General features: G+C 32.1%; 53 protein-coding genes, 8 long non-coding RNA genes and 2 other non-coding genes across 177 annotated transcripts in view; 31 read left to right on the top strand and 32 right to left on the bottom strand.

Annotated features, from left to right (window-relative positions):
* Positions 1 to 5,227: 5,227 nt before the first annotated feature.
* Positions 5,228 to 6,456, bottom strand: LOC126865799 (sialidase-like). The gene is made up of 3 exons (XM_050618696.1): positions 6,442 to 6,456; positions 5,824 to 6,154; positions 5,228 to 5,712 (listed from the first exon to the last, which is right to left on the bottom strand). The coding sequence occupies exons 1-3, from the start codon at positions 6,454 to 6,456 to the stop codon at positions 5,228 to 5,230; spliced, it is 831 nt and encodes a 276-aa protein (XP_050474653.1).
* Positions 6,457 to 91,411: 84,955 nt separating this feature from the next.
* LOC126865486 (glycerate kinase-like) lies at positions 91,412 to 95,969 on the bottom strand. The gene is made up of 5 exons (XM_050618052.1): positions 95,246 to 95,969; positions 94,044 to 94,605; positions 92,759 to 93,630; positions 91,870 to 92,263; positions 91,412 to 91,760 (listed from the first exon to the last, which is right to left on the bottom strand). The coding sequence occupies exons 1-4, from the start codon at positions 95,516 to 95,518 to the stop codon at positions 91,913 to 91,915; spliced, it is 2,058 nt and encodes a 685-aa protein (XP_050474009.1). The 5' UTR covers positions 95,519 to 95,969; the 3' UTR covers positions 91,412 to 91,760; positions 91,870 to 91,912.
* Positions 95,970 to 100,332: 4,363 nt separating this feature from the next.
* Positions 100,333 to 104,199, top strand: LOC126865491 (uncharacterized). Its single transcript, XM_050618061.1, has 2 exons — positions 100,333 to 101,776; positions 102,782 to 104,199. Exons 1-2 carry the CDS (start codon positions 100,926 to 100,928, stop codon positions 103,188 to 103,190), a joined length of 1,260 nt encoding a protein of 419 aa, XP_050474018.1. The 5' UTR covers positions 100,333 to 100,925; the 3' UTR covers positions 103,191 to 104,199.
* A 412-nt stretch (positions 104,200 to 104,611) lies between these two features.
* LOC126865481 (calcium-activated potassium channel slowpoke) lies at positions 104,612 to 212,756 on the bottom strand. Of its 50 annotated transcripts, none has more exons than XM_050618026.1 (28): positions 210,131 to 212,332; positions 182,268 to 182,329; positions 181,804 to 181,900; positions 181,391 to 181,654; positions 180,445 to 180,612; positions 155,807 to 155,898; positions 150,085 to 150,195; positions 147,518 to 147,623; positions 144,112 to 144,264; positions 142,942 to 143,097; positions 139,213 to 139,325; positions 134,086 to 134,241; positions 133,776 to 133,852; positions 129,838 to 129,906; positions 126,823 to 126,873; positions 124,359 to 124,379; positions 121,237 to 121,299; positions 117,782 to 117,814; positions 117,226 to 117,358; positions 114,819 to 114,878; positions 113,153 to 113,549; positions 112,454 to 112,637; positions 112,248 to 112,343; positions 111,581 to 111,717; positions 111,207 to 111,319; positions 110,677 to 110,832; positions 110,086 to 110,179; positions 104,612 to 109,932 (listed from the first exon to the last, which is right to left on the bottom strand). In XM_050618026.1, exons 1-28 carry the CDS (start codon positions 210,431 to 210,433, stop codon positions 109,852 to 109,854), a joined length of 3,546 nt encoding a protein of 1,181 aa, XP_050473983.1. In that variant the 5' UTR covers positions 210,434 to 212,332; the 3' UTR covers positions 104,612 to 109,851. The 50 variants fall into 50 exon arrangements, 17 of the variants coding, with proteins under 17 accessions (XP_050473983.1, XP_050473982.1, XP_050473987.1 ...); XM_050618025.1 differs by having other exon boundaries at positions 110,671 to 110,832; XM_050618030.1 differs by lacking the exon at positions 129,838 to 129,906 and adding an exon at positions 133,236 to 133,271 and having other exon boundaries at positions 110,671 to 110,832; positions 112,248 to 112,313.
* Positions 212,757 to 213,913: 1,157 nt separating this feature from the next.
* On the top strand, positions 213,914 to 217,479 carry LOC126865488 (set1/Ash2 histone methyltransferase complex subunit ASH2). 3 transcript variants are annotated; one of them, XM_050618055.1, is made up of 11 exons: positions 213,915 to 214,166; positions 214,380 to 214,535; positions 214,616 to 214,794; positions 214,889 to 215,061; positions 215,249 to 215,423; positions 215,937 to 216,145; positions 216,213 to 216,390; positions 216,513 to 216,657; positions 216,738 to 216,873; positions 216,945 to 217,196; positions 217,291 to 217,479. In XM_050618055.1, the coding sequence occupies exons 1-11, from the start codon at positions 214,144 to 214,146 to the stop codon at positions 217,393 to 217,395; spliced, it is 1,731 nt and encodes a 576-aa protein (XP_050474012.1). In that variant the 5' UTR covers positions 213,915 to 214,143; the 3' UTR covers positions 217,396 to 217,479. The 3 variants fall into 3 exon arrangements, with proteins under 3 accessions (XP_050474013.1, XP_050474012.1, XP_050474014.1); XM_050618056.1 differs by lacking the exon at positions 217,291 to 217,479 and having other exon boundaries at positions 213,914 to 214,166; positions 216,738 to 216,886; positions 216,945 to 217,107; XM_050618057.1 differs by lacking the exons at positions 213,915 to 214,166; positions 214,380 to 214,535; positions 214,616 to 214,794; positions 214,889 to 215,061 and having other exon boundaries at positions 215,275 to 215,423; positions 215,860 to 216,145.
* LOC126865499 (DNA-binding transcriptional regulator BolA) lies at positions 217,327 to 218,752 on the bottom strand. The gene is made up of 4 exons (XM_050618074.1): positions 218,534 to 218,752; positions 218,077 to 218,291; positions 217,821 to 217,889; positions 217,327 to 217,726 (listed from the first exon to the last, which is right to left on the bottom strand). Exons 1-4 carry the CDS (start codon positions 218,562 to 218,564, stop codon positions 217,649 to 217,651), a joined length of 393 nt encoding a protein of 130 aa, XP_050474031.1. The 5' UTR covers positions 218,565 to 218,752; the 3' UTR covers positions 217,327 to 217,648.
* A 2,136-nt stretch (positions 218,753 to 220,888) lies between these two features.
* Positions 220,889 to 286,516, bottom strand: LOC126865495 (uncharacterized). Of its 3 annotated transcripts, XM_050618069.1 has the most exons (7): positions 284,742 to 286,516; positions 284,244 to 284,512; positions 258,528 to 258,587; positions 244,073 to 244,099; positions 235,056 to 235,149; positions 226,932 to 227,220; positions 220,889 to 221,226 (listed from the first exon to the last, which is right to left on the bottom strand). In XM_050618069.1, the coding sequence occupies exons 1-7, from the start codon at positions 284,771 to 284,773 to the stop codon at positions 221,059 to 221,061; spliced, it is 939 nt and encodes a 312-aa protein (XP_050474026.1). In that variant the 5' UTR covers positions 284,774 to 286,516; the 3' UTR covers positions 220,889 to 221,058. The 3 variants fall into 3 exon arrangements, with proteins under 3 accessions (XP_050474026.1, XP_050474027.1, XP_050474028.1); XM_050618070.1 differs by lacking the exon at positions 244,073 to 244,099 and having other exon boundaries at positions 284,742 to 286,515; XM_050618071.1 differs by lacking the exons at positions 244,073 to 244,099; positions 258,528 to 258,587 and having other exon boundaries at positions 284,742 to 286,514.
* On the top strand, positions 261,469 to 339,532 carry LOC126865494 (glycerol-3-phosphate dehydrogenase [NAD(+)], cytoplasmic-like). 3 transcript variants are annotated; one of them, XR_007689578.1, is made up of 9 exons: positions 261,469 to 261,472; positions 329,874 to 330,054; positions 337,664 to 337,804; positions 337,883 to 338,024; positions 338,106 to 338,218; positions 338,341 to 338,571; positions 338,681 to 338,880; positions 338,964 to 339,202; positions 339,332 to 339,532. XR_007689578.1 is itself a non-coding variant. In XM_050618068.1 (8 exons), the coding sequence occupies exons 1-8, from the start codon at positions 329,364 to 329,366 to the stop codon at positions 339,354 to 339,356; spliced, it is 1,083 nt and encodes a 360-aa protein (XP_050474025.1). In that variant the 5' UTR covers positions 329,156 to 329,363; the 3' UTR covers positions 339,357 to 339,532. The 3 variants fall into 3 exon arrangements, 1 of the variants encoding a protein (XP_050474025.1); XR_007689577.1 differs by lacking the exon at positions 261,469 to 261,472 and adding an exon at positions 329,142 to 329,413; XM_050618068.1 differs by lacking the exons at positions 261,469 to 261,472; positions 338,964 to 339,202 and adding an exon at positions 329,156 to 329,413.
* On the bottom strand, positions 288,283 to 295,327 carry LOC126865489 (ATPase H(+)-transporting accessory protein 2). Of its 3 annotated transcripts, XM_050618058.1 has the most exons (9): positions 295,160 to 295,327; positions 294,931 to 295,058; positions 294,522 to 294,752; positions 294,090 to 294,404; positions 293,886 to 293,978; positions 292,510 to 292,632; positions 291,034 to 291,231; positions 289,048 to 289,159; positions 288,283 to 288,957 (listed from the first exon to the last, which is right to left on the bottom strand). In XM_050618058.1, exons 1-9 carry the CDS (start codon positions 295,224 to 295,226, stop codon positions 288,878 to 288,880), a joined length of 1,347 nt encoding a protein of 448 aa, XP_050474015.1. In that variant the 5' UTR covers positions 295,227 to 295,327; the 3' UTR covers positions 288,283 to 288,877. The 3 variants fall into 3 exon arrangements, with proteins under 3 accessions (XP_050474015.1, XP_050474016.1, XP_050474017.1); XM_050618059.1 differs by lacking the exon at positions 292,510 to 292,632; XM_050618060.1 differs by lacking the exon at positions 291,034 to 291,231.
* On the top strand, positions 295,693 to 318,441 carry LOC126865485 (V-type proton ATPase 116 kDa subunit a 1). 4 transcript variants are annotated; one of them, XM_050618047.1, is made up of 11 exons: positions 295,693 to 296,073; positions 298,167 to 298,472; positions 305,613 to 305,725; positions 315,282 to 315,408; positions 315,511 to 315,687; positions 316,072 to 316,284; positions 316,364 to 317,132; positions 317,208 to 317,440; positions 317,535 to 317,751; positions 317,833 to 318,004; positions 318,149 to 318,441. In XM_050618047.1, the coding sequence occupies exons 1-11, from the start codon at positions 295,957 to 295,959 to the stop codon at positions 318,249 to 318,251; spliced, it is 2,547 nt and encodes an 848-aa protein (XP_050474004.1). In that variant the 5' UTR covers positions 295,693 to 295,956; the 3' UTR covers positions 318,252 to 318,441. The 4 variants fall into 4 exon arrangements, with proteins under 4 accessions (XP_050474004.1, XP_050474006.1, XP_050474007.1 ...); XM_050618049.1 differs by having other exon boundaries at positions 305,640 to 305,725; XM_050618050.1 differs by lacking the exon at positions 305,613 to 305,725 and adding an exon at positions 306,732 to 306,784.
* On the top strand, positions 320,073 to 328,426 carry LOC126865493 (glycerol-3-phosphate dehydrogenase [NAD(+)], cytoplasmic). The gene is made up of 8 exons (XM_050618067.1): positions 320,073 to 320,258; positions 320,886 to 321,063; positions 322,656 to 322,796; positions 322,993 to 323,134; positions 323,628 to 323,740; positions 324,367 to 324,597; positions 325,249 to 325,448; positions 328,171 to 328,426. The coding sequence occupies exons 1-8, from the start codon at positions 320,215 to 320,217 to the stop codon at positions 328,226 to 328,228; spliced, it is 1,107 nt and encodes a 368-aa protein (XP_050474024.1). The 5' UTR covers positions 320,073 to 320,214; the 3' UTR covers positions 328,229 to 328,426.
* On the bottom strand, positions 330,454 to 333,488 carry LOC126865498 (peroxiredoxin-6-like). Its single transcript, XM_050618073.1, has 5 exons — positions 333,276 to 333,488; positions 331,990 to 332,146; positions 331,117 to 331,334; positions 330,924 to 330,999; positions 330,454 to 330,717 (listed from the first exon to the last, which is right to left on the bottom strand). The coding sequence occupies exons 1-5, from the start codon at positions 333,356 to 333,358 to the stop codon at positions 330,589 to 330,591; spliced, it is 663 nt and encodes a 220-aa protein (XP_050474030.1). The 5' UTR covers positions 333,359 to 333,488; the 3' UTR covers positions 330,454 to 330,588.
* Positions 330,688 to 331,175, top strand: LOC126865501 (uncharacterized). The gene is made up of 2 exons (XR_007689579.1): positions 330,688 to 330,772; positions 331,059 to 331,175. It is a non-coding gene; the product is annotated as an uncharacterized LOC126865501 (long non-coding RNA).
* A 177-nt stretch (positions 339,533 to 339,709) lies between the features above and the next one.
* On the bottom strand, positions 339,710 to 345,891 carry LOC126865500 (complex III assembly factor LYRM7). Of its 2 annotated transcripts, XM_050618077.1 has the most exons (6): positions 343,558 to 344,201; positions 340,912 to 341,309; positions 340,774 to 340,846; positions 340,635 to 340,705; positions 339,984 to 340,065; positions 339,710 to 339,918 (listed from the first exon to the last, which is right to left on the bottom strand). In XM_050618077.1, the coding sequence occupies exons 3-6, from the start codon at positions 340,808 to 340,810 to the stop codon at positions 339,800 to 339,802; spliced, it is 309 nt and encodes a 102-aa protein (XP_050474034.1). In that variant the 5' UTR covers positions 340,811 to 340,846; positions 340,912 to 341,309; positions 343,558 to 344,201; the 3' UTR covers positions 339,710 to 339,799. The 2 variants fall into 2 exon arrangements, with proteins under 2 accessions (XP_050474034.1, XP_050474033.1); XM_050618076.1 differs by lacking the exons at positions 340,912 to 341,309; positions 343,558 to 344,201 and adding an exon at positions 345,287 to 345,891.
* Positions 345,892 to 345,915: 24 nt separating this feature from the next.
* On the top strand, positions 345,916 to 348,588 carry LOC126865487 (zinc finger protein 883-like). 2 transcript variants are annotated; one of them, XM_050618054.1, is made up of 7 exons: positions 345,916 to 346,127; positions 346,205 to 346,258; positions 346,382 to 346,569; positions 346,647 to 346,986; positions 347,067 to 347,234; positions 347,313 to 347,480; positions 347,543 to 348,588. In XM_050618054.1, the coding sequence occupies exons 1-7, from the start codon at positions 345,959 to 345,961 to the stop codon at positions 348,139 to 348,141; spliced, it is 1,686 nt and encodes a 561-aa protein (XP_050474011.1). In that variant the 5' UTR covers positions 345,916 to 345,958; the 3' UTR covers positions 348,142 to 348,588. The 2 variants fall into 2 exon arrangements, with proteins under 2 accessions (XP_050474011.1, XP_050474010.1); XM_050618053.1 differs by having other exon boundaries at positions 346,205 to 346,569.
* Positions 348,589 to 349,044: 456 nt separating this feature from the next.
* LOC126865492 (heterogeneous nuclear ribonucleoprotein A1, A2/B1 homolog) lies at positions 349,045 to 359,585 on the top strand. Of its 7 annotated transcripts, XR_007689576.1 has the most exons (9): positions 349,045 to 349,212; positions 350,161 to 350,372; positions 350,536 to 350,848; positions 350,934 to 351,183; positions 351,299 to 351,517; positions 352,833 to 352,994; positions 358,523 to 359,017; positions 359,082 to 359,178; positions 359,349 to 359,585. XR_007689576.1 is itself a non-coding variant. In XM_050618063.1 (7 exons), exons 1-6 carry the CDS (start codon positions 349,192 to 349,194, stop codon positions 352,958 to 352,960), a joined length of 1,143 nt encoding a protein of 380 aa, XP_050474020.1. In that variant the 5' UTR covers positions 349,045 to 349,191; the 3' UTR covers positions 352,961 to 352,994; positions 358,523 to 359,585. The 7 variants fall into 7 exon arrangements, 4 of the variants coding, with proteins under 4 accessions (XP_050474020.1, XP_050474019.1, XP_050474023.1 ...); XR_007689574.1 differs by having other exon boundaries at positions 358,523 to 359,178; XR_007689575.1 differs by having other exon boundaries at positions 359,082 to 359,585.
* LOC126865497 (homeobox protein rough) lies at positions 358,522 to 366,581 on the bottom strand. Its single transcript, XM_050618072.1, has 4 exons — positions 365,815 to 366,581; positions 364,914 to 365,178; positions 363,052 to 363,286; positions 358,522 to 360,394 (listed from the first exon to the last, which is right to left on the bottom strand). Exons 1-4 carry the CDS (start codon positions 366,031 to 366,033, stop codon positions 360,187 to 360,189), a joined length of 927 nt encoding a protein of 308 aa, XP_050474029.1. The 5' UTR covers positions 366,034 to 366,581; the 3' UTR covers positions 358,522 to 360,186.
* Positions 366,582 to 369,990: 3,409 nt separating this feature from the next.
* On the bottom strand, positions 369,991 to 370,063 carry Trnar-ucu (transfer RNA arginine (anticodon UCU)). The gene has a single exon. It is a non-coding gene; the product is annotated as a tRNA-Arg (tRNA).
* A 930-nt stretch (positions 370,064 to 370,993) lies between these two features.
* LOC126865382 (ectopic P granules protein 5 homolog) lies at positions 370,994 to 381,885 on the top strand. Of its 2 annotated transcripts, XM_050617798.1 has the most exons (31): positions 370,994 to 371,083; positions 371,200 to 371,420; positions 371,761 to 371,997; positions 372,073 to 373,272; positions 373,350 to 373,751; positions 373,840 to 374,062; positions 374,149 to 374,321; positions 374,389 to 374,529; positions 374,597 to 374,757; positions 374,837 to 374,966; positions 375,044 to 375,588; positions 375,660 to 375,837; positions 376,040 to 376,063; positions 376,220 to 376,447; positions 376,531 to 376,694; positions 376,787 to 376,969; positions 377,038 to 377,161; positions 377,235 to 377,753; positions 377,819 to 377,961; positions 378,073 to 378,250; positions 378,325 to 378,522; positions 378,598 to 378,729; positions 378,810 to 379,043; positions 379,141 to 379,324; positions 379,404 to 379,963; positions 380,086 to 380,255; positions 380,333 to 380,541; positions 380,633 to 380,878; positions 380,943 to 381,159; positions 381,229 to 381,438; positions 381,521 to 381,885. In XM_050617798.1, exons 2-31 carry the CDS (start codon positions 371,319 to 371,321, stop codon positions 381,870 to 381,872), a joined length of 7,767 nt encoding a protein of 2,588 aa, XP_050473755.1. In that variant the 5' UTR covers positions 370,994 to 371,083; positions 371,200 to 371,318; the 3' UTR covers positions 381,873 to 381,885. The 2 variants fall into 2 exon arrangements, with proteins under 2 accessions (XP_050473755.1, XP_050473756.1); XM_050617799.1 differs by lacking the exon at positions 376,040 to 376,063 and having other exon boundaries at positions 371,013 to 371,420.
* Positions 381,886 to 383,035: 1,150 nt separating this feature from the next.
* LOC126865383 (protein fem-1 homolog B) lies at positions 383,036 to 386,892 on the bottom strand. Of its 2 annotated transcripts, XM_050617801.1 has the most exons (9): positions 385,830 to 386,887; positions 385,401 to 385,741; positions 385,173 to 385,333; positions 384,921 to 385,081; positions 384,694 to 384,837; positions 384,393 to 384,622; positions 384,064 to 384,180; positions 383,877 to 383,983; positions 383,036 to 383,791 (listed from the first exon to the last, which is right to left on the bottom strand). In XM_050617801.1, exons 1-9 carry the CDS (start codon positions 386,376 to 386,378, stop codon positions 383,634 to 383,636), a joined length of 1,968 nt encoding a protein of 655 aa, XP_050473758.1. In that variant the 5' UTR covers positions 386,379 to 386,887; the 3' UTR covers positions 383,036 to 383,633. The 2 variants fall into 2 exon arrangements, 1 of the variants encoding a protein (XP_050473758.1); XR_007689520.1 differs by lacking the exon at positions 383,036 to 383,791 and having other exon boundaries at positions 384,064 to 384,262; positions 385,830 to 386,892.
* Positions 386,893 to 387,794: 902 nt separating this feature from the next.
* LOC126865385 (putative lipoyltransferase 2, mitochondrial) lies at positions 387,795 to 390,231 on the top strand. 7 transcript variants are annotated; one of them, XM_050617806.1, is made up of 6 exons: positions 387,795 to 387,965; positions 388,448 to 388,578; positions 388,664 to 388,885; positions 388,954 to 389,098; positions 389,182 to 389,283; positions 389,372 to 389,606. In XM_050617806.1, the coding sequence occupies exons 1-6, from the start codon at positions 387,933 to 387,935 to the stop codon at positions 389,462 to 389,464; spliced, it is 726 nt and encodes a 241-aa protein (XP_050473763.1). In that variant the 5' UTR covers positions 387,795 to 387,932; the 3' UTR covers positions 389,465 to 389,606. The 7 variants fall into 7 exon arrangements, with proteins under 7 accessions (XP_050473763.1, XP_050473769.1, XP_050473767.1 ...); XM_050617812.1 differs by having other exon boundaries at positions 387,820 to 387,965; positions 388,521 to 388,578; XM_050617810.1 differs by lacking the exon at positions 387,795 to 387,965 and adding an exon at positions 388,032 to 388,189.
* Positions 390,232 to 390,891: 660 nt separating this feature from the next.
* On the bottom strand, positions 390,892 to 405,922 carry LOC126865384 (innexin inx1). 3 transcript variants are annotated; one of them, XM_050617804.1, is made up of 5 exons: positions 405,397 to 405,922; positions 404,799 to 405,204; positions 395,127 to 395,234; positions 393,637 to 393,792; positions 390,892 to 393,223 (listed from the first exon to the last, which is right to left on the bottom strand). In XM_050617804.1, the coding sequence occupies exons 2-5, from the start codon at positions 404,844 to 404,846 to the stop codon at positions 392,651 to 392,653; spliced, it is 885 nt and encodes a 294-aa protein (XP_050473761.1). In that variant the 5' UTR covers positions 404,847 to 405,204; positions 405,397 to 405,922; the 3' UTR covers positions 390,892 to 392,650. The 3 variants fall into 3 exon arrangements, with proteins under 3 accessions (XP_050473761.1, XP_050473760.1, XP_050473759.1); XM_050617803.1 differs by having other exon boundaries at positions 404,799 to 405,922; XM_050617802.1 differs by lacking the exons at positions 404,799 to 405,204; positions 405,397 to 405,922 and adding an exon at positions 397,235 to 398,646.
* LOC126865386 (uncharacterized) lies at positions 395,129 to 396,656 on the top strand. Its single transcript, XR_007689521.1, has 2 exons — positions 395,129 to 395,268; positions 395,361 to 396,656. It is a non-coding gene; the product is annotated as an uncharacterized LOC126865386 (long non-coding RNA).
* A 1,981-nt stretch (positions 405,923 to 407,903) lies between the features above and the next one.
* LOC126865399 (innexin inx7-like) lies at positions 407,904 to 428,536 on the bottom strand. The gene is made up of 9 exons (XM_050617853.1): positions 423,878 to 428,536; positions 423,386 to 423,476; positions 422,637 to 422,718; positions 421,915 to 422,092; positions 420,932 to 421,269; positions 419,962 to 420,152; positions 418,424 to 419,436; positions 417,019 to 418,065; positions 407,904 to 416,111 (listed from the first exon to the last, which is right to left on the bottom strand). Exons 1-7 carry the CDS (start codon positions 423,963 to 423,965, stop codon positions 419,196 to 419,198), a joined length of 1,209 nt encoding a protein of 402 aa, XP_050473810.1. The 5' UTR covers positions 423,966 to 428,536; the 3' UTR covers positions 407,904 to 416,111; positions 417,019 to 418,065; positions 418,424 to 419,195.
* Positions 428,537 to 431,940: 3,404 nt separating this feature from the next.
* Positions 431,941 to 434,382, bottom strand: LOC126865402 (innexin inx2). The gene is made up of 2 exons (XM_050617858.1): positions 433,747 to 434,382; positions 431,941 to 433,639 (listed from the first exon to the last, which is right to left on the bottom strand). Exon 2 carries the CDS (start codon positions 433,466 to 433,468, stop codon positions 432,392 to 432,394), a length of 1,077 nt encoding a protein of 358 aa, XP_050473815.1. The 5' UTR covers positions 433,469 to 433,639; positions 433,747 to 434,382; the 3' UTR covers positions 431,941 to 432,391.
* A 1,340-nt stretch (positions 434,383 to 435,722) lies between these two features.
* Trnar-acg (transfer RNA arginine (anticodon ACG)) lies at positions 435,723 to 435,795 on the top strand. The gene has a single exon. It is a non-coding gene; the product is annotated as a tRNA-Arg (tRNA).
* A 2,179-nt stretch (positions 435,796 to 437,974) lies between these two features.
* Positions 437,975 to 440,440, top strand: LOC126865405 (kynurenine formamidase). 2 transcript variants are annotated; one of them, XM_050617862.1, is made up of 8 exons: positions 437,975 to 438,745; positions 438,802 to 438,914; positions 438,977 to 439,078; positions 439,224 to 439,358; positions 439,458 to 439,536; positions 439,613 to 439,804; positions 439,874 to 440,009; positions 440,095 to 440,440. In XM_050617862.1, the coding sequence occupies exons 2-8, from the start codon at positions 438,875 to 438,877 to the stop codon at positions 440,230 to 440,232; spliced, it is 822 nt and encodes a 273-aa protein (XP_050473819.1). In that variant the 5' UTR covers positions 437,975 to 438,745; positions 438,802 to 438,874; the 3' UTR covers positions 440,233 to 440,440. The 2 variants fall into 2 exon arrangements, with proteins under 2 accessions (XP_050473819.1, XP_050473818.1); XM_050617861.1 differs by having other exon boundaries at positions 437,978 to 438,745; positions 438,824 to 438,914.
* On the bottom strand, positions 440,265 to 444,192 carry LOC126865395 (protein PFC0760c-like). Of its 5 annotated transcripts, none has more exons than XM_050617839.1 (5): positions 444,029 to 444,192; positions 443,385 to 443,512; positions 442,060 to 443,245; positions 441,260 to 441,979; positions 440,265 to 441,184 (listed from the first exon to the last, which is right to left on the bottom strand). In XM_050617839.1, exons 2-5 carry the CDS (start codon positions 443,445 to 443,447, stop codon positions 440,538 to 440,540), a joined length of 2,616 nt encoding a protein of 871 aa, XP_050473796.1. In that variant the 5' UTR covers positions 443,448 to 443,512; positions 444,029 to 444,192; the 3' UTR covers positions 440,265 to 440,537. The 5 variants fall into 5 exon arrangements, with proteins under 5 accessions (XP_050473796.1, XP_050473797.1, XP_050473795.1 ...); XM_050617840.1 differs by having other exon boundaries at positions 443,385 to 443,508; positions 444,029 to 444,191; XM_050617838.1 differs by lacking the exon at positions 444,029 to 444,192 and adding an exon at positions 443,586 to 444,022 and having other exon boundaries at positions 443,385 to 443,508.
* Positions 444,193 to 444,862: 670 nt separating this feature from the next.
* LOC126865387 (mediator of RNA polymerase II transcription subunit 12) lies at positions 444,863 to 453,047 on the top strand. 4 transcript variants are annotated; one of them, XM_050617816.1, is made up of 12 exons: positions 444,863 to 445,589; positions 445,667 to 446,382; positions 446,648 to 447,428; positions 447,504 to 447,829; positions 447,932 to 448,463; positions 448,550 to 449,143; positions 449,225 to 450,939; positions 451,034 to 451,459; positions 451,532 to 452,003; positions 452,094 to 452,359; positions 452,450 to 452,611; positions 452,683 to 453,047. In XM_050617816.1, the coding sequence occupies exons 1-12, from the start codon at positions 445,046 to 445,048 to the stop codon at positions 452,887 to 452,889; spliced, it is 6,741 nt and encodes a 2,246-aa protein (XP_050473773.1). In that variant the 5' UTR covers positions 444,863 to 445,045; the 3' UTR covers positions 452,890 to 453,047. The 4 variants fall into 4 exon arrangements, with proteins under 4 accessions (XP_050473773.1, XP_050473771.1, XP_050473770.1 ...); XM_050617815.1 differs by having other exon boundaries at positions 444,865 to 445,589; positions 452,677 to 453,047; XM_050617814.1 differs by having other exon boundaries at positions 446,648 to 447,829.
* Positions 453,048 to 453,461: 414 nt separating this feature from the next.
* Positions 453,462 to 455,489, top strand: LOC126865404 (uncharacterized). The gene is made up of 6 exons (XM_050617860.1): positions 453,462 to 454,106; positions 454,191 to 454,249; positions 454,317 to 454,442; positions 454,513 to 454,686; positions 454,920 to 455,108; positions 455,184 to 455,489. The coding sequence occupies exons 1-6, from the start codon at positions 453,869 to 453,871 to the stop codon at positions 455,322 to 455,324; spliced, it is 927 nt and encodes a 308-aa protein (XP_050473817.1). The 5' UTR covers positions 453,462 to 453,868; the 3' UTR covers positions 455,325 to 455,489.
* On the bottom strand, positions 455,435 to 456,332 carry LOC126865410 (40S ribosomal protein S23). The gene is made up of 3 exons (XM_050617866.1): positions 456,205 to 456,332; positions 455,863 to 456,022; positions 455,435 to 455,751 (listed from the first exon to the last, which is right to left on the bottom strand). The coding sequence occupies exons 1-3, from the start codon at positions 456,206 to 456,208 to the stop codon at positions 455,484 to 455,486; spliced, it is 432 nt and encodes a 143-aa protein (XP_050473823.1). The 5' UTR covers positions 456,209 to 456,332; the 3' UTR covers positions 455,435 to 455,483.
* Positions 456,333 to 456,763: 431 nt separating this feature from the next.
* Positions 456,764 to 462,537, bottom strand: LOC126865391 (chromosome-associated kinesin KIF4). Its single transcript, XM_050617830.1, has 15 exons — positions 462,404 to 462,537; positions 461,993 to 462,270; positions 461,089 to 461,314; positions 460,558 to 460,993; positions 460,205 to 460,470; positions 459,681 to 460,121; positions 459,225 to 459,612; positions 458,742 to 459,108; positions 458,383 to 458,671; positions 458,153 to 458,289; positions 457,843 to 458,028; positions 457,594 to 457,761; positions 457,318 to 457,500; positions 457,168 to 457,244; positions 456,764 to 457,093 (listed from the first exon to the last, which is right to left on the bottom strand). Exons 3-15 carry the CDS (start codon positions 461,312 to 461,314, stop codon positions 457,081 to 457,083), a joined length of 3,177 nt encoding a protein of 1,058 aa, XP_050473787.1. The 5' UTR covers positions 461,993 to 462,270; positions 462,404 to 462,537; the 3' UTR covers positions 456,764 to 457,080.
* LOC126865400 (presenilins-associated rhomboid-like protein, mitochondrial) lies at positions 462,402 to 465,296 on the top strand. 3 transcript variants are annotated; one of them, XR_007689523.1, is made up of 10 exons: positions 462,402 to 462,471; positions 462,953 to 463,040; positions 463,125 to 463,314; positions 463,418 to 463,519; positions 463,587 to 463,752; positions 463,833 to 464,050; positions 464,125 to 464,226; positions 464,319 to 464,416; positions 464,486 to 464,804; positions 464,925 to 465,296. XR_007689523.1 is itself a non-coding variant. In XM_050617854.1 (9 exons), exons 1-9 carry the CDS (start codon positions 462,417 to 462,419, stop codon positions 464,580 to 464,582), a joined length of 1,116 nt encoding a protein of 371 aa, XP_050473811.1. In that variant the 5' UTR covers positions 462,402 to 462,416; the 3' UTR covers positions 464,583 to 465,296. The 3 variants fall into 3 exon arrangements, 2 of the variants coding, with proteins under 2 accessions (XP_050473811.1, XP_050473812.1); XM_050617854.1 differs by having other exon boundaries at positions 464,486 to 465,296; XM_050617855.1 differs by having other exon boundaries at positions 462,414 to 462,533; positions 464,486 to 465,296.
* A 76-nt stretch (positions 465,297 to 465,372) lies between these two features.
* LOC126865406 (S-formylglutathione hydrolase) lies at positions 465,373 to 467,137 on the bottom strand. Its single transcript, XM_050617863.1, has 5 exons — positions 466,962 to 467,137; positions 466,606 to 466,676; positions 465,991 to 466,368; positions 465,647 to 465,872; positions 465,373 to 465,583 (listed from the first exon to the last, which is right to left on the bottom strand). Exons 2-5 carry the CDS (start codon positions 466,674 to 466,676, stop codon positions 465,401 to 465,403), a joined length of 858 nt encoding a protein of 285 aa, XP_050473820.1. The 5' UTR covers positions 466,962 to 467,137; the 3' UTR covers positions 465,373 to 465,400.
* A 124-nt stretch (positions 467,138 to 467,261) lies between these two features.
* On the bottom strand, positions 467,262 to 471,764 carry LOC126865394 (coiled-coil domain-containing protein 39-like). The gene is made up of 12 exons (XM_050617834.1): positions 471,236 to 471,764; positions 470,516 to 470,941; positions 470,201 to 470,422; positions 469,859 to 470,050; positions 469,574 to 469,789; positions 469,128 to 469,511; positions 468,809 to 469,063; positions 468,222 to 468,704; positions 467,928 to 468,140; positions 467,562 to 467,850; positions 467,417 to 467,487; positions 467,262 to 467,334 (listed from the first exon to the last, which is right to left on the bottom strand). The coding sequence occupies exons 1-12, from the start codon at positions 471,338 to 471,340 to the stop codon at positions 467,329 to 467,331; spliced, it is 2,862 nt and encodes a 953-aa protein (XP_050473791.1). The 5' UTR covers positions 471,341 to 471,764; the 3' UTR covers positions 467,262 to 467,328.
* A 281-nt stretch (positions 471,765 to 472,045) lies between these two features.
* On the top strand, positions 472,046 to 475,022 carry LOC126865409 (putative peptidyl-prolyl cis-trans isomerase dodo). Its single transcript, XM_050617865.1, has 3 exons — positions 472,046 to 472,310; positions 472,858 to 473,070; positions 473,167 to 475,022. The coding sequence occupies exons 1-3, from the start codon at positions 472,256 to 472,258 to the stop codon at positions 473,385 to 473,387; spliced, it is 489 nt and encodes a 162-aa protein (XP_050473822.1). The 5' UTR covers positions 472,046 to 472,255; the 3' UTR covers positions 473,388 to 475,022.
* Positions 475,023 to 479,800: 4,778 nt separating this feature from the next.
* Positions 479,801 to 499,456, top strand: LOC126865401 (glutamine synthetase 2 cytoplasmic). Its single transcript, XM_050617857.1, has 3 exons — positions 479,801 to 479,993; positions 496,287 to 496,477; positions 498,168 to 499,456. Exons 2-3 carry the CDS (start codon positions 496,294 to 496,296, stop codon positions 499,091 to 499,093), a joined length of 1,110 nt encoding a protein of 369 aa, XP_050473814.1. The 5' UTR covers positions 479,801 to 479,993; positions 496,287 to 496,293; the 3' UTR covers positions 499,094 to 499,456.
* On the bottom strand, positions 499,409 to 502,270 carry LOC126865403 (surfeit locus protein 1). Its single transcript, XM_050617859.1, has 5 exons — positions 501,636 to 502,270; positions 501,428 to 501,549; positions 501,165 to 501,356; positions 500,921 to 501,094; positions 499,409 to 500,865 (listed from the first exon to the last, which is right to left on the bottom strand). Exons 1-5 carry the CDS (start codon positions 501,855 to 501,857, stop codon positions 500,649 to 500,651), a joined length of 927 nt encoding a protein of 308 aa, XP_050473816.1. The 5' UTR covers positions 501,858 to 502,270; the 3' UTR covers positions 499,409 to 500,648.
* Positions 502,271 to 503,274: 1,004 nt separating this feature from the next.
* Positions 503,275 to 514,882, top strand: LOC126865390 (cartilage oligomeric matrix protein). Its single transcript, XM_050617829.1, has 17 exons — positions 503,275 to 503,462; positions 504,029 to 504,198; positions 504,297 to 504,514; positions 505,729 to 505,902; positions 505,997 to 506,217; positions 507,303 to 507,888; positions 508,298 to 508,383; positions 508,461 to 508,524; positions 509,500 to 509,713; positions 509,918 to 510,046; positions 510,224 to 510,500; positions 510,626 to 510,733; positions 510,859 to 511,231; positions 512,072 to 512,425; positions 512,495 to 512,722; positions 513,154 to 513,663; positions 514,508 to 514,882. Exons 3-17 carry the CDS (start codon positions 504,436 to 504,438, stop codon positions 514,582 to 514,584), a joined length of 3,480 nt encoding a protein of 1,159 aa, XP_050473786.1. The 5' UTR covers positions 503,275 to 503,462; positions 504,029 to 504,198; positions 504,297 to 504,435; the 3' UTR covers positions 514,585 to 514,882.
* A 2,595-nt stretch (positions 514,883 to 517,477) lies between these two features.
* On the bottom strand, positions 517,478 to 540,820 carry LOC126865392 (C-Maf-inducing protein-like). Of its 3 annotated transcripts, XM_050617832.1 has the most exons (10): positions 540,620 to 540,820; positions 539,910 to 540,104; positions 532,516 to 534,582; positions 526,639 to 526,824; positions 525,207 to 525,796; positions 522,889 to 522,978; positions 522,313 to 522,565; positions 521,878 to 522,135; positions 521,203 to 521,503; positions 517,478 to 520,797 (listed from the first exon to the last, which is right to left on the bottom strand). In XM_050617832.1, exons 3-10 carry the CDS (start codon positions 533,794 to 533,796, stop codon positions 520,673 to 520,675), a joined length of 3,084 nt encoding a protein of 1,027 aa, XP_050473789.1. In that variant the 5' UTR covers positions 533,797 to 534,582; positions 539,910 to 540,104; positions 540,620 to 540,820; the 3' UTR covers positions 517,478 to 520,672. The 3 variants fall into 3 exon arrangements, with proteins under 3 accessions (XP_050473789.1, XP_050473790.1, XP_050473788.1); XM_050617833.1 differs by lacking the exons at positions 539,910 to 540,104; positions 540,620 to 540,820 and adding an exon at positions 534,737 to 535,286; XM_050617831.1 differs by lacking the exons at positions 539,910 to 540,104; positions 540,620 to 540,820 and having other exon boundaries at positions 532,516 to 535,286.
* A 281-nt stretch (positions 540,821 to 541,101) lies between these two features.
* LOC126865396 (xaa-Pro dipeptidase) lies at positions 541,102 to 549,940 on the bottom strand. Of its 4 annotated transcripts, none has more exons than XM_050617844.1 (9): positions 548,073 to 549,940; positions 546,398 to 546,596; positions 546,091 to 546,330; positions 545,677 to 545,738; positions 545,563 to 545,607; positions 542,398 to 542,667; positions 541,881 to 542,325; positions 541,590 to 541,741; positions 541,102 to 541,408 (listed from the first exon to the last, which is right to left on the bottom strand). In XM_050617844.1, the coding sequence occupies exons 1-9, from the start codon at positions 548,090 to 548,092 to the stop codon at positions 541,366 to 541,368; spliced, it is 1,476 nt and encodes a 491-aa protein (XP_050473801.1). In that variant the 5' UTR covers positions 548,093 to 549,940; the 3' UTR covers positions 541,102 to 541,365. The 4 variants fall into 4 exon arrangements, with proteins under 4 accessions (XP_050473801.1, XP_050473800.1, XP_050473799.1 ...); XM_050617843.1 differs by lacking the exon at positions 548,073 to 549,940 and adding an exon at positions 547,678 to 548,066; XM_050617842.1 differs by lacking the exons at positions 541,102 to 541,408; positions 541,590 to 541,741; positions 541,881 to 542,325; ... (1 more) ...; positions 546,398 to 546,596; positions 548,073 to 549,940 and adding an exon at positions 542,754 to 545,031 and having other exon boundaries at positions 546,091 to 546,132.
* A 147-nt stretch (positions 549,941 to 550,087) lies between these two features.
* LOC126865408 (GSK-3-binding protein-like) lies at positions 550,088 to 553,767 on the bottom strand. The gene has a single exon (XM_050617864.1). The coding sequence runs from the start codon at positions 552,578 to 552,580 to the stop codon at positions 552,065 to 552,067; it is 516 nt and encodes a 171-aa protein (XP_050473821.1). The 5' UTR covers positions 552,581 to 553,767; the 3' UTR covers positions 550,088 to 552,064.
* A 1,833-nt stretch (positions 553,768 to 555,600) lies between these two features.
* LOC126865398 (putative sodium-coupled neutral amino acid transporter 7) lies at positions 555,601 to 559,144 on the top strand. Of its 2 annotated transcripts, XM_050617852.1 has the most exons (6): positions 555,601 to 555,719; positions 556,194 to 556,843; positions 556,937 to 557,152; positions 557,369 to 557,729; positions 557,803 to 558,052; positions 558,125 to 559,144. In XM_050617852.1, the coding sequence occupies exons 3-6, from the start codon at positions 557,047 to 557,049 to the stop codon at positions 558,776 to 558,778; spliced, it is 1,371 nt and encodes a 456-aa protein (XP_050473809.1). In that variant the 5' UTR covers positions 555,601 to 555,719; positions 556,194 to 556,843; positions 556,937 to 557,046; the 3' UTR covers positions 558,779 to 559,144. The 2 variants fall into 2 exon arrangements, with proteins under 2 accessions (XP_050473809.1, XP_050473808.1); XM_050617851.1 differs by having other exon boundaries at positions 556,194 to 557,152.
* On the bottom strand, positions 559,045 to 564,032 carry LOC126865389 (E3 ubiquitin-protein ligase RNF123-like). 2 transcript variants are annotated; one of them, XM_050617826.1, is made up of 11 exons: positions 563,874 to 564,032; positions 563,476 to 563,615; positions 563,070 to 563,392; positions 562,033 to 563,001; positions 561,835 to 561,962; positions 561,634 to 561,737; positions 560,500 to 561,566; positions 560,097 to 560,425; positions 559,858 to 560,023; positions 559,634 to 559,780; positions 559,045 to 559,561 (listed from the first exon to the last, which is right to left on the bottom strand). In XM_050617826.1, exons 2-11 carry the CDS (start codon positions 563,571 to 563,573, stop codon positions 559,251 to 559,253), a joined length of 3,642 nt encoding a protein of 1,213 aa, XP_050473783.1. In that variant the 5' UTR covers positions 563,574 to 563,615; positions 563,874 to 564,032; the 3' UTR covers positions 559,045 to 559,250. The 2 variants fall into 2 exon arrangements, with proteins under 2 accessions (XP_050473783.1, XP_050473784.1); XM_050617827.1 differs by lacking the exon at positions 563,874 to 564,032 and adding an exon at positions 563,695 to 563,867.
* A 535-nt stretch (positions 564,033 to 564,567) lies between these two features.
* On the bottom strand, positions 564,568 to 608,424 carry LOC126865388 (SLIT-ROBO Rho GTPase-activating protein 1-like). 8 transcript variants are annotated; one of them, XM_050617817.1, is made up of 14 exons: positions 608,291 to 608,424; positions 608,013 to 608,185; positions 576,111 to 576,294; positions 575,299 to 575,464; positions 574,497 to 574,721; positions 573,862 to 573,990; positions 572,756 to 572,986; positions 572,137 to 572,412; positions 571,283 to 571,878; positions 570,870 to 571,091; positions 570,712 to 570,782; positions 570,449 to 570,629; positions 569,290 to 569,563; positions 564,568 to 567,314 (listed from the first exon to the last, which is right to left on the bottom strand). In XM_050617817.1, the coding sequence occupies exons 2-14, from the start codon at positions 608,089 to 608,091 to the stop codon at positions 566,289 to 566,291; spliced, it is 3,660 nt and encodes a 1,219-aa protein (XP_050473774.1). In that variant the 5' UTR covers positions 608,092 to 608,185; positions 608,291 to 608,424; the 3' UTR covers positions 564,568 to 566,288. The 8 variants fall into 8 exon arrangements, with proteins under 8 accessions (XP_050473774.1, XP_050473778.1, XP_050473782.1 ...); XM_050617821.1 differs by lacking the exons at positions 608,013 to 608,185; positions 608,291 to 608,424 and adding exons at positions 582,160 to 582,775; positions 598,304 to 599,701; XM_050617825.1 differs by lacking the exons at positions 608,013 to 608,185; positions 608,291 to 608,424 and adding exons at positions 582,160 to 582,453; positions 590,204 to 591,112.
* LOC126865413 (uncharacterized) lies at positions 601,285 to 606,802 on the top strand. The gene is made up of 2 exons (XR_007689527.1): positions 601,285 to 603,873; positions 605,222 to 606,802. It is a non-coding gene; the product is annotated as an uncharacterized LOC126865413 (long non-coding RNA).
* A 173-nt stretch (positions 608,425 to 608,597) lies between the features above and the next one.
* Positions 608,598 to 611,635, top strand: LOC126865397 (intraflagellar transport protein 74 homolog). Of its 5 annotated transcripts, none has more exons than XM_050617850.1 (3): positions 608,598 to 608,745; positions 609,406 to 609,702; positions 609,850 to 611,635. In XM_050617850.1, exons 2-3 carry the CDS (start codon positions 609,614 to 609,616, stop codon positions 611,372 to 611,374), a joined length of 1,614 nt encoding a protein of 537 aa, XP_050473807.1. In that variant the 5' UTR covers positions 608,598 to 608,745; positions 609,406 to 609,613; the 3' UTR covers positions 611,375 to 611,635. The 5 variants fall into 5 exon arrangements, with proteins under 5 accessions (XP_050473807.1, XP_050473806.1, XP_050473805.1 ...); XM_050617849.1 differs by having other exon boundaries at positions 608,690 to 608,810; XM_050617848.1 differs by lacking the exon at positions 608,598 to 608,745 and adding an exon at positions 608,817 to 608,878.
* Positions 611,636 to 612,050: 415 nt separating this feature from the next.
* On the bottom strand, positions 612,051 to 615,724 carry LOC126865412 (uncharacterized). Its single transcript, XR_007689526.1, has 2 exons — positions 615,299 to 615,724; positions 612,051 to 615,207 (listed from the first exon to the last, which is right to left on the bottom strand). It is a non-coding gene; the product is annotated as an uncharacterized LOC126865412 (long non-coding RNA).
* Positions 615,725 to 616,075: 351 nt separating this feature from the next.
* LOC126865411 (uncharacterized) lies at positions 616,076 to 652,422 on the top strand. Of its 2 annotated transcripts, none has more exons than XR_007689524.1 (5): positions 616,076 to 616,139; positions 616,295 to 616,382; positions 616,460 to 616,531; positions 617,180 to 617,360; positions 650,918 to 652,422. It is a non-coding gene; the product is annotated as an uncharacterized LOC126865411 (long non-coding RNA). The 2 variants fall into 2 exon arrangements; XR_007689525.1 differs by lacking the exon at positions 650,918 to 652,422 and adding an exon at positions 617,447 to 618,309.
* A 35,887-nt stretch (positions 652,423 to 688,309) lies between these two features.
* Positions 688,310 to 688,782, bottom strand: LOC126866227 (uncharacterized). Its single transcript, XR_007689816.1, has 2 exons — positions 688,645 to 688,782; positions 688,310 to 688,573 (listed from the first exon to the last, which is right to left on the bottom strand). It is a non-coding gene; the product is annotated as an uncharacterized LOC126866227 (long non-coding RNA).
* Positions 688,783 to 689,207: 425 nt separating this feature from the next.
* LOC126866226 (uncharacterized) lies at positions 689,208 to 695,550 on the top strand. Of its 2 annotated transcripts, XR_007689815.1 has the most exons (3): positions 689,208 to 690,945; positions 692,046 to 692,310; positions 693,221 to 695,550. XR_007689815.1 is itself a non-coding variant. In XM_050619557.1 (2 exons), the coding sequence occupies exons 1-2, from the start codon at positions 689,245 to 689,247 to the stop codon at positions 692,190 to 692,192; spliced, it is 1,848 nt and encodes a 615-aa protein (XP_050475514.1). In that variant the 5' UTR covers positions 689,208 to 689,244; the 3' UTR covers positions 692,193 to 693,142. The 2 variants fall into 2 exon arrangements, 1 of the variants encoding a protein (XP_050475514.1); XM_050619557.1 differs by lacking the exon at positions 693,221 to 695,550 and having other exon boundaries at positions 692,046 to 693,142.
* Positions 695,551 to 703,129: 7,579 nt separating this feature from the next.
* On the bottom strand, positions 703,130 to 710,657 carry LOC126865414 (zinc finger protein 286A-like). Its single transcript, XM_050617868.1, has one exon. The coding sequence runs from the start codon at positions 710,226 to 710,228 to the stop codon at positions 708,834 to 708,836; it is 1,395 nt and encodes a 464-aa protein (XP_050473825.1). The 5' UTR covers positions 710,229 to 710,657; the 3' UTR covers positions 703,130 to 708,833.
* Positions 710,658 to 720,242: 9,585 nt separating this feature from the next.
* On the bottom strand, positions 720,243 to 726,513 carry LOC126865812 (claspin). 2 transcript variants are annotated; one of them, XM_050618710.1, is made up of 9 exons: positions 726,372 to 726,513; positions 725,401 to 725,574; positions 724,375 to 725,228; positions 724,146 to 724,307; positions 723,841 to 724,046; positions 721,174 to 723,752; positions 720,952 to 721,085; positions 720,668 to 720,880; positions 720,243 to 720,593 (listed from the first exon to the last, which is right to left on the bottom strand). In XM_050618710.1, exons 3-9 carry the CDS (start codon positions 725,065 to 725,067, stop codon positions 720,432 to 720,434), a joined length of 4,149 nt encoding a protein of 1,382 aa, XP_050474667.1. In that variant the 5' UTR covers positions 725,068 to 725,228; positions 725,401 to 725,574; positions 726,372 to 726,513; the 3' UTR covers positions 720,243 to 720,431. The 2 variants fall into 2 exon arrangements, with proteins under 2 accessions (XP_050474667.1, XP_050474668.1); XM_050618711.1 differs by lacking the exons at positions 725,401 to 725,574; positions 726,372 to 726,513 and having other exon boundaries at positions 724,387 to 725,394.
* LOC126865821 (protein lin-7 homolog C) lies at positions 725,754 to 727,484 on the top strand. Its single transcript, XM_050618723.1, has 5 exons — positions 725,754 to 726,008; positions 726,252 to 726,293; positions 726,531 to 726,643; positions 726,735 to 726,980; positions 727,072 to 727,484. The coding sequence occupies exons 1-5, from the start codon at positions 725,972 to 725,974 to the stop codon at positions 727,228 to 727,230; spliced, it is 597 nt and encodes a 198-aa protein (XP_050474680.1). The 5' UTR covers positions 725,754 to 725,971; the 3' UTR covers positions 727,231 to 727,484.
* Positions 727,485 to 727,993: 509 nt separating this feature from the next.
* LOC126865815 (peroxisomal multifunctional enzyme type 2) lies at positions 727,994 to 732,738 on the top strand. 2 transcript variants are annotated; one of them, XM_050618716.1, is made up of 17 exons: positions 727,994 to 728,251; positions 728,321 to 728,468; positions 728,550 to 728,687; positions 729,192 to 729,344; positions 729,421 to 729,693; positions 729,769 to 729,885; positions 730,168 to 730,298; positions 730,380 to 730,451; positions 730,524 to 730,584; positions 730,690 to 730,853; positions 730,917 to 731,040; positions 731,121 to 731,296; positions 731,365 to 731,541; positions 731,678 to 731,795; positions 731,898 to 732,095; positions 732,167 to 732,264; positions 732,371 to 732,738. In XM_050618716.1, the coding sequence occupies exons 2-17, from the start codon at positions 728,405 to 728,407 to the stop codon at positions 732,488 to 732,490; spliced, it is 2,184 nt and encodes a 727-aa protein (XP_050474673.1). In that variant the 5' UTR covers positions 727,994 to 728,251; positions 728,321 to 728,404; the 3' UTR covers positions 732,491 to 732,738. The 2 variants fall into 2 exon arrangements, with proteins under 2 accessions (XP_050474673.1, XP_050474672.1); XM_050618715.1 differs by having other exon boundaries at positions 727,994 to 728,468.
* On the bottom strand, positions 732,524 to 734,700 carry LOC126865818 (G/T mismatch-specific thymine DNA glycosylase-like). The gene has a single exon (XM_050618721.1). It carries the CDS (start codon positions 734,270 to 734,272, stop codon positions 733,055 to 733,057), a length of 1,218 nt encoding a protein of 405 aa, XP_050474678.1. The 5' UTR covers positions 734,273 to 734,700; the 3' UTR covers positions 732,524 to 733,054.
* A 31,160-nt stretch (positions 734,701 to 765,860) lies between these two features.
* LOC126865823 (uncharacterized) lies at positions 765,861 to 773,617 on the top strand. The gene is made up of 2 exons (XR_007689685.1): positions 765,861 to 766,541; positions 773,056 to 773,617. It is a non-coding gene; the product is annotated as an uncharacterized LOC126865823 (long non-coding RNA).
* Positions 773,618 to 773,714: 97 nt separating this feature from the next.
* LOC126865824 (uncharacterized) lies at positions 773,715 to 778,273 on the top strand. Its single transcript, XR_007689686.1, has 2 exons — positions 773,715 to 773,862; positions 777,638 to 778,273. It is a non-coding gene; the product is annotated as an uncharacterized LOC126865824 (long non-coding RNA).
* Positions 778,274 to 791,696: 13,423 nt separating this feature from the next.
* LOC126865813 (exportin-6-A) lies at positions 791,697 to 797,154 on the top strand. 3 transcript variants are annotated; one of them, XM_050618713.1, is made up of 16 exons: positions 791,697 to 791,860; positions 792,316 to 792,519; positions 792,632 to 792,823; positions 792,907 to 793,066; positions 793,181 to 793,437; positions 793,514 to 793,680; positions 793,760 to 794,066; positions 794,153 to 794,245; positions 794,460 to 794,628; positions 794,704 to 794,842; positions 794,927 to 795,285; positions 795,352 to 795,679; positions 795,756 to 795,953; positions 796,027 to 796,305; positions 796,378 to 796,543; positions 796,621 to 797,154. In XM_050618713.1, the coding sequence occupies exons 1-16, from the start codon at positions 791,858 to 791,860 to the stop codon at positions 796,696 to 796,698; spliced, it is 3,099 nt and encodes a 1,032-aa protein (XP_050474670.1). In that variant the 5' UTR covers positions 791,697 to 791,857; the 3' UTR covers positions 796,699 to 797,154. The 3 variants fall into 3 exon arrangements, with proteins under 3 accessions (XP_050474670.1, XP_050474671.1, XP_050474669.1); XM_050618712.1 differs by lacking the exon at positions 791,697 to 791,860 and adding an exon at positions 791,867 to 792,011; XM_050618714.1 differs by lacking the exon at positions 792,316 to 792,519 and having other exon boundaries at positions 791,702 to 791,860.
* Positions 797,155 to 797,264: 110 nt separating this feature from the next.
* Positions 797,265 to 799,592, top strand: LOC126865816 (putative aldehyde dehydrogenase family 7 member A1 homolog). 2 transcript variants are annotated; one of them, XM_050618717.1, is made up of 9 exons: positions 797,265 to 797,432; positions 797,565 to 797,781; positions 797,860 to 798,047; positions 798,123 to 798,322; positions 798,399 to 798,514; positions 798,607 to 798,735; positions 798,814 to 798,923; positions 799,053 to 799,313; positions 799,380 to 799,592. In XM_050618717.1, the coding sequence occupies exons 1-9, from the start codon at positions 797,277 to 797,279 to the stop codon at positions 799,590 to 799,592; spliced, it is 1,590 nt and encodes a 529-aa protein (XP_050474674.1). In that variant the 5' UTR covers positions 797,265 to 797,276. The 2 variants fall into 2 exon arrangements, with proteins under 2 accessions (XP_050474674.1, XP_050474675.1); XM_050618718.1 differs by having other exon boundaries at positions 797,282 to 797,461.
* A 13-nt stretch (positions 799,593 to 799,605) lies between these two features.
* LOC126865820 (rRNA N6-adenosine-methyltransferase Mettl5) lies at positions 799,606 to 800,339 on the bottom strand. The gene is made up of 2 exons (XM_050618722.1): positions 799,991 to 800,339; positions 799,606 to 799,920 (listed from the first exon to the last, which is right to left on the bottom strand). The coding sequence occupies exons 1-2, from the start codon at positions 800,328 to 800,330 to the stop codon at positions 799,628 to 799,630; spliced, it is 633 nt and encodes a 210-aa protein (XP_050474679.1). The 5' UTR covers positions 800,331 to 800,339; the 3' UTR covers positions 799,606 to 799,627.
* LOC126865822 (SOSS complex subunit C) lies at positions 800,257 to 801,608 on the bottom strand. Its single transcript, XM_050618724.1, has 4 exons — positions 801,159 to 801,608; positions 800,935 to 801,040; positions 800,746 to 800,867; positions 800,257 to 800,659 (listed from the first exon to the last, which is right to left on the bottom strand). Exons 2-4 carry the CDS (start codon positions 800,960 to 800,962, stop codon positions 800,504 to 800,506), a joined length of 306 nt encoding a protein of 101 aa, XP_050474681.1. The 5' UTR covers positions 800,963 to 801,040; positions 801,159 to 801,608; the 3' UTR covers positions 800,257 to 800,503.
* A 189-nt stretch (positions 801,609 to 801,797) lies between these two features.
* LOC126865817 (lissencephaly-1 homolog) overlaps positions 801,798 to 824,826 on the top strand; it is a 24,990-nt gene continuing 1,961 nt past the window's right edge. Inside the window, exons 1-6 of one of the 2 annotated variants that reach the window (XM_050618719.1) lie at positions 801,798 to 801,959; positions 805,340 to 805,487; positions 821,373 to 821,526; positions 822,063 to 822,269; positions 822,506 to 822,916; positions 823,541 to 823,889. In XM_050618719.1, coding sequence (XP_050474676.1) covers positions 805,450 to 805,487; positions 821,373 to 821,526; positions 822,063 to 822,269; positions 822,506 to 822,916; positions 823,541 to 823,889 — 1,159 coding nt within the window. In that variant the 5' untranslated portion in view covers positions 801,798 to 801,959; positions 805,340 to 805,449. Of the gene's footprint in view, positions 801,960 to 803,818; positions 803,970 to 805,339; positions 805,488 to 821,372; positions 821,527 to 822,062; positions 822,270 to 822,505; positions 822,917 to 823,540; positions 823,890 to 824,826 lie in introns of those variants that run through there. The other variant, XM_050618720.1, reaches the window with a different exon arrangement.

The following is an 824,826-nucleotide window of genomic DNA, read 5'->3' on the forward strand; positions in this document are numbered from 1 at the left end:
TTTTTCATACTTATGTACGTATGTGTATCATTCAACTAATAAAAATTATGGATATTAAAATACGGATACGTTAATATGTAGCTATGCATGAACTAAAAATTCAACGAGTTCGAGTATATATATATGTATGTTTCATGCACCTAAGTTTTTAATACGCGTTCGAAACCATGACTTGTAGTAATAACTTAGCAATCTGGACGAAACAAAAAATTACTTAAAATTCTTCGTCAGGGCAAGAACTATTACCTTTTGCATCATAATCTTACTAAACCTCTTTACGTATATCATTTCTGCTACTTTCAGAAACAAAAATCAGAATATCCATGAATCAAGGATTAACAAGTTTCATTTTATAAGCTCAAGTTATCACTACTGAAAAAGTGCATCTCCGATTCTTGTCAGTTTGATATATAAATCTTGAAACTTTCATAAAAATCAATAATGACCATTCAGAGAATGTCTTCTGCTGGATATTTATTGTGCTGTAACTTCGATCATGGAATAACAAGAACGTCAGAAAAATCGACATTAACTGGCGATTTGTCGGACTGTGAAGCATAGAATAACGCGCTTAGCGATGCTGCGAAATAGCGATCGTAAATAGCAGGTTCGTGGACCAGTATAAAAGTTGCGCGAGTAGTTACAGCTTAAGCCGGTGGCCGGTTACAAAAAGCTAGTGGGCATCGTTGGATGAGCGTTATGCGTGTATATCATCCGCGTTAACTGCCGATATAAAGTCCAAAGCAAAAATTTAGATGCACGATCCACTGTGCCAGGCTGTTTGACGCTGCGATGCTACGGCAACGTTGTATGTAATTAAATGGCCAGGCGGTTAGTGTATTTCACCTGTGTGATTTACTAGTCTCAGACGAATCGTTTTCATTTCGTGTCATTAACACTTTACACTGAACAGTTCGCTGTATCAGCCCACGCTCGTTACCGTAACAATTTTTCACCTTCGTTCTGCTACATTACATATCATTTCAAATTTTCCCGCTTGATATACGGAATTTTTTAATTTCGTGCGTTACATACAGATCAAAATGGATTTTTTAATAAGCTATGTATATGTAAGTGGTCAAAGAATGTATGTATTTTAGAAATGCTTTGAGTTGAAATTAAATTAATGTAATTTTGTAGTAATGCTTCCGTTTAAAAAAAAGATTAAAATCTAATATTCACATAATTTTAGAATATAATAATAAGATAGTGTCAAATCTATGTCTTTATCACAGTCAATTTAATTAATATTAACTTGTCCCGAAATTACAGCCCTTTTCCTTCATGCTTAATCTTTCAATTAGTCTGATTAAGAATCTAATAATTTCTGTAATATTGCAATTACCATGGGAAGCATCATCCCGATCCAAACGCGTTCAAATTTCGAAAGTATAATTTATTTGTAGAAAAGATTGAATTTAAATAAAATAGATGGATTAATAATTAAACTTTATTATATTGAAAGTATTTCGCTTGACAACTTATATAGCTAAATCTGTAAAACTTAGACCGAAGTAGAAACTTTCGCCTTCTCCAGTGTAGCTTAAATACTGAGGGTGCTAATGATGCTTTGGAATCTGTGTAATTAAGCAGGGGTCTTGCGAATAAATTTACAGTGGCCCTAAATCCTTCACGTTAGATAAATGTTTACAATTAGCTTCTACGATGTACGCATTTCAAATTGCCAATGTCTGTTCCATCTAAGTAATAAAATAATGCCTTTGCAAATATTGTTAGCGAAGTATTTATTCATTACCATTGGGTATATAGTTGTCTCTAATCTTTAACTAGATTACGTAATGCCCCTTTAATCACTGAAAGTGAAATGTTTATGTCGATTAGAATGTTGCAAATGATCATTTAAAGAGCATATAATACAGAAACATGGAACATACGTGTTTTATTAAAAATATTACAAGAAAAAGATACGGATTGATCAACGAAGGACATAAATAAATAGAAGAATTTGAAGAACTGAATTATCAAAGGAGACACGTCAAAAGAGAATGTATTAATAGTAATATAATTAAAGTAAAATTTGCTGCGTGATAGACATTAAGGACATTAATGTAAATAAGTAATTGTAAATACTTTTGAGGGTAGAAAAAATTCATTGATTACCGTAAACCATAATAATAAATTGTATTACGACGGGGAAATGTCTGTTTATTTTAATAATTAAATTGCAATTTACAATTTCTGTAATGTATGTGAAAAAAATATATATAAACGTTCATCGAGGTTTTTCAAAAAAAAAAAAAGGAAACAAAGGGAACAAAAACTGCTAAGGATAATTGTTTGCTAATGTCATGTATTTTATACATTACGTGTATACTATAGCCGGATACCTATTTTCGAATCTTCTACATACAGGTTCTCGTAATTAAAGCTACTGCTGCAAATATCGCAGACGAATTGGAAATGACGTACAAATATTTGTAAGGAAAGAGGGAAGGCTTTATTTTAATGAGCACCTATTAATGAATCTGTAATAAAGTAGCTTCCACTCTTCAACCGTTATTTCAATCCTTACGACCATATCTTAGTTATACTCAATAATTAGTGGTTGAATATGCAAACATTAATCATTAACATAATAACTTATTATTATTACTGTATTATGTATGTACGTGTATATATAAATACTAGAAATAAATGATCCAAATGGCAACTTTCCTTTCATTATGTTCACCAAACTTCTAATAGCTAACCAATATGTATAATGGACAAGAATTTATCGAATTTTTTAATATCTTCATACAAAAAATAGTCAAATTTAAAAATATGAATTCTTTCAAAAATGTAGAAATATCTGACATTTAATGCTTGCATTTAGAAATGTATGGTAATAATTCATATCTACATATAGCGTAGCTGTAACAGACTTATTTAAATTGTGCAAACAGAAGTACACCGTTCTAGGAGAATGTCTCCCGCTTCGTTTCTCGTCTCAGGTCAGTTTATAAACAAACTTCCGGCTTCTACGTCTAATCTTGCAATTTCTTCGGTCGAAGCTCGGATAGAGCCAGTTTCGCGTGTGTACGAGCGCACGAAATGATATCAGAGACGGTAGTTTAACGACATTGTAAACCCGGAGGCAACATACAAGGTATGTTCTTCGTTTCTGGAAGGGATGCATAGAAGGCTGGCCTCGTAGCTGGAAAAGCTCCGGTTAATTCAGAGGCCCGGCAGAAGTCGTAAAATAGTGCGTGACTGCCAGTTTTCTGGCAAAAAGTGGACAGGAGTACACACGACAAGTATATTCGCGCGCTTTCGGCTCGACGTTCGCGCGTGCACTCGCGGGTTCATTCGTGTGAGTGCACGCGTGAGCTTCGCGGAGAAGGCAACTTGCTGAAGTTGGTGAAGTACGAGCGTGACGCACACATCTCCTACGATTACAGATACTGTTACGAGGATGGCGGTAGGCAACTGAAAAAGTACACAACCGCGGGCTTTCCAGTGGGATACGAAGGGTGATTGCCAGAAGTGGGGACGAAGAACTAAGGGTGACTTGAAATAGCTTGTAATGGCATATCTAATGTACGCATAAGCTAGTTAATACAAACTGAATTGAAACTTCCAACTGATGTTATATTTCGCCTTGTTTCGTCGTGAATCTACGCGTCTAAAATCTAACTTTGTGCGAATTCTGATTACGATTGTTGAACTCTAGATTGCTTTCTGACTATTCGTATTTTTTGGATAGAGAATCGTGGATGATAGGTGACTGGGTCACATTTTTCTGCTTCTATGTTTTATATTTTATAAAATTTGTTTATTAGATACACAAAAATACATAAATAATTGCAGTTTTTGAAATTAGAGTAGAAAAGAAACTACACATACAAATTATATTTTTTAAATAGAACTCGTAGCTACAAATTATTCCTAACCGTATCTGTCTTTTAAAAAATAAAATTGTATATATAATTGAATAAAATAACGATACAAACGTAAACCAAAAATTATACATATAACTCAGAAATGTTCCAGCCATTACCGTCTGCGGTTTAACTCTTTTGGTACGATGAAGCTGGTTGTCAGTATGCTAGCACTGTACAGGACAGTTGAATCGTCAGTTTGCATTTTGCAGTAAACAGAGCGTAATAATATGCAAATTGGACAAAATAATCGTAGAAAAATATTTTAGTTAGCCTAAGGTTACTAAAGTATGCTATGTTCGAGCAGCGTTGTTAACCCTTATCACTTGAACTGGCAGCAATGTTGCCAAACGCAAGTTTGCTACTCCAACTGACAGTATTGGAGTGATGAGGGTTAGCTAATTTGAAATTTCATCGACTATATTCAGATTTAGTGGGCGCACAATTATAACCATCTTTAATGATTTAAAGTTTAAGAATTAAGCCCGTTTACTTGAGAAGGTCTGTAATGTAAGATTGTATAAAAATTTATGTCATGGAATTTTTGAGCATAAAAAATTTATATCCCTTCCAAGAAGATTATAGAATCGATAATAATCCTATTAATAGTAATCTTATTTATTACGATCTTGTGGCATAAAGTTCTCATACGTGTTGAGTGTTTCCAAAAAGGATATTTGATCATATGAAATCATATTAAAAGATAATATTTTCTTGTCCCAATTTAAATGAAAATTTCAATGAACATACAAGCTTCATCGAATCTTACAGATTTCATATTTCTCTGATCATCTTATCGTTTTTAGCATTCGAATTTATATTAAGAAAGTTAGAACTTATTTGCATCTTTATGTCTAAAGATTTAAGAGCGAGATGAAAATTAAGCTAATGCATAAACGTGTAAGTTATACGTAATATTATATCATAATATGTGAATGATAAGCAATGAGAAAGTTATAAAAAGTGATGTGATAGAGTAAAACGTTCTTCCTCGTTCAAAATGAATACACGGAAACTATATTTGAGGATCAGGAAAGTATTGAAACATAAATTGAAAATAGTATAACTTTTTTATTCAAATATATAAAGAATTGTACAATTTGCGTAAACCACGTGTATCGAAAGTTTACGAAGAATACAATTTCGTGCGAACAATCAATTTATTTATCGAATTTATAAACTACTATCGTAATTTTGTAAAGGAACTCAACAATTCATCTCTAGTTGTGAAATATATAACACTGCATATTGTGGAGCTTCTCGCGACCAATTAAATGCAATATAAAACTTCATAAAACTTTTCTTTTGCATTGCATTTTGATTTCACACGACAATATAATTTCAATTTAGACAAGTAATTGTTTCGACGGTACAGAGTATGAATATCCATCATTGGAAGCTGCGTGAGCAGAGCTCGATGCCAAGCTGCCCGACGATAAAATTGATACTGATCCACTAGAGTATCCACTGCTATAGCTACCTGAGCTAGGTACTCCATAAACTTTGCTAGGCACGTTGAAAGAATCCAGTGAAAGTCCACCTCCAGAAACGTAGCTTGATGGTACACCATAATTTCTACTTGGATAATTGGCTGAGTTGTATGAGACTCCCACAGATGGCACGGAATGTACAACGGCGCTTGGTACACCATAAGAAGTGCTAGGTACACTGACGGATCCCACGGACAAAGGTACTGAAGCAGCTAGAGCAGGGCTGCTGTGAACTGGTGCTGGTGACAGACTAGGGACACCATAACTTGAACTTGGTACTGAGACAGAGGCGCTGTAAGATGGAAGAGGTGCAGCAACAGGGGCACCATAAGATGCGACTGGAACAGAAACGGGAGCGTGGAATGGAACAGAAACAGGAGCCTGAACTGGAACAGAGACATGAGCGTGTGCTGGAGCAGAGACAGGAGCGTGGACTGGAACAGAAACAGGAGCGGAGACAGAAGCGGTGTAGGATGGAACTGCTGACGAAACAGAGCTGCTATAGGATGGAACTGATGCAGAGACTGGAACTTCATAAGCTGGAACAGAGTAAGATGACACTGACGCTGGGACACCATAGGACAAGGCTGGAGCGGAGGACACTACATAGGGTTTCTTGACAGATGTTACAGAGGATACAGGTGGGAGGTATCCGGAGTCAGCTGAAGCTACTTCGCCTGATACGCCAAAGCCATGGTTGCCACCGATAAGTCCACGTTTCTGCACTTTCTTTATGGATTCACTTGCGCTAATAGCGATGAGTGAAGTGACGAGTAAAGAAGCCTGAAAGGAAATATATGTTATCGCATTTTTTATCTAAATAGTTATTTTGCGCGATGAAATGAATGTAATACGTGTGAGTAATAAAGGATTAAATTATTAATGAAAACGAATAAGTGTTTGACGGTTAGTTAACGGAAAGTTAAATGGAAACATGGAAGAGAACAAGGAATTGAAAATTAATTTTGTAATTAATGCAAGTTTGAAAGTGTATTAGAAAATGCTTGTTTGGATTAGTTTCGATTGGATTAGATTAGTTTCATTATGTGGATAAAGGTGCTGTTACTTACTACGAAGGTCTTCATGGTGTATTTGGATTAAGGAATGGTATCGAACTGTGGCTTAGAGGAAAAATTCGTCGGTATTTATACGGTGACACGCCACGCGAGAACTCCTTTCACTTGCAAGATACAAAATCCCCCAAACTTTTATACTGACGTAAAATATTGCAAAGATATTTAAAGGTTTACAAAATTGAGAAAATTATGTTTCGTTCAATATTTACGGTGTCTATGGTTGAATAAAAGGTTTTGCATAATTGTTTAGTAAACGATAGGATAATTAAACTTAAGTATATATTCTCTTGTCGTTTATGAGACATGTATGTTTATGAGACAAATTATGATTGTTAAATGAAAGAAAAAGAATGGTGATTAGAGGTTTCAAATAAACATTACTGATAGTGCTCTCAATTTCTATGAAAGAATATAATTTTCAACTTTTTGATATACTTTCACATGTTTCTTCCAAATTTAATATCTGTATAGGAAACAATCAATGTCATCAATGATGACGTATCGTTTCCAATAGCCGGAAATGTCATACACACGTACCATAATTACTCCAACAATTCAATCGACTTGTCAACTCACTCGTAAAGGAAAGAGAAATATTTATTACTATGGTTTAATCTGCAAAAGCTTATATTAATTCTATAAATTTTGACATAAAACGCAATGTGCAATGAAACACTGGAAATCGCTGATAATTTGTTCATAAAACAATTATAACAGTAATGATCATTATGGTTAGATATGATTTTATTTATATTTTTATTTAATTAGATTTTATATTTAAAACTTTTAAATTTTATATTTTAATTCTATATTTATATTTATAAGTTATAATTTACGTAAAATTGTATCCAATATTCACAGAGCATATACTTTAGTGATATTAAGAAATCTATAATATACTTATTGCTATCTCAAGGAAATTTATTCAGTCCACGATTCTTCCATCCAATAAATATTATCTGTATCTGCCTATACAATTCGTTTGCTTACAATACTGTTATTCTAATACTGTAAGTTAGTATTCGTGTAACTGCCCAAATCTTTTTCCTTGATTAATAGCCAAGCAAGATTGGTAACTCTGTTATTCGATTATTTAATCAACACAAACACAGGACCATATTAATATACCCAAAATTGCGTACAGTTCGCAGAGAATAGAAACATACGTTTTACTAAATTATGCAAATCGGCCACCTACAGGAAGTTCCACATATTCCACGTAATACTAAGCAATAAGGTATTCGCGTCTTTATGTGTGAAACTTGTTACATAAACGCAAAAGTCGTGAAAAATGATTCAGCGCCTTCGCTCTCGCGTTCTTTATTCGAAATTTATGGCAGAGTGAAGATGGTGTACAAATTTGTTGACGATCGAGATCGTCCTCGCATATGTGTCTTTCTAGAAAGAACAACAAGCGATTACCCAATGTCAGGTATATTGTCCAAATCTACGTTTCGACAATGTCATTTGCCGTAATTAGCCGTAAAAGTTTCTCTATCATTTTTTACGCTCTAATATTTCCAATTACGCAATGTTTCGCGTTATATTAACCTCGTTTCATCACGATCTTTCTCATTTCGTTAAATAAAGTTAATGAACGGTCATTCAAGACTTCTCATATACATTTAGACGTCCTCACGAAACAAGCGAGAGGTCACGAAAAAAATATTTCATAGGTCAAGGCTAATTTTTTTAAGGTATAATTATTTCATTATGTAGAATTTCTTTGGTAAAATATATATTTTGCAAAACATTATAATGATATTAGCATACTATATATTATGGGATATTATAAATACTGTTTGGAATTGTGAATAATTTCTGAAAAATAAAGGTTCGAAATATATTCTAATCTTTATATGTGCCATTGCATCCAAGGTATTCTGATACGTAAAATTGACAATTTATGTTACATATATATTATTACATATATATATGTTATATAGAACGAAATTTGTAAAAGTTTTATGATTATGACTCTTCCTAGTTTAGAAATTTGTTCAAAATGCTGTAGTAGTTAGGCCTGTGAACCATAGGAGATTCGTATTCAGTCCTTTAAGATGAGACGAGAGAGGAAATTAGAAACTTAAAATACTAGAAACGAGATGAAAGAAAGTACAAAATGGCATTGTTAAAAAATTATTTGGAGAAAGCAAACGAAATATCATATAAACCATTAATTATTCATAATTATCATATATTCATATTTCTATAAAGAAGATTACCACTAGAAGTTTCAGATTTATCTTGGATTCTATCTATCCTTCTAACGTCGTTTGTATTTGCATCACATTTTCTTGCATTAACTTGCTTACACTGTTTCAGACACGTAGTTTCTTTCATCCCTCTCACGTAGTACGTAAGACTCACGTGTATCAACTGTCTTTGATAACAACACACTTTGAAACTTTAGTTAATTCCTTGCAATGTGGCAAGATTTTCGGAGCTGTTTCTTACTAAGTCATTTTTCAGTGAATTAACAAGTTTAAATGACCAACATAATTTGTATATAAATTAATATTATAATATTATAAGTTGCATCTAATCAATATGAAGAATATAGGGTTATTTCGTATAGGGTATCGTAGGGGTATATTCCATAATATTCCATATCACATTCCTAATTAATTATGATGAATATGAAAATATTAAGTTCGATGATCATATTATTTAAGTTTAATGGGATGTTACATAACTTAATATAACTGTGAACATTTGTAATAGCTGCAACCAATTTAGAATATAAAATAATTGATTGTACAATATAAAATTAATTTAATGAGAATAATATTGAAATTGAGATGAAAAAATAATATAGATAAACAAATATTACGAAACAATTATAAAATTTGTAATATACTAAATAAAGATGCGAAGTAAACCACGACAGTATAAACGCGTTTTCAATCCTTGTCAGAATAAATTTGTCAATTGTACAAATACAGAAGGCTCGACTTCGTGATTGATGCTTATTGTTACGACAGCCTGGATTATCAAATCAGTAGTAACTACGTTTGATAATGAATCGCTTGGTCTTATCCGTTTTACTCCGAAATTGGTTTCCTACAAAATCGATAACAATTAGTTTCGATCGATATCGACAAATTTTCGAATCTTGAACATATTCGTCACCTACCTTCATTATTTAAGAAAAGGAAAGATAAATTTCAAAATTAATATTTCATACCCATACCATATTTTCTCTTCTTCATAAATTTAAACAATCAGTTGCGTATGTGATTTGCTGGATTTTAAATGATTAATTAATCAATTAATTAAAATTATTATTAAAGCTATGATGAATTAAAAACTATGTTTGAATTAAAGAAGCAATTTATCTTTCCAACTTGTTTCAAATGCATTAGTTTATACGAAACGCGTTACTTAAAGTAGAGCATAATTTGTTATGAAATAATGGGATACGCTGGGAAGGAGGGTGCAAGAACTTCAGACCCTATTTTAATACGATTTTCTAGTTAGCAGCTTCCAAAGAATTCTCGTTTACAGGCGTTACAAAGATTTATTTCCTCCATTCTATATTCAGGTATTCACGGACGAACGTCTGTAGGCAAGAAGGAAAAAAAAGAGAAGAGGAGGCAGAAAGTAAATTGAGACATATTCCCATAGAAACGTGTAAAGCACGGTCGATGCAGAAAGGGAGCTAATGTCAGAGATTAGAGGTAATCCGTTCTGGCTGGCAATCGCCGAAGAGGACCCTCGTTCACAGCTTCGATCTAGATACTGCACCGACACTGCCACTTTTTACATTTCTACCCCTTTTCTCCCTTTTCCTAGACAGGATATATTAAAAGGAATTATGGGCAGCGTTTCGAGTGACAGAGGCATTAAGACTGCGCAAACTCTTAAGTGCACGGTGGTAACGGTAATTACACTAATTACAGACTCGTTAAGATTTTTTTTATAAATACTTGAGCTTTTGTTTCCTTTCCCCTAGCGATGTTTGAGAAAAATTGAAAAGAACAACCTTCCAAGTTTTTTGTATATTTACTGACTTCCTGTAGTTCTGCAAAAAATGTGCTCTTATACTAAAATTTTTGGGATAAGTTTGAAGGCTGATGTATACAAAACGACGTTGCGTGTAATATTAATTTTGTTTTTGAGGCTAACAGAGATTTAATTGATACTAGATGAAGTTTATGGGGTGAATCACTTAACTCGTATAGCTTAAATTACTCATAAACTGTTTTTATATGAAAAATTTTTCAGATAAAAATTGAATGCGTAGAGGATATATGAAGGCCAGTTTTTTTTTTTTTTTTGTTAATGGAGTCATATATCTTTTCAATGGATTACTCGAGATAGACCATCGTTCACTATAAAAAATATTAAGCTATTTATGGTAAAAGAATTATTAGTTCACGAGATATATTAATTTCAATTTTGCAAAATTGTGTTATATAATAGTACATTTTCTTTCTTTAAAATTACGTCGAAGAATTATTTCGCCTTGATAACTTCAATTTTTTTTAAATAAATTATGCACATACGATTTAATATAAAAACACAGCTGAAACAACAGGAATCGTGTGAAGGCGGTTAAATTTAATTCGTGGTTAAATTGTAAATATTAAAATTTCTAATTAAACGCAAATAAATATGGCAAATCTTTGAAATCGATTGTATCAATGTAAAAAAGTAAATTAATGTTCAGACATCTTCTAGGTGGAGCAGATACCGTCACGATTTATTTCGGACGAGTGAAATCGGGTTCGTGTTTCATCGTAGATTGTATCGAATTTATGAGATCAAAGTGTACCGAAGAAAAAACATCTGAGTTAATTATTCATGCGTTTCATACAAGACGAGTCTGCATATTTTGAAACTGCGTGTCAACCAGTTTAGAGAAAGTACATATAGAAATGAGATGCCAAGCAGTGAATTTAATTGGTAAATTTCGAATGTCAAAAGCTGATTACGGAAGATAATAGCTGTCGTTTGGTATTCTGTAAATTTCGAAAATTATTGCTCCGCATGTAATTAAGATAGGTATTTCCTAACTGACTGCGTAATCTAGGACTACTTTCTCCTGTAATATGGAGATGTGATAATAATTTTGTACTGTAAATCAGATACAAAAATGTCATTTGCATTGACGATGTTACGTGATCGAATCAGAATGAATTATTATAGAAACCAACCTTCGAAAAAATATGAATTTATTTGTTGGATAAAGAAACACTGTATATTAAATTCTCAAAAAAGATAATTATTTCAAGTGGAAACTTATTAACATATTTGTATAAATGATACATATATACTATTATCATACGTATCATATTTTTAAGCATTTCAAATATATTTTTATTTTCTATAAGACATCGTTGCAATTATCGTAGCAGAAATAGGTTGATTTCCCACCAAGAAATAAATCCTCTGAAATATCGATAGCAACTAATACTTTCCAAGAGCATAGAGCTCATTTACCAAATGATGCAATTACGATTAGCGACAAACTTGAAGTAACAAATAAAAAAGAATTGAAAAATAAGTATTAAATTCTTGAAAAAAACGAATTTATTTAAGTTTACCAAGTACACTTAAGTTTAGTAATGAAATAAAAAACAACCAAGAGACACTTTGAGACAACATATTAGTACTACACTGTAACTGTTAAAAGCAATAAGAAATTAATTCTAAAATTCGCAAACCACGTAACTATAACTTTTGTCAGTTTCACCCTCTACGTTGCTTTAATATATTTAAGACAGTGGAAAGTACTAAACAGGTATGAAAACGATTTCCCTCGGAAAAACAAAATAAAAAAAGTTTCTCCACAAAGTTACCAACATCGAGATAAGTTTTTACATCGATACTTTTGTCCATGAGATAGTAGGCAAATTGGGACTATCGACAATCAAAGTTATTCGCGAGAAAGTCTCAAAGTCGTGAGACTTGGAACGAGACTGAACAGAGAATGTATATTCGCCACGAATATGATCGTATGTTGAAATACGGCGAGAAAAGACCAAAGTCCTAGTAGTTTCGAGAATCCCTTGTCAGGATCGTTTTGCTTAAAAAGTTTCGCTGACAAACAAACACCGGGTGAATTTCTGATCAGCTCTCGTCAAGGAACTCCTCTGCAGTCGTTGAATTGGAATCGAAGTAAGCGGTTTGCCGGTAAAAAGTACTTCGACTTTAAATTTATTCCAAAGCTTTTGATTCATTAAAATTAATTCCAATTATAGCGCTCAAATATGCGAGCCGATTTCTACTTTATTTTTATATTACTAGTTATTTTTAATAATAATGTCATTAAATGTTCGGCGCCGTTAAAGTATAAATTCGTATTGCTAAAATAAAATAATTATGAGTTTTATTGAAATAGCTTTTTGTGACGTTGCGAAATTAAATTAATATTTTATGAGTTGCACGACTCTAAGTAGATATATTACAGCAATTCAAACTTTGCTGGCAAAAAATTAATTAATACTGTAATGTTCCGCTTTACAACTGTTACTTAGAAGTATTTGATTTGCTATAGTAATAAAACACGTATTTCTGTTAGTCGATTTTTTTGTTAGGTAGTTTTAACTGTATAAGTAATATCATTCTAATGAGCCTCTTGATTACTCAAGTAATGTTAATAAATATCAAAGCTAAATATATAGTGTATACATATGATAAGTAATATCGTTCTAATGAGCCTCGTGATTACTCAAGTAATGTCAATAAATATCAAAGTTAAATATATAGTGTATACATATGATATTCTACGTACGTAATGTGAAATAGATAGCGTCAACGCGAGTTATTACAGTGGAAAGTCATGAAATTTGTTGAATCATAAGCTACCAAACGGGTCACGTAATCATAGAATATTTTTTAATTCTAGATGATGACTCATCATGGAGTCAAGGAACCAAACAGATTTTTATTAACGTTTTAAGAAAGTAAAACTACCACCGAATGGATTCATAATCGAATTAAAAGATAAAAACTTATCATACGTGGGAACATTTGTAAAAAAAGATGCCGACATTATTATTAATTAGCGGAGAAGTGATTTCATTAATTAAGACAAAAGGAAAAATACATTTTATAATATATTTTAATACCGAACGTTTCATAATATCGAATTACGTGTTTGCAATAAAAGCACGAAAGTAAAATGTTTGTGAAATCAATGTGTTTATCGATAATTTATATATAAAAATACGAAACATGACAATGATACATTATTATTCGTAACAATGCATGTTATTGGCTTTCGTAGAATATATATAATAGCATTTTCAGTAATACCTACATAAGATAACAAATTTCTCTTGTATATTTATGTATATTGTATGTACATGCTCTGGATATCCTGAAATAACTACTATAAGTATCTGTTTTAACTCTTTTATTCGAGAGACTTATAATAGTAATACTGGTCCATCTTTGAAGGATTTGAAGAATTTGTAATACTTTCTTACATTTCTGTTACATTTGGCATAAATTAGATTCACATTCATAACGTAAGAATTGTTATGCCAAGCCAAATAAATGTACAAAATATTCTTATATCCATTAATTAAAACACAATTTTAATGTTTACTTACTTTACGTATTTATTTTTTAAATGAAACAACAATCCACGTTATGGAATTACACCAATATACACGAATTCACTTTCAACACGAAAAATATAAAGAGACTAATAACAGAGAAAGTAATTTACAATATTAATCCAACTGTTTGCACCGCTGTTTAATTCCATACGTACCAAAGCATGTGGACTGTTTTCAGATATAAAAATGTGTGGCGCCATCCAACAATTCGGTGCAAGTGGCATTTGCGAATGTTTTAGCTCTAGTTTTTATCAGTTCTCTTTCACGGCTCGATGTGCCCCTCCCCTCCTGGGAACAACGACAAGTTTCCGTAAATTGCCAACAATTCCTGGAATTGCTCCATAACCGAAATGAATTCCGAGTGGAAAACGAAGAAGCGCGACATAAAACGCAACTCGCAAACTTGTATCGGTTCGCAATCGCTTTAAAAAGTACGAACTTTCCCGAATCCGAAACTTCGACGAATGTAAGCTAGTTGTTAGTTCCAAGGTGGATTAATTAAATTGTACCTTCAACAATATTGAGATGTCGATGACGAAATTGGTAATTTTACAAGAATATTCTTACATTCATGCTGGTCATAAAAGATTTTGTGATATTTCAAACGATTACAAATGTTAAATATTTTTCAATGTTCATTTAATTGCTGAATTCTTAGAAGAAAGTAGAAATTTCAGAATACAATAGAATTAATAGAAATAAACTTTAATACTATCATATGGATACACTTTATAATTCCGCTTGCACGTTATTTCGCATAATAATGTAATTTAAAATATGGTTGAGGTATATATTGGAACATTACAGTACAACTTTTTGATACGATGAACACGATGGAGGGAAGAAAACCAAAAAGGGGAAACAAATTCCTGGGCCTGTTCAAGTAGCTGGTTTGGATTTCATGCTAAGTGTCCTTGGAAAAATTTCGTCTCAGCGAAACCATCGTGATTGACGAAGCGTTAATCCTCGAAACGACTCACTAAAAAGCACTTTGTCTCCCTACCTCCTCGAAAATTTTCTTCTTCTGCAAGATAAGAAGCGCTGATGAACGCCCAACCAGCCGCTGACGAATGTCTCGTCGCTTTGACAATTTGAGCGGATTTTCCTTTGTACAGAACAAGGACAAACTAAGCTTTTATGGAATCTTCCAAGCAATCCAATCAAACATTTTTTCTTTTTTCTTTTTAATATAACTGAATATTTTGTTTTCAATAATATAGCCGTACATAGTTGCCTTTATGTTTATAAATATACTTTATCAATTATTAATTGATTGTTTAAGAATCGTGGCACTAGTAGATTAATTCATTGCTATTTTCTAAGGAATTTCCATTATAATGCAATTATTTCAATATTAAAATACAAAATAAATAAAACACTGAATACTAAATAAATAATTTATAAAGTTAAATGAAGAATGTTTTAGATGATTTAAAATTCTATCTATTCCGTTAGAAAATGAAATCATAGATATCGGTGTTAAATTAATTTTTTTATCTTGACCTGTTGCTTTGTTTGACAGTGTGAAACGAAATATTAGATAATGTACCAAAAACGTTAGAGCGTATCATTGCTATATGAAAAATGATGACACCACAAATATTATATTTTAAATATGTTACTAGTATTCAATCACGTAGAGTTTAAGCGCTTCGTGTTAGAAATTCAGTCTAAAAATTGTAATCACTCAGATCTTGAAATCAAGCTTCGGCAGTACAAGGTACTAAAAATTCTTTTACATCCTTTAACAATAAAAACTTTATACCTCCCAAACGATATTGTGCTTTTGAACAGCGTACGTTTTATGAAAACCGAAAGTATATGTATAGCTACACAGTAAAATTGCACCTACGTGTACCATTTTATCAAAATTCCACTCATTTATACCAGAAGATATATGCACAGAAATTACAGTGAATAAGTTTCGCACTTGATGTTCATCACATGTTATACGTGACGTATAGTAACTTGTGATTTATCCAGACGAGGCAAAGGGAAACTGATCTAGTATCTGAACCTGTGATGTAGTATCTGAATCAATAGTCTCTTAAAACAAGATTATCGTTCGGTAATTAGCTGTATTTGCGTACCTCTGTTGATTTCTCATCGGACGTAAGAAGATCAAAGGAAGATCCATGGGAAAACGAGGAAAACGTTGCGAGAACCCGCATATGGTATTTGGCATTATAACGTTATAACTCGTTACAGTGTCTGGCATCAGGAGGACTTCATTGTGAAGCTCAGTACTCTAGACATTGTAGACTGATGCCTCAGCTTAATTGGAGTGTTACATACTCCGTTTTCCCTCAGCTTCCCACTTCTCCGTTAGCGTTATAAGTAGGAGACTATACTGGTGCTTACTACTGCATTTGTTACCAATGTGACTATGCATTTTCATTCAGTCATCTTAATTACGACAGTTCGATGAGCTAAGACAATGTTCGTGGACAATAATCTGTTTTATATTTTTAAGTCACTGCTCTCTTGGCTGGTTAATTAACACATTAGAACATTTAGATTATGAATATTCATGCATAAGTAACTGCCTTTATTTCGTTTCGTTTCTTACTTCTGCGATGTGACTTTCATTTCTCATGATGACAAATTATTACCGATCACCATTCTGATATCTTGTAAGGAAGTTGTTCGAACAGTTGATCTTGATGAAACTTGTGTAGTTTTTAACAAAATATTTTACCTATATATTTTTTTTATTGATAATCGATTTTTCAAATACGAATTTCTTTAAGTAATGGAACGAACATTATAAGTTTTGAACTAATTTTCCTTGTAAATAATTTTTAGTTTCCTACAAAATTTGTTTGTAGAGATCGTATACTTAAACTGGAATCACTGATCGTATGTTTAATTGTCTTCTATGATTTTGACATTTCGGATCGTGTGAAATATTTATATCGCAGAATGTAGGCATCGGATACAAATATTTTAAATGATATTTAATTTGACTAATTTTAAACAATTAATATGGAAATAATAGTCACAATCTTTAATATAATACTACTATAATGTAATAATATTACTACCATAAAAATAGTACCAAAGAAATTATTTTCATTTTGCTCGTGTATTTTCCACTTAACTTTGGTAAAATTATCTTCAGATGTACGTGGTTTCGTATAAACGTGTCAATTTCCCACGCGTATAGTTTATATAAATAGAATATTTGATGTGTAAAAACATATATCAGTATCGCTCAATTAAGCGTACAGTTCACATTTACACAGCGTGGGATAGTAATCGCTTTTTACTCGCACCTTTCAACCTGAGAACAAAGAGAAAGCTTAACACGAGCTTAACAACATGAATAACATTCGTAATTATCGTAATACTCTATTATCCCGGTGTTTGCATGCTCGTATCCATAATCTCGGTCGCTAAATGACAATTTATCGTGACTTTGGACATTAGCGTTACTAAAAAGCTTCGATAAATTTTAGGAATCCGCGTTAGAAAAACCGAACAACAGATATTTTATTCTTTCCCGCGAATTGCTCTGATGAGAATATAGTAACATGAAATTATAAATACGTTTCCGTATACAGAAGTGTATTCATGTGGGAAGCTGTTCCCATCGTGACTGAAAAATCAAATATACAATACACTTTAATATTCGACGCCCATATTTTAGTAACCTCATTTTGTTTGCATTTCATATTAAAAACGTAAAATGAGCGTAGTTATAAATAAAATACATGTATATATATATCATTTTATATTTATTTTATATAGTATAAAGCATTATAGAATTTTTAACGTTTCACACGATAATTTGCTTCACTAACTTGTTTAATAGTATAGTAATATATACGTAGTATATCCGCAACATTTATGTTTTATACGTAATATGCAGCAGATTTTCTATGAAGCGTGTATACTGTTCAAACGTAACATATTCTGCTATTATTTTATCTGAATTTTGAAATACAATCGGAAGGTGACTTAATTCTTTAAATACGGTTGTCGTCAATGAGCTACATCACGTATTGATAATTGCATTGTATTTGCCCCTTTTTATGCATTTGAAGAGAACTATTTATAAAAATATACTCGTGCTTAATGGGTTAATAATATTAATGAGTAAACTAAAATACATTACTAGGAAACTCAAACTTAAATTAGTGTTTAAATATTTTTTGGAGCGACCATACAAAGATTGGATCAAAATCCTCCAAACTTGAAAATAAAATATGACATCTGACCTAATCCAATTAGGTAACCAAAAGCGAAACAATTACAGAAGTTATACTAGTTCAAAATAACTTTGACAAACGAGAGTTTTGAAAAGTTCGCTATTCAGCAACAGATTCGAGAACTCAACTAACAGCTAGGAAAATGGAAAATTTTTGATATGGGATATGAAATAACGACGAAGCCATGCCTGTTATATTTAAGAAATTTTTAAAAGGCTCCAGGGCGCGTTTTACTGTTATCCAATTGCTCTTATCCACACTAGCCGCTAGATATTACTTTTTCATAGATTAAAACAATTCTATGGAATAAGAGTAAACCAATTTGCTGATTTCTAACTAAAAATTAGACCAGATTCATACACAATATACGTAATACGTCATATTTATATCGTGATTATTTCAGTAAAAAATGAATTATTTAGTCCTAATACGCTATTTCTATACTATATTTTTTACATAAATATCTTACTTTTTACATAAATATCTAATTTTAATATTATTGTAATAAATTAAACGCCAAAGGATAAGATATATTAAATACTAAAGTTCGGAAGAATTCGTATATTCGCAAGCTTCCTATTACATAAATAAAATTTACAATCCGTTAGTACCATAAAATCATGATAAATATCACTTGTAATCATTAATTTCTCATTATTAAATACAGTTTAATAAAATCCATATACCGTAACGTCAAATCGACGAAAGCGTGGAGGCATACGCGAACGGTGGTGTACGTGCCTTTAAATTTATGATTGGTTAAATTTTATTCGGGCGATTAATCACGCGTAAACATGCCACTCGAAGAGCAAATAACAAAGCTGTGGTTTTTTCGGGAAAACAAACATTGCAGCTCGGTTAAAAATCAATTGCGCTATGTTTCCCTTCGCCGCGCGGGGTGGCGGGTGAAGGATAAAACTGGGTAGAGCAGCGTTTTAAGCAGAATACTTGTTTAGAGTGAATTTAGAGACTAGTTGCGCCAGTGTCGCTTTCACTTCATTGTATGTTCACCTCGGGCAAAGTGAAAAAATAAAAACAAACGATATAGAAAACGAGGAAAAACAAGAAATTGTTAAAAATAGGAGAAAAAAAGGCCGCAAACGCATAATTAGAGAGCTGGCACGAACGTCTCGTGACTCGAGATATCGTTTACTGAAAAAATGCTAAAATTTCGGTAGTGGCCTCTAAGGGCGCGACCTCCAACGACTCGACGGAGGTGGGGGTTGAAGGGTTCTGGGGGTGGGTCGGAAGGGGTGAGGTTGTAAGAGAGAACGACGACGACGACGACGACGACGACTTGCTTTAATTAAATGCCCGTAATTGCGTTTCCCGCTAATTACCACGGCTCCCCCGAGGAGCGTTATACTACGAAGTCGAAAAAAAATTCGGGACCTGCTGAACTTTGTTAAGTATTCTTTTTTCTCGTCTGAAGGTGTTCGAGGATCTAGGTGCTTATAAGCACCGAGTTCCCTATCGTTCTCTCTCTGCAAATGAATCGACGTCGTCTTTGCTCCTCGTCAAATTTTCGGATTGCCAGCTCACGCGCGCCATATTCTCTTCATTAACGCGATGCTGTGAAACTTCTTAAATAAGTCTGGTATAAATTGAAAAGAGGAAAGGAATATATTATTGTTTGAAAATCCTCAACCAGTATAAATAACTTCTCACGTGATTATTTGTCCTCTGCAGTTGCAATTTGTACGTGATGAATATTTTATACAATGGAAATAAAAAAAAACGTAAAGTTTATGCTAGCATATTTCGAAGTCAATGTCATGAAAATACTTAACGCGCAGGTGCCACTAGATTAATTGCTTCGCAGAAACTGAACTCGTTAAGAGTCATCAGTTGATGAATTTCGAATAGTACATACGGGAAATTGAATCCTTTTTCAACAAACAATCTGCACTTTCTATAACGTGATTGCACACGCCAGAGTAAAATTTTATGCTTTGTTCTCTGTTTTCGCGGTAAATAATTTTTTTGGCGTACTACATGCGTTGAAATTTAATAGGTAAACCTCTAAAAATAGATTGATCATTTACAAATTTGTTGCTGCCTGATCCAATATTAGATAAAACTGATATCTAGTATTGTAATCTAGTCTATTGTAATCTAATCAATATCTAATATTGTAGTTTTGTAATCTTAAAATGATATTTTTGGTATCTATTGCGTATTCCCAGCATATTTTGTTGAAATATGTTTCAATTTATACATGATACGTATATCACATTTCAATGTATCATATTTACTGCTTAGAGCAGGAAATGCTGCTATAACTTGTGGAATATGTTAAACGTAGATGTACTACAGACTGAAATCCAAACTAGGTAATATGTAAAATGATCGATGTGTTTGATTGATCATTATCTAATTAATTTAGCTAATAATATATATGATCATTAAATCGTTATCACTAATACATTAATCAATAAGCACGCCTAATGATTAGCAGATTCAGTGTAATATCAGTTTATAAGGGTTCTTTGTGCTTTATTGAATAATATCTTGTAACTTTAATTAATAATATATTGATAAATGATTTAATTTTTAAATGATAAAATTAATGATATATCATTCTTTGTTGAATTATTAAATTACAATTTTTCACAATGAATACGCGAAGTTATAAGTTGCTCTTTCGACAGTAAAAAATGTCATGATAGAGGAAGAAGTTCTCAAGTATTTTATTAATCCTTATATATCCATTCCCTAAACGCATTATATGTATACAGTCATAATATTTGTTGTTAATTATTTTACCTTTAATGGTTAAAGTAATAATACTTATGGATAACATAATTTTTAAACCTCCGTTTTACGATTTTAGGATGTGGCGAATATTTCTCCGTAATCATTTGTCACGTTTACAACGTGTACAAATAAATTTGATCGATTCTATATTTGTGAAAAGAGTTTGCCTGAGATTTTGTAAATAATTTATCGTATACTGAAATATTTAAGTGAAAGGTACCAAAAATATAACCAATAAATATTCATCCTGAATTCTAAAGGATTGTTGGCAATACTGCTTGATAAATCATACTGACTTTTATTGTATGTACGTGTAGGAAACTTCGCTTCGGGAGGATGTATCGTGATTCATGAATGATCAATAGGATTTATTAATTTAAAATGATAAAAGGTGTTAGATTAAAATCTTTCGTAAACTGGATCAAGGAAATTTATCACTCACTTACTGCTATTTTTGATACATAATAGCATGTACTAGAGGGAATCGAAACAGAGCTTACTATAAGATAAATGTACAATATCGAAAAAATATTCATTATACAAAATATAGAGATTTTTGACAGATATAGAGTTTGTAAAATTTGTTTAGAGCTTATTTCTTTTATAACTTTTATTGCATATTGTAATATTACAGTCATCTATATGATTGACAAATAAAATAAATTTTACACAATAAAAACCGTATAAATTGTAGAAAATATTTCAGTATAAACGTAAGCATGTAAACTGAATTACGTGTAAGCGTAGAGTACATAGAAGCAACTTAAATTAAATAATTTCTCATATTAGCGTTATTCTGTATTTCGTGACATTAATGCATTCAAATATTTCGTGTTAATATTTCCAAATCTGTTTGATTACATATTTTATTACTGACTGGAGAATTTAAAGGAAATGTATGATATCATTACAAACGAAATATTCGTGAATAGATGTATTAAATAATTAATAATTCGTATTTACTAGTAGCGTAATGTTCTATATACTTATTCAGCCTGGTACAAATAGTATGTGCACAACATTTTTCGGAGTTTACTTTCTCATACTTCGTTCACGTTTTATATCATGTGTGAACGGAGAATATATCATTTTTTAGTATGGATATCAGTTGTGGGAAAAATACCCGAAAATACGCAGAATATACATAATATACATATATATCCCAAACATTCACTCGTATTACAAGTTACAAGATTTCAGAGGTTCAAAGAAACTCCCATTCGGTTTCCGTTCCTTCATTCATGTTCATAAGAATGAACATAAAAATGAACATACGAGTTTATATTCTATAAATATCCACGATCATCGATCTTGTTTCAAGTAATAAAAATGCGAGCAACTATTAACAACGAATACCAGAGATTAGAGCGCGATGAAAGAGTAAGATTTTGAATGGATAGGATCGAATATGTTTTGAGAATAATTCCACAGTTTGTCTGGATTGACTAAAAGAGATTGTAAAATAGAGAAACACAGCATATGGGGGGGGGGCGCAAAGTACTACGTATGTATTGTGTGGAAGATGCGTATGCGGGGTAGTAGTTGATTGGAATTGGAATATGGATTGAAGTAGCGAATTGGAATTGGAATTGGAATAGTCGTTTCGTGTTGTGTGTTGACTCGTATTGTTCTATTTGTTGTATATCTAAAGATTTTCGTGTGCGTGTAATGCATTTATTTATATTTTTATATGAATTCATGCATCGAACTATCTTCAGACTCTACTTTTCCTAAGGTTACAATTTTTACAATACAATACGTTATTTTTATGGAGCGATCGATAGAAATGTGAAACATATTGTTAAATTTATAGAAGTTAACCTTCTATTCCATGATGCATAATCAAATACCTAAATAGAATGTCAACAAGTCTGTGGATAAACTTCCAGCACTCGATTAACTACATATGCGCATATATCTTCGTATACGTATGTTGCGCGCCAAATTATAATAATGTTGAATTATAATCTATCATACATATTCGGTACATCCTTTTCTATGATTGTCTCTTCACTCCTTCCAAAGTTATAATATACAATTAACATATAATCTGTAACTATCGTGTTGTAAGTATGTACGTCTTGAGAGGTAGCAAGTAGTAAACTCGACCAATATTGTAGCGTGCTAAAGCAAGACATAACTCTGATACGCTATCTCTGTCACAAATTGATACTGCGAGTTGTGTTTTGGCTGAGATTGGAATAATTCTGATCTTCGGATGATTGTTGATTTATCGTTATACTACTGTAACGAACCTTTAGTTGAATCTGTTCCGTCTGCTTCGATAATATCCCTGTTGGGTCTAAACTCTGTTTTCAGTTTACGTTTGTCGATCTTTTGTACTAATTTTGTAGAAGTGCCTTCAATGCAATGTCGTCTTAAAGATTTCCTGCTTTTCCACTTAACGAGGAACAGCGTTGCGAAAGTAAACTTTTCTACCGTCCAGTAAAATTATGAAATACACTAAAAGTAATTTGATAATTTCTGATATAAGCAAAAGATATTTTACGTTCAAAAAGATATTTCAAAATAAACTCTTGAAAACCATTGTTTTGTATCAATAGGGACAAAAATTCATCAAATTACCTGTATCATGTCGCAATATAAAGTTCGAGAATTAGACGGTTAAGATGTGATTTTATAATTATGTGAGCGTTATTATTAGTGAGTATAGGTGTATTCACGTGGAAAGTAAGATAAACTTGATATTTTGGAAGATGATTTATGAGCTTACCTAGATTGCCGCAAGGAACTGTGATTAGTGTTGCCAAGTTCTGACAACTGTTTATGACATAATCATTAATATCTATTAAAATATCGATTGAAACACAACGAGCACTAATTGACAGTAGTGAAGTTAAGTTGCAAAGTTTAATTTATCTGTTTTTCAACAAGCAGTTTTATAGAAATCAAGACATAATAGCGTATGAAGATAAAGTACTTTGCATATCTTTGATGCACTCTGAATTTAGTTGCATGTTACTGTAATACAATCGTTATTTTTTCCAGTACACGTCTTAATTATTATCAGAACAACGAGACTGCGCGAGCAAAGCCGTAAGGCACAAGAGAAAGAATAAAAGGAGAATGAAGAGAAGACGTTGTCTCGTCAAAAAGTGACACTTCCAACACTTTCTAATTGCAAGTGTAATTTCTACCGTTGTCCTAGTTTATTTATAAGAATTATTATTGTGTCAGTTTGTTAAAATTTTCTTTCAATATTCATTTTCTCAGTTTACGCATTATCTCGATAAAAAAGGAAGACCAGATATTTGACACATATTAAGTTATTGTTATGAATTTAAAGCATTTGATGCGCCTGCGGTGCTAATTTGCATTACATTTGCTTTAAATATGCATAAAATCGGATGTGATTACTTCGTGTGATTCTTAATAGATTTTGCGTTAATTTAAATGTGAATGTTTGCTTTTCACTTTCCTCCCGTTTTTTTATATAAATCATCTTGTCATTAATTTATTTATGATATCTTTACGTTTATTTATAATACACTTAATATATTCTTATGTTACATAAGAACAATATTATTCTACAAAATTTCTAATGCTATTAAAAATATTAGTTTATAGACATTTGTGGAAGTTTAGAAGTTTATTATAAATAACTTTCATATATTATTAAAAGTTCCACTATTTCTAAGAAATAAATACAGTACTTGGAGCAAGCTATTAGAATGCAATCGCATGTTAGCCTTGCAATATGACATTAAAATCTCATTTAGCAACTGACTGCGGGTTTTCTGCGGTCGAATTTACAATGCAAATTGACCAAGACATAAAAATTTCTCTCAGGCGAGCTCGAATGTGCAACACATTTCATTCTCTTCATGCTGAAATTTCTACGTTAAGTACATTGACTGGGAGAAAGACAAGAAATTTTTATTTAAATTCCAAGACACGTTCCTTTAGATAGAAAAGGGAAAAAATTATTATATAATATCCATTCGTTAATTCTAACAAATTAAAACTTAGAAGATAACATGGATTGATATAATCAAACATACGTAGCTTTCATTATATTGTATTAACTAAATAGTTAATGAGATAGTCGAAATTCTAATAAAAGTAGCAAAAAGCTCTAATGAAAAGCAATCAAAAAGAGATTGATGTATTTTGAAAGGCGTAGCAAAATTGATTAGCAAAGCAACGGAGAAAGATTGCATAGTTAATACCGCAAGACTTCCAAATTTTTTCATTAGATCGAAACTATGTTTTCTCACAAACCAAATTTTTGCAGATTTTATATATTTAATGATGATGCCTGTGTAACAGTAATGCTTACCGGTTCGTGGCACAGGACGAAAGTAGAATATCTAACGATCTACGAATAGTAAACAAACGCATATACTTAATATTGTAATATTAAACATATATTTGATATCGGAAATATTAATGAATATAACACAAATATATAAAATATAAAATATACATACATTCAAAATATACATTTCAAACATACATTCACAGAAACTAATCATTTTTCAACATTTCGGCTCGTGGCCAGGGTCACGTATGTCGTTTCAATTGGAGGACAGACGACACATTGATGGACCGGACGACGCCTCGGCTCTCGCGACATTGTTTATGGTTTACCCGATATCTTTTAGGCCTTTCGTCCACGATACTACATTATGTTGTATTTCATTATAACATATTACGTTATATTGTATTATGTAATCTTATATTACCTTATATTGTATCGCGTTATATTATGTCGCTTAATTTTTGCTACACGTAGTTAATTTACGATCTTTTATGCACGAAGCATTTAGTACAGTATTTAAGGAGGCTTCTTCAGTTCCTTATTGAGGACTTAATTTCGCAAACAGTTGTTACATATCCATATTCACAGACGCTTACCGTGGTGGTGTCACGTACACTTAAAGGTTGGTTGATGAAATAAAATAGCTGAGTCGTAACACGACTATTAATTTTGTTTTAATTAAACTTTATTATGAATTCAGCAATCACAATGTAATACACACTGAATTAACATAAATCACAATTCACTTCAACCACGTTATGTAAGACCTACGTCTACGTACTATACGTTAAGTACGCAACTGTTATAAGTGTAGAGACCGGTAAAGGTATGTTGAATATTCTAAGGATACAGAATAAGTGAAGTATTACTGATGATACTGTGTCTGAGGAAGGCTAGGGGTGGGTGTGTCTAAGGACACGGGACTATCGGACTTGTTGATGACAATTTTGGTTAAGGAAGTGAGGGCAGTAGACACCGTCTCCGATTGGATAATAAGACGGTCGGTGGACCAGGAACGGTTTTAGCCGCCCTCGTGAGAAAGTTGCTAACGAAACATACCAGATATGAGGAAAACCAACTTTCCATGTTAACACGTGGTAAACGATAAACGTAAAAGGAAATCTAAGACAAGAGATATTCGCTTGGTCCGAAGGACCTTAACTATGAAAATTCCAAAACCCCTGGTGGGTACTTAAGACTATTGAGGGTACGCACCAAGGATGTGCAGATATCTGGGTGCCATCCTGTCCTCGGTGTGTGGCCTGTGTCTGATGTGAATTGACGTTACAGTGGCCTCGTCACCTACGGGGGATGCCTCGAATTTTCGCACAATTTACGCCACACATAATTATTTCAGTAACTTCTATGCAGAATCTGGCATACTCTAAGGCAGTGTCCTCGGACCCCTGCTGTTCTCCATCTACACTGCCGATTTACCTATATCAACAGAGATAACAATAGCAACATTTGCTGACGACATAGCGCTATCAGCTTCCCACGCAGACCCGGTAATTGCTTCATCCACTCTCCAGCGATGTTTCGACTCTATGGAAAAGTGGTTTCATAAATGGGGCTTCAAAATTAATGAAAAAAAATCCTCACATGTAACCTTCACGCTCCGAAAACAAACCTGCCCCCAGGTCACCATCAACAATACAACAATTCCTAGCAAGGATTCAGTCAGATACCTGGGCATGACCCTGGACAGGAGACTAACATGGAAAAACCACATCTCGGACAAAACGAAGCAACTAAAGGACAAACTAAAAAAATTCTATTGGCTCACGGGTCGACGCTCCAAACTAAACATACAGAATAAAATTACCCTCTACAAGACCGTAATAAAACCTGTCTGGACCTACGGAATCCAACTATGGGGAACAGCAAGTAACTCCAACATTGAAATACTTCAACGCTTCCAATCGAAAACGCTAAGATCCTTAATTGATGCACCTTGGTATGTTACCAACGAAATAATACATCGCGACTTCAAGATGCCCACAGTCAAAGAAGAAATAGCAAAATATAGCGACAGATATAGGAAAAGAGTCAACAAACACCGAAACCCCCTAATCACTGGACAACTTGATACGTCGGACCAGATCCGCAGGCTGAAGAGACACTACCCGCTAGATCTAAACGATAGATTCAATTAGTTATTTAAATTAAGTAATATTTACTTATTTATAATACTTACTTACAAATTATAGTTATCTATAATAAGTATTAACTTATAAATAATTAGCCATGTTAGTGCGCCACGCCAGAAAAATTACTGAAAATTCTCAACGCGAGAATTGATTGTAATTTTAATAAATATTAAAAAAAAAAAAATTTTATGGCAGTTCCAGCCGGATCGGACAGATGGCAGCATCGATCATAGTAAGGAGCGCACTAATGTGCGACAAGGATAGACATACGGCTTTTTCTAATTCATCGAATTTTCGATTGTTGCTCCATTTCTGGGACAAAATCCCGCATTTCTGAATCGAACAATATAGAGGGGATCCTTGAGAACATTCTTATGTCGATTTTGACTGGAATTTGTGCCTAATTGTTCAATTCTTAATGATTATCCGCGGCATCGCCTCGTTGTCCAGGTGCCATGTCGCGAATTTTCACATAATTTTCACCACATGTAATTAATTTATGAACAATTCCTTAGAGAGCGAATTAATATCGCAAAGAATTTTCACACATGAAAAATCGCAGAGCCCTATCGCGCTAGCCGCGATATTTGGTACAATAATTGTCCATAACTAATTAATTAAAGGGAAATTGCTACGAAGATGACTAGAACAGAAAAGAATTTCTAAATTTGAGATTAATTTTACATTAAATATATTAACTTATAACATTTAAAGCAATAGTTAGCAACATTTAAAATATTAATTGAAAAAACATTTGGAACATTAATTTATAATGTTTAAAAAAACCACATTTATGACATCAACAAACCGTTTCTGTTTGATCGACTGTTGGCTCCTTTCCAAGGGTATACCAACGGGTATGTAAGGAATCCATAACCCGCGCGCGAGGTTATTTGTATTTCAATCATCGTACCATGAAGATCGGAGAATTGAAATTTTACGAATTAAATTATGAACTTATAACATTCGCGCTACTAAACTGTAAAATTTAAACTATTAATCAACAACATTTAAGCCATTAATTTATAACAATTAAACCCTTAATTAGCAACATTTAAATCATTAAATAATAACAATAGAATCATTAGTTTATAACATTTAAACCATTAATTTGTAACATTTAATCTATTAATAAACAACATTTAAACTATTAATTTATAACAATTGAACCATTAATTAATAATATGTAAACCATTAATTTATAACAATTAAACCATTAATTTGTAACATTTTCATATTCTAATAACGAAAATTCACAGTATATATTCTAATAGCGAACAGTATAATTCTTGCAAACGATTGCACTGCATTCACGATATTCGTAAGCATTTGTTCTCTATCGAGAAATATCTCACAATTTTCAACTAAATAATATCTTTCATATTTATTCCAATTTCTTAATAATAATTTTTAAGTGTAAAAAAATAGCAGTATTTTTTAAATAAACGTTTGATAGGAAAAGAAGAAAATTGTCGAAACGACGTTTCCTTTCTTTTCCAACCCCCCCCCCCCCCCGCCCTTAAACAGCTTCATTTTCAAGGAATATTTGTGACCGCGCGCAATGTGGTTTGTAGAGTCAGTTTTGCTACGCAATAGTTTCTTTTCAATACTTTAAAATCACGATAGTTTTAATTAAATTCGATCGAATAATCGCATGCGAAAGTAATAAAATTTTAGCAAAGAAATTCGTACGCGATATTAGAGTACTTGTTCGCGGATTATAATTTTGGCAGTCGCGGAAAAGTGGTCATATTTTATATATTTTTGAGCATTCGTTTTCGGTATTAGAGTCAGTGCATCTCTCAAGAGGACAAGAAAAAACCTCTCCAGGAGCTGAAGGATGTAAGTAGTTTGATGTATCGTATTTCAATTTGTTCACTTCTTTGTATTTTGTTTGAATTATTGTTAATTAGAAAATAAATGTGATCGAAGTGTTAAAGTGTTAATATTCAATTACAATAAAATTGTCTCTAATATGCATCGAAAATCACTGAATTCCCAATTCCTTCATTTCAAACTTTTATATCAGTTTCATTTTGCTACATACTTATTGCGGTTTATTGGAATTTCAATCTTTATCGTTACTAAAGTTGCAAATTAAATAATCTTGCATTTTTCATTATCTCCACATTTCAAATAATCAGCTTGGTAATAAACTACATATATTAATATCTCCGAGTATTACTGTTTAAAAATTATATCAAGCTAAAAATTGCTTCAATATAGTCCAGTCTACATCATCCAAAACTGTTTTGGTGATCTAGATAGGGCGAATACCCCCTGCAGGTGCACCGTATGACACCGTGAGATCCGTGCGTTTTAGTCTTAATCGTAAAATAAATACCTATATTAAGTGCATTGTGAACCCATTGTACAACAATACTTATCTATCTTGGAACGAAAAATAAAAATCTCGTCTCTCGTGATCCCCTCTCTTACCACACTGGAAAAATTGTTCCCATGATTTATCGGTTCACGGTCGCTCAGTTCTTTCAAACCGTAGCGTGACGTACTCGCTCGCGCGTATTCCGGGTACGTGCGGGTCAACGTGCACTGGACAACTCTTTGGATTCGTAAGTCGCCCCAAGCACACCTCTGTCTTGGTGACTACTCGACGACTGCTCGTCGTTTGCCTTGAATCACAAAAATTAATCAGTTGATTAATCTTTGGAAAACGATACCAAGCCAAGAACTACGCAACAGTCCAGTTTGGATCACCAAAAGCCTCTAAGAGAATTCTGTCCAAACTAATTGATAGTCGAAAACTAGTATCAAAGAAGTGTGAATTTAGTCTTAGTTTGCAGAAACTATTAAAATGATAAAAATAGATATCGTATTAAATCGTTAAAGATGCCAATTTACGATAAAAATTAAGAAATCGTTCAATTTGATTTTGTTACAATGGAAAAACCGTCCTTTGCTATGTCAAAAGATCGTTACCGTTTGATTAACAAACCGGTATCTTGTCAAGGTATATAAGGAACACGGAAGTCGCACGCGAGCTCTTTTGTGCCTGAAATTCCGGAGAGTGAACATCGAAGAAGAATTTAAATATAAGGTAAGTAAAAAAAAAAATCAAATAACAACATTGCAACTAGCAATTTACAACGTCTAAACCATTAATTTACAACACTTAAGTTATTAATTTATAACATTTAAGGAATTAATTTATAACGCCAAAACTATTAATTTATAACATTTATGCTATTAATTTGTAACATTTAAGGTATAAATTTACAACATCCAAGCTACTAATTTACAATATTTAAACTATTAATTTATATCATTTAAGCTATTAATTTACAACATCTAAGCCATTAATTTACAACATTTAAACTGTTATTCTATACATTTATGCTACTAATTTATAACATTTAAGCTATTAATTTTTAACGTCTAGGTCATTAATTTGTAACTTTTAAACTATTAATTTATAACATTTGAGCTACTAATTTACAACATTTAAGCTATTAATTTATAACATTTAAGCTATTAATTTATAACGTCTAGGCCATTAATTTACAACATTTAAACTGTTATTGTATACATTTATGCTATTAATTTATAACATTTAAGCTATTAATTTTTATCGTGTAGGCCACTAATTTGTAACTTTTAAACTGTTATTTTATACATTTAGCCATTAATTTATAACATTTAAACCATTAATTTATATCATCTGAGCCATTAATTTATAACATTTGGGCCATTAATCTAAAACAATTACTCCATTAATTCTTAACAGTTATACCAATAATTTGTAACCACATTCTCCCATTAATTCAAAGTAATTATGCTCTTAATTTATAGCAGTTGTACCGTTAATCGGTTGTAACTCTACATTCATTGATTTAAATCAATACTATGAATTCGTAGTGAGTGAATTAATGATTTATTTTGTTAACATTTTATTAACGAAATCTGTCAAGTCATTGAAGTACTATTTTATTTCTATATAGCATTATTTTTTAATTTTAAATACAGTATTTAATTTCTCATTTCACTATTTCGTATAAAACCTGTGGTAACACAGAGTGTAATCTTAAGATGTAATTTTCCATGTCTGCTCAAAACTAAGGAAACAACACCATATTCATGGAATCAAGGAAGCGAGTGCAATTTAACCGAAGGCAACCACATCTTATCTGTAGCTGGACATGAGTCAGAGGACGTTTCAAATCATGTTGTTTTGCCTCGGAGTATCAAGACCGTTAGATTACAAGTAATGTAAGAACAAATAAACTCCGGGCAAAACAATATCGCCGCTACAATGTCGCTTTATTATAAAATAATTTTACATCTCTGCTTCCAATGTTTAAAAACTGTTTATGTAAATGGGACCCGAGCGTAGTTACCTCCTCGTGGTGGGTCCCGGTAATTGGTATCGTTTCCCAAATAATAATACACCAAGCACTATTTTGAATATTAGTATTATTATTTGAGAAACGATATCAAGCTAAAAACTACTTGAACATAGTCTGGTCTAGATCATCCAAAATAGTTTTGGTGATCTAGACCGGACTAAGACCCCCCCGCGGGGGCGCCGTGGGACATCGTGGGACATCGTGGGACATCGCGGGCATCGTGGGATGCGAGCGTTTTAGCCTTAATTAATCATAAGATAGATGCCTATGTTATGTGCATTGTGAACTCATTCTGTACAAAGATACTTATCTATCTTGGAACGAAAAATAAAAATCTCGTCTCAACGTGATCCCCTCGCTTACCACACTGGAAAAATTGTTTCCGCGATTTATCGGTTCACGGTCGCTCAGTTCCTTCAAACCGTAGCGTGACGTACTCGCTCGTGCGTATTCCGGGTACGTGCGGGTCAACGTACACTGGACAACTCCTTGGATTCGTAAGTCGCCCCAAGGAAACCTCTGTCTTGGTGACTGCTCGACGACTGCTCGACGTTCGCATCGGATCGCGGGAGTTGTCGTCGCGCCGGTGATGCTAGCGAATCTGTTGGGGATTCAGTCGTGGATCTGCAGTCCTGTCCGATTGGTACTTTGGTACTCGGTCAGGGACCTGCAATTTCACGTCCTCCGTAATTCTGTTCGGGCCCGCGGGAGTGAACCCCACTGTTCAGTTGAGGTCAATGCCTTCGTAATCCTGTTCAGCGGTCCCTCCCCGTGAGTGGACCCCACTGTTCAGTTGAGGCCTCTTGCCTTCGTAATCCTGTTCAGCGGTCCATCCCCGGGTTCCACATGTTCAGTTGGAGTGTGTTAAGTTGCTGGCCTATGTGCTGGATCCACGGCTGAATTACCCGTGAATCACTAGCATCATCGGCCGGCGCCATCGACCGCGACTCGTGTAAGTTTCGAACGGCGAAACAGGAATCGAGTTACGGTCAATTCTTGGGCTTTCCGCTGAACCTCGGGGTTATCTCGTGTACGGGGGTACGTCGCGTAGGTTTGTTAGTTCTTTCGAGAGATCGCGATCTCGTTCGTTTCGGGCGCGCCGCGATTTTTTCCTTTATCATCTGATTCATAGAGCATTTTCTTGTTTTCCCATTTTTAAGGGATACTTATTGAGATCACGTTAGAGTTTATAACTTTTCAGTATCTTCAATATCTTACAGTGTCGCAAAAATAGAACGATGACTAGTTTAGTACAGCGACTCGTATGTCCCTTCTGCGAGACACGATATGGTATATACAGTGTCAGTAGCTACATTTTCTTCCTTTCATTCCAAGTTAGATAAATGTGTGTTTGATACCGAATGATGCCAGTAGGGATGCGAATTATTGTACGATATTTGTACTGATCGATGTAATCGTTGTGTGGGAGATGGATGTTGCGTTACGTAGGCTTTGTTCTACGTTTGTAAAGGTTCATGTAAGCGCTGCGTTGGAGATATGTTTCGCAGTTAGGCTACGAAACAACTATTTCCATACGCAGGCCCATGGTTAAGTAGAGTCAGAACTCGACATTCTCGCCAATAGGTTGAATGTCGAGACCGATGCATAATGTTAAATAACTCATGGGCGGGTCTCGTGCGTAGTCACCTCCTCGTGGTGAGACCTGGTAATTGGCATTGTTTTCCAAAAATTAATCAGTTGATTAATCTTTGGAAAACGATACCAAGCCAAGAACTACGCAACAGTCCAGTTTGGATCACCAAAAGCCTCTAAGAGAATTTTGGATGATCTAGACTGGACTGCACCGTGGGACATCGTTGGACACCGTGGGACGTCGTCGGTCCAGTGTGGGTCACCAAATGCCGCGAAAAGAATTTTGGATGATCTACACTGGACTGCAACGTGGGACATCGTCGGTCCAGTGTGGGTCACCAAATGCCGCGAAAAGAATTTTGGATGATCTACACTGGACTGCAACGTGGGACATCGTCGGTCCAGTGTGGGTCACCAAATGCCGCGAAAAGAATTTTGGATGATCTACACTGGACTGCAACGTGGGACATCGTCGGTCCAGTGTGGGTCACCAAATGCCGCGAAAAGAATTTTGGATGATCTACACTGGACTGCAACGTGGGACATCGTCGGTCCAGTGTGGGTCACCAAATGCCGTGAAAAGAATTTTGGATGATCTACACTGGACTGCAACGTGGGACATCGTCGGTCCAGTGTGGGTCACCAAATGCCGCGAAAAGAATTTTTGATGATCTACACTGGACTGCAACGTGGGACATCGTCGGTCCAGTGTGGGTCACCAAATGCCGCGAAAAGAATTTTTGATGATCTACACTGGACTGCAACGTGGGACATCGTCGGTCCAGTGTGGGTCACCAAATGCCGCGAAAAGAATTTTGGATGATCTACACTGGACTGCAACGTGGGACATCGTCGGTCCAGTGTGGGTCACCATATGCCGCGAAAAGAATTTTGGATGATCTACACTGGACTGCAACGTTGGACGCCGTGGGACGCCGTGGGACACCGTGGGACATCGTGGGACATCGTGGGACACCGTGGGACACCGTGGGGCACCGTGGGATATGTCTTGGCTATGTCGAATCCATTCTGAGCCCATTCTGTACAATGATACTTATCTGACTTGGAACGAAATATAAAAATCTATTCTTTTTTTCCACTGAATCTTGCGGTTATTTTGTGCGTCGCGTGAGTCCATTGATTCTTCTGAAAGATCCCGATGTATGAAATCATTCTCTTATTTCAAACCAATTTTTAACGAATTATCTTATTGTTTCAAATTGAGTTATAACGTCATAAACTTGCAAAGTAATAACAGGTAAATTCAAATATCTCGAAACAAGGTTTCGCGCGCGTTTGCACAGTATTCTTTAAATATATTTAGTGACGAACTTTTGAATTCTTGCAAATATTTTCCATTATTTAAAACACGCGACTGTAGTGTATTATTGGAATGTATATTTCGTATTCTAATAACGAAAATTCACAGTATATATTCTAATTGCGAACAATATTATTCTTGCAAACGATTGCATTGCATTCACGTTATTCATGAGCATTTGTTTGCTATCGAAAAATATCTCACAATTTTCAACTAAATAATATTTTTCAAACTTGTTCCAATTTCTTAATAATAATCTTTAAGCGTAAAAAAATAGCAGTATTTTCTAAATAAACGTTCGATAAGAAAAAGAAGAAAATTGTCGAAACGAAGTTTCGCCTCTTCCTCACCCCCGCCCCCCAGCCGCCCTTAAACAACCACCATTTCCACCACTGGACTTTACACGGTTCCTGCCTGATGTTAGTCTCCCTGATGATATTCGCTGGGATACCGCAGCATCCAGGGTAACGTCCTCTGTTTCTCCGCATCGAACGGTGAGTCGCATGCATTTTTGTTCCTCCGGTCACTCAATCATGTCGTAGGATGAAAGGTCCGAATCGGCACGGGTGACCGGTTGTATTACGTAGAATTTTTTGCGAGCATAGTGACCGCGGGTATTTTTTATACCCGTGAGTAGTAACATTCTTTTTTTAAATTTATTAGTTTAGGATAGGTCTTCTTGCACAGCGCGATTATAATAATTAGTTTAAATACATACACTTGAGAATATATTCGTGTTATTTATAAATATGCATGTTAACATTCCGTATAAATATTTGCAAATGGCAAATATGTACACGAATATACCTGTTTAACATAAACATACTTGATTTTAAGCAATGAATTAATCGTGACAATATCAAGTCACGTTCGTTTATTTCATTTTGGTTAGAATTTAAAATATGAGTCAAAATTCATTTTTTCCCGTACAAGAATATGTGAAATTTTACGTGCAAGAAGACACTTCGGAACAGGCAGATTTTTGAATCAAAGCAATAATTTTGAACACTGCTTCTGCACTTTCGAGTATGTGCTTTGATAAAGAGATCGCCTGAGAATATTTCTTTCTTAGTAATATATTTAGAATCAATTATTCCATTTGATCGAGTCTCAGTCTTTTTCAATTAATGTTACCTTTTTTTGCAATACTAAAGTTTTGTTCTGATTTATTAAATTAATAAAGTAGAGTTATTTAGTTACTATTAAATTAATAAAGTAGATTGAATCAGATTAAAATATAAAATCAAAGAACGTTAGTCCGTTAAATAAAAATTACACAAACTAATCATTTCTTTTAGATCAGGATTTTCAGGTTTAACCCTTTCCGTGCCCATTGTCAGGATCTCATTCACGTGCCCAGGTGCTACTTGAATGGGAGAAAGACACTGGGCACGATGATCTAGAATTAAGTAATGTAATAATTTGTCAGCGACTGACGATGTGTTAGTGTACCGTGCACGACGTATTTTCCACGTTATGTGTGTGTGTTGCTAGGCCGTGGAATTGCGTCGCTTCCTCTTATTCGTTAAAATTTCAAATATTAAAAATATCGAGATATATATCGATTCAATTTACGTCTCGATACAATCACAATTTGTGATAATATCATCCACGCGATTAAGTGTAACCACGCTTTTAATATTGCCATAAATTACAATTATAATTCCAAGTTTACTTACATTTATTTTAACGATATCATTTCCTCAGACGTGTTTTATCACGTTTTACGCAATGGTCACTAGCCTTCGTCAGTCGATTTCAGGAAAACGGTACGTACCTTAGAGTGTGCTTGCTGTGTGTTAAGCTCGGGTGTCGGAGGCGTCCCGGGACGTCCTCTCTAGTGTAGGATCTTTGCGCCCGAGCGTTTGTGTGAGAACCGTGGAGCGAGTGTGTTGGTGTGCCTGTTTTGCCATTTTTAAATATAGCGCTAGGTAGGATAGGTAGTATACTTTCTGGTGTGTCTGTTAATTATAAGTAGGTAGGGCCGGGCAGGTTGGCACAGTCTCTGGTCGGGTAGGCGCGTTTTCGTGTAACCAACCTGTTTCTGGACATATTTGGAAAATCGACGGTGAAACTGGCACGAGTAGAGCATGCACTCGTCTCTGGTTTTGCCTTTCGATTTTTCGAATTTCGCGGTCGCGTTCGCGAGTGGGCTCGAAACGAACGTATATTGCTCGAGCACGCACATGCGAGTGGGCAACGATCACTGCTGTGATCGTTGGTCAGTCCATGTGCACTTCAATCAGCTTCCGCGGTTTATATTTTTATTTTCAAGTTTTTTTTTTTGTTTGCGATTTAGAAGTCTCGAGCTTAGATTTAAGTTTCAGCGGGCATTGGGCCCGAAGAAAGAAGAGGCTATATGCCGAAGAGGCCCGGCAAACTGCCACTCAAGAGGGCAACTACTAATGACTCCCCATCCTCTGGGTCATCCAGAGCATGGGAAGTTATTATTGTTATTACTTTGTCACTATGCTCGATTTTAGTACTTGTAGTAGTAGTAGCAGTAGTAGTAGTAGTAGTTTGCTTTTTTGGCCGATGTATATATCGGTCCATCGTCCCATTGGGCAAATCGCGATTTTTCTTATTAGTGTTGCGACAAATTAATTACGGGTTGTATTAGAGTTGCGAAATACCATCGCGGCTTTCCATTAGTGCGGCGAGAAAATGATTACGGTTTGAATTAGAGTTGCGATAAAATGATAATCGCGTTTGCTTTAGAGTTGCGAATTACAATATCGCGATTGTCTTTTGCAAATTTTATTATGAATATTTAGAATTTCTTATAGAATTATACGTATCAGAATTTATTCTGTTTTCTACTGTTAAAAATTAGATTATAAAAATGTTAGTTTTCCATTAATTTTATAGTATTACAAGTAGCAGTATCAGAATATTTAAAGTAGCTTTTTCATATAGTAAATAGTAATTTTTATTAAATTCACTATAAGAGTTAGCGTTGCGATATTGTTCCATCGCGAGTTCTGCTTATTTTTCCTTTTAGCGTTGCGATAATAAATGATCGCGTTTTGTTAAGTAGTGTTGCGTTTACGAAATGCCCAAACCCCCCGACTGCATTGGTCGGACACTGTTCCTGGATCACACGATACAGCTGCAAGAGTTGTACAAGTGTGATTGTTCATCGGCAACCTCCTAAATGGTTGCACTGCGATATGTCAGCCCCCCACTCGCGATTTTTCTTATTAGTGTTGCGACAAATTAATTGCGGGTTGTATTAGAATTGCGAGATGACATCGCGGCTTTTTATTAGTGTGACGAGAAAATGATTACGGTTTGAATTAGAGTTGCGATAAAATGATAATCGCGTTTGCTTTAGAGTTGCGAATTACGATATCGCGATTGTCTTTTGCAAATTTTATTATGAATTTTTAGAATTTCTTATAGAACTATACGTATCAGAATTTATCTTGTTTTCTATTGTTTGAAATTACATTATAAAAATGTTAGTTTTCAATTAATTTATTAGTATTGCAATTAGCAATATCAGAATATTTAAAGTAGCTTTTTCATATAGTAAATAGTAATTTTTATTTGAATTCACTATAAGAATTAGCGTTGCGATAATGAATGATCGCGTTTTGTTAAGTAGAGTTGCGTTTACAAAATGCCCAAACCCTCCGACTGCATTGGTCGGACACTGTTCCTGGATCACACGTACAGCTGCAAGAGTTGTACAAGTGTGATCGTTCATCAGCAACCTCTTAAATGGTTGCACTTCGATCTCTCGCAATTAGTGTTGCTTAAATACGAGTGCGTAGATTTATACTTATTAGTGTTGCGTATCAAATATCGGGAATTTTCAGGCTTAATTTTTTTTTTAAATGGTAGATTAATTGATATTGCAGATATAACGAAGCATTCATCGCGTTTGATTTTGAAAATTTTCTGCTTCATAAATATTTGTAGTAAATTAGTGTTGCGAAACAAGAATATTCAGTTCCACTCTCGGCGTGTTGATCGGGTTTATATAGAGTGGAAGACGATTGAATTTTAGTAGCCCTTCTGGCTACTGCGTTGTTTCCTTTTTAGCGCCCCTTATTACCACGTTTATTACTGAAAATACTGCTATAAGACATACTTCTTCGTCAGCGTTAACGTTACCATAACTGCTACAATATAGAACATTATTACGAATGTATATTATATATAGATTTACATATTTGAAACTGTGAGCGATTTCATGCGCAACAAAGTATTATAATGAAATATCTTAATGTTGCTATGAATGCTTAAAATATTTTTTAAAATTTAACTCATTGCAATTGGAATTAGCGCTGGTGATTGTTCGTTCTTAGAACCATAACTTTTAACATTTCTTCGACCGCGATATTTTCAATCTTTTAACAGTAATGTAGAATTTTATAAATATTCGAATTTCATAGTGAATTTTTAATTCAGATTAAATTCAATTACTTAAAATTCTTGTTTTCAACGTAACCTTAGTTTCGATTAAAAAGATACAAATGATTCTCTATATTTGCTAAAATTTAATCAATAGTAATTTGATCTATAATTAACCATTATTCGTAGTTTATTTTTCATGTATAAAATGTTCTCGTTTTAAAAATACATGTTTCTTTCATATACCACATCAAGTAAATCAGTTTGTTTCAAATTTATCAATTAGCAGAAAGTAGATTTCAATTACATATATGAACATTTCATAGCATATTAAATATGTATGTTAGATACCCAAATGATTTTTCTTCCATTGTCTGATTGTTCAGGCTTCTTCCCGTTTCCCCATTTTTAAAAGAAGCATACTGCGGTAACGTTGGAGTATATAACTTTTCGATATTTTCATAAGTTTAATACAACGGGTCCTATGTTTCTTCTGCAAGACTCTAAATTGTATATGCAGTGTCAATAGTTTCATTTCCATTCTTTCGTTCCAAGTTAGACAAATGTATCTTTGATACAGAATGTTGCCAGTACGGTACCGAATTATTGTACAATGTATGTGCTGATAGATGTAATCGTTTTCGCAGATTAATCAGTTGATTAACATTTGGAAAACCACAACATCCATAAGTACAAACATTGCACAATAATTCAATACCAAGCTAAGAACCACGCTATTACAGTCCAGTTTGGATTACGAAAAGCCACGAAGAGAATTTTGGATAATCTAAACTGGACTGCAACGTGGGACGCCGTTGGACACCGTTGGACACCGTTGGACACCGTTGGACACCGTTGGACACCGTTGGACACCGTTGGACACCGTTGGACACCGTTGGACACCGTTGGACACCGTTGGACGACGTTGGACGACGTTGGACGACGTTGGACGACGTTGGACGACGTTGGACGACGTTGGACGACGTGGGACGACGTTGGACGACGTTGGACGACGTTGGACGACGTTGGACGACGTTGGACGACGTTGGACGACGTTGGACGACGTTGGACGACGTTGGACGACGTTGGACGACGTTGGACGACGTTGGACGACGTTGGACACCGTTGGACAACGTTGGACAACGTTGGACAGCGTTGTACATCGTGAGACGCCGTGGGACATCGTGGGACACCGTGGGACATCGTGGGACACCGTGGGATGCGTACGTTTTAGCCTTAATTAATCGTAAGGTAGATACCTATGTTAAGTGCATTGTGAGCTCATTCTGTACAACGACATTTATCCACCTTAGAACGAAAAAAAGAAAAATCTCGTCTCCCTTCACTCGCTTACCACACAGTACTTATTGTACTCGCGATTTATCGGTTCGCGATCACTCAGTTCTTTCAAACCGTAGCGTGACGTACTCGCTCGCGCGTATTCCGCGTACGTGCGGGTCAACGTGCACTGGACAACTCTTTGGATTCGTAAGTCGCCCCAAGGACACCTCTGTCTTGGTGACTGCTCGACGACTGCTCGACGTTCGCATCGGATCGTGGGAGTTGTCGTCGCGCCGGTGATGCTAGCGAATCTGTTGGGGATTCAGTCGTGGATCTGCAGTCCTGTCCGATTGGTACTTTGGTACTCGGTCAGGGACCTGCAATTTCACGTCCTCCGTAATTCTGTTCGGGCCCGCGGGAGTGGACCCCACTGTTCAGTTGAGGTCAATGCCTTCGTAATCCTGTTCAGCGGTCCCTCCCCGTGAGTGGACCCCACTGTTCAGTTGAGGCCTCTTGCCTTCGTAATCCTGTTCAGCGGTCCATCCCCGGGTTCCACATGTTCAGTTGGAGTGTGTTAAGTTGCTGGCCTATGTGCTGGATCCACGGCTGAATTACCCGTGAATCACTAGCATCATCGGTCGGCGCCATCGACCGCGACTCGTGTAAGTTTCGAACGGCGAAACAGGAATCGAGTTACGGTCAATTCTTGGGCTTTCCGCTGAACCTCGGGGTTATCTCGTGTACGGGGGTACGTCGCGTAGGTTTGTTAGTTCTTTCGAGAGATCGCGATCTCGTTCGTTTCGGGCGCGCCGCGATTTTTTCCTTTATCATCTGATTCATCGGGCATTTTCTTGTTTACCCATTTTTAAGGGATACTTATTGAGATCACGTTAGAGTTTATAACTTTTCAGTATCTTCAATATCTTACAGTGTCGCAAAAATAGAACGATCACTAGTTTAGTACAGCGACTCGTATGTCCCTTCTGCGAGACACGAAATGGTATATACAGTGTCAGTAGCTACATTTTCTTCCTTTCATTCCAAGTTAGATAAATGTGTGTTTGATACCGAATGATGCCAGTAGGGATGCGAATTATTGTACGATATTTGTACTGATCGATGTAATCGTTGTGTGGGAGATGGATGTTGCGTTACGTAGGCTTTGTTCTACGTTTGTAAAGGTTCATGTAAGCGCTGCGTTGGAGATATGTGTTTCGCAGTTAGGCTACGAAACAACTATCTCTTTACGCAGGCCCATGATCAAGTAGAGTCAGAACTCGACATTCTCGCCAATAGGTTGAATGTCGAGACCGATGCATAACGTTAAATAACTCATGGGCGGGTCTCGTGCGTAGTCACCTCCTCGTGGTGAGACCTGGTAATTGGCATCCTTTTCCAAAAATTAATCAGTTGATTAATCTTTGGAAAACGATGCCAAGCTAAGAACTACGCACCAGTCCAGTTTGGATCTCCAAAAGCCGCCAAAAGAATTTTGGATGATCTAGACTGGACTGCACCGTGGGACACCGTGGGATACCATATAACGTAATACGTTATAACGTTATACCATATAACGGAACGTCTAAATTTTAATGGCGAAAAATAACATTAATAAATCTAGGAAGCAGAATAATTTATACATATTTTATAACGTGTTACGATATGAGGTGATGTATTATAACGTAATATAATATAACGTAATATCATATAACGTAATATAACATAGCGTGGTACAATATAACGAGTTATGATATAAGGTAATGTAATATAACGTAGTATAATATAACGTGTTATGATATTAGGTAATATAATGTAACGTAATATAATATGTCGTAATATAATACTCCGTAATATAATATAACATAATATAATATAACATGGTATAATGTAACATGATATAATATAAGGTAATGTAATATAACGTAATATATTATATCTTCATATAACATAACGTAATATAATTTAATGTAGTATAATTTAAGGTAATATAATATAACATAATATTGTATAACGTATCATAATATAACGTGGTGTGTGTTCAAATTGTTTAAATAGAAGTGTCTTATAGTCAAGCAACATGATTATTCGAACGAGGCTTAATTGGTTTTACGTCTCGCTACGTGTATGGACACTGTCACTTATTTTGTGCACATCAGTAGCTTGAATGGGAACCACGTGTTAATAGTGATACTGAATTATTCGAGCTCATCGAAGACTTCGCTCTCGGGAGTTGTATCTCGTATGCAGTATATCCTTCAACAGATGGCAATGCTCCTCCCATCTTTTCTGCGATTTCTATGAACACTCATGGAATCGCATACATACGTCGCGTCTGTACGGATTAATTTTAGTAGCTTGAAGATTTCGTTCGATGTCTTTGAAAACAACGATTGTTACGTTTTTCCGTGAATACAAATCTCGCATCTGAAGCTTTCTAGGGTTTGTACTTATGGTGATTCTGTTTTTATTGCTTACCGTATCTCTGACGTTTAAGTATCTTATAAGTCTGTGCCATACTCTACCTTCGTTTACCTGCTTTCAATGCAGCATCCGAGCGTTAAAACGAGTTGTCTCACCGTTTTGTTTACAGGTAATAAAGTTCGCCGACCTAGACAAAAAATTTCCTCTTCGTTTTCTCCGCGTATATTGGGGAGATTCTTTATGATAGGTAAGGCCACATCGCCTGAATAACTTTTATTCTGTTGTAAAGTGGAATAAATTATTGCAGAGAGCATGCCACATGAAACATATGGTTAAGATACGTGTACTCCTTTTTCCTATAGAATACTAGCCGGGTTAAGTGTTTAGAATTTGGTGGATTCGTTGGCGAAGGTGACTACTTTTATTCTCTACGTAGGAGAGCACAGAAATTAAATCTCGAATAAAATTTTAGAAAGAAGTTAGTAAAATTGCGTTTTTAGTTTCGTACATATCATATATATATGTATATATATGATATATATATATGATATGTATATATATATATATATGTATATGTATTATATATATATGTATTTCAGTACATTAATCGATGCAGCTCGAGATTCTCTAGAAAAAATAATAAACCCACTTATGTCTAAGAACTGTTACTTTAGTGGATAGTTTGACTTTCATTTTGTAAAAATATAATTAACAATATATACATTATATAATTAATATAACGTAACGTAATGTAACGTATTATATAATTAATATATATATATACTAAAATAGAGGAAGAGATAGTTTCTTTTCATCAAGATACGTTCTCAATAACAACATACAAAATTCTTAATTGTAAAATGCTTTAGAGCCCTCGTGAATAAAATGGACGAGATAGTAATTTTAAAAATGATCGACCGAGTGATTTCATTGGTTCGGCCAGCGCAACGTTTCGATAGGAACTGAACATCGTATAACGAGAGAAAAAAACATGGAAGCGAAGGTTTCGTAGGTATGTATTGGACCAGGTTTTGAGGCATATACGCGGACTACCGTAGCAAACATCCGAATAGTCCATTCCGACTCTATCCAATATTGACACGCCGCTGAGTGAAACAATGGAAATATGTTGCGTGGCCAGTAACGTCGAGGAGGAACGTAAATATTGAGTAAATTAGCATTAATCTGTTAGCATTCTCGTATCGGCGTTGCTCAACGGGGCATCCGTTGTAAATGCTTCAAAAATCACGGGCGGCTCTTCAACAGAATGCATCATTGTTTTGTATTTGTCGTTCGCTCGATTATACCGGAACGCGATGCAGAGAATGCTTTTGAAACTAGCATCCCCCCAATTGTCTATCACGTTTACCGATTCTACAGGAAAAATGAAGGGGGGGGGGGGGGATAAGGCAACAGAAAGGGTAGGAAGGGCAGAAAACGTTCCCTTGCTGTGCACCAAACAGACAATACCAATATTTCATCACAAGTGGACCTGAATTTCATGAGTGAACCTGAAAAGCATGAGCCTGGTGCGATGAAAAAAATTAAATTTATTGACTTGAGCGCTGTGCTTTTATCGTTTTCGATTACTACTAAAGTTTAATTTTTAAAAAAGAAAAAGGAATTAAGTAACATGTATGAAAAATATAGGATTCGTACATAAAAATATTATGATTGATAATTTCAAAATAAAGATATTGTTATGATCGACGATTTAATTCGTCTTCCCTAGTTAATAGGTTAATACGATAGCTCTAATGCATATACATTAACTATAAAACTATATATGTGTGGCATAATCACAAAATTGTATAAAGATAAATTTCTAGTAAAATATTAATTGAAAACAAGAAAGATTAATGTAATGCTTATGTTATATATTGGACTGTAATATATTTCTTCGATTTCTATATTTATTATATACACGAACAATATATGTCACAACTTGATATGTAATTAATATGTTTCAGTCTATATATCTATTTATATGTGTATAAATTATGTTCACTCTTTAATATACACACTCTTAATGATTTATAATAATTAATAACACAATCGTAAGGCGACTTAAAGGTTTTTATCTGAAATCTCTACATTTCATTGAACATTAAAGGTACATTCGATAAAGAGATTTGAAATTGGGAAACGAATTCCCGGTGAGCAAGCATGATTGACATCGTGTCGAAGTTAGTAGGAAAGATCACGCGTAGACACATGACGCGGCTGACATAAACTGTCAAACGTGAACGAACAGATTGTCCCGGCCACTGTACGTGATCAACGTGGTCAGTTCTCTAATTTCTCGTATTTCGTCGAAGGAACGGAGATCCCTCGGCTGTCAGTACGCGTTTAATACCACCAAGAAGGAAAGAGATTTTGTAAGTTGAAGGAAATTTTCTGAGAGATATCCGACATGAGGTCATTTACATTTTTAAATTTTTCCCATCTAACATTCTATTAAATACTTTGGATGTGGATCACGATGGATGTGTAAGCGTAAATTAGATATTAATTATATGCACGTAATCAATTAATCAATGATTTCCAAGTACGCGTTTCTTAACAGTATTTATTTCACATTATCTGGATTTCAAGTATTTTCATGAAATTTATCGCTACCTTATCGCGATTCTTTTGAACATCGTTTAATTAACATTTTGTAGAACTGTGTGGTGAAATTGTTCATCGTACTGTATGACATAACAACTATTTTATTCGCGTTACGTGCAGATGAAAATTTTTGAATTGATTTATATGTATAATAAACATAATCTCGCAACAAACTCGAAGTTTCTCTTACTTAATAATAAATGTATCCTTACATAGAAGGATGGAAAGAGATTTTTATCAATGTTACATAGATCCTGCGTAATTGTGCGCCGAATATGAACAAAATTTATATTAAAATTAAAATATTAAAATTTATATAAGATGAATATAATTTTAATATTTTAATACGTACTCTCATTTGTGAATTGGGATATTCATTATCTTCAAACTATTTGTAATTGTCGATGAGAAGTAACGCATAAAATTCAGCGTATAAAAAGAGGAAAATGTTGGCATCATATTTATCGTATGTTCTTAAAAATGTAGTGCAAGAATTAAATCGGTTGGGCTTATTGTTAGCATCATTTAGACAATATGTCGTGGAACATGCTGTCGTAGATCAGAAGCGAGGAACAGTTTATTATGGCCGGATACGTAGGGAAGGCGCAGCTTGGTGATTTAGGGATGCTACAAATAACGGGCGAGCCAGCAGTAAAAGGAAGTTTAAAGTTGCCATCAAAACTTAAGAGACCTACTATCAAAATTTTTGGGATCGCGAAACGTAATTCTAATATACGATCGATATGAACTGCAGAACTTAAGGAAAACACGAAAACAAATTTGTGGAAGAAATCATATATAAAATTTGTATTTTATATTGTATATTTGACCACTAGTAAACTATTAAACCAAAGATCTTAACACTTATTTACAACGTTATAAATAATTTTACCTAATTAGTTTATTTAAAAACAATCTAAAAAGATTCATTCAAATTAATTGATTTAAAAATTCGAAAATTAATTTTGTTTAGAAAAGCAATTTTTCTAACAGTCAGAAGCTTCGTTATTTCCTATTGTCGATCTTTGATCACGATAATCGATATCTTATAGTTAGCAGAGATGAGTAATGTACAGCAATTTCGGACGAAAAAGAATTTTTTAGAGTATAGGCATCCTTGCCGCAGATTGGGTGTGACAAGGTTATTCATATTGGGTGTTTGGTTCATAGATCAACCTTTTGATCTATGAATGACCGACAAAGGGACGCGAAAGAAAGGAACAAAAAGCGGTTAACACTTTCAAAGACATTTCTCTCAGACAGTGGTCAAATTCCCTGAAAGTGATTTCTGCTGCGCTTGTGGCATTGCTGGCTTGAACGAACTTGAGGTGTCAGATGTATGAAAATTGCTTTAATTTTTGGAAAAATTGTAATCCAAATTATATTATATTATATTAAATCTGAAGAGTTGAAAGATTGCAAAAATTTGCTTGATATGATAAGAATTTGGCGTTTCTTAATAACGGTTAATATAATTTCTCAAGGTTGATTTATTATATATGTCAGAGAAGCGTCAGGAATAGGGTTGTGGGCGTTTGATAAATCTTCATTGGAATTGGCCATCGTTGGGTTATAACGAAGGTACGGTTTATTAATACGAGTATGGATACTACCGACGCGACAATCAACCGCGGTGGTTGGACACTCGCGATACTGGTGATGTTGGTCTTAGGTTCAATAACGAATCCGCGGTCAACGGGATGATAGGTGTACGTGCTCACAAAAATCTAAGTCGGACTCTTTACAAAACGTGGAATATCCACCGAGCGTACAGACACTAAGTAACTCACTAATACGACCTCGCGAGAGAATGACTCTCCGTCGCGATGATGCTGCAGAAAGCTATGATGGGGTGCGTCTGAGGACACGAGATCATCGGATTCGTCGAGGATAGCCTTCGTTCAGAAGGTGAGGGAATTTGGCGTTGCTGCTAATTGGTCAATCTCCATATCGGTGGTTAGAAAAGGATGCTAGCCGCCCTCGAGGGAAAGTTGCTAGTGGGAGACGCCGTTCGTTGAAAAATAGGTCTCTCCTACCTTCCCGTAGCTGAGACAAAGACTGTTTGTTTGAAGGACTTTAGTCAACTAAATCCTAAGATTTATGATGGGCCCTCAGGCTAGCTGAACATGTATTGCGGAGACGCATCGACATCTAGCAATCATCTTGCTCGAAGAATAGGGTCTGCGTGTGGCGAGCCACGGGACAGAAACCATTGGAATGTTTACTGTCGCGTGCCGCCACAAATATTTCTTTTAAGGAGAGCTATAGAATTACTCCATACCTTTGTTAGACAAAGCGTTCATCCCGTGACCGCGGCTACGTTCGGCGACTGGCTGTCGCCTCGAGCCCAAGCTCATTATCACAACTCGCGAACAATTACAATCGGATTGAATAACTACAATTGTTTAATTACAGCTATAGTAGACTCTAGATTACAATGTTGCGGGATTATCCAAAATTCCAAAGGCTCCGGTGTTCTTTCATCTTCGACATATATATTTACAATTTATCTAGAAATGTAAGGAGCTATCAATTAATACACTGGTACATTCTATCAACTGTGTATCAACTATCAACAATTGGTTATAAAGAAAGAAATGTAATATATTTAGAAATAAATATATTGTGAAACATGAAAAGAAAAAGCCAGCTATAATTTGTGAAGGATATTCGATAATAGATGATACAAAATTTGAGAAGAACTTTTACAAGCCAAAAATTTAAAAAATTAATAAAAAATTTTTAAACTAAAATTAATGAAAATTGAATTATTAGAGGAAATTTACTGAATGATACGTGAGACAGTAATTGCGGAACGATTTAACAGCAGTATGTAGAGCTTAATTTATGTTTCGTACATAATATAAAGCCAATATTTGTATCTTTGTATTTAAATGAAAAGCTTGACAATGAGAAACGGTGCATATGCTCTACAATTAATTTATTAAAAAAACAAATTAAATTTATATAACTGAAAGGCAGGAAAGTAAATACAATAGGGATAACGAACGCAGTTAAACCATTCTTATTATGTTCTTCATAATTAGAATAATTTGATTTAATTAATTTCGTGAAAATATTCTGTTGTCCCTCAAATATGTTTATATTTCAAATAAAAAGACCCTGTATTATTAAAATATTATTAACTTTATATCTTTAATAAATTTGTTTTAAATCATTAAAAAATACAAAAAATACACAAAACAAATCTGTTAACTGGTTGATAAATAGAGAAATATTAATCACATTCACTTTTGCATCTGAACTAAGTTTTAAAAATATTACACACAACTCCATTAACTCGTTCGCGAACTAGCCACTACCTGTCTCCTTACTTTGGTCCATAAAGTGTTCTCCGTTAAACCCATGAAAACAGCTTGCGGCGAATAAAAATTGGCCACTATACTTTTTAATATGCCCCGATTAATTCAACTCGAGTTTAACCCAAGTTCTCCGCAATTCGCTACAATTTATACGTATAACATCAAACAAGCTCTCAATTTGCACCTCAGGGCGCCAATTTCTTGTATTTTTAATTTAAACGAAACGTTCACAACCCTCGTATTAACGAAGAATAAAATTTATCTTATCCGGGTGGACAGGTTGGCCGCTGTTTGCCGAGGATTCAGCTAGTTCTACCCTAGTTAGGCAATATTAATTTAGCATAGGCCGCGTGGATTTCTGGAATCTACGTGAAAACGGTACTTGTTCGAAGTCATCTCATAATGGAATTCTGCGAGCGGCTGTGGAAAAATTCAGAGCCCCGCGAATCCCTCGGGATCTCGTTTACGGACTGATATTGAAACGGGTAAACGGTGTTCCAACGACAAAGGAGAACTGCACGCACGAGCGGTTCACTGGGATTACCGTCGTTTTGTTTATTCGCAAACATGTTACAAAAGTATTCTACGTGGAAACGAACCGTGGATAGAAAGAGAAAGAGAGAGGGAGATAGAGGGATAGAGAGAAGAATGTGCAAACGCGGAAAAGAGAGAGGTCGCCGGTTTTCCTCTCGGTGTCCCTCAATTTATGTAAGTATGCCACTTACTCGTACGATACACGATAGACGTACACGTGCCGCTTTTATGCGCCAGCCAAGGTGTGGTGTACGAGACAAGCCGTACGCTGGCAGCATTTGTGTTCCACCACGGTAGGATATTGTATGAATTGTATCCACGGGCACACGATTGTACGGTAATAAGTTTCCTTGGGAATACCGCTGAAACAGAGGATACTTTATTCCGTTTTGCATCGACCCTAGAGTTACGTTGCCACTACATTTCGCCACTGGAGAGAGCCAATTCTCCAAAATGTCGTACAACAGTCGAGTAGAAGAGCAAGCTAATTGTTCCATCTATTAACTGCTAAGCGGACGATAAGTTGCTGGTGTACTTATATACATCTTCCTTGCCCTTAGACGCATCGAGCCAAATAATTGGATAGACTGCATTTCGAATGGTATGCGCATATAACTTCATTTAGGTGGTGGTAGTTTTATGGTATGGTATGGACTTGTTTGGTGTCTTTCGTTAATTACAACAACAAGATAAATGTGATAAAAATGTGATAGTGATACTTAGTAATATCGTTTTGTAAATGTAGATAATTTTGTGGTAATTTGTTGGTGTTTCTTTTTTGTCAGAAGGGTAATATCATTAACTAATGCTTGGAAGTTTATTTAAAAACAACGCGATAGTGATATCTAATATTATTTGTAAGTTTGTGTATTTACATACTCCTGTTTCTCAGTAAAGAGTTTTCTATCACATTTCATTTCATAGAATGAAATTTATATAGCCATATGAAAGTGTTACTGAATAGTACAAAATTTAATACACTTGTTATATATAATAAATATGTTGTTCAGTAAACATTTGATATTAATATTTCTGATAGGTGTGAGAAATACGTTTCTATTAAAGATAATAATATAGAAAATAATTATATGTCAACTATTTCTATCAGCAAAAATTTACTAAATAAATTATGAAACAAGTTCAAAGAAAAAGGGGCAGAGAACACAAGTTTGACGTTTTAGAGATTAGATATTTACAAAGTCCGTTTCAGGAGATGAACTTCCAAATCATAAATTAATCAAACAAAACTATTTATGCAATAGTAATAGTCGTCCTCGACTGTTTCTAAATATAATCCCAGAATCCTACAATTTATCTGAGCCTCTTGGATATCATAATATCAATTAATATTAAGATTTGTTTCGCGTGTTAAGTAACAATTTGAGTATAAATAGAATTTCCCTTAAACATTTTGGAAGCTTGTGTATCAAATATAATAAACAGTATAGGATATTTGTATTTTGAACAAAAGACTTTTACCTGTGTCTATTAAATAGCGCTTTTGATAAGGGTAATGAGTTTTCCATTAAAATTATGAAATATTTCAAATAATCACCGAGAAACTGATTTTCCATTTGATATATCTACGGCCAGTCGTATTTCGTGTGCAAATAATTAATCTCAAATATTTAAACGATTCATCGAGACATAAATGTCTATATCGAAAATATTCATTGAGACATAAATGCAGACAGAAAATTTTTAATTTTTCCAATACTGTTCCAATAGAAGGTAGAGAATAATTATCGTGTATATTTTTTCATTATTTAATAAAATTCTGATCTATTCAAGCGAATTAGATTTTCACCACTCAAACTATTTAAATCCGCACTTTATTTATTAATGGTATAGCATTTTTTATAACGAAGATTACTCTGTCTTTTGTAAAATAATAAAACGCTAAAATTTCACAAATTGGCAGTTTTAAAGAATATATATAATTATAAATCAGAAGAATTCAATGAGGTATCTTCAAGAAAAAAATTAACCCAATTTCAACAATTATTCTATATCTAACAATAAATATTAAGAATAATAAATAGATTTCCACTGTTAAAAGAAGTCAAATCCAATTCTTTAAAAATCAGAGTGCAATATCAGAGAATGTCTCGGGAAATTTAGAATGACTGAAGAGACGTAACCAAAAGTTTTAGAAAAATACTTGAAATTCGTAATATCGCAAGGGAGTTTATCGGGTCATTGCCAAGTTTATAGAGAAACATTTCTGGACTTCCAAGCGAATAGAAGTATCGAGACGTAGCTATCCATGCTTTGTGCGATAACAGTCTCCAAGCCTGAATGGAAAACTTCTACCGTGGAAAATTCGGTAATCAATTTTCGGCAGGCACATATAATTTTCAGCCAGCGAATGTTACGATAATAAACTCTGCGGAGGGAATGGAATTGACGTACCTAGTTCATAAAGTTTTTACGACCCAGTCAAAGTAAAATATTTTGCGAATAACATTTATTTGAATGGTCCTTTACCATAAAAACAAAATTTTTTTTGGAAGAAGTGATGTTTTAGAAATTAAATTGTATACCATGATAGAAGTAGATTAACTGTAAATATTAAATTGGGTGAAAATTTTTCACATCACGAAAAATTTCCTATGAATGTTTTAAGTTTCGAAATTTATTAATTTTTCTTTGAACGTGCAATTTATTTTCTTCTTCACTTTACTTTTATTTCATTTTTTGCCGATTAAGAATTATTATATAAGAATATTGTTTCTTAAAATAAGCATGAGTCAGTCTAAAATATTGAATAATATTTTGTTAATTTCATATTCGCGTTTATTCAGGAATTCAAATACTAAAATAGCTTGGCTTTATTGTCAGTTAAACAATATATTAAGTCGGTCAAATAGTGCCTTAATTGTAATAAATGATCCTGACAACTGCTTGCGCCTAGCATGTACAAACTTCTAGGTGGGTTTAACGTTTGTGCGTAAATTCGAGTCGTTAGCGGTTTTCCCGAAAACGTAACGTTCTACAGCGTTTGGAAGAAACTTTGAAGTAATGAATGGTAATAAACTTAATAATCCTCCTTCGGAACTTTATTGCATTGCTATTTTTTATTTGTTTCTAAATAAATTCTACATCGTCGTATTCTTGTAAAAAACAATAACCTCTCATAAGTGGTAACTTTTACGTTTAATTAAATTTTTTTTTAAATATAAAACTTGTTTTTTCTGAATTATTTTCAGTAATATTTTGTAAAGCATTGAGTTTCTTAAATTTGGCCCATTCATTAGTAAAAAATCTAGTGATTTTTTATACTAGTCTTAATTTGCGTGATTGAAACAATTTTCTTAACAATTTACATAACATTTCTCATTCTAATTTTATAATATTCTTATTAAATTTAGAAGATTTTTTATTTTTTAAAAGATTTAACACAATTTCTTCTTTTTATTTAATCCATTTGAAATACCAAACGACGACGCGTTTGAAGCTATCGAGCATGAATATCATAAAAACTCTTAAATCTATTGTTGCAAGAGATAAATTAGCATTAACGATAATACGTTAACTTTCCTACTCAGAAATATCACTTTTTATTCACGAAAATGTCATAAAGCTGCCAATGAAAATCCTCATGTAATTCTATTTCATCCGATGGAATAAAAGAATACATTTACCTTCGCTGCATTTACATTCGTTCCCTCGTTTCATATAAGTTTGTTAATTGGCTTAATTGCAAATATTAATTACTTTCTTACTAGAGTTCCTGGAAATAATGGTGTATAACGGTATGTTCATAACTGCGTCCTTAATAAACGTGAAGACTAGAAGTAAAGGTAGGAAAATGAAATAGATAAAATTTCATCCGTGCAAACATAACATTGTTTTCCTTAAGGTAAAGAAGAGAATTAAAACAATATTCTGCTTTATACGAAGCAGCTACAGTTTCTTTGTAGAAATATTTCTTTACACTAAATGTGAATAAAAATTTATTTTTCATAATTAATTTTTTACAAACATATTTCATTTATATTATTATATTACATTCTATGTTTTAAGGATTCGAAACTAAATATAATTATAAATCGAATTACAATCGAATCGAAATAATTCGAATTACATTTTACATCTTTTTATATTTCTAGATCTGAGAAGGTTACAGTTGAACATCTTGATTCTCATAATTTTTATGATTTATCTATTATGCAAATACACGAAATTCTTATCGTATTTTAAAAAATATCGTAGGTAGACGAAATTTGTTATGGAAAGCAGTGGAGGAGTAAAGTAATAGGGTTGTCTCAAACTCACCTTATCAGCAAGTTATAATGTACGAGCTAGCACAGGTCATCTCGAAACGCTTTCTTATGAATACGACCCCATACATAGCATCTATGTGCATAGCATTCGTCTGCATCTTCAATGTGCTATTATATCTGTACGTTGCATATCATATTACATATATGTACGTACATCTAATTTATATCCATTCATTATTTATTTATCTGCACATTTTGCTTATTATTACAAATGAAATTTAATTTCATGTAACTGATAAGAAGCAAAAGATATTTCAGTTATGAAATGAAATTCTCCCTCCCTCTCTCTCCCTCTCTTTCTCTCTTCAAAAAATTGGTGATACATTTCTTTTAATTCATAGTGTAAGATATTTTATATATATGTTTCTCAGAAACACAATAACAATCATAAAATACATATTAAAAGTAGATTACTTATATCTTATGCAATTACTTATGCAATTTCGAACTTTGTATGAATGTAAGAAAATGGAACCTGAATAAAATATTATACAATATCAATCGTTGTTAATTGAATGTTAATTGAATGTAATTTTGGATATTTGATCTTTTTATAGCAAGTACTTTACTTTGGATATTTTATATATTTTTGCATATGATGTGCATTTTGTACACTTCAACGCCTCCTTTCTCATAAATGCATAAAATTCCACGATTTAATCGTAAATTCAACTACTAAAAATTATTCTACTAAGTCTAAGAGATATACACGTAGAAAGAATTTATCTATATGAAATTCAACAAAACTTGAGTTTCTTTTTCTATAATTTTTGGTAATTCAACATTCTGGAATAAACATTCTTTATGTTTTTGTCCATGTAACAAAGTCTCAAGCTATCCTTCTTCAGATTATCGTAAACCTTGGTACAGATATGAAAAATCTAGGTTCACTGAACGATGATGCGCCATGGAAATGGTCATAAAAAGAGAGCATGAAATCTGAGGCACAACTCGTATAAACTGGACGCGACGAACCGATTGGTTCAGCGTTTTCTTATTCCTTCTCACTTCAGCGATCGCTGAAGTGTCACACTAAAGGAGATTCGACGAAGCAGCGTTTCGTAAAAGAACGAGCATCGTGCTGCCAGTCTACATCTTTCTGTCGATGTTCTACCCGTTACCCTGAATAAGATCATGAAATTTACGGCCTACTTCCTCTGATGTAACAGGCCATCCTAACGTTCACGAACATCCGACGACAGTTCGATTGCTTCCTCATCCGAACCGACCATCCTTCTGGCTACTATTGCGGAATCATTCGATTTGCTAACATTACAGTGATTACTCAATACCAGCGTTCACACTGATTTCAAATATACATCCATCTTCTAGATTAATACTATCACAGAATTACCAAAACGGTCAAGGTGATCAATCCATAAATTTTCATAATGCTTTCATAAATTAATATGCTACCCTAATGCAAAATATATATTATTGAGATTTGATGTTCTCCTTTTGTAATTATAGAAATTAATACAATTACATATTAAGAATTATCGGATTCTTACGTATTGGCGCACATGCACCTTGGAAATGGGATTTAATCGTTTAAGTATCTTAATCGGTGCAGTCGGCAAGCAGACAAATAGTGGCCACAGGCTATTGGCGAGCGGGCTTGCGGCAAAGCTCTAATATAACTCAGGCCACCTGATAGTTTCATTACTCTAGTAAATTCACCGCCCATGGCGAAACCCTTATACATCCTCCTTCGTATATACTTGTATAAGTGACTGTTCTTCTGTACGAAATGTTACGAATACTTAATAAAGAGAAAGCTATCAAACGCTTAATAGAATAGAAAGAAACTAAAAATTTCGATTCGTCACTTCGTATAGCGTTCCTCTACATTTTCTCATATCCATTATCCTTTTACGGTGAAACGTGGCGATTTCGCGTTTTGTACTGTACACATTCACCACATAGAACCAAAGATGATATCAGGGGATGAATTCGTTTTGATGTGGTCCCGCAGAAAGCAGCGTCTTTCTCGTTTCCCCGCTATCAGCCTTAAAAATCGCTGGTAAAAACTTTGTGCGTTAGAGTATTTCGTATGTATATTTTACTTAACAGAAGCCGCGGATGTAAAACACGCGCTTTTAACGTATATGCTTCGTATATTCGTATTCACAACGAGGCGTAAATATGCCAGCTAGCGGCTAACGTTCTGCAGAAAACTTTATGGAAATATGAATGGTCAGGGTTTATTTTTATTAGGAGTCCTTCTTTTATGCGGTGCACGCATGTTCCTCTTGCAAGCCCTCACAAGCGGAAAGGCGTGCTTTTCCATCAGGAAATATTCCACCTTTTGATGTTCGAAGGCACTTCGCCTGGGTAATGACATTACAGAAATAGGGGTTGTACACTAGCTGGAAGCATGTAGCATACTTCTACACCGCCGTTTACCACCTACGATCCCATATACAGAAGTGGTTTGGTATATACGAGTCATATTTTTCATATACCCCATTGAGGTTACATTCCGAAACACTGGATGCTTCCAATAGATACCTATCTATTATTGCGATCACGATTCCTCTAACTTCGAAAATTCCCTATCGCCGATGGGTTTTACGCGAACCGTCGGTGTGAAGCCTATGACAAATTTCTTTCACCGTGAAATATTATTGCAGAGAATTTAATAGATATGGAGGTATATTGAAAGTTTCTTTACACAACTGCCTTCTAATTAATTTCAGGCTTGTTAAACTATTATTTAAATTTCGTAATGAAGGAAAGTGAAAGTAAGAACAAAGTACAAATATTATCATAGAGAATTTAATACATATGCAAACATAGGGAAATAAGGGTTTTGACATTTTTCTTAGCTACATTCTATTGATTCTGGATTTGTTAATTTAGTGTATAAATTCTTAATCGTGAAAAGTCAAAGCGCAGTATGATACTCTGTTCGTGGAATACAAAGTAGGATACAAGAGCGAGATATAAATATCGTTACAGGGGATTTGATAAATATTGAAATGTAAGGAAATAGAAATTTTGAAAATTGTCAGTTTCGGTCGGATACCTGCTATAAATTTCAGATTTGTTGATTTATCACTTCAATTTTGTAATCGAGAAAAGCCAAAACGTAGTATAATATCTCCTTCAAGGGAAGTCAAAGTAGGATACAAGAGTGAAGTATATACGACACAAGCGAAGAAAAGGACCGAAGGTATGAAACATTTTATTATGAACGAAAGGATCAGTTTTATTATGACCACGGGGCAGGAGTTTATACAGGATGCAACATCATTTGCGACATAAAAAAGACCTTGCTGTTTTACATAAACGTGTCACACGCAGAGTAAAATTTGCACAGTATAGCATGTTTAATAAAGGTTCGCCGTATGCGCTTTCTTTTAACTTACCGCTTTTCAGTTTATGATAATGTTTATAAATATTTACTGCGCGTCATTAGTTACGTAAGAAAACGGACGTAAGAACGTAATTAAAAGTAGTACCACGTACTTCTAATAAGTTTATATATTTAAAATTGTAACAATGAATATTGTATAAATTTATTAAATCTATCGATCTTTAATAAATGTATTTCTTAGGTTTTAAATCTTAAATACGTAAATTGTGATACGTAATTTTGCATTCATTACTTCATTCCTTTTGATTTCATCAAAATAATTTCATTATTTTTTATAAATATTCTTTAAATAGGTTCAATATCTAAATATTCTACTCTACGTGAATTATATTTGATTTATGTATACTTCCTTAGATGTTTTCGAATGGTTTGACGAATCCTACAGTAAATCGTGGAAGGTCCATTATATGCTGCCTCTATTATAAATTAATATAATAGTGCCATGTTGAAATACAGTTGAGGTCCCAATCTCCGCGAGGGATATGTTCCGAGCTTCCCTCGTGGATATTCGGAACCGCGGAAAATAGCCAACCATATATTCTGCAATTCTATCTATTATACTACTTAATTTATAAATTAGCTACAACAAGATATTAACAACAATAAATTCTAGTATGATAATAATATAACATATTATACCTTTTTAATATTAACGGAGCTCATCTATAGCTTGGTTTATATCACTCAAGTTACTTGAATTGAAGCAACAAGAAATCACATTTGCATATCACTTATTTGATATAAAATATATTTATCAAATTCCTATTCTCATCATTATTAGTTAAATCAGATGACTTCAAGGTTACTTGAATTTAAATAATTCACACTAACGAAATTGAGAAAATTTGTATTGATTTAGGAATTTATTAAAAAATACATATGTGTTAGATTATATACGTTATGAAGTTTAACGTTCAATTACTAAATATAATTAGAATTACAAATATTTAACTGTATATGTAATAATACAGTAGTTGCAAGGAATTGACGAAACGCTTTAGTTTCCGCGTGTTCGATTATTATTGCCGTGATAAAGGTTCGTCGTAATTCGCAGCATCTTCTCGCACAGGCAAGCAGCACTATTTCATAAAGATTTTAATGAAAGTACGTAATAAACGTCTGTGAAATGCTTCGGATGGCCCTCGCTACCGGCAAGATTTATTTTATGGCTCTACTTTTCGACAACGACGTTAAATTCATTACCGCGAGTACTTGAAGCCGGCGCACGAATACGGCCATTTGCCGGGATTATTAGCGAAATTTCGTGTAATGTGCCGAGCTCGAAAACGATATGACTTAACACTATCGCGTAATAGTTCGCCGGTGTTGATATGCCTTTCGAACTATCTGTCAAACTTAGCAAATGATGAATAGACTTCAATTTTCCAGCCCTTAATGCACTGATCTTATATTCCTAAATCACCCATGGAATCACAATGTAAATTGTAACAATATTCATACTCTGTCATACTTTGTACATACAATATATGGACCACATGCGGGAAAGATATGACAAGTCTGTTTCTCTTTATTTTCTAATTTCGATGCTACTTGATGGTTAGAAGGGCGTATTTTAATATACTTACACAATTTGAAAGAAAATTGTTTTAGAAATAGTTGATAAATATACGAAATTTTCTAACGATCCGATCACATAATGTTGTGACAATTATCGTTCTTGAAATGTTCAAAAAAGTGGGAAAGAAATCTAGGAAATTTTTAAATATTTTGAACTGTGCCGGTAGTTTCTAGGAAAGTTTAAGTATATTTAAATAGCCATTTAAATTGGATGGATATTATCTAAAGTGTTATTTGAAAATTTTCCTTCCATTTGCATTGTAGTTTTGTCATAATTTCGTATAATAAATTCACTTAATTTCGGACAAACTAATTGTCTTGTACGTATATCAATGGGAACAGGGTTTGTTCAGTTTGTTTAGTTGTCAAACAGAACGTTGAGTTCGGTCTCCGCGTTTCACCGCAAATAATTCCCATTGATTTCGCACGCATGTTAATAGCATTTCGGTCAACAGCAAAAATTGATGATTGCCATAGATCTAATTACAAAGTTCATCAAGCGTCTTTAGACCGTTCCCAGAATACGTTTTCAATATTCATATATCTAGAAATTTAATTTTAAAATAATGCTCTATATCTAAAGATAAGTATAAATATCATATAAAATGTTGTAAAATTCTAAAAACAAGCGTAACGAGCATTGAAAATATTTTAGACGTGACTGTCTAATTAGCGATGCTACGACTCAAAGAATAAAAACGTTGAAAACTCTCGTACGACAAAGGTAAAATTATGTTCGTTTCAGCTTGTATATTGGATTCGGTATTAAGGTTATTTAAAATCGTAATGCTGTTAAATCTGTTTGCAAGAATTTCAATTAGCAGTATAGTCGTGGAGCAAAAGAAGCGAAAGATCAGTACAAAAGTCCATTAAAAAATGAGCTCTTCGCATATACGAGATTTTAATTGAATACCCACGTGAAACGGACGTTCCGAGTACGATTAATTTTACTAAGAACATATAGAAACTTTGAAATTTAAAAAGGGGCGAGTTGAACCGGCTTGATCTTTGCCTTTGAAAAGCCTCCCGTGCTTCCATGCTCTCCAAACGGTGAACGGAGAATACTATTTAGCATTTAAAAACATAACTTTTTTCTGGCGCGTTGAAAAAGTTCTCACTAGTAGTGGTTAGGTTTTTCCCTAAGTGAGAAGATAGGCTCGATGAACGAAGCTTCCTCCGAACGTACATCCTACTCCTTGGCTACTGAAAAGGAAGCTAGCCAAAATGAATGGAATCTATGTCGTCTGCGAGAAGACATTCAGTCTCTTCCTAATGGCGTTCTTCCAAAAGATGTATTCAGTCGAAAGTCATGCCGTCGCGTGAAACGTCAAAGAGAATTTCACACCATGGCTCCCTTACTGTTAGATTATTTACGAATACTTTAGAAAGTAATTATATTATTTTTCAGAATTGTCAATAATAATATATAATCATAGAATTCAATGAACAAAATATTTTGAGAATTGATATAGGAGATACGTACTTTCATATTGATAGAAAAATTTGATACTGTGATAATGAAATGCAGCACCTGATAAAAGACAAACGTTTTCGTTAGAAAATAAGGATACGTCTAAATGTCTTTCCTAATCATTGTACATATAGCGGCGGATAAAAGATAGTTTACGATTGATACATAATGAATTTTAGTAACTTTGTACTAACAGTTTTCTACGATATCAAATATGAATCAATTTTGTAAAATTATAGTATTTTATATTTCTTATTTTATAAACATTCTTTTCCCCACAATTGTATATACATACAAATACATGTATATACGCATTCAATATGAAAAAGTCTCGATATACAAATCTTTTGATCTAAAGGTAATCTTTCAACCATGCTTCCTTATCCGCTTCTGAATATTTTGGTATTCAACCGTAGAAAACATTCACCTTATGCATGCGTTATTTATTTTTCGCCAAGATGAATATAAGTCGAAACATCTGTAGTATTTAACCATTACGGTTTGAAACGATGTAAAATTCTTAGCAAGCAGTATCTTGCGGGTGATTCTCCGGAGATTGTGGTTTGGTTCTCAGATGGAACTGGGACTTGCGGTACTCCCATTGGGACCAGCATTAAAGCAGCAACATAGTTGGATGCTATTAGTATGCGCATCAAGTTTTTCTATAGATCCACGGTCTTATGACTTTGTAATACTACCCAGTTACTGCAACTCTTCTTGATGTAACCACTTTGCCGTTGATTCAATAATATCGACGTCTTTCAATTTTCACGAGGGATTCGATCTGCACGAATTTTCAATCAGATGGTCATTAATTTTAAACGAAAGTATCTTTATGATTCTAGCTGTACAGTTTCTAAGTTTATCTCGCGTTATCTATAAGTTTCTATATGATATTCTTCTGTATCATGTTATTCAATGTTTTATGCACTATTCATTAGTTTGCTTGACGTCCAATAAAATTGCATGGATATATGTGAAAAGGGGAACGCCACGAAGAAATTAATTGTATGAACCCGACGAGAAGGTTGAAGTATTAATGATTTCATTGATTACTACGAAATTGGTTTACGTGACAAAAAGTCGCCACAGTGGATGAAAGGTGGAAAATGTTCAGCAGGAACCTTTGATCTGTGAACTATGTGGTTGTATCATACCGCTCTAGTGGTTATGTGAAAAGTAATTTAGTTAAACCATACTACATACGCAATAAAAGGACTCTATATCGCGTATACACTGTACTCATTTAAGGGGAACCCCAAAATCCTATAAGCACATTTACGTCATACTCGATGATGTTATTAACGTATAAATGCACATAAACTACTTACCTCATTTGAGGGCTGATCTATAAGATCTTCTGTTATAGCAGTTGATTTAGTGATTTAGTAAAAAATTTGAATGAATAAATTTGTATAAATAAATTTGAATAAATTGCCAAAGGGTCTAATCTTAATTAATTTCACGTAAATAATTAAAATTTAATATTTTATTTTAATATTTTAACACTTTAAATGTCCTCGTACATAATCCAATTAATATGTATTTCTCAAAATTGAAAATGTTGATAATACATATTTTTTCTATCTGACGTATCTTTTTATCTATCAGACACATAAGAAGTCTGAACGATAAAATCGTTCGTCCTGAATTCTTCGTTGTTTTATACATCGTCAAAAGATTGAGTAACAGTTGCACACAATCTGCAGTAATCATTGATAGCATTTTGAACGATTATATTAATACATTAATAATTTATCAAATAAGTAATAATCACATAGAAGTAAAATAGCTATGTTTTACAAAATTAGATTATTTTTTCTTTTTCATGTATTTCTTAATGTCGTAGTATTGCATAAGGTTTATAATCATTAAAAGACTGTTACATCGACAAGCAGGAATCGCTTAGGAAATTTAAGATCTCCGATAAACATTTAATCGATACAGTGATATTTGCGTAACTTGTGTCGCGTAACTTGTGGACATTAACACGTTGTATGCTTACGTAAGTAAACATATATGTGCATCCAAATTTTTCTTACGTAAAATCTGCTTCTGAATGTTTTCAGAATTATAATTGTAACGGTCAATGCATAACAAATAGAATTACGTATCTCATTGAAGAACTTTATAATTCACTTGGATATAGTTCTCCTGCAATACAATTATATCTACAGCAATTATAATATATTGAACATTTTGTTACAAGAGCTGGAAATCTGTTAAAGGTAATTAGAGGTACGAAAATTCTCTTTCACCCTTCCGCAAATGAAGAAAAATTAACAATTGATACGAAGAAATTAATTCTTCTGAAAGAATTAAGATCTCTGCTGAAGAGTTAATAGCATATGAAGCACTGAGAACCATAGTGATCATAAGGCAGTGTTCCGCGTTTATTATCTACTCTAAAGAACTCATTATATCCAAATCATGAAAATGTATCTTCCGCGGCAGAAAATAAACTTCAAATTTAATTAATTGCGAAACTAAAGGGATGATGCTTTCAAAAGTTGAAATACTTGACTAAATTCAAATTTTCGAAGTCTTGACTTACACCATTATGGCTCTTAACCTGCCGTAAGTATTTTATTTTAAATACTTAAATATAAATTAATACAAAAAGAACAGTTTCGGTCAATATAATACCCAAACAATGTCTTAGACAATATTTCCTACGAAATTGCAGCTTTCTAGACATAAAGTACTAAGCTATCTGAAACCTCCGTACATACCGGAAAGAAAGAAAATGAATATCTAAGGATGATTTCACGAAACGTCTGTTCCAAAGTCGCATTACGTCAGCAAACAAAAATTTCTTTTCACTTTCGTTTACGAGAACCAATGTTGGATACAGGGGTAGCCCGTTGTAACAGTGGGCACAGCAATTTCGACCCTTCGCTGGACGTAAAGAAGTGTTAGCCCTGCGACCAATGTTGTTCACGGTCCAATACATCTTATCGACTTTACTTCCTATCCCATCTACGTGGGAAAACTCTCATTCTTTCGGCCCCTCTCTTTCTTTCTCTGCTGATCCACCCTTTCTTTATTCCCGTCCTACTTCTACCACCGTCTACATGACCATTCTCCTTCTTCCTTCTTCTCGGGATTATTTTTGTCTACGGCTTTAAATCTTCGCCCGGTACTTTCAAATAAAGTTTACGGTAGCGGTGCAGTTGATTTATATCGAGAAAAACGAAGAAACACGGGGAAAGAAAGTACATGTACGTATGCCTCTGTATTATGTACGTGTTTATCGCGGTTGGTTGTGCACGTGCAAGATACCGTCGACGGTGTAAAAACGCAATAGCCGCGAAATTCTGTCTTTGAATTGCCGCTATAGCTAACCTGATCTATGCTCCCCATTTCGCAGTTACTAGCGTACCGATATTAGCCGCACGATGCTCGCTCTTGTTTCGAGAAATTCCCGCAGTATTGCCGGATTACTGGGCTACACCGGACACATGGCCGCACGACTAAATGAATGTTATATTCATACGTGCACGCTCGAACCAGAGAAATATCTTCGCACGGTTATCCGATTCTGATAAACGAGTTGCGGTCATAAAGCGCAGCCCCTTGCTGCCCCGGACGATTGTTCCTCTTTTACCAGAGGAGCTTTTGTGTTCCATGAATATTGCCTCGGTTATTAATTTTATCTTTTGATTCAACGCGTGTACTCAAATCAACAACGATTTCCGGCTATATTATTTTCTCTCTGGTCAAGCGTATACATACGTAGTATTATCTTTTATGAAACTCATTATGTACAACGAAAGTTCGCGTATTACTTTTTTGTTGTATTTTCTACGAACTTTAGATTTTATACGTTCATAGGGCATATAATGTGTACAATATTTTGCTTTCGAATATACGAAATGTTCATTTCATTCTATACTATATCTGGAGTAGGGAAATATACAACCTCGTTGGAAGAATTAGAGCAAGTTAGTTTTCCAAATATAGGTGAATCAATTCTTTAAAATATATATTTTTTAAATAGTGCTTTTTATTCACAGAACTGCTATCAAAAGCTTTTTGTATACATTTTCTTTAATGAGTGCTTAATAAAATCTATTGATAAAGCTTGATTGGCTTGGAAATACAAGAACCTATCCAATAACATATAATACGATAGCAGTAGTTGAAAGAATAAAGAAATCAATAACTAGTTTATCAGTTTATATTAGGGGCATCTGGTTTGAACACCTGTTGTAGAGATAACTAAATACGATTTCCTGTAACATAAATTTGGTTTCAACTTCGAAAGAGAATTACATTGAACATGTGTTTTCTTATAAAAATTTTTATATGATTTGAGAACCATTTCAAACCTAATTTAATGGTGTTGAACTTTATGAATTGTAATAATGTGAAAGAAATCGAACATGTTTGAAGTATATATTAATCTTGCATATGTCCTTTACAATACTGATAAAAGAAAGATATATGTTTTGAATTATAATTTGAATTTATTTCATTCTACAAAAGACGTGGGAAAGAGGTTCTCTATATGTTGCTACCAATAATACTGATAGAACATTAAAAATTGTATCTAATTTTATTTCAAATAAAGCTTCAAATCTTTTGATTTGATTTTTTCTCATGTAAATTAGAATCTTAAATAATCGATTTAATTTCGCTACGACGTTTCGCCAAAATGATCGAAATTGGTAACAATTTCCCTATTCAAACTACGTTTTACTCGTAATCACTAAATTACAGGGAATACACGCTATGAACTTTCAACCGATGCATTTGTACTCGTCAGCGAAATTAATCTGCATCCAGGTGTACGACTTGTAAGTTCTACATCCTCCTTCTCTAACCAGCAAATCGTGCATCTTCCTTTTCGCGAGAACGACCTATAACTACAAAGTCTTATCGTAAGGTATATACACCTCATAAAACAAGGAAGAGATACGTTAGTTTAGTGTACTGTAAACTATAATGCGACGGCTGCACCCTCATTACCGCTTCTGCGATTGTAGTCGTATAATAGGATTTTCCAATCTGTCAATTCTCACGTAATTTCTGAATTATGCCTCTAAACACTGCACAAACTTGCATTACTGCTTTACGATCCATTGCTAGCAGAAATACTTTAATTACTCTCATTACGCAAATATGATATAGTTTTATATATTCTTGAAATTTGATATTATACATTTTATTTATTTTGGCTCTAATAACAAATTTAAGCTACCACAAATTGCGACATGAATTTTAAGTTTTAAAGAATTTTTTCTCTGGACAATTCATTACCATAGTAACGCTAATAACCATATAAATACAATTATGTTTCACACAAAGGGATATTTTGAATTGAATAAAAATTTAAATAGTACAACGTATCAAGTAATGGCCGCTTACTTGTCCAAATCAGTCATTACGGAGTAGAAAAATATGTCATATTGACCCAAATTACACCCAGCAGACCTCATAAAGGACACAACCTAACAAACACGAAGATGGTATCCCGCTGGGGGTAGCCACCCACATGATAATCAAACAGTTAAAAAATTCTACCAAATATCGAAATTGGACAAATTGTGAATGAAAAGAATTAAATAAAAAAAAGAAGTATTGGCCCACATATTCTATGACATCATATTGTCGCATTGTGCCACTTAAAATTTCTTCAGACATTCTTTCTCAACTTTTGAATCATTTACTTTTTCGAGAGCCAAGAAATAACTACATACATATACATATATATTCAAAAGAATACTTTTTCAATGGGAAGAAACAAAATTTAGATGGCAACGATTCAGAATAACGTCTAATTGCACTAATCGTAAGTTATAATTATATTAAAAAGCAGAAATTCATAAAATATCTCTCATTAGAATTACCGATCACAATTTCAGACCGCTTTCTATCCATGCCTCGGTCGTTTCGTATTCTACAGAGTAAAAGATGCAAATTCTAACATGACCTGTTCGTTCAAAGTGGCGTCGCCAGTTTTCTGCTTGCGGCAACGAGTTTCGCTAGGTATTTCGGCCGTATTTTCAATACGTAAACACTGCAGTATTTTCACCAAATGCGAACAAACTTTTTACTTAAGTCGCTTCATTTAGTTGGCCACGGATGGTATATACATTCGTTGGGCAAGTTGCTAGCCGAACTTCCGGCCTTGCTGCATCGAGCCTCTTCTCCCCTTGACCGAAGTAAGGAGTTTCTATTTACTTACGGCCGAAACAGGGTGTTTCAACCAGCCGCGGAAATATATGCTGAACTTAACTTTCTCGATTTTCCTAGATCGTGCGTGACCCATGAAGTTAATACGGATTGATCACCCGTGGAATTTGAGCAATCTTCCGTCCTGCTCGTAATATTCTGGAATTTTCACATTTCATCGTGAACTTTTCTTCTTACTTTGAAACTATAATTTGATGCAAGCAAAAGTGTAATTACGCTAGTAAGGATATAATATAACAGTTTTTTAAAAATTAAAATGATTTCGAAAGGAATAAAATGAATGTAGTGACTCGCAAACATATTTATGTATGATAATTGTTTGAAGTTTTATTAGCATAGTGACACACGATTATCATGATTCTGTTGTTTAAGTTCGAAGGAAATTGGTATGAAGATATGAGACACTTATTTCTTACTGAAGAAGATATCTTTTTATAACATAATATGGATGAGAATTGGTTTAATTAAATATGTATTAAAGTTTACTAACGTAATAGATAACTTACTGTTGATACACTTTTGTGATTCTACAATTTATGATATTTTACAACATCTAATAGTTAGATAAAATTCACATAAATTCGTATAAAATATAATAATAGAATGCAATAAGGCGCCAGTATTAAAATCTCACTTTACGAATTTGAAAACCATACTAAAACAGGCTTGAGATAAAATAAGAGAGGTAGCTGGCTCGGTAAAAAGGTCGTAAAAAACGGAAGCGTGAATATTATATAAAAATATCTACTTATACGTGTTACAATGCATTATAAGCATAATCAATCTTATACGTCTACCTTGATTAAAACATTTCTTCTTATGTATCAGAATTAATCATATACACATTATCAATAAATTTTAAATAATTTATAATATTACGAAATAATATATACGAAAATATCGTATAATATATACGAAATAATATTCCATGTTTATAACTGTACATAATATTTTAAAATTTACCTATTAGTTGTTAACTGTTGAGCCTTTCAAAAGCCACATTCTTCAGAATGTGAAAAGTCACATCTGTATACAACAAAAAACATAAGAAAGTAACGATGTTACAAACCAATCTTTAAGTTTATCTTCGAAATCGCCATCATTCACGTTATCTTCTTGCAACGAATCAACTTATCGAAGTAGATCACTTGTTTCTTAAAAAATGAATATTAATATTATCGACTTATATAATGAAATTTAATAAAATTAATTAATTAAAAAATTAATAAAATTAATAAAAAATTAAATCGATTAATTTTATTAAATTAATTTAATTTTTAAATTTTAATAATTTTATTAAATTAATAAAAAAATAAAATCGACCGGTTTATCTTGCAAAGGGACCATACCAAACAACCCTCTTTTCGAACACATTTTACAGCATATCCAATCAACTCTATCACCGTGTCGGAATATTATAACCTAATGAAACCTTTGACCCAGTGCTGTATCACCATCGTATTGTTACCAGGTCCCCGCGAAACCGTGTAAAATATTTCGGAAATCCATCGGCATTTTCCGAACGACGCATGGAATCTCCATGGTTGAGGGTAACGATTCAGAGAAGCGTCGTGCTTGTACACCTCCTTCGCCAAGAACATGCTAGAACAGATCGGGTGAGTCATAGGTCTACGTTGTTCGTACAAGTATGCTCCCATAAATGCCACAACTTTGTTTATTTATGGTTAGGTGAGCCGCGTAACTTACCCGCAACTACTTTTCGCCGATATATTTATTTGTTGTTCGCACAACGTTGGATAACTGGGACGACTGGCGCGTAGGTTCGGGCTCAAAAGCTGTTATTTACCGAAACCCAATGGCTACAGCCAGGTTAGCAGCAGTTTCGCAAGCTGCCTATAAATATGCGTAATGATATGAAATGGAACGTTTCCTTCTGGTCACGCGAGAAATGCTTTTTGTTCCTTTTCTTTCCTCTATTCCCTATCTACCTATGATTTTCATCTTACACTGTAAACGTATTTCCACCAGTTTTGATATCCCTCGGCGTGACGCCAACTCGAAAAACCAGCGAGAGTATAAATGCACCTTAATCGCGTACTGGAAACTTCAACCCCTTCGTACTTCGAGACCAACCGCAGTTTCTCCTACCGATTTGGCAATGAAACAATGCCTTACGATTTAACGTGGACGTTGATTCATTATCTTAGCGAAGAATTGGAGTGGGAACAGTTGCTACCTGTATACAATATGATATAATCGTTAGTAAATCGTCGACGTTAGTAAATTGACAAGTTAAAAATCATAGATCATAGACTGCGGATTTTTATGCCTTTATGAGAAATTTAAGTGTGCAGTATTGTACAAAATGCACAGATATAAAAATGTGATATAAAACTACCAAGGCTCTCCTCTTTTAATTATATTCTCAAAAATATAAATTTGCGCAAAAATCCGTCGTTACGTACGGACTTCTCGTTCGTAGTTTTATAATTTTAGACCAAATGGGATAATCAAAGGAGTAATCTATACGAATTATTTTTCTTAAATTTTATCTGCTGCATCATCACTTTGCATCATTATTTATGGAAACCGTTACGTTTATGCAGCTGAGTTTATTAATAAGTTTTATTTTGTGACTTGTGAAATTTCACTAATAATATTAGTTGAATTGTGCGATAGAGCCGAGTTAATGACTTGGGTATTTTTTGAAGCAAACAGGAGGAGAAATGTTGAAATGTGCAGAGCGTAACTCTCATGGATTTAGTTTAAATCTATTATGTATTTACGAAGAAACTATAGATATGATTCTGAATACCTGTTCAAACAATTTTAATATAAATATAATAATAATAATATAACCATTGGATTATTGAAGTACAATCGCCATGAAATGAAGAAAATAGCTCTAAAAATATTTGACAAATGAAAAATAATTTTATACGTTTATAAATTTACAAATATTTATACCTCGAAAATTGCAGTACAAATTTCAAAGTATCTTATAACTTATAAATATACCGCTCCAAATATCCTATACTATGTGAAATGAAGGCGCATAACTTACGGTGTAACATTTGCAATGAAAAATCGAGAATAGTATAGCTATATTATATATATTGTTATATATATACTATATATTCCAGAAACCATTTTATAAAATCGTTATATCGTGTAGCAGTTATAAAGAATTGAAATTGGTAGACGTATCGATTCGATAACTTTTTCTGTATCGGTTTTATATGCGGTCTCTATTGATTTCGTATCGGTTCAACTATCTCTCAAACTTTTTCGCTCTAGCTACCTGTGACCATTTTTTACAGTTTAAGAGAATAATTAATACACCGTCGACCATGTTTTAGACAATGAACCAGTTACATTTTACTTTATAGAACTGAGTAATATCGATTAGAAAAGGAAATTGAAATTAATAAACTGATTGCTTCGTTGTTATTAAACTTGAAATAAATCGTGCAGAAGTCTCAAGCAGGAGAAAGGCAAGAAGCCGAGGATGTAATCGTTGTTTAGCCAGCACACTGCACGAGATTATCCACTCGTTATCGCGTTATCCACCATACTTTGATATCGTCACGTTTCTATAGCTAGTTCAACAAGTGAGATGAGCCGAAAAGAAAACCAACCTTTACTGGTTATACGTTATATTTTCCCCATAATATGAATGAAGAAAATATTACGTCGATTAAAACAAAAAATATCTTTTTCAACATTATTTTCATTCTTTTGACATAGTACTAAATTTCATTTAACGCGACTTCGTTATAGTATTATTTAACTTCTTCCCTAATTAACTAACTGTCTAATTAACTCCTTCAGCATCAAATTTTTTAACTTTGTGGAAAAGAGAAATTGCTTTCTGATAATTAGGAATAACAAAAACACATTTTTTCGAACAGTTTTGTGAAGAAGATATAATACACTAAAATTTGAAGTCAGTTTCCCTACAAGAATACATTTATTGTTTAGTTAATTAGCAGCTTATTAAAGTACAATATTGCAACGTCGAGTAGGAAAGAATCAGTGATTTTTATTTTAAAAAGAAGTTCTCTCTGATATAATAATAATTGACAACATGGTGTGTGCAGTGAAAATGACTACAATTGATTGCCTTATTGGTTAAAGGCAACAATTAGGCAGAGCAACAAAAGAAGAAGTGAAACAATAACGAGCAACGACTCGATGGAACCATACTAAGGCAAGAGCATAGGTTAAAAACCTCTTGTGACAAAAAGTAATTAAAACAGGATGTCGCGAATAAGCGAAAGGGCACACAAGAAAAGCTAAGATAAAAGCAGAATTATGGAGGAACGTATAATCGTCGAATGCATATACGTATTTAATTTTTTGTATATTGTTTCCATTTAATTCGTTCGCGTATTATTTACATATACCTTCACGCGCTATTGTATCAATTTGCGTAACTCGCCGATTTAAACGATAAAATAACAATTCTGTATGATTGCCCAACTTAAACCTTTGATATTGAAATTTTATACAAAATATTTCGGAACTATTGATCAATGTGTTGAATTTTGCTTCATTTTTGCAACAATAGAGATTGAAATGGCGCATAAAAATCGCGGATGCCGTGCATCATTTCTATAACATTTCCATAAATTTTTGCGCAGGAAAAAGATTGCAATTGAATTTTTAGCGTAAGATAAAAATTTGTGATCTCCAGCTAGAAGTATTAGGAGTCTCAAATCAAAATTTTGAAACGTACTGACCCTTGAAAATAACAGTAATAATAATAAATTAGTTGGCCGAAAGTGATATTTTATTGCTCAAAGGTTCTGTCTAATTCATTATACAGCAATGAGTAATCTTGTCTCATAATTTAAGATTTAAATCTTCGAACATCGTGAATACAAATTTCATACATCACGATACGTATTCTAATCTATATGTGTACATACTCATAATACCTCATGAATACTAAAATCATATGAAACAAATCCAACAAACGTATAATAAGATTTATAACATAAGGATATTAGATCACTTAGGATTTTCTTAGCTATTTATAAGGTCATATAATATATTTTGTGAGAACAAAACTGACCGAAATAATAAATAACTTTATGATTTATGAATCATATTTCGTATCTGTATAATGTTTAAATTCAACATTTATAATATAAGATATTAGGCTACTTAATGTTTTTTAGTTATTTACAATATCATAAAGTATATTTTTTAACAACGAAACTGGTGATACTGTATGACTTTATGAAGCTGTTATTCTAGTTCTCTCTCTAAAACACTTAAATTTAAATAAATTATCTCGGACACCTAACCCTACTGATATGCATATCATAAAATATAATTTTTAACAATAAAATTAATAAGAATACCAATCGACTTTATGAAGTTGCTATTTTGCTTTCTCTCTCTCTCTCTCTCTCTCTCTCTCTCTCTCTGAAACGCTTAAATTTAAATAAATTATCCGGTATACATGGAAGCAACAACCACACGGCTGAAAGTATCGTTTTGATAGATAGTCATTAATTTGCAAGGAAACCATAGCTCGCGCTTCATCGTAACGATGCATGTTGGATCGTCCAGTAATAACGTGTTTATCAGATGATGATGCGACTGTTAAGCTGAACGCACGCCTCGGGTAATTATGCAGCCTATCAGCGAGGAAGCACGGCTCGGTTAACATCATAGATATCGATGAACCATGCCTCTTCTACCTCGCCCTACTGGCCTCCTACTATACTATACCATAGCCGATCTAGACCACCCAATTATGTGCTCATCTCCGATCCGGGATCCAGGAGACGTACAAATTGATCTGTCTAGGAAGTACTACCAAGTTAGGTTGATAGTTATAGGCATTGAGAATAACTGTCGCCCCACTGGATTCTCTCAGATTGTTGCATTTCATTTTGATAAAATGTCCTAAATAAAAGAAATTAGGTATAGCAACGCAGGTAGAACGCAAATTTATATGGAAATTTATATCTGACTTAAGTAAAGAAACAGAATTTAAATAGAAATTTGTTTTACTCGTCAGAAGAGTACAGTACTCTGCTTTACGAATTTTATATATTTTAACACTTGTATATTTTATACATTTATTATATATTATATTTTATACATTTTATATTAAACACATTCTGTCCATTTATAGTCATATTTATTGAGTTTCTATTTATTACTATTTTCTGTTCTAGTTGTTGCACGGTGAATAGCGAAACTTGCTTTTGTATATGTCGGGTTAACATTAGAATTTAGGGCGCGTAACAATTCTTCGTTTGGATTAGCCATCGTTTTACGAAGCAGAGATTATATTTACACGTATATGTGAGATTTTTACAAAGTATAATAAATATTGAGTTTAACGAATAATAAGTTTGACGAATAATAAGTTTAACGAATAATAAGATTAACGAATAATAAGTTTGACGAATAATGAGTTTAATGAACGCTATTAACAATGTTCTTGGGTTCAAACGAATCCACGGTCAACGGGATAACTTCACTATGCGTAGAATAATTTTAGGCACAAAATACGATTGCTGAGACGCTCGGTATATACTACTCGATGTGTCACTCTCCAAGGCAATCGCACGAATAATAAACTGATGGAAATTTTCCTCGTTGTACGATTGCATTTGTTTGTTATATACTCGTTGGAAGCATCGAGAAAGTTCCAATCGCCGTTGCTAGGCAGTTTCTGCCTGGAGTTTGATTATTAATACAACGTGTGTCCCATTATATTGACACCTCCGAGGTACAATCCCATGTGGCTAGGCCCGTTCTTGAGGCCGTATGCCGCCACAACCACATTTCTAGGGAGAACCATACAACCGCTCCACACCCCCGTCAGGTAAAATGTCCATCCCGTAACCGTGGCTACGTTCGGCGACCAGTTGTCACCTCGAGCCCAATCTCGCTATCACAAATGTCGAACTATTACAATCAGATTGAATGACAACAATTGCTTAATTACAGCTAAGACAAAATCTAGGCTAAAGCATTAGAGGACTTCCCCAAAATTACAAAGGGAAGGCTCCGGTTTTCCTTCCACCTTCGACATATATATATATCTTTTTTATTCAATATATTTTTTGTTTTTCTTTCTGTTGTTCATTCACAAAATAATGAATAATATTTTTTAATGTGACGATGACATTAAGGGTAAACATTGAAAAACAAATTGAAATGGGAAACGATAAACAAATAATTATCGAAAAACCAGATGATTTGCATATCAGATACTCTAGTAATGAGATTACTCTTAAGTGCTTGATGGAAATTTCAAATGTGACATTATCAGTCGAAGGGGATCATCAATATTTTGCATATCAAAGGATCGTTTGTCTCGTAAAAGCACACGTCCGTCTATAACAACACTACCATACTTAAAACCCTATTAGATCTGTTTTTATAATCTTACTTGACACAATGTTTCCATTACTAAAAGAATTTCTCTATTATTACATTTGTATTTTTAACGAATTACATATTTCTTCAGCTGTGTATTTTAATTTCTAAAATGATTTCAACCTCTTTTTTAGCTAAATTACTTATAATTTGAAAATTATACAACTCGAAGATTATTATAATCTTTCCAAACAATAAAATAATTGGACAAGGTTTGACAACTCCTCTTGCAGATTGAACTTTTAAAACTCAATCTGAATTAAATGTAATTGAAGACTACAGATGAAAACATGATAAATAATTTTGAGATTCAATAATCAATCTTATTATTACCAAAACTGTCTTTTTACTTGACTGTGGCATTAAGTTCATATCTTTGTACTCTAGTAAACATTTCAAAAGTGACTCTTTAATCTAAAAAATTTCAAAAATTAATCACCTTCCAGAAACAGAAATTAATCATTTTCCAGAAACTTATGTTTGCTAATCTAATAAATTGTTCGAAATCAAAACATTAGAAAAAATGAACTTAACATGTTCTTTTCGTGTACTCTCCAATTATATTGACAATAAACGACTAAACTCACTGCAGCTTCGTTACCTTTAATTTTATTCAATTTGTTTCTATCAAGAAAGATACATGTCCAATCTTTCTTGACAGTTGTAAATACATATGAATGTATTTACATAGATATATCAAAATCCAAGGTTTTATCAAAAACTAAATCTTAGGTGCAAACATTATTTTATACATTATTATTCATTTATATACTATTATTTAATATTATTTTATACATTTTTACATAAGAAATCACTTTTTCCATACTTATGTAATAGTTCCAATCACATGTTGTACATCCATTATACACAAAATCAAGCTCAAAACATGACCAGCTAATGACATGCAACTTACTCCAGTTTTCCAGATGAAAAGGCAGTTGATGCGTGCAAATCGACAACGATACGTTGTTTTAGCACACACAGACAACAGAAGCTTTCTATTATAGTCTCCTTTACTAACTCAAATTCTCGTTCTTCCTCTCTTCATCTCTTCTGCAAGACCACGATTGACGCTCTCTCTCTCTCTCTCTCTCTCCCTGTGATCAAACGTATTCGGTATAATTCTCTCGGTTTATGCTATGCTCGTCTCTTTGTCTTTCGTCTTGTCTTCTCTAGCAATGTACAGCGTCGCCTCTTGTGAACTACAGTCGAGGGCAGAAATAAGTGGATAGATACTTAGTGGAAATAGATATTAATGAAGCCTAATCGAATTAGTATTAGCATTATATACCTAAGTTGTATTTATTATATACCTTTATAGTACATAAGCTATTCAGTAAATAATCGAAATTCCATTTTTGTAAAGTCGTGCAACGTGTACGAACAAGTCGTATTCAGGAACGGATTAAATTTTTTGAAACTCTAGACTAACGAGCCTTAATGAGGAGAAGGTTCAATGAAATAGGTTGAAATGAAATGTACATAGATAATCGTAAAAATTTCTTAAAAGAAATTTAACAATTTATTTAAATAAATATCACAATTTATTTTGTAATAAATTTCATTTTGTATTCAAGTGATTTTTTTTTTATTTTAACCCCCTTCATATAGACTTTTTAGTAGACATTTTTAAAATACAGTTTTTCTTTTTTATTTTTATGAGAGTACTCGCACGCTATACTCGTAAAATAAGATGTACTCTTCCAAAATGTCGAGGCCCCGTACTGTAGCCACTGCCTAGCTCATCTTTTAATCCGCGTCTAAAATTTAATAAAACTTTATTGATACCTATTTCCATTGCCCGTCCACTTATTTTTGTCCCCGACTGTATGAGTCCGAACTACTCCATCGTTATCGGTATAGTTTAGTTAAACGCGCCCATTCTCTCACTTCTCCGTATCGTGCCACCTCCTGCCTATCGGACCTAAGTCCACAGCATGCAAATTCGGGACGAATTTGCTCGATCTAGCCAATCTTCGTTGTTCAACAAACTACGCCAGCGGCGAAAGACACAGAACACTGTGGTAGACTAGCGCGATCGCGTCAGGATCGACTTAGAATTTCGGGGGTGCATCGGTGAATCAGGCGAATTCGATTAAATCGGATTCGTGTAAACAAGCAGGCTGCACCAACAGTAGGAGAAAGTTCGATGCTCGTGAGCGTGCTCCGTTGAGAAAGAGCGAGCGAATGTATCCTAAGATAGAAGTTTCGGGTCAGAGATATGCCTGACTTCAATAAATTTGTGGCTCAACTTCCCCTTCGAGGTACATCTAATTAAGATTTCGGCTTAACGCATAGCCTCGGTGTACATGTGTTTGCCTAGCTAGAAAATTAATTAGAAACTTTCTTAAAGATCTAACATGAATTTTCGGGGACGAGGTTGTAGATGAGTGATTATTATTTGTTATATATATGACTAATTTGCTAATGTTATTATAATATTTCATTTATTTGTCGATATCGTTAACATTACAATGACTCGAAATATTGCACAAGTAGATAGAAGAGGTGATTCCTTATATAAAAATATACTCATAATATAGAGTAAGATTCGTTCATTTTTTTAGAAAGCCGATTTTGAAGATACATTACATATGAAATGCAATTTTATAAATAGGATATTCGTGATAAAATATTCATTATGTTTCCTCGAATCCAATTGTTCATAAAAGTTGCATAGATATAGCAAAAAGGAATAAGAATTATATTGTTGCTCAACGAAATGTATTTTAGCCATAAAAGGGTAGATGTACGCGAAGAGTGTTTAAAATTTATTTTCTCGAAAGCTCAACCTGGAATATAAAAGTTTTATTCTGCTCCTTTGATCCATTTCTTCGCGAGGAATTTCCTTTTGTTCGCTTGTGTAATACTTTTGATTAAATTGTAAAAAGAATATTATTTTGCTAAATAGTTTACATAATTAATTGACCTATTTCAAATTTTCACGTTCGGAACGATATCATGCAAAATTTATTTCTAGAAATCTAACGATATAGACAATTAATTTCATTAAATAATTTTAGAAGGGAACAGATCAGAAGGTTTTATGAACCATGTAAAGATCTTGAGCGAAAGATTGTCAGTCCGTCTGATTAAGTCGAGTGACATTTTTAATTAAATGACGTTTTTGCACAGTGAACAAGATTCGTAGAAAGTTACTAATGAAATCACCAAAAGAGCACGATAAGAAAAATAAGTTATCTCACTATTCATTAAAGTTGTAAATTTCTAGTAGGAAATCTTTTATAGTAAGTTAATTATAATGCTATTTAAACTAAAAAAAATTTCTTTAAAATATGATATGAGAAATATAAAAATAGTTCATGAAATGTAACTGTACTATGTTATCTTCTGTAATTACACCTCCGTATAAGAAATTTTTCATTACATATAGAAAAGTTACAATAAGCTTTAAATTAATTCCTGTTATCTAACGTATCTTGTTAGGCAAAAGGGGTTTCTTTTAATACTCTTTGTAATTTTTAAATTTGCTGAACTATGTAAAGAACTTTTACTGCATTTACAAGAAATTTCTTTTCTTTCGAAGAGAAATTCCAATTTTAAATCTATATTACGTGGTTGATAAAATTTTAAGTAGTATGATCAAGTATTGAGAAGCCAATAAACGTCATAAACTATCATCTTTCTTTAAGCTAGCATTCTTAAATAACTCAAAAAAATAGTCCATCGTATTATGTGATGTCGTATTATACAGTAATCGTTCCTCACGAAATTTATCGATTAACCGCTGCTAATACAGCAAATAATGTTCACAATTGATAGTAATTTAAATAGCAGTCATAATGTCTACATAACATAAATGTGCTGCTATAACCATAATAATATAGGATTATTATACTAAGTATATTTCATGTATACTTATCGTGCATCTGATATGACAATATTTCTATGCACATGTTTATCTATCTATTGCATTTTCGAATCCAACACATTTTATTCGTATAATTCTTCACATCTTAAATGCACGAACATGCACAGCCATGTATATGACAATCGTAGCTACTGTCTTATAATGAATCTAACCAAACGTAAGATCAAATTTAAATATATACAATTACACTAGAGCTATGTCAAGGAGACTCTTAATAAACGAAGCGGATTCATGAAAAGGTTAAGAAAGCTCAGCTTACTTTAGCTAGAGGCATCCAAGGAAGATTCTCAAATATACATAGGTAGACTTCATATCGAATTTCCCTAGCGGACAGCAGAAGCGGTACCAACGATGGGGGCTTGCGTCAAGCGAATAAGAAGCTCCTTTGCAGACGTGTCTTCCAGGTACGCCGACGTTTGTTCGGTTCAAACGTGTATTCTGTAAAACTAAGGTTGGCAAAAGGCTGGCAGAGAGGCGGGAATGATCCGTGCTACGCGATATAGGTCTCTGGCGTGCCTTCGAATTCTCACGGATATAAAAATCTCCTGAAATTCAAATTGTACTGGCATCGTCGCCCGCGACTCCCTTGTGAATGATGTTTTCGCTGGCGAAGCCAACACTAGAGAGATACTTTCCAGTAAATGTGATTCAATAATTTAAGCATGTTGCCGCCCACGGTTTCCATCTGCTTGTTCTATCTTACATAAACAAAATATTTGCACATGGATAGGCAAGGAAAGAGTAACGGTCAAATGAATATGAAACATGCATTCTAAATTTTTTATTCTTTAATTTTTTAAATTCTATTAAAATAATGTATAAGATTGTTAAAAGTTACAACGACAATCGGTTTTCTAGTGTTTAATTTATTTCATATAAGTAATAATGTGTGTCATCAGTTTATATACTATGTAATTGTTTATATACTATATTATTATATTTCATACTATACATATTTATACTTTATGTTATTATTATATTATTATCATATTATGTTATAGAGACGTTAATACCTAAAGCTTGATATCGACAGTTACTAATTAGTTTGTTTGTTGTCTACAGCCAATTAAATTTGGTTTGTATTAATGTGGTCATCAAATGGATTGGTTTATCCATTTATATAAATATTCCTTGCGTGCAAATCGCTTATCACCGTCGACCTAAATCAGTCTGATCAAAAAGTAAAAAATAAAAAGACGCAAGACTCAATAATTCCTTTAAGATAAAACGTTTCCCTTCATTTGCATATATTCCTACAATACCCAAAGAAGATACGTTCCTCACATATGTAAATATAAAGTTCTCCAGTATTCTGTTATTTTTGCAAGACTGGTGGACTTAGATCCTACAGATAAAATCGTAAACCGAAGTAAATTTAATTTCTCAGAAACGAGACGATGCACTAAGTGACGAAGTTGAGGGAAGAAACAGGGATAAGCTAGAAATGGTTCGGCGGTCGTGGATAATGCCAGTGCAGTCCTCATATATCCTTTGGCTTGTACAGGCGATTTGCCATCGACTTACCGGCCTCTCCCTTCGTTCCTCGACTCCTCGTCGCTATTTCTTTCTTCACTATCTTCTATCTCTATCCAACATCCGACTCCCTATGGGAAGTTCGCGAATCTTCCCGTTTGCAAATCCCTTTCCGTGCCTTGACGGAGCAAGAAATGCAACTCTCCTTAGGGAATTAATTGCGCCGTAAAACGTAGATTCAAATCCGTGCTCGAAAGGAGAAGGAAAGAGCGGAAAGAAAAAAGGAAAAGGAAGAGAAGAGACCGGCGCAACCGAATGAAATAGAAAGAAAGAAGAGAAAGAAATAAGGAGAGAGGAAGAGACGGTTCCTTTTCTTCAGTCGTCCGAAAGGTTCTCCCAAGATGGTTCTCATCTCAGCTGCAATCAGTGTCGTAAATTGCTTGCAATCGCCCCTGCAATTAATTCCGGCTCATCCTCGGGGGATTTATTATTCTCAATAATACCGTAATATTCTTGGGTGGAACGACAGCTCGCCATCTTCGCGGCTCAGTTTCCTCACTGGGCCAACGAGATATCTCTACCCTTTTTATCATTGACGCAGAGAAATGCAGCTCGATATATTTGAAAAATTTATGGAAATATTAATTTCTTAATGGATATCTTTTGCACCGCACTTCTCCTAGCTTGTGCCTCATATTTCGTTAATGCAGCCGTAAAAAGCATGGCTAATATGAAATTCTTTGGAACAAGGGTGGGATTATCTGCAGCTGGATACTCACTCATGTGAGCGCATTTTGAAATTTTTACAATATACATCTTTTATTATGTATTTCAACTTCCTATAGGATGTTACAAAAAAAAAACGAAGAGAGATCTAAGATCTCGTACGATCTATGAAGAAGTCAAAAATGTAACAACGTGGGTCATAAATTCAATTGTTTCAATAAGAAACGAAAACTTTTATTTTCATTTTTGGCACCCTACAACTTTCGTTCGAAACATTTTTCTATTTAAACTTCCGTTTCAACAATACTTTATTACACATAAAGAAATATTTCAAAAATAATAAAAATATCCTACCCAGAAAATGTACATTATCAGAGAAATTACAGCGCAAGTGACAATAGGATGATACCAAACATAAAAAGAAGATAAGAGTTTAAAGAATGCATCGTTTCACGCATATAATGTGTATCTTAATTTACTAAGTTAATATCATAATCGAAGATACGAGGAGCATCGATGTCAGAATGTTCTCATAAAAAATGAACTTAGACTCTTAAATACACTCTACAAACTTTTAATTTGTTTCTATACAAACACCAAATTCATTTCACATCGTACGAATGTTGATTTACCTGCAATAAGTTTACATTAAATTTAAAAACGAATGTTTCAAATAAATACTATAATTTAATACAATTTAATATATTCATGTTAAATTTCATTCATTCTGTCCTACTGAATATAGTTATATCTTTAATTAGTACATATCAATACAAGTTATAGTAATTTATTAAAAAAAAAAAATACTAACGTATCAGCCTGTTTCAAAAACTATTAAAAAATACAAAAGTTGGGTAAATAAGCGGCTAAAATATAATGCAGAAAAATTTGAATGAAAAGTAACCTAATGATAAGCTTGTATCCCGTGCACCGTTCCATCCATTTGCACGTTGGACGAGTTTCCCTTCGCACTAGTTAATTGGTAACAAACAGTCCCAGACTGTTCGCACGTAACTTTGTTTCGCTCAATTTACAGTCGCAATCCAACTACCAGCGAGGGACTGACGCCCGAGTAATTTTCGACTACGGCGCGAGGGAGTATCAAGATCCACGCAAACGATCCTCTTTCACTTTTCGTTCACCGTTACCCAACAATTTTTGACTTTTATACAAGTGACAAGAGAATGATACAAATGGATTTGGCGTAAAAACCGGAAGGTGCGAACGAACAAACAGGAAAGAGAAACGAAGACAGGAGAAAAGGAGATTGGCGAACATTCCTTTGCCTTTGCGGAAGGAAAGGAAAGAAGAGAAAGTCGAATCACAAAGTGGCCACCGAGAAGCATGAGGACTCATTCAAACTTTCGCATCAGAGAATTCTTTCGAGGTCCTCCGGAATATCTGTGATAAAGTTATAAAGTTTTCGGAAGGGCTCGCCGTCAGCGTCCGCTAAATAACCGCTTACTTCTATGCAACGTCTAACGACCTAACTAAATTCTCTGTTACTTACAGACGAAGGGCGTGACTACTCGAACGATTAATTTCTTCGCGCAGTTAAATAGCACACTAACCAGAATTGCGTTGATGAAAGTAGATTATGGAGCGCGTTTGTAGTAGATCAATGAATATGAAATACTCTGTTTTTCTAAATAAAACATTAACCACATGTATACTAATGTACAGTCAGGGATAAAACTTTCTTCGCTTGATATTACTTTACACACGTTTGTGTGTATACTCTTTAATAAATGAAATTTAATCAAGTATTTATCGTATATTGATTAACATCGATACAGAGATATATAAACTAGTTTCCAATGAATTACATGCTCCTCTAGTCTCCTCAATGAAATTTTCTCTCCTCTTTGTAAATTCATAAACGCGAATATAACATTGTACGATTTGGTCCAGCAATGTTCCGTCGATTGAATAAAGGATAAAATAAATCATTAAACCGAATGAATACACTTGAAACTCGTTACAGTGTGGACATATCGAACAATTCATTACCTGAAAAGTAGAAAATTTCGTTAATCGCATAACGCAGCCATCTGTAAAATTTCAATTACAAATATTTTAAAATTATAATTGAATACTCTTTTATATATATTCCGTTATTGATTATTCAAAATTTTATAGATTCATTGTTTCAAATAATTAAGTTCATTTCCTCATATAATTAATAAGCTTAACGAATAATGGATTCACAATTCTATTTTACATTTTTTATTAAATTTCATATGTATAAAATATCATTTAACATTTAATAAAAAATTAATAGCGAATAGGTACATATTTTCCGCTAGAGATTTTTTTTCAGCTTTTCCATTTGTTTGCCTGTTTTATAATACATACAACGAGATAAATTTTATGACAACGCCTAATAAATACACTTTCTAATGGATTACGCCAAGCTGAGTTCTTTAATTTGTCGCCTTTTAGTTGCGTGGGATGTGTTTGGGAACTCAAATGAACGTTTACGAGGAGAAACATCGATTGAGTTCCACTCGCAAAGTCGGCAGACGCGTGAATCTCAATTTGCTTGTTCGTCCCTACGGACATGGTGCCTCTCTGTACATATGCGTCGGCATTTACATAAGGCACCGAGTACGCTATATACCTATACGACTATGTGTATGTGTATGATACTTACTTGATTCGTTTTCATAACGGAGTAAATGGCACAAATGGAAACGTATCAAATTGGAAAAATAAATTTCACCCCCTAACTGTATATATAAATACTTACTATACGATGTATAAGACGTAAACATTTAAGAGAAACACAGTAATACATGTAATAACTAATTACAGATATAAATAAGAACATCTATATTTATTGATAAACCTAAATGCTAAAAATAAAGTTTTAGTATAGGCGATTTTCTTAATTAAGGTGAAAGTAGAAAATGAGGCTTATATTTTTAAAAGTTCTTTAAATATATAGGTAATGGTTAGGTAAATTAATAACGTAAATAGTTAGCAAATAGCTTATTTTCGAACATTGCATTTTATTATAATTTCCTTTCGGCATATTGCAGTATGGTATTTATGAAAAATATTTAGTCATATATTCTCGGAATCTTACAATCTTATACTGCATCGTCATTAAAAAACACTTTCGCGGTAATGGTTACTTATTTCCGAGTGAATAACGAAATAATCAATCAGAGAGCGCCCACGTAGCATATACATAATAAAATAAAAAACACATAACTATAAGTGTTTCGTACACGCAACAATAAACAACCCTTATAAAATTCTACTTTTTAATGTAATCTACTAGTACCTTATTGTGTTTTGCATTCAAAGATATACATCAGAATTGTTTGATAGATCTTTTCTTTGTTATAAAAAATAACGGCTCTTACAAAATTATGAGATTTATAGAAAGATAAATTTCACAAATAGAAAATTGTTACACGAATAATCATGAAAACAGAAGATTCGAAATTTTTGTTACACGAAAATATTTACACAGAAATACGTATTTTTACTTAGAAGCGATCACTTCGCTAATAATAATTGGCGATATCTTCTTTGTATGAACAATTTTTCACGTTCGAAAAACACGCGGGTAATGCTCCAGTTTCTTTCGAACGCGTAATTTCCGCGATCAATAACGTTCAGAATTTTTCAGTCAGTTCTATACCTTCATTTTTGTTCGGTTTGAGAAGAGTCATTAAAATGGTACGAACGAGGGTGGAATGTTGGTATTCGTTCGCAAGCTGTGGATTGGGTCACGTCACGAAAGGTCTGTCGTCACGGCATGGCTAATTAATCAAGCTTTTATAGCCGTCGTCAAGTTGAACCAACATTTCTAGTTTCTCTTGTCTATCTTTATACATTGTTCGTCGACACACAATTACTTAATTATTCATATCACTATTAACGCGATTAAATATTTAAACACCACCGCGTTTTTCCGCTTTAATTTACTTTTAATGGTGCGAATTTACAATTTAACAAAATTTTTTAACATTTGTTTAAAAACATTCTGCCGGTAAATTATTGCTAGATGTCGTAATTCAGAAGTTAAATTCTCGTTAAAGTAGACATTTTGAATTGTTTTATAATTTCTTATATATAATAAAATATAATTTCTTTCATCTCGCAGTATAAAGCATAGAATTGACGTCTATGGAACGACTAATGTTTCTCCGAATATAAATTTTAAAATGTTCAACCTGCGATAACTAAGAAATGCTATAAATATTGTACCACGCAACTATTATCTGCTAACACGCGTGCGTATTTTCTTTTATTCTGGTACAAGTAGTTTTCGAGAGAACGGGGCAGTAAATCATAAAATGGCGAAGCTGATGAAACGCATTTCGAAATGTGACCTTAGGGAATAAGCGAGACGCCGTATACCATGAGATCAATACGTCCAATATATTACAACAGTGAATTGCGGAGCACTTATATATAAACTTTTATTTATTTTTCAATGGAGTTCCTTGATGACTTTCTACAACTTCCAATATATCTAAACCCATTATTGCGAGAGGAAATAAATTACTTGACGTATATTGTAAATTTCATAATTCAAAAGTTATATTCTGATTCATTATACGCCGAAATATATTTCTTAGGGATTTATACGTACGAATATTTATATTTCAATATTAATTTTGATATGACACATATGATAAGAATAAAAGATTCTCCGCCATAGAAAAGTATGAACATAACGTGTTTTATGTTCGATATGAAACAGGCAAACAGAACAATTGTTAAGCCGGAGATTCAGAGCAGGCATACAGTGCAACGCGATGTACAAAAGTTTGAACTCACCTGTATTATAAGATGATTTCATACTTTATCCATAAAAAACTCAAAGAACATGAAAAACATAAATTCCGTTATTTTTTACATGAAATTAAACTACGATACAAAATTTCTTCTAGGTTCAACTCTTTGATCATTCCAATTAATTCAATTCTCACAACTGTAGATTTATGATATATCCATATGCACAAGCTCATGAAAGTATTCCAACACTTCCAATATATTGTATGTGATATATATATTTTTTGAAATTTCATTAACACTGTTACAAGTTTCAACTTTCATGATTGTATTGACAAAGTTTGGAACCAATGTAAAAATATATATAAATTGCAAGATATATTTAATACAAGTATATATGTTGAAGAAATCATAAAAGTATTTAAACAATCAATTATCCATTATACTAATAAACCCCAATATTCAATATTCATATTTAACACTTATAATATACCTAAGATGGCAGTGATTTATGGTGCATACTAATTTTTTACTAAATATATGTTCTCAATAAATATCTTATAATTTCTATATACATTTTTCAATTTCTTTGAAATTACTTTCAAATTGTACCAATAAAATAACATGTGCGTGGTAATAATCAAATTATAAAATATTTTATATAATGCATATCGTATAGACAAGTGCCCCAATATTTTCACAAACCATCGTAATCTGACACGTACCAAAAAGAAATGAAGAAACCTACATTCGAATACTATCGAATACAATGAAGATCTAACATTTTACACTGTATAATGTAACGTGGTATAATATAGTGTATTTGATCTCGATCCGGCTTAGATCAGTAATACACGAAACAGTTTCGGCTGAGTCAATATATCATCCTCCATCTATAAAGTCGTAGAATTGTTCAAGGAAAAAACGAGCGATTTTCGCGCTACGCGTACACCTATTCGAGCGGCGCACCGAAAGCGTTTTTATCGTTTCAAGCATTTCTTCATTCTACTATCCCCAGTGGAAGTGTGTGCTCGACAGCCAATTCGTGAATGGTTTCAAAACGGTTTCTTTTGATTGTAATATGTGGAGATATATGCCTGTAATCGTTTTTATTTGACATTTTTTAAAAGTTTCATACTAATCATGCACTCGGTTAATAAAATTCAAACATTTGTAAAAACTTATTCATATTTCAACTGTTTAATTCTGCTGTGATCGTCGAATTGTAGCATATATAGTTACATATATATAGTAACATATATATGTTATATCTATAGGGCTCAATCTCAGCTTTGTTTTAATCGAACAAGAGCCTTGCGACTACTTAAGAAACTGTTTAGCGAAAAAATTAAACAGCGAGAAATAGAACAGCGAACTGAATAGCGAGAAATCACATATATCAATAACGACTCTTTCATATGTTGCTCAAGCTTAAGTTTTCTAACGATAGAGAAATACTGTTTGGTCAAAGCTGACATGCAGAACATGATAGGATTAAAATACGCGTGAAAATATACGCGAACTTAACACTAGGTTTACGGACGTTTTTTATATACCTATCTCTACGAGCATCCGTCAAATTGACGGGTAAACGGAAATACGCATTTTCTTTAAAAAATCGATTTCTTTAAATTAGGTCTGAATTGAACAATATTGAGCTTGACGTTTAAATAAATTATTAATAAGTAAAAAGTTTGTTTTTTAATTATCACGGAAATGATAACAATAATATTAACGGTATAGGGTAATTATATTTATTGAACACATTTTTTACAAATATACTGAATTTTATTTGTGTATTTTCCGCATACGATTTTTTTGCAATATATACAACAATTATTGCTTCTATTTTTTTTTGCAGTAGCCCACTTGGCAACTTTTTCGCACTTCTGACGTTGAAGGTGACAGAAATGAAGCATCTGATCTTTGGCAAATGTTCTCCTTGTTTTCTCCAGCTAATTCCTCGGCTAAACAAAATATGAACTCCTTTCTGAATATTTTCGATCCGCTGCACTCTTTACATAATATCCACGCGTTTATCGCTGCCAAATCTAAAATATTGAAAAAAACTTAAAGGGGCCATCGGAAACTCCCTGCTTTCACACTATATTTGCGTGCCATCTGGTCAACGACGTCTACACCAAACTTTGTACACCTTGTTGTACACCTACTTGTACACCTGTATGTTTGGTGCTTAGAAAGAGAACTTTTACCTTAGGTTTACTTTTATACATAGAAAGCGTGCTGTTTTCTAATTTATATAAATGTGAGGAAAACAAAGTTGTCTTGTCCCTTTTTTCCTTGAGCATCGAGTTTCATCTTTCCCCATATAAGGAAAACTATTCAAAATATATTTTGTTTGGACGTCAACTGCTAACCAAAACTTAATGCCAAATTTATGAGGCTTATTCGGCATATATTGCGTAAACCTGCATCGGGCTTTCGTTGGAAATAATTGTTCATCTATTGAGATATTTTCATATGGCTTGTAACAAACCTGGCTATTTCTTATAAACCTGTTCCATATTTCAGATATCAGCGCAAATTTATCTGTTTGTAATCTTTCGGAAGCTTTCAATGGTCTCGCTTCATATGCGCCCCGGGCATATAGAATTCCTAGAAAACTACGTAACTCAACAACTGTGATTGACCAGCCTTTTTTCAAAACTCGATACAGCTCGGTTTCAGTGCAATCTTTTATGTATTCCATTATGTGTCTGTCAATTATCAATTGACCCCTAGATCCGCCTGCTTTCAGTTTTATTCACTGTGTCCCGTCAATTGCAATTTCAATTTCACCCATTGCATTTTCCTGCCTGCTGATGTGCTTGGAATGCTCGTCCTTTCATCCTCAGAGTCAGAACTTAAAAGAATACGCATCCTTTTCTTGTTACGACTCATTTTCAAGAAGTTTTTCTCTTCATTATCAGAAGATCCTTCTACCTCTCCACTTTCAATGTATTCAGAACTTTCACTGTCAGCTTTGCCTTGGCCTAATTCATACTGATCTTCTTCGGAGGTATTCTCAGAACAATCTTCATTGATGTTGACAATTGTTCAATATCTTATTATATCTCCTACATTAACTCATTATTGCTAGAAAAGGAGGACTTCAAATTCAATTACCCTATTGTAAATACTTACAATAAGCGGATACAAAATAATAGGAAATGTCTACAATAACTGAAACTTTTGCACACTGTTTTTGAAAAATAGATTGTTTATGAAATCAGTTAGCCCGTCAATTTGACGAGTTTTGTAGTGATAGGTATACTACATACAGATTTCACAAATTAGAAAGACTAGGAAAACATAATTGTGTGTATAAATTCTTTGGATGAAATGATTAATTTACGATGCAAAATGGTTAAAATTAATGCTATGGTTTTTGGGGTATTTCATTGAAGTTTGAAATCCGTCAAATAGACGGATCCCGTAAACCTAGTGTTAAAAGCTGAGATTACAGATTTAAGAAAGAAGAACGGCTTGCAGTACTGCATGTCATAAAGAGTGGCATAGCCCTGCGCAGTTGTTTTAACGTTTATATCGATTTCCTGAGAACGAACGCATTAACGGCAAACCGCGAACGCCTAGTCTCTAAGGAGGAATGTGGCTACTATGCTCTGGTAACGCAAACCCCTCGATTGTATTCCTCTCTGTCTGATACCAAGTCCGTTTACCAGTTGTGTGCGTCCATCCCTCTCACGTATCTTTCTGTTCACTTTGGTCTCTTGCACTTCATCGAGGTTCCGCGGCTCCTAAATTTCCTACCCTTTAGTAATAATATATTTGTCCCATGGGTGTCGCTGAGCAAGCCCTCGCCCTCCTAAGACCTTGAACGCAACCATTATCTTATATATAACCAAGCTTCCTTCCTGGCCATTTTAGGACCATCCAACCCACGCTATATCTCAAGCTACGCTTATTCTTTCAAGATTCCACATCCGGAAATAAACTTTACCCTCGGTGCACGCACACATTAATTATGACACTATTCTTTAAGATTAGATAAAACGCAAGAGAAATAATGCAGCAGAATGTTTCACTAAAGTCCATAGGGAGAAACGTGAAAGCAATTTTAAAGTTCGATAATCAATTCCACTGTTACTAAAATTGTATTTTTAATTGGTTGTGTCATTGCATACGACAAGATTAATAAATCTTTAGATTAATAAATCTCACTGTGTCGTTAGACGGAAGAGTTCTAATACGATACGATTAAGAAAACTTGCTGGATTTGAAGATACAAATTTTTTGAGATTATTCGATAAGTTGAGGAAATTTTATGGAAAACAAATATACAATTATTAACATGAGAATATTTTAATACGATTCTTTAAATTTTCGGGGGGTTGGGGAAGTATATGTTCACCTCGAAAACGTAATAAAGAGACAATTTTGGTAAGATTTTAGTTACTAACCGATAACCTATTGGATTTCAAAACTTCTTCCATATAAAAAAAATGTTCTCACGTTATACAGACTGTACCGTACAATGATTAAACCGGGGATGTTTATGCATTTATGGAAAGTTCAAAGGTGTAAGAATATGCACAATACACAAAATTCACGAAAATATATAAAATATCTAAAGTACTATAGTTGATATGATATTTAGTAAATATTACAAATTTCTGCACAGGTTTCATTTCTTTTGTCGTGTTCGTAAAAGCATGAAATTGCATAATCATTCGCCATAGTCTAATGATAATGTAATAAATATCATCATTCGAAATAAAAATGTGTATGAATATTTAAAAAAAGATTTAATTTTTTTTAGAATGAATTTAAAGTATTAGCGTACCGTCGCGATGTAATTTTCAGTTCAATTATATTGTCATTTTATAATATAATTTTCAGCTATCATTGTTCATACCCCCTTGACATTTAAAAAGACATGAAATCTGAAATAAATCGACAACTTCATGCTTTTCAAATGTACATAGAGAAAGCAGAGCAATTTAGACAAATATGTAGAGTAATGTAGTTGTTTCCAAACACGAAACTATGTGATCGTTAGTGAATACTGCGAATTCTGTAAATTGCTCTCTCAAATTATACAGATTTCGTGTACTTTCATGCTCTCCAAAATCTACAGTATTTACTTACACTTTCGGCTCTTTAACGTCTATTTTTATATACATATATACCGAACCAGATTTTATTTTAAATCTGTTCTCGTACAATTAACATTTGAGAAAAATTACATTGAACCGTACAACAAATGTCTTTTTCAATTCTAAATTTTTTTCATTTGTATCACATTAAACAATTTCATCGAAAAATGTATTCTTTTACAAGATTTATGACTCATGGTTAAGTAGAAAAATATAGAGATCTAAAAAATTGTTGCTCCGATTCATTCCAAAATGATTTCACAATGAGGGACCCTATTAGAAATTTCCCACTATAGTAATCATTTCTTAATTATAACAATAATATCAATTATTTCCTACTATAGTGATTGGTATGATTGATCGATTACACCCTACATCTTGTAGGCAATCATAAACAATGTTGTAAACATCATATCGCGACGCTACATCACACATTTGTCCGGTGAAAACATTATATGATCGGTTACAAGTTATATGCTTGTACAGCTACTTGAATTGATAGTCTCTCACACAATCTTAATAACATGACTTTAAGCTGGTAACTCATCTAGTCGATCCTTTTACAGATATTACCACTTTTTCTTCGCAATCAATTCTCTTTAACTTCAATGACGCAAATATTGCGTAAGAGTATAAAGTCCTTCGAGTTATCATCAGTAGCTACTGTAGAACTAGTGGAACCTATTGGGTTTTCTGTTAAGCAGTTTGCACTTAAATCAGCATTAACAACTCCTTTGGTAATTACTTTTCCGCCTTATAAAAATTAAAACACAGATTCCGCTCCAACATTTTGCTATGTTATTAAGAAAGATTATTAAATCTAGATATAACAGCAATCAATTTATACCAAAATACACCGTCGGATCGATCAATTAGGCTTTACACTGTGGTAAAATGTAATTTGCAATTTGAGTACTTCCTCAAGAATTGCCCTAAGGTTAATAGCAAATCTGATACTCAACATTTGATACTCAAACTAACTATCGAATGTTCTGTGAAATATTAGTCTTATAGTTATTTCCACTAATAATAGTAGTAGTAGTTCCGATATTTATCCTACATCTCCACCTTCGTCGAACTGTTATTCCAAATGTCTTCAATTCTGATCGTCATAAGCAACTATAAATTTTATTACAATTGACTTTGTACTTTTAACTGTGTATAAATGTTCGTTGAAAAGTAAGTATCTTGAATATGATATATTTCTAATTTAAGCAAAAAGAAACGTTAAAAAGATCGTGTTGAAAATTACCACACTGTGCAGGCGTCGTTGAGCTAGTCGAGTTCATTCCTGAGGCTTTGTTAAACGGGATTGGTACCGAACCCATGGGACACGCTGGCCTCGAAGATCTCTATTATGTCAAAGCGGGACGAAATGAGCTTCTTGGGACTTCCCTTCGATTCATTCCAGTTCGAAAAACCGGCCGCTCAATAGAAATCATTTCGCCTTGGCCGTGCCAACAACTTTACAACTGGGATTTCCTCTCTTATGGCTTGATTCAAGTTTCGAAAATTTCCATATGATAAAGAAATTTTTTCCATAAGGTTATTTCAGCGAACAAATTAACACAAAATCATAGAGTCCATGGAAAGGAAAGTTTACATTGATATTCTCCATAATATGTTATATAGCGCAGATACTCTGATGTATGAACACCATTTTGAGCCTATTGAAATATAAAATTGTGCGAAAGCCAAAAAGAAGAAATATGCTTTCGAATCCGTTATAACAAAACTATTCGTTCTATTGAAATGTATTTTACTATGAATAAAACATAGGATAGACTATTGAAAAAAGATATTAGTTTTATGTATACATTTAAACACGAGAGGAGAGAGCAGCGTTATTTCATCTGTGTCGTGATAAGCATAACATCCTAGCGCTAGTAATTTTTGTAGTAACACTAACTGAATATTAAAAACTGACCACTAATATTAAAATAATTTTTAAAACTGTACCAATTTTTACTATTTTTATTCTATAAAATATAATTTTTTCTAAAGTCAATTACGTAGGTACAACAGAATATCGTTTCTGATATATAGTGATTAGTGATAATGGTTCTGAACATTGTAAAATATTGTATGTTTGTTGTTCCATAATAACTTCACTATTTTTCACATTACTTTTAATCAGTCATATTCGATTCATTGTAGAAAATTTTTCGAAACATTTTACTTGACAATATGGTTTCCAGTCGACTGAATTGTTTCGAGGACTCCTTGGTTCTATGTTTTTCGATACTATTTCCATGATTAATTCCACGACCATTAACTTACAAGTAGGGTGCCCAGGCTGTTCAACCAACATTTCATTACAAAAGATATTATGTACATTGTAATGAATATAAATGTAAATGCTGCTAAATATATATTTTTTAAAGTAGTTAAATATCTATACTTACAATAAATATAAAGCTGTAATGAACTTTCTGAAGATATAATAAGTCAGGAATCTTGTTTTCGTTGATCAAGACGGCAACAATATTGAAATTTCGAATGCGCCTCGGCTGACAACGATTGATAAACTGGACATTCCATATCAGCGCACACCTTTTCTTGGTGTCCATGACAAACGCCGTCGCAGATACATTGGAAGCGAGCGATTCGTATGATATGAAGATCTCCAACGTTTGTGAATGTATAATAATTTCCAGTTTTTAATTCCAATAATTCGTCTTCATCGTTAATATTTAAGAAGAATAAATTCGTATTGTTTTCAGCTAAAACACGACCAGGTAGAATTGCGGCGTATTTGTTTCTTACACCTTTCAGTTCCAGCATTTCTTTTTGCGCTTCCTGTAAAGAAATAGTGGAAATTAATTTGTCATATGTAAAAAACGTTTTAAAACTTCCAAATTATTAAGCTTTTTCTTCAAGTTGATACTATAAACAAGAAAATGTAAACTCTTCTTAATACATGAAATTGAAACCGATCTCAAATCATATTCGACCAAAGATTTTGTACTTAGCTTTATATTTACACAGAACGTACACGAAATAAGTAAGTTTTGGTTGTAGATCAACGTAAATGCTGAATGCTTAATTAAATAGTAAATTTAAAAAACAAGACCAAGCGCTTATTAACGAATATTAACGATACTACGCGTGTATGATATTAAAACTTCGTTGTTTTGAAATATTAAATTAATTAAAAATTGGCTACATTGTCCTTGTGATATAAATCCACTGATGCCTAAAATATTTAAATTATATATTTTAAAATCCTCCATGTCGAATATCGACATAAATCTCGAACTTTAAACTATGTGATACATAAAACAACAAATTTACCGCTATTTTACTTTCGAAGCGTCTTTCCTCCTTAAGTTTCCACCACTTCGTGTACGCACTTTGATACATACTCTGTGCTTTCTCAAATTCTGGATAAACATTGGTGCCCAAGCTGTTATATCCAAACGCGCCAACTGCTTCAGTGTTACCATCTTTCCCGTAGGAGCTGCCACCCAAGAACCAAACAGTGTACTCTCTCAAAATTGGATACTGCTGCGTACGCAAATACCAATATAACGAGAAATATAGCGCTAACTCCTGATTTGGTCCACCTTGTCCAGGTTTGGAGCAAAGATTAACAGTTGGTCGCCCTCCCAACAGAAGGCACATTCCCAAACCCCATTTATCTTTTGCAGGGAATATTTCCTGCACCTTTTCATCGGTTAGAGGACAAATAGGACTGTCTCTCATCTCTAGGAACATCTCCAATTTATTAATTTTTCCCTCAACAGCCAAAATCATCAACGATGTAATTTTAACGTATTCACGAGCGAATTCTTGGATATCCCCTAAACAGGTTGAATTCAGTTTCACTGGAAACAAGCCTTTCTTGAACGCTTCTGTAGCCATACACTCCATGGCGTCTGCGTTACAGGCTATCACGTATCTATGAACAAACTTGTAATGTTTATCTGCGTCCAATTGCTTATCAGCGGCCATCGCCCATGGAACTGTTTCTTCTATCAAGTCTCGCACGCTTAAGGATACTCTATCCAAAAGTTTGTATTTTTCTAACACGGCGAGAGCTTTCTCGCCTTTTGGATCATACACGCATGGTCCACCTGAGAGTTGGGACATCGGCTCGGCGGAAACGTCTGACGTGATTAGAGTTATAACTCTCGCTGGGTAGGCCATCCGGGCTAAGTCGCCACCTAAAATTATTACAATTATTTTTGCGTATACATATTTATATATTTATTGGGATTATCTTTATAAATTGTGTATGACGTTTCGAGAATATTTTTATTAAATCTTTTGCGTTTGATTAAAAAATGAGAAGATAGTTTAGATATACATTGGGCATATTTTCAGACATTTCTTTCTTTTTTCATAGCTTCTTAGGTAGGAAGATATTTAACAGTTAGATTTAAAATTTTGGAACTTACAAGCTATTATCTACTGCAGATATATTTTATTCTAGAATTAACACTAATCAGTATACATTTAATTCTATAATTGTTATTAAAATGAATATTAATCTTTATGTAACTATAATCGTAAAAGTATGAATTTGCGTAGATTTTCACTGTCATAAACAATAGATAGGTTTCCTTATTTTTCTTGCCTCTAATCGCAGAAAGCTTGTTTCTCACGGTATTTATCTCTTCCGGAGTAGCGTCTGCAGCTTTCAATCTGTTCAATACCCTGAGCTTGTCCCTCAACGTGATAGTTTCTCGCGGCAGACAAAGAAGATCGTCGATCCCTTGCGAGAGCATGACAATCAGCAAATCTTTTTTCTTCAATTTCTTACAGTAATTTAGAATTCTTCTAGTTTCTATCACGGACTTTTCGTCTGGTTGCCCATCAGTTCCAGCTTCAACGTACGAAATACGACTATCTAAGGGAGGGAACGCTTCCGGATAGCTCCACATCATGAAAATTGATTTTCGTGGCACCACCATCCAACCTTTCTTTAAGTGTTTGCCTACGACTCGTTCGAACGCCGCACTCATCGTCACTGCTTCTTTCCCCCAACCAACCATATGTAAATTATTTTTCAATCTATATCTAACGCCTTTGATCGACAAAATTGATCGGCCGTCGTATTTTATTTTCTCTGGTATTATCATGGATGTGTATACACACCTTATACCAGTCTCAGCGATTTGGCTTAAGTCATCACGAATCTGTAACGAGACAAACATAAGCATCCTATGTAACATTTCTTCGCAGTATTATAATTATCGTTAAAATTTTATACGCAAGCCGATTTCATGAACTTTTATTCAGTGTAATAATATTACAGCTTCTATCGATTTATACTTTCTGTAAATAATACATTTTTCCATTGCTAACTATGTACATCGAAGGTATTTTCGTCTATTTTAATGTATAAATATAATAAACGAGCGCTGAGCAAACTAGAATATTTTCTGTGAGAAAATTCAAAATTCATTACGGCATATTTGACGGAATATTTCATAGCGAGAAGATAAATATACGTGAAAGTCCGTTAAAAAGTTGGGATAATAATAATTATAAAATCTTACAGGCACGTTCCTGTCGAATTTTTTATTCAGTCCTCGTTTGATTATATTCATATTTATATTCGTTATTTTGAATTATATCCTATGCGTATTACTCAAACCTATGATAATCCTCTTAATGCAAAATATCTTGATAAAAAACAATACTTTTTAATTATCAGCATTACGATACAATATTACGATACAGCATTAAAAATGATATAAGTTTCGATGAAATAAAACTTTACGCTATAACGCAATGATTCGTCTAAAAAATAGCATGTAGTAATATGCGCAAAACCTGTAACATAATCTTTTCACTTCCTGTTTTGTGGGCATCTCTAATCGCTTTCTGTTCCTCCCTTTCCCTTTTATCAGTACGTGCATTTTGTATGGCTATTTTATTATTTCTTCTTCTCTCCAATGAACGTTTAACTTCGTCTATTTTTGTTTGTCTCTTCGCTTGTATCTTTGCGACTCTTTTGGCTCTTTCTTCTTCTAAAACCGGATCGATGTATGATGGCCTTCGTTTTTTTGTTTTTCGGTACTTTGGAGCTTTCTGTCTGGCAGTCATATTTATTGCAAAACACTACTACATTACAGCTTAATTTTATCGTATCTACATTTTGGTAATATTACATTTTTGATGAAATTTAGAAGTGTGATTAGGTTATTGTACCCATGTTTGCACCGATGTTTAGTGAACTCAGCTATTATTTCTGAATAAAATCAACAAATTTTAACTATCGATAAAATATCATCATAGACTAAACACGCGATTCTTTTTCGTACCTCATGATCTCATGTCACATGCGACGTTATCGATTCAGTAGAATAAGAATAGACTTGTCTTGATGTCACATTAATGGGAACCTTGCGTATCAGATTCTGAAATACCGACGTAGTAGAAAACCAGAATGTTCCTTACCACCGTATAGAGGGCAAGGTAACCCTCAAAACGTGGACACGAAAAAGCAATGAATATCGCTTCTATTCCATCCCTCGTCGCTAATTTACTACATGGTGTTATCTACAAACGGTAAGTCGCATGCTTGTTGTTTTTCCAGTTACTAACAGTTTCCAGTTACTAGTTAAGCGTTAGATAGGCCACCATAGGGTTTTAGTCGGTAAGAGTCCGACATTACCCCGCCGCTTCCTAAAAGAGTGGCGGGGTGTCCATGAGGATTTCCCCACGTAAAAAAAAAAAAAGTAGGACATAACATCGGCACCAGTGATTGCTTTTATCTTTTCGCGCCATCAATATTTCAAATACGAATATTCGAAAAATTATACAGTGACAAGCATAGGAACAAGAAAAATTCTTGCACTACATTGAATTTAATTTAGTTTGTAATTACTACTTGAAATAAACTTTAAATGCCGTCTTATATTTATAACGCTTTAAAATTTGTAAATCCTATTACAAAAAAGAAAAAAGAATAAAAGCAAAAAAGAAACATTTCAAATATGAAATATTACATAATAACGTAAAGTAGTAAATGCGAGTAACTTTTTGCCTATTTATACGCTCGCCACTTTATGTCTGTTCTGTTCTCCCTCCACATTCTAAGCATTGTTATCACGAGACAAAGATTTATGAGACGTAACTATGATACGTAACAGTACAATTCGTTCAAACCAAGTTACTCATTTGCATGTTTCACGTTAATATTAGTACGAAGTACACTGATCTTATAAGTCTATTATATCTTCAATAAGTTATTAATAATATGATATTACTAATAAATTATTATAAATTAATAAGCTCTAACTTTTGAAATCGACATATTCGTGGCATATTGAAAGAAATTGTACATTTAAATTCATCTATATCAATTATAGATAATATATTTTCAATGTATTTTCTAATTTAAATTATTAAACAGTCTTCATTATTATATTCCATAAACAATATGTACAAATATCTGATCCACTATTTACAAAGCAGTTGAATCATATTGATATTATTTGAAATATTATAATTTATATGATACCAACCACTTGCACAAATCGCGAATTCGGTGTAATTTTATGAAACCTAATATTTTCGAATTACTTGAAGATGTTTAAAAGTTGAAAGTTTTCCACGTGTTTCCCTCTTATAGGTTGCTTCTACATACTATCGTATAGGTCATGAACATGAAATTTATCAGTAACTGACTGACAGAAATAAATATAATTAACTAACGAAGTTAGTGTAAAGCAGTTGTGCTTTCGTAAGACTTGAAAAGGTCGGATTAATAGACACTCGTTTCGATGATTAATGGAATAAAGACTACCACTAGATTCAACTAAGACCAACTAGCAATGTCAAGCGGAAAATTGCTGCCATTTATCATAAGAAATCACTCGGGTGATATTTCAATGAACAGGAATTGTGGGTCAGTTTTCTCAGTAGTAATATTCGTTGGCAATAGGCAGCGCAGCTTCGGAAAACTCGACTAAATCGTCTCTGACTCTGAACAAAAACTTACATCACTCGTTACGTCTGTTAAAAGGCTAATTCGCTAACGTAACATAGTATTAAAACTGCGCAAACCTATTACCCGAGTATAAGTTAGATGAAACTAATGGCAAAATCCAAGGTTTCTTCTAAAATCGAATACACGTGTAAGTTTTTTCTTATTATTATTTAATTTGTACTTTACAATTTGTCCAGCTGGACATTTGGTAAATTTTTCAAACTTAATTGCTAAATAACATGTGGATGGCTACCCCCAGCGGGATACTATCATGTGTAAGTTGAGACGCAGTAACTAAAAGTATCTATTAAAAAGATTTTAAGAAACAATTATCTATCTACTTTTAATAAATATAATATTTAAATAAATATATATCGCAGTTAATGGATTTCCAATAAAATAAGCGACGATTTTTGTTTCAAATAAAATTTATTTCGATTATTTTCAAATATTTCCTTCGTTGTAAATCGATGATAATTATTAATATATTCTTTGATCTATTACTTAATTATCAGCTGATAATTCGAAACATTTTAGAATTTTTTTTATTTAGAAAGAACAAAAATTATGAACACTTTCTTCGTTTATGAGCTAAAGTAAAGATTGGCTGCTTGTTGACTTTAAATGCCAAGCATCTCAAAGCATAGCCTTGTTCTTTCATTCATACTCATTCGTTGCGTTTATTTGCGAACTGAGTTTAGGAAATTCCAGAGATGAAAACTTGCCACGTATTCGTTCGTATCGAGTTTACAGATTCGTATGTGTCAGTATTAACAACATTGAGATACATCAATTTTTGTTATTTGACGGCTGGAAACTTCATTAACATCGTAATTGTTCTAATCCTCAATACATAAAAATCCAACCTTCGCTTTAGCTCATAAACGAAGAAGGTTTTCATAACTTTTATTCTTTCTAAATAAAAAAAATTGTTTTGATAAGGCCTGATACAAATTAAAAGATACAAATTAAACATATTTAATGAGACTAACTTCATTACTAGCTATATATTTAAGGTGACTACTCATGCTATTCGAACTGCAGACTCGTACTTATTATTTGTTATTTTCTCGTATTTATTTTCAGCATGAGTCATTCAGTGATTCGAAGTAATGATATAGCACTTGAGTGTACGAGTTGAAGAATAAACGTTTTATAAAGTGCCCTGTACGCCAGCTGCACTTCCACGTGTTAAAATGAAACATAAAGACCCACGTGTTAATATGAAAACACAAACTTAAAAAAGATTCAGAGCAAAATTTAAGATAAATTTTAGAAACTATATGTCTTTATAAAATCTTTATATTTTATATTTATATATATATAAATCAATATAAAATCAATATAAATCAATATAAAAATTAGTGTTATTAATTGTAATAACAGTTATCGCAATTGAGTAAATGATTTTAATTTATGTGCGTGTTCGAGTTTATGTGAATTAAAGCAAATTAATGAAAAACCATCCAATCTTATTGTACTAAGTAAATAAAATACGAGTTTAATATGAATTAAATAGAAAATTACATTTCTCTTAATTTCAGTATCGTATGAAAAATATAGTGTGTAGAAAAATGTTATGTTACTTGTATACGTAAAAATGTCAACATAAATAAGAGAACCATTATCTTTACCTTAAACCAAATTGTTCTAAGAAATCAGCGGAGGAATATTATAACTTGTCTTTTTAACGAATGCACATAAAAATCTATGTTACTAATCGAATAGAACTCGAAAGAACTGCTTCAGGTGTTTGACAATTTACTGATGCTTTCAACTAACCGACTAAAAAGTATTTGAAAATTCAATGAATTTAAACAGCTAAGCTTCATCGAATCGCTATGTTTGCAAAGCAAAACAAGCAGAATGACTACAATCACAATCTTTTTTTAATCAACACTTTACGCTAACTGTAACTTTTATTATTTGTGTTTCAAAGTACGTATAAATATTGCAAAAACATAAGTGCAAAATATCACTGAAAGAGACTTCGTAGTTTGTTTATACCAAAGAAGTCGCAAAATAGAATTGGCTCTAAGAGAAGAGCGTATGCTACTGTGCAAATATCCTAAAATAAATTATACATCAGCTACATAAGCTAAAACACCAGACTATGCAGATTGAAACGAAGTTTCAAATGAATATAATCAAATATCATTACTATTGAAAAACAATATTAAATAAAATTATTGTATCATACAAGATCATTGTAGTCGTTAGATTATGCAATATTTCATATTTGCATTAATTCAGTAATTAATGTACAAACAGATAATAAATATCATTTTCCGAAATATTTGTTTGAAGAAATATTATCCTTTATTATTATACAGTAATTCCATATAATATCATATTTAAAAATGAACCACCTGCTCCGTTTAAAAATAAACATACATATTCAATTTAGATCAAATTACCAAACGGATATAACCCGATCTTTGTATCCTCATTCAGCAATCCATTAAAAATTCATTGACCGTGTGTTCGAAAGAAAATCTTTGGGTTCTGTACAGAAGAGCAATTCAAAGAGTAGAAAGCAGCGAAGTACTTGACTAGATGATCGTCACGTGCGAAACGTGACTGTCTGCTGATGTTGTCGAAACACGTGACCATGCTCAGCTATATATCTATTTAATAATCAGAACGAAAACCGAGTGCACTGTCTCATCGTTTCAACATTATCAAACTGTTCCCTCCCCTTGTACGATCCGTCGTCCCGTATCGATCTACACGAATAGTGTCAATAAGGAGCCATCAGATCCATTTACACGCGTTTATGCAGGACATGTCTTGTTGTAACGTGTCTAATATTAGCCTCAATCAGAGCCAATAAAGGAGAAAATAGCGCGACACGAGTACGCGCTATTATTTATCGTACGTAACGTACACGTGACGCGATTCTTCGTCAATATATAAAGGTATTTTGATCTTGAACGGAATTACATACCAAGCAGACATCCTCCAGAGCACGAACCATCGTCAGAGAACTTCGTGCTCTTTGATTTTATTCCTCGTAAGCTACATTCCATTTTCTGCTCATATATCAGCGCCGTATCTAACGTCGCGGACGTTAATTATATTCGCGGACATTTTACCGTAAACAACTGTAAAACCAAGTCATTCGTCGCGTAGGTATAAAAGGAAGAAGTAGGAGGAAACTTCCGTATCTTCGGAGCTGCTGAGAAACGAAGGTATCCAAAAGCTCTACGTTCGGTGAGCTCAGTTAGAGGTAGTTTCAGAGAAGCTTAAGAATATTAGAAAAACTGGGATAAATCAAGAAATACATCGAGAATAAAAGAATCGGGGATATCGAGAAAGAATTTTGAAGAAATCGATCGACGAAGATATCAAGAAGCTACTTTCGATAAATCTACATATTTATAAAAGATCTACCTAGTCTTCGGATTTCAGAGAAACTTAAGAATAAATTAAGAAAATTTGAAAAAGTCAAACAACGAAAATATCAGAACTCCACGTTCAATAAAATTACAAATACTCTTCGGGGAAGTTGAAGAAGAAATGCGTAATCCAAGCACGCAGAAGATTCTCAAAGACGAAGAATGTTTCGAGATAATTCGTAAAAAACTTCACAAGGACTCGATGGAGGATTTCTCGCTGATAACTTACGAAGTAGTCCCTATAGACGAGGTAAACGGTTTCATGGGCCAATATTTTACTTTAAAAGCTACCGTAGCCTCGCCGCAATCGCCACTAGAAACAAAGAATATCAATTTCTTCACGAAACTACCGCCACCAATAACAAGTCCGCAGTACGATTTTATCCAACAATATGGTACATTCAAGAAGGAAGTTGCTCTTTATACGACAGTTTTCCCGGAGGTGTTAGATGGTCTGGATAAAAGATATATTCCAGAGTGCTTCCTTGGTTTAGAAGATGACGTAATTGTTCTAGAAGATATGGCCCACAGTGGCTACGAAATGCCCGATAAATATAAACCGTTTGATTTCGAACACTGCAAGATTTTGATGAAAACTCTGGCAAGATTTCACGCGAAGTCTTTGATTTTCGAAGAATTGTACCAGAAGAGTCTGCACGACGAGTTCTCTCATTGCATGCAAGAGACACTTTGGCCTTTGACGGATGGCAGAGCTAAAGCAATGTTCGACGCTGCTGTAAAAGGCATCGTTTCCCTGATAGACTTGATACCAAACTTGGATGAGGATCAGAAGAAGACGTTTAGCACAAAGGTTACTGACTTGTGCGTCGATCATGCGAATAAATTGCTGCCATCGATGAAACACAAGAATGTACTATGCCACGGAGATCTTTGGGCGAATAACATCTTGTTTAAATATGACATCGACGAGAAGCCTGCGGAGTGCTGTCTTATCGACTTTCAACTTGCAAGGTAATCGAGAGATATATTTTTATAAAAATAATGGAAAGGATTTAATACAGTGGTTGCAAAAGGTATTCGTAGATGAAATTCCTTTTTAAGTTAGTGTTAGTTAGTATCTTTAAGCAGAGTATTTTTACATACAAGAATCAAATCTTAACGCATCAATTTCTTTCTCCTATTTTTCTTAAATATTTATCTTTCTTTCCTTAAATTAGATTCAAAATTTTTATTAAGAATTTATTAGTATACAGATGTAATAATAAATGTAGTCGTATATAAATTATAAATACTTTTTGCAACTACTATGTATAAAACAATGAATAATATATTATTCTAATCATTTGTAATGTATCAGTATATATTATTTCTGATTGATAAATTAATTTTCATATATGAATCTCTCGGGTGTTGATTACAATTCCACCTTTTAAATTCTAAATTTTATTACTCAGACAAACAATTAACAACATAAAGGGCATACTTTCATAAATTTATTTATCAAAGTCCAAGGTAAATAAAAAAAAATATATTTGTGATCTTCTCTGCATATCGATGCATATTATGAAATTGATTACCATAACTTCATATAGTGATTCAAGTGATCAACAGTGATTCATATAAAGTGAAACGCAAATAAAACTAGATCAAAGTATGACAGACATTAATATACCTGGTTTGGATAAATAAGAAAGTGTCACAACTCATAACTCACACTTACAAAATGTATAAAAACGTTCGGGTGAAGTTCGTTAAAAGGTTCATCATATTTGTACATGCTTAAAGTAAAAAAAAAATATATTTATAACCAATACCAATACCAATAAACGTAAAAAGGGGTGATCTAAAATTAATTGTAATTCTTGCACACAACTTCATTATCTTACCATTATACTAAAATATCGCACTTCGTTCGAAAATTAAATCTCTTAACACAGCAATTTCTTTCTTCTCTTTTTTCAAATACCTGTTTCTCTTTTCTTAAATTAAATTGCATATTAAATATTATTGTTGCAGATACAATCCTCCGGCCCACGATATCCTATGTTTCCTTCAATTCACGACAACACGGGAACTCCGCGAAAAACACAGCGAAGAATTATTCAAGATCTACCACGAGTCAATGGCGAAAGCTCTGGAAGAAGCTGGCTTAGACATTTCCACCATCTTCCCTTGGACCGATTTTTCCGCATCCATCGAAGATTTACGAATTATGTGTATCACACACGGTGTCTTAAACATTCCAATCATGTTATTAGAACCTCGAGCCGCTAGCAAATACTTCTCAGCCGAACCAGAACTTTTGGAGAACATTCTATATGTAGACAGAACGCCTTTGGTTTGCAAGCAGGTAGAAGATGTACCTCAATACAGAGACAGAATGATGGACGCTTTGCTAGAATTGTACGACCACGTAGCTGGTTAAAGAAACAAAATTTGATCAGATTGAATCGACATAACGGATATTAGAACTTCTATTCACTGTAGGCATCAGAGACACAACGCACCAACATTAGTCGCTAACTTGGAAAGTAAGCGGCGAGCACAGCGAAAGGTAGCTCCGAAAATTGGTAATATCGACCAATTCCATGCAACTCATTCGTATAATGCGGTAGGCATAATTACGGTGGCTTTTTTTTAACATTTCGCAGCTTTACTTTGATTTAATTCGAATAAACATTTGCTTAATTTAGTAGAGAATTATTTAATTAAAGAGATTACAGGAAAATTTTATTAATACGAGTGATTTCATTGTTCTGGAAGCTTAAATAATGCGGTAGGAATGATTTGGTGGTTTCTGAATTTTTATAATTTAACATTCATATGAACTTGATATTTTGCTAGAAAACGGATTATATGCGTATTAACCAATTTAATAGAATTCATTCCCTATTTGAAAAAGATATTATCAATACGAATCATCCTATTGATGCTCCTTGAAGCTTAAATAATAATAAAGGTAGAAATAATCAAGGTGGTTTTTATAGTTCTGTATTGACACGGCTTTAATTTGCCTCGTGGAAGAACGAGGAATATTAGAAGAACGTTTGTTGGTACAGGACGAGCAAAGATTATCTAGTACTTACTTTGTTTCGTATAACTAAAACATAGCTATGATTACACATATTTCGTTGATTCTAAATTTTGAAATGGGTATTTAGTTGCTGATGTTCGTCGTAAAAAATTATTTTATTATTGTACAGATAAGGTATTAATAAACAGTAATAACTACATAGTTCTTATCTCTTAAAATAAAATTAATATTAATAAACAAGATTTAATGAGTACGTTATTAGACAATCAGCACTAATCATCGATAGCCAAATTATCAGATAAAAGCTTAGTTTTACATTTAATGCAGAGATCTGAGGTTGTAATTGTTTTTATTGTAAGAATAATTATCGTTATTGAAATAAATAAAACTTGATACCAAATTGTGTTTCATTTTTGTATCTATTCGCTGCTAATTATGTACCTGTTATAAAAAAATAGTCAGAACGTAATTTATATTAAAAAAGTTAAAAACAATAGCTACATAAATTTAAAAAAATTCATAATTTCATATAAGTCAAATTTATTCCACTCTTGAAATTTGTCTGTGCAAAATCTACCTCCTATTATGTTATTCTTCAATTCTCCTGTATTCTTATACGAAGTTTAAGAATAATATCACGATTTTTGGTCTCCCATTTAGATATTAAAAAATGTTAAAATATTTAAAACAATATATGTTATCAAAAAGTGTACACTACACGGTTTGTATATATATATTTTCTCTCTTATATTAATTATAATAAGGTAAATTTCATACGTCACAACACACTGGATATAAAGAAACACCAAAGCTTACTTTTATGTATATAATTATTTATATCATCAATTATAATGAATATATAGTTATGTACAATATTGAATCTCATTCTTTAACAATAACATCAACAACATGATTAAACAACGTTCCTCATTGGTACACAAATTGTAAATGTACAGATAAAAAAGCATTAGATGAGGTCAATGAGGCATCGAAGGTGGCGTACGCTCAGCGCGCCTTAATTTTCTTTTTTTCTTCTCTTTATACATTTTATAATTCCCATATATATATTTCGAATCATTTTTGGTATTTTGTTCGATTTGTTTTTATTCCTCTTCTTTTTCCCTCCTGGTTTTTTTTCACATTTTTTTAGGTTCTTTTTTAACGTTAATTATATATACTTCGTTTAGATACACACGTCTCACATACACACAAATGCGCCACGTGTATCCGTGCGACGCACGAAAATACGATTACGGGTGATGATATCGATTGAATCGGTGCATGATTTAATTATTAAAGAGAGTGCATGAATAATTTGTATCTCGCGAGCAGCCAGGCACGAGTTCCTACCTTGTAAGAGTGAATCGAGTAATATTTAAAATAACAATCGTCTATTTTTCGTACGTGAAAGGTCAAACTAAAATTAACGGCCGTATTTTATAATTAATAAAGAAGAAACAAAAAGAAAAAGAAATAAGAAAGGAAAGTCAAAATTCGAAAGGATGTTCACTCGTTTGTCAAGTAAAATTCATCTGCCTGGCTAAACCCACGCGACGCAAATCTCGACCAATCATCTAAAACTCTACACAAGGCTCCGACAAATTTCATTTTTTTTTCTTTTTTTTAATCACTTAACGAACGATTTCCACAAAATCTAACGCGCAAACTTTTGTTTCGTATATAATCGCATCAAGGCGAGGCAGGGTCACCGAGAGTCCTCCATCTTGATTTAACGCGATTCTACAAGCCGCTAACTTCCTCAAACAATTAGTATGAAAAATTGACTGCTGTGAACAAACATTTTTCCCCAAAACAATATTCGTTCGATTACGAATTGTAATTTGTTTCGTTTATTTTTCTAAAGTGCGTGTCTTAAACTCGTTTCTTAAAACACTGACGCTCCTCGAGAAATCGAATTTTACGAAATCAAATAAGTAACACTAAACTGTCTTTCGATTTTCGTTCTTTCCTTCGCACGTATTTTCATCAATATGCTGATGAAAAATTAAGCGATTCGTTTATAATTCTATACCCAGTCAGAGCTTTCGTTATCAGAGGATTCCTCGAAGATAAAAAGAAAAAGATGAAGAAAATACAGGATAGTCCATTCAGCGGAGGACGATAACGCACAAATGAATTTTTGTAATTGTTCAAATGAAAACGCGATTCTCTTTCGCTCTCCTAACTATTTACTCTTTTGACTCACTTCCAGCTTCTTTTAATCTCCGTCATTTGATTTTCTACAAATACTATTCTGAAATTTTGTTAAAACTATAATTTCAATTGCTTTATCATCTTTCACGATAGCGAATAAAATGAATTTGTACACAAATTAGAAAATAAACATATCTAGCATTCATATTTTTATAATTAATATAAAATAACGAGTTACGTATGTAAAAATTGTGAATTAATGAATTCGTGTGTCGTTAATTTCTTAAATAAAAAGTGCTCTTTTACTGCTTTAACAGTGGATACTCAAAATAAAAAAAGCTTCGTCCACTAAACGTTCACTGACTCAATTTTCACATCGAACAAACCAAATATATAGTATATATATATACTATACTGGGATAGCTCTTATCGTTTGATCTATCAAAATACAAAGAAAACTGAAAGCGTGTCAGTAACAGTAACAGTGCTCATCCCTGTTATAATCCTTAACATTACATTCGCAATCGATAAAAATAACGCATTAATTCCACATTAATAAAACATAGAAATTGATCGGCGTTTTCTCGCAGATCTACGTATACTAAAGTAATAGAAAAAAAAAGTGAAAAAAGATATTTGGAAATCAGGAGCAACGAATGACACTGATTGCGGCTGATGCTGCACATTGTTTAGTATTATCATTTATACATCGATCAAGCTATCCGATTCGCACGCCTCACCGGCCCTTCTCGCCTTAATCGAGCCATATATAGAAAGTTATATACAACGATATAACACGAACTGCAGTGGCAGTGAATAGTGCATATGGATATTGCAAACAGTAGCAATGGCGGTGGCGGCGGCGACTCGTAATCGCGATACACGGCAGCGTCTACCACAGCTACTTTGTGTTTTCTCTTGTCCCCGATAATAATCGAACCGCTTCGTCCCATTTGCACATATATTTCTCTTTTTTAATCGATTAATGGTTAGTCTGATTTTTCATTGAACGATCGAGCACGGTAATCTGATGTTTTTTTTACATATATTTTCAGCGTATATCGTATTTGGTCGGATCACGCGATACCTTCATCCTTTGTTTTTGCACTCGTCATACTTCCGCACGCGCGAATCGTTTCCCCTGGTTTCCTTTCCCTCTTTTTTTCATTCCGCTTCGTACTCTTCTTTCTTCCCACGTATGTGCATCATTTTCATCGATGTGATAATCGCTTTTCTTTTCTCTCGTGTGGATTTCCCTTATCTGTGTGTCACGCGCGTGCATGCGCGCGCGCGCATGCGAGACAGAAAGAAAGGATGCGCGCGTATCCGCGTGTGTATGCTTTGTGTCTGTGAATCCATACCAGATTTTTTTTGTGATTGTGTTGCCATATACATGCACTCGTACGTATCGTATGTGTATCATTACGTGTGCGTGTTTCAGTCATGGTTAGTGACAGAAAAAAGGGAGGGGCGGAGCGGGGGAAAGAGCAAGGAAGAAGTATTTGTGTATAGGTGTATCTGTGTATTTCCTTCCTTTGTTTTTATGTATGTATACCTTATTTGATCCGTCTTTGTTTTTTTGCTTCTTTACATACATACATATATATACATATACATGCATACAGACATATATACATACATACATACGTGTATACGTCTATGGATGTATGTACACATATGTACGTTCGTATGTACACACTCGTGTAGTTTCACAAAAATATATAAAAGAGAGTGTCTATGTATACATATATATGTGCATATATATCTGTAATGTATATATAGTCGTATCGATACATAGTCGATTAATACTCAAGTTGTGTGGAAAAAGGGTGTTTTTTTTTCTTTTATCGTTAAATTATTATATATTCACACATATACATACATACATACATGCATACATATATACATACATACAGACATACATACATACATCCACGCATGCATACGCGTTTATGTATAGAATCTGTACAAAGTGCTTGATTGAGATTTTTTATATCGTTAGCCGCAAAAGAAGACACTCAAGGTAAAGTTTACACGTAATCCTGCAGTCCTGTTCGCACCTATCTCTTGTCGTAACGATGCACGTTATCGTCTGCAAACTCTTCGGTCTAAAACTAAACGTACAGAGTGACTGTTACACCTATGACAGATTATAGCCCTTCCCTTAATCAAATATAAAGCGAAAACAAGAGAATATCATAACACATAGAAAGAAGAAGGAAGTGAAAAAATATCGTGACGTATATCTACACATTCACTTATACCTGTTCCATTGAATGCAAATATAAAATATAGTGCTTCGTATTAATCGTTTCTATTACTTCACATGTACAAATTAATATCTCGCAACCGCCTTTAAATAAATTGCTAGATCTACGTATTACTCGAGTACATGTCAATAATCTAGATATTTCACTTCTCTGATGAAAATTCATACCATTAAATATGATACTAACTTTCAGCTGCACAATACATAGGAAGTTACGAATCACATCGTAACGTGAAAGGTGTGCCATTTAAATTACTTCGTTTATGGAATAAGAATATTGTTTCTTATTCGCAAGGTAATTAAGAGAATCGTTTAATATAGAAACATAGAGGCACATTTGCAAAGAAAGTACGTAACCATAAGAAAAGTGAAATTATGTATCTTTATCGTCGGTATCCTTTCATTTTCCAAGTAAGAGCTATGATCTGTTCTAGTTACAGTTATCACCCTGTACATACGCATATACAGATACATGTACATATATGTATACATATTTCCATTTGCTCACAAGGCAAGATACAAAATCACGATACAGGAGACGAACACACGACTGTCTTGCAAAGTGAACAATGCATCTACATGAAAGGAACCAAAACGGTCCTGTCATTGCAGTTATATCTCAATCAATTGTTTCATATCTTCTATATCTTCCTCTTTCCTCCACGTTCCGCTTCTTTTTCTCTTTTTTTCCTTTTTGTCTTTGTTTTTATAGTTTACCGTCGAATGACAACATATTCACCTGTTCTGTACCTATTTACATATCCTGAATGAGCTACAGCGATGGTATACGTTAAGTCGCGAAGGCGATTACAATTCCTCAGCGATCAGCCTTGAAGATGTTCTCAAGCGTTTATAGTTAAGCTGTTTTGCTTCGCATTTGTTTTTTAAGTATTATTTCTTATCTTTTTTTTTTTGCTTGTTTTCTTCTATACTTCTGTATTCTCCTGAAAGCATAGGGCGTGGAATTATAATCACACACCGTTTTACGCTTCAGAATAAGCCCGTTCAGTCCTTATGCGGCCTTCAACATCGAAGACAATTAATAATTTCATGTCTTACGAAGATTTAGGAAGCTTAACGTGTAGCTACCCTCGGACCGTGTTTCATCATACCATATCCCGGTATCCCTTTGCCGTTTCTCTTCCTTTTTTTTATTTCCCTTGGCAGATTTTTATCCTTATCCTATCTTCTTCTTCTTCATTCGCTTCTTCTTCTTTCTTTCCTTCTTTCTTTATCACTTGATGTTGTATTCCTTCTTTTATTTATTACACAACCAAGCCTCAACGTAGAAATGTTTCCGGTCACGATGTGAAAATAAATCACGTTAGCGATAAATAACAAGGAACAGAGAAATCTGCGGACACTATTAGAGGGAAACCGAATTCAGCTATACGAGTATTGACGAAATATATCACTGGCGACACATAACCAGCAGAAAAAACGGACGTGTTGATGATTCGTTCTATGGACGGGGTTTTGCGATTAATTCGTTGAGGGCATCGTATTGTAATGCCAGCCAATGAAGACTACAAGTCGATTCAGTAGGGACGACGGGCGGCATGATGCGTTTCCTTTGCGTAATTATATGTAGGAATAAGGTCCGTCTGTGAGGGCGCTACACAGCAACAGTCAGGAGGCGTCATCCTTTCCCCGAGCTCCTCTGCTCGGCTTGTATTCCAGACCTGGATCGAATTGCATCAGCACGAAAACCTGCAGGTTATTCAGTAAAAAGATAATATTATCATTAAAATAATAACTTTTAATAACAAACTTTTATATCTTAATCGTAAATAATTAAAATAATAATCAATCGAATAGTATAATCGGGTGATATCGAATAATAGACATGGAAGCCCTTCGTACCTGATCTGTAGGCAATAACGTGAAGTCATCTGGAGGATTTGTAATGACGTATCGTTTAGAGGAAGCATCGCACGATGAGCTGGTATCTCGAAACCTAAAATTCAGTTACAAGTCAGCCGTGTGGAATACTCATAGCTTTCGAGACAACTTACGATTCTAAGCTAAATATTTATATGTATATACACATATGAACGATTAAAACTAAAACTATAGAACTAAAACTAAAACTAAACTAAACGCTGGCAACAGTAACTAAACACTAAACAAACAAGTGATACAAAGAGACAATCATAAAAAATGATGGGTATTTGTTGGATGAAGGCAACTTACGATCGTCGTTTCTTTTTTTTTTTTTTTCGTGACGCGAAAACGCAAAATGCAAAAGTGTGCGGCAAAAAATCAAAAGTTATATAGTAAGTACAAGAATGATATAGTAAGAGAATAATCAATGGCAGTATAATCGCAGCAGCAAGATGAAAGATTCTTAGAGAAAAAGATATATATATGTATATATATAATATATGCGTATATTCTGTGTAGAGTAATCCAATAAATACCATCGAGAGAAGGAAAAAAGTCCGATACCTGTACCTGTACAGACCAATGCACAGCATTCCATACGACTTTAATGCTGCGACAAAGAGGTCACCGTACTTGCCTCCTTCGCCATATTGAGCCAATGGCCCGTCGTACAACGCGATTTGACCTACTCGACATCGATCTCTATTTGCCAGACTATCAGGTGTACTGTAAATAAATAAATAAGTCAATTGTGTATTATTCGAAATATGATACATTTTTATTGACACTGGTGTTAGTAAAAACACTTGGCATTGGTAAAAAGTATCATTAAAATAGTATGAAACATTTTTACACTATTGTCCGTAAATGGTTATAATGAGTACATGTTCTAACAATTAAATATTCAGATTCCTATGAGTATATGTAAATTTCGCTCCTCGGATGTTTCATTCGTCAGAGCATGCAACCACCGTAACCATAATCTTGGTTATGGATTGCATACTGAGAAGAGTTTATGTTTAAAATTATTATGTTTAAAATTAGCAAGCATCCCGTGAGTCGTGAAGAAGGATGTATGTGTCAAACTTTATCCGATTTACCTATAACCTCCTCGTAAACCTGCTCCTTCAGCGAGAATTAACTCTAACTCAGGCGTTGCTCCACCAGTGATTAGAGATCGAATTAAAGTCAGCGCGTTCTGGTTAAAGTACGTCTGTCACAGAAATAAAAGCAAGTATTACGATTAATATAAAGGTATAAGTTACGAAGTTGAAGCTTCTTTCTAAAGAATAATAAAATAAATGACAATAGAGTGATAAATGACCAACTGACGCTATCACGATCGTCTAATTTATATTTACAGAAAAATTCACATAATTTATTAGTAATTATATATTAGTAGTTAATATTTATACGACGCCACAGTAAGGTCTTTAGTCAAATGTTAACATTATAATCATAGAATGCTACTAACCGTCGACATTAATGAATCTAATACGCTGACGGCAAAGGCAGTACCGCAAGCAAACGGTTGGGTAAGGTACAGTTCTGTGTCCGGATCATCGTCGTCGTCCTGGTCAAGGAACTGCACGTTGCTATCATTTACGAGTTCTGTTAACAAAAACACGAAAATATAAATGGCGTATTAACTTCCTCAGTGATAATAAATCAATAAGAAAAACAATAAGTAAATTCTTTATCCTATATATGAAGATTTCAGCTGAGACATATTTTTCATCTTTCATTAAAGAGCAACTTCAAAATTCTATGTATTGCCAACTAATTGCACATAGAAACTATGTTTGCACTTGATTTTGTGATTAAATATGTGTTTTTGTCAGCTTCTTGGACATTAAAAAAATATTAATGACATATGTTACGCAGACTAATATCAATCAAATTAAACTAATATTATTCGTTTCTTGCAAAAATATTCTTTTGTGAATCTATTTCCGAACACTGTATTATCTGTTTCCAAACAGCTTGTGTCTTCGAATCTGTCGCATTATTTTTCTTTTCAACAATTCTACGTTAAAATATTTTTACATAGCTACCAAGTGACGTGAAAATCGGAAGATCGACAAAGATAGATTCACATTCTTTTCGTGTAATGTTCATATAAAATAGTAAGTAAGGTGTACCTGTTATCATTGGCACGTTTGCTCCATAAACTGATCCCCGTCGCTGCAAAACGATTGGGCTGCCAACTGCGGTCAAATTACCTTGCTCATTATTTGCTGGAATTGCCACTTAATATTTAATGAAATGTACAAGATAGGATATAGGCAGTCGTTCAACTCGAAAGTTCATTAAAACACGAGCTTTATATTGAGAGGATATTACGAACCTTGGCTGAGCACTCCAATGGTGTCATCGAATGTCATAGCTTTGATATTAAGGGACGCGAGGATGGCTTCCTTGTCGGCGAGGGTGGGGTCATCGTTGCTAGGCACTTTAGCCGACAGGATACAACACATGTCGCACAGATTCACGTTAACGGCACGCAGATCTGCTCTGCTTAATGGTGAACCCTGTCACAGTACAATTACATTGCAAATGCTCATTCTTAAATTCGGACACTTCTTTTTTCTTTTATAATATATTGTTGTTAAAAAGAATTATATTAGTTCGAAACGTTTGATTATATTGGGTTATAACACAAATTCGCCTTACATATATTATAATAAATATAATGAATATACAGGATAAATTTATGCAAAAATAAATAAACGGGATAAATAGTTACAATCGTATATTTGGGTCTATATGTTGTAAATATACAAAATTTCGCAAATTCATAAATTCTAGTAAAGCGGAAAATTTTTATTTTCAAAGTGGCACAAACAAAATACAAATAAACTATGCAGAGGTATTTATTTAAAGTGTAATAGAAAACAATCTAAATAATCGAAGAAGATTTATGTTATAGTATAGCAAAAGAAAGAAATTGAATAATTGAAGAAAATTTATATTATAATAATAAAAAAGTAAGTAACAGTTAGTAATGATCAAAAAGGAAATTGAATAATTGTGAAAGATTTCTTACGTTTAACACCGAAATCTTTGGTAGATTCTGCAACATCTTCCACTCGCGGCGGATGTAATCCACAGACCCAACTATTACTACGTGTTTAAGCTCGTGGTAATGAAAATTGGAAGCTCGTAATGGCATGACAAGGTTTCTCAGTCCGATGAGAGGCGAGTCGGGATCGGCGAATAGGCAAACAACAACATGTCCATTTAGAACTGTCATCGCCGCCTGATTACGATCCAGTATGCAGTCTTCGAGGTTACGGGATGGACTCCAGTGGAACATACCCGTTGAATCGTACTTCATTTCGGTCTTTTCGAAATCGAAGTCCTTCGCCTGATCGTCGGCTATTCCGACTTGAAGACCACCGTTGTTATTCACGTTCGTACCGCCCGAGGCTCTGCTCGTCGGCCTAAAAATATAATTTTCACTTTTACTATACAGAAATCGCAGTTCATTTTTACTCGATTAAATAACAAAATAAATACTAGTAAAATACTAGATTTATATAATACGCGCAAGTAGATGTAATAACATCTTTCGTGACTAATTTTTTGTGTTTTTAGCTTTACTTCATCTCTTTAGCTGTATTCTATTCTATCCTATTAAAGCTAATAATCCTGAAATACTCAAGCGAATGAATACTAGTTGAAACTATAACTTAAGTAAGCAGTATAGTTATATAACTACTTATCCTTTGTTTTCCTTAATTATTTTACTATGTTTCCCCTAATAAATTAACTCATTAATTGCCAACTGTTATCTCTAAAGTAGTTGTTTCATATATATATTTTCTTATTTAACGAAAAATTCTCATTCAGAGATCGCGAGATGTCATGACAGTTAATGAGCGTGTGTATCTTAAACAGCAAAACTATTTCGATTATTGCAATATCTTACGTCGCAAATAAATGCCTTCCTGTATCTAGTATACAAATTGCCAGATAATCATGCGTGATATAATAGAATTAGTAAGTACATTAATTACATCATAACCGACAACGAACGAAAAATTAGATACATTCAACCTTAAAATACTCTCAAGATACTCTGCACTAGTTTATAAAATGGCCTGTGTTAATTTCATTGCAATTTACTACGGATTACTGGATATAAATAAATTTCTGCCTTTAGTAATTAATTAAAAGAAATTAGCGAAGTTAAGTTACACGAAAATGTAATTATACTCGCTGAATCGATTATGCTTTAAAATTGTAAATTGGATCGTTTACAACACAATTTCTTCGGACTCGTTGCCACTTTTTAAGATGAAACAAAAGTTTCAGTTTGCTGTAAGTGTTCATATACTCATGCAGATTAATTCATGAAATTCATTATAATGGTAGATATTTTTCATGCCTGTAGCAATTTAATTGATAGTTTATCGGTAAAGAGTGAAAATGTAGCAGAGAATAAAGCAAAATAAAGAAAGCAAAAGTAACTACGAAATCACATGGAAGAGAAAGCTTGGAGAAGGTTACGATCGTCAAAGAAAAATTTAATTTTTACATAAACAAGATAATTAGAAGAGGAAAATGATCGAAATACGCTGCAACATAAGCATTCGCATGCAATCTTGGCAAGCAGATTTCTATATTGCAAATATATTCAATCAAACGTATAGTGTAGAAGAAAGAACAGCGCGCTCAACGTGACAGTTAACGTAACAAAAGAAGCGTACATGAGCTTTTTGACTTCGTAGGCGAGATGGTAGCCAGGGTATGCGGACTCCTCTTGCGATCTGGAATCAGAAGGCATTTGAAACGTTGGATTCGTCGATTTGTAGACGCTCTTTTCTTCGTTCGCCATCGAATAACGTTAAATCATAACGATAAGGAAACAAGAATGAAAAAGTTCATTTATAAATAGCAATGACAATACATAATGATTTTCATGATTGGTTATGAAATTTGAAAATTTCGAATATTTGATTTCTTTTCATCTTTTCTTTTTTTCTTTAAAACGTAATGTACGACAAAATGATTCATTTCTGGATCAGTAACATTAAAAAATGAAAGAATATATAAATGTAAGAATTATGTAGCTTCCTCCATTGGAATTATCTGCTTTGATAAAGTTTGACATCTATTCTATATTGATCAAACAAATGTGAGGAATGGATATAATTGCAGTGTATTCATGGAAAAAAAATAAATACTAGGATAAATTCGTTGTCCTCGTTCTAAACAATGATCAACACAATAAGTGTGGTGCAAACAAGCGGATTTCATCATATAGGGATTTCTCACGTTTCAGCTGTACATATACAAAATTATAAAAGCACAGACAGCGGTCCTACCATAACAGGTAAAAGCTGGTCATTGGATATCGCGTAGGAAGAGGAAGAATTTATATTTCATGGGCTGCTATCAACTTGTTAACATGCGATATAATATTTTCGTGAGCCATCGAATAAAAGAGAGGAAATAAATGGAAAAGAAAATATTATACCTGAGTATTACATCGTGTAACTCTAACAATAATTATTTACTTTTTAGCACGAGGAATATTAGATTTCGTAGAGATATCTCTAAATAAATCTATTATCCTCAGCTTTCTTCGGTATGAGCAACAATTTGAGTGACGGAAGTTGTTACGGTATTACGATATTAATTATATTAAAAATTAATTACAAAGAAATATATAATCTCATTACAACAAAAAACTCTGCTAAAACGTTACTATATTGGCTTTGTCCTCGTTTTATTTTTCGAGCTACGTACGCTAGGAAATGTATCATCAATTAAAAGGATGTCTTCCACCAACTGTAAAAGTTATACCTCTAATTCTGCATGTCACAGTTTGTTACGATACATGGACCCAATATACTGCTAGTTCGTAGCCATCACGAACTTTTGCGTGTTGCTAGAAGGATAAGGGGAAAACAGGGAATGTCTATTTTTAATGAATTTACGTTGTACAGCGCCTTTTATTGATAGCAATTCCCGCAGAAAAGTTCCGTTCTGGAACCGCAGAACAGTTTCAGAATATACTGCTTTGATAAAATTAATCGCAGGAAACTAAATAATGAACAAAACTGATCGTACAGTATGTAACCTGTTGCAAGATTACTTGAATTCATGAAGATGATTCTGGATCGCATGGAAGTTCTCTACCGAGAATAGTAATAATAAAATATTTATCGTCACTTATGTTGGATAACTTTTAAAAACATGCTGATTAAAGGAAGATAGATGCAAATATATCGTTGAAAGAATACTGTGTCAGACAGCGTAGTGCACTCTGTAAAGATAAATTATTTCATCGAAGATTCTTTTAACAGAGTAGTGTTCTTATATTTTGTGAGATGAATCGCTTCGAGTAATTGCTTCGACGTTCCATTAGGTTATTCAAAGTACATGATTTAAAATGATTTCATGATGGTATTGCAAAATGTATATGATTTTGTTAGCGATTAAAAACAAACATCTTACGATGTATATGCAACGATGAATTTTGTTCGACTTACGTATTAAGAGTGAACTAAACGATGTACAGTTTGAATAACCCATTGTATACAGCTTAAGAAAATTGTGTGGAAATAAAAGCTCGAGTCGTTCTACTCGTGCAAATAGAGGAGAAACAGGATCAACCGTAAAGTTCGTACAATAGTGAGAGTGCTTAGATGCAGACAGAGAAGTCACCAGGAAAAATTCACCACGAACTGCTGTTGTAATTGTGTACATATACTTCGTTACTATATAACAACCGAATATATTAATTCACACTTTATATAATTATGCTTGTATGTATATATAGTGACCACATCTAATTAAACTTTGAGTGCACAAGAATTACTTTTTAACGTAAAATAAATAAACACAGGATAATTTTGCGGTGAAACAAAATTTGAAAATAAAATTCCAGCAACATTAATTCTATTTTTTTTTTTTTTTCGATCGATGAGTTCAATAGTTAACGTGTAATTAATTCTCAGTAGTGAAATTCGCACGCTGTTTGTTAATGTGTAATGAAATATTTATGGCAAGTGATTAAAAAATGCGAACAATGAAGAGCGAATGCAAGGACGATGCACGTCCATGTTGTACACATTAAAGAGAGGATTAGATCTAAATTAAAACGAATACCTCTGATTGTACGGTTGATTTGGACTGGATAAACTGTCGTTCGTCGCTCGATTCACATTCGGTTTCACTTTATTCACCTGCTTTGTTGAATTCATCATGGTCATCCCGACGGAATTCCGGTGATTTCTCATCGCTGTAACACGATAATATAATATTATACGCACATGTATATATGACCAGTATTTATATTTTTATTAATTATTATGTATAATACTGGCCACGATTATTAAAACACCTACTTTGCGTGGACAAAATTGTCTAGACATTTGGTACAAACTGAATGGTTTACGCTACTTTCATTTTCTAATTATTTTATTATAAATCTGTTCTTTTCCTGCTTATAATGTAAAATTTATCAAATAGATTTATCAAATAGTTGCTTTCCAACGTAGGAAATTCATTTCAAAAGTATATCAATTATATTAAATAGTGTAAAATGTGTTGAACCTTTTCAGTGTAAATACAATAAGTGCATAGATGTTCTAATATTTTTAGCCGACACTGTAGCTATATAATATTATATTTCTCATGGATATAGATGTTTGTTTGTAATTACCGTTTGGATCATCTCGGTCGCGACTGATCTCACCTAAAATTCGTAAATTAGAATTAAATTCTGTATAAATATATATTTTTTAACGTAGCTAATAGACAAAGCAACAATGATTAAGACAAATTACTCAGTGCCACGCTGATCGTGGCCTAACTTCGTTTGTTATAACGCACTTTATTTTTTATCGACAAGAGCCTATAGCCTCATGCTTACTTACACGCGTACTTCGTTCGAAATTTTCCGCACGTGCCATCTTTTCAATTTTGAATAACTAGAATTGCTATGGACTGGCAAAGTACTTATGGTTTTCAAGAATATGTCAATTACACATATACTGTTATATTTGCAAATGAAAAAAAACATTCTTGCTCTATTAAAGTTACGCTAATACTGTAGAAGTTGCATCACATTAAAGAAAATTCGACGAATATTATCCTTTGAAAATAATAGTTTAAGAATGATCATTTGATAATAAAATTCCCTTATTTATTTGAAATTATAAAAATTATTCCTGTATTTTTATTATTTTTTTAAGTCACTTTTCAAATAAATTGGCGGTTGATGTTATTATTGATAAATCATAAAATACAGTGAAAACATTCATGAATATTTATTTTCCACTTATTTGCTGATAAAATTTCTTAAATCTCAAAAATATGACAATCATAATAATATTAACATTATGTTATTGATATACTACCACTCTTAAAACAAATAACTTTTACAGTTAACAATATTCATGCATTAAATGATCTATTATTAAAATATCAATTGATTCATTTCTGAATACAGAACACATTTTTCTTCTGAATATAAAAAAAAACTCGCGTGCTAAAATTTTGTAACGAGGACCTTCTTAAAAGAAAATCTGACGTATCGATGAAAACCAAGAAACATTCACGAACGCAAGCAATTTCTAGCCATCGTGGCACGCGCCATTTGCATAAGTCAAGAAAAAAAAATTAGCATTTGTCTTGTTAACACCACCTATATTTAATAAATTTAAAAAATGAAACGATCAAAAATATGAAAAAATTGTGCTGTGTCTAATATTACCATAAGAAATAAATAAGAAATTATACGGTGTCTGTTTATCTACCGTGCTTTCTACAACTATCAATTTGTTCATTTTACACTCGATATTAAAAATTACACAAATAAAACGCATAATATGTAAATGACAATAAACTATAGAATATACTGAGGACATATGCGAGTCACACATATCAAAGAAGAAATATCGAAAAAGTATTTCTAAGCATCCTAAACCAAATAATATAATCTACATAGAACACAGAAAATTCCATCGTAAAGATCGAATATCATTAAAATTTCTCAATTCAAACAGCATTTCTCAAACTATCCACGAAATTTACGTGTTGTAAATTCTTCTATATTCTTTTCCTCGCTGAATAATTGATTTCTATCATACGTATAGTGTTTAGTTTTGCAAGAAAGTTAAAGAGTGAGAAACGCTGATATCTGTAAATTCCTGCTTCACTACTTACGCAGACGAACACCAGCGAATGTTTTGCATATTTTGTATAAATTACATGGAAAGGTATGTTTGTCGCGGATAAGGTTATCAAGCTTTCGGATTGACTTTCTTTCTTGCACTATTACGTTACCGAATTGTCCGAGTCAATTCTTAAATATAAATGACTCAAGCTATTTATCAATATTTTATTACCTCGAATTATTAGTTAGTTAGCACTCAAGTTAAATAACCAATTCTGTATACCGAAAAGTATACGACGCTCAATTATAACATTTCCTGTGATAAAAATTTCGAATAAATTAAGTGACTCATATTATTCGAAATTATTTGAAATTATAAATAATTACTTTGCACTCGAGATATATAACTAATTATATATAAAATGTATATGAGAATTATAATATTTCCTATGGCTGAAACTTCAAATAAATTAATCATTGTGTTTTGTCTATAAACCGATGTTGCTTCGAAACTATAATAATCAGTAGAACCAAATTAAAACGAAACATAACCGATGCTAGAGTCTAGTAACTATGAAACTCTATGATGATCGTACGTTTTTATAATAAATCACAGTGGTTTTTGCAGAAAACATTGAAACTAAAGACGAAAGAAACGGAAAGAAAAAAGATTATGTGTCGTCTAATATGATTGCATGGTTAGAACTAAAGTTAAACTACAAAAAAGTTGACTACGTTTGTAGGAAATTAATAAAACTGATAACATAAGATGCAAACTATAACGTATCTACTGTAGCTGCATGCACTCATCGAAACCGGAGAAAGTAGTCAATAACGAGATCGTGATATAATCAATGTTTCAATTTCAAAAATATAATTTGATTCATTTTATAAATTTAAATTCCTCTCTACTTTCTCCAAAATCGAAATGAAAATATTAGTAGCGCGCTTTTAGATACATATTCCATATATATTTAGAAACAGTGCTGGAGTTTTTTAAATTGAAATTTCTCATGTAAGTACTATTGAAACCTCATTGTTATCATTAACTTTTATATAAAAGTTTCGAAAAATATTTTCGTTTTTTCTCGATGTAGTAACTGGAAACAATTGTTTAATATGATCATTATCTTTTGAATGAAATTCAATTAATAAATAAATTCAATAAATTCAATAAATTCAATAAATTTGAAAACATTTGAGAAATTTGTAACATTATCAGTACTCTTTACTTTCCAATTTATGGAGTTGACGGTTCATATAACTTTATAATATAAATATACTTTTCATACTACATATCCTTCTGGCTTGCAATTTATTTAACTTCGCTATTGCAAATACTTCGTTTATTTGCGATATTATACCAACAGGTAGTCTTTATAAATCTATAAACTAATAAATATTAGATATATCGTTATTATCAATCATACATAAATTTGATAAAAATATCATAACCAAAGATTGCAAAAAATCAGTGATAAAAGCATACCTTCCTGGTTTGAAAGTTATAATTCAAATTATTACTCTATTATACATTATTATTTATTTCTCATTTGCTACCTGTAACTTCGTATGTATTTTAAGCATGTATCGACAGTTTTTAAACAATCATTCCAGTTCAGATCTAAAGATATTTGAAACCCGGCACTGTTAGAAAAACAAAATCAGTCGAAAATGTCATCATGTTGAATCCCTAGAAAAAAGTAAAAAATCAGTCGATGAAGCGTATTCGTCATGATGCATAGAAAAGAAAAATCAAGTAATAAACAGAAAACAAGAAAGAACATCAGAAAACCGAGTGCAGATACTTGTTTAAAAAAAAAAGTGTTAATCGAGAGAGCGAAGCACTTTCTTTCGTGAAGCAGCTCTTCGCGTTCCTTCGTCCAAGAGACTGAAAGCGATTGATTACAGTATACCCGTATAATCATGTGGTTCATCAAAATTAAGAAGGGCAGCTTGCAAAAATTGTAGCACGGTTTTGATTTGAGGTGTAACTGTACCTCTTACGTGAACCATCTTGGGCAGTTCTGGCGGAGTGAATGTGGGGGGAGGATGGTGGTCGTCTGTAACAAACCACTACATATGTTAGCTACCCTAATTACCTAAGGCCTAGTTCGCTACACTATCGCTACCACTGGCCATTCCTATGCTTGCGCTTCGATTAATTAAACTTTAGCTCCGTTCCAGCCATTTATCGATTTTTACAAATTGTTCATTCCACGAGAGAAGAGCTTTAGATTATATTTTCTAATTGATTCTTCTTAATTTTCCATTCATGAAGAGAGTGTCGTTGTATGATAATTTTTAATCGATTTTGAACAATTTTTCATTCGCGAATTGAGGATTATTTGATTATTTTTAATCAATTTTTTTAATTTTCTCATTTATAAAGAGAATAACATTTGATTGCTATTTGAATTTTTTCACATCAATAAAATTAATCTTGCTACTATTGTAATTATATAATTACAATAGTAGCTAGATATCAACTGTATAAAGTTGATTATGCAGAATATTATTCTGTATATTATTGAAATTATTTTTCCATGCGATATTATTCGAATATTTCGAAATACATACGTCATTGTTTGAATAAAAGGAAAATATTAACAATTATTCTGTATCCATGTTAGACTGATAGAAGAGATCGGCAAGTAACCCTTATCATTATATCAAGGTACATACAGATTGAACTATTTGTAATGTTAATTCTCTATCTTTTCGCTACGTGCTTGCGTGAAGAATCGAAAGCAGAAATTTTTTAAACGAGCACATTCTTTCTAACGTGTAACACATGTATGTACCAGGTATTATATGTATGTACCACCTATTTACATGATAGTTTATTAACTAATAATACTGGTGGAGTAACAACTTACAAGTCTTAGCCATGGATTTCTTTTTAATGCGTTTACAATTATAAAGAAAATCAACAAAATTTTCATTCGTAAAATTTATTTATAAAACTGTAACAAACTTATTGATAAATAAAGAATTTATTTACTGGTAACTTGTAATTTGTGATTAATAGTAGCAAATAAAATTTTACTAATGATATTAGTTCAATTATGCAGTTGGCCTAGGAAACAAATTATATGCAAAGAAATAATTATAAAAGAATATAATTTGTGGAGAAATAAAGACTTACATAGCCAGTCTACATTTTGCAAACAGAATAACGTTTCTATTATCCCTGACTGGAACAGAGCTTATTCTAATTAAACAATTGTAAGTAATCTAGTCGAGATATTACTTTGAAATCTTCTGTTTTGAAGATTGCTGCTCGTTGCAACGCGGACGAGTCCAGAAGTAAAGGAGACACTACTCAATTGTGCACGATATTATAACAGGACAAAAAACAATCTGTACATCGTAAATCTCCTCCGCGTTGTACAAATGTAGCCTAAAGTAGTGGCGAACTATATACACGTTCTCGTAATAAAACTTGGAAGCACTGTGCACAGACAATACTGATTTCATGCTAAAATTCACAGAGGTAAAGAATGAAAATCGAAGAAATACAGAGAAATTAATTTTCTATATAAAATAAAGGAAACGATTTTTTTTTGTTAACTGATTATAGTAGAAAAATAAAAATATTATCTTTACCTCTGACAAACTATATATTCTATTCTACCATTCTATGATTACGTAGACATGCAGTAATAACTTCTTACGATGTGAATATTTACTCGATATTGCAAGTGCAGTCTTTGATAGATATAAACTCGTGCGATAGATTGGGAAATTCGTGAGAGTATTCGAAAATATTGTTAAATTTCTACCGTGTCAAAGCAAAGTTACAAAAGGGGAGATATCGTCGGTGGTGTAGAACTAATGTGAAACTCGTCGTTTGCAAAACTATTCGCGAATCGAATGCAGCTCTTTATCTTGTGAGCACTTTTCTTTTGCCATTGGCGTCGTTAAGCTCCTAACATAAGCTTAACTTGACCGAGGGAGGGAAACTGTAGCGCGTGTAAAAGGTCACTTTATACTCTTGCCATGGCGTAGATCATTTTACAGCATTTAATTGATTCTTAAATTTCGATGTTTATTGGTATAAGACACGTGGAATATAAAGTATAGAATATTTATTGTACAATAATAGAGAAAAATCCTTTATTTTTCGAGTCTAGTACTTTCTTCTTTCTTTCTTTTTATTATTTACTGTGATATCAATTACTAGAATACTTATTAGCGATATCATTTGAAATGTATATGTTGAATTTTATGATTCTTAGAAAAGATTGGTTTACTTGAGAAAAGCAGTTGTAATGTTTGTTTGAACTTTTTTAATTTATCTTTTATAAAAAAGGAATTAATATGAGATTGACTACAGTAATTTTTGTGTTGTATCAATTACACACGTATATGATACGTGACTATAGTGATATGTGATTATAGTGGCACATGATGATAACTTTAAAGTACAAAAATTCATTTCATGTTCTATGGTAAAGAGTCTTTCCCATTAATATATAGGGTGGTTGGTAACTGATGGTACAAGCGAAAAGGGAGTGATCCTACGAGAAAAAAGAAGTCGAAAATATAGAATAAAAATCTTTCGTTTGAGGCTTTGTTTTCGAGAAAATCGACTTTGAATTTTCGCTCGGTACGCGTGCACTTTATCACGTCTCGTTATAACGGATCTCACTGTAGATTGTTGTCTCGATGGAAAAATTTAAAAAAAAAATTAAAAAAAAATTTTAAGCTATATTTTCGATTTCTTTTTTCGCGCAGAATCACCCCCTTTCCGCTTGTGTCACCAGTTACCAACCACCCATATATATATTATTAACTAATATCGTTCTGAGATACTTCATCTTTAAAAAGGCAAGGATCTTTCTTTATAAAATTCTCAATGCTCCAAAAGATAGATCAGGCAAATTGAAAAATAATATTTGACTAATAATATACAAATATATTAGAGGTACCAATAAACATATAAACATACGAATCGAACACGTAAAATAAAACGAGACATTACGATACATCCAGTGACCATATACAGACTACTGTCTTATCATCTATGCCTTATCATTATAAAGATTCTCGCGGCAACGTATGCATACATATTATGTACATAGATATTGATTATACACCCGCTCTATATTAGACTTACTTGCATACGAGAAGTCTTCACCTAAGTAGAAGTAGAGGACGAAGAGAAGAAAGTTCAAACAGATAGACACATAGAAAGTTAGTTAAAGATATCTTTTCTTCATGTTCCGGTGTACAATAATGTGTTTGTATGTGCACGTACTCGCGGCCACGTATATGCATGGTAATATATGTATATATATATATCGGTGGTTTTCTAAATGTGCGTGCGTCGTGCACACGCTCGCCTACGTGTAATGTTTCGTGATGATATACATAGATATACATATATGCACGCATGGATCATAGATGAATTACAGGTGAGAGAGAATGATCGTGTTAAGGCTCCGATGAGCGGTGCGAAGTGAAACTGTCGATTGATTTTTCTTACCCTCCTTCTATATACTTTTTTTTTTATCTCCCGTTTATACTATATCCCGTAACATCGTTCACATTTTCACTTTTTTACGCGGCACGCGAACATTGAAGTAATCACGCAGCTTATTTACTTGCAGCAGATTCAATCGTGTTAGTACACATAATATATCAGGATTCAAGATTAAACTTATTTAGGTGCTTGAGTATCCAAAGATTTTTTTTTTACTCTTTTCTCATATAGTTAATATTCTCATCTTTAATTTAAGCTTTTTTATACTGCTTACTTTACGTTAATAGAACTACTAAGTTATGTCGATTATAAAAACTGTAAAGCTGTGTGCGACAAATTATGGAGAACGATCGATCATGAATACGGAACCGTCAAAGTATTCGATTAGCAGGGATATTATCCGAATTTATCAATTGCTTTTCCTATGATAGAGTAACTAAAATACTGGAGAAGGAAACGTTCCAATTTACTTGATATTTTGTAGAAGTTAAATAGCTCAGATGAAGTACGAGATATTACATTTAAGCCAGACGATGGAATATCTTGCTAGATATCGCAGGTATCAAATATATATTCTTTGAAAAGTTGCAAAGATACAAAACGGAACATTATGTGGCAGGTCGTAGAATTTGTCTCAACAAATGCTATCGTATGATGAATAAAAAAGCATAGACTGTCATTTAAAAAAATTAGATTGACTTTTATAAGAATATTTTTTTGGTAACTTCAATCCCTTCTAAGGTATTCCACTGTTCTCACTTAAGTGTAACATACTGTATATATGTATATTGATATTTATTTGTGTTTGAAAATTCTCGAAAGGTATGATTGGGACATAAAAGCACATGGTTTTCTTGGAATGTAGTTTGCGATAACTCGAAGCACATAAGTACTGCACACTTAATATAAACACCTGTAATCGTTCAACATCTGCAACATGTTTCAGAACACTTAAAGAATTAGAAGCAATTAAATATCAGGATATCGAGGAACGACTTCTCCAATGATAATCACATATCGACTCTGCCATAGATCGTATAAATAAATCACGCAAATAAACACTAATTCTAAGATATTCTAAGAACATGTCGAATAGATATAGTTAGATATTGAACACCGATGCAAGATCAAGTTAGAAGTAGTTAAAAAAAAAACTCAAGGCAATCACATCGCCGCGAAGTTCCGTTCGGATTAGACTTGTAATAATTCACTCACAACAATAACCATCGAAAAAAAAGACACTTACATACCTCCAGAGAACTACATTCAAAACGACATCGATAGAAATATAATGTAAATAGTAATTTCGGTTGCAAAAGTACAAAAAAATGAGAAATAAAAGACAGACATCACACCAATAGGAGTTCAAAACACTAACAGTAGTCTACTTCGAAACCAATTAGTATCAGATTCAGATAAAATCACATAAATTAGCACAACGAACACGTTCATGATATATATATATTCTAATTTTGAATACGAAATTAAGAAGCTAAGGATATATATATATAAAAAAATGATCGAACGTTGTGCTGTTTGTTTCATGTATTCGAACAAAGATTTGTTTTTCAACTAGAAACCTTGATATTCGAGTTTCTTAAATAACTAGGCCATGATGAATCATTTAGCTTTATAACTTCCTTCTTCTAACTGATACATTAACACAGCTATGCAAATTCAAAAATACTATGTATGCCAAATTTGTACAATTATCGAAAATGATTCACGCGGCTTAAATGAGTATCGAAAGGAGGATTTCTGAGTTTAACCTTTAAATCGAATATTTCGCCAAACGTATACTCGTTACTTTCTGCATTTCTTAAATAATCAGATTGAGTACCATAAACCACTATTACTAGAAGTATGAAATCAAAATTGAATATTCAAAAATTTCATGTAATACTGTTCAAACAGATAGATTCAAGGTTATATTGATTTAAAGGCCATACGAAACCAACATACTCTTTGATCAATTTCGACTATATTGTCGTATTTTACTTAACCATGGGGAGAGGCTAAGATTAGACAAAAAAAAAAAGAAAAGAAAGATACAAGGGAATGACACGTGGAAGACAATCTACATTCGGGGGATACATACTTGCTCTTCCAACCATTTGAACAGCTCGCACGCCTTTCCGGAATGTGGCCACTGCCCGAAGGGAGGAGAACCAGAGCTGTTAGTCGTTATACCAAAATAATGTGAACCTAAATACTGGGTGGAGGGGCAGGTGGTAACAGGTAAGGGGGAATTCACGCGTTGGTCTCCACCGATTTATCACGTAGTTTTATAAATATTCATAGATATCTCGAAGAAACTACATAATATAGTACTGTATATATTATAGTATACATTACTATATAATATACTGTATATTTATATTCATATTGTATATTATACTGTATATTATATTGTATGTTATACTATAATATAGTATATTATAGTATATTGCTATATACATTAGGATATAATTTACTGTAAAACGTGACAATCGATAAAGATGTGATCAACATTGTTGATTTAAAGCATCGTTGCTTTAAATCAAATTTCCGTCTGATATGGGGACTGGAGCACAGAGAATACACAGCAGGTACGTGGCCCATATTGAGTTTACACAGTGGCCGATGATATTCATTTAGTCAGAGATCGTATTCTCTTTCAGACTCGACTAAAATATTAAATATCACAATGTCGACGTTATTGTTGTGATGTCAGTGAATGATATCAAATATGCGCAACATGTGAGGGGAGAATGAAGTATTTTTAATCGGTGTGTTCGATAAACCCTGGGCATCGATTATCATCATCCGTGTAAATTTAGAACTAAAGGTGCTTACACCGGTGGCATTCACTTTGCAAGTATTTCACTTTTGGTTGGTTCGTTGTAAACTACAAATGTCACGGTTATAAGTACTTTTAAAATTCTCTTTTTCACACAGGATATATACACATATACAGGCACACCTATGCACACAGATACACTCACACAAATGCACCTAAGCGCGTATGATTCGCTTTCATTTCATATTAAAGGGACGCAGCAGTTTCATATGCAATTTCAAACACAACCTTCCCCACTATTGCAAATATATTTCCTCTGTTGAAACCATTTATATAATTCATAAAGATGTAGTTTGTTGCAATGATTCTGGTTAATTATTTTCAAATAATTCGTAAATTCTTAGATTTTCCAGATAATCCCATCCTGCTAACTTGTACTAAATGTATACATATATTATATGAAGTAGTAAGTAAAGCGTAGCTTTAATTCTATCTAGTGTTGGTTAGTTTTAAAATGTGAGGATAATAGGCGGAAGAAAGATATAAATATATATTTATCTAGCTGCTGGTTATAGAAAGATTACATGTGTATTTAAACTCAAGTCTATTTGAAATGCTGTTGTTTCAGTTAATCTGTCTAATCAGAAAACAAACATGTTTCTAATGTTTCGCATGCAGAAAGATAGAAGACGACAGTTCTGTGTAGAACAATGATGCAGAAATTGGAATGTAGAAGAAAATTCCTTTTATGAAAGAAAGAATAAACTCATTGGCCAGAAATTAAAGAACGAGAATATAGATTTGGTCATTGTTACGATAGAGGTCGTTGTAGAATTTACAACCAATTGTACCTATAAGTAAAATGAATTCCTCTTTTTCTAAATAAATAAGTGTGAAAACTCAGTGACCAAAGATAAGAAGCAAGAGATACTGTTTGTTTAGGATATTTATCAATAATTGCAAGAGGAAAGTAATAGAGAAAAATATGTGGCTATAGTGCAATATATGTGTACTTGTTATCTCATTCGAGAAAGTAAATAGAATTTACGAACAGAATACAACAATTTATGAAAACAAAATTCTAAAGATAAAATTATCAAATAAAACTCCATCTTGGAAAGACAAAGAATTCCCTGCAATAAATGAATAAGTTTTTTTTGTAAAATGTTAAGAAGTGATACAAAAAGTGATGTTCTTTCATTTCTACGAATGGACCCATCTTACTAACTAAAACTTGTGAAATTTTTCAATTATGTTACTATAATACTGCATATTTTTAGTATACGAAAGATAGCCTCCAAAAATTGCAAAAAGAAATCTCAAACGATTTTACAGATATTTAACAAACTCCCCAATATTTAATCAACTCATATGTCAAACCAATCCGTAAATCGACAGATGCTCGATAAATTCGTGATAATCCAAAAAATTGAGAGAACTGTTTAAAAAACGAAACAGTCACATTTAAATTGCAAACATAAGAAAAATAATGAAAAACAAGATTTGATATAAGCACACCGAACAACGGTAAAGAACGATAGTCATTGGCAAGCCTGAAACGAGCAAATGTTCTTTAATCAGTGAAAAGTAACAGCCAGGAACGTGTAGACACAGAATATACGATTTGATAGAACGTGCTTAGCAAAAATTAGCATATCTGCGAAAGCGACGTTTTCTTAGTGAGAACTGAAGCGATAAGTATTCGCATTAAACGCAATCCTGTACATATACGACGTGTGAACGATGTTCGTTCAACTTGAAATTGATGTTGCTGCTTCGTTCGAGAAACAATGATCGCCAAATATGTTAGCTCTAGCAAAAGCTCAGCGAGAAACAATACGAATCGAACGATGTCAAATTACAGAACGTTGAAACACAGGTATCGTGGAGTAAGTGCGTGTGACGGTGAATTACTTGGAACATCGAGATTTGCATTCGTTTGCATCACTTACGCCAGCTTACCTGGTTAAACGTAAATTCAACTGAGCTCTGATTGAGTCAATCGTTTCTTCGTTTAAAAATAAATATCGCGCGAGCACGCGAATAATATTTATATAAATATAATATAAATAATATCATCTAGTATAATAATATAATTTATATCAATAATATTTATATAAATATGCCAATTAGACTCTTATATTTATGTATCTTAGAGATTTGACTCAAACAGAGAGAATTTGTCAGAATAATGAATGTTTTTCGTGATACGTTGCCCCGGATCCGAATCTGTAATTTTCTTTCACGATTATTCTGACAAAATTGTAGATACGGTTCGACAAAGGATGTGCATTAGGATGAACAGGACGGCAAGGAAGGTACAAAGACGCGTACCGTCGAGGCAACTGCTGTAGGCAGTGTTTCCTTTCACCATGCCGGTCTGCATCATCATCATCCCCACATCTGTAAAAATCGAGCAGTCGGCCCGGACACATATTTGTCAGTAAACACGCAAGGATAGTCTACTGAAATAACTGGTAAATGGTTAAGGGAGGAGCGCCGGTTTAAAAAGGGGCTGGGCTAGGAACCAGAGATAACCATATGTATTAGATTAAATTAAACATACAAGGGAATCCTACGAATTACTATTGAAACGTTTGTACAGCGTGTTCTGGGGCGATGAAACGAAAATTTCATATAAATATAAATTCAAGCGTCTTATTTACCGTACTGCACTTCGTTGAAAATTGATTGTAGTTCTCAGGATTATTCCATGGTATTGTGACAAAGTAAACAGCTTTATCTCAACGCTTTAATGTTAAATTTAAAAGAGAATATCAAAAGAAAGCTTGTAAAAAGAGAAATAGCGAATAAAAATACAGCGTTCAAAGGAAACAGTCCAACTCAACTGCGCGACTGTAAGTGGAATAAGCGTCACACCGTATAATGCCAGACGTATCCTCAACCTACAGTAGCGAGCGTAAGTAGAAGGAGCGTCGATCCGTATCATGTCAGACATGTCCTATAATCTGCAGTATTTCTTTTACATTGTCGAATTGGAAAAATATATTTTTCGTACTTTGAAGCAACACAAAATATAGATACAAATTTTTAACGTTGTATTATTATACGTATAATATTGTTATATATAATTATTATATAACAGTACTTCAGAGAAATCATCAGAAATCAAGTTGAATTTGATATAAAAATTTTCCCTATTTATACGTTTATGGTCTTTTTCTCTCATCAATTTTTAACACAATTTCTTTTGTGAACCTACATTTATATGAAGTTTTCACTTTATTTCTGGGTGCAGAACATGTTGACAAAAACACGGCACATTACGAACTTCGGTAATACGTACATACTATATATATATTTTATATATATATATTAGTTATATATATATAGTCATAATACGTTGATTCATACGTGAGAATACGTAAATGTGATAAAGATCATTCTATATATATACTTTATTTCCGTATCTTCGTTCTTAATCTTCACGTATGAATCTAAGAGTAACGGTGCTATATTATCATCTGCAAATTTCTTTTCAATTTCCACGATTTACCTATAGCCAGGACAAAGGATATTTAACAAGGTGTACAAAAATAAACTACAAAGCTCCTGAAATATTATTTACCTCCGATGTATTTCTCTCCACCCACAAATTTTCTAGCAATTGCCAAACGACATTAAACATGAACATTTCTGCGTAAAACCAGATAGCGGAAGAGTTCAATGAAAAAACGTTGATTGCCCAGGGTTTAAGATTTAACGTAATGAAAGTTGAATCTTGTACAGACCTTTCGTTCGGATGATTTCAGATGAACTGAATGGTACGTGTGAGTAATGATACGTTGTGTGACATCATGTGAACAAGTAGAGTTTACAGAGACTACGTTTACAACGAAATATCGATCCGTGGTTAATTTGCTGTATTTGTGAAGTTTTAGGTAAATTATTACCAAAATTATCACCAAAAAATACCTATGGAACTCGCTTTCGCAGAAAGCGAAACACACGTAGGTTACGTTTTTGATGATATAAGGTCGGAGTAGAAGCGCAGAAGATACGCGGGATTAATTTACGATCAATCGAACCTACCGACCGACAGAGTTTCATCAATGACAGCTGGCACATTGAAAGTTCTCACACGATCGAAGAGAAAATTTTTGTTTAAAGTAAACAGCGATAGTGATTTGAAGAATTGGAGAGAATAGAATAGAGATAAAACAGATAGACAGTACAGACAGACAGAAAATAGAGAGAGACAAAAAGAGGGGAGGGCAAAATTGAAGGATATATTTAACAGAGAAAGAGAGAGAAAATAGAGAGCGAGTGAACTTTTGTACGAAGCTGTCGTATCATCAAGGCGTAAAATAGTATTCGAATCGGAAACTAATCATGCATGCAAGGCGAGCGAGAAGGGCACACACTAGAGTGCAGACTAAATTTCCTCGATTGGCCAGGTGGACATGCGCCAACTGACAGAACTATAAAGGGGTTACATATCACGTGTGTGTCAGTGGTATTTCATTTTTCACGTCACGCTATTCGACTGGCAATCAAACAAAAAAACACATTTGTCGATTAATATCGAGCCTCGAACGATCAACAAATTTTCAATCGAAAGGCTCTCAAAAACTGTTCACGATCATCGCGCGAACGCTAGTGAACAGGCTTCTACACTCTTCGTAAGTTCCAAAACCGAATCTTAAAAAATGTGCGCTTCGTTTGATTCAATAAAGAATTCCATATAGGATATCGAGTTTTCCAACACAACGAGAAAAATTGAAAGCACGAGAACGGAACGGAGAACCGTGAAAAACGAATAAATACCCAACTGTGGCATCGCAATCGCGTCGAACAGTGTCTCTGAATGAGGATTAAAGGTGCAATCATCTCATCGCCATTGTCATCGTCATAATCATCACCACCACCGCCTTGGCGTATATATGCAAGATAATGGTTAAAAAACTCGAAGGCATATATATGTACACATAATTAAGACACAAAAAGACAGAAATATGCAAAGAGGCAATGATTATAGACAAAGAAAAAGAGGGGACGAAGAATGAGAAAAAGATATTGGTATCAGGAGAAAATAAGTAAATAAATGGAAACAAATATAATATAAAATCATAATAATTGTAGATAATAATTGTAGAGAAAATAAGATCGAAGAATTAAATTTCTTTTCTATTAACACATCAGTGACCGATAATTTTATCGAACACTCAAAATACCATAATATATAAAATATGACTCTGCGATTAAGATAAGATCAAGAATACGGAAAATTTAATTTGAAATATTATATGTTGTGTATGACTTATTGTTATTAACTAAAATAAATGCACGGAAATCGTTTCTTCCTCGGAGCCACTGATTATTGACTTGCATGGCTTTGTCTTAATATATTTATCGTAAAAATGTTCATATAACTTCGTTTTAAATTAAAATAGACAACAAAATATGTAATTAACTTTATACTACTACATTCTACAAGAGATGGTATATATGGCTTGTTATATTTTTACACAATTATCATACGATATTGATATACCATAGAAAAACGTCAGTGGTCGTCAATATGTTAATGAAGATAACAGATCAAAATAGTCTCAACAAAAATAAAAGAGATTTTTAAGAAAAGGAGAGATAGAAGGGAGAAAAATGAAGAAATGGGAAAGAAAAAATTATGGAAAGAAAAGAAGGAAGACATAAAGGAAATAGTCATAAACGAGATAGTAAAGACTAAGCGAGCGAGTGTGAGACGTTACCTAAGTCCCGGCCCCAGGAGCGCTGCTGCTGCCCCACTAGATCATATATCACAAGAGGATGGTCACAACCATGTCACTTTGTTAATTGTCGCGATAATTACTGCTACGGCTTTCAGTGGCAGAAGGACACAGAGAAAAAGAAAGAGGAAAGGGCGAAGGAATCATGGACAAAGAGAGCTTCCTGTGTGATTCGTCTGGTCTTATAACATTAGTCTTATGTAAAAGTCGTTAAAAAATCTCTCGTTTTTTCTTTTTCTTTTGCGAGTCACACGAAATTCCTTAGCTTGGATCCGCATTGCTGTAACTGATCTTCTATGGAAACTAAGATTCAATATCCTGGTGTGATTCGCAATATATAATATTCGATACATTTAGCGCGCTCTATGTACACAGAGTAATAAACGTTAATTATTACATATGTAATATAATGTAAAGTTCAATAGAACGGAGTTTCGATTAATAAGAAATTCGATAGCAGAGAATTTCAGCGAGAATTATAAATTTATCGGTAAGGGCTATCACTAGACTAGAAAGACTTACAATTTTTGCACTTGCACTTCTTGATCAGAGTTTCGTCTTTTATATCCTCGTGGCATGCTTTGCAATAGAACCACGCCCTGCAAATATATTTACAGTAATTAGTTACTTCGGAAAAATTTATGTACAGATTGTAAAATAAAGAATGGATCGAAAAGAAAGCTTCTCCAGTTTGGCTTAATTAATTAATTAATTGCTTGGTGTCCTCCGGAGATCGAAGACAAAATGAAACTTTAGCTAAAACTATATCTTCATGGATAAATTTCGTTTTAATTTATTTTATTCGCTGTTTTTATTATAGAACAATTCTCACCGTTTCACTTCGTCGGCAGATTGAGCAATGAAGAATCCCTGAGTATTTGCTACGATCTTGGCACCACGTGGATTAATTGATATCTTACTATCGCAGCCTCCTTCGCCCTTTATCTCGATTGCCAACAGCAACAGCTTCAACTTCGTGAAGCATAACCTAAGACGAAGCTTTGCATAATATTCTGTGTTCTTCAATAGTATATGTATCAAGAACGAAGTCATAGTTACTCTCTTTACTCATAGATAAGAAACATTACATATAATATAGTGTTTTAAGGAGAAAATATATGTGCTTAACAAACAAAGCAAAGCATTTATATCGCAAACTAAACATTCAGCATTAAATTTTAATATTTTACATATTTCGAAGACAACTTAAATTCTATGGTGACTTGAAAGTACAAAGTAACATAATGTAGTGTATAGTATCATTTACGTTGGTCCAAATCGCAATAGATTCCATATTCTAAACATCAAACATAAAGAACAATATGAAGCACGATAGCTAATAGATAACTAAACGTATACGCACAATGTATTTATTAAATTATTATTTAACTGTTATACTTGAAATCATTTGTAAATATTTTAATCTAAAATTCAATTAAAATCCAATAACGTGACATGTAAGAAATACTGTAAAAAGAATATTATAGTCTAATTTTACGGATTTATAACTGTGAATCTTAATTAATATTTTACAGTCTAAGATTAAGTTGCCAAATTAACTGAACATTACTATTTATTTACATTTATTCTACTTGTATAAAAATTCTTACAGTATTTCCCGGAAAAGCAACTGCTATATAATGATTAATAGTACACGTTAGTCTAAAAGGATAATTACTAGCACGAAAACAAATCTTACCACAAAATATTCATACATAGATATTTTTGTCTACATTTATCACAAGCTTCCAAATACCACACATTTTCTTCAACGAACAGTTCATTTCAAGTTTCTTCTCTATTGACTACTTGATTTAAATTTCGTTCCTTTTACACGAGTATTTAGAAACTTCTGACAAGTTGGTAAAAGTTTCACACGAATAGTATAGAATGTTGGTTATAGCGTGATTAAACACCCACAGCATTACAGAGCGCATCAAGTGCATATACTTTTACTTTGTGAAAAATTCCCCTAAAAACTTATTTGAAAATATACATTAATTTCTTTCCTAATATCGTGATATCAATGAATGTAGAACGCTCTATTCTGCCACCTCGGTAAGGAAAGAGACAGCAAAAGGGACATGCAAAAGCAAGCAGTGGAATAGATAGGTTGAGAAATATTAGATATATTCGAATCATGCGAAGACAGAAGAAGTCTAGTGCTGTCTAAACTAATTTGCTATAAAATATCCTACGCTAGTCGAAAACTCGGATAAGAGACCAACTAGTGTTGTTGTTGCCTTTAAGCGCAACGCGAATAATAAATGCTAAATGGCGCAATTATAATTAAGAGATGCCTAGTATCTAATAGTACTCGAGTTTAATAGATTATATTACGTATTCTGGCACACGCAAAATAAATCGTGACAAGACATCAGACATGTGCAAAACTAACAGATTTACGTTAGACTAGACCAATAAAACCCTAAGTACGCATATAGCAAGTGCTGAGTAAACTAACTTTTGAAAAATGGTGCGGTCTTGTTAATCAAGACTAGAAAATTCGTGTCAACCTAACATTCCAATATTTTTATCAAAATTCATAGTTTCATTGTAACTTGTAGTTGCAATGCATAACGATTAACCTTCATTCATTACACAAGTGGTATACACTCTGAAAATGTAAAAAATATAATTTCTTAATTAAGATAAATTACGTTATACGTATATTTTAGTTAACAATAAGAGTAACATTGTTAGGTTTAATTCCTCTGTTCGCAATATGCTTTAGGGATCAACTTAAGTTTATTATACTTATACGATTATTTAATTATTCATAAAAAGTCCTTATTAAAATATTTTAACTACGTTTCCATTGATCACTTCGATTCTTCATTATGTACAACTGAAATTATAAAGTATAAAACTGTTTCTTTTTTTCATTTCAATTTTAATATCATAGAGCTTTGATAATGTTCAGCATTAGTAATGGTGCATAGAATAAATGTAGTGCAAAAATCAGATAAAGGGATATAACTGTAACGAAGTATAAAGACCAACGCCTCTAAGGATTCAAAAATACTGTGTTACAATAGCAGCAAGAGTGTACATAAATCAATGACGATTTATATAATGAGTTAAATACTGAAATCTTTTCGTTGATAAATTTGTAGATCAAGAAATTTAACTTCGATGTTCGATAAGGGGAACATGAAATTGATTTTGACAAAGAAAAGAAGTTCGAATAAAGTAGCAGAGACTCTGTAAACGGAAACAGAAGACTTTGGGCCAAAAGAAAGGAAGTGCTAAGGGGTGACACGGAGAAGGAAAAAGGAAGAGATACTATAAAAGAAAAAAGGTAGAAAATGAAAGAAACTCGTGGAAGAAATGTAAAGAGAAAAACACACAGCAGTTTCTAAAGAAGATGGTAAAGATCAGGTACAGAAAGAACATCTGAAGAATGGTAATGAAAGAAAGAACAGAATGGTGAAAGAGGAAGATAAAAAGGAAAAACGAAATAAGAAAGCGTACCAAGATGGAGGAGTAGAATAGCGACAGAAGAAATAGTAACTGGTATAGTAGAGATGTCTAGAAAAGAAATAAGAAAAGTACAAAGAAATAGGCAAAAATAAATTGGGAAAATGGTGACAGGATTAAAGAAGGAAAGAACGACTAATGTGAAATAAAGTAAATAATATACCAAACGAGGTGCTTGTATTTGGCAGCTAAATAGAAAAATCAAAGAGGATATATGATAATATATACACTGCTCAAAATAATTACATAGGTAATTATGAATCTTTCTATTGCCCTGGACAAATAAAAAAAAATGAAGTCTTATATGCAGTTTGATATTTGTTATTTTTACGATACTAAACGTTGACTTTATAACAATATTGAAAAAAACAAATAGACTCAAAAAGTGAACATACAAATCAAGGTGAGGTAGGTAACGATTCTCCAATTGTTTTGAGCAGTAAAGAAGAGGAAGAAGGTGGTAAAGAATTGGATATAAAACAATACGGAAAATAAAATAACTGATTGCTTTTTGTCGGCAAAATTCATTATATTGTTAACAGAATTTGTGTGTGTGTAGAATATATTAAGAAATGGCCTACTTGGGAAGTAAAACTGCGAACTCGTTCAGGATGTTTTCTATAATTCACGTGACGTGTTACACATTCAAAATTCGAGATTGAATGTATGCGACTGATATAAAGTAGAGAGCAGCAGGCATGCGTGTACAACGAACGTGTTTTGTTAAGAGAAGATTAGAACGCTACAACTAGGAACACACACTATAAGAAGAATAAAAATAGAAAGAAATCCCGTCTCCACCCCTAGAAGAAACTAATGCATAAAATGTCAAAAATATATACTAAGTGAAATTGAATTAATAGAATGAATAATAAATTTCGTTATTTTATATTGTACGAAGCTGTAAAGACGTCACTAAAAAAACAAAATACAATCTTATAGAAAGTATGCAGATTTCGTTAAATAAAATATTTTTTAATATCTACAATTTAAATAATATATTAACGAGCACATTTATCAATTAAACTTTAAACTTTCTAGATCTATTATATTTTCATACTATTACAGCTTTATATTTACCTTACCTATATATATATATATATATATATATTTGATACTATATATTTCACAAATTTATATTTTCAAACAAGATTTCTTTAATATTTTGAAAATTGCAAAAATATCATATCTTACTAGAGCAAACAAACGAACATTTACAAAACATTTACAATATTTGCAGAAATTTCCTTCTTTATAAAATATTTTCAAAAACTATCTATACTATTACTTTGTATGCTTTAGAAAGTAATATTTACATATCAAGATCTTAAAATATACACTTTTTCTAGTCGTCACGAAATCTGCATCGATCTGGCATTACTACTACTACAGTATAAAAAGGATTGGTGCAAAATTGTTCCAACAAATCGGTGGCAAATACCAGCGAGCTGGTTAAAACAAAAATAACAAACGTTATTATATCATAAAACGATTCTGCCCAACGTGGTGTGAAAATTTTCCAAAGATACATTCAAAATACCAAAAGTACCAAACAAAACAAAAACAAAAACTACGGCTAGCCAAAAGAGACTCCGGTAGAAGAAAAAACGTTTAAAGGATCAAAAAATAAAACTGAGGTGAGGGGTGACAAATTCTAATCGCGTACGAATATAATAGTATATATGTACACGTTCCACAACGGAGTATCAGAGAAGTACATTAAAAAAATGTGCGAGATCAACAATATAAACAGGCAGAGAAACAAAATCTCGCACTATAGTGTCATTTTATATGTGTGTACATGTTTTGTATATTTTATATGTTGTTCTATACAGTGGCTCGTAAAAGTATTTCGATCATAGAAGACTTTCATGTATATACATATATTATGTCTGTTATAGAAAACATTTTGATATATCGTTAACACTGTAATATCACACGACTGTCATGATTACGTCGATAAAATTTAAAAGCAATTTCAAAATGTACATAGAAGAATGTACAAGACATTTACTGCTAATGATATACAACAAAAAGTTAGTATAGAAATGAACAGTCATCTTGAACATATAATAAGTCTTAAAAATGATTCTATTGAATATTCATTAAATACTTTTGATTTTTGTGAAATATATACTTACACAAAATTCAGATTCTTTCCAAAGAATACTACCAATATAATCATGATAATCATATCTAATTACGGTATTTACAAAATGTTCAAATGTCTTATATAATGCACATAATGTATTCATAAAGAGTTCTCATAAGCGTTCGAATACTTTCGTAAACCACTGTACGTACACATGTGTAATCTGTATAAGAATCGGTAAAAATTGATGAACGTATCGTTACGTTTACTATGTCCGATGCTACATGTTCGTATATAAGTAACGTATAATATGTTTGTGTATGCATGATGTTGTCGATATTGACATGTACTGCAAATGTATGACAACCAATGGCAGCGAGAACTTACTCGCTGGCTTGGGGAAATGTCATCCCGGTAAAGGACGGGGAGAGGGTTTCCGTGTACATCTCGCAGCCCGTGCCCTGCAGGTAATCATTCTGCCACGCCTGAGTATCCGGCGACTGAAACACCAACCAATCAAGCCCCACGTCATCAAACCTTTCAAAATCTACTAGATACTGACTGAGACCTGACACGAGGAGGGACGCTGACCCGTGGTCTGCATCTCGTCGTGCAGGCAAACAAGGTTGAATACATTGTTTCGCACGATTATTATCACGTCATGTCAATACGCCAGATTTATAATTTCTCGAGCAAATGAATTCATCGATAACAAAGACGATACGAAGTTGCAAAGGAACGGTCTAATTATCTTAGCTTTCTGGAAAAAAAGTTCGATTAACAGGTTTAATATAATATTCTACGAAATCTAGCTACATTTCTTTTTTTCATATGACCTGTATGTAATTTGTAATATTTGAAGTGTGTTTTATTTCTTCGTGTTTTTCTTGATGGGCAGCAAAGATGGGAAGAGAAGTTGTTTTGCGCTGAAATTTTGTGTTTCGTTGATCCTCGCTGGATATATTCCAAATAAAATGAAATATGAACGTAGAACTAACATTATCCTCCATAATTCGTGACAGATTATGATGCACAGTTCGATCGTGTACGATCTTTGTTAAAATATAGCTCCTCGTAAATTGTACACCTAACCGCAATTACGTTGATTGATTGCAAGTCATCTGTCGCTCGTGATAGGCCGACATTGGCGATTGAATCGTTTGTAGTATTATAAGCACCATTTTATACACGATTGAGCCCTAAAACCCGTTAGCAACAAACAGCGCTCTTTTTACCGACACGACGCGTAGAAAATTCTGTTGATGTGTAAGTACCTTCGATCCTGAAGCATAAAATTGTCTTTCAAGACTGATCGAATCACTAGCGAAATCGAGATTACACCTACTAGCTATAGTTCCTAATGCTTACCTATCATCCAGTTGCCGTTAATGTTCGTTGTTGTTGCAAATTTTCATTGTACGTGTGATAAATTTTCGAATCGGACGATACCATGGAATATTAATCTTAATAAGGAATAAAATATTCATAAATGTAAGATATGAGTTAGGTTTGATGAAAATTCTCCAAATATAAGAAACAACTTTCAATTCGGGATGATTATTTGCAAAACCGTACCCTTTATGTATCCGTATTAAGGGATCAAATTTTTCCATACCAAATATATTTCGTCGTTTGCTTTCTGAAAACTTCAGCACTGATCATGTATTCTGATTTGAATAAAACTAAGAAATTTTCGGAAGCGACGGAGTTGTTTAATTTGGCTTTGGAGTGGTTCATATATTTAATCTAACGTTTACGATACTTAGATACGTTTTTGACTTTTCGGAAAAAGGTTACCACATAATAAAAAGCTTTCCGTAATTACAGATTCGTTCCAATAGTCGTCGCATTTGTACAAGAACTGGATACGATCAGTTATTTAAAATGATGATATATACGCACGCTTCAATGTTCTTTCAAATTTCCAGATTCCAGTTGTTATTCTAGCTTAGAAAATAAATAAAGTTTACTCTGTGGAATTTCCTAACTAACTTTGATCCCTGATTTATATCTTGAATCGCATTCTTCATACTAGACAAGAAGAAAAAGGAACAGAATAACATCTATTTATTTCTTCGACCACTTAAAATTATTTTAAAGAGAAACGTTTGATTTGTCGTGTCCTTCTAGTCCATGGTACCCGATCGAATTCATATTACACGTAAAACTTACAGAAAAAGAGTGAAAAATACAGAAACGTTACTGAAGCGATTAGAGGTGGCTTACATCGATTAGGTGTAGAGCACAGATACGTACTGTACAATATACAGTTAATACGTTCATTTAGTATAGATACAGATATAGATATAAATATATAGATATAATCCATATAATGTATATAGCGGAGTGGAGCGTAGTGAAAGACATAGGCGAGGCGAAGCTTTATCCCTTTTTTTTCTTTCCGATTCAAGAGACTGTGAACCTTTCTCGAGTGATTCCGCCATCGTTACGTGGGTACAAAAAGAGCGCGAACTGGTCGACCGAATCCATGTTGCTCTGAGACAGGGATTGCTGCGGTGAGAATTCTTCAACCAACTATACGTGCTTTTTTGAGAGGCTTTTTTTAGCCGAGCCATTCCAGATTCTACGTTCATTAAAGTGAATACTCCGCGAGAAAGGAGAATATTTACGGAGCCAAGAAACCTTCACAACTAAAAGTCCATTGGTATCTTCGACTACCGCCGTGAACATCCTGTTATCTGTATCTTTTGATAAAGCTACGACCCTCAACTTCTTAAGAAAAATTTTTAATATTTATATTACATGATATTAATATTATATTTTAGTAATATTATTTCGATAGAAAGCTTGGATCAAATAAAAGTTACTGTTCTTGTTAATTATTTAAGACAGAAACAGAATTGTTATCAAGAATACGAGAACTCGAAGCCAAAGAAATATGTGAAAGATATATGAAACGAGTAACATGTTACATTATATATTTTTCAAATTTATCTTAAGCGATTGAAACTAGCTGTTGATTGTATCTTGTAGGTTTTGTTCGATTTTAATATACCATGACGTAGTTAACCGATTATTTTTACTGTTATGGAGAATTTATTTAACGAATTTAGTCGTAAGCATGGAACCCTATATTTGAAAATGCAGTTACGTGCGTAAAAATTTGTAATACCGTTTCGATATACATACTGTAAGAAAATATAAGAATTTCTGAATAAACATTATCAATATGTTTTTAGGAAAATAAGTACCTGAATTCGAGCCCTTGTTAAAAAATCATAGCAATGTGTAACGTAACAGAAACTATGAAAATACGATATGAAACAACGAAACTACATATTTCTCGAATTCGGCAAATTATCGGGCGTGCTACTCGATCACTTCTCGGTATATTAGTAATTAATTATAGCAAAAATAATTCAAATTCAAAAATAATTCAAAAGGAATAAAGAAGAACTAATCAGATCTAATATAAACTGATAAAATAGTTATCGTATTTAGTGAGTTGTTAATAGAATACGGAGAAATATAATTATACAACGACTCCACACAAACGAGCGGAACCACAGAATCTCGTCTCTTGAATCAGATATGCAGGTATCTGTTGGATGTTGGATTGGTCATGGACTTACTCAGTGGCTTTGGCAAAGGGCATTCCAATGAAGGTAGGGCTCAGTGTTTCGGTGTACATCTCCATTCCAGTTCCACGCAGGTAGTCATTCTGCCAAGCCTGCATATCGGGTGACTGGTACCAATCAACCAACCATTTCTAAATTACACACGCTCCTATGCATGTACGGATTCGCGCGTTTGCTCACAGTGACACAAAAATTTCACATCTTGATATTTCGTTCTTTATTCAATTTGCGTATATTTCGTATTCGAATTGGAACTCGACATAGCCAGAAGATAATAATTTTCCAACAATAAACATAGTGTCTAATATATTCTTGAAGACTGTGAATGTGGAAATAGAAAATAACGTTGTTGCCGATCATCGGTTATATAAAATCATGAAATAAGAAGCGATAAGGATCACGGGATCACTGTGAACAATTTAACAGTGAAAAACCTAAGGAACCTTGTTCACACATGCATAGATGAAAAAATCGGCAGATTTTCAGTCTGTCGTCCGTAGAACGACATTCTACTGACCGTCTTGAAGGAACGCATGGCGAAGAGATTGGCCATCATCGTGCTGAAACCCGGCGCTAGACAGGACTGTGCGATGAAACCCAGCTTCAATTCAGCTAGGCAAATCACGTCGTCGCCCTGTTTCCAGTCCCATGATGGAATGTTTAGTAAGTAGGCCTACAATGGAAAATTATAAATCACCGTAGTAATGTTTGCCATACACTGTGCTTTTGTAGGATTTAATAAGTTTAACATTTATTTTAACATAGTTGTACAATCTGAGCTGTCATGAATTCTGATCGTGCAAGGCTATGTAGCTCGGTGGCATCATTTTTAAAGACAATTGTTATTTAAAATTAAGGAACTATCAATATTTTTCAGAGAAATTTTATAAATTTACAACAACGTACTTTTGGAAACTTGAATGACTTTTTGGAAAATATACACTCAAAAATTTGGGCTTGATTCTAATATTGAAAGTTTATAAAAAGAAAACAAAACTGAAAATAATGTAGCTCGCCAAATGTTACTAGAACACTAGTATCAATGTACCCGTTGGATACAGAAGATAGAAAGAAAAAGATATAAAGTATGTTCGCAGATACAGAGGATACAAGAAGAATACCAATAATTACTATACACAAGAAGTGCTGCAGGCCAGAGCTTTCGTGAGTACCTCGACTTTTGTGGTCATACCTCACAGCTACGCTCCGCCCCCAGCTCGCTCATCAGGGGGTGGCGAGCTAGATAAATTGCACTGTTGGCTTTTAATCGATTCATTCGGAAAAGGTGTAGAGATTACAGTCTCGATTCTTTCGACCTTAAGAAATTTTATTTTCCAGCCTTCTCTTCTCGATATCAAATAATATAAATACAAATTAAGCAAACTACATACAAAAATAAGAAACATTTCAACTATCACTAAAAAAGGAAAGAGAAACTAATTGCAAACGCAACTTTACCTTTGTCGTACTAAAATTCGCTTAAAAATAAAAGTTTATCTAACGTGGTAGATTAGAAAGTATAAAGTATCTTCGTAAGTTTTCCATAAATTTCCATCGTCCAAAGTTTAATTAAAATACCAAAATACGTCATCACGATGAACATTTTAATAATGTTCAAACAAAGACGTTATATAGTTGAGACAGGAACATGAATTATGAATTATCAAACGATTCGTAGAAGAAATACCTTGTTGTGATATTGCATTAATTGAATGATAACGCGAATGTCATCCGAGTAATTCTTGATGGAGATGACACGCATGATGTTTGCCGCGTCTTCCGCATCTGGATCTTGACAGTACTTGTTCGCCAGTACCAAACACGCATCTGCCTCGTGGACCTAAAAAGGATCGAACCATTTTGTTCTACGTTGCTTTTTTAACGGAACAATGAATCGAAGAAGGTGTATACGTATTTTGGGATGGGGTCGATGGTCAGAAAGCAATTGCAAAATAGAAACTGCTTTTGAACAAATTTGAAACTAAGAAATCGTAGCGAAAGAAAATCGTAGCGCAAAACTTAGTCTGTTTGATCGGTTTTATTCAATGCGAGTATAGCAATTATATAGATAATATCAAATGTTCAATATATTGCTTTCGAATCTGGAATACAACCTAATGAATGTTCAATAATTAGGGAATAATTAAAAAAGTAAAATCCGCCATATGCGCGGTATAATGTGGTTTTCTAATCAAGTAAAATGTGTCGGGGTAGAAATGAAGGAAGGAAGACAAAAAGAGCATGGAACAACTAATCTCTGATCACATTGAGTATGCAGGAATATGCAGCTACGTCTCAAAATTTTGTTGTAAGCGTTAACTAGCAAATGGTACTATGCGTCGTAGACACGTGGGAACAGATGCACTTTTTCAAAAATCGACGTGCTTATATTTAGAAAAGAATCTTCAAAAATGAATATATTTTGTTAAGAATTTTTATTGATATCTTATTAATATTGTGTATTAGACTGAAGATTTTTATGCATTTATAGGAAATTTAAAAGTACAAAAATGTGTAGAATTTACACAATATGCAAGAATATATAAAATACTGAAAATACTCATTTCAACATTTCAAAATATGAGTTTACATAGATATTCGAGCGCAATCTAAGTATGATATTATACAAATATAATTGCACGTACCTCCGACGCATTTTAAAAACAATAACAAAGTAGGAAAGCAAATTGTTGCGACATTCCTTAAATACATGTGAATCAAACGACGAATCGCTAAAATTCATGGTATCAAAGTAGTGTCAACATGCTTATCTACTAATCTGATGTAAATTTAATCGTTGTAAAAGAAATATTGTACAAATAGCCAAGCATACTATTCTGTCATTTTTTTTTTCTTAATGCAGAATCTATATGATATACTTAATAGATAATCGTGACTCACTGTTATAATGGAAAACTAAGTCTCTAACAGAAAGTAAATTCTTAGAAAGTATAATTATTCACTTAAACTCCATTCACAAGCACTTACCCACCTGGATTGACACGTAGACACGACATGATTGTTATCCAAAGGTAGTAAACAACCGTCGAGAGAGTCTTTTTCACGCAATTTGACGCAGACGACAGAACGTATGCATGTTAACACGCGTTAGAAGAGACTAAGAATATTTCCTTTACGAGATCGAACATTTTTTGTTGCTCCCTGGCGAAATTTGATCGAAGAATCGAATTTAATTGCAACGATACATTGTACGGAAGATGTTCAAAATGTTAATGTTCGTTACAAAACTTTTACCACGAACGTTCGTGAAGTATCGTGTATGTTTGTTCGATTAAACTTGTACGAGCTATTACATATTGACGGAACACGAAAGCAGATGACAGCATAGAAAGCGCGTCAAAGGGATTCCATGAAACATCGTCAATGTGCACAGAAGGGAACATACAGGCAACAACCATTTTGGAACAACAACATTTGTCCTTTCGCAGAATGTCAATTTTCGAACGACTACTAATTATTAGAAGCAGCAACCATGACACTATATCCTCGTACTTTTTGTGATTAATAATATGACGATGACTAAAGCAGCATCTAGAATACAACATGTCTCGTTTTAACTATCATTCACATAATAAAGTAGGGACCAAATGAGGGATGGTTCTAATTAACCTCCGATTTTTTTTTTATGTGAGTGTTTTTATGAATGTAACAGAAACTTCATTCAATTCTACATTTTCCAAAAATTAGTCTATTAAATTTCCAAAAATTAGTCTTATTTTAAAACATTTGATATTTTCATAGAAAAATATTCAAGAATTTAAGAAATCAAATACCATTGACGAGAGTTTGAAAATATCACGTGTTAAACTTCATATGTTGTTACATACGTTATTAAGAAGTAAGATGGTTTCCATTATCTTAGAGAAAAACATAAAATCAGATAAATGGAGGAAACGAAATGATGTAACGAATGTTAGAATCTTCCGACTGACCATCAAGTTCGGAGTAAAATTACAAATGGTTTGGGAATGTCAATGATACTGAAAATGTAATATTTATAAATAAGAAAATGGGTAAAGGGAGTTAAGTGTTAAAGAAAGTTCGTAAACAATGGAACTTTTAACACACATTGTCAAGAGGCATAAAGTTCAAAGTACAAGTATAATACTACGTCATGGAAGCTGCTACGACACAAACGGAGGAATACGGCAATTCGATGATCCTGTGGATGTTGATCACAAAGATGTATATCTATGTACATATATATATATATATATATATATATATATATATATATATATATATATATGTATATATATGTATGTATGATATGACCAATTAATCTAAAAACAGTGGAACATTTTTGAGGCAATTGAAAATACATAAAAATTCTTCACAACGAAATATCAGAAAGAAATTTCATAGAATTAGTCCTTTTAAATGCAGTGACTTTATATCCTTTAGACAAATTTTACAGTGTCTCGAATAGGACACCGATTGTTATAAGTAGTCGTGAATAAATTACGGCTTTTTTGCGGCATTGAAATCCATTTCACTGAAGTCCATTTTATACATTTTCTACATAAACTTTTTCATAATTTTATTTTTATATTAGTTTTCCGCGCAGAATCGAGAAATCTCGGCTAATATTGACTAAACATCAACTACTTTTAATTACACGCCTCGGTAAATGTCGAAAGTTCAGTACCAATAATCGGTATTTTTTATTTTATTATTTAACCTATGCTTATGTAGGTAAAGGGAGTCACTTTCATAAAATAATTCTAACTAAAGTTCAGGCAATTTGTAGATACTATGAACAAACATTAAATAAAAAATGAATCATAAAAATTGTCCTCGTTGTTATTATCATAAACTGACACAGAAAATAGAATAGGTTACAGATTGAATGCTTTTCGCCAACGATACGTAGCCCAATTTTCAACAATTTTGTTACTACTGTGGTCAGATTATACACACAGATTATATATATGTGCACAGTGGCATTCGCCAAATAATACACAAGTTGATACAAGTCGGTGTAATTATTATAGGTTTTGTCTTGCATGTTCAGAAGAGATAGGGAATCGAGGATTATTATTTGATTTGAACAATTAGAGTATCAGACTCACCTTGACCCTTTGCAGATCAATGGGGTTCATGATGGTCCCCTGAAAGAACTCCACGGTGGTGAAGTGCCGTTTGAATAGTCCCTCCAGCTCGAGATCTGGTGGTTTCCTAAATGGCACGGGCCCGACAAAATGATACGTTTCTTTTCATAAATAATGTTCACCTCAGATATCGGTGGACGCCTTTTTTGCGAGATTTCTCGCTGAGTAGGCCGCCAGAGATGGGCGGAGATTCGACTTATAATGTAAGTGGTATAAACGTAATAATGCTGTCGTGTTTGTCAGACCTTCGAGGAACAGCAGCCATCTAAGCTTCTAAAGGCTTTATCGATACATTATCTACGTTTCATCATTTGAAAAAAAAAAAAGAGAAATTAAGTACACTTCCTCGGAAGTCAAGGATATACGATATATATATATATATATATCATGTAGTATAATAGATCTAAGTAAGTCTCTACTGCACGCTGATTCGGCTCCATAGCTCATTACAGCATACCATGCAGTCACAAGCAATTGCTTTCTACATATAAATCGTACATATATGCGTGTAGTATGTACATACACCAACATATATTATATATATAAAGTGATTTTTATAAATGATTAAATGCGGTTCTCTGCGTAACCTCGGAATATATGAAGAAGCATTTTGTTTGAAATATTCGTTCCTAAGAGTGATGTCATACGATAAAAACGACTGTTTCATAGACGATGACGAGGATAAGAATATTAATAAATGGTGAGATAGATATACATTCTTTTAATGATTTCTAGAGTAACAACAGCTCTTGAGCTACAAGATTGTTCAAGATAGAAAATATATCAGAAAGAATGTAATTCGTGGTGGAGATTGAAAAATACATCCTTGAATGAAGCAAATTATTCCTTTCAAGGTTTCTCTGTAAAACACCCTCGATGAATTCTTAAAGTACTTCATCATATTTGATCAATTATTCCAATTGTTCGTCGTTACATGACACCACAAGGAAAAATCTCATACCTGGATCCCAAATAAATAACGGTCAACCGTATAATTAGTCACATGAAATAGAAGAAGAATATAAGGAAGAAAGAAGGTTGTAGAAATACAAATCGAAAGAAGTAAAGAAGAAGATGTATAAACCTGGCTACAACTAAGAACGCATACGTTTTTTATGTACACTTCCATGTCGTGAATTAAAATACGCATAACATATAGACATCTATATATCAGACATCTATATCGTTCGATCGATATAAGATTAAATTGTTGAGTAAATAACCGCGCAAAAACCTAAAAAACTACAAGGAAATAAGAAGCATGAGCTGCCACGCAAAGAGGAGATTGGTATTAGGTTGTTTGATTTGGCGGAGGTTTTCGTGTGATGGTTGTTTTAGGGTTCGGGATACCTTGACACGCTCCAGGTCCACAGCATTCATCATAGTGCCCTGAAAAAACTCCACGGTCGTGTAATGCCTCTTCAGGAGACCCTCCAATTCGAGATCTGGCTCTTTCCTGGAAACACAGATCACTCCTTACGACAATGACGATCAGACCATCGTGTTCGAACAATCAAAACCGTGCATCGGCGCACCGGGTGCCCTTGCCTTCCCCTACTTTGTACATTTCTCTGTGCATTCAGCTCTCTGTTGACAATGAAAACAGTTAACCTCGAAAATTCAATCTTCAATTAATATTCGTATTAACCCGAGTGAGGGAAATTCCGCTTTGAAAATGAAAAATAACGAAAATAAGCGTCAAATCGACAGGGTCTGATCGTCTTTGTTCGTATAACCGCTGGAAAGCTAATATAATTGGGAAACCTACAGAAATCGGTGAGCCTACACTTACCCCAGTTGTCACATCATTATAATACTACAAGTCATGGTTATTTTCATTTCATGAAAATCATCGATATCGCATGACATTGTTCGATATGACTGCTTATCGGTAACGATTACAGTAGCAGACTTACTTAATTTTGTATTGGTTAACGATTAGCACATATAATACATCGTGATATTTAAGGTAATTGATTGTGAAGAGACATTAAGATGTAATTTTGATAGTAATTGGATTTGTATTGTACAAGATCGATCGCATATTTGTATTAAGTTATTCGACAATTAAGATTGGATATGGAAAGAAATGTGTCATCCTGTATAATCGTATAATAATCTGTCTGCAATGTACATAACACTATGCACGTAGGAAAGTACACTGCTAAAAACAATTAGGGGATCCCACTTTGATTTTTATATCGCTATTTGTATCTATATGTTCTTTCGAATATAATGCGTGTCTAATAACGATCGTCTTAAATTTAATCGTTATTGTAGTACAATCGATCTAACAAGCCCGTAGAGCTCCTTCATTTGCTTGATTAGTGCAATGAATCTGTTTAGAGCAGCGATCCACTAATTACGTTGAGCAGTCTAATTGTTCTATGTAAGAAAAGGTCAGAGGTTAATGTCTGTTATAGATAGATCAATCATACAGTGGTTCGTTGACCAACATGAGATCAAACTAGGAGAAAAATGCACGAGGTCTTATTAGGTATAGTAAAATATCGGATCGATAACCATACCTATGCAAGAAGACAACTTCCACGTCGACGTCCTCACGATCCTCGTGCAAGAAGTCCTTGAGGAAGTGCGAGACTGATTCGTAGGTGATGTGGCCACACACGACAATATGTCTGCCAACACAACGAACGAATTAGATTCCACTCCCGCTTAAGTACAGACAGTCAAAAATAAAAAAAAAGATAAAAAAGACTTACAAGCAACTACCATGTGTACACGCTCTATATATAATATACATACATATGTATCAACCGACTAACGATTTCGTTACGTTTTTCTCTCTCTGATTGCCAGCCAGCCGCTTTTCTGCTGTTTCCATTTGCTTTTCTTTCTTTGAACACGTTCCTCGAGAGGGTACACTTGTCGCGATGCCGCTCGAGGGCGTAAATACGGTCAAATGAATCTGCGCGAGAGCAACGCAACCGAGTGAGAAGAGAAAAAAATATGGACATCGTTGAGAACATTTTTTTTTTTTCGTACACCATTTTAGTCTGCTGCCACAATAACGAATTTCGGCTCGAAGATCCGCGTCGATTGATCGAAAACGATACGTCTGTTCGAATGAAATTTAGAATCAAATTATTCACTTTGCAAACGTTGCGAAAAACTATTGCTTGACAATTAAGAAAAATCGCACGTATTCCCGTTTACTTTTCTTTTATATATGTATATATGTATAAAATAATATATATATATATAGATATATAGATATATACATGTAACGTAGACGTAAATATAAGTAGAACTAATTAATGGACTAAACTTACCAGAACTGCGATAGGAATTGGAGTGAGTCATTTTAGCCAACTAATGCGATCGAATAATTACGCACACGCGCTCGCGCTAGCGAGCACGCGCGCGCACACACACATACGTGGGTAAATCATCTGTGCTAGACATACAGTTATACAGACAAAAGATAAACATGACAAAAAGAACTGGATGAAATACGTAAGAGTGCAGGCTCGTTGACGTTCGATCCTTGCAATCAAGTTACAAGCACAAGATTCACTTTTTTTAAATCTCTAGTCGTGTTAATTCTACGTGCGGTGTGAATTAATAATCACATACTCTTGCTAGTACAAAATAACTCATACAAAATACTGCTTAGAGTGACGATAACGTGTTAATTGCATCGAATAAGAAAAAAAAAAAATTCGCCATAGACATTCCATGCCCAATCCTCTCTACTTGATGGCATCTAATGCGAGGCTCATCGTGAACTCAGCAGACACAGGCTGGTTTGCGCGATTATACGATGTTCCACGATTAAACTCGATGCAGACGAACGAGTTCCGCGTGCTTTTCAACAATCTATCGTAATCGACCCACTCACTGCAAATGAACGATGCAACATTGTTGCGATTTCGCAGTGGTAGCGCTATATGATTCAGCATTTTTATATTTTTGCGTTATTATATTTCCTGTGTGTCGCTCTCGTGCGTGTTGCATCATTGAAAATATAATTTCACCAAATCACAAAGCGTCACTGTCGTGAAACCGCACTGTTATATCACTGATTTGACATTATTAAAATATTAAAACATCGTCGTGCTTAAATATAATTGTTATATTTATATTTATGTATATTCGTGTGTATCTACACAATTGTCACGGATCCAGTAAAAAAATCGTTCGTCTGCGTGGAATCTTAATATGTCATAAAAATATCAAAAAAATAATAAACACACGGATCTTGTGTGCCACTGAATCCAGCATGGGCCAGAACAAATGAATATCAATAATTAGGCCTTACAGATGAGGTTATTCTTTAATCTACTATACGGGGCCGACGCTTTGTTACGTGAATGTCGAAACGTGAGTGTCGTGTATTTATGAGATAAGTTATGAGTATATCGTGTATAATTCCCTAGAATGGAGAGAGTCGCGTGTCGTTCGAGTCCTATTGCCCATGTAGAGAGAACAAATCGAATGTGGAAAAATGTTCGCACGTCGAGTTCGCACAATTCGAACCGTTACTCTTGACAAGTATTATTCACCGATCGATTTATACATAACTGACGATGCGAACCGGGAAAATCATTTGAAGGAGTACATCTCGTATCGAGCTTGATGCGCTTCTCTATTTGTCTCGCGGTCGAGTGCGTCACAAAAAAATTCGCCGCAAGTTCGTGCCTGTCGGAAAGTTGTGTTTAACCAAGTTTCTCGAAGAACATATTACCGATCTGACGATAAAATCGCATAAATGATAAAAATCAAGCAAAAACTTAACATACACAGTGAATATATTCGACGAGTGACACCTTAATATTGTCACTAAGACGCTGCTCGGTGTATCGAGTAGTACGTGCAACGATCAACAGTACTGCCGTTAATTATTGTCTCTGTGTGCCTATAAGATCAAGATGACTATGAATTATACAGAGTGAGTTGAGATAAATAGATTGCAAAATATCTTTCTCAATAAGAGACGAAAACAAGGGAGAAAAATTCGACGAATTCGCCGTATTGTTGTTTCTCCAGGGATCATTGCTTTCAAAGTTATCCACGTTATCACTGCCTCTAAATAAATCTACAGGTTTCTTTTTCTCGATACGTTTCGACGAAAATCTTTAATCTTCACCATGATACCGTTCGAACGAATCAATCTATCACGAGCCGTTTATTTTTACACCACAGATCTCTTTCAGCAAAAGGAAAAAGCTAACGTGCGAGAAGAGAGGAAAACCTATTATTCCGGAAAGCTTGAAAAACCTGAACGTCCAACTGAAAGTCAGAAAAAAACTGAAAAAATAGTTTCTGTATTTTATTAATATTGCTACGTAGAGAAAACGCGTCATTGCCAAAGGACATCGATTTAGCTCGTTTGTAACTGTATCTTTTAACCTTGTACGTTGGAAATTTCATCAACGTTAGCTACAACATGCAAGGGGGAAAACATATAGATTCATTTAGGAAGAGATTGATAACCTTGGTAACTCTGAAAAAAATATCCATAACAACGACAATCTAGATGTTTTATGGAGCGTATGGTTTATTCCGTGTTGGCTCACTCTGCATACTTGTATGCGTAAATCGTGTATAAGTATATTTTCATTTACATAATTGAAGGAACTCTAATTACCGGTGGTGTTGAGTTTATTGTTTGTCTTACAAAAAAAGCGTAATCCCGCTAACGGAAATTATAAAATGATGTTCAATTTAAGAAGGATGTTATATGTATGGCTATACAAAATCGTCCCTAGTCTAAAACATACGATTGTTGGCCCATTGACAATCCCTTCGTAAAACCTGAATAGCGCGTGACACATGATTAGCAATATATAAGTACATATATGCGTATACATACAGCTTCATATACGTGTATTGATGATATACGTATATAAAGCGTATACAGGGTGAGTCATATAAATTGTTACGCAAAGTAATCTCGGAGACTGTCAGAAACGTAATTCCTTTATTACATTATTATTTAATAAATATTTCGTATCATTGGAAATGCTGTTATTGCATCCGAAGAACAAAAGAAAATTATTTATAACAATTGTATACTCGAGGCAATTGAAAACGAAGGTGAAGGATATCTTGTACAAAGAATACTCGATAATCAACATAATTAATATGTATATATTTTTACTTATTTTTAATATTTATATATATATAAAGATTTAGAATTTATTAGCTCTTAATAATGGATGTATCGAAATCCGCTAATTTTTAATAATGAACTTATAAAAATTGATCAATTTCTTAGGATATAACATAATGAATATATTAATATTTCATGCACTGCTATAGCTTATTTGATCAAATAAACGCAAAAAAATTACAGATTTAAGAACATATATACGAATAATGAAAAAATTTTTGGGAACTAAATTCCAGAAGAATAATTATACATCTGTAGAATTAGTTATAAATAATAGAAATTTAATTTAATAATACAATTTAACTATAATGTTTCTACTACTTGGAATAGTTAAAAACATGGAGCATTTCGTTTTCTTCTGTAGTAGATCCAATAACATTATTCGATTCACTACATTTGCATGGGACGAGTCATAGATATCTCGTGAGAAATTATTTGTAGCAATTGTTGCCAAAAGCAGTATTTTTTAAACTTTCGATATTTTTATCTCCCAGTTACTAAATATCCGTTATACGTACAACATAAAGACAATACGATAAATCATAGAAAAAATAATTACACTGATGTACTTATTAGTTCCAGAGAAACAAATCTGTAACAATTCACATGGTCCATCCTGTGAGCTTATAATCCAAGGCGGAATTTCACTTTACCACTGTCCTTTCTCCAAGATTTACACGTAAAAACAATAATTAATGCTGTCTAAAACACCAAGGTTATTACACTTAAGTATTGCAACTTTAGGCCATATACATATATATGACCTAAATATTAGTTGAAAATGCAGGGTACATGCTGGGCGTTGACCCTTTGCACTCAGAGAGAAATACAGCTCCAACGTACTTATTTATATATTTTCTGTGCTCTGTGCCACGTCCGCGAAACATGATTGTACGAGTGGTGGATATTTGTCGCCAAACACGAACAATTTGACAATTTTATTGTACGATAAAAACACGCACGACGATTGGATACGGAAATCTAATGTCAAGTACATTATGGCATCAAGGTAGCGATACATTCTTCTACGCCTAGGTTATTCGGATGAATTGATCTTTTCACTTGTTATGTAATTGCAGTTAAGAGAATCGTTATTATGTCAACTAGATGAAATTCGAAAAACGAGGAATGCAAATTAATTCATTATTACGCAGTCATTGTATCCTTCAAAGTATAACTTTCGTCTTTAATTGAGAATGAAGGATTCAAAATATAAAAAAAAAAAAAAAATAAAATGGGTATAAATTTCTAGTATTTTTAATTAAAATTTCATTCAGATGAATTTCTTTATATACCATTCGCTCCTCGTTGTTCGTGAAGATTCGAGGAAACTAGCGCGATAAAGCCGTATTTGTCCCAAGTGCGGTCAAGTAAACAAACAAGCTAACACCAGTTACTGGGGTATGGTGAATCTGAGATGGTAATTGGACTAGCTGATTGACTGATAGTGTCGGTGGACAAGGGTTAGGGAACTGTGTTCTCGGGGACTGTGGAAGCACGGTTGCATTAACGCTCACTGACAACTAGTTCGAAGAGCCGGTACTGAACTGCAATTCTGCGATTCTAAATCACTGCCTCTATACGTGTATAATATAATATGTGTATATTTATATATTTACTCGCTAATATCGTAAATATATAAATATAATACGTTTATATACTTATAATGCATCATATACGTGTGTATGTAACGCGCGTGCTCGTGCCCACGCGTACGTGTTATGTATATTATGTTTACACGTGTGTTGGGTGTAAATATAAAACGTAACGGGCAATCCAAGGAATTTCTTTTTCAGGCTTGTCGATGTAAAAGATATAGTATTCTATTCTGTGTATCTGTGACAATAGAAACATATCAAGGGGTCGTGTAGGTAATCTGACATCGAGGCAAATGCGATCGTGTGTTAAGTACTTTAGATGTCCAGGTGCATACGGACAAAAAATATATGGCAAATTTCATGACGTCGTGCTGGAGACAGGGAGAGGGCTGTTGTAGGAAGATTCAGGTGTACATCATATACAAGAAGGGGGATAGTATGAACAGTTTGGTAGTAATTAGGACTGCGAAAGGTGACTCAACTCGGGAAAGCTAGTTGGTTGGCTGTGTCTCTCACCTGCGACCTCGCTCGTTCTTCAAAGTGCCGCCATACTTGTTTCGCGTCCCGATCAGGTCAATTATCTCGGGGATACAACTGGCGAATATGGCCTACACCACGTGATAGAACAGAACACAACACTCGCATCAATACACTTGTGTGACAAGGGTGGCAATTTGTATGCTTTATTTTTTTGTTTCTCTTTTTTTTTACATAAGACTCGGTCATGTTTTCTTTTTCTTTTTTTTTTCTTTTGGTGAGAACCGGTATCGTCTCGTCCAGTCGAAGTGATCGCTAAATGCGTCGTACACAGGTGGTACCTTAGCTAGTTTTTTTTTTAGTGGGTTATATTTTTTTCTGAGCTGGCGAGGGGGAGGAAATTTGCACTTATGACGGAAGTAAGTTTTGGCTCAGCTACCGGGCTGCGCGGTCACTCATAGAGACACGATTAACAGTGCTGTACCGCTATGCGTGCCACGGCCCAAATAGTTAATAGATATGGAAACGAACACGTTCCAAATAAAGGGCGGGGTAGGTAGGCTACCTACACCTAGGTCCTACACTCCTACACCTAGGCCTAACGATAACTACACGTGCCGACACGTCTACCTAGTCCATTGGCAGGTAGCTCGTATGTATTCGTTGAATTTTGCGCGAACTCTTCGATACAACAGGATTCGTTTTCCCTTTTTCTTTCGTTTTTTGTTTCTTTTTTTTTCGAGGGTTATATTTCGTTTGACTAGCTCTTCACAATGAAAAATAATCGCTTCTACCTGTCGGTGGATATGTATGAACGTCGATGAACGGATCGAGAAAGTTTTAGAAGAACATTTTCTTTTTTTTCCCTTTTGGGTACAAATCTTTCTTATTTTTCCTTCTTTTTTTGTTTTGTTCTGTACGTACGAAAGAGTACAGCAACCTCCTGTGGTACGAGATATCATATCGAACAAAGCCGTTTTACCGAAACGAAATTTCCAAGGAATTCGAAAGAAGATATTCCTATTTGACGAGGGTACGGTGTCATTGCATGACTCGATATATCGAAGTTATTCTAGTCATTGGCCTCGTGAGATCGAAAGACGCGTTTCAATGTGCACTGTATCGTTGCCGCACGATAGAAAATATTATTGCACTATTCTAATTTTAGTTAGAGAGCAGTTAGCGAGCGATGTTAGCGTCTGATTAGTTTATCACTCGTCTATATTAGCGCTTCACACAATCGATGTAGTCTTTAGAAATGTACGAAATAGCAAAAGTAGACATAGTTAGTATCCTTAGAGTGTCATTTCGGCTATGCCATATTATCGCAAATGTTAATGCGATTCTCTTTCTTCCTCTTCTCGAAGCGATCATAGGATGTTCTCGATGTATGTGTCCACTTCGAATATGATAAACTGTCGAACTCGAATGAAAATTTCGAAGCTAGTGCACGTCCTATGATTCTACAATCTGTTTTATATTCTTTTCTCTTTTTTTAAGAAGAAAAAAATCGTCGATCGGCCTCTTTGGATTTATAAAATAAATTTATTGAGTCAGGTGTATTATGGTCGATGAATGAAAGATTCCTTCGCCAAAAAAGAGATACTATTGCTTTTTTTCAAACGTTCATTTGTACGATAGATGGAAAATTGATTAAATGATAAACTTGATGTTATAAAGAATTTACGTAGACAATATAAAACAGTTTATAAGTGTGTGATGTTAAGATGAAGCTGTCATTATAATATTACTTACAATTTATAGCGATGATAACAATTAAATTCGATTAATGATGTACAAAAGTAATTATACGTATGTATTAAATTCAATTCGTTATATGAATTCATTATGTAATGATTATATATATATATATATATATATATATATATATATATATATATATATATATATATTATACGAATCCAAAAAATCGTAGTTATATAAGGGAAATTTGATCAAGATTCATTTCTAGAATTATCTCAACCTTGGCTTAGATCTTTCATTTGTTCAAATTAACGATACATCTTCGAAATAATCAGTTTTATTAAAAAATTTAATACAAATATCCATACTTTCTTCTATGTCGACCATGTAAAATAGCAGTTCTCAATCAACATATTGCAAATGTACAAAAATGTTTATGAAATGTTTCTGAAATGCAAAACAATATATAATACAAAAGATTTCAGAATATTGTGCATCCAAAAATATATGTTTATATACAATATTTCAGATGTAAAAATAATAGATCATGAGTGATGATGAAAGAACCATTTCTTATCTAATATACATATTTAATCTCGCTTTATCTGTATAGCAAAATTAACATAATTTGATTAAAGTGCTCGATAATGTTGCCCATGACACACTTGTAAATGTGATTATAAAAAGTAAAATGATATCGAACATATTGTCTACTAGAAAAAAGAGCACTTTCTTCATTGTTTATTATATTATTGATAACCTTAATGTAAATGATAGAATTTCGAAGTATCTTCCATAGTATAATTATATCTTCGAATGACATATATACGTTCACACGTATCAATACACTTGAGAACCGCTAATTAAGATTATGCACGTCGACTGATAGAACAGGCCAATAGACGATCGATCTCGACGACTAATTATCAAGAAAAGAAGCGTGCGTCTGCGGCAACGAAGTCTGTGAGCGTAATCGCGTTATAATACATCGCAAATTATTCTTTTTTCCTTCTTCCTTTTCTGATTAACGATATATTCGAAAGAAGAGTGTTTCTTGGGACATGGGCTAGTGTCAATCTATGCGTGTATGTTGTCTCTTTCCCGCTTTCCTTCTGCTCAGTGGTGCATGTCTGTGTGAATAAATATCCGTATATGTACGTACTAGCACTTCTATGTATATGTATACACACATGGAAAAAAATACATGTAATGTATATATAATACAATATGTATCATATATGTACGTCCATACACGAATAAATATTTGAATGAATAAAAAAAAAAAAAAATGAGAAAAGAAGAAGAAAAGAAAAGGTATATGTATATGCATAAACACATATAACGTGTTAACGCGATGATTGTGATGGATATTATGGATCTTTTTTTAGCAATTCTCTCTCGTGTAAATACTTTTTGAAAAAAAAATTCTTGAAGTCGCTGCTATGAGTGTTCCCCTGTCCATATGAGACTGCATACACACATCGTATATAATACGTATCGCATATAATATACGTGTATGCATATGCATGTAATTTGTCAAAGAGAAAGAAAGGAAGAGAGAGATAGAAAAAGAGAAAGGGAGATAGATCTTTCGATGTGGCTGAAACTAGAGGCTATCTATGTGTCTGAACAACGAAGTAGGATAATGAGTAAGCGTTCCACGGGAAACGACGGGAAGGCTGTTCAATATATGGTTTATAACCATTTTTCGATTTGCAATCCATTATTTTCTCATTAAATCCTTTAAATACGTACTCGTACAATTTAAGACCGACTAAATATCGATATATTCGGAAAGAGTTGTATATTGCATAGAATTTCGCCATTTTGAAATTTAAGATTGTGGTATCAAAGAGTTATATCCAAACGATAGTAAGTCCAAATAAAAGACGATGATACGCGAACAAAGATTAATACAATTATAGTTTAATGTCTCGTAAACTTTGTAAAAAGTATTCTTCGTTATTGAAATCGCTTAAGTATCGATATAACAAACATCATAACGTGTATATGTATGTATGTATGCATATACCGTGACGTATCTACGTTAACTTAATAAAAGATTACAAGGAAAAAAAGAAACGCAAGTATGTTAGACCGAGCTCGATTAAATAACTTCTAAATAATTTACGTTCAAAGGATCAACGATAAACCATGCTTGGTTACTTGTTCTACTCTTATTATCATGCGAACACGAACAAGCGGATAGAGAGTGTTCCGATCTCGTTCACGCGTTTCGCTGGCCGATTCAGTCTCACAGTACATACGCCTTCTCCGCGTTAGGCCCGTTCGACGCCAAAAGGTAAGCATTGTCTGTGTTGCGTTGAGTGTTCTCGCAATTATACGTGCAATTTCTACTAGTAAAATCCCTAAAGAGCAGCCGCATGTGCCTACGCCTGCACCACCCTTCTACTGCTGCGTTCTAATTCAAGTGCCAAGTATTATATCTTATATCAAGCCAGAAAAAATCGTGTCTCGATCTGACGATGTGAGGCTTCTCCTTTTCGCTCGTGCGTCGAGTGAGAAAAACTGTTCCTTCTCTAACAGGCCATTCCGCGACGGGTTTCTTCACCCTTGGAAATTCTACAGGCTAGCCAAGAGCACTAACGCATGCCACCAAGAAACTCGGTTCGTGAATAGAGAGGGATAGGTAGAGTAGATAGATAGAAATAGAAATAGAGAAAGAGAGAGAAAGAGAGAAAACAAAAATTGCCCACGAGTCGCTGATACTTTTGGGATTTCTTTAACCGCAAGATAGAAATTTCACGATAAAATTTCTCCTACTTTCTTAGCCTGTATTTTAATCGTATTACAGTTAATCGATTAATGTTATGCCTCGGTTATGTTTAAAAGTATCAGCGACATTCGCAACCCGCTGCTTCACGATTCCTCCTTTTCATTCCGTACCATTCTACCGATCACCTGAACTTCACGATCTTCCCAAAAGATCTACGGTCCCACACTACTTCAATAACCATGGTATCTCGATTCCGGTACGACAAATACACCGCTCGAAAACGTTTATTAAGTTCCCTAGGACAAACTGGAACATTGATCGATACAAAAAGAAGAGAGATTATTTATTCTCTCGGACAATCGGAATGGCTTCAATAAGATACGTTCCGCGTCATTGAAGACGCTCGTAGATCGAGGAGTATAATATCCCGAATTTGTAGTTTCTTAAATTTTGTTCCTTTTATCGAAGAGAACGTATATATATATATATAACGATGGAGTATAGAAAATTCATCGTTGCGTCGATCATTGTGCTTTTTCTCAAGAAATAGCGAATAGTTTAGAAAAAGTCGAACGATCATTTTCCTGTTTCGATCGATCTGCTTGACGTAATAATATCGAGGTTGCATAATTCGTTTGATAATATTCGATTGACAATGTCGAGCAATCCCTATCACTGGTATCATCGAGTTTTCCATGATGGCGTAAAAACTGATACGATCGAATCCAGTAAATGGTATCGAAAAACCCCAACTAATCGTTTCCTGTTGATTAATCGATACAAAGATCCTCACGCTGACATATCACGATCGTATCGGTTAACATATGTGCACTGTTTAGTGATTCATCATAGTTTCGAGACAGCGTGTAACACGTTTCTAAGTGACGATGGAGAATATTGGTAGATTAAAAGCTCTTTCCCTTGAATCTCATTGCTTCTTCGAATATAATACTTTAAGTCAGACCCATTTTCATATTTCTCTCAATTAATTATTGAGACTATGCATCTTTTATAAAGTATGAAAAATATAAGCATTAGAGTGGATATATAGAAAGAAATGGATTATTGCAAGAATGTCTCGTAGTTTTAGTATTGAGAATATACTTATAGTAGCATAAAGGGACGATGTTTAAATTTTCCATCGTTTTAATCTTCAGTTCTTGGAAATCACTCAAAAGGTAGTTAGGATAATTTCATTATTTAATAAAACATTTTGGTCCTGCTTGAAGGTTTAGTTAAATGAAGTTTAATTGTATTTATATTGAACTAATACTGATTCAATAATTATGCATAAAAAATAGGAGATTACAACATAATAATAAAGAAAGGTTAATATAAATTGAGATACACAACAAAGTAATAAAAAAGAAGTTATAAATGTTTTATGTAAAGCATGTTAAGTGTAAAAAGAGTGGATATACATTTATATGTATGTACGTTGCTTCAGAGTATCTAATGTTGCATGATCACCTTAAAAGGAACTATATAAATTCATATATCGATAAGTCGATACAATTAAAAGTCTGGTTTATTTCTACTGACCCATACAAGAAATATTTTTCACCAATTTTCTCTACCTTTGCTTAGAAAGTATCTACAGCTTCTCCTAATTGAAAAAGAAATCATCTTATATATACATATATAAGATAATTATATATATACATATATGATTATATATATTATATATATACAGTGGATTTGACAATTTCCATTCACCTTACCGACACTCCTTCGACAGAATAATCAAATTTATAACCAAATTGACAATTTACATTCAATAAAGAGTAAAACAATTATTAAAATATATTGTACAAGATATTGTTACAAAATAATTACGTAAATAACTTCCCCCTTTGTTGAGAAATTATTTAACCGTCGATCGAGGCTTTGGTTGTTATTTAGAACAAGTGAAAGACTGGTCGATTAACGTATCGAAATCAGCAATTTTATACTAATTCTCTACAAAACCTCTACAACGAAATATAGACTTAAAAGTGCACGATATAATAAATTTGATTAATACATAAATAATATACGAATTAAGAATAACTATCTGTGATTAAACAAAAAATTAATCATGAATTAAAATAAATCACAAAATCAAAAACGATATATACAATATACTTCAATGACCTGGTTCTTGTTATTATGTCGCTTAAAATATTAACTTGTTTGGAAATAAATTAAAATAACTTTGTGAGTTTGTAACAATGAGAAAATAAACATTGTGTATTTGCAACAATGAGAAAAGCGATATTTTATAAATTGTAATAAATGAAGCAATAGTAAAAACGCTGTCGATGCAGCCAATTTATATTCAATATCATAATCAAGAATGCATATATGCGTAGTATACGTAATTCAATAAATTAGAGTAAGATGTGCTGAAAATTTTCAATCCATTGTATATGTAACAAAAAAGAAAAAAGTGAAAGAAAAATTCGCGTGATTGAATGATCGACCAATCGGTGTTTATTCAAACGAGAACCAAGTCGTGGAAGATTTTCATTACACGCAAATCAACGTTTTCATGCCGAAGCAATCGACGATCTATCCTGTTACGCAATTAAAAGCAGAAGGATTGCCCGACCCGACGTGAAAAACAATGGCGGAAAACAAAATCAAAAGAACAATACGCAGCGATGAAACAAATTGTATAACAAAAAGAGGAAAATATATCCGCGCCTTATTTAAACATATATATATATATATATTGAAAAAAATCGGAAGAAAAAATGAAAATTCGTCGACGAATCGGTAAAAAGGAACAAGAATGTACAAACTACAAAATCTCGAATCCGTGCGGTGAGGCAGTCATATACATATTACCATGTATATATGTATATATGTATAACAAATGTATATATAAAGATTCAGAAAGATAAAGAAAGAGAAAGAAATAGAGAGAGATGCAACAGTAATATATTGATCTCATCTACTATAGTGTATATAAACATGTGTGTATAGAACAATAAAAAACTCGTGTGTGTACTTTTCTTTTTACAAAAGTCCAAGCATACCAGCACGTGTTACCAAGATATATTTGCTAATTTGGTAAAAGGTGGGTAAGAAAAGCGGTGAGAGTCAGCACAAGGTTACGTTAAATAAACGGTGAAAGAAATGGTTTTTTAAAAAAGGGTAATAGTGATCTCAGAAAATTTGGGATGCCATGTTTTCTAACAGTTACGGACCAGGTATAGTGAAGGTGAGGGATATTTACGCTAGTTAAAAAATTACTCTGGATAGCAGTTGCGATTCCGTTTATATCTTGACAAAAAAGAAGATCCAAAATCAAGGAACGTACGTACCACATGATCTCTTTCGTCAACAAATATTGAAAGGATAAAATAATCACGAATTAATTAAAAAGTCAGATTTCTATAAACGATGCTAACAAAAAGTTTCTTCGATCGCATTCTTCGAAAAATAGATTACGCGAAAAATTCACTCAAGTATCTTTCTCTTTTGTATTGAAAGAAAGAAAATATCGCACATTATCAAAATTCCAATGTTCTTTCCGAGTAAAAATCTTATCGTCAGCATCGTCCTCGTAGCTTTAAAAAAACTCTCGAACAAATTTAAAATATTCGATTTACAACGTTAATTTTTTGCCCGTTGACGGTTCCAATCGAAAGGAAAAATATTTAAAAAAAACGATAAACGAGTCACTTTGCTATCCAGATAGTCTTCGCTCCTCCTCGCAACTATGTGACTACAAGGATAACAGTTCAGGGACTAGTTTCAAGGGGTGTCTTTGGCTGGCTTCCACGTAGGTGGATATCTGGGATACCTGCGTCCACGCTCGCGCTTGTACTGGCCACCGTACTTGCAGCGGTTCGCGGCGAGCTCCGTGATCTCTGGGATCCAGCTGGCGAACACCGCCTACACACCCACAATCATCCGTTGCCGTCAGAACAGAGCCCTAGCCTGAGTTTTCTGGTTTATTTCTTTTGTTTTATTTATTTTCTTTATATTGCATTTGCATTTGCATTAGCATCTGCATTTGCACTTTTGTAATTTGTATTTTGTACTTGTATCTGTATTTGTTTGATTCTTTTCATTTTTTTTTTTTTTTTTTTTTTGTTTCGTCAGTGTGTGCATTGTGCATATGTATCGTTACATTCGTCTTCACTCGCATTCATTTTATGATTATCACAGTTTTCATCTCCTGAACGCCTCTTTAGAACGCCTAAAACGAAATACACGCTCGCAACGCTTCACTCTCTGCTCAATCGCTTGCGACTACCCACGGAAGTGATCCTCGTTTTGTAACGTTTGAAGGGAGGCTAGCGAAAGATTCGATCCCTTTCAAGTTAACTTCCGAGAATGAGATAATTCTGAGATGCGTCAGATCACTGAAAAAGCAATCTGAATCTAATAATCGGCGTAGAACTTAATCGAATCGTTGGTTCAACAATTAAATGGGTTATTGTAACTGTTTCATTCAGAATCACTTAAGTTCCGTTTATTTTTGTTCGTTTGAGGCTCCCAGATTGACGTTCCAATTTTTATATTGAGATTTCTATATTGAGATTGGGTTAGGAATTTTAGATCGTGGAATTTCAGTTATTTCGAAAGAAAGTAAGGATTTTCGGAATTGTGAAACAGTTACTATCACTTTGTGAGGTTATTCAAGATATTAAGGTTAATCAAAGTTTGATTATAGAAGTGGAATATTAATGAACAGTTGGCTGAATGTGACTTTCAACCCCATAACGAAGATACCACTTATTAAAACGCTTAAATAGAAATCGATAATTATTTTGGAAATGTGGCTAAAAGAACATATTATTAACGTGTTGTTAATAGATGTTTTTGTTCGTTGCAAGAGATATTAATTATAGTACCTAGACGAACTCTACTCGTCAAACGAAATCTGGCTCGATTTTGTTAATGTACACAATAGAAGCAAACTTGTTATCTTGTTACTCAATCTTGTAGTAAAAATTTGAGTTTTCGATATAACAATTATATCGACTTACATAGAACTAGGAATAAAAGTTTAAAATACGCCCTAGTTTCTGTTAAACAGATTTTAAAATAACTGTCATATCAATGGAGTATATTTTCAACTTCTCCACGTGATAAGCACAAATAGCTGAAATTAAATGTAATATGCCAGATAAATTGAAAAACCACGATAATAACATTCTCAATACTCGAAATTGCTTCACAGAAAATGAAGTTTCTAAACAGTTAACAATTTCGTTTTATTGTTTTCCACGTGATTTCAATCTAAGCCAGGTCTCGTTCAAATATCGTTTTTCAACCTGCGACACGTAGCTTGACGCGTAGACATTCGTCGTCCATTCTAAACACCTCAATTGATTCCCACATACTTTGCATACACTCTTTGTTCGTGTGTGTGAATGTAGAAGAAAGTGATACTGAATTAAGTAGCTTTGACTACACCACTCACGAGTAAAATAACAATAACTTTGTCAAAACCACAATATACGACATGGATAACGTAAATCAGAAAAAATTATAACATTTAAAAAAAGAAACGATATTTTACTGCACGTAATATCGTTATTTCATAAATAAACGATCAATCACATTTCCCAAAAAATAACATGAATCCACTATACTACCCTAAAGATACAGTGTCGTTAGTTTCTCATATGTTATTTTATAATCACAGTGCGATGATCCTTCGAGTACATCACTCTAATTAACAGCATTTTTATACGATAACGACGTATGTTTCCTATTGAGAAAGAAACAAGCGTCGCACGAAGCTTCGTAAAAATTTCAGACTTCAATTAACTGGCATGCAGGCTCTATTGTAGCGTGTGATGTGGACAACTTACAACCACAGGGTGGAGCACAATTGCGTTGTACAACAACATTTCTGCGATGACATCGTCTGTCGTCAAGAGTGCTCGTACGTGAATAAAAACATAATGGTATTGCTCTATATAAAGGAATACAGGGTAGAAAATAAACGAAAAGTGGAACGAACATTTTACATCGTGTATCGCACTTTGGTCATATATGAAAATGTATATAGGAGTTCTGAATCGTGTGTTTTTAGCATCCTTCGATAGGTTTCAACGTTTCTTAATAAATAAATTGACCGATATAGTCGATCTTGAGATTTCTTAATAAATAAATCAGATCCGCAAAACGCGTACGGATATTATTCTTATTGATAACTCGCGAAAAAGAAACGAGAAAAAAAGAAACGCCAAAGAAATACGATGTAAGTGATATTGGTCAAACATTTTCGTTTACTAAATGGATATTATGTATCTTGAGTGAGTTACATGACTATGTTTGATACTAGTGAGCGATATTTTTTGTATTTTTCAATTCTTTTAAATTGTTAAACAAAGAGAAAAAATACGATGCAAGTGATATCATCGACTATTGATGTAAGTCGAAAAGTACGATGAAACTACTGCTTGCTACTTTAATATTACAATGCTCAAGTGAATCATGACTCTTTATATACACTAGAATAAGATTACTTTTATTAATATAAAATTTCATCGAGTATCACCACAAAGTTAGTGTATTCTATGCTAAAAATATCAGTTAAGGGCTACTCTAAAAGCATTTATAAATGAAAATAATAAAAACTCCGTGAACCTCACTTTTTCATATCGAATATTTCTATAGAATAACACATTTCGTTATAAAACAGCTACTGCTTTCCGTATGTAAATAGATACGATTTATTTTAATAACATAGGTCCTTCTAGAGTGCACAAAACTTTCCTAAATGATTATAATACTAATAAGCGATATTTCTTATATGTTTTAAAATCCCTAATAATAAAAAATTAGGTAACCCTTAAATAACAGATTAATAAGTAAATTAATCTTGCTGCTAAGTCACGAGAAAATTATCCAAAGTAAGAAAGGAACAAGAAATAAAAAAGAAAGAAATACGATGTATGTAAGTGATGTTGGTCAAGCATAATCGCTTACTAACTTAAAATTATGTATCTCGTGTGAATTATATGTCTAATTCTAGTACTAATAAGCGATGTTTTCTTTGTATAATATACATGATCCTACGTTAGAGGTAGCAGACTAAAGTGGCAAACCGTGCAATCTTGGCAAAAGGTGTGCTCTTGTTATAACTCTTGTAAAAGTAGATCAAACGCCGAAGAAAATTCGAGGAACATTGCAGACCCTTCGTATTTCCTCCAATTTATTTCAACAAAACTTTTGCACCACATACTAGTAAGATTATAAAAATGATGGAAATTCGTTCGAATATAAATAAGTGAGATGCGAATGCATTAAAATACACCAATGCCGAGTGCTCGAGCAACCTATCGATGAACCTTGTTACATCAGAACGAACAAATCCGATCGATAATACAAAGACATGCGAGAAAAGAACTGATTGAAAAGATTTCATGCTTCTCTTGATAAATTTGTGCGCTGCAATCCCTCGTTTCGACGTTTCTTTAAACGTAATAACTATTGCACGGTGAATGATCTCAATAATTATGGATTATATTGTAACATTGACCTACAATATAAAAGATATTTTCTGTAGTTTAATTTTCTCATTCTCCATGATTATTTCAATTTATGAAATATTACATATTTGTTACGACCCTATGTTAATCGAATCCCGATTTTTAATATATATTTCATTGGAAATTGTATTTTCTTTAATAATACTACATCTTTCTTACAATTACGATCCCCTAAAAGTATGACCTTTATCCTGGCCCTGGTTAAAATTTTTTAAATTAATATAAGTCTGTAATAAATTAGTAAGTCACTAAAAGTGAAAATTAGAAAACCAAACTCAACAATAATAATATTAAATTATGTATTTACTAGAAGCCTTCCTTTAAAGATATATACGAAGATTTTTTCATTTTCAATGTTTCACCATTATCTGCTCATGTTTATAATCTCTATATAATACTTTTCCATAAATTGAAACAATTCTGGGGCATGGGAACAAAAGATTCCAATTCATTAGTTTTCGTCCCGATATGTCGACAATCATATTTGAAATTTTTAGTTTTTATTTACGGTACTATACTTAGAAACACTATACTGAATTAAATTTCAGACTATAATGTAGGACATCTCACATTTGAAAAAATTATTTTCACCTAGATGTAAAATCAATTGATTATTTTGATACATGTCGTGTACACAACAAAGAAAAACTTTTCCTCTTTCTGCGTGTAAAACGTATATTGTTGATGTATTGTCAGTAAGAATAACACGAATCGAATCAGCTACGTCGCTTCTCTGATGCATCAGCTCCTTCGATTGTACGCCAATGTTACGTTTCAATTCTCGAAAATGAAATTATTTCACTGTTGCGTATCCTTTCAAATCATTGAATTAATTAATGAATTGCGTGTTTCGTGTAATTTCATGGAATCTCATTTCCAAACAAGAGATTGCAAAATGGTAATGATCCGTTCAATTTCTCTTTTCGTTGTGCACGAGTATAGTACAATTTTTTAATTATTTTTCATAAAAATGAATCTCATAAAATTTCAGTAATGACAAAGAAATGACAAGGAAACGTTCTGCTGCCAGAATATTCAAGCTACCTCCGATAATTCAAAGATGAATTGTTTCAAGCAAAAGTTTATTATTTTGAAATTTCAACTTTCGGAAATATATATTTTTTCGTAGGAGGGTGAGATCATTTTGTATACCGTCAACTAAACATAACGCAACAGTGAAACTCACGATTTTATAAATATATAAAATTACTATATTCTATCCAATGACTTTAATTTTATAATTCGACAAATCTGAAACTCATTAAACGATGTGTATTTAAGTTTTTTGTATATACGCATATTTAATCATGAAACTGTATTGGATCTTCCACCGTGATAATTGAAATAACTTCGTTCGCTTGAAAAGAAAAGGGAACGCGGAGAGTGATACCACATTTACAAATGCGACATTTCTGAAACGTCAAAGTCCGCATAATCGCGTCAGCTATAACGAGCTTCTCGGCACTCTTCGTTCCTTTCACTTTGACTAGTTTATAGTTGTCGTGTTCGCAAGAATACCAGAGACATACTTCAATGTGTATCAATGTATTCATCGATTATTTCACCAATTCTGTCCGAGAAATTCCAATCTTTATTTTAAAGCTTTACAACATACGAGTTTACATGATTGAAAGTTCTAATTCTTAGCAACAGATTATAAATTTTAGAAAATGTTACGATAAATCTATGCGTATTCTTTAAGCGTGTGTTTTAATCTGCGAATAACTATTTTTGACTTAAATATTTTTCAACTAATTTATAATGTATATATAGGATAAAGATTACAGTAAAATGAACAGAATAGAAATATGATGACAAGATTAAAAATAAAATATAAAAGCGTAGAAAGTAAATTTGCAGCACATTTTTTGAGACACGAATTTTACGGATACTTGTAAATTTTTCTACTTAAATTAGAATATCCATGGTTTACAAAGTACACACATACAAATCACAAATTACAACGATCACCAAGAAGTTTCCAACGCGTGTAAAAATTTATCACCAACCTCATTTTCTCAATTTGTACCACCTGATTATTTACGCGAAAAGATTTCAGAAATTCTCGTCACAGACTTAATGAGATAACCCAGAACGTGATACACGAAGGTATGTGACAGCGTCTATGCAAGAGTATGTTGGTGTGTTTCTAATGCACATGTAATTACGATATAGCAATGAACTATTGTAAGGGCATATGTAACTAACCACGAGTTATATGTATAAATATATAAAATGTGTAAACGTGTGTACATACAATATGAAAAGATTAATCAAGTATATATACATACTGAAAGTAAAAGAACAATGTTAATAGACAAAAAAAGACAGGATTGAAGGATGTAATTATATAATAATACCTCTTTCCGTGTTCCCGCTTGTATTCGCCGCTGTACTTGGACCTACTGCCTACGAGCTCTATTATCTCAGGTATGCTACTAGCAAAAATTGCCTGCAAATAGAAATCATAACTAGAAAACGCTATGCCACTACGAACCGTTACAAACAAACTGGGTCATCTATGTATGGTTGCAATGTACAGCAGAGGCTTTCGCCAGATATATATACACGTTCGCTGGATCCTCGGATTACGTGGTCACAGCAGAACGAGAGAAAAAAAAGAAGGAGGAAGGGTAGGTTTTTGGAAAAGAGGGGATTAAAAAGGGAGGAACACATAGGAGATATGGTTCAGGGGCAACGACCTGCGTTCTCCTACTCCGTATGCGCGCGCCTCTCATTGTTCTTCAGCAAAAAATCCCGACCAGTTTGTTATACCCGTACTCATATCCAGATACGGATGCTTGGCGACTTCTGGATTAGCGTTGGTCGTCATCGAAAATGCACACTCCACGCTTCTGATTAACCTACGGCACGATTCTACGGGAAATTGATTTTGCGAACGTTCCGATCTCGTTCAATTTGATCAAAGTTTGACGTTATCGTTATCGTCTTCGACTCGGTTTCCGAGTTTGATTGGTTGAAACTTCACTAATACTTAGAAAATATTAAGTTAACGTTAAAAAAGATATTGATCTTTATTAATCTTCTAGTTCTCGCGTGTTTGGTGGATTGGTTATAATTTAGTGATTTGGTTTTGACTTTGATGTTGGTTTTGGTAAATTATAATTCGGATGTTGGTTTTGGATTTGGTGGGTTGGTTATAACCTGGATCTTGTTTTGGGTTTTGGTAAATCGATTAGAATTTGGATTTTAGGATGGATTTTAGCAAACTGATTACAATTGTTAGCTCATTTTTATAGCTTTCTTTTAATTTATTAGGAACTATAATTTTGAAAAAAGTGTTTGAAAATTTATTTGGAGCAAAGTCAATTTCCCTTCTAATTATTACGTTTCTAATGTGAATTCTGGAAAATTCTATTTCTTCGATATTCGAGCGAACAACTATTCGCATAAACCTATGTAACTTCATTGTAGCATCACTGATACAAGTGTATTATTATATATGAATAAGATGAACGGAATTTGTTGAAATAGTATGACAGTGTATATGTAAGTAGATGCTTTTGCCGAAATGTAATAGTAACGTGTTAGCAAGTAGTCATAACTGCGAGGAAATCTTACAACAGTTTGAAATTGTAGAAATACAAATATTTTCTGTGCAGAGTATTAGAAAAGATAATTATTCAAGTACATTGCCTATTGCAAATATTTTTACATAACGAAAAGCATACTTTTGCTTGTTATTATACAATAAAATTATTTTTATTTTATTATTTTTTAAAAATATATTTGTGTCAGACCATTAAATTAAATGAATTCAGAATCTATGTAGAATTAATTCAAACTGATTTACTTTTAATGTGTGTATGTATATGAATCTAGAAATACACATAGTTTGGAAAGAATCTCGCACCGATATTTTCTTATATTCTTATAAGATCGAAAGAAATAAAGCTAAAAATTGAAGATAAACTATTTGAACTTCCTACTAGAATTTCATCTAATCGTACTCACTGCAATATTTATTTTTCCTTTTCCACTTTCACAAGCAATTTTTAACAAAAGGTATTTTTTTAATACTCTGCTTAATAGATCCTATATACAAGAACGTGTAAATATGTACATGTAATAATAGATACACAATGATGGATCAATTTTATGATATGTACAGTGAAATCGGAAAAATGGTTGATTTACAGAGGAAGCGATACTTTAGGTACAGGTAAAGGTAGTCGAAAATAAAATTGCACATGCTGAAATATTATTTCGTGAAGCGAAGAAAGGTACGAAGGGAAGATCGTGTTACGTTATTAGACATCAAGCAAAAGAATAGAAATCGGGAAAGCTTGTTGAGCACTCTGTCTCGATCAGTATCATTACACATAAGCAAACATTTAAAATCGTTATTCATGCAAATATACGGCATAGCATAGCAGACCCCTACGTTTGCAGATCAGAGAAGAACATTTGCATCGAAATGATTAAATTCGAAATTCGCCAAAAGTCGTGCGTTTGATCGATGCAGTTTCTATAAGTGATTTTACTGTAGAGGTCTGCAACGAGGGAAGCGCTACATCATACTTGCAATTTGATTACTATCTCTAGAATCTCTATTCGTCATAATAATAGTAAAAGAATCAACGAACCACTGTGAACATTTTGTTAGTTTGATTTTGTTAATTGATTCTCAGAGAGGTAAGAACTTTTGGCCGAACCATTAAGAAACCTCATAGTGCTCCCTTCGATTTATTTTAGTCATGTAGTGAGTAAATCACACGTCAGGCAAATTCATCGTACATGTCAAACAACTAAAGACACTGCGGTTAAAGAAAATCATAGTGAAGTACAGTAGATAGGAGATATTTCTATGTCGAATTTTATTGCAAAACAAATTTCGACAAAGTGAAATTCGATCGAGATGTCTCTAAATGAAAGGACAATAATTCCGCAAGAAAGATTGTTTTCGTTAACTAATAACTACTGTTACATTAATCACATATAATTTCGTTCTTATTATTCGAACATTTAATCAAAATTATTGAAATGATTCGCAAGAGAAATTTATTGCTAGATCGTATATACAATGATGTTCGAATATCATTTTTATTATCTAATAATTGTCTCTAGACTAATTACTTAAATACATAATATTTGCGTCTTCGTTCTTTTTATTCGAAAATATAAGCACAATTATTAGTAGAAGATAATAATTAGTATTTGAACATTAATTTGTTAGAAAGGCGTTCTCGATCACTCGTTTGCTGAAACGTTTCGTCGCAAATTATATTCCTCTTGTTTTATCATAAACTTTGCAAGATCGTTATAATGTACAGACCCTTGCTTGAATATTCAATTTGTTTAATTGATATCCTTTCCTTAGGGACACCATGTATAGAATAATGTAATAACACACAAAATGACCGAGCTTGAAAATTGTAATTCTTAATTAAGAGACAGATTTGGATATATTTGATAAAATCGCTGGTAAAACGACTCCAGGACCTTAATAATAAAAAAAAATAGCTTACATGGGGATTGAAAAAATTCTTACAGATACTTTTGAAAAATTATATAGGATGAGAGTGTTTCGACAAACGATACGTTACCACTTTTCTCCTTTGCTTGCCGAAGTTCACTTTGAAAACTAAGATTGATATCGTTTAAATGAAAGACAAGTAAATCTATAAAGCTTATGTTTATTTAAACGAAATCATATTTAGTTAATTATTACAATATTACAAACATGTAAGGTATATCAACTGCTTAGGAAAATTATTAATTTAAAGTATTATATAAAGTTTAACATCATTTCAGAAAATGCTTCGCTAATTCCAATCCACGATCAATTGCCAATCATAACTTTCGTAATGTTTGCTGAATAAAAACTTTGTAAGTGTATTTATTTGATAACTTTGCAAGAGTATTTGTTTGAGTATTTTTCGTTTCATAAACTTCCGCCCTCTTAAAAACGCAACATGAGCGTCTGTATTCCTATCGAAAACAAACAGTGAATTTAGGCAACGAGGAAAATAAAAGATCATGTTATTTGTCAAAGCCACTCTCCTCACGCTGCATAATCTTTCGCTGAATAATTAAATATAGAACGAATTAATTTTGGTAAAAACTCTTTCTACGTTCTTTCGCTACGCGCTCTTTCCCTCTTGCCAACTTCACTTCAATTAATAAAATTGTTAACCCAGCCCAAAATTGTCCTATCATTCTTAGCTACGAAACCTACCGAAATCGGTTTGAAGCGGTTCTTTATTGTTTGAGCTGCATACGTTATACCAGAACTCAGTGACATCATACTTTCAACCAAGTGCCAAATGTTTTGAGAAGGTTCCAAAACAAGCTCGCTTTTAAATGGTACGAGGACATTGTTCCTCGTATCACGTAGAATACCGATAACATCGAAACTATTAAACGACATTTTATTGTAAAACATAATACGTTGTAACCTGATATTCTACAAGATAAAATTGACATCCACTATAAGTAACAAATGAAGTTTTTTGTATAAGAAACGTGTATTCCTTGTGTCCGTAGATTTATAAGAAATCGTGATTACTCGAAAGAAAGTGTCCTGGAGTGAGAAATAAAATTATACGAGATTTGTCAGTTCCTAGTTTTAATCCCTAGTTTTCTAGTTGCCCTGAAAAATTGTGCATGTAGATTATCGAGGATCTTGAACAATCAATATGGAAAAAAAAGAACGTTGAACGCTTCGCAACGGCAATCTGAGAACGAAAATCAAAGCGGGCAGAAAAACAAGTACGTAAGTATCTAATGTTAGTAAGGTTAGCAGCATGTTAGCGTTCGCAGAAAGACAGATAAACATACAGACAGAATGAACAGTCATAGATCAAGCTCGCACAGAAACCAACATTTTACTAAAAGTCGTTGGGCTTCGTGCCTTCTGGGAGAATTATAAGACACGTATGAATCAATGTTTCAGGATTTTTAGAAGAACAACGTGCCTCGAATCGAGATATAACAACTTACGGATAAAATGCAAGTAACTTCTGCTTTAAACTTATCAAAATTTCTGTCATCTAGATAGACGTTATCTGACCAAGTTTATGAACCTGAAAAGACTCGAGGCTCGTTCAAACGTAGGATCCTATTAGTTCAAAAATTAGTCGTTGAATTTTGCATGAATTCTTAGGGTAAATCAAATCAACAATCTGCTACGATTCGATTTACCGTATATCATATCACCGATGATGATCGATACACTTGTTGGAAGAATAGTGATTAGATTATGAATAAAGGCGAGACTCGTACAAGAGATTGGAAGCAATTAGAAAAGAAACAGTTAGAGTATGCGATAACGAGGTTGAAATATGTTGTTAAAGGTACATACGGTATGATCGTCATACCGAGCCACTTTCTCTTATCGATTCATTCAGCGAGAAAGTAGTATACGCTTGCTGCTGCAACAAAGCTAATTTACATTACTCTGCGATAAATTACTAAACGCCTCACCAGCAACAAGATATCCGAAGATCGAGATGCTCTACTGTTTTAAATGCTTGAATGTTAGTTGATAGAATGGATATATATCTCTGCCGAAAACGCACGGGGTATTTCGCGTCGATCTATTTTACGAATGCGGCCTCAGAAGTATATCGAATTGAAAAAGATTGATCGTACAGGGATTTAAGATATTTTCATTTACATTATTTTTTATATTTTTGTTTTACTAGTACAATTAGAGAAATTGAACATAAGAGTAACGAGAATGTAATTGATATAAATTAATATTTTAATCTTTTCAATGATACAAATTAACGTTCTAAAGATACACGATAAAAGTACTTATAGAATTGTAATTGTAATTCTAGATAGAAAGATGGAAATCGTTTTTGATAATTATTACGATTAACCATTTTGAAAAATAATTAAATTTTGAAACCGAAAAAGACAGTTCTTTTTTAATGTTCATTTTTTTATCTAATGTGACGAACTTAAATTATGATTTATGATAAATTAGTTTGTAGCGATATCTTTGCTTCTAACTCATTCAACATCTAAAGCTTCATATGAATGATCTCATATTTTTCGGGTGAAATTACGTATTTCGTGTTATTCCACTAGTTCCATAATGGATATCCTAACTTACACAAACAATAGCACATTACCGTAGCGACAGCTAATTTCTCTTTGTCCAATGCCAAATTCATCCCAAAATTCCCTGTATATGTCGTCTCTCTCTCTTTCGAAACTGCAACGACTACTGTTTACTGTCGAACAATCGCAGAACAAAAAGCTCATTTACCATATGCTCATTAACATATCGAAGCATCACGTTTCGCGAGTTGTCATAATTTTGTCGTTTTATTCGTAAATGTATTAAAACGAGACATACATATATGATCCATATATATTTATTTACTTTACGTTTCAAAAAACATCATGAGTTATGTCAAGAAAAATACAAATGTTCTTTGTTCGTCGATATTGTCAAGAACATTTCATCACAAATTTGAATATAATAGAAGTGTTAGATCGTAAAGATAACAAATTACTCTTTACTCGTTCAATTTTTTTCAATTCCATATACTTCTGATGACCTCGACTTTCAAAATTTAAACAGAATAATACCCCATCTTCCAGCGTTCTTAAGAATGACCTGGTGTAATCGAAAGCCAAACATATAAATCGCTATACGACATAATAGATTACTTAGAAAGCCTTTACGGTCGGAAAGACAGCGTATAGAGATAACAGAAAAAAAACGTTTGAAACAGCTGCATAAGCAGAGAAATTTTCTCCTCCGACCACTTTACCCCGAGAGAGCTCGAAGCGCGAGATGCCGCGGCGATCCGCGCTACAAACCTTTTCAATTTTCGTACGACAGAGTGAGGCGTGTAGCTACGAGAACGATAGAAGGTCGCCGTCGGGCACCGTCATCAACGTTTCGTCTATTATTCTCAAAGTATCACATATTCCCTCGTAATTACGCTATTGTTGCCTTCAATCCAGTTGGCGAATTATAATTCACGCAGATATGACAAAAAGGACGTGAAATTCGTAATTGAGGGACAGTTTCGAGCCAAGGCGAACATTTTCGTTGAGAACGTACGTTTGTGTGTTGAAACGCCGCACTGGTTCGAACCGTTTCACAGTTCTTCAATATTTTTTTATTATTAGATTGTCAATGTTTATACAGATCTACATTTTTACGATGATGAATTAAGAAATAGAATTTGAGGAGAAATATATTTTACTTATGAAATATCGTGAATTGTGAAATATTCTATTTTGGATGTTTTAAATATTTCTATGTAGTATAATTGTACAAAGTAATAATTGTACGTAATATATTCCGTATAGTTTTGCATCTTTAAACATAAATAAAAAAATGGCTAATTATTTCGCTTACTTTTACATTAATCTTCCTCGTATTTATTCGTTATTCGTTATTTATCCTTATTAGTAGACTGCCGATATTTCTGCATTTATGGGAAATGTAAAAATACAAAAATGTACAGGATGCGCTCAGAAATACGTAAAATATCCAAAATGTATTATTCCACATAATGTTTAATAAATAAAATAATTCTCAATAGCTTCCTCTCCTAATAATTGCATTCGTAAAAATATGAATTTGTGTAAACATCCACAGTAATTACAAATTGACGTAGTTACTGAAATGCCTAAGAATCTATAAATCACGAATTTGCTTATGTTATAAAGTCAATCAAAGATTTACACGATTATGAAAATTCAAGAGCTAAATGTACAGTTGCATCCAAAGTGCACTTATCTCGCACGACTTGTAATAAAAATAACAAAGCAATAGTAAAAATAATAGAGGAATCACCTTTTGGTAAAAAGTGGGGGAACGAGGGTTATGTAATTAATATTATACGAAATATCAAGACGGTCCCGACTACGGCCACATATAGAGGTATAGGCATAAGGCACAGGTAGCCAGTATCGCTATAGAAAACTTTCGAGCTCTTACTCGTTACTCGTTCTTTGTTTATCCATTCGTTTATTCCCGTTTTTTTCACGTATTCTTTTTTTGTTCCTTTCCTTATTTTCAATTGCTTTTCTCTCGTTGTTACGAGAAATATAAAATGGTCCAAGCCGGCGTAGGATTGGACCGAGCTACAGCAAGCTGCGTTTCGTTTTGTTTTCTTTTCCTTTTTATTACTTTCTGTTTTTCTTTTTTGTTTTCTTTTTCTTTTAATGAATGAGATATATCCTTTCCTCAATGGCATATATAAAATTGTTTATATATGCGACTCGTGGTGTGGGGGCTCAATTTAAATAGGTACGATTCAAATCGGTATAAAAAGAGAGAGAGAGAGAGATAGATAGATAGAGAAAGTGTGAAGCTGCCCTGTGATTTCGGTTGAAATTCTTACGTTCCGGGTCTTGATGCCTGACGAAGAATCGACTCGTTCTGTACGATCGATATGCGCGAGCAGAGGCAACCGTTAAAATAGAGAAAATGTGAATTTACCTGCCTTATTAGCAGTAATTTCGTTATTACATTTAATTTGAATTAAATTAACTGAGATTAATTAAAATATTAAAATAAATGCTTCTCGTTATTCAAATTATATTGTTTAATATTATTTGTATTTTATTAATTGTGACATAACTCGTTTAAATTATTCGAGTTACAATTCCATTGTTTAAGTAATTAAAACTAAATTATCACTATAAAATTATATTCTGAAACTATTCAGACAACAGTAGTACGTTGAAATATACTAAAATTCGATGAAAATGTTTATTTTACTCTCCCAGTCAATTTTATTTGAAGAACTGTAATCGTGCATAATCGATCTATTTAAGATTGTTGTCTATTTTTATTATTACTAGGAAACAAGTGCATTAATTTTTGGAGCTGAACAGTAGGTTAATTACGCATCATGATTCTTCATCTTTCACAGAGACGAGTCTATTCCTCGTCTGGTCGAGAAACACGGCTACCGTGATTGGCGTAAGGTTTGTCGGAGGTCCTAGATTTCGAAGAAAAGAACAATCCTCCTACTTTGTTTCGATAATTTACAGTGTCTACTATGCTGTTAACTGATCTCTCGTATTCTAAATGACATTTGTAGACAAACGTTACGCTAGCATACCCGCGTTTAAACGGCGATGCTCAGGCTTCTTCTAGATATATTATAACATATAGATATGTTTCAACGAACCATGAAAATATAAATTCGTATCGTTATTCCTCTATCGACTACCGAAATTAATACGTGATTTGTTACGATCGATCACACACGCTCAGGTACGCACGCACACTCGCGGCCAGTCACACTTCTCGCAGACACTGCGCATCGTCGTTCAAACGAAGCAATCGATTTCGCGACGAGTGACACTGTTCTCCGATGGTTCCTTAACTACATAGAAAATCTATGCGTCTATGCCTCCATTTTACCATTTTGCCTCGTGCTCTTTCACGATAAAATGCGAATTTCTCCTAGTACAAATTATTCAACAAATGAAAAAAAATATGCACGCTTTATATTAGCTGAGATGTGTCTTCGGGAATTTCTTTTCGCGTTATGTTAGTCTCTCTGGATTCGAAATTGAACGTGCTAATTAAATTTCTGCATCGTTGTTAGTTAGTTTTGGAAAATTCGTTATTTATTCATAGCGATGAATACGATGGTCATCTAGTTAGAGAAATATTGAAGAAAGTGAACAACGATCCCGTAAATATTAGAAAATATAATAAAATTGCCTTCTGATCATCCTTTAAGGAGGACGATAAACGGATCTGAATTATGCTCACGTTCAATCACTCAATTAGAATTACAGAGAGTGGTAATTTAGTAAAAAAAGGAGTATCATAGAAGTTCGTAAAAATTCAGTAATTCGCAACTTTTCGTAGAAATTTTATAAAACATCTACGGATTTAATATACGTTGTAATTACAGAGATATAGATAATTTTACATTTATAGCTTTACTATAACGCAGACAGCGAGCACAGACTAATTGATCATTTCCTTTTTTCAAAAGAAAAGGATTTCTTTCAGATAGCAATTCTGATATTTTAAGAAATAAGAGAAGCGAAATATTAAAGAGAAATTCGCATTATAAATATGAAAGAAAACGAATGTCTTATCATCGAATGGGTTAAGCAGTATCTTTGATTCATTTCGCGAGAAATCGAGCTGACCAGAGAACATTGTACACAGTCGAAATATTCACCGTTTTTGTGTGTCTCAAGGATAATAAATGTGTAAATGTTACGAAAATCTGATCTGCCAATTCATGGCGAGATCGAGGTTCTACTCTAACGACACGAATTCTGCGAAACACTCACATATTCGATCTAATTCCTCGTGTTAATATCAAAGAACAATCGTTCTTTTAATAATCATAAAAATACTATTGATGTACAATGAAATAATATTGCGAGTATCGCTGTAAAATTACTGCGAAGACAATGATACTCGGTTATTGAGATTATCAAAAATAATCTCACGATAACGCAAAGAAAAATGCATCTGCACATAAGTTATGGATGAAAAATGACGGTCACGTGTTTCACAGAGCTCGTACTGCGAATACTTCTCGGGAAAAACCAAATTGTCTGTTTAAATTTAATAATGAATCTTGTGAAATACAAGGACGTAGTAGACGATATTTGAAGAACTAAGAAAGTTTATTTGCGATGTTCAGGCAATTCGATTTTTCGTGCGAGATTCTTCTACACTGAACTATAGAGAGTCATTTATTTCATGTAACATATTAAACATAATATTTTGGCTGTATAAAGATAATATAAAGAAGGCTTACCAAACCGACGAGTAGAAAAAATACTAGGAATGTGCGGCCGAGGACCGTCTGGCAGTAAACGTCGCCATATCCTACCGTGGACATCGTCACGATGAGAAAGTAGACACAAGTCCAGTACGAAAGCTGTTGAGGGTTCGTGAACTCGAACGGGTCCCCTGAGTTTTCAAGCTGCCGGCAAACAATGTTTCTATACTTATAATTCAACATCTAAAATACTGCTTTAGATACTTCTGGATACAATGACTCCCAGTGATTTGTCAAATTTATTAAAAAAAATTCTCCGTAGAATCATAATAGTTATTCTATATATACTTCTTTGTGCCTTTTAAACTGAACAATATACAACAGTGATAGTAACTAGAAAACTTCATAAACCTGTTTTAAATCAAATTCTCCCAAAAATATTTTAATTGAACTCGCCACCAAGCATATCGCAAATTAAAAACCAAATTGAATATTAATTTTCTCTAATTGAAGCTAACGATTTTTTCTATAAAAAAATTGCAGGTATTTGTAAATTTATTTATATAGAACAATGTTCACATTGTCGATATCGTTATAACAACGTCAATGAAGTAAAAAGAATTATGTTTGTAATTCTATTATACTTTGCAATAAAATTTCTAATTACTTTTGACCCTCCTTCGGCAATTTTCTTAGGCTCTTGTTTTAAAAATCCTCGAAAAATTCTTCAATATTCTTTTCCAGGTTTCTAGAATATCATCCAATAATTTTTTATTGCTGAATATGTTACCTTAACTTTTTTAAGCAAAGCAAGATTTAAACAAGAATATGAGAAAAGTGAAAGATTGTTTAAAATTACTGGTCGAAGACAACCAGTAACTAACTACTTAAGTATTCACATGTGAAAAAATGACATGAACGAGAGGAATGAAAAACAAGAAAGGGAAGGTTAGAGTTGATGAAATAACCAATAACATCTTACCAAATGAATGATGCCAGCAGCTGTTAACCAGACGGAGATGAAGATCGATACAAGTTGGGCGAGACGAATGGAACTCGATGTCTTTAGAATGTTTAGGTACTGGAGGATGTCAGGGACCGTCATCAGTCGTAGGGCTCGGAGGAACCTCAGTCCGATCCACGTCCGATCGAGATATATCGACACGAAGGACGGTGGTATCGTAAAGTAGTCCACGAACGAATACATCTCCAGCATGAACCACAGCTTATCACTGGCGGCGATAAACTATCACGAAATAAATGTTCAATGTTATCCCTTTCTTTGAACTCTCAAACAATATTGTATCACATCTCTATCAAGAGTGAGCATGAAAGAAAATTTTGAAAATTTATACCAATATTTATGTTCGAGAAAATTGTTGTGTTTACACTTACGCGTATAAAAAAGTAGACCATAAAAAATATATTGAAAGCTAAGTCTATCTGCTGAGTAATGTTGTTGCTCCACTTTTGGCAACGTTCCACCTCTTCGCTGTAACATAAAATTGTCATATCGATGTTAGGGAATTACGTTAATATTTGTTTTGCCGATTTATCTGACTGCCGTGAGCAAACAAACAAACAAACACTAATAACATAATCAGCGATGAGAAATATTGTTCCGTCGTGTGTTCTCCTGCGTGTATTTAGATTGCTGGGTAGAATTCTTTTGTATGAACAGATTTATACAAACATAATTGTACAATCTTATTTTAGTATACGAACAGATAACGAAAATTAGACTTCGTTTTAATTATACTGGAATTATTATATAGGATTAAAATGATATTTATTTAAACAGGAATATACCGCAACGTTTGATGTAATATTTTTAATTGAAAAATAATTGGTTTCCTTACCTGGAGGCATCGATGAAGTATATTATAAGCGATGCTATACTGAGAATGAAAACTAACACCACCTGGAACACAAAAAAAAACGTTAAACCACTTACTGCCATTAAATTAAAAAAACATTACAGAAAATCATGAACTATAGGAAACTTAAATCTCAAGTAAGGGAATGAATTTCAAATATTTATAATATTCTTTAACATAAATAATTGTACTGACGTACAAGGTATAAAGGCAATAATTCTACATTTTTAATTATACAAATTGTTTCTTCCCATCTCCTATTCATGTTTTCATATCAGATTATTTTACATTTTTTTTTTTAATGTACTACCTATTTTAAGCAAATTTGTATGTGTATTTCATAACATTGTAATTTTTAGTTTGAAAGATTTGTGTTATTTTAACACTGGTAATAAGAAGTTTCAACATCTAAATGCGATTAAAGTGGTACTTGAAGTTCACTCGTCTACGAACGTTGACTAGCGCCGACAAGTAGACACATGGCTGTACTTCAACCTCTTTGTTAGCACTTTTCGAAATGCACGACCGTTCCAAGCGTCAGTTTCACTTCACGATTGTCTTTACTTACTACACGCAGGCAAAAAATCTATTAAATATAACAACTGGTATTTATTATTTGTTATTACAGTAAAACTATAATACGTGAGCGAACTTTGTAATATTGTATATTTTTGTACAACAACTTTCTCTGATTTTTATTTCGATTACGATCTAAATTACTTGCAATGGCTAAAAAAATATTTTTTAAAAGCATTTACTAAAAAATTACTAAAAAAGTACAAGTTTTGTATATTAAACTTCCTATTGTTTAATAATACACGAAATTTGATAATACAAAAGTCTGGTACTATGAAAATAAAGTACGTAGAACCTGAAAGTCAGAATGCGAATATTTATGTAAATTCATATTTTTATGACTATGTAATGGAACCTAGACAGAAATTTGTTTTACCTACTAAATAATTTAACTAGACTGCGGACGTTTATGCAACCTTATATTTTTATGAACATAATTAAAGAAACGATACTCTACTTCAAACATTGTATATATTTTTTGTACATATTATATGCACTCCATAGTTTTTTGGAATCTTAAATTTCCTACAAATGCATAAATATCCGGAGCCTAATTATAACAAATACTACACCTTGTATATTTCATATATTTTTAAATATTATGTGAATTTTGTGTATTTTTTGGCCTTAAAATTTCATAAATGCATAAAAATCCGCAATCTACTAATAATAAAACGCTTTTGAAAATAAGAATATATACTGATATCTATCCTAGCAGTTGGTACAATATATGATTGTGATTGTAACTCAAAACGAACTTCCGCAGCAATTATCTCGAACAATGCCAGTTATAACTGTTATTTTAAACATTGCCAAAGAATACAAATATCTCAAAGTAATGCTTCCCGACTAATGCAATGTAGTCACGAAAAGACACGAATAGAAGTTTTACGTCGAACAAACTCTGACTATGGCCAAACAACTGTGAAAACGAGGATCTTTTCTATTATTCCATTATTTTCTTCCGCCTAGTTTACTCGCAAGAAAATATGGAAAGCAAATATACATACATTGGATGGCGGAGTCATCGATGCGCCAAACATTCGCATACACGTATATCATGTAGCAACATATACACAGATATGTGCAACTTCCGTACTATGAGACTTCTCGTTGAAGCGTATAGCGCAAGTAGCGTGAATAAATAAAGAAGCAGAAGGCTTATGTACTTTAACCGCCGATCGATTTTGCTTGGCTCCGTGCCAGACAGCAACTCGTCAGATACCAAAAAATTTCGCCACATGACTCTTAATCGTCACTGATATATTATCGAAATGAATTTGCCGGATCTGGCCTTTAACCATTTCGCATCAACCTTTCATCATCTAATAAAGCAAAACTTGCCATTTGCAGCCATCCAAATAACATTTTCACTACCAGGAAATTGGTTAGGCAATTTTCAACATTTAGAAAACAATCACCAATCACAAGATTAGTAAATATATGATAAAGTAAAATAAATAGCAAAATACGAGATGGCTTCATCGATCGATCCTTGAATTGCTTAAGAGTACCAGAGAGTAATGAGTCGAAATTCATTCTAATTATTGTCGAATTCTTACGCAAAGCGATTCTGGAGCTTTTGGATTAAGCAGTAGAAAATTATTAAAACTAAAAAGTTTTATTGCCGGAGACAATATTTTGGTTTCTATTATTTGTTATTATTTTCGTATTATAATTTTGTTTTATTGTAGCTTTTATTACAAAACCTGATCAATAAATATTTCTTATTATGAACAAAAAGAAGTTACCCGAAAAAGGTACAGTAGGTTTAATTTCCATAATTGATTCACAACAAGAAATGACTCGTGTGAAGCTATGGTTATTGATTCAGTTATGGCTCTTCATTGTAAAACATATTCAGCTAAACGTAGTGCTTAATCATAAATAAACGATCGATATCTATTATACGTGAAGCTATTGAATTTTTGATTACCAAATGACTAATTACGGGAATATAAAATGAAAAATGTTCCTTCGAATGCTTCTGGAACTCAGCCTGTTGAAACGCGTCAAAAACTAAATCGATTTTATAATAAGCTCTATAGAACCACAAATTTAATTTTGTCAGTCGGATATTTCGCGTGTACCTGTCTCGTTGAAATTTGCAGAAGACCGTGCACATACATATATTCATGTACATACGTATCTACTCTAGAGCTGTAGGAGTGCAGAAGAGCATGTAAGGTCATTCTGTCGATGCACCATCTGAGTGTATGCAGCTGCGCTACGAAAATCTAGGTCACCCAAATATGAAGACCATGCACGGACGTTTCTCATATTCGTTTGCCAACCACGGAAGGGAATGGAAGGCCATGAAAGCCAAAGTACAATCATTTCACTAACTTTACGATCTTACGTGTAATTTCGTATTATAGTCGTAAATTTAAGGGTCCTGCTTATCGTTCATATTCATACACGTATCGACAATGTAGTAGAATTTCATTTATATGTTCTTCGTTTATTTAACTAACTATACGGGACTATACGGGACAACTTTATTCGTCTGAAGCTGGATAAATCGAGAAATAAACAATTCATATAATAGAAGCAACTGTTCACTTGATTTTTCATTCGTAGAATAGGCATTCACTTTCACGTAATAGATTATGATGGGTTGGAGTTCACTCAATCAGTGTAATGTAAGAATTCACTGATTTTCCTGGCAATTTATAATTCTCCGTTCACATAATGGAAATTCGCCTTCAGATTGGATTCAGAGTGGATTTAATAGATAGAAGTTTATTTAATCAAGCGTTAACTAAAGTTTCGTTCTAATAAATGGAGCTCCACTAGTATATGTCTGACTACATAAACTTCTGCCGATTGAATCTACTTATCTGAATTCCTGCTACTGTTTATGCGAACAAAAAGTCATAGATACTACAGAGGATCAATGAACTATTGTATGAATATTATCGTGCAACATTTTGTCCAACAACAAGGATTTTTTTTCAAAATATTAATATCACAATTGTGGTTCTAGATTATTATATGTAGGAAATAGTAATGAACAAATTCAGTAAATAGTATTAGTTTCTTTGGACGATACGATGAAGACATTTTCATGAAGCCATTGTTTTGTTGTTGAACGTTACTGATTGTCACGCAACAAATGGTAATATGTTTTCTTTACTTTTCTTCTTTGAACAAAGTAATAAATAATGACAGAACAATTTATTTTCATTTAAACATAATTGTTCCTCGACACGTTTTCAAATGAAAAATCACTAGCCTTGAATTTCACGAAGCAACGTTAAACTGTCCTAACAGTTACATAATCCTTCTCCAAATGCTAAATTTATGTCTTCAGTAACTTGTCCCGAGCCTAAACTCGTATAGAAAAATCATATGAATTTTCCCGATTATTTACGATTACTCTAACATCTCTGTTACAAACCTTGTTGTATATACAACAAATCTTTTCTTTTTTAGCGTTGTCGATAGTAATTGATGATAATTAATTTTCGGCATCCGAATTAATCATATGTATCGTAACGCTATCGATATTCACCTCCTCCGCAAAAGGTCAATCTCGTTTGAAACTCCAATCGGAACACGTCGATAACCCTCTTTTAAGACAAGCATTGCTCTTAAAGTCAAGTCGAGTCTTCAAAGCTCGTAAATATTTTCAATTGTTCCTGCCATGATGCAAGCTAGCAAAGTAACACCAGCTAAATCGATAATAGAACATTTGACTTGCACTAAGCTCCCTGATTTGATGATCACATAAGATCAAATATTTATTAAATAAATAACGAATGAAATTCTTTCCAAGAATATGTTTCTATGTACGTAACGATAGTATATTTTATCGATATTCCACACTACATACAATTAACATTTTATAGATAATTAATAACGCTTTTGCATTATACAACTCATTTTGTTCGACGTTTTAGAATTTGACCCTCGAATATAACCCTCGTTCTATTTTCTCGCGATGCTAAAAATGACATTCGATTTCGTGACGTAACTAATAACTCATACGACAATTCTAATTAAAATATATAATGTACTCGTATATATGTATGTGCAATTAGGATATTTCATAGTAATGGATACATAAAAGGAGGTAATAATAAATAATCTTTAGTTATTGCAGCTGTCAGTTGCCTGAAATATCGGTTAAATAAATTACACGTATACATATGTATGCTACATATTATATATACACATAGTTACAACTGCAAATTTTATAACCGTAAAATAAACAAGTGTTACTTCAACATCGTTGCTTAGAACTCGTTGCAAATGTGTGAAGTAAAATACACAAACTGAAATTCTTACGTATAACTAAATATTCAGAAGATTTAGTATATTTAACATATCAAAGGAAGAGAATTCAGCCCATCAGATATAGAACATTACTCATCAAAAAAGGAACTTTCGACTGAATCGTGTTCTTCTATATTTATAAAACGTCTTAATGTGACTAATATGTTCGTTTCAAATGCAAGCTAAATTTATTCTCAAAGTACTAAATATCCTTTTATCTATTGAAACACAAATAAAGAGTGAAATTAGAACATAAAACTTTCGAAAAATCCTTGTAAAAATACAAGAACTACGAAACTTTAATGTGTATCCAAATTCGCTATACATAAACAATTGCAATTAGAGTGATGTTATGAAAATAAATAGCTATAAATAATCCTGTTTCTACTCCAATAAAAGTTAATATTATAGGGATTATATTTTATATATATATTAGTTTATTAAGAAATAGTTTTAGTTAATTAGTTATAGTTTTAATTACTACAATAATTATTTGCTAAAAGTATTTGCATTCTTTCAATAATTATTCAAATAACAAATTTCAAATAATGTATTCATTTTGACGAAACTGTATGAAATTGTTACTTTTAACGTGAACAGAACGATCACTGGAAGAAGTAACACTAATGTCCTGACGTACGTCGAAAATTGTGCTAGGACATGGGAAGTATTCGCGCCAATTCGTGGAACTGACGGCCCTCGGCGTTATCTATGATCCATATCGATGTAATTCAACCCGGAATCGAATTACCGAAATTGGAAAAGTATAATTTTTTCTATTTTCTATGACGCTGCGAAATAGTGTTGGTCGGATTATTGATATCGGACACGATTATATTTAACCAACAACTTTTCACTAAACTAAAGAAATACATAATATACGATTAAGGATAAGGAATGACCTAACTCTATGGTATTCTATTACACTCTACCTATTCACTCTTACTCGCGCTGCCTGCTTCTCACTTTTACCTTCGATGCACGCACGACAAAGCACGGTTTCAGTGGCACGAATCGGATAATTCGACCCAATTCTTGGAAGCTCACCTCTTCGGACATATGACCACTTCCGGTTTCCGATACGTACTATAGCCATACTTGGAATTCAGATTATTCTGTCAGCACTTCGATCTTGACACGTACGAAGTATGCAAGCATCAAGATAATTGGCAATCCCACAAGACGAAGAACTCGTAAAGCAGAGAAACGCTTGGGGCTGACAATCGGTTTGAAAGGAATGAATCCTATGTTTATCTCTCAAATGATAGTCGCGTGATATATTCTTGTACGCGCTTTGTCACAGTGAAATTACATGGAAATTACGGCGACGTGTGCTCTACCTTCTCGCTTCATAGCCGACTAGAACAGAGAGAGCACAGCAGGTTTTCAGCTTTCAGGTAACTCAGCCACGCATCGCTGATTCGCTAAAGAAACGCTGCTTCCAGAGGGATGAGGTTCAGAGCTCGAGGTTCAGAAATCTTCTTTTTCCTTATTGCTTTCATTTTTTTTTCTGTTTTGCTTTACTTTCTCGTCAGCCTGTTCGACAGACAAAACGAGCGGAGTCAGCGTTTCTGGGAATACAGAAAGAGACAGGAAAGCATACATCAGGTCTCTTTTGTCTCTTGCCTTATCTGCTACACTCTTTCACCTTCTGAGTAAACATGGATACTCACGCTTAATGGAATTCTGATCGATTTACTATCAATAAGCCGTAACGCTCATTTAATTAAACCTCCCAATCCGCTTTTTTTCACATCAACGTTTCGCTTATTCGATAATATAGTTGACGATATGAATGGCAATGTATTTGCTTTGAGAAAATACGAATTGGGATTTTGAATGAAAGATGAAATTATTATTTATTGCTAGGCTATGATCTGGCATCTTTATTACGGAATTCTACTTCCGGATCTTCTTTATGCAAATTTAAATTTTTATAAACGTGATCAAAGTACAAACTAAACAGAGATTTATCCCAGTCATTAAATATTACGGTGATTATTATACACTGAATATTTTTGCATAGTGTAAGCATTTTTACAACTTTCAATTTTCCATAAATGCATGAACATTCGCAATTTGTTTATTATTTTAATTATGCTATCGAGATCATAGAAAAGATTAAATGCAAAATTTGATACTAATTGAAACTTTGCAAGGGAGACGAAATTATTATTTGTTGCTAGACTGTGAATCTTTATGCAAATTTAGATTTTTATAAACACGATTAAACCAGAAGCTAGACAGAAATTTGTTCCAGCCATTAAATATTATGGTGATTATTATACATTGAATATTTTTGCATAATATGTGCATGTTTGCAATTTTCGATTTTCCATAAATGCATGAAAACTCGATTTATAATTGGTAAATTGCTATTAGTCTGTTTCATACAGCTAATACTAATATTTAATTTTAAATTTTCTTCTTTCTTTTTTCTGTTTACATTAGATAAATATAAGTCGTTACAAGGGAACGGGGCAGAAATCTTCATCCTAATTTTTTTAAGATTATTAATGATAGATCGTAAATTTTTATGTATTTATAAAAAAAATTTTTATGTACAAGAATGTACAGTATATATGGTATTCAAAAATATATATAATGTTCAAAACGAAATACTAATCTAAAAAAATGAAACAACTCTATAGTTAGATTCCGTTTCTCTAGTTGCTTTCGCGATAATTATAAGTTTCTAAATTTATTTTTATTTTTGTAAGAACTATAACATTGTGTTACGTCATGCTTTGAGTTGTTTCATGCATAAAAAACAGAAAAAAATTTGTTTCCAAAAATACAACATCTATATAGTTTCATCTGACGTCGCTAACCTATTTGCATCCACCGACATGTTTCACGAATTAATTTTTATCCACGATTCTTTGAGCGAGATATGTATTAAAGTCGCGAAGGGGTTAAATCAAGCGAAATTCCTCAAGCATTATCTATAGCTATAACTTTGAAATTAACCTCATTAAAGTATGATTCAACGAACACTCTCGATTTCTCTATACAAGAACTCATGATCAATTAAACAATACTCCATAGCTCTGTACATTGACACATTAATCGGTCTATCTATTATACTATTAAATTAAAAACTATTAAATTATTTGTATCTATAAATGATTAATTTAAAAGAAATGTTAATTTTAATTTTCCAAAATTTATCATAAAGAAAGTCATGAAAACTTGAACTCGGGCATTGTTACAGGGAACTGAAGATAAAACAAATTTTAAATTAGTCAGTTGCAAACACGATATGTAATTTAAAACAAATTAGATGAATATGGCAAATATTATTAAATGTTATCGAAATTAGATATCGTATAAGTCGTGAGTGATTTTAATGAAACACAACAATAACGAGTCTATCTTTTCTTAGCAAAATAGGCCTAGTTGTGCACCTGTGATGCTAGTAGCTTTCAAAGACGACCGGGTAGCGTGGCAACTGAGAGGTAGGTCACTAGGTTATCACTATCGTTGGTGGTTTATCCTTTTTCATCGTCAGAAGCTTTTCCAACCAATTGCTTTTTCCAAAGGACAACGCTAAAGAAATGCACGTACCGTGAATCCTGAACTCGTTCGGCTAAATAATTCTTTTAGAAAAAAAATTGACCAATCTGGACTTTGAACGAACTCATCGATAACTATTTTGCGAATTTGGATTTTATTAAATACGAATATAACATCCTTGTCAACATTTATTATGGAACAACTTGTAACTTATCAATTTATTAATTTTACTAATTCATAAATTATTAACTAATCTCAAACTTCTACTAGCAACTTTCTATCAACACCATTTCGATCAATTTGTTTAAATTAACTACATTCACTAAATTGATAAACTTTAAAATCAGTATAACCTCGATGTAACTTTGTTTTAATACATAAAACATCTAAAAGATTTGATCCACAATTTATTTTGTAATATGAACGTTTATCAGAGTTAACATAACATTGCTTAAATCGTGGCAGTATCATTAAATCATACGCTATCACCTTGTGCAAACTAAAACTATTTTGCAAGATACCTGAAAATGTTGTTCTTCAACTTGTACCATTCTTCGACTCACTGATTCGCAATTAATAACTGTAACTGAAGAATGTATCTGGGAATGTATTTAAGAATGTTTCACAATATTATCATAACAAGGAAGCATATCGAAGATCCATAAAAATTGCAATTTTCTTCATTATACAATCTACTACTACTCACTTACACACTCATCTCAAAGAGCGACAAGAAGATGAGCCTGTGTATAGACATCACTATCGTTTCTACGATCATTTATTACTTCATTGTCTCGCGGTACAGTCTAAAATGTAATCTCGTAATATAGATTTAAGCATAATAAGTAGCTGCAGCTTTAATAATAAACATAGGAGCATCTTCAAAAATAACCTGTCCACAGGCAGAGAAACGAAAGCAAGGAAACGAGACTAGACGGGACTAAATGAGGCTAGACAAGACGAAACGAGACGAAACCAAATGTTATGTCGTGAATGCTAAACGTAATATTCTATTCGAATTACAGTTACTTCGCTTTATTCGTTTAACATTTCCGGGAAAAGTGAGACAAATTTTTGGTTACGTCGAATGGTTGTTTTATTTTCCTTGTAAGTGACAATCTGACCTATCGCACCTCGCTATAAATAAGAATTGCTGTTCTTATTTTAGCGTGCGAATTAGCGTGGGTCTCGGGCAGACTCATCACGAGTTGCCCTCGCTATTTTCGTATCGTTGGATATACATGGATATACTTGTGCCCGTGCTCTCGCGATCTAAGTGTCTACGATATCCTATCAAACAATCCCGATCAATCTTGATGAAACGATAATAAATAGATTGCTGCGCCGATCTTTGGAGATTGGAAATTTATATTGGTTTAAGACACCGTTCATTCTGATTTATTTTAACCAAGCCCACGTGCTCTTTACATACCGGTGTACACGTGTTGAGTGAAAGAACGATTTATGTTTATTGCATTGCTGTTAACGTTGCAGATACTATTGATGTTTCTCTGAAAATGTTTTATAGTACTCGAATCAGTATTATTGTTTGAGAAATATCTGCATTTTCAATTTACATTCTTTTAGAACTTAATACGAAAGCTCCTCTACTCTATTGAAATGGATTTATAATTTTTATGATACACTGATTGATGGATCTTATTATTTATACCAAACGTTGACGTGTATTTGCATTAACAATTAATAGCTCTTTTTATTATTAACATAGACAAAGTCATATGGATAGAGAATATTTTAGGTAATTTAAGTATAAGATATCATCGGTATTATTTGTATTTTGTGTTTTTCATTTTTTATCATTCTAACGTTCACAGGGATTCGTGTAGATCACTGTCAATTCTAGAGTCTACAGAAAAAGTTATAATATTAATTTCTATCAAAATTAGGAATGTCGTATTTACTTATTAGATCAAAGTTTCTAGAAGAATATTAATCATTATTAATCTCTTCCTGGAACTATTTATATCTGATGAAAATTCAAGAATTTTATGTATTTCATACCTGTTCCTTAAATTTGAATAATTTTAATACTTTGAAACAATTCTGTGTTAGAACAATAGCAAACCGTTAGGTAAATATGAAAATGAACCTAAAACTGAAACAATTTTAATAAAACTGAATAACTAAAACTGTTTAAATGTTTGATAAAAGATAGATGGATTCATTTTATACACACACGTGTGTGTGTCAGCAAGTCGTTTAAAAATGAATCGAGATTGGAAAAGATAATGGCAGAAGGAACGGTGCAAAGGCATTTGCCTTGTAACAAACTGTCTATTTCACCGAAATACGGTGGATTGGCCAGTATAAGAATGGCCCAAATTAAAACGCACTAAGTGGCAGAAAGTAGGAGGACGGGCGACTGGTTGCCAGGCAAGAAATTTTACATCCCGAGATGGCATAGCCCCAAGTTTCCGTCGTTTCGCGCCAACACCAGACTCGACCGAGTTTTTCTCGCCCAACTACTATTTATAGGAGTAAACGCGAAATTAAGTCCTGAAATTCTATCGCCGATAAAACGACACAGACGTGCCAAACCAACCACGATACCTATACAAAATTTACTATTTTTCTTCCATACCCGACGCTATTGGCTTGATTATCAGGGCATCGATTAATCGATTAACAGAACGATCGGAACGATATTGAGATACTGATTGATGAATAATTTGGGGATGCTTTTGGCGAGAAATTTTCAATTCTTTTTTTCCATACCCTACGCTATTAATAATTCGTGGAAATAATGAATATTGATATAGAACTTAATCAAAATTAATTAGAGTGGAAACTAAATTATCAGAGCAACTATTAGTAGAATGATCAATGGAAGATGTTGGAACATAGATTAATGGAAAATTTAGGATCGTTATTGGAGAACAAATTTTCATTCTTTTTTCCATATTCTACACCTGTTGACTTATTATTAACGAGAACGATAATACCGATATAGAATTCTGTTAGAGTTAATACGCTTGAATCTGAATTATCAGAAGATCAATTATGGAAACATCGATCAACAGAAAATTTGAAGATGATTCTCTTCGCGAAACTGAAAGAGTAGAGAGATAAATTTATATTTATGAAACAATTCAATAATCTTGTTTCATATGTTATAGTTCAAACGTAATATAAAATAGTTCGGTAGTTCAATGATTTCCTTTCATGTTCAATTATCCAAGCAATGCGTGACTGACGATTAGTGTCCTGATAATTCAAATTATCAAGGTAACGATTTATCAGACTTTTTCTCAATGAAACCTAACATATTATTACAAAACACATATGATTATCACAAAATATATACATACACATGATGAAAAAAAGCATTAAGATATCATAAATGGATAAACTGATTATTGTTTAACTATGACGTTAATAAATGATATTATGGATATATATATATATATATATATATATATATATATATATATAGACATACATATATGAGTATATACGAGCAATAAACCAAGTAACATAAATATAGAGTAAAAGTAAGATAAAAATATAGTAAAAGACCAAGTAACATAAATATTTCAATCATGTTTCGAGCATGGTTGCCAAGCATACGGTTTAACGACTTTGTTAACCGAAGATAGAAACTAATAGCAGGAACCGTGAGCGTGATAACGACCCTTATGACGGAAGTGGTTTCTACTATAAACACGGCGTCGACAATCGCTTCCTCTTTAATTCCACCTCTTTCTACTTGGTCTCCGCGGTTGTGTTTTATTTTGCCACTGCGTTTGTCTTTGTCCCTATCTTCCCGTGCTAGTGGTCGTAAACAATTTAGGTCAAGTGCTGCGACACGTTAAAAAAAAAGGTAGGAATTTCATATGACCAACCGTTCGTTCCAACGAAGCACTTTACGCTCTGCTTCCAATACCGGCAATATCAAAATCATGTTTTTATTCCGGAGATATTTACCAAAAAAGGAAACAGCTTATTTTGAAGATATCTCGGACACGAACATTATAGAAAATTTTGTCGATTTTCGAATGAACTTCCAAACGATTTGTATTTATATAATATCTTTTTCTTATACATATCTAACATTCTGACAGAATTTGATTGGCAAAACCTAGATAATTTTGCTGAAAATCAAGAAAAACTTTAAGTTCTCCATTACTTAGAAGTTAATTGGAAAAAATGGAAACTTTTTTAGCAATAAACGAAAAATAGATAAAATAATAAATAAACGAGCATTAGAATGTTGACTTGAAACATAACAAAAGAATCTCGTCCATATTGTAAACTTAACACAACTATGATTATCCCTAACACACGAACTCAATGCAAATCTTTATACGTGTAAATCACAATGTAAGTCTTTATATTTTCTACATAAGTAATCGTCACTATGTTCTTCATAATTAATCGTTCATCATCCCCGCTACTGGGGGAAGAACCCCCCCCAAGAAGTTCTAGTGTTCCCTTTGACACACGCGGTGACTCACTCCGAAGTTCGATAGCTGAGTAGTGTAACCTGAACCGAATTCAACAATCCATGAAAAAATACTAATTTCCCACGAGACAATGATTACATTTTTTTATTTTTGACTTTTTAAAAATTAAACTTTTATTAAAGTATTTGTGAAATTTTTCTGATTAAAATGAAATCAAACACGATATAGTTTAAATCACATTTACATGTATATGTAATAGACGAAAGAAGATAAGCTAATGTCACTACATAAGCAAATACACTGCAAATTATATCAATCATATCAATTATATTATACGATTGATATAATAATATTATTATATGATTATATCAATTATATTGTAATTGTTTTAATTAGAATTAATTTTAATCATCGGTTTAATCGATACGTTTCTTTTCATCAAACCGAATCTCGGACCTCATTCTCTTTCACTCGCACTGTCTTTTTCTAAGTTCAATAAAATGTCGAGTCGTATCCGTTATATGCAATCGAGTCCTGTACACGATGATTAATCACCGAGTGCCGATTTTCGGCCAATTATATAGAAAATATTGTATACTGGAATATTTCTTTTGCTTAGCTAAATTATCACGCACTGCTGTTCGGCATTGATAGCAACGTAACCCAAACAATTTCAAACCTGCACTTATCGAATACAAGGTCTACACTATGTTCAAGCTCTTATCATGTAAAACGGCATATTTATAAATCCATCGGTTTTGCGTCGGAGGGCAGTTGTATTAATAAGGCCTGTACTTGATATTTTCAAAAATGTAAATTTAAAAAAGCCTCTTTTCTAAAATTTACATGTTTTAAATTGTACCACTATCAGTATGAAGCGGCGATATTTACTCGTTTGATAAACCTCGACAATAAAAATAAAGGGAATAGGCGAAACGACCACATGATTCAAAAAAAATTCTTAACAAGTTGATAACGAGGTAGGAAAAAGCTTTGCTTCGTTTGGCTAAGCCTGATTTGCACTCGTTTCAGTTAATTCGCATAGCCACAGAGTGGGCTAATGCAATTATGCAAACAACATTTGCACAGATGCAGATGAACGAATATTTAGAAATATGAAGTTTTGAGGGAAACTCATCGCCAGTATCTGGAGAGTAAACACGTATTATAAACTATGTATGCATCTCGTTCTTAACTGGAAACTAGATTATCTTTAATAAGCCTTGGCACAGCGAAATCGTGTCAGTCGAACGAAGAAGGACAAAGGCTTTGAATCCTATCTAACATTTTAGCTCCAACTGGACCAATGTACAGACAATTGTTATGTGTTCTCTACCAGCAGCGTCACCCCGAATCTCTTCTCAAGCCTGAACCTGACACTGGCTGTCTGCCAGCCTGAAACTAACGACTTTTCTTCTAAATATGATCATACCTTTTAATCTAATCTCTTTTAATTTCTCTCTACTTCCATTTTTTAACTTAATTTATGTAGATAATTTAATTCGAACAACTACAATAATTCATTTATTGCCTATTCTACGGTGTAAAGCTTTATCGGTTCTGTAAATTAACGTAATTAAAATTTGTAATTTTATAGAGTCTTTGTGATTACGCTTTTATTCTTCGTATTTCTTAAATAGTTCCGTTAGAAAAAAATATGGAAGACCCAAGATGAACATAGTAATATTCTTTCTAAAAAATTATTGTAACGTTATTTGTGCATAATAGCCAACAACAAGTTTAAACTCACGAATGAAATTGTCATTTGTTGCATTTTTGCAAACAAGCTTCATGAGCTTATTACTAATGATATACTAAAATGCAATATAAGAAAGCATAAATGGACATTTACTTCTATACAAATCGTATCGTAAGTAAGTCAAATAACTTCTTGATATAAGATAAATAAAAAGTCTGATACATTTGTGGCGGCACTCGACAACATACCACCTCAAATTGGTGACCCCGACGTGATCGACAGCGAAAAAGAGGTGTGACCGTGATAGCGCTACAAAGACTTCCATCATCGCAAATCTAAGACTGTGGCAATCTGGACCTACCGCTACGACGAACACGGAACGGCCCTTGCATTTTCAGCAAACCTCGACATCTCACCTCCGGTCGACACGCAAAGCAGGTGACAGGATACGAGACGATGACCAAGGCAGAAGTGATGTGGCCATTGCAAAGTTCATGGGCATCACCATCAGCATTTCATACTAAAAAAAGGGGAGGAACAGAGGCCTGCGACCGTACACAGAAACGCTCTGCACCGTACCGATATATCCACCGCCACATCAAAGACTTTGCGCAACATCTGCACGGGTTTGACAACAAAACGGCTGACGCTTTACAACACATAGAAGAAACGTTATCACTAGTAAAGGAGTACTGTGGCAGCACTCGACAACATACCACCTCACATTCAAATGAATATTTCATACGTTGCAGCTCAATACCACAGATCTATTACAAAATACAAGGAAGGATTAATGAAAATTCTACAGTCGATAATACTTATGTATTCGTCAATGGTACTTTGCTTTTACAGGTAACAGCATTGAAATATGATATACATGTAGCTAAATAGGGACAAATTGGAACATACGATAAAATATTCCACGGTATAGAGGTCGCTCAACATATCCACATTTGAACATCAAATTCTTATTAAAGAACTTATTAAAGATTCGTAAAGCGCAGCTTTCAGAATCACAAAAATAGACCGTATACGAAGGACGAAACCCGATCAGTAGTTCTAAAAACTCTTCATCTGTCGTCGGTTGAGGTAGAAATGGGATGCGAATTAAATAACCAATGAGATAGATATGGTATCGCTTGATACGTTCGAAGAAAAATAGATATCAATCCGTAAAAAGAGGTTAAATTTTGTTATATAGGTCGAGCAACGAATCGCTTGCTCGGGGACATTGACTAAAAGTTTACACTCCAATTATACCATTCGAATAAATAAACTATCTTGTCCTGCATGAAATCGGCTCGTTAACTGGGAAAATCCTCCGTGAAATTCCTCCGTGTCATATCTAATGGAACATTCGCGCAGTAAAATATTCGATCAAAGTAGCGAGATCCATCCGAGAAACATCGTTTCTTTATCCATCAAAGAGATAAAATCGACAACGATATTTTCTAATTCAATTGCAAAAATATGCGGTAATTGTTAGACGATCAAAGTTTTATATTAAATCCAAAATAATTCATTTCGATGTACGATTACATGAGAACAATAATTAACTTTATTTTTATTTACTATTTTATTTCTAACGCAAAATAACAAGATGATTCGATGTATAAAAAAAGAGCGGAAACATAACATTTTCTTTAAAAAGGTAATACAATTGTTATATACACAGATTTGCAAAATACTTACGGATATATTATTTTTTAAATTATTTATTTTCTTCCTTTAAATTCATTTTTGATCGCTTTGACGATGTAAGAGAAATACATACAAAAGAAATATCCGATTCGTAACACAGAACATTGCAAGTTGTATATTTATATAGATCACCCCATATACCGCTCGACTATCTCGGTGTTTGTTTTCTTAACTGCGTATATCGAGTCAAGAAGCGCTTTCCTTTCTCCTCGTACTTCAGGAATTACACAAGTGTACGTCTTAAAGAACAGCCATAACAGTTAAGAACCCCACAAAGTTGGATAATTCTCACGATTACTGACGATCGTCGAACAATTTGCCGTTTATAACATAACATGCTAGATAAAAAACTAGATCCTTGTACGTGATTCTAATTCGATAGCCGGAGACTATATCTTTTGTAGTAGCAGTTAACGCATAAATCGTGAACTCCATAAACCAATTACGGTAACAACTAAACCGTGGATCCTGCTTTTTACTAATATGTACACTGCATATGTAATGCATACATAATATTTATCCATTTATGAGAAATGTAAGAAAAAAATCCACGGAATGCAATATGCAAAAGTACTTAAAATATCTAAAATAAATCCTGTTTAGCCGGTGGAACAAATCTCTATGTAGACCCCACGTTTTTAGCTAAGTCCATAAAAATATGGAACTACATAAAAGTCCGCATTCTGTTAATATATAAACGCGCGCATTCAGAACATTCAGCAATAAAAATACAAAATAACAAAAAGAAACGCATAAAAATTAATCAATAAATATTCTACGCTTTCCAAAGACAGATCCACTTTAGATGCGCAGTGCCACACGTGGTTGCGCGCGTTCGAATCCAGGCTCCATCTTGAACGATAACACGCGGATGTTATCTTGCGCCGAATTGTACAGACACAATAGTGGTCGATAAATCAGGGAAAATAGGTAATTTACACGCGTTTATCTTGAAAAGAATATTGCAATAATCTTTCTATGGGATATGATGGGACCATTGTAAAACTTGAGCGCGTTCTTACGCGGTCTTACGAGATCTTGCGCGATCTTACGTGAATTTGCACGATCTTGCGTAATATTACACAAATTCCCTAGGGCTCGTATAGTTTTGCGTGATTTCGAGAAGTAACATAACGCGTTTAATAGCTTTTTAACTATGCTTTCAGTAAATCAGAAGCCCGGCAGATACAGTGAGCGTTGAAGCGCGGTCGAGCTTCACGCCTCGGTCGTGATTGATTCTCGCTACAAGTAGCAGCCATTGGTGATTGACATCCCACGCATTTAAACATTTCTTATAGCAAGTATAGTAACATACTTTCTAGAAAGACACCGGCTATAAACAAATACGCATCACGATCATTTAAGTGAAATAAGATCGAATTCGCAATTTACCTATTTCATAATATTTCGAAACGAATCGAATACAGTCGAAACGAATTCTATCCTACTTTTGCAAATATTAATTTACTCTCCCATTGTATATTCCATATATTTATTCGCTGTTAATATTTCGAAGAGTTATAATAACTTTTTAATGATTAATAATTAATCTCATTTCTGAACATCTATTTGCCAGTTAATATCTGAAACTTCCTACACGATAATTTATTAGCATTGATATTAGCGTATCGACGAGTGACAAGCTCTATTGCACAAGCAGTTCTTGCAATTTTACAATTTCACATAGAACATAAAACCATCAGCCAAATAACAGTATCTTTCTTAGTAAATATATTATAGAGTTAATTTATTAACTCGACCTTTGTGACTTGTAAAAATTTCGCTAATAGGATTAATTGAATTGTGCAAGAAGACATTTGAGCTGCAGCATATATAGCGTGCTTTACACGCAAACGTTTTGTTTATATGCACCGGCTCGACACACTGGATGAACTATTGCAGTCGCTTAATATGTGTAACGTGCATATTGTGCAATAGCCAGTAGTCACGGCCGTCAGTGATTAACACGTGAGTCCGGCCAGTAGTGATGATCATTGATGGCTGCGGCAGCTGACCAAGACTACCGCCAGCCTGAGTAAACTTCTTACTACCTTGAATTTTTACTTACTGCACAGACATATGTGTTCATAAACATGTAATACACGCAAGACACATGGCAAACAGAAGATGACAGAAGAAAATTGAAAATAAGCATGTTATGAGTATCATAATAATAACTTTTATACTAAACATTTTCTAGACATTTTACCATGTTATTCTAGAATATACGTATTATATCCATTCATTGTTTTTGTTAAATGTAATTCCATTTTTTACTTTTTTTTGCCCATCGTTAATTATATTGATAGACAAAAGGAGCGTAATTTGCAATAAAAACTATTCTTTAAGTACACTGATACTATTATTTTGTATGTTATTTGATATGGTAAACAAAAACAACGATGCAAATAGTTCTATGAAGCGGTAATAAATAGATATACTTTGACATTCAGAAAGGACAGGCAACGGCGTATTTTAAAATTAAGTCGCAATTTTCCTTGATTACCTACTACGCAAGAACTGGAAGTGCAAATGGGTTAAGTGTTGGCAACGAATATTTCGCAACACAAGTCAGGATAACTCATTGACACGAACACCAAATACATGGAAACTATTTAGCCTGTAACGTCTTCTTTGACTTTGTTTAGAAATAGAGAATCTCTGTTCCAGTATGTTCAGAGGGCAAGTTAATATACCACGTCTATCCTAATTAAGAATATATCCTCAGCCAGAATATTCAAAAAAGCGAAAGCAAATACTTGATCAGCCAAATGACAATTCATAAGAGGAAAAGGGAAACTGAGATGGAAAGGAAATAATTTCAAAAACAAAACGTCGAATGAACCATATCCGAAATTAGTATTTCTATTAGAGTCATGAACGAAGCTTGAGAGAAAACGAAAAAAGAATTGAAGAAAAGAAAAGTATATTCATCCCTGTCACCTTCGATTCGAAGATCTATAACGTTGCAATAGATAAACACAAAAGAATGGAATATAAATAATTTCATTCAGAAATGTATGCGACGTATACGTTTAACACATACAATTCAATCGTACGCGTGAGGAAGACAATGATTCTTCAAATTCTGGAAATTCTCTGATCGCAATGAAAAATGAATTAAATTTAGGACATTAGGGGGAATATATAAGTAATTTAAAAAATACCTATTAAATTATTTCATAAATTCATGCGGTTCTTTGGTATATAAAAGCTTCACTTTTTTCGCAATTACTTAGCATGGCTTAATGAATTACCGCCATTATTTAAACCATTATCCACCATTATCTTCCACCGTTGTTTACAATTTCTTTCCAACGTTTTAATAGTCATTAAATACCTTGCTTAAAGAATTCCATTGTTTCTGACGCAAATCAATCTTCGAGCAATCTTCGGAATTTCACCTTGTTGCTGCAGGAAATTTCATTTAAGGCATTTTAATTTAATCAACTTCGGCATACAGCTGCCTTGCAGTTTGCGTTGGAAAAAATAAGACGAGCTTTCATAGATAATTTACACATCGTTCCATCATTCGTGACGTTGTTTACGATATTATTCGATCATATTGCAATGTCCAAATATATCAGAAACTTAAACAAACGTTCGAACGCAAAGAAGATATGAAACTTTCATAGATAATTAACGTCCTTCTAAACTTGACGTATAATTTTGTATAAATATTTCAACATCAAAAAATATGCAAAAACACACGAGTAAAATATATAAACTGAATAAAAGAAACTTATCCGAACTGATAGCAGAATATTGCAGCGCTGTATTTACGATGATAGCGCAAAACGTTTAAGACGTTTCTTTTCACAAGAAAATAGAGATAAAAGCATTGGATGTAGAAAGTAGAGTGGAGGGAATCGTCTTGAAGAAACTTTTTTAAAAGCAGGTTCGACACAAAGTGCTAGGATAGATACATGGCCGTCCTGCTTCCTAGGATCGTCATAAATAGAAACTCCATCATAATGATATCGCGGAGACAAAACCGGTATGCACATAATACACGCCTATGTATGCGCGATTATATGCGCGTTTCACTCGCCACGAGGGTGGATCCCACATTGAATGTAATTGAAGGGAGTGGGTGTGCCTTGGCAACCGCAGTTTATTTGCATTCGCATTGACGCTTGATGCTCGCTGAGGGATAGAACCATATGTACGTGTCGAGGACTGTAAAGACGCTAAAATGCCGAACCTCCGGATAGAATTCGAAAATTTTCAACAAATTCCTATTGAATACGATTATCAATTATTTCGATAAGAATGTTCAATAGAAAAAAATTATCGTGACGTTTCCTAAGCAACGAGTTTTAATCATATTGTCATTGTCCACTTTGATGAAATAATTTTGATGAAACGATGCAACGTAAAAGTGGTAAAAGTTGCGATACAATTGGTGGTATGTTGAATGTATTAGGTTGTCCGAAAAGTGTCTTTCTTTCACAAACGTGTTTTTTTACAACAGTGCACCTTTATACAAACGTGAAGCCAAGTCTGTGAAATGTCGCGGTGTTTATCTCAACAGAACGAGATGGATCGTACGTAATTCGACAAAATAATATAAAACAAAAAACGTTGTGCGTCTATTGTTTCCTCATAAAAGGAAAGAAACTTTTCGGACAACCTAATACTTTGTTCTTCTTTTTGAAGCATCTTCGATTAGATTATGTTCATTTTAATTTGAAACTTCACATCGATGCTAGAAAATGAGTAGTTGTGAACATTGTGATGTGATATCTTAGGCGTTTACGTTATACGTAGCATAGTCATTAGCATGATCACCTTCTCTTGATAGTTCAAGGCTACTCCTATTTCTTTAAATAGTACCTTACATCTTACGTACAGAAAGGAGTTAATGAGGTAGGTCTAGTCAGGCTACATATCGTGCCAGTCTTAAAGGATTTAAAAATTACTTAAAAATTCAGATACATAAATATAAAGGTAAGTATAGAAATGAAACAATTTTACAAATTACCATATTTACTACGTTTTAATGTAAGATATGTGGTATGTACACGTAGTGTCATTGAATAATTCGATACTAAAAGCAAATATATGGAGGCGATAGTTCCATATAACGTTCAGTACGATGGACAAGAGACACGTGTATGAAATCGTTCTAACAAATCGACAGTTTTTGATAACTGACATATCGACAGTCCCATTCATCATACGTCCATTCCTAGCAAATAATAGTTTTTGAATTATTATTGAGTGAAGAGTATAATTGAACCAATAACCACAGATTTCATATTAAATATTTTTTCATTTAAATTAGCGCTACTAATATCAAAGTATACAAACATTTACATATAATATAAACTAATGTAAACAACTTTTTAGTATTGTGAGTACTTTCTTAGTTGCTTGTAAGAGTTTCGAAATTCATTTGAGAACTTGAATGCTTGTTTCATTACAATCGATCGCTCGAATCAAGAACCAGAGCCTAAAAATTACTTCATAGTTGAAGGAAAGATTACACGTACGTGGGCTAAACGAGCTACTAACACTTCGCTTCTGCATACTTAATAACGATTGATGTATCACAAATCCATGACATAGATAGCCAGTATAATTCGAAATCTACTCCTTCCTGAACCTAAATCACTCACATCTGCAGCATCATCATTTTACTAATTCCAAACTACAAAAGAGGGTGGAATGCTGACAGCCTAAAAAGTCTAAAGATCCAGAGATGAAGGATGAAGGACTGATTTGGCAAATATTTCACGATCAAAGGAAAACATCCTCTTGTATTCGGAAAAAATACAAACGACGTTTGTATGTTTCTAAACTTTCAATAACAGTCCAATTTTATTTGGATTAAATATTAAACGAAGGAATTTATATAATCGGAAGTCTATTAATAATATTTCAACAAGGGTTACTTGACGAACGCGATATTCTAATTGAAAATTACCTACTAAACTATGGATTTTTATCGATTTACGGGAAAAGGAACAGGATGCATATAATACAGAGAAATGTACAAAATATACAAAGTAGAGTGTTTGTTATAATTTTTAATTGATAAAATGGATCTCTATTTTAGTTCTCCCATATGAGTATAAATTTGCATAACAAATAACAAAAAAGTCGGGAATACATCAAGTTCAATTAGGATAATAATCAGTTATCGTTATAGAAGTGAAAGTGAATAAATTTTAACATTTCAATCCGTCCCAGATAACGATCAATGTATGCACGTTGCATCGAATTAAGTAGTTTTTTCCTAAGAATGTGATGGAAGGTAGACAAAAGTTAACACATAATTTAAGGGCCGTGCGCAGAGAATACATAATATGTGTACGTATATATGACATGGAACTGAGAATCGATAAAAAGCTTTGTCGATGCACCAGCATAATAACAGAGTTGCAAGGCAGTGCATGTTCAAGGCAGTATGGCATTGAATTAACGATAAGTATTACGTGATGCTCCTTTTACGCTATGATTGACTGCTTATGTACCAACGACAAATAATTTGATTAATTGGAAAGTTTAAATAGAGAATTTTACTCCGATTCCTATTTCGTTAAGGTAACAATACCATTTTTTTAATCTAATGTGATTTTATTACATTTTGATATACGAAGAACCGAATAATATATATTTTACATGTTATGCACTGTAAATCGCGAAGTAGAATAAAAAAAGGTAATAACAAGATAGCATTAGAGGCTTCGTTTTCGAGAAAAATGAATTCGTAAATCAATCGAGTACACGTGCATGTGATTGATAAGCGGTACTACGAACTTTATTAATTATACCATTATTGTGATTTTTTGTATAGGATACAAGAGACTTGTCAGAGATGATTGCTATCAATACTTACTTACTTTTTTTTTTACTTACAACTTTACTTACTTAGTCGTACTTACGTTAAAACCATGTCAATAGAAGAACGATATTTCAACTACAATAATAAACTGATCTTAGTTGATACATCGATAATTTATTACATTGATTGTATTGATCCTGAACCTTTAAGGACGAATTAATATAAATATCAATAACTCTGACATTGAAGTATGTATAGACCAGTTATGTACTACTAGCAGTCTGTAGTGAAATTCATAACAGCGCTTATCTATAAGTCAAGTGCACGTGTACTGGATTGATCTTTAAATTCATTTTTCTCTAGGGAGAAGCCTGTGATGCAATTTTGTTATTCCTGATTTCCACTTTATTTCCAGCCTTACTAGCCATGCTTCTATTACAAATCACGATCTGATTTTACCTCCACTTGCTTTAATACAGCGACCCCATTATTACTTTGATAATGCTACTCGAGGAAATCACGCATCTCTGCAATACCTTACATGAAGTATAAAAATAATAATCATAATCGTTTTCGACAAATACACATTTAATATTAATATATTCCGTTCGATTCAGATAAACGAGAAGGAAACAAGGGAACGCTGCCTTTCATGTGAACAATTACAAATATACATACATATCGCGCTTAAGATCTACATACACGGTGATTTTAAAAAACTAGGTCCTTATAAGTAGTGATTGTAGATCTCAAGACAGTGGGAAAATTTTATATACAAAAATATCCTTTGGGACTTACTTTTCAATGTTATAACATAATTTTACATTAGAAATACACTTGGTAACTGCGTAGAGTTACGGATCTCTCCTTCTATTAATATCCTATATACATAATACATACATATAATAAGATGAATCACAGCATTACGCTTTGACTCACATAAATCAAACAGTATTTACTAGAATGTTATCCTGCTTACCCTGAATATTTAATATTTATTTATACTATTTGCTATGAATATTTGATATTTATTTATAGTGTTTAATACGAATATTTATCTATTTTCAAGTTACACCGCCTTGTTATCTACAATAAAAAATATAACGAATAGTTGAATTAAGAGAGATGTCAATATACATAAGGCTTTTTATAATTCGATAAAACTTAGTGGTAGAAGTAAGACATGCGCGTCATCTACTTCAGAAAACGGTGTGGTTGTTGGTTGGAACAGTTCGTTGGTGGCGATAAGTTCCAGCTGGATTAAATTAGAGAGAAACCTACCCCGTTGTCTTTTGTAAGACACGTCGCTATTATGTAAGCGGCATAGCTTATATTCGAAAAGAATATAGAAAATGTATCGCGAAGAATATCGCGTGCTTAATAAAGAAAGACACGCGATTCCCCGTTGAATTGACAAGTAAACTCAATTGATCTTCTAACTCTGGGACTTGCTGAGTTGACCATGATATTAGAAGTAACATAACTATGACATAATTTTTAACGCTAAAATTAATCGAATGATTATACTGACAATGGTTAAAGTTCATAGTAGATATAAATTAAATATTAGGTTGTCCGAAAAGTGTCTTTCTTTTACAGACATGTCTTACAACGATGTATTTTTATACAAATATGAAACCTAATTTGTCGAACGTTGTGATCTTTATTTTGATAGAACAAAATAGATCATACGTAATTCGATAAAATAATATAAAACGGAAAATGTGCATCCATTATTTCCTTATAAAACGAAAGAAACTTTTCGGATGACCTAATACAAGGAGGAAAAATAAATCCTTATATCAAAATTTATTCGATTCATTTATCGTCCAACCTAGAAACACGCTTCTTAACACGATATACATGTATGTGCAATGTGCATCTATCGAAATGGGACAAACTATGGAAATTAACTGAAAGCATAAAAATAACTAAGTACCTTCTTCAAAGTAGTGCACACGTTATGTGAATGGAAACTGCAATGATAATTCAAGTCCTAAAGTAGATCTGTGTTACGTACCTACTGCAAAGCTAAAACTTCCAACCGACAAACATAATCGCAGTGTAACTAATTCGAGTTTTAAAAGTTTCAGAAATATCACATATTGAAGAAGACTGCTAACCAGAGAAATCACTTTGCTATGATCATTTTTCTTTTCAAATAAAAATTAATAATTTCTATTTCATATATAATATATAAATTTACTAAACAAGATTAATGATAAGAAAAATTTAGTTCCCATAATAAATTTTTAGCCAATTGAATTTGAAGTTCAATTGAATTTGAAGCAAGGAAAGTTTAGCCAATTGATTTAATGTTATTAATATTAATTTTTAAATTAATAGAATTTAATTTTGTTTATTATCGATGTATGCTTGAAGTTAATAAAATAAATGGTAGAATCGATTATTAGAACGCGAATTATTTAGAAACCAATTATATATTGGAATTCCTAATTACGAAGATATTCAGAGACGTACGGATTAATTAGAAAAATACACTATTTTAAATTGGAAATTTAAGAATATATAAATCATAGATTCTTGTTATACACCCTAACAATGTTTTAATTCAAATTGAATCGAATTTTCACACCTCATTCTTTTTTACAATGGATTAATTTTCGTTTTCAGCCTGTTATCCCGTAAAGCTATAATTAACACAACCAGTAATTATAAATAACTATTCTACGAAGCATTTGTTCAATGTTCCAATACTTTTACCTATAAACTTGTTATCTTCCCAATTAAAGAAGTTTCTCAAATTTACTTTTTATGTTTACGTACCAAAGAACCCCCACAAATACAAAATTATAAAAATAAAAAGGATTAATATATAATAGCATATCATCCAAACTAAAATGTTTAAAAATTTACGATAACGAAATTATTATGATACAAAAATTACTAAAAAAAATATTCGACAAGTTTAAAACAAATATAAGTTGATCAAAGTTATTGTTAATGAAACACCTATCTAGCATATCCATCAACGCATACTATATTAAAATTTTGATTTTCTCTTTATAATGTCGATTGCAAATTAGTATTTTTTCGCTTGGAATCAAGACAAATAAAACAAAGATGATAGAATCGTGAAGCTTCGAAAAAAGCTGGAAACACGCCCCACAGGATAAAGCACGCACTGCGTAGAAACTACCCCTCTACTTCAGTCAACGACGTGCTGGTTCCACGAACGAAAACTGGGTCACCAGCTACGATACTCGAGCTAACTCGTGCCGTGAACTCACTTTCTGTACATGGCGTTATATGTACATGTATACCCATCTATCTACATAACATGATATAGCTGCGCGTAGAGGTTATAATAATTTTTCCTCTTTCTATAGACAGTTTCTAGGCAAACACATGGTATATACTCAGCGATAGAATCATCGATACAATCTTCCTACGATCGATCATTAATGAGATAAGCAGCAAACGGAAACAAGGCGAAAGCATAGGAAATTGTGATCGAACAACATCTATCTAATAGTAAAATATTTTAGATTAATTGTGTACTGTAATATTTGAACGATATCAAAACGTTATATTTTATTGTAATTTACTTGAATTATTATTCAACTCTTTCTTGTACTTAAAAAAATATATTATTCAATTGTAGTAGACAATTTTTAAATCACGCATTAAATTAGAATTATTTTATAATCGATATTTACGTTAGTCTACCATGTACGTAGTCTGTTTCAATGATATAATAGAAGAAAATATATTTACCTAGTAAAAGATGATTCATAACGTGAAACATTCACAATGACGAATAAAAATTAGCTCCAGCCATCGATCGTTTTTCGACAGACACTTATACATGGATACCATGAAATATAAATTGAAGTGTGATATTATATCGAATTTAGTTTGCAATTGATAAATCGATTTTGATCTAAAATACGTAAATTTTCAACAAATTCCAAAGCTATGATATTCTTTTTCTTCCTACAAAGAATTCCAATACTTGTAATATGTAATGACCGTAAACATAGTCTTTCGAAACTAGAAGAGGAGCTAGAGTTTGGCCCACTAACACGTTTGCGTTTGTGATCGATCGCTTTTCACTTTCTTCTTAAAAGCACAGTTATGGCAAAATCAGAACCTTTATCAGATAAAAGCAGCCTTATAAAGTATGCCTAATTCGTACTTTAACCCTCCGTGTCATAGATTATATCTCACACAGACGATCGAAACATCGTGTCACGTCTGGTGGAATACTTCAATTCTCGATCGATCTATGCTATTTTTCTCGAAGACTAACAACAACTGCGTACAATCCAGTGAAAAATTAAAAACCAGCGTAATTCTACAGAAATACAGAAATATATATTTAAATATGATTTATGCAGATGACGACAGAATTCATCGAGATCAATCGCGTCAGACTACCAAGTAAACGTAAGCAGAATGAAGAAACGTATATTAATGGAACAAATCAGAGTGTATTCGTAATATTTCTGGGTCATTTATTACTCGTAATAATCTGGATCGTTTAAAACTCAATGATGTAATAAGTAATCTTAGAAAATTGGAACCATCTACACAAAACATCGCAAAAATTAGATTTCAAATTATCGCTAAATGAAACTTGCAAAAGTAAGAACGAACAACAAAAATTAAAAAACAATTGTGCTTACTTATTTGCGAATCTCTCTCTCCCTCTCTCTCTCTCTCTCCCTCCCTCCCTCTCTCTTTTACCCACTTTCTTTGCTCGTTCATTCTCTCTCTCTCTCTCCCTCCCTCTCGTTCCAAAGTTAACCAGAATAACCAAAGATAGGAGAAAGCAAAAGATACGTGTGCTTACAGGGAGTAAAGGCAAAGGAAGATTAACGGGTGAAGAGTAACTCACCAAAATACGTCCAGTGGTGGTCTGTCCAGAAATCAGTTCACCGGCCCAGTCTTTGGCCTCGGTCATAAAAGTCCCCTCGAACTCCTTGCCCTGGCGGCTCGTCTTTTGCTCTTTCTGTTTCGGGTCATTTGGGGCGAACTCGGGTTCCTTGCGACAGCAGAGGAAGGCGAACGCACGCCAGAGGAGTACGATCAGCAGCCCGGCAAGGAAAGTGAAGATGCTCGACAGCAGGAAGCACCACCATTTCCGTTCCTTCAGGCAGTCGTCTACCGGGGGCTGCTCGGTCGTCTCTTCGGTCGTCATTACGGTGGATCTCTGCTGCCCCCGGATCACACATTCACCGGCAGCTATCACAAGCGGCGGCCAACGGAGCGCTCCTTATACGCTTCATAATTTCCTGCTGCAACTCTGCACGCCTCGCGCTTCGTTGCAGCTTTCAACCACGAACTAGCTTCGCGCAGTTTGCGCCCACTCACCACTACTACTACCAATACCACCACCACCACCTCCACCACTACCAATAATACCACCACTACTACCACCGAACAACTAATCAACCTTTCTTTCTTTCCTCTCTTCTTCTTCTCCTATTTTCTTCTCCCTTAATTTTAATATCGTTTTCGCTTATACTAACTGTTCTCCTTCTTTCTCTTCTTTCTCTTCTTCCTTCTTCCTTTTCCTCCTTTTCCTCTTCCTTCTCCTCTTCTTCTTTTTTTTGTTTATGCACGCACGCCGCACGCACGCACGACGCACGATGCACGCACGATGCACGATGCACGCACGATGCACGCACGCACCGATCACCACCCACCCACCCACCCCCGTAACACGCTTATTTTCTTCGGAATTATCTTCACCGGTTACCAAAGCCTACCAATCCTGATTCTATCGCCGCTTCTACTGCCACTGCTACTGCCACCTGATTCTACTGGCGACTTCTACCGTCGCTCTTTACTCCCCCTCTCTCTTCACTGAGCTTTCCCTATATGTAATCTCCTGTCCTCTCGTTCCTCTCCTCTTCGACACAAGTCCTTCTCTTCTTCCTTATCGCGTTCGTCACACTCGTTTCTCCCTTTTCGTTTTTCTTTCTCACTACACAACACTCTCTATCTCAGTCTTATCTCTCACTTTTCTATTCTTTCCCTTGCGATCCCGTCCGCTTTTCTCGCCTCCTCGTTTCGTTCGTCCCGGTTTCAACTGTCCTTTCCCTGTCGCGAGAATGATGGGTCGACCGATCGCGACGCTAATTTTCTACATTCGAGTCGCCTGGCCGACTCTCGTCTTGCGCTTCTTCTCTCCGTTTCGCTGGACCAATGAAAGCTTTCGATCTTTGTCTACTCTCGATCGACTAGCCCCGATTAGTCAGTCCCTTCGCTCGTCGAGATTCTCCAGGCGTACATGTTCTTTCCTCTCTCTCTCTCTCTCTCTCTCTCTCTCTCTCTCTCTCACACACACACACACACACACTCTCTCTCCCTCTCTCTCTCTCTCTCTCTCTCTCCCTCTCACCCTCTCTCTTTCTCTCTCTCTTTCCCTCTGTGCCTGTCGATTGTTCTCTCCTCGAGCTAAGATTCGCAAGACTATTTTCGAGAACTATCCAGCGCGTTTATCGCGACCGAGTATCAGTGAAAATCGGTTTCGACACGCTCGGCGGCAGCTGATGCCGCCGCCGCCACCGCTGATGCTGCAGGTAGTTCCAATCTCGAAAGGGGGAGAAACAGAAAACAAGAAAACAACCCACTGACACCACTACGATGATATATACATACGCGTGCGTCCACGTATATACACATACGTGCGTGCGTGTGGTTCGATGTTTAACTGTATCTCAACGCGTGTGTATCTTTTGTATTAAATTAATCTGTATGTGTATATATGTATGTGCAATATTAATTACATGTGTGCGTATCAGCCTGTATATATGTGTATATTTGATTTGTATCACATATGTATAATCATATACATGACATATGTACAAGTGTATCTGCGTAAGTGCGAATGTATGCGCGCGCGCGCGCGTATGTACGTGTATATACTTATAACTAAATGTTTATGTATACGTAGTATGTGTATGTAGGCGCGCGCGTGTACGTGTCTACATTTATATAGATATACATATATGCAAATAATTTTTAATTGGTATCATTTGTGTTATAGGTTTTATACATATATATATAGTTATGCGCGCGCGCGCGCGTATATACTTACAAGTGTTCGCGTGTATCACATATATGTGTAAGTGTATAGTTTGTTGGTGTACGTGTAATTATATGTATATATGAAGAAATACGTATATAATATGTATATATACTTGTATTTTACGTGTAAATATTATATAGTAAACCCAGATCCATGGATCGTACGCGACGAAACGCGCTTTCGATCACAACGACACGGAAAACTGATCTATCTGTACGCGTGTCCCGCTTTCTTAACCTACTCGACTGTACCACCGACGACGACGACGACGACGACGGCGATGAGGACGACCGAGTGTCCCAACGACCATACCACCGCTCCGCAGCAATCAATACGCAACAATGGACCGGGACCAATAAGCTCAGAGCTTTTCCTGACGTAGACGCACGCTCCGTTGCTACACTCTATTCCCCACCATCTCTTCTGCTCTACTAACCGAGCTTACCGCCAGAGGACGCCACATCGAACACCGCTGCGCCAAAACAGATCTAACCCCTGTCACAGCAACTTCTAGTTCACTAAATTATTCGGTTCCCGCTACTATTGCGTACATAATTTGCTTACTTTACGTTATTCTTGATATGTAACTTTGTACTCCAAACTTTTTATTTTGATATTTCACTTTTGGTTTTGGAATATCTGCATAATTATACTGTTATGAAAATTTTATTACATGACTGCATCTCTTCGTGGGTAGAACTTTCGTCGAATATCAAGGATTAACTTATCGCACATTTATTGATGAATCTTTCTTATTGCAATAGTCACGAAGTCGATTGCAATATTCGTTAGAGTACTTCGCATAGTCAAAATTTTTTTATTACGTTTCTTCTATTCCTCTCAAGTTTTACACTGGAGTCTTTGTTTCTATGTGTTTTTATTAGATTAGATTATTAAACATCTTTTTTCATTTTTAAAGTTAAAGTTTTTAAGGAACTGTTTATATATATGTAATAACTGAAAATGAAAGAAAATATGTTATTATACATAACTGTAATGAAAAGAACGAAACAAAATAAAAAATATTGACAAACATGTAAAAACACTAAACAGTATGAAATATAGCCAAACTTTTATTTATATGTAAATATAATTGTAAATTCGGAGAAAATATCATTTTCTGAATTAAAAGCAAATAAACTGAATAACTGAAGCAAATAACTGAATTGTATAATAATTCTTTCTTACTCCTCACAAGATATATTAATACAATCTGAAATAATTTTGAAACATGGTATATATATATAAATATTGATATTGCCATATAATGATAGAAGTACAAGTGTATGTTTGTTACTGATATATTTTTCTAATATACATTAATTATTATAATATATTATATTATTACAATATATTATATTTATTACTGTAATACAGGTAACATAATAAATTATAAAATTTGTAGTGTAAGCTTCGTATTAGATGCAACAATTACATATTTTACTTACGTTAAATGAAATTTTAATTTTGTATAAATATATGTCTATGTCCTAATAAAAGTAGAACATAAATAATAATATCTATCATTTATATAACTTTTATCGTGTATATTTACTATTTACATTTTCCAAATAAGATAGCGTGATAATCTCCATAGTATCCAATCAATGGTAGTGAACAATCGACATACAGGTTATGAAGCGAGTTTTAAAAACTTCTATCGACAAACAAAAAGTAAACTGAAGAAAGTATGTACAATTGTGTATGTATATATCGTATACTGCACGTATTGTTGTATACTGTTACGCTGAGAACTTTAACATAAAGCAAAATAGAAATAATTCAAAAGTAACAGAAACACATAAATTTAAAAAATGTCAGAAGAAAAGTCTGAAAGGTATCTATAAAGCGTTCATATTCATATACGTATAATGCCTACTAGAATTATATAAACAATAAGTTTGTAATATTAATAATAGATTTTCTGTAAGCTTGGTTCAATTTAGAAATATTTAGTTAAAGTCCTCATGATAAAATAAATATTTTTGAGGTTATGAACTGAATGAGGTTATAACTGTTTTTAAGTTATATACAGACGTATCTTTTGTAGTCCAATCGATAAAGTAGAAGGAGCACAACTTGAGTCCATTGATGACAAGTTAAAATCAAAGAGCGATGATAAAAGTAAACAAAAAAATAAACCAGAAGAAAACACTGAGAAACCTAATGGTCGAACGAATAACAATGAAGCTGGAAATTGTTATTGGTAATTTATTAAAGTTTATGTTAAAGTAGATTATATAAAAAAAACAAGTATTAATGATTTACAAGTTTATACTCTTTTAGTGCAAAGGAAAGAAATCTTAACATTATAGAGCTATTATGTGCTAGTTGTTCAAGATGGTTTCATGAATCTTGCATTGGTTATCAACTGGGTAAATTGGTACCCTTTATGATGAATTATATATTTATGTGCAAGAATTGTTCCCCAACTGGTTTAGAGAGTTTCAAGAAAAACCAAGCACGTATGAATACATTTGAATATTAACCATATTTTATGATACATAATTTGATATCTGAGTTAAAGCTTAAACACTTAAAAGAATATGATTTTTCTAGCATTTCCACAAATGTGTGTAACAGCAATAGCAAATTTACTACAAATGTCGCAAAAAGAAAATGAACAAAAAACATTTTTTCATAAAGATAAAGATATTATTCCTTTCATTGAATGTCATTGGGACAGCATGACCACAATGCCACGTAGAGTAACTCAATCTTGGCATGCAACAGTAGGTCAAATCTACAACTAAATAATTTAATTATTTGAATATAAGTATAAAAATAAATACTTTATTTACTGTTGTGATTGACTATAAATGAGATGAAAATTTACTATTATACATTCCTTAAAATTATGTAGAATTTATTTTATATACAAAAATGAAAATGACTAATATTTTAATGTATATAACATAGATACACAGAGCATTGCTGAAAGATGTTGGAACATTATTCACTATTGATGAAAACAGTTCAGATGGTCAGTTATTCGGACTTATATGTTCAGATCTCCAAATGATTAAGCCAAATTATGAAGCAATGATTAAAGGTGGTCATTTGAAAGTAACTGAAATGGGTGTTCAACATGTTGGTAAGTTTAATTATCAGTTATGGGTTATATACTAGAAAATATACATACCAAAAAATATAGCTATATTAATAAATTTATTTAATATTATAATTACTATTATGTTTATTAGATTGCTGCATATTTGATTTTTAGTAATGTATTAATATCTGTTTTTATCAGTAAATTCTTAATAGTTAGTTTTTCTCTTTTTTTGTTTTAGTTACTTCTTATCTTATCAAGATATTAATCAGTCCCATGATATCATACAACAACCTGCTTAATTGCAGAATATCTATGACTTGAATAGGTTAAGCTACTTAGTAAATTTTACATTGTGATTTTTGTGTTCTTAATATATATTAAAAGATTGTTGTATTTTGAAACGTTAGTTTCATTAAGAAAAAATTGAATAGTTGAAATCATATGTAATCTTATTTTATCTTATCTTTTTAAGCAGTTTTATATATTTAATAATGATACATTGAACATTGAAAGTTATTAAGCGATTAATAAACATAACTATGGCATATACAGTACCACTTAGTGGAGGTTTTCGTGGTCGCAATGCAAAACGTAAGTTTCCTGGAGAAGGAACAGGTACAGGACCTGGCAAAAAAGGTAGAGGTTCTGATATGACAGCCCCTAAATTACCTGCTCATGGATATCCTCTTGAGCATCCTTTCAATAAGGATGGTTATCGATATATCCTCGCTGAACCTGACCCTCATGCTCCCTTCAGACAGGTGTGCCATCATAGTGTATATTTTACAATTTTAGTATATTATGAAATTTATCAACATTATTTAACAGGAATTTGATGAAAGTAGCGATTGGGCTGGAAAACCTATTCCTGGTTGGCTGTACAGAGCCTTGAGTCCAAGTACAGTTTTACTTGCTTTGCATGATCGAGCACCACAGCTTAGGATTTCAGAAGACAGGCTAGCAGTAACTGGAGAAAAAGGCTATTGCATGGTCAGAGCAACTCATAGTATGTCAAAATCATGATCTACTATATCAAATGTCCATTAATTGCATCAATAAGTATACATTAAATCATTTGGTATTCTTCTGTATTTTATATATTACACACATTGTTTACTTACTCTTTAGATGTAAGTAGAGGTACATGGTACTGGGAAGCAACTATTGAAGAAATGCCAGAAGGATCAGCTACAAGGTTAGGGTGGGGTCAAGAATATGCTAATTTACAAGCTCCGCTTGGTTATGATAAATTTGGATATTCTTGGAGATCTAGGTATGGTCTAATAAAACAACTTCAATATAGAATGGTATTTGTTATTCAAAAAATAAATACATAATTATAATTATTGATAGAAAAGGTACACGATTTCATGAAAGTAAAGGTAAACATTACAGTAATGGTTATGGAGAAGGAGATACATTAGGATTTCTGGTAATTTTACCTGATACACACGATGCTTCACATTTACCAAACACCTACAAGGATCGGGTAAGGACTAAATGTAAGTTTGTTTATTATATTTTCATACGCGTTTTATAAATTAATTGATTATAAATTAGCCCTTAGTAAAATTTAAAAGTCATCTGTATTACGAAGAAAAAGATCAAGTACCTGAAGCACTTAAGGCTCTCAAACCATTAGAAGGAAGCAAAATTATATTTTACAAAAATGGAGTAAATCAAGGTGAAGCATTCATCGATGTCAATAAAGGAGCTTACTATCCCACAGTTTCTATTCATAAAAGTGCTACGGTTTCTGTTAATTTTGGACCCAATTTTAAATGTCCTCCTGGAGATATTACGTTTAGAGGGGTATGTACTATATTGATAAAAACAAAATAAAACAATAAAAATTAGGGTATACGCTTTTTAGAACTATTTTTCACGAATCGTTTATATTTTGTAGATGCATGATAGGGCAGAAGAAGCAATAGCAGAACAATCCATGGCTGATATACTTTATTTCACTGAAAATGAGGGAAAATTAAGACTGGATACTTTTGCTTTATGACATTAATGTAACTTTTTTTTTTAATTACTTTACGTTCTGACTAAGTATTTTTAATAATTACATTAGTATGAATTTTAAAGCTTACATTTATCTTATTTTAACTTCCTTAATTGCATACAATTATCACATAAATTAGAACCTCAGGAAACACATCTAATACGGAGATATTACGTGTGCGCGATTTGAAGTTCGAATATTGGTATAAGTAGATATCCTTTCTGATATAAATATGCGATCTTTAAACTTCAGAAGTTCATTTTCCAAAACCCCCTCTACAAGCTGGACTTGGAGTTATAGTACTTTTCTCTTTCCATTGATCAGGTGTTTTGGCCTTTGTAAATAAATGGTAAACATTTACGTATATTCAAATTTTACCATATTAAACTTATTATATTATATTAAAATATTTTTATAATAATACATACTATAATTGATAATGCATGCACGCTACCTTCTAACTCTGATTGCAATAACTTATTTATCATTCGGTGGCGCTAAATCGATAAAATTAAACTTTTAGTATGCAATATACAGTAATGATACATAAAAAGTGATAATGCACAGTTCTTGTCATTTTAAAAATATAGTTTATGAAAATAAACGTATTAGCCTAATGATAAAATTAAAAATCTCGTATTTTAAATATTTAACTGAAAATTTTATTACATTTAAAATTCTCACCTTAATTAATGGTACATCTTTGAACTTGTCAGAAACAGCAATTATTTTAAAGTGTGTTTCAGATCCTTTAGGAACATTGTGCATATACGACTCATTTATAATTTCAATATAAGATGGATTTAAAGAATCTATCAATTTTTTTTTTATAGAAGATTCTACAGAATTATTTTGTATTGCACTACACATTTTTGATACTAAGAATGTGTTCTTGTAGCCTACAATTACAATTGTATGTATAGTTTAAAGCAAAACATCATTTTTATATTATATATAGAAAATAATTTTTTAATCAATAATCAAAATATTGTATTTGTAACCATGAATGAATTTGGTAATACCATTAAAAAAAGTAATATAACAAAGTGAAACATAACCTCTATTTGTATAAATCAATATACTACAAGTATGAAAAAATATAGATTGATGATATTACTGTATCATACAACGTATCACTTACTTCTTCGTAATATTACTGTTGTATTATACATTTATCGAATTCTACTCCTGTGAACAAAGAAATTATTAAAATCTTTTTAGTAATGATCACGTGCTATAATCACATGAGGACAGTAAATGTTTAATCAGCCATATATATGTATATGCTTCAAAATAACATGTGTATAAATGCAATGTTTTAAATGCAGATATTATACTGTATTTATTATTCTATCAGCATAGTAAATAGTAATATCATAAATTATAATATTTATAATAAAATATTTCCTTAAATACAATAGGACATGTTGTCAAATAAATATAATTTCTAAAAAATTGTTGAGTTACATATTCTTTCTAAAGCTTCAGTATTCGTATAAGTCATCTTTTATTCGTTTTATACTGTTGAATACGATTCCTCTGTAGAATATTGATTTTTACCGTAAAATACACTGTACAGAATGATTTATATATATAATGCCTTATACCAATTAAAAGACAGATATTGATTTAGTTATATTTTAATACTATTAGAGAGAAATCTGATACTACATTTCTGTCTTCTTTTTTATATTCACATTTGAAGAAAAAGTATCGCATATTAGAAATATATCTATTTCGATATCGATTTGTTATCTATTTCTTATCTGTCATTGGGAAACCTAAAAGCAGCCATAATAATCGAATTCATATTCAGTTCTTTTTTTGTTTTTGGAAATGAGGAAAGGAAGCAGATTATTAAAATACGTCCATAGTTAAATAACAATTGCAATGATTTAGGTGATGTAATTAAGTATACACGCATTATATCTTTTAGAATACTTTATTTGATATTGTTGTATTCAGACAGATTTTCACGAGGAAAGATCCAAGCTGCGGCAAAAAGTTTACAATACAAGTTTTGAATAATAATTATCAAGTGACTAGGTGACGGATGCAGCTCCATCAGTATTTCATCGTTTATAAAAATCGTAGGCACGTTATTGATTCTTAAACTATCCGCATCACGTTCAAACATTATGCCATCACATTCATGATAAACAAACAATGCAATAATATTATTTACATTCTAAAAAGTTACGATAAGGAATTAAAAGGTCGAGCCGTAAAGGAACGTTGGCGCTTACTGGAAAGTAATGCATTTTTTCCTTTCTTTTAAATGTTTACAATATATTATTTCTGTCTGCTTCACTCAGAATTATAAATTATCAATTTTACTGCATAAAACTGCAAGTGCAGAAAATACATCCAACATAAAGTCAAATAGCTTTACTAAAATTTAAAGCGTGGCACGACGTTATACATAGAATTCTTTTGTTTGTTTAAATTATTATCGATTAAAATTTGACCATGTTCCAGAGACAAAGTATTGCTTGATACAACAATACAATTAAAATACCATATTAGTATATAGTTTGAGCTCAATATGAGCTGTCGAATGATATTAAGAATCTTAAATTGGCCTATGTTACAAGTATACAACAAAATGCTACGTAACTCCCATTTTTGAAGATCAGGGAATAATTCTGATTGGGTGTAACTTCTTTTACTAGCATTCTTTCATACCCTGTTCTTTTCCTTAACTTTCCCTGTTCTTTCCTGTGTAACATATTAAACTCCTCAAATTGTATGTACGAAGGAAATTGCAGGTTCTTACTTCAACGATCGGCCATTATAAGAATTAAAAGTAGTTTCATACTTTCACTGCTTTATACATCTATTTACATGTAACAACAGAGCTGCCAAATAGGATGTAGAAGAAAAAGTTTTGGCAAGTCTGAAGGTTATAAAATTTCAGGTATACGTTAATACTAGTGATTTGAAATGAATTTGTTGCATTATTCATGAAAAAACGTATTCAAGAAAAGCTACGAGGTAACTCGTGTTGTCGTACTCTTTACGTTCAGTCTCATAGAGTTCTTGACGCCATTGTCCTATGTGTCAAAGCCCAGTGATTTTTTAATTTTTCGCATAGCCGAGCAATTAAATACGCGGGACAGTTGTTTCAAACTTTTCCTTCGTTTCGATTCATGGCATCTTATTAAAATACCCAACGATAAAACATCACAAAACCTATGATAATAGAATTTTTTTCTCTCTATACATCTCTGTAAATATTGCTAACATTATTTTATGCAATTATAATTCAGGCTATCATTATCCCAATCCTGTTTTACACAGAAATATTCAACATCAGAAGAGGGTCATTTTGTTTCTATACCTATGTATATCTTTAATGTGTCCGAAAACGCATCTTTAGGCACTTTTTGATATGTTTCGCGAGGGCTATGAACAATAAATTTCTGTTTTGTTTTACAATTCCTTTCGAAATTTCTCACTAAACGTTTTCACTTACATAAATGAATACATTTTTCACTTGTCTTTTTTTTTTTATGAACTATCCCATTGCGCGTTCGTTTCCTTTTGCCTTCATAACTCGTGTCATCTCTATCTTTCTTGATATAATTATTATCTTACATAGAGGAAAGCATCGATTACCGAGGAAGGTTTGTAAAAATATAGACAACGGCGCATTAACGCTGATCGTCAATAGACGTAAATTGTTTTTAGTTGATCCTTCAGTTCAGGAGGAATGGCACAAGTCTCCGTCTCCGGCTTCCTTTTCACTAAGCGACGCCAGCGTCCCCCGATATTCTTACGGAAGCCCTTTGCAAATCCAGGCCTATCCGACGGTAATGCGTGTACAAGAGTATCCTGAAATACAATAATGCATGCAGTTAAGTACATGTTATGTTTTTCTTTTAATTTTACCGTTTTATTTTGAACTGGCTATTACACTAACCGGTAGAGGATTATATTTAACATTAGCATTTTAGAAGATTATACAAACTTTTTCTGTATTTTTAATCGTAGAATATGTTAGCACTGTTAGGTGGGAACCTTGAATATGTATAATGATTTATGTATAATAATAATAATTTTGATCAATATTTGGATAAATAAAATGGTAATATCAAAACATTGTATAACCATATTGTGTACAGTACTTTTATATAGATAGATTTCTTTTTTTAATAAAAATATTTATGAAACCTGCTTGAATACACCAATCATTGCCTAGAAGTTGTTACAACGATTTTGTATATCTTTTGTCCGTTGAACTTGCTGTTCCAGGAATTAACCAAACGTGATATATTTAACGACTGAATACGTATTACGTTTTCTTAAATATTGGATGTTGATTTCTGTTGTAGTTTGAGACAATTTAAAACAACGTTTTCAAAGCCCATCAATGTTTCCTTTCAATATGAATATTATTCTTAATTACTGAAGATTAGTGTTCGTTTTGGAAAGAAATCTCTCATCATGAAGTTATATAATCAATAGAGCGTGTCATTGTTTAACAACGTAATAGACTAGAATTGAAACTATGTCGTTTTATTAGACATGATATTACGTCTATATATTATTATTTTATTCCCCACTGAATAACAGTCGTACATAGCACATAGCACATAAATGTTACTAAATAATCTCTTGATCACATTATTTAGAATAACTTGCGAGACAGAATGTTTAAAAATACGAGTAATAATTTAAGTATGTATAACAAGAATCGTTTGCTTATACTATATCTTAAGTGCGCTTGATTGTTTCAACTTCAAAAATAATCAATCAAATCCAATATGTCTTTGTGAGTTTCTTCAATTCTACTAGTTTACTCTACGTTCCGTATTGTTGAATTTGACGTTTGCAAACTTTAACAAATCTTTCGACAGCGGTTGAAATTTATCGCTTTTGATTGTTAGATATGGCGCAGCTTACAAAATATGTGATAGCCATGTCGTAGTCAGGCATACGAGTAACGAAGTAAGGCCACATGAGAATTACGACTTACGATATACATAATACGCAGCAATACGATTAGAGTGATCTATGAAGCATAGAAATAGACGAGAACGCGTCGACTGAAAAAGCAGGATACGTCGTGTATCCGGGTGCGATGTTACGAAACCGACCGACAGGATTCAGAGCTATGTAGAGCTATGTAGAAGCCGCGAGACGGAGAAACTACATACGACATACACTATCGTTCACAAATATCCAGACACTTTAGTTGAATTGTGGTAACCATATTTGAATTTAATCAAAGCGTGCAAATTAATGATGAATTGCGCAAGTTAATTCGTTTTACTGAGATTTCCAACCGCTTAGATATAATAATTTCGTTCCTAGGATTTTATAGGCTTGTTTGCACAATTGAATTAATATTATTAGCAAGAATTTAAATGTCACAAAATGCAAGATATGAGTATCAGAAAATTGCTTCATAAAATATAGGAACAAATTTAGTAGTAAAACAAATTGTTAGTTAATACATTATTCTGCAAAAGGTCTCTCAAAATAAATTCTTATAATATTTATCATTTTTATTATATATAATCTTTATAAGAATATAGATATTGTATTTTTGAGTAACAGATGATTCGAGATGACAAGTTGATACCTAAATGCAACCCTTGCAATCAACTGACTATAGAGTTAAGTTACTTATTGGAACACATGGCAATAACATATGTCTCTTGTTTTTTTTTTTTTTTTTATATATCACATACATTTACTGTTTAAATTAACAAATCAGGTTAGAACAGGTTTCTTAATCTAGCTTCAGAAATTAAAGAATCTAAAAATAAAGAGTTTGCCAAGTAACAAAATCGTTCCACAAGATTTGACAACGTTAAAGACAGTGTTATTTTGCATATTGTCTTTTAAAAAACGCAAAACAATATTCTATTATTAATAAAAATATTACACACAACTGTAATTATTATAAAGAATACGATTACTGTAATTTTGTGAATAAAATATATCTTATCAAAAATAAGCAATGTGCGGATACTTTTGAACGGTAGTGTATTACGAGGAGGCGAACAGGAAAACCGTTGGACGGAGGTAGATGACCAGATATGTATGTATACGTGGGCAGAGGAAACTGAAATCCTCGTGTCCCGATCGACATTTAGAAACGAACCGCGAAAGACAGAAAGGTCGGGAATGAAAATATCGGTTCGGCGAATCGAGGCAACAGAATTGCAGGAATATTGCCAATATCGTCAAGGAGAGACGCATTATTTCACCGTCTACGAGACAGCTGCACCCTATGCCCGAAGTCCTGTTGCTGCTTGGCAAACGGTCGTGGCCGCCCACCTACGCTAAATTTAGAGCCAGCCAGAGGGGTAAAAGCGGGTTTTTAGGTGCGCCTATGCGTTCAAAACACCAAACATAGTGGCTTTCGCGGTTTGCCAGATGGAAAATTCAAAGTTGCGACAGTACCTACGTCCATATAATTTACCGATGGTACCATTCAAACACGAGCAATCATATTGTATATATATAATGGTCTTCGAGAATGTTAATCGAATAACACATGAATTTTAAATAAATATTAATGAATATAGTAGATAAAAGATAAGGAAAGAGAGTGGAAATTCAGCTTTAACAAATAGGTTAGAAATATTTGTTAGTGTCTAATAAGAAATAAGATGACTGGCGTATAACAGAATTTTTAACATAACTGAGACAAGGTTACAAAAAAGGTGATTGATGTAAAAAATACGATTGCGCTGTATAATATTCTAGGAAAATCGCAAGGTATATAAAACGTAGACGATGAATATAGTATTAAGGACAACAATGAATAACATTAGCAGTTAAGTTGCTCAACGAATTCAAATATTGGAACGTTTTTTCTCGTATTACTTAACTATGTATATGCGACTGACACGAACAGGATCATTACTTACCACCGTTATAAACTGGCAAATACAACGAAGATCTTAACACATATGAAATAAAGTTCAACTACTACCGTTAGCGTTACTATGCCTCTTATTATTTTAAATATACTGACAACCGAGGTCGTCTTGATGCTTTCTAAAATGCGATGAAGATTCGTATCGAGACTCGTGAAATTCAGCGAATGGCTAAGCGTGCCTCACAGAATTCTAATTGCGCGACAGAGTATGAAACTTGAAAATGTTCAATCTTATCTTTTTTCCACAAAGGACAGGCTTGCTTCGTGTACGTTTTTAATCGTACATAAGAAATTATGTACGTCATACGTAAGTATCTTATATCACAAGCATGGAAACTTATGTCATTTTGATCGTTTAGATAATGAGCGATTAGATTAAGGTAATTCCATAATGGGAGTAATTTAAGATTTCTAATTTGAAGAAATTTATACACAGTGATTCATGGAATCACGATTATCGTGATTATATTGGTACGATTTGAAACTTATATTGGTAAGATCTGAAAATGTGTACATAAACCACAAGGTATTTCAAATATTTTATGCAAACACACTTTTTATAAAGATAACCAAAATATTCGAACGGTTAATCCTTCATCACAGTTAGTAAGTTATGATATTTAGTGACGCCATCTTTGACGCTAAATACACGTTTGAGATCACTATTCATGCTGTATATAAACTTTTCACTAAATGTATATTTGCAATAAATGGCCCCGTAATTTTCATATACATTTTCAGATTTGTTTCAGATGTTACCAGTGTAATATCATTGCAGCGTTAATGGAATTTCAAAATGCCTTGTATAACAAAAATTTTCCCTGGTAAGTGTTTGACTTTCGACCACTTTCGCGAGTCACTCTATATTTGCGATATGTATAGTGTTCGATTCTAGAATTGAAATTCGAACGAGACTTGGTGCTTAATATAGAAATACTGTGGCTATTCTTGTACGAGACACGTAATAGTATAGGGGTAATAGAAATAGTTCAAAAACTAGAAAAGATATGTACATATATATATGAGAAAGCAGTAGAGATTTACTGGTAAGTGGAGCATGAAACTGAAACATACGTGTCATAACGGCAACAAAGCAGAGCACAAGTGGCAACGTTGCCGATTGTTTGGGATTTTTCTGGCGGCGAGCCTCGGACTGAGCCTCGACCTTACAACTCGTTTGCCAGGCCGTCTACTCGTATGCCTCGTCCTTGGACAATCGATAGCGCCATCGACTATTATTAATAACTACTTACAATTTTCAAAGGTCTTGCCATTACCAAGTATATCCTGGAGTGTTACCAGATATGTCTTTTTCAGTTATAATATATTATGTATAGCCGATGCATTATATCTACTATAAATAACATATTGCACAAGCTTTCATAATTTTATGGATGTAAATTTTAGCGAGAGCCTACCACGAAATTATTAATATACTTGAAACTACAATACGATTGGCAATATTTTATGTAATATAGACTAAAGATAAATAAAATTGTAATAAATGTATTTAAAGTCTTGTTGTTAAGATACATATATATATTGTAATCGTCGTCTCATTTGTATTTGTAACGAAGCATGGTGCATAAGAAGTTTTTTTTTAAATATTGGTTATTGAATTACGTTAATATTTGATGATTTGACGATATTATTTTATATGAAGTTCGTTATAAAAATAATATGAATTCATTCAAGGTCCAAGATCCAGTTCATCAAGTTGACCAGATACAAGTTTCTAAGAAAGTTGTTTGAATTGAAGGTTTCGTAAATGTAAACGATAATAAAAATTGCAATAAAATTTTCACAAAAGTAATCTATAATCTCAATAAGTATAATATAGACCCTTTTGATAAAGTAAATATTGGTAAACAAGCAATGAGTAACATATTATAATAGTACATTTGATACCTTTTACTTTTATTAAAATATGCTCGAATTTTCGTTATTTTTTTTTTTTTTTTCAAATCTTTCATCCTCTATCTCGTTTTTCAATGTAATTTTCGATTCATAATATTGATATCCAGTAAATAAAATTTCCAGCAAATGAAATGTTTTTAATACTACGGTATATAAGCAAACGAAGAGTAGTAACATGTATGTATGTATGTATGTATGAATATATACACAAGATCGATCAGTTCTAGAATACACAAGTATAGGCATAGCAACTACGATATACATAGTTTAAACCACTTTTTATTATCCTTCGAAACCAATGTACTTCCCACCAATACCTTGCTCCTTAATTACATTACTTAATGACATCCTGTATCATAATATTCTTCATTTAATTTTACCCGCTAAAAGATCAAGATACAAACAAGTTTTCACACGTAGCAACTAATTCCATAAAAAGAAGGATCGTTCTATTAACTTAAGTATTATACGAGTAATCCTGGTAGTCAGAGAATAAACCAGTAAAATCTGGTAATACTGGCTCTACTGGTTAGCGCAGCCAATGTAAGTATACAGAGAATATGGGCGAAGTTAGAAGGGAGAAACGCGTAGTCTTCGTTTCGTTCAACATTACAAGTTCCAAGGAAGGAAAGAAAAGAAAAAAAAAAGAACCACATGATGAGAAATAACAAAAAAGGGGGAGAGAAAATAAGAAAGTAAAAAAATAGGGTTTATACATAGTACTAACCTGGTCGTTGTACAACGTATACTGCGTCGGTGTATGAGGCGGTGGATAAGGAGGCGGAAACTGCCAGACGAATTGATCTGCCGGATTGACTGTAGCATAGACGTTATCCTGTTCAACAGCTGTACTGTTTCCCAGATCCGTCGATGTGGTAGTGACTGACGTCTGCGTGCAACAACCTTCACCAGGATAAGACGGTTCGACGATCGTCGAGACTGGCGATGTTGCTGTTTGAACTACGGTCGCTTCCGGATGTACCGCATTCGAATGATCCTCCCGTTTCCGCAATTTGCTACGGACAAGCCGAATGGCAATCATAGTCCCATTGCTCCCGACCATTTTTTTTTTCTGTTTCAGTCTCAGGTACAGCTTCGAGAGCTTCGCTTTAGTGGATTTCAAACTTTCGGAATTAATTTTTAAGCCGTTTATGTGCCGCGGTTCTCGAATGGTATATCGAGAACGCTTGTGCCGGCTTCCGGAGAAAAATATAAACCAAAACGTAGAGACCAAACGACCAGAACGCGTCTGTATTCTACACGAAATAAATATAACGATTTTTTCTTTATGGCAATTTGCCTCTTATCAGTCTATTGTTTCTCTCTCTCTTTCTCTTGTAGTACTTTTTATCCAGTTCTTACTTCTCACGTCTTCTATTTCTCTTTCTCTTCCTTCTTAAGCTTCTATTCCAGCATTGTGTCGCAAAGCCTTCGTCAGTTACAAGCAAAAGTATCACACGAGAGTGAAGTCTTGACTTAGGAAGTCCTGTTTAACTCCTCAATTCGATTACAGAGCACCCAATTGTACGGATATTAATTCGACGTTCTGCGCGACCTATTCCGGCCCACCTTTTAACTCATGCTATCGACGAAACACTTTGTACAATTCAGCTGTTCGTTCTCGTACGTTCACTCGACTAACAACGGCGACGCGTTCGATGACTAGTTTATGAAAGAATTCTTGACGTTGAACTGCGTTGCTAAGATTCGAATGATGACTTGTACGAGTAATTTAGCTTTCTTCTACTTGTTTCAACTAAGGGAAAAACCACCACCCGGCTTCTCTCACAGCCGAAGGGCGCGCGAGCTGCCAGAACTCTCCGAAAATTACCTCGTTTCGCTCATTTCAAAAGCCAACCGAGATCTGATAGGAACGATGCGGCGCGCGACGGTATATAATACCGTCTCGTGACGTCACGTGGACGCTGAGCCACGATTGGAGGTTGTCTCGAGCGTCAGCCAATCGGATCACTTACTGCGTGAAATTCGAACGGTACACGCTCGCTCGTTCACTCGAGAGCATTTCATTGTCGTCATTGCGGCCCCGGTTAGTTGTTGGAAAGGCCAGACGTGTGCCATGTATACGTTTTTAAACATAACCGTAGAACAAGGAGAATAACGTAATCGAAATATGATTCTAATGATTCTTTTTATATATAGTAAGTAGGAAATATTGCATAACGTTTTCAACACTTTACTGGAACCACATTTTGTACTTGTATCGATTATCATGAGAAACGAATTCGGAAAGTCGAAGTTTTTATTATTATAAGTAATATATTCTTAATTGTTATTGGTAGATCTTCAAAGTGTTTACTTCTATATTTATATTTCATTTAATTATATTTAGATCCATTTCTATTAGTAAAATTTCAATTATTCATTTTCTTTTGAATATACAAGATAACTTATCAACTTTTAATTAATTATAAATTGTTTGACATGTAAGCAACATATACAATAATATTTGCATGTTAAATATGATAAAATGATATACGATGCAATGATTGTTTTTGTTTTGCTTGTATTCAATATTTTGACGGTATATCATGCTAACAGCGAACGTTTATTGAGATTTTTGCAATAAAAATTTTATTTTAGATAATGTTATATAGTTATATAAGATAAATTACACATGATTTGTAAATGCTAAATACGCGTTTTTTAATGCGGTTCGAGAGGTTACAAAATGTATTCGTAGTTAATTTGACGAAAATGATGATTTTTAATATCATTTTTATGTTAACTAATTGTTTGTTTAAATATATGCTTCAGATGTATTTATATTAGATAATGCTCTTTTGATTTTCCGAAAAAATATAGCGTTTCATTTAAGTTGATCTTGGCAACACATTCGCTCACACAAACGGTATAGAGAAAAGCACGTGTCCTCCTTGAAATCACATAAATTTTGTTTTGTTTTGTCTTGTGTAACATTGTACGATATATAGCCTATAAATAATTCAAATTTATCGAATAAATCACCTTGTATAATGAAAGGTACCAAAATTTGGATTTTCCTCTTTAAAATGAACGATTTATATCTTTTGATAATAAATTCTCAATCGCTTTACTATTATCCTACCTTTTGTGCTGAATTATTATATCAAATAATATAAAATTAATGATAATTATCAAGATCCATATTACCATAAATGTTGCATACAATTTTATGTTTTGTCAATCGAAGCCGTTGAACAAATATTTATGAATCTGAATAGTTCATATATCTCGACCCACTAATCTGGTATATTGATTCCACGTATTTAAAATAAAGTGGGAAAATCCATATTAATAATACCTATTTTAAGTACTGTTTCCAGTGTTAAACCCAACTGTAAATGCGGAAGCAATTTCTCGTATGTGTAAGGTAACCTATCGGATACAAATTAAAAAATTTTTTACTTTATTCCTGTATTTTTATACTACTGTGAAAATATGCTGTCGTAATATAAATTACAGTGAAAAGTACTTTACAACTTTTTAAATCCCTGGATTAGTAATAATTTTAGATTAAATATGAATAGTGTTGTCCTTAAAAAGAATTTTTTTTTCTAAATACTTGTTCTATCAAATGATACTTATTAACTATTAACGGAAGATATACAAGTTCCAGTTATATTTCATAAATAATTAATTTGTTAAACGGTTCATCTTCCAAAAAAAACCTTTTGTTACTATGAAATTACAAATTAATAGTAGAAATAAAATAAATGTAATATAATCTATTTGCAAGAAAACGAAACTGTATATAAAGAATAGGGAATTATCGAGTTAACTCGTATGTTCTTGTCAACAGGTTGAAGAACACACATAATAGACATCTATATTGTTGTTCATTCCGAGAATTGTTCTAAAAAAAGCTCGTATGTGATATTTTTATTGTTACGGGGAAATATTGATCATGTCTTGTATGCCTTGATTTTATCTTTTGATCCTTCTGACGAATATGTTCCTCATTAAGGAGTGGCAAACAATTCTTTAGCAATCCACACGAATGGTTGGCTTATACATTTTAGGCCATTAATGTGCTCTGTTTGGCTAATGTTGAAATTTAACCTGACACTACTTAAGTAGACGCATGTCTAGACAGAGCAGGGGTAGTTTGATGGGTGTATTCGCGTGCTCTATTTAATTAGTATCTATTTTTGTCTCCTGGGCGTGTACATAGATTGTTACTTGCGATTACATTACAAAACTAACTGAATCGATAATAAGTGTATTTACATTTACCTAATCCGGTTCATGGTCGTTGTGACCACCTTATTCGTCGCCATATTAAAAAGTAGCTTTAAAAGTTAGAAAACATGTGCATATCATAAGATTACCTCTTTAAAATTGAATTAAGATACATATTTTGATAGAATACTGTACGTATTATATATAATAATCATATTATAATAATAAATAGACTACAAATTTTTATTGAAACTCATATTTCCGTGAACAAAATCAAAGAAGTAGAAGCTAAATAGAGATTTGCTTCATCATCCAAATATCCAAATAGCAACTAGACCGTGAATTTTTATGCATTCATGTAGAATTTCAAGATGCAAAAATGTATGGAATGAACGTATCAGTGAAAGTGAAAAAATCTCTGCTTACGTTTCATTTCTTTAGTTGCGGTCATAAAAATGTGGATTTGCACAAATATTCGCAGACTAATTATAACAAATACTTCATTTTGAATAATTCCTATATCTGTACATTTTTGCATGTTTAAATATCCCATAAATGCATAAACATCCGCAGTCTAGTAATAAATATATGTTTGTAAAATAAATGTTACTACATAGATTACGTGTACATGTATGTTATTCTATACCAATGTAATTAAAAGTTAAGTGTATAGTTTGTCCAGTTTTATGAAATCGATATTCAATTAGTCATCTATATAAACGGATGTGTAACAATTACATATTTGTAAATGTTAAATTTCTTTTTCTTTTTATGTCGGTCTGCTATCATTTGTACATGTAGTCCAATCTTTCCTGTCGTCATGATAAAACTTGACTCATCCTATCATTATCATTCAGTATCGCTGTTCTAATGAACAAGATGATTGATATTGTAGCATATCTTTGTAGTACCTTATAATTGGAAATTCACGTGCTGTTCATCATTAAATCATTATATAAATATGCGAATTACGCGTGTTTCTGTAATGAATAATATTTTATATAGAAAATAAAATACGAATTTTTCTGAGTAAAACACTCAACATAGGGATCTGATAGATAAATTCTGATATAAGCGTTTTAAGTAAATTTTTGACTTTATAGCTTGATTTCTATTTATAAATATGAGATTGATAAATAAAATTTATATGTTTCTTTGAAATTTCAACAAATTATAGAATATCAATGTGTATTTAGAAAATTTCAAATGTTGAAAGCTTCATATGTTATGTGATATTAAGTATGAATAGAAACAAAGAGGAAAAGTGGACCATGCGTATGACACTTAGTAGGTAGCTAATTCCATTTTTCATTTTGCTTTTATTCGACAAACACGTTCTGTCTTAAATAATATACACACTTTCCACTGAATGACTGATTTGATACATATATCGAGTTTCATTTCTATTCAATAAAAGTGCGCTTTTACTGCACTCGCGAAAGTTATGCTCCTAATTCAAATTTAGACCTATTTTCGCGATGCCTTAGATAAACTTCAAACTGAAAACTAGCAGAATAATAAGCAAAATAATGGGAAAGAAAATTCATAGCAGATTTATATTTTGAAAATAAAGTTTCGCTGCAATTCGATACTAATATAATTCGAATTATTATATTCACATGATGAAACAAAGTTTTCACTTTGATAATGGGTGAAAGATAAAACAAAACTCTCTTACACGTTCTTTGTGAAACTGTGCTAATTGTGTCAATGGGCAATAATGAAATTAGCTTAATATAATAAGACAAATTATATATTTTAAGTATCTAATTTAATTAACTTGGAAAAATTCTCTGGAGGAATAATACACACTGGAATTCATCAGTGGAAACGGTTAAACGCAATTTGTTAGCAAACATCAAAATTAACATTAAAATTCTTTAAAGATGTATTTTTTCATGTTACAAAACACCCGTTAATTATACCATATCCTCTATGTGCCAAATCATGGAATATTTAAATGAATTTAACAAATGTTTAACGAATGATAATTTCTAATGTGCGTATTTTATGTTAATTAACGGATATACGTAACACTGTTTCATAGAAGATCTAATAATCGTGAGAAACTGTAAAATGAGTCAATCGGCTAAAATCAGTGAACAGATTCTACTGCGCATGTCATAAAAGCTACAAAACATGTTTATTTTGCCCTTGTTTATATGGAACAGTTAGTTTGTTTTTAAATGTTATTGACGTCGATAATGATAAACTCTTTTCATTAGTGGTATTACTGTGCGGACTTGACATTTCTTCAGTCATTGTATCGCAAGTTGTTTGCCATATTCATACGTAAGTATACAAACACGTATAATAGTAAACACCTATTATTAACTTTATTTATAATATTTACTGTATAAAAGCTATAGTTAAAAATAAACAATTTATAATAAAAATAAACAATTATGCAATTGGTACGATAATTTTAATATAAAAGATTAGAAATACTAAAAAAATTACATAACATGGTAAAGAAAATGGTAAATTGATTTTTGCAATAGGATTAATTTTCAATCTTTGTGAAAATTGATCATTGTGATGAATGTTTCGCTCAAACTCTCTGTGATATTGAATAATTTCTGTGATATTGGAAGTGATTTGATCACTTCCAACTTGTTCGCGTTTATGTAACCGGAAATTACTTTTCGTACATCTTATGGCATTTGTCAGTATATAGTATGTACACATATACTGTTTATAAGGATGATAAATTCCGATAAAAATTTCATTTACTTAATTACGGGACGACATATAGGAACAGGAACACTTTATACTATCAACAATAAAACAGACGATCATCTTTACACAAGCTACACACACCATTGTTATCCAGATAAAGAGAGAGATAATAAAAGTTGCTTCACTATCACAGGCACAGAGAAAATTTTCAACGAAAGCGTATTGCAATGAAGTTCCTGGATTCTAATCTCGAGATAAAATTTGTTCAAGTGAAACTAGCGAAAATACGAAGAAAAATATTTTTATCGACTGCAGTCTGGATACATGGAGAAACCTTTCCGTCTAATCTCGATCACAATGCTGTTGGACAGGAAAACTTACAGTCGGATAAATCCAAGATAAAATCCTTTATTGGGATTTAAAGCGAAATTCTCTTACAGATTATCAGATTTCCACATTTCATCCACGCGAGTCTGCACGTGATTCACGAATTTCCGATTCCTGTTAAAGCACGCGACGAACGATCATATTATTACGGCATCTGGTACGTCTAATGCGCAATTATTTCATGTTAACGTCATTTCGATTATTTGAAAAATATGATAGATTTTGATTGCTAATGAGCTAGTTATGCATTCTTATAAAAATTGGATAATGTTTAACATTTTGCTGCAATTCTATTGTAAACTCATTTTGTCCGCACACATTACTTCGCATTATTAATAGCGCACAAGATATTCCGATCTAAATAGCTAATTAATTATATGCGAAGTACGTTAAGTCACGATAATTCGCTCGTTCCGAAATCATTTGTAATAATGTTGAATTGTGTGAGTCAGATTTTCAAATGAAAACCCTGATTCACGCTACGAAATGTAAAATACAGGTTATTCATACGTTATCAGAAATTTCATTGAATAATTAGCATTGCTTTGCTTAGTTCTACTTTTCAAGTCAAAGTCTAACTCTAGATAGTGTTACTAAAAAATGCACGAATTGAGTATTGATATGACAAGCATCGCTTTAATATCTTCGTTCGAATTTATTAAAACGTTTTCGATTGAAATTCCATATTCCAGGAAGCTATTACAAACGAATTGCCTTATAGAAAGAAATTGTACTTATGGTTAGCAACCGACTTCATTTTCTTTTAACTTCAAATAAAAAAAACATTTATACATTTAATTTCTAAGGTGGATCACCTTGCACGATAATACATTCATTTCCTTGATCATTAACGTTTAACGAGTTTTAATCACGTTATTTAATTAAGTTTTGTACACGTATCGCGATATATGCATCATATACGGCGTTGCTTTCTTCTTGATAAATTTACGCCGACACTACAACGTAGTTATACACATGTTTGCATTCGACAGCAATACGAACTACGTAAGTATATCGTTACTTGGTGGCGAACGTGCGAGAAAGAGAAACAGAGAGATGACCTTAATTGGATAGAGTTTTAGTTGATGAATACACGCTATTTGTTGATGCATGTTCAATAACACGCGATTAATGCTTGAAAGGACTGTTGAACTATATCCAATTGTGTACTTTCTATTTTTAATATTTTATGCATTCTCTATTTTCCTTCTTCCTCTGTTGGCTTTTTTTATAGTTTACAACTTCGCTCCACTGATTTATTATAACGTTTGTTATCCTTCTCATCCATTTTTCATATTGTGTGTTTTCCAAAGAAGCTCTCGAAGACGTTGTACCAATATACGTAACTGTTATATATATTTTATTTTTGTATCGAAGACTAAATTACTAGATGTAAAAGATTAGTCTTTTTTTATACATAACATACTACAAGATATTCAAATACCGTTTAGTAATCATTTACAATATACGTATATTATTGTGATATATTATATGTATTAATAAACTCTAAGAGGTTTGGAAAATATTTTGGAAAATGCAAAATATTTACGTTGTCGTATTCTAAGATGTTAAATGTTCTTTAAAATATTAGTATATGTTTTATTACCTGATCGTTACAGCAAGGAGAACGATGATGACGCCGACTAATAGCAAAGCGATCAATACGCCACATATCATGTACACGCTGTCGACAGGAGGATCTGCATAAATAAAAATAATTATATTTTATTATTAGTACGTCCGAAATATCTAATCGTATGAATACAATGGATAGAACGATAATTTAGCGAGTTTAATTCACTGCTTTTTTAATTAACAAATGCATTTATCTTTATTATTGTTGAAAGCTAAAAACAGATTCCTTTGCATTTTATTTAACTTCTCATTTCCATAGTATTTCATTATTTCGCATAATCTCATTTCATTTCTTATATACTACAAGGGTTGCAAGTATCCTGAAATAAAAATATACTTTTATGACATCATTTTATCGTTCGTCAGAATGACCAGCGATGTTCATTCATCCCTGGATGTTACCTTCGAAAGCTGTCTCGGTATTATAAATCAATACACATATTATAACGGTATAGTTGTATATGACGTCAAATCTATATGACGTTAGATTTTTATGACGTTTTAAGTAATGACGTCGTTAATTCATAAACATTAAACTTAGTTATTGTAACTTTGCTTGATGTATATAGGTACATGGTTAATGAAAACAGGAATTATATACTTATAATCTTAAGATCTTAATCTAAAGATCTCGGTATTTATAGATAACTAGTGTTTTTGATAAAGTTATATTCTCAAATATACTAAGGATTTGTAAAAAAAAAATCTTGTTAAGCGTACATTGAATTCAGAGTTTTTGAAAATCTGTTATCTAACTAAATTGATTCTTAACCTCTAGTAAGAGTATTTATTATATCTTTTAGTAGGGGATTAGTTAGGAACTAAGTCGCAGTCTTTTCCATCGTTACCTTGTTATTGAAAAAGATTCTTATAATACGACAGATACCAGTCGACGCATCCATATAATTTTTAAATAGCTAGCAATAAATTATCGTCCGTTAGCATCGTTTCTACGAGATAAGTAGTTAGGTATATAGTTAGGCACATGGCAACAAGTATGTCTCTCAATGTCTCAGCCCCGAGGTTCTGCAACCCCGGGCTTCCTAACTGATGTTACAGGTAATTTTCCTTTCTAGCATTCACTAACAAGGGTAGTAGTATGCGTAGATGGAGTGTACACGCAGGTTGGGGAAAGTTCTTCCCTCTTGTTAAAGGTCGTCCGACAAATTACCTACTTGTCTTCTCCGATACAAAATTTTATGTGCCTTCTGTGATATAGGCTTAGGACTAAGGTTGGGGTACTGTATAATGTGCTTGTATGTGCTGTATACTGGTTTTAGGACGTATAGAAAATCGGATAGTAAGATTTAGGGGATTTATGTACAGTGTACGTATTAAGCATTTTTCAACGAAAATTCCTAAGTTGGAAGGGTCAAACCTAAAGAAATCTATTACGCTGATTCATCAAAGTTATCTCTGAAACTATTCGAAATATAATATTATTATGAATCTATTTTACAAATATTTTCATAATTCAGTCTTTTAATTGGAAAAAAGTTTCATTATCTTCAGCATACATTACCTATATTGCCAGTTGCAAGTATGGCATTACTGTCAGCTACATCTAAGGCAAACACTACTGTCTGTGTATTCATGATTACTGCACCGTGCTACTACAAATATATTCTGATGATTCAATCCACTAGTGAGGAACAGTAGAATTGATACTAAGTAAAGCGTGTCATTATTTATAAACACGAAGAACAATTAAAATTGTAGACGTTTTGCAGACACGAGTCTATTCATAAATATTTTTAGTAGATAACGATACGTTTCTTATAGCTTTTACAGTAATTTATGGAAGCTATTAATAACTTTTATATCACACATCTTTACTTTATGAGCATAGAACATTTTTTTACGATATTGGTATATTTAATACATTCTTTAGATAGTCTAAACAAATACAAAAAAATTATAAAGTACACAATAACGGTATAAAATGTCTACATTATACTTGAATGTCAACGGATTTATCGATCGACACAACTCAACCACAGGAGTTATAAAAATGGTCAACCTTCCCCGATGAGGAAGAATTTTTTTATAGCTTGACGCAGCTGCATTCTGCAAGCACTTTATTTTCCCATGTTCATAAATAATTCTTTTAATAGTTCTTTAATATTTCCTTTTAAGAAAAATATAGATGATAGGAAAATTCCAACTTTAGAAACCCATTCGCCAAACTCTGCCTTCTGAAAACGAATTTTGATACGAACTAGTGTAAGTTAACTTATTTTTCTTATGGTAAACTAGGTGGTAAGCTACGATAGACTTAAATACTTTGATACTAATTAATGAGTGTATTCAATATACAGAGTGGTTGGTAACTGGTGGTACAAGTGGAAAGAGGGTGATTCTACGCGAAAAAAGGAGTCGAAAATATAGAATAAAATTTTTTTTAAATTTTTTATTTAATTTTTCCATCGGGACAACGATCTACAGTGAGATCCGTTATAACGAGACGTGATAAAGTGCACGCGTACCGAACGAAAATTCAAAGACGATTTTCTCGAAAACAAAGCCTCAACCAACAAATTTTTATTCTATATTTTCGACTTCTTTTTTCGTGTAGAATCACCCCCTTTCCGCTTGTACCACCAGCTACCAACCATCCTGTATAACCATCAGAACGTCGCAAACAATGCAGTAATTCATAACTATACGCGATTAATGTCATTATAATACATCGCTGTATATATGTTTTATTGAAAGGACAAACGTCCTCTGGCAAACAATAATCCATAAAGAAGGCTTTTTTTGAGAGAGAATAAATTAATCTACAGAAATGCGCGGAAATCTGACAGTGACGAATTAGTGATGGATCAATGCAAATATTTTCGATCGACATTTAATACAACGTATCGGAAAGGGTATTTCACCATTTAGTACGATTTAAAAGTAATTCCATTCCGTATGTCCTATTTCGAATAGCTATTAAATGTTATTGATCTTTCTATCTTTCGCTTCTTAGAGTGATAAGGGTAAGCAAGGATTATGATAACATTTAGCACGTATTAAAGCATTCAAAACAAAGCCAGATCATTCGAATGGGAGCTTTCTTTTTACTTAATAGGAGAAGTAGCTCTGTCCTGCTACCGATGATATTGGGTTGGTCACAGAAATATAACAATCTTTGTAGCTGTCGGTATTAACTTTTATTGTGTATGTGATGGATTTGAAAGATTATTCGTTATGATCGGATAATCTATATTTCTCTAAACCTTCGCCATCGATCATTCATTAAACTAAGTAATTAAAAACGTATGAAATTGATCAGACGAAAAAGTATAGTACATCGTTCATTTTAATTTTTGATCAAAATATTTTTATTTTAATAGATACTGTCCAGTAAATTGTTTTATAAAATTATTTGAAGGAATTTATCATTCAAAAACGCGAGGGACTTTTCGATTAAAGCTTTTGAATCTTCATGGAAACAAATTGCGTATATTTATTATAAATAGAATGTTTCGTCTTCAAATTTTCTTTAAGCTTTGCTATAAACTTCTCAACAATCCAATATTAAAGAACAACATTTCTTTTTATACATATAGTCGTAGAAAGAAAATTCTATTTTTACATCTTTTAACGCATAAATTTCTAATGCTATAATCGTAACAACAGGCGTAAATTGTATTCTCCAAAGAAGAGGTTTACTGTGTATTTATATCCTATTTTTATTGTGATTTAATCAGTTCGATATATAACGTCTGTCTGCGTGTACTAATTTACATCTGAAAGTTTGGTTTATTCTTATTTATGACCGAGTAATTACAGTGACTGGTTATTTTCATTGAAATGATGAGGCCATTTTATCTCGGATTAAGCGGTTAGCAGATAGAAAGCCTATAAATAACTCTATTTGCATTTCTGTCCTTGTACTTAACATGAACGTAATATAAAATTGCAACAATTTTTGGAAAGCTGATAAAAATATGAAAGATTATTTGTCTATTTATAATCCCAGATTCTTTCTTTTTTTATTATCTATCTTCTTGCTATAATCTGTCTATCATTATAAATGAATATATTTTAATTTTCATATTAAATTCTCCTTCAACTATAAACAAAAATTAAGTTCAACTAAAGTAAATAATTGAATCAACAAGCTTATACCGAGAGAGATTATAAAGAGAATTTGTTATTTTATATTCTATAACATTGAATGATGAATCATTTTTAAAAACTTAAAAGTATAGACCGTTTCATCAATTTTCATTTGATTACCTGATCATCTTTAGAAAGAGCTAACAATATGTAGAAACAATTGAGATAATAAGACAATGAAGTGATTATTATTTCCATGATCGTCTCAATTTGACACAATATTCGAGTCTTGACAAGTGTTCTATGACGATGAAGACGCACATTTGTTGTCAACACGTGATGAAATACGTACGGATATATAATTTATATTGAAACATATTGCAATTTGCATATGTAAGTACCGTTGCTTGACAACTAACGCGAATTTAAGAGCAAGATTATCGAGAGCAGATGCCCCTTTGTATTCAGCAGATCGTTGGATGTAAACAACGCTATTTCAACCAGCCTGAACGTGAACAGTTTAGAACCATTTATCCGCAGCGCGAAGGAACCTTCTGACGCAAATGTATAACTCTTTCGCGCCATAAAGACGCTTATTGGCCAAGATTCAAAGTACACACCAGGAACCGTTCGAAAAATTACAATGATTCAAAGACATTTATTTGTCAAAAAGAAAAAGAGGAAGGAGCAAAAGTTGTGTTAACTTACGCTCGACAATGTTCACGGGTAGCTAAATTTTAAAAATTAAGAAAAAGTATATAGAATTAATTAGATAAACTTTCATTTTGATTATGTACATACACAGTTGGTAATGTTAAGGACTTGAAATTATTTTATTTCTCCGTTTTCTATCTTTCATTTTCTACTCTGTTATTATTGATTACTAATTAAACAAGTTTATTTCTATAATGGATATAATCTCTCTCAATAAAATCGTTTTATCCCCCTACACAGTCATAGATTTATAAATTGTTATAATAATAGTAAACTTTGGCTTGATTTGAATTGAAAATTTTTCTCCATCTGTTACGGTATCTGATGCCATTTTCACTTATTGTTTATTCAAATATATTGCACATGTCTAAATTTAATGTTAATTTAAGTATTAATGTTTACGTATTTTTAGTTAAGCTATTATATAATATCACGCTATTGAGATAATCCATAGTTTTATTTGGTGTACTAAAGTAAAAGTGGAACGAGATAACGTAAGGTTAACATAAGTTTAATTATCAAGAAGCCTAATCATGTTTGTGAAATTTAGCTTGTACTTTCCTTCAAGCATAATTACAGGATATTTGTAACAATTAGTTTCAATTTTTTTAATTAATTTGATATTTAATTGAAAAGTTATTTGGTTCTGAAGTTTACCGAAAAAAGTAAGGTATTCAAAATTTTTAGTCAATAATATACATCACAGGGATCAGAAACATAGTGGCCATTTCGCGTCAAATATTCTGTATACTAATATCTAGAGTTTTGTTCAAATTGAAGTAGAATATGTTGTAATTCAAAACAACAAGCCATCAAAATTATCAATTCTTACTTGTACAAAAATTACTCTCGCAAATAAATTTTTATCTCTATTATTTATTACGTACCATGAACTTTGCTTTCTTTTTTGTTTTAATTTTAAAACACTATCTTTAATCAATTTTCTACTGTACTCCTAAAATCATTTTTGCAATACAAAAATGTTCAAGATATTTTTATTTTACAAACCCAAGTCCCGATTCAAGGCTTACAAAATTTGTAAGAAATATTTTCATATTCTCTCATTTATTCTCTTTAAATTAACCTTTTCCAACTCGTGAGTATATTAAAATTATGTGCTAGGAAAACACTTTGTGCGTAAGCGTATGATTCAAACTAGGAAACTGCTATTCCATTGTCTACCTCGCGCGTCTACCTTGGAGTTTTCAAAGAGTTTTCAAAACCCATGAACAAGGAAGCTAATCGAGCCTATCTAGGAAACTAAAAGGGAAAAAAAGTTATGCGCGTGCCATACTCAGAGGAGGAAGGTCGTACACAAAGAACATTGAAGGAGACAAATCAGTGAGACAACTAGACGCAATTTCACTTATGTCTTATCTTTTCGTAATCAGATTCTGTTTAATATCGCTAGAAATTAAACAAAGATCGTATATTTATTAAAAAGAAGCTAGAATTACGTATTACCAAACAGATTCTAAATATTAGGAATCCTAGGTAAGATGACTCATCTCGCATAAAATAGCGTTTAATAACTTTGAGAAGCAAAATGTTATTACATTACGTTACAGTGAAGTACGCACATACATTTTCAGTACAAGTTTCTATTTAAGGGATTGTGCTGTATCATTTTTTACGAATTCTTTCAAACAATTTATAACATTTTGCAATTTCTTATAGTATTGAATGTTTATCTCAATTATTTGATTACGAAAGTAATATTTTCATTGATCACTTTCTATTATTGATTTTCTTTGTTAGGTTGAATGAATCGTTTGACGTTGATGTTTGCATTTCACTGGAATTTTAAAGAAATTATTACACAATATATATGTAATTATCTATTTGTATCTTTGCAATTCTTTAAAATTATTTGTTCTCCTTGAAGAAATCTTTTAAATATGAGATGCAGAAATATTTCGAAAGTAAGCAGTAATTATCTTTCTTTGCGAACTACTTTCTTTGGTTCACTTTCGGACCAAATCGTGATTTTCAATCATAACTTGTTTCTTAAGTTTGGAGAAAATATGAAGAATTATAATATACAAAAAATACAGGTCGTTGACTGACCGAGAATGTTTCATAAAATATAGTTTGAGAGTACAATAGAATCTGGCTGAACCAGATTGTTGTGAAAATTCGTTTGTTAGGTTTTTGTGGTGTTATGTCAGTCCGAAGGGTAATAAATCATAAACTTTAAACGTTTCCCGTCATTTCCAATTTATGATTCAAATTTTCACGAGATCGAATTTCGCAGATTTCCCGTCTTATTGACGTCAAACGTCACGTAAATATCACGTGCTAGATTCGTGGCATCTCGATGCTATACCACGGAAAGTTTCTTCAATTAGAAACCGATTGATCGACTTCATGGAGAGTTACCGCCTTAAGCTATTTTCAGACGTCGTGCCGCTTAGTTTAGCGATTAAGCGAAAATAGAATTACAGTTATCGAGTTTGATAGAGATCATTGCTCTAACGAATGTATTCACTATATTAAATACCAACATATCGAGAAATTAATTGTACAATATATTTTCCAGGTGATGGTTAGTTCATTCGTGATAATGAAATTGCTTACGGTTTACAGTGGCTCAGGAAGTATTGCAACACTTATCATGGAAAACTTAGATAGATGTATCGTATGTACTATATAAGACTCAAAAATATTCTATCACTAATGAATGTCATGACTTTTATGTATATCTTCAAATAAATTTATAATTATCGATAAGTTTATAATTGTTAATGATTTATTATTATGATGGTCGTGTCTCGTTATAGTGGCAATAAAATTTTTTAATATTTTCTATAACAATCATAATATACTCATAAAAGTTTTTCATAAATGTTCAAATATTTTCGTGATTTATATGTATATAAATGAAATTTATCTTGTACTGTGAAATATGTAAAAATAACAAGGTCAGTGAGATTAGTATAAAAATACAAAATAATAATTGTTTAATATTGTAAGATGCTCATTCGCTGTTCAGTGTAGCCTCAATCTTCTAACGGTTAAACATCCTCGATCTACCAACCAATCCTAGGTTTCCACGAAAACACACCCTCGAGATACGTTCCCTCTTCAAACCGTATAAATAGATCTCATTCATTGAAAAATAGATAATATGAAACATCATGTGAGTCATATTCTAAAGATCTTACTCTCTTGTCAGTTCGGTTACTGCCATATGTTTATTTTTCCTTAACTGTTAACCGGGGAATCAAGTTAACTCATCATTTGGATTTCCAATCTCTTGGATATAATTTCTTTATTTATACTATCCTTGCTTTTCTGTCTGATACCTTCTTTCATTACAAGTTGAGTTCATTACCACAATAAATCTATCTTCAGCTGAAATTTAATTTTCTCGAAAACGTAGTTTCAAATGAAAACAATCTTATTCCGAATTTCCGTCGTATTTTCGCGTGGAGAATAACTTTTCGTGTATTATCATATATGCTGCCACACCCTATGTAAAGATTCTCCGTGATTTTCCGCAAGCTTTTCGATTTAATTAGAAAAGGTTACATCCTTGGTCATCCGATATATCAGACGGTATCATCTTTAACGTTTAATGTTAACATTAAGAAAATATAGCCCGGAAAAGGTTAGGATCAATGGTGCGCGATGTGGATGCTGATAATAGTATCGCTTAAAAATCGATTCATAACAGACTGTGTGAAAATACGTTACGTGTCTGCGTAAACGACGTCATTCTTTGCGACATTTTCTAACTTTATTCATACGGTTTTGAAAAATTAAAAGACACACACGTGTGTAGTTCCTAATGGGGACATTAAACGCACTGATTGTAACATTATCGCTGTAAATTCAATAAAGAACAAGACGTTAACATATTCTGTCAATTATGAATCACTATACAACAGTCGAACCAATATTTTCCAAATCGGCGAATTCAACAAAATGCTTAGTCTTAAAGCTTCTTTCGCTTTAGTCGAGTTGCCTGAATTCGCAGAGGATTTCACGAAAACTTTAATTCATTCAAGGGAATTGAAAAGACACAACCATTAAATTAAAGAAGGATTTCCAAATTCGAATTTTCCAATGAAAGAGCTTCGATGCGTATAAACGTGAAATAAATTAATTCATGAGCTAATCGCAAAAGTAATTGTAACGTGAGCTAACTTCTTTCTCTGAAATAATTGCGTCGGATTAACGATAGACACTCTTTTAATAACCCATTAATGTAAGGTCACTCACCAAGATGCGACAACAATTGCAAGGACTCTGAAACAATAAAAACGAGTGAAATTAATAGCAATTCCTGCGTAGAGAGACAGACGCATATGCAACCATGGTAGCTGTCGCGCCGCGAGTAATATCACAATTCGTGTTACCACGTAGAGTTCACGAAGGTCAAAGAGAACTGGATGCCAAGTACGTTCCTATCTTTCTTTCACTTTCCTTCCGATTCATGTAGCAATTATTTATTGTAGAGATTCTTTTCCTCCATTAGATCCCTTCATTTACTCATTGTATTTGTCATTAGATTCCTTTCGTTTCTATGGTTGGTCGTATCATTTCTCAATAAAAACCGTCAGTGATAAGTAATTTAATTTCTAAGTATCCGTAAACTATCTTTTCTCTCGTTACTTTCTAACATCTTGTAAGAAATAACTGTAGTACGTTATTTTAAAAAGAGAAGCGTATTATATAATATTATCACCTTGAAATTAAAGTACCTTTTAAACTAATGATATTGTGACCAACAACGTAGCACTTTTTTTGTAGATAATAACAAGCCGCATCGATTAAAGCTATTTATTAAAAAAAAAAAAGAAAAAAAGGAAAACAAGTTGACATTCACGTGTCCTTTAGACCTCCATCCACAGAAAAAGTGAAAAACTTATAATATCAAATTGCATCATGTTTACAGAAGAAATATTGACGCGGATGTATTACGTTTTTATCGACGGTAATGGATTATTTTAAGCACATTAAGTCTTCGAGATTCGATAGAACGATTTCTAAGGGTGCCATCGAAATCAGAGCATAGTCGGAAAGGGAGGTAAGGGGAATTATATGCGTCACAAGTCTCTGTCGGTCTAAAAGCAATGGGTTGCCTTCCTAAATGCTCAGGATTATTTTCAAGCCGTGACCTGGCTTCTGAGTTTATATTTGAATGCGCAAGAAGTACTTTCAAGAGGACCGACACCTACCCAACGCTCTTCAATATTTTCAGCTACGCGCGCGTAAATTTAAACCACCTATACTTGTATCGTACCCGAAGTATTTGTATATCATATCATTTAACCATCAACGTAATGAGTAACACCAGAAGCTTGAATGTCTGGAAATTTTTATTTAAAAATGTAACCTATAATCCTAAATCCTATAATCCGAAAGCAGTGGTTCAACTCTACATGATTTATGAATGACGAATATAAACACTTAAACATTGTCGAACGAAGAAAATATCTGCGCATCAAAACCGTACTGTTGTAAATTTAAAATATCAGAAGTAAAACTAAGATAGAATGAAATTTATATGTTTATCAAGGTGAACTTAAGTCAAACAAATTATCATTATTTTTAGAAAAGAACTTTGATCGATGGAATATTAAGTTTACATTATATATCGTTACAGTAGGATTTTATTTTTCTCATCACTTTAGCAGGCGGTATGACTAGAGAGTATAAAAACTTAACTAATTCTGTTCACTACCCACGATTTTTCATTTTAATAATAGGAAGTACACCTCCAATGACAATTGAATCAAGCCATGATCCACGATCATGAGTAATATCAATTAAAGTAGATCGTCGTGCATGATGTACCAATTTTGGGCAAGGAAATTCAAATGATCTTGTATTTGTTAGATGTATCATCATAATTCTAAAACTTCTTTAAAAAGAAGCGATTCCATCATAAATAAACGAAGTTCTTGTTTTTTGTATAAGATGTAGGTACTATTTAACTTATGAGGTTTTTAGCGGCTACGAATTTATCGATACATAACTTGGAGAATCATGTTCATTATATTGTCAGATTTAAGTTTGATAGATATTCGGATACGTTTTATCGATATTTGATCGAGCATAAACACTTGGCATATTATTTATTGTCAGAAATGTTTCAACCCAAAATACAAGGTAAAAAATTAAACAAAATTAACATTCGAGCAAGATGTTGATAATACCATCACGTCTGAATTGTTATTTAATTTAGAAATTGTTTACGAAGAATTTACTGAGATTACTGAGATTTAGATAGATGATAAATTAAATATAATTATAAATTCTGTAGTTTTCCAATTTTATACATGATATTACGTAAATTTTGTCAGATAAAGTTACACGAATTCCAAACAAACAAGTTCAAGTTCTCTCAGACTTTATAGTAGACTACTAAATTACGTTATAAACTTGTGCGACTGTGTTGCGAGCCAACTCTGCTTTTTCGGCAGACGAGATTTAGACCAGACAGAGGTGGATAAACCCGGTTTCGACAATTTTTCGCGACATTGGCAACAACGACTTCGATGGCGACAAAACAAGTAGTAGCCAAGTACGAATGCCAGAAAATATCAAACTTGTGGTTTGCATTTATAATGATGTAGCTATTTCAACATTGATTTCATCCAGATGATTCCACATAGACCTTGTTTATTTCATCGTACAAATCGACCACGTAAATAGAATCACCTAAATATCTCTGTTATTTTTATAGTAGTGAAAATGTTTTATGGTGGAAGCTATAGGATGTTAGCAATAATTTTCCTTTGGAGAGTTTTCGAAGATTTCAAGGATGCTTCTACTTTTTCTTTTTAATTGCGTTCTATAGTTTTTTATTTTTAACAGAAAGCGTCCGTTTGGAAGATTTCAACGACCCATGACCATAGTACAAGGTCATTCCTTAGCAAAACTTAGGTTAAGACTTGGAGAGTCTTAGTAGTGTGAAATAAAAGATACAGAAGAGGCGCGGTTAAAATATTAAACTTGAAGAATTCTTTTTGATATTCAATGTATGCTTTTAAATAATATTCCAACTATAATATACTATTTTTATTAAAAAAATAATACCGAGTAACTCATTAAAACATATGTATTATATACATATGTGATACTAATTAATTCTTTTTAAAAAAGTACTTACATCATGCTTTACTTGTTTGAATTCTTGTATTTGTGAATAAAGAACACAAATGTGTTAAATACAATTCAAACTTTTTACTTACATAACATATGTATATTGTATATTAGTTAGTTAAATAATTTATTTATGTAGACTGTTAGTAAATATTTTGTATTGCAAGAAATTAATATGCAGAAAATGTAGTGAGCGCAATATTTTTAATACATTTCTGTAATGAAATTCAAATGAAATTTTTCACTTAAAATTCATGAAGAGTTTCGTTTGGCATATAAGTCTCTACGTACATAAGTCATAAGTAGTACTCTATCCGAAATCATGTAAAGTGCACAATCATACGTGTTCCGTTTGTTTGCCAAGGACTCGCGACGCGACTATCATTTGATATTTCAGAATATGTGGTCATGTGTAACTTCATGCGCAATTTCAAAGAATATAACACGTTAATTAACTCCTATTTAATTTATCGTGCGCTTGATTTGTCTTTAATAAATCAAATCGTAACAAAGAAAATTTAAACTTCGAGTTTTATGATATTTTTATATCGTTTTGCGATAAGCTTGTTGCCAACAACGTAAGTACTTGGGATTTCCTGCTATTTCAAGGAAAATACGTTTGATAATGTTCGAATATGTCATCGAAATTATCGAAGAACCAAAGAATTATAGTTAGAAACACTGACATACCTGTACCGTTTTATTGGCAAGGCATTCTTTTTATAACTATTAAATCTTAAGTCTAGAAATCTTAAAATCGCTTACTGCCTTTTGTATATTGATGTATTCATATTAATATTGTGCATGAAAATATACGTCAGAGAAAAGTTATATATACTATGTATTTGAAGATATTATTTCAACAATACTATTACCGCAGTTATGTAGAATAAATAATTTCTAGCGTTAAAACAGGTTTTAAGCATAAATTTCATTGCACATTGACTATTTTGATTGAATGTCTCTACATAACCTGTTTAAGCACTTTTAACTCTGATGTTAATATTTCATAATAATTATTAATTTGTCAGATGGAATATCCAATGCTTGACGCAATAATTTATTTACCTTGATTGATGACGTCAATTTTAACTTTCAAAGTACATTCATCTAGGTTTCCTTAAAAACTTCTAATAATATCGTATCAAATAATATGTCATGAAGATACTTGCTTTTGAGATAAAGTATAGTTTACTAATATAGAGTTAATAGAGTGTAACTCCAAGTAGAGTAGACCGTAGATAAAATAAAACTAGACACACGTCCTTAATTTCTTTATGATTCTACTGTTAGTTAATGTAATATGTTGCATAATGTGTGTACATGTGTGAGATATTAGGATACAATGGATAAAAAGAAGACAAAAACAAGTAATCATCAAAATGAATACAACTTTATTCTAAAAGACGTTACGATGACATAAAAAATGTAATTAGAAGATTATGTAGAAAGATGTGTCTTTCAACAAATAAGCAGAAACATTAAGTAAGTTAATTTTTGCTACACATTTGTTAGAAGTAAAATATTGAACACTTTTGTTTCACAAAATGATATTCCATAATGTTGAGAGTCGACGAATTACTTCTACAGGTGAACCAATGATATTTTGATAAATTAATCTATTATCTTTAATTGATGTTTAATGACGCCGATCACTTAACGTTTAATATTTTGAACTCTTCAGATATCGAATTAAACGAAATTTGATAAAGATTGAAGGTTAATTAGCAGAATTTCTTGTTGTTCTAATTATCACAGTACGATTGCTAAGTGTTAAATAACCTTTTAGTTAGAACATAACCAACTTCTTTTGTTAGCAAAACTTATTCTTAACTTTCAGTGGAAATGTACGTTGTATTAAATGCAAAACAAAGATATGATGGAAATTACAACAATTTTATATAAAATTTTGGATACAATAATTTTAATTAAGCTCGATATATATGTAATTATCTTTTATTAGCATGTTATATAAAAAGTATAGCAAAATAGTTTTCAATATCGATTACACATTAGTGTTCATCTTACGGTATAAATAATATGGAAAATTAATTTAAGTATATATATATACATAATTATTTTTCAATGACATGCTCTATAAAAAACATAGCAGAATGTTAAAGTTTATCGTGTGTCGTGTGTTTGAGTAAAGAAACTGTCTCTTACGACGAAGGATACTGAAGCTTTCAGCATAGATACTAAATGTTTGTAAGGTAATATATTTTGCAACGTTAGCCCTATGGAAGGAATGGGAAAATGATAGGAAAATTTTCGAGCCACGAATACGTCTCATATGCTAAGCGTGTGATTATCACGTGCTGGCCTATTACGTTTAGGAAGCAGCTGGCGGTAAACTAATGTTGATTGTTCCGTTGAACGAAAGGTTAACCGACAATTGAACTATTCTCTGTTACGTTGCCATCAAAAAGAACGATAATAATCGTTTCGATTGTACAACTTCTTCTAATTAACGTTTATACTGAAAATGAACAAAGATACAGTTGCTTTTCCTTTGACAAACATACAACAAACGAAGGTCTAATTTAATTACGCGCGTGTACCAAATGAAATTTTATTTACTATATTGCTTAATGTGTAAATGTAGATGACATATTTTTGAAACTTTTTATATTAAACTAAGAAATCTATTTTTCGTAAAGCGAGTAGAGACGCGATAAATTGCGACTAACTCCAATCTGGGACATAACATTAACCATAACTAATATTGTAATTTTGATTTTATAAATTACCACAGAATTCTTTAACTACCTGTTCTGTGTTTACGCATTTATACGATTGAATTGAATATAAATTTTATATTCGCGCGCACAGTAAAAGAGTAAATCGAAGAGGGCGTAAGAAACACTCCGATCTTTTTGGAACGAAGTCTCATATAATGGAAGGTCTATACTGTATTTAGTCAATGATATAATGTTACTTTTACTCTGTACTTAATCAGTGCATTATTTCTTTCTTTCATTGATACGTAGATTATGAACTCATTTATCATTTTAGTTTCGTTTTCGATATTACCGACTGAAGGTCGGTAAGCACAGTCGATAATAACATCTCGACTGGTAGGTTACACTGCGATCATATTTTATGTTATGTAGATAATATTGGACGATGACATGACGACATGATATTACCGCTCTCAACGTTACCGACCCAACAAAACATAGGTCTACACCGCCAATAGTGGTCAGAATAAGAACTAAAGACGATGACGATATTTTGAACATAAAATTATAACTAATATGAATGTCGTTAAAGAATTTGGTGGCATTTTTACAAAATCACGGTAGATTAAAACATATAATTAAACCTTAAGTTTTCGAAATTATTAGTATTCATAAGCATGAATCATTAAAAATTCGCCTTCAAATTTGTTTCGAAGATATACATATGTGGAATATAAAAAATTATTCGAACTATCGATTTGAAATTTTTGTGCGTACAGCAAAATATGAGGACAAAATCTTTTATAATCTTATTATGAAAAAATATTAAATAAAAGCACTAATATTTTCGAGTATTACAGACAATTTTTCGAAAATTTCAGCCTCAACAAATTAATCGAGCATTTTTTAAGTTTCTTAATACGATACATCGACAATTTACTGTCATTTAGAACTCTGTAATAAAATCTGTCATTTCTAAAGTTCAAAATGAAATCATTTTCTCATATTGTTCGTACAACTACTGCTGTATATACCTAAGACGTATCGAAGTGAATAGGATTAGTGATGTATTAATTTTATACGCGTCTTAGAGTAGAATACCGTTCTCAGAATAATGAACATCATCTGTAAATTCCACGTGATTCAGAAAAAATCGTAGTACGGACCAGGAACATATACAGTGCCAGTTAAAAAATACATTGTTGAAGATACAAAAACAAAGAGAGACTTTAAACCCATCTTTTACATATATACATTTCGCAGAACGATGTTTTTGACACACTGGCTTGGGCAGCTCGAACTATTTTCGTCGAATTGACTTGCAAATTTCACGATTTGCTGTTAGCAACATTATGTCTCGTTAAACGTTTGCCTATTTCATCTCGATAAGAAAATTTGCATATGTAACTAACGAACGGTTCATCTTTTTCGAGAAAGTCGAAATTCATTTCTCGGTGCATTTTATCTAAAATTATATTTATGTATATTATATACAAAGAAAGAATAATGGTGCCCTCGTACTCGAGATGATTATAAATAATAATTAAAAAAAAAAAGGATAACGACTATCAACTATTTTATTATAGAATTTAACGCAGTTAATGGCCGAGTTATTGGTTGTTACTCTCACACAGCAACGATTTTATTTATTAATTTTTTTTTTTTTTTTTGTATATTGAAGATCAATGTAAGACGAATTTATTTGTAAATAATTATAGCACTCTAAATATGTTATTTCGTTGAAGAATCATCATTCAAAGATGACGATATATTAAAGCGCATTTTTTCTAATTTTTTTGCTGCTTGTTACGTAAATAATTCTACTTTTTTTTATTCTTTCTAAGATTTGCAAATATACAGGATTTCTCACATAACATACGCAGTGAATTTTAGAGTCACTTCGAATGATCCATGAGATTTAAAATAATTAATTTTGAATTTTTAAGTTTATCTATAATTTGAAATAGTCAACGTTTAGTATAAATTAGAATAATTAAAATTTCTACAATATTCTTTTTTATTAAAGAATGATAAGTCACTTTAATTTCCTTGGAGACATATATTTTTTATTGACATCCCACTAATTTATTCGCAGGTTGACTGTGTTGTAGGAAATAAGATAGATGTGTTTTTTTTTCTAATTTTAAACATTATATAATTCTTTGTCAACGCGATGATAAATCTTGAACTAACTCGTATCCGTTAATTTTACTGGCTTTAGTTATCGTATTTAATATGACTTACACAGATAAAACATCAAGGAAATCGTAATTAAATTTACTAATCCTCGTTAAGCTGCAAAGTTAGGATTTTCGACTTACGCAACGTTCTATCGTACAACGAAAATATCTCCAAGTATAGCAATTCTGAGAGGACGGATGTTTGAAAAGCGTTTCATCTTCACGTTGCCTGGTTTCTCTATTCTATGAAATACATAAGAACGAGAATTAACAAGAATTGCGAAAGGAGTACCGCGATTAATTCAATTATCCATATAACGATGTGTTGTAAATTCAGAACGTAGTATGTATATACGTTGACAAATTATTTGTAGAATTTGTCATGCGATCCACTCGTCCAATTAATGATTTAAGTTTGTGGTCTGCTTGTTGCATAGAAAAATAACAAAAGACTTTATCAGGTAGGAATTTGCAGATTCGCACTCTGTTACTACAAATCGGTAAAAGTTTTCAGATATTCACGAAAAATGGTGTATAGAAAGAACAATAACGATTTCAAGTACTCGTTAAATATTCTAATATAAATGACACGATATCAGCAATGAAATAATTCTATCTGTTTAAAGAACTTCTGTTCGCCACTTTGTAAAATACGAAACAACACGTCATTTAAAATCTTAGTGTTATCAGATACGCATGTGCATATAGGAATATATTTCATCGCTCTTCATAAATTTCTTATGCTTCTATTGCACAATACCTTACAAGGTAAAATACATATCGCGATAAGAAATAATAGAATACTGGTTTTTCGTTTATATAACAATGAATGATGCGCATAATATATCTTACAAGGGCAAATACTGCTTAACATTGGGACAGAGAGGACGATTCGTTTCTTTACCACTTACATATACCTGCATAATAGCTATAGTCTATTTAAGTTAAAAACGTAGCAAATCTCTTATCTTTACTGGCAGGCTAATACACGTATCGTTTACATGTCTTTTATTGTCAGTAAAACGTATGTCACGTTGTTTTCGGTAGCAAAACTACCCGAAAAGAAGCTGTAAAATAAGCAATTTTTCCGGGCACCCGTACGAATTAAAAATAAATATCCCAAAAAAGATTCGACAAAAATATTGAAACAGAAACGTTAAATGGTAAGAGGGACAAAAAGAGACTTGATAATTTGTTCTTATGTCGTCTGTGTTAAACTCGGATATTAACGGAATATAAATCCAGCGATACGTATTAATATAGATTTCTATTTCGCAATTTATTATGTACATATCGTCGAGCTATTTTATAAAAGTGTTCGTTTCGATCATCGTTCCATTATTGTTCGAAACAACACCCTTGAAATACCTTACATTTTCAGATATTCCACTTATCAACATTCAAATACTTTGAGCACACACGCGCTATTTGCGAAAGTTGTTAATAGAAATTATCGAGCATCAGTATATACGGATATTGTTTTCTACTTTACGTGCAGGCTATCTTTGAATTTTGTACTTTCAATTAGAGACATGGAAGAAGTATAATTTTCCATCCGTGTTTTCTTCTATATGAAAGGTAAACGTAAAAATTTATTCACTGGATAGATATTCATTTTTAGATAGGATAAAAACACTTCCATTTTATCTTATATCTTAAAGAGAAGGAGATTCTCCTTGATCTTGTACTTTTGCACGTATCAAGTGATCTATGGAATATTTTGTTCAAATATGTAAGCGCGAAAATAAACCATTAAAACGTATTAACGTCTGTGTAACATTGATACGATTTCTCATTTTATTTATATTCTTACTAAGCCGGGTTTTCACCACATTACAATCTTTTTCTACCGTAATGTTTGTTGCTAATTACCTATTGCTATTTTTTTATAACTTTGCACGAACACGTGCCCGTCTTCCGGGTATTTTAATCTGGTTCGAGTAATTTGTTGTTGTAATAACAGATACGATTATTCGTACTATTCCTCGGGTTTTCCATACTAATTATTAATGACTCGCGTCTTGTTATTTTACCACTTTGATGTCTACCAGACATATCATCATTTCATCAGGTATTTTTATTTTATTTTATTTTTGTTTTTTAATATTCTTCTACGATTTATACCTTTGCTTCATTCGAATCCAAAATATCGGTATATTATTCCGAGTTTCCTGTTCTTCCTCGCGTTTCCTTACGTCTCCTGGGTAATTATAAAAAAATGTACGAAATACCCAAAATATCAAAGTGCACGTAAGAAAGAGAATAAGTAACATATTAAAAATAATCATTTATGACGTTTACATTCTATCGTCCAATGATTCAACTTGGATGAAACGCAGCGAGGAATGTACCTACGAAAAGAGTATCACGTCATAAGACTTTTCCCGTTGCCTGGTCAAACACTTATCGATAGACAGTACCAAGAAATAACAGCAGCGAAGCAAAAACTCGTAATTCATTTTAATCATATTGCTTGGCAGAAGCTATGATTCTCATTATTCGCCATACCTTTATACAAACTTCATCAGAATATTTTACGATATTTTAATATTATAATGTTATCAATCATATAGATTGCATATCTATATACATTACGTGCATATACTATGTATAGTAATATTACATATATATATCAATATCTACTTTCTGCGTATTAATTGTAAGCAAACTTTCAAAGAATTGTATCATTTAAAATACCTTTTACTTCTTTGCTACTATATTCGAGTACACAACGTAACAGTATATTGCAACAACGTAGAAAATCGTCCGAGTCAAACGTTAAAGAAATTACTCATGTAATACGCTAAACCAGCGGTATTGCATGTACTACTAAAGGGACGAGTCTTTTTCCATAATAAGGACTGTTTCAAGGTCTTGTGAGCCTTGAGTCATCAAAGAAGAGACTCGTATAGACAAACAAACTAAAACAAATTGTTAGAGTTATCCTAACAATGCATTATCGAACAGCAAAATATTAAGATCTTCTATTTGAATATTTTGCCATTTATTGTTACACTACTTTATTTTATCGTATTTTAGTGCTCCCCCTTTAAAGAAAAAGAAATTAAATTATTATTATTATAAAATCATATTATAATCATATCATGTTATAAAATCATAAGCAAAATATGTCGTTTCAGCACTGGTTATTATTGGTTATTATCGGGTATAATCGTATTTTACATAGGAACTACGAAATCACTAAATTATTTCTTCTTTTTAATAGTTTTTTCAGTCTTCTAATAGCCTGCCAGTTTTATGAATTAATAAATTAGAAAAATGTAATTTGAAAAAGTACATACCATGTTCCCAGCATCTGTATATTCACACTGGAGCTAAATTATCTTTGTAACGTCAGTCATTTTGAATAGATATACAGGAATCGTATAGTACATGAAAACAGATTTATTTTCATTTCTACAGAGGCTACATACGCACTCATAACACAAACAAGTGTTTGTTTCAATATCAGACATAATGTCACTCGATTGTTTATCGTGCAAAGACGTAAATGATAACGTAATAAATGTATTTGCCACGCGCGTGTACACAATATACATATATATATATGCATCTAAATACAGTACCGTAAAAAAGTATTAGGCCACTTAACAAATGAAAATGTTTCGTTTTTATAAATAAATATAAAAATACTAAACACGTAACACGTCATGTCAATTACACACGACCAAATAATAATTCAAGGATTCTCGTTAACGACCTCATAAAGAAATATCGACTAATTTAAAATAACTAATATTTTTTAGATATTATTACAATTATCGTATTTGCATGTGTGACAATTTCTTGTCCTCCTGATAACAAAATTTCTTTCGACGATCTTGTCAAATAATTTTCGTGAATATATCGTGAATATATTTCGTACGACCTGCCAATTTGTTTTTACCCTTTCAAACAATTTATTTACATTCTCGATTTCCTTTCTTCTCGTGTATCGTACGACATTTAATCTAAGACCTTACTTATCGAAATGTTATAAATCAAGAAGAACTATAAGTTATCAGGATGTAGCGACAATATAAAAATCGTTTCTACACGTAGCTATGTAAAAGGTATTTCATAAAAATATGACCAATCGTCGTTGTAAGATCAGTATAGTAAATAGTCTGAGATTTTCGCACATCGCTACGTATGTATGCGGATAAGAGACAAGGAAATTTTATTTCGTTACGGTTAATTACTCCGAACCGTAACGACCGTGATACAAATGGCGATCTCGCGATCTCGAGTTTAGCCAATCGAATACATCAATCGAAAACTCTAGAGAATAAATACACAAACGTGTATTAATCGCCGTTCACTAGTGGAACTGGACTAGTCGACCCTGGACCGAATGTGTATGGCAAGTGTAACCGCTTAAAAGCATATAGCCCTTCACGAATTCCCGATGAAAACGACTCGAATCTCGTGTAAGAAATGCCTAACAGACATATGGGCAAAGGTAACGTGAAAACAACTCGCAATCTCTTCCGACGTATCATAAATTTATCAGTCTAGAGGGGAGCAAGATAAAGAAGAATTTTCTCATTATCGATTAACCTTTCTTTCAAATATAAAAGGTATATCAACATCTAAAGTCCATGATTTCAAAGCAAAGTACGACTAATAAATTGGATGTTACCGATAAGATTTCTGTATCAAATTCTTTGGCGTAGCGTAAGAGAAGGTGGATCAAACAGCACGAGAAATATCGATTGACGATTGAACGATCGATCAACAAGCGTATCTGTGAATTTCAAACGATAAATAGATTCCTTGACACGTTTAAACTAATATTCGATTGTAGTCTAAAAATCTTTCGCAATCATGTTCTGTACTGACTTTTTTCTTCAGTGTTATTACGAACGTTTTACAAGCTTTCGAAGTTTCGGAAAACTTTTAACCTTCTCGATGTTCCTTAGAATAGGGAAGTAGCTTTTCCCATGTAAATCCGGACAAATTATTAAATCTGTTGAGCGTTTCCTAGAACAGGAACGTTACCTTAAGGTCTTAAAGTTGAAGATTAAAAGATATTAGTTATAAAATTATATGGATAGTGATAACTATATGGATTACGGTTTTTTATTCATTTCTAAGAAATAGGAAGGCACAAAAATGAATCTTTTCTATTTTTTTACCTTTTCCTACGAACCTAAAAAAATAGTCTAGTATCTTCAATTTCTATTCAATATACACATTCAAATTTGTTTTTTATCAGAATATTCGTCGTGTTACACGATTGTTGTACATGTATTCGTAATTGTATTATATAAGAATCAGGTTTAATTAAATCATAGAGTTATGGAATCTTGTAAAGAGTGGTCTTGCAGATCGTTTAATTTTCTCTCGACTATAACTAAACTGCATACATATCCATAATTTAGTGGCTTCATAACATTCTATATGTATAAGTCGTACAGCGAACAATTATAATGACTTGCAACACGTGTGAGGTTATTCATGATCATGTGAGGCTAGGTTTCTTCCGAAGTGACAAATTAGTCGGTTCTAGGATAGGTATGACTAAGCATAGCCGAGATACACATTACAGTATAAGCTAGGTCTAGATTATATCCGACAGGTGCACATTGTATCTACGTATAATCAATAGAAATAAGGCAATGCAATAAAATGACGAAAATTTTGATAAAGCGTATTCTATTGTATAGAAAATAAAATCAGTCGAAATGTAACATTCGTCTTTCGTATCATTTTGTTAATGATAAACGTCGTCGCTTAATTATTTTGAAATTATAAAATTCTCAAGAATCGATAGCTGTAAGTACATCGTAAAATGTGAATTACCGACGTTCAATTTAAATTGAAAGGAAGGGAGGATAATTGGTTTCCTCGAATTAAATTATAAAATTCTTGGATAGTTGGAAACGTTTCAAAATTTACGAAATGGTTAATCTAAATCCACGTACACGCTATCCTTGAATTGATCTTTTAAATTGTACATTCAATTTGTTTATCCGTAATTTAAAATGAAATGAAATCAATTTCTTAATATAGATTCTTCTTTGATACAGATATCGGTTAATTCCGTGAGAAAACTAGATATTACCGGATTTTATATAACAAGCTTAATTATGTCTTATACTACTATTACAATTTTTTTCAATCGTCGATTCTTCAAGATATCGAGCTTCAGTCGAGATGGTTTAAAAATAGTTTAACGAAGATACAACTGAACTTCAAACGAATTCAAAACTTCTAAGGCATACATTACACGTATGCAGTTTTCTCTGTATATAAATACACATATGTATACTTTTTATAGAATTTGCAAACAAATGCTAGGAATTTAAACGAGTCTAGGAATTTAATGCAGTCGATAATTTTTAAAGTGTATATTATATATTCTGTGTATATAATATACATGTACGTGTGTTTTTTTATAGAATTTTCAAACAAAAGCTATAGATTCCAACGAGACAGGTATATACAATCGTATTTAGGTGAATAAAGATCGCTGTTTAAGGTGATCGTAAAGTGGGAGTATGGAACTTCCTAATTCCATATATTAAACAGAATAACGTGTCGGCTAGAGGTAAATCGACCTTGATTCGAAGTAGTAACTTGGACGATATAGCAAGATGGAAATGTGATATCCATCCTAGTAGATACCAAGTATATTTCTTATGTAATATAAATGAATTTTATGATAGAATAAATTGAACTGGCTCGTCAAAATTTACTCACCGGTGTCATTATCGTGCCCTTGAATTCCATCTCCCACATCCTCGGTGGCCGTGGAAAGAGCTGAAACCAAGACAAACAAGATCGTTCTGCACTCTCGTCTTTATTTAACGTTTCTCAAACGCAATTATTAATGCACGTCGCGTTATAAACATACGCGCCCTAGAAAGTGATCGCGGCCTTCCATGCTTCACGGATAAATATTCTCTTTGAAATTGTTAGTTATTCGCGGAATAGGTACGCTATCATTCGTAAAAAAAAAAGAAAGGTACGCTATCATTGATAACAAGATGCATTCCTTGCTTATCTATGTATGTAGAAATTGAAACTTGAAAGTTGAACATTCCATGGTCAATGATAAAAAATAGTGGAAATTTGTATTGTTAAAGAGATACGTATATTTTTAGGCTATCGTATTAATCACGCATATACTTGGCTAAATCTTTAAAAATAAAGTTTACGATATGCTCTTTTAATACATAATTCATCCGTAAGAAAAATTCTAATGCATATGAGTTATGTAAAAGTCAGACTGATCGATACTATTTTATCGAGGTTAATTGTTCGATTTTTCAAGAATTAAATATCAATCTTTAGTATGTGTGTATTCTTTGATAAAATTCTTAGAAAATAGAGTTAATCGACTTGGCTTCTGAATGGCTCAAAAACATATTTATATCATTATACACTCGATGAATTTATTTGTAGATCGAAGTAGCAACAGTTAGCTCCGCAAATATCGAACTGATCTAACGCTAAATTTCATATACAGTCCCGTCCATAAGTCACCGGATACTTGTTTATTTTAGAAAAAATTATCATTTGAACATTGATACGACTTTCTGCATTGATATTTTACCGTTTACCCGTAAGTCGCTCGGTTGGATTAAAATATGCATAATTCTATACCATGAGATAATCTACATTATGAAACGAAGTTAGCATTTATGTCAAATGTTGAAATTACGCAATGTTAAGAGTGTGTGTAATACATTAAAATTTTGCTCAAAGCAAGCAGTCGATTTACCTTGTATTCAAGCGTCCAGTGACTTGTGAACGGCAATGTATATTTTTACACATAATACTGATTAATTGTACAGTAGAAAGTATGCTGCTTATCTATACGCACACGTATATACACACCGGTAAGTAACAGCTAAGTGACGTTACAAAAAGCAATAATGCTGGTACATACGTTTTCGACGTAGGTAAATTTTAAAGGAACTATCGAAATAGCAAAGATAAGCAATTTATAAAATATAGAAATAGTGAGAAAAGAAGATAAAACTATTTTGAATCACAAGTATTTACGTAGCCTGGACAATTTTCCAAATAGAATGTCAATTAAAAAATCATCGAATAATATATTATTAAAATTAATATTTTCTATTAGTATATTCTACTTGTTTTTCGACTTTACGGCTCGGAAAAGAGACTTGCCTTACATATTTCTGACTTTTACTCATTCTCGTACCTTACCTGGAACACTCATTACGTACAAAGACCCACACCTATCCACACTCCCATCTCAAACACACATATCTCATCTTATATCTAATACTAACACTTAGACAATATTTTCTGTTAGCAGTTAAAATATATGCAGTCAGAACGTTGTGTATGTAATGCGTAATTCAATTTTTTATTTAGCCGTTCTTTTTCTTGTAAAACAACCCGTATTGCCTTTGTGAACAATTAATAACAATAACGCTCCTTATCGTATGACTTCTAAGTAATTATCAGAGGCAGATAAAAGAAAACTTATTATTCGTCGTTGTTTCGTTATTGATATAACTGTTCGTCATAATCTGATTGCAACATTAGGATGGAAGATCTCAGAGAAGATGTAATCAGTTTAGTGTAGAACAAATTCTGACAGAAACATAAAATACAACTGGTTTCTCCGCTGAAATTTTCTAGTAAACATGAACAAACACAAATGCTGATTAAAACTCAATTTGCTACGTAATTATAAATCCTTTAAGTTCTTAAATCATACTATCGCGTTTATTTCGTAAAAGCTTTTTTCATTTTAATGATAAGAATGCCTCAAAAGCTATTCAAAAGTCTCCAACCTATTTCGAATGATTCGATATATGCTGAATGAACGATATCTGATTTGATTTCAATTGACTTTAGAAACTCTAACACGAATGTAGATCATGTATGGCTATCGCTATAGCTATTCTACAAGTTAATGGAAAAAAACAAAGGATTGACGTAAATCAACGAAACTACAATTTACTTGGGTAGTCTTACACAACAATTTATTATATAACTAGTAGTATCAGTAGAATGACAAGCAACAAATTGTAAAATATTAAAATTTTTAATATTATACGTCATGTAGGATAATCGGATGTTTTGTGATTTATAGAATTTACTTTAACAGTAATTTTATTAATCAATTTATTACACAATTTGATTTGTTGTCTGTTTTATTAACAATTTTATTATCATATTCATCCCAGCTGTGTAGAAGAATTTATTGATATTGGCAATTAGTAATTTGCAACCTGTAAAATTTCCCTAATAATATTAGAAATAGCATCCGCGTTTTCGAAAGATTTCAAAGAAGTTTCCAACTATTAACTTCAACTCGTCAATGTGATTCTCAACCTATCACAGTTCATATACAAAACAAATCTTCCTATTGCCATTTAAAAGTTTGAACGAGGATAAACGATTAATTTGCATTGCACGGAATGAAGCGTGATCAATTTCTTTTTTCCGCCAAAAAAGCCTTCAGCGCGATCAATGACACGTGAACGTGCAACATTAAAATCCTGCTAGTACAACAGACCGGAAAAAAGATACAAGAACGTCGACCGCACACTAAGAAGTTACGCTAATTCTCATTCAACGAGAATAAACTTCATAACAAGCTCACTTTCAGGAAGTTAACAGTACCGGAAAATAAATCTATAGCTATGCAAGGTCGGCAATTGGTGTCTTAATATCGCTCATTTTATTACTCTATTATACCAGCTGCACGAATCTTTTCCTACTAATAAAATAGATTATATCGTACCGTAGCATTGAAAGGATGCACAATTCAAAACCATTAGCTCTTTTTAAAAGATACAAAGAATTATTTTTGAGCGCAAGAACAGATTATTTTATTAATCTACGTCGTACAGCGTAGAACATATTATTTCTTTAAATAAAAATATACAAAGTAATCAGATAGGTTTTTAGAATTATTTTTGTCATACTACTTTCTACCACGTACATTGGCAATTTGAAAATGTTTTGTCATATCTAGAAAAATTATGCGTTCAAGAAATAATTAAAAATTGCTGTCAGAAAGAGAATAATATTTGTAAAATAGTATCAAATATCATTTTCTATCTTTTCTCTGTATAATTTCAAAAAACTTTAAAGAAACCATTTTTCGAGTCACATCTTTTTTTTGTAATAAAGGGATATTAAAAAAGTGACAAAAAAAACAAATTTCTGAGGAAATCAATTTGATACAGAAAGTTTAAATACATTATTAATTAACACTATTCTGCAGTCATTTGATAATGAAAATATTTTTTCTACAATTTGCATTGTTACTATGCAGTACATTACTACATTATGTATACGTAATATAATAACCGATTAAATTATCATACATTGTAGTAACAGCAGATAATTGTTACCATCACTTTTAAAGGCAAGTTCATTGAATATGCAAATCAATAGCAACTAACAATGAAAAGTTCCTAAAATCCCTGTGCATTTAACAAAGTCGAAACAAGGTGACAAATTAATATTATAGATATACTATAATGTCTTATCAATTATCCAGATTTTTGACGTTGTTTACACCATTGAATTGTTCAATTTGAAATCACCGAATGAAACTAAAACCAATGAGAACCACGTGGCTCAACCGGAATTCAAAGATTATTACTCAAGGACAATTATAATTGTAGGTTACTATGTTTACGTTACGACGATTACTGCGTGTTACTTCAACCTTTATATTATATCAACAAATTCCAAAACAACTGGCCGGCTCACACGAATCATCGTAAACGCTCCGATCGACTAGCAATGAAAATATTTTGTTCACACTAAACAGTGTCTTTCATGACGTTAACGCTACGTTTTCTTTTACATTATTATCCAATAACGATATCCGTTGAATCGTACTTACCACCAAATAGATAGATTATAAATATTGATTAATCTCTGTTTGGCAAACAATCATAAAAATCATGAGTGATATCAATTACGTAAAGTTGAAGGAACATAACATAACATTTGGAATGTATAAATACTTTTTTATTGTTCAATGTCCAAGTTTTGCTATCTCTGACCAATTCCTGAATTTTTTTATTCGATCTAACTATACTCAAGTAAATAAATTGTAATACAAGTATATGCAATATTTATTTACGATTCTAATCGTATAATATAATATATATTTATATATGTATATAATATTATACAATTAGAATATTGATAGAATGTTAATATAATCCTTTACTTTGCACGATTAATGATTTAACAAAGGGATAGGATTAACTAAGTTGATCGAACGACCGATTTACCTACATTTATTTACACGAATTAATTATACAAAATTTTTTAAGCGGAACACTTATTGAATGTTACATTGATACTGTTATTGCGATTGAGGAAGACGATTAAATTCTTCAATTGAGAGTTGGATAATGTATTTGTAATAAAATTACGATTTAAGCCATAAACGCGAATATCAAGTTCACGTGTTTGTAATGCAACTATAAATACTCTATCCGGCCAATAAATCTTTATCTTAAATTGATTTTTATTCAAATTCCAAAAAGATAAAGCAGAGAATCTCAAAGCAGAGAATTAGAAAAAATTAATAAGAAATATTGTAATTGGCCTTTAACGAGAAGTATAACCTTGGATACTTGGCAAGCAATTGTGATACTTGAGCGAGTAGCGTACTATGCATGAAAATGAGCGAACGCATCATCAATTTTACGTCACATAATCTCAATGAAAGATTGCTACACTGCGGTATATATCTCATGTTTTCGAGCAAACTCCAAGCCTCCTAGCTACCTGTGACTTCTTACTTTTCAACGAGGCGAAAAAAGAAGCGTGGCTGTTATCTAAAAACGTAATACCTTTATTTGCACCATTTACGTCGGAGATTAAGACAGAAGGAGACGCGAAACGTAAAATTCACGAGGCACGTCGGTACTGTAAGATCATTTTATCGCTTCTCGTAATAAATTTTTCAAACGTGCATGCAGTCTCGCTTGTCATATGAAAGGAGAGGGCAAATATCGGCAGAGAATATTTTTGTATCTCGTTCGTACGAATCATGCAGGTTAACATTACGATATAAAGGAAACGATAATCGTGAAACGTACAATACCTCGCGAAAGTATTCCAACGTCTGCAGGAACCTTTTGTAGATGTATTTTATGTATGTTATACGAAACATTTTGAAATTAAATCGACACTAATAAGCGCCGATAAGTAGACTGCGGAATTTTATGTATTTATGGAAAATTCTAAAATACCTATTATAATATTTAGTAAGTAAAATAATTCTCTACCTAGTTTTTTTTATTCATAAAAATATGAGTTTGTATAAAACATACACGGTCTAGTATGAGACACGACTATCGCGATTCTATTGGTAAAGTTTGAAACAAATCTGAAAGTCTACATAGAAGCTGCAAGATATTTAATTAATTAAATAAAATTAACATATTTAAACTGAAATATTTAAGCAGTGAATTATTTATTATGTTAATAAGTCTTACAATCAATGGGACTACCCTTAACACTCATTATTAGTTTAAAATGATTATTCACACTGTATACTAATCTCTTGCTAATTATATGTTTACAGTAAATATCTTGTAATCTCTATATATACATTCGGATTTTATCAACACGATCATAATAACCATGTCAAGTTACAACAACAACGAAATTTCAAACTGTTTTATATAAAACGTACGATATATGTATAAAGGTTGTACATGGTAAGTGTTAATATATTTTGGTTAGTGTTAATATATTACCACTGTACGAGCATAAAAAAACGAACGTGCCGTCGGCTATATACCTGCAGGAAACTGTCCGCAGGCTTGTTCTTGAACCTCGAATGACAACAGTTTTCAATTGAATGATCGCGGTGATACTTTATTACGCGCGTACAACGATGACTTTATTGCAGCGTTCAATATAGCGTTCCCCATGTTCAACCTATATTTTCTCTGTTCACTCGTCTATTAAGCGGGATAACTAGTTTTGCCGATTATAATTTAACTCGTAATGAAGGAACGTTCGAAGAGGAGGAGCATAACAAAGTCATTTAATCCGGCTGATTATGTATCAACGATGTGTGAAAGGAGAAAAATGTCGTTTTTATCGTTGCCCGCGAGTATTCGCTGCGACTTTTTATGCGAAACTTGCGCGTTCCAACGAACATAACGCGTACAGGAGAATATAAATATTTCGAAGAATGGAAGAAGCAAAAGTATCGAAAGAAATTTGACAAAATCCATAATATACGAGACAAAAGAAAAACAACTAACGACGTAGTTATAGCCGTACAGAAGCAGACACAGAAACGAACGTCTCGTTCCACTGCACGGAGTGGATCGTGCGTTGGGCACCTGAAAGGTCAGCCACGAGTTACACAAAAGATGGGCAAACGAGAAAGCACTTTCTTTACCACATGCGATCCACGTAGGCTGTGCAGCATGCTGGACATGAAATGTTGGTTGTACGTACCGACTTCGGCATGTTGTACGGAGAATTCCAACATAGTAAGCTGAAATCGGCAGAATTGACCTGGGCTATCGTTTGTCGGCGCAAGGGTAGGGTACGACCGCACGGCAAGGACACATAGATGCACCAAAACAACGACCGATACCGAACGATATATACGTATATATTCGATATATATATGTATACACTCGATAGGAACAATGCGATACTTTGAAATGCACTCAAGCTGTCAACCGTGTGTGTAGGAAGAAGATGGCGACGGGCTAATCAAGCGTTAGATCCTGAAACATACTTAGAATCCGACAAGTTTTCATCGATGCGACAAGTCAGTCAGTCTCCCCGCGGTCTCTCGGTTAGCTTCGAATTTCATACAGCATCGACACCAATATCTCTTCTATCCTTTAGAACGATAGAAAACTTCACGGGCACGCATTAACCACATAGGCAGGCACACACGAGATCGCGCGCGCGCACTCCTCTCCCGATCAACTATATGTTGTATATAGGTATCTCTTTCTCTGTCTCTTTCTCTTTCTCTTTCTCTCTTTCTCTGCACTAGCACGCGACCACGCGCGGTATTTACGCGTTAAAAGTAACGGGCAAGGTGATCGTGGATAGAGTCTCTCTCGTTCGTCCGAAAACAGTATTGAAGAAGAGGAAGGAAGACAGAGAGACTTTTCACCTTCGACGGACTTCGCTGAACTGACTTGAACCAAGAACGCTCCCGTTCCCGTTCCCGTTCCCGTTCCCTCGCCAATGATTTTCTCCCTCTTCTTTCTTATATCTCCTCGCCTCTCCTCCTCCACCTTACAGGCCCTCCTCTTCTTCTCTTCTCTGTACGTTCTGTTGTCCCTCCCTTTCCCTACTTTTCTCTTTTCTCATTTACACCGCAGCGTGTTTTCCTTTCCCGAGGGAACCGATCAACGCACCTGTTGTCGCTGCACTGATCGAACCACGGCTGTCGAACCATGCTGAATGATACAGCTCCGAGAAGCTTGTACGCCAACCTCTCACTTAGCCTTATATAGAGTGTCTGTCACGCGTTAAGAACGCTCCGTGTTTTCGATTAGATTCTTATCGGGCGAAATGCAGTAGCACAATGGGACGGCACGAAGTTTTATCGTTGGCTATGAGGAAACTGTAACCAAGTTGTCTCTCTTCGTTTCGTCGTTTGTTATCGAAGCTTCTCTTTCGTTTGCTGATTCGCTCAAAAATTTAGAAAGCAGACCAACAAGCTTCTCTAGAAAGTATATACGTGTATGTTCGCGTGTACGTTCTCACCGACAGGTGCACGTAGTTGGATATTCAAAACTTATTCATCTGTAAACCGCGCTAAATAGGATGTTTTCTGCCGAAGACAAGAAAACGTCGCGGATCTTCGCTTTTCTGAATTTTACCGTTCTATTTTTTTCTCTTTGCCTTTCTTCATTTTTTTCGAGTTGCCGAGCAGAAGCGAATAAATCGAATATTTCCGCTGGAGTGTAGTTTTGCTAATCGAATCTAAGGCACCGGCGAGTGAAAGCACTCGCAAGTTTCGATTTACAAACACGCTGCGGTATATTAGAAAGAAAAAAGGAAGAACGGAAAATATAGTAATATCTACAAATAATATAGTAGTATAGTAACTGTAATAGAGATTTGTTTGACCTATCAAAAATTAGAACGTGTAATTCTGCTTTAGACGTTTTATATCGCGTACACACGCATTTTATTACCTTTAAATTTCCAGTAAATACGCGAAATCCAAAACAGGCAAAAAAAGGGATCGAACGACAAAGTTTCGTCTGATTTTTAATATTTTAGATAGTTGTCTATCTATAATGTTTAATGTTTAATAGTTGTTTATCTATAATGTTATTTAATGTCTTGCTATGCGAATGTTCTATTGGTAACTTGAGAAATTACAATTAACAGCGATACAGATTAAAGTGATTGCAAAACACGGAACGTCTGCGCTGTTTGCGTTGGAAAGAATCTATCGATGACCGTTAACCTCAATGGTTTCCGGACTACTGACAACACTCGGACGTCATGTCCATGCGTTTAGCTACCGAAAGATAAAAACACAGTTACATTCTTAGACAAATAAAGCTTATTCATAGTTAATTTCTTATTTTAGAAAATTTCGCTCGAAAATCAACACACAAACTGTGTAAAGTAAGAGGAGTTATCGATCATTGTTTGACGAGTCAAATAAATCAAAATGTCCGAGTAATCTGTTCCATTTAATCACTTCCTTTAGTCTTGATTAAACTTTACTTTAACTTCGTCACTCGCGTGGAAAATTCCATATTTATGGGAAAAGATAAAAAATTAGAAAAATTCTATTTATCTGTACTTTCTATTTTCATAATATTAATATATTGTTTATCGTAGGATAATTTTTGTAAGATCGGTTTGTTTTCTAAGTGTCATAATTTACTTTAGATATCCAGAAAGAGGCGGGTTATTACCTATGTACACACGAAGAAATCTTTTAAAAAATGTTTGTCTTGATAAACACAATAAAGACGATAAGCAGTTTTGTTGATAAACTATTTTTCAATCAGTATACGTGTAAAAAAGAAACAGTCTTCGAGATATCATAATATTAACAAGAAATTTCTTAATTTTGTAATTATAACAAAGATCGTTCTCGCGAATGGAAAATGAAACTATGCAAAAATTTTAAGAGAAACTGAAGGAAAACTTGCGAGCATACTTATCCCCTCCGCTTTATAAATTTTAGGTCGCCATAGATACAATGACGTAAAACGACATGTATTTCGAGAAAAAAAAAATTAAGTAAAGATAATTTTTTAAATAACCTACTGATCATAAAGTATAAATTATTAAACGTGAAGACATTTATGTACGTGTATTATGTGTAGAATAAATGACAACAAAATTTTCACTTAGGACACTTTATTGATAAAATCTTCACATTTTCAAGTACTACAAAGAATTTCAAACAGTTTGTTCTTATACAATCGAAGTAAGAGTCTCAATCAAGAAATAAGAATTTCAATCAGGCTTTTATAAAGTCAAGAAATGAATCACGGATTATACATGATGAATCGAGATGTGCATACAAAAGTCAGTTAATTCGGCAGATTACTTTATTCTTAAAATGCCATCATATGTAACATATCATCAAAATGAATATTGCTGCTCAACAAATTTCAATTAAATCAAACTTTATCTTTATACTTAATCTTAATCGATAATCTTCCTACCTGCTAACTTTCATGATTTTATTCGATCGTAAGCAATCTTCTTTGATTGACTATTTTTATTATCATTACACGTTTATGAATTTCATTGTTATATTCTACGCGCGGATACTGCGTATATTTGGAATTCAAAGAATCAAAATTACGGTGGGTTAAATGAGTAAAGTAAAGTTTTGCATAAATTCCCACTATCTGGTTTTGTAAAAAAAAAATTCTAAATTTTCATGGACACGAATAAAATCATGAAATATATCGATCAATTAATTTAATATTTTCAGACTGCGCAGATTAGTTTAAAGTGGCAAATTGTTAAATCGATTTCGAGGAAATATATTTCGCGATAATAGAATTACTTGACAGCTTTTACTACTCGCTAAATTTGCTTAACTTAATCTATTAGAACAAATTAGCGTTAACTGCCAACACGTCCAAGGTCAGTATGGTCAATCAATCCACTTTTCCCCTCTAAAGCTTTAAATCAACGTAGGCGAGTTACATACATACCAAGAGCAATTCAAGTCAGTAAAATTGTACCATCCTGAGCCTTGCGTGCCTGCTTTTATTATTTTTCATATAAAATATCAGAATTATTGAAGTCGTTTATAATGTATGTAATGTAATGTAAGTTAAGCAACGTAGAAAAAACTTTCGCCACGATCGAGTTTAACCGATACGTTTCAAAATCATTCGTCGTGACTATAGAAAATTTGTATTGTTCATTGCGACCATACAATATGTTGACAATACGTGATTAAAAAAAATAATCTACAATATATTTTTAAGGATAATTTAAGTTACCATAATAAAGCAATAGTTTGAGGGAGGAAATTATAAAAAATAATTCCCATTGATAATAGAATTCTCGTAAGCGAACTAGTGCAAAGAATTTTTCCCTTGTATGCTGTTTTCTATATAAATTTGTTTGATATATACTGAACAAATTAGAAAATGTTATTTTGGTAACGATCGCAGTTCCAATGATATATTGGATACACAACGTATTGACTCAGTTGGAACAACGTGCTAAAATATTTTGTTAGATGAGGAAAAAGAAGAAGCAGAACAAAAATAAAACCTGGCAATTAGATACATTAGACAGTTTTTTTCGTATTCTATAATTTTTTTATCACCAAGGAAATTTATTATCGTAGGTTGACGTTATTATCTTTGCTCATTAGTGTGACAAACGGTGCAGATTGAAAAATATCTCAATATTCCAAAAGTCAAAAGTTCTGTAAACATTCGATTCATTTATCAAGTTATAGTAATCTATACAATCAAAGCGAACAATTATTTAATTTATCAAAATGTAATCTACTATGAATAGCTATCAGTACACGATATGTATAAGAAAAAGAATACAATACAATACAATAATTGTATCTAATCATGTTTGACAATTAAACACATTTTTCTAAAGCAGTAATGAACAAGATAATTTCTACGCACATATATTGTAATCGTATTGAATCTCCATTAGTACAATTGAAAAATACGAAACAACCAATTTCTTTCTTTACAATTGGATAGTAGAACGAATCTGTAACTAGATAAATTACATTCTTTAAATCCGATGTAAATTATTACTAGCTGTGTTATAGTTTCCCAGGATTTTTAAACTATATATTTAATTATATTTCAGTCATGATTTATTTCTATAATATATACCCATTTTATATATATATTTTTATAAACATTTTTATATACAATATTTTATATACATTAGTTAAAGTATACTGACATATATATATATATATATATATATATATATATATGGCCATTATTACGTAGGTATAAAATAAATTGTGAGAAAAAGTAAGAATATTGTGTGTAATAATACATATCACAGGTTTTCCTTACATTTGTAATCTTAACAGTCTTGGAATTTTCTCATTAGGCTCATTCTTAAATAACTAAACCATTGAGTCAGATTAAATATTCTCCGTCCAAGAGCAATTTATTGATAAACTCTTCGGAATTGTGTAAATAATGGTAAACATACGTAGTCACTGTTAAGGATTATCAATGCGAGAGACCTTCGCGGGAGGTAGAAACGTCAATATTTTTAACGAGGACGCAAAATAACTCATTAATCATTGCGATAGAAATCTGGTAAACAGTTTAATTCTAGAATCTGCTTTCAACGTCATTTCATTCCATTTATTTTTATTCGTTTTTATTGTCCATTTTTTTCCATATGTAATCGATGCTTAGAGTAATCCTATCTCTAGAAACGATCTACGATCTTTTAAATCGTGGTATTTATTCGAACAGATGTTTGAAATTGATGTGGAATTTTTTTACATGATACAATAACGCGTAATTTTCATTGCAACGCTAAACATACCAAAGCTTGTTCTACACAACAGATCGATAGACATTTTTTCGTGTATTTCAAATCCCGTATAGAATCTGTATATAAGTTAACAGTAGAACTATGAGTCTGTTATATGTATTTAAATATTCTATATATCAATCATTATAATTCGAACGATATTAATTAAAATGAATGGAGCCACATAATCATGCCTCTGTTTCAGTAAAAATCAATATTAGTTTTGGAAAAATACCTATATGTTTTCAGTAATTATAAAGAAACGAAATCATTTTGACGGGTTTGGTAGTTCGAGTGTTAAAGAATTAACATTGTGTAAGTTGTGCTGTAACTTGTATGTGCCTAGAATCGCTAAATTTTTGCTATATAAATTGCATGTTGTAATCAGAATAAAATACGAAAGCCTAGGAATATTAATTTACGACGTAAAACAGGTTAACAATAAATTTCCATCGTAGATTTCATGTATTTCTCGGCACTGCTGTCGCCGCAAGCCATGTTACGTTCGATTACGAAAAAATATTATGGAAATGTAGAACACCTTTCGATCTATGACAATGCATTTCTTTCAAGTTTCAAGAACTGGATCTGAATAAAACGTGCGTTATTAGTTTAGATGGTAGCAATAACTTGCGTCAGTTTCTGTAATGGATGATTATCTGTATCTCGAAGGAGATTGGTCTCGCTTAGTTCAAACCTACACTACGTAATTCTCCTACTTACTTGTTTTACACATTATGGAAGAATTGCGAGCATGACGTCGGTGATGCTGCGCGTTTGGTTTGCATTTGAGTTTACATTTGAATTAAGAAGCTTTTAAAAGAAGACGCATATATTTACACTCTATTACAACATGTATTCTGCAATAAAAATCTATTTATCTAAATCTATGGACAAACAAACATGTATGGTGTCCATATACGCTGCCGGTCCATTTATCTAAATCCATCAAGAGGAAAAACAATTACTACAATACGAGTTCAGTGATTTTCGTCACTGAATAATTCTGAATTAATCGGCGGCAGTTCATTTAAGCAAAAAGAACACCAAATTTCGAAATTAAAATTTCTTTGGAGATAGAAATTATGAAAGGGATAATTAGAGAAAGAAAACAGAAAGGCACAAGTAGAGACCAAGTTGTCCAGAACAGATGTCCAGAAAGATAAAGATAAAAATGTTTGTGTTTATGTATATATAAAGTTTTCAAATGAAAGTCAAGGCTTACATGCTGTGAACTCTAGTTTATACCAAAATTTCGTTTCAATAAATAAAATTCGAATAAATAGAGTTCCACGGTAATGTAACGAGAGTTCACTGATTCTCGTCTATGATAACTCGTTCCGATAATAGAAGTTCACATTCAGATAATTCAAATCAATCAACAGAAGATCGATTGGCCAAGATTTCCTTTCAATATAATTGTATAAATGAGTTTCTTTCGTCAGGATGTGTCAAATCCAATATCTAAATTATATCAACCGAAGATAAAAAAAATGCGACTAAGTGAATTTTATATGATTTTAAGACTTACATCTGGTGATAATAAGAAAAATTCCATAACAAGGTCGTCTTAAAGATTATTCCAAGGTCATCTACATTTCTTTACATATCAACATCTGTTATATTATAATGCGATGCTTCATTATGTGTGCTGTTAAGTCGGTAGGAAGACCAGTTCAATGACATGATATAGATCCTCTTAATTACTCTTTCACATCTTCAATAACAAGAAAAGATCTAGATGTTCAATTTGAATACACTATCATGTATACAGATACTAGTCATCTTTCTATGTTAAATAATTATTTGCTATTTGTAAAGATATTATCCGAATTTCAAGCAATTTCATTCTTTCGTTAAGTTGTTGAACAATATCCACTTTTTATCTCCAGTAAATATTTAATCTTATCTATTATTGTTAAACAGAAACTCGTCGAAACACAGACATTCCAAACTGACCACTTTAATCGTCTATAATGACTTTGTGAGTAGTTGATCTATAGTAAACAAAATATAAAATAAAAGTACATTTCCTCTGGTTTTCTCCACATATAATATCTTAGAGAAAATAGGTTACTTCGGTTTAAAAATTGTAAGATTATTGCTTTTACGATATTGAAGAATCAGATCAGTAGGTTGATAATAGTTATCAAGGCGTATCACCGATAATAGATTTATTAGAACTGGGCTATAAAACATTTCTTTTGGTTTAAAATTTCTTATTTTCAAGTGTATCCGCCGATTTTGTTTCTAACGCAAGAAATAAATGTACGTATAAGCGTACTTTGTGATTTCGAGCAATGTATATCTAATAGATAGTAAAAGTATGAAATATGCATATGAGTAGCAATCGAGTAAAAAAGGTGAAACAGAAATTTTTTCCTGCGAGACATGGTTAGGAATAAATTAGGGAAAAGCGAGAGACAGCGAATTTTATCTGTATTTTGTTTAAACTCCAGGTTAAATACATTTCTTATTCTTTACATTTCTCTTAATATCTGACGTAAATTCGTAATTCATTGTGTAATTCGATGGAAGAATATAAGCTTTATTGCGATGTGCACAATAAAAAATAAAAAATTCAAAAGCTTAAAGATTTGAAAATTTAGAAGCTTGAATGTTTGTGTTCAAAAAACATTAAAATTAAAAAATGTACGAATCTATCGTAATGCGTTCCACAATAGTCAAGACAAAATTTTATTAACCCAAAACGCAACTATTATTTTGCTAGCGGGCTAGAAATTCCAACGCGTAGGACAACAGAAAATATGTTTCTTACAAAAGATAAATAATTCAATAAATAGTTCGCATAATATGGAAAGTATAGATTTTCGTAATTTCGTTCTTCCTTGCAAAATTCTTTCGTCCCGATTAATAATAGATACTATTATAAAAAGGATATTTAACGGTGCCAGTTTTAATGTCAGTATAGTAACCAAACGAATAACTCAAATGACTGATAACAAAAATAAAATAAGTTTGATAAGTTATCTGAGTTATTAAGTTAAAATAAAGATTGAACAGATATCGATTTTAATCATAGATCTTATGTACATACTATGCAATGTACATACTATGCAATGTACATACTATGCAATGTACATAATATGCACATGGAATGTTATGAATTAATCATGTATCGAGTAAACAGCAAGGAAAGATAATAAGATGTATCAAACATATGTTATGAATATACATTTTGTCTCACATGACTGGGCAAGGCAATAGTTTTGAAATAGTTGGATAGGATAAACAAAAGTGTCGTAAGACAGAATTAAATTAGTCTCGCGTAATATATCCATGTTATGTTTGAATTTTTTCCAAAAGTGTAAACTTCTCATAAATTCCAAAATTAATTGTACTGCACGACCGGTTTTATAGGAAATTAAAGTTGTAAATTGAAAGATCATCGTATCATGTATCTGATATATGAACCACTCAGGAGACACACATTGATCAACCTCAAGGTTAAGAAATAGAAAAGGTAATGATTATTTTTCAAAATTTATCTTGTTTATTATGATTTATGCGACCTCTTTGGGATAAATGAACTTGTGGAAGTAAGTCATTTATTTTTTCACAATTGAACATTATTCATATACGTACATTGGTAATGAAATCGGGGAAACGAAACATGGATTTGACCAGTTTGATCTCTGAGAAAATCATACACGTATATTGCTAATTTATCAATTTAGATTTAACAATCCAATTCAGTTGAACAATTCTTTCTTCTATTCGAAATGAATTTTATTAAAATATATATGAAAATAAAAGAAATAGGAGCTTATTAACATAAAAACATGTAAATAAATATTTGTCATATAAACAATAAGATACAGGTGTAGCAATGAGTTAAATTTCTGTTTATTTAAAATTTATGGAGGTAATATAAATCGTTATCTTCTCGATGACATTAAAATTAAGCCGAATGATCTGATCTTCGTCTTAAAAGTATTTTGAAATTGTATAAATAAGCCTTTACAGTCACCTCATAAACCTATGACTATCTTTTATTCTTTCTGGTAAGTATCATAGTAATAAAACTAACTTATACTTGAAATTACTTATTTAGAATTTTCATCATATTTATCTCTTTCTATATTTCGGTGTATATTCCAAATCCTATATAATTACCAATTAACTCAGCAATTAGTATGGTAGCTATATAACAGATATTAATACAAGTACTTTGTATTTTGATAGGTTGTCTATTTAATTGGTATTTCTAAACATTTTCAATTTCAGTTATAAAATATGCATACCAATAAATAGTAATTTAAACGTCTTACACAAGATTAATGACTGTGTAATTAATCTTTATTGTTCATATACATCAAAAACTATACTTCATAAAACCTAATTATTTTCCGCGGTTATCTTATCTCGCCGAAATCCTCGGTAGATTATACACGAACATTTTACATGTATCTAATCATTCTGCTATGTATCTAAAGCTGTGAGATTATCGGATTGTATTGCTCAATTTATATTGCCTGGTATAGAGACGCATTAACATGTAAATTACTCTGTTGAGTCAGTGAAAAGTCCCCCAATGTCATTTGGTAAGATAAATACCCAACTCTTGAAAAAGATACAAATATTCAATAGTGATTTTACCAAAAGTATCAAATCGAATCAAACAATATCGGTACTAAAGACTGTTACAAAACTATTACTATATTCCTAAATAAAGATATTCTTTCTATAAGGTATACAATGATTTTTCTGGATGACTATGTCTATTAGCGTCTCGGAAAACAAAGAGGATGATGATTTAAATACCATTGTTTTTACAATAGACATAGCATTATGAATGGTTTCATTTATTTTCGAAGTTACAAGATTATTAACTCTTTTCCCGTGGATATGTAAGAAACAATTACAGCATGTTGAATATATCCCGAAAAGAAAACTCTTTTGCAAATGTGAAAACAATACTTCCGTATTTTGATATGGAATTTCTGAATCAGCGACATTAGAATTGAGGAATAATTAAAAATTGTAATTTTATCTCCGAACTTCGGTTTGTACTGAATTGAAGATTCATCTGTCAAATTTATGCACATCATATTTGCTATTCTTATCTTGGTAGTTAGAGAATATAATACCTCGTGCTTTGGCGGTTGACATTTCTCAGTATACTCCCGTTTAAAATATGTACTTTAATCAAAAGATAGCCAACAAAGCGTGGGAAAAATGTCAAAAAAGAAGTCGAATATCGCGTTTTATGTATTTGTTTCTTTGGTTCGCAGACATGTATAAATCTTTTTTGTTTATCGAGGTTTATATATGTTAAACAATTATCAATATAAATCTAAAGTTTACAAGGTATAGTGTCTCTTCGATACTATTCGATATTTATAGAATATATGACACAAATATATGACACACGTGGTCACGTAAAAATAGAAAAATAAAGCTATAAGGAGAATACATTGATTGACAGATAATTTAATTATTGGAACGAATCTGTAATTACAAAGAAACCACAATGATCTCCCTTTCCTTTATGAAATCTTTATTTCTCTCGTGAATTTATACAAACTTTATAGAACATACTAAACGTTATTTAATTCATATTAAAATTGTCTATGCTTGTTAGTTGCTTGAACGTTGAAAAAATATGAATAGTTTCCTCCCTGCATTTTCTTTCGCGAACATGTAAAATATTGCTAATTTATGAAAATCGACTAATCAAGATCACTTCTATAATGCACGTACAACGTTTTCGAATCATCAGTCTTATTTTTCAACAGACGCGTAAATCGTATTCATGGTACATGTGAAACAAAATATGCAAGATGTGAAGTCAACAGTCATAATTACTCTCATGACCGTTGTGCACGAATTGTGCACGTGATTAGCTAATAAGATTACGTACAAACTTACACGTACATAAGGTAGGTACATGAGACCCAGCAGTTTAAGGAGAATAAACCAGTTGTCATAGCTTCAAAATAGTCCTGCCACGGTTTATCACGTATTAAAAACTGTTCGTTGTATCAACGCAAGAAATTTACGTCAACGTAACGACTTCTACGTAATTAGTTATTGCCTATTCGCGAAATATCATCTATCACGATGAATTGAACTTTTAGTAACGTCAATAGATTGGAAATGTTACATCGTTGTTTTATAGAATCCGTTAATATTCGCTCATCTACACGGATTAAAGCGTATATTCCACTTAATATTACATAAGAAGAAACCATTTGAAAAATTACAACTGCAAACAAAGGATGAATCACCCGGAAAATATCATTACTGACTGTTTCTATTTACAATTAGAGTGAACGAAGATTTCTCGTTTGATTTCCGAATATAATTCAGAGCGGGAAACATCATTGCATTTTATTTTCTTATCCTACGGGAACTGTTTTTTCCTTAACTATAAATATTCTATCAGGTTTCTATTTTCCTATTAATAAATTGCGAGTATTTACATTTGTGGAAATATACAATGATACAAGCGCGTACACAATGTAGGCAATATGCAAAAATATATGAAATAGTTAAAGTAAAGTAATGTAAAAAATTTATTAAATATTATAATAGACATTCTACTTTGGATTCTTCACACATTTTTGCATCTTTAGTGACTAATGAAGTTTTATTTGTAGTGTTTACTAGTTAAAATTTCTATCTTCCATTTCTTTAGCTACGCTCGTAAAAATATGGAATTGTATAAACATCCGCAATCTATTTATTAATCAAGTCACTCGCTATAAATCATTTGCACTCAAATAGATTTGACATCACTCTATTAATATGGAGTTCTCTTTGTTTTTAATTGATTGTTTAAAATCGCATCAAACATAATAATAGGTTATATATCACAATCAAATTGAAATTACACATTGAGTATAATCTTATTTTACTTGACTTAAAGTATCCTTTGAAATACCTACGTTCATTTTTATTAGTCGAGTCATTTACTTCGAGTTACTTAAACTTAAATAGGCTTGACTAAAACGATCATGTTTTTTGTTCATTGACTGTATGCACTCGCATCGACTATTATATGTAATAGGCTGTGCAATAGATGTAATTAGCCGCTAAAGATTTTCCGTGGAAAATTGTCGATATTCGAACTGTTATAAATTCTTGAAAAAATACCGCGCAATAATATGCCTGAGCTTATTTTAAAGCGCGAGACTTCCTCTTTTGGAATACTGCGTTTATTTTTCTCTATGCCCGCAGAGGTGAAGATACTTTTTCTTTTGTTATACCGTTCTTTGCAACGGTTTTATTGAACTTTGAAGTAAAAAAGCGTCACCGGGATTAGAATAATCTAAGATACACCACGAGTAAGTTGCACGGTCCGACTTGTATCTCATGTGTAGTGTGCGTGTTTAGTACGTTTAGCAAGAACCTAACGAACCTGAGAACTCTGACAGGATAGGACAAGGATTCTTGTCTGCATTAGACACACACTAAACATACACACTTTAAAACATCATTGCTATTTATTTTCCCGATCAATCCGAACTGTTATTTACTTAACTACAAATACTCTTTCGGGTTCCTATAATCCCACTAATTCCTCGGTAGGAGATTGCGGATGTTTACATTTGCAGAAATTTATAATGGTACAAACGTGTACACAATGTACGCAATACGCAAAAATATATAAAATAGTTAAAGAAAAATAAAGTAAAGTAAAGTAAAGGGATATTTAATGCAAATTACATGCAAGTCGACATTTTTCCGATTTACTAAATATGATAATAGGTACTCTACTTTGAATACTTTATACATTTTTGCACGGTTGGATTTGTATCTCCTGTGCTTCTACACGTGTGTTTAGTGTGTATTTAGTACATTTAACAAGAACCTGACGAGCCTGAAGTCTTTGACAGAATCGAACGTGAAATCCTCTTTATACTACACACGCATTAAACATACACAATACGCACATTAAACAAACACGCTAACGCAGCCTAAGCATACGCATTATACACACGTTACACGGTTAACACACGCATTAAATACGCTACACACAAGGAACAAGTCTGACCATGCAACCTCCTCGAGGTATACCTTGGATTATTACTCCAATGCCGGCAGCTCGACTTTTCATTTAAAGTGCGATAAAATGGCGAAAAAGAAATCGTACATCAAGCTTTTTAAGGTCGTCGTAAAGGGGAGACTCTGCTTTACAAAGGCATTTTAAAGCGAATCTCGAAGAAAATTTTGCAAACTCCGTACAATCATTTGAAAATGGCAAATTTTCGAAAAAGAAAAGTACCTTCACTTTCCCGCTCGTCATACGATATAAAAACATCAGAGTAAGCTTCAAACCTTAAAATGAGACCAGACAGATTGTTATGCGATTTTTTTTCACGAAGTTTACAACAGTTCGAATGTCGACAATACTTGGTCAAGAATTTAATAATTCTGTAATTTTGCACAAGTTGAGTACGCCTAGTTGTATTTTACTTGATGTAAAATATGCTTTGATGCTTCTATACTTGCTCGCATCAGTCAAGTCATTGATATAAAAATTCAAATAGTTATCAACGTGAATTTCTTATTTTACATGACTTACATATTATATACTGAAACAGTCCTTCAATTTTCAACCTAATGTTGTGCCACAGTTTGGCCGCCTTTTCTGCCTTGCAAACTTGCGATATCTCTTTGCTAATCCTTCATAGCTTAAGAAATTGATCAACGAGACACTTAAGAGTAACTAACCTCCAATGAACTGTAACCAGACTTCCTGTACCACGAGGATTTCCTTTTTCCAACGTAGTCATAATACTTCCTAGCCTTGTTAAGAAATTAAAGTGTATAACGTAAATCAAGCGAGTAAAATGTCCATCATAGCTACTTTCAGAGAACACCACTTCCCCGAATGCCTGAATTTTCCGACCATTCTTCTCATCTTTTAAATGCAGACAATTGTCGATAAAAAATACACGTGTTAATTATTTTCAGCTACACTATGAATCTACAATATTTCATTAAAATCGTTGTATCACGATGATATTTCTTATTGTGTTTACATTAATAAACAAAAGTAAAATACATTGTACACTTTGCAGAATCAGGCACGCAACAATTACGCAGCTATATCATTTTCTAGTTTATGCTATATGACTTTCTTTTATTCTGTCTAATTAATTCTGTCGTATTATATCGGCATATCGGCTTTACACTTGGATTTAGCCGAATTCTGAAGCCGGTAGAAATTTGGAAATTAAATTAAGAAATTTAATGAAATGGGTTACAAAAAATTTGTCCTTCCTGTGAAATAATAAATTTCGTAATTATTGTTGGTATTCTATAAAGCAGGCAGTATTTTGCAATTACGTGGAACACGCGATGTATAATATCCGACCGGAACTGGTTTGGCCCGAATGGAAACGTCTCGGTACACACGTATAACGTTCGATTCGATAAAAAGAAAAAGTAGCATTCGAGGACCTTCACTCACCAAAAAATCTTCCGCGTGGAAACGTACTTACGTTCAATGCGTTTCTCATCGAAGATCAACACTTACTGCGCTTGAACAACGTGTGTGTAGTTTTACATATTATGTATTTAAGCGATATAATACGAATAATATTGATATTGTGTAAATAATTTTATTTATATCATATTATTTATAACGCTATTTACATAATATTATTTATATTAACGAAACAGTATTTTCATACCATATATAGATGATTTACAACGATCAGAAGATAAGGAAAAGTTTGATCTTCATCCATCAAACGTACATTTTACATAAATCAATTCTTTCAAATTTTTGTATATGAACATCTAAAATATTCGAAAAATTCATGATTGACGAGATATTTACCCAGAGTGAATCAACAAGAACTGCCACCTAGAATAACTTGTTATTTATTGATCTTACCAAAATGTGTTTCTGTGAAAATGCATTGTATTTCATAAGACCTGAGTGAATACATATCGATTTTTGCCTATCTTTCTTTCTTTTTTTTTTTTTGCGTAATTCTTCTTTTTAATCGCAACATCGTAAATCAATTCGAGATCAATTCAATATCAGTATACCTCATTAAATTCGAATCATTGAATTTTAATAAATTGAAGATCGATTCAATATCATCGTTATACCTTATTAAATTGGAACCATTGGATTTTAATAAGGTACTATGATTTCAAATTGATCTTGAACCGTAAAACAAAATGAAAATATTTCGAGAAATATTATTAAAGAATTGAATCAGAAACTTTCTCAATGCTTCTGTTCAAAGTATTTGTGAACATAGGATAATCTTAAATTGCCTAATATAATTCCTGCTAGAGTATTTTTCATTATATTAGCAGGACAGTGGCTCAAGAGAATTATCTTCAAGCTTCTTAAATTTCAATCTTACAAGTAATTTTACGCGGCAAAACACTCAAGTACGCATCAAGGGAAACGATTTCCCTCGATTGCTGCTCGAAAAATGACCCTGACACGTCAGTATACCTAAATTGCAGTACAGTGAACATTGTAATTATCGTTGAACGCCACATCACCATATAGTATACTTGACCTTCACCAAACAACCCCATAAAATGTAGACAACAGCCAGATGATAGCCAACAATAAGTGACAGCCACGAAAGTCTACGATTTTTTCAAAATTAAATTTTCCTATTAAAAATTTCTAAATGGGGAAATGTACAAGCAGATCGAATGGAACCGTTGAATATGCAAATAATTCTTTTTGTAATTAACAATTCACAGAATCGTCACTCAGGTGACGAAGGTTGGCTCAATTTTGGCTCATCGTAGATATTTCACCACTATTACATTTTAGATTATATTTATGTGTTATTATTCTATCAAACTGTATGAAGCATTTTATTTCCTATATACAATACATTCAGTTTTCTATTTGGTTTGTTAATTTATTACTTTTCTTACTTTTTGATTCTTTGCTTTATCGTTAGAAAATGAAATATTCGACAGCAGTTATCCAACCTTCGTTGAATGATGGTTAAATTAAAACATTTTTCGGACACGTTATGGATTGATTCAATTGTTCAGGACAACTGATTTCTTATATTAAAAGCAAGCACGTTTACTTTGCAATCCGCGTTTTCAGCCCAATTTTCGAGCACGAAAGTGGCATGAATTGGGGGCACATTCTTTTAGAAGACCGTTACATAACTTCATCGCTGATTCTACGCAGCAAGATCGGTTAAACACTGTAATAAGCAAGTCCCAGTTAAGCTCTATAATACCGATGGTATATTCATCATTCTTAGATCACTCAAACTGTACGACTCTTTGACTACAGCGTGGTAAGTCGATATTTCAAAAGTTTGACACCATAAGCACTGCAACAAATTGTCGATTGTACCAATTGCGTACATCACCCTAATCATTGAATTTAACCGCCTTAGGGATAACTCCATAATCACGCGCAAGTCACGCGCAACCAGCGATTACCATTGCTTGTAACACTTGCAAGGCAAATAAAAGGCCATTGACGACATTCAAAAATTGTCCAGGTTACCATCAATTATGCAAAATGTTGCTGTCATGTGCAGGTTCTGTATTTCTTGTCGTAAATATATTATAAAAAAATGATTTATACGAAACCCGCAGTTTCTTGTTCATACACAGGCACCCGTAAAAATATTCCTACACTCCATAAAAAGGTCATTTTTATCAAAACAAAATGCTAAAATGAAATTACACTGCAGAGCTATAAGAGCTATTTTATTATTATTCTATATGCGTAAATAAATATCTTATTATACGACGTTACACATATATGTATGTTTTATTTAAATGAAAATGACCTTCTTAGAGAATGTACGAAGATTTCTGACACTGACTGTACGTTTTTCTTAGATTTTATTAGGTTGTCCGAAATGTTTCTTTCGTTTTGTAAGGAAATAATAGACGCACAATATTTTTTGTTTTATATTAGTTCATTGAATTATGCACGAACATAATAGAAATAGAATGAAATGGGCCACACCTAATTCAATAAAATAATATAAAACAGAAATTGTTGTTCATCTATTATCACCTTATGAAACGAAAGAAACTTTCCGGAGAACCTAGTATTTTATATAATATAATAGTTATCGCCTGACCATTAGTATTTCTAAATAATTGATACTGCCATTAAATTCATCTATAACTTAAATGTTCTAAGGTAGGTATAATTGGATTTTTTCTAAAAGCGAACAATAACGAATTTATTACCTTGGACAGACTTTTAGACATTTAAGTGTTCTTAGCGACTATGGAAAGTATTTTGTTATGAAAGAAATAACATGCTACTTTATCAACAATAATTTAGATAAGCTAAATTTTGTCCATTTTACAACAAGACCATATAATTTGCATAGAATAATCGAATGAAAAACAGATATGATTTAGTAATTAAGTTTAAACTTGAAAACTGCCGATAGCTATATTCCTGGTTTTTACGTATGTATAGATACTACGGTATTAAACTAACTAGAAACTCTGGTTTAAAATAAGGAATATTACAAATATCTTCCAAGTATTTCAGTTTCTTATGTAAACTAGTACGCTTAATGATATCAAATGATTCATTATTACGTTTTTTCCAAATAAAACAACATTGGAGGAAATTCTTCACTGAGGAAATTTTTCTCAACTGAGGAAATTTTTGTGAAAGAAATAGGTAAAAATATTATTCGATTTAGAAAGTTTGTATTTAAACAATAAAGTATGTTCCTTTTATTAGTTTTGTCTGACATAAAAATCTTCAAAGATACATAGATAAACAGTATTTTCCTGTGCTATAATTGAATGTTGAAATTTGAATGTTGAAAGGCGGTAAGTTAACAATGTAATTTTCGATGCAAATACTTGAAATACGTTACTACTTTGCATTAATCATTACAAACAAATTATATAAAAAAAGGAGTGACAGAAGTATTGGAAAATAATTGCCTCGAAATAAGAAAAGAACACAAAATATTTCACAGACAAGAATTTATGTTCCGAAAATGTAAATAAACATATCAATTAATGTTAATATGTCGATCGAATCGTGTTAACGAAAGATAATCGTCATATTTTTAAAACAACGTATAAGAAAGGATAACAAATTTAAAAAGTTCATGTATTGTGTCGTAGTATCAAAAATACAGAGAAGAAATATCGATAAGCATATTAGTTTTAGATTTTGAAATATCGTTGTTAAACATAAAAGAGAAATTTTACTTATTTAATCTCTTGTGCAGACTATTTTTACAAGATTAAATTGCCGAATCTATTCTTCAATTATCATCTAAAAATAATTATGATAATTAGCGTAACATAACTTGATCCGAGTCTACATCCGAGTGTAGGCATGAAATATTGCGTTTATAATTATGCTCATATATTAAACTCATAAAACACATAATCTGTTTAAGCAATTAATATTGTTAGAAGAATATTTAATAAAGATAATGGTGATCATTTTGGATACAGACTTACCTACCCCTTCGATCACGTAACGATCCTTAGAACTCATGTCTGCAATCTCCGTCACACTCACGACGATTTTCACGCTCATTCCTGTACTGTCAGATGTTGAATAATTGTAGATCCGTATTCTGGCACTTGGGGAACAACTAATCGTCACTGTTCCTTCTAACTTCTTGTTTTCGATATCTAGCGATAATAGCTTTGACGTCAATAACGCACAATTGCCCACAAGATTCTTTATCACATATCCTTTTCCAATTCCTTTAATCACTTCTTCCCTAATAAAAATTACTTTCTTCTTTCTTTAAAACGTTAGAAATGTTTTCAATAAGAGTTATTCTCTTTTGCAACGGTTGAGATGTTCCGATTTTAATCGACTAGTGATTCAATGAAAATAACAGATTACAATATAATCTCCCGTGTTACAAATTCCACGTGTAACTAGAATATTTGCCGCGTCAATTATTTTACACGTGAAAACGTAGAACGCGCATAAATCATACATACCTACACGCGCGGAATAGGAATTCTTCTTTCATTTATTTAACATGCATAATGTGTTTAACGTGCACAAAATGAAGTAGACTTGAATGCTTGTTTTCACAGGATGTGCGACGGCCAAACGAATACAAATTTTCTTTTAACTAACTCTATCATATGTTTTACAATGTTCTTGCTTGACCTTTAGAGCTCAACCAGAATAAGTAATATCGCAGATTCGTGTCTCATTATTACTCGCTATTTTTATTAAACATACGTAGATTGATGTATCGTTCTGACGGTTTGTGGTAATTCTTGAATCTATGCGAAAATCACTTCCCCGAGTATGTATTGCGACTGATACAAAGAAAGCTACCTACTGTTAATCTGAACTCTTGTTATGATACTATAATCCCAGGCACATTAACACAGCGCTTCCTGCGGGCCATAGCACAACCTTGAAAGAGTCTAGACGTCGCAGACTGTGTTACGTAAAGCCAAAGTTACGAACTCCGATTTTCCGGCTTCTTGAAGATACAGATGGCCAACAAAGATACCGCATTGTTGATAACATTGTAGTTGTTTCTCGAAATGCGCGCACATTTTCCTCAAAAATCATCTTTATCTCTTCTATGTTTTATATGTAAAGCAACAATTACGTTTCTCTTACACAATAGCGGCCTGATTGTTTGATTGTATTCAATTACGAGTAAAATATTCTGTCGAAAGATATGCGACGACAAAAGAACACGAAGATGCAACTAGATAATAAAGATTATTTCTTTTGTTGATTTTATCCGATATTCTTCTTTAAGAGTATAGAATCACACTGTTCGTGGAAAATTTTGTTGATCGATATTATACTTTTAATTCTTCCGTTGATCCATCAGTTTATCTTTGATCCTTGCAACGTTGATATCAATGAATTCCATTTATAGTTTTCCTTGTTGCTAACATATTTTTCGAATACATTAGAGTTCAATAGTTGAAAGATGTGATATAGCACATTATTGATAGTTTTCAATTTAGAGCTCGGTTTTAATTAAAATTAATAATGGCAGCTTGATTTCCTGCTGTGCAAACAATTTTATTTTATAAAAATGTACTGATAGCGCTCTTGAAACATTAGTTCTTTTAGTAGATAGTGCTCTTCAACATTAGAATACAGTAGTTCGAAGATACGACATAATACTATTAACGGTATTTAATTTGGTGGAAATAATTTTATCTCGCTCTTGAAAATGTGGCTCGTAAAAATAATTGTAAATGGTTTTTACATCGTTCTCGTTATTTTTCTTTCATTCGTGCTTGTCTCTACGCATAACATATCGAAATATAGAATAAAATACTTCATTCGATTCTTCGAGAAACACACGATATTGTTAAAAGATTATTAAATTGTTCCTATTCCTTTCAATCATATTAACAGCTGTAAACACAATACCTTGCACCATATCTTTGGAAATTTGCATTTAAAATCACCATATTCCTCGTCACTGGCCGTAACAGTTATCATAGAGATTGCCGGTTCTCAGAATTGTTTTCGTATTACCAACGAAAGGAAGAGTCAACAAAAACAACTACGAAGGACGAGAAAATAAAGGAACGTGAATCCTTTTTCTCTCTGCTGTTCATTCAAATGATAAGTATTTTCACAAAAGCAGCTCGAAGTTCACTTATCGAAAGATGCCTGAATGATCACGAACCACGTGGTAAACAACTATTGTAATTTTCGAATAACAAAACTTGACGCATGTGTGACGGAAACTTTGCAAATCAACACTACCCTACATCCATTAAGCCGGATTCAACGTAAGTGACAGAAACCACTGCTCCTTCTTACCTGTAACGACAGGTGTATAGTTTGGTGGGAAACTAAAGGTATATTCGAGTGGGGATCGCGAAGGTGGGGGCTAAACCTTCAAGAACGTACAGTGGAGAGGCACAAGGTAACCTCTGTTCTTGCGTCTTGTAATAAAATTTATTGTTTTAACAATCTAATTTCGAGCTATTATATTATTCGGACGTTTAAATTGTCGAAATCGTTCGACTAGGTTGAATTCTCTCGAGCTTGCTAAAATAGTCGAACTATTTTAATGTTCGAATTACTCGATTACTATTCAGTTTAGGTATTCGAAACTTTCAAAGTTACGAGACTTTGTATAAGAATATCGATAATGTCAGTGTTGTGTCGACAAACATTTCTTTGAAGGTTTGAGTAGATTGATGGAATAGACTAATACTATATGGAACATATATCAAAGGTGAAAAGGATAGAACGGAAAAAAAGAAAGGCTGAAAATATTCGTCCGATTGTGAACGTAGCTTGGATCTTGTTTTTTTTTAAACTATTCGTTAAAGGACATTCGATTTTTCCGAGTTTATCGTAGGCGAGTGTTTGCGCTTACTTGAATCGTTATACGGTATCTCTGTCTGTTATGACTACAATTTCGAAGTGTGATTAAAAAGCAAGATAGCGTAATTCGTAAGGAAAAAAAAAGTCCACGGAATAGGAAAATATTTTTTTCAAATTTTTTAACAGAGCGTTCAGAGGTGAATCAAGGATCAAAATTGCAAAGTAAAAGTATTTTTCTTAGCTTCGTAAAATGAGTCAAACGAAAAGAATAATCTTCTGTAATTGTAATTAAAAAGAAAGGAATGTTTTTACGTGTAATAATTACGGATATAAAAATTCTTTTATGCTGGTGGCTTTCGTAAAAGTCAGCAAAAACTGATAACTTTAATCATATGATATAAGCTACATGCTCCGCCTTAAAGAAAGTCTCAGGCATCGAGTATTAAAGCGATCGATTTGACATGGAATGATTTTTACAATTAGTTGATTTCGGAGGAAACAAAAAGATCAGATTATGTACTTATGTTAGTATCGCGTAGTGACTAGATGCAATTATGATCGAGAAGATTGTGAATCACCGTGGAACGATTTAAAACAGTAATTAGCGACGTTGTTTCACGATTAATATATACATACTGAAAATCTCCACTTGTTGCAATAGCAGTTGTCATCTGGCATAAAATACACAAATGTCACGAGTTATGAATTATGACTGACTTGCAAAGTATATTACTACCGTAGGAAAAATGGAGCAGGAAAAAGGGGATTTTCTTTAATATACAATACACAATAAACTCTTAATTAATCAAAGAAAGAAGCTGTAAAAAAATCTTTTGTTTGTCTGTTATATATATTAATTTATAATACATCATTATTTATATATTATATTAATACAATATTCCTATGGAATGATTTATATATATACTGACACGGGCTTATTATAGTTTTCATGGTTTTCATTTTCATGAAAATACTGTTATTGAACTAACAAAATTTTCTAAGTGAAAATTGATACAAATGCGAGATCGTACAAACTAATTTCAATCACAAAGTAAACCTATAAGATAAAGTATACTAAAGACATAATATATTTGGTAACTGTTTCTTGTGCAATAAATATGTGCGGTTTCTTAATCGAAATTTGTATATGTATGAAAAGGATATCGCTTCGAGAGATAAGACCGATTTATGAAAATCAAGATTACCAATCAGTACCGCATAATTCGATTTAATATTTGTCAGATAAAAATTTACAGATTAACTCATTGATTCTTTCGATACAAATTTTCATAATATTTAAAGACAGTTCAAATTTCAAAATTTGTTAAATCTCTAAGATCATAATATAATATGGTATGATCTGTTTTATAATTATTCATTACTTTAGGTAACAAAAAGCTCAACTTAACTTTCGTAACATTATTTTATATAACTACACATTTGCATACATGTTCTGCTATTATTTGTACTCGTTTATGACAAATTTCATCTACTTCGAACATTTTTATTATTATTCTACGGGTGTGATTTCGTAATCGTTTATTGGTTATATGTAATATGCAACAAAGAACACTAGACATTGTTTACACTAAGTTGAACGATTAATATTAATGATTGACCGTTTACAAATACACATTTTACATATGAGTATATCATAGTGATTCGTTACATCTTTAGGATACAAAATGATACCACATCGATTCGAAGTGAAATTTTGGATGCATATCGTACGAATCATCAATAAATTAAGTACAGATTATATGCAGAACATTCTTTTCATTATTATATATTTAGCTTGTATTTACATTTAATTATCCTTCTTCATACGATTAGAAGTCATCCTGTATATTATAGAATCTCGGCCTGGATCCATTTGCGAAATGGCAACTGTTTTCGTAATAAATCAAAGTTAAAACAATACTTGTATATATTATTTGATAAAATAATAATGATAATAAACGAAAAATTATTACGTACTGCAAATAGCAAACAGTGAAAAGACAAAAACAACTCCAAACCATAAGAGGATATTAAAGATAATGGGATAATTTTCCGTGTAGTCTTTCGAGCGCGAGCGAATCGTTACGTCCTGGAACAAAAATCTTCATGTGTAAAATATTACATATTACACATTATTGCAGCAGTATAGCTGCAAGAAAATTGATGCATTTATTAAATGTGTTCTAAATCGTGTAATATTAGCAGTTAACAAGTGTTCTTAGTATTATATAAAATGTAGCTGGTGTAAACATAAATTTCACAAAAGTTTTGTGTTTTGTGTCTATTATACTTTGTAAATGATATATTTTTGTTTATTTAATACGTTTCGTACATCGTGGATCATTGGTGGACCACGTTGATCGATAAAAGCAAAATTTTAGCTTGAAGATGTGATTAAATTATTTGGTACAAAACGTATTAAGATATTATTCGTATTATGTTTTTCTACTATAAGATCAGCATGCATCTTACCGAGTAATAATACAATTAAACAACATTACAATTACAAGATAATTAAGAAATATTATTATGATCTACCTGGTGATTCACTTAACTCGACAAATACTCGCGAAGTATTCATTTTATGAAACAACGAGAAAGAAATTCTAATATTTCTTAAATCTGAACGATCAACATTCAAATATTCAAATATCTGCGAAATTCTAATATAATTCTAATATATGCCACTTAAAAAAATGAAGCGATGAAATTGATAACAATGGATAGAAGCATTGTACATGAAACACGAGTATGTGATTACATATACATCCAAAGAAACTGAACTATCGGCAACAAGCATTTAATAAGAAGCGGTGCGACTCTAAAGCTTTCGATAAATTTTTATAAGCGTGTGAATAATATCTTGCAAACTGAAACCACGTACATCCTTTACTTTAACGATTATATCTACATTCATTATGCGATGATTATGTGAAATGTTTTACGTTTCTCTTTTAGTAATGTCGTGTAATTTAAGAATAAAATATTTCAGTCAGTATATTAGGTATGAAATACGTGTAGCATATTGAATGATAATGATTCAATGAAGACGTGCTTTATTTCAAATAAAACTAAAGTAAAGTTATTAGTAGTTAACGTAGTAGCTTACATTAGACTTGTTGTAGGTTTAAATACATAAAACAAGTAAACGTAACGAACTACATATTAATGTATTTCATTTTATTATATTTATCATTTTATAGCTTCCAAAATTGTTCATTCACGTTATATGAAAAGATCGCAGCCCTCCGAGATACGCACACGTACCTTTTACTGTAATAAAAATTGAAATAAAAAAAAAAGATCCTTAAATATTGCGATTAAGAATGAGATGTGTTATGCGTGACTGTTGAGTAATAAACCTTAAAATCATAGAAGTAAAAGAAGTATGTGGTGTCAATGTAAGTAATATTCTTGATCAATGGAATACTTTAATGTACTGTCCAATAATATAGAATAATATGAACTCTTGTTTGAAAGCATTTTCCACGGGTGACAACGTATTTTGTACCCGTATCCGCACTCGCACGGCTTTCAGGCACTCATTGTCAAAAACATGCCCTAAGGTTCTACTCGAATTTTTAAGCTGCTCATAATTCTCAATTTTATTTATCATGTTATAAGTATCTCGATTTATTTCATTCAAATAAGACACCCCGAATCATATGGATATTTATCGAAATCATACACAATTTAACAAAGGCATACATAAAATTGTATACATGTCTCGTAACGAAACGACTATGGAGTAAAATATTAGATCTGTATGCTAACAAAATATAAAAGCTAAAGAATATTCTTTTACATTGAAGTGTATCGCTAAAATAAATGGGGATACATATCGAACATTCCTCCAATAAGCGTATCCCTAATTTTCGTTTGATAAAATGCGTATAAATTATAAATTGTCAAATAATATGCAAATTAAAACTTTAGAATGCATGTTAAGGGGTTTCGTGATACCTGTCCTATATTTTGTGTGTTGGAATATATATCCATATTAGTCATATCCTGATTCTCACTGATTCCACTATCATCACGAGTATCGCTATTCGCAGTAGAATTATTCATATCACTGTAGTTTGTGCTAGTGTTATTATTACTTGTATTCGAATCCTCTTCGTCTTCTATCTTTTTCTTTTCATCTCGTTGATCATCTTGCTATAAGTACATGTGTTTATGTAAGCAACACATTGTTGCACAACTCAACTAATCCAAACCTAATTTATTGGTAGTCACAGTAGTTGTCGATTTTGGATTCTGTATATGTTCGATAATATTGTGAACATTGTGTAGAGTGGACATTTTATTAGGCTCCTTATATCGTGTTTGAACTTATGACGACTACTGTGAAAGTTAATATCCAGGCATCTATTATGCCTTTTCACAAAATGTACTATTTATTAAAAATAATTCGTTTCTGATCTTCGTTTCAAATTAAATCATATATTTTATTTTACGTAGTAAGATAGTTCAATGACTAAATAAACCCTACGCTAATTGTCAGAGCAATCCTAATATTGTAGATTTTTATAATCGAGCAACAAAAGAGAGATTATGCTATCCTATTATATGATCAAATATGTAGATAATAAAAAGAAGAATCAACAAATATAAGAATACACGAATACACACGCAAAACAATTTCCTATGCCTTCCAGTTAAACTAACAAAACCAGAACCAGAATTTATAGTTTATTGAACCTTAAGTGTTCTTTCCTATTTCGCCTGATGCCGTGCTAGATAACCAACATAAATTTGTCGCCATTATTTTTTATTTTGATAGTTTTGCCAATTCCTTTATGAATCCGTTTTGTTTCCTAGGAAACTTAAATATTTCACATAAATTTAAAAGTTCGTCGCGAATATTAGTGATCGCAATTGGTGATCGTCGACCGCTTGTTCACACCATTGATTGAAGTCATTAATAAGGGCATTGAGCAACTAATAGCACTGAATGTGCAGGAATGTCAACTACTAGCAACAGTCAGCGTAAGGCTTGACTACATTGCTTTTCATTTCATAACATCAAAAGATGTTATTACTGCTAACAACAATCATCAGTGGTTGTGATGAAAAATTGGGAAAATTCAGATTGAAATTTGTAATCCCGCTGTTCCGATATATATAATATTATATAGTACCTATAAATATGTAAAAGTTTAATAAAATCAGTAATTCAATGAATATTGTGCTCTGTTTGTTAAAAGAAAATGTATTAATATATTAATTTGAAATTTGTTTTTGTATATTCTGTAGAAAATCAAATGTTGAATATTTCTTGGTAATTTAACATACCAAGGAAATGTTTTGAATTATAAATATCGTCTGTATAATAGTTCATTAGCATGTTTGAAAATCATGCAAAAAGCTATCTCTACTTTTATACACTTGTTGAGTTTCAATAGAATATCTGTTCATGCAACAATACGAACGTACCTTTATTACATTATTATTATTATTATTATTATAGTTATCATTATTGTTGTTGTTATTAAATATTGTACTATTATTCATCCGTTTAGCTTCCGAAGCAGATTCTAGATTTTTAGTTCTATTAGCCTATAAAATATATAGGTGTTAGACACGATCATTGGATATTCTGACATAACTTTTATTGTACTTGTAATGCGAATGTGAAATCATTATTTACGTAAATCAAAAACATTTATCAGTGACAGTTTGAAATCTTTTCATCACAAAATTCGGTTTCAACATGGAGCACAGCTAGTTTCGGATGTGTTACAAATAGTCATATCCTAATATTGTGAACCTAATATTATTTTATCAACAAATTTTCATTATATCCAATCCAACAAATAAGTCAGATAAGTATAGTATGTTAGAGAAATGTAGATCCAATTTGCCATCTTTATCAACAGCTTCTTCAAAAGCTAGAATATAATATATCAAATGTATTACAAAAGCTATATATAAGGTGTTGTTCAAATCCTTTCATAAAATTCTTGTTTAGTTTATATTAGATGATATTAACATACATTATAAATGCAAACAGTTGTTTCATTAAATAAATGGTTACAGGATATGGCAGTATTGATAGTACAAATGCATATAAACTTATTTTTCATGCAAAAATAAATAGAAGATTTAAAATATATTTTCGTAAATTCGGTCATGTCTGGAAAAAAGATAATATTCATTCTAACGATCTTGTTTTATATTTTATACAAATGTTGTTTTTACTTAACTTAAAATCATAATATCGACTTCCCAGATTTTCGAAAGTGCTAGATAAATGAAGTAATTTATTATTCACTTTTGCTAATTGCTTACAAATCTTAAGTTCCGTAGAGAGAAGTAGTATTTAATATCAAATAAATTTATTCTATGTTTTATTTATTTGCGCACAATACATTTGTAGCATCAACATTGCTGAATATTATACATGAAATTACGCATGGTCTATTAACTGTAATATTTTATGAAAAACATATTTGGATAAATGCACACACTTACTGAAATATATAGTTTCTTCTCATTTTTCTATGAAATATCGGTTAGTTACTGATTTAATAAACATGTAAAATGATTTTTAATTGATCCTTTTTCAAATTTTGCGAATTTATAAAGTCATATATAAGCCACTAATTTTCAATATTAATTTTTCTACGATCCCTGATTTGAAAAAAGTTGCTTTATAATAGGAAGAATTAATAAAGAAAATTGATATCTTGAAATATGCAAAATTTGAAGAAATCAATTTGACCAAATTTCATACGGTGTATTTAACTCGTATCTTTGTTATTTATAATTACGAGTTTATTTTATAAACGTATATAACTTTAAATACAAACCGTATCTGGAGCATCCCGTTTTTGCCTGTCTAAAGTTACTGAACGGATATGATGTACCTTAGTTGCATCATTTGTGAATGCCACAATCAATACCTGAATAAAAAATATTAAAATTTTTATTAGATTCTAGTATATTACACAATATAATAAAAATAATGTATCTACATATCAACAGTTTTTAGAAATGTTATAAAGGATTCTTACCTGACCATCATAAGCTTGAATAAATGCATCATGAATGACATTCAAAGCATTATTCAACAATGACAGGGCTTCCCTAGATGCAGTTGAATTACTTCCATAAGTATCTAAAATCGGGCGCAAAGAAGATACGACAAGCCAATAAATATCAGGCTTTGAATCTGGTTTGATCGCCGAAGGTGCTTTGTTAGCAATAGCATGGAGTAATTCTACTTCTTCAAGGAACTTTTTGTCCTCTTCTTTTCCTAGGCTTAAAGCTCTTAAAGATGTTTCATCGATGGGGGTGGGTTTTAATTCTCCAAGAGCAGATTGTCCTAGCTGAATTTGTATTGAATAAAAATTATTTTAACTTCAATCAAAATATTCGTCCACAAACTTTATTTATAATAAAATTTTATTAAAAAGATTTATTATTTTGTCAAAGCTAATACTTACAGCATCCAAACCATCACCTAAAGATATCCTCACTAAGGTATTATCGTTGTCTCTCTCTTCAAGACGTTCTCTAAGAGCCTGCCATGTTGTTTCTTCAACTTCATTCACATTTAAAGGAAATCTTTTTCCTTTTGGTATGTCCAAAGAATCTACTCCTTCTATCGCTACTGCAACAACAGCTTCTGGAAGTCTAAATGGATCAGTGATAGAAATACCGCTCCATATTCCTCTCTATAATAACAAAAATTATAACATTCAATTAAAATTTTAATTATTACAAGCTCTATGCTTCACAATCTTTAATAGTTGAATTCTACATCTAATTTTCTAACTTTCTCTATACTTTTTTGATTAAGATTTAGAAAATAATATTAAATGAAGGTGTATAAAAGATAACTTAAAGATGCACCAGTTTGACAGTGAACCCTAGAGCAGCCGCTAATACTTCTTTAAGCAAGCTTTGTTCCACTTCTTCATTCCCATTGAACATAACACTATTTGGACTGTGTAAAACTACAAAATCTCCACTTGCTTTAACTGTAACAAGAAGACAGCAATTGTAATGCCTGAACCTTGTTAATTAATTGAATATAAACTAAAGCTTAAATATCATTTGGAACGTTATATAAAATTCGTACCTGCAACTAATGCAGCTACAAAACACAAAAATAATTTGAACATTTTTATTCTTAAAGATATTGCCATAAAATTAAGACACTCCCTTAAATTCGATACCAATTCACAAACTGATCATATGACCACAAAGGAGTATACAGCACATTAACGTAATAGAAGGCTTAGTAACAGATGTATGTGCTGACATATAGTAACAACTACATGAACTGCGTAGTCATAAGTAGATAATGTAGAATGTAATGTAGAAGACTGATTATAATAGAAGATATAATGTAGAAGATACGTAGATAATGTAGAACACGTGTTTTCACACTTAACTTATGAGAAATAAAATATTTGTTAGAATCTTCTTACTTTTAATTTAAATTTGAAAATTTTCTAATATAATATAATGATAATATGTCGATATTTAATTTCATTAAACTTAATATTTTTTATAAGCATATTTTTTATAAGTCTCATGTTATAAGCAGTGGTTTCCTATCTTTCTAATTTCATTACTCTACGGATTGTCGCTAGTGTAGTTTCTGGGCGTTAACTAAAAATGCGAGTGGCAACGACAACATACCTTCAACTTGTGATTTATGCCTTACCTCGTGACTACCTTATTGATTACTTCTGTAATCGAAATCCGAAAGTTGGTGTTCTGTTAAATGTTCAGTGGATGCGGTCGCGATTATAGCAGTGTGATTTCTTAGTAAATTTATCTTATTCCCTTCGGTTTTACTTAAAAGTTTCGTTTCCTATAACGCTCGAAATTATTTTAACCTAACAATATCGACTCCTATTAGAATCAAATATGGGATCGCTTTTTCGAAGCGAGCAGATGACCTTGTGTCAACTCTTTTTACAAAGTGAAGCAGCTTATGCCTGTGTCTCGGAACTCGGCGAACTTGGCCTTGTCCAATTTCGAGATGTAAGTTTTTTATTGTTGCCGTAATTATATTTCTGAGATTTCCGTATACCACTTCTGTGAAAAATGTTCAATTCTTAAATTAATGAACAATGAAAACATACATGTTGAATAAGATATTTAGCAAAGAATTAACATTTTGTTATAATAGAGAATTATTTCTTCCAATCCTTTTGTGAAAATATGCAGACTTCAGATTCTATGTTTTAAGCATTATACTATTTTGTTACTAAGAATAGCATTTACGATGCATGCCACTTAATATAAAGAACTACAAATTTTGATACCAAAATCACAGAATTTGTATATGTGTATTGCATACATTTTATGTATGAATTTATATGTCACTTTTTCTTAGAAGAAAAAAGGAAGTTGATTTAAGTGACTTTGTCTCACTAGTGTAATATTTCCATTCCATGATAGGACTTGGAGACGATAAAGCAAGAATATATACATATTTAGAGTTTCAAGAATTATATAAATGGAGATATTATTGTATTTATTGATATTAAAGTGTAAGATCAAGGTATTGAAGAAAGTTTATTGAAAAGCATAACATATATTCATTTCAATAAAATGGATGTATTTCATTTTTTTGTTACTATGTCTATATATAAGGTCTAAAAGAATTAAATTGAAAACTAAGTCATTTCCTTTTCTTATGAGAAAAATATTTTTGCGAAATTTTACAAAAGAATGTAAAAAGTCGAGTTCTTAAGGAGCTGAAGCATGTCAGTCATGGATAACATTTTAGATAGTAGGAATAGTTATATTGTAATACAGGAATAAAAATTATATACAATTAATTCGTCATTTATTTGCATATTTGGTTATTACTTATTAAAAATAACTGATTTAGGTTCATATAGGTATGCTGATCCAGCAAATTCAGGTTGTACGTTGTAATTACAAAGATATCATTTTTTTGTAAGCATCATATTTTTTCTGTTATTTGATAAAGTATTAATAAAATGTTTCATAAAATTTATGTGTGGGAATCTTTTGCATATTTTGCTTAGTACAGTAATAAAAATAAATAAAGAGTGGACAAATACAATATTAAAAGAAAAGCCTTATAAATAATATATGTAGTATTTATGGTACAAATTCTTTTTTTTAACCGATTATCGATACAGTAGGAAATCGTGGAAGGTAATTGGAATCATAAACCTGATTACATACAATATAGCATAGTTAACATAAGTTATTAATAATTAACAAATAAAGGTAATAATTAAAAAAAGAACAGAAAATCGGATAATTCTACATGAGTAATAAGTAAAAACAATCAATGCAAATTTGTACAAAGTTTCGTTTTCGAATAAGATTTGTAAGATTTGAAAAAACTGGGTTATAAATTATACAAATAATATAGCATTACAGCTAAAGAGTATAGTATTATAGGATTACCTGCTTACTTCTATCTATATCTATATCTATGTTTGTAAATATTGACAGTGATATAATCTAAAAAAATACAGTAACTCTATATATTTTAATTATTTTTACTATTACGAATATTCTTGAAAGTGGATTTATCGTGTAGTGACTAATGTTTCATCCTATAAATTACGTAACGTTAAGCAACAATATCATTATATTTTTTTATTTCTCGCTACAAAAATGATTGTTTCGATAATATCATTTAATCGATAGGATTAGGAGATTAAAATGAGGTCAAATACAAATCCAAACGGATTATTTCGAATTAAATAGAGACATTAATTGTACAACTTTTTACATTATACAAGGCAAAATTTTTAATAATTTAAATGAAAAAGAAATTTATTGAAATATACAAGATATCTAGAAGTTATGGAACAAATCGAAGTGTGTTAATTCTTTACGCTAAAAAGATCGAAAAATCATAATTACAATCGAATTTGCTTTTGAGTCAAAATAAATGAATTTGATGCACACATACGAAGCTAGATATGTAGATATCGCATAGATCACATAGTATAAAAACTACTAATTTTTATGACACAACTAAAATTATGACTACTTTCTTGTACCAATTACGTATTTAGTTTAAGCCTAACGAAATAACATTTGGAGTAGTTTCATATACTAATTTAATTATATGTTTTGTGCAGCTTAATCCCGATGTCAATGCTTTCCAACGAAAATTCGTCAATGAAGTGCGTCGTTGCGATGAAATGGAACGAAAGCTACGATACTTGGAAAAAGAAATAAAAAAGGACGGTATACCAATGCTCGATACTGGGGAAAATCCAGAAGCTCCGCAACCAAGGGAAATGATAGATCTCGAAGCAACGTTTGAAAAATTAGAAAATGAATTACGGGAAGTTAATCAGAATGCGGAAACTCTGAAACGTAATTTCTTGGAACTGACTGAACTAAAGCATATACTTAGGAAAACGCAGGTTTTCTTCGATGAGGTAAGAATACCTTTTTTAAAACTTAAGCATAAAACACCGTAGCTTATAAATTATCTTAAATATGTAAGAAGTATTTTACATAGTATTGCATTTTTTCCTAACCTGCACGAGAAACATATATATAAGTGAAACAAATATCACTATTTATGAGTTCATTATATATATATATATAATTATATATATATATTATAATAATATACAGAAAGGGGCACGTAGTTTGGATTATTTCAATAATTTTGTAAATAATAACTTTCCTGGAAATTTTAATTCCAAGAGGATACATAATTTGAAGGGGACTCTATGACTACATTATTCAGTCCTTTCTAATCACTTAAACATACAAAATTTCAAGCATACTTTTAATTCTTCATCAAATATATTGCTTTTAATAAAGGATATAAGTAATGTTAATCGATATTGTAAATACATGACGATTCTGTGTTCTACTACATACTGCTATGGTTAAACATTAAATGTTTAACATGTCTGAAAATGAAGTGTTCAACATGATTGAGTTTGTTTTGGCATTGCCCGCATCTCTTGTAATAAAAAGGCGTTTAATTTCAATTGAATAAACATGGATGGTTCTTGTAATTTTGAAAATTACAGTGATAACAAAAAGTCATATAATGGAACATGCGCTCCCTGTTCAATTATGTAACAATCGTGTGAACCAATTTCCGTTGAAATCATTATTTATGAAGTTATCGAACTGTTCGCAGTAGAGTGCTTCGTCTTGTATATTTATAAGAGATTTGAATAATGAATGAAAAAAAAATGTGATGGGTAATTTTATACGATAAAATAATACGAAGGTTAAGGTATAATATTAAGGTAAATGTTTAAAAGTTCAGGCACGAAGTGTGTAAAATTCAGTAATCCATTAAATATCCTTGTCAATGGTGGATCCTTGTCGAATTATTGAATTTACGACGCTTTTTAACTGAACTTCTAAATATTTTTAACTAAAGCACGAAGTTCCAATCGCAATTCTATTGTTCCCGATTTTTACTTTATTGTGTCCTATGAAACTGTTTTTTTTTTTTTTTTTTAATATTTTTCACTTGTTGCATAATACTCTGTGTATGGATGTACAATTAATCGTAAAAAATAGGGAAATTGAATGTTCTTTATAATTAACTCATAATGGGGATAGCTTAGAGTTAGAATGGGCAAATTTTACTTTTAAAAGAATCTTTTTCTAATTATCCTAACTATCGCGATTGAAGCCATGGAATATTCAATTAGGACATTCGCGTGTGGTTCTATGTAAAAAGAATTTGGACAAAATTATTTCTAAAAAGAAGAGATAATATTTATCTAGTTATCTGTGACAATCATCAAAATTATTTTCTAAATTAAAAGTGGTATTCGTGTATCCTATTTTTTGCAATACATTAAGCACATATAAATTCATATTTTACTGTGCAACTGATGTTATCAAAAAGACGCATCAGATACATGATACATTAATGATACATGAGAATAAAATGAACACAACGAGCATATAGATTTTATTATCTCAATTTTTTTTTTTTCTGTCAAGGATGCGAAAAATTATCCTTCGTCCTTTTTCTTATTACAAAACGCTTCTGGTCATTAAAACATATATATTCTAAGCTGTTTTTTAAATGCCTTTTTCCGCAAAAAAATATTAATTCACTTAATGTATTTACTTCTTGACACCGAATAATATCTTAAAAATCGATATTCTAGAATTCATATATTAGCATATTTATTTATAAAAGTTTAAGCTTTATATTATACACACACACGCTTACACATTAATTAGTTACACACTTCATACAAGACCGGCAATGAGATAATTTATTTAAAAAACACAATGAGTTTTGCCTTTTGTCTTTCGACACCATATGAACAATCACGATGCTTAAACTACTACCTTTTTGTTAATTTTTATAATTTATAAATTTTGTTATATACATATATATATAATTTAATTTGTCTAAATAATGTCTAGATAATATTTATAAACGTTTAGTATATTAATAAGTGGCAGTACTTTTGGTACGTATACAATTTTCTAGTATTTTAGTTCACATAAATGTAATGCTTCAACTGGTATAAATAACTCTATGATCAAGCGTAATACGTGATATTGCATTATTGCAATAAATAATATATAAATGTTATACAAATTTCGCTTATATATACCGCGCGTGCGATGACAATGCTTTGATTAAGAAAAACGGTAAATGGTTATTCGTTTAATAGCCTACTATTTATTTTACTACTCAGTATTTGGAATAATTATTTATAAACTTTGATCTGTAATACAAATTGATGTTTAACTTGCTACTAGTATTGGTCCATAGATAAACTTCCGTAGATAAATATCCATATAAACAAATGCTTTCATGGTAATTTTTGCTGAAAAGTTTTATGGGTACAAATGTAAGAACAAAATTACTCATTAAATGAACGGTTCTTTAACGTATGCAATGGATTAAAGTGCATGATAATGAAGATTGCGTAATTTGTGTTTGACATCAATATCATCTGTCGTAATTGCTTCGCAATTTTGTATAACGGAAACAAGATTATTTTACCAAATACAAAATAATAATCATAAAAATGAAATTCTAATGCTATGGACATGAAGCTGTTTTTGTTTTGTATTACTAATGGTACTATTGAGTGATTTTAGGACTATTAATGTGTTAGTGTTGCCAACTAACCAAATTGCAGAATTGCAAAGGACACAAGTCACCGTATAAGCCCTATCTCCCTGGTCCTTTATATTCCTATTATTTTCATAAGAAATTTACGAATTTCCAATATATTTTATCATTAATTGTTTCGTCAAACGTTTATGGTTGGTTACATAACATTCATTAAAAACATGTTGAGTCGGCACGAAATTTTTGAAGTTCCCGGGATTCTTATTCTTATAAGTTTTAAAATTAAGTCGCCTTATTTTATGTGTGTGTATATATCTATATATATGCAGGATGCCCCTGAAGTATGTTGATTGCTTCTTTAAGGAGGATAGTAGAGCAAGCAAACTGCAATGAACAAATTTTTCAGTAATATTGCAATGTATTGATAAGAAGCTGTCAAATACGTTAATGTTTAGCATTAGTAACATTATGTGACGTACTGTGAAACAAGTGGTTTACACAGGCACAAGAGAAATTGTAAAACTCCTTATAATTGCTAGTAAAACTTCTAATACACTGTAAATGTATTACTAGAAAATAATGTATTTATGAATTAATCTAGTTTACCTACAAATCTCCTTAAAGGAGATAATCTTTCTCAGAGGAACTGTGTATCTTAATAGGGTAATTAATCATTTTTAATGAAATTAACATAGAATTTTAACATAAATTATTAATTTAAAAAATACTTTTTATTGCAAAAGATCTGTATGATATAATTTATGATGTAGCTAACTTTAACTATTAAATTTGTAATTTGCTATTTTCTTTATGTGTAATGACTTATATTGTAATCGGTTTCATTAATTTTAAAACTTAATACAAAATATATCCCATAGTCCATATATTCATAGCAATTTTATTATATATACCATTTAAAACGTGGAAAAAAATTCAATTAAAAAAAAATTAATTTTATATTTATTAGACTTGTGTTGTATGTACAAAGTATATTGTATAATTGAAAGTACAATTACATTTTGTCAACAAATAATATTCTGTTTCTGTAATAGAAATCCTTCACTTGTACATACAATAAATTGTTTAATAATGTATATTAATTTCTGGCCAGAATTTGACGATATAAGTGAATCTTTATGTAGCATTATATTGTAGGTTTCCAACTTTTAATAGAGGGTATCAACTTGGTGCTTGGAATGTTGAACATTACAAACTAGCATGCATATGGGTAACTAGAGAATGACAATTTATTATATTTGAAAAGTCCAAAATAATATCCTTATCTAATAATCTTTTTGCATGAAGCATGTGAAATATTGTAAATATTACATGTATATACAGAGTGTCAATTTGAAATGTGCATGTGAAAAAATTTTATAGGCAAAAATTTCCTATGGAAAAAGAAGGTAAACCTGTATAATTTTGCTAAAATATCTTCTTTTTCATCACAGAATGTTGAAACACACATTTTACAGAAAAATTAAACGAGGTGCAGTTAAACAGTACATATGTATTAAAATATTTCTTATTGTTATTTACGGTCGAAAATTATTATATTCAATCTCTGTTCCTCAGATTATTTAAATATTTTTAAACATTAATAAGCTCATTCAAATAATAAATAATTTCAATAAAGCAGCGACGGATGTACGAATAATGTATTTTATATTTAAAATCGACATATATATGTATATAATGTTTGGCAACCTTTGTTGTTATCCAAACGATGCATTCAATGAATTAAATATTGGGGAAACGATATAATGGAAAGCAGTTTCTTCTTAATTGCAAAAAGATTTAGAAAGATATACTTTTCTATAGAAAATACATTGTACACATGCAATATCGCATGTGCAAAATATAATTATATTGTTCTTTTCAAACAGAGACGTATACTTACACCTCCTGTCATTTTGTGCATATAACAATTAAGATGATTTAAAGTAACAGCTGCTACTACTGTTAGAAATGCCTAAATATTATTTTAGTACATTGTAAAGATTTCATATATATTTCATTTATTGTTTTCGTGCATACACATACGATTTATGATCGTATATGTATTTTAAGAGTTAAATGGTATTTGAGGTATTGTGCAACATCTCGGTCATTATGCTCAGCATCGTACTGGCAGTGTTCTAAATTCAATCAAACTCGTGGATAAACATTATCATTTATTGATATTAATTAAATTATTAAAATATTGAATATATTAATAACGTAAATTTAAGAAATGTTATTATTCTAAAGATACAGATTAAGTAAAAATATTAAAATATCACTTTACTCGTTATTACTAAATTTCATATAATGATTTATATTTCCTCTGTGTATGTGGATTTTGTATATTGTATCGCGTATTTTCATTAGGTCAATTAACCCTTTCACTACTATGAACATAATGTTCACGTTTGCTAAAATAATTTTCAGTAAAACATGAAAAAATATTCAAGATTATTTATATAAAAATATAAAACATGTAAAAAAAAAGTATAAAAAATTTTACATCTGTAACATTGTTAATTAGATAATTTAATATATAAACCAACAAAATTGCTATCAGAACAACTCTATTAAACGGAATATGTGTATGCGTTAATAGTATGCGTTTCATACTGCCATCTGTAGAATATTGTACGAAAATCAGTAGAATATGTGTCTTGTACAGACATTACATGTTCCGTACAGACATAAGTTCAATAGGCTATATAAGTAGAATATGTATATCGACACAACGAGTTCTAGCGAAAGGGTTAAGCATTCCATCATTTTCTATAAAAATTGATATGTACATTCCGTTCGTCCTTAAAATTTCTGATGAAATTCTTTTATCATTTAGGGAAAATTGGCAGAATTGTTTGCGTTTTATGTCATCTCTTGTTGCATGTAATATAAATCTAAAATTTGTGTGATTTAAAAATTTGCCAAAGGTTGAACATATATTTTTGTTCATACGTGTTAGGACATCTCTGGAAAAGTCATTAGGGAATTATAAACATTTTAAAGAATTTATTATTATTCTATTTGGAATCATTGATTATAAGAAATCCATATATTCAATATTTTGGTTAAAAATCAACTATTTATAAAATTAGATAGTTTTCTTGTCCATGTACGATATTCTATCGTGATTATTTTTATTTATTGCAGTATATAATTTGACAACAATAAATATTAATTATTTAATAAATCAGATTCAGATTTTCGATAGACTTTTCAGAGTTTCCTATTTTGTCGTAACACCGTAACACTTAGAAATAATTTTTTTTTTTTACAATAAATTTCCTGTTGTGTTTTGAATTGCTATGTCGCACGAATACAAAGTTCTGACCAATTAATCGTGAAAATGTGGCTTAATTAATAAGATCTTTAATAAGATCAACGGTGTCCTAATACTTATGAAAGTAATGTATGTTGAATTTTTTCGGTATTTACCATGCCATAGGGTTTACATCTTATTATTTTTAATGTTTATGAACGCGTATTGTGTAACCTTAATCTCCATTTTGTAAGAGGATGTTTATATTAGTTGTTGATGCTGTTTGGTATTTTCCATCATATATTCTTGCAGTATTTCTAGAAATGCTATCGCAGAGGTCATAAAAATACTTTATTGTTGTTAGTAAAATGTTAGATTTCAATTCTTGTAGGTTTCGTATTTTCGTTATTACATATTAGCAGCCATTTGATATCGATGTTAACTGAATAAAAGCACTCATTGAAAATATCTTACGATCATCATCTTTATTATTTTACTTTGGTTTTATTATTTTGATACGTGTAATAAAACATACTTTCAGAGTTGTAATTATAAATACGTTTACTGAAATGGTAAATTATGACATGTGCCACTAAACTATATTTAAATTTATTTATTAGAATGATTTACATAGAGTACATATTTTGAGTATATAGTTCGCAATTTTTTTAAGGAGATTAAGGAGATGTTCTTGATTGATTTCAAGTATACTGTTGAACATTTTCTATTTGCTATGATTCAGTATTGCTTCATCAACATCGATTAATTATTATTTTTCTTAGACAGTAAAAATAAAAAAATAATTATAAAAATAATAATACAGACGAAAATTCTTAATTCTAATTATACCATACAATTTGGTCAAGTAAAAATTAATACTACCATGACATATGGTTCTAAAGAGATTATTTTTGACACACAAAGTAACAAACTTTTTTACACATTTTAGCAAATACTATTCATCACAGCGATGAGTTCAATTTTTTTGACATCCTGTATTATATATAATATATACAAGAAGTACGAATTATTTTATATATTTACTTTTCTTTAAATAAATTTTTAATTATCGATCATATTGGAGCATCCCAATTTTTATCCTATTAAAAAAAATTGAGAACCGCCATCCGTGTACAGAGTGGTGAATTGAATAAGTATGTTAACAAATGGTTAAAAAGGAAAATAAAAAGAAATAACGGGAGATAGGGCAAAAGAGAGGTGACATGTGTCTGTTGCCAGGCTGAGCATGGAGGTGTCGTGTCGCAGATGGCAGACCCCAGCCGTGAGGAAGAACAAGTCACTCTCTTGGGTGAAGAGGGCCTCCGCGCTGGCGGCCAGGCTCTCAAGCTCGGGTAATTAAATGTGGTGTAAATTCGAATAATGTAGAGCGTGATGATTCGCAAAATTTCGCATAGCAAATACTGAGTATATACATTATGATTTATAGTGCAAGTAAAATTGTATACAGAGAGTTTTATTTGTTTTTTAATATTTTCGTTAATATCTCTGTCACTTTTTATGTATTTATAAACTTTCTCTTTTTTAAAAATTTTGTAATAATACGTTTTTCCAAAAGTATTTTGCTTTTTTTAATTTTCATGTTTGTAAACCTTTCCTTTTTTTTAATTTTTTATTTTTTAAAGTTACTTTATAATAATCATATAATAATCATTCGTCTACTGTCTTATTAGCTTGGAGGTATATAAATAATACTGAAGATGTTGTGCACACGGATACAAGTTACTTTAAGTTAGAATTCATTGATTGTAATACTGACTTTTCGTAAGAACTATTCGTGTAAATGTAAGTAACGGAGATATTAAAATAGTTAGGGTGACTTAAAAATCTTGAACAACTCTAAATCGTTTCTTCTTAGAAGAATAATAATATCGCAGTATATTAACTCGTAATAAATTAATGAATTATACTAAAAATACTATATTTTGGCCACCTAAATCACTCTAATAAGTAAATGCAATAATCATTGTGGAAGGAACATAATCTTTAATTTGAAATTTGGAAAGAAATCCTTGCGTTCTACATTTGAGACACCAGTGACTAAAAATCATATTAGTACGACATAAATGTTCTATAGATTTATCTGTGATTTAAAACTCCTACTAAATTTTTTTATTTGTTTTTGAATTTTTGAAATATAAAACGAATAGTGACCGCTACAAATGAATTATTAAATCTATGGACACATTTGTACATATATTTTAATCGAGTTAGAATTTATTAATCCATAATCTGCAAATATTGCAGAGCTTTTCATCAATGTTGTCTGTGCTATTAGGCTATATATAAATCTAGATTTAAGTAGAAGGCATGATGCGTCAGTGTGTTCTGTGGTTACAGCACCTGTATACTACGGCAGACACCATAGGATCACACTATAGGAATCCCCTCAGGCAAGCTGTTATCAACCGTTATTTGCATTTGCAAATCTGTTTTGCTCAGTGTTTTTTTTTTTTTTTGTCTGTAGTTACCTAAAATCCTTTAGCTCAGAAAGAGCACTAATATTACAGTCGTTGAAACATTTGCTAACAATAAGTCTTACAGAGACCATAATTAAAAGCACTATTAGCTTAAAAAAATACATATAAAAATTTATTATCAGTGGCAATATTCACGTGCTTGTTAATATAGGAGCATTTATTCGTTGCTTGAAAAAAAATGTATTGATTTATGTTAAAGTGTTACGATAACAATTAATTTATTAATTATAAACTAAGAGATAGAGAGTTATATGGTGTTGCATATTAAAATTTGAATCAAGTAGAGTCTAAGATGGAAATAAAATAGAAATGAAAGTTTGAATGATCTAGTATGACAGAACAGACAAATCAGTATTATTTTCAGAAATATTCAATGTTAATTTTTTGACCTTACATCATTTTTATTAATTTTCTCTTAAAATAAAGCGATGACCTGATCCGGTTATCATTCGATAAAATCACCCTGTTTATATATATGTTTAATATGTGTGTAGTATATATATATACAGATACCGAATAATAAAAAATATATATATGTGTGTGTGTGTATATATTACGATACATTCATTTAGTTATATATGTACATGTTAAGTAATTTTAATTTAAATCTTGCACAAATTGAAATACACTATATGTAAAATTGTAAATACATCTGCACATGTATATACTATGTCATTAATAATACTAACATCGTTTAAACTCTGCAAAAAGTATTGCTTCTGCCAAATATATACCCGGAATATCTAATACGAAGACTTATGTTTAATCGACGATATTTGATATCGATTTATTTAAGACTAATTCCGTATAAGACTTCATTCTTTTAATTGGTAATAAAAAGGAAAGATAAGAAGCAACGAGATGTATTTATCGACTTTATTTAATATCATTTTTATAGATAAGTGCACAGCGAATTATTTTTTTCAAGCATCGAAATGTGAAATTGCCTTATTTTTACGGTTGCGTACATACAATAAATTGAAAAAATAAGCAGTAACGCTCCTTTAATATTAAAACATTCGGGTCCGATTTAAACAAGGAATTCGTAGCAAATTTTGAATCTTAAAATCTTTTTATCGTAGGTCAATAAAACAAACAGAGAACAGAATCGTGGTAATTTCATTCTTAATATTCGAAATTAACTTTTGGACTGACTGAACTGATATAACATGACAATTGAATAAGACATAGCTGTACAATTTTTAATTAATTTTTATTTTAATATGTACTTCAAGTTTTACTTTTAGAAACTTTTCTTTTCTCTATACATTATACTATCAGTTTTTACAAAGTTACTTTTTGTAATCTATTATCCCAATTAGTAAGAATTGTTTATTTGCACTCCGTAGAAATGAGAGACAATTATAAAGATTATTGCTTTGGCGACTTTAAATGCTCTTTAAAGACAAATGCGACTGTTTGCTTAATTAAATAACATTCACTTATTTATCAAAGTCTCTAATTCTAAGATGTGTGTTAAATTGTTACTGAAACAAGTTAAGTTAAAAAATACACTATATAACAGTTGATACAGTTTGACGTTATTCACATGTAACATATGTATTTAAAAGTTGGTTAAAACACATTCAAACTGTATCGAATATTCTGGTAACGATAACAATACTGAAATAATATATGTGAGTCCATTCATTCATTATTTATTTAGCTTCAACGTGAATAACAGTAATGATGATAGTGTGGCCATGGGTATGTATAGATGCGTACGCTTACGCGCCTACACGAATATCAAAAAAAGAACCTTGATGGTTTCTCATTTGAGAATTCGATTTAAAAATACGAGTAAAGTTAAGAGTCTGGCTTGCAACACCGTTATTTAAACATCCCAATCGATTACACCTATTGTTGTTGGCAATAATTTAAGGTGAGTCGTAAATTCAACTGGTGTCAAATATTTATATTTCGTGATTTCAGATATGCTCAGTTTGAAATTGAGATTTAAACTGTATTAAATAGATTAATCTGTTCGTTGAAAATAGTCATGCAATTTCAAGTAAATATTAATGACTATGTAACAGCAATGGCAACCGTGAAGTATTTTAAAGTAAACGTTTAGTTGCTACTCATAATTTTCAATACTAAAGTCAATCCTGTATTTTTAATATTTTACGAAGATCGACAAAAATGTTTAAAGTTGATATTAATAATTAGTAGATCCGTTCTATATTCTCTATATCTTTTAATAAGACTTACGGTGAAGAGACAGAGTTTAGATACTCAAGCAAAGGCAACTTACGCTGCTATATCGTGGTGGGAAAGCTTTATTTAAAATTCTCGTGAACACAAATAGTCATCAAATATTTGTCCAAATATTTATAAATTTATAAATGGCCAAAATATGTTTGGCCATTGTTCATATGCTTCAACTAGATTTTGTAATAACGAAAAAGCACTTTTTGTGCATACTGTTTGGTAACTTTTAACTTATTTAGTTCCTCACCTCTAGATACAGCTTTGTTATGAGTTTCTTATTTTAGTAATATTAAGCTTCTAGAAATACGTCTGACGTTTACTATTCTATCATAGCTGTAGTTTTTACGCTTACAGATTGCCCCACCACAGAACTGCTACATTGCCATGTCTGACATATAGTATGTACTTCGTATATAGGCACATACATGGCTCTAAAAGTGAAATCTCACTTTGCTTGTCCTTCTATATTTAGACACAAAGCTCATCCTGTCGCACACTTTTTGGTATGTGATTGAATTTACAACTCGTATCTCTTTAATATTCGTCTTTCATATATTTGAAAAATCTAAAATAGTAAGATCTAAATAGTAAACAAATTATATAAAATGTAAATGATATGAAGCTTATTATTTTAAAGCTCGTACGGCACGTTAAATACATACAATTATATTTAAACCAAGTTTTGAATTCGAAATGCTACAAAAGGCTTTTATTAACCGGACAGTGTAATAACAATATTTAATAATGCATTGTGGTTGAATGTTAAGGATGAAAAGATCAGCAAATTTTGTAGTTTCGTTATTCAAGCAATTATTTCAACCAAAAGCATACAACACTAAGAGTAGAATTCGTATAATTGGAAATCGATTTAGTTTATTTAAACGACTATTTATGTATTCTCGTATATAAATGCATGTATAAATGACAGTAAGTTTGGCTTTGTGGATTCCAAGAAGAAGTAGTTCAAAATAAAACATTAATTAAAATAATTAGAATTAATTTCATTTCATAACTTGAATCAGTTTGTTCCATAAATTCATCCTTATCCCTCGATCTACAAAGCGTCTGACCAGTTATGGACGATACTACTGTATATGTATATTCGCTTATCGTATATTATATGTGTATATGTCGGGAAGGGGTAAATTGGTAAGTAGTAAGCTTCTGATATGTTTGTTTTGCATGCTATGTATTGATTCTTATGATTATTGTTTATTCCTCGAAACCTAATCTAACAGCATTTAACAGGTAACAGAAACCTTTCTTTATCCAACCAAAACAGGCAGATCACTGTATTTATGCTATTGTATTACTCGCACTGTAGGTTATAAAACTTTCTGTTCAATTTTATACCTGAATTTGCTAAATGAAAATCATAACTACAAAGGAAACTATAAAACAAAAATAGTATATATACAAGACGACTCATTTTGATTTTTGTTACCCACTTCATGATTAACTTATTTCGAAGAATATATCGAAGGGTAACCAAAATATGAGTTTTAGAGTTTAAGGGAAGACTAAAATAAAGGAGAACAATGATTTCTAAAAATAAATACGTTTCTAAATAAAAGTGTTGACCTGTATAAATGTAAGATACATGTATATTTTATCGCGCCTAAATGAATTAAATTGGCATTGTGGCCGATTTCTAGAAACCTTCTAAATATATTTAGTTACAATCTAATATTACTTGAACTTTGAATGATATAACTACATAACTAAAATTATTTTCAAATTATTTATTGAATAAGAATCGTTGTGTACATGATATTTCTGTATTTCTTCTTTTTTTATTTTTGGTTGTCTTTCCCTTTCTTCTTTTCTTTTCTTTTCTCTTTCTTCGTATATTCGCCCTACGACCTGGTTAATTCAATATTGAACCAACTGTTCTTGAAATTAATTCGAATGGATTTTCGAATTCGTACTACCTAAGTTACGTCATAAGTAAATACATATGATGTTTCTTACAGAGTACCATCGCAAAGTGATAATCGCTAATTTTTATGAAATTCGGATATAAAATGGTTTCTCAATAAAAATGATATTCACTCTTGAGGTTACGAAACCTATTTAGCATAATACTAAGCCAAACAATTTTCATTGAAGCAAAAGTTGGAAATTAGTGATTATTACTTGAAATTCCACTAGTCCTTAGGCCATAAACAAGATTTATATAAATAAGATTACATTTCGTCACCATCACAAACAACATTTTTTCCCCTTCAAGTTCCTATACAGGTCTAAAAAAAGAAATTTATGGACGCATGATTCATTAATATATGTATTCAGGAAGTAACAATTACAATTAAATAAACAATAAATTCCATTTTACTCAATATTGACATTTATTCTAGAAAAAGAGAAGCAGGATCTTTTCAAAGCTCAGAATGGTATAGGAAGAGCAATTTATTTACAAAAAAGTTTTCAGATTTCATGAGAATTAACTTAATTATTTTTTTTTTTCTCTTCACATTTCCCACAACAAAATGTCGTAAAATTCTAATAAATAAAAATCATCTAATAAATACACGTAAGAATAGTTTACTACCTAATTTGACATAGTGCCATTGAAGACAAGAATTTACATTTACATAATTGAATACCTCATTGTGACAATAGAAAAGCAATAAAATATTATTTATTACCTCAAGCGCACTATTATCATAAATATTTGCTTTTCTATTTATTTGATGTCTCGCGGTTTAATGATGCGACTGCGTTGAATTAACGAGGTCATTTTGTATTGATGGTGAATTAATAATTGATATTTAGCATAATTGATATTAACAGCTTCAATATATAATGTAACACTGTATAGTAATTCATATTTAGTTGAAAATATAACCGATTTAAGATATCTTTGTAACCTTAAAAATACTTCCTCTGGTCTTATTATAGAAGCAGTTACTATACATATCTCGCAATTTACTGGTACCCACCACTACAGACAAAAATTAAGAAATTGAAATTAATCTTTATGGTAGAATACACTACTAAAGTACACTACTATTAGTACACTACTAAGTAGAATGTATATTATGCTAAAAATCGGTCGTTATACTCTTTAACAATTATATTATTTTATTCCTTATACAAGGAGAATAGGCTCGGAAATATTTATGTAATATATGATATGATATGATAATGATTTATATAATATGATCAATATGATATTCATTTGAAGTGTAACATTATTATTAAAAAATGTATCGCGTGGTGGAAGAAATTATATTATCTAAAACTGAACACATTTGATCTATTGCTTACTAATTGTAAGAAATATTAGTGCCTATTGCTGCTTGAAAAAAAAAATATATATATACATTCAAAGCAATTCGGTTTCTATTTCTGCAAAATTGGAACCAGTAAATTTCCTAAAATACGAGCCATTAAAGATATCTTTAATCTTATTCCTGCGTGTGTAAAACGTAAGGGAACTTACGCAACAACAATATGGCGTTGGAGCATTATAGTGATGTCTAGTGTGCTAATGTGGTTGTGTCTTGTCTGTTGTGTCGTCAGCAAGAGCACGCAGGCTTGAATCCTACCGAGTCCATGACACGTGCATTGATTAGTGATGATAATATCGCCCGCCAGACTGCCCTTGGTCCTGTCCAACTGGGGTACGTACTCCTACTAGTAAATCCTTCCCATATCGTTATTATATCCTTCTAAATTCATTCAATACGATTATATTAATAATTTTATCATTTTTAGAAACTTTTATATCTAGCACCGTTTTTTATCACAGAGTTTCCAATTGTATCTAGCCAATTTTAAACGGCTGTTTTATCCGTATAAGGTGTGCAGGATGAAGTCAGGGTGGGTGGTATGCAAACGATGAATAAACCGAAAATATGGAATAAAATGTTTTCTTGATCTCACATTCGATTCATCGAACGTGAGCCACAATGATTGACTCTTTAGCTTTCTTTTAATTTTAGTTTGTAACTACTAAGCGATGAAAATATCATAATAAACAATAATTGAGAATTTTTTAACAATTCTGTACATAAACTTTTTCAAAACTGTAAGATTTATACTGTATTTTGAATAATTAAATTCGCTATCAAGATTGCCATTCCTCGAAGAGTAGCAACTATATATAAAAAAATTTCTGTATTTTTTACTTTCGAGTCATTTTTATACATAGAATTCCTACCTGCCCGGATCATCCTGTATGTCGCAACCTAAACAACCTAAACATAATATCGTAAATGTTTTTGTTACTTTTGAAGTCGTGAAAAGAAAATTGCTTAACAATAACATCAAAGAAATAAGAGTAAAATTATATAGAAGATGCTTATTAAAAGTTCAGATTGTTTTAGCCACATTAAACTTTTTTAAATAGCCAATAAATTTAAATATGTTATAGCGACTTGACGAGTAACAGGAATATTTAATTATGCAAATGGGACATTTTCTGTAATAGGCAAATGTAATTTGGTCAATTTTGCTCATGCATATACAAAATGATTATGGTCAGCATTTCCAGTTTCTGCAAAATCGTAAGAATTATAGAAACATTTGTTAATAATGATTTTATAGCTTTCAAGGAATTTTTACTATAACTTTAACAACTTTATGATGGTTTGAGTGTCTTTTTATGTGTGCGTAGAAGAGTTCTGTAATATGCATATACACTGTTTACGTAAATTCAACATGATCATGATCCAAAGTATCTTATTTCTTTTTTTTTTTTTTTCATCGTACACTTACAAACTATATAATTACTAATACAAAAAAAACAAACATAAAATAATATTGAAAAATATGAATTGAAGTACAAAACAGATGATCGTTGAAAAGTAAATCGATTTTCACGTGAAGAATCAAATAAACTTGCACACTGTAATTTTTATACATGTGTGTTTATGTGTTTACTAGGATAAGTCATTTTTTTATACCGAAATCTTTTTCATTTTGTTCTTCAGAATTGTTTTAACCCATCAAATAATTTTTTTAATATTTGAGTTTGATCGGAGAATAAAAACATATACACCCTTAATATTTTACATGTAAAATTTTCTGCATTCTATCAATACTTGTAAAAAGACTTTCAGCCATCTACAAATAAGAATCATCCATAGAGCTTATACATAAAACTTACTATTTTTCTTTAACACGATACCATTAAAAAATAGTTTTTGCATGTGAAGTATTTTACATTGTATTGTTTTATACTTCTCGAAATACAACAACTTTCTTTACTATAATAGATTTCTGTCTCTTTTTTTAACAAAACACACTTTCTGTGCTCCCATAATGTGGTATTCAATTTTATCATTTCAATCATATGCATGTTGTTTTATTTCAACAGTATATACACACATCTAATTAGATTAAAGTTTAAATGATCATATTAAAACTTAATATGCAAACTAATCCTAATTTATTTAATAATATTATAATAAACGCTTACTAAAAGTCACCGCTATAAGACATATTTTTTCTTTCTTTTCGAATATCGTCCGTGGTTATCACTTTTCATTTGGGCGCACCAAACTTCTTTATTTCGAAATCTCAAGCACATACAACATTGGATAAGATTATAAGCCATTCGTTTAGTACATTTTCATTGAACATATGCTATTATTGTTGTTGCTATCATTCTTATTACAATCATTATTCCCATTATTATCGTCATTCCTTCATCATGATGACATTATTATCACTATCATCATCATTTTTATTGTTATTTTTATTAACATTTTATATACATGTATACATAATGCGTTTATTGAATTTTATTGTACTCGAAAATTATGATATATTCATATATGATGAATCAAGCAACGTTTATGACTAAAAAGAACCATGGCTACAAAGATCATCATTCTTCAACAATAATAAGGTTAAATAACAATTAATGAATTTAAGATATAAAAATATATAAACGATACAGGTTGAAAGTATAATATCTATATCGTAGTATATTAACCTTGGAAACTCATATAACTTGAGCAATATATGGCGGCATACGATATATGCATATACAAACGATTTTCAATGTAAATCGTTGATATACATTATTATTACGTTCATGTTAAATTTAAGGTGTTTTAAAATATTTATACATACGCACAAACATACGTGTATAGTGTATATGTATAATTAATGGTGTCATGTCTTTATTTTCATTCATTTACAATTTTTCCGTGATACGCGTATCTTACTAAAATTATTCTTTAAATAGATTCGTGGCAGGAGTTATCCTACGAGAACGTATACCAGCATTTGAACGTATGCTTTGGCGAGCATGCCGTGGTAATGTATTCCTGCGTCAAGCAGAGATTGAAACCCCTTTGGAAGATCCTTCAACGGTAGGTCTTCTCTTCTACATCCTTATGATATCGATCGTCTTTAAAGATTTTTTAGCAAATGTAAAAATGTATTTAAAAAAATATATTGTTGTGCTTTTTTAGGGAGACCAAGTCTTTAAGTCTGTATTCATCATATTCTTCCAAGGAGATCAATTGAAAACTCGAGTTAAAAAGATTTGCGAAGGATTTAGAGCTACTTTATATCCTTGTCCCGAAGCACCCGCTGATCGTCGTGAGATGGCTATGGGAGTTATGACTCGAATTGAAGATTTAAATACAGTCAGTTACTTCCTTTTTTTTAATAATAAAAATATGCCAGAGTTAGCGCGATATTTATGAAAACATTGTTTATGGTCTCACCGTCTATCTTGATTACAATAGATGGTCAAAGTATTCCCTGTATAGACTTCTATACAATTATACAATTTTAATTACAGCGGAATTTTACGCTATTTTGTTACTCTACAATTCTCCTTTCATTTTTATTAAACATTCTATTTACTTATCATCTCACATTTGGTGATACATATGAAGCTACTTCTGAAATTATGCGGAATAATCAAAATACTATATATATATATTTGTGTTATTTTTATATATAATTTAATTTATATTTGTGTTATGAAAACTAACCATATCTCTCTCTATCATAATTCAATATAGGTTCTTGGACAAACTCAAGATCATCGACATCGTGTCCTAGTAGCCGCTGCAAAAAATATTAAGAATTGGTTTGTGAAAGTTCGCAAAATCAAAGCAATTTATCATACTTTAAATTTATTTAATTTGGATGTTACGCAAAAGTGTCTAATCGCTGAATGTTGGGTTCCTGTGCTAGACATTGAAACAATACAATTAGCATTGCGTCGTGGAACTGTAATTATTTATATATATTTTTTAAATAATTCCACATTGTCATTTTTAACTGAAAATTTCATAGAAATGTATATTTTAGGAACGAAGTGGAAGTTCTGTACCACCGATTTTAAATCGTATGGCAACGTTTGAAGATCCGCCTACTTATAATCGGACCAATAAATTTACCAAAGGTTTCCAAGCTCTGGTAGATGCATATGGAGTAGCTTCTTACAGAGAAATGAATCCATCTCCTTACACTATTATAACATTTCCATTCTTATTTGCTGTTATGTTTGGTGATACTGGGCATGGCTTAATTATGTTTCTCTTTGGTGGATGGATGGTATTAAAAGAAAAACCATTGGCTGCAAAAAAATCTGATAATGAAATTTGGAATATCTTCTTTGGTGGTCGATATATCATTTTTCTAATGGGCTTATTTTCAATGTATACTGGACTTATATACAATGACATATTTTCTAAATCATTAAATATCTTTGGGTCATATTGGAGAATCAATTATAATATTTCAACGATAGTCACAAATAAGGAGTTGCAATTAAATCCTAGTGATACAGAACAATATTTACAAATTCCATATCCTTTAGGAATGGATCCTGTGTGGCAATTAGCAGAGAATAAAATTATTTTTCTAAATTCATACAAAATGAAAATATCTATCATTTTCGGAGTCATACATATGTTGTTTGGTGTGATAATTGGTCTATGGAACCATATGTATTTCAGGAGACAGCTGAGCATAATTTGTGAATTTGTCCCTCAGATAATTTTCCTAATATTTCTGTTCCTTTACATGGTATTGCTTATGTTTATTAAATGGATTAGCTATGGTCCTAATAGCGATAGTAAGTAATATGTTATATGTAATACAAACATATGCTATAATATTATTATATTATGATACTTATTATTATTTTTAGACACAGACCCAGCACATGGACCTTTCTGTGCACCATCAGTATTAATTACATTTATTAACATGGTATTATTCAAGCCTGGTGTTGCACCAGCCAAAGAATGTAGCCCCTGGATGTACAGTGGGCAAAATGGATTCCAATCGTTCCTCGTTGTAGTAGCTGTTCTTTGCATTCCATGGATGTTATTGGCAAAACCTGTTTCAATGATGTACAATAGAAAGAAACAACATTACCAGGTTACATTTCAAATTCATCATAAGTATTTTAAATTCGTGTTTTTTAATACATATAGATAAACTTCTCTTTTGTTCTCCCTTCTTTACACATTAGTTAAACAATCATGGTACAGAAAATGGTGACATAGAAGGTGCTGTTGATGCTATACAACCAGTAAGTGGAATTCCTCAAGGAGGTCACAAAGAAGAAGAGGAGGATATGAGTGAAGTATTTATTCATCAGGGCATTCATACCATTGAATACGTTCTTGGTAGTGTATCCCACACAGCATCCTATCTTCGTTTATGGGCCTTATCTCTTGCCCATGCACGTAAGTTTAAAAATTAATATGTTTATTGTTCCATAATTTATAGCAGATATATTTTACTAGACATTAATTGATTATATATAGAATTATCAGAAGTATTGTGGAACATGGTAATGAGAAATGGGTTAACTCAAGAAGGTTGGTCAGGAGGTATCATTTTATGGGCTGTATTTGCATTTTGGGCTGTTTTAACTGTCGGCATTCTAGTTCTTATGGAAGGCTTATCAGCTTTCTTACATACACTTCGACTTCATTGGTATGTTAAAAAAAATGATCGTTATATTTAAGAAATTTCTATATTACTATACTATATTATACTTTAAGGATAATATAGAATACAAACTACCTTTTTAAATAAAATACATGTTTTTCTGACTAAAAATTTAATACTTTATTATAGGGTCGAATTTCAAAGCAAATTTTATGCTGGACAAGGGTATGGCTTCCAACCATTTTCATTTGAAATTATTTTGGATGCAGCCCAATCTACTGCAGAAGATTAAAGTATATTGCTTCACAATACAAAGTTTCACTTACTCCATATACTATCAGTGGACTTGTTCTTCATAAGTATAGAAAACATAAAAGTAATAATATTATGACATTTTCATGTCAATAGAATTCTAACAAGTCTCTAAAGTGTTATCATGTTAATATTATGTTTAAATAAATTAAATAATTTTTATTCTGTAATCATGTTTCAAAATTTATTTAACGTACTATTTCTATTATGTGCAACAATAATTAAATTTATATTTAATCATATTTTTTCATTACACAATTAAAGATTGCTTGGAATGTTGTAATTCTTCAAAGAAACTTTCACTAGACAATGCTTATGGAATTTACAAAGATATAAATGGTATAAGCTATAACTGGATCTGAGGTAGAAAAAGCAGCTATAATTATATGCATATCGTGTATTTAGCTATTATTATAATTATACACATATATGTCGTAAATTGTAACTTATATCATTTTATTATTGCATTCCTATCTGTTACGTAATAAAAAATGAACAGTATAAAAGCTTTGTATTTAATTTATTGAAATAATATTTTCAGTACTTCGTAAATACATTACAATACACATACGCGTATACATAGATGTATAACATAATGAAATATCTGTATGTGTATTGACACAGCTGCTATTATCAGCAGATTTCTTATACTGTAAAGGTCAGATTGAATTCATATTAACAATTTACAATTGATTGTATATCATTTTCTATTCACGTCTATTAGATTCTAAATCTATTATAACAATAACAAATTCTCTTTCAGGAAAAGACACTTTAATTTCTCAATTAAATCAAAATCTTTTTTTCGTGTCGTCAATGGAAAAGTTTGAAGAAGATTCTTCACAGGAATCTTCCGAGTCATCGTTTATTATATTTGAATTAGGACCATTGATTTGTTCTATTAGATCATCTTCAATCAAAGTGATATGTTGAACGAGGGTCGTGGCAAATTTCGATCATATACGAATCTTCCAATGTTGCAATACAAGTACTATGTTATTCGATGATTTCTTTAAAATGTCTTACTGGTAACCACGATTGAAAACTCAAATATCAAAATTTGCTGCTTAAATTTATATATCAAAATTCATTTTATAGTGCTTACCATAATTAACAATATAAATTAATAAAACAGAAAAATGTACATATACATATTTTAAGGTAAGAAGAAAGAATTATATATTATCTTTATTTTAATAATATACCTAAGGAGATTAATTATTTCATAAATATAAACATAGGTAAAATAAATATATAGCTTTTCTATATATAAAGCTACTGGAATTATACTTTTATAATTATCAATTTTATTATAGCATATAGCATTTTTGTTACTATCTTTTAAACAGATTTATTTTATCTTAATAACATAACTATTTTTAGATTATGTCATATAGAATAATGATGCAATATTTTGTTTCAAAACATTTACTTATCTTTATCAAATTAACTTTAAATTCGTTTATAAAAAAAATCTAGTAAAATATAATGTTTTGTTTCGTGTGCCCTTTTTTATATGCTTCTTAATATAATAAAAAATGAATGTTATGGTTTACAGAGATAATTTGAGATTCACAAGTAAGAACATATCCCTTATCATATTTTTTAGCGATTCTATTACATCTCGGTAAATATAACTGCTCTTACATAATTACGTAATCTTCACAAGATAAAATATGAAGATAATACATACAGAATATATACCTTTTATCATATTGGACTTTGATTGGTCGATCAACGAACATTGCTTAGAGTAGGAATAGGCCGCGTATCACCACTGGTGTTTCCATACTCCCACTTCTGCAAAAATTAGCGCAAGTCTTTCCACGTTCAATGTAGTTCCAGTTGCTCTCTGCCTTGATGGTAAATGGTAGTCGTGTCTTGCTTTACGGTCATTTTCGTTTTATACTTGTGTAATTTCATTATTAGTATCAGTCAAGATTATGGCAGACAAACAACGTGTTTGCATCATTGGATCAGGAAATTGGTAAGTTATTTTTAAATCTTTGTAAGATTAACGCCTGTAATTACGAAAAATTTGGTCTGTCATTGATTTAGCTGACCGGGCTAAAATTTTATCAGAATCGATCTCCACGTGCTGTAAATAAAAACCAGATAAAGTATCGTACACTTGTTAAATCTACTATATTTTTATTACTAACACCTTTCGATAATACTTGTGTATATTGACAAATATATTTTTAGAAAACTGAATTGTCAAGTTTGGCAGATTCTAACTAGGTCATGTTTTATTATAATTTGTATAATATATTTTTGTAAGGAATGCATGTAAAAATGTTAAAATAAAATAAAAATATTGTGGAAATAACAAGTGTGTAATATGATATTATTCATAAATGATATAATGTGGCGTAAATCATGTATTACTATTTGTAGATTAACTTTATGCTTAGATGAAAAAATTAATTTGCTGAATAATTCGAATGAATCTCTAATATATTTTTATTTGTATTACTATATAAAATGTAAATTAGGAAAATATTATAAGCTTGTTTCCCTGGTAAAAATATACGCAAATTTTCGTGCAAAGATATAGAAAAATGTTATGTAAAACAAATTATTATATAATTTTACTGTATATGTATAATTTCAGGGGTTCAGCTATCGCTAAGATAGTTGGAGCAAATGCCGCCAAACTTAATAATTTTGAGGATCGTGTTACAATGTATGTTTACGAGGAAACTATCAATGGAAAAAAACTAACTGAAATTATTAATGAGACGCATGAAAATGTAAAGTACCTTCCAGGACATAAACTCCCGCCCAATGTGGTAAGTAAGTACTTATGTACATGTTTATCTATACTCTTTCTCGTAATTAAAACAATCGTTTTTCATGCTAAGAAATAGACTACAAATATTATATGCATTTTAAAATTGTTCTACATACCTTTATTTTTCGATCAAAGATATGAAGATCTTAATGCTTCAAACCATTAAGTGTTATGTACATAACATAAATATCTTAGATTACATCGAGTTTCCTACCCAACTTTCATATAAACTTCACATAAATATATCGTATAAATATATCATAACATTCATATAAATATACCAAAACTTTCTAAAATAATATTATATTATTGATAATATTACCCTACACAGTAATATATACATATTAAATTCTACACCTTATTCTTTATTTATTTCACTATCTTTTTACAATATATTTTAATATATGGATTCATACGTATTACGGATAATACATATTACACGTTGTGTAACCTTACTATTCTTACTGTTAAATCTATAATTCTGAAACATAAATTAAGCTTACGTAACTCTCGTGAGATCACATGTATCTCATATGTAATCCGTCTCTTTTTCGTACAGAAAGAGTATTCATTCCATATATATATATTCATTCCATATTAGAAATCTGTTTTAATTATTTAAACTTACAAATAAATTAATAGTTTATTAGAGTAATACATAGTTTATTAATGCAGTATAATTATTCTTGATAATTTTGTGAAAAGTTTTAACGAAATACTTTCTACTTTTAATTTTTAATTTAATCCAAAACTGTAACTTTCTTTTCTATATCGCAAATACTTATACGTTATCGTTTAGTTAACGCAACCTATAATTTTAATTTGACTTCCGAGATACACGTCTCAGGATGCACGTTCGTAATTTCTATCTATCGCACGCATATAGATTGTTAACTTTTAGCGTCAGTAGCTTTGTATAGAAAAACCTTGACCATGACGAAGTCTGCTGAAACTATCTATTGATTCGTAAGGTAGTACATTTCTCTAGACGTATTTAAAATGTATATCTAGTGTAATATGTGACCTATCTCTACATCCACATAATAAATTTAATGTTACAAATGATTGAGCCTCTTGATCCTATTTTAAGTTTAATTTTCATTTTGAACTATTTTAAACTGAGTACGTCGGTTAAGGTTACTATAATCTTAATATAAGAGAAATAGGTTAGGAGATTTTCGATTATTTAATGAATATTTTGTACAGCTATGTATAATATTTGTATAATAAACTACTCTACTATATTTGGTAAAATGCGACTTTTATTTTATATTAAATATATTGTACTAACAGAATCATCCCTTGGAAAAAAGTAGAACATTAGAAGTAGAAGATTGTATTATTTGTAAATACTAGAAATTACATGATTCATTACGTATATATATTTGAATTGATAATAACTTATGAACATGAATATCTCTTCGCATAATTTTTAATATTTGTAACAAAACTTATCGAAAATCACTCCACGAAACATGTGAATGGAGACAATTATTTTTCTAATTGTTAAAAAAATATATAATTTCTATGCACTGCAAATATAGAAATGATATATAAATATTAACAGTCTATATGTTTCTCATGCTCCAGATTGCAGTTCCTGATGTAGTGAAAGCTGCCGAGGATGCAGATATCCTAATTTTTGTAATACCACATCAATTTATCAATAAAATATGTAGTACATTATTAGGGAAAATTAAACCTACAGCTGTTGGTCTTTCTTTAATAAAGGTATGATTTTAATTTAGGATTTAGCATTAATAGATTATAAAGTATTGATTCAATCAATGAAATCAGATTTTAAAATTAATTATTTCGGAAACAATGTTTCGGACGAAAAAGCATCGTGCAAAACTTTTTATTTGTTTTGTCATGTAAAATCTAACCTACCAATACTGAAATTATAAGTTTATTAATATTTTTACAGGGTTTTGATAAGAAGGAGGGAGGTGGTATTGAACTTATTTCGCATATAATTACTAAGCAACTTCATATTCCTGTTTCGGTTTTAATGGGAGCAAATCTAGCTTCTGAAGTTGCCGAGGAAATGTTTTGTGAAACTACTATCGGTAAATATTTACTGTGTGTTTACAGAACAAATATCATATGTCTTTTAAGAATGACTTGTACTATTTGTTCGAATGCTACCATTAGGAAAAAGATTTAATTTCTGTTGGATATTATAAATGATATTATATTACATACATATAGACATACGAGAAAAAGAATGGGTGAAATCGTTCAAGTATCGTTTCATGTCTGAACGAATAGCGCATAATCTACTTTGTGTTTGCACGTTCATGTAGGTAAAAATTAGGCGAGGAGAAAACATTTTGCTATGAACAAATAGAATGAAGCAACTCAAATTTTCCATACTTTTTGAGTAACTTAATCGTTCTCTACTCTGATTAGTGTATATTTTAAATTCTGCAAATTGCAACCATAAAAACTTGAAGAACATTTTTATATGCAATATTACAAGACAGCTTCTGACTGTCTTTGTTTATACATTTTCGATTAAATCGAACTGCGAATGTTATATCTTTGTTATTTAATATCTAGGTTGCAAGGACAAAAATATGGCTTCTATACTAAGGGATATAATACAAACGCCATACTTTAGAGTTGTAGTAGTTGAAGATGTTGATTCTGTCGAATGTTGTGGGGCATTGAAGGTAACTATACCATAATATTTTCGTTTTCACATTTATGTTAAATAAATGAAATCTTATAAATATAATAAATCTCACAAATTTATCAGTTTATGTTTTAAAAAGATCTTAAAACTGTACTTTCCTTCTTTAATAGTAGAGATATCTTAAGTCATAAGATATTCACTTTAGATACCCTATGGTATCTAAAGTACAAATATCAACAAATTATTAATAACAGAAAAAAATATTTGTGTAATAATATTTTAGTATATAATAGTGTTGTGAAACAAAATAAATATTTTTAATGATACATGATAAGTATAATAATATATATTGAAATGGTTAAGATTACAATAACATCCAGTTAAATGGTTCTGGACGGTGTTATTTAGTAATAAATATCTTTTCCAGTAAACAACATATCTATTGTAAGCTATTCATAAATATTTGCATATCTCAGACTTCAAAGTATACTCAGTCAAGAACTATGTATGTACTTGATTGATGATGAGTTCCATCATACGCTGCATGCGTCACTCGTCTATCGCTGATACATATTGCGCACGAATGAAATTGCGTAATCGCATATTTACATTGTAAACTTAATTTTTCTGCATATATTAATTTTATATTTCAATTTATAACAGAATATAGTAGCCTGCGCCGCTGGATTCGTCGATGGTCTAGGTTTGGGTGATAATACAAAAGCTGCTGTTATCAGATTAGGTCTTATGGAAATGATTAAGTTCGTGGATGTCTTTTTCCCTGGAGGAAAACTTTCTACTTTCTTTGAAAGTTGTGGTGTGGCTGATCTTATCACTACTTGTTATGGCGGTCGCAATCGTAAAGTTTCTGAAGCTTTCGTAAAAACAGGCAAGGTCAGTCTTTGTTAATATATACATATTAATTATCATATAAGTAGTAACGATATAATAACAATTTAGTTTTAAAATAAATAAGACCTTAAAGTAGTACATATAACATAAAAAGTACGCTCATCGCATTGATTAGCATTTTCATATCTCATGTTCCAGTCATAGTTCAACTATGTCATTTCCACAAACTACATAATAATGTACGCAGCAGTATATAACAAAATTATACAATTAGATACAGTAAACTATGATATAGAAAATAGTTATGCAATGATGTTCTTTTAAATTCTAATAGAATCGATTTCTACAACCGAATCTACGTTCCAATGACTCAGCCTCAATACGTTCAACACATTCTCATTGTCAGTGTTTCGAAGTCAGCGTAACCTAAACCTACTGACAAAGACAATGAATAGATTAGCGAGAATAAATAAGAAGTGCTATGTTTCTCTCACTTGCTCCCGTTAAATCTATTTTTTCCTTGTCGACGGGCTTGAGAGTGTATCTCGAAGCTCGAAAGTATTTTAAGAATGAAATCGCTGTTATGTGAGAATTTCAATTCAAGCCTTCTGGCATATTATGATTTAAACGAGCATTACTAGGATAATATATTATATAGAAAACTATGTTATATATTAATTATTTTCTTTACAGACAATCGAAGAATTGGAGAAGGAAATGCTAAATGGACAAAAGTTACAAGGTCCGTTCACTGCTGAAGAGGTAAATTATATGCTAAAAGCGAAAGATATGGAAAGGAGATTTCCTCTTTTCACGGCCGTGCATAGGATTTGTACCGGTGAGATAAAGCCTGCGGAACTAATTGAATACATACGCTATCATCCAGAACACATGTAAGCTTAATTGTCTCCACTATATTTAATGGCGGACTAGTTTAAATATCTGATCTTTATTTTAGAAATTGTTATAGAACGACAAATATTTTATTTGCTATATTGTAAAATTTACTTTCGGAGTTAAAATCACATTAGTATACGGTCACATAAATTTTAGAAATTCAACGAAAAAGATGTTATATAAATATGTAATATTTGTGAGATTTAATTGGGCATCCTATACGAGGTGTGGGATCTAAGCATTAATTTATTTAAAAATTAATATTTTACCATACATCTTTTATCGTAAAATAATAAGTACTCCGTTTAGCCATGGTCCTATTTACTTCTGTAGTTACATGTTCTAATGTGTGTTAAAACCAATTGATAAATCTGTAAAAAGTAACTGAGCACTAACCTGATAATATCTATATATTGTACATAATACGTGTACATATTTGTAAATAGTTATCATGTATGTCAAAATTGAAAGGGCTTATGTACAATTTTTTCCAATGTTATATGCACATATATACGATGAAATGTTTCTGACTTCTATCAAACAAAACGGTTTTTATTTTAAACAATGAAAATAAACGATTATATGTACAATTACGTACAAAAGAGCTCTGATAGCTTCGTAAAAGAGATTATTTTTTTTATATACATAATAAAAACATGAATATTTATCCTATATTTCTATAATATATCATAAGATGTAAAACAAGATTCAAAGGATGTATTTTACTACGTTTTAGTCATTTTCGATCTTTTTAAAGCCATTTTGCCGTGTTAAGTGTATCATAGCTTATTGATGGCAGTGAAACAAATGTATATAAGGTGTCCTAGATTTTGTAGGCAAATATTGTCGTTATATTCTATGGGTTTGAGTAAGAAAATGATATTATAAGAACATAGCATTAATAAGCTTCATTAGAAGCTTTATTGAGCTAAGATCACTGGATCTTTATGTAGCTTTCAAAACATTGAAAGAGAGGATAATTAGTTAACATAAAAACGCGATGATTAATTCATGAAGGTTAAAAAAATTGCACCTTTGTAGAATAATAATTCATTACCTTAATGTTGTCAGTTTCGTATTTACAGTAATGATAAATATTTTGAAACTAATTATCAATAATTGATTAACAATCGTAAGACCGTTATGGTCTTCGCTATTTCTTTCCTTCTATTCTATTCCTCTGCTATTTCTATTCACATTTTATATTTTTTTTATTATAATTATTTTAATGATGCTTCAAATGACTTATGTTTACATAACATTCTTTTCTTGAATTTTACCCATAAAATATGTTGACAAATTTTAATGGGAAAAATCTGGAACGCCTTGTACAAGAAGTAACATTAGATACCATATTTTGCATGACTGTATATTATTATTGTTGCAATCTATAGGGGTGTTGCGAAATTTTTTTAATGATTTGTAAGAAATTAATATTTCATAAATAAAATATGTGCATAACATATACATTTCACATTTAGTTGTGTTACAATCAATGTTTCATATTTGTTTTCAAGGCAATGTAGAAGTTTATAAATCCATAAATTATAATCGCTTTTAAAGACATATCTATATCGTAAAATGATGTTATTTATTTTTGATACATATATAAAAAGCAGATTTAATTCGTAATTTCGAGTCAAGAAAAAATTTTTTGCTAATTATTTTCATGTATTTCTATAAATATAAAAAAGTACAATTTTGTTTAAACTTTTTTCAAAATTTCTCACCCCTAAAGAAATATTGGAATTGGGAAAAGGTGATGGGGAATTACTTTTAGATTCTTGACTATTATACAGATCAAAAAGCAATTTCATAAGAAAAATGTTTATCAAATAGATAAGATAGAGTAAAGAGTATCAAAGAAGATAGAGTAAAAAAGGAAACTAACTTAGAAGGACCATGGACTTTTCTGAACTTTACAATACAAATTTAATTATTACTCATCAAAGAGTAAATTGTTGTTTAACTTTGTTTTTTGTTGCCACTTATTTTTGTTTATATTTTGGTTTATATTTTCAATTCTGAAGTAGAGTAATATTATGATAATAATTATAACGCATATAATAATAATTTCAATACACCCTTAATAGCACCTGTGAATCACATACATAGTTAATATCTTTTTAAGTGCGCAAAGTATATACGAAACGTAAAGCAGAACATTGATTATTAATAAAACAAAGTAGTAATAGGTCAAAATGTAATGTGTTATGCGTTGTTATATATTTTAATGAAAAGTTTACAAGGATTGTTGTATGTTAGAAATTAAGAAGAGCCTACAAATATATATTTTAGATATCTTGATCTTGTGCTTTTCAATAGTTCGTTATAAATTGTTGTATCATAGAACTAAAGTTGACTTGAACAGTGTAACATAAAACGTAACAAATATATGACTATTACTTGTTAATTGATAAACATTTGTTTAGAATTATATTTGTCCTCTTTCCAAGGCCTTTAATTCCGACTTTCGTAACTATAGTAATAATATAATTTTTTTTTACTAATAACAAACATTATCAAATACTCATTTTTTACAATAACATGGTAATATGGTTTCAGTAATCATAGGTAGATACAGTATTTCACATATTTCAATTTGTATTGTGTATGTTTAAGGGTTAAAAACACATGCTGTGTACAAGAGTAATGCTCATCATAATTAAAGGTATGCAAAAGATTTATTAGTTTTAATTATATTTGCTTCATATTTAGGGACAACGACGTTATTGCAACAATACTACAGCTACCTTCACTAAGATGTCGTCTGTGAAGATTATTTAGAAGAGACGAAAGAAGATATACGCGCGTTATATTGATTTAACTCTTCATGGTCAAATTCAGCTAAAATATGAATACCATACCGATCTGAATTAATTTCCAGTGATTGAACACTGATAATGTAATCAAAACAAATGTGTAAAAATTCAAAATGAAATTGGTAATCGCTTATTTTCAATTTCGCGGCATACATCCGTGTGTCTTTTGCTAGCTTTATTTTAAAATATTATATTTTATCAATATTTTACGATTAGTATTCCTTAGTAAATATTTCAAGAGCTGAAAGTATCTAATTAGATTAACTTGTAAAGTCTTATTGTTTATGTATTATTATTTGTTGTATGATATACCATCAAAATGGTTCTTTACTTTGCTGGCTGAGAGTGAGGGTAGATATACGACCGCAAAGGGTTAAAAAACAGTTTTAAGATAATTTAGATTTTTATATAAATATGGTATATAATTACTGTACGACGTAACAGTAGTCATAATGATTTGATCCAACGCGACAAAACTTACGATTTGTTATTTATATATAATTATATATATAATTTGTTAACGTCCCGATAATAAGGAGATTGAGTAATGGTAATTTGGTAATGGGTACTTCTCCGTCCTTTTCTTTTTTATTATTTTGGAAAACTACAAAATATTTATTTGCACATATTTTTCGAATGCACATAATATGACTTCATAAAAATGTTTCTTTATTATTTAATGTTAATATTACGCTCAGCAGTTATTTTATAAGAATTTTTCGTTTTATTCTGAAACTTAAAATTCAAAAGACTGCCTTGTAATGTTAGAACCTTCGAGATATATATTAAGTATTATTATTAAGTTGCCACTATTTTTGGCATTTATTCTGGCCACGGTCTGCTGTTGCGTTTATATTGGCCTTGGTCCAGAACAATGAATGCCAACCGTTAGAAAATAATTTGCGATCGTTACTAAGGTCAATGAAGGCTGAAGTTAGTTTGTAAGTTAGTTGGTCAGTCAGTCAGTCAGTCAGTCGTACACCGGCGTTCGAAAATAAGCAAATTTGTGATACTTTGACCGTGCATAGAGTATTCTATACCCTCGTGAGTTTGTAAATTCTAAGCCAGTTGTACATTAAAAACTACAAAATGACTACAGAAGGAAAGAAGAGGGTATGCATTGTAGGAAGCGGCAATTGGTACGTGTATGAGATTTTTTCTTTTCTTTTTTTTTATACATTTGTATTGAAGGTTTCTCAAAGTATAATGTAATATCATTTATAATAAATCGTATTATATCTTCACTTATTATTTTTATATTTATTTTTTATTTTTACTTTCTACAATTTTTTTTTCTTCACTTTTCATCAATATTTGCATTGACGTTTGTATACAATTTTAGGGCTCGATTAGCTATATATATATATATATATATAGCTAATGAATATAGCTATAAATATATATATATATATTTATATATTTATATATTATATATATATATATATATATATATATATATATATATATATATATAGAGAGAGAGAGAGAGAGAGAGAGAGAGAAATGACAGTCTTACAATCTATTTTACACAAAACTACATATTATAAGATAATTGGAAGTTTAGTTATCTTATATAATTCTTTTTACTTTGTACTTCAGGGGTTCAGCCATTGCAAAAATTGTAGGTGCCAATGCAGTCAAATATAACAACATATTTGAAACACGCGTGACAATGTATGTTTACGAAGAAATAGTGAACAGTCAAAAGTTGACTGACATCATAAATCAGTTGCATGAAAACGTGAAATATCTTCCTGGGCACAAATTGCCAGAAAATATTGTAAGTTTCATTTCATTTAAAAGTGTGTATATTTTTTTCTGAGTGTATCGACATTATTAACTTTTCTTTCTTTTAACGTTCAAATCATTCCTGTCATTTTTATGTTAAGTGTATAGTATGTTTCTATTAATTTTTCATTAAATAATTTTAATAAAAAGTTCTATGAAGAATTGGGATTTGATCAATAGGAATACTTACATGAATTAAGTGATTATTATATACCTATTCTACCAATTTAATTATTAGGAGAGATGTTAGGAGAGATAAAAAATAAGTAAAGTAAGTAAGAAAATTCATAGTTTTTGTAAAATTGTTCTTCAATTTTATTCCTTTTCGTTGTCTATATTGTGATAACACAAATTTTGTTCAAAATTCAAGAGTATATCATAAAGCGACGAATTAAAAAAATTATATCTTTATTCGATATATTCAACAAACTATCAATTTTAACATAACATTACATGAGTGAGAAATGTACAAAAGATAATACATTATTTAATACGAAATCATTCATTGATGAATTATTGAAGGCATTCAATAATCTGTGGTTGTGCGTACGTAAACCTTTCCAGAAGGCATTGATACTTTGTCTACTCCTTTGGGGAAAAGTTTAGTGAGTTCTTCATCTTTCACAGTTGGAAGTATCATAACTTTTTCACCAGGCTGTAATTACACAGTGAAATATATTTTTATAAAGTCACCGCAAAATATATCCTAGGTAAATTGTTAATTATTATTAAAATTTTCGCTATTGTCGTTACGCTATATCTACCATCGCGCTATCCAAATAATAAAAAACATACAAATAATACTAACTTCTAATAAAGCTGTATAATTAATGAGCATGTAAAAAAGAAAGCTTTTCTTACCACCCAGTTAGCAGGGGTTGCTATTTCTGGTCTCTTATGGACAAGTTGTAAGGAATCTATAACTCTCAGTATTTCACTATAAATTATATAAAAATCATTAATACGTTTATCCTATAATACTAGTATTAATTACAGGTATTAATTAACTACTTAACAAGTATTATTCTATAGTAAAAAAAAAAGAAGAACTTACTCTACGTTGCGTCCAGTGGACGTTGGATAATGCATCGATAAACGTAAACGATGATCGGGGCTTATAATGTACAAAGCACGAACAGTTAGAGCTTTTTCCGGATCATCTTTGCTGTCTTCGTCGATCATATCCAACTTCACTGCCAGTTTACGATCATGATCGGCAAGAATTGGGTATGGGAAGTCCCCAGGAATGTCCTTGCAATATGATTTAATATCCTACAATAAACAAAATTATAGAAAATAAAAATATATATTCGCATAAAATGGCATAAATCGAGTACAAATATACACCATCTTTATGTACGCAGGATACAAAAAAAGATATGTCAAACAAATATTAATAACTACAATGAGAACTGATACAAAGCGCTAGTTGGTCCATTAAAGCAAAGTAAAATTAATACGAACTTTATAAGGTAATAAATTTAATTTCTTAGTAGACTGACAATCTTTTATCGAAATGAAATAATTATGTAAAGTAGAGTGTTAACATGTAATGATAATACTAATAGTTTGTAATTATTCTTTCTGTATCTCGTAATTCAATTAGAACTTTTTAATGGTACTTCAATATCAAGTTTATAACATTTTATTCTTATTTTTACCTACAAATATATATTGACAAAGTTTGCATGAAAACTGTTCGAATACTCTATTATAAGCATTGCAAACGATATTATAATCATTGTTTACAAGAAGATCATCTAATTTATTCTATGCACACACATGAAACGAAATCATTTATAATGTGCATATGTAATCTTTGAGAATGACGCTGCAGCATACAGAATACTCTTCAAATTGTAATTGTAATAACAAAGCGCAACATCTATCGTCTCGGCAAATATTGAAGAATATTTTTGATACTAACATTAACCCAATCAATATGATCCTGTAATTTGTCAACGGAATGAGCTAACAGTTTTGTGTTTCGGCGTGCAAAACTGGATTGATGCACTGCTAAACGACCCAATTCGGTGGTGCAAACCGGTGTAAAGTCAGCAGGATGAGAAAATAGAACGACCCATCTATAATAAGGAGTAGAAAAAAAATAAGAAAGAAGGTTTTATAAATATTCACAATTTGTAATTCTATATATCAATTACATTTCTCTCTTACTTTGTAACATCATTGAAATTCGTTTTTTACAGTGTATATTACCACACTCACGATAAACGTATATTACACTTGATACGATAATAATTTTTTCATTCAATTTCCAGATTTAAAAATTTCTATGTCTGTCATACTTAAAAATATAGTCTGATAAGCTACGTACAAACATTACGTAATGATTTAAGATAAAATGTACTCTGAAAATACTGTTTTAATTTCACCGTTGTTTTCTCTTTAGTTTCGTGTTTATTAACCTTAATTATTCATAGACAATATTAGATTACTCGTATTCAATATCACACAACCAAAGCACAGAAGTGGACACGATAATGAATCATATGTTATTGTTACTTTTTTAGAATGTAACGCGCTCAGTTTCATGACAGTAGAACAATATTACCCACAAAACAGTAATGGCTATTAAAACGATAATTACGAACGCGTATTACTTACAACTTACCGTTTTCCTTGTTATTAAATAGTAAATCTTATAAATTAAGATTTATGAAAGATAACGTATTTGAGAATTATCGGTATTTGATTGCGAATTAATTAGTTTCATTATAAATATTTAATGTGTCTATACACACGTAAAGAGAAGAGAGATAGAGACAGCTTCTCCGCTGTAAATGGCGTGAAATTATGAAAACAACATTTCTAAAATAAGTAACAAACTTCAGCTAAAGCATAAAATTAAAAAAAAATACATTCATTGTTAATATTGTTCGTATTATTCTATCAAACTTCGTGGAATATTAACGTACACGAAATCAGTTTCAAACTAGATCTGTGTGTAACCTTCCTCGTCGTTTCACTATTTGTATTGTTTTTTTTTTTTTTTTCTTAATACTTAGCTTAAACTGACTAATGTTTAGGATACAAATATGTATAACATCGTGCCGGATATGCGTAATAGTAACAACAGTAGCAATCTGTTATATAGTTTCCGCTACCTAATCAACTATACAAAATCTTTTATCAAATTTCTGAGAAATTCTATAGCAAATCAAAAGACGAATAAATAAATATAATTCCACTTACGAATCTCCCTGCCAATCGTAAAAATTAATTTTCCCCTTAGTAGAGTCAATTTCAAAATTGGGAAACATCGAATTAAGCCTCATGATTAATCTCTTAAAACTTTATATCTAACAGATCTCACTTTAGATAACGATTTCTGAAGAGCTGTCGTTACGATTTACTAGTGTCAGTACTTATGTGTTATTGCTATACGCACGTACAATGTACGAATTAAGCGCTAGCAGCGCTATTTAAGCATAACAGCTCTTCTCCCCTCTTTTGCCGCAATCGGTATAACTGACGTGTTATCTACGCGTTATCCACGTTAATATATGGCAATTAGTAAACATGTTTCTTCTAAGGATATGCCAACTTCTCCTTACTGGCAATAATGCGTGGGTGGAAAATCAAAGAATTTCGTTTACTATTAACTTACATACTCTTATTGTTACATACAAAGGAAGCTGTTCTAGCATAAAATCTTGCTGCTTATACTTTTTCATTTCGCTAATTGCTTAGGAAGATCTGTGAAAAAAGAGCCAGGAGTCCATGGTCTAAACATCCGTAACGTTAATTGTTAAATATGAAAAAGGAATTTGACTTTTACCTTTCGTATCCTTGAATAACGTATCCTTAAATAACATTACTTCATCGTGCTTCATACAAGATTAGATCGTCGAATCTATTCTTAAACTAGAATCTAAGAACGATGGAAAAACTTTCTGAACAAAAAGATCTACAGGTTTATCTTTGTATGTGTTTTCGACATAGCAAGGTATAGTTGAATTACTATGAAAACTCTATTTAGGTATTTTGTAAATATAGAAAGAACGAAATCCTATAAGAGCTAATTGTGATTGTCAATTATGAATTTAGCTAATACATATTAAAGAGTAAAAAATAAAACTTTCGACGAATAAAAATTATAGATTTAGACAGAGCTCCTAAATTGATCAAGAATTTAAGATACAAGATCTTTTTACCTTTATCATATAGATGTGGATAACGAGTATGCCTGGAAATAGCAAACTATCTGCTAACGTACGTTTATATAGTATATAATTATCATATACGAGTAGGTTTGTATCTTATTGCGTTCTTACACGATCAATGTAGATCCGTGTCATGCGAGACGTTTAGCGAGTATATCGTGAGCTATGAATCTAATGTTATCTAATGGATCTATGCGTTCGTATTTTTATTTTATTTAAATTTCACTGGCACATAAGTTTTCTATAGATACAGATTTAGAAAAAAGATTTTAATAAATATATGTAATAACTATAAATCTAATAAATATATATAAAAATCGTTCACCATAATCTTTCATAGGGGATTACGGAAACTGAATGACCTTAAGATTATAAAGATTATTATAGAATTTATCAAATTAATGATATATTGGAATCTTTTCTATCATTCAACACAATCGCTCCTCCCACTAACTGTCCGATAAGTACTTACTTCCTTCGTACTAACTGATGTTGAATCTACCGCCACTGAGAAACGTATACGCATTAAATAAATCTGACTGTTACAAGAAAAAACGTAGCATCCAACAAGTGTGATGCACATTGTTTTAGTAAAATCCTTTTAAACAGTCATCGACAAATATGTGTTATGTGTTATGTCGAAGGATTCCCAGGAAATTTTGTTCAATCAGTTGTTGCTACATTTTAAATAACAAAATATTTAAAATTTTATTAAAACGCTATAAATTTATTGCTTTGTTGATTAAAACATGAACCGTCATTTAACCGCGTACATTCTTCATAAAATGATTAACCCGACACTTGACTCAGAATAGCTCTTAATGTCTATTTTTCGAACGTATCCCATTTTTCACCTAACGGTACATTTAATACATCTCGCTACAATAGCTTTCATCTTTTCACCAATGTCAAATTTGTCCTACTATTAATAAAAAAATCGGATATCCTATCTATATCCAATTCTAGAATAAGTAGCAGCAAATAATTTGATTAAAAACTCAGGAGTATATCATAAAGCGACGAATTCAAAAAAATTATATCTTTATTCGATATGTTCAACAAACTTTCAATTTTAACATAACATTACATGAGTGAGAAATGTACAAAAGATAATACATTGTTTAATACGAAATCATGCATTGATGAATTATTGAGGACATTCGATAATTTGTAGTTGTGCGGATGTAAACCTTTCCAGAAGGCATTGATACTTTGTCTACTCCTTTGGGGAAAAGTTTAGTGAGTTCTTCATCTTTCACAGTTGGAAGTATCATAACTTTTTCACCAGGCTGTAATTACACAGTGAAATATATTTTTATAAAGCCGCCGCAAAGTATATCCTAGGTAAATTATTAACTATTATTAAAATTTTCGCTATTGTCGTTACGCTATATCTACCATCGCGCTATCCAAATAATAAAAAATATACAAATAATACTAACTTCTAATAAAGCTGTATAATTAATGAGCATGTAAAAAAGAAAGCTTTTCTTACCACCCAGCTAGCAGGGGTTGCTATTTCTGGTCTCTTGTCAACAAGCTGTAAGGAATCTATAGCTCTCAATATTTCACTATAAATCAAATAAAAATCATTAATACGTCTATCCTATAATACAAATATTAATTACAGGTATTAATTAACTAATTAACAAGTATTATTCTATAATAAAAAAAAAGAACTTACTGTACGTTGCATCCAGTGGACATTTAAAAAATCCGGATATCCTATATTATATCCGATTCTGGAATAAGTGGTAGCAGATAAAATACTTATCAGTTATCTAGTTGAACAGTGTCACGCTAATCAATTTTTAAGTATTTCATCCGGTCTTAAAGATGTTGATTAGATTGAAAAATGATGTAATTCATGTGGCTATTTTCGAATTCATGCAAAATAAGTTTAACGAAGATTATACACACATATAAAATTCAATGCATCTTCATCTTTGTGTAACAATAAATATTCAGTTTTATATGCGCGCAAGTAAGTTCCTAATGAACATATTTGCTAAATATCAAAGTACAACACGATACATAATTGCAAATTGTTAAGACCAGTTTCATTATCAACCGACTCCGCGTATCAACAATTTGATAGAAATAAGTTTGCAATTTTACGTAACTCCAATAAAAAATAGAGTATATTAAATGACCACGAAAGTCATTTCGCTATTCCAATTTCTACACGTATCATCAGCTAGCTGGTTATTTTTTACTTCTCTCATTGCGAAGCATTAAAAATCATACAAACTCATCTCATTGTCAGTGAAAGCGGAAATATAATCTCTTAACACGATGATTAGACGTATCTATAGCGGAGCTGAATTAACGATATTTTTTGGCGTAATCTGCCACTTTACTTGCGAAACCTTACATACGAATATGTATACGAGCTGCACAAAAGAATTGGGGACAAACTTTAGTAACATGTAGTACACATCAAAATAAGCAGAAAGATCTTAAGACACGTTGGTTCGAAAGCCAGTAATTAATAAACTAAAAAGAATTGTGAGAAAACTCAACGAATTGTGTACGTTGAAATGAACAGGGAAAATATTGAATATATATTGTAAACTTTACAGGTATGCGGAAGTAATATTTTACTGACAAAAATATCTTGTAACACCGAAACTAATGGTTTTTTGATCCATGTTTATCATGACCGTTTTGCTCGCTTTCATGAATACTACATGTCTGTCCCCAATTCTTTCGTACACCCTGTATTTGTATTATATCTAGTATTATTATTAGCATTATTTTCTCGTCTTATTTTATATACGCTTCTAAAATTAATCCTATGCTGCAAAAATAACTAACGATTTTTTACGATTAAACCAAAGAAGAGCAAATATTGTAAACTCGATAGCATGGACGATAAGAATTATTCGTTTTTAAAATTATTTTCTCGGAAACGACGTATCACGTCACGAAATTGAATAAATTTTGTATCTTCGTGCTTATTTCAATTACATCAGATTGCATCATTGGCAGACTCCGCAGTGCTAATAATAAATAATAAATAATAATTTAACTAGCTAATTAATTAACTTAGCTAATAAAAAATAATTTAACATAGAATGACTCATTTTTATTATATCATTCGTGCTTTGCGGCAAGTTTGTTTTTCTTTCGTATTCTTTGCGACTTCAAATTTATAAACTATATCTTTTAAGAAGCTACTCTAAAGATTTCATTAGAAATTTATCTAGCTTCAGAACAAAAATAATAAATCCATCGATCTAAATCAATAGCGATATGAAAGTCTTAGGATAAAAGTCATTTTTTCATTCATGATTTACTGCTAATTTCAAGGTCTTTTTAATCGGTCAGATATATGATTAGATGTGTGTTGAGTCATTTAAGAAACGATACGAATTACTTAATAAACACCACATTAATTTGATATGCAATTTTAAGGTTGCCGTCCCAGACGTCGTTGAAGCTGCCAAAGACGCGGATATTCTTATTTTTGTAATACCTCATCAGTTTATACGAACACTATGTGCAACATTGCTCGGTAAAATTAAACCAACCGCGGTTGGTGTATCGTTAATTAAGGTATTTATTGTTAATAGATCTTATCAAGTATCTTATTCAATCGTTATTCGTTATTAAAGATGTTTAATATCTATCAAGGGTTTTGATCGAGGTGATGGAACGAATATCGAATTAATTTCTAAAATCATTGAAAAAAATTTAAGAATCCAATGTTACGTTTTAATGGGAGCAAATCTAGCTAACGAAGTTGCCGAGGAGAAGTTCTGTGAAACAACTATTGGTAATTATTATCCGACTTATATGATTTAATATTCGATATTATTGTTATATACTAATCACAATTGCTTTTCATTATTTATAGGTTGTAGAGATAAACGCTTGGCCCCAGTGTTAAGGGACCTTATTCAAACTCCTAATTTCAGAGTTGTAGTTGTTGAAGACTGTGAAGCTGTTGAAGTATGTGGTGCCTTAAAGGTATGCAATTATATATATATAAGTCCTAATATTAATAAAATAATGCTCTTTCTTATTTGTGTTTGGTATATTGTGACGCTTATGTTTAATTTATGCGAGTATACTTTACATATACGTTTCAGAATATCGTGGCATGTGCCGCTGGTTTCGTAGATGGTATGGGACTAGGTGATAATACAAAAGCAGCTGTTATCAGATTGGGATTAATGGAAATGGTCAAGTTCGTAGACACATTTTACAGTGGCTCGAAACTTTCAACGTTCTTCGAAAGTTGCGGTGTAGCAGATTTGATAACTACTTGCTACGGTGGAAGAAATCGCAGAGTTTGCGAGCAATATGTTAAAACTGGAAAAGTATACATTTCATTTATTCGTATATTGTTTATTTTACATCTTCTATACCTCGTTTCATCTGAGAAAGTGAATTAAATATTTCATAAAATTATCGTATGTTTCCTACTAGACTATTAGGCAGCTCGAAGAAGAACTTTTAGGTGGTCAAAAATTGCAAGGACCAGCCACAGCTGATGAAGTTCACGGAATGCTAAAAGCTAAGAATTTGCTAGAAAAATTCCCGTTATTTACTGCTGTACACCGCATCTGTACTGAACAAATAAGACCAGCAGATTTACTTGACCAAATTCGTAACCATCCTGAACATGTGTTAGTATTAAACTACGTTTATTTGTTACTTATGTATCCATTAAATCTCACAAATCAAGTTTACAAAATGAATATCTCATTAGGTTTGCACCAAAAACATTGTATATGTACTAAGTATTGTCCTCATCTTCCCTTTTTATCATTTTTTGTGTTGAGAAACTGTAAAAATTGTTTTTTAACAAGTACAAAACCCACTTATATCGGGTGAGATAGATATCGGCCGTATATACGGATGAGATGCTGTATCATATAGAAATGTACAAACATAGGTGAGAACTGATTAACACATTCCATCAATATAAAAGGATAACATTCCAAATAAGTAAGTACCCCTTCAATATAGATGTTTTTATCATAAATATGATTTGCAAATTGTATGTCATTTGGTTGAAAATAATTAATGTAATAATATTGTTAATAAATATTAACAAATTATTTTCGTACTTTTTAGGATGAAGGTCGATGGTGGTAACTGAATGCTATAAGTTACGGAATGTAAACATCTTGACAGCTCCAAAAAAACACATAGAAATCATTAAAAGGAAAAATCAATTATTAGAAAAATGTAATATTACAGATATTTTGCAATAATTAGTTATAATTGGCTACTGTTTTTCTCCTGATGATTAATATACAATTGTTCTATAAAATACGTGATAAGATATTGTACTTTATTTATTCCTAGAATAATCCATAATTTGTGCAATGAGTCTTTGAAAATATTGGAAATAGCTATTTAATATTCATAGAAAATTCGAAATAACAAGTGTTGAAAATAATCATTAAGTATTAGAAAGGACAATATTAAATAATTAATTACATCAGCATATTCTTTCATAAAGCAACACATTCTCTTTTTATTCTAGACTTAATTATCTAACATATTACAAAATCAGAATTTATTTTACATTTGCAATTACTATTTTGGTTTATCTTTTGAAGTGGGTATACTTAGATCTGCATTTTTATTACTACTATGACATTCCTCATCCTTGTAAGGTACACTATCTATCAATTTATCAGCTGTAAGACGTAATTCTAGAACATTATGAAACTAAGTTGGAAAGAAATAATATAAATTATTTATATTTTTAGAATATTACCAAAAGTTCCAGGCTTTGTTTCAACTGCTTGAATTACTGTTGTTCGTAGTTCGTGTTCTACTTCTTCCGCAAATTTGTTTAGCTAAAACAATATTCATTTAACATTTATATTAAATATCTTTTTTCTTTTATTTTGCATGGTTAAGCAGTAGAAAATATAAGAGGTGCTTCAACAAGCCAAGATAAGACGAGAACAAAGAATAAAATAATTGCGTTTGAGATTACATTCATTAATCATTAACATTAGGAAAAATGGTGAAATTGGTTGCCTGAAACGCGGCAACCTTCTCTATACAAAGGAATATTGGGCAACCTAAACGACGGGGCATGCAGTAATAATCGTCGAGAAGACTATAACTTTTCATACCATAAACGATCCTGTACTTTATAAAAAAAATTGTACATTAAACATTTAATCTTCCTGCTCACACAAATCCATAACAAAATATCAAAGCACATCCTACGAAATTCCTAAGTGAAGAGAATAAAGAGGATTAATAGTCCCCAAACTTGTTCGCATACTTAACGAATTTATATCGTATTATATCCCGAAAATAAGCATTTCCATCATTTTTCTAAATGCCTTTATAATTCCGTGACTTGTATCGGCTTATACCATCGTATATAATTACTTCTAAATCAAAATTTTACCTCTTCAATAGCAGCTGGGTTTGTGACATTTTTGTACTTTTTGTACTCTTCGTTTAACTTATTCCTTGTAACTAAGTAACATTTATCCAAATATTACGCATTCAAAGAATATTTAATAACTATGTTAAAATATTTGTACCTTGTAATGCATGGTCATCACCTTGAAAAGTTTCCATTCGCGTACGATGCAGCTTTTTAAATGTGCGTAATACCTAAAGGAGACAAATAATCTACTAAATATAAATAAACAATTATTTATTTTTCGTTATACACTTACTGAAAATTTATTGCACAGATACGAAATTTTGCTGTTATAAAACGTATCTCATATCTAGTAACCTTTCGAGATTCAAAATTAGATTAAAACAACTAACGTGTGAGACACGATTTTCCAAGCTCTTAGTAAATAAATACTACATATTTTGTCGACAACGATAAATGCAGGAAAGGGCAGCAAGCAAGCATGAAAGAGAAGTTGGAAACCACTAAACTATATAATGTTTAGCCTCAACCTCTTTCAGTCAAACGAAAGTTTAACAAATATCTTTACAAAATTTCCATCAACACATTGACAACGAGGCGTTTGGAGCAGCACTTGACGATTTGGGTATGCGGCGATTTCGCGTTCTTCCTTTTCAACAGCGTTACACTGAAGGAAACTGCTGCAACTGTTAACTAATTAACATTTCACGAAGAAATTTTGGGGAAAGGTGTAAATTACTTTTTTTGCATAAAAACATATTTTTTAATTTTAGTAATTGTCTGGAAAGATTTTTACTCCAGGTTTCAGCAACACCTTCAAATTGTTCATCAGCCGTAAAGAAATATCTTATTCTATTATAAGCAGTATTATCTACAATATATCATTACAGTCTATTGCTCTAACGTGCGTAATCTCGATGTCAATAATCACAGAATATAAGAATATAACAGTAAGTTAAATCCATAAACAATTCTTTCAATTTTTGGGATATCTAATATGGCATTTCGGAAGAGAAACTGGACCATTTATAACGCCTTATAAATTTATATTGAGACAGTTTATGTTGATATATAAAAATATTAACACTAAACCTACCAGCGCCGTTCAAATTGACCGTTTTCAAACTTCTACAAATTTAACCATATTTAAACGTTATCATATCGCTTCATAATTTCTGACTTTTCCTGAAACATGCATAGAATATATTTTTCGGTATTCACTTTTAGTTTGCTTTTTTCTTTTCTAAGAAAAAATTGTATTCAGTCAATTTGACTGGCCGACAAAATATTTTAGTTACAAGGTCAGATGACAAACAAAATCAGTAATAACAAATAATAACAACTGTTACGCCCGTAATCTTGTCATAAATCATAATTTATCCCTCGATCAAGATGACCACCAGCTATCAAGACATATCAACTCAGGCCCATAATAATCCTAAGGAACTGACATAAAATTAAACATTTTTTACGGTCCATTGTTACAAACATTTTAAAAGTCGAGGAGTTTCTTAGGGTTATTGCTCATTGCGATAAAACACAGAAAAAGTAGGTTTTTCCCAACTTTACCCTTGAGTAACCGTTGGTGGAGAACGGCCAATATCAATATTTCGTATAATCAATATTTTCGTATAAATATCGCCGTCGCAGATCATATTCTTACTTGCTATCGTCCTTTTAACCAGAATACATTTCAATTTGTTAGTCAATCAGTCGACATCTAAACTTGTTATCTCTAAAAGTCAAACAGAAAGCATCTCAAAGCTTTTATAAAGCTGTTATAAAAAGAAAAGTGAAGCACATCAAATTTGACAATAATTTTGTATTTCGTACATGGTGTTATTCTGTGATAAATATTTACGCTAGAAATGTCGACTTTACAAAAGAAATTATAAAAAAAAATAACGGACATAGATGAAGATTGTTCAGTGTGCGATGAATAAAAAACTTCAGCAACTGAAAATGGCATGGAAACACATGAAAAGTTATTTACAACCAATCAGAGTTGAATATTATTTATAAATACGCGTTCACCTCCAGGACAAAAAGGAAAGAAATTAATGTTGACAGCAAAGAGTGAGACTGATGTAGAGAACCTACATATTGAAACTGGGCCCGATGGGACAGTTTGGAAAGAAATAGGTGCAAGTCCCAAACCTGGCAGGACAACAGTTCATAATAATTTTAGGGATATGCTAAACGGCATATAATGAAAGGACAGGAAAAAGAAGCATTTAAAGTATTAGGGACTAAGAGGGTGCTAGATGCAACAAAACTAGATGCATTTATTGCTCTGCTATATACCCGCGATGCATATCAAGCAAAGAATTTAGATGTCTCATATTTGTGGAATAAAATTTGGAGACCTGCATTTTTTTCAAAAACAATGAGCAGGAATAACTTTGCTGAAATTATGAGGTTTTTCGCGATTTGATAAGAAGAGTTAAAGTAGCCAACGTTTACGAACCAATAAATTTCCAATGATATCTACAGTATGGCGCCGATTTATAGAGAATTCACAAAATTGTTATAAACCTGGTGCATACATTACTTTCGTATATAGAATCGCGGGAAGAAACCATGCAATAAAACTATCAACAAGTTCAGATCCATTACTGCAAAAGTCTTGTCGAATAAAAAATTGTAAATGTTACAAAATTACGAAAATTTGTTTAAGATGCGGGAAATATGTATGCGGCAAATGTACATTTGATAATAAGATAATTTGTAAAAAAATACAGCTGAGTTGAATAAGATATATCTCTATATAAATAAGAGTGTAATTTTATTTAAGTCTATAATTGAAATTAAACAAAAGTAAATTTGGACGAAATTTTATGAAAGATCATCATTTTATATACATTCGGTTATAAATTAACCATTATCTAAATTAAATCATAGAAACTATTACTTCTTTAATTACCGGTCATTTTGATCACACACGGTAGTAATAGGTATACACGAAGTGTCGGTAGGTTTAGTGTTAATGATACAGGCTTTAAAATTACTTCTTTTAGACATTAAAGACTAGTAAAAAGTAACAATAAAAGGAGAAAAGAAAATTATCTAGATACTAATTGGGAATATATGCAAAGGAATTGGAAATGAAAAAGTTCCTCAATGGGCGTACGTCTGCCTTAGTTAAAAAGCCTAAAAAAAATACCGACTGATTAAGAATTCATATCAGTTGGTAAAATGTAATTATAGAAATCAAAATAATACATTTTTATCATAGATAATTTAGAGTATTGTATATTACCTCATAGTAATTATTTAATTATTTGAAATTATTTTTATAGTCGTCGTTGCAATAGTGTTTTCTCATCAATGTTTTCAACTCTGCCGACTACTTCTTATCTTTTTCCTTTCTTTACTCGTTCTGTTTTACATGCGTCCTTATCGACAAAATACAAGGAGCTTGAAAAACTCGTCTCTATTTCGCTAAGTTCCCGAATTCCGAACAGTTCAGTAATTTTCACTATATATGTACTACTCGATTTATCTTCTTTTGTCGCTTGCCGCCAGAATCTTGTTTCTAGCGTTCTCAATATTCGCATTAGTTGTCATATTCGTATTTAGAAAATCCTAATACAAATAATTAATTGGCATCAAAAAGAATGAAATATGAAAAAATGGAAATTGACATGTACTGGCATATACTGTAATAAATGAATGTTATAATAAACGACTAAACTCTTCTTACCAATAAAATCAGGATCCTACAACAAATGCAGAGAAATGGTAAAAAATTAACATTAGCGGATAATGCAAATCTATTAAAGCAGTAAGTGAAGTTACAGTAAAGATCCTTTACATGCAAAAGATTGCATGTTGTAAGTTCAAGTTTTATCTCTTCTATAGCCCAGCAGCTTTCCTTTCAAGCCCGTATCGCCTTCGTATTAGTAAAACGACACTAATGCAACGAAATATTTTTATCTTTGATTTTTCGTTAACATACTAAATTCATTGACATGAACTCATTGACATGAATTCATTAACATGAAATTTCATTAACATACTAGTAATATTTTTCTAATTAAATTAAAACCACACACTGTGGGTATTATTATAAAATTTGATTTAACTTAGAGATCTTTCTTCCTTGTCCATTGTATTTATTGTTTTACAAAAAGCTTGGAAAATCTTTTAATGAATTACTTTAACTTAATGTAATGGACAGTCCGAATATAATTTGACATAAATTTTATTAATGATGAGCATGCCTTTTTAATTGTCCTGATGAATGTATCCAATTAACCCCATATTTGTTAGCTATAATAGCTATAACATAATAATTTTACCAGATTACAATAGCTCAAATATGGTAAATTTTGTAATATCTCATCAAAGAATTGCTGTTTTATATATTAATAAATAAATACATAGGTACATTAAACTAGCGTTTATTTAAACAAAGCTATCCTTTTTATTATCTACATAAAAATTTTTCTCTATTTATATTTATATATATAATCAAACAAGAATGAAAAATTGACCACTAACATAGTACTATTAACTTTTCAAATTACTTGATATATTACTTAAACTATTTACGAAATTACCTACATGAAATTGAAATGTTCCAAATATAAATAAATAAAGAAATCACCGAATGATTGAGTCATAACCTTCAAAATAATGTTAAAAGAGTGTTGATTGACAAACATTACCTTCAGTCGCAGATTATCTCCCATGCTTTTAATGTAAAAGGAAACTATTGATAAGTATAACGTAAATTTTTATTTTAATGACAAAAATAATTCAGCAAAGCCAAATCTTCGAATTAAAAACTTTGATTGATAGTGAGGTTAAATATTCCTCTATTTGAGGCAGCACTAGTATATTTACATCATCATCATATTTATATTAAATATATATGTGTGTATAAGTAATGTCTCTTATTAATATTAAATTGCACCCAGATTAAATTTATACTCCAAAATATTAAATTACTATTTTTTAAAAATTGTTATTTTTGTAAAATGTCTTTTTCATGTATACTGCCTTCTTGAATGTGAACCTATAATTTACCTTAACCTATTTTTAAAATAGATTAAAATATAAATATTTATATGAAATAAATAATATATATATATCTCACGTATTTCTTATAGAACTTTCTAATTATATTTATTGTTAAAATGTGAATGGAATAAAAATGTTATATGCACAATATAAATCAGATGTTAGTATGTGTATTTGATACACTAGATTTTAAGAAACGCGATAGAAAGCAAACAAACGTACATACATGAAAGAAAAAAATTAGGTTTAATATAATTAATAAGATTATATTTACCAACAAATAAAGTATTCTGTTCCGTTTGGAAATAAAAATACTTATGATGAACAAAGAATGTCCAAGTTGTAGACAAATAATAAATACATCACGTACAAGACTTGTGAAAGATAATTGCGGACACATTAAATGTCGTATGTGTTTAATATATGAAGAACAAGGTTGCAAAATTTGTATAAATGAGCATTGTATACAAAATATCGGAAATTATGGTAGGAAATTTATAACATTTCATATTTAATATTAACAATTATAATAAGTTTATTAATTATTTTATATTTTGCTTTAGATTGCTCTCCTTCAGAGAAAAAAATATTAAATAATGCTTCTACTTCTGATAAAGGTAATATATGTAATGACGTATTACCCTTGGAATTAGTTATTAATAAAAATTCCAAACTCAAAGCAAATAATATTGAATTGATTTCTGTCGATTATATAAATAACTATGAATTATATCCTGAAGATGTATTTAATAAAACAAAGGAGATACATAAATCTTCTACAACAGAGATTAAAAACAATGTTGTGCCAAACAAACTATATATTTCAAACATAGAATCGAACAATATACTTCTAAATGTGTATCCACATTTAAGTAATAATGTAGTAGTAAAATCACCTAGCAATAAAACATCAGAAATTTTCAATGGGGTAAGTATACCCTCTATAATCTATATATCATATTTAAAAGTCGTCATATTTTATATATATACTAAAAAATTCTACAGGAAGTTAAAACAGAATATTCAAAAAAAGAGAAGTTAAAAAGTAAATCAATAAAATCTCATGATCGTAATCATATTACTGTGATACCAGGGACACCAGAAAAGTATAAATGCAATATATGTAGTAAAATTTTTCGAAACAAGAAAGGAAAATGTTATCATGATGCTTGTATAACTGGCATTAAACCTTATCAATGTTCTTTTTGTGATAGAAGTTTCATTAAAAGGTCTCATTTTGAATATCATGAAAGAATTCATAGAGGATACAAACCATATAAATGTAATCTTTGTGACAAAGCATTTCCTCAGCAAAATAAGCTTAATAGGCACATGTATTCACATGGTATTCAGTTTTTATAATACAATACAAGCATTTTGTTTACATTATTTAGATTTATTAAAATATCAATAATTTAATTTTAGGGGAAAAACAATTTACATGTCCTAAATGTGATAAAAGGTATTCCAAACAAGATGATTTAAAAAATCACTTAGATACACATAATGGAACATCCACATATTCTTGTAAAGCATGTGAAAAAACTTTCAGAATGTTAACCAATTTAAAACGTCATCTAAAAACACATTCTAGTAAGTAATTATACAAAGAAAAAAACATTAAGCAACTATTAAGTTATCTTAAATTTATCAGCTTTGTTTTATTAATAGATGAAAGGCCATATGTATGTGATCAATGCAATAAAAGCTTCAAAGATAAATCATTGTTAATTCGTCATAAAAAGATACATGGAAAAGATAGACCATTCTCATGTGCACACTGTAGTAGAGTATTTTTATCTAAAAGTGAATTAAGACGTCATTTGACAGTTCATTCAGGTATGTCATACTAAACAAAATATGATATATCATATTACAATGATGTATAAAATTTATTTTAGATGAAAAGCCATTCTCTTGCAAATTCTGTGAAACTGTGTTTAGAAGGAAAGATAATTTACACAGACATATTAGACATCATCATCCAGAAAGTCCATCTTTTAGTAATAATAAGATACAGAGTACAATTCTTGAAACCGAAATAAAATTAACAAAAGCCAAACAGTTGAATTCTAAACAAAAACAAACGACAAAAAAGACACAAAAAATTGCTTCCAATTTATTACCAAAAACTCCAACTAAAGTATCAGTGGTTTGCATAAGTTCATGTGACCAAATCAGTTCTAGATTAGATTCAATGGGTAACATCACACCTGTTATAAGAACTACCAATGAAGTGAGTAATGCAGTTTCTGTTATTAATGGACCAATTAATATTAAAAAACTAGATGATAAGTCTGATACCAAAAAAAAGACATTTACGTATACAGAACCAATACCTCTTGCTGAAGCAGTGGTAATAAATAAACGTATTGAGGAAAAGTTATACCCACAAAATGCGTCAAGTCATAATTATTTTCTTAGAAATTGTTTGAATTGTACAGACAAACCATATCCTGCCTTTGTAAATCAAATTTCTCGCACAAATTCTAACCAGTAGTATTTTACTCACAAAAAATACTACACTAAAATTTTATTCAAAAGTCAGATATATACAAACAGGTTTTACACATAATATAAAACAACAAATTTATAAGGGTAAAGATATCAAATAGAAAATTTAAGATAATAGCAAATAATTTAAGAAAGTGTATATAAGTAATATTAAAAGGAATAATTAAAAGTAAATAAATTTTGCAAATATTGAAACATTTTATAGAAATTTATATATGTACATTATTATATACAATATATAAATATTATACACGTGTAGTAATATAAAGGGTGTGGACAAAAGTTATGTATGAGCTGGCATGAGATAATTTTAGATAATGTATAATATTTCACTGCCAGAAAGTCTTAAATATTTTATTTAACCACTGTAATCCTTGGAATGTAAGGAATATAGTAATAAAAGTAATTATTATATAATTACAGTTTAATTTCATACACAGTAAATTTTGAAAAAAGTCAGTTTCTCATTGTAACCGCCATTTGTACGTAGTTTGATCTAATGACGGTCGACATTTCCGGCGCTGTATGTATAAACGCTGCATATTTATTTTATTATATTTTACAAGAAAAGACGTAGTTTTAACCAAGAATGTATATAATTTATACGCATAAATATATAATTACGTAATGTAATCATATAACATAAAATAATCAATTTACCAATACATGATTTTTATTTTTTATGTAAGACAATGTATAATACGACAAAAATGATTTATAATTTCTTTTAACATAAGTAATTAATACATATTAAGGAATATGTCAATTAATGCATACAATTTTTCTAGATAATATTTAATCCTAATATTCTGAAAAATTCTTACTGAAACAATAAATTAATAAATAATACAAGGTTTGCGCATACTGTAATATTTTGTATGGCAGTTTGCGCATTTGGGGTTCACACAAGCATTTGAAAGGAATAGTAATCGATCGACCGACGTGCGCGATCTCCATTTCTCACACACAAGTTTACTGAGGTTCTTTGTGTATTCTGTAGTGAAGAAGGATATTTGACCATTTAAAATTATCGAAAATGGTTAAAATGGAACATGATGTAAGTAAAAGCTTATAAATTAATTTTTGTCTTGGAAAAAATAGTTTATCATTTGTAAGAGTGATATGTATAAAGATCAGAGTATGTACCTAGACTTAATTAGTTTTTCACTTTGCCGTCCTTATACATACGTATATTGTATAATGCGTGATGCTGTTACTTATTATTAAGTTTTTGTAAAATCTTTATTGTTTGTTTTATATGTATAATTTATTATATTCTTTGTAGACTTTGTGACTTGTTGAAGGTCCTTTATGATTTCTTACAATAAATGAACTACCAGAGTAATTTTAATATAAAAACTAATTAAATATCGCAAATAGTATTATGAAAATGCTGGAATATTTATTACTTTGTTGTTTTGATATAAATAATACGCAAAGAAGTATTTCTGTCGTTCTTTTATAGCATGGCGTTCACTGACGCTACGCCATTTAAGATTTACTGACCTCAGTCTTACGAAATATATCCTATTATATTATTTTTCAATAAAATTGTTGCAACGTTTAAAATTTATTAATAGGGCATCTGTTATTAGTTTCTTACATTACTATAAATTATTTATTTTATAATTTGTACATTATTTGTAATTTATTATTAGTTATTTATTACTAAGTTATTTATTACATTTATATTATATAAATTAATAGAATCCGTTAAAAGTCATGATAGTAACATATACAATATTTTACAAGAAAAGGAATGTAGCTTGTAATACAAAAGATTAGAATGTTAGTAAAGCTTAACCTTTTAATAATTGATATTTAGTAAGTCATATATACATATGTAGTAATTAAATATTATATGAATTTTGAAATTTATTTTTTTATTGCAATATTTTTAGGTAACTTGAAGTAATTTTGGAACTAATATGTTAATAAAGACAATAATAATTATAATACTTATAACATTTTATTTTTTTATTTCTAATGATATCTTTTATTTCAGGATGGAAAAAATGAACCTGAACATGTTAGGAAGTTATTTATTGGTGGATTGGATTATAGAACTACAGATGATTCTTTAAAGAAACACTTTGAAAAATGGGGGGAAATTGTAGACGTAGTTGTTATGAAAGATCCTAAAACAAAACGATCCAGAGGATTTGGATTTATTACTTATTCTCGTGCACATATGGTAGATGATGCTCAAAATGCAAGGTTGTACTTTATAAAATTACAACAATTTAATATAATCCATATATTTATGTTTTAAGTATTAAAACTAATAATGTGTTAATACTAAATTGCTTGGAATAACAAAAGTGAAATGCATAATAATATATACATTTATATTTTTCTTTTTTGTTATTTCAAATTATAGACCACATAAAGTTGATGGACGTGTAGTTGAACCTAAAAGAGCTGTTCCTAGACAAGAAATTGGTAGACCTGAAGCTGGAGCAACGGTAAAGAAATTATTTGTAGGTGGTTTAAAAGATGATCACGAAGAAGAAGATCTTAGACAATATTTTCAAAGTTATGGTAGCATAAATTCAATTAGCATCGTAACAGATAAGGAAACTGGCAAAAAACGTGGTTTTGGTTTTGTTGAATTTGATGATTATGATCCTGTGGACAAAATTTGTTTGCAACGCAATCATCAAATACGTGGCAAGCATGTAGACGTTAAAAAGGTAAGAATTATATTAATATATTATTTATTTAGACTTAAAGAAGCATTATAAATTCTCAGATTTTATTACACATTTATGATAATAGGCTTTAAGCAAGGCAGAGATGGCTTCTGCATCAGGAGGTGGCGGCGGCGGCGGCGGCGGTGGTAGCAGAGGAGGACAGAATGTAGGAAGAGGACCTCGTGGTGGCAATCAGGGTGGCGGTAATTGGGGAGGTCGAGGAAGTGGAGGTGGTGGAGATTGGAATAATGGTGGTAATCAAGGCGGTTATAGTGGAGGTAATCAAGGAGGTTGGGGCGGTAACGGCCCTTGGGAGAATCAGAATCAAGGTAAAGGTTCGCAGAAAGATATACTTTTCCCATTTTACTAAGTATTACATTAATATATTGATTAATAATATATTATAGTACATTAAGTTTGTACAAAATACTAATAAACGTTATTTTTAAGGAGGTGGCTGGGGAGGTCAAGGAGGTCAAGGTGGATATAATAGTGGCGGAAATTGGAGCAACGATAACTTTGGCGGAGGTTACCAGCAAGGCTATGGCGGTGGTCCAGTACGGAATAATTTCAACTCTGGAGGAAGACCTGCACCCTATGGTATTAATATGGGTCCTAGTGGCCGACAGTCTGGAGACTCGAGATGGCTACCACCCTTTGGTGGACAAGGTTGCTTCTGTCCTTCTCAAAAGCCAACGCGTCTGTTACGTGCCTTGAGCAACTACTCGTAGATTTGCATTTATTAGTTGTGATAACGTATTTTAATTATATTATAGTATATGTGATATACTATTGTTGATAACCGTAACAAGTTGCACAAGGAGCGTTCAGCTTATAATTAGTACAATTTTATAATATTTTATTACTAATTAAGTATTCACAGACGAAGTGTAATATATCGATTACAGTTAAACTTCGTAAGTAGAGAATTAAAAAATATTTTACAAATATTCGATTATCCGTACAATTAGTGCAGAAATTTATTATCTAGCAGGTTACTTAACAACATTAAAATTTAAACTTTTATATAAAATATCTCACTTCATTTGAAAGTAGGATTATAGAATACGAGTTTACATAGAATTTTTTCATTTTCTTGATATTATTGAATTTATAGACACTAATAAGTACTTGGTGCAACCATGATTGTGTATTTCTTATGATTCGCTGTTGTTTGTGACCATTACTATTACTAGAGTATTATCTTGCCTGAAACCGTAATATAACCGCACCATGTATCAGTACATGGAATGTGTTAATTGTTAAGTATTTTATGAATTGAAAGCTTACATTAATAGATGAATATTTATTACATATTTTTTGTTTTCTACCTACATACAGAGTATTATTGAAGTTGATATGCAACACTCGTGTGATTCTCTTGTAAAGTTCACATATCATTGCAATATTAATAGATATTCAATAATTAATTACATAGCGCGGTAAGATTAATCCTAATTACAATTAATGTTAATAATAACATTCAACAAGTGAATTTAATGTTATTTGGAAAACACTACAATTAAAGAAATTGAATAAGTATATTTTTGATATAAGTTAGATTAAGACATAAGGCGCGATGTTGCAGTGAGAAGGAGCGCCTTTGTCCATTTCCTTTATTCTGTTTGAATTGAGTTTGCTCATAATATGCTAAATTATTATTTTATAAAGGTATCTTATCGTAGAAATAATTATTTTTATAAATATTGAATATTACATTATCATTTCTATGTAGTTTCTTTTTTTTATTTAAATAAGTATAAATATTAGATTGTAAAATGCTTATTACATTTAATATCGTTTAATTACATTCTGTATGTACAATAATAATTTAATCTAATTTTGTTAAAAACGCTTCATCTCTCACTATTGTTAGGATAGTAAGATTTGTATAATTATTATATTGTTATCAAATAAGTGGTATCTTATAGAATCTTATGTAATTTTAAACAGTTTTACTAACCTTTTACAATTTATTTTTCAGGTCCCATGGGTGGTGGAAACTCTGGAGGTGGTGGTGGTGGATACGGTAATCAAGGAGGCTATGGTGGTAGTTCTCTTGGCGGTGGAAACATGGGGGGAGGAGGTGGTGGTGGTGGAAGAAGATACTAAAATACACATTATCCATGGTTACTTCCCTCACGTGGTAAGCAAAATTTTACTATAATTATTTCTCTTTTCTCCAGGATATATTAAAATGACTATGTTTAGCTTATATTTAAATAATATTACTATTTTGAAATCAGAAATATTAAATGAACATAATTTGGAGTAATGTGATACATATATTACATAAAACTTATTTTTATAAATAAGTATTTTGCGGGATTTAATTTACTTTTTTAATAGATGCATTGAGTAATTTTAAATAGAGCTTCATTGAACTGTAAAAATAATTATTATGTTTTACATAATTATATAAATACATCAAGTACAATCAGGAACCATTACTTACAAAATAGTAATTAGTTATAATTAAATGAAAGAATAAATGGGTATTAAAGAGTGTTCTTTGATGCAATGGCTTTTATTTTATTACAAAGTACACACAAGTGCGTGCGTGTTCACATATACAAGAAACTTTAAAATTTTTATATATGTTTGATACGGTTATAAAAATAGAATTATATTTTTTATTGAAATAGCACTTGGGTTTTTAATATACAAATTTTGAAGTACAAGTATTTGTACTTGTTACAATATTATCAAATAAATAGAAAATTATTTTATTTTGTAGAAATTAAAAACAAAGATAGTTTCTATATACATATTATATATAGAATATTTCTATATATATTAGTGAAGTATTTTCTGGTTAACAGAACAGGCAACAGTAGTAGAACAGAATTGTTAGCCAGATTTGATTTATTTAAATGTTATATTCGATAAAAATATCCATATATTTTGTTTTAACATTTTGTTGTTTGTTAGCTTATTTATAAATGTCAAATTATGTAGTTTTAATTCCAAAAATATAGGGATCATGTAAATGTAAATTATATAGCAGTTATATGGATTTATTTTTAATTGACATTTATTACATATACGAAATTGTGCACTGCAAAAATTACGTTAGGAAAATTAAAAAAAATGTATATACATGAGATGAGATATATAGTATCAGATAAATGTTTTTAGGCAAACTGTTATTATATAAATATATATATATTATAATTTATACGAAATAAATTATTGGAGAATGCATGTGCTATATGAGGTAATAATGATTAAATAAGATATGAAATTTTGTTTTCATATACATTTCAATTAATACAATATACTTTCTAAACTTAAATGCATTGACAAAAGTATTCATTTAATGCTTTAAAATTATTGTAAGAAAATTAAGAAATATTACTTATTTAGAATTAGTGCATAATGACTTTTTGGTTTAGGTTTCACTTATTTTACTTTAATAGGTAAAATAGAATGTATGAGATATCAAGAAATACTATTGAGAATTATTTGAGAAACACATTTTAAATATATTTTATTTATACATAATTTGTTATGTGGAATTAATATCTTCAGTAGCATTGATTTATAATTACATCAGTTTGTTATTTACTTAACAATTTTAAATAATTTGTTAGATCCATTTTTATTTAGAGAAATATATTATGCATTGACAAATGATAACAAATTAACGCTTCATTAATTAGTACTTATTTATATTGATATACTTATATTTTTTCTGCAAAAGTGGTTGTAACTATGTGTTTAAAGACGATTTTCTTATGTTAAATGATTCTAATTATTAGTTATGATTGTATTTACTGTTAATAGAAATTTCATATTTTATCTGTATTGATAAGATTTCTATTGAAATGATGTGTTGCTTAATACTGTATGTTAGTCATATAACAAGAAATGTTGTAAGGAAATATTCTTAAAATGATAGTAAATAATAGTAAATAATTATATGACATTTGATTTTTAGCTCAAAATTTATAGATTCTTACAGTTTGAGTATTTTCAATCATCTGAACTAATAGATTTATGACTTTTGAACCTCAGGTGAACCTACTACTTGTCTTCTAGTCGCCAGTACTTCTGTACTGTTTAGTATTGGAGCAGGCAGGGCTATAAGGCTAGAGACAAGACCAGGCAGGACAATCAGGATACAGGACAGAGAAGCGTCATCTTAATAGATCACAGTGAGGGAGGCTTTTACTTGTATTTCTTTTGGTATCTAGCACTTATTGCATATATCTTACATATTCAACTATTTATGTGAAAACATTGCATCACAATTTTCTAGATTGTGCCTGAACTCATTGTGTGGCACATATAATATCCAAAAAGAAAGAAACAGTTATTAACGTGTAATTATGTTCATTGTTAGAGAAAAAGATACGGATTAATTTGACTATTCAGTTACTATGGCTAGGGATACATCCGTGCCATCCAAATAATAAATTTGTAACATTTTGTTATATTTACTGTAACACTCTGAAAAATGATTATAGATCTAGGATTTTATAATAGACATTGGAGAGCACGATTGTTTCTCTAATTTAATGGAATATATCAATATAGCAGTGCATGTAAGAATCTAGGTTTGGTATCGTGATGACTTATTTCATTATACGCAAGGTGGTTCTTATATAGATTAAACATCTCAGGACAAAAGGAAAGATGTATGAAAGGAAATGTTAATATGAAATGAAATTAATGATTTTGAAAAAGAACCGGGTATATTACGAATATCAGTCAGCATTTTCGTAGGTTACCTAGATTAATTAATTATTTAAGTTGTAATGTTTTAAGAGCTAGTTAATAAAAATGACCAGAACCTTCTACATTACTTTTTAATTTATGAAATATAATGTCCATAGTATAGGATAAGTCAAAAGTACAAGATATGTATCACTGAAAGGAATAGGGGAAAACATAGCTAGATAAGGGTACATTTCGTTATTATATACAGATATTAATGAAAACTTTCAAATATTAAATATAGAAAGCATTCTTGTATTTTCCGTCAACTGTGTAGTCAGTGGAAGCACAACTAAGGGCTTTATATTTATATGTATTCACAGTATTAAACAATTTGTACATATAAACAATCTGTGACTAATTTTGTGTAATTTTCATAATGTATAACAAACATGGATTTATGGATGAAGGGATACATTCGATCTTATATTTTACATAGTCTTTTATTATAAATTGTATGCTAAAAATATGAGCAACTTTATGAAGAAAAAATTGTGATAAATATTCTTATGTGCTAATAAAGCATTAAAAGTCACGAAAAATGTACGAAATATTTTTCATGAAAGTTTAAATTGTTTTATAATTAGTTGCCGTGATATGTATGTTCATTGAGATTGTGTTTCTAGATCATATTCCAAATATAGCAATAAATTGAAGTGTGCATATTTTTAATAGATATGGATAAATTTGGAACTTAATTCTATCTCGTATCCCTTTTAATTAAATCCACTTTCGGAAGATACATTATTTAATCAGTGTGGTGCAAATAGTAATAAATGTACAGTTGGAATATTATTTCATGTTTTAATTTTATTTATTCAAACTAATAGTTGAAAGTAAAGAAATATGAAGAATGGATATCTTTTATATTTTATTATTATAGGGAATCAAAAATGATAGTGAGGAGCTATAAGCTTTCTTAAATGATTCATTGAATTCCATAAAACAATACAGGCTGTAATCAGGCTGTAAAACAATACAGATTGTAATCATCACCATAAATGCAACATACATTTTATATTTTGCAGTATTAAGAATATAATATAGAACAATAATAATAATAACAGAATATATTTTATAACCAAGTAGTATAAATTTTTTAGTTTTATATTCTCATTTGCAATTTTCGATTGTATTTAAAAATAATAGTTAAAAGATAATAAAAATAAAAAGGACAGATATGATTATGTTGCTTATTGAATGAATTTACAGAAATAAATAAAATTTCGAATTCTCTTTCAGTAGTATATTATATCTCATACACAGTATTTATTCAGATATTGCACGGCACTGATTATAGATAAATTTTTATATATTGCCGAGATAAATGAATTTTGATTTTGTTTATTTAACTAGTTTTGAGTTAATATATACATTCGTTTGGTCTAATCTGCAGTTATCTTTTTTCAGACATTAAGTTTGTTATTGTTAGGTTTAGTAACATGGTGTTTTCTGTTTTTACTATTGTTATATAATAGATTTGTGTCGTTAAACGTGATTATTAGGTAGTAATGGAATAAGCAATTAAGTAGGTACGTAATACTTTTTGGGTATATTAAGCTTTCAGTACCTGAAAATATTCTTAGTTAGATCTATTATCTAGCAAGTATCTAGTATCGAATGTTAGAAGAGTGAAAATGAAAGAAGAGACTAAAAACGGGCAGGTAGCAGAGCAAAGGGATTCTGAACTACACAGCAAGGCTAGGCTTTGCTAGGCTTCTTGCTAGCTTCTGTTGTACAACTACAGGTAGGAATATTAGATTCATTTGTTTAGACATAGGGGTTTTAAATGACAGATTGTGCATGATATTAATGTTTTTTAATATTTCTATTAGATTATGCTATTGATTTAATGATTATTTCTTTTTACAAAAACAAAGGAGTAAATAGTTAAATAAAAATTATTATTCATATATTATTATCAAGTTTTGTTTTATCGTATCAAACAATTTATTATGTTTTATATACATATGTATGTATTATGCTTTATCTGTGTATATAACATATACATATAAAATGAAGCATATGTATCAGTAAAATTATAAATTTCTTTTTCAATATACTAAAACTCTATGGTGGGAAGAAAATGGAAAAAATTTATACATGTGGAAATGAACATTATGAGTACTACAATAGTTTACAATTAAGCATAACTAATTAAAATATAATTATTATATTTTTTCAAATGAAAGATTAGATTAGAATATGTTATTTTACTTTTATTTCTTTATTTATTTATTTATTAAAGGGCTAAACACATCTAAAGGGCAAAGAAGTAATTATCTTGAAGATTATTTCTATAAATTTATTATCACACAGAAGAATAAACTTAGGTTGAACAGTTACATAGATTGTGTTGCAAAATATTGGGAAATGAAGTTAAGATTGTTGCATCATTGGTGAATAAGACACACATTAAGTAATTCTGTTATAAGATTAGGGAATTTATTGTTGAATGATTATTAAAATATTTTTAATATCATTTTCGGACACATTTCAAAAAGAACTCATTTGAACAAATCGTATAATCATCACTATCACTTACAGTTCAAATTAAAAAAAATTGTAAGAATATTTTGAAAACATTAACTTTTGGACCTTATCTGGATGTACATAGCCCTTTAAGTTATTTACTATATATGTTAAATAAAACTTAAGTAAAAAGACAAATTCTTATTACGAAGTTGATCTTTCTTGATATTTGAAAATTTTAGTTATTATTTATGGCAATGAAACATTATTAATATAAAATGTCAGAGATAAAAGAATTATAATATTCTATTATGTCAATACGAGCTAAGAATGTATAAATGTTTATATAGTAAAGATCTATTTTGGCTTAAATATGAATTATAAGCAAGAGATAGAAATTATTTTTGGTTTACTTCTTGTATATTAACTGCTATCTTTCGTTTTCATTAATTTCTGGTTTACCATTTGGGCTGGTACTCTCAGAGCGCTCCGTGTCACAGCTACCGTTGTCACTCGTCATAGGAGGTAAGTTGAAATCGACTGCTTTTTTAATTTTACAATTATACTATTATAATATTTAACACTCAAAATTATCATAATTATACAACGTACATTATATTAATGGTACAAAAAATAAGGGAAACAAATCTAAATTTTTTATATAGAAATTAATAGTTACCTAATATATTTAAAAAGTCACATAACAAATTTATGCTGTTCTGTGCAGTATAATTGAGTTATATGCAGTATGTGGACATGTCATAGTCTTGGTGCCTAAATTTGAAATTAATTTTACCATTATTGAATGTGACAGGCTTATCCCTTGAGAAGTTTATGTAATATAATATATTATAACTAGTCTTTTAGAAAGGAAATAAGTTATGGACCAATAAGGAGTAAGTTTTATGAAATTACATGCTCTTATAAAAAAATAAGTGTCCAATTTAAAAAATTAACAAATGTTACAAATTGGAACAAGTAAGTCATAACTTTTTGAAATATATTTTTTTGTTATTTATATCTTAAAGATTATTTATTGCAGAGAGTAAACTAAATGTACAAGAATATTACAGAATGTTAAGGCATTGATATTTAAATGGATAATGAAATTCAATATAAAAGAGAAAAATATGCAAAAGGTAAAATCTTTATTATAAAATCTTATTCTTTATATTTTTTATCATAATTTTGAAAAAAATAAATAGTTAAGTATTACAGATTAGTGGTTTTCTTACGAAACATCTATTTTACATAAACTAATGTTTTGCACAAGTAAAATAATATAAAATAATCAATTTTCAACTTTTAGACTGGAATAAAATAACAAGGGGTGAAAGAAAATTAGCTAGATCCTAAAGATGAGTAACAAACTTTTATAGTTTGATTACTCGTTGGTTCATTAAGCATGTTTATTAATATTGTAAGAAAGATGTTAAATAACGTAATTATTAAATTATTATGTATTATAAAAAAACTAATTATTTACATTAATTTTCAGCAATGTAATTTGGGAAACTTTTCTAATGTAATAAACCTTTTTTCAGTATGTGGTTGTTCTTCTTCATGTATACCCTTCTACCTTTCTGTCATGTTTCTCTTGGAATATGTTATATCTTCCTGCGTTTGATCTTGAAATAATGAAAAAATATTACAATGTTTGTATTACTATTATTTATTGTTACAAATTACGGTTACATTTTAAGTGACCATTTAATAATACGTAGCAATATGCTATATGTCGCCAGTATATGTATAAAAAGATAGTATTTTAATGTGCAATTCAACGCATTTAAAGATTATTTGAATTAATACATTGTTATCTGTCAAATCGCTTGTATTATACACATTTTATTACTGTATTTTAATTTATATCTGAATTGTTAACATTTTTTAACAATACTAGGATTTTCTATTTTGGCAAATTTTTTTAGCATATTTGCTACTAATCTTTTTACAGTGGATTGCAATTGTTTTAAATTTAAAATATTAAGTTTAATATCGGATTTGCACAAAATAATACATTAATTCTTACAATACTTACAATTATTTACCGTAACTTATTTATAAAACACAAATATAATATGTTCTATTGAAGCTTAGTACATATTTGTTAATAGCTTGTAGTAGAAAATTTAGTTTTTCCAACTTCAAACAGAAAATAGTACATTTGATCTACTATCTGATATTTCACTTTCATTACATTGTGGTTTTGTAAAAGTTCCGGTAACAGGACTCGTCGAAGTACAGGAGTGACTGCTTGCAGATCCAAAAGTCTTTTTATAAAAACAGAATTCACAGAATCCACTTCGACCATAAATTGGCAAATTTATCATTCCACTGGAAATTGCGAAGTTTCTGCAACACGTAATATATTCAAAATAATTATTTATCTATAGTATTATTATACATAACTTCAATTGCGATTATATTTCAATATTTAATATTCAACGTGATTAGAATAAGGTGAAAATAAAAATAAAAAAATTTTGTTTAATATTTTGTTCATTATTTATCTGGTTATGGTAATATTAAAATATCAACTAAATTACTCCTAGAATCCTGTAACCTTTCCTACACAAATGAATGTAAAATAGTTCATGCAACGGTTTTTAGTAAACTTCAAACTTTATGTTACCCTATAAGACATAGCCCTATCTTTTATCTCGTGTCACTTTTATATATGTCGATTATACTTCAAAAGAAAAGATATAATATCTGCTTTTCTATCTAGAAAACAATTCAACATTATAGCTGCAATACGACACACACGATATACACAAATTACTGAAAAATAATCATTCCAGAAAATGTACCCTTGCTTGGCCAAACAGTAAGTGCATAAATTCATGTAGGAAAACTGCAATATTTTGTTATACTTTGTATATAATCTACCTTTATATCAATTAATTAATTATTAACTATAAGTTTGAAAATATGCACAACAAATATTCAAATATATAAAAACTAATAATCAGTACTCAAAGAACATATTTTGTTACTTATATATGTCGGAGATGAAAGGACACCGGAGCCTTCCCTCTGGAACTTCGGGAAAATCCGTAAAATTGCAATTAAAGTTTACAGTCGTAGTTAAACAATTTGCCGTCATCCTGCCCAATTGTACTTGTTTGCGATTTACGATAATAAACTTGGGCTCAAGGCGACCATCAGTCGCCGAACGTAGCCGCGGTCAACGGGACGGGCGCTTCGCCTACCAAACGTGTGGAGCGATAGTATGACTCTCATTAAAAGAAATACCAATAGAGGTACTTGACAGTAAAACATTCCAATGGTTCCTTCGGACAATGAATACCCGATGTTGAGGCACGTACACAGCACAAGTCCAGTCAGCCCGAGGACCCGCTATAAAACCTGGGTTTTTCCGGCAATTAAGATTTTCCAAACGGACAGAGTCTTTGTCCCAAACTGACCAATTGACAGCGACGTCAATTTCCCTTACTTTCGGAACGAGGAAAACTATTATGGGGTGTGTCTAAGGACACGAGATCATGGGATCCGTCGGGTATAGCCTTCGTTCCGGTCAGTTTCGGATCTCGCAGGATGACGGCAAATTGTTTAACTACGACTGTAAACTTTAATTGCAATTTTACGGATTTTCCCGAAGTTCCAGAGGGAAGGCTCCGGTGTCCTTTCATCTGCGACATATTTGTGTTAGTTCTACAAGCCTCAATGTGTTATTTATATCCCTCGAAATTGTAGTAATTTATGTGGGAAAGTCCATACGATCAAATTAGAGCAACACAAGTGATGCAGAAAATCCACTGAAATCAAATATGTTCTTCATGTATATACATACATATGCATACGACACGAGTTAACTAAATGTGTGTATCTATAATAGAATTAGACGTAATACGAAATAATACATACTAAGAGTTGCGATAGTAAAGAACAGAGAATTATGGGGACAGAAGATAGGGATCGATCGTACTTCAAAAGAAAACGAGATGATTTCCAATGCGATGAATATCCCTTTTACATAGGATTATCCTCCGAATCGTCGGCAATATATACACGTATATCATCTCATTGTAACGCACTAATTGTAAGGATTAAACTAAAATTAGAACGAAAAATTATCTTAAAATAACGTATACCCACTTCTGGAAAACAAAAAGCCAGCAAAAGATTGGCACAAACAATCCATACTAAAATCAGAAAAGCATCAAAAGTTCGTTCTTTTTTTGAAATGTTTATTTAATGCTGATTCCGAGATGTCTTCTAAAGTCCTGGGTCACATGCAACAATGAAATGTAGAAAAATGCAACACTATTGGCATAACTTATCAAAGGAGACAACCATTTTCGATGACAATAACTGGATTCCTTTAAGGATTCTTACCAGTGTCGTGAACGGAGTTTAAATACTTATGAACTGAAGCCAATGAAGAAAAAGTTATGTAAGAAAAGAAGCGTCTATAGTTTGCAGTCTATAGCTTTTTTGTAACGAGTCATTTCTCTATAATAAAAGCGATGCCGCGTGCCGTGCAACACGTATTTTTTAATCTTATGAATATTCATTTTTAGTAAAAGCTAATATATACTTACTTTACAAGTTTCATTAGATGTTCAAGATTGAGCGAATTTTAGAACCGTTCGAGTCTGTAAGTGCAAAGGATATCTATGTTTCGCATCATAGTTATTATACAAAAGCTACGAATATGTAATTAATTTTGCAGAGTTCGCGGTATCTATCAAATACATACATACAGTTACTCACAAAATTGAACGTGCAACACCAAATAGTACTGATAATCGAAGATCTATGAGGCACCAAACTAATGAAGGCACATTGATTTTGATAGAAGAATCGGGTAATCGGTATCGATAACTAAATAAATATATTATAAATAAGAAAAAAAAGAAAAATTTAGAAAAAATAAAATTCTAGTCTATCTGTATCGTTTTCAAATATTAACACGTTATTCGTTTTGTATATCTCTAACGAACCTCTAGTTAAATATTCAACATGTAGTTCATGTAAGTAGTTACCGATAATATTGATCAAGTTGTGCCTTCTCTATCCTTTTATCTTTTGCACGACGATTTTGGAACCAAATTTTTATCTGCGTTTCTGTAAGATGTAAAGATGTAGCAAGCTCAAATCTTCGTCCTCTAGAAATATATTCTCCTCTACGATATTCAACTTCCAATCTCAATGTTTGTTCCCCGCTGAAAGTGGTTCTTTGCCTTCGTGGTCGTCCCTCTTTCCTCCTTTTCCGAGCTACTGTTCAATGTAAACGAGAGATTCTCTTAAATGATATATTTTACTATACACTAAAATGTTTATTTACCGTATATTAATATTTCTTAATGTATAATGCAGCTTGTTATTCCTTATAGGAAATATGCATTAACCTACTTATGTGAAAAGCCTATTAATTTAGAAAATATTTTAATTTGTCCTGTAATTCTAACATTTTCACAGATTATTGTATTCTCATTTTGCGTGCTTCTTTTTTTTTTTGTTGTTTTTCATTTAACACGCTAGCGATTCTCGGCAGCCTCGCCGTGACAACGGCTTAAGGGGCAGGCGAGTAACACTGGGTTTGCAGAAATATAGCAAGGTATATTTCACATTGAAATGCGGCCAACTGCGTCCAGTAATCTCATCACAACATCGGTACGAGGTGGCGAAGCGGAATAAATCCATTCAAACGTGTGCGTATACCTGTATTGTGTTATATTGTACATGTTTGCTGTAATAACACTTATCAATGGAAAGCTTTAGGAAATGAATAAAATATTGAAATACGTATTGCCGACAAATTATCGGTGTGTTTTAAGGATTTCAAGGAACGTGTAAAAACTGAAACAGATGATGCTTCCCGTTAATCTTGATTAAATTTATAATTATAATAACTTCGGGCATTCGATGTATACAATGTACTTTTATACGAGTGCTAGTCAATAAGAGACTGTGATTAGCTATTTAAATTTATTTAAAGTTTGGGAGAGACGAATTCAATTCTTAAATTTGACGTCTTTTTTCACTTTTGTGGGGAACAAATAATCGAATACAAATTTCTTGGCGATAAAAATAATTATAGAAGATGTATAAATAGCATTCGAAAGCAAAATTTCTTTAATTCTAGTATGTTGATTAACAGAAACGCGATTTGTCTTATATCATGTATAATGTAGATATATTATCTGTAAGATTTCGTAGCATATTTTAGTTGTATTTTAAATGTTTCCCTACAGTAATCTATGCAATTATTGGGAAATAAAATACAAGTAAAGAATAGATAGATAATGAATGGCGGAATGAATGAAGTGTAATAGAGAGAATGTTTGTACAAAGATATAAAGAGGAGGGATAACAAAAGAATTGATATACATTTTATGCTATTGTAGTTAGTAAGTTTCATTTTAATTTGTCCAGTTGCTAGGCCATCAGGCTGAAATAAATACAATGCAAATACTTACAATAATCTGCAATGTGGTAACTTCAAAATATTTGTAAAAATGTAGTTGTAAATATTGAAATTCTATCGGATAGCATACCATAAGGGAATAATTCTTAAGCAATCATCATGGAATAGGCAAATTCCGTAATACGATGTATTTGAAAAAATCAATAATTTTATTAAATAATTATGTATAGAGAAAAGAAAATGTATAGAACGACAGTAGAATGATATATTCAATTTTAACTCTTTTTAATAAATCAATTTACTGATCAGATTTATTTCTGCGGTACAACGTATTAGAATATTGTTTATGTTAATTTCAATTATTAATCGAGAATTGTAATTCAACACTCCTACGATTATTGTATAAAATACATTTGATGTTGCACTACTTACGTCAATAATTTTTAACATTAACGAGAAGAGTAAAATAATACTTACAGAAAGCTGAGAATCCTTGCAAATGGTGTTCCGAAGTTGGGAAATATGGTAAATTATGAAAATGCGGCGGAAGCGCAGACGGATATGCAACTTGAGATAAAAATACAGGATTATTAGTAGGTCCGGATTGATGAAGTTCGTGAAACAATGGTAATCTTAAATTAAAGAAATTCGAGTTCTTCTCCTTGTCATTCGTTAACACGTTCGTTTCATTGCTATTCTGTTTCCCGCCTCGTTCCGTGGATCTTTCTTTTATGCCCATTACCTACGCAGAAGATTATCTTATTAAATCCCAAATTGTCCTAATCCTTTATCTTATACTTGATAAAATATTATTTGTTAATAAATTTAACGTCTCCGTCTTTGCATAGTTGCATATTTATCAATATTTCTTTAAAATTTTCGTTAAAAATGTTTCGTCTATTGAAAGCAGCTTTTATCTCGAACTTTTACATAACAAAACAATTGTCAAATATACTTAGATCGTTAGTCTATTTACTAAAATTATCGCGAATCTTATTGGGAATGGCCAACATTAAGATAATACTCTAAAAATTAATCTATTAACTGTCAAGATTTCTAGAAATTTTAATATTATTTTATAGATTTTAATCACTCTTCAATGAGAATTAAAATATGTTTCAAAAATGTCAAAAATATATACTTTCTGTTTTGATCTAAGGATAATCCTCATTTGGAAATCGTAAAAGAATTATACTTTTAAGGTATTCAGATGAAGATTACGTTGGTAGTTAATGAGCTAATATCGGAGAAAAGAGTTTGAACGAAGAGAAGGAAGTAATTATAGATCGGACGCTTCGTTTAAACGAGAACCAGAAAAAGTATTGAAAACAATAACGAACAAAAGAGGTTTCTACACGTAAGAAAAGTTATTTCTTACTTGTATAACTTCATCGTTCGAAGAATTGCACGAATTGTCCGCATCTAACGTGTTTCTGTTGTACAGAAGTATATTCGAAGTAAAGTCGAAGCTTGATTTCGGCTTAGGTGTTTCTTCGTGATCATTATCGGTATCATCGACCTTTTTCGCTTCGAGGTGTCCATAAATTCGCGCGAAGAATTGTCTTGGAGATGATGGTCCTTCTGCCTTCGTCGACATTTAGTCAAATTCTATCGACGCGTTCCAGTTTCAAAATAAAAGTACAAAAGCTACAAACGGCCCGTCTTAAGCGCGATATACATCGTCGTCTTTATTTCCTGCGTCATTCTCAAATCTTTGATTTTATTCTTGTATGCCACTAACTCGATCAACGTTGAATTTGCCATTGCACGAAACTCATTCAATTCGTTGTGGATAGATCAAAATGAGAATGAAAATTTGCAAAGAATAGAAATTTGCATCCTCTTTGACGTCACTTTAAATCTTCCGATCCTAGGCGTAGCGAATAGGTTTGTAAAATTCACGTACGTGCACATCTATTTTTCACGATGTTCAGAGGACCAAAGTTACGTACAGGAAATATGCAAAATAAATATGTAACAACGTGTTAAAAGTTAAAGAAAGTGCACGTTTGAGCGCACGCGTCAGTTTATATACGTTCATATACATATACAAATAGTGTTCACATAACGAGTAAAATTGTTGGAACACTCTTGATACGACACTTGTACGTAAAATACCTCGAGAAAGAGCACCGAATGACTCGGTGCGAGGTTGCACACGTATCTGAGTCGAAGTTTGCAACGTCCATTCTCTCGCTTCATGGTTAGTATGAAAATAGAGAGAAGGGATGTTCGGTGCTCGTACTCCCTACCCCATGAATGTTCCCCACTATGCGTGGTGTACCACCCCCATCCCTTCGGTTTCAGATAATTTCTCTGTCATCGTTGTAACGCCCCTTTGCGAAAAAGCACCTGCAGACGTTTGTGGCTAGTCGAAGAGAAACCGATTTTATTACATATTTCTAATTGCACCGTGAAACTCGAATATGTTGATAATAAACGTGTAACCGAGCGATAAATAGTTTTAGATTAGGATCAGTGACGTAAGCTTCGTTTCATATTGACGAATCTATTTGTTAGAAACAAGATATTTACTGTATGACGATTAAACGAATTTATTTGATAATTTTTGTGTCTTTTAACGTTTTGTATCTCAGCCGAATATTTCAGTTTGATTTTAGTTTGTTCTGTCATTTAATGTATGACGCGGATGAATTCTCTTTGGATTTCGTGTTAATCTTGTTGAATAACGTTGAATTTCCAGTTGTCGATAGAGAGATTTATAAAAATCATGAACCATCAGCGAAGCGATTACTCGTTAAAGTTACTTTAGGGTATAATGCAAGCTTAATATTATAAAATAACGATGTAAATTATTTCTGCTAAAACTGAATATTTTGACAGTTAATATTTTGTAAGTAAAATATACCGTATGTATACCGTATGTGTACCGTATCGCATATTATACATATTCGTCATCGAACAAAAACGACGTACAGTGTTTTCTAATTTATTAGATATTCTATTTTCCGCCTTTTGTTATTTTTCTTTTCCTTTTTTTTTTTTTTTTTCTTTTTTATTGGTATCAGAATCTACCTATTGTACGTCATTATGCCACAATAAAATTTCGATACGAAAGCTTTTCTATTAAATATGAATGATCTGTGAAGGGTATGAATATTAATCTCGCAGTATATCTGGTGCATTCACGGTCAACCGCACATTGAACAATCTACACTGGAATTCTTTCCTCATCCATCTGTCGAAGATTTCAACCCTCGGGAGAGATTTACGGCTTCTTATCACGTATCATTGCTTTATTTTTTGCTGGTATTCTTTCTGTAAATCACATATCATTGGTTCATTTCTTATTGCTGTTCCTCCTACGATATTAGATTTGGAAAAATAATTTTTCATACGTCTACCACTGAAATTATATCTCTTACGACTATTATATTTATTGAAGTATTTATAATACCACGATAAAACAAATTGTAGCATACTCTATCAGTTTAAGTAACAATTTAATAAGAATGTTATATTTTTCGTAACGCTCGTGTATATCAGATGTGTTCAAATATTGTCAATGCTTTCATCCTAAATATAAATTCATGTGTCTTTAAAGTTTGATACTATTATTAATTTCATTTATTTTTTTATTAGCGATTCACGGCAATTTTACTATTACAATTCCGTTGGATGTTATTCTAAACATCATTCCCCTCGGAATAGAAAATTTTGGTTCAGCCGAAAAATAGCTTGAGAATGTCAAATTATTTAACAGAAAGAAAATGATTTAAAAAGAAGATGACCGTAAAAGAACAAAAAGTGTTTTAAATCCTACATCTTCCAGGTAGATGAACGATCGACATCCCAGCATTCTCTCCCCTTTTTACATTAAGATACAAATACAAGCAAATACTGAAATATAAAACAATTGACACAAACAAGAATATAGTACATAAACATAAAAATGGAAATACATTTTGATTTCTATTATTTTTGCTAAAACGTGTAATATTACGTTTCAGTTATAAATCCGTGAACGAGCTAATATCGCAATAAAATTGTAATAAATACGTTTATTAACTTGAATAATTGTATGCTCGCCAAGCAAAATCGTTATATGTATTTGCAATAATCATAATGTTGACAATAGAAATCACGCGAAGGAAATTAGAGATAGCTCGATGTGAAGCTGGACATGCGCTTGCGCATCTTCAACGAATTCTCGTTGGTTCTTCTATAATTACATTGATTTCCATCTCGTCCCCGATTGGTTCGAAATCGGACTACCATTATATCACTCCACCGGCGAGTTATTCTGATAGGTAATTCTCACGCACCTAAAACAATCCAGATTACCATCGCAACACAGACAAGGTCGTTATTCATTGTGGTTCCGGCTAACATTGTCTACTTAAAAACTCTTTCATCTTCGTCTCGCTTTCGAATCTTATTTGAAATGAGCCGATATTCGACTGTATTTTGTTTTTCTTCTCGAGGACTCATTTCGTTTTAGGACTTCTTCCTTGTCTTTTTTTATTACAGTAGTAAACAAAGTTTATATATTTCATATATAAAACGTGCTGTTTGCGTATTCTCGTTTTCAAACCCGTTCTCAGAGTTGAAAAGAAGCTTCCGACGAAAAGATGAAGTATTATTGGTTTTACTAATTTCTTCACGCACAACCACTCCTTTGTTCACTATACTACTATTTTGATTCTACTATGGGCATTAAATTTATCATTATATTTCCCGAGAAGATTTTCAATGTATCAAATCGTTTAAATCTTTCATGTCACACCTCCTCAGGAAGTCATCCAATGGATAGAAATGCAGAATTTATCATTTCTGAACAATATATCAACAACTTATGGACAGAAATATCAAAGCTAAGACTCAATTTAAAATATAGCTGTTTGTGTTACCATTGAACGTGTTTTCATTAATTTCTATTTGAAATTATGGACAACTTAACAATTCCTTACTAACATCTGTAATATTTCTGTAATTTACCATTTTTTAACGACTAATTTCTAGGTTGCACAGAGTAGGCGCTTGAAACATCGAACCCAAATTTAGTAGGTGAAAATATCTGCATTTTGTATGACTTCTTCTGTTCTTAGTAAATTCATCATGCAATGTGGTATAGCATACATATAAGATATGTATAATGTGTCTAACTAATAAGAAGTTAGTTTCTACTTAGAGAACTACATATTATAGAAGCTCCATATTCATCATTGCGTATCAATACGTCTGGCTTGTAACAGGAGTTACTACTTAGAGAACTATAGAGCATCGTTATCAGGATTCAGTATGTTTCATTATTATCTGTTATTCTATAATTCTAAATAATTATGGTTGGAGTTAGCTCTCTAATTTGATTCTCCATTCATTCTTCTATTCGATAACATTCTTCTTTCTGGAGATTCTTCTAACATAGTGTTGTTCGTCTGCAATATCATTTCATTATGCATAAAATAGTGACAGATCACCTTATTTAGCATAGATAACGTATCACTGTATAAGTTTTTGGTACACGAATATAGCGAAAATAAATTTTATAAAATGCATCAAAAGGAAGAAATTATAAAAAAAACGTTGTCACCATCCCTTGTGGGGATCGAACCCACGACCTTTGGATTAGAAGTCCAACGCGCTATCCTCTGCGCCAAAGGGACTTGGCTACGGTAAGTTTCTATAACATCACACGTATATAGAAAATTTTTATTATAAAATTAATCTATACTATTCTCTTTAATCTACTGTATTTTCAATCTATAAACTATTTTTTAATATATGACTTCGCAAAATTGCATGACAAAGTAGGATTAAAGGAACAGTTAATTGCATTAATTAAATTCCCTATAAAAAAGATTGTCGAGCATTAGGGATATTTTAGGTAATCTTCTAAATTGTCAATAATTAATAAGTAAAACCTCAAACTCAATTTTTTTATTCTTCATTTTCATTTTCTTCTGACTTGCAGAAACAATCATCGAATTTTTATCATCAGTTACGACAATCTTCCTGTATATACTCATATAGTAGATTTATATATACTGATAAAAGCGGGACACCCGTATACGTAAATATATCTAATTGAAAAATTAATATTAAACATGATTAATCACCTATTTGACATTTCCTTGATTAAATAAATCAAGGAATTATCAAATAAAAGAGATGTGATATTAAGCTCATAAAGAGATATTGTTGTGTTTAATAGTAACTATGTATACTCTATTTTACCCTATGAATTACCCTATGAATTTCAATTCTTTAAAATTTATAATTAAATCAATGTACATAAGTCCACAAACAAGGATAAAATCTTTAATTTTTATTTCCATAATTATAGCTAAAAGATAATAATAATTCCATTATATTCCATAATATTTTTCATAATAATTAGCTAAACGATTTGAAAATATTTGGTAATTAAAAAAAAAAGTGTCGTTTAATATTAAATAAAAATAATAACAATTGCATAAAATAATATTTAGGAACAGAAGTAGAGAAATTGAAAAAAAATGAAAAAAAAGTATATGTATTTTTATTTTTTTAATTTTATAGTACACTATATAATTCCATATTTGACCACTGTGAGGCAGCACTTTATTTGTATATAACTCTCGGTCGAGAAACGGAACATTGTAAATCCGTAATGTTGCAACGGTTAGTGCGTATAAGTTCTCCATGTAAGTTTTATTATTGTAAAGTTATTTCATTAATCCCTTAAATGAGAAATCAATATGATGAATGAACGTACTATGGGAACTATCAATTTGAGATTCTAATATGTTTTGAAAAATAGGTTACACAAGAAACCATAGTGTATCCAAATCTATCTAAATTCTATATACAATGCCAATATATAGAATAGCGTCGTAGAAACTTATTATTGTGTCATAAACACCATTTTTCATATTTTATATGTCTTGCTGTGTGACGAATTTGACTTTTACATATAAAAGAGAAATTTACACAAAATTTGTTTTATATGTATATAAAATGGAAATATTAAAACAACGACAGGTATGTATTTATTGTTTGACACTTTTCTTCTCTTTTCTCTAACTTTTTTACCTGATTCACTTGTATGCAATAATAATCTATTATTTTGTCGCTAATATAGGTTAGAATATTAAAAGGATATTTACTTTCTGTACATTTATATTGATGTCAAATTAATGTAACACATAGCAATAGATAAATTATATTATATATTGTATTAGAATATTTATTGTTATTATTAATAGTTTTGTATCATAGCTTATTTTACACTCACTTTAAATATGTCACCTATAAAAAATAATAAAATTTATTATTTCATAAAACTGAAAGTTATGTTATATATATAAATATATCATTTTAGAAAAAGAAAGAAGAAAGGACTAAACTTTCTATAGAACAACAAATACCAGATGTTCCAACATTGGAAGAGTTTGAATGTCTTCTCGAAGAATCTCCTACAAATTATCCCAAGGGAGAAGGCATTGAAAATATGGAAAGTGAATTACATTCTGCTGCAATTGACACTGAACTCTATGAACAACAATCTATCCAAACAACTACGGAAGAGACAGAAGGGTCACAAGTTACAAATATCAAAGTACTTAGATACTATTTTCTGCAATCAAGTATGTTTTGTTTCTTACAAATAATCAAAATGCATTTTCAATTTTAGAATGAAATTGATGTTAAAATTGGAAATGATCTGACATCATCATTGAATAATTTAGAGGGGAATATGGAGAAAGTTACAACATCGATTTCTATGATAGAAATAATTGATAATACATCTGATGCTCTTAATAATGGAACTGCGATACCAAATTTATCTCAAGCTACTTCAAATATATCAAATTCAAAAAATTTCACTTGTGAGAGGGAAACAAAGAATTTGAAACAAAAGAAAGAGAAGGAAAGAAACAATCAATCAGATTCTATCATAAACGAAATAGATGTCACGCATACTGCTTTTGAGGAAATTATGCCTTTCACAGAGAGCCAACTAGCATCATTATATATTAATAAAGAGTTAGCGTCGATTGATATATTTATTTCAGAATTTGTTGAAGTACAACTTAAGAGTAGTACAATTAGACAGCAACATAAACTTCAGCAGCTTTTAACAAACTATCTTCGTGTAAGGAATCATTTAATTATCAATTCTCATGAATTGGAAATTTTAAAAAAGTCCTGTAAAGAATTGCAAAAACAATTATGGTGTTTAGATAAAGCCTGTATTAGGGAAGCAGGAGAATGTCAAGATGGAAATCCTGTTTTTGCTATACATGAATATTGCACTGCACGTTTCAATCAGCAGGCATTTAGTGCATTAACTCGAAATTTATCAACAATAAAAGATTTATTATACAACACTCAAGCATTATATTGTTATGAAGCAGAAATGTTCAGGTTTCAAATTGAACAGTATGTTCAAAGAGTTTACGACTCTTGTTATAAATTTGTAGAGTTTCCTTCTGGTATTGAAGGTGTAAATCTATTACCACTGCACATTTCTTCGCAAGCAATTCCACAACTAATGGAACTTAGGATGTGCATAACTATATTGTTTAATTTTCAAAGAAAATTATTAAAAGATGGGAAATTTGTAGCAGATACTAGAGAATGGCTTGAAAAATTAGTATCAGTTCTGTTGAAAATAGCAACTTGGCAAGATCATTTATTTATATTGAATCATATCTTGAGATGTCCTGGTGGGGTAATGAATTGGGCTCATAGCTTTGTTCAAGTTCCTATACATCCAGACCTTGGTAAATTAGGCGTATCTCCATTAAATGACCCATATTTAGATCATGTAGTAACCATACTGGCTGTAATACTACAACCTATTAAAGATAGAGATAAGTTCCTTGAACAGGTACTTGTATTGTAATTTACTACATGTGTTTGGATCATTACTAAATGATAATTAACTAATTCATGGTAATAATTTAGGTACAACAATCATTGGAAGATACAGCATGTAGTCCAGGTGATACTGTTTGGCTAATGTTGGATGAGGAAGGAGAGGAAGATGAAGATATAGCTAATGTTGGTGCAAACCTATTTGAAAGTGACCTTATTTCTTTACTAAATCAAATTCCTTTTACTAAAGTATTTGAACAAGTGCTATGTATTCGGTATAAGGATGATTATTATCAGAACAAAACTTACATTACACATTATCATTTGTTTCGAATGTTTGCATTTTTTACAACTGTTATTGGACTTTTAAAGCAAGGTTTAAAAACATACGATTCTCCAAGATATAGACAATTAACCAAACGACTAAGTGCATTAATTAGAGATATTGTGCAATATGCTAGTGATCAATGGGAAGAATTCGATAAAAATCAGGTAGTATTACTACTTTGTTAAAAATATTTTAATATATAAATTTGAATTTACTTTGTATAATACTAACTCTTGAATTTCTATCTTACAGAATACTCATGCATCAGTATTGATAAAACTTCAACTTGAATTTGATTGCTTTTTTTTAAAAGCCGTTTTGTGCATATTTTCGTCACGTCGTTTGGGGGCGTGGCAATATTTAGCTTCTATGCCTTATCATGTAATATCATCCAATAACTTATGGCAAATATTTTATATTTTACACTCTGGTTGTACACAAGTAGATATGTACGTTACTAATAAATGTATTTATGGTATGTTATAATTCTGCAATAAGAACAATATGAATATTTTTAAAATTGACTGTTGATAATATAATGTTATGTTATTAACGTTACAGATTGGATAAATGAATTAAATTCTTCACAACTTCGTGCAAAATTTGAAGAAAAGTTAAGTAGCATGCCAGGAGATGAATCATATTTTCTTTTAACAACCTTTGCTAATATGGCTTTGGCAAGGACCGATAAGGATTATGATTTTGTAAGAACAGCGACAATAGATTTGTTTCAAGTATGTATTATTATCTGTATCATATATGTATAATTTTTAGATATTTAAACATAAGAATAATTTACAGATAGGATTTCTTAGTGAAAAAACACAAGATTCTTGCTCAAAAGATGCTAGATCTCTTCTGTCAAATTTAACAAATAAATATCCTTCATTGCTATCAGATATCTTACTGAAGTTACGAGATAATTTTGTATCAGCTGGGAAGGTATGAAAAAATGTTATTACATGCTTCTATAAATAAATATGTCTAAATGTAATTTTATTAATTTTAGCTAAGTTTATATTTATTTACTGACTTAAAATTACACAAATGGGTACCACATGAAAAAGATATAGTTATTCTTTCTACATGGTTGAATCAATATTCATTAACATCGACTGAGAATCAGTTAGCCCGTTTAATTCTTACTAACTTAAATTGGGGATTTAATGAGTAAGAATATAATTTTTAACTGAACTAAAGTTTGTTTATTTAATATATAATGATAGTTTAATTTCTATGTCTGTTACAGAAGTGGTAACTTATATCTTCCTATTGATTTACATAGACGCATAGCATTATTAACTGTTGAGCTCACCATGAAATATGTACCTGATTCTTCTGTCCAAAATGCCTCTTTATTGGTAGAAGGTGTTAAACAGGTATAATGTGAAGATTCCACGCCAATACTTATTTAATGAAATCAATCTTGATATATATGTTATATTAAAATTTACAGGTTTCAACAATGATAAGACCTCAAACTGCTGAACATATTTTTTCATTATGGGCATGGGATATGATTTCTAAACTTAGATTACACCAACTTGATCAAAGTGAGACACTTTGTCTTTATGCACTTTCGAACCTCACTATAGCATTTACTCATGTACCAGACATGGACTCTGATTCATGCTTGGAAATTTTGGTCACTGGTACATTAGAAAAGCAACCTATTGCATGTTATGTGGCAACAATCATGACGTTATGGGGCCATTCTATACCTTTGATATGTTCCAAAGGATTTGCCCAATTAGAAATATTACAATATCATTGTAAATACGAACAAGTGCTTATATGTTTACATCATATAATACCTTTATTTTTGGGATGTATGGATTCATTATTTAAGAATGATAAATTTATTAGTCTTGTTATTTCTCTAATTGCGGCCGATAGATCTTATATGAAAGTCGCTAAAAGCCTTATAACAGCCGACTTTCCAGGAACAATATTGAAACAATTTTCAAATATGATACACTCACATTTATATAATTACAAAAAGTAAGTAAACATGTTGAATATTGATACTGGACAATAATATTTTATTTACAAGATGACATAATTTGTTATAGATATCGTTTGCAGACACCAAAAGATTTTGTATACCTATGGTTAAATGTACTTGTACTTATACCAGATTGGAATAAAGACCAAAGCGTAATGTATCTAATGGATATAGTCATCAGTGCTGCATTCTTTCATGTGGATGCAAAATCAATAATGGATCATATGTTTCAGAATCTTTTCTCTGTAAGATCTTTATTGCAGTTTTAATTACGTTAAATAATTAGAAATATTAAAATATCGGTTCTAAACAATTTAACAAATTACATTATACTTATTCCTTTAATATGTCGTTATAATGTATTTAACTTAAATTTGAATTTTACTTTTAATTGAGGTAATATTTCTATACCTTATATTGATTGAGAAATTATATCCATCTAACTAGCTTGCCATAGAGGAAAATAATGAGGTGCGGTTTTTCCTTTTATTTAAAATATATGCTAATTTGTTTTTATGAGACCAATCTAATTTTATTTATATGCATATATATATATGATACTTATATTGTATGTTTGTATTAAATTTGGTTGTGATATAAAAAATTTATTTAATGAATTATTTTCAGACTATGTCTAACCGCAATGTGATGACATCATTTGGCTCATTCTTAAATTGGGCAACTGGTTCTTCAAATTCTGTTAGTCTTTTAGGAAAATCTACTCAATCTGTTTGGGTTGCTTATCAGGTACTACTAACTGAACAATATAACAGAGAAATTAAAACTGGGTTATGGCATGAGATTTTAAAGGAATTGTCAGCACAGCCTAAAATATCATTAGATTCTGCTATGAAGGTATATTTTATATAATATTTCATATAATTCTTGAAATTTTGCATAATGTAAAATATATATATATATATCTAATATCTTTTTAGCGAGCTTGTGCAATTGTAAAAATGCAACCATTCGGAGCAAATGGATTATCTATATATCGTTGGTCACAGCAAGCACTAGATACACCTATAGGACATCCTATTCTTCCTCTTTTATGGCAAAACTTTTTTGCATTATTTCTTGCAAGAGCCCCGTCAATGTCAGGGTTTGTTTTACAAAAAGAGAATTTACATGTTTTATAGAAGTATGAATTTAACATTTTATAGAAATAAGAATGACAATGAAATTATTTTTCAGAGTTCATCATGGTGGAATTGGTGAAAAATTTTTTGAAGGCATGATTAATTTAAGTTACTTAAAAAAATTAAAAAAACGATTACACGATACTACTACATACTTTCAGTTAAAAGGAGAAAAAGAATTAGATAATGGAGTGCCAATCACTGATGACAGACGAGCATTTTATTCTAATGCAGCAAAGTATGTAACATTAGATGTAATGTATATAAGACTTATAAGAAAAACATGATAGATTTCTGTTCTTATAGGCTTTATAAAACTTTAAGTTTGTGGCTTGAAGAACCAAGATTACATGAACCAGGTCTTTATTTACCAGCATTACCTCCACAATATATGTCACAAAAATTAATATTACTCGTTCAGGATAATTGGGTAAAAATTTTAATTCGTTTATTATAAATACGGTGTGATAGAATATGATTGATTATATTGTTTTTTTAAATAGACGCCATGGTTAGAATATATCGATTATTGGGCAGTTCAGCGAAATCAAGAAATGGCAGTTCAAGAATGGGAGCGTACATGCTGTAGAAATCAAGAAAATTTCGATCAGAAGGGTAGAAATGTATCAATCTCACCTCCTAAAATGGATGAACCATTGCAAAGAATATTTAAAAGATTGACCACATATAAAAGACCTGTTTCTCCATGTTATGATCACCAGCACACACATCTTATTGGTGCAACTAAAGAAACTGTATACAATGCTGACTTAGTAATACAACACGCTGTAATGTGTTTTGAAACAATATTAGAATATGTTGAGACTTATAATTTAATGCTTCTTGAGCATACTGCAGTGAATTCTAGCTTTTTGGAACTAGTGCCTACACTTTATAGAGAAAATGAGAATCAAGTAACATTACATGCATTATGTGATCCAGCACCTCCAAATCAGAAACACTCTATATCAGGAACACCACCTACTGTGCACTGCGCTGGTCCAGCAGTAATTACAATTAAGGTAAAAACAATAATGTTCTTCTAATTTTAAATATAAAATTATTTATACAACATTGTAATATTTAGGTACCTGAAGCTCACATGAGTGATCCTATTGATCACATGATAACACAAAATAGAGCTGAATATGAAAATTTGTTGATAAAAGCTACTCTGCCGCCATCACATATGCTTATTTCCATATCTGTTTTTCTAGACCATTTAATTGGGTGTGTATAATACATATTATATCTTTAAGATATATAATAATGACTTGAAATTTACATTAATATATATATATATATGAATTAAATATGTAAATATATTATTATTCGTTTTAGAATGTTGGAACATGAAATAGTTGTAAATCGAACAAATGAAAACACAACAGCATTGTACAAAATTCGAGAAAGTGGAGTTAAATTATTTTATTGTTTTATAGACCATTATACAGAAGAAGCATCAATTTGCCCAATAACAAAACAACTTATGACTACTTATTTAGAAAGATTAGGGCAGGTCCGTATAATTGTAAAATTAAGAGAAATAATTTTAATAGATGAATTATTAATATGTAATATCAATTCTAATAGATATTTATTAGTGGAGAAGAAACTCAAGGTCCACAATTATTAAGCACTATTATGCAGAAACCAAACCTTGGTGGTTTACTTGGACCTTATTTTACGCCTGTTGCTGGTAGTGCTTCAGCATTTTTACAAATGTATCACACTGTTGTAGAATTTTCTATGAGTACAAAAGTCGATCTTTGTTTTGTATTATTATCAAAAGTAGGTTATTTTCTATTTTTTTATTTTTATATGTTTACATAAATATCATAATCTTTACGTTTATTTTCCCTTTAGTTTGATGTGGGAATCTGGTTAAATTATAAGCGTCCAAGATTAAGTGAGCGATCAACGTTCATACACTTAATATTTAGAGCTCTTTGTGATATGGGTCTTAATCCAGATGAAACGAAACTGGTACTACATGAGGTATTTATAAATTTCATATTTTATGATTACATATATTACGAAGAATTTTTATAACATGTTTGATAAACATTTTTTTATAGTTATTTAGGAATCATCTCCGACTTGTATTATTACATGAATTCCCAGAACATTATGGTGAAGTTCTGAGTGTTGTATTAAAAAATAGTGAAAGGCAAGATTTATCACTAGATGTTTGGCGAGATTTACTAGGAGCACTCAGTGGTAAATCAAAAAATGCGTTTCCAAGTTATTCTAAAATTAGGGATGAAATTCGTCATTATGCTACTGAGCAAAAACTTCTATCTCGACAAGAGGTTTGTGTTTTCAAGCATACAATATTTTACACTTATTTCTAATTCGGAATTTTTTACATAAATTTGAAATAAACTTATATTCTATATTTTATTACAGATATATGATACAGCTATATTATTAAAAAAACATTTTACGCAAGAACGTTTAAAATATGGTCTTTATGGATTATATCCAAAATATAGAATCTACAATGAACCTTTAAGTACATTCCTTGGTATGGTAGGTCATGCTCTTGTTGCACTTACTCTTCAATCTGATAGAGGTTCATTAGGAGACCAATGTAAGTATTTCAACCATACATCATGTATGATATTTGTAATAAATATAATTATTGTATTTTATAATTATTGTATTTAAAGTGTGTGAGAAAATATGGCCTGTCTTAAGTGAAATGTATTCACCTTGGGTTGCACCGTATCGGACACAAGATTTAAGAGAACCAGCTGCCGCATGGATTCAACAACTTACAGATGATCGATCTGTTTTATTACCATGGATTGTAACAGATGGTCCATATGCTAACAAATTTGTAGCAATGTTTGTTGAATGTGTTCGTTTTATTATCGATATTTTGCCAGCATCTAACAAGATACTCTGTTTCGTCTGGCAGTTTTATGTTACCAATTTTGCACATGATTCAGTTAAAGATCATATTCTGAACGTTATTCATGGCAACTTTTTATCATTGCCATGGGATCGTTTCTATCCATCTATAAATGATGTGGAATTGATGGCAAAAGTAATTGATCAAAATTTACCAGATAGTCACTTATTCCTGGGAAGCGTGTTTACATGTGTAAACTGGCCACTTTGGATAAATGACTTATTAGCATCACATCCATTAACTCTCATAGCGAGAATGCATGTTTGTTTATTAAATCTATTGGTAAAATTATCTACTGAACCAAACGTTAGACAGGTAATTAATTATATTCTTCACAGTCTTTGTATTCATATATGCAGAGGTCTTAAACTCAAACAATTAATAAAATGATCAATATCAGCTTAAGAATATGTTAATGTATTAACAATATATTTCAGACTGATAAAGTAATTCAGTTAATTATCGATACTGAAAAACTTTCTTGGCATTTATTAGATGCATCTGCCTATGATCCAATAATTCGTTGGCATGCCATGAACTGTGATTCAAGAGTTGTTCTCTATTCTTACAATGAGCAATGCCATCCTATAGATGTTGCTGTACATAAGTATGTATAATAATTTTATTTTATTATCTTAATTTTATTTACAAATTACATATTCTGTAATAAATATGATGTAATAGTTTGTTAAAGGTGGCAGCAGGCTATGATCCTGTTGTAGGTCATCTTTACCCAGCTATAGTAAGAAAGAGACAGCTATATATACACTTTACGATAAAATTATTAATTGCTTGTACAACACGATATAAACCTTTATTATCTACAAATCCAAAAGTATTCAACAATACATTATCAAAAATGCTAGATGATATGGAAGCTATTATCATAAACAGTAAATATGACACATCTATATAATTTAAATTATTGCATATATCTAGAATTATTAAAGAAGTACAATTAAAACAAAAAATAAAAATCTTTAGCTGTTCCAGAATCCCAACAAATTACAGAAGCAAGTTCACTAATTACTGAATTATTCTGTGTTATGAATCAACATGGGGTTCTCATGGAACATCTTCGCACTAGCTGGACATTGTGGCTTTCAAAAAGAACAGCTAACAATCCAATTCTTATGAGTATACTTAAAGTTGTTGGAACAACAGTTACTTCACCAACTATACTTGGAGAGTTAATGGAGGCTGCATTAGAATCATATTTTAAATTTAATTGTATGTAAAATAAATATGAGTATAGTCAGTTATACATTTTTTAACATTTTGATTTGTATGGCAGCATCTGAAGAAGTTTCACCAACTTGGGCTTCAGTTTTAACAATTTTCCAATCAGTAATACCTCGACGACCACCATTGGAGACATTTTTAATTTCTGAGGGAAAGCTTCTTACTTTGTACTTTATTTTACTTAAGCGACTTCCATTATGTCAAGACATTAGAGAAGAAGGAGTGCTTCTTATAAATTTAGTTGACTGGATTTCTGCTATTAAGCCAACGTAAGTGTAAATTATTAAAAATTTCTACATTACAGTATGCCTACATTTAATTTAATATTTTTTCTTTAGGAATATAAATGAAGAAAAATTACCTCTTTTTTGGGCTAAAACTTGTGAATTGGCATATAGACAATGTCAATATAATAAAAATACTAAAACTGCTGCTAGAGCTCTTAAAGGCCTAGCACGTTCGTTATTAACGATTGCTGATGACAGTGCACAGGGATGGGGGATATTAGGAGCTATTGGCCTTAAAAAAAATTCCAATCTGTCAATAAGGTAAATTAAACAATTTTATTACATAAAATATTAACATATATGTTATTCTATCTTGTATAAAATTTCTTTTATATTTATATAGGTGCAAATTTTTAAGTCGCGTGATAGGAGTGTATTGTTTAGCTCAATTACCTGAATCAAAATCAGATCAACAGATAGTAAGATTTACACCTGATTCCCCTGGAGTGGCATCATCAAAAACATATGAATCAAATGTATTGGAAATCCGACCTAGTACAGAAGCTATTAAAGCTATGCAGGCTTTAGAAGGACTTTTATTGAATAAACAATATGTAACGCTTACAGGAGACATAGAACGATCTATTAAATTAATTAGGAATCCTGCTAATTCTTTGCACAATGCAACAGTTATTCTAGGTGTATTGACAACAGAACTTTATAATCAAAGGTATTTGCATGTTTTGATAGATTAATGTAATATTTTTTGACCAGATTAGAATGAAAATGGCCAATCGTAATTTTATATTCATTAGTTTATATTTATTATTTTTTATTGTATAAAAATTTAAAGCAGTCCATTTTTTGCATAAATATTGTAAAGAAGTTTTGTAAACTTCATAAATTCCTCATAAATCTAGTCATAGATATTTGATTATATCTATTGCTGATTATCTAAATCATTATGTATTAATGATTAGTTAAGCATAAAAATTACATATGTGTATATAACAATTTGTATGTATGTATTATGTTTATATACGCATAAAATTAATATGTCCGTAACAGATCTATGTATTTAAGTATTTTAATTATATGATAATTTTATGATTAAAAATAGAATATTAAATTGATAAATTAAAGTTTATTAATTTATAAATCTTTATACATGCATTTTACACGTCAAATAGAGTATAAAAATATACTGAGTCTCATCTGAAAAATGAAAGTACAGAAGTTGACAAATTAATTCTCTTAATTAGCTTTTTTCACTAATGAAGATTTGTTCGATTTGCTATTTGTTTATTTATTAAATGAACTTCAGTTACATTTCTGGTCTATAAGCTTAGTTAGTCTTACAAAGAAACAGCAAATAGAATAAATTTTCGAAACACTATCATCCCGTAGCGATGAGAAAGTGGAACTAGTCCTATCGCTATGTTTGTCGCTCAATATTGCGTTCTTTGCCTACGGACAAGCCATGTGTTGTTATCTATTCTTACAAGCGCCAAGTTGCTGTTGCTTCCGTCTTCAATAGATGGTAGCACATGGCTTATCCGCAGCCAAGGCACACAATAGTTGCGATAAGAACGGCTATGTGTACTCGTATCATATAAAGAGTGTAACATATGTACCCGAGTGAGGCAAGGAAAGCGAGAATGCGGCAAAAGCAGCAATGACGATTAGTTCCATTTTTTCATCACTACGTGGTGATAATAGGAATACTGTCCATAAATCGAACAAATTTTCATTAGTAAAGAAAACACATTAAGAAGATTAATTTATGAACCTTTGTGACTGAGTCTTCTGAATTAAATCCTTAGCTTTTCTTTCTTTCTACATTCGTTCTAACCTGCGAAATGCATGTATAAAAATTTACAAACCCTATATCTAAACACTTATTCCTAAACACCATAAATGTATCGCATTAATACTATATTATTTATTCAGATCATTATACATTTAATTAAAATTTGTAATATAATAGCAAGTTAGTTATATTTTGTGGACAAATTGTATTACTTCTATTTCATAAATGTGTTGTTTTCTTTTCAATTACTAATTAATAATACTATTACATAGAGGAAGATCGTTGACAAATATAGTTAAATAAAATAAAAAAGATATAAAAGAATTTCATCATATGTTGCAAGTAACTTATCTGTTCAATTTTCTGTCGTGCAATAAATAAAAAATAACATTGCTAAATGTAATGTTTCCTTCCATTTGGAACTTATTAAGTTAATAACTAGTTAACTTTGACTTTGCTCATTAAAAATATACAATGTTTTTCTTACAAAAAATTCGTTATCTGCATCTACATAATAGAAAGGATACTTTTATATCATTCATAAAAATCTCATTATTAATCAATTTACAAATATACTAAATTTTTTCTAAATATCTTAAATGTTTTGTACACTCTCAAAAAGTTCACAGCATCAAGAATAAATAATTTAAATTGATTACACTTAACACAATTATCTATGTAATATGCTGCTTATTAATAACTTTTTCTAACCCTGATTAGGACCTGGTCCATGAAGTTCAATAAAACTTTCCAAAGAACGTGGTACATTTCCATAATATGACAAATTGTAAGCGTTCACGACTTTTGCAGCCATACATTTTAATGATAATTTAGTTTGAGTCCTTAGTATTATTTCTGCTACACCTGTATAAAGATAAGATCAATATATTATGTAAAAAGTCTTATTTTTAAATATTTTATATTATTTTTCAAATTTATTTAAACAGACCTGTAGCGACAGCATCATACGGAGTTTTCCCATTACTATTAACTGTATCCATATGCGCTCCAGCTTCTATAAGATCCATGATAATGGAATGAAGAGTCATAAAATCACTGCAAGGTTTCAGATATGTTATAAAAACATTTTTCACTAAAAAAGATTTGGCTTAATAAAACAATGTAGCTAACTGTACCTAACAGGTTCCCTATAACTAACAATAATATGTAATGGTGTATTCCTTTCATTGTCCATTGCATTTACATCAGCACCACAACATATAAGTAGCTTAGTCGTTGCAGCGCAAGGAAATCTGTAAGACGTTCGCAATATTGTATTTATACATATTGTATAAAGAACAAAAAGTAAATTTCAGATTTCTTTTCATTTTGAAACTAAAATAATAAAAAAAGAGTGTTAATAATACTTTATTAACATTATCTAATATGAGCAAAACTAAACTCCATTTATCTATCAAATTTCACCATGATACTTTACTTTAAAAAAAGAGACTTATAAACATACTTGCAGACATGGTTAGTATGGAAATCATCCACTAAAGTGGCAGCATTTACGGCAAGATGCAGTAATGTCTGGCCATCCTTTAAACGTAATTGTAAAGCACAGAGTTTATGAACTAATTGATATGCCTTATTTTTATCTTGTTCTTCATATTTACTCTCATTCAATGTTAAAAGTTTTGTTAAAATCGTTAATATATACAATGTAGTTGTAATATTTGATTCCATCTCCTCCTGCAATTTTTAATTTAAGAAAGTTATTTCATAATACATAATTCAACACATAAATCAATTTTTTAGCTTACAATATGTTGTTCTATATCTTCCTCAGAATCAGGATTGTTGAGTTTAGATTTATTACGAGTAAGTTCTGTTACGCAAGCTTCTAAAACATTCAAGACTTGAGAAAACTCAAGATCTACTCCTACATGTATCATTTGTGAAAATACCTACAAATAAGATTTAAAAAAAATAGAACGAATTATAGGGAATATATAAAATTGTTTAATCGGATCATTTAGTGGATAAATACCTGCGCAAACCTTAAAAGATCTTTTACAACTGGTATATTGTTCAGTTGCTTCAAATATAAAGCATGAAGCCAGAGATCTATACATCTATCAAATCTAGCACTATCTGCAAAAACTGCTCCTCTGAATATAATATGATGTGGCACTTTTGGATTATGCTGTCCTAATATTAATAAAATAATAAAAATAAGCAGGATAAAAACAATAACAAAAGAGAATTATCCTATCAATGTTTATTGAATTAAAATTGTAACCTAGTATCCTCTCTCGAATAACCAATGATTCCATATGAATAGCATTTTGATTATTTCTAATACTTTTCAATTTTTCTAGAGTATCACATTCTTTCCAATTATCATATGCTTTTATACTTTTACCTAATTTTTTATAAATAATATTATCTGGATCTCTGAATCTGTAACAACAAGAATTAACTAGTTGTTCCTGAATAGCATTTTTCTAAAATTATAAATATTTTTTACCTATGTTTCATTGCTTTCCATAAATATTTATAAGCTTTTGTTAAACAATAATTGCGCTCATCATTGGCATAAGAAGCTCCAAGAAGCTCGTATGCTTCAATTGCTTCTTCTCTAGTAACTTTTACATATTTTATTAAATATTCTACGACTTCTGCCCTAGTTCTTTCTGCTGCTGCTATTAATGGTGTCATTCCTCTAACATTCTTTGTCATATTTGTCCCATATTTCAATAACTCAGATATTATATTAGTATATCCACGTTCAGCTGCCAAATGTAATGCAGTTGTATCACAATTTGCTTTTTCATTTGGATTTGCACCTTTTTGCAAAAGAAAAGTCACCTGTTGTAAATATAATAAAATTGCTGAAATTGACATTATAAGTTAAATAAATAATTTTATATTATTCAAATTATAATGTTATACTTACTATATCTAAATGACCCTTATGTGCAGCAATCATTAAACATGTATTATTGAACTGATTAAAAATATTTATATCTGCATTATGTTCTATTAGATATTTGACAATATCTAATCGTCCATCAAAACAAGCTGCCCTCAAAGGGGTAGATAAGCTTTTAGTAGGGTGATTAACATTGGCACCAGCTTTTACTAGTATCTTCACAACTGTCAAATGTCCTGCACCAGCAGCACACCATAGAGCAGTTGCCTTTTCAATAACATATCCATCAAATTTAACTGTTCCTTCCTGTTCCAAATCAGGCTTAAATTTATCAAGTAATATTTTAACTACTTTATCACGGCCATATCGTGCAGCTATTATTAATGGTGTACAATGCTGACCATCTTCTTCCAATACTTTTTGATTAATCACAACATTTACCAGTTTAGCATCTTTGCTACTGAGAAGATTATAAAGAATAATAGCCATACCATCTTTAGCAGCATAATAAACACGCGTCAAAAATAGTTGTGATATTTGCGTTGAATCTTCATTTAATTTAATATTTTCCATTTTGTGTAATATTTTCTTTCTAAGTTCCTTTTAGACGTTAAACGTGATATAAAAATAGATTTATACTAATATTCTTTTCTTATTGAAATTTGTCGATGTCATTCTAACCTCGAAACTTTCATAATATACATACATACAATAAATTATAAGAAAACCTGAAAATTTTTCAGACAATATATAATAGTACACTGATAATCTTGTATAACAACAACGTTCAATATTAATTATAATCTTGTTTACTACTATTACAATCACTTTTACTTTTACAACTGCTTAATAATTATTTTCAGACTTTCAATACATATTACACTATGTAAGTTCTATTTTAAAATCATCTTTACTTCATTTTTAAAATGAAAATTGAAATATACACATTTATTTTTTTATTCACCTACATAATAATTGACACTTTGTATCAATTACGATAAAATTTAAAAAAATAAACAAACAATACATTAATTTTAAAATATACGAAAAATTTCATTTATCAAAGTTTGCAGTTTATTACAAGATTTAAATATTACATATATATCTATATATATATAGATATATGTATTTATATTTATTTATATATACATATGTTATTTTTAAGTCTTAAATTTCTAAGTTAAAGATATAGTACATAATTTTGCAAAATTTTGAAATAATAAAGTTCGAAACCACTCTTCTATTACTCTTTATAATAATTACTCTTAGTTAATAAGTTTACGCAAAGTAAACTGGATTAAATATAATTTCACTTTTTATTATTATTGATGCGTTCAAAAATTTCCATTCTAATAGAACATATCTAATTTACATCGCTGTTAGGAATAAAATATAATTTCCCAATCGTTAGAATATGTATATATACATATGTAAGTATGTGTTATTGAATTTTCCTATTATTATTTCTTAGACATAGATTAACTAATTACATGTAAATCTTAATTTGGAGGGAAATTTAAGCTCAAGAAACAATATATTTTGTTTGAGCCATTTTTATATTTTCGTTATTTTTTGTATTATAAAAAGTTTATTGGAAAAACTTATTTAATTTTCTGCGAAGAATATTGTAATGGTATATGTTAAATGATTCATTTGCAAATATTTGAAGTTTGAATATTTAAAGATCCCCAATTGAAGAATGAAACGGGAGTAAATGAGTCGAAAAAATATTATTCCCGCCATTTTTTACTATTTCTTATTTTATTGTGGTATTACAGGCGAATAACATATCAAATAGTACGGTTTAATCATTTATGTCAATACAAAATTATCAATTTTTTGAAACTGATAAAAAACATAATATTTTTCAAACATAATAAATATTTGAAGAGACAATTTCAGACATTAGTAGTTAAAACCAGAGAGGAAATTTCCTCTCTTGTAAAACAAAACATGTTTTATAAAGAAAATTACTAATTTTTGGTTGGTAACAGTGAAATGCCTAACATTTTTGAACAAATAAGAAAGTTTGTTTTAGAAACTTAAAATAATTTATAATTTTGTTTTTATTTCACTGTTTTTTGTTTGAATTTTCAATTGTGCTAGTTATTTCTTTTTGTTGTAATAATGATTACACGTAGCTCTAGCTCTATATTAAAGGTATTAATTAATAACGATATTATTTATTATTATATTGATTGTATTAATGCTATATGATTGTATATAATGTTTAGCATACGATAAAAATTAAAGAATCTATATTATAACAATTATCTAGGAATTTTTATTATTTGAAAATTTAATAGTATTTTCAACGTTGATAATGCCTAATTCTCTTAACCTCAACTCGATTGTTGTTGTCATTTATATCTTCATTAAATTAAGTAAGAATACGATATCAACCTTTGATGATCAACTTAAATGTATCAATATTATTATCGTAATGTGATCTGTAGCATTACTTTTGAGGTTAATAACTGGAACACTTTGTACATTTTCCCTATTTATTGTGTTTTCTTAAAATCAGATAAAATTTATTGACATATTATACTACACATATTAACCAACTATAACTATTCTAAACATTTTATTAAAATTTATATATATTTTATATTTTACTATTAACGTAAATGTTCTAATAGGCAACATTAGACCAGAAGATTCCTCCAAAGGAAGAATCAACTGTATCTGAACTCCCATCAATTATATTTTCAGGCTACATTAATTATGTCAATGATTTTAACGAATGTGCCATGATTTGTGATAATCTTATGTAAGACTTACACAATTGACTTAGAAAAGAAAGATGATTCTCAAATATTAATTTATACTGAACATTTCATTGTAATTTTTTTTAGAACAGAAATAGAAAAATATGATAAAATAGTACCAATAGGATTTGATTTGGAGTGGCCTTTTAGTTTTCAAACTGGATCTGGTAAAACAGCCTTGGCACAAATTTGTTTCAGTGAAAATATTTGTTATCTATTACATATATATTCATTAAAAAAATTACCAGCTGCATTTGTGGTCCTTTTAAGTCATCCAAAAGTGAGATTAGTTGGAGTTAACATAAAGAAGTGAGTTAATTGATAATGCTTTATTATAATAAAATTCATGTATTTTTCATAATTTATTTATATTACAGTGATATCTGGAAACTAGGTAGAGATTTTAAGGAATTTCCAGCTTGTAAAGTCGTAGAAAACAATTGTATTGATTGTGGTAAATTTGCAAATACAGTATTAAATAGGTCTTGTCGGTGGAGTTTAGAGAAGTTAACAGAATATTTGGTTAGTACTTTGATTACAATAAAACAAATTTCAAATGATAAATGGAAATTAATATTATTCATTATGTGATTTTTCTTGGTTAGTTAAAGAAAAAGATTAGTAAGGACCCAAAAGTTAGAAAAAGTAAATGGCATATGCATCCATTAAATGATGAGCAGAAACTTTATGCAGCGACAGATGCTTATGTATGTTAACTATAAAAACATTATATTACTATTACTACTTCAATTATATTTTTAATTTTAATATTAAAATCATTTATTATTTTTATAGGTTTCTTGGCTTTTGCATGTAACTATACAAGAACGAGCAAATTTAAAGGATAATGAATTAAAAGAGACACAGAATATTAATGTCTCAATATGACTACAAAAATAGTTAAAGTTTTATGGGCTGGTAGATTAAGTTATAGATCCGGGCTTAAGCTACAAAAAATATTATCTGATCAGCATCACCAAAGGGTAGAAAACAATAGTTGCAATACATTAATATTGCTTGAGCATGATCCAGTATATACAGTTGGAATTAGAGATAAAGATTATACACTAAAAGATCAAAAGAAGTTAAAAAGTTTAGGTGCTGAGTTTTTTAGAACAAATCGAGGTGGCCTTATAACTTTTCATGGGCCTGGACAATTAGTAGCATATCCTATATTAAATTTAAAAGAATTTAAAGCTAGCATTAAATGGTATGTGTGCCAAATAGAGAAAATGATTATTCGTTTATGCGCCGAATTTGGCATTAAAGGTGAAACATCCCCAAACACTGGTGTATGGGTGAATGACAAAAAGATTTGTGCCATTGGTATTCATGGAAGTCGTTATATAACAACACATGGTTTAGCTTTAAATTGTAATACAGACTTAAGTTGGTTTAATCATATTATACCTTGTGGTATCAAAGGAAAGGGTGTAACAAGCATTAGTCAGGAACTTAATATAAATGTTACTATTCAAGATGTGCTACCACTGTTTCAAAATGCTTTTCAAGATCAATTTCAATGTACATTAATTGAATATCCAATAGAAGAATCTTATCAATTGTTTAAGCTTGTTAACAATAATCTGTGTGCACAAAAGACTTAAAAAGTTGAATGTAATAATTTTAATAAATTTAAATAATTTTGTATAATACATGAGATTAAATGTTCTTTTTTATTTTACTTTTATTATTATAGATTATTACCTTTTTTCGCGAGATAAAAGGTAAATAGCAATTTTTGTCTTATAATTTAGGGGATCACCTGATTTTCTTGTCATTTTTGTATCTCATGTGGTATTACTAATTCTAGTTATCCTGGTTATTTGTGTTTGAAGTTATTTCTCTATGATCTTGATAAATACTTTATCGCGGGAACTTGGCTTTATATCATTGATATCGATATGTAAACTAAAAACAAAATTCGAAATTATGATATATCGTTTCACTGCTCAAACACCCAGTCAGAGTCATTGTTTAGAGACTCAATATCGATGGCCTAGCAAGAAAAAAATCAAAATACAAAGGACAGAACATACTCTGAGAACAAATTCTGAGTTTACTTTTACCTTACATTTGTCCATCTTGTTTTCAGGTACAATTCCTTCCACCCTTACTGACCCTTAAGGATGGAATGAAACGAAAGTCTAATAAGAAATGACCTTTCACTGCACTGTATTTACAAAAAAAAAAATTTTAATAAATAAATAAAAGCTAATTTAAAGAAAAATGTTTTTTATGTTTTTAATGATTTAAAAAGGAACAATTTCAAAAACTTCGTTTTAATAGTATAAGATTTAAATAAAAAATTCGTGTATTTTTAAATAGGAAACTTTTATTTTTTGTAAATACTATAATAATAATACTAAAGAAAAAGCATAACATGGTCGAATTAAAGTATATATTCTTGATATCTCTATCAACATGTTTTATGTTATCATTTATCTGTATACAACATTCTCTAGCATTAGGTAAATTCTCAAAAGAACTTGTAGGAAAAAGAAAGGAAAACATTGTATTGCATGTTATAGCCTTACATTTTAGCTTTCTTACTAAATTAACGAAATAAACACTAAATACAAAGGTAAAATCGAGACAGAAATAACTAAGTATTTCATATGTTTGAACAAAATAGTAAACTAAACGAAAAATCTTTTACTACAATTAAATATCAATGAATGGAATGAACAACAATAGGTGTACTTACTATATGAATATTTTCATTTGATACAATATCGCTGCAGCAGTTAAATATAAATCGTAAAATTGTATAAAACATTATCCATCTGTATCAATCTTTACTTCTCTCATTAATCACCTATTAATCGTCTAAAGTAGTACCGTAAAAATTCGGCTCGTCTTTTTGTTTATCGTTTCTGATTTTCCAATAGGAAATACATGTAATATATATGGTACAATTTGCTTAACGCTTATACATTAATATACTAGGACATAGAAATTGGTTAAAGCATAATGGAAGGTATAATCTGCTTGAAAATTTATAACATTTAATAAAAATCTTCTTCGACAATGTATTCCTGTCGATGGAATACAAATGAGTAGATAGTCGTTCGATATACAGAATGCATAGACAACAAGCGCCTTTTACATTCACAGAAATGGACAAAATTATAAATTTATAATAACATTTGAAGATCCATCTCCTTAGTACTCTTTTGTAGTTAAAAAATATTGCATTTTTCTGAAACGCTACTAAAATATGACATACGACCCAATTGTAGGAATATGTTATATACTTGCATTAACCATACAAAAATTATCTAGTATTGTAATTACTTGATCACATTGAAAACTTATCCCCATTTGTATTTTAACGTAAAATGTACGTTTAAAAATTCAATATACTCATATTAAAAAAAAAAAACCTTTGTTGAAAGAAAATAAAGAACTAAAGGAATGGATTTGAATACATTATATGGGAATGTATCATAATAGCGTCTTTTACAACATGCAGTAACATATGTCGTTATAATCATAAGATCGATATATTAGAAAAATATCAGAATGATCTCATGACAAAAAAATGTTGTATAGTAAAACATATCCTCGTACAGTAAGTCCTCACGATATCCTATGTAGAAACAATTTGTTTTGAGCAATACTTCTCGAACAAATAAAATAGCTTTGTTTGCTTTGGAGAACGAACACTAAATATAGAGATGTAGAACAATTCTCTTTCAGGATCTAATCGTTAAAAAATAATGATTCGCGTGCGTGTGCACGAAACACATCATCCACATCTACATACACGCGCAATAGCACACACAGACACACACGCACACACACGGAGATCCTAAAGTGGTCACTTTAACGCGGCATCAAGAGTGTCTTCACCGTATTTATTACGTCAGTCGTACATAGTAATTGTTTTTCTAGACGCTGGTTAGGAAAATATCTCTATAAATTCTCTTAACGCTTCATCATTTCCAGATGGAGACATAGGTCAGTATATTATTTGCCTATGTTCTAATGACCAATCAATAAATCAGTCCATAACTGTTATCTTTTAATCAGTGTTTTTCAATTTTAATTATAAAATATGAAAATCTGAGTCTAAGCAGCGACTGAATGTGTGTCGCTCATTTTTTTTGTGAGCTCCTGGAGGAAGTCCCTGTATATTAATGAGTCCATGTTAGAAGAGAGGATGTAGAGAAGCCACCAGTCGCCCAGATCAATCTTCTTGCTGATGCTAGAGCAGGTTTCGATAGAGGGAAGTCTTGAGGATAGTTGAAGCAATCTTGGCCTGATTGCTGGGGCAAAGATTATGGCAGCTCTGTAGACTATTAGGCCCAAGAGTAAAATCAACAGGATTGTAAACCAGAACCAGATAAAAATATATGTCTTTTCATTCACGATGTTCAACGGAAGAATACATAGCGAGTCGTGCTTCTGTATTGTTCCTGACGCGCCATACTTGTGGAATATGCATTTAGTGACGCGTGGAAAAATGTAGACCATAGGATCAACACGTTCCTCCTGGGGAACGTCAGGTAGTGACAGTACTCGCAGACCATAACTGAGGAACTCGCCGTCAAAGAACTGATTCATTAGGCACAGTTGAAGGAAGATGTTGATGAGACAGAGAACCTCGCAGCCGAAATACCGATACACATACGTGTTGTGTGTCTGAAAGAAGAAGCAATCGGCGAATTGGCATAAATTGGACTCAATGAAGGCAAATTGGATCTAACCAAATCGTCTCAGCCTTCCTCTCGCCTTTGCTCTTACGCTTTTGTGTCACTGTCGAAAAATTCTTTCGAAGGATTCAAGAATTAAATTGGCCAAATAAGTTTGATCAAAATGACGGAAAAGCTACTAGTCATTTAGAAATACAAGGCGGTATTAGGCAAAATTAAATGTTACCGTTTATTGTTAATTAAGTATTGTATTTTATATAGTATCACTGTTTATATTTCATATTCTAACATTATTAGTATCTAATGTTTTACTAGTTTTATATTTGGATTTAGGTTCTACGGCTTATCTCAGAAACTCAAATTATTAAAAATAATGAAATGTTTAATAAATAGTCGTATTACCTTTCTATACTGCATCAGGTAAACCATTAGCATTGACTTTTTCTTTTGAATGTTCTCCTCGCAATCGAGACTATGATTCATACCCATAACCAACGCGTTGATCAAACCGCCTTCGCACATGTTCCACAACCATTGTGGAACGTAGCATAATACTGCCTGTGAAAAATTATGAATATTTGGTTGGCTAATAGATCATCTTAAAATTATATTCACGTTATTACAATATACTATATCCATAATAATCTCCATAAACAATAAAAAAAACGGAATTTTACAAGGAATCGTAATCGATTAATAGATTTAATATTTTACAAGGAATCGTAATCGATTAATAGATTTAATATTTTACAAGGAATCGTAATCGATTAATACGTTTAATATTTATTACCAATGATAAATATTCTCAGTAGCAGAAACATCACAGTTTTAGTTTTTTCGTTAAAGCAACGATTGAAATCAATCCTATGGCACTGGATATATTTAAAAAAAATTTAACAAATTTCTCTTTATAAACGAGAGTTTCTAAAATCTCCATATCAATCCTTGTGTAATATTTAAATGAATGAAAATACTCTTGTACTGTAATCCTATACGACCTATGGAATTTACATCCGCGCTGATGTAATCTGTCTCCAGCAATATGTGAAGATTTAATATTAGATTTATCTGTGAGAGAAATTATAATGGTGTTATGAAAAATACTTATATATACAGTAAAACTATTTATCTGAATTTTTCAGAAGACAGTTCGAATATGTATCTTCCTATGCAACAGGTTGCAATTACTATTTGTTGAATGAAGAGTTCAAAATTAGATAAACAAATTGATTTGACAATTAATCGGACGCTGAATAAAATTCCATTATAAAAAATTGAGCTTTATTGCGTGTACACATCTTTAAATAAAACAGTTTTGTCAATTTCTTTCTACTTATTAATTCAAGTAAAGTGTTTATCTACCATTAATCCGTAACTATAGATCACTCGTTTTTCAAAATTTGAATCTTTATTCATTAGCGTAATTTAGTGGAAAATTTTAAGCGTCTTTGATGGAAAAAATCTATATTAATCAAAAAATAGTTATATTAGATTAATATTTACAACATAGTGATTGAATAAATACAATTATTAAGTAATCTAATTTAATAACATATCTGTGTTAGTAATAAAAATAAGGACGTATGAAATTAAGAATTAAATGCATAGATTATTTATTAAAACAGTTCTCGCGAAAAGTAACGAGAAAAAGTGATAACATTGCGAGAAGAAATACATCAGAATTATCAGTAGAGGAGTCGTGATAAAGTTTTAACCGATCGATCTTTTGCAGTGGTGCATTCGTGCTCGCGAACCAGTTTCAGATATCCTATACGGAAAGAAGAGAACAGCGACGACAGTAAAGGGAAACTTAAACTGAGAAGTCGCGCGCAGCTGTCGCGGCCAAGCTTTATCTGTCGCGTGTGCAAGATTACTGATAAACGAGTCTTTACCTGGAAGAACAACATGAAGCACACCCATTGGTAGTAAGTGTAATATTTCCTTGCATCCACATCGCCGAAGTCGTTCGCCACTCCTGGATGCGCCACCTCTACACCGACCTGATAAAAGGAACAAATGTTCTGTCAACAATAGGTAATGACGAAAGACTGCAGGTGTAGTTGATTAAATTTATATCTACATCGTCTATAGTCTGTGCCATATATTTAGTTTCATTCTTTTTACAGGACGTATCAGAAATATTGGTCAAAAGGGTAATTAGCGTTACAAATATATGACAAAAAATGGAAAAATTAATAATTATTAAGAAATTATATATCAACTATATGAATTATTCTTAATTAAGTATCATAACAAAGTTTCTGAAAAATTACTTAAATAATAGTTATTATCGATTAGGTATTATAATAAAATTTTTAGAAAAATATTTCTATATGTAGATTATGATATGATATGATATGAATAGTATGGAAATCATATTTATTAAATAATATGAAGGAACAGAGAGAAGAGATTAGTGGAAGAAAATAAAATTTCTTATAAAATCCTAAAAATATTCATCATGATCATCAATACTCATAATATTTATTTAAATTTTAAATAAAACATGGATTATGTTGAAAATATGTTAAAATATATGTTCGAAAATGTTTATTCTTTTAAATCATCATTAAAAAATTAACTTATAAAAACATAAAATGTCCATCATAATATTTAAAGTTTGAATAAATTCGTATTATGTTTATGACTGATTACTAAATTTGCTTAAAATTGGGATTGACATAAACATTATCATAGATTATCACATATCATATCTCAAACAAGTTTTTGTTACAAGTCTATATACCATTATACATAGTATATAGTATTTTGTTATACATTATACATGTATCTAGAATTGTTTATATATAGTATGTCATTTCCAAGAATGATCTTGTTCATTCAACTCGCGTGAATTTGCTATTTAAAAATATAAACACAATATATACATATATTTTATGTGATGTGAGAGGTGGGGGGTGAACTTAAAAATATTTAAAATCATAATTCGAAAAATATTCATAACACTTAATTTCTGTACAATTAAATAAACTCGTTAAAGTCTAAATTATTTGATTTTTTAATGTTAAATAGGATAATTCCTTAACGTAGATAGTATTTAATACAAGTACAACACAAGTACAAATCTAAGTATTTATTTCAAAAAAATATTATAGAACTACAATATGTATTTACTGAAGGAGGAAGATTTGTTTACATAATAAGATTATAAATATAGAAGATACAAAATTGAATTGAAACTGTAAAATTCAAACAAATGTAACAATCATGAAATTATACAGATTTAAAAAAATTATACATGAGATAACATTTATAACCCGAAATGATTTCGTCATTCTATATTTTTATATATATTAACAGCGATTTTAATTAGAAATATCGAGTAGCTTTCAAACTAATTAGATAACAATACAGCCTTTAATAGGAAAAAATTTTGTTTAAAAAAAAATTAAAAAAAGAAAGATTCGATCTCTAATTCTAATTACGTTTACGTCTCCGATAATTATGAGGTGCATCTATTTCTAGTTACAACATAAAATTTAAATACTTATCAAGGATTCTTATCTAAATACTTATTAATAATAATTAATACTTTATACTAATACTTTATTTAATTAAAGAATCAAAAGATATCATAAATAATATACATCTATTATACAAAGAAGGAATAACTGCTGCTATGATTGCAAAACAATAAATTCCCATTTTTATCTATCTATGTTATGCAATTGAACATGCCGCGATAAAAACAATTTCTAATAATTAATAAAACATTTTCTACTATTAATCTGATAATTTCAGAGCTTTCTCATAGTATGTATATTCTATTATTGATACATAAAATTAAACCCTAAAACTGTCTCCATAGTAAAAATTAGTCAGTACAACATTCTTCTATTGTTATCAACAAACCAACTTCGTGCGGATATTCGTAAAAAATCTCAAGGTTGAAGCAAATCATCCAAACGACCATATCTATGATTAAAACGTGAGTTCAAGTTGGAAAATTAGGGACGCAGTCATTAACTAGATTACCCACCTGCCGATTAAACGCGTCCGGCATAGTAAACGTAGAAGTTATCCAGCAATAAGTATTGATAGGGTGCGTGGGTAAACCCTGAACGATACACGAAATAGGATTGCCAACGTATTGGGTAGCCGTAATCACCATTGAACACGTGAAAAGCAGCACTGTTGTGAAGCGGTTGTGTAACCGAAACACCATCGAATCCGTCGTTATATCTTGCCATTTTAAATACTGCCCAAGACCTCCAAGTAACTTATACATGATTCTTTCGTTCTATTAAACTTATAAATCCTCCAGTTGTTTATAAAATCCTCGTAAGTCTCGCGCGTCCTCCTTCGCACAACTAATCCCACGTGGTAGAATCGTTCACGAACGAAAACAAAAAAAAAAAAAAATAGAATACAAGAAAGAAACACGGAGAAAAAATTGTATCAACTGAAACTTCTGCGAGTCCTCATCTACCACGTTCAGGCTCGAAAAACGGTAAAACGAAATGAAACTAAACGAAACAGACACACGATCGTCGTACGGCTGTGTCCATGCGGCGTGCCTCCCTCTTTTCGTTTTCTTTCAATTCTCCTTCTCCTTCAACGTCCTTCTTCTTTTCCTTCTGCCCTACTCTATCCGTCACCGCTTCTTGTTCTTCTTCGAGGCGAAGAGAACACGCTCGCGCGCGCGCGATCGGTCACCGAACCACGTTCAACGAGATCGCGAACGTCCGCGATCTAGGACTTATACAGGTACTGCTCCTTTCTGGCAGAAATTTAGTTCTGAGACGCGTTCAAGAAACAGGTATATCCTATTGGCATCTTTCGTTACCGATCGATCGATCTGAATGCGCAACACGTTTCGGCCAGTTTAGGTAAGTGTCGTAAATAAACAACTGCACGTGTGTGAGAATTCTCCGCTTTCCGATCGGTGATGTATCGTTTTCTCCACGTGATTTCTTGTTAATCGATTGTAGATGAAGTGTCTGGTGATACGTTGAATTACGTACAATTTTGTATAATTGTACGGTTTCTTGAATCTACACAAAATCGCGCGACATCGCGGATCTAAGTAATTCTTCGCTTCGTGTCAAAGCTACGACACTCACTGTCAATCCTGCTTATTCCTTTCGGTCGCGTCGGCTGAAGATTTCTCGTGGAGAAACACAGCCTAGCGCAAAATTGTACAACACCTTGAACTCTCCCCGACGTGCCACGAGCCCCCTCTTTCTCCTTCTCTCTTTCTTTCTCTCCTCTGTCCGCACGGCACTTTTTTCCCTTGATATATCGTGCAGATAGATCGTACGATGAACGGGTTGTTGCGAGCAGCAGCCAACACCGAATTGTGTCGGCATATACACGTATGTACGTAGCAGTCTTCAACGTCGACTGACGAGAAGTCAGTGGCTTGTTGTTCGGCCGAGGGGCGAGAGGGAAACTCTTTCGATCTGCTAGGGGGACTGCCGGAGTAGAAACGAGTAGGAGAGGGCCCAGGAGGTGGGGATCGAAACGGTGGGGGACCGACGGCTGCTTCAAACTCCCCCCTTTATACCATGATACACTATATACCCTGATTCCATAGTGCATGCTCCTGCGTTCATGGCTGCTACCGTTGTACAGTCGATTCTTTGCACTGTTTTTTAAACAACTTTTTTTCTATGAAAAACTCTACCTTGAATGTATACTTCAATCGAGAAATGTGAGTTGTAGAATGGTTTCAGTACAACGATTGTTACGTTGATTTCATTTTATTTTTTCTTTATTGATTCGATTGTTTACAAGCGCGCGAGGGGGCAAAATTTTGAATATACGGAAAGGCGCACTTATTATTTTATAATAAGGGGTATTATTTTAATCTTTATAGAATTAGCTAGATAAAATGAATATATTTAATACGATTAGATTTGATTAAATTTATCACTTTCTAAAGTAACTTTAGTGAACTTTTACGAAATTTTCAGATTAAGAATTGGAGATGTAGTAGTGTTTTTAATTTTTATATATGTGTTTTATATTTATATTTATGAGATATTTGTACCAAAAGTTAAACATATAATCTAAAGGAAAGTGATTGAAATTTATAGTTAGAAATACTTTTATTTTGACCTTCAGACGAAATAATAACCTGCAATTTTTGACAAGTCAATTCTGTATAATACTTACACAAGAAAGTATACTTTCCAAAAAATTTAAAATAAGAAAAACAAATTTAAATATCTCAACAGTAAAAATTGTTTCACAAATTTTTGTATCCCTAGTTTTCGAAAATAAGAAAAAATAAATACAAGTTTTTATATTCCATTCAAAGTCAGACAAATTTTCAGTTTCTTCCTCTCAGTATTCAAACTAAGAAGTTGAATTGCGATAATTTAAAGCTTCTTGGGGCTACCATTACCCACTACATACCGTTATTCGCTTGCTCGGTTCTCCTTCTTTTCTCTTCTGGTCAGTCTTTCGTTCGCTTCGAATATCATAATGAAAGTAAATCGGTTTAACTCGATCGTTAAATTCAATTGAACACTGAGGTTGACAAGAGAATCGTACGTAGGATTTGCATAAGCGGTGTTTGCGCTCTGAATGGCAATAACGTCGTTCTTAAGACTATGATATATGAAAAATTAATGAATACTTGGGAGGAGAAAGTCGAAGAGAATTTTACGTCCGTAGATATTCTCTTTTTGTATCCTTTTCATTACATATATGCATCCTTGCTTTAAGGTATAAGTGGGCCAAGGTGAACCACATTTATTGTATGATACGTATAATATTTGTAAACATAGCAAAAAAGAAAACTTTAAATATACTCGTTCAATACTTTAAAGTAATAAAGTTTATCAAATAAATAAATATACTCGTTCAGTACTTCAAAGTAATATTTATTTGATAGTAAAATATTCGAAAGTAATACTAATTATGTAATTTTTATGTTACTATTATTAGTGGCATTAGAAAATATTTACAAATTATAACTGATGATAGATTCTGTCGCTTTCTAAATTAAAAGTAAAACAGCAAAATCTATATAAACATTATAACATTAAAATAAATAAGAAAAGATGAATGAGATTTGATTGTTACATTTAATAGAGTAAAGATTGATTTCTTTATTATGTTAATAATATTTACATTAATAATTATTGCATAAAAATCAATTAGTATAAATATTAATTGAAAAAGTTCAAAATATAGAAATAATAATCTAAAAGCTACAAATTAGAAAAAGATACATTATTTAACTTGATAATCTAAATTCTATTCACTTATAAGAGAAAAATATTATAATTCAACACATCATGTTATGAGATGTTAATAATATAATGCAGTGATAAGTAATAATAATTTAATTCCTTTCTGAACATGCTTTATAAATTACACTGTACGTTTCGTATGTTTCACGTTTGTCCAGACTCAATTATAAGGATAAATTCGCGTGTGAAACTCCACAGGACGCGAACAACGCTGTACAAATAATGCAATCAATATCAGCAATTTTGTGCTGTTCGCTAGGTTCTTTTCTTTTCCTTGTTTCACTCTTTTATTCTGTCGTTTTGCGAAGGGTGCTCGCTGCAAATGTGTACGTGACCAGATGCACGGTCGCTGAAAAGACTGCATTTTACCCTAAGAAACGGAAATATGTACATACCAGCATGCCTCCTGTATGCTGCGTTGTCATTTATTTAGGATGCTGAACGCTGAAATATTAGCCGTAAAAAGGACGACCGGTTTTACGAACGCGTAAGCGTAAAAATTTCTTCCATCATTCTAATTTTATATTTTATTTTTCTTCTGATAATATGGATTTTTATACTATTTATATATATTTGTACTTGATATTTTATATTACAAGACTATTAATTTGAAAATAAATACATAATTGTTTATGTTTTTTTATAATTTAAATCTGAAAAAAAATTGAGGACAAATAAATTTATTTCATTTTATTCTATTTATCTTATTAAACAGAATACAGCATATTTTTATACGTGTAATATATACGTATAATGTAATGTATAACTCTATGAGCAAACACTGATCATGAACTTGAACGATTACTAAAAATAATTTCCTCCCTTAATTCATGCTAAACCTACATTCTATTTTTGTATTAGTAAGAAGTAAAAACTCATTACCATTTGATAAAAATTAAACAGTTATCAAATATTGATTATCTAATACAAAAAATCAATGAATCTTTATTTTATTTCCATAGAATTAAAATTGTTTTAAATTAAAATTTTGCTGAAGTATATCCTGATAAAATATTTGAAATATAACTGATGTATTGTAAGTACACTTTTGTGACTTTCTATTTGACGTATGTTGCATTGGACTGGTACAGACATTCACTTATATAAAAAAAAAAAACGGTGACACATGTTACACATATGTTCATGGAATTTTGAAAGTCTCCCTGAGACGAACTACAGGAGTTCCGGTTACCATAAACCTACCGCTGCATCTCAAACCTTAGACTAAAACTGTTCCATGGTAAGGAATATTTTACGTTGGGCAAAGTAAGAGTAGGTAACTCTGAAAAACGACTACAAAGTTTTTGTAACTCCAAGAGAAAAAATAAACTTAGAACTTGAAACTGTTCGACGAAAGTTTTACTTACGGAAAAATGCTGCTCACAAAACATTTTGCAATTCGGCATTATCTGAATGCTTATCAAGATATTCGAATAAGAAAAGAATTCAAATTCAAATGAGAAAAGGAGAAAGAACGAACGTAAATGAGATACTGATATTCAGCACGAGCAGACCGAACACTGATTGTAAGCACGTATCAACGGTGTTTCATTCGATGTCATAAAAACAAAGGTATCAGTAGCAAATGGTAATCAGATATTGTGTAAATATTTTCATACATACGCCGTCATTTATCGGTGGAGTTTATTAATTAAATCTTGATAAATCACTTGGCTTGTAGTGAGTTGATAATGGAATTTTTTTTAAAGATATACTACAGATTCTTCAGAACAACGCGGGAATTTAAGATTTCTACTTTGGGATTAACCTTACATGTAATCGAAAATTCGCATGTAATTTCTAACTTCTCAAAAATTTAAATAAAAAATATTCCACTATCGGTTGAAAGTATCATTTTGTACAGTGTACACGTATGCTATTACTGTGTTTTTATGTAATGTACAAAAAAGAAAATATTTATAATAAAATTATAAAAAAGAGAAAGAGGGTGTGCCATTTGAAGCGAACCACGCAGTTATCTCCTAAACTATTTGTTGCAGAAAAGAGCATTTGATAAATTTTTCTAACTTGTGAAACTTCTACTTGTAAACAAAAGTATCTATAATCCAAATTGTTAGTGTAACTTCGAATCATGTTTACAACCGTATCAACGAAATATTGTGAAGAGCAATGTGTGGATGTTCAACAAAGGTAAATTTTGAACGACAGTATATGATCTTGAATGACCTTGAAACACTAGCATATTTAGATCAATAAATTCCTTTCGGACAGAACTACAAAACTGACTAAATGAAAACATATAGTTCCATTTAAAAAAGCAAAGGTCACCTTGAGATCTCGAAAACGTCTCCACCTTGACAAATCTGATAGTTATCATAAGATGTTCTTCTTGAAGCAAAGTAAGTTTTACTTAAAACACTTTGTTCTATAACAAATAGTTTAGGAAATAATTGCGTAGTTATTATTTATACTACTTATTTGTTAAGGTTATTTATTCGAAATTGATGGACTATCAGCGCAAAATCTTCGATGAACTATACTTGTTTGAAAACATCACTCGATGAGACACAAGAATTCACAGGTATGTATGTGTGTGTTTCGAAAAAACCGAGAGAACGGAAGAGAGATAACAGTCGATAATTCTTAGAGTGAACCTGATCGTGTATCTACGAAACTAGAGATAGAACAGTATTTGCTTTAGCGAGGCAGAGGTTTTATTTTAGTTTTTAATATAAATTATTTATGGCGTAAATAATACACCTTTTCTTTTTCTTTTGAGGAAGAGGTTTTATCCTGTTACTTTTTCGATCAAGAACATTGCTTCTGCGACAAACAACAGTCATTTATTTTATCCGTAGCCATAACAAATTGGAAGTTGACATATTTGTGATTTTTTAAGTTTCAATCTTATTATGTTTAGTGACGATTCTGGATTCCAGTTGTTCTGTAATGAGTGGGTTGAACACCACTTGTTTCAGAATGCTCATAAAATATCGGAACAAAGTACAATGTACTAATAATACTACCTGTGTTGAATCCCTATTAGTGAAATACTAAATGAAACCCGAAGAGTCACAAATATGTCATCTTAATTATTGTGGAAATTTAAAATCTAAAATGAGAAGCTGATTTAAACGTTGTTTTATTCTCAGAAATATTTCCAAGTATCCCAAACATATTATTTTTAATTTAAAAAAGTCTAATATTTAAACTTAATATTTAAAAATGTTTGAAGAACTTATAATTAGAACGATATTTTTTGACGCCACTGATCTGTGAATCTGCATATATTCAGTAAAAAATTCAAAGACTCAGATTACTCTTGGGGAACGGTTTTCCTTCATATCCTTAACTTTTTTATTCTCGCTACATTCTTGATTCTAACTTGTTTATTTTCTGCACATCGAACGCAAATACTAACCAAGAACTCGTGATGGACCAAGTTATGAATTATTAGAAACGTAATTCAACAACATATATATAAATTAAACACGTTGCTTGCTCTCACAATTACAAAACGAGTTTATTTTTAACAAAAGATAGGCGTAAAATTTTCCTAACTGATAACGAATACATACTTTACCTATGAGAATTTCCTTAGTTATCGTACGTTTACGTTGTTTCACATATTCGACCTCATTGTTTGATTCGTTTAGTTTCTCTCTAAATGATTAAATTGCAGTAGGGTTATTTTAATGCGAGTATTCTATTAAATGAAAACATTACTTAAACGAAATATTGAAAGAGTATTAGACGGATGAAATAAAACCATCTAGAAATTAGAAAAATGTACAGAGAATTGATCTATCTTTATTTATTTATTTACTTGTCTTAATATACCTATTTGTTGGGAAAAGTGTAATTATTACTTCTATACAAAATCTATAAAGGGAGAATCTTTAGAGTAGTTTTGTAAGGGTAGAGTTTAATAAAATTTATTGAAGTAAAATTAAAGTTTTGTTATTCTTTAAACTTTCGTTTTCGTTAATGATTCTACAAGAAAAAAAGACTACTTCAAGGACCCCACAAAGGACATAACCTAACAAACACGTATTATCTGAGATGATTAAAGAAATAAATCAATCAAATTCGAAGATGGTATCCCACTGGGGGTAGCCATCCACATGTTATAATACTATATCACTAAGCTATAATATTTTACCAAATGTCCTACTGGACAAATTGTAAAATGTAAATAAATAAATAAAAAAAAAAAAACTTCAATAATGCCCAATGCCCAATTCTACTTTAGAGCCAAATATAGAGCCCATAAACGTCCTTCTGGATGTAGAAAATATTTTTTTTTTTATTTGTTAATATTTACAATCAATTCTCGCATTGAGAATTTTCAGTAATTGAATGTAGAAAATATGCACTCACATAACACAGAAGCTGCTGAAACCTGGTGCCTGCATCTTCAATAGCCATGAAAGTTTGATGTTTAAAATGGCCCACCAACGGTTTATGTGTTCCAAGGATGTTTCCCTTCGGGTTTTATCTCTCCGTTGACCTGCACGATCATATTGCTAACTTTTCAGTTGCCAGAGTACCCATAGCCGGAATGGTGGAGGTCTCTAATGAGACCCAGGTCAAAATCGTTCAACGATTCGCAGGACGTACCACACTCTGTTTCTTCGAATTGTTTAGAAAACGATATAGCACAGAGATTGACAATTAGATATGAAATATTATCCGCAGGCTATACTTGGCTTGATTTCTAACAACGTAACAAATGACCACTCTACAAAACTACTGTAGAAATGTTGAGTTGTAAGTTTAATAAATGCTAAAAAAAATGAAAAAAATTTGAAAAACAAAATTTAGAAATAAGATAATAACACTGTATTTAAAAATAAAATTTAGAAATAAAAAACAATAATAATTTAATTTAATTTTTTAAATAATAATTCAATTCTAAAATAATTCTCGATCAATATGACTGGAGTTTGAATTTTACATGTTTTACATTTGTAATTACATTGCACTTTCAAAGACTTCGCATGTATAATACACATTTTTGCCACGTGCAGCAAAATCACCATAATATGATACTATGCATGCCAAATCGTCACGCGCATTCTCCGACTCGTTTTTTATTGTTATTCACTAACGATATTCTAACATAAACACTTGCTCAGTTTTTTATCTCTAGTCATTTATATATGTTAGGGCTAACTTGTTAAAAGTTATAATTTTAAGCTTCAAACGAAACTCTTTTATTTCACATTCACTTACTACTCTTCTATAAAGAAAATGTTGTATTTGTTTGTATAAAAATGATATGTATATATTATATTATGCTATATGTATATATATACATATTTCTTTCTTTCAGTAAAGGTAATCGACACTTCAAAGAAAATTAGATCAGAAACAATTTCGATGTGGTCGTTTTTTTTTTTAGACGCTCGTGTTCCCGCAAATTACGTTTGTTCACGTTGTGGTCATCGCGTTACGGTCTCGTTTTCGTTGCAACTGGTCGCTGGTCCAAATGTGCAACGTGATGTAATCCGAGCTTCTGTGCAGACACATCGCAACACGATATGGCAGGAGGCAGTGTTTTAACATTTCGATGCTCGTGACCTAACCGTTCATACAACGAAGTCGCACGTGTGCTCATTTGACTAGATAAAAATGAAATAGAATGGAATAGAAAAGACAAAAAAGAATGGAACGAAAATGAAATTAAATATTTAGATCAAATCTGTAATTACTGCAAGTTGATTGAAATTCATTTGGATAAACTTATGTTCTTAATTGGAGATTTGTTATCTTATCGCACGAGCGAAAAGTGACCTCTGCAGACTGTCCATTGAATAATATCAGTAATATCACCCTACATTATGTAGCTGCGCTAAACTCGGTCAAGGCATTAGAAACAATATTTAGGAATAGTATCGAATACCTCATGCGAATAGTCGACGTTTCTAGGGAGATGGTCACTTATTTATTATAACGATTTTAAGATCGAGAAAAATGTGTAAACGTTGTATTTTTCCATGTAGCATTTGAAGCTTACAATCATTGCTAATTGAATCTTTGTTATTTATTTTGTAATCTGCAAATAAATAATTTTCGTACAGAACATGTTTTTAGATTATGAAACTGTACATGCGTATTTCATTCGTGAATTGTAGATAGAAGTCTCTAAAATTTCGTGATTTTTAGTTTTCACTCTACATTTCAATTGGCATCTCATCTTTACTATAGCTAAACTAACAATAGATATATGTATACTGAAAGTATTCGAGAAGAGAAATATATACAGTCAAACAAGATAAGATAAAAATAAGATAAAAGATAAAAATCGAGAAAGAAGATGGAATTAAAAGATTACTAAAAATGTTAGTTTCGTGATTGTTAATTTGCGTCCCACATCTGAATTGGTATAACAGGGTTACTACAATGAAACTAACAATAAATACTTGTACATATCGTACACACCGGAAATAATTATTAGAAGCAACATATAGGATTGTACAAGATTATAATAAAGAAAGAGGAATAAACTATAAAAGTAATGTAGAAAACTGTAATAGATAGTATAGAATAATTTTCATTTTTAGAGAAATAGCAACAAAATAAATTTATCTTTTTTGTCGTATATATAGAGTTATCGAATCTCCATGGTATTTTCACAGGATCCAAATATATAGTACGTTAGATTTTAGTGCTCGTTCCCTACCGCCACGCCGCGCTGCGTGCTTTATACGCGTCCTTAGTCGCAATTATCTTAATTAGAGTTCGTTTATGGGCGACGACAATCACTCGTTTTGTCGGTGAAAAATTGCTCTTTCCTCTTTGCTTTCTGACTGAACCGCTTTACGAGCATCGTCCATAATAAATCTTGGCGAGCTTCTCGTCACCTGTGGCCTGCTCAACAAACCGTGACCGTCACTTGAACTCGATCGCGTTCTGCGCTGCACGAGGGCCACCTTTCTGAACAAAATCGAGGTTAGTCTCTTTTAAACCTTATAACCATTTTGTTCACTCTTTTGAGACAAACTTCTGATGCAAACAAGATTTTCTCATCAATTCAAAATTGATACTTTTTTGAGGAATTGAACTCTGCTCTTTGAATATTATCTGAAAATAAATTGATAAATTGATGCTTTAAAACCAAATTTTGTATTAAAACGATTTCATATTAAATTAAAACGAAATGTATGTAATATACAAAAATATATGAAATATTCGAAATAAAGTACTTGTTATAATATTTAATTCGCGAAACAAATTAGAATTTAGAATTTATATATTTATTTATATTAATTCAAAGAAATATGAATTTATATTAAAATTCATAGTCTAACTGCAAGATATTTTTCTTCCTATTTTGAGAAAGTTAATTCCTATTCTCTTATGTGTTATCAATAAAATTTGAGCTATTATAAGTCCTGATTTATCTTTTATTTCTTTGAGAAAGGCTCAATATATAACTTCTTTTTTGGTATTGTTCTAGTTAAATTTTTTTTTTTTTTTAGATTTGTTTAAATTTATTTAAAAGAAAGGTCTAATTATAAAGATACGGGAATTATTACTTTTTCATCATTTATTTTTAATATAGTATAATAACTCGTTAATGAAAGTTAAATGAAGTTTCACTTTCGAAATCTATCATTAACAAAATTATTATCTGGTCCAATAATTCGTCGATTACCTTTTAATTCTATGTATTAACACACCTTTCAGTATTTTCCAATCAAACATCGTAGACCATACATAATTATACGTCTCTAATATTATCCATCTTCTACAGTACTGAGCAATATACCTGGCCTATTTAAAGTGGTAAAACTTTCAATGTTGCACAATTCCTAATATCCTATTGCTTTCTGACCGTAAACGATCATCTGACCAGGATGTGTTACCACTGCTAAACAGCGTTACCTCCAGCATCTTTCAGAAATCAAATTATTGTTGTTCTCACTGTCGTCCTCTTGTAAAAAGTTACGTAAAGTCGTACGACCAAACCGACCGTGGTGTATTCAGATAAGTGAGTTCAAATATTCATGAAACCATAAACTCCACTTGATAAACGTATTCTAACTTTATATCTTTCTCTGTTTTATATGATAAACATAATTTTAATTACTTGATCCATGAATTTAAACTATAATGACCTACATTCTTCTACACATACAGTATCATTCGTTACAATAAGCATTATTTAAATTTTTCTAGAAAAATTGTCTGAATTTTGTAGAACACACGTAAATATTTTATTCAATTTTTGTAATAAAAGATCTATGAATCTTATACATTGTTTAAGATAATAATTTCATTTTTATAATTGTCTTACACAATTTTTATTAGGATATCACATAAATAACATGTCAATTTATCAAGTTTATAGCCCTCCTTTCTGTTTGTTTGGTTGATGCAATAAAACCGTTCATAGCAGTGGTCCCCTAATTGTTTTGAGCAGTGTATAATAACCATCCTCTAAATTATTCTGTATTGTATAGTCAGAGCAACCATATTAATAAAAAATTCTTGCTCAAAAAATATTAGTTATGAATTCAAAATATTGTTAGAAATTGTTAAATTCCTATTTTGAATTTACTAAACTTATTAAATTCTTATTAAAACTTTCCGAAAATTAAATATCATTATTCTAATAGAATAAAATGAATTTTATATAATATCGACAATAGGTATATATATTAATTCAAAATATTTTTATTGGAAATTGTATCTGTATTCTAGACTCTAGAAAGTAAATAAAACTTTAAGTTTGATCTATGTTTTCTAATAGAACATTGAGTATTTTCTTTGTACGATCAGTGTAAATTGAACCTTTCTGACGAAAATCCTTGAAACTCAGCTCGTAGCGTCTTCTAGTATACACTTTACATAAGTAAGTACTTTCACGAGAAGAAAAGAGCAGGGGCCGATCACAGGAACTGTACTCTTAAACCTTGTCAAACCGGTTTTCACGTCTGGTGTCCGGTTGAGAACCGCTGCAGGTCAATCGTGTCAATTGTGACGAATGTATGTCGACTCTGCTCGCGTCTGGTCCTTGTAATTTCTCAGACCTAAACTGTATAATCCACATTGTACGTGTAACATGTGTGCGACAACGTGGATAAAATACTAATGAAAATTCTGCGCCTATTAAGTGTTTTGTTTCGTGTACTTATTCGTTCTTCTAACACTTAGAGAATATCTCGATATTTTAGTTCAATTTAGCATTCAGAGCATCATTATACATTTTTTTTTCTTTTTATTATTTAATTTGTACTTTACAATTTGTCCAGCTGAACATTTAGTTAAATTATTATAAATTGTCAGAGAATTATTCTTTTAATGTTAGAGGATTCGTTATCATTAAAAAATTATTCTTTCGTGAGTAGAGAATTCGTTATATAAAAATTGTTTTTTATGACTACCACAAGAGGTAAATGCATTTTAAAAAAACGTATATTTTAAAACTTTAATTTTTATATCATTTTACAGATATCATTTTTTATTTATTTTATGACAAGAAAATTGATAGTTACTAATTTCTAAGGCCAAAAGCATTGTAATGATTAGATATATACATATGTATGTTCAGTATGTTAATTTATAATATACGCAGGAGCTTTGCCTTCTTATTTTGTCAATTGCTCCTTTTTATGGCAGTTTTTTACAAGACCAGCATGTCTTATATTATTTCATTAGTGTAATGCAAAGAAAAGAATTTTAGTGTGTTGTTTTCTCTATTATTTTTGAGTTAAACTTTACTGCTATTAATTTATCAAAATATACAGGGTGTTTCATTTAACTGGAAACGGTAGAATATCTCACGAGGGATTAAAATTATCAAAAAAATGTTTTAACAAAAATTGTTCGATTCGAAGGAAGGCATCATATGGTGTAGATTATTTTTTTGTAGGTCAAGTAGTGGGGAAGATTTTAAGATCAATTTCATTTTTTTAAACGGAACTATATATTTTTTAATATATTAATCGATCCAACTCGGCGTTCTCTATGCAAAGGTATTAACCCATTTATGTTGAAAAATTATTAGTTTAGCAGGTATTTTAACTTTAATTTGTCAAATTTAACGTGTGAAAAACGAAGACAATGTAAACACAAGAATACCACTTCGCACCTTTCCTCATATTGACCAATTAAAGTTAGAATATCTAGTTTATTTAGAATAGTTTTATTCTTTGGAAAGTGTACGTAGAAAATTGTCGTTCTAAATAACGCAAGGCAAGTGAAAATGATTGGTAACCAAGGATACAGCGGATAGTTATCTATATACGTACCTAGATAGAAAGGAGGAAAGGCTGAGACTTATAAGGGCAGACTTGGTCACGTTAGTCTCAACCAGCCAATGCAATGTGTAAATACCTTACTCGATGGTTGTACGTTAACCTCATTAGCCATGCACACGTGGTCTCTGAATTCCATGGTTTATTCTCTGACCACGCCAATACGAAAGACATACATAGAATAAAGTTTAAGTCTCGATACAACAGCACCGTTGTTTATTCATGACTTTTAACGTCGTTTCGAATAACTGAACGAGTACAGCATAGTGTTATACGTACCGTTTGTCCCCAAGGTTTACTGAGATTGATGTCTACAAATGAATGTTACTTTTATGTGTTAGTGTAAAAATGACGTAAGTGTAAATGAAGTAACTTATTGCCATGGCACGAAATTAAATATAAATTAAATATTAAAATATAAAGTACAAAATACATATACTTTTACAGATAAATACAGGTACAGTTTCATGGACTATTCCAATATCTAACAAAGAATAAAGATGCTAGAAAAATATTAACAAATCTCTTGGAAGTGTAATTCTCGAAGCATATTAATAATTTTCATTTCACATTTTTGATTCGATTTTACGTTCATATTAAAACCACTTCATTCTTGATTTTGCAACCCTAATTACAGAGTATGTACTTTCTATAAATCTCATTTAATTCAAATAATCATCTAAAGAATGATGCGACTTTAATAAAGTCTATATATATATATAAATTTTATATGCGAATAATTAGGAATTCCACAAAGGTTCTAAGTTAAAATTCTGCGAATATTCTTAGACAAGGCGTCACCTGCTGTCTGGATATTTTTTCGTACAAAACGTGTATATTTTTGACTGAGATATATCAGTTGGTCATTTAAAGTTCCGTCACGAACGGAACAATGTAAGTAGTAAGTATCGGACGAAATACGAAATGCATTCGTATTTCTTCTGCCTCTTTTGCCTCTTGCCTCTGGAACGCTTCCAGAATATTTTACCTGCTGCCACCAATGAAGGAAGACTTATGTGTTCGCAGATAATGTGCATTATGGAAAATTGCAATATTAATTATTTTTGTTCTAACTTACGTCTCGTGATGTATCAATATGTATAGCTGCCTATATTCAGAACTTTATTTACTTTCTTCGATTGAAAATAGAAAAAAAGATAATACTAATTATATTAAAACTAAAATACACTTACTTTTCTTATATACGTGGAATCGAGAGTGTAACAAAGAAAAAGATAACTTTAGAAACGTTATGAATAACTTGGGAAATATCTCGAAATGAGTAAATTGAATATTAAAACTACATCATAAGATACCTCGTTTCTGCATACTTCTATAATTGCGCATTAAGGAATTGATAATTTAAATGTAATAAATACACGATACAGATCTTATCGTTGAGTTTTAAACGCAATAAGAAATTAGGAGAAAATTTGACGGAAAGAAATTCCACTACAGAAGTATGCAAATGCAGTCCCATTATTTATCTATGATAGTATGTAACTAAGCTAACGAGGAAAGTTCATAATATTTCCGTTTATTAATTTAGCTCAAATTTGATATATGCATATACATACATATTAATGTGTACCATATACGTATGTATAACATTCATGTGCTATTTTATTTAAAATTCGTGTTTTACTGATTTACTACTTTATTTAAATTCAACAACATTTTATTCCACCTTGTACAAACAGAATATTATTTTATTTTATTATAGATATTGATAATTTGATCATTTTTCAATCTTACTGAAAAAAGCATTTTTCTTAAGTTCTGTTGTCTCTCGTGTTAGATTAAGGGAGCCCTCAGACGTTCAATATATATTGTCAATATTTCAAGGTTCTCAACATCATTGGACGTATAAAAGGAGCCTCAGACGATCGATACACATTGCCAATATAATATTGATAATGTTTCATATATTTCTAATATTTCATAATATAACATAACCTAAAATTGGCACTATTTCAACAAGTTTTTCGAAACACGTGCTACTCATACTAATGAATAAAATTTAAATATGAAAATATATCTCATCTTAAAAGTCACTTCCTAACCTATACTTTTTCTCCCTCTGGTTTCTTCATTGATAATGCTAAAATAGTGACTGTATAAGAGATTTTTCTCACTCGATATCGTTAAACGAACACTATCTCGATACCGGATGTGTTTTCAATAAATATTGAACATATTAAAAAAATCTGGTTCGTCAATAAGTATTAACGATATATATTGTAAATATTTATTGACAAACCGTAATGATGTTAAAAACCTTGAAATATTGACAATGTTTGTAATCTCTTTAATTATAAATCATAAAATAAATTTTCGAGATTTTTATTTTATAATTAGATCAAAAGAAATTAGGTTCCTTCAAATAGAGTAACGTTCTATTCTATCTTTATAAATTGCGAAAAATGAAATATATAGTGATTTATTTGAAGAGTCATAAAATCTCCCCTTAGTTGATCTACTTTTCCATTTCTTTCTTGGTTAGAAGAATCTTACGCTTAATCATTCTCTAAAGTGTAAATAAGTTCAAGAGACTAGATAACATTGTATGTATTTCGAAAATGGTAGGCCAGAAAACAGAGGCTATTTTATAAGAGTTTCGTGGCCATTCCCTGTCACAAAATTCGAACTCTCTCCTTTACTTTTGTTCCACAATAAAACTCCTATCGCACAGCCAAGAATTCCTTTGAACTGACTAACGATAGTGACAAGTCCTACAAGCTTGTATGAGTATATAATAAATCTGCCGCCTCGTGAGTCAGTATCTGACACGTTTTGAAAGTCCATGAACGTGTACCCAGTACCCACATTGTAGTAGAAGGGAATCAGCGATATCTTACAGCTCATGGCAGATCATTTGTTGCGGTATTTCATCACATCTCTATAAAAGTTGCAATGGTAAGTTGTAATGTAGAGAATGCTTCGATATTATTGGTTTCATCAGAGAATCAAAGAACATGAGAAAAACATGATGCGTGTATTTTTAGCTAAATATAATAAAAAACACAACAATAAAAGATAGAGAAAAATAACTGAGAGAATATGAAAAGTGCAGATATATTATGGAACGTAATTTTATCTTGAAAATAATACATTAAAATAATTTTATGCTTCTCGTGCAGGATTCTCGTAGAAACGTTGCTTAAAATGCCAAATAAACTCGTTATTCCAGTATATCGGAGTTTTTATACTTTCTACTCCTATATCACTGTTCAGTGTGCCTTATACGATTTTTTGAAATATTTTTATAATCTTAAAATTGTTAACCTCTAAATGAAAAATTACAGACCATATTTAATGTATTAATAGATATACGCTAATAATTATTTACATGCGCCTGAATCATAGACATATTACATAAGACAATTAATATGTACATTCTTTCTTCAGAATCTTATTTCTTCTTATTTTATGACGCGTTTATTATCGTTATCGTCGCTATCGACGTATGTTACAGAATGTTGTATAAAAGAGAAAGAGATTAGAATTTAAAAATAATTGTAATATCACATCATGCAGTTACACCAAGTATAAATTATTTAAAAAGGATTTTGTAAAATTGTCATTATCATGTTTCATTACTTTAAGAGAAGAAGTAAAGAAGAAGTAAGTCGAAGAAGTAAAGGAACAAAACGTTAAATGTAAAAGTATCTGTAGTTCCTGGAAATAATCAAATACCACCGCGAGGCACAATATACAAATGGTTTAAATGGAAGAAAATATAAAAAAATTTTGAAAGTTTGTACAGAATAAAACATTTCAAACATTTTCATTGTTGTAATACTACGTACATAAAGTAAGTAAGTAAAGTAAGCGAAATCATTTATTATTGACACTCGTGTTGATAGAATATAAAATTTACAATACGTAATTACTAGATTGCGGATTTTTATGGAATTTAGAGGAAGTTGAAGGTAAAAAACCGTATAAAATACCCAAAGTGCTCTTATATCATAATACTCTTTGTGACATTTAATAGATAAGACAAATTTTTAGCTAGGTCCTATTCTTTTAATTTTATCTATGCAAGTATGAATTTGCATACAAATCCGCAGTCTAGTAATTACAATACGTAGAACATGCAGTAGAGAATATACATGTAAAAGTAGTTAACAGAATACATTGCATCAAGTGCACGCGTGTCACGATCATCAAAGAACCTTCCTGGTATGCTCCTCTTTTCTACGGTGTGCAGTCGTCATTTCCTGGTTGTGAGAGAGAACATAATGGACCGTGTTCCGGTCGCGATGACTCTTCCTCCCACGCAAAAGGAACGAACAAAGATCTCGCAATCTGATTTTCCAGCTTATATCTCTTGATCCAATACACACAATCGTTTGATCGTATTTAACTCCTTTATGTTTAGTTTGCATAATGTTTATTATGTATAATCACACCATGAGTGACACTGCTTCGTTCTTTTTATTTTATTTGCATGTTTAAGGCTGTTCTAAAGGATTATTGGTACCTACGTTGATTTATAGGAATTTATTTTCTTAAAACCTGCCTTCCTTTTATTTATCACTATATAATAAATAAAATTATTATTTATATATAGGTATATCTTTCTTATTTAATTATTAGGTATAATATAATTTTTTAACATTTACTTAGTATTACTCGTAACAAAAGATAAATAAATAAACAATTAACTAAATATATAAATAGAGATATTAAATATATTTTACATTAAAATATTTGAATTATTCCAGAATGATTTTATACGGCATGTTGTAACATCATTAATATTTATTAATTAATTTAATAACGAAATGACATTTAAGAAGAGATTGTGGCAAATTAAATATTACACTTTTGTCATATTTTACTCTTTCCTGTAATCTGTAAAATGTCGAGATATTATTGTTAGTTTATATGGTTCGTTAATAGCTGATTCAATTGCCATATTTCTTGCTGATAAACGTTCAAATATTTCCTAAACGTTAGGTCTCGATAACGAGTTAACAGTTGTCGGGTAATCAGTTTCTTCAATTGAAATGTTGATGATACAGTCGTCCATCGATATCTACGTTACGACATATGATAATTTTTTTTAGCTTTACTGTTAGGATATTTAAATTTCAATCTCTTAAACGTAAGTGAAAAATTGAAAACAATTGGTACAATAAATGACGCAATGTCTACTGTGTTTGCAGTTTCCATGAAATTTTGTTTCCTGTATTTACTTTGAAATGATTCATTAATCTTCTACATTGACTGTTCCTAAGAAAACAAGATTTATGATTTCCAAGACAAATCGGAACGAAGTCGTTACCAGTTAACCAATAGAACGATAATAATTTGCAAGCTACTTTTTATCGAGTAATAGAAAATTGTAGAAAATTAGTACCTTGACATGAATAGGAATTCAAATTATACAGTACTAGTGAAAGTCTGATCGACATTGACTCTCTAACAGACAAATTTATTTAGTATTAACACATGATATTACAATAATAAAATGTATTATGAATTTATTTTAAACGAAAGAAGATGCAGAATAAAATACTCTCATGAATAAGTAAAGCGTAGGTGTTTATGCATTTATGAAAAATTTATACATGCAAAAACGTATATAATATGCAAAAGTATAGCATCCGTTATTCAATTTAATATTACGTGAAACAAATGTCTGCTTGGATTCAGCTTTATATATACAGGCGTTTTTAATGCAAACTTCGATCTCTTTTTATAGCTTGAAAACGATACTTCAACCGATATTTTTGCATGCCAACTTTCCTCTTTGTTTCATTGCCTATGATCGATCCTCCTTCCTTAACATTTTATGTACATTGCAATAATTGTAAATAAGGTGAGAATGTAAAAAGAAGAGAAGATAAGGTAAGACTTATTTCTAAGTTCATTGCAAAGTTCAATGTATTTACATATTTATCTATGATACGTTCTATGTACGGACTATCTCGAAGGTGACGTTATTAAATATGTAAACGTAAATGCTCTGATTCGACAGGAATACCGTGTTACAAAGTCAATAAACCTCTTCAACTACAGTTTAATAATCTCGACTGTTGTCGACCAGCTAAAGGGGTCAGATCAATATAGTCTGAGTACCTGCATACAAGTATCAGTGCATACAAATATGTAAGTATTCTTGAGACACAACGATGAGTATGAGCTATTTGAAAGATACTCGCGAATTATTAAGTGATCTAAACTTTTGCCATCCTGACACAATTATTTATAATTGTATTATGATAAATGTAATAACTCAATTATAATTGTCAAATGCATATTGAGGTCCCCAGTTTTGGAGGAGCCAGTGTTTTATCTCGTTCCCTAAGAGAAAAGTTTCTTACGGTCGATATGAATCTTGCGTGGTTTCCGGCGCCCCCAAGCGTCGATTGATACGTTAAAAGTGGCGCCGTAGTTTTACCATTCTCGAAACCATCTTGTAAGTGGTATAAAATTGGTTAAAGCGGTATAAGTTCCTACTCGTGGTATACTTCAGATGGATCTAGAGTACGGGCGTAGATTATTTATTAAGTAGATATATCGAATCAAAACACAGAGATAACAAGACAAGACGAGACAATAAGAATAAAATAAAAGTAGATTCGTTAACACTAACCGTATCGGCGCTTTACATATAACTATTCTTGCCGTAACTGGTCATTTGATTAGAATTTCGTCCGTCTGAACGCATTTTGTATGTTTTTCAATAACTTCCTCATTGAACTTGTGGACATATTCAGGGATAAAACAAAATACAAAACCAATGTACTGAATATTATGAGATTTGTTCGCTCCTTATCGTATTTCATTTTTCGTATGCTTCTGTCTGTACTTTGTAACTCTCAAAATGATACCGTATTTAGATTTCATTTAGCATAGAGCAGCGGTTTCCAACCATTATGCTACTACGCCTCGCCGAAAAAAAATTTTTTTCGCGTCTCCATACCATTTATTTTTTAATAGATGTAATAATATAGATGCCTTTTAAATAATAAAAACTTTATTACAAAAAAAACTGAAAACTACAATTAGCAGAATAATAATAAGGTTTTGCCATAACATATACGTACATGTATATTTATTTTTATATTAAATTATTTGTTTCTAGATGTTATGGTACGAAAATTAATATTTTATTAAAAGCTTTTGGCGCTTTCCCTGGTCCGCGCCTCCCAGGTTGAAAACCGCTGCTATAGAGAACTCATTATGAAGGGAGTATATTCTTGAGAAGTATTTCTTGAGAGCATCCGATAAGATTCTGTTGTGTTTGAGTGTTACCTGACATGAACTCTGTTCAAGTGCTTACGACGAAGTCAAATACATACCGCATTCAGATGTATGCAACTGGTTAGATCTTACTTGAGTTCAGAGCTAAGGTCCCAGGCAGAGAACTTTAGAAAAAGATGTAAATTTGTCAATTGGTCAAATGGTCGATCGCGATAAACGAATCAGGCGATGAATTTTTTTTAGTAAAAAAAGGAAGCAAAAAAAGAATTGAGAAATTGATTAATCAAGTAATATGAGAATTTACGTAAAGTTAGATGATAAAAAAAAAGAAATAACGATGAATGTACAATTTTAAATTAAGGTTAGGTTATTTAATTAGGTAACCTAGCAAGTTTAGTGTTAAATTTCGGTGCAACAAAGTAAAACTTGCATTTACAAGATTACTAACTACTGAAAGGAACTGGTTAGAAAGCAGGTGTAAAGGTGAGTAGATTGTCTTTTCTCTAAGATAAATGTTTGTACTTGAAAATGTAGCTTTATTCGCACGGAAAGAACAATGGTGAACAACGAATTTCATATACGCAATCTGGCATTCCCTGAAGTGATGTAACATAGCGAAACGAACTGATTCGAGAACCGCAGTTGGTTTGAACAATGACGTAACCCTCAAAATAAAGCGACATAGTAACAAGAAACGATACATGATATTTACAATGGAAATTTACATATTAACATCGAATTAAAATAAATTAAATTATCCGGCGTTCGTTTAACGTGTACCAATTTTGTATTTATTTATAATGTTACTTTTACTAAATCTGCAACAGCTAAAAGATTCACAACTCGAATACTCTTGTACTTAGTTTGCATTGAACAATATTACAAATAAACAGTATTTCTTCTTGTCATAGCAAAATATATAAATATGATATATATTGTATAACGATAACTATCATTAAATCTAATTCGCATGTATCACGTTTGTACCATCAACTCGTAATACAAGTATATCTTCATATTATAATATAAGGCACCAGGTTAAAGACATGGAAAATTTAAAAATTAATCCTAAATTCAATATACTGTCATTAAAATGCAAGCTCCTCTACGCTTCTACATAATCAAATCATTCCATAAGTAATATGAGAGTTCTATTGCATTGATATAACAATAGCTTTTTTTGGTAATTTGACTTCTTTAATTTTCCTCCAGTTTGTCTGAGTCAGTTTTCTTGTGAATCATTTGGAATTATCATATTACTCATAAGATGATATCAGTAAGATAAGACTGAAACTCAGCTAGTTAACGGTTTCTCTTCGCTAAAGAGATGAGGTTGAATCTGGCGTCTTTCTTGCAGGTCCTCGGCAAGTTTCTGCAACAATTCCTTGAACACGTAGTTATCTAGGTTCTTCGCTATATAATAAAGAAACACCCAGTCTCCGTAGTGGCATTCGTTAGTAACTGCCAACACGTTCCACGGATTATATCTGCCGGGACAAGCCATGGAGAAGACCAACTTGTTGAATGTTACGCTCCTGATCACATGAGAAAATTTGTTAGATAACATTAAATAAATTAAACTTGTGCTAATAAAACTAATAAAAATGTTAAAAAGCGTTAAATAATATTCGAAATAATTCTAATATTCTAAGAAAACAAGAAAAGGAACAGAAAATATTCCATCGTCTATTTTCGGAAGCATATCAAAGCTATACACTGAAATTTAGAAAAATCAAAAAAACTGAATTATTTCACATTTTTCTTAAATTATGTAATATATATTCAATCGTAAATAACTTGCTTTCCTCCGAAATTAAAGATACAACGAAAACTTGCTGTCTATTTTCTAATTAGTCGTCGTCATTACTCTAATTGTATTATCAATTACAGAAGATAAAATAATAATTGCATATCATAGTCTAGCTAAAGTTTTCACATTACATTATTGTTGCCAATTTAACAGAACTGAAGTCAATGGTACGAGTTCGAAGAATCGAGATTCTAAGAAAGGCAACGGTCGATAAACCGTAGAATAGGTATAGGCAATAAATAGTAGTAACCTGGCGTGCAAGACCATAGTCAGTAACCTCCAAAGCAGTCCTAAACCGGTTATCACCGACAGAATGATATACCAATACCAAAGGAAGATATAGATCTTCTCGTTAACGATGTTCAACGCCATGACACATAGCGCATCGTGGTTTTGTATAGTACCCGATGGACCAAATTTGTGGAAAGTGCATTTCGTCACCTGAAACATTTATTCGGAAGGAATTTTTATTTAAACAACAACAGATTTTCTACTAAAAAGTCCAAAGTTTTAGTTCTAATTCTTTGATATTAACTACGTTTGAATTAATCGTTGTAATGATCTTTAAAAAACTTTGTTCTTTTTATACATAATATATTTACGAAATAGATAAAAATTTCGTAATAATTCCAACTATTTAAAGTCTTCTCCATTGTTTAGATAATTTACCATACGAGCAGCTATGTGTGATAATTTACTATACGAGTGAACTTTCGTTAATCCTAAACGAATCGTCTACAGTCACTTTGGACTAACGTTGTTAACTAAGTGAACTAACGCCAATATTCAACCAACTGAGTAATTCGCCGTCTAAAATAGATACGATAATTCGGTGCAGCAATTGATTTCATTGTGTTACGTATGAATTCCTTTTATCGCGACTTAGCTCACTTTTACTCTCAATGTCTCGTACTATATGTATTATACAAAACAGTGTGAAATTTCATTAGCATCATAACGAGACACGGTTTGTATCTCATTACAATCCTAATAACAAAGTTTTAAAAAATACTGTGTAACATATGTAATGTATTCGTAAAAGTTCTCCAAACTAAGCCGTTCAAATACTTTCGTCAATCACTGTTCACATAAATGTAAATTCTACCAAATGTCCAAATCGGATAAATTGTGAATGTAAACTAAATAACAAAAAAAAAAAAAAAACATAAATGTAGAATGGGAATAGAGTTCTTAATATTGCATTGTACTGGGAAACATACTTTAGGAAAGACGATGTCGAGCGCGTCGACTTCCCCATCCAAGCCATTGCGCGCTACAGCTTGGCCAAGACCGAGGAAAGCACCGCCGAGGAACCAATCGGTTAAATAAATTTGCATGAGGACGTTGATGAAGTTGAGAACCTCGCAGAGGCCCATGTAGTATGCCCACGGTCGATTCAAATGGATACGGTTCAGAAAAGCATGTCGAATTTGACGTATTTTCTCGTCACGGTCATGTATTGACGGAACGGTTATACCGTTCTCAGTTGTCAAAGGCGTCTCACGCAAAGCCAACGACGCCATGTGTAGCCCAGATACCAACACTTTTAACCGACCTCCTGGACCAATCAATTTATTCGTTTAATTAATATCTCTTTCATTTTTTGTATTCCTTTCTTTTATTCGTTTAATTCCGTAACAATGAGCTACCGTAAAAAGATAGGATAATCATGTTATTATAAATATTTTTTAAGTATTCACATTCAATCAGCGTATACATCGCATGCATATAATTTTAATTTTCCTTAACAAGTAAAGCGCATAAAGTACCCCGTAAAGTATTGTATATGATAAAAGTAATTATATACGTATTTGGAACATTTATATTTATATAGGTATTCCATTTTGTTTTTTATATATATTATATTATACGTATATTATATCCCAAGATTATTGTAGAAATATTCTACTTTTATATTCTATTATATACAATATATAGAACAAACTAATTTACACGTGTCATTTATTAAAATAAATTGAAATTAGAAAATAATTACAGTAAAGATCTCCATCGTTTAAATATGTAATTGTGTAATTTAAATATGTAATATGTATGTATGTAAAAAGTTATATATATTATATATATATAACTTATATATATATATAACTTTAACTATATAAGAGAAAGTCAGATGACTGAAGGTTATGTACTATGCGTGCGAAGGTATGCAGGATGGGTTGGTAGATATTATAGCGGGACTGACCTTCAACATTCCGCCACAGGTAGTGAGGCGCGTAAAAGAAGAGCGCCTGAAAAAACAGAACGAAGGGCACCCACTGGTAGTAAGCATGGTGCACCAGGGAGTCTTCTTTGGTCGCTGGTCCCACGCCAGGATGCGGGATTTCGCCTAACAACACCGGTGTTGCGTTCAAGTGTTTCGACTGTAAAATTCGTACTATTGTATTATTTGTAAGGTCTCTAATTTAGCAAAGTCAAAAAGAAAAGAGAAGGGCATGTATAACAATATAATGCAAATTTGGAAATATTATTTGGCCTTGAACTGTGGAAAATTATTTTTATTCATCAATTATTAATAATAGAAGTACACCTCTTCTAGGCTTTTTGTAAAGATGATACAATGCACTAAAATTTGAAAGAGTTTTATCGAAGATGATTACATTCATTGTTTAATTACATAATAATACTTTAACTAATTTTTTACTTTAAGTAATTATTTAAGTAATTTTTGCATTTTTCTGATAGATATTTTATATAGTATAAGCTATTACAAGGGAATATAAATTCTAATGTACTTTAATATTTTAATATTCTTGTTACAAATTATATGTTAAACAAAATTCGAAAATTTGACGAAGATCCAAGTATTAGAAATTAATTAGGGTTAATCTGATCGTATTAAAAAAATAGTTTAAAGAAGACAATAAGTGAATAAATGGAATCTAGTGTATTAGTATTAATATTTACCACAGTGTAAGTAGACGTAAAAAAGCAGTAGGTGTTGATTACTTTCAGTACATCATCGCTCATTCCATGTCCACCGATACACCTTATCGATAAAACATAACATCAAATATGGTTATTTATTTCATTAGCGTCTCTAATTGACCTTAATATTTAATCTGTGGGTCACGGAGTTCTATGACTTTAAATTTGCGGGTAAAGTTTTATGCAATGAATAATTAAACAAATGTCTGTGAAAAAATGCAAATCTAACAAATTTTATTAAGAATATATTTCTTATCAAGAAAAATAATTATTTGTTCAGTTTCAGGTATCTAATGTTTTATCATAAAAATAATATTAATGCACTAATTCAAATAATCTTCTCTCATGTAAAAAATTCTTTCTCGATAAATGGAAAACGTACAATTTTCAGTGAGCGATGAATGGTTCAACTATCGATTCGTCTTCATTCGATAAATATTTTCTATTTTAGTCCTTCCGAAAATATATAAAAGGCAACAAAATTCTACACACAAATATATAACGCTTCTGTCTGTAACTAATAGAGACAGGCAGTTTATTAGTTTCGCAATTTAATCGAATATTATCGAGGCCTTCTTAAACGGAGAACAGAACCAATATCTCAATTTTAGTATGTACTAGTTGATAAGACTAACAGGGAAGACGAATGAATGGGAATCCAATAACTAGAAATATACTGAAATACTGTGAGATATTTTCACATTTTATTAACAATATTACAACATTACCTGATATGTTCTCCGATAAATTGTTTAGCTGTCACCATCAACGTACTGGCCAAGAGTATCAAAAACGTGACTCTGTAGTGTAGCTTGAAAACTAATCATATTCAACAATTAATAATTTCATCAAAAAAGGAAGAAACGAAGAATAAGGAAAACATTCAAGGTGACTTTATATAAATTAAATAAGACAAGGACGAAGACGAGCGATAATAATAAACTAAAACAAACGAATAGATTTTTATGCATTTACGGAGAATATAAAGCGAATACACGTAGGACGTACATAATATGTAAAAATATGTAAAATATTGAAAATAGAGTAAAAGTAAGAGCAGGTTAGAGTTCTTCGGTATCATTCATAAAATTACAAATTTTAATAAATAACTCCAGTCTATCAGTCAAGGAATCATTCAAAATTACAGATATTAAAACAGATATGTTTCAACTTTCTTTTCGCGAAGCTATGAAATATCTCTGTGTCACGATTCTTATTACCCATATTATCAATGGCCACTGTGTCCTGTGAAATCTTCAACTTGACATGGTCCTTGAGGACCGAAAACGTAGCTAAAACGGTTGCCATCTGTACAGGAAATCCTCAATCACTTTGAATCGCAATCTTTCATTCGTTTTCGCCGAAAATTCTTTGTTGATTGGCTATTCAGCCCTTTAGTAGCCTTAGCTACTTCCGGACTTACGGCATCTACTTCTATTTCAAATTTCCCTCTCTGTTCACCAAGAACAGTACGATATACGAAACATATACGAAAAATAGCAGAAAAGAACCGGAAGAAGAACTTAAGATCGTGCAAAAGACTTTCCACAATACCAATGAAATGTTGATCGAATTCAGACTGAACTTTCAATGCTGGTAAATCTTATTTTCTCTTATCAGCTACGATTGCGCAGTGGAATCATGACAAGGTTTCAGGAAACTTGTAAACTCGTAACCATACTTTCAAGAAGGTGCGAGTTATTATTGTTGCTGAACCACTTGTTCGCTTAGATAAGGTTAGATAACATCGAGCTAGAATGAGCGATTCAACGCAGCACAATCATAATCATTTCATGGAGAATCATTTCATGTCGTCCCTGATTGATCGATCGATCAACCCGGTTGATCCTTTTAATGAAATAAATACTTGATGCTTGTTCTTGACTTGAAGTATTGAAGGCAAAAATGAACCAAGCCACATTTTCCCTAAATGTCTGTTCCAACAAGCAGTATCAATCGTACGAAAGTGAGCGAATTCATTATTTCCAAATGAAATCCAGATAACGTAACTAAATCAAACGTCACTGACGACGAATTTTTCAGTCTGCTGAGTATTCGAGTTAGCTGACTTATGCTCCCAATGCATCATTTAAGAAACTATTGAAAGTAGATCATTTCTCTGGCTTTGATTCGAGGAAATTTTCATATACCTTTTGACCTTTACTTCGCCGTTTCCAATGATAAAGCATTTCGTGCAACCGAGAAGAATTTTTTTTTTTTATTTATTTATTTGTATTTTACAATTTGTCCAGTAGGACATTTGGTAAAATATTATAGCGGTATACTAATATAACATGTGGCTACCCCCAGCGGGGTACTATCATCGTGTTTGTTAGGTCATGTCCTTTGTGAGATCTGTTAGGTGTCACCGAGAAGAATGTAGAGTAGTCAAAGATTTCTCTGTGCATTATCCTAGCGGATCCTCGGTAAGTCTCCTTATTACGGTGAAACACCTGATGGATTTCTCCAGATTTATATAACGATAACGTCACCGGGATTATTATGAAATTTATCAAAATTTACAATGAAAATTGTGTCTGAAAAGAGAAACAGTTTATGATAGAATTACTCAAAGAAACGTGGTAGTATTTAGATAGGATGAAATGTTTCCAAACCGTGAACATTTGCCAAGGTTTATTTAAACAGATATAACGAACAGAATGCAAGAATTTTATTATTTAGGAAGTCTTCCAGTTTGAAATATGAGAAATGATGACATTTATTGATCTTCTGACAGTACTTTGCCGTTAGTAAATTATTTATTAACTTTTTATTGTATTATATATGAAATATAAGTTTCTTCGCTTGAAAAAATTGTTGTGTAGTTTATTATATGATATTGAACTTTATCGCGTTAGAGAATAACCGCTTGAATTAACGATATTTTAAATTTGGTGATTAATCTGCCTCTTAAAATTACTTTTACGATAGGACAGAAAAACGAAACTTATATTGAGACTTTATTTCGACAAATGTAAATGTAGATGTAAAGTGATTAAAATTACACAATGTTCCCTAGGACATTGTAAATAATGTACACATTTTGCACTATTTAATGAGACATCTGCATACTTTTATGTAAGAATAATGTCGCGACAATAATCACAACATTTAAACAGCTGCTACAAATACGATAGTACGACCGTATAGAACCCTTAATAATCGTTGATCTGGATGACTGTCGCGTTATTTATCGATAAAAATTACGGAACAAATCTTCCTTAATCTATATCAAACTGGTGATTTCACGGTAATCACGTTGAAATTGCGTCGAATACAATCGCGATGATTAATTGTATTTTATCGCGAGTTTTACTCTATTCAGAAACACGACCGTGAGATACAAAAGCTTATCATCGTGTACTAGAGGATCTAACGTAGGTACGATTCAGTGATTTCAATTCAACTTTTGTGCGAAACTTTTCCACGAAACGCCACTATATTCGGAGGAATGCAAATAGTTAATTCTTCGATAAATTTTAATAATCGTTATTTGGTAATTAAATAAATGTTATTTGGTAATTTGTTATTAGATAAACGTTGTTCTATTGTAATTGAAATCCTAGGTTTCGTTGAAAATCCAGTCCAAAGTATACTTCCTTCGTAATATTCTAAGTCCAAAATCCACAAAGGATCCTAAAAAATATCACTGAAACAACTCGGAACATAATCTGAGAAAACGTAGGAACGACAAAAGATAGCAATATTTAGAGAAGAAAATTCGAATGCAACGTGTAAAGCTGACAGGGGAACGGATGAAAAAACGTCCAAAATTAGGAAGATACGCCAGAGGAGATAGGAAAGGTAAATGGAAGGGAGGGGAAAAAAGGGAAAGACCAAATAAGATAAGGAGATGAGAGGGAACAAGTTTGAGGTGGAAGAAGAGTAAAGTTGCAAGGGAAAGAGAAACGGCGAACAAGAAAGACACGAACAAAGAGGTGGGAGGGATAGAATGTCGAAGGTAGGACTTTGACCGGCCGTTGCCCCTGATGCAGTCGCCTCCAGCCAGCAAACTCAACGGATCCTGCAAAGAAAATTCTGTCCTCTGACTTCTCCATTCGTACATGTTACTTATTTACACGCATTATACATTCAGTTCCATCGTTCTTGGCCTGTTTGTTACTGTCTGCTTGGCTGTTCATTTGTAGCATACAAAAGCCATAAATCAGTTACAATGTAATTTCTAATTACTGCTTACATAATTCAGTTTCATTTTTTTCATGCAAAGATCGATTCATAACGAGCGATAATAAATGTTGCCTTGCTTTTTGTAACCTTTTAATCCTCTTTTTCTTTACATATGTATTTAGATCGTTGAATACATAGAGAAGGAATTTAATGGAAATACAATTCTTACACTGGTTGATTCTTTATGTCTTAATATAAACGTGATTTAATAATGATCGAAAATTAGTAAAGAATTGTTTCTCAAAGCTTCTCGCTAATTATTTCTGTAACGTCATAAACAATGATTTTCTGTATCTTAGTATTTCCATTCAATGTTATCAACACTATTTTTATTTCGAATATTTAATGATTACACCTCGAATGTTTACCGTCACACTAATTGTGTGTCCTACCTGAAGATAGCGAACATGGATTCCCTTTTTTTTATAATCATCTTTTCGTAATACCTGGATCATATTGTTTTTGTTCTGGCAGCTGAACAAAGACATTGTTTCACGTTTTGCTGCATTCTTATTTATTATGAATACGTGACCATATGATATATACAATACCACCATTTTACACATTTTTGTACTGCTCAATATTACAGACATTTTAAGAAACAAAGTCATATTGGAAAATATTTTCGTAATGTCTGATCTTTTGATATTGAATCAAATTCTTCGAAATTAATTTACCATTAAATTTACTTATAAAATTTGCTGTAAAAAGTGATTAAGAAAATAACCGGAGGATAAATCTAGGATGACCCGCGGACACAAGATAATGGCTCAATTTTACGTTAAGGATGAGATTTAAATTACTAATCGGCAAAATGAGAATAATCTTCGTGTCCCCTGATACAATAACGCGAACAGAGGGAACCGAAATTAGTTGGACCTCGAGCGTCGAGGTCCGTTTCCATGATCGTCAATCCCGAAGCAGTGTACATGCATGTGCAACGAACCCTCTGGAGATCGCATAGTTTTAATAAATTCCATCGATAGGGATCATGCAGGGTCATGAAAGCTTAATCGAAGGTCGTAGTGGAACGATATTTCTATTAGCGAAATACCATGATACATTTCTAGTTTGAAATTTCTATTATTAAATCGAAATTTTATATCATCCCAAGAGATTAATTTTTACGATTCAATTTTTCCACTTTATTTAACTTTGCAATCAATTTAAGCTATTATTAAAATATAATTAGAAAATTAGATATTTCGCAGAATTATCCTAGGATTAGTAATTCATAAAGTGTAAATATTTCTGTTATTCACTCCGTATTAGTTACAATTTTTCAAATTATTCCTCTTTACGTATAGTAAATAAAACTAGTCATAAAACTACGAAAATACAAAGCTGTACTTAATCCCTATATAATATATAGCATTTAACTGATCTACGTTTATCAGTACATAGCAAGATAATACAAACTCCATTCGATCCTTACATATAATAGTAAGATAACCAACGGACGCGTTGGACAACTTTGGACGCGTTAAATTAGTCGAATTATTTTTTAATTACTTAACGTTGTTTATTCAATTATTCCACGTTTTTCAAAAACATATTCGTATGTCATACAGAAATTGCGCTATGGCGGTTATTAATTATCTTTATTGAAAAAATTAATAGTAAACGACAAGCTAATTGTGAGATATAAGTCTTATAAACCGAACAATTAATTAAAATTACCGCTATCTTTAACACACGAGTTCCTTTTCACCGTGAACGACTTTACTTACCCATCATAACCTATAGCATAAAATTAATTAAAGCATTATACGTGGGTAATCTCGACGGAAGGAGGCGCGATCCTGAAATTCAGGAATCATGGAAAGCATTGATTACTCGCTGACGTTTTATTTGTTTAATCCCATAGAACATTTTTACGAAAATATAGGATTATTCTGGCAGTACATTGTCGATCCTCGAAGAAACATGATGAGAACGCATATATATGTCAAAAGAAAGTTAATTCACAAAGTGTGCGCTGTTCCTGTAATAGAAAATTTTATAAAAACACATTTTTTTGTCGCAACAGCGTTAACATACATTTTTCGTCTTACTATAGTAAGTAGTAACTATCATTATCAACGAGTAAAGAACAGGATATTAATAATAGGGAAAAAAATAACATATCAATTGTCATTACTAATCAATTATCACTCGTTCTTCCAGCAAGTCAACTAGCTGGGATCTTTATAATTCTATATATATATATATATAATATATATTTTTCTTCATATATAATAATTGTTTCTCATATCTTATCGCTTCTACAGGCACGAGGAAGCACGTGCATACAACGTACATGTATGATTATAGTAGATATACATATTACGTTCCTGCACTAAGCAGCATGGACATTCATTAGAATAGAACAATGCACCGACACTATTACTATCTACGAATGCGATTCCATCACTCATTACACCATATGCGTATGAAATAGGCACTTTTCTTTCTTCCTCCCGATTATTTTATAATAACAATTTCAACGCTAATCTCTACTACTCTCGTAGACTTATCGTATTTAACACGTTCCGTGCCACGTAAGCTTAAAAGGCAAAGTTGTTTTTCCACATGAAAATTGAAGGGCAAGCATCTATCGTGCGTTAGAGTAATATCCATTAGAGGAAAACAGAGATTTTACTGATACGCTAATACATATTAATAGTTTGTACGTTCTTATTAAGCAATTTTGTTGTGCGTTTAATAGCTTTAATTTATTAATTATCATCGATGACTAATAAGCTATGTAGAAAGGAACATGTTAATTAGTTACAGCCTTTGGAGTACTCTTGGTTCCTCGAGGAAGTTTGATCGAATACTCGGCGTCCAAAGGCACTGGAACTAAAACATAGCTTCTCAGCGTCTTTTGATTCTTCAAATTCCAGTGAGTTATCATAAACGATTTAATGTATTTCGACAAGAAAAGAAGTAAATTGCAGAACTTTTTTCTTACCCTCAACTTCTCTGAATCAGGAAATTAAATATATGTCTGTGTATATGTGTGCGTGAGAAGATAACGACTATGATTATTAAAATTATCAATATAAAAAAAGTAAACGGGAGTAAACTGACGGTTTATAAAGAAAAGGAACAAACACCTCTGGGGAGATATTATGCGAACGAAATTAATCAAAATCGAAAAGGGAACACTGGCATGAAAAGCAAGAGAGAAGGAAGTATATATATAACATATTTATATGAATAATATATATACATATATGTATATATATGTGTATATATATAATATATATATGTAATAAGTGTAATGAGAGAAAGTTCTAAATTCTATTCACGTGTACAATCCTAAATATGATAGATACAAAATACAAAAATCACGATGATGTGGAGTGTTTCGATTACTTGGCAGTCTTACTTTGAGCATGGATCCCTCAAGAAGAATTACATATTACTACATTTGACAATGAGAATTGGTATGTGAAAAACGATTATCTGAGCTCTCAAGCTCGCGCGCACGTTTTCCATTTCTTCCCTTTTAAATTCTTACCAGCTAAACGTACGTTATCTTTATTGTCTTTTATTTCTTCTTAAAATAGTCTTTTTCTCGCGTCTATTCCTTTTTTTCTTTAGAATTTCACTTAGGTCGCATATAAAGGACGGTATTACAATAATTCCGACAGTAACGACAATTTTAAGGTAGTAGTTTCAAACGTTTCAAATAGGAGAAACGGAAATGATGGACGAGCAAAAGTAACACTAAGAAAGGATGGAGAAAAAGAAATCTACGTATGTTCATCGATGAAAGTCTGTAGACTTTTTTTGACGCTTCTTCTTTTCTTTCTTTTGGTCCCTCCATGTATAGTAAAATATATATATATATATAAATGTATATAACATTCTAATTATCGCAATGAGTTAAAAGTATTAATAGAGAAAAAGCAAGCGAAAATAAACGTTCAAAGGAAATTTTTCGTTACAGCATTTTTTCTTTCTAAACTACCCGTCTGCATGGCTGCCCTTCTCCCTCTCACTCGATCTCATTCACTCTTCTCTCTCTCGTGCGTGCTCTTTCCCTCTTTTTCTCCTCTTCTCATTTATTTCGGACTCCCTCTTTCTATATATATATATAATATAAATTTATATATATTCTCTATTTTATAAGATATTCTACAATGTACAAGATGTACGCCTACGATATGAGAAAATAATAATACGGTAAGCAGAAAAATTACATTTCTAGGAAGACGAAGCGACGCGTCGTTCGATTCTCGAACGAAGAGTGGGGTCGATGAGGGACCATTTAATCTTCGCGACAAACCTGCACAACCCGACTTTTCGATTTCTCCTTCTCTCGTGCATTGTTTCATCCAACAATAAGAGAAAAAAAGAAAATAACAAAGAATAATGGAAGGACGCATCCATTCGAAGTAAATAAAAAAAAGCAAAGGCGCTTGTTCTAAAAGAAAAAAAAGAAGACAAAAAGAGATGAAATGGAAAAAAAATGCCGAGAAAAGGAGAATGGCAAGAGAAATGAAAATGTCGTGTCGTCTCCCATTTTATATCACACAATCGAAGTTTCTCTCTACAAAGCCTCCATGTCTCGGAGCAATTTAATACTTGTAAGCTCTTTCTCCCTCTATCTCGCATGTGTATAGGTATATAGCTATATATGCGCGTGTGTGTATGTACGATATGTATAATATATATACACACACATATACATCCTCGTTATATTTGTGCTACCAATGCTTGTAGATTTATCGAGCGATATCGACCGAGCAGATGGGAAACATTATTTTCGCGAATAAAAACGATGACGTTAGAAAAATGAAAGCAAATATAAGGTATTCGTCTTATTGTTTCTTAATATCGATAACGATATCACGGAACAGCATGGCGCAATTTTTGACATTGTGTACATTGGATCGTAAATTAGATTTAGTTACAAAAATGTGTAGTATTAAAAAAGATACTAAAAGGAAAAAACAATGATCTATGGATGATATCGAAGTCAAAGGATTCAAGGAAATTACGTGACGAGGCTATGAGTAGGATCGAACATGTATCTATGGTCGCTAGCTATCGACAGAAACTATTGATAGTCTCGTGTATACTGTAGTGCAGATGGAAATGAATGTATTGTTTAACTGTTTAACTAAAAAAAAAAAAAGAGAGAGAGATAGAGAAAGAGGAGAGAGAGAGAGAGAGACAAAAAAGAAAAATGATTAATTTCTTCATTTGCTTCGCTTGATATGTTATGTTAAACAGAACTTGCACTTCCGATCGAGAATTATCATGTCACGATCGGTAAGGCAACTCACTTTACACGTATGCCAAATGAACTACGAAAAATTTGTCCAAAATTGTTGGAATGCACGTATACGTCCCATATATATGTTACAGATACGAAAAATAAACGTAATTCAAAATGGCTTTCGATCTTCAAATAACTACATTAATGAAAATACGGTAAACTACAACTTGATTCGACTCGACTAATCGGATCTGTTGATGAATCGAATAGTAAAAACGAAGAAGCAGGGGAAAAGAAAAGAAAAAAGAGGAATTCTAAGAATGTATGTAAGAAACTAGACGGATTCTTTGCCCTGTAGTTTCGTGGCAAGATCGACGACGAGCTGCTGGTACACCACAGGATCTATGTTCTTGCCGAGCTGATAAAGAACGAACCAGTCACCGATCTGGCACTTCTCAGCGATGGTTCCGATATGCTCCGGCTTGGAGAGGCGCGATCGGGCACGCAAGAGCACTAAGCGAAGTTTCGGCCCGGCTACTACCGCGGCACGGTACGCCAGGGTCAAACCGCTCAACACCGACAGAATGATGAACCAGAACCAGAGGAACACGTATATCTTCTCGTTGACGATGTTTAACGGTAACACGCAGAGACCATCGAATTTCTGCACCGTACCGGACGCACCATATTTGTGGAAGGTACATTTGGTCACTTTCGGGAATACCCGTGACATCGGGTCGATCCTCTCCTCAGGTTCCATTTCTGTAAATTTCACCACGTCCGAGCCATAGGTGGTGAACTCGCCATCCAAGAAGAAGTCCATGAAGTAGATCTGGCCGACTACGTTAACGAAATTTAGCACTTCGCAGAGGAAGAAACGGAATGCGTAAAAATTCTGAGTGTGCCAATTCGAAGCGAAATACTCGACTAGTAATTTCCTTCTTTCCGATTTGCATTCGTCGCTCATTACTGGGCAATTTAGGTCTAGAACTAGCATCTTGATTCTACCACCTTCCCAAGTCTTCCACAGGTAACGTGGCACGTAAAACAATATCGCCTGGAAGAACAGCGTGAAGCACACCCACTGATAATATTTGTGGTACTTGATTTCGTCCTCGCCATCGACGTGGGACGCAACACCTGGTTGCACTATGTCTTTGCCGACTACGCCAGTTCGATCAGGGATCGTGAACGTCGAGTAGATCCAACAGTAAGTGTCCATCACGTGAAGCGGTATTTCGTCCACGATACAGTCTATAGGGTCTCCGATATATTGCCTGGACGTGACCAATAACGAAAAAGCAATTAATATGATCACCGTAGCTTTGTAGTGCAGCCGGAAGACATTATTGTCGATGCAAACGTTGTCTAGCTTGAGCAGTCCCTTTACTGAACCGAATACGTCAAACATGGTTGATTATTTTCCTTCGAACAGGTACCACAAGAGAGAAATCGAGCGATTTATCCCAATCGCAAGTTTTACTTTACTATTTACCAATCAAACCGGACACTCGGGTTGTTGATGACCCGCGCGACGTGACGCCGCGCGTCAAGAGGCGTCAAGAAGCGTCCCTGGGCCTCCCTGCACACGCACAAAAACAAACAGCGTTCAAAAAATTCGTTTATCGCGATAATCGTTGTATTTCTATTCGTTACCGATATATCTATCACTGAATAAATTTCGTTTACCGAAATCTCGTTCGAATTTCCGAAAACACGTGTGTTCCGTTCCGATCGTTCCGTGACCACTGCGCGCGTGAGCACGGCTCTACCGCAGCAAAGCGTCACCGAGAGCGGTTGTGTCGTAATGGCTGCGTTCAGAAACGCTCTACGACACGAGCACACGAGGACATGCCGTTCCGTAAGCTGCTTCCTTTTGCTCTTCTCTCTGTCTATCTTCTTCTTCGTCGATTCGCTTCTTCTCTCTTGCGTATGTATACCGTATAACGTCTTATCTCTGTCTCGCTTGCAGATTATACACAGCCTGGTTGGGGACGCTATACTATACGTTTACTTCTGCTGCACACCAAGATTCTATCCCCACTTACGGACACGAGAAAACTCGTCTCTCTTTCTGTCTCTGTCTGTCTTAGGTTCTCTTTCACACTCTTGTCCCTTTACTATAACCTAACCCCACTTTTCGTCTCTTTTAACCGCCGCGTCGGCCCGGATCACAAGAAACTTAGGCCCGTCGTTCGTATAGGTTCGATTGTGCTCGGCTAACATCGGTTCCAACGTTCCAGCGAAACCTCCAGACGCATGTACGCATGCGTAATCGAAAAAGCAACCCACGCCACTCTCGTGTACGATCTTATTTAAATTTAAGGATAATAGCCATGAAATATTTGTTTAGAGCGTTACTATAAACATTTACGCTTACAATAAACGTAGTTTCTTTCGTTTAGTAAATTTCGATTATTTAATCAAAAGTTTAAATGCTGTCTCTTCAATTGAAGGCTTGTGAAGAAAGTTTTGAAAGAATATACGCTGCTTAAATAGAATAACCAGTCAAAAATTGATAATTGTAAATTACTTCTTTATTGGTAATAGTGTCATTTACCTTGTTTTCCATCTCATATCGTTAACTCCATTCTCTTTAGTTATTTGAGTACTACCGTTTTTATATAGCTCAATTTTTATCGAATCGAATATTTTAGAATACAACGGAAATATTTGGCATGAAAATATTTTGTAATAAAATCATATGCTTGAATTTTATTAAAGCAAAATATACAAGGGGTTTAATTCAACAGGATTATTAAAAAAAGCTCGAAAGAGGTAATCGGAATAACTTGCACTATATGTATTATATGTTTCGTATTACAAATACCAGACTTAACATACCACTTTCTATCTGAAGTTTTGCACCGTTCTAGAATGATACTCTGTAATGAATAGTAATTATCCCTAACAAATAATTTTTATTGACCTCCATTACTCCACGGATTACTTAAATTAAATAAATAGGTAAAAGCTACTTTAATCTCAAATCGATATGTAGATTAATTACTATTTAATCTGAAATCAGCAGACGCTGATAATTAGACAAATTAAATCGCCTTTATAGTAAATTATGTATTATGAGTACACATGATCTGTTCATACACATTAATAGAGGTAGTCAATCACAACCTTATATTCTTTTTATCACGAATATTTGTAATGTTAGTATTATGCTTAAATGTCATTATCTATTTCAGTTATGCTTTATCGATAAGAAGATTCTCTGACATTGCATTCCAGTGAACTCTTTCTATAAATTGATTTTGCTATATCATATCCTTATCTGCAGCTGACGGTAAGTCTCCGGTAACGTAACTGTATCTCTATTTGATTGTCACGGATCTGAATCGTCATTGGCATTCTTGGAAGAATAACTTTAAAATCTGAACATTAATAAATATTAATAAATATTAATAAATACTTACGTCTCTTAATGGCAAACAGATTATTATATATTGTTATATATTGTTATATTAGGTTAGTTATACTGTCTTGCAGATACTACTAGACAAGCATTACAATCACAATTACACTCTTTACTGTCAAAGTATTATGGGATTTATTTTATTTAAGCAAAATTATACAAACAAATACAATTTTAATATATAATATAAATACTATTATACACTTTGTACAAGTATATAAAAAATAAAACCAAGGTCGGTCCTGTGGCGCAACGGATAACGCGTCTGACTACGGATCAGAAGATTCCAGGTTCGAATCCTGGCAGGATCGGAATTTCTTTTTTCCTAAAACATATTTCATCCCTTAAATGATAGAATCAATATAATTTTAGGTCAACTGTACTAAACAATTAATTATTTTTATAATCCGATAATGCATTTCTTTTTCTTTATATCTCACAAACAATGTCTCAAATATATTTTTTTTTCTTTTCTTTTCTTTTCTTTTCTTTTCTTTTCTTTTCTTTTCTTTTCTTTTCTTTTCTTTTCTTTTCTTTTCTTTTTTCTTTTTTCTTTTCTTTTTTCTTTTCTTTTTTCTTTTCTTTTTTCTTTTCTTTTTTCTTTTCTTTTTTCTTCGATTTTTTTCTTTTCTTTTTTTCTTTTCTTTTTTTCTTTTCTTTTTTCTTTTCTTTTTTTCTTTTCTTTTTTCTTTTCTTTTTTCTTTTCTTTTTTTCTTTTCTTTTCTTTTCTTTTTTTCTTTTCTTTTCTTTTCTTTTTTTCTTTTCTTTTTTTCTTTTCTTTTCTTTTCTTTTCTTTTCTTTTCTTTTCTTTTTTTTTTTTCAAAATTAAAGCACTGACATCTTACAAGAAATACATTTGTCATATATCTATCTTTACTGGATTATTCATGCCATCTTAAGCTGAAAGCAGTCGGATAAAATAGAACAACTATTTTGTTTCATAGTTGATCATGAATTGTATTAAGAAATGCTTTGGATATTCAAATTGCGAGTCAAAACATTTTTATCGAGAAAGTTCATTTCCCTGTCTTAACCTTAACCATTCATTTTCAGTCTCTTCTAACAATACAAATCGCAGTTTGACTGTACTTTCTCTTACTGATTAACTGTTAAGCAGGTAAACCTTAGTTATTCGAAAAGCTTAAGAGAAAGGTCGACGATAGAATGCAGATACGCGTGGAAACGTCTATAGTCAGTACGATCTTCAGCAATACATGTCATACCTACTCAATTCGGAATGACTTGAAGGAATATATTATGATATCTAGTTCGCGAACAAATGCCGGAATCGCTGCTATTAATAGCCACGGGCCGATCCTGAATTCCAACGAAGGTAACACGGTATAGAAGGATATCTACTTAATGCCCTGGAAACTAATTGGAAGCGAGCGTAGTCGGTGGGTCAAATAAATTAACCCAGTATGCACACGAAAACCGGTTGCAAGACAGTGTAAACCGAGGACTATCAAGGCAAGCACGAAGACGTTCCTTCACAAGGAATCTTTAAATTGACAGAATAATTCTGCTTCTATGTCGTTCAAGTATCGAATTACTAATCTAATCTTTTCCCTTATTATTAATGATTCAGTAAAAATATACCAAATATTACTTCTTCAAATAGTTTCAAATTAAACATAACTTTATAGGTAACATCTTTTGTTCGAGGAAATGATTTCATTGCGAATAGGAATCGTGAAGATAGATGGATCGAATAATGATTTAAGAATGCATGAAGGTTCGATGATCGTTCGTCACTGGCCTGGATTATACCGCTGCTTGCATTTTATTGTGCATTACTCAGCTCTCTCGAACGAAATATCCGTTGAACCGACGGATTTTTGACTGAAAAAGGTTTCTCTTACCTGTGGTCTGTGGGTAGGCGTTGACGTGGCACGATACTCGATACATCAGCTGCTGCAGACCTACCTGTGACTTCTCCGTGGAGAATGGCGCGCGTTACAGAAGAGTGGGGCCAAAATGAAGGGACCGGTTTTTCTGGTTTTCAATATCTTCGACCCTCATACTCTATTCTTGTTACTTTCGTCACGATCGTGCTATAGGATATGTATGTATGTGTAAAATATGTATTTTGAACGTATGTATATATATAGTATACATATTTACTATATTTCATTCCCATTTTACGCCCTCCTTTGCCAAACATAATTTTTCAACTTATTCACTTTTGCTTTAACTGAGATACAGGATTGTCGAGTTATTCTAAAATTTTCTAGCACCCGAGAGAAAAAAATCGTCTCAACTCATGCTGTATACGATTGAGCTATAACGAAGGGGACATATAGCGTCTGATATTGATCACATTGTTTATGTTTCCTTACTTAATGAATTAATATCGTTCCACTAAAAATTCAAATGTACATATATACTTACGTATATTTAATGATTGTTTTACTTGAAATACAATTAGTGAGATTCCTTTTTAGAAATATTTATACCAGGAAATATTACATAAAAAGTCAAATCTTTCCAATATGTTTAATTAATTAATTAAAAATATTTTTATTTATTTATTTATCTATGATCATATTGTAAACTTATAATAAAATTAAAATGTGTTCATGTAAATCAAACTATGGTATAAATTGAGATAAACTTGAGCGTAAATAGAATAATCAGTCACTTAAATATGTAACATTCCGAATGCTTACTCTATGTTGCATGAGTGTTACTATCATGAATAAAATTATGTAAATGACCAGAATCCTTCAATCATTGACAGAAGGCTTAATTGTAAAATTATTATCTTAAAATTCTATTAAATTAAATTAAATTAAATTAAATTAAATTAAAATTCTATAAGTTTTAATGAATAATCGACTTAAATTTTGCTTTCATTGTGCAAATCGTATCATCCAATTCCTAGAAGTGAAAGTACATAATTATGTATTGCAATCTGTTGTAAGTTTCATAGTCATGCGCATGTAACAGTAGCGCAATCTACAATCAAGGGACAGTCACGATATTTAATACTAGAGTTTCAAAGAATGTACAAGTAATTTTTATTACATGACGGAACATTCAGTGAATTATATCGCAACTGTTGAAACAAACTGATAAATCGCATCCTTTTGGTTAAAACTCATTATCTGTTTAACGATATCGTGAATTTTATCAAAAATTCGACGACGTGATGTTAAAGAGAGTGTCTCCAATAAGAACATAGTTATCGTTACAGTTAAATTTTTCTTGTTTGAAGTTGGGACGTATACATGAATATATGGATTAAAGATGTCTATTTCGGTAATTACTAATCGATTCCTTATGGTGTTAATGAATTCTCATCACTATTTATTCAGAATTGCATTTGTTTGGTTTTAGGAACAGGAGATACTATATAGTCCCAGCAAATGGAGTAAGAGGTTCGATCAAATGCAAATATTATCAAATTATTATAAATTTGCTAAAAAGGGTAAGTTGAAATTAACATGAAATCGAATTAAAGTAAACAATAATTTATTTATATTATTATAGTTACCGATGATGCTCGTAAAAATTGTAAATGCGAATTAAATATTCCGTATGGAACAACAGAACGAACTAAATATGATATCTATGGAGCTGACTTGCCCAAAGGTATGTTATTCATGTTACGCATGTACGCATATTAAAGGTTTTAAATTTTCAGTTTGTTTCAGTTTTTTGCAGTGTAAATAATTTTAAATATTTCACTTTAGCTTACTTCCATTATGGTATTTTGAACAATACATGTTTCTTCCAGATTCCCCCATATTTATATTCATTCACGGTGGTTATTGGCAAGAAGGTAGCAAAGATTTTGCTGCATTTACAGTTCCTGTCTTTGTTAATAAAGGAATTAAAGTAATAACCATTGGCTACGATTTATGTCCTAATGGTAAACTGTATTTCTTTCACATTTCTATCTTTCTCTAGATACAAAATTTTAAAAAAATATTTAAAAAATATTTTAATTAATATTTATATTATGTTTTAGTCAAATTTGGGGATATAATATCTCAGATAAAAATAGCGATTAAACATATATTAAACTATGCATCGAATCTCGAATGTCGGTAAGATGCACATAATACTTACATGATAATTTTGTTAATTTATAATATAATGATAAAATTGGGTGGATTCTTATAGGAATGTTTGGCTCTCTGGTCATAGCGCTGGCGCACATTTAGCATCCAGCATTTTGTATGATAAATTATGGTTGGATGAAATGACGAAAAACGGATACTTAAATCTACTAAAAGGTATCGTGTTAATAGGAGGCGTTTATAATTTGAATCCCCTGCTCGATACGAATATTGTTACGCCTTTGAAACTTACAAAGTAAATATCTGAATACTTATATAGACTATTTACTTTAGTTCATAATAATATGTAACATATATGTTTTAGAGATGAAATCAACACATATAGCTTTACCACTCTTGATACCAAAAATAACACACTCATCCAAGGGTTGAAAGTTATTGTAACTATTGGGGAATGTGATTCACCAGGACTTATTAATGAATCACGCGAGTGTACTCAGGTACTCGTGTTATTCTAAATAAATAAGTGACAATTTTTTCCTGCTCTAAATAAAAATTTGTAATCTTATATTCTTTTCATTCTAGCAACTTATTACAATAGTAGACGATGTTCATTATATATTTCTTCGGGGAAATATTGACCATTTTAATATCATGGAAGAACTCACGAATGAAGAATTTATTTTGACAAAAGTGATACTAAATAACATCTTTCATGAATGAAAAAGAATAATTTAATAACATAAAATCAGAAAGAATATAGAAACATATAATTTTAATGCGATCAGATAAATTTATAATATTTAACATATAAAATTTGTATATATATATATATATATATATTTTGATATTCGTAAAAAATTTATTTAATGTAATATATCAGTATACTAATACATTGTTGCTAAACTACAAATTGTTTGTAAAAAAGTTATTACGTTTATTTACTCTAGACTGTCTATTGGTCATCTGTCATTTGTTAATTTTGCATAACAATGATCACGACGAACTGCTTTTAACTTTTCTATGAGTCATTTAGATTGTGACGTTGATGAAAATGTCTTTGGACGTTGCAAAGTATTTTCCTTTTGTTTCATGGGTAGCACTATCATTTGATTAGACCGAAGCACAGAACTTGTGCTTTTTTGTTTCATTTGTGAATTCTGTATTTGATTAATATTTGTTTCCTGACTAACTAAATTCGATGAAATATTATTTATACTTGTAAATTTTGTATTTTTATCTATAGCTTGTGGCGAAGATATGATCTGACCGTTTCCTAATTTAGTTACATTACGCGAATCCATATTTTTAGTATTCAATCTTACATAATTATTTGTAATATTTTTTACATTAATTATGCTTTTACCTGTTGGTATTACAAATGTCTTGCAGTTACCTTTTACAATAGGAATTACCTGAATAGTACGAACCGAATTTTCTTGTGTAGTATCTTGTGTAAGATCTATTACATTTTTAGCAGTTAATGTCTTTAATGTATCTTCACTTTCATTAGATTCACCTACTTTCTCTTGTCCATCTTTCCACGTAATCGGAGGTTTAGCAAAAGAGCGTACTCGTAACAATGGCTTTTCTTCTGCTTCTTCTGCTTCTTCTGCCTTATCCTCTAGTGACTTGTCATCTATTGGATTTTCACTTATTATATTAGGATCATCCTCTACAACACATATATGTAATAAAATCTACATGTTTTTGTTCATTCTTCAATGATTAACTTTTTTTCATCACTAACCTTTTGTTCTGTCAATAAGAATTTTATTATCTGTTGTGGTTGAGAATGCTATATTAGTTGTAATATTTAAATGCTTTGTCATATTAGGCGCTGATATTGTGTCATTTTGTATTATCGACTCCGATTTAAAATTATTTTTATAATTAGATGTATTCACAAAATCGTTAACTTTTCTTGATTTTAAATTGTCACCCTTATGATCTTTTAATCTATCATTGATTTCTTGTTGGTATATTTCTCCCATTTCTATATCGGAGTTAGCTTCTCCTGTATTAGATTTGGCTTCTGTATTTGTTTTATTTTTAGATGTTTCACTTCTATCAGTACTATTCTCATCTTCCGATGAACTACTTTTATCGTTATCTGTATCCAGATTTACATCAATGTCACTAATGCCATTATCGTCAGCCTCATCATTATCATCATCTTCTTCATCATCATTATTTTCTATGCTATCATCATCATCTTCTTCATTTTCTGATCTTTTAGGATGAGTAATCTGATCTTTCATTTCTTCTTGTTTCTTTACATATTCCTCAAATGTATCTGATAGTTTCTTCTCACCAATTCTCTTGTTCTGCATTAATTTTTCAGCTAATTCCATATCCTTTAATGCAGGATCATCTTCTTTATTTTCAAGAAATAATGAAAATGTATCCCAATAATCATTGCGTCTACACCTTTGCAAATGTTCTCCTAAATCGATGAACGCCTTTTTTGCTATAAAAATTAACAATACATAAAGATTAAATTTAATTATTTAAATTATAGTAATTACTAGTGAAATTATAATAACTTACCAATCTCACGCAGTTTTTTATTATTCAAACCTAAATTATTTATATCATTACATCTTGTCACGCATTGTAAAATATCATTGTAATCTGGGAAAATTAGTGCTCTTGTAAAATCACCAATTTTCTTCAATTTGTTTCTTTTTGATATTTTAGAATTAATGAAACTTGTAATAGCATTATTTACAACAACAATACTAGTTGTACTGAAGTCTTTTGGTCTTAGATATTGCCGTTCTGCATCAATATTTTCTCCAGTATATTCACAGTACTTATTATACAGTTCCACCATTCGATGTTTATATTTTTCTAATTTTATATAATTACTATTTTCTTCATCATCAAAATCTACTTCTAATTCTTCAAAATGTTTTATATACTTTTCACATTTTTTCATTGCATTTAAAATTTTTCTAATTTTCTTTTCTGTAGCAAGTTCTTTTTTTTGTTCTTCTTCATTATCTGCGCTAGTCAACAACATTTCGTTATCATTAATTATACTGTTACTAGTTTGTGTCATATTTGGACACATTCCAGTAGATGCATTGGAATTATTTAGTTTACAATCTCTATTTGTTTTGTTTACATCAGAAAAATAATCTCTATTTGATAATAATGTCGACTTTCCTTTACAGCAATTTTTCATTTCATTCATTACTTCAGCTATATATATGTAAAGTTTACAATTACTCTCCATTATGTCATTTCTCTTTCGATTTAAAAAATTATTGAAAGCTTCAGAATGAGCATATACAGGATCCAACTGTTCATAACGTCTTTTTAATTTATTAACAATCTTTTTCATATCATCAGAACGATCTTTCTGTAAACATAAACTAATAAACATAGAGAATATATCCTGTTCCATAGAAGAAATAGTTTTCTTCTCCTTTACAACCAACTGTGGTTTCAATAATATTTTATTTTCTTCTCTTCCTTTTTCTGTTTCTTCCTCCTCCTTCACATTACATGCTTTAACATTAGCTTTTTGAGAATTAACTTGAGAATTTTTGTCAATACAAGAACTATCAACATTTTCTATTTCAGATGCTTTTCTTTTACGTCTTTTTACTGCTTCATTGTCACACAAGGAAGCTTCTACTCTTATAGTAGTTATTAAGAAGTTAGAATGGGAGTTATGATTATCTTTTACTAATTTGATAACTGACCTTTGTGTTTCATCAGTTTTATTCTGAAACAATAACATTTTGAACTCTAAATGTCTTTCAACATGTTCATAACTTATTAAGCATAGATACATCACATTAGAATTGCTAAGAATTTACAGTTCACATAATTATATATATTTTAATGTAACAAGATATACGAACCTGTCTTGCATCTTCATCATCATCTGATGAGATACAAATAATGTCATTCTCCTTACTAACCATATTTATTATTTTATGAAAAAGTTAGATTATAATATTACAATACATGACATCCATCGCTTATCTTGCTGACAAAAAACGATAATATAACGATTAATTCTATTACAATTGCGTCAAAAGCCTTTCATTGTGTATACATACTAGCGTTTGTTTAAAAGTATATACACGTTTCTATTTAGCCTGCTATAACATCACCTTATTTTTGTTTCCACTTTAACAGTATAGATAAATTTGATTAAGTAAAACTAAAAGTATGCAATTCAATATTGATTTAGATGTTTTCATTGAAATCTTTATCTTTAAAGGTTAACAGTTGAAGAAAAATTCGAAATTGTATTCTTAAAAATAAATAATTCTTATATACTATATTTACAACGTTACAATTAATTATTAGCCTTTAGGGACTTTACTTCCTCACGTTACATACCACCTTAATCACGCAACTTTAAGTTTTATTGGAAAAACTTTGTCAAAACAGTCTATAGGAAAGAAAACTTAAGAAAAAATGGAATAACGCCATTCTTCCGCAATTTTGTAAATTATTGTCATAAAGGAAAAAATAAACCAGTAGAAGATGATAATACCTGTTTTAGATAAATTTTATCCAAGAAAGCGACTACATAAAACTTTAGAAAAAAATAAAATAGAATATTAGAATAATTTTTATTGACGTTAGGCGATCAGAATAAAATATAAATTTCCAATATTTCTATAACGATACAATGTTTTACGTTAGTGTTTTTATTACTATTTAAGGTTAATCTAACACTAATTTTAGGGTCAAACCTAAACGATTTTCTCATAGCATTATTAAGTTGGTACGAGTAGAAACTTTAAAATAATAATTAGAAAAACTTATTCGCACAATAAATATCGAAATATTGTACTTGCATCGTACTCTTATTTTTTAATCTTTGAATACGATACATTATATTGATGAAAATTTAGAATCGAAGTTTTCCTATACATTTTATTTATGTTAATTTCTTGATTATTTCTTTAACTTCTTGCCTCTTAATCCTTAATACTTAGAATCACCAACTAATTATCAGTTTTCTCTCTGTTATCAAAATATATAATAATAATAACCAACGTTATAATATATTAGACATTAAGATATCTCATAACTTAATTAATTATTTATTTCTCTTTTAGAAATGTTAGTATAAAATTTTGCACAACCTAACCTATCTCATAACTTGACATATTAATTCATAAAAATATCTACATACGATAAAAGCACTGATATGTATATTAAAATCATAGACTAGAATTTACATATCAGTAAATAATATGCAATGTAAAAATGAGAGATGATTATCCATCTCTGACGATAATTCAAAGCGCAACTATACATTCGTGTAGTCCATGATTTTAATAACGACACGCCATCTAGAAATGTTTGTATGCACAGTAATTCTATCATTGCAAGTGTTGGTTGAAGGACAGTGGTGTTAAGTAATTGTAAATATGTCATTAACGGAGGTTATATGTCATACGTAGCCTCAGATAACACTACATAACTTTGAAACTGTTTCATCCTATTGTATAATTAAACAATGTCGATAGTCGTCTGTCGATTTTGATTATTTCCTTATACCATGATGGGAATATTGTATGAGAAAAGGCCACTAAAACGGCCTAAATTAGGGCCGCCGGACGTCTATCCTCAAGAACCTAAACAGAAAGAAGATGAACTTACGTCCACAAATGTCAAACTGGGCTTTGCCACAATGCCCCAGATGTCAGAGGAATTTGGGACAGCAAGACATTGTAATGTCACTGCTGCCAAAGTTGGAGCATATTTCAATGCAATTTTGGCTAAGAAAGAAGAGCTCTCTACGATGCCAGACACTGCAAGGAAACGACAACAAATCAATCCAAAAGATAATTTTTGGCCAGTAACTGCTAGAACAAAAAATGGCATTGAGGCCTGGTTCAAAGATTTGTCTGGGTGTAAACCACTGATAGCTCTTGCTAAGAAAGCTCCTAACTTCAACAAGAAAGAAGAAATATTCATGATGCTTTGTGAGTATCAAGTACCAATGCTTAGAGCAGCTTGGTTCATTAAACTTAGCTCTGCTTATACAGTAGCAGTTTCAGAAGCCAAAATAAAAAAGAGGCAGTTGCCTGACCCAACTACAGGTAAATAAAGACCTTCTTCAATATTAATGAAATCAAAATATTTAATTAAAATATTTATCCTTTGTTTCTTCATTTAGAATGGACAGGAACACTTATTAAATTCTTGAAGGATCAGCTTTCAAAACTACAGGAATATTATTATATAAATAATAATACAACAAATAGTACTAATAGTAATGGTATTGCAAATAATTCTTGTAGTGGAAACAATACTGGAAATAACAATAATAATAACAACAATAACAATAATGTCAGTAATAATGTTAATAATAATAATAATGGAGTATCTAATAATCAGCCAGCTACACCAAATTCAAGTAACCAAGTAGCAACTGGAAGTACTATGAACGAGGAACATAAATTAGCATTAAAACAATGGCATTATTGTATACAATTGGCAAAGTATATGTTTGAAGAAGGTTTATTAGATAGGCAAGAATTATTACAATGGATTTTAGAATTATTAGATAAAATTAAATCTTCCCCTTCAGAAAATGGTATTTTGAAACTTCTGTTGCCATTGGCATTGCAGTATTTAGAGGAATTCGTGCAATCTGAATTATTAGCCAGACGTCTGGCATATTTGTGTTGCCGCAAATTGGCACATATGTGTAGTAACGTAGAAACCAATGGCAATCCACAAAGTCCGTCCATAAATAAAAGTGATGTTAACAGTGGGAAAGACACTGCCATTGCTAATCAAGTTCAAAATCCATTAACTGCTGCCTTTAATGACTATTTGTCTTGTCCACATCACAGGGACGTGGTTTATAGTTTGTCAACAATAATACAGGTAAGATAGCATGTTATGTATTATTTAACATGTTCCATGGCCAATAGTGAACTAAAAAAAATAATATTATTCTAAATCGCTAATAGGATGTTGGTGTTCTTTTTCTTACTTGAAGAATATAACAAAGAGTGGTTTTGTTCTATCAAATGTTCACCTAACATGGAACATGCTGATCTAAAAATAATTAAAAAATAATATAAAAAAATATATTATAAATTTATATGATAAAATAATATAAAAGAATCTAAACTTATTTTTCTATCAGGTTATAACACTAGAATGCCCTACTGCATTAGTGTGGAATAGCGTTGGCGAAGGAAAAGCTCCATCTGTATTAAATGGTTCTCCTTTAGATTATTTACTATGTCCCCCTACAGCTTTACCATGTCCACCTGTGAGTGCAACTAATCCTACAATAAAACAACTGAAAATTGCTCAAAAAAATATTCGAGCAAGATCTCAAGCTGCTGAAGGAAAATGGTCATGTGATAAGTGGCAGCAAAGCAGTGCTGGAATAACAACAACTAAAGTACTGGCAGCCTTAGATGCTTTAGATCGGCATAGTTTTGATAGAATGGATTCTACTAATTCGTTAGATACTTTGTATGCTAAAATATTTACATCACCTCCAAAAGATAATACCAATGAACGTGATACAAAAACGGAATATAATCCGCAACAAGATTCTGCTGTAGTTGAAATTCTATGCGAATGGGCAGTGAGCGCTGAAAGGTGGGGAGAGCATAGAGCAATGGCAGTTGCGAAGCTGCTTGAAAAACGGCAAAGTGAAGTTACTGGAGAAACGAACGATAACGATGATAAAGACAGTATCTGTAGTAATGGAAATCCACCCGTGCTCCCAATTTTTCAATCATTACTTATGAAATTCTTGGACATGGATGCCCCGGTACTAGATAATACAACAACTCAGTCAAAAGTTCAGTTCACGAATTTGGTTCACTTATTTTCAGAATTAATTAGACATGATGTATTTTCACACGACGCATACATGTGTACACTCATCTCAAGAGGAGATCTCATACAAGGTAGGATAAGCTTTTTACAAATTTTTCCATCATCTATTACCGTAGATACATATTTTACTATTTTATTTTATTTAGGCCCTGTGGCTAGCAAACCTGGAACTCCGAGTAATCGAGAACAAATAGACGAAGACAGCTTGTTTACTGGGATAGATTTAAAACCAACAAAATTAGAAGTACCAGATCACGGACGAACGATGGATTATGATGATAGTAAAATTGATGATGATTTAGATAAATTATTACAACACATCAAAGAGGATCAACAAAATAGCATGGATGCACCTGACAGTCCTAAAGAAGATGCATTAACTGGGCATGGAACTCAAGAAGGATTAGATTCAAAAATACCATCGAGTCACAGTAGACATTTATTATATACAACGCATTTCCCTTTACCACAAGTAAATTAATATTTGACTGAAACAATTTTATACAAAATTTAACATGTACTCTGTCATCTTTAAAGTGCTGTTGACATTAATTTTATAATAATATGTTTGTAGGATGAGACATGCAGTCAACATGACTGTAATCAACGACATGTATTACTGTATGGAGTAGGTCGCGTTAGAGACGACGCTAGACATATTGTTAAAAAAATGACGAAAGAAGTATGTAAATTATTCGGAAAAAAATTTAGCATTGACGTTGCAGAAGGCGGTAAAGTAAAGAAACATTCCCGAAGTGAATTCAACTTTGAAGCGATTACGCTAAAGTTTCAGAATCTCAGCTATTTCGATCAACACGTAGTGACGTGGCAATGCGCGACACAAGTTATAGAAATGTTGAATACATTTGCATTGGCTGGTTCGTCTTATTTGCCAGTCCAAGAACATGTAGCATTTCTATTTGATTTAATGGAATTAGCGTTAAATATATATGGCCTGATAGATGTTTGCATTCAAATACTAAAGGAATTACCAGAAGTTGAAACACAATTGGGAATTAGAAACAGTCAGCTTGTTAGAAGCTATACTACAAGTTTAAGTTTATATGTTGTAGGAGTATTAAGAAGATATCATTGTTGTTTGTTATGTAAGTATTATTCATAACAAAATTCATTATTTTATAAAGTACTCAAATAATAGGAATGATAATTATATCTATCTTGGTTATTTTAGTATCTCCGGAACAAACAACAGCGGTATTCGATTTACTTTGTAAAGTTGTAAAGCATGTATCCAATCCTAGTGACTGTAGTTCTGCTGAACGATGTGTATTAGCGCATCTTTACGATTTATACTCGTCTTGTTCGTTGCTGAAAACGAAACCACATGGAGTTGAAGCATTTAGCAATGCTTATCCTAAAATCCGAACGGCTCTTTACAGCACGTTACAACCAACAACATCGAGTCATGTGTATAATTCACAATTTATGGTAGACGTTTTTACCAGTCCAAGACGCGGTGGAAAAATCGAACCACAATGGGCTAGACAGTTAAACGAGACACCGGCTAATCGTTACAGTTTTGTTTGCAACGCAATAGTTGCAGTTTGCAGTGAAACGGATAATGATAAATTAAATGACATTGCGATAACATGCGCGGAATTAACAGCTTGTTGCAATGCACTTAACGCCGAATGGCTCGGAGTCCTTATGGCACTTTGTTGTTCTTCAAATAGCTCCGCTTTTTATATTGACGTGTTAAATCAGGTTGATGTACAAGACCTAAGTATACATAACTCTCTGGCTGTATTCACGTCAATTTTAATTGGTAAATTTTTTAAATGATTTTAATGCATTATGTTATTTTAAAAAGTTGGTAGAGTACTAAAATAATATTTTCTATTTATAGCAAGACACTGCTTCTCATTGGAGGATTTTGTCGTGCATATAGCATTACCATCCTTAGTTAAAGCTTGTAATGAAGGTCGTGGAGACGCAGATATGGAAGCTGAAGCTGGAGCACGTTTAACGTGCCATTTGCTTCTACGGCTTTTCAAGACTGTCGAATGTCCCCAACCAGCGCTTTATTCCGTAAGCACAAGTCCTCACCCTTTACCGAATGGAAATTCCAGGGGTTACAGTATAAAATTAAGTTGTGATAGACACTTGCTGGCAGCTGCTCACAATAACATCAGGGTCGGTCCGGTTTTAGCTGTACTGAAAGCTATCTTAGTTGTCGCCGATGCAACTGCTGGTAAACAACCTCCAAAGAAACCAGATGTGCCGATAAATCATTCAAATAAAGCAGGAGGACCAGCTAGTGTTGGTGTTGGTGTTGGGGTAACTACAGGTGGACCAAGTGAATTGTCTATCAGTCATATCCTAGGTACCAGTGATATTCTAGGAGGTGGCGATGACTTGGGACTTGATCTAGCAATATCTTCATCTAGCAGCAGCGCTGGAATGACTACGGAAAATGTGAAAGGATTGTCAGACTTTGCACAACATGTCCTCAGACAAATCTGCAGCCAAGAGTGGGTTTTAGAAAGATGTTTACAAAACCCAGAAGAACTTTGTCATCCAGATATGTTACTCGATAACATGCTGACACCGCGTCAAGCTCAACGGTTACTTCATATGATCTGCTATCCGGAGACTTCTACAGACGCATTTATCGACCAGAAGACTCACATAACAAACATTTTGGAAAATCTGGAGCAATGGAGTTTAAGAATGTCGTGGCTTGATCTGCAACTCATGTACAAACAATTTCCTCCAGGATCGAGCGATCTTTCACAGTGGTTGGACACCGTTGCCAAAGCTGCAATCGATGTATTTCAATTGAATACTATGTCAAGTAAGCCAGACAAACGGTCTGGTTCGATATGGTTAGTTGCACCGCTTGTTTCAAAATTACCAAGCGCAGTGCAAGGTCGAGTCTTAAAAGTAGCGGGCCAGGTATTAGAATCCGGTAATTGGTCAAAAACAGCGACAGGTCGTGAGAGAAGTAGATCGAAATCGCCATCTTTGTTTAATCACCAACCGTTTCTCTCGTTAGTACTCACTTGCCTCAAAGGTCAGGACGATCAAAGAGAGGGCCTTCTGATGTCTCTGCATTCGCAGTTATCGCAGTTCTTGAACATTAGCAAAGAGGAGAAAAATTTTGTTACCGAAGATCCTAAGACGAGAGAGGTGTTACAAGATGCATTGCAATTGAGATTTAGTCTCGTCGGTGGAGTCTTTGATACCATACAAAGAAATACGACTGCTACCACAGACTGGGCTATCTTATTGGTTCAGCTGGTTAGCTATGGTGTTATAGATTTAAATAATAATTCTGGATTGTTTACTACTGTCATAGATATGTTAGCAACCCTAATACATTCTACTCTAGTTTCCGATTCGCAGTCCGAGAAGGATGAAAATAAAAAACATTATCAAAACTTAATGAAAAAGTTGAAAAAGGAACTCGGCGATAGAAATTCTCCCAGTATTCGATATGTCAGACAATTGTTACCACTGCCAAAATTAACGATGGAAGTAATTACGTGTGAGCCAGTTGGATGTTTGACAGACACAAAAGGAAATAAAATAGCTGGTTTTGATAGTATTGATAAAAAACAAGTAAGTTGAAGTACTTTATATTTGTACTATATAATACTACACTCTAATAACAAGCAAAAGAAAATGATATAAAAATATATGCATATTAAATTAGGGTTTACAAGTATGTGATTCCCAAAGGGTATCTGCATGGGAAGTATTAGAAGGTCATAAAAATCCAGCACCAATTTCTTGGGCCTGGTTTAGAGCAGTTCGATTGGAACGTAAGCCTCTTACGTACCAAAATGCTCATAAGCTTTTACGATATCATACACATAGTCAAATTAGACCTCCTAGCCATTACTTGGAGCCACCACCATTACCTCCGGAAGATTTAGAACCAGATAAAAAGGAATCAGAACCTGGCAAAGCTGATACACCAATGAGTATCGATTCTCCTGGAAGAGTAACAGGTAGTGTTGGCAGTAGTGGAGTTGGTAATGCTATTACCAATGGCAAAGGGAAAGCTATGAAGACACGAAAGCATAGAAAGAATAGAGGAGCTGCTACACCTACTACACCTGTTTCACAACAAATCCAGGTTCTTTTTTTTCCATTTGATTTTTTAAAATATTTGCTTTTCAATTTTTAATATATTTTATGTGTTAAATAGCAACCACCAAATCAACTACAACAAATGTCATTTGGAAATCAGCAAATACCCGTTAGTCAACAACCTGGAATGTTTACTGGTCAACCGCCGCAACATCAACAACCTTGGTACACCAATCAGCAAACTCACGCACCAGCTCAGCCATATGGATATGGACAACAATTACCACCAACTCCAGTTGGACCAAGATACGACAGACCAGGCATGAACAATCAATCAAAACAGGCGCTTTCTCACATGTTACGTTTACGGTTACCATCCAATCAATTAATAAGCTCTCAGCAACAAGCAAATGCCGCACCTGTCGCTGGGCCAGGAGCGTTCCAAGGAATGCAGAGACAACAATTCATCAGACAACAATTGAGAGCTCAACATGGAGCTCCAAATATCAATCCACAACAAGGAATGTTTGCTTCGCAACAGCAGCAACAACAACCGCAACAACAAGGAATTTACACTGGAATGCAACAGGGTAATTATATATTACAATTTATTATTTTATGTATAATAATTACTTTGGTAGTATAATATATAAAGATATTATAATTATATTTTTTAACAGGAATGAATCAAAATTATGCAGGATATGGGGGTCAACAAATGATGCCACAACAACAACAACAGCAGCAGCAACAACAGCAAGCGCCTCAACAAGCGCAGCAACAACAACAGTTGTTACAGCAGCAGCAGCAGCAACAAGGTTTAATGAATCAACAACAGAACATGATGTTTTCTAATCAACAGCAAATGATGGGACCTCAAAGGGCGCAAGAGTATATACCACAACAACGTATGCAACCTGGAGCTACGAGGCCACCGTACCTTCAGGTACCATTTAAAAGAAAAGTAGATAAAATGAATCTAATAAAAAAAGTATTTACTATAAAGAATCGAAAATTATTGTTGGATATTCTTCAGGCTCCAAATGTTACAATGAATACAATGGGTCCAATGGGAGGTGGAGTTCAAAGTCAACCAGCACCACCATATCGGCAAACCAGTGGAAAACCTGGTACGGTTGGTGTAACGGGAGTAGGCACTACTAACGTCGGCTTACAACAAAATCAACAATTCCAACAGGTAAGGTTTACTGTGCTGTAAAAAGTTGTCCATATATCTGTATGTATAATCGTTTACATTATTAGCAACAGGCGATAAACCAACAACGTATGAGACAACAAATGCTTGCGATGCAGCAACAACAACAACAGGCACAGCAGCAACAGCAAGCACAGCAACAACAACAACAACAAGGTAATGCCGGTGGACAGCAGCCAACTCCACAATTAGTAACGCATTTACAACGGCACTTGAGTCAACCACCGCAACACTATCAGCATCAACCGCCGCCTTATTAGTAATTTAATCTGTATATAATTAATGAATATGTTGTATAATTAACATAGACTGTGTAGACTGGGTCAGAAGAATTACATAACTTAATTTGCAGTGTGAATGTATAAAGCGTGCCATTGCAGAGGCAATAAACAGAAAGAATTTCACAAAAATCTTAAAAGCTATTTCTTTCGTTTTTACTTCTTTTTAACGTTAATATTGTGTATAATGTATGAAAAATAAGCAATTATAATTGTTTAAAAATGTTGTGTAATTTCTGTACTCTTAAACCAAATAAAATATAAATTTTCTTTTTGTAAGGCTAATAATAAATTAGATATAAATTATGTAAAACTAATGGTAATCTTAGCTACATGAAATACATATATATATATTTAAGGGATACATAATTTATGTATAGATAACAGACAAACAATAGACAGCAAATAAACAATAAATTGAATAAAATTTAAATACTCGCTGGTAATATTAAAAAATTATTATATCAAGTATAATATCGTAAATATAAAAAAGGAAAACAATTTCTAAAAAAAAGAAACCTTTCATAATAAAAAATTTACCTTATAATTGAGTTACTATAAATCAAATAAAAATTGTACACATACACATATAAATTTTCTTATCATATTTGTTACGAAATAAAAATTCTAAAATATAAAAATTGTTCATTTTATAAAAATATTGTAAACGTATATTTTTATATGTATTTTGAAATTACAAATATGTACGAAAATACAACTAATCTTATTTGTCATTTACCAAAATTGGTTAGGTCACCGTCATATAAAGTACTACAAATCGTTAAATCGTTTACATGACCGTGGGTTAGGTTACGGCGTTACGTATTGAATGTAATAAGTGTTTTAGTGTGATTTTATTTATAATTTTATATTTGCCTTAGTAACTAGTTATCTAATCTCGAAGGGAAAGAAATTACATCAAAAATCAAAATAGATATATAACAAAATATAATTTATACATATGACAAGAATAGAAAAGAAATGTACAACAATGAGTAATACAGAAGAACTTATGACTGATATTTATAACACTTTAGTACAAATAAGATATCCAAAAATTACAACAGCTTTAGCAAACAATATAGAAGTAACAATTCTTAATGGAGAGAATCGACTTTCATTATTATCTTGGCTCTTGGCTGAAAAGTTTCCCTTGATAGCTTCCAAATTACAAAAGTTAAAAGGCGCTGCTTTAGAAGGTTTTATAACTAAATAACATTAGAAGTTTGTAATTAAATAATATTTAATATATTCAATATAAAGGCATTATCTTTTTTTTGCAGAAGAGTTACTAAGATCTTATTCCGAAATTGGAATTTGTACTGACAAAAAATTATTTCTGGTTCGTGTCTTACATAATTTCTTTTTGTACTATTGGCAACAGAAAAATTTAAATTATTTTTTTGCAGGGAAATTGCCTGTTAAAAGAACAACTTCCAACTTTAAGATTATTATTGGACTTTATGAAATGTTTATTCCTTAAGTCTTTTGATACTGAATATGATGAAAAAGAATCCACTGATGATATATTAAACGTATGTAAATAAATACATCCAAAACATGTATGCATATAATTTGTATATTTACAGATGTATTTTATATTAGGTCTATATCAATGAAGATTCAAATACGTTTACATGTAATGTTGAACCAAAGTTAAATTATTCTGAATCTATGCAGTATTTTGAAAATTTGCAAAAGTATCTAAATGAACATCAAGAATTATCATCAACTTTTGAATTTAAAAAAGAAGAACATGTAGTGGAACAGGTTTCAAAAGTAATTTCATTAAAAAATTTATATAAAGTGATCTGTAACTATTGCTACAACTGCAAAAAGAATGTTTCCTGATCAAAAAGTATCATTTTGAATGTGAGCTAGACATGAAAAAACTGTCTTAATTTTTCAGTTCATTTGTCATATAGAATCATTCCTTTGTTGGTGTAGTAGATGTTTTATAATACTCTATGTCTTTTGTCTTGAAATAATATATAAAATTATATGAAATACAGGATGAAAAAAAGAAAACTAATGAAAATGATCGAGATTCGTTATTTAATGAGGAAAAAAAGAATTTTATAGAAGCATATTCATCTATTGATTCATGGTCACCATTTAACGCAAAAAGTATGAAGAATAAATCATACTCCATGGACGCTGATATTAACGACATATATTCAAAATTTTCTTCTTTAACACAGGTTTTGTACTTTTATAGACCTTCTTATATTTAATACAATTAATATCAATTTATACAAATGCTATTTAATATTTAGTTTCTACAAGCAAAGGAAGAAATATTGAATGCCAATATACCAAAAGAAATAGGGAAATTAAATACTCCATTGAATGAAACTGTTGAAAATATTGTTATACATACTGAAGAAGCTAAGAATGGATATGTGGATACTTATTGATTTGTAATATTAATTTTCTTTTAAGTGGTTTTTAAAATATCAATCTTTAAATTTATATTTTTGTACTCTTATAAAAATAAAAGCACTTATGGGTATTAAAAAGATACTAATTTAATTAAAAATGTTTTATAGGTTTATTAGAAATACATGATAGTGACTTTACGATCTAGGTCGTTCTTTCTTTTCTTTGTAGAGTGCAAGTAGCGAAACATTGGCAACTTTCACTACTTTAAATCGAACTCCTGGAATGTCACCTACAGCATGACCTTTACGACCAAAACCTGCGACCAAAACTTCGTCGTTTTCCTCGATATTGTTCAAACAACCATCCCTAGGTACAAAAGCAGTAATTTTCTTGCCGTTTTTGATAAGTTGTACTCTCACACATTTACGAATAGCAGAGTTCGGCTGTTTGGCTTCTACACCACTAAAAACATACAAACACTTAATTAAAATTTGATGCAGAAATTCATTTTAATTCAAAGAGATTACTATAAATATGATATAGTAAGAGATTTAATAATGTAAATATACATACACTTTTTCTAAAACAATACCCTTAGCATGAGAAGCACCACCGAATGGATTGGCCTTCCATCTCGTTCCCAAGTGAGCTTTCTTGTAGTCTTTATCATTCCATCGTTGATCCCGTCTGTGGTTTACATGCTTACGTGCGGTACGAAGACCACGAGGTTTACCTGTACCAAAACGTTAGATCATTAATACATTTCATTTTCATTTTGTTATTTCAGAATTTTCTATTAAATATTTAACGAAATTATAATTGAAAAAAATTGAACAATCGATGAGAACAACACATATTTAATAATATAAGCTTTACATTTTTAAAAACGATATAATTTTAACATCGATTGCTTACCCATCTTGCTCGTTGCTCTATACAACCGGAAGAGCTCTATCTTCCATTAACGGAAATGCATATGAACTTCAATTTTACCGTCACATTTAAATCAAAAATACGTTTGTTGCAATAAATGTAGCAATAGATCAATAAATATAAATGTTAAAAAATAAGACTATTTTTTAGTATTTTATAAAAATCTTATAAGTATGTTAGGAACGAGCGGACTTATCTAAATATTTCTTTTAATTATTATAATACGAAAAATACATTTTACACGTAATCTGAAAAAAATATACGATAAATATATATGCCTGAAGTACTTTTCTAATTTTTAAAGTTAATAATGTTTATTTTCTCTCTTATATATATGTACATTGCAGTTGTCACATGAAATTATGAAATTTAATAAAATGCGTATAAAAATTAGAAGTATGAGCACTTCTAATTGCATCATAATAGGGTTTGTCATTTTTGGAGGATTTGTGAACATACATACAAAATAAGATTGGGAAAAATGCATAAGACATTATATTTTATTATAAAATCAAGTAAAAGATTTTATTATTTTCATATCTAATAAGCATATTTGCAGCTAGATTTATTTACATTATATATTTACAATTATGTGACAAAATAAGATTTGTGCACTTAATTAAATAAGATAATATAATTGAATATTAGAACATAAGGTATTTTATTCAGTTAAGGTAAGATATTGAACTAAGCAATCAATAAAAAAAGTAATAAATAAATAAGAAAATAAATAAAACTTGAGTGTCAGAATGTAAAATCCAGTTGCCTCTTTGTAAAATGTTCTTAATATGAAACATGTCGTACACACAAATTGCACTTCCAGAAAATTGAGCTTTGCATTATTGATGATGGTGATATTCATTCCACTAGTCTGTTTGAAAAAAGAAGAGATTTGATAATATATAATTGTATGGATGAAATTACAAAAATATAATTTATACATACCTTGGTTTCTTTAGAAATTCATCATTCTCTGCTTTTTCATCTTCTTTTGACTGATCCATAAATAATGTACGATTCAACTAAAGATAATAATGATAGATTTATGAAATAATTTTAAATGATTATTATTATTAGAAAGAATAACAAGCTTACATTTTTTTTATCTCTATTTTGACATTGGTCTTCCACACATTTACAATTACTGCCACATATAGTTTTGTTTTTACGACAACGACAAATTCGTGTAGCACAACTCGTTTTACAATTACATTTTGCATCGCCATCTGATGTCCGTTTCAATGAATTACAGTCAAGTGATGAAGATTTTGTTGTATCCTGAAAATAAAAATTATATTATTTAGAATTAATAATATAAAGAATATTGTTTTAAATATCAAAGGTAATAAATTCTTAATTTCAATGAATTACCAAAAGACTCCGTATACGATTATAAAGTGGTGTTCGTGTCCAATCTGGATCTTTTTCAACATCGTCTTCAATGGTACTATCATCTGTTTCGGAATGAATATCTTCAACCTGTACGTCTTTAATAGCTTTGGGTTTCACATTTTCCTTGTTCTGAATTTTACGTGGGAGCTGAAAAATTTACAAAACAATTTATAATATTTTAGTGGAGAATTAATTTTATCAATAATAAAATTAAGAGCGTATATTAACTGTGTGTTCTAGTTCTTCGCATTTTTGTTTGTAAAATTCCAATTTTTCTTTTAGTTTACTATTATCCTCACTTTCGTATTCTTTAATATTATGTGTATCATTTAATGCAAGTTGTTTTGACATACGCCTTTCTTTCTCTTTGACCCGGTATTCATTCAACCGTGCTTGCAACAGTTCATACTTTCCCTAAAATTACTTTTATTGTTAGAAACATAATAATTTTAAATTAGATTGTTGATATTGAACTTAAAAGAGTCTTGTTTAATTTATGTAAACTTTTAAATAGACTATAATTTTCAAATATACAAACCTGAAGCTCATTGTATTCGTATTCCTTTACACATTGCTTTCTTCTACTCTCTGTAACATGTTTAAATAATAGTTCAAGAGCAATTTTTGCTCCTTCCATTGTATGTACTTTTTGCCATCTTGTATGTGCTCTACTTTCTAAATAAATACACATGTATACAATTAATAGTTGAACAAGGGAACTTACTACATTAACACGTATATCGTACATCTAGCGAATGGAACATTTACCTTGATCAGATTCAACTATTTTTTGCTGGAGATCGGTAATTTGCGTATTACGTAAATCTAGAAATTCAGTAAGTTCAGCAATTTTGGTCCCATTTACATCATCATCGTTTTGAAATTTTTCTAACATGCACGCCAATGATGCTCTATCTTGCATTAATTTTTCGAGAGAATATTCTGCATCAATGGTGCTCACCGATATTTCTATTTCCTGAGTTAACCAATTTTGAATTTTATCAGTATTAGTATTCATCTTTTCTTTTCTCACTCTCTTTTGCAAATCTAAAGCTTCCTAAAAATAAAGTAAAAGACAAAATTATTGTTCAATTAAAGCATTAGAAACAAAAATCTTAATTCATTACCTTCAGTCTTTTATTAACAGCAAAAGCTTCTTCCATCTTTCTTTTGAAAACAGTTTCTTGTTTACTATGCCACAATTTTAAACGTGTCACTTCGTTCATTTGCTTTCTATTTTGATTTTTTAAACGGTTCAGTTCTTTTTCCTTTGATTCCTTCCATTTTGTAAATCTATCAGATTCATTGCGCATTTGTCTAATTAATTTTATTCTTGTTTGCTTTAACACGTGCATTTCGTTTGATAAATTTCTTATTTGTTGATCTTGCTTTTCCTTCGTTTTAACTATCCTATCTTGCTCTGATATCTTTCGCCTTAATTCTGTTATTTTTTTCTCTAATTCCTGTACCTTTTTACGTCTATTTTCTGCCAATCTGTAAAACAAACAAAATAAGTTAAAAAACTTGAAGAAATAACACTAAGTTAATGATTGCTGTAAATGAAGAAAATTAAAAAAATAATAATTTTTGTATTTAATTAAACTTCTTACTTTGACTTAGCATTATTTGCTTGTACGTTCTGTAGAGCTTGCAGAAGTTCTTCCTTTTCTATCTGAAGTGTTTTTATCTCTTGCTCCATTTCCTGTATTTCTTTGGAATAATCAATTGTTAGAGATGAGCTTTTTAAAAGCTGATGTATAAGACTCTCCTTAATAGCAAGTTCTTTGTTGATATTTTGAACTTCGTCATTCCTTTTAGCTTGGAGCAAAGTATGTTCTTCCTGTTTTTCATGAAAATCATCTAAACTATCTGGGGAACATACTTCATCCATACACATCTGTTCTGGGTCGTCTTCAGAGTTTATTGTAAATGTGTTTGCATTATCAGACGATATTTTTATGAGTTCTTCGGATGTTTTCTTCTGATCGTTTTGAATATCTATTTATCATAAATAAGGAAATATTTTCAGAAACTGTATATCAATAACTTTTCCTTACGTTACTTACCAAGAATTTTTAAATACAAAGCTTCCAGTCTTGAACGATGTTCATTATGTTTATTAGGATCTTTATCAAAATCATCTAAAAGTTTTTTAGATTCTTCTAATATCTTTATCATGTCAGTCTGAATTTTTTCTCTAGCTTGCTCAGCTAGTTCTGCCCTTTCATACATAACTACAGCCTCAATTAAATTACTATTTAACTTTTCCGTTAAATCCCTTATTTTTTTTTGTAAACATTGGTTTTTTGTGTGGAGTTCCTGATGTTCCAATGGACATGAGACCTTAATTTCATTGTCTACCAAAGCAAGTTTTAATTCTTGTACTAGTTTATTTAGACGATTTATTTCTGCAATTTGTGGATCTTGATTAACTACAGGTTTATTTTTTATTTTACATGCTCTGTCTGCATATCTTAATGTGCTTAGAGTTTCATCCAAGTTATAATCTGAAAGTATTTTATATAAAAGATAAGTTATTTTGAACATTAGTATTAAATACAAATATTTTAAATTTTATGACAATAATAACCTGCAGGACTAACGCATGCTATCATTAATGTTATGGAATTTCCACCAAGAGAATCTTGCAATAATCTTGTGAGTTTACTGTCTCTATAACCAACATATGCTGCAGGGCCACCCTCTCCTAATTGAGATATAACATTACCCAATGCTAACAAACCTCTATTTATATTAACTCCTTCTTTAAATCTTTCACCAGTTGCTTGTGTCTTTTTACTACGTTCAGATCCAGCTAAATCTACCAAATGAAACTTTGCAGTTGTTGCTGTATTGCTAGATTATATTAAAGTAGAAAAGAACAAAATATTTAAATATATTATAAATAAATCTTATTTTGTAATTTCTAGATATATTGCTTACAGGTCATTTTTTTTATGTTGATATACACATAAAGTGTATATTGCATGGCTTCTGCTACTTTGTGCGTTCATTGCAGTAGCACCTGTAGCACGTCCTAAAGATCCTTGTGTCAAGCAGTTTAATGCTTCTGTTGCAGTTTTAACTTCTTTTGCTACAAGTCCAGCAATCTTTATATTTTTACCATCATCTCTGATTTCAACAATAGACTGATTTCTTTGTTTATCAGTTAATAAATCATATAACTGTTCTTGATAAAGTTCCATAAACGAAACTGTAACTTTAAAACTCCAATCTTCCTTTGATGAAATTATATCAAATATATCATTCACCGCTCTGGGTATAATGCCCATGTCTTCTTCTTCAATGTAATTTGTACCCATTGAATGAGTTTTACCACTTCCTGTTTGACCATAAGCCAATATAGTGACATTATAGCCTGCAAAGAAGGTATATAAATATACTACTACATTAATTGCAAAAATAAAATACAATTACAGTATTTTGCAGAATTATGTTTTAATATAATTTTACCTTGAAAAATATTTTCTACCATATTTTTAACAGCTGTATTATAGAATTCCTCTTGAGTAACATTAGGAGAAAATACGTAATTAAATGTAAAAGCTTTGGCTGTATTACATACAACAATCTGAGGTTCACCAGGAACAACATCTAAGCATGTTTGACATCCTCTTTCATTTTCACTCTTTATTAATGGACGAATGCGAACAGCAACTTTAACTGCATCTTCAGTCATCTGCAATAAAATGTTTATCTTTTAATATATACGTTTGTTTTAGAAAACTTATTAACTTTGGTCATTCTATTGATGCATGATGTCCTCATGAATTTTGAGAAGACCTTTTTTAATTACTTTATTGTAATGTGTATATATTATATGTGTTTTAGATGCATATATGCTATTAGTTTTGTAAGTATAGGAAGTAGGAAAGACATATATGCAGTTCAACCAATACTACACGATAATGCTCATAGTATAATGTAAACAAAGTTACATTTGTCTGAGATTGATCTAAAAGTCATTGAAGAATCCTTTTCTCTAGATCTAACGTTAAACATTAAAGCATATTTACGCCAGTATAAATAAATAAGATAATATACTAATTATACTAATTGTATAATACTATATATACTAATTGCATTGATAAGAAATAAATTTCACTGTTCGGAATATTTTAACTCTGGAAAATGCGTAATCCTGTTGAGACCTATGTTTCATAATTTTTGGAAGTCCACAATCCTATTAAAACGCACGTTTTGTAACTATTATTCTTTACTACCATATAAGCTTTACCAAAATATTCTAACAAATACTTATATCATTTCACTTAGAACATATTCATTTGTAACGATTACCTGATTTACCCCATAAATTTTAAACAAGACTTTGTTAAAGATAATCATAATTAATTACCTTTGAATCGTTCACCGTAAAGCAGTGATGTCTTTATATAAATTATACCTTATTATACAGTAGCAATAATAACAGAAATTATTTTTTAATCACGGTGGAATAAATATGCTGAATCAGTTAATTTTAAACTTGAACACAGACTGCTTGAAATCGAATCAACCGTTGACCGTTACCGATGAATTTGAAATTATGCGGTTTCGAATAAAGTATCCGATTCGCATGTAAGTTTCTTCGACTATAGTTTAATACTTCTAATTGGTCGACGAAATTTAGAAACCCTGTTAAAGTTAAGTATGGATAGATTTTTATTAATATGATGAAAGTTAAGTGAATGTGTGTCAAAAGCATAAATTAAGAACACAAAAATAATTTCTTTTTTCGTTAAAACGTATTTTCTTATCCTTAGCATACCTAATTCTCATGCATGGAAATGCATACTTGTGATACTGGCATTAAAGTTTTCAGTGTAAAATTTTCACGTATGTATTTAATAACATAATCATTACATGTTAAACAATAAATAAAACGATTGCAGTTACCTGTAAGTATACTTTTATGCCGTTCTATAATTATGACATATATATACAATACATATATTACAATATATATATATCTGATATATAATTAACATATGTGCCTATTTGACAAAATTACGGCAGATTACAAACTCATACGTCAACTACTATAATATTTGATTTGTGATAAACTCTCGTACAAATTAAAATAATTTATAGCTATATATTTACAGTATAAAGGGGCGCGACCTTAATCATACAATTGGAAAACGACTACATTCAAAAATTGCTGATTGTTTATTTTTAAACCTATGAGAAAACTTGACATAAGTGATTTTTATAAAAAGTGAATAAAAGTGTGAATTATTATAAGAATTAATGATAGGAGTGAATAATATCTGACTATAATATTATGTGACAAATTTTTTTTATAAAATCAATGTAGGGTTGACGATATTTTTCTACTGTTTTTGGATGGCCTACAATATGGCTCTTAGGTCATTTTTACATATAGGTGATAGTACATATAAATGGTAAGATAGTTTTTTATATCTCAAATTTTTATATTCATCAATAATTTCATATCACTTACTTATAGTTATATATTCTTTTTTCAGTGTTTTTACTACAATAAAGTTTAAACCTAAATTATATGTAGTTGAAGGATATAAACAAATTAGAAATTTTCATAAGTTCAGAGGTAAAACAAAACTATCACAATCATCAAATTCACTACCAGAAGAGTTCCTTAAAAAGCAATCAGGATATTTTCCCAATTTATGGAAACCATTTACCTTTACTATCATAGTAAGCGATTGTTAAGATATTAAATTTTATTTCAATTTATACTAAGTTAATTTAAACATAATCAATTGTTTTAGTATTATAAGTTTTCTTGTGTTTAATTCAGTTTAGTGCAACAACATTTATTGCGGCTGCCATTTGGGAATATGAACGTGTCAGAGATAAAACCTATAGGATAATCAGAAGTTACAAACAATGGGGAATACATGTTTGTATATTGAGATTCATATATAGATTTATTAAAATATTTTATTGCTACATATTACTTTATTTAGCGAACAGGATGGAGACATACAATGGAGAATTGGTGGAAAAACTTATCAGAAGGAGAAAGAATATTTATTCCTATATGTTTCTTAAATGTGTTGGTATTTTTGTCATGGCATATACCAGCATTTCGATTGACAATGTATCGATATTTTTCATGCACTCCTACTACTAGTGAGTAATACATATCTTTAAAAATATTTATTATAATATGGGTATATATAAGAGTATTAAATTCTATACTATTAATCAAGGTAGATGTTGGCCAATGTTGTTTGTAACATTTTCGCATTGTTCCCTTCTTCATTTAATTGTCAACATGTATGTATTATATGGTTTCTCTAAAATTGCTGTGGCTCAACTGGGTAGAGAACAATTTTTGGCACTTTATTTAATTAGTGGAGTAGTATCTAGTTTTTCAAGTTATTTATATAAAGCTGTCGCTGGAATAAGAGATCCTTCCTTGGGAGCTGTGAGTATTGATTAAAATTTAATATAAATATGATTTTAAATGTAACAATATTCATACTAATAATTGCAACATAGTCAGGAGCAATAATGGGTATCTTTGGATTTGTATGTACTCAGTTTCCAAATGCATACCTATCTATTATTTTTCTTCCAATGTTCACATTTACAGCGAGTATGGTATGTATAATTTCATTTTAACTGCATAAAGTTTGAGTTTTATATGTGAATTAGTTTATATATCTTTTTACTAAAAATATCTATGTGATCAGGCCATGAAAGCTATAATGGGTTTGGATACTTTGGGATGCCTTTTGCGTTGGCAACGTTTTGATCATGCAGCACATTTGGGTGGAGCATTATTTGGAATGTAAGCCCTTGTACAAAATTTATAAAAATTTATATATTTTCTTATATTCTTATATATTCTTTATTATAGATTTTGGCAAATGTGGGGTAGTGCCAATATATGGCAAAAACGTGAACCAGTATTAGTAATTTGGCATCAAGTCCGTGAACCACCTAGATCTAATTAATACCTCCTTGTTATAAAATTGATACTAATACATATTATATATTTGTAATATTATGAAAAATTTTGAAAGTTATAAGAAGTGGAATTATATAAGAAAGAAAATGTATTTATTTTGTTCTTTATAATTTATGATAAAATTATTAAAAATTTTATAGTAAGGAAGAAGATACACAATTTGGGGTACACGGGCTTGGAATGGTCTGGCAAAATTCAGGTGGAGCAGGTGAGATCTCGATACGTGTATTACTCAAGATTCCGAGAGTCATTTCGAATCGATTCGGTAATAATTAATCAGGAACGATACTATCCTTTCCTAATAAGTAAATCTTGATTTCTTGAACAGATTGCATCTGAGTTCATGCTTACATACAGGGTGTTCCGTTTAAGTGAGAACAATGGGATACCTCATAAGGGATTGAAGTTATTAAAAAAATGTTTTAACAAAAGTTTGTTTGGTTCGAAAGGGGACGTCATATGGTACAAATTATTTTTTTACGGGTCGAGTAGTGAGAAGATTTTAAGATCATCATTTTTCTAAATAGGGTCATATATTTTTTAATAGGGAATCACCCGATCTCACCTGAATTTTTTTGATTCGTACCAAAGCTTGGGTTCCCAAGTCTCGGAACGATTCCGCATACACAGAACAAAAATAAGTAATTGTTATATTTTGCATATGCATAATTTATATAATTAAATATTATATCTCTTTTGAGCTATTATTATTATTATTATTATCATTATTGTAACGTTTATTTTTATTTAAGAGTTATTTCTCAATGACAAAAATATAAAAAAAAAATAAGTACATATATTAAATTAAGATTTAAGATATTTTACATGATGTTTAATATGATCTTCTATGAATGTAGATATAAAAAAGTAACTATGATCATAGCTTTCTTGAAATCTAAGAACTAAAGATAATCCAGCATCTTTTGCAGCTGATAGTAAATTTTCTGGTAGCAATTGTCCATTTTTCAAGAACTTATCTTCTTTTCCCTAAAATTATACACTCATTTATTAAAAAACTTTATTTCATAATATAATATCATAGTATAATACCTGGTCAACCAAAATATCCAAAGGAGGTCCATTGTACTTTTTAGCTAGTTCTGTAGCATCCCATTCTCTCCATGCAGCGTTAGTTTCTGTCCCACCCAAATAACCGGAGAAAGCCTTTTTCCCCCATGGACATGAAATTGGATTACTTATAGGTGCAAAAGCAGATACTGTTTTGTATAAACCAGGATTTTTTAAAGCACATATTAAAGCTCCATGTCCACCCATACTATAGAATTTATAACAAAATTATATGCAGATTCTCATTATTAAAAACTAATGAATAGATCAACTTAGAAACTAAGTAACCCAATTATTAAATAATCAATGGTTGTCCCACTGTTTACCTATGACCCATTATGGATTGTTTGTCCGGTAAAACAGGAAATTTTTCATTAATCAAAGCTGGTAGTTCCTTAGTAACATAGCTATACATTCTATAATGTTTTTTCCAAGGCTCCTTTAGTGCATCAACATAAAAACCAGCACCAGTTCCAAAATCCCAATCATCATCTTCTCCAGGTATATTAAGATTGCGAGGGCTAGTATCAGGTGCAACTAAGATTACTCCTTGTTCAGAAGCATATTTTTGTGCACCTGCTTTCTGAACAAAATTAGCTTCTGTACATGTCAAGCCAGATAACCAATAAATGACGGGTACAGGTCCTTCTTCCACTTGCGGTGGTAGGAAGATTCCAAAATTCATTTTACATCCTAATTCATAGCTGTGTTATAAAAAAATTGGTTAAACTCTACTCCAGGAGACCAAAAATTATTGACTTTTTTTCTGCAATTTTGTAGTTTTCGACGTATAGAATAAGAAAACACAAGTTTTAAGGCGAGGAATCCACTATTTCAAAAGTTATGACTATGTGAAATTGAGCATTTTTAGAATATTTTACACGTTAAATAATCTTGCGTTTCAATAATTTCGATATAAAAAATATAATATTACACAGTACCTTTCGTGTGAATAGACTTTCTGCCATCCGCCGAAAACTTTGTTGCTAGAAACTTCGGTAATATCTGGCATCTGGAAACATTTTTCCATGTTAGAACTAATTAAATTTTTACATTTTAACTACTTTTAAATATATTTCAATAATTTTGTTTGAACATACTTACTTCATTCATTATTAGAGGGTTATGTAGGGTTAATAAAAAATTGAAATCATTCGGCACATTTAAAATCTTATGTTATTTGAAATAAAAAGGAAAAAAGAAAGGTTTATTTTATTAAATTAACTGTTTTTTTTATTCTTCCTTAATTTTGTAATATATTTAAAATATAAAGTAGGTATTATTGTGATTATCATACCTTTTATTATAATGCGAAAAATTACGTACAATATCTGTGATTTGCCACGGACTTTGAATAGTTATGAGTTATAAAATTCCTAATATAATAAAACTAGCAGTTATACATAATCAACATGATGCATGCGTAATCAAATAAATTGATAACAGTTTTGGGAAACACTCGTATATGCTGAATCTATAGTATAAGTTATGTATGTTTCATTGTAATGAAAGAAAGTAATGTAACCTAAAAGTAATTAGCTGGTGTTTTAATATATATTAAATGGGTACCATATTTCTAAAAGTCCCGTTTTTGGCGATAAATCATTTTTCATTAACATTTTTAATTATCTTTTAAATATTGCTTAAAATTCTTATTTTACATGCTATTTCTGGTAAATATATATAATAAGAAATAAATTAATATACAATGTTTAAAAAATTATATTAAAAAGCTTTTTTCATTGATTGTACTTGCACGGAAGCTTCTACAGATAATTGTTTCTGCTTTATATTCCTCCTTGATGTACTTTGTATTGGAACAACTGAAATATAATAATTTTAGATGACTGATAAATTTTTATAATTTAAATTATTATATATGCTTTTATGGACATACTTTCGAATTGTGGTTCTATATTGATGACATTTCTACTACTTCCCTTAGATGATCCATAAACACTTTCTCTATTTGTACTTTTTGGTAAACATTCTGATAAGTTTGTATTACTATGAGAATGATTAGATCCCGGCGATTGGCCTAATAAATTTGTAGGTAACTGTATATTCTGTGATGCTAACAATTTTTTAATGTAAGGCTCAACTTCTATATGATGAACTGTAAATTCTGCAATATCTTGCAAAGCAATGGAATTTTGTTCTTGCAGTTCACGTAATTCTATCTCTTTCTATTGAATGTAAAGTAAGATAAGTTTATATAATATATTTTATAGTTACTATAAAATACATTATGTAGTTTACAAACCTGTTGTATGAGCACAGTTTTGTCTCCTGTACTTTCATACAATCGTTGAATACTTTTCTGGGCATTCTGTAAACTTTTATCAGCTCTTGATATTTTTTCTTTTTGTTCACGAATGTGATGTTTCAAGTCAGTTAAATATTGGTTTTTATTTTCTTTGCATTCTTGAGTTTCCTCTATATTTTCAAGAATTTTCACATAGTCATTTTGTATTTTCTATTAAAATCATTTTATTTTATGATTGGATATACTTCTTATTTCTTAAGATTATGTTCAACTAAGTATATTGTAGAATACCTGCATATTTTCAGTTAAACACTGTAATTCTTCCTTTTTTTGCTTCAAATGTTGTTCTGCATTCTGCAGTTCTTCATCCAATTTTTTATGTTCTTCTATCTCTGGTTTATTTTGATCATCTGTTGTTAAGGATACCTTATATTTGTCATTACAAACATTTATTACTCGTAATGTATTTTCCATGGCTTGTATTTCATCTTCAGTTTTTCTTATTGTTTCATCTAATTGATCACCCTGTTCTTGTAAAAGATATCTTTCTTGTGCACTTTGAATCTTCATATGAGTAGTACTCATTGGAGTTCCATCAGGATTAGTACCTAACAATGCTATGTAATTGTCATACCTTGCCTGTAATTGCTTTATTCGTGTTTTTCTCTCAGCAATAGCACTTCTTAATTCTGAACATTCACCATCTACAATTCTTTTTTGTACTATTAGAGATTCCTTCTGTACAACAATTTCTGCTTTTCGTTCCCGCATTGCCTAAATAATATTATCAAAATTTTATATGTTACTTTAATATTTTAAATTGCTAATTATTTAATATTTTTATTAATGTTAAAAGTATTATCCTATGAAAAACGTACTGCTTCTAATTCAAGTCTATATCTTTCCAAATCATAAACATTTTCTCCTATATTACACATCATTTTCTCCATTTGAGATACTCTAAGTCGTAGCATACTTTCTTCTACTTGTTTCTCCTCATAACAATTTTGAGCAGCTTTTAATTGTTTTTCTCCTGCATTCATTAGAAGAACAAGATCTTGTTTTTTATTTTGTAAATATTCTAATTCATTGTTATCTTGTGCTATACTATTTGAAATTTTCCTCATATTATCCTATACAATAAGCAAATATGTTCAGTGTATTATTTTGTAAATAAGTTATTTTGAAACAACTTACTTCTAAAGCGGCAATCTGTTTTTGCAATAACTTAGACACTTTCATTTTTTCATCTAAAGTATTTTGAAGATCTTCAATCTTTTTTTGTTTTTTCTCAACTTCAGACTTGTTATATTCAAGCCCTTTTAATCTGTTCAATTTCATCTCATATTTTCGCACTTCGAATTCTGCTTGGTAGGATACTTCCTTTTTATCCTCTAAAATATGTTCTTCTTTGGTATGTAATTTGTCTAAATATTCACATTTTTTAGATTCCTTTTCATATTCCATCTTTAAAACTTTATTCTCATTTTGTAAATCTTTTATTTGATTCATTACACGTAAATTTGCCATTTGTAATCGATTCATTTCTTTAGTCATTTTGGACTTTTTTTTCTCTTGCTCCTATATTGTTTCATAATATATTATTTTATTTTATATAACAACAATTATTTAGCAATAAATACCTCTATCATCTCTTCTAGTTCTTTTGCCTTTTCTTCAATGTCCACTTTTTGATTGGTAATGTCTTGCAATTTTGCAGTTAAATCTATTACTTGTTTATCTATTTTCTCTATTTTTGTATTTTTAATTTGAATTTGTGATTCCTTATGTTTTATGTCAGCTCTTACTTGCTGCACACGTTGTGTCAACTCTTTCACAATACCTTTTTGTATAACAAGCTAAAATTTTAAAATAGAGAAAGATTTTAAGGAGGAGGACTTTAGAAGTACTTTGACTTATATTCTTACTTGATTTTCGTATGAAGTAATCATTTCTTTCATGTTGCCCTGTTCTTCCTTCATTGTAGTAAGCTCCTTTTCTAATTTTTTAATTGAATCTTGAACTTGCTTATTATTCTCAATTTGCTCCATCAAGAATTTTTCTGATTCTTGAAGTACTTTTTTTTTATCTTGAGAAATTTCGTACAATGCTTCGGTTTCCTTGTTAAATAATTTATTATAATTACTATATTACAATTAGTACACTTAAAATTTAATTGAAGCTAATAAGTATAATAAATAACAAGAAATATTTAAATTTTACTAAAACTATTGTTTAATATAAGAACATAATGAGATGTTTAGTTATACTTGAATGACTTTCTTGATATCATTATTTCTTTGTTGTAACATGATTACGCTTCCTTTCCATTGATTAAACATTTGCCGGTATTCTATCAATGCTTGATTATACAATGCAGATGTTCGATTAAGTATAATCTCCACTTCCCGCGCTTCATTAGTTGTTTTAATAATTGAATCACGATATGTTTGCAATTCTTTGCTAAGTTTCTGTCTTTTTAATTCCAGTTCCTAAATAACAGAAAAATCAAATAAATACAATGAAATCTTTGTATGTATATCACACTAGCGCTTCATTCTTAAATTTGTTTACTTTTCTTTTACCTTATATTCTTTTAAGTCTTCTTTCATATATTGTGCTATTAATTCATTATTATTTTCATTTTCATTTAATATCTCCTCCATTTCTCGTAGATTTTTTTCATCATATTTTAGTGTATTTTTCGACGTTTCTATTTTCTTTATCATTTTTTGTAATTCTTTCTCAATGTTTGTTACCATCTCATTTACTTCTTGCCATTCTTTTTGAAAACGTCGCGCTTCTTGGCGAAGGCTCGATTCAGTGTTACAACTCAATCGGTAATGATGGTCTTCAGTTTTAAGTTGCGCCGAATGAGCGGTTAAAAGTTTTTGATTTATATTCTGCTCTGTCATTAAATTGTTAATATGCTTTTTCATCATCTTAATTCGTTCCTCCGTTGATTCGAGTTTCGTACTTAAATTTTCTTTTAGTTTCATTTTCCTTTCAATCTTTTAATAAAAAATTATGTATAAATATTATGAAAAATTAAACAAAGTAAATATAACATACGTAGAAAATAATAGATTAAGTAATATTTCAAGCTATTACTTATATTACTTATATATTTCTATAAATAAATAATAATACCAAACTAATTATTTATTATAATAAATATTTATTCATACTACTGTGCAAAAATTTACTGTGCCTAAAACTGAAGCGTGCAACAGAACAGACAAAAGAATTTATACATAATGTGCAAAACGCGAGTGAAATTAGTATAGCATAAATGATTGTATTACTTCTTCTTCTAATCGTTTATTTTCTTCATTTGCTACCGGTATTCGAAATCCATCATTCCACCCTAACTCAGTCAAAACTGCATCAATGTTATTATTCATTGTCATATTTAGTTTTTATTCTTCGTTTAAACAATGTTCTGAAAGATAAATTGACGCACGTTTCAAAGATTTAATGTACAGAAAAAGCGTTTATAGTTTGTCGTCATGGTAACCATGTTTTGTCGATAACGGTAGTGCGTAAATTATAGCAAATTTTTTATTTATTTTATGACCATTTTTCAATTTTGTTGCAAAAATATGTATGCTGGTTTACGAATTATTAAAATAAATGCATATATCTTTCCTAATATGAAATTTGTATGGAGTTCGAGTTCGAATTTATTTTTTCTCCTAGATTACATATCTATTTTCAAAAGATCGCGTTTTCAAGAGTTATTTACTACCAGAGAGGAAGTTGTCCCTTTGCTACTATCTATCTGCCTTTATTATGCCCAGCCAGAGAAAAAATTCCTCTCTGTTCCAACGTAAGGTATTTCCTGTACAGAATTTATATCTTATACCAGCTTATACTATATAGCATACGGTCAAATAAATAGCTCTTGATACTTGCTAGGGAAAACATTTCGAAAATTGAGCTGTGAAAAATCAACATGGAAGACAATAAAGTTTTTGTTCTTGCGAGACAGATATAGATGAGTAGAGTGTTTCTGTCTTTATCTGAGACATTCATAGCATGTCACGCATGCGCAGAATAAGAACCTTCTTGTTTCCCATGTTGATTTCTCACGACTCAATTTTCGAACGGTTTCTTCTATGCTTTCGATATATGAATATCGATTAGTCTTAAGTCTCTGTTAATATGATCGTGGTATAGTATGTTTTCTAAATTCTTTAGGGAAAGATAGTTATTTTATTGATAAAGTTGCTTAAACTGGTGTACATGCTGATATGTAACTAGATATAGTGAAAACGTGTTTGCTGTGTTTGACGTGAGACAAGAGTAGAAAAATATTGGAAACAATGGCGGACGAAGAATTACCAGCGGGTTGGGAAAAACGTTTAAGCAGATCTACTGGTACGTTAATTTATTGAGTATTCAAGAAATTATCTAAAAAATACTTAACAAAAATTAATTATTTACTTCATTATCATATTTTTTGTATTAGTTACGGTATTTCATTGTATCGGCTATAATATGGAACATACGGCCGGCATTTTTCCGGGAAACTTATATTACACTTGCTAAAATTTTGTTATTACAAGCATAGTTGTTAACAAATTACGAAAATTTAACGAATGTATACGTTCTTTCTTTTATTGTGATAATATTACAATCATTCACGAAACTAACATGGCATTAAATGTTTTGAAAAGTATATAGTTTTATTACGTCAAAAATGTTAAATAACTTGTCAATTTAAAAAGATATTAATAATTTGATAGCTTTTATTTGTTATCAACATGATAATTTGTATAATAATATTTATTATACTTTAAGATATTTTGTAAAGTATTTTGTATAATAATATAAAGCAGTATATTTAATATAATATAGACCATGATATATATTCCCTGACTTAAAACATCCATGATGTACTATTAATCAATATATTTTTTTATAGGACAACATTATTATTTAAATGTTTATACTAAAGAAAGTCAATGGGATAGGCCAGATAAACCAGCTGATCCATCTGGAAATAATAAAGGAGATGGTCCAGAAGAAGTTCAATGTTCTCATTTGTTAGTAAAACATTCAGGTTCTAGAAGACCATCTTCCTGGCGAGAAGAAAATATCACAAGATCAAAGGAAGAAGCTCTTGAACTTATTAAATGTAGGATATCAATAACTTTTACTTTGTTCTATTTTACTGTAGCAATGTAGTGGTGATCTTTATTATATGTTTTTATAATTTTATTTACAAACCTAGCTTACAGAGAACAAATAGTGTCTGGAAAAGCAACATTTGCTGAACTTGCTTCAAAGTATAGTGATTGTAGTTCAGCCAAGCGAGGTGGAGACTTGGGACCATTTAGTCGAGGTGCAATGCAAAAGCCTTTTGAACAAGCAGCATTTGCTCTCAAAGTTGGTGAATTGTCTTCACCAGTTCACACAGATAGTGGTATTCATATCATTCAGCGAACAGCATAAAATATACTAACCTCCAATAAAGTATTAAGTTCTTTAAATAAAATTTTCCTCAGTTTTGCCGATAAAATATGCCCACAAGGTAGGAAATTTTCATAATTGTATTCAGAATTGAATATGTTTGCTTTCATGATGAACAATTGTTTATCTAAGGACAAGATGTAAATTATATTTTCTCCTCATAATCCAATGTCCAATTATATATTTATGTCTTCCAGAAATTTTAGCCCAAGTAGTATATTATAAAATTTTTATTCAATAATGTGTGCATACAGTGAAAACAACAAAAATTTTTATGAATAACACACGATAAAATAGATAAACTTTATCTGTACCTTTAACAGTAACATTTAATCTAATTTGCTAACCTTACATTCCTTAAAGGTAAAAAGATAAGCAATGATTAGATTAACAAACGTTTTTATTGGTTTTTATTTCATGTAAAATATAAAAGTATTTTCTAAAAAAAGAAACAAATATTTAAATTTCGATTCTTTTCCTTTTCTAGTTTATTCTAATGTAAAAAGCATTTTTCATTACATTGATCCAGTGCATCAATTACTATAAGTCTTAATATGAATATCTGTGAACAACACAAATAAGAACCATGAAAAACGAGGTTTGTTACATTCTCTTGTATTACAGTGAAAAATGTTTTATTAATCTTAAATTAAATTGCTAAATAAATTTCAAATGAAATGTTTTAATCTGCAAATAAGATGAATTTAACATTAATAAAATAAAATACAAATATGTATAATTACGAAGTTTTTGCTCAAACACGGACAGTTATTCATATCATAATTTTAGTATTATTGCAGCTTATTTTATAAATAGATATACTACCTTTTATTACTCAGAAGACATTTATATACAATTTAGTTCAAGCATTTTTATTTATGTTTATTTCAGTTCTCATTATAAACAATTTTCTTTAAACACTAAACAATATAGAAATATGTATGTTCCTAAATTTTGTTAGATGTTGTAAACGTGTCATTAAAAATAGGGTCATCTAAAATCAATTAATGGTAAATTTTAATAAACATAAGTTACATACAGTTTTTATTTTATTTTAGTAGTTTTGCGAAAAAAAGTTCTTAATTCAAACGTGATATAAAAGAAATTTGTTCAGAGATTATAACATTCTCAAGTTTTCTAGTCTATCATCCATACTGAGAATTTGCTGTATTTCTAAAAACTGTGAATATTTGTGGAATACATTCTACTTATTATGTTAAGTTATATGTGTTATAATTGTTACAATTATTTCTTATTGTTTAGCTTACAATGCATTTAATTTAATCTATATGTATGTACAATATGTATGTGTGACTTTGTTCCTCAAAGATGTATTATGAAGTAAAATTAATGCAAATACACAATACAATGCATTTATCTAAATCAATGAAACAGCATGTTTAAATTAAAATTAATTAGGCATATACGGATACTAATTGCTTTTTTAGTACATATAATTATTACATGAGCGTTTGTGCACTTTGTTTTTAATAAAATCGTTACTTATGAATAAACTGCTATTTTCTCAATAGTAGTGATGATAAATGCATTATTCTATTAAAAAAATGTATTCAAAAAGAACTACGAGAAACAATGAAATATATATAACAAACATTACGATGCAGTTTGTTTATTTGTCCTGAAATGACCGAATAATCGAAATTATAGCTTTTTCTTAATATGAATGAAAAAAATGACTGTGATCATAAGGTTACTGCATCATCTTGATAGTTTCGGTTTAATTATTCAATGCCGAATTGTTAATGTACACGCTGTGAGCGTATTACGTTATCTATTATTTGTATATACCGTCCTACAACCAAAGGAAATCCGTTATTCAATCACTTCCCTCTCAGTTGGGAACCCCACATGAAGCTTGTTTTAAATCATTATATAATCACAAGTATGAGCATATATTCGCTTGTACTAAGGGGACAGAATATGATTGGCACAATATTCTAGAGGACGTTGCATATCTACAATGTTGTATACGCTTTAAATATAAACGATTATCGCGGTTCAGTAGGTCAGCTTAAAGGTGACAAGCTTGTACTATATTCTTTTTAAATCACTTTCTTTTAGTAAAACAATAGATGAAAATTTTTGTTAATTGAAAATTAGAATCTTAGAAAAAAGATACATATTTGTAAGAAATTGGAGTCAAGGTTAATAACATTTTATTTCTGAACTTATTTTGTTGTTTTGACTGGTTAATTATTGTTATTATGCATGCATATCCATTTATTTATTGCGTGTTTATCGTTAGATAATAATATCAACTGCCTCTACGACAAATGATCATTCATGATTGCTAAAATTGTTCAATGACAATTTTCTCTAATTTTTAGACAGTTTGTTGATTTATTTAAATAAATTGGTCACGTTATTCATAAAATCGCGATTGTACATGCAAGTTTTGTACGATCTCGTGATTAAGATCATGCGGCTTATTCTTTCTTCTCGTGAACACATGTTCCATTGCTTCGATAATAAAAAAGAAATAAAGTAATTGTAACAAGAAGGAGGAAATTTTGAAATATGATACGCTTTTGACGCACGAATGTAATAAAAGCGGATATCACTGATGCGTCGGTTGGAGTACACGCACAACTTAATTGGCTATTTTTGTATAGTTTATGTCGAGATATTTATTACTGGGCAGTAAAAACTCGAGGTAATATCAATTTTGAAAACCAAAATTAAACTTTTTGTGTTAAAAGGTCATTAATTACATAGAGAAGATATATATTATAAATTAAATACAATAATTGAATAATCATGATTAATTGCAATAATATGTACATATTATATTTTATAATCGTTTAATTCACAGTTTATTCTCCATTTATGAAATAATATGATTATCTACATAGATAAGCGTTTATTGTAATTCTTATTCTATGAAAAAAGTATGTTAATTTTCCTTTTCCGCTATACACGTATTAATTGTGATGGCCTCTTCAAAAGTATCGTTAAATATCTCTCACATTAATTATTTACTATTATTTATTGTTGTGTCTAAGGAAAATTGACGTAAATGATTTCATAATTCGCGTCTGAACGAACTAGCTTCACTGAGGCAACTCTCGGAAGAAAATCGGTTACTTTGTAGTAAATTACTTTCTACGCGTCAGCAATGGATGACATATCAAATTTTATGATTAATATTAATTTTGACGATTATATGAAGTGATCTAACAAGGAAAAGTGAAAAATTCCGATTTTAGTTTTAATTTCAAAATTTGCGTTATCGTAAAACTTGATGAATTACATAGATAGTAAATTAGTTTTTTAATGAAAATTTACGTTGAAAAAACGAAATCAGCGCTTATAACTTTTGGAAATTTCCAAGTTACGAAGTTCTCTGTTCGTAAATAAAAAAAATTATTAAGATTGATTTTATTTTTAAACGTGGAATTTAAATTTGTCGGTATGGCATGATGCCTACGATATAGTAACGAACGTTTTCGAGAAATGATTTAAATTGAAGGAAGATATTTCTTAATAGATAAAAACACGAGGATGATACATATATTTCAAAATGTCAATTTTATGGCTAAGATCGGTTCCATAATTATCAGCGCACCTGGTACATAGTATGTGTAAGTACTTAGCTGTATGCATACTTGTGTGCACGACGGTTTCTTAATTCGAAGAATTTATAAGGTTCTTTTCTGTTTCACATACTTCACATTCCGATATCAATTTGAAAAAAAAAAAATTATTTTCGTAATCGACAATTATCTGAATTTGTCATTTGAATCATGTGGATGACATTTTATTGAGTATGATTCACGTTTGTTATTGTATATGGTTGCTACAAAATAAACAAACAATCATATAACAATTATCTAAAGATGGATTATAAGATTAAATTAGGATTAAACTCATTTATTGATAATAAACGAGAAGTATAATTATCTACTTTTAATGTAATCTTTACCTAAGGTATTTTTTAATTGTTTATAACAAACGTAATAAAATAAGACATTCCAGTAAACGTTAATTTTTAAATAACGACATAATACAAAGGTAAAATACTTTATAAAATTATTTAAGGACGTTCGAAATTTGTAATTTTTTCATTGAATGTTTGTAGTTTATCATTTTCTTCGAGTTCTTCTCATTCTTTATTTCAGATTTTTAACATTGTTTACAACTGCTTAATACAATGTAAATGTCTCTACAAACAAAAATCTATCCAAAATACACATATTTTATCATGATAGTGTAACAAATCGAATATCGTGGGAATCCGTGTATCGTTCACAGCATACTAAACTTATAACGCAGGGTGTCGTTTTAAAGGATGTTTAAATAATTGAGATTATTATATGATTACGATGCATATGAATTACATATTATATAATGAATCCCCGCTGTGTAATATCAGGCACGTTCTGTTCAACTGATATAGTAATAAGTTAATCACTTAATGAATATTCATTTTTATATATTCATTTTTATATATATAAAAATAATAATTGGACTTTTAAGACATTATTCAGATTAGGATTTAAGATTAGGATTAGGATTAGATTTAGGATGTTATTTGTTAATGAAACATTTTTGTAGACTTCCTTGAGACGAATTTGATAAAAGTTTTTCCACATTCGGTTTTTTTAATGTAGTATTGATTCATGTGAGTAACAAAAATTGTATACGTATTTTCAGAACTTGAAGTGTTATGCTTTATGTTAAAAATTTAAAAAATGTTATACATTTTAAATATCTTTTATTGGAACAATTTCTATTCACTTATATTAAAATTATTAACATTCATGTATAATGCTGTATTGCTATTTGTTACTTTGAGCTTTGAATATCGAAGCTTTTAATTGGCATCTTCGTTATTGATTTATCTGTTAACACGTATATTTTATTTTGGGAACTTAGAATATATGAAAATTGCTTCGAGGGAAATTTTATTTATTTAAATAATTGGTGTAACTTCATAAATTTTATATATGTACATATTTACATTGTGCCTTAAATAGAAAAAACCTTTTTAAGTTGCTTGAACAATCTGAGTGATCTGAATGATTACTTTGATTGAAATGATTGGTTGAAATTTTTACGACTTATTTCAAAAAATCATCTTAAATATCTAAAAATTTGCTTCGAATTCTATTTAAAGAATGAAGTAAGGTTATATCATCTTTGTTAATTTTATGTATACACTCGTTCGAAATAAAATTATCGATCATTCAATAATTCTCAATCAATATTTTTCATCCTTGTACTTTATTTTAAATTTACATTCATATCATTTTTTATTATCAGTTTAAATAATATAAAAATATATCTCCCTTTTCTCATAGGATTTTTTACGCATAAAAAATGATTGTTTTACGTTAATTTCGTTTCTTGTTTTACAGATGACTAGAGCCAAATACATCTTTACTGGTGGACAATCGAGGAAGTGCAATATACTGTCTATTACCAGTTGCATTATGTTTATAGTTTGCTAGAATGTATTGTCAACGTATGACATAACTTGATTGTTTGTATCGCAGTCTGTGCCTTATCTTCTCTGCTTTGCTTATATTGACAAAATACGTTGCAGTAGTAATAAATGACAAACAATTCTTATATTCAGGAGTACTTATATAATATTAAAAAAGTATGTATATTCTCGCATGGATGATTTTCGCCGCAGAAGTCGCAGACGCTTAACAAATAGATTTATATTGAGCCTTATATAATCGCATAAAAATTTACACACATACTTAAGCATCTTTAAGAAAACATGAGACAAGTTACGCCTCTTACACTAAAATAACGTATTAGTACCTATAAAAAAAAAAAACAGTAAAAATAAAACAAGGTTAATGTCAAGTAAAAATTTTAATCGCTGAGTAAAGCCACACGTGCATTTGCGCGCGTTGTTTGAATTCGTCATACGATAAATTTCTCAATCGTGTGAAAATGTTTATTAATAGGTGCTCTACGTTTCTATGAAAAGTCGATAAAAAAGAGAAACTTCTCTAATGGTACATGTTTCACTTAATAGGGAAAAATGCATTTTCCCCTAATAATGTAATCGTATCGATATTCATTGCAGTGCATTGTTTTGATGAGCTACCTAAAATTAAGGAATCAGAAAAATTGCTCCTCGAGTTTCCCGTACGATCATCAACGATGATCTATTTTAACCTTGGACAAGTTCAAGTTACATCATCGATGAAGAGCTCGCAAATAATTTCCGTGGATGGTTCGTGACCGGCAAGTACCATGGCAACACGGACAGACAAGAATTTTCCGGCATGTAACGATCAAGTGGACCTACGATCACATCGGATAATCACTTTGAAGCTAGAGGTGGGGAATCGTAGCAGTCGAAGAGCGCGGGGTAAGCGACGCGTGCGCTGAAACGCTTCTCTACATAAATATCGCAGCCACGCTCCTACGGTAGTAACACGGTTCGTGCTATCAGACGCTCGTTGCCTTCATGACCAGTGCCTTTTAACTCTTCCCAACAACACAACACGATAGGACGCAACGCGCAACTCCGTTTCACAGTCATCGATCAAACGATCAGCCAGAATACCAGCACTCTGTACGATCGCTGGACCAGCGATAACACCGGTGAGTATCACACTGATCCTCCTCTTTATATAGATATTGCATCGATTTTCGATCAAACTGACACGTTTTTTATTTAAAAAGAGGGAAAATATTTCGAATTTTTTTTAGCATAGATTTTAGATATTAATTTGAGTAGGATGATACAGTTAAATCTATGTGATTGTTGTGACAAAGGATTTTATAGTATTTTATAGAATTGAGTGGATTAATGCACGATTAAAGGAAATTTGAAAACCGTATTTGTAGCAAGAAAGGAATTATTGTTTGAAATACTAAGCAATTTATTCTCATTGATTTCTTTATCGTCTAACTTTTTTTTTAAGTATCGTTTACGTTAGTAAAGAAAGAGGTACTATTTATAAAGTGACAGTGTTGACAATAGTTCGCCATTGAAGTATACAGTTTAATTCATACTTTAATTATATTTTAATCTATTCTATACCATACAATATTTGATTTATCACTTTTTACATTGAAGTACCGTGATATAAAATTGAGACTGGCAATCTTTCAGGATTTACATTTTTTGCTAATTACAATGAACAACAGAAACAGTTCTCAATGAAAAGAGAACACTAATGTTTCATTAAAATTTCAGTTAAAAATGATCTAACGTGTTTTTCCTCCATTTAAGTGGGAAAAGCGGAATTATCATTCATGTTAATTAATCCAAAGGCAAATAGTAATGGATACAGTGTTTAGGCGATTGTGTCTTCTATTGAATGAGAACATTTTTCGGACGGCATATTTTAAACGGCGCACTATCATGCGTTTGTGTGTACTTTACAAAAATTAAAATGTAAATTGTTAGTAAAAAGCCTTGTAGGATTATAGAGGCTATAAATTTGAAGATTGCTTAACGAGTTTTTTGCTAATCATAGTAACAGAATAATCTTCTCTCGTAGTTTGTTTTGTAATATTTATCTTTAAGAATTAACTTTTCTATTTCCACATAGCTCTAATAGCTGCCTGAGGCTACTGTTATTGTGGATTGGTATTTGTGCGAATTGATGTTCTGGCGAATGAGACATCTGAAGATAGCAATGCACACGCTCATGAAAAGTTTATATACATATTTAATTACATTGTCGTATTGAATTCGTTAGAATGTCAATTCGTCAGAATACGCATTTACTGTAACCTTATCTTTGCGCTAATGACTATACCCTATTAATATAATAAAAATAATTAGTTCCTAATCATTTTTCATAATGATAACATAATTTCTCGGAATTATTTTTTTCACAATGATTAACTATAAAAATATTAGTTGCTTCTTTAGAGTTTTAGTTTAATATTATTTAGAATATTCATTTGACAAGTAGCTTTTTTCCAACAATAATGCAACTTTTTTGAATTTTTTCACGATAACTTTTGCAAAAAATTTTTTTATAATAATGATGCAATTTTCTTGAATTACCTTTTCGCAATAGATTTTACAATGCGTCTTTTGCAATAATAGCGTAACTTTTTGTTTTCAACAATAATAATTAATTATAAAATTATTAGTAGTTACTTTAGCATTATGTGGAATATTCATTTGACAGGCGATATCTAAACTTTTGCTTCATAATGAGAACGATTACATATCTCCTCGCTAGTTGAACAAAGAACGAACAAAGAGCATCTTACGCTCGCACTGGACAGAAGAAAGCTATGATACCTTAAATCATGATACGTATATAAATACATTTCATTGGCATGGTAGGTAAAACGGAATTTCCTTGAAATTATGCGCTTGCATTTGAAATAACATCGAGCTCTTCTGCGAATATTTAAATCATAAAACTATACGTTAATCAAATAAATTCTTCCTTTTTGTACATTTTTTTTTTTTTTTTGTAATCGAATAGAGTTGTTACATGAAATTATTTGTATTTTGTGTAATAAAAATCTGATCTTGTATAAAATTAGTGCTATCAAATTACTGTATTATTATAAAATAATCTATATTAAAATATAATAATTTGTTAGATACTATAAAATTATATTCCTATAAAAATTAGTATTTATATAGTAAGCATTATTAGTAGTGTATTATTGTGTTGTGTAAAACAGAACAATAAAGTCATTGTTTTATAATCATTCATCGTGAAATAGTGGCAATACTAATTTAGAATCTTAAGATAAAAATATTATACAGCAACTATATGGGAGCAGTGCTCCGTTATTTCTTTTTACATAAACCGAGTGAATCTATTTATATATTTTAATTGGCGTCATTTTGCAGTCATTCGAGTTGAAATAATGCTTATCTCTACTTACGTCTAACGAAACGAAATTACGCGACAATCAGTTAGAGTATCTCTCTCCCCATGTTCGTTTCTTTACGACGCTCGATTATAGCTCTTTCTAAATCTATTGTACATATTTTTATACTCTTCGTATTTTTCTGCTATACTCTCTACTGCTTCTTCATTCTCATTAGATATACAGTGACTTATAAAAGTATTTTACTCACAGAAACTTTTTATGAATGTATTATGTGTGTTATATAAAACATTTTGAAATCTTCTTTAACTCTGTAATGAGACACGACTATCATGGTTATATTGGTAAAGTTTGAAGCGAATCTGGAAATGTAAATATAGAAGTTACAATATATTTATCGCAAGCATACGCTTCATAGATATCACCAAAGTATCTGAACAGTGAATTCTATTCATTTCCTAACAAGCCAGTATTTAGTGCGATTGTCGGCATTAATTATATGTTTAACACTGTTATTTATTCTTATATTAACTTTTTATTAAATACATACTTGCAGTATTTTTTAACTTTCATATACATTTTCAGGTTATTCCAAATTTTGTCAATGTAATCAGTCTCTTATTACAGTGTTAATGAAATTTCAAAAAGTTTTGTATAATATGTGGAATATATTCATAAAAATGTTCTATGGTAAATATTTCTGTGAGCCACTGTTATATAAGTATACATTTATTTGCTTTTCAATCTCCTTCTTTTATATTGTTTCAATACGCTACAACCACTTGTAGTAATATATTCGATTTCAATACTCCTTTTCAATTAGGCAAACGTAAATGAATGCATTTTTATCGACTTTTTCAGTGACGGTCAGGATTAAACCGGCAGTTGAAGTAGTGGAAGTAAGACACTGACCTACATCGTTAAAATAGAAGTTGTCGAATTGTATGAAATTTTCATTCAGGATATCGACGGTTTGCATTTCAACCGATTGAACCGTGCTCCAATGAACTACGTGAAATATGATATAGCATCTAGCGCATTCGAATATACGCGCTCAGCCACGATAGTGATTACTATGATTCCGGGAATCGTGTTTCATGTGGGGAAAGAAAAGCAGATACAGGACATAATGTTTTGCGACATTAATCGTTAATACGCCGATTTAACATGTTTCTAAGAATCGCGATTTATTCCTAACTGTAATTGACTAACGTCTTATTCCTGCATAATTCGCGTGGAAAATTTTTTTTGTAGTTATCTTATCCATTAATCGATTATTCCTTGCATGCAATGCATTTAAACCATCTCAAGGATAAAACCATCTCATTTATTTCGATTCATGAAGTATGATCACTTCTTCTATCTTCTTTAACGATTAGCTTACTTTTATGTATTTTCCATTTCCAGAATTAAGAGTACCTTGTTTCATTGGGATTACTCTTAACCCCATTACGGTGCAATAAAATAACGAAAAATTCGAAACGAACGATTTCGAAAATAATTATCTCTTTATCTTCAAAATTTTCTGCATTTCTACTATCAGATACAAAAACATACATACATATTTTCGACTTTTCACAAAAGGTAAATATTGATAATTGTATAATATACGGTGAAATTTATAGCACTATAATTATTTATAGGAATTACCTAGAATTATACAAATTCTACAAATTATGTATTACATTTATAGGAATTTGTAAAAAATAGTTAGAGTCTTTGTCCAATTGAACTGTGAAAGGACTAATAATCCTCCCTAATTATTTTAATTACTTTGTCACACGGATCTGTTGGATGTAACAATTTCACAGTACGTAATGAATTATAATATAGCATTTACATTTGCAGGGAGTAAAACAAATTTAACCGTTGAGTCATTTTCATTAAATTTCTAGTTGGAGGACAAACTAGTTAACAAGTTAAATAGTGTATAGGCATAAATGTTTTTCTTGGCAATTTCATGATTATAACAAACATGCGTGTCCGGTATTATGTTGGAAACCATGTGGTGGTGTCATTAAAACATCACCGATGTTTTCTCGCGTATTAAGTGTCGTGAGAACCATATTCGATACTTATATTTGTCTATATGTCTGCGTCCCTGTAACTCAGCTGATGGTGTTGGTAACGAACAACAACTTCCGTAAACAGTTTAACCAGTTTGACTTAACCAGTTTTCTACTCTTCGATAAGCCTTTATCTTTTGTGGTTTAATTTCATCCCGTATTACTAAGTGTTGATCGTGAGTAAAAATATTTCTTAGTAAAAATCAGCTTCTATGAATGAAACTCTATTCTAAATTAAATAAAAAGAAAAATGAAAGTTAATGTTTTTGTAATAACTCATTAATTATTTTAATCGGACTTTAAACAAAAAAAAGATGGAAATATACGTTAAATAATATTTGTTAACGATACCTTTGATTTAATATGTTTAGTTAATTTGTGTTTACTTTACAAAATGATAAAATGACAAGGGCATCATATGTTAATAGCAAGAGTATTATGTTAATTAGCCAAGACTGTTTTAGACACAAAAATGTGATTGGGAAGTGGAATTCTTCTAGGTTGTTTGTGAATATTTCAAGGTGATGTCCATTCCTGAATAAAACATCTTCATTGTTCATAAAGCCTGAGAATTATTCCATGTATTTCGAGGTAAATGCAAGCTTAAAAAAGTATTTAAATTAATTTGAAATAGTTCATCACACAGTAACGACACTCTGTTGTATCTAATTATTACGGAATATAGTATACACTATTGCTTTCTAATTCGTTATATAATGTAACAAACACGAACTATGGTATAACTAGTTTGTAGCGAGACTTATTAATCGAAGGCATTACTTAAATCGTGTACAACCACATATACTCGATAAGTATTCAACATCGATCTATTCCTTTGTTTCGTATGAAAACTGTCATTCTACAAACTAGATATATATTTTTATCTAATCTAATTAGATAATTTCATACACCCATTGTACCTACAGTAGCGTCCAAAAGCTTCGTTAATCAAATAGATTTTTCATTTTATATTCTGAAAATGATATTTTAAAGAATTTGGCTAATATTATAGAATAGTGTTTATCTATTATACTATTTTCTCATCATAACCTTACATTTGATATTAACAGTAATTCTTTACAATAAAATATAAAATGAAAAATCCATTTAACTGATGAATTTACATGTCACTGTACTTAAATATCGGGTTAATGTATGACCAAGAAAAATAATTCGCAAAAACCGAGCCAAGGCGACTGACAGACGTGAAGGATTTGCACGCACGTGACTCTTTTTTTCCGTTCTACGCGGCACACTGAACCCATGTGAGGCCGCGAATCCACATAATGATGGAGGATTGGGTCATCGGGTCTGGTGAATCGCGTGGATATGTTTTCGCAAGTTTCCATGACGATAGAACGTCGACAGTGAATCGATCCAACGTTCTTTCGTATTAACAAGAATGGAAGTGATAGCAGTGGGGGTCGCGGTAACACGTGTAATCATCGGACGACGCGTGTTTGTTCCGAAAACTAAAGAAAGTGTGTCGCTAGACTGTTGCAAACGCTCCGTAATCATAACAGGCCTGCGATCGTCTATTCAGACACGAACGCGCTCTAGAAATATTGTATTATCTGCCATCTTGACGAGCGGATTACAGAGATTATTGTGTGTTTCGTGTGGTAACTTGCGCCCTTATAATGGTCATACCTTATAATGGTATAATGGTCATTGTGTGCAGAAATTTCTAGGTTGGCTCATGAAAATATTTTTTTGGATGGAAAATGGGTTCATCGCAATTTTATCGCTTGATTGATTTCAGTAAAAAAGGAATATAATACAAATAAAAGATTCAGTCGGCTACGTCCATTTAAATATTTCTTTATTAACACGTTAGTGAATAAGTTATGAAAGTTTTCATGAAGGAAATTCTTTCGTTACTTTTGTTAGTGTATTATTAATATATATTACGAGATAAGATAATTCGTAATTTTGGTAATACATAGTACTGAAGGGCGACATGGTTGCAGGAAATTTATTTTGCGATTTTAGCTGTGTTCCACTGATCTTCTTAAGCAAGTAATATCTAGGGTGGGTCACTACTCTGTTCACCTAAAATATCTCTGCTATTTTAAATGTCAAGAAAACGCAAATAATACTGTTCAACGAAGGGACCAATTTCAAAGAAAGGAATAAATTTCAATAGCAATTGATCAAAATAATTACAATTTCGTATCAAATTTTCTAAGAAAATTGTTTATCCTAATATTTGTTTTCTAAAGAAAATAAAAGTATTGTGACATACATTTATCTTCGACTGGACAGAGCTCAACTTTAAAGTAGGAGATTAAAGAGTTTGGAAACATTCTGAAACAATCCCTGTTTCAATTATAATAACTTAGTTTCGAAATCGAAAGTGTATACGTATGTATGATAACATATCGAATGCCACGGTTTGCAGTAATACATTTTGTTGAACATGGTGTAAAGTGTAATCGATCGTCCGTAGGTACAAAGATGTAGAACGTTCTCATTTAAACTCTTCGAAAATAGAAGGAAAGTATCGACTGTTCTGAAAGCAATGTTATTTCTTTATGATACATTTCTCTAATACATATAAGATAAAGACTCAACGATATTCAATTTACGAATATTAATACTATTACACTAATCTATTACTAAGTTTGTTTTTCTTACCAGTGTATATTTGTTAAATAACTGACTTATCAAATGATCATTTTAGATATATCGTCGTTATCATTGAATTTTGAAATGGAAAATTTGCTAAAAGCAAGTTAACAAAGATTACGTTTGACCATTAACACAACAATCAAATTTTTGTACACACAGTTCAGTGTTTGAAAATTCAACATTTTAGTCGAGAACAAAAGATATGAAAATAGATTCGATATCTTTGGAAGATTTTCCCATACTTCAAGCGTACAGCTATCACGTTTGTCCTTGCTTAAATCTTATCAATGAACAAATATTGTCTTCTCGTAAGATTCTTAACTGTAAAACCTACATACTTATCATTATGTTTACAGAATAGAGAACAACAAATTCAATTGTTCCAAAACAGATGAAATCTACGCCTCTTAATCACATACTTTTAATCTTATCGTTGAATAAATATTGTTTCTTTTCTAATGACAACCCAATAAGAAAAACAGAAAAATAAGTGTACGTTCGATTATATGAGTATATTTATATATAGAAAGTAGAAAATCACATGGCAATGAGCGCATGCAAGAATGCGTAAGATCGCTGTGCGATGTTCCACGTGGAATACGAACTTTCATTCTGATCGAGTGAGCATCTTGAGGATGACGAGATGTTTCCGCGTCGCTCTTCTACCCGGAAGCCAAATGCACTTTCAATCTAGTGCACTTCGGACCGAAAACTATTTTCGTTGGTGACTGTTATCTATACCAACCGTTGCTTTCGAACGTCAGTTGAGCTGTATGCAATATGTTCACCTGCCAATTGCATTTGGCAAACTTCAATGCCCACTATGATCGCACTTGTATCTATCCCAACACCGGATAAATTCTCTAAGTGTTACATTATTCGAATTAAGTTGCACGTTATCTCAATACCATTACATTTATTTATATTGTAATGAATGTAAGCTTAACTTACATTATTTGTCAATTTCAGTAATGTACTGCCTTCTCCTCCTAGAATTATCATAGCATCATATCTTTAATAGCTAAGGAAATGAAATGTTGGGTCATGGTCAATTTCTCCTCTATAACACAAGAACTTACAATTAGACTTATATTAATATTAATTATATAAATATATAAATATAAATATATTAATTATATAAATATATTAATTAAACTTATAATTTCAATTGTCAATAACATTCAATTCGGTATACTCAGAGTCTCATATATTTTACTTCACTGAAGTATTTTATTATTCCTTAAAAGATATCGATAGAAAATTTATAGGGTATATGTTTAAAGCTAATAACTTCTTAAATATACAAAAATGGAAAATTGATCTCAATAAGAAAAACCATTTGAGATGCATAAAAAATAATTTTACAAGATATTATGATACATTTAATTTGATTATTGAGATAGTTCTTGATGTGCTCGAGATTTCAACGAAATAAATGATGGTTGAGTTCCTTCGTTAATTAAATGTGTAATTAAGTCATTAGATAGCTTCATATACATCCTAATTGCACTTAGCAAGCTTGATATTTACTATCCTCTATATATGCACTTAGAGTTAGATGGATTAATATGTCAACCCATCCTTGGACAGTTATTTATCTCCCGTACTTTCTTCAGCTTATGTTGAGACCTAGTTCAATACACTTGGTTTCGTATGTTAATTAAATATTAAGAACAGAATATTTCTTTAATAGTACATGCATAGGTACATATAATATATATATGTAACTGCGTAAATTATCGAATGATAGAGAAAGCGTCATTATTTTAAATGACAAAATTACAGGAAATGTTCATATTGGTATTATCGTTAATTGTGATGGTTACCGCGACAAAAAAACGGAAGTGAAAATTGTGGTATTAGAAGGTCGTCACGAGACGAAACAGCTTCTCGAGAATGAATCATGATTTATAGGTATCCTTGAGGTACATGTATATATGTGCCTGAAATACCTAGGTGGCTGTATGTCACATACTACCTACTTGAAAATTCATGATTCAATTTCAATAGATTGTCGTAAACATCGTAACACATCTAGGCATAAGATATACATAAACAAGGAGCAAGATTACAGAATTAATTTTTATATTTAACATAGAGCTAAAGTAAGATAATTAAATAAATATTTAATAGAACTAAAATATACTTCCAATACAACTTATTGATGTATAGTGTCTGAACTATCAATATACCAATCATTCATAATTAAGAGATACGCGCCGAAGCCCTCGAAAATATGTTAAACGATCAGTTAAGCGATCGAAGGTATCGTACATTTAATTTTAGATTACGTTTTATTTAGCTAACAAGCACTAACGTCATAAACGATTGTGATGCACACTGATGCATGCTGATGCATACAAGCATGCACACTCAATGAATTCAATTATCTAATTGGCTCCTGTAATATGTATCTTTTTATGAAAGAAGTAAAATAGACAAAATATATATATATTTTATATAATTATATAATATATTTATATAAAATATGTATGATACTATATATATATATTTTATATTATTTTGATTACATTAACTTCTTCTGTTACAGATTATGCTTAGTAATTGTTTTAATTGGCTGTCGCGTATATTTATCAAAAAAGAAACACGTTACAATTTGACTATAGCAACGTGTTTTATGTGTTAAAAGTATGTGATACATAATGAATATGTTTGCACTATATGTATATTTTTCTAAAATTTTTCTAATTCAACCTAATATAATCTAAAAACAAAAATATTTTCCAAGTATTTTCGAATAACATTGAATATCATCAACCCTTCACAGGGATAATTAATACACTTAATTGATTTCATGGCTTCCTTTCAATCTAACTTCAAGGGTGTGCAGCGCAGCATGACACCGTTCATTTCAATGTATTCTCTTGAAAGTGACCGGAAAGTTACTAGGGAATATTACAAATGATGACAAGGAAAATCCCTGAATTTTCGTTAAGCGCTTATGCCACGTGTGTTCTACGAAATTCTGTAAATTTTAGAACCAAGGTTAAGAAAGACACCGTTGAGTTCCGTACTTATAAAATATATCGCAAAATGTTGGCATAAAGCGAATGCATTAGGAATTTTTCATCTCTTTCGAATCACATTTCTTGGCATTAGCACATATACGATCGCGAATATTATGTTAACATAACGCATTCGTAGCCTAGTCACATAGTTAAAGAAGCATAGATGACAAATAAATAAATATATCAAATGAACGATATTTTTGATATGTACACTACAGAATAAATTTAAATTGTGACATTGTTGCACTTGTTTGTACTATTTATTTCCTAGTACTTCTTTCATAGTAGTTTAGTTTAGACCAGTTTATACGCCTACATATTTAGGTCTGATATTTAAAAATACAAGGTTTCAATTATAATATAATTAAAATTACTGTGAATTAAAAATATAGTATATAAAAAAAATAAAATATGTAAAATAAAATTAACTTAATTATAAGATTAATTCATGCTTTAAGAATATTTGTATCTTATTCATGTAAAATTATTCCATCGAGAAGTTGTTACTGTTTCAATTATGACACAATTCAAAATAAAACGGCTATGGCTGTATCAATTTCTTATTATGGCATCGTTATTGTACCCAATTTTCGTTAATGAATGCAATATAAATGATTGAAAAAAGTTCCTCCTGTGTTCCATTTTAAATGGAAATAATGACACATAAAGTTCACTTCATTTCACTTAAAAGAAGTAATAAGTTGAAAGGTGCATAAATATGTATTTATTCATCGCTTTGCTATTGAAACAGAATTCATCGGATATCGTTAATCAGTAATCAAGTATAAAAGAAGTCAAACATATATATATACAGGGTGGTTGGTAACTGGTGGTACAAGCGGAAAGGGGGTGATTCTACGCGAAAAAAGAAGTCGAAAATATAGAATAAAAAATTTTTTTTTTTAATTTTTCCATCGAGACAACGATCTACAATGAGATCCGTTATAACGAGACGTGATAAAGTGCACGCGTACCGAACGAAAATTTAAAGTCGATTTTCTCGAAAACAAAGCTTCAAACGAAAAATTTTTATTCTATATTTTCGACTTCTTTTTTCGCGTAGAATCACTCCCTTTCTGTTTGTACCACCAGTTACCAACCACCCTGTATATATATGTATATATATATATATATATATATATATATATATATATATATATATATATATATATATATATATATATATATATATATATATATATATATGTAGATATTGACATCGTTTCTATTGACAGAAATAGGTTAGTGGAGCATTCTAGCATAATATCTCGCAAACTAATAATTCATAACCTTACGTGTTGCATGCAACAAGACACGAATTCAATGTTCCAACGGTCCTCTTGACAAAATCTTTGAACAATCTGTAATAACCGTCTTTCTATGTTATAACTGGTTTACTTTGATATTTGTTACAGCAACAATATTTATACTTGAGTGGCGCTAGTTTCATCGATACGTTCATATGTATACACGCACGTATCAAATTTCGATCGAGTAAATACAGTCACTAGGTGTTTTATATATAAAAGCAAATCAATAACTCAGTTAATAAAAAATAATATAAATTCTTCCTCATTGTAGAATATAGCTATTATAGATATGTAAAAAGTAAAATAATCACATTAATATGATAGATACGATTAATGTAATTGATATATTATTACGCGTCATTTTATCTTTATTGTGTACTCGTTCAAATAGATATTAGCTTATACTCTATCTGAGTTATCTATTTTTCGTGTATTTTTATTTTATCAAATGAACGAATGTTTATTACGGATAATATTAATACAGGAAGGTATTACACTGATAGCACCTTATCATTATGTGAAACATAAAGTTTGTACAAGTAGTTGCAAATACCATTACATAATTCTTCATTGATAAAAAGATCTTTAATGAAACCTTTGTAAAAAGTTATGAATATTTGTCCCTCTAGATAACAGTTTGCGATTTCTAGTTTACAGAGCATCAGGAGAAAGAAGAAGTTGTAGAAGAATGAATGTTACTTACATATTGTTAATTTCTTGTTTTGTTTAAGGCTGAAGAATTTGCAAACAATCATGAATACAATAGTAGTATTATATTTGGGAAATAAACAATGGATAATGAAAAATAATTGATCACCTGACATATAACAAACAAGTTAATTGAAACATAAAATGTTTTTGTAAATTTATCATTCAAGAACATACAAAAATTTATGAACTATGTAAATGTTACAAATAATTTATCTAATAGGTGAGAAGTTATGAAAAAGTAAATATCTCGGTAGTATGCTTCGATTATTAAGATCGATAAATTAAAAGCGAAATGCATACGATATACATATATATGTAATAATACGCTATTGTTTACATCGTACGACTACTGTATGGTCACGCAATGTATTGGGTTTCACTGATACATCTCAGGTGATCTCAACATATACCGCTGATCGATAGTTACATATACTGTTAGTTATATATTGTATCATATTATATATATGCATACTTATATACATACTTACAGAAAACAAAGAATCTAAACAATAACTACATTATAATATATACGTAATAAAACAATCTAAAAAGAAGAAACAAAGATTTAAAATTTATTCGAAATGCGATGAAACCGGTATTTCTGTTGGAATTGAAGATGGAAGGGATAGCTACATATATAAATAATATCTGCTACAGTTTATGTTAGTGGGCCAGTGAAGAATACGTTGTTCTTTCACGATTTCTCCTTATTCAGAGTTCTTTCCAAATTTTTTCTTTAATTTTCTTCAATTTCAAAAGTGTTATTTGCATAACAAAACCGAGAAGCAATTATTTGCTCTCTTTTTACTACTCTTAGTGCTCTTTCTTAAGACTCTTTCTTAAGAGTCGTTTCGTTTCGTGCGAATAAGTCAAACGAGATTCGATTCACACAAAAAGTTAACAAACGCGAATCGATTGTTTGACCAACGATATTCAAAAATGGGTCCGAACATGCTCGTAAAGTTGTGTGGAACTGGATTCTTAAAAAATGTTGCCGTTGGGTCAACACCGAAATGGATCACTGTCGGCAGATGTTTTAGGTTAGTATATGCTTAATTGTGATCGATTGACAGCACCTTTACCTCGTACTAACAGGATATAAGAAAATTCGAAGCAGAAATGGAAAAGGTGGTAGTACAAATCGGAAAATATCAAAATGGTATGAACGATCCAATTTACTGCTTTTGAATCTAATTCGATTACTCTATTTGATCCTAATTGATCCTAATATCAAACGTTACATTGTATCTATTTGATAGTGTACATTATACACGATTATTGAAAAGATATCCTAGATGAAATGTATGGAATTATATAATGAAACTTATAGCCATATCGAATTTAAAAGAGACTTTACAAAAGCGGGTAATTATTGTGAAAGTGAATAACTGGTTCAGAACCTTGAAATGTAGTTCTTGACGTTATCCTCATTTTTAACTTTTTTAAGATAACGTATCAACGTATTTTCTTAATCTCTTTATATCACATTTCATTATTTAGTACTTCAGAGAAAAAAATATAAGGTTTACAATAGTTTACAGCTACAATAGTGTATGCGCTGAGTTGAATAATGTAATTTACAGTATGTACAAAAAATTCACATTACATATTTCTTTCATAAATATGCCCATAATATTAGCACAAATAGATAAGACACCGGATGGATTTTAACTCTTTTTATTTAAGGTTAATAGTTTTAACATCTTATCATCTAATATCTTAGTTGCAATAAAATTAATTTATTTTCATAAATCTTTTTATTAAAACTTTTATGTGGATCTAGAATCTTGATTACAGAATTTTATACAGATTCCCTCTCTTATTTGTTATTATATTTTTTATATTAGTTTTTTATATTAGTCATACAACCTTACTGTCGTACTAATACCATTTATTTGTTTAAATTCCATTTTCATTTTATTTCTTTTCTATTAATCTCTTTTAATTAGATTAGAGTATATACAATATTTTTAGCCGGTAGAGTAGCGATACTTTACTAATTAGGACCTAAACGATAAATCAGAAAGAGGAGTATGTAAATATTTGTTCACTTGATTAACGCCACTGTTCATTAAAATCATCTTTGATCGATTATAAAAATGCAGGAAGATGATAGTACCCTACAGTACATATTTAGAATATTCACGAACTTTTTGGGAAGTTACTTAAAGTATCTATGTACTATCGAAAGAAGTATTGAGAACTGTTGAATAAGTCTGATCGAATTTTATCGAACAAGATTTTATGTTTCTCGCTCGCGATCGAGGGACGCTTTGCATTATTGCGAAGGTTATAAATGCATTCACTGCATTCAAGGGAATATGTATATATGGTCCGACATGCTTTCTACAAATGGCAGTACTCGGGAAACCGGTAAATTACACAGTGTGTTTCACAATGTACATTGTACATACTACGAGTGAACAAGATGCTGTGGAGAAATGGTGTCTTTAACGCCATTCCATGATAAATGAAGCTAAAGGAATAAGTGTCTGGTTGATCAAAGTTCGGTCAATTTCTCGGACAATAAATTTCGTTTCTTCTTTTACGGAGAATTTTTTAAATATTTGTTAACTTTCTCCAAACAATAATTGTTGATATAATTAATATAGTAATGAAACAAAAAATATATGTATGTATATTTTTGATTAGATCGTGATTAAAGTAATACTTAACTTAAGTACTATTATGATTTTAACTTTTTAAATGTGTTTATAATTTAAAGATAATTTTCTAAATTTTCAATTGATTTTTAGCTTTAAAGATAGTTTTTATTGTAAGAAATGATTTATGTACATACTTGCATAGTTTGCACGGTTTAGATAATGTACATGTATTTGCGGAGAAAGATTATGTCTCTCTCAACCATAAACATAGCAGCGATTAGGTATTACAAACGATTAATTTGAAATATATTTAATCCATCGTTTTATATTTAATCAGATACCTATTATGCAAACGATTACACAAGTCTTGATTTCATATTTAGTTGCCTAATTACCTAGAATACTAAACTAATTTTAATAACGCTTGTAACAATGTTTATTAAATGACAACTAAGTAATTCAGAATAAGAGATGAATAATTACGTAAACAAGAATCAAATTTTAACAAATTTATATACAAAAAACTATTATTCGATATATCGATATCGAATTACATCCGATTCCAACGATCAAACAAAAGTGGAATGAACTCCATTGAAAAATGTTGAAGTGCCTAAAAGATTCATTTAGTTTCCTTCTCATTCTGCTTTCATTTATCTTAACTCTTATATATAAACATTTCGAAATGTTAGTAATGCAAAGCTTTTCTAAAATTATTAATAAAAATAGTACACAAAGCTGTTAGTTTATATTTACTACATATTGTATACATTCGTAACACTTGATACATTCTATACATATATTGGTTTCATGGTATACGTATCATCCGAGCAACAAAGGGAAAAATTTTAAAAATAGTCCGATTCGACCTTCGAAACGTTCGAAATATTTGCACGTGCGTGGTTAGAGTTATGATATCAGTTAAAGACTTTAGGAACATCATTCGAGTGCGTTGCTCGTGGGCGACTGGCAACATGCGTGTGTACTCTTTGGGGCTGGAGTAGCACGCGATTCCCGCGTGCGTACTGCGTGATGCCTGATGCGTCTTGCGTGATACGTAGGCGCACCTCTCTTTCTGTCTCACCGAGAATAAATCGAGAGGATCCTTTATGCCGTGTGCCGCTGCATCTGACATGTGCGAATGAATCCTCATTAATATCACACGGGGAGTTCACGTTCTCGCCACTACGCGACGCCATCATCCGTCTGAATTCAGAATCGATACTTTCCGGCAAATATCGAAACAAACGATTCGAATGTCAAACAAAATCTTTATTCGAGATTTTCAAGAGATCGAATTTTAGAATTACCTTTATTGTTTCATGAACATTTTTTCATGTATAATGAAATAAAATCGATTGGATGAACGAAATATTGTATGATATGTTATTATTAGTTATTATTAGTATTACTATAATGTTATAGACACGTTTATGGAGAAGTTGCAGATGCAAAAATGCCTAAAATGCATATAATACGTAAAAATATGTAAAATGTCCAAAGTATAGTACTCGTTATAATATTTAATAGGTAAAAAATTCTTTACTTAGATTACATTTTTTTTAATGATATTCGTAAAAATATGAACTTATATTAATATTCGCAGTCTAGTTATTATAGGTGCTATGATACAATGTAGTCCGTTTTGATAGTACATATGTAATTGCATTATATTTCGACACAGAAAATAATAGTTATAGTCGTTAATACCATTCTTATCGTGTTGCAGCATCACTATGTCGCGCGTTATGCTGAAGGAGTCGCCGAACGCGGCCTTAGACAAGACCTTGCTAAATAAGTATCTCGACCTGCCTCAACCAGAGGATAAAATTCAAGCGAAATACATCTGGATCGATGGTACTGGTGAAGGTTTGCGAAGCAAGACCAGGACTGTAGAATTTGTGCCGAAACATCCGTCAGGTTAGTGTCTTAGTCTTGATATATTTACCATGAAAAAGTAATTTTTTTTTATTTTAAGGAAAATAGCAACTACAATTTAATATTTTTTCAAGATCAATCACGTGTTAAATTCATTCCAATTAATATATTATTATTAGTATACTATTCGTTAAAAAAACGCATCTCAACCTCATCCAATATTAATTATAGAAACTTAATCATGAAAATATCAATAATTTCATATTTTCAATAATTTTTTATCGTGGGGATCCTTTTCTAAAGAGAGTTAATCTAATATCAGTTTCAAATTACAGAGTAATTTAAACTAGGCCGATCAAAAATTTCATTACTCCATCTAGTTACATCAAAATGCGACTGAACTAGTTGATTTCCAGTTCAGTGAATCGAAACAAATGATCTATTACAAACACCAAACTAAGTAATTACTTACCGTAATTAAAAGTCGGACACAAAATCGAGGCATTTTCTTATATGAGAACACGTGTAAACGTGTTGACAAAGTGTTTCATAAATGTTCAAAATTGTTTGTTTGTTGTAAAAACAGTAAATTATCTTCTCCGGCCAATATTAACTAATCATGTTGAATATTATGTCACGATAGAAACTATGTTTAATGAACATCAGATGATTATATTTAATATTTCGCATCTCGAATCATTTGTTTTTCATTTTTTTCCTCGTTTTCGATTCATGCATGCAACACATAAGGTATGATGTGCAAAATAGTTGATCGCTCGGCACATATGCATTAATCTCAAACGTTTGTCAGCATTACGAATAATATCCGTCCGTCTTCATGAGATTCTGCGCGCGTTACAAAACCATTAACATCTGTGGCGCGTAGAATTCACGGGGCCATGATTGAATGTCGGCAATCTAAGAGTAGTACTTGCATGGAATTGATTATGTAAGTCGAAATATGCGTTTGTTTTGAACTTCGTCGGATGATAGTATCAATAAATAGATGTATTTTCATTTTTTTTATTAATTAATAATTAATCAATAACTTATGTTATTTATTACTTACTAGGTTACTTATTACTTATTAGTTACTTATTTTTTTATTTAGTTATTTACTACTATTTACAATGTTAAGGTAATGTTTCATAGAACAATTGAACAAATAAAATTTTTCTTCATTAATGGATAGATAATTGAAAATTTGAATAAATCAAGTCCCTTAATATCTACTACGAGAATTGCAAGATTTATCCATCCTAAAGATAGCCAAGGCTAACAGAGATAGCTAAATAGCTGCTTTCTACGAATATACACGAGCTCTTTTATTCATCTGAAAATAAAACGCTTCTTTACAATGAAGCATTGAATCTGTATCAGTAAAAGCAGAATAAAATACAATACGAACGTTAAGTGAAATCTTATTAGTATTTTCAGTAGGTATACTTATCAGCAACTATATGAATGATGTTTATCAATTCTTACAAAAAACAAAGATTTATTATTTGACTATTATTACTTTACTACTTGATATTTAGCTAAACTTTTACGATCAAGTCGAGTCTAGTTTAATAAATTATTTGTAACAATCACCTTTTAACAACATTAACATATTAACATACAAATTATTTCATGGTCTATAAATCATTGTAAAAGTGAAAGTAAAATAAAATAAATGCCAATAACTAGAGAACATTTCTTAATCAAATATGTATTGGTTTCTGGTTTCCAGAACTACCAATATGGACGTACGACGGAAGTTCGACATACCAAGCGGATGGTGCCAACAGCGACATTTATCTTTGTCCGGTGGCGATCTACAATGATCCGTTCCGTCGCGGAAATAACAAGCTAGTACTTTGTGATACCTACTACAGCGACATGACCCCGACTAAATCGAATAAGCGTTTCAAATGTAACGAGGCTATGGAAGCTGTTAAGGATCAAGATCCATGGTTCGGAATCGAGCAAGAGTACACCTTCCTTGATTTCGATGGTAGACCACTTGGTTGGCCAAAAAATGGTTTCCCTAGCCCTCAAGGACCTTATTATTGCGGTGTAGGTGCTGATAAAGTAATTGGCCGCGAAATTGTTGAAGCTCATTATCGAGCTTGCCTTTACGCTGGCGTAAAGATCGCCGGTACTAACGCAGAAGTTATGCCCTCTCAATGGGAGTTCCAAATTGGACCATGTAGCGGAATATCGGGTGGAGACGATCTGTGGGTTACCAGGTTTATTCTTCATCGCGTAGCTGAGGAGTATGGTGTGATTGTCACCCTAGACCCGAAACCCATGGATGGTACGTGGAATGGTGCCGGTGCGCACACGAACTTCTCGACAAAAGCCATGCGTGCCGAGAATGGTATCGCCGAGATCGAGAAGGCAATCGACAAATTGAGCAAACAACACCTCAGGCATATTCAAGCGTACGACCCACGCGGAGGGAAGGACAATGAACGTCGTTTAACCGGAAAATGCGAAACCAGCAGCATACACGACTTCAGTGCTGGCGTGGCCAATCGTAACGTTAGTATTCGTATTCCTCGAGGTGTTGCGGAGGAAAAGAAAGGTTACTTGGAAGATAGGAGACCCAGCAGCAATTGCGATCCGTACTCAGTATGCGATGCTTTGGTGCGCACCTGCGTCCTAAACGAGTAAAATACCCCAAGCTATTTTCGAATGGATGCATCCATGGAAAGGAGAAATTGGACGAAATGTCTTGTAGTGCAATAGTGATTATACTTTCGTCGAACATATTCTATGGAAATGTATAAAAAGCCTGCTCGATAATTGTTGCTAGAAATATAGGTATGAAAAGAAAGGGAAGAGAATAAATGCGAACAAGATACTTGATAAGAATAATTATTATATTTTATTTTACATTCGAATAATATATTTTATAAAATTTTCGCAAATCGAACGATTTGTTATTTGTATTTGATATTTTTAAAGGGTATAGGAGGATCGTTATAATTATGTATCTATATATATATATGTCTGAATACATACGTAGAAAATGTTTATTATTAGATTATTTCCCGTGCACATAGTGTTAATGCTTTTTACGTCTACCAACCTAATCCTAGCGCGACAATAAAGCCAATTTCGTTTATTATATTGTTCAGGGTTAATTGCGTAGATGTTTTGAAATTAATATGATTCATAGATTATCCTTATTTTCATTAATTCTGGTGCTCGTTAGAAAGAAATAGAAAAGGAAATGCATGAAATTAATATTTATATTAATAGCTCTTGAATTATCTTGATATATTATCTACTGCATATTACATTCCTCGAAACAAGTTTCATGAGCAGTCTGCAATGTGTCACTTGATGGATTTGAGGCGTTACCGATTTAGGATAACAAACGCAGTAATTTTTGCAAAACTACTATGTATTTCTTTCATTTTTTGATACGTTCGAGGAGATATATATATTTGTTTAAAATGATGTAAGATGATAATATACACCGTTTACAAAATTGTTGGTCTGGACAGGTACTCATTATTTCAGAATATATGTAAAACTTTGTATTTCATATGCTACGTTCAAACGTGATATATGTTCATCTTTTAAATGTAATAAAAAAACAAATATAATACCTCTTTCAGTACCTGAAAATGCTGGAGGGTGCCATGATCAATTACATGTCGTTACGATGATATACGTATGGCTGTCAATCACGGAATTTCATGAAGGCACGACAAACTGAAAAGTTCAATAAATATGTCCCCTTTTCGCAGTTATCATTTGAACGGTTACTCGCGGATTGCGAAGGCCGTGATTATTACATTAGAGTAAATACGTACATATAATGATTAAAAAGAAAAATGGAAAGAAAAGTCAATGTAATATGTACATGGTGTATTTTCATATTTGTATGGTATATTTTCATATTTGTATTTTCTATGGTGACTTCTTCAATGTAATTGTATACCATGACCATTGTTGACAATTTTGTTGGTAGTGGTTATCACTGTTGTTGTTATAATAATAAAAAGCGACATTTTTTAATGAAGAATTGATATTCCTTTATTAGCATAGTACAATCACTTTTTTGTGGTATAGAATAATTGTAACAATATATTTTATTTATTAAATTACTAGGATTAAATTACAAAAAAATATTAGACTAATAATATATGATTCTTACATATATATGCGCATGATAACTATTTTCTTTATGACCTAAATGCATACTCAGTGCTTGTTTTCAATGTGCTAATGGTATTCCTTTTATGAATTTCCAGTACCACATGTACGCAGTAGCTCCAGACAGACAATACCATGTGAGGAGATAATTTAAATGGTCATTTCGTAATTCCACTCTTGTTTGACCACTAATTGGATACTGATTCAAATCGTTGTTAGTGCTCATTTCGAGGTATATAGGAGACGTGTCTGCCTTTTCAGCCATTTCATACACATCTCTGGAAAATAAACAAAGATTTATTTAGGAATTATAGTGCTAATATTTTTACATACCTATAATACCACATATTATGATGTGGACGATTTTTAGGAACAAAAGATGGTCTTCTTTCACTCATTCTTAAAATTCCTACAATTTCTTGTTCATCTTCTATCTCAGATTGGTATCTCTGTGGTGAATTTTTTAATGTTTTTGGAATCCAGCCACGATTTACCAGAATTGTTAAGCTGCAAAATATTTTAAGCTTTAAAACAAAAGAAGAATAAATGTACATCCTTTTAGTACATCTCTACTTACTCTCTATCTGCCAACTTAAAGGGTGTAATAATATGATATCCCCTTTTTGATCTGCTTCCAAAAGAAAAATTGGCATCTGATGGTTTACCATCTTTTATCAGGCTTCTATTTGCTGCCATAAATTCTTTGTCATATAAAAATGTTCCTCTCACTCTAATAGGATAATATTCCTTTGTCTTTAAATCTTCTAAACTGAATAAAATTGATCATTGTTCCATATAATTCTATAATAGTAAAAATGTTATAAATTTTATTCTCCTTACTTTTCTGGTAATTCAAAAGGTTCATGACTAGTACGCCTTTTTAGTCTTTTTACTAAATCTGTTTTCCATTTAAGCCTTCGAACTTGCCATGTACCAAGCAAAAATGTACAAATTGGTACACTCTGTTTTTCAATTTTTCGATACAAAAAAATACTGTTTATAATAATCAATTCTCTGTAATATATGACACTTTTTGTTTCTAACTTACCAATAAACAATATGCAGGGAAACTAATTTTTTCACTTGACTTGTAGTTGGATTCATAATGTTCCCGTCCATAAATATCACTTCTGAAAGTCTTGTGATTTGGTTTCTGATTTGTAAGCTTACACCACCATTGAGATAAAGTTTCTTTGCTCAGAGATCGAACAATGATAATATTATATGGTTTTCCTACTTTCGTAAAAATTCTTCTAGTTGGTACATTCATTTTTGTCGATATTCACCTGGATGCTTATAGGTTATGTTTTAGAATGAACAGTAATTGTATACACGGAACCGCGAGCACAGTATAGAATCATTTGATCATTTGACATAGACCAATTGTCGTGTTAATGTCATTCCCAACTTTATCGATTTAGCATGAAACGAGTGTATTGGGAAACTTAGTGGAGGTGTAGTTTAGATTTTAGTCCTCTGATGGTAAGATAACAAACTACTGAAAGTAGGTCCTATGTTCTTTTTGTTCATTTATCCAAATTAGCTGACTTATTTACTTTCCAAATACTCAATAACTTTCAATAACTAAAATTTTTTTAATTGAGAAAATGTCCTTTGAGAGCTAGTCTATCCAGTATTCTTTTCTCCCATTCGGAGGCTTTAGCAGCTGTTGATGTAAGTACTTACCAGGCTCTGTATTAAAAGCTTAACTGATAAAATTACTGTATTCTTTAACGAGAAATTTTTAAACAATGCATACAACTATCTAGAAGAAAAATTTTAGTTAAATTTTCGACATGACTTTCTAAAAATTATAAATTTTATATCCAATTCTGTTTATGATTGTATATATTGCATATACACCTGTTTGATGGGATAAAATCTTGTTTTGTAAAGTGTAATCAGCATACCCTCATAGAGAATGATATAACCTTGCTCACTTTTAGATCTTTCATCATGCACTGAAGCTGTCAATAATTTCCTTTTGACTTAATTTATTTTTTAATTTCACTAAATTTTCATTTTCCTGGGGAAAAAGATAAAAATGAACAGTGTTATTTTACATGCAAGACTGTAATAACCGTGCACACTGTAATATACGTTAACAGTGGTCGTCATTCGGATACTCTTTAAAACACAATAACCCTTTTAAAATCGGATCAAACGACTTGACATTGTTTGAGAAGCTAGACAAATTAATAACTAGATAATGTGTAAAAAAATTGCTGATACAATTGCAATTGGTCAGAATTGCGAGAAAAATAGTGAAGGTTGGTTTCTACAACTTTTTTATCTGAGCCTCTAATGAAAATTTAAACAATTCGTTTTATAGATTTATATCAGTTATAATATATACATGCTGACAATTTGATCAATGAAATTTTTGCATTGTCCAAATTTTCATTACAGGCTCATAAAAATTGCATGGACAAAATGTCCAACACGTACATATATAACTGGCATAAATCTACAAAACGTATTGTTTAAATTTTCATTACAGGTTCATAAAAATTTCATCGATCAAATTTTCAGCACGTACATATTATAACTGACAATAAATCTACAAAACGTATTGTTTAAATTTTCATTACAGGCTCAGATAAAAAAGTTGTAAAAATCGGCCTTCATTATTTTCTTCGTGATTCTGCCTAGTTGGAATTTTCTCAAAACCTCCAAGCTTTTCGATTAATACAGAGCCTAATAAATACATCAATATTTGTTCAAGCCTCCGGACGAAAGAAAAGGCTACTGGATATAATAATTCTCAATGAACATTCCTTCAATTAAAAAAAGTCTTAAGTTACCAGAAGCTACTGAGCGTTTGGAACGTAAATAAATTAGCTGATTTAATTAAATGAAAGACGCAAGGCATTAGGTTTGTATTTATTTTCCTTCTGTTTCATACAATAAGTTTTACAAAATAAACGTAAAAATATCTACTAAACTAATAGTTTTTCGACATAAGTAGATTAATAAGTTTTTATAGAAAATCTCAAGTTGCATCGATTAATGTATTAAAAAATATATAATTCCATTAAAAAAAACAAGGGTGATCTTCACAACACCTTTATACATCTACCTATAGAGAAACTAATCTAGCATTAAAATATGCTCCCGTTGAAGCTATTCAACTTTTATGTGAAACATTTTTCGGTATAATTTATGGTATAGTATACCTATATTTAAAAAACTCAGAGCAACTTATAAGAATAAATTAAGTCACACATTGTGCTTCGATTAAAAGAGAATATAAGGAACATTCTAATCGCCGTAAAGGCTCTTAATACAATACATTTTACGTCATGAAATATTAAATTGCAATATTTAATAATTATATGGTAATTTATTAGTTTTGAATTTCGAAATATCATTCTAGTAATTATTAATTTAGTGTACATAGTTTTATAAATATTTTATTTAATGGTCCTTTTTATGTTTTAGGGATAACGAAGATATTAAATGACTTTTAACCAGAATCATTAGATTAAATATTGGGCGTGGTTATGGATAAGGAAAGAAGAGGTGTTTATAAAGTAATTATTCGTAGATGTATCAATTCCTTTCGTTCTATATGCCACGGACAACGACTCTGTACTCGGAAATTTCCGTGGGTGAGTTATAAAGTCGTCGGTAGGCTTTTCCATGTCTCAGTCGATGAACGTCCTGCCAACGTCCCGCGATTTTATTCATCACGATTTATTTATTCTAGATCAGTACGTCTTAACCTTAATCAACTCGCAGTAGGAATAAACCGTAAATACGACGCAAAAAAAAAAAAAAAAAAATAAAATTGGCTAATTGATCTCGTGGAAAAATAATCGATTAAATTCCGAAGACAGTGATTTAAAATGCATATTATCGCGTCGTTGATCTTCGCGATACTATTCGTTGTTTACGTCGGTGATTGTCACGTGAAATTGGATAAAGGTAAGATGGAACGATTATTTTCATGTTTTTCGTTTATTAAATTTATTACGTAATTATTTTTATTTGTGAACGTTAGTAAACAATTTAAAAATAAAAGTGGAAGATCAATGGCAATGATATAGAAGATCTATCAACTCTATGAATGTGGCTTTCGTAATTAAAAACAGATCCAGATTCTTGAGTTCAATATAGTTTAATAGCTTTTAGCTTATAAATTAAAAATACAAGACTTTAGTTCCAAAATTGTTTAATCCTAGTTGCTTAATTTTGTAAATATAATAACATTTTGAGGATATATGAAGATTGGAAAATTTTGTAATTTTTAAGCATTAAGAATTTTGGATGACAGATAAATCTAATGTTTCCAATATAGGTATAAAATATTTAATATCAAGCTTGACAAAAGTATAGAGAAAAATAATTTTCTGGTCACAACTAAACTTGTTAATTAGTACAAATATAGTATAACAAATCTTTGGATATCTACAAGTATAATATAGAATCTAGAAGATTTCAAATATGGATTAATGTTTCCTATCTTATAATGCTAAAAGTAAAATAAACTGCGAGTTAAAAACTAATTAGAATATTGATCTTGAATTATATATCTACAACCTAGATTCTTGATTATCAATTCTAATTAATTTTTCTCTACCTTTCCTTACGTTTTTTAAAACTATTATTTTCCTCCTATAGTCTTGGAAGCAAAGTAAACTGTGTCATAGTAAAACAGTAGAGGTAGAACGTTCCCATAAGGTGTTTACGGTGTTGCAAACCAGTCCCCATACAACTTGACAAGAAACCCGGTAACGGCACGCAAGGAACGACAAATGGTTTTTATAACAGTTCAACTTGAAATAACTATTTTCATGCTCGCCAATTGTGGAAGTAATTCATCTATCTTTAGGAAAACAACTTTTTTTGACACAAATTTACTAACGACATTTTTTCTACTATTTTGAGATAAACAATAGACAAAAGAAATATTTTATAATTAGGCTGCGGATATTTATCAAATTCATATCTTTATAAGCACAATTAAGTAGGTAAAGATTTATTTCATCCTTTGAATATTATACCTAACCAGTATGTACTTTGAACATTTCATATATTTTGTTTCATATAATATGCATTGTTGCATATCTTCTTATCTTTAAAATAAGTTTCTCAAAATGAAATTAATTAATATTTTTCCTTGTTACAAATGCTTACAGGGTTGACGACAAATCTTCGAGAAACATGGGACTACAATGATTTTGTGATTGTTGCTTTGAACGCCAAATCAAAAAAGAAACAATCAGAAGCAGCGATTGATATTCTTCTAGCTGTAAAATACGAGAAATCGAAGACAAAAATGATATTTAAGTTCGACAGACAAACTAATCGAAGTAAGAAGAATATTCCAAATACAAATTATTTGATTCTTATAAATAAAAAATATTACTATATATTTCTTACTAATTCATTTTAACTTTATTTTAGTCATCTATGAGAAGACTAACCGAAATGGTCATCGAACTACAGAGCGCCTGGAAATTCAGAACGTGAATGCTCCATGGAAGAAAATAATCGTCTTCGTGCATCAGAATAAACCTGACCCCGAAATAGACATTTACGTTGATTGCATTTATCAAGGCATGCTACACTTGAAGGAAAGTTTCCGTAAGGTAGCAGAAAATGAAGATGATTCTCTTGTAGAAGTGGTGAGTTTTTATTATCAAAGAATTAAAAATAATAATAGGTGTTTGAAGTCTTCTAAGCCTAAATACTTGAGTTACGAATATTAGTAACAATATTAGAAAAAATACTAATATTAAGCTAAATATTAAACACTTCACGTTAATTACTTCTTCGGATGTTTTAATAATTACTTTATTGTTCTGTTATCCCGTGACATACGGACATCTATAATGGTGTGGAGTGAACAAATTCAATTGGGTCAAAGTAATTTTGTTCTTTCCTTTTTCTTTTGTTTACAATTTCTTTTTGTTTCTGTTTTGTCAAAGGACAAACAACCAAAACACGCGTTCTTTCATCTATCATTGAAGAATTTCACGTTTGTTACCAGAGAACCGGTGACGTTAGATATCGTAGGATGATGCTATTCCAAATATGGCAAGCCAGTCCAAGGCTGCTCGCATTTATTACGTGTAGCTGTTAACTCGCGTAACACATTTAAGCATAGTGAATTGATTTCGATTCGCTTAGACTTCATCATTATTGAATATTCACGGTCTGCTTTCTTGCACTCGAGATATGCATACAAAAAGAACCACGATGATCGTAATTTATGAGCTGAAAAGAGAGGGAAAACGAGCCTTCTTTTCTTCTCGCTCTTGTCTTTTCGTTATTTAAATATTCATGAAAAAGCTAGTTAATATACAAATCGCCTTAGTGTTTCTTCTTTTAAGTGACTTTACGTTGTTTAGAAATAATCTTGTAAAGGAAGTAGCACTATTTACTACTTGTAATACTTCGTTGTTACTCTTTGTATTATAACTGAAAAACGCATTAAACTGAGTGTCATTTTCCTATATAATGATGATAGCTAATTTTTCTACCTCAATATATATAACTAAAAGATTTGATATATTCAGATATATATTTAATCTAAATGTGAAACATCCATAATATACATACATGCAGTATTACATCAATAGAAAAAGAATTCCAAAACTCAACTAGTTGTATTGTGAAAAATGTAATTTTATTGCTGTATATTTATTATTTTTAACAATTATAGAACTTTCAATCTAAAGAATTTAACTTAGAAAAGTTGTGTCTTTAGTTTAGAGAAAGGAGGAGTCACGTAAAGGTGTATCCCTTATTATCCGTCAGCGACGCTCTGAAACAAGAAAATTGTCCCAACTATCTGGCCGGTCTAGGCACGTTATCGGATGAGTACAAAGAGTCTGTTGAGTCTGACGAATCAATTCCTACATCAACCAACGACAATTCTGATAATAATTCCGACGAATTTTCACACGAGATTAATCCACCTCGTAGAAAATTAGGAAACAATGAAAACTCCACAACTGAAACTTCAGATACGCCCGAGGATGCAAGTTCACTTGAAGATTTCGGCGATTCAGATTTTAAACAATCATCTCAATCGAAACACGATCATCGTCCTGTTGAACGTCCTAAGAAATATCATTCTGTAAGTGAGGTTGAAACTAATCAAGAAGATGTTTCGAGTCATGTGAAACGTTCGCGTCAGAAAACACGATCTGAATACTTTGACGGACCCTTTTACGAGAATCCCATGGAATGGAATAATTTTGGTGAATTGGATCCATTGAGTCAGTCCAACTTGTATCATAAGAGATTTCCGCGAAGAGGGGACATAGGGATTCAGAGTCTGAACGAAAAGGGTAAGCTGTAATTGAAGTGAATCATGCGAAAAATGAATTAATAAATAGACTGCGGATCTTTATGCACTTGTAGGAAATTTGGACGTGCAAAATTGTACATAACACGCAGATAACACGAAGAAATGTTTAAAATAACCATAGTATAGTGCTTTCTATAATATCTGGTAATTAAAACAATTTTCTATCTGGGATCTCTTTTCTTAATTGTATTCTGGAAAACACGAATTTGCACAAAAAAACTGCAGTTTATTGATAAATTTTAATATCTTAACTGTTCTAATTGTTTAAGATATTAACTATCATAATGGAAGTTTAGGAAATAAAATGTGTAGATAGTATGTTATCTAACATCGAGCATTATTTTTTATTTCTGATGATTTCAAAATCTTAAGAAAATGTGATTTTGCAGTTTGTTTAATGGATTTTCAAATCGTGAGGACATTAAACGAGTTGATTGAAGCTACTAGGAAGGTCTGGAGAGAAATAGAATTAAACGTGAGTAATAACGTCGGCCATAATTATTCAAGAATATTTAATGAACAGTTCTCTGATTAATATGGTTTTCCTTTTAGAAACTGGAAATGCGACATCTTCGACAACTAATTGAAAATTGCGCAGCATGTCGTGTACCTCCTGGTGGGTATTGAACGAATTACATACACGAAAGATATCTTTATTGTTAACTGCTTTTAATTTTCTATTTGTTCTTCGATAATATTTTTTAACTTAATTTTTCTCAATCTTTTCCCATCTTTCGAGACAATTTTTTTAGTAACGATTTTCACAAGTGTGCAAATAGTTGTTAATATTATAAACAACGAAAGAGCATCTAAATAAATGTATAATACGGCCTTACATTGCAATAAATGTACATTTCTGGCAAAATGGAATAATGTTGTGACTCATATTCTTACTTTTTTAAGAGAATGATTAGGAATAAAGATCCTCGAATCACTGGATTAGTTCGTATGATCGGAAAGCAACGCGATTAGATCGAAAAGCGACGTCTTAACCGAAACGACTAATATCTAAATCGAGGAAAATGATATTGGCAACGTGATTATAGCCTGAAAAGAAATTGCAGGAATAGAAAATACTGTATGAACTGGGAAACTATTAAATTGTCGCGAAGACACCAGAAACTAATACAGGAACTAAATCAAAGTTGTCAAAAACAAAATAACTAATTTATGAAAAATTGTTCAAAAAACTTTTCAAAAAAATTGCTCAAATGTATAATAATATGATGCTTAAATCGAAACTACAAATGGAACATGAAATGATATTCTAAAATATTTCTGGCATTTATAATATATATACGAAATACTAAAAGCTGTTAATTAGATATATGCACGAAGAATATTCCATAATATATTTTTCCTCTATGGAAAAAAAGAACAAAGAGAGCTATTTTGCCTTGGGTTATAGACATTTTCAAAAATCTGTGATTCTGACTAGTTTAATAGAGATAAATGTAGATTAACCATTAGTAATTGTAGCATTAAAGTGGATTCCAAGCACAGGCGGAAATCTGTTGAGTCGCAATACGGTCGAGGTTTCTTCTTGGAATAGCGATACCCTGACAAGTTCCTGATCCTAGTAATTCCACAGTTTCACCGATGACCACGGCGGCTCCTCCTCCTAGTTGCGATTACAAATCGCCCTGCTTCCCGGGCGCTGACTGCATTAACACACCACGCGGGCCACAGTGCGGAGCGTGCCCGCCACAATACACCGGTGATGGATATCGTTGCGTGAAAATTAGTTGCGCGCACAACCCTTGCTTTTACGGGGTCCGTTGCTACGACCGCGCGGATGGATACAGGTACGAGTAGAATCATTTAATTAATTACGATACAGTTCCCGGCGATTGAATTACGACCGTATGCAGAAATTTCACTTTTCGAAGTATGATATGTAGGTGTACCCATCCTTGATCCTTATGTTACTTAGGGAGAAACATTTAGACAGCGCGCATAGGATATCGGAAAGGATATGAGTTGTAATGAATTGAATAACAATTTTTCAGGTGTGGAAATTGTCCCAACGGTTACGTAGGTGATGGTAAACGCTGCGAACGATTTAAGGGTGGTTGTGAGCCTCATTCTTGCTATCCGGATGTGAAATGTGATCCAATTCTTCATCCGCCGTATTTCAAGTAATGAAATGAAAATGTCAAGTCAATCCATAAATTTCTATAATTTAAATAGAATTAATTGTAATTTAATTGAACTTAAAGTGTTAAGCGTAAATTACAATTATTTATTATAAAGTGTAAAAAAATTGCGAAGGACGACTATTCCAAGGTTTTTGACTGAACTATAATGATTTTTAGATGCGGTTCTTGTCCAAGCGGGTTCATGGGTAATGGATCTACGTGTGTTGATATAAATGAATGCGAGCTAGCTCAACCTTGTCATCCAGGAGTACGATGTATCAATCTTCATCCAGGATTCAAATGCGAATCTTGTCCACCAGGATTTGCTGGACCTATAGTCGAAGGAGTCGGTTTGGAAATCGCAATGGTTCGCAAGCAAATTTGCCAAGACATAAATGAATGCGAAAATAACAATGGAGGATGCGATCCATATATGACATGCATTAATACGGAGGTAGTTTTTGCAAAAATTCGTAACAATTCGACTAAATTCAATAAATACAATTTAAATATTGAAGTTGCTTCTTTATTATATTTTTAATTATATTTCCAACTTAACAATTCTTATTAACACTTCAGGGCTCGTATAGATGTGGTACTTGTAGGACAGGTTACGTGGGAAACCAAACATTTGGCGATGTAAACGCCGATTGTATTTGTACCAATACCAATGAATACACATGCAGAGTAAGAAAACAAATCCAACACAACTACTCTTTTAAGTCTATATATATATATATATATGTATTCCAGACAAAACAATCAAATTATACATCAAATTCACAATTTACATCAAAAAATACAATTTCTAGTGTCGCGTTGGATGGGCAGGGGATGGACTGATGTGTGGTTCGGACAGAGACAGCGATGGAATTCCTGATAGGAACCTCCGTTGTCATGATTCACGTTGTCGTATGGACAACTGTCCATTTATACCAAATACTGGACAAGAGGATGCGGATAGAGATGGTTTGGGTGATGCCTGTGATCCAGACGCTGATAACGATGGCATCTTGAATCCTTCGGACAACTGTCCTTTAGTTCCAAACCCTAGCCAGGAAGACAGTGATCATGATTCTATCGGCGATGCCTGCGATAATTGTCCTCTAGTAAAAAATCTAAAGCAGGACGACACTGACGATGATGGCATCGGTGACGCCTGTGACGACGACATTGATAACGATGGTGAGATTTTAAAGAGAAATTTATTTTAGGTTCAGTAATAGATGGTAGACAAAATTATAAATTTAGATAAATTTAATTAATCGATAGATTAATTTCAAAATACCCAATCGATATTGGTAAGAGTATTCCTCATTTCTAAGAATGTTTTTGTATAAAATAGAATGTCTTCTAAAATATTTACGTGGTAAAATCGAAACATTTTTTAAACCTTTCTTCAACATTTTTTTCAAAGAATTAGATATGTAGGGAGAAAAATATTCGGCCAATCGGATTTAACTGAAGCGGGATTCGTACCCAAATTTGTTTTGCCGGACGGGTGCTTTTCCAATTAAGCTACCCAGAGAGTCCATCGGCGAATCCTTTTTCTCTCAAATCCTTATACTTACATAAGTATAAAGTATATATACGTCCACATCTTTTACAAGCCGGCGCCAGCCTGACAATTTGTGACGACCTTCGATTACCCACAATGCATGATTAACTATCGATAATTACCATATAACATTGATCTATACAATAAATATCGATCAATTAAAATAAATAATTATTACTGATTATTAATTTACACTACTGGGCATCAAAGGGCTTATACTTTTCCTGAGATTTTAGAGAGAAAAAATGTTCATCCAATCAGGTTTACTGGACCGGGATTCGAACCCGGATCTTCCGCTTACCGAACGGGTGCTTTCCCGATTAAGCTACCTAGGCCGTTAGCAAATGTTTTCTTCAAATTTGTTATGTAGCACTAGGCGGCTATCTACAAATGTTTTATATTAAATACTTTTTAAAACATTTTTAATAGAATATCTTTTATGATCAATAACATTTATAATCTCATAGCTATCTTGAATGAGAACGACAATTGTCCAAAAACGAAGAATCCAGATCAAAATGACCGCGATATGGATGGAATTGGCGACGCCTGCGACAATTGTCCTAATATATACAATGAGGACCAATTGGACCAGGATGAAGATGGGGTAGGTGATGCTTGCGACAACGACAACGATAAAGATAGAGATGGTGTGCAAGACGATAGAGACAATTGTCCTGATGTCATGAATTCAGGACAAAATGATATTGACCACGATGGTATAGGAGATGAATGCGATGATGATATGGATAATGATGGTGTGCCCAATTCGATTGACAATTGTCCTTACGTTTACAATCCGGATCAACGTCGCACGCATCGTAAGTAAAGAATCATCGAATCGTAAAGATTATCATATAAAAATTTAAAAAAATATTATACATATTTAGATGAGAATAGTGGTGATGCTTGCTGGAACGACAATGATAACGACACTGTGAAGAACTTATTAGACAATTGTCCTAACAATAGTTTGATTTGGGCAACAGATTTCAGAAAATATACTACGGTTGCTTTAGATCCTATTGGTACTGCTCAAGTAGATCCTGTTTGGGTAATACACCACGAAGGGGCTGAAATTCAGCAGCTTTATAATAGTGATCCCGGGCTTGCTATTGGTAATGTAGTAATTTGTATTAATTTATATCTATTAATCAATTTATTTATTTATTATAGTAGCTGCAAAAGGTATTTGTACACAGTTACATTTACTACAGCATTTACATAATATTAATTAATTAGATCCAAGTATATTAAATTTCATATCATTTACTAATACCTTTGGTTACAAAAATTTGATACTATAAAAGTGAGATATAAAATCTCATAAAAAACGTCTCATTATAAGATAAAAATATGTATTTAGTATTTACAAATACTTCGTGTAGTCACTATGTAATGAACATCAGGTTGACGAATATGAAATTTTGTTTCTCTGAAACAGAATTTAGCAGACTAATATCATTTAATTTACTAATCATACTAAAGGAGAAATTTGAAATTTTGTAATCTGTTTATTTCCTTGACTTTATGTCTTCATCTGCAACAGGTCCGGATATATTCAGCGGCGTAGATTTCGAGGGCACGTTCTTCATCGACGACGACGGAGACGACGACTACGTTGGTTTCGTTTTTTCTTACCAGGACAACCGTAGATTCTACGTCGTGTGCTGGAAGAAAGGCCATCAACCATATTGGATGCCGAATCCGTTCAGAGCAGTAGGAGAACCCGGAGTTTTTTTGAAACTCGTCAATTCAGATACAGGTCCCGGAGAATTTCTTAGAAACAGCCTTTGGCATAATGAAGATGTACCCAACCAGGTGAAGATTCTTTGGCATGACCCAAAGAAAATCGGGTGGAAAGAAAGGACACCGTATAGATGGCATTTGTTACATAGACCTAAAATCGGTCTAATTAGGTTCCGACTTTATCAAGGAAAACAGCTAGTAGCTGACTCAGGAAATGTTTACGACTCGACATTGAAAGGTGGCAGATTGGGTGTTTACTGTTTCTCCCAGGAAAAGATTACTTGGTCCAATTTGTTATATACGTGTAAAGGTAAGATTTTATTTGTAACGGTGCTAGGTTTGCTCTTGGAATTTGGTTGCAAGCGTTGGTGGATACATTGAAAATATATTACGCAATTTTTAGGGCAGAAATTAAATCATTTATAATTAAAAATAAGCTTCTCAGGCGATATTTTCATATATGAACTACTTTCATTGTATCCCTGTAAATATCGCCTACAAGTTTTGTGTCACCCTGTATACACATATTTATTAATGTCGTTCAATATAGATAACAAAATTGTTATATAATATAAATGTCATACATTTAAGAATTAAGAGTTACAAATTAATGAAGGAAACTGATAATAGATCGAAAACATCAATTATAAATGAAGAAATTCATATACAACATATAAAATATATACATTTTTTAATTATTTACAGTTTAACACAAGACTTTTACTTAAACTATATTTAGGTGTAAAACAGCTCGAAACAGAATCTCACTATTTTAACGTTTCAGCAATACGGTAGCTAAAATTTGAACCCAATATATTAATAAAACTTCAAATTTATCCGCGATAATACAATAATTGATTTAATCCACACCAATTCACACGTGAACTTTTCCTTTAGCATATGCATTTTTTGCATCTTTTCCTTCAAATTTGCTAATAATTTAACAATAATCCTAATTAATGATTTTTATATTATAATTTAACATTCCTTATATAATAATTTATTGTGTTATAAATTAAAAAGTATACAAAATATGAACCTGTAGTCCAACCTTATCACTGAACAATAAACTCTAACAGAAATACTCTTACTTTAAATGCCTTTAAAAAGACAAAATCTTCGTAAAATTTCTGAATTTTTATGATATTTTTCAGAGACTGTCCCGAAATTGGTATGGAACGAGTTGCCGGCGAACTTGAAGAAAGAAGTAAATGTAGAGATGAACAACTAAATCAGACCTTCTACCAGACTTATCTATTACGACTCACTTTAATAACTTCTTGAAATGTATTCCATCATTTTAGGAAAATTTTGTCTATTTAAGCCGAATATCATGAATTTGGTTCGTTTCCCGCGATGAGAACTAAAAAATATTCTTAAGTGTATGTATATGTATCTATATTTACGAGCTTTATTCAATATGGGCAAAATTCATTGGAAAATTTCGTGATTCTTTTTCTCTCTTTTATTTCTTTTTTTTATGAAATTCGAAGTTTTGTAACATTTAAGAATATACGTAATTAAAGATACAGCATGACAAATACCTTCAATGAACCTTCTTCCAGCAGCTAAGGACGAGGGAAATCTTAAAAATAGATTATATTTTTACGGAATGTGTGCAACGAACGCTTAATTCTCTAATTAACAAGGATATATTAAAATATGATTGTGCGCTTTCCGAACGATTTCAATCAAATATATTAAATTTATTACATTATGTTTTACTATACCGATGTGTGCAAGGATACGGAAGTTGCTTTTATGAGAAATGGACAAATTAAAGCTTTGTACTCTTGATAATCCTTACGAGTATCGTGAATTCAAAATTAAATATGAGGAACAGCGTAAGTTAATTTTCATTGTAAATTGAATCGTATTTAGAAATGACTTATGCCGTGACTGCTCTCATCAATTTCATTTAATCTCGAAGAAACAGGTGATAAAGAATTACAGATTATTGTGGATATAGGATATACGAGATGTGGTTTAATATACAAAGTAACTAATAAAATAAATTAATGATGTAAACTCTGATGTTTAAGAGATTAGATAGTTGGATCTCATAAGTGCTCTTATTTTAATATGACTAATTTAAATTTTTACAGATTTTTCCTTTCTTTCGAATAGTAGTTTTAATATTTCAAAAGTTTCCATAGCTAAATTACACGTTTTACAATCGATTTACATTGGTCGTTACAGTTCAAAAAGCGCACATCTAAATCGTTCCCTCTTTTTTAAGTGATTGACAAAGTCGATCAAAGTGCCTAGAAAAAATTTCTCGCTTTGATAATATACGCGTTTAAAACGTTTTCATATTTGTGTGTATGTGTATGTGTCTGTGTGTGTGTGTGTTCTTTTTTTTCTTTACTAAAGAGTGTCTACTTACAATGTCACGGAATAACGAGGCTCTTTACGATAGGTATTAAAAAAAACTATATATATACACGTTCGTATAAGAAAATGTCTACAGTACAAGATGAACTAATCGTTGCGAAATTTAGGAAGAACATTTGTACGTGACAGAGAGAAAAATTTTCGAAATATTTCTACGCGTTGCTTGAATGAAGAGAATAGGTGCGTATATAGTTTATTAATAATGTATTGTATATTGCGAGGTACCAAAAAGAAATACGATAAATATCGAAATAAATAACACATAAATGTACACGATACTTAGGCCCATTAAAAATTAAAAAACATAATAATTTATTATTTTTTCTATCACGAATAAAATTTCATTACACACTCCTTCCTTCGATATACGCCATAAATTTATTCAACAAATAATTCTATTATGGCTGAGAGAAGCGTAAATCTATTAATGTAAACTTTTTGTAATTCATTAGTGCAAGAAATAAAAGTATGTAAGAGAAGAAACTGGTGTATACGTATAAAAATATTTATTTCAGATATGTTGCGCAGGATGTCCAAGGTAATCAATCTTTTCTTTTTTATTAAAAATTAACCAAAGAATGGTCAGGATGATACGATACGTACGATCACAAACAAGGATTTTTTAACATAAATAAATACCATAAAAGGATAATACCAATATAGCGTCTAACCGCGTAAATCGAAGGACGAGAGAGATAACTTCTTATCGCTTCTTATTCATTTACAAAAGTTGTAAATATACTTGTACAAAAGTATATATATATATATATATGTATATATATATAATACTTTTCTTGAAATAACATAAATACTTGAAAAAAGAAACTGTCTGGCTTAAATAACCATTTTGCTTATTACTTTTCCTATGTATGTCAATGTGTTACGTTAACATTCTGCACGGGAACGGAAAATCCTGTTGTTACATATAAATAGTCGAAGTCTAGAGATCGTAATTAAAAATAAAACTTAACTTTATATTTACACTAAGGAACATATAGATACCATTTGTTTCAAAGCTACAGCAATTCCTTCTCCGAGGAAGTTCTTTAATAAATCGGAAGTTATATTTTAAATGCACTAACCATCGGAGAGAGGCCGAATAAATATTGTACAACTATTACAAAATAGGGCGTACACATACACATACGTCAAAAGGTCAGATTTCACGACTTTAAGAGTTTATAGCGCTTTTACCATTTTCTTTAGTGTTAATCAGCACGTGCACTTTCTATACTGTTCTCTTCATAGATCCTATAAACTTTTAAAATCTTAAATTAAATCTTTTCTTCCTTAATATTCTATATGTATATTATATACAGAGATTTTAATGAAAATAAAATAATAACGTTGCTCTATTAATTAACCCATTATCTGCGATAATCCTCATTTAGGGACTATAAAATTAGGAATAAGAAATTTGTAGATTTCACGGTTTCGATGATACCCAAATGAGGGCTTTTCTTTTTCGAAGAATATATTTGAATTTGATATTTCAAACGCATATATTAAATTGATTGGAATCGAGATTGAAGTCTATAGAATTATACGCGTGTATGTACGTATGATAATTTGAAGAAGAAAGAAATCTGGCAGTTAATGGGTTAAACATTCGTAATTGTACATTTCCCTAATGTTTTCGCAAAGAAAATAGAACATTACTAATTGTAAGTGTGTTTGATCGATTTCTTAAAAGTGTATAAATTCTTTGAGTGAAGAAGAAGGAGAAGTGGTGGAGGAAGAAGAGTAGAATATGTATTTTAGTTCATCATAGGCGAAAAGACAGTCACACACAATCGACGAAGTTAATAATATAAATTTCTCCGAATCTTAGAGTAAAGTTCGTTTTGCACTATTCGCGTACAGGGTGTTTCGAAAACAGCTGCTCGAATTTTGGGCGTACACTTTATATGAAAACGAAAATACGAGAAAAATGATATAAACGTAATTTCGAAAGCCTTTTCCTTCAAAAATGGAAAAGATGTACGCAATAGTAATAATATATATATTATCTTAATTATTCTGTTTAACATTTAGATAAGTTTTATTTGATAGGGCAGTACTTTCAAATTGTTATTCATTAAGAAAAAATATCTAACAACGCTGGTATTGAATGCATAAATATGATATCTTTCTTACAATTGTAAAAAGATTAACAAGACAAAAATTCAAATTCACGTTCATACAGTTTCGTATCATTCTCCTTAAAACTAACGAACCACTGTTTTCGTGAAGTTTAACCAGCTACGATTTAATTGCAAAAGATACACCGCTTGGAAATGAAATCATCCTACTATGTGTAATATAGAAATGCTATTTGTACTTTTTCAATTTTTATACGATACGATATTCTCAACTTTTTAAAAAGAAGATATTACTTTTGATGATAAAATGTCTCAAATAGAGGACAGTTGAATAATTGAAATATTCGAAGCTGATTATAATATGAACTCCAAAAGCCGGATATTTTGGAACTGTCGAACAGTCCTAAGAAAATCCCAGACAAGCAATCGACATTTTCGGAGCCGAGTATTATTTTCGCAGCCGAGTATTATTTTCGAAACACCCGAAGAGTTAAAATTTAAACGAAAAACTTGATTCTAACGAGTGCAACGGACAGTTGAGTCTCTTCTGGTTCGCACACGTTATGGCAGTGGCCGCTCAGAGCTTGATCGCTAAGGCAGTTGAGCGCTATTCAAAGGAAAAAAGAGCAAGAATCCTCGGCAAAGAATCTTCTTCGAGAACACACTCTCGTTCGGTAAGAAGTTCATCCGTATTTATCTCCTAGCGTACAAGCTATAATATAAATAAAATAAATCTGATATTACTTTACACGATGACAACTTACACTTTTTCTCTCGATCCACGAATAAAAGTCGTAAAGTAAAGGGACTTATAATTTTCCAATTAAACAAAATTTCTATAAAAAATTAGAAATTGGTCATTTTAACTACTCTGATTGTTCTAATATTATATTAAATATGATATCCGGATTCTTACAAATAGCAAATGTTTTATCAAAGAATAAACCAAGCGTATAAAAATTTCGAACGAATACGTGGTAAAATGACAAATATTTATTAGTCTTAAAATATTTATTATGTGTCCCTTTGTTTTTCGACTTTTCCATGTATAACGTTCACTTCTCTTTTGACAAATTTTCTTCCCCGACTTTACTTGTACATACAAGTGAATAGTAACCGACTAATGAACACGTTGATTTTCAATAGAAGGTATATATGACTAATTCACGTAAATCTTTCGTTCGACGAAGTCAACGTTGTCAAATTATGTTTGGTAGAAACTGTTAATATAGAGGGTGTCGAAGAAAGGGTGAAAAACATTAAAAATACATACGTAATACTCATCAAAATAAGCAGAAAGGAACTTATAATTAAAAATAGAATTAAGTTTACAACATATCTTTAATCATAAATAATTGTGTATTCCTTTTTCCCTTTATATATAAACAAATATCATTATTCAATAAAATTTACTAATTTTGAAAATTTAATTACATTATCTAAATAAACTCTCTCTGGAATTATTAAATTTTTGGTATCAAAATCTTTATTTATTTTTACGAATATCCTAAAATATTTGTTATCCTTTCTCAAACACCCAATATCTTCATCGAGGATATATAATATTTTTGTTAATAGCATACACATAGTTCAAATTTTTACTTTATAGATTAGATCATTAGATTTAAGATAGTATCTTGTTAGTTGAATATCTTAACAACGAGTTTTAAAATGTACATTAAAAGAACAAGCCACAGCGAACGAGTTGTTGGCTGTTTTATTCGATGGTCTAACTAAAAACGAACCGAAATAAAAATACATCATCAGGAATCTATTTTCACTCATCGTCAGTTCTATCCGGTATCCTTTTCATATCTGCGCAATCAAATCGAATCTCAATTAAATGCATATTTCTGTTCCCTTTATAAAACTACGTTTACTTAACTATGTAGATCACATTCGAAGAAACGTCTTTCAAGAATAACGCGTCTATCAAATAATATTTACAAGAAACGAAATAAAGCGAATCAAGTATATCGAAAAGAAATTAATAATATCCTATCGCGAACTCAAAATTTAATAAATATACAAATAATAAATTAAACGATCTACACTCTATTCGTTATTACTATATCGATAAATTATATTATATCTTCAAATTAAAAACGTTAACAGCTTAAAATCGGAATAAAACGTAACGCGTAGGATTCAGGAAAAAGGCAACGCACTTGGAGACTTGCGGTCGACCGAATAATAATTCGGACTCCTGTCGCCGAACAGCAAGTCCTTGTGCCATCGGAAACGATCTCTCGATGTCCTCTTACTTATTCCTACATGAATCAACTATTTATAGAGTCGCTACGAATTTCCACTCTCTTTCTATTCTAACTTCGATGAGTGTCCACCTCTCTTTTTTTCTTTATATCGAAACGTCAATTCTTGGGCAGTTAACGATACTTCTTGAAAGTTTTCTCGCTTCGATTCTTCATCGAGTAAAATCATCTTACTCTTTCAGGCTTTTATTGTAGTCCTAGACACGTGCATATATTTTTTTTTTTTAGTCAATCTTAACAACGATTGAAAATATCTTTTGTTCTCACGTAAACGAGTAAAGTGTCCCGTTTGGAACTCAAACTATCCATCTTCTTAACTACACCTCTAAAAGACTCCCGGTATACTCCCGTATGCCAGAGCCATCTTTTACATCTAAATAACTCTTTTCGTTTCGTCGATAAAACAGCACGCAATACACTAGATGCCACGATATCTTTCAACGACTCGTCAAATTGTTTTCACCATTCGAACCTTTCTCTTCGTTCGTCTGAATCTCGTCTAACTCTGTCTTTTCTCTTTGATACTGGAGTTGTTGGAATTGTTCGACTGGATATAGGAAGAAAGCTCTGGCTACCAAGCGTCTGTGTATCTCACGTCGAACTCTTGCAGAGCTGGCAAACACTTCTTCAGGGATTCGAACGTCTGAACGGACAGTTTCGTGCTATTCAGGTTCAGCTTCTTTAAACTCGTTAGTGCTGAAAATTTAAAGATTGAATAAATGTTCAGATTAATTAAGAAATTGAGTAAAGATTTTATATTAACATCATACAGCGGCTGCAGAAAGTATTGGCACATACATATTTTTCAATGAAACGTTTCTTTATCAGATTCTATATTTCATTTTCATAGTACCAAATTTTTAGTCATATGAAAGTGCTGCTTGGATCTAATGGTGTGCTAACATTTTTTTTTTTGTAGCCACTGTATGTGCAGTATATGGATATCTAAGTTGTAAAGTACAAAATATATGAAAGTAGATGTTAAAATAAAAATTGATCTTATGAAAATATAGAGATAAGAGTTCATATAAAATGTATACTAAACATATCAAGATACATTCTCTTTGGACAAAACGATATTAACATTCAATATTTCCTTACAGGCCAAGCTAGAGATTCCTTTATCAGAAACAGGGGTTTCACAAAGATTCAGGACCTGCAGTTTCTGCAAGTGTTCGCTAATCATTTGTAGGCCAGCGTCACCGAACTGCGTGGCCCACAAGTTCAGATGCCTCAAAGCTGGTAATTTGATTAGCTGCTCGGCGCAAGCCGAGGTCACCGAGGTAAAGGCCAAACTAAGGTATTCCAAGCTGCCAAGAGCCCTTCCGCTCAGAATAAGGGCAACGTCCGCGTCTGTCGCTCGGGCTGGTAACGTCAGTCGTCTAGGACCTCCTTTCCGAAGCTGTTTCAATACAAAACAAAAACTTATACCATATTAAAAAAATATATCTTATAGTAATAATAGTCATAGTCTATTTTTCAGCTTCCCGGTCATGAAAGGACTTTTCCCTTTATGAAATTTCAAGTCACGCCTATTTTGTCTTATTGTAAAATAAAATCTATAATGATATTACATCACCATTAAACAATGAACATATATTTGAAATCAGTCATATTTCTTGTTTGATTTACAATTAAAAAATTTATAGATTTACAGTAGCAAGTATATAAATCGGAAACATACCAAATTCAATTTAATTTAGTTTATAACAATATATTATCCGAAAAATTGTGTATTTGACATTGCTCCAAAATAGATGTAATCTCTTTACTCACAAGTTGCTGCAAATTCCTTTGTCTCTGGCAAAGAGCTGCGTATCGTTCCTTGCCTGAAATGGTTGACTCTAACGCACTAACTATTTGCAATTTAGCTTCTTTGCTTGACAGCAAATGCCACTCTAGCATTAAACAAAGACCTTCTTGGGCAGCCTCGCAGCCTCTTACTGCTAATAGTATACAATCGTCGCGTACTTGTTTCATCAGCCAGCTGATGAACTTCTTTCTTCGACAGCAGCACGCCAGTAAGGTAGTTAACTGGATAAAAAAACAGTAGGGGATCAATTATCATAGCAAAGATGATATCGCTTTTTAGCACAAATTTGTATTTGGCAAAAGGAATTGCTTTTTATTCTATCGCATAAATAAAGAAAGAAGTCAATTTTATTTCTATGGCATTATTTATTTGGATTAATGTAGAAAATGAAAAATTACCATTTCGCCAAACAATTCTCCTTGATCAGGGCAATCCGGACTGGATGGTGCGGCAATATGAATCCATCCAGGTCTGGGTTCCCTAATCGGAAGTAGAACACGATGCACAACGCATCTCGTGTCTTTCGCTAAACGGCTAATTACGCACATTAATATCGATTGTTGGACCTCTTTCATAGCAAAAGCTTCCTCTGGGAATGGTACGGGTTGCAATAAAGCACCAAGTTCTGGCCTCCAATCGGCATATTCTGATCTAGAAAAGAAAATAATAGTTAGCTCTTGCGATTTGAAATTTAAAAGAAAGAGAAAAAAGGGTATAGTTTACTTGTAATTAGACCGCGGATATTTATGCAATTTATAAAATATTCGAAGATGCAAAAATATACAAATATATATACAATAGAATAGCCGAAATACAACGCTCGTTATAATATTTAGTGGAACAATTACTATTTACTTAGTAAAACAATTTTCCATCAGGGTTTAACTTTCTTTAATTGTACTCGTGAAAATATAAATTTGCATAAATGTTCGCATTCCATATGTAATAATGAGCGCATTAGTGATGAAACTTACGCGATATTTAGCACCAGAAGGTAACAATCCAATGGAGGCAAGGTCGGCGATTTTTCGTTTTCCGGCAAAGAACGATTAACCACTTCGAATCTGCAATTGAACGGCTCGTAATTAGTTTCATTAATTCGCATTTCGTTTGTGGTACGCAAGAATGTTCTCTACTATATATAATTTATTTCGCGTCATAGCGGCTTTTTCCGCACAGTTGTGCGTTTGCCATGTTGTAACGAATGGACTTCTAAATTTTACCTGTTCTTTTAGTGCGTCTGGACGCGTGTAAAAAAGCAAGCTGACGTATTTACGAGTTAGCATAAAAGTAAAAGCTGTATCAAATCGGAAATAAAATATTTCGCATCGAATATATGTTTCTTTGACTGACGACACGATAGTATTTGGTAGATTATTAAATAGTCTTTACGTATGTAAACAAAAGAATTAAAAAGATTCTTACAGAACGTGGAACCTTTTTTATTCAAATTTTTGTCGAATTTATTATGCGAACAACGTATTTAGATATTGCGCCTGTTGATGCGAAAATACATTAATTAAAGGAACGCAAAGGAAAAAGATATTGCAACGTAACAAAAAAAAAAAAAAATTATCATTCATATCAGCAAAAATATCATAAGATAAGGAGATTTGTTGCCTCGTTCACAAGAAATGATACCGCATCTTCTCTTCGTTTGAATTAGTTAATTATCTTACATGTAGATTCACATGTATGTGATTCACGAATCGACGCACATAGTGTATTCTTCTGTATATTGTACATATGTAAATTGATTTCTTTTTCATTTTCCATTAAATTCTTTGCTATTTTATCTAAAGATCGTATGTAGCATATTTTTTCAAGTCACAGTAAATAAAAATAAAAAATGTTGCAGAAAACTATATTGATATAGAATACTGAGGTAAAATACTAATATTTTATTATACAAAAATATAGAGATACTAAATAAAAAGTGTCTTAATGCGTACATATTTCTTTCTATAAATACATTCTTTGAGAAATTATATTTATATTAAGATAAAGCATATTTTTAATATATTAGATTATATTTGCATGAAATTTTAAGGAAAAATAAAATGAAAATATTATTAAAAAGATTCTAACGTGAAATTAAGCGAGATTTTCCGCAGAATTGTTCTCAAGCAGTTAACTAAAGTCATATTCTTCGTTAAAGGGTTAGTTTCTGCACTTTCAAACAAGGCACTCCAGAACGTTCATGCCTTTGATACGCTTTAATGAAGCGTGGATAAAATACAGGGTGACTCACGCAATTTGCAACAATGCACTCGCCACGTGCAATTAGTCTTTTCTTTTTTTTTTTTTTTTTTTTTTTAGACAAAGTCAATGCACATAACAAACATTATTATGAAATGTTTAAAAATATTGTATTAATTTTACATGATAATTTTTAGAAGTATTTTAAAAAACATGTAAATTTTTAACATTTCTTTGAAGTTTGAATTTGATGTACTATTAAATATTATTCTATCGACAATCATCAACCGTATTAAATAATTAGATTTTGCTATAAGTCGCGTATATTCAATGTTAAAAATGTTTACGGTAAGAATATCGGAACCTTATTATACTGACTGCCATAAATAATCAGAACGCTCGCGTAATCGTTTCGTATGAGTTTAAATTTGGAAAAATAATATCAATATTAATTGCTTCAATAATAAATATGTTAAGGAACTTTATATTCATTTCTTGACGTGAATACAAAAGAAATCTTGTACAATACACAGAAGTTTCACAAATTTGCAACTCATACTTCAAATATCTTCCAATTACCATAATTTCCAATACGAACGCACCATTTAGTCCAAGTACCATAATTTCCAATACGAATGCACCATTTGAGATTCAGACTACGTGACTCTCCTTATATTTGAATATAATTTATTATTATATATGTGGGATGGTATGACGTTGGCGAAAGACGTGGCTGATTGTTTATAAACGTTGTTAAGATGTGTTAATGTTGTCAAGGAGTGTTGTGAGCGTTACCAAGGTTTGTTACAGGAAAGGTGAGCGTGGTAATATGGCCAGAGTTGAATTAATCGTGATCGAGAGAAGTTCATCGTGTTGCTGTGACGTAGAAATAGTGTTAAGCGAATTTGTGAAGTGCGATATTATATTCAATTTTGTGAGAGTGCTACAATATTGTGTTATCATACTGTCTTTTCTGTTAATTTATAATAAACATTCCTACATATAAGTACAATATTATTGTAATATCTGATGTCAGATTGTGAGTTGTAAATTTGTCCATAAAAAAGCGAAAAGAAAGAAGAAGCAAACTCACCTATGGAAAACCGCAGCTACGCAAACGGACACCAAATTAGGAAGCATCCTCGGGTGAGGACAATCGCTTCCAGGCCCGTGAACTGAAGCGATATAATCCCTGATCGCTTGCTCTCCATCCGTTGCATACAAAGAAGCTATAAACACTTGCAATAGTTTCCTCATGTCCAGGGATTTGCCAAAATCCACCGTATGCTTGAGGCATCTCGTTATCGCTGGACTTATGGCTGTGACCAAGGACGACTGTGGATGCTGTTGAGCCAACTTCACAAGAACCCTCGTTAAACAGACTGGAAGTGCAACTTTGTCTAAAAGAGGAGATACCACGGAGAGAACAGCTTCAGCCCAATGTTTCCGGTCGTTTCGATATCGGGACACTTCTTCTGTCGATTTCTCCGAATATTTCTCTGATGGATTTTCGACGGCCGAATCTTCGAGATGCTTTGCAACAGCTTCTAACGGCGCTACAGACACTCTTTCGTCCTGGAGCGACGTCCATAACGCGAAATCAACCATTGACTTTAATTCTTTGATGATCACTTCCTCTCGGGTATTTAGAGATACTAGATGCTGATATTTAAAGATACTCCTCTGAAAATTCGAAATTCACACATATTAGATTGCGTAAATTCACTTACATAAGATCCGTTTACATAATCGATGATGTACACTCCCGCTCAAAACTCTTGGGACATCTTCTATCTTTAATAAAACTATAGGTATTTAGAATTATTAGCTTCGCTTTAGCTTACATTACTTTTTCTGTTACATAAAATTTTATGAAGTTAAACGATGCTCTATAGAAATTTACTATCACTTACATTTGTCCAATTTTGAAACAAATATGACAACTGTTCTAAGATTTCTGAGAGGAGGTGTATGTATCACTTTTTTAATGAATTATGAGCTTATTGGCGCCCCTCTTTTGTATCACTTTCACATATATTACTTTCTAAAAGACTCTTTATGCATTATATACTCTAATGGCTTAGAATGCCATTCATTACATACATTCTTGAATTATCATGATGCTGCACTTCAAATATCACTTTGAATAAATAGCACAAGTGAATGTGTTCTTCTTTTTGGTAATTTTGATACAGAATTACACTAATAGAAATGTTTTTTCCTTATTGTATAACAACATACTTTTGGGCTCATTATTCGATAGTTAAACGTCAACATTTCGAAACTCTTCTCACACTTGTTTTATTATTAATTAATTTATTTACTCCGTCGTCACATCGAAGATTGTATTGCTGTTTATAAAAAAAAATTCCGATATGTGTACTTTCTTCGTTTTTAGTTCGTCTTTCCAAATGTCTTTAAATATCTCGAATTTCTAGAGATATTACATATGTGCTTAGATCAAAAGAGGAAAAGACAAGTAGAATTTGCAAAAAATAAAAAGAAAGAATTATACAAGAATTTACCTTCCATAGTATCGAATGATACCATTGGTCCCTAGTATAAGCATTATTCGCTTGGAGAAGAAGAGAACTGTTTGGCAGAACTATGCTAAGGCAGTTCTTGTAAGTAGGATCCCATCTAGTAACAGCATACTTTCGTATATCCGACATGTTATTATAAGGTATTGGTTGTCGAAAAAATCCCGTTCTCTAAAACAAATTATATCTAAATAATTTACAGTGGCTACGAAAAGTATTTATTATAGCATCCACATACTGATTGAAAACATTCAAGTGTATTAAATTCCATATCACTTAATAGCACGTGCTTTCATATAAGATAAAATGTATAGAGCCCAATAAAAAAAATAATGCCACGTTGAAAAGTAAGCGTACGAGCAAATACCCACTTAGTCTTATTCTTTTATAGTTTTAAGCGTTTATAATATTCTAAATATTATTTTTATTCATAATTGCGTGAATATCTGAACTAAGAAAATAGAATCCGAATACATATATAAGGATTTGTTTTAATACATAAATATGATACTGAACGCTTTACTATACATTTTAGAAAGCTTAATTTTCTCCTCAGTTCATAAATGTCTGCAATCTATTAACCATATTAACATAATTTTTAATAATTTAAATCGACGATATTATTTTGAAATTTAAATTTTACAGATCAACGCAGATATGTTGATAGAATGATTAGAATGATAGTTAGTTAAATGGTTGTAATGCGGGTAATTTGGATACATTTCAATATTAAAGACTGCATATCTAAATGAGAACTATAATTATTTCGTACTTGAATTTAAATGGCTGTATTATTACAAAGTCAGATTACAAACTTTAAATGCCTCTATGTTTCTTGTATTAGCATTTAAATCTTACTTTCGTAAATTTTATACTGTAACGAAAAAAGAAATAATATCTCAATATTAAAAAGTTTAAAAATCGGATAACTGTTTGGCCAAACTGTCGTCTCGGATATAAATACAAAGATATACCTATTTATACGAGCTTTTAAAATATAGAAACTTTCAATTTACAAGACTGAAATATTATAGACTTTAAGATTTGAAACTTTTACGTATCGCAATAATTTAAAGTTATACAAAGTTAATTAAAATTGTCGATACCAAACTTGGTTCGTCACTTCTCGTATACTCATTTTCCAAAAGTAATAGTTCATATGTTACAGAAATTACCTGAATTACTTAGGAACTAGTAAAATTCGTTATTGATAACATAGTATCAAAAAGATTTCATAATAAAGAAACAAAATTAAATAGTAAATTAATTGTAACGTCAGATAGTAGAAAAAGTAATATACCATAGTTCACAATCTAAAAATTAACATAAAATTTGATCGTTGAAAACTTGGCATATAAACACAAAGAGATAGTTCTACAGAAATTCTAAGCTTTTAAAAATTGGAAATTATTTAATAAAAAAATTAACTAATTATAATATATCAAAAGTTATTCTACATAGTGTTCCCAATTTTTAAAGAAGGAAGGAAAGATTGCAGTTTTAAAAAGATATAAACAAGTAAACAAATCAGTTCATGTATACATACATGTATGTATTTGTTAATGTAAACACTTGCATCAAGTCTCAAATAGTTAATAAAAAGAATATCAACCTAAGAATGTCGACCTAATAAAAATGATATTACTAAACTCCGGAAATTTATGTAAATTGCTATCTGTATGAACAGAAGTACAAAAAAAATGATTTATACTGCTTAGTGAGTAGAGAAAAGTAGATATAAGGATGTAAAAACCAAAGCCTCTCAAGATCCCAGGGGGCAAATGGAATATCGATAAATAATACCTAAAAAAATGAAATCTAAGGAGAAATTTGTTTTGATCGTTAAATTTTACAACGAGTATTATACCTTGAATATCATATATATATATTTGAATACTATATACGTTCTATGGATTTTTGCATCTTCGAATTTTCCATAAGTGCATGAACATAAGAGAGAAATTGATCACCTTAGATGAAACGCGATAAAATAGAAAGCATCGAAAAATGACTATTCCCTGGGACTAGCTGACTCTTCGTACCCTAATTTTCCCGCATAAAACGCAGATACTTGTTCAAAATACGTAAAATTGCAAACGTTGCGTCGCGTGCAGTTCTCGATACATTCACGCAAACGTATGCACGCTTGTCACGTAAACGTGTACACGGAAAAGAGACAAAAGGGAGGTGCACGTGCGTGCACGTGTGCGTGTGCGTGTGCATCACTTGCGTCAAAGCCGACCCTGAATGCGTCTCGCGACCGCTTCAGATTACGCTTGCACCGCGAAAAAGCCAGCTCGATTCATTTTTCTCTTTTCTTTTTCCTTCTTTTTCTTCTTTTTCTTTTTTTTTACCTTTTCTTTTTCTGATCACCTGATACAAGCAACGACGAGTTCCAATCTGGTTATACATTTCTCGTTTCCCGACAAAAGATTGTTATCTATACTAACATTCGACGAATTCAGGCGAGATACCGATGTAGCAAACGGCAATCGTTTCAAGCAGGGAACAAGAATTGCTTTATTCTTTTATATTGGGGAGAGAAGAAACAGAACAAAAAAAGGAAAAAGTTTCGAACGAAGGGCTGGTAGACAGATTTTGCTGTTAAAAAAATGCGAATGTAAGAGGAAATTTAAATTGATTAATATATTTGTTTAATTTAGCAACTCTGTAGATACGGTTCAGATGAAAATGATGAAATGATAGTCAATTTTTCTTACGAGTATCGCAAGTTCATATGACAGTGTGTATTATAACAAGTTTAACTCTGAATAAATATACGACTACATATAACAGTAAATAGCTTTTTATATCTATGTAAAGTAGTTATAGATGAACATCTTTTCCAATAATAATTCTGGAAAACTTTATATTCATAAAAAGATAAAAATCTGCTTAAATAATTAAATTGCATTAAAACGCAAACTCTTAATGTTCCATCCGCAATCCTACATTTCTCAGAAGCTAAAAAATGTTTGCATACTAATTCCAGTTCTTTATCTTTTGCTTCCAATCCTCGCACAACTGTATGTAAGTTAGATGTTTGAGTTTAAAATCTGACGAAACACTCGCAGCCTCGACTAACGTAAAATAACGTAAAACGGCATGATTTATCACAATTACAATATCTGCGTCAATTCTAGCAATTCTGCGCACATTGACCAAGTATTAGTTTTGAATTATTAACCTGTAATTATCAGCAAGTTACATATACAGCATATTAATAAAGTTAGCATCATTGATATATTATATTGTCACGCGATGTTTTTAATAGTTAACACATGTGAGGCATTTGTCTTTTTATCATAATATTATGTTAGCAGGAAATAAATAACCAGTTGATGTATAAGTAGTCATTATTGGAAAGTTTAAGACGCATGGTACGACTTGTAATTGCAGATGCGATATCGGCAAGAAACTTAATGACGTAATAGCCATAAAACAAAATTAATTAAATTCCTAACGATTTACCATTCACTGACAGCTAACGATGAAATCTTCGCCGATAAACTCGCACGATTCAAGCGAATAGTGTTATTTACGGTGAATTAAATTTAAATTATGGCATCGATAATTTACCTTTTTAGGGAAGTATCGAAAATTATAAAATTCAGCTTCTAATTTCGTTAGTAATATACATATATTATATTAATTATTCACAGAATATTATTAATAATATCAATTGTTATAGTAGTTCGTGCAGCTTGTAAACGATCAATTAACGTCAAAAAGGAGTTCGTATCAGACACGAAACGAAACAGATATTCGTAGAAATATACGTAAATCCACGAATGCAGAAGAATATGAAAGAAACGATTATTTATTTGTACGTTTCGCAGTCCTTTCGTCTGTCGATAACAGTCTAACAGCGAAATTATAAGTAGACTGCGAATGTTTGTGCTCTAAATTGTTATGGTTGCGATTAAAGAAATAAAATCTAAGCAAAAATTTGTTTCATTCGTTAAATATTACAAGAACCATGCCATAATTCGGATATTTAATGTGTATATTTTTATATTATATGCGCAGTTCTGCAGCTTTAAATTTCCTATACATATATGCATGAAAAACTGCGATCTAATAATAAATAGATCTAGTATAGATAAAATAAATCCACCAATGGAAAACATACATAGATGTCATGTATGTATTTATCCGCTGTATGTATTATACTATATACTAAAGCTTGAATCATTATTCCTCATATTTTCTATCTTTTTCCCTCGTTTGTGATTATGCGTTTATGTATTCCCATTTTATTTTTTATTGATAAAGTTTCTATGGAAATCCATGAAATATCCTCCGAAAAGACTAAAAAATATCGTGTTACAATCACAAATTAATCCTGAAAGAAATATAGCCGCTCTATTTTATCTGCGAACATCTCTCGCGTCATACGAAAATTATGGCTTTTAATAAAACTTTGGAACCACGTCAAGTCACGTTAAGACATTTAATTACTGAGAGACACGTATTAGGTTATCCGAAAAGTTCCTTTTGTTTTATAAGGAAATAATAGATGCACAACATTTTTTCTTTTATTATTTTGTTCTGTTACTATCAAAATGGATCATACATAATTCAATAAAATAATAAAAAATGTTGTGCTTCTATTGTTCCCTTATCAAACGAAAGAAACTTTTCGGACAACCTAATATATGATTCTTCTCTTTCTTTGCTCCTTTCCTTTTAAATCTACTTAACATTACACATAGTTCATAGACTGCAAAACGCGTTTCTTTGGTTCATAAATACTTTACCTTTGGGCATTAATGACGCACATGACAAGAAACTTATAAAAGTCAATTATGTACAATGTACAAGATACGATACATAACGATACGGAAAATGAAGAATACTCGTGAAATAACTTTATGTAAACTGCTCAAAATGTTTCGCAGCGTCCTTCTACGAAAATGTTTTGCATAGAGGGCAAAAATAGAAACCATCTATTGTAGAACAATAGAGTTAAAATTTAACTCGAAATACTTCCGAATCGCCTAATCCCTCTAGTTTTCATAATACGTTCATAAAATAATCTTTTACTTATTTTAATGGCAAAGCTAATCGTTATTATTATGCATTTGTGGAAAATTTAAAGATGCAAGTATACATAGAATACATGTAATATACAAAAATAGGAAGAAGAAAGGGAGAAAGAGAGAGATTACTATAGCTAATACATTTAATATTGACATTGTATTAATATGATTATTAATAGTAGTGTCCTTTATTATTATAATATTAATATTAAGATTACCATAATGAAATAATTAATTTTAAACCATTCAATCCCAGTTCACCGTATATACTACCGGTAAATATGTGTCAGGACAGCTGAGACCACTTACACAATTTCACTAACGTTATTGTACATGTATAGCGAAAGTTTTGAAATCACAAGTTCCAAGTTATTAGTATTAACAAATTCTCTTGCATTATATGTATATAGTAACAAGTTTTATAATAACACAAACGAAATACATATATCAAAATCAGCAAATTACAAGTTATCTTATTACATATTTATAATCTACAACCTATAACTTGTGAATTTGCTAATATTATTAGTTAATAATTATCGTGTCAGAGGGTCCTGATGATATTCAATACAAACTCATTATTCTTATTTTCTATAAATCTGATTTTACAATAAATTTGTTGCTTCATTTGCCATACGTGCCCTATAATGTAAAATACCAAATAAAAAGGAAAATTTGTTAAAGCTTTTGTGTAAAAAAAAGAATACTTTTATTAAGTATGAAAACTCTATTAGTTTTTGAATAAAATATAAAATGTAGTAAATAGAGATGCTAGTAATTTCGATTGTTTATATCCAACATATCCAAAAACCCGACTCACCGTTTTCGACGAGATACAGGTGTCGTTCAAATAAAGATGATGCGTCTCCCACCTCCTCAGATATTTACTTGACAAGATCTTCTTCACGAGGTTGGTATAATTCAAAAAACACACTTGAATGTCTCCTTCCTCTATAGGTTTAAATCTAGGCCCGACAGGCCCTGGGCTAGGACTAGAAGAAGAGGATCCGCTAGTTGGCGAGCATCCAGCGCTCTGTCTCTCCAAATTAGGGCAAGATCTTGCTGCAGGTAGGCAAAACGTGCTTTCCAAGCCCTCTGACTTCAACGTATCTATCCTCGAGCTCTTCTCAACGTTAAACGAACTGCAGGCATCAACTGCAGTAGATTCAGCGCTGGATCTGTGATTGCTATCCGAAGACAACTGAGGAGAGCTGGTGCTGGTCATCTCCTGGCGCATAGATCCACCATTAACACAGAGAAAATTGTAATAAGGTACTGTCGACGAAGATAAGCCTCCAGTTGACGGGCCAGCGGGACTCAAAGGTAACGAGGATCCTTCTTCCGTCTCGGTTTCCGTTTCCTGATTGGATACGTTCTCCTTCTCTGATTCGCTGAACACGTTCTGCAACGAGGATATATCGTTCTCAGAAGCTGCAGTTACTCTAGAGTTTCTTAGAATATCTTCTTCGGTATCTACAGAGTCGATCAGCACCGACGACGAAGAATTCGTCAGCAAAGTTTCTCCAGACTTATATTCTTTCTCCTCGTCTCTATGTTCTTCTTCTTTATTCGAAGCCACCGACACAGCCTCGATCGAATCATCAACCGTGTCCAAGCTGTCCTCTTTGTTGGTCGAAGAATCGGAACGTAGACGAAGCAGCAACTTCTTGGACCGTCTGTTGCTGTACGACTGCTTCTCAGGAGAAGAGGAAGGGGTCGCATGGTGACTCTGTTCGTTATCCTCCGCAAGTATGTTATTTGGCTCGTCTATTCCATTCTCCACGATGACAATAGAAGTTGGTACAATCAGAGAATCAGGTCCAGGTGACAAAGTCTCAGGATCGAGGTAATCCGCTTTGATATCCGGAAGCGTGCTGTCGGTGCTGCTCGTATCAGAGACCGATGGTTCCTGGTCAATGTAGCCGATAGAAGAGCCGGAACCTTCACTCGTCGCTTCCGAGTCTTGCCTGTCACACTTGGAGCCCGAAGTCTTGTTCGCTGGAAGAATCATGCTCATCGAGGAGGTCTTCGTCTTGTTGGAAGATAAGGAGGACACGAGCACGCGTGACGCGCGTGTGAACGGCGTTTGGAAACAAAACATATCGACTTTATATTCCCAAGTTTTTGCGAAACGTTCGTTCCTATATCAGCGAGTTTTTACTAGTTAACTTCGTCCTATCAACTCTCTGTTAAATTTTTTATCAATTCCGTTGAAGATTCTGCTGGATGCTAATGGTCGTAATATGTCTTCCAGTGACCTAATTTTGGTCGCGCGAGACGTTTACGGATTTGATGCGGAACGATCGACACTGACTGACGAAGATCGCAGAAGTAAGAAAAACGTCGTTTTCCATGCGACGCGGAAAGCCTCCGTGAGAAAAGCTTTGTCCCGAACCCGCGTACCGCGCGAAAAGGTCCGCGTTCGATATCCCAATTTCGCCTACGACCCGCTCCTAGAATCCCTCGATGCGCGTCAATTAAGCTCCCGTGTGGATCTCAACCGACCTAGAAACGGTCGTTCACCGCCACCCCATTCAAACAAAGCGATTCAATGAGCACGGCGATACGGGGTAGCACCAGCAAACCGACGTCGAAATTCGACGAATCCTCGACATTAGCATTAGGACATACTGATACTCCCTGTCCGCGCACCGGGGATATCTTCACGAAGAACGATCAACCAAGACTCGTGTCGAACGTTTCGTCCGCGCATTGCAGCTGGCCACAGCACATTTTGCCACGAAACAAAACGCACAACCACTTGAGAAACGTTTCCCCCTTTTCGGTTCTTCTTTTCTTCCGTTCCTCGTGATTATTCACTGGGTCAATCGAATCATGAAGCTCGCACGGAAACACTCGCGCGTCGACCACCGGCACGTTTCTTCCTCTGCAAAGAAAAGAAAAAGAGAAGAATAGAGTTTCACGTAGCAAAGAAGTGTCTCTGTTTCGCGTGCTGCGTGCGCCAGTTTCTCCGTCTCTCTCCTTTTCGTTCTATCTCTATCTCTAGTCTCGTTTCTCTCTACTCGAACGACGAAACCGACAGGAAACACGAAACGAGCACTCGAGATTCGTCGACGAATTTCTTCTTCTGGTCCGCGAGACGCGGCCGACGACGCGACGACGAGTCGATGAACGACGAATGAAAAGAGCGAAGGAGAGAGAGAGAGAGAGAGAGAGAGAGAAACAAAGGGGGAAGAGAGGAGAGAGCGAGAGAAAGAGGGAGGCGTGTTTCCGACGTGACGCTTAAATGTCTGACACGATTGTGAACAAGTACAGGTGGGGACGCCGCGCCGGGCCGCGCCGCTGGGGTTAGGAAAAGGAGAGAGGGCGTCGCGGCGCTCGACGTCTCGCGGTCGATCAATGACTAGTCACGAGTTTGCTTCGAATTATCGCGTTCCCGCTACTCTCACTCTTTCCATCTCTCTTCCTCGTTCCTTTTTTTCCTTTCTCGTTTTCATTTCCTATGTTCGTTTCTGTCATTGGCTTCCGCAGTTGGTCGTTTCCGTTGGCTGTTTTGTGTTCTTATTTTATTGGAGACTTGGTTTAAGGAAAGAAAAAAATTGTGAAAAGTAAAATTTGGCTCGTGTCTACGGTAAATATACCGAAACTCTTGAAAATAATTCAAAGGTTTTTCCGAAAATAGTCCCCGACGAATTTTCCTCGCTCTTCTTCCCCTGGCGAATGCCGGATTTCTATTTTTATGCGATTCACAATAATGTGCACAACGTGCACAAATAGAACGTGGACGTTGTTAATGAGGTTATGATACATTGGCATTCCGGTTTAAGGAGTGTTTGCACGGTTCGGGTAAGAAAGGATCGATTTCTTTTGTTTCTAATTTTCTGAGAGTGTATGACATTTAGAATATATGTGTAACACTCACTATAATTTCTAACATTCTGATATTTGATAAAGAAGTTTGGAATATTAATGAAGTTATAATAATTTTTTTAGTATCGTTTATCATATTTTTAATATCTTGTCTATAAATTTCGTAAAAATGAGTGCTTTAGATTTATGATCCTTTTTAACGGGATAGGAGAAACGAAAGGCATATTTTATTTTCGATCGGTTCTTAAAATTGTCAATTTGCATTTCTCTCGAATTATTTCATAAAAATTAGTCATAATATCGCACGTGCTATTCATTACACGATGCTTAAGAGAAAAGAGAATTCAAAACTCGCGCCAAATTTTGCTCGCATCAAGAACCTACTAAAATTATGAATTCACAATCAAACATTATATACCATTAAATTCTTACTAATAACATTTTCATATTATTTCAAAGAGCAAATCAACCGTTATAAGAAATATTAAACAGTTGTAAAAATATGAAATTATTCTTTCCAATTCATTATAATTAATATTTCATATCATCGATGATTAATGTAAAGGAAATAGTAGTATATTACCAAATACATTAATACTAAACCATAGACTTAAAGACTGCTAAAAGAATGGAACTCACATTTGTTTTTTTACGGTCCGATAACGAACTCGCAATATTTTTAAATAAACCAATAGTAAATTCTCATTGTTAGCCAACGGAATAGCGAAATACACTTTTACTTCCGACGAAAATAGCGATTTCAAAGACGATCTCGTTTTCAACGAACTTTATCCTATTATATAATTCAATGCATCATTCCTGATAAAGTATGTCAGATTTTCACTTGAACTTGGGCAACTGATAAGATTTATTTGCTATGTCGCACTATTTGTGCCTCTAAGATCGATCGTATCTCGTTCCCACCGAAGGAATTTTTCAGCAACGTTGGCGATTGTTCGAAATTAGCATACGAAAATAAAAAGAGAAAAAATTAAAAAAGCATAAACAGAAACTGCTATTTTTAGTTTATCGAGTCGGTTCGACTGTTCACCTCGTCCAATGACATCATCGGAGAAGTCGCGTTCCGATGATGCAAAGAATGACATTTACGACATGAGAATTTTGCCAAAAGCCATTTTTATTGAACATAATCGACCATCCAATTTAGTTACGAGTTTCAATAAAATCGTAGGACAAGAAAAAGTTACGCAAGAGTAGTAAACTTATCATCGAATGTTCTTTTGATATTCCTTCGCTTCATAATTAAAATGAAAAATAACAATGAAATAAATTAACAATGCGTTGCTCCAAACGCGATATTTCAATGTTTACATATATCTCAGACAGTTACTTTTATAAACTATACATTTAATGATACTATTAAAGATTTAAATAAATTTATAAAATTATTTACTAGCTTCCATTTTTGGTACCATGCAAAAATGTGTTGATTTTATTTCATTATAATGACGATATCGTCGTTCGATATATCTTTCTCAATAAATTTCTGAACAAAATTAGGAATAAAATTGTTATTCCATTAATCTTTAAAATCTTAATTTGTACCAAGGTTCCCGTGACTATCAAATTGTCCGATAGAGACGTCCGTGCCATAAGAGGGTTACCTGTATCTTTATGACTCTTCAGTTTCGAAGAAACAATAACAAAAGGATTAGAACGTATCATTAGTTGTGAAAACTCGATCTTATATGATAAATGAAAACGTACAAAACAATGACTTAATAAAAATGAATACGCAACTGAACTTGGGACTCAAAATTAAATCGATAGCAAAAACATGTAAACAAGTGAATGAAATGAACGTAGAAGTAATAAGTTCGTTTAATTGGATATTGACTTTCATTCCAATAAATGGAGTTCTATTGTAATATAATAAAGGTCCACTAATCCTTTTCACTGCCTATGACTTTCATTCATGTAATGGAAGCTCGCCTTCAAATAATCGCATTCGATGGTCAGAAACACGTTTACTTGAACATCAAGTCAAATTTCATTTCAATAAATGGACACGTACTATAATACAACGAAATATAATGCATGTAATAAAAACTCACTAATTCTCTTCACTATCTATCATTTTTCATTCATATAGTAGAAGCTCACTTTTGAATAATCCTATTCAATCGTTAGAAACTCATTTATATCAAACATCGACTAAAATTTCATTCCACTAAATGAAGTTGTGCTGTAACTCTATTGAACCTATGACTGAGATCAATTGACTATTAGTATTGTCATAACATAAATCAGGAACCGATCACGCAATAGGCGTTTGGTTGACGTCTCAAATCATTGACATAGCAGCCACGTGACGAGACCGGCCGACAATATCCTGGTCTCTGGTCGTATGATGCAGCTGACTGTCATATATTCGCGTTGCGTCAAAGGTGACTCGTGTTTGTCAAGCCGTCGTTTCTCTCGTTCTACGTAATGGAAATCGACGTAAACACTCCGCCCTCATCGATTACCCTCACCTTGATCACGAGCTTAGACTAATCCGAATCGTATGTTCGCGGAAGCAGGAAGAGGTGGCGACCATGCAAAATGAAAGAAAAAAAAAAGGAAGAAGAAGAATTCAATCGCTAATAGCCAAAGTAAATTGCGAGGGAAACAGGTTTTGCTACCGAGAACTTGGACCTGTTGTTTTCTTCTAGGTATTTTTTACGTTTCTTTGCTAAGTATTACGTGAGAAATACGTACATTCGTGACTTCTATGGAAAACGATCACATTGAAATAAAGAATCGATAATTACACGAAAAATATTAATTGAAATAATAGATTTTCCATCAGCAAGAAAAAATGACGACTATTTTGTATTTCATGATCTTATGATGATAGAGCAGTCGATACCGTATATTCTTCTATTTTCTTTTAATTTTAGCATACAAAATGTAATTCTCTATGTTACATTCTAATTTCATTGAAATTAGCAAATACAGTCAGTTTTAAACAATATTCGGCAGGCATAGCGAGTGAAAAAAGTATCAATATATAGCAAAACTTGAATAATAAAATTTCTAATCTAGAAAATTAAACATATATACATTTTCTAGATCTAGAAAATTGGACTTATATGCATTTTCTTAATTTAGAAAATTGGACGTATACATAGATATATATGTTTTCTAAATTGTTATTCAAGTTTTGCGATTGTATATACGTACCAGAAAAATCGTATATTAACGATACGATTGTTGAAAAAAAAAAAACGTTACGCCATCGGCTGCTAATGTGTTCATACAGATACGTACCCAGTTGCGAAAATATGAAAATGTAGTTAAATTAAGAAGTACATACTTGTTGAATGTAACTCATCAAATATGGTCAATTGACAAGATTGTAAAAGAATGCGTTTATAAATCTGCAATTGACAATCTTCTTCTTTTCATCTGAAATGAACTGCCCATGAAATCTCTTCGACAATTCATGGTTCAATAGGTTAATAGACTTGGTCCCGCTCAGTTTCTAACTATTGTGTAGCATTCTGATTAGCTTTAGTAAATGTGCGCATAAAATAATAACTTGCGAAGGGAGGAAGAAATGATAAATAGCTGACGACGCTATCACTTTTTCTTGGTAAATGACGTACTTACTTCGTCAAGTCTTTGGTTAGAATTATTTTTTACTATTACATTTCAGATTAAAGTATTTTCCATTTCTCTTAAACGCTATAATATAAACTAACATTTTATACATAAAGTTATTTCAAGACAAAAATGGAAATCAATGAAATTTTTTGTAATCCTTTATAAATTAATCAATTGTTTTGTTTTGAACTATTGAAAACAAATTATTTATTAATCTTAATTTCTCATTTTTACTATCATTTATCTTCTATGATATTTATAATAATAATTCATTTTTCGTTTTCGTTAAAATTTTAAAAACTCATATAAGATTACAGTTTGCACTTTTCTACTTAGGGAAATATTATATAATTTTGTAAGAAAATAATTATAGAACAATCCGTTATAAGAATCTTTCATTCTCCATCCTATCTTTTATACACTTCAAATTCCACATTGAATCTTTAAATAATGTTTTCTTTCGCTATTTAATTCTCAAACTTAATCAATCCTTAAATTATATTATTACAATTGTAAGAATACTTTTGTAATTATATTGGAAGATACCAAAAAATGAAAATAAGCTTTATTTTAACCCGATGAAAATAAATATTTAAATTAATGCAAAATTGACAAACTCAAAATCATTAATTTTCATTAAAGATTTATCGTAACGATTTAAATATTAATTGAACCATTTACGTTCTAATATCCATAATAGATAAATTAATAATATTTAACTAAAAAATTTTTATTCGTATATAGTCATATCTATTAATAATTAGATTAACATACCTATATCAATCATCTTTTATTCTGAGTGCATATGCAGTTTTTATTCTCGATGGCTGATTGTTGGCTTTTCGTTGATTATTTATTATAATTTATCAGATCCAGCACTATATTGTGGTCTTCTTCGAAAAGACAAGTCATATCAGCGACTATCCAATCCACTTTCGCTTTTGACGTCGACAACCAAATACAACGAATCTTCATCATTAAAGAGAAAAAGATGTGACATAATTAGTCTTAGTCCTTTTCCATTTTAATTTTTAACATACTTCTTTTTAAATTTATTTTTATTCCATTCTTAAATTTCATTTTTTTATAATACAAAAATTGGAGATTTTAATTGTTATTGTTTTGTTTATCGATACCGCCTTATTTTTCGTAATAGCTCCGTATTCAATTATTTAAATAATTATAATATATCTATAAATTTCTTAAAAATTTCACTGAGAATAAAAAATAAGATATTTTGCAAACAGTACTGTATCAACATCTTATATAAAAAAAACTCTCATTTCAAAATCTTTTTCATCATTATCTTTCTTCATACATTTAAAGATCTATAAAAAACTGTCTTATCAATCAATTCAGTTTTAAATTATTTAAAAACTTATTAATATCGTGGATAGAAAATTTGTTTTGGTTAAGACATAACCGAACACAATTAATATACATATTCGTACGCAAATAATAAATAATTCATAAAATATACGTACCACTAATGCACAACTTGTAAAGAATCATTGAACAAAAAAGAATAAAACGACACTCTGCAATAAGAAAACACTTGTATCCTTTCGTCTGTCTACTTTGACAGTTTTCAGAACCTCCACGAAAAGAACCACGCGCGTTCACACCACGACCACGACTGTAACACCATACCCGATAATAACAGCGCTCAAGTTCCCTTTCAATATGCGTAAGATATCACATCCAAGGTTACACTTGACACTGTCTGTCCCCCTCTTTCGTCTCACAAAAGGTTATTACGAATTGAAATTTTCACGATAGAAAACCATGCAGTTCCATTTTCAATGCATTTAATATTTTTTTAATTCCATATATTCTATTAATGTTTAAAGATTATTTTCTAATCTATATTAAGTAAATATTTTGCAATATATATTTTGTTTAATAAAAGAAAAGATGCAGTAAAATTTCATTTGGAAAAATAAAAGTATTGATGAACTGCACTGTATAATAAAGAATATTGTTTTATTTGTTTCTCTTTATATACAATTTATAAAGGCATGACTTAAACCTGTGTGATGCTAAATATTGCATTATATGCGCTATAAGAAACGCGTGTAAAAATATTTTATGACGTTATATGACGTATCACAATTGTTCTTATATCATAAGGAACAGAATATGTAAATAGCGTTTCTTCGCACGAAATTCTTCGTTATACAATCGCATATTTTATACGATGTATTCATTGTTTTCTCATATGTAATCAACTTCATTCTTTTCTAGCGGCCATCCATTCTTCTATTTCTTCCACGCTATAATTAAACGGTGTGTTATTGTAAGTTATACTTACATTTTAATTGCAAGTGACGTCAAAAATCGTGCAGATATTAACAAATAAAGTGCATATAAATATTAGTAAATAATGAATATAATTGTAAGACGAATAATTTAAATATCAGGTAATGTAAATATCAAAATATGCAAGAAACTTACGTGCGTGGCACATCCGTTAAATTTCTTACGCCTGTTTCCGTTATAAGAACATCATCTTCGATTCTAACTCCACCCCAACCACGGAATCTTTTCAATTCTTCAGCAACGATGAATTTTGATTGATTTGGATTTTTCAGTGCTGCATCTAATAACTATATATCAACTATCTTTTTTTATATTGATTGATATGTAAAATTTTGTTAATATTATTGAATCTTTATAGATTCGAAAAACTTTAATATTCAGTACTTTCTTCACATTCTTATAATCTATTATAGTTTTTTTACTTACGCAATCAATAAAATAGCAACCTGGCTCGATTGTCAAAACCATACCAGCTAGTAAAACACGACTGGTTCTCAATTTTCTTAAGCCTGGAGCTGATGAACGTTCAGGATGTCCTGGAAGATATCCACCAACATCATGAACATCTAATCCCATAAGGTGTCCAAGCCCATGAGGCTGAAAAACTTCGTGCAATCCTGCTTTCATCATTTCATCAACATCGCCTACTAATAAACCACCGGTTTTTAATGAAATTAACATAGTTTTATTTGCTAAAAGATGCATATCTGTCCAAAGAACATTAGGCTTTGCAGCATCCATCACTGCATCACGAGCAGCCAACACTGCATTATAGATCATTTTTTGGTCTTCTGTAAATTTTCCATTAACTGGAAAACTACATGTAATATCAGCTGCATATCCACAGTAGTTTCCACCCATGTCAAAAAGGCTTATAGATAAAAAATAATATTTTTTGTAAATAAAATAAATTTCAATTAAAATGTCAGAGATCAAAACTTACCACATATCACCATTATTTATAACTTTATTATTGGGAGCACCAGCATGTCCATAATGTAATATAGATGCATTATGTCCAGATCCACAAATACAAGTATAAGACACATGCCTACAACCTCCTATGGAGTATACATAATGCATAAAAGCTGCTTCTGCTTGAAATTCTGCAAATCCTGGTTTCACCATTTGCATAATAGATTTGTGAGCATCTGAGCTAACTTTAATCACATATTCCAGTACCTTAATTTCTTGTGGAGATTTTATGACTCGACTATAAAGAAAAGAAATACATATGTCTTCACATGAAACTTACATCTTATTTTATAATAATATAATTGTCAATAATTATATAAGAAATTATTCAGTTTTCATCTATGAAAAATTTTATTCTACACATTATACAATATATTTCATTAGACTACTTTTACAATTTCTATCAAAAATAGAGAAATTTATATTTTATATTTCTGTTACGTATATGTTATACAGAATTTTCTGCAGAATGTAAACTTTTCAACAAATAAGATAACAATTTATTAGATTGATTCCAGAGTTCTTGTATTGTTGCATAATCTAACATCATGACTTTAAAACCTAATTTCTTAATCTGTCTCTTTTTCATTATTTGTGGTCCTATTAAATGTCGCGTATTTCTACAATAATACTCTGGTAAATAAATAAAAACTGCAGTATTTACATTTTTCTCCTGATCTAAATTCAAATGAAATACCGACGTGGATACCATATGCGGATGTATAAGAATATCAAGAATATAGAAATTAATAGGTGGTAGTCTATTCAATATCACATTTTTACTCAATTTTTGTTCTCCCCCTACCAAAGATGCCAATGGTTGATATATCATGTTCACTGCTCTTCTAATTCGAACATCTAAAACTAAAGGTTTCTCTACTCTTCTTAGGGGAAAATGTAAAGATGGATATTCCTTAGACTCTAAAAACATGGTAGCATCTAGTAATTTCAACTTATTTTTTATGCGATTAGAGAATACAGAATGATTTCTCAAATGAATTTTATGCAGTAATTGTGAAATAAATATCTTATCAAAAAATTTAACAGGATATTTTTCCAAATAAGTACAAGAAAGAAGAATATCTAAAGCATCATCTAATTTCAAATCATGAAATTTTACTGATAACACATCATCAAAAGTTTTCCAAAATTCAGTACTATTGGGAGGATGTACATATAATAATCCAAATGGTGTAAGAATAGAAGACAATGAAGAAGTTGATATATTCATAGCATGTTTCATAAAATATTCCCCACATTCTGATAGGATTCTTTCATTTCTGATTTGCAAATCCTTACAATAATTCATAATTGTAGCTATTAATTTTGAATCATCAATTTGTGATGCTTTAGATTTCAAATAGCCTTGTAAAGTACTTTCTATTCTATCATCAATGTAATCTTTTACATGTAAACTATGTATAAAATTTATTAAATCTTTTTCACTACATGCATTCATGCTTATACTTGCCCACTTACTGGCACTCATTAAACATTTCATTGCAGAAACATCATCATGAAAAGAATCTAGTATTTCTGCAATTTGTGTGCCTGTTAATTTTAACCAACAGTCAGAAAGTTTTCTCTCTAAAATAAGTTTGACCATATTTTTACTTTGATTAAAATACTTTAATACTTTAAATAATGCTACTAATGTATATGTATTAATCTCTTGTTCTTGAAGCAAAATACCAACCCATAAGGTATCTATTGATTTACGGTACTTAGAATCTTTATAAGATGATAAAATCTTTATTAAATTTACTAATTGTGCAGGTGAAAACTCTCCATCTGTTGCTCGACTTAAAGCTTCATCACACATGAAATCTCTATATATATTTCTAGATGGACTAACTTTATCCTTTTTTAGGGCTATCAGCCCCTGAACTATTATTTCAGCATCATTACTATTAATAATTAATTTAATCAATTGTTTCATTATCATATCTCTAGTAGTATTATCAACATCAAACTGCCTATTTCTTTGCATTTTATTAGACTTCTGTTTAAACCAATTATTTTCTAAGTCTATAACTTTTCTTAATCCTTCTAAAGCTACTCTACAATTGATTTCTTGTGAGATCTTGTTGTCTAACGTAGGATAGGCACCATTAGTTGCATTGAACAGTTGTAATCCTTGCAATGCCTCTTCTACGTTCAAATCTTTGAAACAGTCAAGATCTGAATAAAATAATATTGCAGTTCCCTCATCTGTTTCTATGTCTATTCTTTGGTTTAATGCTTTGTTTTTCACATTAGTGTTACTTTTGGAACTTGCATTACTTTTAACTTTAAATGTAAATGGCTCATTCTTCTTAGATATATCAGGAACCTTGTAACAATTATCAATAATAGAAATGCTATTTTGATCTTTATTGTTACATATGGTTTCAATATTTTTGATCTTTCTAACAATTAAAGGCACTTCCTGTATTTCTAATCCCTCTTCTACAAGAATGCTAGTCTGTGTTAGACTTTGTTGTTCAGCATATTTTCCAGAATTGGACTCATAGCTTCGTATAATAAATTTAGTGATCCAAGCAGAGGATTGCATGCTCATACGCATTAAAAATTTTGTCCATACATGACCAGCTAGTATCATCTGCATAAAGCATACAAGCATCTAATAAGATTAAGTTTAACAATAATTCCTTCATGTCTTATTTAATGTACCTTCTCCAATTATGAAATGAAAAGATGAAGCAGTATGAAATATCTCTTGCAGAATGCAATAAAATTGTTTTGAATTAAAATAGATATAATGACCAGTATTTATATCTTGAACCTGTTTTCAATGATACTTTCAATTTAACGATTTTATAGAGCCATTATTAAAAGGCTTCATGTGAAAGACTTGTGACAAACTTACAGAAAATAATTATAACGATATATATCGATATAATAAATCGACAATTGCTCAATTTCGATAGCAATTTTTTAAATTTCCATATATCGTGTGAAATTTCGCCAATTTCAATTTGATATATAGTAATTAATTTTTACGTTTTATATGTTCTACCTTCTATATTCTCAATAAAATAAAAATTTCTTCTTTGGAGCCATTTATTTAACTCTTTCGGTCGAATTAACGTATTTTTACCAGACCGCATAATATTAATTTTGTAGCACTTACCATTCACATATTTCAGGATATAAAATTTTATTGTCAACTTTGAACCTATAACACGATAAAATGTAAATAAATAAATTATTTATAATGTAGAAAATATTGAAAACTAGTACTCACTGACTAATGCCATCAAAAGTTGCCTCTTTTGCTTGCAAGCCACTATCACTATTTTGACCATTCTAGAAGTATAATAAAAGAAATAAATATGTTTGCAAACCTAGATTAAGTAAGCTATTCGCTAAAAAGAAAACATACGCGTAGGTAGAATCAATAATAATTTTATTCAAAATTGTACTATTCGTGATTTTTTCTCTATATATTTTCAAGAACAGTATCGGAAGTAATAATTTAATTTTCATATTCTTCTTGACTGTTTTATGGCGAAAAATTGCTATTTAAATTTCAAGTAACTTTTCGCAAGAATTTAGTTACATTTCACTTCCGAGCGATAATAAATTTATTTTTAAATAAAATAGCCCCTAACTAAGTGTATGTAGTCCTTCAAAATATTTATTTTAAATACTAAATTACTAAAGTGAGAAGAAGATTTGCTTGTTTTGATTTCAAAACTTTAGCTATCTCATCGGTATAATAAGTTTCGTCTACTGCATATCGTTTTTTAAAATCATCCAAACTATGTAATTTTCCTTCCCAAATTGCATATTCAGGCGGTAATCGTGGCATAAATAAAATGGACGTTCCTGTTGCTAAATCAAGGGCACCATAACATCCTGGCTCTTCAACAGCGAAACACCATTGAAAAAATGACTCCTAACAAAAAAATTACATAAAAAAGATATGTTATATTACTGTACTATATAATTAACGATTTATTTACCTGTCTGAATGGCCAGCATATATCAGTATCATTAAACGGAATCTCAACTCCTCCTTCGAGAATAATAAAAGTGCCTGTAGTTGGTACTTTTGTATTTGAGTTAATGCGTTCGACTAATCTTTTCCGATTGTTTTCAAAAAGGGACATAGGTACTTTTAAAGTAAGATTTCCCCTTTGAAAGCATGATTCTAATCCATTCCTAGAATGATATTTCTATACTTATCAAGTAATAAAAAATACGAAAAAATAAAAGCTTTATTTATTATTACATTAACAAACAATCTAATTTCCAATTTAATAGCAAATAATTTCAGTTCTAATTTATATAAACCTTTCCATCCAATAAAAACATCTTGTATATTACAATATAATATAATCTTGCTATATTGTTCCTTGTAAAATATCTGAACAATAATTAAAGAAGAAAATTAGTAACAACGTTGAAAGTTCTTGTAGGTATAAATTTCTATTAACAATTTAATAATAGCACAGAAATAAATAGGTCGAGTATTCGATATATCTTTATCATAAAAAAATAATACTAACAATAAGATTATATAGTTATAAAGTACTACATATGAACAAGATAAGCGTTATTCTTATTAGTGAAAATATGCTCTTAGGATAAAGAAATAACTAAAAAATTCAATGAGGATAATTTACTGTTAAATTTATTCAATATACGTACAATTTTTTTACAATCAAAATAATTACGTCACTTCAAAATTTTTTTACCGGTATACAAATTTCTTCGCCCAGTTATAATTGCTACATTTAAAAGTATACATTTTTCAATTTTTATTAAACATTTAAAATTTTGAAAAATACTCCAAAGCAATAAAATTCTAGTTTTATAAGACTTAATACAAAAATCTGTTTTAAAATGATATTAATATCGGTAATCGGTACATAATTATCGATAATTATCTACTTTACATAATCAAAAATTAGTAAAATAAGATCAATGATAAGTAACATTTTATTAAATGGAAATTGTATTTAACATATGATAAGTAAGTAATCACTGATTAACACTTTTATCTTTTTATTTTTGTATTTTTAGAGATTAAAACATATTTGTTATAGACTGTATTCAGTATTCTCTATAGTATATATAACACTTTATGGGAAATATATCCAAATATTTAAAAAATTAATATAAGTATAATTGTTATGTAACAATTTATAATTCTATAACTTCAATTATGTATTAAATGTGATATTAGTATTAATGTTTTCATTAGATATAGAATTTGAACATTCTGTATATATGGGTATACCTAGCATCCTTCTTCGCGCATGCGCAGAAGGAAATTGCCTTTAATATAACCTTAAAGTTTGGCAAAATATTGTTGTAAAAATTAGAATTTAACATTACAAACATTATCGTATTTGCTGGAATAAAAGATAGTCGTTATGGTATAATTAATAAAGCAATAAGCAATATAATTGATAGCATTATGTAAAGGTATTATAAGGTACGATAAGGAAACGAGTTGGACAAGAAATGATGCACAAGGGAAAAAAAGTAAACAACAAAGTATTTGGAATACAAAGAACAAATAATTTGTTGCTATCATTATAACAATTATATATTTATATTCAATAACAGTATATCGATTCCTAATTAATATCGGGGATATAATAAGAATCAATAAATTGCGTCTATACATACAAATGCGCAGTGTCCGCCATATTACTTTCTCATTTGTCGATTTGTTGACAGAACAGTATAGTTTTCTTATGACACTAGTTGAATATATACTTTGTAATGTAAGCAATGACTCATTCAATGTTCAAATTACGAAAATTCCATTGATACTTGTAAAATCACTTTTCACGCAAATGTACGATTCACGACCCACTTTATTATCTTTTATCTGCAACAGTCTAAAGGATCACGTGATGAATTTCAACCGACCAATAATGTTTGCAACTTCCCGCGTAACGACATGGAATGATTGGCCTTTTGTTATCATTGCCAGTCATTACTCATTACATACCTGTATGTTATATATACATGTATTAAATTTATTCTTTATAAAACAACATGAATCTACATCAAATAAAAAGGGCAATCAAATTATGTAACTATGTTTTAATCAATGTAAATTATTTATCATTCTATATTATATTATTTTAGATCAAACAAATGACTTAACATGTTTTTAACCTTAAAATTTGATTATTTAGCGTCCTATATTTTTAATCAATAATTAAAACGAATCATTGTTAATAAACCTTGGTGATTTTTATATGAGTATAAAACTCACTGTTTTACATAAGCTAAATTAATGTATAAAAATATATCTTTTATCTATGAAAAATGAAAAATATTATTGTACTAACTTATAATAGCAATAAATTGCAGATTTCCTATAATAATTTTTCCCATTTTTCTAACATGCTTCATATAATTTCCTATCTACATATTTTTTCTTTTATAATAATATATCTAATTAACTTTGATTTTTAATAAATAATTTTATTGTACGATTATATGATTCTATGTATACATATTTGCAACTGACTGGCTACTTTAAAATATATATCTTCATTGCTTAAAATTTTGATTATTAGTTGTGTAATTTTTATCTATAACTGATTTAAGAGAATCGATGAAATATTACGATTTGACATCTAATTTGTTCATGAACTGCTACTTGATTTCGAAGTTCTAATTAAAGACGGATGTCGTAAAACGTCACTGATAACGTACGAACGTGCATATGTATATGTATGTACATATTATTACTCATATATGTCAAAAGGAATAATTTTAACTATAACTATTTATAATCGCGTATATGTTATTTGCGTATACCAATTTCCGTTATCATCTATTTCTAAGAGGTGACGCAAATGTTTCAATCCAGCCACGTACAATATTTAAAACGTCAAAAGTTATTTATCGTACAGCTCTTCCCTTTAATTCTATCATATCGATAAAACAACTCAATATTCTTTATTAACCGTATTTTACGATGCTATCAATGAATATAATAACATAGATGTAAAGAATCATTCCCTTTTGTAATTTTTTACTTTTGCTCCTCGCTATCGACAATATTTCCATTACGTAACATTATCTGTATGTAGAGTAAATATCAAGCACCGGTAAATATAAGTTGATTCCCATAATCTTGTTTAAATGTAACTGAAACACTTTATCGGTATTATTATCTGACCACTATGCTACCATTTATAAATTAAGTTTTGAGTGTTTTTAAGGAAAAATAGAAAATTAAAATTTATTACTGATGTATATTAAAGTTATTTCTATATCATTTTTTATATTACATTATACAAATTTGAAAAAATATGTACTTAGGAATCTTTAAGAATAGAAAATAATTAAATAAGAAGTTCAAATATCTCAAAGATTCTGTTATTTTTTTATTGAAAGATTATCTCGTTTAATCACCGAGGATATTATGATATCCCTGTAATACCTTCACGCATGAAATATGTTTTCCATATATGTATGTACCAAGGTGACTGGATAATTTTCGTAACAAAATTTCTCCGATACTTTTTTATGGCAACAGCACGAGTTAAAATCTACATTACAATATTTGTAATATTAATACATGGCATAAATCAATATAGTAGCTAATAAAAAATTCTCAAAACAATAATTTCCTAAAATACAACTCACTGGGTAAAAGAAAATATAAAATAAGACTAGGATGAAATCTTTTACTTGTTTATTTATAATTAAGGTTCGCCGGATTTGTCATCCGGCGATCACAACGAGGTATATAACTTCCTTGATTTACACTTTAACGGTGAATTTAAAGACAAATCTCTCATTATCTACACACTCATACCTATGCGAACTCAAATCGTTGCACATACACGCACAAAATACACATCAGGAAGAAACGCGCTAATTCCCCATTCATTCGCTCATACATATGATCACGTGCGTTCATCGGAACTGTGTCTAACGTAATATTTGTAGTTGTGAACTAGTTAACATTTGTACAATATGTAGACATGACACGATATGCGATACCGTGCTTTCATTTTGTCCGGCTCTTATAGGGCGATATATTACAAAATCCACCTTTTACCGGATTTTTCTTCATATCAATTCCGAAATCGTAAACTGAATTATGCTCTACCGTTAAACCGAATACGCATGTGCATCCAATATGCATACAACAAATTTACACGCGCGTACAGCGTTTGTTACGTCGCTAACGATCGATAGTGATAAATAACTATATATGTACTTAATATATGCAGAGCGAATGTAAACCTACCATGTATCAAGCGTGTAAGAAACCCACGCACTCGCGTATATACTTTTACAACAAAGTCGGTTTACTATCTCTCTTCAACCAAGTCGGCTAAATACTTTCAAACGAACAAAATGGCGATAATTCGTGTGCGTACAATTACAGAACTTAAATTTGAAAGTATACATATACATAATATATATAACTCAAGTAACGAACGCTATATTGTTGATTCTACCTTAAACAAATACCTCTCGTTCGTTGTGCAGAAAAAAATAAAAAAGAAGAAAATAAATGAGATCACTATCCTTCGAGTTGCGATGCTTCCGCGCGTAAAAAGGCGTTTCTATAATTCGTTGATTGATTTCTCAGATGATTTACATAGTTAACTCGTCTAGTAGTAACTGGACCATAACAACCCGATCAAATCGAGCAAAATTCTTTAACTAATATATCCTATACGCGTGGTCTTTCTCGTATTTCACGCCATTAAAAAATCCATAATCATAAGATACATATACATATATAACGGAGGTAACACATGAACTTAAATAAGCATTAAATTATTGAATGCTGAATTATTATGCTAACCGATTCACATCAGATCGCACATTAAGTTGCTACTTCTTTCCATTTTTAAATACCTAATTCAAATTAACTACCAGATTACTTTCTATAATTACAAAAAAGGTAATAAACTATCAAAGCAAACAAAAAATTATAAATGTTTTTGTATAAAAAAGAGAACAAATAGGTTGCAAACGATTTCGGTAAATTTCAATTGTCAATCACTACTTCCAAAACCTCATCTTTCTAGTACCCTGGACGCGAGAGTAGCACTCAGGAACTCTTCCTTTTATCTTTTTTCATTTATTCAAAGAGGGACAAGAATCGCAGTTTTGAAAAAAGATCGGTGAACCTTGTTGTCATGTAAATCGAATCCGAGGGCCCGAATCGAGGCAGCCATATCTTCCACGTAAGCCTCGTGAGTCGTCGATACAGGCGAGCTTAGCCGAATTTACACGATTCGTGCGTGTGAAACTACTTCGGATAACAACATACCATATTTACAAACACGGCCATGTAAGGCCGTAAGTTCTTGGCTAATTATGTTTACCTCGTTGTACTTTCTTTCGATACGAGCCACACACATATTTCGCTTAACGGGCGAATATGTTCTCGCCTGATAACCCTTTTTTTCTCATGTATGCACATACACAATATATACACACAGAGTACATATATATATACACACGAGGTATACCAAATGTATAACCGTGGAAAGATACACCAAGGAACAAGAATGACTGTTTTAATAAAGGACACCGAACTTTTTTTCATTTTTGTGTAGTCTAGACACCACAAAAATCTGTTTAAATCTCCATATACCGGTCTCGTATACCGGTCGCACTATAATTCATTTTCACAGCTCAAGTGGTTTGTACACCGGTGGTAACTGTTCGTCCTCCGAATCGTAGAAGTACGGTTTTCTTCGATAAACCGTCGACGATTGTTCATCATCTTCCTCCTCCTCGGAATTATCCAGATCGACGAGATTCGCTTGAAGTCTCTTCACAGCCTCTTTTATCAAACCACCTTCTCTGAGCAATTCTTGTAAAAGCTCATACGGGTCGTCATCTCTCGTTGTCGGCCTTTTGTGATGGTGATGATGATGAGCTAAGTGATGACGATGATCGTGGCCACCGGTATTCTTCATGCCGCACATCTCACAGCTACTGGGATCTGCCCAAGATCTCGAAGGTATTTGATATGGTGATGGTCGGTTTTTCTGACTGATGCTAGATTTAGCTTTCAAACTGGATAGTCGAAGGTTCTCTTTGATTTGAGAGACAAGAAGATCGACGTCGCGAGAGAGGAAGTCCTGCGTCGTGTTGGGCACTACCTCGATCAAGTAGGTTGTTTCCTCGGCGCTCGGCATGGCGTAGGTTACTTTCCCCCGTTCACCGGCTACGAGAACAAAAGGACAATGGCACGAATGCCGTGTTTACACCTCCACGTCTGCGATACTGGCGAGCAGCGGCTACAATAAAGCCGCGCTCTCGGCCAACGTGTTATTGTCCTCTCTCTTTCTTTCCCTTTCTCCTTCTCTCTTTTTTTCCTTTCCTTTCGTAAGCAGGCAGAAGGTTCTTCACATTGCACACATCAATACACAAGAAAAATACTTTCCTAGCTTATTGTTTCCGTTTTTTTTTTATTTTAATTGTTTCTTAAATATATTGTAATTTCTTTGTCAGAGTAGAATAAACCTGTCTTTGAATGATATAGGTAACTGAATTGATTAAGCCTGCCTAGCTTTCCCAGTTAAAGGTGCACTTGATGTTTACGAACATATTTAGAAACGTTCGTGTAAACATAGATGGCCTAAACTAGCAGTCGCGTCTCGTAATCGCATGGAACGCGTGATTCACTGTGTAAATACGCACCATTTATCCTACCCCCTCCTCTCCAAGCCTTTCCTTTTCTCGAATGTTGAACGAATCATCAAGTTTTGCTCGTGCTTTAGTTCGAAGAATTGAATGAACACATCCTCATCGGACACATATATTAGTGTAGTCGGCCACACACACGCACACACGGTGGTTTTAAATTCGTTTGAACGTATATACACGAAAATATTCTTCTTTGTCTATCTCTTTCTTAACTCGATTGGAGTTATTTCAACGTCAACATCGTCTCTTTCTCGATCGTGTTACATTTCGATTCGAGCACACGTTGCACAATAATACACGTTTTGACGCAAGTCTAGCTCCGGCTCTCACACAGCGTGTACGGTTCGGAATCCAGAAATCCACTGACGATTGCAATACCTCCAACAAATAACTGTTTTCGAATAATAAAAGGTCGAAAGTTTACAATTTTGAGTAATTCGTAAGTATAGAGATTAAAAAGGGCACGGCAACGTTCCCTAGAGCTAAAGCGAGCGACCGCTCGTCCGTTAGCCACAAATCTTCTACTCTCTTATTATTGTTTTGGTTCTGACGCGCATGCGCACTTTCCCCCACGCTCGTGTAAACAAACCGTTAACTCGTGAGCTCTAGCGAATCGATAATATCTTTACCACTTCCTTGTTGCACGGTGTCCCCTGCACCCCCCGGAAAACCGTGTGTAAGTGTATATACATATAAGCCTATAAGGTGAAATGATTTCACTTCGTAAATTTTTCGCAACGTATCGTTCGGATTCGGGCTAAGCATGAATTTCGGTGGAAGAAACACGTACACACACATCATTGATTCGTTGCATAGACATATGAAATATAGACCGACATGCTTTATGAAGAGTGTGGTTCTCGTTAAAAAAGAGATAGAGATATATTACGTGGTCTCTTTTTCTCTTTTTAATAGATATTCGTTTTAATACATAGAAAAAGAAAGAGAGACCTTGTTATTTATCTCTATTTCTTTTTCCACAAGGGCCATTTTCTCAACACGGCATTTGCGGTCTATACTTCTCAAGTCTATGGTTTATTGCATGTATGTATGTACGTAAGTTGTATGTTGCTCCTGAAGCGCTTCAGCTTCGATGAAATAGAAGGATCAGGGGTCGCAGGGCAAAGGGAGGGAGAGGCTGCAATGTACGGATCAAGGTTACACTCGAGTCCGTGTTAATCTACGTCATCCTTTGCCAAGTTTATGGTGCGTGCGCATACGCGCGTGTACTCGATTTCCATTTGCGATATATGTGTTTACGTAAGCATTTATCGGCAACCAGCAAATCATTCATTAGATCTAATCCGCGAAACAACGTAACCTGTTGTGCATCCACTTTCGCAAATTTTCTTCTAATTGGCTGAAAAAAATGACGAAATCATAGGAAAGATTTCATGTACACACACATTCGTTGATTGCATCATCACGAATATGTATTGGCTCTTGTTACATGTATGATTATTTACTTAACATATGTATCGCAACTATCGCGAATTTGAAAGGAATGACATTTTCTTCTAATATATCTGCTAGTTTCATTTAGAGATTAGGCGATACAATGTTTCTTCAAGTATCAATGCCAATGAAAGATTGTTTATTTGGATGTGTAGATGAAAATGATGATGTCGGTTGTGATATAACGTTCGGTAAAAATAGCTTGTAATTTTTGTTATGAAAGGTGGGTTAGTCGGTAATAAATAGACTAACCTCGCTTTTTATGAAATCAATATTTATCGATCGAAAAATCATTCATCAATTTTGGCTATATTTTATATTTTTGATCTATTGTTGCATAATTCAGTTTTCACTATTTGAAGCTTTTTATGTACAAATTTACTGAATAATATCATTAATAAAATTTTTGTTAAATGAAATAACACCAAATGTAATAAATTTGTGATAATAATTTTCAATTGATGTCAATTTAATATTCGATTCACGTATTCCATGTATGAGTAAAAGTAAAAAATATATGTATGTATTTTTATATTGTTTAATGCGCTTTTCTTTTTTTTACAGTGTTCTAGAATTAAGTAGATGGCGCCATCTTAACTTTATATTTAGGAATCAGCTGATCGAGTGAAATATTGATGCTTATGTACTCTCAGTTGACTACCATTTCATTTGACTGTTTTCAACGAAAAGCTGTCATTCATTGGATCATAAACAGAAAAACAAACGAGGTTTAAACGAACCCGATCTATCGTAATAACTATGTTCGGTCGTGTGTTTATGTCAAATTTTCGTAATATTTCGGTAGGTACAAACACACTTCTCATATAAGTGTACGTTTACTATCGAGCAAATTGTTCTATAATTGAAAAAACTTTATGATAGCTACCATCCCCTCTTAACATGCCAAAATCAGCTCGTTAAATACTTATTATTCACGTTTGAAGAAATTCCTAATATCCATATTTTCATATTTCCTTTCTCTTCAAAAGAGAGAAATAAAAAACTCTTGAAGAATGCGTAAGATGAATAAAATGAAAGTTTTACAGCTTCTATCGAGGGTATGGAATGGACCCAACAGGGCATTGGCTGGTAGAAATGCTGAACAAAAAATGATATCAATTCTAAGAAACAAATTTCCTCAAGCTAAACTTATAGAAGTTAATGATGTCTCAGGTAAAATGATTGTGAAAAAAAAGTAAATTATGGTATATTTTTATTGCGACAATGTAATGGAATATGTAATAGAACGCTGATGCTTGTTGAAAAAAGTTATCTTGATCATTATTAAGGAATAAAGACTTAAGAATGATTTGTCTAATATAGAAACATGAAAGAAACGTTAATTTCATTCATTTAAGATTCTATATTATTTATTTTTAATTTAATATTTTTGATTTAAAAATATCTTGCTTTTAAAAATTTTAAAGATATTCTTTTTATCTTTAAAATTTTTTTAAAGCTTGAAGGAATGTATACATTTTATTATTGTAGGAGGATGTGGTGCAATGTTTGAAATAAATGTTATTGCACCAGAATTCAAAGGATTGAACACTATTAAGCAGCATCGATTAATTAATGATGTAAGAAACATTATTGAAAAGATATTGTTGCACCATTGACTTTTTTTTATTGTAATTATTTCCACAGGCCCTTAAAGAAGAGATTAAGGATATGCATGGAGTAAGAATATATACAAGCGTTCCTGAAGCCTAGATTATTTGTAATTTTTTACGAAACTATTTCTTATATCATGTAAATGTATGACTGAACTGTATAAAGTTTTGTAAATTTTGCATATAAATATTCATATATACATCTAGCAATATTTATTTGTATTCACATATATATAAAATTCAATGTTTATTTAAAGGATTTTAATAATATGAATCATCTATATGCATAATAGAAATGTGTACAATAAATGACTAACATAATTAAATAGATTTTATTTTTCTATATATTATTTTACCCATTCATTCAATTTTATAAAATTTGATATTTTGTTCCCATCATGTTATCTTAAATAAACATTTTCTTATAAAATATAAAATATTAAAAATAACATATTATATTATTACAATTATAAAATAACACACTTTATTATTTTTAAATATATTAGACTGTCAATTGGCTTTAAATAAGAAAGAATGTCTAAAGTACTATAATTTATCATCTAACAAGTTTTCAAATTTAGTAGTAAGTTTAGTCAAAGTTAACACGGCGACATCACGCGGATTCAATCGGCAATTCCAAGTCGGAAGGTTTAAAGTTCACCAATAGATCATAACTGAAACAAAGTATGTACTTGTAAAATATTTCTTAAAACAACAATGTTATTAAAGTAACGAACATAATTTTATTTTCTAACGAACTTTGATCTAATTATCTAGTCATAGATATTGCTGATAAATTTTCTGTTTACTCGAAGAAATGCATTATCCCAGATAAAACTTGGATAGTTTATTAGTCAGGAATAACCATTCAGATTGCAAACATCATCATGAATTGTTTAATAGGGGATACGGAACGACTTATTACCAATGATATGTTATTATGTACTGCACCAAGTCCTTCGTCTATTCCTAATGCTGAAAATGCTCGATCAGGTATTACGTTTATTATTTTACTTTATAATACAGTTTCTAATTTTTCTTCAAACATAAATAAGACACATCTGTCATTGATTTTTTCTAATAATTCTAATTTATCTACTATTTATATGTCAAAATAATGTACGATAGTAAATTTTGCTTATATATTTAAGCATTTAAGGAAATGAAATGTATTGCATATTTTTTATTAATTGTTTGTAATATTTGCAGGAACCAGCATATTAAGTACAATTTTTCTAATTGTGAATGCCACTTTAGGAGCAGGTCTTTTAAATTTCCCACAAGCCTTTGATAGAGCTGGAGGATTGGTCAGTTCTATTAACGTGCAACTTGTTGCGCTCATCTTTATTACCGCTACACTTGTCATTTTAGCCAATTGCAGTGACATTACAAATACCTGCACTATGCAAGATATGTTTGCTAATTTTTATGGACAAAGATCATTGTTTCTATGTGCACTTTGTATTGTGATATATAGTTTTGGATGTTGCTTAACATTTTTAATAATTATTGGTGACCAGTTTGATAGAATTCTGGCAACATACTATGGACTTGATTATTGTTATACATGGTAAATGAAAGTATATATTGGAATATTTTTGTATTAATATTACTGTTTTTTATTAACTAATTTAATATTTTAGGTATATGTCCAGAACATTTGTCACAACTGTGACGTGTAGTTTATTTATACTGCCTTTATGCTTTTTTAAAGGATTGGATGTTCTAAGCTATGCTAGTTCTATTGGTTGCATAACTATTTTATATGTAATAGCATTAATAGTCTATAAATATTTTACAAATACTGTGTATCCCATTAATTCTATGAAAATATGGCCAGACAACGAATATGAGGCACTTCAAATAATTCCAGTAATTTGTTTCGCATACCAGGTATCCTATTTTTAAGAATGTTGTGGTTTTAACTCGTTGCTTCACTCTTACAAATGATTTTTATATTTGCAGAGTCATATGACAGCAATACCAATGTATGCTTGTATGAAAGAACGCAATCTTAAAAAATTTACATTATGTGCTATAGTAAGCATGATTATTTGTTTTACTGCTTACACAGTGGTTGGTATTTTTGGATATGCGACATTTGGAGCTGGAAAAGTGCCCAGTGATATTCTTCAAGGCTATGCAGACAAAAGTATAATTCTCACTTTAGGGATTATATTCATAGCAATCAAAAATTTTACTACATATCCAATTGTTTTGTATTGTGGTCGTGATGCGCTTCTAAGTCTTTTAGGAATGGACAGTAACTCTATTAAATTTAGAGTTTTTATTACATTGATCTGGTATATACTGTCTTTAGTAATTGCGGTATTAGTACCAGATATTTCACCAGTTATTAATTTTCTGGGTGCGTTGTCAGCAGCTTTTATGTTTATCTTCCCAGGCATTTGCCTATTTCAGAGTACACTTTTGAAAGATTCGGAACTACATTTAAATAAAGATCGACTGTTAATATTTTTTGCAATTTTCATTACTGCGCTTGGTGCGTTTATATCTGGTGTTATACTTACAGAAGCAACAGAAGATTTGAATATAAAACCTAACAAAAGTTCATTAGTAACTGGATTTAGACAGTTGAAAGAAAATCTATGTACTTAGTATATCTTATATGATTTGAGGTTGTAAAATATTTTACACAAGAAAAATTTGTGTAAACTACTAATAAGCAAAAGAAAAAATGTCATAAATGCTCGTATAATAATTTTATCATAATGTCCTGTGATTTATAACTGTTATAATTTAGCTAAATATTTTAATATTCTCTGATAGATTGTATTAATTATAATAGGAAACAGGAAAGACTGATACATACGCAAATATAATGGTATGTTTGTTATATTATGGCAGAAAATCTATATAAAGACTAAAATTTATAATTTTTTTATTTTTGTACTGCATTCATAAATCTTTAAGACAGAGTGATAGAAAATAATATTAAATAAATAAAATTTTATATAACATTTTCTACAATTTGTTTACTTTTCTCCAGAATCTATCATAGCTTTTACAAGAAATTTATTTTTATAATTACTTTCACGATTATGTTATACTGTCAACACGTTGTCATGGATTATTTCGAGGACGTAATTTCATTACTAAAATCGTGTAACACGTTGCTAGAAAGGTCTATGACTTTCTCGATCGTAACTTTACAAAAAAAGCATGATCTACTGTTTAAGAGATGTCGGTCGATACAAATACGACATGTTTGGTGATTACAAGGTTTAAAAGTTACTGCTATAGGTTGTGCATAGCATATTGTGCAAATATCACCATTATCGCTTGAAATTTTTGAGTTTGGTAAAATAGCACGACATTCGTCTAAATATTCTATCATACCTTTCACTTTTTCAATTTCTTCTTCCGTTACGTCATTTTTATCTATAAAAATTTAATTTAGAAAGTTATGCGATAATTTTTTATATATCATACTATATATTTATTTATACTTACAATTTGAAAAAGAAAATCTTTTTATATTTCTTCCTTGCTTATCTTCAACTTTTAAATCTCCTAGCAAGAAATAAAGAGTGCTCATTTGAAAACTCGGCTCTATCAATAGGGTTTGAGTAATCCTTGGTACTTCTGCTATGGGTTTTGCTAATAAAATTCATATTTTTCTTACGCTGAATTCTGTCTATATACCTTCTTTACTTGTAATTAAAAATTATACTTACATTTAGAGTTGATCATATCATCATTCAGTAATGCCAACAAAATACCTGTAACTGCTGCTAATATTGGGTAGTGGTCCACCGACTCTAAATCTGGGATTTCCAATAACACAACATGTTGGAAGCAACTAGTTTGTGAGCTAATTCTATTTAAAATTTGACAAAGTAACTAAAAATAATAATGTAATGATAATTATATGTTAAGTAAAGTATAAAGACATTAATAACATAGAAACATGTACTTGGCACAATCTAAACAACAGATTTTCACTGAAAGACTGTGGTGAATTATTGAAGATATCCGGAATCACAGTGATGATCATTTCCAAAACTCTCAATAGCGAAATCGTTAAGTCGAAACATGTGGCGCAAATTTTTAGCTGTCTAGATTCAATGAAGACTCTTTCGGGCCTGGATGAAACATTGTGAATCTCTTGAACCATTCCAATAAACTCGGAGAAAGTCCAATTCAGCAAATTTAGTAAAGAATTTAACAACGCTGTCGTGTCTTGAAGATTTTTCAATAACATATCCCTTACGTGGCCTTGGTACACAATGGACGGACATGGCTCTAAAGAACGGAGACTAGTAAGCTCGTTGATTGTCCAATTTTTAAGGCATTTACTGAAAACAAAAATTACGTACTTCTAGGTTGAGAAATTGATTCTTGTTGATAAGATTTTGGTCCAACTCTTTTCAAAAGATGTGGGCTTCTTTCATATCGAAAGGCAAAGCCATTACCTTGCCAAAATCTGACTAAAATCCAATTTGACTCGGCCCATGCCCTGTTTTCGTATGATTTCAATAAGCTCGTGACAAGTTTTATTCGACTCTCTTCTGGTACACTTTCCATAGCTTCTAATGTAAGTGGATTGAACACGAATCCAGCTAGCGTCAAAAGTAACGTACTCTTAGAATCTACGTTTACTATACGAGAGTCCATAAAATGATCACAAAGAAATTTAGCTGTGTTCAAAAACATTTGTTGGTAATCTGGAATTTGTTCAATACGTGCTGTTGGATGCATATGATTTCGTAAACCAACACACAAGTCGGCTAATGCTTCTACGTAAAAGTCCGGGACAAAACTAAACATGTTTCCTTCTAAGCTGGCGTTTGTCAAAGTCAACGTGATCACTTTTAGAAGCCATGCTAGTTGTGATTGTTTCTCCTTTGAATAAACAGCAGCACGAATCCACGCCATATGTCTTCCCTGTTCTATTAACTTAGCATTGAAAACGTTAATGGATCTGAGTAATTCTTGTTCGATTGACACAGATTCAAGCTTCTCTTTCTGTTTAACTTCTTCTAGTCGTATTTTTATATTTTGATTGGCAGAAATATATTCTAACATGCTATTCCTAAGAAGAGCCGCTTTTGCCAATGGCTTCTTTGCTACTAGATGGTAAAATAAAATAATACTATCGAGTAATTCAAGCAAAGATGTAGTTGGATCTGCAGTGTTCATGGGTAATGATGTTGTATCAAGGATTATTGATCTTCCTTGATCTAGTGAATTCATGTTGTTCACTCGAACAAGTGCCATCCTATATGAATGAGATGTTTCTTGAGTTTGATCCATTGTAACAATTGTTTGGTGTTCAGATCCTAACAGTTGTATTAGTTCACTTCTGTGCATCTTGTTCAAATGAGACACTAATCCACCCAGTCTTTCGATTCTGGAGTAGTCGATCGATCCATCGTAAAATACCCTGTTCATTCCAATTTATAAAAAAAAAGATGTTATTAATATTGAAAGTATATTGAATAAAATTTTACCTGGAAGGCACATAAACAGGTGATGTTCCAACTTCGGCATCCCATAAAATTTTGAATGCAATCAGAAGTCGATAAATACAACAAAGAGTAATCGGTGCCGGATTCTGAAGTTATTGATTATTATCTGTAGAAATACTGACCAAAGACATAATGCTAAACAAAATAGTTTAATTATCGAAAGTTTAATAGTTCGTTACTTACACTACTTGCTATAGGAACAAAACGCTTAAATTTTCTTAAAAATATAGTTCTTGAAGTTGGTCTTTTTTCATTACCATCAGAATTGTCAAGAAGAATTATTAAAAATTGTACTTGTAATGTTTCTAGTTCTGTAAAATACAAATTATAAATAAAAAATATTAAAAATTATACAACAAAAACGCTTAAAATTGACTGTACCAGAGATTGTAGTTTTAATTTGTTGACAAGCTTCTAAGTAACTTTCTTTATTAGCTTCAACTGTTAAATCTACAGGATCTGTTTCCCACCATACATTACTAACTATGTCAATCAGTCCTTTTTTATCTGGTGGTTTAACATTCAAGAAATTTGGAAGCCTTACTTGATCAAAGAGTAAATGTTGCAATAAATATTGACGCGTTGATACATGTTGACAAAGTTTCATTAGAAGAAGCAAGTTCTTACACTGATCAGAATATTCAACTAAATAAGATACATGTCTGAATGCAGACATTAAAAAAACGACAATAGTTTCTAAACATATCCTGAGTTCATGCTCTTCAAGAAATGTCCATAATAAATCTAAACATGTTGACAATAAAGAAGTTTCTGGTTCCGAAAGATGTTTTATAAAAGGAACCACAATATATTCCGTAACATATGGCATTGAAACTAAAGGTCCTATATGTTTTAAAACGCAATTTGAAAGACACATTAAATAGGTCTGTACATTCATATCTTCATTATGTAACTTTTCTTTGTGTATAATCTCTTTGCTTATATCACTCTCTTTGTTCATATTTTGTCTTGTATCTATCTGTTCTGTTATTTTTAAAAACCATTTGAATAAAAGTACAGCTTGATGTATTTCTTGTTTTGGAATTGCTTGTAATGGCTCATATCCTTCTAAAGGATAGTGCATTGGTGTGGATCCAAAATTGGCTGTTAAACCTTCTTTTAGTGCAAGACTTACTGTTGGAAAATATGCAAAACCAGCACCCATTGATATATTTTCAAAAGCTCGTCCAAGATATCTACCATTTCTATAAAAATCAACATTTCCATTATCTAAGTCTAATGCACATCCAATAATGTCTCCTGTATGCCATGGTTCTCCATATGTAAACGTAGCTGCATTCCATTTTCTAACACGGTTTCCATCATAAGCATATGAATTAATGGTATCTCCTAATAAAGATACATTCTATAAGATAGAGTTAAATTCTTAAATTATATTATCAGAAATATCAACATACCAACACCAGATTCTTGAGTGAATGTACAATTAATTGTACTCCAACCAATTTGCATGAGACCTTTGGTTCCAAGTTGAACTTCGTACATCCATTTTCCTTGATATACCGCTGTATTTGCTCTCATTGTGCTGAAATTACTTCTGCCATTAAGAGTGAGCTTATCAGGAGAAATTGAGAATAATCCTAGACGTGATGTTATGTCAAATCTGACAACATTTGGTCCAATTCTGCCAATTCTTTTGTCTTCTACATTTTTCTCTGGAGCATCTTTTAAAAGAGCACTTTCAATGTACCTATTTGTTAAATCTAAGCTATGAGCTACCCTAAAATGTTAATACATATATTTCAAAAACTATTAACTATGATAAATTAATACATAAATAAATCGATCGAGTAGTAAAAATACCTTGATGATTTTTCACTTTCATTGCCAGATTTTCTATCAGTAGATTCTAAGAGTATATCTGACCCAAAAATGTCTCTCACTATTTCATCAATTTCCATGTTTGAAAATATTTATTGTGTATCGGCATTGAAACCATTAAACTGGAATAAGTTCAAGTATGAAATACAAAGATCAACATTGTATTTTCAATAACTTTTGTTGTAATTATCAAAAACTAACCACATTTTTTTTACCGAAGGGAAAACCGAGAGGGACACATAATATCAAAAACGAAACAATTGAATCTGATAAAAGTATGAGGACGTGAACGTTAATACTCGATACTGATTTGTTGAGAAATTTTTTCAAGCTTTTCGTTAATAAACACGCATACACATGGAATACAATGTCATCTTTACCTTTTCGCAAAGAACATGTATGTAGTTATTTACAAAAACTGACATCAGCTGATTTATCAGCCGTCCTTATGTATTTAATTATGTATTCTTATTGACCATTAGTCACTCACTCATCAGATGTAAATACTGCATTTCTCCATTTAAATTTCGCGCGCTCTATAAACATCGATGCACAGGAAACAGTAGTTTTGATACGTTTTTTTACATTTAACAAAAAAAATCTTATGTAAATGTTCATTTAAGTTATTGCATTCAACGTGCAGGATACTTGTAAAAGGTCTGCCAAAAATAAATGATTTATTACCTGTTTTTTCACATTTTTCATTAGTTTTATACTTTTATTTCAAGTTAGCTTTCAATGATCACCTAATGGTTCTTGATTGCACTGGAGCAAGTAACTGGAAAAATTATAATTTTTAACACGACCAAAAATATTTTTTATCAGGAAAAATAATTCGAATAATATTAAAAAATTATAGACATGTTAAATTTCTTCCAAAGCGATGCATAAAGTTTCTTTAAAATTGCAGTCATAATTCAAAGTTATCATTAAACTAAAATTCAGGGACTCTTTCCTAATAATAAAAACAAAAGAACAAGCACTAAGAAATTTACTCACCGCAATACCTATAAAAGTTACACAAATTTAGATTTGGGAATATGATTAGGTTTTGTTGCAGAAATGGTCACAATGCAGCCTGCAAGTTTTTTTTATTGAAGTTAATATCAGTAACCGTAACGGAAAAATAGTCAAATTAGGCTCCTGTATCTGTACGATGGGGCAAATTGACATAAATACGTAACAACATTAAATTACACGTTAAATTACACTGAATTCTCATGGGGCTAACAATTCAACATGAGAGTAGTTATACAAAAGAAAACGATTGTAAAAGCGCAACTCTCACTATGTATGAACTATGTATATAAAAACGAACGCACCGTTAAGAAAACTAAAGTTTTAGCTTTGTGTTCGTTCAACAAATATTATGATACAATCAGAAAAATGGGGAAAGGGGGGATGCAATAATCCATTGGCTTTGGTATTTTTCTTATTGCGGTGGGTATAATGTGATAATATTTCGTACTAATATTTGATCAGTAACTATAAAGAGTATTATGTTAATCAATCTTAATTGAATTTGCATCACTCGTTACTTTATGGATCACGATTGTTTATAACGCGTCCCATTAGTTTTCCACTCAAAGTATAATTCGTAGAATGCTTGCACAGAGTATCAAGTATACTGTATGCATATTACTTCGATAAACGAGTACAATGATTTTTTTTCGATTTTTTTTCCTTTTTTTTTAAATTGGTTATAGGGAAGAAGGGCATGAATACATCGAGGTGTTACATCGCTTTCTTCTGATTTCGTTGAATTTTTTTTGTCATAGTAGAATTATTGGTACATATCTAGAACTGACGTCGAATTGTTTAAATACTCGTGCATTATTGTACACTTACTATTCTCGAATATATCAAACATCATTGTCGTTATAATTCTTATTAAAGACATGTTACTAATGTTTAATGATAATAATAATAATAATAGTAATAATAATAATAATATTAATAATGATATTAATAATAATAATAATAATAATAATAATAATAATAATAATAATAATAATAATAATAATAATAATAATAATAGCTCGGGATTTAAATCCCGAAATCATCTCACTCATTCTTAAGAAACTAATTCCTAAAAAAGATTCTAGTTCTTTTTTTCTTGTTTTGTTTAAAACTCATACTTACTCGCGTGCGTTTTTAAAGGAACATCAAATACGTTTGTTGCAAACATTATACTGATAACACGTTGAGAAGAAATATTCTTTGCAATAAATTACAAATCGTCCAACGTACAAAATCATCTGGCTTTTTTCTCTCTCGCTCTCTCGTTCGCGCTTTCTCGCTCTCATTCTCTCGCTCTATCGACGAAAAACTACTTAATCTCGAAATTATATTCTTTTTTTTGTTTTTTCTTTTTCGATGTATTTTTCTCGCTCACACATTTCTCGCATCGTTTTTCAATCATCGCTCGATGACTAGAAACATCGTTTCGCGGGTCATTTGGTAAAAAAATTATGCGAAAATGGAAAATAGTCGTAGAAAAAATAAACTCGGCCCGAGGACAGCATCAGACCTTTTATACGCAACGTTCACTGGCTGAAACTAAACTCACGTGACCCGTTCCATATCAAGGAACGATGCTGTCCGGCTTTCCTTTCTTTTTTTGGGTACTGTAACTAACACACTTCGTGTCCTTGCGATTTGGGCGGAGTAACTGGTCAATGGAAAGTCAGTGGCAAATCTACGCGTCTGGAAATCTTACTCAAACACGCATGGGTTGCTGAAAATAAATATTTCCTCGCTGCTAAAAACTTCTCTGTAATACCCTGGGTTAGCAATTAATTGGTTTGTTCGGCGCTCTGCGCTTGCTTCTCGATTTTCCTCGCGAGCTCAGGACTCATGTGCGGATGTGGGAATGGTAACACCGGTTTTCTGAGAATCGTTGGCTTCACTTTTATCTGCGGCTTGAACGAGGACACCTGGCTGCCGCCTGTTAGGTGCATATCTGCAAATTTCGCCACTATCTTCGGCGTCGAACGTGGTGGAAGAGGTGATCTCAAAGGCATCGAATCCGAGATCTGATTGGAACTTGTCGACCTAACAATTTCCTCAGACTCTTGTTCGGGATCGTGTTCGGTCTCCATACGTTTTAACTTTGACGCGTCAGGATTCGACTTGGTATTTTTCTTTAGAGTGCATTGGTTCTGTTTAGCGAATCGTTCTGCAGCTGTGCTCATGTCAGGGGACTCAGGACCGCCCGTTGGCGATGTGGCCGCTTCAGCACGAGATGGCTGAGTTGGCGTCTCTTCGTCAGAGCTGCTTAGACTGCTCGACGAAGCAGACTTTTTACTCGCATCCTGTGCCGATAAAGGCAGATCCATTACCAAATCCGGTGTATGTTTCTGACGCATTTCACGGAATTCTTGGGAGGCACGGAAAATTTTATGATTAGGAGGCGCAGGCGGGTTCAATTGCGTTTGCGACGTCGCTCGTCTTTGCCAAAGTTCTCGATTCGCAGAAAACGTCGGCTGTTCCTGAGGTTCTTCATCTTGAGAGATAGTATTGCTTGTTTGAAGAGAATTCGCAGTCTGCTGCACAGTATCACCCATGCTTTGGGATTTCCAGTGTTGTTTTCTACTTGTTCCACGCTTTGATCCGCCGTCTAGGCTCATCAAGGAAATACGTTCTGCTTCTTCGCTAGTATCTTCGTTGCGTTGTTGTAACGACTCGCTGAAATCTGATATCTTCTCGTTCTCACCATTATTACTAATAATAACTGACGTTGTGTCTGCACGATGATCAGAAACGAAGATATGCTTCTCTTTTTCTGGTGTCGATACCTTTGCTACTCGAGATGCACATTCCTGAAAATAGTTGAACAATGTGAAACTATTGTAGATTGTAATATAGACGTTTAAAGAAGCATTTATGGTGAAATGTTTTGTTACGTAGTGAATGGGAAACTAGTGACGCTCTCCAAATTACCAACCACATTTGTTGCAATGAAATGTAAATTATTTTCTGTGTTGTTATTGCGTATGTAGTGCCCTGGAATTTTGTTACAAATTGTTATTTTTACAATTTATGTTTATTATATTATAAATAGCTATGGTAAGAACCTACTACTTTTTAATTGAACAAAATCTGTTTAAAAAGAATCATTGAACTAAATCCCAAATAGATAATAAGTATAACACAGAAAATTTTTCATTCTCTAAAATAAATGATATATATTATAAAAAGAAGAGGAAAGATAAAATTATAATACAGTAAATAATAATGAGAGATATATTCTAATTTAGATGATTATTTTTTAGCGGATTTTATAAAATAATCTTGAAAACGGTTCAATTTAATTTTAGTGACTTCCACAATTTTTTAATGTAGATAATACCTACATGTTTATTTTATATTTGTACAGAAATATAAGTCAATTAAAAGTTGAAGTCAAATTTTTGAATCTTCTAATTTAGAATATCTCATAAATTGATCAGGAGTAATTTGCAGGTTTTAGACGCGTGTGTACAAGAATATGAAGGTATAATATTTATATAAATGATTAAAGTGGATATCTGCATGCATTAATACGGGAAGAAGGAAATGAATAAACACAAGTGCATAAGAACAATATTCATACCAAGGTAGAATTAAAAACTGCTCGTAAAACTGGCAATGAGTAGGATGAATACAAGCAGGCAAACATGTAAACGTGACAACAGCCTTGCACTGATACCTATCTGTCTAGAGATGCCAACGACGAAGTTAATTATTAACTGATCTGGGTGGGTGAGACACTTATTTACTCACCTCAAGCCAAAAGAATATCCGCTGGAGAAGTAGGCTCTGCGAGTAGCATTCCATTTTGGTTTCATCTATAGACTGAAATTGTTTTACAGAATGCTAGGATTCACAAACCAACTGAACTGTTAAACAGAGGCACTCCTTCAACGAAACGAAAAACACAAATGACAGAACCACACGACACTTGGCAGCAGTTTTATCGAACAGTTTTTAGTCCGTTTCGCCCACTACCTATGTATGTGAAACTTTTCTTGTCAACTAAAAGCTGACTAAACGTATATCTGGAAAAACCATCCCAACTATTAACATCGAAAGTCGTAATCAGTACAAAAAATGAAAAAAAAAGTACATGACGCAAGACAACAAAAAGGATACAGGCGACACAAGACAAAGAGACCAAGGCACATGCAGCAACAAACATGTATATATTTCTATTTTATTTACAAATATATCATACAAATGATTACAGCTAATTGAAATAGTACTATTTCGAAGTAAATTAAACTTAACAATAGCCTTAGGTTCATGTCTCCTATCTTATGAACTTACTATAGTGTGAGAGAAAATCTTCGAATCTTAAAAGATCACAGATTATGAACCCAATGAAATCTATCATAAAAAATCCAGCGACCCTTCTAAAGTATAAAAGAAAACAATAACGTTACTGGTTCTTATAAAATTTCTATTATATTTCCACAAAATTTCCGAATTAATGTGGTTATTTATAATCTTATATCCATTTGAACAAACAAGAGATTTTGTAACAGATTTATGGTCCCACGACATAAAGCGATGCTGCTTTTCTATTAGATGTGTGTGGTGTACAGGCAACAAGTCTGCGTCTTTAAAATGTGCATTCCAATCTTTCGCTGCTACTGCACTTAAGAAAGACGAATTACAGCACAATAGCCATGCACTTGTGCTTAAAAGTTCAAAAATCTTCCGAGTGCGTCGCAGAAAATGTACAAGCAGACGAATGTATGAAAAGAAAAAAAAATCGAACAAGATATATTAATACTAAACGGTAGTTTCCAGTACCTCTCGACTGATGATTGGTTGTGCTGAGATGCAAGGGGCATTTGTCACGACTGCTGGAATAACACCACTGTTACTGCTATTGTCTGTTGTGATTATATTTGCGGTTGACTGCACGTCGGACGTAGTGCTAGAGGGCCAAGTAGTCGGATTTCCAGACGGTCCCATCAGCGGTGAATTGTTACTTGAAAGAACACTATCGGCAGAGCTTGAAGTCCTTCTTCGCATTGATTCTTCACTAGACGACTTCAGGAGTTCCTTTTCACGTTCTTCGTCCCTGAACAAAAGATACAAGTATTTTTATAAAATGAAGTTACGTAAGGAAATAGGCAAGCAGAGCTGCATGACAAGCATTCCTGGATCTATAAAGAAACTTTTTGAGTCTGGAAGAATTATGCAATGAATTATAATAAATTTCAACGTAGGTTTAACAAAACCTAAATCTTACAACAAGAATGTTAGAAAAATCCCTCCGCAATATGTATATTGCTGTCGTGGAGATTACCAACAGCTTAATGTTATAAAAATGATGTTAATTATCAAATGCATCATTGAGCATCTAAATAATATTATTTGTTTTGTAAAGCATATGTTATAATATATATGGATATTGCGTTAAAACAAGCGAAATTATTCCAATGGTGTATGGTCAATTTAACGAATACTAAATATGTTAATGAGCATTTAGTTTTACGTCTCTACCTACCGCTCAAGGAATTCGTAAACGTTTGTGAACCATTTACGTGGCCGGTGGATATAAGACTTTATACTGAATAATCATGCGAAAACGAAAAGGATTTGAAAGCAGTGGAATTAATCAAGTCTCCGTGCTTTCTTACTCCATATTTAATTCTTTCCATAAGAAGTCATATATCCCATTTTGAAAGAATAATATTTCCATAAACAATAATCATATGACAAATCAGATATTCACATGGAAAGAACTAAAAAGGAAAGAAGATACATTCATCAAAAGAAAATTATATTGAGGAAACATTTCTAACAGCGAAATCTATAAAGAAGCTTTTCCTTTTATCTTAAAAAGCAAGCATATGTCATCCAAATTTCGTTCCCTTTGGAATTGCTAAATTCAGCCACTAGGTTCAACAGAAGACATTCTCGAAGGAAGTAATTCACCACTGCGTGATTAAGTCGCACTTACTTTATCTTGATCATAATATATTTATCGGGAATAAGCCCCTCTCTACCGGCCAAGGCACCTCGCCACCAGTCATTACTGACTTGTGTGTATAGAGTCAAGGTATCTCCCTTTTTGAAGCTTAACTCTCTTTCGGACCTTGCATTGAAATCGAATTGCGCTGTGGCTTCGAGGTTTTCCGATTCTGGGAATACACAAAACGAACGTAGATCGCGCTGTTGGATTCCGAACAACTACACAACTATTACATATCTGGTTTCACTCACCATCCTCAGATGGATACACTTCGGAGTCCATGTCTTCCTGGACCTGGTCCGTCGGCGAATCTCCCACGTCTCTGCATTTATTTTTATAAAAAATCATAAATTGGTAAATTATGGATAAAATATTCTGTCAGTATAAGATAAGATTATTATATACTTACACGTCGTCAGGTTCTCTACTGATGTACTTTTCGTATTGAGTACCTCCAATATCTTCTGGAAATATTTCTTCACAGAACGTGATAATGTTCTTGATGAGTTCGTTCACTTGGTTCTGGTATTGTACTTGATCCTTGTCTTCTGGAACAGGTACCAAGGTGGGGCCGAAGCAAATTGCTAAGTTGTAGGGATCCATCATGTTTTCATCCGAAAATTCTGAAAGGCTGTTAGTAAATAAAGAAAAATTTTGAATAAAATTTAAAGGGATTTCTCAATAGTTATCTTTTTAATCTTCTTGAAGCAAACGCGTAAAAAATATTAGAGGCTATAAAAAGCAGTTTTTTTTCTTTAAATTCTAACATGAAAATTCTTGCTATAAATTTTACTTAACTGGTAATTGATATAATGTACTTACTGATTAAGAAAAGCGAACAAATATCGCATCACTATGACAACTGGTCTTGGAAGACTGGAAATCAGTTCCTTCATCTTGTTAACAAACTCTTGCTTCGATTCAAGTTGTGCTAATTCCATTAAATGTTCGAAGTAAATAATAGGAAACAGTGGTTCCCTTAGTTCCCTCAAATAGAGCTTCAACACACCGGCTACGCTGTTAATGTCGGACGCATCAGTGACGTCGGCCAATGGATCTTCTCCCCTTTCGAACCATTCCCGGAAATTGTTAATTTCTACCTGGGAGCCCGAGACTCGGAAAATACCTTGATGATGAAGACCATATAGATTGATCACTCTAATGCAACTTTTCATGATTAAAGGTATCTCTTGATTAGTGCTTTCCAAATATTCTTCCAATGAGCCACCGAATAACTTTGGTTGGCCGTTCATCTGCAATCTACCAATTCGTTTTCTTCGAGCTTGTTTTTGCTTCGTTGTTGATATCGATGGATTCGGGCTAGCAGTCGAGCCATCTAACAGGCTTTGTCGAATGTATTCTTGTTTTGCGTCTAACCTAGCTATTCTTGATGTTCCAAGAAGGTATTCCCTGAATTTCTGTAAAAATGTTTCAAACTAATATTACTAACAATAAGTTTGGTAATAGCTAGTTAAATAACAAAAAATTAATATTGTATATATACTCTATTTATTCTATTAATCCCTAATAGCCATTCTATAAAAAAGACCTTTATTACCCTAAGGATTTTCCTTATTCCCAAATTTATTATATTCATATATTATTATATTTAACCCCCCATTCCATTTAATTTTTCATTATCTGATTAAGTAATTATTTTAATCAGTCGAACTTACCGTGAGGTAGAATTCTTCAGTTTCCTGTCTATCTGCTCTGAGCTTAATTTGCACAGTTTCTGGTGGCCTGGAGGTGGGAACAGCATTCTCACCAAAGTATCTGGAACAGTCGTAATCTTTCGCGGTTAACATCTCCAATAGACTAGCTTCTGCTGTCTCCAAGGTTTTCCAAACTTCTTCAGATTCTGTTCTCAAAGATGTCAGTCTTTGTTGCAATTGGGACAATCTTTGTTCCATCTCAGCGTGTAACAATTTTTGCAGTTCCGGTTCTGGAGTCTATGAAAATAAATTGCAAAAGATAGATTAATAATTAAAATATGTTGAAAGTTGAAAGTATCATTTGCACACGTTTTCACTAGTTTTTATGTATATGAAATGTAGGATATATCTCCAAAACTTAATTTTTTACAAAACCTATTTTTTAAAAAATACAAAACGCACCTTTTTTAAAGTTATGTAGAATGTTTCAAAACATGAATATAAGAATAAATTTAGAATATAATAATAATTTTATTACTATAATTACATCAAGATTAATCAATTATAAACTTGTTCTCTCATGATCTAAATCGTTCGAACGTGATCAAATGATGATTAAAGAAAAGAAGAATTTTCATACTTCAAGTACCTCGTCCCCTCGTTGACCTTGGAATTCAAACTTCTTGGGTATCATGAAAGCAGAATGATGAGATTCTAAAAACCTCTGTTTATCCGCCCTCGAGTCTAGAGCACCAACACATGCTGCCAATTGTTCAGCACCGGATTGCAGCGAACGTTGCCTACCTTCCTCTGCGCTACAATGCATCAGCAACGCTCTTGCAATGCAATTGTGAAATCCGAAATCCATACACTGAAAAAATACCGAGAATATTCAGTCGTTAGGATATCTATATTTCTTATCCTATATTTGTATATTACAGTAAATAAAAGGACGAGAACATTTTCCATGCACATATATGAATTTCTTTTATTATAAAAATATAAAAAAAATAAATTATTATGAAATAAATAAATATTTCTAGAAAAATTTGCACAAAATTGGAATGGAACTTGAGAGACTGGAAGGACATTGACTAGATCTTTATTGGAACAAGTGAATGCAATTTTTTCAAGGAGATTTATTTATGTACATCTTACTCAACAATCATTTAACAAAGAAACAATTAGGAAAGGCGATTAGACCTTTCAGTTGACTAAACCGATTCACTGACCCATTATTGAGTCACGTGTACGGTATCGAGAAGCCCGTTTAATGCTCTCTTAAGTCATGTTCAAGTTACTGCAATTAGTTCATAGATTGCGTGTCAAATATGCATTCGAGCATTTTCCACATTAAAGCTTTGCACTGTTAAAACAATTAGCGCGGAACGCAGATGTACAGTAGCGTGATGCATGCAATAAGTTTCCTTTGAGTTGCTAAATATATTTTGTAATAATTGTTGCAACATTCTACGTTTTATGTTATTGGGTAAAAGTTTTAGATCACTGATCCATATAATTATATTGACTTTTGATATAATAACAATTTTTCTATTGGTTTGCATTTGAAAATTTTTGTAAATTGACCAGAAGCTATTTCCAAAACTAGTATATCATTAGAAGAGTAGATATAACAAATAAAGCAGCAAGCTCCAAATATTATCTTTGTCTTCTATTCATCAAAATATTATGATTTTTATAGAAGTTATAAGAATTTTGCTATTTTCTTTGATTATTAAAACTTACATCGATGAGATCTGATAGGTCGTCCACAAAGTACTTGTGTATTGTCGTATTGGATGCCTCCAGACACAAAATGTACTCGTTTCTTGCTTTCAACGCCTTTAGCTTCGCCTCTTGATACTTGACCTTCCTCTGAACAGAATGAAAAGTATACGTGATAAGTTCAATCAATTTTAATCAATACCGTCCTTTTATCCGTGGTATTCATTTCTGACAATCAAAATCCCCGAAACCTCCAACTTTTGCCGCACCTCTTCGATCCAACAAACTTAGGCAATCGCACAATCTACCCTGCACGAAGCTCCTCTCTAAAACTAGTAATGGTAAGGCGTGAAATTTTGACAGGGAGATGAATGAAACGGTGCTTTATTCATCAAGAGAATACATAGATAGCTGGTGGCCTCGGTTCACGTATCCTCCATGTAAGAAGAACGTGGCGGAAATTGATACTCGCGCGTCTTGAAGTACACTCGACCTCGCCAGGGTCAGAAAAGCAAATAGAAAGAAAGGTAGAAAGTAAGAAAAGAGAGGGAGAGAAAGGGACAGAAAACTGAAGAGAGAATAGAGAGGATCGAGAAACACGGGCGAGTAGCGAGAGCAGCCGGCGGCTTGGCCTTGATTTCACATCGCCAACCCACCTTGTTCACTTCCTTTTCCATGAGCTTGTATTTCTTGCTACGCGCGAGCTTCTCGGGCGGGGCATTCGCCACCTCGAGCTTGCTGCGTTGTTGTTCCGCCACACGAAGCTTCGTTTCCGCTTGCCGTGACCCCGTCTGGTATGTCTGATACGTTTTCATCGTGGTATGCAGCTCGTCCAACACTCGAAGGATCTCCTCGTGCGTCTCGTAGCCTATTTCACGGCACTGAAATCAATCGGATTGAACGACCGTCATTTTTAATGATTCCTCTGATTATGCATATCCGTTCGTTGATATAAGCATCCCCCAGACCAACGCCGAGTACATATATTCATGGCGGTAGTAAGATTTGTAGATGCGTATGTGTGATATTTTTCATATGAATATTTTACGTTGATTCTAGTTGTTGGATCTAGTTTCTTCGACGAATAGTAAATAATGTATTCCTGATAAAAAGGACATAAGTGGGCGCACGTATTGTTAGATACTTTTATCAGTCTGGAGGAGCTCCAAAGTGGGATGTCTCGGACTTCAAGTTGCAAATATTATTTATAAATTGATATCTAGAGCTTTCAGTTGGAATATTGTATTAAAATTACATTATAGTAACTATTCTCTATCGCTTTCTAATCTATAGTAAATACTGTATTGATAAAAGTTAATGTACAAAAGTTCTAAATACTTCAAACTGTATTTTTCCACGTTTCTCGACCGTATAATATTATTTATAACATTGCATAATTGCAGACAACAAATCGTAAATGTATTTTGTAGGATTCCAATGGTACTGGCTTATACTCACACGCTTGTATATCCGTTGAACATCTTCCATCACCTGATTGAGACGACCGACGAGATGTGTGCTGTACACTTCTGAAAGAGCCGCATGATCTCTGCTTAAGGACTTGGTCTCGTTGATAAGTTGTTGCCAGCAAGCATAACTCGAGAATAGGGGCCAATGTTCTCGCCTAGGAATTGTTTGCTGTTAGCTTGATCTGCTTACTTCCGACTATTACTACTTTATCACCAATCTACGCATCTATCCATGTACTTTAATAAACTATACTATTCAAAACAATTAAATGATCGTTCCCCGTGTTGTTACTTTGATCTGTGTACCCACTCGTTCTGTTCGTAGACTTTCTGATAACTCACAAAGTCAATTTTTATTATCAGACTGCAGATTTTTACGCATTTCTACGCAGTTTTATATATTTTATAATAAATTTTCTACTTCGAATATTTATATATTTTTGTGTATCATATGCATTGCATACATTTTTGCACCTTCAAATCTCCCATAAGTGTATAAAAATCCGCAATCTATTTATTACAAACTATCTGTCTATCAAACCTGTAGGACTTCTTTACTTCTGTTTGCGTGGTTCGTGAAATAAAATGTACGATAATAACACACACTTAATTGTTTTGAACAGTATATTAGTTATGGAGAAAGAACCCAATAGCGCTAGATTATTATTCTTTGTTCATTCAGAAACAAATAGTCTCTTAGCAAGAAAGAAACCAGTACTACGTATATATGTAGATAATGTAATGATAATGTGAGATTGTTAAAAACAAAGTCTAAAGAGAAGAAAGTCTAAAGATATGTACTTTTGCTTTTGCTCCTTGTGTCTGAGCTGTATGCTTCTGGCTAACTTGTCGAGGGACTTGCTGTAATCGAGCTCGAGCTCGGCTCTCCTTCGAAAAAAATCCTGAAGCTCCGCCACGATGGCGACTTGGGCCTCCATCCGGATGTCGAGACATCTCAGCTGTTCGTTCAGCTGCAACCGTATGTCTGAAAACAGGAACACGCCACGAATAAAGACTTTCTGCTGGTTCGTTCGTTTTTCGTTAATCGATCGATCGACCAATCCCGTTTATCGCAACCGCATTTCGTGTTACGAACGTACTTGCTACCTTGAAAGGTCTACATCCAATCGTGCTTTACTTTTTATTTTCCACACACCTGCTGCCGACTCTTCAACTTTATATTTGTCGCAGAAATAGTACATATAAAAGTAATAACAGAACTTTATATAGTTCTATAGTTATTTATACTTTTATCGATTCAACGGGTTGGTTTGTGGTTTGGTGGATTCAATGTAAAATATACAAAGTAATTCCTTAGTAAAATGAGACCAGATATCTAGAACAACATATTTTTATACAATATGTGCTTTCTTAAAAAAAAAAGGTGAAGTTTTTTCATTCGCTCTTTTTATATCACGATTTCGGAATTACATCGTATGTTATACATATTGCATCGTTGCTATGAGCTTGAAAAATGTATTGTTATAAGATTATAATTCTCCATTATTTTTGTTTTGTATTAAGAATGAGTATTGAGAAAAACTGAGGGATTGCTAAAAGATACTAAAAATAAGTAAAAACAGAAATATCATGTACACGTGCATAGATGGTATTCTTTAGTATTACTATTTATCCTTAATTGTAATAGTTGAGGGGGTTTTATTGGTGTTCTAATAGGATCGCAAGTGTAATGCGAAGTGACTTACAAAAAATAATATAAATAAATATCATAAAATAATAAATTTCATATTTGTCTGTTTTGTTGCAATTTCTTAAAGGTCATGTGGTATTAAACTTGTGATTGTATTACCCTAAACATTAAAATTGTAAATTGTTGTAAATATCTGTGTTTTTATAACACTTCCTACGTAGAACGATATCTCAGACAATCTCTTTTAATTTTCATTCGATGATCATTCAATAATTCATTCTGACCTTAAACTCCAATTTACATAAGAATCTACGGATGACTATTTTTTATTTATTCTACGACTAAAGCAAATGAACAACACTTCAAAGATGAAGTTATACAAATTGAAAAACGTTATGTCTCTTCAATTTATCGAAGCGAAAAATCAAAGTTGAAGGAGAGAAGAGAAAAAAAAAAGAATAGCAATTTAAAAGCAGCTGAAACTGACAACCTGTTTCGTTCTATGTATCTGATGCGAATAAAACTCTAAAGTCTAGACTACCCCTGGATGGTTTGCATCTAATCATGGATCAATGAGGGTCATTGTAACGAGTTCATTGAAGAAAAGGCACCCTTCGCAGAGGATTAAACGATTCTTTATGTGACTTTCTGAGAAACGAATGATACGAACAGTCGAATAAAAAACGGGCGCGTAAAAGCTATAGTTGTTAAGAGTGCAGGACTTCTAAGAATAAACGATATAAATGATAGAATTATAAAATACAATTTTTTTCTAGTAAAGAAATATGTAAATTCTATGCGTGACAAAGTAAAAAAGTTATAAGAAAAAGCTTTTACGATCATTTATTTTAGCTTTTAGACTATGACCATTAATGTTGACTAGGCGGCAATGTATAAGTAAATAAAATCAGGTAATACAAGAATTTATTTCGTCATTTATCCGTAAACATGGTAAACCATGGTAAACTGGAACGAAAATTAGTAATAAAATATATCATTTGCTGTTCAAATTCCTTCAGTATGGATATTTTAAAATATAAAGAACAATTTTTGAAAAAAAGGGATAAAAAGTTCTAGGAGATATTCGAGAAAGTTTTTAACGTTTTTAGAAACTCGTACGAAGAAACTTGATAGCTGAGGGCATCGGGGAAGTACCATGTGGTGTCGAGTATTTCTGAGAAAGCAAGAAAAAGAAGTAAAAAAAGAAGGAAGCTGTCCATCGTTGATCTTAGGTCATCCCATATGAACTTGCTTAACTTTTTCCACTCGATTCGAGCGTAGGGCGTATCGATTTTCCGTACTTCCGCGGTGTGATTCATTCCCCAAGTGGCCACGAGATTTTCGACCCCGTCGCACAGGGGCTGAAACGCATGAATCGACCTGCCTACGCCCCTAAGAAGGTAAATAAACGCATTTCGTTGCGGGCTGCCAATATATCGGGTGATTTAAAGTAAAGGTAGCATGTGATTTTAGACACTTGAATTCATCGATGACATAAAATGTCCTTTCAAGCATTAAAAATTCACACGACTTGATTTATCAATTGAACAAGGTTTCCACCTGTTAACTAGGTCACTTTTTAATCGGACTCTTCTATAATCAATATAAATGACTACAAATAAATTCATTTCTGTTACGTCAATCTCAGTTCGTGCAGATGGTGCAACTCGTCATTCGGATTGCCAATCTCTTGGACATAATATTTTCTTTATTTAGAAATTCCCTATCTCTTTGTGATTTATTTTATTCCTGTAATATATATAGTGGAATCGACAGGTTTTTAAATATGATATAATTTATTCTTAACAGAAATGAAACGAGCCGTATGAAAAAAAGAGATAAGGAAATTCTAAATAAAGAAAGTATTATGTTCAAGAGATTGGCAACACGAACGACGAGTTACACCATTCTTGCCACGTGCAGCCAAATCTCCATGTGACACCGTGCATTCCAAATCTTCACGAGAGTTCCCCGAATCACTCTTCGCTCGTAACCGATACCCTGGCAAAAACATTCTCTCGATCTCAATCATAGTGCCTGGCTGCTAGAATTACACAACCGAGCGCTAGAATTTCAATAATACGAAATTTCAATAATAAAAAAGAATAAACAAATAAATGCAAAATGTACGAATAAATGTGCGTTCGTTGAACATATTTATAATGATAACTATACTCTAAAAATTGTTTTGGAATGATGATGTTAATAATTCACAGCCAAACTTAATTTAATCCGTAACTATTGGTATCGTTGATTCGCATAACAGTTTGGGCTTCGTTTAGTTTCAGAAAAGTCTTTCAATTTCAGCGTATGTCCTTTTAATTTGCACTTTATGGTAAAAACGATAAATAAGTAACAGGATGTCTCACGTAACTAGGGCAGGCTAATGTATTTTTAAAATAGAGACGGACAGAAATGTCATAAGGCAATATGAAATGGCATAGAATAAAGGGTATTCTGGTGTTAATTTCATGTATTTTCATCCATTCGTACATTCAAACAACGCAATTGTATCTTTTTCGTTAATACATGACATTTATTCTATATCATTTCATTTCGCCCTACGCCATTTCTCTCCATTTCTAAGTATTTTAAAGTTACATCGTCCTACCTACATGAAACACTCCTCTTTACATCGCATAAAACATGGGATACAGATTGAAATACACGTTTATAAGTATAAAATGGGACTTGGGTAGAAAATTGTTCTATCTGACATGTATTGCAAAGATTACTATCACTTTAACTAATTTCTATATTTTTACGTATTACATACATTCTGCACATTTTTGCATCTTCCATAAACACATAAAAATCCACGATCTATTTATAATGTTTCTATTTACTTGAAACGAAAGAATATTTTCCCCAACATAAATATTACCAGACAATATTATAAAAAATAAAAGAGGACATATACCAAACTTTAAATCACCCTGTATATCACGGTGCTCATCGATCAGAAACCTCGAAGGGGGAGTAACCGGAGGATGGCGATGAGCGCGTGGCAATTTCCTTTCAGAAACTGTCGGCTCACCCGTTTCCCAACGCATCGTCAAAATATCGACATTTCTACGATAAATTATTTCTACGTTAATAATAGCCGGCGCACTCTTTTATGCTCCACATGGTTATCGAATATTACGTAATCGACCTTAATAATAATAATAACCCGCACGGCGTTACCCGTTCGATTAATGCGTATCGAGTTAACAGTTCTAACGAGCTCCGTCCTGCGTGGATCACCGGTGACCCACGGCCAACTTTTAGCTTCTTTCTCTTCTTCCCTCTTTTCTTTTTCTTTTTTGATGCATACGCTAGCGCCGATATATTTTCCTTTTTTTAAACACGTTCGAAGAATGAAACAGGTCGTCGTAACGGATATAAAATTAACTTGTTCTATAACGATAACCGATTAACTCTCTGCAAGTGACATGGAAGTTACATGCTTGTCTATCTTTATTTTTTAACCTTTTAACTGTTGGAGATAGGTGCAGTGAATGCACTGATGCACATAAATTAAAGAATTACATATATCTAACATTAAAAAATTGCAAAGAGAACAGATCCGATGTGCATAAAATATAAATCTGAATCAAAATTTTAGTCGATACTTTTGCATAGAAAGAATAACAATTTTTTAAACAAGAATAGAACTTATAACAAAAATAGCTGAGCAAATTTTATTTGATTCACTTTTTAAAAAGGAACATTTATTTAATCGAGTTAGTTATCAATATCTGTATGTTTTAATCAATACCTTTTGATAATACTTTGGCTTTGTTGCATCATTATGTGATTCTTGCTTCTTTCGACAAAGTAGAGTTTAATTGATACAACAGTAAACTAATCATTACTTTTATCATTTCTGCGATCACAGTATTTTCTTGTTTTATTATCTATAATACCCATTAATCGATTAATTTATCAATTGGAAACTGCTGTAGCTGATTATATAGGTTTAGCAATTGAACAATGTGTATCAATTGCGGATTCAATATGATTTAGTTTTTGTAAAGCCAAGTCACCAATTTTTTTAACTTACATTTTTGCTAAGCAATTTTTTTTTAAATTAACCCGTCTTCCGACAAATTAAGTCAGTAATATAGATATCGTAAATTTAGCCATCGTATCAAGTATGTGAAATATGTTTAGAAACTCTGAAAAAGATATTTATTGCAACATAAAGGAAAATGTTGATTTTACAGACTTTCTCCATACCACCTGTTACTTGGAATTTTCATATTTCATAAAAGGTATCGGAAATAATAAAGTAGATAAAGATGACTGCCCGTGCGAAAAATAAATCGAAAATTAAACATAATATTCTATACAGTGATATATAAAAATATTATAACTCTTATTACAGAAATTTTTTATGAATGTATTATGCGTGCTGTATAGAACATTTTGAAATTTCATAAGCATCGTAATGAAAGTAAGTTAATTATACATTATATTAATATGCCTCAACTTAGTGAAGCTTTCACTAGCACTGATTGCATGTTTAACTTCTGCTTGCATTATAATGTCTGATTTGTTTCAAACTTCATCAAAATAATTGCCACAATCTTCTTTCATTGCAACGCTAATGAAGTTTCAAGGAATTCTTTTAAAAAACCTTTTTTTTGGTAAGTATTCAAATAATTTCAATGAACACTCTATATGAGAAGTAATTTAAAATCTGTGAAAGATGTTTATTACTGTTCCAGAAAAATTATAAAGACACTTATACTTGATTGCTCAGAGTGCATAAAAGAGAAAAAGACAGAAGAACATAAATAATAATTGATCCTTCAAAGTGTATAAAAGAGAAAAAGACAGAAGAACATAAATAATTCCTAAAATCATCCCTATTATATAAAACATCGACTTCAATCAGTTTACTAGAATTCTTCCACACTTCCAAATCTAATTTGTAAAATTAAAACTCCCAGTTCTTCTGTTATACATTATAAGAAACACATTAATCAAATCTGTGCACGAACATCATAGATTGTGCCAGGGAGCTCTCACGATTCTCATATGAGGGGTTAAAGTTCATGCAAGACTTCTTGTTTCCTAAAAAGCACATGTCTCCCTATTTATAACTTCCAAACATTCTTTCAACAATCGGATACCCGGCTCACGGTAACGGGTTAGGGGTACACGTGTGGAATAATTGCTTAAAAACGGTTCGTAAACGGCCGTGCCATTTACCTTTCGTCAAAGCCTCCCATTCTTGTCGTCCAGCGAGCTTGAACATTTTTCTCCGTTATCCTTTTCGACTGTCCACCACACTCTGATCTCTCTCCGGTCCTCCGACGATTATTCCTCGTGCCCACAAATCACTTCTCTCTTTTATTTCGTCCAATAATCTGTCTTTTCCTTTCTCACGTGTAAGTTACACGAACACACGCGATATTAATCCGTGTTTTACTAAATCACGAATTCACGCGAATTTTTCTCGAATATATTATATCGCGAAAAAGTCACGAGTTCACCTGAACTTTTCTGAAATATATTATTATCACGAATTCACGCGAACTTTTCTCGAATTTATCATATCGCGGAAGTCACGAATTCCTGGGAACTTTCCTCAAATTTATTATTATCGCGAGTTCTCGCGAGCTTTTCTCAAATCTATCGTATCACGGAAAGTCACTGATGATCACGTGAATATTTCGTTGAATTAATCGAATCACGAAAACTGCACGAACATCAACGAGCTAACGTGATATTTCTGAGAATGTTCAGTTTCTGGAACACACTGGTCAAATTGGACCCAGACGCCGTGATCTTTGACATTCTTCGGCCTCGAATGACGAGCTCGCATCTAGATTTCATTGATATTAGACGATAATTATGATATATACGTACTGATAATGACGTTAAGGAGTGAGTAGGGCGGGCAGGTTAGGCGAAGAAAGCTCGAGATAGACTATAGAGCAACGTGTATCTAATCGTGGGTGGGCTAATACATTTCGTTGCAACGATGGATTGGCAATCTAATCGAGTACCAGCTGGTGGCGATGATATGAGGATAGATGCGTATCGTGAAGATATTGTTGGAAAATAATAGTTATGTAATGGAATGATAAAGTGCCTAACGAAAACATCGTTGTCGTGCTTGTGTGGGAACGAAGAAAGAAATGCTGTTTTTGTATGAAACGTGATTATAGTCATAAACTTGCTATCTATGTATTTGCTGAGAAGCAATTCAAGTTAACCAGACTGTAAAATTGTAATAGTAAAAGTTTGTCGATGCGAAGAAAATTTGTAAATTGAAGTTTTTTAACCCGTTTAAGACTAATGATTCGAACGTTGATTTATAGTAACAATTAATATTCGCATTGAAATCAAAGTTATTTTGTTAGTTTAATAAAATTAATTATAATAACTAATAATCATAAGAAATTGCAAAGTATAACAAATTAAAACAATACATTTTACAAGAGATATTAGTACTGGACCTATATTTGGAATCATGTGTTTGATAAGATCTAAGAATAGATAAGATGATATCGGCTTACAATTTCTTCACCGTAGAATATCTTTTTAGTCAAGAATATATTGAAATAAAGAAAATCGCCATTGATATCTGTATCATATTAATCATCAATTAATAACAAAATTAACACGAAACTTGAGACAACTGGTCCCAAATTTTTGATCGGTAGTGTATGTCGTTTCTTCCTGTTTCTGTAGCGAAATTATAAGTTCAATATAAAGTTCAATCAAAAGTGAAAATTATATTCCTCTTAAACGAATGTGTATTATATCATTACTTGCAAGAAAGTGTTTTATGGTGCTTTCGCTATGTTATTTGTTTAAGAGATATTTTTACTTTAATGTACAAATTAACACGTATATCTTACAACATTGACATGAACTCTCTATTTATGCAGCTTTTATCTACACTACTTTGCAAACTCGTCGTGGAATATCTGTTAAGTTAAGCGTTTTCCGCTTCAGAACAATTTCGTAAAAGTTCTGCGAAAGAAAGGAAAACAAAACAGTGTACTCAATTTTTCAATTCTATTGTTTCACGAAACGATTCCGACAATTCCATTGTCACTACAATAATATGCAAATATTTCGAAACATGAAAGAAAATTCTTAAAATACAGAAGAAGTGGTTCGTATTTTCTAATATTAGATAATATCGCATCATTCATATTTCCAGAACTGTCCCTGTGTTATATTACACGTGATCCAGTTTATATAAATAGAGATTAAAAACACGAATGTTTAGATAAACATTGCAAAAATAATTTTTTTTATCACAATTTGTTCTTAAATATCATGTTTGTAATGCAACTTTATTTAAAATTAAGTATTTCTGGGATCAATGGCCTACGATATATACGTGTTGAGCGTGAAACATTTTGAATCGCTTAAACTCTTGTAATATTTCATAAAAATCTTGCTGGATCTCGAGTTTTTCTAGTTCCGATAAAGTTTCGAAGAATTTTAGATATCGAAACGTATGATGCTGAAACCGATTCGAAATTTCACGGCGAATGAAATATTTCAAACTCAAATACTCACTTTTTGCTATATATTGCCGAAAATATTCCAATTTTCTGTACTTATTACCTATTACTTATTACTGCATACATGTATAGTACATACATACTAGTTAATTGTATCCAACTGTAATAAACTTCATATGATTACAAAATCACTTTGATACTATGAAAATAAAACGTAGAACCTAATAAAAAAAATACGTTTCATTGGCAAATAAAGTTGTGTACAAATAAATATATATTTTTTGTAGCCACTGTGTATGTATATGTATATTAATGTATCCATCCAATAGATGAGTTTACCAACATAATGTGTACTTAATTCTTTGAAAGAAAATCGAATTCCTATTGCATGCTCTCTAATAGTGTATTATCGTTTCGATGTAAGTAAGTATTGTTATAGGATCAGCAAACCGTAGAAAGGTCTGGTTCGCACCATGTGCGAGAAAATTGAAAGCGCAGTGGCATAAAAATTCTAGCTCCTATATGTTCCCGTTATAGCCTTAGAAAGGATTCCGTTAATAGAATGCAACCGTGAATCTATCTCTTTCACTCGTTCGCTCTGGTGAACGATAAGTTGCTGTGTTGCAAGTTTATGCTTTGCAATTATCGGCCCTGATAGACTGCAACAGATAATGATTGTACGTCGTGCGTCGAGTCCTCAAAGAACACGATCAACAACACCGTTTTCATAGCGTGATGGCCACGCAAAGGATTATTTTTAAAATTCCCGCTGAGGATGGCCTTAATAGGTCGTTTGTAAGACGACAATGACGAAACGGAATGCTGCCATAGATGCGGGTAGTTTATTATTATAATATTGAGAATTTTCTGGGTCTCAACGGGTCAACTTCGAATATAAAAATAGTCGAAAGATTGTGGCAAATCGGCTCGTTCGTTTATCGCTAGACGGAGGATGTTTATGCAAATGTATATTTCTTTAGACGATTATAAAATGGGACATAGATAGGAATTTGTTTTATGTTTGGAAAGTTTTGATCGTTTATTTTGCATATATTTTTGGCAAGATAGTAATCAGGTAGAATACTAATAAATAGTTAAACTCTGTATATTTTACTTGAAAATTGATAATAAAGTAGCAGCTGGATGGAAGTTCATCTCGTCTTTAGAAGAGTTTAACTTAGAAGAGTTTAAGAGTTTATACTTTTGTACTACTTAATGCGCTATTAATAAGGATTGTTACAGGTATTTCTAGAAATCTAGATAATCCTCTTCGCGAGACACTGGTATCACTTCTATTTCTTCTCTATTTACAGCATGTCATGTTACATTTGTTAGCATAGTAGGTACAGGTCAGTTATCGATAAAACAACGCTTTGAGATGAATCGTTTAGAAAGAAAATAAACTAGGAGGAAAGAAAAAACGTTATTAAGCTAATATTAATGCTAATCTTATTGGTAGATTGATAGTTTTGGAAGCTTTTCATGCAATAAAATAGGCTCAATATATTGTCTATGATTTAATTTTCCATACTTTTATTCATTTTGTTGTTTTATATATATATATATAGTATTTTTATTTTTTGAAAGAATATAAATATATACGGGTAAAAAAGATATGAAATACATAAATAGAAAAATATTCATTATTTACTATCTCATCTATATACATAATTTTTATGTATTTAAATTTTTATGAATTCTTAAACTCTGTAAATAGAAATAAACACAAAAAAAGATTTTATTACTCCTTTTATCATCTATTCCTTGGAATATATTTTCAACTTCCAGTATTTTCCAACATATATGTTTTAATAATGTTATAATAAAGACACGGCGTTATCATTATTTAAACAGATACAATAACAGGCTAAATTCTATTCAAACAGTGCCCTTTTTTTAGACACTCATCACTGCATACAATTTCATATAAAAGGAGAAAAGAAGAAGAAAAGCAAAAAAGCAGAACGGATGTGCTGACGCGCTCAGAAGAAAAATACGATTAGATACATAGATGAATTCAGTTCAGGCGTGAAATAGTTCCCACTATCAATTTTCGTCATCTTCCTTCAGGAAACAGCTATAATCCGGCCTAGTTTGTACAATCACTCTACACACGTCAGCAGTGAATAAATTTGACGAATGAACAATCGTCCAATCGATTCAAATTTGTCAACAGAACTGTTTGATCGAGTTACTTGAAACAGTAAAATCAAGTAAAATAAACATAAGATTTAATAAATGAACAGAATAAGAAGACCAATCGAACAAATTCTATGCAAATGAAATTTAAACGTATCTTTACATAAAAATTGTACCTTTACGTGATTGATTCAATTTTTTAAGAAAGAAGACAGAAATATTCGATATAATATCAATAGTATTTTAATACGTTCCCCTATAAAAAATTTTCCTTTTTAATTTTAATAAATGAACAAATAAACAATCGCAATAAATGAGTAAAGAAAATAATATTCAAAGGCGAGTTTTCATGAAACTTTATTTTAATGATTGACGATTGCCTTAATGACGATAACAATGGAAGCAGTATTAACGATTAAAATCTATCTTAATAATCAGCATCTGACGATCATTATCCGATAAGTCAGATAAAAAGTACGCACAATTCAATGCAAAGTGACAAAACCTATTAAAATCTCTCTTTCTATAAAAGTTCACCTCGGAAGAGCGTGCTACGCCAACACAAGAACTTTGTCATTATCCTACATTGGGAATTACCACGATCTCGTTTCTAGCCTTAATCATCACCGTGCAATCATTATTGCCTTTGTTGCGCAACAAACAATCGGTTTCACGAGATGTTCGACTAATCATCCTTCCGTGAGGTGTATCGATCATTACTGCGTAAGAACCAATTACTACGACTCTTTCAAACTGAGAAACAATCGATTCTGTTTTTTCGTATTTTCCGAAAGAATGTCCTTTGAAAAATATATCTACAAAAATCTATGTTCGAATTTTCCAAATATTACAACGAAGTTATAGTCATTTAATAAAGGATGTAAAAGTCACTGGTTAAGTATGCATAGAAAAATGTTTGATTAATAGTTGCAACAGTTATTAGTAGCGATTTGTTATGCAACTTTATATTCTTATGAAGAGAACTAAAGAAATGAAACATACATGGCAATCTATTTCGACTGCTAAAAATTATGATGAGTACTCCACTTTGGATATTTTATATACTTTTATAAATTTTTCATAGATGCAGAAAAATCTACGGTATAGTTATAAATATAGTTGATCTAATTAGTAAGTAAAATTTAGAATGTTTTGATAATTATGCAAGATTATGTTAACTCTGAGATCAGAAATAGCAAAATTAGATACTGTTTTCAATGATATCCTTTCCTGTCTTCATTTATCTCTTCTACCTTTCTCTTTTTAATTCTTTTAATCCGCGAAAAATATGAAAAAGGAGAAAACATCGATAGTAAAACTTCAAAGTACCGCAATTTTTTTAATCGTCTATATTTTCTCGCTTCTGCTACCCGTCAGATTCAATCTCATCCTAATTAAGAATTCTTTTGATTCACTCATCTCAATTGAACAAAAAAAGGCAGAATCGTGAAAACCATAAGGAAACTTTCCTTCCAAGCGATAGTATATTCGGAAGTTCTGATTGTTTGCCATTCAAAAAATTTACGAATCTTAATGAAACATGAATAAATACATATATAAAATCTCGTATAAAAAATAAGGAAAGTAGAACATATCATATGTAAAAAGAAAAAAGGGAAAGGGAACTAAAAAATCTGTCGTACATTACAATAGGCCATAAGTAATGAAGTTTTAATAAGACACTGTAAACCAAAACCGGAAAGGGAAGTCATATGTCTGACAATAGAAGATACAGAATAAAATTCACGGTTCGGCCGTGGGTTCGTTCGTTCGTTCGTTCGTTCGTTCGTTCGTCAACGAAGCAAACGCCCACAGTCGATTGAGAGCGTCGGACTGTTAAACACAATTGCCCTTAAATTGAGATGTACTTGTGACTATTCCGTTTCGTTCGACACTGTTCGGATCGCCTCGAATCGGTCCTATGAACATCATGGACCTATGATGTCCACCCATCGATCTGGGTCATCCTAAACTCGTTTAAAATCCTGTTTCCAATGAGAAAGTATGCACGAGCATGAGAGACCATTTTTCTTTCGACAGGGGATAGTGATAAAATGATACGAGGAATATAGGTTACACCTGGACTGAATCTACGAGATTTACTATAGTGTTCTTCATGTAAATTATTCCACATTCACCTAGATCTTCCTCTTTCTTTTTAATCTTTTCAGAATCGATACTTTTTCTTTGGGAAATTCGTTTATGAGAAAAATAGCTTTTTATTAATTGAAAGGGCTGTTGTAATAAGGGCAGAGTTCTATAAATTCATAGTCAATTAATAATCGCAGCGATAAACTTTTTTACTTCTCTAATAAATACAATTTAAACATTGAAGCTGCCTCTTTATTCTGGCAAATACTTTAATTAATTATTAATCATAGAAATATATTTTACCAGGTGGGATTTTCAAGAACATATAATGCACTAGAATTTGAGGTCAGAGAAATTAATAACTTATTAAAGTATAATATAATATATACATAACATCGAATATAAAAGGGATAGTAAGGAAAAGGAAATTTTTGTTTTTAATTTCATATCAAAGTAACGAAGGAAATGTACTGTTCGGATAATGGAAGGTTCGGGATAGAGGAACTATTCAAATAGCAACTATTCGAAGAGTAGGTGAACGGATAATGAATGTTTTACTGTACTTTGAAATAAATATGTCAGCAATTTCCTACAATCATTCGTACAAAAACATGAGATATTTCCGGTAGCGTAGTAAGTAAATCGAGCACGTAAAAAGTTACTCGTTCAAAAGTTTGTTCATTTCAAAGAGAATATGTAATACTCGCCCTGATTTTTCTATTCATAAAAATTTTTATATCGAACTTAACTATTATTGTACTGGTTAAATGTATCCTAAAATATTTGATACGTATTCAAACAATTGTAAAATATAATTATTATTTTCTTTGTATTATATAATAAACAATTGGCGCAATATATAAATGCATTAAAAATGCATTACAATTAATTTATAAGCTATAGCAGACTAAAAGCAACATTTATAGTAACAAAATTACCATAAAAATCTACAAACATTAGTCTCATGAAAAATAAAAATCCAACATTATATTCCTGTTTCCAAAATGGTTCTTGTCATATATTCAATGATACTAAAAGTAATTCCTAGTCTGTCACTTAAATGATTACTTCGAGTAATTACATACTCGGTTTATCACTTGAACTTTTCGATTACACATACTAAGAAAACCTGCAATTAAAGTAGAAAGTAAATAACATTACAAAACTTCGATATACGTAATATACGGGACAAATCTAACCTCCGTATTAAACTCTAATATCGTTGCTTGTCCCGTTGGACAATTAGTATTCCGAAAAATGTGTTCTCGGGAACAACCTGCCACCAATACTAGTTCTCCTTCAATTAGCTGTTCTACGCAAGCCAAGCAATTACTCGTCGAGTTTTTACCACGGTGCCTCGTTCGATTCTATCGCAACAGTAGTTTCGCGACCGGTAACACGATGCTGTTCGTTCGAAACATAAACATATCTTTCGATGACTCAGTAGACTTTTATGCAACGGACGTGGAAAGTTCAGCAGCACACAACAGCAAACAGCTGGTGTCTGAAAAACTCTATTCCTATCACACGTTGTTTACCGTTTCATTCCAGGACGATTGAAACAGGCTTGATTATATTCCTTTTGAGAGCGTTCGACCACTGTTCGAAGAAACTAAACGTTTTAAAACTACAGCGCCACGAAGTATCGCAACCGTGCGAATAACATTAATTTTCACTCTCGATCCGTTCACCACGGATGATGTATTATTAGAAACGCGAGATTCTCGTAAATGTCACGCGTTTCTAATTCGAAACATCATTCGGATCTCCTAAAGCTCCACACGGTCACAATAACACGTATCGATGAACCACTGAACACACCAATCACAAACTCACTCGACGTGTAAAACGGCCTTGTTTTGATTACCGAACTTACGTACACGTGTGTCCACACCGAATACGCTTGTCTAATAGCTGGATACTTCGAGGAACTTTACACGCGAGTTCGATCGCTATAGAACGCGACACGTCTAAGTATCCTTTCTCTCCGTCCATGAAACACAAAAGTTTGCCGGATATCCTGCGACAGAATATACACACGTGCTTCGAACACTGACCGACGTTGCCTCTATTCGGCTAAACCAATGTCGACTGTTGTTTTTTTTCTACTATAGAGGGGAGACGGCACAACGGTATATATACACACTGAGCGAGAGAGAAATCCACGAAAGGAAACTGCAAACCAGTTGTAATACGAACGAGATCGTTTTGTCTGGAAAACTAATGTTATTAAGTTGTCTGAGATAGTTCTGTTCGTTGTGAAATTATTGAAGATATTCGTATTCGTCAAAATTCGCGTGGTTTCACGAGTGCGATGAAAGGAACGAAATTAACTGGTTTTTACGATTCTTGACGAATCCAGACAAGGGATTACGGACAAATATCGATGGCAAATAACGGCGGCGTGCGGTTTCGATGACCGCGAGAGTATTGCACATTGGCCGACCAGTCGAGAGGGACTTGGCCGCGTGAACTGACCAGTAAGGACAGGCAGTCGTTGCTTTGACTGTCGTTAAATTAACCACAATTACCAGCGAGGCCTACACGCACGCGCCTTCCTCTCTGTACGCCTACTGTGTATATTACCGACGTTTATATGTTCATGTATGTACACACATCCGTCTTAACTTTGCTCGGTCGTGTGCGTTTACACTTGCGCGAACGCCATTAAGCAAACGATATACGGTGATCTCAAACTGCTATTGAATAATGCGACGATTCAGAGGAGATTTATGGAAACGAAAATAGTATGTTCAATGTTATTGGGTCTCTTGAAGACATTTTTATTTCTGTAGTTTCGAAAACTTTTACATTTTTATGAAATTCTAGATTTTATTTTTAATCTTATTAAATTTTGAATAGTAATTTTTTATATTATTGAATTTTAAGTGATTATATGATACTTAATTTCCCACTTTTCACAATAGTTCGATAAAATTAATTTGTACTAATTTATTAATTTAGTAATTTATAATTTGTAACATACGATATAAAGTTGTCAGATCAAATAGCACGAATTTAATAGGAATAAGTTACAATATATTCGATGTAAATTCATAATTGGATGTTCATCTGCAAATTAATGGCCGGAAATTAATACCGTGAAAGATCTTGCATTCTCAAACGCATAAGCAAAGAAACATATATCTATTCGTATCACGTGCGCACTCCACGCACAATTACAGATAGCGTTTAATCTAGTTTTCATGAATCGATCTAAGCAAACGTTTACAAACAACTATCTTATACATTCTCTTATCTGAAAAAATTATTTTATTAGAACACACTAAATTAGAACGATAATTGCTAATTTTATACATTCTTTTTAGATTTACATTTATATACATACATTAAAGATTAGTAAACCATTTCTAAGTTAGGAATTATACATATTTAACACATCATATTCATAGTTAATCATACTTTACACGTATACGACTGTTTGACAGTGAACATTGGTCCGACATTCTGATAACCAACACAAACATACTCGTGGTTAGGCAAGCGATCTCAAGAAAACCAGGTCATCAAGAAATGCAATTTGATCACAGAAACGATTTACTATTCCTATAAAATAACCAAAGCAGCGCTCATATGTTTATTATTCAAACCTAACTTAATTTTTAATATTTGATGCATTTTTCATGCATTTAAAGATAATTTCATATTTTTTAATATTGATTTTAAGGAAAGAAAAGTTTTCGTTCGCACGGTAAGTTGAATTTCAGGAATTTAGATACCATTGAACAGTGTTTGAAACGACGCAGCGGCGAAATACGTGATTCAGTTCGAGCAGATTTGGGAGGGGTGAACCACGACAATTAACAAGTTAGTTGCCAATTACCACGTTATCGTTCGCGATACCGTCATACGAACAAACACGTCATGCGTACAAAAGGTTGACGACTTTATTGAATTAATTTTTTTCTCTTCCTTGCACCGAGCTGCGCTACCGGGCGAAAAATAAAACGCAAAAAGGAAATGGATAATTTAAATCGTTCTCGAGTTACTTTACGAGCCGCGTTCATTTAAATTCATAATTTTATTTTTTACATGGTGAAGAAATACATTTATTTATTTGTCGAGAATGGAATGTGAAAGTAAAATTTGTTGTAGATTTCAAGGTTAGGTCACGAACTTTAGAAAGTTTAATAGATATTAACCTTTACATTTCGCGCGGGTTAAAATGTGAAACTGTATTCAGTAATAATATGGAATAGTCTATATACTTTTCAAACTTAATACAGTTAATATGAAAGAATATATTCAAATTTCAGGGTACTAAAAATCCTAACCAATAGTTTTTCCCAAACGGAACAAAAGACAAAATGGCTGTATTCAGTCAAAGTATTCAAATATTGATATTTTAAAGATCCTAAGCTATACTCTAGCCCGAAAAGAACAAAAAACAAAATAACTACATATTTTTAATTTGTAACGCAATTAATAACAAAGTATTTAAGTGCCAATATACTGAAAATCTTAACCGATACTCTTTTAGAAGAGGAAAAAATAAAATAGAAATCGGTACAATTAAATTAAATCTACGGAAAGATGGAGGGAGAAGAATCTTCACGCACGAGTTCGCGCGCACAAATTGATATGCAACGCAACGTTTCTCTATCAACTTCCTTCCTGCACGAATTGAAGGGGAACATAAAATGATTATTGCGCGTTCAGTTCACTTTTCGTTATCTAAAATCCAATGCATATCAGTTCCTTTGTGTACGTATCCCGTAATTGTACCGTGACGTGTGCATGGTAAACTAGAAACTATCTACTGTAATAGCAGGTCAGAAAGATAGTGCGATGGCCTCTCAATAGTCTTGCTACGAGAATTACCCATTAGCCGTGTAGTTCACGACGAACAACGCGCCTCGTCAATTATCAAGATTTATGTTGCGACCGGCGCGCCCTCCTAAACGAATCGTCGCAACCAAGCATTAAAAACTTTGCATAAGGAAATAAGAATACATATAAATCAGATCTGTCCTAATATTTTCTATCGTATCATTTATCGTAATTGATAGATCATCTTCGTAAGTTACTTTGTAAGAAATTTTATTAAAAAGAATATATTTTATAATTTAATATAGTTAGCACTTTCAATGCTAGTCAAAGATTAAGCATATTTTTAAATTTTGAAATTAAGTAAAGAAAGATATGCAATTAGAAAATAGTTGACCATAATAAATTCTAGTTACTCAGTTCCTGCCTTTTATTCTTTGGTTCTTCTTTCATCTTTTTAACTTATGTTACTGAGATCGTTAATTTAATTAATATAAATGCATGGTTCTTAAGTTAAATGAAAATTTTAACATCGCTGCTCTACCATATAATACCACAGAATATATTAACTTCCTTGGCGCCAAATATTTTATTAATCTTTTTTGCAATCCTTATAAAGGATCATTTAAAGATCTATTCAAACGCAATTCATTTGATTGGTAATGTGTTGATTCTTCGGACAAAAAAGCTTTTAAAACGTTTGCGTTTCTTTTACTTCGTCGTTTTTCTGAATACGTTCCCAGCGTTGTTGACTTTTACGCGAAAGGAGTAATTGGACTAAACACATCTGCGCGTTTTATCGTTGGCTTCTTTATTGGCGTGTGGAAATTGAAATTGCAGGAGAAGAGAAAAGGGGAATCTCTTTTCGAATCGAAATGAAAATTTTTTGTACAAGGTTTTACAATTTATGAGATTATTTCACTCACTAGTTGGACTGTTAAAGATGAAAACCAAATTCCAAATAACTTTAGATTATTTTCTAGTACATCAGTACTCCCTTTTCATTTTTAAATATAAATAGTAACTTTTGTTTCATTATTATTTAATTTTACTATTTAAAAAATACATTTCTCTTCTCTATAATCTATATTATAATATACAGGATGGTTGGTAACTGGTGGTACAAGCGGAAAGGAGGTGATTCTACGCGAAAAAAAAAGTCGAAAATATAGAATAAAAATTTTTCGTTTGAGGCTTTGTTTTCGAGAAAATCGACTTTGAATTTTCGCTCGGTACGCGTGCGGTACGCTATAACGGATCTCATTGTAGATCGTTGTCTCGATAGAAAAATTAAAAAAAAATTTTTATTCTATATTTTCGACTTCTTTTTTCGCATAGAATCGCCCCCTTTCCGCTTGTGCCACCAGTTACCAAACACCCTGTATATTTTTCTAAAATCACTTATTTTAAACTTTCCAAACATAAGTATTAGGTCATCCGAAAAGTGTCTTTCTTTTACAGACATGTCTTTTACAACGATGCATCTTTATACAAACATGAAACCTAATCTGTCGAACGTTGTGATCTTTATTTTGATAGAACAAAATGGATCATACGTAATTCGATACAATAATATAAAACGGAAAATGTTGTGCATCCATTATTTCCTTATAAAATGAAAAAGACTTTTCGGACGACCTAATAAATGATTTTGCAATCAAATGTTTTGAAAGCAGATTAGAAGTTCCGACAGACAAGGAAGCCATATGGAACCCCTTTGATTTTCTCCGGCGCATGGCATGGGGAACCTTCATAACCATCTCGACCGGAAGCTAGCTGCTAGAGTTCGTACGCCATATGGTAGGAACGAATTCGTTCAGAGAACGGATACATAACATGTAATTCTGTTCTGATACAATGCTATCGCTCACGGAAGTGTCTTTTGTTTAATCGTTCAGTGTACTTAAGAAAAGAAAAACGGCTTTACATTTACTCGAAACCCTTTGATTTTCTTTGTTTCTTTTTAATAGCCACTAATTTATAACCAAAAACTTGTATACTATGGTATTTGGAAGAACGTAAAATCTCTGAAATTGAAATCAACATATAAAATTCCGAACTAGCTGCATCTTATCGAAAAAAATAAAAAATTTATTATCATCTCTGAATAAGCTCATACAATTATAAAATAATGATTCGGTGACAGAAAGGTCATAGGTTCGTAGTGACTATGCAGTTCAACCATAATGTAATATCGCTTAAACAATGAATGTCATTCTAAATGTCATTTTCATACGTGAAACAAAGAGACCGCAGATCGATTCAAAATACTTGGGCGAAAATCAATTTAATTTTATATATGAAATACTACGAACAACACATATACTTCTTGGTATATATAATCTACGCAAAAAACCTAATATGGGACAGTTTAACATATGTTCTCTAATATTAGAACTATCAACTAAAATATAAAAATCAAAATAAAGAATATATTAAAAATAAAAAGATTAAAAATCATAGAAAATTATTCAAATTCTCAAAAATACATAGTTACAAATCAGAAAGATTTCTATAAAAGATTGCAAAGTAGTTATCTCGACCAATCTGGTAATTCTAGTGGTAAGGAAACAAAACTAAAAGAAACTGATTTTTTTTCAGATCTATCGTGGAAAACTCCTAAAAGGAAAGGGCTGGCCTTCGATGCAAATCGTGCATCTACACCACATGTAGCATGTACATACTCAACAATACCACGACTCCCTTCACATTGTTAGAACAGCAAATCTACACAGGCATTTTCCAATTAACATGTAAAAGAAACTTCGTTCAATATGAGAATCCAATCCAGGCAAAAACGTACACTGGTACACGGAATCGAGAATGCCATTTGCGGTGCATTCGACTCTAGGAAAGAGGCAGACATAAATGAAAGAAAGAAATAGGTGCCGCGCCTGAGGATCATGAGAGAGAACGACTGCTCTCGATATTTCTTCTAATCACTTTCAAAGAGACAAAGCTCGAAATGAAAGACGTTACGTAATTACCCTTTGCAAATGTGATTACCACCATCGAGCGACTTTTCTGAGCGCCTACAATTTAATTATGCTGCAAAGACTTCACTTAATTTTCGTAATTAATCCGAATGCCAATCTCCACTGTTACGGAGAATCGGCATTTTAGTTGGAAGGTTAAATGGCATCATATTTAATAATTTCATTTTATACTATTAAATATAGGAAAGAATTCTATTTTTTTAATGATAAGCATACAGGTAGGGAAATTCTTATCTGTAGTTTTATTATGATACGCTTTATTTTTTTTCTATAATGTACTGATGATTTTCAAACTTTTGATTTTTAATAGTAATTGCAAACTAACTGAAGTTAGATTTTTGGTATAAGAATTTTCCCTATTTATGTACGCACTGTCTAGGCAAAATGTATTTTCATTTACAAAAAGTTGTAATACTTTCAATTATTTTCTTAAATATTATGTATCGATTTTAATAACTTTTCTCCATTTTTTGATTCAATACTGTCATCACTATATTGTTACTAGTAAGTGGTTAATTTTTGAAATCAAAACATCCTCTGCAATATTTCTGATATTATATCTTAAATTTAATCTACTACAATATAGATATCAAGAGTAGGAAAAAAATCTTAGGTTCATTGTAAATAGTTCTGATTAAGCTAAAACGCGATGAGAATGCAGTATTGAACGTATACTTTATCAATTGCTATTGTGTTGATCATTATTTACTGCATACCTCAAAACAAGGTGATAAACGATAATACTCAAAAAATTAGATGTCAGTAATAAAAAACGCTAAGATATCTTAACCCAAAGTATTTACTGCTGTAGATTGTAGATCGTAATATAGACAATAGAAACACAGAACCTTTTTCTACATCTGATATTTTGTTCAGTTTGTGTAATTGGATACTTGGAATTTGTAATTCTGACGAACGCAATAAAATGCGTCGCCCATTGTTCATTTAAAGGTAACATGCTTATTTAGTAAATATGTATGTATTTAGTGAAATAATTGAAGTCATCTTTATCAATCATTGGATTAAATAATATATATCATCTTGGCAAGTGTTATTTATGCGATTAAGTGTTGAATATTTATATCGTAATTCTTTTCTGAGTCAAATACAAAATTTCATTGCTAACTAGAAAATTTCTATTACATTTAAAAAATATAGATTTTATAAACTTACAATTAATGCAAACCACACATTTACGCTCTAATCAGCGAATTTATAATATAATTTCTTTTGATAATATTTTGTTCGGTGATGCTGATACAGCGACCTCCAAGACCATTTTTTCGAGCTCGACATTGCGCCGCGCCGCTTTTCTCGCGTTCCAAGTAACGCGACGAGAGAAATTCTATACATTTAAACGAGTATTCGCACTACTCTACACCAGCGGCATTAGATGTCCTCGTCTATCTAGAATTTCCAATATTGTATAACGCACACATTGTGCGAATGTATCACGGCAAAACTGTGGACGAATGAAAGACTTATGGTATAAATGCACGCGAAAATGTCGAAACCAAAATGTACGATGCTTGTAAACTAAATTCAATGAAATCGACAAATAATGTATAGAGCTTATGCGAATTATAATACAATGAGTAGGGGTCGTAGAATGATTACTAATGTTTTACGTAGTGATTACTCAAACGTAGGCAACTCAAAGAAATAAAAAAGAACTACGAATAACTACTTACGGATTTTAGGTTAGGTTAAGTATCTACTGATTTGGTGTTTCGAACTATCACCGAGGGGAAAGATCTAGGAACTTTACTGTTCCGTTTAATGCGCGATTTCTTTCATCCCCAGCTACTTCAGATGCAAGAAAAAGCGAACGCATTTGCATCTAATGAACCATACCTGGAAGTACGTCCTTAGTATCGGGGTTATAAGGATGAATCCATCCGTTTCTCTGCTGAATAATGCACTGGAACATGTTGCTGGACTATGCGTAGGTCTCGATTCGTGTTGATCGGCTGTAACGAACGAACGAGCAAGAGAGAGAAAGAAAGAAAGGGGGAATGGAAGGAAGAGGAAGGGAGAGAGCGAGATGGATCGAGGGAGAGTATACAGCGACGAAAAAGAAAGACGGGAAAACAGGGTGAAAAAAGACACAAGATCCGTTATAGTTGGCAAGTTCTTTCAATGGGCCACCTTCTCCCTCTGTTCCTTTTTAAAAATATCCCTAGAGCGCACCAATTACTGCAAGATCGAGTTCCTCGTTGATTAGCGATTAATATTATCGTACGGCGAGTATTTAGAGCGAAACTCGACTCGATCAAGTACGCAGAAACGAATCTTCTACGCTTACTTCTTTTCCGGTAAGATTTCCAAGCTTCTTTCCAGAATGGTTCTCCGTCAATGCACCACCATTACCGGAACGCTCTAGTTTCTTTTTGTCAATCGTAAAACCGATTCGATTCACGATTCGAGTGATCGGCATGGAGCTCGATGAATGTGTATTCTTGCATCTCGTGAGAAGATACTTTCGATTTATACGCTCGTTGTCGTTCGTTGAAAGACAAGATCGACAATTTGACCGACCTCCATTTCATAGGAGAAACCGCGGGTATTATTCATCATCAGCTTCACATCATTATCAAATGTTCTTCTTGTCGCTCGACTACTCTCTCTTCTTTCTTCGAACATGTGTGTATATTCACACATACACACAACTGGTATACGCATATACGCACCGGTTCTTTATTTATCCCTCTCTAACTCGTTCGTTCGCTTTGTCTCCCACCAATGGACCACCACACTCTTTCTTCTTCCGTTTCTTGATTTCTTCCCTTCAGGCCTGGCTTCCCTCACCGCAGCCCGCTACTCCAAGGATTACTCTCATCTTCGCAACAAAACGAAACACTGTGAGTTCACAGCGATCTTTCCATCGTTCGGCACACGCGCTCTTACACGCAACGTAATGCAATGCACTCGACCGACCGACCGACCGACCGCTCCGGCCTTGAAACGTGTGCACTTCTCTCTTCCCGGTTTAACCGAAACCCATCACCAACGTTCGTTCATACGGTACACTAACGTATGTATTCTGTGATGTTAACGTGAGAAAGAACCAAAAGGGGTGGGCAAGAAGATTGACCAACACGCACAGGCCAGGGAAACAAAGGCGCGGCGCGGTTCAAGAAAGTTAAGAATGACAAGAAAAAGGAAACGAAGGCAGAAGGTAGTCGCCTTTTCTCGTTGCTCCTGCGCCCAGAGGGTGGCTGGTCGGCTGGCTGGGATCGAACTAGATGGCTCGTCGCCAGGCAACCGGATTTTCTGTCTCTCTCTTGCACACCACCTCCCTCCCTTTGCACTCGTTCTTACTTTATCCATCTCTCTCTCACTCTCCCTCTCTCTCTCTTTCTCTCTGTTCACTTCTCTTTGTCACTCGGTTCCGTACCGGTGCTCTTCTCGCGTTTGCTCTAACCTCCTCGCTCGCCCCACCTTCCTTTCCCCTCTCTTCCTCTATCGTCGCGTTAAACTCTCTCCCTCGGTCCCACTGAAGAGCCGCAGCAGTAGCAACACACCGCACCACACCACATACACACCGGTTACTCTCATGCTCTCTCTCGTTCTCTCTCGCTCTCCTGACTCGCCACCCCCTGCATACTCCGGAACGTGTAGAGGATTCTCTCTCTTGTATATACCTTGGCCGATGACTTTAGGCAGACCGCGCACCGATCTTCACCGTCGTGCCTTGAAAATACGATACTCGATCGAAATTAAAATTTAGAACTTTTTTTTTATACAACATGAGAGGTTACACGTTTTTCAAACGAGAAATCTCTTAAATGGTAGAAAGAAATGCAGAAGAAGTTTAAAAAAGTTAAAGAATCTTTCTTTCTTCTAAAACTGGAGCTATCTAAAAATATATAATTGGAGAAATTAATTAGGCAGTGTAAAGATTAAATTAATTTTAATGTATATTTACTTTCTGCGTAGTAAAGAAGCTATTGTTAAGTAAAGTTTATAAGCTTCTCAGATGACGTGTATTTTGATTTAATATCTCGCGATAGATTTTATACTAGGCTAAGTTTACGTGCTTCTAATTATTGATATTGTGGATTATCGTATTTTTGTGCACGATCAGTCATGATAAAGAGCTTGCGCACAATATTGGCACGCGTTATATCTTCAGCTCAATATCTAGTTTATCGGAAATTTGTAAGCAAAAAGTAGAAAAGAAAGCAAAGAATACGATGCAGTTAATTATTTTGAATTGAAACATTCGATTTTGTAGAATAAAATCGGCTTTATCCCTTCCGAGGAAAATTCAAAATACCTGAATTTGTATCGACGTTGTTACAAAAAATAATACAGAGAAGAGGCCATTTATGAAAAATTGGTCGCGCACAAAGAAAAGCCAAAATAAGACAATCGGTTACGGTTATTTTATCTCTTGGCGCGCTTTGCTTTCCCCATTGTGAGGCACTGGCACGTCCTCAAAACGGCTGATTCTCACAGTAGTAGACACGACGATTCTACTATACACGGATCATAAGGCCGGTGCAGCCTAAAAGGAAACAGTAGAAGAGGAAAAAAAAACAGAAAAGAGAACACACTTGAAGTTGTTAAGCCGAATCGGCCAGGAAACTTTCTACGTTGAAAGCGTTTCACTTGCAAACGGAAAAGGGGACGAGTCTGTAGAAAACCGATTATATACCAGAGAAATTCCGCGCTCCCGATGCACCGTTTCGAAATCAACTGAATCGCGTAATACCGTTGTCGAAGCGTCGAGCGGAAAGTGTATATCGTGCATACGTAACGAGAGCGAGGGAGATAGGTAGAAAACGGAGGACAGAGATAACAGTTGTCCGAAGAGGGAGAGGGTTAATGAGGGAACAGTAGCCAGAAAGAGACGTAACGAAAAGAGATGAAATAATAGCAATAAAGCGAGGCAAAACAGTGCAAAAGAGATGGCCGCTGAGCTGGTAGGGGAATCAATGAGTGTTACTCGCGCCACCGCTTTTGTTTCTCTCCTCGTCTCTCTCGCTGCATGGTTATACTCTCTGTACACCAGTCTCCCACCGTGGTGTTCTATATAGGCTCGTCCAACCCTCGAAGCGTGACCGTGACTGTGACTCTGATCAAACAGAGTGCACGTGTCCACCGTGTGTACGTTACTCTCTGGCTCTGCGCGCTTGCTTGTGCTCTCGCTGGTCCTGTTCTCTACATCCCCGTAGAACTTGTACCACGTGGAAACACTTTTCTTCGTTTCGACGCGGTTATTTCACGCGATACATGCGTATCATACACACGGTTCCATGTCGTCTAATTGTAGACGTTCTTCGCTTGGTCAACAAACACTTAACCATTTCGGTAACCATTTCAGCGCCACGCGCCCAGATTCCTAACTAACCTATATTTATGTTTTTTTTCATGATTTCCAAAGTGTGGTTAAAATACATAATTAAAAATTGTTTTACGTGAGTCTAGTAAATTTTATAATATTTGTTATAACACGAACTATCTTATGTAATGTATAAAATTGGTAACTGTTCGTTAATAAAATGTTTTTTTCTGGTACGACTTCTCTGGTTTCTTAAAGATAATTCAAGAGATCGAGAGAGAGAGAGAGAGAGAGATTGCACTTGATATAAAAGTGGATCTCGTTTGCTCATTCGATGTACTCAGCACCCTGAAACAAATTGCTTTTCATCGGCCACTTCGAAGGCACTCAGGGATCATCTTACGATTGGCTTAGTTTATCGGCAGGTTACTACCACTGTTAGTTTTTCTGCATTCTTTCATTTACTTTATCACCAACTGGTGAAGAGAAATATGGTCGAACTATTTCTATTCATCTTCTTATTTATTTTTGATTCTTAGTATTTTGAGAGTCTAAACATGAAATAAAAGACAGTAGTATATAAATGCACTTCTGTTTTGATTTTACAGAATTATTGTGGAGGTTATGTCAATTATTATGATCGAGGTCAAGAATTTTATAAGAATAAAACACTAAATTCTACGTAAGAAGAGAGCATTTAATCTTGCTCTAGGATCAGAATACGAGGATTGTGGAACCATTAGCGTCATCTGTTATTTAATTTCCAAGTCATGATAATTGGATCTGATTTCGACAAAAGATACTTTTATTATTAAATTTACAAATATAGAAACATGAAAAGAGGATAGTATCTACAATTAACTGCATAAACTTGATTTGAATGAAAATAATATTGTATTTCAAAAAATTTTCATAAATCAATCCTTTTTTAAAATTTATTCTCAATGATAATGATCGATATCGATTTGCTTGTTTTACTTATTTTCTTTTTCGTGAAGAAACTGCACTTGTTTCCAACATAATCACGTATTAAATCTGAAACGTCGTAAAAGCACTTATGAAAAATGTACCCTGAACCTAGCGCGCTCGCAATTGGTTGACTCAGCCAAGTGGTTCAATGGGATACCGCGCCATTTCATTGATGCCGCTAACCTTATGGTGAGTAAGTAACGGCCAATGTCGTTCCTTCTTCAGCTTAAATTCTAAATTATTTCTATGAAAATTACACTATACAAATTTATATTTCTTCAATGTCTATTTCACATTTATCAAATTGCATTAAATTAAAATCAATTGTTTAAACAATCTAATCTTTATAATTATCGTATAGTAGTAATAATGATTGTCATTATTACCCTTTTATATGGTAATTTTAATTTCAAACATTAAAAAATTGTTAGTTACTCATAGTATAGATAAAGTTCATTCAGTGTGTACTATTCTAAAACTGAATCTCTATTCATGTGATCATTACGTAGTACCGCTACCGCTATTTTAAAGCTAAAGATCGTTCGGGGTTCCGACCTTCGTACAGATAAGCGTGCAGATTCAATACCACTTAGACTTCTTACCGTGCACCTATCCAGAAGTCTTTGTTGATCCATCAGATTAGTGTCAACCTGAAACAATTATTCTCCACGCAAAATTTCCGTACAATTTTACAATTTCTATGTCATACATTCCAGACTAACGCAAATATAAATATCGTATGTATGCATGCACACTATTCTTGTATTGGTTAATCACACTTTCTGATTATTCCATTTTTAGAAATTCCCTATATCTCTTCTTTATTATCTCTTCTTAATTAAAGATATGAAATGATTCTAGTACTTTTGATTTAATTTTCTTACTCTATACTTTAAAAATAGTTCTACTGCATTCTTTCCAAGTAACAATATAAGATAATTTACACCGTGTCTCTTGCTTAATTTTTTCGACAGCCCTCACGATACATATACCGAGAAATGGAATTAATTTAAAGTACAACGAGTACTTTCTTATATGTATACCGTCAGTGTTAAATGCCAGCAGCACAACCCTAGCGCTTTATTCGCCTTGCTATCTCGTTAGCGAACTCTATTGGTGTTTCTGTACAACTCGCGACATTTCCTCCTGCAAGTTCACAATCTACCCGGTGAGAGGCCGCGTTCTTTATCTTATAATCGTTTTTCGGAATGTAAACGCACCCATAGAGTATATACAGCGACATTCGATTGTCCTTACGAAGGAATTGTCCGATCCCCTTTTCGGGCGATTTATCTCAATTAGTAACTCATCCCGATAGTTAACGTCGTACATCTAGATGAAAATATACGCACGCCACAAGCTAATTAATCTAACAATGATATAGACGTTAGGGAGACATATTATTTCTTTGTAATTTCTTCGCCTCTATTCTAGTAGGACTTAGTTGCTAATGAACTAAAATAAAATGAATGCCCTTGCTAGTACTTACACATGTGCATCAAAAAATTATACTGTCCCGTGTATATGTGTATTCGCTGTTCTACACAGCGGTTTAGGAGGCCGAACTTTCGTTCGTGATATTTATAGATCGGGAAAATCAAATCGAAAATATCCTTGAAGTTATTCAAAGGGATTACAATGTGATATATATATATATATATATATATATATATATATATATATATATATATATGTAGGGACTTCAGATTATAATATTTTAATAATCGAATAACTAGATTACAGATTTTTATGCATTACAATTTGAAGATACCAAAATGTACAGAATGCGTATAATACATAATAATATATAAAATATTGGAAGCAAAATAATTGTTTTTAATAACTATTTTATATTTATATCTTTAATCGGTAAAACGAATTTCTATTTAAATTCCATCTTTTCATTACGTTCAAAAAAATATAATTTTTTTGGAAAACATTTAAATAAAACATGTAATCACAATAGTACTCGAATGAAAGATATACATATCTTTTACTGGCTGGGATAGATACCCTCTTTGACACTCTAAAAATGGTGTCTGTTCGTAAAAACATCTGCCGCACAAAGCAGGAAATGTCGTTCCCTTTTTACTCTTCACTTTATTCAGATTTCTCCACCGGATTTACGGTTAAAGTAATGACAAAAATTCTTAACTTTTCTTGTGAACAAGCTCTTCCGCCGACAATTTATCAAAGAATTATTTTCAATGCTTAAAGAATCCCTAATTAGTCTAATTAAAACATTGATCAGAACCTTCAAACGTATATTCTACATTTTACTTCCAGTTTAATGAGAAAGAGTGAATAGCAATAAAAAACAGTACAAGTTTAATTTATGACCGCTTTTTTATTCAGATAAGTATTAGAGATTATTCCAAATCTCTCAATACGTAATTATTATTTTCACTACCTCCTTTATGAAGTATTATGTATCAAAACATTATGTCATTCAATAAATCTTATATCAATACCCTATCGCTTACATAAACTTAAATCTGCTGTTTGTATCTTTTCAGATGCCTTCTCTTTTTGGAATAATTCATTTATAGAAAGAGTGGAGTACATAAAAGTAGTAAATTAGTAAAAATAAAATAAAATTATATTGTAAAATTCATTTCGGGTCATATAGACTCAAGAGAATAGCAGGATTAAATTACTCAGGAAATAAACAAAATGTAGAAACACGTCTGTGAAGCGACGCGTCTACCGGCGTGGCGCGCTCCGCGTAGCGGCGGGTCACTAAAATCGATATTAAAGCAGACAATGTTGCAACCGTGCAACGTGGTATAAACACAAAAATCAGAATGCATAGAGGAAACGGTCGACGCAGTCAGGCACGACTGTGTGGAACGAGTGGCAACCAACAATGAGAATATGCGCATGCGCCTCGAGAAATCAAGAAATACATAGATGCACGTCCACAGTGCGTCTGAAAGTGTTCGGTGTGAATGTGTTCACTAAAGAATAAGGAGTGGGAGAAAAAAACGGAGAGGGATGGGGGCAGTACGCGCGTTAAAGTAAAATAAAAACAACCTTGAAAGTTTGTAAACGGAAACAGGGATGGGCATCCGATGTTCGTTCTTCTGGGAACTTCCGATCGGACAGACTTATGATTATGAATGCACGACACGTTGCACTATGCCACATTGATGAAATGATAGGAAATTAAATAAATTTTCAAAATTTGCAAAATGTCAAGATTCCTCTTATTTTGTAATATCAAGTTATAAATATATTTATGATATTAAGGTTATATTTCTTTTATTATTAAAAAATACTTTCACTCAGTCCAGTATAATTTCATCTAATTCCTGATGAAATATGGACGTATAAATAAGATTATTAGACTATTATAGTATGTATTACATATACAATAAGTATGTATTTATGAGATAATAGATAATGAAGAAACAGAGATGTTTAACAGTGTCAAACATGTGAGAGTTTTTTCAGAATGCCGTGAAACCTATCCTTGTTGCTTCCCACGACTTTAATATGCAGACGAGGCGATTTCTAATGCGACGCGCCAACATTTCAACTGAGAGACGTGCAAGCACCTCATTTGCCTCATCGAATGACGATAGGTATTACACGATTGTTCATTGATCCAGTGAAACTACGTTTTTTGCTTTCTTTCGTTGCACGAAATATTTGCGAGAAATTTTATACATAAAAATTATTAATTAACAATTGGAAATAATATGATAAGAATCTAGATATAATAATAAATAATATCAAAAAGAGGATTCGATACATCTCTTTATGGCGTCATGATGATTTTATGATAAATCTTTCTTTAGAAAACTTGTAATGTTGATTACATTATAATTTCTAAGATATACGTTCGAAGCGTAAAGCCGAAGCCTATTACCTATACAAACGTATAACTCAAGTACGCCGGTAACTAAGAATGTCTAACGCAACCTTCGAATGCACCAGCATTCCACAAAGGGTGTAATAGTCTCTACTTGATTATGCTGTACAATGCTCTGGCTGATAATAGCAGTTTACAATGTCGTGATATTCTTAACACATGAAATCCTGTACTTACGTCATCTATTATGTTCTTTTCAATAAATTTTTCTCTCGTCTATCAACAGATTTATAATCATTTTAAGATTACTTTTACCGAACTAAACAATGTTTTACATGGATGAAATAATTCTTTTTAGAGAGGTGTCACAAGTTAAAGCTCATTTTATTGTATAAAAAAATATTTACTATCTTTTGTTACATATGACTGCATCATCTTATGAAATAATTAAATATAAGTATTTTTAGCATTGAGTAATATATTACACGAATTAAGCAATGTTTTATATGGATGAAATATGTTATTCTTTGCAGAGAAACATCGCAGGTTTGAAATACATTGCATGCCAAGATGCACAAATAAACGGCATTTTGAACATAAAAACATCGACACGTCGCGTTATTCTTCGAAAGTCAGCGTCGCGGTACTCGCACTGTCGAGTGCACATTATAACGAGATTTTCTAACATCTGTTGACCATATAGCCGCTAAGCTTTTTATACATTCCTACACGCCAAACGTATTGAAAAAATGCTCCATGTATTAAGGAAAGAAAAAACACGAAAGAAATGTCAGCACTCGCTGTTTTATCGATGGGATGAATGAAACAAATTGCACCTTTACACTCTTTACAGTCAATCGAGCAGATGCACGCATCCCAATGGACGTTGGAACGAGTTTTATCGAAATAAATTACCCTTCGACTCGGAGCACGCCGCGAATATATTTCAAACCAGTAACACAAATCTATATCCTTATCTTAAATCTTTTCATAACAAGAAAACCTGACATAAAATTAATAACTTTACAAATCGAATTTTAGGGAAATAAGATAACAAAACTCCCCTGATTTCCCAAAAAATTTTCGATAAAATTATTGCCAACAAATATCAATCTGTATTACTATAGTCACAAAATTCAATCTCAAAATAATTTACTTACGATCGATGCAAAATATAATAAAATCCTCCTGATTTTGAAAGAAAAATCTTTGATGAAATTGTTTCCAATAAATACCAATACTGCTATAACAAATCTCAATTTCAAATTCTAAGCATTATGGAAAACAATTTATTTACGATTCATCTAAAATATATTAGTTAGAAAAAGTTGACTTTTTCTGTGAGTAAAAAGAGAGAAAAATGTAGTGAGTACAAACCACAAAAAATGAGAGAGAGAAAGAGAGAGAGAGAGAGAGAGAGAGAGAGAGAGAGAGAGAGAGAGAGAGAAAGAACGAGACAGATAACAAGTGCATGGTTACTGGTTACAACTTACTGTTAAAGACGAGCAGCTTCCGCGTGGAGCCAAGCCTCTTGATGGGCGACTTCACGCCGTCGATTTCTTCTTCGTCCATGTTCGTATCAACGACGCGGCGTCTCGATTTCCGTCAAAAACCCCACTCGGGGTTTTTCTCGTCCCGTGTTCACGCACGCACGATCGGACAGTTTCTATGAAGTGAGCACAAAATACTTGTCACAGTTTAAAGCATTCTCGAGCACGAGGAGGTCACCGGTTGATTGCGGTGAAACCGGTTTATCGGGCAGCGTTGATACCTTTCTATGATCTGCACTAGATGCGCTATCACCGGGTACATGTGCCAACCGTGTGCACACGGACTACTACGGTCTATTGAGCAAAAGGGCAAGAGGAGGGAAGGATGAAGAGAGGAAAAGAAAGAAAAAAAATGGCAAGCGTCAGAGAAGAAATGCCAACGTGAAAGAAGCGTGTATGAAACGAGTGAGTAGCGTTGATCGTTTATACGTCGACGGGACGAATCGCGATGCCACGGGTAAACGTATCTACAACGCGGGTTACTGTGGTAACGCCGATTGGTTTCTGACTATCCCGAGGCACACTGAAGATATTCTTGGACTACCGTATATTAATTCGAGTTTGGGGGACCGGCGTCGCTACCGCCGTCACCGTCGCCGTCGCCGTCACCGTCGTGCATTGCCACTTGGTCGCCACGCCGCGTCACTTTTGTTGCTTAGCAACTGCCTGTTCCAAGGTAACCTCATCCTGTTGCCATCTGTTGATGCCTCGGTTGAACTAAGAATTTAATTTTTTATTTCGGTAAGTGTATCGATAAATGTAATGGAAAATAGAGGAATCGATTATAAATGTTTTTATTCCTACTATGGGTAACATTACTGTCGGTTAAATAGCGATGAATTCAAATTTTTAAATTTCTTTTTAAATATTGTTTTTATGGACTTTTTAAGAGTATGAAAGTATCTATTTCGACATTGTAAATGATCGTATTTAATTAGTTTTATTTTTGTAATGTTTGATCTAGGTATATCTAAATGTATATTTAAAAGTATATTTTTTGAAAGTTTTTTTATAAAATAATTTTCTTATAGCGCTATTAAAAGTTATATATCTCTTTATACAAGGATATGGATGCTAATTAAATGTTATTATATCTAATTTCTATTCATATCAAGTGTATGGATTGATATGGATTGGTTTCTATGGCAACCAAATGTAAACCAAAAGGATCATAAAGTGCTCTAGCAAAATAATGTCAGTTATTTGTGTATCTATAAAAATTACTGTTTATTAATATATAAGATACCTGTATCCAATAAAGTGAAAAATATCTTAAATAATTCATCATAATGCAAAGACCACAGACAAGTATTCCATTGCAAAGCAAATATGATAGATTTTACAGAGGTGTAAAGAATGAATCTGGAGAGTTTTATGTCACCTCTGGTACTACTCGACCAGGCACACCTGGACAAAATGTACTGGCAAGACCACCATCATCATTGGCTTTACTTAACCATGTACCAACACCTACTTCACGGTTGAGTACAATCAGTTCAACTAGTTCCGGAGCATTTAACTCAGCATTTCCTTTGCCTGGTCAGATGAATATAAACGTTACGGAGAGGCCTATCACCCAACATGGAGTAGCAGGTCTGAGACCTGGAACAGCTAGAGGATTGTCAATGACCAGGTATAAAAATTTATTTTTCTATATTTCATATTAAATCTATACGATTAGACTAAGATTAATTATAATATCAGTATTATCTTGATAGATGTAATGGAATTATTAAACTCACATTTCTGTTGTTTTTTAATCTACATTTTCTATTCTCAGACAAATTCAAGATAAAAGATATTACATTGGACTCATGCAACTGAAAATCAGAGAATTAAGTCAAGAAATTGCTGTTATTTTCAAAGATATTGAAGATCAAACTAAGGAAAGAGCTACTTATATACATTATGACAAAAGAGCCAAAGATTTAGCTATGGAATTAACAACTTTGCAAGGACAGCTGGCTGACTACAACATCATTGTAGATAAAATGACATCTGATGTTGGGAAAGAAATCATTGAACAAGAGACTGAAGAACTTGCCACAAAGAATGAACAAAATTTATTGAAAATCGAAGATATGTTTGAAGAAAGAAAAGAATTAGAGCAGAAGTTAACTAAAATAGAAAAACAGTTAGAGGATGAAAAGAAGAGGACTGAAAGACTTATAGAGAGCATGGATTTTAATATGAAAGAAAAATATGATGAATTATCAAAAGAAAAAGCAAAACTGCAAGAGAAAACAAATGCATTGCAACAAGAATTGGATGAATTATATAAAGAACAAGCTTATTTGGAAGAAGAAATAACATTATCTCCATTGAAACAGGAAGCAGTTAAATTACATTTGAAAATTATAGAAATGGAAGAAAAAAGGGACAAGTTGAAAGAAGAAGAGAAGCATAGAATTTCACCAGAAGAGGAAAGAGGAAAACTACTACAAAAAATTAAGCAAGACAATCTGGATATTGCAGCTGCTGAAGCTCAATTGACTGAGAAAAAGAAACAGGTACAAGAAACTGAACAAAAACTCGAGCAATTGGAAACAGACATGGAAGATACTCAAACTGAGAAGCAAGCAAAATTTAAAGAACTTCGTAAACGAGAAGAAGTTATAGAGCAATTTATGAGTTCTTTTGAGCAGAATAAAGATGATGAGACAAGAAAAATGGATAGATTAGAAAATACAATAGTAGAATATTTGGAAAATATTTCAAATATGTTAAACGTTGATATTGATTTTATAGGAAATGATGAAATAGCCATTCTGAATAATTTACCACCCTTCAATGACTATGACTACAGTAAGAGTGATCAAAGTTTTGAAAAATTAACTAAAGAAAATTTAAAGTTGCAGCAAATTTATAGCGAAATGGAAATGTTAGAGCAAAAAATTCAAGCAGAATTTGTTGATCTTAATAAAAGAATGGGTAACAAAGATAATAAATCAATAATTCCAGAAGACCTAGAGAGTTTAAAAGCTAAATTGACATTGAAACAAGAGCAATTAATAGCAGAATGTGAACAATTGAAACATCAGCAATTGGAATGTGAAGAAGAAATCAAAACAATTCAATTTGAGTATGATGAAATAAAGCAACGTTTAGAAAGTAATGATATATACACTCAGATTAGTGTATTAGAGAATACTATGGACAAGTTGCTGGAAGAACATAAGAAGATTCAAGATTTTATTGTCAAAGAGGAGAAACGTGGTAATTATGATCCAATAAGAAAAGACACTTTTAATTCAATAAATATTTATAATTCTATGTTGAAAGAAAATCTAAAAACTATTTATTAATTAAAATTCTTTTTAACATTTATTTTCATTTTGTGCACGATTAACCAATGTTTGTAGTATTTATTAAGTATAGTTAACCTAAATCAGATTTACCTTTCTTTCTTTCTTTTCCCGAACTCTATGTAGTTTCTCACCTTTTCCAGATTCTGCCTATCATTTCAATCCTCTATGGTTATTCCTTCTAAATATAAAAATTTTCCACATTATGCGAATAATTGTATAATTAAAGTAATATATAAATAAATAATAATAAAAGTATTATCATGAACGCCACATCATTTGTTTTATCGCAGAAATAAGGTATAGGAATATGAGTAAGGTAATAACTGAATTGTAAAATGTACTTTTTGACGATTATAATTTTATTTAAGATATTTCAATATTTCAAAGAGAAGTTCATTTTTCGTAGCAGTGTTATTTATGGCAGTTACAAACATGTGATTAGTAAAATGATTGAATACTTATAGTTGGTATGTAGAGTTATGTAAATGAAACTATGGAATACAATTTTTTGAATACTAAGAACACGCAAAGCTAGTAGCAAAAAATATATAAATCGCGATTTATATTATTATTATAAATATTCAATAAATAAATATTTGAAATAAATTCGCACACAGCACACAATACAGCACACAACACAGCAATTCATAGAAAATAAATGTCACGAAATAAGTAAGAATACATATATGATGATCTTATATTCTAAATCCTTACAATATAAATTTACCTTAATACATACCTATATGTTATAAACTATCTTATAAATAAATGTTTATTTTAATACTTTACTGTAAGCCATACACAATATATCGTGTCCTATTATTAGGTTGATACGGAAACTATAATAAAAGTTTTTCAAACTAATTATAAGTTATTTTATCTTTGATTATATTTTACATTTAGTAACTCCAATTTACTCAATCGCTTTAGCATACTGTAGACTAGATTTATTATCCATGAACTGAGATCAAATACTCTACTAAGTTCGCCAGTGAAATATAAAAAGAAATTGCACAATAAAACGTAAAATTCCAAAACATCTATTTAGTATAACTATACGATAATCGATACGATGTTTTTTACATGTATAAAGCAAAAACAAATTTGTTTCTTCAGTTTTTTTTAATACCTGGACTAAACTGTTCGAGTTAGTGTCCATGGATTCATTGACTAGATACCACTCCTAATAATAATTTAATTATATATTAATTTGACTAGAATTTTTTACAAAATGATAGTGACTATGCGTATACAATGTATAAATTAATTATTTTATCATTTCGAAATAAATAAGCTTAAAATTAAATGCGATACAGGGTGTTCCTGTACAAATTAAGAGAGTTTGATCAGAAAAAATGGAGCACTTCATATATTAACTTCAGTCGGTATGTTCGGATTAGATATTACTAAGATATAGTAATGGACATCTCTATCAATTTAAAAAGAAGTACAGATTTGTATTAATTAATATAAAATTATTCTTAATTATTAAACACAGCCATATAATACTTTTTACTTAACAAAATACTTTTTGTACTAAATTGTTGTGCTTGTGATTAGTAATCTTCCCAGTTCAAAATTATCAAAGAATACGTATATAATAATTTAATCCTAAACGAATACATAATTAGCTGCCTTGTAAAGGACGATTTAATAAATTTAATTGTTTAAACTGTACCGACTGAGTCATAGGAATTTGGCAAAAAAATCGGAATTATATACATACGTAGGTAATATTCCTTCAGTTTTATTGACAACCGTTTACGTAATTAATTTTGAAATAAGTTTAATTTTTTTACTTTATATAACTATTGGAATTCTAATTTTTGATGAAATTATTTTTTTGCCATAAACCTATATAATAATAATATTGATGTAGATTACTGGCACATTCCCCGAAATGAATAGAATATTGACTTAGTTAATAAATTATATTATGTATACACGATCAGATAATATAGACTGCAATTTCTTAACTATTCTTTTTGTGATTCTTTTTTAAGATTATAGAAAGCGAGTATGATATATTTTCATGACTTAACTTTTGTATGGCATCGTATCCACGGATATTATTTATTTGACAAATGTATGGTACGTATGTATTTAAATATGCAAAATTCATGTCACACAAGTAGAGGATATATTGAAATAAAAGTTTCAGAATTGCATTTACTTGTGGCCTGCATATCCTTTGAGGAATATGATACTTACGATACTTACGTGTTAAGTAAAAAGAACGCGATGACTAGAAAAGTATGGTTGACTAGAAACATAAAAAAGCTATACGAAAAGGTATACACACGTCTCGTTGATGCTACGTGTAATTAAATTAAATACATATTTTTTGTAATTTAAGATTTCAACTTAATTTCTAGTAATTCACGAGAAAATTTCAGAAAAATTTATCTCGAGATTAAAATCCGTGGCACCAATGCGAACGACTAAAAATAATAATGACTAGACTGTATTATTTTGTGACTAGATTAGGTTTTCTAATAATTCGATTTCTTGACTAGATCGTAATTATACTTTTTTTCTTTTTTAGACTAGATTCTATATTTTGATTCTCATAGTGTATACTACATTTTTATCACTTGCTGACTAGATCGTTGTATTGTCTCTTTTTATATTAACCTCTAAATATTTTCCTTCCTTCGTGTAAGTACGATATATATGAATTAAAAAAGAAAGGAAAATTGAACTTAAAATATAAAATAATTACATTACCTTAAATTAATGACTAGCTCGGTGTTTAGAAATCTTCGAAAATTTTGTCAATTCCTTACAATAAACCCTAAAACTCTAAATTAAAATATAAGACTAGTTACATTATCGTTAATAAATATTATACTAGTATTGTTACGTCGCGTGACCCTCTATATAGATTACAAACCATCCCTCGGCCATAAAATTAAAGATTTTGACTTTACTGTCAAGGCCCTTAATTATAGCTTTCAAGGCCCATATCTTTCAAATCAAGACATTCCTTAGGGTTATTGTTCAAAAACCTGCTTTTCCCATATTTTACTGGTTTGAACTATGATTCTAAGAGATGTCTCGATTTGTAAGATATGTTGCAGCAATTGATGGTAAAGTCAAAATCTTTAGTTTTATGACCGAGGGATGGTTTCTAGTCTATATAGAGGGTCACGCGACGTTACAAGTATAACGAAATACATTTACATCAATGCCAATAATCTTTAATCGCAGAATTGACACATTCTCAAAGTTTCGTATTATTTAATCAAATAATAAATTAGTTACCTTACCAATAAAGTGTCAAAGTCAAAAATCGCAATACGGTTGTTTTCTGTCTTCAAAACGTCTTTTTCCATAAAAGCAGTATAAGTGATGACAAGTTTTCTTCAAATATTTTTGATCTATTGATTAATCGATATATGCTTCCTTCAGTGATAAGCTTTTTGCAAACGGTTCCTGGTCGTCGTATCTTTTGCAGTGTTTTCTTCGATCTTCGACTTTTATTTAAATAATCAAATTCAAAATTTGTTATGTAGTATTGCATGATTATTTGCTTGATATATCAATCGAGATAGGCGATCTGCAACGCCGACTACTGGCCAATTTCGAAGGAAATTCTCATCCACCGAGCATATGATTCGAGTAGTGTTGTACTTTTAACATCAGAACTCTACATCTCTCTCTTTGTACAAATTAAAAATACTTTCGTATGTACAAGTATATTTACACAAATCCTCTGTAACAGAGGGTAATCTTTGCTTTCCCTTCCCCGATTTCAACATCGTCAACGATATTCCACTTTATTTCATCGATGGTAGATGTCCTCATATAATTTCAAATCAGTAGTGAATCTGTCATTAAAAAATATATTTCTTCCATGATTTTATATAAATGAACACTTTGACCGTCTTTGAATGTATTGGTTTTCTATGTTGTACTTACAGTGTGTAGATGTCAGATTACTCTCGGACGTTTTATCGGTTCGACGAATTCCGTCTCGGTGTCACTCAAGGATCTCCGGTTTCTTCCAGTGTTTCCAGTTCAGTCTTGGTAGTTCGGATGGTTATCAATTCGAAATTCAGCTCGACGATTGCTCTCGGTGATTTCAATTGAATGTGTCGAATCGGGAGAGGGGAAGCAGGATAGAAGGTTGCAGACCCTCGGAGATTGGATCTTGATTTTGAAGAAAAAGGTGAAGGGAAGAGAAACGAGAGGAAAGGAAAATACGAACAAAAACATACAAGAGGGGGAAAAAGAGAAATTAAAAATAAAAGAAAATTCTCCGAGGGCCCACGCAAGCGCATAGTCACTCGCCTGCTCGCAGACTACCTCAAATTCTGTTCGTCGCGCTCCAAGATGCATATTTCCCCCACTTTTCGGCCCCGTGCCACCACCATACTCCTTTCGGAGGTGCACAAGTTGGCACGTGCCCCACTTCCACACTTCTGCTCTGTAGCATGCCGCTTTTTATTCCCCACCTCTAGCTTTCCCCTCTTTGCCGCTCCGTTTGTCACATCCTACAGAAACGGACCGTGGATTCGTTCTGTTCCGGGATTCGCACGATCTGCCCCACCACAGGGCCAATTTTAAAGATTTGCCCCCCCACGCGCGCGTGCGCATGTGTCGCGCCATTAACATTACTGTAGTAAAGAGAGGTAGGGGGATCCACTCTCGCAGGGCGCTACTGTGCGCATGTACGGCTTTTGTACCACGTGCAGCTTCTATATTCCATGCTTAGCGTGTGTCGCTGTATCCTACGGTCGTTTTTTCTTGTAACTGTTTGGTATGTATAATGTATAAAAGGATACAATTTTCGGTTGTTTTTATTTGATACTACTTTGAATACTTTAGATTAGCATTTTAGAAACTAGCGTTTGAATCGTTCCAATTTGAAATTTCTATGTCTAATTATATTTAATAAAATTCACTATATTGTAGGTTAGAATTATGTTATTGAAGATTGCATTATGAGAATGGTGTAAACATCTCAAACAGCAGAGTGGTAGTATATAATTCGTATAATCAGGTAGAGAATTATTCTTATCAGATATTCAAATTTTGATTTTGTTTACATTTTATACAAATATAATGTATTATTCACAGAGATGAAATAAGGCGGCATTGGCGTCACGCGTTTGAAAAATACTTATCTACTTCGTTTGTCCCAGTATTTGAGTGAGTTATTTTACTATATCAAATAATATATATATAATATGTAGATATCTTTTCATATTTTTAATAGAAAAGATTAATGTGAAATATTAATTAGTATTAGTAGAATCTCTCTAGAGATTTCAAAGTAACTTGTGAAAAGAAGATAGCCAAGGTTACGATAATCGTTATTATGCGTGTCCCTGAATAGAATAGGGGTTTAGTAATACGACAGGTCCTAAATCATGATTCGACCGTGAATACCAATGCCGTGCCCGCATTGTCAGAATGTGTTGCAGTTCAAGATTCTAGGTTGAATTAATGTATTGTCATGCTTATAATGTACAGATAACCTCATAAAAAAGAAACTCACAAACTTTCAATGGAAAAACATTTAGAGATGTAGAAATTCAAATCTAAATTTAATTAGTACCTACGTATATGTATTCAGTGTTTACTTTTTCTTTATTATATTGAAATTATTATCTTTCTTTTCGACACGAAGAAGATGAAATGTATTATTTGTAAAAATTCCAATATTTATTCGTCAGTAGCTACTTAAGTTTGAAATTAGTTAAAATTTTAACGTTTAACGATGATGTAAAATAAAATCATTTCCAAATACATATTGGGATAATAGCGAATGGTAACAAGCAATTTTCGTTTTCCCAGGGGGTAATGCGAGAATACTAACAGGGTGGTATCGAATCGATTGAATTACTACGAGAAATCGGCGATGATGTTCGATCGTGTATTCGGGCCATGAATTCGATTAGGCATTGCGTGGCCCACGACGCGGATAGTCTGTTTACTGTGTCGATTTAGGAACTTGATATCCTCGACGTGCAGCGTGGTAAGTCCGTAGATTCGTACGCGTATCACAGGGCAACGCGTTATAGAATTTCCTCGTTCCATATCGAATTTAGCTGTCCCTTTCAGCGCGTCATTTGTCTTGGTATGTCTATCCACGAACCCTCGTAATAACTTCAAGCTTCGTTTCACTCGAGTCATGCAAACATTGCGATCGACTAGTAACTAGCATTGTGATACAGTTATCGAGATTACTATACACGAGTACACGTGGATGTTAGTCTTTGGAATATGTAAGATATTTATAACGAAAAGTAAACGTATCATTTAAATTAAATTAAAATAAATTATCGCAAAGGGAGCGTTGACAGTACTGGTTGGCACTGATACTTGAACACGAAGAAGACAAAAATCTTGTGTATTTTGATGTTTGTAGTAAAATAATAAAAGCTGTGACGTTACTTATAATAACTAAGATATATAAAAGAATGTTTCTCTAATTTATATTAGATATTATAACTCTATCGACATTCAAATTAATATAAGTTTGGTATTCAATCGTTGTAAATTAATAATTTAAAGTAATATCTATGTTAACTCGTAGTACTACTGGCAGGATCTTTAATTTCATTCATTCTTCAATTTCCTTTGTTCTCTATCTTTTGGAGAAAAAGTGTGTTCCTGACATAGCAATAGCAAAACTGATCAAGTTCAATTTCCTGTGAGTGTATAAACATCCTGATCATAGTCTACTTACATCTTATAATTCAATTAATCTCTATCATCGAAAAACAGGAGTATGTTCTTCATATCTATTGAGTGTTTCATAGTCTTTGATAACTTGGTCAACGCATACGTTTGTTCACGTGTATCATCGAAGGATTCCTCTCAACTGCGGTGCCTCGCATGTCCCGATGTAAGTTAATCTCGATACGAGTATCCTATACGATTTAATTAGCTAAGTATGCCCACGGCGGGGCATCGTCACACCGCATTTTACTACCCACCAGGCAATAATTCCATCCCTCTTCTTTAACTTCCTTGTCCAACGTTAAACCAAGCACACTCGTCCCGAAAGGGTGCCAGTCGCATACGAAATCTCCAGTCACGCTAGGAAATGGAATAGACGTTATTGATGCGGCTACTTTCGATACGACCGCATCTGGACGTTTCTGCCTTTTCCTTCTTTCCTCTTTCGATTCAATAAGTAGCCAGACGTAGGTAACCTTTTACTATTAAAGTGGACGTAAGAGGACAAAGTTATTTACCTTTCCTGGATATACTGGGTGTTTCGTGTTTGGGGTATTCGAGTTTGAAAAACGCTAGGCTAATTACGGATGAGACTTGTTTTTTTTTTTTTACTTCTAATGCATTAGAAAGCATTCAATTTTTGTTAACATTTTCTTCTTGGTTGTAATTATATTTAACTTCTATTTGTTTGCGAGCTATCTTTTAGGCGTCGAACTTTGCAGGATGATTTCACCCCTTCGATCAGAGCTAAAAGAATACGTATCTACTATTTTCGGTTGCTTTTAAAGTCTACAAAGTTTCATGCAATGCGGACCGATCGCGTGCTTTCCTTATTGGACACATAAAAGTAAAAAATGAGCACTGCAAGTCACTCGAACATCTGTTTTCCCATCTCGTTCTCTATTCTTATGTCTCAATGGCTAAAGAACCAGCCTGCCAGCAACCACCAACCCTGCAACGGTTACTATTTTAATCGAAGTCTATAAATCTATCGTTCTTCGTGTGGGCGAGCTACCGGAAGTTAATTGCGTTCGAATTCCATAAATCGTATGGCGACCTGGACCGATAATAGTAAATGAAATTGATTCTTACAGATAGAAGATACTAACCGATCGATTCTTCCATTTAATGTTTCAATTTTCGTCCAACTGTCGTTGGACAAAATATTTTTAAATTAAAAAAAAATAAATTAAAGAGCAAACTTAAATTTGGAAAAATAATTGGCATAAGAAGAATTAATTCGTAGAAAGATTATTCTAATTTAAAATTAAAAGAAGAAAAAAAATTCAACGAGACCAGATATTTTATGAAATTTTCATCTAATAGATATTTATTTGAATATTATTCTTAAGTTCTTGAAACAAGGTCACAACGTTTTATTACATCGCTTAAAATGTGTAATGCAGTCTGTATCAATTTACTAGGAACATTGAACACAAATATCAGATTTAGTCATCGTCTCCAACGTATCACGTGAAATAACTGAATTAAACAATTGCCAGGAATCACGCTACTGATTTTATGATAATGCGCATGCTGTTGCTGTGATTATCAGGATTAGAGTAACTTAACAACCGAGAAATGTGATAAAACCGTAAAATTGGGACAACGATGGATAGGTTTAAAATATAATTTTGAAGAATTGGTCGAATGTAAAAATTATTATAATTTGGCAGTAAAATTAAATATGTTATAGGTATTACATGAACATTTTTTATCGTTTCGTGTCTGTTGGTCATTGCTGAAGTAATTCGACAGCAACAGGAGATTAATATTTCGTTATTGCACGCATGCTTTCAGCGGTTTTATTGCAAATCAATTGTTTACAAAATTTAAACCTAATATCAGATCTCTGCTCTTGTATCCACATTTATTTATGTCTTATTGTTTATCTACAAAACAATTCCAAGTTATTCCTATCTCCAAATATGTATACTGAGAAAATACAAATTTGTAACTTTCCCATTAAACTTCATTTATTTTAAACTTACAGTATCTGTTACGTCGGGTGACATACATCTCTACATAAACCAGAATCCATCCCTCGGTCAAGACGACCACTAGCTATGCAAATATAACAATAATCCTAAGGAGCGGTCATAGAACTAAAGATTTTCACTTTATCGTCAAGCCCTTAATTATTGCAACATATCTTTCAAATCGAGACGTTTCTAAGAGTTATTGTTCAAACAGATAAAAGTTGGGAAAAGCAGGTTTTTCCCAGGTTCAACAGTCATTTCCATCTGTAAACGACTGTTGGTGGGGCGATTAACACCCATCGATAGTTTTCCTCCGCGACAGCATCGTCACCGAATTTCACTGGTTTTTCATCCGTTGACCAGTCACTGTCTTAACTGATTTTCCGTTCATTGATCAGTCGTCGGTTTAACTTGTTACTGACAGTTCGCTAAGAACTCATCTACTCGCACGACGCGTAACTACTTATATCTACAAAGTTGTTGGAATGAAGTGCATATTTTAACCTGTTAATTTAGTGTTATAATTAATTAACCGATGCTATTATCTTAATGGAAATAGGAAATCGACTGACTCGTGGCGTCGATAATCAAATCGTAACGGGAATTTACGACTCTAATATAGAAAAATATTCAAGTATAGAATATTTGTGTAGTATAGAAAGAAAACGCTGAAGATTTTGTAAAAACGTAATTGCACTACTTTCAAAACAGTTGTGCTATGTCATACCTCACCATGCTGTTACCAGGTTAATTTCTATGGATTCGTTAACATAGAATTTTTATGGCGATGCCAATAATATTTCCCACGAACAGGTGGTGTTCTTGGACAAAAAAAAAGCACAGACGTCCACTCGGAACCGAAGTGGCCTTTTTGTTCGATGAGTGGCCCTATCCGTATTGCGAACACTATTGTTAGCGTTGTTTCGGAACCCATGGAAATTACAAAGGTGCTTCACTACAAGTGCCGTCACCGGTGAACGTAAATTGCTACGGTCTCCGATCTAACATTATCTGTCCGTATTCCTATACCTGTGTGATTTTCGTTCTGTGATCGTGTTACGTTTTATATCTAAGTATTAGATTGTCCTTTCGTTTTATAAGCAAATAATAGATGCACAACATTTTTTGTTTTATATTATTTTACTACATATTTGTAGTAATAGAACAAAATGGACTATACATAATTCGATAAAACAATAGAAAGCAAAAATGTTATGCATCTGTTATTTCCTTATAAAACGAAAGAAACTTTTAGAACAACCTAATACCTATGTATTATAAATATTACAGGCTTATTATAGGCTGATAGAACAGTTACAGTTTCGTCATTAGATTTTATTTGTATGAGTAACATTCGTAATTTTATGAGTAAAGTTTCTGTCGATCGTAGGTAGTTGAAATATATACATGTCGGAGATGAAAGGAGACCTTCCCTCTGGAACCTCGGGAAAGTCCGTAAAATTGCAATTAAAGTATACAGCTGTAATTAAACAATTTGCCGTCATTCTACCCAGTTGTACTGACTTGCGATTTGTGATAATAAACTTGGGCTCAAGGCGACCGTAGCCGCGGTCAACGGGACAGGCGTTGACAGTAAAACATTCCAACGGTTCCTTCGGGCAATGAATACCAGATGTTGAGGCACTTACACAGCACAAACCTAGGTTTTTGTTAATTAAGGTTCTTCAAACGGACAGGCAGTCTTTGTTCCAAATTGATCAATTGACAGCGACGTCAATTTCCCTTACTTTCTGAACGAGGGCTATACTCAACGAATCCGATGATGTCGTGTCCTTAGACGCACCCCATCATAGTTTTCCTCTGTGGCATCATTGGGACGAAAAGTCATTCTTTCTTGCGATCTCATCGACAAAGAGGGTAGCGCCTTACGATCTATGAGTATTACACGTTTGAGTTAGATTTTGTGAGCAAGTATATCTTGTCTGCGGACAAAATCCGCAATCACTCAATTGCCAACCCAATAGTATCTTTTTTCATATTTACGAGTTATGTGCGTTTTACAATAATTGGGACTTTATATCGTTTGCTGTTACACTGCGGATGTGTTAGAAATTTTCTGTCATAAGAATTAAAAAATTCCAAGTTTTGAGTTACGTTGAGTACCTTTTGTTTCTTCACGTTCATTTTCTCTCTTTCTGCCCCCCCCCCTCTTTTCTTTCTCTCTTCATTTGATCTTTTCATCTGGTTCGTCAGGTGTAGACCTGGCTTAACAGTTGCGATGCAAAGCAGATTTCCCCTCGTGGAAATTGATAGAACTCGAACTCGAACAGGGTCGCGCGTTGATCAGCGTGCTAAGCTGGTGGAGATTGTGGTGGTTGCAACAGGTGGGCCCTTTCGAACGCTCGCCAATCCCTTTCGTATCTCCTTCGCTTGTATAATGACGCGCGTCCTGTCCTGTCTCGTGTGAAAGCCGTTATTCAATTCGATGAATGCTAGACGATATAATAAACCAGAGAACGTGATACGATTCCTACTACAGTGTGCACAAACGTGCTTGCCCTATCTGTGAAAGAAACGACCCTTTCCCTCGATGTTTTCTATCGTACATTTCGTCTACAGCTTTCTTTCTTTATTCTTTATCGCATCTAATTTTTGCACTAATTTTATGTAAAATATTTAGAAATTATATAATGTAGAAATTATATAAATGATTTTTAAATTCTATAATTTAGAAATTTGATCTATTTTTGATTGTCTTGACTACTTAGAATTATTCCTTTTTTTTAAATATCTATATTAAATTCGCAAGTGGTTTTATTGCGCCAACCAGAAAATTTGATAATTTGGGTATCGTGTGCGCTTGGATAACACTCAATAGTGTTACCACTCCATTTCATTATTTATCATCACGCTGATATACCATAGGGCGACTGTTATTGTTCTTGTTACGTCGCGTAAGATGGTGTGACGTTCTTCATTGTTTGGCCGTGAAGGTTCCGCGTGTCGTTATGCAGACCCTGAATAAACCTAAGGAATCACCATAAACAGAATCTTCTTTTTTTTTTATTTATTAAAATTACAATCAATTCTCGCGTTGAGAATTTTCAGTAATTTTTCTGGCATGGCGCAGTGACATGGCTGATTATTTATAATAAGTTAATACTTATTATAGATAAGTATAATTTATATGTAAGTATTATAAATAAGTAAGTATTACTTAATTTAGATAACTAATTGAATCTAACGTTTAGGTCTAGCGGGTAGTGCCCCTTCAGTCTGCGAATCTGGTCCGTCGTATCGAGTAGTCCAGTGATTAGGGGGTTTCGGTGTTTGTTGACTCTTTTGCTATATCTGTCGCTATATTTTGCTATTTCCTCTTTGACTGTGGGTATCTTGAGGTCGCGGTGTATTGTTTCATTGGTTACATATCAAGGTGCATCAATTAGGGATCTTAGCGAGAATCTTCTTAACTTAAAACGCAAATCCTGCAAGTATTTTCTGTTTATGGATGGTCCTTAGAACAGTCCTTAGGTTTATTGCACGCTCGTACAAATTACGGAGAAAGCGGAAATTTGTCTAACGGAAAAGCAGCTTTTTCTCATAAACGATGTCACCCACGAACCACGTTGGCAGGAGGCTTCCTCCTCTAATCTTCATTTATTAACGTTGGCTATAACCAATGGGCATCGTGGACCGTTACCCTCACTTTTCTAACGAAAAGTGTGAACAACGAATCCGCGTTCTTATTTCGAAAGGCACACCCATAATAACTTTCCTCCGTAATAACACGAGGACGAACTTCACTTCTTCTACGACACTAGGAGAGTCAACTCAACTTCTTCTACGACACTAGGAGAGTCAACTCAACTGCTTCTACCACATTAGTTCAGTCAATACTCCTGCATCAAGTCGACAACTGCCAAGTCATCAACGGATCAATCAATATCTCGGAATACTTCTACTACATTCGAGCAACATCGACATATCTACTCGTACTCGATCTCACTTACAGATGAGTCAACGTATCTGTATCGGGTCTTCATCCGTCGAACAATCGTCTACGACATTTATATCACACGTAACGGCGTAACTCTTTATTGTATTAGGTTGTTGGAAATATAGAATTTATAGCCTGTTAATCGCGGTGTTATACCACATTTATCATCCTTATTATCCCAAAAGAAATAAGGGGACCGACCTGTTCGTGGTGTCGATTATTATAATCGTAACGGGAATTTACGACTCCCGTTGACGCGCTTCCTCGCGATCGCGTCTGGTCAAAAATACAGTTCCTAAAGCTTTGTTTCGAAATATACCTATATATATATATATATATAAATATATATACCTCGAATATTATATATAAATATATATATTATATATTATATATTATTATATATAAATATTATATATATATAATATATAAATATAAATACCTCGTGTGGTATTGAAATTACTTTGTTTTAACACAGTCCCAGAGTTTGATACCATACGTCCATATTAAGATAATCTCAACTTTGTATAGTAGAAATCTGTTTTGTAATTTTGGCTTAACTGTTTTGAGAGAGAAGATCTGTATCCTAGAATACGATACAATTGTCTTCAGTTCTTCATCTTTATCTTTCTCAGTTTTCTTCTCATTTTGATGTAATTTTTCCGTTTACAAACACTACTTAATATTATTGATCTAAATACATATTTTCATTAGATTGATAATTCTAGAACAAAAATCCTTTTGTATTGGCAGCTATTTGTCATTTATTTATTATCTGCTTCATTTATTCTTGTATTATATCATTATTGTATTTTTGATTATGGTAATCTGATTAATCGTGCATTTTCTGTAAAGTAATCGTAAATGCATCCTGTTGCTGAAATGTTTCAGCGTTCGAATATGTTATGTTACTAAATTTTCAATCCGTTTTTTCCCTATACGTAGGTACAAGTAGTTTTGTAATAATGAAATAAAAATATTATATAACGGTCATAACGTGGCATAATTTTATAGTAGAAGGTAGTATGTTGCAATACAACGATTTTGAATTACTACTAGAGCTTGCATGCTAGTTTATTTGTACACGCATGGGAATGCCTGCAACCCTTGTCCAACCACACCATATGACGTCGATTCCAATAATATAAACGCAGGAAAAATACTATGTTTAAGGCCTATAATTTTCTGTGGGACCAATTAAACGCTTGTCAATAACGTACAACCTTACTGTGAGAATTTCGACGTAAATTCTAACGGTAAAATTTGATTCCCTTGTTTTATTACGTAATCGTTATCCACTCGATATTATCATTATTGTTATTTCTCAAAAATATCCAAATATTTTCTGAATTATCGTTAGAATCAGACGAAAAAGCTGAAAAAAGAAAAGTGGATCTACGTAAATTTTTTCCAAGATTAATACGTCGTAGAGCGTTTCAAGGACCAAATACGGCGAAGATTAATTTCAGTTTCGCGAGTAGTCGTAATCTATACGGTTCATCCATGTGCTGCAATAAGAAACAAAATGGAGCTAGAAATCTCGTGCCACGTTTATACGAATTTCATCGATAGAACACGAAGAAAGCGTTGCATTATTATAAGTAATTAACGATAACTTCACGCCAAGTATAAAGTACCGTAAAACTGCTGCTGTCGGGTTAGTCAAGCATGCAATCAACGAAGGCATAAACCGCCTGTAAACCTCCACGTAGTTGGAGCAAAATTTTTACAAGCAGATCCGTGGTTCGATTAAACGAACTTTAAATGAATCTGAACCCGAATCGCTTTTTATTTCTTCCATCGAATAACATTTACGTACATTGTCGGCTATGAGGGTCAGAACAACTCGTTATCTAACATACATTTATGGTACATACGTTAACATTTATTGGAAAAGTGTAAAAAATTTTAGTTCAGGTGGAAAAGTAAATAATCGAAATTATTCAATGAAGCTCAACGTTTGTATAAAGAAAAGTAAGTTATTCAATCAAAATATTCACCGTTGCTTTCTGTAAGTTTAAGCCATCTATCAAGTGACGAATTCCATTAGGGAAAAATGCTGTGTCTTTAGACGAGATAGTAGTTTATATCGTATGGCAAATTGGCACATATATAGCAAAATATAGCGACAGATATAGCAAAAGAGTCAACAAGCACCGAAACCCCCTAATCACTGGACTACTCGATACGATGGACCAGATTCGCAGGCTGAAGAGGCACTACCCGCTAGACCTAAACGCTAGATTCAATTAGTTATCTAAATTAAGTAATACTTACTTATTTATAATACTTACATATAAATTATACTTATCTATAATAAGTATTAACTTATTATAAATAATCAGCCATGTCACTGCGCCACGCCAGAAAAATTACTGAAAATTCTCAACGCGAGAATTGATTGCAATTTTAATAAATAAATAAAAAAAGAAAAAAATTGGCATATATGATGCGCATGAAATAGCAGATTTATTGTAAAATAACTAGAATGTAAGCAGTGTGAAACATTCAATTAATACTAAACGTTAGGAAGGTTCTGTTGCACAATTGAACTAATATTATTAATGAACTTTCCAAGATACAAGTTATTAATGTCAATAAATCCTCTCGTGCAACAATGACGAAGCATATGAAATTTTCCAAATGTTATCAATTACAAGTCATTCGATTGTTCGTTTTAACTTGAAATTGTGGACTTACAAAAGGGACGTTTATAACTCGCCTGTAATTTGTAATTCAATTCATTGATATTATTAGTTGGAATACTATTATTCCAAATATCCTGATAGCCAAGATTTAATAAAATTTAAATAAACGTATACAGATTTAGCAGAAAATAGTGGAAAGAAATTTGTAAGAAGCGCAGAACGATCGTACAGTGAAGTTTGAATATTTTTATAGCGGCAAGACTATGGTCCAAAGAAATGGCGTGTCAAGTAAAGCAGTTTTGTAATCACTGGGTAGAAAACTTTGAAAGTATCTATCGATCTCGCGGAAGGTAGAAAAGGTGGGCTTCTAGAGGACGATAAGAAAAAGGAAAATGATCCGTTACGACCAGAGGAACTGCGCTGCAACGACCCTATCGGAAACTGCAATTTTCTGGCAATCATTTACTTGCGACACGGTGTAACATTTACGATGTGTCTCGTGCATGCCATGCGTACATGTTGCCCAGATTTTAGATTAAAAGTCTCTAGTATGTAGGACGGTGATCCGTGATACGCGTCCGCTCATGTATAAACTGATGCTTGCAAGAATGCTTTTTCAAAAGTCGCGTTTACTTCTTCGAGACTCGACAGGTACTGTGTATGGTACATTTTACTGTTCATGCATTTTCGAATTTTGGAATTATTTTTTACACTGCATTAGCTGAAATGCATTTTTTTAATTTTATTTTCTATTTTCTGTTTTACGCTATTATTCGGTATTTAATTCATTACTTGACAATACATATTGTCTCACTTTCAAACTGCTTTAATCCATTTCATCCAATTGAAATCTCCTTTTGTAATATATTATATTTTGTAAATATATTTTATTTCGTCGCCTGATAATAAACGTTGCTATAATACGATAATAAACTCATAGAAGATAAACGTTTAATTCGTATTCGTATATTTTATTTTATTTTGTTAATATCAGATCTTTGCGGTGCTAGAAAATTGTCAAGATATTTGTAAAATTTAGCTATACACGTGAACTATTTATTAGTATGGGCGTCTCATACTTTTGCAAGTAAGATTTCTTTATCCCTATTCGGTAGCGATGAAATGATTATGTTAGATGATTAAGGATCCGTCAATGAGACGTCCATAAAAATTTACATACAAGACGCGATCATTAATGGATTAAATTGATAAGAACGTCTATTGCTTTAAAATACTTAACAGAAGCTTCATAACGTCGCATAAGCATTAGTTTTTAGACGATCAATGACTTCTAAGCCCCATTGTGTTCGTTGTTACGCACAGTTACGCAAACGAAGGGTGAAAGAACAGAGGCACTCGTTTCTCCTCCTCTTCTTTTAGTCCGGTGACATGTGAATGACAGTTTGCTAAGGATTCTGTGACACCCTAATACCGTATTTCCAATTACCCAGTACGTTCTCTTGTTCAATACATTCTGTCGTTCTGTCTTCACACTTTCATGCCTGGAATAGATGTTAAGTCGTTTGTTTGATCGAATCTGAAAAGACAATAAGTTATTAATATTTATTTACCAATATACAAGAATGTTAAATCTTATAAAAATAATACAGGACGAACAGCGAAACTATTACAGTTTCATTTAGTATAGTATATTCATTTCTAAGCATTTATTTATTCTTTTCACCATATTTTCTCGTATTGATAAAAAAATTCTTGAAGATATTGTAACATTGCTTGATGCACAAGCGTTCTTTATCCTTTTTTCGATGAAGGCGGTTTGGCCAAAATATGATAAAATGAATAAATAAATGCTTAGAAATGAATGATATTATGTTGAAAATTTAATAACATAAATTTTAATCGCAACTAATGCTTATTTTGATCCACGCCAAAATTAAAGCCCCTCTTAAAAACATTGTTCTTTGCTATAACTTTTTAAATATGCAGAATAAAAATGTTTAGGACAAAAATTGTTAGGCTTGACAACAGCTAGAATAATGAAAAATTAATAAACAATTGTATCAGAAAAAATTAGGGGTTGCATCCTTTCCACTCTTAGGAAATTCACTCCCACAACTTCCTCTACTTTGTAACATTAGCCCCTTTTAACCATCTACTGTACCCAAATTTCAAATCGATATCTATGATAGTTCCAAAAAAAAGATTGTAATTCTTTACGTGGCTCACACTGTATAATCGTACAAATATAAATAAATTAACGATGATACAAATTTAAATAAAATATTTCTATTTCATCTTCTTTAACTAATATTTCCATTATAACGGTTCTACGTAGTGCTATATCAAATATTCCCAAGTGTCTGTGGTTCAGTTTTGTGTTGCTTTAGCTTCAGAAACTTTCTCAGGTTTCACGAAAAATTTCTCGTAAGGTTTCCCGTAATCTTCTTCCACATCAGTTATTTGAAATTTCATTCTACGTTTCAATTTTATATAAACCATCGTTGTCCTTACTTTAATTTATTGGGAATTTATCTTATTCGTAAATTTGTTATACCTATGTTTGTTGCTAACTGGTAACTTAATTAATATGGAATCAAGAGATTCAGAATTTTAGGTTACAGATTCGATTAATGCAGAATAAGTTCGTGTTAGTTCTCACGAAGCAATCATCGTGGAGAGCCTTCGTGCTAGACGACAGTATACGTGCAAGTGTACGTAATAAGATCTCTATCGAGTGGCGGTCACGCCGGTAATTTTCATCTGAGACTTGTTTAATTGCTCGGTCGTACGGAGCTGCATTAAGGACTAATCTACTGGATTGCCACCGAAGATAATGTTTCAACTAGTGTAACTATCAGAAAGCCTACCGTTTACGTACAGTGTATAGGATGTTCTACGAAACGAGTTCATCTAGCAACCTTTTTAATTGTTCTTGAAGGTTTTGTGAAAATTTAAGATCAGGTAACGCAAAGAAATATTTGATCACATTCTACGTGTATCTAGTGTCGTCTTAGAGGAAATTTCTTCATAATAAAAAGTATCTATATTTAATGAACAAAATTCGTAATTGTAATTTTACTGTAAAGATAATTATTTGCATGACAATCTGCATTGATCGATAGATTGATTGAAATTGAAAGCTAATGGAAGAAGAAGGAAGCTTTGTAAAATCCGCAAAGATAAATTGAAATTCGTAGATTTTGCAAAGTTTAATCGTAGTTCATACATTTTGCGAGTGAGTTTAAGTAAGACGTCGTGTGTAAGATAGTCGGTGCCTGTTTCGATCAAGTCTTAGGAGTGATGGCACGTGCGGTAGGTATCGAAACCCGATGGTCTGTAGGAAACATTATAGCTTTAAGATGCATCTGGTACGAAATTATGTATATCTACCTGGGTTCCTCCTGTATCGAATATACGTGGCTTGTTATGTATAGCATGGTGGTTGGCAAGAAGGAAACACGTAAAGGGATCCCTGTTGGCACGTGCCAGGATGCGGCGTGTCTTACCGAGTACGCAATTTCACTTTATCGATCTGTAGAGGAAGTTATGTGTCGTCAAGATTTATGAATTGTGCGCTCGCCAAGGGTGTAGACTCGTATACTTGTTATGATATCTATTCCTTATTCGATTTTCGAATTACTTAATCTGTTATTTACTTTATCGAGAAGTTGGAATGGTAAACGATGTGAGTGGCACAAAAAAAAAAAAAGAAAAAATGAAAAACAGTTTCGTAATGGAAAAGGATATAAATACCATGTAGAAGACGGCTGAGAAAAGTTATAATTGATAGAATAAGTTATCTTACTTCTTTAGATCATTGCAACATAGAACTATGATCGTAAATGCTAATTAAATTAACAAAATTTGAAGTTAAAATATAGAAATAAATAAATTTAATTAATTTTCCTAAATTTTGTATCAATTATTTGTGTCATACGGTCCTTCTGATTTTATTGAAAATCTTCATTCGTGGCATTTGGTATATGCTGTTTGCCATTCCAAACTGTTAATTCATTCGGTTCCCATTTCTAAATGTTTAAATGGTATTCATCTTTTGGAACGCTTAAATTAAGTCAATTAAGCTATCAAGGAAAATCATCGTGTACGAGCTCGTCCAATGTCTGATTGAAGATTTGCACGAACGTGAGGTTCACTTATGGAAATAGCGTATTCTCTTTGTCGTACGTATTACTCAAGGTATCACGCAACATAATCGTATTCGGAATTAAGAATTTTAAGTAAAAGAATCCAGTTATATATCCATTTTCACGGGGAAATTTCTAAAGTGAAAAAGTTTCTTAAGAAAGATTGATCAAAGCAGACAGTCCATATATAACGTTAATTAACAGACAAACAATTATGTCCAATTATGTCATTAAGCAACAGGGAATCCATGCAGCTGCATTGCGCTTGAAACGAGGCTTTCTGAGAATTATGAAAGAATTTAAGACCTCGACTAAAGATAGAGGAAACCTCTTCTAATTAATATTAGAACTACCACACCAGTCAAATTGACTGGTTTTACAATTTTATTTTAAAATTCCTATATTTTTTCCGTAATGATGTAATGACTTTCGCAACGATAACTAAAAGAATAATATAATGAATGTTATTTTGGTTTTTGTGTATTCAAACTCAAACTAATTTTATATCAAGGCTACTTATACCAATACCAGTCAAAATGTAAAAAGGCCTTGCAATCTGTTTATCAAACCCCAATTAACCAGTTTCCTGTTTTGTACAACTTCCCACATGTTTCTAAAATTTGTACTGCGTATCGATCAATATCAGGAAAATTTGCACCAGTCAAAGTGACTGGTTCTACAATTTTATAAATGTGTGAACCCTTGTTTAGGGATCATGGTCTCAGATGGATTAATAATACCAAAAATGTACTACATAACATGGAATTCCTTCTGTAAGAAAGTAATAAATCAATAAATATAAAAATATTCTATTATTGTGTACTTTTTAAAGACCAGCCGTTTCGACTGGTTTTGGTAGAAATAGCTTAGTGTTAACTATCGGTTGTTCTAGTGTTAAATTCAATTCAGCTTTTTATCTCGGGCTTACCAATCGTCGATCTTGAAAAAACATTTTATGAAAATAATGATAGGTATTTTCATTTGGATAGATTAATAGATCTATGTGGTAGTCTGAAAAAACAGTCGATCAGCAAATGTGCGTCCTTCCCACGGTACGTGACAAAAAAAGGGGATGATGGTATACAATGCACGGTTTAAAAGGAGGGTGTACCTTCCTGGTACAGGTGGGACAGACGGATGAGTTTATGGTTTTTACTCGGTAGTTATGGGAACTTGTTTTCCTATGACACAAATTATTCGTTTTAACTGTTTCTCAAAGGATTTTGTTTCATAGATTGATTAATATTCTTATTATTTTCACGAATTTTGACTTGACGAATACACAGAAATGTTGGATGATAATTTAAAAACATCTTCAAATTAGTCAATAAAGTTTAACAATATCAGATAATGTTCTCTATTATGGATTATATAATTAGCGAATTATTATTCATTATTTCGAACGAACGTATTGTGATATTAAGTTAAATATTCTCTTGCTCTGTTACGATCTTTGTTACGATGAATCAGAACTTGATCCGTGGAAATACGAAACTCTGCTTAAGAATTCCATTCCCTCTATTTCACGATCTTTTACAGAAAATTTCTCTAGATGAAATTACCACATTTTTCTCTCTCTATTAGGATCTATGGCTCGATGGATTTTACTTTGCAAATACCGAAAATAAAGTATCATCTTTTTATGCGTAGACCGCAGATTTTTATGCATTTATGAGAAATTTCAAGAGACAAAAATGCACAAAAATGTACATAATACGTAAAAATATAAAAGATCTCCGAAGCGTATAGTAGCTATTCCTCGCAATATTTAATAAGTAAATCAACTTTCTATCTAAATTTCATTTTCTTTTAATTACGTTCATAAAAAATATGAATTTGCATAAAAATCCACTGTCTACTTATAAGAAATCTATCCAATTCCACGAACTGAAAGTTTTATATCGAAAGTGGCTTGGATTCGCGAGTACACATTGAAACTGATCTCATTCTTACAATTAGTAAGACATTTCTGACGAGATAGTATTTCTGACGAGAGAATAATCAGTTATGTAGTTTAAGTACGAAAGAGTCGCACATTCTGAAAGATCGACGACTAAACTACGGATTTTGATGAATTTATGAAAGTAATATGCAAGAATATATAAGATATCCAATGTAGGTACGATATCCGTTATAACATTTGTTAACTTTTCTTTTTTTTTTTTATTTATTTGTTGAAATTACAATCAATTCTCGCGTTGAGAATTTTCAGTAATTTTTCTGGTGTGGCGCAGTGACATGGCTGTTTATTTACAATAAGTTAATACTTATTATAGATAGGTATAATTTATAAGTATTATAAGTAAGTGCATATGCTTAATTTGGATAACTAAATGAATCTAGCGTTTAGGTCTAGCGGGTAGTGCCTCTTCAGCCTGCGAATCTGGTCCGTCGTATCGAGTAGTCCAGTGATTAAGGGGTTTCGGTGTTTGTTGACTCTTTTGCTATATCTGTCGCTATATTTTGCTATTTCCTCTTTGACTGTGGGTATCTTGAGGTCGCGATGGATGGTTTCGTTGGTAACATACCAAGGTGCGTCTATTAAGGATCTTAGCGTTTTCGATTGGAAGCGTTGTAGTATTTCGATGTTGGAGTTACTTGCTGTTCCCCATAGTTGGATTCCATAGGTCCAGACAGATTTTATTACGGTCTTGTAGAGGGTAATTTTATTCTGTATGTTTAGTTTGGAGCGTCGGCCCGTGAGCCAATAGAGTTTTTTTAGTTTGTCCTTTAGTTGCTTCGTTTTATCTGAGATGTGTTTCTTCCACGTTAGTCTCCTGTCCAGGGTCATGCCCAGGTATCGGACTGAGTCCCTGCTAGGAACTGTTGCATTGTTGATAGTGACCTGGGGGCAGGTTTGTTTTCGGAGCGTGAAGGTTACATTTCTTTTCGTTAATTAACATTTGTTAACTGAAACAAGTTTCTGACTAGATCCTATTTTTTCAGTTTGTGTTCAGAAAAGTGTGAATTCGCATAAATATCCACAGTCTATCGATGACTGTAGCGCAATTTTCTCAAGGTTTGTAACGTTTTCGAAGCTAAAATAGTTTCAGCAACGAATACTGACATTGTATTCGTCGTTGAATCTTTCTGCTCACTCTTCCTTCTTTTTTTGAGGAGTATAAAAAAAAAGAAAAATATAAGTACACAGAAGAGAGAGAAAAAAAAAGCAAAAGTAGGCGAGAGGAGAGTATCGATGACGAATATCGTCCGCAGCATTCGTGCGGGTTCGAGAGCGTAGGACAGGGACACCGTATAAAGTAGATAGGCAGGAGGTATCCAGGAAGGAAGTGTCGGGGTCGCTCTTCCGGACAGCTGCTCTGGATATCGGCATATAGGTACTATGGTAAAGTAATCCACTATAGGACACCGTACAAGTGCCATTACTACCGGGGGCAGCAAGGGCTTCATTTAATACCTCGTGGCTCATAATTAGGATCTGGATAAATATTATATTTACTCTTCTCTTTGCTCCCTTTCTCCGTAACGCCCGTTACTGGCTTTATACTTTTGCTCATCCGTTGCTACCCTGCTGGAGGTCGAACGCCGTGAGAATCTCCATCATATAGTAGTCTTTTTTTTTTCAATTTTCTGAACATTTTGCCATACATCCAAAAGGATGATCACGACGTATATTGAAGTTTATTTTTTGATTTCTTAATACTACTCACACTGGTCAACATCGTTTTATAAAGAGGATTATCATTTTGAAAACCTGGCAATCATAACAAGTTTGCAATCGTTTTAGAGCCGAAAAAAGAGAAATTATATCAATTTGAAAAGTATCACCAAAAAATTAAGATACAGAGTTAAAAGACGTTAAAAATTGTAACTGAATGGTATAACATATTTGATAATGTACTTCAAAACCATTGATATTCGCGAGATGTCCTTCGTACAGTTATCAATAGAATATATCTGTAGCGTGACTGGTTTAACTGATGCGAAAGATGCAAGTTTGTAGTGTTTTGAAAACGTCCCAACGCCAGCTACAGGAGTATGTGAGAAAAAATGTAGGTTTCCACTTGAATGCTTTAATACCACTTTCACGGGACATTTCAAAGTCGTCGGAAGATCAAACAGGCAGGCTTATAATAACCTCGTCGATATCATACAATTCTTATCTGAGACATTTTTTCGTATTTGACTGTTCTCAGTTAACATACTTCATATCACGGAGATACAAGAACTAAGAACACAACTATAGCAATCATACGAGATATAGCGTAGAAAATGTAGACATATGAGGAATAAAATTTCCAAGTACATCATAGAAAGTTACCCTCTGCATGTAAGTAGCTTCAAACTTGTTCCTTATCAAAGATACGATCGGCAGAAGTTTGAAGACGCGTTTTCTTATTGCCTTGGATAATAAATACCGCCGATATTTCAGAGTAATTCGAAATAGCCCGCAGAATATCGGTCGCAGCGGGTATCTACATAACTCGATCTTAATTTTATTCCTTTCGGATAATGCATCCAGCTAACATACGAGCTGGCTTTGTTAGACAGGGTTCTGGTTCTTGGTCCACACTTAGAATGCTCCTAAACGCATACGGGTGAAAACTTTGAGATACTTTCGAGGTGACTCGAGGTTTTTTTGGGGATCTTCGAGTGCCCATATTCCCGGTTCGAAGATACGTAGATATACGGGTCTGATTTATATGGCTTGTCACGTGAAATATCTCGAGAACGTCCTGGTTCAATTGTAAGATTATTTCTTTGGCTTTTATCCCATCTCATCAAATTCCAACGGATCCCTTTATTACCGTTCGACTACCAGCATCATTTTTCAAGAACGTATAACCACCCTTACAAATTTTATTTAAATATCGAAAGTTGAGATTAGTCTATCCGAAATATGCAGGATATTTGTTCGAACACGGTGTACATGTGTTGAGTGGTTCTGCTCGCGCAAGGAATTTATTTTTGGATCCTGCCCCTTAAGTGTATCATTAAATATGTTCTATCGTAAAATATTCTAAAGGCAGTTCGTTTGATATTTAGAGGCAGTTAAATAACAGTTATGAGAATAACTTGAAATGACCAAGGTGAGAGAAAGACGCGATTAATTCGAATAAAGATTAATTTCCTTCGATATTATAATATTATAATATCGATATTATAATATTCTAATGTGTTCATGGTGTCTACGATGTCCAATGATGTACAGGGTGTCCCTGTTTTTTTCTTATTTTTATAGAGAAAGACTGGAACACTTTGTACGAAACATAATCTAAAAGATATTAAAAATGTTAAGTATTCTGTAGATGTAGTATATTTTAGTAGAAATATTATATTTATTACATTCGTCCTAAAAGAGATGGTAATATATAAAATATTTTGTGCAAAGGCAATTGTTACGTGAAGAAACAGCAGCGATTCATTTCCACCTTTGACAATATTGGCAATATAAGTTTACAATGTGACATAAATAAGGATATAAATGTGTCTTGAATTTTAACGCTGAACAACACATTCCGCCCTTTATACGTAATTGTAACTGCAGACTTACACTCTCATGCATTTTCTACGTATCCACATTAAGTTCTATATTTCATTTCCACAGAATATTTTCAAAATTTATTACAAACAAATTTTTCTTTAATTTCTTAACAACGAATTATTCTCCTAGTGTTTGCGAAACTAATTTTTCTGTTCTAAATCGGGAATTTTGTAACAAGTAATATTTTCCTCTTGAGAGACAGATTTAAGAGCGGAACATCTAAAAAATCATTATGGGAAATTAATAAAATATTAACTCTGAAATAATAAATAATAAAATATTAACTATTTCAAGGTTCCCATCGAAAACGTGATTTATCAATAAATATTGACAATATTGTATTGATGATACTTTTAGTTGAGAATCTTGAAATATTGGCAATGTAATATATTGATAGCCTGAGGGCAGCCTAAACGTGAACATTTTACTAGAATTAGTATTACGTAAGTTGTAACAGAAAACAAAGTATTTAATTGGTAAATCGAATAATAAATAATTTCTGATTCCACACAGATTTCCTGAAAAATGTATTTTTCCTAATCGTGATATTTCTATCAATTATATTTTCATTATTTGTTAACAACAAATAATGAAGCCGTTGAAACACATTCGAAGATGTTGTAAACGCGTTGTTGCGTCGATGTCGCATAAATAGAAAGTTGCAATCACGCGAATGGTTAGACGGTAGTTTTGATCGTTATTCACACGAAAGAACCGTAAAAGGGGAAAAATTAATTATATATATTCGTATCAAGTAAGTACTAGGTTAACAAATGTTCGAGCTGCGAGGACAAGACTGTGAAAAATGTTGGGTAGGCTCATAATTGTCTCACGACGAGGCAAAGAGGCAATCGTGTCGTGAAATGACCGGTTATTAACATCAAGTTATTTCGAGAGGCGAAGTATTAAAAATTAGCCTCTCTTTTTTCGCCTCGTCTCGTTTCGTCTCGTCGCGTCTCGTCTCTTCTGCTTTTCCTCTCATCATTGTCTCCCGTTCCTTCCCCAAAAATTGCAAGTTACCATGGACGACAACGTCTTTCAATAAAACTCTTCAAGTGCTTCGTTAAAGAACCGTTATCAACCGTTTTCGCGCAAAAGCTCGTATCAGTGGCGTTCTCCTGCTATATACTATGTTATATTCCAATATAAGATCGTCCGGTTTAATTTCGAACTAGGTAAGTGCCGGGTACGCCGATCTAATTGCAATTAAAATTCCGAACGAAATGAACTTTTAATCGCGGATTATTAATACATCAGCGCGATGGGTAGCGGGTTACTACCCAAGATCCGTCTTTTCTGTCTTCCAGAATGCGTTACTATATCAATTCCGATTCTACTTAAATAATTAAACAGTATGTTTTTTTACTCAAGTAGTTTAATCCTTTAGGATCGAACCTTTTTTTTTGGTACCGTATGTTTTATGAATTATTAAGTTACTATAAATCAAAATGCATTAACAGAATGTATCATTGCAACAATTTCGATCCTACCTAAATGATTGAATGATTAATTAGTACGCTTTTTTATTATAATAATTTCGCCCTCCAGGAGAAAAATCTATTGGACTGTGAGAGAAACTTTTGTTTTATGAATCATTAAGTTACTACAAGTCAAAATGCAACAAGAGAACGCTTGACTGCAAGAATTTCTTTCGCGTCTAAATAGTCACTGTATTCTTTTTTTTTCGAAGAAACTATAACTCTTTCAAGGTCGAATTTTCTTCGTAAAGGAAACCTTCCGTCACAGGTTAAAAATATTGGAATGAAATTCAAGTGAGTTTTAATCAATTTTGTCTTCTGTGGACATGTAATCTCCGACTAAGATCTCAGACAATATCGTAGTCTTCTTTTTCCCGCTCATTACTGGTACCAGTGGCCAGACACGCTCGGCATGTGGTCAATGATGGGACTTCTAATGTTCCCGTTGTTCGTATTCTGTACGTTCTGCAGCCGTATTTACCGAGGGATGCTGGTGGACAGATGTGTAAGTGGGTATACTCCCTGCTATACAGGGAGCTTCTAGTGACCTCCCATCACTCGCGGCACATTATACTCGCACCCGTGTGATTTTGTTAACCGAAAAAAAATGAATCTAAAATTTTTCTGTCCATTAAAAAATACATATATATGTAATTTATCTTTTTGTCAGAAGTTATTACGCGTTTATTTAATTATGACCTTTTAATTAATTTTTGAGAATGTAAACATATGTATGAGGAGGAAATATTGTTTAGAATTATAGCGAAGAAATGTTTAGATATATCTGTATATTTGATAAAATGATTTATGCATCGTATTATCGTTCAATCGTTTCATATAGAATAATTATTCGTTTATCAAAAAAAAAAAAAACAGGAACCTACATGTGATATACAGTAAGAATAAAAAAGAAGAAATATTCTAAATTCATTGAAAATACGATCGATATTTGACAAGTTTTTGTTTACGCGAGTGTATGTATTTCAAAAGACGGATAAATAGTACGTATAAACCGATCACTCGGTAGAACACTTTACAAGCATGATAAATAAGACTCGTAACTAATAAAACAACATTAGGATTTCACGTCTTGGAATAATAATAGTAATAATTGGACGCATAATAGAGACATACATAATCACGTACGTTTATATCTACTATTAAGAATTTTGGATAGAGTTTCGTATTATAAGAATAATTTTATTACTCCGCTCTACATTCTATGAAAATTCCATTGTTATATTGTTCTAAATTTCTATTGGACATCCTCCATAATCACTGGTCTCAAATAATCCTTATAAAAACGTAATAAACTGCAGGGCCAGTATTTGCCGACTTTTGACTCCGCATTTCAATTTCCGCTCCTCTTTCATCGCACCCCAATCGAGTCCCTATGCTGAAATCTCAAGCGCACTAGTTTCGTGTACAGAACCGCACATCCATTACGGTTGAGCGTGCACCCGCTACGAATAGGCACGCTCCACTCGATTGGCGCCGTTAGGCCACGTATCCGTCAGCAACGAAGATGCACATGTACGCGTTAAATATGTCGTGCTTTTGTTATTTATCGTCCGTGCTCGATACGCGAAGAGGCAAGAGCTCATGCACAGATGCGTAACAATAATCCCGTGTTAAACCGGTTGGAACAGATTGCTACCTAGATCGATGTACTTCTAGTTGAAAGTTTTTATTTGTTACTTTCCATTTTTATTTTTGGATAGATTCTAAGTTCGCTGCGTTTTAAGATTTAAAAACAGTTTATATTTCTGCAATTTATTTTTCATTGAATTACATTTCGTATGGGAAAAATATTTAACTTGATTGCGATCGAAGACCTTTTTGTATCGATCAGTATGGGTTGGCAACTAAGTGATTGCGGATTTTGCCAATATCATCTAATAACAAAATCCGCAATCACTTAGTTGCCAACCCAGTAGATACTGATCGATACAAAAAGATCTTCGATATCAAAGGTCTTCGATCGCAATCAAGTTAAATATTTTTCCCATACGAAATGTAATTCAATGAAAAATAAATTTGTTATTAGATGGTATTGGCAAAATCCGCAATCACTTAGTTGCCAACCCAATAGATGTAATTAGAATTGCGATTTTGCCATTTGCCTTTTCTTTGATTCATTAAACCACTGTAGTAGAGTGTTATAGAATATAGCGGATTAATTAAAATTGTAGTTTGAGTTTTATAATATTTGGAAGGGATTGGTTTGTTTAAAAAATTCTAACAGTTGTGATATTTAATTAATACTTTTCAAGTTGTTTTTTATAAAAGGCAAATTAATATTTTTAAGTATGACCTCTGGTAACAGCAAATTTGTAACAGTGTAGCTTTGAAATGTAACTAACAAACAAGCGTATCTAAAAGGCAGGATTTGTGTAAATTCCAAAATGTTGCATCTCACGGCTTTCAAAATGATTAACAAACTGTCTCTACGTCGAAAAGCTTCAGAATTACGATTAATCGAGTTACACCGTTAAATAAATGGTTCTATCTTGCGTCAAAATTCTACGCGCGCTACACCGTGAAATAAAATCGAGTTTTGCGGTCGTTTAGACCAAAAGTTACGCGTAATCAAGCAACTTTCGTTCTTTCTGATCAACGTCGATCAAATACAATTATCGCGACATCAAACACGATCGTTTACCGAATCCTATGCTTCGCATAGAGGGTTTCGTGTGACAACATGATAAGATAGAACGTGGTGCGAGTCTATATAGCAATGGGAAACAGATTCGTGATACTCCGTGCCATAATTGATAAGTTTATTTCCACCTGCGCGTTTTTAACTTCTCTGTTGTTGGAACAACGGCGGAGTATAATCGAAAGGGGTGATTTTATATCTTCGAGTAAGAGATAATAGAATAAAGTTTTAAGATATCAAATAGTACTATTCGATATTTCAGATAAATTTCTGGTTATTTATAACAGATGATAACGATATTCCAATATAGCGCATTATGACAAATTTCTTCTTTATCCTGGTCGATTACTAAACTGTGAATTTTTATGCATTTACAGAGAATTAGTACTAAACCAATTTAGTAAGGAAATAATACATATTGTTCCATTTTTAATTAAGAGCTAAGCCTCCTTACTCGAACATCGCTATTGAACAATTGTGATAACCGTGAACTATTGAATTCTCAAGAACTTTCATCAAAATCATATTGAATCTATTACTCTGAAATGAGAAAAAAATGAAGGCAATAAGAGAGAAAACCATTAAAACTCTTTGGTACTTCGCCATGTTATAATGTTATGGGGATATTTTTAGATAATTCTGTTCTAACCCTAGCGGAGGGTTAACCAGTGATACCAGGTACATCCTGCGAACACACCTAGTAGATGTACTTGACAGGCGTGTGCCTCATCAATAGATATCGTTTCTTTTTTTCTACCAGCATGTAAACCCTATTGGTTATTACGCACTTATGGTTTCTACCTCGTGCCGATATGGTGAGCTATGCATAGCTTATTTTCATGTATTTTCATAGATAAGATCAGGTAGCACGTGGCGAGCCACGCGTACTCCCCTACCATGGAACAATTCAACGAATCGACCGGCTAATCGAAATGTAGTTGCAATACTTTCTCACGTTACACGCAGCTGTTTTCTTAGATGTTACATCCATGAATATATCAAATTAATGTTAATAGTAATTGATAAATGTATGATGGAATGTGAATTCTTTTATACATATGTATATCGAAGATGTTATGTAAGCGTCATAAAGTATCGGGTTTGACGAATAGTCTGAATAGTCGTTCAGACATAAGTTACAATGCAGTGCAGTACTCGTACAGAGAATAATCTATTTTAACGTATATCATACCAAGTGAATACATGTAAAATGTCGTTTTCCCGAAATTCGATTATCCATTGGAGTTTTGTTCTATCGTCAATTGCAATTAACATACTGTGGATGTTTATATATATCGACTATGGAACGTATTTGTACATAGCCTTATTTTTCAATGAAGCGTTTCTTTCCTCAGATTCTACGTTTCACTGTCATAGTATCGAATTCTTGTAATCGTACGCAAGCACCTCTAAACGATACGAAACTTAATACACTTTAATAATAAATACAACGATTACCTTTTTTAAGCCACTGCGTATAAAGTGGCAAAATACATCTGTCTTAAAAGAGACGTAAATCGATTACAGATACCTATATACAAACAAATTCTCGAATTAATCAAAAGAGAAAAGGACGAAAGACCAGACTAGTTTTGTGCTACAAAAGTGGAGTACATTACACAAGTCTTAATTATATCAACCTACTAACCGACTCAATAATCATCAAATAATCAACATCTCTACGCAGAATCCACCCCATAAATTCTTTCTCGCCCTTCATCCTCCTGCGGCAGCGAATTTTGCCGTCATTACCATCACGCGTATAATACCCATAGAAGGACCCATATACCATGGATTTCCCTCGAGCGAAGAAATCTGGTCCCTTTCACGCCTAGGTGTGCCAAAACAAATCCGGTCGGAACGATTCACGGTACGATGCGATCCAAACCGCGCACGCGTGCTAGTTACGTTCACGTGTGTATACCGGGTGCTCTGGTGTGTGAAAATGCACACGTGCCATTGCACGAGCAGCCTGGAAGATAGAGAGAGAGAGAGAGAGAGAGAGAGAAGAAACGTTTCCAGTGTATAGTGAATAATGGTCACGTGTGTGTACTTACACGTACAGGATACGAATACAGGGAGAGAGACGAGTCTGAACCCGGTGTACCTAAAGTTCCAAGGGGGTGCACGACCCCCTCGTGTACACACATGCAGATAGGGCCAGGTGGTATGACGTGGCTCTCTTATGGGGGCGCGTATGGGGGTTCTTCTGCAGGCAGCTGCAACTTGATTCCGACAATGCACCGGCACAAAAAACCCGGAGGAAAGACCATCGTGGCTTCGTGGCGTGCTCCGCACCGCGATTACGAAAGGGACAGGGGTGAACGCATTGGCTTAGACACTTCTCTCTCCTAGGTTCTGCTTTTGGAATTTTGGTTGCAAATACTGGTGAAAATATTTGATATGTAGGTATAATTGTATATTTGTATTTAATTGTTATTTTTATGCGTTTGTATTTAATTAATATTTCTATGCGTTTGTATATGATCGTTACTTTTATGTATATAATGTTATATATAATTCTTATCTTTTGCCTTGTCTTTTGTACTTGTTAATTTTCGTAAAGCCTATTTGATAGCGTAGGATTAATAGTAGAGCGTTCTTACGTTTATTTTGTAAATTGGATCGTTTTCTAGTTAGGAACTTACGCCGATTTAGATTTTCCATTTCGTTGAATGAGACTTGGTAGGGTAAATTGACGCAAGACATTTTTAAGTTCGATTGAAGCAATTATTCTTTGGCTAGGATCTTCTATCGATTGTCTTTAGATTGGGCTTAATATTCGTGAATTTAAATAACAACAGTTATTCAAATGTATCTATAAACATTAGCTATGAATTGTATTTATTCGAACGGTAGTGCCATAATCGTCGCATAAACAATATTTTATTTGCTTCTCCTACTTGTAGCACTCTTCCAGCAAACTTACGAAACGTAACGATAAATTTCTAAATTAAAGAATCTTTAGAGAAGCTCTAAAGAATGAATTCAGAAGCTTTAAAGAATAAATTCAAAATACTGATAATCGAAAAATTCAAGATTTCCTAACCGAAATGCTTATTGCTAATTGATCTAACGATTTGTATAATTCATTTTTCTTTCCCTTCTTAGACATAGCTACCTGACATATCAAAAAAATGCTATTACACGAAATAAAGAATTACCTCGTACAAAACTAAACTTATTTAACTTAAAAACCACGAACATATCTTCAGGAGTCATCGTCAAGCTTACGCCTATGAGACTCGTAAAGACGTCACGCGCACCTTGAGCAAGGCAGCTTCGAAGACGCGTGTGTTCGTAAGAACCGTGACGTCATCGTAGAAACGTCACAAGGAAGCAGGTTGTATTGGAATCGTGGTTGTAGAGCAGCTTGAGGTGCGCCTGCGACGAGGGGGTCCATTCATCGAGATATATCTTTGGTCGCGTGCCGCCTCCTGGAGAGACACAAAGACGTTCACCTTAGCTCAAGAGAAAATAAACACAAAGGCGATTAAGGGTACGTTCTGAGTCCTCGTATCGGGAACACAATGTATATACGCTGTATGCAAGGTGTATGTTTGTTCTGTTAAGATCTGAACAGCAGATTTATCTTGGACGTTTTTTCCCCAGATAAGAGAAGAATGGAATGTTTATGCGATGTAAATACGCGCTTCGTTTTTTAAAGATATTTTCTTTTATCTCTTTTGTAAGTTTTGTTATTTTATTTGACGATCTTCTTTCGAATTATTCTGTAATTATCGAGATTGTCGTTTGATCGATGTTGAAATAATTACTTCTATTAGGCATGTACTCTATATGTAAATTAATAGTTAAATGGAAGATATAATATTGAATATTTTTAGTGTCAATCTTATCTTGTGTGAATTATGCGCGATAAAATAATAGAAATCGGTCGAAATTTCGAAGTAAAGCATGTATGATGAAGAAATCAAGTTTTCACGAAGAGTTAAGTAATCTCGGTTAATTACATCAATATGCTGTAATTGATGTATCATTGTAAGTAGGTATCAAACATTTGCGTCTGATAACGCATTCAATCATAGCGAGCCCCTCGTCAGGGCAAATATTTGTGGAGGAAAGATTATTCGTGAACTAAATACATTTCAGCCACTGAGTTCAACGTTGCTTTTCTTTTTCTTTCAAACGTTACGAACCATATTACTTACTTACATGTCATCGATTTTCAAGAAGAATTTTTACCACGAAAAATTTCAAATCTATTTTTCAAAAATTATATGTATCTCTACCTCTTTCGGTTGATTCGTTTCTCAAGGTTGCAACTAAGGAACGTTAACGAATATAAAATAAAAAGAAAAAATTGTTCGTCGTATATACGATACATTTACATATAGTTTTATTCTCGTCTTATAAGACTCTAGATGCAGGTACCTAATCAGCTTCTTATTCGGAACGATTTTAATGCGCATGGTGTTTGTGGTAGAATGCGGAAGCGGCTGAAGAATCGAGGGTTGTGAATAGAGTATTCTTAGGAGCACCACCAGTAGGTGACCTGCGCCTTTCAAGGGGAGGTCGGGAAAAGTCGTCTCCTTGAACGAGGGTAGGGTCTTTCAATGGTGAATTACAACCAATTATACGCTTGAAAACTGTCAGAGATATGTCGTGGAACACAGGTCGCGCTACTAAAGTGTGACATACTCATACGGAAACATAATATCTATTATTGAATCATTATATTCTAAGGATCTAATTAAAACTTTCTTATTATTCCGTTATATCCTTGCAATATCTTACGAGTATGAAAACTCGACGGTGTTGCTCGTTCGCTAAATTAACCACCTGTTCCGTGTTTCTGTCATCCATAGCGATGCCGCGATCATCGCAATTGGAAACACTCGAGAGAGATAGAGAGAGAAAGAGAGTCTCCTGCGTGTCGCATATGGAACGCAAACAGCACTGATGACCACCCTAAGATACATTTATCTGCATACTAAATACGTATCCAATTAATTAATAGCTAAGCATCGTAATGCCACACGCGTTTGTAAACATACTAAGCCATATGGGCTACTCGATGTGACGAAATAGCAGATACCGTGTACTCCCTTTAAACCAAACACGCGCCTGTTAATTAAAGAGCACAGAAGTTTATTGCGACAATTTACGATTGCGTTCTCGAGTGTAATTAAAAGAATTGGTAGTTCTCGCTAAGCAGTTGGAAACGTATTCGTGCTCTGTAACTCTTTGCAGTTCTGCGCGGGATGTGTTGATTAAAATCGTCGAAGTTATTCTTAATTGAAGCTTTCTAATATTCATCTATTCTCTAAAAATGGCTAACATAATATGTTACGTGATAAAAGTAGGTCGCGTTTTATTAAAAATGTTTTTCTATATCGTGGGAAGGGTGGCGTAAATTATTTATCTACTGTAAAGGAAAATTTGAATAAAAAAAAGGTAATTTGTTCATTGTATTGTGTGTGCGACTCCAAATAAAATTGAAAAACACTGATATAAAAGATGATCCTATGCAAAATTTATTTTGTACACGTAATTCTACATATTCTAGAATTCTACAATTTAGAACTGAAAGATTCTACATATTACAGAATTGTTATACGTTTTTAGATTCCTTTAAAATTTGTCCAATATAATCGTGACAGTCGTGCCTCACTACGCTATTAATGAAATTCCAAAATGTTTTAAATAACACATACGATATGGCAGAAAAGTTTTCTATGCTAAATGTCCAAATAATTCCGTGAGCCGTTGTATACAATTACCAGAAATTCTGTATAATTCCATGTAACTTTCTTCGAATCTGTAATATCCAACGTTACCATAGCCCAATATACCAATATCGATAAATTCGCCAAACTTGACAGATTTCGCGTGAATGTATACGAATCGATGAACAGGGTTGGCACGCTTCTAGAAGAACGTGGACAGGAGAATTGAGAGAGGAAGGAATTGGCTCGTGTCGAGCTCTTCTGGAGTGGCGGCACACGCCACTTGGGGCTGCAGGAATGCATCCGTTCGTGCTAGCCGCGTGCAGGGTAGGATGCAAACAATGGCGAAAATCATGCATTGTGGCGGCTCGTATTGTAAGTCGGAAAGCTGTGACATTGAGTTCAGGCAGCTGCACGGTCCGTCTACCTCTCCCTCTTCCTCTCCCTTTGCTTCTGTCTAGATCCCTTCGTCACCCCTCTTTTGCTGGTTCCAAGGGGTGGTGAGGTCCTCCAATCCCCGCCACGGTATCTGCAGAGAAAGCAAATACTTGCTGAAATTTCGTTTACCGAGTATTATCTTTCCGAAGGCTGGCTGAGCTTTTTGCTGCTTTGCCTTTGGCCCATTAATTCCTCTTTTTTTCTCTTCCATCCCGAATTATGACGACTCTGCTGGTGATACATCGCTGTATAGGAAGATGGTTTTCGGAACGATGAACCGGAGACGTTGCTTTTTATGTTGGATTATGTTTGTTCTTTAAATAGTTTCTTTTTTCGAAGGGTTGCGTTAGGAAGTGGCTCATTCTGGAAGAAGTTATTTGAATCCATACAAGAGTATATAGGTGAAATTAAAGAAGATGAAGCGGTTCGATATAGTTAAAAAATATTATATTTATATGTAATAAAGTAACGTGTTCGGTATATTAAGGTAAAATACATTGTGTTATGTATATATATATATAATGGTACATTATATAAAAATCCATAGATAGAAACGAATATAATATTTAAAATAACATTTTATAGATGTGTTTATTAATTTTATCTTTTTAAGATATTCGTTCGATGTAATCTTTACGATTTCGTAGTAGATTTTTATGTAGAATTATTATCCTTCCCGTAATTGCTCTTTCGTTTTATACAGAGATAACATTTGTAAGAATTTTATCAAAATTCTGCTTGGTATTCTGTTCTTCCTTTTTAAGATTTCAATTATACGTATACTATCGTCGATAGTAACAATGCTTTTTCAAGATTCTTTACGTTTCTTTGTATCTAAATTTTATTTCCATTCCAATAAAAGTATTTTGCATTTGCAAATCCGTCATGGTCGCACGAGAGAGCTGAAAACTCGGTGGAAAGGGTGCAATGAATCGAAAGGTGGAATCTGTCGGTCCATTTGAGCACCTGGACAAATCCATTCACGAGGATGCGTTAGCACGCGTCGAACAGATGTGAAAGTTGGAGTCTACCGCCGCAGGCGGTTCGATGCGATCGATATTATGAATCAGGAATGTTTTAGTTGAGCAAATAAGCAATCCGTTCACTACGTTCAGTCTATTCATGCCTCCATTAGCCTTCTTTCTTTTATTCCAATCTTTTTCGATGAATTTGATTTTTGAAACTGGTGGATTTTTCAAGTTACGCAGTCTGCAAGTACAAGAGATCGAAAGAGGAAAGAAGATTTTAAATGACAAACGCAAATCGTAATGGCAAAGGTCGTAAGCGTTAGATATGGAAATTTTCAGTTGTAGTGAAATACATATTTTTATTAATTCTACTGCTTACAGTAGTGGCCAATGTCTATTGCAATAATTAAATCAAATCGCAAAATAGATTATGATATATTGCGATATAACACTGTAGTGGCACATGAGTCAACGGAAGATTTGAATCGGGAGAGACTCATATTATTGTGCCTTGGAATACCAACGTTGTTTTGGTTTGTTAGATTCAAAGGTAAACGAACTTCGGACGAAATATTATCGCCGTCATTTCTAATCGTCAACCAGAGTTACATTTGAACTTTTTGTAATAACACTTGTCGATAAAAATAGACGAACGTGCTCTCTAGAACAGTCATATAGTCGAATAGAGTCGAATAGTGAGCGTACAGTTGAACAATAGCATTGAGCGACGATTACGATCGGTGTACACCATCTCTGTACTTAATCCATCTTGTACTTAAAGTGATTTTAATATAACTGACAACGAATCCCTCACTCGTCTCTTTAATAAACCAACCAACACGTTTAATAATATCAACACTTATAACATTTTTTATCTTTTTTTTGTGCGTAGAATTTACATCGTTTCCGATTGAAAAAATCCTTAGTTTCTAATTTTTCAACGTTGATATCTTTTATTATTTTATCTAAGAATAACTGACAATAGAAAATATAAAGATACTCCTATTTAACGTTGAGCTTTCGCTTTCATCCATCTTCCAATTGCATTAAATCTCTTCATTCATGTCGTACTAGAAATTCTGCCAGTGTCGTCGGCAATTGTTACGGTTTCATTCACCGTCACGTTTTGGTTATTCGGGAGGCGGGAAGAGGGAAGCATATCTATGGTTTCTTGTCATAGGTCATATTACGTCTTCTTCATTCATGACTCGACCCACGTAAATGCACGTACAAATAGTACACCAATGTGTATACGTTAGTGGACATTGAAATACCTTGCGAGGTAACTTCAAAGCCTTCAGCTTCTCCTCTTTCCATTCGATTTTCGTCGTTTCATTCATCTTTACGATATACAGCAGTACGTGTTTGTACGTATCGACGTATGTATATGTAAGATCGAGTGTATTTACACATTTACACGAAGAATCTGGCTTTCCATGGGGACGAGAATCGAGTTAATGGTGCAAGAAGAAACGCATTCCTCTTGTCAATTTTGGGGTAAAGCGATCAATATCATTAGCCTGACTGAATCTATTCGAGGGATATATAATATTTAGCATATTTCAGTTCAGTAACAATTGTTTAATACCGTTACTAGGTATAAAATAGAAGATATTAAGAAAATACAGAAGATAGAAAAGCAAATTAAGACATTTGGAGCAAACTTTACTACATTATCCTTTATTCCACGTGGACAATTTTTTGATGCATAAATTATTTAAAAAAAAGGAAAGGTTTATCATGATTCTACTTTATAATTTCTTGAATTTTACAGCTAATAATTGTCATAAATTTGAGATAGTTAAACAGTAAGGATATAGTTATTCATTAGGAAAATGCAATCACATGGAAATTACTTTGATTCGGTATGTGCTATTTCGAAGTAACTATTGTGCATGAGATTAAAGCTGTATTTGAAAAAATATCACACCTTATCTGATAATTAGCTGATTCTTATGCAACTATGAGATATTTGAAAATGCATATATACATGGAAATATGTAAAATATAGAAAATATACGTAAAAATGTATAAAATAACCAAAGTATAGCGCTCATTATGATATTAACTTTTTCAGTTGTGGTCGCAACAATTTGAATTTGTATAAATATCTCCGGTCCACTGATAATTCTTGCAATGATTCAGCCTTTCTTCTTGGTTAACGCGATTCGTTTCCTTGCGTCGGTCTTTCTTCAGATCGGTGTCAGGTAAATGATCGCTGGCAGCCCTGCAATTCGTAGGGAAACTCGTGTTTTCCGGGTAGGGGTCCGGCCCGGGAAAAAATTCCTCTCCACCGGCGGTTTTCAAGGGGCTGAACGACGTGTCCCCTTGAATGGAAGAAAGATTACAAGACCCTTTTCGCCTTAGGGCGAGTCTAGGATCGAGGGCTTCTCGTGTAAATAGACGCTGGTAACTACAAGGTGTTACAGGGCACGCGACAACCAAGAAACAGGTCTCACTGTCTTCAAGTCCAGCCCCAAGAAGCTCGTAACGCAATCCTGCCCTATTATTTCTGCTTCTTTGTCCTGAATAAAACTACAAGGTGAACCAGGTTCAAAGGGGAACCTGGGCACTTCTAAGGAGAATTCTTTCATTGCTATCCGACTGTGTATTTCAAACGCTTTCTACGTTGTTTTCCGGTTGACTATGTTACCGAGGGTGAGATTGATTCGATCTCAACATCTTACGTAGCGATTAATCCGCGTCAGAAAGTTAAATATTAGTAATGAAAGCAAATATCATAGTATTGATCGTAATTATTTGAATAATTAAAGGTATTTATAATTTAACTTCTTATCGTTAGCATACGAATTTGTCTTTTATTTGATAGCCAGATATAAAAATAGCATCATCACAGTGTTAATAGGTATACAAATTTTATAAGATATCCGTTTGTCTTAGTATACGATAATATAGGAAATCAATAGGTAAAATAATTTAAATGGAATTTATATCTGTCCATGTCAAGCTTATTATGTCAATGTTAAACTATGTTCAAGCTTAACGATGTTCGTCTTGGAAAGTGAATCTTATGTTTTAGTATTGTAATTTGGTGTTGTAAGAAGTACAAATCTACTCTAAAGATTGTCGATCTTACTTTTGGTTCGATACTCCCAACGTTGAATACGGCTGTATCAATTTCCCTAAACCGTAACTTTGTATCAGAATATGAAAAACTGGATCTGCGGTTTCGATTTTGTAGCTGAATATTTCGCATTCGCAGAATTTCCAAGCCACTCACACTCCCTGATTCCACCCTAAATAAGTACCTGCTTCTTGCACGCGTTAGCCTAGCAACGGAAATAATGCTCGTCGATAAAAATCCTTACGTACATCCGTATCATCGTATGGAATAGAATTTATTTCGGATGTGCAACGATTCCGTGGGCCGTGACACGCGTTATAAATCGACTGTTTCGCCTGTAGGTGGGTAAATGGCCGCACAATGCACCCCAGGCGTTCACGCACGAGTCGGTATCTGGGCACGATTGACACGGGCCTACGTTCGAAAAGCACGTTCGAAGAATCGGCAGATGAAAAGAGACAGAAGTATGTAGGACAGGGGGAGAAAAGGGATAACATCGTCGCACGCTCCTAGAAAGCGTTGTAAGTACGTAGAAGGAGTAAACGGGGTTCCGTTTCGGTGGAGTTATGGGGTGAGTCATCACCTGGCTTCGCTTCATAAAAGGGGGAAAACTAGACTCATAGGACTGCCGTGTTATACCTTATGGGGGTTTACGGGCGGGGCACAAACAGATTCCGGCTGGTTGCGTCGCGAAAGGCAGGTGAGGACAGGGGTATATGCCAAATGCACTCACTTACAGTGATATTAAGCGTTTCCATGCTGTAGAATGGTTTTTGCAGATAGTTCTATCATAATCCGCGATAGTTGTGATAGACGTATTTTTTGTAAATTTCTTGATCTTACTAAATACTTGGCATATCTTGCACAGTGAGTTATTAGTTAATAATTGCAGGGAATTGACTAGTTAGACATTGTAGATTATACCTCTTTCATAATTTTATAATTTTATATAATGTTGGATAATCAGATATACTGGTAATTTGTAAAATTTGCTTGTAAAGTTTCGTTTATTTTATTATCGAATTTCTTAGGTACTATAATACGAGAGAATTTCATCCAAGAAAGTTTCAAACACTTGATTTATCTAGGGATTGTACAATCCTTGGCGAGATTTTTTGGGAACTTCTGAAAAGTCAGAAAAGTATATCTAAAAAAAAAAAGATAAATAAACATAAAAAACAACTTTAGGTAAATATAAAGAATGTTCCAGCCAATTAGTAGAATCAGCGATATTTTTATTGTTTGTTGAAGTAATTAGTTGAAGAAATACTCTAAACCTTTTCTTTTGTATATCCGTGACCTGGAGACTGCTGTTACGAAGAGAATAGAATTTAGTGAAAAAAAAGTTCAAAATAAGGAAAGGTGCATATTATTGTGCCCTTGAATATAAATTTTGTGTTGGGTTATAAAGTCTAGAAACAAAAGAGCTATAAGTAGATTTCTATTGCTATTTCTTGTAGCCTTCAGCTAGAGCTAACACACCAAGGTTAACTTTTTGGTACTGTCCGTTGCTATAAATATATGAACGTGCTTCCTATCATTTTTCTATTGTATTGTAACACTGAAACAGCGAGGATCTGGATCAGCATACACTATACCTATACTTATTTCAATATATTTTTCTATTACAAATTCATCCACTCGTTTCTCTATCAGCCAACCTCAACATTGTTATACGTTAAAATGTTATTTATTATATGGTAAAATATTATGGATGAAAATTCATCTTTAAATGTTGTAGATAAAATAGATAAACGAAGTTAAATGATAATGTAGGATTTCTTGAAATTGTTGTATATTATGAGACACATATGTACTAAGTACAGCAAAAAAAAAAAAAAAAGAAGATACCAAAAACCAGTGGTAAGTTGTAAGTAATTCATTTCACGTATGAACTTTCGGTATTAGAATTGCTATTACGGTAATTGGAATTCGATTACAAAATTCACGTAAGTACACCGCCGTCATCTGTGATAGAAGGCACGAAGGAAGAGGGTAAAGCGCGTATGCCCTATACATAGATATATTAGCATACAAGCGTGAATTTAACTACGCGGTCGGAAAGTATCGTCTTTCATTAAAATTATCCTGCAGCTTGCCAATCGATCTACGTTGCAACATGTCTATCATACTGGCTGTGTAATTTCGTTGAACGTTTTATATCGACGTTATTTATATCGTGCTGGAGAATCGCGGAATTCTTTACAGTGTAATAAAAAAACCTTCGAAACATATTATTCGTTCATTTGATTTCATTATCAGGAATAAAATCGAAATGCGGATGAAAAAGGAATAATTAATGCACTTGAAGACATTGATGTACAGAGTGATAATTAAGATATTTTACAAAATTTACGGAGATGACAAAAGGAATAAAATCAAGGAATCTAATAAAATTAACAAAAATAATAAAATTGACAAAATGATTTCTAACAATGGAATATCTAATAAAATTTAAAGCCAAGGTTACCAACCAAAGCCAACTTGAAATGTTATATGTTGTGGTACAAAATACTATAAATTTGTTGTAGAAGATATAAAAATTCCGCTGAAAAGTATACTCAAACTTTTCAATGTTTCTGTAGCTTGCAGTATTATCAATCTAGGTACAAACTTGAAAAAAAAAGACGACGTTCTACATGCAGCAATCTAATAAAACTGTCACTTCTCAAGGGGTGAAGCACGTTTGATACAACAGATAAAAATTTCAGACAGTTCGTAGTTTATGACTAGCCAGTCATTTGCTATTATCATCAATTTACTCTATGCATTTTGCGTACTACGTGTACCTAACTACACGTATTCTCAATTATATCGATTGACAGTCAGCACGTGTATTATACGAAACCGGTTCGACTGTCAGAATCTTTTACCCTTCTTCAAGCATTCAAGTCTCGCTTTATTAGAGATCACAGATAGTAGTTTCATAGATTTATGCACGTGTATCTTCCGCGTGGTAGATTAGAAAATTGTCGGAGACGGTAAGAAAATTTGTCGGCCGGCAGATTGTTCTTTTTTTATTCTTCGTACATTTCTAGTAGGGATCAATGATGGTTTTAGAGATTTATACCGTGGATTTAGTTAGCATAGGAAAATTTGATACGCGTATGGCGGGTTTTATATGAAATTTCTTGAAATTTCACTGAATGAGACACGATTATCGTGATTGCAATGATATTTGGAAGGAATTTGAAAATATATATAAAAATTACAAGCTATTTACTGTAAATATATATATAATTATAAACGAATATTGAAATTTATTAATACAATACGTAATTGACTGTTTAAATACTTTTGTGGTCTGTACAAAATATATTATATGTAATTGTATCAAATATCTTTTAATTTCTACATACGTTTTTAAATTTGTCTCAAACTTTGTCACTATAATTAGGTCTCGTAACAATGCTCTTGAAATCACAAAATGTTTTATGCCGTGTACGTAATATGATTGTAAAAGGTTCCACGAGTGTCTGAATATTTTCATGAATCTGTGTATAAGGTACATATGCATATGTATGTGTCCTACAATGTGATAAGTTAGAATCTGAACGAGAATGGTAAGAAAATTAGTCCTTTGGAGAATTCATTTACTCCTGAAATTATGTTTGCTAAAATACGTTCGTTCTATTCGAGTTTAAATCGGCATAAAATGAAGGGACGCATTGTGCGACGTGTACCCAGTAGTCTCACGCAATCTATAACTTGTTTAAAATTCCGCCAACTGAAACAATATGTTGAGTAAAACTTCACCGATATAATGATTCCATTCGTTTCGAAGGGATGTCGGGAAAGTTATTGTAACAAAAAATCCCCATCGGATGTTTGTTTACAGCCATCGATCGAGCATCGAATCAAGCTTTCCAACGTTGAATCCAAGATTTATCGAGCTTTCTGTGTTATTTCAAGCTGGAGCTCGTAACAGGAAAATCTCTTATTATAACTATATTATACGTCGAAATAGCTGTATTAATTATTTAATTTCTAATTTTCGGTGGAATTCACGAGAGACAGTTTGATTACGTAAAATTATATTTTTAATTCAAAGCGGAAGATTTCGCCGATGGAATGACAAATTATACTTATTTTTAAGTACGACCACTTTAGATTATAACGTGAAGTACGAAGCTTAACAAATTTTCTTTTTAATTTGAAATGAGGATAAATTACTTTTTTTTATATCATAGACACATATTTAATTCTTCTAAACATACATATTAGGGATTGTCACAAGCTCAAGAATATTTAAGAGCGTGGAAATTCTAATTTCCATTTTTAGATTCTAAAAATGTAATTTCGAAAAATGATATAGGACTCTCGTACGTTCCACTATTTTCTCTCAAATTCGATTGAATAAAGAATTAAAAAAAAAGAAAAAAGAGAAATGTTCTGTGACACATCTGATAAATCAATTATTTGTATACCGGAATATCACTGGTTCCGATCAGCTCCGAAAATATGTCGTCGCAATGCACGAAATGTCACCGCGGATAATCGCGTTTCTGGTTTGTCTCCCTTGAGTAAATCTATAACTTAGTTAGAGGAAAAAAGTATCGTCCGTGTCCAACTCGGATATCCTCGATAATTCATCATCGTTTCGTCTGCTATTCCAATCTGTCTTTTATTCTATCTACCGTTTTTACCGCAGAAACGAATCGGCACTTTCCCTCCGTCTCGAATAGAAATCAACGAACGAACAGGTCTGTTATTAGCTACGGCCAAGATTATTGCAATCACTTTATTATTTATCGAGATGTCAATGGGAACATCGCGACTAGTCCCGTTCCGTATGGCAGGAAACGGCTGGACGATACCGTTTGCAATTAGTATTTTACTTTTTGGGACAATGGATCAATGAATTTTTGATTAACCGTTTATTACTGATTCGATTTTCTAGACTGTCACTAGCATCCGAATGTTTGTGTATTTATGGAAAATTTAAAGACGTACGAAGAGAGGCAGAAAATACGTATCATAAGTTATACGAAATAATCAAAGTATAATATTCTTTGTAATATTTAGCGAGTGAAGGGAATTTCTGCTTGGGTTTTATTTTTATAAAGATATGAATTTGCATGAACATCAACAGACTAATAATAAATTACGTTCGATGATTAACTAGTTTTCTCACACGAACATTTTCCTATTTATATATTGGCCACAATATTTATAAACGCAACTTAAACAAGTAAGGACATAACGATGTCAAAAATACCCTGGCAAGATTACATATTTAATTGGAATAATGAAAGATGGTCAATCGACTATTGAATAAATTGCGATAAATTTATAAAGGAGAGGAACAGAATAGCTATGGTATCCTTGGTTTTCAAGACACGTGGTAGTCATGGACACCCCTTGTGGTGTCTACGGGTGTTACGCAGGAGCCAGACCTTTTGAACATTGACCATATGGTGCACCTATGCCGGGACCATGATTTATACGCACCCTACTACCTCATAGGTACGCAACCATAAGATTTTATTAATTAACGTTGTTACGAAAGCGTTTCATCTAGGGGAAAAAGAAAAGAAAAAACGAACCGGAAAATGAATTTTACGCTGGACGCCTGCTACATTATTACACATGCCACTTTTTATTTGACGTACATCCTATAGCTCATTTATGGTGATAATCACATGGATGGAACAGTATAAATTTTCATACAATTTACTTAAATGTTTCGATAATTTACATTGTCGTAATTACCGCAATAACGTAATTATTGCAATTCCTGTCCTCGTTTAATATATACTTGCCACAGTAAATATAGAATACTCAATATATGTTACTGTTGTAGGTTCTGTTGGTTTTACACCGGAGTTTCTTGTCCTCCTTAGTTTAAAAGTCGTTTAAGTATCACAAACTGCGAGAACATCGACGTGAAAAGTATTAATAGACAAAATTGTACTGACACAGAATTACTCCGGTGTGTAAGTTTCTTGTAGTGAGTGCTAGGATATTTATGATATATTGAAGAGTATGGAGATGTTGAACAATTTTAACATTTACGATCGTTTATAGTCGTTTCGATTAATTTTTTTTTAATGCCGATTCATGCTCGTGTAATATCATTATATGGTTTACAATTACAACATTAGTCACGTTGAAATTATTGAAGCTTTTAAAAAACTCAACATTTTTCAACAGCTCGTTAAAGCTATGTGAATATATCGAGTTTCTTTCCTTTAATATTCGTCTCGATATATCTTTTACACCTTAGGAACAATTATTATTTTAAATAACACACTAAAACCCTCTTTTTTCTATAAACTCAAAACAATTATATCAATTACTATAAACATGAAATTTTAGCATTCAGTTAATAGATTCAAAAAATGATCTGAATGACTTCTGCGGTGTTAATGTTCCGCAAATCATACATGCGCATATACACAAAGCAATTATCGTTAATGACGCGTGTACGTAAAAATGAATTGGTCAAAATCGGTCGTTCCATCCCTGTTTTCATAAAAGAAGTTACGCAACATATGGCGAACCTTAATTGTCATCAAAGTTGGACGACTCTAACTAGCGGTTACATTGCGTCATCGGAAATCGGTTCATTTTCAACGTGAAATCTCTCAATTATCTGATAGTACACCTTACATGCTGCCCCTTATGCGTTCAGGATTATACGCACTGTGCGTCAGATGACCAGATGTCGTCTTTTAAGCTAATATGACGACACGCGAGAGCTATCTTCTGGCTTTAAATGATCTTTAGGTTGGTGAACTGCGTGACGTGTAACAGACTATCGGAGGATCTCGACATGGCATTATCGAAGATACGGGAATTTTATTAGTACAACAGACAATCAACAGAAGCGAGGAATAATTAACTACAATCGATACATTTGTATTCATATACATGTTTAATTAAGCGTTTGGACTTCGTGTTAATGATATTTTAATGATTAGAATTCAAAATGAAAAAAGAAATGTCTTCTTTCTTATCACACTTTCCTTCTTCTTTAGTACTTCTCTTTCTAAAATTTCTCTTGTATTTATCAAATCCTCTTAAACCAATCAACCTGTAACACTGAAACTCTTATTGTTAGGTCGATTTGTTTCTCTCTTGAATTATCTCCAATACGAATAAATATTCGAAAACATTTATTAATTTTATTAATCAGTTAATATATTATACATGAATACCATGTATCATATTAATTAATTGATTTAGGAATTTTTCTATTGCAATTCTCGAAATAACAATGAATATTCCAAGTGTATACAAATTTCAACAGTTACGAACATTCTCAGATTTGTGATCTTCTGTGTCTAGGCAACGATCTCCGTTTTTATGAAACAAAATCCGTGTCGCATTATATTTGAGTCTGTGCATCGTTTTTAGTATGAAATCGTTGCAGAACATCCGATGACTAAAAAGAGAACCTTCATTCATATTTTCTTTCTTCGTGTTATCCTACTGTGTGATGCCCACGGCGAAATGAATCTATCGAACAGTTTAATACTGAATTTGTAAGAAATTTGACTTGCAATCTGCTTAGAGGTTAACATAGTATCGAAGACTGAGCGAAGGGTAGATCGGCTGGGTGGGAGAAATCGTTTAAGAGCCACTTTCAATGCAAATTCATTGCAGCCTCTCTCGACGCATCCCTCCTGTCTTCTTTCGATCTTGCCGCAACGTTCAATTTATTTTTCATAAAATCGCCATGCTAGCAGTAGCAGCAGTATCTCGATACTTATACGTCCTGATTTATATTTAAATAGGCCTCTATTATTCGGCTCAAATGATTCTCCATATTATCTAATTTTTAATTTTGTACCTCCTATAGAACGTTATAATTAATACAATTAAATGTGATTGTTTAACGATATAGTATCTTCTTCTTCTTTCTTTTGCGTTTTACAATTTTACAGAAACATAGGGAACATTGTTCGTTAAGGTTTACTCTTCTATTGAAATTCGAATTGTATTATTCTCTCAACATTTACAGTTTCGTTGAGTATAATAATAATCAGAGTATATGCGTCACTAGATTTCGATACTCTCAATTATTACAAAAGCATTGTAAAACTAATGCTATAACGTATACTCTTACACTTCTTTATCATTTGATTCTTTTTAAGATATTTAATGGTAAGTTACATTGCAACTGTGAAACTCGATTATTTTGAATAGGGAGGAAATTATTTATTAAAAAGTAACAATTTCGTTCAGTAGATAATTCATACAATTATAAAAAGACAATATACAAAATATTTACAAACATGTAATAGCAAGGTAGATTGATTAAAATTAATATTACAACAAAGTATATCATTTATTTAAATCGCATTAAGGATGGATGAGAAATAAGAGTACCGCGATGGAAAAATCAAATAGCGCTTTTTCTCTGGGTGTACTCGAGCTGAAAAGAAATCAGGTCGTACGTTCTACTCAATTTCGAAGAAAAGCCTCTTTAAAAGTGCGGGGACTCAAAATCTATTACGTCTTCGACACTTCGTGTTCAGCCGTAACTTATTCATGGACCTGTTGAGGCGTTCAAGATGCGTTTAGGCCTTGGGGGAGAGAACACGCGTCCCTCCTGTCGCAAGTAGATATAAGGGTAGTTAGCGCCCTTCCGCCATTCAGGGGATGAAATCACTACAGTGACCAAGGACTCGTAAAATTGCCCGTTTAAAATACAGCATGCTACCGTTTCGCAGCATCATTTCCTACAAACCGATGCCTCTTTAACATCCTCTATAAATGTTAATATCCAACAACTTTAGTCAACTTTCTCTCTTGCTTGTAGGTATATATCTATATATACTCTTCTTCTTTTTACTCTTGTTATTTGTTCTTGAGAATATTCGATGAAAATAATAACGCAGCGACATTTTTCATTGACAATTCACGATTATTAATTTATCAAATTTATACGTAAAATGTAGAAATAAAAGTTATATGAAGTATATGATACAAGAAGAAGAACAAGTCTTTCTATTTCTATTAAAATAAAATTTCTATTAAAAGATAACGAATTGATCGTTCTAGCCATTTTTTATGTCGTGTATATTGTTTTAATTTCATAGAAGGGAGGAATCTTATTTGATCTTATTTAATTTATTGGATCTTATTTAAAAACAAAGGATGTGTTCTTTCCATGCGACGAACGGAAAGAAAATTGATCTTTCTTTCTTCGTTATTAATTTCCAATTCTTTGGCTGATACGATGCTCGATTTAGACACGACTCGTCGTTTTAATTAATTTAAAGGTAGTGAAATAATGCAAGCGGCAATCACGCGTAGTAAAGTTAGACATATCTTTTTGAAAGAAAAATGTTCCTTTAAAAATTGAAGAAAAACGCGAACAGTCACTAAGAAAGATCCTCCAATTGGCGTAACGAGTCGTCTGAAAAAATATTCATAAGAGGAAATCAATAGCGTAAATAAATAAATATTCCCATCCTCAAATTTAATCAACTGTCGTGAAAAATTATGATTATCCAGAGCAGGCTTTTTGAACTTTCTCTTGGATGCAGATACATTTTCTCAGAAGCATTAAAAGATAAAATATGAGTAAAATTATTGTTCCAAGAAAGTATTATTTTATTATTGACCATCGTTGTATTTGTTACAGCATTCGCATATTAATTAATTAGGTCAAAGTATATTAAATCTTGTATCATTTAGTAATACTTACATTTAGTCATACAGCTAGAAAAATTTAATACTATAAAAATAAGACGTGGAGCCTGATTAAAAACATTTTATTGCAAGATGATACTACGTGCAAATATTTTTTCTAACCACTATACGTGACTCTACAAATAAGCAAAGATTTTAATCCACTTTATATTAAAAGTAATATAAACAGAAACAAGACTGAGACCATGCAAGTTTAAAATTATTCTAACCTCACCTTTTTAAATCATATTGATAGCGTGCAATGTCCATAGACACCGACAGATAGCGAGGCATTTGAATAAGGGTTCAGACCAGAGATCAAAAAATGCATGTAATGTCTAGTTTTCCTGAAACTTGATATCAAAGGACGTGACGTTTCCACTTTATATTAAAAATAATGCAAACAGAAGCAAGACTGAGACCATGCAAGTTTAAAATTATTCTAACCTCACCTTTTTAAATCATATTGATAGCGTGCAATGTCCATAGACACCGACAGATAGCGAGGCATTTGAATAAGGGTTCAGACCAGAGATCAAAAAATGCATGTAATGTCTAGTTTTCCTGAAACTTGATATCAAAGGACGTGACGTTTCCACTTTATATTAAAAATAATGCAAACAGAAGCAAGACTGAGACCATGCAAGTTTAAAATTATTCTAACCTCACTTTTTTAAATCATATTGATAGCGTGCAATGTCCATAGACACCGACAGATAGCGAAGCATTTGAATAAGGGTTCAGACCAGAGATCAAAAAATGCATGTAATGTCTAGTTTTCCTGAAACATGATATCAAAGGACGTGACGTTTCCACTTTATATTAAAAATAATGCAAACAGAAGCAAGACTGAGACCATGCAAGTTTAAAATTATTCTAACCTCACTTTTTTAAATCATATTGATAGCGTGCAATGTCCATAGACACCGACAGATAGCGAGGCAGTTGAATAAGGATTCAGACCAGAGATCAAAAAATGCATGTAATGTGCAGTTTTCCTGAAACTTGATATCAAAGGACGTGACGTTCCTACTTTATATTAAAAATAATGCAAACAGAAGCAAGACTGAGACCATGCAAGTTTAAAATTATTCTAACCTCACTTTTTTAAATCATATTGATAGCGTGCAATGTCCATAGACACCGACAGATAGCGAGGCAGTTGAATAAGGGTTCAGACCAGAGATCAAAAAATGCATGTAATGTCTAGTTTTCCTGAAACTTGATATCAAAGGACGTGACGTTTCCACTTTATATTAAAAATAATGCAAACAGAAGCAAGACTGAGACCATGCAAGTTTAAAATTATTCTAACCTCACCTTTTTAAATCATATTGATAGCGTGCAATGTCCATAGACACCGACAGATAGCGAGGCATTTGAATAAGGATTCAGACCAGAGATCAAAAAATGCATGTAATGTGTAGTTTTCCTGAAACCTGATATTAAGGGACGCGACGTGACTAAAAGTCTGTTTATCAAACCTTCGTTAGTGTTTTCCCTACTTTCTGACTCAGTTCAATACTTTGAATGTTCATTTCCTTGTTTAACCACACACGACGACGTTTAAGTAAACAACGTCGATATCAGCAACAATCTTCCCATTTTTTCGTAAGTGTCACGCGGAAATTATTTGTCCTTCTGTTTCGTCGGATATTCTGCTGACATTTAACAAAGAACAGAGCTCTCGTGTAAAATTTTGGAATAACTGTAATTTACTAAAATTATAATTCAAATTGCGATTGCGAGTGAGTTTCGCTAAGAAAATCAAAATTATACTTATCTTTGCTCAAATTCTCCATATCTACGATGTGATAAACGCTATTTGACAAGAATTATCAAGAAAGTAAAATGAATGTATTATGAGCTAATTTTCAAGTGATTAGATTTTGATACATAAACGATTTTTACTTATCCTCTATCGATTTTTGCAATCAATTATTATTTACAGTTATGTTACTTACACGAAACTTATGATACCATCGAATAATAGAATCAAGATCGAATACTGATTATTTTGATCTTTGTCTGGAACTGCATGCCGCATTCGGCAGCAGTTAGGTTCGGAATCGAATAAATGGGCGTCTCCGCATCGCGTTACTTTTACTCGTGCGTCCGGCTTTATTGGGTTTCGAGAATTCGATGTTTATCAGGATTGATCGCATACCTGGCATGACGAGGCATGCGTCGCTACAATAATTACCGGGGGATGCGTGTCTTTACGCACCGGGCCACGGTTGGGGCTGCGTTCACCAGGAGGGTGCCACACGCAACTTACCATACCAACTATGATTCACCTGAGCCATCGTGTTACTATAGTTACATACTTGATAGTTACGAACCGGTAAAAAAAAAGAGATGGGAACTTTTCTGTTTCGCCCTTAGTACCCCGTCGTTATAAGAAAGTTTTGCCATATTCGGACAATGTAGTGAATTGTGAGCTTTTTTAATGGTTATACGTCGTTTATAATTAAACTAAAGCACTCGGAGAAAATTTTACAGAAAGAAATTTGATGTTTCCAGTTGGATTAGATGATACAGATAAGGAAATAAATCAATGATCTTCGATCATAGTATCGCTGATTAATATGTCGTTTATACTGAAGACGAGTTAGTGATCGTTAATAAAAAAGAATATAATGTACATAGAATTATAGTTTAACACATTATAGTGTAATAACATTGTCATAGACAGACTCTGGACTTCGTATCTGCTGAATACCAATTTTGATCAGAATGTATTTCACCAAACTTCTGCGAGCATGCAAATGAAGAATACTATCTGAAGCAGCAGTGGCGTAAGCCAATTTATACTTGTATCTATTTTGTCACATTTGGAAAATGTTAATTCTTCCACTTCCAACTACGATAAAAGCGTCAATTATGCGACCGGATTGGTGGTGATATTGACCAAGATGGTTTAGAAAATCGAATTAAATTAATGGTACATCTACTTACCCAATTGATAGGAATTAAATTACTAAAATCATTTATTTAATAAAAGAGTATCACTGTTGTAATTTGAAATGTAGCGTACATTCTGCAAAATATTAATTCAGTGTTGAAGTAACAGTATACATTTATTACGTATATATGTAGATATCTATTATATATTTACACGAAGAAAATAAAGTAAATATGTATAATATATAATAATTACGTAGGTTAAGGTGGAGAAAGTGGATTTTTTAAAATAATAATCTTTCCAGTTCCAAGAACCGACGGTGATTCGCATAATTGAAGTTTGGATAATCGACGCTCTACTGTATTCAATTTGTCAAAATAAGCTGATCCTTGCAGCTAAACTCTCGCTTAAACATCTCATTAAACGATCTTATAATTAGTCTGATATACAGGTTCAATTTAAATGAATGGCCCTGTACATTTTTGTATCCAAATTGAAGCAATCTTTCTTACTATTATTAGGTCAATGTTAAATTCATGTCCTCATCTCTTATAATACTTTGTCCGAGTTTAGTTTCAGATAAAAAGATTACACGAGGATTCTGAATGTTCATGACGGCTGATAACGACGTTTCTATTATAAGTCTCGTGATTATTCAATACAGAAAATTTCTTCTTCTCTGATTCTTGCTAGTTAACGATGGAATAAATTCATCGTGCGCCAAATCCAATTTGTCTTGTCCAATCTTATATGCCCCAACCTGATGCCTAAATATTCAACATTCCCGTATAATCCTCTATTAGAAGGATAGATCGTCAAAAGTGTATGTAATAATTGCTCAGTTCACGAAGGACTCTTTTCGAAGTAACTCATAATAAGAACAGAATTGTTGAAGTTAAAGTTGTTGAAACTCTCCTTTTTATTCTTTTCTCACGCCTTTTCCCTGATTAATAAAATATGACGAAGAAACAATTGTTGTCACGTAAGATATACACCAATTCGATAAATATTTCACATCCTTGTATAATCCTCTACCAAAAGGATAAATCATGAAAATCGTATGTAATTAATGCTGTCGAAAAAGTCTGCTCAAAGTAACTCGGGGAACAAAATCATCGAAGTAGAAATCATTCGAGTTCTCTTCATTTTTCTTCTTCGCACCTTTTCCTATTTACTAAGATAGAACGAGGAGACAATCGTTTTCGTGTAAAATACGCACCAATGCATCAGATTGGAGAATGACTTCACCCATTTTACGAGGTAGCAAGAACAGCAGGACAGCGGACAAATCAGTGACGATGACGGTGGGGTGATGGCGTCTAGACGTTGTCGTCGTGGATGTCGTTGACGTCGTCGCACTGACTCACTCGCCGCCGACATCCGACGGTAGGGGGTACGGCTAAATATTGCGTGCACGCAATGACACACGATGCTTTGAAATAGTTCCACAAGCGAACGAGCCTTGATTCGCTGGCTGCATCTGACTCCCTTTCCTTCTTCAGGGTCATGTGAATTATTGACACCGTACTATTTAAGGCTCAACGTCATCTATCACCATTTTTCTTTCAACGTGTGATAGAAAAAGTTTGTATCATCGAGGAATTTTCGGAGATACTTTGTTGGGAAAATACTATAAAAATATTTAGAAACATCTTTCTTACTCAAGAGAAAGAATCAACGAATTAAATGAAACTATGTTTCGACGAAGCTTTTGGAATTGAACTGCCATTGGAAATTTTCGAAGCGAGTCCCTCGCAATTTTTCTCCATTCTCCTTTAAGTTATATTTTTTAAATATACAGCAAATAGAATTACTAATTGTTTAACTTTAAAAATCTGCCAGATGATCGTCAAATCGAATACTCGAAAAATTGAATAAAGCGTCCAATTTTTCCTATAGAAATTTTACCATTGTACATTTACACGTCAAATATCTAATAATTTGTTATGCAGTTCCAATTAATTTACGTGTTATTAATTAATTAAATTTTCGAAAAATCCTGCGCCAAATTCTTTTAAATTAACCCAACTCGAGCCAAGTATATCTACGATCTTCTCAAATAAAACACAGTACGATTTCGGGTATTTTAAGAGAAGATTCGAACTTTGACATAAACTGTTTGCGAAAAGACTGACTTTTTGAGGAAAATGCTGGAAGAGGCAGGCAGGACGATATTTCACAAAAGAATTCTATAATTGGATCCTTAATCTTGTTTACGGTGAAGAGATCAAGTGGTCTTTGTCAGGGTCGCGTACACGCTGTGTGCCAGGGGACACATTCCTGCACGGGTGGCGTCAACCAAAATAGATTTGCCATAATAGACACTCGAGCACTCCTTTCGTTTCTGGGACATCGAGGGGAGGGAAAACGGGCTTGATGAGGCCGTATCTCAGACTCCGCCACCTTTATTCGCTCTCTGGATCCGAGCTGCGTTGAAAGTAATTGCTCGTACGAATTGTTGAAATGTTTGAAAGTATTAAGGACTGTTTCATAAGTTTCGCCGAAGGTTTTCAAATGAATTTATAGAAAACGTATTCCATGTTCGATCATCCACGTAATCTATCTTCTTCTCTGTGACTTTTTCTCCATTTAGAAATTAATTAAATTTAATCTATTTAAAATCTAACTCTGCTACCTTACCTAACTGACTTCGATGGTCTCTGTGTCGTAGAATTTGATTAAAACTTTTGGATTGAAATTTCTCTGCTGCGAGTTTGGAAATTATCTGTAGGCTGCTCTTTAGAACTTGTAGATAAATCAAATTAATATTTGCGTTTCTTGCTGTCACTTTTTTATTCTTACGAAGTTCATAAAGTAGCAAGTAGATAGAAGAAATTCTTCTTGACACTTGTGCTCATTAAAGATAAAATGCTAATTGGAAAGGGGGAAAAAATAACATAAGCAGAACGATCATTCGTTAAAAATTGATAGATTCTTAATCATTTTACAATAGTTATATATTAGTAGTACATTTTGTTGACGACGTTACGGAATTGACATTACGGAACTATCAAAATTATACGTCTAGTCGAAATACGATTAGAATTCTTTTTTAAATTTTCATACAAGTTTTCACGCTCATGTAATATAAAGTTGTTCCACTTCGATCAATTTGGTGCATTTAGAACCATAAGATAAGAACTATAGATATTTTCTAAATCGTCACATAGCACTCACACATCGTTATTGCTCTCTTAAAACGAATAGTACAGTGTCGGTTAAACGAACGTTCGATCTTTGGTAACAAAGTCTAAACTTCCTGCATTGGAAGTGCTGCAAGGAATGTGTTCCAATGTGAAGTTCCCACGTGAGCGTAACTGCCTGTCCGCTGGGGGTCCTAACTGAACATCGATGTGTTAATTACGGTAACATCCCCAGTTGGGTCGAAACTCGTTTGGAATTCGAACTAACGGACACAGAGTCGAATGGCTCTAATGACGCGTTCAAGACAAATTTTGATATTCCCACGCATTATACCTTCGCACGATCATCTAATACAAAGTGGCAGCTGTTGGATTCGGAAACGTGACGAGTCGAATTTTCGAAAAATAAGGAAAACGAAAGAGATACAAATATCCAAATATGTCGGTAAATGGAATTTTATAACTTTGATACGGGCAATCTATTTCTATAATAATTTCTTTATAATTTCACAAAATTTCTCTTTTAATAATCTAATTATCTTAATCTCGTTGATTAATCTAAAATCTTTGAAATATTTTTATGTTTATGCTAAAGTCTGTAAATATTGAGACTTCAAACTTATTTCGGCTCTCTAGGCAAGAGTCGAGTTTTGATTTAAAAATGCTTGCGGGTATAGAAACTTTGAGCATTTTGTTGTCAGTGGAAACAGTAGCAAGGAACCCTTCCAAGTACATAGTTGACGGTTGATCGGTGATTCATACTAATGACGAGCGTGGCGTCCATCGATTGAATTTGTAACGCTCGTAGAAACGCACCTGCGCTCGTTACGATCCTTTCTTTCATGCAGGTAAAGGTGTTCTTTCGTAATTTCCGACCGGTGGCCAACAATCGATCAAACATTGATTGAAATTCGAAACGATGTTTAGAATTTTCGAGATGCGTGTCACGCGTCTGGCTTATTAGACATTGAACGAAACGTTATAAAATTAATAACGAAATTAATAATAAAAATAGCGTTTCTTCACTAGCGAAGGAATCTAATTCAATATGTACATAGCATAGCTGTGAAACAATAACTGAATTGCATTACACTGAATCACTGAATTACATAGCATAGCAGTCTCAAAGATCATCAATTTTGAGATATCTTGAAAAATTAAATCAAATTAATGAAAAATGTATCGAGAGAGAATTATGCATAATTATCGTGTCCTATTCTCCAGTTTTATTTATAACAAAATTTTGTTAATATTAATCCTCAGCCAAAACTGTATTAGAATATGATACTTAGAAAGGCAGTGAAGGTTCAACTAGCAGTACGTGAAATGTCAACATGAATTAAGATAAACGAGAATGTAATACGTTGAAAATGGTGAAAATGAAATTTGCGAGTTCTAAAAAATTCCGTCTGAGAATAAAAGAAGTTTCACTGGTCTACGCTTCACCTCAACGTACAGTACGGCATTCTACTACGTTGCACTTCATTTCACTCTACGTATCTCATTATTTTTTAAACAACATTCCCTGCAATCAAGTCCATAACAGTTGAATATAATAGCATATACCATTGGGAAACTACACTACTTCCAAGAATACTATTACTCTTCTTCTTGGAATATAACTCTCCAAAATTTCCTTTCAACGAAGTAAAATCCACTTATTCGCGAGAATCAAATAATATTATTACGAGAAGTCTACATTTACTTATAGCGAGAAAATTGAATTTCTTTGCTGCCGATTCGATAGATCTATTACCAAGAGTAGATCAATTTAGAGTTCATTTCAAGCTGCGAAATAAACGAATGCTTGGTTAAAAAAAGTCTCAGTCAGTCGCAAAAGTACAAGAAACAGAACATGATCTGTGCTGCGCAAAACATTATCCACCTTTGTATATACGTGCTGTTTCATTTCACTTTCACATAGTGACAAACGTGTTCAATTGAACGAAGGTTTATCCACCGTAGAAAAATATAGATTTCTTCAATGACGTTTGATGAAAGGGAAAGAATGCTACGTAATATTGTTGAAGTATCTAACAATAAGAGTAGTATTCGTGGAATATCTAACATTCGGAAAACTTCAAGAAAAATAAAAAGAAGGTCGAAGGTAGCAGATGTACAAGTCATGAACGTAGTATTAAAAGAAGAACGCGCCTGGTCGAAAATGCTCACGTGCACTCGTATTCTGTGCATCGTTTATAGCAACGAGGGGGCATGCACGCATAATGGCCGTGTACTTCTGTCAGTGGCACGCGCTCATTAGAGCCTAGTCGGTTGCGTCGTCACCGTGGCATTGTTACCACCTCGGAGCCTCGGTTCAGTGTCAATGGAAACTCTAAAAGAAAAATCTCGAATAAAGAAACCTCCCCGATTCGTATCCTGAATGGCAAACTTACAATCTGCTAGCGAAATGTCTTCTAATGGGGTCGTTTTCTCTCGCGCGATCTTTCTATCGGCAAAGAAGAAAGATACGTAGCTGGTCGTTACACGGAACCAATAGGATGTTCTTTGCGATCGATGAGTTTAAATTTGAAATATTTGCTCCGATGAATTTTATTTCACCTCTGTTGCAGTATCTCGATACTCTAAAAAAAAATGCAGTAGAATCGTCAGAATTAACCAAACGAATTACTTTTATGATCTAACAGGTGCTTTGGTATTCGATACGTCGAAAGACATTGTATAATTCCAAATGGAATTTACGAAATCACGAAATCTATTCTGTTAGCAAATCGATACGATCTCTACGAGCTGTGTGAAATTCTTCGTCCCATTTTTCTTATGCAATTTATTATACAAAATTTTGTTGACACGTGCGATTCTTCCTTGGACCAACGAACACTTTTCTGATTGCCTCAAAACTGCACGCGTCTTAAATTACAACTATTCGCACAATATCCATAGATATCTTGAACGTTCCGCGTGATCACACAATAATATACATGTATGTACACATACGTACAAGATAACAAAAAAGAAGGCACATTCTAACAAGAGATTCCTATCCCACACCACCTATACGTATATGTATCCACTACAGCCTGCAACCGTATTGGATTTTCTATCAAAAGTGCTAGAAAAAAAGGGTAGAAGCTGCAGCCCTGAGAATTTGATTTCTTTCGAAGCAGAGTCGCCTCGTCAGTCCTCTATTCCACCATTGGCCCCGGCAAATTAACCAGGGAAAATTCGTATAGAGATAGAGGAACGAGCACAGTCGCGCAACTTTGCCGACTTTTCTTCGCCAGGTAGTCCGCGCACTTGCTGTTTCCCTTTAAACGAATTACGACAGTGTATTAGCTTCACTATTCAGAAGTGAACCGTGCAACGGCAACCCTTTCGGATTGTACGTGAATACGGCAATTAACGCGTACACCTCGAATCGACGTTGCATGATCCTAGCAGGGACACTGAGCATGAGAAAGACCGGATAGAGGGTGAAAGAGAAAGAGAGAGAGAGAGAGAGAAAGAGAAAGGGAGGCGGAAGTCGGAAGCTAGTGGGGGTGCAGTCGAGCAAATATCCAGCAAATAAACGCGACGTACGCGCGTTAATAGGGTTAAACGGAGCCGGCGCGACCTCTCCTCTCTTCGAAGTAACGAAGTTATTCGAAGTAACTGCCGGAGCGATACTCTGTCTATAGGCACACACAACTTTGCTTCCACATCGAGCATCGCAAAACAGTTCTCTTTTGATTGATTTAGAATTGGCCATGGAGATTTCCTGTATGATTTGCTGCGGTATTTTAGTTCGGTATTGTTCGCCCTATTCGTCTTTATCAGAGTATCTGACGTATTTATAAGAAATATTGGGTATTTACAGAAATGTAGAACTTATTTGACGTAATTCAATTTGTGATTTTCTAAATTCGCAGAATCTCTTTCACGAACTTGATACTGATATTTTCTTACTGAACCTGGAATGTATTGCATTACTCTTTTATACGCGTATTAACACTTTGACTGCCACGCCGAAATCACATGTTTCGCTGAGGATGCCACGGGAGTATTTTTATTATTCAAAGCATATAATGGCAAAATAATAATAAATTGATGATGTAAGACAACATTCTTCCCCGATGGACCGTTTATCTTATTGGTGGTCACGTGTGACCACCGTGGCGCTTTGGTAACAGTTTGATAGCGACATATTATAACAAGGTTTAGTTTATTTCAACAAACCATTGGAATTCGTTAATTCGTCGTAAGCAAAACGTGCAGAATATATTGTTGAAACGTGTAGAAGATATTAGGAAACAGTATTTGCTCATTCTATGTATAATAGTAAGGTATGTTCACACTTCTAACTTCAATTATATGATTATAAAACAGCATTTACGATTATTTTCTAAGGTGTGTTTATAATAATATTCGTAGATTACCCCTCAAAGATATAGATGCAAACACAGTGCACCATTAGGTGCAAGATTTGTTCTTATTTTTTTTTATTGATGTTCTAATAAAAATGTTTAATCGTTCAATGGGGCATTTTTTATTTCAAAGTATTTTCTATTTATCGGTTACATTCAAAATTCCCTAACTGTCAATCTTCATTCAATTTTTACAATTGTAAGAAGTTCAAGTACTCCGGTCACCAATGACCACCGTGGCAGTCAAGATATTAAAAACTAATATAGAGACGTCCTGTAGTATAGAAATAACAAGATCGATTATCACGTGCAAAGTTCAAGATCGAATTTTATGATGTCGAAGCTTAGCTGAATTACGTCTTCTGATATACTACGATTTATACAGAGCGTGACACGCTCTTTGAAATCGAACGGTACTTTCTTCTACACTCACCTATACGTGTATGATCACCAAAAGGATCTCTGCGTTCATTCCATGTCCCTGGATCCAATCGTATACCACATCCTTCATCCGCCATCCTCCACCATCAGAATCTTCTCCCTAAACTAAACTACCTCTAAACAGTTCAGAGTCGTTTAACTGTACCGATAAAATCGCGGCAGATCAAGCCAATTAAAAATGCGCAAGGGCGAGCCAAAAGAGCGTAATAAAATTAGTCGACTCGGACCCTTTTCAATGAACCCCCTGTTCCGCAATGACATCGTCCTCGGTACAGTCAATCTGATCAAACACAGCTCGGGAAAACCTCGAAACGAGAAGCGTGTCTCCTACGTTCGTTCATTCACGATGCAAGATTGTTTGTTTATAGGGTGGCTACCGTACAGTTACCACGAGTACACGAGCCTTTATACACACACGCATACAGGATCCCTATTCGTCGCTATCTTTCATCTCTTTTTTTTTTTTTTTTTTTTTTTTTTGGTCGATCAGTATATATGTACATAGAAGATCGCGTTCCTGGTGAAGCTTCATCGAGTCGAACAAATTCTATTCTGTGGCTTAGTGAAAGCGTATAATGGGCTGAATCCACGCCGTGCCGTGGCCTATGAGTCAGTTTCTGGTCACGATGCGATGGTTCATACGTAGTACGAGCGCCGTCTTGTCGCGACTACGCACAGACCCACCTAAACACGCGTGCATACGTGACGCGGGGAATATATTTACGCTATTGTAGAGTTCACGAGTTTTGGACACTGGAGTATTATTTTTCGAGCAATCCAAATTATGGGAACATTTAAGGAAACATTGTATATTTTTTTGTAGTAAGCATTGAAATATTTATATCTGTCTTAAGTATCTTATTATAATATACACACCTGGTGCTTCTTTTTCCTATAAAAAAGTAAAGTTTTCCCCTTTTAGTTTCCTAACGTATGGTAATTATCTCTCAACGCTGCTCGATTCAATTGAAGAAATATCGACAGATAGTTGACATATAATTTACATTAAGACATATAATTAACGAATCTTGTACTCAAAGTATTAATAGTTTCGATTCTACGTTGTTACCTGAAACGTCTATCCTATTTTCTAATCTGGAATTACGTCATTTTTATCTATTTCTACTGACGCGTTAACTTTCTATCGATTAGTTTAGCATTCTTTCGAGGAACTTAAAAATTTACAGCCCACTTTCTGACAAGGAAATATTGCAGAAAATATGGTATCGTCGGTTTTAATAAGCCTCTGCAAGATTATTTATCAAACCAAAGTAATCCTACGAATACTTTCGAATAATATCTAGATATTTGAATAATTATCGAAGTTTTACTATAACACGACCCTTATTGGTAGACTCGTGTGACATACGAACGCTCCACGATTGCACAAAATTGCTCCAGAAAGAGTGTTGATATAGTCGAGAAGAATGATAGCAGTTAACTGGACAGAATATATGAAATCTACTATAGAAGGCTGCGTGTTTTTACGCACGAGCGTGTGTGAACGCTTGTCGCCAATGTTACTGTCGCCATCGGCACCGCCACCGGCGCGGCGGCGGCGGCGGCGGCGGCGGCAGCAGCGATGACGGTGACGGTGACGGTGTCCAAGGCGGGGTCATTTCCTTTGATGTGTTCCGTTAGTTTTGCCCCGTGGACGAGAAATTGCACAGAACTTCCTGTGTATCGGATTTCGACGTTGTTGGTACATCGACGCGACACGATACTTTTGTTCCCTGCATATCACGAGATTATGGTTATTTATGAAGAGGAAGAATACCATTAGGGGATGGTTTGCCGTTATGCTGGAGTAAAGGTCTTTTGCTATAGAAAGGAAAAAAAAAGAATATGAAGTTTCAAAGAAACTTTTTACTGATATGTCATTTCTGATATGTCAAGGAATAGAAATATTTCGATTGTTAAAAACCAAGGTAAATTCTATCAAATGATAAGATGTTAAACTAAAAACGGAATTCGTCCAGATTCGGTAGTAACATTATCGAATAGAACATTAAGAATAACACAGAATGTATACGCTGCTGTTTATAAGTATCCGGACATTTACTTATTTGTGGACTTTGCATAATCACCTTGCTTTAATTTCTTTTATTCATTCATTACGCCGTTCTATAATCTTCATGCTATTTTTGGCCAATTTGTTGACAAATGATTTTTGATAAAGTTATTGTATAAACAGGTAAGCGAAGACGAAATTCGTCTGAAGTGTATCAATCGTTAAATGATTGACACCCAACCACAGGTTGAGAGACACCAAACTTTACAAGAAATCAACGTATTAGTAAATTACACCGATGAAAAAAAGCAGACGGGTGACGAGATTATCTGAAACCTCTTTCATATCATCTTGATAGCTACATATCACTCCTATATACAGAGTGTCTCGGAAATCATGGAAGTACAAGTGGTCGGGTGGTTTGATGATTCTATGTGCAGAAATAAGTCGGAAAAGAAGGAATAACATTGTTTCATTTAAGGCTCCCCTTTTTAAACGAAAATGAGTTCGAAAATCCATCAGATATCCGTTAATTCACTGGAAGCTTGGAATTATGAAACTTCTGTTTCCGTTCGTGTATGTATTATTCAAGATGAACAATGTCACGATTTGCTGCTCGTTATTGTTACTGTCATTCATTATTACTTTCCTTTATTTGGTATTTAATTCGAATGGTTTCACAAATAAGGACAAAATTAGTACTTTTTAAGTATCATTTTATTAATCAGAAATCTTGTTTTAAAATTTATCACATTCTAGGTATTAGGTATTTCGTTAGTTTCTTCATAAAATATCACATACTCGTCATTTGTTGCCAAAAGACTTCTGTCTTCGAATAGATTGTTTCTTTTTTTAATTATGTTACATCAAGCTACATACTCTTAGTCATCAAGTAACATCAGAATCAGGAAATTGCTCTTTCATCCTCGTAATTATCCTACGTAAATTATCTTCAACATTCTAGTTGAATCGAAAACGATAAAGAAATAAGAAAGACGATAAAAAGGAAACACCTAGATGAACCTAACGTTTTAAATCGATTTATTTATCGACAATCGATGTATTTCCAACAACTTTGTAAAAAAGATAGTTACGCTGGTGCGTAGGATATAAGTGAAGTAGTGAATGATCGACGGGTGTAAACCCGGTAAAGAGATGTTGACTGCTCTAACGTCGATGAATCAGTGAAGTCAGGTGACGATACTGTTGCAAAGGAAAACTCTTACTCGATGGTAATCGCCCCACCACTGCTCGCGTGCGGGTGGAATCCCGGGAAGCATGGGAAACTCAGGTTTCCCCAAGTTTTGCTTGATGGCGCAGTAACCATAAGGAACCTCTTGACTCGAAGATGTTTTATGCCACTTAACGGCCTTAACGGTAAATCAGAAAGCCTCGTTTCATGACAGTTCCTTAGGATTATTACGATCCGCTTAATTCTATGTGCACAGCTGGTGGCCACCTCGAATGTAAAGAGTCACCGGACGTAACACGCGGTCATAATAGATAAGCTAATGAGGTATAAATGAGAAAGAAAAAGAAGAAGAAGAAAGAGGAAGAAACAATTTGATGAACCTAACGTTTTAAATCAAATTGAATCACGCGTGCTCCAACCATGCTACTACCCTTAAACAATTCTCTATCACGCAGCCATGATTAACAAGGTGACGAGGCGCAGCGCGACCCTCGACCAAACTCATTTTACAGTAGGTACACTCAGTCTTGGTCGATTACGAGCAGCGTGATCCTCTCCCACAGGGACCTGGAGACGGCCTCGAATATCGTGAATCAGTATATGTATGAGGCACACTATATATGTGCTCGCTTGCCTCATCATGAGAATAACAGGGGCAGAGTGCACAATGCGCCATAGAAGGTAGAAAATTTGCGATTTTGACGCGTGCACGACACGTGTCGGGCCAACCTTCGGCTAGATTAACGAACCTCTCTCTGTATCCAACGCTTTTCTTTTCCCTTCCTCGCTTTTCCTAACTGGAAATTTGCCCCGGACGTGTCAGAACGTTTCGAGGATTGTGTTCAAGGTTTCACGATGGGTCACGATGGGGAATTTATTTTTCGAATATTTTTCATGCCGAGCTTTTGTACATTGAATATTTATCCCGGTTTTCGAAATGACAAACAGTTCCTACTCTTTTCGTTACGTCAGCCGACTGAATAAAAATATTCCTAATCTTGCAACTCTTTTTCAAATTATATCTCATTTCGACATAATTTATTCTTCGATATTTTCATTTACACTTGTTGGATTATTTAATAGCAATTACATACATATGACACACATATGATCTCATTTTGAACAAAATTTTATAATTAAAATATAGAATTTAGTAAGTAACACTGAACCCTATGAAAATAGTATGACAAACTGTCACAAATATTCTTAGAAAAGTATGCAACACATACGTTCCAACAAGTTTCAGTGGTGTCTACAAAATTATGACCCAAGCTTTTTAATAGTTACCTTGGGACATTTTATCTTATTAGTCTTGGACGATTAAATGCAACAAGACTAAATGTTGAATGTAACATAAAATTTCCTATCGCACATCTCCTAAATTTGATTTAAAACGCCTACTAATCATACATTGGACAGCTCTCCATAACTTGCCATACTGAGAGAACATGGATCCGTTTCTCCATAAATGTCCGACGTAGTTCGCTATAATGCGGGCACGTAGTACAATAAATACTGGCACAGGACCTACGTATCTCGATGACACCGCTTTTTAATTTGGTTGAACAGTAATATTTCGAGCACGTGTCGGCTCATCCTAACTAGAAACTCGCCACTAGACGGTGGCGTCGTTTTTATGGGGATGCTGCCGACGAGTAGAGCTGAAACACCGGCCATGTAAACCAATTTGCACACCATGAAGCCCCTTTTGATAGCGATCTGTCGGGCACACGAGGGTGAAGATATTTCCCACAGGAATCGATGGTTGTGCACATCGCTGAGAAGCGCGTTCCCACAGGAACGTCGCTCGCTCTCTATGGGAACCCATGAACATCGAAAAGTACCGTTGAATGCCTGAACGGGTTCCACGAGACAATGGGCCGTTCTTCTGTAATTGAAAAGCTCGCGATAACCTACGATGAAGACGCTGATGAGCTCGCCGGATAATGAACAGACACTGATCCTGATCTCTTCGTTTAGGGATGATTGGGAAAGAAACTCATTTAGCGATTTACATACACTCACGCTCAAAAGTACGATGCACCTTATTCTTTGGAGAAAACAAACAAACAATTGTTACTATGATTGTTTACACATTTAAACATATTGTTCATCCGAACAAATCCAATAAAGCAACATATTTAAATTGCTGCCAATTGTTGTTTATGTATCTGTAAGCGCTTCCCCATGAAACGAATTATGTAGTGCTATCAGGTACTACAATATCTAGTTTTTGCCTTAGACTGTCTATGCATTTCTGGGAAATTTAAGATTTAAAAAATCACGATATGCATATACTTGACGTGTTAAAATATATAAAATGTCCAAAGTAGAGCGCATATTATTAACATTTAGTAGTTACAGTAACATCAGGAGAAATCGTAGAAAGTCTAGATGAAGAAAAGATCTTCTTTTTTATTATTTATTTATTTACATTTTACAATTTGTCCAGTAGGACATTTGGTAAAATATTATAGTTTAGTGATATAGCAATATAGCATGTGGATGGCTACCCCCAATGGGATACCATCTTCGAAGAAGAAAAGATGACAGAATGGTTGAGGGAGTTATTGGGTTGGCAACTAAGTGATTGCGGGTTTTGTCATTACCACCTAATGACGAAATCCGCAATCACTTAGTTACCAACTCAATAGAAGGAAAGAAGAAACGTATGAAAGAGGGTGGGTGAGAGAGTAGAGCAGGTAGACAAGTGGAAATGTCAAAGAGAGTTGAAGTTAAGCGATTCAGTATAGAGTAAACAGAGCATAATTAAGAGTAAGTTTAAGTACATATATAATAATTTAATGTATATTAAGATTGAACGAATGTGAATGTTTTTTTTATTATTTAATTTGTACTTTACAATTTGTCCAGCTGGACATTTAGTAAATTTTTCTAACTTAATTGCTAAATAACATGTGGATGGCTACCCCCAGCGAGATACCATCTTCGAGTTTGACTCTCTTTTTTCTTTAGTGAAGTCAGTGGAGTGTTTTCTTTTTAGTCTTCTTTCTATGAGAGTTTTTCTTTCTTTCTATGAGGTCTTTCCTTGTATTTTTCTGCGTACCTGCCGATTTCTTCTTTGACCATTGGTACAAGAGGTGTAAATCGATCTCATTTTGTAATTGGCGAGCAAAAATTAATCAAATATGTAGTACCTCCAAAAAAAAGTTTCTATTTAGAATCTATCTTTCTTAATCATGTTCGTAAAAACGTAAAATCGCATGAATGTTTGCAGTTTATTAATTATATATTTGCGATTGGATTTCAATCACGTTAACGAACAAAGTATATTGACATTCTAACGACACGATTGGAACGCAAAGAATCACAAATATGTCATCTAATCATCGTGAAGATAATTAATTAGAAAATGAAAATGACCAAGTATCGATATTATAAAAGAATATTTATATTTGTTTAAGGAAGTTATTGTTCCTTGTGAAATTCTAACAGGCTGCAAACTTTTAAATCGGAGTGTAAATAAATGTAGACTCGATGTTCTGGTTCTTTGTATTTTCAGGATTGACGAACGTTTGTTTTATTTCCGTCCTTTGTTCTTCTCAGGCGATTGCGACGTAAATTTTTGCTTGAAATAAGTGGAGGGTTCTTTAGATCGGTACAGGTTCGGTTTGGGGTAAATGGCAGTCGTGGAATGGAGAATAATGAGAACATTGTGATGCTTGAAGAATAGCGTAAATTGGGGGAATATTGGTTCTCCATTCGTTACATAACATATAAAAAATTAAATATCAAATATTAAATGTTACTGTATCAAATATAACGTAATATATTAAGTAGAAAACTACTGACACCTGTTTATCGAAGAACAAATGTTTAGATCATGTTTACATTATATTTAGATCAAATGTATAAGATCATATCATATTTTATTTCACAAACTGAACATACGAACTACGTTATTACAACAGGTAATGGATAGGTACATTTAAATGGATTACCATTGCATTTTAAATAATCCTTCTGATACGTTAGCACTTTCCGTCCGCAGTGTACCGAGCTATCTAGACAAATCTTTGATAAAATGTTCGATTACGAGTTACGTTAGCTTTGCTCTAACTTTTCTTCCGATTGTCTCAAAGATACAGCTCATTCGCGTTTATTCTTTCTCGCCTGTAGGAAAATTATAGAAAAATGTATTGGGAATATACGTTATAAAAATATATTGAAAAATACAAGGATTTAATAATATAAACATAAGAACGTGAAATAATTTTCTGAAATGCGTTGGGTTGTAATGTATGAAATATCCAATTGGACGTTTCAGAACCTAGAATTATACCAAGAATTTATTTGAAATAATATTTTTAAGCTCCTTGATGTTCTATTCGCGACAGTAAAACGAATGAACACTAAATTTGACTTGTTTTTAACAAAATATCTTCGAATTGTATTAGTTTAAAGTGAAACACTTGAAAAAGTTAGAAATCCAGATATCGATTAATTTTCCTTGACTTTCCAACAGCGAGAATAATATTGGGTTGGCAACTAAGTGATCGCGGATTTTGTCAATACCGCCTAATGACAAAATCCGCAATCATTTAGTTGCCAATCCAATATAAAAGATCAAACGATAATAAGATGAACGATGTTAAAATCAAACATTATGAACGACGAACATGTGTGCATTTATCAACTTAATAGTTATCCTATGATACTGTTTTTCACAAAATATCTTTATATCTTATAACGATATAAAGGCCGGAATACCGATCTACCGTTAATATCCCAGCAATGTGAGTGATATTAAAGGCGACAGGAATCAATTTCGTGACCTTAGAAGAAACGGCGACTGTAAAAAAACTCCGTGAAGTATCGAATAAAGGAGTGTCGCGAGCAGTGGCAGTAGCACGAGCAGTCAATTAGCAAATTCTTAGGAAATCGCTTGGCATTGCAGCCATTCTACGCTCTGCATACGTAATCTACATGCGAGGGTGGACTATATTATTCGCGCTTACACTTCTCCGACCTGTACGCTGTAATTTATTGAACGAGCCGATGTAGATAACGAAAAGAAAAAAGAAAATAGGGATAACATCGTGAACAATGCTACCGCGAGCGGTATAAATGCTGGCTAACCCAGAAACCTGCTATTAAACCGAGCAATGAACAATTTCGCTGCTGTTGAAAAACATCCAATGGATACGTTTGAATATTTTAGGATCGCTAGATTAACGCAACGATTCGTGTAAATATGATTTCATTTAACCTGTGATTGTCTCGACAACTTTCGTATTCATATTGCGATAAACGCTTGATTAAAAGTAACAAAGATACGCGTGTACGATACGTATGGTTAATTTATATTTGTCGTACGAGAGTATTTCATTGAATGTATATCTGTTTAACGATACAGATTTTATTCGAACGCCTTAGTCAAAAGAAATAACGACGATCAGAAGAATTTCGTTTTCTGGCGACAGCTCTACATTCGTGTAGACGATGTTTCACTTATCGTGAATTTCTTAATATCGACCATAATTACTCGTATCATTATAGCAACATTTTATACATCGGTCGACGTGTTTTTTATTTTATATAAAAAAGTATTATGATAGCAGCTGGTGTATGAAAAGGATTAGTGTAAAGGATTTATTTTAATTTTATTATAAAATTTATTCTCTGAAAGACAAGAATAGTCGCGTCTTTTGATGATATTTAGTATTAATTGTAAAATATACTTTATCATATAAAAGACATATTGGGCAGACTGGAAAATCCGTACAGAGTTTTCATATTTCCCACCTAATGGATAAAAGAGAATCGTATGTTACAATATAGAGCGATCTGAGTAGTATTTGTTTCAAACAAATTTGTTGATCTGACATTTTTTTATTGGAGGATGTGCGTTTTCTTACTGCGAGGCGTAAGCTTTTATGGAATTGGTATTTATGGAATATTAATTATTTTTACGTATAATGCGTTCAATACTACACAGTCCAACTTTCGACGCTTTCAGTTCCAGATTAATCGAATTATTGTTTTAAGATTGTATGTTTGGGTAGATTTGAGAAGTATGAAATATATAATATACATTATACCTCCTCAAAGCAATCTAACTCCAATCTATGATAGTTATCTGTGGCAAACAAATTATGACAAAAATTTGTAGAATTTAATAGACGTCGTGTAAATTTATCCCTAAGATTCAGCTGGATAATTTTGGAGATGCTGTACTTGAAGCTGTAAATGAGAATAAAATGACATTATTAAGATACAAAAACAAATATAACAATTAATATATCAATCCTGTGATAAATAGAAAGGCTCGATATATCCTGCATGTTTTATAAAACAAAATATTCTTCCAACATGTTTCCCGTTTGTCTATAAAATGCAAGTTTTCCTTTGTTCAAAAATATAATGTTCAATCTAAATATACAAACGGATCATGAAAATATTATTTGCTTTCGTTTACACGACGTTTTTTTTCCTGAATGTACCGACCCTCTCCAGTCCTCCCCTTTTATACTCGTTTTCGTCGTTCGTGCCTCTTAACTGCGAAAAGATTTCATAATTTTCGTCGGTTGAACCGAAGAAAACTTAGCTCGTTGAGAGGTTAAGCGCATACATATCATAATTGAGATCCACTTGGTCGTGGGAATCATTAAAGCGCGCACCACATCGAAACGCAGATATCGAATGACACGGAACGAAGTAAACCGAGGTTGCACCACTCGGCTTGGTATCTCGTGCCGTGGAAAACTTTTTTTTTCTTCTTCCATGAGCGAGCTTGCACGAAGCATTTGTCCTCAAACTTTGCGCCGTGTCGATCCTGATAAAAAGTCTGAACACATTTCGTTTGTAGCGAGCTTGGTTGCTCACTAAACGTTGAATGTCGTGAGAAACGGTGCTGCATTTTTTTTTTTTTTTTGTTATCTCGAGAAATCCATCGCCCGCATAAAGAAAAAAGAAAAGGAACCAGGGAAGAAAAGGAATTGTTTAGATTCTGAAAATTTTTAAGCAGAAAAAAAAGACACCAAAAGGACTTGTGTTAAAGTTATATGAACATTAGGTGATAATTATACTTATTTCCGTTTTACATTATACTTAGTGGCATATTATTTATTTATAATTAGTACTACTTACAGTTACTTACTAACAATTCTTATATTTTCTTCTGATAAATTAAGAAACGTCTTTAAAAAAGATGTCACTTTAAAAGGTAAGATTTCATGTATGTAGAGAAGAGAAATTATTATTTCTTGCTTCAAACTAATTCAAGGGTGGCTTTATTTGGGAATATTCGTATCTCATAATCGCTCGATATATTTTCAGTGATTCTATTTAGATATAAAGCGTAACCTCATTCTTAATCTAATACATCATGTAGCATTATACTGGACATTATAAATGGAAGGGTAGGAAGAAAATAATACGTGTAATTCATGTTTAATTCGGTGACAGCAGCTATTACTCTCTTTTCATGTTTTTAGTAACTATAGTAAATAATTAATATTACATTATTTTCTTTATATGGTTATTATCATGTATTATATAATACACGTAGAATTTTGTTATTTATTTAGAAATATTAGAAATTAAGGTTTCCAATGATTTCTATCCTATATGTTAATTTTATTGATCTATAGATCTATTTACAATGGATTAAAGAGAAAACGATGGTTATTTAACATGAACTAAATACAGTAATATGCCATAACTAAGACAACTAAATAGTTAATTCACAACTCTCTTAATTACTGAAAATTCTCAACGCGAGAATTGATTGTAATTTTATTAAATAATAAAAAAAAAACAACTCTCTTCACCACGGTTCCAATGCTCTTTTTCACGCGGACCATCCTCCTCGACAATGCTGAAAACACTAACTTTTCAACTCACGACTGCCTGTTAATTCGTCTTTCTCCCTTAAACATCCCTTTGTCTTTTCTCATAGCCCCACCACGTACGTGTTGCACAACCGTCCGCGATCATGGTCACGTTGACCATTTTTTCGCGTAACTATTCAACTGAAGAACCAACGACACATTGATGAGCCGCTCAGCCCATTGAAGTTTCCAGACCCTTTTGGCCTGTCGGGACTTAGGCTTTCTCGCAACATTGTTTATGGTTCAGCCGATATTTCTTAGGCAATCTGCTCACGATACTATTTTTCGATGTTTTTTTTTTATTATTATTTAATTTGTACTTTACAATTTGTCCAGCTGGACATTTGGTAAATTTTTCTAACTTAATTGCTAAATAACATGTGGATGGCTACCCCTAGCGAGATACCATCTTCGAGTTTGACTATTTCATTTCTTTAGTCAGTGGGGTGTTTTCTTTTTAGTCTTCTCTCTATGAGAGTTTTGCTCGCTTCAGCAACCAGCTGGTTTGGATGTGTTGCCGTTCTTTCCTTGTATTTTTCTGCATACCTGCCGATTTTTTCTTTGACCGTTGGTATTTTTAAGTCTTTGCGTATATCCTCGTTTCTGACATACCATTGACATACTATTGTTCTCAGTATCTTCGATTGTAGCTACTCTAGTTTATTTATGTGGCTCATTGCTACTGTCCAAATTGGTTTTATTATCGTTCTGTAGATTTTTAATTTATTTTCTATGCTGTGTTTAGAACTTCGACTAGTCAACCAGTACATTCGTCTTCTTTTTTATCCGTATTTTATCTATAATTGATTTAGTATGTTGCTTCAATGTAAGTTGTGTACCTAAGTGGAGTCTTAGGTATTTAACTTGCCTTTTTGTTGTTGACTTGCTTTTATTTGTTTATCTTGTAACCATCTTCCTATTTTTGTGATGTGCTCTTATAGTCATGTTTTTTTTTTTTATTTATTTGTTGAAATTACAATCAATTCTCGCGTTGAGAATTTTCAGTAATTTTTCTGGCGTGGCGCAGTGACATGGCTGTTTATTTACAATAAGTTAATACTTATTATAGATAGGTATAATTTATAAGTATTATAGTAAGTGCATATGCTTAATTTGGATAATTAAATGAATCTAACGTTTAGGTCTAGCGGGTAGTGCCTCTTCAGCCTGCGAATCTGGTCCGTCGTATCGAGTAGTCCAGTGATTAGGGGGTTTCGGTGTTTGCTTATAGTCATGTGGCTGCTGTTTCTGGATTAGTGTGCCTGACTAGTACAGCCGTGTCGCCCGCGAATGTCAGTATTTTGCTGTTGGTAGATGTTGGTATGTCGGCCGTGTATAATGTGTATAATATTGGGCCTAAGACGCTTCCTTGCGGTACCCCTGCCTTGATGTCTTTTACTTCAGAATATACATCCTTTATTTCACTTTTCGATGTGAGATGATAATGGGAAATCGTGTTCTATTTGTTGCATTGTATGTTACGCCCCTAGGGCTCGTAATATACCCCAATCATCGCGTTCACGCTGAAACACAAAGTACCAGTATGACAATAGCTTGTAGGATTTGATAGCAAACCATTAGGTGAAACCAAACAGCGAATTTCCATACTTTATGGAAACTAAGAATTGAAAATGAAAGAAAAGTAGTTAATGGAGAATAATGTAGGGACAAGAGACGTCTTTTGATCTGCATATATGTGCCTATTTCATTCAATAAGAAATAAACGCTGAAATAACACGCTCCCTATTTTTAAGACTATGTCAAGACAATTTTACTATACCGTAATATAAACCAATCAGATCTGAACAGTAAAGCTAGTCCATAGCTTTATAAAGCGTCTGATTATTGTACGGCCATTCTACTGTGCTCGGTTGTTCCTTATATACTTAACACCATGATCATTATATTCTAAGGCTATGGCTACAATGGATGCGTATTCTATCAAACTGTCGTTCGGATAAATACATCATGGAAATAAAATATCTACATGTATAGATTCTTATGAGTGTATTCATTTCGGTCTTCAAATGTTCAATTCGTCACACGTATCCATTGTAACCATAATAGTTTTAGAATGGTCATCGTTTTAAGTAAGACCAGGGAACTGACTTATTAAGCACTACGATCTCCGTGATACGAATTATTCAATGCTAAGATATGCCTCGTAGTTACAACAATTATCGTGTGCTGTGAAGTATTAAAAAGAAAACTATCGTCGCAGCTATCAAGTTTCCAGCTTTGAACAATATTACCTTGAAAATTGTACGACTGTCAACGTTTGTTATTCAACGCGTTGGATATGTGCAGATATTATGGCTACTCTTTGAAGAACTCATACAGTAAATGATTTATGAGTACCTCGACCTACGATATTCCGTCTGCGCTCTGTATATTTGTACACTTTCACGTTTTCCATAAATACGTAAACATTCGCAATTTATGGAGAAAGCTACGATCGATGGAAAAGCGATAGGTTTTCTTCCATACAAGAGTATACAGTGACACGTCAGAAACGTCATTTCACGCCAAAATTGCCAAGGAACGAATTTATAAATGAATTCTTTCATTTTAAAATGATTATACCTTCAAATAAAAAAAAAAGTATCTTCAAATTTAAAATAATAGATTGCTTTCATTTTAGTCAGCATATACCTACACACATGTTATATGGAGATTCGAATGAAATACAGAGAACGTATTTTAATTTAATCGCATATCAATCGCGTTAATTCATTTGTAAAGTGGTTACGTGATGCAAAAGAAATACGATTATGTTGTAAAATAAAAGTGGGCTCGCACGCCTATCAAAGTCAGGTGATTTCGTGCCGGTTCAGTTCTTTACTCGTACTACTTTGGCTATTCCTCTCACGGTGTTCCATTTGCCTCCCTTTCTTTCTCCCATTCTCCCTCCGTTTACCTCCTCACCCTCGTTTCCGCTATCCCCCATTCCATCCTGCACTTGTTGCTTCGTCACGAAATCAACTTGTCCGAAATTTTCAGCCCCGCTACGGATTATTGTGCCGTGAACGATAGAATCCTGATACCTTTTTTATCATCTGCGTTTGCACATTGTGATGCAATATTTTTGATAGCTTCAATTATACAAAGGGGAAAATGTAGAACAATACATGCCTGTTAATGTTACTATTCTTTATGGCGCAAGATATTTCTTTTGTATACATTTTATTTTATGATTAAAAATTATATTGAAAATTACTCGCAAATTATCTGATTAAAGGATTGTCGAAAATGGCAACGTGAGTTCGCGCTCGCCTTCTATACGCAAATGCGCCAGTTACAATAAATAGTAACTAGAAGATAGTTTCAGATACAATCGATAGATTTAATCTATAGGTTTAAGATGTTCTTTTGTTTTTATCCTTCGTCCATATAAAAAAGTGCAATAAAGGTTTCTCGGCTCAGGACGGTGTGATAGATTTATCCAAAGAATAAAATAATAGCTATTGTGATCCTACCTCTGAATACAGAAATAATAACAAAGATGCAATGGAAATATTGTATATATCGTATCATATAGGATGATCTTTTCAGGTAAATGTAAATTGGTAAAGTATTTTCAACTGTATAATACTTTTTAATCGTAGTTTTTAATCGTAGGTTACGATTTTGGATTGTGTAATTAAGTTTTATATAACGAAAATAGGTAAATGTGTATAACAATAGTAATAAAAACAGTCCGATAGATGTTTTATTAACAACGTAAGTTATTTAATAATAACGATATTCATTTATTTTTTCAAATTCACAACTTGGAAGAAAGACTTGGCTTACATATATCCAACTGTCACTTATTGCCATACAACACTTACACCATCACACACGTCCCCTCTTATATCTAATCTACGAATTAGACATGTATATCTTTGTTTCTCTTAATCTATATACATTTTCCTACTTAATTTACATATTATCACATATCTATCCTTGGCTTGCAATTAGTTGGCTGTCTATATTTTTACCCTTTATTTCTAGCTTACTACTCTAGAATCGAGTCTATAGCAGTTTTTTAACGAGTGTCTTAAAATGCGTGTCTTTAAATTACATACAATACATTTTCTTCTTCCCTGTTCCAACCAATAACGATTTCCCTCCTTCACATTTCCGTATCTTGCCTTTTCAATCAGCCTCCTTTTCGTTCCTTCTTCGGATACTCCATATTCCAGAATTAATACTTCTTGAATTTAACTTAATAATATGCTACAAAAATTTAATCGAAAAAATTCCCATTAAATATGCAATTAATTCATATTATTTGACGGATTATTATTACTATTGATAATCATCAGATGTTCAATCTTTAATCCATCCATCGGTATTTAATGCAAATACTACGAAGTAGATAAATTTTACTACACATACTTACGATAGAATGAAAACATACTACGATATATTTAGTTATAACTTACTACTAGATACATAGATAAAAATATGAGAAACATCAGGATATAAGAGGGCTAGGTGGATGTTTCCAAATGTCATTGTTACCTTGGAAAATTAATAAGTCGGTGCATGATAGGGGTTGTAACGTGCGTAATTATTTAGCTGGTACAGCAGAAAAGGAACGTAGGTCGGTGAACAGAGGTGAGGTATATTAAATGCGTGTACTAACTACCTGGGCTACGTGATGAAGCATTCCATTACACATGACTTAACATCACGACGATCGTCGACAGTTTCATGGAGGGAATTTCATAGCTCTCCATTAGCTCCTTTGCCAGCATGATAATGGCTCTTTGATTACAGAGACGCAAATGCATTTAGCCAGCGCGTATCCCTGCAGGTTAGTTCACAAGATTCGATACAATCAACCACGCGACCAATGACTAAACATTTTGCAAACTTTTATGCTTTCGGATCAATGTTTTGAATTGATTATTTGTACAAATATCTCTAACACGATAATCGAGGAGACGAAATGGTAAACGATTGAACATTTTCGATAAGAATTAACGACTCATTTCTTTTATACTAATTTTTGCCCTTTCCTTATTTGTCATTTGAAACCTGTTTTTTTTTTACATTGATTAAATTTATTTTTACGTTACAGTTTCATTTTTATCATCTTTTCTTTGAAAAGCTAAAAATAAATTATTGCAGTACTCGCAACATTTTTCTATCGCATTCTTCGTCTCTTCTCAATGATAAAGCCTGCAATTTTTATTCTTTTGGAATTTACATCGTTTATCATTTTCAATTACTCGATTATTATGCGTGAAACTTTGTTTCCAAGAGAATTGAGTACAATCGTTATTATTCGTTTCTATAGTAATAAATAATACAGCGATCTTGCCGCAAATTAGATGTGAGAGTTTCAATGAAATTAAAATCATCTATCACTGTTATTTCCAATTATTCGGTGCAATTTAAATTTTCTGCTCCGAATAGCCGTCCTAGATTGCGTCAATAATTTCAACATACTATAGCGGGATACACGTATATTTTGTTGTTTCATCGCTCTGTCATATTATACTATTTACGTTTCTCGGATTAGACAGAAATTTGATAAGCGAGTTCTTGGTCAATTATACAGAATTTCATGTAAACGCATTCTCCCAAAACGATCCACGCAAATTCATTTGTCACAGTGGATTACATTCACTTAGTTGGAAATTTGATAATGGCCAAAATGTGATTTCATCGATTCATTCCTGGTTAACCTCAAACTTAGTTAAATGCCAAACTAGGAATGCATTTCGTTCATTGTAAGTGTTCGCTGTCTGCTATATTAGCACATTTATTAACATATTTATAATATTCATGATAAAACAGATTACATTGAAAAGTTCAAGCAGTTCTCTCAGTATAAATTAATTTCTTAATCTAAAGATAAAAAGACCATGTGACTCGTGCGTTATTATATTGAATAAATTTGAATATATTACTGCAGCAGCTTTAATTTATATTTATACTAATATATGTATATATATAGCTTGAATTAACTTAGGAGAAAATTCAATTATATATCGAAATTTTATACAAAAATATATAGAGTGCAAAGAGGGACATTTTGCAGGTTTTGAAAAATTGATAAGTACGGTCAATTTACATAAAATATTTTCCATATATGTAACAGATCAATTTGTAGAATTAATTAATATTTGTAACAATTATCATTGGTCATATTTATGTTTGATTTAATTAATTATAACTCTATACATCAATCATTTTTAAAACCAGACAAAAAGCTGTTTATATTATATCTTTCTCGGTATAGTAATGAAAATTGAACACATTTGGAATGGCATCCCTTTACATCGATCGGATAAAGAGCGATTTTCAACGATACGATCACTGTCTCCCACGTAAAACAAGCTATGAAAGATGGTGTCCGGAAATTGTCATAAAACGCCTAAGTAGCCAAGGCTTTGACGATTATTATATTTCCAAGAAGTTGCCAGTTAAAAAGGACTGTATGGATTTCATACCTAAAATACCAAAAATTGTCACGATCGGTTTAAAACTGGATCATCAGGACAATAATAATAAAAATACTCACCAATTTTGGGGCATAGCTATTATCAAGAATATTTTGATGCAATATCTTAGCTTTATTCACAGGTATTTTCACTTTAATTTGTTTTATTCACCTGCTAAGAGTAGTTTCTTTTTCTTTCCAAAGATAACAATTTCGAGATATCTGCCCAAATCAAAGTCCAATAACGAACTATTCATAGAGCGAAAGTATTATTATTTTACCTAATACGATTAAATAACTAAATTTGCACTGTCTAACAATTAAATGATTTAAATTAAAAACATTTGCAGATATCAAAGCATTTTATGGAAAACCAGTCCCAACTTAATTGGTAGTAATCCATGGTGCGTTTTCTTCTTTTCTTACAAACCGGTCTGTTACTGTACCCACATTTCGCATCATACACCGCTACATTGCACACATGTACATTCACCACATTGTGACCTTGAGGTAGTACACAATTGCCATTTTTCGAAGAAACATTCTTGCAAATTAGAGCCATGCGACGATGAGCCCATCGATCAGTGCCAATTTATAGAAAACACAAAGAAGAAAAAAGATGCTTGTAACGATAATACGTTCGTTGCTGATAAAATCGATAACAGACAATCAGATTATACGATGAAAAAATCTACTAAATTCGTATCGGAAAGCGAATACAATTCTCGTCGTACCACATATAACAGATCTTATAATAATCAAATCGTAAAGTCAAAGAAAAGTGTTTGTTGCCAAACGGACAGATCGTATCCTATAAAATCGGAAAAGCATGTTAAACATAATCAAAAAGAAAATTATACTTCAACGAACACATCGTCTTCTAAAGACATTAAGACAATCTTCGCGACTGACCGCGCGAATTTCCATAGCGAAAGGAGTAAGACAAATTTAGAATTGCTAGGAACTCGGTATATGAAGAAAATAGCATCGAGAAAACACGGAAACAACACAACAGAGAAAAGGCCGAGAAAATACGATACGGAGAATTTGTCGAGAGTTCGTAGAAAAGAAAATAAGTTTGTCAAACTTAAAAGACGCGGAACGATTAAAAATATTAATTTGTTACCAGAAAATTTCTTCAGTAATGGCAGCGTGACAAATTTCGCCAGCGATAATCTGACGAAAATACTGCGAAAGTATAATAGAAGAAAGGAAGCTTTAAGCGAAAACAGAAAGTATGATCTTCAAAGAATGTTGAATAACAGGATGGAGAACGACGTCGATATATCTAAATCGATAGCTTGCAACGACACGTATTTTATAGATAGTACAGACCGTGTGGAAGACGAAGAAGGAATTATGCTTGAAAATTCTGTTTCCGTTGAATCCAATGTAAATTCACTAAAAACTTCAAACGTGTCATGGAAATCGAACAATTATTTGGTCGAAGATAAAACTTCCGAAGTGATAATCCTTGGAAACGTGAAGAAACGATTGGAAGAGGACTATGATGATTATTTTTCGCTTCACGATGACGATCTTTTCCACGATGCAGAGGATTCAAACGATATTTTAGAAATAGATCAACCTTCTACAGAAGTTACTATGAATCACTATGATTACTATCGATACACGTTATATAATATTTACCCCAACGAACCGAAATCTGTACTGGTGACAACGTCGGCAACGAAGCACCAAAAAACGAAGCAAGAATTGACAGAACAGTCGGTACAAACCTCCCGAAACCGTACATCTTCCATTCACAAATTCCGTTTTGCAAATTCGAACTTGAATTGCAATCGCAGCTCGTTAAGAGAGCAAGAATGCAGTCCAAGCTCGTCGATCGAGTATTGCTCCGCTAGGGACATTTCTTTATCAAAGTTGCAATTGTCCCACGACGATTGTTTTTCAAATGACGTTTCGTTCAAAGACGACAACATGTTACAAGACACTAGGGAATTTTTCGATCACATCCCAGTGGATTCCTACACTGTGTGCTATTACCAACGGAACTCAACGCCAAACTTTTCGAATTCGTCTAAATTGATCACCGAATCTCTAGATTCTGGAACCTTAACTGACTGTTCACGTGGTCAGTTTCGAAATACGTCGAACGAACGACCTAACGAGAAAAGCGAGAAGAAGGTTAGAGAAGAGTGGAAAGGTTATGTGAGAAAAGTGGATTTGCTGCCTACCTACGATTTTGACACGGATAGCAGTTATTCAGATGAATCGCTTGATCGAAGAATCGATGTTGTGATCAAAGAATTCACGGAGAATCTGATTCTAAGTGAAAGAAAGGCGAAGACGAGATTGAGAAAGATGGAAAATTCTACGAGACACAGGCCGACGAGTAAACGACGGAGGAATAGGCAACAAGTATGTCTAGAGGTTTTTAATATTGAATGTACAATTCTTTAAGTGATAGTTCAAAAGCTATGAGAAAGTTTGAGTTGTATAAGTTGGATTAATTTGGAACAGACATGATTTGTATACGTATAGTATTGTGAAATTTGATGTAAAAATTATACAAATTATAGAACCGCAGTATTTTATGTATGTTAAGAAATGTTTCGATATTTGTAAGAATATTATTTATAGAATTTATATTGTGTATTATATTTATTTCGAGCGAAATATACATCCTAAAAGTAAGAGAATTAAGTTTTGTAAAATTTTATGAATATTAAATCCGTATCAAAATTCATCATTTTTTTTTAATTGGAATGCTCGATCGCGTATAAAATAGAATTTGGAAATAGAACAAATATTCATTATGAATCTAATGGAACTAATATTCATTACATCATTATATTAATTATGAACAATACTATACGTACTTATAAATCGATCGAAAAGCTGAATTCTACAAATAATTCAAATTTCTAGTCATGTAATCCTATGAAAAAATTTATTATCCAATATAGATTTTCGATATAGTTTCGAGAAAGAATATAGAGTGTCCCAATTTCCTCCGGCTGTACATTGTCAGTATATTCCATAGACCAAGATAAGAAAAAAATGTCATATAAAAGTATGTCATTGGATGCATTGTTAAAGAGTTATAACAAAAAACAGATTAGGAATATTTAGATTTGATAGTATTCAGAAGCTATCGTATATTTCTGTAACTCCAACTACAATTCCATTTTAAAATCTTCATCGTTCCTGTCAATATAAGATTGGCAGCGATAAAAAAACTGAATTTATTACTATTTAAAGTTTTCCTTTATTACCCGTTGAACATTCCTGACCTATTTATGCGTTGCACTGTAGTAACGTACGTTCGTTACCGCCCATTTTATTTATCATCTTCCTTTTTTTTTTTTTTTTTTTGTTACAGCTCTTTAACAATGCTTTCAATGAAATATTTTTATATGACATTTTTTACCTAGCTCGACCTATAGAATATATCGACAACGTATGACCGAAAGAAGGGCACGGACACCCTGTATAATTAATACCTGATAAAACAACAGGCACAGAGGGTAAGAGGGTGCATTTCAAAACGAAGCTCTACCAGCAAATTCGAATCTTCTCCGCGGCTGAACGACGATGATTGGGTCATAAGTAGCTCCACGCCACCCTTGTTCTCCTTTTCTGATTCTGAAATCGATCACATATAGTTTTCTAAGAAATCGGAACAAGTATCACGCCTTAAAGCACAATTTGAAGATACGAAATTACCAATCTCCAATTATTTCAACTAGTTTTGTTGAGTCGCAGAACTTGTTACTAACCAAAGTTAGTATTCTAGATTAGTATACAACGTTAATAAAAGCTTCTTATCATAAAGATTTTTATTCTAAACCGCAGATTTTTATGCATTTATGAGAATGTAAACAGTTTAGAAAATAGCGTGAAATATTCAGAGTATAGTAGTATCTGTAATATTTAGTAAATAAAACAATTTCCTATCTAACTTTAATTATATTCATAGAAATATGAATCTGCATAAGAATCCGCTAATCATCGATCGTACAGTTATCACCTTTCATAAATATATCTCGTTGCTTTTTATTATATATATTAATTATTATATATAATTAAAAGCCCATTTGGACTTATCATATGCTTGCCTAATTTGGTGCTTTGTCTCAAAAGTTTACATCGAAGAAATAGTCTCAGTTCAAAGCCTCGTAGACAGACAACGAACTGAGACTGGTACGAAATACGGATATACCTACTCAGATGGCAATCCCAATAGTACAGGACACTATACTGGATCTTTCAATTAGACACTTCATACGCTCTTTAAACTAGCCAAATTCTGACATTATTCAATCCACCTCGCACATAAGGAAATGAATTGTGTCTGATTTGATGATTACGTTTAAGTCTAACGTTAGATGGCATGTTAGAAGATTTAAACGTAATCATCTGTTAGACACAATTCATTTTACTTCCTCCCTTACCTTTTCTTGTTACCGACTTACATGACCTTTACGTTAGCTGTAACGACATAGTCCACGCTGAAAGGAAGCATAAGACATATACACATGCATGACAATACATAACAACTAGTCTAATCATTACTATCGATCGATCGATACTCAACCCCATGAATCGAATAACCATAAACCCATCTGGCCAGCAAAGATAGATATTACTTTTACGCATTGACGCTTTACGATCCCTCGAATATCCCTTGCAGCACGCAAATAAGCAAACAGAACAACAAAAGAGCAGAGTTCCGTGAAAGGACGCTAAGTGAGAGAAGTGTGAAAAGTCAAAGTGCTCGGAGACGCGGCAACAATGAAAATGTAGAGACACGTCGATTCTAGACTGGTCCAACAGAAGTTCGACCACATCATTAGACGAGGCTGACCGTCTTTGTAATGTGGTTTCCTTTGAGGGCAAGGCGACGAAACGAGAGGACACTCGATAGCCAGCCGAGCGGAAATGCATAAACGACCAACAGACTGGCCCGGACTGGCCTTTTCCACGTTCTCTGTCGTGTCGACAAGGTACAAGACTACGACGTCTTTCTCTTCTCAATCTTTCTGTGTATCAGTTGCCCAACATCAATAGACAACGGGGCAACCAATTCTCTATTAAACGAAGGGTCCGGAAAAGTCTGCTGGAAAAACTGACGTCGCTACCGAACGACGCTACCGATCAAAAGAAATCTCGCTTTGGATACTGAACGCTGGTCATTTCCTGGAAATTACTTTCCGTTCCTTTCACCGGAACGCGTACACAGTCTCTTCGTCTCTTTTACTTCCGGTCTCTGTCCTTCTTGGTTCTCGTGATACAAAACGGTCTTGACGTATTTAAATTGTTTCACGATCCTCTTGATGCCGAAAAGAGATCATTGCGAGTACGGCTGCGTAGAATGAAGAAAAGTTACAGATATTTGGTTATGATATACCGAACCCCCTTGCATGACTAAATTAATATCATTGACGACATTTTACAGGTTACAAGTTGGATGTGTTTGTGACAGCGTTTGATAGCAATGTTTTCGGTGATAAATCGAATGGAGTTTTTTTAAGTTTCAAATTATTTTATTTAACGTGAAATTGTACGATTGTAGAACCAAGGTCTATATAATCTTCAATTGTTAGAATTTATAACTTGCCAATTTATTAATATCATCGACAGATACATTTCTTTTTATTTCGGCTTTATGTCGCATTGGCACCTGAATTATTAGCGACCATCTCGCCTCGTTATTCTTAAATTAGGTTTCGTGGTAAAACTCAGTTTCTTTGGGTAATTTAGAACGTCGATGATGTGATCCTGTGATATGAAGGCGGAGTTTGCATTCAATTTGTACTCGAGTCGTTGGGTTCTATATTTTCCATATTCTTATGTGTTCAAAGATTAATACCTATACTTAGGATTAATACTTAACTATAGGTATCTGGACACTAATATTAATTACTTCGTATTTTTTTAGTTCCATTTTCTCGAAAGCGTATCGCCTCTTTTCGACGATCTTATTCTATATTTTTTATTTACCGTTTATTAATAAAAAGTGCAGAAGATTAATGGCTGTACACTAAGAACGCAAGCGTTAGGTTTCCAACGATGCTCTTATTACATGAAAAATCAATATCTATAGGCGTCGTTATATTTTTTATGCGTAAAACACATGTCTCCTTAAATTTCTCAAAAATTAATTCGCTATCCACGAAACTGCAAAAGCAACGGCAACCAGACCATTTAGCCTATGTGCTGGTTTAATCAAAATCACGATCGAAAGGAGCATAATTACCGGAGTACGCTTGGTGGCGGGTCGAAAGAGACAGAGAAGGGAAGAAAAGAACTGGAAGAAGGTGGGGTGGTTAGGGTAGAACGGCGGTTGGATTCAAGCATCGGAGAAATCCGCATTCACGTAAAGGAGGATCAGCCGTGGAAAAGCATCTTACACCGAGTCTACGATATCTAATTCCCGAGAGCTCTTTGATATAGGTATATATGCCCACACCGGTTCGTTCTGTCGCAGCGAGAGAGTCTATACAAAGGGAGAAATAAATATCACAGTAATCTCAGATCCGCTATGTGGGACACACTGGAGATCTTCGACGTCCTCGTCATCCGTGTACCCAGCCACTAGTTCATTGGCAACGCTTGCTATTTAACGTAGGTCTGTATGTATGCGTACCCTGCCAATGAATATGAGAATTTTACTCGGTTTATGTACTATGTATTATCTATCGTTTTCAATAATTATCAGATAAATTCATTGTGATAGATAAATTCAGAAGAATATATGCATATTTAAAAGAAGAAAATTTTTTGTCACTTTTATTTTACGTGTATTGCGCAACACTCTCTGAAATTTAATTACATTATATCGAAAAAAATTATGACCAATATGAAAATGTACATGTACAGGGTGGTTGGTAACTGGTGGTGCAAGCGGAAAGGGGGTGATTCTACGCGAAAAAAGAAGTCGAAGATATAGAATAAAAATATTTTTTAATTTTTTTTTTTACACGCGTACCGAGCGAAAATTCAAAGTCGATTTTCTCGAAAACAAAGCCTCAAAGCCAAAACGAAAAAGACACGTCTTTTACAACGCATCTTTATACAAACACGAAACCCAATCTTTCGAACGTTATGATCTTTAGTTTGATAGGACAAAATGGATCATACGTAATTCGATAAAATAATATAACACGGAAAATCCTGCGCATCCATTATTTGCTTATAAAACGAAAGAAATTTTTCAGACGACCTAATATATGTGTATAAATTACAAAACATTTATGTAATACAATTATTTATTTTTTATTTAAAACAATTGTCCTAGATCCTTAGTCTTAAAATTAGAACTGAGGTTTATTAATGTAAGAAATATTTAATTGATCGTTTAAATACATTTCTGATCTTCGCAACATATATATGTAGTTGCAATAAACATTTTCTTACCTTTTATTTCCCACCTAGGTACGTACTGTACGTTCCAGCATTGGTCTCAAAATTTATCGATATGATAACTACGTGTCGTGAAAAAGTGCAATGGAATTTTTCAATGTTTCGTATAACAGAGACAGTAATGTGTATGTTCATAAAAGTGTTCAAGTATTATACTTCAGTAAGTCACTGTAGATACTAAATTTAGATTCAGCGATATTATCTTCTAGATACAGATCTTTGATATTTTACAACATAACACAATGCATTATTCGAAATAACTCAGAACACCTTATTTCACCATAAATCAAGCCAATGTAACGAATGTTGTGAGTTTGCAAAAATAGATAGAAATTTATGATATTTGCCTATCAAGGAAGATAAAAAAAGGGCCAAGCAACGACGCTGACACACTGTTCATATTTACTTTCGCGTAACAACCGCTGAAGATCAAACGGATTCTTATACAAAGGTCCCTGATTTTTGTTAATATCCCATAGAAGAGCAAGTTCGAGTCCCGAAGAAATATTACGGAGAGAATCAATTGATCCATGGGGATGTTTCGAGAATGGTCGAAGGATGGATGAAGTCTGGTGACGAACGGAGACACGGTTGGGGTCGGGTCAAAGCAATTTTCGGCTTCGGAGGCAATCGTGCTCTAATACCCCGAGATAAAATAAAACCAAAGCCGGCGTGCCCTCCGTGAAAGCGATTTCGCGCGAATGACAAATCTCGTTCTCGCCAGTTGATTTCATTTTAAACTTTTCTATAGTCAAGTTGCCTTTTTCGTTTGATGGCAAATTTTAAGGCATTTTAAGGAATGTTCACACGTGTGTCTCTCTCGAGAATTTTTGAAGAATTTCTTAGGATTTTTGGGAAAATTCTACCGTTTAGAGTGCTGTGAGTAATCGAAGAGCGCTGAAAACGCCAAGAAACAAGTTTTTCCGGAGGAAAAGAAAGCTTATCCGTTAATGTAGTCCAAATTCATGAAAAAGAAAAGTGCATCTGTTGTAAACAAAATCAGTTGCAAAGAAAATTCAATGTTTCATTCATTTAGTCGGATGATATAAACAAAGGCCAAGAAACAATTAACTGTTTTTCTATCATTTTCTCCGTACCAGGGGAATTGCGCTTAAATTCTATACCACGGTATTTTCATTGGTATGTGAAACATTTTCCAATACAAAATTAAAAGTTTTCTATTTTTGCACTTACAGCTTTGTTTACAAACACTCCTCGATTATAAACTCAAACACATTTTCTGCATTATTTCTTCGATATTTTCAAAAAACTACAGGTCATAGCTGGATATGTTAAGTGAAATTGTTTTTATAAAGCGTGAATTGAACATAATAAGACGTGGGGGATGTTACATGGCGAATTAATGGCTTTCATAACTGAGGTGGAAAACAAGAGACAATTTTCCAACATGATGATGCTCCTATTCACACGATCGCCACTACAAAAAAATGGTTTTAAGTTTTTCGAATTATTACCGTGGTATTCAGTTCTGATTTGCAACCGATCGAAAATCCATGGGGAATTCTAGCAAGAAATGTTTAGAATCGGAAGGAGCCACGTATGGAAGATATCGTTGAAGTTGAAAAATAGAATAAAATAAAAAAATAGAATAGAATAAAATAAAAAATAGAGGACAGTGTGTCTAACAGATTAATAAAAGTAATCAAAAATAAAGAAATATCCACTAAATATCGAATGAAAACGTAATTAAATTAACTATTGACAAATTAATAATTAATTGAGTTTATATTGTTTTTCACAAGCGAAAACAAAATTTTAAGAGAAAATTTCATTTTTTTCCAGACTTCTCAAGAAAACAATTTGTATTTGTTGTATCTTTCATTTTGTTTAAAGCAGAGATTTGAAAATGGAAGTTGATTTAGAAGATCAACATTATCTAAGTAATAAAATACCTATTGAACAATGTACAGTAGCGTGCAGTTTCGTTGTAAAAGTAAAATTTAATTGAATTGTAACTTTTAATTTCAAAACGCTGATATTTATTCTTCCTATGCTAATGATTAAAAAATGTTGAAGCAGATAATACACGTTTTTTGCGATAATATTTAAATCTTCCAGCGAAATGTTCATGCAAAATGAGATTCGTTTTTTCTCATTCGATCGCTAGACATATCAATTCTTAAACTACGAAACATCTTATGATTGATTTACAATAAATTTTATTTAATCATGTGACCATACTGTGTGCCAAAATTTAATTTTATTCTGCTAGATTGCAAAATGTCACATTATGAAATACGTAGATTTCAATTGCTTCGAAAGAAGGAAAGCAATAAAAACTTGTTATTTATACAAAATTATTATTTCTTTAAACAGAAAAATTTAACGAAAACGTTGAAAGAAATAAGCTTTTAAAACGATTGCAAAATATTTCTCCGCGCGTCATCCTTTCTATAGCATTGTACAGCACGTATATAACAGATTTGTAGGACGAGTACGTGAATCAAGGAGATATTCGGAATGCTCGAGGCGAAAATTTCTCTTCCGAGAAATCCAATGTGCCGAGAAGCGGCAGAGATTTCTGAGATGTGCTTTCCCAAAGCTTTTACAGTTATTATCCCACAGATGTTTGTCGTTTACAGGATATCGAGGCGATATTGTGGCATCGCGGATCGTGCTCTATAGCTGCCATTGTTTACCTAATGATAAAAGCACCGTTTTCTGTTTGCACGACCGTTTCTCAAATACAATTTTTCAAATAGTATTCGACCTCCATCGCTTCTATAGTAACGCCTTGTTCGTTTCTCCTTTTCTTAATTTGTCTCTCACGCTTTTAATTACAGTCCATGGAACTTGTTTTTTATTGTATTAACGTGAAAAACAAAATTATTATATAGTTCATAAATTTCACTCCAAGCTTCATCTCATTTCATAAATTTCATTTCATGAGTTTTCGTTTTACAAATGTTTCATTTATAGATTCGTTTTATGACTTCATAAGTTTCGCCGTTACTTTTATTAAGAGTTGGAAATTACCAAAAAGCAGCGTGAGTGCAATTGTCGCTTCTTTCCAATTAGACATCAATTCTTCCGCCTGTACTAACTGACTTATGAGGTCCTTATGATTCAAAGTTTGATAAAACTTTGTTAATAAAAATTCACTCGACACGAAAGAAAGATGGTTTCTCAGGAATTTTGTCAAATCGGTATAAATACCATGCGAACAGGTTTACATAAAAATATATAAAAAATAACAGTACCAACTGACTTATGAGATCTTCGTGATTCAAAGTTTGATAAAACTTTGTTAACAAAAATTCACTCGACACGAAAGAAAGATGGTTTCTCAGGAATTTTGTCAAATCGGTATAAATACCATGCGAACAGGTTTACATAAAAATATATAAAAAATAACAGTACCAACTGACTTATGAGATCTTCATGATTCACAGTTTGATAAAACTTTGTTAACAAAAATTCACTCGACACGAAAGAAAGATGGTTTCTCAGGAATTTTGTCAAATCGGTATAAATACCATGGGAACAGGTTTACATAAAAATATATAAAAAATAACAGTACCAACTGACTTATGAGATCTTCGTGATTCAAAGTTTGATAAAACTTTGTTAATAAAAATTCATTCGACACGAAAGAAAGATGGTTTCTCAGGAATTTTGTCAAATCGGTATAAGTACCATGCGAACAGGTTTACATAAAAATATATAAAAAATAACAGTACCAACTGACTTATGAGATCTTCGTGATTCAAAGTTTGATAAAACTTTGTTAACAAAAATTCAGTCGACACGAAAGAAAGATGGTTTCTCAGGAATTGTGTCAAATCGGTATAAGTACCATGCGAACAGGTTTACATAAAAATATATAAAAAATAACAGTACCAACTGACTTATGAGATCTTCGTGATTCAAAGTTTGATAAGACTTTGTTAACAAAAATTCACTCGACACGAAAGCAAGATGGTTTCTCAGGAATTGTGTCAAATCGGTATAAATACCATGCGAACAGGTTTACATAAAAATATATAAAAAATAACAACAACTCAACTGCAATACTATATTATATAAATCAATTATTCAATATTTTATTACGAATAAGAAATATATGAGAGATAATTCCTTAAAAAATCTTCTACATTCTACACAGAGAGAAAGTGATTTTTTGGAAAAATTTGTCGAATCGACATGAACACCGTAGGAAGAAGCTCGCATAAGCGCACACGATCACACGTGTGGAGATAGATATGTGTGACATGGCGAGGGAGAGCTTCCCACGGGAGAAAGCGATTCTGAAAATTCTTCGAAGACACGTCGATAAAAGGACTATGCTGCTACACTCAAGAGAGCACTCGTCTTCGTCTCTCTTTTGCCAACGCTTTCTTATCCATCGCGCCGGGGAAATTGTATTTCGACCCGACGAATAGCAAAGCGAAGATGACAAAGTCACGAAAGAAAAATTACGAAATTGCTTGCTGCTGCAGTGGCGCACTCGGATACTTGGAAGAGGTGTATCTAACCTTTCTCGAATCGTAGCTTCTTCTCCGTTTCATCGATCGATCTACGATAGAAAGAGGAAAAACAAGAACAGAGGCCGAGGATAGGTAAGTGGATACTTCGATTTCCACTGGCACAGACCTTCTCGAATACCGGTGTGATCCTTTGACTACGTTAATGTGCTAGAAATGCACAGAAAATCGAATTCTTGTCGCCCAAAAGAGGAACCAAGGAAAGGGAGCTTTATGTAGATAAAGTACATAGTGCATTTCGTTTAGATCGAACGTCTAAATCAATTTAGATGTTGTTACCGAAGATAAGAAAGAACAATTACCAGGAGTTCACACGGTTCGAAGAATATTTTTATCTTTGTACATCGTTTCGTATATCGTATGAAAATCATGAATTTTCAATGAATCAATAATTTTGGTATACTGACTTTTATACATAACTTATCCATATACTTTCTTCGTATGTATAGGAAAAATGTTTCCTTTAGGATTCAACGAAACATAAACACGATCTAATACATTTTTCCGCACACCGATAGCTACCTTCTATAACGTGACGTTGTAGTCAACAGGCTTATCTTGACGTAGGCATCAAAAGAAGTTGAAGATGTTTATAAGCAGTAAAATATCCTTCCAAACATTAACTTTTAATTCTAATTCCTAATTCTTTTAATTCATAAGCGTCAGTACACTTTGTTCCTAGAAAAATGATCTTCATTTCTAACGTTCGTACCATTTCAATTCTCGTTCCATTTACTCAAATACCTGCCTAGGTACCTACATCTTATAACAGATTTCTAAGCCTATTTCATGGGCTGCAGTTTTCAATCGGTGTGAAAGATCTACCTCGTAATTCTTGACTGAAACAAAAAAGAGGATTAAATTATTATATATTATTCTTCTCGATGAACTAAAAAAGTTCGTCAAAAAGTTTATTCAAATAATTGTTATAGCACCTCAAAGTTTATTTTTTCTTTTTATAAAACACATTTTTTCTTTAAACCCGCCAAAATTTTTAATTTCACACTATTTTCTGCCTTTTTTTTTTTGGTTCATCGAGAAGAAAAATATATTATAATTTAATCCTCTTTTGGTCTTTCATTTCAGTCAAGAATTACGAGCTGCAGCCCATGAAATAGGCTTAGAAATCTGTTATAATTTTTTTTTACTTTAAAAAAATTTTTTTTATTCGTTAAATATATATAAAACCATACTCAAAATTCAATAACTTCATTTCTTTCTTTCCCTTCTAAAAAAAAGTCACAAAAAGACGCTGTTTTAGAACATTCTAATTCAGGACACCCCCTTAAGCAGGTGAAAAGCCTCGTAATGTATCTTTTTTTCTTCCACAAAAAGAAATCCTAACTTCTTCTAGCATTCGCGTCATTTATTATTTCAATTTCATAATCTTCCAGGATTCTTAAAACGTAATGAGAAAGAAAGTCCGCGCGAGAAAAATTAACGAGAACCTTCTGGGAACACGATGCAGTACGCGTAAGCCTTATTACGCGTACAAAAGAACAGGGGAATTCACGTACGATTTAAAGAGCCGATCGCGGAAGCGGGAATTTCGAAAAATCAGCTTCACGGATTTAATGGCCCCTGTTGAACGGCGAGGGCGCGACAGATCTCCTTATTCAGCCGGCACAAAGGCACCGCGCAGATTACAGAGCCAGCAATCCCTCTATGGATTCTACGGTGAGGCATTATGCTGGCACACGGGGCCAAGTAACGTCCAAGGGCATCATCCCTGGACAATACTGACTTCGATCACTCTATATCTATATCTTTTTTGTTGATCCTTACGCAATTTCCTTTGGATCAATGAAAATCAATCATCCTCGATATTGTGACTCTTAATTCGCAGACAGAATCTATCGGTAGATGAACAAGCAGTCGAGGATTTTATATCAATGGTATTCACACAACGATGGAAATTTGTTTGTTTTTGAAACCTATTTACTTGCAATCTCCTCCCATCTTTCTTCGCGTGGCGTCTACACTTATCGTAATATACTTCAAATGTATTGGGTTGTTTTGTATTGGCTGAAAAGTTTCTTTCGTTTTATGAGGAAATGATAGACGCACAAGATTTTTTGTTCTGTTGAGATAAACACCGCGACATTTCACAAACTTGGCTTCACGTTTGTACGAAGGTGCACTGTTGTAAAAAACACTGTTGTTTGCAAAAGAAAGATACTTTCCGGGCAACCTAATAATTGTAATTCACATTAATGTAGATCGACCTATACGATATCGATACCATAAATCGTGCAAGTTGTTCGTGCCATTGAAATACCTGAAAGTGCTATCCAGAAAAATATGAAAATGGTGATCTATTGCTGTGTGATTCATTGGATTACTTGATAGCTACTTCAGCCTTGATGCTACCAATAGGTGTATTTGTCAAGAATATCTGTATTTCTTGAGGATCGTTGCTGGTTTTGTCTGTTTTGATCTTCAAAATTTGCTAAATCTTCTGTGGAAACGATGCAAACGAACAAGAACGTGATAGTTTTTCATATGTGTTACGATTATGTAGATAATTGCGTTGACGCAACATGTGCGTCAATAGCAGCAAAAGTTAAGTTAAGATGCGAACGAAAACGCGTAACGTAAGCTAAAGCAACTCATCTTCATTGGAGTCATCGTATTCAATGGTAGAACAAAAATGATATATCGAGGAGGAAGTTGGAGGAAGGAAGGAAGAAATAATTATCGTGAACAAAATGCGAATGAATAATCTTCAAACAGAGATTCGCCTTCAAGATTCGTATATTTACGAGAAATGAAATTTTGATATATACAGATATGAACAGAAAATACATCTGGTGACTAGCCTACGTTACATACAATCAATTATACTTGCAGTTTCTTAAATGTGCGATGATACTCAGCTCACATGGACGCGGATCGTTATTATACATATTTATAGATACATGTGCATGTATCGCAGACAAGATTATTACAAACATTTTGTCGATTTTCCAATCAAAAATTTCGTACTTCTTCTTATCGATAATTTTTACATATTTAATCGTGATCTTTTATTACATCATGTATAGATAAACAAAAAGGAAAATGTGAACACGAAGTGCTTACTTTAATTTGATAGGTGACAACCTCTTTGATTCGCTTAAACACGCAACCTGTTGTGCTATCATGAATGCTGTTAGAGTTATAGCACCACGTATTAATCTTCCAAGTACGTAGGTATAATTCTTACATGCTCTTGCATATCGAGCTTCGGTTAAATAAAATATTCTTCGCTATGTACTATTTAAGTAAGACAACTTAATTCTAATCGCTTTCAACAGCGTATAAATAATTCGTTAAAAAATATATCACGCGATATAGCCGGACAAATTCTTTGTAACAATCTAACGCATACATATGTACATACGATCGCCTGATTCGTTGACTATCGTGTTACAGACACATAATTAACGACGATCAGAAGATATAACTACCTATACAGATAATTCGACTGCGGATATTTATGCAGATTCAGATGTCTGCGAACACGATTAAACAAATGGAATTTAATAAATATTCTACTTCGGATATCTTATATATATTTTCACATGTTACGTGTATCTTTACATCTTTAAATTATTATCACGTTATCCATAAATTAATATTTAGATAAAATATAATTATTTCCTAATAAAGCAGCGTTAGTCCAAGGGAAATAAAAAATAAAATAAATACATAAAAATCCGCAGTCTACGAATAATCGTTTGCCCCTTGTCGCTGATAAACTTCTCCATTTTTAAGTTCCTTTCATACACTTTCTAGAGATAGTATATATATTTGTATGCTTACTCACGACTAGTTCTGACTAGGCTTTGTTTAATTAACATTCACCGCGTTCATCTAGATACGTTTATCTTTTAACGGTGCCCTACTTTTTTTCGTTCGCCGGTTGGTCGTCGCTCGAATGTCTCGAGCTACAATCCACGTGTAATTATTTCACGATTTTCTACGTTTCCGAACGCTAATTAAATTTCATTATATCGGAATTATACATAGATGGCTATCCTTATGACATATACCTAAACCAGTCACTCGGTACAAGCTTCTCGTGATTGTTCTTCGTGATTTTTATTATCTACTTAATCTTAAAAAAGACACCTTCGCTCACTACTCTTCGACTAGATTATACTCTTTTATTCTAAATGAGTAGAATAAAGCAGAATGGAAAACTGAAAAAAAAAAGAACTAAACTGAATATTATTATACAACGTCGGTGACCCGAAACGATATTACGGTGATTGAACAAGCGTTTGATATTCTATATCAAATCTTTGGTGTTTTTTTTAATTATAAATCTTTTCCTAAAGAAATCATTGTATTCTATCTTAATATTAATTTACAATACAATAATACCGAACTAACGAATAATAATAGTAATAAAAGGATTTTGTGAAATTCTTTAATGAAAAAAATTGAAAGAATGTTTACAACGTTTCACTGTCACCTCAAGCCACCTTACTATGATGAAACCCAGTAATTAAGCGAAACGAGTGGCAAAGAACGATGGCAATAATAATAACGTGTACTATGATGTAACGATATTATCGTTCACACAAGTTGCCTTTCTTTGTTATGGGCGAAAAAATAATTTGTTATTAAATGTTTAAATATATGGAAAAAGGTGGGTCGTAGAATTTATATTCCGAGAACTGAACATCGTTTTGCTCGTTCGAAATAATTTGATAGATGCAACGTTTCGATTAACTACGAATTTTCAATCAATATGTGTTTCTATCTAAATAATACATGTTATCGGAGTACGTTTTAGAACAGTGAATACATTCTCATTCTCTAACTAGATACAACTGCTACGATTTGGCAATGATCGTTAAACTATGCTGTCTGAGTAGAGACTAGAAGCAACTCTTTATTACACGCAGCCGTACATACTAACTCGGACGATCATATTCACGCAAAATTGAAATACACTATGTAGTCACTGAATTTACTGAATCGAGAAATTTTCCTATGGTACTTCCCTCCCATGTTGACTTTTTCATCTATGACATGACAACACGTGTAATTCCTTATTAGCAAATATCTTCCCTTTTACTAATGGCTTTTTCGTTTAGTTACTGTCAGCTCTCTTTTGCTTCAATGTATCGTTATATTTTTATAAAAAGTATTACTAACCCTTTGCACTTCTATGTCGAGTGTGAGTTTTTATCTCCTTTGTCGAGTCCCACTCGACATTCTTTCATGTTCACCTTTTGTTGTGAAACGTGCGAAAGGAAACCAGGATTGCATCCTGGAAATTGCTTCAAGATATATCACACACTTAAAAATTACAAAATACAACAATACTGTGAACAAAACTGGTATTTAAGTGAATTTGTTTCTTCCTTTACCTATTCAAATCGTCTTATTTTTTAGTTAGAATAAATTTCAAATAAAATACTTAAAAGCGTTGGAAGTCGATGGTAACGAAATTGAAATAAAATTCGGAGTGCAAAGGGCTAAGATGCAGTTTCATTTGCTATGAACGAAATAAACGTATTTATTTTCCTCTCATTGGGAAATATAATTTACAAAGTAGACAAAAATTTCTTTTATCTACCAAACGATATAACGAACACTATACTTCGCGTATTTTTGCGTTTTCGAATTTCTCATAATTGCATTAAAATTCGCAGAATTTAATGGCAAATATTGAATGATTCAGGACTACTATACATGCAATTCTGTCACTATAAAACATACCAACGATTTAATAACATTTTCCCTCCTACATCTATTTACGATTAATAAGAAATAATACACGATATGCATTACAGTGGCTGTTTGATTAGAAATTTATCCACGAAATATCCACTGAATCTAATTTACTTAATCTTACAACTTACTTAATCCTACATTAAAAGTAATCAACGAGTAGTTGATAACCCTGTCGACTAGATACGCGCTAATTCGATCGCCTTAAATATCTTTGATATTTTGCTGTATGATCACGATTCACTCGATTCGATGAGTCCAATCAGCGAGTTAAGTTAAATTTATAACGCTAAGGAATACTTATCAGAATAACGTACGTCCTCTTAACACGTCGGCTGTCACGCCAGTTCTATGTATTTTCAATCAATAAACTTTCATTCGCGCAAAGTATTAGATCCGATTTACTCATTTTTTCCTCCAACAATGTTATCCAAGATATTCACGTTGTTAAACAGTTTTCAGCCCGTGATCTTTATCTTATTTTAATCATTCTGAAACAGCAATTCTCAACCATTATCAACTATGGATACAGAGGTGTGCAGCAAAAATTTTCAGACACGCGATACCTAACGTATAACCAATCGGTTTCTGATCGACTCTCTTTTCAAAGGATCGTCAAATAAAAAGAACGACGATGGTCAAAACGATAGCCTTGTCTCCGATCAAATATATCTATTTATCATAGCTTTTAGTCTGTGGCAAAATTTTAGCAATTAGTCTATGCGTGCCATAAGATGAAAAGGATGGAAGATCGCTGTTCTAAAGAATTTAGTAACGTGGCTCACCGATGGCCACCGTGACAGGCAACGTGTTAACTTAGGATGAAAGATGGGGAATCGTCGCCTTGGATAAATATTACAACACAGATAAATTGCCAGCTAGGTATATGTACACGCACAGTCACGCTTTATAACCGACCTCTCTCTACTATCTACAGATTTACATCGCACGCAACATCGTATTAACCTTGCTGCTTCGCTACTTCTAATTCTATGCAAATTTACAGTCCGATTCGGCCCTCGTGCCATTCGTAAGCACACACGTTAGTATTTAACTGTTCCGTTGCAACGGCTGTTATTGTCTCGAGTTTTGGAGAAGCAAAATTTTATTGGTAAACGAAAAGTTGTCAGTGAAATTTTTTCTTGGTTTCTTTAACGCGATTCCGTTAGGTTGTTCCATAAGATTGGTCGTTTTCTCTGTTGTTACTTATTTTTCCTATTTGTCAAATATTGCCTATTTATATTTGTTTTTTTTTTCATTCATTAAAAAATCGTCTAGTTTTCTTTCATCCGTTTTCTAGTTCTCTTAATTTTATTAATTACTACGTAGTTTTTAGTAGGAGATATTTTCGTCGAAGATTAATAAGAAACGGAGATTTTTGAAATTTCGCGAAAGAAGAGTAAATAGAAGCAAGTGAAATAAATTGAAAAAAGAAACAAACATAATTTCTAGATGAGAAGAGGTGAGAAGACGAGGGAATTTACGATTGATCTCACAATGATTCTTCGCAATTTCCTGCCAAATTTTGTTATCGAAAAGCGACAAAATTTATGAAACGACCTAATAGATATCATAATCGATGTTCCTTAAAAAAAAAAAGATTGAATTATTATAGAAATTCTGAAATTGATCGTTAGCTGTACTTTACGATTGTGCGTCGTAATATCGTCCCGAATTATTGATAACTGAAATTTCGCCGTCAGTAAAATGTCTACAATCACGATTGAAATTTACGCTTGTTTCGTTCTGTTGTTTTTAAAAGCAATATTCTCAGCTGCTGCAAAATCTTTTTATCGGTAGTAACACACTCTATCGTTTGATAAATTTTATCATGATATGAAGTAGGATATTTTATACCTTACTATAAAACTTATGAAACTCCAAGATATGTGCAATCTATTAATGAATAAGTTTATATAAAAAAATACGATAAGCGTATCGGAATATGAAACATATTTACGTAATGAAAATAAATTTAGCATAAAGGTTAAAAAATCACTGTATAGTTGAAAATATATACAAAACCTTTCAGGCGTTATATAAATCGAAATATTCAGTTTTCGAAAGAAAATTCTCAATCCTCGACCGACGTATTCTCCAACATAATGACTATATAACGCGTACAGAGAAGAATGTCGTATTAAATTTTGCTTTCGCTATTATTTACTAATCAAATAACACGTTACTCCTTCCCTCTTGCATCATTCCCTGTATACGACACCGGTTGAGTTACACGCTCCAAGAAAAAAAAAAAAGAAAAAAACCTATCCTTTAAGAAAAGTCTATTCCATTAATGAAATATTAACATAAAATTGCACGTGTTACGATTCTAAAGAAAAATACAAAACTAGAAAAATAAAAAATAAAAAGAAGAACAAAATTTATCCCATTACTATATAATATGAAACTTAAAAAAATGCCAGAAATACCCTATGACAACAAGAACAAAGGGGAATGCAAAGATAATATATCAACTGCTCTTTATCATATCTCCAACCAAGCAACTATAAAAAAATTCGAAAAAAATTCTCAAACGTTAGATTGCGAAAAAATAGAGCCCTCCACTAGGAGACTCGGTCTTTACAAATCAAGGCCGAATCTCCAGTAGAGTCCTGGTCTTCTGGGCAAGGGTCTCGCGGGGAACTGGTGTCAGGGGATCTCGGTGTTCAACGTACCCTTGGAAACCACCTGAACGACGTCAGTCTTACCAACAGCTCCTCCTTGCTCCAACACCACGTTATTGTTGTTGTGATTGTTGTTGTTGTTGGTCTCTGGATGTTGACTGGCTAGGTGTTTCCTCAGCGCTGCTTGCCTGGTGAACTTCGCGTCGCACCTGGTGCACGATATCTCGATACTTCCGGTAGACGACGAATGTTCTCCGTTGGCCAGTCTTGGTTTATGCCAGCGTCTGTGAGAGGCCAAATTCGCCGGACACGAGAATCTCTTGTCGCATTCTGGACATCTGTACTCGACGTGGGCTATCCTGGAGCACCTGTGCTGGGCCAACTGGAACGCGTCCTCGTGCAATTGCCTGCAGAGCTTGCACTGATAAGGGCCAAGCCTGTTCTCGATCTTAGCTAGCTCCGCTCGCGCCTCCTCGGTGACTTCAACGATGTTGAATGCCGGATCGATGTCTCCGGTGACTACAGCCTCGTCCGGGCCCAAAATCACGGTACCCGACACCGGGCTACTGGTATCCTCGTCGAATTTCAATCTTCTAGCGTGCTTCTTTTTGGGTCTCTGAAGAAGCTTCTCGGTGGAACTGGATCTGGAGCTACTAGACGCGACGTTGTTGTTGCTGGTCGTCGAGGCTGGACTCGAGTCCTCCTCTCTTACTTTTCGTCTTGGACATTGCGGAGGCGACGGTGTGCTCGGAGGAGTCATGGGAGCGTGCTGCATCCCTTGCAGGTGATGCTGCGGCGTTAGAAGAAGCTGCTGGTGGTAGCCTTGTACCGATTGAAGGTGACTAGGACTGGTTAATAGAAGCTTCTGATTGTGCGTGTAATACTTGGAAGCGATCTCGTTCGAGCTTGAACCAAAGGGAGCTAGTCTGGTGGCCTCTTCCAAAGTGCAGGCTTTGACCGTTGGTTCCGGAGTTTGCAGTGGTTCTTTCTTGGAAAGTAGCTCGTAACTGGAATGACTGTGCACCGAGGAACTTCGTGGAACCGTGTCGAAGTCGTCGACCACCAGGGGACTCGTTTCGTCGCTGTTCCTTCCGTACCCGGTGTTTTCCAATTCTTTCTGCACATCGTCCAACGTTCTCTGATCTTTCTTGGAATCTACGAGATCTTCGGTTTTCGGCGTGATCGGTGTAGGCGGAGGTTTCAGAGACAGATCCAGGGGACACGGGGTAGACGATCTGGACAAGTCCCAGTTTTGAAGAACGTGATGATCGGGAACCCTGGAGTAGGTGGGAGGGTTCTCCATAGGAATGTGCCAACTGGTAGCCGCGCCGTACGAATGCTGGTGGATCTCGTCACCGTAGTAACCCAGATAATTCAACCCAGGGGCCAGGAACGCCCGTGGCAACGAACTGTGCAACATACTGACGTTCGTCTCTGCCAAATGTCTCTTTTCTTACGTTTCTCCTTAGACGAACCATATATTCGATATTTCAACCGTTTCCATTTTACGTTGATTAATAATTCTTAGAAACACTGGGATCTTCTCTAACGTGCACAATGCAGTCTCCTACCAACGTTCTTCATCTAATAATTCTGCGACTCACGATGTCCGATGATCGCTAATCTTTCACTCGTCAAACAGATGGTGAGTTTCTCGATGTCTTATCAATTGATAATTCTACAACGATTAGACGACGTCCGATGATTTTTCAATATATTTGTTTCTCACTTGGCGAACAGATGGGATTTCTTGACGATTTTAAAGACTTGTCAAAGATTTTTCCGATATTTTCCAGTATATAAGACACGCTATCTGCTCCCTCGACGGCTGAACGCCGTTTGACAGAAGTACGCGAGTCGAACCTCTGGTATATTCGAACGCTCCGCCCGGGAGCCGCGTCTCGCTTTGTTTCCTATTGGTCGACCGATCTCCGGCCTCCTACCCCCACCACTGTGCATATTTGCCACCACTCCGGTGGAATTCTGGCGCGTGCTCATGTAAACACTCACCGCCCCGTCCAACCGCCTGACTAATGAATGTATATCTCCTACGCCGCTGTACCGTGGCCTCTCCACTGGAGAACGATGTCGTTCCTGTCGATTCTTTAATAGAGAATGCTACCCTTTAAACGGATCCCTTCCCCAACGTTATTTCCTTCCGACGAGCTTTCTTCGAGCCTGCACGGATTCAATATGGTGAATTTATTGGAGGTTAGGTTGATGGCGAGTCGATTGGCTGTGTTCGTGGAAATGCATGGTTTTGGGGAACGTACTGGCGCAAAAGTGAGATTTAATTGTTTAGATAAATAATTGTTAGCCCGTTAGAATGTTATAGCGTTGAATACGAGAATGTTAGGATACTGTATGACATTAGAATGTTAGAATGTTATGGAATACTAGTATGTTAGAAGGTTAGAATGTTAGAATGTTAGAATGTTATGGAATATTAGAGTGTTAGAATGTCGTAGAATGTTAGGAGGTTAGAATGTCAGAATGTTATAGAATATGAGAATGTTAGAATGTTATAGCATATTAGAATGTTAAAACGTTATAGAATATCGGAAGGTTAAAACGTTATAGAATATCGGAATATTAGAATGTTATAGAATGTTAGAATGTCGTAGAATGTTAGAAGGTTAGAATGTTAGAATGTTATAGGATATTAGAATGTTAGAATGTTATGGAATGTTAAAAAGTTAAAACGTTATAGAACATCGGAATGTTGCAATGTTATAGGATGTTAGAATATTAAAACGTTATAGAATATCGGAAGGTTAAAACGTTATAGAATATCGGAATATTAGAATGTTATAGGATATTAGAATGTTAGAATGTTATAGAATGTTAGAATGTCGTAGAATGTTAAGAAGGTTAGAATGTTAGAATGTTATAGGATATTAGAATGTTAGAATGTTATGGAATATTAAAATGTTGAAACGTTATAAAATATCGGAATGTTAGAATATTATAGAATATTAGAACGTTAAAACGTTATAAAATATCGGAATGTTAGAATGTTATAAGAATATTAGAACGTTAAAACATTATAGAACGTCGGAATGTTACAATGTTATAGCATATTAGAATGTTAAAACGTTATAGAATATCGGAATGTTAAAATGTTATAGGATATTAGAATGTTAGAATGTTATAGAATGTTAGAATGTCGTAGAATGTTAAGAAGGTTAGAATGTTAGAATGTTATAGGATATTAGAATGTTAGAATGTTATGGAATGTTAAAATGTTAAAACGTTATAGAACATCGGAATATTACAATGTTATAGGATGTTAGAATATTAAAACGTTATGGAATATCGGAAGGTTAAAACGTTATAGAATATCGGAATGTTAGAATGTTATAGGATATTAGAGTGTTAGAATATTATAGTGTTAGAATGTCGTAGAATGTTAGAAGGTTAGAATGTTAGAATGTTATAGGATATTAGAATGTTAGAATGTTATGGAATGTTAAAATGTTAAAACGTTATAGAACATCGGAATATTACAATGTTATAGGATGTTAGAATATTAAAACGTTATGGAATATCGGAAGGTTAAAACGTTATAGAACATCGGAATATTACAATGTTATAGGATATTAGAGTGTTAGAATATTATAGTGTTAGAATGTCGTAGAATGTTAGAAGGTTAGAATGTTAGAATGTTATAGGATATTAGAATGTTAGAATGTTATGGAATGTTAAAATGTTAAAACGTTATAGAACATCGGAATATTACAATGTTATAGGATGTTAGAATATTAAAACGTTATGGAATATCGGAAGGTTAAAACGTTATAGAACATCGGAATATTACAATGTTATAGGATATTAGAATGTTAGAATGTTATGGAATATTAAAATGTTAAAACGTTATAAAATATCGGAATGTTAGAATGTTAGATATAGTTACTAGAATATTGAAATTAGATAGATTGTTGTGTGATTGATATTGTTATGTGACTGTTAAGCAATTAGTAGATCCGTCTGCAACCTTCTTTTTATTCACATGCGGTTCTTTTCAATTTTCCGTATTTTAAAGTCTCCCAAAATTCTTGAATGCTCTTCCAAGTTTCTAAGACATCATCCAATAGTTTTTATCGATACCTATATTATATTACGTTACCTTAACTTTTTCAAGCAGACCAAAATTTTAAACAAGGACATGGAGAAAATGAAAAATTACTTGAAACATTGGTCGAAAACGACCCAATATGCAAATGAAAGGTGAAGTTAGGAAATGAGATCTGTGCACGTTGCACCAAGCTGAAAATTTAGTGGCTCTGACTTTTTAAATAGCTGAAATAATTAAAAACTTTTACACTAATAAATCCATTTTGTTCTCTTGAGATAAACAAACGCGACGTTTCACAGACTTGGTTTTACATTTCTATGAAGGTGCACTGTTGTAAAAAACACGTTTGCAAAAGAAAGACACTTTCCGGACAACCTAATATCTAAATAATAGGTATCGACCTACTGTATAGATTGCTGTAAAATTAAGAGAATTATAAATGAGAAACTATTGGTTTTGAAAAATTAACGATATAGGATGTCCAAAGTTTACAATGAAAGATTTGTTCGACGCTAGATACCATTAATAGATTGAGATAAATTATTGAACCTACATAGTGAACCATTCACGACACTTTTTGAGTTCGTCATTCTTATTTCTATTCTCTATCTTGTTCGAATAGAAATTATTAATGGCATTTATAAATACGCGTTGAAATGAAGTAGCCTAAGATCGAATAACCCGATTCAAATTTAATACGTTTCGATTCGATATACATTTATCGAATTATATAGGTGCCATTTTCTTCCACAACCTTTCTCCATCTTTCACGCAATTTGAATATTTCATGCTTCTAGAACCTCTCAGGTTTTTCGGTGAGAAACATTTCAATATGATCTTTCGTGCCGACAAAATTCCTGAAAAATCGGAACGAACCTTCCGAGGGCAACTTAATATTATTCGGTCATTTGTAGAACGATTTTTCCGAGATTTTCTTTTTTCTCGGCGTGTCAATGAAACTCGTTATGTGTGAAAGACAATTTAGCGTGAATGGCCGCCAGCGACAAAGACCAAAATTAATTATTCATTTTCTCATTTCATCGGTGTTTTGCCATTGAGTCAACTTTGACGCACGAGGAACGCGTTTAACTGCGAAAATGAGAAACGAAGAGACGAGTGAAGTACGAGCAATTTCATAAAACTTAGGAAACGTTAAAACGTGAAAGAAACGTTAAAACGTTCGAACCAATTAATCGTCAAAATTATCCATCGGTAAGGACAACAACTTTACGGCGATTTCGTTGATTGTCGATTGTCGTTGGTCTGGCGAACGTCTTGACGAGACCTCAACTGGCTCTCGTGCAATTACAGTGGCCGATTGTCCGGCCTGAACGGTTCCCAAGGGTGAGGATTAACTGGCAAAATCGGCTGAAGCCTCTACACGTTCACACGTAAGTCCATTGACGTCGACATGGAAACGCGGCCTCGTTGCATGGTGAATCCATCAGCAACGTAAAATTATTTATGACGATTAATTGAACATACTCCGCAGCTAATTTAGTAAGAAGATCAAGAGATTACGATGCGGTCACGGAATCACTGGCTGTCGCCACTTTTATTTCGCTTTTTATGTATAGCTACGTATTTCAGATGTTGATGCTGTAATACAGTTAATAAATTTTTAACAAAGAGAATGAACTGAAGAGTTTTTATTTTCGTTTCTTTTTTTTTTTTTTTTTTTTTTTTGGTTAAGAATATAGTACCATTGTTTTCTAGTAATTATGATTAGGTATGGGATTAGCCTATGCAGAAGAAAACGGGAGGTGATCCTTTAGCCGCAAAGCAAGAGGAGTGTGAAATAAAAAAAAAAAAAAAAATGAAAAACAAGGAATGAGTAATTATATTTTAAATATAATTCGCTCTGTTATCACTTTTTGTCGTCTTTTTTTTTTTTCTTAAGGATAGAATTACTCGATTTTGCGTAGAGAAATTACCTACTTATATTTGTCATTTGGAAAAAATTCCAAACTCTGGTAATGAACTATGTATAAATGTTATTTTTTACGAAGATTTTATTGGCGAAGCGTGTAAATATTGAATAAAATTTGAATCCCATCGTTATTTAAAATTGATAGGTAAATCTGCTTATAAAACAGTTCCAAAATTATACCGATGAAATAATCAATATTTTTATATATGTAATTTGTTTGGAACGAAACATATCTCTGTGTTACTTCTCTCATTTCATTTATTCCCTATAATCTTTAATGCTCTCGTAACACTTCGCCGCGCGATTCATTTTGGACGCGACGTGGACAACTCATTCTTCTAATCTCGTCGTTACAAAGACTGCTGATGTTTCGGCGTTAAGAAAAAAAGAATTTTAAACACCAGAAAATACATATAATATACAAAAATACACAGAATATTCAAACTTACACCTACCAGTTAAAAGTTGCAAATTGTGAGTGTGAGAATAACTTATTTTAGCTTTTCAAACTATCTAATTAACTACTAATTAATCTGCCAAATAAATGTAACTAATCAATAAAACAATATATTTTTAACATTTATTCTGCCCTTAAATTTGTCAAAATGGTAAGCGTCGGAAATCCGTAGCTGGTAAATGTTCAAAACTTTGCTTCTATCGAAAATTTATTTATCGATGCTTTAAGACAACATAGCTAGTTCAAACGTTTTCCACTTTTCCATTTGCTTTCCACTTCATCCCATTTCGTTCATCCTTTAAAACACTTTGTCTGCCACGTCGAAATCACACGTTTCGCTGAGGACGCCACGGGAGTATTTTTATTATTCAAAAAATATAATGGCAAAATAATAATAAATTGATGATGCAAGACAACATCCTTCCCCAATGGACCGTTTATTTTATTGGCGACCACGAGTGACCACCATGGCGCCTTGGTAACAGTTTGATAGCGACATATTATAACAAGGTTTCGTTTATTTCAACAAACCATTCGCACCCGTTATTTCGTCGTAAGCAAAACGTGCAGAATATATTGTTGAAACGTGTAGAAGATATTAGTAAACAGTATTTGCTCATTCTATATGTCGGAGATGAAAGGACACCGGAGCCTTCCCTCTGGAACCTCGGGAAAATCCGTAAAATTGCAATTAAAGTTCACAGTCGTAATTAAACAATTTGCCGTCATCCTGCCCAATTGTACTTGTTTGCGATTTTTTATAATAAACTTGGGCCCAAGGGAACCATCAGTCCCCGAACGTAGCCGCTGTCAACGGGACGGGCGCTTCGTCTAACAAAGGTGTGGAGTGGTAGTATGACCCTCATTAGAAGAAATACCCATAGAGGTACTTTTTTTTTATTTATTTATTAAAATTACAATCAATTCTCGCGTTGAGAATTTTCAGTAATTTTTCTGGCGTGGCGCAGTGACATGGCTGATTATTTATAATAAGTTAGTACTTATTATAGATAAGTATGTCGGGGATGAAAGGACACCGGGGCCTTCCCCTGGAACTTCGGGAAAATCCGTAAAATCGTAATTAAAGTTTACAGTCGTAATTAAACATTTTGCCGTCATCCTGCCCAATTGTACTTGTTTGTGATTTGTGATAATAAACTTGGGCCCAAGGCGACCATCAGTCGCCGAACGAAGATCCAAAATTCTCAACAAAAATGTTAAACAGTTAGGATCAAAAATTGCTAAGAATCGGACCAAAAAGGTGACCACCTATTGTCCAGATTGTATTGATGAGCCACATTTATGTTTAAAGTATTTTAACACGGTGCACCGTTAGATGCAAGATTTGTTCTCATTTTTTTTTTTTTTTTTTATCGATGTTCCAATGAAAATGTTTAATCGTTCAATGGGGCACTTTTTATTTCAAAGTATCTTCTATTTATCGATTATATTCAAAATACCTTAACTGTCAATTTTCATTCAATTTTTACAATTGTAAGAAGTTCAAGCGCTCCGGTCACCAATGACCGTGGCACTCAAAGTATTAAATGTTTCTTAATTAAGAATAAACGACCGGCATCCGTTCGATATCATTCTTCATGCCAATGTTTATATGAAAACATATATGAAAATTTATACGAAACATCGAAAACACGCGAATCGATCGCGTATTTGCACGGGGGAATAAGTTTCAAAATTTCATGCCGGACGCAATCATTCTATTGGCTGAAGGTACGAAAACAAATGGCAAATGATCCATTATTACGTGCAAACATCGCGTGGACTAATACCGCTTGCGGTAGCCATAAAATATAGGTATTAACGTGGAATAAGTCGGTCGATACGGATTTGCCATGATTATTTGATACTCCGTGAAACATTTTACCACGTGTTGCACTCTCCGCTGCCGACTACGTATGCATGAACGTCTGAAAACACCGTGACGCGTTCGATACTCGAATTACAGAGCGCTAAAACCTCGCTTCTCCATATTCTGCTCACATATACAGGCACCCGAATGGAATGGGTTACCCTATACGCGAAAATCTGCTTGATAATAGTTCAACATTTCCCGTTACTCGCTTCTATAACACTGTTTACTTTTTGATCATGTACCGTGTTTCATTATTTTTGTAAAAGAATTCAAGCTTTTTGTTCATTTAATTTATATAGAAGCTGAAAAGTCATTATCTTGTATCTTGGAATATTCAAATACGGATTTCAGAAAGTTTTGCTATTCGAGGCCACGTTCGATCGAAGAATTAATACGTGCATTAGACTGAGACGTTCCGCATAGCAGAAATTAACAATTATTTTTTAACCTGAACACTATATCTGCCCAACTTTGCCAAGTAATAAAGAATCCTAATTTACCGTGACGTTCTCTAACAAAAAATCTCGTGTACCTTTTTAATGAAGCGTTCATAAATTTCTGTTTATCTAATATTCTTTTCTTATTTTTACTTATACATGAGGGAAAAGTGCAAAATATCTTGTATAATCATATTTTCCCTTACGCTCGATCTTCTTTTAATGTACATTAACCCTATATAAATCTCTGACTCAACCAATTGTGTAATTAATCCAAGTCTGTACAAAAAAACACTTTCATGTTCATATTCAATAAACTACTTTCCAAAGATCTTCATACTTCATACTTTTAGAACGATTAGTATATAATACAAAATATTATGTTTTACGCGTTAGGAACCAATAGAATGCAATAAAATACAATACCAATTCCAGTTCGACGTATTACCATAAATAATTAATATCACATTAGCCAACCAATTCTTCCCACCTACAAAATCATCCAAATTTAATATGTAACCAGTTTCTACAACCTCTTAAAACATTCACCTGCACTTCATAAAATATACATCCAGTCCTCTTTACATTAACAAAAACTTCAAATCTCTCAAAAGAAAATCGACGAAATCTTTTCTGAAGTATTTTCTTCCATAAATTCATATACTGTATTCCTAACCTAATATACGAGTGTCCTCAAAACACGTGTAAAGTGTAGGAGGGACGAAGAAGGAGAAGAGGAGTCGAAGGAGGAAAGGAGAGGAAAGGAGAGTAATGCGACTTCCAGGACAGGCAACCTTTTTGCCTGCACGGATGTCGACGAGTGGCTCCCGCATCCGCCGGTATGGAAGGGGCGAGAGGACGGCTCTACATATTTGATGCGATTTTAATGTCTCTGCCCGGCATATCCGCGTTCTGTGCACCAATAGCAACATGAACAGCAGGCCGCCGCACGAGGCACCACTGACTGCCGTGATGCTGTAATCGGCTTACGCAACAAGCCACCCTTATCCCGAGTTCTCAGCGCAGCGCTCTTGCCTCGCCTCGAACTACGTCCTCCAGCCTCTTGCTTCGACGCTCAGTACCCGTTACTCTGCGGTTCGGCTCTATATGTGATCTTCTTCCCTGCTTACTTTATACCACGCTTAAAATATATATAAGTATCTTTGTTTCCCTTTTTGGAAAAAGTCCACCTGCCATTTCAGCGCAGTCACTCGTGCATTTTCCTTTTCATTCGTTTTTCATTTGCGTTTAGTTTTCTTCCTCCGTTTATTTAGCTGTTTTTTTACGGCCCCTTTTTAAAGAGAGAAGAGCGGAAATATTAAGTAGCTGCTCAGTAAGTAAAGAAGTGGAGAATTTTCAGGATTACGAATGCGAGGATTTTTCGCGTTCAAGAAATTACTAGTTTTCTCAGATGCTAATGATTGCTCTGTAATATTTTGTTTGTAAGAAAAGCAGTAGTTGAAAAGGTAGTTTTGAGGATTACAAATGGTTTTTCATTTCAGCGGTTTAGTAGTTTTCTCTGATGATAATATAATTGTTCTGTAATTTTTTATTTGTAAGAAAATATGTATTATATTGGAATGTTTTGTTATTTAGAATATTTATAATGTTTATAATCTTGATAGAAAAGATTGATAAATAAAACTGTGAATTCGGACAATTAATATTAAGCTATTGTAATTTGTAAAGATTATACAGAAATGAATTCCTATGTTACCGATTTATAAATTTATGTTCATGATTATTATATTGCGAAGCAAATGATAATGGCGATATGAAATATTACGTGTTAATTATTCAATTAAGTATTTTAGTTTTGATAGAAAATTATGATAAATGATTCTGTGAATTTAATATTACCTACTAAGTTGTTTACGATTTGTATTTTATCATTTTATGCTGTGATCAATTATGCTTTCTATTTTCAATTTATTTCTACATAATTATTTACAGGATTGTATTATTAAACATTAGGATTTTATTTCGGATTTTTAGGACTTTTGATCGATTTATGTCCTTTTTACATCAAATACTTTTTATATTTAAACAAAATATTGGAACAGAAATACGGCAAAATGAAGAAATATACACATAGATCAAAATTCTTTGGTAAAAAATCAAATTAAATAGATGTCGTCGATATATCGTCGATACAGAAATTGAGAAATAAAATAAATGTCAATGATATCAACTAAATATCCCTTTGAAACGAAACGATTTAGATGAACAGACTGTATGTTTCATACTGTATGAGAAAGTTGCCCTAGGCATGGTCGCACATTATTGGCTTGAATTACATTAAACAAACATTTGATATATTGTTCTACCTCTTTTTAGCAATGTTTTTTTAAATACATATATAGACATGTGCAATTTTAACGTCAAACTTTTTCACTTTTATATATTTCTTTTCCGACGTAGTAAGCAACTAAAATATCAAATTAAACAATTATGCTTTAATTAAACAAATTAAACAAATTCTCTTAACGAAAGTATTTGTCCTGTATCGAGAACTAGTTAATGGGTTTACTGTAAAAATTGTATTATATTTGTTCATTTGTAATTGTTTTATTTGTCAAAAATATTATCGAAATTCCATCACATTTATCAGTCTTCAGTTATTTCTATTACCCTGTCTGCTATTACATAACATAATTAATACTTTAGTTTTATAACAAGTATTTCTTTATTTCTAAAAATATGTCTATACATATAGAAAAAAAACAAATATATAATAAAATTATACAAATCTTTATAACAGTCTGCATATTACTTATCTATTAGTTACATATATGTGTATATATAAAAATAAACATTAAATTAATAAACTATTAATTCTATTTTTACGATTTCATTTGTTTGAGGCATTATCATTTATCGAATCAATATTCGTAAACACAAAATTTTTTGCCTTTATTGATGAGAGTGGTCCTTTATTTCGTTTAGCTAAAGTAGCTAAACGCGTTAACGCTTCTTCTCCTCTGGCAAGAAACGAACGTTTTTGCATGACATTCTAGAAAATTTATATAAATTATAATCAGCTCTATGTATTCTAGTTGTCAGTGAACATGTTTTTAAAAAACTTACATATATCGTACGCGATGTTCCATTCAATCTTGAAGTGTTTAACATTTCCGCAACAGTATGAGATACTTTTGGTTCCGTTTTGGAATCAAGTGCTTCTACCAACGTATTTTCTTTTTCTAATTCGTTAATTCGTCTTTTCTTTAAAATCTTCAAGCCAAATTTAAATATTTGACTGCTATTTAATTCATTTTCGATTTCGGTATCTATATTTTTCTGCAAATTGACAATATATCAAATAAGAAGATACGATTCTAAATGATCACAAATTTTCTAATTTATCTTACTGCGTTTGCTGCCAAAAATGCCTCTCTTTCGAATCTCATCTTACGCCACTTTTCTTGATCTTCGTCATCAGATACGTCTACCCAACCGTCTTTACCTTCTAATAGTTGAACGTCATTGTTATCATCTTGCTTGCCTGAAAGAAAGAATAGAAGGCTAATAATTACTATCATTGATGTAAATTGATGCAAAGAAATAAAGATGGATTTCGATTTTTTAGATACCTATATTTCTCCATCTGAATTTCCTCTCGCGTGTGCTTTCACTGAACAGATCTCCATCCTCGAATAGCATCTCTTGAAGCATTCTTACTTCTTTTTTATCTTCATCTAACATCTGTTTCATATGAAGTTTTCCTAATTGATTCTTAACTTGTGTTTCATCAATTTCTTCATTGTCTCCATCTTCTAATTCCAATTTATCCAGATCTTGTTCATCTTCGTCAGCAGATACATCACAATCACTTTCACTAAGTTCGGCTTCTTCTTCCAAGAATTTAGTTGCATATTGTCTTATTTCTTTCTTTGGAACAATGACTTCGTTTTCCTCTGAGTCATAGTCTACAAATTTTTCATCCTCATCATCATCTTCTTCTTCTTCTTCTTCATTATTACTGCTTATTGCAGAACTGTTTTCATCTTCGTCGTCAGATACATTTAACTTCCTAACTTTTTTCAATCGCATCTTCATTTCTTCTTCAACTGAATCATCTTCATCAGAAGATAAAATGCGTAACTTGTTCCAAGATGCTGTTTCCTTCCTTAAGTGTTGACTATTTTTTTCCTCTGTTTCAGTGGTTGATGAATCTTTTTCATTAGGTGCTTGTGTATTCTGAAGTATTCTGTGTGTGATATCAATTGACTCTTTATCATTATTTGATTGAGAACTAAATGTTCCCGAACATAATTCTAATAATTGTGATTCGCTTACATTAGGTTCTTTTGCGAAATTCAATTGAATCTTATCTTCTGGAAATTTACCTGAAGAGATTTCCATGAGTTCTTCATCCAGTACATCATCTTGAACGGCAAATAACTTCTTTTGTGATACACCTCGTTTTATTTGAGGCGATTCTGGAGTTTGTATAACTTCTGTCAAAGTAGGATCAATAAACAACAATTTCTCTTCTGTTGTTAACTCTTTATCTTCCTCCAAGTGTACATTTAATGCAGTTAATTGTGTTATAGGAGAAATGAAATCAAAGGAGTTGCTTTTAGATTGTGGTGTTTGGTTTATTTGATATTTTGGATCACTTCCTACATGTACTTGAGATACTGGAATACTTTCATTATTGCTTAACTCATTTTCTTTAATGCTTTTACCAAACATATCATCTAATTTAATTTGAGAAAAAGAAGTTGGCTGTTCTTTACTATTTTTATCATTTTCAATAACCGAAGATTTTGAATCATCTTCTACTGGTTTTACAATCCTCTTAAATGTTTTACATTTTGCAGGTACATCATTGCTATCACAAGTACTATTCTCATTTTCATTTTCCGAATCAAGTCTTTCAGATTTTTCATCTTCCTCTGAACTTTCTTGTACTTCATGTTCATCTTCATCTTCATCCTCATCTTCGATTTCATCGCTATCGTTTATTTCATCCCCACTGACTTCAGCTTCATCTTCTACAAAGGCACTTTTTTTCTTCTTCTTTTTTTCTATTTTTGTATAGACATCATCTTCTTCTACGTCATCCTCCTCGCTTATATGAGGTTCTATATTTGGGGAATATGGTTCATTAAAAGTATCTTCTTCATTTATAGATTCATTCCACTCAATTTCTTGTTCTTTCATTTCTTGTTCTCTCTGTTTCCACTCTTCGTTGCGTTTTATTGCCATTCTACGTTTCAACTCTTCTTTTAAGCGTATTAATTTTGCACCAGGTTTCTCTAATTTAGGATCTTTATTTTCTATGTATGGTAATCTATATGGGAGCGTTTCTTTAATGATTGATAGTCCACCATTTGGAGTTTCTTTTATTTGTGTTGTTGTAATTTTAGATATGTTTTTAACAGGTCGATCGGATTTAGAATGCTTTTTTACAAATCGATTTATCAAACCATGTATTCCTTTCTTAGCTGATGTAATATCATCTGCCAAGTCGATAATCTGCCCCGGAATACCTCGTAATTTAGGTTTTAAACTTCTTATATCCTGTAAATGTTTTATTCTATTTGGCGAATCCAGGTCATCTAAGTCATCCAAATTAAGTGGTGGAAAATCATATTCGTCATATTCATCAGATTCATTCGTAGTTATTCCAAAAGGATCTTTTGCAATTTTCGCATTATCATTTAGAATTTCTAAACTATGTTCATCATTATCAATGCATATGCTTTTTCCCTTGTGCTCATTTTGACTTATATCTTTTTGTAATAAACCATCTATTTTTTCATTTGCAACTGTTTCTGAAATTTTTGCTTCAGTCTTATCCTCTATACTAGATTTACAATGTGTTTCTATTGTTTGTACTGAATTAGTTGCATTATTTTCTGTTTCATTACTTGCTATTATCTTATTACATTCAATGTCTTCTGCTTCTGCTAAAGTTTCATTCTCTACTTCCATTGTGTTTCTATTATCTTCTTCTTCATTATCTTCTTCATTATTTTTTGTAGTAGATAAATCATCATCAAATAACTTTCGTGAAACATTATCTTTTTTAACATCTTCTGTACATTGTATGTTTATATGCCCTTTATCTGTATTTTCTTTATTATTTTCTGTACTCTCTTCTTCTGAATCAGAAGATTTATAAAATATTTCTGCTTCTTTCTCTTTTTCCTTCAAAATTTCACTGTTTGATAAAAATATTTTCATTATCTTCATTATTATGTTCAATGAAAACATAATAATATTCAACATTAAATTTTAGAAATGCTTACCTAACAATACCAGAAAACTCTTTCAGTTTAGATGCCACTGTAGGTACTGGAAAAGATGAAATTACCTTCCTTCTTTCTAGAAATTCTTGTATTGTTCGTTGTTTTGGATTATGATATGGTAATGAAATTTCTGTTTCTCGTACTAAACGTTGAGTTTCACTTTGTATTTGTTTCATAGCTTCTTCTTTAGAAGCTCTTAATGAAACCTGCAATACAATATTATTTTTACTAAGTTTAACTATCTAACATGTGCAGAGTAAGATATATATATACAATTTAATCGCTAAAACCTTTCAACAACTTACTTTCCTTGGTTTAAGTTTAGGATCTTTTTTTTTATGCTTTTCAGTTGTTTTACTTTGTCTTACAGGACTTGATGGTTCGTCTGATTCTTCTCTTTCTTCGTCTGATTCTTCTCTTTCTTTATCTGATTCTAAATCTACTAGATCTTGAAGCCTGCTTTTCATCTGTGGAACATGTGATTAAATAATTATTTAATAATTGAATTATATATTTGTTATAATTATTACTCACATTATTTACAACCTTTACCCCATTTGAAGCAGTTTTTTCAGTATCAATAACATGAATAGTATTAGATGTATCATCAGAGTCACTATCAATGAGTTTCATAGTACTGCTTTTATTTAAATTCTTTGTGGACATATTGTCGTGCTTAGAATTAGAAATTTCATCTTCATCATCTATAACATTCTTTTTCTTGGATTTAGAAGTAAATATATTTTCTTCTTCTGAGTCACTATCTATTATGCTGAATAATCTACTATGAATATTGTTGTTTTTAAGTTTATCATCTTTTTGGTCAGGTGTTTTATCTTTATCTTTTATGCTTCTATTAAGCATGTCAGTATTGATGTCAGAATTATTATTAACTTGACTTTTGGATTCATCATTTTTTTGCTCTGACTCACAATCTTTTTCTTTTACAAATTTATTTAATATAAAGTCACTATTGTCAACATTACTTTCAGAGTAATTAGTTTCATTTTCATGTTTATCATTTTTGTGAGCACGTTCCTGATTTTCTTCTCTTAAAGTTTCATTAAATATATTTTCTTTTTCAATATCAGAACAGTTTTTGATTTCCAAACATTTGTTTTTCTGTTCTTCTGTGTACTGTTCTGATTGTTCAGTAATTTCAGATTCTCTAAATTCAAGTTGTACATGACATTCATTGTTGTTATCCAAATCCTTATTTTCACTCATTGTTCAAATTCCTAATTTCTTATTATATTCTTAAAACTTTTGTACTTTTCTTTACTAGCTTTTACTATAATGACAATTTTGTATTTAACGCATGTATTACTATCTACAATAAAATTATTAAATCACAATGTAATAGCTGTCATCCTTTTTAAATTGTTCCTCTAAAAATATAATTGTTTGTTATTATTTAGTTAAGAGAGAGAGAGAGAGAAAGAGGGAGAGAGAAAGGGATTATTTTCCTCATCCTCAAATTTACAAGAACACAATATATTAAAATTATTTACAACTTATCACAAAACACAATTACTAACTAGTTCTATTGGTTCTACTTACTATGGTCAACAAATTTGGCGCGAAAGAGCTAAGCTAGATTCGATGTTTCATCTTAAATTACCAGTCCCAGATGGCAGCAATGTTGTTTGTCATTCAGGAATTTTGTTTTTCATACTAGCTCTTTTTATCCTTTTGTTCGGGTAATATTACACATTACATTGATGTATCTATCATCTTTCGAAATTTATTTAAATAAAATGAGTTATGATTAGTAAATATTTTAATAATAATTAAAATTTAAGGAAATCACAAGATTCAAGATACATTCGCGAATTCGCTATTTCTTGGTAGGGAATTATTTTAATGTTGTCAAGTTACTAGATAATCGCGAAAAAACATTTAAATACCTTTCAAGATACCGTAGATTCTTGGCTGACTATAGTTGGTCAATAGTCGATAGATCAAATTGTTGACGTATTTTTAAGTTAGTTTGTGACTACGTTACGATCAGAGTTGAATCAACTGTACTGTATCTGTAGGTTGTCTAAATTATTTACAGTATATCTTTCAACAATAATGAAATATAACTATCGTATAAGGTATCTTTTAAGATTTTTATTTATTTTCAGACATGGTTACGATGGGCGAACCCCTCACTTTAGCAAATGGTAAATTTCTTCATGTACAGTTGTTTAAATAAATATATACACTTATTTAAATAATATGTGTAATTTTACAACAGATATAAACTGGGCTTAGTATATGACGACTATTTCAAATTTAAATAATCTTGATGAAATATACTCGCTTTGGAATATAAAATATAAAATGAGAAATAATAAATATACAGATTAAGATGACAAAACTAGATTACTTTGAACTGTAATCAAATATTTTATTTTTATTTACAGATGTTAAAAGATCTATTGAATTACTAGACAAATTACAAAAAGGTAATTGATTAAATGTATTTTATTAACAAAAAGTAAAGGATAAGACCGCTATATGTCAAATATTATTGCAAGAATTACCTTGTTGATGTAGGTCCTCATATTGGTTTCTTCATAATGTTCTTGGTTTAATTTACTTTCTTATGTAGATCATGTACGTCATTTTACTTTGTAATGAATGTTCATTTAGTAATTGTAATTTTAATATGTATATGTATGTTAACTATACAAATCTTTTAGGCGGCGAGGTACCTGCAACAAAATTAGCTGCCTTACAGAAAGTTTTGCAAAGTGATTTTCTTAGTGCTGTTCGTGAAGTATACGAACATGTATATGAAACAGTGGACATACAGGTATGATATATTTACTTATTAGTGATTATATAATTAACAATAGATTTTCCTCCAGAAAATTTAAATTTAATGCTAGTATTAATAATTGTAGGGATCTCAAGATGTTCGTGCATCAGCTACAGCAAAAGCAACAGTTGCTGCTTTTGCAGCAAGCGAGGGTCATGCACATCCACGAGTGGTGGAATTACCAAAAACCGAGGAAGGTCTTGGTTTTAATGTAATGGGCGGCAAAGAGCAAAATTCGCCAATTTATATTTCACGAATTATCCCTGGCGGTGTTGCTGATCGTCATGGTGGTTTAAAACGCGGTGATCAGCTTCTCTCAGTGAATGGAGTGGTTAGTATCGCTTTTATGATTTGTTTTGTACCTTTATATAATTTAATACACAAATAGTTAATTTCCTATATTAAATGTACAACTTTTTCAGTGTGTGGAAGGAGAAAACCATGAAAAAGCAGTAGAACTTTTAAAACAAGCACAGAATTCTGTGAAACTAGTCGTGCGATATACTCCACGTGTTCTGGAGGAAATGGAATTACGATTTGACAAACAAAGGGCTGCACGTAGGCGCCAGCATATGCAATAAAAACAAAAGTTGTTATATTTCATTACTTTTTTTCAATGACCATATACATATTGATATCATTTAAATGTTTACTTCATTATTCGTATGTACACTATGAAGTTATTCAAGCAATGACTTATGACATTTATGAGATTTAATTTTAATAATATTTTACAATTATTGCAACTATCGCTGCTTCATATGTTTTAAAAAGATATTGTGTATGAATGTTATATAGTTTTAAGAAATAAACTTGAAAAATAAAGTAAAATCTATTTTTTTTTCATTTATTTGCTATGAAAGTAAAACGACGAGATATAATTCTTTTATTCATAAAATACCCATTTTTTGTATTATAATCTTAAAGGTTCTGAAGAAGTTATATAACTACTACAGAACAAATAAAAAATAAACCTAATAATTTTACATAATATTAGATAATATTTTACATACTATATGCTATTATGAAATATATTAGAAATAGTGAATGCTATTAAAAATATTGGAAATATAGGAGTACAATTTTATATTTCACCTTTCTCTTACATTATTGCGTGTTAGATAATATCAATACTAAGCTCGGATAAATCTTATGCAATTTTTTGTTTTAGTAGTCATAGACATTTAATTAAAAAAATGTAATGTTTAAAAAATTAGATTATATGCATTAAGGCTGAATGCGCATGAACGACATTTTATCACGCGATTCCACGACCATATCTTTCTTTGTTTTCTTATTAAGAATAGGGCCCAGTACAGATGAATGACTTTTTGACGTTGCGTTATATATTTTTTGTTGTTTTAGAAGTTAAAAGCATCAAAAGCAGACATTATATGACGCAGAACGCAATGAGAGTGCAGTGTCAAAGTGTCACTCGTGTGTACCGAGTCTTATAAATATATATGTATACATTCGTAACCATTCACACAACGATAATATGTAGTATGTATTTTCATATATGTATGTTTTGATAATGCAGAGAAACGAGAGGTTTTAATCACTTGATAATATTGGACTTTATATCTCACGATCTGGAGAACGGTGTGTATACTGTAATGTATGTATTTATTTTAAAAAGTAACGAACTTTGAACTACCTTTAATTCTGCAGTTTCATTACGAAGGCAGAAATTTATATATAAAGTCATCACTTACTAGTTTACTTTAAGCAGTTAAATAATTTTGAGCTAGCATAATGAAACAACCAGAAGAATTACGTTTTGTTGATCGCGTAGTTATTGTAACCGGAGCTGGAGCAGGTAATTATTCTTATTTTCAATTTTTAGAGATTAGTTTGCTTATATACAATTTTATTTTGCGATATTTTAATTTGTCCTTAGGTTTGGGCCGTGCATACGCCTTACTTTTTGCTTCAAGGGGTGCGAGTGTCGTCGTAAATGATTTAGGAGGAAGTAGACACGGTGATGGAAAGAGTACAAAAAGTGCAGACTCAGTTGTCAATGAAATTAAAAAGAATGGTAACAATATATTCAGAATTTATTTGAGTACTTTTAATTTTCTATTCATAATTGTATGAGTAGATTGCGGATGAACTAAATGCAGTTTTATATTTCTATGAACGTAATTAAAAAATGGAACCTGAATTTGTTTCATCTACTAATATTATAAATTTTTATGTATTTTTATGCGTTGTATGCATTCTGTAGAGTTTAGTATTCTTAAATTAAAATGTATATATTCACAATCTAGTCGTATGAATATCTATTTCTTGATATAAATTTTTATTATAAATTTTTCATTACAATTTTGTAAATTATTAATATAAATCTGCATATCTTAAAATTTTGAAATGAAAGTTTATCCTATTATGTATTGCTGTGACAGGAAGTATTAATATCTTATAATCTTGTCATTATTCTCCTTATTGTATAATTTCTCTTTTTAATTGCAGTTGATAAAAGATTTCAATATATATTAGATAACTTTGAAGAAGGAACTATTATTTGTGTTTTTGTAAATAGGTGGAAAAGCAGTGGCCAATTATGATTCTGTTCTTGATGGAGAAAAAATTGTAAAAACAGCTATTGATGCATTTGGACGAATAGATGTAGTTGTTAATAATGCTGGAATTTTAAGGGATAGATCTTTTGCTAAAATGTCAGAGGCTGATTGGGGTATGTGCGATATATATTGTTACTTTAATTTCTATTTCTCCAGATTGCAACTACAATTATTTATATCTAATTTCAGATTTGGTACAAAGTGTTCATCTAAAAGGAGCATTTAAAGTCACTCAAGCTGCTTGGCCTTATTTTGTTAAACAAAATTATGGCAGAGTCATCATGACAGCAAGCAACAGTGGTTTGTATGGAAACTTTGGTCAAGCTAATTATAGTGCAGCAAAAATGGGTCTTATTGGTTTGAGTAATACATTAGCTATTGAAGGCAGAAAGAGAAACATTCATACAAATGTAATAATACCAACAGCTGGTTCTCGTTTAACAGAAGATATTTTACCACCAGGTAAAAACAATACTTGACGTTACATATATCACATTACATCTGAATGTATTGATATTACTTTTATTTATTTTCTAGAGTTCTTTGAACAATTAAAACCTGAATTAATAGCCCCTGTAGTTGTTTGGCTGTGTCATGAAAAATGTATGGAAAATGGCTCTATTATTGAATCTGCATTAGGTTGGGCAGGAAAATGTAAGTATAGATTTAACTAGTTTTTAATGTATTCACTGCTATAGTGATGCTAATGTAGTCTTCGTACTTATTTTTGTGTTTTACGAAAGAAAACTGTAGATGTACAAACAACAGAGTGACTAGTGTGTTAAAATTGAGATATTTAATTTATATGAATATTTTTAATGAAAAAGATATGAAGATTATGAAAAGAATAAATAATAAAAAATTTGGTTACTTTAGTACTCTATTTCAGAACTTTATTAATTACAAATAAGTTGATATATTAATATGTATTTTTAGGCCATGTAGTTCGTTCATCAGGATCGACATTAAGGCAAGATTTATCTAGCAATGTCACTCCCGAAGATGTCGAAAAGAAATGGTCGGCTGTTACCGATATGTCAGCTGCTAAACATTTTGATTCTCTTGAAGTACATATTTTTTTTCATTTTATAAAAAGTTTATTTTTTAATGGTTGTTTTGTGATATTTTTACATTGCTACATTTTGCAGGAAGTAACAGGACAATTTATGGTTGCAGTTGATACAATGAAATCTGGAAATTCTGAAAATTCTGGATTAGAGGTAGTTAAAACAATTATCTTGTAACTGGAAGTTAAATATTATTATATTTTATTTTGAATTTTTCTTTTTTAGGACTGTGGCGTCCTTAGACATACTTATAATTACAGGGACATTATATTATATGCATTAGGAGGTATAATTATTAATTTTAATTATAATTACATTAATTGTTAATTATCATTAATCATTACTCATTATTTTTTGGCAATTATAATCACAAAATTAAAATATGCTTTAGTTGGTGCCTCTGTTAAGATACCAGCTGACTTTCGTTATTTGTACGAAAATGACAGCAATTTTGCTGTATTTCCTACATTTTATACTACGTTTGATGCAATGTCTGCCACGGATATCTCCATATTAGAAAAATCTTTACCAAATGTTGAACTAAATCCAATGAAGGTAATTTATTTTATATAATATTTTTAGTATATTAGTATCTTTATGAATTTACTATAATTTCAGTTATTGCATGGGGAGCAATATATCGAAATTCATAAAGAATTACCAACGGAAGCTACGGTCGAAATACGTCTCAAAGTTGTGGACGTATTGGATAAGGGAAAGGGTGCTGTATTTGTGCTGCAAAGTATGCTAATTCGTCATTTTCACAAATAATATTTTGTTCTATGTAAAATGAAATTAACTAAATTTGATTTATTTTTACAGATGAAACATTTGATACTAGCAATGGAGATAAACTATCTACAGGACAAATGATATTATTTATAGCAGGAGCTGGAGGCTTTCAAGGAAAACGATCATCTTCAAAAATTATACCAACTATCGATGCTCCTGATCGACAACCAGATGCATCGGTTACTCAACAAACAAGTCATGATCAGGTAAAAGATAATTATAATTTCGATGTATCTACTAATCTTTACTTAAAATATCATGTTCCAATTTACAGGCTGCATTATACAGATTAAGTGGTGATAGAAATCCCTTGCATATCGATTCAAATGTATCAATGATGGCTGGTTTCAAACAACCAATCTTACATGGATTATGTTCTCTTGGATTTTCTGTTCGTCATGTTCTTCAAACTTACGCTAATGGTGATCAAAACTTATTTAAGGCTGTAAAGGTTGGTTGATCAATAGTTATATAATCAATGCTATGATGCACTAAATGTGCAATAACTTACTGGCTCTTTTTGCTTCTTCTTATTGTTAAATAAATAAATATTTTATGTAAATTCATATCCATGATACACATTGCAGACACGTTTCGTGAAACCAGTAGTTCCTGGACAAACATTGCAAACAAATATGTGGCAAGAAGGAAATAGAATACATTTCCAAACATCTACTGTAGAAGGGAATCTACCCGTTTTAACAGGTAAGTTATATATTTGTATATTTGATGATATAATTTTTGGAATATAATTGTTAAGTATGTATAATTACTATATGTATTAAGCTTTAAATTTTTCGATTGCAGGTGGATATGTTGATTTGAAACGCACGGTATCAATGAAACCAATAATGAAGCATTTATCTGGCAGTGAATCTCTTGAAAGTGATGTATTATTTAAGATGATGGATGAATACGCAAAAGCAAATCCAGAACAGGTAAAGAAAATCAATGGAATATTTCTTTATCACATTTTGGTAAAAGGAAAGCCTGAAGCAACATGGAGTAAGTACATTTGTTTGTGTTAATTAATATTGTCTACACTTTATTTTTAATTCTTCCTCATTGTTCCAAAGCTTTGGATATGAAAAAAGGTGAGGTATATAGAGGAAATCCAAAATCAGGCAAGCCTGATGCAACATTAACTCTTGAGGATGCGGACATGATGCAAATAGTAAATATATGATTCTTTAGAATAATATAATATTAATATAATAAATATAATAAACAATTCATGATAATATACTTCAATTACTATGTATGAATTACTTTGTTTGTAGGCTTTAGGTAAATTAACTCCACAAATGGCGTTCATGCAAGGGAAGATAAAAATCACTGGAAATATCATGCTCACTCAAAAATTAACATCACTCATAACAGCTAGTAGATCAAAATTGTAATATTAATATAATTGGTTAATTAGTATTACGATATATTTGTTATTATATTGAGATATATATATATATATATAATTGTATTTGTTATTAAGTATTTTTATACCAATTTTTATTCGCTTTAAAACTGAGTTATACATATGGTTTGGGATAAAATATAATATAAATATTAATAAACCTGTTTTATATTGCATATTCTAAAAGGTTATATGTATTTGTATATTCAATTTTGAATAAATTAAAATTTCATATTATTCTGAATTTTGATTATTTTCAAGATTAATAATTGAAAAAGAAAAATATTCTGTAAATTTATATGGAGAATAATGTCTTCAATATTTTTATAATGATAAGTTTTATTACCTAAAATTTTATTATTGCCACAATTTCAGTTTTATACAAAACATAATTATAAAAATATAAAATGTAAAGATGTCAATCTTCCATGCAATAGATATTATACATTTGTATCCTATTTCTATTTTTATTGAATTATTCTAATATTAAATTATATTATAATTAAATTGTATGCTACTAATAACAAATGTTACAAGTTAAAACACGTCCAATCTATTCATCAAAATTGTTTAGTTTTCCTATCAGTCTTTGTTTTATCAAATTTATAAAATCATTAGTGTTATTTTCAAGATCTTTACTTCTAACTGGTTTGTTAGGAAATCTTTTAACAATCTTTTTCTCTTTCCTGTTTGTTTGGCGTTTAGATTTTTTTATATCACTGGTCATAGCTTGATTGTTGGGTTGTTTGATTTTTACATTCTTTACAGCTAGTGATTGTTCTTTTTGTGAAGTTCCATCATTTCCAAAAAATGTTTTTACAATATCTTGAGAAATACATGCCTCAAAATTTTGTGATGAATCAGATTCATCTGTATCAAATATTTCATCAGTTTTATCACTTTTATCAGGTTCAAGTTTCTTTACAATGAACTCTGTACTATGTGCTATTGCTACATTTTCATCAGATGTATCTAGACATATCGTATCTTTATTAGCAATTCTTCCTCCATGTAGGAATGTAGACATATTTTTTCGCCGCCACATTTTTGACGTTTGTGGAATAAACTGTTTGCATTTTCCTTCGAACAAGAATTCTTTCATATCAATATCTTTGATTTCTCCTTTTAGGAACTGCAAATATTTTTTCAAGGAAGTAAAGAAATGTAATTTGTCTGTCATTCTTGGAAAATTTGCACAACGCGCACTACTTGATGGAGTGACCCAAATTGCAGTTTCATCAACTTTTTCTGGTTGCAATCCAAAATTGAAATTATCTGTTTTATTAGCAAATACTTCATAGATACATTTGCCATTGAAAACAGCAATCTTTGGCTTATAAAGTTTTAATTTTTCTTCTACAATTTTAGAACCCTCTTTGATCTCTGTACGCTTTAAATCAGCAGAAGACTTTGTAGCTCGAGATACTATGTTTGTTAAACCAATTCTAAATTGAAGAAGTTTATGATCTTCTTCGTAACTTAAACATCGAGATGTTAGTCTTGATTCATGCAAAAGTTTATAAAAATGGTTACCTGGACCAGCGTAGTATCTACCACGATGGGCTGCCATTAAACTTGGGTTTATACCGACGAAAACTATATCTAAATTCATTTCCAAATAATCTGGCAAAGTATACTTTTGCACTTCTTCTTCCGTTAATCCATCAAACCGGTTAATTTTTTTTCGTTGTTTATCAATCTTTCCTATCGGTGCTTTTTTTAATTTACTCAAAGTAAGCGAAGACATCGCTCTGTACAAAATTATCACCATGGATTGAGAAAAAATATTACGTTATTTCCAAAATATCAATTATACACATTTTGCTTGTTGTGACAAAATGTTTCTAAATTAATTGAGAAGACATTTGAGGACATGTTTCTTTTCATTGTTTTGAATTGAGTTATATTAGATATCGTTAAGTATTTATGTAGTGCCAACCTTCCCACTTTGCTACCAGAGGTCTATAATACGCCGAAACACACGCTAGTGGTTCAACTCCGAGTAATTCATACAAATACAACTTCTAATACGATTTCTACTATCCCGGCAGTGGCTAGCAGTCTAAAGTTCAAGACAGATTATGCTACATAGCAATAAATACTAGTATCTGATAATACATTATTTCGTTGCATACAAAAGTGCTTACAGATACATACTTAATCAACAAAAGTAGGCAACAATTTGTTATATATGATGCTTTATTATCAAATAGATAATATTAGACAATATTGAATTGATAATGTTGACGTTTAAGCTTGAATAAAACAAGGAAAATATAATATTTATTTTTTAGTTTACCTAAAAATATTGAGGAAAAGAAAGTAGCTTGATTGAGGCACTGAATTTATTAAAATTATAGCTCACAAAAAGTAGGAGCTGTTTCTCCGAACATTTTAAGGAGGAAAATTAGAATTTAGGACATTGCCTTTAAAAGTTGAGAAAAGATGCTTTCCATATATATGTATGAAGAATCATGAATTTACAATTAATGCGTTTACTGCATAATATTCCAGTACCTAATAATTTTTACCTGCTGGAGGTATTTGTCGCAACATCCTTTTAAGTACAGTAGGGTACAGTAAGAATTGAGATTCTTAATTGATACATATTGGTTTCAGAATTATTACGTGATCATACTTTTCTAGCTTTAGCTTTCTTTTTAAGATCATATAACATTGAGGGCAAGAAGTCGGTTGAAACGAAGAACGTAGATACATATATTCACAAATATTATTAGGCACAAAGCAGAAACCGTAATCGTGTTAATTATTATTTGTGTTATTCGCATATAAATCTAGGTTTATTTATATTGATTAATCTTATTTTTTAGTTAGCTGAAGTTAATTTATGAAATGAGTTTGCGTGAAAACTGGAATCATTATATATGAAGAGTTTAATCTGCTCTACTTAAATTATAGAGGCGATTTTTCTAAATTGTAATTGTCAAATGTAAATTGTTATTAAAGTCAAAAAATGAATCGCTACATGTACTTTCTTACATATATTGGTAGGAAATTTACAAAATATATTTAGATATATACTAATATTCATGGTATAGAGAATTTACGAGCATATTCAATCAATGCATTGGTTTATCTAAACTCAGCAACCACTGCATATCCTATATCTGTACATATAATCGGATGTAAGGTATGTGCATAATGCGACATATCTGCAGAGGTACAGATAATATGTATGTAGGTACACACTGCACAGCGACATAATGTATTCTCACGTACAATTTCTTACCGAATTCTGTATACACATAACTAGGCCAAGCTATAGCTTTGGGAAGATAGAAGCTAGAAAAAAGTTACTAGAAATTTTATGCCAGAGAAAAGAAGACAAAAGAAGATGGTATTAAATGATCATGTGGTGCATATATATATATATGTGTGTGTGTACAGAAGTGGAGGTGTTTTATAGAACTGAAGATTAGCTTTAATTTTTTAAATAGAATCATATTTTTTAAAAGATATTTCAAGCTTAAATTTGAGAAATTTTGCATGTGTTATATGTTCATTATCTTCTTTAACGCTGCCTACATTTAAATAAATTTCGATAAAAAGTTCTAATTTGGATATAATATTTTATGTTGTAGTAATTCTTTTATAGATAGATAGAACATATAAAATTGATTCGAATATATAATCCAATACATACATCCAATATCTCTTTTTAGACAATAATATTATCAATAATTTCTTATATCCGATTTTTATGAAATTGGATTCACGAGTATTCATTCATTTTATATAGGTCAATATTTTAAAGCGATTAAGTTTATAGCTAAAATTTAAAAGTTTATAATCCGTTTTATAATACCCGTTGTACTATGAATTATGCATGTGTTATTTTGTAAGAAAAGACAATTACAATTTTTATCAGCCATGCAAATATAATTGTAAATATCTTTATATTACAAATTAATATATGAATAAATTGAATTATTTTATACTACAAATTGGATTCGATATATATATATATATCCGATTTTATTGTTAGTAAAATAAAAGAATTATCTGTACCTGTGATCCACAGATACACTATAGAAGTATTACACTTTTACTCCACAGTTTAGCTCTCCCCAATTTTGTTCGTTTGTTTAAACCGTAAGCCATGTGCACGAAGAGCGAATGGACACATTTTGCAAGAGGGAAACGAGTACAGTATCGTACGATCATAGTGTAGCACATAATTAGGTGGATGTTTGCACAGCATATCTGCTAATCTAGCTGCCAGAACTCGCGATCGTGTCCAAATCGTGTTAGTCTTTCGGTCTAGCGAACATAGTCGATATTTAAATACAACACACCTTATCATTACACCAGCCAAATGATTTGTGCTTTTCTTGCATCGATAAGTAATATTGTATAATTTACCATCATTTAATTTTGGATCATCTTTGTAGCTTGAATCATGTAGTATTTGAATTCTTATGCAAAATATATACAACTATATAAATATATTATATAATACACTATTATATATATTATATTATTTATATTATATATATTATATATTATATATAATATATTATTATATATTATATACTACATAAATATATGCAACATAAATCCAATAACAAATACAGTGACATGCAAATATTTTTTTGTATATATATATAAAGGTTTACATACACGGTGGGGCGGTAATCATAGTACAACCGAACAGGGAATGATTTTACGTGAAAAGATGTGTGGAAAATATGGAATAAAATTTTTCCATGTGACACTCCGTTTCTGAGAAAATCGAGTTGTCAAGTATACTTTAACTTGACTAAGTACAGGTTATCTATAAATATGCAACAAGCAGTAGGTCATTATACAGAAATGTAAAATAAAATGTTTCCGTTGAAGGCCTCATTTTCGAGAAAATAACGTTTAAACATGTATAATTGAAAACGAACTAGCCTGATGTGTATGCATGCCGCATTTTTTAAATTTTTTCTCTCGAAAATGAAGCATTACGAAAATATGTATTTTACATTATTATTTTTCAAATGTAGCTACATTTATTTTACATGTAATTATATTTACAATACAATACATTTATTTTCAAATGTAGCTTAAACTTTGTCGATTATTCGCCCTTTCTCATTTCGGAATTAACGAAATTTTAGTATACTTGTCAAATATTCAAAGTCGATTTACTCGAAAACAAAGCCTCAAATGAAAAAATGTTATAGCAAACCTTTTTCTTATTTTGTATATTTTCCTTATTTTCTAATCACCCTTGCTCGATTGTACTACGATTATCGCCCTAACCTGTGTACGGTTTCACACGTCCATTGATATATGAAAGGCTTATATACACACACCACCAGTAAGTTTTATTCAGAAAAAGACGTTTACTGGTTTACTAAACTGATACAGGATGGGACAGAAATTCTTAGATGATTTCTATTGTAATAACGAACTAAGAACAGAGCGAATTAATAAATTTGAGAAAGAAATTGATTATAGATTAAAATAAATAACTATTATACTCACTATACACTATGTATAGTGACCAACTTTCATATCCTCCATCAGAGTGCGTCGCAGTCTTTTGTTTACGTTATACACGTCATACGCGTTATCATACCTCAAGGATACTTTGGTTAATTTTGAAATATCAATAAATAAGTAGACAAAATATCAAGCACAATCTAATTATTCTTCATTTTCGTCTGATTTTGGCTCATAGGAGCTCTATTTAAATTGCCATCATCTGTTACTAAACATTCTGTCTAAATCTCCCCACTCTTTGGACGCGTTAGTCAAAATGAAAATTCTGAAAAATTCCTTAATTAATTACCAGTACTTGTTCACCATGCAGTGAACAACGAATTATGAGGCAACCATCGAAAGTATCGCTCGATGTTTTCGTTTCTTCCCTTTACAATGACCGCGCAATTAGCACAGTTGGAGAAGTGTGTAACAGATCGCGACCGTTGTTCCACAGATCCGTGCGGAAACTCGAAACTCGATTTGCGAGCTGTTTAATTTTCACCGGTTATTCATTAGCCAGTTACTAACTCGTTATTACGGATCGGTGAATTATTGCACGCGTATACAGGCTCGCAGCGCATACGTGTTCGTCGTGAAACCACGGTTTCCGGTTCTCTTCACGCGCCACACCGCAAACGAGTAGATTCTGGCGCACACTCAACGCTGTAAATGCCCGACGAAGACATAACGACTATGGGAAAAATCGACGAATTTGAGGTTACCTTGGCGAACCCTGGGAAATCCTATTATCGTAACCACTGAATCTGCTCGTATATTACGATTTAAGGGCTCGTAACAAAAATGACCCTCGGTCATATTTTTGTCTTTTTCTAGAACGATGAAAGATTACTCTAGCATCTTTTATTTTTGCTCGATACATTTTCATTTTTTTTAACAAAGTATTATTTATTATGTATAAGAATTATTTAATTAAATAACGTTAGTGAGTAAGTTTTGGATGCTCGATAAAGATTGTTTCCGAAAAATTATTACATTTTCTCCTCAATTAATACTATACTCCGTTCTACTGTATATGTATTATAGCGTAATATGGTGTAATATTTGTCCGGGTTTGACTAATTAATTTTAAGGATACATAATTGTATTCTTGGTATGGCGTTGGTGAAATAAGGTTGTCGATAATAATTGATAATAATTTAATAAATTGTGTAACTGTATACACGTAACCGCGAACGCAGCCAATTAGCTCATATTATTTGTTATGCAATTGATAATTGTATCGTATAACGATGCAATTAATAATTATATATCATATAATACCGATAGCCCAGAATCTCGATGCACCACATGGAAGTTGCAGTAATTGGACATCCACCTTAATTATGTTTTATCTACTCTACTTTTACGTACAAGTTTGATCATTTTCAAATAAATTTTCATTCTAGACCGTGTTTTCAGAATAATCAACCTTTAATCATTGGTTTTATTAAAGAATTGGTAACATTAAAGGGCTTTCGGGAAATATTGATTTTAGGAAATACTGAAAGCTAAACCTGAAAATTAACGAATCGCTACTATTAAATATTATGTATATTTAATTATTTATATATATATGTATATATATTAATAATTGATTAAACAATGAAAGAGGAGTCGACGTCAAAATATCGTTATTGATGCGTATTAATTAATAGATTATCTGACTTGAACAGAATGATCCTGTATTATTTATTGTAAGAAATAGAATTCATTACTTTTGTAGCGTATATCTCTTGAACTAATTTCTGGCGATCAAAGTGTCTCTGAATAGCACAAAATTTAATAACGTATACAAGAGAAAATTTTCATTCTAATTCAAAGAAAATTCGCTATTTCTAACGAGCCAAATCCATCGCATTTGTACATTTCTTTCCTTCTTTTATCATCTTCCTTCTCTCTCTTTTTTCCTCTAAATCTGCTATTTTTTCGCGTACCTTTGTTTCTCCTATCCCATTCTTTACTTTTCTCTCTCTCTCTTTTCTCAAACGCAGTATTTCTATCGTCACATCTTTATTCCTCATTTCGTTCGTTTCTCGCTTTTAGTGTCGTCCTAGCGACACGGTATCAACGTACGTTCGAATGCACGTGACACTGGTAGCTAGCTTTTCGACTAATTAAATCCCCTTCGTTCGCAGGAATGAAGCAGGAACAACAGGAAATTCCCTCCTCGTTCCTCGAACATCGCCGTCAGCCCCGCAATTGCGGTGTCCCGTTCTCCGTCACGAATCTTTCCCGACTCAAATGGAATTATGATCCAAGAATTATCGTCATTGGCCTTCTTCGTCGCTTGGTGAATGTATTCTGCGAATTCTCCCCTGGAATTATCGGGATAAAGAGAAAGGAAGTCGTACCTACGTGGAATGTTTAATATGTATTCATTTAAGAAATAAAGAAATTCACGTTTAAATAGAATTTCTAAGTCGACTTTCTTACAAAATTTCCAAGTTTTGTGTGTAAAAAATTAATTTCTAAATTTCGACTCGCAAGTAAATTCATTTCTTAAATGCGTTAGAACAACGATTTTCAGTCGCGAGAATTTTTAAAATATCTGACTATATTTAGTCAGAAGCACTGACTTCTTTTACTATAGATTGTCAAATAAAGAAACGACATAAATCATATGACAGAATATTGTTAGTCTTCGTTAAACAAATGTATAATTATTTAACATTTGTACGTAATTATATTAGAAATTGCACTCTAACGTAAAGAGAGCGTTGTTTATATCTTGTATCTTTCTACATCAGAATATTTGTACAAAAATAATTATTAGTATTACTTAATAAATAAGATGAAACGTAGAAGTGGAGTAATAGTATTATTTAATATGGGTGATGCAGTGGAAAATACACGGTAGATTGTAGATCTATATACATGGTTGACAGTATGTTAAAAAACATACGTGAAGGAGGCAGAACCGGTGAAACTGAAAGGCGGAATTTCTGGTTGAAGTAAATTTACGAACTGCCTCGCAGTGGTGATGGATGTTATGCACTGACCCTACTCTAGTTCAGTTTGGAATTACGTCAATTCTGACAACACCAAGTGGAGCAGTAATAAACCCGTGAAAATTAATACAACATGTTAATTGCGATTTACAACATTTTCATAGAATGAAATTTTCCAGAACGATGTAAAAAAGTTCACGAAAGAACGATGCAAAACACTCGTACAAAAAAGCTAATGTAAAATATTTGAACACGAAGGCAAAGTGGAAAATTCATACGACACAGCGGTCGATATTGAAAGAGATCTCCATTTTCGGAAAAAATGTAGTGATTCCCTCGTATATTGAAAGACATTGTTTGATTAATCTCTATTCATTTTTAGTCGGCGAATTTTGGACGAGATAAATGTGTATTACTCTCTTATTACAAAATATAGCGGAGATTTAGTCATGTAGGGAATAAAAATGAAAAGCAATGATTTGAGTATAGCTAAATATATATCGATAATACACACACACATATATATATAGGTAGATATATTTTTGCTGGAATAAAAGGTTTCCTCCCCTTTGCAAATATAGTATTATTTAATAAAATTTTAAATCAAAATCAGGCTTGTGTATGTACATTTCTGAGACTATGGAGTGGATATTTATTGACGTTACGAGAGGTATAAATTGATATAGGTTAATATTGTATTACGTACATACAATCGCTTCATGGAAATGAATTGTGTGTTTGGGTTAATACCCTTTCTAGAAAGGATTAACTCATACCAAATGGCTGCGTGCTTTGTGCATCAAGCATATTTGGGATCTGAAATGCTTTCGGGATCAGTCTTTACTCTGATAGAAATCTTAATTTCAATACTTAGTAAGCTTAAGTTTCATTTATACATATACAGTACAATAGATACATAAATGTATGAAAATCGCAAGGAAAAATATATTTTTCTTGACTTTCTTATTTTTATGTCACTTTATAACTAGGAAGGAATATATTTTAATATAAACATTGAAAATAGGAAGAAGCTATTAAGCTCAAGGATTGGAAGCTTTCTTTTTAAATAGCTGATAGATCAACGAAGTTTCATGATTTTCTAAATTATGAAGAAAGAATAGGAAAACAGATATTTAGTTACAAAATCAAATGGAAAGAAATTAGTAACATAAGGTCGACTGATAACGTGTGAGTTTTCAGATTGCTCCTCTGTGAAAAACGAAAACTGTGGTTTATCGTGTTCTCCTCCTCTCATCAATTCGAGACTTTAATGTCTTGATAGTTCAATTAGTGGATATTTCACATCACCTTTACTATTTAAGATGTGAAGATATCACCGGATAGCAGATTACTAGATCCACAATCCTTTATCCAAATAGCTTTCAATGATCATGTTGCACTAGTTTAGTTTATCCACGATTTCCTCAGTGGTTCCAATGATGCTCGAGTACCAATTCATCCACGAAAACTTAGCTTCTGACTCTCAATGATCGTGTACCATTGATTCGTCTATGTTTGCCTATCTTCTGATTCTAAACGTTAGCGATATATCCGTTCATCTGATCCTTTCGTGAAAATTCGCTAGCTCGCGAAAATTCATTGATTTTTCATTTAAAAATCGACAATTTATTCCATAGGAACGATGCCAAATAACTGCACAAACGAAGGATTTTAATTGTCCCAATTCAAAGAAGTAATTACCAATTTAATTACATAAAAAATGAAATATCCTCCGACGTTTTAAAATTTATTTTAATGGTTATTCATCTCGTTCCATTGAAAATTATTAAATCGAAAGCACAGCAGGCCATAGTAAAGAACAACTGTTAATTTTCAATTGGTTCGGTAATTGTACAGACCGATTCCCATTTAATCAAACAGAAAAAACATTTTCTTTTAGATTTCCTTCAGTTATTGGGTTTGCCCCGTTTACTGTACCACGAAAATAATCGAAGCTCGTGTCTGTCGTGTAGTAAGGAACCGTGTAAATCACATTAGACGCCATTCTGAAGCTAATGAGCCGAGAAACGAAGCTGAATCGAGAGGCGCAACGGCTTGGATCCTCCTTCGTCGTCTTTTAACCTTTTTCTCTTGTCGTTTACTTTCCCCCCTCGACCTCGACCTTTCATTCTCTTCTTCTTCTTCTCCTTCTACCTCTTTTATTCATCGATGGACGAAGAACAAGCGACGAAGCATTCTTCGAGAAACAATAATGCATTCGCCGGTAGAGAGCACAGTAATTAGTCACTCGTCAGAGGCCAGTTGAACAATGGAGCGGACGCATCCTCGCCATTTCCTTGTATTATCTCTGTTATACAGCGCTATCTGAACCAACTGTGCTTGATTAGCACAGCTTACGACAAACGTAATTGATACACGTAATCAGATTACGTTTCAAACGTATCTTCTCTCCAAGGGTCTACGTTCTCATTTAGCCAAATTATCAGTAGCATCATTATTACCGGAACAAGGGCTTTCTAAATGTGCGACAAACCCACGCAATATCAAAGAAGATTTCCAAGTTTAAATCGTATGCTCCTTGCAACTTTTTAAACGAATCTGAATTTTTTTCATTTTTAGATTGAAATATTTATATAATTGTAAATTTTAATTTGAATATTTTGGAGGACAGTGGCGAGAGAAAGTTTAGTAAGAGAGAGGTGCTCTGTTTTTGTCGCTGTAATGCAAAGATATCTGAGTTCCTGTGTGATTTATTTATAATTTATATTACACTATAGCGATGTGCAAAAATTTTCACACTCTATGTGCCAAAAGCAATATCAAGAAGATTTTTAATTTAATGAGGGTATGATAAGTAAAAAGAAACACTATAAAATATAAACATTGTTATATAATTATGTAATATTAACTGAAATTCTTTGAAATATCGCTTCTGTGATATATAAAGTAAGACGTTCATCTGGCCAGGAACTTTTTTGTGTTATTGCATATTTCATATATCGTGTTAATCTCAATTGTGCAATATCAATTAATCTAAAAAATGCATATAAACTCGTTGATGATTCTGTGGCAGTAAGGGATGTGCAAAGGATCATTAATAAACAATGCAATTAATTTTCTACTACATTATTATATCGGATGATAATCAATTTAAAAAGTTCGAATTCTTTCTTTCGTTACTATATTGTGACAGTTTCCTAATATTTGTAGATCTTTCGTAACATTTCGTGTGGTTTGTATCAATTCCGAGAAAGAACACGGGAATAGTTCACTTCGCTTATCTTTTCACAGCAGAGGCTTGACAGAGCTAGAAATATAGGTCAGGAAGATCTTTCTTGCTGATGGCGTGTTTCTTCAGTGGAAGCTGTATGCATATATTCAGACGCGACAGTAGTACAATCATACGTATATGATACCATGTATCATAAAACGCATTTCCTAGTATAAATTACACAACCTACGATCAAAATTTATTTGCACGACAAGATGAAACGGTGATATAGTAACAAATTTAGTTAATTAACTTATAAATAATAAATTGTACATAAATATATCAAAAGCAAATAAAACTTTTAAAATAGCTTAATTACTTAATTCTCGTATTTTGTTATTCTTATCAATATCGTGCAAAGAAAATCCTTTTACAAAGAAAAATTTCTATCTTTCTAATAATAAAAATTTCTCAATTTACCGTGTAAAAGATTTTTACACGGTAAATATCATACCTTTCTCTTTCGTATTGCGATTTCGGCTGCACCTTACACGTAACGGGCTAAAGCTATCGGGATTTGTTGGAGGATTTATATAATTCGTAGTCCGTGATATTCTAAGTCCTGACCACTAACGCTGATCCTCCTATATTTATCGCGTTCCTCAGAGAAATTTGGACAGGGAATTTAAAATAACGAGAAGAACACAACGAATACGTTCAATGCGCCTTTTTTTACAGCATCTTCCCTAATGATCTTATGTCCTGTTCAATTTTCTATATATATATATATATAGAAGATTAATAGTTAATTAATATTTAAAAGCTCCAATCACTTTAAATATCTTGTTACAAACATAGAAAATTTTATAACTTGAGAAACTTATTTAAGATTCGAAGACCTTCTAAAATTCTAACTTCCTAGTCGAGAAAATGACAAACACACTGTTTTTTATTTTATATCTCTACGAACGTAATGTAATATAACGTGCAACAGATTAATTTTATTTTAATTAGAAAAACTTTCCTCCTACAATTATTATAAAGTTCACACCCCATCTAGAGAACTTTTTTTCGCGCGATAACTTTTTTCAAAAGTGTACCTACTAGCTGGACGCGTACTAGGTGCTCTCTATTGATATCGTCAGGTACATGGGAGTTTCTAGGAAATTACATGTCAAGCGTCACTCTGTCGATGTGTCTATAAGTTCACGCCCCACGAACGTTTACAACGTGTGTCACGCAATCCTCCTACCGTCATGCTTTTCAAGTGGACACACACGGAGAACAAAAGATACACGGAGGTGCACATTGACGTCAGAGGTAGCTTGAATGACAAGAACATTACCTGGGGAAAATTTCTCCTGCGATGCCAAAATAGATTTAACTATAACTATGTTTTCACTATGTAATTATCGGTAATGTGATTAGCACGACGAAAGTTGTTTATTGAATAGTTCTATCTATCTTTAATAATTAATTCTCTAGAAAATAAAGACTGCTTTGTACGTCTATTATACTTGCTTAAATATGGCTTGAAATTAACCCAGATGTGTTTGTCATCTTTTCAAAAGAATGATTTTATTAAAATTTGTGATTCTTGCATCATTACTTGATATCCTTCAGAGCGGATGGTTATTTTTCGCTAAAATAAATTTAGTGAAAAATTAATTATCACGTTCGATTAAGAATGAGCACGATTTCCCTGAAAAATCCAAAAGAATTCAATCTATCTACGTTAAAGCCTTGAAGCAAATCATTTCTGTCGATAATTCTTAGAATGACCTGAATGGCAATAGAATTGTCGAGTCTTCGGCTGAATTTGACGTTTATTCTGCGCTAATATGAATTTATTGTAAAATGTTCTGTTGGAACGTGGGGTCGATTTTTTAGCTATAACAGTTCGAAGCTTTTAAATAGACGCGGAAATATACTGTAAATTCGATCCCTTGAAAATAGGGTAGGAAGGCAATCTTGATAGCAATACCCTACGGTCAATCAGCTTAATACTCCCATCAAATCGGGCAAAATATCTTTCAACCTGAATCTCGATCGTCGTTTAATTTTAAATCATAATTTTGTCACATGTTCCTTTCAGTGCAAAATAGGATAATTTTGAAGTAGGTTGACAAAATACTTTCATGGTATAAAATAATTTTATTATAAAATTCCTACTCTTCATTTTCCAAAGCTTTTTATACAATCTAAATATATTTAGATATAATATTTACAATTATCATAACAGAATCTTATTATACAATTAAAAATCTTTCTTTAAGAAGATCTTTCGTATAAAAATTTGGACGGTAGTGTTCCAAATATAAAATTACCAAAGATATCCAATATTTAGGAAATATGTATGATTGAACCGTGCAATGCATAATCTGTTAAAAATTCATCATCTGTTTTATACTTTCCTACGTTTTTAAATAACTTACCTGATGCAACGTGATTACGAATAATCACTACCTTAAGAAATAATTACTGGAAAGAGGTTATCAGCTGGTCACTATATCGATTTCGGTGACTAATTTAAAGTCCCCCAATACGTTCAGTTATCGATTTGCTCCAGCCACTAACACGCAGTAATTTAATTAAAATTACATGTATGTATATAATTTTGTAATGGACAACAGGGCAGATGCGCTGCGATGACTTGTTAATTAAACAATATATGTACGTACTGTTGATGTTGTACATAGTTGTTGCTCCGAGGCTTTTGGCTCTTATGCCTGTCTCCGTAACCAGTTTAACAAGCTGCAACCTAGCTGAAGCTCGTGGATTTACATCTTTGCATAAGCGTGATATGATATATTAGCGGCATCGTATTTGTTACTGCTGCTTTAATTAATGCAGTGGATAAATCGCAACAACAAATGACTAAGCATTCGTTAATATTTTAATCGGATTATTTTTCCTTTATGATTCGAGTTTTATAAATTGAACAATTGAAGTGCTTTCTGGGAGAACGGTGCCGTGAACTGAATAAATTACGTTGGAAGGTTTAGTTCCAGTTTTTAAATATTTGTTACGTATAAAAATTCCACAATATTCCAATTATTTTACTAGGAAATACGCTATATACATTTACCAGATATCTATGGGTCCTTTTTCACAGGAAGCTGCTTAATTCGAAGAAAAATGGGATACGAATGAAATGTAGAAGTAAATGTAAGGACGGGTTATATAACAATTAGTATTGTTAAATTGTTAAAATAACTAATTTTGTAAGTTTGCATCTATATGTCACATGTTAATATATTTATGTTTTTACAGTAGGGACTACTGGAAGCTCTTGAAGCTATTTGAAGTTATTCTTCCCATGAGAACGAATAATAACAAATCACGGAATATACTACAGGAATATTTACATATAGTTCGTAAGCAAACAGAGATTCTACCTTATAATAAAATATAGTGGCAACTCCAACTAAAAGATGATAACAAGTCTTTTTATTACTTTTGTAACTTCCATTTATATTTTTTATAAGTTACGTCGACAGAAACAATGGAAATTTTGTGATTAAGTATAATACATATTAGCCATATAATATTGTCTTATAAATATACTGATTTCGATATACAATCACTGATGCGATGTAATCTCCCCTATCCTAACAGTGGCAAATCATGTTTAATCCCGGCATATTAAGTTCATCGAGAATGCTAAAGCCGTACTGAACATCAGTTTCAGTAAATTTCGATAGCGATGTAGCAATTGTATTACATAAATTTATTTCAAATAATTTTATAATCATATTGTATCATAAATTATAGGATTACTTGTAAAATGATTCGTCATGATTCTACATTGTCAAATCTCGTTTTAGTCGCCAACTATTCATATTGGAATTTCACGCAAGAAACTTCTGAACGATTAGTCCGAAGGGATTTCTGTTCCCATACTGTTCGATATTGCTCTCTTTGGCACCGTCTTTCGAATGATTAATGACATGGCAGAAACTGCTGCTATAGTTTATTGGAAACAGTCCATCGATGATGTATACCGCGTGTTATACGAGCAGGGGAGGCCTTGTTTGTTTCACGGGTTAATAGGAGGTGCAATAAGATAACGACTGCCATTGACACGTTATACGCGTTCATGTAACGGAACGATGCGCGCGAATCATGTATAGCCAAAATATTTGCAGTTACTGTATGTAACTTCATCTGATCGCGTCACTTTATGACATATGCATGTATGTATATGGCACGATACATGCCAGGTGCGCGCCTTATTAAACGTGACGGAGTTTCATAATATGTGTGCCATGTTTCGACAGTGAATTGAGAAGACAAACGCGGTGAAAAAAGTTCATATACGCTTAATTAATAACAAAGATGGTCGAATTAAGCGTTGAGATAAATTAATGGAGAAATAATTAAATCCTTTTGAAGTCACGTTGATCAATTGCGTAAATTGAAAAATAAAGCAAAACGATGATATATACACGTCGGATCACGATTCGAATTTTGGGCGCGCGACGACTCTTCATGTGGACTAGCCATCGTTTCACAAAGCCGAGATTTTATTTACACGTATATACAGGTCTATCACTAAGCTTAACAAATAATAAGTACAACTAATAATAAGTCTAACAAACACTAAGCCTAATGAATAATACGATCTACGAATAATTAAATTAAATAATACTATTAGCAATGTTTGAGTTCAAACGAATCCACGGTCACCGGGATAACTCCTTACTAAGCGAAACTAACTTAGACGCAAATGCGATCGTCGAAAATGCTCGATGTATCACTCTCCAAGGCAATCGCAAGAATGCCAGCCTCGTGGAGATTTTTCTCCCTGTACGATTGCATTTTGTTTTCTATACCCGTTTGGAAGCATCGAGAAGGTTCCAAACGCCGTTGCTAGGCACACTCGTTGGAAGCATCGAGAAAGTTCCAAACGCCGTTGCTAGGCAGTTTCTGCCTGGAGTTTTGATTACTAATACAATGTATGTCCCATTGCATCGGCACCTCCGAGGCAACATCACACGTGGCTAGGCCCGCTCTCGAGGCCGCATGCCGCCACAACCACATTTCTCGGAAAACACATACAACCACTCCAGACCTCCGTTAGATAAAACATCCATCCCGTGACCGTGGCTACGTTCAGCGACCGATTGTCACCTCGAACCCAATCTCGCTTATTACAAATCTTAAGCAATTACAACTATAATAAAATCTAGGCTAAGGTACTAGAGGATGTTCCCAAAATTTCCAAGGAAAGGCTTCGGCTTTCCTTTCATCTCCGACATACATATATCGTAATATAATGTAGTATCGTGGACGAGAGGCCTAAGAGATATCGGGCGAACTATAAACAATGTCGCGAGGAAGCCTAAGTGCCGACAGATCCAACAATGTATCGTCGGTCCTTCAATCGAATAGTTACGCGGAAAAGGCCTGTGTGACCTTGGCTACGAGCGTTTGCGGAACACGTGCGTGGTGGGGCTAAGACAAAAGACAAAAGAAAGGGATGCTAAGAGAGAAAGACGAATTAACAGTCAGTGTTAGTTGAGAAGTCAGAGAGTGTAAATGGAGAAGTCAGGGAGTGCGAATTGCGTTGTTGAGAGTGTGTTTCTCGAGAGAGTATGGTCCGCGTGAGAAAGAGAGCGTTGGATCCATGGTGACGAGAATTGCAAGTTAACTATCTAGTTGTCTTAATTACGTTATTGTGATTAGTTCACTTTAAACAACCATCGTTTTCTGTTTAACCAACATCTATTTTAATCCATTTATTGTAACTAAACTAATTATAATAAAGATCCTATAATGAGGATTATGCTCTTTAAGTTTAGAATTTACTATTATGTATGTATACCATTTTGCAAGAAATAAACTTATGGATTTAGTTTCGATTATATGTTCGTACTCGATGCGATTCGGTATATGTTAGATCTTTTCCCAATTTCATCCATATATTGTCAAGCTTTGTATCTTATTTTTCTTAAAAAGCTATTTTTGGAAATTTATGTTTATACGTACAGCGACACAAGTCTTCCAGTTCTACTTTTACTTGTTTTACACGTTTCCGAAATACAGTCATTTTTATATTACAGAAATACTTAATTCTTCAAATCTATAGCAAGTGCTTGAAATGATTATCTTTAATCTAGATACAAGCCTATCTTTTCAGGTACTGATTTGAGAACATTGTCAAATTCGACTTAAAAAGAAGTTATAAAATTATTCCACCTCAAAAAAGGTTTTGTCTTAAGGGATTGCATTTACCTTGACCACATCAACTTACCATAACTTCAAGCACAGTCCTCTTGTACCAATCATACTTCGCTTCTCCTAACTTTTTTCCATTTTCGAGGGTCCATTAATTATAATACTCAGTTCAGTATGAAGGATTTATTGTTTCTCTCGCCACTCATGACTCAACCTCTTCATCGAGCTACTTGCAGCTTGCCAGACTATAGAATTTCCTTCTTCATAACTTTCGTATTGTTTCCGGATGGTAATTATCGTTTTCGTTTTGCATACCTTGCAGGTATGTTCACTTCTTTTACATTATAAACTCTAACATGATATGATTATTATTATTTCGTTAAGATGAAGTTAGTTGGTTTGCCTATATTTCACACTTTTAATTTAAGAACATCTATTTATAGATTTCGAATAATTATGCATTTATTGTATCATATAACGTATTATGCAATTGTGTTGTAGCTTTTTAATACAATATTAGTTATTATGATTTTCATCCTGATTAATGGATGTCTATATAATAATTCGTGATTCATCGAGAAGTGGTAAAAATGAAAGCGTAAAATGTTGTATATTCTACTGGCACAGTGTTAATTAGTACGAGAAGGAATTGGTGCAAAATTGAATTGGGGTAAAAAAAGGAATTAGTGCTTTTCGAAGATTAAAGAATATACCGATTTTTGAAATTTCTTTTTTTAGCTTACCGTAAAAGTGGGTGCTTAAATATGAAACTTACGAGAGAAAAATAATGGAAAATAAAACCGAGATAAGTATTTTTCATACTGTACCATATGCAAATGAAAATGTTTTAGCATGTGACTAAAACAAGTAAAAGAACAACTGGCTTTTAAAGTAGATGAGACAGTCTCGTCTCAAAGTACTAAAAGGAACTTTTTACTTATAATATTTTGTAATTCTGGTAAAACTATGCGAATCCACTGCCATTTGAATATACAGGTTGCGAGAAGTTTCAACTATTCGAGTATTCTGGCTAAAAAAAAACTATTTAGCGTACTAAAAAATGTATTTTAGATTATCACAATCTCGAACATGGATTGAAATTTCTATCAAAATTATCTTTAATTGATAAAAGCAGAAAAGAACTGTTCCAAATGATCAAGTGTTTATTATAACTTTTCATTTTCTATTGAGAAAATACAGGATAAAGTTGATGGATTTAATAAGAAAACAACTATATAAAATTGGAGAAAACACTGAAAGATTATCCGGAATTATTGTAAAATCATTTCTGAGGAAAGATATTTCGTAAACTCGTTGATGTATAGATTGCTAGAACTGTGTTACCAAGAAACAAAGGAGCAAAGGAATTATTTTCATTAAAAAAATACCGAAGTAGATTTTAATTAAAAAGTTTTAATTAAAAACTCATGCTAGATTTATTACTTTTCTTCAGTATTTGTACCGTCGAATGTAAAAACATGTACAATACCATTGACCATGGAAAATCTACGTCCATTCATGTTAATAGGGAACTGGACCAAATTTGCATCTGCTATCTCTGGGAATTCGAATGTTTTACCGAATTTTGTTATTACTCGTTTCACTATATGTAGAGAAGCCATAGTAATTACATCATAGATCATGCCTTGCCTTTTGTACTATTCATGTACACAATTATACCATCAGATTCTTAGCTATACGTACATAAATGATATTAATTTCTAAATAAATCAAATACTTTCTTCTTCCTTTAATTACGATGCTAGTATTTTTTTTTTTTAAGAATTAATGCCTTATGTAGAAACCGCTTTATTCGCCGCATATAGAAACAATTTCCAAAGCACGAAACCCGTATTTTACGTGCCATACTTTAATTCATATTCAGATTTCCAGGAATCGTCGATAAATTACACGACGTAAAAAGGGGGTAATAAATTTGCAGAGATTGCACGGGAAAGACGAAAATTACGAGGCCGAGGAGATGAAGGAAATCAGTAGCTCACGGATGGGATTCGATTGAACAAACATTAGAAAGCGCATACCGGGTCAGGGAGCACTTCCCTTCAAGTACGCCACCGCCGACAGGTTCGAGGGTATACACGAAGGCAGTGTTTGCACCTGCCTGTGGCAAGCTCTCCCGTAGCTTCTGCAGCCCGAGACATAAGTGCAACTCGATTTGCATATTTAACTCGACGAGCGTGCTGAACCCTCGCCGTTCCTTTAACATACTCTCCACCCATCCGTGTCCTTTCCTGGGATCCTTCGCCACTCTCTGCCACGCTGTCCGGATTCGATTTACTTGCAATCATGCTGCGGATTAATTAGTTCGTCCCAACATAAGCGCATACGAAGCAGATAGGCAAGACGAACGAGCTGTTTTCCTAACTGATTGCGTTTGATGGTGAGGTGCCGTTGTTTGCGGATGAATCGGGGGAAAGAAAATCGCTCGAAACTGTATGGAGAGAAAGACAGGAGCAGTGAGAGACGATGGTTATACCGTGACTAGGGAAGGATTATTCTTGTTTTGTGTTTCTCTCGATGGATTTTTTACTTGACCTAAATCCGCGATTTTCAATCAGCGTGCAGCGGCGTACTGGTGTGCCGCAAGGATTCTTAAAACATGCAATGCCTGACTACCTAGCAGGGGTGTTGCCCCTTTTCTCCTTGGATCGTCAAGTAAAAATAATAGCCATCCGATGTGAATACGTTATATCGAAGCAAATACAGTCTATTTTGTGTATATACCGCAGAATTTTAGTAATTAGTCTATGCGCGCCACTAGATGAAACAGACTGACTATTGCTGATCTAAATAACTGTAAACTTAGGTTTGTCAGAATAAGAACAGAACCCTTGTACTAATATTTGGTTGATCCACTAGTTCGTTTGACTTTTACGTCGTTTCGGAAGTTATCAACCGATCCGTCTTTTTCTATGTAGTTTCCAATTTCATTTTCTGTGCATATAATAATTATTTAACATCTTAATTTAACTTACTTTCACAAACTTATTTCTTGCAAATAGGCAATATTAATATCGTAAATTCTAAAGTAAAGTCTTAAAATTTCTGGGGTTGCGTGTTAAATGATTGGAAAAATCTTGAACAATTGATAAACGTATATTGTTTCATCGAACTGTTTATTTCCAAATGAAAGATATTACATAAATTTGAGTATGGAATGTTATTATACAATTTTGTTGCGATTCTTTGATAAATCAGCTATGGGTGTGGAGCGATTGTTTCGAAAACTTTGCACCATGTGCAATAATAAAAAAATTAAACTGTTGTAATGACAGGTACAAATGCGCATATAACGATAAATGTTATCAGAGAAATATTCCAATATTTGTTGGATTTATATTTATTTTAACATGTCGCCATGCACTACTGAATGTCAATAACGCCTCGATACTGATACATAACTGTACGTATTGAATCGTTATAAGCATCGAATGCAAAGGATTAATAACATTCGAACTCTTATTAAATTTTCATTATTATTATATCGTAAGATATTTATTAAAATATTAAAAATAATCTAATAAATTTACTATTTCAAAGTGTTAGCAGATGTATTTGAAAAGGATCATACATTTATGGAATTATCAAGTTATTCAAATGACGGGTTTCATATTAATTGTTTTTGTAATTATCAAAAACATACAGATATTTTTGACAAGATTAACGTAAATTTTTAATATGACAGGAACATGTTTTTATCTATAATTTATTTCTGTCATATTATTTTAATCAGAATCATATACGTTACATGAATATGTATATTAGTTATGCACATATATACGGTGTTTGATTGTGGTATTTAGTATCTGGTTATTTAGTTAGTTAAATCAGTAATTTCAGTGTTAAGAGTTAAATTTAATTCAAAAACTTTAATCACATACATATTACATTACTTTCCCAAATTCTCTTATAAATGTTTTCTACGAAACATCGAGAAAATGTTTTTTATTTTCCTCACAGAATGAAGAAACTGAGTTTCCATGAAGCTTCTCACGATTCCTCTGGCTGAATAAAAATTCAGAGTGGGTTAGTCTGGACCAGAGTCGAATGCTTAACGCCGCCGCTAGACAGCGGAGAGAAGTTCGAATCTCCGCGGGTTGGTACGGATCGTTACAAAGCAAATAGAGAAGGCACTTTAGAGGGAAGTTACATGTCTGAGCACAAAACGTGCGACAGTCATAATTTTCTTTGACTACGCTCCCTTGCTCGTTGCCACTTCGCTAATGAAATAGAGCGGCGGCTAATGAGCCTAATGAGGGAGCTCTGTTGAAGGATGTACTTATCACCTTACTTAGACCCTTATGGGACCTAGCTGCGAGTAAAATAGTCATACTTCGAATACAAAGAAAGTCTCTTGTTTTGACATCGCGAGCTAGAATATTAATCACATTACGTAATTTCATGTATGAAATTGGTTGTGGTAATTAAAATGCCAGTTGATCAACTAACCAAGTGGTTTGTCGCCTATTTTATATTATTATCTATTATATTTTTATATATATAATATAATAATAATATATTTATAAAATACATAATATATTTTATATTATTATATATTATAGGATTTAATTATAACAAGTATTTTACTTCAGATATTTTATATATATATATTTTTCCTCTTGTTTATTTCATATTATGCTGCAAATTTGTGTACCTTTAAATTTAATACTTTTATAATAATTATATAAATATGTAGTCTAGTTAACATATGACGTTTGTACTTTAGACGAAGTAGTAACAAAGTATGTCTTACACAGAAATAGTTATAAAATTTGATTTATGTTTTGGAACATGTTGTTCCAAACAAGTTATGTTATGTTGGGGTTAAGATTTGGTAATTTACTATGGTAAATAACAACTAAAGTCTCTTTATTAGGCGTACTCGATTAATTGACGTTGTAACCGAGAAATCTCACTAGATTAATAATTATACTGATAGCAAATCTGTTTACATAAAAAATTATTTAAATTCGTAGGATGTACAGAAAGAATGATTTAATAGAGATATATGAAAATAAGCCACACAGATATTCATTTAATGTATGAAAAAGGATTTTAATTTATTTTATTTGAGTAAACGATACATATTTCATATGCATCTAATATAAACATTTTCTCTGCATCCTCTTTGCTACTTTAGCGATTAATGAAAATTCATTAACATCCAAAATAACTTTTCTGCCATATAGAATCTTCCTTTGATGCGTTTATCGATATTTGTTAATTAAAATTCAATTTCATTAAAACATTTCATAAAGTCTAATGATAGCCGACATATTAAAGTGTGCACGATTTCGAAATGATAAACAAATTATTGAAGAGAGTCACATCGCGTATTACATGATTGAAGGTATTCGCTGCCAGTCAGTTTTAAATAATTCGTTGGAAGAATTTGACTACGGGGGATTTTCTTAGAGGAAGTAGCCAAGTATATCTGGAAGATGGATTTTCTCAGCATGTACCGGGAAAGCAGGTGAATTAAGATCGAAAGCTGAGGAGATTAGAAAGATGTCAGAAGCAAGCTTGGACCATTTGTCAAAGCTCGCAAATTCGATTCGAAGGACGCAAACACGATCTGAAGTGAGATCGAAGGTTCACGATGTGGAGAATGTAGGAAACAAGTGGTGTAACTCGTTTTGAAAAATTATTCTTGTTGATAGGAATACATATAATATAACGAAATTGTGAACTGTTTAATCTTTGAAGCGAATCGATTGATATCGTTAGATTTATCGTCGAAGCTATAGTCATTCGTGATAGTCATGGTACATCTTATAAAAGTGCAACTTTATTGAATCATTCTTTATTCTTTTTAAATAATCTTTATTCTATTCCTTATTCTTTAATAATAAGTTTTATAATAAAACGTATTATTCTATAGAAACATGTAATAAATGAAGGAGAAAACGAATACTTTGTACACTCTTATTATTTCAAACTACGAGTTATATTAATATTTTGTTGAGATCCATTTTTCGATAAAACAGTTCAATTAGCCTCCAATTAGAATGAAACACGTTAATTTTCTCTGATGAAATTTGGAAAAGTTTTATTCAGACTAGATTGTGTTATTTTTTTATAAAAGGTAGGAAAATATCCATAAGTGATTGCACATTGTGGATGAAAAGTTTAAAAGTTCTAATGATATACGCCACGTGCCTCGCAACCGTGCAATCATAAAGTTATAACTATAACACGGTTGTGATACGATCTTTCTCTATAAAAACGGAAAAGGGACGTGCAATAAAATTCTTGATTTAAAGATTAAGTGATGTTTGCGGCTTACGTAAGATCTCGTCCCCTTTAATGGACGCATTAGGCTTATAGACCTTAGAGTGCTGCTATCAAGTTATTTTTCACGGGATCAAAAATTCTGTTTCCTATTGATACCATTTATTTTCTGAACGACATTCTGCAAAAGGTTATCGTGCATTTTAAAGGAAGAATTATTTAAATTCTAGAGAATTTCTTTACAAGTTCTGTATCAGATAATATCACGGAAAGAAATTTTAAAAATTAATTTAAGGAAGAATATATGGTAATAGAGTGTTTAAAATAAATAAGCGGTAAACATATCAATTCAAACACTGGCTGTATTTATATTTGTGTTCCTTCAACGTCGATAGAACACGAAGAATAATCAACCTAATAAATGAATTGATTTCTGAAGGTAGATGTACCTTAGAAATATCCTCGCCGCACGTATCTGAACCGTTGTAGTATCTTCGTTACTTTGAGTCTTGAAAATAGAAAACTATTACCGAATTGCTTTTTATCCAGAAATTCACACATATATACGTATACAATTACTCTATATATGAATAGAATAAGAACCTAGAATATATATTTGAACTTCAACATATATAAATTCTATTATTCGTATCGCTATCGGATATCAACTATCTATAAAAAGATCGTGTTCTATAAAATATGGACGAATCATGGATATGAAGACATTGGATTTCTAAAATATCGGTAATCTGAGCCACACAAACATTCAATGTTTCCGCAGACCGGGAGTTTACATTCCGGAAGCATTTCCTTTCGACGCCTTGTCGTCTGAAGCTACGTTCGATATGCCAGGACACATTGCATGGCCATGCACTTCCCTGCCGGAACTCATATCAGTCTCATACATGCGTGCGTTCCACGTGCATGAGGCACAGGTTTGAGTAAACACCATAGGCTAGAAAGGTTGCGCGAATCCAACCAAAGATCCCCGGAAAATGTCGGGAATTCAGAGATGCGCGATGCAATGTTGCTATTTCTTCTGCTTGAGAAAGGACAGATATGAAACATGACATTCAATTACGTTTAGTTTCTATTGCGTTTCGTGGTTCCCTAAACTTCCTTCGTATTCGATGTTGGAACCGTGCTTTTCCAACAGCGATGTAAAATTCAACTCGCTTCGAATATAATCTCATACCGATTACTGTTTTGTTGGAAAATGCTACGTACTGTTTAACTCTACCGCGATCCTCGATTTCTTCTTTTATATGTCTCGAGATCGCGGAACAAGGCACACTACCGATCTTTTTATATTTTTCTTAGATTTAAGAAATTTTTTGGCCGAACTGAGCTGAACTGTTATGAAATTCTGATTGATTTTGTGAATACGAGAAGAACGAAATTCTTTAACCGTTACAATTATCAAAACCAACGTAGCTAATATTTAAGAAACTAGAACTAAAATAGAACCGGAGTTTATTTTACCTTACGAACCCTTTCTCTGGAAAGCTCTGAGGTGGTATTAAACGTGTTAGTTATTAACGAGACGAGTGGAAATTTGTAATAGTCAAATATATTAAAGTTACTTCAAGTACAAGTACAGAGATAGTGTAGGTCGGTTATAACTGTCGTTCGTATGACTCGCTATGATAATTCGCTATATTCGCTATACTGGTTCGTTTTCTCTATACTGTCCTCCTAGAGAGGACGCTCGTCTATTTATATTGTCTGGCGGACTTACAGAAGGTCGTATTTCGTTCACATCGACGATTGCTCATAAGGGCGATACTGTTTCTGTCTGGAGTTCGTTTATTCTAGAACTTCGCAAATCCAAAACAGCGTTAATACTCCAAGGCACAACAACATCAGTTACTCCCGATTCGAATCGTCCTACGACTCTGCGAATTTCTAATTGTTCGAAAGCAAATATGTTTCTTCACAGACCAGAAAGGTGAGCAGAATAAAATAAGTACATTAAATTATTACGATAGAAATTTATATTAATGTATGTGTTATGATTTTCTGGATTTTTTAATCAATTTTTTTTTTGGTTTTTGTCAATCATTTAATATCATTTAATACAAAAATAATAGCAATGAAATAAAATAATAAACAAAAAAGAGAATAATAATAATAATAATAATAAAGTCATATTCAACGTTTTTCGTCTCTGTTGCACTCAAGAAACAAGCGAACCGAAGAGATAACAGTCGGCATTCCCAGAACACCCACCTCCCTTGATAATAGTCTCGAGTCTGCGTCTATTAAGCAACGAACATTCTACTGTTCCTCATTATATACAGTCACGAGACATATGAAAAATAAAGCATTCGTATAAAAAGTATTATATATCGTATAAAAACATAATATCATTTCCTAAAATAGTTATTAAAAAATGTAAAATACTCTTACTTTCAAAGTACGAAGTATCTTCTACGCGATATTGTTTTTTATCTAATATACTATATAGAGTAGTAAACATATAAATAGATGGAAAAGTACATGGCAATTGAATTTTTTTATATGTACATTTTATTATCAGAATTCTTTGAATATTCACTACAGTTATGCGAATATTTCATTTTACTTAATTTAAAAATAAATTTATGTCGTTTATATTCTTGCCTCGAATATCTATTATAATTTTGCGAATATTTTATTCCACAGCGTAATGATAATCATTTCGAAATAAATAGTACATATACATATTTTACGTGAGTTATGTAAACAAAATGTTTCACTTAAATGTTCACTGCTGTATAATATATACAGTACAAAAATTAATAACGCATATAAACGGAAAAAGTCCTTCTTCAAAATGGAAATATAAAAAACACGAAATTCCGTAGAAACCGAATTTATTATTAAGAAAGGCATAAATTATAATAAATGTCTATCATCATATTAATTGTTGACATTCGTTAATAATACGTGGTATTCCATTGCAATAAAATCGCATTTGCTCGGTGGAATTAAATCGATTTATGAGAGAAAATCCGTTTCAAATGTCTCTGATACATAGTACCAGGCTCCTTATTATTTATGATATTACATTATACTGTATCACTGTCTCAATAATTAATAGTCGTATTCCCGTTTTCAACTTTCCTCCCGATAAATGCAAAATACTAATGCATGGATACGCTCGATGTTAAAGTAGTTCTACCAATTCACTTTGACGTCTACGTCTTCACAACTTATTTGTATAGTACTGTGTAAATATGTACCTAATCAGGTTCCCGATCTCTGTTTCAAGAGTATATACCCAAGAGGATGCACATTACGCTTCTGTAGTTTGTGTTATGGTAGTATAATTAATCAGCAAAAGGATTTGGCAAGAATACTAAAACGATTTAATGGAAAGATATAATGTTCACTTTTGTTCAAATACAGGTTCAAATACTCAGTAGTATAGCATAGTTAAACGCGAGTAAACAGTTTGCAGACGTGTGAGGATCAGATTATATATTGGATATTGCAAGATTAATCCACAGATTGCCTTGGCATCTGTGCCATTGAAATATCGTAAAAACTCTCAATTCTACGAAATAGGAATTATCTTATTTTAGCTAAAGTAAATTTACCTTCTCTTGGTGTAAAGAACTAGGAATCGTTTAAAAATATTCTTAAATATCATAATAATAGGTTATTGCATATTTTGGTAATATTGTCACGTGAATCGCGTGGATCAAGCAAATTAAATAATAATTTTAGATATCTTCCTTTTTAATCCAAAATAATGAAATTCTATTTTACCATTGTCGAAGAAATAATCTTTTTTTTGGCGAAAATAAGAATGGAATAAGAAAGCAGCAAGTAGAGAATGAAATGAGAGAGTAATTTAGAAAAGATAGATGCTAAAGTAAAGTTTTGTTTACGTTGTGTAAAGATCCAGATTAATGGAACCACATCGTACTAAAATTTGCTTTGGAGTATATGTAACCAGGCGTCCCATAAGCGCAGGTACTGAAACCAAATTAATGTAACGAAATATCTAATATACATACGTTCCATGGTTGGCTAACTGGCTACCCTGAAATTGCGTTTTAGATATTTGGTCAGAAGCCAAGAATCTTTGCTACACCATGATATGTACTATATAATTGCTATTTAACACTGAATCTATATAATATCTTCTATATATACATAAAAGAATTTTAAAAATAATTATATATAACTAGATTGTAATTATTTAGAATGTTGTTTAGAACATATTTATTAAACTCTAATGTATTTTTCTTGTAGGGCATTTTGTATTGGAAAATGACAGAGTTGAATCATTAAATTACCCTAAACCTAAATTTAATTGTAAAACGGGAGTGCTGAACTTCATTTGGAAATTGAGTAAATTAATTTATTTACTCATTTCAATCTCACTTTATCCATATCATTCGATCGATGAAGACAACTGATAATGGGAGAATTACAATGGTTATTTTTTCTAGTAAACTACGAATCAGGTAACAAATACATATATTTCCACGTAATACAGCCTAAAAGAAAAATGGATCTATATAAAAAATTAAGTTGAAAATATAGACTACATTTTTTCATACAGAATTTTATTTCTAAATAAATCGATATGAAGATTCATCGAGTACACTTATTCATCATTTACTTTCTACCAGCTCGAAATCAAATAATTAATCGAAGAAGCACAAATACTTCCACCAATTCTCTACGTTTATATAGAAGCGTACTTCGTGAATTCGTTTTATTTACTTTGTAGATAGCCGACACTTCGCGGATTGACTTCAATTGTACTTCTCCTTCCTTTATTATCTACAAAATCACCATTTCCTCTTAGTAACTTTCAAGACGAAATCCTTCAATCAGTTAGCTCTCCCACTAATAAAAACTGTCCTTCCATCTTACTCTTGAATTCTCGCTAAGCAACGAAAAATACGTATTGTTAGTTCTTTTGTAGTTCGTCGGTTGCGGTGCTCTTCTATTCCCCTGCATTCTATTCGACTCGTTAGCTTCTTTGTTCTAGCTTTGTGTTTTCATCTCACCTCTTCTCTCCCTCTCTCCTGTCTTTTTTTTTTGTTATTTCAACCGTACTCTCGATTCTTCCTTTTTTTCTAGATACTGGTAGATAGAACTAGCGGATACGCGTTTTTAATTAAATAACGTGATCCCGCAACGTAAAATACCAGCGATTTGTTCCATTCTTCTCATTGTTGCTCTATTCCTCGTATTCGTGCTAACTCTTTTTCTTTTAAGGTGCTGTTTGAAGGAAATCGCTCCGCAATTAGTTCGTATTAAATTTTGGTATGCTAAGTGTCATTGCAAGGATGTTGAAGCTAGACATGGGGTGATTTTTACTATACTAAGAATTTTTATAGTATAGTACATACAATTGCCTAAAAGTCAGAATCTTTCAAAATCCTGTGAAATAAATTTCAAAATTTATTAAAATCCCGTAAAAACGCACCGTTGTAAATCCATAAAATTTCTATGAAAAATTGCAAATGTTATTTTGACTATTCGTATTAAAAATATCCCAAAATGAGATATTTGAAAAGTACTGAGAAAAAATGAGAATCCGTGGTGGAAGGAGAAGAGAAATGGCGAGATGTGACAAAATTTCATATTCTAATCCATCCTATTTATTTCTTTCAAGTGGCTGTATCCATTCGTCATGATTTTTGCATGCCGCTTAAATCACGTGAAACCCATTTGTTCATTTTCTTTATCCCTCTTACTCGAACCAAGTGACGAATGATAATATTAGAAAGAATGGCTTATTTTCATTTGAAACGCTATTTTCCTTTGCTGCCCTTAATAAATTACTGAAAACCAAAAGAATTACAGTTTCTGCAGTAACTAGAATTTTCTGTAAATTCATACTTTCATAGATACAATTAAAAAAGTAGGGCCTAAGCAAAAATATGATTTACTTAATAAATATTTTATGTGTTTTATGTGTTTTGTTATGTTGTTTTGTAATAAATATTTTATGTCTCGTGTGCATACTTTTGTATCTGTAAAATTCTCCTAGAATTGCATAAAAATCCGCGATCTAGTAATAACATTTCTCTAACTATTGCGCAAAGTAACCGCGTGAAAATTGCCAGCGTGAAAATGCTCTAATCTGCCAATGCATACGTATTTACATATATATTTCAACGAAGCTTTTGACATTAGATGTGCTTCCTTAACCGAGAAATCGTGTTCAAAGTGGAGCAAGCTACAGCCGACACTAACGGGAAAATCTCGATGCTAGAAATTCCTACTTTCGCGTTTGCGACTACTGTAAATTTTACTTTTACGCGAGAACTTCACAAACGATATTTTACCGTGTAATATTGCTGCAATCATATGTTTATCTTTGTTGTTCTTAATACGAAAACAAAAAAAGACATATGATGACAGTAGAATCGCATGGAAAATGTCGCTCGCATAACGTTCAACCTTACGTCGAGTATAAACTAGACACAACAGTTTCAGTGCGGCATACAGTGGGCAAAAATCGAGATAATCACTGTTCGATTTTGATTTTATTATTCGATGATATCATCAGTCTGTAAATAAGTAACGTAAACGTGAACAATAATTCCTTGAAAAATCGGTAAAGAATTAATGAAAATTGTCTGTACATGAAAATTTAATCATTTGAGAATTAGCTCACCCATTTATTATAAATTCTTGCTTCTTAATTCTTGTTAAATAGTGTTTGTTACAGCTTAGATATGGAGAATTTTAACGAAGATAAGTATAAGTTTAATTTCTAATTTAATAAAGATGTATACTAGTTTTTTACTAAATATATGTTTGTAATAAATATCCTGTAACAAGTATCATCTTCAGATTGGTTTCAAACTTGACCAATATGATCACAACAGCGTTAATGAAATTTTTAAATGATTTATATAATATTATGAATACAATGTGGGTATAAAAGCTTTCTATTCTAAGCCGATATAAAATATTTCAAGAACAAAAATTTTTGTAAATAACAAATAATAATTTCAATCGTCCAGAATCCAAACGCTTGTGCCCAAACTTGAAGTTCTAACAGAACCAAAGCTTAACCTTGACAACCCTACAATCGTAATTATTAGACCGCGCGTATATCCCAACTTGTCAGCGTAGTCAAGTAATTTTGGTAGTCATTAACATTTCTGTATGAACTACATATAAATGTATATGTATATGTGTATATTCTCCTGGAAACTTTATTCCAAGTTCCGCCATGATTATGACAATGTTTTGAACGGGGAACTTACGCGAATGCAAGCACTTCCGTCTTGGCCCGTGGCAACAATTAACGCCGTTAGGAGTCCATTCGCGCTCATTAGCGATCTTCCAGTCATGTACAAGTCCCAGACGAAACTTCGAAGTTCTCACGCTAGGCTTCTGATGTTTTGTTGTTTGCGAGAATTTAATACCACCAACAAATAATAACTTTATTGTGACGGCCACGAACTTTCAAACTTTTACCATTTATCGTTCGTTTCGAATGTTTATGACGACTGCTTCCAAAACTTGGTTAAACGTTAGGGATGTTATTCTAAGAAACCGAAACGTTCCGACTCGCTATTAATCATTCATTATTATCAACTTCAACGTTTAATTCAAAGCTAATGATCTCGGCTTTTGTTGCGACCTCTCAACTAAGTGGCAATCAGTTAAATTGCAATTGTTCTATTGGTGTCGTGAACCTTGAACGATATTAACGCTTGAGGTACAGGGAGATTAAAGATTTCTAATATGCTTGTGATTTTTATGTTTAGTGTGAAACGTAAGTTTAGTTTAAACGGAAGTGAGAGTCTACAAACGTAAGCGTGAGCGTGTTGAACATAACTTTAAGCACCTGGTGTTTATCATATATTGTAAGTGTCGATCTATGAGGTGGGTTTTCGTCAACGTTTCCTGTGAGTTGCGAACCTGTGTCTGTCTAATCTACGATTGTCGAACTGTCGCGGGCGTCTCACAACTGTGCCTCTTGTGCGTACCTGGTCGAGGGTGCGTAGCGTAACTCCCGTTAGCGATATTGTCCGATGGTCTGTTGTCGAGTTCTCATCTGATGTCGAAGTTTATGACACGTTTGCTATTGAGTGGGCCCGTCGAGCGCTTAATTATGTTGTCGACGTGGTCCGAGTTGTAGACTTTATAATGTGGGAAATTCCAACTTTTCAAAAATAACAGATGCGTCTGCGTCGTAAACTGAGGATAATTTTATATCCTCAACAGTTTTCGATTTAGCTAGCTAATAATTTTCACTAGAGTTTGCTCATTTTTATATTTCAAATCGAACTTCTTTCATTTCATTAAACTCCAAGCTTACCGTCCATATTTCTTTTATATTGTTTTGGTATTCTAGAAGACCTGGTCACGGAGAAACTCTGTGAGAAACAACGTGGCAATTATCGCAGACCTTCAATCAGATTAGTGTTTAGTAAAATTTAATAAACTAAGAACGTTGAACGTTTGTCTTCCTTGACAACTCTACAAAGAATGTTCGTTCTCTGTGTCGTGGTTACAAAACAATCGATTCTCTTAGCCCACAATGTAGTACCTAGGGGAACCTAATTTACGACACCCTGGAGTTTTCAAGCCAAGCTTTCTCTTCCTAAATTCCATGGTACGAAAAACCGAATGCTTGAAGTTTCACGTTTTCTTATACGGCGTAATCGAATTCTCGGCTGCATAGTAGATTCAGTCATGCAGCGATTTGAAGATACAGCTATTCTGCTCTACACAGTAGATTCTGTCACTCATTGATCCGACCACACAATGGTTTAGTCGTTTAGTAGATTCGGACGCAAAGTAAATTCGGTCACGCATTGATTCGACCACACAATGATTCGACCACACAATGATTCGAATGCGCATTGATTCAACCTTACAGTGATTCGGCCGCGCAGTAGATTCGGTCACGCATTGATTCGGTTCCACAATGATTCGATCACGTAGTGATTCGGGCGTGTAATAGATTTGTTAACATAGTGACTCTATCGCGCAGTAGATTCGGCAACGCGGTATCCGACCATGCGGAGGATTTAGTCACGCGGTACATTTAACCGCGCAGTAGATCCGGCCACGCACTGATTCGGCCACGCACTGATTCGATAGCGCAGTGATTCGATAGCGCAGTAGATTCGGTAACGCCGTGATCCGACCATGTAGGAGATCTAGGAACACAATACATTTGATCGCGCAGTAGATTCAGTCACGCATTGATTTGGTATTTGGTGATGTTCTAGATTCGATAACGCAGTGATCCGACCGTGCACGGAATTCGGTCGCGCAGCGATTTATTTGACTACGCAATGATCCGTGCGTCTATGGAAAGTTTCTAAAAGGTGATTTCTCAAAAATTATCACATCGTTTTTACTAACTTCTTGTACCGGATTACAAATTTAAGTTGATTATGTAAAATGTCGTAAAGAAGAATATGACATCTATTCCAAAATTGTCACGATCGAATGAAGTATTTCAGCGACTCAGCCACGCGATAATCCGTTTTTAACAGATAATTTTTTAGAATTCTCTCACACTTCCACGAAGCTTTCGTATCGAATTTCGAGTTCGAGCCTAAATCTATATACCGCACTCTAGTAACAAGAGGGGTGGAAACGAAGGTAGAAGCGTCGGTGGGGAGGGTGGTTGAGCGAGGTCGAGGGGAGGCCGTAACCCATAAAGAGTCGCTACTAGTCGCTGCCGCGGCAGTAAGCATCGCGTCGTCCATCGAGGATGCGGTATGCGGTGTCTCTCTGCGTCAAGATTGACACGTGGTTGCTCGAAATACGAACACGTAAATTCCATGTTCTTGCTTTTAGTATTTATTTCTTCGTTCTTACGCGAATGTCTAATATAATAATGACAACGATTGCAAATTGAAAGATAGAAAGAAACTCGAAGTATATGAGTGTTGTGTCATTTTTTTATTGGAATATCATCACGTTCGTTTTCGTGACTGTGTGATGTGAATTATTTCGTATACAGAACTGATTACTATACGTACGGAGATGATCGCAAAGGTTCATCATGAGTAAGTTTTTCTTTACTGTACAGCGTTGTACATAGTTGCTTATGCTGGTACATATTGCGAGTTTGCTGGAAGAGCGACTAAAGTAAGAAAAATGAATTCAGGAAATTGTTTCGAAATAGGTAATTGGTAATTATTCAAGCGTTTAATAATCAGAAAATTATTTCTTTTACGATTTGGTTAATACATAAATAGATTTTTAGAGTCTTTAGTAAAATATCGTTTATGTGTGTTGTTAAGTTATTAAAAAAAAAGATCAAATAGTTTTCACATCGTGACATGCTTTTTGTTAAGCAGATTAATTTTACTGGACAGAGCAGACAATTTTTTAGATTTGTTAGATATGTCATTTTCCTAGCAAACCGACGATACGTCGATTTAAAACGAGATTAAAACTGTGAAAATTATTACAAGTAAGATAAAATCTCATTAAATCGAATGATAATTTGAGGAAATTTGAGTTAGTAGATAAAATATACTGATAATTAGATAAAACATCTTTACGTAAGGTACTAAATTCTTTAAAAGGAAGGTTATTGTATTTTACAATTTAGTCCAATCTTCCACTAACTTCGTGATACCCAGTCACGTATGAGCAACGTTGTCTGAATAAAATATTCAGTAGGTAAAAAACGATGATATGAACTGAGCAAAAGCTCATAACTTTATCCTGGTATTAACGATCCTTAACTTCATTTCATCCCATTAACTTCCTTTTATTTTTCTATATCTTTTAGTTAAAATTAATTAATTTAAAGGATTAGATATATATATATATATATTCTCTGCTTTACATTTAACACGATAAAATATACGATAAAATGTTTTCTCAGTGAAGAGAAATCAGATAGCTATTTAAATCAGACATGGAGTTACTAAAGCAGCTGCGGCATAACTTCACGCTGCCATGATTTATGTACTTCACTCAGTCTAGTGGGATCAGTTCGAATAAAGACCTGAAATTTTGATGAATGTTAAGGCAGAACTTTCGCGATGTAACTTAGTAACTGCTTGCAAAGTTGGTACTTGTGACATTAAAACTGTTTTATAGAAATCTTCTTGTAGCAGAAGCTCAAATATAAAGTTTATTTAATTTAATCATTTTTCCTGATGTTTCATGCTTTTTCCTTTCTCCACTTTAATTAATACTTCGTTGCACTTCGAACGTTATCTAAAAAGACACCTTAATTAAATTCAATATTTTTTGTTTTCTGAAACATCCGCACTACCTCGAGATACTGAGAACCAATAACGTGGAAAACCTCTATACGTACGAGACCTATTACGACTTATCAAAGGCTAAAAACGAAAAATATTTGAGTGCGTCATTCTTTTGTTGCGTAACCAATTTTTCCAATTTTTCTATTTATTTTAGCTTTTGTTTTTATTTTAAAGCGATACTCGATCTTGAAACGTATTTTTTTTTCCGATCCAGATATCTAAACGACTCAACTCTATACAATAGGCAAATACTAAAAAAAAGTTTCACGGTTTTACATTTTACACTTGTAAAAATCATGCTGCGTGCTGTTTCATCGTGAGCTGTACGTAGGTACAATATTTCTATATTTTTAAGTGTTGTTCACTTCCATCGATTCGACAGTGGGATGAAACATTTGACGTGCTGTGGAATCTCTTCGTCAAATGGAACGTTAAATTGAAGTTAGCCCCTTTATAGTTCTCTATAGCTAAACTTGTTCCATTTCTTAGATTATTCTGTGCTTAAAATTATTCCATTTTTAATTCCTAACTACAAGCAATTCGTGTCTGAGTAAGAGGAATGTAAAATTTTATTTCATTATTCCTCGATATGTCAAGGAATTAAAAAATAAAGAAAATAAACGCTTTAAATGAAAACAAAATAATTTGACCAATAAAAGTGCATTATTAGATAGCATAGTCACATTTTATTAATTATTATAATATAAAACAACCTCGAACAATATTGGCAAATAGATCGAAGGTAGTATGCCCGGGGTTATGATAAAAATTCTGAGAAAGAGACGTCTGTAACTCGGGGTTAAGGCTAACGTATCGTTCGACGTATCCAAAGATTTTGATCGGAAAAGATATCTATCCCGACTGATAGATGTAGCAAGAAGGTCAGATGTAATTTTAGAGATATTAATATTTTTTTGTTATTAATATTTTATCTGCTGAATAATCTACGAAGTGTTACTTTTAACTAGAATCGAGTCAAACGTTGCGGAATGCCAAAGTTTCGAATAACTTCTAAATATCAAAATTTGATACCACTGGAAACCAGTATAGTTAATAATGGTATATATGAAATATTTCACATGGAAGGAATGCAGTCATTGGATGTGACTTAAATCTACCTAGAGGTTCACTAGCATAAAGAGCGCGTGTTTCATCTCCGTGGAGAATTCGTACGCAACAGTCTTTATTACGTAAGATTACCGGTACGGTAGAATATAATGAGAAAATACATAACAGAATTAGAGCTAAGATACAAAGGCGAGATCTCACGAATGCTATTTTTGAACATAATCTCGAGTAATATTTAAGAAAGAAAAAAAGGGTAAAGTAGGGGATAAAATAAGAGAATAAAGATCAGAGGGATTGAGAAATAGCGTAGAGGAAAATAATATACTGGCGCAAAAAGCTGGATGTTTCCGAAATAGATAAAGATGAAGAGAGAGATAAAAAATATTTAATCCACGTAAATGATGAAATGAATATATTCACTGTAATTTTATAAAATATAATAATGGACTACTATTTTGGTGAAAAATTTTATATCAACCATGTTTTGACTTATTTCGAATCAATTTATTCACCTCGTCGTAATTGTATGCTAAGAAAAAGCGCACAGAACCTTTTACTCGCTACAATATTTATTAATATATTCACTGTTAAAAATCCTAAGAGATGTGTTTTGTATGGAAGTAGCGCCTTTGCGTTCATCGCAGAATTGGCTGTACTAGATCATTCATTTCTACTTAACGAATAATTATACTGCGCGAAACAATTAAACAATCGCCACTATGAACGGTTGTAACACAAATTCACGTATTACTCGTATGATATCGAAATAAAGCAAACAAGCAACAAAATCAAGATCAAAGTCAATAAAATAGAATATTTTCTATATTAATGATTCTTTTATATAAATTATATAATAAAATTAAATAATGGGTTGGTGCTCCTTTATAAACAATGGCGAACTACATCGCGTAATGTATTTAAAAATGCACGATTTCGTTTAAGATAGTAAACTCGACATCTTCTAATGTCAAATATATCCTGTTTATAAACTTGAGCGTTTCTCGGTGGAGGCAATAACTGAAGAGGATGTGAATTAAAACGATACAATCGGGTGTCTCACCACGTGTAGTATATCTTTGATAAGAATTCATTTAATCATGCTTAGATAGAAGTTTCGCAGAAGTAATCGTTGTCAGGTTCGATGAAACGAATTTGTATTAAGAATGCGCGATAAATTCTATCGAGTAATTTGTACAATAGCGTGGCCAAGCGGCAGTAACGAATCTCCCCGGTGTAATTACGAAGGGTGCCGTAACTCAGAAAAGGTGGAGTGTACGTAAAAGGGGTTCCGTGTAAGCGTGGGGCGTAATCATCCGAAGAATGAGTTAGGTAACTCGAGAAATCCGCACGTAAGCCTCGCGAGTAAAAAGCGCGATGAATTGCAAGAACTTGGGAGCTCGTTCTCGTGACTTTTTCCTTTGAATTATAGCGATCATGGGTAGAGGGTGTAGTCGTGTCGCGCGAACCGCCGCTTTTTATCTTCACATTCTTTATTATTTTCAAATTTCTTGCGATTTTTCGAGTCTGCAATAATCCCGGATCTACATAAAACGATACTTTTTGCCGAAATAATTTATAATACGGGGACTGGATACTGGATTAACACGTTCATCGTGGAACTTGCACATGGGAGAATTTTATGTGCATTCGTATGTGCATTAAATAAGTTATCGTGGAAAGATTGATCCGTAAGTGGGTTATTGAAGTTACTTAAAAAAGTATAAACACAGTTATTTGCGGGCACACAAATTAAGATTGGGTACAAATTATTTATTAGTAAAGAAAATAGCAGAGCTTTTTTGGAATAAATTATTCTATTAACTTTCAATTTACCTACAAAAATTGCAGTTACTAGTTTTTAATTAAGGAATTAATGAAAAATCCAATATATGCAAATTAAAAATAACGTAATAAATGTCAATCGAAAATTTGTTTCCAACCAATAAATTAATTAATAATTACGATATATTTTATGTAAATAATCGATAACGAGTCTACTTCAAATATATGGAATGCTAGTTTTTTTTTCGATTTCTAAGACTGAAACGCTTAACTATTGTTTATTGGAGCTGTCATAACTTCATACTAATTGAATAATAATATTACGTTATTTATTCAACTAAGAATTTTGTTAAATTCGTTTCCAAATCTACCACTCTAATACCTTGAAGAAATAATCATACGATTTCGTGAAAAAAATTTCACGTGGCTGATTTTTCTAAAAGCAGAGGATATCAGAAATCTTTGCCATTGTGTTACACAATAAATACAAAGAAACTTTGAATTTCTATGATATTTTATTTACACATAAAGATAAATAATTATATAGGAATAAAATATATAATATAATATATTATAGAAAGAGAATTTTATTAAGTTCAACATTTTAATCATTTAATTTTATGCGTTTTTACAGATCGATACATTTAAAGAATACATAAAATGCATTATAACATAATTAGTCTTTTAACTAAAAGTTTTACGAGAAGAATACGGCATCAGGCACATCCTTTACATAGACATAGACATTTCCTTTTTATTCATAATAAATTTCAATAATTTTAGAATGACGAAGCAGGAAGTTCGAAGTACAGGAAAAGAATTAACGCATTTCATGCTTAATGCATCGATGTCCTTTATTCTCGGACAAAATACGTATCGATGGGATTATAATTCCCTTTTTATCTTCCCTAATTTTCTCTTTCTTGATTCTCCTTTGAAATTCGCTTACACTGCTGACTACTTTTCAAAGGGTGTGGACGCGTCAGACTACTGCAAAAACTCTCTATAATTAAGTGACGTAATTAGCCTACGGGTAAAGAGACTGAGAAACGAGAATTGAGATCGGACTGAGAACACTTGGCACGGATTAAACGTAAATGCTGGGAATCAATGTATTGTCGTGTTCAACTATCTCATACTGATAAAGAAAGTAGCTGCATTGAATGCTTTTAACGTAACTTTCGACTTTTCAATTTTCAGTTCAAACTACAACTGTACGAATTATATTTGAGCAATTTTCTTAATTTCTATCTCGATTAATATAAAATCTATAGATTCCTGAAGTTTTATTCTGAAATACGTATGAAATATTTCTTTTTCTATTTTTATTGCGACTCTCCTTTTTTTTTTTATCGCGTTTCAGCATCGTAGTGAATAACAAGGAGGTATAGCTAGAAAATCAAACGGTACAGAACGCATTTTCTCTGGAAGATATTTCAAAAAATCGTTGAAAAACAAACGAAACCAATGTGCAAAACTGCATTTCAACGTATACACTGTCAAATTTGTTAATGCTTAGAACAATTGGAGAGATAAACAATTTTATTTATTTTAAACTGCAATGCAATATTTGGATATTTTTATGCAGAACGTTATTTAATTCACGAGGAATTACTTAATATAAAAATATGAGATAAAAATGTGAAACAGTATTCATTGTTCAAGCTTCAGATTCGAATAAATCTATGTCAAATATTTATCGAACATACTAAAAATAATATGTATATAAAAATTGATAGGGAAACACAAAATCGTAACTGGCAGATATTTCTGATGACAAGTTGTACATTTTTCCGATATTTATAGTGTATACCACCACGGAAATAAATACTTTCTATTGTAATCCTTGTTATTCATTATTCGAGTTGTGACGTTCTCGAATCAATAGATTTTTCGTAAATTTTAGCAAAACTTTTGTAACAAATTTTGTTCTAAATTCATCCTTAGAGATCTCATTTTCTGTGACTGCTTATTCCCCGCAATTTCTAAAACTAATCTGGAACATCGTTATTCTCGAATTGCGAGCGGAAGCGTTCAAAAGACCATGATCGGTCAAATGAACTCTCTAAAGCATCCAGCGTTATTTCGAGGAATAGGAAAAATGTCTCTACCAGTGTGACGCTACCTGAGGGAACTATACATTATATCAGATAACCAAGGAAGTTCTGCCGTTTCTCTTATGACAGAAACAAAAGATGCGAGAAATGTAGAAAAACACCAATCCGTTCATCAAAATACCTTCACACGCAATTATATATTTCCACGAAAAACAAGCTCGTAAATATCGATTTTACAAAGTTCGCAATTTTGCCAGGTGACAGATTTTTATTCATTTGAAATTTATATTCAATCCTTTTTTTACTTTAACTGAGTAGTATTTGTCCGTTAATCATTCAATTCTTCGTGATGGAAATTACTAAAAAATTCCATTTTGTTCTGTTCGCAGCGTTTTAAAAAGGATTAAGGAGGTTCACAATGCCATCCATTTTCCATGTAGCCAGGGATTGATATATCATTGTCAGGTGGTAAACTATACTTTGGATTAATCGTGGAAGATATAATAAATGTTGCTCTGGAACGTCTCTGTTAGAAAGAGTCCATAAATAAAACTGTGCCAGTTACCATCCTCGAATCATCTTAAGAAAATCCAATGTTCTATATTGTCACACTGAATACAGACTAATTGAAATAAAGCTACACGATGCAAGAGGACATCATCGCTATATCATCTCTGAAGAAACGAGCCACTGAAATTCTCATGTAATAATTCTCTCTCTGGGAACATTCATTGTGGAATATCTTAAAAAATACAATTCATATCAACAAAGAAAAATTTATTTTTTATGGAAAGAGAAAAAGTAGCAAATAATACGAAAACGTAAAGAATGGCAAAAAATATCGTGTGACTTGAATATAATGATAAATATCGAGGGAACATAATTTGAGAAAGTTTGGAAAGTACATTAGAATAGGACGTCCAGGATGTCCTGTGAGAAGGCATCACGGCGTCTCAAGTTCTTGCTCAGCAAGACTAAGAGATTAGGTTTGAGTACCGACGAGGTTGTCGGCTTGCCAGCGGCCAAAAGACTATTATCTGCCCGTGTGACTGCAGCCTCTACCGTATGGACGATCTTGGCCATGATCGCTTTAATCCTTGGCGGTGGTACGATATTAATCTTCTTCTGTGCGCCTTGTGTTACTAGGAGCAGAACGTGAGGCACGTTGTGTCGATAATCGTCCCAAAATTCATCAGGTAATTGTTCATCACATAATCGTTTACGTAATTGATTTATACGTGAGGAAGAGTTAGTGCAATTTCGTTAACTTCGCATTTATAATCAATGAATGAAATACACGTAAATAATATTCGATTGAAAATTAAATGAGGATTTTGAGAATTGTTGAACCACCGCTTTATGATAATATATTACTTCCATATACTCTAATATATTGCAACAAATTTCCGATAAATCTCAGCTTTTCACTTATTCTTGTATAATTTATTGTGATGTAGTTAGTGAAGAATATAACGGAAGGTTCGTTGTATATTGTTATGCGTTGAAAAGTTTTGTTCTCCAAGAGGAAACAAATCTATCGTTGCGAAATTTTTCAACGCGAATACTTATTTTATAAGGAATAAATATCTTTAACGAACAAATAAAACATTTGATGTTTTCATAAATTATTCCATGAAAGTAATATTTTATTACAGCACACGAGCATAAAGTTTCATCGAATAAAATCAATGCACGAACTGTACTCAAATTGATATACTGATTATGACTGTCGTTATTCGCGTGAATTACTAATTTAGAATTGCGAAATTTATTTATGGTCGATTGGTATCTTGCGTCGGCCAGCCCCGTAACAAGCTGCGCAACGAAGCGCCTCAATTATTTTACGGTTGATTAAATTTACATAACACAATAATAATCACTGAGACCAGGAAGTTATTGTAATTAGTTGCTGATATATTGATTAAACAGGGGTAGACATTTTGATGTACGTCAGGCAAAGTGCCACGTAACTTAGAAGTACATTGGCGGTAACGGAAATTATTTCACATAATTCAACAAAGAAAAACATCGATAATTAAAAATAGAAGGGGAAGAAAAACACCGTTGAAATATTAACTTGGAATTTTCTAAATTTTAATCATTTATGTATCCCCACGTTCGATATTGTTATTCAAAATATCTAAAAAAAAAAAAAAAAAGACAAAACAAAATGGTTTACACGCGATAGTGTTGAAATTTCAATATTAAAAGTTGCTTTTAATAAAATCATTTCACTAAGTGTTCTTGATATTTTACGCTTTATTTATACTCACTCGAATATAAACCTCCACTTGTATTATTCTGCATAAATTATATGGTAGTTATTATTGAGAACATAGACAACATAGAACACAAATTGATATTTTCCAAACTACCCAATAAAGCCAAATAAATAAATTTCTATTTTTTATTTCTAGTTTCTCTCTAGTATTAGTATTAGTATTATACATTCTAGTATTAGAATGAAATAAATTCTTTTCTTAAAATATCGTGACTCGTGTTATGTTATTACCAATTTTATTTGTTTAGACACATAGTGAAATGGATTTGATAAAAATGTCCCATATAAATGAAAAATTTTGCTGTGTAACATATAAAAGATAACAAGGAACATATTTAGTGCGTTGTCTTTCATTTCACATGCAATTATTAATACTATGAATCGAAATAAAAGACAGATAGAAGAGCAACGTGATAAAAGCAAAGGTTTCCAAGGGAAAGCGTGTTTTACGAAGATTTCTATGGCTGAAAGCTAGGTTAGTATATTTCAATAGTAACAGAACCGAGAAAGGGAAATTTCGCGCATTCGCGTTTCAGTCAGTCGAATCAGACGGAACATACATGAGCGGATTTAAAAAAATTTACATAGCGAAAAGCGGTAGCTGGATCAAAGCGATTACCTGGTTTCCGGTCGAGTTGGAAGGAACGAAAGCAAAAACATAGTGGAAGGAAGCTACTCTCGCGATGATGATGATTCAAAGGTACTACTAAACAACGGAGTCAGTTTTTTGTGTTTTTACATCACATTTTACTGTACTGACTAAAAGCATTCGTACGAATTAATGTTACGATCTAGTAAAATCTTTTGTCGTTAAATTGAACTTTAAGAGATATTACATTATTCTATACGAACTTGTAAAAATTACAACATTTGTGTTTTTTCATTATATCTTATTAGGATAAAGAATAATTTCCAGCTATTCTATATATAGAAGACGTATTTGATACTATATTAAAAGATTCTGCATGCACGAAATACAAATTTTTCAAAAGATTGATCCACCATATAGATATATTTTCTCACAACACAATTACCAAATTACGGATTTAATTAATATTGGAATTTAATTCTATGTTTAAGAAAGATTCCGATTGAAAAACTTACTAGAAAATATTTTAATTTAATACGATCTCTAAATTGTCTATTTTATAAATCTTGAATAACTTAACGAAATTATACATCTTAACTGAATCATATTTGTTACAATAAAAACCATAACTAGCTATTCTTTCAAATTCTTTCAAATAAGGCTGTTCTTTCAAATTTTCAAGTACGAACGTTAAAGACGTTTTTGACATTACTAATACAAAAAAATAATTGAAAATTTTAATTTTAGTTCTTTTTCTGTTCTACGTTTTATATTTTTATCAATTGAAAGAAGTAGATTTACTGTCTTCTGTCAGGAATAATTCTATTTACGACCCTTACACAGTTTTTATGGCACCATATAAGAAACTGTGAAATAAAAGTGGTAGAAAAATTGCATTAATGTTACTGAAAGAGTTAATCCACTGGAAAGGAGAAATCTTTCAGTTCAGTGGAAACTTTCTATCAATGCGGTACATTTCATTAAATTTATTGCTCTAATACAGTGAGAACTAATTACGTACTTCTTGGGGCTAACAGATTTACGAGACGGACGCGAGCGTACAATGTCGAAACTCGTGTATTTTACGAACTAGCTACACCATGTTAGACTAGAAATTACATCACTCCAGCACATGCTCTGTATAGAGAACAGAGAACAGCTTTCCCTCCCTTGACGAATATCTCTGTAACTGCCTCTGTATTTGATAAAAGTGCAATACAAATGTTGTTACCCGTGACCATTATTTTTTGTTCACGATGCGTCAGATAATAAACTTTCACGACTGATTTAATACAAAAAAAAAAAGAAAAAAAATAGTAACGTAGTAGAACAGAAAATTATTTGAAAAAGTTTCTCTTAAAATAACTGAAATCTCAAACAATTGGTATATCTGCATGTAAATTTCAGCGATATTTTTGAAAAATAATAATCACTGGTCATTGATAGGAAAAAGGGCGATGAGACGTCATATACGGCACAAAGAAAAGCTGTCACGTCTCGTCCAACTACATATTGGTTGAAAAAAGTCTTTTCTAATCTGGCCAAGAGATTCTCGTACACGTTCGAACAGCGTATTTGCAAGAGGATGAGGTTTGGTCTCTGCGAAGGAGATTGGTAGTTCGCCACAGTTTTGTTTGAATTTCAAACGAACTATTGCGATCGTTTCGATGAGACGACTGTGGTTACATTTATGTACACTTGTGCATATACGTACTAAAATAATCATTTTCACTTTATGATGAGATCCGAAGTTTAATTGCTTAAGGCTAGTATTCATCGTAATGTTTGAGTTGTGAATGAAATTGTTTTTAGTAATGCATATGTACTCATTATATATACATATATATCATCCAATTACAAAATGTAAATAGAAATACAATTAAAAAAGATAAATACAATAAAATATTTATATTCAATTCTTCTCTAATGATTATGCAAATAAGTTTGAGAATTATAATTTCGTGCAATATAATATGCAGAATGTCTCGTTTAAACGATACACCTAGGTCTCATCTGATTTAATTATTTTTACGTTGTTCCCATTTAGACACATTTTTTATGAACACGTAATATTCTAACTACTTTTTAATGTCTGTTTCAGATGAAATATGTCTGTCCTTTGGCTCGTGGACTTGAGCTAGAAAGTATTTTAAGATTTCATTTACATAATTAATCTAAGCGCGATATTCCTGGTCGACTGTAACCTTTCATACTTATAAGCGAAATTACAGAAAGAAAAGAATAAATCTTTTAACAAGGAGGGTGGTGAAATTAAAGAAAATTCGTAGTGTCCGTGTAAAGATACCAGAATAAGTTGTAAAGTCGCAGCGCGACCTTAGATCTTCCATAATTTTACCTAACTATTTGAATCAATCTTACCCGACGATATGTGAAAGTTGTGTAAAAGAAAAATTAGATATAAGAATGGTTTAAAATTGTCTGGACAAACCTCTGGTAAAAATTATTTTTTCTAAAGAAATGGAGGATAAATTTGACAATTTTGTTAGAAGCAACCATTCGACAATACGGCGTACAGATATAATCTTGCGTAGTTTCTTAACCACGATGACGAAAACATTTCATGGAAACGAATTGGTTTACTCTTGGGGAAATCGAATTTAATTGTCACTCGATTAGAACTTTGCTCAAATGTACGAATGAGTTTCTGAACGTTATATCGAAGCCATGTAAAGGATTACTTTTATATGTGACGAAATAAATTTTTAGTAAATTAGAAGTATTTGTTATTAATCACCCTTTGAACATCGAACATAAGAAAATTATTTAAATTTAGGTATCTTTGTCTAACTTTGTACAGGCAGAAATAACTTTTCCGGCAGATTGGATTAAGCGTTAGTTATTACATATTAATCATTCACAAAAGTCTTCGCACAGCTTATAGAAAGCCATTTCTACTTAAGCAAACAATTGAAAGCAGTTAAGCAGAAAAGATAACAAAATAATTCAAACTTTGCAATGAAATTTCGTAGCATTTTATTTTCATGAGAATAATCTTTTTATATGGTGTACGAAGATTTTTGCGAATATCTATTATTCTTCTCCTCTTTTCCATTCTTTGCAACTTTACATTTTCCTTTAAATTCCCACTCTTCTTTTCTTCCCTTTTTTCTCTCCTTGCTCTATATCTTAGTGTTTGGTCATGTTTTACATAACTATACTCTCTGTTTGTCCGTTGTCTTGTTAATCCCTCGATCTCTCTCTCTCTCCCTCTCTTCTTGCCTAACGAGAGTTTGGGAGTAACTTTGACCTGACCGTTGTACGTCACGGATGCTTTAGCAACAATTGCACATGTGTGCGACCGCACGATGTACGCATATACAAAATGTAATTCACGGACGATCGACCGCACACGGCCAGACAATCGTAAATTACCGGTATGTCCTGTACTTAAGTAATGACCGAAACTTCGACTTGCTGCCACGCTTTGAACTTGAGCACTTGAGTAAATTGTAGATACAACAATACATATTACGTACATATGTAAAAAAGCAATCGGGGAAAATACTCATTAAGGATGGAAAATAAAGAAGATTTTTCTGCATAGAGGGACTTAGGACTGAAGCAACTTTTTTTTAAATTTAACGTAATTTTTTGACCAATGAACGTTAGTTTTAGAATTTTTTGGGATTAAGAGTTTTGTTATAGTTTTCCAAGATGTTACAGTATTTCTTGCATAAAGTTTTAAAAGGAATAAATTTTTATATTTTTTTAATTGAAAAATAAGTTTAGCTTAACGATAATCAAGCTTTAAAATAAACAAATTTTTATATTCTTTTATCAAAAATTTTTGTACATTAGTATTGTATATTTTACTAATATTTTATTTATTTTAAAGATTATCATATAATTAAGTTGCCATAATCACAAATGGCACAGGTAGCTATTATAATACCCCAAACATTTTGTTCGAATATGCTATAAAAAATTCTATTTGAAATGTGCTAACAGCATGTTTGTGTAATTAGCTTTGCTCTTCATTAACGATTATAATTAATTAATTAAATTATTTATGTCACGTTCTTGCGCAAGATTTTAACGATTCATTGTTCCAATATAATAATGTGAATACATATTTATGAGGTAAACATCGAAAATGCTAATTGCATTTAATATATTTGCGTTACACCTTTGTGCGATTCGATATTGAATTGCTCTATCGATATAATAAAATGAAATTGTGAAATAAAGTTTAAATTTTAATCGTTTGCTCCTACAAAATTTACATACATCCATTATTACATTTAGCGGAAATTTGAGAACATCATATACTTCAAACACTGTTATATTTTCCATTTGATACTAATTTTGTATAATAATTTTCTGCATTATCTGCTCTATGTTACTAAATTATCTATTCTGTATTATTCGATTGTAATATTAAGATATTAACCTTTTAATTGCGGAGTTTAATCTCAAAAATCCGTTACGGGATACGCAGGTAAAATCAAGCAATGACGAGTATATATGTCGGCCACAGGGCAAATGCTCCTGTTAAAAATTTTACGAAGAAAATAAAGCGAAACAAGGAAGTATTACATTTTCACTCGGTAAAAAATTCACAATTCATTGTTGAAAAAAGATATTGTTATTAAAAACTTTAAAATTGTCAAAAAATAACAGAGTACACAAAACAATTTGGGGAATAGCTGATATACGGACTAAAATGCAGAAAACAAATTCGAGAATAGCCGATGCATTGGGGAATATAATCAACTCAATTTGTAAAAAGCAATATATTATATGAAGTATAACCGATATACCAAAAGGAATAATCAAATAATCAAACCTTTTCTTTTTTTAAGTACATCATAGTTTTATTGGGATAATAGTTCCACAAAAATTTTGAGTTTTTATAGTAAATGGTAATTTTCTATTTTACACGTCAACCGCCCCGAAATAAAGTTTTGGATTGACGTGTATACACGTGGAACGCAGTCAACTAGTTAAAATAGAACACAAAATGAATTTGTAGATACCATTTATGCGTTATCAAAATTACACCATTTGTCATAAAAGGAATAATACAAGCTGTGCTTCATCTTAGGTGGAAATGGAATATTTTTATAACACGAATAGGTCACGAGACTCAATCGTGTTACGCGAGAGGACAGGTACAGAGGTAAAAGGATGGGCCTATACAACCAGTAGAAAACATAAAAACTTTTCTAATATAAACTTCGTCTATCAACGACGAAGCTCTGGATAGATTCTATTCGCGAATGTGATACGAGACACGTAATCTCGTTGTTAGTTTCAATCGAAACTATAAAGAACAGGAGATATCAGATTCATTGTAATATCCAATTAAATGTGCACTAAATATGCATCTCTACTTATTGTTAATAAAATTTAATTTTTCAGGAAAGTATTTACGTAAAGAATATTTTGTTAGGATTCCAGCAAATTTCAATTTCAGGAACTTTGTGTGATTCTAGTAAACTTTCATTCGAAGGATATTGTACGATTTTAAACGAAGTTCGATGGAAAAATCGTCACGCGCATAGATAAGTACGAATATACGAAGATAGATTTGATATTGTACTAAAAAATTATTGTACTAAAACATATATTATATTTATTATATTATATTACATATATTACATTTTTCAATAAATTTGGAATCTACCTCAGTGTTGTACTAGATACATTTTCTGATTATTAGCGTAATTTCTAGCGTAGTTTATCATCTCGTTAATATCAGAATTACGAATTTTGGTTCTTTCATAAACAAATAAAAAAAATGTTTCTAACGATATAGTTGTAATAGGAAACGTTGAACGAGCAAATGAAATAGCTATCGCAGAATCCGAATTCCCAGTTTCTTTCAGATATAATATAGTCGATAATACTCTGAATGGAGGTGAGGTAATTACGTTTGATGTAATAATCGATTGAAAAGTTCGAAGTCCAATAAATTTAATTAAGAGGAAAAAGGATACCGGGATTGCGGTTGCAGCTTACCGAGGAGCCGAGAAAAGTTTTCCAGAGACGTTCTTCGATTCGTGTAATAGCGTGTCATTATAAAGAGCGGAAGAAACGATTCTCGAATACACTTTTTCGTTAATTGAGCTAGAGTGTTAATTAACAGAGCATTGAAGACATTAATTCCCAAATCGTGCTTTGAAATAATTCCATAAATACGAACCACCGAGAAACCAACTTTTATGATAAGGAAGTTAGTTCGGCATGAAAGTAAATGTAATAAACGGAATTAATTAAGCTTCCCTTTCGACGTAATTTTCTATCTATGTACATACACCGTCGAATATAAATAAGAGTGATTACATTTATTCGAAAACTTTATAATTCTTTGTATTTGTAAAAACACTGTCCATTATAGCATGGCTTTTTTCTGTAGGTACGATAACGTACTACAATTATTTTACATTATAAAGCATGCACGGTGTGAGTGAAATAATACTCTTTCATTTTGTTGTTTAACGTTTGAAATTATAAAGCACATATAATGTTAAAAGGCTTCAATTTCTATTACCTGCCAGCAAATATCTTAATATTTGCGCATAGCTGTGTATATGCATAATTGGTACACATGCACCGCGAATATACCATGAATATAAATATTAAATACTCACTGTGATTTATTTTAATCAACTTTTATCAATTCACGATATCCCATGCAACGTAGACTATTAATCTATTAACGCTGCTATTGACGCGTGCAATCCTTCTACTATTACTGCTATTGTGTTCTTGAATTTGTGCGTTTCGACAAAAAAGATTTAAAAAGAGAAACGAATCAATAATTACTGTGCTAAAATAAATACTAAATAAATATTATCATTGAAAATAAAAAATTTCTTGACGAAAGAAAATAGTAAAAAAATTGGATAGCCTTATTTTAGACTTTATAAATTAGTATTTGGAAACATTACTGGGTTACTATTTTATTGGCGTCATTGATTTCAATCATGATTAACGTCGTTGTTAAAAGAAACATCCGTCTTGGAAGGAATACCAGTGCATATACTAAAATAGTATACAATTACATTATTCAAATCTCTCACAAAAGAGCACCTATAAAAGAATAAATGATTGTACAAAGCAAGGGACTATTACTTTATTCTCGTACAAATCCAATAAATATTCCATCGTTTTCACTCTATGAACAGCTTTTAACGTAACTCAATATTTCATTGCCTGTTCGGTACCTCTTCAAAAACCCAATACGGAAACAAAATGGGGTTTGTTTTATAAAAACTGATTATCGCATATTCTGGATGAAAAAGATGCGAATTCGCGAGGAACCGAAAGAATGGTCTTATATAGTAATTCATAATATTAGTCATGGTAGTTTAGCAGATCAGCGAAGAAAGAAGAGATCGACATAGCCCAACTACATGCATAGGCCGTTTAATTATCGTTGAGGCTCGAGTGTGAAATTGCGTCACTGCAGAACCTCACTTTGCCTGGATGATCCAATTAACTTAAAACGACCATTTTCTTCCTCTAATCAGGCGAATTTGAAACACTAACGACGACGGGAGGAAAATTGAAGCTAAAAGAGGGGCAGAAAAATGATTCTAGAATAACTTAAATCTTTCGGAGAAAGAAGGGAACAGGAAAGTGTCTGACATTTGTGTTCTGTAAGTATATTTGTCAATAGTATTTATACCAAATTAATGAAATGATATGAAATACGTAATAATCAACGAAAATAGTTACCCACTTCTACATTCCAAGAAAAAGTAAGAAATAGAAAAGTAGCTTCTCCGAGATTAAATTTTTAGTCCGCTATATATAATCAATTTAATTCTTCTTTCAAATCTGTTGTTTTATAATTAAATTGAGGTTCCATTAAGTTAATTATCGCTCGTAATTACATTCTGATTTATCGTAACAGTGAATGAATATTATTAACATATGTAAATTAATTGCAAACTAATGACTGAATATCAATAAACTACGATCTTCTTGCGGAGTTATCAAATTGTTCATGATTTTCAATTGTTCATTATGAAAATTATCAACAAGATATTATAATTAAGTACGTGATTCGTTAATATTGAAGTCAAGTTTAAATCGACTTATATTTATTATGTACATAATTACCACAAAATTTTTATTTTGTAATCAAACGAACACAATCTTTGCGTAAAAATATCCAAGATAATTATTCTAGTTGAAACCAGCATCATTTTATTGTATTCCTCGGTATTTGAAAAGTATTGTAGGTGCTGTGAAGCATGCTTTCATCAACTGTTATGTTTGTATAACATAATCAATTTGCCCCCTGCGTGACAGATATCGATACATCCCTTATAGGATTTCTGAACTAACATAAGCTTCATATGAATGCATCTGAATGTATGCTATTTACATGTTTACACAACAGTTGCCGTAGACACAATTGGATGTAAACGTACATAAACACTTCTGTATAGTAATCATTTCATTAGAACGGAACGTGTCTCAGCGTCTCATACTACGTTGACATGATCACGTTATCGTGCAATCAGGTAAATAATTATTATGTCATTGATTGATTACGAATAATTTTTATATAACTTGATTAATCAGATCGTTTCGTTCAATAGTACATTTAAACAAATTTTGCTGGTCGTATTTTACTAATGCTAAAGATGATGCAGCGATGTTAGGTATAATTAACATTCCTACAAATTTATAGAAATATGGAAAATATGAATCGATAGGGATGAAAAACATTTCGAATAGAAAAGTACCGAAAGTAAACTAATTTATGATATAAAATACTATATCCTTTTCTTTGTTGCAATATACTTAATTCAATAAATCACCATAGAAAATGTAAAACGCTATAAGAATATATCTATTAATTATTCGTTATGACTGAGAAGAGATGAAAATTTTAAATATCTGCAGAGTTTTATTAAGAAATTTCAGATCTACTCTTCCTTTGTAATTATAGATAATCATAAGCCGCACGTTGCGGTGCGCTTACTATTAGAGCACCTCCTCTTTCGAAACTAATCATCGGTTGCAGGGATTATTTATAGTTATAGCAGCTTCATAGGGCCCATTTGCAATTTACAGATTTCCTACTTTGGTCTTCTCCCATTACAAACATCAGTTTTGATCAAGATCTAGGTACCATCGATTGATTATCCCCGCGGATACTGGTCTCCTTTGCGAGGAAGATAATACCATGGCCATGTATGTCCATTTGAGAAACACGAATCTATTAATCCGACATCGATTAGCAGACTCTCCCATATCGTGTTTCGTGTTACGGACGTGTTCCATTTGATACAGTGTTTCACATTGATTATAACTGAGACGCGATTTTACTATGAGTAACGATCATTACATCTTACACAGAATAAAGGATTATAATAAGAAGTTAATATAATACAATGTATCTGAAGAAATTCGACGATTATATATAAAATTTATCTATATAAACTTGTCTTTCGTGCAAATGACTATCAATTTACTTTTGCTTCTCTATTGCCATTACATATCTATATCATGAAATAAACTGTACAGTTAATATACATTGTATATGTACAATATAATCCGATAAATAAACAACCATATACTATATCATTAATAAATAGCAAGCATATAATCCAATAAATAGTCAACCCTCTGTGATTTAATTTGAAGGCCCTAAACAAATCAAAATTTGACTCGTATTTGCACGAAAATATTTTTAAGTTATCTAAGATCATCAAGTTTGATTTATAGTGACAATTTAGAATTTGTAATACAGCTGTTATTGGTAGACACTTAGGCTGTTGAATCGCTCGAGTCACGACAGTCGTTTCCTCTTCGAGTCGTCACCGTTGAGATGAAATCCAAGAGGAATCATTCGATTTCACGGTGAAAGGAATAAGTTTGAACGTCGAGATGCCCGGCATCGGATCTCTTCGTCGAAACTTACTCCGTTTCCCGGGTTCGCGCGGCGAGAATGAAGGAAGAAGGCGAGGAAATTACGTGTCAACTGAGCATCAAAGATTCCGCTCATGCGAACCGACGGTAAAGACTTTTGCCATCTGTACAGGTCATAACGCGTTTCGATGTCTTTAACCTTTCGCCTTGTCATTTTTCTAATGACTAAATTTTCTGGCTTCCCTCTTTCACGATAATTTGTCAACTATTAGTAAATTGATTAAAATTTAACAATTCATAGGTAATATACTCTTCTTTTATGATTCTATCTATATTATAGGCCTCTTTTACAATTTTATAATTTTATATTAAACGGAACAAATAAATAACTTGCAATAATGTGTGAAAGTTACTTGTGAAATTTTATTCATTTTATTACCAGATTTGTTTCTGCTGCGTAACCGAGATACATATTCATGTATTAATATCGTTAACTTCTAAGTTGTGACTTGAGACCATATGACTCGTAAAATTTCATTAATAATATTAGCTAAATTGCGCAAAAGAGCTCTGGAAATAAATAAATTATGTGACAAATAAAGAACATCGGAGTACTATTAAATCTAATTTTTCTTCTTTTTCATTTCCCACAAAAAGTGGAATTGTATCAGGTTATTCGAGAAGTTCGTGCCAACTTTTTCATCGAGGAGAAAACGAATATATGGAACTAACTTTGAGAATAATCACCCACTCTTTATTTTTTGTCAAAGTATTTGTGTAAAAATTTCCTAATTTTTTAAATTAAAACATGTATTTTATTTGATCTCCTTTCTACAAATCATAGTTATTTTTATATTTCATGAAACACAGTTTTTGTTTTTCATAAAACAAAGCTTCTTAAAAGGTGTATTAAAAGGTTACAATAAAAGCACAATATGTGAGGAAAATGGCAATGGCTTTCTGTTTTCTTCTCTGGACAGGGCAAAAATAGATAAATGAAATTTACATTGTACGCCAATACAAGCTATATAATCGATATTATCTCGAAATGTGAGATATAATGTAACATCAATGTATTATCGGATTTATTCAGCGAGTCTATTTATTATTCAATACACTTAATGCGTTATGCTTACTGCTGTAAATCAGTAGAAAACGCATACGTTATTTATGTACATATTCTTGCCTTGTATCGCATTAAAAATGAATCCATTAACCATCATTTATTTTATATTTTGAATTTTCATTGCTACTTTTTAATAGGGAGTAGCAAAACAGTCTTTAAAAAAGCGAAAAATGTATAGCTTATGCGTATATGAGATCTTCGTTTTATTTTTGACAGTAAAATACGTTAGAAAAACATATAAAGGAGACATTTTTTGACTTTACCCTTTTAAAACATAAATTAAATATTCTTTACTATACGTGTTAGATATTATACGACGTATTAAAAAAAAAAAAAAAAGACGTTAAAAGCTCTGGAAGCTTATAGTACTCATCGTATTGACATATATCGACATATGCCTAAATCAATATAGGACACCATATGTAGGTCACAAAGTCAATACTTTTGCTATAAAACGTAATTTTACACCTGCTTTTATGGCGATACATATTTTATTTAATTTACTCATCTACATTGTTCCATTTAAAATCTGTTTCATCTAAAATTGAGAAAGAATCAATAGAATGAAGTAATGAATTAATAAATTCTATTAATTTCAGTTCAAGATTTTTAATAAAGTGAAGATGAGAAAACTACGTTAGTTTTACTTTCCATCTCTTAATATTAGTTACGTCTGAATTAATAATTATAACGACCTTTAAAGAACTTTTTATATTTGAAAAGCGAATAATAGTTAATGATTCAACTGTTTGCCCAGAAAATACAGCTGACCAAACTTTAGAATGAAAAATTAAAGAATAAAAAGATTAAATTAGTTCGACGTGTGAAACTCAATTTTCAAGAGGAACGTGTGTATTACAGAGACAAGGATTAGGCGAATAATAGCACACTGATGTAGACGATATTTGGATATAACTCTGATAAGGTTTCCTTTGTACATGTACTCGCTATCTGAATAATCTGCACAGATAATATGTGCATGCCACTGTTTGCCAATATGTGTCTTGAAAATTCAATTTAAATAAAAATCGCGTATTTTTCTTAGCTTAGCAAAAATTTTGAAGATTAATAAAATATTTATATCGATTAATCAACTACGAGTATATTTTAATAGCACTAATTAGAGCATGCATTAGTTCAAATTTCAGTAATTCAAGCTTTCCACTGTTTACATAATCGGTATAATGTAAACGAGAAGCACTTATGAGAATACAATAACATCATTAGAATTATCACAAGACAAATTTCGATATTCATAGTTTTGGATATTCGAATTAGATTTTGATGTTGAAATTGAAACTAGAGAATATTTAACTAAACTTAACATGTTTTGTTTTAAAAGCTAGTATACTATTGACCGTTTAATTGTAAATGCTTTTGATAATTACTTTTAGTCCCTTCTTTAATACGATATGACATATTTCAATCTATATTTTTAATGAGAATATTTCGTGACAGAGAAATTTCTAACTTTATTTATAACTAAAATTACCGAATGGTACAAAAAGGATCGTCGACATGTATGAATATTTTTTACAATTTTCATTGGATGGTATCCATAAGTTTTATAATACTCTTAACATACGTTTTCCATTTAACGATATACTTTTAAAATAATGAGAAAATAGCTACAAAATGTTCCTCTTCTACATTCGACCCAAAAATTTCTCGAAAAGTTTGCACTCCCACAACAGTGTATGCAATTACAGTTAGAGTAATTATAAATTCATATAAAATCCCAGTTTTTGTTTCTACTTTCTTTTACATCTGCTGTTAATACGTATGCTAAATATCCCATCCTTTTAAAACAGCTTGTATCCTTATACACAATTTTTTTAACGTATATTTCTATATTTCATAAACCTTCTAATGAACTCTCGTGAAATTTCTAAATAATAATACAATTATATAGGTATTATAAATAAAATTATAATGATTTCTATCGTATTTCAAAATAAAAGAAATTTGTATGTTATTTAAAATAAAAAATTAAAGTTTTTAAGTTATCTAAAATTAAAATTTAATGAAACTCAATTTTTTAAGTTACTTGAAATTACTTCAATCTTATTTCTAAAATGTTTATATACCTTATTATACATTATTGAAAGGAAAGTGAATTTATTATTCAATGATCATACATAGATATCTTCGTTCAGAACTCATGTATTGCGTAACAGCATTAATTTACGAATGAATAAGAAAATGAATAAAACATTCGCTTACTTCGGTTTACTAATAAATAATTACTTCGAAATTTGTCGATAATATAAATTATAATACGAATTAATAACAGAAAATCATGATAAATGAACATATATTCACTTGCAAACAAAAAAACAATTAATAAGTAATTGATAAATAATTAATAAATGATTTCTATTTATCTTCTACAATATTATTTATCTTGGAGTATATACAAAGAGAGAAAAATATCCTTTGGAATATAAATATTCATTAAATATATAATATATGTAATATATAAAATATTCTTTTCTTCACTTTAGTATAAAATTTCAATATCACTGCTTTATTACTATACAAGAGTAGTGCAAGAGTTTTTATGGAGATTTTATAGAACAAATTAAAATGAGAAAATAACCTTTTATCGTATAAAGCTTTACTTTTGAAACAAAATAAAACGATTGACTTGTACTTATATTACGAATAGCGATCCAATCTTATATTTCAAAGAAAATTAAATTAAGAAAATAATTAAGTTTATCATATGAAACTTTACTTTCGAGAAAAATAGCCTATAACATTTGTATGTATTTTACCAATAATAATAGTCCAGCCTTATAATAACACTAATAAATCTTTTAATATCAATATATTTATATATTGTTTATTTATCTGCACGTCACATTTCACTCACATTAGGTAATGAACATTCGACTATCCAGAGAATAAACCACGTATGGTAACAAATCAATTCTCCCGCGAACGTTGAGGATATCCCAAGGTATAAACTGAACTTGATTCAAATTTTAGCCGCAATCTAAAAGCGGACTATGAAGGAAATTAACCGCGTAGCGCAGTATGGTTTTCTCCCTATCCTAGTTATTTCTATCAAATACCTTTTAGTTCTTTTGCTTTTTTTCATATTGACAAGCAATCAGTTCGAGCTATCGATGGATAACCAAAATTCACGCAAATAAAGGTGATGTGACTAAACTTAAAAATTTTCTATAACTTTAACATTCTTAATCTTAAATAATTTTATATCTCATGTATGATAGAGGCAACTTAATTGAAATTATTCAGCATTTCTTCAACTTAACAATTTTAGGCATATATCGTTAACAGTTATTTACGAAATCTCTCAAACTAAATCCAATTTGCTTCAACGCGAGCAACTCTGTTTTACTTTCATGTATAAGGTTATGTTAAAGATTATTTTAGTTAAATTATCAATTTAATTACATATGTTGTTTTGTTTGATAAAATTTAAAAAAAGTACGATGAACTGAATTCGACAAATATTTAAAGTAATCGAAGCAAGAATAAAAGAGATAAGCATAACGTTCACGTTATTAATAATTTCGGAGATGAAACAGCGCGGGCAGATCACGTTGAAAAATTAAGAGTATAATAGCTTCTGCTCAGAATTATCATTTCAATAAACTGTTTATTCATTCAATGTGTATAAAGATGACAACTATTATAGACATATAGAATTTTTTATTTCGTTTACGATACTAATTTGAAATTCCATAATTATATTCAATCACTCACCTAAATCTCCAAAATTGTGAAGCACAAAAAGGTATTGTGTTTCAGGTTTATCCTGTCCTTCAGAGTTTCCAACTTTATCAGTTTCCCCTATTTGTACATTTCTGTGCACCCGGAAATCATAGAAATATTTGACAACGTAAAAATAAATCTAAAATCTGTTGATTTCAATCTTTAGTTGATGATACTTTGGATGACACTTTTTCTTCTTTTCTTACTGTCACGTTAAATCTTATAGATTATAGATTGATGGCACGAAATTATATCAATAATAATCGAATATTGTAATGTCGCTAGATGTAATTACACATTTTATCGTTCGTCATCATTTCACTGGCGCTATAGTCTTTCTCAACACCGAGTCGGTAATGTCGCGTGAGACACAAAAATGATAAGATAACATTTTCGCTAAACGTACGTACAAACGTACATATATATGTTTATACATACATACTTGGATAGTAATTAAAATAAATAAATAGAATATTAATTAAATATTAAAATTTCCTGAATCTCTATATGATGATCTATATGATCTCTATATGAGAATCTGATAGTATTCTTCTGAATCGTTAACGTCAGAAGTTATGGAGACGGAAATTACGTAGTCTTTGGATTATATGACACGAATTTACATTTTTCTACATAAGTAAAGATAAAGATTAGATCAATATCTGCTTGCATTTAATTTAACAAAATTTTGTATAGTATACAATTCGGAAAACAGGTTCTAGAATCGTATATTATTTATGTTATATTTCACTTCTCACGTAATGCAATACATATTTTATAAATGATCTTAAATATCAGAGGTGACCTGCAGTGTAAGGTTCAAAACAATTCTCGACAAAGTTATTTTAATCGCTATTATTGCTTAATAATTTAATCAAAGACGTCATTTTTTCAATTTCACCAACTACATACTGCACAACTATGTGATACGTTGTGCAATAGATCTGTTTATGCGATAGATATGCATATCTCGGCTATGTTTATACTTCCTTTTTCGGAGATATTGTTTGAGCTATCTTTCTTTTACTAAGTAAAGAATGAATATCGGTTTCTAACCGGATATATATAAATATTCATACAAAACAGCAATATGTATAAGATAGAAAAGAAATATGAAGTCACGGCATAGAAATAAATATCCTAGATGAGAAAAGACTAGAGAGAAATACGATAGAGAATTATACACTTACCTATATGTATATAATCCTATAAAATAAAAAAAATCGTATAAATTTCAAGTAACATTACAAGTACTTCATTTTTCGCGGTTGAAATAAAGAACCAAAGCTCTAAAACGAATCTTCAATAAAAACGATTGCTTTTTTCATTCTTTCCTACTATTGGCTACATCTAGTAATGGTATACATCTAGTAATGGTATATGATGGCTTATATTCGTACACACATATGCCAGAAATATAAGTATACTAAATGTATTCATGTGGTATCTAAGTACTTACATGCAGGAATCGAGAGATCGAGTATTTAATTACTTTGTTGGTTCAAATATGACGTTTGACAAGTGAGAGCCTAACCTTGTGTGATTTGTGTATTTATATACGGCATTTATAGCAATACACGCTCTTTAACTGTAGCTATCATGGTACGTGAAATAATTATCGTTTGATGTAATTAAACACGCGTATTATATTATGTCCTAAAATAAATATGTACGTTTTAAAATAAAATATACGTTATCGTTAAATAATTATATGAATGATAATCAATGTGAATTATTTTACAAACAAATGCAGGTATATCGTTAATGGGTTTTAAAGATAACACGTAAATCTCTTAATATTTACTATTTAGGAAATGAATGGATTCCTTTGTCAAAATTATCATTAATTATTAAATTAAACTGAATAAAGGAAAATTACTAAGGAATATTTTGGAAATGTTTTCCACTTTCATAAAGAAAAATTTAAAAAATTCTGATTAAAAGATTGTTTTCATAATTTCCAATTTCTATCATATATAATACTGTGCATAGTTCTTGTTTGGTATTTTGATATTTTGTTTCATTACTGAAACACAAAGTAAATATTACATTTACAGGACAATGATGCAGTTGCTCTGCAGAATTTGGAGCATCTGATGACTGAATTTTTCTCTCCAGAAACAACAAATGAACGAAAACGTATAATTGAAAGAAGTTTCCAGGAATTCGCAGGACAAATTGATTCCTGGAGACCGTGTTTACATTTCTTGTCTTCTACTAACAATCATTATGTCAGTATGTTTGCTTTATCTACATTAGAGGTATGAACTAACACAATTGAATTCCATCATTTTAATTGTTTGTAAAGTAAAATTTTCACAATTCAAAAAAGGATAAAAAATTAAATTAGTTATGAAATGAAAATTATTGTAGACGACAATTGGGAGAAGATGGCCAATACTGCCATGGGAAGACAGAGCTCTCACAAGATCAACTTTATATACATTATCATTAGAAAGAGGTGTAGCTCCTTTTGTAAGAAACAAAGTAGTCAAACTTGTTGTAGATATTGCTAGGCACGATTGGCCACATTTCTATCCAGATTTTTATTCAAATATCTTACAGGTTTGTATATATTTTAGCATTGAACTTAAGTTTTCAATTAATTGTTTCGATCTAACTTTTAATTTCCTTGTATGCATTGATAGTTATTAAGTCACAAGCATACAAGACTGTTGGGTCTCATTTACTTGCGAACAGCTTCGGAGGAACTAGCCACTCCAAGAGAAGATTTACCAATACAAAGGAAAAATGAGTTATTTAGATTTCTTAGTGCCCAAGTACCACTGACTTTGGATTCTCTTACAGGTATAGTTCATATATCTTACATTATTTCTATCTTCATTAAAAAAAGCTATGTAATTATTATTTTTGTTTAATATTTATTAAAATATTTGTTAAAATATTCTAAAATATTTATAGTACTTCTAAAAGAAGCAACAAAATTGCAAAGTCGTTCTGGAACAGTTACACCACCTCCATCACCCACTAGCGGTCAAACAGTAGCACCTGCAAGAGCTATTCTAGACGTAGAAGGGCTAGCCACAGGAACTAGTGAAGTGTGTATAGCAACATTGGATGTGTTAGCACATCTTTTCAGTTGGATTGAATTATCAGAACATATCTCTACAAATTTACTGGATGCTATCTTTACCTGTGCCAGGTATCACGATTCAATGGTAGGATTGCGTATCAAATATCACAATATATTGTAATTTAATTAGCAAATATATTAATCATATGTTTTATCAACAGAATGGCAAACAGATTGAAATGGCCGTACAAGCTGTGACTACGATAAATGAACTTTTATATCGACCGTTATGTTCTCCCGACGTAACCGATAGATTATTAGTAGAAATATTTCAAAATGGAGTCACATTATTTCAATTTTTGGAACGTTTGGATTCTATAAATGAAAGGTATTGAATGGTGTGAAGCATCTGACAAATTCTTGTAACTAAAGGCATTACATTTGTGAAAAAGTTATTATATTTCTAGTTATATGGAAAAGCTGACAGAGTTCTTACAATTATTTGTAACAAATCATCTGAAGAGAGTTGAATCGTGTCCGAAATTTCCAGTAAATACGTTATTAGAAGTCTTGTGCCATCATACCTTTCAGCAATGCTCAACAGTAAACGGATATCTACGATGCTTAGATGTTTGGACTACACTTTTAGAAAGCACTCAGTCTCGGTACTCACCAGTATCATTAGCTCTTGCCGAGAGAGTATTGCAAAAAATGAGTTTTAAGCTCAATACCCGCACATTGAAAGATCTTGATACAGAAAGCTTAGACGAAAATGTAAGGAAAATGTAATCTACAAAATTTCATCGTATTTGTCCTGTTTTTAATTTAGATCTATTTTAATCTGTACATTTTTATTATAGGAAGAAACAGAGTGGCAGCATTTCTTAAGATGTAATATAGAGTGTTTAGCAAAAATAGCAGATATTTCTCCGATTCCGATCTTTACATTATTGGTAAAATTTTCATCAATTATATATATATATATATATCATCAAAATTTCATCAATTATATATATATATATATATATCATATCATTTAATTAATCAATTATATATATATATATATATAATTATATAATATATATATATATTATATAATTAAATGATGAATTAAATGATATATATATCATTTAATTCACAGTTTTTAATTGTGTAAAACCTTTTTAGTATCGTTCTTGGAGGGAAGGATTAATAATGTTTGGAGAATTAGGTGCTGTTATTGCTAACAATCAAGTTATTTTGTTAAACGAATCAGAAGCATCAAATGTACACGCGCATTTACGAGATTTAGCTTCTACTACTCAAGCGTTAGCTAGATTGTATTCACTTTTCCTCGGTAAGTTAGTTCTTATACATATAATAATATCATGATTATGATTTAGCACAATATAATTGTTTAATAAAAAATAAGGTGATGATCAGAGTATTGACCAGTCATTAGCTGAAGAAGTAGTGTCTCAAACATTAGATGCCTGTAAATTTGCCAAGACAAACCAATTGTACAAAGCATCATTGCAACCAGCTGCAATTGTAATAGATCTTATAGAAGTGTAAGTAATATTTATAAAGAAAAGTATTTTTATGCAATTTTTAATATAATGCAGCTTATAAAAATGCTTCGTTTTGTTGACCAGTCATTCACAGTTGTTAGCATCACTCCAAGCTTGGTGCCATTGGATAGCCAACAGGCCAGAAAAGACAAAAGAATCACTATGTCAACGATGTATTGATTCATGCATTTTAGCATTAGATTATACAACATTCTGTGACAATCCGCCACCAGCGAATTTAACTCATTCCGCCACACATCTTTTCCAAAGTATCACTGCTGTGTTGAAACCTGTTTTATGGGATGAACCCACGTTTAGAAAGTTAATTTCAATGGTAACATATCCATTCCTTAAACCTGATACAATAAAAGTACTACGAAGGGCATTAGTAAATGCAATTGTCTTACCACATGGTGATGGATCTATTCGAGAAAGATTGTTGGGTAAGTAATTAAATGCTTACTAAGTAATAAATCTTAATAATACATGTATGATTTCAATCCATGTAGGCACGATGATATCGACATTATCTATACCTCTCGGTTTAGAAGGACAACTTGCACCTTCGGAATCTACCATTTCAATGACAGTAGTGCCATTAACTCAGTTATTAGAAGACTGTTCTGCCTCATCCACAACGATAAAAAAAATGTTACATTCGTGCTTGGGATCAACTATAAATCGAACATTAGAATTATTGCCATATATGATAAGATGTCAAAGCGTATGTGAGATTCTGCTTAGTTTTTTGCATTCAGTGTTTTCAGTACTACAACAGCAACTAGGCCCTGAGTTTACTCAAAATGCAGTTCAAAGAATGCTATACATTTATACTAGGTAGATCATTTCATTTTTAACAATTTTATTTAATTTATATCATATAATTTTATTTTCATATCTGATGCATTTGCAGAGAAAATATATCCGCGGGACCTGCATTAGATCAATTATTAGAAATCTTAATATTGGTCGTATCAGCACCTAGTAATGCATTTAAAGCATTTGTTCCTTCAGTGACTAATTTATGTTTAGGCCAAGTCTGGCCTGCTGTCGGGAATGATCTTAGTGCATATCCAGATACTACACTTGTGTTATTAAAACTTTTCCACAGGTACTATACGAATTGTATTTTGACTATTTGAATCATTAATGTAACAATAATAAAATTTAAATATTTGTTTTAGTATACTTATGCATCGATGGCAATATTTTTATAATACTTCTATACTACGCACCCTCGGTCATACTGATGAAGACGAATCCGTCGAACACAAGGAAGAATTAGTTGCAATTTTAGAAGCTTTCGGCCAAGCTCTTCTTCAGCCGGATGTTAACATATTTCGTCAAAGTCTACAAAGTCTAGAACAGTTAAATGTACGGTGGCGGCTTTATCAACGAGCTGTGTTCAAAGTTCATTTACTCGAGAGATTTCTAATGGCGTTATTCACTGTTCTATTTCAACAGTTAGTGGGATATTCTTGAATTACAATTTGTTTCACTTGAAGTGATAAAATATCTTAAACATTTATTTCTAGATCCCATAATTTATTGGCGGATGAGATTGCAACTGCTATTCATAGTTTAGCTTCAGTTAATATAGCGTGGTTTTTCGGACATTTTTTGCCAACATTCTTGGCAAGTTGTGAAGGTGTAGATGACATGCAAAAAGCTACATTATTAGGAAACTTTGACAAGTCTACGGTAAGTAGAACTAGAAAGATCATTTCGTAAGTAAGTTAATAAATAATTTTCTTATTGACTTTATTACGTATTAATAGGATCAACCGACTTTGACGAGATCAGTGCTGCAGTTAATTTCTGATCTACGGTGTTATCAATTTTGTCGACCGGGCTGAAGCAGTTGCATTTCAATGCGAAGATGCATTACGATGACATATTCAATACGAGTTTCAAAATTTCAGTAATGAAATTTTGAAAAAGCAACATTTTTTATCAATTTCCGTGCCTCGTGGCATATACCAAACATTTTTAAATCATAACATGTAAAGAGACGAATGTTTCTTAATGTTACAATTCTGTATCACCTTGTGATGTTACTAACATTATTTTAATGTTAGTAAAATAGGATAAAACTCTTTTTTAAATATTTTAAGTGTTACATTTATACTTTCTAATTCAATCTATTTCATGAAGTTTTATTGAAGAAACATACTTCTGTTAGAGAACTGAATATACGCAAGAGAATTTTTATTACAGGTTTTAAAAAAACATTGTATATTAGTGTCAAACTAGCATTGTAATTATTTTGTAACATGTATGAACGTTAAACTCAATTCCAATTTTTTGTGATATTTACTGGTATTTAAGCTTATCATACCCCTTCTCTTTTTGTCGATAAGCGGTTGTTTTGATAACCCGGAGTCTTTTTATATTGCGGCTTGAAGATTAGAGAGTTAGTCGTAAATATTTAACAATGATTCGTGCGTTGTCAAGCAATAGCATCTACATCCCTCAATTACAGAAAGTGAGGCACTTAGTAACAGATCCAAAATATGGATTCTTAAAGCAGTTAGGCCTTACAACCGAGAATCCGGGTCATTATGATGGACGATGGGGAGGATCTGGCAAAGTATTCTTTTCTGTTTATTTAATCATATCGTATGACTTTTAATTTAATTCATATTATTGATTCAGTTAATAGTAATTAAAATTATACCAATTACAATATACAAGAAATGGTTTTATTAATAATGCAATGCAGGTAATAGAATCAGTTTCACCAGCAACTGGTAAAGTAATAGCAAAAGTTCAAACATCAACACCTCAAGAAGCAAGTAATGCTATTACAGAAGCTCGTAAAGCATGGCCTCAGTGGGCATCACTGCCAGCTCCTACAAGAGGCGAAATAATGCGGCAAATAGGAGAAGAACTACGAAATAATTTAAAACCATTAGGACGATTAGTGTCTTTAGAAATGGGTATGCTTTGTTTATCCACAAAATTCTACTTTTTAATATTGTAACTTAATTTCAATATTATAATATATGACATTACAGGCAAAATATTGCCAGAAGGTATTGGCGAAGTTCAGGAATTTATTGACATATGTGACTATGCTGTTGGCTTATCTAGAATGCTCCCTGGTAGTATATTTCCTTCAGAAAGGAAATATCATGTACTTTTTGAGAAGTGGAATCCTCTTGGAGTAGTTGGAGTTATTTCTGCATATAACTTTCCTGTTGCAGTAAGCACAATTTGAAATAATAAAATGATTGGTAAATAAAAAAAATAATTAGAATTAAGAAAAAAGATATTCTAGGTATATGGTTGGAATACTGCTATAGCAATGGTTTGCGGAGATACCGTTGTTTGGAAAGGTGCACCTACTACCCCATTGACTTCTATTGCAACTACAAAAATAATTGCAGGAGTATTAGAACGAAATGGTGTACCAGGTTCGGTTGCATGTATGATAACAGGTGGATCAGATGTTGGTGAAACTATAGTTAACGACACGCGGTAAGATGTAATATATTTAAACCTTAGGAAATTTTTGTAATATCATAATCAATGCAATTACTATTATTATTTATAGCGTACCTCTAGTTTCATTTACTGGAAGTACTGAAGTTGGTAGAAATGTAGCTGTTAAAGTTCAGCAACGATTCGGAAGATCATTGTTAGAACTAGGAGGCAACAACGCAACAATAGGTAAATTAAGCAATACTAATAGCAATAATTATATCTTTATCACATGGTTACAGTATATTAAATTTAATTTAATTTATTATCTTTTGTAATAGTTGCTCCAGATGCAGATCTAGAAATGGCAGTTAGAGCAGTAGTATTTTCCTCTGTAGCAACAGCTGGACAGAGATGTACCAGTACTAGAAGAGTAATTCTTCACAACAAGATAAAAGATGAATTTTTAGGTAAAGTTTTATACTTTAGTTCAATTAACTGTAATTACAGCAAGCATTTAATAAAAAGATAATGTGTAAATTTAATAGAAAAATTGAAAACGGGATATAAGAGTATTTTGGAACGAGTAGGAGATCCTTTAGATGATAATGTTTTGTATGGACCATTACACAATCAACAAACATTAGATAAATATAAGGTACAAGTGTTGTGTTAATATCATGAAATCAATTATTAATATGATTTACAAATGATTTAACAAATATAAAATATAAAAATACAAAACTACAAATAATCAACTGATAATATAATTAACAATCATTTATAGCAAGCAATAAATAGTGCTTTACAAAATGGAGGGAAAATTGAATTTGGTGGAAAACAGATAAACAGAGTTGGCTTTTATGTTGAACCAACCATTATTACTGGTTTATCACCTAAAGCTGAAATTGTTCAAAGGGAGACTTTTGCACCAATTGTATATATTCTTGAAGCAAACTCTTTAGAAGATGCTATTGCTATTAATAATGATGTACAACAAGGATTAAGTAGTACTCTATTTACCAAGGATGTACGAAATATGTACCAGGTAAGGATATAACTACATGATTGCATTATATATGTCTCAAAATATTGAAACATAAATATTTTGTAGTGGGTGTCTGCACATGGCTCTGACTGTGGGATAGTAAATATTAATATTGGAACTAGTGGAGCAGAGATAGGTGGAGCATTTGGAGGAGAGAAAGCTACAGGTGGTGGACGCGAGAGTGGAAGCGATGCATGGAAGAATTACATGCGACGTTCGACTATAACTTTCAATTGTGGAAATGAAATGCCATTGGCTCAAGGCTTGAAATTTGAGTAATTAGAATATACAATTTGCGTCATGAAAATATTTTATTAATTTAATTCAAATCGTATAAAATCCACCTTAATATCTACATAGTATTGTTTATGAAACTTATATGATTGTGGTATATCAAATTTCACTTCTGCAATAACTTTGCCTTTGGCTCCATACTGTGCAGCTTTTTGAAGAACGTAATTACGCGTGCTTGTTTTATGTAACGAGTACACAGTATTTGACGCTAATTTAGTCGCGATTTCCAAAAACTTCATATCTGTGCCTGCATTATGTTTGGTACCAAAAGGTGGATTCATAATAACTGTATCAAAGAATTTCTCGAATCTCCCTGTAAGATTGTATATAATATAAAGATTTTTACTTTTAAAAAAGAGTTTTACATATTTATATATCTATACCTGGTAGATATTGTAGTATATCACACTGTACAGTTTCCACAAATAATTCTAAGTCATCGCAATTTTTAGAGAGAATGTTAAGTGCATCAGGATCTATTTCAAAACCAGTTACATGACTTGCTTCAAGCAGTTTCGCTCCAATTGATAAATGACCACAACCACAACCTAAGTCAGCAACAGTTCGTCCTTGTATATCACCAAATTGTACTTGAGCACAGTACAACATGTGTGATGCTACATGCGCACTAGTACAATATTGTTCAAGCAATATTTTAGGCTTTTCAAATCTGTCTAACTCTTGTAACCATGTCTCTAAATTGCGAAGTGTAATGCTAGCCATTTTCTGTGTTTAATCATCAATTGTCACCCAGTGTTACACTTTTAGTTCTATTACTTTTAAGAGGTACCCTTAGAAGGAGGTACTTAGTTCATATTAAAAATCACTTTATCACACTTGTTCAAAGTCTGTAGAATTATTTATTACTTATTATTTGAAACTGCAACTTAATTTTTCTATTTAGCATCAAATCTTGGAAGAACTGGTAAAATAAGATTGCCAAAGGAAGAATCCTGTGTTACAAAGTAACCTGATGATGCTGCATGCGCATTATGTAAAGCAGCTCTTTGGGATGCATTCATTACAACACCATCAGAGGTCTGTGTAGGAGGCTAATGAAAACAGATGATTAAGAATATAAAAACATATAATTTATCAGTCGATCTAAACAAATATGATATATAGAATATATATTTACCAAATTAGAAGGACCTGTTGATGTAACAGCTAATGATGTATTCAATGTTGGTGCTACACCTTGCTTTAAAAGCAATTGTTTCTTTAATTGCAATTCTTCTAAGATTTTTCTATTCTGTAATTCTACAATCAGTGCGAATAAAGATTCAGTATCAATTTTATTGAAGAAAATAATTATAAATAGTATTACCTCTCGAATTTGATTGTGAAAAAGCCATCAAAGTTTTGATTTTTAAATTGGAAATAAGTTACGTCGCCGATTATATTTTACGATATAATTTATTATTAAATCTTACCTAAAAAGTATATAAAAGACATATTTAACAAAGGGATATTAATTTAAATAAATTTTTGCTGACAGTTTATAATTTCGCCATCATGCTAATACTTTCATTGTTAATCATTTTGCGTTACCTTAATTTCGTCAAAACATGAAACTCCTAAAAAATATCTTTAAACGAAGTTCTATACCAATACTTTAACTGCCATTATCGATATTATAACTACTTATCTACTTTTTTATTAACATAAAATTATTTACAATGTCAAAAGTTTGTTGCTTGTAAAATATTTACGTGTCTTCGATAATCTCTAACTTTGTTCTACATAGTAAGGTATTGTTGCGTTTGATTTTGTGTGCGTATACTTATATCGGATTGGTATACATAGACAGTGGTGCGAGGGAAAATGAATATAGAGGACACTGGTATCAGTAATAGAGAGGAATGAAGTACACTAGGCGAACAACAGTGGCGCTTCATGCCAAAGCCATTATGGCTGTGATCAATTCGCTTCACGGAATCTCGTATCCATAGAATATATATATCAGTGATACGATCGCGCTTGTTTCTTTTCCCACCAAAATACCCACTAGAGACAGAAACTGATACCCCGATTTACAACCTAGAATATTGCTCTCTCACTCTTGTGTTCTCTTCACTGGTTCTTAAAAGAACACGCAGACTATTTGTATAAGTCTATGGTCGAAACGTAGTTCCTTCAGATCAGTGAGTTCCTTCGGAGAGCGAAAAAGATTAGTGACATCGATACTTGGCGCATGCGTTAGAAAGGAAGACTTTCGCAGGCGCCACCTTGTGAGACAGTCCTATCGCAGAAGTTATTTCGAGTAGTTCTTCGGTGGTTGTGTTAGTCCGGTTTTCCCGTGATTTTTTCCGATCTCAAAGGATCCCGGTTACTGCTACTCCGTTAAAAAGAGTGAGTATCGGACTCCAAGTACGCGGACTTTTATTCTCACGTTGCATTCGTTAGTTAGTACGTTGATCTGACTGTAAAATATACTGCAACCAGACGTGACAGGTTCTAGCAAAATGGCCGTGCACGATTTACAACAAACGGTTGTTCCGCGTTCGCCCGATGATCTTCTAGCAGCGCTTTCTGACCGACGTGACATTGCCTGACAGTGTACACTCGATCAAATACCGATTAAAATACCGGTTGATGATTTTCGGCCAGTCATCCAACCATGTTCTACACATATTCAACATACATGTTGCACGTCACTTCGAATTGATTTTTTCGCGAATGACCGTTTGCGTCGTGCGGTGGTACAACCGCTTTGCCGCAACTCGCGAGCCAGCCTACTGAAACGTTTGTACCGAATTTCAGTTTTTTCTCCAGTCTCGAGCATTATCTTATCTGTCAGCTACCAAACGATGAGAAATGATCAGATTACATCTTTTGACAGACGTTGTTTGTGCGAGTTGCTGTCGACTCAGCGATCAGCTGTCGAGTCTGTCAGCGAACTGAATTCCTTCTGATGTTCTTATATCTTCGGAATATTATAACATGGATTATTTGATCAATCCTCGTCGCGGGCTTATATCTCTTAAGGTTACGCGAATTTTTTCATGAAAATTAGCATTGTTGTCAAACGAGTCTTGAATTCGTCCTATTCGTACGCGCGTAAACGAGTCACGGTAATGTTTGAAGCAGTGAACGATTTCGATCAACTCGTTGTGCCAACATGTAAGGAGATTAGAGTCGAGAGAAGCGAAGCCACAGGTAGATTCACGGTGCACGGGGTCGAGAAGGCCAAGAGTCGCTCACCCGTACTGATGATCCCGGAAATAGTCGTTGCAAAAATTCATTGGTCATTAATATCACATACAAATGCGCCTTAGCAAAATCGCGAATTAGAAAGCAACTCGATGGTTTAATCATTACCGTCTGAAATAATATCTGTGTTTTCCTTCATGTTTTTCTGTGAAAATTTTCTACGAGTTTGAGTTTCTTCCTTTTATTAAACATGGTTTTCTACTCAGAGATATAATTTCATCGAGTTATATCTACATCTAACTCAATTCGTAATAAAACACTTTCGAAAAGTGGGGTTGTATCTAGTCGAAGTGGCGTCAATACAAGACGTATCAATACCATTGTTGATATTATTAAAAGAGATTTCGTTGATTGACTGAACAATTCTATTATGAGTTTTTCTAGTGTATATTAACGTGACTGGCCGTAGGGAATTAAAGCAGGCCGTGATGAATATTTGAATGCACCGTAAGGTGAAATACACGGCAACGAGGGTGGGCGGACAGCCGGTTTATCGATTACGGCGCATCGCGCCGATAAGCATCGTCATAAAGCGTCGCGACGACGCAGCGCGCTTTCTCGATTGTCAAGGTCCTTCCTTTTAAAGTATTTGTTCCCACGACACGTTTCTTTGCGTACGAAACGCAATCAGGAAGATTGTTTGAAGAGAGCGTTTTTTGATCGTTGGGTCAGACTCGAACATTACCGGGGAAAGATGGCCGCTTTCGATTCGTTCATTCTAATTGGCTGATTTCGTTTCGTATTCGCCAATTACAGTAGACTTTTGTGACCGCCGTTTAATCATCGTCGTCCAATTGCGTTCATGTTTATTTGGTCGTGACCCGCGTGTTTTGCCAAATGTTATGTCATTCCACGGATCGCATCGCGAGGGTGGGTTTGGCAGGGGTTAAGGAATATAATCAATATTCTGGTCCTTGCTGTTTCTAGCCGAATAAAGTGTTGCAATACCATCGAAAACTTTCGTTACAAATAAAATTTCACAATTTCAGTCTTTTATATAGATGATCAGGTTTTATTTAAGGTATTAATTAAGAAAATTTAGTGATGCAAAGTGGACAATATACGGATATGTTGATATTTACAAACGTTGTTTACAAATACTACGTTTAAGTATTAACTATGCGATCAGTATAGTTATACAGAAATACCGTACGTATTTAATTCTTTTTCTCTTCTTCTTTGATTTTGTGTAGTATTCATATAAAATTATTTGATATAAAAATTTAGCATATTGTTAAGATTATTAGTTGGGTTAGGATACAATTTCTCAAGGAAAATAAATACTTTTATTCTTTGAATGACGTCTGATTTATAACATAAAATAAAGATTTTAAAATGGAAATTTTTTCAAAAACTAGAATTACAATTGTGTGCAAAAATCTTCTACATTATTGTTAAGTTTAATGTTTCTGATAGTGAAGATCAAAAAAATGAACGAAGTTTCTTGTCGAATCACCTCCTATTTTACCATCAATGGAAAGTAAAATAAATTATGAGAGTTAGGAGCATGTTATTGTTCCGATTAAGGATTTCAGGACAAACCGCTCTCACACATTCGTCTGAATTTCCTTTCATGCTCGTGTATTTCCTTTCTTTTTCTATTTTTTTTTATTAAATAAGAAAATCACTGTTACGCTGGAAGTATTTTAAACGGTAAAGCCTAGTTAAACAGTAACTTTTGTAGGAATACAAAAAATTGTATTATTTTATCGTTTTCTCTCTGAGAAATTGAAATCATATTTGCTCTTCTTTCTTTTTTTGTTATTTAATTTATGTAATTGTTAGTAATATTCTTTTCCGATAATAGCTGTTAATTATCGTTTTGAAATGTTATCTCTTTTCCCATAAAATCTAATGAAAAACAAAGTATTATTTAATTTTAATCGATCGATTGTCCAAGAGGAGGAGACATTGGATTATGATGTTGAAGTATCATTTGCGATTGAGGAATGACAGCACGTGGCAAGATTGTTATGCATGTGGGATCTTCTTTAGACGCAGTAACTGCAACTGTTGAACAAAATGGATATGTCTATTTATTTAGAATTGCACATTTTACTTGTTGATTTCACTAGTTAATTATACTCATAACAAAGAACGAACTAAGAGTCTCTATAATTACAAATTTGAATCCTTATGTTGTCAACATTGATTATTTCCCAATCAAAATAATCTATATAAAAAAAGATCCGGATAAAATTAAGAAAAAGGAAACAGAATTTTATAAGGAAAAATAATCTTATAAATTAAGTGGTCTAAAACAAATATAAAAAGGGAACTTTATTACTTTCTCCCGGAATGTAATCTCATTTTAGTCTCTAGCATTCAACGAAAGAATTACTATAATTCTTCTATAAAAATTAGATATATGTATATCTCAGTCCACTAGACAATTGTTTAATAACAATCTTTGATCTTAGAATATAATGACCGTAATCAAAATTTATAATTTTCAACGTACTCTATTTCCTTAAACATGAAACTGTGTTAAAAATTAAACTGTCTATTTCCTATTGTAGGCGATGTCGATGGCTGGGTATTAAAGCAACCAGGAGCTGACTGGAGAAAAATCTAGTCGCGCTCATTTGAATCACTGTTGAGTATCAGCCAGTAAACACACACAAGGATCATGAAAATGGTGCTGTCTCAACGTCAGAGGGAGGAGTTGTAAGTTCCAAATTTTCTCATTTATTAAAATCACTAGAAAATTTGATTATATTACGTTACTCTGACTACGTTATTCTGATAACGTTATTCTGATTATATAGAATCAAATAGATCAAATAGAAGAATATCATTTATCTCTACTCGTCTGGGAAGGAGACAGTTCATATAACCGTTCATATAATAGGAATTCATCGACTCTCCACGCTTCCTACGATTTTTTATTCAAATAAGTAGAACTTCATACTCAGATGCGTAGATTTAATCGACAGGTATTCAATTGACCGAGTATTTACTAATTAAAATTTCGTTTCAATAAACGAAGTTCAAATGAATTGATTTCTGGCTGTTATTATTTAAAAATTCTCTAAATTAACGAGTGTAATTACAAATATTGTATAAAAAGTAATATCGTTTCTTTTGAAACGAAGTTATCTTCTTTAGAAAATAATTTATTTTTTAAATAATTATTAAACATCATTTATATCTTATAAACATCATATATATCTTTTGTATATCTACTTATATTTAAAATTTTTTATTTTGTATATTGAAACTTCAAAATTTCTTACATAATAGCTTTGATGTTTTTATTTTTTTCTTTTCTCGGTAGCATGATATTAAAATATAATTCAAAATATGCGTAGGAAAAAATTTGTTGAACAATCAATTCTTATAAGATCATAAATTGTTATTATAACTCTGACAGTTCTTGCAATTGAAACGGGATCGAAATTGAACAGTAAAGATTTATTGTTATTGCAAAACATCTACAGGAAAGGAGCACGTTGCGTGAAATTTTTATCGCGCGATTATAGCCGGAGCATGTTTTGTAACACGCAATGCATACTAATTAGTAATGAAGGAGCACTAGCGATGGGTTAGAATATTCCGATAATGAGAGAGACGAGAACGTTTGTTCGATTTTGGGTAACCCTTATCCTGAGAACTAGTTTAGCAAATCGGTTGGAAATCACGATAAACCAATTTATGAAAGACTAAACAGTAGTTGTAGGATTGGAAAGTGTTGAAAAATTCTTGTTTGGATTCAAACTTTTCCAAATATATGAGGAATTTGATAAAAGCGAATCTAAATGTTTTAATTGTGTATAGTGTTAAATGTTTAATTCGGTATTTTAATAATTTTGCATGAATAGAAGTAGATTTAAGAATGTATGTGTTAGTAGTTGATGATTAATAATTTCGAGAGGTACATCAATTATTTAAAAGTATTTAAATTAAACTTCACAAAATATTTCATTCTGTGTAATATATTCACAACAATTAAAATAAAGCTTTAGATAGGTAGATACTTTAAAACATTTGTTTAGACATTTTTTTTATTTTAATAAATCTACAACTTTTCACTTCTTTACTTTTTTTATGAAAGGAAGTTGTTCAGCAATATACATTTTATTTTAACGAATATATGGATGACAATAAGTCGATCAAGAAAAAATGGGCAAAAAATAATATGTTACGAATAGTTGTTTGCAAATGAAAGTACATACTATTTACTGAAAGAAACTAAGGTTCGGTAAAGTATACACGTTACGTGTTTCTAGTAAGAATTGTTGTAAGATTTATATGGTAGTAATAACACAGGCAACGCACCAACATGTCAATTGTTACGCACATGTAAGGCGTGCATAATGAGTAGAATCACCGCGAGAACAGGAAAAGATGAAAGGGATTGCAACGTAACGAAATTTTATCCAGTAAGGTCGCATTAATCTCAGTTGAATACGCGAGAACAAAAGACCCTATTGCGTACTAGCCACTTTCCTTTTCTTTCTTTTTTATGGTGATATAATTTGGGGATTGGATTCAAAACATTACAAATATCGAAATCTGAGATCATTCTGTAAGTATTGCGAAACGTATAACATTTAAGATATCACTGATGAGTACAATTAAAAATGAGACGAATAAAATACAATTAAATGTTATGTGACGTACAAAAATAGCAATGCCAGACGACGGTATTGATTTCATCTTCGTTAAGAATAATCAATTATTAAGATGATAGGATATTTGGAAGGAAATTAGATTATATTATACATAGCGATGTTTTCAGAGAGAGAAATGTAGTCTGTTAAAAGTATCTTGAAAAATTTGTTCCATGAATTTTGATGGAACTGTTCCATGATGATTTTTAAGTAATGCATTTTTTAAGAGTGAGATGATGTATTGCTCTTAATATTTTAATACGATTTTGATGAGAAAGATGGTGATAACAGAGTGATGATGATAACTTAAAAATGTTTTCGTATTTCTTTTCCAGTGCTTGTAAAATGTTAAAAATCATACATATTTACCACAGTCTTGTTTCTCTTAATATTATGAATTCTTCTAGAAGAGTTTTGAAAAATTTGGTGGCTCCACCTTAATTTTATAGAAGTTTAATTAGCTAATGAGCTTTTGTTTGAACAGCGATTGTAAATACCAGAAAAGTGAATGTCCTTAAGTAGTTAACAGCTACTTAAAGCTTCTCTCATTTTGAAAAACAGGCGTGCTCCGTAAAAATATACAGTGGAACGTATGACGAAATAATTCTAGCGAAGTTGGTAGAAAAACTGAGATAATACGGAACCCTTATGAAATTATATAATTTTCATATAAACGTTGGATTAAACTGCATTTGCATATACCTTTCTGGCTGTAGCATCACATGCTAATCATTGGAATTAAGCATAATTAGTTTTATTCTTATCTTGAAATGTCTTGATCCAATGGTTGGAAATTTATATCGAGAAAGCTAAATATACAGATTAAATAAGTGAAACCCAGTTAAATATGTAAAATGATAAATTCTTTTAGAATTTAAAAGCCTAGAAAAAGACAACTTATTAAGTATTTATCTCTATCCGTAACTGAAAAAAGTAGTCTGTTTAAAAGATATTTACTTTTCATTTTGTTTTCAAAATTCTTAATCGACGAATTTTGAGTTAATTATTGAATTTGTAGTAGATATACACGTGAGAAATTATATCGAGCATATAACGATAAAAATAATGATAATGCTAATGGAGTAACGCGAATAATAATTACTGATGGATGAATAAGTAAATTAAAATGTTTATTGTACCTGTGTATTTTCTGTATTTCGATGTACATACGGAAATCAAATATGATGACTGTGTGACGATTTATTCCGTATAATAGGTTTTCATTCGATTCCCGCGAAATGATCTGTAAACATAAATCTGACTCAGGTTCGTTGGGTACATGAATTAACCAGTGTCATCAATCATGAATCACTATACCTCGTATTTCGAAATAGGATAGCAAATGGAATAGAAAGAAACGAGCTCACGATAAAAGAGAAACTACCCAGCGAAACTACCGTTTTAAACAAATATTTCTGCAGAAATATATTTATCTTTCTCGAAAATGCAAGCTTGCTAAAGATCAAACGAACATAACACACTTCCACGTTGTGTTTCAACGAGAAAACGTTGTTACGCCCTGTGGAAGTATTGTGAAATAATTTTGTAAATGGAAGCAAGTTACTTCGATGAAAAATATCGAGGAGCTTTCGTAAATATTTTTTGAGAAGTTAATCTTAAAATAAATTGATTCAATAAAGGAATTGATTAATGTTTAGCCAATTTCAGTGCGTAAAATAAGAGTAAACGTTACATACATATCATGAAGTTAATGTTACTTTCAATCGGAATGTTTTACCTGTTATAATGACGTCATACGTAGTCGATAGGATAGCCATAGTGTATAAAAGTGTCATTCATGAGCGTGTGATGAGGCGTGTAATATTTTCGAAATAATGAGTCTGTTTCAAAATTTTTATACCTAAATCCATCTTTTTTTCAATGATAAAAAAATTAAGGAGAGAATCAAATTAAGGGAACATTGGCAAAAAATTAAGATATCTATATCTGTTTCAAAGTTAATGACACTCGTGACAAATTTCTCTGGTTCGAAGATTTTTCTCACCAAATAATGATTAATTTTACAGTCGTATATCATCACTCGATTCGCTGGAACCTTCAGTCTTGCGAAGCCTTACAATTTCAAATACTTCCTCTGAAGCTATTCATCTTGCTCCTTTTTCAGTATATCATTTTATTCATATACATCTTCCAAAAACCTATACGAATCTCGTTAAAAATGTACAAACTCACGTGTATATACTTTACGACATTCCTTCAACTATCGTCACTTTTTATTCCATTTGCTTATTTTCTTGATGAATGAAAGAGCTAAAACTATCGTCGAACTGAAAGTGATTTTCATCGTGTCTGCACGAAACCTTATAACTATCCTCGAGCGATCAATTAATCGGGTTCGTTTGAAGCATAGGGACTGAAATTAGCATGGCAAAAATCAATAAGTCAGCGTGAAGAAAAACTGTGCGTTTCTGTAATTTCCTCCTTGAAGGGGGACTGACGGTCGCGGTCGGTTGTCGCGTCGGGAGCCAAGGGTTGTCGGTGTTCGCGATACAACCCCCCCCCCCGTCCATCCTTCGCGATGTTATTAATGGGAAAACGGGACAACATCGATCGCGGTGTCGATCGATGCCGACTAATTCCGGTGACGTCAAATCGGTCGTGGATCGGCGCGTGTCGTGCGCGGCAGCTGGCGCAGGAGAGGGCGTCTCTTGAGCACGCGCGAATAGCGGGATCGATAACGCGTCGAACCGGTGGACGACGGCTGCCAGCCTGACCCGGGAGAGAAAGAAACGAACGAGCGGGGAAATGCAGAACGATGCAGCCTGATATCCGTTAATAAAGAATGGATTGATACAGTTTGAATTGATACGATCATACAGTTTGTTTAGGAAATTTTTGAAACAGGCGCTTATGGGTAGGTCGCGGATGCTTATGCGAACTTACATTTTTATCCTGGTTAATGAAACGGATTTATGGAAAAATTTATTTTGTGCACTTAAATACCAGTATATATGTATTTTATGTCTTTTTTTAAAGTTTTCTATAAATAGATGAGATTTAGTTGGCGAGGAAATGATAAAGTAAAATGATCGGAAGTGCAAAAGGATGCGGTTGATATTCACGGGCAAAAAACGAATTGGTTATGCATAGATGCAGTTGGTCTAGGAAATTTTCTAAATACTTATTAATTGCTTTTTTCCCGTGAAACTGCTAATAAGGTGATCAGAAATGCAAAAGAACGCGGTTGATATTCGCGGACAAAAAACGAATTGGTTACGCACAGATGGCTAGGAAACTTTTCAAATAGTTATTTTCTTTCTTTTGGGCAACTGTTAATAAAGTGGTTAGAAATGAAAACTGACGCGGCTGATATTCGCCGGCAAAAAACGAATCGGTTATGCATAAATACAATTTGTCTAGGAAATTTCTGAAATCTTTTTTTTCTTTGTATTTTACGAGGGAATGTTACATAGTAAAGTGATCTGTAAGATCGATGCGTGTGGTTTTAGCTGAACTGAAATGTTTGAAGCAGGGCGATTCATCAACTGATAGTTATTAGTAAATTGACAAGTTATATTAGCGTCAAAAAAGGAAACAAGAATAATAGTGTTGATTTGGCCTAATATGTTACAACTAGAGAGAGTGAAGTGGGATAGGTTCGTAAGGAATTAAGCGAATTTACTCTCTTGCTATTATTTTTAAAGAAAGCAACTTCCTACTGTCGCTTGTGTGTTATTAATTGCGTCTCTCAGGAGGCACACTGATCGATACCATAAATTGAAATAGCAGAGAAGAAGGATGAAACTACAAGAATTTTCAATTCTTCATATCATCCTCTTGTAATAAATAACCTTACGGAAGTAAGATCGTCTATTTTTATGGAGAAATTCAATGCTAATCACATAGGTGGATAAAAATGAAAGTGTAATTGATCAGTTTGATTGCTGAGAAGCTCGATTATCAACTAGATTCTCTCCTATTCATTTGATTGACCGCCTACAGGTATACATTTTTCTGTTCTCGGAGGTGAAAATACTTCTGATCGTGAGAGGATTTAGATAGCGATGACTAAGCATCTAAACACCATTCCACAAGAAAATTTTCCTATTCTCTTTCGCACATTTCTGGAGCAATACAAGACGCATGTAAAACAAAAAGGGGATTACATTGTAGTTTAACGAATGCATTTTTCTCTATACCTATTTAAAGCTTTATTTTTTTTATTGTATTATTCGTTCGTGCAAATTGTATATGTCATTATATTATTTGAAACTATTATGTAAATAGCTTAGATTTCGCAAGACTATGGAAGAAATGTGAATTACGAACGAAAATCATGGTTTTACAATTAACAGGCTGAAAATATGGTTGTGGGGATTAAGTAGGTCAGAATGTAGAATCGAAGCATGATATAATATGCAGGGAATGTGTTGCATGCAATGAATGTTATAATTTCGATTGCGAAATAAATTTTTCTCAGTCTTACGTCATCAGTGGACGATAGCTTTAGAAGAATGACATATTTTTTAAAAAATTGTTAATTTCAGGAAGCCTACAAAAATGATAAAAGAACATATTTATTGGGGGGGGGGTGTTATGAATATTGAATAAAATTACTATTTAAAATAAAATTCAAAAGAGCGCCGTTGTAATTCAAAATTGTTGTGAAGCATAACCTAAGAGTTATATTAATCGCGAAAGAAAAAGATGTTTTCGTTGCCAAATAGTTGAGTAATAATTTTCTACGTCAAATCTTCTATTTCCTGAAAAATGTTCTTTTTTTAGTTGCGTCACTCCTCTAGCAAAGCATACGGTAGAAATTGAGCGTTCAATACCGTATAATACGAATAAGAACGTATTTGAATTTGCTTCGGTATTTATCATCAATTCTATTAGTTGTTGTAAATATTTATACGTACACTAACCTAACTTGAAAATCCACATAATTTATTTACACGAATATTCGGGTTACTGATCTCATCATACTTAATAAGAGCCAGTAAATAAATTATATTATTAAATTTCACAAGTTAGAAACGTCATTTGCGACAACGTAGTTATTTGACAATGAGATATACCTATTGATAGTTGATTATAGCTTTTCAACGCACAGACTAGTAATGGACAGGTGCGTTGTGAAAGAACTTTCTTAACGGCATATATGGAGGTACTAAAAAACTTTATTGAAAGCCAAAACGATATTTACAGCAGGTATTGCGAAAGAGATATAGAAGAACAATGCATCGAATGAGTGGTACGCACTGTGGGAAAGTTATGTTAAAATAATATCGACGCTTTGAAGAACGATGGTCTAAAAATAAAAATGATAGAATGTTTGAGGTAGTGTGCTGATTGTGAGTGCGAAATTCTCAAGTATCTTCCTCGTTAACATATGAATTGAGAGTCTTTCAGCTGCTACTCTATTAGGAATCCATTGACAAATGAACAGTGACGAGTACTGTTTATAAAAATTATATAACTAGACAACTTTCCTGTAACAGATGCTAAATATGAATATCGTTTGTCTTAATTAAATTATCTGTAATAAATATATACTCTTATCATAAACACTTTTAATTTTATGCAAATGAACTATACTAAATTCTAACAAGATGACGCGAAACCGAAATGATTTCATTTGATTTATTTTTATCTAGCTTAGATATACATATTATTTATATATACGATTAGTATGCTAGAAAAAGGAGGTCGTTCTATTAATTGTAGCCTTTAGTTTTGTTCTAAGGGAGCAATTAAAAAATTTAAAGTATTTAAAAATATTTAGTATTACTGAAAAATGTTGATAATAGTAGAAAGTATATGTTGTAATAAACAAACGAATACAATGAACGTTAGCATATTAATTATATGAATTTATGCGAAAACATGATTATAGGTTTCTCTGATACTGTGAACTTGAACTTGAAATACTTCACTCAATGAATCTATTACCTTAGTTAGATCGAGTTGTGGATACTTAGAGTGAATTAATTTTCTTTCACTATCAGCAAACATATTCGCGTCAGTTGATTAGGTTTACACAACGTACTAATTTCGCTGCGTATGTAAAATTCTGCAAAATATTGCGATTGCAAAGGAATCCTTTTCCTGTTTTTGTTTATTTCAAAATTCTTTCGTTATAGTTATGTTAAATTATGTTAAAATATTTTAATTAATATGCAAAATGGTTGTTGCGTAGAATGAAATTCTTAAATTCTTAATCACTTTGATCACTCTGATAGTTAGATAGTGTTACTGACAGGTAGTGTTAAGAAAACTGATACTGAATCGTTAAGACATTCAAAATGCCTAAAAATGACGTGAATTTTGCTAATAAAAAATTACTAAGTCAGGGAAATATCCAGGGTACGATCCAAAAGAAATAAAAAGATTGTATGTAAATATACATGAGCCAAGTTGAATTCATGCTGCAGATAAATTTCTTAACTGGATAATAGCTCCAATTATGGAACGATAAAAGTCCTGGTTAATAGGCAAAACGAAGAAGAAATAATCAAACTGTCCTTTAATTTACATAAATTCTACTACCTGATAACATTATAATTTTACAAATTATAACAGGAACGTTTTCGGAGTAGATCTGCGGAAGTTTGAATGACTAAACAGATGCGTCATTATATTAAAGTGCAATAGGATCTTTGGAAAGAATATATAAGACCTGAGGGAGGTAAAGGGTTTCATTGATCATCGCAGGTGGCCACTTAGAGTATATCTACCTCTTACCAGGCTTCAGTGTTTACGATTCGGTGCTCTTTAGAGTCAAGTGAAACTTACGCCTCGTTGTTAAAACGTTCATTGATCCAGTTATGATCGATGACTGAACTTGCTCTTTTTTTTTCTTATTTTGTTTGTATTTTGTTCGTAAAAATCGTTTGACCACGAAAACATTGAAATCCGGGAAACAAGGAAATTGCTACCTAGGAATATTTGACGAACCACCGTTGGCTAGCTTTCGTCGCAGGAAACGATCGATTTCAACTCGGAATACTTGATGAAGCAGTTCTTTTTTGTCCGAGTTCAAACCGATGATTAATGCAGAAGTTATGAAACAACGAAATTAGTGAGCTAATCATGGTTGACGCAAACCAATTATTATCACTAGACTGTGGACTTTCATCTAAACTTATATTTTTATAAATGCAATCAAGTAGAGAAATGGAACCTAAGCAATTTGTTTTAACCACCGAATAGATATAACGAGTAGTATACTTCTATATTTTCTATACTTTTGCATATTATATCTATTCTGTGCATCTTTGCACATTTAAATTTCACATAGGTGTGCAAAAATGCACAGTCTAATGATAATTGGAAAGTTAGCAAGATCAGCAAAATTAATAATTTTTTAATATTTAGTGCATTAAATGTAGGTTCTATAAAAAATTATACAATAATTGTAATTTACTATAAAAATAATATTTAGTATATCATATTCTAATAATTAAAGAATTACTATAAAAATTGCTCTAAAAATTTACAATTTTTCTGTGAATTTCAGTATTTGGTGGTTCTTTCATTAATAATTTTAAGTTTAAAAAAAATAATAATTATTATTATTTTCTTTGGAATCTCCCCATTTACTTGTTAAAATAAGAAACAATAGAAACTAATGTTTTGTAGGCTAGTGAGTTTTACAACTGAATTGGCAAGTGAAATGGAATTTTTAATTTATTTCTTTAAGTTACGGGTAATTACGATATCGCAATTATGCACATGGTTGAGCACGATGTTAAAGGGAAATGAGATTCGCTGGATTTCTTAATGAGACAATAGAGGGTAAAAGAACGTGGAAAAAGGTTTTTAACTGTGCTTTAAGTCGTATAGAACACTCGAGTTGAGTGTATACACGAAAGTTGGGGAAGATCGGCTTGGCTGCAATGAGACCTAGCAATCGATAAAGCTCCTCCCCTTCGCGTTGGTCAACGTTTCTCCCATTCTGTTTCGTTAACCATGTAAGAAAGTGGAAAATAATAGGGGAGAAGGGTGAAAGTGGTATACAACACGATCGATACGAACCACCGTGTAAAAGGGTTTCAAAAGCATTCATTTTTGAAGAGATGTAACAGAGAATTGCAGTCTCGAGAGACGACTTTTTTAACGACGCGTTCCGCGTTCAGCAAAAAGAATCTGTTTCGTGCTGTACGTTATTACAGTAATAAAAGATAATGACTTTTTTGGTGCAAATTTATGTAACATTTTTTATTTTCTTTTAATCGAAATCATTCTCCGACTTTAATAATAATATTTAGTAACATTTCTTTTACTTTAGAATATTTATAAATATTATTGATAAATAAATTGTTTTTGTATTAACACATAATTTTCTTTTTTAATTGAAAACTTACTTTTTTATATAGATATTTATTTGTTATTATAATTTAAAATTTATATGATTTGTAATAATTAAAATTAAAATGGGCAATATTAATAATATTCACTCCCTGGTTATTATTACACGATCTCGGAGTTATGTCGGTTTTACACATAAATGAAACATTGTTTATGGTCTTAGTAAAATTAAAAAAAGAATAAAATCGCGAGAACAGGTTTAAATTTACATTGATAGCCTATGAATGTTTTATGATCGAAACTACATTAACTTACTTTTTTATCGTATTAGGTAACATTTGTTTCAAACATCTCTACGTTCATACTATTGTTACAAAATCTAGATTATTTATTGTATATTCGGCATCTTAAATCTCACCACGAAATTGCTATAAGTAGTAGGATGGTCGTGACACGAAACAGTGAGTGATTTACAGCAGAAAAGGGTTTTATTCCACTTGATGTGAATTGTTCAATTGAAGAGTTGAGATGATAGTAGACTATGTTACGGTCAGAACTGAAGACTTCCAATGGAAATAAAATACTTTCTTATGTCTATTATCTCATTTATATTATTTGTCACTTGCATGTTATTGATTTTTAGTATTTAACATATTTATAAATCCAGAGAAACAATAAGTGGTAAAGAATATATTTAGTTAAATTTATCTCACTCAGCTGTATCTTGTGACATCGAAAGACGAGTTATTCAAATTGAAGTTCTCTAAAGCTGATGTAAGAATTAAAATATATCATTTTAATATTTATAAATATCTTTACCATGCAGAATTTATACCTCCTACCACTAAAAATATTTTTTTTACTATCTCTTTTATCGCTTACGTCTTTTATTATTTCAACTTCACAATTATTCAAGTAACTTCTTAAGAATCTTTGCTTCAACATCTCGCACGCTCTTGTCTAATGCATTATTTATGGAATAGTTACTTCCTCGACTTCTCTTTGGTATCTTATTCAAAGAAAGAGGATTGTTTACGAAAGTAACAGGCTCGTTCAACTAGAAAACTTTCGTTGATCGATGCAAGAATCACTTTCTAAAAGCTACCTTGTTATTCCGGCTTATATGGAACTATAATTAAAGAGTTGAAATTTACACGTAAATTATAAGTAGCAAGCCGTGCCGATAGATTTTATTGCAGAGAAATTAATCTGCGTTATCTCGCATACTTTTATTTATGTGTGCCCTGTTAAATGTTAATAGCCAATTAATGATACAAACGCGTTGATTATCTGGTAGAACGTATTCCGTGACTACGTTTACTTTATGCATAAGATTGAAGAAGGCTCCGAGTGTGAATAGAAAATGATTTACAAAGAGCGTTAGAAACAAAGATAATATTCCGTTTTTACTGTAATGGGGTGCCTGGTTAATGTAATTATTGGAGAAAATATTAAGTAAACATGTACATATATCAGTTTTCATATAATTTGCAATTATTAGATATTATACCATTCAAATTGGTGAAAAAGACGATATTCTTTGTATTTTATTTTAAAGCAAAATTCGTTCGTATTGTTGGTTTGCTAGAAGAGTGACATAACTAAATTTAGAAAATAGAAAGTGATTAATTGCTGAATTATTTAGTTATGGATATTTTTTTTCTCTTACAATTTGGCTAATACCTTCTGAATTTTAATCTCACGATAGCTGATTTTTAATTTCGTAACAATAATCACCAGAAAAATTATTTACATCTTTTGTATCACGCTAATGCAAAAGAATCGTAGATTTTATTCAGTCTAATGTGTAAAACCCAGATAAAGATGAACCTTGTATTGCTATTAAAGGTACGCGGACTTCACAGTGTATAATTACATTACTTACGTAATTAGAAACACTAACAAAGTACTAAATAGTAGATAATATATCACTATTACTTTACCCTACATTTATTCTACTACACTTAGTAATATCAAAATATTTCCAAGCTGTTTAAAATTTAATACAAAGATACTTCATAATGATTGATGAAATATATGTACAGTGAAAGAGAATTCCCGTCTAAATAAATTAATTAAATTAACCACGCTATTTGTATAAAATGAATTGGTTTGAGAAGGGCAAAAACAAATTCAGGCGAAGAATCTAAGCAGTAGAACCGCGTATGGATGCAGTTCTCGTGGCGCGTTCCTGCGATGGGAAACCTTATATCTCGAGTACGCGATACCCGTTGACGGGTGTGTTAAGGTAAATGGAAAAAGAAGAGCAAAAGAGAGTGGAAAGGGATCGTCTTCGCATAAAAGAAGAATCGGCTGAGTGACCTCCGATCCTTGAAATTCACGCGAGCATAAAACAACCAGAATCGTTTTGTCTGACCTGTTTCATGCATAGCAATCTTTGACCCACTAAATCGATCGAAAATCGATCAACATTCTTTCTTCTTCCGTATGACGCATACTGGCCCAAGATCGAAAAACCGAGAGGTTCAGGTCGTTAAATAGTTAGAAATTTTAATACATAAAAATAAATCTTGATACGTTTATAATAGACTAAAAGTTAGGAAATCAATTTCTTCACCAGAAACTTTTAGAAGTAATTATAGAACTAAAAGATAATATAGACGAATGAACTATAGTTGGGTTAATTTTAGTTTTTGTAAATATATAATGTAACTGATTTTTGCGAGAAATAACACGACAGATTAAGAAATAGGAAATCTATAAATAAAAAAATTATGTCCAAAGGAGTGGGAATCCGGTTGACGAGTGAATAATAAACGAAGCAGTAATTCACTAGTAATATTTATTTCGAAAATATGGGAAAAAGAATTAAATTTCGAAACGTTCTTAATAATTTCAAACCTGCAATTGCTACTTGAATTACTTAAGGTAAATTCATTGGAAAATAGCTCCAAGGAATCTATAAATAAATAAATCATTTTTGGGTCGTTTAATTCATCTTTTTTAAACCACTGGATTAAATTTCGTTTATGTGGACCAGCGTGCGCCGCCTCGAGTGACGGTTCGACGAATGCGTTTTCGCTCACCTGCGTAACTTTCTCTGCTCGAGATTAATCGACGGCCGGGTCCTAAAACAGTTGAATAATTAGCGAAATGGCCATGTCCCGATAACTGGAACGAAGAGCAAAGTGGTTCGCGGCGATAGTAATTTATTACGTCTCGTCTCTCGTTTCGATCAAGTGAAAGGTCTCGGTGGATCGTTGAAAGAGAATCGATCGCGCTTTCCGGCTATTTGCTTTGTTTGTCGGCATTTGAACGGCGCGGAACAAAACTCATGGTGATAATTCGCCACGTACTATCACGTGAAGCAGGTGAACAGAGACGAACGACCGACTTCAGGCCTTTCACCCCGGCATAATTCTGCCCGACTTTCAATCTCTTTCCCACGTACTCAACCTGTGCCCTCTATTGTATCGGCCTACGTTGCGAACAGTTGTTAGTGAAATGTCATTATTGAAAACCATAGCTCGACCACTGACCGTGATACGGTGGTTAGCGCATTTGAGGCGTTAAAATGCTTCGAAGATATTAATCTAAGCTATATGCAAATGTTGCACGTAGGAATGGAGTCCGGCTGATACTGTATACAGGTAATAAGCCTAGAATAGCTATAGCACGGTGTGAATACTGTGAGAGCATTTGTATAATAGGATTCTTTTAGAAAATGTCTTCGATACAACTCGATCTAAAACTAATTTTTTTTTAATTAAATACGATAAGTTAAAATTAAATTAATAAAGTTAATCTTTCAATTTATCAGTAATATCAGATCAAATTGAATAAGAATATTTCCTACATTGGAAAAAGAAATTTTGTCACTGCAAAATTGTTGGCTATGGTTAGGATTTTTCTATTGCAAACTAATTTCTTCTAAAATTATAGGCGAATTTAATAGGGATGACAATCTTCTAAAACTGATTTCACGTAGAAATATCGAGCGATGAAGATTTTTCTGTTATCAAACGACAGTGAAATATTTTTGTGAATTGTTTCTTAATTTTCAATGTCTTTATCGTATATTATCATCTCATTTTTATGAGTATACCTTCATTTATGTTCGTTTACTTTTAATAGCACGAATATGAATCTTTTTTAATATCTTTCAAAATGGAATGTCTATAGTATCTATTACCTTTTGCATTTGTAAAACGTGTTTGGTCTCGCATAACACGATTTCCTACAACATGTCTTCGATAAACCATGAAACACGTCTTCGTGTTATAACAGGATTACCTGTACTAGTATAGGTCCAAAGAAGAATAAATTATATACATATACACTACTGCTCAAAAGTTTGGAACTACTTAGTAAGACGAGAATATGAATTTTTTAATGAAAAGAAAAGTACAAATAAGACTGACGATACACCAATATTTTAAACTATTGTATACAATTGTTACTTCATATTTATTTAAAATGATTTATTGTTTTATGTCATAGTGGTTTGATTCTTGAGAAGATACTGTCGATTCAAAAATTCGAAAAACATTATAGCGAAGTTAATTTACTAATAATTATAAAAGATGTAAGTTAATTTACTATCTAACTACTTGCTATTAATTAGTAAAACGACGATATAATAAAATAACAAAAAGGTTTAGTTTAATATTAAGAATAGCGACCTGTATTTGTGAAGCACTGTGTATTGCGAAGGAGGAGCGACGCGTGTAAGTTCGCAGCGTTATTTCACACGTTGAAGCGACGAAGAAAGTTTGTTTCATGAAATGAGGCTAACGGAGAATGTTCAAGTACCTCTGCTACTTCCGTTAATGCAAAGATCTCATCTTCCTTCATCACGACGAGGATTTCAAAGGCGATAACGTTTCATTTGTAAACAAAAACGTGTAATTCAGACACTATACGGATTAACAGATTATTAAATACACATAGAAATCGGTGGTTCAACTTTGATGACTTATATTAGTGACTGAAAGTAGGAAACCTCTTGACATTATTGGTTTACGTAGCACACAAACACGATAAGATTAAACCTGCGAAGATTAGACTGTGCTCGTTTAATGATTCTAATATCTATTTTATAATATCATGTTTGGGCCAACAGCACTGTTATTTATTAATACAAATTTTTTGGTACATAAAAAGAAATCCTTTAAATACAGGAGCGGTTCACATATTTTTAACGTATTCTTAGTATGTATCATATATTTCGAAATTAATAATATCATAAATAGAAAAATTTCTTTCTTAATGTTCACATAGCAAGAAGTAAGAACCGTAAATTACACGAAAAGGATATACAATTAATTTGCAATTTTTTAAATGAATAAATTAAAATAACGATGTTTTGAGTACTTTGAATTCTCTTATGAAAAGATATATGTGATACTGCCAACAATGTTTATTTAAATCATACATTGCTTAATTTTTTGAGTATTGCTTCTTTACGTCAGATACACAGAGTTTAAATATAACTATGTACTAACATATAAGTAACAAGATAGTGCGAAACAAATTGCCTTGCATCGATAATTGCTATACAGGAAAAAGTTGTCACACATGCGGTGCTTAATGAATTATGCTTCCTACTTAAAACTGGTTTTGATTACAAGGTTACACACAATATCGGAGGCGGTTGTTGTTAGCTATCTCCGCAATATGTCATACTAAAATTAATCTATTATTTCAGAAATAAGGCGATTGCGGACTATCTAAGCACCAATGGCTATCAAGATGCGTTGGAAGCGTTCAAAAAAGAAGCTGATATGCCTGGGGAAGTAGAAAGAAAATATGGAGGTCTTCTCGAAAAGAAATGGACTTCCGTTATACGCTTGCAGAAGAAGGTAAAAAGATTTTAGTATCTTTTTGCAGTTCTAAAACTGCTAGTTAATAAGTTTTCAAAAGTAATAAGTAGATTAATAAGTAGATGTAAGAAAGTACATCTAAGAGAAATTACTTGTACAGAGAACAAAGTTTGTAGAGAAGATGTAAATATTTTTTTAGCAAATTCTGAATATGTATGAAAGATATTGCAGTACTGGAAGCATTAGTCTTAATATGTATGGAAATATCATTTTCTAAATTTTGTATTCACATTAGAATTCTAACATAGATCCTTAATGTCAAGTTATTCCTTGGACTAATTTTTGTTAAAATATTGCTACAATTTGCAGTATTGCTATAGGTGTTGTTGATCTCATGAACTCATCAATTAGTCTTTGTCTATTATTCGTTATCAAGCATTAATTTCGAAGTATTGACTTACTACCTTTGAAATTAATTGCTTTTGTTATAAGTAATTTTAATAAATAGGATAAAAGGCGACGCCATAAAATGAATATGAGTAAATAGTTAATGAAATATTGTTTCAATGTTCTAGGTAATGGAACTAGAATCCAAACTCTCTGAAGCAGAGAAGGAGTTCATCGAAGGAGCACCGACACGTAGCAAACGATCACCATCCGAGTGGATACCAAGGCCACCCGAAAAGTACAGTCTTACTGGACACAGAGCTCCCATCAACAGAGTCATTTTCCATCCGGTTTTTAGTCTTATAGTATCTGCCAGCGAAGATGCCACCATTAAGGTAGGATCACTTACTTTTCAAAGTAGACAGGAATCGTTGAAACTAAATGGCAGATATTTTGAAACGAGTATGTTCTTAATATAAGAAACGATATTCATGGTAAACGACTTCGGTATACTCGTTTCGAGTCAAGCCAATTGCTTTCAACTTTTTTCCAGCTGTGTTTCCTCTCTGTAAGTTATCCTCCTTTAGTTTTTACTAAAACTGGTTTTCTCATTTGTGTTAATTTCACTTAGGTGTGGGACTTCGAAAGCGGCGAATTTGAAAGAACATTGAAAGGACACACTGACAGCGTACAGGACGTTTCTTTCGATGTCTCTGGGAAACTGTTAGTCTCATGCAGTGCAGACATGTCTATTAAGTTGTGGGACTTTCACCAGTCATTCGCCTGCGTGAAAACCATGCACGGACATGATCACAGTGTCAGCTCTGTCGCATTTGTGCCACAAGGGGATTTCGTAGTGAGCGCCTCTAGGGATAAGACCATCAAAATATGGGAAGTCGCGACAGGGTATTGTGTTAAAACGTTGACGGGACACAGAGAGTGGGTACGAATGGCCAGAGTCAGCCCCTGCGGGGAACTAATTGCTAGTTGCTCGAATGACCAAACGGTACGGGTTTGGCATGTTGCAACAAAAGAAACGAAGGTACTTTCATACGATCAAATCGTAAATTTATTTTAGAATCTAAGGTCGATTCCTTACGATATAATTTTACTGCGATTTGTAATTCAAAATTATGCATTTGGTGTAGGGTCTCTTTTCATTTTAAAACAGAGGATTTTTTAAAAATATATTTTCTTATCTACTAATTAGTTGATCGTCGGATAGTATTTTGTATTAGAATCTTTATTACCACAAGTGTGTGATAATAAAGCATTATATAACGCAATTAAGTTGATTTTGAGACACTTGGCTACGTAGCGTAATTGTTCTGCCAGGTAAAAATTAATCAATTAGTACGAATAGATTAAAAACGAATGTTAAAAACGAGGTACTTTAAATTGAAATTTGATAATAGTAATCCTACGAAGCATTTAAGTGATTTGGATAAGGTTACGATATTATTTTACTGAGTTGTTGTGCAGCGAGCCAGATGTATGTGGTCACATTTTTAGTATTGTTTTATTAGCAACTACTACTTGTAAAGCTAAATAATTGTATTTACAAAACATCTACAATTTATAGTAATAATAAATCCTAAAGAATTTTAAGCTTCAGTAGTGCTTCCATTATTCAATATATCTTTTTAACGAACATTTCTTGATTTAGGTGGAACTCAGAGACCACGAACACGTAGTGGAATGTATCGCATGGGCACCAGACAGTGCAAGGGCATCGATCAATGCTGCGGCAGGAGCAGACAACAAGGGTGCCCACGAAGGACCTTTCCTCGCATCTGGCTCGCGAGACAAGGTAATTCGTATATGGGACGTCGGTGCCGGTGTTTGTCTCTTTACCCTCTTGGGACACGACAACTGGGTTCGCGGCATCGTCTTCCATCCCGGTGGCAAGTTTATCGTCAGTGCCTCTGACGATAAGACCCTGCGAGTCTGGGACACGCGCAACAAACGGGTAATGAAAACCCTCGAAGCGCACGTCCACTTTTGCACTTCCGTTGGTGAGTATACAATTCGCAAGCGGCCTTCATAGCTTAACGAAACGCATTTACTTGGAAATTTAAGAAGCTACGAAGGTTTACTTAATCATCCAAGAGGTATAGCGGAGTTGCCGATTAAAAAGATTAAGTGATCGTATAACATATTGAATCATTTTTGTTATCTTACGTATGATTAAGTGTTTTGATTACATAAGTTAGGATATTGTTATTGCATCTCAAGTTTCGTTTTGATCAATCTTTTTAATATATTCTGTATTTTATGTTTGAATATGAAATAGTTCATAAAATTTATGTATATATAATAATAATTTATGTATATAAATAGATGCGTAACTTAAAGGTTAATTGAAGCGTAAATTTAGATTACTTTAAGATTACTTTCTCGAAATGTTTACGGTTGTCGAAGATTTTTCTAAATAGCATTATATCCTAATTAATATCAAAACAAATTGTATTGCATATCACAATATGGCCTTGATATAAAGTGAGTTTATAGATTATTCGATATATACACCACCGGTGTGCTATTTTTACGATACATTGATCGGAACAATTTATACATCAATAACTACCAGTTGAATGATAAATCTTATGAATTTTTATGTTGCCGCTGCTAAAACTTCGAATGTTTTTACTTCTTTAATCCTGAAACATGATTAATATATCGTCTTATCTGTAGTGGTAAAAATAAAATGAATCGATAATTACGTGAATCCAAAAGCGATAAAAGTTTGTAAAAGTTATTATTTATTTCTCGAAATTGTTGAAACAGTGGCCTACATATCTTTTAGTGTAGTTTTAAATCTTAATAATATGTATTTAGTGCTATTTATTAAGTGCTTTGTTTTTTGTAACTTATCCTATATGTGATGAATTTATTTTGAAATTTCTGTTAATTAGGAAAAAATGTTAAGTTCACAAACTTCGAAGAACTGTT

The sequence above is a fragment of the Bombus huntii genome, chromosome 5 (genome assembly GCF_024542735.1).
Source record: "Bombus huntii isolate Logan2020A chromosome 5, iyBomHunt1.1, whole genome shotgun sequence".
NCBI classification, from domain to species: Eukaryota; Metazoa; Arthropoda; class Insecta; order Hymenoptera; family Apidae; genus Bombus; species Bombus huntii.

Coding starts and splice junctions, on each gene's coding strand:
- LOC126865395 (XM_050617839.1), bottom strand. CDS start 443,447: ATGGTTAGTAAGGAGAATGACATTATTTGTATCTCATCAGATGATGAT. Junction 443,246..443,384: donor ATGATGAAGATGCAAGACAG/GTTCGTATATCT, acceptor TTATTGTTTCAG/AATAAAACTGATGAAACACA. Junction 441,980..442,059: donor TAAAAAACTGCGTGAGATTG/GTAAGTTATTAT, acceptor TAATTTTTATAG/CAAAAAAGGCGTTCATCGAT.
- LOC126865394 (XM_050617834.1), bottom strand. CDS start 471,340: ATGACAATGAATAATAACATTGATGCAGTTTTGACTGAGTTAGGGTGG. Junction 468,705..468,808: donor ATAGACTTGAATTAGAAGCA/GTACGTTTTTCA, acceptor AATATTATTTAG/GCAATGCGGGAACGAAAAGC. Junction 467,488..467,561: donor TATAGAACCACAATTCGAAA/GTATGTCCATAA, acceptor ATTATATTTCAG/TTGTTCCAATACAAAGTACA.
- LOC126865402 (XM_050617858.1), bottom strand. CDS start 433,468: ATGTTTGACGTATTCGGTTCAGTAAAGGGACTGCTCAAGCTAGACAAC.
- LOC126865399 (XM_050617853.1), bottom strand. CDS start 423,965: ATGGCAACCGTTTTAGCTACGTTTTCGGTCCTCAAGGACCATGTCAAG. Junction 422,719..423,385: donor TTTATCGGAGAACATATCAG/GTAATGTTGTAA, acceptor TTTATCGATAAG/GTGTATCGGTGGACATGGAA. Junction 421,270..421,914: donor CCTGTGGCGGAATGTTGAAG/GTCAGTCCCGCT, acceptor TGATTGGTCCAG/GAGGTCGGTTAAAAGTGTTG.
- LOC126865400 (XM_050617854.1), top strand. CDS start 462,417: ATGGAAATGCATACTTGTGATACTGGCATTAAAGTTTTCAGTGTAAAA. Junction 463,315..463,417: donor CATTTACCTTTACTATCATA/GTAAGCGATTGT, acceptor TGTTTAATTCAG/TTTAGTGCAACAACATTTAT. Junction 464,417..464,485: donor GGTGGAGCATTATTTGGAAT/GTAAGCCCTTGT, acceptor TCTTTATTATAG/ATTTTGGCAAATGTGGGGTA.
- LOC126865491 (XM_050618061.1), top strand. CDS start 100,926: ATGCGTAATCCAAGCACGCAGAAGATTCTCAAAGACGAAGAATGTTTC. Junction 101,777..102,781: donor ATCGACTTTCAACTTGCAAG/GTAATCGAGAGA, acceptor TTATTGTTGCAG/ATACAATCCTCCGGCCCACG.
- LOC126865481 (XM_050618025.1), bottom strand. CDS start 210,433: ATGACGACCGAAGAGACGACCGAGCAGCCCCCGGTAGACGACTGCCTG. Junction 124,380..126,822: donor TCAAATGGTTGGAAGAGCAA/GTATGTATCCCC, acceptor ACTTCTACTTAG/GTGAAGACTTCTCGTATGCA. Junction 117,815..121,236: donor CAAGATGGTTCACGTAAGAG/GTACAGTTACAC, acceptor TACGAATTTTAG/GTGAGATCAGTCGCGACCGA.
- LOC126865403 (XM_050617859.1), bottom strand. CDS start 501,857: ATGAATGTACCAACTAGAAGAATTTTTACGAAAGTAGGAAAACCATAT. Junction 501,550..501,635: donor TCCCTGCATATTGTTTATTG/GTAAGTTAGAAA, acceptor ATTGAAAAACAG/AGTGTACCAATTTGTACATT. Junction 501,095..501,164: donor TTTAAGTTGGCAGATAGAGA/GTAAGTAGAGAT, acceptor AATATTTTGCAG/CTTAACAATTCTGGTAAATC.
- LOC126865495 (XM_050618069.1), bottom strand. CDS start 284,773: ATGAAAGAAGAATTCCTATTCCGCGCGTGTAG. Junction 284,513..284,741: donor TTCCTATTCCGCGCGTGTAG/GTATGTATGATT, acceptor AATTTTTATTAG/GGAAGAAGTGATTAAAGGAA. Junction 235,150..244,072: donor GCAATTGTTGTCGCATCTTG/GTGAGTGACCTT, acceptor TTATTTATGCAG/ATCCTCCTGTCGACAGCGTG.
- LOC126865408 (XM_050617864.1), bottom strand. CDS start 552,580: ATGCCGAGCGCCGAGGAAACAACCTACTTGATCGAGGTAGTGCCCAAC.
- LOC126865499 (XM_050618074.1), bottom strand. CDS start 218,564: ATGTATAATACAACAGTAATATTACGAAGAA. Junction 217,890..218,076: donor AAGATGTACCATTAATTAAG/GTGAGAATTTTA, acceptor TTATCGATTTAG/CGCCACCGAATGATAAATAA. Junction 217,727..217,820: donor TGCATGCATTATCAATTATA/GTATGTATTATT, acceptor TTATTTACAAAG/GCCAAAACACCTGATCAATG.
- LOC126865385 (XM_050617805.1), top strand. CDS start 388,227: ATGTATCAATATTATTATCGTAATGTGATCTGTAGCATTACTTTTGAG. Junction 389,099..389,181: donor AGAAGTTAACAGAATATTTG/GTTAGTACTTTG, acceptor TTTCTTGGTTAG/TTAAAGAAAAAGATTAGTAA. Junction 389,284..389,371: donor ATGCAGCGACAGATGCTTAT/GTATGTTAACTA, acceptor TTATTTTTATAG/GTTTCTTGGCTTTTGCATGT.
- LOC126865820 (XM_050618722.1), bottom strand. CDS start 800,330: ATGGCTAGCATTACACTTCGCAATTTAGAGACATGGTTACAAGAGTTA. Junction 799,921..799,990: donor TATACTACAATATCTACCAG/GTATAGATATAT, acceptor ACAATCTTACAG/GGAGATTCGAGAAATTCTTT.
- LOC126865390 (XM_050617829.1), top strand. CDS start 504,436: ATGCATATTATCGCGTCGTTGATCTTCGCGATACTATTCGTTGTTTAC. Junction 504,515..505,728: donor TCACGTGAAATTGGATAAAG/GTAAGATGGAAC, acceptor AAATGCTTACAG/GGTTGACGACAAATCTTCGA. Junction 511,232..512,071: donor CGACGACATTGATAACGATG/GTGAGATTTTAA, acceptor ATAATCTCATAG/CTATCTTGAATGAGAACGAC.
- LOC126865485 (XM_050618047.1), top strand. CDS start 295,957: ATGGGATCGCTTTTTCGAAGCGAGCAGATGACCTTGTGTCAACTCTTT. Junction 298,473..305,612: donor CGCAGGTTTTCTTCGATGAG/GTAAGAATACCT, acceptor GTCTGTTGCCAG/GCTGAGCATGGAGGTGTCGT. Junction 317,441..317,534: donor GAAAGAAACAACATTACCAG/GTTACATTTCAA, acceptor TTTACACATTAG/TTAAACAATCATGGTACAGA.
- LOC126865812 (XM_050618710.1), bottom strand. CDS start 725,067: ATGAGTGAAAATAAGGATTTGGATAACAACAATGAATGTCATGTACAA. Junction 723,753..723,840: donor GAGTTTTCTGGTATTGTTAG/GTAAGCATTTCT, acceptor TTTATCAAACAG/TGAAATTTTGAAGGAAAAAG. Junction 720,594..720,667: donor GAACATCGCGTACGATATAT/GTAAGTTTTTTA, acceptor TAAATTTTCTAG/AATGTCATGCAAAAACGTTC.
- LOC126865387 (XM_050617813.1), top strand. CDS start 445,046: ATGATGGGAATATTGTATGAGAAAAGGCCACTAAAACGGCCTAAATTA. Junction 447,830..447,931: donor CGCATTTCCCTTTACCACAA/GTAAATTAATAT, acceptor ATATGTTTGTAG/GATGAGACATGCAGTCAACA. Junction 452,360..452,449: donor CGAGGCCACCGTACCTTCAG/GTACCATTTAAA, acceptor GATATTCTTCAG/GCTCCAAATGTTACAATGAA.
- LOC126865818 (XM_050618721.1), bottom strand. CDS start 734,272: ATGGTGATAATTTTGTACAGAGCGATGTCTTCGCTTACTTTGAGTAAA.
- LOC126865500 (XM_050618076.1), bottom strand. CDS start 345,310: ATGGGAGATAATCTGCGACTGAAG. Junction 340,706..340,773: donor TGATGACCATGCATTACAAG/GTACAAATATTT, acceptor AATGTTACTTAG/TTACAAGGAATAAGTTAAAC. Junction 339,919..339,983: donor AACAAAGCCTGGAACTTTTG/GTAATATTCTAA, acceptor ATAATGTTCTAG/AATTACGTCTTACAGCTGAT.
- LOC126865488 (XM_050618055.1), top strand. CDS start 214,144: ATGTCAGAAGAAAAGTCTGAAAG. Junction 214,167..214,379: donor TCAGAAGAAAAGTCTGAAAG/GTATCTATAAAG, acceptor TATCTTTTGTAG/TCCAATCGATAAAGTAGAAG. Junction 214,795..214,888: donor TTTCAAGAAAAACCAAGCAC/GTATGAATACAT, acceptor TGATTTTTCTAG/CATTTCCACAAATGTGTGTA.
- LOC126865492 (XM_050618063.1), top strand. CDS start 349,192: ATGGTTAAAATGGAACATGAT. Junction 350,849..350,933: donor AGCATGTAGACGTTAAAAAG/GTAAGAATTATA, acceptor TTATGATAATAG/GCTTTAAGCAAGGCAGAGAT. Junction 351,518..352,832: donor ACCACCCTTTGGTGGACAAG/GTTGCTTCTGTC, acceptor TTTATTTTTCAG/GTCCCATGGGTGGTGGAAAC.
- LOC126866226 (XM_050619557.1), top strand. CDS start 689,245: ATGAAAAAATCTACTAAATTCGTATCGGAAAGCGAATACAATTCTCGT. Junction 690,946..692,045: donor GACGGAGGAATAGGCAACAA/GTATGTCTAGAG, acceptor ATAAAACAACAG/GCACAGAGGGTAAGAGGGTG.
- LOC126865494 (XM_050618068.1), top strand. CDS start 329,364: ATGACTACAGAAGGAAAGAAGAGGGTATGCATTGTAGGAAGCGGCAAT. Junction 330,055..337,663: donor ACAAATTGCCAGAAAATATT/GTAAGTTTCATT, acceptor TGCAATTTTAAG/GTTGCCGTCCCAGACGTCGT. Junction 337,805..337,882: donor TTGGTGTATCGTTAATTAAG/GTATTTATTGTT, acceptor ATATCTATCAAG/GGTTTTGATCGAGGTGATGG.
- LOC126865822 (XM_050618724.1), bottom strand. CDS start 800,962: ATGGCTTTTTCACAATCAAATTCGAGAG. Junction 800,868..800,934: donor TTCACAATCAAATTCGAGAG/GTAATACTATTT, acceptor CACTGATTGTAG/AATTACAGAATAGAAAAATC. Junction 800,660..800,745: donor CAACAGGTCCTTCTAATTTG/GTAAATATATAT, acceptor TGTTTTCATTAG/CCTCCTACACAGACCTCTGA.
- LOC126865816 (XM_050618717.1), top strand. CDS start 797,277: ATGATTCGTGCGTTGTCAAGCAATAGCATCTACATCCCTCAATTACAG. Junction 798,048..798,122: donor CATATAACTTTCCTGTTGCA/GTAAGCACAATT, acceptor AAGATATTCTAG/GTATATGGTTGGAATACTGC. Junction 799,314..799,379: donor ATGTACGAAATATGTACCAG/GTAAGGATATAA, acceptor AATATTTTGTAG/TGGGTGTCTGCACATGGCTC.
- LOC126865498 (XM_050618073.1), bottom strand. CDS start 333,358: ATGAGGCTTAATTCGATGTTTCCCAATTTTGAAATTGACTCTACTAAG. Junction 332,147..333,275: donor TACGATTGGCAGGGAGATTC/GTAAGTGGAATT, acceptor TCCTTATTATAG/ATGGGTCGTTCTATTTTCTC. Junction 331,335..331,989: donor ATCATATTGATTGGGTTAAT/GTTAGTATCAAA, acceptor TGTTTATTGTAG/GATATTAAATCATATTGCAA.
- LOC126865493 (XM_050618067.1), top strand. CDS start 320,215: ATGGCAGACAAACAACGTGTTTGCATCATTGGATCAGGAAATTG. Junction 320,259..320,885: donor ATCATTGGATCAGGAAATTG/GTAAGTTATTTT, acceptor GTATAATTTCAG/GGGTTCAGCTATCGCTAAGA. Junction 325,449..328,170: donor CGCTATCATCCAGAACACAT/GTAAGCTTAATT, acceptor CTTCATATTTAG/GGACAACGACGTTATTGCAA.
- LOC126865397 (XM_050617848.1), top strand. CDS start 608,832: ATGGAAAATAGAGGAATCGATTATAAATGTTTTTATTCCTACTATGG. Junction 608,879..609,405: donor TGTTTTTATTCCTACTATGG/GTAACATTACTG, acceptor CAAATATGATAG/ATTTTACAGAGGTGTAAAGA. Junction 609,703..609,849: donor AGAGGATTGTCAATGACCAG/GTATAAAAATTT, acceptor TTCTATTCTCAG/ACAAATTCAAGATAAAAGAT.
- LOC126865406 (XM_050617863.1), bottom strand. CDS start 466,676: ATGCCAGATATTACCGAAGTTTCTAGCAACAAAGTTTTCGGCGGATGG. Junction 465,873..465,990: donor CAATCCATAATGGGTCATAG/GTAAACAGTGGG, acceptor TAAATTCTATAG/TATGGGTGGACATGGAGCTT. Junction 465,584..465,646: donor TGGATATTTTGGTTGACCAG/GTATTATACTAT, acceptor GTATAATTTTAG/GGAAAAGAAGATAAGTTCTT.
- LOC126865821 (XM_050618723.1), top strand. CDS start 725,972: ATGGTTACGATGGGCGAACCCCTCACTTTAGCAAATG. Junction 726,294..726,530: donor ACTAGACAAATTACAAAAAG/GTAATTGATTAA, acceptor CAAATCTTTTAG/GCGGCGAGGTACCTGCAACA. Junction 726,644..726,734: donor ATGAAACAGTGGACATACAG/GTATGATATATT, acceptor TAATAATTGTAG/GGATCTCAAGATGTTCGTGC.
- LOC126865384 (XM_050617802.1), bottom strand. CDS start 397,483: ATGTATAAGTTACTTGGAGGTCTTGGGCAGTATTTAAAATGGCAAGAT. Junction 395,235..397,234: donor CGGACGCGTTTAATCGGCAG/GTGGGTAATCTA, acceptor TCCTTTTATCAG/GTCGGTGTAGAGGTGGCGCA. Junction 393,224..393,636: donor ACCTGATGCAGTATAGAAAG/GTAATACGACTA, acceptor TTCTTCTTTCAG/ACACACAACACGTATGTGTA.
- LOC126865398 (XM_050617851.1), top strand. CDS start 557,047: ATGAATTGTTTAATAGGGGATACGGAACGACTTATTACCAATGATATG. Junction 557,153..557,368: donor TGCTGAAAATGCTCGATCAG/GTATTACGTTTA, acceptor TAATATTTGCAG/GAACCAGCATATTAAGTACA. Junction 558,053..558,124: donor TAATTTGTTTCGCATACCAG/GTATCCTATTTT, acceptor TTATATTTGCAG/AGTCATATGACAGCAATACC.
- LOC126865414 (XM_050617868.1), bottom strand. CDS start 710,228: ATGTTGCACAGTTCGTTGCCACGGGCGTTCCTGGCCCCTGGGTTGAAT.
- LOC126865392 (XM_050617832.1), bottom strand. CDS start 533,796: ATGTTTTGTTTCCAAACGCCGTTCACACGCGCGTCACGCGTGCTCGTG. Junction 522,979..525,206: donor GTAGCTGCGGTTTTCCATAG/GTGAGTTTGCTT, acceptor GTTCAATTGCAG/ATTCGAAGTGGTTAATCGTT. Junction 522,136..522,312: donor GAGAATTGTTTGGCGAAATG/GTAATTTTTCAT, acceptor TTTTTTATCCAG/TTAACTACCTTACTGGCGTG.
- LOC126865486 (XM_050618052.1), bottom strand. CDS start 95,518: ATGACTGCCAGACAGAAAGCTCCAAAGTACCGAAAAACAAAAAAACGA. Junction 94,606..95,245: donor GTGAAAAGATTATGTTACAG/GTTTTGCGCATA, acceptor GTCTCGTTACAG/ATTCGTGATGACTTAAGCCA. Junction 92,264..92,758: donor GCTTCGAAAGTAAAATAGCG/GTAAATTTGTTG, acceptor ATTTCTTTACAG/GAAGCGCAAAAAGAAATGCT.
- LOC126865487 (XM_050618053.1), top strand. CDS start 345,959: ATGATGAACAAAGAATGTCCAAGTTGTAGACAAATAATAAATACATCA. Junction 346,987..347,066: donor TAGGCACATGTATTCACATG/GTATTCAGTTTT, acceptor ATTTAATTTTAG/GGGAAAAACAATTTACATGT. Junction 347,235..347,312: donor TCATCTAAAAACACATTCTA/GTAAGTAATTAT, acceptor TTTTATTAATAG/ATGAAAGGCCATATGTATGT.
- LOC126865388 (XM_050617817.1), bottom strand. CDS start 608,091: ATGGACGAAGAAGAAATCGACGGCGTGAAGTCGCCCATCAAGAGGCTT. Junction 575,465..576,110: donor CACAAGGAGCAAAAGCAAAA/GTACATATCTTT, acceptor AACAATTCCTAG/GCGAGAACATTGGCCCCTAT. Junction 572,413..572,755: donor GAGGGGACGAGGTACTTGAA/GTATGAAAATTC, acceptor TTATTTTCATAG/ACTCCAGAACCGGAACTGCA.
- LOC126865404 (XM_050617860.1), top strand. CDS start 453,869: ATGACAAGAATAGAAAAGAAATGTACAACAATGAGTAATACAGAAGAA. Junction 454,107..454,190: donor AAAAGGCGCTGCTTTAGAAG/GTTTTATAACTA, acceptor TTTTTTTTGCAG/AAGAGTTACTAAGATCTTAT. Junction 454,687..454,919: donor TAGTGGAACAGGTTTCAAAA/GTAATTTCATTA, acceptor TATGAAATACAG/GATGAAAAAAAGAAAACTAA.
- LOC126865497 (XM_050618072.1), bottom strand. CDS start 366,033: ATGTCGACGAAGGCAGAAGGACCATCATCTCCAAGACAATTCTTCGCG. Junction 365,179..365,814: donor CGAACGATGAAGTTATACAA/GTAAGAAATAAC, acceptor TCTTCTGCGTAG/GTAATGGGCATAAAAGAAAG. Junction 360,395..363,051: donor CAACTTGATCAATATTATCG/GTAACTACTTAC, acceptor TACGTGTTGCAG/AAACTTCGCAATTTCCAGTG.
- LOC126865815 (XM_050618715.1), top strand. CDS start 728,405: ATGAAACAACCAGAAGAATTACGTTTTGTTGATCGCGTAGTTATTGTA. Junction 729,694..729,768: donor AGAAGATATTTTACCACCAG/GTAAAAACAATA, acceptor TTTATTTTCTAG/AGTTCTTTGAACAATTAAAA. Junction 730,585..730,689: donor TATATTATATGCATTAGGAG/GTATAATTATTA, acceptor AATATGCTTTAG/TTGGTGCCTCTGTTAAGATA.
- LOC126865405 (XM_050617861.1), top strand. Junction 439,079..439,223: donor TGGAGCTGACTTGCCCAAAG/GTATGTTATTCA, acceptor TGTTTCTTCCAG/ATTCCCCCATATTTATATTC. Junction 439,359..439,457: donor CTACGATTTATGTCCTAATG/GTAAACTGTATT, acceptor ATTATGTTTTAG/TCAAATTTGGGGATATAATA.
- LOC126865813 (XM_050618712.1), top strand. CDS start 791,970: ATGAATGATAATCAATGTGAATTATTTTACAAACAAATGCAG. Junction 792,520..792,631: donor TTGCTTTATCTACATTAGAG/GTATGAACTAAC, acceptor AAATTATTGTAG/ACGACAATTGGGAGAAGATG. Junction 793,681..793,759: donor TTGGATTCTATAAATGAAAG/GTATTGAATGGT, acceptor TTATATTTCTAG/TTATATGGAAAAGCTGACAG.
- LOC126865383 (XM_050617801.1), bottom strand. CDS start 386,378: ATGGAAAATATTAAATTAAATGAAGATTCAACGCAAATATCACAACTA. Junction 385,742..385,829: donor ATAAGGGTCATTTAGATATA/GTAAGTATAACA, acceptor TATTTACAACAG/GTGACTTTTCTTTTGCAAAA. Junction 385,082..385,172: donor TATTCGAGAGAGGATACTAG/GTTACAATTTTA, acceptor TATTAATATTAG/GACAGCATAATCCAAAAGTG.
- LOC126865389 (XM_050617826.1), bottom strand. CDS start 563,573: ATGGAAATTGATGAAATAGTGAGAGACATTTTTGGGTCAGATATACTC. Junction 563,002..563,069: donor CACTCAAGAATCTGGTGTTG/GTATGTTGATAT, acceptor TATCTTTATTAG/GAGATACCATTAATTCATAT. Junction 561,738..561,834: donor TTGTTCCTATAGCAAGTAGT/GTAAGTAACGAA, acceptor CAATAACTTCAG/AATCCGGCACCGATTACTCT.
- LOC126865401 (XM_050617857.1), top strand. CDS start 496,294: ATGTCGCGCGTTATGCTGAAGGAGTCGCCGAACGCGGCCTTAGACAAG. Junction 496,478..498,167: donor TGTGCCGAAACATCCGTCAG/GTTAGTGTCTTA, acceptor TCTGGTTTCCAG/AACTACCAATATGGACGTAC.
- LOC126865799 (XM_050618696.1), bottom strand. Junction 5,713..5,823: donor CTACACCGCTTCTGTCTCCG/CTCCTGTTTCTG, acceptor CCGTTTCTGTTC/CAGTCGCATCTTATGGTGCC.
- LOC126865409 (XM_050617865.1), top strand. CDS start 472,256: ATGGCGGACGAAGAATTACCAGCGGGTTGGGAAAAACGTTTAAGCAGA. Junction 472,311..472,857: donor ACGTTTAAGCAGATCTACTG/GTACGTTAATTT, acceptor ATTTTTTTATAG/GACAACATTATTATTTAAAT. Junction 473,071..473,166: donor AGCTCTTGAACTTATTAAAT/GTAGGATATCAA, acceptor TTACAAACCTAG/CTTACAGAGAACAAATAGTG.
- LOC126865410 (XM_050617866.1), bottom strand. Junction 455,752..455,862: donor GGTATTGTTTTAGAAAAAGT/GTATGTATATTT, acceptor GTATGTTTTTAG/TGGTGTAGAAGCCAAACAGC.
- LOC126865489 (XM_050618058.1), bottom strand. CDS start 295,226: ATGGCAATATCTTTAAGAATAAAAATGTTCAAATTATTTTTGTGTTTT. Junction 294,753..294,930: donor TAGGGTTCACTGTCAAACTG/GTGCATCTTTAA, acceptor TTGTTATTATAG/AGAGGAATATGGAGCGGTAT. Junction 289,160..291,033: donor ACACACAAAATATAGGACAG/GTATCACGAAAC, acceptor TTTTTGTTCCAG/GACGTAACGATTCGCTCGCG.
- LOC126865391 (XM_050617830.1), bottom strand. CDS start 461,314: ATGACTGAAGATGCAGTTAAAGTTGCTGTTCGCATTCGTCCATTAATA. Junction 460,994..461,088: donor GGTAGAAAATATTTTTCAAG/GTAAAATTATAT, acceptor CCTTCTTTGCAG/GCTATAATGTCACTATATTG. Junction 457,245..457,317: donor AAAATAGAGATAAAAAAAAT/GTAAGCTTGTTA, acceptor TATTATCTTTAG/TTGAATCGTACATTATTTAT.
- LOC126865382 (XM_050617798.1), top strand. CDS start 371,319: ATGTCTTGCTGTGTGACGAATTTGACTTTTACATATAAAAGAGAAATT. Junction 376,448..376,530: donor CATTAGATTCTGCTATGAAG/GTATATTTTATA, acceptor ATATCTTTTTAG/CGAGCTTGTGCAATTGTAAA. Junction 379,964..380,085: donor CTGAACCAAACGTTAGACAG/GTAATTAATTAT, acceptor AATATATTTCAG/ACTGATAAAGTAATTCAGTT.